The following is a 1,110,950-nucleotide window of genomic DNA, read 5'->3' on the forward strand; positions in this document are numbered from 1 at the left end:
TTGCCTGGGGTCCACCGCCTTGCCCTTGCATACTGGGGCCTGCTGCTTCACTGCCGCCTGGGGCTCGTTGCCTCGCCCTTTTCTGCTGGGGTACATCCTTTAGCTAATATCACTAACGTCAACACCCCTTTGTCCTTTTGTTTATGACATCTTTGGCAATCTCTCCTTTGCCTCCACCTATCACTGCCCTCTATCCAGCTCCACCTGTCCCAAACCCCTTAAACAGCATATATTTCACAACATTTCTATTCCTCTTTAGTTCTGATGAAGAGTCATATGGACTCAAAACGTTAACTCTGTCTTCCTTTCCACCGATGCTGTCAGACCTGCTGAGTTTTTCCAGCTATTTTTATTTTTGTTTTAGATTTCCAGCAACTGCAGTATTTTGCTTTTATTTTGATCTCTAAGCATATCGTTTAAGAATGTACCAAACTCACAATGCGCCATTAATTGCTTCAAGCTTGTCACATAGCTTGCAACTGTCTCCTCTGGGCTCTAATTCTTGAATTAAACTTGAACCTTTGCATCATTACTGAGGGCTTTGGTTGGTAATGACCCTTCACCAGATCCACTAATTCATCAAAATTTCTCGAGTCTGGGGCACTGGGTGCTGTCAAACTTTGAATCAAACTATAAGTCTTATTCCCACATGTACTTAAGAGGATCACCCGTCTCTTCTTTTCCCTCGAAATCTCATTTGCTTAGGAAGAGAACAAGAGATGCTCAATGTAGTGAGGCCAGTCATCCGTTGCTTGACCGAAAGGATCAATTCTTCCGAATTGTGGCATGCTGTGAGGGACTTACTTCAACGAATTGAACAGAACTTCTACTTACAATTATTGCACGAGGTACAGTGCTGATTTTGTTTCTCTTACTTGCTTCTGTTTAACTTGTTTAATCCTCGTCGCCAGTTTGTCGAATCCTAGTCACCCTTTTGTTGGATCCTATTCAAAAGCTAGCCGTAAATGGTGGCTGATTTGGTACTAATGATAGAGTTGAGTAGCAGACACTTCATTGGTAGAAACTCTGTGTTTCTTTACAAAGGTACTGAGCAGCAACTAAACATGCGCTTACACTTCAAACTCTATCTCTACACTCCTGCAACTACTAACTACGAACTACAGAGATGGTCCGCGCTACTCTGTGATTGGATGCCAAGATCATGTGATCATCCACTATAACATTCTTCTTAAAGGTATATTACACATCAGATTACCACAGCGATTCAATTAAGTAGGCAAGCTGAGACCAGGAGGTGGAACTGATTGGTAATCAAAGTAACATAAAAAAAAGGAAAGTAGAGAGAAGGAGAGACATGTGGCATGAAAAGCAATTAAAGGCAACAGCCCAAACTAGCTGGTGTGGAAGGGAACGGTACTGGCGTGGGATTTGGCCTGCCAATGGTGCGCAATACCATTGCTATAAAAAGGTTGGGCATTTTCAGACAGTGGGAGGAATCGTCCATGCCCACTGGAGTTGGGCGTGCTCGGCGGCCTGAACAGACAATACGGCGAGAAGGCCAAAAATCGGTTTCACGACATCGTGAAACCAGTTTCAATTGTCCTCCCGGCGGGCTGCATTTCCCACCATTGGACGTTGGGAACCTCATTGTAATACGTCAGCATATCATTATTAGGCCAGCCTGCCGGAATTGTCAACCCCTGCTGGATTGTCCAGCACGTGATTGCACACCAATGTGTTTCACAACAACATATGAAAGGCGTGCACTTGGTAGGCTGCATTTTTGAGGGGAACTCAGGGGTGAGTGCACAGTAACGTTGTGGAGCGCTCATAATGGACGCCTGTTGGATTTCAAGGTTGAGGCACATTGTGGGGTGGGCAAAGGCTGTCCTGCAGTTGAGACAACTTTGGGGGGATTGGTGCCAAAGGCTGCCTTGTGTTTGAAGCGATTTGGGGGGGGCGGGTCAAAGGCTGCCCTACTGTTGAAGATAGTGCACAAGCATGTGTGGGGTTGGGGGGGACTGAGAGGGAAGCGGCCACGAATTAGGGAAACTTTGTATAAAGTGACCATTTCTCTGCAGCTGAGACAGTTCAGGTTCAGCCACATTGATACAATTGGAGTCAGGCCTCTAGCTTATCTGCCCACTCAAGCAATGCATAAGTGCCCCCAAGTGCTCCAGAGCTTTTCACCCCTCAGGCACAGACTGCAAACAAATGAGCATTTTAGTGGACTGCAGAACAGTTGGATGACTGGGCACGTTGTACAATTTCCTTGCCAAAGCTGGCCATGGAACAGTCAGTAGTGGAGGCACTCACAGCCCCTTGTAATGTCATCATCATGACTGGACCAGTCCCCCACATGGTTCACGCTAATAGTGCAGCCTTGCAGTGTGGGTTAGGAAAATGCCTGCGCCTGAGCTGAAAGCACCACATGCAGTCCAACGGGCAAAGCTGCTGCCAATCGGTCAGGTGGAGTGGGGCAGAGGAAGGTGGGGTTTCAGGCAGCCATGCAGCATACTAATCTCAGGCCATCCAAGTGGTGGCCAGCACTCTACGCAATGCATTAAGGGGCCTTCAGACTTAACCAAAAGATGCTCTTAGTACATCCATGCTAACCCACTGTCTCTCTCTTTCATCCTGCGGAAGGACTACATCAGGAGCATGGAGCCTGGTGAACTAGCTGTATGTCTTGTGGCTTATAGAGAGTGAAGACGATGCGGAAGACAGCAACTGAGGTGCCTGGTTGTGCAGAGGGAGGAGCAGCACCCTTTGGAAGAAGGGGTGGCTGGGACACCCACACATTGCCGAAGAGCCACCGCGAGCCATTGCTAGTCGGTGTCTAGCTAGATCCAGGGTCTATAGATGCCGCCTTTCATTCCTGCACAATGAAAGATAGTGTCACTGAAGAATGCACATGTCTAGGGAACTGGTCGGTCACGCCTGCCAGCTACTGCAAGATTTGGCGCCATGTGGACATGAAGGGCATCCACTGCCAGTGGCTGTGAAAGTGACAGCAGCGCTCAATTTCTACACCAGTGGTTCTTTCAGGGCTCCACAGGTGACCAGTCTCCATCCGCAAATGCATCCATGAGGCCATCTTCGCAAGGGCACATAACTTTGTGCATTTCGCCCAGGACCAGGACAGCTAGGATGCAAGAGTGGCTGGATTTGCCCAGATCTCAGCTTACCCACAGGTGCAGGATGCCATTGACTGCACTCTAGTGGCGCTCAGATCTCCATCACAACAAGGGGTCAACTATGTCAACCTCAAGGGATTCCATTCGCTGAATGTGCAGCTGGTGTGCGACCACCACAAATGCATCCTGTAGGTCTGCGCATGGTTTCCAGGGATTGTCCATGACTCCTACATTCTCAGTCAGTCACAGGTCCCTGATGTCTTCCAGAGTCTACAGAGGCGGCAGGGATGGCTCCTCGGGGACAAGGGCTACTACCCACAGAGGACATGGTTGATGACACCAATGTGGCAGCCTCAGACTCCACCAGAGCGACACTATAACGAGGCTCATGCTGCAACTCGCAATTTGGTGGAGCAGACCATCGGAATGTTGAAACTAAAGTTCCAGTGCCTGGACCGGTCTGGAGGAGCCCTGCAATACAGCACCACAGGCGGTGTCACGCGTCATCGTCGCTTGCTGCGCCCTTTACAACCTGGCTCTGCAATGGGGAAAGGAGCTGGCTGAGGAGGAAATGGGGGAGCTGGAGGTCTCCTCCAATGAGGAGGCCGTTGACAGTGATGAGAGTGAGGAGACCCTCGAAGGCGACAATGTCGGCGATGAAGGCCTCGCACTGGTCAGACAAGGCAGGTGCACTCGGGAGGCCCTCATAGCTGGTAGACTTGTGGAGGATGATGACGACAAGCAGTGAGGACACACTATAAGAACCTTAAATTGAATGTATGAATGTTTGACTCCAGTCTGGCTTATAGCAGCGCACATGCCCTCTGTGATAACGCTCCTGTCGGGGACACACAGTAGAGGCCCTAATAGTCGGTCAATTGCAGGAGGATGATGACGACATGCAGTGAGGAGACTCCATAGATCTTCATGTAGCCTCTGTGAATGTCTGACTCCTGTCTGGCTGAGGGCAGCTCATTTGTGCTCTGTGATCAGGCCATATCATAGAGACACAGCCATGAAACTTTAGAAGCATCTGATCCTTTGTCTGCCTTCAGCACCTGACCCCTTCAGGAGCACAGTGTCGCTGGTCACAGCTGCTGAAGAGATGGGGGCCAGCCCCACCTTAAAGGTGCTGAGAGCACAGAGAGAATGACGGAACTCTGTGATGCCTGCCTATGACATTCTGACAGCAATGACAAGCACCATCAAGCTGTTGGTATCAGTAATGTTTCCAGGGAGTGTGAGGCTGGACCATCACTGTGGTCCGAAGGCCACACAAAGCACAGGGAAGAGGCCCTGGACTGAGACACCTGCCTTTATCTTGTGCAGAAAGGTTTCACATCTGAGTGACATCAACACTGCTCATCAGAAAAAAGAGCCATAGGCAGGGAGACTTCTTGGGAGTTTATTGATAATAGTGGACAGTATGTACAAGTGCTTACCAGCTGTGCCCAGGCTGTGTAAGCACATCTTCTTAACTGTTCTAACTCTGCTGCTACATCTTGGTGCTCCCCTGGCCTCTACGTCGGAGGTGGATGTGGAGGCAGCCTGCTGACTGCTATGCCCTGTCTGTAATGAGCTTGGTGAGCATCCTCTGGAGTGCTGTGCCTTGGAGGGCCCCGGCCTGCTGTTTGGCAGTGGCACCCTCCTTAGCCTGTGGAGCGGGAAATCCACCTGCTGATCCTACTCCCTGTGGGTGCCCAAAGGCCCCTGGCTGACTCCTTGAGGAGAAGGGGAAGCTAGAGTGAGATCAGACTGCCCTGCATCCCTCTCATGTATACACTGTTGGTGGCCAACTTTGGCGTTAGTGATGGAATTCCGTCTGAGCAGCAGTACTGGAGCGACATCCTGGACTAAGATCTCCATGGTGGCCACCATCTTACCAGTGTTGACCTCAGTGCATTGGCATGCTGGTGCTATCACCTCAGCCTAAAGGCAGACAGACTCCTCCATCGTGCCTTGCAATCTGAGGAGTGCAGCGGACATCCCTTCCTGATGTTCCCGAGCTTGCCTTTGCAGCCGTGACATGACCGAATCCAGAGGCTCGTCAGCTGACTTGGACTCAGCAATTATCTGGTCCTCCGAGTGCCGGAGACTTGGGAAGTCCCTGCCGCTGCCTCCTGTGGATCGGACAGTGCAATGTGCTCACCAGATTGCGATCCCGGGGCTACTCTAAAGCTAAGTCCCACCGAGGTGTGTATCGCTGCGCTGGTGGAGAGTGTGAGTGAGCACTGTGACGGGACTTCAGGGAGGGTTTCAACAGATTCCTCTTCTGAGCTTCCCTCAGGGCTTGATTGGAGGCCCTTGGTCATGGTCTCCCTTTGCAGTTTCCCAGATATGCCTACAAAAGCAAGGGGAGATAGTTAGAGCATGGCAGTGGCCTGCGAAACAGGACACATCATTCACAGCATGGTTATCAGACAGATGTTGCACTGCTGGATCCTCACTTGGTAGAGCAGCGCCAACCTCACTGTCAGCACAAGAACAGTCCAGATCATTGCTGGCCGGCTGGATGGCTGTTTTCAAAGTCCATGAGGATCTTGATTTAAGGCATTCCTCCACCAGTCTGCAACCTCTCCCTCTTATTGTGTGCCAGCTGCTCCTGCATGATTAAAGATGGAGAAAGTGTAAGCAGGATGCCTGTCAGGCCAGATGGTAAGTATGCCTGGCATGTGTGGGTGGTGAGTGGTCCCATGGACAGGATGACGACAATGATGGTGAGTGTGAGAGAGTGAATGGTGATGTCCATTGAACTGGCAGCAAGTGAAGCTTTGTGGATTTGTGATGGGTTTGTGAGTGTGTGAGTTGGGAGTGATGAGAAGAGTGACTTACCCTGGCAGAACGGAGGAGATAATTCTTGTGGGTGCCTGAAATCTTTTGCTGGGTGTTGGACACCGCCTCCCAAGGCGGATCAGTAACATTGTTGCCCATTCTGCGGCCAGGGTGTGGGTGGAAGACATCATGACGGGCCTCCACTGTGTCCAAAATTGCTCAAGGGTGGCATCATTGAACCTGGGAGCTGCAGCCTTCTTGACTTTCAGGGCCATGTCTTCTGTACAGCAGTCGTGGGCTGGAAGCACTGAGAGGTGGGCGCGCAGCTGTATTTTAAATATGGTGCCCAGCCCGGCGTGGTGAAGTAGCAAGGTGATGGCGTGGCAGGCGAATGAGTGCCCGCCTGCCATGGAAATGGCGTGTTTTCTGGGAATGCATAATTAATGCGGCGGGTTTGTGATGATACGGTGTGAAAAGTCATTTTACCTGCCTGCTACCATACTTAGTGCAAATCTGGGGCGATTCCGCCCAGTATGTCACAATAGAAAATACAAACAGAACACTCAAAAAAGACATTTTTTTTTAAAGAAAAGAGAGTCTGTGAAATGAAAGATTCACAAGACATTGAGTTACCCTCTTTAGGAAAGGTTATAGAAGTAACTGGAAGCTATTGGGATGCAGAGATCCTGGTAGAAGGTCACAGGACACACTTTAAACTAGATACTGAAGCAGCAGTTCCAGTTCTTACAGACACTGAACCATGGTTAAACAGAGGAGTTCTTCAACCATCCTACACAAAAATACAAGGACCAAGGGGAACAGGGCTGTAGGTTCTGGGAGAACTAAGAGCTACTTTAAAGCACAGAGAAAATGTAATTACTGAAGTGCTGTATGTAATTCAAAACCAAAGTTCTTCACTCTTAAGTAAAAAAGCATATATGGAATTGAATCTAATCCACAGAATAGGAGAAATAAAGAATGGTGAAGGTCAATCAGGAGACTTCAGAGCAGAATTTCTGAAATTATTTACAGAATTGGGAGAACTAAGAACAGCATATCATATAACACCAAGCTCAGAAGTGAAACCAATATGCTTATATACACCCAAAAAGATTAAACACCCTTTAATTCCAAAGATAAAGAAAGAGAACAGCTCAATGGTAAGACAAGGAGTCCTTTCACCTGTAAAAGAGCCCATGAGTTGGTGCCCAGTGATAATACTGGTTCCAAAGCTAAACGGTTCCATAAGAATATGTGTTGATCTCACACAACTCAACGCTGAGAAGTCCATCCTATGGCATCAGTAGATGTGAGTTTAGCTAAATAAGGGAGAAGCTCAGTATTCTTTAAATTAGCTGCTGACAGAGGATTCTGGCAAATACCATTAGAAGAGGAGTCCAAGGTTCTCAAAACTTTCATAACACCATTAGGAAGATTCTATTTTAATAGGCTACGCTTTGGAATAACATCAGCACCAGAGATCTTTCAACGAACAATGTCAAATCTTTCAGAAGACTCACACAGAGTTGGATGATGTGTTGATATGTGGGTCCAGTCAAGCTGAGCATAACATGAGAGTGAGAGCAGTGCTGAGAAGATGACAAGAGGCAGGATTGACACTCAACAGTAAGTGTGAGTTTCACAGCCAACAATCAGGTCTCTGGGTCACATAATGAGTGCATCGGGAATAAAGTTTGCTCCACTGAAGACCAGAGTGGTAAAAGGTTTTCCAGCTCTATGGAACATCATGGAGTTACAAAGGTTCAAGCAAATGGTGAATCAAGTGGCAAAATTTCTAAAAAACTTTACAGAGCTCAATGAGGCACTATGCTAATTGTTCTGCCAAGACAATGAATGGCGTTGGGAAGAAGCATACCAGAAATGATTTGTAAAAATTCAGGAGAGGATGATGTCATCAGAGATATTAACACATTACGATCTGGAGTTACCTACAATAATAGCGAACACATCCTCTACAGGATTGGTCGTAATATCTTACAGGTACAAAGAGATGGAAAACACAGACCAGTCTATTACACATCACAGCTATTAACAGATACAGAGAAGAGATATGCAGTAATTGAAAAGGAAGTATTAGCAGCCATGTAGGCATGCAAGAAATTTGCTGATTATGTCTTACCTTCAGATGCTACAATAGAAACAGGACATATCCTTTAGTCACACTATTGAATTCTAAAGAGCTTGCAGTGATGCTATCAAGAGTTCAAAAATTTAAATTAAGATGGATGAGGTTTGATACACCTAAAATATAAATGCAAGGGAAACAGCAGAGCGCAGCAGATGCATTATCACACATTGAAACAGAGAATCAAGAAAATGTGATATTGAATTTGTTGAGGAGTTTGCTATAATTACAGACCATACATTAATGGCAACTACACAAAGACTGATCAAAGATGCTGAAAAATAAGACGAAGAATGTAAGCAGATCAGAGAATTTGGCATTAGAGGATAGCCAACATATATACCACACAGTCCTATCTTGAGACCTTATTTCGAGCAGCAAGCACATCTGACAGTGATCGATAATTTACTGGTATACCATGATAGAATAGTAATCCCAAGAGTATTGAGACTTGAAATCTTACATCTACATCAAGGTACTTTAGATATTACCAAGCGCAGAGCCAGTGCATGGTATTCAGTTTGATGGCCGGGTCTCTCAAAGTCATTGGAAGGAGTGATATCCAGATGGACCACACGCACAATTTGCAGACAGTAATCAAAGGAACAACTAATGTCATCTTCTTTTCCTACAAGGTCATGGGACCAAGGCACGGAGTTACCTGAGCATAGAGGAAAAATATTCATAATAGTAGTAGATTACTACTCAAGGTGGATTGAAGTAAGACAGTTACATGGTCACACATCAGAGGCGGTGATTGAAAGAATGTCATTGAAAGAAATACTTTTCACTCCATGGGATTCCTCATACTGTGATATCAGATGACTGTCCATAATTTGCAAATATAGAATTTCAAGAATTTACAGAATCATTTGGATTTGTTCACACAATAAGTTCACCGAGGTTTCCTCAGGTTAATGTAGAAGCTGAGGGAGGGGTCAGAATTGTAAAGGCAGTACTATAAAAGAATGAGGATTTTCAACAAGTTACCGATCCTCACGCCTGCAGAATGGATTGGCTGCATGCGAGTTACTCATGGGAGGAGGTTGCAGACACAGATTCTTATCCTTCATGTACATTGCTGCCATAGGTCAAAAACACAGACTTAGAGAAAGTATGAGAGAGAGAGAGCAAAATAACCGAAGTAAACAGGTGAAATGCAATGATAGTCAACACAAAGCAAGAACATTATCAGATCTTCAGCAGGGAGAAGATGTTTGGATCAGACACCAATTGAAATTTGGAGAAATGCTGGAAAAATCATTACACCCGAGATCTTATATTGTCCAGAGGGAGCAGGGCACAGTAAGAAAAAACAGAAGAGCTTTGATTGCAGTTCAGCAACATTGTGAAATTCAGAGACCAAAGGGGTTGCAATCATCACAATTGAAAGAAGACATCAAAGCAGGTGATCCCAAATCATCCACTAGTTCAAATTGTGTTCAACAGCTTCCAGAGGACCAACAGCTGAAGGAGAGTGTCTGCAAATGAGAGGTACAGTAGACTAATGAAGATACCACAACACTTATCAGGGCAAGAGGTGAGAATCTCAAAAAAACAGAGAAGGAGAAGAGAGAACAAGAGAATGTGGAGAGAGAAAGAAGAATGACATTTACGTAAGAGAACAAAAAGAGGCTACATTTCCTACGAGACTTCAAAACACTGAAATGTTCAGAATAACTATGAGACTGAAGAATTGGGTTTCCAGGAACATCAGAGAATGTTGAAGTCTGAAGAAACTTGGGGGAGATGCAGAGTCATGGAGTATGTTAGACTAAATTAAGGGTTAACTGTAATAGTCTGTGATGACATAGAAGGAAGTGACATATTCTCGTGTGATCTGAAAGTCTAGGAGAAAACAGCATGGAAAGAAGCTAGTGTAAGGGAATGTTCTCATAAATGTAAATATGTTACAATAAAGTTTATGTTTGCAGCTAGCAGTCTTTGAGAATTATCCAAACCAACAACACAATAATAGAGCTACAACCTCTCTTCCATTACCTGATGGGGCTGCTCCTCAACTTACGGCTCACTCAGTCCCACATTCCTGACCTTTGGCCACCCAGTGGAGGAGGTGGTGAGCAAGTCTGTTCTTTTTTTTCCACTCAGAATGCATTTCCTTCCTCCACTCTCCTCACAATGAGGAAAGAGAACAATCATCAATATTTAAAAGCAATACTTCTAACCCACTTCATGCTCAAAAGGAAATGTTATATCTGCTCCTCATGGTTAGTGAGAACGACCTTTTCAGAGCACATTTCTCAAGTAAAAAACTACAGAAATGATCCCTAAAAGTATAGTCTTATTGGTCTCCGCCTGGGCCTGGCCAATTGACAGCCATCTATGGATGAAGTTGGAGGTAATCTATGTGAATGGTTGATCTGGCTGCCTGCCTTCTTTGACTGTCTTGTCAGTGCCTGTGTGGCCCTGGAGAGGGAGCACGCAGTGTCTGCCAGTAGGCTTACTTGGCTAATGGGCAACGCAGGGAGTGGAGTAGATACTAGTAACATTATTATTTAAGTTTATAGATTCCTCGTTTATGGTTTAGTTATTTATTAGTTCTGCCCCTTTTTTTTGTTTGCTGACACCAGGGCAACCCAGTGTCTCCTTACTGGTTGATTTTGAGAAAGCGAACCTCAAACTGACCCACCCAAATCCTCATGATGCAACTTTTGGCTGAACAAATTCATTCAATGTCCAGTTGCATCACTTGGAATTTCCCATAGCCTCGTATTGTTTCATTGTGAGGAGAACATGGTGATTGGCATCTTCCGAGGCTTATCCGCAAATGCAAACTCGCACTAAATAAAACCAACCAGGGAGGAGGAGAGGCGGGATTTCCAGCGATGGTGCAAAGCTGCAGGAAGCGAGTGGGCTGATGTGGCACAGGGAGGACAGGCGGCTGTTGCGAGCTGTAGTTTTCTGGCGCCGTGTGATCTCCAGAAGTAAGCAGAGAGAGGGAGAGAGGAACTACAATACCCAGGGAGGCACTGCAGCACCCGCAGTTCCGGGTACCTGATGTCATTTTTGCCCAGTTGGAATTTGCGGTCGGAGAGAAACATCAACAGCCGGAGAGCAGAACAGAGCGGATCGGACAGCAAGGACCCAGGGTAAAACAGCGCAATCGGTACTCCGCATAAAACAGAACAGCCTGTACCCAGGGTAAAACAGTGGAGCCTGTACCCAGGGTAAAAGAGTGGAGCCTGTACCCAGGGTAAAAGAGTGGAGCCTGTACCCATGGTAAAAAAGAGCAGCCTGTACCCAGGGTAAAAAAGAGCAGCTGGTACCCGGGGTAAAACAGCGCAGCCAGTACCCGGGGTAAAACAGAACAGTGTGTACCCGGGGTAAAAGAGCGCAGTCGGCACTCAGGGTAAAACAGCCAATACCTGGGACAAAACAGCGCAGCGGGTACCCGGGGTAAAACAGCACTGCGGGTACCCAGGGTAAAACAGCGCGGCGGGTACCCAGGGTAAAACAGCGCAGCGGGTACCAGGGGTAAAACAGTGCAGCGGGTACCCGGGGTAAAACAGCGCAACGGATACCCGGGTTAAAATAGCGCGGTGGGTACCCGGGATAAAACAGCGCAGCGGGTACCCGGGGTAAAACAGAGCAGCCGGTACCGGGGTAAAACAGCGCAGCAGGTACCAGTGGTAAAACAGAGCAGCAGATACCTAAGGTAAAACAGAGCAGCGGGTACCTGGGGTAAAACATCGCAGCGGGTACCCAGGGTAAAACAGCGCAGCGGGTACCCGGGGTAAAACAGCTCAGCGGGTACCCGGGGTAAAACAGCGCTGCGGGTACCCGGGGTAAAACAGCGCTGCGGGTACCCGGGGTAAAACAGCGTAGCCGGTACCCGGGGTAAAACAGCAGCTGGTACCCGGGGTAAAACAGCGCAGCCGGTACCCAGGGTAAAGCAGTGCAGCGGGTACCCGGGGTGTAACAGCAGCCAGTACCCGGGGTGTAACAGCCAGTACCCAGGGTAAAACAGCCAGTACCCAGGGTAAAGCAGTAGAGTCAGCGTATAGGGTAAGGAAGCACAGCATGGAGGATATCTTCATACTGCTGCTGTCTGTTTGAAATGGGAGATGCACCGAATTATGTTCATGTGGCAGTAGTGGTAGGGTGCAGGTGGGGGCAGCTGTGCATGTAGCAACAGTCGTCATTCGTTTGGTTCTTGTTAGTGTATAAACAATTTCAATTGATACATCTTGGCTTTTTGCGGGAGCGGGGAGTATAAAAAGCATAGTGATAAATAGGATTTGCAATCCATGTTCAGCTCACCAATCACTTCTGTAGTTTTAGTGGTTTCAAGTTTAAAACTTGATCTTCCTACAGGAGATTGTGCAATGCTGATTCCAGGAAGTACTCCTGCTCTAAATCCGCAAGGAATGAAAAGTTTCTCCCTGGCTTCCAAAGGGAGTTTCAATCTATTCCTGTGCTATTTGAAATCCGGGTTCTTGTTTCCTTCCATGTGTACTTTGCTAAAAGGGATGAAATAGAGACGCAAGGTTGAAATTCTTGCATATTTGTAGCTGAACAATACCCTGTTTGACCGACCTACAACATCTAGGTTATGCATTACTTCACGTCCTGGTTAAAGCAATGAAAAAGAACTCCAGTGATATCTGTGTAGTTCTGCAATCTTTGACTATATAATTATTTTTCACTACCAATTAAGATTTGGCTCCACATTTGTGTAACAGCGCTCCCTGGACCCTATCTATGATATACCATTGTCGAAATAGTAATAAGGTAATTGAATTGAGCACAATTCAAATTTACAGTGTTTACCCAACCCTTGGGTTTTCATTTAATATGCCCTGTTTCCTGTTTGTGCAAGAGTGCTGTATGCTTTGAAGGATGTAATCCTGTCTTGTGACTGCAGGTAATTTCTGCAACCCCATACTGGCTTTCAAAAATACTGTACTGCTCTGTTTCATTACTTTGGAATCTTTAAAGAAAGGAGAGAGTATTTGCAGATTATTGCTGCATGGGGAACCTGTGTGTGATGATTTAAAGTGTATCATTTTATTAAAAAGGAGAAGTTTCAAAATGTTTTTCCAGTGCAGATGTTGGGTCTAACTTTACAAGCTTTCTTTGTTCACCTCTTATGTTTTCATGGTGCTGTACTTATTTTAAAAAATAGTTAGTTTTTCTTTGTTCAAAGTAAATTCCTACCGACTCGAGGAAAATAAAGACATTATGGCACAGAAGGAGGTCATTCAGCCCATTCAGTCCATGCCAGCAGTAAGTTAGCAATGTTAGAAAACATCAGCATGCCTTCTAGCAGTGGGGGGCTTCCGAGCTAACTAAGACAAATCCTTTGCACAGTGGACTTCCACATGCAAGAGGAGTCATTGGGTAACAATCATATGATGGGGCCTCTGTATTGCTCTATACTAATAGAAGCAAGTTTGATCATCTGGCTGCCTCATTTACTTCAGGGAATCAACAGTCCAGATCAAACCTAAGGGGCTGCTTCTTAATCCCTATTCCTCTTCTCCCTCGTACCCTCCTTAGCTGAGGAGGAGCAAGATTACTGCTGATACATCCATCCACAGGAATGGCATTCACTACCTCCAACAGATCTATACTGATCTATTTGGCACTCAAACACCAGCAAAAGAATTGCAGCGATTTGAGGGTGGCAGCAGCTGGAGCTTGAAGGAAGGTTGTGACTCCCACAAAGGGGGTTCAAGTTTTAAGGCAGTTCATCCTCTGGTGCGTGAAAGTGCAGCTCTTCAGTTCCAAGGAGTTAGTCTTACATTTGTCAAACTGCTTATTAATAAAAATAGTTTAGATTGCTCACTTCAGAAAGGGGAGCAGCATTTGCCTCTTATGGTTTGCATATATTCAGGTGCAAGAAAACAAAGGTTTTTGTTTATCTGCCACTTTTTAAATGCAGCAATTTAATTATAAGTAGAGCTTTGCATAAACAAGTGCAGAAATTTCCTGTGAAAGTAAAACGGGGATTGGCAAGTACTATCTAAGGTGACGGATGTGCATTAGTCTGTGCAAATTTCTACGTAATTATATACTTGTCCTGTATATTTCTCATTAGCCTTGTATTTTTAACTTTGTGTGATACACATATGGTCATGGGTTTTAAGATATAGTAGAATCGCTTCCCTGACCTGCATTTAAGGACAGTTTAAATTTCTTGTTAAGAGTATACTCTTCTCCCCCTGTAGATGTCTCTTAGTGATGAGCTTGATAATGAGCTGCTACAGTTGCTGTTTCAGCAGCAGTCTGGATCACTTCCAGATGAGGAGTTTGGTGAAGGCACCAATTTCATGAAGGAGTGGGGACTGTGTGAACATGATGTAAGTGTTTAACCCTTATCTCATTTTTTTTTTCCTTCCTCTTTTCATTTGAAGTCTTTGTGGTGTAGTTCCACATGTGCTGGCTGTCCTCTAGTTCATCAAGCCAATTCTTTGTGTCTGTCATTCTTGAGTGGGGCTAAAGGACTCCCTCCTACCACATTGGCCTAGGGCTGCTGAGATTGTAGTACCTCAACTATGCTCTAACAAAAGCAGCTAATGGGGGAAACAGAGGTGTAGAGGTAATGTCACTGGGTTAGTAGTCCAGAGGCCTAGGCTGAAGATCTGGGGACACGGGTTCTAATCCCACCATGGCAGCTGGTGAAATTTAAATTAGTTAATAAAAAAATCTGAAATTAACCAGACTCAGTAATGGTGACCTTGAAACTATCATTGATTGTTGTTTTAAAAAAAAACCTACCTGGCTCACTAATGTCAAGATGAGGCAGAGGTCAGACGCTTCTGTTTATACATCTTTTTCAAAGATCAACAATTTAGAAGCACTTCAGATGCTGGTCATGAGAATATCATGCACATTGGTTTGTTGTGGTACTGTGCCTTCATGTATGGTAGTTGTAAAATAAAATGACCTTTAGGGAAGGAAATCTGCCATCCTTACCTGGTCTGGCAAACGTGTAACTCCAGATCCACAGCAATGTGGCTGACTCTTAACTACCCTCTGAAATGGCTTTGCAAGCCACTTGGTTCTAAGGTCAATTAGGGATGGGCAATAAATGCTGACCTTGCCAGTGATGCTCGCATCCCATAAAATAATAAATAAAAGCAAATATCTAAATCTAACCCGGGACCTTCTAAACAGAGCAACTTTCTACCATACCAAATGGCGCATTTATCTACAGGTAATAAGTATTCAGGATTGTAATCACAATTATTTAATTGCACACACTAAAGCAAAGTGCAGGCAATTTTGCAATTTTCTTTTTTTAAGAAACAAGTTGCAGGCAATTGCTGAGGCTGCTTGCCACGCTTCATTGCAGAAGGCTTAGGGCCTGCTGCAGCCATTCTGCATCTCCTATGGGAATGCTGCTGGGAGCCCATTAACAATGTTTACATTACCATTTACTTGGAAAGTCAACCGTAGGCAGGGTTGGACCATTGGGATGGATAGTACTCCCAGCCTGCCAAAATTGTGGTAGGATTTTGCAAAGCTAGAATATTCAAAAGTTTAATGCCTAAATTGTAGGAATGTTTTGTCAAATGTCTGTTTGCCAGCAATGGAACTAGAAGTTGCACCATCTGGTTTGGAAAGAAACAGCAGTAATGATCCAGTTATGGATAATGTAGGGAAATTATGTTTTCTTTTTCTCCCCACCTTCTCCCCAATGGTCTGTTAGTATTTTTTCATGCTCTATCACATAGTATTGTTGGTACAAACTTCCGTTCCCTGAGTTTGCCTATTATATTTGCAGATGTTGAATGAACACGACACTGAGGATTTCATCAACTCCATCATTGGTTCTTTTGAAGATGAGGCCCCTAACGCAATGTCCTGGTCTCCATTGGGTAGTGACAGTGGAATATCAGAAGACAACAACAACTGCAACCACGAAGATGGTCCATCAGGCAGCGATGTTGCATTGTCTGATAGCCCATCATTTTTTGAAGTCATACATTCCGATCATAACTATTCACTTCATCAGGACTCACAGAATGAAGCCAATTGTTTGTACAGTGTAAGAACTGAGAACCCTTCAACAGAAGCAGACATCTCGATTGATTTAGGTTAGTGCCTACAGTTGTTCCTATATTGTAAATATTTAACCGTACATTGCTGTGGGCTTGTCTTTTTATTTTCAGATCATCCAGGGACACGCAAGAATGTGGTAAGCAGTTGGACTAATGCTGCTTGAAACCAAATGTTTTAAAATGTCTGACAACAGTTGTATTAACTCATCCACTTTGGTTTCTTCTTTTCTTGTGAATCCTTTCTAATCCACTACCCCATACCTTGGAGGTTGCTGTGATATTGGGAACTCAACACTATATGCAACTTGACCAGATGCTACAACATACTGCACTGTCCCAGTATGCTATAGTTTCTCAGTAGCTTTTATTTATGGTAATGACTATATCTTAACCCTCAAAAAGGACTAACTGTCGAACTTGTATGCTAACTTCAAGGGGTGCCTGTTGTTCAGTAATCAGGAGTGTAAAGGTATACATTGTTACATATAGAATCACATAGAATCAACATCATAGAAACAGCTCATTCAGCCCAACAGTTCTGTGTCAGTGTTTATGCTCCACAACAGCCCCCTTCCACCTTACTTTTTTTTACCCTATCACCATATATGCTTCTATTCCTTTCTCCCTCATGTAATTTTCTAGCTCCTCCTTAAACACATCTGATATTCGCTGCCATTACTCGATGTGAAAGCAAGTTCTATGCCCTCACCACTCTTAGTAAAGATGTTGCTCCTGAATTTCTTATTGGGTTTATTAGTGACTATCTTATATTTATGGTCCCTACTCATAATCCCCCTATGTTTATAACAAGTCACCCCTTTGTTGAGAAAAGAGTCCTAGCTTGTTCAATTGTTCCAAATCATTCTACACTGTCTGTTCTGGTATGATCTTTACAATTCTTTTTATGCACTTTCACCAGTGCTTTTATATAATTTTGGTAATATGGAGACCACAACTTTGCACTGTATTCTAAATGTTGTTCTATAAATGTAAATATTAGTTTATCATAACTTCTCTGCTTTTTCAATTGTATTCCTCTGGAAGTGAATCTCGTTTTCATTTTTTACTAGCTGTGTCAACCTGTGTTGCTATTTTTAATGATTTGTGAATCTGTAAACTTTGATCCTTGTGCGCCTTAACCCTTTTAGACTGTTATTTTCCAAGGACTAGGTGGCTTTTTTATTCCTCCTGCCAATATACCACCACATTTATATGACCAGGCCTGTCATTCTGTAAGGCACTATAGAACTTGAAATTACCCAATGGATTCAGAATAGAATAGTAAAGATTCTCTTATAGCTATGGTGAGTAATCCAACAGGTTTTCTGCCATTTTAAAGATGTGCTTCCTGCTTAATTGTTCACTCAATTTCAAATTGGATCAGCAACAAACTGCTTTTCCGACTTTAAACATATCCAAATACTTATCTCCGTAAAAACAATATTATCTTTTTAAATGCATAAACTTTTTTCATTAATGAGTCATTGATGCCCATAAGCACCAACATAGAACTACACAGACATTATCTAAAGTTTGAAAGGAGCAGTGAGAAAGAGTAGGTTAAAATATTTCCTCTTCAGTACATAGAAGTTTTGACAATTAACTTTAAGTTTCATTCTTTTTAAACAAAATTAATTATCACTTGCTATACAGGTATTCTGCAAAGATTTTATGGTTTTGTCACCACCTCCAACTTTATTTTATACATTTCAGTTATACAGCTTTTTTAAATCATATTTTTAAAATTAAGGTGTAAAATGGAAAAGGTGAATTTTGAAATCTTTAACCCAAGTCCCATAAGACACCTAAAGAGATGAAATTAAAAATGTATGGTTGTTGATTTGGTGTTTTCAGCATTCACTTTGCAATATTGGCTACCATGTACCTTCCCTTCATCATAAGAGCAGAAGTGGGGATGTTCATTGATGTTTGCACAATTGTCAGTACCATTCACCACTCCTCAGATACTGAAGCAGTCCATGTCTAAATGCAGCAAGTCCTGGCCAACGTTCAAGCTTGGGCTGATAAGTGGCAAGAATGATTCGTGCCACACAAGTACTAGACAATGACCATCTCCAGCAAGAGAGAATCTTAACTATTTCCCTTGACATTTAACAGCAATACCTTCACTGAATCCCCCAATATCAACATCCTGGCAGTTACCATTGACCAGAAAACTGAACTGGACCAACCATATAAATATTGTAACAACCAAAGTAAGTCAGAGGCTGGGAATTCTGCAGCAGGTAACACATCTCCTGATTCTGCCAAGTCTGTCCACTATTGACAAGACACAAGTCAGGACTGTGATGAAATACTCTTCACTTGCCTGGATGAGTGCAGCTCCAACAACACTCAAGAAGCTCAACATCTTCCTGGACAAAGCAGTCCGCTTGATCGACACCCCATCCACCAACTTAAACATCCAAGCCCTCCACTACCGACACACAGTCGCAACAGTGTGTACCATCCACAAGATGCACTGCAGCAACTCACCAAGGCTCCTTTGTCAGCATCTTCCAAACCCACGACCATTACCATCTAGAAGGACAAGAGCAGCAGGTGCATGAGACCACTACCACCTGCTAGTTCCCCTCCAATCCACACCAGACTGACTTGGAACTCATTGCTCCATCACTGTCACTGGGTCAAAATCCTGGAACTTCCTTCCTAACAGCATTGTGGGAATAACCACACCAGATTAACTGCAGCACTTCAAGGAAGCTGCTCACTGCCCCCTTCTTGAGGGAAATTAGGGATGGGCAACAAAAGCTAGCGACATCCATGTTTCATGAAAGAATGAAGAAACAAGGATAATCTGTTAAGTGTTAGCAATTTATGTTCAGCCTGGCGGAATACTGTCTAGTCTCCCTCCCTTCTCATGGGAGAAGGGTTCAAGTAATGAGCAGTCTTTGGATTTCAACCTGCTAAAATCTTCCTGCCTGTTCCCCCGCCACCCCTCACCCGTGCAAAATATTTTTTTTCTCTAGAAGTTTTCAATTTTGTCATTGTCCTTCTATTTATCAGGTTATTCAATTAGTGTTTATTTAGTGTGTAACAATTTTTTAACATAGCGAGCGTCAATCTTTTTCATCATAGAAGACTGGGAACCTGATTTTTTGACTGAAAACCCACAAGTTATTCCTGCGGAAGAAAGCACTGGCCTTGTGACCCTCACCATTGAAGATCTGCAGCAAAAGCGTAAAGCAAATCAAGTAAGGGAATGTCTATGTTCATTTTCACAAATACATACTTTGGATTCAGATTTATGTAAAGAAAGCATTTTTTTTGGGTGGGAGTACAGAAGTGTTGTGGATCTTTATGAAAACAAGGTACGTGATTTTCTATCCCCACTTCCAGACATTATGCAATATACAGCTCATCAATGAGGTGGCCAAGTCCTCTGAAAAGAGATGAAAGCTGTACAGTGTGATTATAGGGCGTTGTTGAAAAGTGCTCTGTTTGCTTGTCCTGGTATTTTAATTTAATTTTATCCACTCAAAGAAATAGTGTTTCAAGTGAATCTTCATCTCCACCAGTCCAGGTTGTGGTGAGATGCAAACTATCATTTTTTTTATTGTAGCATTGTGTAGCACAGTGTATTGCATCAATACGTGAATGGGATAATAGAGGCATACTTCGCCTGCTGTTGTGTACATACGGCATAAATGAAGTAGCACTATAGACACGTTGGAAACAAGTTGTCTTTATAGGATGATGGCAGTGCACAGGCTGGAAGTCTTGGTAGCTCTTTCAAGAGTGACTGAGGTCTGGGAACAGGCCTCCTGATCAACTCTACAGAAATGATGTAGTTTGAGAGTGTGCATGGTGTAGAATAAAATTAAAAATGAATTCAGCCAAGAGTGACTGGTCGAGGCAATTGAGTAGAGTAGCAGACGATTTCTTTGTGATAAAATGCTACTGTTTCTTACTGCAATTTGAAATTCTCTGAGCTGTGCAGAGTTGCTGGGGATCAGCTTGAAGGTCAGTCGGTTATATTGGTGAATTTTTGGAACTCACCCAAACTAGCTACAATCGTACCTAACATCCAATTGTGTTTGGATATGTCTGAGTAACCCAGTCTGAAGAGATAATTATAATTAAATAAGACTCTGTTCCTTGGATTTTGGGAGCCTTTTGAATTTTAAAAAATACTACTGAGGTCCTGCTGTTAAACTTGGCAGCATCTCGCATTCCTGGCATCCTTGAGTTTTCTGGCTGCAAACACCAGCCCTAATGTTGCCCCAAAATCCCATGGGAAAAATTTTTCCCCCGTTTGGGGGGAGGGGGAGTGCGGGAGCAGGCAGGTGCGCCTCCAATTGGGAGCACGCCGCCATTTTATGTCATACGCGCGAAAGAGCGCACAGATCTCCATGAGGCTAAGTGCTGCCTCAGGGAGATCAGCTCTGATTTAAAACTTTCATTAAACATGTTAAAAAAAATTTCGCTGCCATGCCCCCTCATGTTACACTGTCACATGAGTTGGGACATGTCCATAAGTTTTACTGAAACCTTTCTTAAAGATTTAAATACCCTCATGAGACCTCATCCCGCCCGTGGAAGAGGTTTCATGCTTTTTCTGAAGCCCGCCTGGACTCCCGGCCTGCCCGCCAACCTTAAGGTTGGACGGGCAGGTCCATTAACGACCTTAATTACTTTTCAATGGCCTCAATAGGCCATTAACAGGTTGGCGGGTGCGTAGCTGACTCGGCTACACCCCCACCGACCTGAAAATTGAAATGATGTGGGGTGACGTCGGGAGTTCCACCTGACATCACCCTGCATCGGCAAGCAGGCCCCGCCCCCGCTCACCAACCAGAAGATCCTGCACCATGTATCCACACGCTGGAAATGCTGATGTGATGCACTTGTAAATTGTCAGAAATATGTTTTCATTCATCAGAAACATTTGGTTGAAGTGTGTCAGACATGATCTCATAACATTTTCCTGTTTCTTTTTTCCAGCTTTGCTTTGATGAACTGGTCTTGACTGATGAAGAAAGAAGACTTTTAGCCAAAGATGGTGTGGAGTTACCTACAAACCTACCCCTCACAAAGGTCAGAGCAACTTCATTGTGGTTTACCTACTGAAGAGAGAGAATTCAAATATTTTTTGAATTAGCCCCCCCTCCTTAGGCAGTCTGCCTGGATCGAGGGTGAGTTGCTTCCACTCTGGTTCGAAGGGTGCTGAGATGGCTGATAAATCCAATGCGCGACCTGAAGACTCTGCCACATGCAGGGCATGTGGTGCTTGAGGGGTTGGGTAGATGGGTTATTTGGAGAGTTGTGCACTTCCTCCAAAGCCTTGCTTCTGCACATTCCCAATGAAGTGTCTCGATGTGTTTGCTGCCTTCCCAAATGAGCCTTCTCTATTTTAGTCAGTCGAAGCCAGGGTCTGCTATGAGTCACCAGAGATGTTTGACCACTTCAAGAGGACATCTTTGAAGACATCCCTAAAGTGCTTCCACTGTCCTCTTGGAAGTCCCATGTCATGGAGAGTTCCGAATGGAACAGTTGCTTCGGGATCTGGTGACAGGCATAGGAACAACATGTCCCAACCAATGGAGCTGGTTTTGAGTGATTAGCACCTCGATGCTCTACAAGTTGGCTTGGTTGAGAACACTGCTGTTGGACTGCCTTTCAGGCTCGTGGCTGTGGAGGATCTTGCAAAGGCACCACTGGTGATACTTCTCCAGTGCCTTAGTGCATTAGTATACTGTGTTGTTCAGTATTTATTTTTATCCTTTCCATGGTATATGGGTGTTGCTGGCAAGGCCAGCATTTTTTGCCCAACCCTAATTGTCACAGCTGAGTAGTTTGCTAGGCATTTCAGAGGGTATTTAAGAGCCAAGAACAACATTGACCAGGTAAGAATGACAGATTTCTTTCCCTTAAGGATATTAGTGAACAAAATGGTTTTTACAACAATCAATGACAGTTTCACGGTCACCATTACTGAGACTGGTTTTCAATTCCAGATTTATTAATTGAATTTAAATTCTACCAGCTGCCATGTTGGGATTTGAACCCATGACCCCAGAGCATTAGTCTGGGTCTCTAAAATACTATCCAATTACCTTACCACTACACCACCATCTCCCTCTTGATATGTTTTCTGTTTAAAATATTACACACTTGAACTTTTGACCATTAATAGCCAAATGTCTAATGATAATAAGTTTCATGTTGACAGGAATGTAATGAATGGAGCATTGTTATCATTTCTAACCTTCTGTTGAGCTCTCACTAATTCATCCAGGACACAGCTTTACAATTCATTTCTACTTTTGTTAAATAACTGCCTGAGAAATTGTACTATTCAGTTATAGCATTTATTACCTTTTAACTGAGGGTGAGTTATTCATCTAGATTGAGTTTTTGTCCTTGAAGTCCTGAGTGGGTGTAAAGTGTTCAGCAATAGTAAAGGAAATGAACTACCACAAAGCAGCAATTCAACTGACTATTTCAAAACTGTGATGAATAGGTTTTTGTTAGTTAAGGATATGAAGAGATATGGGACCAAGATGGATAAATGGAGTGTAGATACCTATCAGCCAGGAACTAATTGAATGGAGGGATATTCTTAAGGGCTGAATGGCCATCTCTGCTTTCCTATGTTCTAAAGCTTCCAACTTGTTGAACTGAAAGTTGGATTAAATGATCTGAGATGCTAAATTTTACAATCAGTCTGCATCAAATTACCACCTCACTTCTTGATAAGGGGTAAAAGTTAAACCGAAACAAATCCTTTTTCACTTTCAGGTAAAGGTTTACAATGCTGGAACCATGCAGTGTGCTAGGGCATTAACATGCAGCAATGCAGAGATGGACAGTGAAAACATTATTCAACATCCTACAATGGCAATTTTCCAATGTTAGCCTTTTTTACCTAGCACCCACTCCAGATACTTTACCTGCAGGCATTGAGGAGGAGAGAAAATTGAATTCAGCCCTTCTGGCATGCTTCTAACAGCTCATTCAAGAGTGATGTTGATAGAGGCCTGGGAACAGGTCTCATATCTATCCCTTTAGGCTTACTGTGGGCCTTGAACATGGGTGGACCCGTGCATGTGGTGAAGGGGACAGATTAACACTATCCACTTACCTGTGGTCCAACTGATTGGTCCAACAGATTCCAGCTACTTTGTGTTGAGTTGAAATGAAAAGGAAGTGCCTTTTAGTTTGGTGGATGAGACAGTGCCTTAAATTGTTTCATGGAAGGAATAACTCTGAAAATACGAACATAAGAATTTGGAGCAGGAATAGGCCACTTGGCCCTTCGAGCCTGCTCCACCATTCAATAAGATCATGGCTGATCTGAATGTAACCTCAGCTTCACGTTCCTGCCTACCCCCGATAACCTTTCACCCCCTTGCTTGTCAAGAATCTACCTGCCACTGCCTTAATAATATTCAAAGACTCTGCTTCTGCCACCTTTTGAGGAAGCGAATTCCAAAGACTCACAACCTTCTGGGAGAAAAACTTTCTCCTCATCTCTATCTTAAATGGATGATGCCTATTTGTAGATTTTCTCACAAGAGGAAACGTCCTTTCCACACCCACCCTGTCAACTCTCCCCAGGATCTTACGGGTAGAATCTTTCCTATGGCGGGTGGGCTGTGAGGGAGTGGGCAAGGGCAGGCACAGAGCCAATCGCCGCCCACAATCGGCTGCGTAACACACGGCTGGTAGTGCTCTCTGCAGGCCAGGAGAGGAGGGAGAGCGCAGCAATCTCCCTGAGGCACGGAATTGCCTCAGGGCGATTATATGGATAATAAAAGTTTTTGAATAATAAAGTAAAAAATTATTTAAACATGTCCTCTCATGTGACAATGTCACATGAGCTGGGACATGTTTATGAAGTTTACAAAATTTATTTATTCATTTTATAAAACCTTCAGGAAAACTCATCCTGCCCGTCGATGAGGTTTCCTGGAAAACGCGAAGGCCACTTGGGCTTTTCACCTGCCCGGGCAGCATTGTTAATAGGGTTAATTGCTTTCTTAATGGCCTTAAAAGCCCACTGAACGCAATATTGAAATGAGGCGAGATGGTATCGGGACGCATGCCCAATGTCATCTCGCGTCATTTTATGCGTCAGCACGTCCAGCCTGCCCACGCACACCGACGGCAATATTCTGCCCTGTATGTTTCAATCAAGTCGCCTCTTACTCTTGTAAACTCCAGCAGGCACAAGCATAACCTGTCCAACCTTTTTGCATAAAACAACCTGCCCATTCCAAATATTAGTCCAGTAAACCTCTGAACAGCTTCCAACGCATTAACATCCTTCCTTAAATAAGGAGACCAGTACTATACACAGTACTCCAGATGTGGCCTCACCAATGCCCTGTATAACTGAAGCATGACCTCCCTACTCTGGTATTTAATTCCCCTTGCAATAAACTATAAAATTATATTAGCTTTCCTAATTACTTGCTGTACCTGCATACTAACCTTTTGTGACCCAGACCCCTCTGCATTTCAGAGCTCTGCAATCTCTCATCATTCAGATAATATGTTTCTTTTTCATTCTTCCTGCCAAAATGGACAATTTTGCCTTTTCCCACATTATACTGGATTTGCCAGATCTTTGCCCACACACCTTACCTAATTTTTCTATATCCTTTTGTAGCCTCTGTATATCCTCTTCATAACTTACTTTCCTACCCATCTTCGTGTCATCAGCAAATTTAGCAACCATATCTTTAGTTCCTTCATCCAAATCATTTATATAAATTGTAAAGAGTTGAGGCCCCAGCACAGATCCCTGTGGCATAGCACTCAATACATCCTGCCAACCAGAAAATTACCCATTTATGCCTACTCTCTGTTTCGTGTTAGCTAACCAATCTTCTATCCGTACCAATATGTTACCCTGTACACCATGAGTTTTTATTTTTCGCAATTACCTTTGATATGGCACCTCATCAAATGTCTTTTGAAAAAAGAAATACAGTACATCTACTGGTTCCCCTTTATCCATAGCACATGTTACTTCTTTAAAGGACTCCAATAAATTGGTTAAACATGATTTCCCTTTCACAAAGCCATGTTGGTTCTGCCTGATTACCTTGAATTTATCTGAGTGCCCTGCTATAACTTCTTTAATGATAGCTTCTAGCAATGAAATTGTCTAAAGTTATCTAAATTAGTGGATAAAACAACGTAGTCTATTTCGCAAACTTTCATTCAATTCTTGTTGCAGTCAGAGGAACGAGCTTTGAAAAGAATCAGAAGAAAGATTAGAAACAAACAGTCAGCTCAGGAGAGTCGCAAAAAGAAGAAGAATTACATTGATGGGCTGGAGAGTAGGTACGACTGAACAAATATTGTGCCTACTAGAAACTGATTTTTAAAAACTAACACCTTGAGTAACAGTCTTTTTGGTTAGATTAAATGATGTGTCTGTAAGTTGTTCAGAGAATTTTGAAATGTTTTTGTATCTTTGTGTGCCTATTGCCAATGAATATGAAAAGAATTAGACCATTGTATTAATTACACTCCAACTTATGGTCATGCAGGTGATAGCATTCTGTACAGTATAACTGCTTCGTTGTTTCATTATTAAGGTTCACAAGTCATAATTTATTGCATGGTTTTAAAATTAGTGTTTATTATTTGCAGGAAATATACATAAATTTCAACTTGTTACTGCTCCTTGAACAGATTTCTTAGTTTCTGATTACAAACTTGTATCGTGACTATTCTTTCATTTGTGGGTATTCTAATATAATTCTTGTGGTTTCTTTGCATTCTAGAGTTGTAGCATGCACCGTCCAAAACCAGGAACTGCAGAGGAAGGTGCAGCGCCTTGAAAACCAAAACATGTATGTAGCACCATGCAGATAAGATTAAGATATTGATATATTTGTAAATGCAATGTTTATTTGCGCTATACCTAACATTGAAATGCTTGAAACTGACACTAGGTGGTTGCCAGCAATTGGAAAAATAAATAATTCACAGCACTAGTATTCTTTACCTTGGCCAGAGAAATTAGGCTTTCTTTAAAAATAAAATTAGAAGAAGATAGTAATTGGCATTGAGGGGATAACAGGACAAAGCAGCAGAATGAAATCTGAGGGAATCTAAGGGCAGTTGAGCCCCTTCATAAACTGCCTGAAATTACTTCCATCGAGCATTTTTATCCTGGTTCCTGTTTCCATTTTGTTACCCCTTGTACGTGATGCCTGTATGAGAAATGTAGGTCCATAAAAGTAAAGCGTATGAGTGCTGTGAATTATTTATTTTTCCAATTGCTGGCAGCCACCTAGTGTCAGTTTCAAGCATTTCTTAAATTTCAAGGCAATTATAAGGGCATGAAGACAGAGTTCACTAAAGTGGGCTGGGAAAATAGGTTAAAACATAAGTCACTGGAGTTGAATTGGGAGATATTTAAGGAGATATTTCATAACACTCAATAAAGATATATTCTATTTAGGAAGAAAGACTCTACCAGAAGGATCAACATCTATAGCTAACTAAGGAAGTTAAGGATGGTATAAAATTGAAAGAAAAGGTGTGCACTGCAGTGAAGTTCAGTGATAGGGCAGAAATTTGGGAAAGATTTAGAAACCAGCAAAGAATGACTTTTTAAAAAAATATCAAAAAGGGAGAAATTGGAGTATGAGAGAAAGCTGCCAAGAAATATAAAAAAGACAGTAAAAATTTCTACAAGTGTACAGGAAGGAAAAGAGTAGCTAAAGTGAGCATTTCTTAGAGGTTGAGACTGGGGAATTAATAATGGGAAACAAGGAAATGGCAGTGACTTTGGACAAGTATTTTGTATCCGCCTTCACAGTAGAAGACACAAAAAGCATCCCAAGAATAGGTGAAAATCAAGAGGAAAAGGGAGGGAGGAACTTGGAGCAGTCACTATCACCAGAGAAACAGTAACGGGAATACTTACGGGACTTAAAGCAGACAAGTCCCCTGGGCCTTGTGGCTTGAATCCTAGGGTCTTAAAAGAAGTGGCTGCAGAGACAATGGATGCATTGGTTGTAATCTTCCGGAAGCGCAAATGCAGCACCTCTGATAAAGAGAGGAGGGAGACAGAAAGCAGGAAACTATAGGCCAGTTAGCCTAACATCTGTCATTGAGAAAATGCTCAAAGCCATTATTAAATAGGTAGTAGCAGGACATTTAGAAAATCAAATATTAGGCAGAGTCAATATGGTTTTGTGAAAAGGAAATCACATTTGACAAATTTATTAGAGTTCTTTGAGGACGTAACAAGCGGAGTGGATAAAGGGGAACGAGTAGTTGTAGGGCAGGATTTTATGTTCCTCACCGTTGGGTTTCCTCGGATGGCTTTCCCACTGGGCTCCCAACCGCCTCAACCTCTCTGCAATTTTACTGTGGAACAGGCGAGGCCTAGGCTGGCTGGCCCACCCACCTGCCCATCCTTCCCCAGTTGAGCCCTTTAAGACCACTTAAGTGGCATTTCCTGCCCAGCCTCAATTTTCAGGCTGGCGGTAGGAGTTCAGGAGCAGTGGAGCAGTTGGTCACCCTGGAAGTGACCTTGCTCAGGCCTCAGGCAAGAATGAGGTGGACACCTCCATCAACAGCCTCCTTTCAAAATCAGGTGCCCCCCTCCTCGAGGTCTGGCTCCTGCGGGTGTTTCCCCCCCACCCTGGCCTCTCCACCAACACCCCCCACCTCTCTCTGCCCAACCCCTCGGCCTCACCTCACCTCACTCACCTCCCAACCCTGAGCCCTCCACACTTACCTGGTCCTGGACTCCGACCTTGGGGACTGCTTACAGTCCCAGTCCTTCCACTGCAGCTTCTGGCTCTGCTGGGACTAGAGAGCTGCTGGGCAATCAGATTGGCTGGCAGCTCTCAGAGGTGGGTTATCTTCCCAAGTGAGGGGTATAAGTCCTGCCTCAACCAATTGACATTTATTGGAGCGTTAAATGCCTGTGGGGCAGCTAATGGTAGTGGGCATGCATTCTCTGTCACATCTTTGGATGACGGGAAGGGAAACACCTTTATCCTAATAATCCTGGTCGTAGTATATTTGGATTTCCAAAAGGCATTCGATAAGGCATCATGTAAAAGGTTACTACAAAAGATAAGAGCTTATTGTGATGATTTAATATATTAGCATGGATAGAGGACTGGCTAACTAACAGGAATCAAGAGGGTTGGAATAAATGGGTCATTTTCAGTTTGGCAAACTGTAACTTATGAAGTGCCATAGCGATCAGTGCTGGGGACTCGACTATTTATGATTCATATTAATTACTTTGATGGGGCCAACTGTATTGTAGCCAAATTTGCTTATGATATGAAGATAGGTAAGAAAGTAAGTTGCGAGGTGGATATAAAGAGTTTGCACAGGGACAAAAGTTGGCAGTAGGAGTATAATGCGGGAAAATATGAATATGTGTTTTGCTGAAAAAAGGCATTTTGTCGAGGCTTTTCATCTTGCACTCGTCAGGACAATCGCAAGCATACCAATATCGGGGAAGCAACAACTTTATTCGGCATGGGAAGAGAGTCTTGATTAATACACAGTGTGGCACATTTGTGTGTATTGGAAGCTACGTATATTAATACACAGGCCCTGTTCTTTGCAGACAGAAATAATATGCACACATATTGCACATGTTTCAGCTAAACAAAATAAGTGATAGCCATTCCCTGATTCATTCCTCAGGACGATGCCTTAAACAATCAGAGTCAAGCTGCCTGATTTAAATTTCAAACTTGGCAGTTAACTGTCAGTCACTATTAACTGGTGCATTCTCCATGGCAACGCTTCTGTTATGACACAGCAGATGGTAAATGCTGAACTGTTCAAATCCCAGAGGGAAACTTGAAACAACTGTCACAACTAATTTTCAATTTGTATATTTCGAGATGCGGGCTTTGAATTTTTAAAAATTCATCCACGGGATGTGGGCTTTGCTGGCCGGGCCAGCATTTATTGCCCATCCCTAGTTGCCCTTGAGAAGATGATGGTGAGCTGCCACCTTGAACTCCTGCACTCCATGTGGTGTAGGTACATCCACAGTGCTGTTAGACAGGGAGTTCCAGGATTTTGACCCAGCAACAGTGAAGGAACAGTGATATATTTCCAAGTCAGGATGGTGAGTGACTTGGTGGGGAACCTCCAGGTAGTGGTGTTCCCATCTATCTGCTGCCCTTGTCCTTCTAGGTGGTAGTGGTCATGGGTTTGGATGGTGCTGTCTAAGGAGCCTTGGTGAATTCCTGCAGTGCACCTTGTAGATGGTACACACTGCTGCTAATTCAGTAATAAGACCACTGAGTCTTTGAGGCTTTTATAAAACTAAATTAAACATTTATTAATAAAATAAAATATTGTAAGCACATACATATTTCTATAAATTACTACTATAATAACTTCTAAATCCCCTAATTAATTTAACTCCCAGTTACATTTTTGTTAAGGCAACAGTAAGACACATAGATTTTTAAAAACCCAAACAATGTAAACGATACCTGATACCCTGAATAGTCGGATTTAAAGTGAGCTCTCCTAATTTCAGTCCCTGGAGTCAGCAGTTTGGTACATACAGGCTGCAGGCTTTTTCACATTTGTTGGATTGTAAACTGCCTTCCCTTACACACACAGCCTTCGCTCCTTTATACATGTTTTCCCCATTGAATGCAAGTACCCATTGTTTCATTATGTCTTTTGAACTTTACCTCTCTACTCATTAAAAAATCTATCATAGTACCAATTCCACCAGTAATCTTTGGGAAAAATAAATAAATACACCATTTCTTACTACTTCTGCTGGCTGGGGATACATTACACACCCTCCTTTGAATTAAAACCAATTTGGTTTGTTTAAAAGTACAAATGTTCCCTTTACACTTCACATTCTTAAACTTCCCCATGTTTACCTAATTAACGTTTTAAACCTAACTTCTCTTCTTACATCAAAGCATCCAGACTAGCTGCCTCTATTTCAAGTCTCACACACGCACACACATAGACACATCCCACTATTACTCTATCTTACAATAAATTCCAATAATATTATGGAAATTATTATATCTTCCTGACATCTCTACCAATCAGCACTCATTTGCCAATCAATCAGCATTCTCTTCTCATACAGTATAAAGCTGTTGCTTCCCCTGACATTGATATTCTTGTGATTGTCCTGATGAGTGCAAGATGAAAAGCTTTGACAAAATGTCTTTTTTCAGCAATACTCAAGTTCTGGACTACCAAATGAAAATATGAACTAACCACTTTGGCAGGGAGAATAGAAAAGTAGAGTATTAATTAAATGGAGAGAGACTGCAGGGTGCGCCGTACAGAGGCACCAGAATGTCCTTTACATGAACCACAAGTCAGCATGCCGATGCAGCAAGTCATTAAGAGGGCAAACGGAATTTGATGCTTATTGCAAAGGGATTGAAGTCTAAAAGGAAGGAAGTCTCGCTACAATTATACAGGGCATTGGTGAGGCCACAGCGAGAGTGTTTTGTTCATTCATGGGATGTGGGCGTCACTGGCTAGGCATTTACTTATTGCCCATCCCTAATTGCCCTTGAGAAGGTGATGGTGAGCTGCCTTCTTGAAACGCTGCAATCCATGTGGTGTATGTATGTATGTATGCCCACAGTGCTGTTAGGAAGGGAGTTCCAGGATTTTCACTTGGCGACAGTGAAGGAACAGTGATATATTTCCAAGTCAGGATGGTAAATGGCTTGGAAGGGAACTTCCAGCTGGTGGTGTTCCCACCTGTCTGCTGCTCTTACCCTTCTAGATCGTAGAGGTCGTGGGTTTGGAAGGTGCTGTCTAAGGAGGCTTGGTGAGTTCCTGCAGTGCATCTTGTAGATGGTACACGCTGCTGTAACTTGTATGTTGGTGGTGGAGGGAGTGAATGTTTGTGGAAGGGATGCCAATCAAGCAGGCTGCTTTGTCCTGTATGGTGCTAAGCTTCTTGTGTTGTTGGAGCTGCACTCATCCAGGCAAGTGGAGAGTATTCCATCACACTCCTGACTTGTGCCTTGTAGATGTTTACAGGCCCTGGGGAGTCAGGAAGTGAGTTACTCGCTGCAGGATTCCTAGCCTCTGACCTGCTCGTGTAGCCACAGTATTTATATGGCTAGTCCAGTTCAGTTTCTGGTCAATGGTAACCCCCGGAATGTTGATAATGGGGGATTCAGTGATGGTAATGCCATTGAATGTCAAGGGGCAATGGTTGTGTTGGAGATGGTCATTGCCTGGCACTTGTGTAGTGCGAATGTTACTTTATGGTGGAAGGAAGGTCATTGATGAAGCAGCTGAAGATGGTTGGACCTAGGACACCACCCTGAAGAATTCCTGCAGTGATGCCCTGAAACTGAGATGATTGACCTCCAACAACCACAACCATCTTCCTTTGTGCTTGGTATGACTCCAACCAGCGGAGAATTTTCCCCACGATTCCCATTGACTCCAGTTTTGCTAGGGCTCCTTGATGCCTCACTCCGTCAATTGCTGTCTTGATGTCAAGGGCAGTCACTCTCACCTCACCTTGGGTGGTCAGCTCTTTTGTCCATGTTTGAACCAAGACTGTAATGAGATCAGGAGTTGAATGGCTCTGGCGGAACCTAAACTGGGCATCAGTGAGCAGGTTATTGCTAAGCAAGTATTGCTTGATAGCACTGTTGATGACCCCTTCCATTACTTTACTGATGGAGAGTAGACTGATGGGGCAATAACCTGGGTAATTGGCCGGGTTGTATTTGTCCTGCTATTTATATACAGGACATACCTGGGCAATTTTCCACATAGCCTGGTAGATGCCAGTGTTGTAGCTGTACTGGAACAGCTTGGCTAGGGGCATGCCAAGCACTGGAGCACAAATCTTCAGTACTATTGCTGGAATGTTATCAGGGCCCATAACCTTTGCAGTTCCAGTGCCTTCAGCCATTTCTGATGTCATGTGGAGTGAATCGAATTGGCTGAAGACTGGCATCTGTGATGCTGGGGCTCCCCGGTGGAGGCTGAGATGGATCATCCACTCGGCACTTCTGGCTGAAGATTGTAGCAAATGCTTCAGCCTTATCTTTTGCACTGATGTTCTGTGCTCCTCCATCATTGAGGATGGGGATATTTGTGGAGCTTCCCCCTCCAGTGAGTTGTTTAATTGTCCACCATCATTCACAACTGGATGTGGCAGGACTGCAGAGTTTAGATCAGATCCATTGGTTGTACAATCGCTTAGCTCTGTCTATCACTTGCTACTTATGCTGTTTGACAAGCAGATACTCCTGTGTTGTAGCTTTACATTTTTAGATATGCTTGGGGCTGCTCCTGACCGCCTGCATAATTCATTGAACCAGAGTTGATCCCCTGACTTGGTGGTAACGGTCAAGGGGGGGATATGCTGGCCCATGAGGTTACAGATTGTTGTTGAGTACAGTTCCTCTTTTGCTTATGATTCGCAGCGCCTCTTGGTTGCCCAGTCTTGAGTTGCTAAAGCTATTCGAAAGCTACCTCATTTAATACGGTGGTAGTGCCACACAAAACGATGGAGGGTATCCTCAATGCCAATGTCATGAAGCAACTTCAACACCACAAGGACTGTGCGATGGTCACTTCCACCAATACTGTCAGTACCATATGGTAGTTCAGAACTTGAGTATTGGCCAGGGCAATGTTTTGACCAATCAGGGTCAAGCTGCCTGGTTTACATTTCAAACAATGCTTGGCAGTTAACTATCACACCAGAAGTGGTGCATTCTCCATGGCAACACCACTTGCCAACCAATCAGCACTCTCTTCACACACCTTATAAATTGTTGTTTTCCCCTTATATTCATATTCTTGCTAGTGTCCTGATGAGTGCAAGACAAAAAGCTTAGACATGTCTTTTTTTTCAGCAATATTAGAATAACTTTCTATTCTTATCCCTCCCACCTATCTTATTATAATATAAAAATCAAAACTTGATTTTTAATTTATTTTGTTATAGGTCTCTAATTGAACAGTTGAGGAAGCTGCAAGCGTTGGTCAAGCAAACCACCACCAAAAATGCTAACATCAGTACTTGCATAATGGTAAGAATAAGCTATCAAACAGTTAAATTATATGTCAAATGTGTCTGGGATGAGATTAACAATGTTATTTTGCTCTCTCAGTGGCTTAATATGTAAATATACTGCAAGGTAAGGTTGTTTAATTATTATAATACTTGCAGTGTCATGCTGTTTAAAGGCAACAAAATCTCTGTGAGAGATTTACACAATAGTTAGAATTTTACAGACCCCCCACTGCAGGGTTTGCAGGCATGAGGTGGGGGTGCTGTACAATTCCAGATTGGCCTTCCTGCTGCCCTCCCACCCTGTCCACCCTTGACCTGCTGCAATATTATGAGAGGCAGGTGAGGCCAAAGTCCTGCCCATACTCCTGTTGAGGCCCTTAATGGCTGCATCCCTCTTTGGCTTCAATTTTGCAGTTGACTGGTGGGATTTGGCAATTAGGGTAAACCCAGCAGTTAAGTCTATTCAGGCCCTAGATTGGGTCGGGGAGAGCCTTCATTACTGACCCTGGCCCCCTTTTAATATCAGGAGCCCCCGCCAACCTCCCAAGATATACACCCCCCCTGCCCCCCGGTGGTCACTCCTAGCCTGCCCTTCAAATCACGAACCCCCCAATATTGCCCCCCCCCAACCCTCCACTCTAGCATCCGGCCCCCTCTCCTGTCCCTGCTGCGACACTCCTGGCATTTACCTGCATCCTGGCTCTGACATTTTGACTCTGGACTACTTTAAGTCCTAGCATGGCCACCATTCCTGGGATGGGAAACCCCACCATCGGAAAAATTCTGCTGAGTTTCACCTGAAATGCGGTCACTCTTATGCAGGCAAACATGGCAATGCCTTACAAGCAGCCAAGTATTTAATGGACATTTTTTTTGTGGATAAGGGATGAATATTGGGCAGGACACTGACTCCCTGCTCTCTCTACGTAGTGCCATGGGATGTGTTATGCCTAGTGTCTTTTTGAAACAGCAGAATAAGAAGGCCCTAACCTTTTCAATTGCTTGACTAACGGACAAAACCTGTACCAGTGTAGCAGTCCTTTGATACTGCATTGAAGTGTTTACCCAGATTATGTGCTTGAGCCCACAACCATGTGCTACTACATGACCCAGGAAAGTCCCAGTTTGATCTCCTGTTTTGTGGTGTTAGCTAGTAATAACAACAACTTATACGACATCTTTAACGCAATAAAACATCTCAGGAGGAAAATATGAGAAAAATATGAACACTGAGCTACAGAAGGAGATGTTAGATCAGATAATCAAAATCTTGGTCAAAGTGGTAGATTTTAAGGAGTGTCTTAAGGGAGGAATATGAGGTAGAGAGACAAAGCGGTGTAAGGAGGGAATTCCAGGCAACTGAAGGCACGGTCACCAATACTGAAACAATTAAAATCATGAGGCTGGAAATAGATGAGCACAGATGTGAGGGTTGGGTGCTGGAGGAGATTACAGAGATGGGGAGGGACAAGGCCATGAAGGGATTCAAAAACAAGGATGAGAATTTTAAAATCAAGGTGTTGCTTGACCGGGAGCCAATGTAGGTCAATGAGCACAGGGGTGATAGGGGAACGGGACTTGGTCCAAGTGAAGACACAGGCAGCAGAATTTTGGATGATCTCAAGTGTATGAGGGTAGAATTTGGGAGACCAGCCAGCAGTGTGTTGGAATAGTCAAGTCTGGAGGCAAAAAGGCACGAATGAGGGTTTCAGCAGCAGATGAGCTGAGACAGGTGAAGTTGTGCAATGTTACAGAGGTGGAAATAATGATGGCACGAATATGTGATCAGTAACTCATGTCAGGATGAAGTATGACTTCAAGACTGCAAACAGATCATCAAATGTGACACCGAGGTTACGAACAGACTAGTTTAATCTCAGACTGTTGCCAGGGAGAGGGATGGATTCTGTAACTATGGAACAGAGTTTGGGGTGGGGACCAAGAAAAATGGCTTCAGTTTTCCTGATATTTAATTGGAGGAAATTTCTGCTCATGCAGTGGATGCCAGATGAGCAGTTTGATGATTTACTAACAGTGAAGGAGTCAGAGAGATGCTGGTGAGGTAGAGCTAGGTGTCGCTATATGTGAAAACTAATACTTTGATTTCAGATGATGCCACTGAGGGGCAGCATATAGATGAGAAATAATAAGACACACCAGAAGTAAAAGTGTGGGAACAAGAAGAGAAGCCATTGGAGTTGATTCTTTGGCTACGAGGAGATAGATGAAAATGAAGCCAGTCAAGAGCAGTCCCACAACGAACTGGGCAACAGTGGAGAGGTATTGGAGCAGGCTGATGTGATCAACTGTGTCAAAGGCTGCCTTCAGGTCGAGAAGGACAAGGAGCAAAAGTTCACCTTTGTCACAGTCAACACAGAAGATCATTTGTGACTTTGATAGTTATTTATTGGAATTGTCCTAATTCATATGTTTATATCTTGACTGACAAGGGAGTCAAAGGATATCAGGGTAGTCAGGAAAATTAAGGCCACAATCCGATCAGCCATGCTCTTATCAAATGGTGGAGCAGGCTCGAGGTGTCGAATGGCCTACACTTGTTCCTAATTCGTATGTTCGTATAAGAGCTGTTTTGGTACTGTGGCAGGGATGAAAACCTGATTGGAGGTATTTAGATGTGGAGTTCTGGGAAAGATGGACTCAGATTTAGAAGGTGACAGCACATTCAAGAACTTTGGAGTGGAGAGAGAAGTTAGAGACGGGGCAGCAGTTTTGTAAGAACACTGGAGTCAAGGGTTGGTTTTATGAGGAGAGAGGTGATGACAGCAGATTTGAAGGAGAGGGGGACACCTGAAGAGAGAAAACCATTAACATTATCGGCTAACATGGGGGCCAGGAGGGGAATTTGAGTGGTCAGCAGTTTAGCAGGAATAGGATAGAGGGAGCAGGAGGTGGGTCTCATGGACAAGATGAGCTCGGAGAGGGCATTGGGGGAGATAGAAGAGAAACTAGAGCAAGGTATGAGTTCACAGCTAGGGCAGCAGGGAACTTCAGTGGGCTAGTGGAAAGGAGGCAGAGACATCTGATGGAAGGTGTAGATCTTAGTGACAAAGAAGTCCATGAGCTCCACACTCTTATTGTTAGAGGTTAGAGTGGAGGAGACTGGAGAGGGATTCAAGAAGACTGTTTGCAGTAAAGAAAAGAAGCTGGAGGTTTTCTTTACATTCCAGGATGAGAGGGGAAACAGCCAGGGTGAGGGAGAATATTGCTTTTATTGGGGACAAAGGCATCAAAGCTGGAGGTGTGGGTGCAGTTGAGTAGATCAATAGCTGCGGAAGTGTGGCAAATGGAGGGTCAAAGGCAGACAGTTGGGATCTTTAAACTGCGGTTGTAAGTAAATTGGGGAACAGTTTTTTTCCCGGGACCGATACAGAAGGTGGTGTGGAAGGCGGATGTGGGTGGAAGTGCTCAGAGATGGCCTTATCTGTGATTGATAGGGTGGGACTAAGAAAACTATGTTAGATGACAAGGTCAATTGCAAAGGGGAGTTGTAGATGTTTTCTAGACTTGGATGAGGATCAGACAGCTCATATTCTTGTGCAGAGATCAATAAAGACAGAATTAGAACAGCTGTGGTACTGACTGTACATTCATGGATACTTTCCCACATGAAGTGTGGCACCAGGATGAAGTACCAGATGACAGCTGGAATTGTGAAACTGCACTTAAGCATGATTCAGTGCTCAAAAGAGAGGAAAAAATTGAATTAAGAAATTATTCTCTACTTAAAAGTGCTTTCAATTAAACATTTTCTTGCTGACCATTTCATTTTAAACCTACCCAGCTGTCATCAATATTGGGCCATACTGAAGGATGTATTCAGAGGGCTTTTAAATGATTTTTAAAAATTTCATTCACCTCTACCTCTCCATGTTATTCTCCAACCATTGATTGAACAGGACACTGGGACTTCTGGGTTTCTCATTGGTGGCTTCCTAATGGTGCCCATACCATGAACAAGTCAGAAGCTATCACTTACTCTTGGTTCATTTTATCTATATTGTATATTTTCATTTATTAATAAATAGTAAAATTAACTGCCTCTTTTTTTTTCTAGGTCTTCCTGTTGTCTTTTACACTTATCATTTTCCCAAGTATCAACCCTTTTGGTGCAAAGCTGGGGGCCCAGGATGAGTCATATAGTGGTGAGAAATCTTTTTTAAAAATATATATAAACAGCACCAGTCCATATAGCTGAAGTGATGTAGATCTAAAATCAACAAACTGTCTTTGAATTCTTGCTCTGTTGATTAATGGTCATTTATTTAATGCTTTCCTGCTTACATGTTCCCAAGTACACGCAACTTTCCTAGTTTCCAAGGTACAGAGTAAAAAATGCTAATCTTCAAAACAGCATCATTTTAAGAATCAGCAGCAAAGTTATACTTCATATAAAATTAAATTGCTATTATTCAATACTTAATTGTGTATATGAGCTAGTAACTTGCTGCTGGACACCTTACAATATTACCATACATGTGTGATTTTGAGCATCAGAATCTAAGGACAATGTCAACAGCAACATCTCCCGTTTTATATAGCCCTGTTAATGCAGAAAAAGAATCTCAAGGGAATTCAGAGACTTGAGGGAAAAAAAAATTCTGAGCCAAAGAAGGGGTTATTAAGTGAGATGGCCAAAAGAGATTGGGTTTTAAGGAAGATCCTCAAGGAGGAGCAGAAGTTTATGGGTGAAGTTTCAGAGAGTCATACGAATTAGGAGCAGAAGTGGGCTATTTGGCCTCTCGAGCCTGCTTCACCATTTAATAAGATCATGACAGATTTGATTGTGGCCTCTACTTTCCTGTCCACCCTCTATCCTTTTTGACTCCCTTGCCAGTCAAGAATCTGTCTAACTCAACCTTAAAAATATTCAATGACCCTGCCACCACAACTCTCTGGATAAGAGAATTCCACAGATTAACAGCGCTTCAAGAGAGAACATTTCTCCTTATCTCCATCTTATGTGGGAGATCCCTTATTTTTAACCTGTTTCCCCATGTCCTATAATTAATACCTCAATCCTTTCAGCATACACTCTGTCAAGTCCCCTCAGGATCTTGTATGTTTCAATAGGATCACCTCTCATTCTTCAAAACTCTAGTAGATACGGGGCCAACCTTTTCAACCTTTCCTCATAAGACAAACCTGTTTGTCCCAGGAATCAGTCGAGTGAACTTTCTCTGAACTGCTTCAATTTGCAATTATGTCCTTTCTTAGATAAGGAGATCAAAACTCTACACACTACTCCAGATGTAGTCTCACCAACAGACTGTATAACTGGAGCATGTTTTTATATTCCATTCCCCTTGCAATAAATGACAGCATTCCTTTTGCCTTCCTAATCACTTGCTTTTCCTGCATACTAACTTTTTGTGACTCATGTACAGATCCCTCTGTACGGTAGAGTTCGGCAATCTCTCTCCATTTAAATAACATGCTGCTTTTCTTTTCATCCTGCTGACATTTTCCCACATTATACTCCATCTACCTAATTTCTGCCCACTCACTTAACCTATCTATATCTCTTTGCAGCCTCCTTATGTCCTTTTACAACCTACTCTCCAACCTGTCTTGCTGTCATCAGCAAATTTAGCTATCACACATTTGGTCCCTTCATCCAAGTCATGATATAGATTGTAAATAGTTGAGGCCCCAGCACTGATTTCTGTGGCACTCTTGTTACATCTTGCCAACCCAAAAATGGCCCATTTATCCCTACTGTTTGTTTCCTGTTAATGAACCAATCCTCTATCCATGCTAAAATGTCAACCCCCCTACAGCATGAGCTCTTATTTTGTGTAGTAGCCTTTGATGTGGAACCTTGTCAAATGTCTTTGGAAATCCAAATCCATCACATCTACAGGTTCTCCTTTATCCACCTTGCTTGTTACTTACTCAAAAGAACTCTAATAAATTAGTTAAACATGATTTTCCTTTCACAAAACTACGTTGACTCTGCTTGATTGCATCAAGATTTTCCAAGTGCCCTGTTATAACCTTCTTAAGAGTAGATTAATTAATAATAGGGTGTGACTGCATCCAGGAACGAAGAGTCCAGGTAATCTTCCCCCCACTGATACATTGCAGTGTCCAAAGCTCAGCCTCCAGCTTATTAACTCAGTTGAAGTTTCTCAAGTTGCAGATACTTAGTACAGCCATTTTTGTCTTGGGTCTTACTGGTACCCATGATCTCCCAAATACTGCAGCTGCAACACATCAACTACCCAGCCAAATTAAGATGTTTCATTAATTATTTTAATAATTACATTTTAATTAATACCTCTAGTCGTGCCTGTGCTTACATGTTTATTATTTCAATTAATGTTCTACTTACCCTGATAGAAATTCCCTAGTTTAGATAAGATAAATAGAAAATACTGGCAAGCCAATCACCTACCTGCACCCCTGTAATGTTGCACTTTTATATTTGTTTCCGAACGTGGAACTGACAGCAGTTCTCGATGTTTCCCAAAGTGAAACCTCACACTCTCTCATGCTCTTTATGCCCCGTTCAGCTCCCCCTCCTTCCCAAAGTGAAGTCTCACTCCATTGCACCTTATGCCCTGCTCTGCCCTCACTGTTTTCCGAAGTCTCAGTGGCTGAAGACATCAAGTGTGAAAGGAACTTCATTTGTAGTGGAGTTCCCAAGGGTTGGTATTGGGACCCTTGCTCTTCCTGATGTATATAGATGATCTAGACCTTGGTGTGCAGGGGACAAATTCAAAGCTGGTGGACAATGCAAAACTTTAGAGAATTGTAAACTGTGAAGTGGACAGTGTAAAACTTCAAAAGTAGACTGACACATTGGTGGAGTGGGCCAATGGGTGGCAGATGAAGTTCAATGCGGAGAAGTGTGAGGTGATGTACTTTTGTACGAAGAACATGGAGAGACAGTATAAAATAATGGATACTATTATAAGGGGTGTGCAGGAGCAGAGACCTGGGTGTAAATGCACATAAGTCATTAAAGGTGGCAGGATAGGTAGAGAGAGCTGTTTCTAAAGCATACAGTATTCTAGGCTTCATTAGTAGGGACATAGAGTACAAGAGTAGGGAGTTATGATGGACTTATATAAAACACTTGTTAGACATCAAATGGAGTATTGTGTCCATTTCTGAGCACCACCTTAGAGGAAGGATGTGAACGCATAGGAGAGAGTACAGAAGAGGTTTACAAAAATGGTTCCTGGAATGAGACACTTCAGTTAAAGAGAAAGATTGGAGAAGTCGGGATTGTTTTCCCTGGAGAGAAGGCTGAGGAGACTTGATAGAAGTTTTCAAAATAATAAAGGGCCTGGACAGACAGAGTACATAGGGAGAAGCTGATCCTGCTTGTAAATGGATCGAGAACCAGAGGGCACAGTTTTAAAGTGCTTTGCAAAAGAAACAAATACGAGGTGAGAAAAAACTTTTTCACACAGCAAGTAGTTAGGGTTTGGAATGCACTGCCTGGAAGTGTGGTGGAGGCAAGTTCATTTGAGGCATTCAAAAGGGCATTGGATGATTATTTAAATAGAAACAATGTACAAGGTTACGGGAAAAGGCAGGAGAATGGTACTAAGTTAGAGTCAGAGTCAGTGCAGACATGATGGACCAAATGCCCGCCTCCTACACTGGAACAGTTCTGTCATTCTGAGGGTGGTAGTGAAGGGGTTTCACAAGTGGCTGAAGTTAAAGGAGTGGAGAGCATGGGAATGTAGTACTGGAACACATTACAAAGTATGGAAGGATTCAAACGTAAGCAGGAGAATTTTGAATTTGAAGCATTCACTTGTTGCAAACCCCTTCACCTCAGAACTGCACTAATTCTGCTACAACCCATTAAGTGTTCTTTTCCTTAACTGTATCCAGATAAAGATATAGATATTTATGTGTCCAAATAGTTTCTTTAATTTGAAAAGTGTGGGCTTGAAAGGCTTTAATTCTGTTTACAATAAACTGCTCGAGTTTTACTTTCATTGAGCAGCTCTGCTAACATCATAAACAATTTGCATTGTAGCTGTGTAAACTCACTATACGACCTGGCTTTAAAAAAAAATAAATAAATCTGTGGTGTTTGTGGCCATTATGTGAAAATGATTTTGTTCGTCCTTTCATGATGTAGAAAATTGTAAATTTAGTGCACAAGCGTTTTTCTCAAACGTAAGTGAGAAGCAATTAGTTTTGGAATTAACTTAGAAGAGCAGATATTTTAAATGCTCCAATGAATTGCTCAAGGAAGACATTTGGAATTGCACTAACTAAATCTATGGAACCATCAGTACAAGCTTAGCTGCAGTTTAGAAAAAGAATAAATAAGGTACACTGCTGACCTTGTGTTGACAAGGAATTGGAGTACAAATATATCTGGATAAAGCATCAATGTATGTAACCTGGGCATCTAGATTTGGGAAGGATTTATTGCCTTGCAGAGCAATGGAACAAACAATGAGATATTTGGAATTCAAAGTTGAATTTAAAGACGAAAGACATAAAAAAATAAAATTGGACTTGTTTTACTTGGAAAAGTAGCGATACTCCAATTGAAGTATTCAAAATGATGAAGGGAATTGAGACCGGTAGTGCAGGCAAATTACTGATTGTAGTGAAGGGTTCAAAGTTTTAATAGTTAAGGAAGAGAAAAATTCCATAGATGCTAGCAATCTGAAATAAAATCAGAAGCGCTGAAGTTCAGGCAGCATCTGTGGTGAAAGAAAGAGCTCGCGGGCTGAATTTTTAATCAGCGCCGGAGGCAGCCGGGCCTGAATTTTCTGTTGCTGCTGGTTTGCTGACCTGGTCTGCCACCAGGCCATTTTTCAGGAGGCTGGTTGTAGGTGAGACAGCTACCTACCTGCAAATGGCAGGTAGCCACTTGAGCCAATTAAGGGGGTTCTATTAAGGCTTCTCTCCTGTCTGGAATTAGTCAAAACACAGACAAAGGAGGCAGCACCTCAGTGGCAGACTGGGGAGGGCCAGCACTCCCTTTCACTCTTCACTCCTGCAGTTGACATAGAAATGTCTGCACTGTGGAGGCTGCCCCCTCCACAAGGAGGGACTGGCAGCTATGACCATTTTTAAGTTGCAATTAAAAGTGCTGATAGGGTACCACTATCCTGTGGCACCCTCTCTGTTCCTTACCTGTTAGGCAGGCTGCAGCAAGCATGCCCCCTCAGGTCACTAATAGGCCTTTCAGTCAAAAATTGGGGCTGCAGGACCTGGAAATTATCCCAATGTAAGGGACCCGACCCCAGAACAAAAACTCTCTCACTGTTTCAGATCGATGAAAGGTCATGGACCTGAAACGCTAATTTGCTTTGTCTCTCCACACGTGCTGCCAGGCCTGATGAGTTTTCCTGTACTTTCTGCTTTTATTAACAATATGGAGTGAGAATTAAGATTGGGAATTGCTATTTCAGTTGTGTAATTTACCAAAATAATCCCATGTCTGAGGAGCCCTTTTCAGATCTGAGCCCTTGCACTTTGTTGATGTCAGCCACAATCATTGAGACTCCTTTTTTGAATCAGAAGGGATCGCTATCCTTTTCTAGATGCTGCTCTATGGCTGTGTACTATATCTTCACCATAGGAGCAGGAGTAGGCTATTCAGCCCATTGAGCCTGCTCTGCTATTCAGTGTGATCATGGCTGATCATCCACTACAATGCCTTTTTCCCACACTATCCCCATACCCCTTTGTCATTGGTGTTTAGAAATCTGTCAATCTACTTTCAAAATACTCAGTGACTGAGCTTCCACAGCCCTCTAATGTAGAGAATTCCAAAGATTCACAATCCTCCAAGTAAAAAAATTTCTCCTCGTCTCAGTCCTAAGTGGCTTCCTCCTTATTTTGAAATTCTGTCCCCCGGTTTTACACTCTCCAACCAGCGGAAACATCTTACCTACATCTATCCTTTCTTTCCCTTTAAGTATTTTATAGATTTCAATGAGATCACCTCTTATTCTTCGAAACTCTAGAGAATACAGACCAAGTTTCCCCAATCTCTCTCCATAAGACAGTCCCGCCATCCCGGGAACAAGACTGGCGAACCTTCGTTGCGCTCCCTCTATGGCAATAATATCCTTACTAAGGTAAAGGGACCAAAACTGTACACAGTACTCCAGCTGGGTGTGGTCTAACCGAGGTTCTATACAATTGAAGCAATCCTTTGCTACTCCTGTACTCAAATCCCCTTGCGATAAAGGCTAACATTCCATTAGCCTTCCTGAGAGTTTATAAGTTGGTCTCAGAAGACACACTATTATCCAAAATAAGGAAATTGCTTCAAACTGGCTCTTGCTAATTTCTCATTGATTATGATGCGAGTTACTTTCCTCTTTTACAGTACTTTCCCGGACTTTACTTGACAGCGATTCATCCCATGTACGCGTTGTGCCAAACGCCCAGAATCTGGATGCTGATCCAGAGGTAGTGGAAAAGGATCATGGATTGGATGGAGAAACTCCTCGAGAATTACTGTCAGTAAGCCTGAATAGCACACCTGAAGCTTCAGACTTGGGAAAGGCAGAATCTGGGTCAACACTAAATACCAATTCCTCTTCAGACATGGATCGAATAGTAAAATCTACTGTCCAAGATGATACAAGTGTGGGAAGAACAGCTTCAGGAAGTGAAAAGGTGGGCTATGGGATCTCGGCTTCACCAGTGAACAAGCCAAACTGGACAGAGCACACAGCAACAGTAATAATAAAAGCACATCCACGGTCGGACGAAATGTAACTGGTGTGTGGGGCGTTTCCTGACAGTGAATGATGAATTGTACGTCATTTGTTTTTTGAAATTGAGCAGAAAAGTGAGCATATGTTTTTCATATACACAGATACAGTATAGGGTTGTTTTTTTTGAATTATCTAGTCAGTGAAATGAACTCTGCATCATTTGTGGCAGTGGGCTGGCATAAAGAATCTTATTTTTTAAATTGTTACAAATTGTATAGCCTCATTTTTGTGAACAAGTGACAGTTACCAAAATCAAGTATTTTAAGCCAATGCAAATAATTCAACCCTGCAATCAGTTTATAAGTTTGGCCAATCTGTTTAGAAACATTACTCCATATTTTGCACATACTGCTCCCTTTAACTTCCCCCCTCAAGTTCCTCTTAAAAGTAACCTCCCCAGCCCTGGTGGTGTTGATTCATCTTGTTGCACTACTCTATTTGAAGTGTAGCATGTGTTAAGGAGTTTCTTCAGCATTAGATTGTGCAGCTGGAACTGCATTTGGTTGAAAGGATCAAATGTCTTTTCTGTGCATCTCTCAACCAACCCTCTTTGCCTTTGTTACTTATCTCTTTGCTTATTTGTGATGTTTGCTACAGTTATAAACACAGGGCTTTGTGAAGCACGTCCCTATAACACATTTTTCTTCTCCTTTTATCTTACATGATTTTCCTTCTGCCATGTTTTCATTTCCTGTTCTTCATCTGGCTAGTGTGATGGCTGGAGCTGGAGAAGGCAAGCCTGCTGTCTGCTCCTGATTTTATTTTTATCTAAGCCTCTTCGAATTAGGAATACAGAGTGCCAGAGATTACCAAGGCATAACTCCTCTCTGTTTTTCTCTTTTGCCTGCTGGGACGATCAACAGTCTCATCTTATGTTTGAGGTGGCTCAAATTGATCACTGAGCTAGGCAGAACTCAGACGTAATTTCCTACCTCTCCGTGGCACTATTTGCTTACCAGTGCCACCTTTTTCTTGTTAAACTGGTTGTCTTGTAAAACAGTTCAACATGTAACTTGATAGCTGCTCACCAGGTTAGTTAACAATTGGGAAATGTGACAGTTGGGCAGCTGTCTACAAGAAAGAAGAGCGGACCATTCAGCCCCTCAAGCCTGTTGTGACATTCAGTTACATCTTGGTTGGCCCGTGTTTTAAATGCATTTACCCACCTTGGTTTCATATTCCTTAGCACCTTGGCTTAACAAAAATCTATCAATTTCAATTTTGAAATTCCTAATTCATCTGCCCTCAACAGCTTTTTGGGTGTAAGTGTTCCAGATTTCTGCTACCCATTGTATGAAGGATGTTCCAAACCTGATGACTCATGGCTCAACTGTTGAGTTAGAGGATTGATGGGTCACTAGTAATTTTAAAACATTTTGAAGTAGACTTTATTAGACAACAATCCATGCTGGCCTTCAAATCACAATTTCTTAGTTTGGTTGCCCTTCAGCTTTTTAGTTGCAGACTACTGAAGACTATTTGATATTCTCAGTGACTGCTGGTATCATTGTAACTGTCAAATAGATCAGACTACAGCAAGTAATGTTACCATTTGGCAATTAATGATGAATGAAGAAAGACTGTTCCCTCTTGGTTTCACTGATTTTGCTATTGCGCCAGTGGTAAATATGCAGTACAATACTTCTGGTTTTGTAGAAATATGAAGTTTGGCTCTGGTAGTAAAACTGCCTTCAGAGGTGGTTTTGGATCACTTGAAATTCAAGGCATCTGCAATGTTATTGCAGATAATTCGCAACATACTACCAACTTTATTCTTTTTAGGTTAAGCTACCTACTGTAGCTCAATAGATTTCTGAGATTTCCCAGGCTAAATCAGTTTCTCTCTGAGGTGCACCACCTTGTGTTGCAACTCCCATCCCTCTTCCCCCTTTTTCTCCCTCATGCCCCGCAAAACACGCTGTTCACCATCAAACTACAGTCCCACATAGGCCTCACAGCCCCTTAACAAGCCCAACTTCAACCTCTTCTTGAATTACTGTCCCATCTCCCTGCTTGGTTTCCATTATGAAGTATACCGGGGGTTGTTTTATTTTGTTAAAAGCACTATATAAATGTTAGTTGCTGTAGTAGTGTATGTAGAAGCATTATCAGGTGGATGGTTCTGAATCGCACTGGACAAACTTTCAATGGGGGTGCATTCAGAATTAGTAGGTATCAGGGCTTGATGACTGGTGATGCCCATGATTGTGTCCTGATCAACCTGTGCCCCTAAATGAAAAGACAGAAAAGACTTAGTTTGGGATTTATCTCAATTGTAGAAGGGTTAGTAGGTGTAAGCAAAGGGGAAATATCTCAAAATTTGACTCCTTGCTTGCTGGCAGCTATTTAGCATGTAAATATATTGTGTATCTGTAAATAACAATTAAACTTTGTGAAAAGTACTGTATAGAAGTGCAGCGTACAGTTAGTTAAAGGCATACAATGATTTGCGTAAGTTGAAAATCTAAATAAATAAACTGTTACATTTCATTGTATTTACTTACGATCTGTTGCAGCTGTCTCAGTTGGAATATTTGAACGTTTTTTTTTTAGAAACTGTTTAATGTTTTACACACACAACTGTTCAGTTCAGCTTTTTATTAAATATAGCCATGTTATACCACTGTTTCCCATTCCATCATATTGGATAGTGTGGAACATTAAAATGCTTTAAAAACTGCATAACAGTAGTTACTAATTACTTCAAAATCATGAATAAAAAGCAGCACATACAAAAATGTTATTCTCAACTTTTAAACCTAGTTTATTTGTTCAAAGCTGTACCATGACCGCAGGGATTATTTCTAAAATGCTGTAATCATACTGCACTGATGTCTTTCCTCTGCATTAATTCCTGCCTGAAGCTTTTGCTCAGCCCACTGAATATGCTGAAGTTTTTGATTATACCTGCATCTTTGCTCTCAGTTGGTGAGACCTCTGTATATATTAGAATATAGTTTAGAAAATTTACATTTTAAGTAAATCTTTTGTGATATTGCATATTTGCATTGCTCTATAATTTGTACTGTTCACATACAATGAACTCTTTCCGTAAAAAGAACCAATTTGTGTTGTAACTTCCTATTAGTAATACAGTATTGTTCTGCATTGGCTACTGCCTATTCAGTGAACACCAAAACAGCCTTGTTTCAAATTGGTATCATTCTCCACATAGAATTGATCTTGGGGCGCAGCACATCACTACGTTTTAACCAAAATAAAATTCTAAATTGCAGCAGCATTATGAATGTCATAATTGGCCTTACCACCTTGGGAAATATCAGCCAAGCTCCTATTCCTAATTGGTACCCAATGACCTTTGATGGAAATGAATGCATGTGAATATTAGTTGGGGTGGGATTGGGTTCAGCTATAAAGTCCTGCGATAACACCCAAATCATTTATTGATTTGGCTTGCACGGTGATAATAGGCATTTGAATGAGATACCTGCATTTGCAGAACTATATCTGAGCAACAGTTGGCGCTTTCTTTGGGGTTGTGGGAGAGAAAGATATATTCTGATTATTATAAATGTTAAAATGAGCCCACGGGATCTGGTAAGTATTCCAGATCTGTCTCTGCATTCTGATTACCATTCAGTTGTGCTCTCCGATTAACAGAACACAGGATCAATTTCAGCTCATTATTCCCTCCAGATTATCACCACCTCCACCCACACACCTCCCATTTCTTTTTAAATCTAAAAAAAACATGGACTGTTTTCCTTACTTGAATTTTTTGTTTAAATAATGTCTCCTTGTTAAAATATTTATTTTCCTCTTGTAACAAGGCAAGGAAACTTAAGGAAAAGTAGAATTCCAGTGAACTGGAGAGTCAGAAAAGCAATAGGGTGCGAAAGCAATAAGAGATGCATAAAGTGAATACGAATAAAACTTGCAGGAGGTATCTAATCTAATAGTAAAAGTTTTTTATAAATATATTTAGAGAAATGAATTGTGAGAAAGATTATGAACTCATTAGAGGTGCAGGTGGTGCCATAATAACTAGGAAATGACAGATTTATTAGGTTAATCTTTTGTATTCATTTTCATTGTGAAGTGGAGCAAAATGCTGGCGGTACAATGAGAATCTAAAAAATTAGTCAAGAGGAAGAACTTAGTGGATCTACTGTAAATAAAACGATGGTAATGACGAAACTAATGGGATTCAAGGTAGCAAATCTCCAGAACCGAATGGTATGGTAAGAACCAAGTGGAGCAATTGCAGATGTGTTGGTTATAATTTTCCAAGCACACCACTAGGTTTACAAAATGTGCCTTTGGATTCAAACATTGCAAATGGCACTCTGCTGTTTAAGTCAGGAGTTATTGGATGGTTGGTGAAGAGAAGCAAATAAAAAACTACAGGCTTGTCCGGTTTGGGGAAGTTACTGGAATCTGCCAGCAGGGACAAAATGACTGAACAAGCATGGATTTTTGAAGGGTAGATCATATCCAACTAATCTAGTTGAATTTTTTGAGGCAGTTATTCGGAAGGAGAAGAGGAGAATGTCTACTTATGCAATCCATATGGATTACCACAAGGCATGCAATAATGTTCCGCAAAAGAGATTAACAGCAAAAATGAGAACACAGGGAATTCAAAGTATCCTTAGGACATTGATTGAAAATTGGTTGGGAGGTAGGAGATAGTATTGCTAAAGGGAACATACAGAATGTGACAAGGGAACTGTATTAGGGACACAGCTTTTCACCATATAAATGAATTGCCTGAAACCATAGGGAGGTATATCTAAACGTTTTCCGACTACACTAAATTAGGAGGCAATACGTATGCTAAGACCGCAAATGGAATGTTGGCATTTATTGAAAGACGAATAGGATACAAAAGTAAGTGAGTTTTACTGCAGCTGTTCAGGGCATTGATGAGACCATATTTGGAATACTGTGTACAGTTTTGGTCTCCTTATTTGGAAAAAGATATAATTGTGTTAGAAGCAGTCCAGAGAAGGTTCACTCGGCTCATTTGGGATGAAGGGCTTATTCTATGAAGAAAGACTGAATGAGTTGGGCTGAAAGAATGAGGTGATCTTACTAAAATGTATAAGATCTTGAGAGGACTTGATAGGGTAAATACTGGGAGGATGACCTCACTGGTGGGGGAGAGAAGAACTAGGGACACAGTTTAAGAATAAGCGGTCTCCCTTTTAAAACTGAGATGACGGCTGTTAGTCTGTGGAATTTTCTTCCCCAGAAAGCAGTGGAAGCTGGATTATTGAATTCATTCAAGGCAGAGTTGGATTTTTGCTAGACCAGGGAGTCAAATTTTATAGGGGACAGAGAGGAAAGTGGAAGTAAGGCAACCCATGATCTTAGTGAAAGGCAGAACAGGCTTAATAGGCCAAATGGCCTACTCCTGTTCTGGTGTTCTACCTAAGTGTTGCTCATTCAATTTGGATCCAAGAATGAAAACTCAGCATATTTTCTTAATTGACTAGATTAGGCTAAACTAGATACTAGAATAGCAAGGTGTTTCAGGTGTCCATGTGCACAAATAACTAAATACTCACGTGTAAAATGTAATCAAAAAGGATGAATGGAATGCTGGCTGTTATCTCAAAGGGGCTGGAATACAAAGGAAGAAAATTTATGCTTCAGTTGTGTAAAGCTTGGTCTGACCCCCATCTGGAGCCTGTGTTCAGCTTCAGGCACAGCATACCAGAGAGGCCATATTAACCTAGGAATGGATGCAGCGCTAATTCACCAGAATAGTACCAGGATGTAAAGAATTATATTTTGAGGATAAGTAACATATACTAGGTCCTTTGATTACTTTGAGTTACAGTCAAACAGTGATATAATTGAGATCTTTAAATTTCTAAAAAGGCTTCCATCGAGTAGATACAGGGAAACTATTTCGTTTGTTGGTGTCCAGAGCAGGGGTTGTGGGTTCGGGGGGTGGGGAGGAGGGAGCGGCAAAGGCTTAAGATTAAAGCTAAGCCATTCAGGAGTGAAATTAGGAAGCACTTTTTCACACACAACGTAGTGGAAATATGGAATTCTCTCCCAGAAAAGGTTGTAGATTTTGGATCAAATGAAATTTTTAAGACTGAGATTGACATCTTTAGAGTCATCGAGTTATTATGGCTCAGTGGGAGGGCATTCAACCCATTGAGTCCGTCCCAGCTTTTTGTAGAGGGAAGTTTAGAAAATCAAAAATAATCAAGAGAGCAGAGGCGTAGGTTAGTGAAGATAATCAAAGTGTGACAGGAAGGGGCAGAAAATACATGCAGAAGAGTGCAGCAGAAATTAGAACCAGAATGTGTAACAATGGTTAAAAAGTCAAAGCTTAAGGCTCTTTATCTGAATGCACGCAGCATTCGTAACAAGATAGATGAGTTGACGGCACAAATAAAAATAAATGGATATGACTTGATAGCTGCGGTCTGTCCGCAAGAAAGACCCAAACCTCCCTGTCGCTTGCCATTTTAACACTCCACCCTGCTCTCTTGCCCACATATCTGTCCTTGGATTGCTGTATTGTTCCAGTGAAGCCCAACGCAAACTGGAGGAACAGCGCCTCAACTTCCGACTAGGCACTTTACAGCCTTCCGGATTGAATATTGAATTCAACAACTTTAGATTTTGAACTCCCTCCTCCATTCCCACCCCCTTTCCGTTTCTTCCCCCTTCCTTTTGTTTTTTTCAAATAATTTATATAGATTTTTCTTTTCCCATCTATTTCCATTATTTTTAAATCTATATCTTTTATGCCCTGTTAGTCTTTCCACCCCAACCCCACTAGAGCTGTACCTTGAGTGTCCTGCCATCCATTCTTAATTAGCACATTCGTTTAGATAATATCACCACCTTCAACACCTCTTTATTCTTCTGTCTGTGACATCTTTTGATTATCTGCTCCTATCACTGCGTGCTTGTCCCTACAACCACACCCCGCCCCCACTTCTCTCTCCCCACCCCCACCTGAAACCAGCTTATATTTCATCCCTCTCTTAATATTCACTCAGTTCTGTTGAAGGGTCATGAGGACTCGAAACGTCAACTCTTTTCTTCTCCGCTGATGCTGCCAGACCTGCTGAGTTTTTCCAGGTAATTCTGTTTTTGTTTTGGATTTCCAGCATCTGCAGTTTTTTGTTTTTATGACTTGATAGCTATTAGAAAGATGTGGTTGCAGGGTGACGAAGACTGGGAAATCAATATTCAAGGGTATTCGACATTCTGGAAAAATAGGCGAAAAGGAAAAGGAGATGGGGTAGCTTTGTTAATAAAGGAAGGTATCAGTGCTGTGGTGACTAGTGATATAGGTGCAATAGATCATGATGTGGAATCAGTTTGGGTGGAAATAAGGAATATCAAGGGGAAGAAGTCTTGGGTGGAAGTCGTCTATAGGCCCCCGAGGAATTGCCTCACCATAGGACAAAGTATAAATTGGGAAATAATGGAGGCATATAAGGGTGCTACAATTGTCATGGGTGAATTTAACCTGCATATTGACTGGATAAATCCGATCGGCAGGGGTAACATAGAAGAAGAATTTGTAGAGTGCATCATGGATGGTTTCTTAGAGCAATATGTTGCAGAACCTACCCGGGAACAGGCTATTTTCGATCTAGTAATGTGTAATGAGGTAGGATTAATGAGCGATCTCGGAGTTAAGGATCCTCTAGGGAGTAGTGATCACAACATGGTAGAATTTCAAATTCAGTTTGAGGGCGAGCAACTCGGATCTCAAATTAATGTCCTCAACTTAAATAAGGGTAATAACAGAGGTATGAAGAAAGAGCTGTGTAAAGTGGACTGGCAAAATAGACTAAGTGGAAGGTCAGTGGTTGAGCAGTGGCTGACATTTAAGCAGATATTTCATAATGCTCAGCAATACTTTATCCCTGTCAAAAAGGAGGACTCAATGAGAAGGATGAACCACCCATGGTTAACAAAGGCAGCCAGGGAGAGTATCCAATCAAAAACTAAGCCATACGAAGTGCTGAAAACTAGCAGTAGGCCAGAGGATTGGGAATATTTTAGGAACCAACAGCGGATGACTGAAAAGCAAATAAAGAGGGAGAAAATTGATTATGAGAATAAATTGACAAGAAATATAAAAACAAACAGCAAGAGCTTCTACCGGTATATTAAAAGAAAAAGAGTAGCTAAGGTGAGCATGGGATTCTTGGAGGATGCGACTGGAGAATTGATAATGGGGAACAGGGGATTGGCAGATAATTTAAATCAATATTTTGCATCTGTCTTCACAGTGGAGGACACTATAAGCATTCTAAAGATATCAGATAAGCAAGGAGCTAATGGGAGGAAAGATCTTCTAACAGTCTATCATGAGGGACAAAGTATTTGAGAAACTAATGGGATTAAAGGCAGACAAGTCACAAGGACCTGATGACCTGCATCCAAGGGTTTTAAAGGAAGTGGCTGCAGAGATAGTGGAGGCATTGGTCGAAACATTCCAGAACTCACTGAATTCCGGGAGAGTCCCAGTGGATTGAAAAACCACTACCATGACGCCCTTGTTCAAGAAGAGAGGGAGCCAAAAAGCAGGAAACTATAGGCCAGTCAGCCTAATATCTGTCATTAGGAAATGTTAGAGTATTATTAAGGAAGAAATAGCAGGGCATTTAGAAAAGCTTAATGCAATTAAACAGAGTCAACATAGTTTTGCGAAAGAGGAATCATGTTTGACAAATTTGCTGGAGCTCTTTGAGGATATAACAAGCAGAGTTGATAAAGGAGAACTGGTAGATGTAGTGTATTTGGATTTCCAGAAGGCATTCGATAAGGTGCCACATGGAATTGGGGGTAATGGATCAAGGATTGGTTAACACAACAGACAGAGTCTTTTTCAGGTTGGAAAGATGTAACCAGTGGAATGCCACAAGGGTCAGGCCTCAATTATTTATTATTTATATTAATAACTTGGAGGAGGGGGCAGAGTGTAATGTGTCCAAATTTGCTGATGATACAAAAATAAGTGGGAAAGCATGTTGTGATGAGACCATAAGGAATTTGCAAGGGGATATGGGCAGGTTGAGTGAGTGGGCAAAAACTTGGCAGATGGAGTTTAATGTAGGAAAGTATAAGGTTATGCACTTTGGTAGGAAGAATCAAAAGGCAGACTATTACTTACATTAAGAAAGATTCCAAAAAAGTGCAGCACAGAGGAATCTGGGTGTTCTTGTGTATGAAAATTTAGCTAAATGCAAGTCATTAAGAAGGAAAATGTTATTTTGGCCTGTATTGCTAGGGGGTGGAGTTTACAAATAGGGAAATCTTGTTACAACTGTATCGGGTGTTGGTGAGGCCGCACCTGGGAAAAAATTTTCCCTCCATTGTAGAGTGCATCAGGGATTGTTTCTTGGAGCAATATGTTGCAGAACCTACCCGGGAACAGATCTAGTAATGTGTAATGAGATAGGATTAATGAGCGATCTCGGAGTTAAGGATCCTCTAGGGAGTAGTGATCACAACATGGTAGAATTTCAAATTCAGTTTGAGGGCGAGCAACTCAGATCTCAAATTAATGTCCTCAACTTAAATAAGGGTAATAACAGAGGTATGAAGAAAGAATTGTCTGAAGTGGATTGGGAAAATAGACTAAGTGGAAGGTCAGTGGTTGAGCAGTGGCTGATATTTAAGCAGATATTTCATAACGCTCAGCAAAACTTTATCCCAGTTAAAAAGGAGGACTCGATGAGAAGGATGAACCGCCCATGGTTAACAAAGGCAGCCAGGGAGAGTACCCAATCAAAAACTAAGCCATACAAAGTGCTGAAAACTAGCAGTAGGCCAGAGGATTGGGAATATTTTAGGAACCAACAGCGGCTGACTGAAAAGCAAAAAAAAGGGAGAAAATTGATTATGAGAATAAATTGGCAAGAAATGCAAAAACAAACAGCAAGAGCTTCTACTGTTATATAAAAAGGAAGAGAGTAGCTAAGGTGAGCATGGAACCCTTGGAGGATGCGACTGGAAGTGCAGGAGTGCAGGCCGTGGGGTGGGCAGATTTCCTCAGCCAAGAGTGCGCTCTTTTGCACATGCGCGCGAAAGAGCGCACTGGTTTACCTGAGGCCAAGTGCTGCCTCAGGGAGATCAGCTCCAAATTTAGAAATGGTAAGCAAATGATAACAACATTTCCCTGAGATGTCCCCTCATGTGACACTGTCACATGAGTTGGGACATGTCCATCACTTTTACTGAAACTTTTACTAAGTATTTAAAAACCCTCATGAAATCTCATCCCGCCCGTGGATGAGTTTCTTGCTTTTTCTTAAGCCCGCCAGGGCTTCCGGCCTGCCCGCTGACCCTAAGGTTGGATGGCAAATCCAGTAATGAGCTTAATTGATTTTTAAATGGCCTCAATAAGCCATTGGCAGGTTGGCGGGCACACAGCTGACTTGGCTGAGCCCCTGCCGACCTGAAAATGGAAATGATGCGGGGTGACGTCGGGAGTTCCACCCGCGTCATTTTACGTGTCGGCGAGCAGGCCCCACCCCTGCTCGCTGACTGGAAGATCCTCCCCCTTGAATACTGTGTACAGTTTTGGTCCCTGTATTTAAGAAAGGATATATTGGCGATGGAGGCAGTTCAGAAGAGATTCACTAGGATGATTCCTGGGATGAAGGGGTTGACTTATCAAGAATGGCTAAACAGGTTAGGCCTTTATTCATTGGAGTTTAGAAGAATGAGGGGTGATCTTATTGAAACATACAAGGTTCTGAGGGAGCTTGACAGGGTAAATGTTGAGGAGGTATTTCCACTAGTGGGACATAGTTGCAGAATAAGGGGACACTCATTTAAAACTGAGATGTGAAGGAATTTCTTCTCTCAGAGGGTAGTGAATGTCTGGAATTCTCTACCTCAGAGAGTTGTGGAGGCTGATCACTGAAAGAATTTAAAGGTGAAGTAGATAGATTTTTGAAATATTGGAGTTGAGAGCTATGAGCAGCTGGCATGAGAGGAGTTGACGCCTGGGGCAGATCAGCAAGGATTTTATTGAATGGCAGGGCAAGTTTGAGGGGCCGAATGACCTTCTCCTCCTATTTCTTATGTTCATACCAATCAGTACCATTCTCCTGCTATATCCTGTAACTTTGTAAATCTATTTCGCTCAAGTGCTCATCCTGTTTCCTTTAGAAATCATTGACCATCTCCACTTCCACCACCCTCATAGGCAATGAGTTCCAAGTCATTACCACTCACTGTGTAAAACATTTTCTTTTTCACATCCTCGTCCTGCATTGCTTGGCCAAACTTTAAACCTGTGTCCCCTAATCCTTACCATCAGCTAATCGCAGAATCACAGAATCACACAGTGCAGAAGAGAACCTTCGGCCCATCGAGTCTACACCAACACGTGACAAACACCTGACCTACCTACCTAATTCCATTTACCAGCACTTGGCCCTAATGGGGACAGTTTTTCTTTGCCCACCTGTCATAATTTTGTACATCTCCATCAAATCTCCAATGCTTTGCTCCAGGAGAACAACCCCAGCTTCTCCAATCTAATCTTGTAGCTAAAATCCGTTATCCTGGAACCATTTTGGTAAACCTCTTCTGCATCCTTTGAAGGACTGTAACATTCTTCCAAAAGTTTGAGCAGAATTGAATGTACTATTCTAGTTGTGGGCTAACCAGAACTTTGTATGGATTCAGCATAGCTTCCCTGCTTTTTTACTCAATACCTCTATTTTTGAAGTCCAACATTCCATATGCTTTGCCAACCGCTCTCTCAATATGTCCTACCACCTATGAAGATCTATATGCATGAATCCCCACCCTTTTGAACTATGCCATTTATTCTCTATTACCTCAGTCTAATCCCTCCCAAAATGCATCAGCTTATGCTTCTCTGTATTAAATTCCATCTTTTACTTGTCTGTGCATTCTGCTAACCAATGTACTGTTGCAGCTGATTTGTATAATCGTCATTGCCAGCCACACCTCCAAGTCTGGTATAATCTTCAAATTTTTAAACTTTATTCTGCATTCCAATATCCAACTCAAAGAATCATCAATTCAGTTGCTTGGTGGTACAGAGCTTGAATATTGCTGAAACGAGAAGTGTTGCTGAATCTTTTTGTCTTGCATTTATCCGGACAAATGTATCAAATTTCAAATTATCACATCAATTTATGCTACAGAAAAAAAGCGCTGATTTGTTGTCAACTCTGATTGGCCAAGGCGTTGCAATGGAGAAAACAGCAGGGAACTATAGGCTCCCAAGCTCCCGGATAATTCAAGAAAGGTGCAAAGATTATTCAGCATTTGCTGCCCAATTGTGGAATCACATCGAATAGCAGGCGTCTTGTGTGGAGTTTTGCAATTGCGGGCTGATTGATTATAGTCTGTACTCTGCCTACTATGAACAACTGAAAGAACATGCTAATATACAGCAAAATACTGCGGATTTTGGAAATCTGAAATAAAAATAGAAAATGCTAGAAAAGCTCAGAAGGTCTCGCAGCATCTGTTGAGAGAGAAACAGAGTTAATATTTCGAATCCATATGACTCTTCAGAGCTGAAGAGAGGTAGAAATGTGATGGATTTTATATTGTTGAAGGGGGGCAGGGGGGTGCATGGAGCAGGTGGAGCAAAAAGAAGGCCAGGGATAGGTGGGAGCTCAGGAGAAAGTTGACAAAGATGTCGTGGACACAAGACATAGGGGGTGTTAATGGTAGTGTTAAAGACTAAAGAAGGTTCTAATAGTGGCATAAAGGTAAGATAGCAGAATGTGTTAATAGCAGAACAAGGGTCAGCAATTTGTGAAAACAAAACATAAGAACAAGTTACAGATGGCCCTGCATGGGGAGGGGGTTGGGAAAAAAATTAAAGAAAGCAAAACGGAGGACAGAATTCATGGTCTGAAGATGTTGAACTCAATGTTAAGTCCAGAAGGTGGTAAAGTGCCTAATCCGAAGATGAGGTGCTGTTCCTCCGGTTTGCTTTGAACTTCACTAGAACATTGCAGCAGGCCAAGGATGGAAATATGGGCATGAGAGCAAGATGGTGAATTGAAATGACAAGCAACAGGAAGGTAGGGGTCATGTTTGCTAACTGAGCAAAGGAACATGCTGTTTGATTCTATCAGCCAATCTATGGGATGTACAGCCCATGTACCTGGCATCGTACCAGCGCTGAAACATGCTATTGCTCAATTGTATGGTAAGCAGAATGTCTTTTATCATATAGATTCATAGATTGGTTACAGCACAGGAGGAGACAATTTGACTCCTCGTGTCTGTGTTGACTCTCTGCAATATTAATTCACCTTACTTCCACTCCACCCAATTTCTTCCTAGCCCTGAAAAGTTTTCTCTTCAGATAATGATCTAATTCTCTTTCAAAAACTGCAATTGAACCTGCCTCCACCACATCTTCAGGCAGTGCATTCCAGATCCTAACCACTTGCTGTGTAAAACAGTTTTTCCTCATGCTTCTTTTGCCAATCACCTTAAATAGGTGTCCTCTGGTTCTTGATATTTACACCAATCTAAAGTTCTTCTGTATCTACTCTGTTCAGACTCCTCCAAATTTTTTATACCTCTGTCAAATCTCTTCTCAACCTTCTTTTCTCCTAAGAAAACATCCTAACTTCTCCAGTCTATCTACGTAACTGAAGTTCCTCAACTCAAGAACCATTCTCATGAATCCTTTTTGCACTCTCTCAAATGCCTTCATATTCTTCCTAAAGTGTGGTGCCCAGAACTAGATGCAGTACTTCAGTTGAGGCTGAAGCAGTGTTTTATACAGGTTTATCATAACTTCCTTACTTTTGAACCTTATGCCCTTATTTATAAAGCTTAGTATCCCATATGAAATTTTAATCACCCTCTCAACCTGCCTTGTTACCTTCAATTATTTATGCACATATATCCTCCAAGCTGTTAAAAGAAGCCAGGGAGGAAATAGCAATGCTCTAACCATTATTTTCCAATCCTCACTGGACGCAGGTCTGGTACCGGAGGATTGGAGGATTGCTAAAGTATTAGCTTTGTTTAAAAATGGAGCAAGGGATGGACCAAATAATTACAGGCCAGTCAGTCTAACCTTAGTAATGGGCAAATAATTGGAATCAATTCTGAGAGACGGGATAAACTGTCACTTAGAAAGGCATGGATTAATCAAGGACAGCCAGCAGGAGTTTGATAAAGGAAGATGGTGTTAGGATCTAGAGATAGCTTTAAGTAAGTTATATGTGTATTGGGTGTGTTAGGAATAAGATATATCGTTAAGTTTAATTTGTATTTCTGTACTTGTGTGTTAAGAAAGGGGGGGAAATTGAGTTTTGGTTTCACTTTAAAAGGTGTCTGTATTCTAATGAAGTTTTATGACTCTTGAAGGGAAATGAAAACAAACACAAGGTAGAAAAAACTCTGCTATTGCACAGCAACAGGGGTCCAGAGAGAGGGGCCCACAGAAACAAAGAAAAACAGAAAAGTATTTTCAGTTCAGTAGAAAGGAGTTGCCAGGAGAAGCAGCATAGGAGAGGGACAGACAATAAATCCCAAACTAAAGAAGAAGCCAAAATCAGGATGTGGAACAGGAATCTGGAAAAGATCCTGTTAAGTGAAGTTAAGAGTGAGAAGCAGAAGGAAGGCTTAAAGGGAGAAAGCTGTAGATTGTAGGCTTAAAGCAAAATAGGCTTTCGAGAAGCCTGAAGATTCAAGGACACAGCCAAAAGTTGGTGACACCTTATTATGGGCATGTGAAGCAGTGGTGTTCTGTTGGCTTGGCTGAGTATCTGAGAGTGAGTGGAAGGCAAAGTTTGAATGCATGTGGTGATCCAGGGGAGAGGAACATCGGAAAGAGAGTTTGAAACCCTGGAGGTTTGTGGAAGGTGTGAGTCATCTGGTGGGAGTTAATGAGAGATCCATAGCATCTGATTGGGGTTGCATCTGTCAGATTTCAGAGAGTGGTGTGCCTGACCACAGGTCGCCCATTGATTTACATGGACTGTGTACTTACTGTGAACATTAGAGTATAAGATAGCTTTTATAACTTGTGTTATCCTTATGAATCTGCATAGGTATAGTTGTGGGAAGGAGCATTGTAATACAGTTCATCTTTTCTTGTTTAATAAATGTTTTATTCTTTTGTTATCAGCTGACTCCCACGACTCTGTTCAGTAGCCACCTTTAATGTTTCTAAACAAAAAATAAAAATTAGGATCTATCAAGCTGGGTTCCACCCTGGGATCTGGATTGTCCAGTAGCAGAATCAGCTGGGATCATAACAAAGATGTCTGACTAACTTGATTTAATTTTTTGAGGAGATAATGAGGAAGATTGATGAGGGTGTTGCAGTTGATGTAGTCTACATAGATTTTAGCAAGGCTTTTGACAAAGTCCCACATGGCAGACTGGTATAAAAAAAAAGCCCATGGGATCCAGGAGAATGTAACAAGCTGGATATAAAATTGGCTCAGTGGCAGGAAACAAAAGGTAATTTTTGACAAGTGTTTTTGTGGCCGTTTCCAGTGGGGCGCCACAGGGCCCAGTATTATGTCCCTTGCTTAATGTGGTAAATGTTAATGATTTGGACGTAAATGTAGGGTGAATGATAAAGAAGTTTGCAGGTGGCACAAAAATTGGCCATGCGGTAGATAGCGAGGAGGATTGTTGTAAACTGCAGGAAGATATCAAAGGACTGTCGGGTGGGCAGAAAAGTGGCAAATGGAATACAGTTCAGAGAGGTGTGAGGTGATGCATTTGGGAAGGTCAAACAAGACAAAAAAATACAGAATAAATGGGAGGATACTGAAAGGTGTAAAGGAAGTGAGGGACCTTAAAGTGCATGTCCACTGACCCCTGAAGTCAGCAGGACAGGTTGAAAAGGTGGTTAAGAAGGCATATGGAATCCTTTCATTTATTTGTTGATGCATAGAATACGTATAAGTTATGCTGGAGTTATATAAAGCACTAATTAGGCCACAATTTGAGTACTGTGTGCAGTTTTGGTCATCTCATTACAGAAAGGATGTAATTGCACTAGAGACGGTACAGAGGAGATTTATGAGGATGTTGCCAGGGCTGAAAAATTGCAGCTATTAGGAAAAATTGGACAGGCCAGATTGTTTTCCTGGGAACAGAAGAGGCTGAGGGAAGATTTGATTGAGGCAAACAAGGTTTAGAGGGGCCTGGATAGAGTGGATGGGAAAGATCTTAGCAGAGAGCTCAGTGACTAGGGGGCATAGATTTAAAGTGATTGATAGAAAGACTAGAGGGGAGATGAGGGGAGAAAAAACAATTTTTCACCCAGTGGGTGGTAGGGGTTCTGGAACTCACTGTCTGAAAGGGTAGTAAAGGCAAAAGCCCTCAACTCTTTTAAAAGATGTCTGGATGTGCACCTGAAGTACCATAACCTCTGGGGCTATAGACCAAGTGCTTGAAAGTGGGATTAGGTTGGGTGGCTTGTTTTTCAGCCAACGTAGACATGATAGGCAGAGTGGCCTCCTCCTCTGCTGTAAATTTTTCTAAATATTTTCTAAATATCTGAAAAAGAGGAATGTGCAGGGATGTGGGGAGAGGGTGGGGGAGTGGCTGGGAGAACCAGCACAGACATGATGGGCCGAATGACCTTCTTCTGTGTTGTAACAATTCTATGATTCTATGATCCTGAGGGAAGATGATGGTGTCGTGGTAATGTTGCTGAACCATTAATCCAGAGGCCCAGGCTAATGCCCTGATAACATGGGTTCAAATCCCACAGTGTCAGTTGGTGGAATTTTAATTCTATTAATAAATCTGGAATATAATGCTAGTTTCAGTGATGGTGACCGCATGAAACCACGCCGATTGTTGTTAAAACCCTTCTGGCTCACTAATGCCCTTTAGGGAAGGAATTCTGCCATCCATACCTGGTCAGGCCTACATGTGACTCCAGACCCAGAGCAATGTGGTTGACTCTTAACTGCCCTCTGAAATGGCTTAGCAAGCCACTCAATTCAAGGGGAATTAGGGATGGTCAACAAATGTTGGCCTTGCCAGTGACACCCACATCCCATGAAAGAATAAAGAGAAAAAAAATCCTCAGATGCATCTCATCTAGTCCTGGTGATTTATCAACTTTAGCTACAGCCAGCCTATCTAATACTTATAACCTTTAGATCCATTGAGTGTCTGAACTACCTCCCCTTCACCATGACAGCATCTCTTTCCTTGGTAAAGACAGATGTACTGTATGCATTTGGTACCTCAGCCATGCCTGCTATCTCCTTTGTGGTCCATAATCAGTCTTACTCTTCCTATTTACTCTTTTTACTCTTTATATACCTATAGAAGACTTTGGAACTCCCCTTTATTTTAACTGTCAGTCTCTTCTCATATTCTGGTTGCTTCTTTTATTTGTTTTTTCAATTTTCCTCTGAGCCTTCTATGTTCTGCCTGCTTCTCAATAATATTATCGACCTGACATGTGTCATATGCATCCTTTTTCTGCTTCATTTTATTCTCTCTCCTTTGTCATCCAGGAGGTTCTGCAGTTATTTGTCCTACCCTTCCCCCTCATGGGCACATACATTCACTGTAGCTATTAAAGACAACCTAATGTTCAGATACAGTTTTGTGTGCCAATCTTTGATTCCAATTTATCTGGGCCAGATCTGTCCTCACCCCACTGAAGTTTGCCCTCCTCCAATTAACTATTCTTACTCTGGGTTGGTCCCTGTCCTTTTTCATAGCCAACTTCAACCTTATGATACAACTTTATGATACAATGATCACTGTTTCCTAAATGTCTCCACAATTGATCCACTTGTTCCATAAAAAACAGTGGTCCTTGCACTGAACTTTGGGGAACATCACTGTTTATCATCCTCTAGTCTGAGAAACAACCATTTACGCTGATTCGCTGTTCCCTTTCATCAGAAAATTTTTATCCTAGCTGATACTGACCATCCTGTTCCATAAGCATCAATTTCGTTAATCAGCCTTTTGTTTGTTATACACTTATATCAAAGGATTTAGATCAAAGATGAGGCACATGGAGTTGAAGTGCAGGGAAACAATTATCTAATTGAATGGTGGGACAGACAGGAGGTGCTGAGTGGACTATTCCTGTTCTTAGAACAAAAAAAGTGATAAATTTCAATTGCAGAAACGAAGCCAGTTCCTCATTCGATTTTTCTATTAGCAGCAACTAACAGTCCTGGTACTGTCTGTGCTGGTGAGATTGTTAACTTGGCAGCAACCTGTTGTTCTGTAATTACTGCCCCCATTCCCAGTGTTAGCAGTCAGAAGTTGCTGAATCAGGATGGAGACAGGGAAGGAATAGGTTAGCAGTAATGCTGAGTTGGTATCTGAATTTCCTGGCTGACTACCAGATTTTTTTTTTGCTTTTGTTCCTTTTTGCCTGTGCTTCTCCCCCAACCTTCCCAATTTTCTCCTTTGCTGAACACGCTGACTTCTGCAATACAACTCTGAAAGTACCAGCTGCCTGTGGTATCTTGATTAGCTATTCTTCATGTCTGAATCATGGCAGTAAGCATTGGCAGGTTTTTCAACTATGTAAGGCATTATAATTGATGTTATCAAGAACATTTTCCAGGAAGGATTACTGGGCAATGATTAGGAGCAGCTATACTGGCTAATTTCTTTCCCTCTGCAGTCTGAGAGAATGTTTCCTCTTGTGGGGCAGGGCATTACTAGAGGCCATCAATGTAAGGTAGTCACCAAGAAATCCAGTGCAGAATTTAGAATAAACTTCCTTACCCAAAGCATGCTAAGAATGTGTAGCTCTTTATCAAAGGGAGTCGTTGAAGCACATGGTAAAGGAGAGGGAGAGGCAGAAGTGAATAGATGTTTATGATAGTAGATTTGGATGAGAAAAAATGGGAAGAGGCCCGAGAGAAGCATAAACACCAGCATGGACTAGTTGGGCCAAATGGCTTGTTTTTGTGCCATATATCCGATGTAACATAATCCTGGGAATGCTGAGGATGCTTTTATTCCTCATTGCAGTAAAAACGCTCCAGAACACCTTAACGGGTGAAACTTATTTAAATGCAATGTTCAGCAATTTACCACACAAATTGCATACCAAAATAATTTACATTAAGACATGCTCAAAGTAGAAGGAATGTATTTTGAAAGTTATTTTGTATTTTGTAAATGCTTTAAAGCAACTTTGAAATTAGTTTCACCATCACCTTTGCATCAGAAATAATAACTGTACAATCTTTCAATTCAAGTTAAATGATTGCAGTTGGTAAACATGCTACTACATTTTGCTCTCTAAATATTGGTTATCTTTTGATTATAGATATGAAAGGGATCTGTTCCATTAGATTTTCAATCCATAACTTGTTTCTGGATGGTGCTCATTCCTAGTGCATCCTCAGTGAGGTGTCCAAAAGTGTGGCCAAACTGATATTTGTACCCTGAAAGTATAATCAGAACAGGACCAGAGTTTGCATTACACTTACTTAAATCCATTAAGCTTTGTTTTAAAGAAATGCATTAAACAGTTCAATCAAAATTGCAATGATGAAATGCTACTACTGCTTCAAACGTTCACCTCCTTCTCAATATTAAGGCCCAATGGACAACAAAAATAAGTAAGTAATTATTTACTTTTACTTCTTTAGATTTTTGCAATACTTTCTATTAGCAGTTATACAGATGAGGACACACAGAAAAGTAAAACACTGGAGATGCTGCAAATTTGAAATCAAAACAGGAAATGCTGGAAATATCCAGCAAGACTGGCAGTCTGTGGAGAGAGAAACAGAGTTAATGGGTGGAATTTTTTGTTCTGGAGACTAGGTACGGTGTTGGGCAGGTTCCGCAGCGCATTTACCGCTGGGCAACAGGATGGAAAATCACACCTGATTTCACATTGGCGAGTAGTTCTTCGAATCATATGGCAGGGCGGGCACTGATCTGTCCACCCCACTATTACCTAATGGGGTCAAAGATCTGGGCGCCATATTTTAACACCACCTGAACACATTAAGCCAGCTATGCACAGGATATGGCTCCACCAAAGGAAAAAGCTTCTCCCCGTTTCAACAATGGCTCCCTTGGGATCCTCATCCATGAAGTCTGCTAACACCGGGATGTCCTCTACCTGAGGGATGGCTCCAGGAGGCCCACCAACCTCACCTCACCAGGCTGGGAGGTGGTTGCAAGGGAGGTCAGTAGGTCGGGCACCCACCCAAGAAATGCAATCCAATAGGGGAAGAGGATGAATGATCTCATCCGCTTCACCAGGGTAAGTCAACCTTCAGCTCACTCCAATTTCACACTCTCATAATGGCATCTTGCATTATTACACTGCTCAGGGATCTCACACAATATTAGTGGAGTTGACATCAGCACTGATTGTCTCACAGACACTTCAGCATCACCAGCATCTCACCTATCATGCTGCACAAACTCCTTCCTCAGCCCCTACTGGGGAGGGCTCAGCACACACCCTCTGCATGCTTCCCAACCTCTGCTCCATCTCTTCTCATCGTGTTCCATTCCATTGATCTTCATGCAGGCCCAGACAGGAGGAGGGATGGCAGGTATCCAGGAGCTGTCCCATTTTGAGGAGGATACTGCTGAGCCAGCAGGCAAAGACAGAGATCGCTCCAGTGTGGAAGGGGAGATTGGTCTTTCCCAAAAAGCCAATTTGGATGAGCCCTCCATGTGTTGATCACATCCTGATAATCATAGTGAGTGACATGCAACATTGTATTCTGCCTGCTTATGACCTAATTCTATCTTCTCTCTCTCTTACAGGCACCAACAAGCCCAGGCAGAGCTCCAGGATAACCATAAGCGCCGGCCCCCAAGCCACCTCAAAGGAGGATGCTGAGGATGCATCAAATAAAGAACCATCATTGCATTTACCCTCACACTCCACCAGCACAGAGACACACACCCCGGTGGGTTATAGATCTAGATTAGGCTGAGGGTCACATTCTGGGGAACACCTCACTGACACATCTCCGCAGCAGCCAGAGTCAGTGACGCCCCAGGTCCCTGGCACTCGGAGGACTGCTGGAGACCAGGCAGCTGCTGCGTCTGAGTCAGACTGTGACCCTCTGCAAGTGGCTGTCTCTAACATGCTGGAGATACCATGACAGGCAGCAGAAAATCAAACAGAATTACAAGAGGCAGTCAACAGATTAGAGCGAAGGATGGAAGAGTCCATCTGCTTTCTATCTAATGTCATGGCTCTGACATGCGAGCACGTTAAGGACTCTATGAAAAGGGTGACGGCTGCCTTGGAGACCTTGGTCTAGCAGATCTGCCAGATTTGCGCTTGGGCCTACATTCCATTGCTATAGGCATTGGTGGGATTCATCAATGGCTAGGCGGGAGTGGGGTGGGGCACCTTGACCTCCCTCCAGGAGCCCCTTCTCCTCAGGGAGTCAGGCAGGGGACTTCAGGCACTCAGATAAAAGCAAAAACCTGCGGATGCTGGAAATCCAACACAAAAACAAAAATACCTGGAAAAACTCAGCAGGTCTGACAGCATCTGTGGAGAGGAACACAGTTAACGTTTCGGGCCCGTATGACTCTTCACCAGAACTAAGGAAAAACAGAAAAGAGGTGAAATATAATTCTCCTGTCCCACCCCACTTTAAACCAGCTAATATTTCACCTCTTTTCTATTTTTCCTTAGTTCTGTTGAAGAGTCATATGGACTCGAAACGTTAACTGTGTTCCTCTCCGCACATGCTGTCAGACCTACTGAGTTTTTCCAGGTATTTTTGTTTTTGTTGCCCTCAGGCACTCATAGGCAGGAGGACCAGCAGTTGGATACACCATGGCCATCCGCCCAGATGACTCTGAGAATGTCCAGCCAATCCCAATTCCTTCTACCTGTGACCCCATCACCTCCAGCTGCACAGGCCGAGGAGGGTGCACCTGCCCCACAGCAGCAGACCCAAAGCAGGCTAGGGCTCGGCCCTCTAGAGGATGCCTGTAAAAGTCATCAAGAACAACAGGGCGTAGCAGTCGTCGGGCTGCTGCCACCTCTGCTGCAGATGTCGGGAATGCGGTAGGGTTAGAAAAATGACAAAATTTTGATATCACTTCAGGGTCATGGGTGTTCAATCACTGTTTATATCACATACCTTTGGAAATACATTTGCTCCTCATGAGAATGGTCTCATCATTTGAAAGCATTGTGCATATGCATCTATGTACCCTCTTATTGCAAGGGTGAGCCATGATCCACTTCCAAGATCGCCTCCTTTTGTGAGCCTCACACTCATGTGATGCATAGCTGAGTAGTGATAGTTACTCAACCCTTGTGTTATGTCAGGGAGATGTGTCAAACTCTTTACTGGAAATGTTTATAAAATGCATTAGTAACCAAACTCCTAACAAGACAACATGATGTTAGCGCTCATTAGCCTTGGAGAGGTAGCTGTAATTGTCTCTCAAAATGAGATGGCTGTCTTCATTGGTAGTGCCAAAGCATAAGATTTGCAGCCATGATGGTCTCTCTAGACACACGTGCATCTCAGTGTCTTCTGAAGTTTCTCATTAAGGTGGCGATGACTGCATCAAGTCCTTTAGCATAGTGATTGCGCTGTTCTGTCGACTTTCACTTCGCAGAGCACACAGATACAGGGTTTGCCACTGACCTTTCCAAAGATTAGGGTCTTGTGGAACATGAGGCTTTAAGGTGCAAGTCTGAATACTGAACTTGCTCTCAATATTGCTGGTTTTAAAGGCCTTTCAGTGCACTGGCATGGCACTAAGGGACAGGAGGAATGTGACTGTCTCATATTGACTGTTCCTTAATTCTCCTGGAATCTTGTGGCTATCAATATGGCATGGGCATGTCTTCCACACCGTGCTTCTTCAATGGCAACCTCACGTGGTAGCTGACCCTCACCTCCTTCTTCAGGTTCCTGACCTTCCTGCTCTTCATCGTCTGAAGAGCTCTCAGCCTCCTCCATGTCTCCCTCTGGGATCTCCCCTTTGAAGCGCCAGGTTGTGAAGGGCGCAACAGACCATGATTATGAGGGACACCCTCTGTGGAGAGTACTGCAGAGCCCCATCTAAGTGGTCCAAACACCAGACGCACATCTTCAGGATGTCAATGGTCTGCTTGATGATGGATTGTGTTGAGCTATGTGCACATTGTATTTCTCCTCTAAGGCCAGGATACCTGGCACAAACATGCATGGTGAGCTTCTGATGATCGCACACCAGATGAACGTTCAGGGAGTGGAACTCTTTCCTGTTAATGAACATCAGGGGCTGATGCCATGGAGCCCTCAAAGCCACATTTGTGCAACTGATTGCACCCTGTACTCTAGGGACGCCTGAGATAGCTGCAAACACCAGAAAGCTAGCAGCCTGGCTAGATTCATTGAGTGTGAACTTCACATAATGTTGAGCCTTACTGTAGAGAGCATCTGTCACCTCCATTTATATGCTGAGGACTGTGAGATGGTGCATAGTTACTCTATGGATCCCTAGAACAATCAGTTGACAAATAAATTGAGCACGGAGGTGACCTTCAGAGGCACTGGCAGGGGACGTCCTTCCAGTCCATGGGAAGTTAGATACTCCCGCAGAATATGGCAGCTATCATCCGCTATATCCATGGATAAGCACAGACATGTGTGGCATTGTCTGTCGCTTACCACCATATAGGAAAGTCTTCTTCAGTAGACCCTTGGTCGTGTAAGTCACCTCCATGGGATGGATTTAAACTCCTGATCCTCTGGGTGTTGCTGGGGCTCCCCTGGACCAAGGATCTCAGGCCAGGCCTCCTCTCAAAGCTGCACTAGGCAGCGCTGGGCCCTTCTCCTCTTCAATTGAATCACTGCCACCAAGAAGGAAACATTGAGTGCAGGCTCCATTATTCAATCCTCCTTCTCCCTGTGGACCGATAGATGCAATGGATTAATGAATACTGGGCAAATATTGTAGACCTTCCACTCGCAAAGAGAAAGCCACTGTCATGCCCTGCAGCTGTGTCTGCGCTACTAACTTTTCGCCGATACAGCTTTGCAACTGAGACACAAACCCACAGATCTAGGCAACCAAAATTCCAATCCTGACTCTTGACATCTCAGTCTTGCAGAGGTTGGCAGAGGTTTAGATGCATTCATGAAATGTGCCACCTTACCAAAGGCACTCCTGCAATCTCTGATCTGGTATACTGATTAAGCTCAACTTGCACATCAGCAATGACTGGACAACCTTTGGGCTATTATCCATGCCAATTGTAGAAAGCACATTAGACGCTTTCATTGATGATCTGGCAGAAATGCAGCAGCTGTGCTTCCTTAACTGGTGACTGCATTTTCCATTCTCATGTTCCTCTCTGTTAAAACTCAAATGGAGCAACTGTGTAGCGAAGCCAATGACTCCTGCAATTTCTTGTTAAAGTGCAACAAAAGGCAAAGGCTCCAATTGCACTTCCTCAAGGACGTCTTCCTCTTTCCTCTCACCTCTGACTCTATTTCAATGCTGTGACTCTAAGCAGTTTGAGGGTGCCCCCGAAAGAGCCCCTTAGTCTAGCATATGCTCCTCCCACACTGCCTCAGACCCCTCTTGTCCAAATTCTTTTCCAGTTTCCATTTTAAACTGTGCAATAAGTTTGGGGTTTCAAGATGGTGGTGCTACATTTCTACTTCGAGACCAGCTTCAACCCTACCCCTAGGTCCCTCCAATCTTCCTGGAACCTCACAATGTGCAGGTAGAGCTCCCTCGAGTTATTCTCCAGCCTTCCCCAATAACCCTGGATCCCATTGTCATTGTGGTGGGCATTCCAGCCCTCTGCCCTGAACCCATCACTACTGAGATCTGCATGCTCCATGTGGATCTCACCCTTCCCCATCTCGAGGTTGTATGTACAGTGACATACAGAGAAGAACATCCACAGGAGAGCTCCAAGCACCCCCTCCCCCATCCCGCCACACTTTGTTACCTTTTCCCCATTCACAGGCTGCAGGTGCTTCCCCTAACCATGGCCATCCTATCTGCAACCCAGTACCGAGCCAGACAACCCCATCGCCACCGACTGTATGACAATGAACATTCCCTGCACACCGAGCTGTGCCTTATCCCAATTGAGCACACAAGCCTTGCCCTCCCTGAAGCAAGACTACAATGTGCATGCCATGTATAGCCCTGTAGCATGACTCACAAAGCCCCAGGCCTGCCTTTAATCTCTCACCCCAACTGTGAGGTGGACAAAGCCCCAGGCCTGCCTTTAATCTCTCACCTCAACTGTGAGGTAGACAAAGCCCCAGGCCTGCCTTTAATCTCTCATCCCGACTGTGAGGTGGACAAAGCCCCAGGACTGCCTTTAATCTCTCACCCCGACTGTGAGGTCCACAAGGCCCCAGGACTACCTTTAATCTTTCACCCTGACTATGAGGTCCGCAAGGCCCCAGGACTGCCTTTAATCTCTCACTCCAACCTCTTGGCCCCAGACCAGGGGCTATGGCTGTCTTTCAATGAGATTTCCCGTTCCTTCATGACTGATCGCTCCAGATAAATCGTTTCTCAGGAGTAAGCCAACTCCATCTACGGGTAATTTCTGAACAACCCATGCCGTCACTGTCCCAGGCATTAGATCACACTCCAAGTGCACCTGGTACAAAGGTACGGGTATATACTCCCTACCAATACCATTTATTAAAACTTTGACTTTTATTGCACTTTCTGTGGAAAAGTTGTGCTTTTCCCAAACAAAAGTGTTTGAGTGACCCTGTATATGATCATGGGTTTAGCTGTCTCATTTGAGGGTTATGGGGTTACTTTTCCTCTTGATAAAAATTCTTTATAACTCTTATGTATCGCATTCACCTCTCCTGAACTCACAGCAGTGTTCACACTTTGTTTCACAGATGCAGTTAGTGCTACAACTTGATCTGTTGCACTTTCAGCCAGGGCTCCTTTTCCTGAGTTGCCCTTATGTACCTTAATAAGTCCCATGGATTTCCAATGCAACTTCCAGAAGTCTGCACAAACATGTCCCAACTTGTTACAATGGAAACACCTAGGCCTTCGAATATCACTTCCACCCTCAGCACCTTCCTTTCTGGCCTGAGGAGGAGTTTCCGGGGAATTCCCAGCTGTCCCTTCTCTTCCCTGGCTACTTTCCTTCCTTTCGCCTTCCCACCTTCCATCCTTCTCAGGTTTGTGGGGGTGATAGAGAAAGGGTTTAGTTTTGTGGACCAGTGCATAATCACCATCCATCTCCACTGCCTGTCTATCTGTTGCAACCTTCTGGTCTTCAACATGGGTTCTAACAACTGGAGGGAGTGAATTTTTAAATTCTTCCAGGAGAATTATTTCCCTAAGAGCTTCAAATGTTATCTCTACCTTGAATGCCCATATCCAATGGTCAAAATGACTTTGCTTTACCCTCTCAGATTCAAAATAGGTCTGCCCAGGTTGTTTCCTTACGTTTCAAAAGTTCTGCCTGTATGTCTCAGGGACCAACTCATACACACTAAGAATAGCCTTTTTCACTGCATCATAATCCACGTTGACGACAATTTGATTGACACTCAGGGCCTCAAAGCAATGCCTGTTCTAATCATAATGAGCATGGAGTGCTCCAGTTGTGTCAGTGATCCAATTTAAAGAAGATTGTTGGATTTTTCAAATAAAAGCAAACCAAGATACATAAGTGGCAAAGGCTTCATATACCAAGAGACAGAAGTTAAAACATTTGGAAGTTAATGTTAAGAATGGTGGTCCCCAGAACTTTTTGATCCACAGAGCATTTGTGGAATACGTTATCACGGAAGGCCATTGGTGAAGAGTATGGGCTCAAGAGGCAAATCAAATGTATATCTGGAAAATTGATTTAGGGATATGGTGAAAAGAATGCTAGGGAGTTGAGATTTATCAAGGAATGAACTTGATTGCCCTAATAGAATGTTCTTGTTTGTTTAAAAAAACCAAGTTCTTCTTATATGTTGCTATTCCTTTCTGTACTTTGAGCTAGTGAGTAGAATGTTGGTTCACACCCTGATATGTTCTTCCTTCAGTCCAATTGGGGACTCTCTGGTTTCCATAGTCCAGGAAGAGTGACCCGCCCACAATCACGATGGCTGCCATGCAGCAATTTAAAACCAGGAGCTTTAAGGTGAGACTTCTGCCCTTACCTTGGGAGGAAGACCTGCCTTAGGGAGCTGCCAGCCAATTGGATAGCCAGCAGCTCTGTAGCCACAGTGTGCCAGCTGGAAGTGGTGGTCATTGCTGGGACAGCGGGTTTTCCCACCATGCCAAGAAACCTAGGTAAGTCCGGGGTCAGGCGTCTCACCTCTGAGGGGGTGGGAGGGACTGGGATCAAGAGTCCGGGGGAGAGTTTAAAGTGGGAGATGACCTTTGGGGGGTTGGGACGGGGAGGTGGTGGTTGCTTCTTTTGGGCACAGGGGACCTGCAAAGGAGGTTCCCCTCCCCCCTTGCCCAACACCAGCCTGTGCAGCTAAAGCTGCAGAGCTTCTCACATGGCGTGGGCTTCTCCCCTGCGGCAGGTAAAATACCGGTAGGGCCTGGTTGAGGTTCTTAAGCGGACATTAATTGATCACCTGAAGGGCCTCAATAGGCCAGGGGGCGACATGCAGCCTGACTTCTCCCCTGTCCACCCTAAAATATCAGAAAGGGGGGGAGGCGCAGGTTGGTAGGCCGTGGGAGGGCCACTGGCTGGATTTTGCGTGCCCCCCTGCTTTCAAACCCACTGGCAGGAAAGCATAAAGTCCAGCCCAGCATGTGGGGGAAGGTAGCAAGTGGAGGTGAAACTATTCCTTAGACCCAGGGTTCTCACCTGGGGGCCCACCAGTCCCTAAGGGCCTGCCAGAAGGTTTAGAAGAATCTGCCACCACTACTGTCGCTGCCCTGTGGCTTCTCCCAACACCATCAATCTAACATAAGGTTTCAATGTTCAATTGAAAAGTCATTGACCTAAAACATTAACGCTGTGTATCTCTCCACAGATGCTGCCAGACCTGCTGAATATTTCCAGCATTTTCTGCGTTTTTTCCAGAACTCCAGCATCTGCTGTATTTTGCTTTTGTACCATCAATCTAGATTTCAGATTGACCTCAGCACAGACCTCACAACTCTCCCTCATGAATCAGCAATTCACTCCCAAGTTCAACATCTAAACTAAACTACCAATAATATTTTTAATACATCTTTTCATTGTTTTGATCTGATAACAAGATGTCATTTTACGACTGCTGGATGTTTGATTTATTATTCTCTCCTTCTTCCCTCTTTCCTGTATTTTTGGATGGTGCAAACCAAGCATCCTGTTTGAATTACCAGTCTGCATAGGAATAGAAATTTTGATAAAGAGACATCTCTGGGTATTGCGAGAGGTCTAGTTAGTGGGGATGGTGCGGCCTCTGAGTGTGGGAGGCAGCGAGGGCTCCGGGTGTGAATGCTCCAATGAATACAGCACTGTTTGCTCTGCAACACTGATAGTACTGGGCCTATTTATTATAACTGACTGATGCAAAACTGGATTTTCAGCAATGAGATCAATGAAAATAAAGTACCGAGCCAGGATAAACATTGACCACGGCTTGTGTGTGCTCTTGTCTAAGACATCTCCATGTCTTGATAGAATTGTTGCTCAGCACTAGCAACAAGTTTCACATTAAGTGAGTAAAACAATAATAAGTATCTATCCATCACATGTTTATATACATTTAATTATATAATTAATTTTTATATAGATAAAATACTTGTCTTGTGTTACAGGGAGTCTGTGGAATTTTAAAACATAGAAGAGGAGCCTCAATAGGTTGAGATCCCTTGCTTTATAACTAAACAACAGAGATAACTGATCCCATAGGCTAACAATCACACAACTCCACTGACTAGAACGAAGGCAGATATCTGGGAACTTGTCAACGATTCACTTCCTTGGCAATGGTGCAAGACAATTGAAGGTCCTTAAGAGTTGGCATTTGAGTCTTAATGGAGGGAGTAGTCGGGCTATAAGGAGGGATTTCTCTCTTGACAGTCTCTGGTTTACAAGCAGGGGTGTGCCTTTGAGTGTGCCAATGCCCTTAGCAGCAGGAATTTCCTTCACCCATTACCCTTGGCACTGGCAGAAATCCTCTTGAGAGCCTGCCAACAATATTCAAATTATACTGACCCTGGGAAACCTGGCAGGTGATTCCTGACCCCTCACTCTCATCAAAGTAGTTGCTGCATGAGACAATCTAGGTCATAATGTCATTTTAATAGGCATCCTGCAAAATTAGTGTTTTCATTAGGTGGAGGACTTTGAGTTTGGAGTCAGTTTTTGCAAATTTTACCTTGCTAAATCTATGTTGCCTTTATTTGTTTAATGGAAACTATCCAGTAGTGTACAACCCAGTGTGGTGGTGATGAGAGAGTGGGGAATATATAAGAAAACTGTATCCTGAGGCATCACACACATTGATGACCACAGAACTTCACTGGAATAGGAGCAGGCCATTTAACCCATTGAGCTTGTTCTGCCATTCAATGGTACTTAACTGTGATCTATCTTCATAGAATTGCCTTTGCCCCACACCCCTTACTGCTTTTGGTTAACAGACATCTATCAATCAATCTGATTTTTAAAATTAACAAGTGATCTAGCATCAACTGCCATTTACAGAAAGGAGCTCTAAACTTCACCACCCTTTGTGTAGGAGTATTTTCTAATTTTACTGCCAAAAGGCCTGAATATATACCCTAGTACTAGATTCCCCAACCATGGGAAATAGTTGCTCTCTATAGTCTTTTCTGCCCCCCTTAATATCTTGAAAACTTTGATCAAATCACTCCTTAATTTTCTAAATTCCAATTCCGAGTTTGTGTAATCTCTCCTCATAATTTAACACCTGAAGTTGAGATATCATTCTGGTAAATCTGCTCTACACTCTCTCCAAGGCCAATATGGCTTTCCTAAGGTGTGGTTCCCAAAACTGCTCACAGTAATCCAGGTGTGGTCTCTTACCTGGTATATGGCCTGAATATTGGGGCAGCATTCCCATTTCTGAGTGATATACGTGCCTAATCCAAGGCAGGGTTTCACTATCTTTCACTGAGTTCCCAGCCGGAATTGATGCAGGTTTTGACTTATTAACCATCTGGCTGAATTCGATCAAGGCAGAGTGAGTAAGGGTAGGGTAGCTGGTTCCAAGCAGAAATCGGGCACGGGGTACATGCCCTTTGTACCCTGTGAAACAAACAATGTACAGATTTAAAATTACCTGCAACAAAACACAGTACTAAAGTATGCAATCAATAAATTGGTTGCATTTAAAATAGTCTGGGTAGTATTTTGGAAGATCAAGTACCATTTGGTTGACTGTTTGAATCACTTAGTGCACAATCTTATTAGAACATTCTGAAATGCAGTGTTTACGCAGATAATTTTTTACTATTTATGTATATAATTTAAATAAAATTATACACTTTGAGGGCAATTTTAAAGAAGTCTAGGATTGAAGCAATCAAGTGCCAAGGCAAGTGGGAAGCTGTCAAACACCCTGCAGCATGAAGCTTGAAAGATTTTAACTCCCTGGCCTCAGCTACAAAATCAGTCAGTCTTTGGCCCAAACCTGCCAGTAAAACTGACATCACTGGTGGGCAGCTATGGGATTTTGGGTGGCAGGAAGTAAATGTTTGTGTGTCGTTGGCTGTTGAAAGGACGAGGAAAGCCTGGGGCAGATGTCACCGACCAAGGTATCCTTGCAGGCTCAAGGAGGCAATTGTTTTTAAGAAAACCTAACTTTTTGGTCCTCTTGAGCTCCTTACTTTTGTTCCCAACAGGTTTGGCCTGGCAGGGGGGCTAAAAGGGCTTCCCTATGCAGTCGTAAAACACAGTAGCAAAGTATGCAATCAATAAATTGACTGTACTTAAAATGGTCTGGGTAGTATTTTGCAACACCAAGTACCATGTCCCAATCTTAGCCCTTAGTCTGATCCTGATCATTGAAACATGGTTTGCATATTTAAAAAAGGATCTCACTGACTTCTGGTAGTGTCTTTAGCACTGCAATTTAAAATTACCAGAATCAAGGCAGGAGGCCTGAGGCTAAATCCCCAGTAGCATTTTAACTACCCCTTCCTGATTTCCATTGGCTGGGAGTGAGTTAAAATCCCTCCCTTTATTTCTGTGTGCATTTCCTGCATTCATAACCTAATTTCCATTTTTATCACAATCTTGTGTCAAATTTTCACCATTATACTGTAATACCATCCACACTTATAATGGTTTTTCCTATGTCAGCCTGTCACAATAATCAACTGCAAAATTTGGCCACGGAATGGATGTGGACCAACCTCGAACTGTTTCTTCCAGTTCAGAGTTTTGATTTCTGTACAGGTAAATAAACTTTCTTTTGTATTTTCAGGTTATTTTGGATGATTTTTGGGATTTATTTGGAAATATTTTGAATTTTTCCCCTTTTCTGTACCTATTTTTCGACCTCTTTTATTGTCAAAATTGCAGTAAACTGAGTTGCAGGAACACATTACTATGGCCTTACTGATTCCCAACCACCTGACTCTTAATAGAAAAGCATGCTAGTGTCCATCCAAGTAAAGTTGCCCAAGTACAGGAAAAGCTTTTTTCTTAAACAAAAACAAAAATACCTGGAAAAACTCAGCAGGTCTGGCAGCATCTATGGAGAGGAACACAGTTAACGTTTCGAGTCCGAATGACCCTTCAACAGAACTAAGTGAAAATAGAAGAGAGGTGAAATATAAGCTGGCTTAAGCTTTTTTCTTAGGCTGTTGGTCTTCTGCTTCACCCACTCTTCCTCCGGAACTCCTTGTCCAACCCTATCTTTTGACCATTATCTCTTCTCCCTTGACAACCTCTTGCCCTTCTCCCCCTCTCTCTCTAACCTCCTCCTCACCCCTCACTTCGCCCTGTCCCTTTACCCATTCACTTTCACACTTTCCCCAGGCCCTCTCACCTCTCTGGTTCTATCCCCCTCTCTGTTTTTGCACCTTTGCTCTTTGTTGATGATTAGACAAGCTGATCACTTATACATGTGAAACAGAGGGAAAGATAGAGAGAATGAAAGAGAAAAATGACAGACAGGCAGATCATTTCTTGACTCATGGTAATTGGATTTTTTAAAAGAAAGTTGAACTTTGAAATCAAGAAGGTGCACTGGCAGAGAGGTAGCTTTTACTGTGGTCTTTATCAAAGACCAAATCATCTGCCCATTATTTAATCTCTCTCGATTTTCATTCACATTGACTTCATTCATTTTACAACAAATTATACTTATATAGCACCTTCTAATGTAATAGAACATCCCAAGGTGCTTCACAGGAGCATTTTAAAACAAAGTATGACACCAAACCACATAAGGAGATATTAGTTCAAATACCTTCAAGCTTGGTCAATGAGGTAGGCTTTAAGGAATGCCTTAAAGGAGGAAAGGGAGGTACAGAGTCAGAAAGATGTAGGGAGAGAATTCCAGAGTTTGGAGCCTAAGAAACTGAAACCACAACCAACAATGGTGTGGCAATTATAATTGGGATTATACATGAGGCCAGAATTAGAACAGTGCCAATATCTTGGAGGCTTGTATGGGGTTGGATGAGATGACAGGAACGGGGAGGGGCAAGGCCATGGAGAGATTTGAAAACAGGGCTGAGAATTTCAAAATCAAGATGTTGCTTGACCGGGAGCCAATGTTAGTCAGCAGGACAGGGGTGATAGGGGAATGGGACTTGCTGCAAGTTAAGATAAGGACAGCAGAGCTTTAGATGACCTCAAGTTTATTAAGGGTAGAATGTGGGAGGCCAGCCAGGAGTGCAGTTGAGTCTAGAGGTAATGAAAGCATGAATGAGGATTTCAGCAGCAGATGAGCTGAGAGGGGAGTGAAGTCATGCGGTGTTACGAAAGTGGAAATAGGTAGTCTTAGTGATGGCACAAATATGAGGTCGGAAGTTCATCTCACGATCAAATGTGACACCAATGTTGCGAACAGACTGGTTTAATCTCAAGAAGTTGCCAGGGTGATGGATGGAATCGATAGCTAGGGAATGGAGTTTGGAGCTGAGACCGAAAACAATAGCTTCAGCCTTCCCGATATTTAACTGGAGGAAGCTTTTGCATATCCAGTACGGGATAATCAGTCTGATAACTCAGCAACAGTGCAGCAGTCAAGAGAGCTGATGGTGAGGTACAGCTGGGTGTCATCAACATACGTGTGAAGGCTAACAAGGTGCATTTGGATGATGTCACCAAGCAGCGGTATTTAGATGAGAACTAGGAGGGGGCCAAGAATGGATCCTTAGGGGACACCAGATGTAACAGTGCAGGAGTTTCAAAGAAGCCATTGCAATGATATAGATAAGAATGGAACCATGTGAGAGCAGTCCCACGTAATTGGGCAACAGTGGAAAGGCATTGGAGGAGGATGTGTGGTCAATCATGTCAAAGGCTGCAGACAGGTCAAGAAGGGTGAGGATGGAAAACTTACCTTTGTCACAGTCACATAGGATGCCATTTGTGACTTTTAAGAGCTATTTCGGTATTGTGGTGAGGGTGATGACGGGAGATTTAAAGGAGATAGGAACAACACCTGAAGAGGGAGAACTATTTACAATTTCAACTAACATGGGAGTCAGGAGAGGAAGTTGGGTGATTAGCAGTTTAGTGGATATAGAATTGAGGGACAGGTCTCATTGGGTCTCATAGACAAGATGAGTTCAGGACTAAGGCATGGGGAGCAATAAAGGCAGTTTGGCCCAGTGGGCTAGTGAAAGGGAGCGATGTGGCAGAGGCAGCTGATTGGATAGCTTCAATCCTAGCACCAAAGAAGTCTTGTTGTTTGAGGTGAGGGTGGAGGGAACACAGGAGAAGGGTTTAAGAAGATGGCTTGCAGTAGAGAAAAGAAGCCAGGGACTACATAATCGAAATGTAGTCTAACCCAGGGTCGACCACTCCATTCCCACGGATGCAAGGGAGCTGAAAGAGGCAGCTTCTGTTGTTGCTGACAGTGGAGACAGTGTTTGACCGTGCTTTCAATGTCAGTGTCAATGCCTGGCCACCAGACAGAGCTTCGTGCAAGCATTTTCATCTTTGATATGCCTGGATACACACTGTGAAGCTCTGTCAAGAGTGGTTCTTACCTTGTGATGGGATGGCAACTCTTGATCCCCACAACAAAATTCCATCTTGACAGCTTAACTCTGTGTTTCTGGCATGGAATGGTCTCAAACCTGTAAATACAGGTGAATTTGACCATCCTTGCAAAAAAAGCCTCTGACTTTTGACAATATTGGATCTCTATTCGTCCAATTTCTAATTTGGTTCGTACACACAGGTGAAGAATCCAAGAAATTCAGTAATAGCACAACTTCCTGTGGAACAGGAACATGTACAATGCCATCTGGTAATGGGAGATGACTGAGTGCGTCCGCATTTGCAATGTGTAAGCCAGGATGGTACATAAGATTATAATCATACGCAGATAATATCAGAGCACAATGTTGTATTCTTGCTAATGCCTTATCCTCACTGAATAAATCCATTAATGGAGTATGATCACAATGGTGAAATGTCGTCCATGTAGGCACTGGTGGAATTTCTTCACTCTGAACACTACCAATAAACCTTCCTTTAGTAGCTGGGAATAGTCCTTCTCGGCTGTGAAGAGGGCTCTCGAGACATAGCCAATGGGCCTTTCTGATCCATTTTCTATTCTATGTGATAACATGGCTCTTACAAAGGACTCTCCATTGGTCTCTGGAAAATAACACATGCAGAAGATATTCCAAAGGGTAGGCGGGTGTACTGAAAAGACCCTTGTGTATGTTAATAGTCACATGTTCCCTCGACGTGCTATCCAGTTCTAATTGTTGGTAGGCATGCATTATTACGGATGGCTTTGGTTGGAAGTATGTTTTCAAGAGGTCCACTAATTCATTATAGGAATTAGAATTGGGCGCACTTGGGCCTGTCATATACAATTTTGTAGGACTTGCCTCCAGCCAGCTATGCATATAAGTCATCTATCCTTGGAATGGGGTACTTGTCTAGTTTTGCTGCCTTATTTACAGTCAATTTATAGTCCCCACAGATGCGAATGGTTTGGTCAGGCTTAACTATTGGAACTATGGGTGCTGCCCCTTCCGAGAATTGGACAGGCAGGATGATGCCCAGCTTTTCTAACTGGCACAGTTCTGCATCCACCTTCTTCTTCAGGTCTGGCCTGAAGGAAAAGCAGTACTGCCTGAGGATCCACATATATCTTGGCCTGCATGCCTTTTAACTTCCCTAATTCATCCCAAAATACCATGTCGTATTTTCTTAGCAGTTCAGGAACTCCTGTTTTCAGGTGAAATATCTCAGATCAGTCAAGCTTGATCTTCTGTCGCCAGTCTTGCTCTAAAAGACTGAGTCCTTTCTCTTTCACTATTATCACAGGCAGCTGGGCTGCTTGTTGTCTATAAGACACTGGTACTGTGGCAATGCCCTTTACCTGAATAAATTCTCCAGTGTATGTCTTTAATTTAGTAATTGTCTGCTCCAGGTTTATTGGCTGTCTACCTTCATTAACGTATTTGGAAGTGTGTTGTCCCACCGCTATAGTTGAGGCTCCTGTATCCACCTCCATTATTAGTGGTTTCTCATTAACTTGGGATTGTGACAGTGATAGGTTCGGTTTTTACAGCGGTTACGTTATACAGGAAATAGAAGTCGGTGTCGGCAGCTTCAGGGTCTGCTGTATTTTTCAATTCAATCATGTTGATTTGCTGCTTTGTCACGGACATTTCGACTTTGCCCTGCATTGCCTTGCTACATGACCTTTCTTATGGCAGTAATGGCATTCTGCCTCCTTGAATTTACAGGTGTCCGCTCCACGGTCACCTCCACATATATAACAACTTAATCTTGAAATCACTGCTGAAGTGTTTCTACAAGGCTTTTTTATGTTTCTCACAAGTGGACATTGCATCTTGCTTTGATGCTGTGGGTCTGGTTTTCGCACCACGGTCGGCAGTAGGTTCCCGCCTTGTTGTATGTGTTGCAAAGCCTGAGAGTCTCTCGCAGCACTTTCCATGGCAAGGGAGATTCCTAGGCCACGTTTAAAGTCAATGTTGACCTCCGTGAGTAAACGGTGCTGAATGGCATCGTCCTGAACTCCACAAACTAATCGGTCCCGCAGCATCTCAATTAATGTGTCCCCGAAGTCGCAGTGTTCTGTCAATTGCTTGAGGTTCACTACATAGGTTGCACTGGACTCTCCTGTGGCCCTAACTCTGGAATTAAATTTAAAACACCGCATTATTACGGATGGCTTCGGCTGGAAGTATGTTTTCGAGAGGTCCACTAGTTCATTATAGGACTGAGAATTGGGTGCGCTAGGGGCTGTCAGGTTGCAAATTAGGTTGTATGTTTTCCTGCCTTATACACTCAGAAGAATGGCTTTCTGCTTTTCCTCCATCATAATTTCATTCGCTATGAAATAAAATGCGAGTCGCTCTACATACTGGCTCTAGTCTTCCATAGTCGCATCATAAGGATCAATTCTGCCAAAGAATGGTATGACTGGTGAATAGTCCTTTCTTTTTCTTAAGGTTCGATTTACTCATGTTAACAAGTGAGGTGCAGTGTCGGAGCTATTTTACCCTCATCACCAATTGTATTATCTCGAGCAGACAGATTTCAACAAGAAATAGATAAAGTTTATTACAGAGAGCTTTTCAGGTGCTACATGCTCAATCAGGACTCTCGTCCAGAAGCCCTGCCACCCGGATTGCCTGCGCTTGCCTGTCGGAGCCTCCCAGAACATCATGTGACTCCTGATTGACAGCAGGAGGGGCAATACCCTCAATTACTACATTTGGGCAATGAGTTGTGGAGCTGTCTCCCAGGTTGGATATGCTTTGTGGAGCCAATTCCTGCACATCTTGTCTTGCTCAATTGGTATGGGGCTCACTGTCATAGTCTCGAGCCCCACATTTGATGATTTTTTATTTAATATTATAAATTATACTTAATAAATTGAGCAAGAAGCTTTTGGGCAAGGTATTTTGGGCATAATTCTTGGCAGATGGTTTGTTCCTTTACAAAATGTTGTAGCTGACCAGAAGGCATCTGAATTGAGCACCGAGGGAACCAATTATTGTTGCTGGCACTGCTGCTACTTTCTCACGGGAATTTCCCACCTCACTCTGTCATGGTTTTGCTATCCTGCTTTTTAGGCATGCAGTACCTTTAGAGTGGTGATATGCAATAGTTGCAACACTTTAACTGCTGTCACTGCAACTGCATCTGCACATAGCAGGAAGTGTTTCTGGGGGTGTGTGCAAGAACTGTTGCAGCACAAATAAATACAACCAAATCCTAAAGCACCTGAGGTGTGGTCTTCTGATATGCTGGCCAGGGAAGAACTGAAGCTGAAAAAGCAGTAGAACCAGTGGTCACACAGACACAGACTCAGAAGGGGACTGAAATCTCTCAATCACAGCAGTGTTGGGGGAAGGGCAGAAAACTGATCCAAGATTCTTTAAGTATTGCAAAATTTTAATTCTTGTGCATTGTATAACAGACGGCTGATTTAATATCGCTCACTTTACATCGTTATCATAATTATCAAAGTGTCTTTGAGAGAAAGAGCTGATAAGGTAACTAACCATCCTACTTTTTATGGGATTATCCTGTAATTTTGCTGATTGTCCTGGATCCCAATTTTTCTTCCCAGAATAGCATTTTGTCCCAAATTTTTAAAGCTTTGATTGGCCAGCAATCTGGGAGACTGCCTGAAGTCTCCTCTTGGAGCTCCCTGTGCGTCTTTGTTATTTGTGCTGCCGCACTGCCACTGTTGGCTCTAGGTGGCACTGCATTGGACCCTCCCACCTCCCCCCCCCACTGTCTCCCCCCACCCCCGCTGCTCCCCCCACAGCCCCAGCTGGAGATTAGTCAAATTTGAATATGGCAGGTTTGAATTCAATTGTGGTGTAAGGAACTTAAAAACTATAACTGAGATAGGTTTGTTGCTTATGTTCATCTTAAAATGTGACTTTGCAATTGCTTACAACTGCTACATTACATGGACTGCAGGGGTTCAAGAAGGCAGCTCACCACCACTACCTTTAGCAATTAGAGGATGGGCAATAAATGCTGGCCTAGCCAGCAATGCCCACTTCCCATGAATGAATAAAAAATAAACGGCGGTGTACTGGATCAGTAATCTAAAGGCTCAGGCTAGTGCTCTGGGGATGTGGGTTCAAATCACATTACCGCAGCTGGTGGAATTTAAATTCAATCAATAAACCTGGAATTGAAAGCTAGTCTCAGTAATGGTGACCATGAAACTATCATCAATTGTTGTAAAAACCCACATGTTTCACTAATATCCTTTAGGGAAGGAAATCCGCCATCCTTAACTGGCCTGGCCTACGTGTGACTCCAGACCCACAGCAATATGGATGACTCTTAAATGCCCCTGAAATGCCCTCGCAAGCCATTCAATTCAAGGGCAAATAAGGATTGGCAATAAATGCTGGGATGGGCAAATAAATGCTAAAGATAAAAAGGCATTGCAAATAGTTTTTCAAAATTCTAAAACATATTAAGGCCCCCTCCCTCCTGCTCTCACATTCGCTAGCACTGCCCGACGCCTCCCTTGGTCAAAGTGTCCCTTATTATGTTTCATAAGAGCTGCTCGCCCTGGAGATGGGGGGAGGTGATGGGTAGCAGTATTGTCACTGGACTGGTAATCCAGAGACCCAGGGTAATGCTCTGGGGACCTGGGTTCGAATCCTGCCACAGCAGATGGTGAAATTTGAATTCAATAAAAATCCTGAATTAAAAGTCTGATGATGACCATGGAATCATTGTCAACTGTTGTAAAAACCCACCTGGTTCACTAATGTACTTTAGGGAAGGAAATCTGTCGTCCTTACCTGGGTCTGGCCTACATGTAACTCCAGACCCACAGCAATGTGATTGACTCTAAAATGCCCTCTGAAATGGCCTAGCAAGACACTCAGTTATAACAAACTGCCACAAAGTCACAAAAAAGGGATGAAACTGGACGGACCATCCCAGCGTCAGCCGAGGCATCAGAAATGACAACAACAATCTCAGCCCTAACAACCCTGTAAAGTCCTCCTTACTAACATCTGGGTGCTAGTGCTGAAAGTGGGAGAGCTATCTCACAGACTAGTTACGGAACAACCTGACATAGTCATACTCATGGAATCATACCTTAAAGATAATGTCCCAGACACCACCATCACCATCCCTGGGCATGTCCCGTCCCACCAGCAGGACAGACCCAGCACGTGTGGCAGCACAGTGGTATACAGTCAGGAGGGAGTTGCCCTGGGAGTCCTCAACATTGACTCCAGACCTCATGAAGTCTCATGGCATCAGGTCAAACACAGGCAAGGAAACCTCCTGCTGATTACCACGTACTGCTCACCCTCAGCTGATGAATCTGTGCTCCTCCATGTTGAACACCACTTGAAGGAAGCACAGACGGTGGCAAGGGCACAGAATGTACTCTGGGTGGGGGACTTCAATGTCCATTACCAAGAGTGGCTCAATAGCACCACCACTGACTGATGCTGGCTGAGTCCTAAAGGACATAACTGCTAGACTGGGTCTGAGGCAGGTGGTGAGGGAACCAACAAGAGAGAAAAGCATACTTGACCTCATCCTCACCAACCTGCTTGCTGCAGATGCATCTGTACATGACAGTATTGGTAAGAGTGACATTGTGCAGTTGTTGTGGAGACCAAGTCCCACCTTCACATTGAGGATACCCTCCATCATGTTGTGTGTCACTACCACCACACTAAATGGGATAGATTTCAAACAGATCTAGCAACCCAAGGCTGGGTATTCATGAGGCATTGTGGACCATCATCAGCATCAGAACTGCACTCGAACACAATCTGTAACCTCATGGCCCAGCATATCCCCCATTCTACCATTACCATCAAGCCAGGGGATCAACCGTAGTTCAATGAAGAGTGCAGGAGGGCATGCCAGGAGCAACACCAGGCATACCTAAAAATGAGGTGTCAACCTGGTGAAGCTATAACACAGGACTACTTGCATATCAAACGGCATAAGCAGCAAGTGATGGGCAGGGCTAAGCGATCCCACAACTAACGGATCAGATCTAAGCTCTGCGGTCCTGCCATATTCAGGCATTAATGGTGATGGACAATTAAACAACTCACTGGAGGAGGAGGCTCCACCAAATATCCCGATCCTCAATGATGGAGGTGCCCAGCACATCAGTGCAAAACATAGCATTTGCTACAACTTTCAGCCAAATGTGCCAACTGGATGATCCATCTCAGCCTCCTCTGGAGATCCCCAGCATCCCAGGTGCCAGTCTTCAGCCAATTCGATTTACTCCATGTGATATGAAGAAATGACTGAAAGCACTGGATACTGCAAAGGCTATGGGCCCTGACAACATTCTGGAAATAGCATTGAAGACTTGTGCTCCAGAACGTGTCGTGCCCCTAGCCAAGCTGTTCCAGTACAGCTACAACACTGGCATCTACCCGGCAATGTGGAAAATTGCCCAGGTATCTCCTGTACGCAAAAAGCAGGGCAAATCAAAACCAGCCAACTACCATCAATCTACTCTCCAATATCAGTAAAGTAATGGAAAGAGTCATCATCAGTGCTATCAAGTGGCACTTGCTTAGCAATAACCTGCTCACTGGTGCCCAGTTTGAGTACCGCCAGAGTGTCTCAGCTCCTGGCCCCATTACAGCTTTGGTTCAAACATGGACAAAAGAGCTGAACTCCCAAGGCGAGGTGAGAGTGACTGCCCTTGATATCAAGGCCGCATTTGATCGAGTGTGGCACGAAGGAGTCCTAGCAAAACTGGAGTCAATGGAAATCAGGGGGAAAACTCTCCACTGGTTGGAGTCATACCTAGCACAAAAGAAGATAGTTGTAGTTGCTGGAGGTCAGTCATCTCAGCTCCAGGACGTCACTGTAGGAGTTCATCAAGGTAGTGTCCTAGGCCCAACCATCTTCCGCTGCTTCATCAATGACCTTCCTTCCACCAGAAGGACAGAAGTGGGGATGTTCGCTGATGACTGCACATTGTTCAGCACCATTTGTGACTCCTCAGATACTGAAGCAGTCCATGTCCAAGTGCAGCAAGACCTGGACAATATCCAGGTTTGGGCTGACAAGTGGCAAGTAACGTTCACGCCACACAAGTGACCATCTCCAACAAGACAGAATCTAGCCATCGCCCCTTGATGTTCAATGGCATTACCATCACTGAATCCCCCACTATCAACATCCTGGGTGTTACCATTGACCAGAAACTGAACTGGACTAGCCATATAAATACTGTAGCTACGAGAGCAGGTCAGAGGCTAGGAATCCTACGACTAGTAACTCACCTCCTGACTCCCCAAAGCCTGTCCACCACCTACAAGGCACAAGTCAGGAGTGTGATGGAATACTCCCCACTTGCCTGGATGAGTGCTGCTCCCACAATACTCAAGAAGCTTGACACCACCCAGACAAAGCAGTCCACTTGACTGGCAGCCCTTCCACAAACATTCACTCCCTCCACCACTGACGAACAGTGCAAGCAGTGTGTACCATTTACAAGATGCACTGCAGGAATTCACCAAGGCTCCTTCAACAGCACCTTCTAAACCCACAACTACTACCATCTAGAAGGACAAGGGCAGCAGATAGATGCAAACAGCACCACCTGGAAGTTTCCCTCCAAGTCGCTCACCATCCTGATTTGGAAATATATTGCCATTCCTTCACTGTCGCTGGGTCAAAATCCTGGAACTCTCTCCCTAACCGCACTGTGGGTGTACCTACACCACATGGACTGCAGCAGTTCAAGAGGGCAGCTCACCATCACCTTCTCAAGGACAACTAGGGATGGGCATTAGATGCTGGCCCAGCCAGTGAAACCCACATCCCATGAATGAATATTAAAAAAAGCATGAAAGTTGAAATCTCTGAGGGGAGAGTGCATGGAAAAAGTAGAGCTAGAAATGCCAGCTATAACAATGCTCCTTGTACTGTCCCTACCACATCCCTGTTTCAGACCAGCCAACTCAAATTAGCCCATGGGCCCTACCTTCTCATGGACAGTACGGTCCAGCACCACATTAGGTGGTGCATTTATCCAATAAGTTATCAGGACAGCCTCTAAAAAGATTCAATGCCACTTTAATCCTAAACACTACACCATTCAATATTAACACAAATACTTACATCTTCATTCATAAATAAGTAAATCTGAACCTCTCATACTCACCTGACATAAAATGTTTATTAGGGTCTTCATTTTGCATGAAATATGGAGAGGTCAGTACTTTGTAAGAATGCAATGAGTGGTAAGGAACAGGATCAGTAGTAATCGCTTTAAGAGGTGTCCTGTAATTGACCGTTAAAAGCTGAGAAGAAAGAAGAGAATATTATTTCTGAGTACAAACCCAATTAAAAGAACACAGGGAGAACTACATTTTACTACAAATAAACCATCAGCCTTCAGCCTACATATGCATACCAGTCAAAGATAGTAAATTTTTATGTTGTCAAAATTTTTAAAAGTTTACTAAATTTGGAAACAATTCTTGAGAAGAGGAAAGATAGTTCAATAATTTTCAAAAGTTCAAAAGAAACCTACCAGTTTTAATGTTAGTTTTCAAGGACAATCTTTCCTAAAAGATGTAGTGGGGGAAAGCTTGAGAAGGCAGAGCCTGTTAAAGAACCATCAAAGTGGAATCAAGAAGGGGAAATCATGGTTAAGGAACTAGCTGGAGCTTTTGTTACTGTCACGGTGAACAAATGGAACAAAAGATGTTTAAAGAGAGAAAAAACAGAAGTGCTGTAAATTTGAAACAAAACCAGAAAGTATCTGGGTCAATCATCTTCCATACAGAGCAAAGACATGTTGATGTTTCAAATTTCCGCTACTCAAAATCTTTCTCTTCCCTACAATGGATTTTCCAAATGCTTTTGATAACATTCCACATTGGAGATTAGTGGCTAATCATTTAATAGGGTAAAATATAGGTAGAAAATAAAGTCAAAAATTGGAATGTTAGCATATTCATAAATGAATTTTTTTAAGCGGATAAGTAATTATGAATATCGTAGCCAAAGGCATAAATCTTGATCAACAAAGTTAATGTTTCAAGTCCGTCTGACTCTTCTTCAGAGCTGAAGAGAAGTGGAAATGTGATGAAATTTATACTGTTTAAAGGGGGTTGGGGCAGGTGGAACTGGATAGAAGGTCAGCGATAGGTGGGGACAAAGGAGAGATTGACAAAGATGTCATGAACTAAAGGACAAAGGGAGTGTTAATGGTAGCGATAAGGGCTAAAAAAAGGTGGTGATAGTGGTGTAAGGGTAAGAAAGCAGAATCTGGTAATAGCAGAACAAGGATAGCATTGTGTAAAAGAACAACATGGAGCAGTAACAGATGGCCCTGTGGGGGTGGTGGGGGGGGGGGGGGGGGGGGGGGGGGGGGGGGGCGGTGATGAGGAAAGAAAGGAAAAAAATGTGATAGAAGGGGGGATAAAAAAAGGGGATAAAACCATGGATAAATGCATAAAAAAATAAAAATGAATGTAGAAAAAAGGGGATTAAAAAAGACATGTGGGTAGAGGACAGAGTTCGTGGTCTGATTTTGTTGAACTCAATGTTAAGTCCAGAAGGCTGTAAAGTGCCTAATCAGAAGATGAGGTGCTGTTCCTCCAGTTTGCATTGGGCTTCACTGGAACATTGCAGTGGGCCAAGGACAAACACGTAGACATGAGAGCAGCTCTGAAGAAGGACATGGACTCGAAATGCTAACTTTGTTGATCAAGATTTATGTCTTCGGCTACCACATTCATAACTACTTACCAGCTTAAAAAGAGTTCATTTATGAATATTCTATCATTCCAATTTTTGATTTTATTTTCCATCCACATTTTACCTTATTAAATGATTAGCCACTAATCTCCAATGTGGAATGCTATCAAAAGCTTTTGGAAAATCTATGTATATAACATAGATTGAAATGCAAGCGACAAGAAGGTCTGGGTCATGCTTGCGGACAGACCAGGGGATGTTCCGCAAAGTGGTCACCCAATCTGTGTTTAGTCTCCCCAATGTAAAGGAGACCACAATGGGAGCAGCGAATGCAATAGTCCAAATTGAAAGAGGCGCAAGTGAAATGCTGCTTCACCTGAAAGGAGTGTTTAGGCCCTTGGACAGTGAGGAGGGAGGAGATAAAGGGGCAGGTGTTGCTCCTTCTGTGATTGCATGGGAAGGTTCCGTGGGAAGGGAATGAGGTGTTGGGGGTGATGGAAGGGTGGACCAAGGTGTCCCAGAGCAAATGGTCCCAATGGAATGCTGACAAGGGGGGAGTGAGGGGAAGATGTGTTTGCTGGTGGCATCATGCTGGAGTTGGCGGAAATGGCGGAGGATGATTCTTTGAATGCAGAGGCTGGTGGGGTGAAAAGTGAGGACAAGGGGGACCATATCATGGTTCTGGGAGGGAGGGGAAAGTGTGAGGGCAGAGGTGCAGGAGATAGGTCAGACATGGTTGAGGTCCCTGTCAGCCCACAGTGGGTGGGAAACCTCGGTTAAGAAAAAGGAAAAAGAAGCGCCATTTTGGAAAGTAGCATCATTGGAACAGATGCGACGAAGTTGAAGGAACTGAGAGAATGGGATGGAGTCCTTACAGGAAGCAGGGTATGAGGAGCTGTAGTTGAGGTAGCTGTAGGAGTCGGTGGGCTTGTAATGAATATTTTTGGACAGTCTAACACCAGAAATGGAGACAGAGAGGTCAAGGAAGGGAAGGGAAATGTCAGATATGGACCATGTGAAGGTGACAAGAACAGTGGAAATTGGAAGCAAAATTGATAAATTTTTCCAGGCCCAGACGAGAGCATGAAGCAGCACCAAAACAGTCTTCAACATATTGAAAAATGAGTTGTGGGAGGGGTCCTGAGTAGGACTGGAACTAGGAATATTCCACATACCCCATAAAAAGCCAGGCATCACTGGGACCCATGTGGGTAGCCATAGCCACACCTTTTATTTGGAGGAAGTGAGACAAGTTTAAGCAGAAATTGTTCAGTAAGCGAACAAGTTCAGCCAGGCGGAGGAGAGTGGTGGTGGATAATGATTGTTCGTGCTTCTGTTAATTTTATCACATTTCCACTTCTCTTCAGCTCTGATGAAAGGTCATACAGACTTGAAACGTTAACTCTGTTTCTCTCTCCACAGATGTTGCTAGACCGGCTGAGTTTTTCCAGCATTTTCTGTTTTTGTTTCAAATTTCCAGCATCCACAGTATTTTGCTTTTATCTTTGACATAAATCTTGACACCCCTTCTGTTTATGTCAATGTCTCAAATGAGGGAATAGAAATTAAAATCCTGCAGGCAATAAAATGGGAAATAGAAGGACTAATGTGGGAAATTGAAACCAGAAACAGTAAAGGTTGGATCATTAGATGACAAATTAAACTTAATGAATCCAAATTGTGGAGGCAGATGCAGTGAAGAGGAGGTGGAGAGGAGGAAGGGGAGAAATAAAGAAATGGGTTTCTCTTTGATGTCAAGTCTAGTGTCTGTAGGCTAACAGAAATGTTTACATTCCGTTCAAGCAGATAGAGATGAACAGAGATGTTACTTTCTTCTCTTGCTTTGTCTGTGCCCTAGCTTTTCCAGTCTGCAATGCATTTATCAATTCCATCTCCTGCTTCTTTGAGGCAATCTTAAGCTGCTCTCTCTCAAAATCTGCAACAGCATCTGTACAGGTTTCTCTGTAGGTTTTTGAAAAGTAGATGTTCCTGCTAGGAACAAAGCCTGTTTGCAAATACGGAGGAAAAAACGCAAATATTAGCTAAAGTTCAGTATAAATTCCTAATGTGCACAGTATGATTTAAAAACTTAAATGAGCAATTATGAAAGAATAGAATAATCATGTCATAAAGCAGAAGATTGGAATAAACAAAGACTCTCATAATTTGTACTGTAGACAATGATATACAAGTTTCCCTTAATCACTCCTCAATTTAAACATATTTTCCCATCTTATTATTCACTTCCAATCTTGTGTCAGACACCCAGTTTGGAGGCGGAAGGATGATGATGGTAGTGTTGCAGGGGCACTGAGGAGGGCAGGTAACAGGGGAGAGTTTTCAGGTGAAAAACCAGTAAAACGTGGAACTGACTGGTACTGGTCCAAACTGTAGTTCTATTTTAAGGTATACGAGACCACTTTGGACCAGTACCAATCATTTCCAAGTTTTACTGGTTTTTCCTTATGGTGGGGATAGGCAAGCGTTAGATTTTAGCACCAAGATTAATTTTAGGCTCGCACTATTTTAACTCCTGGGTTCCATTTATATCTTGAAATGAATGTAAAGAGAGAGCTGCCTGGCCACAACAGAGGGAAATGAAACAGCCTAAAGGCTGCTCTCTGCCACTCAGGTATACCATGTTTGGGATCTGGTAGGGTCTCACAGGTGGGAAGATAGAGAGTCCTAGGGCAGCAGAGACTTGTGGGGCCTAGAGGAGCATTTCTGCTGGGTATAAATCTTTTCTTCTATGGCTTCCACCTCTTCCGTGGTAGGATTTACTGAGTGGGTGGCCATAGTGGGTGTTCTGTTTAGCCAGTGGTTAAAATACATTCAGGGTCCAATCATAGGACTTTGATTCATACATAATAATGAGACTGAGTCTCAGCCAGGCAGGGCTGCTTAAATAAAGGGCCCAATTAAAATAGCAATGACTGTGAATGGACTGTGAACTGAGCACTGAGTTCTCATAGGTGATCTTAACTACATTACCATTGGCCACCTCTCCCACTCCATTCCTTATCTGACATGTTATGGTGGTGTCATGCTCTTGGGCTTTTGCCAATGTTGCTTAGTGATTATTTTTGAGGCAAGCAAAAATGGCCCTCTTTAATATCAGGTCTCGAGTGAAAAAATGATAAAGGACATTCTACGCAAACAGCATTTAATGTGTGTGTAAATATATTATTGTCAAGAAACTATCATATTTTTCCTAATATTATTGTGGGATATTTTAAAGCAGGCATATGTGTGTGGTTCTGTGTGTGTGGCTAAATTACTTAAATTAGAGATGATTATACTGCAAGGTTTAAATTATCAAAGAAGTGAGGTGTAAAACAGGCATTTGAAATTAGTTGAGTAAAACAAGGGTAAAGTCTCAGCAGAGGCAGTGTGAATGAAATTTGCATTTTTAGATAAGTGGAGAAGTGTTTGATTTTCAAAAGGACATAGAAGATGTTTACAACTGGCAAGATAAGTATGGTAAAGTGATTACATTTATTTTTCCAAAAGTACTAGCCATAATGAGAACATGAAAGTTTTTTATATTTTGAGAAAAGTAACTTCTAAAGCCAAATTGAAGTAATGGGATTTACAGATCAAAAAGAGAGAAATATATTTAAAGAACAATGGAAGGCTGTGTGAAGTGTGGCTGTGTGAGATCTTGAAAGGTGGGTGTGTGAAACAGACTTGAGAAAAAGCCTCGAGCCACCCTGCAGAAGTTTGCTGTTCCAGTAACCAAAGTTGTGTTAAAAGCCTTTGGAAGTTCATTGTCCAGTGGGTGCTTATGGTAACATTTCTGGATGACTTCATAAATTTGGAATCCATTTGGACTGTTGCTTTAAAGTGTATGTGTAGTTAGGAGCCTGGTTAAGTAGGAACTTTTGAAACTGTTATAGCTGTGTAACTGTAATCTTGTGTGTGTGTTTAAGTTTTTTATTCTTTTGTTAATAAATGTTTTAATTTGACCTTTAAAATCTCTAAAGGTTGTAGTGGACTCATTACTTCTGGCTTCAGTACACAAGCCTTCTCATAATAAATACAAGTTTCAAATTGTTGTGATAGTGTGGCCATGTTTCTCTTATGGATTTGGTCAGCCTTGCAAATACCACCTGCTGTATCATCAATTATACACATGCATTGAATGTAAATGTAAAATCCTATCAAATATTGCAGTGACGTGGAGCCAGAATTTCGTGGGTGATGACATCTAAAGAAATGTGATTTATATATCCAAGTCAAATGATCCTTTATGCTGGTAAGCACTACAGTTTTGCCAGTAAACTTGGGCTTGCGGAAGCGAAGATAGGCTGGATGCTTGGTGGTCTTAACTTTCTGTCTCATTCTTCAGTCACTCTTAATTTCATAAGATAAGAAACATGCAGGAACACTGTTAAATCATTTATTTACTTGTCAAGCTAATTTGTTATAAATTATACTGTTAGCTGTTTCCTGCATTAGTGATTACATTTGCCTGAAGAATTAAACCACGAGCTTCCATTAGCAAAATGCAGTAGGTAACTAACCAGTGTATCCGGAGACCATTAAGTCAGTCAGTTTCTGGCTTTTCCTGCTGACTTTATGATTCTGGTGCAGATTTTGATGTTGCTCAGGCCCCATATTATTGATAATTTCTTGATCCTGATTTGGCTGGAGAAGTAATTGTCCAGAACGTGCTATTGCAGGATCTGTGAGCAGCTTAGAGGTCAGCTTCCCATAGCTTTGCCCAACACTGTACTTATACTGAGGACAATAACCAGCATATCTATAAAGATATCATAGAGCAGCTGTTACTTTTTCAGAAAGAAGGTATATGTTTGTTGGGAATTAAATCTCATTATAGTTGGACTACAGAACTCATCAGGCTGTCAACCGGAAACATTGAGCTGAATCTTAAACCTAAAAAATGGGTGGTCTGGGGTCATGTCAGAAGTTAAAATTCAAAATATCTAAAATAAAAATCCAACCCATCTTAAACATGCTCACTTCCGGTTTTAACAAGGGAAGGGTGAAAGGCAGGGGGCCAATTCACTCGCGGGATGCAGGTTGGTCATTTAAACATTATAATGAGTCTGCCTGCCTTCACTTTAACAGTCATTCTATTGTTGACACATGTTGACCAGGCTTCTCAGGCCTCTGGAAAATTGGCAGGTAAAAGGCGGCAAGAACAGTTGAATCCATGAGGTAAGTGCACGTGGGTCAGGTGGAACAGGAGCGTTTCTTCCAGCCTCAACAAGCTGCCCAGTAAATGGCCCACATGCAATATTTCTGCTTCCACCCCCCCACAATTGAATCACGATCAGATCACACCTTAATGCCACTGAACCCTGGACTACCATCATAAGCACTGTGCGATCAGGAATTCCCTGTGATTGGGACACCCTTCCCCTCCCCAGATCCCTGGAATTGGGGCTCCCTACCTTCACTCAGTCAGGACTCCCAACCCAATCCAAAATTCCCCCCACCCTCATCACAACACTCTCCACCCCTCCCCCCAATAACCTTCAGCCTGTCAATCAAGTTGCCTTAGGCAGGAAACCGACATAAAAAATTTAAAGGAGCCCAGCAGTTAAAAACTTCTGGGTTTCCTGGCCTCAAATCAGCAGTTCTCACCCCTTCCCCACATTCACTGGATTGATTACTGGGATGAGAGGGTTGTCCTATGATAAGAGATTAAGTAGAGGGGGCTTGCACTCTCTGGAGTTTAGAAGAATGATAGATGATCTCATTGAAATTATAATTCTCTGAGAAGGCTTGGTAAAGTTAATTCTGAGAGGCTGTTTCCTCTGGTTGGAGAGCTCAGCACTTGGGGGCATAGTCTCAGGATAAGGGGACAGCAATTTCAGTCTGACATGAGAAAAAATATCTGGATGCTCAGTCTGAGTATATTCAGGACAGGGATTGATAGATTTTTGAACAGCAAATCAAGGGATTTGGGGATCGGGCAGGAAAGTGGAGTTGAGGTCAAGGATCAGTCATCTTACTAAATGGTGGAGCAGGTTCATGGGGCTGAATAGCCTACTCCTGCTTCTATTTCTTATGTTCTTTTCCAAGGCAGTCCTGGCTGATCTCCCACATTCTACCCTCCATAAATTGAGGTCATCCAAAACTCTGCTGCCTGCATCTTAACTCACAGCAAGTCCTACATTGATTTCTGGTCAAGCAACATCTTGATTTTAAAGTTCTCATCCTTGTTTTCAAATCCTTCCATGGCCTTGCCCCTCCCTAACTCTGTAACCTCCTTCAGACCCATAACCCTCCTGTTCTTTTAATTCTGACCTCTTGTACATTCCCAATTATAATTGCTCCAACCTTGGTGATGTGCTTCCAGTTTCCTAGGCCCCAAGCTTTGGAATTCCTTCCCTATGGCTAGGATTTCCTGGTCGGCAAGCGTGGGTGGCGGAGCCCGCTTGCCAACACGTAAGGTGGCGCGGGGTGATGTCAGGCAGAACTCCCAGTGTCACCCCGCACCATTTCTATTTTCAGGTCGGTGGGGGCTCAGCCAAATCAGCTGTGCGCCCGCCAACCTATCAATTGCCTATTGAGGCCATTGACAAAGAAATTAACATAGTTATCGGACCTGCCCATCCAACCTTAAGTTTGGTGGGCAGGCCAGGAGCCCTGGTGGGCATTAGAAAAAGAATGGGCATTAGAAAAAGAATGAAACCTCATCCATGGGCAGGTTGAGGTTTCATGTAGGTTTTTAAAAATTTAATATAAGTGTAACTAAAAATGATGGACATGTCCAAACTCATGTGACAGTGTCACATGAGGGGACAAGTCAGGGAATTTTTCTTTTTCTGTTTTTAACATTTTTTAATGTGGAGTTGATCTCCCTGAGGCAGCACTCAGCAGATGAGTGCACACTTTCGAGTGCATAGTGCTTCCTTGCGGACGTCATGCTGGGCAGGCCTTAATTGGCCTGCCCATGTAAAATGGTGATGCGCCCCCAATTATTGGAGATGTGCCTCCATGCGCCCGCTCGTGAACTTCCCCCCATTGGGGGGAAAATTCTGCCCTATGTCTCCCAGCCTCTCCATCTCACTTTCCTCCTTTGAGACATCTCTTAAAACTACCTCTTTGTCTAAGCTTTTGGTCATCTGACCTAATTTCTCTTTATGTGGCTTGGTGTGATGTTGTTTCATGATGGTCCTGTGAAGCATCTTGGGTTGTTTCATTATATTAAAGGCACTCTATAAATCTGTTGTTCTTACAGAATGCATTAAAATCCAGGGCATTAACTCTGTTTCTTTCTCCACAGATGCTGCCTGACCTGCTGAGTATTTCCAGGATTTTTTGTTTTTTGTTTCCCATCAGATTGCCTTTGTGAAGAACGTTTTGCATTAATAAAATCTAAATGACAAATGAAAGGTTAGAAATATCAGTGATGTATAATAGAGATATGTACATTTATGTATGTCAGTTTGCAATGGCCACTTTTAGTGTTATGATGTACCCACTTTGTATACAGTGAGAGTGTACACAGTGTGTTGTGTGGGAATGTGTTTGTTTCTGTACTTGCCTGTATGACTGTGGTGTGAGTGTGCAGCTGCGTGTGGTAGGTGGTGTATGAAGTTTGCTATAAAATGTATAATCATAGACTCTGGAGCCTAAATTAATGAACACCCAAAACCAGGCATGATCCATTACACATGGAGTCATCGTGCACCAAAATGGAGAGGCCTAAGGACTGTTCTAAATTTGTCCTCGAGCTTCATCATTACAAAAGCACTGAGCTCCTTATGTATATATTGTGTGTGTTTATGTATACCCATCTACTGGATAAGTTATGCTGCATACTTTGTGTCACTGTGATGTGCTTTCTGCATTTTAGTAGGGAAAATATGCAGTATAACTGAAACCAAATTGGGGTTAGCTTGGAACTAACCATTAGCTATGCGATACTGTAAAGGCCATAGTACACCAAGGGGATGGAACATGTATAAGACCTCTCAGGCTATATGCACTGGAGAAAGTTTGAAATGAAATGTGTATTGTAATTATAACCTGCAATTGTAAGTGTAGTGAGGTACCTCAGAATGCCAGGTACTGTATTGTGTTACCGACAGGGGATAGAGATAAACTGAAACCCCCAATTCCCCTTCCTTTCTGCCTGTAGTCAGTGTAGTTTATTTTTGAAAAGGCTGCTGTGTGTGTTCCCAAATTTCTGGTAGTGCACAGCCAATTTAAAAGTCACCAGCAGCAGACTTTCATGGATTTAAACAAGGAGTATTATTTATTCACACACTCATCCCAGAAAGCCTGCATTATTTCAATTACACAACATACATCCAAGAAAGATACAATTAAAGAGGGCAGTGCACTTCTACATGTATTAAAACCAGAGTGGTTGGCAGTTCACAAGGCTTGGAGAGTCCAGTGAAGAACAAGCTTTTCCCTCTCTGGAATTGATGTTCAGGTAAGTTGAGTTGGTTGGGGGGTGGGGGTCAGATCCAAATTAACTGCAGGATTCCTTCAACTGTTCAGCAGGTCATGTACATGGTCATGTATTGAGGCAGTTATAATTGGAAGTTCAATTTCTTTACAGGTGAACTCGGAGCTTTTCAGAAACAGGCTGGAGGAGGCTTTTTAAAAGACTTAAGCCTCACAGTTCTTGGAAGGCAAGATGGCACAGCCTTTCTCTGCAGCTGTGGTATTGTTGATGTTGGTCTGCAGACTGCTCCAGAGCAGGCAGGGTTTTAGAATAAAAAATTCTCAGTTTCATAGAATAGTTTCAATCACATGATTAATAGCCATTAATACACAACAGAAATGGTGGTCTCTCAGTAGTGAAGAAGATGTTTCAGTAACATGGTCAAAGACCATTGATATTCAATGGAAGTAAAATGCTGGACTTTCACACTTCATTTGTGGATAACTGGTCTCAATTGCTCTCCTTTGTTACATGACAAGCCTGGAGTCATAGAGTCTAGGGGCACAATCTTCTGGCTGGCATGCGGGTGGCGGAGCCCACACACCAGTGCTTAAAATGTCACGCGCTGACGTCACGCGAGCATCCTGATGTCAGCGCACAGCCTCATGATATTTCGGTCGGCGGGTGCGGTATGCAACGGGACGGGCACCCAGCATTAATTAAAGGCCTTGCTAAGGCCCTTAACTTGCCAATTGTCGACAATTTTGAGGGGCCCGTGTGAACTTCGGCTCAGCGCATGGGCCCAAAAGGCAGGCGGGTAGGTGATTTCTTTTATAAGCCTCATCCAGTGGCGGGATGAGGTTTGATAGTGATTTTAAAAAAGTTTAATAAATTTTTTGTTTATTTCATTAACATGTCTCATCTCGTCTGACATTTTCACATGAGGGGGACATGTTAATGAATTTTTTATTGTTCTATTTTTTATATTTGCCAGCCTTTCAGCGATCTCCCTGAGACAGCACTTTGCCTCAGGGAGATGTGCGCTCTTTCATGTGACACATTGGGTGGGACTTAATTGGCCCACCCACTTAAAATAGCGGCAGGGCCCATTTCGGTGGCGGAAATCGTCTGCCTACCAGCTGACGAGTCAGTGGGGCCCGCCCGCCCATCAAGGGCAAAATTCTGCCCTAGGAGTCTAGTTTCTCTGTGGTTTGGAGTAAGCTTCAACAACAGCAGGTATAACATTCCACAGAGTTAAAGACTCAGATGAGACATATTTTAGAGTTATGGAATAACAGATGAATCAATGGGCAGAATTTAAACGGTGGTGGAATTTCCTGCCCTGCCATCGAAGAGTCAACTAGGAACGCATCCCCTCCAACTTCGACTGCCCCTCGGCCATTTAATGCGCTGAGGAGTGTTAGTTGGCTGCAGGCCAGACTGCCACCCTTCACTCAGAAGGAAGAGGGCTGCAGGCCAATCTGATTGCTCAGTGCCACCATAAGCGGTGGCCACAACAGGGACTACAAGCAGTCCCATGAGTTGAAGACCCAGAGCCAAGATTCAGGGGGTATCGTGGGAGGGACAGGAGTGGAGGTCTTCAGGATGCAGGGGATGGCGGATGGGGGTTCTTCACAGAGAGATTAAGAGGGGAGGGAGCCCTGGGGGAGGCAGACTTTGGGCCCCAATGAGTGAGGCACCTCCCCTTTTGTGCTGAGGCCTGAGCAGGTGACCTGCTTGCCTATCCCCACCCAGGAAGCAGCCCTTAAGTGGTCAATAAAGGGCCTCAATTGGGACAGATAGGCCTCGCCCGCCTCCTGTTCAATTGAGGACAGGTCGGGGCTGGCAAGAGGGCAACGGGAAGGCCACCTGGGTAATTTTACAGGCTCCCCACCTGCAAACTTGCCAGCTGGGGCCCATTAAATTCTGCCCAATATGCTTGGTATGATGTATAATTTGTGTAAAATCTAGCAATATGTCAATGCATCACAGGGTAAGTAAGTATTATTTAACTCTTTGTTATGCAAGTGATCTACTTAATTTGGTTCTGCAGCTATCTGTTATGTTTTCATGAATTTCGCTAGATCCATTTTTACAATAACATTTTATTTAGAAGGCATAACTGTCCTGTTCTATAATGGCAAAACAATATAGTACATCCTCACTGAGTTACTGAAAATTGCACTGGTGAGAAATGTTATAAAATATGTCCCCTGATGTGTCTCTGTCGTGGGTAGGGATATGTTATATGTGAAATTTAAAACATTTTATTTTTATTTGATGTTGGAAACCTCATCCCACCCGTGGATAAGGTTTCCAAAAAAATGCAAAGGCCACTTGGCCTTTTTGCCTGCCCGCCAATTGTAAAGTTAACTTAGTTGATACTTTAATGGCCTTAACAGGCCTTTTACTTGTCGGCGGACGCGCTGCTGATTACTGTGCCGCCCACTGACTGAACTATAGCACAACTGCGCGTTGACATCGGTGCTCCCGCCTGCCAAGGTGAAAATTCTGCCCCAATGTGCAAGTTGAAATACTGTACCATATGTGTGCAGTACGTTGCATTCCTAGCTGAAATAACTTACTAAATAAAATACATATTTAAATACGGAATAAATCCAAATTAGATCACACTCAGCATCCTCTCTTCTTCGGCAGTGCCTCAGTTTCGAGGATGACTTGCTTCCACTCCGGCTCAATGGGTTCTGAGATAGCTGATAAGTCCAATCTGCAATCTCCAGGCTCTGATGCATGTGGGCAGATGCTGCTTGGGGTGTCAGTTAGGTGAGTTGTTTGGAAGTTTTTGCGCTCTCGGCTCTGCATGTTCCCAATAAAGTCTCTGTGTTTGGTGCCTTCCCGAATGAACCTTCTCCCAATTTGGTCAGTCACCACGGGAGGAATTTTATGGCCCTGTCGCGGCAGGGACTGGACCGTAAAATGTGGCAAGCCTTTCTAAACTCCATTGACTGTGGTGGGAATGTAAAATCCCACCCCATAAGTCAGTGAAGATATTTGACCTCTTCAGGGATGCTTTGAGGACATTCCTAAAGCCTTTTAGTGGAGGTGGCTTTGAATGATTAGCACCTTGATGCTGGGCTCTCTCTCCAGCTTTAAGATGGCCACTCTGCCTCACCTGCTGCAAAGTTGTTGTAGAGCCAGACTTGAGACTCCAAAATTGATCAGAAGATTGCAGAGTCAGGTGCCTGAAGGTTAAGTACTGCATCTTGTATTTTTCACCTGAACCAGCCCTGAAATGAGGAAAGCAATTTTACCCACGTACAGTAGCAAATGCCCCTCTCTCATGAGTTCAGAATGGCCTTTCTGGCTCACAGGATGTAAGTTTCACAGCAGACAAACCTGGGGCTCAGCTTGCAGAGTCAAGAAATGGGCCTTTTTTGCACAGAAATGATCAGCCCAGGCTTCAACTTTTCCTTGCAAAGAAACTCTGTTCATTTGGATATTCTTCGTTGAGAATTTTGCTTCAGAACGTTTTGGGAAAAAATGGCAGTTCCCTCAGGTGCGAATGAATGCCTCCAGTTGCACTTGCTTCAGAATGGTGCCAATTGAGTCATGGGACTCAATGCTACATCAATGCAAAACGACAGTGCAAAATAACGTGCAATGACATGCAAGGATGATGGCAAGTGACACAAAATGACATGCAACATCACAAAGCAACAGTAAATCGAAATTGAAGGTGCAATTTGGGAATACCGGTCCTAAAAACTCCGCAACTTTAAAGCAAAATGACTTAAAACGGGGACTTACTGTACAAGATGGGAAAACATCAGACCTGCATTTCCCACAATTAATTATAATTGTGAGTTGGTAAAGATTTACTAATGTTGGGTTTTTGTAAGGAACTTAAGTATAGATCTGTCTACCAAAATGCTCTGAAAAGTAAAGTGTACTACTAAAGGGGCAAAGTCCTTTAAAAAATGCAATTTTTTGTTTGAGCAACATTGTCAAAATATATCATTGAATCATTTGTGTATAATATTAATATGAAGACAACGATGAAAATTTTTCATCTCCCAATAGGTTTCCAAATACAATGCTTACAAGGAACATAGGATTGGAAGTAGGCCATTCAGGCCCTCAAGTTGTTACGCTGTTTAATTAGATCATGGCTGATCTGTACCTTAACTCCATCTACACACTTTGGTATCTACATCATGACAGTAACCATATATCAAAAACAAATGTCCAAAACAATTGACTGAGGTTGTGAAAGGTGTTATTATAAACTGTGATGGATTAAGACTTCACACTGTATATTTTTATAAAATATATATAGATATGCTCATTGCTATTTCTAAGATTTTAAAACTGAACAAAGACCTTTAAAATGGCTGAATCTATGTCTGTCTGCGACCCCTGAACAAAAGAAGCTACTTTGCTGTTTCAGGAAAACTCACACCTCGTTATCTCTGAGGAGCCACTACCTGTGGACTGTACAGCCCAACTTCTAAGAGAGCTTTACAAAGACCATCTGCATTTAATAACCCAACTAGCCAGAAGGAGATGGATTGTCTGCTAAGCAAAGGCCTGGCAACCTTCCTTTCAATTCCTAATGGCTGAGACATTTAACAGTCTTTGCAATCTAGACAATGGATACACATCCTTTGTCAAAGGCCTGGTGGAGAGGTGGCAGTCATGTGACACCATCTGGTTTGTGGAACAAGTAATATTGCCTTTCTGAACTGCATAGTTCAGCCTGCTGTTTACCATCTAACATGTAGCCTGAGTTCTGCCCAAGTGGAATACCTGACCCTCATCTACACTGTTTCTGCTGGAAATTCTGTATCATCACCTACAAGACTGATTCATATGTGAAAGCCTACCTCATCATGTGAAGTCAACACCACAGGAAAAGTGAATTATCCAGCATTGGTTTTAAGCCCACTGACCTCCCTAAAGGGACTTTGATTTGGATTCTGGAACTCATGCAAATCAATATTTATTTTCTCAGTGGTCTCTGTACTGTAAAACCTTCCTTTCTCCATCTCTGTACTGTCTGAGTGTGGAGACCGCTTTGTGACCCTCCTTTCACATTTTGAGTGCGTGCAAATAAATTAACCATTTTGCGTTCATTCTATCTCAAGTTCTTTGTGGGCTAGTTAATAGAAAATTGGATCACACCAAAACCAAGGAATTGGGAAATATGCCACTGTTTATAAAGAGGGAAACAAATCAAAACACCTTTCTGTTTACGGATGGTTGGTGAGGGGAGAAATTAGTGTTGTTTAAATCAACCCCCTTCTGTCCATAACAAAACACAAGCCCTTCTTTCTTTGCTTTCTCATAGTTAACAAAACTCTATCAATCTCAGTTCTGAAACGTTCAATTGACTGAGCCACAACAGCTTCCTGAAGGAGAAAGCTTCAGGTATTTACTATTCTTTATGTAAATAAATTCTTCCTGACGTCATCTCTGTATGATCTATGCCCCGTTGTTCTGGAATTCCCCCATTGGAACAAATAGTTTATATCTCCATCTGCCGTATCAACCATCAATCTGAACACCCCTGAATCTTCTATACTCAATCTATCGATACTCAATCTATTCAACCTGTCCCCATAATTTAACCTTTTTAGCCCTGGGATCATTCTGGTGAAAATGCACTGCACCCCTCCCAAGGCGCAGAGCGTAGAAATGAGTGCAGTACTCCAGATGCGGTCTAAACAAAGTTTTATATAACTGTGGCATAACTTTCATCCGTTTCTATTCCAGCCTCCTTGAGATTCAGCACAATACTCCATTAGCCGAACTCTGTGTAGTCAGCAAACTTGTAACTCTCTATTCCTTCGTCTAAGTCATTGCTAAATATAGGGAAAAGCTGAGGCCCCAGTTATAATAAGGACAGAGTCCATCATTTTAAAAGAACGGTGACGGAATCTCTTCATCTCGACAGGCCCCGGGACCCTGAATTGGATAAAGTGGTTCTGAAAAAGTGAGTGAGTGAATCCCCTCATTGTTTTGATCTGAGTGCACCCTGCCAGTTTAGTTGCCATAGGAACATTAAACAGTATCGCCTCTGCTGTTGGGAATTTAAAAAAAGATAAATTCGTGCGGAAAAGTTAATTTTAGCTAAGAAATAAAACCAAATACATCTGTCATTCTGTGTCTGTCCTCAGCCCGAGCAATGAAGAACAATTTAAAATATCCATACACTGAGCCTCCTCCTACAGTAAACTCGGTGAAGCTCACTTAACTCATTCGCTCACCCAGGTATATAGTGCGGCTCCGGAGTCATCAACAGGGGGCTCAGTTTCGGTGGGTAAATGTTTGCCATTCCGCAGTAAGTGTCGAGACTCCTCAGCAATACGGTTAACAGAGAAAAAGCGCCCGAGTGTCGGTGATGGCTCTGGGCGGCTGCTCTCCGGGCGCCAGCCTGGCAATGGGGCGGAGATCAGCATCCCTCAAGGGGCAGGGACATCTCACACAAGCCTTTTGTATGGAGAGTATTCCAGGGAGGGGTGTCTCGGAAGGGCATCCCATACAGACAGAGACATCCTAAATGATAAGGACATTCCAAAAGGACAATTTAAAAGACAACCGGATCCCAGAGAGATGTAAGGGCGTTCAAACAGCATTTCAATAAGCTACCAGCAGGTGACATCTCGAGGGTGAGAAACATTTGACCCAACTAGCCATCTCTGCATTTCTATCAGCCATGAACTGCTGTCTGTTCAATGCCAACTTCCTGAAGACCTGCCTGAAAAGGCATCTTTTTAATTAAACTTGGTCACCTTCTTTGTCTTAATATTGAATTTTGTCTGATAGCATTGTGTCTGTAGCACCTTGGGACATTTTCGATATTAAGTGCTACAGGTACAAGTTGTTTCACTGTATGATCTGCGTTTTCATAATTTGATAGTTTAAAGCAGTTATATTGTGGTTGCTGGTTGTTGACTTGTTAATGTAACAACAATTCACAAAATAATAAATAATTTTTGGTATTCATTGTAGAAAATTTTGAAACAGTTTTCACAACAATGCATTTCCATCATCTCTTAGCAATTTATTTCAATACCTTTTCAGAGCTGCTTCTTCTACATTACAACAGTGACTACACTTCAGAAGGACTTCATTGACTGTAGAGCGCTTTGGGGAACACCAAGGTTATAGAAGGTGTCATATAAATGCAAGTCTTTCTTTCCAGCATCAGGAACAGGCAAACGTATCTTTTGGAGAAAATTCTTTAAATTGTGGAGTGAATATATATTTTTAAATTTTTTGAGCCTGATTTCACTTGTAGTTTGCTCAACCAGCAGCTCCAATAAATAAACAATAAAAAATGACAATAAATGAGCTGCCATTACAATGTATCTTTTGGGCATCTTCTACAAGGTGCTTCAGGCTGTGCCTAATGATTTTTCTTTAAAAATTAACAAAATTTTATGAGGCTGCGCCATAGTGGTATTGACGCTGGACTAGTAATCCAGTGACCCAGGGTAATGCTCTGGGGACCTGGGTTCAAATCCCACCACAGCAGATGGTGAAATTTGTATTCAGAAAACGTCTGGAATTAAAAGTCTAATGATGGCCTTGAAATCATTGTTGATTGTCATAAAATCCCATTTGGTTCACTAATGCTCTTTAGGGAAGGAAATCTGCCATCCTTAGCTGGTCTGGCATGTGACATTGTGACACCAGATCCACAGCAATGTGGTTGATTCTTAAATGCCCTCTGAAATGGCCTAGCAAGCCACTCAGTTGTAACAAACTGCTACAAAGCCTAAAAGGAATAAAACCAGATGGACCACCCGGCATCAACCTAGGCACCAGAAATGACAATGGCAAACTCAGCTCTGTCGACCCTGTAAAGTCCTCCCTACTAACATCTGGGGGCTAGTGCCAAAATTGGGAGAGCTATCTCACAGACTACTCAAACAACAGCCTAACATAGTTATCCTCATGGAATCATATCTTACAGATAATGTCCCAGACACCACCATCACCATCACTCACCAGTGGTGGCAGCACAGTGGTATACCGTCAGGAGGGAGTTGCCTTGGGAGTCCTTAAAATCAACTCTGGACCCAATAAAGTCTCATGGCATCAGGTCAAACATGGGCCAGGAAATCTCCTGCTGATTACCATGGACCGCCTCCATGACCAACCTCCCCCACAGCTGATGAATCAGTGCTCCGCCCTGTTGAAAACCACTTGGAAGAAGCAGTGAGGGTGGCAAGGGTGCAGAGAGTACTCTGGGTGGGGAACTTCAAGAGTGGCTCAGTAGCACCACTACTGACCAAGCTGAAGGACATAGCTGCTAGACAGGGTCTGTGGCAGATGGTGAGGGAACCAACAAGAGGAAAAAACATACTTGACCTTATCCTCACCAACCTGCCTGCCACGGATGTTTCTGTTCATGACAGTAATGTAGGAGTAACCACTGCAAAGTCTTTGTGGAGACCAAGTCCTTTCTTCACATTAAGGATACCCTTCATCGTGTGGTGTGGCACTACCATCATGCTAAATGGGATAGTTTTTGAACATGCCTGGCAACTCAAGACTTGGTATCCATGGAGCGCTGTGGGCCATCTGCAGCAGCAGAATTGTATTCAACCACAATCTGTAACCTCACGGCCCGGTATATCCCCCAATGCGGTTGACACTTAAAAATGCCCTCTGAAAGAGGGCAATTAGGGATGGGCAATGAATGATGGCCTAGTCAGTGATGCCCACATCCCATGAAAAAAAAACTCTACCATTACCAGCAAGCCAGGGGATCAACTCCAGGAGCATAAAAATGAAGTGTCAACCTGATGAAGCTATAACACAGGACTACTTGCGTGCCAAATAGCATAAGCAGCAAGTGATAGACAGGGCTAAGCAATTTCACAACCAACGGATCAGACCTAAGCTCTGCTGTCCTGTCACATCCAGTTGTGAATGGTGGTGGACAATTAAGCAACTCACGGGAGGAAGAGGCTCACAAATATCCCCATCCTCAATGATGGAGGAGCCCAGCACATCAGTGCAAAAGAAAAGGCATTTGCAACACTCTTCAGCGTCAAGTGCTGAGTGGATGATCCATCTTGGCCTCCTGTACACAAAAAGCAGGACAAATCCAACCCGACCAATTACTGTCCCATCAGTTTACTCTTGATCATCAGTAAAGTGATGGAAGGGGTCATCAACAGTGCTTTCAAGCTGCACTTGCTTAGTAATAACCTGCTCACTGATGCTCAGTTCGGGTTCCACCAGGGCCAATCAGCTCCTGACCTCATTACAGCTTTGGTTCAAACGTGGCCAAAAGAGCTGAACTCCAGAGGTGAGATGAGAGTGTCTGCCCTTGACGTGACTGCCCTTGACATCAAGGCAGCATTTGATCAAGTGCAGCATCAAAAAGCCCTAGCAAAAATGGAGTCAATGGGAATTGGGGATAAACTCTCTGTTGGTTGTAGTCATACGTAGCACAAAGGAGTTGTAGTTGTTGGAGGTCAATCAACCCAGCTCCAGGACATCACTATAGGAGTTCCTCAGGGTTGTGTTCCAGTCACAACCACCTTCCGCTGCTTCATCAATGACCTTCCTTCCATCATATGGCAGAAGTGAGGCCGCTCGCTGATAATTGCATAATTTTCAGCACCATTTGCAACTTCTCAGGTACTGAAGCAGTCCATGTCCAAATGCAGCAAGACCTGGACAATATCCAGGCTTGGGCTGACAAGTGGCAAGTAACATTCGCGCCACACAAGTGTCAGGCAAAGACTATCTCCAACAACTGAGAATCTAATCATCGCCCCTTGAAGTTCAATGGCATTACCATCGCTGAATCCCCCACAATCAACATCCTGGGGGTTACTATTGATCAGAAACTGAACTGGACTAGCCATATAAATACTGTGGCTACAAGAGCAGGTCAGGGGCTAGGAATCCTGCGACTAGTAACTCACCTCCTGACTCTCCAAAGTCTATCCACCATCTACAAGGCATAAGTCAGGAGTGAGATAGAATGCTCTGACTTGCCTGGATGAGTGCAACTCCAACAGCACTCGAGAAGCTTTACACCATCCAGGACAAAGCAGCCCACTTGATTGGCATCCCACCCATAAACATTCACCCCCTCTACCACTGATGCCAGTGGCAGCAGGGTGTACCATCTACAAGATGCACTGCAGGAACTCACCAAGACTCCTTAAACAGAATCTTCCAAGCCCACTAGAAGGACACGGGCAGCAGACACATGGGAACACCACCTGGAAGTTCCCCTCCAAGCCAGTCACCATCCTGACTTGAGAATATATTGTCATTCCTTCATTGTCGCTGGGTCAAAATCCTGGAACTCTCTCCTGAACAGCACTGTGGGTGTACCTACACCACATGGACCGCAGCGGTTAAAAAAGGCAACTCACCACCACCTTCTCAAGGGCAATTAGTGATGGGCAATAAACGCTGGCCCACATCCCATGAATGAATAAAAAGGAAATGCATCATAGGTGGAACGTCTGAGTTTCCTCAGCTGCATCATTGTCATTAAAAAGTTTGGCGAGGTCAAACGCCCAATCATCGCACTGCACAGGTGATGGCCCTGCCATGTTTTGTGAGTCAGAGAATATTATGGACAAGCTCCATCTTTTGGAAATGCCACCATCTTCCACAGAACTTTAATTTTTAAAAATTCTTTTTTGATGGGATATGGGCAACCTGACCAGACCAGCAATCAGTACTCATTCCTAATTGGCCTTGAACTTAGTGGCATACTAGGCTATTGCAGAGGGCAGTTAAGGCTCAACCACAATGCTGCGGATCTGGAGTCACATGTAGGCCAGACCAAGTAAGGACGACAGATTTCCTCCCCTAAAGGACATTAGTGAACCATGTGGGCTTTTATAACAATCAATGATCAAGGCCACCATTACTGAGGCTACCTTTATATTCTAGATTTTTAATTTTTAAAAAAATCATTGTCTTTAAATTCCACCAGCTGTTGTGGTGGGATTTGAGCCCATGTCTCCCAAGCACTAACCTGGGTCTCTGAATTATTCATCAAGTGATATTGCCACCAAAGCACCATTTTCCCTCAAGAAAATCCTTGAAGGGCCAAATGTTATTGTGGTAAAGCAGGGGATTGTTTGAAAAATACCAGATAAATCTGCTCAGGGCACCAAGCAACTGCTTCACAGATATTGACTTGGAAATGCTTCTCCAAGAGGTCAGGGAACCAGAGGGAGACACATTTTTTACACTGGCGATGAGTATCCCTCAAAAAGAGCAGAGAAGCGGAAGGAATTTGTCACTTCCATTATTAGGTGCATTTACTGCTGCAAAAAATGAGAGAAGCAATAAGACTTTGCCTCTAGTTTTAGATATATTTTCAAAGTACTAATAAATAATTCAGGGTATGTGTGATGATTGCAAGAGCAAATTTACTGCCAACCCTAAATTTCTGAAAAAGAGGATGTGCATGTCCTTGAACCGCTACAGTCCTTGTTTCATATTTCTCACACAATTTTGCGAGGTGGGGAAAATTCCTGAATTTTGATCCAGTGTCAATGAAGGAATGTTTATAAATGTCGAAGTTAGGATGGTGTGTGACTTGAGGTGATGGGGTTCCTGTGAAATTGCTACCCTTGTCCCTCTTGGTAGTAGGCGTTATGGGATGGGGAGATACTGTTGGAGGAATCTCAGTATCTGCGGTTCCTCCTGTAGATAGTACATACTGCAGCCACAATAATACATCAGCAGTGGAGGAGATGGATACTGAGTCTGACTGAAAGTCTTAGGGAAAAAAATGAAACTATTACAAGCAACACCGCAGTTCTATTAAGATGAGTTAAGTCTTCACAGAAATTACTGAGGAAGACATCAAAGAAGATCGGAGAGATAGATGTCCCAAATCTGAAAGCCAATCTTTAATTTTGTGTTACTGTCTATATCAAACTCTGTGTGGGTTTGTGATCCCACATATTACATATGCAATATCTCGGGATACAATTTCCACTGGATGCTCAATTCACCTGAAACCGGAGCAGAGAGAAAGATTACAGAATTTCAAGCCCAAGTTATGTCCAGTGCAAATCAATTTTCCATGATCTTCTATGCTGGTTTAAAAAAGCATTGCCTATGCAGATTGCCCCCCCATCACAAAACCACCATGTCCTCCAATAAAATTAATGAAACTGGTGGGATTCCTTGAATTGCATTCATTTGCAACCCTTTAAAGAGGTTCTTCAAATTAAGCAATTTTTCTGCACTGTTAGGTATCTTTTAAAACCTCTCAAAAGAACAGACTAGTGTACATATATATATATAAAAAACAAAAACAAAAACAGAATTACCTGGAAAAACTCAGCAGGACTGGCAGCATCAGCGGAGAAGAAAAGAGTTGACGTTTCGAGTCCTCGTGACCCTTCGACAGAACTTGAGTTCGAGTCCAAGAAAGAGTTGAAATATAAGCTGGTTTAAGGTGTGTGTGTGGGGGGCGGAGAGAGAGAGAGAGAGACTAGTGTACATCATTGAAACCAATAACTGGTTCCATATAATCTTTTAAAGTTATTTCACTTATTTAAAACCAGGTTGCCGACAGGTAGTTTTCTAGATATTTTCATTAAAATGATCACCTTTTGTGATAAACTCAATTTTAGCTACATTAATAAATTACACAAGGTTACTATGCTTAAATATATCAAGGAGTTTTTTTAATGCCGGTGAAAACAATAAACAATTACATTTAAAAATGCTGCCTGATCACATTTGTGATTATGCAAATGAGTATCAATGGAAACTTAAACCATAACTTCACTTCAGAAAATTGGCACAACTTCAAGGGAAAACCTGTGCCCAGATTGCTGCTGGTACCCAAAGATTTCAACCCCCTTTTCTTGAAAATCACTCTCTGCACTGCATTCAGGGTGCTAAGGATAAAGAGGGTTCATCTGATTCATCGAAGAACTGCTCTAATCCAAGAAACCAAGAAAAGCTACGAGTAGCATTTGCTGTACTGATTTTTATTTTCAGTACAGAATGCCTGGTGGTTGAAAAGAGTAGACCGCTTTCCATTTTCTCAGACAAGTGTTGTTCTGTTTTGTATTATGCCTGCATTTCTATGTTTTACAACCTCACCAACGTTAGAAGGCTATTTTAGTTCTCAGAAGCGGCATGCCACCAGCAATCATGAAGAAGGTGTGCTGAGTAAGGAAGTAATTGAATCAGTTTATTTGTAAATACATCTAGAGAGTAGTTTAGCCTGTACAAAAGAGTTTGGTCTTTTGAATTGAAGAGATCTTGGGTTCTCTGATAAGCAATTTTAGGATGAATTGGGTTATTAGTTGGAGTTGAGCCAGCTTTGGCCCAGCCAACCAGCACCTAAGCTTTCTGGACTCCAAAAGGACAGCGTGTACACTCCATATCAGGCTAATAGTTGGATTACTGAGCTGTTTGGTTTGAAGACCCTGAAACATCTTAGAAGTTGCGACCAAGAAAATAAATGGTCAAAATTGTAATCAAGCCATTTACAAATGAAAAATTGTCAGATGAAGCCTTAATAATAGGATTTTTTTTTCTTGATCTGAATGGTATTTACCTGATAATAATTGCTTAATTCCCATAATGTTCTTCTTAGTAAACCAAATTGTTCACCTATCTCACTCAATTTTTCACTGAGTCATATGAGACAGTTGGTTAAGTGACAGCTAGCTCACTTGGTGATCTTTTGTTTAGCATTGCATGAGACACTCAGAGCCTGTGCAAGGAAAGTAGTTTAAAAGCCTTTACCAAGTTAGTAATAAGAAGTAAACCAGCCTTCCTCAGGTGCTATTTTGTTGCTTGAGGTTTCAGTGAGAAGAATGAGTTGTCAGATATACAGGAACCAACCAACACATTACTTTAAATAAAATTGTGTGAAATGGACAAGAGGACACAGGTTCAAACTAGTAAAAGGTAAATTTTGGATTGACGTCAGGAAATTCTTCTCTCCACAAATACTAATCAATACATGGAATAGTACTTTATATCAGGCAGTGTAAACAAAAACCCTGGAACCATTTAAGAAACAGTTGGATGCTACAATGGGTGGGTATTAGAATCTTTCTAGATGGATAAAATAAGTTTGGTTAAATAGCCATCCTTATCTGCTGTTATCTTGTGAACTGACATCACATTCAACAATGTGTCTCTGCTCACTGGTACTTTGCAACTATACATTTTTCAGTAGAATGATCAGTCTGCTTTTCAGTTTCTAATTTGGTACCAGCATTTCAAATATCTGTCATGCTCATTCTCATACTTTGCTATCAGTTTTTTTAAAAAAAAAACTAGATTATGGACACTATGGATCTTAGACAAAACCAGACAAAAATGATGATGTGAATTTTATTCAGACAGTGATATCTGTAAATGCTAATTACGGTTTGCTCAAAACTGTCTTGGTTTGCTGTCTGCTGGTAAAGTAGGCCTGGCTGAGCTGGAAGGAGGTCCTAGACGAGTATAGGTTCCAGTACCGCTAGTAATGGCTTGGTATGCGGTATTGTCCTCTTCATTCCCCGACAAGACTGCATTTCGTAAGTTGGGCATTTCTGCAAAGGGCAAGTAAGCTTCACCTGTAACCATTCCAATAATAAAATAAAATTAGGAGACACAAACATATTAGGGGTAATTTTACGAGTCTGTACCTGCAGTGGGAAGTCTCGCATACTGGCAGCGTAAACCGGAAATTTGTGTGCCTAATAACCAAGTGCTTCTGATTGTTCATTTTAATGGTTGGAAAGTTGCAGGCTTTTGGCATCCACATTTCCAACTTGTAGTACTGATAGGCACGGTGTCCTCTTGACAGCATGGACCATAAAATTACACCAAATTTATCATTAAAACAAACTGTTACCCTTGTGACTGATGTTATAAGTAGCTCTCACTTAATGCAGCAGGGAACAAAACATCAGGGGAAAATATATGACTTTTGCAATTATAGTGTGGTGTGGCAATGTACGAACACTACAGAAGAATATAAGAAATAAGAGCAGGAGTAGACCATTTGGCCCTTCAAGTCTGCTCCATTGTTCAATATCCTGCAGCATAATTACTAGGCCATAGAAAGGAATAACATTTAGCCACTGGATGAGATCTTACCTTTACTGGCCTACTTGGAAGACCATTGTAGTCTGAGCCACTCTTTGACTGAACTATTGTTTCCTGGGACCAGCCCTGAATTTGCCTTATACCAGATTACAGTTGGTCTTGCTGCCCTGGTCTAAATTAAAAGTTTTCAGAATTAACTTTTTCTATTTCACTTACATACAGTAAGTGAAATTACCTTGCATTGAAACTGCAGAAAAACCTCGTTGAATGGTTTACAATATGGGTGAAAGGGAGCTGGTGAACACCAAGCATGCAGTAAATGGAGGGGAAATGGAAACCTAGCGTTAGAGAAATTAAAGCACAGCTGAAGAACAGCATTTTGAGATGGTTTTTTGGAATGGAGGGAGGTAGTGATGTGGAGGAAATTGGACAGAGAATTACAGTGGGCAGGAGTGTTGTGGAGTGAGGGGCCAGGAGAAATCTCTGCACCTCACTCCTCCCATTCCACTACTGGTGGTGATCACCCATTCAACCACAATGTTTTCCTGCAGTTTCAATGCAAGGTAATTTCACCTACTGTATATAAGTGAAATAGAAAAAGTTAATCCTGAAAAATATTTTAATATGGAACAGGACAGCAAGACCAGCTGTACTGTGGAATAAGGCAAATTCAGGACTGGTCCCAGGAAGCAATAGTTCTGTCAAAGAGTGGCTCATACTGGAATGGTCTTCCAAGTAGACCAGTAGAGGTAAGAACTCATCCAGTCTCAGCTCAGCAATGCTGAATTGAAGTTCCTTGAGATACACACACATGTGCTTGTCTGGTGACAGTCAATGCTCCCTCTAATATGTGCAAGGTTTCTTTGATAGCTCCTCTCAAATCTACAACCTCTATCACCTGGGATAATAAAGGCAGCAAGCGCATGGGAACACCACCAGCTGCAAGTTACACTTCAAGTCACACGTAAACCTGACCTGGAAATACATTGCCATTCCTTCAACACCACTAAGTCAAATCCCTGCATTATTATTGCTGGGTCAAAACTCTACCTAACAGCAGTGTGGGAATAGTTTGGGACTGTAGTGATTGTAGTTTGGTGGATAGCTACTATCTTCTCAAGGGCACTTAAGAGAAAGGCAACAAATGTTGCCCTTGCCAATGATTCCCACATCCAATTAAAAAAAAACTTGAAGGATTCTTACTCAGATACCAAGGTCATGAACTTGGGCTTAATACCTTCTGTTGTTTGGGTAGTACAGACAATGGTCGGGGACAAAAATGGCATCCGCTATGTGTGCGGACACCTCTGCAGTGAATCGTGGTTGACACCATATTGATAAAGGTATTAATACACACACAGCTAATGTCCACCAGAAGTATGCAGAGTAGCTAGATCATGACATCAATCAATGTCTAAAGCAGAATTGACCAGTGCTGCCATTTTGTAGTTCTGCATTCCAGCCACTGCCTTGTCTGAAACTCAACCAGCAGATGACGCATTAAGCAGCAAGAAGGATTTCCCTTACCAATGATATTTGAAAGGATCATCAACTGCTTACAGGTTAGTTGCTAGCTGATTTCTTATACCTGTTGGTACAGTTTTACAAGTATTTGGTTCTTTCCATAGTTGTTTCATTTTGCAAAAGTCTACAGGGAGTGGTGTAGCAGGTGATGAAGCATTTTTTGCTGACTCCAAGGCTTCTGCCAGACATGGATGGTCTAGTTGGGCTTCCTTTAGACATGAAGCATGACTTGGAGAATTAGTAGAGGCCATGCAGAGCAGGACAAGCTGCAAGAAGAGTAATCAGGGGGATTCTCCCATGTGTCTTGGCTGATATTTACCTCTCAAACAAAATCACTAAAACAGATTATCTGGTCAATATCTTGTTACTATTTATGGGCTTTGCTGTGTGCTAATCACTTTTTTTCCAGTTGTCAGGTTATTTTTTGAGCTGTGCCAGCCTTTCTGAAGATGTTTGCCAGCTTTTGGAATTTTTCTATGTTATCCTGTGCAGGCTTAATTGGTCAAATGGTTTGTGAGAAATGGCTTCTAGCTGATGCTGGGAGCATGTGAGGCAAAGAAAGTCTTGGCCTACAAATATGTATTTTAATAAAACAGAACATTTGTTTCATAAAGACAGAAGAAAACTTCATTTTTAAAGCAGAAAATTATCATTTCTTTTTGACGGATCTCAACGTTACCTTCCCATACTCCTCACTGTCTCCAAAAGCATATCTAGCCAACTCTTGAATCTGTCATTGGCCTTCCAGAGATATGTCATTTTCTTCCTAACTTTCCTTTTTGGTTATTAATGTTTAACTTAAGCACTAGTAAGCAATCCTTGGCCTCTGCGAACAATTTGCCTCAGTCAAGTTAGTCATTCCTCTAAATTACCATTGATCATGGCTTGTAAGTTGATCCAGCATGTAAGACAACCCCATTTTTTCAGCACCAAAAATTGCGCTTTTGTGTGTACTCAGCTACAAAATACTATACTTGCATTAGTCGGCCTCAATTTTTCACCCCAGAAATGCATGTTTTACTTTTCAAATAGCACTGTGGATGTACCTACACCACATGGACTGCAGCAGTTTAAGAAGGCAGCTCACCACCACCTTCTCAAGGGCAATTGCAGGGCCTGCTTGCTGACGTGTAAAATGTCGCGCGGTGATGTTCGGCGGGCCTCCCGACGTCACCATGCATCATTTAGATTTTCAGTTCAGCAGGTGCACAGCCGAGTCAGCTGCGCACCCACCAAACTGTCAAAGGCCTACTAAGGCCTGTTAAAATCTAATTTAAACAGTTAAATGAGCTGCTCATCCAACCTTAAGGTTGGTAGGTTGGTGAATAGCCCAAGCGGCCTTCGCGTTTTTCACGAAACCTCATCCATGGGCGGAATGAGGTTTCATAGAGTGTTTATAAATTCAATAAAAATTACTTAAAAATCCATTGACCATGTCCCAACTCATATGACACTGTCACATGAGGGGACATGTTTTAAAAGTTTTTAATTCCTTTAGTTAGATGTTTAAAACAGAGCTGCCTCAGGGAGATTTCTGCGCTCTTTTGCACGCATGCACAAAAGAGCACAGGGAACCACTCAGGGAATCCCGCTCCCTCAGCCCGCATAGCTCAGCGCTATCAGGAGTGCATCACGCTGGACGGGCCTTAATTGGCCCACCTACCTAAAATGGCGACGCACACCGATTGGAGGCGCGCCTGCCCGCGCCCGCTCCTGCACTTCACCCCTGACAGGTGGAAAATTTTCCCCAATGAATTTGATGGATTTAATGCATTTCGATTATGGTTAAAAGTACCTTCGTATAATTAATTAATTCAATAAACTGTGCTTCATTTCAAAATGGCACCACACACACCCATGCAAGCAGTTCACATTTTATACTTGTCATTTAAGTCAACCCCTGCTTTTGTAAGGATTTTTGGAGGCTGCAAATGTCGACTTATACACCGTGATCTATGGTATCTCGAAAACTTTAATTTTGTCACTCTGGAGTTTCGAGAAAAATGAACATTTATCTTACAAATTTGAACATTGTTTTCTTTTTAGTTCTACACTGATTCATGTTTCCATTTACGTTATTGCATGTCTTCTCAGATGGAACAGTCTTCAGTCAATTGAAACTGATACTCTGTAGTATCAGAAAACATGAACAAATAAGGGCAACTTTCATGTCATCTTCTTACCATATGGGAGCCCATTTTCTTTTCTATATGCTTCTGTTTCAAAGAATGTATGATGTTGTTCCCAATGTTTATCACAGGCTGCACAGAGGAAATTGGAATCAAAACCTTGGCAAGAGCAACCTGTTTAAAAAGCATAGAGATTTAAAATAATATTAATCAAGTTTAACTCAACACTACCATATTCTTGGAGTGAAAAACAGAGTTAATGTTTAAGCCCATATGACTCTTCTTCAGAGCTAAAGAAAAGTAAAAAATGTGATGTAATTTATACTGTTTGGGGGGGGCAGTGTTGGAGCAGGTGAAGCTGGATAGAAGGCCAGCGATAGGTGGGAGCAAAGGAGAGATTGACAGTGATGTCATGAACAAAAGGACAAAGGGGGTGTTAATGGTAGTGGTACTGGCTAAAGAAGGTACTAATATTGGCATTAGGGATAGAAAGCAGAATGTAATAATAGCAGGACAAGGGCAAGCACTCTGAAGAGAACAACATGAACAAGTGACAGATGGCCCTTGTGGGGATGGGGTGTGGGGTGGGGACAGTGGTGGAGAAAAAAGATCAAAAATGGGGGGCAATATTTTCTCCCCATCAGGAGGGATGTGCGGGAGTGGGCAGCTTCCTCATCAGTGCCCCCGGTCAGGGGTGTGCCACCATTTTACGTGGTCGGGCCAATTAAGTCCCACCCAGCGTGACGTCCGCCAGGAAGTGTACGCTCCCTGTGTGGGGGGAGGGATTCCCTGAGCTGAAAGTGCATGAAAGAGCGCACAGATCTCCCTGAGGCAAAGTGTTGCCTCAGGGAGATCAGCTCAGGTTTGAAACATTAAATAAAGATGAGAAAAAATTTTGCTGCCATGTCCTGTCATGTGACACTGTCACATGAGTTGGGACATGTCCATAACTTTTATTTTGAAATATTCTGAGATTTGTAAATCACTCATGAAACCTCATCCCTGAGACTGACGGGTGGTCCATTCTACAATTGAAAAATCTGAGGAACGAAATGGGAAACAATACCAAGTGAGAGAAAAGATACATGATGATAGATGAGCAACTAAGATACCGCAGTGGAAGAAAAAAGCAAGAATTTTGCTGAGACGACATTCAGTGAGCATGTGACGGAGAGAAGATAGATAAAGTGTTAGAAAGAAAAGAAGAGGTTGATGAAAGTCTACAGAAATGCAGAGATCATGGGAGAAGAGTACCTATCTGCACTAAAATTAATAACTATAGAATAACTAAGAATTGTGCAAATCCAGGGAGAAGTACGCATGAAGAATGCTGAGCTGCAATTTCCTCTGATATCTATACTCCGCTCTGTAGGTTTAGTGAATTATAAAAAACACAGCAGCACTGAACCCATTGGAGTCAATGTCCCAGACACCACCATCATCATCCCTGTGTATGCCCTGTCCCACCAACAGGACAGACCCGCCATAGGTGGCGGCACAATGGTCCTACTAGCCCTAGGAATCCTCAACATTGACTCTGGACCCCATGGAGTCTCATGGCATCAGGTCAAATGTGGGTAAGGAAACCTCCTACTGATTACCAGAGAATCTAACCATCTCCCCTTGACATTCAATGACATTACCATTGCTGAGTCCCCCCTATCAACATCCTGGGGTTACCATTGACCAGAAACTGAATTGGACTAGTCATATAAATACTGAAGCTACAAGAGCAGGTCAGAGGCTAAGAATCCTGCGATCCTACGATGGGTAATTCACCTCCTGAACTCCCCAACCTGCCTGCCGCGGATGCATCTGTCCATGACAGTATCAGTAGGAGTGACCACTGCACAGTCATTGTGGAGAGAAAGTCCAGTCTTCACATTGAGGATACCCTCCATCATGTTGTGTGGCACTACCACTGTGGTAAATGTTAATATGGCAATCGCCTTGTTAAAACCAATTGCTAGTTAAACGGTGATGGGCATTGATTATCCCAACTAAATAAAATAAAAAGAATAAATAGCTGGAACACTTTCTGTGGAAGCTATTTGGAAGTCAGTAGCACTGAAGCGTTGTCTTGAAAATAAACCAGCTTAAACCAAATGACCAGCCTGGATTAATTATTCCACCACAACCTCTTATTGTGTGTAACACTAAATGGGGTAGACTTGGAACAGATCTAGCAGCTCAAGACTGGGCATCCATGAGGCGCTGTGGGCCATCAGAAGCAGCAGAATTGTACTTGAACACAATCTGTAACATGATGACCTGGCATATCCCCCACTCTACCATTACCATCAAGCCAGGGGGTAAACCCTGGTTCAGTGAAGAGTGCAGGAAGACATGCCAGGAGCAGCACGAGGCATACCTAAAAATGAGGTGTCAACCTGGTGAAGCTACAACACAGGACGACTTGTATGCTAAACAACATAAGCAGCAAGTGATAGACACAGCGAAGCGATTCCACAAGCAATGGATCAGATCTAAGATAAAAGCAAAATAGTGCAGATGCTGGGAATCTGAAACAAAAACAGAAAATGCTGGAAAAGCTCAGCAGGTCTAGCAGCATTTGTGGAGAGAGAAACAGAATTAACATTTCGAGTCCGTATCACCCTTCTTCAGAGCTGAAGAGAAGTGGAAATGTGATGAAATTTATACTGTTTAAAAGGGGGTGTGGTGGTGGGTGCAAAGGGAGCTAGATAGAAGGCCAGCAATAGAGACAAAGGAGGGGTTGACAAAGATGTCATGAACTAAAGGACAAAGGGAGTGTTAATAGTAGTGGTTAGGGCTAAAAAGGGTGCTGATGGTGGCGTAAAGGTAATAAAGCAGAATGTGGTAATAGCAGAACAAGGATAGCATTATGTAAAAGAACAACATGGAGCAGTAACAGATGGGGTGGGGGGAGGGGGTGGTGGTGGGGAAAGGAGGGATAGAAAATGGGATGGAAGGGGAGATAAAAAGGGGATAAATCCACAGATAAATGAATAAAAATAAAAATGGATATAAAATAAAAATGAATGTAGAAAAAAGGCGATTTAAAAAGGGGGTGAGGATGGAGGTAAAGGTTCATGGTCTGAAGTTGTTGAACTCAAAGTTAATTCCAGAAGGCTGTAAAGTGCCTAATCAGAAGATGAGGTGCTGTTCCTCCAGCTCTGCTGGGCTTCACTGGAACATTACAGCAGGCCAAGGATGGACATGTGGGCATGAGAGCAGGGTGGTGTGTTGCAATGGCAACTGGCCGGAAGGTCTGGGTCATGCTTGCAGACAGACCGCAGGTGATCTGCAAAGCGGTCACCCAGTCTGTGCTTGGTCACCCTGATGGCCACTCCTCCATCACCCCCAACACCTCATCCCCTTCCCACAGCACTTTCCAATGTAATCACAGAAGATGCAACACCTGCCCTTTTACATCCTCCCTCCTCACTGTCCAAGGGCCCAAACACTCCTTTCAGGTGAAACAGCGCTTCATTTGCACCTCCTTCAATTTATCTACTGCATTCACTGCTCCCAATGTGGTCTCCTCTACGTCAGGGAGACCAAACACAGGCTGGGTAACCGCTTTGCGGAACACCTCCAGTCTGTCCACAAGCATGACCCAGACCTCCCTGGCGCTTGCTATTTCAACACACCACCCTGCTCTCATGCCCACATGTCCATCCTTGGCCTGCTGCAATGTTCTAGTGAAGCCCAACGCAAACTGGAGGAACAGCACCTCATCTTCTGATTGAGTATTTTACAGCCTTCTGAACTTAACATTGAGTTCAACAACTTCAGACCATCAACTCTCTCCTCCATCCTCACCTCTTTTTTTAATCCCCTTTTTTCTATTTTTTTATTTTTATTCATTTATCTGTGGTTTTATTCCTTGTTTTATCCCCCCTCTATCACATTTTCTATCCTTTTTTCTGCCCACCACCGGCCCCTCCTTCCACCCACTCCCCCCACCCCATCTGTTACTTGTTCCATGTTGTTCTTTCACACAGTGCTACCCTTGTTCTGATATGATCACATTCTGCTTTCTTACCTTTATGCCATTATCAGCACCTTTTTTTAGCACTAACCACTACCATTAACACTCCCTTTGTCCTTTAGTTCATGACATATTTGTCAATCCCTCCTTTGTCCCCATCTATCGCTGGCCTTCTATCCAGCTCCCCTTGCCCCATCCCCCTTAAACAGTATAAATTTCATCACATTTCCACTTCTCTTCAGCTCTGAAGAAGAGTTATATGGACTCAAAATGTTAACTCTGTTTCTCTCTCCACAGGTGCTGCTAGACTTGCTGAATTTTTCCAGTGTTTTCAGTTTTTGGATCAGATGTAAGCTCTGCCACATTAATTCTAAGTCCTGTCAAATCCAGTCATGTATGCTGGTGGACAATTAAACAGCCCACTGGAGAAGGCTCCACAAATATTCCAAAACAAAAACAGAATTACCTGGAGAAACTCAGCAGGTCTGGCAGCATCGGCGGAGAAGAAAAGAGTTGACGTTTCGAGTCCTCATGACCCTTCCACAGAATGAGGACTCGAAACATCAACTCTTTTCTTCTCCGCCGATGCTGTCAGACCTGCTGAGTTTTTCCAGGTAATTCTGTTTTTGTTTTGGATTTCCATTTTCCACAGTTTTTTGTTTTTATCCACAAGTATTCCCATCATCAATGATGGGAAGCCCAGCACACAGTGGAAAAGACAAGGCTGAAGGTTTGGAAACCATCTTCAACCAGAGGTGCTGAGTAGATGATCCACCTTGGCCTCCTCCTGGGGTCCCCAGCATCACAGATGCCAGTCTTCAGCCAACTTGATTCACTCTGTGTGATAGCAAGTAACTGCTGAAGGCACTGGATACTGCAAAGGCTATGGGCCCTGACTTCATTCCAGCAATAGTACTGAAGTCTTGTGTTCCAGAACTAGCTGTGCCCCGAGCCAAGCTGTTTCAGTACAGCCACAACACTGGCATCTAGCCGACAACATGGAAAATTGCCCAGGTATGTCCTGTCCACAAAAAACAGAACAAATCCAACCCGGCCAATTACCGCCCCATCAGTCTACTCTTGGTCATCAGCAAAGCGAAGGAAGCTGTCATCAACAATGCTATCAAGTGGCACTTAATCAGAAATAATCTGCTCTGCTGCTCAGTTTGGATTCCTGCAGAGCCACTCACTCCTGGTCTCATTACAGCAATGATCCAAACATGGACAAAAAAGCTGAACTCCAGAGGTGAGGTGAAGGCGACTGCCCTTGATATCAAGGCTGCATTTGACCAAATGTGGTATCAAGGAGGCCTAGCAAAACTGGAGTCAATGGGAATCAGGGGGAAAACTTTCCCCTGGTTGGAGTCATACCTAGCGCAAAGGAAGATGGTTGTGGTTGTTGGAGGTCAATCATCTCAGTCCCAGGACATTGCTGCAGAAGTTCTTCAGCCTGCTGTCCTAGACCCAACCATCTTCAGCTGCTTCATCAGTGACCTTCCCTCCATCACAAGGTCAGGAGTGGGGATGTTCACTGATGATTGCACAATGGTCAATACTGTTTATGACTCCTCAGAAATTGAAGCAGTCCGTGTCCATATGCAGCATGACCTGTACAACATGCAGGCTTGGACCAGATAAGTGGCAAGTTCCATTTATGCCACACAAGTGCCAGGGAATGACCAACTCCAACAAGAGAGAATCCAACCACTGCCCCTTGACATTCAATGACATTATCATCACTGAATCCCCCACTATCAACATCTTGGGGGTTGACCAGAAACTGAATGGGACTAGTCATATAAATACTGTGGCTACAACAGCAGGTCAGTGGCTGGGAATTCTGAGGCAAGTAACTCACCTCCTGACTCCCCAAAGCCTGTCCACCATCTACAAGGCACAAGTCAGGAGTGTGATGGAATACTCTCCACTTGCCTGGATGAGTGCAGCTCCAACAACACTCAAGGAGCCTGACACCATCCAGGAGAAAGCAGTGCGCTTGATTGGCACCCCATCCACCAACTTCAACTTCCACCTTCTCTGCCACCGACGCATAGTGGCAGCAGTGTGTACCATCTACAAGATGCAATGCAGCAACACATGAAGGCTCCTTTGACAGTACCTTCCAAACTAGTGACCTCTACCAACACAAGGGCAGCAGATGCATTGGAACATCACTACCTGCAAGTTCCCCTCTAAGCCACACACCATCCTGACCTGGAACTATATCACCATTCCTTCACTGTCACTGGATCAGATGCCTGGAACTCCCTTCCTAACAGCACTGTGGGTGTACCTACACCACATGGACAGTAGCTGTTCAAGAAGGCAGCTCATCACCACTTTCTCAAGGAAGTTATGAATGAACAATAAAAATAGTGGCTTAGCCAGCGATGCTCACATCCTGCGAAAAGAATAATAAAAAAGGCCACCATCAGGTTTGAAAAGTGTAAAAGGTAAGGCCATAGGGGATCAGTTAGCTCGGTTGACTAGAACATGTTGGAGAATAACAACAACAGCATGGGTTCAATCCCCATTACAGCTGAGGTTGTTCTAGTGGCCTCCATCTTTGCCTTGTCCCATAGTGATAACATGGCATGAGCCATGATTTGAAACATTAGACAATGAGGATGTGACATGGAGGGGGAGAGCAGATAAACTGTGATTATTTGATACCAATGCTGGATTTTTAAAGACTACAAATATTAAGAGTAATGGAAGATATGAAGTTGTACTATAAGATACTATCGATGAATGAGACAACAATGAATGAAAAGTTATGCATGTAGAAATGATGTAACTTCAACATAACTGTTTGGCATGAGATAAGGCTGAGTGGGAAAACAATTATCAGCAAGGGAAGAAAACAAAACATTCCCATTAAAAAATTAGGCCAAATAATCTTCCATATGACTACTCTATATTTATCCCTCTCTCCCTTTATCCTTTTCTTTCCCCTCTTCCTCAATCTGTAAATACATTTATCAATCATCACTATATCTTTTCATTCAATTCTCCATCTAAGTAACACATGCTCATGTGTGTATACATTATATTTAGATATATTAAAATTATAAATACATTTAGATTTAGATATACATATTTATATTATATATAATATTTTGCACACACATATGTGAATATATGTATACATACATATTTGGTCATTTATTTTTAACATGAAGCTTCTATTTTTAGTTCGAGCTAATGGCACGGAAATGAAATTTCCTTTTTATTTTGAGCGAATATGTTCAAGGTTTTGCAAATACACAGACATACGAAGTAAGAGTAGGAGTAGGCCTTTCGGCCCCTCAAGCCTGCTCCACCAATCAATAAGATCATGGTTGATCTGATTATGACCTCACCTCCACTTTCCTGCCTACCCCCTATACTCTTTGATTCTCTTGTCAATCAAAATCTATCTAATTCAGCCTTAAAAATATTCATTGACCCTGCCTCCACCACTCTCCAAGGAAAAGAGTGCCAGACTCATGACCCTTAGAGAGAAAACATTTCTCCTCTTATTTTTAAACTGTGTTCCCTAGTTCTAGTCTCTCCCACAAGGGGGAACATTCTTTCAGCATCCACTCTGTCAAGTCCCCTCAGGATCTTAAGGGGAGAATTTTCTCCCCGTCGAGGGGGTTGGGCGGGAGCAGGCATGGGCGGTCGCGCAGTTGGTCGCCACCCGCCATTGGCTGCACGCTGCTATTTTACGTCAGGGGGCCAATTAAGGTCTGCCCAGCATGACGCGCACACGGAAGCGCTGAACGCTCCCTGTGTGAGCGGGGGGAGAAGACTGAGTCAGGGCCTGTGCTCTTTTGTACATGCACGCAAAAGAACACAAATCTTCCTGAGGCACAGAGCTGCCTCAGGGAGATTAATTTTATTTTTAAAAATTTTAATAAAGAAAAATTTTTTAAGACAATTCCCCTCATGTGACAGTATCACATGAGCTGGGACATGTCAATGAACTTTAATAAAAACTTTCATTCAATTTATAAACATTTCAGGAAACTTCATTCCAGCCATGGTTGAGGTTTTATGATAAATGCGAAGGCCGCCTGAGCTCTTCGCCTGCCCGCCAACCTTAAGGTTGGATGGGCAGCTCAGTTAATTATTTCAATTGATATTTAAATGCCCTTAATAGGCCTTTGACAGTTCGGCAGGCACGCAGCCGAATCCGGTGCATGCCTGCCAAACTGAAAATTGGAATGATGCACGGTGAAGTTGGGACACACGCCCGACATCACAGCATGTCATTTTACACGTCGGTGAGCGGGGCCTGCCCCCACTTGCCGACCCGAAAATTCTGGCCTATATGTTTCAATAATATCACTTACCATTCTTCTAAATTCCAACTTATCCAACCTTTCCTCATAGGATTCCAGGAATCAGTCGAGTGAACCTTCTCTGAATTACCTGGAAAAACTCAGCAGGTCTGGCAGCATCGGCAGAGAAGAAAAGAGTTGACGTTTCAAGTCCTCATGACCCTTCAACAGAACTGTTCTGTCGAAGGGTCATGAGGACTCAAAACGTCAACTCTTTTCTTCTCCGCCGATGCTGCCAGACCTGCTGAGTTTTTCCAGGTAATTCTGTTTTTGTTTTGGATTTCCAGCATCCACAGTTTTTTCGTTTATATATATATATATATATATATATTTTTGAACGTTCTCTGAACTGCTTCTAATGCATTTATGTCCTTTTCATAAATAAGGAGACTAAAACTGTACACCATACTCCAGATGTGGTCTCACTAAACCCGATACAATGGTAGCAAAACATCCCTACTTTTATATTCAATTCCCCTTGCAATAAGCCACAACATTCCATTTGCCTTCATAATCACTTACTGTACCAGCATACTAACTTTTTGTGATTTGTGTACCAAGACACCCAGATCCCTCTGCACTGTAATGTCTGCAATCTCTCCCCATTTAAATAATATGCTACTTCTTTTTATTCTTCATGCCAAAGTGGACAAATTCACATTTTTCCACATTATACTCCATCTGCCAACTTTTTGTGCAATCCTGTAACCTACCTCTATCGCTTTGTAGCTTCCTTATGTCCTCATCACAACTTACTTTCCTACCTATCTTTGTGTCATCAAATTTAGCAACCATACATTCCATGCTGTCATCCAAGTTATTAATATAAATTGTAAATGGTTGAGGCCCCAGCACTGATTCCTGTGGCACTCCACTCATTACATTCTGCCAACTCAAAAATAATCTGCTTATGCCCACTCTCTGCTTCCTGTTAGCTAACCAATCCTCTATCATGCTAATATGTTACCCCCTACATCATGAGCTGTTAAAGAAAGAGAGCAAGTGAAGTGAGGGGTCACAAAAGAGAGCCAGAGAGAAACAGAGTTTGGGGGTGGGTGGGGGGAGAGAGAGAGAGAGACAGACAGACAGACAGACAGACAGTCAGAAAGAGCCGGGGAGAGACAGAGCTGGGGAAAGAGGGAGGAAAGAAGTGGAGAGGAAGTGAATGGAAAAGAAAGTGAGGAAAGAAGTGGTGTGAGAAACAAAAGCAAAGAGAAATGGAAGTGGGAGAGAGATAGAGAAGATAGAGATAGAGAAATAGATAAATAGGGCAACAAGGATGGCAGTTGAGAGAAAGGGTTCAAATACCCCCTAACATCAGGATCAAGCCCAGCAGTGCTTCACCTGAAGGCTATACTTGGTCAACACACCACGTAAAACACCACAAAAATCAACTGAAAAGCTTAACTTGCAAATTCCCATGCAGTTACCTGTTTTGGTGTGGATATTTTGGGTGCGCAAAGTGGAGATTAAGATTATTCCAAAATCCAGGAAGCAGAGTGAAGTGAGAGAAAAATTAATGAGGCAAGATAAATACACATATACTCCTCTCGTACTTTAAAAGTGGATAGTTCACAAGCTAGGTAACCAAGAAATTGGATGTCTGTTCATGTTCTTGCACAGAGGATAATTGACACAAGGAACTAACTAATGACTATTGTGATATTAAATCTGGATGGGTTCCTTCGTTGTTTTTACATGCTACTTTCTGACATTTCAATTTACATGTACACAATATGCATCAAAGTAAACAAAACTTCTACCAGCACTAGGCAATTCTGTTTCGCCAACAGTTACAGCTATAAATCTACAACTGAATTTATTAGTATTTTTCATGCCAAACTAAGATGTCCAACCTTTGGAAGCGAGGGAAATTGCATTTATATGCCACACCCCATGAGAACTATACAGTAGATTTTCCAATTACAGCACCTCTCAGGGTACATTGGGTAATTTTCCATCCACTAAAATTAAGAGGCAGAAAATTATAGGCTTCAGAACTGTTTCCAACCTGAAGCATCTGGAAGGCAGAGTTTCATACTAAGAAAGCAATTGGAAATTTACTCTTACATGTTAAATTTTGTGTGTGACTCACAAGCATTTAAACAAAGTACCATATCTGCAAAATAATCTGCATTAGTATGCAAAATGTTTGCAACACTGTTCTCAGCCTCACCACCAGTTTTAAAGCCAATTCTTAAAAGTCATTCTTCAAATATGTGATAACTAACCACTGCTGAAACCACTTATTCAGCTGTGTTATACCTATTTTCTCACATCCAATGAAGAGGATAAGTGATTCTGCTGATTAAACAGTAACATCTATTTTCCTAGTAAAAGAATCTTTGCCTGCCTCACGGTATGGATGGATTTTGATGCGTCCTGGACTCTACTGATGATAGAAGATGTTTCAGAACTATAAATCAACAAAGATAAAGATGCTCCTAAGCCTGTTGACCTACCACCAATCTTGCAACTATGGCTTCCGCCGACGTTGTGTTCTTCATGGTTATGTTTACAACGGCATTTGGCTCTCCAGGTGCTGGGATCAAAGTTTCTTCGTTTTCTCAGCCAGAATTCACCTACATCTTCAGGGCGGGAAGGGATGAAAGCATAAGCTCTGCACTGGCAGCCAGCCACCACACAGGCCACTCGAACACTTGTACCTATTGTGAAGGAACAAGGAGCACTAGTCAATTCAGCAAACCACAAGAGGCCAGTTGGAAGGTTCCAAATTGATAGATTCAACCTGAAATTCAGGAAGTTCATTTATGGTGCAGGCTTAAGCAGCCAGAGTGCTACTCAGAAAACTGTCCACTGCAGGCGGTATATTCATTTTGCAGTGCTGCTAATTTCCCTGCCATGGCTAGAAGAATTGGGCAGGCTGATTTCCATGCCTGATTCTCCATTCTGCACTCTTGTTGATATGCAACAACTTATATTTATATGGCACCTTTAAATTATAAAATATCCCAAGATACTTCACGGCAGCATTATTAGACAGAATATGACACCGAGCCACTCAAGGAGATATTAGGTCGGATGACCAAAAGATTGATCAAAGAGACAAGGAACAGTGTATTTTAGGCCTTGTTTTGTATCATGAGAAAGGGTTAATTAGTAGTCTCATAAGAGATTCTCTGGGTAACAGTGACAGAATTTCTCATGGAGTTCGAGAGTGACATACTTAAGTTTGAAACTTGAACTTAAATAAAGCCAATTACATAGTGATGAGGGATGAATTAGGTAAAGAAGATCAGGAAACCAGATTAAAATATATGACAGTAGAAAAATCTGAAAATTGGAAGTTTTAAAAACAATCAAAAATTGCTAAAGGGACACAAAATAGAATACGAGAGTGAACCAGTAAGAGATATAAAAACAGATTGTAAGAGCTTCTACAAGTATGTGAAAAGGAAGAGTTGTGCAAGTAAATGCGGGTTCCTTAAAGGCTGAGACAGAGGAAATGATAATGGGGAACGAGGAAATGACGGAGAGGTTAAACAATTATTTTGCATCTGCCTTCATATTAGAAAACACAACAAAATAACAGAAATCGTAGGAAACTAAGGATTTTAAAAAGATGGAGGAACTGAAAATAATTAATATTAATAAACAAAAAGTACTGGAGAAAATAAAGGGACTAAAAGTAAACAAGACCTGAAGGTCTACAGCCTAGAATTCTAAAAGAGGAAGCCGCAGAGAAAGTGATGCATTGGCTGTAATCTTCCAAAATTCCCTAAATTTCTGGAATAAACCCAGTGGATTCGACATTAGCAAATGTAAATCTGCGATTTAAGATAGGTGGCACAGAGAAAACAAGGAATGACAGGCCAGTTAGCCTGACTTCAATCATTCAGGAAAATGCTGGAATCTATTATTAAGGAAATGATAACAGGACATTTAGAAAATCATAACCTGATTAGGTAATGTCAACATGATTTTATGAAAGGGAAATCGTGTTTGACAAATCTATTAGAGTTTTTGAAGATGAAGTGGATGAGGAAGTGAGCAGCAGGGGTGTGCTCCCTCCAGCCTGGAGACAGTGCATCGAGAGGATCTAGGACCTGAGTGGGGCACAACAGCTGACTGGCAGCACACTTACAGGTGCCAACACCCCCACTTTGCCTTTCCCAGCATTCCTCTGCACACTACTCCTCAGGACAACACACCTTGCAGTTCCACTCATTCATTTCTCTTCAGGCATATCCTCACATCCCCATCTGAACAGCCATCACTGATACACGCTCTCATCCTGTTGCCTCTCACATTTGTACCTCAGAGTCATCCTCCACAAATGTTGTCTTTCCCCCCCTTTCACATAAAACCATACCCTCCATCGTGTTGTATGGCACCACCACCGCGCCAAGTGCAATAGATTTTGAACAAATCTAGCAACTCAAGACTGGGCATCCATGAGGCGCTGTGGGCCATCAGAAGCAGCAGAATTAGATTCAACCACAACCTGTTACCTCTTGGCCAGGCCTATCCCCCCACTCTAACATTACCATCAAGCCAGGGGATCAACTCTGGTTCAATGAAGAGTGCAGGAGGACATGCCTGGAGCAACACCAGGCATACCTAAAAATGAGGTGTCAACCTGGTGAAGCTTTCAACACAGGACTACTTGCATGCCAAACAGTATAAGTAGCAAGTGATGGGCAGAGATAAGCAATTCCACAGCCAATGGATCACATCTATGCTCTGCAGTCCTGCCACATTCAATCTTGACTGGTGTGGACAATTAAACAACTCATTGGAGGAGGAGGCTCCACAAATATCCCCATCCACAATGATGGAGGAGCCCAGTATATCAGTGCAAAATATAAGGCTGAAGCATTTGCAACAATCTTCAGCCAGAAGTGCTAAGGGGTGATCCATCTCAGCCTCCACCGGAGGTCCCCAGTATCACAGATGCCAGTCTTCAGCCAATTCCATTCACTCACATGATATCAAGAAATAGTTGAAGGCACTGGATACTGCAAAGGCTATGGGATCTAACAATATTCTGGCAAAGACTTGTACTCCAGAACTTGCTGTGCCCCTACCCAAGCTGTTCCAGTTCAGCTACAACTCTGACAATGTGGAAAATTGCCCAAGTATGTCCTGTCCATAAGAAACAGGACAAATCTAACCCGACCAATTACCGCCCCATCAGTCTACTCTCGATCATTAGTAAAAAGTTCATCAAAAGTACTATCAAGCGACACTTGCTTAGCAATAACCTGCTCCATGCTTCTGACCTTATTACAGCCTTGGTTCATACTTGGACAAAACAGCTGAACTCCAGAGATGAGGTAAGAGTGACTGCCCTTGACATCAAGGTTGCATTTGACCGAGTGTGACATCAAGGAACCCTAGCAAAGCTGGAGTCAATGGGAGCCAGGGAGAAAACTCCCCACTAGCTGGAGTAATACATAGCACAAAGTAAGATGGTTGTGGTTGTTGCAAGCAATCATCTCAGTTCATCAATGCAGGAGTTCCTCAGGATAGTGCCCTAGGCCCAACCATCTTCAGCTGCTTCATCAATGACCTTCCTTCCATCATAAGGTCAGAAGTAGAGGTGATGATTGCACAATGTTCAGCACCATTTGCGACTCCTCAGACACAGCAGTCTATGTTCAAATGCAGCAAGGCCTGGTCAATATCCAAGCTTGGGCTGACAAATGGCAAGTAAAATTCGCACCACACAAGTGCCAGGCAATGACCATCTCCAACAAGACAGAATCTAACCATCGCATTCAATGGCATTATCATTGCTGAATCCCCCACTATCAACATCCTGGGGGTCACCATTGACCAGAAACTGAATGGGATTCACCATATAAATACTATGGCTTCTAGCGCAGGTCAGAGGCTATGAATCCTGTGACAAGTAACTCACCTCCTGACTCCCCAAAGCCTGTCCACCATCTACAAGGCACAAGTCAAGAATGTGATGGAATACTCTACACCTGCCTGGATGAGTGCAACTCCCACAACACTCAATAAGCTTAACACCATCCAGGACAAAGCAGCCCGCTTGATTGGCACTCTTTCCACAAACATTCACTCCCTCCACCACCGACGCATACTGGCAGCAGTGTGTACCATCTACAAGATGCACTGCAGAAATTCACCAAGAGTCCTTGGGCAGCACCTTCGAAACCCACATCTAGAAGGACAAGGTTGGCAGATACAAGGGAATGCCACCACCTGGAAGTTCCCCTCCAAGCCACTCACCATCCTGACTTGGAAGAATATTGTTGTTCCTTCACTGTCACTGGGTCAAAATCCTGAAACTCCCTTCCTAACAGCACTGTGGGTGTACCTACACCACAAGGACTGCAGCGGTTCAAGAAGGCAGCTCACCACCATCTTCTCAAGGGCAATTAGTTATGGGCGATAAATGCTGGCCTGGACGGCCGCATCCCATAAATAAATTTTTAAAAATTAGGTTTTCAAAAGGTATTTGATAAGATACCATGTGAAAGGTTATTGCACAATGTGAAGGCTCATGGGGTGATGGGTAATATGTTATATAGCTTGAGGATTGGTTAAAGAAAACAGAGAGTAGCAATAGACAAGTTTGCTGATGATACAAAGTTGAGTGGGAAAGTTAACTGTGACAAGGAGAAAAGGGTGAAATCTCTGGACTTAGTCCCTGTTGAAACAGCGAGATAATTTTTGGGCTTAGTTTTGACTCTCCCAGACCCAAGGCATTAGCATCGAACTCCGGTTTCCTCAACCAGTTAGGGAGGGTGGATGGGAGGATGCATCCAGTCAGTCTACGGAAGAATTTCTAATTAAAATTAATGCGTTACATTGGCCAGCATATTTGGGAGTGGGGGGGTTGGTGGGGGTGGTGTGGTGGGGGAGTTGCAGGGGTGGGGCATGGGGGGTGGTTGGTGGTGCGTGGACAGATCACTTTCCCGGGAAGCAAAGTTGGCGAGGAGCCAACCCGCTCCACGCCAGCAGACCCAAGGTCCATAATATGTCATGGGTGGGCTATATTGGGATGGTGTGCGGCTTCTGGCCATCATTGGGTGGAAATCCCACCTTCGGGGGAAGCAGGATTGGCTGTCAACTCCATAAATCCAGGCAGCACCAAGAGCACATTAATGGGCAGTGTTGGTACTGCGAGAAGGCCTAAGAAGAAGACTCATGGATCCTGGAGTGAGGTAAGAGTCTTGGGCAGGGAGGATTTGGGCAGTTTGGGGAGAGGGGGCAGGGGCAGTATGTTTTATAGAGCTGGTGGGTAGGAAGAAAGGGGGGTACTATCTTAGAGCGGCAGCCCCTCGTTGTATAATGGGCACCTCCTGAAGATAGTGCCCTCCCTTCCTTCCTGCCTTTTTAAAAGGTTTTTTAAAATAGCAGCCGACCCACTCCCACCCAACTGCCTATACCAACCGCTATGGTGTGGGCAAGTTGTTATTGGGGTCATGTGGCTTGTTAACAAGCTCAAATGACCCTTAATTATTTATTTAAATATAGCGGGTGGGCTGCCAATTCCGGCATATTATGGGGGTGAGCTTGAGCGTGGGCGAGAAGGTGGTGGAGTGGACACCCACCCTGTTTTCGTGCCCCCCTGCTGAAAACACACATGCCGGGAGCACATAAACTGCAGCCCAATGGTTCACCAGCACCTGGATTTCCGAGGCTGCAGCAACCGCAGGAATAGAGAGGAGTTCTGGAAAGGGACTCCCTGGATCTCTCACCTAGAGGTCCTGCTAAGGGATTGGAGCACTGCAGTGAGGAGAGCTCTTGCAAGGACAGGAGAAACAGGACAACATTTAGAACCAAGCAGGCATGGATGGGAGTGGATGAGGAAGTGAACAGCAGGGGTGTGCTCCCTCCAGCCTGGAGACAGTGCATCGAGAGGGTCTAGGACCTGAGTAGGGCTTAGCAGCTGACTGGCAGCACATTTACGGGTGCCAACACCCCACTCTGTTTCCCAGCATTCCCCTGCACAGTACTCCTCAGGACAACACACCTTGTCGTTCCACTCATTCCTCTCTCTTCAGGCATATCCTCACATCCCCATCTGAACGACCAACACTGACACATCCTCATCCTATTGCCTCTCATACTTGTGCCTCAGTTATCCTCCACACAAGCCATTACAAACATTCACACCTCTCTGCTTTCTCTCCTTGCAGGAGATGAGAGCACACAACTTGGTGAGAGAAGCTGGATGGGGGGATGTTGGAGATTGGTGTCCAGTAACAGGCACCTTATTGGACCCTGGCAATTCCCCCCTGTTTCACTGGGAAGGAAGTCTTGTTCCAGGAGGCTAAGGGTATCAGCAGCGAACTGTCGTGAAAGCCTGAAACTCCTGAGGCACTGGTGCTCGGAAAAGCATGGAAGGCTGTAAACCCTGTGTTGGGTGGCCTTGCCTTCTTCCCATTGGATCTCGGTGTCCATTGCCTCTGCTCTGTGAAGGGACATGCAACTGAGGAGGTGGCTGCTGGTGTTCCTTCTGGTGGAGCTGCATAAGCTGTTCCCATGCTGTGGCTAAAGGCTGGCATCAGGGAATGTGCAGCTGAAGGTGAGTTAAGTGAGGGGCCTTCCAAGAAATTGGCAATCACTTTCTCAGAGTAGGAGTGCTTTGAACAGCAGCCTCTCACCTGGTTATGAATGGAGCTCTTCAGTGCAATTGATCAAAGCCATCCCAACCTGTCAATTTCACTGAAGAAGCTCTTCCAGCTCTACACTCACCTTGATAACCCTAACGAGTTGTTGATAGATTGGGATTTTGGTGCCCTGGCTAGGAAATCCAGAATTGAGGATTAAAACAATTCTTGTTTGGCTTTTTAATTACCTTAATAACTTACCCGAATGGTCCAAGGGAATTTCTCGCTCACCTTCAATCCCAGAAGAGGGCAGGATGATGTTGGGACCCTGACCCAACGTCAATTTCAGGTGTTTTAACTCCCTGCGTGCACACAAATCTGCCTCCCCTTGGCTGGGAAAAGGCCCCCCCAAAGAGTCTGCAAAGGGACATAAGACAGGTTCAGTGAATGTGAAAGAAGGTGGCAAATGGAGTATAATTTGGGGAATGTGAGTATATTCAATTTTTTAGGAGGAATAGAAATTCAGAATATTTGTTGGGAAATGGTGGGAAAGTATTAAATGCCGATGATCAGAAGGATTTGGGTGATCTTGCACAAGAAACATGGAAAGTTAATATGCCGGTACAGCAAGCAATTAGGAAAGATGTTATGTTGGTCTTTATTACAAGGGGGGTTGGAGTACAAGAGTAAGGCAGGCATGCTGCAATTGTACATGGCTTTTCTGAGGCCACACCTGGAGTACTGTGTGCAGTTTTGGTCTCCACATCTATGGAAAGATATACTTGCTTCAGAGACAGTGCAATGAGGGCCCACTAGATTCTAGATTTATTCCTTGGATGAAGGTTTTTTACAATGAGGAGATATTGAGTAGACGGGGCCTATACTCTCTGGAGGTTATAAGAATATGAGGTGATCCCATTGAAACATAAGATTCTGAGAACAATTAAGAAGGTTAGATGCAGAGGGGATGTTTCCTTTAATAGAGACTAGGCAGGAATAGTCTCAGGATAAGGGGTCATCCATTTATGTTTGAGAGGAGGAGAAATTTCTTTACTCAAAGGGCTTTGAATGCTTAGTCATTACATATATTTGAGACTGGAATTTATAGATTTATGGGCTCTAAGGAAATCAAGGGAAATGTGGATTGAGTGTGAAAGTGAAGTTGAGGTCAAAGATCAGCCATTATCTTGATGAAGACGGAGCAGGCTCAAGGAGCTGTATGACCTACTCCTGCTCCTATTTCTTATGCTCTTATGTGCAGAGTTTAATTGTACTGAATTTAATTTGGGAATAAAACATGAATGAACAAAGGAGGTTGTCATCCTTGTGTTTGGGATAAAATTTAAATGTGATTACTGCTAACAAGGAGGCATGCTGATAAGCATATAACCAAGTACGTTCTAGAAGGAAAAGGTTCATTTATCCAATCAAACTGTTCCTTCTACAGTCCATGTATGATTATTCCATCAAGACTTTCAGTGTCCTACCCATCAGCTGGTGAATCTGTATATTGGAGAACCCAATATTCCTATCCCTGGTTCTTGTGAAATAAACAAAAACTATTACTAACATCTTTAAAATCCTAAGACGTCAATGGTTTCACAACAACTGCTATGCTGAGAAATGAAGTAATTAGGAGTTGACCATTTGACTTGAGTCAAAGAAACAGTATTCAATGCATTCATGCCAGCTTATTTATACATTCAGCCAAAAATAATCAACTTAGATACAAAGTTCAGTTCATACCGGTAAAACGTTCATGTTCAGCGAGGAAGTGTCCGCAAAAGCATTTTGACTTTACTCCAACTCGGATGCAATCCCATTTGTACTCAGGACATCGCCATCCAACATAGATCCCTTTCAAAGCAACGCAAGCACCCACACATTGGTTACAAATATAATAGCTGAACTATCTATGACGCACTTACAATGCAGTGGTGAAAATGTCTTAAAGCAAGACTGAAATGTACCAAAGTTCCAAACGAATGTGAGAAAGGAAAAGAGGTATTCATGCTCACACGTACTGAAAAATAATATACCTCTCTTTCACATGAAAAGTTGCAATATTAGTACTTATGAAAGTGCAAGGCTGAAGCTGTTCTTTCTGGTTAACTGCAGTCAACTTCCCGCTACCCTAACCAAGTACATATATTAAGCTAAGGCTTAGAACAAAAACCTTCAGCACCAGTGTGATTTTCCATCTTCATATGCAGGGGAAGATTTGCTTTGTGCAGTGCGTGCAGCAAAATTTAGAATGTGTTTATTAAGTTGACAAGTTTTAAAATATACCACTCAGAAATCTTTGCCTTTCTGAGGCTACCTACTTAATGACAACAATGAATGTTTTGTGCTGTTAAGTGAATTGAGAGTGTCCAAACTCATTTCATACAGACCGTTATAACTTGCATAGGGAACAGTTCTCATTTCATCTGTTTGAAATCAAGCCCAGAGCACTGGGGTGAAAGGATAGTGTGCAATCTTACTGGACCAGTCATATTAAACTTTTAGACATTCTTATGCTGATAAAATAAAGTTTTGTCCTGTGTTTTCTAAAGAAGAAAATAAATTACTGAAGAAGCCACAGACCACGGGATTGAATGAATTAAATATAGAGGTTAAACTACCCTGACATTTTCACCATACTGTATGGAGCTGAGTCTAAAGGGATGGTTTACTTGGATACAAATATTGTCAATGATGTACTTTCCTACTCGACGATAACATGTTCAAACTAGTGGTAGACGTTAAACAAAAGCTGGAGAAAAGAGTAATTCATTCTCCTCTCACCACAAGAAAAGGTGAATACTTTCAAGATTATCATAATGCCCAGGCTAAACAATATCTGCATTTGCTTCTTGTTGCAATTCAGACACACTCTGGTTCAGTGAAAGCAAACAGTTTTGTCTGGATATTTACAAATAAGGGAAAAGAAGATGCAAGAAAATAAAATTATGGGTAGGGGATGCTGAACTAATTGGAAATGAACAAAATAACTGGGTAAACATTAGTACCTAGTACATTAGGTTTGTCCCATTCTAAAACCTCTGCTATTTGAATACTTATTCCCCTCAGCAGTGCGGATGCATCCCATCTATACTGCATAACTTTCAACTGAAGAGCCTTTACATTTGGCATAGAACAGTGCTGCATTGTCAGAGGTGCCATCCTTTGTGTGAGCTGAGCACCCAAGGCCAGGACTGTCCATTTCAGTGGGTGTAAAAAATTTCGGTCTACATCTTTGAAGAACTGTCTTCTTAGTATCCTAGTCAACATTGTTCCTCAACATCATTACCATCAAATAAAATACTGGTCATTCATCTAATTTTCTGTGATTGTACATTAAAAATAATTAATGGGTTTCAAATTCATTGATCATAGGAAATAGGAGGAGTTGTAGGCCATTTGGCACATCAAGCCTGCTTCATCACTCAATAAGATCATGACTGATCTGATTGTGTCCTTAACTCCACTTTCCTCCCAGTTTTCCACAATCCTTGACTCCCCTATCAATCAAAAATCTGTCCCACTCAGCCTTGAATATATTCAATGACCCAGCCTCCACTGCTCTCTGGGGAAGAGAATTCCAAAAATAATCACATCTGAGAGAAGACATTTCTTCTCAATTCTGTCTTAAATGGGAGGCCCCTTATTTTTAAACTGTGACCCCTAGTTCTAAATTCACCCATGAGGGGAAAAATCCTCTTATCAGCATCTACCCTGTCAAGCCCCCGCAGAATCATATATATTTCAGTAAAATCACCTCTCATTCTTCTAAACTCCAATCAGCATAGGCCAATCTGCTCAACATTTCCTCATAAGGCAACCCCTTCATCCCAGGAATCAGCCTAGCGAACATTCTCTGAACCGTTTCCAATGCAAGTATATCCTTCCTTAAGTGAGGATATACTTGCATTGGAAACAGTTCAGAGGAGGTTCACTAGATTGATTCCTGGCAAGAAGGGGTTGTCTCACCAACGCCTTGTACCATTATAGCAAGACTTTCTTCCTTTTATACTTCATCCCCCTTGCAATAAAGGCCAACATTCTATTTGTCTTCTTAATTACTATCTATGCCTTCATGCTAATTTTTTTGTAATTCATGTATCAGGACACCCAGATCCTTCTGTACTGCAGCATTCCGTAGTCTCTCTCCATTTAAATAATACTCTGCTTTTCTGTTCTTCTTGCCAAAGTGGATAACCTCACATTTTTCCACATTATACTCTATTTGCCAAATTTTTGTCCGCTCACTTAACCTATATATATCCCTTTGCAGACTCTTTGTATTCTCCTCACAACTTGCTTTCCTATCTATCATGGAGGAGAGTGTGAGAGGAGGGCCCTGGGACAAGCAGTCAGCAGCACCTAGAGGAGAGCAGAAGTGCTAATAAAAACAGTGTAATAAGCGGCAAGAGTTTGAGAGCAGAGGTGACTGAGGGAGTTCGGTGGGGAGGTGGGAGGTACTCCTTTCCTTTTCTATCCTTCCTCAGAAAAAAGAGCAGTGGCCTTGGTAAGTAGGACCTGCTGAGTAAATTAGGAAGGTATAATATTATTAAACAAGTTGCTATGCTTGGATTATCTGAAAAGTGCCATATATAAGGGAAATTTAGGACCAAAATAATAAAGTAATATAAGTAATCCAAAGTAAAATAAAGTTAATGTAAGGGAAGTAGAGTTAAGACATAAAATAAAAACAAAAAAACTGCGGATGCTGGAAATCCAAAACAAAAACAGAATTACCTGGAAAAGCTCAGCAGGGCTGGCAGCATCGATGGAGAAGAAAAGAGTTGACATTTTGAGTCCTCATGACCCTTCGACAGAATTTGAGTGAGTCCAAGAAAGGGGTGAAATACAAGCTGGCTTAAGGTGTGTTTGGGGTGGGGGGGGGAGAAGTGGAGGGGGTTGGTGTGGTTGTAGGGACAAACAAGCAGTAATAGAAGCAGATCATCAAAAATGTCACAAACAACAGAACAAAAGAACACATAGGTGTTAAAGTTGGTGATATTATCTAAACGAATGTGCTAATTAAGAATGGATGGTAGGGCACTCAAGGTATAGCTCTAGTGGGGGTGGGGGGAGCATAAAAGATTTAAAAATATTTAAAAATAATGGAAATAGGTTGGAAAAGAAAAATCTATATAATTTATTGGAAAAAACAAAAGGAAGGGGGAAACACAAAGGGGGTGGGGATGGAGGAGGGAGCTCAAGACCTAAAGTTGTTGAATTCAATATTCAGTCCGGAAGGCTGTAAAGTGCCTAGTCGGAAGATGAGGTGTTGTTCCTCCAGTTTGCGTTGGGCTTCACTGGAACAATGCAGCAAGCCAAGGACAGACATGTGGGCAAGAGAGCAGGGTGGAGTGTTAAAATGGCAAGCGACAGGGAGGCTTGGGTCATTCTTGCGGACAGACCGCAGGTGTTCTGCAAAGCGGTCGCCCAGTTTACGTTTGGTCTGTCCAATGTAGAGGAGACCACATTGGGAGAAACAAATGCAGTAGACTAAGTTGGGGGAAATGCAAGTGAAATTCTGCTTCACTTGAAAGGAGTGTTTGGGCCCTTGGACGGTGAGGAGAGAGGAAGTGAAGGGGCAGGTGTTGCATCTTTTGCGTGGGCATGGGGTGGTGCCATAGGAGGGGGTTGAGGAGTAGGGGGTGATGGAGGAGTGGACCAGGGTGTCCCGGAGGGAACGATCCCTACGGAATGTCACTAGGGGGGGTGAAGGGAAGATGTGTTGGGTGGTGGCATCATGCTGGAGTTGGCGGAAATGGCGGAGGATGATCCTTTGAATGCAGAGGCTGGTGGGGTGATAAGTGAGGACAAGGGGGACCCTATCATGTTTCTGGGAGGGAGGAGAAGGCGTGAGGGCGGATGCACGGGAGATGGGCCCCGACACGGTTGAGGGCCCTGTCAACGACCGTGGGTGGAAAACCTCGGTTAAGGAAGAAGGAGGACATGTCAGAGGAACTGTTTTTGAAGGTAGCATCATCGGAACAGATGCGACAGAGGCGAAGGAACTGAGAGAATGGGATGGAGTCCTTACAGGAAGCGGGGTGTGAGAAGTTGTAGTCGAGGTAGCTGTGGGAGTCAGTAGGTTTGTAATTGATATTGGTGGACAATCTATCACCAGAGATTGAGACAGAGAGGTCAAGGAAGGGAAGGGAAGTGTCAGAGATGGACCACGTGAAAATGATGGAGGGGTGGAGACTGGAAGCAAAATTAATAAATTTTTCCAAGTCCCGACGAGAGCATGAAGCAGCACCAAAGTAATCATCGATGTACCGGAGAAAGAGTTGTGGAAGGGGGCCGGAGTAGGACTGGAACAAGGAATGTTCCACATACCCCATAAAGAGACAGGCATAGCTGGGGCCCATGTGGGTACCCATAGCCACACCTTTTATTTGGAGGAAGTTAGAGGAGCTGAAGAAGAAATTGTTCAGCGTGAGAACAAGTTCAGCCAGACGGAGGAGAGTAGTGGTGGATGGGGATTGTTCGGGCCTCTGTTCGAGGAAGAAGCTAAGGGCCCTCAGACCATCCTGGTGGGGGATGGAGGTGTAGAGGGATTGGACGTCCATGGTGAAGAGGAAGCGGTTGGGGCCAGGGAACTGGAAATTGTTGATGTGACGTAAGGTGTCAGAGGAATCACGGATGTAGGTGGGAAGGGACTGGACAAGGGGAGAGAGAAGGGAGTCAAGATAACGCGAAATGAAAGTTAAGACATGACAGGACAGCTCAGTCGAGTGGAATGTGTGTCCTGTAATACATGTGAAGTCATGGACACTACCAGTGTCCTAGACGACCACATGCACAGGAAGTGGGGTTCAGCTCCGGTTTCAGATCTCGAGCGATGAGTCACTATGGCGCATCTGCAAGGCTGAGATCTCATGGATAGCATGTTCAGAGAGGTGGTCACACTACAGCTTAAGGGCCTGGAGACAGAGCGGGAATGGGTGACCACCAGGTAGTCCAAGAGAAGTAGGCAAATAGTGCAGGAGTCCCTTGTGGTCCTGCTCACAAATCAGTTTTCCATTTTGGAAGCTGGTGAGGGTGCTGGTTATTCAGAGGAGTGCAGTCAGAGCCATGTTTGTGGCACCAGGAGCGGCTCAGCTGTACAGGTCAGGAGGAGAAGAAAGAGCAATAGTGATAGGGATTCATTGGGTAGAATCAGAATCACAGAGTCACAGTGCAGAAGAGGCCCTTCAGCCCATCGAGTCTTCACCAACACGTGAGAAACACCTGACCTACCTACCTAATCCCATTTACCAGCACTTGGCCCATAGCCTTGAATGTAGTGACATGCCAAGTGCTTATCCAGGTACTTTTTAAAGGATGTGAGGCAACCCGCCTCCACCACCCTCCCAGGCAGTGCATTCCAGACTGTCACCACTCTCTGGGTAAAAAAGTTTTTCCTCACATCCCCCCATCCTCCTTGTGTTACTAACCCTTCAACTAAGGGGAACAGCTGCTCCCCATCCACCATGTCCATGCTCCTGATAATCTTGTATACCTCGATCAGGTCACCTCTCAGTCTTCTCTGCTCCAAAGAAAACAAGCCAAGTCTATCCAACCTCTCTCCATAACTTAAATGTTTCATCCCAGGCAACATCCTGGTGAATCTCCTCTGCACCCCGTCCAGTGCAATCACATCCTTCCTATAATGTGGCGACCAGAACTGCACACAGTACTCCAGCTGTGGCCTCACTAACGTTCTATACAACTCCGACATGACCTCCTTACTTTTGTAATCTATGCCTCGATTGATAAAGGCAAGTGTCCCATATGCCTTTTTCACCACCACACTAACATGCTCCTCTGCCTTCAAGGATCTATGAACACACACACCAAGGTCCCTTTGTTCCTCAGAACTTCCTAGTGTCATGCCATTCATTGAATACTTCCTTGTCTAATTATTCCTTCCAAAGTGTATCACCTCACACTTTTCATGGATAAATTCCATCTGCCACTTATCTGCCCATTTGACCATCCCGTCTATATCTTCCTGTAGCCCAAGACACTCAACCTCACTGTTAACCACCCGGCCAATCTTTGCGTCATCTGCAAACTTACTAATCCTACTCCCCATGTTGTTTATATAAATGACAAATAATAGGGGACTGAGCATAGATCCCAATGGTACGCCACTGGACACTGGCTTCCAGTCACTAAAGCAGCCTACTTTCCTTCAGAATTTGCTCCAATAGTTTCCCTACCACTGAGGTGAGACTAACTGGCCTGTAGTTCACTGGCTTATCTCTACAAACCTTCTTAAATAGCAGAATCACATTAGCTGTTCTCCAGTCCTCTGGCACCTCTCCTGTGGCCAGAGGGGAATTAAAAATTTGGGTCAGATCCCCTGCGATCTCCTCCCTTGCCTCCCTCAGCAGTCTGGAACACAAATCATCTGGGCCTGGAGATTTGTCCACTTTTAAGCCTGCCAACACCTCCAATACCTTGTCACTCCCTATATGAATTTGCTTAAGAACCTTGCAGTCTCTCTCCCCGAGTTCGATACCTTCATCCTCATTCTCTTGGTTGAAGACGGATGTGAAGTATTCATTCAACACTCGAGCGATGTCCTCTGGCTCCACCCATAGATTGCCCCCTTGGTCCCTTACATGTCCTACTCTTTCCCTGGTTATCCTCTTCTCATTGATATACTTATAGAATATCTTGGGGTTTTCCCTACTTTTACCAGCTAGAGCTTTCTCATATCCCCTCTTTGCTCTCCTAATTGCTTTCTTAAGCTCCACCCTGCACTTTCTGTACTCCACAAATGCCTCTGCTGATTTGGTTCCCTTATACCTGCTAAAAGCCTCTCTTTTCCTTCTCATTGTAACCTGAATATCTCTGGTCATTCATGGTTCTCTGAGCTTGTTACTCCTTCCTATCACCCTAGAGGGAACATGTTGAGCCTGTACCCTCCCCATTTCCTTTTTGAACATGCCCCACTGCTCCTCTGTAGATTTCCCCACAAGTAACTGTTCCCAGTCTACCTTGGCCAGATCCTGCCTTATTTTACTAAAATCCACTCTCCCCCAATCCAAAACATTTTTTTGCAACTTGTCGATTTCTTTGTCCATAACAAACTTAAACTGTACCATGTTGTGGTTGCTATCGCTAAAATGCTCCCCCACCACCACCTCAGCCACCTGTTTGGCTTCATTCCCCAGAATTAGGTCCAGCACTGCACCATCCCTTGTTGGACCCTCTACATATTCATCTAAAAAGTTCTCCTGTACACATTTCAAGAAATCCACTCCATCGAAGCCCTTAACACTCTGTCTATCCCAATTAATGTTGGGAAAGTTGAAATCACCTAATATAATTACCCTATCGTTATTGTTTTTACACACCTCCGCAAATTGTGCACATATTTGCTCCTCAATTTCCCACTGACTATCTGGGGGTCTATAATAAACACCTAACAATGTGGCTGTCCCTTTTTAATTCCTAAGCTCTACCCACAAAGCTTCTTCGATGCCCCCTCCAAGATATCATCTCTCCTTACTGCAGTAACCAACTCCTTAACTAATAATGCAATGCCTCCTCCTCTTTTACCCCCTCCCCTGTTTCACCTGAAGATTCTATATCCTGGAATGTTGAGCTGCCAAACCTGCCCTTTCCTCAACCATATTTCAATGATGCTACTATATCACAATTCCACGTGTCAATTCTCACCCTTAACTCATCCGTTTTACCTGTAATACTCCTGGCATTAAAGTAGAGGCCATCCAGCCTTGCCTTACTCCCTTGAAGCTGTGCTCCCTCTGACTTGATTGTTTTACTGTATTATGATGTGTCCCTATTCTGCTAACAGTCTGTGTCCCCTCCCCCTGCCGAATTAGTTTAAACTCCTCCCAACAGCACTAGCAAACCCACCCACAAGGATGTTAGTCCCGCTCTGGTTCAGATGTAGACCGTCCCACTTGTACAGGTCCCACCTTCCCCAGAAACAGTCCCTGTGATCCAGAAATCTAAAACCACCCCTCCTGCACCAACTCTTAAGCACTATTCTCCTATTTCTGAGCTCGCTAGCACGTGGCACTGGGAGTAATCCAGAGATTACAACCCGAGAGTTCTTGCTTTTTAGTCTACAGACTGACTCCCTGATTTCTTGATGCAAGACCTCATCCCTCTTTCTACCTATGTCATTGGTACCAATATGTACCATAACCTCTGCCTTATCACCGTCCCCCTTCAGGACAGGCATTTCTGTGGCCATAGATGTGACTCCAGGATGGTGTGTTGCCTCCCTGGTGCCAAGGTCAAGGATGTCACAGAACGGCTGCAGGACATTCTGCTGGGGGAAGGTGAACAGCCAGAGGTCATGGTCCACATTGGTACCATTGACTTAGGTAGGAAGGGAGATGAGGTCCTGCAATCAGAATTTAGGGAGCTAGGTGGAAAATTAGCAAGTAGGATCTCAAATGTAGTAATCTCTGGATTAATTCCATTACCAAGTGCTAGTGAGTACACAAATAAGAGGATAAGGCAGATGAATGTGTGGCTGGAAAGATGGTGTAGGATGGAGGGCTTTAGGTTTGTGGGACACTGGTACTGGCTCTGGGGGAGATGGCACCTGTACAAGCTGAACGGGTTGCATCTGAACAGAGCTGGGACTGAGTTCCTTGCGGGCTGTTTTGCTAGTGCTGTTGGGAGGGCTTTAAACTAACTCGGCAGGGGTGTGGGCACCTAGAGAAAATATTAGAGAGGAATACCAGGGTGCACAAAATACTGGGAAAGACAGATAGCACTAGTATAGAGAATAGTAAGTTAATAGGTGAAGTCGGGGTGAGGGAGAAAGGAACAAAATCTAAATCAGGGTTACAATGCATGGATGTGAATGCATGGAGTATAGTAAATAAGATTGGGGAGTTACAGGTGCAAATTGCCATATGGAAATATGATGTTGTGGTGATAACAGAGACCTGGCTCAAGGAAGGGCAGAACTGGGTGTTAAATATTCCTGGGTACAAGGTGTTCAGAAGAGATAGGAAAGGAAGGAAGGGAGGAGGGGTGGCGGCATTGTTTAAGGAGAGCATTGCAGTGAGAGGGCACTGATTTAAAGTGATCTGTAAAAGAAGCAAATGTGACATGAGAAAAAACTTTTTCACACAACGAGTGGTTCGGGTCTAGAATGCACTGCCTGGAAGTGTGGTGGAGGCAGGTTCAATCAGGGCATTCATAAGGGCATTAGATGATTATTTGAATAGAAACAATGTGCAGGGGTATGGAGAAAAGGCAGGAGAATGGCACAAAGTCATAATGCTCATTTGAAGAGCCAGTGCAGACACGATAGGCTGAATGGCCTCCTTCTGTGCCGTTAAAATTCAGTGATTCTGTGATCAGCAAATTTGGCTACAATACAGTTGGTTCCTTCATCCTAATCATTAATATAAATCATAAATAGTTGAGGCCCCAGCACTGATCCCTTCGGCATTGCACTAGTTACAGTTTGCCAACCTGAAAATTACCCATTTATCCTTCTCTCTGTTTTCCGTTAGTTAGCCAATCCTCTTTCCATGCTAATATATTACCCCCAACACCATGAGCTCTTGTGCAGTAACCTTTGATGTGGCACCTTATCGAATGTGTTTTGGAAATCCAAATACATTACATCTACTGGTTCCCCTTTACCCACGTGCTGCATCCTCACAGAAACTCTAAGAAATTTATCAAACATAATTTCCCTTTCACAAAACCATGTTGACTCTGTCTGATTGGTATTACAAATTTCTAAATGCCCTGCTACTACCTCCTTAATAATGGTTTCTTGCATTTTCCCAATGATAGATGTTAGACTAACTGGTCTATAGTTTCCAGCTTTCTGTCTCCCTCCTTTCCTGAATAGTGAGGTAACATTTGCAGCTTTCCAATCTGCCAGGACTTTTCCAGACTCTAGGAAATTTGGAAAGATTATAACCCAGGCATTCACACGATGGAATTTTCCGGCCCCATTGTGGTAGGGATGAGGCCGGAAAATGTGGCAAGCCAGTCAAACATCGATGCACTTCAGCAGGGCTAGAAGATCTCACCGGTGAGAGGGGCTAGAAAATCCCGGCCACTATCTCAGCAGCCACTTCCTTTAAGACCGTAGGATACAAGCCGTCAGGTCCTGGGGGCTTGTCAGCCTTTAGTCCCATTAGTTTTCACAGTTTTCCTAGTACTTTTTCTCTAGAGATCGTGATTGTTTTAAGTTCCTCCCTCCCTTTTGAGCCTGGCATTTCTACTAGTCTTGGGATGTTTTTTGTGAATTCTACTGTGAAGACAGATACAAAATACTTAGGAGATGAACTTGTACGAGAAACAGACAAGTTCTTTTTCTTTTCTTCTTCTGGAAATTTAATTTGATAAATCTGGCAATTTGTGGCTAGCACAAGAAAAATGACATGAAAGCTGCCCATAATATATCATAAAAACCCAACTGGTTCAGTACTGTCCTTCAGGCAAGGGAACCTGCTACCCCCACCCTGGTCCGGAATCTATGTGACTCTAATAAACATTGGCCACAAAATTCGATTCTGTAGCGCTCTTAGATCTGGGTGCTATGAGTATCGTTTTAGTCCTCAATGGTCATGCGTTCACACTTGCAGTGCAGCCTGCGCCATTTTGGGGAGGTCAGGAGGGTGGGCATTAGGAGCATGCATCATGGTGTGAAGAGCAGGCAGATTGTGATGTCAGTCAGCATATAATGCAAATTTGGCGTCAGCACTGGAAATAATGGGCTCCAAGCTCTGTGAAAAGCCTGGTGCCAAGTCTGTACTGGACTGCTCCTTGCTCCTTAACAGTGACAGCAGGCTTTCTGGCAGACCTGCCAATGCACCAAGCAACTCAGTGCACATGCCCATCAGCCTTTTTCTGGACACCGCCCATCAAAATCCACATCTGAGTGCTCTGCAGCAGAACTCGCATGCGGTCTGGCCTTCCCGTGAGCTGGCACCTGTGCTTCCCCTTCCCCATGTCCTGGCTGCAAGCCACTCATGCCTGATGATTCACCATGTGTAGATTCTGTCTCAATGGGACCATGTAAAGTTCACACAGTGTCACTATCTGAACTGATGGTTGCAAGTATGAGATTCAATGATCATGTTTCTTTGTCAACAGTGTCCTGTTCCTTTTGCACTTCATGTTCCCACACCGGTACTTGACCAGGTAGCAGATCTTAGATACCTGAAAGGAGAAAGGCCTAAGGGCAGGACTGCGGTGACAGAAAGGTGCGTGCTTACACCTTTTATAGCTTGTATATCAAAAGACATTGTGAAATGAGGGGAAAGTGGGATGTGAGAATGGATTAAAAAGAAATAGGGCTTGCATTTACATAGTGATTTTCACAACCGCTGGATCTCTCAAAGTGCTTTCCACAACTAAGTGGTTCCTTTAAGTGTAGTAACTGTTGTAACACAGGAAATGCAGAAGCCAATCACAGCAAATTCCCACAAACAGCAATGTGATCATGACTAATTAATTTGTTTATTTGTAATGTTGATCGAAGGATAAACATTGGTCAGGGCACCAGTAATAACTCCCCAGCTTTTCTTCAAAGTATGGGATGGTTTACATCCACTTGAGCAGGCAGATGGGGACCTGTTTAGCATCTCATCTGAAAGACAACACCTCCAGCAATGCAGCACTCCCTCAGTAGGAGAATAAGGGACTCTAAGGCCTTGGATCCCTGAAAATCCAGGGTCTTGAGCTGGGAGCATTTGGGTAGGTTAGGGAGACAGGAAGTAGGAGGGGAGTGGGTGGGTTTGAGGGAGGGAGCGGGTAGGAAGGAAGGGGGAGTTCAACCTAAGGGGGGGCTGCCCCATGATCAAAAAAGGACAGCCCTGAAGAGGGAACCCCTCCAACCTTCCTTCCTGCCCTTTAAGCACCTAAGGTAAAAGAATCAGGCTTCCCACTCTCGCCCTGCTATCCATACCAAACATTTTATGGCATGAGCAGCATATGATCAAAAGCCTAATTGACCTTTAATTGTTCATTTAAATATGGCAGGCAGGCTGCTGATTTTGGCACCTGTCTGCCCACCACCCTCCCCTCCCCCAGTACTATGGGGGTGAGCTAAGAGTTGGGCGGGAAGGGCACACCCCATTTTACGTGCCCCCCCATGGGAAACATGCTTGCCAGGGGCCTGTAAAATTCAGCCCCTGGACTGAGATTTGAACCTGGGACCTTACACCTCAGAGATGAGTATGCTACCACCTGCACCAAAGCTGATCCTCATCAAGTGGGAACATGCCATCATTTTTTATGGCTTCAGCCCCACCATTGACCATGGCCTTAGTCATGGCTGCTCCAATAATGGCAAGCACAGTCTCCTCCATGGGAGTGATGGCATGGAGCTGTGCCTGTACCTTGCTGGTTAGTTGCTGCTACCTGCAGTTATATGACAGCTTGCCTTGCAAGAGAGCGGAAAGTGTGTCAGTAGATAAGGTGCAATATGTTTGTGTGATGTGCCCATCGTGGTTAAATAGTTGGCAGTGTCTGCAAACTGCTGGATTTGGGTGTGGGGCCTGCAGCAGTGCTAAGAATGTTATGATCAGGTGAAGCTGCAAATGTTAGGTATGAGTCATACATGATATAGATTGTTGTAGGTGAGTGAAGTAGGATGGTGAATTAAGCAGTATGTACGGCTAATAGTTGATTTTATAAGGATATGGGATTTGAAGATGCATTTCCCAAACTTGACCACTCATGTGAGGTCATCAAACTTCTTTCTACACTGGATTCAGTTCCTCAGGAATAGACTGCTTTGTTTGTGATGGTTATCTGCTCTTAATGCCTTCACAATGTCTGGCTGGATGGCAGCAGGTACCCTATGGGAAGAGGACCTCTCCCTTCCTGCCCATCTCCTGCGCAAAGGTCTCCAGTGATACACCCAGAGAACATTGAAGCATGTTCTCTGCCTTATTGTGGCATTTTCACTCGTCTTCTTGCTCAGACTCCCTTCCACAATGACTTACAGTACGTTCTGCAGCCAGAATGCACCACCCCTTTAAGAGGTGCAGGCTACCTTTAAGTGGTACTAGCCTTACATGTAGCCACTGAGCAGCAGCCCATGTAGCACTGGGACACATGCTACTATCATTTAAATTAGCAGGGAGCACAAAGTTTACTTCCTGTCTGGGTTGCAATGAACAGGAGTGGGTTAATCACACATTGCACTTTTAGGCGTTTTCTAATTCCTCCCCCCTCATGTTTTTGATACTTAATGTGCTTTGAAGTGGCTCAATAATCACTCTGCACTCTCAGGGTAGTGATGAGCAGCAAGTGTGGCCTTGCCAGTATCTCCCAAATCCTGCCAACAAATAATAAGAATTGAAATCACCTGTTTGAAGTGCATCCAGTGCTGCTTCTTTCTCAGGATCAAATAATTCCTTTACCCGAGTCCCAAATTCCTCTCTATGCATTGCTTTGGCGACAGAGATGAGCTCGGCCTTTTTGGCTGGAACAATGGGTTTTACTGTATATCCTGTAAAAGATAAATATAGGAAACCACTCAATAGATTATTTTTACAATAAACTATTTTTTTTATTTTTCCTTTATTGGTAAGCAAAGGTGAAGGGCCAAGATCTATAGTGTCAAACACAACCAAGGTTGGAGAGAGGAGGAGAAAATGAGCAGAATTTAATGCTCCCCCAGCAACCAAGTTGGAGGCAGCTGGGCAGTTAATTGGGCCTGAGGGTGCTGGGTAGGGACACTGCCACCTTCCCACCTCCGCCCTGGCGATGTCTGGGGCAGGAAGGCTTGTTGATAGCCTGGATGCTAATTGAGTCTCTCAAGTGGTCAATTAATGCCTACTTAAGGCCCTCACCCTGCCTGCCACCAGCAACAGGAAGAAGATATGCCCTCAGGGAAACCCTAATAGCAAACACTTGTCAGGTTTGCTTGCGGGGTCCTGGGAGCGGATAAGGGGCAGTCCCTCATTTAAAGGCACACAATGCTTGGTCGCCTGACATCAGGAAGGGGGTGAGCAGTTGAAAGGCAGGCATCTGTCCTTTCCTCTGACCCCCACCCCCTCCACCCAAGCTTGTGGCCCCCCAGCCTGCTCCCACTCACATTTGGTCTCAGGTCCCCCATTGATCCGGGGCCTTTTGTGCATACATTGCTGGCAGCTGTCACCGCTCCTGGTGATGATCTGCCTGCAATAAACTGCAGGCCTCTACTTGGCCAGTAGCTCATGGGGAGAGGGATTTCCGCCCCTGGGGTCTGTAATCCCAGGGAAGGCCTGAAGGTGGCCAATTAGGCACTTAATACAGCAGGCCTTGTTTTGTGGCTTGTCTCGTAGTCTAGTCTATGCTGGGAAGGCTTTCCTCTACTCATAAGTAACTCTGGCCTGACGCAGGTAGGTTACTTCAGAACTACTTTGTTAACACTATATACAGAATAGGCTGGAAGACAAGTACATCTCTCTTCAGTACAGACTGTTCCCCCTGCCCTACTGGGTCTCTAGCACAAGACTGGTGATATCACTGTTACACTGTGATAAATATCACTATCTCATTACCATAACTCATTATACTACAGGCCTTACCAACAGAGGCAATGTGGACCTCTCGCCAGTTCTCCAGCTGGCGAGCAACAGCCCCATTGCCTGGATTAAATTTCACCCAGTGTGGATTAAAAAATGAAAGGGTGATTATGTGACACCAAGCTTGGATTTTAAATGTCTGAAGGTTGAAAGAATAAGGGAAGATGGGTTTCAAAACATTGGTACATTTTAATTTGTGTGGTAAAACATATTGTCCCCAAAATCCAATTCTTGTCATTAAAATCAAATCCATTTTTGAAAAGCTTAAAGCCATATAAACCGATTTGACATAAATATCCAGAGTTGGAATTTGGAGAAATCCATTAAAACTAATAATTTTCTAAAAATGTGGGAATATGAAAAGGCTTTCAAAGTTGCTTCAGTCTGCTCACTTTATCTTATTGGGTGAAAATTACCCCAAGCAGTCAGGGGACCACTGGGTTGGTGGAGAGAATGTCAATGAAAATGGTTGTGGATTTTAAGCTAGGCACTGACATGTGCTTTACATTTCAACTTGTCACTCTCTCATTCACCTTCTATATCTGGGGAATAAACCAAATGTGGGGAATGGAGGCTCTGATAGGATTTCAAACTTTTTTAGGAGTCCAAAATATATAATGCGGGTACATTCCTTTAACATTAATTTAAATAAAACTAAAAATGTTTTGATAGAAGTTTTACTATGTTTTTGTTCATGTGAGTGAATACTATGTGGGGACATGTTGTTCACATTTTCAAAATCTTTATTCTTGATTTTAAAGTTCTTCATCTCCCTGAGGCAGCTCCCTGCCTTCAGGGAGCTTTCAGTGCGCACTCCCCCATGCATGTGCAGACTTCTGTGTTCACCCTCCTCCTGCCCCCATCCCGGCAGCGCTGAGCTTCTCAGCGCGTTTTCACGCTGGATGGCCGTTAATTGGGCCCACCCGCCATGCCTGCCCGACAACCTGAAAATCCTGACCAAGAAGGTAATGTAAGAGGCACATGCTGTAACGCAGCTACACATTCATTTATTAAGGATACTGACACGCAATCTTCACAATAATGAGATTTTCAGAGATGTTTAATAGGATGCAATGAGCAAAGAGCATTCTGTCTCATTTTTAAATGAAGATGTACATGGAAATGGAGTTTGCAATGCTACTTTTTCCCCTTAATTTTTCTTTTGATTGTCCTTCCCATTTACTCTTCTCCTAAAGGCAAAGTTCCCATTAAGGTGCAGTGAGTAGTGCAATTGCAGCTCACCCAAGTGACTAGCAGATTCATAGTTAGTAAACTATAACCTTGGTGGGGATACAGAATGGGCAGTAGTGGGTTCACTGCTTGTTATGCACCCTGTCGATTTTGTTCACCTCCTTCCGTCTCAGAAGACAATGGTTTGCCCTGTGGTGGTCAACTCTGTGTTAAGCATCACTTGGTATGTCTTGGGAGCCCCACGCTGGCATGGCAGTCTCTGCTGCATTTGCTGCAGAGGAAACAGTGGGCTGAGGAGGTGTGTGATTCGCTGGCCTCTGATTCCTCTGGACCCTCTTCTCGGCCAGTTGAGCTTTTCGTTTCTGCTCGCCTCTTCCAATGCCCTTCCAAATAGTCAACCCCCAGGGGTCATGGTCAGTGATAACTGTCTCCCATCTTCACATCTCGCTTGTAGCGGAGTTACGGACGAGCAGGAGGTTGTGACCCAGTGGCCACAGAAAGTCTTTAGGTATATGGCTGCCTTCCATCCAATGAATATAGCCGAGCAAGTGTAGAGTTTGTTTGCTTAGCAATGAGTGTATGCTGATGGAATTAGCGTGTTCCAGGGCCTCTGAGTTGATGAGTTTATCCCCAAGAGAAGCTGAGGATATATCTGCAACAACGAAGGTGGAAAGTGTTCAGCATTGTCTCTTGCTTAGCATGTGTTGTCGAGGTCTCACCACTGCACAGGAGTGTGATGAGGATGCAGGCTTGGTAGACTTGCTGTTTGGTGTTCTCAATCAAGTTACTGTTGTGCCACACACTCTTACTCAGTTTGGACATAACAGCTGCAGCTTTTGCAATGCTCGTTGTTGATTGCAACATCAAATGACAGATTGCTGGTGATTGTGGAGCCGAGATATATGAAGCTATCAACAATCTCCAGGGTCACATTGTCAATACTGATAGATGGTGGTATGGCAACATCCTGGACCATGACATTTCTCTTCCTGAGGCTGATAGTCAGACCAAACTCTTTACAGGTGTGTGAGAGTCTGACCATTTGCTGCTGCAAGTGTTCTCGGTATGGAATGTTAGTGCAGTATCGCCACTGTAAACAACTTTCTGATGAGGACTTGGTGCACCTTCATCTTAGCTCTCAGGCTGAACAGCTTTCTGTCAGTTCTGGCATGTCTGTAGAAACCCTCTGTAGGTGACCTAAACTGTATGAGAACAGCAAAGTAAAGAATATGCCAAACAGTGTCAGTGCCATAACACAACCCTGTTTGACCCCACTCTGGATTTCAAAGTGTTCTGATGTTTCCCCATCATAGCTGACCTTACCCATCATGTTGTCATGGTTAGAGGAGATCACATTGAGCAGCTTCAGTGGGCAGCCAGTTTACTCCAGCAGCTTAAATAGACCACCTCTGCTCACATTGTCAAATGCTCTGGTGGGATCAATGAAGGCAATTTATAATGGTCTCCTTTGTTAATGGCATTCCTTTTGCAGCTGCCAGACTGAAATCACACTGGGATTCGGGACAGATGCATTCAACCAGGATCTGCAATCCAACAAGAGCAACATGGGGAAATGCTTCTCCCATGATGCTCAGCAGGGAGATTGCAGTCATTGCAGTAGCCCTTGTTCTTGTACAGGTCACAATCTTTGCATCATACATATCCTGGGCCACTGGCCCCTCCAGCTGAGACAAAGACCTTGGTGCTGATGCTGTAGGAGTACCGGTTTCCCATCCTTGATGCATTCAGGCAGTACAGCACCTTGAGTACTGCTCATGGCAAGCGAGTCAATAGCTTTGCTAAGCTATCCAGCTCTGCCATGACAGGTAGGCTTTCTACTGAGTCAAAAGCATCCTCAGTGACAATATTCTCCCTAGATAGAACTCAAGACAGTGTTCTGCCCATCTTTCCAATGGTTTATTGCACTCGGTGATGACCCCCCCTGCCATTGTTTTCAATGGAGCCATTTTCTTTGCTGATGGACCTGTTGCTGTTTTGATCCCTCCATACATACACGGCACATACCCTGTGTCGAAGGACATCTGGATACTCGGGCAGAATTGTAAGCAATAGTCATTGGTGCACCGCCTGGCAGTTTGTTGGACTTAACTTTGAGTGCCTCTTAGTGCATTCAAAGTCTTCTTGCTCAGATCTCTCTTGTGATTAATGAGAGCAGACTGCTTTGCTCCAGTGACAGGTTCTATCACAGTGATGTTAGCCTCAAACCAGTCAGCGTTTTTCACATATGTTGAGAGTGCAGTATTGTAGGTGGTGTCTTGAAGTATGTTCTATTCTGCCTCTGCCTCTGCACTCTGCGTGAGAATGCTGGAGAGCGCCTGTTCAATTGAGTTGAGGAACTGTTGGTTTTTATATGGGTAGGCAGCATGGCTGACATCGATATGAGGATGACATTCTACTTTGAAAGAAAAAATTTCGAGGGTTGCATCCTAACCCTGGTGCACACCAGGGATTGATCTGTATCACAGACAGTGCAGTGATAGCTGTGTGTATTGAGGATGCTGCTCAGTGTCACGTCTGGTGATGATCAGATCCAACTGGTGACAATGCCCTGACCTTGGCTGTCTCCAGGACACCTTGTGGCATGGTTTCTTCTGAAGAAATGTTTTTGTTGTAAGGTAATTGCTCCAGAAGTAGAACATGAGGGACAGCTCAAATTGTGACTGTGGCCACCCAAGTCAGACCATTACCCATATATACTGAACTGTCCTGAGAGATCCATTACTGGTGGCATCACAACCATTCTCACTGCACCAGCTGAAGCTGTTGAATGGGTTGTTAACTTTGACATCAAACTATAAGTGCTTCCCCAGCAATACGAGTAAAATGCTTGTAGTGGTGGCATAGCTCAAGCAGTCCCTATCCATATCTTTCCCAGGCCATGATGTCTGAAGCAGGGGGGTCAGGTCTGCACCCACTCTTACGTTGAAAATCCCCCAACAGATAAAGGTGTTTCGAATTAGAAATTCTGCTGAAGCAGTGACAAGCTCCTCATAGAATTGGCCTTTTGCCTCTGTAGTGGAGCCATAGCACTGAAGCATTGATACTCATGAGATTAAGTGGAAAAAATAATTGGACTGATACATAATGGACAACCTGTTTTGTGTGCTATTTGATGTTAAATTTTACCTCCATAGAATTTTACAGCATTGAAGGACGTCATTTGGGCTGCTGTGCCTATGTCAGTTTTACTAATGTCCTTCCAGGAAGGAAATCTGCCATCCTTATCTGGTCTGGCCAATGTGTGACTCTAGACCCACAGCAATGTGGTTGACTCTTAACTGCCCTTTGAAATGGCCTAGCAAGCCACTCACTTCGAGGGCAATTAGGGTTGAGCAACAAATGCTGGCTTGGCCAGCGGTGCCCACATCCCATGAAAGAAAAAAAGAAAAAAAAGATATCCGCTTTGTTCCAGTACCAGCCTTGTCCACATATCCATTTATTTTTTTCCCTTTCAAAGCTAATATAGATTCTCTTTTCACCATTGTTTCTGGTAGATCAATCCATGCCCTGAGAACTTCTACATAACAATATTTCTCTTAACCTTACCATTCATTCCTTTGCTTGCCAGTTACCAAATCACTCACATGCATTATCAAAACCCTCTTGATTTTGAGCATAATCCTGTCTTAAACTTTTACTGCTTTAACAAAAAAAAGCCCCAGTTTTTCTTGATTGTCCTCATAACTAAAACTTCTCACCCAAAGCATTATCTTCATATGTCTTATCTGCAACCATTCCATGGATATCCTTTGTTGAAGGTGGCATAATCTTTTCACTGTGGGCTAACTGATGAGTTTTTTAGGATTAGCATCACTTTTTTGTTTTGCATTCTATATCCCTATTTATATAGGCTAGAATTCCATACAATTTTTATATGGTTTCAGTAAATTAGTCAGCTATGGGAGAACTTACAGTTGCCCTACTTCTCCCTTTTTCACTTGGTGGGTTTCCAGTGGGATTCACTTAAATCAACAGCACAAATTTTGGCTCATTTTTCCTTTGCTTAGTCTGTGAGATCAATCCCAATACCTCAATTGCTAAGGTTGGATTGGTCACTTTTTAAAAATATATTTAAGAAACTAAGGTAAAAAATCTGAAACTTAAATATGAAAGTCTGCTCTGGAATGGCTGTAATCAATAATTCCAGACAAGCTATGTCTGGCCTCCGCTGTGCACTGCACCTCTTGCAGCAACAGCATGACAGGTTGTGTTTTAAAGGGGTTGTTCCTGGTAACATCAGGAGGAGATGACACTACCCCGCCATACTACAATACACTATAACTCGGCAAGGTTACCTCTTTGAAACAATTAGATGCCGGGGACATTTCAGAGACTGTTGATGCTTGTGAAATCACTTCCACCTCATCAAGTGTCAGTCATGAAGTATGTGGAGCGGAAGAAAAATAAAAACAGAAACAGAATTACCTGGAAAAACTCAGCAGGTCTGGCAGCATCGGTGGAGAAGAAAAAAGTTGACGTTTCGAGTCCTCATGACCCTTCAGCAGAACTGAGTGAATATTGGGAGAGGGGTGAAATATAAGCTGGTTTGAGGTGGGTGGGGGGGAGAGAAGTCGGGGTGGCGTGTGGTTGTAGGGACAAGCAAGCAGTGATAGGAGCAGATAATCAAAAGATGTCACAGACAAAAGAACAAAGAGGTGTTGAAGGTGGTGATATTATCTAAACGAATGTGCTAATTAAGAATGGATGGCAGGACACACAAGGTACAGCTCTGGTGGGGGTGGGGTGGAATAAGACTAACAGGGCATAAAAGGTATAGATTTAAAAATAATGGAAATAGGTAGGAAAAGAAAAATCTATATAAATTATTGGAAAAAACAAAAACAAAAGGGAGGGGGAAGAAACAGAAAGGGGGTGGGGATGGAGGAGGGAGTTCAAGATCTAAAGTTGTTGAATTCAATATTCAGTCCAGAAGGCTGTAAAGTGCCTAGTCAGAAGATGAGGTGCTGTTCCTCCAGTTTGCGTTGAGCTTCACTGGAACAATGCAGCAAGCCAAGGACAGACATGTGGGCAAGAGAGCAGGGTGGAGTGTTAAAATGGCAAGTGACAGGGAGGTTGGGTCATTCTTGCGGACAGACCAAAGGAGGCGAAGGAACTGAGAGAATGGGATGGAGTCCTTACAGGAAGCGGGGTGTGAGAAGCTGTAGTCGAGGTAGCTGTGGGAGTTGGTAGGCTTGTAATGGATATTGGTGGACAGTCTATCACCAGAAATTGAGACAGAGAGGTCAAGGAAGGGAAGGGAAGTGTCAGAGATGGACCATGTGAAAACGATGGAGGGGTGGAGATTGGAAGCAAAATTAATAAATTTTGCCAGGTCCCGACGAGAACATGAAGCAGCACCGAAGTAATCATCGATGTACCGGAGAAAGAGTTGTGGTAGGTGGCTGGAGTAGGACTGGAACAAGGAATGTTCCACATACCCCATAAAGAGACAGGCATAGCTGGGGCCCATGCGCGTACCCATAGCCACAGCTTTTATTTGGAGGAATTGAGACGAGTTAAAGGAGAAATTGTTCGAGTGAGAATAAGTTCAGCCAGACGGAGGAGAGTAGTGGTGGATGAATAAAACTCTCCAAAACTTGCGAATGGTGGGGTGCATTTGCTTTGCCTCCTTGGATTCTCATAACCAACAAACATCTTTATAAACTGGAAATTTAAGTGTAAACAAGAAATTCCTGACAACACAGACTCTTTAAGACCCCAGTGTTCTGTGGTACTGTGCAGTTTTACCACCCATTCAGCTTTAGAGTGGGCAGGCTGTTTGTGTGAAAACTTCTGAAGTTTGAACACTAAAGGCCATGAAATAGAAGGCCACATTTTGCACATTTCTATTTCCTACGATAGAGATGCATTCATTATTAAGCTTCTTATGCTTTTAAATGCTTTTCATCATCACAAAAGAAAACATTAGAACTTATTCCATGACATAACCCATCTCCAAACCTGATGGTTTGAATACCTCCTTCTGTGCTATGGTTCTATTGCTCCATTGTTTCCAGGACTGTTACTGACCTCATCTCCTCTGGAGATCTTCATCCCACAGCTTCCAACCTCATAGTCTCCCAACCTCGGACCACCTGCTTCTACCACCTACGCAAAATCCACAAACAAGACAGTCCTGGCAGAACGATTGTGTCAGCCTGTTCCTGCCCCACAGAACTCATTTCTTGCTATCTTGACTCCATTCTCTCTCCCCTTGTCCAGTCCCTTCCCACCTACATCCGTGATTCCTCAGACACCCTACATCATATCAACAATTTCCAGTTCCCTGGCCCCAACCGCCTCCTCTTCACCATAGACGTCCAATCCCTCTACACCTCCATCCCCCACCGGGATGGTCTGATGGCTCTTAGCTTCTTCCTCGAACAGAGGCCCAAACAATCCCCATCCACCACTACTCTCCTCCATCTGGTTGAACTTGTTCTCACACTGAACAATTTCTCCTTAAACTCTTCTCACTTCCTCCAAATAAAAGGTGTGGCTATGGGTACCTGCATGGGCCCCAGCTATGCCTGTCTCTTTATGGGGTATGTGGAACATTCCTTGTTCCAGTCCTACTCCAGCCCCCTCCCACAACTCTTTCTCCTGTATATTGATGATTACTTCGGTGCTGCTTCATGTTCTCATCGGGACCTGGAAAAATTTATTAATTTTGCTTCCAATTTGCACCCCTCCAAAGTTTTCACATGGTCCATCTCTGACACTTCCCTTCCCTTCCTTGACCTCTCTGTCTCAATTTCTGGTGATAGACTGTCCACCAATATCCACTACAAGCCTACTGACTCCCACAGCTACTTTGACTACAGCTCCTCACACCCTGCTTCCTACAAGGACTCCATCACATTCTCTCTGTTCCTTCGCTTCCGTCGCATCTGTTCTGATTATGCCACTTTCAAAACAGTTCCTCTGACATGTCTTCCTTCTTCCTTAACCAAGATTTTCCACCCACGCTGGTTGACAGGGCCCTCAATCGTGTCCGGCCCATCTCCCGCACATCTGCCCTCACACCTTCCTCTCACTCCCAGAACCATGATAGGGTCCCCCTTATCCTCACTTATCACCCCACCAGCCTCTGCATTCAAAGGATCATCCGCCGCCATTTCCGCCAAGTGCATGATGCCATCACCATCTTCCCTTCACCCGCCCCCCCCGGCGGCATTCCGCAGGGATCGTTCCCTCCGGGACACTGTGGTCCACTCCTCCATCACCCCCTACACCCTTAACTCCCTCCCACGGCACCTTCCCATGCAACTGCAGAAGGTGCAACACCTGCCCCTTTACTTCCCCTTTCCTCACCGTCCAAGGGCCCAAACACTCCTTTCAAGTGAAGCAGCATTTCACTTGCACTTCCCTCAATTTAGTCTACTGCATTCGCTGCTCCGAATGCAGTTTCCTCTACACTGGAGAGACCAAACGCAGACTGGGTGACCGCATGGCGGAACACCTTTGGTCTGTCCGCAAGCATGACCCAGATCTCCCTGTCGCTTGTCATTTCAACACTCCACCCTGCTCTCATGCCCATATGTCTGTCCTTGGCCTGCTGCATTTTTCCAGTGAAGCTCAAAGTAAACTGGAGGAACAGCACCTCATCTTCCGAATAGGCACTTTACAGCCTTCTGGACTGAATATTGAGTTCAACACTTTTGGATCATGAACTCTCTCCTCCATCCCCACCCCCTTTCCAATCCCCCTTTTTCCACTAATTTATATTCCCACCTATTTCCATTTTTAAAAAATGTATTCCCATCCATTGTTTTATGTCTAACTTTTAGCCTATTTCGATCCCTTCCCCTCACCCCACCCCACTAGGGCTATCTGTACCTTGCTTGTCCTGCTTTCTACCCTTAATGTCACCTATTAGCACATTCTTTAAATAATATCACCACCTTCAACACCTCTTTGTCCTTTTGTCTATGACATCTTTTGGCTATCTCCATCTATCACTGGCGCTCTATCCAGTTCTACCTGTCCCACCACCCCACCCCCCCACCCCACTGCACCCCCCCCCACCTTTAAACCAGCTTATTTTTCATCTCTTTTCTATTTTTCCTTAGTTCTGTTGAAGAGTCATACAGACTCAAAACATTAACTGTGTTCCTCTCCACAGATGGTGTCAGACATGCTGAGTTTTTCCAGGTATTTTTATTTTTGTTCCATTGCTCATGTTCTGTCAATATTTTGCTTGCTGTTTGGTTTTGCACTTGACTAAAGATGGCAGCTCTTAATTTCCAGGGTGATCATCCCAATTCCTATCACAAATTTGGTATTTTTAGGGGTCTTCTACCAAACTCCCTCTGAAAGGGCAAGAGATCAGCACAAACCCAGTTGTTATTGAGCTGGCAAGTCTAGCCACAGCCCTTAGTCTTTGCCCTCTTATAACAAACATTACATGCTGCCAGTCTGAAGTGATAACTAAAGTGAATCTTAAAGGAAGAAGTATTTTTTGCATTACCTTTTGGAACAACCATTGTGTTTTGTTGCTGGGCTTGTGATGGCTGATGTGGGGCTTGACTAGCTCCAGATGTGTTGCCTGCCTTGCTTCTTGGCACGATCTGGTTAGATTCATGACCCGCAGCTTGTGGGGTAAAACCGCCCCTCTTTGCTGTTTGCTTTCCTGAGCTGTGACCAGAAGACATTGTTTGTGGGTGTTTCAGCTGTATTCAGCCACGGCAGCCAGGCACTGAAACATTAACAATTGAAATTAAGTTTCCATTTTGGAAGGTACATTCAGAAAGACATTTACATCAGCAACCATGCAATCAGTTTTCTTCAAAGCTTTGCAAAAAAATAGCCCTGGTAAGGTTGTAAAGCCCTACCTGACTGGAAATGTAAACATGTGAGGTGGCGTTAAGTGGCTAAGTTGCACAGTAACCAGGAAACAGTTTGTATTGTTAACAACAATGCAGACAGAGCAATGGGTGGTAAGACTCTCCTGGGCAGCACTGACACTGGAACATGCAGTGAAAAAGGAAAGCCAGTAGAACAAATTGACACTCTATGAGAGAAGTAGCATTCTAGTGGATACTTTGAGATACATGTTAAGATAGAGAATAAAACACAAAAAAGCTGTGTGGTAGCAAACCAGATACCAATGTGGATTAATGAAGGAAAGCCAGCATGGATTTGTTAAAGACAAATCATGTTGGTGGAATGGGCAGACATGGGGCAGATAAAATTTAATGCAGTGAAATGTGAAATGGTACTCTTTGGTAGAAAGAATGAGAAGAGGCAATATAAAATAAAGGATACAATTCTAAAGGAGGCGCAGGAACAGAGTGACCTGGGAGTATATGTGTTCAAGTCATTGAAGGTGACAGGGCATGTTGAGAAAGTGATTAAAGAGGATTATGGGATCTTGGGCTTTTAGTAGGGACATACAGTATGAACAATTATAAAACATCGGGTTGGCCTTAAATGGGGCTTTGTGTCCAATTCTGGGCACCACACTTTAGGAAGGATGTGAACGTTTCAGAAGATGCAGAAAAGGTTAATGAGAACACCCCCACTTCTGACTATTTGATGGAAGGAAGGTCATTGATGAAGCAGCTGAAGATGGTTGGGCTGAGGACATGATTGATGTCCTGGAGCTGAGGTGACTGACCTCCAGCAACCACAATCATTTTCCTTTGTGCTAGATATGACTCCAACCAACGGAGCATTTTCCCCCTGAATCACAGAATCATAGAACTTTAATGGCACAGAACCCATTGACTCCAGTTTGGCTAGGGCTCCTTGATGCCACACTCAGACAAATGCAGCTTTGATGTCAAGGGCAGTCATTCTCACATCGCCTTGGGATTTCAGCTCTTTTGTCCATGTTTGAACCAAAGCTGTAATGTGGTCAGGAGCTGAGTGGCCTTGGCAGAACGTAAACTGGGTGTCAGTGAGCAGGTTATTACTAAGCAAGTGCTGCTTGACAGCACTGTTGATGACCCCTTCAATTACTTTACTGATAATAGAGAGTAAACTGATGGGACGGTAATTGACCAGGTTGGATTTGTCCTGCTTTTTGTGTGCAGAACATACCTGGGCAATTTTACACATAGGCGGGTAGATGCCAGTGTTGTAGCTGTACTGGAACAGCTTGGCTAGGGGCACAGCAGGTTCTGGAGCACAGGTCTTCAGTAATATTGCTGGAATATTGTCAGGGCCTATAGCCTTTGCAGTATCCAGTGTCTTCAGCCTTTTAGTCATATCACGTGGAGTGAATTGAATTGGCTGAAGACTGACATCTCTGATACTGGGGACCTCTGGAGGAGGCTGAACTGGATCATTCACTCATCACTTCTGGCTGAAGATTATAGCAAATGCTTTTGCCTTATCTTTTGCACTGATGTGCTGGGCTCCCCCTTCATTGAGGATGGGGATATTTGTGGAACCTCCTCCTCCAGTGAGTTGTTTAATTGTCCACCACCATTCGCGACTGGATGTGGCAGGACTGCAGAGCTTAGATCTGATTCGTTGTTTGTGAGATCACTTAGCCCTGTGTATCACTTGCTGTTTATGCTGTTTGGCACGCAAGTAGTCCTGTGTTATTGTTTCACCAGGTTGACACCTCATTTTAGGTATGCCTGGTGCTGCTCCTGGCATGCCGTCCTGCACTCTTCATTGAACCAGGGTTGATGGTAATGGTAGCTTTGAGGATATGCCAGGCCATGAGTTTACAGATTGTGTTTGAGTACAATTCTGTTGCTGCTGATGGCCCACAGCGCCTCATGGATGCCCTGTCTTGAGTTGCTAGATCTGTTCAAAATCTATCCCAATTAGCACAGTGGTAGTGCCACCATATCCTCAAAGTGAAGGCGGGACTTTGTCTCCATAATGATTGTACGGTGGTCACTCCTACCGATACTGTCATGGACAGATGCATCTGGGGCAAGCAGGTTGGTGAGGATGAGGTCAAGTATGTTTTTACCTCTTGTTGGGTCCCTCATCACCTGCCACAGACCCAGCCAAGCAGCTATGTCCTTTAGGACTCGGCCTAGTAGTGGCACTACTGAGCCATTCTTGGTGATGGACATTGAAGTCCACCACCCAGAGTAAATTCCGCAGTACGTGGTAATCAGCTGGATGTTTCCTTGCCAATGTTTGACCTGATGCCACGAGACTTCAAGGGGTCCGGAGTCAATGTTGAGGACTCCCTCCTGACTGTATACCACTGTGCCGCCACTACTGCTGCCGGTGGGACAGGACATACCCAGGGAAGATGATGGTAGTGGGGGTGTCTGGGACATTATATAAGGTATGATTCTGTGAGGCTGACTATGTCAGGCTGTTGCTTGACTAGTCTGTGACAACTCTCCATTCCCAGATATTAATATGGTGGACTTTGCAGGGTCAACAGGGCTGAGTTTGCCGTTGTTGTTTCCGGTTCATGGTTGATGCCTGGTGGTCCATCCGGTTTCATTCCTTTTTTGAGACTTTGTAGTGGTTTAATACCACTGAGTGCCTTGCTGGGCCATTTAAAAGTCAACCACATTGCAGTGGGTCTGGAGCCACATATAAGCCCAACCAGGTAAGGACAGCAGATTTCTTTCCCTACGGGCATTAGTGAACCAAATGGATTTTTACAACAATTGACAATGACTTCATGGTCATCATTAGGCTTTTAATTCCAGATTTTAATTGAATTAAAATTCCACCATTTGCCATGGCAAGATTGGAACCCAGGTCCTCACCCTGGATCTCTGGATTACTAGTCTAGCAACAATGCCACCCCATTATCAACATTGCATTGGTGGTGGAGGGAGAGAATGTTCAAATTGCTAGATGGTGGTGCTGATCAAGTGGACTGCTTTGTCCTGGATAGTGTTAAACTTCTTTAGTGTTGCTGGAACCACATTCATCCAGGCAAGTGGAGAGTATTCCATCACACTCCTGACTTGTGCCTTGTAGATGCTGGACAGTCTTTGGAAGTCAGAAGGTGAGTTACTTGTCTCAGAGTTCCCAACCTCTGACCTGTTCTTATGTTCAGTGGGGTGCTAGTCCAGGGTGATAGTCAGGGAGCTAAAGGTTTCATGGGGGGCAGTCAGGGAAACGGACAAAACAGATAGCTCAGAAAACAGGGTGGTGGTGGGAGGGCATCAGGGTGAGCATGGGAACAGTAACAGGTGTAGGCTCTGAGAAGAGGGAGGCACATGGAGGGTGATGGTGCAAGAGTAACGGGGGCGGGGTTTAAGGGTGACAGAGGGGAGAGGAATGATGATATTGGGTGGGTCAAGGGTGATGGGGAGAAGATGGAGGGTGACATGGGGAGGGTAGAAAGTGATGGAGCGAGTCTTAAAGGTAACACACACCATTTTTTGATTCTCAGCTATGCAACACAGTTGATGTAAAGTGGGAGGAGGTTCTTTTCAGGTGGGTGGAGTTCAAGGTCAGCACAAGTGGCCAACTAAAGGGACATCCTAATAATCATGAGGTAACTGGATGAGAACCATGCTCAGGTGTGTTCTCCTCTATATGATGAAGCCCACATAGCTCCAAAGGGAACAGCTGGTAGACGGCAGCAAACTCCCGATCCAAACCTCCATCCTCCCGGGTAAATGGTCATGTCATAAGGGCTCATATGGTTAGTCTTCTATGCTGCCAAGCCAATGGTCTCTCTATAGAGTCCCGAGGGCATAGGAGGCAAGCTGAATAGTGTCCGAGGGAGGCTTATCTCACATGGCTCTTTATCACCCCAGTGAAAGAGCAATGTCTCCACGTGCTGAACAGGAGGAGCAACTCTCTGGTCCTCAGAATCTCCTTTGCCTGGGAGGGGTGGGATGGGGATGCCACATCTAGATGGAAGCCAGGCACAGGGCTTAGCTTGGTGACTCTGAGATGAAGGGAAACCTGTAAAGAATATGTTCATGACATTTATTATTTAATTCATTCAGAGATCCACTGAGGCGTAGTTGATGCAGAGTCCAGGCTACCCTGCCTTTCTATTGGCACTTAACCAATTGAGGGCCTGTCACAGGTTGGCAGAGGGCCAGGAAGAGAAATGGCCTGACCAGCAAGAGGCAGTACGGCCTCAAGAAGGTCAGGATGTTGGTGAACAGAGTCCACTGCAATGGCGAGTACTGGCCCAACCATGGATATCGCAGGTGGTGCAGTTATCTACAGATGAATGAAAGGCAATGTCAAAGGCACCTTAGAACGTCCTAGAATGTGGTTGCTCATATCTGCCAGCTTCTCCACGTTGACCTGTGGCCACAAGGACTTGGAAGGAATCCAATGCCGGTGGCATTGAAGGTCACTGTCGCCTTAAACTTCTTTGTCATTGGCTCCTTCAGGGCTCCGCTGGGGACCTGTGCATCTCCCAGTCAGTGACACACAAGTGCATATGGGAGGCGACAGATGACTTGTTCCAGGGAGCACACCAATTTGTCCAATTCCACCTAGATGCCGAAAGACAGGCTGCAAGAGCATTGGGATTTGCAGCACTCTCAGCTTTCCAGCAGGTGCAAGGTATTGTTGACTGCACACACGTGACCTTGAGAGTTTCCTGGAAAGAGCCATTCACATTCATTAATAGGAAAGGTTTCCACATCTTGAATGTGCAACTCATTGGGCGGAATTTTCCGGTCCTTCCAGGGCATCGTGGCTTGCAGGACTGGAAAATTCGGAATGCGGCCAAAAGTCAATTTCCCCCCAACATGAAAACGGATCACAATTTTCAGCTCCCAAGTGTCATGGCAGTTCGGGTTGCCCGCTGCGTGATGTTGGAAACCATATTTACATGCCTTTGCATCTCATGAATGCTGATTAAAAACCCAGACAGCTGGAATCACACCCACGCCAAATCTAATGGCCAGGCCAGCTGCTAACTCGACCGTCGTGAATAATCGGATATAAGAGACGTGCACCTGGCAAACTGTGCTTCACTCGCAACTTCAAGGTTTGTGTGTGCAGCAGCTACTTACCTTACACTGCGCTGTGCTCGTGGCTGCACCGACTCTGTGCCAGGGCTGCTCAGGCAAGGAAAGGGAAGGGGCTGGAAGGTACACACTTGATTTGGGGATTAGACTAGACAGAGGCAAAGGAAGATGCTGGAAGGCACATGCTCGTTTGGGGGGCTGTGTGGCTGGAGCACAAAAGGTAAGGGTGGACAGAGACTCATGATTGGTGGGGGGGTTAAAGAAGAACAGGAGGGGGTATAAGCCTAAGGCAGTCCTGGGGATGCCACTCGCTCCTTCGAGCCTGATCCACCATTCAATAAGATCGTGGCTGATCTTACTGTTACCTCAATTTTAATTCCTACCTACCCCGATAACCTTTCACCCCCTTGTTAATCAAGAATCTATCTGGCTCTACCTTAAAAATATTCAAGGACTCTGCTTCCACTGTCTGTTGAGGAAGAGAACTCCAAAGACTCACGGCCCTCATCTCTGTCCTAAATGGGCAACCCTTTATTTTTAAACAGTGGCCCCTAGTACTAGATTCTTCCACAAGCGGAAACATCCTTTCCACACCCACCCTGTCAAGACCCCTCAGGATCTTGTATGTTTCAGTCAAGTTGCCTCTTGCTCTTCTAAACTGTCCAGCAGATACAAGACTAGCTTGTCTAATCTTTTCTCATAATTCAACCCATAAAACTTCCCTGAACCATTTCCAACACATTTACATCCTTCCTTAAATAAGGAGATCAATACTGTACACAGTACTCCAGATGTGGTCTCACCAATACCCTGTAAAAATCATAATGGGAGTTATGTCAGGCCTCGAACAGTAGTCAGGATGTGGGGCACGAGACACGCCAGAAAATAGAAAAGGGGTGTAAGAAAGGCAAGGTTACAGTGATCATGGGGGATTTCAATATGCAGGTAGATTGGGAAAATCAGGTTGGTAGTGGATTCCAAGAAAAGGAATTTGTGGAATGTCTACGAGATGGCTTTTTGGAACAGCTTGTGGTGGAGCCCACTAGGGAACAGGCAATTCTAGATTTAGTGAGGTGTAATGAGGCAGATTTGATAAGGGAGCTTAAGGTGAAGGAACCCTTAGGAGGAAGTGATCATAATATGGTAGAATTTACCCTGCAATTTGAGAGGAAAAGGCTGGAATCAGATATAATGGTATTACAGTTGAATAAAGGGAACTTCAGAGACATGAGGGAGGAGCTGGCCAGAATTGACTGGGAGATGAGCCTAGCAAGAAAGACAGTGGAACAGCAATGGCAGGAGTTTCTGGGAGTAATTTGGAAGACATAGCAAAAATTCATCCCTAGGAAGAAGAAGCATACTAAAGGAAGACCAGGCAACCATGGCTGACAAGGGAAGTCAGGGACAGCATAAAAGCTAAAGAGAAACCATACAATGTGGTGAAGAGCAATGGGAAATCAGGAGATTGTGAAATCTACAAAGACCAACAGAGGACAACTAAACAAGAAATAAGGAGGGAGAAGATTAAATATGAGGGTAAACTAGCCAGTAATATAAAAGAAGATTGCAAGAGTTTTTTTAGATATATAAAGGGTAAGAGAGAGGCAAAAGTGGACATTGGGCCACTGGAAAATGATGCTGGAGAAGTAGTAGTGGGGAACAAAGAAATGGCAGAGGAACTGAATCGGTACCTTGCGTCAGTCTTCACAGTGGAAGGCATGAGTAACATCCCCAAAGTTCAAGAGAGTCGGGGGGCAGAGGTGAGTATGGTGGCCATTACCAAGGAGAAGGTGCTAGGAAAACTGAAAACTGAAGGTGGATAAATCACCTGGACCAGATGGATTACACCCCAGGGTTCTAAAGGAGGTAGCTGAAGAGATAGTGGAGGCATTGGTGGTGATCTTTCAGGAATCACTCAAGTCAGGTAGGGTCCCAGATGACTGGAAAATCACTAATGTATCCCCCCTGTTTAAGAAGGGAGTGAGGCAAAAGACGGGAAATTACAGGCCGATTAGCCTGACCTCGGTCGTTGGTAAGATTTTAGAGTCCATTATTAAGGATGAGATTTCAGAATACTTGGAAGTGCATGGTAAAATAGGGCAAAGTCAGCATGGTTTCATCAAGGGGAGGTCATGCCTGACAAATCTGTTAGAATTCTTTGAGGAGGTAACGAGTAGGTTAGACAAAGGAGAGCCAATGGATGTTATCTACTTGGACTTCCAGAACGCCTTTGACAAGGTGCCGCACAGGAGGCTGCTCAGAAAGATAAGAGCCCATGGTGTTAGAGGGAACGTACAAGCATGGATAGAAGATTGGCTGTCTGGCAGGAGGCAGAGAGTGGGGCTAAGTGGGTCCTTCTCAGGATGGCGGCCGGTGACAAGTCGAGTTCCGCAGGGGTCAGTGTTGGGACCACAACTTTTCACTTTATACATTAATGATCTAGATGAAGGAACTGAGGGCATCCTGGCTAAATTTGCAGATGATACTAAGATAGGTGGAGGGACAGGTAGTATTGAGGAGGCGGGGAGGCTGCAGAAGGATTTGGACAGGTTAAGAGAATGGGCAAAGAAGTGGCAGATGGAATACAACGTGGGGAAGTGTGAGGTCATGCACTTTGGTAGGAAGAATAGAGGCATAGACTATTTTCTAAATGGGGAGAGAATTCAGAAATCTGGAGTGCAAAGGGACTTGGGAGTCCTGGTCCAGGATTCTCTTAAGGTTACTTGCAGGTTGAATCGGTAGTTAGGAAGGCAAATGGAATGTTGGCATTTATTTCGAGAGGACTAGAATATAAAAGCAGGGATGTGCTGCTGAGGCTTTATAAGGCTCTGGTCAGACCACATTTAGAATATTGTGAGCAATTTTGGGCCCCATATCTCAGGAAGGATGTGCTGGCCCTGGAGAGGGTCCAGAGGAGGTTCACGAGAACGATCCCAGTAATGAAAGGCTTAACATATGAGGAACATTTGAGGACTCTAGGTCTATACTCGATGGAGTTTAGAAGGATGAAGGGGATCTGACTGAAACTTACAGAATAATGAAAGGCCTGGATAGAGTGGACATAGGGAAGATGTTTCCATTAGTAGGAGAGACTAGGACCCGAGGGCACATCCTCAGAGTAAAGGGAAGACCTTTTAGAACAGGGAAGAGGAGAAACTTCTTTAGCCAGAGAGTGGTGAATCTATGCAATTCACTGCCACAGAAGGCTGTGGAGGCCAGGTCATTGAATGTATTCAAGACCAAGATAGATAGGTTCTTGATTGGGATCAAAGGTTACGGGGAGAAGGCGGGAGAATGGGGTTGAGAAACCTATCAGGCATGATTGAATGGCGGAGCAGACTCGATGGGCTAAATGGCCTAATTTCTGCTCCTATGTCTTATGGTCTTATAACTGAAGCATAACCTCACTACTTTTGTATTCAATTCCCCTTGCTATAAATGATAACATTCTATTGGTTTTCCTAACCACCTGCTGTAGCTGCATACTAACCTTTTGTGATTCATGCACTAGGACCCCTAGATCCCTCTTAATCTCAGGGCTCTGCAATCTCTCACCATTTAAATAATATGCTTCTTTTTTATTTTTCCTGCCAAAATGGACAATTTCACATTTTCCCACATTATACTCCATTTGCCAGGTTTTTGCCCACTCACTTAACCTATCTATATCCCTTTGTAGCCTCCTTGAATCCTCTTCAAATCTTACTATCCTACCTATCTTTGTGTCATCAGCAAATTTAGCAACGATACCTTTGGTGCCTTCATCTAAGTCATTTATACAAATTGTAAAAAGTTGAGGCCAAGCACTGATCCCTGTGGCACACCACTCGTTTCATCTTGCCAACCAGAAAATTACCCATTTATGTCTACCTTTTGTTGCCTGTTAGCTAGCCAACCTTCTACCCATACCAATATGTTACCCCCTACACCATGAGCTTTTTTTTTGCAATAACCTTTGATGTGGTACCTCATCAAATGCCTTCTGGAAATCTATATACAGTACATCCACCGCTTTGCCTTTATCCACAGCATTTGTTACTCCTTCAAAGAATGCCAATAAGTTGGTTAAACATGATTTCCCTCTCACAAAACCATGTTGACTCTGCCTGGTTACCTTGAATTTTTCTAAGTGCCCTGCTGTAACATCTTTAATAATAGGTTCGAACATTTTCCCTATGATAGATGTTAGGCTAACTGGCCTGTAGTTTCCTGCTTTCTGTCTACCTCCTGTTTTGAACAAAGGAGTTATATTCACTCTTTTCCAATGTAAAGGAACCTTCCCCAAATCTAGGGAATTTTGGAAAATTAAAACCAATGCATCAACCATCTCAAATAAAAACTGAAAATGCTGTAAAAACTCAGCAGGTCTGTGGAGAGAGAAACAGAATCAACATTTCAAGTCCATATCACTCTTCTTTGGAGCTAAAGGGAATTAGAAATGTGATGGATTTTATACCGTTCAAGAGGGAATGGAGCGGGTGGACCAAAATATAAAGTCAGGAATAGATGGGAGCTCAGGAGAGATTAACAAAGATGCCACGCACACAAGACAAAGGAAGTGTTAATGTTAGTATTAAAGACTAAAGAAGGTGCTTATCTTTAAGATAAGGAAGTCGAATGAGTTATAGCAGAACAACGGTCAGTGCTCTGTGAAAGCACAACAAACAAGTTTGGTTATCTTTTCGTTATCTCCACTGGCCCTCTATCCAGCTCTACTTGTCCCACCCCTCCTTAAACCAGCTTATATTTCACCTCTCTTCTATTTTTACTTATTTCTGTTGAAGGGTCATTCGGACTTGAAACGTTAACTGTGTTCCTCTCCGCAGATGCTGCCAGACCTGCTGAGTTTTTCCAGGTATTTTTGTTTTTGTTTTGGTTTTCCAGCATCTGCAGTTTTTTGCTTTTAACAAAAAAACAAATGATAGGTGGCCCTGTGCAGGGGTGGTTGGGGGTGGGGGTGGGGCGGGGGGGAGGAGGGGGGGGGCGGTGCGCGTGTATGGGCGCGGTAGGAGAAAGGGATAAAAAATATATAAAATGTATTAGAAAATGAATGAATAAATAAAAATTAAAATAAAAAATAAATAAGAATTTTAAAATTGGATTAAAACGGGGGTAAATATGGAAGAGCGAGTCATGGTCTGAAGTTGTTGAACTCAATGTTAAGTCCAGGAGGCTGTAAAGTGCCTAATCAGAAGATGAGGTGCTGTTCCTCCAGTTTGCATTGGGCTTCACTGGAACATTGCAGCAGGCCAAGGATGGACATGTGGGCATGAGAACAATATGGTGTATTGAAATGGCAAGCAACAGGAAGGTCTGGGTCAGACTGAGTGAAAGTGTTTCGCAAAGCAGTCTCCCAATCTGTGTTTAGTCTCCCCAATATAGAGGAGACTGCATTGGGAGCAACAAATACAGTAGACCAAATTGAAGGAGGTCCAAGTGAAGTGCTGCTTCACCTGAAAGAAATGTTTGGGACTTTGGACAGTGAGGAAGGAGGAGGTAAAGGGGCAAGTGTTTCAATTTTTACGATTGCACGGTAAGGTGCTGTGGGAAGGGGATGAGGAGAGGGGGTGATGGAGGAGTGGACCAGGGTATCACAGAGGGAATGGTCCCTACGGAATGTGGCCGGTGGGGGAGGTGTGAGGGGAAGATGTGTTTGGTGGTGGCATCATGCTGCAGTTGGCAGAAATGGATGAGGATGATCCTTTGAATGTGGAGGCTGGTGGGGTGAAAAGTGAGGACAAGGGAGACCCTATCATGGTTCTGGGAGGGAGGAGAAGGGGTAAGGGCAGAGTTGCAGGAGGTTGGTCAGACAAGGATGAGGACCCTGTTGGGGGGAACCCTTGTTTAAGGAAAAAGGAAGACATGAAAAAGGAATGCTGTTGGAATGTAGGATCATTGGAACAGGTGTGACAGACGTGGAAGAACTGGGAGAATGGGGTGGAGCCCTTACAGGAAGCAGGGTGTGAGGAGCTGTATCCATGGTAGCTGTGGGACTCGGTCGGCTTATAATGAATATTGGTAGACAACTATCAACTATCTCACTTGCCCCTTCTTCTAAGGCCCTAGGGTGAAGTCCATCAGGACCTGGGGCTTTGTCAGCCCGCAGCTCCTACAATTTGCTCAGTAACACCTCCCTGGTGATTGTAATTCCTCCCTCCCTTCCAAATTCTGATTTACAACTATTTCTGGGATGTTACTTGTATCCTCTATACTGAAGACCAATGTAAAATACCTGTTCAATTCATCTGCCATCTCCTTATTTTCCATTATTAATTCCCCAGACACACTTCCTATCGAACCAACATTCACTTTGTTAACTCTTTTCTTTGTTAAATAACTATAGAAACACTTAACTATTTGTCTCTATATTTCTAGCCAGCTTTCTTTCGTATTCTAGTTTTTCCTCCCTTATCAATCTTATGGTCATTCTTTGCTGTTTTTTATATTCTGTCTAATCTTATGAACTGCCACCCACGTTTGTGCAATTATATGCTTTTTCTTTAAGTTTGATAGTATCTTTAACTTTCTTAGTTAACCACGGATGTTGGATCCTCTCCCTGAAATTTTTCTTTCTCATTGGAATGTGTTTATTCTGTGTATGCTGAAACATTCTTTTAAATGCATCTTTGTTGACCTATCCCTTAACCTTATTTGCTGGGGGCAAAGTCGGGGCCAGAAAGCAGAAACAGTCCTGAGGCAGTACGCACCATTTAGTCAGGCCAGAAAGCAGAGACAGTCCTAGGGCTGTACACACCATGCTACAAGGCTGTACCTAGCACGTGCATGGCCTGGTCCCAGTCCAGGGAGGGGGAGGGCCTGTCTGTGCTGTGGCGGTCATGCACAGCATTGTGTTCAGTCTCTCACACATTTCAGTCCTGAGGATTGGTGGTTTGGTATTGGGCCACAGATGGCACAGTCACGTTAAGGGGACGCATCTACAGCCTGTGAATGGGGAACTGGTAACTAAGAGAGTGGCACTCGATGGTCTCATGGTGGGCAGGTCTCAGCAGGTCACTGTGTGCATAGGGCTGCAAGATGGGGATGAGTCAGGTCGGCATGGGGCTTCAGGACATCAACAGAAAATGGTTTGGGAGGGGTGGAGGACAGAGATATCTGAATCACCATGGGCTCCAGAGTAGAAAGGGAGGAAGGAGAGTGACCAGGGAGAGGGAAACTTGTACATGATGCTCTTCCAGGACTACAGGAGGGACTTGGATGGTCATGGGTGCGGGTGGTGGCTGGGGTGGTATAGTCGGAAGCCGGTCTCATAACAGAAGTGGAGCAGCACCATTTCAACTGCCGATGGAATTACGCAGTTGAAAAATAACTTTGGAAAAAATCACCAGGGGAGGTGTCTGAGGGTGCGTGGGAGGAATCGACTACTGCATTTCTGGGCCAATTGAAGGGGCACCCTAATAATAATTGGTTCAGGCATGAGACATGTTAAGAAGACTCAAATGCCAACTGAAGGATTTTTGGCACCTTAATTCATAGTGCGCATTCTTTAAAGAATCCATTGCGACTTGAGGCCAAATGTTGATTGGGTTTGAATGAACATTCGTCCTCTCACAGGATGCGCAAAAGTCACAAGGATCGAACTATAAAGGGGCAACAGCTAAAGAGCATATGCAAAAAGCTCCAAAAGACCCCTACACAGCACAACTAAGCGGTTCAGGCTTCACATGCCTCAGTGATTATAGTCTTTACATTAGTTCAGGGTTGGGCCCTTGCCTACTCCAAAGGAGCCAGTGCCCTGACTTAGGCTGATGGCACCTGGCTGTACTCATCCAGATCCAAACCTCTTTGTGAAAGTGCTATCTTTCCTGGGGCATTTCAGGGGGTGGGGGGGATGTTCAGGATGTGTGACAGCTGTAAGGGAGGACCTGGGGATGGAATGCCTGGACCCAGGGCACCCCAAGGGCTGCACAATGACTCCCTAGCTTGGTGATGGAAGGTGATCATTGCAGGGTTATGTTTAATCATGTCTCTGTTCAATCTTCCCACAGAGATGAAGAAGAGAATGGAGACATCAGGCAACATTGCCTTTTTCATGGCTCTCATGGAACTGAGGAGGAGAAGAATGGCCTGTTGCTGTCAGGCATGGCAAAAGGAAGAGCCTCACCCTGAGGAGCATGGGCCAGTGGGGCCCCATAAAGACCCAGAAGCTGAGATGAAGAGACCAATTCCATAGAGGCACTTGGCGCAGCCCATGGTGTACTGAAGACGCCCCTCATACTTAGAGATGGGCGAGAGACAGTGCCGCAGACACCTTCGCTTGTCATGGGATGTTGTGGCTCACATCTGCCATATTCTTCAGGAGGATCTGATGCCACATGGACTTGGAAACTAACCATTGCCAGTGGCTCTAAAGGTGACCTCCGCACTCAACATTTTTGCAAATGACTCATTCCAGGGCTCCACTGGGGACCTCTGCAGATTATCACAATCCCCTGCTCATAAATTCATCCAAGAGGTTACCAACACCCTATTCAATAAGGTACACAATTACATCCAGTTCTCCCTGGATGAAGCCAGCCAGACTACCAGAGCAGCTCTGGCTTTCCACAGGCGCAAGGTGCCATCGACTACACACATGTGGCCTTAAGAGCTCCCCAGCAGCAGCTTCCACTCTCTCAACGTGCAGCTGATCTGTAACCACCAAAAGCAGATTATGCAGGACTGTGCAAGATACCCGAGGAGCTCGCATGATTCTTACATCTTGAGTCACTCGCAGGTGCCACAGGTCTTTGAGGGCCCTCAATGGGGCTAACCCCAAAAGATGAGGCTAATGGCGCCTGTTTGACTGCCACAGAGTGCTTCAGAGGATAGGTACAATGTGGCTCATTCCATGACACACTCCTTGATTGAGCAGATCATATCCGATTTCTGGACCAAACAGGCAGCACTCTCCAGTACTCTCCTGAGAGGGTGTCCCGCATCATCGTGATTTGCTGCATTCAATACAACCTCGTGCTCCAGTGGGGAGATGAATTGCCGGGTGGAGAGATGGAGGAGCTGCACGTCTCCTTCAATGAGAAGAATGTCGAAAGGGATGACCTCAATGAGGGTGAGGATGTTGAGGCCCCAGAGGAAGAGGCCATAACATGGGCCAGATGTGGCAGACGTGCACGCGAGATCCTTATAGCCACAAGGTTGCAGGACAATGAAGACGAATAGCTCACATGAACCTCTCTCACCTGTGCCCTCCATGCAGGCTCAACATTAACACCTTCTTTGTAATCCTCAGCATCTCAATGAAGGACATCAATCTCAGAATTGAGTAGTCATAATCTTGCATGGCGATGGCCTCATCCTTGGAAGATTAGGCAGCCTGTGGGGTGTGTGGCTGTTCCATTATGGGATAAGAACTCCATCCATGCTCACTGTGACATGGTGCTGTGTTTTCAGGCATCGCACCAACATTTCACTGCCTATGGCAGCCTTCAAAAGGCAAGAGCAGCACTGCAAACCTCAGTGCACCCATGGGTGTATGCCTGGAGGGTTGCAAGGCACCTCAAGGGGGACAATTATCAATCATTGGTTCTCGCATGAACATCTGAGGACTGATCTGAATCTGGATTACGGCATCTCTCCACAGGCCATCCCTCATGCTAGAATAATGTTCTGGCCTCCTCCTCATACTGTGTCCCCAGCATGAGATCATTCTTTAAGACGCAGTGATCTGTCACTCTCAGTCATGGCTGAGAGTCAGGTCACCATTGTGTGCACAGAAAGAGCTTCAGCAGCACCATCGTCTGATCATTGATAAGCGTTCATGACCCAGCCTTCGCTTGGAACTTCCCAAGTTCATGTCCAGTGTTGCCTTGACATCTGTGACCCAGAAATTGTCGACACGACATTTAGTTGCTACTTAGTAGCTTCATTGATAAAGCGCACACATCACCTGCGGTGGAGCTTCGCTCAGATCCCAGTTGGAGCTCCTACATTTTCATTCTAGCAGTTTCAGATATACTGATGATATTGTCACAATCAGATAACCATGTCGATTGCCCATCGGAGAGCTGGCTCAGGGGTTATTTCAAGCCACGCTAGCCAGACCTTCAAGTTCAAAGCAGCATCCTACCATTTAAGAGTCCAGTATCTGGAGCATAGACACAGACATAGATCTTGCATAGTCATGGCCAACTAGCATACGTTTTAGGAGTCACCAAGTGCTAGCAAGGTACATAGCTCTTCATCATGCAGGTGAAGAGTGGGAACTACCATGGAGGTGATGTCTAGCTGTACACATGATCACGATGTCGCGCTATGGGCCACCATGAGCACCGACTATTACTTGAAATATAACCCACACTTAATCCTGGCAGACATTATATGGGGGCCTTTGAAAGATGCACCGAGTTAGACTCCAATGCGGGTAGCCATTAAAACTTATAGACCAGTTTTCAGTGAAGCAGCAACAGGAGAATAAACCAAACTGCAAAATCTATACTCATGAGACCGCATGATATGATACTCTGACACAAGTCTAAGATATGCATTGTTCAACTAGCGTGTTGATAGAGCAAGAGGCTTTGCTAATATTGGTGCTGTGGACAGAAAGGTGACCCACTGTACTGTGATTGAGCAAGACACCATAGACCTGAGACACATGATGGGCGATCAGTAAGAAAGGCAGGGGGAGGAGGCATCTGTTACATTTCTATGACCTCAGAGCTTTGCATCAATTAGAAGAGCCAATCACTAGATGAGACTTTCAGATAAGAAAAATATATGTACAGATGTGCAAAGCATGTACAGTAAGTGAACACCCATGCCTTTGTGCTCTCAATATTTCTTAATTTTTCTCACCCTACTGCTGTCTAGATGCATCCCCGACTTCTGCAGTACAGGTGGAGGCAGCCTGCTAACTGCTATGTCCTGTCGTCTGTGACAAAGCTGGCGGGCACCCTCTGGAGGGGCGAGGCCTGGAAGGCCATGGTCTGCTTTGGGTCTCCTGCTATGGGGCAAGTGCATCATCCTCAGCCTGAGCAGCTGGTGTTGCTGGGATCACAGGCAGAAGGGGTTTGGAGTTGCTGGACAGCCCAGGAGGAACCTGGGTGGATTGCCCTGGGATTTCCGGCTGACGCTCCTCCTCCTGGTGGGTGCCCAAGGCCCCACCTTGACTCCTTGAGGGGAAGGGGCTCCTGGAGGGAGATCAAAGTGCCCCATCCCCCTCTCACATAGCCACTGATACATCCCGCTCTTGGCCATAGCAATAGAGTGCAGGTCTGAGTGCTTATCCGGCACCAACTGCTGGACCAAGGTCTCCATGGCGGTCGCGACCCTTCCAATGGTGACCTTAATGCGCTGGCATGTCGGCGCAATGACATCAACCAGAACGTGGACGCACTCCTCCATCCTCCATTCTAATCTGCTGATGGTCTGTGACACCTCTGCCTGCTGTTCTCCTGCCTGTCTTGGAGTTCCAACATCTCTCGAAGGATCACTTGCAGAGGCCCATCATCGGACCCAGACGCAGCAGGAGCCTGGCCTCCAGCAGTCCTCTGAGTGTTGGTGGCCTTGGCTGTCACTGCCTCCGCCTGTTGTGGACCAGACTCTGTGCTGTGCTCACCAGATGGTGACCCTGAGCCTGCTCTAAAACTGTCCTACCGAGGTGTATGTCTCTGCACTGGTGGAGAGTGTGGGTAAACACAGTGCGGCGCTACATCTAGTGGGTCTTCAGGAGCCTCATCCAAGGTGCTGAGGAGTCTGGGGCTGATGGCTTGCCTGGCAGTGTACCTCCTCCTTCTCTTGCTGGTGGCCATAATAGAAAGAAAAGGTAACTAGTGATTGGCTGGATAGTCACCTACATTAAAGAGCACTCACAGTTTCAGTGGGTGGGCGAAGACTATCGGATGGACCCTCACTGGCTTGTTGGGAGACGCTGATCTCACCCTCAGCACAGTCCTCGGGAGCCAGCTATGCCACCTGCTCCTCAAATCGGGTGAGTGACTTGAGCTCCGGCATCCTCCCTCTGGCCTGGGATCTCTCCCTGTTGCTGTGGGCAATCTTTTCCTGAATAAAGGCAGATGGACAGACTGCAAACAGGACAGATGCCAAAGCATATGATAAGCATGCAACCCTGCTGTATATGCTGCATGGACCTATGTAAGGGCTGAAGATGCAACATGTGCAGGATGTGATAAGAGATGAAGATGTAAAAGTGCTTTTGAGAGAATCAGTGCTGATTGTGCTGGTAGTCTGTGAGATTCCCGTGGACTGTAACCCTACATATGCTTTATGAGAGTGTGAGCTGAGATTGAGGAGAAGGTTATCTTTCTCTGGGGGAGTGGATGAGATCATTCATCCTCTTCCTGCACTGGATAGTGGTCCTTTTCTGAGGACTGTAGGTGCTGACTGCCCTGGCAACCTGTTCCCAAACTTTGGTGGTGAGACTTGTGGACTTGTTCCCATCACAGGGGTAAAGGATCTCCTGCTGGTCCTTGACTGCCTTGTCGTTGAACTTCGGAGCATAGCACTTGTCTCTTCTCTTGAAAATTCCGGTGTTTGCCACGACAAGTCCTGGGCCGCAGAGAGTGAACGTGTGCATGGGTGCTATTTAATTACGGTGCCCAGAAATATGAACTGATGAGGTAACAACGGGGTGGATAAATCCCAGCCTGCCCCAAGATATGACATGCTGCTTATTTATGCATACATAGTGAGGTGAAAGGCAGATGACCTGGCATGGAGACATGCCACACCAGCCAGCGAGAAGCGCGCTGGCTTTCCCGCCCACCACAGCACTTAGTCTCTGAAGCAGAAAATTCTGCCACTCATGTAGCAGATTTAACTCCCCTCTAGCACCCGTGGCATCCACCTACATCTCACATCAGGGCAGCAGCAGCAAGCGATGTAATGACGGCAATGGACACATTTTCAGAGGTCAGAACCTGGTGAGCTGCAAGCAATGGCTTGCATGATGTGTGGCTAGGCAGCACACTCACAAATGATGGCCAGTGCAAAATCATGCACTTGTGGGATTATTGACTAAGCACTATGTTGATAGTGTGGGAGAAGCAAATCTATAGAAGTTCATTATTGTACTCTGATGGGGGCACAGTTTCCACACCCTTCAATGTCCCTTACCATTGAAGCAACTCACAGCAAGATGGAACCCCAGAAATTTTCAAACTATGCAAGTGAACATATATTTACAAGTGACAACACTTTTTAATCTTTTGTTGCCTCGGAATGTGGCTGGCACACATTCAGTGCTGATGTCCCATCTCCTGGTGAGTGCTGCTACTCAAACTCCTGTCTGACATCCCTGTGCACTCGCACACTTACACTGCCTGATGCCCTGGTGAGTGTCAGTTTGCAGTGAGACTAGACGGTGCATTTACCCTGACAGAGCACAGCAGTTCATTCGTCCTCTTCTGACACTGCTGGGCATTATTGTGCTGGGCCCTACAGGCGCTAACCTCTGGACTGCTGTGGTCAAACAGGATGGCCTCCTACTTCCATCCTGGGGAAACAACATCTCCCAACTTTCCTGGATGGCCTGGAGCAGACTCTCCAGCTGAACTATGGGGCTACACATTGTTGTCCTCTCAGGGACATTACGGGCCACCAGGCTGAAGCTCCTGGCCTGCAGTGAGTGAATGGCTGTCTGGGTGCCCTTTAAATATGGTGCCCAGACCTTTGACCTCATGAGGTAACAGCGGGGATGGCAATTCCTCCCTGAACCACCACAAGCTTTGTCGAGCTCCTCACGGATGGATTGGTAATGAGCTGACAAGCGCAAGATCATGCATCGTCAGCCATTCCACCCCCCACCACCACCCAGCAGAAATCATTCTGATATCTGCTCCTGCCACCAAACTTAGACCCAGAATGGAAGATTCCAGCCAACGTTTCAGGTCATGGGCCTTTCATCAGAACGGGGAAAAGTTAGGTATTAAGCAAGTAAAGGGGGAGATGGGAAAAAAAAGCAAAAGGGAAGGCTTGTGATATGGTGGAAGACAGGGGAGATTGAATAATAAGAGTTGGTGATTCAGGACCAAAGAGAGTGGTAATAGGAAAAGTAAAGAAACAAAAGATGTGTTGAGAGGAATTGTAAGTGGCAGAATTGCGCCCGAATGCAAAAACAAGAGAAAAACAAGTAAAACCAAAGCTTGCAAAGAAAATGGAAACAAAATGTGGGCAGGCTTTCCGCTCACATTTATGGTTAGACTCAATCAGGAGAATTGTCACAACATATCCTTGTATAACAGCACAAAATCACAAACTCATTAAGTATTGCTGAGAAAAGAGACATTTTGGCGAAGCTTTTTGACTTGCACTCATTAGGACATTTCGCAATAATACAAATCCAAGGGAGACAATAAATTTTTATAGTATGAGAAGAGAGTGCTGATTGGTTGGCAAGTGGACTCTGATTGGTAGAGGCGTTGCCATTGGAGAATGCATCAGTTCTTGGTGACTGCCAGTTAACTGTCAAGCATGTTTGAAACTTAAACCAGGCAGCTTGACTCTGATTGGTCAAGACATTGCCCTGAGGAATGAACCAGCGAATGGCAGTCACTTATTTTGTTTAGCTTAAACAGTGCAATACGTGTACATATTCTTTCTGTCTGCAAAGAACAGGGCCCTGTGTGTTAACATATGTAACTTCCAGTACACACAAATGTGCCACATTGCGAGCCCAACTGACAATCTTAAATTGGGTATCAGCGTAATTCCTGGCACATTGGAGCATTATTTAGCAAGTTTTGTGCAATTGCAGAATCACATCTAATGTTGTACACTGTGTTTGAGTTTTGCAAGCACAGCTAATTGGGTATGCCTTGTACTTTGGACATTGCGAACAGCAGTAGGGGCATGCTGTTTGATAAAATCAGCCAGTCTTTGGGACCCAAACTCACCAAGGCTCCTTAGACAACACCTTCCAAACCCATGACCACCACCATCTAGAAAGACAAGGGTGGCAGACACATGGGAACACCACCACCTGGAAGTTCCCCTCCAGGTCACTCACCATCCTGACTTGGAACTATATTGCTGCTCCTTCACTGTCGCTGGGTCAAAATCCTGGAACTTCCTTCCTAACAGCACTGTGGATGAACATACACCACATAGGCTGCAGCAGTTCAAGTCATACACCATCCTGACTTGGAAATAAGTAAAGTGATGGAAGGAGTCATCAACAGTGCTGTCAAGCAACACTTGCTTAGCAATAAACTACTCACTGACGCTCAGTTTGAGTTCCACCCGGGCCACTCAGCTACTGACCTCATTACACCCTTGGTTCAAACATGGACAAAAGAACTGAACTCCAGAGGTGAGGTGAGATTGACTGCCCTTGACAACAATGCAGCATTTAACCAAGTGTGGCATCAAGGAGCCCTAGCAAAACTGGAGTCAATGGAAATCAGGAGTTTGGAGCCATACCTAGCACAAAGAAAGATGGCATGGTTGTTGGAGGTCGGTCATCTCAGCTCCAGGGTATCACTTCAGGAGTTCCTCAGGGTAGTGTCCTTGGCCCAACCATCTTCATTGTTTCATCAATGACCTCCCTTCCATCAGGTCAGAATTGGGGATGTTCACTGATGACTGCATAACGTTCAGCACTATTCGTGTCTCCTCAGATACTGAAGTAGTCCATGTCCAAATGCAGCAAGACCTGGACAATATCCAGGCTTGGGCTGACAAGTGGCAAGTGACATTCGTGCCACACAGGCAAAGACTATCTCCAGCAACTGAGAATCTAATCATCGCCCCTTGAAGTACAAGGGCATTACCATTGCTGAATCCCCCACAATCAACATCCTGGGGGTTACCATTGACCAGAAACTGAACTGGACTAGCCATATAAATACTGTGGCTACAAGAGCAGGTCAGAGGCTAGGAATCCTGCGATGAGTAACTCACCTCCTGACTCCCCAAAGCCTGTCCACCATTGATAAGGCACAAGTCAGGAGTGTGATGGAATACTCTCCATATACCTGGATGAGTGCAGTTCCCACAACACTCATGAAGCTTGACACCATCCAGGACAAAAAGGCCTGCTTGTTTGACAGTACATCCCCCCACCACCAATGCACAGTAGCAGCAGTGTGTACCATCTATAAGATGCATCGCAGAAACTTACCAAGACTCCTTAGGCAGCACCTTCTAAACCAACAACTGCTACCATCTAAAAGGACAAGAGCAGCAGATAGATGGGAACACCATCACATGGAAGTTTCCCTACAAGCCACTCACCATCCTGACTTGGAAATATACCACCGTTCCTTCACTGTCACTGGGTCGAAATCCTGGAACTCCCTTACTCACAGCACTGTGGGTGTACCTACATCACATGGATTGCAGTGGTTCAAGAAGGCAGCTCACCACCACCTTGCCAAGGGCAATTAGGGATAGGCAATAAATGCTGGCCTAGCCAGCAACGCCTACATCCCATGAAGGAATAATAAAAAAAACTTGCACAAGGATACTTTGTTGAAAAATCCAACATTTAAGTGTGATCCTTTTCTAAATCCTTTCTGTGAAAAAAAGACCAAAAAACCTGAAACATATGAATATGTCCTTTTGGATGGAGGATTTGATGTTAATTTCAATTTGTGCCTCGATTTTCTCCCCTAGTTTTGACCATGCAGAGTTAATAGTATAGCTTCATACACACGTGAATGCACATTCACATATATACAGGCTTCAGCTGCACCACCGGGGCAAGCCTATTTGATTAGAGGCACTCTGACTAAGTGCAGTGCTCTTACTGGATCAGCTCACTCAACACAGAACTTAGAGCATAAACCGACATGTGAGGACTGCATTAACCCATAGGCAGACAGTGATATGTTACATTCCTTGATACTTCCATTCAACATTTTGTGGTACTGCTTTAAGTTTACTTATCAGCTATCATTCTGCTAAAATAGAACAAAGTTAAATGATGGAAACAACTAAACTCTATCCTCTTTCTTTTCTGTAAAATTTGAATTTAATGGACCAGGAATTTTACTTAATTCATATCTTTTCCCATAGTAACATAAAAAAATCAGAACCCCCTTGGAGCATAAAGATTTAGTAATATAAGCAAGGGTCCCTGATAACTCAGTTGTTAAAGGCACTCCCTACTGTACAAACTAAGAAAGTCCTAAGTCCAATTCCACACCAGGGCTGAATTAGCTCCAAAGGCTGGAAGATTAACCCTCTGATTGGGGGAACTGCCTGCTTGGGCCAGCACATTAAATAAATAAGCTAACCTGGCCTTTGTTGAGACGGCCTCTCCTTTTCCTCGCAGCCTTAGTAACGGCTACCTCCATTGGTGGCACTGCCAAGGCTGCTGAACCACCAACCCCTGATTGGCCAGCAGCACTGAGAGGCAGACACTGTCTTCAATTGCACAGTCCTAGCAGCGATCTCTTAATCGGCCACTGCAGGTAATGTCCCACCTGGTGTTCCCCTGTCCGCCCACATGGGCTCAGGACCTGATTTCAATTTCGGTGGCAGGACAACCAGGGATTTGGGAAATTCAGCCCATTGTCTCAAAACTTAGAATCTAAGATGGCATTGGATTTCACAATATTGCATTATTTGAAAACTGAAACATAAATGTTGAACTTAGAATTTGTACCTACTGTTGATATGAGTAATAAACTGTCATACTTCATGATCTATACCAATATTCTTGTCTATTGATATTGATTGTTCATATGACTTTTTACACTTTTGGGGTAATTTCTTGTCTGACCAGGATGAAATTATACTTTTTTACTAAATGGTGTGATTTTCTGATGTGGTACAGCTTTCATATTTGAACTGGTGGAGAGTTTTATCAAATTATGACTTTCTGAAGTGGCATTGTTTCATCCTAAACAGGCTACATTAAGCAACTACTCTGTTTGCACAAGCTTTCTCAGGTGATAATACACACACATATGAATTTGCCAAGTATCAACAAACATTTCAAATAAACAATAAATCATTTAATAGCCCCTCTAGATCTTGTCACAATTCTCTATGACCTTGATTCATTGTCAGTTTTCCCAATAGTGGCTCTTCACTCTCTGTCTGTGCTTGTTGAGACAATGGATGTGCGAGCTGAATTCTTTCATTTTTAAAAATTCATCCACGGGTTGCAGGCTTCATTGGCTGGGCCAGCATTTATTGTCCATGCTTAGTTGCCTTTGAGAAGGTGGTGGTGAGCTGCCTTCTTGAAACATTGCAGTCCATGTGGCATGGGTACACCCACAGTGCTGTTAGGAAGGGAGTTCCAGGGCTTTGACCCAGCGACAGTGAAGGAACAGCGATATATTTCCAAGCCAGGTTGGTGCGTGACTTGGAGGGGACTTTCAGGTGGTGGTGTTCCCATCTATCTGCTGCCCTTGTCCTTCCAGGTGGTAGTGGTTGCAGGTTTGGAAGGTGCTGTCAAAGGAGCCTTGGTGAATTCCTGAAATGCACCTTGTAAATGGCACACACTGCTGCGACTGTGCATCGGTGGTGGAGGGAGTAAGCGTTTGTGGAAGTGGTGCCAATCAAGTGGGCTGCTTTGTCCTGGTCAGTGCAAGCTTCTTAAGTGACGCGGGAGCCGCACATCCAAGAAAGTGGAGAGTATTCCATCACACTCCTGACTTGTGCCTTGTAGATGATGGACAGGCTTTGGGGAGTCAGGAGATGACCTGCTCTTGTAGCCACAGTGTTTATATGGCTGGTCCAGTTCAGTTTCTGGTCAATGGTAACCCCCAGGATGTTGATAGTGGGGATTCAGTGATGGTAATGCCATTGAACTTCAAGGAGCGATGGTTTGATTCTCCCTTGTTGGAGATGGCCATTGCCTGACAATTGTGTGGCACCAATGTTAATTACCACTTGTCAGCCCAAGCTTGGATATTGTCGATATCTTGCTGCATTTGGACATGGACTGCTTCAGTATCTGAGGGGTTGAGAATGGTGTTGAACATTGTGCAATCATCAGCGAACATCCCCACTTCTGACATTATGATGGAAGGAAGGTAATTGTTGAAGCAGCTGAAGATGGTTAGGCCAAGGACACTACCCTCAGGAATTCCTGCAGTGATGTCCTGGAGCTGAGATGACTGACCTCCAACAACCACAACCATCTTCCTTTGTGATAGGTATGACTCCAACCAGCAGAGAGTTTTCCCCCTAATTCCCATTGACTCCAATTTTGCTAGTGCTCCTTGATGCCACACTCAGTCAAATATCAGGGGCAATCACTCTCACCTCAGGAGTTCAATTCTTTTGTCCATGTTTGAACCAAGGCTGTAATGAGGCCAGGAGCTGAGTGGCCCTGGCAGAACCCAAACTGAGTGAGCAGTGAGCAGGTTATTGCTAAGCAATGTTGATAACCCCTTCCATTACTTTACTGATGATCGAGAGTGAACTGATGAGGCAGTAATTGGCCGGGTTGGATTTGTCCTGCTTTTTGTGTATAGGACATACCTGGGCAATCTTACACATAGCTGAGTAGATGCCAGTGTTGTAGCTGTACTGGAATAGCTTGGCTAGGGACATGGCAAGCTCTGGAGTACAAGTCTTCAGTACTATTGCCGGAATGTTGTCAGGGTCCATAGCCCTTGCAGTATCCAGTGCCTTCAGCCATTTCTTGATATCACATCGCGTGAATTGAATTGGCTGAAGATTGGCACCTGTAATGCTGCGGACCTCCGGAGAAAGCTGAAATGGATCATCCACTTGGCACTTCTGGCTGACAATTGTAGCAAATGCTTCAGCCTTAACTTTTACACTGATGTGCTTGGCTCCTCCATCATTGAGGGTGGGGATATTTGTGGAGCTTCCTCCTCCAGTGAGTTGTTTAATTGTCCACCACCATTGACAACTGGATGTGGCAGGACTGCAGAGCTTAGATCTGATCCGTTGGTTGTGGAATCGCTTAGCCCTGTCAATCACTTGCTGCTTACATTGTTTGGCACGCAACTAGTCCTATGTTATAGTTTCACCAAGTTGATACCTTATTTTTAGGTATGCCTGGTGTTGCTCCTGGCATGTCCTCCTGCACTCTTCATTGAACTAGGGTTGATCCCCTGGCTTGATGGTTACAGTAGAGTGGGGGATATGTCGGCCCACGAGGTTACAGGTTATGTTTGAGTACAAAGATAAAAACAAAACAACTGCGGATGCTGAAAATCCAAAACAAAAACAAAAACAGAATTACCTGGAAAAACTCAGCAGGTCTGGCAGCATCGGCGGAGAAGAAAAGAGTTGACGTTTCGAGTCCTCATGACCCTTCGACAGAACTTGAGTTCGAGTCCAAGAAAGAGTTGAAATATAAGCTGGTTTAAGGTGTGTGTGTGGGGGGCGGAGAGAGAGAGAGAGAGAGAGGTGGAGTGGGGGTGTGGTTGTAGGGACAAACAAGCAGTGATAGAAGCAGATCATCAAAAGATGTCAACAACAATAATACAAAAGAACACATAGGTGTTAAAGTTTAAGTTGGTGATATTATCTAAACGAATGTGCTAATTAAGAATGGATGGTAGGGCACTCAAGGTATAGCTCTAGTGGGGGTGGGGAGAGCATAAAAGATGTAAAAAAAAATAAAATAAATAAATATTTTTTTTTCTCTTTTTATAATGTAAATAGGTGGGAAAAGGAAAATCTATATAATTTATTGGAAAAAAAAAGAAAAGGAAGGGGGAAACAGAAAGGGGGTGGGGATGGGGGAGGGAGCTCACGACCTAAAGTTGTTGAATTCAATATTCAGTCCGGATGGCTGTAAAGTGCCTAGTCGGAAGATGAGGTGTTGGTCCTCCAGTTTGCGTTGGGCTTCACTGGAACAATGCAGCAAGCCAAGGACAGACATGTGGGCAAGAGAGCAGGGTGGAGTGTTAAAATGGCAAGCGACAGGGAGGTTTGGGTCATTCTTGCGGACAGACCGCAGGTGTTCTGCAAAGCGGTCGCCCAGTTTACGTTTGGTCTCTCCAAGGTAGAGGAGACCACATTGGGAGCAACGAATGCAGTAGACTAAGTTGGGGCCTCATGTTTCGAACCACCCAGGATTACAGGTATCTCCGGGACATAAAACGTTTCTCGGACTGCTGTTCCCGTCACATTCTGAAATCCACACTCAGTGCCATGCGCCGCCATATGAACACACTCGACCTCTCCCTCCAGCAGCACCACCGTACCCTTTTTCAAAGCTGCGCGTGCCCCCAGTTTCATTTTATCCTTCGGCTCATCCGACGCCTCAACAAGAAACTTTTTCTCTTTCTCTCAAGTGCTAAGGAACGCAAGCTCCAACAACTCATCGACACCAACACCTATCTAGGACCCTCCACCCCGGTCTGTCCCTCCGTCCCCACCCCATCTTCCAATCCCAACCCCAGCCGTGTATTCACTATACCCCCTGACCTTCCCTCTCCGATGCTGAACGTTCAGTGCTCAGCAAAGGACTTAGTTTCATACCCTTACGCCCTCACCTCAATGAATTTAGGGCTCGGCATGATGCTGAACTCTTCTTCCGCCGTCTTCGTCTCCGGGCTCACTTCTTTGGGCAGGAGTCCTCTCCCAGTTCAACGGATCCTTTTACCCATCTCCAATATTCTCCCTCCACCTGGACCCCTCCCTCTGGATTCTTACCTTCTCTTGATCTTTTCATTGAGAACTGTCAGCGCGACATTAGTCGTCTCAATTTCTCTGCTCCTCTCACCCATTCTAACCTGTCTCTCTCTGAACTTACTGCACTCCATTCTCTCAGGTCCAACCCTGACATTGTCATCAAACCCGCTGACAAGGGTGGTGCTGTTGTTGTCTGGCACACTGACCTCTACCTCGCGGAGGCTGAGCGTCAACTCGCGGACACTTCCTCCTACCTCTCCGTGGACCATGACCCCACCAATGAACATCAAGCCATTGTTTCCAGGACTGTCACTGACCTCATCTCCTCTGGGGATCTCCCTCCCACAGCTTCCAACCTGATAGTCGCCCAACCTCGGACGGCCCACTTCTATCTCCTACCCAAAATCCACAAACAGAACTGCCCCGGTAGACTGATCGTCTCAGCTTGCTCCTGCCCCACAGAACTCATTTCTCGTTATCTTGACTCCCTTCTCTCTCCCCTTGTCCAGTCCCTTCCCACCTACATCCGTGATTCCTCTGACACCTTACGTCACATCAACAATTTCCAGTTCCCTGGCCCCAACCGCTTCCTCTTCACCATGGACATCCAATTCCTCTACACCTCCATCCCCCACCAGGATGGTCTGAGGGCCCTTAGCTTCTTCCTCGAACAGAGGCCCGAACAATCCCCATCCACCACTACTCTCCTCCGTCTGGCTGATCTTGTTCTCACGCTGAACAATTTCTCCTTCAACTCCTCTCACTTCCTCCAAATAAAAGGTGTGGCTATGGGTACCCGCATGGGCCCCAGCTATGCCTGTCTCTTTATGGGGTATGTGGAACATTCCTTGTTCCAGGCCTACCCCGGCCCCCTTCCACAACTCTTTCTCCGGTACATCGATGATTACTTCGGTGCCGCTTCATGCTCTCGTCGGGACTTGGAAAAATTTATTAATTTTGCTTCCAATCTCCACCCCTCCATCATTTTCACGTGGTCCATCTCTGACACTTCCCTTCCCTTCCTTGACCTCTCTGTCTCAATCTCTGGTGATAGACTGTCCACCAATATCCATTACAAACCCACTGACTCCCATGGCTATCTCGACTACAGCTCCTCACACCCCGCTTCCTGTAAGGACTCCATGCCATTCTCTCAGTTCCTTCGCCTCCGTCGCATCTGTTCCGATGATGCTACCTTCAAAAACAGTTCCTCTGACATGTCCTCCTTCTTCCTTAACCGAGGTTTTCCACCCACGGTCGTTGACAGGGCCCTCAACCGTGACCGGCCCATCTCCCGCGCATCCGCCCTCAAGCCTTCTCCTCCCTCCCAGAAACATGATAGGGTCCCCCTTGTCCTCTCTTATCACCCCACCAGCCTCTGCATTCAAAGGATCATCCTCCGCCATTTCCGCCAACTCCAGCATGATGCCACCACCAAACACATCTTCCCTTCACCCCCCATATCGGCATTCCGTAGGGATCGCTCCCTCCGGGACACCCTGGTCCACTACTCCATCACCCCCTACTCCCCAACCCCCTCCTATGGCACCACCCCATGCCCACGCAAAAGATGCAATACCTGCCCCTTCTCTTCCTCTCTCCTCACCGTCCAAGGACCCAAACACTCCTTTCAAGTGAAGCAGCATTTCACTTGCATTTCCCCCAACTTAGTCTACTGCATTCGTTGCTCCCATTGTGGTCTCCTCTACATTGGAGAGACCAAACGTAAACTGGGCGACCGCTTTGCAGAACACCTGCGGTCTGTCCGCAAGAATGACCCAAACCTCCCTGTCGCTTGCCATTTTAACACTCCACCCTGCTCTCTTGCCCACATGTCTGTCCTTGGCTTGCTGCATTGTTCCAGTGAAGCCCAACGCAAACTGGAGGAACAACACCTCATCTTCCGACTAGGCACTTTACAGCCATCCGGACTGAATATTGAATTCAACAACTTTAGGTCGTGAGCTCCCTCCCCCATCCCCACCCCCTTTCTGTTTCCCCCTTCCTTTTCTTTTTTTTTCCAATAAATTATATAGATTTTCCTTTTCCCACCTATTTACATTATAAAAAGAGAAAAAAAAAATATTTATTTATTTTATTTTTTTTTTACATCTTTTATGCTCTCCCCACTCCCACTAGAGCTATACCTTGAGTGCCCTACCATCCATTCTTAATTAGCACATTCGTTTAGATAATATCACCAACTTAAACTTTAACACCTATGTGTTCTTTTGTATTATTGTTGTTGACATCTTTTGATGATCTGCTTCTATCACTGCTTGTTTGTCCCTACAACCACACCCCCACTCCACCTCTCTCTCTCTCTCTCTCTCCGCCCCCCACACACACACCTTAAACCAGCTTATATTTCAACTCTTTCTTGGACTCGAACTCAAATTCTGTCGAAGGGTCATGAGGACTCGAAACGTCAACTCTTTTCTTCTCCGCCGATGCTGCCAGACCTGCTGAGTTTTTCCAGGTAATTCTGTTTTTGTTTATGTTTGAGTACAATTCTGCTGCTGCTGATGGCCCAGAGCGCCTCATGGATGACCAGTCTTGAGCTGCTAGATCTGTTCGAAATCTATCCCATTTAGCAAGGTGTAGTGCCACACAACACGATGGAGGGTATCCTCAATGTGGAGGTGGGACTTCATCTCCACAACGACTGTGGTGGTCCCTCCTACCGAAACTGTCATGGATAGATGCTTCTGCGGCAGGCAGGTTTGTAAGGGTGAGGTCAAGTATGTTTTTCCCTTTTGTTGGTTCCCTCACTACCTGCTGCAGACCCAGTCTAGCAGCTATATCATTTCAGACTCGACCAGCTCGGTCAGTAGTCACTGAGCCACTGTTGGTGATGGACATTGAAGTCCCCCACCCAGGGTACACTCTGTGCCATTGCCACCCTCAGTGCTTCCTCCAGATGATGTTCAACATGGAGGAGCACTGATTCATCAGCTGAGGGAGGGCAGTATGTGTTAATCAGCAGGAGGTTTCCTTGCCCATATTTGACCTGATGCCATGAGACTTCAATGTTGAGGACTCCCAGGGCAACTCCCTCCCAACTGTATACCACTGTGCCACCACCTCTGCTGGCCCTGTCCTGCCAGTGGGACAGGACATACCCAGGGATGGTGATGGTGGTGTCTGGGACATTATCTGTAAGGTATGATTCTGTGAGGATGACTTTGTCAGGCTGTTGCTTGACAGCTCCCCAGGTGTTAGTAAGGAGGACTTTGCAGGGTCAACAGCGCTGAGATTACCATTGTCATTTCCGATGACTAGGTCAATGCCAGGTAGTCATCTGGTTTCATTCCTTTTTTGGGGCCTTGTCGCCATTTGTTACAACTGATTGGCTTGCTAGGCCATTTCAGAATCAATTACATTGCTGTGGGTCTGGAGTCACATTTAGGCCAGACTAAGTAAGACCAGACCAGATTTCCTTCCCTAAAGGACATTAGGGAACCAGATGGGTTTTTACAACAATCATTCCATGGTTGTCATTAGACTTTTAATTCCAGATTTTTATTGAATTCAAATTCCATCTCTGGATTACTAGTCCAGCGATAATAACACTACATTATTGCCTCCCCAATACAAAGACAGCAGTAAAGTTTAGTTTCTCTTGGGGATTTTGTTGGACATCAAAGACTTCTCCTTTCTATTTAACACAGAAATTTCGGTGTATCTTGTATTTTGACCTCTGCTTTCTTCCATTCTTTCCCATGACCAATGTTTATAACTTCACAATTATGGCACTGCTGCTTCAGAAGATACACAATGACTGGGTTTTATATATATATCTATATATATATCTAGATATATATATTCACACACACACATATATATATATATATATTACACTTTTAAAGGTACATGCTCAGCTTCTACACCACAAAATACCTTTCTAAAAATCTACACACAGTTAAATATTACATGCTTCAGCATAGTGAGTTAGCTGTTCATTTCCTGCTAATATTCAGTCGCTATTAATCAGTGCCCTTAATTTAATACAATTTAATGCCATTCCATATGGCATTAACTGGCATTTTGCTGTAAACAGCAAATCCCTTGACTTATCATGAACAACAAAGAGAGAGATCAACAAATGGATGAAAAAATGAAAGCAATAATTTACCAAGTGGAAATGGAAGTAGCCCTGAAGAAATTCCCATCCAAAATTTTTTTGATTGTGTCCTGGGATGTTGAGTTAACCATGCCTTTTTAAAGTGATGCACAATAACATAAAACAAAGATAGCGGATGCAAAATATTTATTTTTACCAATGCCTAGTAATTAGGAGTCATTCTTAACATGTTTTGTGTTACTGATATGATATGAATTGAGATGAAGAGCACTAAAGAGAGAAAGGTTAAGGGGATAAAATCATTTTGTGCTGACGTAACCAGATGGAGAAATCGACTTTAGGTTAGTTCTGCAAAAGCATTTTAACTGCAAATTAAACCCACCTAAAAATAAGTGAAAATTATAAAACTCATGCATCTGGAAATGATTCACACTGAAGTATGCCTGTACACTGTGAGTAATTTTGTGACCTTTTCTACCCAAGTAAATGTAATAAAATTCTATTAGGTAGACTTTGGAAATTTGGACTCCCAGGGCAGGCTTTTTTGAAGTAGGTCAGCTGGTGACCGACTTTCACAATGTGGGGCAGAGAAATAAGTTGCCCCACAAGATTCAGCCCATTATTTAGATTCTTTGCTGGTGGGTTTCCACTCTTGTTCTTGCTATTGATTTAATTTCTCTACTTCTTGTCATGGTTTATTTCTTGAAAAGTAATAGTCTGCCCTTTAATAATCAATTATTTTTGAAAGTAATTCCATTAGCTTTTTTTTTATTGCTGTCAGTAATAGCGTTTGTATCTCAGTTGGAAAGTTGTGGTTTCAAGTCTCACTCCATGGCATATCCCAGTACTTAGTGGGTGATGCAATGTCTCAAGTGCTGCCTTTGAAATTAAATGTTAGACGGAGCTTCATCTGCCCTCTGGTGGATGTGAAAGATTGCAAGGCACTAACTGAGAAAGAGCAAAGGAGTTCTGCTGGTATCCTAGCTAATTTCAATAAACATATTAACTGCCACTCACCTTACCATTTGTGGGATGTTTCTGTGTACAAATCGGTGCTGCACTTGTCTATTTAACAATAATAACTGCACTTTAAAAAGCTGTGAGAAGTATGTATAGAAGATTTGGGGCAAAAAAGTCAGTGTACTCAGTAGAACATTCCTCTGGGAGCACAAAATTTACACTATATCTTTACTATTTGAGGTTAAAGAACATCAATCCAGAGATGCAGGAGTCGATTAATTGTACGGCCAACTTCACCAGCATGCTAATCACATGTCAGATCAAGTGACAGCTTATGTCACAGGACATGAATGAAATTCTGGACTCTACTAAATGCAAAAAATTCTGATATCCTTGCCTTTTTCAAATAAAGTTGTTAGTTACTTCGGCATACCATGTGTTTGACCATGAGGAGAGCAAAAGAGTGAGTTTCAAAGCAAAAGTAACACTAGGGGCAGGATTTTGCCTTTGTCGGGCGGGTTAGGCGGGAGTGAGTGGGAGTGGTCGGGAAGCTGACCGCTGACCACGATCAGGCCGTGACTGTGATTTCATGCTGGCAGGCCAATTAAGGCCCACCCCAGCATGAAACGCATGCTGCAATGCTCAGTGCTGCCTGTGTGGGGGAGGGAGGAGGTTGAGCAGGGAACTTTGCGCATGTGCACAGGTATCTGCAGGAAAAGCGCCCTGAGGCACATAGCTGCCTCAGGGAGATGAAGATATAAGAAGTCAAGAATAAAGAATTTAAAAATGTTACAAAACATGTCCCCTCATATGACTACATGAGCAGGGACATGTTATTAATGAAAAGTTAAAATTTTTATTTTACTTTTAATGGCTGTTGGAAACGGCATCCTGCCTGGGGATGAGGTTTCCTAAAAAATGGAAAGGCTACTTGGCCTTGTCGCCTGCTCACCAACCATAAGGTTGGACGGGCAGAGAAAAATTACATTTAATTGGTACTTTAATGACCTGTACTAGGCCTGTTAATTGTTGGCGGATGTGCTGCCGACTCCCACGTGTGCCAAAGTATCATGCGAATGCTCGCCCAATGTCATCTCGTCCAGGTTGGGCCTGACGATGTAAAAATTCTGGTTGAGATAAATTATTTAACCAAAACGTACAGTAGTTTAAATCTATTAAAATAGAAATATATATGAGCACAATCTGCATAGGACTGAAAACAGTGGAGAGAATTCCTTGTTAGGATGCAGAAGATAAATAAGTTAATCGCAAAAAGACAACAAAGCATAATAAAAACTAGATGAACATTTCCAAAATTCTATAAGAAAAAGCTTTGAGCTTTGTGTCATAGTATAATTCTCACTAAAAAGACATTGCCATTTAAAAATAATCTGTTTAGGACACATTTTATTTTCACTGGCTGACGATTGAAGGCATTAAAGAATATGTCTCCTTTGTAGTTTTAAAAATAAGAAAATTCATTTACATAAAGCCTTCCTGGGTCTTAAAACATTTTACATCCAGTGAAACACTGTTAAAGTGCAGTCATTAACGTTAAATAGGCAAGTGCAGCACCAACTTGTACACAGAAACATCCCACAAATGGTAAGATGAGTGGCAGTTAATATGTTTATTGAAATTAGCTAGGATACCAGCAGAACTCCTTTGCTCTTTCTCAATTAGTGCCTTGCAATCTTTCACATCCACCAGAGGGCAGATGAAGCTCAGTCTAACATTTAATTTCAAAGGCAGCAATTGAGACATTGCATCACCCACTAAGTACTGGGATATGCCATGGAGTGAGACTTGAAACCACAACTTTCCAACTGAGATACAAACGCTATTACTGGCATCAATAAAAAAAAGCTAATGGAATTACTGTAAAAAAGAATTGATAATTAAAGGGCAGACTATTACTTTTCAAGAAATAACCCATGACAAGAAGTAGAGAAATTAAATCAGTAGCAAGAGCAAGAGTGGAAACCCACCAGCAAAGAACCTAAATAATGGGCCGAATCTTGTGGGGCAGCGTATTTCTCTGCCCCACGTTGTGAAAGTCGGTCACCAGCCTACCTACTTCTAAAAAAGCCCACCCTGCTGCAATAATCCACTGCCAGTGGGTTAAACGAGCAGAGTGGGATTTCCATTCCTCAGTGGGAGGAAGTCTCGCTGGATTCAATAGGGGGTGCTGCTGGAACTGCAAGTGGGCTGCGAGATGAAGACAGCCATGGCATCTGGACCCAATCTGTCTTGGATTTTAGATTTTAGGCGGTCAGAGTTCAGGAGCCTTGCAGAGGGTGGGGGGGGGGGGGGGGGGGGGGGGTGGGTTTGGTGGTGTGGGGAGGTTGGGGAGATGGAGGTGAGAGGGTTAGGCATAAGTTTTGGAGGCCACACAGGAAGGAACAAAGGGGTGGGGGGTAAAATCTTGGATGGGGTGCTCCTGCACAGGGCACCCCTGAATGAAGTGCCCCTCTTCCATCCCATAGTTGTTTTAAAATTGAGTTTCTCACTCTTGTGTGTCTGCTCAGGTTAATGGTATTATGGCGTGGAGAGGTTATACTTTGGTCAATTAGCTTGTTAACAAGCTTAATTGCCCATTATTTATAATTTTAAATTGCGGGCAGGCTGCCTATCATTTTATGTGGACCAGTTCAGCTAGCCGCCTATCATATTTTGCTTGCCCCCATTATGAGTGGTGGCCAAGTTGGTACTATTGATAGAGCTGATCAGCAGACACTTCTTGGGTGGAAACTTAAAGTTTATTTACAAGGAACTCAGCAGCAACTATATGTGTGCTTTCAACTTAAACTCTAACTGTACACTACTAACCACTAAGGTAGCCCGCACTACTCTCCTATTGGGTACTAAAGATCATGTGATCTTTCTTAACAAGCTTTATTCTTAAAGGTATATTACACAAAATAAAACCATAATTGCTACATCCCTCCCCATTTACTCAGATATACATATATTTACAACTACAAATTTCTCAAGGCAACAAATTATTTACACTGGGCAGGGAATTTACAAATTCAGTCTTTCTGGTGGTTTCCTTATGTGTGTAGAACTTCTCAGCTCTACAGCTTCAGATGCTTTGTCAGGAACCTCCTTTTCCGGATTGCCTGAACATCAGGTGCTTTGTTGGGAACCTGCAGTTCTGTATCCTCAACCCTTACAGGAACATCAGACATGTCTGTACTAGGTTGAGTACTCTCAACAGGGAACACCGACCTGGTCATGAACACTGGTGGAATCAGGGTTCTTAGTGATCTGTTTCTCACTTCCTTAAATGGTCCACATGTCTCCATATGACTCAGCCTTTCACTTCCACGAGGTAAGATAGAGGTCCAGTCACGGCACTTATTTCAGCCGGTAACCACTTTGGTCCTTCTCCAAAGTTCTTCTCCCAATGTGAATTTTATCTCATGACTATGTCTATGTTTATGACTATGCCAGTTGTGTCTAGTTTTCTGGCTTCCCTGACTTCTTTTCAACTTCCCCTCTAAATTTGACATTATTAATCTCAATCTCATTCTGAGACAACATTTCAGCAATAACTCCGCAGGCATGGCATTTGTTGTTGTGTGAGGGGGTGGCCCTATAATGGAAAAGAAAGTATGCTAGCTTGGCTGCTAAAGAATCTTCAGTTAGATTTTTCATGCCTGTCTTGAACATTTGAACCGTCCTTTTGGCCAGTCCATTTGAGGAAGGGTGGTAAGGTGAAGTTTTTACATGAGTGATACTGTTGAAGCTGATAAACTCAACACTTGTAAATGCCGAGGCATTATCAGAAACAATCACTTCTAGTAGTCCGTTAATGGCAAAACTTTGACTTAGCTTCTCAATTGTAGGAGTCGATGATGGTGACTTCACTTCATAAATGTCCAAAGATTTTGAATGAGCATCGACAATGAGCAGAAACATTGTTCCCAAAAAAGGTCCCACATAGTCAATGTATAACCGCACCCAGGGTCTGCCTGGCCACTCCAAAGGGTGTAACAGAGTTGTTCAAGGTAACTTTTGCAGTTGCTGACATTGCACACAATTCTTCACCAAACTCTCTATTTCGCCATCCATCCCAGGCCACCAAAATTAGCTGCGTGCTATGGTCTTCATTCAAGAAATTCCTGGATGGGCACTGTGTAATTCAGTTAAAAGTGGCTCCCATCCCTTTGGAGGAACTATCACTCATGCTTCCCACAATAAGATGCATCCTGGCTGGTTATTTCATGTCTTCTGTTGAAGTATGGTTTAATTTTGTCAGATACAGGCTCTTGTGATTAACCATGTCGCACTTGTTCTCGTACTTGTGATAGGACTGGGTTCCGACTTGTCCAGTGTCTGATCTGTCAAGCACATACCGATGATGAATCTAAGAAACTTAAAAGCAAAACAAATTCCTGTGGAACTGAGACGTCATTGTTTTCTTGTAAAGGCTAATGACTAAGTGCTTCGGTGTTTGCGATTTGATGGCCAGGCCTACGTACGAAAGTGTAATCATATGCTGCCAGGATTAAAGTCCTATTAGAATTTCTGTTTCTTCTTTTTACATGCCTTCTTCTTTCTAGCGCAGACTCGGCCTCCTTTTCAACTTCACTATTAGCAAGACTTCTCTCAGATGCAAAATCAATTTGCGTGAGCTCAGTTGTTGAGTCTCCCAAAATTTAATCATCTGTCTGCTTCTTAGCAAATTTTGCGACTTGTGCTTCCAAAGCCTCTTTGGCTTCATTTAGCTGATTCTTCGGCTCTTCCGTCTCTTTTTTGTATTTGTTTGCAGCCTCCTGGAAAATTGAATATTGTTGAGTCTGCTTTGCTAACTCATCCTTCAGTTTGTTCAGAGAAGTGCTGAATTCTTTCTGCTTCTCTTCATACTTTTCCAGAGGTACAAACTTTGACCTGAGGGAATCTTGTAATGTGTGAAGGTTTCAATAGGTTTTCTTTTTCCTTTCTAAGATTGCTCACCTCATCTCGAACTCTGTCATCAAGCAGGGTCTCTTCGAGTTCCTTCTGCTGTTCAACCAGGTTTTGGCTTAAGACAGCCTGCGTTTCTTCAGGTTGTTGAGTGCTAACGCGCTCCTTTTTCAAAACCGGAACACTTCTGTCTTCTTTTTGGAATCTCAGTGGCCAATCAAGGTTGATTTCCCTTAACCAATTTTGCCCTAGGAGGCTGGGTCCTCTGCCTCTCAATACTAACACTAGTAGCTTTGCCAATTGGCTTCCATATTGTACAGTTACTCTGCTTATGCCTTTTACTTGAATGTCTTCACCCATGTAGGTTTTTAGTTTGGCAGCTGTTTCTTCTAAACTTAGTTGATGTTCACCATTATTCAGATATCTGAAGGTATGTTCCCCAGTTGGAAGCTCCTGTGGTCTACTTCTATTTTAACAGGTTTGCCATTTACTTTCACTGTGACAAATATTGGTTCTGTCTTTCCAACGTTCAGATTAAACAATGTCTGAATTTATTGTTTCAGGATCTTCTATGTTGTAGATTTCATTGGGATTCTTCTTTTGTTTAAAAGCTGCTTGAATCTTTCTTTGCACTGACTCATATGTCCATTTCTGTGACAATAATAGCATTCGATTTTTTTTAATTGCCCTTCGTTAAAAGACTGCTTGGTTACACCGCTATTAAAATTATTCTTTGATTTTGCCACTAAGCTTTTTTTTAATTCTTTGGCCAGCAGGGGCTGTTTCCCGCTTCTCAGCATTTTCACACCCTTTTCATATTGGGGTTCCCGCCCGATGTGGAGGACGGCGCCATTTTGTGCACCGTATATGGCATTTGAATCTTTTACTGTGCTTTCCATGGCCAGCGCTATCTCTAGCGCCTTTTTGAAATCCAAATTCACTTTGGACAATAATCTCTTCTGAATAGTGTGTTCATTCACACCACACACTAAGCGATCTCTGAGCATATTGTTTAGCGATGTACCAAACTCACTATGTTCCGTTAACTGCTTTAAATTTGCCACATAGCATGCAGCTGTCTCACTTGGGGCTCTATTTCTCAAATTAAACTTGAACCTTTGCACCGTTACTGAGGGTTTTGGTTGATAATGACCCTTCATGGAATCCACCAATTCATCAACATTTTTTGAATCTGGGGCACTGGATGTCAACAAACATCGAATCAAGCTGGAGGTTTTATTCCCACATGTACTTAAGAGGATCACTTGTCTCTTCTCTTCCCCCATAATCTTGTTCATTTGAAAAAAGAACATGAGGCATTCAACGTAATGAGATCAATCATTCATGGCTGGATTGAAAGGATCAATTCTTCCAAATTGCAACATTTTAAGAGGGAATATCTTCATTAATCTAACGGAGCTTTCTACTTGGCGAGGTACAGTGCTGATTTCTTTTCACTTAATTTCTTCTGTTAAACTTGTTTTATCCTCGTCACCAGTTAGTGCTGAGTGGTTGATCAGCAGGCATTTCTTGGGTGGAAACTTAAAGTTTATTTACAAGGAACTCAGAAGCAACTATATGTGTGCTTTCAACTTAAACTCTAACTGTACACTACTATCCACTAAGGTAGCCTGCACTACTCTCCTATTGCGTACTAAAGATCATGTGATCTTCCTTAACAAGTATTATTCTTAAAGGTATATTACACACTAAATAAAACCATAATTACTACATTTCCCTCACCCTGCCAAAAACACACCTGTTGGGGAGCTGTAAAATCCTGCCCAATGCCTTAATTGTAAACATATACATTTTATATTAGAGAATAAAAATCAAGTGGACTGTTAAGAACAGAACAAAATGAAATAGATTTTGGCCTGAATTTCATGCATGGCCTGTGCGCCATGTTGGCGGGAGTGGAAGCAGATGTGGAATCTGCTCTCGGCGACAGTCGTGATTTCACACTGGATGGCTCATTTAGGTCTGCCCAACGTGAAACATGTTTTCTCAATGGTCGGGAAGGGCTGGGCCTGGGGTGGGGGGGGCGATGGCTGGTGGTGGGAGCCGGTTAGGCACTGGGTCCAAGGCAACCTGGCAGGCGGTTTAAAACCAGCAGAGGCAGCTGCCAGGGGAGAATCTTTGGAGTCTGTCCAGAAAACCATTTCATTCGAACAATGGCCTCACCAGCGGCTGGAGACGTCAGAGGGAGGGCAAATCAGGTGGGCACTTGGCCCCCTGTTTCTCGGACAAGTGTCTCACGGACCTTGTGGAGCAAGTCGGTATCAGGCGGGACACCCTAGTACCCGGGGATGGCAGGACGGGGACCACTGCACCTGACCAGAAAAGCCTGGGAGGAGGTGACAGCTGAGGTAAGTGGCCACGACATTGTGCAGTGCACGTGGGTGCAGTGCTACAAAAGATTCAACGATCTACTGTGCTCAGCAAGGGGAGTACCAAGTTGGCCTGCATCAGTGTGGAAAAATGTTAAGGGCTGGCTGACCCCTGTGGAGCTCAGGGGTGTTAGAGTCTGAGTGCCAACTGTCACTGACACTGGAGCCAGGAAGGGGGTGAGCCCTGACTGCTTGGTCTTGAGTGCCTTGAGGGTCAAGGGCCACGACTCAGATGTGCCTTGCAAGGTGTCCCGGGGTGGGGGGGGGGGTTTGCCAGGCTGCAATGGCGCTGCAGGTAGAGAATGGACAAATCAATGCTCCTCTGTCGTTTCAGGACAAGAGAAGCCATAACACCAACAAAAGAACTAAGACAGGCAGAGGCCCCCCCAAACTTCCTCACTCTGATGGATGCCTTGGAGCTGGAGTGTCACCACCACGGTCAGCCAGTCGTGGAGAGGCAGGAGTCTCTGATGAAGGTAAGAGTGCAGTGCATAGAGGTGAGAGTGTTGTACTGCGCAAACATTCTTGTATAGTCTCGTCATTAGTGGGACCCTCAAACCTGGAGTCCCCAATGATCATTGAAAGATGATGGCACCATGATGCAGATCTCCATTGTCTCACCAGGGTGCCTGGCATGCATAATGACAGTCTGATGAATTAAACTAATGACATATCGTTGTTCTCCCCTCGAATCACCAGCTCGCCAACGAACACAGGACCCCGAAGAGCCACTCTTGATGCCAAAGGACCACTGGGCTTTGGATGCAACTGCATCACACTCCCTCTCTGAACCAAGCACCAGGGCAGATAGCAGAACCTCAATGGGCATTAGATCATTGGCTAGAATGTCGGTGCACAGCGGTGAGGGCACTTCACACTTGCTTAAGGAGCAATCAGAGGCAGAGAGTGCCCAGGGCACCTGCAGGCAGTGGACTGCTAGGGATCAGGACAATGCTGAATTGAAGGCAGATGATGAGCCTCTGGAGTCGTCCATTAGATGCTGTATGTCCAGCGGGATGTGCGGGAAGACCTGGGGGATATCATGAGGGTCTGCATGCCATGGTCTCTGTTGTGGAGGAGTCCATGCGGAGCATGAGCACTATGTTGACCCTCATCGCTGAATGATGACTCTGAGTGGTGACTCTCATGGAGAGACAACTCCAGGGACAGAATCAGGGGTTCCTGGGGATGTGCTCGGACCTGCAAGCCCTCTCACACAGGCACTAACCTCAGGTGGTCAGTGCCAGTGTGAGAGATGGATGAGGCACCCAGTATCCCAGCTAAGTACCCATCCATCAATGGCGAGCAGGGAGGTCCAGAGCAACCTCAGGTTGGCACATGAGCTGCCTGTCATCTCTGTGGGCTCCTCTCAGGGTGCTCTGGATGATGGCAGGAGCTCCTCAGGCCCACTACCAATGACTGTGGCACCTGATGAGGCTGTGATGACTGGGGAGATGCCAGCTGTGGCACTGGCCTCTCCCTCCCAGGTGGGGCCAGCACAGGCTTCACTGGCCAGAGGACGACCAGCAAGGTCATCAAGGCCAACAAGACAGTGGAGCCAGCAGGCTGCCTCCAGTGCAGGTGCCAGTGAGGTGGTCGGGGGAGCACCAAGACACAGCACTCACAAACATAAGTTTAAGGCACCATGAGAACAAGAGGGACTGTTCACGGGTGACCTTCTGTTCTGCTATGTTTTGTTAATATGTTTACTGGTGTGAGCATTAACACCATATATTGTTATGTTCATTTGATTTGAGTGCTAACATGGTATGAGTTTTGCTTTTGCCTTAATGGCCTGAGTATGCTTCACTTGTTTTGTAGGTGGAGGGTACGTCAGTATGTAATGCTGGACATGAGTGCTCTAAACTTTATTGCACAGACACTGAGTGGACTTTGGGTTCAAAGGAAAGGGTCATTTCAGATGTCTGGGATGGAGGTGGCAGCCCTGGCATGAGTTGGAAGCAATGCCTTGGCAGCTTGCCTGAAGGAGCATTGGACCAAGCCGTCTCTGGTGTACCTGCCTTCCTGAAAGATCCAGAGGCCTGCCTCCACATCCTCACTGTGCTCCTCACCGGGCTCCCCCTCTGACTCACCACTGGATTCACCATCTGTGGCTTGTGGAGCTGCCTCTTCCTCCTTACCAGAGCCAGATTGTGGAGAGCGCAGCATGCAACCACTATCACTGACCCACTCTGGAGAGTATTGGAGTGCACCCCTTGAAGGGCCCAGGCATCAGAAGCACACCTTCAGAAGACCTATGGTCCTCTATTTCACTGCCATTGTGGAGGCATAACTCTTATTATAATGTTGCTCTGCCTCTGTTCTTGGGTAGCGGAGGGGTGTCATAAGCCACCTTTTCAATGGATAGCCCTTGTCGCCCAGCAGCCATCCATCCAGTCGGGCTGGAGCACTGAATAGCCTCGGCATCTAGGAGTGTCTCAGGATGTAAGCATCATGGGAGCTGCCAGGGTACCTTGCACAGTCTTGCAGAATCTGCGTCCTGTGGTCACACACTATCTGGATGTTCATCGAGTGGAAACCCTTGTGTTGGCAAAGGCTCCCAGCTGAACCACTGATGCCTTGATGGCCACATGTCTGCAGTTGATTGCACCCTGGATGTGGGGGAACACAGCAATCGCTGCAAACCCTCTGGATCGCTCAGCCTGGCTGGCTTCGTCCATCCTTACCCTGAAAAGTGTGAGGTGATATACTTTGGAAGGAGTAATTTGACAAGGAAGTATTTAATGAACGGCATGACACTAGGATATTCTGAGGAACAAAGGGACGTTGGCGTGTGTGTCCATGTATCTCTGAAGGCGGAGGGGTATGTTAGTGGGGTGGTGAAAAAGGCATATGGGGCACTTGCCTTTAAAAATCGAGGCATAGATTATAAGAGTAGGGAGATCATGTTGGAGTTGTATAGAACCTTCGTGAGGCCACAGCTGGAGTACTGTGTGCAGTTCCGGTCGCCACATTATAGGAAGGATGTGATTGCATTGGAGGGGGTGCAGAGGAGATTCACCAGGATGTTACCTGGGATGAAACATTTAAGTTATGGAGAGAAGTTGGATAGACTTGGCTTGTTTTCTTTGCAGCAGAGAAGACTGAGAGGTGACCTGATCGAGGTATACAAGATTATCAGGGGCATGGACATGCTGGATGGGGAGTAGCTGTTCCCCTTTTGTTGAAGGGTCAGTCATGAGGGGACATAAGTACAAGGCGAGGGGCAGGAGGTTTGGGGGGGATGTGAGGAAAATCTTTTTTACCCAGAGGGTGGTGACGGTCTGGAATGCGCTGCCTGGGAATGTGGTGGAGGTGGGTTGCCTCACATCCTTTAAAAAGTACCTGGATGAGCACTTGGCACATCATAAGATTCAAGGCTATGGGCCAATGCTGGTAAATGGAGTTAGGTCAGGTGTTTCTCACCTGTCGGTGCAGACTCGATGGGCCGAAGGGCCTCTTCTGTGATTTTGTGATTCTGTACGGAAATGAATAAATGTCATTACCCACCTGAACACCAACTTCTGTCACCAACTTGACATAACTGTGGACAGCTGATTAGGACACTCCACAAAGATTCCCCACTGACCCCGGCAAGAGCCGGAGGCGTAGAAGTTGAGGGCCACTGTGACCTTCAAAGCCACTGGCATGGGATGTCCACCCACACAATTTGAGGTGATCTCAGCTGCATTGCTGCCTGTAAACCCTGGCAGCAGGATAGTAGCCCCTTCTGCGGCCCCTTCCGCCCTGGACAACCTGTTGGCCCTGTGCCCCTTGTGCCTATGCCTCTCCTCCTACAGGTCGCTCCCCTGGAAGCTGCATTGGGATACCTGACCTCCTCGCCCTTCTGCCTCTCTCTTCTTCCTCAGAGGAGATGCCACCAGTTTAGACTACAATCCCCATTACCAGGGTAACAGAAGGCTGTCTGGTGCCTGGAAGGGCCCACATGGTCAAAATCCTCCAGGGGCCTTGGAGTCACCATTGAGTCCTGGAATAAAGCCTAGAAATGCTAAGACTGAAGCTCTGAACAGAGATGCAGTTGTCAAGTTCAAATAAGCAACCAACAACCAACTATCTCCTAAACTCCTCAGTACTCACAATGGCAATGTGGCAGACCCTTTTTATTCCGCCCTTGGATGAGGTTTTGTTAAAAGTGGGCTGCCTGCCTGTCCGTTTTGTCCATGCGACTAGCGCAAAATCGCGCGGGCAACATAAAATCAGGATCAATTGCCTTTTTAATGGCCTTAAGTGGCCCTCTAATTATTGGTGGGCACGACTCCGACACCCCTCGGTTGCCCACCAACCTAAAGATTGCTCGCGTGCAGGATGACATCACGCTATTTCACATCCATTCAGGTCAGGCGTGCGCCTGCCCGCAAGATGTAAAATTCTGGCCATGGAATTCAATAACAGGAAATATAATCAATTAAACATCCATGTAATTCTGATTTAGAATAGCTATATAATTCAATTTCAAAAAGTTGGAAATGTAGGGATGTTAAAATACTCATTCATTTTCCCCACACTCAAAACAAAACTGCCATTACTTTTAGGGAAGTACGAATATATAAAGAATATCACCAAAACAGACTTTTCTGTTGAGCCTCCCCTCGGAGATTCCCACTCTTTTTTTATGAATGAATGTGAGTGAAATTAATCTTTGTCAGTTATGTGGTTTAATACAATTCTGATGCCACTGTTGGCCCATTTTGCCTCCAGTATGTCCAGGTCAGCACTGCCACATCTGTTCTGAATCTATCCCACTTAGCACAGTGTTAGTGGGTGTGACAGGACATACCCAGAGATGGTGATGGACAAATCTGACAGCTGAGCTTTAAGGTATGATTTGGTGAGTAAGGCTACATCCAGCTGCTGCCTGACTCATCTGTGGGAAGCTTTCCCGGTTTTGGTACAAGTTCTCAGATATTTGTGAGGGGGCTTTGCAGGGTTCTTTGTTGTGTTCAGTGTTTAGGTTGATGTCGGGTAGTTCGCCTGGTATTATTTTTACTAGCCTTTTTTTATAGCAGCTTGACATAACTGAATGGCTTGCTAGGCCATTTCAGAGGGTGGTTAAGAATCAATTTGAGTGATATGAGTCACATGTAGACCAGACCAGGTAAGGGCAGCAGATTTTCTTCCCTAAAGGATATTAGTAAACTATCTAGGTTTTTATGACAATCTGGTAGTTTCATTTAACTATTACTGATACCTGCTTTTTTAAAAATTCTGTTTTATTTCATTAACTGTATTTAAATCCACAGCTTGAAATGAGACTTGAACTCCTGTCTTTGGATCATTAGCCCAGGCCGCTGAATTACTAGTCCAGTAACATAACCACTATTCTACTGTATCCGTGGTGGACCTCCACAGAAACAATGTAAAAAGGGGAGGAATACAGAAGAGAACTGAGTACAGTGTTTTAGCATTGATGAAGGATATCACCACGCCACAACAATCCTTGTATGTGTCCATAGACCCAGATGATCTCTTGAGGATAGGAACACACCATTATGCCTTTACAGACTTTGATTCTCAAAGGAAATCCTAGAAATCCTGTGCAAATCTCAACACACATACCTGCTACTTAGATCAATTTCCCAAACAGCTCTGTCAGTGACTGTCACAGTGGAAAACCTTCATACATTGGCTCATGAACAGAAACTGAATAGCTTGTGGGAGGTAGGGTTGGATGTTGTGTAGAGGAAGCTGAAACTCAACATCACACATCTTGAGCACCCTGATTTGCAAGAAGCTAATGTCCCAGCTCCTGCCACCATTTTCTGTGAAATTATTCACCACTATCTCCCCAATTTCAGGCAGGTTCATAGCAGTGGATGCCTCCTCCCTGCTAGTGTCTAATACCAGAGAAAATCAACTATTGTTACATAACCAGTGAAGAAACTAAGCTTTTATAAAGTAAGATCATTTTACTTGTTCCAAGAGCCCCAGAGAGGAAATCTTCCCTTGTAGTGTTTAAGACTGCAGTCAGAGTCTAGAATGCAGTCAGGTTTAGTGATGAATGTAATAAATAGTTTCAACAAAATCACACTCAGGATGTTAACAAGCCTGCATAGTGAGAAAAAGCTCTGTCCAATTACTCAATCAGGGAACTTCATTCCAAGTAATGTTGTTTGTAACTGTTTATAAATGTATTAACAATCGCACACAGAGGAAAATATCAGGGTTAAGCTGAGAATAGCTAAAGGTTCAAAGCACATAAACTCTGTGGTATTCCATTTCGAACAATATGGTGCTTGTGGCAATAGCTAACTTTGAGTTACAACTTGCAGAGAATTCTCTATGAATCAATATTTATGGCTTCCCCTTAAGTTATCCCTAAATCCAGCTTGTTCCTTTCTTTATCATGCTTTTAAACCTAACTCTCTCTCACCCTCTCTTTTCTGCTACCATTATTTTTTTCCATAATTTCATACCTTTGTTAAGTCTTCATTTTCACCTTTTTGATCTTAGCTGAATTGTTTCCACAGCCTCTAACAGCTAATCTGTATAAACATATACAATGTCTTATTTCCAGACCTTTATGACATCATTATGGTTTGTGTTAATGACTCCATAGAAACTCCCAACTCTTCAGCTACACCTCACCAGGCAGCAACAATCTTTCAGTATCTCACTTGAGATAGCACTGGACAGCTCTTTGAGCTAAGGTGGTGCCTAATGTTGTTCACTTTCAACATACAAATTTGCAGTTTTCATGCAGAGTCAATGGAGTCAGATCTGGCACTAAATTGGTTTATTTTCTCCTCACATAGGAGCACTTTGTGCAGTTAAGGCTTAAGTTCCACAACACCAAAATCCTGGAAAATGATGCAGGTATGAGGGAGGGAACAAGTTAATTTTAAAATCATAGCCAAGGAAAGGGAATAGGGATAATTGGAATATAAGGGATCAGCACTTAGGGCAACATCTCTCTACTGATAGAGAATGCTCTGTGCAGCTGCACAGAGTTACACTCCATTTTTTATTTATGTATTCTTGACATATTGATGATACTGCCAAGGCTGCATTTAGTGCCTATCTGTAGTTGCTTTAAGATGATGATGGGCCTTTCACCTTGAACTGTTGCAGTCATTGCGCTGATAGTGCCACCCATGGTCTTAAGTGAGGAATTCTAAGATATTGACCCAGTGTTATGACACAGCAGTTGATAAAGGCTGAGTTATTTAAAATCCCAGAGGGAAATTTTAAGCACCTGTCATAACCTATATTTTCAATTGGTATGTTTTAAGTTGCAGCTCTAAATTCAGGAATAAGACCACCAGTTCTCGAGAGGTTTTTATATTAAACTAAATGAAACATTTATTATTTTACAGCAAATTAAACATATACACATGGCTACAAATTACTACTATAATACCTTTTAACAAACTCCCAAATTAATCTCCATTAAGGCAACAATAACCAATAGACTTAACCAGACACCAGGCAAAGCATTTTCACCTTATGAATTCAAAATGAGGTACCTTTCGATTTGGTTCCTTTGCAGACAGTTTTAGGCTTACAGTTGCTTTGATGTTACATGCCTCTGCCTTTCACACACAAACACCTCTCAAGTTATAACCAGCACTTCTGTGATTCTATGATTCTCTTTGAATGTAAATTTTCATTGTATCACCAGGCCCTTTAAACTCCTTTCACAGTACCAATTTTAGTAGTAATATAAACATTGCTTGGTGTCCTCTAGCTAGGTGCAAAACTTCACTCCCCCTCTTGAATGCTCTATTGAACAAAATTCAAATGTACCTCTACCCCTGTTTACATCTCAAAACTATTATACATCAAAGCACCCAGACTAAGTGGCTTTAATCCAATTAAGACACACAAAGACACATTCACAGACTAAACCTCTATTTTAAAAAAGTTCCAATAACATTCTATACGTTAATAGCTTCATGACATCCAGCAATGTGGTAATGCTGTGGCCTGGCTTTTTGCCAAGTTGGGATGACTCAAGAGCCTGGGATTCTCAACCCCATTCCCAGGCTGTGTGATTTTGAGGAGTTCCTTTTAAGGGTGCGGACTGGTTCTGGTCGTGTGCCTGTACCCTGCACTTGCAACCTGGCCAGCTCCAGCATGGGGATAGGCAGCATGTGCTACTCCTCCGCAATTATCATGTGAGTTCCCGCAGTGCATCTTGCAGATGGTACTGTGACACCCAGTAAAGGGTTAACCTAACAAGAACATGTCAGAAAACAGCTAATGCAGAGAGATGACTGCTGATCATATTCCTGAATGATAATAAGCTTACTGGAAACTGTTTAATGACAAGATGTGGTATTTGCTGTGATGTTGTACTTTAATGACATCACAACAGAATTGATCACATTTGGAGCCGGAGGTGTCCTCACCATGAGGTGGGGCCCATTGTGTCCCCTTGTGAAGAACAACACAAGAAATGAGTTAATCATCCAGCAGGATGGGCCCAAGAGATGAGTCAATCAACAATACAATCCCACTGATAAGCCGAGTTCCAGCGGCTGTGGTCATGCACAAAGAAAGAAGGATGAAAGGAAGACTAAAGGCCAGGCAGGAGAACCCAGGACCAACACTCAAGAAGCAGACCCAAAGTTGGACTTCGTGAGCAAGCACCCTGCCAGCAGGCTTGATCAACCTGAGGACAGATGGGTAATTTGGTTAATGTAATTGGGATATTTAGCAATGAAGCTACCTTTAGTAAAATAAAGCATTGTGATTGTTTAAGTGGAAAGTTGTGAGTCCTGGTTGTTACTCGATACCACTGGCAAGCACGTAGGACGTGCTAGACATGGGTCAACAGTACACACTGCTGCTACTGTTCATCGGGGGTGGAGGGAGTGAATGTCTGTGGATCTGGTGCCAATTAAGTGGGCTGATTTGTCCTTGATGGTGTCCAGCTTCTGGAGTGTTGTGGGAGCTGCACCCATCCAGGCAAGTGGGGAGTATTCCATCACACTCCTGACTTGTGCCTTGTAGATGGTGGACATGCTTTGGGAAGTTAGGAGGTGAGTTACTTGCTGCAGGGTTCCTAGTTTCTGACCTGCTTTTGTAGCCACAGTATTTATATGGCTAGTCCAGTTCGGTTTCTGGTCAATGGTAACCCCCAGGATGTTGTTTGTGGGGGATTCAGCGATGATAATGCCATTAAATATCAAGGGGCAATTTTTAGACTCTCTCTTGTTGAAGATGGCCATTGCCTGACACTTATGTGGTGTAAATGTTACTTGCCACTTGTCAGCCCAAACCTGGATATTGTCCAGGTCTTGCTGCATTTGGACATGGACTGCTTCAGTATCTGAGGAGTCACTAATGGTGCTGAGCATAGTGCAATCATCAGCGAACTTCCCCACTTCTGATCTTATGATGGAAGGAAGGTCGTTGATGAAGCAGCTGAAGATGGTTGGGCCTAGGACACTACATTGAAGAACTCCTGCAGTGATGTCTTGGAACTGAGATGAATGACCTCCTACAACCACAACCATCTTCCTTTGTGCTAGGTATGACTCCAATTAGTGGAGAGTTTTCCTTCTGCTTCCCATTGACTCCAGCTTTGCTAGGGGTCCTTGATGCCACACTCAGTGAAATGCTGCCTTGATGTCAAGGGCAGTCACTCTCGCCTCATCCAGAATAATTGGAGCTTGTAATAAAAGCAATGCAATAATCATGAGGGACATTAACCTCACATAAACTGGACCAATCAAATTGTCAAAGACAGTCTGGGAGATGAGTTTTAGAATGCTTTGATGACAGCTTTCAAGAAAAAAATACCTTGTGAAACTACCTGGGGACAAAGCTAATGTATAAGAAAAATATCGTGGGTGCTCAAAATCTGGAATTAAAAACAGAAAATGCTGGAAATATTTAGCAGGTCCAACAGCACCTGTGGAGAGAGAAACAGAGTTAACTTTGCAAAGGCTGTTGACTTTTCATCAATTCTGATGGAGTAAGCAGAGAGGGACATTTTCATGTTGACAGGCTGTAACTAGTAGTTACATGGATTTCACTCCCCCGCTGGCAGGTCTGAGGGGGGGTGCATGTAAAATCCAGTGGGTGGCCCTCCTATCATCAACGCATCCACTCCCAACCTATCTGAAATTTTAGGGGTGGGCGGGAGAGTTGTCAAGCAGACCACCCATCCTTGGGCCTACTGAGGCCCTCAAGTGGCCAATTAATGGCCACAGAGATGCTGAGGATCTCTGATTACAGGTCAGAACCCATGCCTCTAGGAGGGAAATTCTTGGCTCATCATCCCTCTGAACATGTGCTCAAGTGAAATGAACTGTTGGTTAGAGAGTTGCATGTCTCCTTGCCACATATGTCAGTGTCCTGTTGCCTGGACCTCTGATGGTGCCACCTTCATTGAGTGGCACCTCTCAAGTCCAGAAGGCTGTAAGGTGCCCAGTTGAAAGCTTAAGCACTGTTCCTCCAGCTTATATTGAGCTCCACTGGAAAACTGCACCAGACTATGGACAGAAAGGCCACAGTGAAAGCAGAGTGAAGAACTAAAATAACTAGCGACTAGAAGCTCGGGGCCATGCTTGGAGACTAAACGGAGGTATTCAGCAAAGCAGGTACCCTTTCTGCATCTGGTTTCCCCTCTGTAGAACAGACCACATTATAAGCAGGAATACAGTAGACTACATTGAACAGGGTACAAGCAAATTGTTGTTTCACCTGGAAGAAGTGTACACGGTTTTGGACAAAGACCAGATATTAATGAAAACTGCCTTGGCAATGGAAAGCACAAGCAGCTTATAAATGGGAAAAGCTCTGGCTGGGGGGTAACTCTGCTGTGGAAAATAGGTCCCGATTGTGCTATTTGTAAACAAAATTAGTGTCAGGGCAAGTAATGTAAACAGCATTCAGAAGGAACTGTATAAGTAAACAAATGGGTTAAGAATGTGTCATGGGCAGAGTTTATGTGTTTTATTGCACTCCATGATCAACGTTAGTGCGCTTTCTTACCCTCAAAGTGATTTCTCCCAATTTAAATGATATCCAGCAGCAAGTTTTTGTGAATGTAAAAATAAACAATTCACCAAGGCCCCTTAGATAGCACCTTCCAAACCCATGACCACTACCACCTAGAAGGACAAGGGCAACAAATAGATGGGAACACCACCATCTGGAAGTTCCCCTCCAAGTCACTCACCACCCTGACTTGGAAATATATCGCCATTTCTTCACTGTCACTGGGTCAAAATCCTGGAACTCCCTGCCCAACAGCACTGTAGGTGTACCTACACCAGATGGACTGCAGTGGTTCAAGAAGGCACCTTCTCAAGAGCAACTAGGGATGGACAATAAATGCTGGCCCAGCCAGCAAAGCCCACATCCTGTGAATGAATTTCAAAAAAAAATTAGAAGCACACACCTGCTCCAGAGGTTTAAACGTAATGTCTTAAACGTACCATCACACAAAAAGATTAGACACAGGAGAAGAAAAAAAATACTATTACAATCTGGAATTATTTCAGTCTTTTTCATAACAGGCATAAATAGATGGGAAAGTAAGTTGCAATGAAGAAATAAGAAATTTACAAATGGATATGGACAGGTTAGGTGAATGGGCCAAATTTGGCAGATGGAGTTTAACGTGGATAAGTTTGAGGTTATCCATTTTGCTCGAAGGAATAAAAAGGTGGCTTATTATTTAAATGGAGAGAAACTTCAGAATGCTTCATTGCAGAGGGATCTGGGTGTCCTCGTGCATGAATCGCTGAAAGCTAGTATGCAGGTACAGAAGGTAATAAGGATGGCAAATGGAATTTTGGCATTTATTGCTAAAGGAAGAGGGTATAAAAATAGGGAAGTGTTGTTGCAACTGTATAAGGCATTGGTGAGACCACACCTGGAATACTGCTTTGGTCCCCTTACTCGAAGAAGGATGTAGGTGCATTGGAGAATGTTCAGAGGAAGTTCACTAGATTGATTCGAGAGATGCAGAGCTTGTCTTATGAGGAGAGATTGAGCATTAATTGAGCCTAAAGGCTTATACTCACTAGAGTTTAGAAGGATGAGGGCAGATCTAATTGAGGTATATAAGATGCTAAAGGGAATAGACAAAGTAGACGTGGAGCGGATATTTCCCCTTGTGGGGCATTCTAGAACAAGAGGCCATAGTTTTAGGCTAAGGGGTGGTAGATTTAAATTAGAGATGAGGAGGAATTACTTTTCTCAAAGGGTCATGAATCTGTGGAATTCACTACCTCGGAGTGCAGTGGATGCCGGGATGCTGAATAAATTTAAGGAGGAGATAGACAGATTTTTAATTAGTAACGGGTTGAAAGATTATGGGGAGAGGGCGAGAAATTGGAGTTGAGGCCAAAATGAGATCAGCCATGATCATATTGAACAGCGGGGCAGGCTTGAGGGGCTGAGTTGCCTACTCCTGCTCCTAGTTCTTATGTTCTAGGCCTGTAGTTTCTTTAATGAATTGATGCTTTAGCTGGAGTGGAGGTCTTGTAAAAGCAAGGATTCCCAGCAAGCTGCAAGGCTTCTTGCAGAAACATAGAAACAGAGAACTAGGAGAAGGAGTAGGCCATTCGGCCCTTAAAGTCTGCTCTGCCATTCAATATGATCATGGCTGAGCATCTATCTCAACGGCATGTTCCCACTTTCTCTCCAAACCCCTTGATGCATCTAATATCCAAAAAATTATCAATTTCTTTCTTGAATATACTCAGTGACCCGGCCTCCACAGCCTTCTGTGGTAGAAAATTCCACAGGTTGAATACCCTCTGAGTGAAGAAATGTTTTCTCAACACAGCCCTAAATGGCCTGCTCCATATCCTGAGACTGTGGCCCCTGGATCTAGACTCCCCAACCAGGGAAAACATCCTCCCTGCATCTAGTCTGTCTAGCCCTGTTAGAATTTCATACATTTCAATCAGATCCCGTCATTCTCCTAAACTCTAGTGAATACAGGCCCAGTTGAACCAATCCCGCCTCATACGACAGTCCAGCCATCATCGGTATCAGCCTAGTGAACCTTCGCTGCACTTCCGCTATGGCAAGTATATCCTTTCTTAGTTAGGGAGACCAAAACTGCATGCAATACTCCAGGTGAGGTTTTACCAAGGACTTGTATGACTGCAGCAAGACATCCTTACTTCTGAACTCAAATCCTCTTGCAATGGAAGCCAATATACCATTTGCCTTCCTAATTGCTTGCTGCATCTACCTATTTACTTTCACTGACTGGTGTATAAGGACACTTGATCTCTTTGTACATCCACATTTCCCAATATATCACCATTTAAATAATACTCTGCCTTTCTGTTCTTCACACCAAAGCACATAACTTCACATTATATTGCATCTGCATGTGTTTGCCTACACATATAACTTGTACATGTTGATCTGTGCAAGTGGCCTCAAGATGGTAAGTGCCGAGGAGCAGAATTTTTCCACGGAATATTAGGTACAGTTCACCCATTGTCTTTGGGGAGCGGGGCACATTGGTTTATTCATTCGGATAAGTGGGGATAAGAAAGGAACAAGAAACAAATTGTGAGGGAGAAGTTAGCTCAATCTAGGCTTTCCATTTAAAAAACCATTACTCGCTCAGCTTGGCTGTTCCCCCTAATATAGCATTAATCTCACCAAGCCTCCTTCAACATCACCTTCTGAGCCTGCAACCTCTACCACCTAGAAGGGCAGGGGTGGCAGATTCATGGGAACATCCTTCCAAGCTACACACCATCGTGACTTGGAACTGTATCACTGGAGTGCTGCTTTGGGCTGCAGTAGAGTGCTTTAGTTGGAGTTTGGTGACTAAGGGAATTTAATTGTTAATTTCTATCTATAATCTAGTCTTTCTTTAATTTAGTAATTAACTAAAAGTTGCTGTTTGGGTTGGAAGAAGATGAGTTTTAGGCCAGCTTTAAAACAGGGTTTATACAGGCTCTGCTTGCAGGTACAACAAGTTAATTAGATAACTGGCTTAAACAGGTTTTCCGAGGCTAGATTCAGAGAGTACAAAAACAGGTCATCTTACAGTGCTGACTTTGCCTGCACTGGAGTGTTGCTTTGGGCTGCAGTAGAGTGCTTTAGTTGGAGGTTGGTGACTGAGGGAGTTTGGTGGGGAGGGAACGAGATGATCCTTTGAGTACCGTGGGTACGGTCAGGTAAGTATTTACTACTTTTATTGCTTATAGCTATTAAGGTCTTATTTTGTGGTTCACATTTATAAGGGTGATATTCTGTAACAACAAAGAGTAGGGAAGAAGGGCCCTAGAGTAATTGATATTATTTGATATTCCAAAAGGTTTAATTTAATTTAAAGGGGTAAGTCATGGCAGGAGAGCTCAAAGCCATGGTGTGCTCCTCCTGCTCTTTGTGGGAAGCTGGGAACATTTCCAGTGCCCATGGCCAGCATGTGTGCGGGAAGTGTCTCCAGCTGCAGCTCCTGGAAGCCCGGGTATCAGAGCTGGAGCGGCAGCTGGGGACACCGTGGAGCATCCGTGAGGTGGAGAGAATCGTGGATAGCACATATAGAGAGGTGGTCACACCGTAGGCTAAGAGTCCACAGGCAGGAAGGGAATGGATGACCACCAGGCAGAGCAAGAGGACTAGGCAGGCAGTGCAGGAATCTCCCCTGCAAAACAGATATACCGCTTTGGATACTGGTGAGGGGAATGGCCTCTCAGGGGAAACAGCAACAGCCAAATTCATTGCATCACGGTTGGCTCAGCTGCACAGGGGAAGAATAGAAAGTGTGGGAATGAAATAGTTAAAGTGGATTCAATTGTAAGGGGAATAGATAGACGTTTCTGTGGATGCAAATGAGACTCCAGGATGGTATGTTGCCTCCCTGGTGCTAAGGTCAAGGATGTCTCAGAGCAGCTACAGGACATTCTGAAGGGGGAGGGTGAACAGTCAGTGGTCGTGGTACACATTGGCACAGACGACATAGGTAAAAAAAGGGATGAGGTCCTAAAAGCAGGATATAGGGAGTTAGGAAGTAAGTTGAAAAGTAGGACCTCAAAGGTAATGATCTCAGGATTACTACCAGTGCCATGTGCCAGTCAGAGTAGGAATAGCAGGATATATCGGATGAATATGCGGCTGAAGAGATGGCGTGAGGGGGAGGGTTTCAGATTCCTGGGGCATTGGGACTGGTTCTGGGGGAGGTGGTACCAGTACAAACTGGACGGGTTACACCTGGGCAGGACCAGGACTGATGTCCGAGGGGGAACATTTGCTAGAGTGGTTGGGGAGGGTTTAAACTAAAATGGCAGGGGGATGGGAACCTATGCAAGGAGTCAGAGGAGGGGCAATCAAGGCCAGAACAAAAGACAGAAAGGGGAATAAGAAAAGTGATAGGCAGAGAAATCAAGGGCAAAAATTAAACAGGGCCTTAGTGAAGAATAGTTGGAGCGGGACAAGTAATGTTGAAAAGACAAGCCTTAAGGCTTTGTGCCTTAACGCGAGGAGCATTCACAATAAAGTGGATGAATTAACTGCGCAAATAGATGTAAACAGGTATGATATACTCGGGATTACAGAGACATAACTGCAGGGTGACCAGGGATGGGAATTGAACATCCAGGGTTATTCAGTATGTAGGAAGGACAGGCAAAAAGGAAAAGGCGGTGGAGTTGCATTGCTGGTTAAAGAGGAAATTGACTCAATAGTGAGGAAAGATATTAGCTCCGACGATGTGGAATCTGTATGGGTGGAGCTGAGAAACACTAAGGGGCAAAAACGTTAGTGGGTGTTGTATATAGACCCCCAAATTGTAGTGGTGGCATTGGGAATGGCATTAAGCAGGAAATTAGAGACACATGCAATAAAGGAACATCTGTAATTATGGGTGACTTTAACATGCATATAGATTGGGCAAATCAAATTAGTAGCGATACCGCAGAGGAGGAATTCCTGGGGTGTATACAGAATAGTTTTCTGGACCAATACATTGAGGAACCAACTGGAGAACAGGTCATCCTAGACTGGGTTTTGTGTAATCACAAAATCACACAGTGCAGAAGAGGCACTTCGGCCCATCAAGTCTGCACCGACACGTGAGAAACACCTGACCTACCTACCTAATACCATTTACCAGCACTTGGCCCATAGCCTTGAATGTTATGACGTGCCAAATGCTCATCCAGATACTTTTTAAAGGATGTGAGGCAACCTGCCTCCACCACATTCCCAGGCAGTGCATTCCAGACCGTCACCACCCTCTGGGTAAAAAAGCTTTTCATCACATCCCCTTTAAACCTCCTGCCCCTCACCTTGAACGTATGTCCCCTCGTGACTGACCCTTCAACAAAAGGGGAACAACTGCTCCCTATCCACTCTGTCCATGCCCCTCATAATCAGGTACACCTCGAGCAGGTCGCCCCTCAGTCTTCTCTGCTCCAACGAAAACAACCCAAGTCTATCCAACCTCTCCTCATAACTTAAATGTTTCATCCCAGGCAACATCCTGGTGAATCTCTTCTGCACCCCCTCCAGTGCAATCACATCCTTCCTATAATGTGGTGACCAGAACTGCACACAGTACTCCAGCTGTGGCCTCACCAAGGTTCAATGCAACTCTGACATGACCTCCCTACTTTTGTAATCTATGCCTCGATTGATATAGGCAAGTGTCCCATATGCCTTTTTCACCACCCCACTAACATGCCCCTCTGCCTTCAGAGATCTATGGACACACATGCCGTGGTCTCTTTGTTCCTCAAAACTTCCTAGTGTCATGCTGTTCACTGAATGCTTCCTTGTCAAATTACTCCTTCTAAAGTGTATCATCTCACACTTTTCAAGGTTAAATTCTATCTGCCACTTATCTGCCCATTTGACCATCCCGTCTATATTAGCCAAAGACACTCAATCTCACTGTTAACCACCCAGCCAATCTTTGTGTCATCCGCAAACTTACTAATCCTAATCCAACATAGTCATATACGTCGTTTATGTAAATGACGAATAATAGGGGACCGAGCACAGATCCCTGTGTATGCCACTGGACACTGGCTTCCAATCACTAAAGCATCCTTCTGTCATCACCCTCTATCTCCTACAACTAAGCCAATTTTGAATCCATCTTATCAAATTACCCTGTATCCCATGTGCATTTGCCTTCTTTATAAGTCTCCCATGTGGAAACTTGTCAAAGGCTTTGCTGAAATCCATACGAACTACATCAGCTGCACTACCCTCATCTACACACCTAGTCACCCCCTCAAAAAATTCAAATTTGTTAAGCATGACCTCCCTCTGACAAAGCCATGCTGATTATCCCTGATCAAACCTTGCCTCTCCAAGTGGAGATAGATTCTCTCCTTCAGAATTTTCTCCAATAGTTTCCCTACCACTGACGTGAGAATCACTGGTCTGTAGTTCACTGGCTTATCTCTACAACCCTTCTTAAATAGTGGAACCACATTAGCTGTTCTCTAGTCCTCTGGCACCACCCCCCTGGCCAGAGAGGAATTAAAAATTTGGGTCAGAACCCCTGCAATCTCCTCCCCGGCCTCCCTCAGCAGCATGGGACACAAATCATCCGGAACTGGAGATTTGTCCACTTTTAAACCTGCCAACACTTTCAATACCTTGTTACTCCCGAGATCAATTTGCTCAAGAACCTTGCAGTCTCTCTCCCTGAGTTCCATACCTTCATCCTCATTCTCTTGGGTAAAGACAGATGTGAAGTATTCATTCAACACTCTACCAATGTCCTCTGGATCCACCCATAGATTGCCCCCTTGGTCCCTAAAGGGCCCTAATCTTTCCCTGGTTATCCTCTTCTCATTAATATACTTATAGAATATCTTGGGATTTTCCATACTTTTACCTGCCAGAGCTTTCTCATATCCCCTCTTTGCTCTCCGAATTGCTTACTTAAGCTCCACCTTGCACTTTCTGTACTGCACTAATGCTTCCACTGAATTGCTCCCCTCGTACCTGCTAAAAGCCTCTCTTTTCCTTTTCATCGTAAGCTGAATATCTCTGGTCATCCATGGTTCTCTGGGCTTCTTACTCCTTCCTATCACCCTAGAGGGAACATGTTGAGCCTGTACCCTTCCAATTTCTTTTTGAACGCCCCCCCACTGCTCTTCTGTTCCCAGTCTACCTTGGCCAGATCCTGCCTTATTTTACTAAAATACGCTCTCCCTCAATCCAAAACATTTTTTTGCAACTTGTCGATTTCTTTATCAATAACAAGCTTAAATTGTACCCTGTTGTGGACGCTATCACTAAAATGCTCCCCCACCACCACCTTAGCCACCAGTCCGGCTTCATTCCCCAGAATTAGGTCCAGCCCGGCGCCGTCCCTTGTTGGACCCTCTACATATTGATCTAAAAGTTCTCCTGTACATATTTTAGGAAATCCACTCCATCCAAGCCCTTAACACTATGTCTATCCCAATTAATGTTGGGAAAGTTGAAATCACCTATTGTTATTGTTTTTACACACCCCCACAAATTGTGCACATATTTGCTCCTCAATTTCCCGCTGACTATCTGGGGGTCTATAATAAACACCTAACAATGTGGCTGCCCCTTTTTTATTCTTAAGCTCTACCCACAAAGCTTCATTCGATGCCACCTCCAAGATATCATCTCTCCTTACGGCAGTAACTGACTCCTTAACTAATAATGAAACACCTCCTCTTTTACCCCCTCCCCTGTCTCGCCTGAAGATTCTATATCCCGGAATGTTGAGCTGCCAATCCTGCTCCTCCCTCAACCACATCTCAGTGATGACTACTATATCACATTTCCACCATGTCAATCCTCACCCTTAACTCATATACTCCTGGCATTAAAGTCAAGGCCATCCAGCCGTGCCTTACTCCCTTGAAACTTTATGCAGCTGTACTCCCTCTGACTTGATTGTTTTACTGTATTATGATGTGTCCTTATTCTGCTAACATTCTGTGTCCCCTCCCCCTGCCAAATTAGTTTAAACTCCTCCCAACAGCACCAGCAAACCAGCCCACAAGGATGTTAGTCTCGCTCTTGAACAGATGTAGACCGTCCTGCTTGTACAGGTCCCACCTTCCCCAGAAACAGTCCTAGTGATCCAGGAATCTAAAACTCTCCCTCCTGCACCAACTCATAAACCACCTATTGTTCTGCACTATTCTCCTATTTCTAAGCTCACTCGCATGTGGCACTGGGAGTAATCCAGAGATTACAACCAGAAACATCCTACTTTTTAGTCTACTGCCTAACTCCCTGAATTCTTGATACAAGACCTCATCCCTTTTTCTACCTATGTTATTGGTACCAACATGTACCATGACCTCTGCTTTATCACCCGCCCCCTTCAGGATGCCCTACAGCCATTCAGTGACATCCCGGACCCTGGCACCAGGGAGGCAACACACCATCCTGCAGTCACGTTGACAGCAACAGTAGCGCCTCTCTGTTCCCCTGACTATAGAATCCCCTATTACTACTACTCTTCCTCCCTTCCTCCCCTCATGTATAGACAGGTTGCTTGTGGTGCCAGAAGCTTGGCTCTGTCTGCTGTCTGTCTTCATCTGTGGTGTGACCACCTCTCTAAACGTGCTATCCACGATGTTCTCAGACTCGTGGATGCTCCACAGTGACCCCAGCCACAGTTCCAGCTCTGAAACCTGAGCTTCCAGGAGCTGCAGCTGGACATACTTCCTGCACACATGCTGGTCCCAGGCACTGGAAATGTTCCCGGCTTCTCACACGGAGCACGAGGAGCACACCACGGCTTTCAGCTCTGCTGCCATGACTTATCCCTTTAAATTAAACCTTTTAAATCAATTACTTAAGGGCCCTTCTTTCCTGATCCTTGTTACTACAGAATATACAAATTATAAACCACAAAAAGACCTTAAACTATTTGCGATAAAAGTAGTAAATACTTACCTGACATTACCTATTACTTACCATTCATTCCTCTCCCTTGTAGCCTCTACTGCTGCAGCAGGGTAAGACCACTCTCTGAAGATTTAAGAAGTTGGATAGCAAAGAAAAAATGCAAAGAGCACCTCTTCCCCTCTGCACTGAATTCCCACTGTGTACAAAATTGCCAATACTCACACTCAGTCTGGCTATGTCTCACTCAGGATGAGGTCTCTCCCCTGCTCGTGTGCAAGCAGACAGATGAGAAAGGAATAATTGGCAATCTAGTTGTGCGAGGCCTCATCCTTGGGGATGAGCGACCATAATATGAGAGAATTCTTCATCAAAATGGAGAGTGACATAGTTGATTCTGAGACTAAGGTCCTGAATCTTAAAAAAGGAAACTATGTTGGTATGAGGTGCAAGTTGGCTATGATGGATTGGGAAACATTATTTAAAGGGATGACAGTGGATAGGCAATGGCAAACATTCAAAGAGCACATGGGTGAACTGCAACAATTCTTTATTCGTGTCTGGCGCAAAAGTAAAACAGGAAATGTGGCCAAACCATGGCTTATAATGGAAATTAGAGATAGTATTAGATCCAAGGAAGAGGCATACAAATTGGCTAAAAAAAAACAAGACCTGAGGATTGGGAGCAGTTTAGAATTCAGCAAAGGAGGACCAAGGGATTGATTAAGAAGGGGAAAATAGAATACGAGAGTAAGCTTGCAGGGAACATAAAAACTGACTGTAAAGATTTCTATAGGTAAGTGAAGAGAAAAAGATTGTTGAAAACAAATGTAGGTCACTTACAGTCAGAAACAGGGGAATTTATAATGGGGAACAAAGAAATGGCTGACCAACTAAACATATACTTCGGCTCTGTCTTCACAAAGGAGGACACAAACAACATACCAGAAATGTTGGGGAACACAGGGTTTAGTGAGAGGAAGGAACTGAAGGAAATCAGCATTAGGAGGGAAATGGTGTTGGACAAATTAATGGGATTGAAGGCCGATGAATCCCCGGGGCCTGATAATCTACATCCCAGAGTACTGAAGGAAGTGGCCCTAGAAATAGTGGATGAATTGGTGGTCATCTTCCGAAACCCTATAGGCTCTGGAACAGTTCCTACAGATTGGAGGGTAGCTAATGTAACCCCACTATTTAAAAAGGGAGGTAGAGAGAAAACAGAAAAAAGATTTAAAAGCTGAGCACTTGGAAAACAGTGGCAGAATCAGACAGAGTCAGCATGTGTTTATGAAAGGGAAATCATGCTTGACAAATATACTGGAATTTTTTGAGGATGTAATTAGTCGAGTTGATGAGGGGTAGCCAGTGGATGTGGTTTATTTGGACTTGCAGAAGGCTTTCGACAAAATCTCACATAAGAGATTAGCACGTACAATTAAAGCGCATGGGGTTGGGGGTAGTGTATTGAGATGGATAGAAAACTGGTTGGCAGACAGAAAACAAAGAGTAGGAATAAACGGGTCTTTTTCCAAATAGCAGGCAGTGACTAGTGACTAGTACTGCAGGGATCGGTGCTGTGACCACAGCTATTCACAATATATATATTAATGATTTAGATGAGGGAACTAAATGTAATATCTCCAAATTTGCAGATGACACAAAACTGGGTGGGAGGGTGAGCTGTGAGGAGGATGCAGAGATGCTTCAGTGTGATTTGGACAAGCTGAGTGAGTGGGCAAATGCATGGCAGATGCAGTATAATGCGGATAAATGGGAGGCTATGCAGTATAATGTGGATAAATGGGAGGCTACCACTTTGGTAGCAAAAACAGGAAGGCAGATTATTATCTGAATGGCTATAAATTGAGAAGGGGGAATGTGAAACAAGACCTGGGTGTCCTCGTACACCAGTCGCTGAAGGTAAGCATGCAGGTGCAGCAGAATTCGAGAGGATTCGAGTACAGGAACAGGGATGTCTTGCTGCAATTATACAGGGCCTTGATGAGATCACACCTGGAATATTGTGTGCAGTTTTGGTCTCCTTATCTGAAGAAGGATGAATTTGCTATAGAGGGAGACAGCAAATGTTTACCCGACTGATCCCTGGGATGGAGGGACTGACATTTGAGGAGAGATTGAGTTGGTTAGGATTATATTTGCTGGAGTTCAGAAGAATGAGGAGGGACCTCATAGAAACCTATAAAATTCTAACAGGGCTAGACAGGATGGATGCAGGAAGGATGTTCCCAATGGTAGGGGAGTCCAGAACCAGGGGTCACAGTCTGAGGATACGAGTTAGACCATTTAGGACTGAGATGAGGAGAAATTTCTTCACCCAGAGAGTGGTGAGCCTGTGGAATTCGTTTTGAGGCCAAAACATTGTATGTTTTCAAGAAAGAGTTAGATATAGCTCTTGGGGTGAAAGGGATTAAAGGGTACAGGGAGTAAGCAGGAGCAGGCCATTGAGTTAGATGATCAGATCATAATGAATGGCAGAGCAGGCTCGAAAGGCCGAATGGCCTACTCCTGCTCCTAGTTTCTATGTTTCTGTGGCTAGGAGTAACTCATCTCAGTTAAGGTTTTTTAAATTATTTTTTCATGGATTGTGGCTTAGCTGGCTAGGCCAGCATTTATTGCCCATCCCTTCTGAAGGTGGTGGTCATCCACCTTCTTAAACCGTTGCAGTCTATGTGGTGCAGGTACACCAACAGTGCTGATAAGAAGGGAGTTCCAGGATTTTCCAGGACCCATGCTATGGCATGGCAGATGATGTGTGCCAGGTGGATCAAATCCATGAGGGAAACTTGATCCCGCTATCACAATGGTTTTGCAATTTGTATGTACTTTGAGATGCTTGCCCTGAATTCAGAAGTAATCAGTCCACCAAGACTTCAGAGGTTTGTTTTAAAAAGTAAATTAACCATTTAGTAACAAAAGAAAAAATTTCAAACGTTTACATAAGTCTACGAACTATAGTAACTTCTAAAGCCCCTATTTAATCTGGCTTGCCGTTACACCCCCATTCAGGCAACAGCAAACAAAGAGTTTAAACAGATCCAGCAAGTTAAACACAATACCCTGGGCAGTGGAATTCAAAGTGGCTTTTCCCAGCAGCTTAATGTAGTGGAGGCTTTTCACACTTCTGATAGATCTTACAATGTCTTGTTCATTTTCACATATTCTCTCGTTTAATGTGTAAATACCATTGTCCATAAGTCTTTGGAACTTTACCTTTCTCTTGTATTTCATGTTGTCACTATATTGTCAATAACCCTTGACAACAAAAAAAAACTTCCTTAATTTATAGACGAAAACAAAAAGCCGCGGATGCTGGAAATCCAAAACAAGAACAGAATTACCTGGAAAAACTCAGCAGGTCTGGCAGCACGGCGGAGAAGAAAAGAGTTGACGTTTGGGGTCCTCATGACCCTTCAACAGAACTGAGTGAATATTAGGAGAGGGGTGAAATATAAGCTGGTTTAAGGTGGGGGTGGGGGGAGAGAATTGGGTGGGGGGGAGTGGGGTGTGGTAGTAGGGACAAGCAAGCAGTGATGGAAGCAGATAATCAAAAGATGTCACAGACAAAAGAACAAAGAGGTGTTGAAGGTGGTGATATTATCTAAACAAATGTGCTAATTAAGAATGGATGGCAGGGCACTGGTACAAGGTACAGCTCTAGTAGGGATGGGGTGGAAAGACTAGCAGGGCATAAAAGATTTAAAAATAATGGAAATAGGTGGGAAAAGAAAAATCTATATAAATTATTGGAAAAAACAAAGGAAGGGGGAAGAAACGGAAAGGGGGTGGGGATGGAGGAGGGAGTTCAAGATCTAAAGTTGTTGAATTCAATATTCAGTCTGGAAGGCTGTAAAGTGCTTAGTCTGAAGATTAGGTGCTGTTCCTCCAGTTTGCATTGAGCTTCACTGGAACAATGCAGCAAGCTAAGGACAGACATGTGGGCAAGAGAGCAGGGTGGACTGTTAAAATGGCAAGCGACAGGGAGGTTTGGGACAGACCGCAGGTGTTCTGCAAAGTGGTCGCCCAGTTTACATTTGGTCTCTCCAATGTAGAGGAGACCGCATTGGGAGCAACGAATGCAGTAGACTAAGTTGGGGGAAATGCAAGTGAAATGCTGCTTCACTTGAAAGGAGTATTTGGGCCCTTGGACAGTGAGGAGAGAGGAAGTGAAGGGGCAGGTACTGCATCTTTTGTGTGGGCATGGGGAGGTGCCATGGTAGGGGTTGAGGAGTAGGGGGTGATGGAGGAGTGGACCAGGGTGTCCCGAAGGGAACGATCCCTACGGAATGCCGCCGGGGATGGGGGGTGAAGGGAAGATGTGTTTGGTGGTGGCATCATGCTGGAGTTGGCGGAAATGGCGAAGGATGATCCTTTGAATGTGGAGGCTGGTGCATCTGTTCTTATGATGCTACCTTCAAAAACAGTTCTTCTGACATGTCCTCCTTCTTCCTTAACCGAGGTTTTCCACCCACGGTCGTTGACAGGGCCCATCTCCCGCCCATCCGCCCTCACGCCTTCTGCTCCCTCCCAGAAACATGATAGGGTCCCCCTTGTCCTCACTTATCACCCCACCAGCCTCCGCATTCAAAGGATCATCCTCCGCCATTTCCGCCAACTCTAGCATGATGCCACCACCAAACACATCTTCCCTTCACCCCGCCGGGGGCATTCCGTAGGGATCGTTCCCTCCGGGACACCCTGGTCCACTCCTCCATCACCCCCTACTCCTCAACCCCCACCTATGGCACCTCCCCATGCCCACGCAAAAGATGCAACAACTGCCCATTCACTTCCTCTTTCCTCACCGTCCAAGGGCCCAAACACTCCTTTCAAGTGATGCAGCATATCCCCCAACTTAGTCTACTGCATTCGTTGCTCCCAATGCAGTCTCCTCTACATTGGAGAGACCAAACGTAAACTGGGCAACCGCTTTGCAGAACACCTGCGGTCTGTCCGCAAGAAAGACCCAAACCTCCCTGTCGCTTGCCATTTTAACACTCATCTTGCTCTCTTGCCCACATGTCTGTCCTTGGCTTGCTGCATTGTTCCAGTGAAGCCCAACGCAAACTGGAGGAACAGCACCTCATCTTCAGACTTGGCACTTTACAGCCTTCCAGACTGAATATTGAATTCAACAACTTTAGATCTTGCACTCCCTCCTCCATCCCCACCCCCTTTCCGTTTCTTCCCCCTTCCTTTTGTTTCTTCTAATAATTTAAATAGATTTTTCTTTTCCCACCTATTTCCATTATTTTTAAATCTTTTATGCCCTGCTAGTCTTTCCACCCCACCCCCACTAGAGCTGTACCTTGCACCAGTGCCCTGCCATCCATTCTTAATTAGCACATTTGTTTAGATAATATCACCACCTTCAACACCTCTTTGTTCTTTTGTCTGTGACAACTTTTGATTATCTGCTTCCATCACTGCTTGCTTGTCCCTACAACCACACCACACCCCCCACTTCTCTCCCCCCCACCCCACCCCCACCTTAAACCAGCTTGTATTTCACCCCTCTACTAATATTCAATCAGTTCTGTTGAAGGGTCATGAGGACTCAAAACGTCAACTCTTTTCTTCTCCACCGATGCTGCCAGACCTACATTCCTTAACTTGCTGGTCTGGCTATTTGTAAACAGACTGAGATCCCTTTGAAAACCAAACCCCCCTTTCTATCTAAAAATGCAAACTCCCTTTACACCTTCCATGCTAAGACCCCAACCATGTTTACTCATGAACATATTAAAGACACCTCTACATCTTACTTCTTTTGATAACTTCAACCTGCAGTTCGCTTGGCTACAAAATGTAATTAAATTACATATCCAGACGGTAACACAACCCCGCTACTAACCTGCTTTTACAATAACTCACAATAATATTGTGAGAATTATTATACTTTCGTGACGTCCAACAACAGTGAAGGAATGGTGATATATTTTCCAAGTCAGGAGGGTGTGTGGCCTTGTCCTTTTAGGTGGTGGAGGTCAGGTTTGGAAGGTGCTGTCTAAGCAGCCTTGATGAGTTAAGGTGATGTCCTAAGACCTTGCAAGGGGTTGAATGCTGCTGCTGAGAAGAACAAACCCTTATTTGCAAACATCATAGAGCACTGCACATTGTCACTATCTTGAGGGACAATGCCATCTTCAATTATCTCCCCTGGCAGCTCACCCGCCCTCACACTCTCTCCCTCTTTCTCCCTCATACTCTCTCTTCCTCACAATCTCTTTTTCTTCCCCCTCATACTATCTCTCCCCCACACTCTCCCACAGCCTCCACTCTCTCATGCTGACATGTGGACCCTGCCCTGGCTCCCTCATGCCCTTCCCTGGCTCGCTTGGGCCCCGCTTCGGCTCCCTCGTGCCTCACTCTAGCTCCCTTGTGCACCAGGCCCTAGAACTTACCTTCCCACTGTTTGCTGCTCGTCCAATCACAGGCTGATTTCTCTCTGCTTTTGCTGCTGATAAGCTTTTAGTGCAGCTTTACAGCACTTTTCAAATAGAAATCCAACAAGTTTGGAAGGCGGAATCCAGGGGCCACATTGCAGCCGGTGGGCTGTTAGTTGGGCAAGCAATCTGGCAAAGTCTTGATGTGCCAAATGGCCTCCTTCTGTGCCGTAAATTATTCTATGATTCTAAGGCTTTTGCTAGGTTTGATAAAAGGTCATCAACCTGAAATGTTAACTCTGTTTCTCTCTCCACTAATGCTGCCTGATGCATGAGTATTGCCAGCATCTTCAGTTTTTATTTCAGTTTTCCAGCATCCAGAGCATTTTGCTTTTGAGTTATATTATGTTGGATAAAAGGAAAATATAGATAAGTCAATTAAGCCCAAAAAAGAGTCGCAGGGCCTGATGAAATAATTCCAGGATCCTAAAAGAGATGAGCGAGGGAGTTGATGAGGCCCGAAACGTTATATCTCAGGCCTCTATTGAATGTGGATGCACATTGGAGAACTGAAGTTTTGTGCTGCAGTGCGTAGCATCTCTGCTTCTAGGCCAGAAACTCCAGGTTTGAGTCCCAGGCCTCAATAGCCAAGGTAGGTGTGTCCATTATGTGGCCAACAGCTTGAGTATCAATCTGTACATCCGTCCAACACCTGTCAATGGCTGGTGGTAAGAGTGGGTGAGGTTCCTGGTCAGCCATGTGATGGAAAAAATATTGGTGCCTCTACTGTCATTGTCCATATCTTCAAAGTCCATGTTGGCACAACAACTCAGACTTCCTGAATGAACTATATCACTAGAAAATGGCCAATATAATACCTATATTTATAAAGGATGACAGAGCTAATCAGGCTAATTACAGGCCAGTTATATTAACAATCATTGTAAGAAAAAAATGAGTCTTTAATATCTAGATAAAGAGAAAATTGAAGTAGCCAGCACTGATTTAAATAGAGACCATCATGCTTAACAAACTTGTTGGAATTCTTTGAGGAAGTAGCAAACATGGTAGGTGGGGAGAGACTGTGGTTGTGGTGCAGATGAACTTTAGAATTGCCTTTGATAAGGTGTCACATTGCAGCTTATCAGAGAAGATTACTGGATATGGAAGTTAATTAGAAGGGGATTAAGGGCTGTTGTTTTTCCAGCGGTGCTCTTCAGGATTCAGTTCTTGGGGCTAATTCTGTTCACACCATTTATCATTGGTTTGGATATAGTTCTAGAGGCAGTGATGTTGAACTTTGTAGATGATTTTTTAATTCATTTACAGGATGTGGGCATCATTGGCTAGGCCAGCATTTATTGCCCATCCCAATTGCCCTTGGGAAGGTGGTGGTGAGCTGCCTTCTTGAACCATTGCAGTCCATGTGGTGTAGGTACACCCACAGTACTGTTAGGAAGGGAGTTCCAGGGTTTTGACTCAGTGACAATGAAGGAACGGTGATACATTTCCAAGTCAGGATAGTAAGTGGCTTGGAGGGGAACTTCCAGTTGGTGGTTTTCCCATGTATCTGTTGCCCTTGTCCATCTAGATGGTAGTGGTTGTGGGTTTGAAAGGTGCTGTTTCAGGAGGCTTAGTGAGTTCCTGCAGTGCATTTTGTAGATAGTACACAGTTGCTACTGTGCGTCAGGGGTGGAGGGAGTGAATGTTTGTGTATGGGATGCCAATCAAGCAGGCTACTTTGGCCTGGACGGTGTCAAGCTTCTGGAGTGTTGCTGGAGCTGCACTCATCCAGGCAAGTGGGGAGAATTCCATCACAGTCCTGACTTGTGCCTTGTAGATGGTGACAGGTCTTGGGGAGTCAGGAGGTGAGTTACTCGTCGCAGGATTCCTAGTCTCTGTGCTGCTCTTGTAGTCACAGTATTTATATGGCTAGTTCAGTTTAGTTTCTGGTCAATGGTAACCCCCAGGATGTTGATAGTAGGGATTCAGCGATGGTAATGCCATTGAATGTCAAGGGGTGATGGCTAGATTCTCTCTCATTGGAAATGGTCATTGCCTGGAATTTGTTAGGCACAAATGTTACTTGCCTCTTGCCAGCATAAGCCTCAATAATGTCCAGGTTGTGCTGCCTTTGGACATGCACTGCTTCAGTACCTGAGGAGTCAGGAATGGTTCTGAGCATTGTGCAAACATCAGCGAACATCCCCATTTCTGACCTTATCACAGAATCACACAGTGCAGAAGAGGCCCTTTGGCCCATCGAGTCTGCACCAACACATGAGAAACACCTGACCTACCTACCTAATACCATTTACCAGCACTTGGCCCATAGCCTTGAATGTTATGATGTGCCAAGTGCTCATCCAGGTACTTTTTAAAGGATGTGAGGCAACCCACCTATACCACCCTCCCAGTCAGTGCATTCCTGACCATCACCATCCTCTGGGTAAAAAAGCTTTTCCTCGCATCCCTCTTAAACCTCCTGCCCCTCATCTTGAACTTATGTCCCCTCGTGACTGACCCTTCAACTAACGGCTGCTCCCTATCCACCCTGTCCAGGCCCCTCATAATCTTGTATACCTCGATCAGGTCGCCCCTCAGTCTTCTCTGCTCCAATGAAAACAACCCAAATAGATCCAATCTGTCTTCATAACTTAAACGTTTCATCCCAGGCAACATCCTGGTGAATCTCCTCTGCACCCCCTCCAGTGCAATCACATCCTTCCTATAATGTGGCGACCAGAACTGCACACAGTACTCCAGCTGTGGCCTCACCAACGTTCTATACAATTCCAACATGATCTCCCTACTTTTGTAACCTATGCCTAAAGGCAAGTGTCCCATATGCCTTTCTCACCACTGCACTAACATGCCCCTCCGCCTTCAGAGATCCATGGACACACACGCCAAGTTCCCTTTGTTCCTCAGAAATTCCTAGTGTCATGCCATTCATTGAATACTTTCTTGTCAAATTACTCCTTCCAAAGTGTATCACCTCACACTTTTCAGGGTTAAGTTCCATCTGCCACTTATCTGCCTATTTGACCATCCTGTCTATATCTTTCAGTAGCCCAAGACAGTCAACCACCTAGCCAATCGTTGTGTCATCTGCAAACTTACTAATCCTACCTCCCACATAGTCATCTATGTCATTTATATAAATGACAAATAATAGGGGACCGAGCACAGATCCCTGTGGTACACCACTGGACACTGGCTTCCAGTCACCTACAACTGATGGAAGGTCTTTAATGAAGCAGCTGAAGATGGTTGGGCCGAGGATACTGCCATGAGGAACCCCGTCGGTGATGTACTGGAACTGAGATGACTGACCTCCAACAACCACAACCATCTTCCTTTGAACTAGGTGTGACTCCAACCAGTGGAGAGTTTTCCCCCTGATTCCCATTGACTCCAGTTTTGCTAGGGCTCCTTGATGTCACACTTGGCCAAATGCTGCCTTGATGTCAAGAGCAGTCACTCTCACCGCACCAGATGATATACCAGAAGTATTTATGGCATCTTTGGGAAGTGGAAATGCCAACTCCCCCACCTACCCTTTCTCCCCACCCACCCAATACTGCAGCAAAGCAGCACTGTAAGTGCAGTGACTTGACTAGAGTAAGCCAGGTAATATACTGGTTTTGCTTCCCTTTGTAGTACGAAGGGTTAACAGAAGGGATATGCAAATCTATAACATCGATGAAGATGTATCACTGAGATCATGTCCAGAAGCAACATGCCTACTCCGTAACCTGTTTAGATGTAATACTAACAAACAAGTGTTAAGCAAAAACCAGAGTATGACTATAGTCTGTCCAATAACCAAGAACCATACCTAGAGTCCACGGATCAGAGGGATCTTCCAAAATGCCTTTTGTTCCTTGGGTATCTTCTTCCTTTCAATCTGCTCATCCTAACAAAACTACTCTTTAGTCTTGAAGCTTCTGTGTTGTGACACTGACCTGTTTCATCTGTGACACTGTGATCAATTGTGGTTGTCAGTCATAAGGGTTAGTCAAATTTCTTGAGAGTCAGATGCTAGACATTTGAGCCAGGAATGACTTACAGTAGAAACAAAAGATTGCTCACTTCTGATTTCCTTTGATTAAATACCGAGAAAACCAAAGCCAATGTTTTCGATCACCACTACAAACTCCATTCCCTAACCACCAAGATCATCTACTTTCACATTCATAACACCATCCACCTCCTCCCCTGCTTCAGGTCATCTCCTGTTGAAACACTCAAGTTAATTCAAGATGTGACAAATCCACTTTTCTCTCAGTTTGCTTTCCACCTTGAGAGTCCTCCATATTCTCAAGCTCTTCCAAAATTCTGCTGCTCATATGCTTATTCTCACCAAGTGCCATTCACCCATCATGCTTGTGCTCACTGAACTACATTTGTCTAGCAACACCTTGATTTTAAAATTTTCATCTTTTTGTTTTTAAATTCCTCCATGGTTTTGTCCCCTCCCTATCTCTGTAATCTTCTTCAGCCCCTGAACTTTCCAAGATCTCTGTACTTCTCCAATTTTGACCCCTTACACATCCCTAATTTGCGCCTTCAACTGCCTTTGGTACTGAGCTCTGAAACTGCCTCTCCAAAATATTCCACCTCTCTCTCCTCAAAGACGACCCTTGAAACCTACTTCTTTGATCAAGCATTTTGCCATCTACCTTAGTATCTCTTTATGTGGCTGTGTATCAAATTTTGCTTGATACGCACATGTGAAGGGCCTTGGTATGTTCTATTATGTTAAAGACATTATATAAATACAAGTTATTCTTAATCAGCTTAAAAGAAACAGTTCCAGTTACATTAAAAAAATCCCTTGGATGTCCTTGAGGTCCTTGAGCAGTTTGTTGAATTTTTAAAAAATCTTGCTGGATTTATGAGAACGATTTTCAGCACCAATTTGCAAATACGCAATACCATTAATAAAGTAAACCATTCCAATGTGCCTCAATCAAAAAAAAACCTGAACCACAGAAGATGTTAAGAAGGATGACCAAAAGTTTTAAAGAAGTAGATTTCAGGGTCTTAAGATAATGAATGAAGAAGCCGAGGGGTTTAAGGAGAGAATTCCAGCACATGCGGTCTAGAGAAGTGAAGGCAAAGCTGAAAATTGGTGAAGTTCACCAGGAGGCATGAGGCCAGGAGACAGAAAATGTGGGTTGGCAGAGAGTTGAAGGACTGGAGGAAGTCACAGAGATAGGGAAAAGCAAGGCCTTGAAGTGATTCAAACAATAGGATGATCATTTTAAGTTTGAAACATTGTGGCATCAGGAACATCGGGATGATGAAAAGTAATGGAAAGGGTCATCAACAGTGCTATAAAGTGGCACTTGCTTAGCAACAACCTGCTCACTTACACTCAGTTTGGGTTAGCTTCTGACCTCATTTTGGGTTAGCTTCTGACCTCATTACAGCCTTGTTCCAAACATGGACAAAAAAGCTGAACTCCAGAGGTGAGGTGAGAGTGACTGCCTTTGACATCAAGGCAGCATCTGACTAAGTGTGGCATCATGGAGCCCGAGCAAAACTGGAGTCAATGGGAATTATGGGGAAACCTCTCTGCTGATTGGAGTCATAGCTAACACAAAGGAAGGTGGTTGTGGTTGCTGAAAGTCAATCATCTCAGCTCAAGGACATCACTGCAGGAGTTCCTCAAGGTACTGTCCTCGACCCAATCATATTCAGCTGCTTCATAAATGACCTTCCTACCATCATAAGGTCAGAATTTGGGATGTTCGCTGATGATTGCACAATGTCCACGGCCATTCACGGCTCCTCAGATACTGAAGCAGTCCACGTCCAAATACAGCAAGACCTGGACAATATCCCAGCTTGGGTTGACAAATGGTAAGTAACATTTGCGCCACACAAATGCCAGGCAATGACCATCTCCAACAAGGGAGAATCCAACCATTGCCCATTGCTGTTCAATGGCATTACCATCACTGAATCCCCCACTATTAGCATCCAGGGGGGGGGGGTTACCATTGTCCAGAAACTAAACTGGGCTAGCCATATAAATAATGTGGCTACAAGAGCAGGCCAAAGGCTAGGACTCCTGCAGCAAGTAACATACCTCCTCACTCCCAAAAGCCTGTCCACCATCAACAAGGCACAAGTCAGGAATGTGATAGAAAACCTTCCACTTGTCTGGATGAATGCAGCTCCAACAACACTCAAAAAGTCTTACACTGTCCAGGACAAAGCAGCCTGCTTGATTGTCACCACATCCACAAACACTCAGTCCTTCCACCATCAGCAGACAGTAGCAGCAGCAGTGTGTACCATCTACAAGATGCACGACAGGAGCTCACCAAGGCTCCTTAGAAAGCACCTTCCAAATCCACAACCACTACCATCAAGAAGGACAAGGGCAGCAGATACATGGGAACACCACCACCTGGAAGTTCCCCTCTAAGTCACACCATCCTGACTTGGAAATATATTGCTGTTCCTTCACTGTCGCTGGGTCGAATCCTGGAACTCCCTCCCCAACAACACAGTGGGTGTACCTAAACCACGTGGACTGCAGAGATTCAAGAAGGCAGCTCAGCACCACCTTCTCAAGGGCAATTAGGGATGGGCAATAAACAATACATGCTGGCCTATCCAGCGATGCCTACACCTGTAAATGAATGTAAAAAAGCTGACCAAATGAGAATTGGAATTGTTGAGGTTGGAAGTGACAATGGCATCAGTGAGGATTTCACCGTTCACAGGAAGATGGGTTGAGGTAAAGATGGAGCTGATGCTGAGTTCTTTTTTCTTTTAATGGTTGTGAGCATTTCTGGCAAGGTCAGCATTTGTTGCCCATCCCTAATTGCCCTTGGACTAAATGGCTTGTTAGGCCATTTCAGAGGGCAGTTAGAAGTTAACCACGTTGCTGCGGGTCTGGAGGTACACGTAGGCCAGACGGGATAAGGAAAGCAGATTTCCTTTCCTAAAGGACATTAGTGAACCAGATGGGTTTTTTATGACAATTGACAATGTCTTGGTCATCATTACTGAGACTAGTTTTATATTCCAGATTCCACTGGTTGAATTTAAATTCTATCAGTTCTATGGTGGGATTTGAACTCACGCCCCCACAGCATTACCCTGGGGCAGTGACATTATCACTACCTTACCATCTCCCCAAGGTGGAAGCAGATGTTCTTTGTGATGGTGAGCACTTGGGTAAGAAGCTTGGTTTGGGGTTAAATTGGACATCAAGACTGCAAGTGGTCAAAAAATGGATGGCAAGAACATGGAGCTGGCAGTAGAGACTCATTTTCATACCGGCCAGTCTAATTAACTGAGAAACCAGGGAGGTGACATTGACTGGGTTCAGGGTGTCCTATTAAAAAAGGAGCACAGTGATTAAGGCAGGTAAGAATAACTTTAAACTTGTTTTTAAAATCTAAAATAAATTGAATCACTTCAGGCTTTTGTATTTAATTCGCTCTATATGTCTGTCCATATAAGGATTATTAAGAGCCCAGGCCGCAAAAACAAGTATGACAAGACAGAAATGACGTTTTGAAATACGTAGAAAGTCTAAATATAAACCCTCCTTAAGATAAGCGGCCAGCTTCCTTGTTACATTCATTGACAGGCAGCTTTGCGTGGCTGCTGTTGCTTGGGTGCTGTGTCTCTGGGATTCCCCGGCTTCAAGGTATAAAGGCACTGAGTGTGTCTCAACAACACAGGAGAAGCCATCGAGCAGCGCGCTTCACATTGCCGCCCGTCCGACACAACTGAAATAGTCCAGACCCCACAGGCAGAATGAAAGTTCGCCTGGGCTCCGCAGCAAAGCACCCTGGCCGCCCACGGCCCACTCCCTGCAAGGGTAAGTGTCCTCAGTTCAGCCCCCCTAAGTGGGATTCACTGGCCTTGCACTGTAAGCGATAGTTGTGAGTTGGGCTGCTCCAGTCGGAGTTGACGCTGGGGCATAGTAAATCCGAAGCGCGTCTGCTCGCATAAACGTTTCTAATTGCGAAACAAATATCTTTAATAATGAAACCAAGTCGCGAGAACAGCGATGGAATAAGCTGTAGGGGATTTTTTAAAATATGCAGTGCCGTCAATTACTGAGGTTTAGTTAAAAAATAATTGATTTTGGACAGAAAATTAAACCAACCTGCTATTGTTTTTGCTGCTTTCAGATCCGAAGGCTGTCAAGGAATGTGCATTGGAGCTGAGGAATATTGGAGATGTGTTTAACTTCCTCCAGCTCATGTTGAACACGTTCAAAGTGTTTCAACAGTCTACCTGAGCAGCCGTGCCGAGGCACATCGAAATTAACCCAAGGTTACAACACCAAAAATGGTTTAAAAAAACGTGGTCTCAGCTTTCTTTACCGGCTTTCTAGACCGAGATTGGCTCACTCAAATAGGATTCGTTTGGTCTTTGGAAGAAGTCAAGTCCGGACATGTGCGGATGGCACAGCTTGTCAAGAACGCATATGGTTGTCAAATGGGGAAGGGTTAAAAAATAATTGAGAGGAACTTGTTTCATGAGATGAATGATCAACCTACTGGAGGATTAGACTGAATACTACACGCTAGAGAGCAAAAGGTGCGAAACATTGTAAAACGAAGGTTTATGTTGTATCACACGTTTGTAAAATTGCAATGGCTGAATGTTAAATTGTAAAGTCGACCATAACAACACCTTTCTTGAGCCCAGTGGACAAAGATGAGATTTTTGCTTGTGGGGGAAAAAATTTGAAGTAAAACAGTTAACACTTTATCTGGCAAATCTGTTGTGGATTTCGAGAATTTACGTTTCATCTGAGATATTTTATACTCATTGAATAAGATGTTTGAATTTAAATTAGTATTGCGCTGTATTGATACTAATGTGAAATGTTGGTTTAATGAGTCAGATAACTATTTTGACTTTGTATGAACTAAAAGTAGCTATTCACGAGGAAACGTATACTGTAAGCAAACTTTTAAATGTACAAAGTATCGCCAGTAAAAACACTTTTTAATATTTCATCCTCTATGAGTGCCAGGTTATCTTACATATGCATAACAATTCTACTGTGAATAAACCTTGCAATAATTCTGAGTTAAAAAACAAAAACAGAATTACCTGGAAAAACTCAGCAGGTCTGGCAGCATCGGCGGAGAAGAAAAGAGTTGACGTTTCGAGTCCTCATGACCCTTCGACAGAACTTGAGTTCGAGTCCAAGAAAGAGTTGAAATATAAGCTGGTTTAAGGTGTGTGTGTATGTGGTGATGGGGGGGGGGGGGGGGGGGGCGGAGAGAGAGAGAAGTGGAGGGGGTGTGTGGTTGTAGGGACAAACAAGCAGTGATGGAAGCAGATCATCAAAAGATGTCAACAACAACAGAACAAAAGAACACATAGGTGTTAAAGTTGGTGATATTATTTAAACGAATGTGCTAATTAAGAATGGATGGTAGGGCACTCAAGGTATAGCTCTAGTGGGGGTGGGGAGAGCATAAAAGATTTTAAGATATTTAAAAATAATGGAAATAGGTGGGAAAAGAAAAATCTATATAATTTATTGGAAGAAAAAGGAAGGGGGAAACAGAAAGGGGGTGGGGATGGGGGAGGGAGCTCACGACCTAAAGTTGTTGAATTCAATATTCAGTCCGGAAGGCTGTAAAGTGCCTAATAATTCTGAGTTGTTTGATACTGTGATTCTCTGCAGTTTGCAATAAATTTTTAAAATCTGCACAACTGTTGTGGTCTGATTTGTGATCTCTGTCTTTATGCCTTAGCCTCATTGATAACAAAACCCTAGCTATTGTTACCTCTAGACAGAATGGGGGCAAATTTAGACTTCCACTCAAAATGAACGGATGAAGCCTATGTGGCTGTGCTGTCTCAGTCAGAGTCAAGGAGATCTCTGATCATTTCTTTGTATCCCTTGGCACTCACAACTTTAATTGTTCTAAACCCTTAGCCCCTCTTGCTCATCACTCCTTCCCACAGTGAATACTTTTTAAAGTCCAGGGCAAAGCTGAAACTTATGAATGAGGAATATTTGCTGTGGAAGGCAGGTCAGGGTAGTGTAGCACCACTTTTCAGATTTTCGGAGTTGAATGGTTTAGGGAAAAAACCATATCTGTAATGGCTGAACAAAAAAACATAATAACACAATGGCTTTTGGGCACTCCCTATCTTTCCAAACATCCCATAAAGTTCCATATCTAAAGCCAGTGTAGTTGTAAGATTTGGCCTGGGAGTCACAGGTTACTCAAAAGGGGAGGTCGAAATCTGGGGTGAATTTAAATCATTTTATTAAGAAGCCACAGTTTAGACATGATACATAAGCTAAATAGGTAGAAAAGACAACAACCCATACAGGTGAGAACAGTTCACTGGTCCTGGATCAGACAAATGGACAGATGAAGCAATTGATGTTGATCTCCATAGCTGACAGTGGCAGTCTCCTCAGAATGTTTCACTGGTCCTGAATTGGACAAACGTAGGGATGAAGCAGGGGGATGCTGATCTCCGTAGCTGGTGGTGGCAGTGTCTTCTTGAGCTAACCAAAATGGCATAGATCCCAATCGAGAGGCTCTTTGTCTGAAGTAGTTTATGTTCCTCCCAAAAGCCCATTTACATGCTTTATTTCTAGGGGCTGGTGAATGGTGTGAGACAATCACATTGTTCGTTAGGACAGGTTTACAAAGCAGATCCTTCCCATTTCAGTCAGAAGACCATGAACTTATCTTGTGGTTTATGGCATGTTACGGCATCCTGTTTAACCTTTACTAAGACAGTTGGTTTAGATATGGGACATGAGATCCAACCTTATCAGGATTGTGCCAGGGCCAGTGCTAGAGCCATGTTCTTGGCAGAGAGGATTATACTGACCTGTGCCAGCCCAGCAGACTGGTATAGAATCTTTCTTAATAAAACAGTTTAAGATTTTATAAAAGCAAAATGCAGCAAGTGCTGCAAATATGAAATAAAAACAGAAAATGCTGGAAATAGAGTATTTCCAGCATTTAATGTTTTTAGTTAAGATTTTATAAGGTTATTAGACAGCCATTTCATACAACAAGTACAAATCAGCCATGATCCAATTCAATGGTATGTCAGGCATGAGTAGCTGGGCAACCTACTCCTGTTCCTATGTACTTGAGTGTTTGCAACTTATGTGACCAGAGTTTTCTTTTCATATTCCTTTAGATCTTTATATATCCTCTGTTTAATAGAACAGTGAGGGAGTGTGATAAGAGCGGGGCCATTAACATTGAGAGGTGTCTGAGAACTTGTGTGGCGCAAATCTTACCTGCCACTTGTCAGCCCAAGCCTGGATAATGTTCAGGTCTTGCTGCATTTGAACATGGACTGCTTCAGTATCAGAGGAGTCACGAACAGTGCTGAACATTGTGCAATCATCAGCGAATATCCCCACTTCTGACCTTATGCTGGAAAGAAGGTCATTGATGAAGCAGCTGAAGATGGTTGGGCCAAGAACACAAACCTGAGGAACACCTGCAGTGAAGTCCTGGAGCAGAGATGACTGACCTCCAACAACCGCAACCATCTTCCTTTGTGCTAGGTATGATTCCAACCAGTAGAGAGTTTTCCCCCTGAATCCCATTGACTCCAGTTTTGCTAGGATCCCTTGGTGCCACACTCTGTCAAATGCGGCCTTGATGTCAAGGACAGTCACTCTCACTTCACCTTGGGAGTTGAGCTCTTTAGTCCATGTTTGAACCAAGGCTGTAATGAGGTCAGCAGCTAAGTGGCCCTGGCGGAATCCAAACTGGGCATCAGTGAGCAGGTTATTGCTAAGCAAGTGCTGCTTGATAGCACTGTTGATGACCCCTTTTTACTTTACAGATGAATGAGAGTAGACTGATGGGGCGGTAATTGGCTGGGTTGGATTTGTCCTGCATTTTTGTCTACAGGACAACCTTGGGCAATTTTCCACACAGCTGGGTAGATGCCAGTGTTGTAGCTGTACTGGAACAGCTTGACTAGGGGTGCGTCAAGTTCAAGAGCACAAGTCTTCAGTAATATTGCCAGAATATTGTCAGGGCCCATAGCCTTTGTAGTATCCAGTGCCTTCAGCCATTTCTTGATATTAGGAATTGAAATGGCTGAAGACTGGCATCTGTGATGCTGGTGACCTCTGGAGAAGGCCGAGATGGATCATCCACTTGGCACTTCTGGCTGAAGATTGTAGCAAATGCTTCAGCCTTTTCTTTTGATGTGCTTGGCTCCTCCATCATTGAGGGTGGGGATATTTGTGGAGCCTCCACCTCCAATGAGTTGTTTACTTGTCCACCACCATTCACGACTGGATCTGGCAGGACTTAGGAGCTTAGATCTGATCCGTTGGTTGTGGAATTGATTAGCTCTGTCTATCGCATGCTGCTTATGCTGTTTGGCACACAAGTAGTCCTGTGTTGTAGCTTCACCAGTTTGGCACCTCGTTTTTAGGTATACCTGGTGCTGCTCCTGATATGCCCTCCTGCACTCTTCAATGAACCAGGCTTGATGGTAATAGTAGAGTGGGGGATATGCCAGTCCGTAAGGTTACAGATTGTGCTCGAGTACAATTTTGCTGCTGCTGATAGCCCACAGTGCCTCATGGATGCCCAGTCTTGAGTTGCTAGATCTATTCAAAATCTATCCCATTTAGCCTGGTGATAGTGCCACACTGGATGGAGGGTATCCTCAATGTGAAGGTGGACCTTTATCTCCACAATGACTGTGCAATAGTCACTCCTCATGGACAGAGGCATCTGCAGCAGGCAGTTTGGTGAGGATGAGGTCAAGAATTTTTTTCCCTCTTGTTGGTTCCCTCACCACCTGCTGTAGACCCAGTCTAGTCATTATGTCCTTTAGGACTCGGCCAGCTCGGTCGGTAGTCACTCTTGGTGATGGACATTGAAGTCACCCACCCAGAGTATATTCTGCGCCCTTGCCACCTTCAGTACTTCCTCCAAGTGATGTTCAACATCAAGGAGTACTGTTTCATCAGCTGAGGGAGGGTGGTATGTGGTAATCAGTAGGAGGTTTCCTTGCCCGTGTTTGACCAGATGCCATGAGATTTCATGGGGTCTGGGATCGATGTTGAGGACTCCCATCATCCTCAATGAGTGTATACTGCTGTGCTGCCACCTCTGCTGGGTCTGTCCTATCGGTAGGACAGGGCATACGCAGGGACAGTGAGCGTGGTGTCTGGGACATAGTCTTCTTCACAGAATCATAACTTAGAGACAATGTCAGGCTGTTGCTTAACTAGTCTGTGAGACAGCTCTCCCAATTTTGGCACTAGGCCCCAGATGTTAATAAGGAGGTTAAAAACAAAAAAACTGCGGATGCTGGAAATCCAAAACAAAAACAGAATTACCTAGAAAAAGGGTCGAAGGGTCATGAGGACTCGAAACGTCAACACTTTTCTTCTCCGCCGATGCTGCCAGACCTGCTGAGTTTTTCCAGGTAATTCTGTTTTTGTGTTAGTAAGGAGGACTTTGCAAGGTCAAGAGGGCTGAGTTTGCTGTTGTTGTTTCTGAAGCCTGGTGGTCCGTCCAGTTTCATTCCTTTTTTGAATAGTGGTTTGATACAACTGAGTGGCTTATAGACCATTTCAGAGGGCATTTAAGCGTCAGCCACATTGTTGTGGGTCTGGATTCACATGTAGGCCAGACTAGGTAAGGATGGCAGATTTCCTTCCCTAAAAGGATATTCAGATTCACAGAATCACACAGTGAAGAGGCCCTTCAGCCCATCGAGTCTGCACCGAAAAGTGAGAAACACCTGACCTACCTACCTAATCCTATTTACCAGCACTTGGCCCATAGCCTTGAAAGTTATGACGTGCCAAGTGCTCATCCAGGTACTTTTTAAAGGATGCGAAGCAACCCACCTCCTCCACCCTCCCAGGCAGTGCATTCCAGACCGTCACCTCTCTCTGGGTAAAAAGTCTTTTCCTCACATCCCCTTTAAACCTCCTGCCCCTCACCTTGAAATTATGTCCCCTCGTGACTGACCCTTCAACTAAGGGGAACAGCTGCTCCCTATCCAGCCTGTCCATGCCCCTCATAATCTTGTACACCTCGATCAGGTCGCCCCTCAGTCTTCTCTGCTCCAACGAAAACAACTCAAGCTTATCCAACCTCTCTTCATAACTTGAATGTTTCATCCCAGGCAACATCCTGGTGAATCTCCTCTGCACCCCCTCCAGTGCAATCACATCCTTCCTATAATATGGCGACCAGAACTGTACTCCAGCTGTGACCTCACCAAGGTTCTAAATAACTCCAACATGACCTCTCTACTTTTGTAATCTGTGCCTCAATTGATATAGGCAAGTGTACCAGTGAGCCAGATGGGATTTTACAACAGTCGACAATGCTTTCATGGTCGTCATTAGACTTTTAATTCCAGATTTTTGTTGAATTCCACCAGCTGCCGTGACACGATTCAAACTCAGGTCCCCAGAGCCAAGTCCCATGGATCTCTAGAACACTAGTCAATGACATTACCACTATGCCATCGCCTCCCCGTTTACCCTTTGCGTGAAGAAGTGCTTTCTGACATCATCCCTGAACAGTCTAGCTCTAATTTTATGTCCCCTTGTAGTGAACTTCTCCATCTGAGGAGATGGATTCCCTCTAGTTATCTATCCTATCAACTCCATTAAACATCTTAAACATCTCAAATTAGATCACCCATTAAACTTATATATTCAAGAGAAAATGAGCATAGTCTCCACAGTCCCCATTGCGAACTGCAGTGACCACATCTGCATCAAGCGTTGGTTGCTGGAGGAACTCCAGCTTAGAATTGATGAGCTGGAGTCCGAGCTCCGGATGCTGCGGCACATCCGGGAGGGGGAGAGTTACCTGGATGCTTTGTTTCAGGAGGCGGTCATACCCGGTAGATTAAGTACCTCAAATTCGGTCAGTGGTCAGGGTAAGACTGCAAGTGAGGCAGGTAGAGGGATCCTGTGTTCAGGAACAGAGGAGCCTCAGCTCTTGACCGTGTCCAACAGGTACGAGGTACTTGCTCCCTGTGTGGATGAGGAACAGGGCTGTAGGGAGGATGAGCCAGCTGACCACGGCACTGTGGCACAGGAGGCCATTCAAGAGGGGGGAGCAAAAAGACAAGTGGTAGTTGTAGGGGATTCTATAATAAAGGGAATTGATAGGATCCTTTCTAAGCAGGATCGAGAGTCCTGCGTGGTATGTTGCCTGCCCAATGCCAGGGTAAGGGACATCTTTGACCGGCTTGAAAGGATATTGGAGAGAGAGGGGGAGGATCCAGTTGTTGTGGTCCACGTTGGGACAAATAACATAGGTAAGACTAGGAAAGAGGACCTGTTTGGGGATTATCAGGAATAGGAACTAAATTAAAGAACAGGTCCTCAAGGGTTATAATCTCCCGATTACTACCCGGGCCATGTGCAAATTGGCATAGGGAAGGGAGAAAAAGGGAAGTAAACACGTGGCTAAAGGAGTGGTGCGGGAAAGAGGGGTTCCATTTCATGGGGCACTGGCATCAGTATTGGAACAGAAGGGATCTGTACCATTGGGACGGTCTCCACCTGAGCCAATCTGGGACCAATGTTCTAGCACAAAGGGTAAATAAGGTGGTCAACAGGACTTTAAAATAGAAAGTGGGGGGAAAGGGAAGGGTAAAACTCCAAGAAGTATGACTAATGGGAAACAAAGCAGCAGGTTAGCATGTGGAGGGGGGTAGATTCAACTTCATGGAAATTTATGAAAAAACTGAAAAGAAAGGAGAGCCCAGGACAGGGTATTAAATTCTCCAGAACACAAAATAGGACAGAATGTTTGGAAAGGGCTAGGAATCTAACTTCAAGCACATCAGATAAAGGGACAACAATGAGAAAGGGGACAGGAAATACAGGAATGAAGATGCTGTATCTGAATGCACGCAGTATACGAAATAAGGTAAATGAGCTTGTGGCGCAGATTGAAATTGGCATGTATGATGTGGTGGGCATCACAGAGACATGGCTACGAGGGGATCAGGACTGGGAGTTAAATATCCAAGGGTATACATCCTATCGAAAAGATAGGCAAGTTGGCAGAGGGGGTGGGGTTGCTGTGTTAGTAAGAAATAAAATTAACTCGATAGTAAGAAACGACATAGGGTCAGATGATGTAGAATCTGTGTGGGTGGTGTTGAGGAATTGCAAAGATAAAAAAACCATAATGGGAGTTATGTCAGGCCTCCAAACAGTAGTCAGGATGTGGGGTACAAGATACACCAAGAGATAGAAAAGGCGTGTAAGAAAGGCAAGGTTACAGTGATCAAGGGGGATTTCAATATGCAGATAGACGGGGAAAATCAGGTTGGTAGTGGATTCCAAGAAAAGGAATTTGTGGAATGTCTATGAGATGGCTTTTTGGAGCAGCTTGTGGTAGAGCCCACTAGGGAACAGGCAATCCTAGATTTAGTGATGTGAATTGAGGCAGATTTGATAAGGGAGCTTAAGGTTAAGGAACCCTTAGGAGGAAGTGACCATAATATAATAGAATTTACCCTGCAATTTGAGAGGAAAAAGCTGGAATCAGATGTAACGGTATTACAGTTGAATAAAGGCAACGACAGAAGCATGAGAGAGGAACTGGCCAGAATTGACTGGGAGATGAGCCTAGCAGGAAAGACAGTGGAACAGCAATGGCAGGAGTTTCTGGGAGTAATTTGGGAGACACAGCAAAAATTCATCCCTAGGAAGAAGCATACTAAAGGGTGGACGAGGCAACCATGGCTGACAAGGGAAGTCAGGGACAGTATAAAAGCTAAAGAGAAAGCATACAATGCGGCGAAGAGCAGTGGGAAACCAGGGGATTGGGAAGCCTACAAAGACCAACAGAGGATAACTAAAAAAGAAATAAGGAGGGAGAAGATTAAATATGAGGGTAAACTAGTCAGTAATATAAAAGAAGATTGCAAGAGTTTTTTTTAGATATAAAGAGGGTAAGAGAGGGGCAAAAGTGTACATTGGGCCGCTGGAAAATGATGCTGGAGAAGTAGTAATGGAGAACAAAGAAATGGCAGAGGAACTAATAGGTACTTTGCATCAGTCTTCACGGTGGAAGACATGAGTAACAACCCCAAAGTTCAAGAGAGTCGGGGGGCAGAGGTGACTATGGTGGCCATTACCAAGGAGAAGGTGCTAGGAAAATGGAAAGGTCTGAAGGTGGATAAATCACCTGGACCAGATGGATTACACCCCAGATTTCTGAAGGAGATAGCTGAAGAGATAGTGGAGGCATTAGTGGTGATCTTTCAGGAATCACTGGAGTCAGGGAGGGTCCCAGAGGACTGGAAAATCACTAATGTAACCCCCCCTGTTTAAGAAGGGAGTGAGGCAAAAGACGGGAATTTGCCTGACAAATCTGTTAGAATTCTTTGAGGAGGTTATGAGTAGGTTAGACAAAGGAGAGCCAATGGATATTATCTACTTGGACTTCCAGAAGGCCTTTGACAAGGTGCCGCACAGGAGACCGCTCAGTAAGATAAGAGCCCTTGGTGTTAGAGGCAAGGTACTAGCATGGATAGAAGATTGGCTGTCTGGCAGGAGGCAGAGTGTGGGGATAAGGGGGTCCTTCTCAGGATGACGGCCGGTGACTAGTGGAGTTCCGCAGGGGTCAGTGTTGGGACTACAACTTTTCACTTTACACATTAATGATCTAGATGAAGGAACTGAGGGCATCCTGGCTAAGTTTGCAGATGATACAAAGTTGGTGGAGGGACAGGTGGTATTGAGGAGGCAGGGAGGCTGCAGAAGGATTTGGACAGGTTAGGAGAATGGGCAAAGAAGTGACAGATGGAATACAACGTGGGGAAGTGTGAGGTCATGCACTTTGATAGGAAGAATAGAGGCATAGAATATTTTCTAAATGGGGAGCGAATTCAGAAATCTGGAGTGCAAAGGGACTTGCGAGTCCTAGTCCAGGATTCTCTTAAGGTTAACTTGCAGGTTGAGTCGGTGGTTAGGAAGACAAATGCAATGTTGGCATTTATTTTGAGAGGACTAGAATATAAAAGCAGGGATGTGCTGCTGAGGCTTTATAAGGCTCTGGTCAGACCACATTTAGAATATTGTGAGTAATTTTGGGCCCCGTTTCTCAGGATGGATGTGCTGGCCCTGGAAAGGGTCCAGAGAATAATCCCAGGAATGAAAGGCTTAACATATAGAACATTTGAGGACTCTGGGTCGATACTCAATGGAGTTTAGAAGGATGAGGGGGATCTGATTGAAACTTATGGAATAATGAAAGGCCTGGATAGAGTGGACGTGGGGAAGCTTTTTCCATTAGTAGGAGAGATTAGGACCTGAGAGCACAACCTCAGAGTAAAGGGAAGACCTCTTAGAACAGAGATGAGGAGAAACTTCTTTAGCCAGAGAGTGGTGAATCTATGGAATTCATTGCCACAGAAGGCTGTGGAGGCCAGGTCATTGAGTGTATTTAAGACTGAGTAGATAGGTTCTTGATTGGTAAGGGGATCAAATGTTACAGAGAGAAGGTGGGAGAATGGGGTTGAAAAACTTATCAGCCATGATTAAATGGCGGAGCAGACTCGATGGGCCAAATGGCCTAATTTATGCTCCTATGTCTTATGGTCTTATGGGCTATAGACATTTGTACTTATAATTCAACCCTTTTAGCTTAATAAAATCAAAATTCCTCCTGCCTCTGGTTTTTGTTCTGTGAATCGCTCCCTCGCTTTTAGTTTCCCTTCTTTCCCATTTTTGGTTTCTTTTCTTCACGTGTTCTCGGATTGCTTCCTGGTCCTCACAATTTCTCACACACGTGCTAGCATAAAAACACAAATAAGGACACTCAACTGCAGGAGCCCCAACCCTAAGAAGGTACACGCAATAACATTTGCAGATGCCATATGATTGATGCTATGTGAGTGGGTGTCATGTGAGCAGATGTCACATGATCAAGTTTCTACAATATCTAAACAGTGTTAAAAGCCTAAGTTGGATTTGGACGTTCACGGGTTGTGTGACTAAACTAATGAGTAGTTAAAGTTGCTGAGCCAGTAAATACAATCCTTGTTATGTTTTCACTGTGGCATTTAGGCGCCACCATTCACTATTTTGAAGGAAGTGTGCATTAACATCAGATCATTGTTTTCCATCCTTGCCATTTTGTTTCCTAGTCACCGACTCCATAAGGGGAATTTTACGGCCCTCTACCAGCGTATTCGAAGATGGGGGCACGTAAAATAAAAAGAGAAAGAGAAAGGGTATCTGGCCCATCGCCTTCCTGCCCACCCCTGAGCGGTCCCCATGTTACAGTGGGCATTGAGGCGTCAGCCGGCCTTAGACCCACCTTAAATTGTCTGTTTCTGCCTCCACCGCCAGAACACAATGGGCAGGAGAAGGCAGAAAGAAAGTGGCCAGCCCCTTACTTTCACAACTTGGGGTAAAAAGCAGGAAGGGGGTTACCTCCACTGTAGGCGGGGAGCGATCCCCTGTGACCCTCTCCCCATTTCGAACGTACCCCCACCCCCCATGCAGTTCCCTTGTTCGGGTCCCGATCCTGACCAAAAATCCCGGTTGCCTTTCAGCGTTCATGCTTCTCGGGACTCTCCTGCAGTCCCAGCGGGGAGAGGAACTGAGAGTGCTGAAGCTGCGGTTTCCCTGGAAATACTCGCTTGCTGTGGTACTTTCCCAGTCACAGGTATACACAGAACTCTTGCACAATGGTTTACATTCGTAATAGCTCCCGTGCCACATGCTGTATAAATTCTGCCAAGAGTTCAAAGCTCCATTCAACCCGAGCCAACTGTTCGAGCAAGTGAACTCCTACTGCTGCGTACTTATTGACTGGTTTATATCCCAAGTGGAACAGGAGCAAAGATTGATGAAGCCAGTAACGCGGACACACTTCAAAGGATCGGAGTGTCAGGAATTCCATGCAGGTGAGCGCACTTTGCGCCGTCGAAAGATTCAAATATGATCGTTTATCTGCCGATTACGACGCCAATATTGGCAATGGTAGATTTTCTTTCCTTTAAGAGTTCAGATTTCGTTACTGGTATTGTATCTCATGCAGATATACTTACTACAATTGTATTCGATGTGCAGTATTCGCTGTAATGACTAACCCGGACAGCCTGAATTCTGGAGGGTGATCAGGATTAAATACAGTTTTTGTTGGGGGTTCTCCGGGTGATAGGCGCAGTGCGTCAATACAATGCACTTTTATTTCTGAGACTGAATGGCGTGAAATTCTCTTGTCTGTTTATTGACGGAGCTATCTGAAATTAGTTTAAGCGCCTTGGAACATTTCCCCACAATGAATCTATCTAAATGCAAATTGTTGTTAAATTTGGGTAGTCATGAAAGCACAAAACTACACAAAAGGAGGCTGGTGGCAGATGTGGAGAAATTGGCACTGATGTAATAGTTGGAGCAGAATAGTGGAAGTTTAACTCTGCGCATAATCTGCATTACACCCAGATTTATTGATGCCAATAATGGGTAACAAAAGTAGAAAAAATGCAAGTCTTCAGAAATGAAATCCCTAACGCTAATGAACATTATATATAAAAAAAACAAAAACAGAAAATGCTGGAGAAACTCAGCAGGTCTGACAGTATCTGTAAAGAGAGAAACAGAGTTAACATTTCGATTTGTGTGACCCTTCTTCAGAGCTGAATTTTCTGTTTCTGTTTTTGTTTCAGATTTCCAGCATCAGCAGTATTTTGCTTTTATTACAGAAAAAGATTTATTTTAGGGTCAGACTAAGGTTTTATATTTTAGAGTCAAATATAATAGCAATGATGTGTTTATTCTAGATCTAAAAGTCATGAAGGAGTTGGCACTACAGATGAGGAAGATGGGAGATTCCCTGCACCTGAGACATATAATACTCAACTCGCTCCAATCTGAACAAAGCCACAAGAAAAACAAGAAAAAATGAAACAATGGCTAAATAAGATTATTTAATGACTGCTTTCTTGGAAAACAATAATGAATTGATGCCATTCTTGAAGATTGGGAGAAAGTGGGACAGTCAGATTCCTGGTACGTTCAAACCATGCGACTGCAAGGGGCCAGGGGGAGACAGCATTAGACAGCCAACAGAACTGTGAGCGGCTCCAGAGGAAAACCGGATAAAATAGGGCCATGAAAAACCACTTAAAATAAAGACAACATTTTACATCTTACTGTTAAATGGTGAACATGATTGTAAAATGATCATAAAATGGAGTCAATTTCTGCACTTGTGGGACATGGGCTTAAATTAAAAAGCTGTGTGTGGATCCTGTGTTAAGTGCTTTAAATAACCCAGGAGACTATAACATTCAGTACAACCAAGCAAGTTGTAAAATTAATAAAATTGAGAGTTGGATGAGTACATGAAAGAAATCAAGTATTCGTGTATCTTGGAACATGCTTTAAAATACGGAAACATATGCACATGTATAATGCAAAAGCTGCATTTTCCTTATGTTTCACTTAATTTATGTAGTGTTTGATTTCATTGTAAACTTAGATTGCTATTATTAGCACCTAGTGATTATTGACCTTGGCATGAAGTTGTCTTCATAACTTTCAAGTTCTCAATGCGTTAACTTACTTAAAAAATAAAATCCACAATTCCTATGATTACCTCACATTCTGTTGCCTTGTATTAAGAAAATACTGTAAGGGGAGAATCTTGTTTACTTTTTAAAAAATGAGGATTGGGGCTATTTCCAGATCCCAACAATGCAATGGGTGTCAGGGCACCCATCTTGGAAATCTTCCTGGAGATGACCAATTAAGACCACCTCCAGGTCTGCCATCCAATGAAGGATGATGGGTGTGTTCCTGTGGCTGCAGGCCAATCAGAGGGCCTGCAGCCTTGGAAGAGGAGCAGCACCACCAGTGGCGGGGCATGGTGGGGGGCTGCTACTGCAGGAAGAGGAACTTGAGGCGCCCTCTGCAGTGGTGTTCAACACCTCAATATGATGGTCAGCAGCCACAGCTATGATCCATTGATGGCTGCGACTCCAGTGGGGTTGCGGGGAGGGTTGAAGTATGATGAAGGTAGGTGGACTCACCGGCGCCCATGCCAGTTCACTGCAACTGCCACCAGGCACCTGCTGGGCTTGACCTTCAGTGGGTGACCCTCCACAACTGGGCAGATCTCAGCAGTGACCTGACCTGACACTAATATCTCTATCTCTCCTCCCCTTTTTTGCCTTCAAGCCTGTGCAACTGGCCAGATTCTGCCCCAAGGATCATTAAGTACAATCTTCATAGGATCACACTTCACTTCCCAGTAAGTGTTGATCACATCATTGCTTGACCCCTTAAAACAAAAGAAAAATATTGTGGATGCCGGAAATCGGTAATTAAAACAGAAAATGTTTGTATTTCAGGACTGGTTCTGATGAATGGTACTCCAACTGAAACTTTGGAGGGAACTTTTACTGACCTGACCTGGAGGGAATGGATCAGTCAGAAGGTTGTGGGGAACCCACAATTTAGAATTTCCCTACAGCCTGCCAATAATGTCGCTGATCATTTCCCCATGTGGAGGCTGGTCCATTTAACAGTCTGAGTTTCCAGTCGGCCGGGGAATCTGTCACTAAAGGCCACAGCAGCAGATACGTCCCAGTCTGGGATGGGGAGACGGGGGAGTATTTGGGGGCTGGGTGTGGGCAGCAGTGATTGGGTCAATCATGGGCTGCTGATTCCAGGGGAGAAGTTGGGGGATGTCTGAGGGATGAGGTCTAAGGTCTCATGGTTGGGGGTGTGGTGTGGACTCAGATATCTGATAGGCACATTGGAGGCTTGGGTGGGATGGTGGTGCAGAGTCGACTGGGCTGAGTGTGCCTTTTTCATGTCCAAAGCTTTGGTCGATGCTGAGTGGTCCATCTACATTTCTTTGTTATCAGTCTTTTCATAGTGGTTTGATACAATTGAGTGGCCTGCTATACAATTTCAGAGAGCTTTCAAGAGTCAACCACTTTCTTGTGGGTTTGGAGTCACATGTAAGTCAGAAGGGATAAGGCTGGAAAGATTTCCTTCCCTAGAAGGTATTAGTGAGCTAGACGGGGTTTTAATGAAAATCTGATAGTTTGATTGTCACGTGGAGTTTTCAATTCCAGATTTATTTAATCAGTTAGATTTAAATTCCCCAGCTGCCATGGTGGGATTTGAACTCATGTCTCTGGGTCATTTGTCCAAGGCTCTGGATTACTAGTCCAGTAAGCACTTCTCTCAGAAAGTACTTCTGCTGCTTGACAGGTGATTGATAGCCTCTTGGAAGGCATTTCACCTGTCTAGCACTTCATTCACCTTCAGTTGCTCTTCCCAGCTGTCAGCCTTCAAAACAGCACAGGAGCAGCTCATGGAACTTCTAATTCCACCTCTGCTGAGGGGCAGGGGGAGAAGCCGCACCAACACCAACTATACCAGCAGCAGCAGCAGGAGCACCAGTTGCCTCCTCCTCAACTGTATGGTCCTTCACAGAACACAGGGTATATGATGATGCAGTGGATTTGTCACCAGGTTTGAGCATCTGGGTTCAAATCCCGCCAAGGCAGAGGGTGGAACATGAATTCAATTAAAGTCTGGAATTTAAAGTACATTGTCGACTGTTGTAAAAAACCCATCTGGATGTGACTCAGCCACTCAGTTGTAACAAATCATTACTAAGTCACAAAAAAGAAATGAAACAATCCACCCGGCATCAACCTCGGTACAAGAAATGACAACGGTAATCGCAAAGTCTTCCTTACTAACATCCAGTGCCAAAATTAGGAGAGCACCACTACTGACAGAGCTGGCCAAGTCCTAAAGGACACAGCTGCTAGACTGGGCCTACAGCATGTGGTGAGGGAAACAACAAGAGGGAAAAACATACTTGACCTCATCATCACTAACCTGCCTGCCACAGATGCACCTGTCCATGACAGTATCAATAGGAGTGACCACCACACAGTCGTTGTAGAGATGAAGTCCTGTCTTCACATTGAGGATACCTTCCATTGTGTACTGTGGCACTACCACCATGCTAAATGGGATATTCTTCTTATCGTGTCCACGAACAGTCTATACATGGCCCAGCCAGAACTGGACACATTTTTGCGTCTTGTTGTTGAATTCGGCAAGATCTGCAACAGTGCCGGGTTCCTCTAGCAATAGACATTGCAGGAGATGTTGCATAGTCTGTGGCTCAGTTCCACATTCACAAGTTGTCGGGCAGGTTGTATATCCCCATTTGCTTGATGACACCTTTGAACGACCTACACCAGTCCTAAGTCTGTTAAGGCACTTCCTGGTTGCCCAGTTGCAATTAGCTCCTAGGGGAAGGCTTTCATCTGGTAGAATTTCCATCGTTGGGGGTTGTTCGAGACTGGCGAGCCGGTCTTTCCACAAGGCAATGCGGGCTTCAGATGGGGTATTTAGAACAGATCTAGCAACTCAAGACTGGGTATTCATGAAGCACTGTGGGCCATCAGCAGCAGCAAAATTGTACTCAAACACAATCTGTAACCTCATGGCCCAGCATATCCCCAACTCTACCATTACCATCAAGCCAGGAGATCAACCCTGGTTCAATGAAGAGTGCAGGAGGACATGCCAGGAGTAGCACCAGGCATACCTACAAATGAGGTGTCAACCTGGTGAAGCGTCAACACAGGACTACTTGCATACCAAACAGCATAAGCAGCAAGTGATAGATAGAGCTAAGCAATTACACAACCAACGGATCAGATCTAAGCTCTTCAGTCCTGCCACATCCAGTCGTGAATGCTGGTGGACAATTAAACAATTGACTAGAGGGGGAAGCTCCACAAACATCCCCATCCTCAATGATGGAGGGGCCCAGCATATCAGTGCAAAAGATAAAGCTGAAGAATTTGCAAAAACCTTCAACCAGAGATGCCTAGTGGATGATCCAGATGATCCTCCGGAGGTCCCCACCATCACAAATGCCAGTCTTCAGCCAATTCAATTCACTCCATGTGATATCAAGAAATGGCTGAAAGCACTGGATACTGCAAAGTCTATGGGCCCTGACAATATTCTGGCAAAGGTACTGAAGACTTATGCTCCAGAACTTGCCACGCCCCTAGCCACGCTGTTCCAGTACAGCTACAACACTGGCTATGTGGAAAATTGCTCAGGTATGTCCTGTATACAAAAAGCAGGACAAATTGAACCCGGCCAATTACTGTCCCATCAGTCAACGCTCCATCATTAGTAAAGTAATAGTAAGAGTCATTAATAGAGCTATCAAGCGGCACTTACTTGGCAATAACCTGCTCACTGGTGCCCAGTTTGGGTTCCGCTGGGCCACTCAGCTCCTGACCTCATAATAGCCTTGGTCCAAACATGGACAAAAGAGCTGAACTCCCAAGGTGAGGTGAGAGTGACTGTCCTTGACATCAAGGCAGCATTTGATCGAGTGTGGCACGAAGGAGTCTTAGCAAAACTGGAGTCAATGGGAATCATGGGGAAACCTCTCCACTGGTTAGCGTCATACCTAACACAAAGGAAGATGGTTGTGGTTGCTGGAGGTCAGTCATCTCAGCTCCAGGACATCACTGCAGGAATTCCTCAGGATAGTGTCCTCGGCCCAACTATCATCAGCTGCTTTACCAATGATCTTCTTTCCATCAGAAGGTCAGAAGTGGGGATGTTCGCTGATGATTGCACAATGTTCAGCACCATTCGCAACTCCTCAGATACTGAAGCAGGACATGTCCAAATACAGCAAGTGCTGTACAATATCCAGGCTTGGGCTGACAAGTGGCAGATAACATTCGTGCCACTGACAGGGGGAACTGCATATACAAAACTCAAAATGAGCCACGCTTACTAGCAAGTCGAGCCAGAAAAGGCCTCTCGGGATTTTGTGAATATCAACACACATAGGGGGTTATACCAGTATACCAGGTTACCCTTCAGAGTCTCATCGGCTTGTGCCATTTTCCAACAGGCTATGGAAAATTTGCTCCAAGGTCTACCCCATGTAGTGGTTTATATCGATGGTGTCCTAGTAACAGGACTAACTGATGAAGAACACCTGGCTAACTTGGATGAGGTATTGAAGCATTTCTCACAAGCCAAAGTTCAGTTGAAAAGGAAAAAAATGTATCATCCAAACAAAAGAAATGGTTTATCTGGGTCAATAGTCGACTCGCAGGGCCTTCACTCAGTAGAAGACAAGGTGAGAACTATTCGTGAGGTGCCAGCCCCAAAAAATGCCACAGAACTCAAGTCCTTCTTGGGAATGGTTAATTATTATGGTCGTTTTCTCCCAAATTTGTCGACACTACTGGCTCCATTATATGGGTTACTCAAGAAAATTGACAGGTGGACTTGGCAAGCTCCACAACAACAAGCATTTATAGCAGTGAAGCAGTTACTACATTCATTGACCCTATTGGTACATTTCGACCCAAAGAAAGAATTGATTTTAACATGCGATGCATCCCCTTATGGAGTAGGGGCTGCACTCTCCCACTGAATGGCGGATGGCTCCGAATGGCGCATCGGCTATGTCTCAAGAACACTCAGTGTGGCAGAACAAAGATACTCACAAATAGAGAAAGAAGGCTTATCCACTGTATTTGGCGTTAAGAAATTCCACCAATACATCCATGGTCACCACTACACAATTGTATCTGCCCACTAGCCACCACTAGGCTTCTTCAGGGAAGATAAGGCAACACCCATAATTGCCTCATCACGCATCCAAAGGTGGGCACTGATTCTAACTGCTTGTGAATATACTTTTATCCACCAGCCGGAAAGGCAGGTTGCCAATGCTGACGCACTGAGCTGATTACCTCTAGAGGACAGCAATGTGCATGTCCCCAACCCTCAAGAATTTGTCTTGTTATTAAACTTTCTGGGTTCATCACCAGTGAATGCCAAACAGATCAGAGAATGGACCAACCGCCATCAAGCTTTGTCTCATGTCAGGGAACAAATCTTGCAGGGATGGCCTAACAAGCCAAAGTTGGACGAATTGAAGCTCTATTTTAACAATAGATATGAGCTCACCTGCTAGAAGGCATCTTACTGTGGGGAGCAAGAGTCATTGTGCCTCCCAGAGGAAGACAACCATTAGTGAGAGAATTGCATAATGTTCACCAGAATGAAAATGTTGGCATGCAGCTACTTATGGTGGCCAGGGATGGATACTGAAATTGAAGACATGGTCAAGAGCTGCATGCAGTGCCAACAGGCACAGGAATTGTCTCCTTCTGCTCCACTGCACCTTTGAGAATGGCCAGGAAGGCCATGGCTCTGCCTCCACGTTGATTACGTGGGACCTTTTTTGCGCACAATATTCCTCTTACTTAATGACTCTCACTGCAAATGGATGGATGTATATGAGGTGAGATCACCCACATCTGTCGCCACCATAGACAAAATTGCATCAAGGTTTCACGATACATGGTTTACCAGAGATAATAGTGTCTAATAATGGAACAGCATTCGCTAGCGGGGAATTCCAAAGATTTATAACTCTCAATGGCAAAACACATGTTAAGACCTCGCCATACCACCCTGCATTCAATGGGTTGGCCGAGAGAGCAGTCCAGACCTTCAAGGCCAGACAGAAAAATCTAGAGGGGGGACTCTATCGCAACAAAGTTATCACGCTTCCTGCTCAGCTACAGAACCATGCCACATGTGACCACTGGTATTACTCCCGCAGAGTTATTAATGAAGAGACATCTCAGGACACAGTTACACCTCATAAGGCCAAATTTAGGGAGGAGGATAGAGGGAAGACGGGAGGCCCAGAAAAATGGACATGTTACCACAGTGGTGAAAGAAGCTTCACTATAGGAGAATGAGTTTTTGCAAAGAACTTTGGAGATGGGCCCAAATGACTATCAGGTGAAGTCAGTGCAGTGACAGGACCCTGACCTACCATATACTTGAAGGTTGAAGGTCGGATAATCAGGAGACAATTAGATCACCTCAGGAAACGGGAAGTGGATCCACAAGAAATTTCCATTGGAGTCTACACCACAGGTAGAAGGAACTCCTCTTGCTTTGGAAGTACCTACAGAACCTGTTGAGCCTGAGACAGTTGAAGAGGCAAATTTACAGATTCCCACTGAAGAGCCTAATGGACAGATAACTCCTGAGAGGGAGGCCTCAGATAAACCATCCAAAGTCGTAGAACTAAGACAGTCGACAGGTTTGAAAACGCCTCCTGAGAGACTGAATTTGTAAATAGTTCATTTTTGTAAATAGTTAATATATTGTAAAATGTACTTTCAAGTAAAGGGGGAGGGATGTGGTAACCTGAGGTGTAAAACACATTTAAGAGACTGTGAGCAGATTGACCACGTGACTGTAAGGCCCAATGGCTGTGTAGCGTGAACTACCATATTATTAGTCTAGAGTAGGGTCTGTTTGGAGAAGAACACATTGTGTTGGTGCTCTGTTGTTTGTGTAAATAAATAGCATGTGCTTCATTTCATATTGGTCTCCGAGTCTGCAGTACATTGTAATCAACTCACTTGCTGACAGATAAGCCAGGCGCAATGACCATCTCCAACAAGAGAGAATCCAACCATCACCCCTTTATGTTCAATGGCATTTCCATCACTGAATCCCCCACTATCAACATCCTGGGGGTTATCATTGACCAGAAACTGAACAGGACTAGCCATATAAATACTGTGGCTACAAGAGCAGGTCAGAGGCTAGGAATCCTGCGATGACTAACACTCAAGAATCTTGACACTGTCCAGGACAAAGCAGCCCACTTGATTGGCACCACATCCACAAACATTCACTTCCTCCACTACCGATGCACAGTGGCAGCAGTGTGTACCATCTACGAGATGCACTGCAGGAATTCACCAAAGCTCCTTAGACAGCATCCTCCGAACCCACGACTACTACCATCTAGAAGGACAAGGGCAACAGACAGATGGGAAAACCATCACCTGGAAGTTCCCCTCCAAGTCACTCACCATCCTGACTTGGAAATATATCGCTGTTCCTTCACTGTAGCTAGTCAAAATCCTGGAACTCCCTCCCTAACAGCACTGTGGGTGTACCTACACCACATGGACTGCTGTGGTTGAAGAAGGCAGCTCACCATCACCTTCTCAACGGCAACTAGGAATGGGCAATAAATGCTGGCCTAGCCAGCAAAGCCCACATCCCATGAATGAATATATAAAAAAGCGTACAACTGGGTCAGGAACAAAGCAGCCCCATAGTAAAACATAACACTCGCCTTTAAAAATCTGCCAAAAATATCGTGGACTTTGGTCACATCTCTCCTGATGTACGGATTCTGTTGCCCTGGTTTTTTTTTTTGTGTTAAAGGTGCCAAATAACTGTAGCTTGTGTATTAAAATGTATTTGAAGCTGTTGACAAATCTGCAGATATGTAACCAGGATCTGGAGACAGGATAGGTAATGTTTACAGTTGCAGCAAAACAAGGGAAATTTCTCCTCTTTTGAAATGACGAGCGTCGTTTGTTGAAAGGGCAGCGTTTACAACAAGGAAGCACAGATGCACTGCGTCATCACAGATGGTTTGCTTGGATCGTGTGACCTTCTAGACGCAGTTCCTCAGACACACCCAGAGGAGGGAGCACCCTTGGGACTTTCGCCCAAAGGGTTGCTCAGTCTAAATCTAGAAGGTCAGCATTGACCCAAAGTGGGGTAAATTATAAAAATAATCAACAAATACAGCAATAAACTCAGCAGCAACTCCAGAGGAAGTATTCCGTGTTATGAAGAGAGATTGCCGTATAAATCTCTACACCCAGCTGCAAACTCCTTCAGCCCGGCTGGCCTGGGGGAATTGGGGAATATATTTCTCATCTTGCTTTTGCTTGGAAAGTAAAGAAAGGCATCAACAAGTACGTACTGGAGCAGAGAAAAATAGTACATCCGTGGGACTCAACGCATTAATCAGGAAACGACCAAAAACAAAACTTAGAAAAACATTTGCAACCGTCAGCCTTGTCGACACTCCATATGAGTCAGAAGGTTTGTTGTGAAGACTCGCATTCCAGAGATTTGATCAAATAATCTAGCTAAATTAGTATTTTTAAAGTAGCTTTTCTTTTAAGATTTAGACCTTGACCTTGGACTGGAGCCTCAGTTAGAAGCCATTGTACCGGTTGGCAATACAACTAGTCCCACAGAAGAGACGGGTAAAGGCTCCACACTACCAAAGGCCACATGCATTTCTCACTATGTTAGGACCAGCTCAGTTTCCTACTCTCATCATGTACTCTTGTTGAAGTTAAGGGTCAGATCGGGGTTGTGGTCCCACTGCTCCTGGCTCTGAAGAAGGGTCATATGGACCTGAAATTGTTTCTCTCTCCACAGATGCGGCCAGACCTGCTGAGTTTTTACTCCTTGGCAAGTACTTAATGTGGCCACAAAGACAAAAGCTTGGACACCTTTGCTCTACGTGATTTCATGCCAGCTATTCTCTTAGACACGAGGGAGTTATCGGGAGTGTAGGTTTTCAGGGAAGTTTTTTTCCATTAATGAGGGAATTCAGAATATTTTGCCAGGGTGATTTTTCAAACAAAGCTACTTCACAACAGGGCTGTTGAAAATCCACAGGACACAATACCGCATTCCACTGCTGCACGCAATGTGGTGACCTCACTTTAGGCCTCTAATTTGCATAAAAAGGGTACAATTGTCAATGCTGGCACATGTCCATCACCTACCTGTCCTTACAGCTCAATAATCAGCCTGCTGATAACTGGAAAGATCTCCTCTCCAAATCTCAACATTGTTCACCATGTACTCTCAAAACAAATCAGAAAAAGATCTTTGTGACTTCAGCCTGCTTGCTTAGTATGGAGCCTGTCCCTTCCTTTCCTACATTGGAGCCCATTAACATCCGTTTGGATAAAAGCAAAATACTGTTGATGCTGGAAATCTGAAACAAAATCAGAAAATGCTGGAAAAACTCAGCAGGTCTAGCAGCATCTGTGGAGAGAGAAACAGAGTTAATGTTTTGAGTCCGTATGACTTCTTCAGAGCTAACATCCATTTGGAGGCAGGTACGACTCATCTCACTGGGTGTACTGGCCTTCATTACTACACTATGGCCTGAAATTTCACAATGCAAAAATGGTGGAAGAGGCTGAAATATGGAAGACCTGCCCCCGAACACAGTACCTACCATTTTTGCAGGGGTTGGAAAGGGCCCAGGTCGGGATTTGCACATGCGCATTTTGTGAAGGCAGCTGCTGTTTGACATGGGCAGCTGCCTCCAATCATGTCTGATTTTCATTAACCTGGAGTGGGCAACATGATGTGTGCAGGTTAGACCTGGTAGGAGCAGGTCTAAACTTTATGCAGTCTTTGGAGAGGTAGGGTATCCCTTTGGATATGGTTCCAGGATACCTTTGGGATTGTTATAAGTGAGCATGAAAGATGGCAGGTAGGGTTAGTATGAGTTGGTACTAAGTTGGCATAAGGGTTATAAAGAGCCATGAGAGTGGCTAGAAGAGCATAGGTTGGTACGGAGACTATGGGATGATGATGATGGGGTGGGATGGGGCTGTTATGGGGTCAGACGGCATGGATGGGGCATGGGGAGTGTTTTGGGGTGAAGGAGTGAGGGCTGAAGGGATGTTTTTTGTTTTTAGAAAGCTTTGACAAAGTGCTGGTGCACCAAAGCAGGCCTCCGCCCAACCGGCCTCCGCACCTGGCAGCCTCCACACTCATTCCGGCGTCACCCCGCTCGACTCCCAGAGAACCCCGCCATCCCAGAATGAAAATCGCAACATTTCAGGGCGCCCTCTCCAAGGTTTGGTTTTGTGGAGCAGGAAATGCCCTAACTCTGCGCTCCCGACCTGGACGCGAAAATTCAGGGCCGTGTTTCGAATGAATGAGGGAAGTGACAACTGTTTATCAGTAGGAATCTCCATTGTTGGCTACACGTGATTTATGACATTTGCCTTGTTGGCTGGGTGGAAATCCCTCCCCTTACAACGTAGGCTGGAAAACCCAAGTAACAGTGCAGTTCTGCTGCTAATAGATCCTGTTACACCGGCTGCTACAAATCCCTGGCTGAGGGGATTTCCAGTGATTTGCAGGTACAGTCTGACCCTTAAGAGCAGTATCGAGAAGCAGATTCAGGTGTTTGGGTTGTAGGTTTTCCTGGAGGTTTGATCACATGATGATCTAAATCACATGATACCTGATCACGTCATGTCTGATGATGTGATACCAGGCCACGATTTCTGGAAATGTTAAACAAAAACAGAATTACCTGGAAAAACTCAGCAGGTCTGGCAGCATCGGCGGAGAAGAAAGGAGTTGACGTTTCGAGTCCTCATGACCCTTCAACAGAACTAGGTGAATCCAAGGAAGGGGTGAAATATAAGCTGGTTGGGGGGGGGGTTGTAAGGACAAACAAGCAGTGATAGAAGCAGATCATCAAAAGATGTCACAGACAACAGAACAAAAGATAAACGAATGTGCTAAGTAAGAATGGATAGTAGGGCACTCAAGGTATAGCTCTAGTGGGGGTGGGGGGAGCATAAAAGATTTAAAAATATTTAAAAATAATGGAAATAGGTGGGAAAAGAAAAATCTATGTAATTTATTGGAAAAAACAAAAGGAAGGGGGAAGAAACAGAAAGGGGTGGGGATGGAGGAGGGAGTTCAAGACCTAAAGTTGTTGAATCAATATTCAGTCCGTAAGGCTGTAAAGTGCCTAGTTGGAAAATGAGGTTAATGCATTTATGCTATAAAGGACAAAACAAAAATAAAAATACCTGGAAAAACTCAGCAGGTCTGGCAGCACCTACGGAGAGGAGCACAGTTAACGTTTCGAGTGTGAATGACCCTTGGGCTGGTCCCCTGTGGTTGAGTAATTTTCATTGTGATTTTTCACCAGCTATTGTATGAGAAGGTTGAAGAAGCAGGCTGTCGCCCATGAGCAGCTGAAGGTGGGAAATTGAGGGCAAGAAAGAGGGTAAATTAAAGGTTCATGCTAAACAACAGGTGGGAGAAACTCATTCCACCAGTAACTAATAGGTCATTTAAGTTACAGCAACTAATACTAATGACACTCAGATCAGTATTAATCAGCTTTTATCCAAAACTCATTAATAATCTATATGTAAAAAAAGTAATAATAGATGATAATACCTTGATATTGCACCCTTAATTCTACAACCTGCTGATTCTCACTGAAACAACAACCAGATTCTCCCTGCACCATATACAGTGCAATCAGGCTGTCCAGTCAGTGCCATGTTTGATAGGCCTGATAATAATCCTTATTTCTTTGGATTCTGGCTTTGACCCAAATTGTGTAGGAAGGTGGCAACTCTGAACTGGAAGCCTCAATCACAGCCCATCTATACTTGGACTTCACATGGCAAACCTGGCTGGCACAGACCGACCTGTGGGCTCAGTGTTTAGGCTACTTCTCACTGGGCACATTGTTCCAACATCAACATTTCTAAAGGTCTCATGAGGCACAGGCTCAGTAAGTAAAGTTACATTGAATTACAGATATTTCAGCACAGGAAGAGGCTATCTAACCCATCTAGGCACATTGGAAATTACAGCTAGTGGCTGGTGAAAGAGCCACTCCATGAATCCATGAAGTTAGAGGAGTAAACAGGTACTGGGCATCAAACAATTCAGTGAGTAAAAATATCCATTAAACATAAAAGAATGTGGAGTGAGAAAGGAATACAATATATGATTAGGATGCATTTTTATTTCATAAAAGTGTTTTGAATCAATATAAAACCTTGTTTACAGATTTTTCAGCTTTAAATAATGAGCGCAAAGCCACTTTAAAAAATATACAATCCATTTAGTAGTATTGCACTCTTTTATTCCCCCATATTTCATGTAAGTCAACTGTTGACAAAGCAGTCATATTCTTACACAAATAAAAATATTTTTACAACAGTATTTTACAGTTTGTGCACCATGTTTTTTGCTGAAACATAAGTAGATTGGTCTAAAATTCTCTATTAGATGTTACTTTTAAATGATTTATTAATTGGTACTTTTGCAGATTTAAAATGGAATCAATGAGAAGTGTAGAGTTTAATTTGTGCAAGTTGTAATGCTAGAATATGTTAGTTTACAGAACTATGTTGCCATCCATTTGTAATTCCAATGACTGTCTTTAAATTACAACCAATAATGGTCTCAAAAAAAGTGAGTGAATTCATTACATGACCAAACAGATGCTGGCAATTTGAACTCTTAAACAAAACAATGAAGATAAATAGGGATGGAATGGAGGTTTGAGGTTGTGAATGTTCTTATTTGTCATACACTATGAAATCTGGTGTTCATTGTTGAGGTCTACATTATGTTTTCTAAATGCAGACAAGCTATTCACTAGTCTGATATTACACCAGCAGGATTTCTAGAATAAGTGCGCAATTTAAACTGAAGTGGGATTTATACATTCGGAGTTTTCTCTCTTTGCTAATTTTAGGAAAAGAAATTGACATGAGTAAAGAAAAATCGTCATTGAGGTCCGGATACTCACTTTCATAAATCTAATTTTCTCCATTACTAACACCGTTAATATTATATTAAGATATTCTTAAAATAATTTGGGCAGAGAGGCAGATTCTGGTTAATGTATTGTCCACATCAGCTGTTTGAAACAGTCTCTTCCAAATTTTCAAATCAACAGAGCATACCAGGATGAAGAGAACAAACAGTCTGGAACTTGAAATAGAAACAGAAAATGCTGAAATACTCAGCAGTTCAAGCAACATCTTTAGAGAAAGAAACAGAATTAACATTTCAGGTCAATGACCTGATGAATAATCAGAATTAAACATTTTTTTATGGGAGGTGGACATCACTGGCTAGGCCAGCATTTACTGCCCATTCCTAATTGCCCTCAAGGAGGTGGTGGCGAGTTGCCCTCCTGAACCGCTGTAGTCCGTGTGGTGTAGGTAAAATTGATGAAAGGTTATTGACCTGAACTGTTAACTCTTGTTTCTCGCTCCACAGATGCTGCCAGGTCCAGAGTATTTCCGGCATTTTATTAGTTTCTACCATGTCTTCATTCATAACAATACACACATCTTCTCATCTGATCTTTCTTCTCAGCCTTTCCTAAATTTAGTTTCTTCATTTTTGGAAGCAGTCTGGTTCAATGTCGACATTTGGGTTGACATGGGTTAAAACACAACAGTTTAAACCAAAATTTAGCTGTAGTACCTTCCTGTGAATGCTAACTTAAAATAAAGATCATAGGTTTCAATGAAAAATGTTTTGACTGGGTTCAGCTAATTACTTTTTAGAAGCGCAGCTTACTGACATATTAAATCCTACTTTTAAGTGATGTATCTTTATCCTTTGTAAATGCAGCGAGATGTATTCCTGCATTTAAGGGACAATACATAAATTCAATTTGTAATTAATGACCATATTAGGTACAGGAGTGGGCCATTCAGCCCCTTGAGCCTATTCCACCATTCATTTAGATCACGCCTGATGTTTACCTCATCCTTGATATGTTCAGTGGGATAGCAACAGTGGGATACCCTACAGAAATGGCAAAAACAGTTGGAGGAATCCCAGTAGAAATCTAAGCTGGTTATATTTATGTGGTTTTTGAATGGTATTTTCTCATTACTTGTTTGTCAAACTCTGGAATACCCTCTCTAAACCTGTCTGCCTCTTTGTCCTCTTTTTAAGAGGCTCATTAAAACCTAACTCTTTGACAAAGCTTTTGGTCACCTGCAAGTATCCCTGGAAAATGTCTGGTAAAGTTCCTGTGAAGTGCATTGGGATGTTAACGTAAGTTGCTGCTGTCTTAATACTGAATACACTTATGGAATTGTTGGATTTCCTACATAAGACCATTGCAGAAGCTCCATTACCATAAGGACTGCAGCAGTTCTATAAGAATTATGAGAGTAACAAGGGATGGGCATTATATGAGGCTTTGCCATCATTGTCCAAATCCCATAAAGAATTTCAAAATGTTTGTTATCTTTATAAAGGGAATTATAGCACCCTTGGCAGAAATGTTTGCAATGACAAAGGATCTGATACTACTGCCACCTACAGGGAAACAATCTAGTGACATGACCCCAGGCGCAGAGAAAACTATTGAATATTCAATTGGCTCTTGATATGGAAGGGCTGGTTGCTTATTAATTCCTTTAGATCCACTAGTAATTGTGTAATTGACTCACTAATGACATGAAATTGTACAGGTGGTATGAGTTACAAATGATTGCACTTTCAAATGAGATTGCCATTCTACTATATTAGTGGTGATGTTAGCCAATTTATTAATGCCTTTTGCATCATATGCTAATGGCATTGAGCATAATTCCACCCCATATGTTTTATTTCTCTTTCTACTTTCATCCTCAAAGGCAAATTGGAATTATACTTGTTGCTTTAGTCAGGTAGCTTGCACAGTGCAGGCTGTTGGTTTCTTCACACCCTGCTCTTGGATCCATGTTTTTTCACTATCAAGTGTGTAGGAGTGAGAGCTGAATTAGATTGTTAGAAGATTTTTTTCTCATCGCTACCTGGTTTATGAGGTCTGCCCATGGTGATACTGGGTGAGTTGGCTTGGAGGATTTGAGGACAAGGGGTGTGGGTGGGAGGGCATGTGTTGGCATTGAGTTAGCATGTAGGGTATGAGGGGCCAAAGGCTGGGTGGGGGCATGAGGTGGCATGGAGAGTATGAGGGGCCAAAGGGAGTAGGTGGCGGGGCATTTGTTGGCACTGTTAGTATGTAGGGTATGAGGGACCAAGGGGTTGGGTGGGGTACAAGAGTTGGCATTGAGTTTGATGGAGGTTATGAGGGGCCATGGGTGGAGGGGTATGAGTTTGTGTATTTCGGGATACTTTTTACTGAGGCAGGTCTGGCAAGTCGAGAAATTTTCCGACTCAAGCTACCCGCTTCAGGAGCAAAACTTCAGCTCTTGATATCACACTGTGATTAATCAGTTTGAAGAAAGAGTCAGAGGAAAGGTGTGTCACACAATGCTAGTCTGAACTCCCTTTCATCAATGAAGCACCTCAGAGGACTGCCTCTCGCCCTGATCTGAAAATTGCAGGATGAAAAATATAGTAAATTTAGCCTGATTGCAGTGATAAGCAATTGGGACCTCATAGCACAGGGTCATAAGCAAAGGAAGAACAGCCTTTTCTCCTTCCAGACCCTGGAGCAGGTTTTCCTCTTCAGCATTCAGGCATAATCACTGCAGGGTCAACCATAAGCTGCTGATACTATACTGCCCATTAGAATAAATAGGTGGAAGATTGTGAGCAACTGGCATAGCAATTTGCAATAAGTGCTTCCATCTCACCAAGTTCTTATGCCAGAGTCCTAAAGAGGAAAACAGACCCACTGTTCTCAAAACAGACACTTAACAATTGATTTTAATAAAGAGAGGATTAATATTATTGAGAATAGATCCACATTAATACTGCCAAAACATAATGCTTTCTTTACACAGACAATAATGAGGAAACCCTGAGAATTGGAATGACTGTTGCAGGAAGGTGTAACCTGTCCTGGTGGATGAACAAGAGAATGTATGCCCCAAGGTTTGTTACTTCCAATGATTGAGGACAAATGGGTTGCAGATAGACAAGCAACTCCTGTAAGCTTCACATTTCCAACTGGTGGAATCACAGTGCTCTGGGGTATGGTGTATGCCATGCTAGGGACAATGCAGTGGCGTAATGTTGCTTATTAGTACTCCCTGGTACCTGCTGCCTGTGTAACAAAGTCTCAAGCTTGTACTTGGCTGATGAATAAAAAACTAGTGACTACTATATCCTTTGGGTGTAGGGAGGTAAGCAGAATCACATAGGGCTTGAGAGGTCTAAAAGATAATGTGCCAGCAATGAAAGATTGGAACCAATTCAATTGTCTGCAGCAGAATCGATACTCTGATATGTGAGCCAAGCAGCTCTGCAGTATTCTGGGAAACTCAATGATTAGGCAGCCAGTCTGGGATCTGGAAGGATGGACCTCTAACATAGATTGCAATTCTTCCTCCTTAGCTCTAGGTAATTCCATACACCAATATCCTAACTGGCAGGATGGTCCTGGTTGGGTAAATAGCAGGAAGTGCTCCAGTGCTCTGTTAGTAAACTCCTCTGTTTTAGTTAAGTAAACTCTAGCGGTATAACTGTTCACAACTGGAGGCCTCTTAGGCTTTGGATTCTTACCATTGTGCATCTAACTTCTATAAGAGTTGGATAAGTCTCTATAGAGAGAGTATACACTTCATTTCAGGCAATGACTTTCTTAGTAACTTGATTTGGAGATCCTTAAGCGTCGTAATGGACTTGTGCAAACATCAGTGCTGAGCTTAGCAAAGTAAATTCTTGGTGTTGGATTATTTGAACATCATTTGAATTCCATTGTCTGCTCTGGAATACAATTAAAAAATCTGCAAATGCTTTTTTCTCTAGCCTTTTCTTGTAAAACAAATTTATTGTAATGAAAAGGCCCCTGACTCTGAAAGATTCACAATTCTTTGTTATTTTATCAATTCTCATCTTTTCAAGACAAATTTTGGTAGAGGTAATTTTGTTGGGATTTGAGAAAATTGCCAACAACTCCTTGGGTTATCACTTCACTTTGGTATGGTGATATTATTGGTTATGCTCTAATGCACCAACAAAACCTCAATCATCAAACTGTTTTAATTTTCCGAATCAGTAACTGGACGGGTCCTTCAGGGACAGACTTGATGATGTTCCAAGCATCATAGTGCATGAGGCCATGCAAGAACTTGCCATTGATTGCGAGCAATTCATCCCCAACGTCGATCATTCCACACTGCTCAGAAACACCACCTGCAGGTTACAACAGGTAAAATTTAAGATGAATAATGTCATGGAATTCAGTTCTAGTGAAAGATTTGAAGGGTGGAATGGCATACTCCTGTTTCTATTAAAAACCTGTTTATTTTTAAGCGGTTTTGGCCTTTCTGCTATAGAGGCAGGGCAGCCAGAACAAAAACCTTGTGTGGTGATATTAAAGGGAGTAACACAGTACCAATTTCACAATTGCATGCCTTGCATTAATGATTAGATGAGAACTCTGATGTGCAAACCTGCCAAAATCCTCAATGATTTTGACAATGAAGAACACCAGGGATTCCACTGTATCATCAGAAGATCCAGTGACAAACCTAGAATGGACAGAAGCGTTCTACTGAGCAGAAACACTGACAATTGGGAACTGTTAAGAGGTGGAATTGAGTGATCAGACATTACTGGGCTCCTTCTATGGGAGGAATTTCATGGTTATTAACACCACTCCCTGAGGCCCATTGGTACCAACCCCATGGAGGCCTCAAAGTGGTGACGGCTGGAGAAGACAAAAATCTAAATCCGCTGGGGAACTCCCGTTACCCTACTACTTACATCTGACAGATGGGGAAGGAGCAGGCAGTGGCAGCCTCAGCAGTGGTGGTGGAATCCTGATCAGAGTGGTAAGTTTAATGTCCCATAATTCCACCTTGAAAGAAAATGCTTCCCCCCTCCCCCCAAGCCCGCAAAAGAATTCTTATTTCAAATTGCGGTTCTTCATTGAAAAGCAAAGGCCTTCACCATGATGAGGAGCTCCATCTAGTGTCCTTGTTGGCAATGTACAGCTTATACCCATGGAAAGAGGCAAGCTTTGAATAATCTACAGCCATGCTTAACTGGCCAGGAGATGAAGCATTATTCTGCCTATGCTATTGAACCACTGGCATTTTCACCCGTCTAATAACATGTTAATGATGTGTTATGAACTGGCTAGGGTCCAGTAAATCTTTTTGATAGGCAAAGTTTGAAATCCCCAGTTGCCCACTAGGATTCCATGCTTTTAAACAAGCAAAGCAAATTTTACCATACAAGGTCAGAAAAGTAAAATAATCTCATGGATTTCTTAGCAACCCACCCAGATGTCAGTGACCCCTGTGAGCCTCAAAATCTTGTTAAAACTGTCTTTCTCACAAGAGATTTCATCACATTTGAAGATCTAGCCTCTGAATTACCTCAAAAGTCACTCCGATTTAGACTGCCTCAATGACTGCTCACCTCCCGATGGTTCAACCTCTCCTCCTGAGACTGTGTTGCATGGGATTCACAAAGTTGCACTCTTGCCTCTAAGTACGGCACACTTCCAATTCTTTTGCAGACTGTTAGCCTCACTAAGCTGGCACCATGGGTTTCTCTGAACTCCAGCCTCCTTGCTGCACCGAGCTATAAATGACTCCCAGGGCTTTTGTGAGTCTTAATTGCCATATACAGAACCAGTGACCTTCTACCTTTGCAGCTCCCTAGGAGTTCATTGAGCCCTAACTGCCTGGAGCCCGCTAACAGCTCAGAGAGACGCCCTGGGAGGCCCAAACTACAACTAATCCCATCTCCCAGCCAGCAAACACACAGATAAATTGAAACCAAAGAACCTTAAGCTCCACCCATCTCCATATCACATGGTCTTTCAGGGATCACTGAATGCTTTTAAACTAATTTAGCTTAAACTCCCAAAACAAAACATCGCTCTGGACTACACTTCTTTGAACTTTATTCTTCCCAGGACTAAGCAGTACATCTAAAATACTAACATGAAACATGAACTAGATATTCATCACAGATGTCACAGAACTAGCAGGGGTTGATGCCATATCAGGTGCACTTCATCCTCACTAGAATTCTAGATTTTATTTGGAGGCTAAACTTGCTGGACTTTAGGTAACTTAAATAATTATAACATCAACCCATGTAATTCAGAGCTTTTTGCTAAGATTGCACAGCAGGAAAGAGCTCACCTAATTGTGGCAGGGTTAGTGGTGGTTGCTGGGGTGGGGGTGGTACTGGGGTGATGGGGACACATAGAACAAAAGGCTACTGCTCAAACTTATTGTGGTAAGTTCTTGTGGGAAATTAGGTTAAGGGATAAATCATTAGAGATGCAGTAGCAGACATTTAAGGAGATATTTCAGAATACTCAGAAAAGATATATTCCAGTGACAAAGAAGTACTCTAAGGGAAAGACTGTGGCTAACTAAAGTTATGGATAGTATCAAATTGAAAGTTTCCTTTCTATGCTGCATTCTTAGTAAGAATACTTACCTTGAAATATTCGCTTAATATACAGGGGCCTGTCTCCATGAATTGAAGCCTTCCCACCATCTAGGCTGAATCCTAGGCCAGCAGAGGTCTTCAGCAGCTCTATGGTGATGGCCCCTCCAAGGTCCACATTCATACCTGGAATAACCAAGATAAATGCAACTTTAAGTGGGTAACATGACACTTTATCCTATTCCTGCCCCCAGTAACATCACTGAACTTTGCCCATGTCAGCTCATAGTCTGGTGATCCTCTCATTAATGCCTTTCTCACCTCTACGCTCGACTATTCCAGTGCACTCCTGGCTGGCTTCCTACATTCTACCCTCTGCATACTTGAGGTCAGCTAAAACTCACAGCTCTGTCTTCCCCTGGGGAATCGACAAGTCTGCTTAGTGCTGCCTAAAGCAGTAATATCTAAACAAATTTCCCTCGCACTAAAAATGGATTAGTGCAGTACCCATATTCAAAAAGGGTGAATGAAACAGACATAAGCAACTACAAACCTAATAGTCTCAATTCCATTTCATATAAAATAATGGAATTGATTATTAGGAATAAACTTGAGTATCTGCACATTAGCATGGTAAACAGCAGCCAATATAGATTCAGAAAAGGAAAATCATGCATAACTAACCTTCTAAACATTTTGAAGAATTATCCCTAATTCACTCTGGTAACCTCTATGACATGATGGGCTAACCTCTATGACATGATGGGCTAAGAACTGGATTAGACACGTTTTTGGGTGTGGGAATCATGATGTGCAATTTCTCTGTGATTAGTGAAGTTGAGGCAAGCAGCACACAAACTTTGTGCTTCTTGCTCATTAACATGATTGCAGTGTGCAGTCCAGCATGAAACATGCTCAGGCTTGGCCTAAATAGCCAAGTGGTTATGGTACTGGATTTGTAACCCCAAGATCATGAAACATGCTCAGCAGGGGGACCCAGTTGTGTGCATGGCCAGCCCAATGTACAACTAGCCTGCACATCTTAAAGGCAGCCTGCCCCTCTTAAAGACAGGTGCACTCAGGCTACAACAGGAATTGTTTCAGAAAGTCATTGAGTGAAGGAAAGAGACTGCAAATGAAGCAAAATCTTAGAGAGAGTGCTCCTAGTTTCTCTGATGTGGTACTCAGGACCTTGGTGTAAGGGGTCAAGAGGAAGAGAAAATGTTCACGTTTCCAGAGGGGTCCAGGAGATCTCATGGCTTTTCATCTTAAGGGAATGGGGGTAGGTGACCAGGAGGTCAATTTCCAGAGCCTGGCCCTGAGGAACTGGCTGCACTTCTAGAAAAAGTTCAATGATCTCACATGGGTCATCAAGGTCTGTGCATGCATTTTCAAAGGACAAATCCTGAACATTGTACCACTGACTCTCACACTGCTCAATGATTCACAGCCCCCTCACTCAACCATCAGCAATAAGGATTCAGATGAAACGTTTAGATGCTCCATCTTATCTTCACATAGTTAACCAATGCTGCAAGCCTCACACTAATCTCTAGTGGCTTCCATATATCTCTAGCTATGGCAGGCATATCACTCAGACACATTACAACATACTCAATGACATTCCTTCCTCTCTCTTGCAGAACAAGTCTACACAGGATCACAGAAATTGGGGTTATAGGATCATTTAATTGTAGGTTATAGCGGACTCACAGAACACCACAAACTTGGAGGGCCCTCTCTGAGTAGTCCAGGCAGTTGTTTCAGAACGCCAATTATTTGCTCCACAATGTTTCTGGTGCAGCATGGTTTTCATTCTAGGTGCCCTATCTGTGTGTGATTGGCTGGTGCAGGGGTGTCAAGAGCTAGGCCTAAAGCAGGTGGGCCTTTTCACCAAGCAGCCAGTCTCTGGTTCATCATGGTGGCTCGTAATTAATAGGCACAGCTGACTGGTACAGGGTTGATGCACCATGGATGCTGCCAGGATAGCATGGTCATAGACCCATTGTACTTGCATGGAGAGGTATTCCTTGCAATTGAGGTACATCTCCCCATTAATCTATGGGGTCCTCGTACCTGCATTTGAGGCTCCCTGCATCACTGGAAATCTCACTAGCCTGGCAAAGGCACGTGCTGTCTTCTGCTTCTCTCTGGTAGGATGGAAGATGATAAATTTCCCTTTCCTGGTGTACAGGGCCATTGGCACCTCCGTCATGCAGTGATGCATGGTGAACTGTGAAATATTGGCAATGTCACCTGCTCCTGCCTGGAAGGAACTGAAGATGTACAAATTGAAGCCATGATGATCTTCACAGCCACTGCCAGTGCTCTCCTCCTGTTGTGTGGATGTAGATCCAGTTGTAGAATGTGGCACAGTTCAGTTGCTGTGTTGGACATTGCTCCTGGTTGAGGTGGAAGTAGGAGAAGCACTCTCTGAAAGCCTTCTCCCTCTGTGAACAGCGATATCTCTACAGATTATGCTCCATCTCCAAATCATGCTTCAGCCTAACTGAAATTACTCCATTACCCCATTACTGAAAACAGGAGTTCTGCCTACCCTGCATGCTTATGGTGCATGCATGACACACTTATTCTAGCACCCTTACGGTACTGGGTTTGTAACCCCAAGAGCAAGAGTTCAAATCTCTCAATGGCAAACTATGAAACACTATAACTTTAAGCTTGGCCTAAATAGCCAAGTGGTTATGGTACTGGGTTTGTAACCCCAAGATCAAGAGTTCAAATCTCACAATGGCAAACTATGAAACAATGTAACTTCATCTGAATAGGAACAGATGGAAACGTGTTTGTACTCAAAAGAGTTACAAGTATGGCTAGCACACAGGTCACATCGGAAGTGGTCAGGCCAACATTTCTGGACTTCCCAGCTTCCATAGGGTGTCAGCAACAGTGTTATGGAGCCAGATTTTGCAGCCAGTCTATCTTGGTTTTGAAAAGGAATTTGAAATAGCATCACAAGAAAGGCTATTAAACTCAAAGCTGCATGTTTTCAGGTTGCACTCAGAGTTGGTGAGAAAGTGGCCAATATGTAAGAAGGTGGCTGATAACAATGAGTACTGTCAGAGTGGATGAGTTAAGTGCCCCTGGTCTTTGTGTTAGGACTACTCTCATTTTCTAAAATGATTTGGATCTGAAAACTCGGTGGACAAATTTGATGATGATACTAAAGTGGAACTGAAAGAAGCAGCTCAGAAATGACACAGTGAGTTGGACTAATTATAAAGGCTGATTAATGGCAGGTGAAAATGATTGCAAACATGTGCAAGGCATTGTACATAAGAAGGAACAATAATTAACGTACATACTTTCCGAATTGGGGCTTGGCCTAAATAGCCAAGTGGTTATGGTACTGGGTTTGTAACCCCAAGATCAAGAGTTCAAATCTCACAATGGCAAACTATGAAACAATGTAACTTCATCTGAAACAGATGGAAACAGGTTTACTCAAAAAAGAGTATCAAGAGTTCAAATCTCTCAATGGCAAACTATGAATCAAGAGTTCAAATCTCACAATGGCAAACTATGAAACAATGTAACTTCATCTGAATAGGAACAGATGGAAACGTGTTTGTACTCGAAAGAGTTACTTTCCGAATTGGGGTGATTCCCACTCCAATTTTCCCTTCCTATCTCTGGTAATTTCAGCACTCTGCTTACTCTAAAGAAGTTGCCATGTAGAGGACCAACGTGCTTTAGTCTATGTCCTGTATCATTCTGTCACCCAAGGAGAAGACACTCTTCAAGCTTTAATTTCATTTTCTCATCTTCAGGGTTTGTATATTTTTTAAATTATATCTTTTAGATAAATTGTATGGTATTTTGTATTTTTATAGCTCTTACAGATCTGCACCATGAACTAAAATATTCACTCACTTTGATGTAAACTAATTAATTTAAAGAAGATTCACTTTGATTCTGCAATCCTTGTCACTTATTAATGAGACAAGGTGAAATGCCAGAAAGGAACCAAATCCTTGTTAAAATTTTAGTGAATAGACAAAAATTCAGGACGAATTCATCAAAATGTCTTTTTCCATATTTTGCACACAACAAAATCGAAGTTGACAGCAGTGTTGGATAGAACTTGTCATTTGGTTCCCGGGGTGCTGGCCATCCTCCAGTACTCAAAGCAACCATTCATCATAGGGGATCCTAGATAGTGATCACTGGCAGGTTATTCCACCACAGTGGAGCCTGATGTTGTTCTCACCTGAACTCCACACTGGAGTGACCAGGAGTGGGAGCCATAGCTGACTTTTCCCCTCTGCAGTCCGGAACACTGACAACCAATCGCAGCACACCACCATTGTGAGGGTTGTTATAAGGTTACTCAATGCAGAATGTAAATGAAGTCTGAGATATGACTCAGTAATTATACTGGTCAGTGCCTTTTAGATATTAGACTATCAGGGGATTATAAGGGGTATAGACAGAGTAAATGCGAGTAGGCTCTTTCCACTTAGATTAGGAGAAATAAACATGAGAGGACATGGCTTTAGGGTGAAAGGGGAAAGGTTTAGGGGGGAACATCTGGGGGAACTTCTTCACTCAGAGAGTGGTGAGAGTGTGGAACAAGCTACCATCTGACGTGGTAAATGCGGGCTCACTCTTAAGTTTTAAGAATAAATTAGATAGATACATGGATGGGAGAGGTCTGGAGGGTTATGGACTAGGTGCAGGACAATGGGACTAGCGGAATAATATTTTGGCACAGACTAGAAGGGCCGAATGGCCTGTTTTCTGTGCTGTAGTGTTCTATGGTTCTATGGGAGCTGCCGAAATGTTGTCAAAAGGCTGTTATTTAATTGCAATACAATGTTACTTATACCTGCCTGCGTGATGGACCCCTACCTGTTCCTGCTGTTTCTGCAGTAGCATCTCTTCCAGCTGGGAGATGGTTTCCTTTAGGAAGCGATAAATCTGGCTTGGAGAAAATTTCTTCTCTTTCCTTTCCTTTTTTAATTACAATGATGGCCTGTTTAGGTAAGCGGGCCTGGTGAAGTGCATTCAGTGCATCTCCATGTGTAGTGCCTATTACAGAGATTCCATTGATGGATAATATGTAATCACCCCGCTGAATGGTGCCTTCTTGAGCTGCCACTCCTCTTAAAAATACTCTGTGAATCTGCAAGGAAAAATTGTGATTTAAAGGAATGACTTTTGTAATGTATTGAACAAAAAATACAACATACCCTTTATTTGCAATGTATTTAAGGGACATTTTCAAAACCAATATTTTACTACTAACATTTCCATCGGATGGTAGATTGCTTTGCTTTTTATTTTTTTTAAATTGTTCCTTCAGATTTTAACTTTCAGTTGGGATTTCCCACAATCCACACTGCAACAATAGCTCTGCCTTTCTAAAGCCCCCCCTCAGTGAACTGTAAAATCATTAATAAAAAAGCCATGTGGAGCATTAGGTCACATACATAGCACCACGAAGTCTGGAGTCTGCTTTTGGTGTATAACACTTTAAACAGTTATGACTGGCCAAGATCTTCCTGCCTCCGGATCGTCGGAGAGCAGACATACGACTCAGATGTACATTGGGACCTTGTGGAAGTCTTGACATACTGAGCTCCATGGGAATTGTCCGAGAAGTCTGAACTTCTGCTGGGCAATTTCCTTGCTCCCGAAGCCCTGTACAAAAGTCTCCGACCCAGAGTTAGAGTCAGAGACTTTGGACTATTCCATGAGACTTAACTGAATAATTACTCAGGAAACGTTAGACAGAAAAATCCTAGTCTAATTCCTGGGTAACTACACAACTGAACCCCCAAACCACTTACACTCACCCCCCACCGCCCCCCACACATCCTGACTACACACACCTCCCCCAATCCCCTGATTATCTCCTCTCTGAGAACCCAACTACTCCCATGACTAGCCCCCCCCGAACTGACCATGCTAACCCCTGACCACCCAACCCAACCTGACTAGTCTCCGACCTGACTACCCCTCCTGACCTACCTACCCACTTCACCCACCTGACACCCTACCCATGTCACTCTACCAGCTGCCACCTCACCCATATGCCCCCTACCCACCTGCCAACCTATCTACTTATCAATTCACCCACCTGCCTCCCTACCACCTGCCACCTTACCCACATGCCACCTCACACCCAACCTACTTACCTCACCCACCTAACCCTCCTAACTATTCACTCGTTCTTCCACTCACCCATTGATCCATTTACCAACATTCATACTGGACATTTAAACTGACCTTACAGCATCTAGTGCTGTAGAAGGTGGGAGGGGGGGGAAGCTTGTCTTCCCCCAATGATTCAGTGCTGCGATGGAGTTCTTTATGGGACTGTACGCTCCGCATTTCTAAAGAAGCTGCATTCGGGCTTTGAGAGGGAAGTGGTGGGTGGCACCTCCCTCAAAGGCCCTCTTTTCACATCAGGGGCTCTCCTCCCCCGCGACCCCGAAAAGGTCTGCTCCCCACGGGTGCTCCCTCCCCCCCAACTCTCCATCCTCGATCCCCATCCGAAAAGTCCTGCTGTATGTTTCCCACTTACTTTGTATGCCTTTTATAGATCCCTGTGTTCCTTCACTGTTTTATTTAATCTGTAACTTTAACCTTTCTAAAGTCCAGGTAATACAATAACTTGGGTTGTCATCTATTTAGATCCTGAACTAAATCATCAACTATAAACAACCTACATACTTTCATTATCAACATATATAAAAATACACTGAACTTATTCATTTTAAAATACTGCCATTTGGTTTTGCTCATCACTTCTGGATTCTGTCTTTCTTTGTTTCTGCCACACTTCCATTAGGGCATGTGCTGATCTCAGCTCTGCTTCTCCTATTTCTACCAGTTCTTGTCAGGCTGTTTCCCATTTCCATTCCACTTAGCTTTTTTCCCCTCTTTAAGTACCATCCTGTTCCTCTCCACTTAAATTTTTATGTGCTCACTTTCATTATCATCCTCTCTCAGCTGTGCTCCCCTACAATGTTTCATGTTTTATTTAACATGAAATACATAAGTAAACTGTCTTCAGTGTGATTCATTTATTCCCTACCAATCCTTGGATGTGTTAATCAATAAAACACAATTCTGCGTTGTTCTAAAACAAAGGAGACCATCCAACTTAATGGCCAATGATGTTTCCTTCATGATTCAATTATCCATACCTTTGTTAATTCTAAACTTGACTATTCCATCACATCCCTGACCGGCCTCCCACATCTTACCTTCCATAAACTTGATGTCATAAAAAACTCTACCGCCTGAGTCCATACTCACACCAAATTTTGTTCACCCGCCATCCATGTCTATTGAGCTACATTGGCTCCCAGATCAGCAATGGCTCAATTTTCAAATTCACATCTTTGTTTTCAAATCCCTCTGTGGCCTTGATCCTCCCTATCCCTGTAATCACCTCAAGCCCGACAATCCTATGAGATATCTGTGCTCCTCTAATTCTGGCCTCTTGAGAATCCCCGATTTTGATCATTCCACAATCGACGGCCATGCTTCCAGCTGCCAAGGTCCTAAGCTCTGGAATTCCACCTCTCCCTAAAACTGTCCGCCTGTTTTAATTCCTTCAAGACGCTCCTTAAAACCTAACTCTTTGACCAAAATCTCCTTAAGTAGCTCAGCATCAAATCTTGCTCTATAACACTCTTTTGAAGTGCCTCATAGTGTAACTACAAACATACATACAAACATATGAATTAGGAGCAGGAGTAGGCCACTCAGCCTCTCGAGCCTGCTCCTCCATTCACTAAGATCGTGGCTAATCTGAATGTAACCTCAACCCCACATTCCTGCCTAACCTCGATAACCTTTCACCCCTTTGTTAATCAAGAATCTATCTAGCTCTGCCTTAAAAATATTCAAAAACTCTGCTTCCACCACTTTTTGAGGAAGAGATTTCCAAAGACTCACAATCCTCAGAGAAAAAAATTCCCTTCATCTGTCTTAAATGGGCGACCCCTTATTTTTGTACAGTGACCCCTAGCTCTAGATTCCCTCACAAGAGAAAATATCCTCTCCACATCCACCCTGTCAAGACCCCTCCGGATCTTAAAGGTTTGAATTAAGTTGCCTCTTACTCTTCTACATTACCGGTGCAATGTGACTGCAGGCTGTTGTTGTTAACAGCCTCCTGGATCATGACATCGATCCAGGCAAGTGCAGAAAGAAACCACTGGGGCAGCATTAAACTTCACACCATAGGCTGTGGAGTAAAGTACATTACTTGGGAGGAGACTCAACTTAGGCAATCCCTGTTGCCAATCGATGCTGTGTGTGTAGACTTCAGGCCAATGGTGTGGCTTGGAATTGTAGAAAGCCAGGCCTTTAAGTAGTGGTATGATGAATGGAACCTCATCCAATGCCCAAACCTTACTGAACATCTTTAAAGAGCTGCAACCCCACCCACCACTGAAAAACTTATCATCCTACACCAAACTAATAAGATTCCTGAAGACAAATTTTACCCTCTGCACTATTTCCCATTTTAAAAAAAAACCTTCTGTCACAGTGCAGCTACGTTCACTACTTCGATCTGATTATATGGGTGCAATCTTGTAGTTGTGTCGGGTGTCCCAGCGGTGAGACTGGAAGTGTGTGGGATTTCCGCTTGCAGGGGGAAAGGCTGGCCAGGGACAACCATGGGGTGCCCAGCCAATTAGATATTCAGAGCCAAGGGGCCTGGCCAATCATGTGGTAGGGGCAGGCAGGAGGTCAATGACCCCGCCATTACTTCAAACGGTCAGAGGTCCAGGTGGCAGATTTAAAATATGCACTTGGACAAGCTGATACTTCCAGAAATCCTGCAGCATGAGTCTGGCTGAGTGAGTGGATTTTTTGAAAGTTCAACTGCTGCAGCAATATTGATTTGACCCCCCCTGGAAAATTGCAACTACTGCTGTTTTTTGAATAATGTCTCAGCTCAGAGAATAAGTGGCCCCCCAGTTGCCTCCCTGTAGGTTCTCCTCCAGGCTGTCCAGAAATGCAGGAGGTCCTGTTTCTTAGCGATGGCAACAGGACACCCTCCAGCCTGACCAAGGCGGTCTGGATGGAGATTGCAGCGGTGGTGAGCAGCCGTGGGATCCATAAACAAAACTGGGTCCAATGCTGCAAAAGGGTCAACAAACTCCTCCACTCCACAACGGTAAGTGGCACAGCGTGGTCACTGCGCAGTGGCACTCATTATAGCATCAAACAATGTAAATGTGCAAGTGGAGAGGAATGCCAGGCAGAAGTCTGGGCTCCTGGCCTCAGCACCAGATGAAACATGTGGATTGAATGTGTGGGAGCCAGTTCATGCTGTGAAAGTTGTACCAGTTGCAGGACAGTGCGTGTGTGGGAGGTGACATTAACTGCCATAGGCCTGTGTGATGTTAAAAGGGTTTGCTGTCCACTGAGATTCTCAATCCTTCTGTCATTCTGCAAAGAGAGCTAATAACACCAGGGAGTGTTGGAAGACTAGCAATGGCATCCCTGACATCCACACATTGACCCCTGCAGAGGACAAGGTGGTCGACCTGGTTGGGGTGCAGGGCAGACGCTCAATAGAAGACAGTGAGGCTGGAATGTCAACACAACAGACTGAGGATGTCTCCAACCTGGCGTCGAGGGCCATGCATACAGGAGACACACATGATACAGCGCTGGGAAATGGCATTGTGCATTACCTCAAGCTTTGCATTCTCCACTACAGGTCCTTGCAGTCAGGAGACATGTTACCCATAGTCTGCTGCAAGGCCAAAAACTCTTCAGAAAATGAATACACAATACTCAGAGGATGCACTGTCCCATCATTCACTCATAATATGCACTTGGACCTGCATTCCATCGACCTGGCCATGCGCTCTACACACCATTGGCTAGGTGAGAGGTGGACGAGGCACCTTGACCTTCCTCCAGTTGTTTGTTCCCCTCCTGGGGTCAGGGAGGTGCCACAGTGCACCGAAAGAGAGCACGAGCAATCTGCCTGGCGGGCATCATCTCAGGGCACTGTAAGAGTGAGCTGCCGCTCCTCCTCCCCTTGCCAGTGATTCGAATGCCTCCAGTAAGTGAGGCCGACGAGAGTGCACCTGCAGCAGTGCAGAAGATCCTCAGCAGGCTAGAGGCCTCTAGGCCTCAGACCACCATAAGATAGCTGCCAAGGTTATCTCAGATAATAGGGCATAGCACTCAGCTGGCTGCCTTCACATCTGCTGTAGATATCAGGATCACACCAAGGTGTAGTGGTAGAAAACATAAGTGCAAAATCTTCTAATGGCACAAAGATGGTCTGCAATCATTCGATCACATTGGAAGAGTTTATGTGTAAAGGCATAGTTTGAGCACTTTATTCATATAGTGTGTTGAATGGTCATGTTGCTGGGAATTTTTGAAACCAGATGAGGGCTTTTAAGGGCTTGGTATTTCATTAAAAATCAATGATGTCTGATGTCAGGGTTATGGACACACCATTTCTTGTTGAGCCTCCAAGGTAGTGGGAAATCTAAGCTTCGTGACATATAGTGGTTTCTATGTTTGTCAAATTTTTAGGTTGGAACCTCATTGGCAAGCCAGCATATGCTGCTCACCCCCTTATCACCTTTCAGAAGCTGTTGTCACAGCAGCGACTGCAGCTGAGGCAATCCATGTTTTGCAGGTGAATGCACAGAGTTCTTAGCAAGGCCTTGGAATGTGTGATTGAACCATATGCAACCTCCTTCCAAGTTTTGTGTGTGCTTGGTTTTTACGGGCCTATGCATATGGGCTTGTTCAGGCCAAGCATCTGCAGCCTTTTCCCTTCTGGTGCCAGAGGTCATGGGCCTGCAGGTTATTTGAGAGGGAGTAGCACCGGATATGGTGAAACTTCTACAGCAACATTTCTTGAGGCAGAAATCAAGAGATCTTGCAGGGGCCTCATTCTAGCTGAAATCAGGATTCATTGAGGGTGTCATAGGCCTGTCTGGCATCGCTCCTCCACCCTGGCATCTGCAGCTGAAGGTGCACTATGCATCACCTCCAGGTCATCTGATTCTTCCCCTTCATCTATTTTGGACTGTTGCCTTAAAGAGGGTGTGCAGTTGGGAGTCAGGTTAAATAAGAATTTTGTGGTTTGTTATAGTGTTAAGTAACCGTAATCTTATGTATATGCTTGAAATCTTTTGTTAATAAATGTTTTAATTTTTAAAAATCTCTAAAGGTGTTAGTGGGCTCATTACTTCTGAATTCAGTGCACATTTCATAATAAATACAAATTGCAAAACTGTTGTGATAGTGTAGCCAAGTTTCCCTTGTGAATCTGGTCCACCTGGCACACATCACCTGCCACGTCATAACATTACTCACTCCAAACCCATCAGAAAGATTAAAATTAAAGCAAAATACTTCAGATATTGGAGATCGGAAATAAAAACAGAAAGTGCAGTCTGGTAGCATCTGTGGAGAGAGAAGTAGATTTACAGAGTTTTGAGTCCAATATGACTCTTCTTTGGAACCACCAGAAAGGCTGCTGCACATCACCTTTAATCAGTCATGAATCTAAAGCCATGTGTTTCTCGCTTGCAGCTGACTTATTCGCAAAGATACAATTTAAACTGGCAACCATGTTTTTTAATGGATATGCATGACATGCCAATGCATTAAAAATAAGTTCCTGCCGCTTGCCATTGGGACCCACCATCCATCTTTAATCTGCCACCAACTTAATTCCTAACTTTCATCCGGCCTTTGAGAAACTGACATTCTGCTTCCCACACAATTGAGTGCCCCTGCTGCCTCATTTCCTGCTCCTGGGAGCTTGACTGAATTCCATCCTGTATGTTACCTTAACAGCAATGTATTTGTAATCCTGTAGATGGCGCCAGCTGACATTTTCATTGCATTAGGTAGTATTGACAGAAACCTTACACCAGCAGAATTCTCCCTTCGGCGAGCGGGGGTGGGGCCCACTCACCGACATGTAAAATGATGCCAGCGGGCATCCCAACAGCACCGTGCATCATTTAGATTTTCAGTTCTGCAGGCGCACAGCCAAATTGGCTGCGCGCCTGCCAACCTGTCAACGGCCACTTAAGGCCATTAGTGAGGTACTTAAAGCGCTTTATGGACCTGCCCGTCCAACTTTAAGGTTGGCGGGTAGGCGAAGAGCCCGGGCAGCCTTCAGAAAAAACATGAAACCCCGTCCACGGGCGGGATGAGGTTTCATGAGGGTTTTAAAATCTTAACATACTCTTCGAATAAAAGTTATGGACATGTCCCAGCTCATGTGACAGTGTCACATGAGGGGACATGTCAGTAAAACTTTTTCTATTCTTTAATCTAGTTTTCACATTTGAGCCAATCTCCCTAGAGCAAAGTGCTGCCTCAGGGAGATCTGTGCGCTCTTTTGTGCACATGCCCTCCTTTAATTATCTCCTTCCCTGGAGCCACAGGTGCCAAAAGGCCACAGCTGCGGCCACATGGCATCCTCCCGGCTCAGGGAATCCCCCCCCCCGCGCCCGCACAGGGAGCACACAGCGCTTCTGGGTGCACGTCATGCTGGGCAGGCCTTAATTGGCCTGCCCACGTAAAATGGCAGTGTGCCCTCCCCCCACCCACCCCCGAGCGGGGGCGCCGATCGGGAACCCGCCCTCTCCTGCCCGGTCCCACACAACCCCCCCCCCCCGGATGTGGGGAAGATCCTGCTCCATGGTTGCCATGCGAGGCAAGACTAAGAACTGATCAAATAAGACTAACAATATTTGTGTTAACAGACTGCTTTAAAAGAAAATGGTTTCACATGATACTTACAGTTACAGATTTATGCTCCTGGTCCACCCCTCCTGCAACACTGAAACCCAGTCCAGCACCTTCTTCTTTGGTCAACACTATGATATAAATGTCTTCTTTACTCTGTTGTCACAGAATAAAACAAAAATAGTGTTCACCTAATTTTGCATGAAAAACAAACAATGCAACATTCTCCCTTAATGTAAGCAAGTGTCAGTCATGGAATTCCACATGTCCAATTCAAGGAAGTACTGTGTAACCAAACCCTGGATTTTCCCTCATTTTATTTGTTTAAAACTCTGGTGATGGTTAAGGCAAAAATCTAATAGGTTTGGAAGGAAAACTGGGTGATATATTACATGAAAGGCATGGAAAAAATGGATACTTAGTTTCCATGCTGTACATTAAGTCCCCACTTGGGCTCAAACTGTTGATGTGGCTGCGAAGATCCCCACAGTCTATGGCCCCCTCCCCACCTTCCCAACCTCTTGCTGAGACTGAATCTCAACAGGTGCCTGGAGGTGGCCTCCCAGGGGCAGACTTGGGGGAGCCAGCAAGCCCTCCTTTAATTACCTCCTTCCCTGGAGTCACGGGTGCCAAAAGGCCACAGCTACGGCCACATGGCAGCCTGTGTAAGGGATCCCCTTCCAAAATGGTGGTCTGACAGCTTTGGCAATACTTGTTTCTAGCAATTTAAGAAATCTTCATAGGTCTCCCACCTCTCCAGGTTGGTCTGCTGGCTGGCTCTCAGCCTTGGGCACTCTGATTAGCCTGCCCACCATCCCTAACTGGATAGGGTTCCCAGAAGTGGCCTGGTTTTTGGCTACCTATGGGAGATGGGCAAGACTCAGACACCATCAGGGTCAGGACCTGCATGTAGTCCTGATGCCGAGTATCTTCTAAGAGGTGAAAATTCTGTCCATAGTGTCATAGAATGGTAACAGCACAGAAGGCCATTCAACCTGTGGTATCTGTGTCTGCTCTCAGAAGTAGCAAATCACCAAGTTCTAATCCCCAACCTTTCCCTGTAGCCCTGCATTTTTTTTATTTTTAGATCCTGATCCAATTCTCTTCTAAAAGCCTTGAGTGAATCTGCCCCCACCTCACTCTCAGGCAGTGCATTCCAGATCCTAACATTCACTGCTTTATGAGGTTTTTCCCTATTACCATTGGTTCTTCTGCCATTCGTCTTAAATCTGTATCTTCTAATTCTCAACCTTTCCACCAGTGGTAACAGTTTCTCTCTATTTACTCTGTCCAGATCTCTCATGATTTTGAACTCCTCTATCAAATTTCCTCTCAACTTTTTCTTCTCCAAGCAGAACAACTACAGCTTCTCCAATCTATCAATGTAACTTAAGTACCTAATACCTGGAACCATTTATGTAAATCTTTCCTGCACCTTTTCTAATGCTTTCATGTTCTTTGTAAAATGTGACTGGGATTTTCCAGTCCGCCTGTCGCGGGAATTGTTGCAGGTGGGATGGGAAATTTGACAGACCAGTCAACAGGCCATTGACTTCAGGCAGGAATTTCTGGTCCTGGGGCGGGTGAGCAGGGCTGGAAAATTCCAACTGGAAATTCCAGTTGAGGCCCAACCAGTGTTTTAGAAAGCTCAGGATCCTATATGCCCACTTTCTTAATCTGCCCTCCCACTTTCAGTGATTTGTGCGCATATACCCCCAGGTCTCTCTCTTTCTACACCCCATTTAACTTCATACCCTTTATTTAATATTAACTTACCTCATTCTTCCTACCAAAATATATCACATTACAGTTCTCTGCATTAAATTTCATCACGTCTACCCATTCTACCAGCCTGTCTATATCCCCTTGAAATCTGTCACTATTCTCCTCACCATTCATAATACTTCCAAATTTTGTGCCATCTGCAGATTTTAAGTTGTGCCCTGTACACCCACATCTTGGTCATTAGTATAGACCAAAAAAAGCAGTGGTCCTAACACTGGCCTCTGAGGAACCCTACTGTATACCTTCCTCCAGTACAAAAGACAATCACTGCAGGCTAATGTTTAACAGTAAGATGATTAAACCATCTGCTGCATTACTCCTGCATAAACATGGACTTGGCAAAATTCATTTCAAGAGCAGCAACAGAAAAACAGAAACTAGAAGGTTTGACAAAAATATAAATAATTCCACTGAAAGTTCCTGGCGGAGCCTTGCTTGATGACCACCCAATTTTCCAGCCATTTACATTAATTCTGTTCGTACAGCCTCTGAAAATGTATCATTTTATTTTCCTCAATTAATGAAATTCAAATAGTTAGGAATCAAACTGTTGCTTCCAGTACTTCACAGTGTTATCTCCTGCAGCAAGAGGCAGAGTTATTTTTATTGGTTAAAAAATTCATGGCATAAATGCAACTAGTAATCTGCTGAATCCTCAGTGACATAATATAAAAAGTATGCGTATCACTGTTTCCCCTTTTCTCAACATTCTTTTATTGCCCAGGGCACACTGTTGGTGGGGCAAACTAGTAGTGTGCACTGAAACGCAACTGATCAAAGTTGCATCTGCAACAGTACTGCTACTAGAAGCAGATGCATGCTCCTTTCAAGGCTCTTGCAGGAGAAATGATGTGACCTTGCTATGTGGGTGCCATCTATAATGACCTGGATGGGAAATGGGATTTATGGTATCACTATGTTGTTACTATCTTATTTAAATATGCCTGCCCTGTTTAGATACTCACTGGAAAATCTTGGTTTCAGTTTCCAGGCCTGCTTGATAATCAGGCAGTATTCACAGGAATCCTAGGTTTAGATTTGTAGCCATTTTTGGGTTAATCAGGGTAGTGCACTCAGTTTAAGAGAAGGAAAGGAGAGATTTGGAAGGCTGGACAAGGCAGTGAGTTAGATATGGGACTCTCACCACTGTGACTTGTATTTGAACCCAATTAAAATTATGTGATGGAAATTTTGTTTCTCTGAAGAAGTTATATCCGAAAGTCATTAGGAATATTCAATCTGTGTCCCTGTATACATGGACCCAGAGCAAAGTGCCTTGGTCACTTTATTGCTATGCCACTATTGTTAGGATCACCATCAGCACAGGAAAGTACAGGCACAATGTGAGATTCCGTTCCCTGTCCTCAGGGTTGAATTAATCTTAAGGCAGACACAATCTTAAAAATTTATTTGAGTACATGGTAAAAATCCTTATGCAAGAGACTGAAGAGAGAAGATTAAAGCACCTGCTGAGTTATTACTGCATAAATATGAAAAAGTAACTCAGAAAGGCCACAAAACTTATTTGTTGGATAAAGGGAAAATGTTCCATCTGAGGTTGGGGCAGGCCAAAACAGATTGTTGAGGTATAGAGGGAGCTTTGCCCATTCGCTTTCTGTGTAACATAAGAAGGAAAAGGAGGAGGGAAAAAAATGTTGGAAAAAACAGTTGCTGCAGCAAAAAAAGACACTGCTGCACTAAGCTGTAGTGAAAGCTGTTTCAAAACTAGCTGCTGTGCATTGGCCAGTGTAGCCACGAGCAGTAGTTTAACTAAACTGATCCATATTCTAACTGACAGTGAGTCATTTATATTGCATCTACAGAACTTCTTTGGCTAGGCATTCCCTGCACTCCAAATTAATCCAGATTATACAGAGGAGCAGAGTGCTGTTCAACAGCTCATACTCACAATTTCAATATTCTAACACAACATTGGTCTGTATAGCCTAGCAATTTTCAGGACATCATCTTTGGCTTGGACAGGCTGTGAGGTCAACCTGCCTGTGGCTAGAATAAAATGGCTGACCTGACAGCAGGTCTGTAATAGGAATGAGAATACATTTTCATTCAGTGTGACTGAAATGGCCAACGCACATCTTGGTGTCATTTGCAATCTCAGCAAGCTTAAAACTGACTTGACAAGATCAGGCTACATTTAATTTAGAGATTTCACTTAAGCGGCAATAGCAGAGAACAATCAGTTTAGGCTGCAGAATTGGAGAAACAAAATTCTATTATCTTCAGCCAATCACTTTTTTAAAAATTAAGATTCTTTTATCTGTTGCCAGTCATTCATAAATCAGATTCAATTCATTAGAAATAGTTCCCTTTTTTAATCATTGGAAATAAATCAAAGTGCCATTGGCATTGCAATAGCTGTTAAAATACACAGTAAGAAGAGTAAAATTCTATAATATCATTGCGCTGCAAGCCAGTAACAGCTGCAGTGAACAGGACTACCTACCGATGTTGAATATAAAAACTCATTTTTCTATTAAAAATGTGAATGGTATTGTTAGCACAGAATTGACTATGACTGAAGAAGGATTGTTATGAGACTTGGACCAGACGTGGAAAATATTATTGCATACCCACAGATTTCAAGAAAGGACGCAAAGGGGATGAAATTCGTCTTCATTGGTAATCAGGCAGGGTTTAAAGGCCCATTCTGTGCTATCGCCAAAGACCAACTTTATTCCACAAGACAATGGTAGGTAATAAAGTTAGCTGATAGAATAGTGCTACGCTAACATAAACTGTAATTCCTGAGGGACAGGCATACAAACTGAGACACAAGGGTCTCCTTCCCTGCTGTTAAATTTATGGTTCAATATTAAACAGTTGGCATAAAAATGACAAACGTTATTGCAAATACCTTACTTTTTCCTGAAAGAATTGAAAACCTTGAATCATGCTAAAATTGGCAACTGATGCCACCCACACTTTTTCAACAGTTTTTGCTTCTTGTAATGCCAACCTGAATGGTACAAGCACCAGAAGTGTACCTGCCAGTAAACAATAGGAACCGCACAGAAATCTGCAATGTTTTCCTGCAGCCCTAACTTCTGGTGATTTAGAATGTTTGAGTTTCTCACCTCAGCTACTGTCTTGGCTTCCTGAATTATTTTTGTGATATCTGCTTTAGCCATTATCGAGGACAAAACAGCTTGTACTTTCTGTTTCTCCTGGGTGGAATGGGATAAATCTTCAAGACTGAAAAACAGATTTTAAAGGCATAAGCATGCTGTGGGTCAAGTGACATGACAAAATTGCTCAAATCTACAATGCAGTTTAACAGAAGTATCTTATCCAACAAAACAGTTAATTTCAGCTCAAAAGTGATGCAGCCGGAATGGTTGGTTGCATGTTCCTGGCCAGGACTTACCGGTTTCAGAAATGCTGTTGTGTGGAGAATCAGAATGGAGGTCAGAACTCTGCCCCACAGGGAGAGTATGCTGTGGAGAACAGACAGGGAGAAGAAACTACCTCAGAAAAAAACACATACACCAACTCTGACTTTGCATCTAGTGTGGAAAGTTTAGTTCTTCTTAGAAGAAGGCAGCTTACCAGACCTTATCAAGGGCAAATGGGGATGGGCAATAAAATGCTGGCCTAGCCAGCGATGCCCAGATCCCATGAATGAATGAAAAAAAGAGTCTTCACGTATGATGCAGTATAGTGGAATTAGTGGAATTCAGGAAGAATTGGAATTCTGCAAAAGGAATGCATCTCTCTGTCTGAGCAAGGAGCTGAAAATGAGCCCCTGCATCTGGATATGTGGCACTCTCCCAATGGATAACTTGAGCCTTTTGCAGCTGCTTAGAAAGGATAATCGACAATTAAAATATATAATAGTACAGAACTGGCTTTTGTGCAGAATGAGGTTTGACTCTGACAACCTTGTCACTAGGAATGATAATATGCATCTGACACATCCTCCTCTGTGAAATCCTTCCCTGTATAGGCCTGAGTGATCAAATAAACAATCAAAACAGTCAAGGTGGTTGCTTACAGTCACTCACCCCAACAAAAGGCCAGTAACATTTAGTGCTACCCGACCGATGTGGATTTCAAGCCAGATAAACAAAGTCTGCAGTAAGTATCATGAAAATCATTGCCAGAGTCTCATTTACAGTTATATATAGGAATGATTTTCATGTACTTGTATTAGTCATTCCTAAATTATTAATAACTGGTGCACATTGCATCAGAATGGTACTTTGCTAATAGCATTAAAACGATTATTCACAGCTCCAAGCATGGTGTTAGATCAACGCAGGGATGTAGAATAATAATGGAATTGCAAAATTAAGTTTATGGGAAATTTAAAGTCATGTACACAATTAAAGGGAAATGGAAGAGTAGGGGAGCAAAAAAATCCCTTTTTACTTTGCAACGGTTCAAAAGATGTTTCAACTTGGCAGCTTTTGCCTTATCCAAAAGTGCTGGAGTTCTAAGAAGTGGCAGGTAAAAATAATAAGCTTGCGATTTATATAGAGCATTTCACAACTTTAAGCACTTCACTTCAATTTTTGAAGTGCAATCATTGTTGTCATATCAGCAAGTGGAACAGTCAATTTGTGCAAGTAAGGTCCCACAAATCACAATGACTTAGATAATCTGTTTAGTAAGGAATAAATATTGGACAGGACACCAAAAGAACCCCCCTGCTCTTCTTCTGCATCTCATCTGACAGATAACCTAAATGAAAAGGCATGGTGCTGCATAAGGTGTTGTGAGAAGGATGGCCCTGTTTGCCAATTCCACACGGCTGGGTCAGCAGTGCAGAGTAGCTGCAAGAAGGTGGAGGCAGGGTCACAGCTGGTCAGGATGGTCATTGGTTGTGACGAGGCTTTGCTACAGGTGTTTTAGTTAGCTATCTAAAACTAGGACCCTGTAAAGGCAATTCCCCACAGCTGTTGTCATGCGGACTTAATAGTGTTGGGTAATGGTTGCTGGATGTTTTTGAGAATGGAAAGCGGTTTCCAGTGGTGTTCCACAGGGCTCAGTGTTGGGGCCCCTGCTTTTTGTTGTATATATTAATCATTTAGACTTAAATGTAGGAGGCATGATTGGGGAAATTTGCAGATGACACAAAAATTGGCCGTGTAGTTGACAGTGAAGAAGATAGCTGTCGATTCTAGAACTATATCAATGGTTTGGTTGAGTGGGCAGAGAAGTGACAAATGGAATTCAATCCAGCAAAGTGTGAGGTAAGGCATTTGGGGAGAGCAAACAAAGCAAGGGAATGCTTAATAAACAGAAGGGGTTGAGGAAGTGAGAGACCTTGGAGTGCATGTTCACATGTCCTTGAAGGGACAGGTGGACAAGGTGGTCAAGAAAGCATATGGAATGTTTTCCTTTATTGAGTGAGGTATTGAATACAAAAGTAGGGATGTAATGATGGAACTGTATAAAATGCTGGTTAGGCCACAATTGGAACTTTGTGTACAGTTCTGGTCACCACATTACAGGAAGGACAAAATTGCTCTGGAGAGAGTTTAGGGGAGATTTACAAGAATGTTGCCAGGGCTTGAAAATTGCAGCCATGAGGAGAGATTGGATAGGTTCGGATTGTCTTCCTTAGAACAGAGGAGGCCGAGGGGTGACCTAATTGAGGTGCACAAAATTATGAGGGGCCTAGATAGGGTAGACGGGAAAGATTTGTTTCCCTTAGCTGAGGGGTCATTTACCAGGGGACATAGATTTAAAGTGATTGGTAAAAGGATTAGAGGGGACATAAGGAATTTTTTTTCATCCAGAGGGTGGTGGCCGTCTGGAATTCACTGCCTGAATTGGTGGTTGAGGCTGAAATGCACAACTCATTTAAAAGGTACCTGGATCTGCAATTGAAGTGTTGTAACCTGCTGGCTACAGACCGGGTGTTGGAAAGTGGGATTAAAACGAGCGGCTAGTTTCTTTTTTTCTCTTTTTGCCTGGTGCAGACATGATGGGCTGAATGGTCTCTTTCAGCACTGTAACTTTTCTCTGGTTTTATGGTTAATAAATTTGATGGTAATTTGGTGCAAGCAGCCAATTACTGATTGTTACATAGAACATACAGCACAGAAACAGCCATTCAGCCCAACCAGTTCATGCGGGGCGTTTCAGCTCCCCTTGAGCCTCCTCCTATCCTTCCTTATCTAACTCTATCACCATAACCTTCTATTCCTTTCTCCCGCATATCTTTATCTAGATTCCCCTTAAATGCATCCATGCTATTCGGCTCAAGTACTTCCTGTGGCAATGAGTTCCACGTTCTCATCATTTGATTTCTTGGTGACTATCTTATATTAATGTCATCTAGTTTTGCTCCTCCCCACAAGTGGACACACTCTGTTTATTCTATCAAAAGCTTTAATGATTTTTGAGACCTCTATTAAATCTCTGCTCAACCGTCTCTTAGACCTAGCCAATTGGTCACCTTGCCAAACATTCTTTCATCCAGTGCTACAAAAAGCATGGCACATTGTGACTGGGTGCATCTGAGGGAGTATCCACTTGTAAAAAGCACATATATATTGTAAGGGACAAACTTACTTTCTGTCCCACTCTCCCATCATCATATAAATACTGTGGCTACAAGAGTAGGTCAGAGGATAGGAATCCTGTGGCGAGGAACTCATCTTCTGACTCCTCAAAGCCTGTCCACCATCTACAAATCAGAAGTCAGGAGTATGATGGAATACTCCCCACTTGCCTGGATGAGTGCAGCTCCAACAACATTCAGGAAGCTTGACACCATCCAGGACAAAGCAGCCTGCTTGATTGACACCCCATCCACAAACACTCACTCCCTCTACCACTGAAGCACAGTAGCAGCAGTGTGTCCCATCTACAAGATGCACTGCAGGAATTCACCAAGGTTCCTTAGACAGCACCTTCCAAACCCTCGACCACTACCATCTAGAAAGACAAGAGCAGCAGAAACATGGGAACACCACCCCCTGAAGTTCCCCTCCAAGTCACACACCACTCTGACTTGGAAATATATCACCATTTGTTCATTGTCACCAGATCAAAACCCTGGAACTCCCTCCCTAACCGGGTGTACCTACACCACATGGACCACAGCAGTTCAAGAAGGCAGCTCACCATCACCTTCTCAAGGGAAAATAGGGATGGAAAATAAATGCTGGCCTAGTCAGCAACGCCCACATCCCATGAATGAATAAAAAACACTGAGTTGATAACACCTCTATTTGTTATACATTAAATGTATTTCATTAAAAACTCATTCTAAGTACCTGCAATACCCATCACTCCTGTAAGTGGCGCTATGATAGTTATTTGGATTGTTAAGGGTATTGCACACAAAGGTGCTTGTTCAACAGTGAGCTTAGATTAATCTGCAATTGTGCATCATGGCTACTAGGTTTACAAAGATTGCTCAAATTCCTTCTGAAAATGTTTTTCCCCACAACTGAAATTTATAATGTCCAAAGTAATGGTTTAAGCAAAATACAAGAACAAAAGAACTAAAAAGTAAAATTATATAGTTCACGTTAACATGATGATATTTATCCGTTGGATAATGTTGAGTATTTTTAATGCCTTTATTAACGTTTTTACATGATGGCACCAGCCATTCCTAAAAGCCTGAACTTTGACTTGATATTTTTGCCCAGAGTTGTGCCTTTGAGCCAATGTGGATAGCAAAGTTGGAGAGGATGCAGAAGAGATTTGTGAGGATGCTGCCAGAAGTGGAGACATTCAGCTAATTGGATACAGTGGGCTTGTTTTCTATGGAACAGAAGACGGTGAGCAGAGATTTAATTGAGGTATATAAAATTAAATTTATGAGAGGCCTACACAGAATGGATATGAATTGGGTCATATTCCTATTAGCAGAGACACAGACTGGGTTTTACGCTACCACCACCCCCCACCCCCTGGCAGGTTTGAAAGGCATGTGAAGTCCAGAGGATGGTCTTCCTGCTGCCTATCTGTCCTCTGACATTTTACAGGGACCACAAAAGGGAGGAACCACCCAGGGACAGAAGTCCCACGACCTCCACCCCCAAGAGCTCCTGTCCAATCAGAAGCCAGCAGCTGTGCATTGCTCAGCAGTGCCACGATGGAGGCAGTGGCTGCTGCTGGTAGTCCACCCACCTCAGGCCCAGGGTTGTTGAAGGACAGAGGTCACAGGTGGGTGACAGGAGCATTGTGGGGTGGGGATTGTGGGGGAGGGGGGTACCTGCCACCCTCACACCTGAGTAAATGGTGTAGATGTAGATTACAGCTGTTTATGAATTTTGGTTAAATGGTATAAAGTGAGAAATGTTGATTTATAATCACCTGTATATCTTAGTAAAAATGTTCAATAGTGGAAATTATACCTGAAGCTTTTCAAGACTTGGTCTCCCTGTGAGCTTTGATAGGTTTGGACCAGGTTCACCTAAGACTAATCATCTCAGGGGACTCAATTCACTGTACCATAACAAAGTCTTTCAAGAGTCACAAAGAGTTATTGAAATAATGTGTGTGCATTGTTCCTTTAGACATTTGCCTGCTCTTGACATTTAAGGGATAACAATGCGTTATAGAACTTCTGTACTTTGAAATCATTGTAATTCAGTACATAGCTTCAGATATTATTGTTACTAACCTGACAGACCAACTTCTACACTTGTTTTCGGACAAATTCTTACTATTTGCCAGTTCATCATCAGACCAAGAATCTAGTGCTCCAGTGCTGCTTTTCCAGGTACTCCGTGATCTGAAATTAGATTTTCCAGATCTATAGATTTTCACTAAACCTGAACCATTAGTAGCAGAAGAGGTTCCAGAAGAAATATTTGTAAGGCTTTCAGCAGCAGGGCCAATTGATGTTCTTGGCTTGACTTCTAGTTCAGTTTTAAAGCTTTGGGTCATTGGATCAGTAGAATAATCACTGCACAATTTGTCAAGGTCTGGCATGCTTAGTGCTCTCAGTTCCCGTAGCTTGGAGCGCGACAAAGAATTTGGTCGATGGTTGACTGATGATCTACTTTTACTATTGTTAACCTTGCATGAAGTGAAATCCTGCTCATGAGACCTTTCACTGTTGGAATCACATTCATTGGTCTTTTTAAGCTCCTCAGTATTGCTCACAGAATGATTTGTTTCAAAGTTCAGAAAAGCTATGCTAGATGGAGACTTTTCTAATTGCGGTGATGGGAAGGCAACCTCAGAACTCCCTTCAGCGTAAGAGCTCAAACTACGCCTCAATGCACGTGATGCATCGAAGTCTCGATTAGATGAAATATTGGATGTCATTAGAGGTATTGCACTTCCCGATATTCGCCTTCCTATTGCTGGCTTGGTAAAAGAGCTAGCATTGCAAGTAACAAAGGACGAGTCTGGAAACTGCGTGTCTATTTTCCTGATTACTGGCTTGTCAAAGCTAGCTAGGCTTTCAAAAGACTTAATTCTCTGTCTGACAGAAAAAGAGCCACACTCTGGTGGACAGTTCAATTCATTTGTAAAGCTTCCCATATTTGATTTGTCCTTATCCCTTTGATAGAAGATAAAATCAGTGCTGGAGTGCTTTTCTTCACTCAAAGATTTCCTTAAGATTCCATTTGCCTCGATTTTTGGTTGAACATTATCCATATCTTTAACAGAGGTGTGTAATTGTGATGTGTCAAATGATTTTTCCTCTCTTTCCAGTAGCAGTTTCTGTTTTTGAGAAGAAGATTTAATTGCATAGTCAGGTGGATACTTATCAAATGGTGTATCGTCACTGCTTAATTGGTCTGGTGTCTGCTCTAACCTCGCAGGAGGTTTTGGGGCTATCTTTGGTTTCTGGGCATCATCCTGTATTACAGAGGATTTGGTTAACTTGTGGTCCAAAAAGCCTGAAGGAGTAGCCATGTTACTAACTTCTTTCCGCTCCAAAGCAGGTGATGTTAGTTTTAGTTCAATAAAGCTGCGTCGGGTTGACACGCATTCTCGATCATCTTCATGCAATGAAGCAGAAGAGAGTGCAGGAGAGTCCTTCAATGGTTTAGATCCTGAGGGTGGCAAATGTTCATCCAGCTGTCCTTTATGTAATGGTTTCTGCTCTACTTTCTGTGCTACTTGTGACAATTTCCCCCCGTTTTTATTGGCCATGTTAGCATTTGCACACAGTTCCGATTCTGTAGAAGTTGTGATATGTAGTTCAGTAGATCTTTCACTTGACATTTGTGCAATATTTTCTTTACTTTCATAATTTTCTGATTCCCCAAATGGCTTTTGAGAGTTTTTAATCCATGCATTTTCCCTGATATCTTTGTGCATTTCTTTGGGCTCTTCCTCTTTTAGTTTGTGATCCAGTGTTATTTGTTGATCAGTCTCTTTTTGGTCTTTAGATTCTTCTTTCAACACTTGTTTTTGCCTTCCATTGCTCAAATCCATTTCATCAGTGATATTAGGTGTCTTTATTTCACCTTTATTTTTCTGTCTTGTTTGGGGTCTAGTGTCTGCTGCTAAATGAATTGGAAACTGCTCTCCTGACGAATGTGCAGGAACTTTACTGATTTCATTCTCATGCTTCATTTCAGATTTATTTTTCTCAGCATGTTTGTTTGCTTTTAAATTACAAATTAATGATACTCTTTTGGTGAAGAGCTTTGATGATAGATTATCACAAACTGGTGACTTTTCTGGACATTTCTGCAATGACTCCGATTTTTTGGATCCATCGGGTTTTGTTGCATTCTTCTCACTGGTTTCTGACGATGGTTTGTTTTTACTTTTAATACTGAGCCCCTTTAGTTTTGGTGCGGAATAGAATTTATGGGTTTTGTCTTGAAACTTAGATCTAGTACATATCTGAGATGCTGCACCACTTTCAGGTTGCCCTTTAACTTGCATGGGGGGTTTCACATTTTGCACACCAAATGATTGTTTGGACTGATTTTGTCTTTGGGGCTGGGGACTAGATGTTTTTACACCACCTGACAAAGCCTGTTTTTCCTTTCTGTTGTGAGTCATGGATGAGGCTACATCCTGAGCACCCAGGTTTGACTTATTTATAGCAGAGAGGCTAGACTTGGGCACTGGATACTGCGATGAAAGGCTTGTTTTTATCATTTCTGCGTTTTTAGTATGTGTCAAGGCATCTACTGATGAAGAAAAATCATGGTCTGTTCTGCTCAATTCCAAACATGATTCTGTCTGAAGTCTTGATGCAGAAAAGGTAGAATCACTGTGAGGTTCTAACTTTTCACCAAATTCCCTGGCAACTTTCCCCACAAAATGGCCTCTGTCTGACTCTTGGTTATGAAAGGTCATCAAATCTGTGCCTTCCACAGAATTCATTGGCAGAGACTCCTTGAAAGCAGGATCAAATCCTACATGTTTGATTTGTGAATCATCTACATCTGTAGCAGTGAGGACACTTATGCTTTCAGATTTGGTCAGTTCAGAAGGCCTACCATCCACAGATTTTGGCAATGGGCTCTGCTGGACAATCTCTGTTCTATTCTTATCAAAAATGGAAGGCAGAGAGGAAGCGATTGTCTCTTTACTTGCTTCTGGAGCAAGCTCAGCCATGGATAAATCGTTCTTATGCAGAACATCTTGGTTCAGATTTGTTGGAAGGAGCACAAATTGCTGTGAAGTTTTTGTTTGATCACTAGGCTGGTAGCAGATTTCAACCTCTTCAGTATCTGAATCTGCAACACTAAGGCTTTTACACTGAGTGAAACTAACATCTCCAGGCAAAACCACTGCCACTTTAGAACAAGATAATTGAGGGCTATCCAAAGATTCAGTCTCCGAATCAGTGTCCACTGCAGCAGCATACATGGATTGTTGTTTACTTTTTTCTTTGATGTCTGTTAAACTCAATGATTTTTCCTCCTTCTTGGTGCTTAAATTTCTGGAGTAGTTAGTCAGACATGTTTTGTTCACTGAAAATATTTTGCCTGTGTTGACTGAATTCAGAACAGAATAGTCGAGAACTTCCTGTTTGATGTCTGTTGAATAATCACCTTTGTTACTTGTACCATTTGTGTTGTTGGTAGCTTTTATTGGATGAGCAGTAATATCAACTTCGTTCTTTTCCGATTTCAGAGACAAAGTATTTGTAATTTCTTCCTCAGAATTTAGCTGATTGATGACATCATCAATGTCTGTAACTGGGATGTCAGATTTGTTATTCTGCAGTGAGTTATTGTAGGAATCCTGTGAAACTACTTTGTTCATCTCCAGAGTGTCTTCAGTAGGTTTTCTCTGGGGTTGCACTTCCATACCTGTCATTCGGTTCTGCAGCAAGTCATCAATTGTTTCCTCACTGCTTTCATTGGCAATTAAGTTTCCATCAGGCTCTATGTTGTCAGGTTCTAGCAAATTTGGATTGGTCGAAGATGATGAGATGATACTTGACAATCTGTCTACAGCTGTGGAGAAAAACATGCATTAGAGAATATGGTTATATTTCAAATCTAGATATACAGGTGACTATGAGTCAGTGTTAACTGGATGTGCACACTCCAATTTGGCAGAACCTCTGCCAATCAGCCTGAGAGGCTGCTTGATTTCACAATCTGCCCAACATGAAAACTTCTGGCACAGGCATTTGATAATAAAGGCAGTTTACATTTATACAGCACCTTTCCCACCCACAGAGTATGCCAAGGCATTTCATGGTCACGGTGTTATAATGTAGGAAAACACAGCAGCAATGTGTGCACAGCATGATCCCACATAATCCATTTTAATAATATTGGTTGAGGGTTAAGTGTTGACCTGGACACCCAGCTGCACTCCGCTGCTCATCCTCAAATAGTGCCATGGTATTTGTTATGCATATCTGAGAGAGTAGATTTTGGTTTAACATCTCACTTGAGGGACAGCATCTTTGACAGTGCAACGCTCCCTCAGTATTGCACTGAAGTGTCACCCTGGATTATGTATTTAATTCTCTAGAGTAGGACTTGAATTTTCTGACCCAGAGATAACAGTGCTACTATCACTGAGCCATGGCTAACATCTATTCATATCCCAGTCCTCTAATTTTCCTTGCTTCTCTGTGGAGAGTACTTGATTTTTCCTATGGTAAGAGTAAGGAATAGCTGCAGAAAGTAGTCAACATGTGAACCAAGTATGAATCAAAATGATTTCACAGCACATTCTGGTAGTACTCAATTTATGCTACAGTCAGTGGATTCCATTGGTTTACACTGTAACTTTGATCACAAAACACTTAAATAAGTAACTTAATAGCTTAACTCAGAACCGCTACAGTTCACTTAAAAGGCTATTTCTTTCTCCTTGACTAATATATGGAATGCAGCACCATCCAGCTATGTGAGTGGATGAGTTTGGATCCCTGTCCTCTGTTTATACACTCTTTAATAGGATTCCAGGAATAGCATAAGACCAGCCATGATTCATTTTCTCCTCATCCCTTGTCACGATGATGTGACTTTACACGAGTGATATAAATCTATAATTTCACTGGCTGATCAAACATATATAGAACTGTTTAAAAATGACTTTTTAAAAGCAAGAAAAGGCACTAACTTAAGATGGCTACCACAAGTCAGATGACATCTGGTGTTGCAGATTGGCCAGTTTTCTGGAAAGTTCCAATGTGAATTATAATTCATACATGCCATAGCATCCTTCTCTGGAATTTCACACCTGCTGATGTCATGAACGCTTTCAAAAAGGATTTACTCAAAATTGCACTGGGCCTTATTTTGCATTTCTATAAGGCTACCTCTCAAGCAGAGACAGAAAGTCTACTAGGACAATAGCTATATGGAAAGGTGTTTTTTCTGTCTCATCAAGATGGATAATGGATCTTCAGGAGTTAATGGCTGGGACGTTACAGAATCTCATCACCTTGGCCATGAAACAAAAAGCCACAGTCTGTCCAGTTATCATCTAAAAAAATGCTTTCTGAAGTCATCATGCGGAGAGAGATCATGTGAATGGGGTAGCCATTTTTGAAATCTCTTGAATACTGCACACAATCTGCTAAAGTAGCAATCTAGAAAAACCTGCCTGTAGGGCAGTAATATTCTCCCCCTTCCTTTCTCCCTCAAATCAAGGTCCAATCTCTATTAGAGTTAAAAATCCAGTATAGAGATAGAGGTTAGGATTTTCTGTGCCTGCTGGCAATGGGCGTGTTCAGTGGTTTGAGCAGACAATATGGCGAGAAGGCCAAAAAAAAATCAGTTTCATGACATCGTGAAACCAATTTGCGATCGTCCACTCTGCCCACCGATGGCGGGATGCATTTCCCGCCATCAGACGTCAGGAACCTCATTGTAATATATCTGCATATCATTAAAAGCCCAGCCTGCCAGAATGGTCCCCCACTGCTGGATCGTCTGCCCATGTTGGCATGCCTTTCACCACAGCATATAAAAGGCGTGCACTTTGAGGGGCATTCAGAGGTGAGTGCACAGTAACATTGTAGAGATGCATTTGGGATGGGCTTTTAATGATAGGAATCTCTTTGTAATATATCTGCATATCATTAAAAGCCCATCCCAAATGCACCTCTACAATGTTACTGTGCACTCACCTCTGAATTCCCCCCAAAGTGCAGCCTGCCAAGTGCACGCCTTTTATATGCTGTGGCGAAAGGCATGCCAACATGGGCAGACGATCCAGCAGTGGGGGACCATTCTGGCAGGCTGGGCTTTTAATGATAAGCAGATATATTACAATGAGGTTCCTGACGTCTGATGGCGGGAAATGCATCCCGCCATCGGTGGGCAGAGCGGACGATCGCAAATTGGTTTCACAACGTCATGAAACCGATTTTTTTTGGCCTTCTCGCCATATTGTCTGCTCACACCCCTGAACACGCCCATTGCCAGCAGGCACAGAAAATCCTACCTCTATCTCTATACTGGATTTTTAACTTTAATAGAGATTGGACCTCGATTTGAGGGAGAAAGGAAGGGGGAGAATATTACTGCCCTACTGGCAGGTTTTTCTAGATTGCTACTTTCAGCAGTCGGGGGCTGGAAGCACTGTAAGCGCAATTGGACTTTAAATATGGTGTGCTGAAGCAGTGAGGTGATGGCGTGGCAGGTGAATGAGAGTCCGTCCACCATGGAAGTGGCATGTTTCCCAGGAATGCATAATTAATGTGGCGGGTTTGAGATGATACAGTGTGAAAAGCCACCATTGCGGCCGGCGGGTAAAACATCATTTTCCCTGCCGGCTATCGCACTTGGTGCAAATCTGGGAATATTCCACCCAGACAATTTCTCATCCAAGGGAATCTCAGCTGAATCATCAACTTTTTTGGAAAACATGGATTACGTTTTAAAAAGAAATTTTCTCCAGCAGTCGCAGTTTTACATGGGCTTCAATTCCACTCTTGGAACTTTAAGATCACTGCAAACTGTCACAGTCACAGATACCACAGCAAAGGACTCATAAACAGTGAACTATCAATTATTTTACCCTTCAGCACTGAATTTTAATTTTGCTAAGAAACTAACTACTTACACGATAACATAAACTTTGCATGCTTGTGTATGGTGAGTGTGGGATGCGAAGGTTGAGATGTGGGTTTACTTTTTAAAATATTTTTATATCATTATCAGGGTGGGTTTTAACTTAATAAAAATGAAACCCTTTTTGTTTTAAAAGAAAGCCTGGCAGACCCGTTTCTTTGCAATCAGCACATAATTGGCTAAGGACATACAGTGAGTAAATATCTTCATCCTGCTAAAGTCACAAAAAAACCCTGTTATGGTCAGACTTGGAATGGTAGGATAGGGGAGTCATATCTTACCCCTCCTCATGTGGCTGTAACACCCTGTATGGAAATAACAAATGTCTGATTTGATCTGGGTCTTTTTAGTCAAAGGCACAAATGAAGGGACACTGATGCACTCTGTCATCAGGCTGCCAAATGATCTAAAGACCACTATTACTTTGGGTATACTACATAGAAACCTACTAAAGCCTGATTTTTACCTTGGGTCAAGGAGCAAGCATGGGGCTGGATTAGGGATGACAGGGTGATTATCCCACTTGGTCCCATTTGCTGATGTGAGGCCTGGATCATTTTAACTATTGGCCTCATTTCCTTAATCGAGGCCCAACTCTAGTTTGAATCCAGCGTCAATAAAAGGAAGAAAGACAGCACTTTTCACAACTGTCAAATGTCTCAAAGTGCTTTACAGACAATGAAGTGCTTCTGAAGTGTAGTCAAGTTTGTAATCCAGGAAACCTGCCAGCCAAATTTGTGGCAAACTCCCACAAACAGCAGTATGATAATGACCAGACAAACAGTTTTTTGTGATGTTGACTGAGAAATATACTCACTGGCCAGGACTCCAGAGATAGCTCCCCTGCTCTTCTTCAAAATAGTGCCATGAGGTCTTTTACATCCGCTTCAGCGGACAGATGGGGCCTCAACTTAACATCTCATACAAAAGATGATGCTTCCAAAAATGCAGCACTCCCTCAGTGCTGCATAAGCAATCAATGATTACAGACCAATGGGCAGTTGTTAGGCGAGTGCAGCAGGTGGACAGAAGCTGAGATGGTGTCTGGTAGTCAGGTAAGTGGTTCGTAGCGGGTGTAAGAGATCCCAGTCAGGAGGAAGCCCCGATGCTCTAGATTTGTTCAGTGAGGCCTGCAGGAACACACCTGCCCCAAGGCACGCAAGGCAACTTTTGTTTTTAAACTACTCATCTTTTTGACCTTCTGGGATTGTGCCCCTTCTTGCCAGGTTTTCTCAGTTAGATGGTGGTAGGTGCCAATCCCCCAATACAAAGCTAAAATAGTCTTGGGGTGTGAGTGACATTATCAGACCCTCATTTCCGTATTTCAACGAGGCACTCGGCTGCTTGCTGCAAAAGCCTCATAAACATTACAAAACACGGGCGTTAATAGGCTGATTGTTGTCCATGCGGCATCAAACCGGAGTGCAAGACACTCCTCCATCTTATCCTCTGCACAAACAGGCTAGAACATTGGGCTGAATAATACATGCCGCTGCAGTGCATGGGCCGTGCATCTGGAAGCAGCCAGCATTCAGACTTTCAAGCCCACCACCTAAAGACGCCAAATAACGCATCAATTGGGCTAACTAAGAGTGCGGGGCAGGTTGCAGGCTGCAGACTGAGAGCATCCTGCCCAATCAAAGCAGTAAGGCAGGATATCTAGTGTGGGAGCTCGTTGACCATGACCCAGATCGTGGTCACGGCCTGTAATTTAAAGGGTCACTCTGGCCCCTTTAGCAGCACAATGCAGAAATGGACCTCTGCATGAGGTCTTATGTTCTTAAGTCATGAATTTAAGTCAACATACATCTAATTCTTCCATGAAGCACTTTCAGCCGCCAAAGAACAGCCAAGATTTAACTCTGCCCTCAGACAACCCACCATTACAGCCTACCTGATGTAAAAACGGGAAATATGGCTGGCGTAAGTCTGACTCTGAAAGTGTTTTATTCCATTCTGCGTGTATTCTGGCAGTCAATTGCCTTTTTAATGAGCACAGCTAGTCTATTATCTTCAATTTTGATAGCGTGGGCAGGCTCCCAATTTCCAGATCCACCCGCTAACCGTATTATCCCAGACTGGTGTGATGCTGCTGGGAACCCGACCCAACGTTTTTGCGCCCGATAATACGTTGGTATGTGTGTGTTTCACTCCCATTTTCGAAGTGTATTATTCAGGCCATTGTCTTTCTCCATGTATTGACTGGATTTACATAGAAACTAGGAGCAGGAGTAGGCCATTCGGCCCTTCGCGCCTGCTCCGCCATTCATTATGATCATGGCTGATCATCCAACTCAATAGCCTGCTCCCACTTTCTCCCCATACCCTTTGATCCCTTTTGCCCCGAGAGCAATATCCAACTCCTTCTTGAAAGCATACAATGTTTTGGTCTCAACTACTTTCTGTGGTAACGAATTCTACAGGCTTCACTCTCTGGGTGAAGAAATTTCTCCTCATCTCAGTCCTAAATGGTCTACCCCATATCCTCAGACTGTGACCCCTGGTTCTGGACTCACCCACCATTGGGAACATCCTTCCTGCATCTACCCTGTCTAGTCCTGTTAGAATTTTCTAGGTTCCCCCCTCATTCTGCTGAACTCCAGCGAATATAATCCTAATCGACTCAATCTCTCCTCATGTCACTCCCGCCATCCCAGGAATCAGTTGGGTAAACCTTCGCTGCACTCCCTCTATAGCAAGTACATCCTTCCTCAGATAAGGAGACCAAAATTGCACACAATATTCCAGGTGTTGTCTCACCAAGGCCCTGTACAATTGCAGCAAGATATCCTTGTTCCTGTACTCGAATTCTCTGGCTATGAAGGCCAACATACCATTTGCCTTCTTTACCGCCTGCTGCACCTGCATGCTTACCTTCAGTGACTGGTGTACAAGGACACCCAGGTCTCATTGCACATTCCCCTCTCTCAATTTATAGCCATTCAGATAATAATCTGCCTTCCTGTTTTTGCTACCAAAATGGATAACCTCCCATTTATCCACATTATACTGCATCTGCAATGCATTTGCCCACTCACTCAGCTTGTCCAAATCACACTGAAGCATTTCTGCATCCTCCTCACAGCTCACCCTCCCACCCAGCTTTGTATCATCTGCAAATTTGGAGATATTACATTTAATTCCCTCATCTAAATCATTAATATATATATTGTGAATAACTGGGGCCCCAGCACCGATCCCTGCGGTACCCCACTAGTCACTGTCTGCCATTCGGAAAAAGACCCGTTTATTCCTACTCTTTGTTTCCTGTCTGCCAACCAGTTTTCTATCCATCTCAATAGACTACCCCCAATCCCACGGGCTTTAATTTTACATGCTAATCTCTTATGTGGGACTTTGTCGAAAGCCTTCTGAAAGTCCAAATAAACCACATCCACTGGCTCCCCCTCATCAACTCTACTAGTTACATTCTGGAAAAATTCTAGTAGATTTGTTAAGCATGATTTCCCTTTCATAAATCCATGCTGACTCAGTCCGATTCTGCCACTGTTTTCCACGTGCTCAGCTATTAAATCTTTTGTAATGGACTCTAGAATTTTCCCCACTACCGACATCAAGCTGACTGGTCTATAATTCCCTGTTTTCTCTCTGCCTCCCTTTTTAAATAGTGGGGTTACATTAGCTACCCTTCAATCTATAGGAACTATTCCAGAATCTATAGAATCTCGGAAGATGACCACAAATGCATCCACAGTTCTAGGGCCACTTCCTTAAGTACTCTGGGATGTAGATCATCAAGTCCCAGGGATATGTTGGCCTTCAATCCTATCAATTTCCCCAACACCATTTCCCTACTAATACTGATTTCTTTCAGTTCCTCCCTCTCACTAAACCCTGTATTCCACAACATTTCTGGTATGTTATTTGTGTCCTCCTTTGTGAAGACAGAGCCAAAGTATGTCTTTAGTTGGTCAGCCATTTCTTTGTTCCCCATTATAAATTTCCCTGTTTCTGACTGTAAGGGACCTACATTTGTCTTCGCCAATTGTCTTCTCTTCACATACCTATAGAAATTTTTACAGTCAGTTTTTATGTTCCCTGCAAGCTTACTCTCGTACTCTATTTTCCCCTTCCTAATCAATCCCTTGGTCCTCCTTTGCTGAATTCTAAACTGCTCCCAATCCTCTGTTGTTTTTTCTGGCCAATTTGTATGCCTCTTCCTTGCATCTAATACTATCTCTAATTTTCATTGTAAGCAATGGTTTGGCCACTTTTCCTGTTTTACTTCTGCACCAGACAGGAATAAAGAATTGTTGCAGTTCACCCACTTGCTCTTTGAATGTTTGCCATTTAATCTGGTCATCTAAGTAACTGGCAACAGCTTCATAGACAGTCTATTTGTGAAGGTGTTTAAGAGATGAGCAGAAGGCTAAGTAATTTCTATTGGGTGTCATGGAGTCATAGAGGTCTATAACACAGAAAAAGGCCTTCGGCCCATCGAGTCTGCACTGGTCAAACAAGTACCTAACTATTCTAGTCCCATTTTCCACCACTAGGCATTGTATGCCATGGCATCGCAAGTGCACATCCAAATACTTCTTAAATGTTATGAGGGTTTCTGCCTCTACCACCCTTTCAGGCAGTGAGTTCCAGATTCCCACCACCCTCTGGATGAAAACATTCTCCCTCTAAACCTCCAGCCCCTTACCTTAAATCTATGCCCCCTGGTTTTTGATCCCTCCACCAAGTAGAAAAGTTTCTTCCTGTCTACCCAATTTATGCCCCTCATAATTTTATACAGCTCAATCATGTCCCCCCTCAATCTCCTCTGCTCCAGGGAAAATAACCCCAGTCTATCCAATCTCTCCTCATAACTAAAATGCACCAGCCCAGGCAACATCCTGGTAAACCTCCTCTGCACTCTCTCTAGTGCAATCACATCCTTCCTATAATGCGGATTCCGGAACTGCACGCAATATTCTAGCTGTGGCCTAACCAGCATTTTATACAGTTCCAGTATAACTTCCCTGCCTATCGCTCGGCTAATGTCTCGGCTAATAAAGGCACGTATTCAGGATATAATTAGATGGCTATGCAAGTAATATGAAACTGTACTGGAATGCATGATGTCCTTGCTTGCATACACCATTTTCATGAAGATAGCGACAATTACAATCACAAACAGAAACTCTAAGCAAACCCCAACTCTTTGCTTACCTGATACTGGTTTTCGTACTTCGAGTGTGATGGAGGGTGGGAGGTCATACATAAAGTTACAGGTCTCTTGGTAAGACATGCCGAAGACTGGTGAGCTATTAATCAAGACAATTTCATCTCCAGGACCAAGCTTTCCCTTAGATTCCTAGAAAAGTAATGCCACGTTTATGTGTGTAACTGGAATGTCTTGTTACAAGTGGGCAAAGTGTAAAGTCTATGTATTCAATGGTGAAATTCTAGAAACTCAAACGTCACAAAGTTCAAAGTACATCATTTGTAGCATGATTCATAAATGAATGATCCGGCTGAGCTTTTGAGCTGTGTGAGGCGCTGACTTTACTGGCTACAAGTGAAACTTCTCTTCTGCAACAGCAAACACAAAATTTAAATATGGAAATGTAAGTTCTCCTTATGGGTCAGGGTGTGCTGCTGAAGCACACAATTCAAGGAGGTCCCAGATTCAACTCCGAGATGAGTTACCTGATTTCAGCCAAGATGAGGGGAAGTCAAGCTGGCCTCCATGTCTCAGGTTAATTGTTGGGGATGGGCGGGGGGAGGGTAAGAGCTGGGCTTCCCTACTTGCTCTCCAGTTAACTCAGCCAGCAAACGCTGGATATTGATGAGCAGAGAACTGGATTCAGCTGTGATATTCCCTCGCCTGCTCAAATAACTTGCCAACATATCCTGTTTTGGCTCACAAATGAAGAAAGGTCACTTAAGTGAAGGTTACCAGTTTCTGTGGAAATATAGCCCAATAAGGAGTCAATCCCTTCAAAGGGGGCCAGAAAACAGAGGGAAGAAAACATTCCATCATACATAAGAACAACATACACTTACTGTAAGTAACTGCTCAGGTTACTGAATTTAAATATATGTTAGCTTCAAGGTTTTTGTTCTTTACACGAGAATTATTTTAGGATTCAGTGTCATGGTCACTTCCATAAGGAGACCTCATATCCTCTGTGATCCACTATAGATTGTTCTCTCCATGGCATCTCAATAAATGATAACAGTGCCCAGAGATCATAACCAAAAACTGATATCTGCATACTGGGCTACCACGACATATCACATGCCACCAAATGATTCTCCTTTTCAAAAGTAGACAGAATACGCACTCTATTTTGGCTAAGCCTTGAGTCAATAAATAATTTTATTTACAAGAGATACAGGAATGAACCCTATAGAGCATTGAAATACTCCCTTTCCTCTGTTATATGCAATCATACAAATGCCACTCATTTTCTCTTTGAATGTAAACTTTTAACAGAAGTTTACTTGCTAGAATCTCAATCTGGTCCAAATCCCTTGGATTCCAAAACCTAGTCATTCCAAACTGCATGTTGAACTACATGTGTATTCCAATATAATCCATAATTAACGAACTATGGCCACTGAGCTGTCCATCAAAGAAGACTACAGCTAATCATTGAACCCTGTTCCCCTCTCAAAGGTCTCAGGCATGTCTGTCAATCACATCCACTACCCAGCTAGAAACTGATCCTATCACAGGGACATGTGACCATTTCTTTGAACGCCGCTGGGTGCAGTGGCCACTGCTGGGCCAGTCAGGCATCGGGAGGGGGTGGAGTTGCTGCCGTAGGAGTGGCCATTGCCGCTGGGTGCTCCTCCGGGTTCACCAAGTGGTCTCCCCACATGGTAGAGGGCCCGCCTGCTGCTGCTAAAATGTGAGCAGCAGCAGGAAGAGATCCTAAATGGGCCACTTAAGTGGCTCAATTGGTCTGTGGGCAGGAGGGCCAATTTCCACCTTCCCCACTGCTGGCAGCATGCCATGGCACAGGGAAGATGATGGGCACTTCACCCCTGCTTTCCCTCACCATTTTATGGGACCTCCACCTCCTAGTCCATCTCTAAAGGGCTGGTAAAATCCAGCCCTTGATTGCTGTTGTGAATGTTACTGATTTGGTGCTTCCAGCTTTCACCACTCTTAAAATCAGTCTGTTGAAAGACCAGAGGGTGAAGTATAACGTCAACATGAAACAGCAAACATCTCTCCAGCAAACACTGCCAGTTCTGTATTTACAGTCCTTTGATCATGCTCATTGCACTATTCTTAATCTAAACTAAGGAGACAGACCCATATTAGCACCATCTCATTGTAACTTAAATTTGCAAAGTTCACGGGCAAAGAAGGTTTGAGTGTTATTTCCAGTTCATCTGCTTAAACATGACAAACAATGATTCAAATAACTGAACTTTACAACTTACTCTCTCAGCAGCTCCACCTGGTTGTAAACCTGTTATCAGAACTCTCATGGGAGAAGCCTTGATTTCCAAGTCCAGTCCAAATGATTCTGATTCCTTACGTGAGAGATGTACCGTTTCTGTACAGTACAGTCCAGAGGTGTCTGTGGTTTCAGCCTTTTTGCTATGAGGCAGTGGCCTTGCAATAGGCTTGGCAGAGTGTAACTGATGCTCATCATTCTTCTGCTTCAGGAGGGTTGGTGGGCACTCGATGCTCATCATGCTTTTTACTCTAGTGACAGCTTTGTGTTCAAGTTTGGGTGATCGTTTGGACTCCACCTGACCCTCCTTGACACCAAGGTTGCTGTGATTAGTGTCAGTAGAGCTGGAAGATTCAAAGAATTTAAGCGGCATGAAGGGCGAGTCAACCATTTGCTCCATTGAACTGTCCTCAGACTCTAGTGAGCTGCTATACAGAGGTGTGGCTCCATCACTGCTGATATTTCTTAGCAACTCACCATCTTGGCTTTCATCATCTACTTCGACAGAGGACGTGGCTATAATAATCCCTGAATCTTCCTCGGGTACCTTCTGTGCAGTGTCCCTTTGAGGCCGTTTGAGTCGAACGTTATCCTTGGGCTTCACAAAGTCCTCATCGTCGCTGATGTCATCATAGCAAATGACCCTCCTCTGGCGTAGAAGAGGGCTGCGGATTGATTTGGGACTGTCACTCAGGCTGGCCTGTCGAACAACTTCCACGTGTTTGTTGATAGGTACAACAGGTTTCCCATTGTTGAGGGAGACGGAGGATACTTCTGGTTTAGGCACTCCAATTTCTTTAGGAATTAAAAATACACAAGTAATTTTTTTTTGTTACATCCAAAAAAGGAGACAAATGAAGAAAAAAATTACTGCATGCACTAATGAAACTGCCAGTCAGAGGAAGGCCATGGTTCAAACCCCACTACCAGCTTCTTGGCACATCTCCAGGGCTGTAATAACAGAAGGCTGCTTTACTAATATTGACAGGATAAGCCTTTGAGAATGCTGGTCCTCATCCATCCTTCAAGTGGAGCCCCGTAAATCTTGGGGCAACATTATGGAGTAACTTATTCTTCCTCTCTTTTTCGTGACGTTTGTATCTGAGAAATAGGCATTCTCTGTGGGGGTAGGTGGTGGGAGAAGTCAGGAAAATTGGCCCCATCCGCTCCGATATCATTTTTAAAATTCTTGGGATGTGGGCATCATTGGCAAGGCCAGCATTTGTTGCTTATCCCTAATTGTCTTTGGTGGTGGGCTGCCTTTTTGAACCGCTACATGTGGTGTGAGCGAACCCACAGTTCTGTATACAAAGGGAGTTCCACGATTTTGACCCAGTGACAGTGAAAGGACGGCGATATAGTTTCAAATCAGGATGCTAAGTGACTTGAAAGGGAACTTGCAGTTGGTGGTGTTCCCATGCATCTGCTGCCCTTGCTGCCCCACTCATTTATTTTAAAAAAGGCTAATTCCAAAAGCAGCGGAATTTCAGGTAATTGCATAAAATATTATATATTAGTACATTGTACTTTCAATATCTTTATTAAGATCAGTCACTTAAGTTCTGATGACAGGCCTCTTCTGAAATTTTAAGCTATTTTTCTCTTTCAGATGTAGGCTGCGCTGCTGTGTATTTTCAGCAATTTTTGTTTTATTGCTTCAATAGAAATAATTTATTTTTCAGCTGAGAAGTAAAGCAATAGCTTTCTGCTACAATTCAATTGATCTATTCACAATAACCTAGGAAATACCATTGGCAATATTGGCAAATGAACCTTTAACACACATGAGACATTCTCCTGTTCCCTACTTCTCTACACTGCTGCTGCCATTTAAGATAGCCGCCAAGATTACTCTGGGCATGTGCACTGGTTCACATATGTGCAGAGCCTATGCTGACGTAATTCTGAAGGGCACAATTTCAAAATTTGCAATGACCTACACCTTGGAAGTATTGCTAACTGTGAAGAGGTTTGTGATAGACTTTAAGAGGGCATGGATAGGCTGGTGGAATGGGCAAACACGGAGTAGAAGGAATTTAATGCAGAAAAGTATGAAGTGATATGCTTTGGTAGGAAGAATGAGGACAAACAATACAAAATAAAGGGTACAATCCTAAGTGGGGTTCAGGAGCAGAGGGACCTGGGTAGACATATGCACAAATCGTTGAAGGTGACAGGGCAGGTTGCGAAAATAGTTGATAAGGCTTATGGGACTCTAGGCTTTATAAATAGAGGCAGAGAGTACAAAAGCAAGGCAGTTATGGTGAACTCTAATAAAACATATGTTCAACTTCAACTGGAGTATTGTATCCAATTCTGGGCACCACACTTTAGGAAGGATCTGAAGGCTTGAGAGGATGCAAAGAAGATTCACGAGAATGATTCCAGCAATGAGGGATCTCAGTTATAAGTTTAGATTGGAAAAGCTAGTGCTGTTCTCCTTAGAGGAGTAAAAGTTGAGAGGAAATATGATAGAAGTGTTCAAAATAATGAGTGGTCTGGACAGAGTAGATATGGAAAAACTATTCACATTGGTGGAAGAGTTAAGCACCAGGGGATCCCAAGTTAAGGTGAATGGAAAAAGAATCAAAGGTGACATGAGGGAAAGCTTTTTCATGTGTGGTTAGGATCTAGAATGCACTGTGGTGGTGGAGGAAGAGCCATTCTTGTTTTTAAAAAAGGGAAAAATTTGCAGAGCCACAGGGAGAAGACAGGAAGTGGGACTAGCTGTGTTGCTGTTGCAGAGAGCTGGCATGGACACAATGGACCAAATGAAATGTGCTGTGCTGTAACCATTCTATGATTAAATTAGAAGATGCACATGAGTATGTTAGGTGTTCATCCACCAATATCACTCCTGGTAATTGCTAGGCTAATATTTTTCATTCTCATGAGATATGCAGTAGATACAGGACGTCATTTTGAAGTTGAATCCTCATCATCTGATTCTATCCTAGCACCATCAAAAAACAACACCAGTTAGTATGATTCAAACCTGGATTCAGAGGGGGAACATCACCATCATCCAATGAGTTACTTGTGCTCTTCTGCCGCAGGTGTTCTTCCTCACTGGCCGCTGTTACCATCGTGTCTGAGAGTGACGAATGGTTAGGAATGTTGTGGAAAAAGTACTGGGAGAGTTCCGTTTCTGAACTCAGTGACCCTTGCTGAAAGAGAATATTTTACGTTATAGAAACAGGCCATTCAGCCTAACAGGTCTTTGTTGGTGCTTATGCTCCACGCTAGCCTCTACCCACCTTGGTTAATCTCACTCCAACAATAGATAGCAGTTTAATTCTGACATTGATCACTAAATTCAGGACAAAGTTTTGCGAGTCTTGCTCATGACTTTGGAAGAGTACTTAAATTATCAGAGCCAGTGGAGGAACTTCATTACTGGGAAAAGCACTAATGCATTTGGTATTTTTGAGAGTTATTAATTGAGACAATAGAGAAGATTCTCAGTAGTTACTCATCAGCAGACATTCTTATGATCCCTGTACAGACTGATAACTTTAAAAAAAAGAAATCTGAACTTCCAGTCAATAGGTTAAAGGATAACATGCCAAGATTTCACATTTTCAGATCTTTACAGTAACAAACTGACTGAAAACACTTTTGACTAAACACTGTTTTTGTAAGCAACTTATACTTTAAACCACACAAAATTTTCAATACCACTGAAAAAACTCACTATCAGGTATATTTTATACTGTCATTTAGGCAGACGTTCAATTCCCCAGATTTGGTCCAAAATAATTCTTAGTTCCTAAGGGTTTACTTCCGATCTTTTCTTATCCCAGCCTGGAAACATTTATCTCCAGAAATGTCTTTCACAATGTAAGTTTTCCTGGAGACTATTCCCCCTGCTAAAGCTAGACAAATCATCCAGCTTCATTTTAATTCCCCACAAACTTGGTCTTTCCAATCCGAGCGTGAGATCCCACCCACATTCCTATGGGGTGAACCATAGAGACCATCGGCCTCTAGCTGCTCTTTCTTTCCTGAGCCCTGGCAGACTAACTGGGCAGGACTTTTTGGATGGCAGGGTTTCATAACCTACCACCCAAAGAGCTGGCGGGGGAATGCAACTGCATCGATACTGGCTGCCCCACAACTATTTAACATTCGGTGGGGCATTAATTGGCTAAGAGCGAGTCTTCTGAGGAACTGGTCAATCCAACTGGCTGGCTGCTCTGTCGTCTCAGCAGCACCAGGTTCGAGTGGTGGCCACTGCTGGGATTACAGCCAGTTCCTGATGAAGAGGAGCTAATGGAAGATGGACTGAAGATAGGTCTGGAGTATCAGCAGGGCCTGGCTGGCAAGCCCCAGTGAGGGGTATGAAGGGGTTGGGGGGGCCGGGCTTGAAAGGCTGGGCTGGTGGGGGGGGGGGGGGTGGGGTGGGTGGTGGGGGGGGTTATGATATTGGAGTGAGGGGGCGGTGTGTCTGATGGGTACAGGAGCCCCCCCTTGCCTGACACCAGACCGTGCATATGAAGGACCAGGTTTGCCTCCCTCTATACCAGGTACAATAGTGGTGGATACAGGATGAGGCACTTTAATTGGTCATTAATTGGCCACTTAAGGGCCTCGATAGGTCCAAGTGTGGGCGGGATGTCCAACACCTCCACCGGCCCCCATAAGATGGGAGACAGATTGAGGCTGGGTTGGTAGGCAGTGAGTAGGCCACATGCTGCATTTTAAGAGACCCCAGCCTTCAAACCTGCCCTGGGCAGTAAAAGGGTCAGGTGACCCACCCACTGCTGGGCCTGTAGGTTATGGAAAGCAGCCAAGCATTAACAATGACATGATGATAGCCCTTACAAAAATGTCAACAAACAGCTATTGTAACAGCTAGAATAGAGAATTTTTCGACTCTCACTGACACAGGAATTTTTAATTTTTAATTTTAATTTTAAAGAACTGGGGATTTGAATAACTTCACAGCTGGGTTTTTTTCTCCCCCCCTCACTGGCACAGGGAGGTTCTTAATTTTTAAATAAGTTCACAGCTTGACAGTTCTACAGACCGTCTCCACTCTTCCTGAGCATTTACTCTTAAAAGTTGCGACTCCTACACTGCAAGTTAAGGCCTTTAGTACAGTGAAAATGAATTGAGTTCAAATGACTCTGTTGAGCTTGGGTTTCCTTTATGTATGAGTCACTTCCCACCCCCTTTCCTACATCTGAAAATGGGGGCGGAACTTCCACATCTGCTGGAGGCTCCACAAAAATCTGGGCCTGAGCATCACTGTCTGATTGTACTCACTACTGTGCTGTTGGTTCAAGGGAGTTTGTTGCTATTAAAAAAATTGCATCTGTCTCCATTGGCCAAGTGTCTGAATGAATAATGAATTGGATGATTCAAAGCTTGCAGGTGTTAATAAAATAAAAGAGACAGCATCAGAAATATGGCTCATCTTCCCTTGTTACTCCTTCCCCACACCACTTATTTCTTAATTTTACTCATGAATCTCTTTAGGTCTTTAGGCCACTTATCAATTTGATGACAGCAAACTTCTCCCAGGTAAATATTGTACTTTTGTGCCTATGGCTGAGCATTTGCTGCAGTACCTTATTCTCTCTCTTTGTTGGGATTGTATTCATTTATCGCTTGGTACCATCCCCTGATCCCCCTCATTAATCCGTGGCCGAGATCTGGAACTCACAGGCCCTGATGTTTATGGGGAGGGTTCAGGGGAACACAAAACAAACACTGCAAAGTCAGGGATGCTGTCAGCAGGACTTCATTATTGTTAGTTTCTTTCACTTCCCATAAGAATTTCAATGTGTGTGTTTCATTTATATGAAGTGGCCCAAAGTTGAGGATGCGTTCATGATTAATAATTTTAACCCTCTCAATAAACTCCTACCTGTCAATGGCGATGGACAGGGAAAGAACAGTTAAATATTGAACCTATTGTGTCTGATAATGTGGTCGGTTATACCCACAGCATTGTAACATTTCAGACATTGGAGCTCTCTATTATCAGGCAGAGGCCTGAGGCTCACTCTGCACTTGATGCATTGAGCACGGGGAAATGAAGGCATAAGTGACTTTGGTGCTAGGGGCATTTATGACTTGCATTCAGAAAATAATGCAATTTGGTTAAAATTGAAGGTGATATCAAAATAGTTTGATTTTGAGAAGACAGCTCAGGGAATACAAATTGAGTTGGACAAAATATTTACGTGGGGAGAACTAATGGCAGGTGAAATAATACAAGCAAAGGAAAATGGACAGCTGGTATACTCCATGAATGGTGTCAAGATTAAAAGGTATGAAATTGAAGGAGATCTGGGGATCTCAACAATAAACATGGCCAAACCCCTACAGAGCTGCAAACAGAATACACAACTGTCTCTCCAGAACAGAAGAATACAAGTTAAAACTAGCCATGCTCATATTCAAACCACACGTTGAGTAGTGTCCAATTATGGTCCAAGACACATGGGAGACAATCAAGCACTAGAGGTAGTTCAGAGGAAAGCCAAGAAGCTGATTCCTAAGGTTGAAGTTTCTGGCTCAGAAAGGCAGAATAACAGGCAGGTAGACCCGTAAATTGAAGCACCGTGCCATTGGCAACATGCCTGCTGTCAGTTCACCCACACTTGCCCATGCCACAATTTTACAGGCAATGGGGGAGGTGTTGGGTGGACCGCCTGCCTGTAACACAAAAGAGACCATTAAGTGGGCAATTAATACCCAATAAGGGCCACATCCCACCATCACTCCGACTTAAAGGGGAGGGGGCAAGGCCTGCACCCATGTAGCCCGGCAAGTTTAATCCTGCTGCACAGTGAAGGAGGTTGGAGGTTGGGGGTGTTGTCTCCTTCCCAAGGCTCCCTGGGGCGGGGGAAGGTTGCCTCCTTCCCAAGGCTCCCCGTGCCAATCGGTAGCTACCCGCACCTCCCCCATCTCACAGTTTTGCTTCACCGCATTCACCCTTCCACCTGCCCTGTCTAATGAACTGCCCACCCACCTCGCTAGAGCCTGCCAATTGTAACGAGATTGCGGACTTACCTGGGTTTCGAGCATCCATTGTTCCTCTTCCTCCTGGGCCTCCTGCAGTACTGGCAGTGGCCACTGATCTTGGTATGGCGCAGAGCTGCTGGCCTCAGATTGGCTGACATCTCTATGAAGTCCTGCCTCATACTAATTGGGCCATCACCCAAAAAATTAAAGCGGGGTGAGCCGGCCAAGCAAAGGCGGGCTTGCCCCTGAAATTTACGCTGGGGTGTGGGGAGCTGTCCTCAGAGTACATTCCAGCCCCTAAAGTCAGACGTTTGAGTTATGAGGAAAAGATGGAAAAATCTAGACTTCTCAAATTTGGGGTGTGGCATTATGGATATGTAGAGGACAACAACTGGTATGGAAAAGACATATCACAAATATTATTTCACATATGATAGAGTTATTTGAGATCATGAGGAGTCTGGACAGAGTAGATAGGGAGAAACTGTTCCCATTGGTGGAAGGATCAAGAACCAGAGGACAAAGATTTAAGGCAACTGGCAAAAGAAGCCATGGTGACATGAGGAAAACCTAGTTTACGCAAAGAGTTCTTAAGATCTGGAATTCAGAGCTGCTAGAGTCTGGAGGGTTCAATTGAAGGGAAGTTTAAAGAATCAAAAAGAAACGAGAGAGCAGAGGTGCAGGGAAGTGAAGAGGCGAATGATAATCAAAGTGTGACAGGAAGGGGCAGAAAATATAAGCAGAACAGTGCAGCAGAAATCAGAATCAGAATGAGTAATAATGGTAAAAAGTCAAAGCTTAAGGCGGTTTATCTGAATGCACGCAGTATTTGTAACAAGATAGATGAGTTTACAGCACAAATAGAAATAAATGAATATGACTTAATAGCTAGTACAGATACGTAGTTGCAAGGTGACCAAGGAAATCAACATTAAAGGGTATTTGACATTCTGGAAAAATAGGCAACAAACAAAAGGAGGTGGGGTAGCTTTGTTAATAAAGCGGTGGTGGGTAGTGATATAGGTGCAATAGATCGTGATGTGGAATAAGTTTGGCTGGAAATAAGGAATAGCAAGGGGAAGAAGTCATGGGTGGGAGTTGTCTATAGACCCTAGAAGAGTTGACTCACTGCAGGACAAAGTATAAATCAGGAAATAATGGAGGCGTAGAAGAAGGGCACTACAATTGTCATGACTGGACAAATCAGATTGGCAGGGCGAACATGGAAGATGAATTTGTAGAGTACATCAGGGATTGTTTCTTAGAGCAATACATTGCAGAACTTACCCAGGAACAGGGTATTTTAAATCTAGTAATGTGTAATGAGGTGGGATTAATAAGAGATATCATAGTTAAGGATCCTCTAGGAAGTAGCGATCACAGCATGGTAGAATTTCAAATTCAGTTTAACGGTGAGCAACTCGGGTCTCAAACCAGTGTCCTCAACTTAAATAAGGGCAGTTACAGAGGTAAGAGTTGTCTAAAGCAGTCTGGGAAAATAGACTAAGGGGAAAGTCAGTGGATGAGCTGTGGCAGACATTTAAGCAGATATTTCAAAAAGTTCAGCAAAAATTTATCCCAGTCAAAAAGAAAGACTCGATAAGAAGGGTGAACCACCCATGGTTAACAAAGGCGGTCAAGGAGAGTATCCAATTAAAAACTAAGGCATACAAAGCAACGAAAACTAGTGGTAGGCCAGAGGACTGGGAATCTTTTAGGAGCCAGCAGTGGATGACTAAAAAGCTAATAAAGAGGGAGAAAATTGATTATGAAAGTAAATTGGCAGAAATATAAAAAACAAACAGCAAGAGTTTCAACAGTTACATGAAAAGAAAGAGAGTGGCTAAAGTGAGCGTGGGAGCCTTGGAGGATGAAACTGGAGAATTGATAACGGGGAAGTGAAATGGCAGATAATTCAAACCAATATTTTGTATTGGTCTTCACAATGGAGGACATTATAAACATTCCAAAGATATCAGATAAGCAAGGAGCTAATGGGAGGAAAGATCTTCTAACAGTCTCTATCATGAGGGACAAAGTATTTGACAAACTAATGGAACTACAGGCAGACAAGTCACCAGGACCTGATGGACTGCATCCAAGGATTTTGAAGGAGTGGCTGCAGAGATAGTGGAAGCATTGGTTGAAATATTCCAGAATTCACAGGATTCCAGGAGGGTCCCAGCAGATTGGAAAACTGCTAATGTGACACCCCTATTCCAGAAGGGAGGGAGACAAAAAGCAGGAAACTATAGAAGGGAAGGAGACAAAAAGCAGGAAACTATAGGCCAGTCAGTCCAACATCTGTCATTGGGAAAATGCTAGAGTCCATTATTTAGGAAGAAATAGCAGGATATTTAGAAAAGCTTAATGCAATCAAACAAGGTTGACATGGCTTTGTGAAGGGGAAATCATGTTTGAAAAACTTGCTAGAGTTCTTTGAGGGTATAACAAGCAGAGTTGATAAAGGAGAACCGGTAGAGGTAGTGTATTTGGATTTCCAAAAGGCATTCGATAAGGTGCCACATAAAAGGCTATTGTATAAAATAGGAGCTCTCAGTATTGGCAGTAATGTATTAGCATGGATTGAGGTTTGGTTAACACACAGAAGACAGAGATTCAGGGTTAATGGGTCTTTTTCAGGTTGGAAAGATGTAACTAGTGGAGTGCCACAAGGATCAGTCCTAGGGCCTCAATTATTTACAATCTATATTAATGACTTGGAAGAGGGGGCAGAGCATAATGTATCCTAATTTGCTGACGATTCAAAAATTGGTGGGAGGGCATATTGTGATGAGGGCATAAAGAATCTTCAAGGGGTTATAGATAGGTTGAGTGAGTGGGAAAAAAATTGGTAGATGGAGTTTAATGTAGGAAAGCCTGAGGTCATGCATTTTGGTAGGAAGAATCAAAAGGCAGACTATTATTTAAATGGAGTGAGACTCCAAAAAAATGCAGCGCAGAGGGATCTGAGTGTTCTTGACACACAAAAAATTAGCATGCAGGAGCAGCAAGTAATTAAGAAAGCAAATGGAATTTTGGCCTGTATTATAGGGGGTTGGAGTTTAAAAATAGAGAAACCTTGTTACAACTGTATAGGGTGTTGATGAGGCTGCACCTGGAGTACTGTGTACAGTTTGGTCCCTGTATTTAAGAAAGGATATACTGGAGGTAGTTCAGAAGAGATTCACTAGGCTGATTCCTGGGATGAAGGAGTTGGCTTATCAAGAACTGCTAAACAGGTTAAGCCTTTATTCCTTAGAGTTTAGGCGAATGAGGGGTGATCTTATTGAAATGTATAAGATTCTGAGGGAGCTTGACAGGGTAGATATTGAGAAGATGTTTCCACTAGTGGGGGAATCTCGAACTAGGGGACATAGTTACAGAATAAGGGGACAGTCATTTAAAACTGAGATGCAAAGGAATTTCTTCTCTCATAGGGTAGTAAATGTCTGGAATTCTCTACCCCAGAGAGTTATGGAGGCTAGATCACTGAAAGTAGTTAAAGAGGAGGTAGATAGATTTTTGAATTATCAGGGATTTGAGGGCTGTGAGGAGCTGGCATGAAAGAGAAGTTGAGGCCTGGGACAGATCAGCTGTAATCTTATTGAATGGCAGGCAGGCTTGTGAGGTTGAATGGCCTCCTATTTCTTATGTTCTTATGCACTGCCTGAGTGAGTGGTGAAGGCAGATTCAATCAAAGCAAACGGGAATTGGATTATTATCTGAAAAGGAAGAATTTGCAGGGCTACAGAGAAAAGGCCATAAATGAGACTAGGTGAATTGCTCCTTCAGAGAGCCAGCACAGTCATGATGGGCCAAATGGTCTCCTGTGCTGTAACTGCTCAGTGATCCTGTGATTAAGTTGTGGGAGTGGAACAAGGAGATACAGATTCAATACAGTAAAAAAAAAAGCTTGGAAATTCTTCACACAAAGTGTGAACAATATATGGAATGGGTTTCTGGTGAGTAATTATGACAAAACCATCGCAATCATTTAGGGAAAAAACATTAGAGGCTGCAGTGTGATGAAGATGGTGGGGGTAGGAGAAGGGGTTGTTAGAGATGAATGAATAGAGAATGAACAAATATGGGATAAGAATATTTATGTTGTAATCATGCGAGCCAACTATATCCCAAATGGAGCTCTGTATCTCAAATGTTATTCAATTATTTAAATTGCTTTAATAACATTTTTGTCAGTAACTATTTTTCTACTCATCAATGGTGGGATGTCAATGCTGAAGAATGCAACATACCTCGAATGTGGGCAGACAGTGTCAGTATCGAATACCCCTAGGTCATGTATAAACTTGGAACTACTTGCAAATGAAAGCTCCTGCTTCTGTGTTTAAACAATGTGCAGCTTTCCATTGTGTCAGTGTGGACCATTCCATTTCGGCTGTGTTTGCTGCCCCCGTGTTGTGCATGTGCGGTTGTATGCTGATAACAGGCCCGGGATAATGGTTGCCATATTTATAGGTGACAATGTGCAGCAGGGTGTATGCGCGGTCATCACTGGCCCTGGCAGCAGGAACAGAAAACATGTATTTCCATCCTGGACTGACACTGATGGAATTTGGAAATTCCTTTTACAGGAGGTTAGAAGGGAAAGAATCCTAGAAATGTAAATAGGTTGCTGTGAGTGTTAGACTATATTGCCTCATCTAACACACACATCACTGGGATAGTGAGACAGAGTTTAGAAACACTGACCAACTTGACTGCAGTAAAATATCCCACAAGGAAAAGATTTTAATTTCGCATCTGCAGATCCATCCCTCCCTCTTCTGCCACTCTGAGTCCCACGCTGCAGGCTCCAGCAGTGAAGTCAGTCGATTTCTGAGCATGTGCGGACTAGTGTGCATGTGCGGACGGGTATCGGTGGCCATATTGCAATGGCAGGAGACACAGTGATTCCATTTCACACATAATGGCCTCTCCAAATAGGTTGCTAATTTGAGTTAGACTTGTGAATAGTTTGTACTGTGGCTAGATACCCACATGCAACTGTCATTTTACATAGCTTTCCTACAGTCAGCAGGGAGGAAAAGTTTTCACCCCATCAGTTCTTACTGGATATAACCTAAGCTTCCAGAGGTTAAAAATATTAAACCTCTAGTTAACCAGAAGTTAAAACAGAAAATGCTGGAAATGCTCAGCAGGTGTGGAAGCATCTGTGGAGAGAGAAACATATGACTCTTCCTTGAAGAATATTTGAGCAATAAGAAGAATAATTCAAGAGTATTTCCAGCACTTGGGGCAGAATTTTCTGCCTTCCGGGCGGGCAGGCCCGACCCAATCTCCAGCGGGTGGGGAGCCGATCCCCACCGGAGAAGCGGGCCCCGCCACCATTTTATGTGGGCGGGCCAAAAAAAGGTTTGCTTTCTGTGCAGGCTGGGGGGATTCCCCAAAAGCGAGAGTGCTGCCTCAGGGAGATTGCTGACACTTTTAAAAATATTAAAAATAGAAAAAAAATCCTTAACATGTCCCCCTCATGCGACAATGTCACATGAGATGGGACATGTTCATAATTTATATAATAAGTTTATTAAACTTTTTGAAACCCTACATGAAACCTCATCCCGCCGGTGGATGAGGTTTCATGTTTTGTCTATTTCCCGCCGGGGCTCCTGGCCTGCTCACCAGCTTTAAGGTTGGACGGGCAGGTCCTTTAATTGTTTAAATGACCCTGTCAATGGCCTCAATTGGCTACTGACAGGTCGGCGGCCGCACAGCTGATTTTGCTGCACCCCCGCCTTCCTGAAAATTTAAATGGGCCGGGATGACGTCAGGGGTTCCACCAGACGTAAGCCTGCATCATTTTGCGTGTCGGTGAGCGGGCCCCGCCTCCTGCTTGCCAACAGCAAAATTCTGCCCTTGCTGTTTTTTTAATTCAGATTTCCAGCATCCACAGAATTTTGCTTTAACTCTGTTTAACCAGCCCTTTTCTTATTTAAATTTAATATTGAAATATGTAAACTGGATAAACATGTCAATGAATTAAATGTGGGTATCAAATGCACTGCAGGATTTACTACAAAGATATACTAAAATCTTACTAACCATGATACAACAGAGTTGATTTACTGTGCCCATTTTTATGGTAAAGTTATAGTTGTAAAAGTCCAATAAAGTTTGTCATGTTATAACAATATATGGATCAATATGAGAGGCAATATAATTATTGTATGTTATCTTGAAGAACTATCAAACAGGAATGTTCAAAATGAAACTTTTTATTGCCTGGATAGGTGGAGGCCTTACCCATCATCATTTATAGCATCAAGTAATAGGTAATTTAATGGGACTTCCTTCCTGCCCCTTCCTTTCCTGATGTCTCTAACTTACAATAGGGTGTAGTTCCATTGGGCCCCTGGCATCTTTGCAAAATGCCATTCTTTCATGTGAGCCTGAGCACTGAATAGTCTGGTTGACTTAGGTGCTCTTTCAGCATGAGTCAATTGGTATCAGCAAGGAGTATGGCCTCAACTGACTGCTTTTCACCTCCCCATCTCATCAATACTCGAGGCCAAGTATAACACCATTACTGAGCTCAGCTGAGGTTAGCCAACATAACACAGACCAGTGATCAATCCAGATACCTTCTTGGTCTTTCTGGCTCAAATCCAAACAGGATTTTGCACTTATCCACAGAAATATTGTGGAGATTCCAATTAATTTGTTTCATTGGACATAAAGTGAGTGGAGATGTGATCCAGATTTTTAAAATATTGGGAAGTATGAGGAATGAAATAGAGGGAACTTACACAACATATGTGTCTAACTGCATAACTAGTGTTCAAGTGAAATTCTGATAGTCTTCAAGTGAAACTGAGAGATTCAGATAATCTTCAAGTGAAACTTAGTCCGGAATTTTCCAGCCCCTGACACTGGTGGGATTTTCCGTTCTCACCAGCGTGAACTGAGATTTCAATGGCTCGCTGGACCCGCCGCGGGAGGGCTGGAAAATTCCGGCCTTAGAGACTGGGGTACAAATCCCACAAAAAAGGATGTATGATATTGGTGAATGACCAGATGCACAAAGATGCTGTGAGTATTTGTATCATAGACTGAATATTTTTCTTTTCACGTGTCAAACATACAAGTAGTCAAAGTAAAACATACAACTGAATTCTATTTCAATAGTATCAGAATCAGATTTTGCATCTTTTTGACTGTAGTCTGGAAAAATGTATAACATTTTTATTCTGCACTTCTCTTTAATGCCTAATGGGAAGACAGGGCTGACTTGGCTGTGATGACTTTCTCAGCTATTGAATTGCCTGTGAGCTAGTTCACACTCTGCTGCTGCCATGTAGTGCTAATTCTGAATTGGGCTTCTTAATCATGGTATCAGCTGTAAATGTTCATATCGTCTTCACAGACCAGTGACTGAAGAAGCTGTGAACATCTGCATCCTACTGGTACAGTAAAATTATACAAAATTGCAACTCAGCAAGAAACTTTAATTACGTTTTCAGATTAATAATGAATGGAATCTTAAGGTGAAAAGCTTTTGCAGAGATACAATCTAGCAAATAGAAACTTAAGGATATATTACAGTAATTATCACCCTGCCAAACTATAGAAAATAATTTGCTTACCCGACTTGTGGGTTCCAGAAAGCGTTTCATAGTCCAACTGAGAGAAGATCCATCACCCTGCTTGGATTTCACACTAGGTGATGGGCTTTTTGATGATAACCCTGTGGGAAAAGGACAGGGACAACCATATAAATATTATGGCTACAAGAGCGGTTCAGAGGCTGGGAATTCTGCAGCGAGTAACTCACCTCCTGACTCCCCAAAGCCCGGAGTCAGGAGTGAATGGAATATTCTCCACTTGCCTGGATGAGTGCAGCTCCCACAACCCTCAAGAAGCTTGACACCATCAAGCTTGACACCATCATGCTTGACAAAGCAGCCCGCTTGATTTGCAACCCATCCACAAATATTCACTCCCTCCACCACTGATGCACAGTAACTGCAGTGTGTACCATCTACAAGATGCACTGCAGCAACTCACCAAGGCTCCTTCAACAGCACCTTCCAAACCCACAACCTGTACCCCCAACAAGGACAAGAACAGCAGAATCATGGCATCACCACTGCCTGCAAGTTCCCCTCCAAGCCATTCACCATCCTGGCTTGGAAATACATCACCGTTCCTTCACTGTCACTGGGTCAAAATCCTGGAACTCCCTTCCTAACAGCACTATGGGTGTACCTATGCCACAGGGACTGCAATGGTTCAAGAATGTGGCTCACCTCCACCTTCTCGAGGGCAACGAGGGATGGGCAATAAATGCCTCTTAAATCACTCATGAAACCAAACACGTCCTAGCCAACAGCTCATCACTCTATTACACTTCACTATGCTCTCAGAGATAGCAGTCCAAGCAAACATATGGAAAAGCCAGCTGTAATTCATCTCAGCAACAATCATTCAATGGCAACTACTGAGCATCAAAAGCAATTATAGGAATATCTATTCCAGTTAAAGGAACGTTTTGTTACATTAATCCTCTCCCCTTATCTTTATTTAAGGCTGTGTTTGCTGCCAACGCAGTGCATGTGCAGTTGTACCGCTTCACTCTGTGACATCATTGTGAGCAATGGAGATCAGAACTCTACTCATTCCCCCAACCTCAGTGAGATACCTATCCTCTCCATTTTGTTTCTTGTTTTTTAGAATTTTGGAACCAGAAAGGGCTATTTCTTTCAGAACAAAATACAATACCCATTTTCGCCCAGGTAATTTCCGTTAGCTTTTTCTTTTTCCATGGCATGTACCCATTTCAAACAAGCAACCATGTACATGGAGACTGGAGATTTCAAACTCCCTTTAAAATGCAATGGAGCAGATTTTCATGTTCCCACTTCCGAAGCTACTGAAACACCTGGACACAGTCACAATGATTAAAAATGGAAAAACTCAGCAGGTCTGGCAGCATCGGTGGAGAAGGGTCATGAGGACTCGAAACGTCAACTGTGCTCTTCTCCACCGATGCCGCCAGACCTGCTGAGTTTTTCCAGGTATTTCTGTTTTTGTTTTTGTTCTGGATTTCCAGTATCTGCAGTTCTTTGCTTTTATCTCTATGGTTAAATATGGGTTGGGAAATTGGCTAGCTTCCTTATGAGTATGTGATTGCCCTCACCTGATTTTTTCTTGATGCTCTGTACCTGGATGATTCAGTATACCCAAGTTAAGAACAGAAAAAATCTGCACCAAATTAAAAAAAAACGAGAATACAAAATATATAGATCAACTTTTATCTAACCTCAAATTATGAATAGCAATTTAAATTTGTGCATCCTATTTCCATTGTCGGCATGATTCAGCTTTAGGTTTTCTTTACATGTGCAGACAAGTATACATGTGCAGGCAGGTGTCGGTGGCCCTCTTGTGTTGGCAGGAGACACAGTGTTTATTTAAATACATTTTTAATAGCTCCATGAACTCCTTGCTCATCTGAGTTCTTACTTTGATTCTTTACACTTCCTGCTTGCTCCTTCTCCTTCAGGTACCATGCCCTAAGAGTGCAACGGTGACCATGGAATTCCATTTGATTTGTCTATGATTATGTTTGGCAAAGTACTGCAGTAGTTTCCCATTGCCTTCTGCAGTTAGCTGACCACGAAACTCTCCCAGTCTTTGGGCAGAATTTTGCCCTCGGATGGCGTGCAGGCCCCACCGGCTCAGCGGCGGATGGACAGCCGAGCCCTGCCGCCAAAACGATGCCCGCCTTAATTGGCCCGCCCAGCGGCCTGCCCAACAGGAAGTGCTATGTGAATCCCCAGATGTCAAAGTGCGCTCTTTTACGCATGCACAGGAAAGAGCACGCTGCTCCCTGGGACCAAGTCCTGTCTCAGGGAGATTACTGACATTCTAAAAAAATTAAAAAGTAGAAAAATAAAAATATTATTAACATGTCCCCCTCATGTGACAATGTCACACAAGATGGAACATGTTAATAAATATAACTACATTTATTAAAGTTTTTAAAATGGAACATGAAACCTCATCCCACCAGTGGATGAGGTTTCATGCTTTATCTGAAGCCCGCTGGGGCTCCTGGCCTGCCCACCAGCCTTAAGGTTGGATGGGCAGGGCCTTTAATTATCTTAATTACTCTGTAAATGGCCTCAATTGGCCATTGACAGGTTGGCGGGTGGACAGCTGATTTCGCTATCCATCCGCCTTCCTAAAAATTTAAAGGGACTGGAATGATGTCAGGGGTTCCTCCCGACGTCATTCTGCGTCATTTTCTTGTCGTCAAGTGGGCCCCGCCCCCAAATTGCCGAGAGGAAAATTCTGGCCTTTTTGTCTGCCACTAGGCGTGATTGCGGAGCACTGGTTTTCTCTCTGTTCTAGTTGTGATGTATTTTGTATGTTATGCCCATCCGTTGCTTTTAAAATTTAATCTGTGCTAGCAAGAATCATGATCTATGCAAGTTACAGACATACAACAGGTTTAATGTAGCACAGGAATAGAAGCCTAGATTCCTAATGGTTTAAAGAGTTAGCCATTGTCCTGTATGGCACTTAGCTAAACAGTGCAGGAAGATGCCAGTTTTGATCTTCAGTCTATTCAGAATTAGTTGATCTCAGCTCAGACGGCAATAAGGACAATTGCCCTCATCATCCTTGGGTTACAGGAAAAGAGAAAAAAATAAAGGATTTGTGTTCCTTACTACAATCCAATGGTCACTACTAGAAAATATACATGTATGAATATTAGGTGAGCAGAGGAATCAAGTTTGGCTGGACTGTCCTGCAAGGTAGGATAGCATGTATTGAATGTTTCGTGTTTATGCAAATACCTGAAGAATGATCACTGGATCTGGGGACTAATGGACACTTAACATGAGTCAGGACGACTTGGGGTGAAAAATTGATAAAAGATGAATGACTGCAAGAATTTTTCCACCTTCCCAACATTACAATGTGAATAATTATAACTGGGTTGACTTCTGGAAAAAATTAACAAATTTTTGTAAGAATAAAACAAGAAAGGAAGGGCTGCTCAGTCACAGGTGCTGCTGCCCAAAGATACCTCTGTCCCAAAACAGGTGTCCAATGACCTTCATGCATCTATCGCCAGTGTGCAGATTCTTGACCAGGGATTCCCAGGTTCACAGCTATGTCCCTGTTGCCAATTCTCCATTGCCACAGGTGTTAACTGATAGATCCTGGTAGAAGCCTGCATGTGACTTCATTTAAAGTGTGGACCTTGGAGCACTGTCATTGTGCACACAATCTTGGCAGGTTGATAATCTGATTTCAGTGATGTGACAAGCCCCGATGACTGGGACCATCTTGCTGCTGCAGCCTTCTTCCGCTGTTGCAGCCAGTGAGACACACAGTCTTCCTTTGCCTGTTACGCCTTTGAGGACATTTTGGACAGCACTTTGTCTGGCATCATCCCTGACCATGTCACCATGGGTGGCCCTACCAGGAGCAAGGACCTCCTGATGGGATCGTCAGGATACACAAGCCTGTCAAAGTGACGATCTACAAAGCAGGAAAGATGGGAAGGCAGTAGATGCAGTCAAATGTATTGTATAATCTTGAAAATTATGAAAACTACACCAACGCCTTGTTTTTCTTGATATTCAAAGTAATATCAATCTTCACAAGATTTGCCCTTAGCTGTACTAACTGTATGAAGTTGATTTCAGCAGGATAAGGATCTACACAAATTTGCTGCTTCCAATGAGTGTCATCTACGTAAGGGTATTGTAAATATACTGACACTAAGCTTTTAAAAGCAATGAGGTACTTCCATTGAGCTTCATCCTGGAAAGGTGTACTTGAATGTGAACTTTCACTGACCATCAGCAAGGTCAGGTGTACATGATCGTGGTAATTAGATTGAACTTCACTAAAGATTCATCAGATAAAATTTAAAGGTTTTTCCTTCCTTCAAATGACATGATAAATGAGTCACATGAATAAGGGAGTGGAGGTCAAAAACCTTTTGAGAAAAGTTTGGAATAGACAGAGCAGCCAAGGATCCAAGGAAATATTCTTCAAATGTTCAGTTAAGTTACAGTTCTCTAAATATGTCAGCTTTACCAAACCATGCATGGTAATGATCAAAGATACAACTCCATATATCAGCCTTAACACAATTCAAAGTTTGTTTTGAATACAGTATGTTGACAAGAGGAATTTTTTCACCCTGCAACATTTAAATAAATTAACATCAAACTTTAGGAAGAATGTGAAGGCATTTAAGAGGGTAAAAAAAGATAATGAGAATGGTTTTCAGGATGAGAAACTTCAGCCATGTGGAGAAGCTGGGGCTGTTCTTCTTGGAGAAGAGAAGATTAGGGAGAAATTTGATAGAGGTGTTCAAAATCATGAAGGGTCTGGGCAGAGTAGGTTGGCAGAAGGATAGAGAACCAGAGGATACCGATTTAAGGTAAATGGCAAAAGAAACAATGCCTACATGAGGGAAAATATTTTTTTAAGCAGTAAATGGTTAGAATTTGGAATGCACTGCCTGAGAGTGTGGTGGAAGCAGGTTCACTCAAGACTTTTAAAAGAGAATTGGATTATTATCTGAAAAGAAAAAAAATGAAGGGTTACGGGGAAAAGGAGAACGTAGGATTAGGTGAGCTGCACTTGCAGAGAGCTGACACAGATTCAATGGATGGAATGCCTCCTTCTATATTGTAACCATTCTATGATTCTATAAAATACTTCTTACTTTTGAAAACCCAGACACTTTAAAATGTCAGTTGGTCACATATCTAAAAACTCAGTTATTGTTAATACATGAATATGATTAAATATTATATATTAGAAACTATACAGAAGCATGGAATTTATTTAATACACTAGCAAATATAAGGGGTTATTTGGGAAATGGGATGTAGTTTTTGATAGTTGATCAACACCACCAATAACAGATTGTCTGGTGATTCATTCATCTGCTGTTAATGGGATCTCACTGTGCAGAAATTGGCTGCTATGCTTGCCTACACAAAGTAATACATTAGTTCATCTGATGTCCTTCAGATGTGTTAAGGAAGCCTTGTATATAAAACACACACATACAAACTCTTCATTTCTCCTTTACCATAGCACCTCTGCAACCTAAACAAGACAGTGACCCACACATCAACGCTTCAAATTTCCCAAAACAATGTACCAGATGTCTAATGAAAAATAATAAAAATATACGCCTTACTGTGACTGAAAGATGCAGAACCTCACATTTTTGTGATACTATTTAACCTCTGCTTTAGAAATCTTGCTTAAATAAATGCTCTAACTCCCAATATGTGAATTAAGATCCAAATACTTCATTTGTTTATTCTTTTCTCATCTCCCCATAAAACCTTCCTTCTTCTCCTCAGTTATTTCTATGATTATAAGAAATATTTCTCCCTCTTTGTTTCCTCGTAGTTCTAGATGAAGCAGTTCTTTGTGAAAAGTTCACCAGGGAAGTTTGTCTCACCATTGTGCATTGACTGATCAACAATAATACATAGGCTGGAATTTTCCGTTCCCGTTGGTGTGGGTGTCATGGCGGGTGTGGGTGGACAATATGGCGAGAAGGCCAAAAATCAGTTTAATGCCATACTGCAACCAGTTTGCGATCGTCTGTTCCACCTGTCAATGGCGGGCCGTGTTTCCTGCCACTGCAAGTAGTGAACGTCACTTTAATATATTTGCATCTAATTATAAGCCCTGCTCGCCGGAATCAACCTGCATGTCAAATTTACCAACCACGTTGATTTGACTTCAGAACATTGTGATTCACAACTGCCTTTAAAAGGCGTGCACCTGGCGACCTAAACTTTGAGGGGAACTCAGAGGTGAGTACATACAACCTTGCGCAGTACTTGCGAGCAGCACCTGTGGGACATCAAGGAATGCTGTGCATTCGTGAGGGGCACAGGCAAGTCACTTTTTCCCGGCTGACTCTCAGTGCAGTACCAGGGCAAGGGATCCAGTGTGGGTCACGCCCGGTGGGGGGGTGAGCGAAGCAGCCACGCACTTGGAAAAGCTTGTCAAAAGTGGGCATTCTTCAACAGCAATTCCATTGACACACTTGGAGTTGGGCCTCTGAAGCTTTTCTGCCCACTCAAGCAACGAGAAAAGCACTAAAGTGTCACCAAATGATGCAAAACTTTTCACCCCTCTGGCCCATACTGCAAATTAATGTGTGTTTTAGGGGGAAACAGAGCAATTGGCACACTGGGCAAGTTGTACAATCCCCTTAAGAAAAGTGGCTATGGTGCAGTCACTGGTGGAGGCTCTCAGCCCTTAGCAATGTCTTTGTTAAGATTTAGACTAATATCCATTATAGTTCAAGCTAACAGTGCAGCCTTGCAGTGAGGGTTAGGAGAATGCCTGCACCTGAGCTGAGAGCACAGCATGCAGTCCAATGGCCGAAACTGCCGCCAATCGGTCAGATGGAGTGGGGCAGAGGTGGATGGTGTTTTGGACAGCCAATAAGCGCACTAAACTCTGGCCATCCAAAGCCAGAACCCTCCTGCATGTGTGAAGGGGCCTTCAGATTTAACCAAGAGAGGGTTTTAGTACACCCATGCTAACCCAAGTGTCTCTCTTTTTGATCCTGCAGGAGAAGAACATCAGGACATGGAGCCTGATGATTTAGCAGTATGCCTCATGGCTTACAGAGATTAGAGAAGAAGAGAGCGGCAGAGGTGCCTGGCTCAGCAAAGGGAGGGGCACCAGCCTCAAAGCTGGGTGGGAGGGTGAGCTGTGAGGAGGATGCAGAGATGCTTCAGTGTGATTTAGACAAGCTGAGTGAGTGGGAAAATGCATAGCAGATGTAGTATAATGTGGATAACTGTGAAGTTATCCATTTTGGTAGCAAAAACAGGAAGGCAGAAATAATCTGAATGGCTATAAATTGAGAGAGGGGAATGTGCAACAAGACCTTGGTTTCCTTGTACACCAGTCACTGAAGGGAAGCATGCAGGTGCAGCAGGCAGTAAAGAAAGCAAATGGTATGTTTGCCTTCATAGCCAGAGGATTCAAGTACAGGAACAGGGATATCTTGCTGCAATTGTACAGGGCGTTGGTGAGACCACACCTGGAATATTGTGTGCAGTTTTGGTCTCCTTATCTGAGGAAGGATGTACTTGCTATAGAGGGAATGCAGCGAAGGTTTACCCAACAGATTCCTGGGATGGCGGGACTGATATATGAGGAGGGATTGAGTTGATTAGGATTATATTCGCTGGAGTTCAGAAGAATGAGGGGGGATCTCATAGAAACCTATAAAATTCTAACAGGACTAGACAGGGTAGATGCAGGAAGGATGTTGCCAATGGTGGGAGAGTCCAGAACCAGGGGTCACAGTCTGAGGATATGGGGTAGACCATTTAGGACTGAGATGAGGAGAAATTTCTTCACAGAGAGTGGTGAGCCTGTGGAATTCATTACCACAGAAAGTAGTTGAGACCAAAACATTGTATGTTTTCAAGGAGTTAGATATAGCTCTTGGGGCAAAAAGGATCAAAGGGGAGAAAGTGGGAGCAAGCTACTGAGTTGGATGATCAGGCATGATCATAATGAATAGCAGAGGCTCAAAGGGCCGAATGGCCTACTCCTGCTCCTAGTTTCCATGTTTCTGCATTGCTACGCATGCAGCTGAAGGTCCACATCGAGCTGTCACTCCTAGGCATCTCATTAGACCCAGGGTCTATAGACAGCGCCTGTCATTCCTGCAGATGACTGAGAACCAGCGTTGCCAAAGACTGCGCACGTCTAGGGAACTGGTTGGTTACATGTGCCACTGCTACAGGATTTGGCGCTACGGGACATGGGGGGGGGCGTCCACTGCCCATGGCTGTGAAAGTGGCTGCACCACTCCGGGGCTCCACAGTGACCTGTGTGGGATCGCTCAAGCCTCCACGCATAAGTGTATCCAGGAGGGCATGGACGCCATCTTCACAAAGGCACAAAACTTTGTGCATTTCGCTTGGTATCAGGAAAACCAGGAAGCAAGAGCACTGGGATTTGCACAGATCTCAGGTTTTCCACAGGTGGAGGATGCCATTGACTGCACTCACGTGGCGCTTAGATCTCCATGGCAACAAGCAGTCAACAATGTCAACCGCAAGGGCTTCCACTCGCTGAATGTTCAGCTGGTGAGCGACCATCACAAACACATCCTACAGGGTCTGCACATGATTCCCAGGGAGCATCCACAACTCCTACATCCTTAGCAGGCAGTGCTACATCCATGGCAGCGCACATACCCTCTGTGATCAGGGTCATATCATGGAGACACAGCCGTGAAATTTTAAGTGCACCTGATCCTTTGTTAGACTTCAGCACGAGACCCCTTCAGGAGCACAGCGTCACTAGTCACAGATGCTGACGAGATGGGTGCCAGCCCCACCTTAAAGGTGCTGAGAGCACACATAGAGAATGACTGAAACTCTGTGACGCCTGCCCACGACATTTTGGCAGCAATGACAAGCATCATCGAGGTGCAGGCATCAGTAATGTGTGAAGTGAGTGTGAAGCCGGGCTATCGCTTTGGTTGGAAGGTTACACACTGCACAGGGAAGAGGCCCTGGATTGAGGCAACTGCCTTTATTTTGTGCAGGAACCAAGGTTTCACATCTGAGGGACATGAACACTGCTTATTATAACAAGGAGCCATAGGCAAGAAGACATTCTTGGGAGTTTATTTACAATAGTGAACATTAAATACAAGTGATTAACACCTGTGCCCAGGCTGTGCAACTACTTTTTCTTAGGTAGCTTGGCCAAAATAGCCAAGTGGTTATGGTACTGGGTTTGTAACCCCAAGATCAAGAATTCAAATCTCACAATAGCAAACTATGAAACAATGTAACTTCATCTGAAACAGATGGAAATGGGTTTGTACTCGAAAGAGTTACATCTTAGTCTTGTGGAGTCCGTGGACCATGTATACATAGGGTGTTGTAGGCTGCACTCCCTTTTTAGTTATTTGAAAAACCTTTTATTGATGTTTTGTTTGCACTTCAGCCCCACGCTCCTGATCTATGGGCACCCGGTGCGGAAGGGGGTCGGGAAGGAGGAGGAACTCCTCGTGAACCTGCTCCTGGGCCTGGCCAAGTTGGCCATTAACAGGTCCAGGCGGCAGGCGATCGACGGGGGAGTCCCGCCCGATTGTTTGTCCCTCTTGCGCGGCTACGTTCGCTGCCGGATGTCCCTGGAGAGGGAGCACGCGGTGTCTGCTGGCACTCTCGAGGCCTTCCGTGCTCGGTTGGCACCGCGGGGACTGGGGTGTTTTGTTGACCCCTTTAATCACATTTTGATTTAAAGTTTGTAAGGTTCCTTTAAACTTTTGTCCTTGGTTTTACAGCTGACCTGAATTAGGGGCTGTGCCTGATTTATCCCAATTTTGTTGATTTGATTTTCATTTAAAAGATTATCAAGAGTTCAAATCTCACAGTGGCAAAACTATGAAACAATGTAACTTCATCTGAAACAGATGGAAACGGGTTTGTACTCAAAAGAGTTACATTTTCTTAGGTAGCTTGGCCTAAATAGCCAAGTGGTTATGGTACTGGGTTTGTAACCCCAAGATCAAGAGTTCAAATCTCACAATGGCAAACTATGAAACAATGTAACTTCATCTGAAACAGATGGAAACGGGTTTGTACTCGAAAGAGTTACATTTTCTTAGGTATTTTGTTGACTTAGTTTAATTGGTTGACTCAAAAGAGTTACATTTTCTTAGGCTTCTGAACTCTGCTGCTACATCTTGGTGATCCGTTGACATCCACAGCAGTAGTGGAGGCAGCCTGCTGACTGCTACGTGTTGACTGTATTGACCTCGATGGGCATCCTCTGAGACCTGGAGGGCCTTGGTCTGCTTTCGAGGTCCTGCTGTGCGGCAGTGGCACCCTCCTCGGCCCGTGGAACTGGAGCAGCTAGGATCACAAGAGGAGGGGATTCAGATGGGCCCTGCAGTCCCGGGGTCACCTGGGTGGATGGTCCTAGGGGGTTTGGGGGTACACCTGCTGATCCTCCTCCCTACGGGTGGCCAAATACCCCTTGATGACTCCTTGAAGAGAAGGGGAAGCTGGAGTGAGGTCGAGCTGCCCCGCACCTCTCATGCGTTGACACTGTTGGAGGCCAACTATGATGTCAGCAATGGAGTTTAGCCTGCGCAGCAGTGTAGGACCGAAGTCCTGGATCAATGTCTCCATGGCAGCCACCGTCCTAACAGTGTTGACCTCGGTGTGTTGGCATGCTGGCGCTATCGCTTCAGGCTGAAGGCGGACGGACTCATCCACCATCCTTTGCAATCTGAGGAGTGCAGCGGCCATCCCTTCCTGATGTTCCTGAGCTTGCCTTTGCAGCTCCAGCAACTGAGGTATGATCAAGTTCAGAGGCTCCTCATCTGACTTGGAACCAGCAGATTTCTGGTCTCCAGCAATCCTCTGAGTGCTGGAAAGCTGGAAAGTCCCTTCCTCCACCTGCTCTGGATCAGACAGTGCAATGTGCTCAGCAGATTGTGACCCCGACGCTACTCTAGAACTAGGTCCTACTGAAGTGTGTGTCTCTGAACTGGTAGAAGGTGTGGGTGAGTGCTGTTATGGGTCTTCAATTGGGGTGTCATCAGATTCTTCTTCCAAGTTGTCTTCGGGGCTTGAGTTGAGGACCTGGGTCGTGGACCCCTTTGGCTGCTTCCCAGATGTGCCTGAGAAAGCAAGGAGAGATAATTAGTGCTGGCAGGAGACTGTGGAACAGGGGAAGTCACTCACAGCATGGTTGTCTGGTAGATGTTGCACTGCTGGGTCCTCACTTGGCTAAGCACCGCCAACCTCACCGGCAGTACAGGAACAGTCCAGAGTGTCACCGACCACCTGGCTGACTCTATTTTCAAAGTCTGTGAGGACCTTGATGTTGGGCAATTCTCCACCAGTCTCCACCAGAGGTGACCTCTCCCTTTTGTTGTGTGCCAGCTTGTCCTGCATGAATACAGATGGAAAGAGTGTAAGCAGGATGCCTGCCAGGATGGATGAGAAAGATGCCTGGCATGTGTGGGTGGTGAGTGGTGCCATGGATGGGATGAAGACACGATTCGCAGGGCAGATAAAGGTGAGAGAGTGAATGGTGATGTCCCTTGAACTGACAGTGAGTGAGATCCCTGTGGATGTGTGATGGGTATGTGAGTGTATGAATTGAGAGTGATGAGAAGATTGACTTACCCAGGCAGAATGGAAATGATCTTTCATCCCTTTTTGGCACTGGGTGGCTGCCCTCTTTTGTAGGGTGTTGGCACTGACCACCAGTGCCACCACATCCCATGCTGGATTGGTGGCCTTGCTTATTGGTCTTCACCTAGAGCTGGGATAGAGGACTTCACAGCCGCTCTCTATTACGTCCAATAGGATCCTGAGGGAGGCATCGCTAAATTTGAGGGCAGTATAGAACCATAGAACAATAGAAAAGTTACAGCATAGAAGGAGGCCATTCGGCCCAAATTGTCCATGCCAGCCCGAGGACACCCAGGTGCCCTTTCTAATCCCACCTTCCTGCTCCCGGCCCATAGCCCTGCAGCTTACAGCACTTAAGGTGCAGATCCAGGTACTTTTTAAAAGAGTTTAGAGTTTCTGCCTCTATCACCAACTTGGGCAGCGAATTCCAGACACCCACTACCCTCTGTGTCAAAAAGTTCTTCCTCATGTCCCCCCTACACCTTCTGCCACTTATCTTGAATCTATGTCCCCGGTTCTAGAATTCTTCACCAAGGGAAACAATTTTATCTTGTCTTTCTGTTGGTTAGCCAATCCTCTATCCAAGCTAATATATTACCCTTAACTCCGTGTAACTTGGTAACCAGCAGGAGGTTTCCTTGCCCATGCTTGACCTGGTGTCATGAGACTACATGGGGTCTGGAGTCAATGTTGAGTACTTTCAGGGCAACTCCCTCCTGACTGTATACTGCTGTGCCCCCACCTCTGCTGGGTCTAGCCTGCCGCTGGGGCATGTCATGACGATAATGGTGGTGTCTGAAACATTATTTTTAAGGTTCAATTCCTTGAGTATGACTATGATAGGCTGTTGCTTGACTAGTCTGTGAGACAGCGCTCCCAATTTTGGCACTAGCCCCCAGATATTAGTAAGGAGGACTCTGCAGGAACAACAGGACTGAGTTTGTCGTTGTCGTTTCTGTTGCCTATTTTGATGCCAGGTAATCCATCCAGTTTCACTCCTTATTGACTTTCTAGTGATTATGATACAACTGAGTAGCTTGCTAGGCCATTTCAGAGGGTATTTAAGAGTCAAGCACATTGCTGTGGCTCTGGAGTCACATGTAGGCTATTCTGGGTCCCCAAAGTATTACACTGGGTCTCTGGATTACTAGTCCAGTGACAATACCATTATGGCACCGCCTCTCCCATTAGTACATAGTAACCAGATTTATCCTTTGCTTTGTCTTAAACAAAGGGGTTACCTAATCTTCCTGTCCTGATTAATCTTATCTTTTTTCGTGAAACTTTACTTCCAACCATTAACAAATTCAAATGTTGTAATATTGACCAATGCATTCGTTAAACAGAGATGCTTTGCATCTCTGGTACCTTGGGTACCAATCTAGCCTGGAATGACTGGGGTAAAATTTGTCTCCTGTTTGTTGGCTCTACTTGTGCTACATGAAATAGGTTTGTGTTTCCACAATCCAGTTTGTGGTAAACATAAGCCTGCAGTCCAAAAGGATCTATTGCCACTATATATCAGGGAGGGATGGTTATGTCACTGAACTAGCAATCCAGAGGCCCAGGCTAATCTTCTGGAGGCATGGGTTCAAATCCTACCATGGCAGCTGGTGGAATTTAAAATTCAATTAATAAAACCTGGAATAAAAAGCTAATCTTAGTTCTGGTGACTATGAACTATCACCAATTCTCGTAAAAACCCATCTAGTTCACTAGTGTCCTTTAGGGAAGGAAATCTGCCAACCTTACCTGGTCTGGCCCATATGTGACTGCAGACCCGCAACAATGTGGTTGACTCTTAACTGCCTTCTGAAATGGCCTAGCAAGCCACTCAGTTCAACAGCAATTGGGAAGGGCAACAAATGCTGGCCTTGCCAGCGACGCCCACATCCTACAAAAGAATAAAAAAATTATTTGCCAGGCTCAATGAGATGGTTTAGGGCAGCTGGTACAGGAAATGGAAAAATTTCACACCAATGCAATAGGCTAGGATACTCTGCACTTAGCTTTGCTATAGATGACATAGGAGTGCTTCCTGCTGACCCAAGGTGGCAGACTTTAAAATCGGGCAGCTGACTGGCACAGTGTGTCAGCTGTCTGCCTGACAGTGCAGATGGGATGCCCTCATTTTAAGGGACGGGCATCATTATCATACCACTGGCAGGCTGCAGATTACAAACAGCCAATATTGCGTGGCCTGGAGGTTGACAAGGCCGTCAGCAAGTTAGGAACCCAAGCATCACCCTTGTTCTTCCTGGCTCCTCAAAAATAGTTTTAAACTTTTCATTTTGGTTTCCATCAGCTGCACTGCCCTGGGACACCCTGTTGTTTACCAGACAAGCAGAGTCCTACATACAAATGTAGAAACGCAGATCACACGGTAAAAAGAGCTATCATCTGAAACAGAGGGGTCCTTCGGTTCCTCTGTGATACGTTTGCCAGCTCAGAAATGAGTATGAGGCAGTAATTTTTTTCACATGATTTTCAGGCTATCAGGGCATAACACCATTTCCACCAAGCAGATTCGGCGAAAATTTTACCGGGGTGCCAGAAAAGAGAACTTTTACATTTCCCAGTTTCCTATCCTTCTAAGAGCTTATTTCACAAGAAGAAGAAAGCTAAAAGAAAGAGGGAATTGAAATGCTGTTGGTACCTGGGGTGTGTGATAGTTGTCCATCTTTGCTTATGTTCTCCCGATGAGTTGTCCGTGATATCACCTCATCCATTTCCTGTTCCGAGACCTGTATTGAACAAGAGAACAGAAGAAATAAGTTTTTGTAATTAATGTAACTACGTACTGTCTCATTATCAAAACAATTGCAGGATTAATATGTGAGAATCCACTGTGGGATTCATACGCTATTACAACATGAGGTGTTCAGAATTTTCAGTGTAGATTATAGGGCAAATTTGACTAAATTGTGCTCCCACCTGGAGCTTCACGCATTAGGAATGCACATCAGAAATCTGGATGGGGTACTCCATGGGTTCCACTGGTCTCCATGGCTGAATTTCCAATATGCATTTATCACTGAACAGATGGATTCAATCAGATTCTAAAGTTACATCTGTCAATCCCATTGCATTGTAAATACTCTTGATTTATTGCCTTCAACTTTTCCAGATACTAACAACAATAAAAACTTTATTTGTGACTCCTGAATAACGTACCCATAGCATGTCATTTCTCCTCAGCATCGGCCTTGTCACTTCTTTCCTTTTGCTAGTTTAAGGATCCTCTCGTTAGTTAGTCTTTGTGACTATCAAGATCTGTAACACCAGGGGCTGGGTTTTCAATCCAAACCTTGCCTGAATCACTTCAGGGTCCCAACCCCTCATTGCGATTCTGAAATGTAAAGGGTCTAATTGATCTGCGGGCGAGTTTGCCACCCAATTAGTGGTGCCAGGAGCGGCCTAGAGGTAAGACCCAGTAACAGAGGGCACTTTCAGATGAATGCAAGCAATGGCTGTGCTTGCTGTTCACAGAAGCAATGGAGCAACAGAGACCTCCGAGAGCTAACGCTAATCTGGGCAAGGCATCCCCAGGTGGCTCCATGCTTTTTGGATGTCCCCCTCAAGGCTTTAATGGATACGGTGTTCAATAGGGGAGTTGTTCTGTTCCGAAAGAAGAAACCCATCAAGAGAGGGCATGCATAAAGGTGGCAACAAAGATCCGCAGCCAGGGAGTCACCAGGAAGATGTAAGCCCAGTGCACAAGGTGTTCAATGACCTGACCTGATGCTCTGCAATGTCTGTACCTCAGACTCCAGCTCAGCAACTCTAAGCCAAAGTTGCCCAAGCTGCAGACATCCAGATATGGCTGCCCAGGATTGTAATGCATTCCAGATTCTCACGGCACCAGCCTTCCCATGCCTGTCTAATCTTATTTATTTACCTGATTTAGCTAACTAAATTAATAACTGATTACCTAATGTAAATTGCAGTCTCCTAGCTTGGAGAAAGAAGAACACTCAGCAGCTACTGGAGGTAAAACAAAAAGAATAAGGAAGTCTTAACAATGCACCTGGAAAACCATGGCATGATCAGGCAAAGTCAACATGGTTTTGTGAAAGGGAAATTGCGTTTGACCAACTTATTAGAGTTTTTGAGGATGCAACTCTTTGGGTAGATAAAGGTGAACTATTAGATGTAGTATATTTGGATTTCCAAAAGGCATTTAATAAGGTGCCACATGAAAGGTTAATGGACAGGAAGCAAAGAGTAGGGCAGGACGTTTTCAAGTTGGCAGGAGCTGATGGATGGAGTGTGCAAGGATAAATGCTGGGACCTCAGCTATTTACAGTCTATATTTATGATTTAGACAATGAGGCAAGAAGGGCTGTATCTTGGTTTGCTAATGATACAAAGCTAGGTGGGAATGTCAGCTGTAAGGCCACAAAGAAACTGAAAAGAGATATAGATAGGTTAAGTGGGTGGGCAACAAGGTGGCAAAAGGACGACATGTAGGAAAGTGTGAGCTTATTCACTTTGGTAGAAAGAATAGAAAAGCAAGAGTATATTTTAAAAGGTCCGTAACTTATAAATGTTGAAGTTCAGAGGGACTTTTGTGTACTCATATAATGAACACAGAAAATTAGCATTAAGGTATAACAAGCAATTGGAAAGGGAAATGGTATGTTGGCCTTTATTGCAAGTTAATTCAAGTACAAGAATAAAGAAGTCTTGCTACAATTGTACAAGGCTTTGGTGAGACCACACCTGGAATACTCTGCACAGTTTTGGTCTCTATATTTAAGGGAGGATATACTTGTATTGGAGGTGGTACAGCGAATGTTCACTAAATTGCTCCCTGGGATGACAGGGTTGGCCTATGATGAGGTTGAGTAAATTGGGTCTATACTCTCTGGAGTTCAGGAGAATGAAATGTGATCTGATTGAAACATACAAAATTGGGAAGAGGCTTGATAGGGTAGACCAAGAGAGGTTGTATCCCCTAGCTGGGGAATCTGGAACATGGAAACACTGTCTCAGGATAAGGATTCTAACATTTAGGACTGAAATGAGGAGAAATATCTTCACTTAAAGAGCTGTGAATCTTTGGACTTCTCTACCGAAGGAAATGGACACTGTATCATTGAATATATTTAAGAGTGAAACATATTTTTGGTCTCTCAGGGAATCAAACATAGCATGCATTGGGCACGAATAAGTGGGAATGAGTGGAAAAGTGGAATTGAAGCCAAAAAATTGGCCATGATCATATTGGATGATGGAGCAGGTTTGTATGGTCTGCGCCTGCTCCTATTTCTTATGTTCTTATGGAAAAGTGAGTGGCAAACGACACTCAGATGACAGGTCTCTGAACTCTGCTTACATCAGCATGGACATGAACTGAGCATACTGAGTGTCAATAGTTTACCTTACTTTTGTCAGATCAGGTGGTCAGTTGCACCACTGAGCTGTCAGCAACCCTAGCAAAATGGGCACAAATGAACAGCGAACATCACTGAGGAGCACATCATCTTATGTGAATGTCACATTGGAATAGGTGAGGGAGGGCAGCCTTCTCATAAATCTGTCTCTGCTCATCCTGCAGGAGAGGAAAGCACATCATTTGGGGAAATGTATCAGATGAGATGGTGTGCTGGATCTTCAGACTTTGACCTGATGGAGTTTGCAGCGGGGGACATCGTGACGGTGCCATTGAGTCAGGACTAGGGCAATGGCAAGATGGGGAGTTGTCCAGAGCTCGGTCATTTAATAGCTCTATCTTCAGGTGAAGGGCATACGGAATACTCTTGCCCAATGCGTGCTGTGGCTGTTCAACTGCTGTCATCCACGGGGTTGGTTGTGCTGAGTGTTTCCAATACTTTCTACTTTTATTTCAGATGACCCTATAACTGCCTCCCTTTAAAGCCTCAGGTTCTGGGAGATCTGCAGTCTTTTCACCACCTGGCAGCTGTAGTTGGGCTGATGTCCAACATGTAGCATTACAATGACTCTGAACAATATGTCTTCAGCGCTAAGTTAAGTCCCTGACAGCTCACTCCTGCTCCTGCCAGAAGAGCAGGGCTGTTGAGTTATCCCTAGTGTCCTGCTCAATATTTATCTCTTAATCAATGTCACACAAAAAAAAACCAGATGATCTGGTCATTATCACACTGTTTGTGGGACTTTTCTGTGTGTGACTTGACTGCATTTCCTACCTTACAATAGTGATTACTCTTCAAAATCATCTCACTAGCTGTAAGGCAGTTTGGGACATGCTAGCCAGTGACACCCTCATCCCATGAATGAATAAAAAACGTTGAGGTCACTTTCACTTTCTCCTCTACTGCCATGGGAGCATTGAAAACAATTCCCATACAGTAAAGCTTTTTCTGTTAGCTGAGAAAGAATGAAATGGCAGTTCCTTCCACATTCCCGAAAGGTGCAATCCTAGGTCACCTGCAATATTATTTTGTATGGGTGGTAACAGCATATCACACATACAATGGGCAGAATTTTGCTGTCGGCGAGCAGGGAGTGGGGCCCACTCGCCGATGCGTAAAATGACACGGGATGACATCGGGCGGAACCCCTGACGTCATCCTGCCCCATTTAAATTTTCAGGAAGGCGGGGGCGCAGCAAAATCAGCTGCAGGCCCGCTGACCTGTCAATGGCCAATCGATGCCATTGACAGGATCATTTAAACAATTAAAGGACCTGCCCATCCAACTTTAAGGTTGTTGGGCAGGCCGGGAGCCCCGGCGGTAAATAGAGAAAACATGAAACCTCATCCACCAACAGGATGAGGTTTTATGTAGGGTTTTAAAAATTTTAATACAGTTTTTCTATAAATTATGAACACGTCCCATCTCATGTGACATTGTCACATAGGGGGGACATGTTAGGGAATTTATTTTTCTATTTTTAATATTTTTCTAAGTGGAAGCGATCTCCCTGAGGCTGCACTTAGCCTCAGGGAGATGTGCACTCTTTCATGCACATGTGTGAAAAAGCACACTCTCACTTTTAGGGAATCTCCCCCGCCCACAGAGGGGGCACACAGCGCTTCCTGCCGGATGTCACACTGGGTGGGCCTTAATTGGCCCGCCCACATAAAATGGTGGTGCGGCCCACTTCGCTGGCGGGGATCAGCTCCCCTCCCACCGGAGATTGGGTTGGGCCCGCCTGCCCGACAGGCAGAAAATTCTGCCCAATGTGTGAAGACTGTAATTTGGTGTGCTAGCCAGTAACAATTAGTACAACACATCCTGTATATGGTTTAACATAGCGCTGTAAGCCACCCTTAAAACCTCCACAGCAACTTTGCAGGAGATAGAAACTGGGCAGTAAGCACATGAAATCTTACCCTTCCCAAATTCAGTTTACACCGACAGCGATTTTCAGGCTATGTTTTTGATTTCTATTTGGAATTTATGGTATGTCACATTTACACTGGCATCCTTGTGCAGAACCAGCTGCATGACTGAATTCATTGAGATTCACAAACAGCCCTTATGTAAAGCTATGAAAACTGAACAACATTACTACTTTATCCACCTGCACAAACTTAATTTAATGAAGTATAAAAGAACAAGTAATTATTCAGTACTTGAGCCACCCATTATCCTTTGTGAGGATAAGAGTTGCATGCTTATATTCCTTAAAGGTTGTGTTTTGGGGGGGGGGGGGGGGGGGGGGGGGTTTGGTGTGGAGGGTTATATTAAAATCTCTGCAGTGGGGTTCTGTCATTTTGTTGCCAGTACGCCCTGTTGGCTTAGGAAACTGTTTCTCAATGGTATGTACAATGATTGGATTTCAAATACATAGCAGTCTTGCTCCAGTTATTTCCTTCCAGCCAGACCTTTTGGATTCTGCCCAGTAAAGGAATAACTGCCAGAAGTTATGCAAGAGTGACTTGTTCTTTTTTTAAGGAGTTCCTGTCACCATGAGACCCTCAAAAACAAATCAAAGTCCACTGCTTCATTCTCAGGAAACAAAAACCACCCCTTCACTTTAGGTTTTACTGGCAATGAAAGATCAGAACAGGGTCCCAAGGGGGGTAGCTTAAAAGAGCAACATCTTCAATTAAAATATCTTTCCCTTTGGTTGCAAACACAGATTATTTGAATCATGCTTAAAAACATTCTGCGTGAAATCACTGGTCCTAAAGTGACATGTGGTTCTGTGGCTCATCTCTACAATGAAACTACTTTGAGCTTCTTTCAAGATTGTGCTCCTTTAGGACACTGACAGGATAGTTTGTTATGTAACAAGATGGCAGCTGCAATCTTGATGCCGATCTACAGCTCATTAAGCCAGCAACATCAACTTAATTATCTTTTTAAAAGTTTGGGGAATGTTCCAGCATGAGGGTGATCCGTGCTAGGGAAGAGATCAGTTTTGGCAGCCATAATCAGGATGCACAGCAGTTTCCTCTAACCCAATAATGAACCTTAATCTCCGCACAATCCCAGTCTCTGGCAGAAGTGTAATCTTTGCATAATTGATCCCAATGTATAGGGGAAAAACAAGATACACAGAGGGACGGTAGTTTGATCAAATATATTTCTACTAATCATATGCAGGTGAAAAACAATGAAAAAAAGAAGCAAATTGAAAATGTTTGCTGATTTAATGGGTAACTGGATCACTATTGAGCCATAGAGAGCAGCAAGTTCGCAGGTTCAATCCCTCATCTCTGCTAAATTTGTTGAGAAACGCTACCTGTGTCCCAAGCTGAGAAAGAGAAAATAAACAGGCAGAATTCATGGTTCTGATAACTAATCAGTGAGACTTCCTGGGAAGTGTATGGATGTGTATGTCAGTTAAAGATATAATCAGAACTCTCCACAGTCAAGCAGCTTGCTGACACTAAAAGCTGGATTCTTCTCCACTATCCATTCCCAAATCAGAAAACAATGGAAAGTAATATCAGGCAGTGAGGTCTGCTGCTCTTTCCCTACCGTGACCTCAATTTTTCTTTTCCCTGCCCTAGTTTGGGAGGCTGCTAGATGTTGCTTTGCCCCCTACTGCAAAATAAATTCCAGCAGGGAGACAGAGCAAGGCAGCCGTCTGATTTCCCTAGTTACTTCTGCTGTCTGAGCCAACCCCAAAGGTCACCTGGAGAAGGGCGGTGGTAGTCAGAAGTAGCGGTGGCAAATCAGACTCCTGTTGCAACTCCATCACATTTCACACCTGTCCAGCAGCAGGTTTCCTAATAGCGGGAAAGATTCTGCCAGAAATTCATCATGTGGAGTGCTGATCTGGCCAGGAGCACAATGGGGTTGGGTTAAAGGGAAGATTTGAGAAAATCCAGCTCTATTTTTGAAGAAGGGCTGTTCTGGTATAGCGTTGGAAACACTTGGTTGTTGTGGAACTGTTTTCAGAAGGGAAGAAAAGAAAATAGGGGGAAAAACACAACCAAACCCATTGCTTCTTGACAGCTTAAATCATTTCACAATGTACTATTTTATCTGGAGGACTTTGGCTTCATTAGCAAAAGTTCCATAAACATTTGAAATATGTTTTTTTACTAGATTGCCAACATTTATTTTTTAAATTTCGAACAAATAATTCAAAACTCTTGTATCTTTGTAAAAAATGTTCATTTGAAACACTCTTAAATAAACAGCCGAATAATATGTATATATTGCATATTTTAATTGTTCTTCATGTTGGAATGGAAACTATTTTGGATCAGATGCTTAAAAGGCCTTCTTTGTATTTTGAACCTAGCTGTAATCTTTTGGGACTGAAAAAAAAACAGTATTTGGTTTCCTGATGAATCATATAACATTTTTTGGGAAAACTATTTATAATAATTTAATTCTTGGATTGTTCATGGAAGAACTAAACTATTATATTCCAAAAGCACATGGGATTTTACCCTCATGATTTCTCCCTAAAAAGAAACCATTTCTGCTACATTATTTTTTTGCTCATGTTACTAAATATGAGCTCCTGTGTTTCATAACCATTAATAAACATGTTACTGAGGTAAAATAGCAACCTGACCTCCTCTGCAAGCATTGGTGAGTAATCACACCTCACCTCACGATCTTCAGATTTTCTGCAGCCCGAGCTTCAAGCAGGCCCTAACTACTCTAAACAATAGTGTGGCTCAGTGCCATACCATAATGTACCTGTGCCAGTTCTCTCTGCACCAGTTACATGGAAATTTATAGTTGTAATTTGTATAACTCTTTGAATAGTCATATACCATCTTTTATGTGCTTTTATGCTATCCATGAAATATATTGAATGATGAGTTCACGAAAGAAAAGTTAGAGACAATAGACCATTTCCAAACTCATGATAGACTGAATCCAACTGGAGAGCAGCAGAAGATCCCTCTGGTCTGGGTGGAGCCAGTTGCTACAAGTGGCCCAAGTATTGCTGGGCTGGAAGAAAGGAAGCATCAGAAAATATTCCTGTTATTTGGTGATGCATGCCTGAAACATACACAAGTGCATATAGGGGAAGATAGAGTTGGGCTTTAGCTGTACTGCCACTTACAGTGCAACAGCATCCAAATACTCACACACAAATAATGATCCCTTGTTTTCCTACATTACAAGTGACTACACTTCAGAAGTATTAAATTGGCTGTAAAGTCCTTTCAGATAACCAGGGTCATGAAAGGCACTATATAATTGCAAGATTTTCTTTCTTTGTGGTTCCTCCACTTCAGAAATTTATCGGTGGAATGATACTGAAATATATAGATGCAGGTTCCTGCACCATTACTCTAGTGTTCCCCAAGAATCTACCCATTGCCCCCTCCTATTTCTCATTTATGTGCTGCCCCTCAGCTGCATCATCCAAGAATGCAGCATTAGTTTCCCCATATATGTTTAAGATACAAGGACTTGGTGAGACCACATCTGGAGTATTGCATGCAGTTTTGGTCTTCCTACCTAAGAAAATATATACTTGCCATAGAGGGAGTGCAGCGAAAGTTCACTAGGCTGATACCGGGGATGGCAGGACTGTCGAATGAGGAGAGATTGGTTTGACTGGGTCTGTATTCCATAGAGTTTAGAAGAATGAGAGGGGATCTGATTGAAAAATACAAAATTCATACAGTCAGGCAGACTAGATGCGGGAGGGTGTTTCCCCTGGTTGGGGAGTCTAGAACCAGGGGCCACAGTCTCAGGATATGGGGCAGGCCATTCAGGGCTGAGATGAGGAAACATTTCTTCACAGAGGGTGGTCAACCTGTGGATTCTCTACCATAGAAGGCTGTGGAGGCAGGCTCACTGAGTATATTCAAGAAAGAAATTAATTTTTTGGCTATTGGGGGCATCAAGGGTATGGAGAGAAAGCGGGAATATGGTGCTGAGGTAGAGGATCAGCCATGATCATACTGAATGGCGGAACAGGCTCAAAGGGCCTCCTAGTTTCTATGTTTCACCATCAATGTCCCTTCCAAATCATTTTCATTGTGCACAGCATGTCCCTTTGAATGGGTGGGATCTTTAAATTTTTTGCACAACTGCACATGCTCTGTATCTTAAAGGGAACAACCTTGAGTAGTCTGTGCATTATCTATCGGTGTTGCATGGCCACACATCTTAGCAGAAACATTACGCACCACAACTTCTCTCAACCTCTCCACTATCACTAAATTGTCAGACTGCTTGTCTGACTTCCAGTACTGAATGAACAAAAATTTTCTTCAATTAATTATTGGAGAGGATGAAGCTATTAGCTTTGGTCCCTGCTACAAACTCTGTTCACTAGCCATCGATTCCATTCCTCTGGCAACTATTTGAGGCTAAACCAGACTGTTCACAACCTTTGTGTCATATTTGATCCCAAAATGATCTTCCCACCACATATCTGAGCCATCATCAAGACCACATATTTACACATTGTCAGACTCTGCCCTGGCTCAGCTCATCTGCTGCTGAAACCCTCATCCAAGCCTTTGTTACCTCTTGACTTGTCTATTCCAATGCACTTTGTAGGGCTTCCACTTTCTACCCTCTAAATTTGAGAACTTCCAAAAACTCTGCTACCTGTGTCTTTGCTTTCACAAAGTCCTATTCACCTGTCACCCCTGTGCTTCTTGACCTACATTGACTTGGTTAAGCAGTGCAGTGATTTTAAAATTCTCATCCATGTTTTCAAATCCCTCCATAGCCTTGCCCCTATCTCTGTAATCTGTTCCAGCCTCAAAAATCTCCGAGATAGCGGTATTCATGGTCTCTTGATAGGGTGATCAGATTTTCAAAAGTCAGAACCAGGACACATTGAAAAGCCTTAGGCAGGTGCTGCTCTATGATGATAGATATGTAGGGTGACCTATGGCAGGAGTCTGGGAGAGGGGCAGTTGAAAGTAGGAGATCATGTGACGACATCTTCGAGAATATATCCAGCCAAAGTTGGCAGCCCTTTTAAGACACCCAATTATTGAAGATAGCAGTTTTGAACCACAGGCTTATGCAATGACATTTCTGCCTCATTTTCTTAAAAAACTGAACCAAGGCTTCGTTTCTCACAAGATCCCAGAATCCTCTATTCTGCTCTAACTTTTGCTGTGCACAGTAAGACCAGTCTCCATTTTATAGCCTTGTTTATTTTCATTTGCAATCTGGGTTCTGACAATAGACATTTTCAGCCTGAAGCTGAATTTTAAGTGAACATTCCAACAAGTGTGGGAGATTTTGTTTGCACCCAGAGGTATATAAGCTGGAAAGGACGCGATCTTTCAACAAGAAGTTTGGTTGAATGTGCCATGGCTCAACCAAACTTGCCATCCACTTTCCGCAATGCTGATTGGTAGTTTACCAATGGGCACCGTCCGGCTATGTCTTCAAGTGTGACTTGCGGACTTGTCAATCTTCTGCTGTCACTCAGGGGCTGATTCCGTCCTGGCTCCCGAGTGGTCACAATGTTAATTTATAGGAGGTGGTGGGATAAATTACTCCTATTACCTCCTATAAATTTCCCCAAATAACTCCTATAAATTAACCCCATTGCTTCCTATAACTTATTACCAGCACTATTTCTCCCAAATATTTCACAAACATTTTGCGTTCCAAGTCAATTTCAGAGCACTTTTTTCTCAGAGCTGATTTTCCCCCCAAATAGTTCAAACAGTGAGATCGGATTTCACAGAGTTTGGTAAAAGATAAACTCTTCCAAACAGTAATCTCCAATAGGCCACGCATGTGCCTTCACACCAGCACATTGTGTGAAATCCCTGATTGGCCAACTGGAACATTCTGACGGGATGTCCAATCAGAGCACTGAAAGTCGAACAAAGGGGGAAAAAAACTGCACCCAACTCTGGTTGCCGGCAAGAAGGATTTCAGTGCATGCGAGATTTTCTGGTGCAGCATTCCAATTCCTAGGGTGCAGCACAGCGCGAGACGGGTTTTTTTGGGTTTGCTGACAGCAATTGGAACACAAGGGGCAGGATAAAGGGGAGGGAAAGTGTGGAGACAAAACCAGGACACTTGAGCAATTTGGAGAAAGCTGTTGGGACACTGGTACGTCTCAGTTCTGGTCACCCAACCTCTTGAAAATTCGCAATTTCAATTGCTCCACCATTGGTGGTCATGCATTCAATTGCCTAAGCTCTGGAATTTCTCCCTTCACTTATCTGCCTCTCTAAGATGCTCCTTAAAACCCACCTCTTTGGCCAAACTTTTGGCCATCTGCCCTAATACCACCTTATGTGACTTGGTGTCAAACTTTGCCTTATAATGCTCCTGTAAGTGCCATGGGGTGTTTTATTATGTTAAAAGTGCTATATCAATAAAATGTTGCAGTTCTAGGAATGATTCTGGCATTGTGATAAATTATCTGATCTCCTGGAGATGGTGACTCATGAAGAAGGTCAGTTCCATGGGTATCAGTAACCAACACACCCCCAGTTTATGGATACTCTCAGGGTGGAAGCATCCCAGATTCGCACAAAGTGCGGTAATGGGAGGGAAAAAGGATGCTTTACCCGCCGTCCGTGGCGGTGGGTTTTCATTGTCCCAGAGCACTGCTGACCTGGAACAGTCCAGATCATTGCCGGCCAGCTTACTCTATTTTCAAAGTCTGTGAGGACCTTGATGTCAGGCATTCCTCCAGTAGTCTGCGATCTCTCCCTTTTCTTGTGTGGCAGCTTGTCTTGCATGAAGTCAGACAGAGAGAGTGCAAGCAGGATGCCTGCCAGGCCAGATGAGAAGGATGCCATGTGTGGGTGTTGAGTGGTGCAGTGGACGGGTTTAGGACACAGTTCGCAGGACAGATGAAGGTGTGTATGAAAGGGTGAATGGTGACATCCTGTGAACTAGCAATGAGTGAGGTTCCTGTGGATGTGTGGGTTTGTGAGTGTGTGAATTGAGAGTAATGAGAAAATTGACTTAGCCTGGCGAGTAGAGGCGTCCCACCTCATTAATAAGGCATTCCCGGGAAACACACCAGATTGCTGGCGGGGCGGCCTCTGATTCATCCGCCCCGTGTCACCTCTGGCCTTCAGCAATCTAGGTGTCAAATTTAAAGGGCACCGCTACACAGAGCTAGAACTCTCCAAGGGGTTGGAAGCTGCTGCAAAATGGATGCCAAATGGAGGAAATGTGCCACTCCCAAATTTAGTGATACCTCCCTCAGGCGCTTACTGGACGCAGTGGAGGCCCACCGTGAAGCTCTCTACCCCTGTTCTGGGTGAAAACCAGCAAGCAAGGTCACCAACCCAGCATGGGAGGCAGTGGCAGCGGTGGTCAGCGCCAATGCCCTACAAAAAAGGACAGCCACACAGTGCCACAAGAGGACGAATGATCTCCTCCGTTCCCCGCCAGGATCTGTGAACGGTGACACTGTGCTCCTAAATGGGGTCAGATGCTGAAGGCTGACAAGGGATCAGGTGCACTTAATGTTTCGCCACTGCGTCTCCATGATATGACCCAGAACACAGAGCGCAAGTGAGCTGCCTTCAACCAGACAGGAGTCACGACATTCACAAAGGCAATGTGAAGATCTGCGAAGTGTCCTCACTGCATGTTGTCATCATCCTCCTGGAATCTAATGACTATTAGGGCCCCCGCTGCACCTCCACATGAACCTGAGCACTGAGGGTATGTGCACAGCCATCAGCCACGCAGGAATCAAAAGTTCACAGATGCCAGATGAGGATATTAGGACTGTCCTCATTGCATCTTGTCATTCATCCTCCATGAACGTTGCAGCTATGACGGCCTCCTAAGCACGCCTGCCTCGTCTGGCCAGTACGATGGCCTCATCACCAGCATCCGCGCCTTCGAGGACTTCATCATCAAGTGTTTTCAACAGAAGTGCTGCACGGAGAGGATTGTTTCCAGGTTGTGTGCTAATGAGATCAGGCTCATAGATTGAAACAAGAACAGGAAGTTCAAAGGCAGAGGGAAGGTGTGGAAGTCCAATTAGCTGACACTGTGTTTGATAACATTGTTCAGGAGGAAAGAACAGAGTACAGTTCAGCTGAAGTGTTTAATTCAAGTGGATTTACATAAAAAGGATTTGCAAATAAAATATTTATATCGGACAGCTTACTCAGAAACAGGCAAAATGTATTCCAGAATGTTATTACCTTCAGGGTAATGTTTAAATGAGAAAATGGAGACCTTATCATGTTTCAGCAAATGATAGCTGGAGGGAGGTGCATCAGATTGTTATACCATTTGGATATAGAAATGAGATTCTGAAGATAGCTCATGAAATTCCAATGGGGGACCATTTAAGAATTAGAAAGATACAGGCAAAGGTACAAAAACATTTTTTTTTGGCCTGGTTGTGTAGAGATGTAGTCAAATTCTGTAGAACATGTCACACACATCAATTGATAGGGAAACCACAAGCAGTGATGAAGCCAGCACCTTAATTCCCACTCCAGCATTTGAAGAACCTTTTATTAGGGTCATGATTGATTGTGTAGGACCCCTCCCTAAGACTAAAAGTGGAAATCAATACTTACTGACAATAATGGATATCCAGTTTTCCTGAAGCAATATGTTTGAGAAATACTACTCACCGGCCTGACCTGCACTGGAGTCCTTGCACACTGAAAACCAGCTTGGAAAAAGCGACTTGCTTGTGGCCCATGCAAATGTGCGGTGCTCCTTTCTTGATATCCTATGGGTGATGCTTGCCAGTGCTGCACAACGCTGTGTGCGCTCACCTCTGAGTTCCCCTCGAACTTCATGTCGCCAGGTGCATGCCTTTTAATGGCAGTCATGAAGTGCGCCGTTCTGAAGTCACATCGATGTGGGGTAAATTTGACTTGGAGGGATGATTCCGGTGAGCAGGGATTATAATTAAATGCAAATGTATTAAAATGATGTTCCCTACGTGCGGTGGTGGGAAATGTGGCCCACCACTGACAAATGAAGCACGTGATCGCAAACTGGTTTCACAATGAAATAAAACCAATTGTTGGCCTTATCGCTATATTGTCTTCCCCTCTCCCCCCCACCGCCCACCACAACGCCTGACGCCAATGGGGCCAGAAAATTCCGGCCTTCATGTCTCAATTTTAAAATTAGTGCTTCACTCTTCAATCCTTGAGCAACATAACTCAATCTGATCTGTACCATTCCACTTTACAAAAGCAGCCACTGAGTACCAGTAATTTGGCTGATATCCCTCACTCTCTATCATTCCTTAACCCAAGAAGTTTATGTAAAGCTCTGTAAATCAGGTAGAGACATTCAAAGGAATTGTAAAAAGAAACATTCCAGTGCCTCAGTGCCAAGAAATGGTATTCTCATATATCACCTCCAACTCAAACTATGATATTCTCATATATCAACTCCAAAGTATGGTAGCAAACTAAAGCGGCATCATAATAAGACATTAGCACTTCAAATGTAGAAATCTGCCAGTAAAAGCTATTATCAAATTCATATTTATAGGGACTACCACTGTTTTCCAAGGGCCACTTAGTAAACTTTCTTTTTGTTGGAGTATTTAGCATGTGTTTTTCCTTTTCCTATTGCTTTTATCAGTGCCTTTCCCATTCAGCTAGCCTAACATATCTGGAACCAAGACGTGTGGAATGCCTCCTCCTCGGCTCCATAGCTGGTGATTAGGAATCAGCAGAGATGCTGAAGTTTGATTTCTCTGATTTTGTCATCCCCAATGGGAATTGCCACAGTCTTTGTTAGGAAGATTAGGAAGTGAGTGGAATGGTACTAAGATCTGTGTCTTGCTTATGACCATTTTAAATACTTGGAAATGGTGTAGATAGATTAAAGTAGACACTGTGAAATGACTACAGCTTTCATAGTTATGACAGCACCAAACAACTATGCATAGTTACAGTGCTTAACATTGTTCCAGTTGGATCTTAAATCAGACTAAAGTGTAATATAAATTAAAATGTTCAATACCAGAATGTGAAAAATCCATGATAATAGTTTATCCAGACTGAAACGTCTCAATCTTGTGCAGTGGATGGAAAAATAGATCAGTAATACTTCATAAAGTTGAGGTCATGGCTACTTATGGAGCTTATGCTGTGATAAATTTAAATACGTCTTTAGAAAGCATTTATAGTTTAAATCATTTGTTATATTTCTTGGCACTGAAGCACTGGAACATTTCTTTTTACAGTTCCTCTGAGTGTCTCCACCTGATTTATAGAGCTTTTACTTAATATGGAATGGACGAGGAGTTACATACCAAGTAAGTTGGGAATGAATAACAGGTATGAGCAGTGCAAGTGAGACATGTGCTCCATCACTGATTTTATGGGGCACCGTGGTCCCTGCCAGTCCTGACTAAGATGTTGTTGGGGAGCCTACCCACAGAAAGAATGGCCCAACTGTAATTTGGCCATTAATAGGCTGAGGATTTCCACCCCTCAGGTACAGGAAGTCCTGCCTCAGAGAGCTGCCAGTCAACCAGATGGCTGGCAGCTCTGTAGTCCCAGCAGTGCCAGGCGGGACCGGTGACCACTACTGGGACTACGGGCTGCCCCTATTGGAGACCGTTGCTTGTCCCGGACACCAAGGTTAGTGGGGGGGATTTCACCGGGGTCAGGCTGGTACATCCTGGCAAGGTGTTTGAGGGGGCTGGTTTCAGAGGCTGGGGTAAGGGTAAAGGGGGAAGTGTGATCTTACTGAGGAGAGGGGTCCTCCCACCTTGCCTAACATCAGCCCAGGCAGCTAAATCTGCCAAGCTATCCACTTAGCGTGGGTCTCCCCATGCCATGGGTAAATAGTGATGGGTGAAGGATGAGGCCCTGAAGTGTGCATTAATTGGCCCAAGGACAGGAGAGCCACCTGACGACCCCATCCCACTCTCATAAAATTTCATACAGATTTGGGCAGATGGATGAACAGCGGGAAGGCCACACGCTGGATTTTACGAGACCATCCCCCCACCCCCGATGCCTCTCGACTTCAAACCCACTGCTGGGGGAAGTATAAAATCCAACCCATGGAAGAAAATATTAGCCCTACCCACATGATGGAAATGGTGTTACTGATCCACCGGAAAGCCACCTGGATCCTACTATGTCTGGCAGGGCTAAACTGACATATGCAGGTTGAAGTCCAATGACATCGATTGGACACTGACGATATTTTAAACTTAGGCTTGAGCAGAGAAACCACAGTGGCTTTCCAACTGTGGCAAGCCCATCAAGGATTGGGATATGAAGATGCCCAGAAAGACAAGTCTTTTATCCACTTTCTTCCAGCTGATCAAGAGGAGCGGGGTTGCTCATTCAGGCTCCGCTCCATTATTTCCTGCATTGGCGGTCACTCAGAATCGAGGATAATGTCAGTCAGGCTTGGTGAGACTTCAGATGACTGAGGAGCCAATTCTGGATTCACATGTTCTTCCACAGTGGGCGCACGTTGTTGTGCAGGAGAGTGGAAATCACAGACCCGGGTTGGTTTCCCTTTCCTTCCTCTGGCTCCGCCTTCCGCCTCGCTGTCACATCGCCGAGCCTCGAAGTGGCTCGTGCCTAGATGAAACAGGTGGTGCCGTCCTGAGCGATCAGCAACATTCTCCTCTTAGCCAATGGTATTAATGCTTCCATGCTTTAGGGTAACCTTGAGCGTATTTTTGTACCTTTTCCTTTGGCTGCCTTTTGAGCATTGGCCAATGGAGAGCTGTGAGAACAGAGCCTGCCAAGGGAGGTGGTTTTTGGGCATTCAGACGCAATAGCCCAACCCTCAGAGTTGGTTTCGCAGGAGCAGGGCTTCAGTGCTGATAGATGCAGCTTCATGGAGGATGCTCACGTTAGTCAAGTGGTCCTCCCATTTGACCCCCAGCATTCAATGCAAGCACCACTGATGAAAGCTCTCAAGGATCTGCTGTCAGTAGACAGTCCATGTTCCGCTGCAGTAGAGGAGGGTGGTCAACACAACGGCCTTATAATCCAGAACGTTTGTTGACTTGCAAAGGTCCCTGTTGTCAAAGACATGTTGGCGCAGCTTGAAGAAGGCAGTGCTGGCACAGTTGACTCGGCGTTGGACTTCCTCATCTATGGTAGTCCCAGATAAGGGAAGTACTGCACATACTCCACAGCCACTCCATTGATGTGGATGGTGTGGGGGATGCTCAACTGGCCCAGGGAAGGTTGGCGAAGGACCTTCATCTTGGCGATGTTTAAGGACAGGCCAAGCCTCTTATACGAGGTGTTGAAGAGGTCAAGCATCCTATGCATGTCCTGTAGAGAGTGAGTGATCATGCAGTAGTCATCCGCAAACTGAAGGTGGTGGATGTCCATGGTGGTGAGTTTTGTTTTTGCCCGTAAGTGACCAAGATTGAAGAGCTTCCCGTCCAGATGATTCCAAATGCTGACATCAAGATGAAGTGGACGATGACGGTCAGGTAAATGGTGAACAAGGTGGGAGAGATGACAGGACCTTGTGTGACCCCAGTCCAGATGTGAAAGGTTTCAGATCCACCACTTAGGACGGTGGCGGTCATGTTATCATGCAGGAGTCTCAGTATGGTGGCAAACTTCAACGGGCAACCAAAGCGTTGGAGGACGATCCATAGAGCTTCATGGTTTAAAGAATCAAACGCCTTCATCAGGCCGATGAAGGTGAGGAACAAATCTTGATTTTGCCCCTTCATTTTGCCCCGGATCTGTCTAGCCACAAAGGCCATGTCCGCAGTGCCCCGGGATGGTCGGAAGTCACACTGCGTTTCCAGAAGGATCTCCTCAGTGACTGGGCGAAGGCGGCTCAGGAGGATACAGGCCAGGATCTTCCTGTAAATCCCAATAGAAACCCTCCTTACCACATCTAAATACAAGGCCGTGGGCAACTACAGGTCAGTTGATTTCCAGTAGACAAGCAGCCTACTTGCACACCCGATCCATCATCACGATAATGAGGCCCAAAAGTTAAAATTGCATCATTCTGCTGCTGGGCAGTTCATAAGCTATCTGATCCCTTTACTTTCTCACTAGAAATATGCTTGGAGTTAAAATCGACCATAGAGTTCCCTCCAGTTCAATCATGTTGGACAAAAAACAAGCCTTTAAAGCTTCTTCTAGCCAACAGCCATTGGCCAAGATTTTGTTGAAGTGGTGCATCTCACGGTGTACTCTGTACTTGGTCATAAACATTCAGGTTTTAAACTTTTTTGCCCACAAAGCTGCTTGCAATGCGAGCTGATAACAGTGTGAAACTGAAACATATGGTATCTGGGACATTAATGAACAGTGATCCAAAACATACATCTTCTTAAGCAATAAGATTAAATGATTGAGAAATAAACAGTGGAAGGACTGAGAAGAAGGTTGCATTAGAGTGGATGGATTCAATGTCAAATCAGGTACAGAAAGAGAAATAAAGAGAAGGAAAGAAAGATTGCATTAAGAGTGAGAAAAAACAACAGAAAAGTAAGAAAATAAAATTATAAAATTTTTAAATCTCCAACAATTTACAACCTGAAGAAATGAGACTGTATAATTTTAATTTTACAAATGATGTCTACTTCAGCACTTTCTGTTTCCATCTAATTTCAGAAGCCATTGAGTGGCTGGACTTTGTTATGTTTCTTACCTTTGGGTTTGGATGACGGCTAATAATAAGGCTGATAGGACCTGGACCACACTCACTTAGAATTGCATATGCTTCACTCAGAGCTGCATGTCGCAGGCTTACGGAGTCCACCTCCAAAATTTGATCACCTCGGCTGGAATGAAAGGAAAAGAAAATTACTTATTCTAGCTCAGTGTGTGAAACAAAATGAAGAGGTTATGATGCCTTGCTGTCATGTACGTAGTTGTGTCCATTTCAAAAATGCAAGCCCTGGTGAATGGCATGATGGGGGCGGGCAGGGACCAGTGTCGTCCCATAGGCACTACCCTTGCCGCTGATGAGGCCCTCCATTGGGCGCAGGGGCGAGGGGAGGCGATAGCATAGTGGTATTGTGGCTGGACTAGTAATCCAGGGACCGAGAATAATGCTCTGGGGACTAGGTTCAAATCCCGCCAAGGCAGATGGTGGAATTTGAATTCAATAAAAATCTGGAATTTAAAGTCTAATGATAACCATGAAACCATTGTCGATTGTTGTAAAAACCCATCTGGTTCACTAATAGCCTTCAGGGAAGGAAATTTGCCAGTCCTACCTGGTCTGGCCTACATGTGACTACATACCCCACAATAATGCGGTTGACTCTTAAATGCCCTCTGAAATGGCCTAGCAAGCCACTCAGTTGTACAAAACCACTACAAAGTCTCAAAAAATGAATGAAACTGGATGGAGCACTCGGCATCGACCTAGACAGGGGAAATTACAAAGGCAAACTCAGCCCTGTTGACCCTGCAGAGTCCTCCTTACTAACATCTGGGGGCTAGTGCCAAAACTGGGAGAGCTGTCTCACAGGCTAGTCAAGGAACAGCCTGACATAGTCATCCTCACGGAATCATATTTTACAGTTAATTATTCCCAGACACCACCATCACCATCCTTGAGTATGTCCTGTCCCACTGGCAGGACAGACCCAGCAGAGGCGACAGCACAGTGGTATAAAGTCAGGAGTGAGTTACCCTGGGAGTTCTCAACATTGACTCTGGACCCCATGAAGTCTCATGGCATCAAGTCAAACATGGGCAAGGAAAACTCCTGCTGATTACCACGTGCCGCCCTCCCTCAGCTGATGAATCAGTGCTCCTCCTTGTTGAATGCCACTTAGAGGAAGATCTCAGGGTGGCGAGAGCATAGAATGTACTCTGGGTGGGGGACTTCAATGTCCATCACCAAGAGTGGCTTGGTAGCATCAATACAGGCTAAGCTGGCCGAGTCCTAAAGGACATAGCTGCTAGACTGGGTCTGCGGCAGGTGGTGAGGGAACCAACAAGAGGGAGAAACATACCTGGGTCTGCGGGAAGTAGTGAGAAAACCAACAAGAGGGAAAACATACCTGACCTCAACCTTACCAACCTGCCTCCTGCATTTGCATCTGTCCATGACAGTATTGATAGGAGTGACCACCGCACAGTCGTTGTGGATACCCACCATCATGTTGTGTGGCTCTACAACTGTGCTAAGTGGGATAAATTTCAAACAGATGTAGCAACTCAAGACTGGGCATCCATGAGGCGCTGTGGGCCATCAGCAGCAGCAGAATTGTACTCGAACACAATCTGTAACTTCATGGCCTGGCATATCCCCCATCCTACCATTAGCATCAAGCCAGGGGATCAACAGTGGTTCAATGAAGAGTGCAGGAGGGCATGCCAGGAGCAGCATGAGTACCACCTAAAAATGAGGTGTCAACCAGGTGAAGCTATCCCACAGGCAAGCAGCAAGTGATAGACAGAGCTAAGTGATCCCACAACCAATGGATCAGATCTAAGCTCTGCAGTCCTGCCACATTCAGTCGTGAATGGTGGTGGACAATTAAACAACTCACTGGAGGAGGAGGCTCCACAAATATCCGCATCCTTAATGATAGGGGAAGCCTAGTATTTCAGAGCAAAAGATAAGACTGAAGCATTTGCTACAATCTTCAGCCAGAAGTGCCGAGTGGATGATCCATCTCAGCCTCCTCCGGTGGTCCCCAGCATCACAGATGCCAGTCTTCAGCCAATTTGATTCACTCCATGTGATATCAAGAAATGGCTGAATTCACTGGATAGTGCAAAGGCTATGGGCCCTGACAATATTCCAGCAATAGTACTGAAGACTTGTGCTCCAGACTTGCTGCGCCCCTAGCTAAGCTGTTCCAGTACAGCTACAGCACTGGCATCTACCCAGCTATGTGGAAAATTGTCCAGGTATATCCTGTACACAAAAAGCAGGACAAATCCAACCCAGCCAATTACCACCTCATCAGTCTACTCTCGATCATCAATAAAGTAATGAAAGGGATCATCAACAGTGCTATCAAGCAGCACTTGCTTAGAAATAACCTGCTCACTGATGCCCAGTTTGGGTTCCGCCAGGGCCTCTCAGCTTCTGACCTCACTACAGCCTTAGTTCAAACATGGACAAAAGAGCTGAACTCCAAAGATGAGTTGAGAGTGACTGCCCTTGACATCAAGGCAGCATTTGACCAAGTGTGGCATCAAAGAGCCCTAGAAAAACTGGAGTCAACTGGAATCAGGGGGAAAAGTTGAAGTCATACCTAGCACAAAGGAAGATGGTTGTGGTTGTTGGAGGTCAGTCATCTCAGCTCCAAGAAATCACTGCAGGAGTTCCCCAGGGTAGTACCAAGGCCCAACCATTTTCAGTTGTTTGACCAATGAATTTTCTTCCATCATAAGGTCAGAAGTGGGGATATTCACTGATGATTGCACAATGTTCAGCACCATCTGTGACTCCTCAGATACTGAAGCAATCCATGTCCAAATGAGCAAGATCTGGGCAGTATCCAGGCTTGGGCTGACAAGTGGCAAATAACATTCGTGCCACACATGTGTCAGGCAATGACCATCTCCAACAAGAGAGAATCTAACCATCACCCTTTGACATTCAATGGCATTACCATCACTGAATCCCCCACTGTCAACATCCTGGCGGTTATCATTGACCAGGAACTGAACTGGACTAGCGATACAAATACTGTGGCTACAAGAGCAGATCAGAGGCTAGAAACCCTGCAATGAGTAACTCACCTCCTGACTCCCCAAAGCCTGTCTACCATCTGCAAGGCACAAGCCAGGAGTATGATGGAATAGTCCCCACTTGCCTGAATGAGTGCAGCTCCCACAACACTCAAGAAGCTTGACACCACCCAGGACAAAGCAGCCTGCTTGATTGGCACCACATCCACAAACATTCACTCCCTCTACCAAATTAGCAGCAGTGTGTAGCATCTATAAGATGCACCGCAGGAATTCACCAAGGCTCCTTAGACAGCACCTTCCAAACCCACGACCAATACCATCTAGAAGGACAAGGGCAGCAGATGGATGGGAACACCACGACCTGGAAGTTCCCCTCCAAGTCACACACCATTCTGACTTGGAATTATATCGCCATTTCTTCAACGTCGCTGGGTCAAAATTCTGGAACTCCCTTCCTAACAGCACTGTGGGTGTACCTAAACCACAGGGGCTGCAGTGGTTCAGGAAGGCAGCTCACCACCATCTTCTCAAGGGCAATTAGGGATGGGCAATAAATGCTGGCCTAGCTAGAGAAGTCTACATTCCATGAATGAATAAAAAAACAGGAGGGTGCCCCCACAGCCCACAAGCAGACTGCCCAGACATAATTGGCAGTCTGCCCACATGGTGTTCACCACCCCCCGCCCCCCCCCCCCCCCAACAGGTAGCATACTAGTGGCAGCAGGATGAGGCCCTTAATTGACCCTTTAAGAGAGAGAAAGCCGAAATTGATCTTCCCACTTCAAACTTAATTGGGGAGAGTCTCCACCCCACACCTTCCTGTCCAATTAAACGGCACCCCATGCTTTTCCAGTGCGACATTAAATTTCATCCATCCAATGCACTACTCCCACCCACTTCAGTGTGTACAACCAGTATGCTCCATTCTGGTGCCAAGTGCTCCATTTTAGCCTTTTATTGGTTCTATTTTGCACTTCATGGAAATTTTCTGGTTGAGCACAATGTTTTTGTTTTAGAAAAGAGCATTCTCTGTCTTAATAAAGTTGGCACAAGATCACCCCAAAACTCAAATGCTGCTCTCAGTATCAACTTTCCTACCACAGGGCAGGAAAAAAGCAATATTGGCACAAATACTTTTTGAAACAAAACATTTTTCAATTTAATACTGCCATTTGCCCTCCTTTATTCTGACGCAAAGTGAGGGTCTTTTGTGAAGTTTTGCCCATTGCTTCCCTCCTCTGCTCTCTAACCACGGGTGAATGGGGACTATTTAATTCCTCTGATCTCTGGATCAGTTGACTTCATTGAAATTCAGAGACTAGTTGGCAAATGGCCAAGACTGCGAAACGCACAGGAACTTTAAACTGCAACTCAGTGCACATTGGAAGATTGTTTCAAGGTACACCACTCCAATTCAGAATACAAGGTATTGCTTATCTACTATTTAGTATTTAGCTGCCACTTATCATCCATCTAGTTTAAAATCAGGTCAACACACTGCCTTTGACTGTTTAAAAAGTTTTCCCCCTAATAATCCACTGTTTAGCATCATTTTTATACAGCATTTAAAACATTTTTATGATGTCGAGATTGAGATGCTTCAGAATCATAGACAGATTTGTTGCAAAATCTGCAATCTCATCCTACAGGATTTGGTTGGGGTTGCTGAAAGAATTGGCTATGAACAACCTAGAATTCCAGAGGACTTGATTATGGCAAAACATTCCTGGGATACAGTAAGAGCAGAAGCAGAAAATGCGACTCCTATTAAGCATTGTTCTCACTGAACATACTGAATCACAAAACTACTTCCTTTTTTTTGTCTGATTGAGTCTGGGTCTTGCTGAAGGGATTAGTGTGCATGCAACTCCTATCTTTCCTGGTGAGTGGGAGGGTGGGGAGACTTGTATGGTGAGAAGCTGAATTTGGATGCAACTGAGGTTAAATGGAAGCTCTGTAAGGAAAACAAGGTGGAGCAATAGACCTGGGCTGAAGCGGAAAAATCCATATTTCACAGGGAAACTTACTCTTAATTCAAAATCCCTGTTGCTGATTGTGATAGGTAATAGTTAAAACTCTCAGAGATACTATTTTCTCTAGCTCAAGCATATTACAAAGCGAAAGTTTTCTGGATGCCTCAATAAAGTAAATACAGCACATAATAATGAGTTATGTAAACATGATGGTCCACATTCAATTTCCAGCCTGTGCAAGTCACCTGAACTCTGCCATTGTGGTAATCTGATGTGTAATATACCTTTAAGAAGAATGTCATAATGGAAAGTCACATGATCTCAGTAGCCAATACTGCAGAGTAGCACGGGCTACCTCAGTAGCCAGTAGTAACAAGGGTTTCAGTTGAAAGCACACAAGTGTAGATGCTGAGTTCCTTTGTAAATAAATAGAATGTTTTCTACCTAAGAACTATACGCTGATCTACTCTATGGTACCGACTCGGCCATCCTGAAACAAGCATGCAACCTGGGTCCGTAAGACCAGCCAAACTAGTGACTAGGATTTAACAAACTGGCGACGAGGAAAAACCAAAAGGACAAGAAAAAGCGAAGATACAGAAAGCTGGCTTCAAGAATAAAATAAGTTAATGAAGGACATCAGGGCCATACCTCACACGGTAACTGTAAGTAGAATTTCCGTCCTAATCGTCGAAGCAATCCCCTCAAAGCATACTGCAAATTGGAAAAATTGATCCTTTCAATCTAGCTGCGGACAATTGGTCTCATTATATTGAACACCTCACGTTCTTTTACCAAGCAAACGACATTGCCGGGGAGGAGAAGAGGCGATCGATCCTCTTATCCACGTGTGGGAGTAAGACCTATGGGTTGATTCGAAGTTTGACGGAACCCAGCGCACTTGATTCAAAAAGTTTTGATGACTTGGTGAACCTTGTGAAGAGTAATTACCAGCCAAAGCCCTCGGTGACGATGCAACTGTTCACATTTAATTCAAGGAATAGAGCCCCAGGGGAGACAGTTGCTTGTTATGTGGCATGTCTAAAACAGTTAACAAAACTTTGCAAGTTTGATAAATCTATAAATGATATTTTTAAAGATCATTTGGTGTGCAATGCAAATGAAGGTACGATTCAGAAGAGATTACTGTCCGAAACAAATTTGGATTTTAAGAAGGCACCAGAGATAGCACTGGCTATAGAAAGTACAGTAAGGGATTTGGAAGCTATACAAGGAGCACAAAATGGTGCTGTCCTCCACGGTGGATGGGAAGCCCAGGCCAAAGAATGGCACGAAAATGCAAGGCTCTGCTGAGAAGCGGGAAGCAGCCACAGACAAATAAAAAGAAATGACTTAGCAGTGAAAACATCGAATAATGGTGGAAACAAAAAACCTTGTAATTAATGGAAGTTTTAAAAAATCAAATGTTTTTACAGTCATTGAAACAGACATTGTAATGATAGAATAATGAAATAAGACATTGCAATGATAGAATCAAGCAGACTCAAACAAAAGAAAATACCCCATGAGATCTACAACATAGAAAAGCCTGAAATAACAGATTCAGATATTTATTCTTTGTATAATTTGAAGGTTGGAAGAACAGAACCAATCTATGCAACAGTGAGAGTGAACAATAAACCTATTAGAATAAAGGTGGACATAAGAGCTTCCACTATGGTAATTGGTGAACATACTTTCAAATGTTTGAATTATGGGGAATGTAAATTAAATTGGGAAGCAACAGATGTCAAATTGAAAACTGACACAGGAGAAGATATCAAAGCCAAAGGCATAAGCAAGGTTACTATACAGTATGGAAGCCAATCAGTAAAACTACCCTTGATGGTAGTAGCAGGCAAGGGGCCAAGCCTGCTTGGACGAAATTGGCTTAAGGAAATTAAGTTGTAATGGGCTAAAATCTTCCAGCTGAGAGTCAGTGGGCTTCGTGAGCCACTACAAAAATATACCTCAGTCCCTCAAGAACTCGTTTTATTATTGAACTTCTTAGATTCATCACTGGTATGTGCTAGACAGATCAGAGATTGGACAAGTCGAGACTCAGTCTCATCCAAAGTACGTGAACAAGTTCTTCATGGTTGGTCACAAGAGCAGGAATCTGATGAAATGAAATCGTATTTTCACAGAAGATATGAAATAACCAGCTAGGAAGGTATCTTATTGTGGGGAGCACAAATGATTATTTTTCCAAAAGGTTGAAAGTCATTGTTAACTGAACTACATAGTGCACATCCAGGAATTTCCCGAACGAAGACTATAGCATGCAGCTATCTCTGGTGGTCTGGGATGGATAGAGAAATAGAGAGCTTAGTGGGGAGTTGTATGCAGTGTCAGCAAGTGCAAAAGTTACCTCCAACAGTTCTGTTACACCCTTGGGAATGGCCAGGAAGGCCATGGGTGCAATTACATTTTGACTATGTGGGACATTTTATGGGAACAATGTTTCTGCTTATTGTTGATGCACATTCAAAATGGATGGACTTATGAGGTGAAGTCACCGACATATTTTGCTACAATTAACAACCTATGCCAAAGTTTCGCCATCAATGGACTACCAGAAGTGGTCGTATCAGATAACGGCACAGCAGTTATGAGTGCTGAGCTTCAACGGTTTATCAACCTCAAAGGTATCACTCATGTAAAAACTTCACCATACCACCCTTCCTCAAATGGACTGGCCGAGAGAGTGGTTCAAACATTTAAGGCTGGCATGAAGAAATTAACTGGAGATTCCATAGCGACCAAGTTAGCAAGTTTTCTTTCCCATTATAGGACACATTATACAACAACAGGTGTCATCCCTGCAGAATTGTTGAGGAAATGCCGTTTTAGGACAAGATTGAGCTTAATAATGCCAAATTTAGGTGGGAAGGTGGAAAGGAGTCAGGGAAGTCAGAAAACTGGACATGACTGGCATAGTCATGACAGGAAGTTTCCGGAGAGACGGTATACGTGAAGAATTTTGGAGAAGGACCCAATAAGTGGTTATTCGATGAAATGAGTGCAGTGACTGGACCTCTTTCTTACCATGTGAAAGTGGAAGACCGAGTTACACACAGACATGTGGCTCTTATCAGGAGGAGAGAAACAAAGTATCAAGAAATTATACCACAAGTGTTCATGACTGAGGCAGTGTCTCCTGTTGAAAGAACTCAACTGAGTACAGATGTGTCTGAAGGGTTGGCTGTACCTGCAAGAGTTGAGGAAACAAATCTGCAGGTGCCTACCAAAGAACCAGATGTTCAGACAACTTCAGAGAAGGAGGTTCCTGATGAAGCATCTGAAGCTGTGGAGCTGAGATGTTCTACATGCATAAGAAAACCACCAGAAAGACTGAATTTGTAAATTACTTATCTGTGTAAATAATTTGATATTTTGAAAAAAAATTGTCATTGTAACTGTAAAATATATTTGAGTAAAGGGGAGGGATGTCGTAATCTGATGTGTAATGTACCTTCACGAAGAATGTTATAATGGGAGATCACATGATCTTAGTATCCAATAGCAGAGCAGCGCGGGCTACCTCAGTAGTCAGTAATCTATAGTTGGAGTCTGTAATGTAGAGACAAGGATTTGAGTTGAAAGCACACAAGCGTAGCTGCTGAGTCCTTTGTAAATAAATAGAATTCGTTCTATCTAAAAACTGTCAGCTGATCTACCCTGTCTATGGTACCAACTCGGCCATCCTGAAACAAGCATGCAACCTGGGTCCGTAAGTCCAGCCAGACTAGTGACTAGAATCTAACAGCTATTGTGGCAATAGGGCAATGCAAAGAGTTCCAACACCGTGAGGCTTGTAGAAAGAAAACAATGTTGCTATTCCTGATCACAATCCTGCTGGAAAGCATACATTTTAGAAGTTGGTTAAGAGGAGAATTGAGTTCCTCTGTGATCATCTCCTTGGTTAAATAGCTTCATTCAAGGGTCATACCTAAACAATAGCCATTGTCAGCACCATGTGGAACTGTATCGCAGCATGAGTCAGCACTATCAGAGTGGGGAGAACACTGGGAAAACCAAATTTATACAAATATGTTCCTGAAATGTATTGACACTTTATCCGATCTACGGCTTCCTTTAACAAGGTTTCCAAACGAAGACATATCACCTGTAGAAAGTAGCACTCTACCTGTTACCTTCAGTGAAGCACTGAGCAGTTCACAATTTCAAGAAAAACATTTTCACCTTAATCTGCCATCCAGTTTGGCAACGGATCCTGGGGCAAGGCTGTGGATGTAGATTCCTGGGGTTCCATTCTCTAATGTAAGGCAACAGGCACCAATCCCTAACCCAACTCCAGCTTCTGAAATGAAACAAATAACAGTAACAATGCTTACACTGTGGTTGTGGTAACATAAAAGGAATAAAATCTTGAAACTTGCAACAGCTGGCTAGAAGGGCAGATCAGTAACAAGGTATTTTGGACATTTTAATGGTATGTAGCAAGAATTTTCATCTTATTGGGAAGAATTTGTAGCTCGTTGGGCGAGCATGTGCCCAACCCTACCGAGCGTAAAATGATGCATGATGACATCGGGCGAGCGGGCCAACGTCATCGCACGCTCATGCGATATTTCGGTTGGCGGGCACGCGCTGGAATCGGCAGCATACCCGCCAACCACGAACAGGCTTATTAAGACCATTAAAGATATAATTGAAAGAAATTTTTCGCTGCCTGTCTGACTTTACGGTTGGCGGCAGGTGAAAAGGCCAAGCGGCCTTTCCCTTTTTAAGAAACCTCATCCACGTGCAGGATGAGGTTTCCAACAACAAATAAAAATAAAATGAAAATTTTAACATTTAATTTATAAAGACCCTGTCACATGAGTAGGGACATGTTTTATAACATTTTAAAAATCTTTATTTTTGTTTTAAACTGTTCACCCCCATGAGGCAGCTCTGTGCCTGAGGGAGCTTTTCGAGCGCGCACTCGCACGCATGCATGAAGTTTGCGCTCACCTCCCCCACCCCGCCCCACAGGCAGTGCTGAGCAATGAAGCATGTGTTTCACACTGGGCGGGCCTTGATTGGCCCATCAGCGTGAAATCATGGTCTGGCCTGATCTTGGGTGGCGGTCAGCTTCCTGACCGCCCCCTTCGAACCTGCCTGACGAGGGAAAAATCCTCCCCATTATATCAAAGTTCCTCTAATTCTCGTATGGACCTCCTCTGAAACTTGGCTGAAATTTAAATAAAGGAGGACATTGGCCCTACTAGTTCATTAAACAAATATCTAAAATGTTAAAGTACAGCCTATTCCTGTAGAGAGTATGTTAGTAAAACAGGAATTTATCTCACTTCTCGACAGACATAACTGTTATACAAAACCATTCTCTATACTTGCCCCCTTCATCCCAAAATCAATCTACTCTACATGCTGGGAAATACAGGCTGTCTTGATGTTCTTGATGTTTGTGAAGTCTCATCATGCTAAATTGGTCTGTAGATTTCAGGCTGACTAAGGTGTGGTTGCAATCTTGCAGGCAGATGGTAATATTTAATGGAAGCAGCTTTCTATAGGATCCAGTTGCAAGTGGAGTCCCAAAGCTGTTTATGTTGAAAATGTTGTTCTTCAACAATTTTATCAAACTTCTGAAAGAATGCATGATGACAAAAAGAAATGTAGGCAGGGATTAGTAATCTGGATATAATATATAGGCTAGAGGCTGAATCAAATATATTGTGGGAGTGGACCCATGTGTGATATATGTCCTTGTAAATGCAATGTGCTAGTTTAAGATCTGGATAATTTCAAGCATGTGCATACCATACAAGATTACAAGTTGAAGATTCCAGAGCAGGAGAAGGTCATAATAGATAATTTTTTTCAAAAAAAGCAGTGTAGAAACCTTAGGGATAGCAAATAGGATATATTGTTAGCAGTATAATAAAGAACTAGGAACTTTTCATTTTTAAAAAGCCTTGGCACAGCTAGATTTAAAGTTGAATATCGATTCCAGTTTTGGTCCAGACACATAACAAGGGAGATGAGAAGAAAGCCCAGGAAACAGAATGTTACCTCATCTTTTGGAACTTAACTATTGGAATAAGTTCAAGAAATTAGGGCATTTTCATTGAAAAAACATAGGCCCCATTAGTTACAGAGAGTGACGTATTTAGTATCCAGCACACATGGAAATACAGACGCTCTATCAAATGTAATAGCAGAACTTCAATTCTTTTCCACCATTGTTCACTTGACAGCTGGCCAGGTGAAGAGACTGACCAGCTGACAGGTGGGAATACCTTCGGAAAAAGGCTGCAGCTGAATACTTGAAAGAGAGAGAGAGAAAGATCACGGGCTGAGGAGATTGTGATGAGGGAGACCATGTGGACTGATGAGCAGATTGTGACAGGGCCGTTGTTTGGTCTGTAGCACGACTGAAGTTTGGATTGAAGTGGAGCTGAAGTTTGGATTGAAGAGGGACTGAAGTTTGGATTGTAGTGGAGCTGAAGTTTGGATTGTTGTGGAACTGAAGTTTGGACTCTTTGGACTAGTGTAAGATTGAATTTGGATTGTGGTAGGACTGAAGTTTGGATTGTAGTGGGACTGAATTTTGGATTGCAGTGAGGTTAAATATTGGATTATAGTGGGACGGATGTTTGATTGTAGTGGAGCTCAAGTTAGGATTGTTGTGGGACTGAAGTGTGGATTCTAGTGGAGCTGAAATTTGGACTGTAGTGGGATTAAAGTTTGGATTGCAGTGGAGCTAAAATTTGGGTTGTAGTGGAGTTGAATTTTGGATTGTAGTGGGATTGAAGTTTGGATAGTAGTGGAGTTGAAGATTGGATTGAAATGGGACTGAAGTTTAGACTGTAATGGAGCTGAAGTTAGGATTGTTGTGGGACTGAAGTTTAGATTATAGTGGAGCTGAAGTTTGGACTCTAGTGGGATTGAAGTTTGGATAACAGTGGGACGGATTTTTGGATTGTAGTGAAGTGAAAGATTGCATTGTCGTGGGACAGAATGTTGGATTGTAGTGGAGCTAAAGTTTGGGCTATAGTGTGTCTGAAGTTTGGATTATAGTGGAATTAAAGTATAGATTGTAGTGGGATGGATGTTTGGATTGTAGTTGAGCTGAAGCTTGGATTGTAGTGGGACTGAAGTTTGGATCGTAGTGGAGCTGATGTTTGGACTGTAGTGCGACTGAAGTTTGTATTGTCGTGGGATTCAAGTTTGGACTGTAGTGGGACTGAAGTTTGGATTGTAGAGGGATTGACGTTTGGATTGTAGTGGAGCTGAAGTTTGGATTGTAGTTGCACTGTAGTTGGCTTGTAGTGGGTTTGAGCTTCGGATTGTAGTGGGACTGAAGTTTGGAAGGCAGTGAGATATAAATTTGGATTGTACTAGAGCTGAAGATTGGATTGGGGAATGGTCAGCTGATTCTGGAAGGGAGACAGATTGCAGCAGATAAGCTTGGAGACACTGCAGGAAAGTATTCCTGCTCTGCATGGCCCACAAGCCGTGCTGATTAGAAACCTTCTTGCTGAATTCAACAGTTCTCACCTTCCTTCAGATGCCTGATTTCCTAAGGCATGGGAAAAGCAAATCTACATGATTGCTAAAATCTGAGTAGTGTGGCCTCATTTAAAAATTATGCCTTCTGACCTGCTTCTTGGGAGCAGGTAACTTACCTAAAACCCAACCTGCCTGCTTGAACTAGTAGACATTTTTCCAGTGGGTTGGTGTCGGGTAATCCACATTTAGGGGTGAGAATAATTTACCCGAATTCTTTCTGAAGTAGTCTAAGGTATCCTTTGGAATTAGCATGTATTGGGAAGATAGGCTGAGTATGCACATTGGCTGCACTATGCCTGCAGAGGACTTGTTTGATAGACCAACTAGTATTTTGCTATCCTTTTTGTGTTTTCATTTTTGTTTATTATTTCTTTATCCACAACAGTGAGAGGAGAGAAGAAGTCCTGGCTAATGGCTGGCAGCTAATTAGAAAGGATTTCTTTTTTGGAAAAAAGAGCTTCCCTTTAAGCAGTTCCAATTGGTCAATTATCTCTGAATGTCAAGCAGAATAGCCTTTGTGTTCAATGATACTTACGGAATAAATATTGTGAGGGCCTTGCTGACCTGCATGCTTGAATTTCTGATATGTGTTCCCCTTGGGTAAAATCTGCACAAATTTGTAAAGTTCTCATTTATATTTACCATACAGGTAGAATAACAGAAGTTTTCAGTTATATTTATGGGAATTGGTAAAGGTTCACTGATACTGTTGTATAAACTATACCCCCTGGCTCACAGCCAAAACAACTCTGTGTGAGGGCCACTTTACAAGTTAGATATATTGGTGCCTTCCCATGAAAAACTATATAAGATCAGATACATATACAACTGAAAGGTAATTTCCCTAATTCACATTCCAGTGTCGAGCTTCATCTAGGTGAGCACCTAATGGGAATTATGGGCACGCATTCATTGCAATTCTCTGGCCACTAATTTTAAGGAATAGCAAAGAACAGGAGCATCAGCTTGAATTTCTTATATTCAACCTTAGCAAATGATGTCACTGTCAGCAACATGCATTCAGGAAAGTACATCTCAGTACACCTCAGTTATCTGCTCGTTACTAGCATGACCTCCTGAATAGAGCTTTCTCAGCTTCTCTCTATCTCACCTATTCTTTTGCAGGGTGAAGCCGATATTTTGACACCATCTGAGTTGGGACGGTTAAACAAAATCATATATTTATGATTAGGACTACATTTACAACCTTTATCCTTTCTCTGGTGCTTGTCAGTCCTCAGGGTTCATGTAACTTGTGCAGTTTTAGCCATTCTGTTGACCCTCTAATCATTAGCATTACCTTTCTTTAATGTCACCTCCATTATGATACGATCTTTCGGCCCTGGTCCTTTGCGAGAGCAATCTCCCTCTTCTGAGCCCGGCACTGGAGTTCCACCACTGGTATTGGAATTGGGAGAGCTGGACCGGCTCATTAATGTGGGAGTGGGACAAGGAGTAAGGCTAGGACTGCGCAACCTTGTACGAACAGTCAGGGTCACAACTCCTTTCTTCAGTTGCTATTGGGAAAAAATATACATATTAGAATAGATAGATGACTGAATCGATAAGCAGTAAATATTTAAGGGTAAATTCTATGAGACTGTGCTCTCAGTGCAAGGTCTCATTCAAATGGAGTGTGAAGTGGAACATCTGCCACGGAGGCCAAGGTACCTGATTTAGAGCATCCCCAATTTGCCAGTCTTTGCAATTAAAAAAAGACTTTTAAACACAAACTCAAAAAAGAGGTAATTTTATTATAAGCCAGTACATTTACATGGAGATAAAGGCCTCGATTTTTGCTGAGTCAGGATGACTTGGGAGACCTTTAAAAATGATGGGTGGATCCAGATTGCAGGATTCCTGACACCATTCCCAGGGATTCCAATTTTCAGGAGTGCCTTTTAAGGGTGTGGGCTGGTTTGAGTCACAGCCCTGCACCCTGCATCCTGACCTGACTGGCTCCATTGCAGGAATAGGCATGTCCTTGTCCACCACAATTTTCATGGAGTCGGGCCAGCTTTTCAGAGAGTTGTGGTTCACGCCACCTCAGAGAAGTTGTGAATCATAGTCTGCCTGAGGGAAGCTTTTAAAAGTAAGTTCAAAGGTCCTCCTCATGACCCCCATATCAAGATATGACCCCCCCACAACCTACCCACCCCTATGGCCCAGGGCCAGGGAGAGAAACCATGGGCCCTGATGCTACTCCTGTTTCTGAGCCCCTTATCCACTCGCACCATCGTCCCTGCCAACCTTTTAACCCTTGACAGCTCTCGCGATGCACTTTGGGGCCAATAGAATAGAATAATGCAGCACAGAAGGAGGCCAATCAGCCCATTGAATCTGCACCAGTTCTTTCAAAGAGAAATTTAGTCAGTCCTGCCATTGCAACACCCCCCCTACACATTCTTTGCCTATTTTTTTTTAAATCAAAGTATTTATTCGATTTCCTTTGGAACACTAATTTGTATCTATCCACCACAATATCAGGGAGGTGGTGCATTCTAAATCCTAACACTCTGTGGAAAGGATTTTCCTCGTGTCGCCTCTGATTCTTTTGCCAATCAAGTTAAATGAGGTTAAATCTGGGCCATCTGATTTCTGAACCTTCAGCCATTGGAAACAGTTTCTATTTATTCTATCTAAACCCTTCAGAATTTTATACACCTCCATCAAATCCCCTCAGGCTTCTTGACTCAAAGGAGAAAAACCTCAGCTTCTCTGGAATCCCTCTGTTCTAGTAAATCTCTAGTAAATCTCTTCTGAACTGTCTACAAAGCCTTTACATCTTTTGGGTGACCAGAATTAGAAACCATAGTCACAGTGGGGTTGAACCATATAGGTTTTATATAGGTTCAGCAAAACTTCTTGGCTTTTGTACTTTATGACTCTATTTATCGAAAGCTCAGGTTACAGTATGATACACTACATAACCACAGTGACAATTGCACACAATTTGGTCATTCATACTATGCAACCAGCTCTGCATCTTTGAACCTGGTCCCATGCAATATCCAGGCAGCAACATCCAACAGACCTCACAAGCACCACAAACAATAATTTAATGTACAAATGAGAATATCTTGAACTCACAGTGACATATTCTATTAGCACATGACTCCTGGTTTCAATTCCAAGTTTAAAAATGGCAAAACCTTCCAGTAAATAATCACCAACCAATTCACCTGGAATAACGTGCTATTTCTATTCACACACAAGTGAGCCTTCAAAGAAAAAATACACTTTGCATTGAGTGATAAATATTTTCTCATTTTAAATTGAAACTAACCACACTTACAAATGCCCAGCATGAAGCATATAATAGGAGAAAAAAGTACTGCAGATGCTGGAGATCTGAAATATAAACAGAAAATGCTGGAAATACTCAGTAGGCCAGGCAGCATCTGTGGAAAGAGAAACAGAGTCCACATTTCAGGACCACAATCTGCACTGGTTCTGATGAAGGGTCACTGACCTCTGTTTCTCTCTGCACAGATGCCACCAGGCGTGCCAAGCATTTCCAACAAATCCCATTTCTATTGCAGCAAAAAGAACCCCTTTTGCCAGCTGTCCAAAAAACAAACTGAGAACTTAAGTTCTGCCCTCTCACATGGTTTGTGCAGGAAGCTGCTTAAGTTTTTTTTTGTTACCCAGTCTCAAGACATCTTTCCCTACTTTCTCCAGTACTTTGTTAATATTACTTACGTACACGTCAACCATCAACATTTTACAGCCTTATGCAATATATCTTTACAATACAACATAATAAAAAATTTCCACTTTAAGAGTGAAGCTAAATATTTGTAAATAACTTTTAAATGAAGAAGAAATTCTTTCCTTTCAATTTCTTCCCAGCATTGGAGCGTAATTAATCTATACCTTTTTGGAAACTCAAGCTGATTTTTCTCCCTTTCAGCAGTTTCAAACTGATCAACTGCTTTCAATCTTGTTCCTCCAACAAATGGGGCTAAAAATGGAGTCTTGTGGTTTTTAAATTGGGGTGGGGTGTGGTGGGAGGGGGGAGGTGTCACTATTCATGACTTACCAGTAGCCATGCAGATTGAGGTGGAGGAGGCCATGCAGTTTTTATGTACCCACTTCATCTGCATCATTGTCATACCGGCTCAAGGCAATTGCAGCACTGCAGGCTCTTCATCTGAGCTGCTTATGGGCTCTGCACAAAGCCCAGGAGGGGGGTGGGGAGGAGGGAGGTGGGGTGGGGGTGGGGGGGGGGGGGGGGGTACACTGGCACTGGTGCACCTGTCAGGTGGATCTCCCTGGAGGTGGCTAATTAGGATATTGAATAAGGAACAACGGAGCCTTTCAGAGTAGGGACATTCGCTGCGGCCTGTGGATATGGCAATCTGCTGCCTGCACAGAGGGGTGGTGCTATCAGTAGCAAGAGCTGAGAGGAGCCCCGAGGGCACACGTCACTCACTCACCACCCCTGGGGCGCATGGTGGCCACTTGAGAAGGAGATGGTTCTGCCTGAGCCTGGGACCTCCCCCCAAAGTCATGAGGCCCAGTCACTAGCACTATCTGCACCCCCTCTCCTGGGCCCTACCATGACCCCCGAGACCTATGCCAAGGCAAACCCCCAAACAACTCCAAAGGACTCTGATGCCCACTATGCCTGGATATCCCTACCAAACACCTATTGCCCCTCATGCTCTGTATGCCAAGGTATGCCCAAAACAACCCCTATAGCCCTTATGCCCCCTATGCCAAGCTATGCCCACAAACCACCCCAAAGCCCCTCATACGCCCTATGCCAAGCTACAACACTTTCATGCCCATCCACTTGCTATACACTGTATAGAAGTAATGAACCCTATAGTGACAGTAGGATATGTAAAATGAAGCTTTTAGCAAGTCATTCATTCATAAAATAGCTTTTAATACAGCCAATAAAAATGCGGATCATCCAGATTCTTTAACGTTTTAATGGTTGAAAATGCAAGCACTTGAAACCTCTATCTTACGTAAATAAACATTGTGAAATTGACAGAAGAATCAGAGAGCCAGAGCTGTCAATCAACCAATGTTTTCTCTGGGGCTCAGGTATTTCAACAGGCTAATGGATTTATGGGTTCTAAGCCAAGCCTCATTATGTATTCTTAACTGAGAGCCCAGAAATACATTTTTATACAAATTAGAGTAATAGAGTCATTGGGCAGAAACTTGCCCTTGTCAGGCGAGCTGGAGGTGGGGGGGGGGGTGGGGGCGGTCAGAAAGCTGGCTGCTGCCAGCGATCGGGGCCGGAAGGCGATTTCATGCAGGCCAATTAAGGCCTGCCCAGCATAAAAACGTGAGCAGCATCACTCAGCGCTGTCCGTGTGGGGGGTGGGTGAGGAGGGCAGGTGGGACGATCGTGAGCTTCACGCATGCGTGCGAGTGCGCGCTTGATAATCTCCCTCAGGCACAGAGCTTCCTCTGGGAGATGAAGAGTTATTAAAAAAAATAAAGAACTTAAAAATGTAGTAAAACATGTCCCCCCATGTGATTCTGTCACACGAGCAGGGACATGTTATAAATTAAGTTTTAAAACTTTTATTTTATTTTTATTTGCTTTAGGAAACCTCATCCCACCTGTGGATGAGGGTTCCTAAAAAAGTGCAAAGGTCACTTGGCCTTTTCGCCTTCCCACCAACCATGAGGTTGGATAGGCATGAAAAATTTAATTTGATTGATCATTTAATGGCCTTAATAAGCCTTTTAATTATCGGTGGGCTCGCTGCCGATGCTGGCGCTTGCCTGCTGAAACATCGTGCGACTGCGTATTGACGTTGGGGCGCCTGCCCAACGTCAACACGCATCATTTCACACTCGAGTGGGTTGGGCACGTGCCCACCTGCCAAGCTAAAAATTTTGTCCATTGGGTTATACAGCACAGAAACAGGCCCTTTGGCCTATCGTGTCTTTGCCAGCCACCAAGCACCTATCTATTCTAATCCCATTTTCCAGCACTTGGCCCGTAGCCCTGTATGCTATGATGTTTCAAGTGCTCATCTAAATACTTCTTAAATGTTGTGAGGGTTTCTGCCTCTACCACCCTTTCAGGCAGTGTGTTCCAGATTCCAACCACCCTCTGGTGAAAAAAAATTTCCTCATATCCCCTTCAAACCCCCTGCTCCTTACCTTAAATCTATGCCCCCTAGTTATTGACACCTCCGCTAAGAGGAAAAGTTTCTTCCTATCTATGCCCCTCATAATTTTGTACACCTCAACCAGGACCTCCTCAGCCTTCTCTGCTCTAAGGAGAACAACCCCAGCCTATCCAGTCTCTCTTCATAGCTGCAACGCTCCAGCCGAGGCAACATCCTGGTGAATCTCTTCTGCACCCTCTCCAGTACAATCACATTCTTCCTATAGTGTAGCAATCAGAACTGCAAACAGTACTCCAGAGCTGTGGCCTAACTATACAGCTCCAACATAATCTCCCTGCTCTTATATTCTATGCCTCAGCTAATAAAGGCAAATATCCGATATTCCTTCTTAACCACCTTATCTACCTCATCTACACAACTAAGTCACCTTCTCGAAAAATTCAATCAAATTTGTCACTATAGGGTTCATTGCTTGTATACAGTGCATAGTTGGTGAATGGGAATGGAAGTGTTATAGCATGGCATCGGACACATAAGGGGCCAAAGAGGTTGTTTGGGGGGCATACCTTGGCATGGGGGCATGAGGGGCCATAAGGGGGCGGGTGCGGGCATAAGCTGGTATGGATGGGGTGTGAGGGGCAAGCTCTGGAGGGCCTTTTTGTTTTTATTTTAACTGGGACGAAGTCCAACAGCACTGAGCTGAGTCTTTTAAACAGCCTCTCTCTGCACCCAGCAGCCCCTGTGGCTGCCTCTGAACTCTTTCTCGGGTCAGCTGGCCTAACTGCAGCCCACACCCACCCCCACAATGGAAACCCCGTCCTTATGGGCACTTTCTCCTGAGGCAGGCGGGCCGGGTTGGGAATTTTCACAACCTCCACCACCTACCTCAAGGACAAAAATCCAAACCAAGAAAGCATATTATCTGATACGAATGAAAAACAGATGTCCTAACGGAACAGTGAGCGTAATGTTCATCGAGTTGGAAGCTGGATAATCTCAGGAGATTTTGTTATCAGCCCTTAATACTTAATCAGATGATCTCCATGATTATATTGGGCCTGATTTTCAATGACAGGGGTAGGAATGGGAAATTGTGTAAGTCAGTAATCCTTAATGGCTACTGGGTAACAAAAGGATATGGCTTCTTAAAGGAAGTCATCACCATAAGGAGTCAAAAATTGTTTTCAGCTGCAAATATTTACAGTGCACTCTTTAAACCTTTGCTAACGTGCAAAGGAAGTCCAGAAATGTGTACTAAAGGTGTACAAAATTATGAGGGGAATAGTTAGAGTGGACAGGATAAAATTATTTCCCTTGGTGGAGAATTCTAGAACCAGGGGACATAGATTCAAGATAAGTGGCAGAAGGTGTAGGGGGGACAAGAGGAAGAACTTTTTTACTGAGAGGGTAGTGGGTGTCTGGAATTTGCTGCCCAAGTTGGTGGTAGCGACAGAAACTTTAAACTCTTTTAAAAAGTACCTGGATCTGCACCTAAAATGCTGTAAGCTGCAGAGCTATGGGCCAGGTGCAGGAAGGTGGGATTAGAAAAGGCACCTGAGTGTCCTCGGGCTGGCATGGACAAGATGGGCCAAATGGCTTCCTTCTGTGCTGTAACTTTTCTATGGTTCTAAATGATCAAATTTATGTGGAGAGAGGAAATGGCATCTGTGGAGTGACAAAGCTTCTAAATCCCTTATTTGATGGCTAGTAAAGGATATTGTCTTGTTTGACATTCCAAGGCACAATCACCAGAGAATACGAGTGCAACATACTTAACAGGAGGTGATGGCCAAGCTCAATGTTGTTTCAATAAGTACATGACCTGGGAACAGATCTGAATCAAGTCAGCACACCTTAAGGGAGCTTCCAACAGACTGCTCAACAGTACAGTCATCAGATAGATGAGCCAGGCAGGTCCGTATGACACAAAACTCTTTTTTATTCTTTCATGGAGTGTAGGTGTCACTGGCTAGGCCAGCATTTGTTGCCCATCCCTAATTTCTTTTGAGAAGGTGGTGGTGAGCCACTACCTTGAATCACTACAGACCATCTGACGTTGATACATCCCCAGTGCTGTTAGGGAGGGTTTTCCAGGATTTTGATCTAGTGACAGTGAAGGAACAGCGATATAGTTCCAAGTCAGGTTGGTGTGTGGCTTGGATGAATTTGCAGGTGGAGGTGTTTCCATGCATCTACTGCCCTTTTCTTTCTAGGTGGTAGAGGCTGTGGGTTTCAAAGGTGCTGTCGAAGGAGCCTTGGTGAGTTCCTGCAGTGCATGTTGTAGATGGTACACACTGCTGCCACTGGAGGTGGAGGGAGTGAATGTTTAAAGTAGTGGAAGAGGTGCCAATCAAGCGGGCTGCTTTGTCTTAGGTGGTGTCAAGCTTCTTGAGTGTTGTTGAAGCTTCACGCATCCAGGAACGAGAAGAGCATCCTATCACGCTCCTGACTTGTGTCTTGTAGATGGAGGACAGGCTTTGGGGAGTCAGGAGGGGAGTTACTTGCTGCAAAATTCCCAGTCTCTGACCTGCTCTTATAGTCACAGCATTTTTATGGCTAATCCAGTTCAGATTCTGGTAAACTGTAACCCCAAGGATGTTGACTGTGGGGGGATTCAGCAATGGTAATGCTGTGGGGAGATGGTTAGATTCCCTCTTGTTGGACATGGTCATTGCCTGGCACTTGTATGGTGTGAATGTTACTTGCCACTTATCAGCCCAAACCTGAATATTGTCCAGGTTTGGCATCACATGGACATGGACAGCTTCAGTAACCAAAGAGTTGCAAGTACTAAACATTGTGCAATCATCCGCAAACATGCCCATCCAAAACATACTGCTGGTTGGCACGCAATAATTCAATTACAATGTAATTAGGCCAAATATTAGATATATTTTCAGGGTCATGAGGCAAGACATGAAAGCTTAAAAAAGTCTGGCACAGGAAGAACAGAACTTCATAGAATTGCTGCTACTCTTAGATCAATATCTGAATGTGTGTTGCTGGCAGCTGACCTCTGCAAATACTCTTCTTGTTACATTTTAGATCATGGGGAACGTACCTGTGAATTCATGATATTCACTGCCAGCATGTGAGGTTCTTGACCTGGAGCAGGAATTTGTAAGATTGGCCTTTCATAAAATCATAGAAACGTAGAAACTAGGAGCAGGAGTAGACCATTCGGCTCTTTGAGCCTGCTCCGTCATTCATCAAGATCATGGCTGATCATCCAACTCAATAGCCTGCTCCTGCTTTCCCCCCATGTCCTTTGACCCCTTTCGCCCCAAGAGCTATATCTAACTCCTTCTTGAAAACATACAATGTTTTGGCATCAAATACTTTCTGTGGTAGATGAAAAGGTGAAAAAATTCTCCTCATCTCACCTAAATGGTCCACCCCGTATCCTCAGACTCCTGGTTCTGGACTTCCCCTACCATCAGGAACATCCTTCCTGTATCTAGCTTGCCTAATCCTGTTAGAATTTTATAGGTTTCTATGAAATCCCCCCTCATTCTTCTGAACTCCAGTGAATATAATCCTAACCGACTCAATCTCTCCTCATATGTCAGTCCCGCCATCCATGGTAAACCTTTACTGCACTCCCTCTATAGCAAGAGCAGCCTTCCTCAGATAAGGAGACCAAAACTGCACACAATATTCCAGGTGTGGTCTCACCAAGGCCCTGTATAATTGCAGCAAGACATCCCTGCTCCAGTACTCAAATTCTCTTGCTATGAAGGCCAACATACCATTTGCCTTCTTTACCGCCTACTGTACCTGCAAGCTTACCTTCAGCGACTGGTGTACAAGGACACCCAGGTCTTGTTGCACATTCCCCCCTCTCAATTTGTAGCCATTCAGGTAATAATTTGCCTTCCTGTTTTTGCTACCAAAGTGGATAACCTCCCATTTATCCACATTATACTGCATCTGCCATGCATTTGCCCACTCACTCAGCTTGTCCAAATCACACTGAAGCATCTCTGCATCCTCCTCACAGCTCACTCTCCCACCCAGCTTTGAGTCATCTGCAAATTTGGAGATATTACATTTAGTTCCCTCATCTAAATCATTAATATATATATTGTGAATAGCTTGGGTCCCAGCACCGATCCCTGCGGTACTAGTCACTAGTCACTGTCTGCCATTCGGAAAAAGATCCGTTTATTCCCACTCTTTGTTTCCTGTCTGCCAACTAGTTTTCTATCCATCTCAATACACTACCCCCAACCCCATGCACTTCAATTTTACACACTAATCTCTTATGTGGGACTTTGTCGAAAGCCTTCTGAAAGTCCAAATAAACCACATCCACTGGCTCCCCCTCATCAAATCTATTAGTTACATCCTGGAAAAATTCCAGTAGATTTGTCAAGCATGATTTCCCTTTTGTAAATCCATGTTGATTCAGTCCGATTCTGCCACTGTTTTCCAAGTGCTCAGTGATTAAATGTTTTATAATGGACTCTAGAATTTTCCCCACTACCAACGTCAGGCTGACAGGTCTATAATTCCCTGCTTTCTCTCTGCCTCCCTTTTTAAATAGTGGAGTTATATTAGCTACCCTCCAATTTGTAGGAACTGTTCCAGAGTCTATAGAATCTCAGAAGATGACCACCAATGCATCCACTATTTCCAGGGCCACTCCCGTAAGTATTCTGAGATGTAAATTACCATGCCCTGGGGATTTATTGGCCTTCAATCCCATCAATTTCCCCAACACCATTTCCCTGATAATACTGATTTCTTTCAGTTCCTCCTCTCATTAAACCCTGTGTTCCCTAACAGTTCTGGTATGTTATTTGTGTCCTGCTTTGTGAAGACAGAACCAAAATATGTATTTAGTTGGTCAGCCATTTCTTTGTTCCCCATTATAAATTCCCCTGTTTCTGACTGCAAGGGACCTACATTTGTCTTCACCAATCTTTTTCTCTTCACATAGCTATAGACACTTTTACAGTCAGTTTTTTATGTTCCCAGAAAGCTTACTCTCGTACTCTATTTTCCCCTTCTTAATCAAAGCCTTGGTTCAGACTCTAATAATTCATCAAGTGCATCAATTAACGAGTTAACTCAGTTTATCACACTGGGCATTTAAAAATGAAAACTTAACACCAAAAGTTGATCAAAGGAATTGACACTCCTACATGTTAGAAGTTTATATCAGGAATTCTAGCATGGAGGTTTGCAGGCGCTGAGGAATTTCACTATAGCTGTAAAACTCACGCCACTGATTGTGACATCCAAGTTATTAGCATGTATATGATCTCAGTGTATAAAATTCTGTGCTTAGCTGCAAATTTGTAAAGTCTATCCTTTGATACTCGGTTTATATTTTACAAATTTCTAGACAGCTTACTTGGGAAAACACTCTTGTTCATTTTTAGCTTGTGCTCAAATTGCAGCAAGAAACAAACCTAACACCAATCTCCTTGAAAATTACTTAAGATAAAGCACTGTTTTGTACAGAACATCTTACCTTGAAGGTCTGGATGGCCTGCTGATGGGTTAGCCCCTGCAGAGATTCCCCATTAACTTCGAGAATTTCATCCCCTGTTGAGTACAAGATGGGCCTATTAATCCTTAGGAGCATTTACATCCTTTTAAAAATACACCATCTATGATTTATTAAAAGTTTCACTAGCTTCACTATTAATTTAAACTTTTTTATAAAACAGAAAAATCAAGTCACAATGATAGTGTTGAAGTGAAGAAACAATGACGAAGTGTTGAAAGCACCAGTACAACCAGTTATCAACCAATAAAACAAGATGTGCTCAAGAGTCAAGAAATATGTAAATAAAGCAATTTTGTGCAAGAAATTTTAAAATTGCTTCCAAAAAACCTGTGGGACTGCCATCCATTACAATCCCTGGGAACTGCCATTCATCATAATCATTAGGGAGCTGCCATTCACTACAATCCTGGGGAAATGCCAGTCATTACAGTCCCTGGGAACTGCCATTCACTACAATCATGGGGAACTGCCATTCATTACAAACACGGGGAACTGCCATTTACTACAATCCCCGGGGACTGCCATTCACCACAATCACAGAGAACTGCCATTTACTACAATCCCTGGGAACTGCCATTCGCCACAATCACAGAGAACTGCCATTTACTACAATCTCGGGGAACTGCCATTCACTACAATCCCAGGGAACTGCCATTCACTACAATCCCAGGGAACTGCCAGTCATTACAATCCCGGGGAACTGCCATTCACTACAATCCCAGCGAATTGCCACTCATTACAAACCCGGGGAACTGCCATTCACTACAATCCTGGGGAACTGCCATTCATTACAATCCCTGGGAACTGACATTCGCTATAATCATAAGGAACTGCCATTCACTACCATCCCTGGGAACTGCCATTCACTACAATCCCTGGGAACTGCCATTCACTACCATCCCTGGGAACTGCCATTCACTACAATCCCGGGGAACTGCCATTCACTACAATCCCAGGGAACTGCCATTCACTACAATCCCAGGGAACTGCCATTCACTACAATCACGGGGAAGTGCCATTCACTACAATCGCGGGGAACTGTCATCCACTACAATCACGGGGAACTGCCCATTCACTACAATCCCAGCGAACTGCCACTCATTACAATCCCTGGGAACTGCCGTTCATTACAAGCCCTGGGAACTGACATTCGCTATAATCATAAGGAGCTGCCATTCACTACCATCTTTGGGAACTGCCATTCACTACAATCCCTGGGAACTGCCATTCACTACAATCACGGGGAACTGCCATCCACTACAATCACGGGGAACTGCCATTCATTACAATCACGGGGAACTGCAATGCCGGGGGACTGCCATCCATCCTGGAGATCTGAAATCCCAGGGAACTGCCATCCATTACAATTCTGGGGAACTGAGAAATGAGGGACAGAAATGAGGGACACTGTCAATCACAGTGTAAAAAATACATAAAGCTACATAAACACTGTAAAGCTGTACTTTTCTATCTGTTCATTTCCCCTCACCCAATAACAACATTGCCACATGACTAAAATATGCTGAAATGGGAATTATGCCAACTGGAGGGTTATATTGCTGTTCAAGAAAGAAATCAATCTGGAAATCATACATCAATTAGCCTTACCTGAGTTCTGGGTAAATCTCCAAAGAACAGATTCACTATTAAAGTGAAATTCTCCACACCAAAGCCGGTCTGGTAGGCCGGGTGAACCGCTTAAACAGATGGGAAGGTGCAGGATTGAGAACTTCTTGCCTTCCTGATTTCCCCCAGCACCCCCCCCCCAACCGATTAAGTAAGGGGTGGGGGTAGGTTAAGGTCAGCCTTCACCCCAACCAAGCCAATTGAGGCCCTTAAATGGCTAATGGTGTGTTGCCAAGTAAGTTGCCTGGCATACCCTGACAGCCTGGCTGCGGGCTCAGTTGGGGTGACCTTTTTATTCAGGCAGCATTTGGCCACAAAATACACCACCACTGGCAAAGGCCATCCCCACAGGAATGTCCAAGCCCAGTGGCCATTGCTCCCAGTGGCGCTGTTGGAGCAGATGAGTGGCCTACCTCGGATTGGTCAGCAGCTCATGGAGTCAGGTTCTTCACCTCCAATGGCCTGGGAACCCAGACAGGGTAAGTGCCTGATTTGGATTTCATCCTATTGCAGCTCTGGGAAATGGCTATGGTGGGGTTGCCACCGGCTCTCTGGCCAGTAGATGAGAACCACTGCCATGACTGTTAGATTCAGCCCCAAGAATACATGTCAGGAACTTGGGTGTGGGTGTTGATAGATACCATTATAACCATTATAACAATGAACAGAATATCTGCAGGGGCCTCCATTTCCAGGCCAGATACCTGACACGCTCTCAATGCCCTAGTTCTGCATTACCACCTGATCTACAATATGGATGAAACTGTGTAGACAAAGAATAGTGAGGTTTCATCAGGGACTGTCAGCATGGATTTTCAAAGGGAAGGGCATGTTTAACTATTTCATTTTGTTGCAGAAATCACACAAACATGATAATTATTATACATTGCTGTATAAATGAATTTCCAAAGGCATTTGATTCAGATGCCATATAAGAGACTTGTTATGAAAGTTGGGGTAGATGATATTACAGGGAATGTAGCTGCATAGAATGATGGCTAGGGGACAGAAAGAGGAAGGTAGGAATAACTTAACGTTTTTAGAGTGATTGGGTACGGGCCATCGGGTGCCCCAGGTATCTGTGTTGGGACATCTTTTGTTTCCATTTATACAAATGATTGAATAAAGGCACGTGGAGGAATTAAATACAGTTTAAAGCCCTGTACTAAAAAGTTGCGAATCCAATCCTAGCTTGGCAGATTGTGAAAATAAATTCAATAAAGCTGATAATTTGCAACCATGAGCACTGCCAGAATGTCATAAACCCCAACTGTTTCACTAATGTCCATCAGGGAAGGGAACCTGCCCACCTGACTGGTTTACACTGGGTTCCAGTATCACATTATGTGGTTGTCACTCAAACCACTATAGTCGTATTGAATGTCATAAGACATTCAGCTGCAGCTTTTTACAAGTATACATTTATATTTAATCTATTTGTGTTTACATCAAAGAGGGAATCACTAAATTTGTGACTCTTGAATATCAGTTTTGTAGTTTAATTTTATTCCAATTTTATATCATTTCATCAGCTTTCTGAAGTTCTAAACTATTGTGTCTCTTATGACTCCTACGAAGAGCTGCCTGACACTTTTCCAATCTATCAAGGCAGCATCAAAGTTTCACATTTCTTTTACTGCAGTAGCAGTTGTGTTTCCCTTCCAGCTGCCAATTTTATGCCCTTCTCTGCTGAAGGCTGCAACCCACTCCTGGGGTAGGTTCCACAGATTCTGGTCACCATTCAGTACCCCTTTCTACATGTCTGAACATTGGCTAGTTATTTGACTAAGGCAGGCTATTAGAGTCAAACCCCATCCTAAACTTGTTCATTATCCGTACATGTGAAATATAGATTCACTGGATTATAACCAGAAATGGGAACGGTGTCAGATCTTACCCTTAGGAAATGTGAGACCAACTGTAGTGCCCCATTGCTGCCCAGGCTGAAATCATCTAACACAGCACACACCATCAATCAAACCTGGAACTAATCTGGTTTGTACACCACATAGTCCATTAATCTTTTCAGCAAATTAAGGATCTTGAACTAATCCCTCCATTAACAGGAACAACATTTGCATTTTGATAGTAACTCTGTTCAAGATAAACTAATTTCATTTTTTTTTGTTTGTAGCACTAGGTTTTACTGCAATTGAGACAGAATAGAAAACAAACCTTGTTGCCAAGTTGCATTGCCCTCACATTCTGCCAGTGTTTATACTCTGAAAGTGATATGCAGTAATCCTGGGGAGGTTAGTGGGTTTCACTGTGTGCAATAAAGTTAACTGATGCCAAGATAAAATGATTTTATTGGGTGGTAGTTAATAATAAGCTCCTCATGCTGATGCTGACACCATTCAGGTTGGAGTGGGTTTACTCATTAATTTATACAATCAATAACACAGTTGGTCAAAGGAATTGCATCTTAAGGGTAATGAAGTGCAGAAAATTTTTAGTGATAGCAGTTATGTGGAACTTATTACTACTACAGCTCTCGCTATCTGCCTAAACATTCAGGAAGAGAGCTGAGAAATATCCATGTACGAAGTTCCATCAACATGATAACAAAGCCAAGTTCAAAGAGTAAATTGGCTTTGACAGAAAAGAAAAGAAAACTCACATATTTGACTCTAATATTCACTGTGATTATATTGCAGAGCAAGACTAGATTTATACATGCTGTGAAACATTACACAAGCATCCCTCCTATTCATTTCAGAATTCAACCATAATAAAATGGTTTACTGCAATATTGCCTGACATCAAAACTAGCTTTTCATATTATTTTTTTCCCTAAGTAAATTGTTTATTGTCTCAAGCCAGGGCTTACCATGGCACAGATAGTACCAACTCTGAAAAAGGGTCATTCTTAAGTTGTTGAGAGTCTGCAAGTCATAAGTGTTTCACATTTAATTGAAGCACCTGAGAGGCATAAATATAATTTTTAAAATGGTTAGCGCTCTGTTTTATTGGGTTCTCTTAATAAGCCAAAAATAACATGCTAAATTGAATAAGTCAGTGCAGCATAACGGAAAGCTAAATCTTAAATTATTTTAAAGCTGATCTTTGGAAGGGACTGCACAAATAATGGGGTCACCAGATTTGGCTCAATATCTTGTCTGCAGTATCAGCCACTGAAGATTTAGTTGCAAGCCACAAAATATGTTTTTAATGTTGTGATACCTCAGCCTCTTTCTTCCCCTCGACCTCCCTTGGTGGAAGTTATTTTTTTTCCCTGTGTTTAAATAACAAACCAGGGAGAGGATTTTACATGTCGGCAAGCGGGGGCGGGGCCCGCTCACTGACGTATAAAATGATGCACGGTGACGTCGGGGGGAACTCCCGACGTCACTGTGCCCCATTTAAATTTTCAGGAAGGCGGGGGGCACAGCGAGATCAGCTGTGCGCCTGCCGACTTGTCAATGGCCAACTGAGGCCATTGACAGGGCCAATGAAGTAACTAAAGGACCTACCCATCCAACCTTAAGGCTGGTGGGCAGGCCAGGAGCCCTGGTGCAAACTAAAAAAAAAGCCTGAAACCTCATGGTTTCACGTAGGTTTTAAAACATTTTAATAAAGGTTTTGTAAAAATTATGGACATGTCCCAACTCATGTGACATTGTCATGAGGGGACATATTAAGGAAGTTTTATTTTTCTATTTTTAGGTTTTTAACATTTTGAGCTGATCACCTTGAGGCTGCATCTAGCCTCAGGGAGATGAGTGCGCTCTTTCGTACGCATGCGTGAAAAAGCGCACTCTTGATTTTGCGGTTACCCTCCCCCCCCCCGCCCACACAGGGAGCGCACAGTGCTTCTGTGTGGACATCACGTTGGGCAGGCCTTAATTGGCCCGCCCACTTAAAATGGCGCCATGCCGCTGATCGGGGGCGCTGATCGGAAGCGCACCTGTGCACGCCCGCCATTCAACTTCCCCCCCCCAACGGGGGTAATATTCAGCCCCTGATGTGCAGTTTGTAAACTATCCTAAAAAGCCTCAAAACCAAAACTGACCAGAGCCCCTCCCCACCTTTGGTCAGTGACACAGGCTGTTCATGGGAATGATATTTGGAATCAACATAGTTTCAAAGGTAGCTACATCAGAAAAGTTACTAAAGTCAAATCTTGTGAGTCCATCTTATTTCAGAGTAATTTAATATTAATGTAACTTTAAAACAATTGACGATGTGGCTTCTTGACTAACTCTTATCACCCAAAAGAAAGCCTGGATTCTTGCCATCCTCCCAAATACTGACTGTCATCCTACCTTCTCCAATTAGGGCCTAGCTGATGAAATCATTAACAAAAAAAAAAGTTAAATGTTACTGTACATTCACAGTTACATGTGTAAAATAGATACTGGTTGGCAGGAAGACGGACATCAGATACGGACTTAATCCAATGGTAAATGGAATCTGAAACTCTGGATCGACCCCACGAATGGCAAGATCAATTAAACTTCGGCAATTGCTTGTACTTTGCTGAAATTTAAAATAATCAATGACAACCAGTCCTTGTACAATTGCATTGCTCTAATCCAATAAATTAATCAGTGAGGCTCAAAGAATCAAATTTCAGACCTTCCTTCAGTCTCCCATCAGCAGCAGCTGCTCCATTTGGAAAAATAGTTTTGACAAATATTCCCATTCGCCCTCGGGCAGAATCCTGGCCACCAACTATGCTGAAACCAAGTCCCTGGAAAATACAGTTAAAATGAAATAATTAATCTTGCCACAATCTCAACACTTATTCTGATTAACTTTTGAAGTTCTCTCAGAAACTCTTCAGTAGTTCCTTTCTTCTGCCCAGTTAGAATACACCCAGGGAGGCAGCATTTCCAATTAACAACGTTTTTAAAAGAAATTTTTGAGAAACTAAAATGGAAGGTCAAAACTCATAAGACATCACCAAGGTTGAAAAGATTAGGAGTAGAAAGAAGAAATCACAAAATTTTTAAAATGTTGAAGATATCCCCTCTCACTGGAAACACTGCCAACTGTCAATCTTAAAGATTAAACTACATATATTTCAAAAATGAAATGCTGCAAATATACACACAGCTTAATTAATATTTCTGGCGGAACTCTGCTTCAGAATGCTGATTCCCTCTTTCAGGTGCTGACTTCTTAGATCATTAGACCATAAGACATAGGAACAGAAATTAGGCCATTTGGCCCATCGAATCTGCTCCGCCATTCAATCATGGCTGATAAGTTTCTCAACCCCATTCTTCCAGCACATTTAGTTTTTATTTTGGATTCCCAAGATTTCCTTTCATCTCTACCATATGTAACGCACTGTATTTAATTGGGATGTTTTTACTGAACCTCTCCTGTTGCTAAAAATTCATGTGCTCTTATGCTGATATATATTGTCAGAGCAACACCAGGAGAAAGAAATCAAAACTTAGCTATAGCATTATCTGTACCAGTATTATCAGGTCATTGTTTTCAAATTTTCGTGGTTTGAGAATTTACATCCACTACCAGTCAGCTAGCTCAGTGGCACAACTGTAATCTGGGAAGAGTAATTTTATCTATCTCACAGCCACCAGACAAACTAATACAGCTTATGACTCAATTCTTTAAAACTGATGAGAAACTTGGGTGATGAGAATGTAGGTGGGTTATTTAAGCTGGCACAGTGTTTTGAGAAGTCAAGAACACACCATACAAAATTAGCAAGAGTAGAGGAAATGCTTTGTACCACAGTGTAGTGGATTCACAGAGTGGAGGTCTAGCTGATTGTTAATGATGTTTTCAATTAACTTCTTCAGAAATCAGAAATATTTCCAGCTCTTCAGTGGTAGACTGAAGGTTATAAACCTACGTTCATATCACCCAAGTTTCTCATCAGCTTGAGTCATAAGCTGTATTAATTTGTCTGGTGGCTGTGAGATAGATAAAATTACTCTTCCCAGATTACAGTTGTGCCACTAACTGGTGGTGGATGTAAATTCTCAAACCAAGAAAATTTGCAAACAGTGACCTAATAATACTGGTATAGATAATGCTACAGCAAAGTTTCGAATTCTTTCCCCTGGTATTGCTCTGGCAATATATATCAGCATAAGAGCACATGAATTTTTAGCACCAGAAGGGGTTCAGTTGAGGAAATCATGGTCAGATGTGCAGTAGCCGATCAATCCTTCATTATACACCCTGCCCAACTTAACATTCCATTGACATCAATGGAGTATCGTGGGCATCCAATCTGTTACTGCCATTTTTTCGTCCCCTCTGGGGCTGAAAGTTCTGCCCGTGATTTTCTTATCTTTATCTATCCTTATACCCAATCCAGTACTATTCCAGTACAAATAGAATGCTTTGTTCATGCACTACTTAGATACTTAAGGAATGCATCCAGTGAGAGTTATAGTTATTGGTTGTAAAGCTGAATTCTGGAGCCTACCTTTTAGGAACTAAGAGTAACTTCAGAGTTTTTTTATCCACCTAGTGACTGCAGTCTTTTATAGTCCTGCAACCTCCCATTTCCCTACTTTTTTGTAGGTTTAATTTTGGTGTCCTTAGTCCTTTAGGTGCATGAATCTACATTCCAACTTATACACAGCAGGGAATGACCTGGTGGGCCGAATGGCTTTCTGCTATTCCCTAATTTCTTATAGAATCAATATTATGTGAAGAGTTTATTTACTCTCCAAATTTTTCATCTGTCTCTTGGGGATCACCTTGATATACTGGAAGTCTAAACTAAGGTCTCTTACATGAAAAACCATTGACGGTTTAGTGAGATATGCATATGAGAAAATGTCCACATTCAATCCTTGATCTATGTTGAATTAGCTGATCTTAGTTGGGTTAGCACCATGGACCACAAGTTGTCTCAGTTTCCTGGGGCTAGATTAAATTAATTTACTCTGCTTGCACAGGCATTGGCATTAGGCACAGCCCAAAAGACAGAACACACAGCACATCAACTGGGATGGCCGGATTGTCTTATGAGGAAAGATTGAGGAAACTTGGCCTGTGTTCTCTAGAGCTTCAAAGAACGAGAGGTGATCTCATTGAAACTTAGAAAACTCTTATGAGGCGTGACAGGGCGGATGTAGATAGGATGTTTCCCCTGGCTGGTGAGTCTAGAACCAGGGGACACAGACTCAGAATAAGGGGCAGGCCATTTAAGACTGAGATGAGGAGGAATTTCTTCACTCAGAGTGGGGTGAATCTTAGGAATTCTCTACCCCAGAGGGCTATGGAAGCTCAATCATTGAGCATGTTCAAGACAGAAATCAATAGATTTCTGAACACTAATGATATCAAGAGATATGGGGATAGTGGGGAAAAATGGCATAGAGAGGTTAATGATCAGCCATGATCTGTTTGAATGGCAGAGCAGACTTGACAGGTCAAATGGCCTACTCCTGCTCCTATATTCCTATGTTCCTAAACTATGCAGGAGAAAAACGAGAGAAACCCAAGTAGCCCTTAAAAGAGTAGATGCTTACCTTTCCTTGTCCTTTCATTAAAACAATGTTAGAGATGATTGAAGGCTGGGCTAGTCGCCATGGTGATTCCACTTGAACTGTGCTTAAGGAACGTGCTGACTTTTTAACTATTTGATACTCCTGAAAATGATGCATAAAGAACAAGAAGGTATGTTGTGGACACAATATCTCACTCAACAGTTTACAATCATCCTATAACTGGGATTTCTGGAGGGCTAGTAACTCACTTTATCAAGATGCAGTGCACACTATGGGCTGAATAATATGGGGTATGGGGAGTAGACGGCTTGCCACCCCCACCACACCTCCCCCAACAATCCCCGCTGCAGGCAAAGTTGGCGTGCAGCTGACATGCTCTACATGGACCTGCCCCGTAGTTAAATGAGGGCCAAGTGGGATTTCCACCCCTCACTGGGGAGGAAGACCCGTCCTCTGGAGCTGCCAGCCAATCTGACTGGTTGGCAACTCCTTCAGTCCCAGCAGTGCCAAGAGTGCACAGTGAAGTTGCCCAGGGCTGCAGGGGAAGAAGGAAGAAGGCCCATGGATCCATTGAGAGTAGGTAAGTCCAAGGGGGTTTGGGTAGGTCAGGGAGTAGGGCAGTGTTGGGGAGAGGGTTGGGTTTAAGGCTGCTTATGGATAGGAAGGAAGGGGAGGTTCACTCATAGGGGGGCCACTCCTCCGATCAGCAAAAGGCAGCCCCCAAGAGCAAACACCCCTCCCTTCCTTCCTGCCCTAATAAAAAAATCTGGCTGCCCACTTCTGGCCACGCAAGACATTTTATGGCGTGGGCAGCATATTATCAGGGTCAACTGGCTTGATAACAACAAAAAAACTGCGGATGCTGGAAATCCAAAACAAAAACAGAACTACCTGGAAAAACTCAGCAGGTCTGGCAGCATCGGCGGAGAAGAAAAGAGTTGATGTTTCGAGTCCTCATGACCCTTCGACCGAACTGAGTGAATCCAAGAAAGGGGTGAAATATAAGCTGGTTTAAGGTGTGTGTGTGTGTGTGGGGGGGGGGGGGAGGGGGGGAAGAGAAGTGGAGGGGGTTGGTGTGGTTGTAGGGACAAACAAGCAGTGATAGAAGCAGATCATCAAAAGATGTCACAGATAACAGAACAAAAGAACACATAGGTGTTAAAGTTGGTGATATTATCTAAACAAATGTGCTAATTAAGAATGGATGGTAGGGCACTCAAGGTATAGCTCTAGTGGGGGTGGAGGGAGCATAAAAGATTTAAAAATATTTAAAAATAATGGAAATGGGTGGGAAAAGAAAAATCTATGTAATTTATTGGAAAAAACAAAAGGAAGGGGGAAGAAACAGAAAGGGGGTGGGGATGGAGGAGGGAGCTCGAGACCTAAAGTTGTTGAATTCAATATTCAGTCCGGAAGGCTGTAAAGTGCCTAGTCGGAAGATGAGGTGTTGTTCCTCCAGTTTGCGTTGGGCTTCACTGGAACAATGCAGCAAGCCAAGGACAGACATGTGGGCAAGAGAGCAGGGTGGAGTGTTAAAATGGCAAGCGACAGGGAGGTTTGGGTCATTCTTGCGGACAGACCACAGGTGTTCTGCAAAGTGGTCGCCCAGTTTACATTTGGTCTCTCCAATGTAGAGGAGACCACACTGGGAGCAACGAATGCAGTGGACTAAGTTGGGGGAAATGCAAGTGAAATGCTGCTTCACTTGAAAGGAGTGTTTGGGCCCTTGGACAGTGAGGAGAGAGGAAGTGAAGGGGCAGGTGTTACATCTTTTGCATGGGCATGGGGTGGTGCCTTAGGAGGGGGTTGAGGAGTAGGGGGTGATGGAGGAGTGCACCAGGGTGTCCCGGAGGGAACGATCCCTACGGAATGCCGATAGAGGGGGGTGAAGGGAAGATGTGCTTGGTGGTGGCATCATGCTGGAGTTGGCAGAAATGGCGGAGGATGATCCTTTGAATGCGGAGGCTGGTGGGGTGATAAGTGAGGACAGGGCCCTCAACCGTGTCCGGTCCATCTCCTGCACATCCGCCCGCACGCCTTCTCCTCCCTCCCAGAAACATGATAGGGTCCCCATTGTCCTCACTTATCACCCCACCAGCCTCCGCATTCAAAGGATCATCCTCCGCCATTTCCGCCAACTCCAGCATGATGCCACCACCAAACACATCTTCCCTTCAACCCCCCTATCCTCATTCCGTAGGGATCGTTCCCTCCGGGACACCCTGGTGCACTCCTCCATCACCCCCTACTCCTCAACCCCCTCCTATGGCACCACCCCATGCCCACGCAAAAGATGTAACACCTGCCCCTTCACTTCCTCTCTCCTCACCGTCCAAGGGCCCAAACACTCCTTTCAAGTGAAGCAGCATTTCACTTGCATTTCCCTCAACTTAGTCTACTGCATTCGTTGCTCCCAATGCGGTCTCCTCTACATTGGAGAGACCAAACGTAAACTGGGCGACTGCTTTGCAGAACACCTGCGGTCTGTCCGCAAGAATGACCCAAAACTCCCTGTCGCTTGCCATTTTAACACTCCACCCTGCTCTCTTGCCCACATGTCTGTCCTTGGCTTGCTGCATTGTTCCAGTGAAGCCCAACGCAAACTGGAGGAACAACACCTCATGTTCCGACTAGGCACTTTACAGCCTTCCGGACTGAATATTGAATTCAACAACTTTAGGTCTTGAGCTCCCTCCTCCATCCCCACCCCCTTTCTGTTTCTTCCCCCTTCCTTTTGTTTTTTCCAATAAATTATATAGATTTTTCTTTTCCCACCTATTTCCATTATTTTTAAATATTTTTAAATCTTTTATGCTCCCCCCACCCCCACTAGAGCTATACCTTGAGTGCCCTACCATCCATTCTTAATTAGCACATTCGTTTAGATAATATCACCAACTTTAACACCTATGTGTTCTTTTGTTTTGTTGTCTGTAACATCTTTTGATGATTTGCTTCTATCACTGCTTGTTTGTCCCTACAACCACACCAACCCCCTCCACTTCTCTCCCCCCCCAAACCCCGCCCCCCCCCAAACACACCTTAAACCAGCTTATATTTCACCCCTTTCTTGGATTCACTCAGTTCTGTCGAAGGGTCATGAGGACTCAAAACGTCAACTCTTTTCTTCTCCGCCGATGCTGCCAGACCTGCTGAGTTTTTCCAGCTAATTCTGTTTTTGTTTTGGCCTGATAACAAGCCTAACTGACCCTTGATTACTTATTTGAATATGGTGGGCGGGCTGCCGATTTTGGCGCCTGCCCGACCCCTGTATTTATGGGGGTGAGCTCCAGGGTGGGCGGGAAGGCGGGGGTGGTTGGGCACCCGCCCTATTTTACATGCCCCCTGCACAAATCACACCCATCAGGGGCATGTAAAATACAACTGCGTATTAGAGTGTTGGGACTCCCAGCTGCAGAATGACCTGGAAGGGTAAATTTTACAAATTAGTGCTTCTGGCATGGTCCTACATGCAATGGGAGAATAGATCAGTAGTTGTTGCATTGAGATCAGCATGCTCCATATAATTTTCTATCCATTAAAATTAACCATTGAAAAATCATACCTGTCTCCAGAATGGAATTCTCAATATGTAGCCATTAACCATAAAATTAACCCTTAAATCAGCCTTAAAGGATGTTTGTAATTCCTCTGAGGGTAAGTTTGCCAATCTCAGCTGAGTCTTTAAGGAAAGAAACAGCAAGAGTGTGTTCACTCTGAAACTAAACAAGTAAGATCCCAAGACTGAGAGCCTGACTACCCCAATCAGATGAGGTCAAAACTTTGGTTGTGGGTTTGAAGATAAAAAGGAGGGAATGAAAATAGAAGTGGATAAAATTATGGTCTCATCCTCCAGAAGGACAGAAGTTATTCACACTGAAAATTGCATTGCAAACCAAACCATTCGCCTCAAAAGATATACTGTTAGCAGAATGGAATATCTCAGGAAAGCTTCTCCGAACGAAACCCTTTCCTGCTATCCTCAAAGTTTCCTAAATAATGATGATAAAGGCATCAAAGCAAGTTACCTTTACTGCTTAGAAAACATTTGGTGATGTTCTGTGAATTAATGAGTAGTTTGCTATTCTGACCAAGTTACCGTTCATGCATTCAAATTCAGAAGGTCTGGAGAAAAACCATTTGGTGAAATTGTTACCATCTTAGTTGAAGCATACCTGATGGCTCAGCTAGATATAGAAAAGAGTTGGGCACACACACACACCTGTCTGATACCAACTGCATCCAGCTGCTGGGGAAGGGAATGTTTGCGGCCTCCTCGTGCTGGCTTTTCTGCCATGTCACAACTTGGTTCACCATTTTCCACAATTAGCTCATCATCTTCACCAACAGATTCCAAGCGGCTCCCTCCGCCTGTCAAAGGAAGCAGAAGTGGGAATCAGAGGGGATATTGTACACATTTTCACTGGGAAGTTTGCTCATTAGGAGTGTATGTCGTGGGAGTGGGTTTGACCCCTCCAATTTGTCGGCCATTCATTTATGCAGTTCCATGCCTGAATTCATACAATGCATTCTTGACAAGAAAGGTTATATGTTGGGGCAAGTGCAATAATGCAGTTAAAACATTGCTGCTTCACAGTTTACAATTTCTGGAAATGTCAGCCAAACCCTGCTAGTCTGTGAAGGATCTCTTAACTTGCAAAGAACAACTTTAGACCAGACAACCAACCTGCAACCCAGAATAATTTCAACTAGGAAAAATTCCAACATTCAGGAATGGATCCAACAATAAACCAAATATGAATACTGTTCAGCACTTTTTCTCAAAGCAGATGCTGACAAAACAAGTGACTCAATTTACACATTTCTTAAATAGGCTTTTCTTTACTGTTAATAAATATTACACTTTAGGAAATGATGAATTTATACAAGCCAATCTGTTGTGACATTGTATCACATGATGAAGTTTCAGATAAATTAACTCACAGTGTTAATTCAGATTTCTTCCACTGTAAAATTCTTTTTTTATTCATTCATGAGATTTCGGCGTCATTGCCTAGGCCAGCATTTATTGCTCATCCCTAGTTGCCCTTGAGAAGGTGGTGGTGAGCTTCCTTCTTGAACCGCTGCAGTCCATGTGGTATAGGTACACCCACAGTGCTGTTAGGGAGGGAGTTCCAGGATTTTGACCCAGCGACAGTGAAGGAATGGCGATATATTTCCAAGTCTGGATGGTGAGTGGCTTGGAGGGGAACTTCCAGGTGGTGGTGATATCATGTGTCTGAGGCAACTTTCTTTTACAAAATTCCATGAACACACATTGGAATAGACATTTTTTAGCATTCCGTTACATGTACAATTTGAGATATACTAGAAGAGGTCATAACTCTATTTTTTCCCAATTTTCTCTTTTCCCCTGCCCTAAAAAAGACCCTGTGTGGAGTACAGTTCTGTGCTGGGTGCTTTCTTGTACTTCAGCTAAAATGTTGGCCTTGACACTGAGTGTTGCGAGGCTATTTGATAGTGGAGGGCATCAACAGAATCTGAGCCTATCTTCAACTGATGTCCTCAAACCAGCATGAGCCATAAGTATCAGTGGAGAACATTGGCAAGTCTAAACTCAGGCTGATTTTACCAAATTCAACACAAATGCCTTAGGATTTGGCTAATATAAAGAAAAAATTTTCATTATACAACATCTTAGATATTCAGGTTACAATGAGAAGGAAAAGAGAGGCTTTTAGCAGGTATAAGGGAAGAAAATCCAGCCAGTGAACAGAGGCATTAATGGAGTACAGAAAGTGCAGGGTGGAGCTTAAGAAAGCAATTAAGAGAGCAAAGAGGGGATATGAGAAAGCTCTGGCTGGTAAAAGTAGGGAAAATCCCAAGATATTCTATAAGTATATCAATGGGAAGAGGATAACCAGGGAAAGAGTAGGGCCCAAAAGGGACCAAGGGGGCAGCCAAGGTGGAGCCAGAGGACATCATTAGGGTGTTGAATGAATACTTCACATCCATCTTCACCCAAGAGAATGAGGATTAAAGTATCTAACTCAGGGAGAGAGACTGCGAGATTCTTAAGCAAACTGATATAGAGAGTGACAAGGTATTAGAGGTGTTGGCAGGCTTAAAAGTGGACAAATCTCCAGGTCTGGATGATTTGTGTCCCAGACTGCTGAGGGAGGCAAGGGAGGGGATTGCAGTGGCCCTGACCCAAATTTTTAATTCCTCTCTGGCCACGGGGGAGGTGCCAGAGGACTGGAGAACAGCTAATGTGGTTCTGCTATTTAAGAAGGGTTGTAGAGATAAGCCAGGGAGCTACAGACCAGTGTGTCTCACGTTTGTGGTAGAGAAACTATTGGAGAAAATTCTGAAGGAGAGAATCTATCTCCACTTGGAAAGGCAAGGTTTGATCAGAGATAGTCAGCATGGCTTTGTCAGAGGGTGTTATGCCTAACAAATTTGATTGAAGTTTTTGAGCTGGTGACCAGGTGTGTAGATGACAGTAGTGCAGTTGATGCAGTTTATATGGATTTCAGCAAAGCCTTTGACAAGGTCCCACATGGGAGACTTATAAAGAAGGCAAATGCACATGGGATGAGGGTAATTTGATAAGGTGGATTCAAAATTGGCTCAGTTGCAGGAGGCAGAGGGTGATGACAGGAGGATGCTTTAGTGACTGGAAGCCAGTGTCCAGTGGCGTACCACAGGGATCTGTGCTGGTCTCCTATTATTTAAACGACATTGATGACTATGTGGGGGGTAGGATTAATAAGTTTACAGATGACACAAATATTGGCCGGGTGGTTAATAGTGAGATTGAGTGTCTTGGGCTACAGGAAGATATAGACGGGATGGTCAAATGGACAGATAAGTGGCAGATGGAATTTAACCCTGAAAAGTGTGAGGTGATACACTTTGGAAGAAGTAATTTGACAAGGAAGTATTCAACGAACGGCATGACACTAGGAAGTTCTGAGGAACAAAGGGACCTTGGCGTGTGTGTCCATAGATCTCTGAAGGCAGAGGGGCATGTCAGGGGGTGGTGAAAAAGGCATATGGGACACTTGCCTTTATCAATCGAGGCACAAATTACAAAAGTAGGGAGGTCATGTTGGAGTTGATAGAACCTTGGTGAGGCCACAGCTGGAGTACTGTGTGCAGTTCTGGTTGCCACATTATAGGCAGGATGTGATTGCACTGGAGGGGGTGCAGAGGAGATTCACCAGGATGTTGCTTGGGATGAAGAGAGTTATGAAGAGAGGTTGGATGGACTAGGGTTGTTTCTGTTGGAGCAGAGAAGACTGAGGGGCGACCTGATCGAGGAACACAAGATTATGAGGGGCATGGGCAAGGTGGATAGGGAGCAGCTGTTCCCCTTAGTTGAAGGGTCAGTCACGAGGGGACATAAGTTCAAGGTGAGGGGCAGGAGGTTTTGGGGGGATATGAGGAAAACCTTTTTACCCAGAGGGTGGTGATGGTCTGGAATGCGCTGCCTGGGAGGGTGGTGGAGACGGGTTGCCTCACATCCTTGAAGAAGTACCTGGATGAGCACTTGGCACGTCATAACATTCAAGGCTATGGACCAAGTGCTGGTAAATGGGATTAGGTAGGTAGGTCAGGTGTTTCTCACGTGTCGGTGCAGACTCGATGGACCGAAGGGCCTCTTCTGCACTGTGTGATTCTGTGATCTTTCATGACCTCAGGACATCCCAGAGCATTTACTGCCAAAGAAGTATTTTTGAAACAAAAACAGAAAATGCTGGAAAAACTCAGCAGGTCTGAAAGCATCTGTGGAGCGAGAAACAGAGATGACGTTTCTAGTCTGTATGACCCTCAAATCAACACTATCGTAGTTTGCTATATCAAAAAGAGTAGGTAAAATTTTTCTTCTTTCCTTCAGATTTAATTTCCTCAGAATTGAGTCACTTAAGGATAAATCACATGCTGTGTGAATTTATGTCCATACTGATGAGCGCAGGAAAGAAAATCTGACTGGGTGGGCACACACTGGAACAGAACCCAGCTGATTTTTTTTTCTACTGAAATTAAAGTAAGTACAATCAAGTAGGGTCTGGAGGAGAGAATGCAAAACTCCACACCAGACTTTCCTTTCAATTCTCTGGCTAGACAATGCAGCATCCAGGCGGCAATGGCAAGAATCAAATCCACTACCTCAGAAACCTCAGAGGGTTCCAAATGAACATTTTATTTCTACGGAAACCAGTTTGGCTTTTGATTTGCTTTGTGCTCTTCTATGCTTCTCTGATATTTTGTTTGAAACATGGCTCCATTTGTCTTCTTTTTGGAAAACCATTGAGGAATATATGGACTAAAAGAAAGACATGGTTAGCAGGATTTTGACAACAGCATTAATTATACTGCCTACCTTGGGACCTGCTCCTGAATTTCATTACACTACTGCCTGGTACTGGACTTCGACAACAGAGCTGAGGTGCTTCCACACGGTCACGGTCATCGCTTTTCTCAGTTTCTGAAACCTGCGACACAAGGTCAAACAATACAAAAGTAATTAGAAGTAAAAGAAAGAAACACTTGGTTTTATGTAGCAGCCTTCATGACCTCAGGAAATCCCAAAACATTTCAAAATGAAGTGCTTTTGAATTGCAGCCACTGTTGTAATGTAGAAAGTACACTAGCCCATTTGCGCTCAGCATGCTCCCATAAAGAATAATGTAATAATGGACTAGATAACCTGTTTTTGTAATGTTGATTGAGGGATAAATATTAGTCAGGACACCAGGGAGAACTCCCTAGTTCTTTGAAAACTTTTATGTCCATGTGAGAGGGAAGATGGTGCATGAGTTCAACGTCTGATCTGAATAACAACACCTCCAATATTGCAGCACTCCCTCTGTACTGCACTGGGATGTTAGCCTTGATTTTTGGATTCAAGTACCTAAAGAGGAACTTGAACCCACAACCTTCTGACTCAGAGGCAAGAGTGCTACCAACTGAGTGATAGTTGGCACATAATGGCTGCTGATCTTGAACATAATCATGTTTCTCAACCTTCCTCCCTCGTACCACCTATAATTAAAATAAAAACTTTTAGAGAAATTAACTGCTAAAAATAGATCCTTGTTGATATCCAGTGTTAATAAAAAATACTTCACACATTTTGAAGTTTGTGATTGGACTAAGCATCCTCTTTCCAGATGGATCATCCTACATTATGATGTTATGAGTCAAGACATTGCATGGATACACCTAATCATCCTGAAAGGAACAATTGATCAATTGTAATGTCCTTTTGATGGTAAATTTAAATAGCGAGACACCTATTTTATAGGATTGAAGAATATTTTTATTGGTAAATTGGCTGTAATAGGGCTGTAATGGAAAACGTCATGGCATTTTATAATGATTTACTAATGCAGTGTTTATATTTCAACTTGAAGCCAAACCACAGGAACACTTCTATTACAGGAGCTATTTTCTGACATATTTATTGAGTTTATAATATTTTACTTTGACCAGTTTATTTTATATCAGTAAACATCACTATATTCATAGTAATGGGGAGGCGGTTGTTTAGTGAAATTGTCGCTAGACTAGTAATCCAGAGACCCAGGGTAATGCTCTGGGTTTACATCCCACCACAGCAGATGCTGAAATTTGAATTCAATAAAAATCTGGAATTAAAAGTCTAATGATAACCATGAAAAACCCATTTGCAGTCATTACCTGGTCTGGCCTACATATGACTTAGACCCACAGCAATATGGTTGACTCTTAAACACCCTCTGAAATGGTCTGGCAAGACACTCAGTTGTATCAAACCATGAAAAAGTCTCAAAGGAATGAAACCAGATGGATCACCTGGCATTGACCTAGGCACTGGAAACGACAATGGCAAACTCAGTCCTGTCAACCCTCCAAAGTCCTTCCTAACATCTGGGGGCTTGTGCCAAAATTGGGAAAGCTGTCTCGCAGACTAGTCAAGCAACAGCCTGACATAGTCATGGTCACGGAATCATACCGTACACACAATGTCCCAGACACCATCCCTGGGTATGTCCTGTCCCACCGGCAGGACAGACCCAGCAGAGTTGGTGGCACAGTGGTATATAGTCGGGTGGGAGTTGCCCTGGGAGTCATCAACATCGACTCCAGAACCCATGAAGTCTCCCCCCGTACTGCCCACCCACAACTGATGAATCAGTACACCATGGACACCACTTGGAGGAAGCACTGAGGGCGGCAAGGTACTCTGGGCGGGGGACTTCAATGTCCATCACCAAGAATGGCTCAGTAACACCACTACTGACCAAGCTGGTCAGGTCCTAAAGGACATAGCTGCTAAACTGGGTCTGCGGCAGGTGGTGAGGGAACCAACATGAGGGCAAAGCACACCATTCTCAACAACCTGCCTGCCACAGATGCATCTGTCCATGACAGTATCTGTAGGAGTGACCACTGTACAGTCATTGTGGAGACAAAGTCTTGCCTTCACATTGAGAATACCCTCCAACATGTTGTTTGGCACTACCACTGTGCTAAATGGGATAGATTTTGAACAGATCTAGCAACTCAAGACTGGGCAACCGTGAGCTATCAACAGCAACAGAATTGTACTCGACCACAATATGTAACCTCATGGCTCAGCATTTTCCCCGCTCTACCATTACCATCAAGCCAGGGGATCAACAGTGGTTCAATAAAGAGTGCAAGAGAGTATGCCAAGAGCAGCATCAGGCATACCTAAAAAAGAGGTGTCAGCCTGGTGAAGCTATAACACAGGACTACTTGAGTGCCAAATAGCATAAGCAACAAGTGATAGACAGAGCTAAGTGATCCCACAACCAACAGATCAAATCTAAGCTCTGCAGTCCTGCCACACCCAGTCGTGAATGGTGGTGGATAATTAAACAACTCACTGGAGGAGGAGGCTCCGCAAATATCCCCATCCTCAATGATGGATGAGCCCAGCACATCAGTGAAAATGATAAGGCTGAAGCATTCATAACAATCTTCAGCCAGAAATGCCGAGTGGATGATCCATCTCGGCCTCCTCCGGAGGTCCCCAGCATCACAGATGCCAGCCTTTAGTCAATTTAATTCACTCCATCTGATATCAAGAAACAGCTCAAGGCACTGGATGCTGCAAAGGCTATGGGCCCTGACAATATTCCGGCAATAATACCAAAGACTTGTGCTCTAGAACTTGCTGTGCCCCTAGCCAAGCTGTTCTAGTACAGCTACAACACTGGAATCTACCTGGCAATGTGGAAAATTGCCCAGGTACGTCCTGTACACAAAAAGCGGGCCAAATCCAACCTGATCAATTACTGTCCCATCAGCCTACTCTCAATCATCAGTAAAGTGATGGAAGGGGTCGTCAACAGTGCTATCAAGTGGCACTTGCTTAGCAATAACCTGCTCACTAATGTTCAGTTTGGGTTCGGCCAGGACCACTCAGCTCCTGACCTCATTACAGCTTCGGTTCAAACATGGGCAAAAGAACTGAATTCCAGAGGTGAGGCAAGAGTGACTGACTTAACATCAAGACCGCATTTTGTCGAGTGTGGCATTAATGTGCCCTAGCAAAACTGGAGTCAGTGGGAATCGGGGGGAAACTCTTTGCTGGTTCTAGTCATGCCTAGCAAAAAGGAAGATGGCTGTGGTTGTTGGACATCAGTCATCTCAGCTCAAGGGCATCACTACAAGTGTTCCTCAGGGTAGTGTCCTCGGCCCAGCTATCTTCAGATGCTTCAGCAATGACCTTCCTTCCATCATAAAGTCAGAAGTGGGGATGTTCGCTGATGATTGCACAATGTTCAGCATCCTTTGCGACTCCTCAGATACTGAAGTAGTCCAGGTCCAAATGCAGCAAGACCTGGACAAAACCCAGGCTTGGGTTAACATTTACACTACACAAGTGCCAGGCAATGACCATCTCCATCATGAGAGAATCTAACATTGTCCCTTGACATTCAATGGCATTACCATCACTGAATCCCCCACTATCAACATCCTGGGGGTTACCACTGACCAGAAACTGAATTGGACTAGCCATATAAATACTGTGGCTACAATAGCAGGTAAGAGGCTAGGAATCCTGCAGTGAGTAACTTACCTCCTTACTCCCAAAAGCCTGTCCACAATCTACAAGGCACAAGTCAAGAGTGTGATGGAGTACTCCCCACTTGCCTGGATGAGTGCAGCTCCAACAACACTCAAGAAACTTGAAACCATCTAGAACAAAGCAGCCCACTTGATTGGCACCACATCCACAAAAATTTGCTCCCTCCACCACCGATGCATTGTGGCAGCAGTGTATGACATCTACAAGATGCACTGCAGAAACTCACCAAGGCTCCTTACACAGCACCTTCCAAACCCACAACTACTACCATCTAGAAGGTCAAGGGCAACAGTATCAGGGGAACACCGCCATCTGCAAGTTCCCCACCAAGCCACTCCCCATCCTGGCTTGGAAATATATTGCCGGTCCTTCACTGTCACTGGGTGAAAATCTTGGAACTTCCTTCCTAACAGCACTGTGGATGTACCTACATCACATGGACTGCATCGGTTCAAAAAGGCAGCTCACCACCACTTACTCAAGGGCAATTAGGGATGGGCAATAAATGCTGGCCCAGCCAGTGATCCCACATCCCATGAATGAAGAAAAATTGTCCTACATGCAATTTCAATAATTTCCTAAAGCATATTCAACAGGAAATTTTGTTAGATACCCTTAACGAAATACTAGGGCCAATGCAATTTGTAGACTAGAAGATATGTCAATTTTAATAATATTTATAATATTTCCCATTTTTATTGTCTCTTTTATGGTTACAAAATTTTACATATGTTTTATTTATTGGCCCAACAAAATGGTTCAACATACAGAGAACATTTCCTTCTTTCCTTCAAGCCACTATCCATCAGCTGAGAAATGTAAGGAGAGGAACATGTCACAGATGAAATAGCCAATTATATTCAATTGAAAACAGCCTGTTCCTACGGTTACCATCCTTGATTAGTCTCAGCACTTCAGCATAATGATATACTCATTATTATGTGAGAAATGAGAGAGGCAAGTTAGTTCGCAATGTAAAACTTTTTGAAGAGGCCTGTATATTATTTTCATAGAAGTATTGAATTTACAATGATGAAGAGAAAAGTGTAAACACAAAAGAATCACCTTTTATAATGTTTCTGCATTCAAGTGGTTAAATCCAGATACAATAAATGTAAGTATTACATATTTTTAAATTCAACACTAAAAGTACTTCCATTAAGATAAATAAATAAATTACTATTATTAACAGCAACGGTCCAAGACAGATTAGAATAGGCTCAACAGGTTGAATGGCCTACTCCTGTTCTACTGTAAATTCTTAAGGTCGCAGCTACTACATTAGAATTGTTGCCATTAATAGCTACCTTCTGTTTCCCATTAGGCATCCAATTAGTAATCCAGTTTATCACTCCTTCCTGAATCCCATGGGTTTCTTCCTGAACCAGGATGATTCCGAGAATCATTAAGTGTCATAGTCACCAACTTTGTTATTTCCTCAAAGAATTCCAGTAAATTTGCCAGGCACAATTTGCTTTTCGTAGTTTCTGCTGATTTGGATTCTATGAACTTATATTTACATTGTGCCTTATCGTATGTCTCAAAAACACTGTGCCAGAAAGACTGCAGGGCAAGACTACCTCAGCAGCAGCCAAAGTAATGAAGAACTCAGCTGGGTCCTCTGAGGCTTGAGCACCCATTGAGGTTACTGCCAAAAGCATCAAAAGTGTCTCACATGGCAGCAGAATCATTCTACCATTTCTACTAAGCTCCTTTTAGGACTTATCGAGTTAGTAAATCTTATACAAAAAGCACGTTGATTGGTCAGTTGCGGTGATGAACAAATTCATTACAGCACTGTGTTTGAAATTAAAATTAATACCTCCTTTGCAACTTTTTGATGGGGGTTAAATGATGGGGTTTTGTGGGAGCTAGGCTGACAGGTCCCGGCGAGGAGGATGGAGGACCAATTCAGCAGGGCTGTTGGAGGGGTGGAAGATATTTGGAGGGGGATGGATTACCTTGGGGGATGGGTCCTCTGTTGGGCACAGGGTGCCACAACAGGAGGGACGCCTCTCTTAGACCACAATATATCAACAGTGGCGGGAACAGGCTCTTCAGCGACCATTAATTGGTCACTGAAGGGGCTCAAATAACCCAAAGGCAGGTAAACAGCCTGATGTTTCCCCTTCTTCTGGTAAAATACCAGAGGAGGCGGGCAGATGGCAGGCATGGCACCATCAACATAGCAGCCAATCTTATGGCCCATCTGCCAACCCACTCCCAGGCGGCCGTAAAATTCCACCACAGGTTTGTTGCTACAAGGGTTTCATAAGATGTTGCCAAAGCCCTTTTTAAAATTATTCGAGGTACTTGTCTGTTTCTGGTGGCAGCATTTCTGATTTAAGTCACCTCCTAAGGTGCAGATTGCCACATGGAAATACAGGCCAGAATTTTTCGCTCAGCGTGCAGGTGTGTGCTTGACACGCTCGAGCGTAAAATGACGCACGATGACGTTGGGCAAGCATCCTGACGTCATCATGTACTTGCGTGATATTTCGGTCAGCGGGTGTGCACAGGAGTGACAATTAACAGGCCTATTAAGGCCATCAAAGTAACAATTAAATCCAATTTTTTGCTGCCCGTCCAACCTCACGAATCGGCCAGGCAGCCTTTGGATTTTTCATGAAACCTCATCCACGGACAGTGTGAGGTTTCCAACAGGAATTAAAAATAAAATAAAAATGTTGAAATGTCATTTATAACATGTCCCTGCTCAAGTGACAGATTCACATGAGGGGACATGTTTTTAACATTTTTTAGTTCTTTATGTTTTTTAAAAATTTTCAGCTCCCTGATGCAGTTCTGTGCCTTCAGGGAGCTTTCAGTGCGTGCACCTGTGCGTATGCGCAAACTTCCGCACTCGCCCTCCTCCCGCCCGCACCCCCGCAGTGCTCCGCGTTGCAGCACGTGATTCATGCTGGCTGGCCAATCACGGTCAGCGCCCGATCGTGGGCGGCGGTCGGTTTCATGACCGCTCCCAGGCCCGGCCCTCGGGCCCACCCAACAAGGTAAGACTCCTGCCCATGATGTTGTGGTAATAACGGAGACCTGGCTAAAAAAAAAGGGGCAGAAATGGGTATTCAATATTCCTGGATACAAGGTATTCAGGAAAGATAAGAAAAGGAGGAGGGATATCAGTATTGTTTCAGGCGAACATTACAGTGCTAGAGAGAGAGGATGCCCTAGAGGGGTCAAGGGCAGAATCTATTTGGTTAGAGCTCAGAAACAATAGAGGTACCATCACACTGCTGGGTATATTCTACAGGCCACCATTTAGTGGGCAAGATATAGAGGAACAAATCTGCAAGAGAAGTACAGAGAGGTACAAGAATTATAGAATAGTTTTAATAGGGGACCTCAATTATCCTAATATAGACTGGGATAGTAATAATGCATAGGGCAGTGAGTGGCAAGAAATTCTAGGATGTATTCATAGCATATCCTACATCAATATGTTTCTAGTCCAACAAGGAAGGAGCCATTGCTGGATCTGGTTCTGGGGAATGAGGTGGGTCAAGTGGATCAAATATCATTCGGGCCAGAGTTTTACGCTGATTGGGCAACGCACATGAAATTGCGCAAAATTATGTTGAGCATGCTTCCTGATGTCATTGAGCATGCGAGCAATGCTGAGGTCGGAGGGCGTGCGCAGGAGTCGGAGTTGTGCCCGCCAACAATTAAAGGGCCAATTAAGGCCATTCAAAACCCTATTGTCCACGATTTTACATTGTCCTTGCAATTCCAAGCTAGTTGCATGGGCAAAGCGGGCAGGCGGGCAGCCTGTTTCTAACGAAACCTCATCCAAGGGTGGGATGACATGTCAGGGGGTGAAATATAATAAAAAATGATATCTGCGGACTGATGTTTTTTGAGTTCTGTCAGGTGCTTGAATGTGCTGCATAGACACAGTTTGGTGCATTTTTTCTTGTCATTTAATCTGTACAGCTCCACAGCAGCAGTCTGCCTTCAGAGAGCTCACCAGAAGTGCCCATTTGCGCCCTCACTTTTGTCGGTGCCTGCCCTCTTCCCACCGCCCCCTCAGCAGTGCTGAGGCTTTCTCAGTGCGTGTTTCAGGCCATTAATTGGCCAGACAGCATGAAATTGCATTCAGGGGCCTATCACGGTCGGAAGCACATTTCACGTCCGCTTCCAGGCCTGCTGACTTGGTGCCACATCAAGCATAAAATTCAGGCCTAGAAGAACATTGAGGGGACAGTGATCATAATATCTTTAGGTTTAGGTTGGCTATGGAAAAGGAGAAGGTGCAATCTAGAGCAAAACTAATTTATTTTGCAGGAGCGACTAGATTTGGGTGAGAGCAGATCTGGCCCAGTAAAACTGGAATCAAAGATTGGCAGGCAAAACTATCAAAACAATTGGCTGTCTTTAAAAAGGAGATCGTTTATGTACAATCCAGCTACATGCCCACATGGAAGACAGGCATTGCAAACAAATCCAGAGCTCCCTGGATGAGGATGTGTAAGATGAAAATGAAAGTGGGTGCATATGACAGATGTCAGGTGAATAATATAATTGTGAACCAGGCTGAATATAGAATGTTCAGAAGGGCTATGAAGAAACAAATAAGAGAAACAACGAGAGTATGAGAAGATACTAGCAGCAAGCATAAAAGAGAATACAAAAGTCTTCTATAGGCATAGAAATAGTAAAAGAGTGCTAAAAAGAGGAGTGGGGCTGATTAGGGACCTAAAACAGGGCTTACACATGAAGGTAGGCGACTGTCACACTAAATGGGCTGAATTTTGCTGTCGGCGAGAAGGGGGCAGGGCCCACTCACCGATGCATAAAATGACGTGGGATGTCATCCTGCCCCATTTAAATTTTCAGGAAGGCGGGGGCACAGCGAAATCAGCTGAGGCCATTGACAGGATCATTAAAACAATTAAAGGACCTGCCTGTCCAACCGTAAGGCTGGCGGGCAGGCCAGGAGCCCCAGCAGGGAATAGAAAAAACATGAAACCTCATCCACCAATGGGATGAGGTTTCATGTAGGGATTTAAAAAGTTTAATAAAGTTTTAGTGTAAATTAAGAACATGTCCCATCTCATGTGACATTGTCACATGAGGGGGACATGTTAAAGATTTTTTTTGCTATTATTAATGTTTTTAGAACTGTCAGTGATCTCCCTGAGGCAGCACTTAGCCTCAGGGAGATGTGCGCTCTTTGCGCACATGCGCGAAACAGCGCACTCTCACTTTTGGGGAATCCTCCCCCGCCCATACAAGAAGCGCATAGCACTTCCTGGCGGACGTCACGCTGGGCGAGCCTTAATTGACCCGCCCACGTAAAATGGCGGCAGGGCCCGCTTCTCCGGCGGGGATCGGCTCCCTGCCTGCTGGAGATTGGATCGGGTCCGCCCGCCCAGAAGGCAGAAAATTCTGCCCAATGAGTATTTTGTGTCTGTCTTTACCAAGGAAGATGCTGCCTAAGTCATGATGAAAGATGAGGTAGCTAAGACACTAGAAGAGCTAAAAATTGGGAAAGAGGGGATATTAGAAAGGCTTACTGTACTTCAAGTTGATAAATCAGCAGGACCAGGTGAGATGCATTCAAGATACTGATAGAAGTAAGGGTGGAAGTTGCAGAGACATTGCCATAATCTTCCAAAAACTCAGGGGTGGTGCCAGAGAACTGGAGAATTGCAAATGTTTCACCCTTGTTCAAAAAAGGGTGTAAATATACACACAGCAACCACAGGCTAGTTAGTTTAACTTCGATGGTGGGAAACTTACAGAAACAATGGACAGAATATTTCGCTTGTCGGGCAGACTTGCGCCAACTTGAATGAGCGTGAAATGACACGCGATATTTCAGCCGGCGGACGCGTGTGGGAGTCGGCAGCACACCTGCCGACAATTAAGTGGCCTGTTATGGCTATTAAAGTCATAGGGCAGCATTTTCCTGTCAGCAAGTGGGGGGGCGGGGCCCACTCACCAACATGTAAAATGACATGTGGTGAGGTCAGGCGTGCGTCCTGATGTCACTGTGCTTCATTTTGATTTTCAGTTCGGCGGACGTGCAGACTTAATTAAGACCTTTAAAAAAAGTAATTAAACCAATTAATTGACCTGCTCGTCCATCCTTAAGGTTGGCAGGCAGGCGAAGAACCCAGGTGGCCTTCTGAAAAAACATGAAACCTCACCCATGGGCAGGATGAGGTTTCACGGGGGATTTAAAATGAGTATAAAATTTTTAAATAAAAGAAATTGACATATCCCTGCTCATGTAACAGTGTCACATGAGGGGACAGTTCAGGAATGTTTTTTTCACCCTTTAATAAAGTTTTCAAACTTGGGCCGAGCTCCCTGAGGCAGCACTATGCGTCAGTGAGATCTATGCGCTCTTTCGCACACATGCACGAAAGAGCGCACTCCCGGTTCAGGGAATCTCCCCCTGCCCGCACAGGGAGCGCACAGCGCTTCCGGGCAGAGTTCACACTGGGTAGGCCTTAATTGGCCCCGATCGGAAATCCGCTCACCCGTGCCTGCACCCGCACAACCCCCCCTGACAGGGGCAAAATGCTGCCCATAATTAAAAGAAATTTTTTGCTGCCCAGCCAACCTTATAGCCTTTGGATTTTTTGATAAACCTCATCCACGGGTGGGATGAGGTTTCGATCAGTGATTAAAAAAAAAATTCAAACTAATTTCTAACATGTCCCTATTCATGTGTCAGACTCACATGATAGGACATGCTGTGCCTCAGGGAGCTTTTACTGCGCGCATCTGCACGCATGCATGAACTTCCACTCTTGCCCTCCTCCACGCACGCACTCCGCCCCCCCCACCCCAGCAGCGCTGAGCACTGCAGCGTGCATTTCACACAGGTTGGCCGTTAATTGTCCAACCAGCATGAAATCATGGTCGGGATCAATCGAGGGTGGGGGTGCTGTTTTGTGGCCACTCCCGCCTGCCTCCGCTAAGCCTGCCCAATGACCAGAAAATCCTGGCCAATAATTCGGAGCACATTTAACAGACACTTGAACAAAATCTGGTGAATTAAGGAAAGCCAGCACAGATTGGTTAAGGACAAATCATATTTAACTACCTTGCTTGAGTTTTTTGATGAGGTAACAGAGAGGGTAGATGAGGATAGTGCAGTTGATGTGGTGTACATGGACTTCCAAAGGCATTTGATAAAGTTCAGCATAACAGCAAGTTAGGGCTCATGGAATAAAAGGGCCAGTAACAGCATGGATACAAAGATGGTTGAATGACAGGAAATAGAGTAGAGGTGAATGGTTGTTTTTTGGCCTGGTGGAAGATAATATGGTAGGTTTTCCCAGGGGTCAGTGTAGGACTGATGCTTTCATTGATATGTATATCAATGACCTAGAATTCAGTGTACGGAGCACAATTTCAAAAGTTTCAATGACACAAACCTTGGAAAGATTGTGACTTGTGAAGAGGATAATGATAAACTCCAAGAGGTCATACACAGGTTTGTGGAATGGACAGACAAGCGGCAGATAAAATTTAATGCAGAGAGGTGTGAGGTGATTCATTTTGGTAGGAAGAACGAGGAGTGGCAATATAAAATGAAGGGTACAATTCTAAAGTGGGTAGAGCAGCCAGGTTGTGTTAAAATTGAGGCCAAAGTATTGAACATAGAATGACTCAAATTGTGCAGCTACTGCTGAGAAATTTGAAAACATATATTATCATTACTCATTAGAATGTGTATTCAACAAAATGAAGAATTCAATCTGCAGCTGCCTGAAGTAGTCCATGTCCAAATGCAGCAAGACCTGACAATATCCAAGCTTGGGCTGACAAGTGGCAAGTAACATTCATGCCACACAAGTGCCAGGCAATGACCATCTCCAACGAGAGAATCTAACCATTGTCCCTTGACATTCAATGGCATTACCATCACTGAGTGACATAGACTGGGACCTGAAATTTGAAGGATATGTCACATTTAGGAAGGACAGGAAGTTAGGAAATGGTGGAGGGGTGTCTCTGTTAATTAATGATAGTGTTAGCACATTAGAGAGGGATGACTCAAGTTCAGAAACCAGGATGTAGAAGTGGTTTGGGTTGAGATGAGAAATGATAAAGGCAAGAAGACAATTGTGGGAGTCCCTAATTGTAACTAAATAGTAGGATAGAGTACAAAGGAAGAAATAATGGGAGCTTGTTCAGAAAGTTACTGTGATCATGATGGGGGATTTTAATCTATATACAGACTGGAAAAATCAGATGGGTACAGGTAGTCTACATGAGGAGTTCATAGAATGTTTTCGGGATAGTTTCTTAGAACAGCATGTTCTGGAGCCAACCAGAGAGCAGGCTAAACTAGATCTGATATTGTGCAACAAGATAGGATTAATGGATAACCCCATAGTGAAGGCATCCCTAGGTAACAGCAATCATAATATGATTGAATTTTACATTCAGTTTGAGGGAGAGAAGAGCAGGTCCAAGACTTGGATTTTAAGGGCAATTATGAGGGGCATGAAAGCAGAGCTAGCTAAAGTGAACTGGCAAACAAGGTCAAGGGATAGATCAAAAGAAGATGCAGTGGTAGACATTGAAAGTGTTATTTCAGAATGTACAGAATAGATACATCCCAATGAGAAAGAAAATTTCCAAGGGGAGAACCCATCATCCGTGGTTTAAAAAAGTTAAAGACAGTATCAAACTTAAAGAAAAAGTATATAATTGCACAAAGATGAATGGCAAGTCTGAAGATTGGGCAGATAATAAAGAACTGCAAAGAATGACAAAAAGATTAATAAGGAGGAAAAAAATAGAGTACAAGAGAATGCTTGCTAGAAATATAAAGATGGATAGTAAGAGTTTCTGTTGATAATTAAATAAGAAAAGAGTTAACAAAGTGAGCGTTGGTCCTATAGAGTGTGATTTTGGGAAATTAAAAATGAATAAGATGATGGCAGATGAACTGGACAGGTATTTTGCATTGGTCTTCACCAGAGAAGACAAGTAACATCCCAGAAATTAGTGCAAATCAGGATTTGGAAGGGAGGGAGGAACTCAGGAAAATTACAATCACTAGGGAAGTAGCACTGAGCAAATTGTTAGAGCTGTGGCTAACAGATCCCTTGGTCCTGATGAACTTCATCCTAGGGTCTTAAAATAAGTGGCTAGTGAAGAAAGTTGATATGTTGCTTTTAATTTTCCAAAATTCCCTAGATTCTGGGAAGGTTCCAGATTGGAAAATAGCAAATTTTAATTCCTTTATTCAGAAAGGGAAGGGGACAGAAAGCAGGAAAATACAAGCAAGTTAGCCTAACATCTGACAGAGAGAAAATGTGGAAGCTACTATTAAAGACATTATAACAGGGCACTTAGAAAAATTCAAGGCAATCAGGCAAAGTCAACATGGGGCAGAATCTTCGGCTCAGCGAGTGGGGACGGGGCCCGCACGGTGACATTGGGCATGCGTCCCAACATCACAGCATCATTCAGATTTTCAGTTCGGTGGGCACACACCTGCTCCCGCCCAACCAAACAGAAAATTCTTCCCATGGTTTTGTAAAAGAGAAAACATGTTTAACCAATTTAGTAGAGTTTACAGGATGCACACAGCCTGGGCACGGGCGTTAATCACTTATACTAGATGTTCACTATTGTAAATTAACTCCCAAGAATGTCTCCTTGTCTATGGCTCCTTGTTATGATGAGCAGTGTTCGTGTCATTCAGATGTGAAAACTTGGTTCCTGCACAAGATAAAGGCACGGAGTCATAGCCCTTCACATAGATTTCTCAATTGAAGATAAAATGATTGACTCGTCTGCCAGCGCATGCAATCTAGGCACACAGGTAAAGAATCTTGGTTTGGTTGAGATTCTGGAGGACTGCTAGTGCATGTGAGGAAGAATTTTTCACCCAGAGGGTGGTGGAAATCTGGAACTCACTGCCTGAAAGGGTGGACGAGGCAGAAACCCTCATAACATTTAAGAAGTGTTTGGATGTGCACTTGCGATGCCATGGCATACAAGGCTATAGACCTAGTGGTGGAAAATGGGATTAGAATAGTTAGGTACTTGTTTGACTGGCACAGACTTGAAGGGTTGAAGGGCCTCTATGACTATGACTCTATGATAAGAAAACTAGTTATAAAGTGCATCATAAAATACACTGCATAAAACATTACACTACACAAAACACCAGTTTACAAAGGTCAGCAAGCTTGAAACAAAATATACTGTATTTTTATTTTCAAACAATCTGGTCAAAAACTTGTGCTATTTCAATTATTACACATTTGAATCTTGTGTCGCTCTCATCTATTAACGATACTAAGTGGTCTTGCTCGTGAGGTCTGCCTGCCATTTTGAACTGGGTTTTTTAATGTTGTACTTGTGGTGCAATGAGGGGGAAGGACGCTCTAATGTGAGCAATTAAAATGAAAAGTGTACTTTGGTACGATAGTAATTGTGAAGACTTCACCTAATAAGTAAATCATTGAAAAAAATCTGTGTAAAACAAAAATATTGCAGTTGCTGGAAATCTGAAATAGAAACAGAAAATGCTGGAAATACTCAGTAGGTCTGGCTGAATCTGTGGGAAAATTCAGCTTGTGAACTCTGTTTCACTCCCCTCAGGTGCTGCCAAGCTTGCTGAGTATTCCCAGCATTTTCTTTTTATTAGTAAAAGAGTTTGTATTTACATAGCACCCTTCACATCCTCAAGATCCTGCAGTTAATAAATTGCTTTTGAAGTCAATCACGGTTCCACAAAAATCAATGAGATAAGCCGCGAATTAATATGTTTTATTTGGCATTGCTGATTGAGGGATAAATGTTAGCCAGGATACCAGAAGAACTCCGTTATTCTTCTGCCAAGTGTGCTACAGGATCTCTTGTATCCACCCAAAGGGAGCACCTTTGACAATAGAACGCTTCTTTAGTACCGCACTGAAGTGTCAACTCTGGTGGTGGACTCAAATTCCTGGATTCAACATGTGACCTCCTGGCAGCAAGAGTGCTGTTACTGAGTCAAGTTACCACATACCCAAAGCTGTGGCTGCAAAGTAAAAGTTGAAACTTGAAACAAGTTATTTCATTTTTATGATTATCTATATGGATTACTTCAAAACAAATTATCTATATGGATTACTTCAAAACAAATAGTTATCTTCATCTATCTTTTTCTCCAGAGATTAGCAAACTTCTCAACCTGCAAACTTGCAGGCCTTAAGTTACAGAATGATAGAATGTGATAGCACAGAAAGCAGCCAGTCGGCCCATTGTATATTTGTCTGCTCTCTGAAAGAGCATTTCAATCAGTCCTACTTTCTTGCTCTTTCCCCATAATCCTGCAGATTTTTCCTTAAATTTAGATCCAATTCTTTTTTGAAAGTTACTAAAGAATCTGCTTCCACCACCCTTTCAGGCAATACATTATAGATCATAACAGGCAGGCCCAGCTCCTGCTCTGCTCATCACTAATCATCTTTGATAAGGAGACCAAAAATGGGCATTACACCCCCTGTGAATCCAACCAGGGATCAGGCTATTTTGGATCTGGTATTGTGCAATGAGGCAGGTTTAATAAATGATTTCAGAGTAAAAGATCCCCTTAGCAACAGTGACCATAACATGATGGAATTTAGCATTCAATTTGGGAATAAGATACTTGGGTCTGAAACAACTTTGCTGAACTTAAATAAGGGTAATTACAAAGGAATGAGAGCAGAGTTGGTTGGAGTGGACTGGGAAAGGAGATTAGCAGAAAAGACAGTTGATGAACAATGGCAGACGATTAAGAAAATAGTTCATGACTTACAACAAAGGTATATCCCAGTGAGGAAGAAGGATTGTAGGAAGGGGATAAGCCAACCATGGTTAACAAAGGAAGTTAAGGTTAGTATCAAATTGAAAGAAAAAACATACAATGTGGGAAAAATTAGTGGTAAACCAGAGGATTGGGAAAGTTTTAAAAACGTACAGAAGATGACCAAAAAATAATAAAGGGGGAGAAAATAAACTTAGAGGGTAAACTAGCAAGTAACATAAAAACAGACAGCAGGAGCTTCTTTAAATATATAAATAGGAAGAGAGAGGCCAAAGTCAATATAGGCCCCTTAGAGAATGAGGCATGGTAGAAGACACTAAGAGCATACCAAAAATATTAAATAATCAAGAGGCAAAAGGGGGGAAGGAAAGAAATACAATAACAATCACTAGAGAAAAAGTACTCAGGAAAACTAATGGGGCTACAGGCAATAGGTCCCCTGGACCTGATGGGTTGCATCCAAGAATATTAAAGGAAATAGCTGCAGAGATAGTGGATGCACTGGTAGTAATCTTCCAAGAATCCTCAGATTCTGGAAAAGTCCCAGAGGAATGAAAAACTGCCAATGTAACACCCTTATTCAAAAAGGGGGGAGACAAAAAACTGGTAATTATAGGCCAGTTAGCTTAACATCCGTCATTGGGAAAACGTTAGAGTCTATTATAAAGGATGTAATAATAAAGCATTTAGAAATGCATAATCTAATCAAGCAGAGTCAGCATGGCTTCATGAAGGGGAAATCATGCCTGACAAATTTATTAGAATTCTTTGAGGAGTTAACAAGCAGGATAGATAAAGGGGAATCAGTAGATGTAATATGTTTCGATTTCCAAAAGGCGTTTGATAAGGTACTGCACATAAGGCTACTTAATAAGAGCCCATGGTGTTGGGGATAGTATATTAGTATGGATAGAGGATTGGCTAATTAATAGAAGACAGAGAGTTGGGATACATTGGGCATTTTCAGGATGGCTACCTGTAACTAGTGGGGTGCCACAGAGATCATTGCTGGGGCCTCAATTATTTACAATATATATTAATGACTTGGATGAGGGAAATGAATGTACAGTTGCCAAGTTTGTGGATGACACAGAAATAGATGGGAAGGCAAGTGGTTGTGATGACCCAAAGAGTCTACAGAGGGATAAGTGAGGTTAAGTGAGTGGACAAAACTTGGCAGATGGAATATAATGTGAGAAAATTTGAGGTTATGCACTTTGGTAGGAAGAATAGAGGAGCTTAATATTACTTAAATGGAGAAAGACTGCAGAAAACTGCAACACAGAGGAATTTGGGGGTCCTTGTGCATGAATCCCAAAAAGCTAACATACAAGTGCAAATCAAACTTCATTCTGTCACTTACAAATATAAATATAGTTTAAATAAGTTATATTTATATTTGTGAGTGATAGGAATGAAGTTTGATTTGCACTTCTGTACTTGTGTGTTAAGAAAATGGGAAGTTGAGTTTTAGTTTCACTTTGAAAGATGCCTGCACTTTAATGAAGGTTTTATGACTCTCGAAGGGAAAGTAAAACAGTCAAAGTAGAAAAAAAAACATGGGGTCCAGACAGGGGGGCCTCCACACAGGGACAGAGAAAACCAGGAAAGCAATTTTAGTTCAGTTGAAGTCAGGATTCCAGGGAGGCTGGACACAGGAGAGGGAACTGCAAGGAGCAGGTTCCAAAAAAACTAAAGAAGAAAGTCCCCAAATCCAGGGGAGTGGTACAGGAAAGGTCCCAAGAGGTCAGTCTAGTCAAAGGACAGGGGCGGAAACCTGGAAAAGGTCCTGATAAGTGAAGTTAAGAGCGAGAGACAAAGAAAGGCTCCAGGTTTGAAGGAAGAAGCTGCAGGACACAGATTTAAGGCAATATAGGCTTGCGAGAAGCCAGAAGATCCAAGGAAACAGCTGAAGGTCTGTGGCTATTTAGTATGGGCATGTGAAGCAGTGGTGTTCTGTTGACATGGCTGAGCATTTGAGAGAAGTGCATAGAAGGAAGCTTGAATGCACATGGCGATCCAGGGGAGGGACATCAGAAGGAGAGTTCTGGAGGTGGAAAGCATCTGAGATAAAGCATCATTTGGGAGAAGATTGCAAAGTGAGTTCTTTGAGAGTGGAGATTGGAAACCCTTGTGTGAAAATCGGAGTTCAGTGAGACCAGTTGACTCATGGTGTGACAAGCGTCGGGGGTGGGGGGGAGGAGCCAGGGGGGTGGTGGAGAGTAGTTGATGAGGGATCCATTGCATCTGTTTGAGTTGGCATCTGTCACTTGGTTTCAGAGTGTAGTGTGCATGACCACAGGTCACCTACTGGTTCACATGGGCTGTGTACTTACTGTGATCATTAGAGTATAAGATAGCTTTTGTAACTTGTGTTATCCTTACGAATCTGTATATATCCATAAAGGTATAGTTGTGGGTAAAGGAGTATTGTAATATATTTCATCTTTTCTTGTTTAATAAGTGTTTTATTCTTTTATTAAAACTTCATCAGCTGACTCCTATGACTTTGTTCGGTAACCACTCTCCACGTTTCTAAACAAAAAAGAAGTTAGGATCTATCAGTCCAGGTTTCACGTTGGGATCGGACTGTGCAGTAGTAACATCAGCTGGGATCATAAGACACAATAGAAAATCATCATATTTCTTGATTAGTGATTTGCAAATCATGAGAGTTTTATATTATAAAACTTATATTATATCTTCTGGCTGATGCTCTTTAAACCACTTTATAACTCTGCCAAAAATATTACTGTCACTTTTTTGTAAGGGAAACATTGATATTTCTAGAGATTTTTTCTCTAGATAAAGCTTATTTTTCTTCTTCTTAGAACAGGGGAAATATGGTATACTGATTTAGTCCTCTTCTTGCGCCTAGCAATAGCACAGTCTGATCAATGACTTCAATAACAAGTTAGAGGCAGCAGAGTCATGATAAAGTAAACCTGCAGGAACCAGTAAAGTGGAGACTGTGCTGTGAGAGATGTTCGAACAATGTATCTGAATTATTCTAAAATGAGGGCAATACATTGTGCCTGTATCCCTGGGCTAAGAAGGAGAAATTCATTCCCTGGAATGAAGTTAGGATGTGACAGTCCCATCAATATTTATTCTATCGGCTTACACATGAAGAATGGCTGTCTGGATGATGTACCAGAAGTAGCCAAGGCTTGGGCAAACAAGAACTGATGATGGATCACTACCTTCAGGAGAGGAAGGGTGGTGTCAACAACAAAGAAAGAATCTCATTCCTCAGCAGAGAAGCTAAAATTATGGCTGATGATTCCAGTTAAAGATCACTTGCTGGTTTCCTCAGGTTTGTGTTGTTCAACAATTCACAGGATGCAAAATGCAACTTCTGATATAAAGTGGAGCACAGGCAAAGCAACAGATCGAACATCAGTACACTTGCATAATAAACCAATATCTGTCAGAAAATCTGCAAATACGATAATCCGCAATAAATTTCAAATGACATATCCAAACAATCTGAAGTTTTAACAGAAATAACTTAAAAATCCTACAATGAAGGAATACAACTGCAATAATTCGGAGACACACGTCTGATTCAACACTCATGACACACATTCCTGCTTTTCCATGCCTGAAACATTTGTTGGGTTTCTAAACATCTGTTCCTACAGTTTAGATGAAAGTAGAATGTCACAGCTAAGATTGAGAAACTTTTAAACGTTGCCTGGGCTGAAGTACTGGTGATCCCAGTGTGAGTTACAAAAGGTAGAAAGATATGGGAGCTGAAACTCTTGCTGCAACAAAAGAATGCCTCTGTTTCTTTGCAGTCAACAACCCACTAATGAAATCCACATTTTCAGAAATAGAATTGTGTGTTCCCATGATTTCTGCCAGTAAGTTGTAATCATGGAGAACAATGAGTAATTTTTAAAATTCTTTCACAGGGTGGAAGGGGTCAGCAATAGTGCTATCAAGCAGCACTTGCTTAGCAATAACCTGCCCATTGACACCCAGTTTGGGTTCTGCCATGGCCTCTCAACTCCTGACAATATTAAAGCCTTGGTTCAAACAGGATAAAAGAGCTGAACTCAAGAGGTGAGGTAAGAGTGACTGCACTTGACATCAAGGCAGCATTTGATCGTGTGGCATAAGGAGCCTTAGCAAAACTGGGGTCAATGGGAATCAGGGGGAAAAATCTCCACTGGTTGGAGTCATACTTAGTATAAAGGAAGATGGTTGTGGTTGTTCAGGGTCAATCATCTCAGTTCCAGGACATCAGGAGTTCCTCAGGGTAGTGTCCTATACCCAAACATCTTCAGCTGCTTCATCAATGACCTTCCTTCCATCATAAGGACAGAAGTGAGGATGTTTACTGATGATTGTACAATGTTCAGCACCATTTGCAACTCCTCAGATACTGAAGCAGTCCATGTCCAAATGCAGCAAGACTTGGACAGCATGCAGGCCTCTCGCAGACACTTCCTCCTACCTCTCCCTGGACCATGACCCCACCACTGAACATCAAGACATTGTTTCCAGGACTGTCACTGACCTCATCTCCTCTGGGGATCTTCCTCCCACAGCTTCCAACCTGATAGTCGCCCAACCTCGGATGGCCCGCTTCTATCTCCTACCCAAAATCCATAAACAGAACTGCCCCGATAGACCGATCGTCTCAGCTTGCTCCTGCCCCACAGAACTCATTTCTCGTTATCTTGACTCTCTTCTCTCTCCCCTTGTCCAGTCCCTTCCCACCTACATCCGTGATTCCTCTGACACCTTACGTCACATCAACAATTTCCAGTTCCCTGGCCCCAACCGCTTACTCTTCACCATGGACGTCCAATCCCTCTACACCTCCATCCCCCACCAGGATGGTCTGAGGGCCCTTAGCTTCTTCCTCGAACAGAGGCCCGAACAATCCCCATCCACCACTACTCTCCTCCGTCTGGCTGAACTTGTTCTCACACTGAACAATTTCTCCTTCAACTCCTCTAACTTCCTCCAAATAAAAGGTGTGGCTATGGGTACCCGCATGGGGCCCCAGCTATGCCTGTCTCTTTATGGGGTATGTGGAACATTCCTTGTTCCAGGCCTACTCCGGCCCCCTTCCACAACTCTTTCTCCGGTACATCGATGATTACTTCGGTGCTGCTTCGTGCTCTCGTCGGGACTTGGAAAAATTTATTAATTTTGCTTCCAATCTCCACCCCTCCATCATTTTCACGTGGTCCATCTCTGACACTTCCCTTCCCTTCCTTGACCTCTCTGTCTCAATCTCTGGTGATAGACTGTCCACGAATATTCGTTACAAACCTACCGACTCCCACAGCTACCTCGACTACAGCTCCTCACACCCCGCTTCCTGTAAGGACTCCATCCCATTCTCTCAGTTCCTTCACCTCCGTCGCATCTGTTCCGATGATGCTACCTTCAAAAACAGTTCCACTGACATGTCCTCCTTCCTCCTTAACCGAGGTTTTCCACCCATGGTCGTTGACAGGGCCCTCAACTGTGTCCAGCCCATCTCCAGCGCATCCGCCCGCACGCCTTCTCCTCCCTCCCAGAAACATAATAGGGTCCCCCTTGTCCTCACTTATCACCCCACCAGCCTCCGCATTCAAAGGATCATCCTCCGCCATTTCCGCCAATCCAGCATGATGCCACCACCAAACACATCTTCCCTTCACCCCCCTATCGGCATTCCATAGGGATCGTTCCCTCCAGGACACCCTGGTCCACTCCTCCATCACCCCCTACTCCTCAACCCCCTCCTATGGCACCACCCCATGCCCACGCAAAAGATGCAACACCTGCCCCTTCACTTCCTCTCTCCTCACCGTCCAAGGGCCCAAACACTCCTTTCAAGTGAAGCAGCATTTCACTTGCATTTCCCCCAACTTAGTCTACTGCATTCGTTGCTCCCAATGTGGTCTCCTCTACATTGGAGAGACCAAACGTAAACTGGGCGACCACTTTGCAGAACACCTGCGGTCTGTCCGCAAGAATGACCCAAACCTCCCTGTCGCTTGCCATTTTAACACTCCACCCTGCTCTCTTGCCCACATGTCTGTCCATGGCTTGCTGCATTGTTCCAGTGAAGCCCAACGCAAACTGGAGGAACAACACCTCATCTTCCGACTAGGCACTTTACAGCCTTCCGGACTGAATATTGAATTCAACAACTTTAGGTCTTGAGCTCCCTCCTCCATCCCCACCCCCTTTCTGTTTCCCCCTTCCTTTTGTTTTTTTCCAATAAATTATATAGATTTTTCTTTTCCCACCTATTTCCATTATTTTTAAATATTTTTAAATCTTTTATGCTCCCCCCACCCCGACTAGAGCTATACCTTGAGTGCCCTACCATCCATTCTTAATTAGCACATTTATTTTGATAATATCACCAACTTTAACACCTATGTGTTCTTTCATTCTGTTGTTTGTGACATCTTTTGATGATCTGCTTCCAACACTGCTTGTTTGTCCCTACAACCACACCAACCCCCTCCACTTCTCTCTCTCCCTCCCCACCCAAACCACCCCTCCCACACCTTAAACCAGCTTATATTTCACCCCTTTTCTTGGACTCACTCAAGTTCTGTCGAAGGGTCATGAGGACTCGAAACGTCAACTCTTTTCTTCTCTGCCGATGCTGCCAGACCTGCTGAGTTTTTCCAGGTGGTTCTGTTTTTGTTTTAGCCATATATATACTGTGGCTACACAAGCAGGTCAGAGGCTAGGAATCTTGCAGCGAGTAACTCACCTCCTGACTCTCCAAAGGCTGTCCACCATTTACAAGGCACATGTCAGGAGTGTGATGGAATACTCTCCACTTGCCTGGATAAGTGCAGCTCCAATAACACTCAAGAAACCTGACACCATCCAGGACAAAGCAACCTGCTTGATTGGCATCCCATCCACAAACATTCACTCCCTCCACCACCGACGCACAATGGCAGCAGTGTGTACTATCTATAAGTTGCACTGCAGGAACTCACCAATCCTCCTTCGACAGCATCTTCCAAACTCAAGACAGCATTTAGAAGGACAACGGCAGCAGACGGATGGGAACACCACCACCTACAAGTTTCTCTCTAAGTCACTCACCATTCTCACTTGGAACTATATCACCATTCATTCGCTGTTGCTGGGTCAAAATCCTGGAACTCCCTCTCTAACAGCACAGTGGACGTACCTACACCACATGGACTGCAGCGGTTCAAGAATGCAGCTCACTACCACCTTCTCAAGGGCAATTAGGGATGGGCAATAAATACTGGTCTAGCCAGCAAAGCTCACATACCATGAACGAATAAAAGAAAAGGAGTGGGCATCGCTGGCTAGATCAGCATTTGTTGCCCGTCCCTAATCGTCTTGAGAAGGTGGGTGAGAATGCCTTCTTGAACTACTGCAGTCCATGTGTTGTAGATATCCGCAGTCCTGTTAGGAAGTGAGTTCCAGGATTTTGACAGTAACAGTGAAGGAATGGCAACATAGTTCCAAGTCATGTATGAATTAGAGGGAAACTTGTAGGTTGTGGCATTCCCATGCATCTGCTACCCTTGTCCTTCTTGGTGGTAGAGGTCAGGGTTCAGAGGGTGCTGTCATAGGAACTTTGGTGAGTTCCTGCCGTGTATCTTGTAGATGGTACACACTGCTGCCACTGTGTGTCAGTGGTGGGGGGAGTGAATGTTTCAGATGTTCTCCTATTTTCTGTTGAGATACAAATTTTGAGTGCTCCAAATGATCACTTCAAGCTATTTGATTGTGCAACATGGTCAGCATGTTGAAGTTTTTGCCTAAAATGTGTTTTCTTTAGTTTCTGCTATAATTGTAGAACTGTTTAAATAATAGCGAATTAGTAACATAATTGTTATCTGGATAATACAGGGTTGTTCTGAATAATTACAAGCCATTAATAACTAATTAAAACAGGTTCCTAGTGGCAATGTATGTTGCAGGAAAGTAGAGTGTGCAGAGCAAGCAGACCATGATGCTAATCAGCGTGCAATGTTGTTCTGACACCAGAAATGCCATCTCGCAGCTCAAAGCACCAGCTAACGCCCTTTCTTAACTTCATACAGCTGAATATGCATTCAACCGGAAAGAATGATTCTCCCACAACCACACACCCCTCCCCAGCTGGCACCAGCACTACATTCAGGGATCACCAACTACTTACTTATTAGTTTCTGGTTGATTTCCTCTAGCTGCTACTTCAATTCTGTAGCTGTTTGGTGCTTTCCATAGTTGTTTGAAGTTGAAAAAGTTTGCACTGAGCGATGTGACAGGTGAGAAGGTTTGAGGAGTTAGGGTTCAAATTAAGTTTGCAGAACCTCAAAACTAATAATCTCATTACTGAAGCCATGCACCAACTGGCACAGAGATAAACAGATCTGAATGTTGAATGTATGGAAGAGTGGTGTGGGATGCAAGTGTTTTGTTTCATAGCTACTGACATCAATACTAGGGAAAATGAGAGCTGTTCCATTGGGACAGGGTCCACCAATATCCATTACAAGCCTACCGACTCCCACAGCTATCTCGACTACAGCTCCTCACACCCCGCTTCCTGTAAGGACTCCATCCCATTCTCTCAGTTCCTTCGCCTCCGTCGCATTTGTTCCAATGATGCTACCTTCAAAAACAGTTCCTCTGACATGTCCTCCTTCTTCCTTAACCGAGGTTTCCCACCCACGGTGGTTGACAGGGCCCTCAACCGTGTCCGGCCCATCTCCCGCACATCCGCCCTCACACCTTCTTCTCCCTCCCAGAAACATGATAGGGTCCCCCTTGTCCTCATTTATCACCCCACCAGCCTCTGCATTCAAAGGATCATCCTCCGCCATTTTCGCCAACTCCAGCTTGATGCCACCACCAAATACATCTTCCCTTCACCCCTTCTGGCAGCATTCCACAGGGATTTTTGCTTTTATTCCACAGGGATTGTTCCCTCCGGGACACCCTGGTCCACTTCTCCATCACCTCCTATGCCTCAAACCCCTTTCACCGCACCTTCCCATGCAACCGCAGAAGGTGCAACACCTGCCCCTTTATTTCTCCTCTCCTCACCGTCCAAGGGTCCAAACACTCCTTTCAAGTGAAGCATCATTTCATTTGCACTTCCCTCAACTTGGTCTACTGCATTCGTTGCTCCCAATGCGGTTTCCTCTACATTGGAGAGACCAAACGCAGACTGGGTGACCGCTTTGCAGAACACCTTCGGTCTATCCGCAAGCATTACCCAGACCTCCGTCACTTGCCATTTTAACACTCCACCCTGCTCTCATGCCCACATGTCTGTCCTTGGCTTGCTGCATTGTTCCAATGAAGCTCAACGCAAACTAGAGGAACAGCACCTCATCTTCCGACTACACACTTTACAGCCTTCCGGACTGAATATTGAGTTCAACAATTTTAGATCATGAACTCTCTCCTCCATTCCCACCCCTTTCCAATTCCCCCCCCCCCCCCTTTTTTTCCCAATAGTTTATATAGATTTTTCTTTTCCCACCTACTTCCATTATTTTTAAATGTATTTCCATCCATTGTTTTATCTCTACCTTTTAGCCTTTTTCGATTCCTTCACCCCACCCCACCCCCACTAGGGCTATCTGTACCTTGCTCGTCCTGCTTTCTATCCTTAATTAGCACATTCCTTAGATAATATCACCACCTTCAACACCTCTTTGTCCTTTTGTCTGTGACATCTTTTGGTTATCTCCACCTATCACTGGCCCTTTATCCAGCTCCACTTGTCCCACCCCCTCCCCCCCTTAAACCAGTTTATATTTCACCTCTCTTCTATTTTTACTTAGTTCTGTTGAAGGGTCATTCGGACTCGAAACGTTAACTGTGTTCCTCTCTGCAGATGCTGCCAGACCTGCTGAGTTTTTCCAGGTATTTTTGTTTTTGTTTTTTCTTTAAATTAATAAATGGAGAGAGGCAGATTCAGTAAAGAGTAAATTCAAAAGCAGCAAAGGGAAATGAAAAGGCTCTAGAGCAGAGCAGTGTTTTTGGTAATAAGAAGCAAAGTGGGTCAGGAAGGGACGGTGAGTCTAACTGTGTCCTCAGCTCATCTATCTTACTCCTCTGGCTCCTTGCATTAAGGAGACATCAGGGAGAATTAGAAGAAAGACAAAGCAAAAAGCACTATATCTGAATGCACAAAGCATCACAAAAAATTAGATGAATTAATGGCACAGATAGAAATTAATGGCTTTGATCTAATTGTTTGTAGGCCATCCAACAGGAATTCACCGAGGCTCCTTCGACAGCACCTTCCAAATTCATGACTGCTACCATCTAGAAGGACAAGGGCAGCAGGTAGATGGGAATACCACCAAAAGGAAGTTCCCCTCCAAGTCACTCACCATTCTAACTTGGAAATATATCGCCGTTCCTTCACAGTCACTGGGTCAAAATCCTGGAACTCCCTCTCTAACAGCATTGTGGGTGTACCTACACCACATGGACTGCAGCGATTAAAGAAGGCAGCTCACCACCACCTTTTCAAGGGCAACTAGGGATGGGCAATTAATGCTGGCCCAGCCAGCGAAGCCCACATCCCATGAATGAAAAAAAACAATAGTTGTAGAATAGGGCAAAGTCTAAATCAAGAAATTAGAGGCATATGTAATAAGAGTAAGGCAATAATCATGAAGGACTTACAAATCTTCACATAAACTTGGCAAACTAAATTTTTAATAATAGTGTGGATGACGAGTTCATAGAATGTATGAAAGATAATTTTCTAGTTCAGTATGAGGAACTAACTAGGGAACAGGTTATTTTGGATCTAGCATAATGCATTGTGAAATGTATAATTAGTAACCTTAAAGTAAAGAGATCTTGAGGGAAGTGTGACCATAATATGATAGAATTTTATACCAAGCTGAATTTTATGGGTCATCTGTTGGCAGAAACAGGTGGGTGGATCTGTAAGTTTGGGCACTTTGTCTTCAGTGGCGTGCCTGCTGCTGGCCGGCCTGCCCCTGCCACCCCCCCACCACGATTTTACAGGCGGCAGGGGAGGTGTCAACCCAACCGTGGCCCAGTTGAGACCTTTAAGCAAGCATTGGGCCTCAGCCCGGCGCTGCGCCAATCTAATACATGGTGGAAGAGGCCTGTGCCCAATGTAGAGACTGGCAGCACCTCTGTGGGCTGCTGGTCAGTGAAAGGAGGAGTTCCTCCTCGTTGAAATTTATTCTGGGATGGGGGGAACTTGCCCTCAATGTGTAATCCAGCCCATTAAGTTTGAAAGTGAATTAATTAAGTCTGAAACTAGGATCTTAACTCTAAGCAAAGTGCGGGAAGGTGGATTTGAGATAGAAGGTCAGCCGTGGTCATGTTGAATGACAGAGCAAGTTGGAGGGGCCAAAAGGCCAGCTCCTAATTTTTTTCATATGTTTTTATGTTAGTGAATTGCCCAGAGCAGCAAACCTGGGAGCAGCTCAACCGGACCAGTTCCAATTTCCATTGAAAATTAGGCCCATTGATAACTGATTTTTCCTCCTGGGATGTAAAAGGTTGTACGTCATACAATCCTTTTGCACATATAAATATTCTTGATTGGTATAGTAAACCACACTCATAGATAAGACCATGGTCCACAAAGCTTATTATTTACTTGCCATAACTTTTAAATGTCAAGTGTATGTTACAGTCTGATGGTAAGCAAGGCTCCTCAATGCAACAGGAGGCCAGCAAGTCAGCTGGGACTTAGAATTAAGAAATGCAAAACAAAGTTATAGTGATTCAAGAAATAATAATTTATGTGTGGATTTATTTTTTTCCATCTGCACGGATAAAAATGACACAACACACACTAAAACAATCATTGTCTCTTACTAACAGATTAATATCCCAACAACCCAGAAATGTTATTTTTTGCAGAACATTGAGTCCAGTCTGTTTGACCATGACCCTGGCCTAGCAGAAATTAATAAAACTCATCTAAACCATCAATCTAACTAGGTTACAAGAGTACAGAAGTTAACAGCAATCAGCTTCTAGTGAACCACAAAAGACAATGATCCACCCTGAAGGACCCTTCATTATGTCTGCAAGACTGTTAAAATTCTCTTGATCCAGTCAACCATCAGTTATCACTTTATCCCAACCCTTCAACTGTACAAAGGCAAAATACTATAGATGCTAGAAATCTGAAATAAAAATAGAAAATTCTGGAAACACTCAGCAGGTCTGGCAGCATCCGTGGAGAGAGAAATGGGCTGTAGTTGTTCAGTATATTTTGAGGTAAACATTCCCCAACTCCAATGATGCTGGCTTTAACAGCTTCTACCAACCATCCTGGGGTCTTGTCATTCCACATCTAATCTGCCCTGAGAAAAAAGCTGCTCTATTGTGCATCATGTAGGATGTAAGGTTGATGAGATATACTGTGTTTTTGCCAGAAATATCTTGCAGGGGGGATAGGAAGAAAATCTTCAGGAGATAAAGTGGTGGTCAGGAGACTAGAGTTTGGAACAAAGCAAACTTTTTTACAGAGGGAGAAAAGAAATCTGGAAAATACAAAGAAGCTTGTTCAAGATTGAGCAAAACAGGTTAAGATTTCAGGCAGAGCTTTTATCAGAAGGGTTTGGTGGCATGAAGGGTCAACACCTGAACCTGTCGATTCAGGTGATATGGATCGCCAGCTTCCACAATGGTTCTCTCTTCTGCTCACCCATGCTGAAGTTGATGTCAGCCATTTCCCTTCACTGTCTAATGTGTCCTTGCACTGCTCTTAACTCTCAGACAGTGAACAATTCTAAGTATGTTTCTGGACATGATTCAGGATTCTGACAAGCTCTGGAAAGCATATGATTATGTAAGAAAGACTGTTCAGATTGCCCTGATGCAGTTGAACCCTAGTAGCCATTTACAATATTAATAGTGTCATTAATAAAGTCTCTGCAACAACTTCATTAAAATACTGAATGGAGGAATTTCACTCGAATTCATTAACCAATTTCTTCAAAATAACGCACGGAAGAATTTCTACCTTTTTGTAGTACTTCTGCCTTTAATGTTTTAAGTAACACAACACATACATTTATACATCAGCACTTACACTTTCTGGACGGTGGTGCAAATGGCAGTTGGCTGCAACATCTTCACTGTCTGGCTGTACATTCTCTTTATTTTCCGTAGGAGAAGGGGAGTTATCAGCAACCACAAAGTTAGTCACCAAATCAGGTAAACTTGTGGAGGGGAATTTCTGGAAATGGATCTCAGATTCATCCTGCAAGAAGGAAAAAAGTATAATTAAAAATGGTTTGTTTTGATACTGGTACTGTTTTCACACCTCCACAATAATGCATTTGTCATCTTTGCATTATTAAGAAATATTTCAAAATACCAATTTTTTGTCCAGTATGTTTTATTTTCCTTAATTTTATAACCAATCTCCTGAGCACTACTTTCAGTCTTGAGAGCAGGGAATCAAGGACATAGGAGGGATGTGAGAAAATGCAGGGGATTTCAAACCCTAAAACTTAAGGGTGGAATTTTCCATTCTGAGGATTCAGTGCAGTGGTGGGTGGGAAATTTGGCATGATTCCTGCTGGGGCAGGTGAACATATGCAATCTTCTGCTTTTCAGCTCATTAAGTATGCGTCAGCAAGGAGCTCAGAAAATTTCAGGGAGGGGTGAGCAGGAAGTAGCCCACCCCGCCATTACCTCATGGGGTCAAAGGCCCTGGTGCCAGATTTAAAGGGACAGACATTCACTCATTGTAGGCCAGGACTCCACATTGCTTCTCCAGAGTCCTTGCGCTGCAACTCGTACCCAAGAAACTTACAGATGTGGGCCTCCGTCATTGCCTGTCACTCATCTCTAGACAAGAGCACCACCGGTGATACACCCATGGTCGGGCCAATGCTCACGTTACAGTGGTCCATATTCGTCAGTCTCTTGACCTTATAGAGGCCCTGCTATCTCTTGCTGCTCAGGGCCCTGCTCCTCCTGGCCCTGTGCCAACCTGTGATGGGTCCTCCATGTCCTCATCTGGATGAGAGCCATTGCCAAGGCATGGCTGCCTGCAGCATTTACTATTGATGCCTCAGTGGCTGTTGTGAATGCATTGAGTCATGGAGTCACAGAGTTATAAAACATGGAAAAAGGCCCTTCGGCCCATCACGTCCATGCCAGCCATCAAGCACCTATTTATTTTAATCCCATTCTCCAGCACTTGGCCTGTAGTCCTGTATGCTATAGCGTTTCAAGTGCTCATCTAAATACTTCTTAAAAATTATAAGGGTTCCTGCCTCTACCACCCCTTCAGACATGTGTTCCAGATTCCAACCACCCTCTGGGTGAAAAAGCTTTTCCTCAAATCCCCTCTAAACCTCTTGCTGTTTACCTTAAATCTATACCCCCTGGTTATTTTCTGCTAAGGGGAAACATTTCTTCCTATCTACCCTATCTATACCCCTCGTAATTTTGTATACCTCTATCTTGTCCCCCCTCAGCCTTCTCTGCTCTAAGGAAAACAACCTTAGCCTATCCAGTCTCTCTTCATAGCTGAAACGCTCCAGCCCAGGCATCATCCTGGTGAATCTCCTCTGCACCCTCTCCAGTACAATCACGTCCTTCCTATAGTGTGGTGACCAGAACTACACACAGTACTCCAGCTGTTGCCTAACTAACGTTTTATACAGCTCCAACATAACCTCCCTGCTCTTATATTCTATGCCTCAGCTAATAAAGGCAAGTATCCCATATAACTTCTTAACCACCTTATCTACCTGTGCTAATGCCTTCAGAGATCTATGGACATGTCCACCAAGGTCCCTCTGATACTCTGTACTTCTTACGGTCCTACCATTCATTGTGTATTCCCTTGCCATGTTAGCCCTCCCAAGTGAATTGAAGTGATACATTAAGTGAGCATGTCCTTTACAGGTTTCCCTCCAACTCCAAGCCAGCAGGCAAGTGCTAAGCCCTTCACCTAGCCTCCGTCTAGACATGGCATCCCCACCCTTCCAGGTGAAGGACATCCTGGAGAACCAGAGATGGGTGTTCCTCCTGTTCACACATGACTGTACATGGAGACATTGTTCTTTGACCAGGGTGATGAGAGCCATGTGCAGGAAGCCTCACGTGGGGACTTTTCTGCTTGTCTCCATTATCCTTGGAACTCTATAGAGAGACCATTGCCTTGGCAGCACAGAAGACCAACCACATGATCCCTTGTCAACCATGACCATTCAGTCAGGAGGACAGAGGTTTGGAGTCTTGAAGGCATGCACATCCCTCCCTGCCTCTGACTGCAGCCGATGGCAAATGGCACAGAATGAACGGCAGCAGCACACCTTGCTCGGATCTCGATGTTATGACGCCCATGATTCAGCAGCAAACCTGCTGCGATGCAGGCTTCACCACAGGGAGGAGAACACAACTCAGCATCTTTGACATCTAGTTGCCTTATTATTATTAGAGCCTTTAGTCGGCCACCGTGCAGACCTTGAACTCCACCCACTCAAAAAGAGAAATAAAGGGTATTTGTGAATTAATGGTGTGTCCCGGGACGGGGTTGAGTGCCTTAGAAGGTGGGGTCAGTGATGTCAATGGTGGGGTCTGGGGGAAGAACTCAGGATGCTGGTGGTAGGAGGGAACAGTCATTTTGAAGAGTCACATGTACAGAGCAACTGTGTTGTCAAGAACAGCCATGAGGAAATAGTACGTGTAACTTTCCGACAAACCCCAGCAACATCTATCCTCCCGCTGTCACCCACCAACTTCTACCCATCACCATAGAACCACCCATATCACCATTCCTCTCCCTTCTGTCACACTTGAACCTCCCCCCATTTCCCTGGACCCTATAATGATCCACCTCCATATGACTTGCCTCTCCTCATAGCTGACACCCGCTACCGTCCCCATGCCCATCCTGACCTTGCCCCCTCCCATTATCTGAGTCACTTGTCTTGTCCCCCTCGTGACCCACCTGAAGATACCTTCACCTGCTAACCCACACCCTGAATCTGCATCCCACTTCCCCCTCTGACTGCGACTGTTCCCTCCTACCACCAGTATCCTGAGTTCTCCCCTAGGACCCTATCATCGTCACCACCGACCCTGCCTTCTAAGACACACTCTCCTGTCTCGGGACACCCCATTAATTCACATATACCCATTATTTCTCGATTTACCTTGTCTCCTCTCCTATCCCACAACCAACAGATCAGATCAAAGCTCTACAGTCCTGTCACATCTAGTGGTGGGCAGTTAAACAACTAACCAGAGTTGGAGCATTTGTAACTACCTTCAGTCAGAACTGTCAAAAGGATGATACGACGCGGCCTCCGGAGGTCCCCAGTATCATGGATGCCAGTCTTCAGCCAATTCGATTCACTCCAGTGATATCAAGAAATGGCTCAATTCTCTGGATACCCCAAAAGCTATGAGCCCTGACAGCATCCCTATTATAGTACTGAAGACTTCTGCTCCATAATTAGTTGCACCCTTAGCCAAGCTGCTCCAACTGGCATTACCTAACAATATGGAAAATGTCCAGCTCTGTCGTGTCCACAAAAAGCAGGACAAATCCAATCCAGCCAATTACCACCCCATCAGCCTACTCTCAATCATCAGTAAAGTAATGGAAGGTATCAATGACAATTCTATCAAGTGGCTCTTGCACAGCAATTACCTGCTCAGGGTCCTGGGTTCTGCCAGGGCCACTTAGCTCCAGATCTTCTTACGGTCTGAATCCAAACATGGAAAAAAGAGCCAAATTCAAGAGGCGAGGTGAAAGTGATTACTCTCAACATCAAGGCAGCATTTGACCAAGTCATCAGGGAGCCTTGATAATATTAAAGTCAATAGGAATCAATGGGTAAACTATCATCTGGTTGGAGTCATCCCTATCACAAAGGATGATGGTTGTGGAAGCCAATTATCACAGCCTCAAGGCTTCGCTGCAGGAGTTCCTCAGGGCGGTGTGCTAAGCCGAACCACCTTCAACTACTTCACCTTCCCTCCACCATAAAATTAGAAGTGAGGATGTTTGCTGGCAATTGCACAGTGTTCAGTACCATTCACAGGGATAGAGTGTGTGGAGACAAAAGGTATGAAATTTTTTGTGACAAGGAATTATATACACATTGTAGTATAAAGCAGCATGATGGCCAGAAAACTATTGCACTTGTTATGATGTGTAATGAAATGCAAACTGTTCTAGACCACTTCAAATGGATGGAATGATTAGATTTCAAGTAGGAACACTAGTTTTCCCTTTGTTTGCTTTCTATTCCTGTCAAAACTGTGGACCAGTGCATTTGTATAAAATCATCCAAGTGACCTCAGCATTTCAACATTTCAGCATTCAATGCAGTTAGTGCATGTAATGCAGGATGAATACTATACTAATAGAACATGACTTTGCTGGATTATGTATATGTGACATGAAGCAAAGGCTATGGAGAGGGAGAGGCTGAGGTTGGGAAATATTTCAAAGGGCAATGTTCTATAATTGAAAAGTCAGAATTCCTCCAAAAGGCAGAAATTTCTCATCCCTTCATTCACGGCTGCTCTGATACCAAAGCAGTCTGTGCCCGCATGCAGAGAGACCTGACAACATTCAGGCTTGTTTGCACCAAGTGCCAGGCAATGACCATCTCCAACAAGAGAGAATCTAACCTTGACATTCAATATCACTGACCAGGAACTTAACTGGATCAACCATATAAATGGCTACAAGAGCAGGTCAGAGACTGGGAATTATGTGGCAAGTAACTCACATCCTGCTCCTCAAATCCTGTCCATGATCTACATGGCACAAGTCAGGATTGTGATGGAATACTCTCCACTTGTCTGGATGAGTGCAGCTCCATCAACACTCAAGAACACCATGCTTGATTGATACCCTATCAACCACATACTCTATCCACCAATGCACAGTGGCAGCAATGTGTACCATCTACAAGATGCATCACAGGAACTCACCAAGGCTCCTTGGACAGTACCGCCCAAACGCTCTACCTCTAGAAGGACAAAATCAGCAGACAACATGGGAATACCACCACCTGCATGTTCCCCTGCAAGCCACACACCATTCTGCTTTGGAAATATATTGCTGTTCCTTCACTGTTGCTGGGTAAAAATCCTGGAATTCCTTTCAGCACTGTGGCTGTTTCTACACCACGTGGACTGCAGTGATTCAAGAAGGCAGCTCACCACCACCTTATCAAGGGCACTTAGGGAAGGGCAATAAATGCTGGTCTTCATGGTGAAACAACTCCCAGGAACGAAAAAAATTCTTTTCAATCTTGGTGGTGCCTTGCAGTGTATACCTTGATCCTTCACTTAAATTTATAAATTAAAAGTAATGCTTTAAAATATCTGGTTTAATATCTACCAGGCTTTATCAAGGTTTTGCAATGGCATCAGGCTACATGGCCAGGATTTTCAGCTCAGCATGTGGACACCCGCCTGACACGCCCGAGCATGAAATAGCATGCGATGACGTCGGGCAGTCCCAATGTCATCGTGCACTCGAATAATACTTTGGTCCGCCGGCACGCACAAGAGTTGGCAGCGCGCCCGCCAACAATTAAGACGCCTATTAAGGCCCTTAAGCAGGTAATCAAGTAGAATTTTTCGCTGCCTGTCCAACCTTACGGTTGGTGGGCGGGCGAATAGTCCAGGTGGCCTTTGCATTTTTTGCGAAACCTCATCCACAGGCGGGATGGGGTTTCCTGGAGTGAATTTTAAAAAAAGAAACATTTTGTTAAACTCATTTTTCACATATCCCTCTTCATGTGATTAAGTTGTATATCGGAACATGTTTATATTAATTGTAGATTTCTCATTTTAAAAATCTTCAGCTCCCTGAAGCAACTCAGTGCCTTCAGGGTGCTTTCAGTGAGGACTCCCTTGCGCATGCATAAACTTCAGCGCTCATGTTCCTCCTGCCCCCACCCCGGCAGCGCTGGCTAGCCGTTATTTGGGGCCCAATCACGGGTGGTGGACCATTTCACAGCTGCTCCCAGCCCCGCCGCTGTGTCCGCCTGATGAGGGGAAAATCCTGCCCTATGAGCTGTTGCTTTCAATTTATTCTTTGAAAATGTTACAGAAACAGCTATTTGTTCAAAAAATAGAATGGATCCACAATACCTTCCCTTATAGAATTGTGATCTCCAGGGGAAAATTAGTTATGAAAGCCAAATCAAGTACAGAATTCACAGAATCACACAGTGCAGAAGAGGCCCTTCAGCCCATTGAGTCTGCACCGACACGTGAGAAACACCTGACCTACCTACCTACCTTATCCCATTTACCAGCACTTGGCCCATAGCCTTGAATGTTATGACATGCCAAGTGCTCATCCAGGTACTTTTTAAAGGATGTGAGGCAACCCGCCTCCACCACCCTCCCAGGCAATGCATTCTAGACCGTCACCACCCTCTGGGTAAAAAAGTTTTTCCTCAAATCCCCCCTAAACCTCCTGCCAACCACCTTGAACTTATGCCCCCTTCAACTAAGGGGAACAGCTGCTCCCTTTCCACCCTGTCCATGCCCCTCATAATCTTGTACTCCTCAATCAGGTCGCCCCTCAGTCTTCTCTGCTCCAATGAAAACAACCCAAGACCGCTTTGCAGAACACCTGCGGTCTGTCCGCAAGAATGACCCAAACCTCCCTGTTGCTTGCCATTTTAACACTCCACCCTGCTCTCTTGCCCACATGTCTGTCCATGGCTTGCTGCATTGTTCCAGTGAAGCCCAACGCAAACTGGAGGAACAACACCTCATGTTCCGACTAGGCACTTTACAGCCTTCCGGACTGAATATTGAATTCAACAACTTTAGGTCGTGAGCTCCCTCCCCCATCCCCACCCCCTTTCTGTTTCCCCCTTCCTTTTTTTTCCAATAAATTAATAGATTTTTCCTTTCCCACCTATTTCCATTATTTTTAAATATCTTAAAATCTTTTATGCTCTCCCCACCCCCACTAGAGCTATACCTTGAGTGCCCTACCATCCATTCTTAATTAGCACATTCGTTTAGATAATATCACCAACTTTAACACATATGTGTTCTTTTGTTCTATTGTTGTTGACATCTTTTGATGATCTGCTTCTATCACTGCTTGTTTGTCCCTACTACCACACCCCCCCTCCACTTCTCTCCCTCTCTCTCTCCGCTTCCCCCCCCCCCCGCTGAGTTTTTCCAGGTAATTCTGTTTTTGTTTTGGATTTCCAGCATCCGCAGTTTTTTTTGTTTTTATCCAAGTCTATCCAACCTCTCTTCATAACCTAAATGTTTCATCCCAGACAACATCCTGGTGAATCTCCTTTGCACCCCCTCCAGTGCAATCATATCCTTAAAATTTAATATTCAAGTCATGAAGTAAACATAATATCATTGTTCATCAGCACAGCTTTAGCTTTGAAGATATTTTAAACATCCTATATTTAAGAATAATTCAACATTAACGTAAGGGCACTAATAAAAAATGATGCCTATGCAACTTAATTTGCTCCGATTAAGGCAATGACTGGAGTATCAAATGAAACTTGCACTTTTAACAAGGATTATTTGTAGAATTAAAAGGTCACACGCCAAACATCCACAGACAGAAGTGTCAGGTTATAAGTGCACCACTCCTCCAGCATTGTGATCGTAAGGTTAAGGAAGGATATTCAGCCCAGCTTAGTGCATCCACATTTTGAAAAGCCTGCAACTGCATTGCTTCAAATAGGAGATCTAGGCCTCATTTTATTAACTTGAACTCCAGGAAGGTGAGGCACCCAAACAAGATTGCAAATTTGAAACCAGACCCCTTGATTGCTAAACATACAAACATATGAATGAGGAGCAGGAGTAGACCATTCAGCCCATCTAGCCTGCTCCACCATTCGATAAGATCATGAGTGATCTGACTGTGGCCTCAACTCTACTTTCCTGTATACTCCCTTTACTCTTTGACTCCCTTATCAATCAAGAATCTATCTAACTCAGCCTTAAAAATATTCATTGATCTTGCCTCTCAGGGGAAGAAAGTTCCACAGACTCACGACACTCTGAAGAAAACAATTCTCCTCATCTCCATCTTAAATGGGAGGTCCCTTATTTTTAAACTGTGTCCCCTAGTTCTAGTCTCTCCCATAAGGTGAAACATCCTTTCAGCATCACCCTGTCAAATTCCCTCAAGATCTGATATGTTTCAATAAGGTCACCTCTCATTCGTCTAAACTCCAATGGATAGAGGCCCAACCTGCCAACCTTTCCTCACATGATAACCCCCCATCCCAGGAATCAGTCGAATGAAATTTCTCTGAACTGCTTCTAATGCAATTATGTCCCTGCTTTTATATTCCATTCCTCTTGCAACAAATGACAACAATCCATTTGCCTTCCTAATCATTCACTGTACCTGCATTCTAACTTTTTGTGATTCATGTGTCAGGACACCCAGATCCTTCCATACCTCAGAGTTCTGCAATGTCTCCCCATGTAAATGATATCATGCCTTTTTTTCTTCCTGCCAAAGTGGACAAGTTCACATTTTCCCACATTATAATCCATCTGTCAAATTTTTATCCACTCACTTTACTTACCCATATCCCTTTGCAGTCTCCTTATGACCTCTTCACATCTTACTTTTCTACTTTTATTTATGTCATCAGCAAATTTAGCTACAACACAGTCAACCCCATCATCCAAGTCATTAATATAGTTGTAAATAGTTGAGACCCCAGTACTGATTCCTGTGGCACTCCACTTTTTACATAATGCCAACACAAAAATGGCCATTTTATGCCTACTCTTTGTTACTTGTCAGCTGATTGCTAGTATGATTAGTCAATAACTCCATTATTGTTGTACCATGTGACTACTAGGATGGCAGATGGACCTCGGTCTCTTTTATCTAGCAATTCCTAGGTTCCTGTACATCTCAATTAATATACTATTTAAAAACAATTTACAATATTCTTACATGATCATCCTAGAGTGGCAAATTGGACAGTGGCACTGTTCTATGTGTGATTGAGAATCATGGCCCTGAATTTCTGCAGCAGCGATCCTGATCTCCTTCCATAACTTAAACTTAATCTGTTTGGTCCGCCAAATTCAGACAAGTAAGCCCAGCAGCATAAACATAACCCTGCTGGAGTCACCTCTCCCATCTGACGTCCAAATTCAGTACAGATTTTTGATGCTGACTTAAAATTGGAACCAGCTGTGAAAATGCATACCTAGGGAGAAGATTTAAAACCAGCAGAGGCACTAGGACTGGAGTCAAGTGGGAGAGTTGCTATTGAAATAAAGCAATTAGAGAGAAATTCAAACAAATACACCGTTTTTCCAGGGGTTCTGCTGATCTCTTACTAAGCTTCGACAGGCGAACGGGACAACTTGCCTTTGGAAATTCAAGGCCCAGATTTTTAATGCTACCTTTTATGAGGTTCAGGAGAGCACCATTTACAATGGATCAGGTGCACAATCATGTTACCTCTCCTAAAAAGGACCTTCTTCACCTAGGCATGGCATATAGAGGAAAACTGGGCAGTGACGATTGCACACCAGTAATGGAACCTGCCCAATTTTCTACTTATTTAAATGGATGGATATAAAATTTAGTGGGCTAAATAATAGCATGTGATCCTCCTGCCTGATTTCCCACTGTATGTAACCCTTCACTCCCAATCTCAATAAAAAGAATGGATGGAATTTAATGCCCCCAGCCCCAGAGGCGGGTTGGGAGGCATGGGCCATTTAATCAAGCCAAAGGGTGTAGAGTTGGGACCCAGCCACATTGCCACCTTCCCTTGATCAACTTAGGGTGGGAAGGCTGGATGGAGGCCTTCTTGCCCAGAGGCTAATTGAGGCCCTTAAGCTGAAGGGTCTCATACCACTGCCAACCAGCAGATGTGGGGGCCTCACCATGTGGGAGATCTGCCATGTGGGGAGACTACAGCAAATCCTGCTGGGTTTGCCTGAGGCCTGGTAGGGGTGAGTTCCTTGTTATAGGCACTCTGTTGGTGGGCGAGGGGGTGGGGGTGGTGGGTGATGGCAGTGAAAGCCATCCCCTGGTCCTTGCTATCGACCTTCCTTCCCCACCTCCACCACACCATCCTGGCTTCCCCCTTTCTGTAATGCCCTCCAATGTGACCCAATCCAACCCACAATCACTTCTATCTGGGGATCCAGCAGTGATCCTCAAAGTAAGCCCAAGTGTTGTACCAGCAGTAGTCACCGTTCCTGCTGGTGCTACTGGTACTGGAGTGTTTTTCAAAATTTATTCTTTCACAGGATGTGGGTGACACTGACAAGACCAGCATTTATTGCCCATCCTGAGTTGCCCTTGAGAAGGTGGTGGTGAGTTGCCTTCTTGAACCGCTGCAGTCCATGTGGTGTAGGTACACCTACAGTGCTGTTAGGGAGGGAGGCCAGGATTCTGATAATGACAATGAAGGAACGGTGATATATTTCCAAGTCAGGATGGTGTGTGGCTTGGACAGGAACTTGCAGGTGGTCATGTTCCCATGTGTCTGCTGTCCTTAGCCTTCTGGGTGGGTGGCTCTGATTGGCCAGCAGCTCTTGGGGGATTTCCACCCTGCTCGGGGCTTGATTGTGTGGGAGACCTGTTGCTGTCTAGGTAAGTGCCTGATTGCCTGGCAATTGCATTGGGCCTCCCAGCGAGAAACAGTGTGGGGTTCCCATTGGTTTTCCAAAAGATGGGCAGAATCCCCCTTGCTGACATTAAAATCCACCCAGCATCTGCTGCAGTGCTTTGAAGACAAAAGGACAGAAAACTGAAAAAATCTTCCATCCAAAATGGAGCACCTACCCTGCTTGCAACAACTAGCTGTACAAGTCCTGCTGCTGATCGAAGTAGGGCAACTGCCTCCTGGTGTGAGAGTCCAACCAGTGACTGTCCATTAATCATTAGCAGCTCATCACCGGATTTCAGTCTTCCATCCCTGGTAGAAGAAAGAGGTAAAACTATCAGACCAGTGATCAGATTGGGCTGTGATTTTAGAGAGCGGACATGATGCATGAAGTCCCAACATTACAACAATGTGTCTACACTTCAATGCAATTCACTGGCTGTAAAGCACTTGGGACACCCTGAGGTTGTGAAAAATGGCATATAAATTCAAGTTTTTTCTGTAAGAGCATTTGGAAATAAAAAATGGCACATGAAGCCCTCTCAACAGCATCAGCCATCTTAGAATTTGTGATATTGAAAACAGAAAAAGCTGGAAATACTCACCAGGTCTGGCAGTATCTATAGTTAATGGCCTGACTCTTCTTCCTCGAGGCAGGTAGCAGGAATTGGGAAAGATCTTGGCTCAGCCCGCCTGCCTCGGGAGAAAGTGCATGCAGGGACAGGATTTTCATTGTTTGGGGTTCGCGGGTGGGGGGGGGGGGGGCGCGCGGCACGGCGCGGAGTTGGGGTGCTGTCAGGCTAGCGACCCAGGACACAGTTTGGAGGCAACCATAGGGGCTACCAAGTGCAGAGGCAAGCTGTTTAAAAATCCCATCTTGGTGCTATGGGGCTTCGTCCCAGTTATACTAAAAACAAAGGCATTCCAGCCCTCATAGTCCACACGCTACTCATACCCCAACCATTCCACCTCATGCCCCCACCCACTCCCTATGACTCCTCATGCAAAGGTATGCCCCCCAAAGAATCCCTGTGGCCCCTCATGCCTCCATGCTGAGGTATTTTCCCCCAAACAACCTCTATGGCCCATCATGCCAAGTTATGGTATTCCTAAGCCCATTCACCCACTACACACCATACAGAACCAATGAACCCTATAATTACAGTAGGACATATTAAAAAAAGCTTTAAAAAAACACATTCATTAATAACTTTCTACTTGTGTCAGTCATCCAGACCCTTTAAAATATCAAAAGCAGGAACTTCAAGCAAGCGCTTGAAGCCTCTATATTTTGTGTAAAGAAACATTGTGAAATTGACAGCATAAGAGGGCCAAAGCTGTCAATCAAGCAACATTTTCCCTAGGGCTCATCTGTCTTAGTACTCTAATGGTTGTCTGGGCTCTCAGCAAATAATGCATTATGAGTCTCTAGGCTGACTCAGTCCAGAAGTCCATTAGCCTGTTAAAACACCAGAACCCCAGGGAAAACATTGCTTGACTGACAGCTATGGTTCTCTGCTCTATACTGTCAATTTCACAATGTTTATTTACACAAGATAATGAAATTTCAAGTGCTTACAGTTCTGCTATTGAAACTTTAAAGGGTCTGGATGATTTTGGCTTGTAGTAAAAAGTTGTTCAGAAGTGGAAAATTATGAATGAATGGCTTTTTTAAAAGGTTTTTTTACACATATTCTTGTCACTATAGGATTCATTGGTTCTATACAGTGTATAGTGGGTAAATGGGCATGGAAGTGCCATAGCTTGGCATGAGGACCATGAAGAGCCATAGGGGGTGGGTTGTGGCATACTTGGCATGGAGGGCATGAAGGGCTATAGGTGTTGTTTAGGATGCATACTTTGGCCTGTGGTACATGAACGGCCATAGGGGCTGTTTCTGTCAGAGAATTTGGAAATAAAAATGGCACATGAAGCCCTCTCAACAGTAGCAGCCATCTTAGAATTTGTGATAATGAAAACAGAAAATGCTGGAAATTCTCACCAGATCTGCATAGGGTTCATGAGGAGAACCTTTTGAACTTACTTTTCAAAAGTTTCCCTCATGCAGACTAAGGTACACATCATCTCTGAGATGCCGTGAATCACGGCTCTTTGAAAAGCTGGCCCAACTCCATGAAAAGTGCTGAGGGCTGGGACATGCCTGTCCCTGCAATGCAGGATGAGTATGCAGGGTGCGGGCTCATGACCTGAACCAGCCTGCGCCCTTAAGTGGCACTCCTGAAAATCAGAAACCATAGGAATGGGGCCCAGATTCCCAGAATCGGGACCCGCCTGCCATTTTCAAAGGGCTCCTGAGTCATCCCAGCTTGGTGAATACCAGCCCTACATTTCAGGTCAGGGACCTTTCTTAGAATTTGTGTCACTAATTGTAAGCATTGTCCAAAATAATGTTAGATACAAGATGAAGCTACAAGTTTCATACTTTAGCATCACAAAATTATGAAAATCAGTTGAAAATTTAGGTTTAGAAATTTGGTTGTCTTGGTTTGCCTGTGCACACTGGAAATGTTCCTTATGTTGAATCAGAAAAGGAGCAGGGTGTTTATTAATAATGAGGAAATAGAGGCACAAATCTGTCATCAAATTTCAGAGAAATGTGAAAGTAATGGAGAAGTAATTATAGAGGACTTCTAAAAACTCTAATTAAAATGGGGAAAAAGAAAGTATAAAGGGCAAGGAAGTGAAGAATACCCAAAATGTGCACAGGAGAACTTTCTTAACCAGTATGTTTCTAGTCAAACAAGGAAAGGTGTGCTGCATGTAGTTCCAGGAAATGAAGTAGGACAATTGGAGTGGGTTTCATTGGGAGAACGTCTGAGTAATAGTGATCATAATAAAATTAGGTTTAAAGTAATTACACAAAGGGACAAAAAAATCAATGGCGAAAACTCCCAACTGGAGAAAATCAAGCAGAATGCAGAGTGCAGGGGAAACTGATAAAGAAAATAAGAATGTCACAGGGCTGTAACATTTGTAACCCTCTATTCCTCTGGTACCACTTCCATAGCCAAGGAGGACTGAAAGATTGTGGTGAGAGCTTCTGCTAGTTCCACCTTTCCTTCCCTAATTAACCGAAGAGAACATGAGAAAAAAAGTGAGTAACATAAAGGGGATGCCAAAAATCTTTTATAAACATATACAAAGTAAAAGGGTAGTTAAAGAAATGGTGGAATTGGTTAGGGGCAAAAACAAAATAGTAGAGGGCACGACTGAGGTACAGAATGAGTATTTTTCATCTGCAAAAAAAGAGAGGACGAAGTTCATGCTGCAGTAGTGGAAGAAAGTATTGATATTGCAGAAGGTCAAAATAGATAGAAGGGAGGTGCTAAAACATCACTCAGATGAACAAGTCACCCAGCCCAAGTAGAATGTCTCCTCAGTTGCTGAGGGAAGGAAAGGTGGAAATAGCAGAAGCTCTCACCATGGCTATGGAAGTGGTACCAGAGGACTGGAGGATTGCAAATGTTACACCCCTGTTTAAGAAAGGGGACAAACATGGTAACTACAGGACAGCCAGGCTAACATCAGTTTTTGGAAAACTATTGACATCTCTCGTAAAGGACAAATATAAATCTCACTTGGAAAGGCATGGGTTAATAAGGGGCAGTCAGCTGTTAAAGACAAATCATGTTTGAGTAACTTAATTGAGTACTTTGATGTATCAGAGAAGCTTGATGAAGGTAGTGCAGTAGACACTATGAGCAGGATTTTCCCTTGGGGTGGGAGATGGAGGTCAGGACTGCATCCGGGTCCCGAACCTGACCCTGGAGGTAACAGTCACAAACTGTGATTTTCATGGGGGTAGCCAATTAATGTCAGGAGGGCGGGGGTCACCATCCAATTAAAGATGATAAATGTGCTCTCAAAGGTCGAGAGCCAGTCAAAGGCTTTCCAGCTTGAAAGGAGAAGCAGGCTGCAATAGAGGGTAAATAAGAGAGAGAGTGTTTCAAGATGAAGATGCCCTCTCTCCAACTTCTTAAAATCTTAAATTTAATAAGAGTGCAGCCAGGCCACCAATGTGAGTTGGGGTGGGTTGGAGGTGGAGGTGGTGGGCAACCCCTCCACCCAGGCAGGCAGGGAGAGCCTCTTGGCCTGCCACCGGGAAGCCACCTCCAGGCTGGTAAACCAATCCTCACCAGCTGCGGGAACCTGGAAACCATCTGGAAAATTACAGCCAGCCTCCTTTTATAGGTGTCAATTGGTCCTTACTGAGCGGTGTCGGCTTCCCGCCAGGTGTGGGCAGGTAGCCCTGCTGGCCTCCCATCACACCTTTGCAAAAAGGGCCTAGAGGTGGGATGGAGCTGGAGAACCAGCATGTGGACTGTGGGGCTATTTTTAGCTCCCATCCGATTCAGTACCCAGTCCCGGTGGGAGCTGAAAATCCTTCTCTGCACGTATAGACTTGCAAAAAGCATTTAATAAAGTCCAGATAATGGACCTTTTAAGAACATAGAAGCACACTGAACTAAAGGGACAGTTGTAACTTGGGTGTGTAACTGGCTTGTGGATAAGAGGCAGAGCGCAGTGGTGAAGGGATGTTCTGACAGGAGAGAAATATGCAGTGACTCCAGGAGGCCATGAGGATCACTGCTTTGCTAGTTATATATAAATAGCCTTTGCTGCGGTACAATTTTGAAGTGAACAGGACAGCAGGCTTCAATAAGACATGGGTAGACTTGAGAAATGGATAAACACATGGTAGATGCAATTTAATGATGATAAATGTAAAGTGATCCATTATGCAAGATACAACAAGGGGAAGCAATATAATCTAAAAGGTGTTACTTTGAGGAGAATATAACCTAGGGGCACATATGTATAATTCATTGAAGGTGGCAGGGTAAGTTTATAAGGTGGTTAAAAAACGCATGGGACACCTGGTTTTGTAAATAGGAGTACTGAATACAAATACCAGGAAGTCAATACTAAACTTTTACAAATCACTGGTTAGGCTTTTTTTATACTGTCTTTCACAATGTCCCAAAGTGCTTTATAGCTAATGCAGTACTTGTTAAAGTATAGCCATTGTTGTAATGTAGGACCATGTGTGCACAGCAGGCTCCCATGAACAAGAATACGATAATGATCAGATAACTTGTTTTTGTGATGTCGTTTGAGAGATAGATATCGTCTAGGATATGGTGGATTACTTTCCAGCTCTTCTTCGAAACAGTGCCATGGGATTGCTTATGTCAATTTTAGAAGCAGACAGGGCTATGATATAAATCTTATGCAAAAGATAGTACCTCTAACAGTGCAGCACTCCTTCAGCACCAATGTTCCCTGTAAAGCTGCACAACTGTACAGTAACCCAGAAGTCTCTCTGCAGGCCACGCACCACTTAACCCTTTAAAGTTACTGCACAAGTGTGGCCATGCAAAAACATTTAAAGCAACTGTGCACTTAAAAAAATCACCCGCATGCTCCAAAATAAAAATTAGGGGGAACATTGCTCAGTACATCACTGGAACATCAGCCTAGATTTTGTGCTCAATTCTCTGAAGTGGGACTCAAACCCTCAATCTTGTAACTCAGAAGCAAAAGTGCTATCAACTGAGCCACAGCTGGCACCATGGAGTATTGTGCACTATTCTGCGAAAGACACCTGAAGACGGCTGTCAAGATCCTGGCGAGCATACAGAGGAGGTTTACAAGGACAACAGCAGGGATGAGAAATTTCAGTTATGTGGAGAGACTAGAGAAGCTGGGATTATTCTCCTTAGAGCAGAGAAGGTTGGGGGAAATAGTGGTGTTAAAAATTATGAGGGGGTTTGTCACAGCAAGTAGCAAATAGCTTGATAACTAGAAGTCATAGATGTAAAATAAAGAACTGGAGGGGAAATGAGAAAAAAATTTCAGATGCGTTGTTAAGATCTGGAAAACATGACGTGAAAGGGTGATAGAAGCAGATTTCATAGGAACTTTCAAAAAGCAATTGGATATATGCATACAGTGGACTAGTCTGCTGTGTTATGGGGAAATAGCTGGGGCTTTGGACTAAGCTCAACTGCTCTTTCAAAGACTGAATGGCCATCTTCCATGCTGCAAGATTCGATGATTCTATGTATCACCTCACATTTACTGATAGCTCCAAAGAAATTCTAAGCTTAATTTGTTAAAAAGTGAGTGAAAGTTTGATGTTTATACCTCAGGCTCCTGATTTGCTACTTCTTGTTGATTAATATTATTGCTGGCAGCACATATTCAGGTGATCTCACATTCTGGTTTTGAAATGAAAAATAAACTCTCTACTCAAGGCGCAGAATTTTAAGAATATAGTAACACAAAGGGAAACAGCCTTTTGTTTAACCCTTTAGTCCTCTCATCCCCTCACATAAAAAGGCACAAGGAAGTTTGAACTGAAATCTTTAAATTCCCATAGAAGAAGAAATATGCAGATAGATTTTAAGCATTTTCTCTCCTGCTGTGGAACTTCACGCCTTGGATATGATTGTCAAGAACATGGGTGTAAAGGTTAGTTGGTCTGTGGAAGCTCCCCCATTGAAAGGATGGATGAAATGTATTCAGTTACCTGAATAACCAGCACAACCTCAGAGGTATTCCTCTGTGAGCCATTGTTATTTCGGAAACACTTAAAATGGTGTGTTTAATATGTATTCATAATAAACAATAACTTCAAGTTATATCTTTAAGTAATGTGGATTTTTGTGCTTAGGCTCTGACTCATCTCCTGCACCAGCAGTGTCTGTGCTGTCCATAACAATGAACATGGAATTGTATTCACAATCCAGAGTCACTCAAAGCTGGCTGATTAATCTAAATTCACTGAACGCTCAGGTCTTGAAAATTCAAAATCCTTCAGCTTCACCTTTGGACCTTTTAGCTTTAAATGAAATGCTACGAAAAGTGCTGAAATTACAGCATCACACCTGCCCCAATCCACAAGTACCGCTCATTGTAGTTGCCAGGTGACTGAATGCCTTCTGTTGATGTAGGCAGAATGTCAAACATAATTTTATTTTGCACTTTTTTTTAAATGTGAGAGGGGCAATGCTACCTCAGGTTGTGTGATTAGTCTCTTGGGGTAATCTTGTTTGGATGGAGTTTCAACCCTGGTGGATATGTATCTTTCCTTATACTGGAATAACAGGAATCAGGGTATGTATCACGACAGTTGAATGGGTAGGGGATATAATGCTCCATTGTTGCTAGGGCTCCAATATTTACCTTGGTGGAATTTCCAAGTTGGGGGAATGATTCTAGTTCATGTCATGGAGATTTAACTCCACAGCCCCTGTGCCTTTTATATTAAACAGGTTCCCAGCCTAAAAGCCTGTTTGATTGACAAACCTGACCTCATATATCGGGCAAGGAATGATGCCAAGAGGAGGCCGCAGCCTAGGACCAAGTAGATACACACCACAAGAGGGGGTGAGGATGTGGTGGGTACAGCACAATATTGAGAGTCGAAGGATGATTGCAGAGGGTCAGAGAGAGTGATTGATAAAGTCCCAATACCTTCTTGAAATAAAGATAAAAATTAAGACGAGCTTCTTCTATCAGAGTTTTATTTTCAGTCCATAAAACTTGACAGAGAACTTGTCACACCTGTTTTCTCTTTTATGCATTCAAATTGGTACTAAGCTAGTTAATTGATAATTGCCAGTTGAACTCCTTGTGAGTTAACTGTTTCCTTCCCCAACAGTGAACAGGTGTTGGAGGAAGAGGGGATTCAGGAGGATCAGTGATCATGGAGTGTGGTCCAATCTTGGGGAGAGAAGCAGGTTACCAGGCGTTGTGGGTGTGGGTGGAAAGCTCTGTTCCATCCAGCAGCCCTTACCCTGCAGGGTTCCTGAGGCCCAGGGAACCAGGCCAGTCCGTGCTTAAGCTGAAAGATCAAATACCAACCCTCTCCGTGGGTTCAACCATGCTGAGCGACACATAGGTGGGTATTTCCCTCAGCGCAAAATATTAGAAAATTTGGGTGGTGGGGTTTATCGTTGCCTCCTGACCATAACCAACACTGGCTACACTGTTCCCATCTGCTGCATGCAAATTTCAGGAGAGGCCACAGATTCCAAGTGAATTTTCCTCCTTTCCACCCCGGTTACCACCACATCCTGGGGCCAACATATGGGAAGTGGCGATAGGTTCCATAGCAGTGGTCAAAGCCCAGAGTTCCTCTAATGGAGGAACAGAACCATGTAGCAGCTTCTTCTCCTTCCTATCAGCATCAGACACTTAGCCGCTGAAGGTTTCATTCTCAGATGAAGCCTTCAGCGGGTTTCTTCTGTCTAACTTATGGGGGCATCACTGCTGTTGCCACCTCTTCTGCTGCTGCATCTCCAGCACATTCTCACATACACTGTTAGGCTTCCTCCTGACAGTGGGAATCCCACTACAAATCCACTCTGCATTTACAATAAATCCTGTCACAGGAAGCTGGTTGAGGCAAGGACATAAATGAAGGGGTGGGTGAATCCACCTACTCCAACAAGGAGACCACCCACATTAAGTAGGCAAATCTGATGGATTCCTAGATTTACATAATGATCTTCAGCTAAGTTAAACAGTTCCACAACTATAATTTTAATACAGCTCTTCCACTTGCTAAGGCTGGTGATATAGTTGCACTTCCACTGCATCCTCTTACTTTCTGTAAATGCTTAGTGACACACAAAGGATTGATATATGAGAAATAAACTACTTTTTGATTGAGCAACTAACATTAAGGTTGGGGACTTTCAAACGGTAGCTTTTTCTGGATGAAGTAAAGGTGTTGAATGACCTTTTCTCAGACTGAGTAGTATTTCTTATGTACATCCAATTAATCAATCTTTTGAAATATAAGCAACACCAGATCATTGTTGGCAGAAATTCTATCTGGAAAATCCAGATATTTTCTTCCCATTTATATCGATTAAAACAAAATAGATCAAGATTTGTTTTAAAAAAATTGCTAAATAATTAAATATCTACAATACGTCACCTGGCGTTCAGAATGATCATGGTGTAAGACTAATGAAGGTAATCTCCCTTTGATTTAATTGTTGTGTATTCCATTGTCAGCCCCATCATTGAGAAAACAGGCACTTGTTACTATTACCAACATTATTCAGGTTACCAGGACACACAACCGACACAGTTGCATATAAGCTAGAATTTAGGACTTTGTATCAAACCAGAAGAAATTGATAACCGCAAAAGCAACATGGGGAGACATTAAGAAGACTGTGGATTAATGTAAACTGAGGGGAGTGGTGCACACCGTTAAAATCACACCTTTAGTTACTGAACTAAACATTCCAATATTTTCGATCTAGTGATATTTATTGTCTGACTCCAAAAACAATTTCCTCTGGATGTGCTCCTGTTTCACCCCACTAATTGGATGCTTGTTTCTCAAAAAACAGTTAGTTACACTGTCAATTATAATTTCCACGTTGCTGTTTGTTTTATAACCAAGAAAAGAACAAGCGCTTCACAGAGGTCAATGCAAGCTTGTTAATTGATTTCCTGTTTGAATCGAAGGGCCGTTTGGCTTTCTGGATTTCATTTAACAACTAAAAGTAAATCAAGTAATCTATTGTTTCGCTCCAGGAGCTGAGAAAAGAGTCAAAACCACAGTTGGCCTCAAACCTGAAAGGAAAAAGGCACCTAACAAAATTAATGTATAATTTAGGCTGACAATCCATTGCAGTACTGAAGAGAAGTTAAACAGGTAGACATAAAAAGTTCAAAGAGACTATTAAATTGTCCTGGGCAACATTCATCCCTCAACTAACATCACTTAAAACAAATTTTGTGCTTATTTACCTCATTGTGATTTGTAGGACCTTACTACCACAAATAAGCTGCTGCACTTCCTCCATAACAATGATGACTACACTTCAAAAATACCTCTTTGGTTGTGAAGGGCTTTGGGATATCCTACAATTGTAAAAGGCACTTTATAATTGCAAACCTTTTCTTTCTTTCAATCTTGCACTGAACAAGCTCTGAACAAATTCTAAACAAAAACAGAATTACCTGGAAAAACTCAGCAGGTCTGGCAGCATCGGCAGAGAAGAAAAGAGTTGACGTTTCGAGTCCTCATGATCCTTCGACAGAACGGTTCTGTCGAAGGGTCATGAGGACTCGAAACGTCAACTCTTTTCTTCTCCGCCGATGCTGCCAGACCTGCTGAGTTTTTCCAGGTAATTCTGTTTTTGTTTTGGATTTCCAGCATCCGCAGTTTTTTGTTTTTATCTCTGAACAAATTCTGTTCGTTTCTGAACTAGAGGCCTGGCTGAATTTTATCACAAGCAATGGGATCCCTGTATTCAGGTGAAAAGCAGGTTCTGAGCCGGTGCTTGCCAGCTGGCTTGACAACTTTACCACAGATGGTCTCCAAATTGGCCGCCTGCAGGTCCTCCATCCAATTCAGGATGGTAGGCTGGCTCCTGATGCTGCCAGCCCAAATAGAGAGCCAACAGCTCTGAAGCCTCAGTAGCATCACCGGGAGAGGTGGTTGAGGACTGCACCTCAGTAGCTCAGACAGGTAAGTTTTTAAAAAGCATAATGAATTCAGGGGGGCCGAGGGTTGAAGGAAAAACCCCTCTGAGGAGATCGCTGGTGCTACAGAGGTTGCAGAAGCTGCCTTCCCTGTCCTAAATTCTAGTTTACATCTAATTATGTGTCCTGATAACCTGAATAGTGGTGGTAAAATTGTCTGTTTTCTCCATGATGGGGCGGACAATGGAATTAAATCGAAGAGAGATTACCTTCATCAGTCTGATATCATGATTGTTCTTAAAGGCATGTAGCATATTGCAGATATTAAATTATTTAGCATTTTTTAAAAACAAATCTTGATCTATTTTATTTTAATGGCCATAATGGGTATGATATATCTCGATTCTCCAGATAGAATTTCTGCCAACAATGATCTGGCATTGTCTATGTTTCAAAAGATTGATTAATTTGGTGTATATAAGAAATACTATTCAATTTGAGAAAAGGACATTCAACCCCTCTCACTGGGCCACTGAACATCCTGCTTTGATGGTTCCCCAGGATGTCACAGAGAGGACACCTCCATTAAGCTGGTGACCTTCCCACCTGACAGGAGTTCTCTGCACAGTTGACAAAGTACCAGTGGCCCTGTAAAATGACCCCTAATAGGGCTTTTAGCTATGCTCATCATCTGCCAACCTCTTTTGACCAGGCAGCCACTTACATCCGGTACCCTCGCTGGTAAAATACTCCAGCGACAGGATTACATCAGGGAGTTGTCCTGATGTGACTCTCGGTACTTTACCGTTCCCCCTTCCTCCTGGCCCGGCACCCGGGACTGGTAAAATTCTTCTCAGAATGGAGTCAAAATTATTCAGCCAAACATGAGCTGTAGTAAAAATGCATAACTAGCTCTTATTTCTATTTCTCTTAAATTACAACTACTTCATGCATGTTTGTGAATGAATAACCTAGCAAGCAATGCAGGATAATGTTTATTCTATGAAAGATGGTGATATATTTGCTATTGTCCAGATACTGTCATTTACCTTTGCGCTGCTCCTCCTTCTTCAACATATGTCACGATGATGCCATGGGGTGAACGCTTGGATCCTCGGCCTCCCGTAATCTGAATACCAAGTCCATCCGAACCCTTCACCATGTGCATCTTCCATATTTGGCAACCTTCCCGCTGGAGGGGGGAAAATTAGATAAAAGTGTCTACAATGAATAAATATCCATCTTCATTTAAAGAAAGAATATATTGTGCACCAGTATTAATGTCTGCCACCTTCATATCTAGCCCACTGGTGCCCTTGTAGCAGAGGTATGCTCGCCCAGGAGGTTGACCCAATAGTCAGTTCACTGTACAGAAGGTCATTTGGTATACGGCTGTCCTCCATCTGATGAACGTGGCCGAGCCAGCGCAGACATTGTTGGCTTAGCAACGAGTGTATGCTTATGAAATTAGCATGCTCCAGGTTGGTGATGTTGTTCTGCCAAGACATTCCGAGGATACGTCTGAGGAAGCGAAGGTGGAAACTGTTTAGTATTTTCTCCTGCCCAGCATATGTTGTCCAGGTCAAATGAGATATGAAGATAGCGGATGGTGACACTGACAACTGGGAGACAGTCACTGCTGGCCATGACCTCTGGAGACTGACTATTTGGAAGGACGTTGGAAGAGGTGAGCAGAAGCTAAAAGCTCAGCTGACTGAGATGAGGACCCCGGAGCAAACAGGGGCCAGCGAATTATGTGCCTGCTCAGCCCACTGTCTTCCTCTGCAGCAAATGTGACTGAGACTGTCATGCCAGAATGGGGCCACCATGGTGCAAACCATCATCTTACAAGACGGAAAGCTATCACAAGATATTGTACATGTTGTTCATTATGGCACCTTTCCAGGTATATGCTCCTAGCCCACTGCCTCACTGAATACTTCCTCGGTGATTCATATAGCCAACATATCAAATAATAGGTGAGTAAAACGATGTTGCAGTAACACACAGCATAGAGAGTGATACAGGACTGAAGACAGGGGAAAGACAGACTTCTGCCAGTAATAAGCTACTTCTGCTTTTAAGTTTAGTTGTTCGTTGAAGAAGATTATTTATTCACATTAAATATTAATGTTGATATCAAATTCTGAAAGAAGTAAGTTTTCTGATTGACTTTCTGTAATGATTCTTTGATGTGCATGATCCGAGTTCAGGCAAGTGAAACTCATTGAGCTTTTTGAGGTCACAGGTACAGTGCAGCCGGAGGACAGAGTCAATGGAGAGAATTTTCTCCCCGTTGTGGGGGGGTGGTGGTGGTGGTGGTGGTGGGCTGGAGCCGGCACGCAGCTGATTGCCGCCCACGCTCAGCTGCACGCCACCATTTTACATGGGTGGGCCAATTAAGGCCTCCCCAATGTGACTAGCGCCCAGAAGCGCTGAGCACTCCCTGTGCGGGTGGGGGGAGTAGGCTGAGTTGGGGCCGGATCTCCCTGGGGTACAGAGCTGCCTCAGGGAGTTACTTTGATTTTTAAAAATTTTAATAAAGGAAAAAAAACTTTAAAGACATGTCTCCTCATGTGACAGTGTCACATGAGCTGGGACATGTCTAGGAATTTTATTTAAAATTTCTATTAATGTTTTAAAACCTTCATGAAACCTCAGCCCGCTCAGAAAGCGCAGCCAACTCTGGTACACGCCCTCCAAACTGAATATCTGAATGACGCGCGGTGATGTAGGGACGCATGCCTGACATCGCTGTGCGTCATTTTACACATCGGTGAGCGGGGGCCGAAAATTCTGCCCTATGTGATTGACTTTAACTTAGCTTACAATGTGGCAGCATTTTTGACTAAGAAACTACTGGTCTTTTTGATCCAATAAAGTGTTTCTTGATAAATGAGACCTGTGCTCCCATTGGAACCCTCTGTGTTTTTTGTTATTTTTCTCTCTTACGCTAGAAGCCTGCCAAAAACCTACCTTTTCAATGCTAACCTTTATTTCTCTCTCCTACATATTCTACCACAGCTCAATCAACAGCTCATCTCTTGTCCAATAAGCATCTTGGTATATGGTTGTGGTGCCTGCTTCTCAGGCAGGTGAAGTCTGGAACAACATTCAGTTAGCTACAATAGGTCCAAAATCCTGCCTGCCAGAAACAAGCATGTTTGAGCTTGGTTCTGTCCAGAATACCACACAATCAGAGTTCGGATGATGCATAGATACTAATATTAAAAGGTGCTCAAGGGAAACGTGATATAAAATGTTAACAATCAAGATGTAGATTTAAAAGAAGCATTTTAAATGCATAAATGCTACATTTTTAAGCAGAAACATTCCAAGGATTACATTATTAAAGCAACAGATCAATCTTATCTTCTAGTGAGAAATGAAACATTAATCTAATAATTCTAATTGAAGGGATATTTTAATCAGCAATTTAATTGCAAAAGAGAATTTTCTATTTGTGAACAACCCAGGTAATACAGGGTATCTAAGAATGTGGGAGAATTCTCTCCACAACAAGTATTAAAATTGCAAAGTTTACAAAGTTTAGAAGTGTAAAAGTGTCCTTTACATTGAGAGGCATCTGTATAAACTCTGCATATCATAAATGCTTCAATGGTTATTATTAAAGGTGGAAAGATACAGCAAAATGGTCATCATATGAAAGATAATGGGTGAAATTTTAACTGTAAGGCGCTACTCCACCTTTAAACAAAATTCTCGTGCTCTGCTGATTTTATCATGAAGACAGGATATGATTACAAAAACTCTTAATATAAGAGTATTCATGGCATGCAAACGTAGGAATAGGAAGAAATAGGAACCTGTCACAGGACAGAGTGAGGCCCGACCCGCCACAAACACACCGCTGGCCTAATCTCTAAATTTGAACCCACAATTGGGGAAGTGAAATTTCAGTTCCCACCCCACCCACCACATAAGCAGGCCCCATTTACTGTCTCTCTATTTACTCAAATGTCAATCCTATTCTTTCAGATTCTGATTAATACATCATTTCTTTCTAACATTCTCTATGTTTATTTTAGAGTCACAGGGTGTTATTTAAAGCTACCCCAGCAGCGGGTTTGGAGGCTGCAGGGCATTTAATCAGCTGGGCGGGTGCATGTTCACGAACCCGCCGCCTTCCCGCCTCCGCCCGATTAAGTCCAGGGTGAGAAGAGTCGTGGACGGCCTTCCCACCCAAGTGCTAATTGAGACCCATAAGTGGGCAATTATTGGTGTTCAACCAGTGATGGGCAGGGAAGTTGCCACGTGGAAAGCCCGGAAAGCAGACCCAACACCGGCTCCGGGAGTGGGTCCCTCATTCAAAGACACTCAATGCTTGAATGAGGGACCCAACATTGGGAAGGGGAGGACCAGTGAGAGGACCCTTGTCCCACTCCCCATGGCACCATTCTGCCATTTGTTTTATTCATTCAGGGTTATGGGCTTTTCTTGCCTATGCCAGCATTTACTGCCCATTCGTAATTGACCTTGAGAAGGTGGTGATGAGCTGCCTTCTTGAACATATGAATTAGGAGCAGAAATAGGCCATTCAGCCTTCAAATCTGATCCGCCATTCAATAATCTGATAGTAACCTCAAATCTGCATCCCACCTACCCCTGATAACCTATCACCCCCTTGCTTACCAAGAATCTATCCACCACTGCCTTAAAAATATTCAAAAACTCTGCTTCCACCACCTTTTCAGGAAGAGAGTTCCAAAGACTCATCACCCTCAGAGAAAAAATTTCACCTCAACTCCATTTTAAATGGGTGACCCCTTATTCTTAAACAGTGACCCCTAGTTCTAGATTCTTCCACAAGAGGAAACATCCTCTCCACATCCACCCTGTCAAGACCTCTCAGGATCTTATATGTTTCAATCAAGTCACCTCTTACTCTTCTAAACTCCCGCCAATACAAGCCTAGCCTGTCCAACCTGTCCTCATAAGACAACCCACCCATTCCAGATATTAGTCTGATAAACCTTCTCTAAACTGCTTCCAATGCATTTATATCATTTCTTAAATAAGGTGAGCAATACTGTACACAGTTATCCAGATGTGGTCTCACTAGCACTCTGTATAACTGAAGCACAACCTCCCTACTTTTGTATTCAATTCCCCTTGTAATAAATAGTAACATTCTACTAGCTTTCCTAATTACTTCCTGTATCTGCAAACCAGCCTTTTGTGATTCATGCACTAAAGCACCCAGATCCCTCTGCAGTCTTTCACCATCTAGATAATATGCTTCTCTTTCATTCTTCCTGCCAAAATGGACAATTTCCCACTTTCCCACATTATACTCCATTTGCCAGATCTTTGCCCACTCACTTAACCTATCTACATCTTTTTGGAGCCTCCATATCTCTTCTTCACAACTTACTTTCCTAACTATCTTTGTGTCATAAGCAAAGTTGGCAACAATCCCATCCATCCCTTCATCCAAGTCATTTATATAAATTGTAAACAGTTGAGGTCCCAGCCCTGATCCCTGTAGCACACCACTTGTTACATCTTGTCAACCTGAAAAGACCCATTTATGCTTCCAGTTAGCCAGCCTATCTTCTATTCATGGCAACGTTACCCCCTATACCATGAGTTTTTATTTTCTGCAATAACCATTGATGTGCCTCAAGGACAATCAAAGGACACAACTTTTTATTCTTTTACCTTCTTTTTTATTGGACTCCAACTCCCCTTATTTCTGATATATGTGCTTGTGTGCATGTGCATGTGTAGGTGTGTATGTGTATGTGTGCGTGTATGAGAGCCAAATGCTTGACGCACTTTTTTTTCTAGGGTTTAGTGGTTACCAAATTTACTCTGACTCTAGAAAACCCTGTTTGATTGGCAACATATTGCTCACAGCTCAAATAGTTAAATACATTCTGATTTGGAAAGGGCATACCTTTGTAGGAAAGAAACTTAAACTTTTGTTGTGACCAACTGAGCAGGTTGAATACAGAGGAGCCAGTTCACCCCTTCTCACCTGATGGTAACAAAATAACCACTTAAAAGTAGGTGGATGGCAAAACAAAATCTGTAAGCAAGAAGTTTCAGCCCAGATGGTGCAATGCAGAATTCAAATCCTCAGTTTAATGGGTGGCTAAGTAGAGATGCTACTTCATGAGCTGAACACAAAGGAGAATTGCCTTTTTGGCACTACAGAGTGCCCTCCCTGAAAGACAAAAGTACACTCTGCCTGGCAGGAGATGGTGAACAAGATCGATGTTGACAATATCTGCTGGAGCTAGTATTATTTGCGTAAGAATCTTAGAGACTTTAATTGCCAAAATGTATCCACACAATTAATACATTCCAGGTAGATGGTGCCATAAAGTCTGGGATACTCCACTCTGATTTTCTGGACGTGAATGCCTAGCAATTGGCCCCACTTAGGAGATAGGTAATTGTTTTTGTAAGGATGATGTGGAGCCAGAGGGGGCAGCAGTGAAATCCCGAGAGCCGTTGCTGACTTGCGATTGCATCCTTTTGTCCTCTCGCTCTCCATTATCTAGGGTTTATTTCAGAGATGTTGGCAACAAACCAAGCTATCCAAAATTCATTTGCTTCAAATAGCTGCATAAGGTGTGGCAGGTGAAGGCTGCTCACCTCAATAATGGAAAAGAGGCCGCAGGCCCAATTCCGGGCCAGCTTTCAACCTTCCATTTGTAGACTGTCGGTTTTGGGTCCTTCTTTATGCTTCTTTAATTGTAGCGCCTCAGATCTGCTTGTTTGCTTGCAGGACAACATAGCACAAAAAACAATGAGTGGAGTGTCCCAGGCCCAACCATCTTCAGCTGCTTCATCAATGACCTTCCTTTCATCATAAGGTCAGAAGTGGGGATGTTCACTGATGATTGCACAATGTTCAGCACCATTCGTGACTCCTCAGGTACTGAAACAGTTCATGTCCAAATGCAGCAAGATCTGGACAATATCTAGGGCTGACAAGTGGCAAGTAACAGTTGTTCCACACAAATGCCAGGCAATGACATCTCCAACAATTGAGAATTCAACCATCACCCCTTGATGTTCAATGGCATTACCAACACTGAATCCCCCACTATCAACATCCTGGGGGTTACCATAAACCAGAAACTGAACTGGACTAACCATATAAATACTGTGGCTACAAAAGCAGGTCAGAGGCCAGGAATCCTGCGACGAGTAACCTCACCTCCTCACTCCCCAAAGCCTGTCTACCATCTACAAGGCACAAGTCAGGAGTGTGATGGAATACTCCCCACTTGCCTGGATGAGTGCAGCCCCCACAACACTCAAAAAGCTTGACACCGTCCAGGATAAAGTAGCCCCCTTGATTGGCACCACAGCCATGAACATTCACTCCCTCCACCATCAACACACAGTAGCAGCAGTGCGCACTTTCTACAAGATGCACTGCAGGAATTCACCAAGGCTCCATAGACAGTACCTTCCAAACCCACAACCACTACAATCTGGAAGGACAAGGGCAGCAGATAGATGGGAACACCCTGCTGGTGGATACCGCCCTTGATACCCATTCCAATAATAGCACAACAGAAGCAGGGAAGGTTGCAGCTGCAGACCTTCCCAAGGTGTTGAGACGTCAACTTATTCTGGGCCACTAATACTGGCAAGGCCTAGTATCCAAGGCCTAGAATTACAGCAAATGCCAACTTCAAGAAGCCTCTTCAAACAGCGCTTGTATTAAATTGTGTGATGTTTTTGTTGTTGTGTACGTGCCTGCGTGAATGAGTGCAAAGATGGATAAGCCATAATAAGAACAAGTTAACACACCTCTGGGCAGCCTGATCCAGAGGCAGAAACATTGAAGATCATGCTGGCATCGATTGCCAATGGCAGTCCTACGTTGCAGTTTGATGTTCGTGTCCTTGCAGTAGATGGCATGGCCTTAAAATTGCCTTTTTGTCAACCTTGAGCCAACTATCTTCGATTATTGCCAGGTTGATAGTATAATAGCAGATGCAAGTATGAACCTGGCTCAGGTATCAGGTAATCTCCCTGACATGCTTTCTTTTCACTTGGAACACTACAATATTTCAACTGCTTTAGAGCAAATTCCGTCATTAACTTGGCAATTAGCATGAGATTCCATAAACAACAGCAAAAGACAAATAGCCTGTCTTCTATTGATGTGCCTGTTCTTTTGATGTTTCAATTACAGTGCCCTTTCTAATAATTTTGTAGACAATATTTAGCTGATTTTATTTTACCATCAAAGTTCTGTACATACCCAGCTAAACAGACTCCCCTCAAAAAAAGAAAAAATGAACTAGCACAAAAAAGGCTAAGGAGTAAAGAGAAAAATATCTTACACAAAGCCTCTGCCCTTTTAGAACTCCTTTGTGCATAAAACTTCCCTTTAGCCAAACACACAGCACAAACCACCTGAAAACAAATTTAAATGTAAATCTCATAGCTTAATAGGAATGAAGTCCTTGTACATTCTACATGACAGCACTTTAAGTCAGCTGGAAAATATTGCATGTTGAAATAATGAGGATTTATTAAAACAGCTCCCAACTAAATTACTCAACACTACAGGGAAGAACTATCTAGCCAGCTGGAAAATCCGTCCTTATATCATTGGGACATGGTCATCACTAACTAGCATTGAATGCAGTTTACATTAGACCAGTCTACTGCAGAAATAGTTTTAGGAACGTAAGAAATAGGACCAGGAGTAGGCCATTTGGCCCCTTGAGTCTTCTCCGCCATTCAACTTAGCTGATCATGGTTGATCATGGCTGATCTTCTACCTCGAATCCATTTCCCCACACTATCCCCATATCCCTTGATATCTTTAATAACTAGAAATCCATCCATCTAATTCATGAACATACTCAATGACTGAACCTCCACAGCCCTCTGGGTGAAGAACCCTCTGAGTGAAGAAATTCCTCCTCACCTCAGTTCTAAATGGCCTACCTCTTATTCTGAGACTGTGACCCCTGGTTAGACCATAAGACATAGGAGCAGAAATTAGGCCATTCGGCCCAACGAGTCTGCTCCGCTATTCAATCATGGCTGAAAAGTTTCTCAACCCCATTCTCCCACCTTCTCCCTGTAACCTTTGATCCCCTTACCAATCAAGAACCTATCTATCTCGGTCTTAAATACGCTCAATGACCTGGCCTCCACAGCCTTCTGTGGCAACGAATTCCATAGATTCACCACTCTCTGGCTAAACAAGTTTCTCCTCACCTCTGTTCTAAAAGTTCTTCCCTTTACTCTGAGGCTGTTTCCCCACGGGTCCTACTCATTTGAGCCCTGTAAGAATTCTGTATGTCCCAATGAAGTCATCCCTCATTCTTCTAAACTCTAGAGAATATAGGCCCAGTCTCCTCGATCTCTCCTTATAGCATAATCCTGTTATTCCAGGAATCAGTCTGGTGAACATTCACTGCACTCCCTCTATAGCAAGTATATCCTTCCTTAAGTAAGGAGACCAAAACTGCACACAATACTCCAGGCGTAGTCTCACCAAGGCTCTATTCAACTGCAGCAAGACTTCTTTACTCCTGTACTCAAATCCTCTTGCAATAAAGAGCAATATACCATTTGCTTTTCTAATTGCTTGTTGTACCTGTGTGTTCACATTCAGTGATTTATTAACAAGGATACCCAGGTCCCTTTGGACGTCTACACTTCCCAATCTCACCATTTAAGAAATACTCTCCATTTGTTTTTCCTACCGAAGTGGATAACTTCATGCTTTTCCACATTATATTCCATCTGCTATTCTTGCCCATTCAATTAGCTTGTCTAAATCTCCTTGAAGCCTTTTTGCATCCTCTTCACAACTCACACTTCCACCTAGTTTTGTGCTATTAGCAAACTTGGAAATAGTTATTTGGTAGTACAGAACTTGAGTATTGCTGAAAAAAAGAGACATGTCGAAGCTTTTCATCTTGGATTCATAAGGACACTTTGCATGAATACCGATACCAGGGAAAACAACAATTTATACTGTATTACAAGAGAGTGCTGATTGGTTGGCAAGTGGACTCTGATTGGTAGAGGTGTTGCCATGGAGAATGTACCAATTGATGGTGACTGACAGTTTGACAACTGCCAAGCATTGCACTAGGTGTCAGTCACCACCAATTGGTGCATTCGACATGTCTCTTTTCTCAGTAAAACTTGGAAATGTTACATTTGGTCCCAACATTCAAATTATTGATACAGATTGTCAATAGCTGAGGCCCAAATACTGATCTTTGGGGTACCCCACACAGCACAGCCTGCCAACCTGAAAGTGGCCTGTTTATCCCTACTCTGTTTTCTGTCGTTAACCAACCCTCAATCAATGCCAGTATATTACCCCAATCCCATGTCCTCTAATTTTTGCTTACTAGATGCAAAGGAAAAATTGCTTGCTGCTACTTTGTTCATCTTTCTTCCCCACTGAGTACAAAAAAGGAAAAGGCCAGCAGACAAATCCATACATGATGCCAGAGTAAATATTTATGAAAATAAATTAAAAGCAGCTTTACAGGAGAATAAGTTTTAAGGTTATAGAGGGAAATAAATTGTTCACTTGTTGAACAATATCAGGAGATACGGTACATGTAAAAGTGAGCAAGGGAAATCATAAGGAGGTTTTCATTCAAAGTGTAATACAGACTGCTGGAATAAATTATCAGGGAAGACTATTGAAATTGAGAATGTAAATGGATTCAAGAAGCAATTAGATATGTTTCTGGAAGATAAAACAGATTCAAAGATATCACAAGAAGCTGGGTGGGTGAGGCTGAGAAATAAAAAAGGTTTGAGGGCCATCTCCCAGTCTTAATTTTTTCGCTTTCATTTGCTGGCCACTCATTTTCTCTTGGCATGCAAGTGTCAGCAGGGATCGAGGTCTATTTCTTAACTATTTGCCCCAGAGGCAGAATCTTCCAGTCGGCATGCGGGGGCTGGCCTGACACACCAACGCATAAAATGACGCGCGATGACTTCAGGCGTGCGTCCCGATGTCATTGCATGCCATCGCGATATTTCGTTCAGCGGGTGCGCACCGGAGTCGGCTGCACACCCACCAAAATGTAAACGGACTATTAAGGCCATTAAGAAATGAATTGAAGCACTTGTGTATTCTGCCCGTCCAACCTTAAGGTTGGCGGGCAAGCAAAAAGCCTACGCAGCCTTTGTGCTTTTCAGGAAACCTCATCCACAAGCAGGATGAGGTTTCCCGAAGCTTTTATTACATAAATAAATACATTTTCGTAAATATAAAAACATGTCCCCACTCATGTGACAATCACATGAATGACCATGCTTAAATAAACGTTTAAACCATTTCTTTAATTATTTTAATATCCATTCAATCTCCCTGAGGCAGCTCCGAAAGAGTGCTGGCCCCAACTCTCCCTCCTCCCCCTCACCTGCAGAGGTAGTGCTGCTGGTTGTGTATTAAACTGGGCGGGCCTTAATTGGCCTGCCCGTGTAAAATGGCGGCGTGGAGCTGATCGTGGGCAGCGATCGGCTCTGCGCCCGCCTCCACCCACCATATGAAAAACCCTGCCCCATATTACACCAGTGGAGAAAAAGGGCCTGATAGCTGCATCTTCTCAGTCTAAGTCAGGACTATGCTGTGGTCCTTGGTTTTGACTGAGGTCTTCAATGGGAGCCACAAAGCCCTCTTTGGAGGGAAGGGTTGCGGTTTCCCCTTTAAGGTGCTGAGGTACAGCATGCTACGATTTTGCATCTTTGCACTCGTGCACTTCCACCTGATAGCAGGAATCCCACTGAGGGATGGGGTGGGAACAAATTCAGATGGTGAGTGGAAGTCCTTTCCCAGCCCTGCCACTGGAACTCTGCCCTGAAGAGGTGAAACTCAATATTTATTTCCTAAACATTGGAGTGGGCAAACATCAAAGCAAATGAGCTTCCTTGATTTGATATAAAAAGCCACATGTTTCTCAGCCCCCCTCTGAATATCCAAGGAGATAAGCCTCTAGCTTGGACCACTATATTTAGCAACCACACAGAAGTCACCTTAACCATGCGCTTCCTGACACCAGGTGTTTTGGCATTGATACAAATGAACTCATGCAGCGAGACTTCATAGACACAGAATTAAAATTTTATTTGCAAGAGCTGTTTATTTTTAGTCCATCAGCATATGGAAAGCATCTGAGCTGCTTAGCATTTCTTATTCAATTATTTTCCCCTTGTTATATTAGGTAAATATGTCTAGAATCCCTGTTGGTAATCATACAGTACAAAATACCCTTCAATGACTGAAAATTAAAAGTAAATGATTCAAGATTCTTGTAATGTTCCAGGACTTACTTCCTTTGTTTTAGCCCTTTCGTATTTTTTCGGCTGCTATTCTCACTCATTTCATTGGTGTTAGCTGACCTCCACTCCATTGTTCAATTGGCCTCTCTTTAAACTGTAAGACAGCTGAAGGCCACGGTGGTTTGACGGTGGCGGACATTACAGCCAAGGTATGTCCTTACCCCTTGTTCACATGCTAACAATTTCCCAGCAGGTTATCAGATACAGAAGGCGAGTGAAGGCCCTGTGATTTTTTTCTCCCCTCTGCCCACTACCTTGCCAAGGATTGCTGAGCTCAGTTACAGATACAGGTCATGTTGTCAAAAAAACACAGCTTCAATTTGAACCTTGTAAGATGAATCATGGAAGGGAAATTCCTTATTCCTAAAAAAAAATCCAGATTCTCAAGTTACACTGACTTACTCATCATGCCTTAAATTTCAAGTAACGTTCCTGCCTTCCTTCCATCCTGATGACTGTCATTTGTCTGCACAAATTCATTTTGCCATTGAAGTAAACTGAAGAATCTTCCAGGCTTTCACCCAGAGTGAGCAGAATATGACAAGTTGTTCCAATTCTGTTCCCAGCGCGAGTCGTTGGTTTACAGTATAAGCAGTTGATTTATACCGGCCAATACACATTTCCTGTTTTTGTTTCCAAGACGAAGGTCTGCACAAATCTTCACTTGTACAGATTACTGCCATTGAAACTCCCAGCTAATGGCCAAGCTGGGACAAGGTAAAGTCATATGCCTCCATTTTTGCTATCTAGGTGGGTAGCTCAAGTTGGAAAATTTCTCGGATCCACTTCAGAAAAAAGGCCCCAGAAAGCCATGATTTTCACTCTGGAGGGAAAGGGAGTCAGGCCAGTCAACCATGGAAGCAGATTCTAGGCAGCCCCGGGTGTAGCTGAGTGCCGAGGCAGGCTAGAAGGCCTTCTTGGTTCTCTCGTACTTTGTCCCAGTTGTATTATAAACTTTTGGGCCCCCTAGCCCTCACCTCTCACCCAACTCTTCCCCATGGCCCCTTATAGCCTCCATGAAAACTCATGCCAACTCATGCCCCCCAAATGCAATAGGAAATTCAGAAGAAACTTCTTCACTCAAAGTATGGTGAGAATATGGAACTCACTACCACAGGGAATGGTTGAAGTGAATAGTATAGATGCATTTAAGGGCAAATTAGACAAGCATGTGAGATGGAAGGGGATAAGGGGTTATGATGATAGATTTAGAAGAGAAAAGATGGGAGGAGACTCAAGTGCAGCATAAACACTGACATGGAGTGGTTGGGCCGTATGGACTCTTTCTATGCTGTATATCCTATTACCCTACGTTGCTTAACTACAGTAGGAGCCTGGCAGAAACTCACTGGGGAGGATTTTTCCCTCCTTGGGCAGGCTCGATGGGGGCGGGTAGGGGCGGTCGGGACGCCAACCTGCGATCGGAGCCAGATCATGATTTCACACTGGCGTGCCAATTAAGGCCCGCCCAATGTGAGTCGTGTGCGGCAGAGCTCAGCACTGCCTGTGTGTTGGGAGGAAGAGGGCGAGCTCAAACTTCACGGGTGCATACTGATAAAACTCCCTGCGGCGCAGAGCTGCCTCAGAGAGATGAACAGTTTAAAACATTAAAAATAAAGATTTTAAAAATGTTATAAAACATGTCCCCTCACGTGCATGTCACACAAGCAGGGACATGTTATAAATGAAATGTTAAAATTTTTATTTTATTTGCTGTTGGAAACCTCATCCCGCCTGTGGATGAGGTTTCCTAAAAAATGCAAAGGCCGCTTGGCCTTTTCACCTGCCGCCAATCGTAAAGTTGAACAAACAGTGAAAAATTTCTTTCAATTATAACTTTAATGACCTTAATGGGCCTTTTAATCGTCGGCAGATGCGCCAGAGTCGGCAGCGCACCTGCTGACCAACATATCATGCGAGTGCACTATGATGTCGATACACTCACCCGACGTCATCGCGCATCATTTTACGCTCGATCGTGTCGGGCACATGCCTACCCAACGAGCTACAAATTCTGACCATTAGGAAAAGGGAAGGATCCAGATACAATGAGTATCCAGGGTTTCCTGGACAGCCCTGTACGGGGTTGAACTTGGGTCCATCACTTACAAGACTAACAACAACAAGGAGGCAGAGCTAAGGCGGCGGTCTGAGAATTTGGTTTGGGCCTGTTTTGGGCTTAAAACATTCCACACACTCTGAGCATGCACCAAAGGCAGAAGCTTGATCAATATTGGGTCATAGGCATCATCAGCATATTTCCTGTGAACTGTGGGAGCTTGTTACCTATTGGAATGGAAATGGATGCATTTCCTCAGCTAAAAATGAATTGACAAACATCCAATACTGTATGCCACCCATTTGCAATTTGCTAATACATATTGACCACAGTAAACCCTGATAGTAACATTAAAAAAAAGTTTGCTAATGGGCCTTTATTCACGTCACTATCATTTTTAACTTAATGGTATAATACTACTGTTATTTACATTGTGCTTTATGGGTTGCCAACTCTCCAAGAATGTCCTGCAATGCCACAACCAATCATCAAGTGAATTTGTAGCTAATCATCTCAACGATGAAATGTCATTGTGGATTGATGACAGTGCACCCTTTCAGTTGTCATCTGCAAAGTATACCTTGAACTGCTTTAAAATCTCCTAAGAAACATAAAACTCATTATCAAAAATACCAGCTATCAGGGAGGAAATTGTTTCTTTAAAAGTCCATTGTAATGTGAGGTCCTCTTCTCCTCTGTATATAAACACAATACTGCAACGATCTGCCAAATTTTCACACATATATCACCATAAGTGTAATCTGGAAGTATAACGTAGCACTTTATCATAGCAACAAAATCTATCCTTTAGTGTTCTGTATATTCAGCAAGCATGAGTCTTTATTAGACTGAACAAGTTGTGTCTCAGATTTCATTTCATACAGCTGCCTTCAGATGTCACTAGGGGTTAATTTTGAAGTCTGCGCCCCATGAAATTCAATGGCAATTTCATCGGCAGGTGCTCTGGTAGTGCTGAGTGCCAGCAGAATAATGTTGAACGCCTTGGTTTGGGGAAAGACCTGGCTTTGATTTTGGCTCCACTCAACTCCCATTATGAAGTAAGTCCAGCAGACACTCCAGCAGGGCGCAAGGAAAACTAAACTCTTGGGGCAGAATTTTATGTCCTGAGGGCGGGTGTATGCCCGACCCGATTGGGTGTAAAATAGCGCGCAATGATGTAGGGTGAGCGGCCCGATATCATAGCACACGCACGCGATATTTTGGTCAGCAGGCATGTGTAACAGTTGGCAGCACGCCCGCAACAATTAAGAGGCCAATTAAGGCCATTAAAGTTTCAATTAGCAGGGATTTTCCACTGCCTGTCCAATGGGTGGGTGAATCGGCCCGGCGGCTTCTTCATTTTTGAGGAAGCCTCATCCAAGGGTAGGATGAGGTTCCGAGATTCATTTAAAAAAGGATTAAAATGTTTGGACACAAATTTCAGCATCCATATGTTTAGATGACTCATTCTCATACGTAGGCATTTTTTCCGGATTTTAAAATCTGTTTTTATTGAGTTTAAATTCTTCAGCTCCCTGAGGCAGCCCTCTGCCTTCAGGGAGCTTTCATTGCACGCTCCCCTGCGCCAACGCTGGCTTCAGCGCTCGCCCTCCTCCTGTCACCACCTCGAAGGCTGAGCCTTTCAACGCGCGTTTCATGCTGACTGGCTATTAATTGGCCAGTCAGCATGAAATCGTGGTCAGGGATCAATCAAGGGCAGCAGGCAGTTTCCCCGGCTGCTCTCGGGCCCGCCCACCACGCCCGATGACCTCAAAATACAGCCCTTGGTGCATGGCCAGCTCGATGAAAGAAAATTATAGTTTGATCTTTGGAGCTTCAGTAACATGTAGGGATGGGTATGTGAAATTGTAAGACTGCAATCAATTTCAACCCAGGGCAAGATTGGTCTGCGGGGAGGGGGTCACAGAGACAGTGTACCTGGGAATCTGAAAGTTTGAGAGGTTTGGCTGATTTTAATTTCTAGATCTCACTTTAATTTCTGAAATCCTTCTGACTTTCCTTCTATCATAACGTCAGAAGTGGGGTGTTCGCTGATGTTTGCACAATGTTCAGCACCATTCATGAATCGTCAGGTACTGAAGCAGTCCATGTCCAAATGCAGCAAGACCTGAATAAGATCCAGGCTTGGAATGACAACTGGCAAGTAACATTCGCACCACACAAGTGTCAGGCAATAACAATCCCCAAAAAGAGAGAATCCAACCAGCACCCCTTGACATTCAATGGCATTACCATCACTGAATCCCCCACTATCAACATCCTGGGGGTTACCGTTGACCAGGAACTGAACTGAACTAGCCATATCACAAAATCATAGAATCACACAGTGCAGAAGAGGCCCTTCGGCCCATTGAGTCTGCACCAACACGTGAGAAACACCTGACTTACCTACCTAATCCCATTTACCAGCACTTGGCACATAGCCTTGAATATTATGAAGTGCCAAGTGCTCATCCAGGTTCTTTTTAAAGGATGTGAGGCAACCCGCCTCCACCACCCTTCCAGGCAGTGCATTCCAGACCGTCACCACCCTCTGGATAAAAAAGTTTTTCCTCACATCCCCCCTAAACCTCCTGCCCCTCATCTTGAACTTATGTCCCCTTCAACTAAGGGGAACAGCTGCTCCCGATCCACCTGTCCATGTCCCTCATAATCTTGTACACCGCGATCAGGTCAATCCTCAGTCTTCTCTGCTCCAATGAAAACAACCCAAGTCTATCCAACCTCTCTTCATAACTTAAATGTTTCATCCCAGGCAACATCCTGGGGAATCTCCTCTGCACCCCTCGAGTCCAACACATCCTTCCTATAATGTGGCGAGCAGAACTGCACACAGTACTCCAGCTGTGGCCTCACTAAGATCCTATACAACCCCAACATGACCTCCTTACTTTTGTAATCTATGCCTCGATTGATAAAGGCAAGTGTCTCATATGCCTTTTTCATCATCCCACTAACGTGCCCCTCCGCCTTCAGAAATCTATGGACACACACATGCCAAGGTCCCTTTGTTCGTTAGAACTTCCTAGTGTTATGCCATTCATTGAATACTTCCTTGTCAAATTACTCCTTCCAAAGTGTATCACCTCACACTTTTCAGAGTTAAGTTCCATCTGCCACTTTTCTGCCCATTTGACCATCCTATCAATATCTTCCTGTAGCCCAAGACACTTAACCTCACTGTTAACCACCAGGCCAATCTTTGTGTCATCTGCAAACTTACTAATCCTATCCCCCACTGAGTCATCTATGTCGTTTATATAAATGACAAATAATAGGGGACTGAGCACAGATCCCTGTTGTATGACACGGGACACTGGCTTCCAGTCACTAAAGCATCCTTTTGTCATCACCCTCTGTCTCCTACAACTAAGCCAATTTTGAATCCACCTTATCAAGTTACCCTGTATCCCATGTGTATTTGCTTTCTTTATAAGTCTCCCATGTAGGACCTAGTCAAAGGCTTTGCTAAAATCCATATAGACTACATCAATTGCACTACCCTCATCTACACACCTGGTCACCTCCTCAAAAAATTCAATCAAATTTGTTAGGCATGACCTCCTTCTGAAAAAGCCTTGCGGACTATCCCTGATCAAACCTTGCCTCTCCAAGTGGAGATAGATTCTCTCCTTCAGAATTTTCTCCAATTGTTTTCCTACCACTGACGTGAGACTCATTGGCCTGTAGTTCCCTGGCTTATCTCTTCAACCCTTCCTAAATAGCGGAACCATATTAGCTGTTCTCCAGTCCTCTGGCACCTCTCCCGTGGCCAGAGAGGAATTAAAAATTTGGGTCAGAGCCCCTGCAATCTCCTCCCTTGCCTCCCTCAGCAGTCTGGGACACAAATCATCCAGGCCTGGAGATTTGTCCACTTTTAAGCCTGCCAACACCTCCAATACCTTGTCACTCCCTTATCAATTTGCTTAAGAACCTCGTAGTCTCTCTCCCCGAGTCTGATACCTTCATCCTCATTCTCTTGGGTGAAGACGGACGTGAAGTATTCATTCAACACTCTAGCGATGTCCTCTGGCTCCACCCATAGACTGCCCCCTTGATACCTTATGAGCCCCACTCTTTCCCTGGTTATCCTCTTCCCATTGATATACTTATAGAATATCTTGGGATTTTCCCTACTTTTACCAGCTGAGCTTTCTCAGATCCCATCTTTGCTCTCCTAATTGCTTCCTTAAGCTTCACCCTGCATTTCATATAAATACTGTGGCTACAAGAGCAGGTCAGAGGCTAGAAATCCTGCAACGAGTAACTCACCTCCTGACTCCTCAAAGCCTGTCCACCATCTGCAAGGCACAAGTCAGGAGTGTGATGGAGTACTCCCCACTCACCTGAATGAGTGCAGCTCCTACAACACTCAAGGGACTTGACACCATCCAGGACAAAGCAGTTGGCACCAATTCCACAAACATTCAATCCCTCCACCACCGATGCACAGTGGCAGCAGTGTGTACCATCTACAAGATGCACTGCAGGAATTCACCAGGCTCCTTAGACAGCATCTTCCAAACCCACGACCATTACTATCTAAAAGGACAAAAGCAGCAAGGAAACTTCCTGCTGATTACCACGTACCACCCTCCCTCAGCTGATGAATCAGTGCTCCTCCATGTTGAACACCACTTGGAGGAAGCACTGAGGGTGGCAAGGGCACAGAATGTACTCAATGTCCATCACCAAGAATGCCTTGGTAGCACCACTACTGACCGAGCTGGCTGAGTCCTAAATGACATAGCTGCTAGACTGGGCCAGTGGCAGGTGGTGAGGGAACCGGGAGGAAAAAACATACTCACCAACCTGCCTGCTGCAGATGCATCTGTCCATGACAGTATCGGTAGGAGTGACCACCGCACAGTCCTTGTGGAGATGAGGTCCCACCTTCACACTGAGGATACCCTCCATTGTGTTGTGTGGCACTACTGCCACACTAAATGGGATAGGTTTCAAACAGATCTAGCAACTCAAGACTGGGCATCATGAGGCGCTGTGGGCCATCAGCATCAGCAGAATTGTACTTGAACACAATATGTAACCTCATGGCCCGGCATATCCCCGACTCTACCATTACCATCAAGCCAGGGGATCAACCTTGGTTCAGTGAAGAGTGCAGGAGGGCATGCCAGGAACAGTACCAGACATACCTAAAAATTAGGTGTCAGCCTGGTGAAGCTATAACACAGGACTATTTGTGTGTCAAACAGCATAAGCAGCAAGTGATAGACAGAGCTAAGCAACCAACAGATCAGATCTAAGCTCTGAAGTCCTGCCACATCCACTTGTGAATGGTGGTGGACAATTAAACAACTCACTGGGGGAGGAGGCTCCACCAATATCCCCATCCTCAATGATGGAAGAGCCAAGCACATCAGTGCAAAAGATAAGGCTGAAGCATTTGCTACAATCTTCACCCAGGAGTGCCAAGTAGATGATCCATCTCGGCTTGCTTCGGAGGTCCCCAGCATCACAGGTTTCAGTCTTCAGCCAATTCAATTCACTCCACATGATATCAAGAAAGAGCTGAAGGCACTGAATGCTGCAAAGACTATGGGCCCTGACAATATTCCGGCAATAGTACTGAAGACTTGTGTTCCAGAACTTGCCACGCCCCTAGCCAAGCTGTTCTAGTACAGCTACAACACTGGTATCTACCTGGCTATGCAGAAAATTGCCCAGGTCTCTCCTGTACACAAAAAGCAGGACAATTCCAACCCGGGCAGTAACTGCCCCATCAGTCTACTCTCCATCATCAGTAAAGTAATGGAAGGAGTCATCAGCAGTGCTATCAAGCAGCACTTGCTTAGCAATAACTTGCTCACTGACACCCAGTTTGGGTTCCGCCAGTGCCACTCAGCTCCTGACCTCATTACAGCCTTAGTTCAAACATGGACAAAAGAACTGAACTCCAGAGGTGAGCTGAGAGTGACTGCCCTTGACGTCAAGGCCACATCTGACTGAGTGTGGCATCAAGGAGCCCTAGCAAAACTGGAGTCAATGGGAATTGGGGGAAAACTCTCTGTTGGTTGTGTCATACCCAGCACAAAGGAAGATGGTTGTGGTTGTCAGTCACCTCAGCTCCAGGACATCACCGCAGGAGTTCCTCAGGGTAGTGCCCTCGGCCCAACCATCTTCAGTTGCTTCATCAATGACCTTCCTTCCATCGTAAGATCAGAAGTGTAGATTGCACGATGTTCAGCACCATTCGCAACTCCTCAAATACTGAAACAGTCACATGTCCAAATGCAGCAAGACCTGGACAATATCCAGGCTTGGGATGACAAGTGGCTAGTAACATTTGTGCCACACAAGTGTCAGGCAATGACCATCTCCAACAAGAGAGAATCCAATCATCGCCACTTGATGTTCAATGGAATTACCATTGCTGAATCAACATCCTGGGGGCTTACCATTGACCAGAAACTGAGCTGGACGAGCCATATAAATACTGTGGCTACAAGAGCAGTTCAGAGACTAGGAATTGTGTGATGGGTAACTCACCTCCTGACTCCCCAAAGCCTGTCCACCATCTACAAGACACAAGTCAGCAGTGTGATGGAATACTCTCCACTCGCCTGGATGAGTGCAGCTCCAACAACACTCAAGAAGATTGACACCATCCAGGACAAAGAAGTCCGCTTGGTTGGCACCACCTCCACAAACATTCACTCACTCCACCACTGACACACAATAGCAGCAGCGTGTACCATCTACAAGATGCACTGCAGGAATTCATCAAGGAAGAGATAAAGAAGAGGTACTAGAAGGCTAGCCGTACTTAAAGTAGATAAATCACCTAGTCCAGGTGGGATGCATCCTGGTTAGCTGAGGGAAGAAAGGGTATAAATCACAGACATGCTGGGTACAATCTTTTCAATCCTCCTTGGATACAGGGGTAGTACCAAAGGACTGGAGTTTTACAAATGTTAAAACCTTGTTCAAAAAATGGGAGAAGGGTAAACCTGGCAATTATAGGCCAGTCAGTTTAACATTAGTGATGTGGATGTTTTTAGAAACAACAATCTGGGAGAAAATTAACTGCCAATTGAGCAAGCGTGGGTTAATAAACGAAAGCCAATCATATTTGTTAAGGGCAATTCATGCTTGAGTTTGTTGATGAGCTAACAGAGAGAATGGAAAAGGGTAGATTCAGTTCATGTTTTTATTATGAACTTTCAAAATCCACTCTGAATGTACCTCATGCCATGTTTGTTAGCAAAACTGAAGCTCATGGGTACAAGTGTTTCCTTTTCTACCACTGAATCTTCAAAAAGACTGTGATGTTTGTTCACCAGAGACAACTATATTGAGCTTTGAAGAGATGCCTTTGACAAAGAGACCTCAATGGAAGGTCAGAACGAATTTCCAACTCAAAATTGATCACATTCCCAACAGAGTATTCCAGCATCCGCAGTTTTTTGTTTTTATATCAGAGTATTCCATTTATGACTTGCGAATGTGCTACAAGCACCTAATTTGCAAGCCTTTGTTAAATTCTCATTTAAAGTAATGTAGAATGTAATCAAATAAAGCTCTTGTTATTTAAAAAAAGGGGCAGTAGCAACATGGATACAAAACTGGCTAAGGGTTAGGAAACAGAGAGTTGTGGAGAATGGTTGTTTTATTGGGCTGGATGGAGGTATCTACTCCCCAAGGTTCAGTGCCTGAACCTTTGCTGTTTTTCATATACTTATTCATGTTTATTCGTATTCATGCCTTAGACTTGGATTGGGGGAGGTTGGTGGCATAGGGCACAATTTTGAAATTTGTAGATGACACAAAACATGAAATTGTAGTAAGCATTGAGGAAGGTAGTAATAAACTTCAAGAGGATATAGACATGCAGATGGAATGGATGGACACGTGGCAGATGAAGTTCAATGCAACAAAGTGTGAGGAGGTGACACATTTTGGTAGGAGGAATGAGGAGAGACAATATTAAATGCTACAATTTTAAAGGTGATGCAAGAACAGGAGGACCTAGTGGGGTGTTAATGCACAAGCCCTTGAAGGTGGCAGGACAGGTTAACAAAGCAATTAACAAAACAGGCTAGATGCATACGCTAGTTTGGGCCCCACCTGAAGTATTGTACCAAATTCTGGGCACTGCACTTTATATATGGAGACTTTGGAGAGAGTATAGAAGAGATTTACTAGTTTGAGGGATGATGGATTAATTACATGGCTGCGGGAGCTGGAGCTGTTCTCTTAGAACAGAGAAGGTAAAGGGAGGTTTGATACAGGTGCTTAAAATTGTGAAGGGTTTAGATAGAGTAAATAAAGAGAAACTGTTTCTAATGGATTAAGGGTAGGAGAGCATAGTTTTAAAGTGATTGGGCAAAAATGAGAGGCAACATGAAGTAAAACTTTGTTACATGATGAGTGGCTAGGATTTGGAATGCACTGCTACATAGGCTGATGGAAATAGATTCACTTGTGGTTCTCAAAGGAAATCACATAAATAGTTGAAGGAAAAGTTCCATGGATATGGGGAGAGGGGAATAGGATTAACTAGACTGCTCTTCTATGATTCTATAAAGTGCTTGGGAAGGATGTCAATAAGATACTGATGTAGGGAGAGCTAGGGAAATGGAGGCCCCAGGATTCCTTCAGGAGTTCAGAAGAAGACTCCTAATCCTCCTAGCCCTCAAATAATCCTCCTGATGAATGAGAAGTGCTACTTATCTTGGTATTTTCTAATCACTCTCTTGTACTCTGTTGATTTCAATGTGACACTGTGCAGACCTCCCCCCTCAGATCTTGGTTCTATAATATCATGGTAGTGTTGATATCATTTTCCCAACATTTAGGTTTGAATAGGCCCCTGTCTGTTTTCAGTCAGAGTCTCGGCAACTTCAATGACAAGCAAGATAAGTACTGCCTGGTGGAAACGATGCTGTGTCAATATCCTTGCACTGGCAGGACTTTCATTCCGAAAATCCTGCTAAATCCACCAAAAAGGGAGTCATGTCCTTTCAGCCTAGTATAGTGAATAAGCTCATTGGATGGAGTTTCCAATCAACCCCATTATTCTATTTAAATTCCTACAGTATTTGCATAGATTTTGTCCCTTTCAGTTGGAGTTGGCATCTTGAGTTGTTTAATACTAAGGTGAAATACTGATGTCTGTCAATGATGGTGATGGAAGAAATTTGAGATGATGAATTAAGAGTATCATGTAAGAATTGTGTTACTCAATCTTCTTACTCAATGGCCTAAGTGAAATTTATTCCAATCATGTATTGGTACCAAAGTGGTCTAGTGACAACATCGAGACAAAAATAGGAAATAGAGAAAAGTCAAACCAAAAATCAATATAAAGATCTTTTTAGCATCTTTTTAAATTACATAAATAAAAAAGCAATGTTCAGAGAATAGACCAAAAAGCTTGCTTGGTAAAAGGAGTAGATTCTTCTCAAGTTCCAACCATACGCCTTTTTACAAATAATGAAGGATAGTACATTCTTCCATTGCTGTTTGGAACTAGAAGCAAAGAAGACAGAGGATGGTACAACAATGTCCAACTGATAATGGAGCGGCATGGTGATTATGGGGGCAATTTTCAAATGGGGTACAAATAAAATGACACCTAACAACACTGAAACTCATGATACAAAGGGTTTACAATTATTTGAGTTGTTTTGTACCCACACTCAATGCTGTGATCGAGAACTACAAATAAGTTCTTCTTGTAATTTCCTTTTACAAAACAAAATCAAGCCCTGGAGTTTTTTGAAAAGTAGGAGCATGGGTCTTACGTAATTTTTGGGTAGGGTGCCAATCCTGGTTGGATGTATTCCTGGAGGTTTTATCACATGACCCCCCCACCGCCAACAATCCCATCCCATCAAACTGTTCTTCTATTCCCATCTCCACTAGTTAATAATAAGTAAATGGAACTGCTCAAAAAAATCAGAAAGGCACACAATTGTTTTTTAATTCTCCTATGATTTTACTCTAGACATCTTGCAACAATGTCCAGGCGATTGCTCTTTAATTCCTGGAAACTCCAGGACAATCCTGAAGCCTAGGCAAATCTATGATAGGGAATGTGGAGTTGGAGGGACATAAGGAGGGGGATCTGGAAGCCCTACTGACCACTTACACTACTGTATGCAACCTTTTCTGATGGAACTGGTCACACACACCAGAGGTCAGTTTTCATGGAATTTCCTGACAGCACAACTTTGACAGGATCGATATCTACAATTTGCACCAGGGTGCACTTCCTTATATTTTGGGGCCTTTTTCAGCAGCGTCCACGTAGCATTATTGCTGACAATAAATGTACGTGTTAGACTTCATCCTATGTAATCCTGACTGAAATAAACCAGTTGTTTTCATTCCAAGACTACCCATTATAAAGGAAAAAGAACAATAAGAGATATTGGCCAGGATTTTCCGGCCTTGCTGTGGGCGGGACCCGCTGCAGGTGAGGCGGCGCTCCGGCCAGAAGTCTATTGACTTGCGGCGGGACCGTACGATCCCGGCGGCAGGCCGGTGCAGAAATCCCGCCCATTGCTTCAAATATAGAGATCAGTAGGACAAGCACAGGACACAGAGACTGTTAACACAGAAAGTAGTTATCATAGAGAATAACAGTCCTAACAAAACAATGGGTCTGCAGAAAAATATAATCACGATTCAAATTTCATTTGAAATTGAAATTATAATAAGCTGAAATTTCAGTCCTGCTAAAATGATATATTCCTCTCCAAAAACCATTTAGCATCACTACCAAGGCAATATATTTCATGCCATTTCCACTATGCATAATCTCCAAAATCACAGTATAAAAATAAATTACCTGAGTAGAGTGTTCACTCTGTTTAGAGTCTGTCTTCCCAGTTTCTGAGAGTTGGGTTCTGTGCAGTGCTGTTGATAGAGTTGAGGTTCCATTAGCAAGTTGCTCCTCTGTATTCCAGTCAACAGTTGCATCAGAGTCTTTGGGGTCAGAATGAGAGTCAATGGCTTCGGTTTTTGAACACTCTGCCTCCATGGAGACATGATATCCATTCTCTTGCTCAGAGCTATGACTCTCCCGACTGTCCTGGCTATCCCGATTGAGGGAAGAACGGGAGATGACACCAAACTTCCGAGTTCGTTTGCCATTTTGTGAGGGACTTTCACTTGGCTCAGAGCTGCCGCTGCTTGTCCTGAGTTCACTGTTGCTACCATTAGAAGGAGGAAGAGGGGCTTTGCGTTTAATGCGACGCAGCATGATCAGGTAGATACATCCGCCATTCCAGCACTGGTCAGCCAGGTAACTGTAATACAAACAGACTGCCTTCATCAACTAAATGCTTAAAATGTTTAAGGATGGATTAAAAGAAGCATTCTGTATTTAGCAGGGATAAAATTCTTCCTTTCATGAATTTAGCCAAATAGTCAATTTGAATTAAGTCTCGAGGCTGAATTTTCCTCAATGGAGGTGCAGATCCAATTGCAACATGCTAAATTTAGTCTTTTTTTGGCTGAAAAACAAACATCCTCTGTCTTTTTGACCCCACACCATTTTCGAGTAGCCTTTCTGCAGGTTGGAAAGGTATTGGGTGCAAAACTTGTACCTTTTGTATTTCCTCCACACTATTTTCATGTGCTGGTGATGGTTGGGTGATCTGAGGGGGGGATGGGTGGCATGGTGGGTGGGGTGAGTGTGGGATAAGATTTGGGGGGCCTTTAAACAAGGTTGAGAACTGGGCTGCTCTCAAGGTTGGAGAACAGAGGTGGGCTTTCTAACCAGGCTGCTCTGCACCCACACTCCTCCTGCACTCTCATGGCTCGCAAACTGCAGTGAATCTGAACCCTGTGTGAGAAAACAAAAATCCCGTACAAAGTCATTCATTGGTTGGGAGTGTAATTCGGAATCTGAGAACGTGCACAAAACACGTTTTCCCGAACCTACATGAGAATCCAAGCCTGGATTTTGTGTCCAAGCTGATCTTTACACTAACAATACCAACACTAACATTATCAGCATTAACATTATCAGCCCTCGCTCACAAGGAATCATAATCCTCACTGTTCACAAGAATGCATTTCAGGAATTCAGGTGTACTTTCCCCACAATTTTGATTAATTAAAATTAATGAACAGAAAATCTTTGGGGATTATGCAACCAAAGGAATATGCACCTATATTCTTGCCACATGTTCACACCGTGGAAAGTTCCCCATCAGCAGTGAAATTGGATGAAAGATTAGGAAGATGTATAAAAGCATAAATGTTATGATCACACACACTTGATAGAAACATGGGGGAATTGTGCCTCAAATTACGCCAAACAACGTCTTTCATTAATTTTATATATATGCAAGCTTTATATATATACACTACTGCAATAGATGACCACTACTTAATTTAGTTAGTAACATTTCATGGTACACTTCAGTTCAACAACAACAACTTCCATTCATCCAGCAAGATGTCCCAAGGTGTCTCGCAGGAGCTTTATCAGATAAAATTTAACACCAAGCAACCAAGGACAAAGCTTGGTCAAAGAAGTAAGCTTTAAGGAGTGTCTTAAAAGAGGAGAAATTGAGAAAAACAGATGGATAGGTTTAAGGAGGGAATTTCAGAGCTTCAAGCCTCGGCAGCTGAAAGCCCGTCTACCAATGACGGGAATCATAGATACAGATGCATAACAGATCAGAGTTGGAGGAACACATCGATGTCAGTGAAATTTACAGAGATAGGGAGAAGGCCATGATCATGGATAAAAATATTAAATATGAGGTACTACTGAACCAGGAGCCAATATACATTGGCAAGCACAGAGGTGATGAGCTCAAAGATATAGCTACCTTTCAATGAATAGAGGTATTGGCTCAATTAATAGTTAAAACTTTTGAGTCAGAAGGCTGTGGATTCATGCCCCATTAAGGATGTGGGCACATAATTTAGGTCCACATTACAGTTAAGGACCGAGGAATTTTGCCTTCTTGGAAGCTTCACCTTTCAGGTGAGATGTTGAACTGAGAATTTTCTGTTTTGGGAATGTAAAATATGTCATGGCACTATTTGACTGACTTGGCAAAATTCCTTGCTCGATGAAGAACACCAGAAATCAATTATTGTTTGATCAGCTACTTACTGTTAATGAGGCCGTACTGTGTGCAAATTGGCTGTTAATTTCCTTCTATTACATTCACTATACTTCAAGAGAATTGCATTGAATGTGAAGCACTTTGAGATATCTTGATGAATAGAGCTGGAAATTTGCTCAGAACCACTACAGGAACTTCACTAGAAATATGGTGGAAACCCTGTTCACTCGCTTAAACTCCAAGGAAGCCATGGTAGCAAAATGGGAACAGCTCTGAGGAAATTTCCAACTATCGCAGTGCTATATAAATAATTGAAATGATTATCTGTTAAATGGTTCTAGTAACAAAATCTGATTATACAAAGTAGAGGACATGCTTCTCCCATCCCTCAGTACTCAATACTCCCAGTTGTTAAACCATTCCCTACACTGAAATATCTACCTAGATACAAAATACAATTAAACACAATTGGGGTAACTGTACAAAATCTGCCTCACAAGTGATCCTTTAAGTGCAAAAAAGGGGCAAGAAATCAGTGCTGCACACTGAAAATAATTGCATTTAAAAACAATCAGCATAAGTTAATTAAAATTGAAATGTATGCACGACTTTTTTGTTACAGAATTAGGAACTGTTTATTTTTTTAAGTAACACCTCCCCAAGATAATATATACACGCAAGGACAGATGCTTCTAACTTTGTTAATGCATTTGCAAAGGCAGCCTGAGTAAGCCTGTTGTGGCAGTACTTTGAAATGTTTCTGTTCATTAAGATGATTAACTCAAGGTCTGACTTTCAATTAAATACTTTTTCATTTTCTTCATCCAATGCCCTGTGTATTCTGCATGCAATGAAATTTTAACAAGTGGAAATTAACTTATTCTTCTCAATTTGCATTAATTTCAGTAGAGATGCACTAAACGTGAACAAATAGTTCACAGATGTACATGCTTTTAAAAAAACGCAAGGCTATTATTTTTGAACAAAAATGATCAAACATCAAAAAGTCCTGGTGCTCTGCACAATTTCCATCAAGTTAGAAGGTAGGAAAGTTGACTGTCCTATTGTGAGAACCAGAAATGCCTAAGAAGTGTGGAAATTAGTTCATATTTGATATGCTCCACTGTTTCCTTAGAGTTGCCTTCTAGCTGCAGCAGCTCCAATGCAGAACTACCATGTCCAATGCTGAGAGTGATCATGTTAACTTCAATGGACATTGCTCAATTGCGTAACCCATGGAATTGCATTAATGTATAGAGTCATACAAACTCCCATCAAGGAATCCCTAGTATTTAAAAGCTGCTTTGTGATATTGCACAAGGATCATTCTATCATCCTCATTGGCTCACTAAACACTGTGCTAACAGTAAATCATTATCCACTGCATATGACCATAAAGAAAACTATCGCCCCCAATAAAATAGATGACACAATGCAATTTGATTTGAACAAATGAAAATTCACATCTTACATGTGAGCAGGTTTGCCACTGCCTGAAAAGCTGGCACAGCAGAAAACCATCAATTAAACTAGACATAATGTATTTCCATGATTAGTTTTATCACTTCAGTTACTTTCTTCTCAAGCTCACCTAGTAATGAATACCACACACTGCTGACTGAGATTATGCAATCAGACATGTTACCTATCAGTCGGCACCTTTACCCCAATATTACCATAACCCAAAGATAATTTACAAACACAATTATTATGCTACAGACACTCATGCACAGTCAACACTTAGTGAATATTTTTTGTCTTACCTGCCTCAACATCAACAAAACAGATGCAATATTCATTTTTGAAAGAAGAGCGTAAAGGAGTCTATTTTGAGAATAAGGTATTAAAGAAATGGAAACAAGAAAACAGCAACCACAGCTAACAGCTTCTCTTGCTAAGAGAGAGAGGTGACAGGTGTTCATGAAGCATTACAGAACCTCGCATTGAAGCTCTTACTTGTATAGCCAAAAGGAGACTGTACAAAGGCTTTACAGTATTAGCATTTGAAACACCACTTCTAACCTTCTATAAACCCCTTACTCTTGTGGGCAGGCAACTGAATTAAAACTCAATGGATATTGGTTGGCTAAGGGATAGCGTACTATCAGAAGGCTTTTTGTAGATATTCAGTACATCAATGAAAACATTACGCAGCAGCACAAGAAGAAAATTTTGCAAGCTTTTGTTGTCTTGAGGGCTTCCTCAAGGGAGAAGGTGGGAATGCAAATAAGAGAATGAAGCACTTCGCATCTGTCATCAAACACATGGTTATATTTTACAATTCATGAACATTGACTAACAGAAATTGGAATTTCTATACAGAAGTTCTTATTCTAATAAAAACAATAATTAATATAATTAAGTAAAAACGTTGCTTGTTAACATATTTCTGTTCTTTGTTAGAATTAAGCAGCACTTATCGGTAAATTATGTGCTCAGCTTATCTGCCAATGTTGCAAACTTTTTTTTAGCTTGCCCATTGAGATTTTCACTCCCCCACTGTACAAATGTCCAAGTTACCCTTATGCTTAGCAAAATGCCGATATAAAGCTCGGCAAGCCCCAAATCTGATTACCCTATTTATAGAGAAAATACTTGCAAAAATAACCCATTGACATAACCTTAGAAAAATATGAGCAGAAGTGTAGAGTCATCAGTGGGATCCACCACCTAACAGGTTTGTCAAGCATGATCTCTCTCCCCACCCCTGCTTTTTGGATACCTCCAGGGCTTTCTGCCAGGTGGCACATAGTTTTGAGTGAGGTGAAGAATGGATATATTGTGATAGGTTAGAAATCACAATTGCGTGCTAAAAGCTGAATGGATCAGAGGATTTGTTTCTGTCCATCATCGTTTGGATGTTCCGGTATGCCAAAAAGCCAGCAGATTTTCAAGGCCATGTTCACATACTGTAATTACTGACATACAAGTGGACTATGACTGTAAAACGTCTGGGGGATTAAACACTAATTCAGAATCAAAAATAGATTAATACAGCAGAAGACAGCAAGTAAAGAGAACATCAGAGGCAAGGCCAATTTTAACCAGCAATTAATTTTAGAATGCCCATATTCTGTTTCTCTCAGTTTACCGTTGAAATAAGCTACCATCTGGTTCCTATAATACCAGACAATCAGTCAGCAAGCACTCAGCTCACCTAAACGGACTGTTCAAAATTAGTTTGGGTTAAATTGCTGGTTAATGGAATGCATCCCAACTTTAAAAGCAGCTGTTAAAGTAACCAGCTGGAAATGTCCTTAGCTCATAGGTAAAATGAAGGAAACAGAGCACAGATAATTTAAAACATAATGGCCTGAATTTCACGCTCCCCCGCTGGTGGATTTTTAGACGGGGGTGAGCGTGAATTTGAAGAAACAGCATCCCCCCTGGGTTCCCATCCGCCCCGACATCACAGCGATTTCATGCTGAGGCGGGCAAGGCCTCCTACAGGATGCCCGCCCTTGACTTTAAGTGACCAATTATTGGTCAGTTATTGCCCATTTAAGGGCCATTTCCTGCCGAGCCTCAATTTTTAGGCCGACAGGAGGATTTACCTGGCATAGGGGAGGCCTAAAAATGAAAGGGCTAAGATCTCAGTTGGGAAGCTGGGGGAAGGGCACCTCCATCAGACGCCAGCTTCTGACTTTGGGTGTGGACCCGACCCTTAAGGTCCAATGGCCGCTGAACCTCCTTTCCCACCTCCCCCCCACCCCACCTGATCTCTTCCCCCCACACTCCATTCACCAACTTCTCCCTGTCCAGGCTTTCCCCACCCTCTCGGCCCTTGAGCCCCTTAAACTAACTTTGCCATCCGGTCCTGAGGATTTTGGCTCAGGTATCTTCCTGAAGTCCCTCTTCTGTCCACTGAAGCTGTTGTCACTCTAGGGACTAGAGAGCTGCCAGCAGTTCCCTAAGGTGGAATTCCTCCTGAGTGAGGGGCAGGAGTCCTGCCTGCAGCCAACTGATGCTCATTTGAGTGTGAAATGGCACCTGGGCAGTTGGAGTCAGTGGGGATGTGTTTCCTGCTGACCCTTCAGATGGTGGAAAGAGAAACACTGCCATCTGAAAAATTCAGGTCAATGTTGATTAAAAGTTTCAAGATATAATGCTCCTGTTACTGTATAAAATGCATACCCTCTGCTTTATCATGAACTATACTTGTGTCAGTCAGCCATAACTCAGTGAAAGCACTCTTGCCTTTGTTCAGAAGGTTGTGGGTTCAAGTCCCACTGTAGAGGCCTGGGCACATAATCTGGCATGATACTTCCATACACAACTGAGGGGGTGCTACACTGTCAGAGGTACTATCTTTTGTATAAGATGTTAAACTAAGGTCTTGCCTGCCCTCTCAGGTGGACATAAAATATCCCATGGTATTACTTGGAAGAAGAGCAGGGGAGTTCCTCACCAATATTGATCCCTCAGCCAACATCACTAAAATAGATTATCTGGTCATGATCATATTGTGGTTTGTGGGGTCTTGCTTTGCGTTATTTGGCTGCTAGGTTTCCTACATAAAACAGCGACAACACTTCAAAAACTGCTTCATTGGCTGTAAATTACATTGGGGCATCCTGAAGTCATGAAAGTGTTATGATGTCGGATTTTTTTGGAAATCCAAAACCCAGGTATTCACTAAAAAAATGAAGCTATGTGGTTCATGGTTTAAAACGAAATAATTTTACTACAATAAAATCAAATAATATGAATATTAATAACTGCACTATCAGCTGTATAAAGATATTAAAAGTACAAAGAACGCAGCAACTTAGGATCAAAGCTGAACTTCTTAACTCAAATCTCTGCACCCATTTGACTTACACCTGCAAAAAACTCAAGTCAGATACCTGTCAGAATTTGGAAGATTAACTATTTGGTATGAGTACTGCTTCGAAGATTCGTACAAGGATTGCGATTTCTTGGGTCTAATGCTTATTTCCAACAAGATTTTCCTATCAAATCTCTTCCAACTGAAGATTTCCCTTCAATACAGGTATTACTAGTGTCTTAAGCGTGGCCACTTCGAGTTGGAATTTTCCTGGTTTTAATGTTCTTTAACTCTGGAGTCTTGTATCTAGAGGGGTCTTTCTCTTCTCAGCTTGGCTATCCCAGAATTCCAACTCGTTGTTAGTACAGTCCTTCAGTTATAAAGGTTTCTAAAACCCTTTCAGCCAACCCTGTCAGTCAACTAAATTCCGTTTGAAAGAGATTTTCACTGCACCTAGCTTGATCTAACCTAAAACTGAACAGCTTGAACACAGAACCACACCCAGACATCTATTCACCTTTATAATTAACTTCTGACTGATCTTTTTTTTTCCTATTGATTCTCTCCCAGGCAGTTTGGTTACATGATCAGTTAAGAGAAGCAAGCTCTTTTTACATGAAATCTTCTTTCAGAGAAACCTAGGGAAGAATTTTCCCCCCGTTGGGGGTGAAGTGCAGGAGTGGGCGTACCTCCAATCGGCGCTCCTGCTGCCATTTTATGTGGGCGGGCCAATTAAGGCCCGCCCAGCTTGACGTCCACCAGGAAGGGCTATGTGCTCCCTGTGTGGGTGGGAGGGGGATTCCCTCAGCCAAGAGCGTGCTCTTTTGCGCATGCGCATGAAAGACCGCACTCATCTCCCTGAGGCTAAGCACTGCCTCAGGGAGATCAGTGCCAAATTTTAAAATTTCCCTGACATGTCCCCTCATCTGACACTGTCATGAGTTGGGACATGTCCATCACTTTTAATCAAACGTTTATTAAACTTTTTAAAACCCTCATGAAACCTCATCCCGCCCGTGGATGAGGTTTTATGCTTTTCCTGAAGCCAGCCAGAGCTCCTGGCCTGCCCACCAACCTGAAGGTTGGACAGCCAGGTCCATTAATGATCTTAATTACTTTTTAAATGGCCTCAATTGGCCGTTGACGGGTTGGCAGGTGCACAGCTGATTCGGCTGCGCCCCTGCTGACCTGAAAATTGAAATGACGCGGGGTGACGTTGGGAGTTCCGCCCGATATCATCCCGCGTCATTTTACACATCGGTGAGCAGGCCTCACCCCCCGCTCATCGATCTCAATATCCTGGTCCTAGTTCTGAAAAGGACTGTCACCTTGACATAAAAAGTGTTTTTTTCCCTCAAAAGATGGGCCATCACAAAATGTAATGTTTATTTGTAAGTCCATCTTTATTTTCCTTTTCTTTTTACTTGATAATTTTTAGGAACAGGGAAAGATTATTATACTCAAACAATTTTCTACATTAGCAGCTAAACTTCTGTCTGGTAATTAATCAAAAGCCTTGTTGAAGTCTAGACAAAAAATACCCCAAAAATAAATTACAGTTAGGCCCAACATATCCTCTAATTTTATTTTTTGTAATGTGCAGCTGATTTGTTTAAGTACACAGGCCATTTAAATTTATTTGCACACTAACTTAAAGGGGTTGACTTGTGCATGGCCTGCACAGGAACCTTCGGGTGGTGTTCACTCAGCTGGGAGGAAACACTGGTTTAGGTACTTTAGCAGTGAAAAAAGAAAGCATTTCTTCACATAAATCTGGAACCCTCTTCCCCCAGAAGATAGTGGAAGTCTGAGGCTCTCTTTCCTCAAAAGACTAATGGAAATCTGGAACTCTGTTCACCCAAAAGACAGTGTATGCTGGGTCATTTGAAACTTACAAGACCATGATTGACTGAGTTTTGCTGCATATGGATATGAACCTATAAGGAGCAAAGTCAAGTAGAGTTAAGATGCAGATCACCCATAATATAAATGGCAGAACAGATTCAAGAGTCTGAGTGGTTTACCACTCTTCCTATGTTCTTTTGTAACAAACCCATTCCGTTATGAATGATATCACACTACACGACCACCTTCTCAACATAACTCTCAATCCCTTCTCTCTCCAGAAACATATCCAGCGGCTCCTTAAAACCATTTCTATTGCTCACTTCAATATCTGCAAGGGTCACTCAGCTCCAGACTGTACTACATCTCAGTTCAAACATGGACAAAAGAGCTGAACTCAAGAGGTGAGGTGAGATTGACTTCCTTTAACATCATGGCAGCATTTGAATGAGTCAAGGAGCCCTAGCAAAACTGAAATTAATGCGAAATAGGGGAAAACTCTCTGCTGGTTGGAGTCATACCTAGGACAAAGAAAGATAGCTGTGGTTGTTGGAGGTCAATCATTTCAGCCACAGGATATCACTGCAGGAGTTCCTCAGAGTAGTGTCCTTGGCCCAACTATCTTCAGCTGCTTCATCAATGACCTTCCTTTCAACATAAGGTAGAAGTGGGGATGTTCATTGATGATCACACAGTGTTCAATGCTATTCACAACTCCTCAGATACTGAAGTAGTTCATTCCCACATGCACCAAGACCTGGAAAACAGTCAGACTGAGTAGGTGGCACGTAACATTCACACCACACAAGTGCCAGCCAATGACCATCTCCAACAAGAGAGAATCTAACCATCGCCCCTTGACATTCAATGGCATTACCATTGCTGAATTCCCCATTATCAACATCCTGGAGGGTTACCATTGACCAGAAACTGAACTGAACCAGCCATGTAAATACTGTGGCTACAAGAGCAGGTCAGGGGCTAGAAATCCTGTGATGAGTAACTCACCTTCTGACTCCTTAAAGCCTGTCCACCATCTGCAAGACACAAGTCAGGAGTGTAATGGAATACTCTTCACTTGCCTGGATGAGTGCAGCTCCCACAACAGTCAAGAGGCTTGACACCTAGAAATCCTGTGACGAGTAACTCACCTCCTCACACCCAAAGCTGTGACTAGTGGAGTTCCACAGGGATCAGTGCTGGAACCTTTGCTGTTTGTGATATACATAAATGATTTGGAGGAAAATGTAACTGGGCTAAGTTTGCAGACGACACTAAAGTTGGAGGAACTGCAGAGAGTGAAGAGGATTGTCAAAGGATACAACGGGATATAGATCGGTTGGAGACTTGGGCGGAGAAATGGCAGATGGAGTTTAATCTGGACAAATGCGAGGTAATGCATTTTGGAAGGTCTAATACAGGCAGGAATTATACAGTAAATGGCAGAACCCTTAAGTGCATCGATGGGCAGAGGGATCTGGGTGTACAGGTCCACAGGTCACTGAAAGTGGCAACGCAGGTGGATAAGGTAGTCAGGAAGGCATATGGCATGCTTATCTTCATTGACAGGGGTATTGAGTATAAAAGCTGGGAAGTCATGCTGCAGCTATATAGAACTTTGGTTAGGCCACATTTGGAATATTGCGTGCAATTCTGGTCACCACATTACCAGAAGGATGTGGAGGCGTTGGAGAGGGTGCAGAGGAGGTTTACCAGGATGTTGCCTGGTCTGGAGGTTATTAGCTATGAGGAGAGGTTGGAGAAACTCGGATTGTTCTCACTAGAGCGACAGAGATTGAGGGGCGACTTGATAGAAGTTTACAAAATTATGAGTGGCATGGACAGAGTAAATAGTCAGAAGCTTTTTCCCAGGATGGAAGAGCCAATTACTAGGGGACATAGATTTAAGGTGAGAGGAGAAAACTATAAAGGAGATGTGCGAAGCAGGTTTTTTATGCAGAGGGTAGTGAGTGTCTGGAATTCGCTGCCAGAGGAGATGGTGGAAGCAGGTACGATAGTGGTGTTTAAGAGGCAGCTTGACAAATACATGAACAGGATGGGAATAGAGGGATCCGGACCCCGGAAGTGCAAAATGTTTTAGTTGACGGGCAATATGATCGGCGCAGGCTTGGAGGGCCAAAGGGCCTGTTCCTGTGCTGTACTTTTCTTTGTTCTTTGGCTGTTCTTTGTTCATGTTCAAAGGCTGTCCACCATCTACAAGGCACAAGTCAAGAGTGTGATGGAAAACTCTGCATTTGCCTGGATGAGTGCAGCTCAAACAATACAAGAGTTTGCTGCCATCCAGGACAAAGCAACCCCCTAGATTGGCACCCCATCCATCTACACCTCCAATACACAGTGACAGCAATGAGTGTACCATCTACAAGATGCACTAAAGCAACTTGCCAGCTTTTTTCAACAACACGTTCCAATCCGGTGACCTCTACCACCTACAGAAACAAGGGCAGCAGATGCATGGGACTACCACCACCTTCAAGTTTCCCCAAGTCACATACCATCCTAATTTGAAACTATATTGCTGTTCTGTTATTGTTGCTGGGTCAAAATCCTGGAACAATTCCTAACAGCACTGTGGGTGTTTCAACGCTACATGGGCTGCAGTGGTTCAGGAAAGCAGCTCACCACCACCTTCTCAAAGGCAATTAGGGATGGGCAATAAATCCTGGCCTAGCTGGGGATCCTTCAACCGATGAATGAATAAAAAAATTTTTCCCAATCCAATGTTAGTGTTATGCCTCTGTGCCTTCTCCTAACTCAAGTATTTTAAAGATGTGGCTTGACACAAAGAACACACGAAGAATTTCCTTTTTAAATTGTCTTCATAATCTTGAAAACTCAAACTAGGTCACCTAATTATCATAACAGGTCTGTAAACGGAGGTTGGAACATTGAACAGCAGCAGGTTACAACAGCATCATGTCAGCAATAACATCTGCTCAGAAAATAGAAGTAAAACAGAAATTAATTGCAAATTTATGCACCATAACGTATAGCAAATCTGTTATGGTGCAAACTTTCCATGTTGTCCAATCTGGTGAGATTTCTGCACTGTTATGATTTTTTTCTATCTGGGTATTTAGCTCATCTTGAAACCTGCCAGTACAGTGACACTTTCCCTTTGGAGATACACTCCAATGGATAGAAAGCAGAAAATAAATTTATTTTCATTTTTTACGACAGCTTTATGCCCTCCCATGGGAGTTCCAGTTTTATTCAACTTGAAATTTGATGATTCTCCTCTTGAACGAAATTAAATTTACCAAAAGTTAAACGCAATGGTTCACTTGTTCAGTGTTTGATTATGAGAGTCTGGTAACTGATCTATGCTCACTGTGCTTGGTTGGTTAAGCCTGGGTATTGACTCAGAGAAAAGTAAACAGACACCACAGAAGCTACGAGAAGCTGAGCTGAATGGATGATGAAGACATTTCAAGCACTGTGAAAAAGACTCTGTAAATATAATTCCTGCACACTTAGAAACTAGTGCCACCTCTGCATTGCTTTGAGGCAAATCAAGTGTATAAATAAAATGCAGCTCATCAGAAGCACAGAAACTTTTCACTTTAGATTTTATAAAACAAGTGTCCTGAATATATGGATTTCCAATTTGTGGACAACACTAATGGAAGCAGAACACTAATCTCATCAAAAACTCTTGACAACCCATTGCAAAAAACGCAAAAGAAAACACTTCTTTGTTTTACAAAGCATCTTTCAAAGGTGGAGCTGAGGAAGTGTTACAATGTGAAAGCAAACTGTGGAAGTGCTAATATTTGTCATAGCACAACTTCACAACCAATCATGTAATTCCAACATATAAGAAAACTGATTCAGACAAAAAGCTTGAAAAATGTTGTGACAAATGATGCCATTTCTGATGCCTTAATGTGGTTCTGGTGGAAGTTTTACCTTAATCATTACAAAGGTTTCTCAGCAGACAACGCACCATTATCAACATATTTTACAATCACTTTATCATAACAAATGTAATTCACCAGACATTGCATTGTTATAAACTTGACTTACAGAAGAACATAAGAAATGGGAACAGGAGTAGACCATTCAGCCCTTCAAGCCTGCTCCACCATTCAATAAGATCATGGCTGATCTTCTTGTGTTTCGATTTCCACATTCCCATCTAACTCTGATAACCTTTGATTCCCTTAACAAGAATCTATCTACCTTTGCCTTAAAAATATTCACCACCTTCTGAGGCAGAGATTCCTTACCATTATGGATTCCTTGCCATTAAAATTAGCTTAAGGACAACATAAAGCTGCTGTTATTCTCCAGGCCCCGACTCCAAATGTGTACTGCACCTGTGAGGAGACTCAGTTTTCTTAATCCAGTCATTTTCATAGCCCTGTGCTGGGATTGAAAGGAAGAAGGCCTATTGCTGCAATCCAGCTGTCAGCCCTCTGGGGGCTTTTTGGCTGATAATGCACAATGGTAGCCAGAATGTCCTGAGACCTGAAGATCATCTGTGGGGGTAATGAAGATGACACCATAGCCAAGAATTTTAACCTCCACCCCAACAGGCAAGAAAGAGTTGGGGGGGGCGGGGGGTGGTGTTGTAAGGGTGGCCGAGTTGCTACCGCAGACACTTCTTAGGTGGAAACATAAAGTTTATTTACAATATACTCAGCAGCCACCACATGTGTGCTTTCAACTCCAACTTCATCTCTACACTGTCTGCTGAGGTAGCCTACGCTACTCTCCTATTGGTTACTACAGACCATGTGATCTTTCCTAAGAAGTATTATTCTTAAAGGTACATTACACACTAAATAAAACCATAATTACTACATTCCTCCCCCTTTAACTCAGCTATACATATTATATTTACAAGTACATGTTTTTCAAGACAGCAAGACACTGGGCAAGGAATTTATAAGTTCAGTCTTTCAGGTGGTTTCCTGGTACATGTGGAACGTTGCAGCTCCACAACTTCAGATTCTTTGTCAGGAAGCTCCTTTTCCAGAGTTGCCTGAACATCAGGTGTTTCAGTGGGAACTTGCAGTTCTGTATCCTCAACTCTTACAGGAACATCAGACATGTCAGTCCTGGGTTGAGTATCCTTAACAGGAAATGCAGACCTGGACATGGTCACTGGTGGAACCAATTCTTGGTGATTTGTCTCTCTCTTCCTTAAATTGTCCACATGTTTCCAGATGATCCAGCCTTTCAATGCCACATGGTAAGATAGAGGTCCAGTCACTGCACTTATTTCACCCAATAACCACTTTAGTCCTCCTCCGAAGTTTTTCATGTATACTGTCTCTCCCATGGTAAATTTCCTCTCACGACTATGCCAGTCATGTCTAATTTTCTGGCTTTCCTGACTCCTTTCCACCTTCCCCTCTAAATTTGACATGATTAGGCTCAATCTCGTCCTGAGACGGCGTTTCAACAATAGCTCCGTAGGTGTGACACCTGTTGTTGTGTGAGGTGTAGTCCTGTAATGAAAAAGCATGCTAGCTTGGTTGCTAAGAAATCACCAGTTAGCTTTTCCATGCCTGCTTTGAATGTTTGAACCGCCCTTTCGGCCAGTCCATTTGAGGAAGGGTGGTATGGTGCAATTTTTACATGAGTGATACTGTTGAGGCTGATAAACCATTGAAGCTCAGCACTCATAAATGCTGTGCCGTTATCGGAAATGACTACCTCTGGTAGTCCATGAATGGCAAAATTTTCAGCATTTTCTTGTAAAGGCAAATGATTAAGTGCATCGTCGTTTGCCATTTGATTGCCAGGCCTATGTAAGAAAGTGTATTCGTATGCTGCCAGAATTAAGACCCATTGTTATTTTTGCTGAGGCTATGGGTGGTATGGCCTTGTCCTCCCTAAACAATCCGAGCAATGGTTTGTGGTCTGAAATGATTGTAAAAGGGCGGTCGTGTACCTGCTGGTGAAATTTCTTGACACCAAAGGTGATGGACAGACCTCCTTTTTGACTTCACTATTGGCCAGACATCTCTCAGATGCAAACTCAACTTGTCTGAGCTCAGTGGCTGAGTCTCCCAAAATTTCATCATCTGTCTTCTTGGAAAATTCTGTTACTTTTGCTTCCAAAGCCTCTTTGCCTTCATTTAGCTGATTCTTCTGCTCTTCTGTCTCTTTTTTTGTATTTTGCTGCCTCCTGGAAAATTGAACATTGCTGTGTCTTCTCTGCCAACTGATTCTTCAGTTTGTTCAGAGAAGTGCTGAATTATTTCTGTTTCTCTTCATACTTTTCCAGAGGTACAAGCTTTGACTTGAGGGAATCTCGTAGTGTGTGAAGGTCTTTCAACAGGTTTTTTTTTCCCCTGTGAAGGTTGCTCACCTCGTCTCAAACTTTTGTCATCAAGCAGGGTCTCTTCAAGTTTCTTCTGCTATTCTTCCAGGGTTTGGCTTAAGACAGCCTTCATTTCTTCAGGTTGTTGAGTCCTTACACATTCCTTTTTCAAAACAGGAACGCTTCCAGCTTCCTTTTGGAATCCCAGTGGTCAATCAAGATTGATTTCTCTTAGCCAATTTCACCCTAGAAGGCTTGGTCCTCTGCCTCTCAATACCAACACTGGTAGCTAGGCCAAATGGCTTCCTCAATGGACAGTTACTCTGCTAATGCCTTTTACTTGAATGTCTTCACAGAATCACAGTGCAGAAGAGGCCCTTTGGCCCATTGAGTCTGCACTGACACGTGAGAAACACCTGACTACCTACCTAATCCCATTTACCAGCACTTGGCCCATAGCTTTGTATGTTATGATGTGCCAAGTGCTCAACCAGGTACTTTTTAAAGGATGTGAGGCAACCTGCCTCCACCCTCCCAGGCAGTGCATTCCAGACCATCACCACCCTCTGGGTAAAAAAGTTTTTCCCCACATCCCCCCTAAACCCCCTGCACCTCATCTTGCATTTATGCCCTCTTGTGACTGACCTTTCAACTAAGGGGAACAGCTGCTCCCTATCCACCCTGTCCATGCCCCTCATAATCTTGACCCGTGTATGTTTTTAATTTGACAGCTATTTCTTCAAAACTTAGTTGAAGTTCACCATTATTCAGGTATCTGAAGGTATGTCCCCCGATGACTGTAGTGAAGCTCCCGTGTTCACTTCCATTCTAACAGATTTGCCATTTACTTTCACTGTGACAAATATTGGTTCTGTCTTTCCAACTGTCAGATTAAACAATGAGTAAATGTCTGAATTTGTTGTTCCAGGCTCTGCTACACTAGATTTCATTGGGCTTCTTCTTCTGTTTACAAGCCTGCTTGAATCTTTCCTTGCACTGCCTCATTATATGTCCATTTCTGCAACAATAGTAGCATTTGACTTTTTTAAACTGCCGATTGCTAAAAGACTGCTGTTTCGACCTCTATTAAAATTATTCTTTGATTTCGCTGCTAAGTTATTTTTCTTTATTCTTTGTCTTGCAGGGGCTGTTTTTCGCTTCTCGGCAGAGTCTTGCATTTTCGCGCCCTTTCCGGCTGGCGTTTCCTACCCGATGTAGAGGATGGCACCATTTTCCGCACCCTGTATGGCTTTTGAATCTCTTACTGTGCTTTCCATGGCCAATGTTATCTCTAGCGCCTTCTTGAAATCAAAATTCACATTGGACAATAATCTTTTCTCAATAGTGTCCTTGGTCACACCACACATTAAACAATGTCTGAGCATGTCGTTTAGAGACGTACCGAACTCACAGTGTTCCGTTAGCTGCTTCAAATTTGCCACATGGCATGCAATTGTCTCATCCGGGGCTCTATTTTGTGAATTAAACCTGAACCTCTGCATCGTGACTGAGGGCTTTGGTTGATAATGACCCTTCACAAGGTCTACCAATTCATTGAAATTTTTTGAATCTGGGGCACTGGATGCCATCAAACTTTGAATCAAGCTGTAGGTTTTGCTTCCCACAAGTGCTTAAGAGGATCGCTCGCCTCTTCTCTTCCCCCCTAATCTCATTTGCTTGAATAAAGAACGTGAGACATTCTATGCATTGAGGCCAATCATCTGTGGCTGGGTCAAAATGATCAATTCTCCTTTGTTGCAGCTTTTTGAGAGTGAATAACTTCTTCAATTCTAACGGAGCTTGCCACTTACAATCACTAGGCGAGGTACAGTGCTGATTTCTTTCTAACTTCATTTCTTTTGTTCAATCCTGCTTTATCCTCATCGCCAGTTTGTTGTAAGGGTAATTGAGTTGCTACTATTGATAATAGACTTGAACTGCAGACACTTCTTAGATGGGAACATAAAATTTATTTACAATATACTCAGCAGCTAATGTTCTTTCAACTCCAACTCTATCTCTATACTGTCTGCTGAGGTAGCCCGCACTACTCTCCTATTGATTACTACAGATCATGTAATCTTTCCTAACAAGCATCATTCTTAAAGGTACATTACACACTAAATAAAACCATAATTACTACAGGGGGTGAGGGGAGTAAAATACCAGGATTGATCAATCTGATCCCAACACAACACAATTCCCATGCAGTTAAACTTTTAGAGAACAAAATTAGGCCATCAATGAGGCTCCCGCAAAAGGTTAACAGGGCCTTAATTAACATTCAAAAGGCACGGGCCATCAACATTGTCAGCTTCGTCACTTAAACATACGGTAGGTTATGGAGGGGCACATATTGTCGGTTGCCCAGCTGCAGATCTAAGACAAGTAGTACTACTGCCTAAGGAAAGTGCAGAGGGTCAGCTCCATTTAGCTCTCCTTGCGAACCAAGAGGGGCAGTGGTTCATCTAGGCCTCACATGGAAGACGTCTACCACCACCACCCGATCCCCCTAACACTAAACCCCAATCAGAGTCATGATCATCTGCCTCTCTGGATATTGGCCCAGAGCTTCTTCATGGAATCTTATCTACTGACTGACCTCTGGGGACCATTCATCTACTCTAATTGTGACAGATTCCAGCACAAAGTCTACTGCCAGCGAAAAGAGAAGTGGGGGGGCCAGGGATGTGCCTTCCCACCTCAAATGCATTGTTTCACTGGGCTTGGACCTACTGCCTATTTATGCTGTAATAGGCACACCCCAGAGATCTGAGTGGAGTGTGGTGGTGGGGGCAGGGGGATTTTAGAAGATGTGACACAACTGATTTGGCCCATCTAGGAACAGAACATTCCCTGGGTACAACAAAAAAAAACCTGTCGTCATTTTCTAGTAAGGTAATTTTGAAAACAAAGATTTGTATATTGTACAATATCTGACTTATTGCAAGCATAATCAATAAATATAGAAATTGGACCATGAACAGGTGTGGTTGGTGAAAGAGCCCACTTAGTGAGAACAACTCAGGATGCGTTTTTAGGGTGAATTTAATTCCTGGTTGGAAAGCCAACTGGATGAACAATGGGAGGACCCGTCCATTTAACAACAGGGCCTCATTAACATCCTGCCATCCAGCTGCAAACCAAAAGAGATGTCCAGAGACTATTCAAAGGCTTTAGGCCCAGAAAGATTGGCAGCTCTCAGTAGTCAGCCAGATGACTGGGGTTTGTGGGAATTAAGGTGATTTTGTATATAAGGAGAGAGGGGAGGAAGCTTGAGTGACTATCACCCAAGAATCCTGCTCCTCCCAGCCAAAAACATGTTTTACATTCGCCAAAAAGGGCCTGCATCGGGTTTTCAATTGGTTTAACAGAGCAGAGCTCCAAGCAGATGGTCTGTTCAGTAGGCGGTTAAAATTTCATCCAGTCAGAGGAGGCTGGTGTCTTTCAGTACCATTTCTCTGCTGAAGACATCGGCAATTCGGGAGGGTCGGGGAAAAGGTGGACAGGAGCCCAGAGATTGTAGGTCCAAGCAGTTCCAATGTATCCTGTTGGAAAATTCCAGATCCTGGCACCTGCTACTTTCATATAAGAGGGTTCCTTAAGAAAATTGTCTCCTCACCACCTACCACCACTTCTGTGGGGTCTTCTGTGGCCCCGGTCACAATCTGGTCTCAAATTTGTAACCCCAATGCTACCCTCTGTCGGCACCACAATACTTATGCTCTTCAGAAAACCAGTGCTCCTCAGTAAGCATCATTTCACACAGCATACCAGATTCCACACATTTTGCCAGGTCTCTTTGAGGCCAAGGATGCAGAAATTTCCAGTGTAAGAGGTCCCCGTGTTCAATGTTTGTCGTGATTAGAAACTCTGCCCAGGAAATTCTATTGCACAATATCTCGGTCCCAAGAAAAATCCTACTGGAGTTACAGTGGATAATTTTGGTACAATTAAGAAGGTGCTGAAGCTCATTTCAAAAATAATGAACTACCTTTTAGTACCATTTGCCTGATATAGGAAGCTGCCAGTGCTAAACGTGGGGAGTGTAAGTGATGGTGCACATTAAAGTTTGCTCATTAAAGTGACTACAGTTTATAAACTTATTTTCCAGATATTCCACATATCTTAGTTATATTTTCCAGTCAGATAAAACATTTCTACAAGACGGTGTTCCAAACACATGTTGCAGAATTATTACATTTATACATGACAGCCAATGTAACACAAGAACACAAGAGATAGGATAGGAGTAGGAATAGACCATACAACTCATTGAGCCTGCTCTGCCATTCAATACAATCATGATTGATCTTCAGCTTCAACTCCACTCCCCCACCCCATGCCGCCCCACCCCCCCCACCGCACCCCCCCGCCCCCCCCCCCCCCCCCCCCCCCCCCGCAACTACCCTTCTCCTATTATCCCAGAAGTAGGCCATTCAGTCCACAGAGACTGTCTGACATTCAATGAGATCATGGTTGATCTGATAATCCTCAACTCCACTTTCCTGCCTTTCCCCCATAACCCTTGATTCCCCTACTGATTAAAAGCCTATCTATCTCAGCTTTGAATATACTTAATGACCCAGCCTCTACAGCCCTCTGCGGTAAAGAATGCCACTGATTCACTACTCTGAGAGATAAAATTCCTCCTCATCTTTGTCTTAAAGTGGGTGACCTCTTACTCTGAGATTATGCCCTCTTGTCCTAGACTCTCCCAAAAGGGGAAACAACCTCTCAACATCTACCCTATCAAGCCCCCTAAGAATCTTATCTGTTTCAAGAAGGTCCCCTTTCATTCTTCTGAACTCCAATAAGTACAGGCCCAACCTACTCAACATCTCCTCGTAAGAAAATCCCTCCATACCCAGGATCAACCCAATGAAGCTTCACTGGACTGCCTCCAATGCCAGTATATCTTTCCTTAGATAAGGGCACCAAAGCTGTTCACAGTATTCTAGGTGTGGTCTAACTAGTTTCTTGTGTAGTTTTAGCAAGATTTCCTTATTTTTATATTCCATTCCCTTTAAAATAAAGGCCAACATTTCATTTGCCCTCCTTATTACCTATTGAACTTGTATGCTAGCTTTTTGTGATTCATGCATGAGGGCCCCCAAATCTGTCTGTGCTGCAGCTTTCTGCAGACTTTCTCCATTTAAATAATATTCAGCTCTTCTATTCTTCCTGCCAAAGTGCATAAACTCACATTTTCCCACATTATATTCCATCTGCCAAGTTTTTGCCCACTCTTTTAACCTGTCTATATCCCTCTGTAGACTCTTTGTGTCATCCTCACCACTTGCCATCCTACCTATTTTTGTGGCATCCGCTAACTTGGCAATAGTACATTCACTTCCCTCGTCCAAGTCATGAATACATATTGTGAATAATTGTGGCCCCAGCACTGATCCCTGTGTCACTTCACTAATTACAGGTTGCCAGAGTGAAAATGCCCCCCTTATTCCAATTCACTGTCTTCTATTAGGTAGTCAGTCCTCTATCCATGCTAATTTATGACCCCCAACACCATGTGCTTTTATCTTATTAAGTAGCCTTATATGCAGTCAAGGCCTACATGCCCTTTGCCTTCCTAATTGCTGGCTGTATGCTAACTTTCTGATATCCTTGTATGAGCACACCAAGTCTCTCTAAACAGCAACCTTTATAAGTTTCACACCTTTTAAAAAAGTATTTTGTTTTTAGTCATTTTTTAGTACAGGACTTGAGCATTGCTGATAAAAGAAGCGTCTAAACTTTTCATCTTGCATTCATCGGGACACTTTGCAAGAATACCAATATAAAGGGAAAACAACAATTTATACTGTAAGAGAAAGGAGTGCTGACTGATTAGCAGGTGGACTCTGATTGATAGAGGCATTGCCATGGAGAATGCACCACTGATGGTGACTGATAGTTAACTGCCAGGCATTGTTTGAAATTCAAACCAGGCAGCTTGACCCTGTTTGGTCAAGGCACTGCTCTGAGGGATGAGTCAGCGAATGGCTGTCACTTATTTTGTTTAGGTGAAACAGGCACGACGTTTGTACATGTTCTTTTTGTCGGCAAAGAACAGGGCCCTTTGTATTAATATATGTAGCATCCAGTAGAGGCAAAACATCATACGGTGAGCCTGACTGACAATCTTAAATTGGTTATCAGTGTAATTCTTAGCACACTGAGGATTATTTAGCAAATGTTGTCCAATCGTGGAATCACATCTGATGTTGGACACTGAGTGATTCCGTGATTGGACAACATTTGCTAAATACTTACCGTCCCATCAGTCTCCTCTTGGTCATCAGTACAATGATGGAAGGGGTCATCAACAGTGTTATCAAGTGGCAATGGCTTAGCAATAAACTGCTCACTGATGCCCAGTTTGGGTTCTGCCGGGGCCAGTCAGCTCTTGACCTCATTACAGCCTTGCCTCAAACATGGACAAAAGAGCTGAACTCCAGAGGTGAGGTGGAGTGACTGCCCTTGACATCATGGCAGCATGTGACCAAGTTTGGTATCAAGGAGCCCTAGCAAAACTGGAGTCAATGGGAACCAGGGGGAAAACTCTCCACTGGTTGGAGTCATACCTAGCACAAAGAAAGATGGTTGTGGTTGGAGGTCAATCATCTCAGTTCCAGGACATCAAGGCAAGAGCTCCTCAGGGTAGTGTCCTAGGCCCAACCATCTTCAGCTGCTTCATCACTGACCTTTCTTCCATCATAAGGTCAGAAGTGGGGATGTTCGCTGAGTGCAGCTGATGTGGTTTATATGGATTTCAGCAAAGCCTTTGACAAGGTCCCACATGGGAGACTTATAAATGCACATGGGATACAGGGTAATTTGATAAGGTGGATTCAAAATTGACTTAGTTGTAGGAGACAGAGGGTAATAACAGAAGGATGCTTTAGTGACTGAAAGCCAGTGTCCAGTGGCGTACCACAGGGATCTATGCTGGGTCCCCTATTATTCGTCATTTATATAAACAACATAGATGATTATGTGGGGGGTAGGATTAGTAAGTTTGCGGATGAAACAAAGATTGGCTGGGTGGTTAATAGTGAGGTTGAGTGTCTAGGGCTACAGGGAGATATAGATGGGATGGTCAAATGGGCAGATAAGTGGCAGATGGAATTTAACCCTGAAAAGTGTGAGGTGATACACTTTTGGAAGGAATAATTTGACAAGGAAGTATTCAATGAACGGCATGACACTAGGAAGTTCTGAGGAACAAAGGGATCTTGGCGTATGTGTCCATAGATCTCTGAAGGCGGAGGGGCATGTTAGTGGGGTGGTGAAAAAGGTACCTGGTTCACTTGCCTTTATCAATTGAGGCATAGATTACAAAAGTATGGAAGTTATGTTGGAGTTGTATAGAACATTGGTGAGGCCACAGCTGGAGCACTGTGTGCAAATCTGGTCGCCACAGTATAGGAAGGATGTGATTGCACTGGAGGAGGTGCAGAGGAGATTCACCAGGATGTTGCCTGGGATGAAACATTAAAGTTATGAAGAAAGGTATGATAGACTTGGGTTGTTTTCATTGGAGCAGAGGAGACTGAAGGGTGACCTGATCGAGGTGTACAAGATTATGAGAGGCATGGACAGGGTGGATAGAGAGCAGCTGTTCCTGTTAATTCCCCTTAGTTGAAGGGTCAGTCACAAGGGGACATAAGTTCAAGGTGGGGGCAGGATGTTTAGGGGGGATGTGAGGAAAAACCTTTTTACCCAGAGGATGGTGACAGTCTGGAATGCTCTGCCTGGGAGGGTGGTGGAGGCGGGTTGCCTCACATCCTTTAAAAAGTACCTGGATGAGCACTTGGCATGTCATAACATTCAAGGTTATGGACCAAGTGCTGGTAAAAAGGGTTAGGTATGTAAGTCAGGTGTTTCTCACGTGTTGCTGCAGACTCAATGGGCCGAAGAGCCTCTTCTGCACTGTGATTCTGTGATAATTGCACAATGTTCAGCACCATTCAAAACTCCTTAGATATGAAGCAGTCTTTGTCCAAATGCAGCAAGATCTAGGCTTGGGCTGACAAGCGGCACATAACATTTGTGCCACACAAGTGTTAGGCAATGACCATCTCCAACGAGAGAGAATCTAACCATCGCCCCTTGACTTTCAATGACATTAACATTGCTGAACTGCCCCCCAACTATCAACATCCTGGGAGTTATCATTGACCAGAAACTGAACTGGACTAGCCATATAAATACTGTGGCTACAAGAGCAGGTCAGAGGCTAGGTATCCTGTGGCGAGTAACTCATCCCCTGAATCCTCAAAGCCTGTCCACCATCTACAAGGCACAGGTCATGAGTGTGATGGAATACTCCCCACTTGCCTGGATGCACTGGCTTCAACAACACACAAGAAGTTTGACACCATCCAAGACAAAGCAGCCTGCTTGATTGGCACTCCATGTACAAACATTTGCTCCCTCTACCACCGACGTACAGTAGCAGCAGTGTGTACCATCTACAAGATGCACTGCAGGAACTCACCAAGGCTCCTTAGACAGCACCTGCCAAATGTTTGCCCACTACCTTCTAGAAGGACAAGGGCAGCTGACACATAGGAACACCACCACCTGGAAGTTCCCCTCCAAGCCACTCATCATCCCGACTTAGAAATAAATCGCGGTTCCTTCACTGTCTCTGGGTCAAAATCCTGGAACTTCCTCCCAAACAGCACTGTGGGTGTAGGGTCTGCAGCAATTCAAGAAGGCAGCTCACCACCACCTTCTCAAGGACAATTAAGAACGGGCAATAAATGCTGGCCTAGCCAGCGATGACCCCAGATCCCATGAATGAATACAATTAAAGTAATGTGACTGTGACAAAAGTAAACTATTCCTCTTCATTCTTCTTGACTAGTCTTTGATACTGTGACCACAACATTTTCCTCCAGTGCCTCTCAACCATCTGTGAGCTGGGTAGGACTGTTCTCACTTGGTTCTATCCTTATCTAGCTAATCATAATCAGAAAATCATTTGCCATGGCCTTCATTGCCCCTCACACACCATGACTGCTGGTGTTCCTAAGGATCTATCTTTGGCCCCCTCCTATTTCTCATCTACATGCAGCCTCTCAGTGACAAAAACAGAGGGCTGTAACTTCTGAGCTCCAGGGCAGCATATCTGGGAGCTACCCCAAAGTTGTGCTGGGGAATCCAACCTCCCCACCCCTGCCCTGCTGAGTTTTTCCAGCATTTTCTGTTTTTATTTATGAACCTATCATCGATTGTCATAAAAACTCATCTGGTTCACTGATGTACTTTAGGGAAAGAAATCTGCCGTCCTTATCTGGTCTGGCCTAGATGTGACTCTCAAGCCACCTGAACTGCTCTTGACTGCCTTCTGAAAGGCTTAGTGAATCACTCAGTTCAAGAAGAAATTACCCGCAAGATATCTCTGCTCTTCTCATTCTGGCCTCTTGAGCATCCCTGATTTTAATCCCTCCAACATTCATGGCCCTGCCTTCAAATACCTGGACTATAAACTCTGCAATTCCCTCCCTAAAATTCTTAGCCTTGCTTTTCTCCTTTAAGCCACTCCTTAAAACTGACGTCTTTGAGCAAGCTTTTGGCCATCTTACCTGACACCTTCTTATGTGGCTCAGTGTCACAGTTTATTTTATAAAGCCCTTGTGAAGCACCTTGTGACATTTTATTATATTATGGGCACCATATAAATACAAGTTTAAGTAGAGACATTTGCCTTCTGATACCAGCTCCAGTTTCTACTTGACTCAGGATTATGTCTTTGTGATACACAATATATACTGGGGAAAGGAATAGTGCAGCAAAACAGTAATCTCTTGTTATGATCCACGTGGAGACTGGTAACTTTAAAAGAAAGTTCAAACTCCAGTTGATAGCTGAAAGGATGACACAAGATTTCACATTTTAAGACTTTCACTGTAACGCTATTGACAAAACACTATTGTTGTAGGCAACTTTTACTTTAAACTATAGAACAGAATTTTGCCCTTTTAAAACAACCGAGAAATCCACTTCAAAGGTATATTTTATACTGTCCCTTAAGGAGTCATTCGATTTTCCTGGACCCAGTCCTAAGTGATTCTCAGCTCCAGAGGCTTTCCTTCCATTCTCTTCCTTTCCTAGCCTGGTAACTTTTAATCCCAGAACTCTCTTTCATGGTGCGGGTCTTTCCTGGTGATCTTCCCTTTAGTGCCAGCTAGGTGAATCTTCCAGCCTCGTTTCAAATCCTCATGAATCCAAGCATGAGCTCCCACCCGCATTCCTGCACAGTCCCTAGCTGCTCCCCCTCTCCCAGATCCTGGCAGATTGCCTGTGATTGTGAGCTTCAGGGGCATCTTAGAATGCCTCCTCCACTCAAAGTCCATCTTCATGGCTACATGAATCACTTGGACCTTGTATCCAGGTAGAAATGCTGATTAGATATCCTTGAGACCCCAACTCTCTTTTATCTTGGAAATAAACTGACCAGTTTAAGGCATAACTGTTTGTAACCCAACATTCTCAATACCTTCCTGGGTTGAACAAACTACAGTAAACACAGAGACTCTACCACTGTTTTCCAGTGTGAACACCTTCTACATTCTTTCCAGCAAACAACTCAGGCTCCCTTTAACCTTTAAAAGCCATATCACCCAGGCCTGTTGTCAGGCATGCCTCAGAACAGGCCACAAGACCCTGTTCAGTTTATCTAAATCAAAGATGCAGTCCCAGAGCCTCTTATTTGTAACACACTATATCCCCTGTCTTCCCTCAGGGAAGCATAGCCCTTCATCATTATTCAGTATTATATTATTTGGCATTATAGTTAAAAGGATAGTCTTCAAATGAAATGATTGCAGTCAAAAAGAAGTTAGGCCTCTTCATTAGAGATTTTTGCAGTACATTTTTAATGGGTTGAAAATGAGCCCCATATGGCCAATAAAAATGATATAAATTCTGATTAAATGACTCTGGTGGAATAACCTATAATCTAGATTTGAAAGAACTGCTTCCTGCCTTGGATAAGTCTGTACTTACAACTGTCTGTCTTATTCTACAAAAATGACCCATATAAACAGTCCTATACAACTGAGCATCAGAACCATTCTTTTGAACTTGCTCATTTGTGCAAAGTACTGGAAGACACTTAGTAGCCAAGGGATCATGTCCCAACCAGGACTCAACAGCTAAAGGAGATATGGGAAAGGGAGAAAAGTGGAGAAAACTAAAAAGAAAGAAACATTTTACTGAGTGCTGCTCTCTCCGTGACCATGGAAAGATTATTGCTTTATTCCTTTTATCATGTCTGCTAAATTAACAAGAAACAGATTGTGGTTATATAGATATTTCCTGTTCTTCAGTTGTAAATCTTGAACTCTTTTTGCTATATCTTTTACACAGTATTTTTCTTTTATGGATTTTAGATATTTATTCTTTCATGGGATGTGGGCATCACTGGCAAGACCAGCATTTGTTGCCCATTCCTAATTTCCCCTTGAGCTGAGTGGCTTGCTAGGCCATTGCAGAGTTAAAAGTCAACCACATTGCTGTAGGTCTGGAGTCACATGTAGGCCAGACCAGGTAAGGACGTCATTTCCTAAAGGACATTAGTGAACCAGATGGGTTTTTTAAGACAATCGATGATAGTTTCATGGTCAAAATCACTAAGATTAGCTTTATATTCCAGGTTTTTACTAACTGGTGGAATTTGAATCCATGCCCCCAGAGCATTAGCCTGGGCCTGTGGGTTACTAGTCCAGCTAGTAACCATTACCATTATGCCACCATCTCCTCCATTTAAAATGTTTTTTTAGCAAGACCACTTTAGTTCTTCCATAGGTTCACTCTATGTGCACAGAAAAGGTAAGGAAACAACAATCTAAACTTTATGCTCTTGTTACCTTTGCCTTTTGTTGCTTCAATCTGAAATTTAAACTACTTAGTGCTAGTTTTACCTTGTACAATTCCATTAAATTTAAACATTTGGGGTCATCTAACCAAAAACAAAATCCACATGGGTGCATTAAGAGGCCTCTCAGCTTCTTTGCTGCAACAAATCACTAAATGAAAGTTGGAGCCATTGAATTACTTAACAGTGCTTCAACCCAAAAACTGTTCTGTTTCCTGGCATAAACTACAACTAAAGAAGTTTACTGGGCATGCAATATTTAGCTTCAATTGTTGCAATTTCCTAATTTTCTCTCTCTATCATTCATTGTCTTTGCTGAAGACACTAGTGGAATCGTCCCAGATTTACACTAAGTGCGGTAGTGGGTGGGTAAAATTATGTTTTACCCACCAGCCGCAATGGTGGCTTTTCATGCCATATCACCCCAAACCCACCACACTAGTTATACATTCCCAGGAAACACGCCATTTTGATGGACTCTCATTCATCCACCACGTCATCACCTCGCTGCTTCATCATGCCAGGCACCATATTTAAAGTCCAGACATGCACACACTTCCAGCCTATGACTATTGCAGGGAAGATGTCCATGAAAGGCAAAAAGACTGCAGCCCCCAGGTTTAGCAACGCATCACTGGAATGCCTTTTGGACACCGTGGAGACTTGCCACGATGTCCTCTACCACTGCTCTGGCCACAGAGTGGGCAGCAGCGTGGCCAACCAAGCTTGGGAGGCTGTGGCAGTGATGATCAGTGCCAATGCAGATAGAGATGAATGATCTCGTCCATGCAGCCAGGGTAAGGCAATCACCTCATCGCTCTAAACTCACACACTCAAGCACATCACACATTCACTGGCATCTCACTCACTGCCAGCTCAGGGGACATCATCACCCATTCTCAAACTTATCCCCTCACATTTCCATCTGGCCTCATTTCCTCTGGAAACTGCCTCCTCAGCCCTGACCACCTTGAGGCCACTTGCACAGATCAACATATGCCACCCCCCACACACCCTGGGTTACCCTCCTTCCCCAGTACAACTCTCGTCCTGCAGCCTCTTCCCTTGCCTGAGGCCACTTCTTCCCCTTCCCCAAGCAAGCCCTAGCCCTGCAGCTGTTGAAAAGCCACCCACATATGGCTGATCTGGTAGGTGAGGCCCCTTAAGAGTGATGTGATGCTGCCTGCGAAGCCTGGCGCTGATGACTGTGAGTGTTGACCGAAGCAAAGTAGACAAACAAATTTTGAAGTCCCAAGCGAAGTGCAGCTCATCAGGTACATGTTGCTTATGTGCTGTTGTGAAACAGGTCAGCGGGAACAATCCAGCGGCTGGCCTAATAATGATACGTAGATGTATTACAATAAGGTCCCTGACATCCGATGACAGGTAACGCAGTCCGCCATTGGTAGGCTGAGCAAATTATTGCAAACTGGTTTCATGCCGTCGTGAAACCGAGCGCACCATACTGTCTGTTCATGCCACCGAACACGCCCGATGCCAGCGGGCACAGAAAATCCCGGCTGCTGACTGGTCAGCTATGGTTCAGTTAGTAGCACTCTCAACTCTAATTCAGAAGGTTGTCACTCCAGAACTTGAGCATAAAAACAAAGCTAGCACTTCAGCGTAGTACTGAGGGAATGTTGCACTGTCCAACCTGCCACCTTTCAGATGAAACTTTAAACCTAGGCCCTGCCTACCCTCTCAGGTGGATATAAAAGATCCCATGGCATTATTTCAAAGAAGAGCAAGGGAAGAGATATCCCTGAGGTCATGGCCAATATTTATCCCTCAATGTACAGCACAAAAACAGATTATCTGGTTATTGTAACATTGCTGTTTCAGGACGCTTGCTGGGCACAAATTGGCTGCTGCATTTTCTACATTACCACGGTAACTATACTTCAAAAAGTACTTAATTAGCTGCAAAGTGCTTTGGGATGTCCTGTGTTCATGAAAGGCACTATATAAAACGCAAGGGCAGGGTTCTCCCCCCGTTGGGGGGAGGCGCACCTCCGATTGGCACCCCCGATCAGGGGCGCACCGCCATTTTACGTAAGCAGGCCAATTAAGGCCTGCCCAGCGTGACGTCCGCACGGAAGCACTGTGCACTCCCTGTGCAGGCGGGGGGGGGGGGGGAATCCCTAAACCCAAGAGTGCACTCTTTCATGTTTGTGCATGAAAGCGCGCACTCATCTCCCTGAGGCTAAGTGCTGCCTCAGTGGGATCGGCTCTAATGTACAAATTATTAAAAATAGAAAAAGAAAAATTCCCTGACATGTCCCCTCATGTGACTGTCACATGAGTTGGGACATGTCCATAACTTTTTTTAAAACTTTAATTAAATTTTTTAAAACCCTACATGAAAGCTCATCCCGCCCATGGATGAGGTTTCATGCTTTTTCTAATTCGCGCCGGGGCTCCTGGCCTGCCCGCCAACCTTAATGACAGGCAGGTCCATTAATTACTTTAATGACTCTGTCAATGGCCCAGCATCATCCCGTGTCATTTTATGCGTCGGCGAGATAGGTTCGTATTCACAAATCTTTGAAAGTGCTAGGGTCTGTCGATAAGGCTGCTAAGAAAGTGTATAGGATGTTTTGTAAGTAGAAGCACTGAATAAAAAAACAAGGATGTCAAAGTAAACCTTTACAAATCTCTGGTTAGACTGCAGCTGGAGGGTTGTGTACAATTCTGGGCACCGCACAGACTCTGAGGAGGATATAGAATAGGGTTACTTGGATGATATCGATAATTCCAGGGTTGAGGGAGTCAAGCTATGTGGATAGATTAGAGAAACTTGGTCAGAGAAAGTAGCCTGTAGGCTGATGTTGAAATGACATGAGCACTAGTGGATGAAGGCAGAAGTTAAACCTGATTCTGAACTGGTCTTCCAATGTGATTCACATCTTTTGGGGATCCTTCAGCTCTTCTTTTGTTAATCCTGACGTGTTTGGTCTGTATAGACCTTCATTCCCAATTGCTAGGCAAATTTTTATGGCTTGCTTGTCTGTTTCAGGACACCAATAGCTCTGTAAGCTGTTTAAATATTTTGGATTCGGATAGTAGGTCAGCTGCATCCCAATTCAAACTGGGGAATTACATGGACATTCTGACAATACCCCTTGACCTTCTTTATTCCATAGTACCTGGGCTGAGTGTTGCTGTAGCTGCTTTCACATGTTTTTTCGAAGCTCCGCCCATGAAGGCGAGGTGTGGTGGGAACATGCCACGGAGTAGTGGCATCAGCTGTTTATTCAATTATCCTTCAGCAACTCCCGAAGCCACCCGTTATAATCACAACCGTCTCTGTCCCGATTTTTATGGTGTTTTTTTTGTTTTCTTTCGTTTGACTCTCCCTTGCTTGCTATCATTCCGGCCCACGCCTTGGTCGCTTGCCTCTCCCGACTGGTCCTTCTGACGCGCTGTCCCACTCACGGAACTGACAGGCTGTGTGCTGCAACCTCACCGCAAGGGATCCACCTGCTTACCAGCTCTTTACTTGAGCCCTAGCTCAGCGCTGTCTCCAAAGCTTTTCTTAGCAGTCACCAGACTGTGTTTTCAACACTGTCTGAGCTGCAACTTCATTGCACTTTGACCAAAATGTTGAGGATTTTCTTATTCCATGTAGCACGATCTAAGACTGTTCACCATGTTGTACCTGTACCTAATCTTCCTGCCACCTGTCTTACAACCACTGATCACCATGTTGTGTTATTACAATGCTATAATACCTTGGGCTTATTTACTGTACAAGACACAAGGCACCAATCACTCAAAAGGGATTGGGTAAACACTTTGTGGGTTCACTTATTAAGACTAGCCACATGAGAACAATTATACATAGGTATAAAGCTTGAAGGCATCAGAGCTGTGTGCGTGTGTGTGTGTGTGTGTGTGTGTGTATGCGTGCGCTCCGCTCAAAGCTAAAGTGAAACTAAGACTGGATCACATGACATATTTCCCTTCTAGTGATGTCATGCCAATATCCCTTAAAGGCACATTACAACAGTGAGTAGCATGAGTACATTTAATAGAAAATGTGTGAGCAATTGTCTGACCAAATCATTTGAGAGCCATTTACTGTAGTCATATTTCGTAGTAAATACTGCTATGGCTAGAGCTGAGTGGCCTTAACAAAGTCAAAGAATTAGCATTCTGTATTGGCACAATAGCCCTGGACTGCAACATTTTGTAATACAACTGCATTGTTTATAGGCTATTCATTAATCGAGAGAACTTTTGTAACTTTCCCCTCACTATAGCACTTTATATATATCAACTTATTTTTATTACATCTTTATAGTAAAATGTCACCAAGGCACTCCCCAGAGGTATTATTAAACAAAATATCACACTAAGTCATATTAGGAGATATTAGATCAAATGACCAAAAGCTTGGTCAAAGAGACATGCTTTAATGAGTGACTTAAAGGAGGAAAGTGAGATAGAGAGAGATGGAGTTGGGTTTTCCAGAGCTTGGGGACTAGGCAACAGAAGGCTCAGTTATCAACGGTGGAGCAATTAAAATCAGGATGCACAAGAGGCCAGAATTAGAGGAGTGCAGATATCTCAGAGGGTAGTGGGGCTGGAGGAGATTACAGAGATAGGGAGGGACAAAGCCTTGGAGGGATTTGAAAACAAGAATGAGAATTTTAAAATCAAGACATTGCTTAACCGTGAGACAGTGCAGGTCAACAAGGATAGGGGTGGTAGGGGAACAGGGCTTGGTGCAAGTTAAGATGTGCAGCAGAGTTTTGGATGACCTCAAGTTTATGGACAGTAGAATGTATTTTTTTTCATTCATGGGATGTGGGCTTTGCTGGCTGGGCCAGCATTTATTACCCATCCCTAATTGCCCTTAAGAATGTGGTGGTGAGCTGCCTTCTTGAACCACTGCAGTCCATGTGAGAGGACAGCCAGGAGTGCATTGGAATTGTGAAGTCTAGGGGTAATGAAGGAATGAATGAAGGCTTCAGCAGCAGATGAGCTCAGACAGGAGTGACGCCAGCCAATATTATGGAAGTAGAACTAGGTGGTTTTAGTCATGGCACGAATATGAGGTCGGAAGCTCATCACACGGTCAAATGTGCCAACAAAGTTGCTAACTGTTGCCAGGAAGAGTGATGGAGTCCGTAGCTACAGAATGGAGTTTGGCGTGTGGATCGAAACAATAACTTCAATATTCCCAATATTTATTTAGAGGAAATTTCTCCTCATCCAGGACTGGATGTTGGATATAGACAGTCTGATAATTTAGCAACAGTGGAGGAGTCGCAAGATGTGATTCTGAGGAAGAGCAGGATGTCAGCAGTGTACATGTGAAAACTAATGCTGTACTTTTGGATGATGTTGACTAGGCAGCAACATGTAGAAGAGAAATAGGAGGGGGCCAAGGATAGATCCTTGGGAGATATCAGAGGTATTGGTTCAAGAGAAGGAAGAGAAGCTATTGCCATAAGAATGGAGCCAGGTGAGGGTAATCCCTCTCAGCTGGACGACAGTGGAGAGGCATTGGAGGAGGATGGTATGGTCAACTGCATCAAAGGCTGAAGACAGGTCAAGAAGGACAAAGAGGGAAAATTTAACTTTGTCATCGTCACCTGGGAGATCACTTGTAACCTTGATAAGAGCTGCTTCAGCGGAAATCTGATTGGAAGGATTCAAACATGGAGTTCCAGAAAAGATGGGAATGGTTTTGGGAGGCAGCAACATGTTCAAGGATTTTGGAGAGGGAAGGGAAGTGGGAGATGGGAAAGTAGTTTGCAAGGACAGTCTCTCAGGTAGTGGAAATCTGTAACTCGCTCCTTCAAAAGTCTATGGATGTTGGCTTAATTGACATTTTCAAGTCTGGGATGATTGGATTTTTAAGTAAGGGAATGAAGGGATTATGGTACAAAGGCAGGTGATTAGAGTTGGGTATAGATCAGTCACTGTGTAATTAAATGACGAAACAGGCTTTAAAGTGCTGATTGGCCAAAACAAGTTTCTGTGGTTTTTAAATTTAACATTTTGTGTGGAAGTATGGCCTCAGACCTGCACCCACACAACTTCTCAATCTGCAGCAGTTTCTAGGCAACCTGGAGCTACATTAAGTGGGGTGCAGTATACCGGGACATTTTGCCAACTTCCCTTGTCTGCATTTGTAGCCTCAACAAAAAAGTTTGTGATTAATACCAGAGTAAAGAAGTGACAACCCAAAAGTCAGCAAAACAAACTCCGCTTAATGTCTCATTCAAATCTCTCTTCAAGTACGTGTCCCTACTTTCAAGTGTTGCAATACAAAGAACAAAAGTAACCAGTGTCCTGGAGAATAAAATTAGCTGTTGCATTTAATTCTCTGCCACTTCCTTTACCTGCACGAGGTTGCTTTAATCCTTAATTTATTTTAATTGCTTCAAAGACTGCTGCACTGTATTCAACAGACATTTTTGGCCAACCAATCACTTAGAATGATTATAAGTTGCTGAATGTCAGCAGGAGCACATTTATCATTTCCAGACAGATGTCTGCCCCATCTGGTAGCCAAATAATACTTTTTGAGGGCAGAGTGCATGGGCAAGATAGAGAATAAAAATGATGTTTTGTTTCCTATTGAAAATATGAACTGATTAATATTAGAAGCTCTTTACTACTAAATATACTTCTGTGATCTATAATGTTAAATAAAACCCTCTCTGTACTCCAACACGAAGGGAATGTTTGCTAAATAGAAGCCACCAAGAAAGGAGGAAAGTACACTTCAAAGAACAGAAGTCTGAAAAATACCCACCATAACCTTATCTGCGCTGGTGATAAAGAGAGTGAGCCAGTCACAGCGCTAATTCAAACGAGCTGTCATAGAGCACAATGAGAACAATCCACTTTTCCAGCTTTTACGTGTGGAACAAAAGACCAATATTCATACACGTTCTCATTCAATGGCAGTTTCCATGGCAACCTGGAGCTACAGTATGCCCTAAGCTGAATTTTAAAACCTGTTGAGCCTCTTGCAGATTTATAGTGACATGTTGCTTTTACAAAGTCACTAATAATACGTAAACAGTAAATGGTAACAGATGGTTGTTATTGCGTGGAACAATTAGCAGCTAAAATGTCATATGATTGAGGTGACAAGATGGAACAATTCCGGAGGAGACAGAAGATAATTTAGCCTGTAACAAAATCACCATCAAAAACACTTTACTTTCCAAAGTATTTGTTTCTGGAATTTTTAAAAGGTTTTTCTTTGGCTTTTGGCTCCAGATGGTGAAACTCTGAACACTTCATTTGACTACATTTGTGACAAGTCAAGTTTCCAATCCCATAATACTTTATCCTGGGATCCTGGCCAATTTAATAATTCCAAAATCCCACAATTCACAGCCTAAAACTACTAGAACTTCACTAGAAGTGACACCACAACCACAACAGGAAGAACAAAATTCACCCAAATAGCAACTTGGTAGGAAAGAGAAACAACTGATTAGAAAATGAGATTGAAATAAGGAGAAAATGACAAGTGAGAGAGAAACTGGGACAGAAGAGAAGAGGCAAAATTTAAGAATTGTTAGAGGGCAAAGTGGAGAGCAGCTGTGGTGAAAGATTGGTACCCACTAATGAGTGTCAGAAAGTGGAGCAATATTAATATGCACCACAGGCTGCAAAACTGATCAAGACCCTGCTGTATAGAATCCTGCACAAAAGTATTCATGTTCACACTTTCCAACTCAGAAGGGGAACACACTCTTAGAAAAGTGAAATAAGTCAGTTAACTACCAGATGCTTTCAGTGAAGCATTAAAACAGATATAAAGTACTTGTGGATGCCATGAACATGTAACTTTATAGGTAAGCTGACATACAGAGAGATAGAATGAGGGAGGGGGTAAGAGAGAGACGAGTGAAATAATGGCCGGAATTTTTCCCTTGTCGGGTGAGCTCAGTGGGAGCAGGTGGGGACGGTCGGGAAGCTGACCACCACCCACGATGGGCTCCGCTCCGTGATTTCATGCAGATGGCCCAATTAAGGTCCACCCTGCATGGACCGCAAGTGGCAGCGCTCAGCGCTACCTGTGCAGGTGGAGGAGAAGAGGGAGAGCGGGCCTGGCACACAGTTCACGCATGCGCGCGGAAGTGCGCTTCAATCTCCCTGAGGCATGGAGCTACCCTCAGGGAGACTGAAGCGCTTTTTTAAAAAATTATTAAAGACAGTAAAAATTAAAAAAACATGTCCCCTCATACGACTCTGTCACATGAGCTGAGACATGTTTTTAATTCAAAAGTAAAGTTTTCAGTTAATGTTTATTTGCTTTAGGAAAAGTCATCCCGCTTGTGGATGATGTTTCCTAAAAAATGTAAAGGCCTCATGGCCTTATCGCCTGCCTGCCAACCATTAAGCTGGACGGGTAGCGTTAATTTGATTTTAATTAGCTCATTAATGGCCTTAATAGGCCTTTGAATTGTCAGTGGACGTGCAGCCAACTCCGGTGTGTGCCCGCCAAACGAAGTATCGTACGAGCATGCGAAGACATTGGGACACACACCCGAAGTCATCGTACATCATATTACACTCAGGTGTGTCGGGTGTGCGCCCGCACGCTAAACATAAAATTCTGGCCAATGTGGGGGAAGGAGGGGGTGGGGGAGCAGAGAGAGGAGTTAGGTGTTCCTCAGATTTTATAGCCCTTTAATTAAATTTGCACTGCTCTACCCTGTAAGATCTCTGTGGAATTCTATAATGCAATCGAGGAATAATCAGATGTGGAAATATGTACAAAACAGAATCAAAGGCTGCTTTATGAAATACCACAGAGATCTTAAACATTTTGATCTTAAACATTTCAGCATTTTAGTTAAGAGCCTTCACACCAATGTGTATTTCTAGCATGTTCTGCTTTCATTTGAAATTTCGAGCACTTGAATTTTTTCTCCTCTTTTAACTTATAGATGCTTGCTCAGCTGAAGTGAAACAGCCCATAATGCACAACTTACTTAGTATATCACAGAACCAGTGATATTAGATATTACATTGTGCACATGTAGTCCAGGTTAGTGCTCAGGTATACATACAACAACGTAGTCAGCTGAGCCTAATTCTCACAGCTTGGTCTCAATATTTATGAGAAGGTGGCAGGGGGTTGGGGGGGGCAGGGTCGCGTAAGGGAATCTGAAAATGACCCAAAAAGTTGGGGATGCAGAGGTCTTAAGTCGTCTTTACCATTTTTTAACTCCATTTCCCACCCAGTAGATAACCAAATGGATAGCCTGAGCCTGGCTGGCAGGAAACAGGAGACTGCAATCTGGAGCCCTTGGAGACAATACCCAGCAATTGAGGGGATGGACAGTTCTGCAATCAGGAGGTTGGGGAGAGACCTCAATCAGGGCAGGGAGGAATGCCCATGAACTGAAGAAGAAAGTTTCCTGTGATTGAAGCTGGGAAGGGGTTGACAACAGGGGCTGAGATAGATCAAAGATTTCCCCGCATTGAAGGTTTCCCAAAGGTTAGGAGGTCCTCCTGCTCCTCATGGCCCACATGGAGCACTTACCTGGAAAGCCTGAATGTTACAGTCAGGTGAGGAGGGGTCAAATGGCTTCCCTCTTTTCCCTCTCCGCGTTTGACCGCAACAGGTTTTTTTTTGAAAAGGATATACTTCCCAGTTCAGTAGGTGTTTAACAATTTACATGCTGCGAACATAAAAGAGACAGGGTGGAATTTTCTGCTCCCGTTGGCAGCGGGTGTCATGGCAGGGGTAAGTGGACATTATGGCGAGAAGGCCATAATTGGTTTTATGCCACTGTGAAACCAGTTTGTGATCATTCACTCCAACCATCAATGGCATTTCCCACCAGCGCACATCAGAAACCTCATTTCAATACTTTAGCATCTCATTATAAGCCCTGCTCTCCGGAATCATCCCCCCACTCTGGATCATCCTGGCACTCACGCAATATGTTTCACAGCTGTACATAAATAACGTGCATCTGGCGAGCTGCACTTCACTCGGGACCTCAAGGTTTGTTTGCCTACCTTGTTTTGGGTAGCGCTCACGGTCATCAGCTCCAGGCTTCATAGACAGCACCACATCACTTTTAGGGGGGCTCACGGGCAGGTCTCTACTACCAGACCAGCCATAAGATGGGGGTGGCTTTTCAATGGCTACAGGGCTAGGGCTTGCTTGGGGAAGGGGGAGAAGCGGCCACAAGCAAGGGGAGAACCTGCAGGGCAAGGGCTATACTGGGGCAGGGGGGTAGGAGGTGTGTGTGGGGACACATGTTGATCTGTGCAAGTAGCCTCAAGATGGTGAGGGCTGAGGAGGCAGTCTCCAGAGGAGATGAGGCCAGATGGAAATGTGAGGGTTTGCGTGAGGGAATGAGTGGTGATGTCCCTTGAGCTGGCAGTGAGTGTGTGATGGGCTTGAGTGTGTGAGTGACGAGATGGTTGCCTTACCCTGGCAGCACAGATCATTCATTCTCTTTCTGCACTGGATGGCCAACCTCTTCTGTGCAGCATTGGCGTTGATCACCGCTGCCATCCCCTACCAAGCCAGAGTGGTGAGATTGCTGGACCTGCTGTGGCCAGAGTGGAGTGGAGGACATCATGGCGGGCCTCCAAAAGGCATTCCAGTGATGGGTCACTGAACTCTTCTTGGCTTTCAGGGCCATGTTTTCACTGAAGCAGTCCTGGGCTGCAAGCATTGAGAACTATGTGTACATCTGCGGTTTAGAAATGTAGTGAGGAAACAGTAAGGTAATAGCGGGGTGGGCAATTCAGAGGCCGCCCGCTAGCGAGACAGCATGTTTTCTGTGGCAGCATAAATAATGAGGCCAGAATATGGCGCAAAAGCCCACCACTGCAGCTGATGGGTGAAATGGTGTTTTTCACACCTGCTACCGCCCTTGGTGCAATTCTGACACAATTCCACCCACAATCAGGCAGACTTTCATGCATTTTAACAAAGAAATAGGCTAGCTTTATTATACTTAACCCAATCTAAGTAAAAACAATAAAATACACACATATACACACAGTCAAAGTTTATACACACACACACACAAATAGATTACACAGTGGGGAAGGATAGATTAATCAAATTAGAGTCCAAAGAAAGAAGAGGTATACAGTCTGTGGGACTTGGTGGCTTAGTTAGCTTCAGGGCCATGCAGATGTGGTGCCTCCATCTCAGTCGACAGGAATGTGGAGGGTACAGTAATGCAAACTGAGTAGCCATCTTTGGTTGCAAGTTCAAGTCATGCTTTCAGCGGGATTTTGTGGTCCCACCAGCGGTAGGCCACACCGCAGGTGGGATGGGAAAATTTGGAGCGCAGCCAAAAGTCAAATTTTTTTGTCCCACTCGTGACTTTGCCCGCCACTGGTGAAGCCAGAAAATCCCAGCCTTAATCTCTGCTTTTAAAAATTCACTTTGGGTTTCCAGCAGGTAGGGTTAAAGAACATCATTTGCCATAAACCATGTTTTCATGACACTAGAGTTCTCATGTCCCATTTACTACTGGTTTTTCTAACCTTGGGAAAGGTGATGAGGTTGACTCAGGATGTTATAAGGTGCTGGTTTGGGCAGAGATACATTTATGACTGAACTTAGTCTTTGCAAGCCATCAAAAATAAAAGAGGAGTCACTGTTAAATTTTCAGGTTTTGCACTAAATATTTTCTCCAGTTCAGTGTCACTATTCACTCCAATAGGTGGACTGTGGTCTGTGATCTAGAGTGCACCTTAGCTGCCATAGTCTAATTAAATGATGAAGTGATCTGGGAACTGGAACCTGTGCAATGTGTGCTCTTTACTGTAATCTTGAACATGCTTTCTCATGTGTTTTCCTGGCTTTACAAGACTGGAAAGCACTCGAGTGAAATAAGGCACAATTGAAAACCAGCAAGTTGGTGTATTTTACGGGAAGTACGTGAACAGAATGAAATGTTCACTGTAAGATCTGCTAATGTTCCATGAAAACAACAAAAACATAAAAAACCCCTTTGGCACTCTGAGGTGGAAACTCAGGTTAGCTACACACAAACGAAAAAACCTGTGTTTGGACATCCAGTCTGATGTCTCTGTGTGAGTGATCTAAATCTATGTGCATAAATGCCTTTCCTGATTTAATTCTCTCGATGGATATTCCACCCACGTTGACTGAAGACAAAAGGTGGTAGGAAAGGCTTCCCAAGGATAATTAGTTAACTGATGGCTAGGTCTCTAAGCTACAGAATATCATGGAGAAACTGTTTTATGGCTGTCCAGCAATAGGTGGGTAGCTAACTAACACTTCAAATTACCATGACCACCACTGTTATTTAATGTCTGCTGGTTAATGATAAGTCAAAAAACGCTGCATTCCCTTGAGTGTTCAGCCCTTATAAGCTAACAGGAAGACTGGAGATTATGGGGCAGAGTTCTCCTAAATAAAATTTCAGCTACTAACAGTTAACTCTGAATCATGCACCAAGAGCTTTTTCTATGATGTTATGTTTTAAGCAGCAGCAGGTGGTAATAGTCACTCAGAGCTAAGTACCTGCTTTCTTCAAGCAGCACCATTTCCTCGGAGTGCTTTGACAGCACTATAGATGTGTTAGGGCTGGAAAATTCCGATCGCAAGCCAGAGGCTGGATACTTTCCAATTTCATTGAACTGAAAAACAAAGTGAGTTGCCAGCTTGTGTTTCTGTATCTGTGATCGTCTATGGCTTGTCGCCATACACCAACTCCACATCTGTACCCAAAAAAAATATACTTCTTAATTTAAGCCAAAATGCTGGAATTGCACAGCAGCTCAGCTACCATTTCCAACAACAAGATAGACAGTGTAAAATCTGATGCACACGCCTGGTACAAGTAGTGCCAGATGCAATATTGGCGAGCTAACGAACGTCTAATGGGTGTATGGAGAATAGGTAGGTTATGACTTCAGTCAGCATGTAGCACTGATTTTGATGCTAGCGCTGCCATTTTGGAGCTCATTGCTCCAGCTAACATGATGATCTCTTAATCATTCAGGGGCTTATCATGCGTTTATCAGCAGAAGGACCCCTCACCAGCACTATTTAAAGGGATTCTGAATTATTTTCAGATCAGTTGCTGACTTACTTTTACTGTCTGTTGCTCAGATTGTACAAGTATTTGGCACTTGCTAGTGTTCTTTAGAGTTACTGAAGTCCACAGGGAGTAACACGGCAGGTATTTAAAGGAAAACAAAAACAGAATTACCTGGAAAAACTCAGCAGGTTCTGCAGCATCAGCGGAGAAGAATAAAGAATAAAGTAATAATATTTAAAGGAGTTGGTCTTGCCTTCAAGGTTCTGCACAAACCAATTATTCCCAGATATGGGTGCCACAGTATGCATTCTCCTTGGAATAAAGGTTCATTGCTAAGATTACTTTCACAGCCATTGGCAATGCCATCCCTGTCCTGCACTAAAGCTGCAGTTGTGACTCAAGCAGGTGGCAGATTTCAGTGAGGACATTCTTTATTGAAATACAGACATCACACACATTGGGTGGAATTTTATGCTGACGGGATTTTACGGTCTAGCTGAGGTCAATAGCCTTTTGAACGGCTCGCTGCATTTTACGGATCGGTCCCAGCCGAAACAGGGCTGTAAAATTCTGTCCATTGTTCCTTGCTGAGGCTCATGTAGGAGAATTGTTTCCTGAACAATTCTGCTGCTGTACGCATTCTCCTTCAAATAAAGTATGACTGGGAGAAAGAGCAGAAAGCACACAGAGCAGGCCAAGCTGCTACAGGAGGAGGAGGAGAAAAGTTATCTGCAGGAGGCCATATCCACTTACAATGTTCAGGAAACAATTTTCCTACATCAGCCTCAGCAAGGAACAATGGGCAGACTTATACAGTCCCGTTTCGGTGGGGGAGGAGCCGTAAAATGCAGCGAGCCGTTCAAAAGGCTATTGACCTCAGCTAGACTGTAATATCCCATCAGCATAAAATTCCGTCCAATGTGTGTGATGTCTGTATTTCAATAAAGAATGTCCTCACTGAAATCTGCCACCTGCTTGAGTCACAACTTCAACATTAGTGCAGGACAGGGATGGCGTTGCCAGTGACTTGCCAGTGGCTGTGAAAGTAATCATGGTAATGAATCTTTATGCATCATGCTCCTTCCAGGCTGGAAGTAAAGACATTTGCAACATCTTGCAATTTTCCATCCACTGTTGCTAAAGGGAAGTCAATAAGGCTCTCTATTTGAAGTGAGCTAATTACATCTCATTATCTTTTGCCTGAAGGTAGCAGGCAGAGTGATCACATGGCTTCATGAGGGTTGCAGGCTTCACGGTGCAGGATGCCAGAATTGCCTTGCCAGCATTTTGAGGGCACTGCATGTCAACTCTGAGATGTATTGCAACCGAAAGGGAATCCACTCCCTCAGCATCCAGCTGGTGTGCAACCACACGCAACTAATCATGCAGATCAATGCTCTGTATGCTGGCAGCACTCACGATGCCTTCATTGAACAGCAGTCTGTTGTGCAAACTATATTTGAACCTTGGCATCAGAAGCAACGGACACAGATTAATTCCACATCATGATCCCAGTGCATGTTCTTGGGGACCATCAAATTTAACCCCCAGGGTGTTCTAGAGACGAAAGCAATCATCAACATGATGATGTTGATGAGTCCTAACCAAAAAACAACATTTGTAAGGAAGAATCATGCTCCACTAGATTACTTTGTTGATTGTTAAGAAATTTCCCTCAGTTAAAATTCAACTCCCCACTTTTTAACTTGGCATAAGCGCTGTGTGCAGGGATCCAAGGCATGGGGGAGGACTTCATGACTCACTGCATGTGGTCCTAGAGAAATTTTAACACCAGGGTCTCATTTCCATGTTCAATGTCAGGCTCCTGTGTGAATCCAGCAGGAATAAATCCTGAGTCAGCACGCGGGAGCATGACATGTTACATTTGAAGTGCCTTTAAGACAATGTCATTCCTATAGAATTCTGACTGGGGATAAGTTGGGAGTTTCGTAAAGAGGAATTCTTTGTTTTCTGTTGGGGATTGTCTCTTTGTCTAGCCATTAAACAAGCTTTTTCCCTTCTTTGACTGAAAGGAGTATCTTGGAAATTTTGGCGGTGAGGGTGAAATCTACTGTTTAGCAGCTGACTTAGAAGCAGTATTACATTTCACAGACAGAAAACAAACTTCTGTAGTCTGTATTTCTCTGGCTGATGTGCTGCTACTGGTTATAATCAACAGGAACTTTACAGCAAAGAAAGGCTTGACTAATGCTGTGGTATTAAGGCACTGGATGGTTGCCCAGCATTCTGGTTGCCCACATACTGTTCAGAAATAGCTCATTGTCGGTCTCAGTACAGCAATGTTAACCTTTTACTTTCCCAACACGTGAAATGCTGGTTTTCCTCTTAGTTATCCCTAGTCAACCACAGTTGTGTGAAGTATGCAAAGGAGGCTTGATTATTGTTTAAGCTTGTCCTTCTGCACCCCGGGCAATGCAATGCTTTTTAAAAGTTCATTTATGGGATGTGAGTTTCGCTGGCTGGACCAGCATTTATTGCCCATCTCTAGTTGCCCTTGAGAAGATGGTTGTGAGCTGCCTTCTTGAATCGCTGCAGTCCATGTGGTGTAGGTACACTCACAGTGTTGTTAGGGTGGGAGTTCCAGGATTGTGGCCCAGTGACAGTGAAGGAACTGCGATATACTTCCAAGTCAGGGTGGTGAGTTTCTTGGAGAGGAACCTCCAGGTGGTAGTGTTCCCATCTATCTGCTGCCCTTGTCCTTCCAGGAGGTAGTGGTCATGGGTTTGGAAGGTGCTGCCGAAGGAGCCTTGGTGAATTCCTGCAGTGCATCTTGTAGGCGGTACACACTGCTGCTACTGTGCATCGGTGGTGGAGGGAGTGAATGTTTGTGGATGTGCTGCCAATCAAGCAGGCTGCTTTGTCCTGGATAATGTCCAGCTTCTTGAGTGTTGTAAGAGCTAAACTCATCCAGGCAAGTGGGGAGTATTCCATCACACTCCTGACTTGTGCCTTGTTGATGGTGGACAAGTTTTGGGGAGTCAGGAGGTGAGTTACTCATCACACGATTCCTAGCCTCTGACCTGCTCTTGTAGCCACACTATTTATAAGGCTAGTCCAGTTCAGTTTCTGGTCAATGGTAACCCCCAGGGTGTTCATAGTGGGAGATTCAGCAATGGTAATGCCATTGAACATCAAGGGGTGATGGTTGGATTCTCTCTTGTTGGAGATGGTCATTGCCTGACACTTGTATGGCATGAATGTTGCTTGCCACTTGTCAGTCCAAGCCTGGATATTGTCCAGGTCTTACTGCATTTGGACATGGACTGCTTCAGTCACGAATGGTGCTGAACATTGTGCAATCATCAGTGAACATCCCCACTTCTGACATTATGATGGAAGGAAGGTCGTTGATGAAGCAGCTGAAGATGGTTGGACCTAGGACACTACCCTGAGGAACTCCTGCAGTGAAGTCTTGGAGCTGAGATGACTGGCTCCAACAACTACAACCATCTTCCTTTGTGCTAGGTATGACCCCAACCAGTGGAGAGTTTCCCCCCAATTCCCATCGGCTCATTTTGCTAGGGCTCCTTGATGCCACACTCGATCAAATGCTGCCTTGATGTCAAGGGCAGTCACTCTCACCTCACCTCGGGAGTTCAGCTCTTTTGTCCATGTTTGAACCAAGGCTGTAATAAGGTCAGGAGCTGAGTGGCACTGGCGGAACCCAAACTGGGCATCAGTTGAGCAGGTTATTGTTAAGCAAGTGCTGCTTGATAGCACTGTTGATGATCCCTTCCATTAGTTTACTGATGATCAAGAGTAGACTGATGGGGCAGTAATTGGCCTGGTTGGATTTGTCCTGCTTTTTGTGTGCAGGAGATACCTGGGCAATTTCCCACGTAGCTGGGTAGATGCCAGCATTGTAGCTGTACTGGAACAGCTTGGCTAGGGGTGCGGCAAGTTCTGAAGCACCAGTCTTCAATACTATTGCCCGAACATTGTCAGGGCCCAAAGCCTTTGCAGTATCCAGTGCCTTCAGCCATTTCTTGATATCATGTGGAGTGAATCGAATTGGCTGAAGGCTGGCATCTGTGATGCTGAGGACCTCCAGAGGAGGCCAAGATGGATCATCACTTCTGGCTGAAGATTGTTGTGAATGCTTCAGCCTTATCTTTTGCACTGATGTGCTGGGTTGCTCCATCTTTGAAGATGGGGATATTTATGGAGCCTCCTCCTCCAGTGATGCGTGGTTGGTAGTGGACAATTAAATGACTGGATGTAGCAGGACTGCAGAGCTTAGATCTGATCATTTGGTTATGGGGTCACTTAGCTCTGTCTATCGCTTACTGCTTATGCTGTTTGGCAAATTGTCCTGTGTTATAGCTTCACCAGGTTGACACCTCATTCTTAGGTATGCCTGGTGCTGCTCCTGGCATGCCTTCCTGCAATCTTCATTGAACCAGGGTTGATCCCCTGGCTTGATGATAATGGTAGAGTGGGGGATATGCCAGGCCATGAGGTTACAGATTGTATTTGAGTACAATTCTGCTGCTGCTGATGGCCCACAGCACCTCACGGATGCCCAGTCTTGTGTTGCTAGATCTGTTCGAAACCTATCCCATTTAGCTCGGCGGTACTGCCACACAACACGATGGAGGGTATCCTCAATGTGAAGGTGGGACTTCATCTCCACAAGGACAATGCGGTGGTCATTCCTTCTGATACTGTCATGGGCAGATGCATCTGTGCCAGGCAGATTTGTGAGCCACTCTTGGTGATGGACACTGAAGTACCCCACCCAGAGTACATTCTGCGTCCTCGTCACCCTCAGTGTTTCCTCCAAATGATGTTCAACATGGAGGAGCACTGATTCATCAGTTGACAGAGGGCAGTATATGCTAATCAACAGGAGGTTTCCTTGCCCACGTTTGACCTGATGCCATGAGATTCTAAAATGGCCTAGAAAGTCACTCAGTTGTGACAAACCACTACAAAGTCATAAAAAAAGAATGAAACCAGACGGACCACCTGGCATCGACCTACACACCGGAAACAACATGCCATGATGTCATGAGACTTCATGGGGTCTGGAATCGATGTTGAGGACTCTCAGGGCAACCCCCTCCTGACTGTATACCACTGTGCCGCCACTTCTGCTGGGTTTGTCCTGCCGGTGGGACAGGACATACCCAGGGATGGTGATGGTGGTGTCTGGGACATTATCTATAAGGTATGATTCAGTGAGGATGGCTATGTCAGGCTGTTGCTTGACTAGTCTGTGAGACAGCTCTCCTAATTTTGGCACTAGCCCCCAGATGTTAGTAAGGAGGATTTTGCAGGATGATCAGGGCTGACTTTGCCATTGTTGTTTCTGGTGTGTAGGTCGATGCCAGGTGGTCCGTCTGGTTTCATTATTTTTTTGTGACTTTGTAGCTGTTTGTCACAACTGAGTGGCTTTCTAGGCCATTTTAGAGGGCATGTAAGAGTCAACCACATTGCAGTGGGTCTGGAGTCACATGTAGGCCAGACCAGGTAAGGATGACAGATATCCTTCCCTAAAAGACATTAGTGAACCAGATAGGTTTTTACAACAATCAACAATGATTCCATGGTCAACATGAGACTTTTAATTCCAGGTTTTTATTGAATTCAAATTCCACCATCTGCCGAGGCGGGATTCAAACCCGGGTCCCCAGAGCATTATCCTGAGTCTCTGGATTACTAGTCAGTGACAATCATGTCGTCGTCGTCATTGCCGTCGCTGACGTCCCTGCTCCTACTCCTACCTCTCCATTCTTGATCCTCAGATGCTCCAAATATCCTGTCTTATCCACTTATTCAGCGCCCGGCAGTCTCTATTATGAACTCATGACTGTCACAACATTTTTTTACCCATTTATAAGAACCTCAAAACTATTATTTCTTACTACCCTCAGTATTCTCTCCCTCCTACATAGTCTACAGGTTTTTAAATCCCATCTTCAGCACTATTTAACCAAGACTTCTTGATTAGCCTTGTATTCTCCCCTGTTCTTTTCAATCTTGATGATGGCGTGCAATATGGGCTTGGCTCTTCACAAAATTTACTGGCACAGCACATTCTCACAATGGTTATTGTGGTGAAAATAAGCCAATAAACCCTAAGTAAAGAGGGTTTTTTTGAACAACAGTGACCTTTTGTTCACACCCTGCTGTTAATAACAGGAATAAACATTTTGGCCCTGTTTTTCTTCCCATTATATACTGCAGGATATAAATATTTTTTCACAAATGCTCTTTACAATAATGAATGGAAGCTTGAAATATGCTTTGTTAAAAACTGCCAAAATCCACATTGCACAGTATGTAACACATCCAGAAACGATGATTGTTAAAATGACGTTTGTTTGTTCTGACAATACAAAACTGTTAGATTTTTGTTTTTCTCTGCTCCCTTGTTTCAGGACATGGAAGACCTTGTTTCTTTCCTCTCTTAAAGGCTGAGCAAGCATTCTGTAATTGTCAAATTCTGTTTGGTAATGCTCCTGTGAAGCACCTTAGGACATTTATATATGAATGCAAGTTGTTGGTATTGAACTCTGGCATCTCAATCAAGTGGCAAATGCTCATTTTGGGGGGAATGTTTGAACGACAACCCCTTCCTTTCCCCGCTATGGGTGGAGGGGGTCAGGGTGATTAAAAACTACACAAGACAATCCCAACCAACAACATATGTGCCTGCTGCCATGTTTCACAGTAGCAAGCTGCATGGCAAGCCTGTGTTTTGTTCATGAGAGGTGGGACACCTCATGATAATATTGAAATCAGAATCCTATGCTGCAGTTAGGAAACTGATTTAAATGTAATGCTGGCCAGCCGGGAAACCCAGCAGGCTAAAGGGGGAAGGGAGAGGACAGATTCAATAGGTAAGTGCTTTTCAGAGCACTGCTTGGAGCTGGGGTACTTCTTCCGGTGCTTCAAGCAAATCTTCTGCCGTGATCGGCAGATCCCTCCCCATCGCTGGCTCCCACTCCAAACCTGCAATCCCACGACCTCTCCTCATCTTCCCCCCACCACCAACTGCTGATCCAACACCCCACCCAAACCCCCAAACTTGCCCTGTTGCTGGGGATCATCCTTTACAGTCCCCAGCTGCAGCCTCCAGCTGTCATTTTCCCAGCTGGCAGCCATCCTGCCTCTCGTGCTGGCCGGCTGCCAAGCAGGAGCCAGAATAAAACAATGATAACGAGGTCAAGCCATTAAAGCTGGAAGGACGTCCATGTTCACAACCTAATCAGGTTTCCCCCCTCCCCCAACCCCAGACGAATATGCTCCCTGGCTGCTTCCTCCCTGCTGCGCCATAAATATTGATGCCTCTGAGTTTACAAAAATAAGGGGCACCACAAGTGAGCCTTTCCATATCTGACACAAACCATGTGCAGACATTCCAGCAAATGTTACTGGGGTCAGAACTGGGAACACTTGCTGATCGATCCTTCCAAATCTGGGGGCACAGAGGTCAATGGTATACTTGCAGATGCAGCCCTAGTTGAAATTGTGACTCATCAGGGCCTGGGAATTGAACATAGGATTTTCCTCATCAGACAGTACATTTACCCATTAAGCCACTTGGGAATTGTAAATTTAGGTTTTCATTTTCTCCCTTATCTTTAGGTTTCCTCCTAAGCCATATTTCATTTCTTGGCGAGAAAGTAGCAAGGTGAAGTACGAGTGACTACCTTTAACATCAAGGCCGCATTTGACCGAGTGTGGCATCAAGGAGCCCTAGCAAAACTGGAGTCAATGGGAATCAGGGAGAAAACTCTCCACTGGTTGCTGTTAGGCCCAGCACAAAGGAAGATGGTTGTGGTTGTTGGAGGTCAATCATCTCAGTTCCAGGATATCACTGCAGGAGTTCCTCAGGGTAGTGTCCTAGGCCCAACCATTTTCAGCTGCTTCACCAATGACCTTCCTTCCATCATAAGGTCAGAAGTGGGGATGTTCACTGATGATGACACAATGATCAGCACCATTCGTGACTCCTCATATACTGAAGCAGTCCATGTCCGAATGCAACAAGACCTGGATAACATTCAAATATATGCTGATAAGTGGCAAGTAACATTTGTGCCACACAAGTGCCAGACAATGACCAGCTCCAACAAGAGAGAATCTAACCATCGCCCCTTGATGTTCAATGGCATTATCATTGCTGAATCTCCCACTATCAACATCATTGGGGTTACCATTGCCCAGAAAATGAACTGGACTAGCCATATAAATACTGTGGCCAACAAGAGCAGGTCAGAGGCTAGGATCTTGTGATGAGTAACTCACTTCCTGACTCCTCAAGCTTGTCCACCATCTACAAGGCACAAGTCAGGAGTTTGATGGAATACTCTTCATTTGCCTGGATGAGTGCAGCTCCAACAACACTCAAGACCATCCAGGATAAAGCAACCCACTTGACTGACACCCCGTCCACCTTCAACATTCACTCGCTCCTCCACCAATGCACAGTGGCAGCAGTTTGTACCATCTACACAAGATGCACTGCAGCAACTCATCAAGGCTTCTTCGACAGCACCTTCCAAACCCACGACCTCTACCACCTAGCAGAACAAGGGCAGCAGATGCATGGGAACTCCACCGCCTGCATGTTCTCCTCCAAGCCATTCACCATCCTGTCTTGGAAATATATCGCTGTTCCTTCACTGTCGCGGTGTCAAAATACCAGTACACCCTCCCTCACAGCAGTCTGGATGTACCTACACCACATGGACTGCAGCGGTTCAAGAAGGCGGCTCACCATCACCTTCTCAAGGGCAATTAGGGATGGGCAATAAATGCTGGCCTTGCCAGGAACGCCCACATCTTGTGAAAGAATAATTTTTTTAAAAGTCAAGGCTTTTACTAGTGCTTCTCTAGAGTCACCTCTTTGGAAATGCACAAAAGCAATTTGAGATGCAACAGTGTTTGATTTTTTCTCAGTCATTCACAGGCGATAAAGTGGTCCTGAGATAACTCTCCCAACATGGACAATAATCGCCACATGTCAGTGAGGAGAATTTTCTAGTATCAACTAGCTGCAATTGCCTGAACTTTCTCTTCATTTGATTACTGGGTCACTGCTGGACCATTTAATATGATGTTAAGGGCTGAATATTCCTGTCTCAAACTGAGATGGAATGGAGATGGGAAGGCAAAATAAATAGCGCAAGTGTCCTGGTCTGCCGTGTCCCTTCCCAGCTCTATTGACTTTCCTATGGGTGGGGGTGGAAGTGAAGTCATCTGCCTCACTGATTGGGCATTTTGAGGTCATTAGGGACCTCGTTAGGAGCTCGCCTCCTGGCTTCCTGAGATTTTTATGAAAGCAGGCAGCTCTTGGGAGCTCTGTGGAGCTGATAATCACACACGGCAATGCTGAAATAGTCACATTTAATGGCAAAAAGTGCAGGTTGAGACAAAAAGAACTACTGAGCTGCAATAAGATTTTAATAATCAACCTTTCCCTACCCTCTGTATTCCCAGCTCAACATTTGCCCTGGCCACTTTGAAGATGAAGATCCTCTCGCTTCTTTTTTAAGACCACACAGACAACAGCCACAGGAATGGCTGCCGATCCAGACCAGAATGCAGCCAACTTCCCTGTGTTCCGCCTCCTTTCCTGCCATCACTCATGGCCATTAACTGGGCAGCAGATCCATCTCTAGGGTTATTAAGACGCTGACCCTGTGAAAATCCCACCACCTGGCAGGCTGCCAATCACGACAGTAATGCATCCTGGATTAGTCCTGGTCTCCCAATTCCTTTCACGAACAGGAAAATCAGGCCCTAAGAGTCAGCCACAAATTATGAGATTGGAGTTGGGTGTTGGGGTAGTAGGTTTTCTTCCTTGAAGGACATTATTTAGAATAGGCAGTTGGTTACTGTATTACAATAATATAGCAGCTTTCACAATAGTTTTCCTGATGTTAGCCCATAAATGATCAGGTTTTTTGCATGTTCACACGCTGCATGGTGGTCTTTAAGCTCACATTCTCCTGGCTGCTAAAAACTATACTGCCATTCTTATTGCTCCACCCCATGGCAAAATATATAAGTGTGCTATCTCTCCACCACTATTTTTAGCATACTATTATCTTCAGATCCCTGAGATAACCCATATTCTCTGTGTTGGCAGACACGTCAATATTGTACTCCAAGTGTTTTTTTAAACCCATCAGAGTTGGTGCAAGTTTTAGTATGCCACATACTGTATAGGCAGAAGGTGAAAATTCTTATCAATACATTGTAAACATCAACAAAATGGAATTCTATAGAAATTTATTGGCATCAATGCCACTAACCATGGTGTAGATGGTGGCGTAATGGTAATATCACAGGGCTAGTAATCCAGAGGTCCAGGCTAATGTTCTGGGGACATGGGTTCAAATCCCACCACAGCAGCCAATGGATTAATAAAAAATCTGGAATATAAAGCCTGTCTCAGTAATAAAAACAAAAATAACAACTCATCGACACCAACACCCATCTAGGACCCTCCACCCCTGCCTGTTCCTCCGTCCCCACCCTTTCTTCCAATCCCAACCCCAGCCGTGTATTCACTATACCCCCTGACCTTCCCCTCTCCGATGCTGAATGTTCAGTGCTCAGCAAAGGACTTAGTTTCATACCCTTACGCCCTCACCTCAATGAATTTCGGGCTCGGCATGATGCTGAACTCTTCTTCCGCCGTCTTCGTCTCCGGGCTCACTTCTTTGGGCAGGAGTCCTCTCCCAGTTCAACGGATCCTTTTACCCATCTCCAATATTCTCCCTCCACCTGGACCCCTCCCTCTGGATTCTTACCTTCTCTTGATCTTTTCATTGAGAACTGTCGGCGCGACATTAGTCGTCTCAATTTCTCTGCTCCTCTCACCCATTCTAACCTGTCTCTCTCTGAACTTACTGCACTCCATTCTCTCAGGTCCAACCCTGACATTGTCATCAAACCCGCTGACAAGGGTGGTGCTGTTGTTGTCTGGCGCACTGACCTCTACCTCGTGGAGGCTGAGCGTCAACTCGCAGACACTTCCTCCTACCTCTCCCTGGACCATGACCCCACCACTGAACATCAAGCCATTGTTTCCAGGACTGTCACTGACCTCATCTCCTCTGGGGATCTCCCTCCCACAGCTTCCAACCTGACAGTCTCCCAACCTCGGACGGCCCGCTTCTATCTCCTACCCAAAATCCACAAACAGAACTGCCCGGTAGACCGATCGTCTCAGCTTGTTCCTGCCCCACAGCACTCATTTCTCGTTATCTTGACTCCCTTCTCTCTCCCCTTGTCCAGTCCCTTCCCACCTACATCCGTGATTCCTCTGACACCTTACGTCACATCAACAATTTCCAGTTCCCTGGCCCCAACCGCTTCCTCTTCACCATGGACGTCCAATCCCTCTACACCTCCATCCCCCACCAGGATGGTCTGAGGGCCCTTAGCTTCTTCCTCGAACAGAGGCCCGAACAATCCCCATCCACCACTACTCTCTTCCGTCTGGCTGAATTTGTTCTCACACTGAACAATTTCTCCTTCAACTCCTCTCACTTCCTCCAAATAAAAGATGTGGCTATGGGTACCCGCATGGGCCCCAGCTATGCCTGTCTCTTTATGGAGTATGTGGAACATTCCTTGTTGCAGTCCTACTCCGGCCCCCTTCCACAACTCTTTCTCCGGTACATCGATGATTACTTCGGTGCCGCTTCATGCTCTCGTCAGGACTTGGAAAAATTTATTAATTTTGCTTCCAATCTCCACCCCTCCATCATTTTCACATGGTCCATCTCTGACACTTCCCTTCCCTTCCTTGACCTCTCTGTCTCAATCTCTGGTGATAGACTGTCCACCAATATCCATTACAAACCCACCGACTCCCACAGCTACCTCGACTACAGCTCCTCACACCCCGCTTCCTGTAAGGACTCCATCCCATTCTCTCAGTTCCTTCGCCTCCGTCGCATCTGTTCCGACGATGCTACATTCAAAAACAGTTCCTCTGACATGTCCTCCTTCTTCCTTAACCGAGGTTTTCCACCCACGGTCGTTGACAGGGCCCTCAACCGTGTCCGGCCCATCTCCCGCGCATCCGCCCTCACGCCTTCTCCTCCCTCCCAGAAACATGATAGGGTCCCCCTTGTCCTCACTTATCACCCCACCAGCCTCCGCATTCAAAGGATCATCCTCCGCCATTTCCGCCAACTCCAGCATGATGCCACCACCAAACACATCTTCCCTTCACCCCCCTTATCGGCATTCCGTAGGGATCGCTCCCTCCGGGACACCCTGGTCCACTCCTCCATCACCCTCTACTCCTCAACCCCCTCCTATGGCACCACCCCATGCCCACGCAAAAGATGCAACACCTGCCCCTTCAATTCCTCTCTCCTCACCGTCCAAGGACCCAAACACTCCTTTCAAGTGAAGCAGCATTTCACTTGCATTTCCCCCAACTTAGTCTACTGCATTCGTTGCTCCCAATGTGGTCTCCTCTACATTGGAGAGACCAAACGTAAACTGGGCGACCGCTTTGCAGAACACCTACGGTCTGTCCGCAAGAATGACCCAAACCTCCCTGTCGCTTGCCATTTCAACACTCCACCCTGCTCTCTTGCCCACATGTCTGTCCTTGGCTTGCTGCATTGTTCCAGTGAAGCCCAACGCAAACTGGAGGAACAACACCTCATCTTCCGACTAGGGACTTTACAGCCTTCCGGACTGAATATTGAATTCAACAACTTTAGGTCGTAAGCTCCCTCCCCCATCCCCACCCCCTTTCTGTTTCCCCCTTCCCTTTTTTTTCCAATAAATTATAAAGATTTTCCTTTTCCCACCTATTTCCATTATATAAAAAAAAAAACCCCACTAGAGCTATACCTTGAGTGCCCTACCATCCATTCTTAATTAGCACATTCGTTTAGATAATATCACCAACTTTAATTTTAACACCTATGTGTTCTATTGTACTATTGTCGTTGACATCTTTTGATGATCTGCTTCTATCACTGCTTGTTTGTCCCTACAACCACACCACCCCCCCCCTCCACCTCTTTGTCTCTCTATCTCTCCGCCCCCCACACACACACCTTAAACCAGCTTATATTTCAACTCTTTCTTGGACTCGCACGCAAGTTCTGTCGAAGGGTCATGAGGACTCGAAACGTCAACTCTTTTCTTCTCCGCCGATGCTGCCAGACCTGCTGAGTTTTTCCAGGTAATTCTGTTTTTGTTCTGTCTCAGTAATGGTGCCCATGACCAACCATCATCAATTATTATAAAAACCCATCCGGTTCATTAATGTCTTTAGGGAAGGAAATCTGGCCAATGACTTCAGACCCACTCTTAACTGTCCTCTGAAAGGGCTGAACAAACCACAAGAGCAATTAGGGATGATGGGCAACAAATGCTGGCCTTGGGAGCAACACCCACGTCCCACGAATCCCAATAAAAGCTCATGGTGTAGGGGGTAACATCTTGACATGGATTGGCTAGCTAACAGGAAGCAGAGAGTTAGCATAAATGGGTCATTTTCTGGTTGGTAGGATGTGACGAGTGGTGTGCCACATGGCATCAGTGCTGGGGCCTTAACTTTTTACAATTTATATAAATGACTTGAATGAAGGGACCAAAGGAATGGTTGCTAAATTTGCTGATGACACAAAGCTAGGTAGGGAAGTAAATTGTGAAGAGGATGTAAGGAGGCTACAAAGTGACATAGTTAAGTGAGTGGGCAAAGATTTGGCAAATGGAATATAATATGGGCAAATGTGAAATTGTTCATTTTGGCAGGAAGAATAAAAACAAAGTGTATTATCTAAATGGTGAGAAATTGCAGAGCTCTGAGATCCAGGGGGATCTGGGTGTCCTAGTGTATGAATCACAAAAGGTTAGTATGCAGATACAACAGGCAGTTTGGAAAGCTAATACAATGTTATCATTTATTGTGAGGGGAATTGATTACAAAAGTAGGGAGGTTATGCTTCAGTTGTACAGGGTATTGGTGAGATCACATCTGGAGTACTGGTCTCTTTATTTAAATGGGTTTGAAGCAATTCAGAGAAGGTTTACAAGACTAATACCAGGAAGGGGTGGGTTGTCTTATGAGGAAAGGCTGGATAGGTTAGCTTTGTATCCACTGGAATTTAGAAGAGTAAGAGGCGACTTAATTGAAACCTTTAAGACCCTGAGGGGTCTCGACAGGGTGGATGTGGAGGGGATGTTTCCTCTTGTGAGAGAATCTAGAATTAGGGGTCACTATTTAAAAATAAGAGGTCACTTACTTAAGACAGAGATGAAGAGAAATGTTTTCTCTCAGTGGGTTGTAAGTCTTTGGAACTCTCTACCTCAAAAGGCAGTGGAAGCAGAGTCTTTGAATATTTTTAAGGCACAGCTAGATAGATTCTTGATTAACAAAGAGGTGAAAGGTTATCGAGAGTAGGCAGAAATGTGGTGTTGAGATTACACTCAGATCAGCCATGATCTTATTGAAAGGTGGAGCAGGCTCGAGGGGCTGAGAGGCCTACTCCCGGTCCTAATTTGCATGTTCGTATGAATGAATAAAAAAAAATAAAAGTTCATGAATTACGTTTATGTTCCTGTAATTCTCAAACAGTGTCTTTAACAACATTGGTTCCCAAATCCTATTCTGACAAAACTTCCAACTGGAGACTGCTAGAACGAAATTAGGCTAGAATGACTGGGAATTAAGCTGTAGCCTCTTCTTGCACTGAAGTTTCTGGAGTAACTCTATGTGCCACTCAAAAGGCCGTTAACTTGAGGATTTAGAGCCCGGAGATTCAGACTACCTTCTTTGGGACACAGCATATGACCAACACACAAGTGATCAGGCATTCCAGCTGACTGACATAAGGATAGGATGTAGAGCCTACCAGGATCATGACCTGGACATTTGAAGATGAAAATATTGTTAAAATAATAATTGTATGGCGGTTCCCTTAGAAAGGGACCAGCTGGAAGTTGTTTCAGGGGTGGAGTGGAATGGGTTAGGTGGGTCAGCAACAGAGAACTGAAGCCGGTACATCTCAGCATGTGCACCAAGGTAATCTGGCCCAAAGATTTTCATGGTCTGTTTCACTGTTTTGGGCGATGGGTTAAGGTCAGCAATTTTATTTTCAATCCTGTAACATGTGAGATCACTATTCCTAAGTAGTCTGCCATAATTCCACCTGAAGCATATTTGTCATGTTGTGAAAGCCATCAGTTATTCAGTACTACTCACTATTCAGTCAAATAAATCAGTTTTTAAAATCTCTGTGGTTATAATAGATGCAAACACCTTTAACAAAATCCTGCCTCTGTCGAATTTATTATAAACTAAGCTGAGCCTCAATACCTTTCTTTATTTTTGTGCTTTTTCTGCACAACACTCTGGTGTTAGTTTTGACAGGCTAAATTCAGTCACTGGTAAGAAACCACTAATAAACATTTCATAGTTTTCAGCAGGTGTTCTCAGCAGACATTTCTGGCTTGCCACTGGGCACTTCCTATGAATGAACTGCAGCCAAGTCTAACGACAACAGGGTTGAATCATTCTGTACGGAGCTGCTGTTATCATCATGGATTTAGCATTGTGGGAATGGAATCCCACAGATTTCAATGAGGCTCACAGATGCTCCGGCACAGAATGAGTTAGGTCAGCGTTCTACATGTGATTCTCCACAAAGCATATTCATGATCTGACTACTATCAGGGTACAATGTACGGTGAACCGGCAGATGCCAAAAGCCTGCTCCACAAGGGAGTTAAAATCCAGACAACACAGAAGCTCCCATGATCATTTAATTGGGAAAGGCACAGCCCAGTCTACCACTAGACCATAGAAACCAGAAAGCTCTCCAGTTTTATCTCTGGTGTGTGTTGAGTTAGATGATCTTAGCCGGGACAATATTGCCATTTGGCTACAATGTGGCTCAGCGCATACAGCCTAGGCAAGAAGAAAAATCAATCAACATTCCCACTTTTGATTGCAATCCAGTTATTCCTGCAATGTTAGGTGAGGATTGGATTCAACGGTGCTGCTTTCTGCAAATACAAACAAGCAGGCATGATGGGTGAATAGGGCCCCAGTTCTCTATCCCTGTCCCATCCCTATTTTCACCACTTCTCAGTATCACTGAGTGAACCAAATGCTGCAAATGGGAGGGAGAAGGTCTAGCAACAGGCTCCTCTCGCTGCTGAATGTCTAAGGCCAGGATTTTCCGGCTCCATTGTGGCGGGACCTGCCACAGGAGATTTGGTGGCTCAGCCAAAAGTCCACTGACTTTTGGAGGGACTGGACGATCCCAGCTGTGGCAGAAAATCCTGCCCTAAGTCTCAGGGGATAATTTGTCTAGTCTTCAGGTCACTGAGGCGCCTTTGGAGGCTCTAATGGATTTTTCTGGTTCTATGGAATAACCTCACTACTGCATTGCTTGGAACTTCCTGCGGATGCTGAGGGGCTCATATTTGCTGACAGAAATGCCCCCACACCAGCATGAATAGACTAATGAACCCTGACCCAGGAAACTCAGCATCAGCTGACCTTGTAGGAGTGGGATAAAGAAATTCCAGTCTTTATGGTGCCTTAGCAGGATGACTTTGGTAGTCATACAAAAATGTTAAAAGTTAAACTTGAGGTTTCTTTTTAATTTGGATCTTCTACTATTGAGAAAACTGCAATTCATGATAAATTAATCAGTGTCACAGTGCCAACCTTATAAGACACTAAAACTGGATTTTCCTTATCCCACTTCTATTGGGTAGGGACCAGAGAACTGGGGTAATCAGCAACCTCTATTTACTTCAGTTAAATAAATGTTTTCATTTTATGTGGAACAGAGCTTCACTAAAGGAGTAAAGGTCAGCTGGCTGCTATTTCTAACAAGCACTAACATGCCAAAAAATGCTGGGAATTTTCCTTGCTACAGCTGCTGTACATAATGGGGTAGAAATTAATCTTGGGGCAGCAGTTTATTGATAACCTGTTAGAGGCCCAGTTTGTTATTCCGGTGAAGCCAATGGAACTGAATATCAGGTGGGAAGTATAACAGGCAGGAGATTCAGTACTTCTCGTTCTCCACTACTTCCCAACCCAAGATCAATTTGTAACCTACTATTTGTTACATCAAAGGTCACATAGGCTTCTGGTGTTCTTGCATCGTAATTAAAACAAGAGAAAAGCAGAACTAGGCCAGGATCCATGTACGGTGGTTGCTGCATTTCATGTCCACACCAATCATGCCTGTTCCTCCAGTCAGAGGGCAGGACGGATGACCTGATTCTGGGAGTGCCTATATCACTGACCTCAATAGAATCTATCAAAAATTGAGAGCTGGTGACACGAGGTGTACCAGCCTCCAGAAGTAGGCAAGTGGGCCCCATTGGGAGGGAGGGGAGGCGCTCAAGCTAGGGAAGTGACATGGACCCCAAAGAACAGGAGGACATTATATATTAAAAGAATACTATTGGCTTAACAGAAGCAAAATTCATTTTTCCAGGAGGAGACTGGGCACCTCCTTGCTCTGGAATTTTTGGGCTATGCAGCTTAAGGTGATCATATGGCCAGTTTTCAGGGGCAACCCCTAGATCAGGTATTGTGTCCCTGGGCAAACAACGTCCCTGGCAAAGCCCTGGCTCACAAAACCCATCTGAATTCACCAGTGTCACACGATTACATAGTGTCACAGGTTTATTAGCTGAGGCCTCTGCAATTCCAGGATCATAACCACCTCACAACCATAACCCCTAGCCCCACGTGAGTTGAAAATAACTTCGATGTGTGTGGGTAATTGCTATCTTCCAGCAAAATAGTTTTGTTGTATGGTAAACAGCTGACTAGTCTTAATATCTAATGTCCTTTAGAGAAGGAAATCTGCTGTCCTTACATGGTCTGGTCTCCATGTGACTTCAGACCCACAGCAAAGCGGTTGATTCTTAAATGCCCTCTGAATAAGGGCAATTAGGGATGGGCAATAAATGCTGGCCTAGCCAACGACGCCCACATCCCGTGAACAAATGAAAAAATTTCCCAAGCCTTGCACGTTTGAGCTAAGGTACTTAAACACGGAAAAAAGTTGGTTATCATGGGAAATCAGAGTGAAAGTGACAGCACATTGAAGTCACATAGATGAATACAGAGGCTCCAGGCTTGCCATAAATTGTCCCCCAGCTTCACTGTTATATTGGCAGTGAGCTGCAGATGGCAATGGGTCATTCTGATGAAGCTTGCCAGTTGGGATATCCTAAAAGCAAGAGGACTGTCCTGACTCCACATTAATTCTTATGAAAACCAAAAACTTACTTCTTCTTCAGTAGCCTCCAACAGGATCTTCAAGGAGCCCTGGCAAAGGTAGCTAGAGATCTAGGAAAACTAAGCAAAGCAAGTTCAGTATGTGCTCCAACCAGTTTCAGCACAATTAAGCATCAGGGGCCTGATGTAAGCATTAAGCCCCGATTCGTATATTCAATGAACCTAGGACCTATTTCAGGTGGTGACCTGGGTGACAAAAAAGGTCACATGATCCAAAATGGTGGCTGCTGAACTACAGGTGTGACTCAGTGTGGGAGATCCCAGGTGTCGTTGTGTAAGTTTTTACTTTCTTTATGCCCAAAATAACAGGAACAATGAGACTGAAGTTTTCCTCCTGTCTGTCTAACCTCACAGACGTGAGCATACTGCTGTTGTGGCTTTGGAAGAGGAAGGAAAAAATGGGAGGAGAGCAATAATTATCAAAAATGGATATCCCTACATATAGTCAAATGATGTACAATTCAAATCAATTGGACAAGTGTTCCCCATCTTTTATATAAAAAGCAGAGACTAAGGAAATGTGGAAAGAGCAAGTTGTATTGAAAGAACTGCTAAATCCCTGCAGGTTCTTTGAAGTTTAAAAAAAACATTCCTGAGACAACCTACTGACCCTAAAGCAACCCCAGGTTACTGTCAATCACAACATAAATCAGAAGAATCTTTTCAGATGCAACTTCAGGAGCTGGAAATAACTTGTGTGCAGGTAACTGTCGTAATCCAACAAAATGATTTGGTTCCGTTTTGAACAGCTCATTATGTTCAGTGAAGGGTTTGCCAAGTCTTATGTGTTTGAGGTAAAACTCATCCATTTGTTTTCTTCAAAAGACATATTTCATTTTGCGACTGAAGCACAAGATAATCAATTTAATCCATGAGAAATAAATAGCTTCAACCTTTAAAATGCCACATGGGATTGTGGATTATGGAAATCTGCTTCTTGAATGGGAAGTTCAGTATCATGCTATTCTCCATGCAATAGTAAATTTTTAAAAATATAGGGGGGGTTTTAATTTCAAAAAGTGGCTGGGTTTGGGTCAGGTGGTGAGGGAGGGGGTTAAAGTGTCAGAAGACTGAATCCGACCCCAATCTGCCTTTTTCCAGTATTAATGGAGGTGGTGTGTAGGGGTGTGCAACCAACTTGCACCAAGGAGGCATTTTGAATAATATAATGAAGGCTATGTGTCTTATTTTTATTCATCATTTGAAATTTAACACTGGATAATCAAGGAAATCTGCCAGTTAAACCAAGGTGACTGACTGCTATGTAAGTGCCTTTCCAGTTAACTGCGGCTTCCAGCATAATAGCCTGGCCAACTGCTGTGATTGGATGTCAAACCCTCCCTCCAGAATCCTTCCAATCTCTCCAACTTCTCCCTAGGTCTCAATCACCCCAAGGTCTCTGTTGGCCCTTGCAACCCCCTGGAAAAAGTCTGCTGGTAGGCTCTTTGAATCCTACAGCTGGGTCTGGGGCTGCTGTGTAATACTGAGCACTTGGCTAATCAGGGATCTGACCCTGGACTCCAAACACTCTGGCTGGGTTTTCATTGGGTGGAGCCCAGCACTTATGCTGAGCTTAATGGTCCATAGAGATTTGGGAGCCAAGCTTGTAATTTTACCACCAATTGCAGAGGGGAAATCTTCCACAGCGGTCTTTAAAGTCACTTGTCCGGGATTGGGGGAGAAACTGTGCAACTATGCATTTCCAACCTGTAATTTTCTTCTTTAAATTTACACCCAATGATGAGAGATGGTGGGATAAATTCTTGACTTTGTGTATAACAGTGATAGCCAATCAATAGCCTGTTTTACATTTCTTCCCATTTTTATCATTGAAGTCACTGGAGATTAAAAAAAGGAAGTGAAGTAAAAGGAGCTGCCAAATTCATTATCACCCATTTTACATGATTTCAAAATATCAAATCTGCCCTAGTGATGTATTCAATACAGATGTCCAGTCAGCGCTAAAGGGCAGTCAGTGAAGGCACTGACTGTGATGGCACAGACAGTTGGCATAAGACAGGTGATCAGTGAAAGCACATAACGCACGTGGCTCAGTGAGGGTAACACAGCGTGAAATGGATAGGGAATGAGAACACACAGAACAAGATGAGCATGAAGCTGTCAGCCTGGAGGAAACAGCACAAGATGAACTTGAGCCAGCATCCATTGAGACAGTGAAGAGAAACAGGGGATGACACAACTTTCTGTTCTGACTTGCATCAGCTGCTCCTTTCCAGTGGGAAGTAAACAAAACAATTTTGTTCAGCTTCTCTCCCAATTGATAGTTAAGAATTTGCTGATTCTGTTGGCAGTTAGGAAATTGGATTTGATTCTTTGAATGCATATCCTTTCAAAATTCCCCAACACATGAGCTGCAACAATTTCTAATGTTTGCTTCAATTCAAATGTCTTACCTATCAAACGATGCAAGCCCTTCATCCACCATGTAGTACAGAGATAGTGCATTTCTCCTTTGATGCCAATGAATGTCCCTTCTTTCATATGGTGTGGAATAGCTGGATTTCAAAGTCTTAAAGTATCACAAATATGTATTAACCCTCATTATTCTACTGACATGTAGCTTCTGAGAGAACCTAGGGAGACTCATAAAATGTCACTGTTTCTAAACCTCTGAGATATGTGAAATTATTACAAAGTTGGAACAAACTTGATTCACTTTCAAATTTAAAGTGTCCCTGCCCCAATAATATTCATTTGTAAGGAGAAATTAAGAGAGTTTAGAAAGCTTGGTTGGAAAGACAGTCTTTGAGCAGGTGTCTAAAGGTGGAGAAACAATGGAAAGGCAGGGGGGTTTTGGAAAGGAATTCCAGAGGGCAAAATGGAGGCAATAATGGAGTGAAAAGAAGGGAGGGTGTACAAAAGGCTAGAGTCACATGACAAAGGGGACAGGGAGAGAATGTAAAACTGGAGGAGGTTGCAGGGTTAAAGTGGTGTGAGGCTACACAGAGATTTGAAAACAAGAACAGGGATTTTAAATTTAATGGGCAGGATTTTAACAGCTGGCAGGGTTTCCTATCCCGTCAGTGGAGGAGTCAGCTGGTAATGCATCCCCGTCAATGCCGCTGCCTCTCAGCCTTTTAACACTCGAAAGAGCGTTAATTGGCTGGAGGCAGGACTTCTGTCCTTCACTTGGAAGCAAGGCCCACCTCAGAGAGCCGCTGTGAGCAGTGGCCACCATTGGGACTACAGGTGGTCACCAGATTCTATGTCTTGGAGTCCAGGACCAAGTTCACATGGGGGGTGTCACAGCAGAGAAGGCCAAGAGGGGTGGGGGACGTGGAACAGTGAGGGGGTAGAGATCTTTATGGAGATGGCATGTGGGAAGGGAGCACTGTTGGGGGAGGAAGGGGGAGGGGCCCCAATTGTGAAAGAGAACCTGCAATGGAGGGCCCCCTTTTCCCACCCAAGGCCCAAGCAGGCTAACCTACTGGGCTTCCCCAACAGCCCCCTCCTCATTCACACCCTGTCCCTGACCTTCTCCTGTCAGCCTCAAAATTGAGGCCAGGTATGAAGTGGCCCTAAGGGCCTCAACTGGTATGAGGGTGAGTGGCCCTTGATGTTATGTTCATCTATTGGTACTGCTGATAATCTTTTAGAGATTGATAAATATTCAGATAGGCATAGGGGTGGTTGAACAAGGAGCTTCGGTTATTGCCTGCAGTAACTGAACTAGCAAATAAAACATGGACTCTGTGGTCCCACAACGCACTAGCTTGCAAAGTATGGCAAGATCAACAAGACATTCAAAAGACATTCAATACATAACAAATTCCTGCCCCCTTATTAAAAATATCAGTTTAACAAAATATTTTCTGAACTAGGGAAAGAGGGTAGGCTGCATCTATGCCCTTTGAACCCACCTCAAATCTCTGACTTTATAAATTCAGATGCTCAGGAGGTTTTCTCTCCCGGTGTGGGTTACGGTGGACTTCTGTTGCTTTGATACAGCAAATTGGCAACGAGGATGGGATCACCTCCTGAGCGTCTGAAGCGAAAACGTCTGAGCGTCCATGAAGTCTCTCTACACCTGGAGGGTACTATGTGTGAAACAACTCCATAAGGTGATGCATCACGTGCAAGTTGTAGAGGTAATGGAGGAGTCAAAGTGCATCAGTATCCTGGAATCTGTCAGCACTGCTTTAGCCTTCTTGAACGTAGCGTCACTGGCTTCTGTCCATTTCCAGGCTTTGTTCTGACACAGAAGCTCATGCAGGGTTTCAGCTGTGGAATAAATCTCCCGTAATAATTCAGTAGCCCTAAGAACGAGTGAAGCTGGCTGATATTTTGAGGAGGTGGACCATCCATAATAGCCTTGATCTTGGAAGCCCAACAGCATCAATGATGTGCCCCAAACATTCCACAGAGGGCTGAAAAAACTCACATTTGTCTTTGTGAACCTGTCGGCCATACTGCTCCAGCCTTTGTAGGGTGGCATCCAAATTCTTGAGATCATCTTCATCAGTCATCGCCCATTATTAAGATCTCATCAAGGTAGCCCTGAACTCCAGGCAAGCCACTCAGCATCTAGTCCATGGCCCTCTGAAACAGGGCCAGAGCTGAGGTTATTCCAAGGGCAAGCGACAATATCAGTACAGTCCCGTGTGTGTTGTGATGGTAAAATATTCTTGTGACTTCCCATCAAGGTGCATTTGTAAGTAGGCCTGCAATAGATCTAGTTTATTGAATTTCTGCCCACCAGCCAGGCCAGCAAAACGTCCTCAATATGATGAAGTGGATATCGTTCAGCACATAACACTGGGGGGTAGGATTTTCCCTTCCTCAGGTGGGCGTGGCAGGTGAGCCCGGGAGCAACCAAGAAACGGACCGCCACCAGTGATCGGGCCCCGACCGTGACTTAACGCTGGCGGGGTGTGAGCTTGAGCACCGGCATGCCCCACATGCAACTGGGCGTGGAAAGGTGGGGGTGCCGGATGAAGGTAAGAGTGCAGTGCAGAGGTAAGAGTTTCGGTTTGTGCAACCATTCTAGTGTAGTCTCTTTATTGATGTGAGCCTTGTACCTGGAATCCCCATTGATCATTGAAAGACAATGGCACTGTGATGCAGATCTCCATTGTCTCACCAGGGTGCCTGGCATGCACAGTGATAGTGCGATGACTTTAACTAATGACATGTCCTCCTTCTCTCTTTTAGGTTTGCCAGCAGGCGTCCACTCTCCGGGCCCCGAAGGGCCACCCCTGAAACTGGAGGATCACCGGATGTCATTTGTGTCTGCGTCACATCCGCTCTCTAAAGCAGGCACCAGCACAGAAAGCAGTACCTTGGTGGGCAATGGAATGGTGGCTAGTATCTCGGTGCATATAGGTGCATATTCTCAAGGTGGAGGCAGAGAGTGCCCAGGACACCGGCAGTTGGAGGACTGCTGGGGACCAGGACGATGTTCAGGCCAAGGCTTATGATGAGTCTCTGGAGTCGTCCATTAGATGGCAGATGCTGGATGTCCATGGAGTCAGTGTAGGTTATTGTGGGCAGGATTGATGTGCAGGCAGCTCATGGTGCTGGATAGAATCAAGGTATTGTGTTCTGGACAGGCTGAACCCTTTAGAAGGTGAAGGCTGGTTGGCAAATAAGGAATACATGATCGAAGTCAAGACTAGAGGTGACAAAAGTGGAGATAAGGATTTCCGTATCGGGCGTCTAATGTTAGCGTGGAGTGAAGGGTTTATTAAGGTTGTGGAAATAAATAGTTTAGGTGATGGATAGAATGTATGCAAATTAGCTCTGGGTCGAAAAGGACACAAAGCTTACCAGCCTTAAGAATGCAGCTGAGGAATGGAAGAGGGACGAATAAGCAGCAAAGGCAAGCAGACTTCATGGCGCAGGTCAAAAATGATGGATTAGGCCTTCCCAGTGTTCTGGTGAAGCAAGGTGTGACTCATCTATGACTTCATACCAGACAGGTAGTCAATGAACACAGAGGTGATCTAGGAGTCAAAGGGGACAGGGATGGTGGTGGATCCTCTTGCCCCAGTGACTTTGAGCCTAACTGTGGTGGCTATCATGGTGCCCTGGCTGAGATCAACCAGCTCAGCAAAACTGACTGAAAATCTACATTGTACAGAGTGTTTATGTACACAGCCATTGCGAGAAAGGGATGACGGCTGAGAATTTCCTAGGAGATACTCTCACTTAGATACTCTAACTGTGCCAGTGAAAACCCTATTTATACTCAAACAATAGCTGGAATTTTCCCCTCCCACCATAAGTTCTGTGGTGGGAGAGAGAACCTGGAGTGTTCCCTGCCAATGAGTGAGGCAGGTGGATACACACAATTGTGCGCTCTTCACCCAATTAATTTGCATGCACATGGTTCGCAATGTCTCTCGTGACGAAGCGGACAGGAAGTCGCCCACCCCACTATATTGTCTGGGTACTATATTTAAAAGGCACCCAGAAAACCAGTGAATCAATGTGCCAGGACTTCAAAGCCCCATGCTTCAACAAAGTCTTCCTGGAGACTCTCTTCTGGGCCATGGAGGACAGGGCAGATGTCCTCTTTCCCAGAGATGGGAGCAGGAGGCCCACCTGATTCACCACACCGGCCTGGGAGGAGGTCATCAGGGTGGTCAGTGCCAGAGGAGTGCAGAGGAGGACCACCCTGCAGTGCAGGAAATGGATGAATGATTTAATCTGCACCACCAGGATGAACCTTCTACTCTCTAAGCTCATCTCACCATTTTTCGGAAACTATCATAGGACATGGGCATCAATGGCAAGGCCAGCATCTGTGTTGCCCATCCCTGAAAGCCCTTGAGAAGGTGCTGGCATGCTGCTCATTGCCCCACTGCAGTCCATGTGGTCTGCTGGTAGGGAGGCAACTGCGGGTTGCTGACCCAGCCACACTGAAGGCACAGCCATTGCCATTTTGGGTGGGGGACAGTTGGAGTACAGGGCAACTTGCAGATGTTGCTATTCCCTTGCCTCTAATGCCCTTGTCCTGATGCCAGCTGCTAGAGCTCATGGATCTGGAGAGGGTTGCCGAAGTAGCCTTGGGGACTAGCAGCAGAGCATCGTTCACATAGCACACATAACTGCCACTATGGGTCGGTGGTAGAAGGGATATCGAGGGTGCTGGATGGGCTGTCGGTCAAGCAGCCTGCTTCATCCTGGATGCTGTCCAGCTTCCTGAGTGCTGCTGGAGCTATGCATATCCAAGCAAGTGGTCAGTAGTCCCTCAAACCCCTCATTTGTGCCTTGTGCACGGTGCACAGGCTTTGGGGATTCACAAATTTGCCACAAAATTAGCAGCACGCGACCTGCTCCTGCATCAGAAATGCTCAGTCCATCTAGATATCCTCATACAGGAGAAGACAGAGCACAAGCAAGAGAGGGAGAAGATGAGAGGAGGCCTGCCTGAGATCTGGCCCCTCACACAATTTGAGCAGCAGGCTGCCGAACTGGCAGGGGAGGATCATGACATTGCCTGAGCCAAAGGTAAGATTGGCCTCCCCCAGCATCCAGTGAGGAAGCATGCTTAATCTCTGAAGATCAGAACCTGAGGGTGATGCTGTGAGCAATGTAGGACCCAGCCTAGGCTGTCACTCATTCTCTATTCTCTTCATTCCAGGTGTTAGTAGGAAGAGGGGGAGATGAGTCCCTGCTCCAGAAGTAAGCCCCAGCACCCAGGACCGCGCCATTGGTAACAGGCACTTCTTTACACCTATAGAGCCGTCACAGTGTTCACCTGCACCTTCCGTGAGCCCAGAGATACACATCCTGGTGGGTGATATGTCTGTTAGGCTCGAGCTCACACTCTGGTGGTCACCTCACAAACATGTGTCCACAGCAGGCGGAGGCAGTGAGAGCCAAAGGTTCTGCACTCAGAGGGCTGCTAGAGAAGGGGCCGCGACTGAGTCTGAGTCAGATGGTGAGCCTCTGGAAGTGGAAAAGATGCTGGAGTATAGAAGGGATGCAGGGGAACATCAGGCCGAGTTGTCAGAGGCCCTCAACAGAGCAGCACAAGAAATGGAGGAGTGCGTCCGCATGGTCTTTGATGTCGTGGCTCCAGCATGTGAGCACATGGAGGTCTCCAAGAAGACCCTGGTCCAGCAGAACACAGGATTTCTGCTAGATATGCCCTCTGAACTGCACTCCATCACTCTAGCCATGGGTAAGCTTGTGCAGTGGGTAGCTAGAGGGGCATGGGGCACCTCAACCTCTCTCCAGGTGCTCCTTCTCCTCAAGGAGTCAGGGAGGGACCCTGGAGCACCCAATGGGAGGATCAGCATCAGGTGGTCAACCTGGGGCTTCCACCCAGGACACTCTAAGGGTGCCCAGGCATTCTGTGTCCCCTCTGGCTGCAACTCCATCAGCTCCAGCCTTTGAACCACTGAGAGTGCACCTTTCCCGGAGCAGGAGAGCCCTCCAGGCCTTGAGCCTCCAAAGGACGCCCACCGAAGTCATCACTGACAAGAGGGCATAGTAGTCAGCAGGCTACCTCCACCTCTGCTGCAGATACCGGGGAAGCACCTAGACGTATTGGTAGGGTTTGAAAAATTGATAACTATTAAGTTAACACTGGTGGCACGGGTGTACAATAACTATATATAGTTTTAGCACCTTTGTAAATATATGAACCATTTCACTTCATGGAGGTCTCCTGGGTTTTTCTTGTGTTATTGCTTGTGTGCGCACTCCCATCCCCTCCAGTGGGGGATCAGGGCTGGGTCTATGTGCCCCTGAATCATGCCTGAATCAGGCATCACTCTTTGCCAAGGCTCTTGAGAGCCATATGCGAGAAGCCTCCCACTCACACTATTCCCCTTCCCTCCACTGCCCTTTGGAGTCTATGGAGAGACCTTTCCCTTGTCAGGATAGAGTATCAGGATTCTCCCTCAGTTGTCCAGCTCAGCTCCACCCACCTGATGACCCTCCTCCCACCTAGAAGTTTTTCTGTTGGACATCAAGGGAGTTGACATCTTGTTCTGCCTGTGCCTCAGGATGGTGCGCAATCCCATCAATGCACCCAACCCCAACCCCCTAGTGTTGCCTTCACCCTCCCATCAGTTACTCTTGACCTCCCGCAATCACCCTAGAGCCCATCACCGTTACCCTTCAATTGCCTTTTCTCTCTACTGAGCCCACATTTGTCACAGTCACCATACTCATCCCTGACCTTGCCCGCTCCCCAGATCCATGTGAAAATCCTTAACCCCATGAACAATCCCCCCATCCTGATGAGAACTACTCCCACCACACCTGGATCCTTACTGTCCCACCCCTTGCATCCCACTGCCCCACTCTCACAGTCACTGTACCCTCCTACCACCTGTACCCTCAGTTCACACCCTGCCACAGCACTGACCCTTCCTCTGAACAATACCCCCACCACAAGCCTTCCTGGTCACCCCCCCCACCCCTTAAACCTTTCTGGTCTCGCCCCCAACCCCATCTCTTCCAACACCCCCCACTGTGTGTTCCAACCCCGATCCTGCCCCCATGTCTTCCAATACCTCCACACAGTTGTCTCCTCAGCGCGCACCATACCTGGGGCCAAGTGGTCCTCCAGTGTTCTACGCTGCAGCTTCTCAAGTGATTTAAACTTTCTCTCCATGTGGGCACCAGGTTTGTCCAGTTGTGAATCAGACTGGCATGAATTCCTGCTGGCAGAGTGGAAGATATGCCGGGTGGTGGAGGGTGGGTGCGGGGAACAATTGCATCTGCTCCTGATGTGCAAATTCGGTTCCCGACAAGCTTCAGCGGGAAAGGCAACCTACCATGACTGCAAGTTCCCACCATCATTTCTTGCCGTCAGGGATCCAATTTTGTTCATCCCAGCATATTCTCTGCCCCCACTCACCATAAACCCTACTGCTGGCAGGAAGGGGAAATTCCATCCAAAGTTTCTGTTGCAGTTCCACCTCCAGTGGAGGAGCAAAAGCAGACCTGAGGGAATTCCCAACAGAGAATGTTGTACTTTCAACAGAGAAAGTTCATTTATTTAAATCTATTATTTAAATGGTGATACATTGGGAAATGTGGATGCACAAAGGGATCTGGGTGTCCTTATACACCAGTCAATGAAAGTAAATAGGTAGATGCAGCAAGCAATTAGAAAGGCAAATGGTATGTTGGCCTTCATTGCAAGAGGATTTGAGTTCAGAAGTAAGGATGTCTTACTGCAGTTATTGAGACCACACCCGAAGGATTGTGTGCAGTTTTGTCTCCCTAACTAAGAAAGAATACACTTGCCATAGAGGGAGTGCAGCAAATGTTTACAAGGCTAATACCAGAGATGGCAGGACTGTCATTTGAGGAGAGATTGCTTTGACTGGGCCTGTATTCCATAGAGTTTAGAAGAATGAAAGGGGATCTGATTGAAATGTATAAAATTCTAACAGGGCTAGACAGACTAGGTGCAGGAAGGATGTTCCCCCTGGTTGGGGAGTCTAGAACCAGGGGCCACAGCCTCAGGATACAGGGCAGGCCATTTAGGACTGAGATGAGGAAACATTTCTTTACTCAGAGGGTGGTCAATCTGTGGAATTCTCTACCACAGAAGGCTGTGGAGGCCGGGTCACTGAGTATATTCAAGAAGAAAATTGATAATTTTTTGGATATTAGGGGCATCAAGGAGAGAAAGCAGGAATATGGTGTTGAGATAGATGATCAGCCATGATCATATTGAATGGCGGAGCAGGCTCGAAGAGCCAAATGGCCTACTCCTGCTCCTAGTTTCTATGTTTCTGTATTGGTGTGTTAAGAAAGGGGAGAAATTGAGTTTTAGTTTCACTTTAAAAGATGCCTGCATTATATTGAGGTTTTATGGCTCTTAAAGGGGAGTTAAAACAAACAAAAGGTAGAAAAAACCGTTCTATTGCCTAGCATCAGGGGGTCAGAGAGAGGGACCCACAGAGTCAGAGAAAACCAGAAAAGTAGTTTTAGTTCAGTTGGAAGACAGGAGCCAGACAGGGCAGGACATTGGAGAGGGAACTGCAGGAGCAGGTTCCAAAAGCTAAAGAAGAAAGTCCCTAAGACCAGGTAGTAGAACAGTAAAGGCCCCAAGAGGAAAGTTAAGACAAAGGACAAGAACAGTGATCTGGAAATGATCCTGTTAAGTGAAGTTAAAAGCAAGGAGCAGAGAGGAAGACTCAAGCTTAAAGGGAGATAACTATAGAATGCAGACTTAAAGCAAAACAGGCTTGCGAGAAGCCAGAAGATCCAAGGAGACAGCCGAAGTCTGTAACTCTTTACTGTGGGCATGTGAAGCAGCGGTGTTCTGTTGGCACGGCTGATTCAGAGGGACAGTGTGTGGAAGGAAGCTTGAATGCATGTGGTGATCCAGGGGAGGGGAAATGTTGGAAGGAGAGTTCGAAACCCTGGAGGTGGACCCTTATGGAAGGTGTCCAAAAGAAAGCATCATTTGGGAGAAGATTCCAAATCAGGCTCTTCATGAGTGGAGATTGGAAACCATCATGTGAAGGACAGAGTTCAGTCAGACCAGTTGGCTTACAGTGTGACAAGCATCTGGGGGGAGTTGATGAGAGATCTATATCATCTGTCTGAGGTGGGATTTGTCACTTGGTTCCAAAGTGTGGTGTGCCTGACCACATGGACTGCATATTTACTGTGAACATGAGAATAAGATGGCTTTTATAACTTGTATTATCCTTACAAATCTGTATATATCTCTAAAGGCATGGTTGTGGGTGAAGGAGTATTGTAATATAGTTCATCTTTTCATGTTTAATAAATGTTTTATTCTTTTGTTAAAAGTTCATTAGCTGACTCCAGTGACTCTGTTCAGTAGTGACTCGCCACATATCGACACAAAAAATAAAAGTTAGGATCTATCAAGCTGGGTTCCACCCTGGGACCTGACTTGTCCAGTAGTGACATCTACTGGGATCATACCAGAACCCATTTCAGCGATCAGCAGGATACCGGGCTGCATCTTGTCAGCAGCTGCTGTTGGGGCTGCCGTTTCTGTTAAGGCTGACAGCCTGCCCCTCAGAGCTGTGGCTAATCAGAGGGACAGCAGTCCAGCAGCGCCACCAGGAGCGATGGCCCCTGCTGGGGCTGCACCTGGAGCAGGAGGGCAAAGCGATGGCCATACACCCTCACAACCAGCCAAATTGGGTCTGGAAGCTTCAGGGTGAATCAAGGTGGCCCTAGCGAGGGGGTGGGGGGTGGTAGTTGGTGAGGACAGGCAGCATTGTTGCTGTGTGGGTGGCCATCGCCATTGGGGTGGGAGGGCCCATGCCTTGGCCCAAAGACTGCCTAAAAGACCCCTATCCCTGGAGATGGCCGAGGGGCCACCAGGTTTTACCTAGTAGTCTCCCTGTGTGGCAGAGAAACCCCTTGCCACTGGCTACTTACCACTGAATGTAGGAAGAGGCTCTTAATTGGCATCATAAGTGCTTCAATTGGGCTATGAGTGGGAGGGCCTTCTGCCACCTTTCCCACTGCTGGCAAGATGGCATGGCAGAGGGAAGGTGAATGCCACAAGATACCTGTTGTCTTTCCATGTCATCTTGCCACCCTTCCTGCCTCCCAGCCTCTCCCCAAAGGGCGGGTAAAATCCAGCTCCATTGATTTTTTGAAAATGTCCCACACTGCAAAATAACTTAGCATTATTATAATGTGTACTACTAAAAAGAAAAAACAAGAACGGCTCCAGGAATGAAGACCTTCAGTTACACAGAAAGATTGGAGAAGTCGGGTCTGTTCTCCTTACAGAAGGCTGAGAGGAGATTTGATAGAGGTATTCAAAATCATAAGGGCTCTGCACAGAGTAGATAGGGAGAAACTGTTCCCACTCATGAAAGGACCAAGGATGACAGGGCACAGGTTTAAAGTAATTAGTAAAAGAAGCAAAAGTGATAGGAGGAAAAACCTTTTCAAACAACGAGTAGTTAGGGTTTGGAATGCACTGCCTGAGAGGATGGTGGAGGCAGAGTCAATCAATTAGCACTAGGTAAATTGTTCATTTGGAAAGCTAGTGAGGATGCAATAGACCAAACGGCCTCCTCGTGTGCTGTAACAATTCGGTGATTCTGTATTCGTTCCCAGATGGGAAAAGATTGTGGATTATGATAGTTCTACTTCTTTCACCTCAGTCTGAGTAACATTTAGTGTCCCATAGTAATACAATGTTAAACTCCAACAGACTGTCTCACAGTACAGGAGGTTGCTGATCCTTGCCAATGATTCGCCCACACGATGAGCTTCTTAGTTCCCAAAAGAATATGCAGAGCAGGACCTGTGTACAGGCAATAAAGGGAACGAGAAACAATTGGCGCGTGAGTCAATCAGCACTCTCTCCTAAACCTTTGAAAGCCAATTACAGAAGTGACATTAACAATCCTGAGAGTGGGCGAGCTAACCAACCATTTGTTACGGGAATGATGCTCAGTGTGGATAAAAAAGCTTTAGAAAAAAAATCATGAGATAGTTTTTGTGAATTTACAGTCCAAACACGGAACTTTAACTACTGAGAGCTCATATAAAGGTAGACCAGTCAGGCCTCACAGGAATTTTCCTTCATAAAATTTACAGTTGGTGGAATCTTCCTTTTTTGAATGCATAAACTGTATCCAAAGTTAGCTGTTCAGTGATTTTTAAAAAGACTTGCATTTACATAGCACCTTTGATAAGCTCAGACTGCCCATAGGACGTTAAAGTTGACTAGTTGCCGCTGAAGTCACTGTTATATTGTAAGAAAGTCTTGTACTGTCCCATTGATGAAACATTAAACTGAGGTCCAGTCTGCCCCCTCCAGTGGATGTAAAAGATCCTTTGGCACTATTTTGAAGAGCAGCAGGGGACCTGTTCTTGATGTCTTGGCCTATATTTATCCTCAACCAACACAAAAAAAAAAGATTATCTCGTCATTAAGCCAATGTTATTTGTGGAACCTTGCCGAATGTAAATCAGTTGCTGCATTTCCTACAAGTGACTACATGCCAAAAAGTACTTAATTGGCTATAAAGTTGCAAAGAGTCCTGATATTCTGAAATGTGCTATAAAAATGTGTACCATCGCTCACCAAGTTTATCTAGGAAGTAGCTCAGTGGCAGGCCAGGAAAGTCCCAAAATTAATCTCCAAACTGTTGGGTTAGCTGACCTCAGCTGACTGTCACTAGGATCATTAACGATTGGCCACAGCTGGAGAGGGGGGAAAAAAATCAGCCAAAGTTTCTACTCTTGGTTGTGATGTCCAGTGGCTGCTACTGGAAATGCATCTGTCTAAATATCAGGTGAGAACACTATTTCAGCTGTTGAACAATGTGCTGCCATTCATAGTGAAGGCTTTCATGTGGATAATGACTTTTTTAACAAGGTTTCAGGTGATGGCTGGCACCAATGCAACTGTACCCCAGCAGGGAGTCAATGCCTTCAGGAGGAGGGGGAGAAAAGAGGCAAGATTATTTTTCAATAAAACATAAATGTTATCATTGTAATCTTAATCTAATCATTTCATGCTTACGTGATGCTTGATGTGTAATCATTGCCCAAAGCATGCCAAGAATTTCACACTAGCGAGATGAAATCCACAATACACAAAAAGCAAAACCTAAATGACAGATCTGTGGCCAAGTAGGTAATTCCATTTTAGCAAACAACATTAATAGGCACCCAAGAGACCAGCTCACTCAACACGATGCTTTGTTTGCTATTTGATTTTTAAATGCAACATTTTCTGGGGCCCTGTTAAAAACATCCAAGTAGTTTTTGTCAACAAGTACCAAAGTAAATGAGAAAACATTGAATTTCATATCACAGTTATAGATGTAAGTGACCTGAGTCAGCTTAAGACAAGCAACAACAGCTTCCCTAATGACTTGATGGGTAATTCTACTCCTGGCCCACGAACAGTGTCGGAAGGCACTTTTGTGAGGGGACTAAGACCTCACCCTGTATAATTTTTATAAAATAGATATAGATATCCTCATGCCTATTTCTAAAATTTAAGAACTGGGCAAGGACCTTTTAAAATGGCTTATGCTATGTTTAGCTGTGAACCTTGAACAGAAGGAGCTAACTTGGCACTACCACAGAAACTTATAACTTGTTATCTCTGAAGAGGCACTAAAGAATCCCATGAGATGCAGAGACTAAGTTCAAAGGGAACTATACAAAGACTAGCTGCATTTCATAAGCCAGGTTGGCCAACCAGAGTTTACTCATCTGCTAGGAGAAAGGGCCCTGCAGCCTTCCTTTCAATTCATAATGGTCGGGATATTTATCCAGCTCGGGAACTAAGATGAGGAATACACATTCCTTGTCAAAGACAATGTGGCTAGGTGGGTGTCCAGTGACATGGACCTCCAGCTTGGGTAACCAGAAATGTTGCCTTGCTATACTGCAAGATCTCAGTCTGCCATTGTACCATCTAACCAGCAGCATCACAGAAAAGGGGCTATGCCTAGAGTGAATAACCCACCAACATCTACATTTCTATTGGAACTTCTGTACCATCGCTTACATGGCTGATTCATCTCTGCATGCCTACCTCACCATGTGAAGTCAACATGAAAGGAAAAGAAAATTATACAGCATCAGTTTTCAGTCCGCCAACCTCTGTGAAGAAATACCTCATTGGACTTTGATTCTTGACTCTGGGCCCACATGAAACAATATTTCTTTTCTGTCTGGTCTCTTCACTGTTAATCTTTTTCTCTATCCCTCTTTTATTGTATGAATATAAAGGAGGCAATGTTGTGAGCTTCTTCCCGGTAATTTAAACTAACTCTTTGAGTTCATCCTATCTTGAGCTTGCTGTGGGATTATTAATAGAAAATTGGATCACATCAAAACTGAGGGGTTAGGAAATATGCCACCATTTACCAAGGGGGAAGTAAACCAAAACACCTTTCTGTTTGCAGGCATGTGGTAAGAGGAGAAATTAGTGCTATTTAAATTAACCCCTCCTGTCCGTAACAACTTACATTATGAAGCCAGCCCTTCTTGTCTCCTTCTGCCCACGAGGTTTTCCAAGGCCTCCTTATATGACCTACCTGCCTTCTGAGAGCAGATTGGTCACCTGACCCCCCCCCCGCATCCACCGCCTCCATTAAAACCAGAAGTGGGCAGGTTTGAAGTGTGTTTGGCTCAGGTTCAAAATTTTTTAAATTTATATTTCCCATTCAATCCAAATTCACCTATTTTTGCGGGGTTAAAATTACCCCCATGATCTGTATTGAGTTCACCACGTCTGATGGGGCAGTGGTTGAGAAAGTACAATTGGTCTCAGGGCTCCACGGCACTGGAGGAACCAGCCCACTCTGACTATTATTCTGTAACCTCTCCCAATGCATATGTGTCGACATTGGATAGAGATATAACTGGGTTGACTACAATGCCCCTCCACACCACTGCTCCACCATTTTCAAGTATCTCACTAACATTTACTGCCTTTGATCACACATGTACACTGACGATTTGAATATCTGAAGGATGCTGGCCTTTGTCGAACTTTACTCAGCCAAGAATCATATGTCTTCAGAAAAGGGCGGAAAACTGGAAAAAATATTCAGGCAACAACAGTTCATTCTCTTCTTAATTTAAGTTTAGTTAAAAAAAAGCTCCGAGCCATAATTGACTCTAGGAGAAAAAAGAATCTGTTTGATAAAGTCACCATGAGCAGAGGTAGTACTGGAGGTCATGGTGACAATCTGCTAATTAGATTTTCATATCAGCCGAAAGAGTAAGTACAGACTCTTCTAAACTTAAGAAAAGCATATGATCTGAAATTCTGTTTGTCAGAGACTAATTTATTTTGGTCTGAAGCCTGCGGATCAGAAAAAAATGTAAAGAATTTCCTGCCATTAAAATATGATTTGAGTGCGAAGAGCAGCAGAATGAAAAAAACAAAACACACAGGAAAGAAAAGTCCAATTCTCAAGCCGAGGTTCTATTGATGAATTTCTTTTATGAATAAATTCAAATTAATTTCAAATTTAACTGCAAACAGCTACCAGTGTAACAATAGGCTGATATTCAGCCCACCATGTGTAATAAACACAGAAAATGCTGGGGTTAAGCTTGAGGATTTTTCTACTGACTTCAAGACCCTGCCGCTAGGAGCAAATGGTAGCCCCGAGCCCTCACTTGCAAGGAGCCAGACCAGGGCAGCTATTTTCCTGGAAGTGGTGTTCCATCCCTGCGCTAACCATCCCATTAAGGATGGCGACTGTGCTCCCAATGTTGCAGGTCCAATCAGGGAGCCAATAGCTCCGGAGCCTCGGCGGCTCCAAAGGGTAAGGTGGGTGATATTGAGTCAGGCCAGGCACCAAGAGGACACCTCAAAGTGGTGGAGCCCTTGGAGCCATAAAAACAATCAAATATTTTAGATGGGGAAGGCAGCAGGCCCTCTCAGATCAGAGGAGAAATCTCTCCAGAAGCAATGGTTGGGCCATGGGTGTGGCCTTTCATGCCTGCAGCCCCCTCTTTGGGGAATGCAGCATCTGGTTCCGATGGCCCTGAACTGCCACAGTGAGGTTGCCTCCAAGGAACTGGCAGTCTCCCCAAAAAGTGGGGGTGGGAGGTCATTCCCCAAGAAGTGCCGCAAATTGCTCCGATTTGGGGCTTTAACTATTAAAATTGCCTGCACGCCTCCATACAGCAGGCAAGTGATCTGCTTCCCAGATGAGCCCTGAGAACTTTCCAAACTGGTGGGAAGGAGTTGGGAAGCTGTCCAAATGCGGCTCTCCCCTATTCTCCCGGCACTCTGCCTCCACGTCCATCTCCATGGGGGCCAGGAAAGCTCAGCACTTGAGGTCAATTAGCAGCGATAAATAGAAGACATGTTAATGTTTCTAGTACAGAATAGATCTCAGAATAATATGGCTTTTCTCTTCAAAGGTGCTGATTGACTAACTGAGTATTTTAACCTTGCCCAACTTGCAGAAATCAGGTAGGTAGGCAGTTCACATTGCAATTTTAATGTCCTTTTGAGCAGGCCAGAGGAACAAATTTTGGATGGCAACAGGTCCTTCTTTAAATATGCAAATTGCTCCAATGACTGAAATTTGAACCCGAGTCCTACAAAGGGTAGTCATCGAGGTTTCACCAGAGCTTCCAAGGCCAGGAGAAGGTTTTATCTTTGGTTGCTTCCTCAGGGAAACATTGGTTCTCCTCTGCCCCAAGTTTCTGTTTCCATCCCCTGAACATGATACCCTCTTACCCGAGTAACGAGAGCTGTTCCTTCAGGTACCTGCCACCCAAAATCCCAATCTTGCCCACTGGCTAGCACCGTTTCACACTGAGTGCGGTCACAGATAAGGTCCATGGATTAAAATCATCCAGCCTCATTCTGGATTAAGTTGGGCAATTTGCTGTCTGACTCAGCCCCCACCCACAAGACCCCCATTGGAATGTTTTTTTCAGGTTTTCAGTTTCTTCTAACATGTTTCCTTTTTCGGATGTGGACACCATAGGCTAGGCCAGCGTTTATTGCTCATCCTTAATTGCCCTTGTTCAGAGGGCATTTAAGAATCAACCACATTGCTGTGGGTCTGTAGTCACATGTAGGCCAGACCAGGTAAGGATGACAGATTTCCTTCCCTGAAGGGCATTAATGAACCAGGTGGGTTTTTACAACAATCGACAATGGCTTCATGGTCATCATTAGACTTTTAATTCCTGATTTTTATTGAATTCAAATTCCCACTATCTGCCCTGGTGAGATTTTGATCCCAGGATCCCAGGTCTCCAAAGGTCCCTGGATTACCAGTCCAATGACAATGACAATATCACTACACCAGCTGTTGCTATGACCACCAGAGGCGGGGGGGGGGGGGGGGGGGGCGGTGGAGGTAAAGAGAAGGCTTGCACAAGAGGCCAGAATTAGAGGAATGGACAATTTAACTAATATTGGAGGATTGTTCAAAAATCAAAGCCCCTGGATGTATTGGCATGGAGGGAATTGCGGAAGGTAAAGCATCAGGCCTCTTCCCAAAGTAAAGGTTAGTACCAACCTGCTCATATGTCTTATTCCCTTTTTCATTCATTCACAAAGTCATTGGTGTTAGGAGAAAAGATAGCTAAAGGAATATGTTTCCAAAGGATTTAGGAGATGGTGGAAGAAATGGAAAGATGGAAGAGTTTAGTAAGAGAATTCCAGAGTATTGAAGTGTGTTGCCTAATTGCAAAACAGTAAGAGGGGAGAACAGCAACCAATTTAAATGTACAAATGTAGAAGTATCAGATGAAGAAGTTCAATAGAAAAGCTTTAACTGCACTGCTATCATTTTGTAATGTCAGATTTTCAAAACCTCAGTGGTTTTGTCCCAACAATAAGCTGTTGTTATACGTTGTCTACAGCACTGAATAAAAACCAATCAGAACATCTTGGAATGGAATTTATCTTTCATTAAATAGCTACACTACTGATTCTGGCAGAAAACAATCCCTATAAAACAAAACTGAAAAGCTAAAAATAACAAGGGCAAGGTAGGTCAGCTGTCAGATTTGTGTCTTGTGGTTTGATGTGGCAGGAAACCCATAATTGATGGTATTGAATGTAAGCATAGCTTACTGGGCCCGACTGAGGCAGGAAGCGATCTGAAACTTAGAATAAAGCTGATCGGGGAAAAGAAAGGTATGGGGACCAGGTGAGAGATGACACATGGGGTAGGATTAAAATCAAACCACACAATTCAGCTTTTACAGTCCTTACTCGTAAAAGTTGAGATGTTTCATCTTGGCTTTCTTTCTTTCTTTCTATTCTCTAAATGCGTCTAATTTCGTCCTGAAGTTAGCGATTCACCCCTGCTCCTAATTCTTACGTTCTTATGTTCTCAGGTACAGTTTCACAAGCATTAGCAGCCCCTCTAACTTCTTGCCAAGACCATGAACCTTACTAGTAGCTACTCACAGATAATTTAACAGCAGGGGATGTCACAACCAAGCCTGATTGTGCCCTCACAATCCAAACATACATCCACTTTCCAACAGGGGCTACTCGGCTGGAATCCAGAGCGAGAGCTCTGGCTGATAGTTCAACTTTCTCAGGGATTTGACACACAGAGACCTGTTTCCATTTGAACATAAAGGCCTGGATCTTCCTCCTTACTGACTTTGCCACCAGAGTGTGAATTCCTATTTGCCATCCCATGGCATTGGATTTTCAAAACCAATTCATTGTCCTGCATCCAGGACAATGCCCCAAAGAAAGATCCCGCCATAACATCCAGAAGTACTGTCGGTGGTACTCACTGCAGCACCAGAGAACGGAGGTATTGATGCTAAAGGATGCATCAGCCCCCTGATGATGCAAAAATCCATGGGCTGAACCCAGGGCTCATGCAGCCACCAGGCAGTCACCTAGGGTGGCAAGATTTGGGGGAGCAGCAGGCGTAGCACTCCAGCACTGGCACCGTAGCAAAAATCTTAAATTTGAATTCTGAAACTTTAAAGTAATATTGATATGACCGAGTGCCGGGGGCAGGGCATTAGGCAGTTTTAGTTCAGTCCCTCTGTGTTCCCTCCCTGTCTCTCAGGCATTTTTTAAGAGGCAACAGCTGTGAGCAGCTCTTTCCCGGCTCCACAAATCAACCCCCGGCCCATGTTCACAGTCTTCCTACCATTTCCCTTCACATTCACGTGCTTGTTAAACATCCAATTGCTTTCCCTTCCTTGCACCCTTCTGGGTGATGATCTCATGATGCAGGCTGAGGTCTCAGGAGCGGTGCGGGTGTGGAACATGTGAATCTAAATGGTACCAAGGGAACATGGTACTGCAGAAGCACAGCAGTAGGATGGGACTCGGGAGGTTGAGACCGGAGCGAGGACTGAGGGAAGGCCGCGAATAACAGCTACTCATGAGTTTAACAATTTTTAACTGTTGTGTGATAGTGGGACAATTTTACTGTATTCATTTTCAAAAGTAATTTGGGGGTAGGGGCGGGGGGTGGGGTGCCAGACTGAAGGTTCACCTAGGGAGGTAGGCACCCTTGTGCCAGCCCTGGCTGAACCAACTTGGTAAGAACCCTAAAGCACCCAACATGCGGAATGATTCGAAGACATGGACAGAAAGGTAGCCAAAAACAGGTTGTTCAGGAATCTTTCCAGCTCTGCTTGAGCAAAGTACCATTATCCTTATTCTGTTCATAAAGTGTGCCAGTGGTGCTACATTGGGAATGCAGGGAAATTGGTTATTTTCTCAGGTCCTGTCTGCCTGTTTTAGGAATGCAGATCTGGCTCGTTTCGCCTGCAGTGTCATTCATTGCTATACCATGTGACTTTGGATGGTTTAACCAAGGGAAATGCCTTCAACATTTCACACTCACATCAGCAATTTAGGGACCTGGATAAAATGTCAGCATTTACTAACAAAAATCAGTGCAGACAGGGTTCCTTTCCACCACATCTTCTTGTAACCGAGTCTAGTCAATAATACATCGAACAAACCCCTACCTGCATTCTTCACATTAATGCAGGGATCTTGATCTTTGCATGGTGAGGCCATGGGCTCTTACAAGGGCAGAGCTTGCTGTCTACAGCACAAAGAGGCCACAATTCTAGCCAACAGGTTTGGGAGAAGTATAAGAGAGAGCAACCCACATTAGGAACTATAGTCATGTAAAAGGACAAAGCAGGCATAAACAAATGGGCGGAAATTAAGCATGGAGATTCTCTTGCTCTGGCTCCTCTAAAGATATAAATTGTATTCACTGGTAGATATGTGCAAAGTTCTATGCAGGCAACTCTGGAGTTCCAGCCAGGAAACACCAGTATTGAACAGCTGGAACCCAAACTGCAGCCACCAACCTCATACAGCAAGTACTGGAAAAGAACTGCAACTACCTTCAGCATTCCTGTCTAGAAAGGTGAACTATCAGCCACGGCTCTCACACTTAATTGCTACTGTTGGAATGTGGATGTGTATTTGGGTTGAGTGAGGGCACAATCAGGCTTGGTGTGACATCCATTGCTGTTAAATTATCTGTGAGTAGCCACTAGCAAGGTTCACGGATATAGAATGGCCACTTGGCAAGAAATTGGAAGGGCTTCCATTGCTTGTGAAACTGTACCTGAAGGTGAAGAGCCACCTTCAGGAGGAAATTAGAAACAATTAGAGAACAGGAAGAAAGAAAGCCAAGATGAAACATGCCAGCTTTCATGAATAAGGGCTGATACTTATTCATAATCTATGTAAAAGCTGAACTGTGCCATGCAATTTTAACCATTACCATCCAGTGAAATCCAGAGGCAGGATTTTTACCTCGTCAGGCAGGCACAGTGGGCGGACCCGGGAGCGGTCACGAAACCAACTGCTGCCCGTGATTGGGCCCCAACCACGATTTCACACTGATTGGCCAATTAACGGCCAACCAACGTGAATCATGCGCTAGGAGACTCAGCGTTGCCTGGGTGTGGGGCGGAGGGGGGGTGGGGGAGGAGGGCGAGCGTGGACATTTGCGCCGCACTGAAAACTCCCTGAAGGCACAGAGCTGCCTCAGGGAGCTGAAGATTTTTAAAAACATAAACAAAGTCTTTAAAAATGTTAAAAGCATGTCCCCTTCATGTGCCTCTCTCACATGAGCAGGGACATATTATAAATGAGATTTCAACATTTTGTTCTTAATTCCTGTTGGAAACCTCATCTCACCCGTCGATGGGGTTTCATAAAAATCTAACGGCCTTTTCGCCTGTCTGCCACCCATTGCGAAAAATCAGACTTAATTAATTGGTTAAGGGCCTTAATAGGCCTCTTAATTGTTGGCGGGCAGTTAAGCTGACTGAAATATCGCGAGAGTGCGTGACGACATTGGGACACTTGCCCAATGTCATCGCGCACTAATTTATTCTTGTTCAGGTCGGGTTCGCGCCTGCCCAATGAGAGAAAAATTCTGCCCCAGGATTCTGTCATCCACAATCTTAATCAGCTCTTCTTAAGAGGAGACTAGGACAATGACCCAAAGCCAGCATGGTCATTCTTTACATAAGCATGTTGGTAACCAATGACATCATTGGGACTGGACTACTTTTAACTCAGGCCTGAGTGGGTAAGTTGCTGCTGTTTCTCCACAAGACAAACTGGGATGAAGAGGGTTGGTCTCAGAAGTGGCCAAAAAAGCTAAGTATTTTTCATTCCTTCTGAGGTCAGGAGAACCACTTCCAGGAACCACAAGATTATCTTTGGCCTCCCATATTCCAAGCGTGAGACTTCAATGAGATGCCCCTTTCAGCCCAATTCCCCTGCCTCCACTATCCATGTTGCGTTGGAGGGTAGCCTCTAGCCACACGAGGTTTTGCCGCTTCCTGACAAACTAAGTGCATAAGTGACATGTAAATGAAGCACGAGATTTGAAATAAGCTGGGCCTGATTTCTACAGCAGTGAGTTTGGTATCTCAGTGGCCCTTGACCGTTATTGCAGCATACCCAGAAAACCAAGATTTTGCTGTCCACTTTACACTAAAAATAAAAAAATTCAACAGCCTGCTCAAAACACAGACAGTGATCTTAACGAATAGAGAAAATGTTTCAGAAATACAGAAACCATAATAAGAAAGAATGTGTGAGAGGGAAGGGGAGAAAGAAACTTAGGGAGGAATCATCCCAGTCGGCAAAGTCAGAAACTGGGCAGGGAAAGCGGTGTTTGACCTGCCGATGGCAATAGCGGCTTTTCCCACCATATCATGCAGCACTTTGTTTCAAAATTGCAGAGGCACAGGTTTCACATCGGATCGCTGGTGGGGCAGCCTCTGATTCACCCGCCCTGCTGTCACCTCAGACCTTCAGTAATCCTAACGCCATATTTAATGGGTGCCCCTGCACAAAGCTAGCTCTCTCTCAGGAAGCTTCTGCAAAGTCATAGCTGCCAAAGGGAGGAAACACGCTGCCCCCAAATTTAGAGTCACCTCCCTCGAGTGCCAACTGGAAGCCCACCGCGATGTCCTCTACCCCCACTCTGGGAGAAGACCAGCAAGCAAGGCTACCAATCCAGCATGGGGGAGTGACAGCAGTGGTCAGCATCAATACCCTGCAAAAGAGGACGGCCACCCAGTGCCGAAAGAAGTTGAATGATCTCCTTCTTTCCGCCAGGATAAATTATTCTTCTCATTGCTCTCAACTCACACTCACAAATCCATCATACAGGGATCGCATTCGCTGCCAGTTCAAGGGACATCACCATTCACTCTTCCACATACCCTTTCATCTGCCCTGCAAATCATGTCCTTGTCCTGTCCATGGCACCACTTGGCACCCACAAATGTCAGGCATCCTTCTCATCTGGCCTGGCAGGCATCCTGTTTACCCTCTCTCCATCTGTCTTCATGCAGGAAAAGCTGGCACACAGAAAATTAAGAGGTCACAGACTGGTGGAGAAATGCCCCACATCAAGGCCCTCATAGACTTTGAAAACAGAGCCATCCAGCTGGCTGGCGACAAGTTGGACCGTTCCTGCGCTGATGGTGAGGTTGGCGGTGCTCAAACAAGTGAGGATTCAGCAGCACAACAGCCATCAGACAAACACGCTATGAGTGAGTTCCCCTATTCCATAGTCCTGTGCCAGGCACTAATTATGTCTCCTTGCTTTTGCAGGTACATCTGGGAAGCAGCCAAAGGGGTCCACAAGCCAGGTCCTCAACTCAAGCCCCAAAGACACCTCAGAAGAGGAATCTGATGACACCCTCATTGAAGACCCGTCACAGCACTCACCCATACCCTCCTGCAGCACAGAGACACATAACTCGGTGGGACCTAGTTTTAGAGTAGCTTTGGGGTCACAATGTGATGAGCACATCATACTGTCTTATTCACAGCAAACGGAAGCAGGGACTTCCCAGGCTTCCAGCACTTGAAGGACTGCTGGAGGCCAGAAATCTGCTGAGTCCAAGTCAGGTGACGAGCCTCTGGACTCGGTCATACTTCAGTTGCTGGAGCTGCAAAGACAAGCTTGAGAACATCAGGAAGGGATGTCCGCTGCACTCCTCAGATTGCAAGGCACAATGGAGAAGTCCATCCGCCTTCAGGCTGAGGTGATAGTGCCAGAATGCCAAAGCATCATGGTCAACACTGGTAGGATGGTGGCCGCCATGGAGACCTTGGTCCAGGACATTGCTGCAGGACTGCACTTCATTGCTGTGGCACTTGCAGACATCCATCAGTACCAATGCAAGGGGGGGGTGGGGCATCTCAAGCTCACTGCAGCTGCCCCTTCTTCTCAAGGAGTCAGCAGGGCCCTTGGGCACCCAGAGGGAAGAGGATCAGCAGGTGCACGCTCAGGTGACTCCGGGAGTGCCCGGCCCACCCAAATCCCCTCTTGCTGTGACCTCAGCAGCTCCAGCTCCACAGGCCGAGGAGGGTGCTACTGCCACACAGCAAGACGCCAAAAGCAGGCCGGGGCCTTCCAAGTCTCAGCCCTCCAGAGGATGCTGCCAAGGTCATCACAGACAGCAGGGTGTAGCAGACAGCAGGCTGCCTCCACCTCCACTGTGGGTGTCGGGGAAGCACCAAGATATATAGTTAGAAAGGGTCAAGAAGATTTGGGCGCAGAACGTGGGCACAGGTGTTAATCACTTGTACTTAATGTTGACCATTGTAAATACACTCCCAAGAATGTCTCCTTGTCTATGGCTCCTTGTTATGAGCAGTATTCATGTCAATCAGATGTGAGGCCTTGTTTCCTACACAAAATGAATGCTAGTGTCGCAGTCCAGGGCCTGTGCAGAATGTAACCTTTTGAGCACGGTGATTGTCTGGCTTCAAAGTCACTGTCCAGATTAGTGATAAATGCACCACCATGTGGTTTTTATTTCCTGCAAGAATCTCATACCCAACCATCACTGGGTACTGTGATGTTCTCTGTGGGCTCTCAGCACCTTTGAGTCAGGGCTGCTCCCCCCATCCTCAACACCTTTCCGGACAGGTGAAGGTGTGGTGCTGAAGGGAGCAGGTAATGAAGCCTGCCAAAGGATCAAGTTGTTTTAAAGTCCATATGGCTGTTGTTTCTCAGCAGTCTCTCGATGATATGAGCCTCTTCACAGAGCGTCTGTGTGCTGCCCTCAGCCAGACAGGCGTCAGACATTCCCAGGTGCAATGTGAAGATCTCAGGAGTGTACTCACTGCTTCTCGTCATCATCGTCCTGGAATCTTGCAGCAAAGAGGGCCTCACGACTATGCCGGCCTCATCTGGCCAGTGCAATGGCCTCATCGCCTGCACCCTTGCCTACCAGGCCCTCATTGCCTGTGACTTCCTCCTCATTGGAGGAGACTTGCAGCTCTTGCATCCCCTCATCATCCAGGTCCTGCCCCCTTTGCAATGCCAGGTTGTGTAGCACACAGCAAACCACTATGATGTTTGATACCCCCTGGGGAGTGTACTGGAGTGCTCCGCTAGATCTATCCAGGCACCGGAACCTCATTTTCAGGATGCCAGTGGCTGCAGCATGAACCTCTTTGTACCTTCTCTCACCAGCAGCATGAGGCCGCTGCACAGGCGTCATCAGCCACATTCTTTGTGGGTAGCCCTTGTCCCCGAGGAGTGAACCCTGCATCCTGTCTGGTCCCTGGAAGATGTCAGGGGTCTGAGACCTGCTGAGGATGTACGAGTCATGGACACTTCCGGGGTATCTTGCACACACCTGCACGATCCGTTTGTTAAAATCACAGACCAGCTGAACATTGAGAGAATGGAAGTCTTTGCATTTCACACACTGGATTGCTTGTTGCCAGGGAGATTTAAGAACCACATGGATGCAGCCAATGGCACCTGTGGGAATCTGGAATCTGAGCAAATCCCAGTGCTCCTGCTTCCTGGCTTGCCTGACCCCTTTGAAATTGACAAAGGTGTGTGCCTTGGCAAAAAGGGCATCCGTGACGTCCTGGATACACATGTGTGTGGAGGCTTGTGATTTCCTGCAAAGGTCCCCAGCAGAGCCCTGGAAGGAGCCACTGATGTAAAAATTGAGCGCGGCGGTAACTTTAACTGCCAATGGCAGTGGGTACCCTCCGACTCCCTGTGCTGCCAAATCCTGCAGAAGGTGGCACATGTGCGTGACCAGTTCCCTTGTCATGCGCAGGCATCGACGACACTGGTTCTTGCTCACCTGCAGGCAGCACATTCGCCATCTGTAGACCCTGAGTCTAGCGATGCGCCTATGAACGACGGTTCTCTGGGGTTCATCCTCTGTGTGCGAAGGAGGCCATGCTGCCCCTTGGTCTTCAGGGTCCTGCCCCTCCCTTTTGCGAGCCAAGCACCTCCATCACATTCTTCTCCTTCTTCTCTCCTGCCTATAAGCAATCAGGCAGACAGCGAGATCACCAGACTCCATGTCCCTGATGGTGTCCTCCGCTGCAGTAGGAAAGACACAAGGGTCAGCAATTGCCTCCTAAGGACCACTCTTGGCCAAATCATTGCCAGCGGCTGCCTCTCAATGCCCCTTAACGCATACAGGAGGGTCCAGGCCACGACATGTTTAGTGCGCATGATGGTCACCTTGCCCACACCCAGTACCACCCCACGTCACGTGACCGAGTGGTGACAGTTTCAGCCACTCGGCTGCACCCTGAACTCTCATCTCACACGCAGGCATTTGCTTAACTTGGACTCCAAGGCTTTGTGATTTGCTTGGACCATGAGGGTGACATTTCAATGTCAACTTAAACAAATTGCAAGGCACTAGGAGTGCACCTATCCGTCAGTGCTTGAAGGCCACCTTTCTGAAGTGTTTTCTCACTTCTTAACAATTAAGAACACACACACATACAAACACACACACACACATGCACAAACGTCTGTATTTTACACAAGTGGGCAATATATTCGGGACTTAGCCCAACCTACTGGCAGGTTCTTTATATAACACTTCTTTTTAGCTAAAACGTCTTTTTACAAAAAAGCGTCAACGTTAAACACAAACATCACACTTTCCCAACAGGATCCTTGGGCTTGCCCAGTCATGCAATGGCTCTGCAGCACCACAACACTCATTCAAGCTTAAAGTGTACACATAAGGGGTTAACAGCAGAGGAACAATCATTGGCACTGTGAGGAATTACTGCTGTTTGAGTGGGCATAATTGTTTGACAGGGCTGACTCCAAGCATGTCACTTGAGCTCAAGTTAAACACTCTCAGCTGCGGTGGAGTGCTCATCTTTGACATGTGCCATAAGTATGGCCGTTTTCACCCCCCACCCACCCCACCCCACCCCACCCCACCGTATGTGTTTGCGCTCAAACTTCAGTCAGTGCTGCCATAACCTCCCCCTTTGCACTGATACCCGAGGTTGCCTTCTCCCCCTTCCCATTTGCCCCATCACCCTTGCCCTGGCACCATAAGCCAGCCACGAAGAAGCTGCTGCGGAGACATATCTATGCCACGCTTGAATCCACAGGCCTGCTGGGATCACCACGAGCGCTACACAAGGTTGTGTGCACTCACCTTCAAGTTCCCCTCGAAGTTGAAGTCGCCAGGATCACACCTTTTAAAGGTGGTTGTAAATCACATCAACGTGAAATCATGCCGACATGGGATTTTGATTTGAGGCTGAGTGGGGGAGGGGGATGATTCTGGCGAGTGGCCACAATAATGAGATGCTAATTTATTACAATTAAGTTCCTGACATTGACGGCGGGAAACTCGGCCTGCCATTGACAGGGGGAGGGGACAATTGCCTCCTGGATTTAAGCCGTCATGAAACGTGATGAGGGCCATCTTGCAAGATTCTCCAATCTTGCCACCGAACACACCCGCTGTGAATGGGGGTGGAAAATCCCAGCCTCAGTGGAAAATAAACACAGAAACAGAGAAGAGAGACACAGAAAGAATTGCAAAGTGGTAGAGAAACTGTGAAACATTTACAGGAAGCAAAAGGTTTTTATTTTGTCCATGACTCATAGAACAGAGCTATGCTAAGTGAGCTTCATGCCTATGTAATTAACAGCTCAACAGAGTCTGGGATTGTTCCCACTGCCTAATGAGAGGGTAATATACTATTGATCAAATGTAACACTAGTCATTTATCTGCTGTTTGTGGGACCTGACTTGTTGTTTTGTTTCAATGATGCACACAGGCCGTCGACATTGTAACTGAGCTAACTTTATTGTTAATACATTTTCCTAACATGAACACATATCGGCAGTAACTGAGTTGTATAAAGACAGGCTCCAACATGTACCATCTGACCTTCAATCCCCAGGTCAGGTAACCCCATATCTCGTACAGAGTACCGTATATTGTCTAATACTGGAGTCCACAACCACAATCAGCTGATTATGCATAAATTGCCCACTGTGTTACACCAGTTATTACACTTCAAAAAGTACTTCATTGAAATACTTTGGGACATTGTGAAATGTGCAATATAAACATAAGTTTCTCGTTTCCACCCAAACATTCTCTACTTTTCTCCCATCCTCCTATTTATTTCATTACCATAAACCAAAGGCTTGACTTTTATTAATATTCTTCAGTGCAGCTGCACATTCTATTATTCTTGTGGGATCAAATTGTTAATTTTAATTTACACTGTTGTTACCTTACACTGAATGAATTGTCTCCAGTATTCAGACCTACCTCTGCCACAAAATAAGACATGCCTTGGACAGAATGGAATTGTTCGCCTTACAGGAAACCAATAAGGATTCAGTCTGTCTGCATGAGTCTAGTTCAGTCATTTGCTCTCAGTCCTTCTGGATTTGGCAACAAAAGGCGGGGGAGACAATTCTCACTCTTATCAGAATGAATTTATATGTTTGCTCCCTATAGTTTGATTCAATACAGCTGTTAGTATGGAACCAGTCTTAACATACAGCTGGACAGTAAGTGGGAATTTAGATAAGAATTTCCAGGAATATCAACTCCGATGTCAGATGTTATGAATTCCTGGTTCATGGTTCATAGTCATATTTTAGAAGTAAGTTTTAGTTCTGAGAAGTTTAAGGTTTAACTGTAGAAAATAGGATAATTGCAACTAATGCAGCTTGAAGACTTTTTACACTTAAAAGATTGGGGCCATGTTGACTTAAGGGGTTAACAGCTAGAAAGGTAAGATCATAAAACAGCACATAGGCTTACTTAGCTAGAGAACTGGAGACAAGTAATCTACACTGGTTGCAAAGAGATGCAGCCCAGAGAGTTGTTTTGTTTAGGAGTTAGAATTACAATTAATTTAAAAGCTTTCAGTGAGCCCTGGAAGGTTATGTCGTCATGGAGAAGGGTGCAGCTTAAGAAAGTTCTACGGTTTCAATTTATTGATGCATTTGCTGGGGGTGAGCGTTCTGCAGCAGGGATAAAGGTTCCAGGTTCCAGGCTGAAGAAGTATTGCTGTTAGCTGGTCCTGTGTAGTAGGGACTTCAGGAGAAGTCCCAGGAGCTGTTTGATAGCTCTGTGCAGTCAGGGCTCAGGAGAAGCCCTGGGAGCCATCTGTAACTTGGTATAGCTGAGGAGATTGGAGCTGGGTGAAATCCAAGGGTAGTGCCAGACCAGTGAAGCTTGCTGGCTATTAAAGAGCTGAAATTGGGCCAGTAAGTAGAGGCTGGAGTGCAGACTCAGAAATCCAAGGGATTGAAGCCTCAGGATACAAGATTGAAACACTGAGAGGTGTGCAGTCATTGAGGCAGTTCGAGTTGGAATGGCTTCGAGAGAATCCAGAGGCTTGATCTTCAAAAAGTGAAAAATTTAGAGAGCCTCATGAGGGAGACAAGAGTTTCAACGAGATTGGTTGTCTCACGGTGTTTACTGACATCTGGGTGGGCTGCTGAGAAATCTGTGGGATCTTTCTTGGTCACATTTGCTATTTATTGTGTAGTGTTTTGTGTTCGACCACAGTTTGTCTGTTAATTCACATATACCTCATATTAACCCTGAATGTTAGAGTATAAGATAGATATTGTACGTTATTTTATCTTTTTGACCGTATATAGTTAAGTTTAATCTTGTTTGTTCAAACCCCATTGTGGCTTGAATCTGAAACTTTGTCCACCTTAAACAAAATGTTACTGGTCCTTAACCGGATCTTACCAAAAACTTGTGGGTTGGGTCTAGGATTATAACACAGGGTTAAAACAAAAAAGGTAACAGGCTGTCTGCAAACATAAATATGCACAGCTTACTGGAGCACATGTCTGAATTCCCAGGGAAGTGTGGGAGAGCCTCCAGAAATGCCCCTGAAGTATATAAATAAAGTAAGGGGAACTGAAAGAAGAATCACCCCTTCCCATGGACAATTTACCTTAAAGGGGAAAATTGTGCTTGGGGAAGAGCAGGTCTTTCGTCTTCCAATTTCAGTGTCAAATTCCAAATCCCTCTAAGAACACCCTCAAAATTGCACAAAGATATGGTGCTTCTTTTTTTATTCCTTTATGGGACGTGGATGTCACTGATAAGGCCAGCATTTGTTGCCCAACCCTAATTGCCCTTGAACTGAGTGGCTTGCTAGTGGATCTGGAGTCACATGTAGGCCAGAACAGTTAAGGACAGCCCCAAAAGGGCATTAGTGAACCAGATGGGTTTTTACAACAATCGACAATGGTTTAATTGTCACTGTTAGTGAGACAAGCTTTTAATTACAGAATGTAATAATTGAATTTAAATTCCACCAACTGCTGCATTGGGATGTGAACTCCTGTCCCCAGAGCATTAGTCTGGGCCTTATGGTGGCAGTAGGATTAAGCCCTTAAGTGGGAGTGAATTGCCCACTTCAGGGCCTCAACTGGTCCACTGGCTGGTGGGCCGCCCAAAATCAGCCCCAGTGCAGGTGGGTAGATGGCAAGCTGACTGCCCCTGGATTTAACGAGCCCCTCCTCCTTCAAACATGCCAGGGTAGGAGCATAAAATCCAGCCTATGGTCAACAGGATGCACCAGATACTAAAATATTCATCACCAATTAATCATTGCTGCACAGCAAAATTTTCTGATGTTGACGTTCTCCACATTAATCCAAATTTGACTATGTTTAAACTGACCACTGTTCTTTTGAAAAGATTATATTTGAATGCATCAATTTAGAATCACACAGAGGTTGTCACTTTTGAGCAGATACCAACATGTGAATTTATCAATCAATCTCACTTTACTTTCAGCTGTCGACATTAATTGAGGGAAGTTCTCCCTGCTGTATCTGACACATGGTTTTCATTACAGCAGCAAGAAATAACTTCATGATTACTTACATGCATTGCTCTTGGAGGAGACCATGCAATAATACTGGGTTTCTATCTATTAAAATACTTTGTTCAAAACCAAAGATGGACAGCTTCTTTTGAAATGAAAGTTTGTTTGCCTTATGATCCTTTCTGATACTTGATAAACACTAAAAGCACAATCACGTCAGCAGAGAAACGGGAATAACCTTGCAGCACTTTATATATCTGAGGCATTCTTTGTGTTTTTTGTGCTATCTCACTGATGTTTTCCACCAGCTAGTCAGCAGAATTTATCTCTGTTAAACAGAGAGTCAAGTTAAATTGAATCACTCATCACCTTACCTCTATACATCACATGAACCACTAATTACTTTGACAGCTTTCTATTTCAGGAAACCATTTCAGACAAATCTATCATATACAGTATTATCAATTTCAGGTTATTAGTGCTGAGCTATATATATTTACAGTCTGTTATGACACAGCAGTTGGTAAAGCTAAGTTACTTAAAAATCCCAGAGGGAAACTTTAAACAACTGTCATAACCTACATTTTAAGTGGTATGTTTGAGATGCAGTTCTAAATTCAGGAATCAGACCACTAGTTCTCGAGAGGTTTTTATATTAACCTAAATGAAACATTTTATTAGGTTACAACACATTAAATACCTACACATGGCAACAAATTACTACTATAACTTTTCACAAATTCCCAGACTAATCTCCACTAAGGCAACAGAACCCATAGGCTTAACCAGACACCAGGCAAAGCATTTTCACCTAATTAATTCAGAATGAGGTTCTTTTCATTTTGGTTCCTGTGCAGACAGTGGTAGGCTTACAGCTGCTTTGATGTTACATGCCTCTACTCTGCACACAAAACTGCTATCGGTTATAACCAGCATATCTCACTGAATGTAAATTCTCATTGTATCACCAGCCTCTTTGAACTCCACCTCTTCTAACAATAAAACCCCGTTCATAGTCCCAATTTTATTAGTAATATAAACATACTGCTTGGCCTTTGCTGACTAGGTGCCAGACTTCACCTCACTTCTTGAATGTTCTATTCAAAAAATGCAAATGCACTTTACCTCTCTTACATCTCAAAACTAGTACACATCAGACTAGTTGGCTTTAATTCAATTAAGACACCCCCACAGACTAAACCTCTATTTTAAAAGAAAAATATTTTCTAATAATAATATATACATTAATAGCTTCATGACAAAGTCATACTCATCTTTTATTTTCTAACTGTAAAGAGATTTCTTTCTATCTTTCATCTTTAGAAAGCTGACCTGTTCCTTCTAAAAAACTCCAGAAACTGCCTGATGTTTTTTCAGTTATGGGAATTTTGTTCAGGCCATGGTATTGAATCTGATTTTCCTTCATGAGCATTGTTTCCCCCTATCTTTTCTCCTCGTCTAACCTTCTGAACATGTTGTCTTGTGCTGGGTGACAACTCCATGGGTAGCAGACATCCTCTTGTGCCTTGAGGTACAAATCATCAGTCTTGTACTGTCATCAGTCTCTATGTTCGAGCCAAGACAGATAATGTCGGGAAGTAAATCAATGATCAACAGGTTACTTGGTCAAGATCAATCCTGGCCTCACTTATCCACCAGGATAACAATCAGAAGTGATAATCCTCCCAAATCTAGTCGATCTGAGGCTAAATGCAGTCTTCCAATTGCCCCCAGAAGTAAAATCAGTTGTGGGGTCTGTAGATGATCTTCCTGAAGAACTGTCAGCTGATGGAAAGTATCACATCTTATGAGAAGACTTGAAGATTTGCATGACCCTCGAGATCTTGGAATGCTCACAAGATACTGACTTCCAAACCTTTCAATATACACACCTTTTTTCTTATGACAATGTTCAACTTTTCTAGCTGGAAACCAATAGCTTTCAATCATTGATAAATGGAATTCCACAAAGTATTCAATGGAATATAGAAATGTTCAAGTTTTATTAAATGTAAGACTACCCAGACATTTTTTTTATTCTCTGTGTACATGAATTTTAGCACTCGAGGTAAGGGATAACAATGCTAATTTCTACTCAGCATCACAACACTTCAAAATACCTTACCCATTAAGAGGTAGCTGGGGACTTATGGCAGTTGGAAAGACCCACAGAAGTGTGGGTTTCCATTGCTGTTGTCAGCTTTATACAAGACAGCGTCACTGACAGCAAAGAAACCACATTTCTGCCATTAATGGTTTACTCTCAACATAAAAATGTCACCACATAATTGAGCTGTAATAGTTCTTTCCATGTCTACGGGTTAGATGCAAGATAAAGCTCCTTTCACTCTGCTCCAGCAGTATGCCAGGATGATATTTCCATGTCCAAAACCAGCCATGTCTGTGATCTCAAATTAATGCCAAGTTCAGAACAGTTTTTGGATAGCTCACATTGAAGGGAACGAGTCTGCTCAGACAAATGCAGATGCTCCAGGTGACAGGACAGTAGCAATTCCAAGTTATTCCATTTCTTTATTCTACAAATCCCAAGGATTAAAGCTCCAGGAACATTGCAAAAAGTAAATAAGTATATTGCTGAGAAAGTGAAAAACTCTCACAGTTCAAGCTTGACACAGACCCGTGCATATAGCTATGGCAGACTAAATCAACTAAATGTTATCAAAGAAAAAAACCACAGATGCTGGTAATCTGAAATAAAAACAGGGAACACTGGAAATACACAAGAGGGTCAGCAGAGAAAAACAGAGTTAACAGATGGAATTCAATGGTCGCAGAGTAGGGCCTGTCCACTGGCCAGCATTGGCCACTTCCAGGAGACCCATTGAGATTGAATCCCAATCAGGCAGTCTGCTGACTGCTGTCGAGGCTAACAGGTCTGGAGGGGAAATTTCCTGCCTCCTAGAGCTGCCGGCCAGTCAGAATCCAGCAGCTCTCAAGCCATTGTGAGCGGTGACCACTGCCGGTATGGCAGTAAGCTCCAGGAGGGAGATTCTTCCTGGAGACCCGAATCACAGGTAAGCAGGGCGGGCTCATTTGGGCCAGTCGCTCGGTGCTGTGGTGGTGGTGGTGGTGGTGGTGGGGTGGTGGGCTTAGTGCAAGGGACAGCCCTTGCTGCCGTTTGGGTCCTCCATTGGGCAAGAAGGAGAGGCCACCCCACCTCCGACCACCAGGTTGCAGGCATGCCTGCCAGGCTTATCTGGCGGAGTGCCCCTATGGCGTGGTCCCCATTAGCCGCTAGTGGAATACCAGTGGTGGTGGGATGAGGTCCTTGCAGCCCTTAAATGCCTCAATTGGCTTTCCAGGTTCAAAGTTCGTTATCAACGCCACCCTCCCCCCTCCCCCACCCCACCCCTCGCCGTGGACTTAATTGGGTTGAATCGGGAATGTGACAGGTTTGCCACCGTAAGCCTTTCTGCCCCATTATATGCTCCCATCAGCTCCCAGCCTGCTCTCAGCTGATGGGTGAGATGGGAGGGGACATTAAATTCTGCCCAATGGCCTTCCATCAAAACTGGAAAAAAGTTAAGAGATATAATGGGTTTTAAGCAAGTACAAAGGCAGGGAAAGGGGAGGGGGAAGAACAAAATGAAAGGGTTATGATAGGGTTGGAGGCAGGGTAGAAGACAGCAAAGATTAACTAACAAAACTGATGATGGTGCAAGGCAAAAGGGGATAGTAATGGTTATCCTTTTGCCCTCCGCTACCATTCCTTTTGTCATTTAATCTTTACTGCTTTCCGCCTTATCACAGTCCTTCCCTTTTGTTCTAACTCCCGTTCCCCTATTTCTATCCTTGCTTAAGACCTATTATCTTTCTAACTTTTTCCATTTTTGACATAAGCTCATTGACCTGTAACATTGACACTGTTTCTCTCCAAAGATGCTGTCTCACCTGTTGAGTATTTCCAACGTCCTCCCTTTTTATGCTACATTATATATACATGTTTGTTAGGTGGGGCTAAGCAATCTCACAATCAATGGATCAGATCAAAGGTCTGCAGTCATGCCACATCCAGTTGTGAACGGTGATGGACAATTAAACAACTGACCAGAGGAGGCTTCATAGACATTCCCATCTATGATGATGGGGGAGCACAGTACATGAAGCACTTGAAACTATCTTGAGCCATAAGTGCTGAGTGGATGATCAATCTCAACCTCCTTCTGCGGACTGGGCCATCATAGATACCAGTCTTCAGCCAATTTGATTCACTCCCTGTGATATCAAGAAAGGGCTGAAGGCATTGGACACTGAAAAGGCTATGAGCCCTGACAACATATCAGCAATGATACTGAAGACTTATGGTCCAGAGCAAGTTGCATTCTTTCCAAGATGTTCCAGTTCAGCTACAACACTGGCATCTACTTGAGAATGTGGAAAATGTCCACATATGTTCAGAGCACAAAAAGCAAGATAAATCCAAGCCGCCAGAATACTGCTCCATCACTCTACTCTCAATCATCAGTAAAGTGTTGAAAAATGTGGTTAACAGTGCTATCCAGCAGCACTCACACAGAAAATACCTGCTCACCAAGGCTCAGTTTGGGCCACCTGGCTTCAGACCTCACAATGGCCTTGTTCCAAATATGGACAAAAGAGCTGAGTTCCAGAAATAAGGTGAGAGTGACTGCCTTTGACATCAAGGCAGCATTTTACTGAATGTGGCATCAAGCAGCCCTAGCAAAATTGAAATAAATTGGAATCAGGAGGAGAACTCTCCACTGGTTGAAATCATACCTAGCACAAAGGAAGGTGGTTGTGGTTGTTGGAGGTCAATCAGCTCAGCCCCAGGACATCACTTCAGGGGTTCCCCAGGGTAGTGTCCTAGATCCAACCATCTTCAGCTACTTCATCAATGACCTTCCTTCCATCATAAGTTCAGAAGTGGAAATGTTTGCTGATGACATTGTCAGAAGCTGAGAGTTCTTCAGCACGAAACTCCTCTCCTGAATCCCCAAAGTCTGTCCACCATCTACAAGGCACAAGTTAGGAATGTGATGGAATACTCTCCACTTGCCTGGATGAGTTCAGCTCCATCAACACTCAAGAAGCTTGACACCATCCAGGACAAAGCAGCCCATTTAATAGACAACCTTTCCACAATCATTCACTCTCTGCACCACTCTGCACAGTGGCAGCAGTGTATACCATCTACAAGATGCACTGCAGCAACTCACCAAGGCTCCTTCAACAGCACCTTTCAAACCATCAACCTTGACCAGGTAGTAGCACAAGGACAGCAAACACATGGGAACACCACCACCAGCAAGTTCCATTCCAAGTCACACACAACCTGACTTGGAACTAAATCAGAAGTCCTTCACTGCTGCTGGGTGAAAATCCTCAAATTCACTCATAAACAGCACAGTAGATGCACCTACACCACATGAAGTGTAGTAGTGCAAGAAGACAGTCACTGCCACCTTCACAAGGGCAATTAGGGATGGACAATAAATACTGGCCCAGCCAGTGACATATAAGAACAATGTTATTTCAGGTATTTGCAGTTATAGCTCTCTGGATAAAAGAAGAAACACGCAGATATTTTGCAGACTGGACTTCTTTCAAGGTGACTGTTCGAAATTTGATCAACCTCCAAATCTGTCATAGGTATGTTTACAGGTGGATAGATCACATGTAGTCTTATGGATCTGTAATGAAACTGAGTTCCACAAAGATTATACAAGACCCATTTAGATATTGTCCAGAAGTTTAATCTCATATGAATTTTAGATTTTCCTTATCTATCTTACATTCTCAAAGAACTCTAACAGATTTGTTAAACACAATTTCCCTTCTATAAATCCATGTTTACTTTGCTTAATCGTATCATTTTCTAAGTGCCCTATTACCACAGGCCTAAACAATTGATTCTAATATTTTGCCCCTACTGATATTAGGCTAACTAGCCTACATTTCCCCTGGTTCTACAATTCTACATTTCCCAATCTCGCTTCCCACTTTCTTAAATAGACGGGTTATGTTTGCTACCTTCTAATCAAAGGGAACTCTTCTAGAATCTAAGGAATTCTGGATGATTAAAACCAATGAATATCACTACAATTACCTCTTTGAAAACCCCAGGGGCAGGATTTTCCCGTTGGCGAGCGGGGGGGTGGGGCCCGCTCGCTGATGCATAAAATTACGCACAGTGATGTCGGGCAGAACTCCCGATGTCACTGCGCCCCATTTAAATTTTCAGGTAGGCAGGAGAGCAGCAAAATCAGCTGTGCACCCACCAACCTATCAATGGCCATTTGAGGCCACTGACAAAGTCAATGAAGTAATTAATGGACCTACCCGTCCAACTTTAAGGTTGAGAAAAAGGTTCAGAAAAAGCATGAAATCACATCCACGGGCGGGATGAGGTTTCATGTAGGCTTTTAAAAATTTAATTAAAGTTTTTTAAAAAGTTATGGACATATCCCAACTCATGTGACAGTGTCACATGAGGGGACATGTCAGGGATTTTCTTTCTATTTTTAATATTTTTTATTGCAAAGCCGATCTCCCTGAGGCAGCACTTAGCATTAGGGAGATGAATGCGCTCTTTCGTGCGCATGTGTGAAAGAGCGCACTCTCAGGTTTAGGGAATGCCCCCGCCCACACAGGGAGTGCATAGTGCTTCCGTGAGGACGTCATGCTGGACGGGCCTTAATTGGCCCGCCCATGTAAAATGGCAGCACGCCCCCAATCGAGGGCGCCGATCGGAGGCCTGCCTCTTGCGCACCCGCACTTCAACTTCCCTGATGGGGCGAAAATCCTGCCGCAGGTCATTAGGTCCGGGTTTTCACGAAATCCCATTAATTTCTTCAATGCTATTTCATCACTTAAAATGTTTTCAAGTTGCTCTTTCTCACTAGGCCCTTGGTTCCCCAATATTTAAACAACGTTTTTTGTATCTTTTACTGTGAAGACAGATACTAAATATTTGTTGTTTAATGGCTCTGCCATTTCCATTATAATTTCACCTGTCTCTGCCTCTAATGGGCCCATGTTTACTTTCACTAATTGCTTTCTATTTACATACCTACAGAAATATTTACAATCTGTTTTTAAGTCTCTTGCTAGTCTGTTCCCATTCTCTTTTCTAATTCCTTTTCAATTTCTAGGTGGTTCTTTGCCGAATTCTAAAATCCTCCCAATTCTCAGGCTTACTGCTCTTTTTAACAACATCATAAACCTCTTCCTTTCAGCTGATACAATCTTTAACGTGTTTTGTTAGTCAGGGTTCCACCATTATTTCCTATTTGGTTTTTATCCGAAAGCAATGTATACTTGATGCAAATTTTCTATTAATTCTTTAAATGTTAGTATTGCTTGTCTTCTGTCATTTCTTTTAATGTAGTTTCCCAACTTATCTTAGCTAACTTGCCTATCACACCAACATAGTTTTCTCTTGTTTAGATTTAAGATCCTAGCTTCGGGTTGAACTAACTAATTTTCAAACCGTCATACCCAGAAGATATGAAGGAAAATTTAAATATCTATATCATCCTGGCTATTTTATATATTTTTTTTATAAATGGACAAAGGCTTTATACTGACTGATGCCTGACTAGCTACAACTCTCACAAAATGAATTTCTAGCCATCAGAAAACAGCAGGGACCTCGTTATCTCTAAGGAGGCATGAATGCTCCCTGTGACTGCAGAAATTAAATTTTAAGGAAATTCACAAAGACCCTTTACATTCCTAAGGCCGAGCTCTGGCCAATGGAGATGATACATCTGTGGGGACAAAGGTACCCTGAAACCTGTTACTCAACTTATTAATTTCTGAAACATTAACCATCTCAAGAATCCAGACCAGGATACATCCTTCGTCCAAACTAAGGGAGAGAAGTGGGAGTTATGTCACATGACCACTCTCCACCCCCTCCAAAAGCTGCTAGAACCTGTAATATTGCCTGTGGAGCGGAATCCAGGCAGTCTGCCATCTTCCAGCAACAGAACAGCAGCAGAAACAGAGCTCTGTCCAGGTTTAAATTGCCTGGCCCTCATCTACATTGTTTCTACTGGAATGGCTGAACTTCTGCACCAGTGCCTACTACAAGATTAATTCCTTGCTATGTGTTTTTCTCATTATTGAAATCAGCGCTACTGGAAAAGTGGATTACCCTGCATCAGCTTCAGCCTGCAAACCTCTAAACCTCTGAAGGAATAAACCATTGGATTTTTGATTCTGGACTCACATGAAACTATAATTTCTATCTTCTCTGTAGTCTTGCCCTGTTTCTCTTTCTTTCCCTTATATCTCTTTTATTGCATGAATGTACTGTGACACCCATCCCACCCCCACCCTGTGTTTTGTGTGTTTGTAAAATAAACTATCCTCTGAGTTTACCCTATTGGATAGATTAGAGATAGATAGAACTTGGATAGATTAGAGGAGCAGAGATTGCTGTCCTTGGAAAAGAGAAAGTTAGGAGATGTTCAAAATCATGAAGGATCTGGGCAGAGTAGGTAGTGAGAAATTGTTTCCATTGATGGAAGGATTGAGAACCAGAACACACCGCTTTAAGGCGGTTAGAAAAACTTCTTTATGTGGTGAATGGTTAGGGCCAGGAATGCACTGTGGTACAAGCAGACTCAACTGAAGCTTTCAAAAAAGAATTGGATAATTATCTGAAGAGAAAAACATTGCAGGGCCAATGGGAAAAGGCAGGGGAGTGGGACAAGTTGATTGCTCTTTCAGAAAGCCAGCATGGACACGACAGGCTGAATAGTCTCTTTCTGTGCTGTAACTATTCTATGATCCTATACTATTAGGAGTTGTTAGGAAAAATTAAATCATTGTCCAATATGGCTAACCACAACACTGAACAGTAACTCATCCAATAAGCTACTGGCACAAGGTTGCGAAAATGTTTTCTAATATTGTCAATAATGAATTCAAGCATTATTGTGAATTAATGGAGAAAATACAGGTTCAATTTGACAGATTTAAAAAGCTTCTGACACTCTTCACAGTCACACTTGTGCAGTGATAGCCAAACAACTGAACAAAGCTGGAGGTTTACATGTGTGCTCAATTGTACTGTAGGTAGTTGTTCCCCACCGCCTGGGTGATGAGGGATATAACTGACTTCAGTGCTCCTGGTGTGGCAACGGAAAAAAAAATAGCCCAAGTTCCTGCTACTGATTACTATCCAGTAACTCCTTCAAGAAAGTGCGTATGTGCAGACATTGGATAAGGACTGGATAGGAATCAGCTATTATGTGTTATTTGGCAAATAAGCAATCACTCAATAAGTATATAAAGAATAGTCACTTTAAAAATATTTTACAGTGTTGTGAAATCATACTTCAATGTCCCTACCCCCAAAAAGTGGATGAAAAATGGAGTAAAAAAATTAAATATTTGCTCAGCAATGTATTCTAAACAAAGGCTATCTGATAGATAATCTTGAAGATTGTTGCAGAAAAGTAACAATATGCTTCAAACCAGGCACTTGGTATTTAGCAGTGATTGGAGGTGTCTCCTTTGCTGAAAGAACAAATGGCCTGGACACTGACAGCACTCACTGTCAATTTGGTAATACAGAACTTGAGTCTTGCTGAAAAAACTGGCATATTGAAGCTTTTCATCTTGCACTCATCAGTACATTTCGAAAGAATAGTAATACGAAGGAAAACAACAATTTATAAGTATGAGAAGAGAGTTTCCTATTAAGGCCATTAAAAATGTAATTGAAATCATTAATGGACAAGCCCGTCCAACCTTAAGGTCTATAACTTTTATTTTAAAATATTCTGAAATTTCAAAGTTACAGACGTGTCCCAACTAACGTGACAGTGTCACATGAGGAGGCATGGCAGCGAATTTTTTTTATTGTTTAAACTGCTTTTCACATTTGAACCGATCTCCCTGAGGGAGCACTTTGCCTTAGGGCGATCTGTGCGTTTTTTCATGTGCATGCACGAAAAAGCGCACTCCCAGCTCAGGGAATTCCATCCCCCCCACTCGCCCGCACAGGATGTCACGCTGGGCAGGCCTTAATTGGCCCGCCCATGTAAAATGTCAGCGAGCTCCCAATTGGGGGCGCCGACCCACCCACCCATGCCTGCAAATCCCCCCACCGACAGGGGGAAAATGTTGCCCTTGGATTAATGACTAGATATTTACTTAATTCCACTTCTTGACCTAAACTGTACAGTCAAATTTAATAATCCTTATAAACTCACTTGGGTAGGACCAGATAGCAGCCAATCGTCCATAGATTTCTTTCAAGCAACCATGGGACACTTTCACTGAAACAGTCTTGAAAGATCAAGATTCTGTACCACAGAGCTATGAACAATGCATGGTATTACAATGGATAACTTTATGAGCCAAGTCATCAAAATAGAGGCTGACAAGCCCAGCGAATAATGTGAAGGTCGTATTCTTTGCGTTTATTTAAGATTGGAAAAAAAAAGGATCAGGCATAGAAGGGGAGGATAATTCCTAACCCATCCGAGGGACAAGTGGGATCTCTAAAGGGATGCCAAAAAAAAAGTCAAGTAGGTCAAAATCCAACAAGTCTCCATGATGGTTCTAATTCTCCTAACCATAACTTCCAAATATGGCTGAATCAGTGGACAGGTATCAAAGGTAGCAAGGAGATTGCTGATCCATCCACAGCTTGTTGAACATAGATTTCAATGGCACAGGTATTCTGGAGCTTGATAAAACCATTTGTATCTTAATTTATATTTTCTAATTCAAAAACCGAGAAATTTACCTCTCCATGGTCCTGCATTTTTACATCTTAACACACAGCACTCCATTGTTTGTCGGACTTTGCTGTGCACAGATTGGCTACTGCCAATTCCCTGCATTATATCAGTGACATCAAGCATTTCATTGGCTATCGAATGCTCTCACTCATCCTGACATGGCGAAACACGCTATATAAACGCAAGTGTTTTCTTTCTGTAAATTTGGCATTACTTAGATGGACCATAGGTAAAACAGAGATGAGGAAGAGATAGAGAAATTGGTTTATTGGGTGCTATATTTGAGCAGTCCATGTAATCTGCTGGAGTTTAGAGGACTGTTCCTTGGTGGACCAGCTGTCTAGGTGCACCTAGAAGGGCAGAGGAAAGGAGAACGTGGAGGCAGTAACCACCACCTGGAAGAGTGAGCAAAAAGAGCACCAGAGGTAGTAACCACCACCTAGAAGAGCCACCCAATCCAGTCCAGCCTGTAGCTCCAGAGTTGAGCGGCCATGCTCTGAGAGAAATCAAAGTGTGACATCATAGGAAAACAGATAAGTGATTGGTTGGTGAATATTTTGCTTATTAATCTTCAAAACTCATGAACTTTATTAGTAGTTGTAAGGTTTAGTACTAGTAGTAAAGATTATTGTGTAGCAGCGTTTATTAATTATAAACTAATCAAAAATAAATGAATTAACACATACTAAAGATGGCAGGGCAGGCGATGTGTTGCAAAAGCAGAATATGAAAGTTCCTGGACACCAGGGTGATCCAGGGCAAACATGTCTGCAGTACATGAGTGTGACTTGAGGAGCTTTGGCTCAGACTCATTGAGCTGGAGAATGAACTGCAGACACTGTAATGCATCAGGGAGGGGGAAATTTACCAGGACAATTTGTACCAGAGGCAGTCATACTGCTTAGGATAGGGCCTTCTGATTTGATCAGTGGTCAGGGACAGAAGGGTGTGACTATGAGTGAGGCACGTATGGGAACCCAGAAGGTAGAAGTGGAGGAGCCTCAGCCTTTGCAATTGTCCAACAGGTTTGAGGTTCTTGCAGCCTGTAAGGATGAAAGTGTTGGCTGCAGGGTGGATGAGTAAACTGACTATGATACCATGTTACAGAAAGCCATTCAAGCAGGGGGAGTTAATAGGAATGTAGTGGTTGTTTGAGAGAGTATATTCAGGGGTATAGACACAGTTCCCTGCAGCCGAGAGCAGGAGTCCAGATGGCTGTGTTGCCTGCCTGGTGTCACAGTTCGGGACATCTGCTTAGGGCTAGAGACGAACTTGCAGTGGGAGCGGGATGATCCAGTGGTTGTGGTCCACTTAGGTACCAATGACATTGGTAGGATTCAGAAAGAGGTTCTCCTGAGGGAATATGAAGAGCTAGGGGCTAAATTAAAAAGCAGGACCTCAAAGGTAATAACCTTTGGATTACTACCTGAGCCACGAGCAAATTGGGATAGGGTAAATCAGAGAACAGAGTTAAATGCATGGCTCAAAGGTTGGTGTGGGAAAAATGGGTTTCGATTCATGGGGCACTAACACCAGTACTGGGGAAAGAGGGAGCTGTACTGTTGGGATGGTCTTTACCTGAACCGAGCTGGGATGAGTGTTCTGGTGAGTCATTCAATTAGGGCAGTAGAGAGGGATTTAAACTAAATAGTGGGGGCAAGGGATCAAGTTTGGGAAGATGTGATAAATTAAATGGAGAAGGCAAGGCAAAAGAGCAAAGTAGGAATAAGGGAAATGATGAACAGTGTGTGCTGGGAAGGAACAGAGTGTACAAACTTAAGAATGCACCAGCAGATAAGGCTAGAGGTTACAATAAAAGTAAAAAGACATAACTAAAGGCTCTTTATCTGAGGAATTGACAGCACAAATTGAAATAAATGTGTATGATCTGATAGCCATTACAGAGACATGGCTGCAAGATAATAAAGACTGGGACCTGAAAATTTAAGGGTACATGACATTTAGGAAGGGCAGGAAGCTAGGAAAAGATAGAGGGGTAGCTCTGTTACTTAAAGGTGACATCGGTACGATAGAGAGAGATGAGTTCTGGAGGTCATGATGTAGAAGCAGTTTGGGTAGAGATGAGAAATAGTAAAGGTGAGAAGTCACTTGTGGGAGTGGTTAATAGGCTCCCTAAAAGTAATGACACTGTAAGACAGGGTTAAAAGGAAGAAATATATTATTGAGGCTTGTGAGAAAAGCACGGCATTAATCATGGGTGACTTTAATCTACAACATGGTAGAATTTAGCATTCAGTTTGAGAGTGAGAAACTTGGGTCAGAAACAACTGTGCTAAAATTAACTAAGGGTAATTACAATGGAATGAGAGCAGAGTTGGGTGGAGTGGACTGGGAAAGGAGCTTAGAAGAAAAGATGGTTGATGAACAATGGCAGACATTTATGAAAATAGTTCATGACTCACAACAAAGGTATATCCCAATGAGGAAGAAGGACTCTAGGAAAGGAATAAAACAACCATGGTTAACCAAGTAAGTTAAGGATAGTATCAAACTGAAAGAAAAAACACACAATGTGGCAAAGATTAGTGGTAAGTCAAAGGATTGGGAAAGTTTTAAAAACAGACAGAAGATGACCAAAAAAGTAATTAAGAGGGAGAAAATAAACTTTGAGGGTAAACTAGCAAGTGATATAAAAAAGGACGGTAAGAGCTTCTTTAAATATAAAAAAAGGAAGAGGCCAAAGTCAATATAGGCCCCTTAGAAAATGAGGCCGGGGAAATAATAATAGGGAACCAGGATATGGCAGAGGAGTTCAATAAATACTTTGCATCGATCTTCATGGTAGAAGACACTAATAGCATTCCAAATATATTAAATAATCAAGGGGAAAAAGGGGGGAAGGAAATAAAAACAATAACTATCACTACAGAATAAGTACTAGGGAAACTAATAAGGCTAAAGGCTGATAGGTCCCCTAGGTCTGAGTAGCTACAGAGATAGTGGATGCACTGGTAATAATATTCCAAGAATCCTTAGATTTTAGAAAAGTTCCAGGGGATTGGAAAACTGCCAATGTAACACCCTTAATCAAAAAGGGAGGGAGACAAAAAATAGGTAACTATAGTTAGCTTATCATCCGTTATTGGGAAAACTTTAGAGTTTATTATAAAGGATGTAATAGCAGAGCATTTAGAAATACATAATCTTATCAAGCAGAGTCAGCATGGCGTCATAGAGGGGAAATCATGCCTGACAAATTTATTAGAGTTCTCTGAGGAGGTAACATTGAAACAGATAAAGGGGAACCAGTAGGTGTAATATATTTGGATTTCCAAAAGCATTCGATAAGGCTACTTAATAAGATAAGAGCCTATAGTGGTTGGGGGTAGTATATTAGCATGGATAGAGGATTAGCAAACTAATAGAAGACAGAGAGTTGGGATAAGAGGGGCATTTTCAGGATGGCAACCTGTTACTAGTGGGGTGCCACAGGGATCAGTGCTGGGGCCTCAATTATTTACAATATATATTAATGACTTGAATGAAGGAAGTGAATGTACTATTGCCAAGTTTGCAGATGACACAAAAATAGATGGGAAGGCAAGTGGTGAGAATGACACAAAGCATCTATAGAGGGATATAGACAGGTTGTGTGAGCGGGCAAAAATGCAGATAGACTATAATGTGGGAAAATGTGAGGTTATGCACTTAGGCAGGAAGAATAGAAGAGCTGAATATTATTTAAATGGAGAAAGACCACAGAAAGCTTCAGCACAGAGGGAATTTGGGGTCCTTGTTCATGAATCACAAAAAGCTAGCATACAGGTTCAGCAGGTAATAGGGAAGGCAAATGGAATGATGGTCTTTATTTCAAAGGCAATGGAATATAAAAATAGGGAAATCTTGCTAAAACTATACAAGGCACTAGTTAGACTACTGTGAACAGTTTAGGTCCACTGATCTAAGGAAAAAATTACTGGCATTGGAGGCAGTCCAGAGATGGTTCACTAGGTTGATCCCAGGTATGGAGGGATTTTGTTATGAGGAGAGATTGAGTAGGTTGGGTCTGTACTCATTCGAGTTTAGAAGAATGAGGGGCAAATTTATTGGTACATATAAGATTCTTAAGGGGCTTGTCAGTAGATGCTGAAAGGTTGTTTCCCCTTGTGGGAGTGTTCAGGACCAGGAGGCGTAATCTCAGAGTAAGTGGCTGCCCTTTTAAGACAGAGGCGAGGAGGAATTTCTTCTCTCAGAGGGTAGTGAATCTGTGGAATGAGATGTACAAAATTATGAGGGGAATAGATAGAGTGGACAGGATAAAATTGTTTCCCTTGGTGGAGAATTCTAGAACGAGGGGACATAGATTCAAGAAGGTAGTGCAGTGGATGTTATGTACATGGATTTTAGCAAGGCATTTGACAAGGTCCCACATGGCAGATTGGTCAGGAAAGTAAAAGCTCATGGATTCAGGGTAATGTGGCAAACTGGATAAAAGGTTGGCTTTGTAACAGGAAACAAAGGGTAATGGTCGATGGATGCCCTTGCGAATGGAAAGTTGTCTCAAGTGGTGTTCCACAGGGCTCGGTGTTGGGACCTTTGCTGTTTGTGTTATAAAATAACGATTTGGACGTGAACATGGGGGGCACGATTGGGAAATTTGCAGATGACACAAAGATTGGCCGAGTAGTGGATAGCCATAATCTCCAAAACGATATAGATGGGTTGGTGGAGTGGACGGTAAAGTGGCAGATGGATTTTAACATAGAGAAGTGTGAGGTCATACATTTAGAGAGGTCAAATTGTTACAGGGATTACACAATAAATGGGAATATACTAAGAGGGGTAGATGAAGTGAGAGATCTTAGCATACAAGTACACAGGTCCCTGAAGGCAGCAGTTCAAGTAGACAATGTTGTAAAGAAGGCATATGGAATGCTCTCCTTCACTGGCAGAGGTAAAGGATATAAAAGTAAGGATATAATGTTGGAATTATATAAAACACTGGTGAGACCACAACTGGAGTATTGTGTGCAGTTCTGGTCACCACATTACTGGAAGGACGTAATAGCTCTGGAGAGAGTGCAGAGGAGGTTTACAAGAATGTTGCCAAGGTTAGAAAAGTGTAGCTACGAGGAGAGATTGGATAGGTTGGGTTATTTTCTTTAGAACAAAGAAGGCTGAGAGGTGACTTGATTGAGGTGTACAAAATTATGAGGGGAATAGATAGAGTGGACAGGATAAAATTGTTTCCCTTGATGGAGAATTCTAGAAGCAGGGGACATAGATTCAAGATAAGTGGCAGAAAGTGTAGGGGGGACATGATGGAGAACTTTTTTACGCAGAGGGTAGTGGGTGTCTGGAATTCACTGCCTAAGTTGGTGGTACAGGCAGAAATTTTAAACTCTTTTAAAAAGTACCTGGATCTGCACCTAAAGTGCTGTAAACTGCAGGGCTATGGGCCAGATGCAGGAAGGTGGGATTAGAAAAGGCACCTGGGTGTCCTCGGGCTGGCATGGACAAGAAGGACTGAATGGCCTCCTTCTGTGCTGTAACTTTTCTATAGTTCTATGGCTGTAGAAGCTGAGTCGTTAAGTATATTCAAGGCTGAGATAGACAGATTTTTAATCAGTAAAGGAGACAAGGGTTATGGGAAAAAGGCAGGAAAGTGGAGTTGAAGATTATCACATTAGCCATGGTCTTATTGAATGGTGGAGTAGACTCGATAGGCTGAATGGCCTACTTTGCTCCCACATCTTATGGTCTTATATAGATTGGACAAACCAGATTGGCAAAGTCTTGATGAGGAGTTCATAGAGTTTTCTCAGGACAGTTGTTTAGAGCAGCACATTTTAGCACCAACCAGAGAGCAGGCTATAATAGATCTGGTAACGTGCAATGAGACAGGATTAATGAATTACCTCATAGTTGCAATAATCATAAGATGATTGAATTTCATATTCAGTTGAGGTAGAGAGAAGTGAAAAGTGAGAAGAGGGAGATTCGTATTTAAAACTTAAATTAGGAAATTATGAGGGCATGAAGACCGAGCTGGCTAAAGTGAACTGGGAAATTAGGTTCAGGGATAGGTCGGTAGAGATGCAGTGGCAGGTATTTAAGGAGACATTTCAAAACACTCAGAAAAAATACATCCCAGTGAGAAAAAAAGATGCTATGGCCAGAAATCTAGGTCCCCCGGGCTGGTGCGTGCCCGACACGTCCAGCTGCAAAATGACGTTGAGTGAGCACGCAATATTTTGCTTAGCGGGCACGCGCGGCAGGCGGAAGCGAGTCCACCAACAATTAAGCGGGCAAACTAAGCCCATTAAGGGGACAACTGAAAGTGATTTTTTTATGGCCCGTCCACTTTGACAGTTAGCAGACGGGCCAATCGGCCAGGCAGCCTTTACAGTTTTGCTCAAACCTCAATCCAGGGCAGGATGAAATTTCCGTTGGGAAATAAAATAAAAAGAGACACCTGGGGACTTTTTTTTTTATGAGGTATGCTGTCAGGTGCTTGTTTGTGCTGCATGGACATATTTTGCAGAATTTTTGTTGTTTTGTTTATTCTGTGGAGGTCTGCAGCTCCCTAAGGTTTCCCTCTGCTTTCAGAGAGCTCAATGGAAGCACTCATTGGCACCCGTGGTGATGTCAGCTCCCGCCCTGTTCCTGCCCCCACTGGCAATGCTGAGCTTTTCTCAGCATACATTTCATGTTGGCCGGCCGTTAATTGGTCAGCCAGCATGAAATCGCATTCAGGGACCAATCGCGGTCAGGGGCCTGTTTCCCATCTGCTCCCGGGCCTGCCAATCATGCATGCCCAACGAGCAAAAATTTCAAGCCTATGAAATAAAAACAGATGGTAAGAGCTGATATGGTTATTTAAAATGGAAGAGAGTAAATGAAGTGAATGTTGATCCTTGAGAGAGTGAGAATGGAGAATTTAATAATATAAAATAAGGAAATGGTTGATGAATTGAACAGATATTTTACGTCTGTCTTCACTGTAGAGGATACAAATATCTTCCCAGAAATAATTGTCAATCAGGAGGTGAAACAGAATGAGGAACTTAAAACAATTACAATCACCAGGGAAAGGGTACTGAGAAAATTATTAGGGCTAAAAGCTGACATGTCCCCAGGTCCTGAAGGACGTCATCCTCGGGTCTTAAAAGTGGCTGCTGAGATAGTAGATGCATTGGTTTTAATTTTCCAAAATTCCCTAGATTCTGGAAAGGTCCCATTAGATTGGAAAGTAGCAGGAAGGAGACAGAAAACAAGAAACCATAGGCCAGTTAGCTTAATATCTATCATAGAAAAATTGCTGTAATCTATTTGAAGAAGGCTACAGCGGGACACTCAGAAAATCTCAATGCAATCAGGCAGTATCAACATAGTTTTGTGAAAGGGATATCATGTTTGACTAATTTATTTGAGTTCTTTGAGAAACCAACAAACAAAGTGGATAAAGGGGAACCTGAGAATGTGCTGATTTCCAGAAGGCATTTGACAAGTTGCCACATCAAATGTTACTACACAAAGTAAGAGCTCATGGTGTAGGGAATAACATATTAGCATGGGTAGGGGATGGGTAGCTAACAGAAAGCAGAGAGTAGGGATAAATGAGTCTTTTGGGTTGGCAAGATGTCACAAGTGGAATGTTACAGGATTCAGTTCTAGGGTCTCAACTATTTACAATTTATATCAATAATTTGGATGAAGTGACTGAACGTATGGTTGCTAAATTTGCTGATGACACAAAGATAGGTAGGAAAGTAGGTTGTGAAGAAGAAATGAGGAGTGTACAAAGGGTTAGGTTAAGTGAGTGGGCAAACATTTGGCAGATGGAGCATAATGTTGGAAAATGTGAACTTGTCCACTTTGGCAGGAAGAATAGAAAAGCATACTATCTAAATGGAGAGATTACAGAGCCCTGAGGTATAGAGGGGTCTGGGTGTCCTGGTACATGAATCAGGAAAAGTTAGTATGCAGGTGCAAAAAGTGATTAGGAGGTCGTTTACTGCAAGGGGAATGGAATATAAAAGTAGATATGTTTTGCTACAGTTGTACAGAGAATTGATGAGACCACACCTGGAGCACTGTGTAAAGTTTAGATTTCCTTTTTTAAGAAAGGATATAAATGAAGCAGTTCAGAGAAGGTTCATTTGACTGATAACTGGGATGGGGTTATCTTATGAGGAAAGATTGGACAGGTTGATCCTGTCTCCATTGGAGTTTAAAAAAATGAGATGTGATCTTATTGAAACATATAAGATCCTGACAGGGTGGATACTGAAAGGATGTTTCCCCTTGTGGGAGAGACTAGTACTAGGGGACACAGTTTGAAAATAAGGGGTCTCCTTATTTTAGACTGAGGTGAGAAGAAATTTTTTTCTCTCAGAGGGTCGTCAGCCACTGAGATCAAGCAAGAAGAATGGTCAATTGGACAAAGTACCAGAGGGCTGACAGAGCCTGTGGGTTTATACTTCAACATGAATGAGTGAATGCCTTTTAGAAGGATAAGGGACAAAATCTGGAAGGCAAAGTGAAAGAACAGTCTGGTGGTGAGAAGAGCCAATGGGGAACCGAGTTACACATGCCTGACAACAAGAAGGTAGCAGCAAGGGTGGGCTGGGTGTGGCAGGAGAATGAATAACAAGGCGCTACATGATGGATAGTAGCCTGGTGTTCTGACAGAGCAAGCCCTGGCATGTAGGAGATCCTGCAGGGTACATGAAGACCAGATTTCTAGCTAATAAACTGTCAAGTGTAAAGTTATATGCTCTTTAAAGGGGCTGACTATTCATGAAACAAGTCTGGGAATCTTTTTCTTTGCTTAGGGAGGGAGATGAGATGAAGAGCATTGCACAATTTTTAAACAATGATGCTCTTCAACATATTTAATGGCAATCCGCTGTATGTTTATTAAACAAATGAAAGAGATTTCCTTTGATATACAATTTGGTTTCCTTAACCTCATTTTTTGCATTATAGATGCTGTATTAATTTCAGCAAAAATTCTCACAGTACTAGATGTGACTATAAGAGCTGGCAAGACAATTTGACCGTGAGAAGTCTCCAGTCACTGATAAATGGAGTTGTTCTAAAATAATAATTCATAGTTTGTATTTTCTTCAAGTGGAGTGATGAACGGAAGGACAATGCTGTATGTTATGACATAGTAAATGGTGATGAAATTATTAACCACTGTCAGTTGGATGGATCATTCTGTTTCACGACTGAAACTAATAATGGAATGCATGGAAGGAATTATATAACCATGGAAGCCTTTCTTATTTTTCTACACTCTCATTCAAAGTAGTCAGTGCTTCTGGCTTTGAGACACATTCTGTGTCTCTTATTGCTTCACTTTGATTTGGGCACTGTAGGGAAAGACAGCTTGGAGTGACCCAGCACTGCTTTTTGTACTCTGGACAGAATTGAAAGATAGCTTAACACTAGTATGTCCCAAAATGGTTGATAGCGAAAATTGTTATTGTGATAATGGGGGAGGACCATGAAGGAATCTGGACCATGGTTTGGATGAACAAGAAAGGTCTTTATCCTTTTAAGTAATGGGGAATTGCAAAATGGTTCCTTCGATTCCTATGATTAAAACAACTGTAAAGACAGTCATCATCAGCGGCTGTTCCTCAATTCGAGGATGATGTTTACTCAGGTAACGAGTTTCTGCCATGGGTCTTCATGTGACTGAACAGGCCGATTCTCAACTCATAGATCTTGGACCACATGCAGTAGGAGATCCCATGATGTAGTAGAATCCAGATTGCAGATTTGCTTCCTTTCCTTTTCTTCTCTGCTGCTGCTGTGCTTCATCATTAAGACATTGGGACTTAAATGAAGTAATGCAACTTCATTTTTTAAAAATTCATTTACAGGATGTGGGCGTCCCTGGCTAGGCCAGCATTTATGACCCATCCCTAATTACCCTTGAGAAGATGGTGGTGAGCCGCCTTTGATGCTATACTTGGTCAAATGCTGCCTTGATGTCGAGGGCACCTCTGGAGTTCAGCTCTTTTGTTCATGTTTGAACTAAGGCTGTAATGAGATCAGAAACTGATCCTGGCAGAACCCAAACTGATGGACAAGCTGTCACCACTCTGAATGATTGAAAGCAAGCCCCTCTCAGTTATTAATGTCAATGTTGCTGCCATACTTTAATGAGAGCTTCAAAGTGTCTTTGAAGCTTTTTTCTTGTCTTCTTGAGAAAACAGGGGAGACAGTTTTCAACCATCCAGACAAAGTGTCCAGTCCATTACAAGAGTTTTATCTGAATGCTTGTGGAGCTGGCTTCAAGAAGAACCCTAGCATTTGTTTGACGGTCCTCCTATTGAATCCGCAGAATGCGGCAGAAGCATCTGTGGTGGAATTTCCCTAGTGCTCTTATGTGTTGCTGATACACAGTCCAGGTCTCATTGCAGTACAGGAGTGTGGTGATGACAACTGCTCTATACACTAGAATTTTTGCAGACTTGTGGAGGTCTTTGTTGTCAAACATTCACTGCCAGTTTGTAGAAACCCAAAAGTCCAAGAGGAAGAAGATCAATGTCTCAGCCCTAAAGCAGCCCAGCCAAAGAGAGGAATTCCAAGTGCAGCTCATGATCAATCTGGGAAATCTTCACACATCCAACTCAATTCCAGAACATTGGGATCAAATAAAGCCAGCTGTACTAGACTCCTGTACCTATACCATTGGGCTTGAGTATCATTGTAATTAGGCCTGGTTTGATGAAAACATTGCTGAAATACGTGACCTCCTGGAACAAAAACAAACAGCTTTCATGCCAGGCCGAACACTAGTCACAAACCAAGGAGGCGGTATTCCATCAGCTCAAGGCTGATGCCCAGATAAATCGGGAAGATAAAGGTATGTGATGGGAAGAGAGAGCCCAAGAGATCCAACAATATGCAAAGCTTTTCTGAAACCACCAGGGCCATATATAGACCAAGGTCAAATGGACAAAATCCCCTTCACTCACAGGATGGTTTTCTCTTCTTAACGATGACAATGCCATCCTTCAATGCTGTAAAGAATATTTCCAACAACTCCTTAACCATGAATCCAGAATGACAGCTGATATACTTCAGGCTATCCCCCAGTACCCTGTATTAGAATCCATGGGTGAACCACCATTGATGGGAGAGCTGCAACAAGCAATCAACAGATAAAAAACAATAAAGCCTGAGCTCCCGATGGTATCTCAGCTGAGGTCTTCAAAGCTGGCGGACTTTAGTTCACATCAAGGCTACATGCACTCAAGCGCATATGGGAGGAACAACTCCAAAGGAACTTCAGGCATACATTTGTAATTAAATTCAAAGACGGAGATAAATCTTGCTGTGGAAACTATTGAGGTATTTCCATCTTGTCCACAGCAACTAATCCTGACACACATTCTCCTGAATTGCCTGCTTCCTATGGCTGAGGAAATCCTCCCAAAGATCTAACGTGGCTTTAGACCTTCCAGAGGAACCTCTGGCATGGTCTACGCTGCCTGACAAATCCAAGAAAAATTGTTTCTGTCAAGAACGCTGGAATTCCTCATTGCATTCATCGACCTGGCCAAAGCATTTGACTCAGTAAATCATGAGGCACTGTGGATTCTGCTCCAAAGGCTTGGATGTCCAAGAACCTTCATCACAGTCCTGCCATTGCTTTATGGTTATCAGACTGAGAGGGAGATCTGAAACAGATTGACCAGGGTCAAGCAAGGCTGTGTGATAGCCTCCCTAATACTTAAAATCTGACAGTGGCTATTCACCTCATCAAAGATCAGCTGCCCTCTGGTGTCAGGAATAATTACCATCTAGATGGAAAACTCTTTAACCTCAGCCACCTCCATGCCAAAACCAAACTAGCAGCCATAGACATTCTTGATTTCCAGTTTGCTGATGACTGCAGGGTTGTTGCCCAATCTGCACCAGATTTACAAGTCATTCTTGCTCTCTTCAATTCTGCATATAAGAGACTCAGCCTGTCCTTAAATGTTGCCAAAACTAAACTCATGGGCAGAATTCTCCCTTTGGCGAGCAGGGGCTCACCGACACGTAAAATGACGCGCGGTGAGGTCGGGCAGGGTACATCCAGATTTTCAGTTTGGCAGCCGCGCAGCTAAGGCCTATTGAAAAGTAATTAAAAGAGTTAAAGGAGCCGCCTATCCAATCTTAAGGTTGGCAGGCAGGCGAAGAGCCCAGGTGCCCTCAGAAAAAGCATGAAACCTCATCCATGGGTGGAATGAGGTTTCATGAGAGATTTAAAATTTGTTACATTTTTAATAAAAGTAATTGACATGTCCCAGCTCATGAGACAGTGTCGCATGAGGGGACACGTCAATAAATTTTTCTCATCGTTTATGATCTTTGCCTCAGGGAGATCTATGTGCTCTTTCGTGCTCCCGGCTCAGGGAATTCCACCCCCCATCCCCCCACCCTCGCCTGCACAGGGAGTGCTTGGCGCTTCCTGGCGCATGTCACACTGGGTGGGCCTTAATTGGCCCGCCGACGTAAAATGGCGTCGGAACACGCCTGCTCATGGCCTTTCCCACACACCCCCGCCCCCCACCCCCCCACCCAATGGGGGGAAACATGCTGCCCCATATCAAACCAGACCTGGTCAGCCAAATACTCCAAACCCCAGATATGTTGAAGGGGAGGCTCTGGTATATGTTGAGCATTTCCCATACCTTGGCAGCCACCTCTCTCAAAAGGCCACTATTGAGGAGGAGGGTCTAACACTACATCAGCTGTGCCAGTTCACATTAGATAAATGAAAACCTGCTACTCAACCTGTAATACATCCGCCTGTCATTGTTGTGTTCCTCCTTAGGGCAAATCCTAACATCTCAGCTGACTCAAACATGAGATTCTTGAGCCACTTGCTGTGGAACAGTAGCTGAGGTGGCTTGCTATTGCCTTCATCACACCTCTTTAAATCTTCAAACTACCATCTCCTAATTGAGCTGCAACCAAGACCAACGAGCCCCGCTTATCCTTTAAACAGAAGCAACCTGCACCCTTCAGACCAAAGTACCCCTGATGGACATTAACCCAGTATTCAGAGCTGGGGTTTTGATCTCCAGTCAACCAGGCAGTCTGAGATGGGCTCAAATCCAAAATTTCTGACAAAGAATCATGACCACTGAAATAGTGTTCCTTCAGTCCTGATACAAGTATCCTTCTGGTTGTGAATCCAGTATTTAGAGATCATATTCACAGTCGCCAGGACTGTTTGGAGTGCGTTCAGACCTTGACCTTCTAACTTTAGAGGAGGAAATGCTACCACAGATTCAAAGGCTCACTCCTGTGCAACATGTAGGGACAGTCAAACAGAACAAAATCTTCAAGGGCCCCCCCAGTAGCTCAGGGGGTAATGACATATCGGTATGTTACTGTTCCAACCAGAGACAGAAGGAACCAGACTTAATCCCTGGGGATGGATTTTCATTTTGCAGGCAGAAATTGGGAGATGGAACTAATCTCGCCATCGCGATCTCGCCTCCATCTTGAGACTGCCGGCAGATGGGAACATCCAGGACGACAGATGAGTCCAGAGCGGCAGGTTAAAAGCTCCACCTCCATTCCCAAAAAGCCTTGGCTCGGCACTTCCAAGGCAATCAGTGGGTCAGCTATATGCTGTTGAACCTTCTGACCAGTTTAAAACCCCCCTCACCCTCACCTCTCTCATGCCAACAGTCCCCTCACTGCCTAACCCTCACCCCAACGCCCACCCTAACCCCTGCCGGTGACAGGGTCTCCACCCTGAACTTTCCCAGCACATTATTTCCCCCGCCCACCACCTCCCAGCCTGCTCCGAAGAGGGGGCATTAAATCCTGCTCATACCGTGGAAATTCTTATCTAATTACAGACAGTAATTCTGGTGAAATCCTGGGTTGGACTTTCATTTGCCAGTGGTGGCGAGATCAGGTGTGGACGCTTTGAACACCACGAACTCAGATGGCATGTTAGCCCTCCAACCCCACTGGCCGCATTGAAATTTTTAAAGAGGGGGGGCTGGGGGTGGGAGTGGGGGGTGGGGGGGTGTTGAGGTGGGGATGCTGGCAGTCCTCACGCCTCCCGTCAACTTGCTGTTCAGTTCATTAAAGAGCTTGTAACAGGCAGAATCCTTGTAAGGACAGAATCAAATTTTCAATGTTAATAATAGAGTGGACAGTCTGAGATATGTTAGTGCAAGGCTATCAGGAGCACAACGGGGAGCAGTTATTGATTGTGACTGCTAATAAAAAATGATGTACAAGAAAGGAATAGTCAAACTGAGACGTTCATGCAGTGGCACGATGATACCATCACTTAAGCAGAGTGTCTTGAGTACCTGAGGACTGAACCTTTGAGAACTGTGTGGACCTTGATGCTGCTGCCTCCTGCTCTCCTGCCTGCTCCATTCTTCCAGGCAGCAGTAAGATCAGTCATGACTGCCATTGGCTTTTTAGAATCGCCCATTCCAGGCCACTCCCAGTGCCACTAATTGGCTGCCAAACATGCCTGTGGGCCCATTAGAGCTTTTCACAGAATCACAGAATCACACAGTGCAGAAGAGGCCCTTCAGCCCATTGATTCTGCACTGACATGTCAGAAAGTTCTCATCCAGGTACTTTTTAAAGGATGTGAGGCAACCAACCTCCACCACCCTCCCAGGCAGTACATTCCAGACCGTCACCACCCTTTGGGTAAAAAAGCTTTTCCTCACATCCCCCCTAAACCTCCTGCCCCTCACCTTGAATTTATGCCCCCTAGTGACTGACCTTTCAACTAAGGGGAACAGCTGCTCCTTATTCACCCTGTCCATGCCCCTCATAATCTTGTACATCTCGATCAGGTCACCCCTCAGTCTTCTCTACTCCAACGAAAACAACCCGAGTCTATCCAAACTCTCTTCATAACTTAAAAGTTTCATCCCAGGCAACATCCTGGTGAATTTTCTCTGCACCCCCTCCAGTGCAATCACATCCTTCCTATAATGTGGCAACCAGAACTGCACACAGTACTCCAGCTGTGGCCTCACCAAGGTTCTGTACAACTCCAACGTGACCTCCCTACTTTTGTAATCTATGCCTCAATTGATAAAGGCAAGTGTCCCCTATTGCCTTTTCCACCACCCCACTAACATGCCCCTCCGCCTTTAGAGATTAATGGACACACACGCAAAGGCCCCTTTGTTCCTCAGAACTTCCTAGTGTCATGCTGTTCATTGAATACCTCATTGTCAAATTACTCCTTCCAACGTGTATCACCTCACACTTTTCAGGGTTAAATTCCATCTGCCACTTATCTGCCCATTTGACATCCCGTCTACATCTTCCTCTGGCTCAAGACACTCAACCTCACTGTTAACCACCTGGCCAATCTTTGTGTCATCCGCAAACTTATTAATCCTATCCCCCACATACTCATCTATGTTGTTTATATAAATAACAAATAAAAGGGGACCCAGCACAGATCCTTGTGGTACGCCACTGGACACTGACTTCCAGTCACTAAAGCATCCTTTTGTCATCACCCTCTGTCTCCTACAACTAAGCCAATTTTGAATCCACCTTATCAAATTACCCTGTACCCTTTTGCCTTTAAAAATGGTGTTGCATCACTAATTGCTAACACAGCATGGCGTTGTGACCCAGAAATGATCCAGCCATTGGGATCTCAACCCCAGGCTGAAAATCCAGCTCCCTGTCTCTGCAGGACTGTCTCACGTCCAGGAATAATTTTCCCTATTGTGGGAATAATTCTCCACTGTCAGAATTACTCTCTCCACTGCAGGAATAACTCTTTCCACTGGCAATAAGCTTAACGGGCCGTTTCTTTCCAATATTTCAATGAAGAACGGCAGTTAGCAAACTGCTCAGTCATTGGTATTTCAACTTTGCTGTAAACCAAACAGCTGTATAAAGAACAAGGAACTGAAGCAGTGGCCAACCATTGCCAAAAAACATTCAATTTTCCTCTTGAGAATACTATGTGGAAGTTAATGATTATCATACATCATGATTACAGTCTTGTTTCATTGGACACTCAGGCAAAAGTAACATATCTGTGGCCCGTCTGGACAATTCAGATTGCACATTAGTGTTCTAAACCATGTGAACATCATGGTTAATCTGTTCCCAGAGTATTCACAAGACACCCTAAAATACAACTGTTCCTACTTACTTCAGATAGCCCTTCCTGATACAGGAGTTAGATCAGAATGCTATTCAGAATTTTTAAATGTTCAGAAGACAAAAGTTTTTGTCATTTGATATTCAGACTATTATTTTTCTGTGACAAGAAATGCAGAAAAGTTGTGGAAATCACAACAGTGCAGGAAATCCCTCAGGATCACCACAAATTAGACAGCTAAGCATGAAAATGAGCAATGCCTGGTCCTCTGCAGGCAAAAGGAACATGTCTAGGCAATGCAGCTTTTTTGAATGAAACAAAGCGCGGGAGACAATAGTTCCCTGGTACATTCTCCACGGCAACACCTTGACCAGAGTTGACTTGCCAATGAATCAGCACACTTTTCTCATGCAGCATAAATTGTTGCTTCCTTTGAAATTTGACATTCTTGCATCTGTCCTGACAATTGCAGGATGAAAAGCTTCGACAGCATGCCTCTTTTTTCAGCAATACAAAAACAAAATTCTGCAGATGCTGGAAATCTGAAATAAGAGAAAATGTTGGAAATACTCAGGTCAGGCAGCTTCCCTGGAGAATGAAATAAGTCAGTGACCTGAAAGGTTACCTCTTTCTCCCTCATAGATGTTGCCTGACCTGCTGAATATTTCCAGCATTTTTGGTTTATATTACATGAAACAGTGCCATATGAGGGAGGTACTCACTGGTGTCCCAAGTCAATGTGTACAGGGGAGCAGAGACAGCCCATTTCTGAACTCCAGCATACAGGGGAGGGTGTGGGAAAACTGGGAAAAAAGCACGAGGACACTAAGAACAATTGTAGTAGCCATACCACACCTCCAGCTGTAACCGGCGCATTAAACACTGGTCGAAAGTGAATTCCAGAGGCCTTTCTGGTTAATACGGCTCAGGTGGTCATTGACTCATTGGGGCGAAGAGGCTACAGTCTGAGGGGGTACTATCCAAAATAAAGCATTCTTCCCATATGCTGTACACTATTCCTTGATACTCTGCTGCAAATCTCTGATGGCATACATGTACTGCAGCTCAGCAACCAATCATTAAGCAGTAGCCTTGGAAATGGCCACACCTCTTGTCGTTATACTATCCAGGCACAGAGTCAGGTGTTCCACGGAAATGAAACTAGTGTAGAAAAAATAAAATCCTCACTAAAGATAACAAAGTACCACAGTGCCCAAGCATAGTAGCAGCCTTTCTCCATACAGAGTAAGTTCACCACCATAGGAAAAGAAACTGGGTTGGTTGTCTATACTTAAGAGTTGATAAGACACCAGGACCAGATGAGAAGCACCCAAAGATACTGAGGGAAGTGAGAGTGGGAATTTCAGAGGCACGGGCCCTAATTTTCCAGCCTTCTTCAATCTTAAGGGTGGTGCCAGAGGTCTGGAAAATTCAAATGTTACACCCTTGTTCAAAAAATGGTGTAAAGATAAGCCCAACAACTACAGGCCAGTTAGTTTAACTAACTTGCTGGAATTTTTTGATGAGATAATAGAGAAGGTTGATGAAAGCAATGTTGATGTGGTATACATGGAGAGTTTGATAAAATGTCGCACCACAGACTTGTAGACAAAGTTATAGCTCATGGAATAAAAGGGACAGTAGCAACATGGGTACGAAATTAACTGAGTGACAGGAAACAGAGAATAGTAGTTAATGGATGTTTTTGGGACTGGAGGAAAGTTTGTAGTGGAGTTCCCCAGGGGTTGATGTTGGGACTCTGGCTCTTCTGATATACGTTAATAACATAGATCTTAATGTATAGGGCACAATTTCAAAATTTGCAGATGATCCAAAACTTGGAAGCATTGTGAACAATGACGAGGATAGTGGAGAGCTTCAAAAGGACATAAGTCGGTGGAATGGACAGACATGTGGCAGGTGAAATTTAAAGCAGAGAAGGGTGAAGTGGTTAATTTTGTTAGGAAGAACGTGGAAAGGCAGTGTAAGATAAAGGGTACAATTCTAAAGGAGGTGCAGGAGCAGAGGGACCTGGGTGTATGTGTACATAAATCATTGATGATGACAGGACAAGTTGCCAGAGTGGTTAATAAAGCATGCGGCTTTAGGGGGAGGCAGTGCTGCAGTGGTAATATCACTGGGCTAGTAATACGAACATACAAGGATGGACAAGGAGCAGGAGTAGGCCATTCGGCCCCTCGAATTTGCTCCACCATTTAATAAGATCATGGCTGATCTGACAGTAACCTCAAATCTGCATCCCACCTATGCCCGATAACCTATCACCCCATTGCTTACCAAGAATCTATCCACCTCTGCCTAAAAAATATTCAAAGACGCTGCTTCCACCACCTTTTCAGGAAAAGAGTTCCAAAGACTCACAACCCTCTGAGAGAAAAAAATTCACCTCATCTCCATTTTATATCTCCCCACCGGAGGGGTTGTGTGGGATTGGCTGGGCATCGCCATTTTACGTGGCTGTGCCAATTAAGGCCTGTCCAGCCTGCCACATGCCCAGAAGCACTGAGCACTCCCTGCGCAGGCAGGGGAGGAGGGTGGGGGGGTTGTTGCCTGAGTCGGGGCCTGCGCAAATCTCCCTGAGGCAGCTCCGTGCCTCAGGGAGATTAGTTTAAGTTTAAAAAATTTCAATAAAGGAAAAAAAAAATTTTAGGGCATATCCCCTCACGTGAAACTGTCACATGAGCTGGGACATGTCTATGAATTTTATGAAAAATGTTTTCAAACCTTTAAAAACCTTCATAAAACCTCCATGGATGAGGTTCCATGATAAATGTGAAGGCCGCCTGGGCTCTTCGCCTACCCGCCAACCTTAAGGTTGGACAGGCAGCTCAGTTGATTGTTTTAATTAATGGATAACTAGCCTTAATGGCCTTTGACAGTTCGGTGGGTGCGCAGCCAACTCGGGTGTGCACCCGCCGAACTGAAAATCTGAATAACGCTCGGTGACATCGGGACACCAGCCCCATGTCACCATGCGTCATTTTACACCTCGGCGAGTGGGCCCCGCCCCCACCCACCGAGCTGAAGATTCTGCCCCTAGTTCTAGATCCTTCCACAAGAGGAAGTACCCTCTCCACATCCACCCTAACAAGACCCCTCAGGCTAATGCGCGGGGGACATGGGCTCAAATCCCGGCAGCTGATGGAATTTAAATTCTATTAATAAAATCTGGAATTGGGAAAGAAAACTAGTCTCATTAATGGTGACCATGGTAACTACCATTGATTGAGGAAATCTGCCATCCTTACTCGGTCTGGCCTACATGTGACTCCAGACCAGCACAATGTGGTTGACTCTTAAATGGCCTAGCGAGCCGCTCAGTCAAGGGCAATTAGGGATAGACAATAAATGCTGGCCTTGCCAATGAGGCCCACAGCCCATGAAAAAATAAAAAATGGCATTCTATGCTTTATTCATAGGGGCATGGAGCATAAAAGCAAAGAAGTTACGTTAAACTTGTATAGAACATGAATTCGACTGCAACTGGAGTATTGCATTCAGTTCTAGGGTGCCACACTGTCAGAAAGATGTGAAGGCAACAGATTGCAGTAAAAATTCACAAGAATGGACCCAGGAATGAGGAACGTAAGTTATGAAGATAGATTAGAGAAGTTGGGACTGCTTTCCTCAGAAGGGAGAAGGTTGAGAGGAGATTTGATAGAGGTATTTAAAACCATGAGGGCCTGGACAGAGCAGACAGGAATAAACTTTTCTCATTGCTGGAAGGATCTAGAACAAGAGGGCACAAATTTAAGGTAATAGGCAAATGAAGCAATCGTGACATGAGGAAAAACTTTTCCATGTAGAGAATTTTTAGGATCTGGGATGCACTGTCCGAGTGTGATGCAGCAAGGTTCAGCTAAGGCATTTAGGGGGGACTTTTGTTGTTATCTGAAAAGGAAGAATGCGCAGGACTACGGGGACAAGGCAGGGACAGACACTAGGTAAATTGCTCCTACGGAGAGCCAGTGCATAGGGGCCGAAGTGCCACCTTCTGTGCTGTAACTAGGCTGCGCAGCACAGTCCAAAGTCGAAACCTTGGCATAAATATATTACCCTCACTTCACTCAGAGAATAACACCATCAATCTCACACCACACCCAAAACATGAACCTATATTTTTTCATAAGCTGACCTAGCTACTGTGTACTTACTGCATATTCTCATATTTTACTTTAGGAGAAAATGATAATGAAATTAAAACTGAAAGAATCAGGCCCACTTCCACAGTGAGTCACAATCTTGCAGGTTATGATGGTCAATTTTCCTCTCTCCCTCACACCTGCCTTAAGTCAAACAGAATAAGTTTGAAATCTGCCCTATGTGGGCATGACTGGAGTTGGCTGATTTTCTGTCTTCAGGTTATTTACACTCACTGTGTGCCTGACGGGAAAGGTAGTCACCTCAGATAAGGAGAGGGGTGTTAGCATTGCTGAGGCTGAAAGGTCTGCACCAGCACCAATCCTTTAGAAACAGCAGCCAGATTGCCCCAAGCTCAGTTATTTTTTTTCTTTGCTTTCTTAAATAAATCTAAATCTTTGTTTGGATCCAAAGAGATTTCTGGCTGAGCATGTACAGATCACTCCATCTGAAGGGGCTGGCTGCAACCATTAACACCCACTTTCTCTGAGTGGGAGTCATGGTGATTTCTCACCCATGTTACTGACATGCCCAATGTTGGGAAAGCCTCTGGTTCTTTACCTGATTTTCAACAGAATGTAAAATTTTTATAGCAATTCTTTATAGTATCTCATTAGACTTTCCTGTTTTACTATCCTGCGACCTCCTGAAAGCCATATTCACTTTCAGGGCCAGATTTTCGCCATCGAGGCAGGAATCTCTTCCTGACTCGGTAGACACATCTCCTTTAAAAAGCAAAGCAACCCCCCCGCCACCCCCCACTCCCCCCCATCCTCCATATTTTCATTCCAGGCAGGTGGGAGTGGGATGGAGTCTAGGTCACCACCTCTGAAGGCAGTTCCAAGGTAGACCGCGGAAGTGGTTAAGTGCAGCAGCGAGCTGGTTAGAAAGACCGCCTTTGTTCTCTGAGACTTTGGCCCAGTTGTACTAAAGGCTGTCAGGTCCTCTAGCCTTCACCCCAACATGCCACCTCTATGCTCCCCCATACCATCCTATATTCTGCATGCCCACACCATTGCCACTCAGCCAGTATCCTTGTACACTTAAGGCTGAGACAGACAGATTAATAATCAGTAAGGGAATCAAAGGTTATAGGGAAAAGGCAAGAAAGTAGAATTGAGGATTATCAAATCAGCCATCAGCAATGAATGGCAGAGCAGATTCGATGGGCTGAATGGCCTACTTCTGCCCCTACGTCTTAGGGTCTATCCACTCTGGACAGACCTTAGGAGCCACACGGAGATGGAAAAAATAAACTTCTGACAAACTAAGAGAGCTCTCACTCATTAATGCATGATACTGAAAAAAAACCCACATTCATGAAACCCATTCAAAAAAATTAAATCTCGTGGTCAATCGATTATAAAAACAAACCAACTTCTATTCACTAACCACATCAAAGACAGCTTATCCTTTAATAACCTCTTAAAACTGTTAATCAAAATGTGAACTCAACCCCTTGCAGAGCTAAGTGGTTTGGAACTTTTGAAACTCAGCCAAACATTCATAATAAGCTCAGCTGTGATGGCAACCATTGGGAAATGTCAACTACAAAAGCTATTGAAACTGCAGGAACAGATGGCCAATTTTTTTTTTCTAAACCACAGCAGGTGGCTCATCAATTAATGCAATCTAGCAGCAGGTTTCTTTTTTCTACTCTAACTGAAAGCTATGGCTTTTTTTTATTTTCAAGGGCTGTGAATTTAAATTACTTCATATCATGACACTTAAACAAACCTTAGCCATTCTTCACATGTATTTATGTCTGCTCCATAAAATTGTGGTTCCCAAAACTCTGAGTTAAGACCCTTGGAACAGGAAAAATGGCGTCTGTTTGAACTCCCCACTAATTTCAAATGGCCCAGCTGAGCTCGTGTTTCCCACCTGTGTGAATCATGCCCCTTCCCCTTCTCCTAACAACAAAATAGGATCTGCTGGAAATGGGGGCAAGACATCCACATCTGGTCCCACCGGCCATTTTAATGGACTCTGGAGTCAGACCACTGCCGTGAAAATCTGGCCCTCAGTGTTTTTTGTTAGCATCATTTCACTAGAAGCAGGAATAAATTCAGAAGGATGTTCAACCAATGCAGTATCAACATATGCTTCTGATGAAAGATCATTGAGCTGAAACGTTAGGCGGGGTTTCCTGGTCCTGCCTGCCAAGCGATTCATCACGGGTGGGACAGGAAATTTGATGAACCATCAAAAGGTCCACTGACTTTAGGCAGGAATTTCTGCTCCCACGGCAGGCGGAACCAGGAAATCCTACCCTTTTATTCTGCTTTTCTCTTCACAGATGCTGCCAGGCCTGCTGGGTATTTCCAAATTTTCTGTTTTTATTTCAGATTTCCAACACTCACAGTGTTCTGCTTTCCAATCAACATATGCCGGCTTGTTTCTACAACAGCATACTGAGTGAATAGGAAGTCTAATCTGCAGCAAGAACAAGCAGTTGGAGCAGCACTCCATTTGGGAGTGCCAGAGTAAGAAATGGGCTCTGCGATTTCAACATCAGCTACATAATGCCTTCCTATTGTGAGGAGGTGGAGATGAGGCACTCTGTGGTAAAAAAATTCACACTGCCTTCAGATATTCTCCCAGCAACTCTGGCCAAGGATCCCCAAAACTCAACAAAGCATTAGCTGAAAAAACTCCTTAAGACAAAACAGAAGGGCGACAACCGGTGGCTTCAGCACTTTAAAGAACAAGCTTATAATTCAGTTGAGAAAGCCCACTCACCTATTCTTGGATATAATTTTCTATTAACCAGAGAGTCAGCCCCAAAGATAAAGTCGATTCAAGGACAATTCATTTGCAGATCAAGAAGTAAGCTTTAAACGGTTGATCTTGCTTTGTTTTGCAGTTGAGGGAGTTGTTCAAGTATTATGCAGAATACAACCCCATTCAAATAAAGTTAAATCCTTACGTACAAAACTGAAATGCTGTGAAAGTTTGGTGAATCAAGGCTGTATATGCACTAGAATTTAAAAATGACTCATTGACAACAATTAGAATGCAATGCATGTGAATAGATTCTGGCACATTGACCCTTGTGTGCTGACCTGATCTATTAAATCTGTTGTTTGCTATGAATCAGCTGCCAATGTTTATACAGCTTCCGCTTGCTACACTAGTCCCTCAGAAGATTTCAATTTATTACATAGACCGGAGTCTCATTATGCACTGCTCATAAAAGCTTGGAAATTCAAACAGATATGAAGCTCCTTCCACAGAAATCTCATCAATCCTTTTACTGTCCAAATCAGTTGAATGTCTTGCAGGGAGAAGTTATACAGCAACAATGCCAATAACATTTGGTGCCCAGGTAATGATGCTAAATCTCACAATCTTTAGTTCGTTTCACAATTTCATTGAAAACATCTGAAATCTCAAGTGATTTTCATAATTGACTGCTACTAAAGCCAACTTTGTATCAGTATCTATGGAGTCTGAAATTCCTCAATCCCAGCTATGTGAGGCAGCTCCATGCCTCAGGGAGATTTCTACGCTCTTTCGCACGCAGCTGCCTCAGGAAGATTAATTTCAGAATGAGAATTTTTAATAAAGAAGGTAAAAAAGATTTATACATGTCCCCACATGTGACAGCGTCACATGAGCTGGGACATGTTTATGAAATTTATTTTTAAAAAATATTAATTTAATAAACCCTTCATGAAAGCCCCATCCCACTCGTGGATGAGATTTTATGAGAAGTGCGAAGGCCGCGTGGGCTCTTCACCTGCCTGCCAACCTTGAGGTTGGATAGGCAACCTTGTCAAGTTGCTTAATTGTTTTATTAATGGACTCCGGTGCGCGTCCGCTGAACGAAAGATCGGAATGACGTGCAGTGACGCTGAGACGCATGCCCCGGGGCCCGCACTCTGAACAGATGATTCCGCACATGATGAAAATTCTGTCCATACATTTTAATTTTTTTAAAATTTAATAACGGAAACCTCATCCTGTCATTGGATGAGGTTTCATCAAAAATGCTAAGCCTGCCTGGCAGATTCACCTGTCCATGGACCATGAAAAATTGGGGACAATTGGAACTTTAATGGGTTTAATTGCCCTCTTAATTGTCAGTGAGAGCACTTCTGACTTTTGCGCACGCCTGCCAACCCACGAGAGCGGGATGATGTCGGGATGCTCGCCCGACGTCATCATGCGCTATCTTATGTTCGACTGGGTCGGGCACGAGCCCACTGACCTAACAATTCTGCTCACCGTCTCCGTTGGCCGGAGCTCTGCCTTAGAAATGGAAAGGATGTGGGTGCATTTCCTCGGTATTTGATAGTTGGCAGTCACAGAGAGTATTAGCCCCTCTTTAAAGATAATGAGGTCCCTGCTGGTTTCTGATGGTTAGAAATTCCTCTTGGCTAGTCAGGGTAAAGCCTTGTACATTTTTAAAATAAAAATAATAATTTTATAAGGTAGCCATGTTGACGTAGATATATATATATTTGTATATATATTTTCCTTCCTTTCTTCTGGCTGGGACAGTATTTATAGCAGTGGAATATGAATCTCATTCCAATAATGACCTGGACTGTAGTTTTTGAGCGTGTCAGGGTGTCCAGCACCAAGGTACTAACACTTGATTTAAATAAATTATCAGGCATCCATGCCAAAATTGTTACATTTGGGCAGCCCCTGTACAAGAGAGAGTGCCACTGGAAGAATAAGCCAAAGGAAAGTGGCTTTGGCTTTAAAACTGCCCCTCTTTATAAAAGAGCTAATTTGACTGCTGGTGCATCTAGTCATCTTTGATGTCCCAGGCCAAGATCTCGGCTTAGACAATCCCTGTCTGCCTTACCCCTGGTGCTCCATGGACCTGGATGCCAGTGTCCTGCATAGAGCAAAGGAGGCAGAAGCTGCAGGAAGCCTGCTGGCCCCTAGCCTCCTTGCTTATCTGCAGTGGATGGAACTATCACCTGCCCTGCTACTGTCTGAGTGGGAAATCTCAAGGAGACATCATCAGGTAGAGATCAGTGTTTCTCAGTCCCACCTAATGCCAGGGCCCCACTGCCATCAGTTTTGTACTAGGCTAGGGCCCAATTAAGCAAATTCAAGACCATCGTTTCCTGTAAGGTGTGGTATTTTGTCCTACACTTGGCTCTCCCTCCAAGCCACAACATGGTGTCAGCAAACACCTCACAGTCACATCCATGTGACTATGCTTGCTGTGTGCACATTGTATAGACATTGCAAACCCATGATGTAGGCATCACAGCCAAACCACACCCTGTTTATACACTAAGTCAATGCATTAACATTTCCAAGAAATTGTGGAGTGAAAAATTTATGTCCCTCCCACTGCGAAATTTTGATAAACTTGCGGTGACCCTCAACACTGTTTTAGTGAGATTAACAAAGTGGGCACACTGGGCTTTCTGGTCTGTGTCATTCCAAACCATGCAAAATAGCACTAAGCCACTGAGGGTACAACAGCATTGTATTTTTTTTCAGGGTACTGTCTATTTAATCTGCTCATACCTTTGTAACAAAAACCTTGGTTAAATAGACCAACAATTCCTTGAATAAGAAAATACAGTGACAATGTATTCTTTTCAATTCCTGCAATATCTTCAGCTAAGATCTGTAATCTACAATGGATGGGGAGTTTAGTAGCCTGTGAGATTACTGTATCTGATATTAATTGAAAATTCACTGAGATAAAGAAGAAAGCTACTTCATCAGATATCTCAGAACAGAACATCAGGGTCAGAGTACCTGTCTCACACAATTAGTGCCTGAATTCACTATCAACAATTAAATCTGACATTCCAGCTGATGTAACTCAAGGTAAATAATCCTTTGCTATTATTAACAGGTGTGCATTGACCCTTCAAAGCCTGGAAGCATTTCTATGTTTGGTCACTGTGGTTTACCTCACATCTTTATGACTTTAGAAGCTTAAAGCATTTCTAAAACTCACTCATGTTACAGCAATGCCTTTATAGCTATCTCCCTTACATGTAAGAGGTAGCAAACATGTTTGCAAAGAGACAGGACCTTGTGAGATATACCCTAGATAGGGTAGTAATGTATTCTCACATTGCTATGTTGGATATATCTTCCACAATATCAGGGAAGGTCAGACAAGAAACATAAGGAGGTTGACATTAAACCTTACAGAGGACAGGAGAGCTTTGGTGTGGGTAGGGTGCTCAAAATTTGAAATCAAACAGTGCCATCCCAATCTACCACCTGAACGCCTATCACCATTTTACAAAGGGTGGCATGGGATGTATATCCAATCTTGGCGAAGCTGGGTGGTGGGTAGGAAATGGAAGGAAATGATAATAAGGTCCCGCCATCAAATTGGGCAGGACCTCTGCATTCCCGGGCTTCCGGTACTCCCCCAAGTTACCCTGCTACCATGCTCCCACACTATGCTCCATAAATTTCGATTGCTGTTAAGTTTAATTCAGGCTCCCAGCTGCACTCATGCCATTCTACCCTCTGTAAAAATAGCAGGCATTTAGGCAGCAGGTTGGGGATGCGCTGCACGATTTTTAATTTTTATCACACTCCACCCACATGGACCCAGATGTGGAGTGTCAAGGGGTAAGATGTGTCATAGAGTGGGAGCATAGACTACTTAAGTCTGACCTTGGTATAGAACACAGGCCAATCTGAGATCTCCTCCATAGGAAGTGGGGAGGAAACTGAAGGTTGTCATTCTAGTAGTTTATGTTGGCCTTCTAGGGTCCAATTCAAGAACTTAAGGACAGGATTTTGCCCTTGGCAAGGGTGCTCGGTGGGGGCAGGTGGCCCGACCGCTGCCCATGATCAGCTGCGTGCCAATTAAGGCCCGCCCAGCGTGGAATGCGAGCAGCAGGACTGAGCACTGCCTGTGCAGGCAGGGGAGAGAGCGAGAGCTGGGCCTAGCACGAACTTCGCGCATGCGCAAGAAAGAGCACTTCAATCTCCCTGAGGCACGGAGCTACCGTTTAAAGCACTGTTTAAAAAAAAGAAAATAAAAATGTCATAAAACATGCCCCCTCATGTGACAGAAGGGACATGTTTTTATTGCAAGTGTTAGATTTTTATTTTATTTTTATTTGCTTTAGGAAACCTCATCTCTCCCATGGATGAGGGTTCCTAAAAAACGCAAAGGCCGCTTGGCCTTTTTGCCTGCCTGTCAACCGTTAGGTTGAACAGGCAGTGAAAAATTCAATACAATTATTAGCTTAAGGGCCTTAATAGGCCTTTTAATTGTCAGTGGGCGCAATTCTGGCACTGGCGCACGCTCACTGACCTATCGCGAGAGTGCGCATTGATGTCGGCACGCTCGGCCAACATCAATGTGCTTTATTTCACACTGCAGTGTGCCTGCACACTAAGCATAATTCTAATAACTAAACGGTATGTAGTACAAGGGAAGAGGCAATAAAGAAAGAAACTCTGCAGTCAAAATATTCCAGTCAACGAATAAGAACAATGACAGTCGTCACATAATTGCACTGATGTCAATATGTAGATTGACCTCATCTAACAAACACACTCAAAGCTCAAATTGAGCCTAGTTTTAAAACACCTTTTGGACAGTGTCTTGCTTTTTTCTATCTTTTTACAGATCTCCCTTTTCCTAATTATAAATTTCCAATCTTCCTTTCTGTGTACATTTGATTTCCCTTTATAAGATGGGCTGACTTGTGCAGTGATAAAAATATAGGGGTTTATTTTCCAACCAACAGACATGGTCCCACCATTGTGGGACATGCAAGTAGGGTGCTGGGAAATCACACAGGGAACTTCTGAAGTTCTCTCACACAAAGTGCTAATTTAATTAATAAGACTGATGGTAATGAGTACTTTGCAACTTCACAATCTTCTTGCAGAGAATTCATACATGCTCAGGTCACCCGTGTAAACTGGATCCTTGAAGGTCAAGGTATAGGCATTCATGAAATGAGGGCTTAAGTCCTAAAAAACAGGCCCAATAACTATTTTATATTAAAAAATTAGGTGGGATTAACCAATTAACTGATTGATGGCAAATGTCTGTTCCATAACTCAAGACAAGGAGCTATTTTGGCAGCTACATCCTGTAAAATATCAATGAAAGCTATTGTCTATGCAGGCATAAACACAGCTTGTAATCAATCTTGTATATACAGTGACACCATTCTACAATGGATATTATTTGTACTGGCATGAACTGCACCTTACAGATTTGTTTTGGAGTCACAAATGTATCATTTTGGTGCAACACCTGTGCTTTGGATGTTTTTATGCCATTTTAAGACCGCTGAAAAAAAAGGAAATAATAGAAATGCACAAGTCAGACAGGATGTACAAATGATTTGACGAGTTTCAAATAGGACCTTTCATCAGAACTTCTTCAGAATGTTCTGTTTCTATTTTAGATTTGCATCATTCAAGTTGTTTCTTTTTATCTCTGCTATCCATGTGATATACAGTTCACCCATCACAAACACGGTAGATATCCACCTTCAGGAAGTCATGACGATTATTTCTGGGACATTGTGACCAACACAGCTTGAGTGATTTTCTGTGTTAGCATGCATTGAACCTCCTGATGTCTGCAGGAAAAACATCCTCCTACAAAGAACACTGCCGGCTGACAGCTAACAAAGTACTCGCATTGACACAGGACAACAAAAAAACACCCTCGAGCTCTCGTCTGAAACTGCTCAGCCCTTACTGGAACACGCTCCACACCCTACAAACTGACAACAGCCCCACCTCTCAATGGCACCCCTCCTAATTGACTGCAAACATCACCAACTGCATCCTGGTAACTGACCCAAATGATGAAATCCCAGTTTTCAACCTCCCTTGTAAAATCTAGACAACCCTCAACCACTTGAGGATGGGCCAGTGAAGATTTGACAACTTGCTCCACATGTGGAACATCAGGAACAGCTCATATTGTGACTGTGACCATCCAAATCAGATCATCACCTGCATACTGAACTTCCGACCTGAGTGATCACTATGTCAGCTGAAGCCATTGGATGGATTGTTAACTTGAACATGAAACTGTAACTGCTTCCCAAGCCATGTGGTTAAAACAAAAGTTCACCTGTTTATCATTGACAAGTTTCAAGCTCAGTCCAACCAAAAAGTTAATCATAAAAAAAGCGGATCTGCCTGTTTTTCCCTGTTTTGAAGAGCTGCCAGCACCATCAAATTTGCAGAAATCGCTCATTTCAAAATTGTGTCTTTCTGCGGTTTAATTTGTAGGTTAATTAAGGAAAAACAGGCTCTCTCCTGTTGGTTGGAAAATCAGCCTTTAGTCAGGAACAAATCTGAATTTAACTCAAAATAAATTGTCTTTAGCAAGATCCTTTAAGCATAGTAAAACATCCCAAGGTGCTTCACTTGGAGCATAATCAGACAGAAAATTTGAACCAAAGAAGGAGACATTAAAACAAATAAGTGATATGTTTTCAGGAGTGTCTCAGAAGAGGAGAAAGAGGTGGAAAGGTTTAGGGAGGGGATTCAAAAGCTTTGAGCCAGAGGTTGAAGCAGTAGCACCAATGGTGGGGCGAAGAGAATTGGGATGTGCAAGATGTCAATATTGGAGGAACACAAAATATCGTAGGGCTGGAGGAGGTTATTGACAAAGGACACTTGGGAATTGTTTACATCAGATTTCTGTAAATCTATAGGAATCTTGATACATTTTGGTTTTCTAGTGCACATTGAATTCAACAGGAAAATCATAGCCCGTTAGTGGGTCTAACTGGATAAAACACTGCTGCTTATGTCCAGCAGACCAAGAGGTTTAATTTCCTCTGTGAAAAGTTGAAGGTAGCTTCTCTTAAACTGACATTGGTTTCATAAAAGAATTTCTCCTTAAGTTTACACAGCAAAACTCAAATATATATAAATAAAATACATATCTTGATTCAGAGTACTGTAATTTGTGCTTAGTACCATATGTTTATATTTTTGGAACCAACCTGGCCTAAGGGTGTATAATGTTCTGAGAAAAACAAAGATAGTGATCCGTCCGCCTTGCACTTTCCACAGTTCCCTTTCATTGGAACCAAATTTTACTGATGTTACTGATGGGACCGAGCCTGGTTGCCTGATTGCTAGCTGTGATACACATCCTCAATCTTGCTGACTGGGTTTCCTGTTTACAAAAATTGAAAGCAGCACTAAAGCCTCTCCAATCCTTGATGTACAATGCATTACTCTGGCGATTCTTAAATCACCCCTCCAAACGGGGCAATGACTACCTTTGACATGTCCTCTTTATCCATCACTGCTACACTAAACAAGGGTGCAGCTGCCCCATAACTTCATTGCCATACCAGCTAAGGTCATTGCTCATCATTCTGACACAATTGCTAAATTAGCCAGGGGCACAGATCAGTTGCTTTTGCAGTTCTATACATACCCAAAACTTACAGCACACACAGAACGACTTTTGTAAACCAACCCAAATGTTTTCGAATTTAAAATTATTTTACTTTGGAATTCATTACCCCTTTGGCTAAACTGTATTCACAGTCACTCACTCACATGTTCTGCATACCGTGGTAATTAAAAATATGAATGTTATATTTGTTTTGCCTGGGGTCTGGGGAGGACATCTTTTTTGGAGTTGAGGGTCTGACCATGATATGTGTCTCACACACTACTGTTGGATCTCACACTTGCCAAGCTGGCATTTATCATATTACTGTTAGAAACATTGCATTCTTCATTACCCAGTAATGTTATTCATCTGCACATATTTACTTTTCTGCTAACATTAGCAAATAAATAAATAATAGTCAGTCTCTTCTCTCTGAATGACATTTCTACTTGCTAATACTAGAGAATTTTCTACCTCTCGTAGTTTGGTAGCTCAGTAATCAAAGGTCCTTCCCCGAGTAGATGAGTTATTGATGTTCACTGTGCAACATGCAGATGATGAATGACAATTTACATGAGATACTTGCACTTGTGCTGAAGCACGGTTACACAAGTCACGGCCTGGGACGCTTGATCTTAGCGCGAGAACCATAGATGCTTTAATATTGGTTATGTGCTGTGTTACAACTATTATACAACCAATATCACTCTGGAAATTTTTTATTGTTTGACTGGTGTCTTACAATTCACCACTATAACTAATTAAAAGATTAATAATGGAATACAAGAGTTCATGTTTTCTTCATTTTCTCCTTAAGTTTTCATTGGCACCCTGCAGCCATCCTCCATCTCCTCAGCCAAATTTGATGCTAGACCGAGCAGCCACTTGTAGTCCCCTTAAGGTACACACTCTGCCCACTGGCCTCTAAAAATTGTAAGCAGCTTGATGGACTTGAGTACCTAATGTAGGCTGACACTCCAGAACTGAGGGAACATTGCTCTGTCAGATCTGTCGCTTTTGGATGAGATGTTAAACTGACATTCCATCTGCCCTCTCCGGTCAATGTAATAGAACACAAAAGCTATTATTTTTCCCATTTTCTCCTGAAGGTTCCATCAGCATTAGTAATTCTCCCTTTCCTCAACCGAGTAACTTTCCTCCCTTCACCCGAGATTCCCGTATATTCTTTCCAGAAGGATCACTGGATAGTGATTAAGAAAGGGAAAACTGGCACATTTCTCCTTTCTTTCTCAAGGCTACAACATGGTTGTTAACCAGAACAGTAATTAATATTTCCTGAATGGCATCAAACTCTAATAACAATTTTCTTGTACTATTTATTTGGAGATAGCACCTGGCACCTGGACTACTCACTCATTCAATTAGGAAAGCAGAACAGTCTGTATCATTACTCCATGGTTACTATCAATGACACTCTGATTGGCCAACAACTTGTCCACGAGCTGCCAAAACTCACCCAACTGAAGCAAGCAAGTTTCTTGCAGCTTGGTTAAACAACCTTCTTGTATGAAGTTCAGCACTCAGTCCCCTAATCACTCAAACAGGCTGTGCAACCCACTGTGATTATTCCTGGGAGAGAATGCATGTCAAACGTCTCTTTTGTTCTCTCCCTCTGAATATAGTACCTCATATTGAGGCTGCATCAAAATCCACCACAAAAATACAGCAAGCTCATATTCTGGCATAAAACTTTTGAAATTTCTCTGTCAAAATCAAAAACAAAGCTTGCACACTGACAGTGTGTTTCAGTCTGAAATCAACACTACTGTGAAATGCGCAAGGGTTAAATATATCTTTGGAAAATTTTATTTATATACCAGTATAAGAAATCAGTAAAATTAGCTCTAGATAATGTTCCAACTATGGAATTCCATGTATTTATTCACTTCCCATTTTGTCCTTATACAGCCCCATGAAATTTTATTTGCCTAACATACCTCTCATTTCCACTCACTCACAATTCCTGACCCCAGATATTCTCATCACTCGTCAACACTGGGCTTTGCCAGTCAAACACATGCCAGGCACTTTTCTCTCCATGGTGTTTTACAAGGGATCATATCATGCCATATAAAAGCCCAGATTTTAACTCCAGGGAGTATATGCAGGAGGGACTCAGGTGGGTGACAATAGCCTGGACTCTACAGCTTGAGGCTTGGGAGATTGGCTGTCCAAATCCAGCATAAGGTATTAGCATAGAGTGGGGAGAGCTAGCGGGGGAGGGGGGGTGGGAATTATTCTACAACAAAAAGAGAAAATGCTGGAAAAATTCAGCAAGTCTAGCAGCATCTGTGGAGAGAGAAACAGAGTTAACGTCACGCTTCCTGGTCCACCAAAAATCAAACAAAAAAGGTCCCCTCTGACCCTGGATCAGTTTGCCACACACTTGTCCTGTTAGTGATACCTTAGCGCCTTTGGGCCCCATTAACCTCAGAACCCTATCTGGACAATTAAAGCAGCTGCTTTCCATTGGATTTTCCCAATGCTTGCTAAAAACAGGCTAAAATTACTTCCAGCGGTATCAGAGGACATAAACTGCTGTCCCAATTTTCACTGTGCACTCAAGTTTCTGCCAAGCACACAGAGTTAAAATTGGTGTTAAGATATTGTAAATACATCATTTTTGTATTGAGTCATTTGTAAAAGTCCTGATGTAACCATGACATATTTACGCTGATGTACTTGGGAGAGTGAGCCACATCAAGAGTGCTATAGCAATGAGAGGCACGCATAAAATACTCCCAGCTAATAAAAGAGTAACCAGACAGAAATCAATTTATGGCAAGCAACACAGCTTAAATATGGAAAATATCTATTACATCATTTCAACTTTGATTTTACTTTTCTCTGTGGTTAAACAGCTCCTCTGAAATGCTGTGGAAATTGAAGCTTTAGTTGAGGTAACAAATAGTTTCCATACTTAAACAGTCTGTCATGTACCTGGACTGATTAGAATTCTTTACATATGGGCATGGCATAAACGTCAAGGAATTCACTCACGATTAATGCAAACACGTCAACTGTCCAAATATTTCTCACAGTTTGCAAAGTTTTCCTTGTACCTGCTGTTTTTTCGGGAATCTCATGCCTCTTCTTTTCTCTCAATTCGCTTCAGTATTCACTGCTTCCTTGGAATCTCCGTCCAGGGCAGCTGGTGCTCTGAGCTGATCCTGTCTGAGAAGGTTATCATTCCCATGTGGCTGTTAATTGGTGTAATCACCTTTCACTGCAGCGGCTGTGGAGGGGGGGAGGGTAACTGTTGTCTGAAGTGTGCAGCCCAGCTGCTAACTGACTGGAGCGTGCTGCCCCACCAAGCTCCTGGACAAGCACTGTTTTCTATTTCTTCTGGCATCTGCCTGCATGTGCTTGGCTGCTGGGTGCTGCAATCTTATTTGCACTTGGCTGTTTTCTTGCTTGTCACATGTTACTGAGAGGAGGACCCTATCCCTGCCCAGATACATGAGAAGTTTTTTCTTCCACTGTTTTATTTCCACTAATCACCCTCCCCTTTCACTTGCTTCCTCCCATCTTACTTCAATCAGCCTCCAGCCTCTGAAGGAAAATACAGCTCGCCCGCTCTAGATTAGAGGAAAAGCTACTTTATGGGCCACCCATAAGAAGCCTAATCTGGGCAGTGAAATTGTTTATAACACACCCATTTAATGCTTCCTGCCTGGAGTTAATGGGAACATAAATAAAACAGGAAAAGAGTGTTTTGCTTTGGAAGGCAAGGTCACACGCAGTACAAACTGCATCTTATTAATGTCTTTAAAAAATGCTGAAACAAAAATAGGTTCTTCATTTTAGTGACTGAAATTAGAGAACTTTTTCCAAAAAATGTATATATGTATCATATAGAGTTACAACGGGCCTACAGCACAGAAACGGCCATTCAGCACAACTGGTATGTGCCAGTGTTTACACTCCACACGAGCCTCCTCCCACCCTCTTCATTTAACCCTATCAGCCTAACTTTCTAATCCTTTCTACCTTTTCACGGGGAGATGGTGGCATACTGGTAATGTCACTGGACCAGTCATGCAGAGGCCCAGGCTAATGCTCTGGCGATGTGGGTTCAAATCACACCATGGCAGCTGGTGGAATTTAAGTTCAGCTAATAAAATCTGGAATTGAAATCTAGGGCTGAATCTTCCAGTTGGCATGTGGGGCAGGCCAAACATGCTGACACCATAAAATGATGCGTGATGATGTCAGGCATGCACACCAGCATCATTTTGTTCAGTGGGCGTGCGCCGGAGGCAGCTGTGAGCCGGCCGAACTAGCAACAGCATAGTAAGGCCATTAAAGAAGTAATTTAACTTGTTCACCTTAAGGCTGGTGGGCAGGCGAAGAGCCCAAGTGACGTTCGCATTTTTCAGGAAACCTCATCCATGGGCTGGATGAGGTTTCCTGAAGGTTTTATAAAATAAATAAATTTTACTTACTTCCCAAACATGTCCCAGCTCATGTGACACTGTCACATATGGGGACATGTTTAAATAAATTTTCACTTTATTTATTAAAAAGTTTTCACAACCATTCAATCTCCCTGAGGCAGCTCCGTGCCCAGCTCTGTGCCTCAGGGAGATTGCTGCATTCTTTAGCGCATGTGCGCGAAAGAGCGCAGGCCCCGACTCTCCCTCCTCCCCCACCCACACAAGTAGCACTGAGCACTACCGGCAACGCATTACGCTGGGCGGGCCTTAATTGGCCCGCCCGCATAAAATGGCAGCACACAGCTGATCGCGGGTAGCGATCGGCTCCATGCCCACTCCCGCCCAGCCCATCCGCCATACGAAAGATTCTCCCCCTAGTTTCAGTAATAATGACCATGACAACTATCATCAATTGCCCTTTAGGGAAGGAAATCTGCCATCCTTACCTGGTCTGGCCTACATGTGACTCCAGACCCTCAGCAATGTAGTTGACTCTGAACTGATCTCTGGCTGGAATTTTACGGCCCCGTGGAGGCTGGAACAGGGCCATTAAATGCAGCAGGCCATTCTGAACTCCATTGACTTCAACAGGCTGTAAAATCCTGCCCTCTGAAATGGCCTAGCAAGCCACTCAGCTTAAGGGCAATTAGGGATGGGCAACAAATGCTGGCCTTGGCAGTGACACCTTCATCCCATGAAAGAATAAATAAAAATAAACCCCGCATGTGTTTACCTAATTTTCTCTTCACAGAATAGAACTTTTTTTTTAAACAGTATCTTCCACCTATATTGCAGGGATATGGACAGCTTGGGCCTGGGTTTTTGGGTTTCTGTAATGATAGGAGTTGGGGAGTCATGCACCTAACAGTTTTGTATGCTAGCTCTGTGTAACTTTCCAAGGTCAGTTAAATGGAATAATGAATGACACTTCCCTCCACAGGGTAGGAAATCCCATGTCACTGTAGGCCTCAAAAGACATAACACCAATTTATCCATTTATGCCTTTACCATAGTACATTCCAAGGGTGGGAGATATGTGGTCATCAGATTAATTTGACACCAAGCCAGGACAGGTAAACGAAAGCTTGCTCAATGAGATAATTAGCATCGTGCATCATGGTGGGCAGGGGGGTACAATATCGTGAGAAGGTCTGTTTTTGTGGCCAGTGGGTAAAAAAAACTTTTTCTCCGGTCTGCTACCGCACTTTGTGCAAATCTGGGATGATTCTGCCCATAGGTTTTAAGAAGCAACCTAAAGGAGAGAGAGGTGCAATAAGGTTTAGGGAAAAAATTCCAGAACCCAGGGCCTACACAGCTGGCAGTCGCCAATGGTGGAGCAAACAAAATCAAGGATGTACTAGGTACCCAGAATTTGAGAATGTAGCAATCTCAAACATAAGCAGTTCAAAGAGGCTCAGATCTTTTCCTAGGAATTGAGGAATGATACAACCACATTACAGCAGTCAGTAATAATGGCATTTCAGCAGCCGCTACTTAACATATTTTCTGATAGCTATCAAAATGGAAGAAACATTGGAGGGCTACAACATCAACGGCAAAACCTCAGGAGGAATAGAAGGAAGGACAAGCACTCCTTTTAGAGGGTTTAGCCATCACATCCACAGGGACAACCTCAAGTAGCTACAAGCCTGGTACCACACAGCTTATGCTGTCAAAATTCAAGATCCATCCACTTCCCAACAGCTCTCCTTCCAGCACACCACCTTGGACCTAGATGGGTGCCACACAGTTGTATCTACAACCAGATGGAGAGGACTGAGATGCATGATATACAGAGATGACCATTAAGAGTATGCTTTGCATTTTTAAACAAGTTAACTGTGCTTTCAAGGAACCCTTGGATGAGGAGTCCTTGTTGAGAAACCCATTCAGACAGCTGTCCAAATGATTCTTGTCACATTCAGAGAGCTCAGCTTCATCATTAATAACAAGAAGCCTTTACTCCAGCCAACTGAAGAGAGAACATTTCTAGTCCCCCATGGTTGGAAAGTACAACTGAAAATATCCAACAACAACAGGTATTTCATAAAAACTCAGGGAAAGGGGAAAGCAGATAGGCCAAACAAGCACTGTAAATTACAGCAACGCTGGAATTGATTCTGAAGAGTTTTCTGGAAGATTGATGAATGACCAAAGGGACTTGGGTGTCCCTGTTTACAAGTCACTGAAAGCGAACATGCAGTTGCAACAAGCAATTAGAAAGGCATATGGTATGTTAGATTTAATTGCAAGAGGATTGGAGTACAGGAGTAAAGAAGTGTTGCTGCAGTTGTACAGAGCCTTGGCCTCCTAACCTAAGGAAGGATATACTTGCCATAGAGGCAACAAAAGTTCACCAGACTGATTCCTGGGGTGGTAGGATTGCCCTATGAGGAGAGATTGAGGAGACTGGGTCTGAATTCTCTAGAGTTTAGAAGAATGAGAGGTAATCTCATTGAAGCATACAAAATTCTTACAAGGCTCAACAGAGTGGGTGCAGGAAGGATGTTTCCCCTGGCTGGGGGTGGTCTAGAACCTGGGGATACAGTTTCAGAATAAGAGGTAAGTAGAGGAGGTCCAATAAAGATAAAAGGTGGGACCAACAAATCCAAGGAATCCTGGATGTCAAGGGATATACAGGATTGGATAAAGAGAAAAAGGAAGGCTTATGGCAGATACCGAAGACTTAAAACAGCGGAAGCCTTAGAGAAGTATAGAATATGTAGGGGGAAACTTAAAAAGGAAATTAGGAGAGCAAAAAGGGGGCATGAACAGACATTGGCAGGTAAAATAAAGGAAAGTCCGAAGGTATTTTACAAGTACATTAACAGTAAGTGGATAACTAAGGAAAAAGTAGGGCCTCTTAAGGACCATAGCGGTAATTTGTGTGTGGAGCCAGAAGACGTAGGTAGGGTTCTAAATGAATACTTTGTGTCGGTGTTCACAAGTGAGAAGGACGGCATGGGTATGGAAATCAGGAAGAAGGACTGTGATAAAATTAAAGAAATCAGCAAAGAGAGGAGGTTCTAAGTGGTCAGGCGGACTTAAAATTAGATAAATCTCCAGGCCCGAATGAAATGTATCCCAGGCTGTTGAGTGAGGCAAGGGAGGAGATAGCAGGGGTGCTGCCAATAATTTTTAATACTTCTCTGGCCACAGGAGAGTGCCAGAGGGCTGGAGGACAGCCAAAGAGGTACTGTTATTCAAGAAGAGAAAGAAGGGATAAACCAGGGAACTAGAAGCCAGTCAGTCTAACCTCAGTGGTGGGGAAACCATTGGAAGCAATTCTGAGGGAAAAAATTAATCTACACTTGGGGAGACAGGGATTAATCAAGGACAGTCAGCATGATTTTGTTAAGGGGAGATCATGTTTGACCAATTTGATTGAATTTTTCAAAGAGGTAACCAGGTGTGTAGATGAGGACAATGCATTTGACGTAGTCTACTTGGACTTCAGCAAGGCTTTTGATAAGGTCCCGCATGGGTAGAAGGTAAGAACCCATGGGATCCAAGGCAATTTGGCAAATTGGTTCCAGAATTGGCCGAGTGAAAGGAAGCAGAGGTTGAGGGGTGTTTTTGTGACTGGATGCCTGTGTCCATTGGGGTTCCACAGGGATCGATGTTGGGTCCCTTGCTGTTTGTGGTATATATAAATGATTTAGACTTGAATGTAGCAGAATTGATCAGTAAGTTTACAGATGACACAAAAATTAGTGGGGTGGTAAATAGTGAGGAGGATAACCTTAGATTACAGTAGGATATAGACGGGCTGGTCAGAAGGGTTGATCAGTGGCAAATGGAATTTAATCTGGATAAGTGTGAGGTGATGCGCTTGGGCAGGACAAACAAGGCACGGGAATACACAATGAACAGTAGGAACCTGGGAAGTACCGAGGATCAGAGGGACCTTGGTGTGCAGGTCCACTGGTCCCTTAAGGTGGCAGGACAGGTAGATAAGGTGGTTAGGAAGGCATATGGGATACTTGCCTTTATTAACAGAGGCATAGAATATAAGAGCAGGGAGGTTATGCTGGAACTGTATAAAACGCTGGTTAGGCCACAGCTAGAGTATTGCGTGCAGTTCTGGGATCCGCATTATAGGAAGAGTGTGATTGCACTAGAGAGAGTGCAGAAGAGGTTTACCAGGATGTTGCCTGGGCTGGAAAGAAACCTACTTGACCTCATGCTCTGGTTTTAATTTTCCAAAATTCCTGAGATTCGGGGAAGGTTCCATTGGATTGAAAAAGGGAAATGTAACTCCTTTATTCAAAAAGGGAGGGAGACAGAAAGCAGGAAACTATAGGCCAGTTAGCCTTACATCTGTCATAAGGAAAATGTTAGATGCTATTATTAAAGATGTTCTTGCAGGTCACTTAGAACAATTCAAGGCAATCAAGCAGAGTCAACATGGTTTTGTAAAAGGGAAACCATGTTCAACCAATTTATTGGAGTTCTTTGAAGGACTCAACATGTGCTGTGGATGAAGGGGAACTGGTGGATGTACTATACTTAGATTTCCTGAAAGCATTTGATAAAGTGCCACATAAAAAGGTTATTGCAGAAAATAAAAGCTCATGGTGTAAGGGGGTAACATATTGGCATGGATAGAAGGTTGGTTAGCTAACAGGAAGCAGAGAGGATGTTTCCTCTTATGGGAAAATCTAGAACTAGGGGTTACTGTTTAAAAATAAGGGGTCGCTCAATTAAGACAGCGATGAAGAAAAATTTTTTCTCTCAGAGGGCTATGAGTCTTTGGAATTCTCTCCCACAAAACGCGGTGGAAGCAGAGTATTTGAATATTTTTAATGCAGAGTAGATAGATTCTTGATTAACAAGGGGGTGAAAGGTTATCGGGGTAAACAGGAACGTGATGATTTTATTGAATGGCGGAGCAGGCTCAAGGGGCTGAGTGGCCTACTCCTGCTCCTAATTCGTATGTTCATATGTACGTTCGTACAATCCTTGTGGAGACCAAGTCCCATTTGCACACTGCGAGCATCCTTCATCATGTTGTGTGGAACTATCACCATACTAAATGAAGTAGATTCAGAACAGATCTAGCAGCTCAAAACTGGGCATCCATGAGCACCTCATGGGCCATCAGTAGCAGCATTGTATTCCACCACAATCTGTAACCACATGGCCTAGCATTACTATCAAATCAGGGGTTCAATCTTGGTTCAACGAGGCTGCGCACAGCATGTCAGGAACATGACGAGGCATACCTAAAAATGAGATGACAAACTGGTGAAGCTACAACACAGGAAAGCATGCATGTTAAATAACAGAAGTAACAAACTTTATATAAAGCTAAGCAATCCCATAACTAACTGATCAGGTCAAAGTGCCACATTCAGTAAACTAATGCAAGGAGGAAGGTCCTTGAACTTCCCCATCCTCAATGATGGCAGAACCAGCACTTGAGTGCAAAAGACAAGGCTGAAGCATTTGCAACCAGAAGTGTCGAGTGAATTATCTATCTCAGCCTCCTTTTGACATTTCCAACATCACAGATGCCGATCTTCAGCTAATTCGATTTATTTGACATGATATCAAGAAATGGCTGAGCAGCATCCCAGCGATAGTTCTGATGACTCATGCTCCAGAATCACAGAATCACAGTGCAGAAGAGGCCCATTGGCCCACTGAGTCTGCATCGACACCAGATCTAGCTGCCCCCAAACCAAGCTGTTCAAACACAACAACACTGGAATTTACCTGACAATGTGGAAAATTGCCCAGGCATGTCCTGAAAACAACAATCAGAACAAATCCAATCCGGCCAATTACTGCTCACTCAGTCTATTCTGAGTCATCGTAAAAGTGATGGCATGTCAATATCGGTGCTAACAAGTGACATCTACTCACCAATATGCTCATCAATGCTCAGATTGGGTTTCACCAGGACTAATCAGCTCCAGACCTCTTACAGCCTTGATCCAAACATGGACAAAAGAGCTGAATTCTAAAGGCAAGGTGAGAGTGAAGGCCCTTGACAATTAGGCAGAGTAAGGGGCACGTGAAGAAACAGGCAACTACGCCAGAGTGAGACAGAGACTGAGTGAGTAGTGAAATAGGTTCATGTGGCAAGTCCTGGTAAATTCTTTTCAGGTTTTAATTATAGATTAAGAATCAAGATCTGACATAGTACTACCCTTCAGGTAAGTTAGGTTAGCTTGTTAAGTAGAGAACTGAATGGAGTGGCAGTTATCTGTCAATCATCTGAAAGCATTTGGTTCGAGTGATGTATTATTATAGCGGGAATTGATGTATTATTGTAGCAGGAAGCAAAACTAGCTAGTGACTCATCAGAGGGTCTATAAAAGAGACAGGCTTTTCAAACTGCACCATCAGTAAGGGGTGCACGAGGAGACAGGCGACTCCTCAGGAGTGAGATGGAGACTGAGTGAGTAGCGAATAAGGTGCATGGGGGAAAGAGGTGTAGTAATATATAGGAATTATTCTGTTAGTTAAGTGAGGAATTAAATTAAGTTAACTAAATAACATAAATAACAGTGGCAGGACAGGTGCTACGTTGCAGCTATGGAATGTGGGAATTTTTGGACGCCAAGGCGATCCATGACAAACACATCTGCAGCAAGTGTAGGTAGCTTGAGGAATTCCGGATCAGGATTATTGACCTGGAAGGTGAACTGCAGACACTGCACAACATAAGGGAGCAGGAGAAATAACTGGACAATTTGTTCCAGAAAATAGTCACAACTCTTAGAATAGGCTCATCTGTTTTGATCAGCAGTGAGGGACAGGAGAATATGACCGTTAATAAGGCAGGTAATTGGTCCGAGCAGGCAGTAGGGGAGGAGCCTCAGACTTTGCAATTGTCAAACAGGTTTGAAGTTTTCACAATCTGTATGGACGAAAGCGAGGTCTGCAAGGTTGATGAGCAGGCTGGTCATGGCACCATAAAGCAGGATGCTGTTCAAGCGGGGGGAGCAAACAGGAATGTAGTGGTGGTAGGGGGCAGTATAGTGAGGGAATTGACACTGCTTTCTGCAGCAAAGAGCGAGAGTCCAGAAGGCTGTGTTGCCTGCCTGATGTGGTGTTCAGGACATCTGCTCAGGGCTGGAGAAACACTTGGAGTGGGAGGGGGAGGATTCTGTTGTCATATGTACCAAGAAGATACGCTGGACAAGCAAGGAGGTTCTGCATAGTCAGTATTAATTAAGAACAGAACCTCAAAGGTAATAATCTCTGCAGAAAATTTGCATAGGGCAAATAAGATTAGGGAGCTGAACGTGTGGCTCAAAGACAGATGTGGGAAGAGTGTGTTCCAGTTCAGTTACTGGCACTAGTACTGGGGAAAGAGGGGGTTGTACAGTTGGGACAGTTTACACCTGAACCTTGCTGGGGTGTGTGTTCTTGCGAATCGCATAACTAGGCAAGTAGAGAGGGTTTTAAACTAAATAAGTGGAGGGTGAGGGCTCAAGCTTGGGTAGTTGGGGAAAATCATGGGGTAGATTCATGTCAGGAGATCATAACAGTAATATGGGAAATGAGGGTCATAGAAGGAGCAGAGAGATAAAATCTAAGAATACACCAATAGTCAAGACTAGATGTTACAACAATAACAAAAAGACAAAACAAAAGGCTCCAATCTGAATGCACATAGAATGCATACCCTCACCCTCTACTTCCATTCTACCATAGTCTCTTTTCTATTGGATCTCTTCTTTGCCTTATTAAAGCAACTTTGCTGATACTCCCCATCACAAACCTCTAGCTTTCTCCTTACCTTTGTTATTGTATCCTCCTTTACTGCAAAGACCAAAGCAAAAGATTAAATTAACAATTCCATCATAACCAGGCTGGACAGGGTAGATGGAGAGAGAATGGGTTGAATTTTCCAAGTCCGCGGAGACAGGTTTAGAAGCATGACCAGAAGCAAAGTGAGAGAACCTCATGTCAGGGCATCTTCCCAATGCAATGCCGCTTCCGTATTTAATTGGAGGCAGAGTCTGACTGACACTGATGACCTGCCTGGCAGCCATGGCTAACATAGTTATTAGATAATTATAATCAATAGGTCCCCAATTGGGATCAAATTGGTGATGCTGCATGCGACTTCCTGATGGTGGTCAGGCTGAGGCTGAGGCCAACTGCAGGCCAGGGGGAGCCAGCGAGGCCTCCTTTAAATTCCCTAGAGCTTTGGCTGTCAGAAGGCTACAGTTGCAGCCACAGGTTCCCCCTCCACAATGTTGGCCTGGAAGCTGTGGCAACATCTATTCTTTACTTTTTTATAATTCTTCAGAGGATACATCTTGAGGACCCCTTGCGTTCTCGTCCTATATTGGCAGTGCTCACCTCTCCCGGTGGGGCTGCCAACCAGATATCATTGCGGGCCGTCCTATTGGTCCTGTCTGCCTGCTATACTTAATTGGATGGGAGACAAGAGTGTCCTTCAAGTCAGCTCCCTTCCCCCCTTCCTCCCCAAATGACACTCAAATGTACATCCCCGTCATTGATTTAGTCATCCATACAAAAAGTTAAAGTGCTCAGAGCAGGAGGATGCCATAAGAATCCACTTCATATATTAATAAATTACAGCTTACAGCTATAACAGTATGGTTGGTCCTATCACTCTATGGTATTCTGCCTCCTTGGTGCTAGGGTCAAGGGGATGTCACTGAGCTGCTGCAGGACATTCTGAATGGGGAAAGTGAACAGCCAGATATTGTGGTCCAGTACCAACAACATAGGTAAAAAAAAAATGAGGTCCTGAAAGCAGGACATAGGGTGCTAGGAAATAAATTAAAAAGCAGGACCTCAAAGGTGATAATCTCAGGATTACTTCCAGCGCCATATGCTATTGAGACCAGAAATAGGAGAATAGACCAGATGAATGTGTGGCTGGAGAGATGGTGCAGGACGGAGGGATTTAGATTCCTGAGGCTTTGGAACCGATTCTGGGGAAGATGGGACCTGTTAAAGATGGATTGGCTGTACCCCAGCAGGACCAGGACCGATATCCTCGCAGGGGTCTTTGCTAGTACTGTGGGGACGGGTTTAAAGTAGATTGGCAGGAAGATGGGAACCTGAACAGGGAGATACAAGAGTCATAGAGTCATAGAGGTATACAGCACAGAAAAAGGCCCTTCAGCCCATCAAGTCTGCGCCGATCAAACAAGTACCTAACTATTCTAATCCCATTTTCCAGCATTAGGCCCATTGCCTTGGATGCCATGGCATCGCAAGTGCACATCCAAATACTTCTTAAGTTTTATGAGGGTTTCTGCCTCTACCACCCTTTCAGGCAGTGAGTTCCAGATTCCCACCACCCTCTGGGTGAAAAAAATTCTTCCTCACATCCCCTCTAAACCTCCTGCCCCTTACCTTAAATCAATGCCGCCTGGTTATTGATCCCTCCACTGAGGGGAAATGTTCCTTCCTGTCTATCCTATCTATGCCCCTCATAATTTTATACACCTCAGTCATGTCCCCCCTCAATCTCCTTTGCTCCAGGGAAAATAACCCCAGTCTAGCCAATCTCTCCTCATGACTAAAATGCTCCAGCCCAGGCAACATCCTGGTAAATCTCCTCTGTACTCTCTCTAGTGCAATCACATCCTTCCTATAATGCAGATTCCAGAACTGCATGCAATATTCTAGGTGTGGCCTAACCAGCATTTTATACAGTTCCAACATAACCTTCCTGTCCTTATGTTCTATGCCTGAAATATTCTATATGGACAAGCTGAGTGAGTGGGCAAATGCATGGCAGATGCAGTATAATGTGGATAAATGTGAGGTTATCCACTTTGGTAGCAAAAACAGGAAAGCAGATTATTATCTGAATGGCTATAAATTGAGAGAGGGGAATGTGCAACAAGACCTGGGTGTCCTCGTATACCAGTCACTGAACGTGAGTATGCAGGTGCAGCAGGCGGTAAAGAAGGCAACTGGTATGTTGGCCTTCATAGCTTGAGGATTTGAGTACAGGAACAGGGATGTCTTGCTGCAATTGTACAGGGCCTTGGTGAGGCCATGCCTGGAATATTGTGTGCAGTTTTGGTCTCCTTATCTGAGGAAGGATGTTCTTGCTATAGAGGGAGTGCAGCGAAGGTTTACCTGACTGATTCCTGGGATGGCGGGACTGACATATGAGGAGAGATTGAGTCAGTTAGGATTATATTCGCTGGAGTTCAGAAGAATGAGGGGGATCTCTTAGAAACCTATAAAATTCTAACTGGACCAGACAGGGTAGATGCAGGAAGGATGTTCCCGATGGTGGGGAAGTCCAGAACCAGGGGTCACAGTCTGAGGATATGGGGTAGACCATTTAGGACTGAGATGAGGAGAAATTTCTTCACCAAAGAGTGATGAGCCTGTGGAATTTGCTACCACAGAAAGTAGTTGAGGCCAAAACATTGTATGTTTTCAAGAAGGAGTTGGATATAGCTCTTGGGGTGAAAGGGATCCAAGGATATGGGGAGAAAGTGGAAGCAGACTACTGAGTTGGGATGATCAGCCATGACCATAATGAATGGCGGAGCTGGCTCGAAGGGTTGAATGGCCTACTCCTGCTCCTATTTTCTATGCATGTTTCTATGTAAGCCGAACTCCTGTGATTTAAGCACATAATCCAGACTGAGACATCAGCCATTTCTCAGAGGGAGCGTTAAAACGAGGACCCATCTGCCCTTGCATATGGGAACCAAAGAACCCATGACACTATTCAAAAAAGAGCAGGGAGTCATGCTTTTTATGGGACCTTGCTGTGGCTTCTGTTTTTCCATATATTGTTACAGTGTCTTCACTTTAAAAGTGCCTCATTGGCTGAAAAGCACTATATCAATAGAAGTAGGAGGCAATGGCATAGTGGTATTGTCGCTGGACTAATTATCCAGAGACCCAGGGTAATGCTCTGGGGACCCGGTTCGAATCATGGCCGATGGTGGAATTTGAGTTCTATAAAAACCTGGAATTAAAAGTCTAATGATGACAATGAAACCATTGTCGATTGTTGTAAAAACCCATCTGGTTCACTAATGTCCTGAATCTGCTGTTCTTACCTGGTCTGGTCTACATATGATTCCAGACCCACAGCAATGTGGTTGACTCTTAAATGCCCTCTGAACAAGGGCAATTTGGGATGGGCAATGAATGAATAAAAAACATAAAAGTATCTATTTTCCTTCTCAGCTTCAAATTAAGATTGAACTAATAATGTCGAGGATTACGAGATGAAGGAACTTCAGGGAATGGCAAAAAAAAAACTCACCTTTCATCTCAGTTTTTAAAATGGCCTACAGAATGCTTTAAAAGTGGCAGTGAAAGGAACCTGAAACAACTCAACGTCCTATACCTAATCTCTTGCTAATTGGGGAGGCTTCTGCGGTCCATCAAAGGGTTGTCATATAATTAGCAACACATAGTACATCTAGTATGAGACTCAACTTTTTCTATACTGCATTTTCACAAATAAATAAAATTAAATTCTGAGGATATTTAAATGCTAAGAACTTCTAGCCATTTCCAACTTCAAACTGCATCAGAGAACCTGAACCTCACAAACTAATCATATTGGCATTAAAATGTTAATGTCAGAAGCTGAGTTATTCTACACCATTTTATAGGTGACTGGGTTGCAATTTTTGGATCATAGTGAATTGATATATTTAAATACAGAAAATGATAACGAACAATACTTATAATAAATTGTGTATACAGATACAGAATAGTAATGATGATGATTGAATATTTTATTCTTTATTAGTCAATCTCCTGGGGTGCTACTCATTATAAGTCATGGGGACACATTGATTTATAAGTACTTGAATGTTATATCAAGTAAACACAATAAGGTGTGTGCCCCATTAAGGCTTGAGGTTATAATTGTTCTGGATTTTAAAATTAACAGGTCAGGCTTCAGATAAAAATAATGGCTTTGTTTAGTTGACAAGTCAATTAAGAAAGAGGCATTGGGGAACAAGTATGTTCTTGGAGACAGTCCTCTGAAATACACATTTTAAGATTGTCTTGTATTTATAAGAAAGAAAGGTAAGTTGTAAGCGTGAATTGCAAGAACGATTGTTTAAAGAGTTTAAACTTTCTTATATTAAAACCTAGCTTGGAGGTGTTCAAAAAGCAAAAAACTGCAATTGCTGGAAATCTGAAACAATATCAAAAAATGCTGAAATTACTCAGCATTAGTGTGATAACACAGGTCAGGATACTCCTCCCTGGTCAGAAAACAACTTATGGGTGGAATTTTGCCCTTGTCGGGCGAACTCGGTCGGGAAGCCGACCGCCACACACAATTTTACGCTGGCGGGCCAATTAAGGCCCACCCAGCATGAAACACTAGAGGCAGCGCTCAGTGCTGTCTGTTTGGGACTGAGGAGGGCGATGAAGAGTTTTAAAATTTAGAAATAAAGATTTTAAAAATGTTAAAAAACATGAGTAGGGACATGTTATAACTGAAATTTTAAAAATAAAACCATAAGGTTGGACGGGCAACGAAAAATTTGTTTCAATGACCTTGTTAATGGCCTTAATAGGCCTTTTAATTGTCGGCAGGCACGCTGCCAACTCTGGTGCACGCCCACCAAACAAACAATTGTGCAATTGTGCATTGACATCGGTGCGCTCGCCTGACGTCATCGTGTGTCATTTCACACTCAAGCAGGTCGGGTGCGTGCCCGCCCACCTGCCAAGGTGAAAATTCTGCCCTATGTGTACTTTCTGAACCTATTACACACTATGTATGGCTCATGGTGCAGCCATCGCTACAATAGGGAGATCAAACACAGATTAGGTGACAACTTTGCCAAACATCTCCACCCTGTCTACAAGGGCAAGCTCGAGCACCATGTTTCTGTTATTTCAGTTTTCTGTTCCACTCCCAATCCAAGGCAAACTTAAGGAACAGTAGCTTATTTATTCGACACTGTGCAACCCTCTGGTCTTCATACTGATTTGAATATTTCAGATCTTAATTATAGTTCCCTTTTCTCTTCAGCAACTGGTAATATGGGATGGATATGCCAGAATTTCCAGTAAGGTGGGATTAGGCAAGGGCAGGTTTGTGGGATGAGGAAACAAAGATAAGAATGAAAGTTAGAAAAATAGAAAGCAAAAGTGGAAGGCAGGGGAAACAAGGGCTAGCAGCCAATAGGGCCATAGTACAAAAAATGTATAAAAATGTTAAAAATACAAGCCTAATGGCACTGTATCTGAATGCATGAAGCATTCACAATACGGTAGATGAAATAACATGAAATAACAGCGCAAATAGATGTAAATGGATACAATATGATTGCGATTACGGAGACATGGCTGCACACGGTGGCCAAGGCTGGGAACTAAATATCCAAGGATACCCGATACTTAGGATGGACAGGAGGTGATGTGGCATTGTTACTTAAGGATGATATCAGTGCGATAGTGAGAGAGAATATTGGCTCAGAAAAGCTAGATGTAGAATCAGTTGGGTGGAGCTAAAAAGCAACAAGGGGCAGAAAACATTAATGGGAGTTGCCTATAGATAAACAGTAGTGATAAGGTAGGGGACATGCATACAACAAGACTGCTACAGTAATTATGGGTGACTTTAATCTACATGTAGACTGGGCAAAACAAATTAGCAACCATACTGTGGCAGATGAATTCCTGGATGTGTACAAGATGGATTTTATACCAGTATGTCGAGGTCATGACTCGGAAGCAGGGTATCCTAGATTTGGTATTGTGCAATGAGAAGGATTTAATTTATAATCTTGTTGTGGGGATCCTTTAGGGAATAGTGAATAACATGATAGAACTCTTCATTAAGATGGAAAGTGAAGTAGTCTGATCTGAAACTAGAGTCCTAAATTCTAACAAAGGAAACTACGAAGTTATGAAGTGAGTTGGCTAAAATAGATTGGATAGACAATAGCTAATGTCTAAGGAATGAATGTATGCATTGCAACAGTTATACATTCCTTTCTGACGCAAAAACACAACAGGAAAAGCAACCCAACCATGGCTAACAAAATAAATTAAGGTCAAAAGAGGAATCATATAAAGTTGCTAGAAAAAGTAGCAAGCCTGAGGATTGGGAGCAGTTTAGAATTCAGCAAAGGAGGACCAAGAGATTGATTAAGGGGGGAAAATAGAGTATGAGAATAAATTTGCAAGGAACATAAAAGCAGACAATAAAAGCTTCTATAAGTATGTAAAAAGAAAAGGATTAGCAAAGACAAAGGTAGGTCCCTTACAGTCTGAAATGGGAGAATATATAACAGAGAGCAAGGAAATGGCAGAGCAACTAAACAACTACTTTAGTTCTGTCTTCATGGAGGAAGACACAAATAACTTCCCTGAAATACTAGGGAACCAAGGGTCTAGTGAGAAGGAGGAGTTGAAGGAAATTAGTATTATTAAAACAATAGTAAACGCTGGAGAAATTAATGGGACTGAAAACCAATAAATCCCCAGGCCCCGATAATCTACATCCCAGGGTACTAAAAGAAATAGTGGAAGCATTGGTTGCCATCTTCCAAAATTCTGTAGATTCTGGAATAGTCCCAGCAGATTAGAGGGTGGCAAATGTAACCCCATTATTTAAAAAGGAGAGAGGGACAAAACAGTGAATTACAGACTGATTAGCCTAATGTCTGTAGTAGGAAAAACGCTAGAGTCTATTGTAAAGGATGTGATAACAGGACACTTAGAAAATATCAACGGGATTAAACAAAGTCAACATGGATTTATGAAAGGGAAAGCATGTTTGGCAAGCCTACAGCAGTTTTTTGAGGATGTAACTAGCAGAATGGATAAAGGAGAACCAATGGATGTGGTGTATTTGGATTTTCAGAAAGCTTTTGATAAAGTCCCACATGAGAGGTTTATGTGTAAAATTAAAGCACGTGGAATTGGGGGTAATATATTGGCATGGATTGAGAATTGGTTAGCAGACAGGTAACAGAGTACGAATAAATGAGTCTTATTCGGAGTGGCAGACGATGACCAGTGGGGTACCGCAGGGATCAGTGCTTGGGCCCCAGCTATTCACAATATGTATCAATGATTTGGATGAGGTAACCAAATGTAATATTTCTAAGTTTGCTGACAGCACGAAACTTGGTGGGAATATGGACAATGAGGAGGATGTTAAGAGGCTTCAAGGCGATTTAGACAGGTTGAGTGAATGGGCAAATACATGGCAGATGCAGTATAATGTGGAAAAGTGTGAAGTTATTCACTTCTGTAGGAACAATGGAATGGCAGAGTATTATTTAAATGGTGATATATTGGGAATGTTGATGTACAAAGGGACCTGGGTATCCTTGTACACCAATCACTGAAAGCAAGCATGCAGCAAGGAGCTAAAAAGGCAAATGGTATGTTGGCCTTCATTGTGAGAGGACTTGAGTACAGGAGCAAGGATGTCTTATTGCAGCTGTACAGTGCTTTAGTGAGGCCACACCTGGATTACTGTGTGCAGTTTTGGTCCCCTTACCTAAGAAAGGGTATACTTGCCATCGAGGGAGTGCAGCAAAGGTTCACCAGACTGATTCCTGGGATGGCAGGATTGTTGTTTGAGGAGAGGTTGGGCTGACTAGGCCTGTATTCACTGGAGTTTAGAAGAATGAGAGGAGATCTTATTGGAAGAAATAAAATTCTGACAGGAATGGACAGACTGGATGCAGGGATGGAGAATCCAGGACAAGGGGTCACAGTCTCAGGATACAGGGTAGGCCATTTGGGATTGAGATGAGGAGAAACTTCTTCACTCAGAAGGCGGTGAACCTGTGGAATTCTCTACCACAGAAGGCTGTGGAGGCCAAGTCACTGAATATATTTAAGAAGGAAATAGTTAGATTTCTGGACTCTAAAGCCATCAAGGGGTATGGGGAGTGCGCGGCAGTACACCTTTGAGATAGAGGATCAGCCATGATCATACTGAATGGCGCAGTAGGCTCGAAGGGCCAAATGACCTGCTTGTGCTCCTATTTTCTATGTTTCTACCAGGTACTAGTGCAGGGCATGTCAATGCATCTTTGGACCATCAGTTAGGACAGTTCGGTGGAAATGCTTTTCAGTCACTAGTTCACCCTCAGTTGGAACTTCTGGGCACCGCACCTTAGCAAGGATGTGAAGGCTTTAGAAAGTGTGCAGCAAAGACATACAAGAATTGTTCCGAAGATGAGAGACTTCAGTTATGTGGATAGGCTGGAGAAGCTGGAATTGTTCTCCTCAAAGAGAAGATTAAGAAGAGATTTGATGGAGGTGCTTAAAATCATAAGGGATCTAGACAGAGGATATAGAGAGAAACTTTTCCCTTGGTAGATGGGTCGAGAACGAGAGGACACAGATTAAAAGTGATTGGCAAAAGAGTTAAAGGTGACATGAGGAAAAACACATCTACATGGCGATTGGTTAGGATCGGGAATGTACTGTCTGAGAGTGTGGTGAAGGCAGATTCAATTGTAGCTTTCAAAAGGGAATTGGATAAGCAAATGTAGAGAAAAAAATTGCAGGGCTATGGGGCAAGGACAGGGGAGTGAAACTAGCTAAATTGCTCTTGTGGAGAGCCGACACGGGCTTGGCAGAACAAATGCCCTTGTTCTGTGCTGTAACCATTCTACGATTATATTAAGTCTTTCTGTCGAAATGCACTACCACTAGCCCATTAGTGCCTGAGCATAAGGTGGCATTCTTCATAAAATTAATTCGGGGTGAACAAACCAAACTGTACATGGCAATTCTAGCACACATGTCCAAAATTCACGCTGAAAGACTCCACACTACCCAGCACTAGAAATGATATGTCACTGAACAATCAACATCTTACATGCTCTCTCTCTTGAATGAAAATCAGATTACTCTAGACTTCAGAGGTCTTTTATTTTCCTGGGAATGCAGTTTCTCTTCAAGTTCCTCTTGTTTCTCTTATTAACCTAAGGGATTCTGTTAACTCCATATTGATCTTGCAGATTGTATTTCCTGAAATCCTGGAATTAAATAATGTCCACTTTAAAAAAAGACCTTCTCTTTCAACTATCAAGCTAAATTTTGTACTTGGCTTCAATAGACTTTGAGACGACTCTCAACTCAGGGACATTTGTCTTCAGTAATTAACATACTGTTAACTTCACAGAAACTGTCAACAAACTGTGTACAACTTCAAATAGAAGGCGGTGCTCCAGTAGTGTTTTTTGAAAGACCTGAATCTCCTTACTTGTTAGATTCAGCAACACCACATAGTATCGAATATACTGAGACCTCTCTTTAATTCTGTGGAAATTCATGAAATTCGTTATGAGTTTGTAAACTTGTGAATGTGTAACAAAATATCTCACATGCAACAAGGTACAACTAATAGTTTCACTATGCAGATTTTGCAAGGTACAGGTTTGCTCGTTGATCAGTCATATACCAAAGTTCTGACAGAGGTCATCTTTCTACGTACATTATTTCCTACATTCATTTTTTTTTTCTTGGTAACACACAGTAACACTACCAATTGCTGGTGGTGTGGCATACTGGGTAACTCTAAGGTATTATTCATTTGTAACCCCTACAACAGTGCATTATGTAGCTTATACACCAAACAAGCATAGAGCTCCAAACCACTTACCCTCTACCAGGCACTCCACAACGTCATTACATAAATGTATCCACATTCAAGTACCTAAAATAGGTTTACAGGAATCTTGATTGGTGAATAACAGATACTACAGACTCTTAAGCTGTACAGCTCGTAAAAAAGAATATTTTAATTTAACACAGATGCAATAAGCAATGCTATTATCTTCATATGACGCTCAGACCCAGTAAGTAAGGAAGAAAAAGTCAGGCAGCAGACACCGAAGTCAGCTGTTTACACTGAGGCGTGCTGTATGTGGACGCTTATGAATAATTATAAGCTAACCTGGCGAAACTAGATGAAACATGTTCAGAATACGATATGAAGACAGGTCTCAGTGACTAGGCACCCAGATAGGCAAGCAGTTACATGTTCACAATCGGGGGAAAACCATTAGAGCATTTTAATGATTTCTGCCTCAAGAAGACAAGAGAACTGAATAAGGAAATAGACAAACAGAAATGCACAGAAGAAACAGAAATGCACAGAAGAAACCAACAGTGATCCTGTGAAAAGTTTATAAAATCAGGCCTCCTTCATGCGCTCTTGTGAACAGGTTCTATAGTTACTCATTTCAGAATGGATTTGTGAGATTTTTTTCTCTCATGCCAGTATTGTTTATTTTGGCTATTTATTGGTTATTTTGTAATCATGTGAAGGTTATCTCTCAGGAATTGCTTCTGATATATCAGGATAAATTTTATAAATGGATGATCCTGGCACCAAGTCTTGACCACTGGGACAGGATTAAGAAATCCAGGAACGTGCAGCACAATTCTTCACCTGTAAAAGATGGAAAACCGTGGGAGCCATGCCCACCACTTCCCATATACACTTTCAATGAGTGAAGCTCAATGCCATCAGCCTGTATTCAAATAATTTATCCAATCATGTTGCCATTGTGCCAGTTGTACCCATTTTGAATGTCATAAAAGCATTTAACTATAAAATGTAAATTTAAGAACAGGTTCTCTAGATAAAGAATAAGGCATAATCTCTGTCCCCCCTTTCGCCATGGAAGATAACATTGCCCTATATGATCAGCTCTTCAATGGATAAAGATGACAGCTCAACACTAGCTCATTTTAACCTTACTTCGGCTCCTCCAACATTTGAAGAAATTGGCATTTATGGTGTTGAGGCCAAGTGCAGCAATGCAACTGCTATTCCTTTTAGTTCACCACAGCCTAGGCCTGCATGATTCAGTGCTGCAGCAGACTGTGCTTTTAATCATGACACTACCAGAGGAACCACAATCCCGCTGTTAAATTCACTAGGCAGCTGCTGAGCCTAATCTCTACATTTACAATTAATGCTAGAGATGTAATTAATGTTGTGCAACCACAACATAAGTTTCTTATTCTATTATGTATGCTATTATATAACACAACATGACATAAAATGAAGAAGTGTGGAGCCATTGTGGGGGCGGGGTACATATTTGTTTAGGCCCGTTTTCTCTCATGTACTCATCAAATCCTTTTGAAAATGTCTAACTTATATGATCCCATGTGTGCACTTTGCAGTAAGATAGTGTTACAACCAGGGGTGAGAATGGGGTGAACTGGCTCCTCTCTATTCAACCTCCTCGGCTGGTCACAACAAAGGTTTAGGTTTCTTTTTCATGAGGACAGGCCTTTTCCAAATCAGAATGTATTTAACTATTTAAGCTGTGAGCAATAAGGAGCCAATCAAAAAAGGTTTTCTTGAGTCAAAGGAAGAGCATAATTATTAACCCCTATGCAGCCCTCATGCAGTCATTTGAGCCCCCCCCCACACACACACACACACAGACACACACACATATATTCCAAAAGAGAGAGCAGCCTTCAGCTTGTTTCCTCTGCCGAAGACTTTCTGGACACCACCTGCATCACTTGCAATCTCTCTTGAGTGGCTGGGCAGCCTTGCCTTGAAATACTTCACCCATTGTGTTTTACCAAGAGGTTTTAGGCGTGTTTGTGGCAGCCATTGTTTCAATACCTAGTACTTTGCATTTTTATTGTCTCTTCCCTAGACAGTTACAAATTTCGATGGGTGTCTGGATTATAGGAAATGTCTCTCTCTTCACACTCCCCTGAGGTCGATTTGTTTGTTTCTCACATTCACCTTGTAATGTGCCCTTGCATTTTTAAGCAATTTGCTCTGTCTCAGTTCAAACTGCAAACTTTCCAGTTGGTTGAAAGTTGAAAAATCATATTTTCAAACATACAGGGACATAGCCCTGTGACAATAGTGACAAGGAGTGGGAACCCAAGCTGATATTTCCAGACCCTAAACAACTTTGATTCCACAATTTCTGCTGAGAATAATGGAGAGTTGAGAAGGGCTAGAAGGCAATATTGCTTAACATGCAAACTGAAGCTTAACCTTAACGATTGCTAGGAGCTCACAGCTGTAGTCAGGGTATTTTTCAGTAACAACACTAATAGCTACAGTTTAACAAATGTGCACTTCTAGCAGAGAGCCTTGTCCACCAGGAGAGCGTATCAGAAGCGGCACACATGCTCGGAACAATTTTCCAGCTAAAAAATGAACTGACAGACAATCATCTGGACTACGCCCATAGTTTCCTGATACGTTAGGGGAGCCAGTGGCACAGTAGTAACATCACTGGGCCAGGCTGATATTCTGGGGGATTTAGGTTCAAATCCCACCACAACAGCTGGTGGAAGTTAAATTCAATTAATAAATCTGGAATATAACGCTAGTCTCAGTAATGGTGCTATGAAACTATCATCAATTGTTATAAAAACCCATCTGAAACACTAATGTCCTTTAGGGAAGGAAATCTGCCATCCTTACCTGATCTGACCTACATGTGACTCTTAACTGCCCTCAAAATGTCTAGCACACCAGTCCGTTGTATCAAACTGCTACAAAATCACAAAGGAATGAAATGGGGCACACCACCTGGCATCAACCTAAACACCGGAAACGACAACCACCCATTGAGCTCTATCGATCCTGCAAAGTCCTCCTTACTAACATCTGGGGGCTTGTACCACAATTAGGAGAGTTGACCACAGATTAATCAAGCAACAGCCTGACACAGTCATACTCAGCTGATCATACTTTATAGACGACATCCCAAACACCACCATCGTACTTCCTGGATATGTCTGACAGGACAGACACTAGAGATGATGGCAGTCGGGAGGGAATTGCACTGGGAGTCCTCAATGTTGACTCTGGACCCCATGACATCAGGTCAAATACGGGCAAGGAAACAACTTGCTGATTACCACCTACCAAGCATTCAACCAACACCGCCTCCACCCCCAACCCCACCACCCCCTCTGCTGATGAATCAGTACTCCTCTATTTTGAACTTGGAGGAAGCACAGTGGAAGCATTGTGTACCATTTACAAAATGCACTGTAGCAACTTGCCAAGGCTCCTTTGACAGCACCTTCCAAACCCCCTACCACCTCTAGGGACAAGGGCAGCCGATGTATAGGAATGCCACCACTTGCAAGTTCCCCTCCAAGCCACAAACCATCCTTACTTGGAAATATATCGCCATTCCTTCACTGTCACTTGGTCAAAATCCTGGAACTCCCTTCCTAACAGCACTGTGGGTGTAACTACACCACAGAGACTGCAGCAGTTCAAGAAAGCAGCTCACCATCACCTTCTCAGGGGCAACCAGGGAGGGCCTAGCCAGCAAAGCCCACGTCCCATGAATTAATTTTTAAAAAGTGCTTCTCTCTGCAATTGGACCAGGCAGATCTTCTTCACAGAACATGCACTGCTAGGCACTCTACTCTTAGAGGACAGCACTTGAAACTTTGAGGGATTACTTTGAAACCACGTACACTATGGTCTCCATGATAAGGCCTGTGTGGTGGTGGCAAAATAGGTTACATCTGTGCCAGGCTACATCGATTACAAACAAAGATGCAACCAAACCGCGGTGCAACTACAGGCCGCCCCAAATTTTCAGAGTTCCAACATGCATAGGCATCTGACACAAAACTGGCCTTAAGATTGATAACTAAACCTCCTTACTCAGTCTGTTAAACTGACCTTTGTCAGCTATGGGCTGACAAATCCCCAGGTCCTGATGAACATCAACCTAGGGGCTTCAAAGGAGTGGCTAGTGAAATAGTTGATGCACTGGTTTTAATTTTCCAAAATTACCTAGGTTCGGGGAAGGTTCCATTAGGCTGGAAAGCAGCAAATGTAACTCCTTTATTCAAAAAGGGAGGGAGACAGAAAGCAGGAAACTACATCTTAGTTAGCTTAACATCTGTCATAGGGAAAATGTTAGAAGCTACAATTAAATCTGTTACAGAAGGGCACTTAGAAAACCTTAAGGCAATCAGGCAGAGTCAACATGGTTTTGTGAAGGGGTAATCATGTTTAACCAGTTTACTGGAGTTCTTTGAAGGAGTCACATGTGCTGTGGATAAAGGGGAATTGGTGAATGTGCTGTACTTAGATTTCCAGAAGGCGTTTGATAAAGAGCCACATCAAAGGTAATTGTGGAAAATTAAAGCTCATGGTATAGGGGTAACATTTTGGTATGGAAAGAAGATTGGCTAGCTAACCGGAAACAGAGAGTAGCTATAAATGGGTATTTTTCTGGTTGGCAGGATGTAACGAGTGGAGTACCACAGGGATCAGTGCTGGGGCCTCAACTTTTTACAATTTATATAAACGACTTTGACAAAGGGACCTAAGGTATGGTTGCTAAATCTGCTAATGACACAAAGAAAGGTAGGAAAGTAAATTGTTAAGAGGATGTGAGGAGGTTGCAAAATGACATAGATAGGTTCAGTGAGTGGGCAAAGATCTGGCAAATGGAGTATAATGTGGCAAGTGTGAAGTTGTCCATTTTGGCAGGAAGAATAAAAAAGAAGCATATCTAAATGGTGAGCGATTGCAGAGCTCTGAGATTCAGAGGGATCAAGGGGTCCCAGTGCATGAATCATAAAAGGTTAGTCTGCAGGTACAGCAAGTGATTAGGAAAGCTAATAGAATGTTATCATTTATTGTGAGGGGAATTGAATACAAAAATAGGGAGATTATACTTCAGTTGTACAGGGCATTGGTGAGAGAACCAATCTGGAATACTATGTACAGTATTGGACTCCTTATTTAAGGAAAAATGTAAATGCATTGGAAGCACTTCAGAGAAGGTTTACTAGATTAATACCAGGAATGGCCAGGTTGTTTTATGATGAAAGGTTGGACATGTTAGGCTTGTACCCACTGGAGTTTAGAAGAGTAAGAGCTGACACGATGAAAACCTTTAAGATCCTGAGGGGTCTTGACAGAGTGGATATGGAGAGGATGTTTCGTCTTGTGGGAGAATCTAAATCTAAGGATCATGCTTTAAAATAAGGGGTTGCTCATTTAAGACAAAGATGTGGAGAAATTTTTTCTCTGAAGGTTGTGAGTCTTTGGAACTCTTTCACAAAAGGCAGTGGAAATGGGGTCTTTGAATATTTTTAAGGCAAAGCTAGATAGATTCCTGATTAACAAAGGGGTGAAAGGTTATTGAGGGTAGGCGGGAGGTTCTAATCAGATCAGCCATGATCTTATTGAATGGTGGAGCAGGCTTGAGGGGTTAAGTGGCCTACTCATGCTCCATGCTTGTATGTTTGTATGACCCCCATATATACGCCTGAATACAAAGCAACTCTTTTAAGTTGGTTCTGAATCAGCAGGGCTACAATCTCCCATATTCTAGGAAATACAGTAACTCATCCACTTTGCTAAAAGAAAACAACCAGGTACTATAAAATTCCCCAACTGTGCTGACATCATACTGAGATCTACATTAAAAATATTGATAGCAATACAAGTTTAGACCTTCCAGATCACCCACATACAATACCAGTTTACTTTGTCAAGGAAATGTCAGAGGGCGGAACCGTCCCAGGTTTGCATGAAGGGCCGTAGCGGGCGGGAAAAAAGTCGTTTACCTGCCGGCTGCAATGCAGTTTTTCACACTATACCATCCCATTCCCACATCATTAGTCACAAGAAACACGTCATCTCGCTGGCGGGTGGCCTCTAAGTTGCCGACCGCGCCATTACCTCACCGCTTCATCGTGCAGGGCACCATATTTAAACTGCAGCCGCACGCACACTTCTCAACGGTTACAGCCCAGGGCTGCTCCGGTGAAGACATGGCTTCAAAAGCCAAGAAGAGCACAGCCCCCCGACTCAGTGACACATCCCTGGGACACTTTCTGGACACTGTGCAGTCCCGCCACTCTGGCCACAGGAGTCTCAGCACTCTGGCTTGTGAGGCAGGGGCAGAGGTGGGCAGTGCCAATGCTGCACACAAGAGGTTGGCCATCCAGTGCAGAAAATTGATGAATGATCTCATCCATGCCACCAGGGTAAGACAACCATCTTAGCCCTCTCACACGCTCACAAGGCCATCGCACATTCACTGGCATCTCACTCACTCACTGCCAGCTCAAGGGATATCACCATTCACTCTCTCACGTACATCCTCACATCTCCAGCTGGCCTCTTCTGCTCTGGAGACTGCCTCCTCAGCCCTCACCATCTTGAGGCCACTTGCACAGATAAACATGTGCCCCCACACACATCCTGGGATACCCCCTGCCCCAGTACAGCCCTCGTCCTGCAGCATCTTCCCTTGCCTGAGGCCACTTCACCCTCTTCCCCAATCAAGACCTAGCCCTGCAGCCATTGAGGAACCACCTCTGCCTTATGGCTGGTCTGGTAGGTAGAGACCTGCCTGTGAGCCCCTCTAAAAGTGATGTGGTGCTGCCTGCGAAGCCTGGTGCTGATGACAGCAAGTGCTGCCCAAAGCAAGGTAGGCAAACAAACCTCTAAGTCCTGAGCGAAATGCGGCTCGCCAGGTACACGTCGCTTATGTTCAGTTGTGAAACACGTCAGCATGCAGTCACGCCAACATGCCCGGAAGATCCAGAGTGGGGAAATGATTCTGGCGAGCTGGGCTTATAATGAGATGCTAAAGCATTGGAATTATGTTCCCAACTTGTGGAAGCGGGAAATGTGGCCCGCCATTGACAGGTGCCAAAGGGGCTTGAAAATTCCAGCCAGAGAATTTTACTTTAGCAAGTCAGGCCACTAAAAGCAAATAATATCAAGGAGGTGAAGAAAGCATTTTCACAAGATGTGTTCTTCAGTGGGATGTGTGAATGTGACACCATCCCTCTGACCCATGTTCTTTGAAGTCCACAAAATATATTCAGCAGTGGCACTCTTGCTCGACCAATGACTTCGTGGGTACCTACAATACATGAAAATCAAAATTTGTCTCCGTGCACTTTCTATGGGGTGAAATGGATTTCCGCTGAGTTTAGGTTAAGTGCACATTTCCTTTTAACAATAAATTTGGCTGCAAGCCATTCTCATCTGAAGTAGGACAGAGCTTCATTGAAAGGCTAGAATTAATAATTAATGACATCATTTCAATGTGCTACCAATTTCCCTATTTCCAGATAAAGGCAAAATACTGCGGATGCTGGAAATCTGAAAGAAAAAGAATCTCCCTATTTCCATTGTGCATTACACCATCTCATTTATGCCTGAGGGGCACCTAAATGACTACTAACAGTGCACTATATGTGGGAGTAAGTTTAACAGGCTGAGTCAGGGGGCTCACATCACTCTTCAGGGCAATTTTGTATTATCTTCCATCACTTCTAGTTATATTTCGCTACTTCTTAAATTTATAAGAGCCTTTGAGGCAATTATTTTGCTGCAAACATATTGTTTTTCATACAGCTCTATATATTCCCATATATCAGAGGTTTTTGGAGAAAGAAGAGGACCAATGAAAGGATACCAAGCAGGTGAGGCTGTAACAGCAAAGTTATTTATCTGGCTACCAGTATCCTCACACCGATATCTATAGACACAGATCCACATAATCACTACTTTGGCTTTATGAGTGGTAAGTCATATCTAACCAACCTAATAGAGTTCTTTCAATGAGTGATCAATGGATATCAGATGCACTGAATTTCAGAAGGAACTGCTGCCCCTGTCCAATTTTCTGCTACCCTGTCAATTGTGCTATAGGTCAAACTCTTTAGAGAAGCTCTGTATGTGCTACTAGCATATTCAAATTATAGGGAGGGAATCCTTCAGTGAAGTTCCAATGACACCTTCCCCTGATCTGCTGGCACAGGTGAGCCTGTATCATTAACCAACTCATCTCCATTTTTCTTATTCTCACTAAAATCTCACCTCACTACATCAGTCCTCTGTCACTGCCAGCTTGGAATTCTTGCCTCTTATGAAGATGGTATTAGACACAAACATTCCTTGGGCACACAATCTGGGCTGACACACCAGTGCAATACAGAGGATGTGCTACATTGTTGGAGGTGCTGCCTGAGGAAAGACATTAAAACAGAGGTGAACATAAAAAACTTCCTTGGCACTTATACCAGGAAGAGCAGGTAATTCTCTTGGGGTCTTGTTCAAAATCAATCTTTCATCCAACACCAAAAACAAATAATCTGGTCATTTATTTCATTGCTCTTTGTGGGATCTTACTGGGCACAACTTGACTGTCAAGTCTGCCTACAAAGCACAGTCTTTACATTGATTTCAAAAGGGCTGGACATGCTTGACAAACTTCATAGAATCCTTTGAGGAAGTAAACAGATATGATTGATGGTGGAAATACAGTGGATGCAGTGAGTATGGACTTTGACAAGGTATCAAATTTAGAAATTAATCAGCATAACCTGTTTTGCCTTCCATAATGTGGACTTGCTCTGCTTCGAATGGCTTTGTGGTTTCTCTTCCAACACAAAAGTACTCCAGCTGGTCTTCATGCCTGCACACCTCAGTTGTAGCAAGTCACCTCTGAGTCAGAAGATCGTGGGTTCAAGTCCTACTCCTGACACTTGGGCACATATTTTAGGTTGTTATTCCGGTCCTGAGGGATTTCTACATTGCCATTTTTTAGACAAGGCACTAAAGCAAGAACGTGTCTGTCCTTGCAGATGGACGTAGAAAATCCTGTGGCACTATTTTGAATAAGAGCAGGGGAGATCTCCAAGTGTCCTGACCACTAATTAACCTCAATCAACATTACTAAAAAAATCCAAGATAAAAGCAAAATATTGCGGATGCTGGAAATCTGATATTAAAACAGAAAATGCTGGAAAAACTCAGCAGGTCTGGCAGCATCTGCAGAGTGAAAAATATTTTGAATCCATATGACTGAAGAAGATTCATACAGACTCAAAAAGTTAACTCTGTTCCCCTCTCCACACTCCACTGCCAGACTTGCTGAATTTTTTCAGCATTTTCTGTTTTTATCACTAAATAACAGATTGTCTGGCCTTTATCATATTGCTGCCGGTATGGCCTTGCAGTGTGTAAATTAGCTAATACGGTTCCTAAATTACATCAGCGACTATACTTCAAAAAGTACTTTGTTGGATGTTGAGTACTTTGGAATGTCTTGTGTTCAAGAAAGGTGTTATATAAATGCAGGTTTTTCTCTTTTAATACAAGCACACTGCAAGTTATATCAGCTGCACATGAAATGCACATTTAAATGGGCAATTTTCCAACTCTGAGCAGTCAGCCGGGAGCCTTGTAGCACAGATTTGACTTTCTACAGTGTACTACCAACAGGAAAGGTTTTCGTTTCTGAACACCTTTTGAAAGCTGTATTTCTTTTTTTTAAGATTCCTAATCCTAAAGATTGTGATCGCGATGTACACACAGAAGCTGGTATGAATTTGAAAAATCAACAGTAAAATAGTAATGGTAGCCCTTAGGACAGAAAAAGATGATAGATTTAGGTTTAAGGAACATATTGCTGCAGGGCACCATGCTTTCAATGTAAAGTGAATCCTCTGTTTAATTAAGACGTGTCACAATATTTCTGCTGTGTTTATAGGGCAGAATCACCCCAAGCAGAACAATTTTGCAAAACAAATTCTGCTTGGTAGTACAGAGGTTGAATATTGCTGTAAAGAGAGACATGTTGCCCAGGTGCAAGGTTTGGACGTATTCCTTTTGTTGGCAGAGAATGAGTCTCTGTGTATGAATGTATGTCGCCTTGCGCCTTTTTTTAATTATCCAGGAGCCTGGGGAGCTTATAGTTTTCCCTGTTTTCATGGCATGACTTGCCAACCAATCAGCACCCTTCTCCTGCAGTATAAACGATTGTGATTGTTTGAAATTTGGCATTCTTGCATGCGCCATGATGAGTGCAAGACAAAAGATTTCGGCAACAATTCTGTAAAAAAGGCCTTTTTGCTGGTGCTCGAGAATCTGCCAGTTTATACTGAGGACAGAAATCCACATGTCAACAGCAAAAAGCAGCTGTGCTTATAAAGGTTGGAATAGCCACAATTACTTGAGAACTGGAAATGTATTTTCTAGTCACAAGACCCTATCCCAAAAGACGAGGAACAAAACTGTACCAGCAGGTCACATAGCTGGACTCAGCATTTAATGTACCCACCTCAAGACAAACGGCACCTGGCAACACCAGAGACTCAGCTTGCATTGCTATCCCAGTATTGCTGGCTCCAGAGATATTGGAGAAAACCAGCTACCTCTTCAAGTGTTCTTGATGCTTCTTTGGCCCTTAAACAGGCAGCAGGGCCATCTCATCTACTTTCCCATGTCATTGCCATAAACATGCCTAGTCTCAGTGACAGTGTGGTAAAGTTGTTGCACCAACTCTCTTCCCGCATATCCGCATGCACTCAACATCATGAAGAAGAAAACTAGCACATAATTCTACTGGTCCATTTCCTTTACTGAGCAAAATAACGGTAAAGTTTGAAAATATTTTTTCATGAAAATACCGCTGCTTTAAATGAATGAATGGGAAACCATGGGGTGAAAATTGGTTTAGGCCCATTGCAAGGATATGCAAGAAGATGAGGCCCAAGGGCCACCTGCAATTGGGCCTTTTGTTTAATAACAGAATCAAACTGCCAGTGCATGTCATGCTTCCAAAGGCAACTCACCCAAAGCCAGGGATTGAACTAGGCCTCTTGCCTTGCCAGCAGCCCTCAGTTTAAGTATATAGCAGGTGGTGAAAGTGCAGGAAGGTTGAGCAGTGGTGGTCTGAAGCCGGACACACCTACTCCATTGGAGGGAAATAAATAAAACTTTCCCTACTATATGTTCGATGGCCCCCAGCAGTCCTTTTGCTGCAGTGGAACTGGAAAAACTAGTCGGACTGTTCATGTTTTCCAACTCCTGCAGCGGTCTCTTCTTTACACGTTAACATTGATCCAACACTGGTGTCAGGTGGTTGCCAGGGACATCCAATATGGCAGCCATACGGTCGATGCAGATCAGGTACAGGACTTTGCCTCCAGTAAATAGCGTGCATTGCACCTGCTTTATGCCCAAAAATGGGCAAAATGCATACCAATTTTTATCCCCCTGTGCGTATCTATTCAAATTACATTTCAGGTGAACTACAAGTATTATTTTCCGGCTTTGTGCTCTAGACTGAATGAGAGTCTTTATCAGGAACACAATGTCAAAAAATCACCCCCAACATCTCAACTTATTGCCACACATTGGCACTATGGGCAGAATTTTATGTCACGCGGGCGGGCATACGCCCAACCTGATTGGGCGTAAAATCATGCGATAAGATGTTGGGCAAGTATCCCAACATATTTGAGCACTTGTGTGATATTCCGCTTGGCGTATGCGCACAAAAGTTGGAAGCGCGCCCATCAACAACTAAGAGGGCAATTAAGCCCATTAACGCCACAATTGACTCCAATTTTCCGTTGTCCGTCCAACCTTATGGCCAGGCGGACTTTGCATTTTTCACTAAACCTCATCCAAGGTTAGGATGAAATTTCTGTGATGAAATAAAATAAAAAAACTTCTATGGACAGCATTTTTATCAGCTATATTTTCAGGTGATTGATTATGATGCATGGACATTTTTTTCAGCTTTTAAAACATTTGTTTTAGCTTTTTCAGGTCTCCAGCTCCCTGAAGCAGTGGTCTTGCACCCGTGCCCGTCCTCTTCCTGCCCCCACCCCATCAGCGCTGAATTTTTCAGTGCACATTTCACTCTGGCTGCCAGTTAATTAGCCAGCCAGCGTGAAATTGCAGGGGACCGATTGTGGTTGGAGGCCCATTTCCCGACCGCTCCCAAGCCCGCCGATCGGGCATTCCCGCCAACGGTAAAATTCAGGCCTATGTGGCAGCGCAGCATATATTTTGAAAATTAGCATCTTTGTTAAATTGCAAAAGCCACTGCTTTATTTGACTAACCACATCAATGACTACAGAGTTATATAAATCCTCTGAGAGAATATTCCAAACACTAAAACCATTAGGCTCAAAGTCTGCAGGATTTAGCACCTGAGAACTGCAATTTCTTTGACAAATCAAATACAGGTTGCTATCAGTGATTACCCAGCAGTGCACTAAATTCTGAAAGGGCGTCTTTTCAGTTTGTTATACCTCTAGTCTCACAAGGCTAATGCAGTTAAGATCATGTGGAAATCTCCAGCAGCACTTTACTAACATAGAAAAAAAAGACTTGAAATGGGGTTCAAACAGAATATCAAGTATCAGAAGTGACCCATCATGTTTTAAACTTGGTTTCTCTGGCCAGAATCTTTGGGCCCTGCTTGCCGACACGTAAAATGGCGCACGGTGACTTCGGGCGTGCATCCCAACATCACCGCGCGTCATTCAGATCTTCAGTTCGGCTGCACGCCCACCGAACTGTCAAAGGCCTATTAAGGCCATTTAAATACCAATTTAAATAATTAACATAGCTGTCCGTCTAACCTTAAGGTTGGCGGGCAGGCAAAGAGCCCAGGTGGCCTTTGCATTTATCATGAAACCTCATCCACGGGCGGGATGCGGTTTCATAAAGGTTTCTAAACATCAATAAAAAATTTTCATAAAATTCATAGACATGTCCCAGTTCATGTGATACTGACACATGAGCGGACATGTCTTAAAATTTGTTTTCTTCCTTTATTTAAATTTTTAAAAATCAAACTAATCTCCCTGAGGCAGCTCTGTGCCTCAGGGAGATTTCTGCACAAGTAGTGCTCAGCGCTTCCGGGTGCGCGTCACGTTGAGCTGGCCTTAATTGGCCTGTCCATGTAAAATGGCGACGCGCAGCTGATCGCAGGCAACTATAGGCTGTGGCCCGCCCGTACCTGCTCGGACCTAGCCCCACCCCCGACGGGGAGAAAATTCTCCCCTCAGTACTATCAACTTTTGCATCTGTGTGATTCACCAGGGTAAAGTCACTTTTAAATCCACTATATAGTTAGATATAATGACCAGGATTTAATTCTAGTAACAGGGTCCCCGCACCAGTTGGAGCCCCAAGTCACTTCCATGGGGATGGCCCAACGCTATCTAGGTGCCCTGAACTCGTCAGTGTTGGGCCTTTCATGCAATCAAGTTCCCAATGGGATGAAAATCCCAACCCCACCAAGAGCTCCCAGCAAATCAGAGGCCTGCAGCTCTTCTTTGCCTGTAGTAGCAGTGGCTGCTGCTGGTAATGCTCAGAAGCCTACCCAGAGGATTGCCACTGGATCTCGAGAGACAGGTGAGTGGGCCAGGAGTTTGTAGGGAGCAGCCACCAGAGAGAGAGGAGCTGGGGTTTGGAGGCAAGGGCGGGAGGATATTTTTCAGTGGCATCTCTCCCTTCCCTATGCCAAGTCCCTCGATCAAGCGCTGAGTCGCTGAGTTCCTCACAATGAGGAACCCTCCTTAGGAGGCCACAGTGTTTTCTGGGCAGCCTTCAGGAGACATGGGACAGCCATGCAACTTCCGTTAAATCCCTGAGCCACCATTAAATCCAGGTGGGCCCAAGGATAATTGATGACAAGTGTTATACCCCAATATCCAATTGGTGAAGGAAGAATCCAAAACCAGTCTTTACTTGGGATAGATTTACTCACAGAGTAAGACATTACAGGAATATTTCTTCTGACTCCACTCAACTCTGGCATCAGTGTGTCTCTTAATGTGTTTAAATAACCATCCAATCAATACCCTCCACCTGTATGAATTTCAACTGATGCAATTAACATCAAGTCGCACATTAATGAGACTAACGACATCCTGCCACCAGTATGTAGGATTCTCGCATTGAGCCCTCTGCCCCCAACTTAATTGGGGATAGTTTTCCCAACACCTGGGACGGAATTGTTTCAAATTTGCATTAAGTGCAGTAGAGGGCGTGAAAAAGGACGTTTTACCCATTGGCCGCAATGGCAGGATTTCGTGCTGTATCCTCTCAAACCCGCCTCATTAATCATGCATTTCCGGGAAACACACCGTTTCTCTGGCAAATGGCCTCCAATTCACCCACCACATCGTCATCTCGCCGCTTCCTCACCCCTGGTGCCATATTTAAAGTGCTGTTGCACATATACCTCTCAGTGCTTCCAGCCCAGGACTGCTGCAAGAAGACATGGCCCCAAAAGGCAAGAATACTGCAGTCCCTGGTTCAGTAATGCATCGCTGGGATGCCATCTGTACACCGTTGGAGGCCGCCACGATGTCCTCTGTCCCTGCTCTGGCCGCAGGAGGCTCATTAGTGTCACCACTTCAGCTTGGGAGGCAGCGGCAGTGGTGATCAGTGCTAATGCTGCTCAGAAGAGGTTTGCCAGTCAGTGAAGAGAGAGGATGGATGGTCTCATCCATTCAACCATCTCATCACTCATCATTCTAAACTCACAAGGCCATTACACATTCACTGGCATCTCACTCTCTGCCAGCTCAAGGGACATCACCACTCACTCTCTCACACATACCCTCACATCTCCATCTGGCCTAACCTCCTCACCATCTTGAGGCCACTTGCACAGATCAACAGGCATCCCCACACACGCCCTGGGATACCCACCTTCCCCAGTAATGCCCTAGACATGCAGCCCCTTCTCTTGCCTGAGGCCACTTCTCCCCCTTCTCCAAACAAGTCATAGCCCTGCGGTCATTGAAAATCCAACCCGTCTTACAGCTGGTCTCGTAAGTAGACACCTGCCTGTGAGCGCCCCTAAAAGTGATATGGTGCTGCCTGTGAAGCCTGGCACTGATGACCATGAGTGCTGCCCGAAGCAAGGTAGGCAAACAAACCTCAAAGTGAAGTGCAGCTCGCCAGGTGCACATCGCTGATGTTCAGTTGTGAAACACACGATGTGGTGTTTGGATGATCCAGCAAGCAGGGTTTATAATGATACGCACATGTATTTCAATGAAGTTCCTGCGGCGACAGGAAGCGTGGCCTGTCATTTATGGGTGGAGCGGGATGATTGCAAACTGGTTTCACAACATTGTGGAACTGATTTTTGGCCTTCCAGCCGTATTGTCTGCTCCTGGCCATGGTACCTGATGCCAATGGGCACAGAAAATTCCACCCCTGGAATCGATGTGGGTACTGCAGTCCAATTCTTCTGGAGCCCGCACCATCATGCTTGCTCTGGCAGGTTCGATAATGAAATTCCACCCTGCGTGTATGCATGCATGTGTGGGTGTTTGAGGGTGATTGTGCACGTGGTGTGTGTGTGTATGTGAGGGTGATTGTGTACGTGGTGTGTGTGTGTGTGTGTGTGTGAGGGTGATTGTGTACGTGGTATGTGCGTGTGTGTGTGTGTGTGTGAGGGTGATTGTGTACGTGGTGTGTGTGTGTGTGTGTGCGAGGGTGATTGTGTACGTGGTGTGTGTGTGTGAGGGTGATTGTGTAGGTGGTGTGTGTGTGTGAGGGTGATTGTGTACGTGGTGTGTGTGTGTGAGGGTGATTGTGTACGTGGTGTGTGTGTGTGTGTGTGCGAGGGTGATTGTGTACGTGGTATGTGCGTGTGTGTGTGTGTGTGAGGGTGATTGTGTACGTGGTGTGTGTGTGTGAGGGTGATTGTGTAGGTGGTGTGTGTGTGTGAGGGTGGTTGTATACGTGGTGTGTGTGTGTGTGTATGAGGGTGATTGTGTGTGTGGTGTGTGTGTGTGTATGTGTGAGGGTGATTGTGTACATGGTGTGTGTGTGTGAGGGTGATTGTGTACATTGTGTGTGTGAGGGTGATTGTGTATGTGGTTTGTGTGTGAGGGTGATTGTATACATGGTGTGTGTGTGAGGATGATTGTGTACATGGTGTGTGTGTGTGTGTGTGGGTGAAAGTGATTGTGGATGTGTGTGTGCGTGTGTCTCCGCTCTTGTTTATCACTACCACCAGCTGAACTTGTGCCTTAATTATTATTTTCCCATTATTTTCCATCAAGTACCTTTTTAATATAAACAGATTTTTTAAAATTTCCTTCTGAATTTCACTCTTCCTTCCCTGGGCTTTCTACATTATTCTGGAATATGAAAGGCTTAAAGGTTGAGACAAGGTAGATGGAATAAAAGAAGGCTCATGTTGGGTATAAACACATGCATAGATTAGCTGGGCCAGATGGTCTCTGTGCTGTATATTCTGTATGCACTGTATTGTAATTTATGTAATATGGCGCTGCTAGTACATACTTTCCTCTGGTGCTTCATCCAGATTCCCATTCTTCCCATGTGAGCCTGGGCGGTGAGTTCTGGCAGGCTCACCTGACCTCCACACATATAGGGGTAACTCGCCCTCGTCACATCTGTTTTCTGGTTGCTAAATGAGCATTGTGAGGATGAATTGTGGTCAGTGGTATCTCATGTCCAATCTCCGCAACAAGTAATTTACCTGCCTCCACACAATGCTGTCGGCCTGCGTCTACACACCATCACCCCATCCAATGCACTACCCTTTGAATGGATCAACATCTGAGCTGGCTGATTCCCTCTACAGCTCACCAGTTTTATGGAAATTAGACCCACATTGGAGTGAGCCTTAGGCTGATTTCTATGAATGCACATCTAGGCTGTTTCCATCAGAAAATCAATTTGTCAGCCATATGTTTTGGCAGAAACCACTGTACACCAATCAGGATTGGAAATCCCAAAAAATGTTTTCTCTCTCCCAAGCTCAGCCACATTGAGGCCAAATGTGGCTCTCGATTGCCACCGCATTAATTCAAAGATCGAAGATTTCCTGGACTGTATAGGACCAGTTTTCCTGACCTCTGGCCCCCAGGGATGCCCATTTTCCAGACGTAAAGCTCAGAAAGTGGTACTGGGACCGAAATTCAGCAGGTCTCTTCCTGGGCCTTCTGAGGAGCAGAGGAAACTGGGTCTGCACCTGATCTAGGTGCAAGCTCAGTGCAGGAGTGCAAGTGTGGAGCAAAGGGCCTTCCCAGTCTGGTTTTTCATTACGATGGTCCATTGGTTGCTCAATTGGAAGCACACTTCAGAAAACTAGGCATTGGAGCATTGAATTGGAAGTTCTGCAGAAACCCTGGCCGGGGGTCAGTGGGGCGGTTGGGGGGTGGGGGGGTGGTGGTTCTTGAAGATATCTGCAGCTACATGTCTCTATTTAATGCAACCCTTCCCCCAATCTTAAGGCTTGGGGCTTTCTGAGCACTTGCCAGTCATGCTGTTCCATTCGCACAGTGAGGTTCAAACATCCTCCCCTGTTGCCTGTATGAGGCAGGTCTGTGCTGGGGGCACCACTGCACCATGTTAACAACCCGGAACAGGAAATACTGGTGCTTGGGGCATCAGGATAATCACACCCAATTGCTCAATCCCATACTGGGTGGTACATTTACAACTAGACCATCAGGGGTGTTCCAAACACAATTTTAATTAAAAACAGCAGCCAAAAAAAACAAAGCAAAATTGTTCACAATTTTTAGTGCCATCTTATAAGAAGCACATGTAATAAAACACAGATTCCTGTTCAAACCATCAACCCTTTCATCCAAGTAGTAGTTGCATAAAAGTATATACTACTGTACTCTAATTCTTGTCACTACATGTGCCTCAAGGAATCGACACTATTGTTAATACTTAAAATATTTACCACTCCATATCCACACAGAGTTCTTGTCTATTCAGGCTTGCTTGAGCAAATTATAATTAAGCTTCACTTTCCAGGAAGATGCACTCCTGAGGGGAGAAATCTTTCAGTTCTCTTAAATCTGTGTTGCAGTTGAGTGTTCGTCTGATGTTCACCAAATATGGTGAACACATGTCAAATAATTTATCTTCCTTTTTCAAGTGACATGCATCAAGTATTTTTGTAGTCTGGTTCTTCCCGTTGATCAATTTTTTTGGGATGTGCTTTGGATTTTATGTTCATCAAAGTGAAGAATATCTATACTGTACCAGTACAGATATTCTTCACATTTTGGCATAAGACTCTACCAATTTCGTCACCCGGCCCTAAATTCCATTTTCTGTTTTTATTCTGAATCCCAGGGCTAGACTATCTGGAATCACAAACACAATGTGGCATCTGAAGTGATGTCTGGACCAAAAGTACTGTCATACAGTGTAAGTGCATGTATTCAGGCAATGGGGCAGTCAAAATGAATAAAGAAAAATCTAAATGTTTTCTGAAGACAACAGCATTTGTTCAAAGATTTCTTATCAAACACCATTAATTGAGACCATTCCTATTCCCAGCCCCGCAGCTTTGTGCCTGTCCTATACACTACAGCCTTCCATTCAGGAATGATTGTGTGTCATGCAACACAATAATTTATATTATTTAACGGTAAATGTAATTTTATTTTGTTTCAGATATTTACAAGAAACTTTTAATTTATCTGACTGTGTGAAAGCATCTGGGAGACATCAAGAAAGCAAATTAAAACCATTGTAATTAATCTCATATTTATGTTACATTAAAAAGTATTGAGAATGTCGTGGAGCTTTCCTGGATATGTTCCAGCTATAAAAGAGAAGCCAGGTTTGTAGAACGTAACTCTGAAAGACAGTTGGCATCAGACCATTGACCCCTGAAGGGCCAGAGTCACATATAATCAACTGCATGCGGGTTTAACTAATGCTCTTCAATTCGCCTGTTCCTTTGGCAAAAAAAGTTGTTTGAAATCTCTGAAATTTAATTTCTGGGCCAATGATTGAGGCAAAATCAATGCTGCAATTTGAGATTTTGGATAGCTGGGCGAAGGAAAAGAGAATAGAGATAGGGGAACGGGGCAGGCAATTGTGATCGAAATTATTTGTTTGCATGGAGGATGCACTCTGCCATAGAGTGCTCCACATGGCCTCTTGTCCCATAGAGGGCAGGGGGAAGGGACATCCTAGATGGAGCAGTGAAAGGATGGTGGGTCTCACTATCCAAATTTTCCTGCATCCTCTGCTGAAAGCCCACCTGATTTTGTGTAGGACTGTGCAGCAGTATTTCCCCAGTATGTGTAATTTTGAGAAGTCTTTTTTCAAAAATACATTGATGTATTGCAGAGGACTCAGAGAGGAATGACAAGGAATATTCTAGGACTTTAGGTTATTGGGCTATGAGAACAGCTTTGCAGAGTTCAATTTGTTTTCAATGAGATAACAAGAATTGAAGGTTTGGAAATGCTGACAAGTGACGTAAATGCAAATAAACTATCTGTCTCAGACAGTGAGTGCAGAACTAGACTTGAGCTGATTAGACCTCCAACTGTGTTTGATGGGCATCCAGACCATCTTGGCTGCCTGCCGGAGGACAGCAGGCAGGACATGTGCCTCCCAATGGTCCCCTGTGGCTACAATGACTAACACTCTAGAACTCCGGCTAACACAGCTGGAAACTTCCTGGTCTCCAAAGTCCAATACTCACTGTATTAATCAGCTGAGCCTGTGGATGAGCTCAGTGTTTAGATTGATCCCCCATTAACCAATCATCTCCCTGCAAATTCATTCCTGCCAACTGGAAACTCTGAGAAAGCAAATGGATAAAGTTCTCTAGATGACCAAAGCATTCTACGCCAAGGTCAATAATATAAAAAGACGCTTTCTCCAGTTATTGGATTAGTTAATGACATTTTTCATCAATCACAAGGAAGATCATATAATTGTACTTGTTACATTCCTGCCAACCACAGATGCAGTTATAATGGATCCAGCTGAAAGAAATCCCTGACAGCCCCGTGGAAATCAGAGCCTGAAATACCTGTCACCACCCATTATATTCTAGTTAAAACAGAAACAGCTGCTGTAACTTTGAGAAACACGTGGTATCAGGTCAACTGCTTTGAAGATTTTATTTATCATGGTGCTGTGCAGTCCTGTGCTCAGCTTGCTTATGCCACCATTAGGAAATAAATAAACAAAGATATGGCCTCCTTTGTTCATAACGCTACTAAATAAAATTATTGTTTCTCTGAAATGTACTCTGATTAGAAAACTCAAGTACTGCATTTGCTTTTTAAATACTTGCTTTGAAATGCAGTGACTGTTGTGCAGGTAATACAGCAGCCCACTCTGCACAAAGCAGGTGAAAAATTGGGCTTGATAACAACTGTTTCTTTAGATGTGACGAGTGTCCTCAGAGCTACAAAATGGTGTCTGCACATGCACACACATTTGGGGTAAATAGCACCGGGCACCATATTGCTGCAGCTGTTAAAGTGTGCAAAGTGGACGTCTGCCAGAAGTATGCACAGCAGGCAGATAATGATTTTAATTAGCAAGCAACGCTGATTTGACAACAGAAGTGCCATTTTAGAGCTCAATGCTGCAGCTAACACCCTCTCTTAACCTCGCACAACTGAGCATTGTTCTGTGGCAGGACGGAGACCCCAGCAGTGCTATTTAAAGGGATCATCAACTATTTATTTGTTGATTCATTTCTTCTTGCTGTTGCTATGATTCTACAAGTGTATAGTGTTTTCTATAGTTGTTTCACATTGCAGAAGTCTACAGGCAGTGGTGTGGCAAATGCTGAAGAACGTTTTGCTGACATCAAGGATTCTGCACTAAGTAGTTACAAACAGACTTGGGTGCACTAATAGGACATTCCCCCGAAACAACTTGGAGAACGAATAGAGGTCATGCTGAGCAGGACAAGCAGCTGGAAGAGGGAGGAAGGTGAGAAGGGTTCTCAGCAGGGGACCATATCCGCCAAAGATGTTTAGGGAGCAACCCTCCTTCTTGAACCTCAGCGTGGAATAATGTGCAAGATGTACAAATCTTCTGCCTCCCACAGCCATAACTCCAATCTGTGGGGGTGACTGGTGTGCTTTTATGCATCTGGCTCCTTCCAAGCTGTCTTCAATTTTGTATTTTTCCCCTAATGCCAGTCTGTATCTTATTCTCATGTTTTGCTTTCAGACAGCACTGACCTTTATTCTGCTGTTAACACCTACTCTGGACCAATGCTTTGTTCCTTTACTACTACTATTCCCGCTCTCTTTGCCTTTTGTTCCATGACAGCTTCGTAATTTAATCTCACCCCACCCTCTAAACTATCCCTGGCCTTCCCGTTTTGCTCCACCTGCCCCTCCCCCTTTTCCAACAGCATAAAATCCATCACATTTCTGCTTCTCTTCACTTCCAAAGAGGAGTCATGTTGAACTCAAAACGTAAACTCTGTTTCTCTCTCCACAGATGCTCCCAGCCCTGCTGAGCTTTTCCAGCATTTTCTGTTTTTATTTCCTTCCAAGCTGGGGCTGGAGTATCTGGAATGTCTTCCAATTTGCTATCCATTGTTGGGCAACAGAGGTCATTGAGGCTCTCTATTCAATGAGAGCAAGCTACATTTTATTCTAACTTGTTAGAGAGCAACAGGTAGCTAGGATTACACACTTTCCTGTGGTTCATTCATGAATCATGCCCATTCTGTTCACTGGCCATGTGTGTTTTGCCATATCGTGAAGCTATTGTCATGAACGTAACAAACCGCAGAGGAAGGTCTGTGAACTTATTCCTTGCCCCATTAACATTTGAGCAAATCCCTCAACCTTACAACCCAGCTTATCTGCATTCCACAAGTGCTCAGCACCAGGACTGGTGTGCATGATCCATGGTGACACTTCACGCAGTCTGGTCTTGGTCTGGATTGCTGGGGATATCAGTTGGGATTTTCCTTCCAATGATGTAAAGTCAACAAGTTGGGAACACACCTAGTCATCTGACCGTCTCCTGGGTCAGGGGTTCGTTGCAAATATATGGTGCTCACAGCGGAATTTCCCACCACTAAGAGGGAACATCTCTAGTCACAAAATCCCAGCAGTGGTCCGCCAGGATTGTCCCTACATTACTACAAGAGGAGACCAAGCAGTGAAAGAGGCAGAAACAATCCAAAGACTGATGGAGCTGCAGCCTTGAACGCTTCGAACAGAGAGCAAGGCATTGGTTGGAAATAGGGGTGGGGACAAGGAGTCCTGGTCAGGGTGGTAGGGCTGACCACACAAGTATTACTTCATTTGTGACCCATGATCCCATCTGAAGATCACAGAGGAAAATGCAGAACGTCATCTCCTGAATGATATGAACTGAAACCCCATCTGCCTACTCTAGTATTTCAGCTATATGGGACTACATTCAAAGAACAGCAGAACACTTTCCTGATATCCTGGCTGACATTCTTACCTCAAACAAACATCACAAACAACTTATTAACAGGTCATTCATCTCATTTTCTCTATGGGATCTTGCTGTGAACAAATCAGTTGCGGCATTTGTTTACATAAGAGTGACTTGCATTTATCTAGCTATAACGTTTGGGTTCCACTAGGCTCCTCAGCTCCTGAGCTCATTAAATCTTGGTCCAAACAGGAACAAGAGACTAAATTTCAGAGTGAAATGAAAGTGACTGTGTAAGCTTGATATCTGGAATGAATTTGATCAAGTGTTACATCAAGGAGCCCTAGTAAAATTGAAGTCAATGGGAATTAGGGAAAATTCTCCACCGGTTGAAATCCTACTTAGCACAAAGGAAGATGGTTGTGGCACAAAAGCCAAATACTTCAGATGCTGGAAACCTAAAAAAAAAACCAAAAAAAAACCCACTGGAAATACTCAGCAGGTTAGGCAGCATCTGTGGAGAGAAACAGAGTTAACATTTCAGGTCGATGACCTTTCACCAGAACCTGGTTCTGACAAAATGTCATCGAAATCTGAAATGTTTACTCTGTTTCTCTCCACAGATGCCGCCTGACAAGATGGTTGTGGTTGTTGGAGGTCAATCATCTCAGTCCCAAGACATCGCTGCAGGAGTTCCTTAGGATAGTATCCTAGGCCCAACCATCTTCAACTGCTTCATCATTTGACCTTCCCTCCAAAATAAGATCAGAAGTGGGGATGTCCGCTGGTGATTGCACAATGTTCAGTACCTTATGCAACTCCTCAGATACTGAAGTAGCCCATACCTGCATGCAGCAAGACCTGTACAACATTCAGGCTTGTGCTGATAGAGGCAAGTGACATTTACACCACACAAGTGCAAGGCAATGACCCATCTCCAACAAGAGAGGATCAAACCATTGCCCCTTGACATTCAATGGCATTCCCTTCGCTGAATCTTCCACTATCAACATCCTGTGGGTTACCAGTGGCCAGAAGCTGAACTGGCCATATAAATATTGTGGCTACAAGAGCAGGTCAGAAGCTGGGAATTCTGCAGCAAGTAACTCACCTCCTGACTCCCCAGGGCCTGTCCATCATCTACAAGGCACAAGTCAGTGGTATGAGGGAATACTCTCCACTTGCCTGGGTGAGTGCAGTTCCAACAACACTCAAGGAGCTCGACACCATCCAGGGTAAAGCAGGTTGCTTGACCAGCGCCCCATCCAACACCTTAAACTTTCACTTCCTCCATCACTGATGTACAGTGGTAGCAGTATGTGCCATTTACAAGGTGCACTGCAGAAACTCACCAAGGCTCCCTTGTCAGCACCTTCCAAACCTGTGACCTCTACCACCTAGAAGGACAAGGGCTGCAGATAGATGGGAACACCACCACATGGAAGTTCCCCTCCAAGTAACACCATCCTGACTTGGAAATATATTGCCATTCCTTCAATGTCACTGGGTCAAAATTCTGAAATTCCTTCCCTAACAGCACTCTGGGTGTACCTACACCACATGGACTGCAGCGGTTCAAGAAGGCAGCTCACCACCATTTTCTCAAGGCCATTTAGGGATGGGCAATAAAAGCTGGCCTAGCCAGCCATATCCATATCCCAAGAATTTTAAAAAAAGATCTTTAATGTCGCAAAAAGTCCTAAGGTGCTTCAGAGGAATTTTACCAAACAAGGTTTGACACCAAGCCATATAAGGAGATAATGGGGCAGGTGATGAAGTGATAGGTTTTAAGGAAAATTCTAAAGGAAGAGAGTGAGAGAGGTAGAAGACAGGGAGTAAGCTGTGCTGAGGATCTTACAAAACAACATTAAATTATGAGCTTTCCCTTCTTTTGTACTTGGTACCTATTATTGCCAGTGTCGGGTCACGTAAAAAAAAAAATTGTTCCTGTGTTTGTGTTAACCTGACCAAATGGGAACCTGAGGGCAAATTCAGAGCAGGGAATGGGAGATGAAGAATTAGTAAGTGACTCTGAAAGACAGAAGTAGCACAGGCTAGGGTTAAAAAGTGTACCACACAGGAATTTGGCAGTGTTAAAAGGTATTTATGTAAATGAAAGGAGCAGAGTAAATAAAGCCAATGAGCTGAGGGTACAGATAGACACATGGCAGCATGATATCATCGCTATAATGAAATTTGGCTTAAGGAGGAGCAAAAATGGCAGCTTGACATCCCTGGATATAGTTTTCAGAAGGAATAGGGAGGGGGTTATATTAAATGAAGCATCAAATGAGGCATGGGTTGAGCTCAGATATAAAAAAAGGGGAAGCCACATTGCTAGAAGCGTACTATAGACCACCAAATAGTGGAAGTGAGTTAGAAGAGAAACTATGTAAACAGATTTCTGATTGCAAAAACAATAGGGCAGTAATCATTGAGGACTTCAACTACCCTATATCAACTGGGATACGAACAGTGTGAAGGGCACACAGAGGGCACAAAATTCGTGAACTGCATTCAAGAGAACTTTTTTAGTCAGCATGTAACAAACCCAACAAGAGGGGGCACAATTCTAGGTTTAGTCTTAGGAAATGATGCTGGGCAAGTGGATGAAGTAGCAGTGGGTGACCATTTTGGAGGTAGTGACCATAATACAGTTAGATTTAGCATCATTATGGAAAAGGACAAAAATAGAACAAGAGTAAAGTTCTAAATTGGGGGAAGGCAAATTTTACAAAGCTGAGAGATGAGCTGACGAGATTGGACTGGATACAGCTATTAGAAGGAAAAACTGTGTCAAATCAATGGGAGGCATTCACAGGCGAGATTCTACAGGCACTTTGTAGACATGTCCCTACAAAGAAAAAGGGTGCTACTGCCAAATCTAGAGCGGTTATCCAGAAGCGTATAGACCAAGATAAAACAGAAAAAGAAAGCTGATAACAGTCATAAAATACTTAATACTGTAGAAATCCTAGCGTTTGGAAAATACAGGGGTGAAATAAAATTGGAAATTTGCAAAGCAAAGAGAGGATACAAAAAATATTGGTAGGTAAAATCAAAGAAAATCCTAAGACCTTTTATCAGTACATTAAGAGCAAGAGAATAACTGAGGAAAACGTAGGGCCCATCAGAGATGTACATAGTAACTTGTGGATTGATGCATAAGATGTGGGCAGGGTTCTCAATGAGTACTTGGGGCAGAAATTTTCGTCCCGCAGGCAGGCGCGCGCCCTACCTGAACGGGAGTGAAATAATGCACAATAATGCAAGCGTCCTGACATCATCGCACACTCTTGTGATCTTCTGGTCGGCGGGTGCGCGTGGGAGGCAGCAGCGCGCCTGCCAACAATTAAGAGGCCCATTAAGGCCCCTAAGTAATTAATTAAACTGCATTTTTTGCTGTCCGCTCAACAATTTAGTTGGCGGGTGAGCAAATAGGCCAGGCGGCCATTGCATTTTAACGAAACCTCATCCATGGGTGGGATGAGGTTTCCAGTGCTTTTTAAAAAAAAAAATTTTAACATCCTTTTTCACATGTCCCCCTTCATGTGACTGCATCACATGTGGAAACATGTTTATTTCAAATGTTAAAGGTTTATTTTTCATTTTAAAATCCGTCAGTTCCCTGAGGCAGCTCTGTGTCTTCAGGGAGCTGTAAGTGCGCGCTCACCTCAGCACTCGCGCTGCCCCCGCCCCAATCCCGGCTGTACGTGTTTCATGCTGGCTGGCTCTTAATTGGCCAGCCAGCATGAAATCGCGGTTGGAGCCCAATCGCAGGCGGCAGGTGGTTTTGCGGCCACTCCTGGGCCCACCTACCACGGGAAAAATTCTGCCCTTTGTCTCTGCCTTCACTAAGGAGATGGATAATGCAGACATTCTAGTTAAAGAGGAGTTGTGAAACATTTGATACAATAAGCATAGTGAGAGAGGTAGTACTGAGGGGACTGGCATCCTTGAAGGTGGATAAATACCCAGGGCCAGATGGATTGTATCGCAGGCTGTTGAAGAAAACCAGGGGGGAAATAGCAGATACTCTGAGGATCATTTTCCAATCCTCACTAGATACCGGCGAGGTCCCAAAGGATTGGAGGTCTGTAAACATTGTACCGTTATTAAAAAAGGGTGCAAGTGATAGGCCAGAAAATTATGTTGGTGGGCAAATTATTAGAAGCAATTCTGAGAGACAAGATAAACTGTCACTTAGAAAGGCACAGATTGATTACAGGTGGTCAGCATGGTTTTGTTAGGGGAAGATCATGTCTTACTAACTTAATGGAATTTTTTGAGGAAGTAACAAGGAGGATTTATGAGGGCAGTGCAGTGGATTTTGTCTACATGGATTTTAATAAGGCATTTGACAAGGTCCCACATGGCAGCCTGGTCAGGAAAGCGAGATCTCATGGGGATACAGGGGAAGGTGGCAAGTTGGATCCAAAATTAGTTCAGTGACAGAAAACAAAGGGTAATGGTCGATGGATGTTTTTGTGAATGGAAAACGGTTTCCAGTGGTGTTCCACAGGGGTCACTGTTGGGGCCCTTGCTGTTTGTTGTATATGTTAATGATTTTGACCTAATTGTAAGAGGCTTGATTGGGAAATTTGCAGATGACTCAAAAATTGTCCGTGTAGTTATAGTGAAGGGGATAACTGTCAACTCCAGAATGATATCAAATGGTTTGGCTGAGTGGGCGGAAAAGTGGCAAATGGAATTCAATCCGAAAAATGTGAGTTAATGCATTTGGGAAGGGCAAACAAAGCAAGGGAATGCTCAATAAATGGGAAGTTATTGAAAGGGGTTGAGGAAGTGAGAGACCTTGGAGTGCATGTCCACAGGTCCTTGAAGGTGGCAGGACAAGTGGACAAGGTGGTCAAGAAAGCGTATGGAATGCTTTCCTTTATTGAGCGAGGTATTGAATTCAAAAGTAGGGATGTAATGATGGAACTGTATAAAACACTGGTTAGGCCACAGCTGGAATTTTGTGTACAGACCTGGTCACCACATTATAGGAAGGATATAATTGCCCTGGAGAGAGTATAGAGGAGATTTACAAGAATGTTGCCAGGGCTTGAAAATTACAGCTATGAGGAGAGATTGGATGGCTAGGATTGTTTTCCTTAGATCAGAGGTACTTAAGGAATGACCTAATTGAAGTGTACAAATTTATTAGGGGCTTAGATAAGATAGACAGGAAAGACCTGTTTCCCCTAACTGAAGGGTCAATTACCAGGGGACATAGATTTAAGGTGATTGGTAGAAGGATTAGATTTCTCTTTTTGGCCAGCGCAGTCACAATGAGCTGAATGGCCTCTTTCTGTACCGTAACTTTTCTATGGTTCTGTTGTTCTCAATGGTCCTCAATGGTGTGAATCCCATATTGCAAAAGTCTTCAGTTCCCTTTTGTTATGAAGAAAATTGCTGGATCAATGCCAGTTAGGGCTGAATTTGAGGACAACTTTGTGATTTCCAATTCATTAAATGAAATGAGGCTGATAAATCTTGTTTGAGCTCAGATCCAAACACTAGGGAGACATTAGGATTGGATTTGAACTCCGGTCTCAGTTATGTTGGACTGCATGACAATACCCTGCTCCTAAAGCGCAGCTCTTCAAATTAGAATTTCACCCATGAGGTTCTTCAATAATTAGCATTGTTTTTAGCCTAAGTTTTACTGTCAGTATTTGGTGAAGCAACAGTAATTTATTTCTAAGGCTGAAGCAGTTTTATGGCCAATATTCCTTTTCCCAGTTCTAACTGGGGGTAATGAAGGTGCAGTACACCAGTACACTTGTGCTGTGTTCTGGGAAGCACTTTAGCACTAAGATTTCCTGGGTGTCGGGTGCTGGCTCAGGGAAGTCAGGAGATATTCAGACCTTAAAGGCTGCAAAACCTTTGAAGATATAGGTGCAGCCAAATCTCCTTGAGAACGGCAGATATTGGAGTGGGGAAAGATGAGTGGAGGTTGCAAGAAATAACTAAGATATTTGGATAACATATGGCACATTTTTCATTTATCTGGTGCCGGTGCTTTAAAATATACTTCAATGGCCTTCACATAACTTAAAAATGCTGTCTATGATGAATGAATTTGTGGTAATGTGCTATGGCTGGAAGTGGTAGCAGCACCGAAGCAGGATCTTTAAAAATTTATTCTTTCACAGTGGCAGTGGCTAGACAAGCATTTATTGCCCATCCCTAATTGCCCTTGAGAAGATGATATTGAGCTGCCTTCTTGAGCCGCTGCCATCCATGTGGTGTAGATACACCCACAGTGCTGTTAAGGAGGGTGTTCCAGGATTTTGACCCAGTGACAGTGATGGAATGGCGATTATTTCCAAGTCAGGATGGTGAGTGTCTTGGAGGTGAACTTGTAGGTGGTGGTGTTCTCATGTACCTGCTGACTTTGTCCTTCTAGGTGGTCAGGGCATGGGTTTGAAAAGTGCTGATGAAGGTGGCTTTGTGAGTTGCTGCAGTGCATCTTGTAGATGGTACACATCGGTAGTCGGTAGTGGATGGAGTGAATGCTTAAAGTGGTGGATTAAGTGCCAATTAAGCGGGTTGCTTTGTTTTGGATGGTGTCAAGCTTCTTGAGTGTTATTGGAGCTGCACTCATCCAGACAAGTAGAGAGTATTCCATTACACTCCTGACTTGTGCCTTGTAGGTGGTGGACAGGCTATGGAGAGTCAGGAGGTGAGTTACTCGATGCAGAATTCCCAACCTCAGAACTGTTCTTGTAGCCATGGTATTTATATGGCTGGTCCAGTCAAGTTTCTGATCAATGGTAATCCTGAGAATGCTGATAGTGGGGGATTAGCAATGGTAATGCCATTGAATGTCAAAGGGAAATGGTTAGATTCTTTCTTGTTGGGGATGGTCATTGTCTGGCACTTGTATGTGTGAATATTACTTGCCACTAATCAGCCCAAGCCTGAATGTTGTCCAGCTCTTGCTGCATATGGATACAACTCCTTCAGTATCTGAGGATTCGCAAATGGTGCTGAACATTGTGTAATCATCAGCGAACATTCCCACTTCTGATCTCATGATAGAAGGAAGGTCATTGATGAAGAAACTGAAGATGGTTGGGCCTGGGACATTACCCTGGGTAATGCTTTCAGTGATGTCCTGGGGCCGAGATGATTAGTCTCCAACAACCACAATTATCTTCCTTTGTGCTGGACATGATTCCAAACAGCAGAGAATTTCCCCCATGATCCCTATTGACCTCAGTTTTGCTAGGGCTCCTTGATGCTACACTCGGTCAAATGTGGCCTCTGGAGTTCAGCTCTTTTGTCCATATTTAGACCAAGGCTGTAATAAGGTTTGGAGCTGAGTGGCCCGGGCGGAATCCAAACTGAGCGCCAGTGAACAGGTTATTGCTAAGCAAGTGCCACCTGATAGCATTAATGCTTACCCCTTCCATCGCTTTACAGATTATTAAGAGTGGAATGATGGAGCGGTAATTGGCCAGTTTGGATTTATCCTACTTTTTGTGGACAGGACATACATGAGCAATTTTACACATTGTTGAGTACAAGCCAGTGTTATAACTGTACTGGAACAGTTAGCTGGGGGCACAGCTGTTTCTGAAGCATAAAGAGTAGGAGCATCCCAGTATCAGCTTTGTAGGGAGCTGGTTAAGAGGGCAGCACTGAGGTACTGAGCAATAGGTGGAACAACATGTGAAATAAGCAGTGGTAGGATCAACAATGCGACAGGAATTACTTGACTGTGAATCTTCTATTTTAACTACACTAGGCCCAAATTCCCTAGAGTTGATCTCAAGAATGAGAGGTGATCTCATTGAAACATACAAGGTGTGAAACTGGTCTACACCAGCACATGAAACAGGCTTAGAGAGAATCAGCAACTGATTTTTCACTGAGTCAATCTTCCTTCCACTGAAGTTCAAAGAACAATAGTTCAGACTCTTTTTGGAGACTTGTTTCCTTGTCTCACTTTTACTTGGTTTGAAATTAAAAAACATTGCAGTATTCTCCAAGGTAACGGAAAATAAAAAGTGACGCAGTGGCTCCCGAGTGTATTTCCCACTAGTGGCATAGACACATTTTATCCCAATAAAATTCTCAAGGGGCTTGACAGGGTAGGTGCTGGGAGGATGTTTCCTCTGGCTGGAGAGTCCAGAATATGGATCAATGAATTAGAATAAGGGGTCAGCCATTTATGATTGAGATGAAGAGAAATTTATTCACTCAAAGGGTTGGGAACCTTTGGAATTCTCTACTCCAGAGAGCTGCGGATGATCAGTCGCTGAGTACATTCAAGCCAGAGATTAATAAATTTTTGTGGACTTGGGAAATCAAGAGGGATAGAGCAGAAGGTGTAGCTGAGGTAGAAGATCAGTCATAATTGAATTGCGGAGCAGGCTTGAGGGGCCAAAAGGCCTATTTCCACTCTTACTTCTTATGCTCATATTATAGATGGCATTGATTAAATGCAGTGGGAGTGATTCATACTCTCTGGTGGGGAAATGGTTTTTCACAGCTCAGGAGAGTGGCTTCAGCAATATTGAAGTTCCTGTTGTTCTTTCCCCCTTGTCTACTTCCAAATACGTCACACAGAATAGTGAGGGAGGCAAGTTCAGGAGGACTGGGAGGTGTCACATCACTGAACACAGCCTGAATGTAAACGCTGATGACGATTTGGAAGCAGCGATAACGCCTTTATTCAAAAAGTCCAAAGTAAGGGCATATCTTGTCAATACCATTATCCCTTAGGCCTGATAACAATGAAATAGCAACACAGGAATTGTTTGATCAGGTTTGTATGAGGGTAATTTTTCTCCCACTGCAACAACTTAGCATTTTTAATTTTTTTTATATTTGTTCATGGGATATGGACATCACTAGCTAGGCTAGTATTTATTGCCCATCCCTAATTGCCCTTGTTTAGAGAGCATTTAAGAGTCAACCACATTGCTGTGGGTCTGGAGTCACATTTAGGCCAGACCAGGTAAGGACAGCAGATTGCCTGCCATGAAGGACATTAGTGAACCAGATAGGTTTTTATGACAATGATTTCATGGTCATCATTGGGCTTCTAATTCCAGATTTTTATTGATTTCAATTTCCAGCATCTACCATGGTGGGATTTGAACCCAGGTCACTGCATTACCCTGGGTCTCTGGATTACCAATCCAGTGACAATCCCAATATGCCACCGCCTCCCCATGTAATGAAACACCCCAAGGTGCTTCATTGGGACATTATAAAACAAATGTTGGAACAGAGCAACAAAAAATGATATTGGGTTAAATGACTAAAGATTTGATCAAGGATGTAGGCTTTAAGTAGTGTATTAAAGGAAGAAAGAGAGGTAGAGACTCAGAGAGGTTTAGGGAGGGAATTCCAAAGCTTAGTGACAAGGGAACTAAAAGCACAGCCACCAATGGTCGAGCAATTAAAAACCAGGATATCCTGGAGGCTAGAATTAGAGGAGCACAGATATCTCACGGGGGTGTTGTGCAGCTGGAGGAGATTACGGAGATACTTGAGGGGAGAGGCTATGGAGGGATTTGAAAGCAAGGATAAAAATTTAAAAATCAAGGCATTACTTAACTGGGAGCCAATGTAGGTCAGCAAGCACCCAAATGTGATGAGTGAATGGGACTTTGTGCAAGTAAGGTTATGGGCAGCAGAGTTTTGGAATGACCTTGAACTTACGGGGGTAGAATATGGGAATTGGCCAGCAGTACTTGGGAATAGTCAAATCTGTAGGTAATAAATGCATACATGAGGGTTTCAGCAGCAGGTGAACTGAGGCAGGAGCAGCATCAGGCAACTTTACAGAGGTCAAAATAGGCCAACCTTAACAATGGTGCGGATATGTTATCTGAAGCTCAACCCAAAGTCATATACGACACCAAGGTTGAGAATAGTCTGGTTCAGCTTCAAAGTGGTGTCAGGGCATGAGATGGAGTCAGTAGCTGGAGAACATCTTTTGCAATGGGGATTGAAGACAATGGCTTTGGTCTTCCTCCAATATCTAATTGGAGGAAACTGCTGCTCATCTAGTGCTGGATGTCAGACTGTCTGATAGTTTAGAGGCAGTGGAGAGGTTGGGAGAGTGATGGCGAGGTCAAGCTGGGTGTCAGCAGTGAAAGCTGACACTGTGGCCTGGAGTTTCATCCTTGAGGTGGGAATTGTGATTTGGGCTCTTTGCCAATGCCCTGACCGCACCCCCTGTCCAGCAATGCCCACCCATGCTATGTTCATCACAGGATTGTGGCATCACGCTGGAGTCGGGGCTGAAGTAGGACAGAGGCAGGAATGGAGGAGGATGGATGCCAAGATGGGCAGTCCACCATCGTTCGCTGGACATTGGCTGAGTACTCTACCCCTCACCCCCTCACACCCCACCCAACCTCAGCCCCTTCCATACCCCATGACCTCATATGCCCCATGTCTGCTCCATGGTCCCTAATATCCCCCTTGGCCTCTCATAACCCCCATGCCCCCTCAATTACCCCAATGCCGTCTCCATATCGTCCATGCCCACTCACCCAGTATTCACAATGGACAGAACTCATGAGCCCTATTGGGACATTGGGAAATCTTTGAGATGCTTAAGAAACTGTCACATTAAACAAGCAGCCATTCAAAAACCTCTTCAAAGAGTCACAGAATTGTTACAGTGTAGAAAGAGGCCATTCAGCCCACTGTGTCTGCACTGGCTCTCTGAGCATTTTAACTCAGTGCTAATCTTCCACTTTTTCCCGTAACTCTGCACATTGTTTCTGTTTAGATAATCATCCAATGACCGCTTGAATGCCTCAATTGAACCTGCCTCCACCACACTTCCAGACACTGAATTCCAAACCCTAACCACTCACTGTGTGAAAAAATTTATTCTCAACTCACATTTGCTTCTTTTGCAAAACACTTTAAAACTGTGCCAAAAAGATAAAAACAAAGAAACTGGGGATGCTGGAAATCCAAAACAAAAACAGAATTACCTGGAAAAACTCAGCAGGTCTGGCAGCATCGGCGGAGAAGAAAAGAGTTGACGTTTCGAGTCCTCATGACCCTTCGACAGAACTTGAGTTCGAGTCCAGGAAAGAGCTGAAATATAAGCTGGTTTAAGGTGTGTGTGTGGGGGGCGGAGAGATAGAGAGACAAAGAGGTGGAGGGGGTTGGTGTGGTTGTAGGGACAAACAAGCAGTGATAGAAGCAGATCATCAAAAGATGTCAACGACAATAGTACAATAGAACACATAGGTGTTAAAGTTAAAGTTGGTGATATTATCTAAACGAATGTGCTAATTAAGAATGGATGGTAGGGCACTCAAGGTATAGCTCTAGTGGGTTTTCTTTTTAATAATGGAAAAGGAAAATCTTTATAATTTGTTGGGAAAGAAAAAAGAGAAGGGGGAAACAGAAAGGGGGTGGGGATGGGGGAGGGAGCTCACGACCTAAAGTTGTTGAATTCAATATTCAGTCCGCAAGGCTGTAAAGTGCCTAGTCGGAACATGAGGTGTTGTTCCTCCAGTTTGCGTTGGGCTTCACTGGAACAATGCAGCAAGCCAAGGACAGACATGTGGGCAAGAGAGCAGGGTGGAGTGTTAAAATGGCAAGCGACAGGGAGGTTTGGGTCATTCTTGCGGACAGACCGCAGGTGTTCTGCAAAGCGGTCGCCCAGTTTACGTTTGGTCTCTCCAATGTAGAGGAGACCACATTGGGAGCAACGAATGCAGTAGACTAAGTTGGGGGAAATGCAAGTGAAATGCTGCTTCACTTGAAAGGAGTGTTTGGGTCCTTGGACGGTGAGGAGAGAGGAAGTGAAGGGGCAGGTGTTGCATCTTTTGCGTGGGCATGGGGTTGTGCCATAGGAGGGGGTTGAGGAGTAGGGGGTGATGGAGGAGTGGACCAGGGTGTCCCAGAGGGAGAGATCCCTACGGAATGCCGATAAGGGGGGTGAAGGGAAGATGTGTTTGGTGGTGGCATCATGCTGGAGTTGGCGGAAATGGCGGAGGATGATCCTTTGAATGCGGAGGCTGGTGGGCTGATAAGTGAGGACAAGGGGGACCATACCATGTTTCTGGGAGGGAGGAGAAGGAGTGAGGGCGGATGCGCGGGAGATGGGCCGGACACGGTTGAGGGCCCTGTCAACCACCGTGGGTGGAAAACCTCAGTTAAGGAAGAAGGAGGACATGTCAGAGGAACTGTTTTTGAATGTAGCATCATCGGAACAGATGCGACGGAGGCGAAGGAACTGAGAGAATGGGATGGAGTCCTTACAGGAAGTGGGGTGTGAGGAGCTGTAGTCGAGATAGCTGTGGGAGTCGGTGGGTTTGTAAGGGATATTGGTGGACAGTCTATCACCAGAGATTGAGACAGAGAGGTCAAGGAAGGGAAGGGAAGTGTCAGAGATGGACCACGTGAAAATGATGGAGGGGTGGAGATTGGAAGCAAAATTAATAAATTTTTCCAAGTCCTGACGAGAGCAGGAAGCGGCACCGAAATAATCATCGATGTACCGGAGAAAGAGTTGTGGAAGGGGGCCGGAGTAGGACTGCAACAAGGAATGTTCCACATACCCCATAAAGAGACAGGAATAGCTGGGGCCCATGCGGGTACCCATAGCCACACCTTTTATTTGGAGGAAGTGAGAGGAGTTGAAGGAGAAATTGTTCAGTGTGAGAACAAGTTCAGCCAGACGGAGGAGAGTAGTGGTGGATGGGGATTGTTCGGGCCTCTGTTCGAGGAAGAAGCTAAGGGCCCTCAGACCATCCTGGTGGGGGATGGAGGTGTAGAGGGATTGGACATCCATGGTGAAGAGGAAGCGGTAGGGGCCAGGGAACTGGAAATTGTTGATGTGACGTAAGGTGTCAGAGGAATCACGGATGTAGGTGGGAAGGGACTGGACAAGGGGAGAGAGAAGGGAGTCAAGATAACGAGAAATGAGTTCTGTGGGGCAGGAGCAAGCTGAGACGATCGGTCTACCGGGGCAGTTCTGTTTGTGGATTTTGGGTAGGAGATAGAAGCGGGCTGTCCGAGGTTGGGCGACTATCAGGTTGGAAGCTGTGGGAGGGAGATCCCCAGAGGAGATGAGGTCAGTGACAGTCCTGGAAACAGTGGCTTGATGTTCAGTGGTGGGGTCATGGTCCAGGGAGAGGTAGGAGGAAGTGTCTGCGAGTTGACGCTCAGCCTCCGCGAGGTAGAGGTCAGTGCGCCAGACAACAACAGCACCACCCTTGTCAGCGGGTTTGATGACAATGTCAGGGTTGGACCTGAGAGAATGGAGTGCAGTAAGTTCAGAGAGAGACAGGTTAGAATGGGTGAGCCTGCTCTCTTGCCCACATGTCTGTCCTTGGCTTGCTGCATTGTTCCAGTGAAGCCCAACGCAAACTGGAGGAACAACACCTCATCTTCCGACTAGGGACTTTACAGCCTTGCGGACTGAATATTGAATTCAACAACTTTAGGTCGTGAGCTCCCTCCCCCATCCCCACCCCCTTTCTGTTTCCCCCTTCTCTTTTTTTTTTCCCAACAAATTATAAAGATTTTCCTTTTCCATTATTAAAAAAAAAACCCACTAGAGCTATACCTTGAGTGCCCTGCCATCCATTCTTAATTAGCACATTCGTTTAGATAATATCACCAACTTTAACTTTAACACCTATGTGTTCTATTGTACTATTGTCGTTGACATCTTTTGATGATCTGCTTCTATCACTGCTTGTTTGTCCCTACAACCACACCAACCCCCTCCACCTCTCTGCCTCTCTATCTCTCCGCCCCCCACACACACACCTTAAACCAGCTTATATTTCAGCTCTTTCCTGGACTCGAACTCAAGTTCTGTCGAAGGGTCATGAGGACTCGAAACGTCAACTCTTTTCTTCTCCGCCGATGCTGCCAGACCTGCTGAGTTTTTCCAGGTAATTCTGTTTTTGTTTTAAAACTGTGCCCTCTGGTTCTCAATCCGTTTATGAGCAGAAATACTTTCTCCCTATCTACTCTGACCAGACCCCTCATAATTTTGAAAACTTCTATCAAGTCTCCTCTTCACCTTCTCCTCACCAAGGAAAACAGTCCCAATTTCTCCATTTTTTCCTCATAAGTGAAGTGTCTCATCCCTGGAACCATTCTCGTAAACTTCTTCTACATTCTCTCCGATGCGTTCACATCCTTCCTATAGTGTGGTGCCCAGAATTATACACACCACTCCAGCTGAGGTCTAACCAGTGTCCTATATAAGTTCATCATAACCTGCCTGCTCTTGTACTCTATGCTTTTATTAATGAAGCTTATTATACTGTAAGCTTTAGAAACAGCTCTCTCTACCTGTCCTGCCATCTTTAATGACTTATGTACATATACACCCAGGTTTTTCTGCTCCTGTACACCCTTTAGAATGGTACCTTTTATTTTATACTGTCTCTCCATGTTCATTGTATCAAGTGTATCACCTCACACTTCTTTGCATTGAACTTCATCTGCCACCTATCTGCCCATTCCACCTATGTATCAATGTCCTTTTGAAGTTCTACACTGTCCTCCTCACAGAATACAATTCTCCCAAGTTATGTGTCATCTGCAAATTTTGAAATTGCACACCAAGATCTAGATCATTTATATATATCAGGAAAATGAAACGGTCCCAATGCCTGGGGAACTCCAATACAAACCTTCTTCCAACCCCAAAAATACCCATTGACCATTACTCTCTGTTTCCTATCCCTCAGCCAATTTTGTATCCACATTGCTACCGTCCCTTTTATTCCATAACCGATAACTTTCCTCACAAGTCTGTTATGTGGCACTGTACCAAATGCCTTTTGGAAGACCATATACATCACATCAACAGCCTTGCCCTCATCAACCATCTCTGTTACCTCTTCAAAATACTCCAGCAAGTTAATTATACACGATTTTCCATTAACAAATCCATGCTGACTCTTCTGAATCAATCCACATTTTTCCACGTGACTAGTAATTCTATCCCAAATAATTGTTTCTAGAAGATTCCCCAGCACCTAAGTTAAACTGACTGGTTTGTAATTGCAGGCTGGACCTTTACAACCTTCTTTGAACAAGGGCATAATGTTTGCAATTCTCCAGCCCTCCAGCACTTCCCCAAATCCAGAGAACATTGAAAGATTATGGCCAGTGCCTCTTCAATTTCCACTCTCATTTCCTTCAAAATTCTTGGATGCACCTCATCCGGTCCAGGTGCCTTATCAACTTTAAGTACCGACAGCTTATCCAATACCTCCTCCATATCAATTTTAAGCCCTTCTAGTAACTGAGTTTCCTCCTCTGACTCCATGGCCTAGGCAGTACCTGCCTCATAGGTAAAGACAGATGCAAAGTATTCATTTAACACCTCGCCATGACTCTTGCCTCCATGTGTAAATCCCCTTTTTGGTCCCTAATCGACTTTCCACCTCCTTTTACCACCGCTTTACTATTGATGTGCTTATAGAATACTTTGTGATTTTCTTTCATGTTAGCTGCCAATCTTTTTTCATATTCTTTCTTTGCTTCTCGTACTTGCTTTTTCACATCCCTTCTGAACCTTCTGTATTCAGCTTGGTTCTTAATTGTAATTGCTACCTGATACTTGTCGTAAGCACACTTTTCTTTAATTTAATTTCGATCTCCTTTGTCATCCAGGGAACTCTGGATTTGTTTGTCCTATCCTTTCCTTCTGAGGGATCAAACCTTGACTGTGCTCAAACCATCTCCTCTTTGAAGGTAGCCCATTGTTCAGCTACTGTTTATCATGCCATACTTTGGTTCCAGTCTATCCTGCCCAATTCTGTTCTTGCCACATTGAAGTCCGCTCTCCGCCAGTTGATTATTCTTACTCTGGATTGAACAATGTCATTTTCCACCGAAATCCTAAACTTTATGATACAATGATCACTGTCCACTAAATGTTCCCCCTCTGTCACTTGATATACTTGGCCCACCTCATTCCCAAGAACCAGTGGCCTCTTTCTTGTTGGGCTGGACACATACTGCTGTGGGAAATTCTCCTGAACACAATCTAGGAACACTAGTCCCTCACTGCCCCTTATACTACCATTACCCCAGTCTTTATATGGCTAATTAAACTCTCCCATTATAGCCACTCTATGATGTATACACCTCTCCGTAATTTCCTTGCAGATTTGTTTCTCTATATCCTTCCTGCCTTGGAAATATATTGCCATTCCTTCACTATTGCTGGGTCAAAATCCTAGAATTTATTTAAGGAAGGATGTAAATGCATTGGAGGCAGTTCAAAGGAGGTTTACTAGATTGATACCTGGAATGAGCAGGTCTAATGAGGAAAGGCTGGACAGGCTGAGCTTGTTTCCACTGGAGTTTAGAAGAGTGAGGGGTAATTTGATTGAAGTATACAAGATCCTAAATGGCCTTGGCAAGGTGGACGTCAAAAGGATGTTTTCTCTAATGGATGTGTCCAGAATTAGAGGGCACTGTTTTAAAATCAGGGGTCGCCCTTTTAGGACAGAGATGAGAATGTTTTTCTCTCAGAGGGTTGTGCGACTTTGGAATTCTCTGCCTCAGAAGGTGGTGGAGGTGGGGGTCATTGAATATTTTTAGGGCAGAGGTAGATAGATTCTTGTTGGGAAAGGGAATCAAAGGTTATCAAGGTTAGATGGGAATGTGGAAATCAACAAGATCAGCCATGATCTTTTTGAATGGTGGAGCGGGCTCGAGGAGCTGAATGGTCTACTCCTGTTCCCATTTCTTATGTTCTAGCTCCCTCCCAAACAGCACTGTGGTTGTACCTACCCAACATGGACTGCAGTGGTTCAATAAGGCAGCTCACCACCACCTTCTCAAGGGCAACTAGGGATGGCAAAATGCTGGCCCAGCCAGCGATGCCCACATCCCATGACTAAATGAATGAATAAGTAAAAAAATCCATCACCTTCACCAATATCTGGAATGGAAAACCGATTAGTGAGCAGGACCTCTGAGGACTCCTGCGCTATCTGCCTGTTTCTCTTGGACTGCCTGGAGTCCCATTCCCATTCCCTATCTGCCTGCTTGCCCCTAACTTGTGATGACCACCTCTCTGAATATGCTATACACAAAGTTCTCTGCCTCACAGATGCACCTCAGTGACTCCAGCTGCTGCTCAAGCTCTGAAACACAGAGGTCAAGCTTGTGCAGCCAGTGACACTTCCTCGACATGGGCTCGTCTGGGTCACGAGAAGTGTCCACAACTCCCCACATGCCACAGGACGGGGATTCTGCTTGGCTGAGCTGTCCTGCTATTCCTTAACTTTAAACTTTTAAATCACTTTATTTACTTTAACTTCAGTTACTTTTACTTTAACTTACTTTAACCTTACTTTTTTTATTCATTCATGGGATGTGGGCTTCGTTGGCTGGGCCAGCATTTATTGCCCATCCCTAATTGCCCTTGAGAAGGTGGTGGTAAGCTGCCTTCTTGAACTCATCCAAGCACTGGAGTTGAGTAGAGAGTAGAAATTCTTCGCCCTTAATCACCTATCAACTCCCTCTCCTGTGCCTATAAATGTTATTTTCCTTGTGCTAGTTTACAAATTTACGTTTTTCAAAATTACTGGGGTTGAAACACAGACCCTAACAGCAGCTGCTCAAGAAACAATCAACTCATGACTTTCCTGTGATGTCACTCTCACACTTTTCTCAAATCCACCACGGAGCTAAGGAAGGGTGCTCCCACGCAGGTCCAACTGCTCTCGACCCCAGAAGGTAAGCCCTTTAATCCAAGGACTTTAATCGTTTTAGGAGTTTATGAAACTGTCAAACACAAAGATATCCAAACTCCCCTTGAGAAAAGTTTCTTGCACCTTGGCTAAAATGTTGTGGGGGTGGGTGTGTGGCTGGTGTGGTGAGTTGTTGGGGCGAGGCTGCTGAGGGGCTCACCTATTGTCCTGCAGCCATTTAACAGCCAGTTGGCTATTAATAGGCTGGAGGCAGGATTTCTGCCCCCTTTAACAGGAAGTTCCACCTCAAAACAGTGCTGGAGCCAGGATTTGGATAAGTATTTGAGGGTGTCACCAGGTGTCAGGCTGGCAGGCCCCAACGAGGAGGATGGGGTGGTGGGTAAAATATTGGTGAGGTGGGGGGGTGCCATTCGATGGGCCCAGGCAACCTATTAATGAGGGACTTCCCCATCCGCCGCTAGGATGCACAGGGGAACCTACTGTGTTGGCCACGTGGCATGGCCTCTCCTGCTGCTGGGATTTAATTGCCCACTTAAGGGCCTCACTAGCAGATGGGCTTCCCAATGCCACCCCACTGCTGGTACAATTGCGGTGGGGCAATGGCAGGTGTTTAGGTGGTAGGCAGGCTGCCCACTGGATGTAACAAGCGATTCCACCTTCAAACCCACTGGCAGGAAAATGTAAAATCCAGCCTTAATTTCAACGCTGTTGGAAACAGAAGAGCACTTCATCCATGATAACATATTCTAGTGCATCTGAGCACTTCAGCATCTCTAGTCAATGTAATGGTCATTTATCTTTTAAGAACAAAGCCCTATCATTAGTCACATATTTAACTCAATATACAGCATTAGATTATGACATGTGAAGTTGTCAATACCTTTTGAACTTACCTGTCAAAGGTTCCCTGCTCTAAACTAGGCTTCCGCCATGGTGCACTCTTCCTCTAGGCTGCTGCAAAACATATCCCCTAACAAAACGGGCCTGACTCCATGGAAATAGCGGGGGTCTAAAATGCCCAACCCCACAATGGAGTAGGCAAGGGTGGGATTGCTGCATGTGGGCTCGCTACCCACACCCTTACCATGGGGCAATAAAAATGCCACATGATGCAAATGGGTGCAGGACATCCAGAATTATGTCCCAACTACCATTTTTAAATCCGCCCTGCCTTCATTTCAACATGGACTAAGGCATGAAAATCCAGCCATGTGTTACCAAGAGGCAGCATGTAGATGAGACATATTGCAGAAAATCTGTGTGCACAGCCGTCTGATATTTACTTGCGTGAAATTTACTTTGCTTTGCCCTGCGTCAGGTGCGGACATCAGAAAAGTGATGAAGAAAGTTTATATGCAATGTCATACAGGAGCAAAATGGACCCTTTTCTGTTTAATATCCTTGAGGCAGTAATTTATAATTTGTCCTGGGTTGAGGTGTTCCTGAGCACAGAGTGAAAAGCATTTCTTCCAAAGCAATCACTGCATTAAGGTTACGCTACACGTATGGAAAATGTCTGTCTCAAAAGACAATTTAAATTTAAACTGTATACATTCATAGGAAATTGTTTGGATAATTTGCAGCATTCCCTTTAATAACCCCCTTGTTCTGAGTGAAAAATGATTGTTAAAAAGAATCTAAAGCTCCCTCTGGATTGGGGAAGAGTGAGCTCTCTTAGAGGTGGGGGTTCATAAATGAACAATATCAAGCTGCATCTCAACTTAATTCATCTAACCCTATTAACATATCTTTCTAGTCCCTTTTTCACCCAAGTGTTTACCTAACTTCTGCTTAAAACATCTCTGCCATTTGCCTCAAATTACTTCATGGGGAAAATTTTCTCCCCGTTGGGTGGGCCGGTCGGGAGCAGGCGCAAAGCCAATCACTGTCTGCGATAGGCTGTGCGCCGCCATTTTGTGTGGGCGGGCCAATTAAGGCCCACCCAGAGTGACACACATCCAGATGCACTGAGTGCTACCTGTGCGGGCGGGGGGAGGAGGGAGAGTCAGGGCCTGCTTATGGATGCCCTGAGTTTCTGGAACTTGGTATTATAAATGCAATTCTTTCTTTGGGAAACATTATGCTTCCTGTGAACTGGAAATTATAAACCCATTGATGACAGTGACATTGACCAACATATTGTGTACAGGACTCTTACTGGAGGCTCTTGAGTATTTCAGTGAATCGGAACACACCATGCTGATAAATCAGGTAGTTTGGGTTGAACTAAAAAATAAATTTACTTCCAGTTCCAGTTATAAATCTATACAGAAGATTGATAAAACAGCAGACAAACAACAAAATATTCAGCTTACACCAAACTTTGAATCAACCAAATTATCAAAGCATTTGAAAGAGACTCAAGATCTTCCCCAGAGCATGAAATGAAACTTGGAAGAGTGTAAGGTGAACACATCACACTGTTATTACATCGAGGTATGATGGGCACATGAGTTGGGACATATTCAGGAGTTTTCAAGAAAATTTTATTAAATGAATAAACACTTCATGAAACCTCATCCCACCCGTGGATGAGGTTTCATGAAAAATGCGAAGGCCGCTTGGGCTCTTCGCCTGCCCGCCAACCTTAAGGTTGGATTGGCAGCCCAGACAATTAGTTTCTTCACGGCTTAACAGGCCTTTGACAGTCAAGCGGGCGCACAGCCGACTCTGGTGTGCGCCCGCCAAACTAAAGCTTGGAATGATGCGCGGTGACATAGGGATACACACCCAACGTCACCACACATCATTTGACACTTCGGTGTGCAGGGCCTGCCCCCACACGTCAACTAGAAGATTCTGCTCCATGTGGTACCTTAAGTTGCACATTAGAACCACTCTGACTTTTCTTTATCTCTTCAAAAATATTCAACTTGGGACTTTTATTAATTTGTAAATAAAAGTATTTGGTAAAGTATTACTATGATAAGCAATAAAGAATTACTTTAATCATTATGTGCATTATTGAAAAGTAAAAACCAATTAATATTAGAAAAACATAACTTTTAAACACACCACAGAAGTCATAAAGACAAATGGCTGAAATCCAAAGTATAGGAGATTTAGTTTTAAACAGAGAGCAAATTAGATGTTGAAAGATATTTTTGACTCCTTTTCTAACTAGATGCAAAATAATGTTTTCACACATGTCCCTTTCTTCATAATCGACAGCCCAGACCCACACATACACCAGAAATGTGAGAACCACTCTATTGCTCAGACTCAAATTGCACACCATAGATAACATGTGAATTACTATCTTTTGAAAATGTTCATTATACAACATCCTGAGATTTGGTCGTAGGATACCTATATATATAGTTAAGAGAAACTAATGCTTTTGATAAGGTCCCACATGGTAGACTGATAACAAAGGTAAGAGCCCATGGGATCCAAGAAAATTTGGCATATTGGATCCAGAATTGGCTGAGTGGTAGGAAGTAGAGGGTGATGGTCAAGGGGTGTTTTTGTGACTGGAAGACTGTGTCCAGTGGGGTCCCACAGGGATTGGTGTTAGGTTCCTTGCTGTTTGTGGTATATATAAACGTTTTAGACTTGAATGTAGGAGGGTTGATCAGTAAGTTCACAGGTGACACGAAAATTGGTGGGGTGGTAAATAATGAGGAGGATAGCCTTAAATTACAGGAGGATATAGACGGGCTGGTCAGATGCGCTGATCAGTGGCAAATGGAATTTAATCTGGATAAGTGTGAGCTGATGCACTTGGGCAGGACAAACAAGGCATGGGAGTACACGTTGAATGGTAGGACCCTGGGAAGTACTGAGGCTCAGAAGGACATTGGTTTACATGTTCACCAGTCCCTTCAGGTAGCAGGACAGGTAGATAAGGTGGTTAAGAAGGCAAATGGGATACTTGCCTTTATTAGCCAAGAATATAAGAGCAGGGAGAATATGCTGGAACTGTATAAATTGCTGGTTAGGCCACAGCTAGAATATTGCGTGCATTTCTGGAATCCGCATTATAGGAAGGATGTGATTGCACTACAGAGAGTGCAGAGGAGATTTACCAGGATGTTGCCTGGGCTGGAGAGTTTTAGTTAGGAGGAGAGATTGGTTGGACTGGGGTTATTTTCCCTGGAGCAGAGGAGATTGAGGGGGGACATGATTGAGGTGTATAAAATTATGAGGGGCATGGATAGGGTAGACAGGAAGGAACTTTTCCCCTCAGTGGAGGGATCAATAACCAGGTGGCATAGATTAAAGGTAAGGTGAAGGAAGTTTAGAGGGAATGTGAGGAAGAATTTTTTCACCCAGAGGATGGTGGGAATCTGGAACTCACTGCCTGAAAGGGTGGTAGAGGCAGAAACCCTCAGAACATTTAAGAAGTGTTTCGATGTGCTTTTGCGATGCCATGGCATACAAGGCTATGGGCCTAGTGCTGGAAAATGGAACTAGAATAGTTAGGTACTTGTTTGACTGGCGCAGACTTAATGGGCTGAAGGGCCTTTTTCTGTGCTGTAGACCTCTATGACTCTATAATTACTTACATTAATTTCTCTTCATTGTTGCTCTCTTCTCTTTATATTCTGTATGTTTATGCTAAAAACTTAAAGGTGATTTTAAATCAGCTTAATCCCCGAATGTTATATAACTGAATGGGCAGATATAGTTCAAAGATCTCCTAATCTGTATTTCTAGGATATACAGTGCTTACCTGGCACCTGCAACATCAACACCAACCATCAACTGTCCATTCAACAACAACACTTCATCTCGGATTTTAATTTTCTCACACTTTGCAGCAGGACTGTGCTTCTCGACTTCTGTCACCCAGATATATCCAACATCCAACACAGGGCCTTTGCTACTTCTTTTTTTCTTTCTGGTTTTCCTGCTCTCTTGGTCATTTGGAGAATCCCAATAGATTGGGACATTCCCAAAACGTATTCCAAGCTTATCTTTGTCTCCCTCTGCTCTGGTCAAGTGAGCTGTACAAATCTCAAAATCTTCTCTTTCCTTTTGGTCAGGTTGTACAGCACTTGCTCCCACTCCAAAATTCAAATGTATGTATTCACATAGCATCTGAATGGCTGAATGGCACAGCTGAAATCCTGGAGTTTGTTGTTCTTCCCTCAGCTTGATATGAAGGCAGCGTTCTAGAAGAGTGAGATAGAGCTTAGCACTTTCTGCAGTTATTGGCATTGTGGGTCCCCCAGCATTTCCACATTATCTAAAATCCCAGCCAATGGTAAACATGTTGCTGATACATGGATCACAAATCTTCAGATAACTGTAGATGGTCTCTTGAGTCTCTCTCACTTTAACTTAACAAATCATGCCTTAGGCTTAAATGTCATCAAGGATGAGCAAGAAATCTTTTTCAGTGTGTCTTGACATTCTTTCTTGATGCTGGTAAAAAAAAAACATTGGATAACAGAATGAATACGTTGGTGTTGCAAAAAACATGTGCAGAGAGAGGTAGCTCTTAAACCTGGACTGATAAAATACACTCACTGATGTTGTGCAGGATGTGATTTGGAACATCATGGAAGAAAAAGGCTGGTCATCTTTAGCTTTGTCAAGGTCTTCTTCAAAAAAACAAAAGAAAGCACCGTTAACGGAACAGTTCAGAACAGCAGACATAATTCAAGAAAATAATTTGAGAATTATTTTGGCAATAATAACAATTCCTTCATCAGAAAGTATTATACACTTTATTACTTTTGACAACCATTTTTTTCTCTATGCAGTTAAGAGTCCCGAACTGAAGAACGGCTAATGTAATAGCTACTTTCAAAAGGAGCTCACCTAGGTAATCTCACATTGGGATCAGAAAATTGTGGGTTCAAATCCCACTCCAGAGACCTGAAGAATTTTCTGCTCTTTGGCAGGACAGTTGGGGGCGGGCACAGAGCTGATCACCGCCTGTAATCGGCTGCGTGCTGCCATTTTACGTGGGCGGGCAAATTGAGGCCCAGCCAGCGTGATGCATGGCCGGTAGCCTTGAGTGCTACCTGTGTGGGTGGGGATAGGAGGGAGAGTCGGGGCCTGCATTCTTTCGCACATGTGCGTGAAAGAATGCAGCAATCTCCCTGAGGAACGGAGCTGCCTCAGGGAGATTAGGTTCGTATAGAAATATTTAAATAAAGACAGATAAAAATTATTGAAACATGTCCCCTCATGTGACAGTGTCACTGTCACATGAACTGGGACATGTTTACGAATTGTGAAAAAAATATTTATTAATTTAATAAAACCTTCAGGAAACCTCATCCCGCCCATGGATGAGGCTTCCTGAAAAATGCGAAAGCCGCTTGAGCTCTTCGCTTGCCCGCCAACCTTAAAGTTGGACGGCAGAGTTGATAATTTCTTTAATTGTTTTTTTAATGGCCTTAACAGGCCTTTGACAGGTTGGCGAGGGTGCAGCCGCCTCCGGTGTGCGAAAGATCTGAATGATGCGCGGTGACGGCGGGCCGCACACTCAACGTCACCATGCGTCATTTCATGCATCGGCAAGCCAAGCCCCCCACCACCCCCCCCCACCCCCCGGCGTGAAAGTTCTGGCCCTGAGCACAAAATCTAGGCTGACACTCCGTGCAGCATTGAGGCTGTGCTGCTCTTGTTGCTTTATCCAATAAAATAGTAAGATAATGTCCTGACTGCCCTCTCAAACAATATTTATCCTTCAATGAATGTCACTACAACAGAAGATCTGGTCATTATCACATAGTGCTGTGGGGAGTTTGCTGTGTACAAATTGGCTGCTGCATTTCCTATATCACAACAGTGACTACATTTCAAAAGCATTTCATTGGCTGTAAATCACTTTGGGAAATACTAAAGTTGCGAACAGTATTATGTAAATCTTTAGAAGCTCCAAACTGTGTCATTTAAAAGTAAAACTCTGATTCAGTGACTGTATTATAATGTCAGTGTCACACCACTGCCAGGTCACTTACAACATGATTTTTACGTACACATGGTAGTAGCTGGAAATTGGCTTAAATGCAGGAAAATGGCAATCACCATTGATTTCAACTGCAAGAGGGGCTACGATAAATATCTTACAACTATTTTCAGTGTTGATTAATGGTGGAGTGGCAATAAAGCCCCAGGAAAATATAGAGTGGCATAATTAAGTAAGTCAGTTACACTATAATTTCCTCTTTATGTGCTGTTCAAGAGTCCCTCTGTCATAGATGCATCATTTCTATAGTCCAATCTCAGAAGAATCCCAGCTGTAAATTAATTTTGAAAAAAACTATCCTTTTGACGGCCAAATAAGTCATTAGACTTTATTTTTATTTATTTTCTTAAAAATTATTTTATTCTCTTATTTATTTGTTAATTTTTTTATCCTTTTTCCTCAAACCCCTCCCTCTACAGGGCCATCTGTCACTTATTTTTATGTTTTGCTTTCACAGAGTGCTGACCCTTGTTCTCCTATTAACACATTCTGCTATCTTCTCTTTATGCCACTATCAATACTTTCTTTACTCTCTACCACTATCGTTAACATTCCCTTTGTCTTGGATCCATGATATCTTTGTAAATCTCTCCTTAGCTGTTGCCTATCCCTGTCTTGTTCCACCTGCTCTACCCCCTCTTAAACTGTATAAAATCCAGCACATTTCTACTTCTCTTTAGCTCTGTGGAAGAGTCATATGGACTCGAAACGTTAACTCTGTTTCTCTCTCCACAGATGCTGCCAGACCTGCTGAGTTTTTCCAGCATTTTCTGTTTTTAAGTCAGTGGACTAATGTGCTATACCATAGATGACAGTGCATGGCTGCCCCTGAGTCCCCACACACATTTATGCAACATCTGTCAGGATATTGGCACCACATCCACAAATATTCACTCCCTCCACCACCGATGCACAGTAGCAGCAGTGTGTACCATCTACAAGATGCACTCCAGGAATCACCAAAGCTCCTTAGACAGCACCTTCCAAACCCACAACCACTACCATCTAGAAGGACAAGGGCAGCAGATAGATGGGAAAACCACCACCTAGATGTTCCCCCCCAAGTCACTCACCATCCTGACCTGGAAATATATTGTAGTTCCTTCACTGTCACTGGGTCAAAATTCTGGAATTCCCTTCCTAACAGCACTGTGGGTGTACCTATACCACATGGACGGCAGCGGTTCAAGAAGACAGCTCACCACCACCTTCTTAAGGACAACTAGGATTGGGCAATAAATGCTGGCCCAGCCAGCAAAGCCCACATCCCATGAATGAATAAAAAATATTTGGGGAAGGCAATATATACAAGGAGTCAGAAGGAAAGCAAGAGTGTTCATCCCACACCACTTCAATTTATAGAAACTGGTTCAAGAATACAAAGGGAAGTGCTTAGAGTGGCAATCTGGACAATGATATTTCACTGTATTCAATGCAGCAAGTTGGCATCTCCATAGAACTGGCTTGCGAGTCAGTGGAAGATTGAAATGGATTGTTCATTTGCACATCAAAATTTAAGCAATTTTCCCCCTGTGAGCACAGAATCCCTTAGAACAGAGATGAGGAGAAACTTATTTAGCCAGAGAGTGGTGAATCTATGGAATTCATTGCCACAGAAGGCTGTGGAGGCCAGTTCATTGAGTGTATTCAAGACTGAGATAGATAGGTTCTTGATTGGTAAGGGGATCAAATGTTACGGGGAGAAGACGGGAGAATGGGGTTGAGAAACTTATCACCCATGATTGAATGGCGGAGCAGACTCGATGGGGTGAATGGCCTAATTTCTGCTCCTATGTCTTATGGCCTCATGGTCTTATCCAGGAGCAAGAAAATTCTGAAAGGAAGGGTAATTAATTTTAAGTAAAAGCTAAAAGTGGAGTTTACAATTGAGGGAACTTCAAGCTGTTTGACACTCAGATGACTGAATTAGCTTATAATTTATGTAAAGCTTCTGGAAACCTGAAGCATGGAAATGTGTGCAGCACGTTACAGGAAAGATACTGCCTGCCTCATTAGTGGAGAATGTCCCCTAATGCAAACAGGATGCATAGTGAAGACTAATGACTGTATCAATATCCCGTAGGTTTCATTTTAATTGCCATTTATGAAATTCAATGGATTTAATTTCTAAACTCCTTTTCATTTGGTTTACCATGAAAAGAATACCGTTGCCTTAAATGTGGGAACACAAACAAATTCCTAACCTCTAACACCATATGAAAGCAATTTATGCATCCAAGAATCTCTGCTGTGATGCTTAACAAGCTGGTAACGATTTCTATACTTTCCTGTGCTGTTCTTCAATGTTATCTATTTGTGACGCATTTTTATTACCATAAATGATCACATTGAACTGGTTTTTATTGTTTTGCTGTCTTCAGGCTATCTGGTGCAGGTGTTTTTAATAAAAGGGGCACTCAATTTGACTTCATAAAGTCGCAGCTGGTGTTTCCGTTAGTGTAACCCAATTTCTCTTTCACCCTACTGGAATGCACAAGTCATGTTCTATACTCTTTTTGTACCATTTTCAGTAAAGCTTCCAGTCTATTAGTGTATAGAAACTGACTTGTAGGCACCAGGATTGTTTGACAGGCATTTTCCAGATCACTCCAGGAAGTGTATACACTATACATCTCTGCTGATCTACCTGGGAGAACCTGTGTTGGCATCTGACTCCTGATAATACAGACAAACCAAACTCAGCTGCTTTCTGAGCATTTCTGTTCTGTCCATAAGTGTCACTGTGACTTGTCACTATAACTCCCCCTCCCATTCCCACTCTGACCTCTCTAACTTTGATCTCCATACCGTTCTAATAAAGCTCAGTGCAACCTTTAAGAATGGCATCTTTCTCCTGGTCACTCTGCAGTCACCAGGTCTTAACATTGACATTAGTAACTACAGAACTTAGCTATACCCATCATTCTCTTCACAGCAATGGACATTGTGATATGATAAGTAAGGTGTCTGGGAGCAATGGTTTTGACATGAAAGTTAGTGACCCCACCCCCCCATCCTTCATCAGACTGTAGCACGACTGGGGCCGTAACGTAGGCCCATATTTTTCCCCTTTATACGACTGGCAGATTTACTATTTCTTGTTGAATTTTGTATTTTCATTTCTCATAGACTCATAGGTCAAAATTTTCTGGGTGACATGCAGGGGTGGGCCCCACACGTCAGCGTGTAAAATGACGTGGGGTGACGTTAGGTGAGCATCTCCATGTCAGCGCGCACCATCACAATATTTCATTGGGTAGGCGCGCAATGAAGTGTGATGCTGCCCACCATTAATTAACGGGCTAGTTAAGGCCCTTAAATCGGCAATTGATGCCAATTTTCAGGTGTCCCTGTGATCTTCGGCTCGGTGCATGGGCACAACGGGCAGGCGGGTAAGTGACTTTTTAATAAAACTCATCCATGGGCGGGATAAGAGGGCTCAGTGAGGTTGTCAATCTGGTCTGTGAAGTATTTATTGCAGAAAGTGTTTTAAACTTGCCTGTGTGATCTGTAGCAGTTCAGAACAAATTCCAGCAGCTTTCTGTGTATTTTTAACCTTCAGCTCAGCACTCTGCAGTCAGGAATCTTTATCGGGCCTGCAGCTTTCCGGAGGCCTCCATTTAGCCTGGGTGTGGGTTCTGACATGTCCATTGGAGGCAGCTCCTCTGAGGAGGAAGGGAGGGCTAGAATAAGGAGGAGGTCAGGAGTGGACAATCAGCCTCCAGGGGAGCCACCTTTGGGAGGCCAGGCACAGGCACAAGGATGCGCAGGGCCAAGAGGTTGGCCAAGGTGTAAGGGGCCGCAGAAGATGCCACTATCCTGCTACCAGGGTATACAGGTGGAGAAACAGCTACCTCAATATGACTGAGGTACAGTGCCGAAGGAGGCTCTGACTGTCAAGGGAGATAGTCAACTACATCTGCCAGATGATTGGCCCTGAGATCTCCCCTAACTGTGTGGGTGGACACCCCATGCTAGCGGCTCTGAAGGTCCCAGTTGCCCTCAACCTCTATGCCTCTGGCTCCTTCCAGGGCTCGGTGGGTGATCTTTGCGGTGTCTCCCAATTAGCTGTACACACTTGTGTCAAGCAGGTTACAGATGCTCTGTTCAGATGGGCATTGACTTTCATCCACTTCCGCTGCGACCAGGCAAGTCAGACACAGTAAGCCAGAGGCTTTGCGGCCATTGCTGGCTTCCCCTGCATCCAGGGTGCAATAGAATGCACACATGTGGCCATCACGGTGCCAGCAAGCGAGCCCAGTGCCTTCGTCAACAGAAGGGCTTCCACTCCATGAACGTGCAGATAGTGTGTGATCACAGGATGCTGATTCTACAAGTCTGTGCAAGGTACCCAGGCAGCTCCCATGACGTCTACATCCTCAGACACTCTCAAGTGCCGGGGTTCTTCAGTGCTCTGGCTCGACTTGATGGATGGCTGCTGGGTGATAAGGGCTATCCCCTCAGAAGGTGGCTCATGATGCCTCTCCACCATCCAAGAACAGAAGCTGAGCAGTGATATAATAGGAGCCACGGCTCCACAAGGGCTGTGCTGGAGAGAGCCATCAGTTTTCTCAAGTTGCTCTTCTGATGCCTGGACTGCTCAGGGGGCGCACTCCAGCACACCCTAGATCTCTGTGATAGTGGTAGCATACTGCGCTCTGTACAATCTTGCGCTTGAAAGGGGGGATTCAGTGGATGATGAAGACATTGGATGCAGCTGCACACCATGAGTTCAGCAGTGGTTTGGAGGATGACGAAGTACAGGGCAATGATGAGGGGCTGAACGCTGACCCGGCACTACACCAAGGAGGCAAGGACACCCAGGAGACTTAAATCCAACAAGCCTTCAGCTAGCTCCACACAAATGGATCTGGAGGACCAGCATTGCCTGGCACATCCATACGCAGCACTTAAGTGCTACATCTGCCACTTCATCAGCTGCAACTAAGGGCTTTGCACACAAACCTCATGGCATGTCTGTGAAACATACAAATGCAGCACAAAGGAGCCACCCTCAGCTATGGTAACACATGTGGATTTTATTTTGATCCATCATATGGTCCAGCAAAATGAATCCCAAATGTTTTTACAACTGCAAAAAATAACAATTTCCTAATCTAGGGCCAACCTAAAAGCACCACTGAGAAACCCGTGGTGTGCCTAACGTGCCTTATGCTTACGATTGCAGGTACTATGTCTTGGTGCCACCCCATCGCTTGGAGTGGCTTCTGAGACAGCCTGCTGACTCTGCTGTCCTGTTGGCCTCGATGACCTTGGCGGATGTCCTCTGGCCCATGGAGCCTGTGCTGGCCCCGCCTGGGAGGGAATGGCCAGTTCCAGAACTGGCATCTCCCCAGTCATCACAGCCTCAACTAATGCAATGGTCACTGGCGGAGGGGCAGAGGAGCTGCTGCCCTCATCCGGAGCGCCCTGAGGGGAACTCGCAGTGACGACAGGCAGCTGCTGCGCCGACGTGAGGTCGCTTTGGACCTCCCTGCTCACCATAGATGGATGGGCACCGAGCAGCAACACTTGGTGCCCAGACCACCTCCCACATTGCCAATGACCAGCTGTGGCCACTGGCGTTGTGAGGGCTTGCAGATCCAAACGTATCCCCAGGAGAAGCTGGTTGTTCTGCTGGAAACCCCTCTCCAGCAGAGTCGCCACTCTCTCCATGGAGGAAGCATGATGCTCTACCATGAGGCTCAAGGCATCACTCATGCTCCGTGTGAATTCCTCCACCACGGACACCAAGTGAAGCACAGCCTCACGTATCACTCCCAGATGGTCCCATACACCTGGCCGCTTTTCCTGCAGCAGCTGCACGGCAAACGACTCCAGAGGCACATCATCACGCACCGACTCAGCATATGCCTGGTCCTCTGCAGTCCTCCGGCTGCTGGCACCATCGGCACTCTCTGCCTCTGCCAGCTCCTCCAGTGATTGTGAAGTGCCCTCTCCACTGTGCCCCGGGACATGAGCCGATGTAACAATTCCCACTGATGTGCTAGTCTCTGCGCTGGTGCCTGCCTCGCTGAAATGATATGACGCAGGTGACAGTTCAGGCCCCTCAGGTGTGAGAGGGGCATCGCAATTTCTCCTGGTGGCCAGGCTCTGATGATGCTGAAATTAGGAACAAGGACATTGGATCAGTTAGTATGCACACAGTGACACACTTCATCCCTTTCCCCCATGCTCATTATGCGCTCAAACTTCCAGAACATAAGGAGACGAAAATTGGTGGGGTGGCGAATAGTCAGGAGGAGGCCCAAACATTACAGGTGGATATAGACGGGCTGGTCAGATGGCCTAAGGAATGACAAATGGAACGTTATGTGGATAAGTGTGAGGTGATGCACTTGGGCAGGACAAACAAGGTACGGGAATATACGAGGAATGGTAGGACCTTGAAAAGTAAAGATGATTAGAGGGACCTTGCTGGACATATTGACAGGCCCATTAACGTTGCAGTACAGGAACATAAGGAGTTTAAAGTGGTAAATGCCATACTTGCCTTTATTAGCCGAGGAATAGAATGTAAGTACAGGGATGTCATGTTGCAAGTGCAGAAAATGCTGTCGAGGCCACAGTTACACTTCTGCGTTCAGTTGTGATCAGTGCTTCATGGGAGGGATGGCACTGGAGTGGGGAGAGTACAGAGGTACCTGACCTGGATGCATACTGGCCTGGAGAGTTGGAGTGATGAGGAAACATTGCATACACTTGCGACATTTGCTGTGGAACACAGAAGATTGAGGGGTGACATTATTGAGCTTCATAACATTATGAGGGGCATAGGTCAGGTGGACAGAAAGCAACTTTTCCCCTTGGCGGAGGGATGACTAACCTGGTGCCGTTTATTTAAGGTTAAGGGCATGAGGTTGACAGGTGAGGTGATGAGGAAGCTTTGCACAGAGTAATGTGGGACGCACTGGCTGAAAGGGTGGTGGAGGCAGAAACCCTCCTAAGATGTAATAAGTATTTGGATGTGCAATTTTGATACCATGGCACACAAGGCCATGGGGATAGTGGCCGGAAATGGGATAAGGCGACTTTGGAAGGTGCTTGACACATGCATCTTCGAAGGGCCGCGGGACCTTTGTGTATGACCCACACATCTGACTCTATCAGCCTATCAATGAGCAGTGTCGCTACATTAACGATTCCAACAATCATCAGTGCTTTGGATGGTGGGAAGACAGAGTGGATGGGACTGTGGACCTCAAATACCTGGCTGCTGCACCTCAGCCTCACCAACATCTGTCGACTTGGGCACATGGTGCCTTTCAAGCTCCAGGGCCTCCTGCTCAAAACGGGTCAATATTACAAGCTGGGACTGGTGGCCTCCATTCATACACATTAGGTGCATTTTTCTCCTGTAGATCAGAGAAGACCATTTATTGGGGCTGATCGCTCATGTACTCTTTACGCGCACGCCGCACCCCAACCACAGTGGCCCATCTGAGTGCCTCCTGTCCACGTTCCTGGTGATCGATCACAAAAATTTGAATGGCTGCTCCCAACCTCCACACCTCACTCCCCACCACCCCCTACCTTAGAGACATTCTGCATCCATCACTTTCAGAAACACATTGGGTCATAGCTCCCATGGCAAAGAGGTGCAAGTGGGTGCAGCGCTGAGGGCACCAGATAGCTCTTGGCCACGAGACCTTGAGGCTCCCCTTCCATCATCTCTTCACCATGAATAGAACATGTGTTGGAGTTCTGAGCATGTGCCTAGCTGCATCTCCTGCAGGTTGCCCCCAGACTACTCATGTGCGACTAAGAGCAACACATGGTGCAGGGGAGAACCCATCTCCTCATGAACCACTCAGGTTGATGTAAGTATGGTCATTTCCTGCTTGCCACCCAGCGTGCGACAAATGCCCAACATGAGTCAATGCAGTCACTGGGGGAGGGCCCTCAAAGGCTAAGTCTACCTGCTGGGTTAAATGCCCAAGGCCAAAATGTTACTCACCCTTCCAGAGCGCAACAAATCGTTGAAGCGCTTACAGCACTGGATCGAGGTGCACCGCACCACGTCACTGGAGCTCACCACCTCCGCCACCTCCTCCCAGGCACGCTTCATCATGTGGGGGGCCCTCCTCCTCCCATCCTGGAGAAGCAGAACCACTCGCCGTGCTGCCACCTCCTCGAGAAGGGCAGCAAGGCAGTCATCGGAAAAGCCTACCCTGCAGCCTGCCCTGCTCCTGGCCCACACCCTGCAGCCTGCCCTCCTCCTCTGGCCTTCCCTCTACACTGGCCTGCTGCGGTGGCAGGCCCCCTGCGGTGGCACCTGCAGCTGGCCATAGTGAACAGCCTACAGGAGGCTGCCAGGCCTTTTTAATACAGGCTGCCAGGTCACCATTGGACCCGGCAGTCTGTACACGCCCGCCGCAAACTTAAGACTCCTGCTCTTCCGGGGGTTGGAGATGCGCTGGGCGGGCCTTAATTGGCCCACCTGCGCAAAATGGCGGCACGGCTGCCCGCATCAGGAACAGCTACGCCCGCCCACCTAACGGAAAATTTAGGCCATAGACTCAGGAGTTTACAGCACAGAAGGAGGCCATTCGGCCCATCATGTCCATACCAGCCAACAAAGACCTGACTACGCTCATCCCATTTTCCAGCGCTTGGCCCATAGCCCTGGAGGCTATGGCAGTGCAAGTGAATAACTAAATACTTCTTAAATGTTACTAGAGTTTCTGACTCAACCACCCTTTCAGGCAATGAGTTCCAGACTCTCACCACCCTCTGTGTAAAAAAAAATCTCCTTAACTCCCCTCTTATCCTTCTATCTCTTACTTTAAATCTATGCCCCCTGGTTATTGACTCCTCTACTACTGGATAAAGTGTCTTCATATCCACCCTAACAATGCCCCTTAAAATCTTATACACCTCTATCAGGTCCCCTCTCAACCTTCACTGCTCCAAGCAAAACAACCCCTGTCTATCCAATCTTTCCTCATAGCTCAGACCCTCCAGCCCAGGCAGAATCAAGGTAACTTTCCTCTGCACCCTCTCCAGTGCAATCACATCTTTCCTATGATGTGGTGACCAGAACTGCACGCAGTACTCCAGTTGTGGCCTAACCAGCGTTTTAAACAGTTCCAGCATAACCTCCCTGCTCTTGTACTCTATGCCTCAGCTAATAAAGGCAGGTATCCCATATGCCTACTTAACAACCTTATCTACCTGCTCTGCTACCTTCAGGGATCTGTGGATTTGCACACCAAGGTCCCTCTGATCTTCAGTACTCTCCAGGGCCTACATTCACATTGTGGATCCTTGCCTTGTTAGCCCTCCCCAAGTGCATCACCTCACACTTTTCCGTGTTGAATTCCATTTGCCACTGCTCTGCCCACCTGACCAGTCCACTGATATCCTCCTGCAGTTTACGGCTATTTCATTTCTGTTGCATTTGCAGCTTTTTAAAAATACATTTTTCCTCTTCCTAATTGTTTATTTCTCATGCTTTCATGTACCTAGAATTCTCCTGTCTTTCATGCACATGGAATTCCCTTGTGTCTTAAGCACCCCCTCCTCACTATTTGCAAACTTGTGTTCTTTCTATATGTCTGTGTTACCTCATTGATTTTTTTAAAATCACCTACCTATTTTTATTCAGCAGTCTGCAATTAGTTTAACACACTCTCTCCATCTCTATGATTGTTGCATCTATTGATTCCCCTCAGTACCTCTGCTTCCCCCTTCTCTCTTATTTCCATCCTTATTGAAATCCGTGTAGTCTTCAGTCTCCATCTTGCAGAGAACATGATCTGCCCCATAATCTGTAAAACCCATGGCAACCTGGAGCTGACCAGTAAGCAACCCTAATCGATGCAACACAAACAGCAATACCAATGAATAAGGATCCTGAAGGAGGCACTGTTCTAATAGTCCAATGCATTATTAGTTCTATTCACTCAAACTACAGACTCAGGAGTTACTAACAATAAGATACGGCTCAAAGAAATAAAGGTCAGGAATTTCTTGAAGCTGAAATGGCTGTTATGCCATTGGAACAGCTGAAAACTATAAATCCTGTTCACACCAGTAAATGGTGTTATCACCGCACATCTGGTGAAGGTATGATGATTGAGCAACAACAGCCCTGAGAAAAGTACTGGCCAACAACATCAACTGTGCGAAGACTGAAATCCATCAACTCCTCAAACTGCAACTGAGAAGATGCCGGAAATTTTCAGGAGGGAGTGCCATCAAGTTTCATCCTTACCAACCTGCCTGTCACAGATGCATCTGTCCATGACAGTATCAGTAGGAGTGACCACCGCACGGTCCTTGTGGAGACGAAGACCTATCTTCACACTGAGGATACCCTCCATCGTGTTGTGTGGCACTACCGCCTTGCGAAATGGGATAGATTTCGACAGATCTAGCAACTCAAGACTGGACATCCATGAGGCGCTGTGGGCCATCAGCAGCAGCAGAATTGTATTCAACCACATGGCCCGGCATATACCCCACTCCATCATTACCATCAAGCCAGGGGATCAACCCTGGTTCAATGAAAAGTGCAGGAGGGCATCCCAGGAGCAGCATCAGACATACCTAAAAATGAGGCATCAATCATGTGAAGCTATAACACAGGATTACTTGCATGCCAAACAGCATAAGCAGTAAGAGATAGACAAAGCTAAGAAATTCTCCAATCAACAGATCAGATCTAAGCTCTGCAGTCCTGCCACATCCAGTTGTGAATGCTGGTGGACAATTTAATAACTCACTGGAAGAGGAGCCCAGCACATCAGTGCAAAAGATAAGACTGAAGCATTTGCAACAATCTCAGCCAGAAGTGCCAAATAGATGATCCATCTCGGCCTTCTCCAGAAATCCCCAGCATCACAGTTGCCAGTCTTCAGCCAATTCAATTCACTCCACATGATATCAAGAAACACCTAAAAGGCACTGGATATTGCAAAGGCTATGAGCTCTGACAATATTCTGGCAATAGTACTGAAAACTTGTGCTCCAGAACTTGCCACGTCCCTAGCTAAGCTGTTCCAGTACAGTTACAACACTGGCATTTTCCCAAACAATGTGGAAGATTGCCCAGGTACATCCTTTACACGAAAAATCAGGACAAATCCAACCTGGCCAATTATCGCCCCATCAGTGTACTCTCCATTGTCACTAAAGTAATGGAAGGGGTCATCAATAGTGCTATCAAGCGGCACTTGCTTAACAATAACATGCTCACTGATGTTCAGTTTGGGTTCCGCCAGGGCCACTCAGCTCCTGACCTCATTATAGCCTTGGTTCAAACATGGACAAAAGAGCTGAACTCCAGAGGTGAGGTGAGGTGAGAGTGAGAGAGACTGCCCTTGACATCAAGGCAGCATTTGACTGTGGCATTAAGGAGCCCCAGCAAAACTGGTGTCAATAGAAATCAGGGGGAGAACTGTTATGACCAAGATGGGTGGAGTGCATGAATTATCAAGCCCCACTACTCCCCAGGCTGTATCATTAACTTAAATGTTTAATTTTCTCACCGAAATGGCCAATTGTGTACCTATATCTCTGTAGCCCAGAAGAAAGGAGACTCTGACCAGGCTTCTTTCAAAAATTCAGAGTGATTAATTTATTTTAAAACAAAAATTCTTTTAATAAGCTGCAAGTGCTGGTTAACACACAATTGTAATTGGGAAAAATAACTATCTATCTCTTCCTAAAGAATTCCCCCAGGGCACACAGACACATACACAGACAAAGGACAAACAGATAGACTCTCTGTGCAGAGATGAGCTTTAGAGGATGGGCATTATAAAATAAAAGATAAACTCTGCAGGGTCTCAACACTGTCGAGCTGGAATTCTCCCATGTGCAGACACTGGTCCCAGTGGATGACTGGAAATTCTCACCACTTGTCTCAGCTTTGTAGGTCCAAATGCAGAATCCAGAGGTCCCCAGCATCATAGATGCCATTCTTCAGCCAATTCAATTCACTTCACGTGATATCAAGAAATGGGTGAAGGCACCACCTACAAGATGCACTGCAAGGGTTCACCAAGGCTCCAAATCCATGACCACTATCAACATCCTGGGGGTTACCATTGACCAGAAACTGAACTGGACCAGCCATATAAATAAATGTGGCTACAAGAGCAGGTCAGAGGCTAGGAATCGTGCGACAAGTAACTCACCTCCTGACTCCCCAAAGCCTATCCACCATTTACAAGGCATAAGTCAGGAGTGTGAAGGAATATTCCCCACTTACCTGGATGAGTGCATGACAGACAGGAAGCTTGACACCATCCAGGACAAAGCAGGCCACTTGATTGACATCCTTTCCACGACCGATACACAGTAGCAGCAGTGTATACCATCTACAAGATGCACTGCAGGAATTCACCAAAGCTCCTTAGACAGCACCTTCCAAATCCATGGCCACTACCACCTAGAAGGACAAGGGCAGCAGACACATGGGAACACCACCACCTGGGAGTTCTCCTTCAGACCACCAACCATCCTGACTTGGAAATATATCACCATTCCTTCACTGTTGCTGGTCGACATCCTGGAACTCTCTCCCTAACAGCACTGTGGGTGTACCTACACCACATGGACTGCCGTGGTTCAAGAAGGCAGCTCACTACCATCTTCCCAAGGGTAATTAGGGATGGGCAATAAATGCTGGCCTAGCCAATGGCGCACACATCCCATGAATAAAAGGATTAATTGCTCAAAGGGGTCTGAAGCCAAACAATATTTGCTGCTCTCCTTTGCAATTAAATGAAAAGGCCTTAGTGAACATTTGGCAAATGCAGCTACAGCAATAGCTGCCAATCCTTGCCACCCTTTAAATAATGGTAAGACTCCAACCTGCCCCCCTACCCTCCCTACCCCACTGCTTGAAAAATTTTGAGGGGACTCATAGAATTGCTGTCAATTGCCCCCTCAACCACATTAATTAACCTTTAAACTGCTTGTTTACTAATTTGAGAGTGGAAAACCCAATCGACTTGCCACCCATCCCTGGTGAAATCACATTGTGGCATGATGGCCCACCAAACACCACAATCTTATGCTCCCCCCGTGACCCCACCTCCATCCGTGTCTGTCTTGCAAAGGTAAAATCCAGGCCTGTCTCAGGGTGAACAAATCATGGCAGCTGTCAGGGAATCGCGCACATACTTGCATGAAGCATTTATTGTAGTTGCATTGGAGCTGCATATTGAGGGAATGGAACCTCTTCCTCACAGAATCACAGATTTGTTACGGTGCAGGAGGCCATTTGGCCCATCATGTCTGCATCGGCTCTCCAAATGAGTATTATGACTTAGTGCCATTCTTGTGTCTTTTCCCGATACCCTTGCAGATTGTTTCTATTTAAATAATCATCCAAAAATCCTCTTGAATGCCTTGATTGAACTGCCACCATCACAAATCCAGGAAGTGTATTCTAGACTCTTGCTGCGTGAAAAAGTTTTTTCTCACATTGCATTTGCTTCATTTGAAATCACTTGAAATCTGTGCCCTCTCGTTCTCCATCCTTTTACAAGTGGGAATAGTGTTTCTCTATCCACTCTATCCAACCCCTTCATGATTTTGAGCAGCTCTATCAAATCTCCCCTTAGACTTCTCCTCTCCAAGGAGAACAGTCCAACCTCTCCAATCTATCTTCATAACTGAAGTTTCTCATCCTTGGAACCATTCTTGTAAACCTCTTCTACGCTCTCTCCAATGCGTTCACATCCTTCCTATAGTGTGGCACCCAGAACTGTACACAATACTCCAGGTGAGGTCTAACTAGTGTCTTAAATAAATTCAGCTTAACCTCCCTGCTCTTGTAATCTGTGCCCCTATTAATAAAACCCAGGATACTATATGCTTTATTAACTGCTCTCTCCACCTGTCCTGCCACTTTCGATGATCTATGCACATGTACCCCAGGTCCCTCTGCTCCTGCACCCCCTTAAGAATTATACTCCTTATTTTATATTGTCTCTCCATTTTTTTCCTACCAAAATGCACCACTTCACACTTTTCTGCACTGACCTTCATCTGCCACCTATCTACCCACTCCACCAATTTGTCTATCTCCTTTTGAAGTTCTACACTGTCCTCCTTACAGTTTACAATGCTTCCAAGTTTTGTATCATCCACAAACTTTGAAATTGTCCCCAGCACAGCAAGATCTAGATCATTAATATGTATCAGGAAAAGCAAGGGTCCCAATACCCAACCCCTGGGGATATCTACTACAAACCTTCCTCCAGCTCGATAAATATCCATTGAGCGTTACTCTCCGTTTCCTATTACTCAGCCAATTTTATATCCATATTGCCCTTGTCTCTTTTATTCCATGAACTATAACTTTTTTCACAGGTCTGTTGTGTGGCACTGTATTGAATGCCTTTTGAAAGTCTATGTACATCAGCAACATTACCCTCATCAACCTTCTTTGTTATCTCTTCAAAGAACTCCAGCAAGTTAGTTAAGCGTGATTTCCGTTTTAGAAATCCATACTGGCTCTGCCTAAACAACCCACATTTTTCCATGTGACTACTAATTCTATCCCAAATAATTGTTTTTAAAAGCTTCTCCTCTACTGAAATTTAATTGACTGGTCTAAATTGCTGGGCTTATCCTTGCAACCTTTTTTGAACAAGGGCATAATGTTTGCAAATCTCCAGCCCTCTGGCACCTCCCCTGAGTCTAAGGAAGACTGAAAGATTATGGCCAGTGCCCCTGCAATTTCCACTCTCACTTCCTTCAGCATCTCGTCCAGTCCCAGTACCTTGTCAACTTTAAGTACCGACAGTCTATCCAACACTTCCTCCTTATCAATTTTGAACCCTCCTAGTTACAGAGCTTCCTCCACAGTCACCATGGCCTCGATAGCATCCCATTCTTTAGTAAAGACCCTGGTGCTCCAATAGGCCTAGGCCATTGCCTGTAAACTCCCTGTTGAGGGTAGGGCCCTCTTTTGCATGCAAACTCTCATCTAACACATCTGCAGTGCTCTGCTGCTCACCAGGCTGCTCCTCTTCCTTGGTCTAGCCAAGTAGACCCCATAATCCACTAATGCCACTCACCAATGTGGTCTGCTCAGCCCAGTTTTCCTGGTAGATTAAGTTGGCCCAAGACAACCTAAATTATTAGCCCAACACATACTACAGCAGTAGCTGAGCAATCATTTCTCCATGGAAGTCTCTTCCAATGCAAGGGATCATCCCTGCTGCCTGCTCTCTTCATAGTGAGAACTGCATGTAAATTGCATTGCAAAATGACTTCCTGCTGAGTTGCCACGGTGCTGACAGAACATAGGGCCCATGCAACATTCACAAGATCTCATAGCAGTCTCTGTCTGCTGCTTAATTGACATTTAATTGACCCTAATTGCCTACTCGACACTGCCAGGCAGGTAGACACTGTTAGGTTGATTCTGCCTCTGCCAATTCACTCGGAGTTCGAAGATGTTGGGGAGTCGACGCATCCTGGAACTTTCAGATTTTGCTCCCGGTCCCACCTCCAAACCTGCCTTGGCAGTTCTACTCATCTTGTCTATGATGTTATTAACAGCAACCAATCGAGAATTTTTAATGCTTTTGCAACATTGCATCATTACATAACCGACTGCACCCTACCATCAGCGAAACTAAAAGATCTAAAACACAGAGTGCCAGCTTTCCCCTAAAAATCATTTGGCTCCACATTCTTCAGTGTAAATGGAGTTCAACATGATCACCAGCAATATCATCAGGTTCAAGTTTACTAATTGTCGGGGACTACTGCATGTTCCAATATGTACCCCACTCCAGCTGTGTTTCAGAACTGTAAAGCATCAAACATGAAGCAAAATAACAACTACTGTACCTTCTCCATTTTGTAAGATTAATTGATGTTTTGTACCTCTCAAATCATTTTCACCCATTCCTATTGAATATATCATAGCATTTATAATAGCATCTAATAACAAGGCCCCTATTGTATCCCGAAAGCTAACCTAGTTGCTCTACAGTATGTTACAGTGAAAGACCTGATATTATGCAGTCCTCCTTTAAACTGGCAGCACTTTAACATGTGCTCACACACAAGAAAGGAGAGCTTCAAGTAAAATAATGACACAGCTATGCAGTGGATTTCTCAGGTGAAAATCTCTTTAGTCAGCAACAGCTTATTATTAAATTAAAAACACCAAGTTGCTGGAGATCCCAAGTCTCCCAGGATGTCTAGGAATCACCCAGTTTGAAGTATGTTTCCTTGCATTCTGACAATGTTGTCTTGCAACAGATTTTTGTCCACACCTGTTGCCAGGGGAAAAAATTGAATATAAAACAAAGTATCCCTAAAATCTTCAGCTCCACCCTTGGCTCAATGACTTATGCCAGTTCTTGAGATTTTTTAGCCTTTTTTTAATCAGTTGAATATCACATGCACTGGCAATGTAACAAGGCAGCTCTGTTTTTAATAAGTGAATTGCTGTAAGTGAACCATGAATGAGCTCACTGAGTGTAGCAAGACAACCTTGCATTATTGTAAATGTGAAATTTCCTAAAATTCTTATCACAACACCAAAAACCTCTTCATCCAGTTGAACCATTTATCTATAAAGCATTATATAAAATATGTACAAACCTTTCATGTGAACACACTTACAGTAAAAGGCTGCGTCTCATTCTCTTCCTATTCAAGTCACTGTCACACCACAAAGGTTCACCTTAACCTGCTATCCTCATTTTAACTGTCACTAAGTAATGCAGCAGGAGTTCACAAGGAGAAACTTTGATTTAAATGAAAACTTTCTCATTTTCATTAAAAATAAATATGTTGTGCATGCTGTACGATAAATAATACTGGCTTGGATCATTGGTTAAAGTCTGCAATAAAAACAGTAGTAAAACCTTCAGGTTTCAACTGGCTTTCATCTTGTGATTTATGGCATCCTCTGAAATTATTGAGTGTTACATTGTATATGTCAACATGTAACTAAATACATACACACATATGCACAAGTGGATTTCCCAGTAGCGTTTCAGTCTCTTTTCTACGGCAATTATTTGCTGGCAGAGCACACATATAGTTTCCACAGCAAACATTGTGCGCCATCGACTGTGCATATTACAGTGTAATGGAAGTGAGCCTGACAGAGTGGCTTGAAGACAGCCCTGGTGACTAGTTGTGGTGGGTGAGAGGCAGCTGCCTTTGGATTTACTTCTCTCAGTACTCATGGTACTGATGTCTGGTTAATTTTGCACAATGCCACCACAGCTTTGTGAGTTTCAAGTGCAAATATTATTTGATTCTCTCTTCCCAGGATCCTAACCCTTGTTGGGTAACATTTCCTGGGCTTTAGCAGCATCTAGCAGCTCATTCAAGTGATCAGCCTCATTATAATAATGTCAGGCTTGAGCCAATATTCCTGCTATTGCAATGAAGCTTGCCTCAGGTAGGGTGGGATATGGGTGCCACAGGACCAGGGAGCCCGCAAATGTGAAGCACAGGCTGGTTCCTTTTGGCCAACTGAATAAGGGATCCTTTTCTTTTAAAATTCATTTGTGACTATAATTGATCAGCCTTCAGCATTTATGTGACAGCAATAAGTCTAAATATGTCATATGACCCATTACCACATTATTTAAATATGCCTTCCTATATTCGGGCAGATGTGTTCTGGGGCAGTGCCAGTACCAGAGAGGCAGAACAGTCCAGGCCAAGGAGTTAGGAGCCAGTTGCAGCCAGTTTCTTGGAATCAAGAATCTTACAGCACTGAAGAATACCATTGGCTCAGTCATGCCTGTGCTGACTCTTTGAAAGAGCAGCCATGTTTAGTCCCACATCCCTGCTTTTTGTCAATAAATCTCCAAGTTCCTCATCCTCAAGTACTTGTTCAACCCCCTTTCAAAATTATTTATAGAAGTAATTTCTGAGACCTTTTCAGATAGAGCATTCCAGACCCGACAACTCTCAATAAAAAGCTTTCTCTTTAACTTCCCTCTAGATCTATTGTCAATAATTTTAAATCTATATGATCTCTAGTTATTCACCTACTTGCCAGAGGGACTAATTTTTCCTATATAAAAGCAAAATATTGCAGATGCTGGGAATCTGAAATCAAAACAGGAAAAGCTGGAAAATCTCAGCAGGTCTGGCAGCATCTGTGGAGAGAGAAACAGAGTTAATGTTTTGAGTCCTTATGACTTCTTATTTTTCTCACTGTCTCTATCAAACCTTGTATCATCTTGAAAGCCTTTATTAGGTCACCTCTTAACCTTCTATGTTCCAAGGAGAACAGTCCCAACTTTTCCAACCTCTCCTCATAACTGAAGTCATTCATCCCTGGTAACTTCCTGGTAAAATTTCTCTATACCCTTTCTAAGACTTTTACATCTTTCCTGAAGTGTGGTGCCCAGAATTGTCCATGATACGCTAGTTGAAGCCAAACCAGTGATTTATAAAGTTCTTGCATGATCTCTTTGCTTTTATATTCTATTTCTCTATTTATAAACCTAAATAACTCATATGTTATTCACATCACCTCATCAACTTGCCCTGTCGCCGTACCAAGCTTTATTTGACATAAATATTTCAAGCTCCTTTCGCTTGTTTACAAAACTTGAGGGAGGAACTAATCTACCTTCAAAGAAGCGCAGTCTGTATAATTTGTTCAATTTTATTTATGACTGGCAACTATTTCATATTACACTCCACAGTTATTCAGATCGAGGAAGTGCCTGTAAATGTTTTCAGGTACAATGAGAGAGCTGTAAATCTTCAAATCATTGGGTCAATTTCAAATTCTCAACAGGACAATTTCACAGAATCACAGAATTGTTACGATGCTGAAGGAGGCCATTCAGCCCATCATGTCTGCATCAGCTTTCAGAGCATTTTAATTTAGTGCCAATCTCCTGACTTTTCCCTGTAACCCTGCACATTGTTTCTATTTAAATAATCATCCAATGCCCCTTTGAATGCCTCAATCAAACCAATTTATGCCAGAATAAGCTTCAGCCATGGTAAGAAATACCAGGGGAAAAAGCATTGCTTATGTTAAAGTAGGTTACGTATCAGTATCTTAGTATTAGATGTTGACTGTTTATTAATTTTCATGGCAAGGGGCGAGATTGTGGGATTCCTATTGTAAAGTATATGTACACTCCCACTATTGGTCACTCACATCATGGGCGGGATCGTCCCAGATTTGCACTAAGTGTGGTAGTGGGCAGGTAAAGCGACATTTTACCCGCTGGCTGCAATGGCTGGTTTTTACGCTGTATCATCCCAATCCTGCCACATTATTTAAGCGTTCCCGGGAAACACGCCGTTTCCATGGTAGGCAGGCTCTCATTCGCCCGCCCGCCATCACCTCGCCACTTCATCACACCAGGCGCCATATTTAAAGTCCAGCCACGTGCACATATCTCTGTGCGTCCAGCCCATGACCACTGCAGGGAAGATGACCACAAAAGGCAAGAAGAGCGCAGTGCCCTGGTTTAGCAATGCGTCACAGGAATGCTGTTTGGATGTTGTGGAAGCCCACCGCGATGTTCTCTACCCCTGCTCTGGTCGCAGGATGGGCAGCCGCATAACCAATCAGGCTTGGGAGGCGGTGGCGGTGGTGGTCAGTGCCAATGCCCTGCAAAAGAGGACAGCCACCCAATGCCACTACAGGATGAATAGTCTCATCCGTTCCACCAGGGTGACTCACTCGTCTCATCACTCTCAACTCACACGCTCACAAACTCATCACACATCCACAGGGATCTCACGCTTCAAGGGACAACACCACTAACTCTCACACACACCCTCACATTCCCATCAGGCTCATATCCTCTGGAGCTCACATCCTCGTCCTGTCCATGGCTCCACTCACCACACAAACATTCCATGCAGTGCCATGTGTCCCGCTCACACTCTCTCCATCTGTTTTCAAGGAGAAGCCTGCTCACATCAGTAGGGAGAGGTCCCAGACCGGGGGTGGAGTGGCCCACATTAGGCCTCTCACTCACTTTAAGGAGCGTGCCATCGTGCTGACTGGTGAGAATATGGAACGTGCCTGTGGTGACAGTGACTGTGACAGTGAGATCGGCGGCGATCTCAGGATCCTGCACCACATCATTCCTCCCCGAACGCAACTGTGAGTGCTCTCTCTCCTGCTTTTGACTCTGCTGCCGTTCACTAATTATCTCTACTTTGGTTCGCAGGGAGCTCTGCCAAGCGACTGACACCCTCAGCCAGCCAGTCCCTCAGCTCCATCCACATTCTCATCTGCAGCCAAGAGAGCTCCTCCTACAGTGAAGAGGTGGAAATGAGCCACCTGAAAGACCTGTCACTGCAGAGGGAGAAGCCAGCCTACAAGTGATTCCGGAGGGAAAAGTGTGTGCGTGGCAGGGCCTTTCGTAGCTTCGTGCAAGCACGCTCACACACACGCAGATCCTTCATGTTTCACACTCATCTCAATGTCGTGAGCATTTTGAATACTGCCTGCTGGGGTTCACTTTCAGATGTGCATCTGAGCTGACCTGCATCTCCGCCCACCCACTGACTGCACTCCCATGCAGCACATGATCTTGCCCACCACGACTCTCGTTTCACTTTCAGTTTAGCAAGCATGGTCTGGTTTCACTGCATTGTGCGCTCCCCCATTTTTTCCCTCCCCCAGTCACCCATTTGCTCTCCCCAATCACAGTTGACCGCCGCCCCCCCAGCATCACCTTCCACCTCCCCTCCATTATCTACCAGCCACAGCCCTTTTCCTTCAGGGCTGTCCAGGTGAATGTGCACATTCCTTTCCCTCCCGAAAATCCCATCCCCATCCACATTCACCTCCTCCTTCCCACTCCCAGGGTCCATGTCTGCCTCCGAGTCCCCAGAAACCATGCTCGCTGTCTGTTCTATCTCTACCATCGAACACTCACCCTCCCACACTACTGCCTTACTCTGCCCTTGGTCATTCTCATCCTTCCTCCATACCACACCCATCCTCAGTTCATTCCCCAGGAGGCAGGCATGGACCTATCCAACCCCTCCTGTGCATGATCACCTGCACAGCATGCCCCCTGCACCCCATGCCCCCCACACACCCCTTCTTCTTCCCTGGAACCCTACCCCCCTCCACCCCAAGTCCTCCCACTCCCCCCCCAGACTCCTTTCTCCAGCCCCACTTCTTCCTCCACCCTTGCTCCCTCCACTCTCCACATCCCTTTCTCCCCCCTCGGGCACCCTCCCCTCTCTACACCCCATTCCCACACCCCCCAGACACCCTCCCCTCCCCCACCCATTCCCCTATACCTACTTCCCCAGTTGCCTTCATCTCCCCTGTTTCCCCCTCCTCCCACCCCCTGTTCTCCCTCCCCCCAACCTCCCCTAGTTCATCGCTAATTGCCCTCAGAAGGGTGGTGATGGGCCCACCTTCTTGAACCGCTGCAATCCATGTGGTGTAGGTACACCCACAGTGCTGTTAGGAAGGAAGTTCCAGGATTTTGACCCAGCAACAGTGAAGGAACAGCAATATATTCCCAAGTCAGGATGATGAATGACTTGAGGGGATCTTCCAGGTGGTGGTGTTCCATGTGTTTGCTTCCCTTGCCCTTCTAGATGGTAGTGGTCGTGGGTTTGGAAGTTGCTGTCAAAGAAGCCCTGGTGAATTCCTGCAGTGCATTTTGTAGATTGTACACACTACTGCTACTGTGCTTCAGTGGTGGAGGGAGTGAATGTTATGGATGTGGTGCCAATCAAGCGGGCTGCTTTGTTCTGGACAGTGTCAAACTTCTTGAATGTTATGAGAGCTGCACATATCCAGGCAAGTAGGGAGTATTCCATCACACTCCTGACTTATGCCTTGTAGATAGTGGACAAGCTTTGGGGAGTCAGGAGGTGAGTTACTCGTCACACGATTCCTAGCCTCCGACATGCTCTTGTAGCCACAATATTAAATGGCTAGTCCAGTTCAGTTTCTGGTCAATGGTAAGCCCAGGATGTTGATAGTGGGGGATTCAGTGACGGTAATGCCATTGAACATCAAGAGGTGATGGTTGGATTCTCTCATGTTGGAGATGGTCACTGCCTGACACTTGTGTGGCGCGAATATTACTTGCCACTTGTCAACCCAAATCTGGATACTGTCCAGGTCTTGTTGCATTTGGACATGGACTGTTGCATTTGGACGTGGACATAAAACAGCTCAATAGCACCAATCTGGATTAGATGGGTTGACTTTGATTGCTTTCTTCCAGATTCCTTGCAGGTTGTTTGGCTGACATGAGGTGGTCTCTCAGCACTTACAGTCTGTGGTTCTCTGGTTGAAACTTGCTTTTAATGTCTCTATTGGTGATTTTTTTCCCCTTTTCCTCTTGACAGGGGTTTCTCAAAGAAAGTGGGATACAGCAATGTGGGGAATAACCAGCTAGCTACTATAGCAGGATTACTGGACTCTTACAAAACACAGGAGAGAGAGGCTTCAGGTCTTTCCTCTTTTCAGGCTAGGAGCAGATCTACTGTACTATCCTCAAACAGAACCTGGTCACTTGGGCAGGAGCCAAACAAAACACCAACGCTAGGCAGTTCCCTCTTAAACCTGGTCTCCTTTCCAGCACCCTTCTGTCCAACCTGGCACACACTGTTCCAGAAGATAGCAACATTGTAGACTTTCTTCTTCCTGCTCAAATGAACATCTCTTTTACACTGCAGCCATGATAGTTTTTAAAGCCACAGTCCAAGAAACAATAAAAATATCATCTTTACATGACCTTAAGTTCAGCTCTTTTGTCGATGGTAGGACCTAAACTGAAATGAGGTCAGGAGCTGAGTGCTGCTGACAGATGCTGCTTAACTCAGCAACAATGAGCAGGTTATCGCTAAGTAAGTGTTATTTGATAGCACTGTCAATGACACCTTCCATCATTTTGCTGATGTTTGAGAGTAGACTGATGGCCACTAATTGTCTGAATTAGATTTGTCCTACTTTTTTTCGGATGAGGCCTTTCATTATCAGAGCTGGCACCTTACTGAACTTTCACCAGCCTAACCATATTTTGATATTGCAACTAGTTGCAGGGTGACAAATAATTGACAATGCCATGAGTAGCTTTGGTTAATATTGCCTGTCAAAAAATGACAGTAATACAAATTGGGTTATTGACCTCTTTCCTGTGCTCAAGTACTCACAAGGTGGGTAAAGAAATAACTAAATGCATAACCAAATGGGGTGCTGTAGTACAGTGGCTATGTTACTGGAATACTAATCCAGATGCCTGGATCTGGAGGCATGGGGCAGGATTTTCCCCTTGTCAGTTGGGCGGGGAGAGCAGGCCGGGAACAGCCGCAAGACTGACCGCCGCTTGTGATCCGGCTCCAACTGCGGTTTCACGCTGGCTGAACAATTAACAGCCAGCCAGTGTGGAGCGCACACTAAGGGCCTCAGCGCTCAAAGGGTGGGGGTGGGAGGAGTGCGAGTGCTGAAGAATGCGCATGCACAAGGCTGCTCGCACTGAAAGTTCCCTGAAGGCACAGAGCTGCCTCAGGGAGCTGACGAATTTTAAATACAAAAATAAACTTTCCACGAATGATAGAAACATGTCCCCACACGTGATTCAGTCATATGAAGAAGGACATGTAAAGATGGATGTTAAAATTTTTTTTACTGTTTTTTCAGTTACTGTTGGAAACCTCATCCTGTCCGTGGATGAGGTTTTGTGAAAAATTCAAAGGCCGCCTGGCCTATTCGTCTGCCCACCAACCAAACTATTGAACAGGCAGCAAAAAATGCAACTTAATTAATTGCTTAAGGGCCTTAATAGGCATTGTAATTGTCAGCGGGCACGCTGCCCCCTCCCACGTGCACCCACCGACTGAAAGATCACGAGAGCTCGCGATGACGTTGGGACACTCGGCTGACATCACCGCGCATTATTTCACTCCCGCTCGGGTCAGGCATGCGCCCGCCCACCCGTGGGACGAAAAATTCTGCCCATGAGTTCGAAACCCACCATGACAGCAAGGGAATTTAAATTCCAATAAATACATCTGGAATGAAAGGCTAGTATCAGTATTGGTGACCATGAAACTGCCACATTGTTGTAAAACCCCAATCTGGTTCACAAATCTCCTTTTGAGGGAAGGAAATCTTCTGTCCTTATCTGGTCTGACCTGGAGTGGTACATTTTGAACATACAGTAGTCCCTGAGCACCCATGTCCAGTGAACAAATAATATTAAAACAATGCAAATGTGTGCCACGTTACCCCAATGACACAGCATAGGCTTTTGGAGGTCACTCACATCTTGCTGTAATTGTCAGCGGGCACGCTGCCGCCTCCCACGCGCACCCACCGACTGAAAGAATTTTTCATCCCACGGGTGGGCGGGCACATGCCTGACCCGAACGGGAGTGAAATAGTGCGCGGTGATGTCGGCCGAGCGTCCCCATGATGGCTTTCTCACTTTTTGTGCTTTATCCCTAGGTCAGCAGAGATTGGGAGGCTATTTGATTAATGTAACTAAACCAAAATTAAGTTTTCAGGGTATTTTTGTGTTGTCCATTAACAATAACGAAGGTTATGAAACCAAAGGATTCACATGTGCTCCTATATATCTGTGCAGACTAAAACTATGGTTGTTGAATTTGGAGATGCATGTTTATAATGTGTGTCTCAGTATTAAAAGCTTAGGATGTTTAGTGTTAAGATTAGGTTCTAGTTCTATACTTCATTGCCTGGCTTTCCAGGACAGACCAGGCAGCAGAAAACACCACCATCATTGGAGGGGCAATGGAAGCCAGAATTGGAGGAATGTAGAGTTCTTCATAAGATCATATCCATAAGATCATAAGAAGGTTCTAAGGCTGCAGAAGGTTGCATAGGTATGGTGGGGTGAGGCCATCAAGGGATTTGAACAAAAGGATGAGAATTTTAAATTTGAGCTATTGCCAGCACGCAATGTAGGGCAGCAAGCACAGGGATGATAGATGAATAGAGATTGGTGTATGTCAGATTATGAGCAGCAGTGTTTTGGACAAGCTGAAATTTATGGAAATTGGAGTCTGGCCAGGAGACCATTGGAATAGTTCAGTCTATTCCAAAAGTAATTGGCTTTTTTAAAAAAAGTCATGGTTGAACTTTGCAACAAACTTAAAGGAGAATGCAAATCTCAAAGAACCATAGGGTTATTTTGTATAAGGTACAGATCGTGAACTTTCATTTCCCTTCCCAGGCCTGATGCAAACACTGGGAGGATGGTTTGCAGCAGTTTTCTGTTCTCATTTTTCTTCTGCTGCTAATTCAAAGGTGAAGATTGGCCCTCTGATGTCTACAAGGATTTTCATTTCAAAACAGAGAAGTTAAATAGGCAGTAAAGTGGCATTAAGATAAAAGAGTCATATGGACTCGAAACGTTAGCTGTATTCCTCTCTGCAGATACTGTCAGACCTGCTGAGTTTTTCCAGGTATTTTTGCTTTTGTAGTAAAGTGGCATTGTTGTCTTGAAACCCCGCTCCACAGAGTGCAGTCTGCAATCACAATGGCTCACATGCTGAGTTCACAAACTGCCAGAAAAAGGTACTGAAAAAGGAGGAAAAGCACTGGCGATCATTTGGCTTGAACCAGTCCCAGCTACCATCAAAATCCGCAACAGTGGTGTAAACGGGATTTTTAGAGAGAAAAAAATGAATGATAACTCCAGAAACCTTGACATATAAAAGGTTTAGGACTTGTACAGATAGTTTGGGAAAACCTTTTACAGTTGTATTCTCTTACGGTGATGTGAAATTTCGTTACACCCAAAATTTTCGTTATTCTTCTCAATATTATAAAGGTGAATTCAATACAAAGTATGGTATCTTGTGAAAGGAATTGGTTGATAATCCTAAGAGGGAATAATTATCTATGGAAGCACAGGTTGCATATGTCTGCCTCAGAACTCTTTCACTGCTGTTGCCATCTTGTTTGCAAAGAGCCAAAAATTTCCAATACTTGTGCCAACCTTCCTTAAATATATTGGGCCTGTAACAGTGTTAAGTTCCAATTGTTTTCCACTGTTTCTGGTCTGCAATATACCAGTCTTGCTCCAGTTCCTCATGCTTCTAAGGACACAACACTAAAATGCACAGAAACCCCATAAATTGGCATGAAATAGGATATGGAAAAAAGCTGTGTTAGACACAGTAGGGGGGCTACTCACAGGTTGAAGTTAAGGCACATTATTAAAGTAGCACGGAGAAAGTTTTAATCTATCATGTTAGACTCAACGGAAGCACTTCTGCCTCCTATTTATAAGGTTGTGGGTTCAAGACCCTATCCAGAACTTGATCGCAGGACCTAAGCTGACACTTCTGTGCATCCTGAGGAAATGCTGCAATTGAAGGTACTCATCTATTATTAAGGCCTCATCTACTTGCTCAGGGACATATGAACAATCCTATGGCATTAATTTTAAAAGATCAGGAATTCATTTGGTATTCTAGCCAAATTTATCACTCAACCAACATCATCAATACGGTGGGGAAGGCGGGCAGACAGCACGACCACCCAGAAACCACGGTGGCATAAAGTCGACATGCTCCAAGCTAACCCACCCTGCAGCCTTAAAGCACTGTAGGGCTGATTAACGAGGGCCAAGTGTGACTTCCAGGTCCCGCCCTCTGGAGCTGCCAGCCAATCCAACTGGCTGGCAGCTCCATCAGTCCCAGCAGTGGCAGGATACATCAGTGGCCACTGCTGCGACTGCTGGTAAAGAGGTGTCTCCAAGGCCTTGGATCGCTGGAGCAGGTAAGTCTGGAATCTTGGGCTGGGAGGGTTTGGGTAGGTTAGGAAGAGGGGAACTGGTGGGGGGAGGGGGTGGATTTAAGGGAGGGAGCAGGCTGGAAGGAAAGTGAAGTTCAACCTATGGGGGGGGATCTGTCTCACAATCGGCAAAGGCCAGCCCCTGAACAGTGACACCCCCTAGCCCTTCCTTCCCGCCCTTTAAACAATTAAGTTTATAAAATGGGCTTCAGGCTCTCACCCTGTTGCTCACACAAAAAGCATGGCAGCATATTATCCGGGTCAATAGGCTTGATAACAAGTCTAATTGACCACTAATTGTTCATCTAAATATGGCAGGCGGGCTGCCGATTTCAGCACCTGCCGGACCCCAGATTATGGGGATGAGCTCAGTGCCCACCCCATTTAGTGTGCAACCCCCCACCCCGTGGGAAACACACCTGTCAGGGGCACATAAAATTCAGCCCATTAACTGATTGTCTCATTGCAGCTCATGGAACCTTGCTATGTGCAAACTATCTGCTATCTTTGCTTATGTAACAGTCACCATACTTTGGAAGTAATTAAGCTTTGCACCCAATGGAGCAATTTGAGATGTCCTGTGGTTGTGAATGGCACTTTGACGTTCAGTTCTTCTGTAGTTGCATTGCAGGAGCATGGTATCCACAAATCAGCTCCCAAGCTATGATCCCTTCAGGAAAAGGCAGCTAGTTGTAGCAATGGAAATTCAGAGAAGCACTATGTGTAAAAATGACTTACAATTAACCCATACTGAATCAGACCTGGAAACACTTAAATGTTAGCAAAATGGAAAGTGTTTTATTCTCCATCTCTGACATCATTCATTTTATACAAAAAGAAACACCCAAGGGGATTTTTTTTAAAAAGAACTTGAACCAACATTCTATCAACCGTGAAGTAACCAGAAAACCAGAAAGCTGAAAATCTTAAGTTAAAATGGAAGACAAAATAGGAAATGCTGGAAAACTTCAAAATATTAGCAATTCTTTTCTCTTCAGTTGTTAATGGAACTGCTAAATATTTCTAAGCCACTTGCTGACATTATACAAAAAGAGCTTTATAATCCATGAGCTATATAGTTCCAGAATTTGCAAAATGGACATAAAGAAGGATTCTACAGCAATAGACTTACTCTAACCTTAGCCGATGGTGTTAATATCGACGGTGTTATCAAGACATTGGTATGCAAAGCTGTCGACGACCTCCAGAGTGAGGTTGTCAATGTTGATGGAAGGTGGAGTCTCTACCTCCAGGCCCATAATTTTGGTCTTCTGACACTTATTACCAGTCCAAACTCCTCGAAGCCAAGGAGAACTGATCTACAAGCTGTTCAGTATCAGATGCAACTGTCATGTCAAAGTTGAGAAGTTGAGTGTGGACCAACAATGAACTAACCCAAAATACAAAGCTCCTTGATGTACCAGGCATGTGTTCTCAGCACTTTCCTTTACAGTAATGAAGCATGGATGGCTTACACAAGCTAAGAGAAACAGTTGAGCGGCTTCCATCTCCGCTGCCTCAGATGAATACTGGGCACCTTTTGGCAAGACAGAGTGCCAAATATGGAAGTACACCAGTGTGCAGGGATCCCCAGCATGCTTGCCCTCCTGAGCCAGCCAACACACTCACGCGAGCCAAATGCATGATGGCTGCAACCCCAAAGATATGGCAAGCTTGCTATCAGCAGGAGACCAACAAGTCACCTACATCTGAAATACAAGGATGTCTGCAAGTTTCAAGTTGACTAGGATTGGAGTTGATGCATGGGAAGTCCTCACTGCTGATCGGAATACTTGGAGACAAGCAATCAGGAAGGGTGTGGAAAAAGCAGCGGGCAAGAGAAAAGACCAGATGGCAGAAAAGAGAGCCCGCCAGAAAGAAAGAAACATCAGTCAACCTTGGGCTAATGCTATTCCTCTGTGCCAGCTACAGAAGGGACTGCCACTCATGAATTGGTCTTTCCAGCCACAACAGAAGATGTTCAATCCAGAAGTGGCATACATCCTGGGTGCAGTTAGTCGTCTCCTAAGATGGATGAATGTCTAACTAATTAACTAACAATAAAGAGCTGTGATGTGTGCTTACTTTTTAAGAACTTTTAGAATCTTGCTTTATAGCGTACATGTTAAAGGAGCAGGATTAGGCCATTCAGCCAACTGAGCCGGCTCCATCACTTAATCAGATCATGACTGACACTTACTTAAAAGCAAATGGTTATCAATAGCAATCAAAGAGTTAATTAAGGCGGGAATAAAATAGTCTTGCTTTTCTTCAGGTTGGCATTGTTCCAAGAATAAGAAATTGCCCAATGTCTGTTAACACCTGATAAAAATAATTGCTGCATAAACATTTGTGAATGGAAACATTCAGCACTTTCTTATGAGTGTTTTCCTGTACTGTACAACCACAGTTCACCTGGGTGATGTTACTAATAAAGAAGTGTTTGTTATACAGGCAGCTTAGTTAATCAGCAGTAAACCATTTCCCTCAAAGAACCAATTCTCCCAGGATGGTGGAGCTGAATTAGGGTTGTGTTTGTGAACATAATTAGCTCTTTGGAATAAGCTTTAATAATAGTCATGTAATGGGAAGAGAATGATGGGATTTTTCTTACCCTTTCTTATATATAAATACAGATTATATATATTTACACTATTTGGAACACAAGATGGAGCAATTGTACCTGCAAGTACCTCTATGGATCTAGCTAATGCTGTTCTTTACTTAATCACCAGGAGGCATGCTTGAGTGATGTAGAAAAAAATTGATTCTGTGGCTCGTTTTTTCTCTCTCCCTCCCTCCAGCAATCCAATTTTGCCTCAAATCACCTCCAGTGTAAGCCAATGTCTAAATGTCATTCGAAACTAGATTCAAACTCAGGTACGTCAGCTAAGACTCTAAAACACACATTGTGTATAGCCATCTATGGGTCCACTGTCAACAATCCCTTAGAGTAACAGAACTAGCCATACACAGGTCATCACAGATGTCCCAAAATTGTAAAGAGGAAAGTAAAGCATTGCCAGGGACAGACCAGGGGCCGCTACAGGTCAGTGACCACAGGGGAGATGTGTGAATTGGACTTAGTGCAGGTCAGAATTCAGGCAGCAGCGTTTTGGATGAGTTCAAGCCTGTGAAGGGTTGAAGATGAAAGGCCAGCTAGGACAACACTGGAATAGTCAAGTCTACCAGATAACAAAGGCATGGATGAGGATTTCAGCAGCAGATGAACTAAGATAGGGGCAGACCCAGGCAATGTTACAGAGGTGGAAGTAGGTGATCTTGGAGATGGAGTGGATATGGGATCAGAATCACAGCTCAGTGATTCAATGCAACACCAATCTTGCAAATGGTTTGGTTCCAGCTCATCCAACAGTGTGACAAATCAGAGGTGGTGGAGGGGTCGAGAGTGGCAGCTTTAAGGACTTCCTCCAGCCTGGAAAGAGCTATCTCTTCAGACTCTAACATAGAGTGGACGTAGGGGAAATCAAAGCAAGAAACCCATGATTCATTTCCCTTCCTTTTTCAATTTTTAAAGTCTCCACCCACCCTAGCAATCCTGAACATCACTTGTATACAAGTATTCATTACGTCCGGCATTATTATGGTGGTAATGATGGAAAATGCAATGTTTTTACCATCTTATTTGTTATATTCAAGCATTTCTGGATGGATGCATTCATGGTCTGGCAGAAGGTCAGTAAAGAGATCCAGCAGTCAAATGACCATCCAATTTCCTGCTCCTGCCTGAATTGCATTAAGAACCCGAGAAACATTATTGAAACAGATCCCTTCACTAATTCCAATTTGGCTTTCATGGGGCTTTGGACTTCATCCCATGTGCACCAACAAAAAATATACAAACAAATCTGGCGTCACAAGTTGTATGATCATATTACTAACAAAAAACAAACAGCTGAAAATACCGCAAGTCTGAAACAACAACTTGAATCACTAGAAATACACAGCTGATCAGTCATCATCCATAGAGACAACAGAGAAATTGACTTTTTCAGCTGGACCCTTCCTCCGAACCCCTGCTAGCTGAGAATGTAAATACATCACACAAAATGAGATGGTCATTCAGGTCAACAAAATTCAAGCTTCTTTCTTGGACCATGGTAAGTTGGATGACTTCAGTCGGTACATCAGTTGTGATGCTACCACTGTAAAATCAGACAAAGAAAAGAAAACGCAAAGTACCAGAATTAACAGTATTTACCCCCTCCCTTTCCCTCCATAGTGCAATGAAATTCTGCCCTGTAGCTAATGTCAGACGAATCTTGCGTATCATTAAGTAATAGCTGCAGCGTGCACCATATTAACCATCTTAATCTGTGATTTTTTTTTTGTTTATCTCTTTTGGTTTTCAGGGTCCAGTAAATTACTAAATACAGCTGCATTTGAGCTCCTCCAAGTGGCTAACATCGGTACTGGACTAGATATATACTGACAATATGGACTGACCAGCATTGGGACTGGCTGGAAAAGGGACTGACCAACATTGGACTAGCCAACATAAGGATAGGCCAACATATGAACTATGGGGAGGATTTTCCCCATGTCGGGCGGGGCATGCGGGAGCGTGCGTGGGCAGTCATGGATCTGATTGCCACTGGCCGCCATTTTACACGGGCAGCCCAATGAATACCCGCCCAGTGTGTTTGGCGATTCCCAGGGATGGCAGGAGTAGATGGGCGGGGGCGGATCGGCAATTGTCGACGGGTCGAATGGCGGCCTGTTTAAAGGTCAAGCTGCAGCCTCAGCAAGGCTGCTGTATATGGCCAGAGGTCAGGGCCAAGGCACATCGAGGCTAGCCATGCAGGAGGGTAGGGAGGGTGGTCACTGTGAGCCCAGGTTTTCAGACAGGTACCTTGATGCCCTCCTCAAGGAGGTGGCAGCATGGCGGGATGTGCTTGTCCCCAAGGACAGGAGGAGGAGGCCACCCCACTTGGTCAAGCGTGCATGAGGGGGTAGCGGAGGTTGTGAGCTCCCGCGACATGGTGCGGCGCTCATGGACCCAGGGCTGCAAGCACCTCAACGATCTGCTGTGCGCAGGAAGGGTGAGTAGCATGTTGGCATCGTTCACTTCACCCACCCCACTGGTGCCTCAGCCATGTCTGAGTGGCCTGAATGCAATGAGTCATTGATGGCATGTGTCCTTCACTGGGTGGCGCAGCAGATATTCCCTATGCATTGGTCAGCCTGAGAGGGTGATGAGATGGGTTCTGTACCCGCAGCATGTGATGGACTGAGACCCACATGACTGTGGTGGGGGCAATGTGAAGGATCTGCACCCAGGCGCAGTGCTCGAACTCCGGGACATGTCGAAGCCAGGGTGATGACATGGTGGGAGGGGATGTTCATGGTGGCATGGCACAGATGGATCTGCTGCCCTTTGTGCTCCACGTCATTGTGCATCCTTGCAACGGCAGTTACAACTGTGTGCTCCCAACTGTGATGAAGGCAGCATGTGGCCAAGGGGGGCTGAAGGACACACCTGGCAGATTTGTGTGAGTGCTGGCCAGCAGCGGGGGAAGGATGCACTGCACCCCTGCAATGGGCAACTGGGCTTGGGGTGAGCCAGACGCCAGGAGATTGACGGTACAAGTATCACTTATCAATGATACTTTTATCATTTCCAGGAGAAGAATTTTCATAACAACACTGAGCATCTGAGGACTGGCGGTGGACCAGGCCAGATTTTGCTGCTTAGCCATTTTGAGCAGGAGGCCCTCGACCTGGAGAGACACCACACGCCCAGGTCCACTGGAGCCGGAGAGGCTGGGGTTCCACAGGCAGGTATGTGTGACCAGCACTTACATCACTAGTAGTCTCCCAACAGCCATGGCAGTGCTGATTGTTGAGTGAGTGGCGTAACCAACATGGCTTGCCTAGTGTGTGTGGAATGATGAGCGCATGATGATTCAGGGGACAGGCATTTACATTGACATTGCCCGCAGGTTGACTTATCGAATTTCCTTACTCTTCCTTTCAGCATCAGCGGCGCAGGGCTGGGACCCGGAGCAACAGGGGCTCCTCTGACACCTGAGGGCCATGAAGTTGCACCATTAGATGCGTCACACCATCTCTTCCAGGCAGGCACCAGCGCAGATACTGGCACCTCAGTGGGCATCATATCTTTGGCTAGCATCCCGGGTCACAGCGGTGAAGACATTTCACAGTTGCTGGCGGAGACAGAGAGTGCCAATGGCGCCAGCAGTCAGGGGACTACAGGGGCCCAGGCACATGCTCAGTCCATCGCTGATGATGAGCCTCTGGAGTCGTTGGCGATGCAGCCAACTGATGAAATGTGGCCGGGTGTGCGGGATCATCTGGTGGAGATACATGAGGCTGTGCTTTGCTTGGTGTCAGTGGTGGAGGAATCTACGTGGACCGTAGCCGATGCATTGAGCCTCATGGCTGAGCGCCAAGCTTCCTCCATGGAGGGAGTGGTGACTCTCATGGAGAAGCAGCTCCAGGGATAGGATCAGAGGTTCCTGGGGTTGCGCTCGAACCTGCAATCCCTCACAGTGGCATTGACCTCATGTGGTCAGTGCCTGTGTGGGCTGTGGCTTGGGCACCAGGTATCTCACTTCGGTGCCCATCAATCTACACTGAACGGACCTCACGTCGGTGAAGCAGCTGCCTATCGTCTCTGCTGGCGCCTCTTAGGGTGCTCCGGTTGAGGCCGGCAGCTCCTCCACCCCTCTGCCAGTGAACACGGCACCCAATGAGGCTGCAACAACTGGGGAGATGCCAGCTGTGCCACTGACAGCTCACTCCCAGGCAGGGCCAGCACAAGCTCAACGGACCAGAGGATGTCCTCCAAAGTCATCGAGGCCAACAGGACATCAGAGAGAGCAGGCTGTCTCAGATGCCAGTGCCAGCAAGGGGGCACCACAAAGACGTAGCACCCACAAACATAAAATGAAGGCAGCTTAGGCACACCACGGGTTCATCAGTGGTGGTTTTTGGTTGCCCCCCACCCCCCCCCTGGAATTCCTTCTGATTGTCTGTGAAGTGTGACACCATTTTATTTCCGTTATGTCAAGAGACTTTTGTCACAGCATTAAATTTCTAAAATGGCTGGGGGCGCCTCTTTTCTTGGGCAGGTGCATAGATTCCTGACTTTTGATGAGTGACTTGTGTGTCATTTACATTTATTGGCTGGGCCCACCGCCAATTCTCCTATCCAGACAGATTTGCACTAAGGTCTCCAGGATGGAGGCTACAGGCCAGGCCTGTGTTGGAGATCCATATGTGCTGTGCTAGCTAAAGGTTCCTTGAATTAGAGCATCCCAGGTGTCCCTCCCTCCCTGGAGCATGCCTGGGTCAGCGTGTACCCCCTCATCACTTCCCTGTGCATGCTCATCCTCGGACTCACTGCTGGACTCATCGTATTCAGCCGCAACCACTCTGTCTACATTTTCCTCGTCCACAGCATCCCCCCTTTGCAGCTTAAGATTGTGGAGAGTACAGCATGCAACCACTATCAGCAACATTCGATCTGGGGGATACTGCAGTGCGCCCCCAGAATAGCCAAGGCATCTGAAGCGCATTTTGAGAAGACCAATGGCTCTCTCCACTACAGCTGTTATGGAGCAGTGACTTCTATTATACCACTGCTCAGCATCTGTTCTTGGATGGTGGAGAGGCGTCATGAGCCACCTTCTGAGGGGATAGCCCTTGTCACCCAGCAGCCATCCATCAAGCCAGGCTGGAGCACTGAAGAGCCCCGGCACCTGGGAATATCTGAGGATGTAGGCGTCGTGGGATCTGCCTGGGTACCTTGCACAGACTTGTAGAATCTGCATCCTGTGATCACACACTATCTGCACGTTCATGGAGTGGAAGCCCTTCCTGTTGATGAAGGCACCGGGCTCACCTGCTGGTGCCTGGATGGCCACATGTGTGCAGTCTATAGCACCCTGGACATGGGTAAGCAGCAATGGCCGTGAAGCCTCTGGCTCGCTGTGTCTGGTTGGCTTCGTCCCAATGGTAGTGGATGAAGGTCAATGCTCGACTGAACAGAGCTTGACACAAGTGTGGACAGCCAGTTGGGAGACACCGAAGAGAACACCCACCAATCCTTGGAAAGAGCTAGAGGCATAGAAGTTGAGGGAAGCTGTGACCTTTAGAACCACGGGCATGGGGTGTCCACCCACACAGTTAGCTGAGATCTCTGGACCAATCATCTGACAGATATAGTTGACTGTCTCCCTTAAGAGACGGAGCCTCCTTCGGCACTGCACCTCAGTCATATTGAGGTAGCTGCTTCGCTGCCTGTATACCCTGGCAGCAGGGTAGTGACATCTTCTGTGGCCCCTTCCACGTTGGACTACCTCTTGGCCCTGCGCCCCTTGTGCCTGTGTCGGTACTTCCAAAAGTGGTTCCCCTGGAGGCTGAATGTGCACTCCTGACCTCCTCCCAATTCTAACCCTCCCTTCTTCCTCAGAGGAGGTGCCTCCAGTGGAGATCACCTCACATTCCCAGACTCAGGGAGGCTTCCTGAAAACTCCCAAAACAAATCCTCACCAAAAAGCACTGACCTGAAGGTTATGAATCCAGTCCAAGCAGCTGCTATGTGTTTGCAACTTTCCCACCTCACACAGGCAAGTTTCACTAACAGTTGAGCAGTAACTTTTAAATGTCTGGATTCGGGAACCCACTGCGCCCTCTTCTCCTGCCCGTGGATGAGCTTCATGCTTATTTCTGATACCCGCCTGCCCGTTGCGCCCATGCAATGAGCCGATGATTGCACGGGTGCCTTAAAATCCAGTTTAATTGGAGCCTCAAGGGCCTTAAGTGGCCTGTTAATTAATGGCGGTCACACAATGGACATCGTCACGCACCCACCCACCGAAATATCGCGACGGCGCGCGGTGACATCGGGACGCATACCTGACATTACCGCACGTCACTTTGCACATCGGTGTGCGGGTCCCACCCTCCCACATGCTGACAGAAAAATTCTGCCCTGTGTAACATAAATACTAACTAACATTGGCGCCAGCTAACGTGGTTACTGGTTAAGGTAACAACAGCTAAAATATGTACCCGCTAACAGAGATGTTGGCTGCCATAGCTGCTGGCTGGCATGGGTACTGGCTAACATAGCTAACATAAAACATAACTAGCTAACATAAAAGATAGTGGTTTACATAAGGACTGGCTAACATAGAAACTGACCAACATCAATATCAGGTAACACACAAAACTGTCTGACAGATACCAGTTAACATTGATGTTGGCTGGTGTGGGTGCTGATGAACATGGATACAAGCTAACATGCACATTAGGAAATATTCTGTTCGGGAGGAAGTTTGGCAGCAGGCGCAGAAGTGGGAGTGATGTCTGCTGGGGTGGGGAGGCGTCCATGCCTGACCTTGCACTGTTCAGCTCATTAAACATGCATCCACAAGGAGCTCGTCAATTCTCACAGTGGGGCAGGCAGGTAGCTCGTGGGATCTAAGGTCCAGGCACCATGTTTAAAGGGCATCTGGACAGCCTGCACTATCCCTTCACCTTTATTACGCCGAGTCGCTCTCAAGCGAGGCGGTGGATCCCCTGGTGCCCTCCACTGACTCCCCCCTCATCCCCCCAAGGGAACTCCGGGACTTTTTGGCGAGTCATCGCGGTCGCCGAGACAGGGTTCAGTTGGTCTTGGACTGGTGGCATTCATTTCCGCTGGTGTTTTGGTCCACTCGCGAGGCTCTCAAGGCTCCCGAGTTGGATAGGAACGCGCGGCGGAGGGTTCAAACGTTTCTCGCTCGGCTCCTGAAGGAGTGGAAGGACTAAAAAATCCTCTTCCTTTTTATTTAAGGTGAAGGTTTGATGTACCTTTTGACAATGAAGACAACTATAGCCAGCCTCAACATCCGCGGCCGCAGGGGTGCACAGCGCAGGTTCCAGAACTTCTCGGTCCTCAGGGACGGGAAGTATGCGTTGTGCTTCCTGCAAGAAACCCATACCGTTCCGGGAGTCAAAGCCACGTGGCTCCTGGAGTGGCGAGGGGGGGTCTACATGAGTCACCTAGCCTCCAATTCGGGCAGGGTGGCTATCTTGTTGGCCCTGCATTTTCAGCCGGAGATCTTGGGGGTCAAGGAGCCGGTGCCAGGCCAGTTGCTGCACCTGACTGTGCGTCTGGGGGGGCGGTGCTTCACTTTGTGAATGTGTACGCTCCCCTGGGCACGCAGCAGCAAGCGAGCTTCTTTGAAGAAGTGTCCACACATCTCGGCTCCATCGACGCTGGCGAGTGCATCGTCCTCGGGGGGATTTCAATTGCACCCTCGGGGTCCGGGACCGTCACGGTACCCCGCACTGCACGCGAGGTGTCAGTAAGTTGCGGGACCTGGTCAGGTCCTTCGACTTGGTGGACGTCTGGCGAAATCTCCATCCTGACTCCAGCGTGTTCACCTTTGTGTCACCTGGAGTCGGAGCGTCCAGACTCGACTGCCTTTACGTTTCAAAGGCGTACGTGTCCTGCGCTCCGGCTGCTTCTATACAGCAGGTTCTGTGCACGGACCACCGTCTGGTGTGGGCGGAGCTCACTTCGGTCTGCACTCGGACGGGGTCCGCGTACTGGCATTTTAATAACCTGTTGTTGGAAGAACAGCGGTTCCTGGACTCGTTCCGTCGCTTCTGGGCCGGCTGGAGAAGGAAGCGGGGAGGCTTCCCCTCCTTGAGGCTATGGTGGGACCTGGGCAAGACTCATGTCCGAGTTTTCTGTCAAGAGTACGCGAAGGGGTCGACAAAGAGACGCAAATCCAGGGTCGAGGAGTTGGAGAAGGAGATGCTCGACCTGGAGGCACGTCTCCGTCAGCCTGATGCGGACCTGGCCCTGCGGTCGGTGTACGATGAGAAGAAGGGCGCGCTGCGGGACCTGCAACTGGTCGGGTCTCGGGGCGCATTCGTGAGGTCGCGGATCCGGTTCCTCAAGGAGATGGACCGCGGCTCCCCCTTCTTCTACTCGCTGGAAAAAAGGCACGGGGTCTGTCAGCAGCTCTTTACGCTGCTGACCGACGATGGATCCCTTGTCTCGGATCCGGAGGGCATCAGGGCCATCGCCCGAGATTACTACACTGCCCTGTTCTCTCCGGATCCGTCCAGCGAAGACACTTGCAGAGTTTTGTGGGAGGACCTGCCGCAGGTCAGCCCGGAGTGCGCCGGAAAGCTTGACTCCCCTATAAGTCTGGGGGAGCTGACCGGCGCACTCGACGGTCTTTCTAGGGGCAAATCCCCGGGACTAGACGGGCTGACCGTGGAGTTCTTCAGGGCATTCTGGGACGTCTTGGGGAGCGACTTCGCGGGGGTACTGGGGGAGAGCATTGCTACCGGGGAGATGCCCCTTTCGTGGCGCAGGGCTGTGATTGCCCTGCTGCCAAAGAAGGGGGATCTCCGCCTTCTTAAAAACTAACGCCCGGTCTCCCTCCTCAGCACGGACTACAAAATCTTCGCCCGAGCCATGTCTTCTCGGCTCGGCACCGTGCTGGACCACATGATCCACCCTGACCAGTCCTACACCGTCCCGGACCGAACCATTTATGATAACATCCATCTGGTCCGGGACATCATCCACCATTCCCAGAGGGCTGGTCTGTCGAGCGCCTTCCTGTCTCTTGATCAGGAGAAGGCGTTCGAAAGGGTGGATCACGGATACTTACTCGGAACTCTGCGAGCGTTCGGGTTCGGGATGCATTTTGTCGCCCGGATCCGACTTCTGTACACCGCCGCGGAGTGTCTAGTGAAGGTTAACGGGTCCCTGACGGCGCCCATTCACTTTGGGAGAGGGGTACGTCAGGGCTGCCCCCTGTCTGGCCAGTTGTATTCTATTTGCGTGGAGCCTTTCCTGCGCCTCTTGCGGAGGAGGTTGTCGGGATTGGTTCTGCGCGGGCCGGGCATCGGGGTGGTCCTTTCGGCTTAAGCTGATGACGTGCTCCTTATGTTTAGTGACCCGGCTGACCTGCGGAGGATGTGCAAGTGCCAGGAGGTCTACTCTGCCGCTTCTTCTGCCAGGATCAACTGGGGAAAATGTTCTGGACTCCTGGTCGGTCAGTGGCAAATGGATCCCCTACCCGAGGAGCTCAGGCCTTTCACCTGGAGCAGGACCAGCCTCCTCTACCTGGGGGTCCATCTCTGCCCTGCTGAGGAATCCTGGCCGGCAAACTGGCAGGAACTGGAGACGAAAGTCACCGCTCGCCTGCGGCGCTGGACAGGACTGTTCCGAGTGCTATCTTACCGAGGTCGAGTTCTGGTCATAAACCAGCTGATCGCCGCCATGTTGTGGTATCGGCTGATCACTTTGACCCCTCCCCAGGACTTTGTCACAAGAATCCAGAGATTGTTAGTCGACTTCTTCTGGGACAAAAGATTGCACTGGGTCGCTGCCGAGGTTCTGAGTCTCCCGCTTAGGGAGGGTGGTCAGGCGCTAGTGTGCCTACGCACACAGGCGGCGACTTACCGCCTTCAGACCCTGCAGCGATACCTCTACGTCGAGCCTCCTCCTAGATGGTGTGCCCTGACGACGTATTTCTTCCGTCAGGTGCACGGCCTGAATTATGACGTGCAGCTCCTGTTTATAGAACAGATGGGCCTCGGTGGCTCCTTGCAGGCGTTGCCCGTCTTTTACCAGGACCTGATCAAAGTCTGGAAAGTGGTTGCTTCGCAACGCAGCTCTCCCCTGTCAGGAGTAGCGGCTATCGTCAGAGAGCCGCTGCTCAGGAATCCGCCCCTCCATCCTTTTCAGTGGTTGGCGGAGAGGAGGGCTGTGGCCGCAGGGGTGACCAGGATCGGGGACGTGCTGGGTGGCGGAGGACTGGGCTGGATGCTCCCACAGGAGTTGGCGTGTCGCGCGTCTGTGAGTGTCCAGTTCGCAGCCGATGCCATCCAAGACCTAAGGACGGTCGTGCTCAGACCCGATGTAATTTTAGGTCTTGAGGTGGCCCAGGTGCGCGGTGGTCTTCCGTCTGAACGTTCCCCTGTTCGGACAGAATTCCACATTGGCCCCAAGCCCCGAACCCTCCCTCGGGTGCTGGTGCCCCGCAATATGAGCCGCCTCGGGGACATGCCCTCTGTGCCTTTTGGCACGGCAAAGAGGGGATTTTTGTATGGACTGCTGCTGCACACCTTCCATTTTCTCGCCCTTGTCCGCCGCCCGGACACGCCCTGGCGTGCCTTGTTGCCGTCCGGCGGCGGAGGCCCCCGATGGGAGGCCCTCTACGGAGGTGTCCTCCCCCTTTCTATCGGGGACCTGGGTTGGAGGGTGTTGCATGAAGCAGTCTCGTATAATAAGAGGATGCATAGGTTCACGGACTCTCAGGACACATGCCCTTTTTGCGGTCTTGTGGAGTCCGTGGACCATGTATATATAGGGTGTTGTAGGCTGCACTCCCTTTTTAGTTATTTGAAAAACCTTTTATTGATGTTTTGCTTGCACTTCAGCCCCACGCTCCTGATCTACGGGCACCCGGTGCGGAAGGGGGTCGGGAAGGAGGAGAACCTCCTCGTGAACCTGCTCCTGGGCCTGGCCAAGTTGGCCATTAACAGGTCCAGACAGTGGGCGATCGACGGGGGAGTCCTGCCCGATTGTTTGTCCCTCTTCCGCGGCTACGTTCGCTGCCGGATGTCCCTGGAGAGGGAGCACGCGGTGTCTGCTGACATGCTCGAGGCTTTCCGTGCTCGGTGGGCACCGCGGGGACTGGGGTGTTTTGTTGACCCCTTTAATCACATTTTGATTTAAAGTTTGTAAGGTTCCTTTAAATTTTTGTCCTTGGTTTTACAGCTGACCTGAATTAGGGGCTGTGCCTGATTTATCCCAATTTTGTTGATTTGGTTTAATTGTTTTCATTTAAAAGATTATCCTTTCACCTTTGCCGTCCACTGCTCCACCCTTCTCCGCTAACCCTTCCTCCCTTCCTGGGTTAGCCTCCACACAACTTGCACTGCCACCACCCAGTCTCAAGCATAGGCTGGCATTTACAGACACTCCCCAAAGAAGACAATGCAGCGGCTACTCACCAGTAATCATTGAAGAAGTCTACATCACCAGGTGCACGCCACTTACATGCAGTTGTAAAAGCGAACGTCCTAATTTCTCACTGGCAGGGAACTTAATTTGGAGGAGGACCTTAATTCTGCTGAGCTGACCTTTTAATGAACATGATTGACATGGAAATGCATGCAAAAGGGCTTCCCGACACTGATTGTCGGGAAGGTCAACCCGCATTTAAATTCCCAAGAACATAATCGCCACAGTTCATCTTGCCATTGGACAACTGATTTTTGGCTTCATGCCAAATTAAGATTCCCCCACCTGCCAAGCTTCCTGCTGTTGGCAGGACCAGAAGATTCCACTCAAAATGTCTAACATATGTACTCACTAACCAATATACTGGCTAACATGTGTGCACCCACTGCAGGCACTCAGGGTTATTTGCTGAGTGAGGACAGGGTCAGGATTTGCAGTGATGGTCCTGAGTCAAATAGTTCACCAGTACTAACTTTAAATTTCCATGTGTAAATTACCTAATATATTATTACTGGCTATCTGTCATCAGCGAGGATGATTGTCTTCATTGAGTCCGAATTAGCTAATATGGTGACGGACTTTGAGGTGTTATTTTTAACATAAAAGATAAATGTTTTATGGTATAAGCTATGGTAAGTCACCATTGTCCTGGCCACAGATGGTCTGTGTGGTCAATCCATCCACACAAGCCAGAAATGACATGTAAAATAAAACAAGAATTTGTATCTAAATAAACCTATAAATAAAGGTATCCAAATTCTTCAGTGGTCCAGATGACAAGCCATGTCCATACTGCTGGCTGAGTTGTACTTTCACCTGTTTGCAAGCTGAATTGCTCCTTATTATTCAGCATAAAGGCCTTTCAACAGATCCCAGACTGGCCAAGGAATTTCCTGGGAGTGAATCCCCTGCTCCTGGCTATGCCTCCGCTGACAGAAAAGAGATTCCACACAAATAAGGCTCTTTGGAAACTGGCAAAAAGGCCAGTACCTGGTCTGAGTCCCAGGGAATGTGACCTTTTGATTAGGCCAGGAAGCTGATGATTGGTTTATGGGTCAGGCCGTGATGAGCTAAGGAAGGTCACCTTCAGGGCCAAGTTAAGATATGCAGATGACTGGGCACTGCAGTAAAACATCAGGATAGATAAGCAAAGTTTGTGTTTGGGATAAACAGTGAACATCATTTGTGCTAAAGGACAGGTCATTCCATGATTGTTTTGTAAATTCATCTGTAATTGTAGATGTACCGAACTAGACATACAAGATAAGAGAATTGTGAGTTAATCATGAGGTATCAAAAAGATAGCATAAATAATTGATGGAAACTGTATCTTTGAATTGCCTCTAAGAGTATCCCGAGGGACCATTCTACTGTATGCGTACTTGTATTGATTAAACTGCTAAACTGCTGCTTGATTCGCTTACAGCCAACTTGTATCCAGTGTCTTTAGATACTCCACAACACCTTCTTTTCAAATTAGACAGTCTAGCTCCTCCCCATCTTTACTACCTTCACCAATCCACAACTTTCTGAGATATGTGCACTCCTCCAATCCCGCCCTCAAGAATCCTTGATTTTAATCACTCTACCACTGATGCCTTCAGTAGCCTAGTCCCTAAACTCTGGCATTCCCTTCCACAACCCCCTCTGCCTCTCTTTCTGTTTCTTCCTTTAAGATGCTTCTTAAAACCTACCTCTTTGACCATGCTTTTGTCCTATGTGACTTGGTGTCAAACTTTGTTTTATAATATTCCTCTGAAGTGAAAAATGCTATATAACAACAAATTGTTCTACTGATTCATGCCAGGATTTGATACTGAGGCCCCAATGGTCCCTTGTTCATTAATATGAGCCTTGAGAGCAGATGTCAACAGGTTATTCAAACCTTGTGAGCCATCACAGCCAAGATCACTCCTACCCTCAGCCAGCATCCACCTATGTAGTTACAACATGGGTTACTGGATAGCAAACAGGAGAAGTAGCCTCATGAAGTTTACCTCTCCCTAGGTCAGTGTGCTGTAACCAACTCAATAATGTCAAGCAAAGGGAGGCAGGAAGGGGCAGAGACTTTAACTGAATAGCGCATCAGTGAATAAGTTCCACGCAAAGAATGATGGTAAAAAAATTAAAGACTTTTTCTGCAACAAGATACATGAACTAGCAGCATGGATAGGAATAAATGGGTTTAATTTAATTACCATTACAGTGATATCAAGGTTATCAGGGTGGCCAGGGTTAGGAATAAATATTCAGCTTACACAACATTTTGTAAATAAAGGCAGAATGAAAGAGGAAGAGTAGCCCTCATAAGGGGAGGCGATGGCATACTGGTATTGTCACTGGACAATTATCAGGGTAATGCACTGAGGACCAGGTTTGAATCCTCGGCAGATGGTGAATTTGAATTCAGTAAAAATCTGGAATTAGAAGTATTATGATGAGCATGAAACCATTGTCGACTGTCACAATAAACCCATCTGGTTAATGAAAACTAAGATATCTGCTGTCCTCAACTGGTCTGGCCCACATGTGACTCCAGATCCATGACTCTTAAATGGCCTGGCAAACCACTCTGCTGTATCAAACCAATAAAAAGCCAATGAAAAGGAACAAAACTGGATGGACCACCCAGCATTGACTGAGGCACAAGAAATGACAACAGCAACCTCAGAACAAAAACAGAATTACCTGGAAAAACTCAGCAGGTCTGGCAGCATCGGTGGAGAAGAAAAGAGTTGACGTTTCGAGTCCTCATGACCCTTCGACAGAACTTGAGTTCGAGTCCAGGAAAGAGCTGAAATATAAGCTGGTTTAAGGTGTGTGTGTGGGGGGCGGAGAGATAGAGAGACAGAGAGGTGGAGGGGGTTGGTGTGGTTGTAGCGACAAACAAGCAGTGATAGAAGCAGATCATCAAAAGATGTCAACAACAATACTACAATAGAACACATAGGTGTTAAAGTTAAAGTTGGTGATATTATCTAAACGAATGTGCTAATTAAGAATGGATGGTAGGGCACTCAAGGTATAGCTCTAGTGGGTTTTTTTTTTTTTTTTTAATTTTATATAATGGAAATAGGTGGGAAAAGGAAAATCTTTATAATTTATTGGGAAAAAAAAAGAAGGGGGAAACAGAAAGGGGGTGGGGATGGGGGAGGGGACTCACGACCTAAAGTTGTTGAATTCAATATTCAGTCCGGAAGGCTGTAAAGTCCCTAGTCGGAAGATGAGGTGTTGTTCCTCCAGTTTGCGTTGGGCTTCACTGGAACAATGCAGCAAGCCAAGGACAGACATGTGGGCAAGAGAGCAGGGTGGAGTGTTAAAATGGCAAGCGACAGGGAGGTTTGGGTCATTCTTGCGGACAGACCGCAGGTGTTCTGCAAAGCGGTCGCCCAGTTTACGTTTGGTCTCTCCAATGTAGAGGAGACCACATTGGGAGCAACGAATGCAGTAGACTAAGTTGGCGGAAATGCAAGTGAAATGCTGCTTCACTTGAAAGGAGTGTTTGGGTCCTTGGATGGTGAGGAGAGAGGAAGTGAAGGGGCAGGTGTTGCATCTTTTGCGTGGGCAAGGGGTTGTGCCATAGGAGGGGGTTGAGGAGTAGGGGGTGATGGAGGAGTGGACCAGGGTGTCCCGGAGGGAGCGATCCCTACGGAATGCCGATAAGGGGGGTGAAGGGAAGATGTGTTTGGTAGTGGCATCATGCTGGAGTTGGCGGAAATGGCGGAGGATGATCCTTTGAATGCGGAGGCTGGTGGGGTGATAAGTGAGGACAAGGGGGACCCTATCATGTTTCTGGGAGGGAGGAGAAGGAGTGAGGGCGGATGCGCGGGAGATGGGCCGGACACGGTTGAGGGCCCTGTCAACGACCGTGGGTGGAAAACCTCGGTTAAGGAAGAAGGAGGACATGTCAGAGGAACTGTTTTTGAATGTAGCATCATCGGAACAGATGCGACGGAGGCGAAGGAACTGAGAGAATGGGATGGAGTCCTTACAGGAAGTGGGGTGTGAGGAGCTGTAGTCGAGATAGCTGTGGGTGTCGGTGGGTTTGTAATGGATATTGGTGGACAGTCTATCACCAGAGATTGAGACAGAGAGGTCAAGGAAGGGAAGGGAAGTGTCAGAGATGGACCACGTGAAAATGATGGAGGGGTGGAGATTGGAAGCAAAATTAATAAATTTTTCCAAGTCCTGACGAGAGCATGAAGCAGCACCGAAATAATCATCGATGTACCGGAGAAAGAGTTGTGGAAGGGGGCCGGAGTAGGACTGCAACAAGGAATGTTCCACATACCCCATAAAGAGACAGGCATAGCTGGGGCCCATGCGGGTACCCATAGCCACACCTTTTATTTGGAGGAAGTGAGAGGAGTTGAAGGAGAAATTGTTCAGCGTGAGAACAAGTTCAGCCAGACGGAGGAGAGTAGTGGTGGATGGGGATTGTTCGGGCCTCTGTTCGAGGAAGAAGCTAAGGGCCCTCAGACCATCCTGGTGGGGGATGGAGGTGTAGAGGGATTGGACGTCCATGGTGAAGAGGAAGCGGTAGGGGCCAGGGAACTGGAAATTGTTGATGTGACGTAAGGTGTCAGAGGAATCACGGATGTAGGTGGGAAGGGACTGGACAAGGGGAGAGAGAAGGGAGTCAAGATAACGAGAAATGAGTTCTGTGGGGCAGGAGCAAGCTGAGACGATCGGTCTACCGGGGCAGTTCTGTTTGTGGATTTTGGGTAGGAGATAGAAGCGGGCCGTCCGAGGTTGGGCAACTATCAGGTTGGAAGCTGTGGGAGGGAGATCCCCAGAGGAGATGAGGTCAGTGACAGTCCTGGAAACAATGGCTTGATGTTCAGTGGTGGGGTCATGGTCCAGGGAGAGGTAGGAGGAAGTGTCTGCGAGTTGACGCTCAGCCTCCGCGTGGTAGAGGTCAGTGCGCCAGACAACAACAGCACCACCCTTGTCAGCGGGTTTGATGACAATGTCAGGGTTGGACCTGAGAGAATGGAGTGCAGTAAGTTCAGAGAGAGACAGGTTAGAATGGGTGAGAGGAGCAGAGAAATTGAGACGACTAATGTCGCGCCGACAGTTCTCAATGAAAAGATCGATCTTTTCATTGAGAACTGTCGGCGCGACATTAGTCGTCTCAATTTCTCTGCTCCTCTCACCCATTCTAACCTGTCTCTCTCTGAACTTACTGCACTCCATTCTCTCAGGTCCAACCCTGACATTGTCATCAAACCCGCTGACAAGGGTGGTGCTGTTGTTGTCTGGCGCACTGACCTCTACCACGCGGAGGCTGAGCGTCAACTCGCAGACACTTCCTCCTACCTCTCCCTGGACCATGACCCCACCACTGAACATCAAGCCATTGTTTCCAGGACTGTCACTGACCTCATCTCCTCTGGGGATCTCCCTCCCACAGCTTCCAACCTGATAGTTGCCCAACCTCGGACGGCCCGCTTCTATCTCCTACCCAAAATCCACAAACAGAACTGCCCCGGTAGACCGATCGTCTCAGCTTGCTCCTGCCCCACAGAACTCATTTCTCGTTATCTTGACTCCCTTCTCTCTCCCCTTGTCCAGTCCCTTCCCACCTACATCCGTGATTCCTCTGACACCTTACGTCACATCAACAATTTCCAGTTCCCTGGCCCCTACCGCTTCCTCTTCACCATGGACGTCCAATCCCTCTACACCTCCATCCCCCACCAGGATGGTCTGAGGGCCCTTAGCTTCTTCCTCGAACAGAGGCCCGAACAATCCCCATCCACCACTACTCTCCTCCGTCTGGCTGAACTTGTTCTCACGCTGAACAATTTCTCCTTCAACTCCTCTCACTTCCTCCAAATAAAAGGTGTGGCTATGGGTACCCGCATGGGCCCCAGCTATGCCTGTCTCTTTATGGGGTATGTGGAACATTCCTTGTTGCAGTCCTACTCTGGCCCCCTTCCACAACTCTTTCTCCGGTACATCGATGATTATTTCGGTGCTGCTTCATGCTCTCGTCAGGACTTGGAAAAATTTATTAATTTTGCTTCCAATCTCCACCCCTCCATCATTTTCACGTGGTCCATCTCTGACACTTCCCTTCCCTTCCTTGACCTCTCTGTCTCAATCTCTGGTGATAGACTGTCCACCAATATCCATTACAAACCCACCGACACCCACAGCTATCTCGACTACAGCTCCTCACACCCCACTTCCTGTAAGGACTCCATCCCATTCTCTCAGTTCCTTCGCCTCCGTCGCATCTGTTCCGATGATGCTACATTCAAAAACAGTTCCTCTGACATGTCCTCCTTCTTCCTTAACCGAGGTTTTCCACCCACGGTCGTTGACAGGGCCCTCAACCGTGTCCGGCCCATCTCCCGCGCATCCGCCCTCACTCCTTCTCCTCCCTCCCAGAAACATGATAGGGTCCCCCTTGTCCTCACTTATCACCCCACCAGCCTCCGCATTCAAAGGATCATCCTCCGCCATTTCCGCCAACTCCAGCATGATGCCACTACCAAACACATCTTCCCTTCACCCCCCTTATCGGCATTCCGTAGGGATCGCTCCCTCCGGGACACCCTGGTCCACTCCTCCATCACCCCCTACTCCTCAACCCCCTCCTATGGCACAACCCCTTGCCCACGCAAAAGATGCAACACCTGCCCCTTCACTTCCTCTCTCCTCACCATCCAAGGACCCAAACACTCCTTTCAAGTGAAGCAGCATTTCACTTGCATTTCCGCCAACTTAGTCTACTGCATTCGTTGCTCCCAATGTGGTCTCCTCTACATTGGAGAGACCAAACGTAAACTGGGCGACCGCTTTGCAGAACACCTGCGGTCTGTCCGCAAGAATGACCCAAACCTCCCTGTCGCTTGCCATTTTAACACTCCACCCTGCTCTCTTGCCCACATGTCTGTCCTTGGCTTGCTGCATTGTTCCAGTGAAGCCCAACGCAAACTGGAGGAACAACACCTCATCTTCCGACTAGGGACTTTACAGCCTTCCGGACTGAATATTGAATTCAACAACTTTAGGTCGTGAGTCCCCTCCCCCATCCCCACCCCCTTTCTGTTTCCCCCTTCTTTTTTTTTCCCAATAAATTATAAAGATTTTCCTTTTCCCACCTATTTCCATTATATAAAATTAAAAAAAAAAAAAAAAACCCACTAGAGCTATACCTTGAGTGCCCTACCATCCATTCTTAATTAGCACATTCGTTTAGATAATATCACCAACTTTAACTTTAACACCTATGTGTTCTATTGTAGTATTGTTGTTGACATCTTTTGATGATCTGCTTCTATCACTGCTTGTTTGTCGCTACAACCACACCAACCCCCTCCACCTCTCTGTCTCTCTATCTCTCCGCCCCCCACACACACACCTTAAACCAGCTTATATTTCAGCTCTTTCCTGGACTCGAACTCAAGTTCTGTCGAAGGGTCATGAGGACTCGAAACGTCAACTCTTTTCTTCTCCACCGATGCTGCCAGACCTGCTGAGTTTTTCCAGGTAATTCTGTTTTTGTTTTGGATTTCCAGCATCCGCAGTTTTTTTGTTTTTAACAGCAACCTCAGCCCTGTTGATCCTGCAAAATCCTCCTCACTAAAATCTGGGGATTTGTGCCAAAATTGGGAGAGCTGTCTCACAGACTAGTTAAGCAACAGCCTGACAGAGTCACCCTCACGGAATCATATATCACAGATCATGTCCCAGACACCACCATCATCATCCCTGGATATGTCCTGAGCAGAGGTAGTGGCACAGTGGTATACAGTCAGAGGGAGTTGCCCTGGGAGTCCTCAACAACAATTCCAGACACCATGAAGTCTCATGGCATCAGGGCAAACATGGACAAGGAAACCTCCTGCTGATTACCATGTAATGCCCTCCCTCAGCCGATGAATCAGTGCTCCTCCATGTTGAACACCACTTGGAGAAAGCACTGAGGATGGCAAGGGCGCAGAATATATTCTGGGTGGGGGACTTCAATGTCTATCACTAAAAGTAGCTCAGTAGCACCACCACAGACTGCGCTGGCCAACTCCTGAAGGACATAGCTGCTAGACTGGGTTTACGACAGGTGATGAGGGAACCAACAAGTGGGAAAAACTTGACCTCATCCTCACCAACCTACCTGCCGCAGATGCATCTGTCCATGACAACATATGTAGGAGAGACCACTGCACAATTATTGTGGAGACGAAGTCCCATCTTCACATTGAGGATACCTCCATCATATTGTGTGGCACTACCACCATGCTAAACGGGATAAACTTCGAACAACTCAAGCAACTAAAGACTGGGCAACCATATGGCCCTGTGGGCCATCAGCAGCAGCAGAATTGTACTCAACCACAATCTGTAACCTCATGGCCTGGCATATTCCCCACTCTACCATTACCACCAAGCCAGGGGAATGAACCCTGGTTCAATGAAGATTGTGGGAGGGCATGCCAGGAGGAGTATAGGCATACCTACAAATGAGGGGATAACCTGGTGAAGCTACAAGACAGGGCAACATGCATGCCAAGCAGCAAGTAATAGACATAGCTAAGTAATTCCACATCCAACGGATCAGATCTAAGCTCTGCAGTGCTGCCACATCCAATCATCAATGATGATGGACAATTCAACAACTCACTAGAGGATGAGACTCCACAAATATCCTCATCCTCAATGGTGGAGGAGCCCAGCACATGAGTGCAAAAGATAAGGTTGAAGCATTCGCAATAATCCTCAGCCAGAAGTGCCGAATGGATGATCCATCTCAGCCTCCTCCGGAGTTTCCCAGCATCACAAATGCCAGTCTTCAGCCAAGTTGATTCACTCCACATGATATCAAGAAACGGCTGAAAGCACTGGATACTGCAAAAAGTTTGGGTCCTGACAATATTCCGGCAATAGTGATGAATACATGTGCTCCAGAACTTGCCGCACCCCTAGCCAATCTGTTCCTGGACAGCTACAACGCTGGCATCTACCCGGCTATGTGGAAAATTGCCCAGGTATGTCCTGAATAAAAAAGCAAGACAAATCTAAACCAGTCAATACTGCCCCATCAGTCTACTCTCAATCATCTGTAAAGTGATGGAAGGGGTCATCAACCATCTTCAGCTGCTTCATCAATAACCTTCCTTCCATCATAAGATCAGAAGTGGGGATGTTCACTGATGACTGCACAATGTTCAGCACCACTCGCGACTCCTTGGATACTGAAGCAGTCCATGTCCAAATGCAGCAAGACCTGGACAATATTCAGGCTTGTGCGGATAAGTGGCAAGTAACATTCGCGCCACTCATGTGCCAGGCAATGACCATCTTCAAGAGAGAATCTAACCATCGCCCCTTAACATTCAATGGTATTACCATCACTGAATCCCCCACTATCAACATCCACGGGGTTACCATTGACCAGAAACTGAACTGAACTAGCCATATAAATACTGTAGCTACAAGAGCAGGTCAGAGGCTAGGAATTCTGCAATGAGTAACCCACCTCCTGACTCCCCAAAGCTTGTCCACCATCTATAAGTCACAAGTCAGGGGTGTGATAGAATACTTTCCACTTGTTTGGATGAGTGCAGCTCCAACAACACTCAAGATGCTTGACACCATCCAGGACAAAGAAGCACGCTTGATTGGCACCCCTTCCACAAACATTCACTCCCTCCACCACCGACAAACAGTGGCAGCAGTGTGTACCATCTACATGATGCACTGCAGTAACTCACAAAGGCTCCTTACATAGCATCTTCAATACCCACAACCACTGCTATCTAGAAGGGCAAGGGCAGCAGACACGTGGGAACACCACTACCTGGAACTTCACCTCCAAGTCACTCACCATCCTGACTTAAAAATATATCACTGTTCCTTCACTGTCACTGGGTCAAAATCCTGGAACTCCCTTCCTAAGAGCACAGTGGGTGTACCTACTTCACAGGGGCTGCAGCGGTTCAAGAAGGTAGCTCACCACCACTTTCTCAAAGGCAATTAAGGATGGACCAATAAATGCTGGCCTAGCCAGCGATGCCCGTATTCCATAAATGAATAATAATTTTTAAAAATAGAATGGCATAGGACAGTGCTAAGAAAGGTCTTTGGCTTAGAAGATCAGGAAGTAGAATCAGTATGATAGGGACTAAGAATATCAATAATCAGAAAACATTGGTAGGAGTCGTTTATCGGTCCCCAAAAGCAATTCTTCTGTTGGATAGACCATTAAGCAAGAAATAATTGGAACTTGTAACAAAGACAATGTAATCATGATGACGGACTTGAATCTTCATATTGATTGGACAAATCAAATTGGCAAAGGGAGCCTGGAAGGTGGCTTTGTAGAATGCTTTTGCAACAGCTTTCTAACAACAGCTTGTTGTACCAACTGGGGATGCAGCTAGTTTAGATCTAGTATTATGTAATGAGGGAGGGTTAATTAGTTACTTCCTAGTAAAAGATCCTCAGTGAAAAAGTGATCATAATACAATTGAATTCCATATTAAGATTAAGTCTGACATATTCAAGACCAAAACAATATTCTTAAACTTTAACAAAGCCAATTACATATATTTTTATTTGTTCATGGGATGCGAGCATCGCTGGCTAGGCCAGAATTTATTGCCCATGCCTAATTGGCCTTGAGAAGATGGTGGTGAGCTGCCTTCTTGAACCTTTGCAGTCCATGTGGATACACCACAGTGTTGTTAGGAAGGGAGTTCCAGGGTTTTGACCCCACGACAGTAAAGGAATGGCGATATAGTCAGGATGGTATGTGATTTGGAGGCGAACTTGCAGGTGGTGGTATTCCCATACATCTGTTGCCCCTGTACTTCTTGGTAGTAGGGATCATGGGTTTGGAAGATGCTATTGATGGAGCCTTGGTGGGTTGCTGCAGTGCATCTTGTAGATAGTACACACTGTTGCCACTGTGCTTCAGTGGTGGAGGGAGTGAATGTTTAAGATGGTGGATGGGATGCCAATCAAGTGGGCTGCTGTGTTCTGGATGGTGTTGAGCTTATTGTGTTGTTAGAGCTGCACTCATCCAGGCAAGTGGAGAATATTCCATCACACTCCTGACTTGTGCCTTGTAGATGGTGGACAGGCTTTGGGGAGTCAAGAGGTGAATTATTTGCCACAGGATTCCCAGCATCTGACCTGCTCTTGTAGACACAGTATTTATATGGCTGCTCCTGTTCAGTTTTGAGTCAATGGTAACCCTCAAGAAGTTGATAGTAGGGGATCCAGCAATGGTAATACCATTGAATATCAAGGGGAGATGGTTAGATTCTCTCTTGTTGATGTTCATTGCCTGGCATGTAAGGGGCCACACATTAGCCCAAGCCTCAATGTCAACAAGCTCTTGCCGCAAGTGAACAAGGACTACTTCAATGTTTGAGGAGTCATGAAATGTGCTGAACATTATGCAATCATCAGTGAACATCCCCACTTCTGGCCTTGTGATGGAGGGAAGGTCATTCATGAGGCAGCTGAAAATCGTTGGGCCACGGACACTACCCTGAGGAACTCCTGCAACGATGTCCTGGGACTGAAATGATTGACTTCCAACAACCACAAAGATCTCCAACCAGTGGAGAGTTTTCCCCCAATTCCCATTGACTCCAGTTTTACTAGGGGTCCTTGATGCCACACTCGGTCAAATGTTGCCTTGATGTCAAAGGCAGTCACTCTCACCTCACCTCTGCAGTTTGGCTCTTTTGGCCATATTTAAACTAAGGCTGTAATGAGGTCAGGAGCAGTGTGGCCCTGGTGAAACCCAAATTTGGCGTCAGTGAGCAGGTTATTTCTCAGCCACTGCTGCTTTATAGCACTATTGATGAAGCCTTCCATTACTTTACTATACAAAAGGACCTGGGTGTCCTTTTACACCAATCATTGAAAGCAATGATTGATAGCAATCTAATTTCATGCTTATTCATGTTATATTGCATCTGCCATGTAGTTGCCCACTCACTGAACCTGTCTAAATCACCTTGAAGCTTCTTAACACCTTCCTCAATGCTCACATTCTCACCAAGTTTCATGTCATCAACAAACTTGGAAATATTATATTTGGTTCCCTCATCCAAATCATTGATACATACTGTGAATAGCTGGGGTCTAAGCACAGATCCCTGCTGTACCCCACTAGTCACCACCTGCCACTCCAACAAAGACCCATTTATTCCTACTCTCTGTTCCCTGTCTGCTAACCAATTCTCAATCCATGCCAATATATTACCAGCAATCCTATGTGATTTAAATTTACACACTAACCTCTTATGTGGGATTTTATCAAAAGCTTTCTGAAAATCCAAATACACCACATCCACTAGTTCTCCCTTATCTATTCTGTTAATTACATCTTCAAAAAATTCCAGTAAGTTTGTCAAACATGATTTCCCTTTCATAAATCAATATTGACTTTGTCTAATCCCATTGATATTTTCTAAATGCCCTGTTATCATATCCTTTATACCAGAGGCAGTTAAAAGTCAACCATATTGCTGTGGATCTGGAGTCACTTTTGGACCAGATCAGTTAAAGTTGGAAGATTTCCTTCCCTAAAGGACATTAGTGAACCAGGTGGGTTTTTACAAGGATCAACAATGGTTTCATGGTCACTATTACTGAGATCAGCTTTCAATTCCAGGTTCATTAACTGAATTCAAATTGCTCCAGCTGCCATTCAAACTGGTGTCCCCAGGGCATTATCCTGAGCCTCTGCATAGTCCAGTGACATTATCACTACACAACCACCTCTGCTTAATAATGAGTGAGGAACTGAAGGTGTTTAATATGAGCAGAAACTTTAGGACTAGAGCAGACAAATCCCCAGTGCCAATGGCCTACACATCTTAAGATTCTAAAAGAGGGAGCTACAGCTATATTTGATGCACTGGTTATGATTTTCAAAAATTCTCTGGGTTCTAGAATGGTCCCCAGCAGGTTGGAAGTTAGCAAATGTGACACTGCTCTTCAAGAAAGGAAAGAGAAAACAGGGAACTACAGGCCAAATAGCCTGAGATTAGTCATTGGTGAGTGCTGGAATCTATTATTAAGGAAGTTTTAGCAATGCATTTAGAAAATCATTGTATGATCAGATAGGGTCAACACAGTTTTACAACAAGGAAATCAGTTTCACAGGTTCATTAGAGATTTTTGAGGATAGAACTAGTAGGGTAGAGAAAGAGGAGACGGTGGATGTAAGTATACTTGGATTTCTAGAAAGCACACGATAAGCTGTCACACAAATGGTTAATATGCAAAATAAAGACTCATTAAGTTGGAGTAATACATTAACATGGAAAGAGGGTTGGTTAACAGGCAGGAAGCAGAGAGTGGGAATAAACCAGGCATTTTCAACTTTGCAGGCTGTAACTTGGTGGAGTGCCACAAGGATCAGTGCTGCAGCCTCAGTTATTTAAAATCTACATTAATGGTTTGGACGAAGAGACCAAAAGTAATGTATCTAAGTTTGTTGATGATACAAAGCTAGGAGGCAATGTTAGCTGTGAGGAGGGCACAAAGAGGCTACAAAAGAGATATAGACAGGTTAAGTGGGTGGGCAACAAGTTGGAAGACGGAGTATAATGTGGGAAAGTGTAAGCTTGAAGACTTTGATAATAAGTGTAGGAAAGGAGAATCTTTGTAAAAGATGCAAAACTTTAAATGTTGATTTTCAGAGAGACTTGGGTGTGTTCATACAAGGAACACAAAGTTAGCATGCAGGTACAGCAAGCAATTCGAAAGACAAATGGCATGTTGACTTTTATTACAAGGGGACTGCAAAGTCTTGCTAAAAGTATATAGGGCTTTGGTGAGACCACACCTGGAGTACTGTGCACAGTTTTGTTCTCCATATTTAAGGAAGAAAATAACTGCATTGAAGACAGTACAGCGAAGGTTCACAGTATGGCTTCTGGGGTGAGAGGTGTATTAATTATGGTTTTATTTAGTGTGTAATGTACCTTTAGAATAATGCTTGTTAGGGAAGATCACATGACCTGTAGTAACCAATAGGAGAGTAGCGCAGGCTACCTCCACAGTCAGTGTAGAGATAGAATTAGAGTTGAAAGCACATGTGTAGTTGCTGCTGAATATATTGTAAATAGACTTAATGTTTCCACACAAGAAGTATCTGCAGATCAATTCTATTACAAAAAGGCAACTCAGCCAACCTACAACAAATTGGTGATGACGATAAAACAGGATCAAACAGAAGAAATCAAGTTAAAAAGAAATTGGCACTGTACCTCGTCCAGTGATTGTAAGTAGCAAGCTTCGTTAGAATTGAAGAAAGCATCCTCTCTCAAAATGCCACAATTTGGGAGAAGTGATTCTTTTGAATCAACGACAGACGATTGGTCTCAACACATAGAATACCCCACGTTCTTCTTTCAAGCCACCGAGATTATGGGGCAAGAGAAGAGATGACCGATCCTCTTTTGTACTTGTGGGAGCAAAACCTACTGTTTGATTCAAAGTTCAGTGACACCCAGTGTCCCAGATTTGAAGAACTTCAATGAGTTTGTGGACGTCATAAAGGAACATTTTCAACCAAAGCCCTCAGTCATGATGCAGAGGTTCAGGTTTAATTAGTGAAATAGAGCCCTGTGTGAGACAATTGCTTGCTATGTGGAAAATTTGAATCGGCTAATCAAACATTGTGAGTTCAGTATGACTCTGAACGACATGCTCAGAGATCATAAGAACATAAGAAATAAGAACAAGAGTAGACTATTCGGCACCTCGAGCCTGCTCCACCATTCAATAAAATCATGGCTGATCTTCTTGTGTTTTGATTTCCACATTCCCATCTAACCTTGATAACCTTTGACTCCTTTGCCTAACAAGAATCCAAATACCTCTGCCTTAAAAATATTCAATGACCCTGCCTTTACCACCTTCTGAGGCAGAGAATTCCAAAGTCGCACAACCCTCTGAGAGAAAAAATTCCTCCTCACCTCTGTCCTAAAAGGGTGATCCCTAATTTTAAAACAGTGTCCTCTAGTTCTGGACTCACCCACAAGAGGAAACATCCTTTCCACTTCCAACTTCTCAAGGCCATTGACGATGACGATCTTATACACTTCAATCAAGTCACCCCTCACTCTTCTAAACTCCAATGGAAACAAGCCCAGCCTGTTCAACCTATCCTGCTCATTCCAGGTATTAATCTAGAAAACCTCCTCTGAACTGCCTCCAATGCATTTACATCCTTCCTTAAGTAAGGAGACCAAAACTGCACATAGTATTCGAGGTGTGGTCTAACCAATGCCCTGTATAACTGAAGCATAACATCCTTACTTTTATGTTCAATCCCTCTTGTAATAAAGGATAGCATTCCATTAGCCTTCTTAATTACTTGTACCTGAATAATAACTTTTTGTTAGTATGTACTAGAACACTTAGATCCCTCTGCACCTCAGAATTATGCAGCCATTCTCCATTTAAGTAGCACTCTGCTTTTTTGTTCTTCCTGCCAAAGTGAACAACTTCACATTTTCCCACATTAAACTCCAGTTGCCAGATCTTTGCCCATCTACTCAACCTGTCCATATGCATCTGCCACCTCCTCATGTCCTCTTCACAACATACTTTCCTATCTTTGTGTCATCTGCAAATTTAGCTATGATGCCTTCACTACCCTCATCTAAGTCATTTATATAAATTGTAAAAAGTTGAGGCCCCAGTACAGACCCCTGTGGGATACCACTCATCAGATCCTGCCAATCAGAAAAAGACCCATTTATGCATGCTGTCTGTTTTCTGCCAGCCAGCCAATCTCCTATCCATGCTAATATGTTACCCACTACACCATGCATTTTCATTTTCCATAATAATCTTTGATCAGGCAGCTTATCAAATGCCTTCTGGAAATCCAAGAACAGTACATCTACAGGCTCCCCGTTATCCCCTGCATGTTACTCCTTCAAAAAAACTCCAATAAATTGGTTAAACATTATTTTCCTTTCACAAAACCATACTGACTCTTCCCAATTGCCTTGAGCTCTTCTAATTGCCCAGCTACAACCTCCTTAATGGTCGATTCTAATAACTTCCCCAAGACAGACATCGAGCTAACTGGCCTATAGTTTCTTCTTTTCTGCCTCCCTCCCTTCTTGAATATTTGCTACTTTCCTACTTCCTAATTTGCTTCATTTAGTGTGTGGCATGAAAAAGGATACTATTCAGACAAGATTATTGCCCAAAGTGAATCTGGATTTCAAGAAGGCACTAGAGATAGTGCTGACCATGGAAAGCGCTGTAAGAGATTCACAAGCAATGCAGGGTGTGCAAAATGGTGCCGTCCTCGACATTGGGCGGGAAACCTCAGCCGAAAGTGGCGCGAGAAAGCAAGACTCTGCCGAGAAGCAGGAATCAGCCCCCACTAGCTGAAGAATGAAGCAAAATAACTTAGCAGCAACATCGAAGAATAATTTTAATAGAGGTGGCAGTTTAAAAAAATCAAATGCTACTATTGTCACAGAAATGGACATATGATGGGATGCAAGGAAAGATTCAAGCAGGCTTGTAAACAAAAGAAGGAGCCCAATGAAATCTACAATGTAGAAGAGCCTGAAACAACAAATTCTGACATTTACTTGTTGTTTAATCTGAAATTTGGAAAGACAGAGCCAAAATTTTTTACAGTGAAAGTAAATGGCCAACCTGTTAAAATGGAAGTAGACACGGGAGCCTCCACTATCGTAATTGGGGAACATATTTTCAGATATTTGAATTATAGTGAACATCAATTAAGCTTGGAACAAATAATTGCCAAGCTAAAAACGTAACCAGGTGAAGTATTCAAATAAAAGGCATAAACAGAGTAACTGTCCATTATGGGAGCCATTCAGCAAAGCTACCTGTGTTGGTATAGAGAGGCAGAGGTCCAAGCCTTCTAGGGTGATATTCTAGGGAAATCAAGCTTGATTGGCCACTGAGATTCCAAAAAGAAGCTGAAAGCATTCCTGTTTTGAAGTGTAATGACTCAACAACCTGAAGATAGGCAGGCTGTCTTAAGCCAAAACCTGGAAGAACAGCAGCAGAAACTCAAAGAGATCCTGCTTGATGACAGAGTTCGAGACGAGGTGAGCAACCTTCACAGGGATAAAGAAAACCTGTTGAAAGACCTTCACACATTACAAGAAAAACTTCAGGGAAGGACCAAAGTGGTTACCAGGTGAAATAAGTGCAGTGACTGGACCTCCATCTTACCACATGGAGGTGGAAAGCCAGATCATCCGAAAGCATGTGGCCCATTTAAGAAGAGAGAGACAAATCATCAAGATGTGGTTCCACCAGATCATGATGGGGTCTGCGTTTCCTGTTGAAGATGCTGAACCCAGTACTGACATGTCTGATGTTCCTGTAAGAGTTGAGGATACAGGATTGCAAGTACCCACCGAAGAACCTGATGTTCAGGCAACTCTGGAAAAGGAGGTACATGACAAAGAATCTGAAGTTGTGGAGCTGTGACATTCCACATGTACCAGGAAACCACCTGAAAGACTGAACTTGTAAATTCCTTATCCAGTGTAACTACAATGTTGTCTTGAATGTAAGTATAGCCGAGTTAAAGGGGGAGGAATGCGGTTATTATGGTTTTATTTAGTGTGTAATGTGCTTTTAAGAATAATACTTGTTAGGGAAGATCACATGATCTGTAGTAACCAATAGGAGAATAGCGCGGGCTACCTCCGTGGTCTATGTAGAGAAAGAGTTAGAGTTGAAGGCACACGTGTAGATGCTGCTGAATGTACTGTAAATAAACTTAATGTTTCTACTCACGAAGTGTCTGCAGAGTAACTCTGAATAGGCAACTCAGCTACCCTACAACAAGAGGGTTTTCCTATGGCAAGAGGCTGAGTAAACTGGATCCATGCTCTCTAGAGTTTAGGAGAATGTGAGGTGATCTCATTGAAACATACAAGATTCTGAAGGGGCTTGACAGGAAGATACTGAGACATTGTTTCCCCTGGTTGGAGAATCTAGAACATGGGGCACAGTTTCAGGATAAGGGGTCAATTATTTTGATCTGAGATGAGGTGATGTTTCTTCACACAGTGGGTTGTGAACCTCTAGAATTCTCTACTCCAGATGGCTGTGGATGCTCTGCTGTTGAGTGTATTTAAGGCCAAAATAGACAGACTTTTGATTTCTCAGGGAATCAAGGGATTTGAGGAGTAGACAGGAAGGTGGAATTGAGGTAGAAGATCAGCCATGATCATAGTGAAGGGTCAAGGGGCCAAGTGGCCTACTTGTGATCCTATTTCTTATGTTCTTGTGTCCCCACCCTACTACCAGGTATCGGTCACAGAATCTTTCCTATTTATATAGCTAGGTGCCCCTTTGGGCAGTTCCGCTAAACCAACCCCTCAGCCCTGAACAAAGGTCCTTCCACTGTTGAAACTGTGCTGCACAATATTAGTAATAATGGTCAAATGAAGGAAAGCCTCATTGCTTGAAATGCTTTCTTATAACTGAGGAGCCCATAAGTAATTACTGTTATATCCAAATTCACAGCAGATCAGCTTCTTTTTTATTCTTTAAAGGAACGTTACTGGCTAAACCAGCATTTGTTGTTCATCCCTAATTGCCCTTGAGAAGATGGTGATGAGCTGTAATGAGCTGTAATGGTTCCTTCTATCTAGGGGTACGTGCAGCAGCAACGTTTTTACTTCTCTGTTCTGATTATGAATTGCAGTGTTTTCACAGTGGCCAGCATGAACGTTAATTTATGGCACACAAATCAAGTGCTGTATCTCCCAAATGAACTTGTCACTTAGTCCTACAGGAAGGGGTGACTGGTACTCTTTTGGAGCCTATATACATTTTCAGAGCCTCTGCCACCTCAAATTTCCCATCTGAGAACAATGTAAAAGTAGTGTCACTCTGCCATTTCAAATAAGTACCAGCTGAACCGCTGTAGCCTGGCCGCCTGGGTTCTCTGTCTCGTTAAATGTTCCTGCTCAGATATTTCCTGTGGGGAAGTGCCCTGAATAGTTTCTGAAATCAACTAGGGTGTTGGTAAGTTTCCCTTCAATTGCAAGCCTTTCTCTCTTTCATTCGTTTGAAGTGTGACATCTGGCATCTGGAGTGTGATAAATGCTCTCCAAACATTTACATTAATAAAATGGAAGAAAATAAATTAATTAATTTACAGGCCTTGACCAATAGGTCAGGAATTCTTAAACAGTCTTGTATCATTTTCTTCGGTTGTTACACTTCATATAACAGGACTAGAAAGGAAATTACACCATTATTAAACTTCCTATGCTATGTTTAGACCAATTCCCCACCAGAGGAAGTGCAAAGGTATCCTGGAGGAATGTTAAATAAGTCAATAAACGTTACTAGATAATGCAAAATACTGAATGCACTGGTAAACAGGAAAATCTTAAAAGTATATCTGCATTGCAGCCTATTGTAAGGAATATAAATATTTTACTTTAAATCTCCATATGATTTAGTTAGGGCTGAACGAAGGTTCTGTATTGTTCAAATCTAGAAATGTTAAAAAAAAAGAAATACATTTATGAAAAAAGATGTCTCCTTAGACATTGGAAATGCAATGTGAAGTGTGAAGTCCATCAACACTTCTATTCGACAGTTTGCATTTATATAGTGCCTTAATGTAGTGAATCATCCCAAGGCTCTTCACAGGGGCACTATCAAACAATATTTGACAGGGCCACACAAAGAGATATGAAATTATTAAATTAAATTGTCGAAAATTGGAGTTTATCAATTATACTGTAGGTACAAATATCAGTATAAATAGAGACATACGAAAAATACAAATATCAATAGACCTTGAAAGGTCCTATGTGCTGTGCACGTTTCATAAAGTTACTAATGAACTGATCAGCTTTGTTGATTAGCTTTAAATTTCATCTTTTTATTTAATTAGTTTGACAGAAAAATTCATATCTATTTCCAAACAAATAAGATGCTGCAAAAGTTTTATTAAAAAAATGATTACCAGAAATTTCCTGGGGCGTTCTTTTGATCAACTGCCATAAATACAATACTCTCCCAGCAGAAAACAGTTTCCGCATCTGTCTCAGGTTTTCTCTGAAATTACGCAGCTTGCTTGGGAGAACCCCTTATGGTCTTATGGTCTTAAGATGAAAGAGCCTGTCTGCCATTCAATGAGATCATGGCTGATCTGATAACCCTTAACTCCACTTTCCTGCCTTTCCCCCATAACCCTTGATTGCCTTACTGATTAAAAATCTGTCTATCCAGATTCACTACCCACTGAGAGAAGAAATTCCTCCTCATCTCTGTCTTAAATGGAGGACCCCTTACTCTGAAATTATATCCTCTGCTCCTAGACTCTCCCACAAGGGGAAACAACCTCTCAGCATCTACCCTGTCAAGCCCCTTAAGAATCTTACATGTTTCAATAAGGTTGTCTCTCATTCTTCTAAACTCCAGTGAGTACAGGCCAAACCTAGTCAAACTCTCCTCAGAAGAAAATCCCTCCATACCCAGAATCAAACTAGTGAACCTTCTCTGGGCTGTTTCCAATGCCATTTATCTTTCCTTAGATAAGGGGACCAAAACAGGATTCTAGGTGTGGTCTAACTAGTGCCTTGTATAGTTTTAGCAAGACTTCCCTTTTTTGTACTCCATTCCCTTTGAAATAAAGGCCAACATTCCACTTGCCTTCCTATTGAACTTGTATATTAGCTTTTTGGATTCATGCACAAGGACTTCCAAATCTCTCTGTGCTGCAGCTTTCTCGATTTAAATAATACTCAGCTCCTCTATTCTTCCTGCCAAAGTACATAACCTCACATTTTCCCACATTATATTCCATCTGCCAAGTTTTTGCCCACTCACTTAACCTGTCTATATCCCTCTGTAGACTCCTTGTGTAATGCTCACCACCTGCATTCCCACCTATTTTTGTATCATCCGCAAATTTGGCGACAGTACATTCACTTCCCTCATCTAAGTCATTTATATTGTAAACAATTGAGGCCCCAGCACTGATCCCTGTGTCACTCCACTAGTTACAGATTGCCATCCTGAAAATGCCCCTTTGTGCCAACTCTCGATCTTCTGAGTAATATTAGGAGAGGGATGAAATATAAGCTGGTTTAAGGTGGGGGGGGGGGAGTGTGGTTGTAGGGGCAAGCAAGCAGTGATAGGAGCAGATAATCAAAAGATGTCACAGACAAACAGACAAAAGATTATCCTATCACTGCTTGCTTATCCCTACAACCACAACCACCGCCCCCCCACTTCTCTCCCCCCATCCCCCCACCTTACCTTAAACCAGCTTATATTTCACCCCTCTCCTAATATTACTCAGTTATGGTGAAGGGTCATGAGGACTCGAAACGTCAACTCTTTTCTTCTCCGCCGATGCTGCCAGACCTGCTGAGTTTTTCCAGGTAATTCTGTTTTTGTTTTGGATTTCTAGCATCCACAGTTTTTTGTTTTTATCTCAGTCTTCTATTACTTAGCCAATCCTCTGACCATGCTAGTATACAACCCCAACACCATGGGCTCTTATCTTATTAAGTTGCCTTACGTATGGTACCTTATCGAATGCCTTTTGGAAATCCAAATATATTACATCTACTGGTTCCGCTTTATCTACCCTGCTTATTACCTCCTCAAAGAATTCTAATAAATTTGTCAGGCATGAAATCCCCTTCATGAAGCCATGCTGACTCTGCTTGATTAGATAATGTAATTCTAAATGCTCAGCTATTATATCCTTTATAATAGGCTCTAGCATTTTCCCAATGACAGATGTTAAGCTAACTGGCCTACAGTCATCTGTTTTTTGTCTCCCTCCCTTTTTGAATAAGGCTGTTACATTGGCAGTTTTTCATTCCTCAGAATCTACGGATTCTTGGAAGATTACTACCAGTGCATCCACTATCTCTGTAGCTATTTATTTTCATATCCTAGGATGCAACCCATCAGGTCCAAGGAACCTATTGGCCTTTAGCCCCATTAATTTCCCTAGTACTTTTTCTCTAGTGATAGTTATTGTATTTATTTCCTGCCCCTCTTTTTCTCCTTAATTATTTAGTATTGGAATGCTATTAGTGTCTTCTACTGTGAAAACTGAAGCAAAGTATTTATTCGGCTCCTCTGCCATTTCCTGGCTCCCCGTTATTATTTCCCTGGCCTCATTCCGTAACGGGCCTATATTCACTTTGGCCTCTCTCTTCTTTTTTATATATTTAAAGAAGCTCTTACTGTCTGTTTTTATATTACTTCCTAGCTCACCCTCAAAATTTATTTGCTTTTTGGTCATCTTTTGTTGGTTTTCAAAACTTTCCCAATCCTCTGGCTTACCACTGATCTTTGCCACTTTGAATGTCTTTTCTTTTAATTTGATACTATCCTTAACTTCCTTGGTTAACCATGCTTGGTTTATCCTCTTCCTTGAATCCTTCTTCCTCACTGGGATATACCTTTGTTGTGAATCATGAACTATTTTCTTAGATGTCTGTCATTGTTCATCAAACATTTTTTCTGCTAAAATTCTATCCCAGTCCACTCCAGCCAACTCTGCCCTCATTCCTTTGTAATTCGCCTTATTTAAGTTTAGCACAGTTGTTTCTGACCCAAGTTTCTCACTCTCAAACTGAATGCTAAATTCTACTATCTTATGGGCACTGTTTCCTAGAGGATCTTTTATTCTGAGATCATTTATTAAACCTACCTCATTACACATTACCAGATCCAAAATAGCCTGATCCCTTGTTGGATCCACAACATATTGTTCTAGGAAACTGTCCTGAATACACTCTATGAATTCTTGCTCATAGCTACCTCTGCCAATTTGATTTTCTCAATCTACATGAAGATTAAAGTCACCCATGATTAATGTACTACCTTTTTTACATACCCTCATTATCTCCTGATTTCTTCTCTGTCCTACAGTATAGCTACTGTTATGGGGCCTATAGACTACTTCCACCAGAGTCTTCTTCTTCTTATTTCTCACCTCCATCCATATGGATTTTACATCTTCTGATCCAAGATCATTTTTTGCCACTGTACTTATTCCATCTTGTACTAACAAAGCTACCCCACCACCCTTTCCTTCCTTCCTGTCCTTTCAAAAAGTCACATACCCCTGAATATTTAGTTCCCAGCTTTGATCTCCTTGTAATCATGTGTCCGTAATGGCTATAACATCATATCCATTATTTGTGTTGTTAATGCACTTATCTTGTTCTGAATACTATGGGGAAAATTTTCTCCCCGTCCAGGAGGTTGAGTGGGAGTGGGTGTGCAGCAGACCGCCGCCCGCAGTCAGCTGTGAGCTGCTATTTTACGTGGGCGAGCCAAGTAACACCCGCCCAGCGTGACATGCACCCAGAAGCGCTTAACACTCCTCACGCAGGCAGAGAGTAGGCTGGGTCAGGGCCTGCACTCTTTCATGCGTGCGTGTGAAAGAGTGCAGAAATCTCTCTGAGGCACTAGAGCTGCCTGAGGGAGATTAGTTTCATTATCAATAATTTAAATAAAGAAAAACAAATTTAAAACATGTCCCCTCATAATAGTGTCACATGAGTTGAGACATGTCAATGAACTTTAATAAAAAAAACTTTTATTCAATTTATAAACACTTCATGAAATCTCATCCTACCCGTGGATGAGGTTTCATGATAAACACGAAGGCTGCCTGGGTTCTTTGCCTGCCCACCAACCTTAAGGTTGGACGGGCAGCTCCGTTAATTATTTTAATTAATATTTAAATGGCCTTAATAAGCCTTTGACAGTTCGGCAGGCACACAGCTGACTCCGGTGCACGCCCGCTGAACTGAAAATCGGAATGATGCGCAGTGACATCGGGATACATGCCTGACGTCACCGCGCGTCATTTTACATGTTAGCTTGTGGGCCCCGCCCCCGCACGCCGACCTGAAGATTCTGGCCCATGTGTATTTAAGTAAAGAGCCATTAATTTTGCCTTTTTACCATTTTTTCCCCCTTTGACCCTATTTGCTCCTTTTTTTATGCTTGTACAATCTCCCTTCCTGTCACACTTTGGGTATCATTACCAAAATAGTTGCCCTGCAAAGCTGCCATATCCTTTTCCTTTGTAAGCCTACGTGTCCCCTTTCCAGAGCCCTCCCCCCATCTATTTAGTTTAAAGCCCTCTCTATAGTCCTAGTTATTTGGTTCGCCAGAACATTGGTCCCAGCAAGGTTCAAGTGAAGCCCGTCCCACCAGAACAGCTCCCTTCTACTCCAGTACTGGTGCCAGTGCCCCATGAACTGAAATCCATTCCTCCCACACCAATCTTTGAGCCATGCATTTAACTCCTTGACTGTATTTGCCAGTTTGCCCATGGCTCAGGTAGTAAACCAGAGATTATTACCTTGGTGGTTCTGTTTTTTAATTTAGCCCTAACTGTTCAAATTCTTTCAGCAGAACCTCTATTCTAATCCTATCAATGTTGTTGGTCCCAATGTGGGTGACGACATCTGGATCCCTCCCTTCCCACTCCAAGTTCCTCTCCAGCCCTGAGGACATGTCCTTAACCCTGGCACTGGGCAGATAACACAGCTTTCTGGACTCAAGTTCATTTCTGCAGAGAGCAGTGACTATCCCCTTAATTATACTTTCCCCTACCATTTAAAGTAAAAGTAAGGTCTTTAGTTTGTGTTTATGTCTCTAGTCTTTTTTTTTTCTCTCTTTTTCTTGAAAATAGCTTGTTAAGTATAAGATCGATATTGGTGTAAAAAAATAAATACAATAAAGTGTAAAGAGTGGGAGATTCTTTAAGAGCAGGGGTAGTAGAGTAATTAATTAATAAATTAAATAAAATATGATAGTGATGGCAGGACGGGTGATGTGTTTCTATTTCCTCCCCCCACTTGAATGGCTTCCTGTACCACGGTGCCGTAGTCACTTCAATCATCCTCCCTGCAGTCCCTGCTCTCGTCCACACAACTTGCAAGAACACCATAACTGTTGGACAATTGCAGGGGCCAAGGCTCTTCGAATGTACCCCTAGGTCTCCATACCTGCCTTACCTGCAGCCACACCCTCCTGTCCCTGATCACAGACCAAATTTGAATTACCTAATCTGAGGGATGTGACCGCCTCCTGGATCAAAGTGTCCAGGTAACTCTCCCCTTCCCTGATGTGGCACAATGTCTGCAGCTCGGACTCCAGCTGCTCAACTTGGATCCGAAGTTCCTCGAGCTGCAAACATTTGCTACAGACGTGTTCGCTCTGGATCACCTTGGTGTCCAGCAGTCCCCACATGCTGCAACAGCAACACATCACCCATCCTGCCATCACTATCATATTTTATTTAATTAATTAATTAATTACTCTAGTATCCCTGCTCTTGAAGAATGTCCCACTCTTAACACTTAATTGTAATTATTTTTTACACCAATATCGATCTTATACTTAACAAGCTATTTTCAAGAAAAAGAGAGAAAAAAAACCAGAGACGTAAACACAAACTAAAGACCTTACTTTTACTTTAAAGCCTAAAAATACTCACCAATCCTATCCACCAATCAGCTGCTTTCCCTACACCTACGTCACATTATGGTTTGTGACATCACTCCACCACTGGTCTCACATGAATTCTCACCATTCTTTTTAAAACGAGCTCTCCCAGCTCTCCTTAAAATGAAGACTCCCTGCTCTGTGCTCTTTTGAAAATGAAGTCTCTCCTATCTTGGCGCTCTTTTTAAAATGAACTCTCCTCACTCCCCATGCTCTTTTAAAAATGAAATCTCCCCACTTCCTGCGCTCTTTTTAAAATGAAGTCTCCACACTTTTTTAATTGAGGATGAGGGTATTCCTGTCATTTTTCATGGCTTGTCCCATAGACTTTCTCCTCATTTCTCCTTTCTTTTAGAAGCATTAACTTGCATTGGGGTACAATCCATGAATGCTGAGGTGTGAGGCCATGGATTCTTGGATCTAGTTAAGTAGATGCCAGGATACAGTCCCATTGGTGTTGGGGTTTATTTCTATGGGAGCTGTGTTATAGTTCTGTTGGTACTGGGTATCGATCCATAAGTGTGGGTGTGCAATGGATGTTGTGGAATAATTCCATTGGAATATATTGTATCAGTGCCATCTGCTATCCTGCACATCACCCAAATGACCTTCTTACCGCAAAGGCATTTCACTCTTTATTCAGAGCTATTAGAACGTGGAAGTTTAACAGTTGAGGCAACTTGCATGGATGTTTTTAAGAGGAAGCTGGGTAAGTACATGAGGGAAACAGGATTAGAAGAATGCAATGATAGGATGAGATGAAGTAATGCAGGAGGAAGCTCATTTTATAGAATCAAAGAATAGTTATAGTAGAAGCAGGATAATTGGCCCACTCTGTCTGTGCTGGCTTTCTGCAAGAACAACTTGGTCTTTTCCCCATTGCCCTGCAAATTATTCCTCTTCAGATAATTTTCCAATTTTCTTTTGAAAGCCACGATTAAATATGCCTCAACCACACTCATAGGAGTGTATTCCAGATCCTAACCACTCGCTCCAAAAAAAGTTTCTCCTCATGTCACCATTGCTTCTTTTGCCGATCACCTTGGTTGGTGTCCTCTGCTTCTCAACCCTTCCACCAATGGGAACAGTTTCTCCCTGTCCATTCTGTCCAGACACTTCATGATTTTGAATACCTCTATCAGATCATCTCAGTCTTCTTTTCTCGAAGGAGAACAGCTTCTCCAATCTATGCACATAATTGAAGTCCCTCATCCCTAGATCCATTCTCCTGTATCTTTTCTGTACCCTCTCTAATGCCTTCACATCCTTCCTAAAGTTTGATGCCCAGAACTGTACACAATACTCCAGTTGAAGGCAATTCAGTGTGTTACGCAGGTTTATCATAACTTCCTTGCTTTTGTACTCTATATCCCTATTTAAAATGCCTAGGATTCCAAATGTTTTATTAACCACTTTCTCAACTTTTGTGTCATCTGCAAATTTTGAAATTGTGCCCTGGACACCCAAGTCTAGGTCATGAATATATGTGAAGCATAAACACAGGCGTAGAATTTTTAAAGCCGAATGGCCTGTTTAGGGACTGCAAAATTTGCGTCATATTACTACAGTCTTATTAATGTCAGCATGGAAGTATTCTTATAAGGATCCACTCCCAGAGGTAAGAGTTCATTCACACATTTCATTCTCCTCAAACTCTCCTGTACTTCCCTTTCCTTGGCTGCATGCTGAATCTCCAAAATTGTTCAAGCGCAGTTACATGCTGTGACAGTGTATATGCTTCTTTAAAATATTCTTTCAAGGAATGTGGGCATCGCTGGCAAAGCCAGCATTTGTTGCCCATACCTAATTGCCCTTGAACTGGCAAATGGATTGCAACTGAGGTAATCGAGTGAAGACTTGGAGTTTGGTGAGAGGGTGAGTTCGATGAAGGGAAGGTGGGGTGGGGGGAAGAGGTGTTTGTTTCCCTTTCCTATCTTTCTCACCCTGTAGGAATTGGTTCTTGCTGTACTACAGGGAAAGGAGCTAGCTGTTTGGTGTGTATCTGGTAAGTGGGTAAATTCTATTCCATCTCTAAGGTTTAAAATAGTGCACATTTTGGTGGTAACTTTAATAAAACATATAAAAGAGCAACATAAAATAACTGGTTAATATAATTAAGTAATTATTTAAAACACATTAAGGATGGCAGGACAGGTGCTGTGTCAAAGCTGCAACATGTGGGAGCACCTGGATAACATTGTGATCTAGGGCAAACACGTCTGCAGTAAGTATTCGTGGTTTGAGGAACTTTGGCTCAGTCACTGAGCTGGTGACTGAGCTGCAGACTCTGTGACACAACAGGGAGGGGGAAAGTTACCTGGATACATTGTACCAGGAGGCAGTCACGCCACTTAGGATAGAGTCCTCTGATTAGGTCAGAGGCTAGGGACAGGAGGATGTGAGGCAAATAAGGGGACCCAGAGGGCAGGAGTGCAGGAGTTTGAGTCTCTGCAATTGTCCAATAGGTTTAAGGTTCTCTCAGTTTGTTTGGATAAGAGTGGGGGCTGCAGGGTGGATGAGCAAACTGACCATGACACCATGGTACAGGAAGCCATTCAAGCGGGGGTGGGGGGGGGAGCAAAAAAGGAATGTAATGGCAGCAGGGGACAGTATAGTGAGGGGAATCAACACTGTTCTCTGCAGCAAGGGGCAAGAGTCCAGGCGGCTGTGTTGCCTGCCTGGTGCCAGGGTTTGGGACATCTGCTCAGGGCAGGAGAGAAACTTATATTGGGAGGGGGAGGATTCAGTTGTCCTAGTCCATGTAGATACCAATGACACAGGTAGAAATAGGAAAGAGGTTCTGCGTAGAGAGTATGAGGAGCTAGGCACTGAATTGAAAAGTAGAACCTCAAAGCTTATAATCTCTGAATTATTACCTGAGCTGTGTGCAAATTGGTGTACAGTACATAAAATTAGAGAGGTGAATACGTGGCTGAAAAACTGGTGTGGGACAAGTGGGTTCCAGTTTGTGAGGCACTGGCACCAGTCATGGGGAAAGTGGGGGCTGTAAGTGTTGGGATAGTCCACACCTAAACCAGGCTGGAACCAGTGTTCTTGTGAACTGCATAACTAGGGAAGTAGAGGGGATTTTAAACTAAATAGTGGGGGCAGGTGATCAAATGTGGAAATATGAGAAATATCAAAGAGTAGAGAGAGGTAAGTGGGAAAAATAGTAATATAGGAAATGAGGGTCGGAGAATGGAAGGAAGGGAGAGGGTAAAATCCTAAGAATGTGCAAAGAGTCAAGGCTAGATGTCACAAAGATAATAAAAGGGCTAAACTAAAGGCTCTATATCTGAATGTACGTAGCATTCATAACAAAGTAAATGAGTTGATAGCGCAGATTGAAGTAAATAAATTTAACCTGATAGCCATTACAGAGACCTGGCTGCAAGGTGACAAGGATTGGGTCCTAAATATTAAGGGGTATATGACCTTCAAGAAGAATAGGAAGCCAGGTAAAGGTAGAGGGGTAGCACTGTTAATCAAGGATAACATTTGTGCAATAGTTAGAGATGACCTTGGTTCAGGGGGTCAGGATATAGAATCGGTTTGGGTGGAGATGAGGAATAGCAAAGGAAAGAATTCACTAGCGGGTTTGGTCTACAAGCCCCCTAACATTAACCACAATGTAGGACAAAGTATATAAGAAGAAATATTGAGTGCTTGTGATAAAAGGGCGGCAATAATCATGGGTGACTTTAATATATGTATAAACTGGAAAAATCAGATTGGCAGTAGTAGCCTGAATGAGGAGTTCATAGAATGCTTTCCAGATAGTTTCTTAGAGCATCATGTTCTAGAACCAGCCAGAGAGCAGGTTACATTAGACTTGGTATTGTGTAATGTGACACGATTAATTAATAACCTCAGAGTAAAGGCAACCATAGGTGGCAGCAACCACAATATGATTGAATTTTACATCCAATTTGAAAGAGAAGAGCAGACCTAAGACTAGTATTTTAAACTTAAATAATGGCAACTATATGGCCCTGAAAGCTGGGCTAACGGAAGTGAACTGAGATACTAGCCTAGGGGAAAGATCAACAGAGAAGCGGTGGCAGACATTTAAGGGAATACTTGAGAATACTCAGAATAAGTATATTCCTACTATAAAGAAAAATTCTAAAGGGAGGACCCACCATCCGTGGTTAACTAAAAAAGTTAGGGAAAGCATCAAAATTAAGGAGAAAGGATATAACTGTGCAAAGATGAGTGGCAGGTCAGATGAAATAAAGAACAACAAAGCATGACTAAAAGGTTAATCAGGAGAAAGAAATTAGAGTATGAGGGGAAGCTAGCTAGAAATGTCAAAATGGATATCAAGACTTTCTACAGGTATTTAAAAAGGAAGAGTAAGTTAAGTGAGTGTTGGTCCTCTACAGAGTGAGAATGGGGTTTCAATATAGATAATAAAGAAATGGCAGATGAAATGAGCAAATATTTTGCTTCCGACTTCACTATACAGGATACAATAAACATTCCAGTAATAGCTGTAATTCAGGAGGTGGAGGGAAGAGAGGAGCTTGGTGAAATTACAATCACCAGGGAATTGGTACTGAGTAAACTGATGGAGCTGTGGGGTGACAAGTCTCTGGGTCCAGATGGATTTCATCTTTGGGTCTGAAAAGAGGTGGCTATTGAGGTAGTAAATGATTTGGTGTTAATTTTCCACAATTCCCTAGATTCTGGAAAGGCTCCATCAAACTATAAATTAGCAAATATAACCCCTATATTCAAGAAGGGAGGGAGGCAGAAAACAGGAAGCTATAAGCCAGTCGACGTCTGTTGTGGGGAAGGTGTTAAGACTTGATTATTGAAGAGGTTATAGCCAAACACTTGTAGAAAGTCGAGGTAATCGGGAAGAGTCAGCATGGATTTATGAAAGGGAAATCATGTTTAACCAATTTATTGGAGTTGTGTGAAGGAGTAACATGTGTGGTGGAGAGAGGGCAACCTATAGATGTGTTGTATTTGGATTTCCACAAACATTTGATAAGGTGCCCCATCAAAGGTTACTGTGGAAAATAAAAGTGCATGGTATAGCGGGTAACACATTAGCCTGGATAGACAATTGGCTGGCTGGCAGAAAACAGAGAGTATGCATAAATGGGTCTTTGTCTGATTGGCAGGATGTGAAGAATGGAATCCTGCAGCGGACTGTGCTGGGGACTCAACTTTTTACAATTTACATCAATGACTAAGATGATGGGAGCAAAGGTATGGTAGCTAAATTTGCAGACAACACAAAAATAGATAGGAAAATGTGTTGTGAAGGAGACATAAGGAGTATGCGGATAGATATAGATAAATTGAGTGAGAGGGCAAATATCCAGCAGATGGAGTGTAATGTAGGAAAATGTGAAGTTGTTCACTTTGGCAGGGAGAATAAAAAAGCAGAGTATTACTTAAATGGAGAACGATTGCGGAATTCCAAAGTGCAGAGGGATCTAGGTGTCTTCGTGCATGAGTCACAAAATGTTAATATCCAGGTACAGTTTGTAATCAAGGCAGCCAATGGAATGCTAACCTTTATTACAAGAGGAATTGAACATCAGTTATACAGGGCATTGGTAAGACCACATCTTGAATTGTGTGTGCAGTTTTGGTCTCCTTATTTAAGGAAGAATGTAAATGCGTTGGAGGCAGTTGAGAGGAGGTTTACTAGATTAAATACCTGGAATGAGCAGGATAGGTTGAATAGGCTGGGCTTGTTTCCACTGGAGTTTATAAGAGTGAGGGGTGACTTGATTGAAGTGTATAAGATCGTCAATGGCCTTGACAAGTTGGAGGTGGAAAGGATGTTTTCTCTTGTGGGTGCATCCAGAACTAGGAAGCACTGGTTTAAAATTAGGGGCCACCCTTATAGGGCAGAGATGAGGAGAATTTTTTTCTCTCAGAGAGTTGTGCAACTTTAGAACCCCCTGCTTCAGAAGGTGCTGGAGGCGGGGTCATTGAATATCTTTAAGGCATAGGTAGATAGATTCTTGTTAGGCAAGGGAATCAAAGGTTATGGGGGGGTATATGAGAATGTGGAACTCAAAACACAAACATTTCAGCCATGATCTTATTGAATGGCGGAGCAGGCTAAGGGCCGAATTGCCTATTTCTGCTCATATTTTATATGTACGTGTGAACATTTTAGAGGGCAGTTAAGAGTCAACCACATTTCTGTGGGCCTGGAGTCACATGTAGGCCAGACCAAGTAAGGATGGCAGATTTCATTCTCTAAAGAACATTAGTGAACCATATTAGTCTTTACAACAATCGATGATAATTTTGTGGTCACCATAACCGAGACTAGCTTTAGATTCCAGATTTATTAATTAAATTTAAATTCCACTAGCTGTGGTAGGATTTGAACCCTTGCCCCCAGAGTATTAGCCTACGGCTCTGGACTACTAACTCAGTGACATTAGCACTACGCCATTATGCCACCAGCTCCCCCTTCCTTCAATGGAAGGAAGAGCTAGGTGGGCTAAGCTAGACTTTAGCATCCATACCAATCTTTGCGTAAATGAAATAACTATTCCTATGGAGCTAACTATTTGTGTAGATATGATGGTACTCTAAAATGATGTTACTATAGCAGCATGTTAAAAAGTTTATTCAAGAAGAATGCATCAATTATAATCCAGTAACTGCTTGCAGTATATGATACAGCACACTGAACCACACTGACTGGAAATGTGTTCAAAATCTTTATTCAGTAAACAGTAGAGTAGAAAGATGAATCGTTCTTCGGAAAAATCTCATCCAATTTTGTCCCTTGCAATTGTGTGATGAAGTACAACTGTCATTAGTATGGTTAAAGGTGAACTACCATCTCCAAACAGCAACTGTAAGGTGCCACGTATTACAACTCAAGGAAAAGGACAGGGTAATAGAATGACTGCATCATCAACCATCAGTGATTTATCACATTCTAGCATCAGTAATGGCAACACAACTGAATCCAAACAGAGGCTGGTCTTTCAGCTAACATCATCAGAAAACTCATCTCCTTGGACCATATCAGTAATATCAAGACACAAGTCCTGTCCTCAATTTTCTGCAACTTTGACTTCAAGAGGAGAAATCTATTTGGACTGAAAGCACATTTACTGCCAATAAACTTAACTTAAACTTAAATCTGCTATGGAAAATTCTTTTCACAAATCCAATAATATTATCTGGACTATATAGGGAAAATCCATGCTGTTCACCTGATGGATTAGTAGCAACGCAGCGTGTTCAGTGTAATATTGAGATAGGATGATTTCCAGTTCATTCCCTGTCCTCTGTTTGCCTTAGGCTATGATGTTCTGCACTGTTAGACATCCTGTTTACACTCACTGGTTGGGCTGGCAAATGATAAATTCTTCAAGTCAGTCACCACCACCAAGAAGTGTCTGACCCCTATTTCTACAGACGTCAACTCATCTATCTAAAAATTACCAGAAAAGGCACCACATTAAATAGGTAACAACTATAAAATATGAGAACTTTAACAAAATCCAGCTTCCATGTTGATAACCGTTTGACAAACTGCAAATCTGTCAAATTGGAGTTAAGACAGAGGTAAACCATGTTCTGACAGGCAAGCTCAAGGGGCTGAATAGCCTGCTTTTGCTCCTACGTTCCTTAAACTAAACAATGTCACAGAAACAGCAGAGGCATCATAGCTGAATCTGAAACAAAAACAAAAAATGCTGGAAAAACTCAGCAGAGCTGACAGCATCTGTGGAGAGAATGATTATGGAGTTAACATTTTGAGTCCGTATGACTCTTCTTCAGGGTTGAATCTGAGTCTGGCAGGTAGAAAAGACAGAAAAGAGAAATGATTTGATTTGAATATTGATAACCAACAGATGGCATCCAGGCAACGTGAAGCTGTTCCAAACAATGTGAATTGATCAGATTAGAAGATGAAACCAGACTAGAGGCAGCTGAATCTTAATAACCTGCAGGCAAGCTCTTGACCGTAGAGGAAACCACAGTTAAGCCTGAAAGTGCCCTCATTCACTGTACATCCCTGCAGCATGGCTGAGCATAAGCACCATGGCCAATTTTCTGCTCAGTAGCCTGGGGTGTGATATTGCAGCTCCCCTAAAGTCACTCAGGCTAAGATCGATGAATTTAACCAACAGGAAGCCATTGGATGTCCAGTACCTCTACACCACCAGGACAGTCTGAGGGCTCTGTGCTTCATCAATGAATAGAGACCCAACAAGCCTCCATCCACCACCACTCCTTCTACTGGCTGAACTTGTTTTCACATTGAACAACTTCCCCTTTGACTCCACTCATTCAATCCAAAAAAAAGGTATTGCTAGAGGTCCTAGCTATGCCTGCCTTTTTGCGGGATATGTGGAACATTCCTTGTTCCAGTCCTACTCGAAGCTCCCTCTCTAACCTCTTTTTCTAGTACATTGAGTGTACTGAGTGAAGAAATTCTCCTAATCTCAGTCCTGAATGGCCTACCCCGTATCCTCAGACTGTGTCCCCTTATTCACTGTGATATAGTACGCCATTTCGTACTAATATTGAATCACAGAAGCCATTTTGTATTCTCTACTTTTTAGTCATTCACATGTATTAATTCATTATATTGTATGATACTATCCGGTCAGCAACTGATGATCGAATAAGTAGTGAGCCTCAATATATAATTGAAGGAAAAGTAATTAATCAAGTAGTTATTAAAGGCTGGACAATGTGCTAATGTTTGACATTTAAAGTGTTAATTTGCAGCTTTAAGCACTATTGGAACAGAGCGCACTCAGCGTTCCTGTCCCTTTACAATCTGAAGCAGGTACAAGAGAATGAATGGAGACTTACTCAAGCTCAGATAAAAGAAAGACCATCAAATGTCCCATTATTCCATGGAAAAGAGCAATGTGCGTAGATGGTCAAATCCAATAAAATTAACCCAGTAACAATAATGACCAATTGGATAATTACAAAAGAACTGATTCGAGATGAGGTAATACTTATTCAAGGGTTAAAAATGAGTTTCAAGAACCATCTTGTTGCTTGAAAGTTTGACTGTAGTTGTGGAGCATCAGGTGCTCCCTGGGCAAGATTTGTGAGAAATCACTGTTACCAAGGGAACCTGGGAACAATTGCACTTCAACCCCTGGGACAATTGCCCAAATAAAGGTGTAAAAACCGGTCATGTATTGATAAGTATATCTTTTCCTTCCTTTTTAAAAGAAACTTTGATATTACTTGCTATTGTGGAGTTCACTCTTTCTTTATGGTTCTGTCTCATTCGAACTAATCCATTTTAGAGGGTCAATTCAGAACTGATTAATTAGTCTGTGCACAACTTAAACTGGATCTAAAATTTAAATTAAATACCTCTTTAAAACTTACAGTTCCCTGGCAACCATGAAGAGATGAGATTAAAAGGCTGGATGCCTGACTGGTAAAAATATCCACAGCGGAAGTTAGGTCCTGTGAAGTTAACAGCTTGAACTGGGAAAGGGCATTTAGACAAATAAGGAGGGGACGATAGTCATGGAGACAATATCCTCACAGTATGCAGGGAAGCTTGACAGCATCTCTGGTGAAGAGCGCCTAACATTACAGGCCAAATGTTTGGTGAAATACGACAAAGTCTGCTTTCAGGATGTTGTCATGTTAATCAATAAGGTGGACAACAAAGAGTGGAAGCCAGTGAAACGTAGAGACCTTCTGGTACATAGTGCTTGCTATTGTGCACTGCGAGATGGTGAAACTGTACGGGAGATGGAAAAAAAGATCTTAGCTGTTACAAAAAGATAAGGAGCTTCCTACAAAAGAAACAACTGATCTTCATCTCCGGGTCGGAGATCTTCAGCGAGGTCCTACAACATCACTGTTGCTTCAGCAAGGTTATGCAAGCTTGGCTAACGCTGAGGCATATGAGAATAACCAAAGCTTACTGAATGTTAAGATCCAAGTTTTTTTCTTTATTCTTTTACAGGATGTGGCATCACTGGCAAGGCCAACATTTGTTGTCCATCCCTAATTGCCCTTGAACTGAGTGACCTGCGAGGCCATTTCAGAGGGCAGTTAAGAGTCAACCACATTGCTGTGGGTCTGGAATCACATATAGGCCAGACCAGGAAAGGATGGCAGATTTCCTTCCTTTTGTGAACCAGATGAGTTTTACAAAAACAAGATGTGAGGGGTGCTTTGAGAGAGTAAATCGATAAGCAAAAGACAGCAGCAGACCATTTGCATTGTTAGCTCAAAACATATGAGTTGCAAGGAAAGTTGAAAAGGCAGAATGCATTTGGTTCTGCATTAGCGAGGGGAGAATCCACCATGAATCTGCCCCTATACTCAGAACCAGAACCCTGCCAGCAAGAGGTGTGTGTGCCACATTGGGAAAGATCAGAATCAGCTCCAATGATAGAGATGGCTGAGGTAATGTGGGCTTCCCCCTCTGCACCAACATGTGTTACCCCTCCAGCCCAACAGGCCCCTACTGGGGGAGGGAATCATGGGGGTGCCGTGGTTGAAGGGGGGGGGGGGGCGCTGCGCAGTGGTGTGGTGTTATTGTCACTGGACTAGAAATCAAGAGGCCCAGGGTACAGCTCTGGGGACCTGGACCCAGATATGAGCCCGACCAAATAAATCTGGAATTAAAAGTCTAATGATCACCATGAAACCTTTGTCGATTGTTGTAAAAACCCATCTCGTTCACTAATGTCCTTTAGGGAAGGAAATCTGCCATCCTTACCTGGTCTGGCCTACATGTGACTCCAGATCCACAGCGATGTGGTTGACTCTTAAATGCCCTCTGAAATGGCCTAGCAAGCCACTCAGTTGTATCAATACGCTACAAAGCCAAAAAGAAATAAAACCAGACATCGACCTAGGCACCGGAAACAACAATGGCAAACACAGCCCTGTCGACCCTGTAAAGTTCTCCTTACTAACAACCGGGGGCTTGTGTCAAAATTGGGACAGCTATCTCACAGACTAGTCAAGCAACAGCCTGACATAGTCATATTCATGGAGGCAAACCGTACAGACAATGTCCCAGACGCAACCATCACCATCCCTGGGAATGTCCTGTCCCACAGGCAGGACAGACCCAGCAAAGGTGGCAGCACAGTGGTGTACAGTCAGGAGGAAGTTGCCCTGGGACTCCTCAACACTGACTCCGGACCCCATGAAATCTCATGGCGTCAGGTCAAACAAAGCTGAGGAAGCCTGCTGATTACCACATATTGCCTCCCCTAGGCTGATGAAACAGTACTCCATGTTGAACACCACTTGGAGGAAGCACCAAGGGTGGCAAGGGCGCAAAATGTACTGTAGCACCACTACTCACTGAGCTGGCCGGGTTCTAAAGGATACAGCTGCTAGACTGGGTCTGCGGCAGGTGATAAAGGAAACAACAAGAGGGAAAAACATACTTGACCTCATCCTCACCAACCCGCCTGCAGCAGGTGCATCTGTCCATGAGAGTATCGGTAGGAGTGACCACTGCAAGTCCCATCTTCACATTGAGGATACCCTCCATTGTGTTGTGTGGCACCACCACCGTGCTAAATGGGACTGATTTCAAACAAATCCAGCAACTCAAGACTGGGCAACCACGAGGTGCTGTGGGCCATCATCAGCAGCAGAATTGTACTCAACCACAGTCTGTAATCTCATGACCCGGCATACACCCATCTTAGCATTAACACCAAGCCATGGGATCAACCCTGGTTCAATGAAGAGTGCAGGAGGGCATGCCAGGAGCAGCATGATTTTTTTTATTCATTCATGGGATGTGGTCCCTGGCTAGGCAAGCATTTATTGCCCATCCCAAATTGCTCATGTTCAGAGGGCATTTAAGAGTCAACCACATTGCTGTGGGTTTGGAGTCACATGTAGGCCAGACCAGGTAAGGACAGCAGATTTCACTTTAGTGAACCAAGACCAAAAGTGATGTGTCAACCTGGTGAAGCTATAACACAGGACTACTTGTGTGCCAAACAACATAAGCAGCAAGTGGTAGACAGAGCTAAGAAAGTCCACAGCCTACAGATCAGATCTAAGCTCTGCTGTCCTGCCACATCCAGTCATGAATGGTGGTGGACAATTTAACAACTCATTGGAGGAGACGGTTCCACAAATAGCCCCATTCTCAACAATGGGCCAGCCCAGCATATCAGAGCAAAGGAGGAGGCTGAAGCATTCTTAACAATCTTCAGCCAGGAGTGACGAGTGGATGATCCATCTCAGCCTCCTTTGGAGGTCCCCAGCATCACAGAGGCCAGCCAAATTGACTCACTCCATGTGATATCAAGAAATGGATAAAGGCACTGGGTATTGTGAAGACAATATTAGACCATAAGGCAGTAAGACGTAGGAGCAGAAGTAGGTCATTCAGCCCATTGAATCTGCTCCGTCATTCAATGAGATCACGGCTGATCTGATAATCCCCAGCTCCACTTTCCTGCCTTTTCCCCATAGCCCTTGATTCCCTTACTGATTAAATATCTGTCTATCTCAGCCTTGAACATACTTAACGACCTAGCCTCTACAGCCCTCTGCGGTACAGAGTTCCACAGATTTACTATCCTCTGAAAGAAGGAATTCCTACTCATCTCTGTCTTAAATGGGCAACCCCTTACTCTGAGATTATGCCCTCTGGTCCTAGACTCTCCCACAAGGGGAAGCAACGCCTCAGCAACTACCCTGTCAAGCTGCCTAAGAATAAAGGGGAACCAGCATATTAGCATGTATAGAGGATTGGCTAACTAATAAAAGACAAAGAGCTGGGATAAGAGGGGCAGTTTCAGGATGGCAACCTGTGACTAGTGAAGTGTCACAGGGATCAGTGCTGGGGTCACAATTATTTACAATATATATTATTGACTTGGATGAAGGGAGTTAATGTACTATCGCCAAGTTTTCGGACGACACAAAAATAGATGGGAAAGCAAATGGTGAGGATAACACAAAGAGTCTACAGAGTGATATTGACAGGTTATGTGAGTAGGAAAAAACTTGGCAGATGGAATATAATGTGGGAATATAATGTATGAGGTTAGACACATTGTCAGGGAGAATAGAGTAGCTGAATACTATTTAAATGGAGAAAGCTGCAGCACAAAGGGATTTGGGGGACCTTGTGCATGAACCACAAAAAGCTAGCATATAAGTTCAGCAGGTAATAGAGAAGACAACTGCAATGTTGGCCTGCCCATCGGCTGCTCCTGATGGTCCACAGCACCTCATGGATGCCCAGTCTGAGTTGCTAGATCCATTCAAAATCTATCCCATTTAGCACTGTGGTAGTGCCACACAACATGATGGAGGTTATCCTCAATGTGAAGCCAGGACTTTGTCTCCACAAGGACTGCGCAGTGGTCACTCCTACCAATACTGTCATGGACAGATGCATCTGGGGCAGGTAGGTTGGTGAGGATGAGATCAAGTATGTTTTTCCCTTTTGTTGGTTCCCTCATCACCTGCTGCAGACCCAGTCTAGCAGCTATGTCCTTTAGTTCAACTTTTCATACCCTTGGTATTGGAAATATAAATCTGAATGAAAGAATAAACACACTTAAACAACGACCAAACAAATCACCTGCACCTTCATTAATCAATTGTATGATATGTATGAGCGCTCCTAGCATGCAACCCCTTCCAACTTTGGTTGGGAGGTCTCACCTATACAAGTGATTTGCCACTGTATATGAATTTACCATTGGGAGTAGGAATATAAGGTCGGTGCAGTGTTATGATTGACTACAATAATAATTGTTTTTGGTTACATGCAAATAATGAGAATACGATGGTAGTTTTAAATGTTCACTCTTTTTTTGGTCAGAATGGCGTATGATCCTCCTAAACATGAAGATGTTTGGGTGGAATGGTTAATTCAGAAATACCTCTCTGTCTTTGTCACCAATAAGCACGATCGTGAATGAAGGGAGAGGAGCCTATCAATCGATCCCTTAATTCCTTAGTTAAGCAGGGTCTGATCCCAAAACAAAGAAATCCCTATATCAGAAATGATCCAATCTTTTATTAAACGGGGTGTTGCAAGTATTATGATCCGTGACCAAATCTCCAAATCGTTGGTAATATCGGGTTTTGGACCAATAACATTTTCTTTAAAGTAGACAAAACTTGGGATTCAAGCCACAAGATTCTACAGGTTTTGAACAAACAAAAATAAAAACTTTACTATACAATGCCTGAAAGATAAAACAATTTACACTATCTACCTTATACTGTGATTTTCAGGGTTTATATGAGGTACATGTGAGTTCATAAGCCAATTGTGGTCAGACACACCACACTACACAATAAATGGCAGATGCGACCAAGACAGAGTCCATGGATTTCTCAGCATCAACCCCTACCCAAAGACATTGGCAACACTGAGTCAACCAATCTCACTGAAACTCTGTCTCTCCCACGAGGGAATCCAGCCTTCACCTTCCAAGGTTAACCTGGGAATTCTCTCCAAAAGCATCCCAACTCGGACAGTATCAATGACAGCGACCTTGCAGGGTTTCAATATCGTTTCCTGAGATTCTGTGCCCTGGATTCCCGAGTATACACTCAGGCACCAACTCACAAGCACAACTTTAGCTCTCTGGTGTGCCGAGCAGAACAATACTGCGCCAAAGGGGCATCTTTGCCCCAACTGCCTGCAGCATGGGGTCACCAACCTTCAGCTGCCTTCTTAGATCTTCAGGCCTCTCCTGCAAGGGACAGGGAATACCTATTCTGCATGTAAACATCATTTACTAACTACGTTCTGGACAGTACAACAGTTTACATACATCACAGGTTTGCAATGCATCATTTTACACTCACCACACACCCCAATGAATCTACTAATGAAACCTAGAACTTCTTTAGCCTCCTCACAGCGACTGAGTAAGTGGACTTTGCTGTTATTACGGACAGCCATTGATATCACATTACTGCCTCATTTATTGTCTTATGACCCTCATAAGTATACACTGCCTTTAATTTACTTCAAAACACATCCAGTTATGAAGGAACCCATCATGGATGAGACATATCTGTATGTGAACAGCTCCTGTGTCATAACAGTTATGTGATTTGTGGATCACCACACGCAGGCTATGCTATGACTCTGCTAGAAAAAGTTTTTAAAAGACAGTTATGAAACATTATTAAAAGGCCAAACACTCTTCCCAGTATGCAGAGATACTTGCCCTATTAACTGCCATCAGAGAAACTTCTTATCAAACTGTCAATATTTAATCTGGCGGTGCCCATGCTTTTCATGTCATGTCAACTCTTCCTTTAAGTCACAAAAATGCATATTGCACCAGTGAAGGAAAACCTTTAATTCAAGGTACCTTTTGGAAAAAGGTATGGAAAGCATGCCACTCTGTATTCACTATAGAGGATATAATAAACATTCCAGTAATAGCTGTAAACCAGGAGGTGGAGGGGTGAGAGGAACTTGGTGAAATTACATCACTTGGGAAGTGGTACTGAGCAAACTGATGGAGCTGCGGGCTGACAAGTCTCCGGGTCCAGGGGGACTTCATCCGAGGGTCTTAAAAGAGGTGGCTAATGAGGTAGCAGATGCATTGGTGTTAATTTTCCAAAATTCTTTAGATTCTGGAAAGGTTCCAACAGACTGGAAAAGAGCAAATATAACCCTCATTTAAGAAGGGAGGGAGGCAGAAAACAGGAAACTATATGCCAGTTAACTTGACATCTGTCATGGGGAAGGTGTTAGAGTTGATCATTAAAGAGGTTATAGCTGGGCACTTGGAAAAACACAAGGGGCAAAATCTCCCCCCATTGGGGGGGAAGAGCGAGAGCGGGTGCAAGTGGGCAGGTTCCCGATCAGCTCAGTTGGGGGCGCACTGCCATTTTATGTGGGTGGGCCAATTAAGGCCCGCCCAACTTGATGTCCACCAGGAAGCGCTATGCTAGAGGAGGTTTACTAGATTGATACTTGGAATGAGCAGGTTGTCTTATGAAGATCAGTTAGACAAGCTGGGCTTGTTTCCACAGGAGTTTGGAAGAGTGAGGGATGATTTGATTGAAGTATATAAGATCCTGAACGGCCTTGACAAGGTGGAGATGGAAAGGATATGTCTTCTTGTGGGTAAGTCCAGAACGAGGGGGCATTGGTTTAAAATTAGGGGTCGCCCTTTAAGGACAGAGATGAGGAGAATTTTTTTCTCTCAGAGGGCTGTGAGACATTGGAACTCTGCCTCAGAAGGCAGTGGAAGTGGGGTCACTGAATATTTTTAAGGCAGAGTTAGACAAGAATCTAAGGCTATCAAGAGTAAATCGGAATGTAGAACTTGAAACACAATCAGATCAGCCATGATCTTATTAAATGGCAGAGCAGGGTTGAGAAGCTGAATGGCCTACTTCTGCTCCTATTTCGTATGTTCGGGCTGAACCGTGAAACATAGGTAAGGTACTGCCCATGAACCATGACAACCCCATAGTGAAGGTAATGCAGAAATTGATAAGGGAGCCAAGATGCTTCAGTATCTGAACAACACACAGAAACTTCAAACGAATCTGAAATAGCAGCAATGACAGTAAGTGATTCAATTGACTTGGTCACACTGCAAGAACAGTATAAACCCTACACTATTATTATTGAGTGGGAAAAGCAGAATAAATCACTCCCTGAACCAATCCCTTGGGCTGCAGATATCATCTTGTCCAAAGTATTAAATAAAAGTCAGCTACTGATGCATAAAACAAAAGATAAAGCTCCAATTGTGTGTGTCCCCCCTGATATATGACAAGGATTGCTATACCTATTCCACTCATCTAGTGGTGGCCACTATTCAGGTGATGTCACTTATCGGAAGATTGCCGACACAGCATGGATGCCAGGAATACGGGATGCAGTCAATCTGTATGTATCATGTTGCCTGTCTTGGCCTCAGAAAACCCTCCCGCATGTTCCAAAAGAGCCCTTCTGGAAAGTGTGCCACCCTCAGAAGGACCAAACCCCCTAATGGATTCAGCTCAGCAGGGTGGCTGAGACAGCTGTCGAGGGGAATGGAAGATTTGTTATATTGACAGATTTATGAGCTGTTAAGAGGATTATGGTATTTTATGGGGCTAAGGAGTATGTGAGGGGAATGAGGGGAGAGTCAGAGGTGTAAGGGTGTAAGGGTAAGGGAAAGGTGAAGGGGGTGGTCAGAGCCTCTCACACTCATCTCTAGAACTGGGCTGATGTCCCAGCAAAGAGGTGGCCCTTTTAACCTGGCCGCCTCAGCATCCACCTGCCTCCATCTCCGGCCTGCTTCAGGAAGCAGCAACCCCAACTCCAGCCCATCCCTGCCTCCCACCCTGAAGGTAGTGCGGGCAGTACTGCCAGGCAAGAGGCAGGTTTGCAGCATCAAGAAATCTCCCAACTTCCACCTCCAATACTGCCTGATGTATTTTTGTGATATAGCCCCCTAGATTAAAGCAGATTAGAGGAAATTAACTGTTGAGAGTAATTCTACCATTACTATGCTCCATCCCACCAAACCAGAGTTCAGATCTATGGGACAAATTTCTAGAGTCAAACTGGCCTGACTAATTTTCCATACATCCCTGTACTAGTGTCACTGAAGGGACAGTGGGTTTTTTTTAACCCAGAAGATAACGAGCCAGGAAATGCATGGGAGAAAACCTTGGCACTAATCCAGGCATACATGCTGGAGTGACCACATCCAGCCCAAGACATTTTCTTACAACAGATTTAGACAGAATATTACCCCGGTTACATGGATTTATCATAACAAATTCTATCCTTCACGACTGTAATAAAGGTAAATTATCCCTTCTCATCTTTCTGGACCTGTCTGCAGCCTTTGGCATGGTTGACCACACCATCCTCCTCCAACGCCTTTCCTCTTATCCAGCTGGCTGGGAATGATCTCAGTTGGCTGCATTCTTATCTATCTAATTATAGCCAGAGAATCACCTGCAAAGGCTTCTCCCCCCACTCCTGCACCATTACCTCTCAGGCCCCCAAGGGTCTAGCCTTGGCCCTTATTTGGCCTTAATTTCTCATCTACATGCTGCCATCCATGACATCATCCAGAAACAATGCATCAGTGTACACTGACAACATTCAACTCTACCTCACCACTGCATCTCTCAGCCTCTCCACTGTTGCTAAATTTTCATACTGCCTGTCCAACATCCATTACTGGATGAGTAGAAATTTCCTACAATAAAACATTGAGAAAACTGATGTCATTGTCTACAGCTCTTGCCACAGCATAAACCCTATACTATTATAATTGAGTGGGAAAAGCAGAATAAAACATCACACCCCAAGCCACCGACTCCATCCGTCTTCCTGGTAACTCAGAGACTAAACCAGACTAGGAGCAACCTTGGTATCATATTTGACCCTGAAATGAGTTTCTGCACCATCAGTAAGACTGCCTGGCCAGGATTTTGCTGGCACGAGTTAAGTTCCGACATCAGGACACAATGCAGGACCCAAACACGGGCAGGTGGACTACAAGACCACAGCAGCAATCAGCCTGGCACCAGCCAACTATGGGGATGCTGTCAGGGCTGCCGTCCATAGCAATGGGCTGCCTCTCCAGGCTGCTGACCCATTCAGAGGGGCCAGCTCTGCAGCCTTGGCAGCGCCACAAATCAAGAAAATCACTGCTGAGGCTGCAGGGGAAATGAGAGGATAGCTCCATTTTGAGAAGCCCTCAAAGGGAGAATGAGGAACTTATTGCAATTGGAGGGGTAATCCCTCCAGCGCCAGCGTCAGGGTCACCTCCTGGGCCACAGTGCCTCTGGAAACCAAGCCTCCCCCCCTCCCAGAAGCCACTGAGAGACCACCTCCATGTAGCTTGCAGCCTCCCCATGTGTAGGGGAGCCGCTCCCTGCCAGCATAGTGCCACAAGCCAGGAATAGGGCCTCAATTAGCCTCTGAGCAACATAAATTGGCTGTCTGCTGCCCAGAGGTGGGCAGCAAAGCCACTGCCGTTCCACCACAAAGAAAATGGCCTGGTGGCAGGACTGCATCAGGGAGCCATTCTCTGCCATGTTCCTGCCCCTTCCACCTCCAAAGCAGCGATAAAACCTCAGCCCCTATTTCCAACTCCCCGGTGCCTCAGTTCATCTACTGCTTAAACCCTCAACCAGGCCATTGTTACCTCTGGACTAGGGGTTCTCAACTGGGGGTTCCCTGAGAAGTTTTCAAAGAATCTGCCAAACCAGCATCTTTTAAGAATAGAATCTTTTTAAAAATCCCAGTTGGCAAGTAGGGTCAACAAAAAAAATGAAACTGATCACTATCGATGTCAGTAGTGCCCCGTTTATTACTAAAAATGAGACCTCGAAATTGACAACATACATGTATTATCCACCTCCAAGAACAAGGAGTACCGTATATACTCATGTAAAAGTCACATTTTTGAGACTCACATTTTGGATAAAATGTTAAGAGGTCGACTTTTACACAAGTGATGTTTCTGAAGGGCTCACTTTCAACCAAAGCACATCCGCCTGGCACACTTAACATGGTTCTCAAAAGAATCCACAAGGTAATGGGGAAAGCAGTGCCCACACCAAGTGTTTATTGTTTCTCAAAACAAAAACAGAATTACCTGGAAAAACTCAGCAGGTCTGGCAGCATCAGCGGAGGAGAAAAGAGTTGACGTTTCGAGTCCTCATGACCCTTCAACAGAAGGGTTCTGTTCTGCTGAAGGGTCATGGGGACTCGAAACGTCAACTCTTTTCTCCTCCGCCGATGCTGCCAGACCTGCTGAGTTTTTCCAGGTAATTCTGTTTTTGTTTTGGATTTCCAGCATCCGCAGTTTTTTGTTTTTATCTCTTTGTTTATTGACTCTCTCTCTCTCTCTCTGTGCTTTTACTAAGGAGCCTCCCCCATTTCGCACACCTGGGAAAGGAAGCAGTGACTGCTCGGGTTCAGGGAAAGGGAAGGAAAGGGAAGGATCATGCTATTTGAAAATGTCACACTGACGGCTCCCGGTCCTTGACCTGAACTTGGTGCAGGGGAATTGTACTGAGTCGGCACTCGCAAGGGCCCAACTGTCCAGGCCTGAGCCTCCCTTCCCCAGGAAGGCTGAGGGCAATGATTGAGGACACAAGGCCCAGGATTCACTTATTTCAAGTTTGCTGTGGAAGTTGGTGCTACATCCTGTTTCCATGTGCACTGCTTTTTACTCTTCTCCGATCTGTTCTTTTCACCCACCAAAAATCAAAACCAATCTACATTCTTCCAGCCTCAATTGACAAGCATGAACTAGAGGAATTATGGTGAGTGTAGCTGTTTTAGTGAATGATGAATTGAGGTTCTGAAAATTTTGGGCTTTGATCCCCAAAAAGACTTTTACATAAGGTATATGAAAAGCTAAGAATTTTTGGCCAAAACCCGGGGGGTCGACTTTTACACAAGATCAACTATTACACTTGAATATATATAGTATTTAATTCAATGCACTGATTCGAGGTTGGACCAACGTGCTGTCACCGCTGCCCTTGGGAGCTCTAGGTCATGGTATCAGAGCCCCAGGGTCATCATTCATACAGGTTGTGGGTAGCCATGAAAATTAAACTTTTATATTGGGAAGTGAACCTTAGATGGAAATTATATATGACGATCCAGGGAAACATACCTGATTTTCTGTTGTGGAATCTTGTGTGCAGATTTGCTGGTTTTTTACCACCTGACAGGGGTCAGTATTGAAAAAATAGTTTTGTGCTATTATCAGCCAGATGTTGTACTTCTCCCGGTATTCGTTCAACTCGCGACCTTTACTCTGCATCTGGGCATTCAGGTTCTCACTCAGCTTCACCAGCTGCTGTTTGTTACTTTCCAGAGCTGGCAGAACCTCTCTCACAGTCCTTTCCACCAGCGCTCCTCCAACCATCAGGAAGCACTTGAGTCCTGGATCCACCTCTGTCAGGGTGTCAATCACAAGCCCATGCTCCGCCACCTCCTGCTCCAGCTCAGCCCCTTTCCCTGCCAGCTCGCGCTTCTCCTGCCGCAGTTTGTTGAAGTCAGCCAGCACTTGCTCGGGGCCTGGCTGGCCCGACCAGCCGGCGCTACCCCATCTCCCAATCCCTCCATCCCACCTCAACAATAATGGCTGCAGCAATGACGGTTGTGCCTTCAGCTGCTGAGGAGCTAACCTCTGAAATTCCCTCTCTAATCCCTTCCGCCTCTCCTTCCTTCTTTAAGATGTTCCTTGACCAAGCTTCTGATCATCTGCCCAAATATCTCCTCCTGTGGCTCGGTGTCACATTTTATTTGATAACACTCCTGTGAAGCACCCAAGGACTTTTCACTATTATTGGGTCCAGCTGACATGAAAGGAAACCCAAAACTTTATTCTTCACCACGTTTAGAAAATGGACTTTCTGCTAAACCAAAAAGATGGCTGCCACAAGGCACATGATCACAGGACTGGCCCTTTATTCTGGGAACTACTGTCAGGGGCTACAAGAACAAAATAATTCCTCTCTCAGCCTGTGGAATCTCACACCTCATTGTATAGACCTCTTGTAATCAACAAAAGCAGACGGAGTGCAGGTGAACTTGCTCCTTGCAACCTGAACAATCACAAAAGTGAGAGATTGAAGCTGATTACACTGGAAGAGATGTTAATCTCACCTCCCTTCTAAAAGGGAACAATGAAATCCTGGTCAGGAGCACAGAAACTGATTGTTAAACTGCAATTAACCATTAATGAACATGTCACATGATCCAAGCCTCTGGCCTTTTCAACAGTTTTAACATTACTTCTTTGGCCTCACAGGCAAACTTCTGTTTTAACATCAACTGGAAAGGACTCCAACTGCTTGCTTAGCTTAGCAGCTGATTACTACCTCTCAACCCCACGCAGCCTGCGTGCATAGCGGAGTGGGAAGTTGTGAGCACTCCTTCCCCAGTTTTTGAATGAGGAATAAACTGACCTTCTGAGTTAATCATAACATGGGTTTGCTGCGAGTTATTAGTAAATTGGATCACAGAAACCAAGGGTTTGGGAAACATGCCACAGGATGTTTTAAAAATAATTCATAAACGCCTTCTGCTTATGGACTGTTAGTGAGAGGAAATAAATTTTGCATGTCTCTCTTCTGTCCATAACACTATGTTAAAGGTGTTATATAAATGCAAGTTAGCGTAGTGCTTGACTTATGGTATTCTTTCTGGTTGGAAGTAGGGAACAGAAAAATTACCCCAGTTTGAATTTTGGTTTTATCCAACTAACCTCAGCCCCAAGCAAAAGAAAAAAAAAATGACTTGCATTTATATAGCACCTTTCATGACCTCAGGACATCCACAATGCTTCACAGCCAATGAAACATTTTTGAAATCTTGTCATTGTTTTAGGGAACACAGCAGGCAATTTATGTACAACAAACTCCCACAAACAGCAATGTGATAATGGACAGATAATGTATTTTTGTGATATTGATCAAGGGATGAATATTGATCAGGACACTGGGGATAATTTCCTTGCTCTTCTAAATGTTCTATTCTTTCATGGGACGTAGACATCGCTGACTAGGCCAGCATTCTTTGCCCATCCCTAAATGCCCTCAAGAAGGTGGTGGTGAACTGCATTCTTGAACCGCTGCAGTTTGTGAGATGTGGGAACACCGCCACTGCTGTTAGGGAGGGAGTTTCAGGATTTTGACCCAGCGACACTGGAGTGCCATGGGATCTTTCACATCAATTTAAGAGGGCAGAAGAGGCATGCACGTGACATCAAGAAACAGCTGAAGGCACTGAGTACTGTAAATGTTAAGGGCCCTGACAATATCCAGGTAATAGCACTGAAGACTTGTGCTCCAGAATTTGCCACGCCCCTAGCCAAGCTATTCCAGTACAACTACAACACTAGCATCTTCTCAGCTTTGTGGAAAATTGCCCAGGCATGTCATGTACACAAAAAACAGGACAAATCCAACCAATTACTGCATCATCAGTCTACTCTCGAGTTGAACTCCAGAGGCAAGATGAGAGTAACTGCCCTTGACATCAAGGCAGCATTTGGCTGAATGTGGCATCAAGGAGCCCTAGCAAAACTGGAATCAATGGGAATCGAAGGGAATACTCTCCATGGTGGGAGTCAAACGTAGCACAAAGAAAAATAGTTATGGTTGTTGGAGGTCAATCATGTCAGTTCCAGGACATCACTGCAGGATTTCCTCAGGATAGTGTCCTAGGCCCAACCATCTTCAGCTGCTTCATCAATGACGTTCCTTCCATCATAAAGTCATAAGTGAGGATGTTTGTTGATGATTGCACAATATTCAGCACCATTCGCGACTCCTCAGATACTGAAGCAATCCGTGTCCAAATGCAGCAAAACCTGGACAATACCCAAGCTTGGGTTGACAAGTGGTAAGTAACATTCGTGCCACACAAGTGCCAGGCAATGACCATCTCCAAAAGAGAGAATCTAACCATCGCTCCTTGACATTCAATGACTTTATCATCGCTAAATCCCCCAACTGAACTGGCCAAGCCATGTAAATACTGTGGCTACATGTGCGGGTCTGAGGTTAGGAATCTTTCAGTAAGTAACTCACCTCCTGACTCCCCAAAGCCTGTCCACCATCTACAAGGCACAAGTCGGGAGTGTGATGGAATACTCTCCACTTACCTGGATGAGTGCAGCTCCAACAACACTCAAGAAGCTTGATGCCATCCAGGGCAAAGCAGTCCACTTGACTGCCACTCCTTCCACAAATATTCACTCACTCCAACATTGATGAAAACTGGCAGCTGTGTGTATCATCTACAAGATGCACTGCAGAAACTCACCAACTGCATAGGTGCCTTAGGCAGCACCTTACAAACCCACAACCGCTACCATCTAGAAGGAAAAAGGCAGTAAATAGATGGAACACCAGCAACTAGAATTTCTCCCAAAGCCACTCACCATCCTGACTTGGAAATATATCACCATTCCTTTACTGTCATTGGGTCGAAATCCTGGAACTCCCTCCCTAACAGCACTGTGGGTGTACCTACACCACAGGGACTGCAGCGGTTCAAGAAGGCAGCTCACCACCACCTTCTCAAGGGCAACTAGGATGGGCAATAAATGCCTGCCTAGCCAGCACACATCCCATAAAAGTGAATTTAAAAAAAAATCTCATCCAAAGTACAGCACCTCCGAATGCAACACTTCCTCAGTACTTCACTGGAGTGTCAAGCTTGATTTTTGAGTCCTAAACTCTTTAAAATCAAGCACTAAAATTGCGAAGTCAAAATTACAGAGTGAAACATGGTACAGCTCTAAAATTGTTTACTCCTTGACTTGAAGTTCTGGCCTGAATAGATAGTCCAAATCTGGACTACCATGAATTCTTGTTCATCCCCCAATAATTACCTTAACAATTCCTTTAAGCTCCAACAAATACAGGATTATTGATTTTGACCCACACCACAACCACACACAAGAAATTATTCCATTACAGTAACTCTCTGCAAGAGAAAGATAGCGTCACTAAGATCACTTCATTTTTTTTCTTATTATCTTACAGCCTTTCTAATTTCCCTAGGGATGAACTACTTCCTGCAGTTAGTGACATTCTATGGATAAGTTAAGTGCTGAACACTACAAATTAGTTAATCAAATGTAAGGAACAGTGGGCTTTTGCTTGGACAGTTTCCCTTCCATATCCTTGGGTTACCTGGATCTGGGCCAATGCTGCACTCAGCAATATAGGCAGATCCCCAAAGCTTCTTTTCAAATCAATTAGACAAAAGGCCATCAGCAGAATGTGATGCATTTTGGCAGTCAGGTCTTGTACCACCAGTGCCAATTGTAGCCTTTAGCGTTAACACTCCAGCTTAAAATGCTGATTCAATTGCAAGCAAATTTTTAGGACCTGTTTTCATTGTAATTGTGTCATACTGTAAACCACACTATTGTTAGTGATTCCACCTTCCTCTCCAAATGACTTGAGTTCAGAACAGCCAAAACAGCTTCAAATTTAGATCATGATATCACCTTGCTTACCAAGTAGGAAGTCGGCTTCAGGAAGGAATGTAAAATGCGTGACAATCAACACAGTTTAGTTTCTTGTCTGATACCAAAGCTGAACAATATACTCATTAAACATAACTGATTTGAGTCCTGTGATTTAAAACATAACAAAAAATGATACTCATGCCAGAGGAGTGTATCTACAAGCTGAGGTGCTTTAGTCATGAGTGTTGTGTTGTGGGCAAATACTTTAGTCCAATAACATGCACAGATTCAACTGGGAGACATTCACTTACATACATTATAACAGGTTAACCAAGGAGTATATTATAACAGACACTAAAGAGCAAATCAGGGTTCAATTGATAGTTGTAAATTTATCTTAAAGTTTCACTTTGATTTCGCTGCCCATAACAATTAATAATTCTCCTAAAGTTTTGCATGGATATGCATAGAAAACTTCCAACTAAAGGGGTTAAGTCTTCTGGCAATAATACTTGTAGTGTAAGGGTCTGGGACATTTAGGGTTAATGTGGGACTGAGTGCAGTGCAGTCCCCACAGTGACCTAACAGAACACATGACCCACACCTAGATGTCAGTCTAGTACTGGACAGAGAAGTGTGCATAAGCAAGCATGGGACAGCTCGTAGTTTGGACCATTTACTGGATATATGTACATAGTTCTTGTAGTCAATAAATACATACAGTTAATCTACTTAAGATTACAAAGGCATTATTAAGCCCTACCAAATGGTGTCCAACACCCTATAACAGTACTGAAGACTTGTGCTCCAGAACTAGCTACGCCCCTAGCCAAACTGTTCCAGTACTGCTACAGCACTGACATCTATCTGGTAACGTCGGGTATGTCCTGTCAACAAAAAGCAGGACAAATCCAACCCTGCCAATTGCTGCACCATCCGTCTACTCTGAAGCATCAGCAAAGTGATGTAAGGACTAAGCAGCAGTGCTATCAAACAGCACTTGCTCAGCTATAACCTGCTCACTGACACTCAGTTTAGAATCCGCCAAGGCTACTCAGCTCCTGACCTCATTACAGCCTTGGTCCAAACATGGACAAAGGAGCTGAACTCCAAAGGTGAGGTGCTCTTAACGTCAAGGCAGCATCTCACCAAGTGAAGTATAAAGGAGCCCTAGAAAAAACAATGTCAATAAGATTCAGGGGAAAACTCTCCACTGGTTGGAGTCATACCATGCACAAAGAAAGATGGTTGTTCTTGTTGGAGGTCAACCCTCTCAGTCCCAGGATATCACTACAGGAGTTCCTCAGTACAAATGTCCTAGGCCCAACCATCTTCAGCTGCTTCATCAATGACCTTCCTTCCATCATAAGGTAAGAAGTGGGGATGTTCGCTGATGATTGCACAATGTTCAGCACCATTTGCGACTCCTCAGGTACTGAAGCAGTCTGTGCCCATAGGCAGCAAGACCTGGACAACATTCAAGCTTGGACTGATAAGTGGAAAGTAACATTCTTGCCACACAAGTGCCAGGAAAGGACCATTTCCAACAAGGGAGAATCTAACCATCACCTCTTGACATTCAAAGCATTACCATTACAAAATCCCCCACTATCAACATCTTGGGGGTTACCATTGACCAGAAACTGAACTGGACCAGTCATATAAATACTGTGGCTAGAAAAGCAGGTCAGAATCTTGGAATTTTGCAGCGAGTAACTCACTTCCTGGCTCCCCAAAGCCTGTCCACCATCTAAAAGCCATTAGTTAGGAGTGTGATGGAATATTTTACACTTGCAGCTCTAACCCAACTGCACATGGAGTGCACTCAAGAAGCTCAACATCATCCAGGACAAAAGAGCCCGCTTCATTGGCACCATAGCCACCAGCTATCATTCACTTCCTGCACCACCGACAAACAGTGGCAGCAGTGTGTACCATCTACAAGATGTACTGCATGAACTCAACAAGGCTCCTTCAACAGTATCTTCCAAATACACAACCTCTACCATCTAGAAAGACAAGGGCAGCAGATACATGGGAACACCACCACCTGCAAGTTCCCCTCCAAGCCACTCACTATGCTGACTTGGAGCTATACCGTTCCTTCACTGTCACTGGATCAAAATCCAAGAACTTCCTTTCTAACAGCACTCTGGGCATACCTACACCACATGGATTGCAGCGGTTCAAGGCAGCAGCTCACCAAATGAAGCATAAAGGAGCCCTAGAAAAACCAATGACAACCTTCTCAAGGGCAATAAGAGATGGACAATAAATGCTGGCCTAGCCAGTGATGCTCACATCCTGGGAACAAATACATTTTAAGGAAGGGTTGGTAAATGTCTTTATGAGAAGAACTACAAGAATATCTGGTTAGATAAGTAGATAGCAATGATCAAAGGCCACGTAGAGCATATTGAAATTTAATACAGAGAAATATGAGGTCACATACGCTGAGAGAAAGAAAGAGGAAATATATACTAATTGGTAAAACTTTGAAAGGAGTAGAGGAGAGTTAGTGGTTCAAATACACAAACCTTTTAAAGTAGGACAAGTTATTAAAAACATAAATGGGATCCTAGATTTTATAAATAGTGGCATGGAGTACAGAATTAAAGAGGTATTGCAAAATCTATATAGGCTACACTTAAATTATTCTGTCCTATTTTACATGCCATATTTCAGGAAAGATGTCAAGACAATTGAGAGGATGCTGAAAAGATTCACTAAAATAATACTAGTGATGACAAACTAGGGAAAGAGGAGCTTTTTTATTAGTACAAAGTAGATAAGGAGATCTGATACAGATGTTTACAGTTATGAAGGTTTTAAAAGGTAAAGAGGAGAAAAGCTGTTTCTACTGGTTAATGAGTTAACAACTAGAGGTTATATGTCGAAGATCAACATTTACACAGAGGGGTGACAGGACATGGAATGGCCTTCTTATTATGTTATACTAAGTACATCAGTAAAGTAATACTGAAATGTCAAAATGGTTAGGATACACAAACTCAACGTTATTATGAGAACAGTTTTGCACTAGTCTGCCTTCAACCATCATGAGTTTTGTGCCACTTGACCCAGTTGCACATTACAGTGATTCAAATTGCAGTAAAAATGACATACATCCTTTCCAAAAACTCAGCTGATAAACTCACAACCCAGAATATAAGTGAGCTGTACACACCAGGAGCAATCAATCAATCAGTGGCCATATTCAAATAACTCACTCTTCTGGATCTCCAAATCATTTTATAGCCACAAGAAGCACACATTCCTTTCATGCAATATGTAATTTATTGATTCAGAAATGACAGAATCACATTATAGAGCAGATTTTCTTGTTCCTACACCTGGCTATATTGGATACCCTATCATAGCTCGCACAGCCTGCCCAAGAAAATCAGACAGACTTCCATACCGCATTTGATTCTCCCCAAACAATTTTCCTCTCTGCATTGCACCCAAGTGACCCAATACACTCAGCCACACAATTAGAAAAATCTATACCCATACATTCAACTTCCCATCATTTCTGCTTGAACTGCCCACAACAAAAAATACATTTGTATATTTGTTTGGCAGGAGCACTGAGCCTGAAGGAAGTGTTTTTAGGCCATTTCAAGAGTGATTGCATAATTTGTTTTTCTCAGAAACCTGCTGAGTGTGTCTTTATCTTGTTTCTGCCTAACCATTTTTACAGGCAGATTTTAACCCTCAAACAACAGCACTATGGGTTTTCCTATCGCAATTCCTTCACTTAAAATTTTTAAAGACCAGCTGACGTGCAAAGAACAGCACATTCAACAGCATCATACGTGATTGAGATACTTCCCACAGAATGAGTGTACAGATCTCAGTGCTCATCTGAGCTGATGGGTAAGGAGTGTTGCCAAAGAAGGCTAGCTTCAGCTGGAAAACACCTTGTTCACAATGTGTCACCTGTTGAGGACAGGCCAACATCACAAATTCAATGTGCACACAGCTCTGACAACAGTCAAAGTGACAACAGATCTAAAAAGATTTGGAACTGTACCCAATAACAGCCATATATCCACCAAGCAAATTGTACATCTGCCAACTGCAAAAGCAAGACATGAATTTGACATGACTCCATGTCAGCAACCATGTAGAGCGATACATTTTTACAATGTCTTTCCCCAAGGTGCAAGATCAATGGCAGCCATGTCACTATACAGGTCCTAACTATGAAGCCTTTGAATTTCCTTGATGGAAAGTGGATCAAGACCTCAGGAAATTCAGGTCAAGCTCACTTAAATATTGGTTGAAGACAGGCAGACAGCCAGTAGTGAGCCAGCAGAGATAGCGAGTTTTCTACTGCTATTTGAATTTCAACATCAAACCCTGTAAAACCCTGCAGAATAACAAGGAAAGTGCCACAAACGGTGTCAGAGAACTTATAAACAGCAGGCTAATTGCTGGCTGAGGGGCCACAGAAATTGGAGGAATTGCTTCCTTTGGCCAGTAAAGAATTAGACAGGCATGGTTCTATAAGGGTATAGAATTCTTAATTAATATTTATTTATTTATTTATCCTTTTTCCACAGACCCTCCCCCACCTCCCCTGCCCTCCACAGGGCAATCCGTCACTTGTTTCAGTGTTGTGCTTTCACAGGGCATTGACCCTTGTTCTGCTACTAACACTTTTATTTCTTACCTGTATGCCACTATCAGCACCTTCTTTAGTCTTTGCAATTACCATTAACACTCCCTTTGTCTTGTGTCCTTGACATATTTGTCAATCTCTCCTTAGCTCCTATCTATCCCTGACCTTCTATCTTGCTCCACATACTCCACACCCTCTTAAACAGTATAAAATCCATCACATTTTTACTTCTCTTTAGCTCTAAAGAAGAGTCCCATGGACTCAAAATGTTAACTCTTTTTCTCTCTCCACAGATGCTACCACTCTTGCCACTCCTGAGTTTTTCCAGCATTTTTGTTTTTTAATTTAGATTTCTAGCATCCACAGTATTTTTATTTTATTGTAGAATGCTTTTTTATTATCAAAACCTGATTACACCATTTGTCGACGATGAATTTTCTACAATCAATCTTCTGCTAAGGTGCAGGCAGTCACTCATGATTGCTCAATTGTTAAACACATACGCTCATTACTCAGCTTCATCAGGACAGACTTTTGAAACAAGGTGAAGAATCTAGACTGCAAGGAGAATGTTTACATCTTGTGCAGCTGGTAAAACACAAGAGCAAATCTATCAGAAAGATGGATTTGTATCATCCAGCAAATAACTAAATGCAATCAGACCTTATTAGTTCAAGGTGACAAGAACAATGATAAGACTTATTTTATGAAGGTTCATCTCCCATTAGGTTTCACTACCTCTACAGATTTCAAATAACTGCAAATGTGGCCAGAGAAAAGTCCAAACAGCAGATTTGTTATAGATAATAGTAGCTCTCCCATGACATTGTTCATGGCGACTCAGAGGAGGTTGGTTCACTAAGTACTGCAAGTGACTGCCCCTTCCACTTCCTGGACACCTAGAATTGCCACCCCCACACAGCATTACATCTTCTCTCTACCAACTCTCAAGTGCTTTTGCTCATCACCCCCACTACAGGATTTCCTCTATCTCAACAGGATTGTTTCTCTCTTTCTCTCATCCTCCAGAACAGGGACTCTTTCATCACTCCAAGGTGTTGCCTCTCTCTTTCTGTTCCCCTAGCAAGGTCCCTCAGGATCACTCTCCTCCCCGCTTACTACAATAAGATTCCACACTCTGCTCTCCTCATCACCACAGCCCTGCACCCCACATCTCCAGCCCCTGCAGTGTGCAGAGTCAATGATTCTTATCTTGCTTTTCCTGTGTCACACTGCCGCTGGAATAAAGAAATAAAACTCATCAGTGATGGATCCTGCACATATCAGTGATATCACTAATTATGCACATAGGGCAGAATTTTCCCGTTGGTGTGCAAGGACAGGACCCGCACGCCAACACACAAAATGACGCGAGGTGATGTCAGGCAAGCATCCCGATATCACAGTGCGCAATCGCGATATTTCATCGGGCAGGCGCACGATGATCTCCGATGTGCACCCGCCATTAATTAACGGGCTTCTTAAGGACTTGAGGTGCCAAGTGACAGCGATTTTTCGATGCCCGTGTAATCTTCGGGTCGTCGCACAGGCGCAACGGGCAGATGGGTAGGAAGGGTATAAACCTCATCCACAGGTGGGATAAGAGGGCTCAGTGGGGTTGTGAGTCAAATATTGATTTTTCAAAGTAACTGATACTTGCCTGTGTGAGCTGCAATACTTCAAAACGCATACCAGCTGCTTGGGCTGGACTCACAGCCTTCAGGTCAGCACTCTGCAGTGAAGAATCATTTTAGGGCCTGCAGGTTTCAGGAAGCCTTCCCTTAGCCTGGGAATGGGAATTGAACTCTCCACTGGAGGCACCTCCTCTGAGGAGGAAGGGAGGGCTAGAAGGGGGAGGAGGCCAGGAGTGCACATTCGGCCTCCAGGGAGCCACCTTTGGGAGGAGAGGCGCAGGCACAAGGGGTGCAGGACCAAGAGGTAGTCCAAGGCGGAAGGGACTGCAGAAGATGCCACTATCCTGCTGCCAGGGTATACAGGCGGCGAAGCAGCTACCTCAGTATGCCTGAGGTGCAGTGCCGAAAGAGGCTCCATCTCTCAACGGAGACAGTCAACTATATCTGTCAGATGATTGGGCCTGATATCTCTGCTAACTGTGTGGGTGGACACCCCATGCCAGTGGCTTTAAAGGTCACAGCTGCTCTCACCTTCTATGCCTCTGGCTCCTTCCAGGGGTCGGCAGGTGATCTTTGCGGTGTCTCCCAATCAGCTGTACACACTTGTGTCAAGCAGGTTACAGACGCTCTGTTCAACCATGCGCTGACCTTCGTCCACTACCATTGGGACCAGGCAAGCCAGACACAGCGAGCCAGAGGCTTTGCGGCCATTGCTAGCTTCCCCCGCATCCAGGGTGCAATAGACTGCACACATGTGGCCATCAAGGCACCAGCAGGTGAGCCGGGTGCCTTCGGCAACAGGAAGGGCTTCCATTCCATGAACGTACAGATAGTGTGTGACCATAGGATGCTGATTCTACAAGTCTGTGCAAGGTACCCAGGCAGCGACCACGACGCCTACACTCGCAGGTTCCAGGGCTCTTCAGTGCTCCACCCCAGCTGGATGGATGGCTGCTGGGTGACAAGGGCTATCCCCTCAGAAGGTGGCTCATGACGCCTCTCCGCCATCCAAGAACAGAAGCTGAGCAGCGGTATAATAGGAGCCACTGCACCACAAGGGCTGTGGTGGAAAGAGCCATTGGTCTTCTCAAAATATGCTTCTGATGCCTGGACCGTTCAGGGGGGACACTGCAGTACCCCCCCAGATCGTGTGTCATTGATAGTGGTTGCATGCTGTACTCTCCACAATCTTGCATTGGAAAGGGGGGATGCTATGGACAAAGAAGATGTAGACGTATCTTCTACACACGAGGTGGCTGCAGCTGCACACGAGGAGTCCAGCAGTGAGTCTGAGGATGAGCATGCGCATGCACAGGGAAATGCTAAGGGGGTAGACGCTGACCCGGGCATGCTCCAGGGAGGCAGGGACACACAGGAGGCTTTAATCAAACAAATCTTCAACGAGCACATCACAGATGGACATCCAGGACAAGCCTGGGCTGCAGGCTCCACACTTGAGACCTGAGTGCAAAATCTACCTGGATAGGAACATTAACTATGGGCCTTGTCAGTAAAGCTGAATGTCCCACAAATCACTCATAACATTATTGGTAACCATTTACCTGCAGAAGAAAAGAGGCACCCTCAGCTATGGTGACATGTCTGAATTTAATGGTATAACACAAAGGACTTAAGAGAACAAAATGACAAAGGTGTTCAACATCACACCAAATCATAAAGAATTCATTGCAAGCCAACACAAAAGCACCAGTTATAAACTCATGGTGTGCCTAAGGTGCCTTACGTTTACATTTTAGGGTGCTACGTCTTGGTACTGCCCCCTCGCTGGGACTGGCATCTGAGACAGCCTGCTCACTCTGCTGTCCTGTTGGCCTCGATGACCTTAGCGGTCATCCTCTGGCCCGTGGAGCCTGTGCTGGTCCTGCCTGGGAGGGCACAGCTAGCACAGCTGGCATCTTCCCAGTCGTTGCAGCCTTACTGGATGCAGCGGTCACTAGGAGAGGGGCGGAGAAGCTGCCGCCCTCATACGGAGTGCCCTGAGAGGAGCCCGCAGAGATGACAGACAGCTACTGCGCCGACGTGAGGTCGCTTCAGACCTCCTTACTCAATGTGGATGGATGAGCACCGAGCTGGGAAACTTGTTGCCCAGACCATCTCCCACACTGGCAATGCCAATGTGAGGGCTTGCTGGTCCAAGCGCACCCCCAGGAAGCCCTGATTGGTGTCCTGGAGGAGCCTCTCTTCAAGAGTCGCCACTCTCTCTATGGAGGACACATGGTGCTCAGCCATGAGGCTCATTGCATCAGCGATAGTCCACGTAGACTCCTCCACCATGAACACCAAGCCAAGCATAGCCTCGTGTATCTCCACTAGGTGCTCCCGCACACCCGGCCGCATCTCCTGCGTTTGCTGCATTGCGGACAACTCCAGGGGCACATCATCAGGCACCGACTGAGCATGTGCCTGGTCCCCTGCAGTCCTCCGACTGCTGGCGCCCTGGGCACTCTCTGTCTCTGCCAGCTCCTCCAGAGACTGTGAAGTGACCTCACTGTTGTGCCCTGGGACACTAGCCAATGTTCTAATTCCCACCGAGGTGCTAGTACCTGTGCTGGTGCCTGACTGGCAGAGATGGTGTGACGCTGGTGAGTCCGAGACTTCAGGCCCCTCAGGTGTGAGAGGGGGCCTCTGCTGCTCCTCCTCCCAGCCCTGCTCTGCTGATGCTGAAAGGAAGAACAAGGACATTGGATCAGTTAATATGGAGACAATGTCAATGTGCATCCCTGTCCCCTGGACCATGCGCTCATCCTTCCATAAGCAATGGTCAAGCCATGTTGCAAACTTCAATCACTGAACATTCAGCACTGCCATGGCTGTCGGGAGAACAATGGTGACCTCATTGCTGGGCAAACACACCTGCCCGTGACACCCCAGCCTCACCGACACCGGTGGACCTGGGTGCATGGCGCCTCTCCAGATCTAGGGCCTCCTGCTTGAACTAGCTAAGCATCGCCATCTGGGCCGGCCCTCTGCCAGTCCTCACCCGCTCAGCAGCATTATGTGCATTCTTCTCCTGAAGAGAGAAGAGCATTGATTAGTGCTACTTGTACCTGGATTCTCTTCGTGGACGGCCCATCCCAACCAGAGTGGGACATTGCAGGGCTCCAGTGCCTCCTCAGCCTGCTGCTGCCGAACTCTCACACAAAGATGCCAGGCCTGTCCGCACCCCCCCAACTCCCCTTGGACAAATGCTGCCTACATCACATTTAGCACCTCACGGTCTAACCTTCCATTGCAAGGAGGCGCGAGCACATGGAGTGCAGAGGGCAGCAGATCGATCGGTGCCAGGCCACCTTGAAGCTCTCCTCCCAGCATCTCATCACCCTGACTTTGACATGTCCTGGAGTTCCACCACTGCGCGTCGGTGCAGCTCCTCCAGGTTATTCCCAAAACAATAATGTGGGTGTCACTGTACCACATGCTGTGGGTGCAGAACCCATCTCTTCATCACCCTCTCAGGGTGACCTCAGCATGGGCAATAACTGCTGGCCCACCCAGCGAAGGATACATGCCGTCAATGATTCAATACAGTCACTACACTCAGACTTGGGGGGTGGGGGGCGATCGGGGGGAAGCCAACCTGCTGGGTTAAGTGACCAATGCCAACATGGTCCTCACCCTCCCTGAGCGCAAAAAGTCATTGAAACGCTTGCGTTATTGGATCCACGTGCGTTGCACCAGGTCGTGGGAGCTCATGATCTTTGCCAACTCCTCCCAGCCACATTTGGTCATGTGGGGGGCCCTCCTCCTCCTGTCCTGGGGTACGAGGACCTCCCCCAGTGCTGCCACCTCCTCGAGGAGGGCAGCAAATCAATCATCCGAAAAACGGGGGCCACCCTGCCCCCCTGCCTGGCCTGCTCACCAGCTGCACTCTGGGGAGCCCTTCCAGTAGCCATGTTTCACAGCCTTTGCAAGGCTGCAGGAGCTTTTTTAAACAGGCCGCTGGGCCGCCATTGGACCGAGCAGTCATTGCAGTCCCGCCGCCACCCGTCCACTCCTGCTGTCCTCGGGAGCCATGATTCATGCTGCGCAGGCCTTAATTGGCCCACCCGCATAAAATGGCAGCGCAGACCCGATCATGGCTTCCACTCCGCCCATGCCCACTTTTGCTCTGCCCACCCGCCAGCCAGAAAATTCTGCCCATACTTTGGAACCCTGGCTCCTGGTAATAGCCAGCTAGGAGATATAGGCAATTGTGGAGAAGATACCAGAAAATTACAAAAGGACAGAGATCGATCCTGACAGTATCGAAGAAGTTTGCAGGTGCGATGTAACCTAACAAAGTGTGAAATGGTACATGTTGGTTGGAATACCAGCTTGAAAGGGGATGCAAAGGGAGTGGGAAATGAATAAATTCATTCAGAGTTAACTCACAAGTGAGAAAAATGATCAAGAGAGCCAATGGATATTGAATTTTAACACACCTTCCTGCACCAGACTTGTTAATTTGTGACAGCTACCCTATAGAAAATGAAGCAAAAAGTACTACTGCTGTTAAACGTAACACTGGGCAGTCACAACAAGCAGACAACAGTGAATCAGCTGCCTGTTTTTTACTCAGTTCAATTTTCCTTTTCCTTTTCATTGAATGGGTTGCCAATTCATTATTGCCCATTTTGCACTATTGCCCAAGACAAATTTATGCTCCATTGTGTTCAGTCCAGGCGCTTTACCTTAGAGAAGATATTCTGGTGCTGGGAGAGGAGGGATGGCCCTACGTCAAGGGCTCCTGGGCTACTGTAAAAATTTCACCCTTTACATAGCATTATATAGAATACACAGCACAAGGCCATTTGGCCCAACTAGTCCATGTCAGCAATTATGCTCCATTTGAGTCTCCTAGTTTCCATCCTTCCTTATCCAACTTTATTAGCATAATCTTCTATTCTCATCTAGCTTCTTTTTAAATGCATCTATACTATTCGCTTCAACTGCTGCAGGGTAGGGAGTTCCTCATTCTCTTGGAAGACAAAAAAGTTTCTTCTGAAGTCCCTATTTGATTTCTGGGGCTTTTATATTGATGGCCTGTAATTTTGCTCTTTTCTGCAAGTGGAAAGACAATTTTTGTGTCCATTCCGTCACAACCTTTCATAATTTTAGATCTCCCCTCAGCCTCTCTTTTCAGTTGAAAAAAGTCTCGGCCTGTTCATCTTTTCCCAATAGGTACAACTTATAAATAAGTATCTTTGGGCTCAGAAGCTTCAAAAAAGCACACAATGGCTAATAGCTGTCTTGTTTTCAGTTGAAACCTTAACTAAATTAAGATAATTGATCCTGAAGAGGATTAAGGATTACCTCACGACCTAGGTATAAAAGCTCTCTGGAGAAGGCAACTTTTATTCTTCAGCCCAGAGGGCCTAGGGTGATGTATCCTGTCCTAACATGGCAAATGACTGCAGCCATACATTTTGGAATATGCCCATCATCATTGTGGGCACCCAAGGTAACCACTGGCAGGGTGCAGCCCCTAGAAGAGGGTATATGGTGCAGTGAGTAAGGAACCACAATGCCAATTGTAGCTTGTAAGCTTTCTTTTGGCTAGAATATAATGGGGATAACGCCGTAATTGAGAAGGAAAGTTTTGTACAATATGATTAGTAAATAAGTAATGTAGAAAATGACCAATGAGCAAGGAGAAAAACACAGGGACTTAACCAGCAAGAATGAAAATTGACAATTAAGCATTGCAATCTCCACGTAGGCAACCATTCCCACAGGATGGGCGTAGGGTAGGGGTAAAATTTTAAGAAATCAGCCACCAACCCACCTCCAATGCTTTCACTTTTGTTTTGAACATAATTTAATTTAACCTCCTCAAGAAGTAGGTCAGTCACTTAAATATGAAAATGAAATTGTGCACTTCAAATCTTACCTGGCCTTTGAGTCCACTGCACGAATCCCTAAACACATCCTGCCCCTGCGCACACCCCCCCCCCCCCCCCCCCGGCTAAATATCAGGGCCAGTGTCCAGAATCTAGAAATTCTGCACCTTTTTGGGGTGAAATTCAGAAAGATTAACAAAGAATTAGCAAAGAAAAGTTGGGCAGGAATCCGCCCCTTTTAACAGCTAACAGCAAATGTCAACTGAGGGGGTGCAGGGGCTGCTTCTTCCTGCCTCCTACATCCAACTGCAGTTAGGAGGCTTTCTGGGCTACCCCAGAATCTGACCGCATTTGTCTCCGACAGATGCGGTGGTACCCAAGTCTGCTAAGAGCAGGTGCAGATGTCCACATAGGGTGCATATTGGCTGCAAAACAGAGTTGCATGGTAATTAATTCCAAAGGAAGTAACTCTTTGGTCTGGCCAGCTTGTCGCTTCTCTTTTCAGTATGCCAGGTTACCACTCAGATTCTGATTGCTGTGCTGCTTGAGTGCTCCTGTTGTGCTGCTACCGGTGTGCACATCTGCCTCATCACGTTAATAGTCCTAGCCCTGGAATTCTGAATGGAGTTATGGGGAGGACAAACAGGTTCTGTTCCAACACACTTCTGGAGGAGCAGACACCGGAATTTTTATTGTGAAGGTATTTCTGACTCCAGTTTTCTCTTCTATTCTGAAAACAATGGCCAGGAAATTGGATCATGCCCAAATTGGTAAAGCACATGCTGCACACGCCTAATGAAGCCTGCAGCAGGACCAGAGCAAATTGGTCTGTCAGCCTCACAAAGATTGTGCCAGCGAGCTGCAGATTCTAGTCGTGGCACCTAAAGCAGCTCGCTGGTCACAGAGGGAGCAAAACCAGCTGGCTGAGTGTGGGGCGGTGTGGGGAGACCTAGGTAAAGGTAAAGGCATTGGAACAGTGGATAAACAGTGATTGATATCAATCTGCAAAATTAACATGGAGCTGGGCGGGGGGGCGGGGTACTGCTCCACCAGCTCCACTTTCAGCTAAGTATTTTTAAAAGATTGCCCTTTTTGCTGGTGGCCTCCAGCGATCCCTGTCAGGAACATTGGTTACATTACGCATGGACCAGGTAATCCTGAACAGTGCAGGCCTGAATACTGCTGCTTTCAGGGTAAACCAATTCCCAGTTTGTGTCCTAAAACATACATTGGGTCCCTTATTGTCATACACAAGAGGCCTCACACCTGGTTTAGGTGGCTCCTAGGTCACCTCTCCAGCAATCAAATCAACCTGGTGTCAGACATGTCTCTAACACTGTGAGGACATGGGAGGCTATCCCCTCAAATTGGACAACTTTACAGCCTTTTCCAACTGGTAAACAGGCACATTGTGGTTGAACTTCACCCGTCAGTGGCTCACACTTTGTCATGGATCCACAGGCCAAGGCAGCCTTCAGCTATCTCACCCAACTCAGAATTCTTCATGAGTGAGCCTCAAAAATTAAACACTGGAGCATTTAAAAGAAAAGATCTTGTTCTCACCAGATACAAACACACATTTATGAATCACTGGATAGAGAACAGGGGTGGGAATTAGGCTGAATTTTTCCCCTCCTTTCTCCATTAGCATCAAAGTCAATTGTACTGATCCTCCAACTTTTTTTTAAAATGAGGAGGTTTCTTAAAAAGGATCACTCTGATGCCCTCAAGCTGAAACATTCATAGAGATCTGCAACTTCTTGTGCATTAACATCCCATTGGTTGAAAGAGGCAAATTAGTCCCACTCAAACCTGCAATGAGAGTTGCTGAGTAAGTTAATATAGTATTTTTGGCCATCTCTCTAAAACATTAGATGAGACTAAAGAAAGTTCTTAAGTACTTAAAATGCCTACACATTAGGGTTTTCTCAATGTCTTAGTGCTGATCGATCAAAATTGAATTTAGTGCAATCAGGCAGTGATGGATTAAGTCATACACAAACTTCCTGGAATATTGTTTGCCATTAAAAGCCAAATGAAAGTATCTATGAAATTCAATAACTATTAAAAGAGGTTAGGCACTGAAAAGACTAGTTTTTCTCATCTAACCATAGGCATTGATTATTCTTTATTGTATTTTTTTCTGACAATCTCATATGTATCTACTCAGGTTCTACAGTGTCAATCATGCCCTTCAGCATTCATTTTACCTGCGTTTTTTTAAAAAAAAACAGGAGTTGGCTTTCACTGCATTGTATCTGTTAGCACAGTGACAAGACCCAGGAGTGTAACAATGAAACTTCCTTATCATCTGGATCAGACCTCTGTGTCTCAAGTGGGAGTATTCCTTGAATTTATCTGAAGGTTCAAGTTAGCACTAGGTGCGGCAATGTTTGGCTCAGTCTGTAATCTGCTTCATTCTACAATAGACAAAACATACAGGACACTATGTACAAGAGATTTACATCAATCAGTTCAACTTCTGTTCATATGCTAATACAAAAATAAAGAGCACACATACACCAGTCACCTTGAGAGGATTCTTAATGCAGAACTACAGATTCATACTGATTTCTGTCCCGACAACAGTGGGGAGGTTACTTTTTCCATGGAATCTTTCTGCTGTTCCTTTTTCTTTTCTTAACCTTTCCACTACCTGTCATACCTCACTGACTTTCGTGTCTTTGTTGATTATTAAAAAGTCTTGATTCATAGGTCTGCAAAAATCCAAGTTGTTTGTCAACAGCAATGAGCTAGTGTCTCTTGAATGGCTAAACATTACCAACAACTTGGCTATTGTTTGGATCTATGCAAAAGAACTGCCCGTCCCACAGTTAAATCACCTCTTCCCTGTCTATATCCTGCAATGAAGTTATCTGGCGAAAGTACTCCATTTTGGTCACATTTTGTCCAAAGCACATTAAAATTCCTTATATCAACGTCCTTCCATGGAAAGAATCTTGAACAGTGGTAGCAATCAAAATCCACCTTGGACCCTTTTGTCCTTACTACAACCTCATCTTCAACTGCCTTTTCCTCTTCAATGTCCTTGAACTGTTCGCTCCTTCCAGGTACATACCCATCTTTCTTGAAATTCTGTTTGATCCCTCCAATCAGTTTTCTTGCCCTCCAGCAGCACTGAAATAGCCCCAACTGAAGTCATGGAAGATATTTGATGTGGCTATAACCATTGAGTAATATCCCTCCTCACCTTTTCTGCAGCCTTTGATATAGAATACCATAACATCCTCTTCCAATGCTTCTCCTCTACTGCCCAACTTGGAGGGATTATCCTCACTGGTTTCCAATCTTCCCCATTGAAACATATCACAGAATCACAGAATTGTTACGGTGTAGAAAGAGGCCATTTGGCCCATCATATCTGACTGGCTGCATAGCTAGTGTTTCTTGCAATGGTTTCTCTTCCCACCTCTGCACTATCAACTCTAGAGTCCCCTAATGTCCTCCCTTAGCCCCCACTTCTTCCTCATTTGCATCCTGCTTCTTGGCAACATTAGCCACATATACATGGCATGCATATGGAAGCTTGCCTATGACACCCAGCTCACTGCTCCAACATCTCTTTCAACTCCTCCATTGCCTCGGTGCTGTCAGACTGTCTGACTCACATGAAGAGATATACAGGTGAGGCAAGTGGCCAAAAGCTTGATTAAAGAGGTAAGTTTTAAGGAGTGTTTTGATGATCGGTGGGTGGGAGGGGGGAAGAGACAAAGAAAGAGAGAAAGAAAGAGACAGACAAAGAGAGACACATAGACAGACAGGGAAAGATAGACAGACAAAAAGAAAGAAAGAGACAGAGAGGGGAGAGAGAGAGAGAGAGAGAGAGACAGAGGGTGAGAGAGAAAGACAGAGTGAGAGAAAGACAGACAGAGAGAAAGACAGGAACAAAGAAAGAGAGAGAGAGACAGACAGACAGACAGAGAGACAGAGAGACAGACAAAGACAGAGAAAGACAGACAGAGACATAGACAAAAGGAAAGAGGTTTAGGAAACAAATTCCAGAGCTTAGGGTCTAGGCAGCTGAAGACAGAGTCACCAAAAGGGTGCAGGAAATTATGAGTGCACAAGAAGCCAGAATGGGAAGAACAAATGATTCATGGTGGGGGTGGGAGGGAGATGGGCTGGAGGAGGTTACCAAGTTAGGGAGAGGTGAGGGCATGGGGAGATTTGAACACAAGGATGAGGATAAATTTGACCAGGAGCCGATATAGGTCAGCAAGTACTGGATGATGGGAGAATGGGACTTGTTAGGGTGTGGGTAGCAGAGTTTTGGATGAGTTCAAGTTTATAGAGAGTGGAAGATGGATGGTAGGCCAGAAGAGCACTGGTATAGTCAAGTTCAAAGGTAACAAAGGCAAGGAGGAAGTGGAACTAAGCAATTTTGGTGATGAACAGGATATGGGTTGGAATTTCAGCTCAGGGTGAAATAGAATGCCAAGTTTGAGAATAGTCTGGTTCATCCTCAGAGAGTGGCCAGGGAGAATGAGGATTAAAGTAAACAATTTTGCTCTCAAGACTGTAGATAAGCAAGGGACTGAGAGTCATGAGTTTTGACCCAGATAATAGAAAGAAAAAGATAATTTCTTTAAAGTCTGTGGAATCTGTAACTGTTTTTAAGAATGTTTGAAAAGGGGGCTTTTAAGAGTTTGCATCAATTGTAAATAGATCAGTTGTAATTTTCTTGAATAATAAGAAATACTGGTCTGGTGACCCTTGATCTGGAAGTAGTACCAATAGGAAGGCAGTTACAATATATACACCATGTAACCAGAGACAAAGAAACTGCAGCAGTTGAACAGAGAAAGCACATTTACAAGGAGCTGTGTTGTAATTCAGTTAAAAGGGACAGATAGTGAAAACTGGGTTAGAATAGGGATTGTGAATTGGACAATTCCACTGCTATGCTTCAGTTTTGCCAGGACCAATCAAATTGCTCAATGAGGTTTATTAAAGGAGTCAGCTAAAGAAGTCTCTGGAGAATTTGTGCTATCCAGGCTATTGTGAACCTACCTAAGGAGCTTCTGCAGGTGTGTGCTGTTTCCAGGGACCTCAGACTGAATGTGATTCGAGGACGAAATCGATTGAGTGGGAAAGTGAGAGATCCTATGTATTGGAGGCTGAGTTAGAGTACTTTGGAATTGCATGTGGTGCCACATGCCTGAAAGGTTTGATGCGGTTACTGTAGTCGTGTAAGGTGTACCTTTGTTGTATCAACTATTTAAAGGGAAACTTCATTTGAAGTATTATTTACTTGTTAATTCATATTTAATTTGCATTGGTTCTGATTCGTGTTAAAATAAAAGCAACAAAACGTGGAATTTTGTTGGTAATTTCTTCATGGGAGGTATTCAGTAAATTTAGTTATTTTGGCTTATGGTTCAGGGATCGTAACAAAATCTTCTTACTGATTACTACCTCCAAGTATTCACAAGGGAAGACATTAACAATATCCTTCCCAAAAATGTGAGTTGCTAAATTCAATTCAATACACTTTAATGACCTTACAGAAATTTGCTGTGAGTACAATTGCTTGTGCATAACCAACAAGAAAGAAAGAATTGCATAGCGACAACCCTTGTTGCTATGGTTCAGCGCCAACATCACAGCCAAAGAGAATAAAAAAAGATAAAGATAAATACCGGCGCAGGTACATCCAATAACTACATCTAAGTTGATGATATGACTGTGCCCCCTGGGCAGTCTTCTGTACCAGGAATTAATGGCATATTGAGGGGAACGGAGATGAAGCAAATACAGGGTTTTAAGAAGTTCTCCAAACCCACGTAGTCACAGTCCATTGGTAGACACATGGCCATCTTTAATATTCTGCTACCCATTATAAATTCTCATTATAAGACTATGCTCTACCTGTGTACTGTCATGCCTTTTAATATATTTTCCCAATCCACCCCAGCCAATTTGCCCCTCATACCTTCTTAATTTCCTTTGTTCAAATTTAACACCCTGGCTTCAGATTGAACTACCTCACTTTCAAACCCAATGCAAAATTCTATCATATTATGATCACTCATCCCTAAAGGTTCTTTTGTGACAAAATTATTAATTAGTCCTTTTTTGTTACATAAACTAGATCTAAAATAGCCTGTTCTCTAGTCGGTTCCTCAACATACAGTTCTAGAAAACCATCCCTAACACACTCCAAAAAGTCATCCTCCACAGCATTAATGCTCCTTAAATTTACCCAGTCAATATGCAGATTGAAATTACCCATAATAACTGTATTACCCATGCTACATGCCTCTCTAATCTCTAATACCATACCCCACATTACCACTACTGTTTGGTGCCTATAAACAACTACCAATGTTTGCTGCCCCTTGCTGTTTCTTAGCTCCACCCAGGTTCCACATTTTGTTCTTCTGATCTGAGATCTTCCCTTACTCATGCACTGATCCTATACCTTATTATCAGCGCAACACCATCTCCTTTTCCTCTTTGCCTGTCCTTCCTAAATGTTGAATATTCTTGAATATTCAGTACCCAGCCTTGGTCATCTTGCAGCCATGTTTCCGTAATGGCAATTAGATCATACCCATTCACCTCTATTTGTGCCTTTAACTCATCTACCTTGTTGCAAACGCTGTGTGCATTCAGGTAGAGTGCCCTTAACTTTGTCTTTTTAACATTATTCCACATTCTAAACATAGTTGGTGCTCGCCTTTGTTTCGCTTGCTACTTTTAACTCCTTCCAATTTGAGCTCCCCCTCAGGTTCCCACCCCCCTCCCCAACAGCACTAGCACATTGATTAGATAGATGATTGATTATAGACAAACAGTTGCACTGAAATTAACTTTTATTTCTATCCATCAGATCATCAATGAAATAAAAGTAAAATATTGAAAACGCTGGAAATCTTAAATTAAAAAAATGAAGTGCCCTGGAAAAACTCAACAGGGCTGGCAGCATCTATGGAGGGAGAAAAACACTGTTAACATCGAGTCCAATGGCTCTTCTTTGGAACTGAGTTCTGAGTCATATTGGGCACAAAATGTTAACTCTGGACAGAATTTTGCCCTTGATGGGCGGGTGGGCCCCACCAGCTCAGTGGCGGGCGGGCAGCTGACCGCCGCCGCCATTTTGAGTGGGTGGGCCAATTAATGCTTTCCCAGTGGGCTGGCCGACGGGAAGCGCTATCCGCTTCCTGTGCGGTGGGGGGAGGGATTCCCCAACTGTCAAAGTGCGCTCTTTCATGTATAGGCAGTCAGGACTAAGTGCTGTCTCAGGGAGATCACTGACAGTGCTTCAAAGTTTAAAAACAGAGAAATAAAAAAATTATTAACATGTCCCCCTCATGTGACAATGTCACACGAAATGGGTCATGTTAATAAATATGACTAAAGTTTATTAAAGTTTTTTAAAGCAGACATGAAACCTCATCCTGCCATTTTTTTCTCTCAATAAGTCTGTCTGTGTCAGCGTTTCCATTCTCTGCCCTATACCCCAGCTTCTCTATGATCCTCCATTTAGCGACTCATATTTTGGGAAAATTTGCCAAGAAACATAAAAACTTAATTTTCAAAATCCTCCCTAAAATCTTAGTGAATAAATGTACCATGTTGTCTGTTATTGCATTACGGAGACTCTAGGACAAAAGCAAAATACTGAGGATGCTGGGAATTTAAAAGACAAACAGAAAATGCTGGAAATACTCAGCAGGTCTGACAGGAGCTGTAACGACAGAAGCAGAGGCCTGAATTTTTTGGTCGTCAGGCATGTGCATTCAGCGGGCCTGGGAGCAGCAGGGAAATAGGCCCCTGATCTCGATTGGCCCCCGACTGTGATTTCACGCTGGCTGGCCAATTAACGGCCAGACAGCGTGAATCGGGCACTGAAAAGCTTGGTGCTGCCAGGATGGGGGTGGGCGCCGACGTCGCCATGGGTGCAGGTGAGCACTTCCACTGAGCTCCCTGAAGGGAGGGAGCTGCAGACCTCCAAGTAATAAAAGAAAGCACAAAAATGCTGCAAAAAAATGTCCATGCAGCGCAATCAAGCATCTGAAAGCACACCTCATAAAAATGCTGCCCCAGATATTTCTTTTTATTTTATATCCTAACGAAGATTTCATCCTACCCTTGGGTGAGGTTTCATCAAAAATGTAAAGGCCGCCTGGCTGATTGGCCCATCAGCCAACCATAAGGTAGGGCGGGCCGTGAAAAATCCCTTACAATTGTCTCGTTAATGGACTTAATTGCCTGCTTAATTGTCGGCGGGCACTCTCTCAACTGCTCTGCATGCCCGCTGAGCACGGTGATGCCGGGACTCTCACCTGATGTTATCTCAGGCGATTTTACGCCCGTTCGGGTCAGGCACGCGCTCCCCCACAGAACGTAAAAATGCCAGAGTTTCTGACAAGCTTTCATCAGAATGGGAAAAAGTTAAAGATGTAATAGTTTTTGAGTACAGAGGCAGGGAAATTGGGAAGGGGAGGGAAGACCAGAAGGGAAGGCCTGTGGTAGGGTAGAAGATAGAAGAGATTAAATGACAAAAAGGGATGATGCTAATAGGACAAGTAAAGAAACAAAAAGATGGGTCTAGAGGTGGTATAAATAAATGACAACAGTAGGATCATCACCAACAGCTGCTGTCGGTATAAATTGGAGACATGTTTATGATGTGAAATTGTTCAACTCTGATTCCAGAGACTGCAATGTACCTTTGTGCTATAATACTGTATATTGCAGCAGTTAAGGTGCTACAATTTTCCTCAACATTCCTGGACCGAGCAGGGGAAATTGAGCCTATTCTGAATCAAGTGACTTCTGCTAGGACATGTACATCTGTGCGTTGTATGACCCTCCCTCTTTCATGTTCTACCAACACTCATTGTCTATGCTCATGCATGAAGGTCACTTGACATTGGAGTGCTGTCAGTGCTCATTGAACTGTCAGTGCCTTCAGGACCTGTGAGGAGAAACAAAAATTGGGGGAAAAGTCTCATGAAGCGTACAGGTTGTCTTGGACTGTGTCAGTCAGATTTACATACAGCCAAAGATGCGATCTCTCATTGATCATGTCTGTTTGGGTACAGTATTTGGTAAATTAGAACAAAAACAAAAGATGCAAAAATCTAAAGAAACCCGACCAACAACTCAACCGCATCTGTTAATATTCACTGAGGGCTCTTTTCAGTACTGAGGACATGTTGCTGTTCTGTTGCACATTCATTTTCTTTGCAGCTGAAATGAAGAGCTCTAATTTAAATACATAGCCTAGGAAGGAAACCACTTAGACAACCTAATTGACATATGTCAGCAAAAGCTTCAAACAACTGTAATTAGAAGTAGTGCAGATGAAAGCCATTTCTTTCTGAGTAAGACTATCCATTGAATTCTGTCTTTTTGTTGCTTTGGGTTTATTATCACTCACAGTGTACTGTATTCCAGTGACTTCAACAAATAAAAGGAACAAATACAAGGTGACCTCAGAAAATTACAGTCACCACCCATACAAAATATTAGATATGCAGGAAAAAAATATTAAAAATAAATGTACTTTCAAAATCCAAATAGCTGAAGGTAACCTGCCAACATTTCCTGAAAAAGAGGAAACAGTTCTGAAAATCCACACTGTGATCTGACAATTGCGTTACAACATGTCTGCTCCTGCTCTCCAACACTGGCACTGGTCAAAGTTTGCAGGATGACAATGAGGACTTCATCTGCAGGTAGCCTCTGGGGATCAGTGCCATTTGGGGCACTATTTTGGTGTTCGATTGCCCCATGCATTCACAAACTAGGATTCCCCGGCTAGTTGGCTGTCAAGGTACTGTCTTTCCCAGATCATCCTACCCCAACACCAGATCATTAAAATGTCATGGGCAGGTCCAAAAAATAATCAAAAAGGCTAATGTAACTAGAGGACTAGAATACCAGTGGTTGGAAGTCATGGTGCAGTTACACAAAGCCACACTGGAGTACTGTGCTCAGTTCTGGACACCACACCTCAGGAAAAATATATCGACCTTGGAGAGAGTGCAGTATAGTTTTGCTACAATGATACCTGGACTCCAAGGGTTAAATTAAGAGCGACCACAGAAACTAGCATTGTAATCCCAGGAATTTAGAAGATTAAGGAGTGATTTGATCAAAGTTTTCTAGATATTAAGGGGTAGATAGAGAGAAACTATTTCCACTGGTTGGGGAATCTAGAATTAGGGACACAACCTAAACATTAGAGCCACGACTTCAGACAATTAAGAAACACTCCTACATGCAAAGGGTGGTAGAGATTTGGAACCTTCTTCCACAAAACAGGGTTGATGCTGGCTCAATTATTAATTTTAAATCTGAGGTTGACAGATTTCTGTTCACCAAAGTATTAAGGGATATGGGGGCAAAGATGGGTATATGCAATTAGGTCACAGATCAGCCATGATGATGCTGAATGGTGGAACAGGATCCAAAGGCTAAATGGCCTACTCTTGTTCCCATGTTCCTATGTTCCCAACTGACCCCTGCTTGGACCCCACTGATGGGATCCACATGCAAATATGTAGCAGCTGCTACATCCCATCATTCTCATCATACTTGTCAATCTATCAGCAATTACACTGCAAGGTCCAATAACAATCATCTTGTTGACTGGCAACTACATTATATAGCAATTACATTGTTAAGACAATCGCATTGTTAAAACAGGTGATTGGGATTGGCTCACCTATAAATGGGTACAGTTGTAACACTCCAGGGGAACTGGGAATCTGTCATTCTGTTGAGCTGGCTGAAGAATAATCTTACTTGAGGTAAAAGACCAGCTTCAGACTCATTTTTCCCTTATATACAATTATTGGAGTTAACAACACACTAGGTCCACATTCAAGGCAGGAGTGGGAACCCCAGATTGCTGAGTCCCCACCTCACCCTGCTCCAGGCTCGTTTGTAAGCAGCAGCCGCCATTTACAAATGAAATCAGAAATTACAGAAACGGCACTAAGTCTCCCTTGTTTCCTTGGAGGTTCTGCCAAGAAACACCTGTAGAATTCCAGGCCCAGGAGGAAAGAGGAAGGGCTATACCAGGAACATCTAAAAAGGGAGCAGGAGACTAAGACCTGAAGCAAAGTAAGTGGGAGGCCAGAAGCTGAAGAGAGGCAAGCAACACAGTATAAAGGTCAGAATCAGCAGTATGTGCAGCCACAGATTCAGTAATATCCACTAGAATGAATAATGTAAAAGGTGACCACCATCCCCCGCCAAATAATAACAACAAACAACAGTGATGTAAATTTCTAGTTCTATAGACAACCATATGCAATATCTTATAATAAAATGGTTTTATTATATTTGATCTTAAAAAGGCTTAGTTCTGCTTTTGGCTGCTGTTTGCTACTTGAAACATAGGCTGGGATTTTCTGAGCACTTTAAGGACAGGGTCAGAGGTGGGAAGGCTGGTAAAGTGGCATGAGAAGGCAACAGGTGCTGCAGCTGACATCCAACACCCTCAGTGGCAGGGAAGGTGGTAGATGGCCCACCTGCCTGAAACTCAATTGAGTCACTTAAGTGGCTAATTGAGGGCCTCTTTCCACCTCCTCAACATCAGCGCCACCTAGCCTAAGGCCATACTAGTCTGAAAACGCCCGATCTTGTCTGATCTCGGAAGCTAAGCAGACTCAGGCCTGGTTAGTACTTGGATGGGAGACTGCCTAGGAATACCAGGTGCAGTCGGCTTTGGCTTGGCCTAAATAGCCAAGTGGTTATGGTACTGGGTTTGTAACCCTGAGATCAAGAGTTCAAATCTCACAATGGCAAACTGTGAAACATGTAACTTCATCTGAAACAGATGGAAACATGTTTGATTTAAAAAGATTTAAAAGATTATCAGCGCCACCTAGCCTAAGGCCATACTAGTCTGAAAACGCCCGATCTTGTCTGATCTCGGAAGCTAAGCAGACTCAGGCCTGGTTAGTACTTGGATGGGAGACTGCCTAGGAATACCAGGTGCAGTCGGCTTTGGCTTGGCCTAAATAGCCAAGTGGTTATGGTACTGGGCTTGTAACCCCAAGATCAAGAGTTCAAATCTCACAATGGCAAACTATGAAACAATGTAACTTCATCTGAAACAGATGGAAACAGGTTTACTCAAAAGAGTATCAAGAGTTCAAATCTCACAATGGCAAACTATGAAACAATGTAACTTCATCTGAAACAGATGGAAACGGATTTACTCAAAAGAGTATCAGCGCCACCTAGCCTAAGGCCATACTAGTCTGAAAACGCCCGATCTTGTCTGATCTCGGAAGCTAAGCAGACTCAGGCCTGGTTAGTACTTGGATGGGAGACTGCCTAGGAATACCAGGTGCAGTCGGCTTTGGCTTGGCCTAAATAGCCAAGTGGTTATGGTACTGGGCTTGTAACCCCAAGATCAAGAGTTCAAATCTCACAATGCCAAACTATGAAACAATGTAACTTCATCTGAATAGGAATCAGCGCCACCTTCCTCCCCCTTTCTATCGGGGACCTGGGTTGGAGGGTGTTGCATGCAGCAGTCCCTTATAATAAGAGGATGTATAGGTTCACGGACTCTCAGGACACATGCCCTTTTTGCGGTCTTGTGGAGTCCGTGGACCATGTATATATAGGGTGTTGTAGGCTGCACTCCCTTTTTAGTTATTTGAAAAACCTTTTATTGATGTTTTGTTTGCACTTCAGCCCCACGCTCCTGATCTATGGGCACCCAGTGCGGAAGGGGGTCGGGAAGGAGGAGGACCTCCTCGTGAACCTGCTCCTGGGCCTGGCCAAGTTGGCCATTAACAGGTCCAGGCAGCGGGCGATCGACGGGGGAGTCCCGCCCGATTGTTTGTCCCTCTTCCGCGGCTACGTTCGCTGCCGGATGTCCCTGGAGAAGGAGCACGCGGTGTCTGCTGGCACTCTCGAGGCCTTCCGTGCTCGGTGGGCACCGCGGGGACTGGGGTGTTTTGTTGACCCCTTTAATCACATTTTGATTTAAAGTTTGTAAGTTTCCTTTAAACTTTGTTCTTGGTTTTACAGCTGACCTGAATTAGGGGCTGTGCCTGATTTATCCCAATTTTGTTGATTTGGTTTTCATTTAAAAGATTATCAGCGCCACCTAGCCTAAGGCCATACTAGTCTGAAAACGCCCGATCTTGTCTGATCTCGGAAGCTAAGCAGACTCAGGCCTGGTTAGTACTTGGATGGGAGACTGCCTAGGAATACCAGGTGCAGTCGGCTTTGGCTTGGCCTAAATAGCCAAGTGGTTATGGTACTGGGCTTGTAACCCCAAGATCAAGAGTTCAAATCTCACAATGCCAAACTATGAAACAATGTAACTTCATCTGAATAGGAATCAGCGCCACCTTCCTCCCCCTTTCTATCGGGGACCTGGGTTGGAGGGTGTTGCATGCAGCAGTCCCTTATAATAAGAGGATGTATAGGTTCACGGACTCTCAGGACACATGCCCTTTTTGCGGTCTTGTGGAGTCCGTGGACCATGTATATATAGGGTGTTGTAGGCTGCACTCCCTTTTTAGTTATTTGAAAAACCTTTTATTGATGTTTTGTTTGCACTTCAGCCCCACGCTCCTGATCTATGGGCACCCAGTGCGGAAGGGGGTCGGGAAGGAGGACGACCTCCTCGTGAACCTGCTCCTGGGCCTGGCCAAGTTGGCCATTAACAGGTCCAGGCAGCGGGCGATCGACGGGGGAGTCCCGCCCGATTGTTTGTCCCTCTTCCGCGGCTACGTTCGCTGCCGGATGTCCCTGGAGAAGGAGCACGCGGTGTCTGCTGGCACTCTCGAGGCCTTCCGTGCTCGGTGGGCACCGCAGGGACTGGGGTGTTTTGTTGACCCCTTTAATCACATTTTGATTTAAAGTTTGTAAGTTTCCTTTAAACTTTGTTCTTGGTTTTACAGCTGACCTGAATTAGGGGCTGTGCCTGATTTATCCCAATTTTGTTGATTTGGTTTTCATTTCAAAGATTATCAGCGCCACCTTCCGATGGGAGGCCCTCTACGGAGGTGTCCTCCCCCTTTCTATCGGGGACCTGGGTTGGAGGGTGTTGCATGCAGCGGTCCCCTATAATAAGAGGATGCATAGGTTCACAGACTCTCAGGACACGTGCTCTTTTTGCGGTCTTGTGGAGTCCGTGGACCATGTATACATAGGGTGTTGTAGGCTGCACTCCCTTTTTAGTTATTTGAAAAACCTTTTATTGATGTTTTGTTTGCACTTCAGCCCCACGCTCCTGATCTATGGGCACCCGGTGCGGAAGGGGGTCGGGAAGGAGGAGGACCTCCTCGTGAACCTGCTCCTAGGCCTGGCCAAGTTGGCCATTAACAGGTACAGGCAGCGGGCGATCGATGGGGGAGTCCCGCCCGATTGTTTGTCCCTCTTCCGCGGCTACATTCGCTGCCGGATGTCCCTGGAGAGGGAGCACGCGGTGTCTGCTGACACTCTTGAGGCCTTCCGTGCTCGGTGGGCACCGCGGGGACTGGGGTGTTTTGTTGACCCCTTTAATCACATTTTGATTTAAAGTTTGTAAGGTTCCTTTAAATTTTTGTCCTTGGTTTTACAGCTGACCTGAATTAGGGGCTGTGCCTGATTTATCCCAATTTTGTTGATTTGGTTTTCATTTAAAAGATTATCAGCGCCACCTTCCCTCAGCAATTTCCACCAATCCCCACACAAAAACACTTGCTGGAGCCTGCCTGACCAGCTCTGGTGCCCACTGGTTCCACTTGCCTGGTTTTGCGAGAACACGTCCAACGACATGCCCTCTTCATCCAGGTGCAGCCCAGCAACGGCCACCGCTCCTGATGGCGCTTCTGAGCTGCTGGCCTGATTGGGCCAGCAGCTCTCGTGAATGGGCCACTGCCCTTAACTGGATGGCAGGCACAGCAGCAGTCACTTAATTGGCTACCACCCATAAAATGCAACCCTGGGTCCCACCATCTAGAGCAGATCTCAACCCCCACCTCCCCAACCACCCGGCTTCCAGCCCCAGCGGCTACACCACTGCTGCTTTAGAAAAATCCCAACCATTGGATTTCTTTCCTGTCTTCACCCAATGAACACATCATCCAAAATTAATCACATTTACAGACACAGATTGTTCCCCATTATTTGAATTTTACAGTTAAAAATTTGTACCCATGCTTTGATTTTAGAAAGACAGAAAGACCTACAATCCAACCTCCAGACCGTTCACACTTTGAATTATAGCAAAAAGGGCAAAATGCCAGAACTACAATGATGAAAATATAAACAAATCACAAAGTCCATCAATAAATTACAGCATTAGCTATATTTATGTTGCAGATAGTTTGAGAGTTATTAATTCTGTAAGAGCAGTTAATCAGATAACAATGAATTCAACTCCAAATTACCCTCTAGCGAGCTCCCCATAAATATGTTAACACCTCTCATAAATGCCAACCACAAAGCATTTAAAATCCCATCCAACATCCTCATTCATCCTCTAACAGGTTTGTAACATTATCAACCTGACATACTGTTAAATCAGATTTATTGTTATTTTTGCATTTTACCACTGATGTAACTTTTGGAAAAGTGTTGATGGTGCAATAAATAAATAAATGTGGGACTTTGCAGCTCAGAATGTGAATGTAAATCTTATTAATCAGGAATTTGAAGAAAACGAAAACCAGATTTTATTAAGTGAGATCATTGAGTGTTTAAAACTAAGGGAAAAATTCTCCCCCTATTAGGGGGGAAGTGCAGGAGCAGCACGGGCAGACGCGCCTCCGATTGGCGCCTCCGATCGGTAGCATGCCGCCATTTTAAGTGGGCAGGCCAATTAAGGCCCGCCCAGCGTGACGTCTGCCAGGAAGCGCTATGCACTCCCTGTGCAGGCTGGGTGGGAGGGAATTCCCTCAGTTGGGAGTGCGCTCTTTTGCACATGCGTGCTAAAGAGCACAACGATCTCCCTGAGGCTAAGTGCCACCTCAGGGAGATCGGCTCCAATTCAAAAGTTGACAGATAGGTAATAAAAAAATTTCCCAGACATGTCCGCTCATGTGAGTTGGGACATGTCCTTAATTTTTATTTAAACAGTTGATAAACATTTAAAAGCTGTCATGAAACCTCATTCCGCCTGTGGATGAGGTTTCATGCTTTTTCCAAGGCCCACCTGGGTTCCCGGCCTGCCTGCCAACCTTAAGGTTGGATGGGCAGGTCCATCAATCAAGTTAATTACTTTTTTAATGGCCTTAATAGGCCATTGACAGTTCAGCGGGTGCGCAGCCAATGTGGCTGCGCGCCCACCGAACTGAAAGTCTAAATGATGCGGGGTGACATTGGGACACACACCCACCATAACCCCGCGTCATTTGATGCGTCGGCGAGCGGGCCCCGCCCCTGTTCGCCGACCGGAAAAACTTGTCCTTAAACTTTCTTTAAAAAATGGCTATTTTTCCTGTCCTTATTCCTCCCCTCTTTCCTATACCATCTTGGGAAGATGGGGTGGGATAGTCAACATAGAGAAAGACTGCAACAAGTTACAGGGGGACAATAATAAACAGTAAATGAAGTTCAACACGGGTAAATATAGAAGTAGTGCATTTTGGTAGGAAGAATCGGGAGGTAGCTTATTATTTGGAAGGTGCAAGTCTCAGCGAGGTAGAGGGACAAAGGGATCTCTGAGTGCAAATACACCAGTCACTAAAAGCTGCACCACAGGTGGAGCAAGGCCAGAAAATCTATCAAACCCAGCACTAGGCTTTATTTCTAAATGGACAGAATTGAAAAGTAGGGAAGTTATCCAAACCTATATCAAACGTTGGTTAGATCCCATTAAGAGAGCTGTGTGCAGTCCTGGTCACCATATTAAGGCAGGTAAGGGCACTGGAGTGAGTGCAGAGAAGATTTACAAGGATGATGTCAGAAATGCATGGATATACATGTCAGGAAATGATCAACAGACTAAGTCTCTTTACTCTTGAAAAAAGGCTGAGCAGTGACCTAATAGAGGTCTTTAAAATTATGAGAGGTTTTGATAGAGTGGATACAGAGAGAACATTTCCTTTTCTGGGGAAGAGCATAGCTAAAGGCCATCAATACACAATAGTCACCAAGAAATCCAATCAGGAATACAGAAGAAACTTTACCCAAAGAGTGGTGAGAATGTGGAACTTGCTACCACAGGGAGTAGTCGAAGTTAATTTTATAGATGCATTTAAGGGGAAGCTATACAAGCATTTGAGGGAGGAGGGAATAGATGGTTATGATGGTAGATTTGGATGAGAAAAGATGGTACAAGGCTCAAGTGGAGCTTAAACACCAGCATGTACTGGTTGGGCCGAATGAGCCCTTTCATAGAAAACAGGATTGAACTGACCTGGAGATACTGCTTGGCTAAGCTATAAAAGATCATGGAGGACTGAAACATGGTACACAACCTCATCCCACAAGGAGGCTCTGAAGCAGGAAGCTACCTAGCTATGGAAGAGCAGGAGAAGCTTGAAGAGGCTACAGAAAAGAACACATTGCTAGCTATTAGAGCCACTGACATAGTCACATACAGAAGACCTTCGCTGAAAGCTAAAAACTTGCCACTACATTACATAGAATGTACAACAATACAGAAACCATTCAACCCAATCAGTCCATGCCAGTGTTTATGGTCCACTCAAGCCTAACCGTCATCTTTTCCACAGCGTCCACTAATATGGTTTCACATGCCAACTCTCCCAGCCAACTCCCAAATCACAAAAACATTACAGCCTTGGGCCAAAACTGGTCACAAGACCTGAATTACAGAGGTGGGACAAGAGTGACTGGAACTGACATCAAAGCAGCGTTCAACTGAGTGTGGCACCCAGGCACTCCATTAAAACTGAAGTCAGTGGGGATCAGAGAGAAAACTCTCAAGGTACTTGAGTCCTACCTGGCACAAAGGAGGTTGGTTTTGGTCTTTTTTTTCTTGTGGCTTGTTAGGCCATTTCACATGGCAATTAAGAGTCAACCACATTGCTGTGGGTCTGAAGTCACATGTAGGCCAGACCAGGTAAGGATGGCAGATTTCCTTCCCTAAAGGACATTAGTGAATTAGATGGGTTTTGATGATAGGTTCATGGTCACCCACTCTGAAACTAGCTTTATATTCCAGGTTTATTAATTTAATTCAAATTCCATCAGCTGCTTTGGTGGGTTCAAATCCCCAGAGCATTAGCCTGGGCCTCTGGATTATTAGCCCAATTACATTACCACTACACCACCATCTTCCCCAATGGTTGAAGGCCAACCATTGCAGCCCAGGACATCACTGCAGGAGTTCCTCAGTACAGTATCATAGGACCAACCATCTTCAGCTGCCTCAAAAATAACCTTCCCTTCATTAGAAGGTTAAAAGTGGGATGTTCACAGATGATTGCAAAGTGTTCAGATAATGAAGCAATTCATGTCTGCATGCAACAAAACCTGTACAATATTCAAGCATATAGGCTGGTAAGGGTCTAAGGATTTTAGTCGTGTAAAGTGCAAAGAGGGCACTTTCTAGAGTGTGATCAGGAGAATTTTCTACAGCAATATGTTTCTTTTTTTTTGGAAAAATATACTTTATTCATAAAATATCTGGAAGAACATTCCAATCCATTTAAAAATCACCACCACAAAAGTACAATCAGGTTCAACTTTTACAACATGTATTACGAGGTGCATCAATACAATCAATGAATATTACAATCATTTACAGACATTCATTTTGAGCTGTACAGCCCAAGGGGCTCTAAACAGTTCCCAGTCCCTCGGTGCACTGTGGCAGAAAGGTCTTAGACAGCAACCCGTCCCCATTGCGCCTTTGCGGCAGCTGCCCCAGGCTTTAGTGCTCAGCACATAGTCCTGGACTTTGGAATGTGCCAGTCTGCAACACTCGGTTGGGGACAACTTTTCACACTGGAAGACCAACAAGTTTCGGGCAGACCAAAGAGCGAACTTTCCAACAAGCACCAAGACATAGCTTGGTTGGTGGTGAGAAATGCCCTCCCCGTCAGATCCTTCCTACATGCCAGGAGTCTCACCCTTTCTGTACGTTGCCCTTGAGGTAGCTGTGGTGGGGACGAGACTGCTGTTCACCTCCTTATAGATTGTGCCTTTGCAAAGAAGGTCTGGAGAGAGAGGTAGTGCTTTCTGTCGAGGTTCGTCCCGAGCAGTTCTGTGACACAGGACTCTGTGCTCTACGGGCTGTTCCCAGGGACACACACCGAGACAAACATCAACTGCAGCTAGAGGATCATCAACTCGGTGAAAGACGCTCTTTGGTCTACAGCAATATGTTTCTAGTCCACTGAGAAAGGAGGCACGGTTAATCCTGGTTCTTGGGAAAAAGTTAGACCTAGTGGATCAACTGTCAACAGGGGAACATTTAGGGGACAGTGACCATAAGATTTAGATTAGTTATGGAAAAGGACAAGGAGAAATCCAGAGTAAGGATAATTAACGGGGGGAAAGCCTACTTCAATGAAGAGTGGATCTGATGGTTGGCAGGCAATATTGTAACTGAACAATGGGCTACCTTTAAAGAAGAGACAGTTCAGGCACAGTCAAGATATATTCCCACAAAGGGGGAAAAGGTGGGGCAAACAAGTCTCCCTGGATGACAAAAAAAATCAGAGATTAAAATGAAAATTAAAAATAAAATTTTTTAAAAGTGTGCTTATTACTGACAGGTGGATAATACAACCAAAAACCAGGTTGAATTTAGAAGGTTCACGTGAACACAAGAACTAAGAGCAACTGTAGTCCATTTGGCCCCTCAAGCCTGCTCTGCAATTTGATAAGATCATGGCTGATCTGATTGTGGCCTTGACTCCACTTTTGTGTCTGCCCCCATAACCCTTGCCTCCCCTGTCGATCAAAAATCTGTCTAACTCTGCCTTGAACATATTCAATGACCTCCACTGCTCTCTGGGGTAGAGAATTCCACAAAATAACAACCCTCAGGAAAAAAAAAATATTCTCATCTCAGTCTTAAATGGGAGACCCCTATTTTTTTAAACTGTGTTCCCAAGTTCAGAGGGGAAGTGAAAAAGCAAATAAGAGAAGCAAAGAAAGAATACGAAAAGAGACTGGCAGCTAACACAAAAGGGAGTCCAAAGTTTACTATAGGCATGTAAATAATAAAAGGGCAGGGCCAATTCGGGACTAAAAAGGGGATTTCTGCATGGAAACAGGGTGCATGGCTGAGGTATTAAATTAATACTTTGCATCTGTCTTTACCAAGGAAGATCTGCCCAGATCATGGTGAAAGAGGATGTAATTAATACATTAGAAGGATTTAAAATTGATAAGGCAGTGGTATTTGGATAGGCTGTCTCCACCTAAAGTTGATAAGCCTCCAGGACCAGATGAGATGCATCTAAGGATACTGAGGGAAGTGAGAGTAGAAATCGAGAGGCACAGGCCATAATTTTCCAATCTTCCTTAGACTCAGGGGTAGTGCCAGAGGACTGGATAACTGCAGATGTCACACCTTTGTTCAAAAAATGGTGTAAAGATAAGCCCAGCAACTACAGGTCAGTCAGTTTAACCTGGGTAGTAGGGATGGTTGTAGAAATTATAATTTGGGACAGAATCAACAGTCACTTGGGCAAATGCGGGTTAATTAAGGAAAACCAGCATGGATTTGTTAAGGGCAAATCATGTTTAACTAACTTGCTGGAGTTTTTTGAAGAGGTTTTGGATGAAAGTAATGCTATTGATGTGGTGTGCATTGACTTCCAAAAGGCATTTGATACAGTGCTGCATGACTTGTGAACAAAATTAGAGCTTGTAGAAAAAAAGAGACAGTAGCAACATGGACAATAAATTGGATGAGTTACAGGAAAGAGAGATTAGTGGTTAATGAATGTTTTTTCAGACTGGAGGAAGGTTCATAGCGGAGTTTCCCAGGAGTCAGTGTTAGGATCCTTGCTCTTCCTGACATATATTAATGACCTAGACCTTGGTGTGCAGGGCACAATTTCAAAACCTGCAGATGATACAAAACCTGGAAGTATTGTGAACTGTGAGGAGGGTATTGTAGAACTTCAAAAGGACATAAATTGGCAGACAAATAGCAGATGAAATTTAATGCAGAGAAGTGTGAAATGATTCATTTTGGATGAAAGAATGCAGAGAGACAATATAACAAAGTGTATAATTCTAAAGGTGCAGGAACAGAAGGACCTGCGTATATGTTCAAAAGTCAGTTAAGTTTGCAAGGCAGGTTGAGAGCAAGGTTGAATGATTAATACAGCATCCTAGGAGTATAGAGTATAAAAGCAAGGAAATTATGACAAACCTATATAAAACTAGTTCAGCCTCAACTGGAGTATTGCATCCAATTATGGAAACCACACTATAGGAAGGATGAGAAGGCAGATAGAGGATGCAGGAAAGATTCATGAATAGCTCCAGGGATGAGGATCTGTAGATAGTTCCTCATAGTTCCTATGTAAATGAGTTATGTAGACAGATTGAAAGAAGTTGGGACCATTCTCCTTGGAGAAGAAAAGATTGAGAGGAGATTTGGTAGAGGTATTCAAAATCATGAGGGGTCTAGACAGAGTAAATAGGGAGAAACTGTTCTCACTGGTAGAAGGATAGCAAACCAGTGCACACCAATTTAAAGTAATTGACAAAGAAGCAATGGGGACATGAAGAAATCTTTTTCATGAAGCGAGTGGCTGCCTGAGAATATGTGGAGGCAGAGTCAATCAAGGCATTCAAGAGGAAATTGGATTAACTGAAAAGGAAGACTGTGCAGGACTACGAGGAGAAGGAGGGGAGTGGCAATAAGTAAATTGCTCCTTCAGTCAGCATAGACATGGCAGGCTGAATGGCCTCCTTCTGTGCTGTAAACATTTTGTGATAGGCTCCACTTATGTCTATTATCTGCTGCTCTTCTTTGATCTGTGGTAAAGATATGAAAATTTCTAGATCTAGATCTTCTCCCAAACTTGGCTTCAAATTCCTGGGCTTCTCTCGACATCAAGATGATACTTCTATTCTGGACTACACTGTCTCTACCATAAAACCCAACTCCTGTCTCTGATTTGCTGCTCTGTGATATTTAAAATCACTTTAATCGGCCCTTCCATTCAATCAGCACTTCCCCCACTGCTGTTGTGATTGAGAGATTTCAATCTCATACTGAGCCTGTGATTGACTACAGGCGATATTTGTTTTTCAGTTTCAGTCTGTTTCTGGCCAGATAACTACTCACCTGGGCTGAGAACAAACCTCTGCTACTTCTGGATTTTATGGTGTCCTCCAAATTTGCCATCACCTTTCTATGCTGCAACTGACTCTGTACACCTGGATCTTCATTCCCATGAAAATACCTCCATCAGTGTTAAGTACAAGTAAATCGCTGATTCACCTGGAAGGAGGTTGGATGGTTAAAAGGTAGGAGGCAAAAGGGCAGTTGTTGCATCACCTATTCTCACATGGGAAAGTGCCGTGTGAAGAGTGGAGCATGTGGAGGGTGAAAAGATGAAGTGGAAATGTGGAAATCGAGATTCTAGAATAGAGACCTTGCAAGGAGCAGGCTGTGAGGTATAGTGAAGGTAGCTGTTGGAGTCAGTGATAGGTTATCCCCCGAATTGGGGGCACAAAAGTTAAGGAACAGAAGGAAAGAGTCAGAGATGAGTCATGTGAAGGTGATGGAAGAGTGGAAATTGGAAGCAAAGTTGATTAAATTTTCCAAGCTCTTATAGAAGTCACAAATGACATTCTATGTCAATATGGTAATGATAAATCTTCCCTCCTTGTCCTTTTTGGCCTGTCTGCAGCTCTGGCAATGTTGATCACACCATCCTCCTCTATCGCCTCTCCACTGTCATTCAAATGGGTGGGACTGTTCTCGCCCATTTCCATTCTTAACTATCTAATTATACCCAGAGTTACACTTGCAATGGTTGCTCTTCTTGCTCCCACACCATTACCTCTGGTGACCCCAAGAATCTATCCTTGCACCCCTCCTATTTCTCATATACATGTTGCACCCTGGCATCATCCAGAATTAGCTCTCACACAAACACTGACGACACCTAATTCTACCTCACCACCACCTTTCTCGACTCCTCTATACTCTTGCTAAATTATCAGACTGATTATCCAACATCCAATACTAGGTGGGCAGAAACTTACTCCAAATAAAAAACGTGAATACTGAAATCATTGTTTTCCATTCCTGCTCCAATCACTCTCCTCAAGCTACTGACATGTTCCCTTTCCCTGGCAACAATCTGAGATTAAACCAGCCTGTTTGCAACCTTGCTGTCATATCTGATCCTGAGGTGAGCTTCCAATTACATATTCACACTCTCACTTAGGCTGCCTATTTCCACCTCCATAATATTGCCTGACTTCACCCTTCCCTGAGCTCATTTGCTGCTGAGTCCCTCATGCGTGCCTTTGTTACCTCAAGACTCAACTATTCCAATGCATTCCTGACAGGTGTCCCACATTCTACCCTCCATAAACTTGAAGTCATCCAAAATACTGCTGTCCATTTCTTATAGAGCAAGTCCCATTCACCTATCATCCCTGTATTCTCTAACCTACATTGGCTCCTGGTCAAGATCAGCTACAGGATGCACTGCAGCAACTCAACACTTCTTCAGGAGCACTTCCCAAATCCACAACCCTCCATCACAAGAGGGAAATGGACAACAGACACCAAGCTCTCATCCAAGTCATCTAGCATTCTCTTTGGACATACATACCTGCTCCTTTTTTTTTTGTTGGGTCACAATTCTGGAACCCCCACACAACAGTATTGTGGATGCACTTTTGCCAGAAGAACTACAGCACTTCGAGAATAAGGTCCATCACCACTACCAACTTCTTAGGGTAACTAGGAATAGGCAATCAATGCTAGTGTGCTAGTGTTGCCAGCAACACCCACTTTTCAGTATCACACTAACTCCTACAAGTTGTAGTCCTAATTGGAATTCTGTAGCCTGTGTTCAAGATTGTTCAATTTCTTCTATATTCATTACCACTCAATCAAAATTGTAACCAATTAGAATACCAGAAATGTCCAAAGTTTGTATATTTTGCACAAATGGTTTAGTCAATTTTCCAGCAGCAAGCAGGGGCCATCTTGAGGCTGGTCTCATTCATAAAAGAACCTGTTTTTAGACACATAATGTGATACACAGAAATAAGCTATGGAGAAAAACTTTTCACTGCCGTCACTAAAACCTCCCAACCTCCCTGTGCTACACTTTTAGAGGTCCTGTGGTGCCAACTGCTAAAGAGAGCCCTCCTTTTCTGCCTTACGATGAATTTCAATGAGCCATTGTTGAAATAGACCATTCCTTGGGTTGGTGAATTCCTTAAAGGTGATCTTTTGCCAAAGAATCTTGCCGCTTCAATGACAAGCATCTTGAATGTCGGAAGCTCATCCATATTAGACTAATGAGATTGACGTCAGAAATATGCATAGGATAAACACACTAGTGGTTTTGAGGAGGCTCTTGTACCTCCTGATTTCTGGCTGAGCATATGCCCAATGGGAAAATCTATGCTACTACATTAACTATTTCAAATAGCATCCAAATGTGTAGCCCTCACATAGTTTACTATTTGTCCAAGAGTTTTAAATCCTTGCACTTGCATTACTTCTAAGCATATATTAAGATTCACAGGGAGATTCTCCATTAATTTAAATGAAAAAAAAATTGTATGAGTTCCTTTGCAGGAGTGCACTCTGGCCCACAATTATCCAATGTTTTCCTGATCCAGGATATCCAGCACTCCAGGAATGTCTGCCCTTATATTTTGACTGCATTGGTCTGGCATTTAATCATTTTACCTTTTGATCTTATTATGGAGCTACAAAAAGCTCAAGGATAAAAGCCAAAGGTGAATAAGTGTAAAAAGCGTTTTAAATTATTATCCCAGTTTTATTCCCCCAGCATTCAATTTGCAGTCAGTAAGCTGCAGACAGGCAATACAAGCACTCGCTAGAGAGTAAAAGATCTATTAGCCCTTACTCATTATTTATCTTTGTCAGTGTAATTTGTGTTCACAGTACATGTACACCAAGGTTATAATCAATTAAAATGAACTGTACTGTGTGTACCTTTAGATATGTGCAAAAGTGCCCCATTTCAAGCTTTAACTTGTGCACATATCAGAACTCAGCAACTCCATGTTTATTCCATGTACATAGAGCAGAACCTGGCTGTCCCAGTGGTTCAGGGGAACATAAAATATTCACTCAGATAATTCAATGAAGAAATGTTCTAGCCAACAACCCTTCCTCAATCAAAATCACCAAAAGCACATTAATTAATCATTTATTTAATTTGGAACTTTCTGCCTGTCTATTGGCTGCCATGTTTGATTACATTTCAAAATGTAAACTTTTTCTTCACTTAATTCTCCCTTTCACTTCCCTTCCTATTCACTTGTACGATTCCCCGTTCATCTCCATTTCTTGCTCTCGTCCCTCACTTCTGACTCTCTGCTTCTTCTTTTACTCTTCTTCTTATTACATCTCATCACTTTCCTCCTTTCTCCTTTTACCTTTTCCCAATTTGTCCATCCCAATGGATGAGAAGAGTGGCAGCATCAGGGCTCAGAGACTCAGGTAAACAGGTAGAAAGCAACCGTATCATTCTTCTCCTCGAGTCCTTTGCCCGAAGAAAAGTCTGACCCATGTTGCCACAACCAAGGCAAGGTGGCAGGTCCCAAATCCACCCCAGCCAGAATGGAGATCGAACCCCATGCTGTTGGCACCAATCTGATCTACAATTGCTGTCCAGCCAACCAGCCCCCCAAAGAGTTGGAGTTGCTGTCACTTTTACATTCATGTCGTAGTCTGGAGCTATGAATAATGATCATAGAAGCCCCAATTTTCTTTCCATCACATACCTGACTAGGAATCTCTCCTGCTTGTACCTCCTGCCACTGGGTATATTGGAAGTTAATACTCAACCTAATTGGCCATGTTATAAACATCCTGGACTTGAACCGAGCTTCTAGCTCAGAGGCAGGGTTGCTACCCACTGCATCACAAGACCTCCCAAAGGTATCATTAGTCATTGTATTTGGAATGCAATGCAAATGGATGAGGGAGATGCTGCCAAATGCTGAGGGACTATTTGTTGGTGACTTTCTAATCTGTAGAAGGGCAGGGTTGCTAATAATCTCAGATTTTTAAGCCATATTTTTCAGTCCAGACCTCTCTGGCAGCAGTCTGAGAAACAATGCCAAAAGCCATGACTGCCCTTCGGGCTTCAGTCATAGTGAAGCACCTCCTAGAGGTCCATGGCATTGCCACACATTGGCTTCACAGCACTGCAGTCCATTCAGAATAGTACTGTTACCACAGGAAGCGGACTCTGCGCCCAAGCTGCCATCTCCATCACATTATTTTGTGCACCTCTCAATGCCTGCAACAATGCTTAGAAAGCCTTTATTCAACTTAGTTTCTATCAGATTCACATCCCCAGATTCTTCTGCCAACATTGAATATAAGCTGGCTCTTTGGGCATTAGTTTCTCCTTCTCTGTCATCACCAGCTGTCCCTGCCTACTTATGTTGTGTGTCTCACCCATTGCATTCCCCTCTAGCTCACTGGTTAATCAACCAGGATGCATGCGTCAGGATGGAGACAGCCAGTGACGCTGTACAATATGAAATTTTGGCAAGGACAAATGTACAAAGGGCTCACTTTTCTTGGACAAACCTAGAGAAATGGAAAGCAAAAGCCAGAAGTGGTTTGACATGCACGTTGCACAGCTAATTTACAGAAGTGTCATGATGTATTTGTTGATGGTTAGAGGGGAAAAATGAGATAGAAAGGAAGGCTTTCGACAGAACTGTCGAAGGGTCATGAGGACTCAAAACGTCAACTCTTTTCTTCTCCGCCGATGCTGCCAGACCTGCTGAGTTTTTCCAGGTAATTCTGTTTTTGTTTTGGATTTCCAGCATCCGCAGTTTTTTTGTTTTTATCGCACAAACTTCCTTTCTACCATGGAAAGGAAAATTGGGCTGTGTGTATAAATGACAGTCAATCCAATATTCATTGCCTGTTTTACACTACGATATTCAGTAACACTTGTTACAGCACGTTTCTTATAATGGGTGGAATGACACATGTATGCAACAGGCAGCTACAGTCCATCGAATGTTCCCTGTGCAATGAATCCATACGAGTTAATGAACAATTCCACATGAGACTGAGGTTGCTAAAAGCAAACCACATGTCACACCATCTCAGTTTTAGCTTTGCCTAGACTGAAATGTAAGCTTGCACCTGGTACATTAGAACAGTGACGACACATTAAAAGTGCTCCACCGGCTGTAAAGCACAGATGTCTGGTGGTCACGAAAGGCACTACATAAATGTAAGTATTTCTTTCTTTTTGGAAGTTTTTGGAAGAACATCAGTTGGAGGCTGTAGCTCATGATACTCAATTGCATAGCACATTAATTTACAGCTGTAGCCGCCACTTTGTGTTTGAATTTTATACAACATCCGCAAATATTTTGCACATCTTTATTTAGTTACATAGGAGGCAACAGCAAAATAATCAACACATCTATATTTCTCTCATCTGGAGTCAGAACACTCAAGCATTTCAAAGTTTCCTTAATGAATTCAATTTATCAAAATATAACAACTGACCAAATACAATATTCAAATGACAAATAATGTTAAATGACAGTTCATATGTTCTATATTCCATTGCATTGGAAAAAGCAACATTACTGTTCTACAATATTTTTTGTATTTTTAATGATAGGAAAATTACAGGACAGCTAGTTTTAATGTTTCCATCATCCATCAGGAGCTTGGGAGAAACCCAGCTCTTGATCTCTGTCTTCTTGAAGTTATGATTTTCTGTTCAATATCCAGTTCCATATTTAGTATAAAGGGCCTTTTAGGCTGCACTTATTATTTATTGTTGAAATATCTTTGTTTATATGGCATAGCTCCTATTGCCTATCAAAATTTTATTTAACTACTGAGTTATCTGCTCTGTGCCTCATCTTTACACTTGGTGTAATTGTAGACCTTCTATACATAAAATGTATCAGGGTCTGGGGGGTTTTCCATTCGTTGCCACCATGTTGTAGGGTTTTGGATACCATTCAGTCAGTCTTAATGGGCTAAATTTTCCATTCAGCAGGTTGGCGGAAGTTATCACAGGCCACGCTGCCAATTTACACGGGCGGGCCAATTAAGGCCTGCCCAGCGCATTTCACACTCCCGTGGAGAGCAGGACTTTTAAAATTGCGGCGGGCTTGTACAGACTGCCGGGTCCAATGGGGACCCAGCAGTCTGTATAAAAAAAGGCCAGGCAGCCTCCTTTAGGCCGTTTGCCATAGCCAGCTACAGATGGCACTGCAGGGGGTCTGCACAGCAGGCCGTCGTAGGGGGAAGGCCAGAGGAGGATGGTGGGCTGCAGGGTGTGGGCCATGAGTAGGGCAGGTAACAGGGTAGGCCAGCGGGGGGCCAATGTGCCCCTCGCTTCTTTGATGACTGCCTTGCTGCCCTTCTCAAGGAGGTGGCAGCACGGCGAGTGGTTCTGTTTCCCCAGGATGGGAGGAGGACGGCCCCCCATGTGACAAAGCGTGCCTGGGAGGAGGTGGTGGAGGTGGTCAGTTCCCAGGATGTGGTGTGCCAAACATGGATCCAGTGTCGCAAGCAGTTCAACGATTTGTTGTGCTCTGGAATGATGAGTACCATGTTGGCCTTGGCCATTTAACCCAGCAGGTAGCCTTAGCCTTTGAGGGCCCCCCACCCCCATGTCTTAGTGTCGTGACTGCATTGACTCATGTTGGGCACTTGTCACACGCTGGGTGGTCAAGCAGATAGTGACCATGTTTACATCAGCCTTAGTGGTTAATGAGAAGATGGGTTCTCCCCCATATGTTGTTCTTCGTTGCACATAAGTAGTCTGGGGGCAACCTGCAGGAGACGCAGCTAGGTGCATACTCATAACTCCAACACAGGTCTTATTCACGGTGATGAGATGGTGCAAGGGGAGCCTCAAGGTGTCATGGCCAAGAGCCATCTGGTGACCTTGGCGACGCACCTACTTGTGCCTCCTTGCCATGGGAGCAAAGACCCATGTGTTATTGAAAGTGATAGACGCCGAATGTGTCCAAGGTGGCCATTGGGGGAGGGGTTTGGTAGCAGCCGTACTATATTTCGGTGACCGATCGGTGGACAGGAGGCGCTGGAGGCCTCAGATGGGCCACTGTGGTTGGGATGCGGCATGTGCGTGTAGAGTACATGAGTGATCAGCCCCAATAAATGCTCTTCTCTGTTCTGCAGGAGAAAAATGCGCACAACATATAAGAGCTTTCGCGCACTGGTTGTGGCCAGGCCCAGCTTCTCATTCTGAGCCGTTTCGAAGAGCAGGCCCTGGAGTTGGAAACCCGCCATGCATCCAGGTCGACAGGTGTTGGTGAGGCTGGGGTGCAGCAGCCAGGTATTTGAGGCCCACAGTCCCATCCACTCTGTCTCCCCACCATCCAAAGCACTGATGATTGCTGCAATCGTTAATGCAGCAACACTGCTCATTCACAAACTGATACAGTCAGACGTGTGGGTCATAGACAAAGTTCCCTCAGCCCCTTGAAGATGCGCATGTCTAGCACCTTCCAAAGTTGCCTTATCCCTTTTGTGACCACTATCCCCATGGCATCGCTGCTGCACATCCAAATCCTTATTGCAACTTAGGAGGGTTTGTGCCTCCACCACCATTTCAGCCAGTGCGTCCCACATTACTCTGTCCAAAAGGACCTCAGCATCTCACCTGTCAACCTCATGCCCCTCATCTTAAATAAATGTCACCAGGTTAGTCAGGGAAAATATTGCTTTCTGTCCACCCGGTCTATGCCCCTCATAATGGTATGAAGCTCAACAATGTGACTCGTCAACCTCCTGTGCTCCATGCAAATGTCATCAGTGTTTGCTATGTTTCCTCATAACTCCAACTCTCCAGGCCTGCATGCATCCTGATCACAAACCTCTGCACTCTCTCCACTCCAATCCCATCCCTCCCATGAAGTGCAGTTCACAACTGAATGCAGAAGTGCAGCTGTGGCCTCAACAGTGTTTTCTGCATTTGCAACGTATCCTCCCTTTTCCTACATTCTATTCCTCAGCTAATAAAGGCAAGTATGGCATTTACCTTCTTAAACGCCTTATGTTCCTGTACTGCTACCTTAACGGGCCTGTCAATATGCCCAGCAAAGGTCCCTGTAATCATCCTTACTTTCCATAGTCCTACCATTCCTCATTCCCGTACCTTGTTTGTCCTACCCAAGTGCATCACCTCACTCTTATCCACATAACGTTCTATGTGGCATTCCTTAGGCCATCTGACCAGCCCGACTGTATGCGTATGTAATGTTTGGGCCTCCTCCTGACTACTTACCACTCCACCAATGTTCGTTTCCTTAGGTTCTGGAAGGTTGAGTGCATTATGAGCCTGGGGGGAAAGGGATACTGAGTGAATGCTAACTGATCCACTGTCCTTGCTGTTAATTTCAGCATCATCAGAGCAGGGCCGCCATGAGGATGTCCAGATGCGCCCTCTCACACCTGATGGACGTGAATTGTCACCTGCGTCACACCATTTCAGCAAGGCAGGTACCAGCGCAGACACTAGCACATCTGTGGAATTGTAACATTGGCTAATGTCCTGGGACACAGTGGAGAGGCCACTTCACAATCACTGGAGGAGATGGCATGGACAGAGAGTGCCGATGGCACCAGCAGCCAGAGGACTGCAGGAGACCAGGCACATGCTGAGTCGGGCAGTGATGATGTGTCTCTGGAATGTCCACAATGCAGCAGCTGCAGGACAAGCGGCAGGATGCACGGGAGCATCTGGCAGGGCTGCATGATGGTGTGCTTCACTTGGTCTCTGTGGTGGAGGAGTCCAGGCAGAGTGTCAGTGATGGCATGAACCTCTTGTCAGAGCATCAGGCTTCCTCCTTAGAGAGATTGGCGACTCTCATGGAGACAGGCTTCCAACGGATTGATCAGCTTCTGATGGGGTGACGCTCTGACCTGCAAGCCCTCAAAGCGCTACTAGCCTCAGGTGGTTATTCGCAATGTGGGAGACGTTCTGGGTACCAAATGTCCCAGCTCGGTGTCCATCCATCCATGGTGAACAGGGTGGTCTGAAGCGATCTCACGTTGGCGCAGCAGCTGTCTGTCGCCTCTGCGGGCTCCTCTCAGGGCACTCCAGATGAGGGCAGCAGCTCCTCCGCCCCTCTGCCAGTGACCGTTGCATTCGTTGAGGCTGCGACAACTGGGGAGATGCCAGTTGTAGAACTGGCCATTCCCTCCCAGGTGGGGCCAGAACAGGCTCTAAGGGCCAGAGGACGTCCACCAAGGTCATCGAGGCCAATCGGATAGCAGTCAGCAGGCTGTCTCACAAGCCACTCCTAGACGTAGCACCCGCAAACCTAAGCATAGGGCACGTTAGGCACCCCATGGGTTTCTCAATGGTGTTTTTCTGTTGGCCCTAGATTAGGTAATTTATATTTTTTAACATTGGAACAACGTTTTGATTTGATTTTGTTGCACCATATGATGGATGAAAATAAAATCCACATGTGTCAACGTGGCTGAGGGTGTTTCCTTTGTGCTGCATCTGTATGTTTCATGGACATATCATGAGTGTTTGAGTGGACATTTAGTTTATATACTAAGTCCTTAGTTGCAGCTAATGAAGTGGAAGATGTAGCACTTAAGTGCCAGGCAACGCTGGTCCTGCAGATCCATGTGTGTGGAGCTAGCTGTAGGTTCATTGGTTTAAAGTCTCCTGGGGTCCTGGCCTCCTTGGTGTAAAAGCTGGTCGGCGTGCTGCCCCTCATCATTGCCCTGTGCTTCCTCATCCTCTGAGCCACTGCTGGATTCATCATCTGCAGCCTCACCCACTGCGTCAAGGTCTTCATCGTCATCGGCACCCCACTTTCCAGCGCAAGATTGTGCAGAGCACAGCATGCTACCACTATCACAGAGACATGATCTGGGGGGTACTGGAGTGCGCCCCCTGAGCGGTCCAGGCATCAGAAGCACATCTTGAAAAGACTGATGGCTTTCCCCACCACAGCCTTTGTGGAGGCATGGTTCCTATTGTAGCCCTGCTCAGCTTCTATTCTTGGATGGCGGAGAGGCGTCACGAGCCACCTTTTGAAGGGATAGCCCTTATCACCCACCAGCCAACCATCCAACCAGGCTGGAGCACTGAAGAGTCCCGGCACCTGGGAGTGTCTGAGGATGTAGCCGTCGTGGGAGCTGCCTGGGTACCTTGCACAGACTTGTAGAAACAGCATCCTGTGGTCACACACACTCTGCACGTTCATGGAATGGAAGCCCTTCCTGTTGACGAAGGCACCGGGTTCACCTGCTGGTGCCTTAATGGCCACGTGTGCAGTCTATTACACCCTGGACGTGGGGGAAGCAGCAATGGCCACGAAGCCTCTGGCTCACTGTGCCTGACTTGCCTGGTCACAGTGGAAGTGGATAAAGGTCAATGCCCATCTGAACAGAGCGTCTGTGACCTGCTTGACACAAGTGTGGACAGCTGATTGGGAGACACTGCAAGATCACCCACTGAACCCTGGAAGGAGCCAGCTTGCATAGAAGTGGAGGGCAACTGTGACCTTCAAAGCCACTGGCATGGGGTGTCCGCCCACACATTTAAGAGAGATCTTAGGGCCAATCATCTGACAGATGTAGTGTACTGTCTCCCTTGGCAGTCGGAGCCTCCTTTGGCACTGCACCTGTCATATTGAGGTAACTGCTTCTCCACCTGTATACCCTAGCAGCAGGATACTGGCATCTGCGGCCCCTTCCACCTTGGACTACCTCCTGGCCCTGCGCCCCATGTGCCTGCACCTGTCCTCCCAAAGGTGGCTCCCCTGAAGGCTGATTGTCCACTCCTGGCCTCCTCCTTATTCTAGCCCTCCCTTCCTCCTCAGAGGAGCTGCCTCGAATGGACATGTCAGAACCCATACCCAGGCTAAATGGAGGCCTCTGGAAAGCTGCAGGCCCGATAAAGATTCCTGTCCGCAGAATGCTGAGCTGAAGCTTCAAAGTACAGAGAAAGCTGCTGGAGATCGTTCTGAACTGCTACAGATCACACAGGCAAGTTTAAAACACTTTCTGCAATAAATACTTCACATAAAACATTAACAACCCCACTGAGCCCACATATCCCGCCCATGGATGAATTTTTTAAAAAAGTCACTTCCCGCCTCCCTGTTGCGCCCGTACACCGAGCCGAAGATCACACAGGCGCCTCAAAATCAGCATCAATTGCCAAGTTAAGGGCTTTAACAAGCCTTTAATTCATAGTGGGCACGCGTCGCACTTCATCGCGTGCCCGCCCAGCTAAATATCGTGATGGCGCACGGAGATGTCGGGACGCTCGCCCGATGTCACCAGGCGCTATTTTAAGCGCTGACCACGCGGGGCCTGCCCCCCGCACATCACCCTAAAAATTCTGCCCAATGAAGTCTTTGTGTTCTTAAGTAGATTAACTTATGTATTTATTAACTACAAGAACTCTGTACATATATACAGCAAAGCATTCAAGCAAAGAGCTGCCTCCATGCTTGCTTATGCACATGGCTCTGTCCGACCCAAACTGACTCCTAAGTGTGGGTCATGTGTTCTTTTATATCACTGTGTGGGTGATAATGTACTCAGTCCCACGTTAGCCCTATATATGCCAGATCCTTATAGTACAAAAAAACTCTGAAATGCTCAGAAGACCCAAAGCTGATTCATAAGGTCAAGATGGCAACAAAGAGGATACAAAGCCATGTTTCTTGGGTGAGGTCAAAGATCTTAGATTAGCATTTTGAAATGTGGACGTTTTGGTTAAAGGCCACTTCACCCACTTTAAATTGGACACGCCAGCCAGTGTTACGATGCTGTCAGACAGAAAACCATAAATCACTCGGTGAAAGGCAGCCTTGAGGTACAAGGCTAAAGGAATCTGAGGGACCCTGTTAATCATTCATAACCAGGACTGTTCATGACTAAGCAGCAAAGCCTGTGTCAAATTTAACCTCCTACAAAAAAGTGGTATAAAAGTGGGTTCGCAAAGCTCATTGCAGGACTGTGGTGACTGAAAAACCCACACAAGATCACACAGTAGGGGAATGCTAAACCTATATGCCTATTCACACCATGAAAAATTCCCCACCTATTCATGAAGCAGCTACAACAGCGGCTAGGCAGGATGACAAACATGGGAATCATCTCCCCAGTCACACAACCAACTGCATGATGTCCCAGAGTGGCCCCAATCCCTAAACTGAACGGGTTCATCCATATTTTCGACAACCTGACAATAAAGCCGTAGCCAGAGAAGAAACCATGTCTTCCAGTGGACGAAAGGCTGACTAAACCCTCAACAAGCACGGTATTTTCAAACATGGATGGCTACAGCAGCTCTTGACAACTTCCTCTTGATGAAGATTCCAGGCTGCTGACCACATTCATTACTTGCTTTGGCAGATCCTGCTTTAACCGTCTGCTGTTTGGAATCCCTTCAGTGCATGAAATATTTCGACATATGACCTTGGCCATTTTGCAGGGCCTACAGAGGATCATTTTCCATATGGACAGTGCATTGACTCATGATACAACGGTGAGGAACATGACAAGAGACTCACAACAGTCTTAGAACACCTGCAAGAAGCAGGGCTGATGCTGAATGCAAAACGTGAGTTCTCCAAAACCTCAATGTGGTTCCTGGGCCACACCGTTAGCAATAAAAGCATCACTGTGGCCCCACAGAAAACTAAAGCTATTAGGCAGTTCCCAACCACATCCTCAGTTCTGGACCTCCAACAATTCTTGGGGATGATGAACCAGTTGGCAAAATTTAAACCTAATTTGGCACACTTCATAAAACCTTTGAGGCATCTGCTTAAGACAGGCCAGGCATGGTGCTGGGACAACAAGAGCAAGTATTCACTCGCATCAGGGCGATGCTGCTCTCTACTGACATTCTGGCTCACTAAGGTTCATCCTTGCCCACCACCATAGCAGTACATGCTTTGTCCACAGGTCTTGGAGAGTCCTATTTCATCACAACTAGATGCAAGTGGCCAGCCACTGTATTACACTTCCAGAGGGCTGCTGGATACTGGGAAAAGGAAGCCCTCGCAGTCACGTGGGCATGCGAGAAGTTTACAGACTCTCTCATTGGCTTCAAGGTCACTATTGAGACAGGCCATAGGCCATTAGCCTCATTACTGGATGAGAAGGAGCTAACAAAGATGCCCCCCAGAATCCAACCAGTCCGCCTATACCTCATGAGGTTCGCCCATGAGACGATATACGTTCAGGGCAAAAACCAAACAATGGCAGACACACTTTCCAGGGCCGCAGTATGCCTTTTGACTAAACAGGATGTTAATCTCATCAAAGAACTGGAAATGTACTCCTAATTGACAAGGAGACACCTGCCAGTGACCACAGGTAAACAACAGATTCACCAGGAACAAATGTGTGATGAGGAGTGTGCCCACATCTGCCATTACTGCCAACAAGGGTGGCCACATCAGACCAAGCAATGGTACCACGAAATCTTGGTTCAAACAAGAAAAACACCACAGTCATAGACGATCTCCTGGTCTACAATGAGCGGCTGGTCATCCCAGTTTCCCTGTAGTCAGAGATCCTTCAAAAAAATACACTAGAGTCACCTGGACATCACCAAGTGCAGGACACGAGGCCAATGTGTTGACTGATGGCCAGGCATTTCCAAGGCGATTGAAGACACCAAACAAACCATCAGGTATGTGCGCTGCACAGGCAGAACCAAAGAGAGCCCCACATCCCCATACAGTTCCCTACCAGGCCATGGGAGAGGCTAGACATTGACATATTTGTCTTCAAGAGCAAATTGTTCCTTACAGTGGTGGATTACTTTTCTAGGTGGGTTGAGGTGAAGCAATATATACGACTACCACAGATAGTAATTAAGGGACTGAATGATGTTCACAAACCACGGCATCCTGGTTGAGATCATTCAATAACAGCCCACAATTTTCAAATGAGCACTTTGCCATCACATCTGGCTTCCACCACTGCACCAGCTCCCAGAGTTACCCACAGTCAAATGGGGAGGCCGAAAGAGGGGTCTGCACTGTAAACACTCTCCTAAAAAAGAATGAGGACTTCCCACAGCACTGCTCACATACAAGACTACCCCTTTTCAATGCACCTGGCGCCATCCAAACTCCTGATGGGCAGGAAACTCCGCACACAGCTTCCAATCCTGCCGGAGAAACTAATAACAGGGTTACCAGGCTATCCAAGCAAGAGAGCAGTCCTACAGGCAGAAGCAGGCTTCCACCTACAACAACACGTACCGCACCAGACACTTGCTACAGCTATGAAAGGATGACAATGTCTGAGAGAGAGAGCAAGAGAGAGAGAGAGAGAGAGAGAAACCTTGGTCCTACCTGGTTGGTACCCTTGAGGGCACAGTCAGGCAAAACAGGAGGACTCTCCTCCTCATCCCTAGACCGCCTGTTCCCACAGTACATTGGAGAGACATTGAAGAAGAAACCCAGATACCAAAATAACCTCCAAATCAACAGCTTACCAGCAACGACAGAGTCTACCATTCCTCTGACAGTAGTGCAAATGAGATATGGAAGGATTATAGGGCCTCCAGACTGCTTGAACTGATGAACTCAGAGGCCAGGATTTTACGTATGGTGGGCAGGATGGGCGGGAGCAGGCACAGAGTTGATCACCGCCCGTGATCGGCTCCGCACCGCTATTTTACACCAGCGGGCGAGCCAACTAAGGCCCATCCAGCATGAATCGCAGCTCCCGAGAACCATGGGAAGGAGCAGGTGGCGGCAGGAGTCCAATGACCCCCGAGTCCAATGGCGACCTGGCAGCCTATTTGAAAATGGCACAGGCAGCCTTCCAAAGGCTGCCACCGACGTCGCACTGAAGGATGTCTGATGGTGCTCTCAGAAAACAGGCCAGGCGGGAGAGCATGCCTGCGGGGCAGTCTGCCCCGAGGTTCTCAGATGGGAGCCTCGCTGCCCTCCTCGAGGAGGTGGCAGCACGCCATGAGATCCTCGTGCCAAGGGATGGGAGGAAGAGGCCCATCCATGCCTCGGAGGAGGTGGCAGAATGGATCAGCTCCCATGATGTGGTGCGACACACCTGGGTGCCGTGCCACAAGCGGTTTAATGACCTCCTGCGATCAGGAAGGGTGAGTACCGTGTTGGCATGAGTCACTTAGCACAGCAGTTAGGTTGGCCCCACCCCTCACAGCAAACCCCAACCCAGAGTTTTGTTTTTGCATTCAATCATTCATGGGATGTGGCCTTAGCTGGGTGGGCCAGAATTTATTGCCCATCCCTAGTTGCCCCTGAGAGGGTGGTTCTGAGCTGCCCTCTGTATCTGCTGCATGTGGTGCAGGAATACCCACAGTGCTGTTTGGGGATGAGCTCCAGGATTTTGACCTAGACACAGTGCTGGAACGCCAAAAAGATTTCAAAGTCAGGGTGCTGAGTGACTTGGAGGGGAACTGGATGGCAGGTGGCAGTGTACCCATCTATCGGTTGCCCTTGTCCATCTGGTAGGTAGTGCTCGTGGGTTTGGAAGGTCTTAGAGTGTGAGTGGCAAATGTGATGGAGGCAGCATCTGGGTAAGGGGGTCAGCCCTGGCTGCTTGGAGTGAGTGTATGGTGGCTCCAGGGTCACGAATCGGATAAGCCCTGCAATGTTTCACTCAGGTGGAGGTGGCAAGGCTGCAATGGCAATCCAGGTACAGGGTGGACTTATCAATGCTCCTCTTTCCTTTCAGGGGAAGACCGCAAACAATAATGCTGAGCAGCTGCAGACTGGCGGAGGGCAGCCCCACCTACTCATACTCATCAGATACGAGCAGGAGGCTCTTGAGCTTTAGAGGCGCCATGCGCCCTGGCCTACCGGCAGCAGTGAGGTTGGGGTGCCAGGAGGTAAGAGAGCCGTGCACTGAGGTCACAATGTCTGTCAGTGCAAACATTCCACTGTTGACTGTTTATTGATTTCAGCTTCCAACCTGGGTTTCCCATTGATTATGGAAGGAGGAGAACATCCTGATCCAGGGGCCAGGCATGCACAATAACAGTAACAACTTCAACTAATCAAATGTCTTTGTTCTTCCTTTCAGCCTCTCTGGAGCATGCCCGGACTCAGGAGGCAGAGGGACTGCCACTATCACCTGAGATCCCTGAAGATATACATGCACCAGCGTCACACCCTCTCAGCCAGGCAGGCACCAGTGCAGATACCAGCACCTCGATGGGGATAAGATCATCGGCTAGTGTCCCGGGACAGAGTAGTGAGGGCACTTCACACTCGCTTGAGGTACAGGTGGAGACAGAGAGTGCCCAGGGCGCCAGCAGTCAGCACAGGCTCCACAGGCCAGAGGATGCCCGCCAAGGTCATCAAGGCCAACAGGACAGCAGAGTCAGCAGGCTGTCTCCAATACCATTGCCAGCGAAGGGGGAGCACCTAGACGTAGCACTCACAAACGTAAGCGTAAATCATCTTAGGCACAACACGGGCTTATCACTGGTGGTTTTCTTTGGCCCCATGTTTAAGTTGTTTTTAAGTAGGTGTGTTGTTCAACACCTTTTAATGTACTTTGATTTCTGTACGCAAGTTTGCAATCATTAAATGTTTTGTTTCTCAATAAGATTCATTAGGGTGCTTCATTAGTTCTGCAGGTGTATGGGAACCCATGATGTTCTGAGTGACTTGTTTGTGATTGAGCTTTATTGACAAGGCATATAGTTAATGTTCCTGACCAGGCAAATGTTGCTCTCAGTTATCGAGCATGGAGCCTGCAGCCCTGGCATATGTTAAAGGTTCATCTTTGGTAAGCTAGCTGAAAGAGCGTTGGAGCAAAGCCTCCCGGGTGTCCCTGCCTCCCTGGAGGTTGCCTGGGTCAGCATTGATCCCTTCACCGTTCTCTTGAACGTGCTCAGCCTCGGACTCACTACTGGACTCATCGTGTGCAGCCAGAGCATCTGTATCTACACCTTCTTCCTTCACTGCGTTCCAGTGCAAGATTGTGAAGAGAGCAGCATGCAACCACTATCAATGACATAGGATCTGTGGGTTTGGAGTGCACACCCTGAACGGTCCAGGAATCAGAAGCACATCTTGAGAAGACCGATGGTTCTCTGTACCACAGCCCTTGTGGAGGCGTGGCTCCTATTGTACCGCTGCTCAGCTTCTGTTCTTGGATGGCAGAGGGTGTCATGAGCCACCTTTTGAGGACACAGCACTTATCACCCAGCAGCCATGCATCTAGCCGGGCTGGAACACTGAAGAACCTCGGCACCTGGGAGTATCTGAGGGTGTAGGCGTCGTGGGAGCTGCCTGGGTACTTGGACAGACTTACAGAATCTGCATCTTGTAGTCACACACTACCTACAAATTGATGGAGTGGAATCCCTTCTGTTGACAAAGGCTCCCGGCTAACCTACTGGCACCTTGATGGCCACATGTGAGCAATCGACTACACCATGGACACGGGGGAAGCCAGCAATCACTGCAATGCCTCTGGCTCACTCTGTCTGGCTGGCCTCGACGGAGCGGTAGTGAATGAGAGTCAATGCACGCCTGAACAGAGCGTCTGTCACCAGCTTGACACAACTGTGGATAGCTGACCAGGAGAGTCCACAAAGATCACCCACCGATCCCTGGAAAGAGCCGGAGTTATAGAAGTTGAGGGCAACCATGACCTTCAGCGTCAATGGCATGGGGTGTCCACCCACACAGTTGCAGCTGATCACAGGGCCGATCATCTGACAGATGGAGGTCACTGTCTCCCTTGAGAAATGGAACCTCCTTCAGCACTGCACCTCAGACATATTGAGGTAGCTGCATCGCCACCTGTAAACCCTGGCAGCAAGATGGTGGCGTCTTCTGCGGCCCCTTCCACCTTGCACTTTCTGCTGGCCCTGCGTCCCTTGTGCCTGCGCCTGTTCTCCCAAAGGTGGCTCCCCTGGAGGCTGAATATAGACTCCTGGCCTCCTCCCCCTTCTCTCTTCGTCCTCACAGGAGAAGCCTCCAGCGGAGAGCACAATCCCCATTCCCAGGGTGAGGGAAAGCTGTCTGATACCTGCAAGGCCCCCCCAAGTGTTATGATTCCGTCAGAGTCCTCAACTGAAGCCTGTTTTTTTCTGTCAAAGCAGCTCTGAAGAGAATTGAAGTTGTCCTGTTCACACAAGCAAGTAGCAGTAAGTTTAAAACCTAAAGTACTAACAACTCACATTAGCGAGCCCACTCACCCCTCTTATCCCGCCCATGGATGAGGTTTTTAAAAATGTGGTCTACCCGCCTGCCATGCGACGCACTGAAAATCACATGGGCTGTGACAAATCATTGCCAATTACTGCCTCAAGAGCCTTAACTGGCCCGTTAATTGATGGCGGGCGCGCCTCGGAACTCATAGCGCGCCCGCCTACCAAAATATCACGATGGCGCACGGTGACTTTGGGATGTACGACCGACGTCATCACGCATCATTTTACATGTCGGCGTGTCAGGCCCACCCCAGCACGCCAACAGCAAAATTCTGCCCAGAGACTTGAAGGGGCTGATGGAGTAGTAATAATGATGTAAATACATGGAGTAAAATAGAATAACTTGAAGTACATTGGATGAAGACTTGGGGAAGCCTAGTATAAGGGTCTGGCACATGTAGAGCTAACGTGGGACTGAGTATAGTACCAACCATACATTGATGTCAGAGAACACACCTAGGGATCAGTCTAGTCTTGGACAGAGCCGTGTGCACAAGCAAGCATGGAGAAAGCTCCCAGCTTGAACCCTTTACCATATATATGCACATAGTTCTCGTAGTTACGTTAACCTACATAAGAATACAAAGACTTCATTAGGAGCTACCAAATGGTATCCAACACCTCAGGCCAATAAATACTTTCTCAATGAATTTAGGTTTACTGGATACTTTTTGATTTCCTTCAATAAATGTTACTATCAGCACTGTTGCCATGATGTCGATGTTGGATGTAAAAGGTACCAAGGGTGTAATTTCTGCTGCATTAACTAATTATTGCACCATCAGAGCAAAGGCTCTTTTATACTCACCAGCTGTATTTCTGATGTGGGCCTCTGCTATTAAAATTGACCGAAAATACTCAATGGTGTTTTCCCTCCAAAATACGTCTGAAAAATTTTTCTACCTTACATATAAAAATAAACTCTGCCCCTATCTTATTTATTTGTCAAACGATATAAATAGGGGCCTGATTTTAACTCGGTGTAAGTGATTGGGTTCTGAGCGAGTTAAAATCTCACCCATTGAGTGGAATCTTGTGGTGGTGATGGAGGCTTGGCCCCCCATATTGCCTCTTTTCAGGATGAACCATCACATCTGTGCCACTCAGGCACTGAACAGGCTAGTGGCAGGTCTACCCCAAGATCAAGAACCAGGGGGAAGAAGTTCCACCCACTGAAAGCTGCTGGCCAATCAGAGGCCATCAGCAATTCCGTACTCACCAGCAGCATTGATGGGGGGCAGTGGTTGCTGCTGGTACAACACCCACTTAAGGCTCAGATCGAGGAAGGAACCCAGGCACAGGCAAGTGATGGCAGGAAGGGATCATGGGAAGGGGGGAATAGGGGTTGTCAGCAAGTGTTGGGGTGGGTTAGGGGGTGGGTGGGGATTTTCTATTCTAGGGCACCCCACTTCTCAATGCCAGGACCCTTGATCAGGTAGAGTGCCATTGAATGAGTTAATACCAGCAGCATTGGAATGAAGCCCTTAAGTGGGCATTAATTGTGGCAGGGCAGGAAGGCCATCTATGGGCCTTCTTAGAAAATAGGAACATAAGCCTTATTAGGAAGATTAGGTCATTCAGCTCTCGAGCCTGCTCTGTCATTCAATAAGATCATGGCTGATCTAGTTGTGGTCTCAACTCCACTTATTTGTCTGCTCCCCCTTAACCCTTGATGCCCTTATCCAGCAAAAATCTGTCCCACTCTGCCTTGCATAAATTCAATGACCCAGCCTCCACTCCTTTCTGGGGATGAGAATTCCACATACTAAGACCCTTTGAGAGAAAAAAATAGTCCTCATCTCCATCTTAAACAATAGACATCTCATTCCTAAACTGTGTCTCCGGTTCTAGTCTCTCTCACAAGTGGAAACATCTTCCCATTATCCACCCTATCAGATGCCGTCAAGATCTTATGTTTTAATAAGATCACTTCTCATTCTTCTAAACTCCAATAATCAGAGGCCCAACCTGTTCAGCCTTTCTTCATAAGATAAGCCCTTCATCCCAGGAATGAGTTGAATGAACCTTCTCTGAACTGCTTCTAACAGAATTATATCTTTTTATCAAATGAGACCAAAACTGTACACAGTATTCCAGATGTGTTCTCACCAATGCCTTGTAATAGCAGCACTAAAACTTCCCAACTTTAGTGCTCTATTCCCCTTGCAGCAAATGCCAATACTCCATTTGCCTTCTGTTAGGACACGGCAGATGATGTGTGCCAGGTGGATCAAATCCACGAGGGAAATCTGATCCTACTATCACAGCAGTTTTGCAATTTGTATTTATTTCGATGCATGCAATGAATTCAGAAATCCACCAAGACTTTAGAGATTTTTTTTAAAGTAGAATATTTATTAACAACAGAGAAGATTTCAAGCACATACGTAGAACTATAAATTCCTGCTATAATAACTCCTACAATCCCTAATTAACCTGACTCCCAATTACACCTCCTTTAAGGCAATGGTCCAAAAATAGATTTTTAGATTTTAAACAGATCCAGCAAATTAACACAATACCCTGGACAGTGGAATTCAAAATGGCTCTCTGTAGCTTCGGTTTCTGTAGACAGTAGGTTTATACACAAACGCTGGAGGCTTCTCACACTTCTGTTAGATCTTATGTATCCCCTGATACATAGCCTCATTCTCCTATATATATGTTGCACCCTTTTTAATATGTAAATTCCATTGTTCCCATGTCTTTGGAACTTTATCTTTCTTATAATATAAACCTTTTCATGTTGCTACTATTCTCATTAACTTCTTTGAAATTCAAATGCCCCTTCGTCCTTCAAAAATGCAAATTCCCTTTACACCTTACATGCTAAAGCCCCAACCATGTTTACTCATTAGCATATCAAAAAGGCACTTTTACACCTTACTTCTTTTGATAACTTCAACTTGCAGTCTGCTTGGCTACAAAATGAAATTCCAAAGACATAGGGAACAATGGAATTTACATATTAAAGAGAGAAACATATATAAAGGAGAATGAAAGGCTATGTTGGGGCCCATGTAAGATCTAACAGAAGTGTGTGAAACAGCCTTCAAGAAGCCTCCTGCCATTTGCGCATAAGTCTGTTATGTCCAGTAATTAAAGTTGGAGAAAGCCATTTGGAATTCACTGTCAAGTGGGTACTATGTTAACTTGATTTTTTTTAATCTAAAATTTATTTTGCACCTTTGCCTTAAAAGAGGTGTATAACTGGGAGTCAGGTTAATAATGAATTTTTGGATTTGTTATAGTATTAAGTAATTGTAGTCTTATGTATGTGCTTGAAATCTTTTTTTTTTGTCAATAAACATTTTAATTTAGTTTTTTTAAAATCTCTGAAGGTCTGAGTGAACTCAGTATTTTTGAATTCAGTGCATACATTTTTTCCTAATAAATACAAATTGCAAAACCATTGTGATAACATGGCCAAGTTACCCTTGTGCATTTGGTCTCCCTGGCACACATAATCTGCCACTGCATCTCTACTGTCCTACCCTTTAATCTACTTTCCTAATTCATTTCAACTAGAGATCTGCTTTCATACCCTTATAATTACCTTTATTGAGAGTTAAAACACTAGTCTTAGTTAAAACACTTCTCCCCTTCAAACTGAACATGAAATTCTATCATGTTATGTTGAGCACTGTCACCTAGAGGTTATTGATTAATCCTGTCTCATTGCTCATCACCAGGTCCAGAATAGCCTGTTCCCTGATTGGCTCTAGAACATACAATGGTTTTATGAAGAGTAAATCGTGTTTGACTAATTTGCTGGAGTTCTTTGAAGATGTGACAAGCAAAGTGGATAATGGGGATCCTGTAGATGTAATATACCTGGGACAAAATTTTGCCGTCGGCAAGCAGGGGGCGGGGCCTGCTCACCAATGCGTAAAGTGATGCGGGCTGACGTCGGGAAGAACCCATTTAAATTTTCAGGAAGGCGGAGGCGCAGCAAAATCAGCTGCAGGCCCGCCAACTTGTCAATGGCCAACTAAGGCCATTGACAGGATCATTTAAACAATTAAAGGACCTGCCCGTCCAACCTTAAGGTTGGCAAGCAGGTCAGGAGCCCCGGCAGCAAATAGAAAAAACATGAAACCTCATCCACCGGCAGGATGAAGTTTCATGCAGGGTTTTAAAAAGTTTAATAAAGTTATAGTGTAAATTATGAACATGTCCCATCTTATAGCGCTTCCTCCCAGACGTCATGATGGGCAGGCCTTAAGTGGCCCGCCCACGTAAAATGGCAGTGTAGCCCGCTTCTCCGGCGGGGATCGGTTCCCCGCCCACCGGACTCTGGGTCAGGCCCGCCCGCCCAACAGGCAGAAAATTCTACCCCTGGACTTCCAGAAGGCCTTTGATAAGGTGCCGCACAAAAGATTAATACACAAGGTAAGATCATACAGAGTTAGGGGTAATAAATTAGCTTGGACAGAGGAATGGCTAACCAACAGAAAGCAGAGTTGGGATAAATGGGTCTTCTTCTGGATGGCAAGCTATAACTAGTGGGGTACCACAGGGTGTGGTCCTTGGGCCCCACCTATTTACATTCTATATTAATGACTTGGGTTCAGGGATAGAAGGCACTACAGCTAAATTTGCAGATGACACCAAAATAGGTGGGGAAGTAAGTTGCAATGAAGAAATAAGAAATTTACAAATGGATATGGACAGGTTAGGTGAATGGGCCAAAATTTGGCAGTTGGAGTTTAATGTGGATAAGTGTGAGGTTATCCATTTTGGTCAGAAGAATAAAAAGGTGATTTATTATTTAAATGGAGAGAAACTTCAGAATGCTTCAGTGCAGAGGGATCTGGGTGTCCTCGTGCATGAATCGCTGAAAGCTAGTATGTAGGTACAGCAGGTAATAAAGAAGGCAAATGGAATAGAGTATAAAAATAGGGAAGTATTGTTGCAACTGTACAAGGCATTGGTGAGACCGCACCTGGAGTACTGTGCACAGTTTTGGTCCCCTTACCTGAGGAAGGATGTAGTTGCATTGGAGATGGTTCAGAGGAGGTTCACTAGATTGAATCCAGGGATGCGGGGCTTGTCTTATGAGGAGAGATTGAGCAGTTTAGGTCTATACTCACTGGAGTTTAGAAGGATGAGAGGAGATCTAATTGAGGTATACAAGATGCTAAAGGGGATAGACAAAGTAGATGTGGAGCGGATGATTCCCCTTCTGTTGCATTCTAGAACAAGAGGCCATAGTGTTAGGCTAAGGAGTGGTAGATTTAAATCAGAGAAGCGGAGGAATTACTTTTCTCAAAGGGTCGTGAAAGTGTGGAATTCACTACCTCAAGAGTGCAGTGGATGCCAGGACACTGAATAAATTTTAAATTTGAATAGATTTTAAATTAGTAATGGGTTGAAGAGGAGCGGGAAAGGGGAGAGGGCGGGAAATTGGAGTTGAGGCCAAAATGAGATCAGCCATGATCGTATTGAATGGTGGGGCAGGCTCAAGTGGCTGAATTGCCTACTGCTGCTGCTAGTTCTTATGTTCTTATACTGCTCTATAAACTCATTTTCCAGGCTACCTTTGCCAATCTGATCCACCCAAACTACATGTAGATTAAAGTCAACCATGATTATTGTGGTACCTTTCTTAGACAACCGGTTTATTTCTTCCTGTGTACCCTGTCTTACCATGTAACTACTGTTAGGGGGCCTATAAACTACTCCCATAATTGAACTCTTACCTTTCCTTTTTCTTACCTCTACCCAAACTGATTATACATCTTGCTCTTTTGAGCTAAGGTAATCTCTCGCTACTCTACTAATGACATCCTTAATTAACAGAGCCATCCTTTTCCTCACCTCCTATCTCTTCAAAATATCAAATACCTTTCTAAATTCAGGTCCCAGCCTTGATCATAATGCATCCATGTCTCTGTTATGGCTATCAGGTCATACATTTTTATTTCTATCTGTGCTAATAATTCATATATTTTGTTAAGAATACTGCATACATTCAGATATAAAGTCTTTAACTTTGTCTTTTTACTATTTTTGCAATCTCTAGCCTTATCTGCCAGTGTACTCTTAGTTTGTATCCTCTGTCCCTACCTGCCACACTCTGGTTATCATTACTCAAATTGCTACTCTGCTCTATTACCTTGTTGTTTCCCTGTGATTTACCATATCTCCTCTCACATGATCCCTTCCCCCACTATTTATTTTAAAGCCCTCTCTACCAAAAAGTCCGATGATGGCCATGAAACCATTGCTGATTGTCATAAAAACCCATCTGTGCACTAATGTCCTTTAGGGAAGGAAATCTGCTGTCCTTACCTGGTCTGGCCTACATGTAATTCCAGATCCACAGCAATGTGGTTGATTCTTAATGCCCTCTGAATAAGGGCAATTAGGGATGGGCAATAAACGCTGGTCTAGACAGTGACACCCATATCCTATGAATGAATAAAAAAAAAACAGTCTAGCTATACAACTCACCAGAACACTCATCCCTGCATTGTTCAGGTGAAGACCATCACAACAGTATAGCTCCCACTTTTTGTAGTACTAGTGCAGTGCTCCATGAATTGAAAACCATTTCTCCAACACCAGTCTTAGAGCCACGCATTCATCTCTCTAATATTATTTACCCTATGCCAATTTGCTCATGACTCAGGTAATAAACCAGAGATTGTTATCTTTGGGGTTCTGCTTTTTAATTTGGCCCCTAGCTGCTCATAATCCCGAAGCAGAACCTCCTTCCAAGTCCTGCCAATGTCACTGGTAGCCACGTGGACCATGGCAAATGGATCCTCCCCCTCCCACTGAAAGTCCCTCTCCAACCCTGAGCGAATGTCCCGAACCCTGGTACCGGGCAGACAATACAGCCGACTGGACTCACGCTTTCGGCTGCAGAGAACCGTGTCCATCCCTCTGACTATTGTGTGCTCTATTACCACTATATTCCTATTAACTCCCCTAGTTTGAATGGCTTCCTGTATCATGGTGCCCTAGTCAGTTCGCTCATCCACTCTGCAGTCACCATGTTCATCCATACACCCTGCAAGAACCTTAAACCTATTAATCCATTGCAAAAGCTGAGGCTCCTCCACTTAAACCTTCTCAATCGTCTTAGTTGTCCCTGACCAAATCAAAAGACCCTATCCTAAGGAGTGTGACTGCCTCCTGATACAAAGTGTCCAGGTAACATTCACCCTCCATAATGCATCACAGTGTCTGCAGCTCAACCTCCAGCTCAATGACTCTGAGTGAAAGCTCCTCAAGCCGCAAACACTACAGACTTCTGTGACCTGGATCACATTGGTGTTCAGAAACCCCACATTCTGCAGTCGCAACACGCTGTCTGGACAGGGACGCCCACATCCCATGAATGAATTTAAAAAATAAAGATGGCAGGGCTGGTGATGTTTTTATTTATTGCCCATCCCTAATTGCCCTTGAGAAGGTGGTGGTGAGCTGCCTTTTTGAAGCACTGCAGTCCATGTGGTGTAGGTACACCCACAGTGCCATTAGGGAGAGAGTTCCAGGATTTTGACCCAACGACAGTGAAGGAACAGCAATACATTTCCAAGTCAGGATGGTGAGTGGCTTTGAGGGGAACTTCCAGGTGGTGGTGTTCCCATGTGCTTGCTGTCCTTGTCCTTCTAGACGGTAGTAGTCGTGGGTTTGTAAGGTGCTGTCTAAGGAGCCTTGGTGAGTTCCTGTGGTGCATCTTGTACACACTGCTGCTACTGTGCGTCAGTGGTAGAGGGAGTGAACTTTTGTGGATGGGGTGACAATTAAGCGGTTGCTTTGTCCTGGATGGTGCCAAGCTTCTTGAGTGTTGTTGGAGCTGCCCTCATCCAGGCAAGTGGGGAATATTCCATCACACTCTTGACCTCTGCCTTGTAGATGGTGGACAGGCTTTGGGCAGTCAGGAGGTGAGTTACTCACTGCAAAATTCCTAGCCTCTGACCTGCTCTTGTAGCCACAATATTTAAATGGCTAGTCCAGTTCAGTTTCTGGTCAATGATTACCCCCAGGATGTTGATAGTGGGGGATTCAGCAATGGTAATGCCACTGAATGTCAAGGGGCGAAGGTTAGATTTTCTCTCATTTGAGATTGTCATTGCCTGGCACTTGTGTGGCGCAAATGTTACTTGTCACTTGTCAGCTGAAGCCTGGATAGTGTCCAGGTCTTGCTGCATTTGGACATGGACTGCTTCAGTATCTGAGGAGTTGCAAATGGTGCTGAACATGTGTCTATTTATTATTTTTAATTCAGCTGAAATAAAAAAAACCTACTACTACCAATAAGCTTTACTATTGCCAGTAAACCTCAATACTATTAATAAAACCTTAAAATTACTAATAAATTACACAAGTTTTCAAAGATGAACAAGGAAAATACTTATGAACCAATCACTTACCCCTTTCCCTGTGAAGTCACAGTTGATTTTTTTCCCCAGAACATGGTTGGTCTACAGACTTGGCCTTGTTGCTTTAAACTCTCGCTGGCTCCCTCCCCTCTCACACCGTTTTTGTTCTCACTGGCTCTCTCCCCCTCACACCGCTTTAAACCCTCACTAGCTCTTTCCCCTCTCACACCACTTTTTATTCTCACCGGCTCTCTCCCCCCCCTCACACCATTTTAAAATCTCGCCCGCTCTCTCTCCTCTCACACCACTTTTTATTCTCGCTGACTCTCTCCCTGGGGCAGGACCTTCTGGTCGGCGAGCGGGGGCGGGGCCCGCTCACTGACGTGGAAAATGATGCAGGATGACATTGGGTAGAACTCCCAACATCACCCCGCATCATTTCCATTTTCAGGTCGGCGGTGCGCAGCAGAATCAGCTGTGCGCCCGCCAACCTCTCAACGGCCTATTGAGGCCATTGACAAAGTAATTGACCTCATTAATGGACCTGCCCGTCCAACCTTAGGGTTGGCGAGCAGGCCGGGAGTCCTGGCGGGCTTAAGATAAAGCATGAAACCTCATCCATGGGCGGGATAAGGTTTCATGAAGGTTTTTAAATATTTAGTAAAGGTTTCAGTAGAAGTGAAGGACATGTCCCAACTCATGTGACTGTGTCACATGAGGGGACATGTCAGGGAAATGTTGTTGTCATTCGCTTACCATTTTTAAATTTGGAGCCAATCTCCCTGAGGCAGCACTTAGCCTCAAGGAGATCAAAGCGCACTCTCGGCTGAGGGAATCCCCCCCACCCACACAGGGAGCGCATAGCGCTTCCTGTCTGACATCATGCTAGGCGGGCCTTAATTGGTCCACGCATGTAAAATGGCATCGCGCCCCCAACTGGGGGCACACCTGCCCACACCTGCTCCTACATTTCCTCCCCAACGGGGGGAAAGTTTTCCCCTGGTCTTAATCAGGGCAAAGGCAAGAAGGTGACAGGGTCCCCACCCACCACCCTCGCTCCTGATTAAATGCCCCCCGCCACCAAACTTGCCACCAGGGAGGGCACAAGATTCCCCATCCATTGTGTTTGGTACTTTGTAGACTCTCTAGGGTCTTCCCTTCCCTCCTGAACATGCTGATCTATGATTCAAAATCAGGTCCTCAGGTGTCAGCATATCACTCAAGTGACCATTTTTCATGTGTAAAAGTAGAGGCTAACAATCAAGAGGCTGAACATAGATGGAATCACAGCTAAGCTCTTCTGGTCTTCACTTATTGATCAGCACATGTATACTTTACACTAACTGTCACTGGCTGGCAATCAGTGGCATGAAGCTGGATTCCCCTCCCCTCATCCAGGAGCACACAGATCAATCGTCATACCCCAGTTAAACTTGGTGAGATCAGTTACTTACCAAACAGAACCCTCTGTTTTTAATGGCTCTATGCTGCCTAACCCAATCATGTACTCATCACCCATCCACCCACAAACATTTCCAGCAAAGAAGCACTGGACAGCAATCAGGTACCATTCTCCTGCGTAATTTTCCCCTGCCTGAGCCCAATTACTGCACCCCAGCTCACTACTGAATTGTTGTGGCTCAGTTCAGCAGAACAAAGGATCAAACATGTAAATACTTAAGCCATAGTCTACAAAGGACCATTGGTATCTCTTTCCTTTGGGAGTATAAACTGCTTATCTCTATAACACCACAACAATTTGTTAAACTTGCATATAAACTCTGGCTGAACCATTGCGAAAGAACAGAAAATTTGCACATATACTTAACATCGTAGAGAAAAAAAATTGGGGTAGAATTATTTTAAACAAATCATTAATGGTTTCACATGATATTCATGTGTTTGCTACCTTAGAAAAGTCACAAACCTGTTTACAAGGTAATAACTTTTGTAAAATAGTACCCAGAGGAATCAGGCGGTGTAAATAGTACATTGAAAACAGCAATGAGGAAATTCAACCTTACTATTTCCAATTAGCCTGATGCTAATCTAAAGCATGCAGGTTTAATTCCATTGCTCAACTTTACTTGGAGACACGGCATTTGCAGAACACCAAGCACTTTGTGTAAAAGAGCTTTTTAAGTATTTTCTTTTGTTTATTGTAAATGGATATATAAAAGTCTATGCCGCAAATATAAATTTTATTATCATAATTCCAATTCATGTACAATTCTGCAATGTGTTTATTATCACTAAACTCTTAATTGTTTACTAATTCAATCAAGCCAATTTCTCTGTAGAACATTACAACAGTTGCCAGATTTATAATCTTTTTCCTTCCCCAATTTTCCTCTTCCTGTCTTATTTCATACTGGGATACAGGTCTAACATTGCCAGTTATCCTCCCAAGTGTCCCTTATTTATGTGTGAGCTGGGACTCTGAGGATTAGCAGGCTATGAAATGCTAGAAGGCAAGAGAACCAAGTCCAATTCTCTCCTCAAGCAATATCCACACATGAGCATTCCCCATAATTGGGATTAATGGAGGAACAAGACTCTGGCTTAACTTTTTCCATCCTTAACCCAAGTCCAGGGCAAAGAAATGCTTAGCCTCTGCTTTGGGAGTGCATTTGATACCACAGTCAATATCAGAAATTCAGAAAACTGAATTGTGCCAACCATATAAATACTATGGCTGCAAAAGCAGTTCAGAGGCTAGGAATCCTGCGGTGAGTAACTCAACTTCTGACTCTTCAAAGCCTGTCCACAGGTCAGGAGTGTGATGGAATACCCTCCATTTGCCTGGATGAGTGCAGCTCCAACAGCACCCAAGAAGCTTGAAACCATCCAGGACAAAGCAGTCTGCTTGATTGGCACCTCTTCCACAAATATTCACTCCCTCCATCACCGACGCACAGTAGCAGCAGTGTGTACCATCTACAAGATGCACTGCAGGAACTCACCAAGCGTCCTTAGACAGCACCTTCCAAACCCACAACCACTACCATCTAGAAGGACAAGGGCAGCAGATAGATGGGAGCACGACCACCTGGAAGTTCCCCTCCAAGCCACTCGCCATCCTGACTTGGAAATATATTAAACAAAAACAGAATTACCTGGAAAAACTCAGCAGGTCTGGCAGCATCGGCGGAGAAGAAAAGAGTTGACGTTTCGAGTCCTCATGACCCTTCGACAGAACTTGAGTTCGAGTCCAGGAAAGAGCTGAAATATAAGCTGGTTTAAGGTGTGTGTGTGGGGGGCGGAGAGATAGAGAGACAGAGAGGTGGAGGGGGGGTGGGGGGAGTGTGGTTGTAGGGACAAACAAGCAGTGATAGAAGCAGATCATCAAAAGATGTCAACGACAATAGTACAATAGAACACATAGGTGTTAAAGTTAAAGTTGGTGATATTATCTAAACGAATGTGCTAATTAAGAATGGATGGTAGGGCACTCAAGGTATAGCTCTAGTGGGGTTTTTTTTATAATGGAAATAGGTGGGAAAAGGAAAATCTTTATAAGTTATTGGAAAAAAAAGGAAGGGGGAAACAGAAAGGGGGTGGGGATGGGGGAGGGAGCTCACGACCTAAAGTTGTTGAATTCAATATTCAGTCTGGAAGGCTGTAAAGTCTCTAGTCGGAAGATGAGGTGTTGTTCCTCCAGTTTGCGTTGGGCTTCACTGGAACAATGCAGCAAGCCAAGGATAGACATGTGGGCAAGAGAGCAGGGTGGAGTGTTAAAATGGCAAGCGACAGGGAGGTTTGGGTCATTCTTGCGGACAGACCGCAGGTGTTCTGCAAAGCGGTCGCCCAGTTTACGTTTGGTCTCTCCAATGTAGAGGAGACCACATTGGGAGCAACGAATGCAGTAGACTAAGTTGGGGGAAATGCAAGTGAAATGCTGCTTCACTTGAAAGGAGTGTTTGGGTCCTTGGATGGTGAGGAGAGAGGAAGTGAAGGGGCATGTGTTGCATCTTTTGCGTGGGCATGGGGTTGTGCCATAGGAGGGGGTTGAGGAGTAGGGGGTGATGGAGGAGTGGACCAGGGTGTCCCGGAGGGAGCGATCCCTACGGAATGCCGATAAGGGGGGTGAAGGGAAGATGTGTTTGGTGGTGGCATCATGCTGGAGTTGGCGGAAATGGCGGAGGATGATCCTTTGAATGCGGAGGCTGGTGGGGTGATAAGTGAGGACAAGGGGGACCCTATCATGTTTCTGGGAGGGAGGAGAAGGCGTGAGGGCGGATGCGCGGGAGATGGGCCGGACACGGTTGAGGGCCCTGTCAACGACCGTGGGTGGAAAACCTCGGTTAAGGAAGAAGGAGGACATGTCAGAGGAACTGTTTTTGAATGTAGCGTCATCGGAACAGATGCGACGGAGGCGAAGGAACTGAGAGAATGGGATGGAGTCCTTACAGGAAGCGGGGTGTGAGGAGCTGTAGTCGAGATAGCTGTGGGAGTCGGTGGGTTTGTAATGGATATTGGTGGACAGTCTATCACCAGAGATTGAGACAGAGAGGTCAAGGAAGGGAAGGGAAGTGTCAGAGATGGACCACGTGAAAATGATGGAGGGGTGGAGATTGGAAGCAAAATTAATAAATTTTTCCAAGTCCTGACGAGAGCATGAAGCGGCACCGAAGTAATCATCGATGTACCGGAGAAAGAGTTGTGGAAGGGGGCCGGAGTAGGACTGCAACAAGGAATGTTCCACATACCCCATAAAGAGACAGGCATAGCTGGAAATATATTGCCGTTCCTTCACTGTCGCTGGATCAAATTCCTGGAACTCCCTCCCTAACAGCACTGTGGGTGTATCTACACCACATGGACTGCAGCAATTCTAGAAGGCAGCTCAGCACCACCTTTTCAAGGCAACTAGGGATGGGCAATAAATGCTGGCCCAGCCAGTAACGCTCACACCTCATAAACAAATTTTTAAAAATGAGGCTACATTGATGTGAAACTGAATTTTACTTTATCTTGAAGCCATACATGGCTTTTTTGATTAGATTTTTAGCATTTATTTCATCTTTCAGCCCTGACTTGGATGGAGTGGATTTCTTGAAATGCGTACAGGAGAACTTTTTAAGTCAATATGTAGAGGGATGGCGCAGTGCTGGACCTAATTCTGGGGAATGAAGCCAAGGTGGCCGAGGTGGTGGTAGGGGAGCATTTTAGTGATAGCGACCACAACTTGGTACAGTTTAAGTTTGTTATGGACAAAGAAATAGACAAGTTGCAAAAAAATGTTTTGGATTGGGGAGAGCGGATTTTGGCAGGATCCGGCCAAGGTAGACTGGGAACATCTACTTGTGGGGAAATCTACAGAAGAGCAGTGGGGGGAGTTCAAAAAGGAAATGGGGAAGGTACAGGCTCAACATGTTCCCTCTAGTGTGATAGGAAGGAGTAACAAGCCCAGGGAACCATGGATGACCAGAGATATTCAGGATACGACAAGGAAAAGAGAGGCTTTTAGTAGGTATTAAGGGAGCAAATAAGCGGAGGCATTAGTGGAGTACAGAAAGTGCAGGGTGAAGCTTAAGAAAGCAATTCGGAGAGCAGAGAGGGGATATGAGAAAGCTCTGGCTGGTAAAAGTAGGGAAAATCCCAAGATATTCTATAAGTATATCAATGGGAAGAGGATAACCAGGGAAAGAGTAGGGCCCATTAGGGACCAAGGGGGCAATGTATGGGTGGAGCCATAGGACATTGGTAGAATGTTGAACAAATACTTCACATCCATGTTCACCCAAGAGAATGAGGATGAAGGTATGGAACTCAGGGAGAGGGACTGCAAGGTTCTTGAGCAAATTGATATAGGGAGTGACAAGGCATTGAAGGTGTTGGCAGGCTTAAAAGTGGACAAATCTCCAGGTCCGGATGATTTGTGTCCCAGACTGCTGAGGGAGGCAAGGGAGGAGATCGCAGGGGCTCTGACCCAAATTTTTAATTCCTCTCTGGCCACGGGAGAGGTGCCAGAGGACTGCAGAACAGCTAATGTGGTTCTGCTATTTAAGAAGGGTTGTAGCGATAAGCCAGGGAACTACAGACCAGTGAAACAATTGGAGAAAATTCTGAAGGAGCGAATCTATCTCCACTTGGAGAGGCAAGGTTTGATCAGGGATAGTCAGCATGGCTTTGTCAGAGGGAAGTCATGCTTAACAAATTTGATTGAATTGTTTGAGGAGGTTACCAGGTATGTAGATGAGGGTAGTGCAGCTGATGTAGTTTATATGGATTTCAGCAAAGCCTTTAATAAGGTCCCACATGGGAAACTTATAAAGAAGGCAAATGCACATGGGACACAAGGTAATTTGATAAGGTGGATTCAAAATTGGACTAGTTGTAGGAGACAGAGGGTGATGACAGAAGGTTGTTTTAGTGACTGGAAGCCAGTGTCCAGTGGCGTACCACAGGGATCTGTGCTGGGTCCCCTATTATTCGTCATTTATGTAAACGATATTGATGACTATGTGGGGAGTAAGATTAATAAATTTGCGGATGACACAAAGATTGGACGGCTGGTTAACAGTGAGGTTGAGTGTCTTGGGCTACGGGATGGTCAAATGGGCAGATAAGTGGCAGATGGAATTTCATCCTGAAAAGTGTGAGGTGATACACTTTGGAAGGAGTAATTTGACAAGCAAGTATTCAATGAACAGCATGACATTAGGAGGTTCTGAGGAACAAAGGGACCTTGGTGTGTGTCCATAGATCTCTGAAGGCGGAGGGGCATGTTAGTGGGGTGGTAAAAAGGCATTTGGGACACTTGCCTTTATCAATCGAGGCATAGATTACAAAAGTAGGGAGGTCATATTGGAGTTGTATGGAACCTTAGTGAGGCCACAGCTGGAGTACTGTGTGCAGTTCTGGTCGCCACATTATAGGAAGGATGTGATTGCACTGGAGGGGGTGCAGAGGAGATTCACCAAGATGTTGCCTGGGATGAAACATTTAAGTTATGAAGAGAGGTTGAATAGACTTGGGTTGTTTTCGTTGGAGCAGAGAAGACTGAGGGGCGACATGATCGAGGTGTACAAGATTATGAGGGGCATGGACAGGGTGGATAGGGAGCAGCTGTTCCCCTTAGTTAAAGGGTCAGTCACGAGGAGACTCAAGTTCAAAGTGAGGGGCAGGAGGTTTAGGGGGGATGTGAGGAAAAACATTTTTACCCAGACGGTGGTGACTGTCTGGAATGCGCTGCCTGGGAGGGTGCTGGAGGTGGGTTGCCTCACATCCTTTAAAAAGTACCTGGATGAGCTCTTGGCATATCATAACATTCAAGGCTATGGACCAAGTGTTGGTAAATGAGATTAGGTAGGCAGATAAGTCAGGTATTTCTCACATATCGGTACAGACTCGATGGGCCGAAGCGCCTCTTCTGCACTGTGATTCTTTGATTCTGACTACACATTTTAAAGTTAAACAATCCAAATAAAATTTCCCACTGGTCAATTTACCAATGCTTTGGCACCGACCTCAAAGATGTGTAAAGTTTCTTATGGTTTCAAATATTTATTTTGCTTAAGGCCTCACCCAAATTAAGTCATTACAAAGGCAGTTCCTGATCTTGTAATGAAAGTTAATGCAATAAAAGTAAAACATGTAGAGAATGGTGTTCAGTATAAAAGGCACTCATAGTTGTAAGTTGATTTGCAGCCAGAATACAAACAGGCAGCTGCACCAAACCTAGTGCAGAACTGCATGCACCTTAGCAAGTCATTATTCTTTGTAATATATGTATGATTTATATACAGTAAATTCTTCAGCTGATATTTTTCTAATAAATTCATTGGCACTGTGTTCCCTAGAGTAGACCACACAGACTGAGGTCAGATTGTGGGAAGTGTTGAAGGGAATTGCAATGGGATTCAGGATTAAAACCCCCATTGCTTCAAATCTATACGTGAGCAAGACCAATTGCGGGCAACTTAAAATAGGAAGTACTGTAGAGAAACACAATATAATTAAAATTTGCTGATGAGATTTGATCCAGTCTCAACTATTTGAATCTCCCATCTTCCACCCTCAGTAAACCTGAGGTCATCTAAAACTCTACTTCCCATATCTTAACTTGCAACAAGTCCTATTTACCTATGACCCTTGTTTTCACTACCTGATGGTACCATCAGCATCTCAATTTTACATTAAACAAGTTCTGACCTCCTGTGAATCGTCCACTTCCTTTGCTCCACTATTAGTGACCTTCAGCTATCTAGGCCTTACACTCTGGAATTTTCTCCCTAAAGTTTCCATCTCTCCCTTCTTAAGACACTCCTTGAAACCTGTATCTTTGACTAAGCTTTTGGTCAGCTAGCCTAACATCTGAACAAACTGCTACACAGCTGTGTTTTTTTTACCTAGAGGATTGTTGAGATCTGGAATGTACTCGTTGCAAGTGTGGTGGAAGCAAATTCCACAGAAAATTTCAAAAATCAATTACCACGTACCTGAAGTGCACTAATTTGCAGGGTTATAAGGAAAGAGCTGAAGGGTGGGGCAAAATGGGGCAGCTTTTCAAAGTACCAACATGACGAGTCAAAAGGCCCCTTTGTGTGCTTTAAGATTCTAGGATTCTATGAAGAATCTTGGGAAGTTTTGCTATGTTAGAGGGAGAAAGGCGACCTCAATCCCATGACCATCTTGTAGAGAACAAACAACCAACAATCTTTCATAATTTAAGTTACACCTAGGAAATGTCCTGGAACGGATGAAAGAAAGGCAAGTGTAGGTCCCGAGGGAAAGTATCGTTTTAAGAAAAAGTGGGTTGGTTTCTGTTCACTTTGGACTTCTCTATTAAAACAGCATATGCATAGACATCACACTTTGGAGGCAAGGAAAGGTTGCATCTATTTACTGCGGACTGATGATTATTGGCATGTTAAGAACTTAAGAAATTGGGGCAGGGGTAGGACATTTGGCTCTTCGAGTCTGCTCCACCATTCAACAAGATCACAAATGATCTTCTACCTCAACTCCACACAGTTAGGGTGGGAAGATGAAGTCCCCAAAGATCTGTCAACTTCTGTCTTGAATATACTCAGCAGATTGTGCATCCAAAGCTCTTTGAGGTAGAGAATTCCAAAGAGTCACAACCCTTTGAGTGAAGAAATTTGTCCTCTTCTCAGTCCTAAACGGCTGACCTCCTATTCTGAGACTGTGACCCATGCTCTAGATTCCCCAGCTAGGGAAATAGTTTTCTTTGTGTCTACCCAGTCAAAGCCCTCAAGAATTTTATATGTTTCAATTAGTTCATGTAGGAACAGAGCATTGGTGTGTTGCCACACTGCCAAATGGATAGCGGATTGAAGGAATGTTCCTTTAGGTGAAAGTGGGGAGGAGGAGGTAACACTCTGGTGGCAAACATAGACTGTAGCACAGAATGGAAAACTTCAGTGATGTAATGTGCTCCCTTACCGCTTGCAAGAGATTCTGAGGAATCCTCTAGAAGGGTTTCAAAAGGGAATTTTAACAGAGATGGTCACAGAGCTGGGAGATAATGACACATTCAAGAGAGGAATGGGAATTTAGAAATGGAGCAGGGATTTTAAAGTAGGGGAATGACAGGGAAAGGAGCACTACCCTAGGAGAGGGTATCATTGATAATGTCATCTAGCATGGGAGTTCTGAACAGGAGCCCTACCTCCTTAGAAGTAAGCGCAAAGCAGTCATGGACATCCTTGTCCCCAAAAATAGAGAACGTACACTTAGCTTTCTCTGTTGCCCCACCCCTCTCCATTCCTTAGGCCCACCAAACCAAACTTCCCCACAGCATCCAACCCAATTTCTATTCAAAATCCCTGTACTTCTCTAGTTTCTAAGCACTCTTACCAATACTGACTCCAAGCTTATTTCATCAATACTTGCCCTTTGCTCACTACGATCAGATGCTTATGCCAACAAGTGCTGATGATACCAGACTAGTTTTGCAAATAAAGGATCATTCCCATCTGACATTGTTGAGTATAAAAAGGAAAGGGTGGGGAATCAACAGAGCAGGTGGTGGATCTCATGAACAAGGTGAGCTTAGAGAGGGCAAAGGAGATGAGGGATAACCTGCAGAAAGTTAAGGTTCAGCATTAGATTAGAAGGGAATTTAGTGGGAGGTGGGAGATAAGAAGAAGGAAGGAGCACAATAGAGGATTGGAATGTGGAGATCCATGAATTCCTCACATTTGGTATTTGAGAGAAGGGTGGGGAATACATAAATCCCCAGCACCAGATGGCACAGCAACATTTTCCATTTCACACCTTACTTGCTGGTAATTGAAATTTCACCCATGAGGAATATCAACAGCTAAAAAATAAAAGTGGAGATTGATATTTTTAAACAAAGCAATCATGTGTAACCTTGCAGGTACCCAATTGTTTTCATATTTCCAATGATGTAGAAACCACTCTGGAATAAAACTGAAGCATGATCCATGTATTGCAAGTCAGGATAAACATGAACTTTTTAAATAAAAACAAAAAACTGCGGATGCTGGAAATCCAAAACAAAAACAGAATTACCTGGAAAAACTCAGCAGGTCTGGCAGCATCGGCGGAGAAGAAAAGAGTTGACGTTTCGAGTCCTCATGAGGACTCAAAATGTCAACTCTTTTCTTCTCCGCCGATGCTGCCAGACTTGCTGAGTTTTTCCAGGTAATTCTGTTTTTGTTATGAACTTTTTAAATACGCTTCTGTACAAGAAAAAATGCAATACTTTATTTAATCTTATTCTTAGAAAGCTAAAGTTATCAAAGCAGACGCCAATTATTCTTGCACAATGACAATTTCACTTTGGAAAATCAACTTGATACAAATAAATTTATCAGATAGAAAAATATATCTATCATTCACAGAAATTAAATTTTCAAACCTTAATCAAAAGAGCAGAACGCTGGAACAAGTCCTACCTGGTGAAAAGAAAACTCTAGCGCTATTAATGCAACTCTTCCCACAGTTTGTGTTTATAACAAGTAGAAAGAGTTGAGAGTTATCTCCCTGTTCGTAAGTGACTATCAGTCTTTAGGCAGAAGTGACCTGTCATTGCTAGCTCTCTACTCAGGAGTTTGTAAGCAACGACCAACCTGTTTCAGAAAAGGTAGCAGAAAGGGGGAAAAGGGTGAAAACATTATAAAATGGGGTCAAAAAGCTACATATATCATGTCTGACACATTTTGATTGATCTACCAAAAATGATGACATTGAACTTGGTTTTGCTGATATGAAACTGACACCAAAGCATCAACATACACATTCCGCACCAGAAGAGCTGCTATATTAATAAAGGCAAAAAAAAAAATGTCCTGGGTTTGTGCCTGAAAAAGACTTTGTACATGCAAACAATAAAGGGTCTGACGGAGGCCTATTTGCAAAACTAGTCTGGTATCACTAGCACTAGTTGGCAAAAGTAACTGATCATAGTGAGCGAAGGGCAAGTATGGATGAAATAAGCTTGGAGTCAATATTGGTAAGAGTGCATAGAAACTAGAGAAGTACAGGGATTTCGAATTGAGTTGGGCTGGATGCTGTGGGGGAGTTTGGTTTGGTGGGCCTAAGGAATGGAGACGGGTGGGGCAGCAGAGAAAGCTAAGTGTACATTCTCTATTTTAGGGACAAGGATGTTCATGACTGCCTTGCACTTACTTCTAAATAGAAATGGCAACACAAACAGGCCATTCAGCCAACCAATCCATGTTGACATTTATCCTCTTAGCAATCAAATAGTACTAATCACATTTACCCATGCATTTCCCACATCCTTCCAACCCTATCATTCACCTATTCAATCTAACCTTCAATATTGACACAGCTTGGGCCTCAACAATTTTCTGACTTGAATTCTGTTGATACTGGGAAAGGAACTCTCTGTTCTCTATTCGAAATGCACTAAATGAATAGGTAAGTTATTGGTTCATGCACCATGTTGTCCAATATGTGCATGACCATAAGTGTTTAGGGTGTGTGAATTAAGAAAAATTCTGTTTAGCTTTGTCAGCTAAATATCAAAAACTCTACAGTTTTAAAAATTGCTTTGTATATAGGATCACCAGGTCTAAATCTTGGACATGATCGATAATGGTGTGCATTTTCAGATATTCATTTACTTCCTTCAAAAACTTATATTTTTTTTAAAGAGATCTGAACATTTCAGTGGTGGTGGCAGGGGTGGGGGGAGGAGGATGTGGAATCATCTGGGTCGGTGCACTCACCTGCTGAGGTGCCCATCTCATTTTCAATTGTTACTTTAGAGCACTGGAAAATCGCTAATGTAACCCCCCTGTTTAAGAAGGGAAATTACAAGCCGATTAGCCTGACCTCGGTCACTGGTAAGATTTTAGAGTCCATTATTAAGGATGAGATTTCAGAATACTTGGAAGTGCATGGTAAAATCAGGCAAAATCAGCATGGTTTCATCAAGGGGAGGTCATGCCTGATGTCAAATCTGTTAGAATTCTTTGAGGCGGTAACGAGTAGGTTAGACAAAGGAGAGCCAATGGATGTTATCTACTTGGACTTCTAGAAGGCCTTTGACAAGGTGCCACACAGGAGGCTGCTCAGTAAGATAAGAGCCCATGGTGTTAGAGGTAAGGTACTAGCATGGATAGAAGATTGGCTGTCTGGCAGTAGACAGAGAGTGGGGATAAGGGGGTCCTTCTCAGGATGACGGCCGGTGACTAGTGGAGTTCCGCAGGGGTCAGTGTTGGGACCACAACATTTCACTTTATACATTAATGATCTAGGTGAAGGAACTGAGGGCATCCTGGCTAAGTTTGCAGATGACACAAAGATAGGTGGAGGGACAGGTAGTATTGAGGAGGCAGGGAGGCTGCAGAAGGATTTGGACAGGTTAGGAGAATGGGCAAAGAAGTGGCAGATGGAATACAACGTGGGGAAGTGTGAGGTCATGCACTTTGGTAGGAAGAATAGAGGCATGAACTATTTTCTAAATGGGGAGAGAATTCAGAAATCTGGAGTGCAAAGGGACTTGGGAGTCCTAGTCCAGGATTCTCTTAAGGTTAACTTGCAGGTTGAGTCGGTAGTTAGGAAGGCAAATGCACTGTAGGCATTTATTTCGAGAGGACTAGAATATAAATGCAGAGGTGTGCTGCTGAGGCTTTATAAGGCTCTGGTCAGACCACATTTAAAATATTGTGAGCAATTTTGGGCCCCGTACTTCAGGAAGGATGTTCTGGCCCTGGAGAGGGTCCAGAGGAGGTTCACGAGAATGATCCCAGGAATGAAAGGCTTAACATATGAGGAATGTTTGAGGACTTTGGGTCTATACTCGATGGAGTTTAGAAGGATCTGATTGAAACTTACAGAATACTGAAAGGCCTGGATAGAGTGGACGTGGGGAAGATGTTTCCATTAATAGGAGAGACTAGGACCCAAGGGCACAGCCTCAGAGTAAAGGGAAGACCTTTTAGAACAGAGATGAGGAGAAACTTCTTCAGCCAGAGAGTGGTGAATCTATTGAATTCATTGCCACAGAAGGCTGTGGAGGCCAGGTCATTGAGTGTATTTAAGACCGAGATAGATAGGTTCTTGATTGGTAAGGGGATCAAACGTTACGGGTAGAAGGCGGGAGAATGGGGTTGAGAAATTTATCAGCCATGATTGAATGGCAGAGCAGACTCAATAGGCCAATTGGCCTAATTTCTGCTCCTATGTCTTAAGGTCTAAATGGAAAAGGGTAGAGTGACCTTTTGCAGGCATGCCCTGTAATCAGCCCAATTTGTCTGTGACCTGAATTTTACAAAGCCCCATTGGTCCCCACTGCAACCCCTTGCTAAAACGTCGAGGGAAAGGGGAAAGCTCACCCATGATCCTGACAGGTGCCCCACAGCCATTTAACACTGGGAGTTTTAAGGTGAGACTGCCACCACTTTCTCAGGAGAAAGTCCCACCTTAGACAGCTGCCAGCCAACTGCACTAGCTGGCAGCTCTGTAGTCACAGCAGCGCTAGCCAGAAGCAGTGGCCACTGCTGGGCCTACAAGCAGTCCCCAGAGCCAAGGAGCGTGGACTGACAAGTAAGTCCAAGATTGGGAGTCTCAGTGAGGGCTGGGGTGGGCTGGGGTGGGGGATGGTGAGTGTTGGGTGTTGGAGGTGGTGAGTGTTGGTGGGGTGAGGCAGGTTCAAGAAGCCGGGGGGGTGGATCAAAGGGCAGGGCACCTCCGATGGGCCCAGTGGACTCCCAGTGAATGACACCACCACCCCTCCACCCCTAATACCACCCACCCCACCCCCACCCCCTCACCAGCCCACGCAGCTAGTGTGGCCTCACCTTGCTGCAGATAAAATACCAGTGGCAGCAGAATGAGGCCCTTAAGTGGTCATTAATTGGGCCTCAATTGGACCAACAACAGACAGGCTGCCCTACACCTCTCTCACCAACCCCCCCACCACCCACATCCCCTCCCTGCCAGTAGAAGTGGTGGGCAAGCCGCCTGCTGGATTTTACCTGTTCTCCCTCCCCATCACCACCTTCAAACCCAGCGGTGAGGAAGCATAAAATCCAGCCCCATGTTTGTTCTGCCTGGGCTATCCATTGTGTCTGGGAATACCCTCCCTATATTCTCCACAGTATATGCCTTGTGTGACCATTATTCCTGATTTTACTACGTAACATCAAGATCCTATAGTTTAATCAAATACATTGTTATCATTAGCTTTATTTTGCATAGTATTGATACCTTTTTTTTCCAGGAGCAGTAGCCAACAAGGAGTTTTGAAGGAGAGGCAAGAGGGATGGAACAGGGTGAGGTACAACAGTTGTCAGTAGAAGGTTAATAAAGTGGAACAATATTTAAAAATATGTCATTTTCATAGAAGACTGCCAGAGTTACAGTATTCATAATATAATGGATTAGTGAAAAATTAAATATTAATAGCAAAACAAAGTAGTATATTAAAGATAATAACGCTAATGCAGAAAGTGAATTGGCCTAATGCAAATCCAGAGAGTTAATCCCAAAAGCTTCAGCATCCATAGGAAAAGTCAGTAGTACCAGTAGAAGAAATTCTGTGAAGAAAATCTTGCACAGAATCCTTGAACAGAAATCTTTGATTATGCTGTATTAAGGGCATATGCCTTCGGTGGCTAGCATTGCTAAAAAAAAGGTACTTTTTTTCATTCATTCACGGGGTGTGGGCTTCGCTGGCTGGGCCAGCATTTATTGCCTATCCCTAGTTGCTTTTGAGAAGGTGGTGGTGAGCTGCCTTCTTGAACCCCTGCAGACCATGTGGTGTGGGTACACCCACAGTGCTGTTAGAAAGCTACATTTTCCCCCTTCAATTTTCTCCCTTTGTCTCTCCTTCTCCAAAAGACCAGGAACAGGGTATTCCCTTTATTTTTACAAGTGGTTATTCTTCATGTGTGATTGACCTTTAGACATGGGCTTAAATGACTATTCAATTATGGTGGGCAGCATAGCTGGACCCAAACTTTTGAGACAGTTATTGATAAAAGTCAGAAGCAGTTAACTCTGATTTATTCTGCCTATTCCAAATAATGAATCCAGTACAATCCATTCATCCTTGATAATCCCCTCATCTTGTGTGTCGATGATTCCTCTACTCTCGTCTCTAAGACATTGGTTCTGCTTCCATATGTACATGGAAAACAGCTAGCTCAACTTTTCCACGATCCCTCACGACCTTTCCACTGCATCAGTGCTTTCAAACTGCTTGTTGGATGAGCATTTTGGATGAGTTACAGTTTCCTCCATTTAAACATTGGGAAATGAAGAAAAAACTTGCATTAATATAGCTTCTTTCAATGTCCCAAAGTACTGCACAGCCAAAGAAATGCTTTTTGATGTGTAGCTTCTGTTGTAATATAGGGAAGCATGGCACCAATTTACACACAAAAAGGTCCCATAAATGATAATGAGGGAAATGACCAGCTAATCTATGTAAGTAAAGCCAAAGGATAAATATTGGTCAGCATGTCAGAAAAGCTACCCTATGCTTCTCTGAAAAGTGCCATGGCATCTCTTACATCTACATCTGAAGGTAGTTTTAACATTTCCAGTACCACAGCACTCCCACAGCAGTGCCCTGAAGTATCAGCCTGGATTATGAGCACAAGTCTCTGGAATGAGGCCTGAACCTATAGTCTTCAGACCCAAGGCAAAGAATGATCCACTCTCATCTGTTCCGCCCGATGTCATCCCACGTCATTTTACAAGTTGGTGAGCAGGCCCCGCGTCCCCGCACGCTGACCTCAATATCCTGCCCTTTATCTCCGTAGTCCTACGATTTCTCCATAACTCAGTTCCTCAGATTCTGGACTTTTGTATCCTTCCTCCATTGACTCACACTTTGGCTTACATGCCTTCAGCTATTTAAATCCCACCCTCTGAAATTACTCCTCCAAAACCCCACCTTCCTTCCTTCTTTGAGACCCTCCTTCCAGCCCAAGTCTTTGACCAAGCATTTGGTCACACCTGCTACAATCTTCTTCTTTGGTTCAATGTACATTTTTGTCTGATTACACCTTTGTGAAGCACCTCAGGACATTTTTTTACATTAAAGCTCCTATTTAAAATGAATTAGTTGTTAAAACAACCTCTCAATCGTTCTGATTAAATTTTGCCATTTATTCTCAATTTAGTGGATCTGACTTTTTCATGGCTGAACGTCACAAAAACAACAATATATATTTATACAGCATATTTGACATGGTAAAATATCCCAAGGCACTTCACAGGACTAAGTGCTTTCAAATATATTTGACACTTAGCCACATAAGATGATATTAGGTCAGGTAACCAAAAACACGGTGAAAGAGGTGGGTTTTAAGGAGCATTTTATAGGAATTAGAGCTCAAGAGGTTTATGGAGGGAATTCCAGAGCTTAGAGCCTAGGCAGCTGAAGGCATAACCACCAATGGTGGAATGATGAGAATTGGGGATGCACAAAAGGGCAGAATTAGAGGAATGCAATGTTCTTGGAGGGTTGTAGGGCTGACAGAAAGAGTTTACAGAGGTGGAACAAGGTGAGGTCATGAAGGAATTTATGTACAAGGATGACAATTTTAAAATCACAGAACAACATATATGTGGAGACAACATGAGTGATACAGTGAAATGGTTATTGGAGTTTTTTTATTCTTTCATGGAATGTGAACGTTGTCTAGGCCAGCAGTTATTGCCCATCCCTAATTGCCCTTGAGACGGTTGTGATGAGTCATCTTCTTGAACCGTGGCACACCCACAGTGCAGTTAGGGAAGGAGTTCCAGGATTTTGACCCAGCGACAGAAGGGACAGCAATATCGTTCCAAGTCAAGAGGGCATTAGATGACAGGTTTACAAGAATGGTTCCAGGGATGAGAAACTTCAGCTACGAAGATAGATTAGAGAGGCTGGGACTGTTCTCCTTGGAGAGAAGGCGGCTAAGAGGAGATTTGATAGAGATGTTCAAAATCATGAGGGAGCTGGACAGATAGGGAGAAGCTGTTCCCACTCATAAAAGGATCAAGAATGAGAGGGCACAGATTTAAAGTGATTTGCAAAAGAAGCAAATATGATGTGAGAAAAAACTTTTTCACACAACGAGTGGTTTGGGTCTGGAGTGCATTGCCTGCAAGTGTGGTGTAGGTAGGTTCAATCGAGGCATTCAAGATGGCATTAGATGATTATTTGAATAGAAACAATGTGCAGGGGTCCGGGGTAAAGGCAGGGCAATGGCACTAGGTAAAAGTGATCATTTGGAGAGCTGGTGCAGACACAATGGGACGAATGGTGGCCTCCTGTGCCATTAAGATTCTGTGTGTGGCTTGAAGGGGAGCTTGCAAGTGATGGTATCCCCATGCATTTGCTGCCCTTGTCCTTCTAGGTGGTAGAGGTCATGCATTTGGAAGGTGCTATCAAAGGAGTCTTGGCAAGTTGCTGCAATGTATCTTGTAGATATACACCCTGCTGCCAATGTGCGTTAGTGGTGGAGGGACTGAATGTTTAGAGTGGTGGATGGGGTGCCAGTCAAGCAGGCTGCTTTGGCCTGGATAGTGTCAAGCTTCTTGAGTGTTGTTGTAGCTGCTCTCATCCATACAAGTGGAAAGTATTCCATCACACTCCTTACTTGTGCCTTGTAGATGGTAGGCAGGCTTTGGAGAGTCAAGAGGTGAGTTATTTGCTGCAGAATTCCCAGCCTCTGATCTGTTTTTGTAGCCACAGTATTTATATGACTGTCCAGCTCAGTTTTTGGTCAATGATAACCTCCAGGAATTTGATAGGAGAGAATTCAGTGTAGGTAATGCATTGAATGACATGAGGAGATGGTTAGCTTCTTTCCTGGTGGAGACAGTTATTGTCTGGCATTGTGTGGCACAAATCTTACTTGCCACTTAGCAGCCCAAGCCCGAATGTTGTCCAGGTCTTGCTGCATATGGACACAGATTGCTTCAGTATCTGAGGAGTTGCAAATGGTACTGAACATTATGTAATCATCAGTAAATATCCCCCTTCACTTCTTACCTTATGATGGAGGAAAGGTCATTGATGAAGCAGCTGAAAGTGGTTGGGCCTAGGACACTACCATGAGAAACTCCTGCAGTGATGTCCTGGGGCTGATATGATTGCCCTCCAACAACCACAACCATCTTCCTTTGTGCTAGGAATTACTCCAGCCACCGGAGAGCTTCCATACTGATTCCCATTCACATGCCACTAAAAGAAATTCTCAGAGACACATTTGCCATGAATCGTACATACATGATTTAAGATGCAGTCTCAAATTTTACACAATCCACCAGTGCCAACGCTATTACTAGGTATTTTAGGCAATGCCCCTGTAATAACTATTCCTGCTAGTAGATTTTTTTCAGCTGATTGTTTTTTCAACACTGACTTCATTTGCCAATGGCTATGGGAAGACCAAGAGGGAGGGCTGTTGTCTGGACTTGTCAGGTCCACAATGCAATTACATATCTCTTATTCAATGTGAATACCACCATGAGAGATTTACTGATGCTAATGCCATCTACAAATTTGTTCTTTTAGTTATATTAAGAAAACTGAGTGCAGATGAAAATTCATGCTCAATTGAGCTGATTCATCTGATACAGAAACCATCACAATGTGAACCAGCAATTTGTCCAGATCTAATGGCCACACATGAGAGTTGTGGCAGCACAGCTGACTACCTTAGATACTTTTCCAATTGACAATATTATACAAGTAGATTCTGTTTATGAGCTGACTTAGGTACAGTCGCAGAATTCACCTTCACTTTACTGCTACTTCCAAATAGAAAGGAAGACTAATGCTGGACCAGCAGGCTAAAGTAGAATTACTTGTAAGATGGCAACATTTTAAGAGAATTTAGCTAGCCAGGTTAGTGTGAATGGAGGGTAAAGGGTTAAACATTATTTCTGGAGCTGAGGCTAATGAGCTTGTGACTACCTGAATGTGACCTAGCCAGGCTAGCAAACCATAACCAATTCATGCACCACTAGGGCTAAAACAAACTGATGCCAAAGGCGGAACTAAATCAACAAGAACAAATGCAAGAAATAGTTAAAAGTGACAAAGAATATGAAATATAGGTCATTCTATTAGCAGATACCTAGTACTTGCTTCCATGACCAGGATCTTGAAGGCTACGCCAGCACATTGCTTTGCACATGCATTGTAAAGTATGAGGGGTGGCAACAGTTTTCCAGCTGTGTGCATTATTCAAAAACAAGAGTAATTTAATCTTCTGGTCATCTTTAAAGAGCAACAACCTTATCACAATGTTCCAGGTGCAAAGAATGTAGGACCTGTGAAAGAATTGAGAGAGAATTCTAATGCTTCCTCTTTTACAAGTCACAACATAAAGATGCCAGTTAAGAGTCAATTTTGCAAGACTCCACTCCAAGCATGGAACCTTCCTAGAACCAACATGTGAGTACAAGAAAAATGGTATCACATTACACAGCCCTGATTCTCTGACTCTTCCTCACCAAGAACAGTGGATTGCAACATCCACCTTTTAGTTTGAGTTCTTCATAGTTTCTATCATCAGTGTTCCTATTAACCCACCTTTCAGAATATGCTACTAATACTCCTATACTCCTTTGTCTTCATAGAATCATAGAAATTTACAGCACCAAAAGAGCCCATTCAGCCTATTATATTTGTGTCAGCTGAAAATTGCTTCCCAACCTCATCCCACTTTTCAGCTCTTTGTAATAATCTGATGTGTAATATACCTTTAAGAAGAATGTTAAAATGGCAGATCACTTGATCTTAGTATCCGATAGCAGAGTAGCGTGGGCTACCTCTGTAGTTAGTAGTCTGTAGTCAATAAATAGTAGTTGTAGTAGCGTAGAGGTAGAGTTTGAAGTGTTAGCACATGTTTAGTTGCTGCTGAGTACCTTTGTAAATAAAAACAGAGCTTCTACCTATGAAGTGTCTGCTACTCAACTCCATCATTCGTACCAAATTGGCCATCCCTTACAATAAGCATACAAACAGGATCCAACAGAATGGAGGAAAAACTCAGCAGGCCTGACAGCATCTGTGGAGAGAAAGACAGAGTTAACGTTTGAAGTCCATATGACTCTTCTTCAACAGAGTCATACGGACTCGAAATGTTGACTCTGTCTTTCCACAGATGCTGTCAGGCCTGCTGAGTTTTTCCAGCATTTTTTGTTTTTGTTTCAGATTTCCAGCATCTGCAGTATTTTGCCTTTATCCAACCAACTGGTGACTAGGATCCAACAAACCGGCTACAAGGATTAAACAAGTTAAATAGAAGCAAGCAGGAGAATGAAATCAGCACTGTACCTCGCGCAACAATTATAAGTTGAAGTTCCGTTCAATTCATCGAAGTAACTCCCTCACAGCATGCTGCAATTCGGAAGAATTGATCCTTTCGATCCAGCAATGGACAATTGGTCCGACTATATTGAGCGTCTCTTGTTCTTTTTCCAAGCAAATTAGATTTCTGGGGAAGAGAAGAGGTGGATGATCCTCTTAAGTACATGTGGGAATAAGACTTATGTCTTGATTCAAAGTTTGACAGCACCCAGTGCACCAGACCCGAGAAATTTTGATGAATTAGTGGATCTGGTGAAGGGCCATTACCAACCAAAGCCCTCAGTAACGATGCAAAGGTTCAAGTTTAATTCAAGAATTGGAGCGCCGGGGAAGACAGTTGCAAGCTATGTGACAAGCTTGAAGCAATTAATGGAGCATTGTGAGTTTGGTACATCCTTAAACGATATGCTTAGAGATCATTTAGTGTGCAGTGTGAATGAGGACACAATTCAGAAGCAATTGTTATTTGAAACAAATTTGGATTTTAAGAAGGCGCTAGAGATTGCATTGACAGTAAGAGATTTGAACGCAATACAGGGCACACAAAATGGCACTGTCGTCCACATCGGTTGGGAAGCCCCAGCCAGAAAGGGCGTGAAATGCAATACTCCACTGAAAGGTGGAAACAGCCCCCACTAGCAGGAAAATCAGCAGCAAAAACAAGGAGTAATAGCAATAGAGGTGGAACTAAACAATCCTTTAACAATTGGCATTTTTAAAAAATAGAATGTTTTTATTTTCATAAAAATGGTCACATAATGATACAGTGTAATGAGAGAGTCAAGCAGACTTTTAAACAAAAGAAAAAAAAGTGAGATCTACAATGTAGAAAAGCTCAAAGCAACAGATTCAGATATTTATTCGTTGTATAACTTGAAGGTTGAAAGAACAGAACCAATCTACGTAATACAGAAAGTGAATGGTAGACCTGTTAGAATGGAAGTGGACACAGGAGCTTCCACTACAGTAATTGGGGAACATACCTTCAAATATCTGAGTAATGGGGAACATCAATTAAATTTGGAAGAAACAACTGCCCAATTAAAAACATACTTGGGTGAAAGCATCCAAGTCAAAGGCATAAGTAGTGTAACTGCTAATTATGAGACCCAATTGGTAAAGCTGCCTTTGATAGTAGTAGCAGGTGAGGGGCCAAGCCTCCTAGGGCGAGCCTGACTAAAGGAGATCAAGTTGTAATGGGCTGAAATTTTCCAATTGAGAGCAAGTGGGTTACCAGAGCTACTACAAAATCACACTGCAATCTTCAGGGATGAACTTGGGACGATCCTGGGGCTGCAGGCAAAAATTCATGGGGATCCAGAGGCCATCCCCCGAATCATGAGGTCCAGACCAGTACGTTATGCTTTGAGAGAAAAGGTCGACACTGAATTAGATAGACTAGAGAAACTGGGCGTTATACAACCCGTGCAGTTCTCAGAATGGGCAGTGCCCATAGTCCCTGTCCTTAAACCTGACCAGAGCGTCTGTATTTGTGGAGACGACAAACTGATGGTTAATAAAGTAGCTAAGCTAGACATCCCATACCAAAAATCGAAGACCTGTATGCCAAGCTGGCAGGTGGAACCACCTACACAAAACTTGATATGAGTCATGCTTATCAGCAATTAGTTAGACAATGCCTCCCAGGAAATTGTCACAATTAATACCCACAATGGGTTATGCCAGTACACACGATTGTCTTTCGGCGTCACCTCAGCTTGCACCATCTTCCAGAGAACAATGGAAAGTTTACTGCAGGGACTGCCTTAGGTTGTAGTCTATTTAGATGATGTTTTGGTGACAGGGTACACTGAAAAAGAGCACATGGTAAACTTAGGAGAAGTCTTAAAACGTTTCTTGCAGGCTGGAGTGCGTTTTAAAAAAAGTGCACATTCCAAACGAGGGAGGTAATTTATTTGGGTCACTGGGTAGATTCACAGGGCCTCCACCCAGTTGAGGAGAAAGTGAGAGCCATAAGAGAATCACCTGCGCCAAAGAATGCCTCAGAACTCAAATCTCTCCTAGGAATGGCCTGGCCAAAAGAGCAATTCAAACGTTCAAGGCTGGCATGAAGAAATTAACAGGAGGTTCCTTAACAACCATGCTTTCTTTTCCATTATAGGGCCACTCCTCAAACAACAACAGGTGTCACACCTCCAGGATTATTGATGAAACGCCATCTCAGGATGAGGTGAGCTTAATAATGCCAAATTTAGGCAGGGGTGGGGGGGGGGCAGGGGGGAAGGTGGAAAAGAGTCAGGGAAGTCAGAAAACTAGACACAACAGGCATAGTCATGAGAGGAAATTTACCGTGGGAGAAACAGTATACACGAAGAACTTCGGAGAAGGACCAAAGTGGTTATCGTGTGAAATAAGTGCGGTGACGGGACCTCTATCTTACCACGTGGAGGTGGAAGGCCAAGTCACACGGAGACATGTGGATCATTGAAGAACGAGAGAAACTGTGCACCAAATGTTCGTGACTGGGTCAGCGTTTCCTGTTGAAAGAACTCAACCCAGTTCAGACACATCTGTTGTTCCTTCAGAAGTGAATGATACAGATCTGCAGATGCCCAGCAAAGCAGCTGATGTTCAGGCAACTCCGAAAAAGGAGGCTCCTGACAAGGCATCTGAAGCTGTAGAGCTGAGATGTTCTACACGCATAAAGAAACCCCCAGAAACTGAATCTGTAAATTACTTATCAGTGTAACTACTTTGCTAATTTGAGAAGATTGAAAATATAAAATGTATTCCTGAGTAAAGGGAACGAATATAGTAATCTGATGTGTAATATGCCTTTAAGAAGAATGTTGTAATGGAAGATCACCTGGGGGTGAACTTTCCCACGGGTTTGTGTGGGGGCGGGCAGGAGCAAGCGCGAACACGATCGGTGCCCCTGATCGGGTCCATACCGCCATTTTATGTGGGCGGGCCAATTAAGGCGATCAGGTCAAGGTTTTAAAATTTAAATAAAGGAAAGAAAAACTTTTAAAACATGTCCCCTCATGTGACAGTGTCACATGAGCTGGGACATGTCAATGAATCTTTTTAATAATTTTTATTAAATATTAAAATACTTCATGAAACCTCATCCCGCCCATGGATGAGGTTTCATGAAAAATGCAAAGGCCGCCTGGGCTATTCACCCGCCCGCCAACCTTAAGGTTGGACTGACAGCTCATTTAATTGTTTTAATTAGTTTTTAACAAGCCTTTGACAGTTCGGTGGGTGCGCAGCCAACTTGGCTGTGCGCCCGCTGAACTGAAAATCTAAATGACGCGCGGTGGCGTCAGGACGCCTGCCCAACGTCACTGCCCGTCATTTTACGTGCCGGCGAGCAGGCCCTGCCCTCACTCGCCAACCGGAAAATTCTTCCCATGATCTTAGTATCCAATAGCAGAGTAGCGCGGGTTATCTCAGTAGTTAGTAGTCTGTAGTCAGTGGTTAGTAGTTGTGGGAACGTAGAGATAGACTTTGAAGTGTAAGCACATGTTTAGTTGCTGCTGAGTACCTTTGTAAATAAACACAGAGTTTCTACTTATGAAATGTCTGCTACTCAACTCTATCATTAGTACCAAATCAGCCAGCCCTTAAAACAAGCGTGAGAACAGGATCCAACGAAATGGTGACTAGGATCCAATATTCTTGCTCCGTAGCCTATGCATGCCTAAGTACTTTTCAAATGCAATGAAAGTTTCTGCCTCTACCAGCCTTTCAGGCAGCCATGGTAACTAAGGGCCTTAGAACAATCAATCTAATGGTGCTCCTTTGAACCTTTTCCAGGAACTAATTCTCATACAGAGTACATGAAGGATTACCTAGCAATAAAAGCCACATTACATTCCAAAATAAACATGATACAAGTGACAGGAATGGTTTATATGCAGCATTTACACATTTATCAGAAAAGTCAGGATCAGCGTGACATCTTAAGTGAATTTACTGATCCCATGTTCTTTGGGCCAGCCAATCAGTCTTGCTGATATCCTAGTTGATGAATTTGTAGATATTTTGCCCAGCAGCAAAATTTTTATTGCTGAAAAAGGAGACATGCTATTGCAACACAAACTCATCAATGGGCCTAAGGCCACCACTTTTAGTCCTGAAAAGTGCCCAGTTTAGCTCAGCTTACCCTGGAAAGGCAAGTGTGTCTCAAAAATCTGAGCAACAGATGAAGCTAGCCATTGCACTGTGCTTGTCAGGAAGATATAATAATTCTCATAACATTATTGGAATTTATTGTGAAATAAAGGTATCTGTGTCTAAATGTGTCTCTCTGCGTGCATGTGAGATTTAATTAGATTAAAGGCAGCCAGTCTGAAGGCTTTGATGTAAACATGGTTAACATGGGGAAGTTTAGAAACATAGGTGTCAAGGGGAATATGTGCATTTGTAAATAAACCAGGCTAGATTGTTTTCAGAGGAGGAGTGAAATGTGTCACCTAGCCAGGTGAAGTTTAGAAACAGTGTGTTTATTTCTCCAAAAGTAAAATTTAGTGCTCTGAGAGATTTTTATTATCAGAAAGATAAAGTCCAAAGACATAGTGAAACAATGGGAATTGCATTCAAAGGGGAAAATATTTATAAAGTAGTGAAGGTTGTGTGTAAAGGAAGGCAATTTTAAGATCTAACAAGTGTGAAAAGCTTTTAGCATCAATGCCTCAAGCTGCTGTTTTGAAAGAACTGAAGTTAAGAAAGCTTTGAATTCAACTGGTTCAGGGTATTGTGTGTCACCTTGCCTCGGTCTTTTAAAATCTATGTGTCTTACTGTTGCCTTAACAAAAGTGTAAGTGGGAGTCAGATTAAGTAGGGGATTTAGAAGTTATCATAGTAGTAATATGTAGATCTATGTATGTATTTAAAGTCATTCCTTCTATTAATAAATGCTTAACCTAGTTTCGTAAAAACCTATAAGATTTGATGGTCTTATCACTACTGAATTCAAAGCGCGCACCTCGAAATTTATACAAATTGCAAAACAAGTTGTGGCAGTTGTTTCAAGTTTCCCTTTGGGATTTGAACAACTCAGCATTTACCATCGGCTGTGCCATAACATCGTTGGTGGCTTGTCCAGGATATATTTGAAAATCCTTGATTGGGCTGGAGTTGGTGAATCTTAAGGTAAAGAGTATAAGAAGCACTTTGAATTCAGGAGTTGGTGTGAGATTTTTTTGAAATGGTAAGGCTGCAATATGGCTTTGGCAGTTGCTCAGACTTGTCTAGGAGTTGAAGTTATAAATTTGGCTGGTTTACAAAAGGTAACTAAGTTAATGGAATTGTTGGATAAATTACAATTGGGGTTACCTATAGGGGCGAAGAAAGCAGATACAATTGAACGTATAGCACAGCATTTAAAGTTGGAAGTGATACCTGACACTAGTGAGTCACAGCTAGAGGTAGTGAGACTTCAGCTAGAAGAGGCTTGAATTTGAACAAGCAAAGGAACTGAGAAAACTTGGGTCATATGTCCCAATGACTGGTGGATTGTATCAAACAGCATGTCTCTTCAGCTGTTCGCAACAGCAACCATACTCGACCAGCTTGTACTTGCAAAACTCAGAACATAGTGTCCAACATTAGATGTGACTCTACAATTGGACAACACTTACTATGAAACAATCCCGATTGTGCTAAGAATTACACAAACAACCAATTTAAGATTATCAGTCAAGCTCACGTGTGGCTCACCTATGTGTGCTAGAAACTACATATAATCACACACAGGGTCCTGTCCTTTGCAAACAAAAGAACATGTCCATGCATTGAGCCATTTTCAACTAAATAAATGCTTGGGGGATAGCTATTTATTCCCTGCTTCATTCCTCACATAATGCCTTGACAAATCAGAGTCAACTTGCCTGATTGAATTTAAACAGCATGGCAGTTAACTGTTCCCTGGTGCATTCTCCACAGTAACACCTCTACCAATCAAAGTCCACTTGCCAACCGATCTGCACCCTCTCCTCATGCAGTATGAATTGCTGTTCCCTTTGACATTTGGTATTCTTGCATCTGTCCTGATGAGTGCAAGGTGAAAACCTATTGCCTCTTCTATCAGCAATACGCAAGTTCTGTACAACCAAGTGATTAAAAATCATATCCAATGTTACCAACTTTACCAAGTATTACTGAGATAACAAACATGAAGCTCTGAATGATAAATTTAGGTACAGTCAGAAATGTTGTGACTTCTTTAATTGTTGATTCATCACCTGATGCTCTCAGGAAACAGCAGCAATTTTTATTATTTCATTGTAAAGAAGCATGGCTTAGGTTAGCAGACCTGAATTCCATCACTGTCATTAATAAAGAGATGGTTGTTAATGGCTGGACACAGAATCGTCCCACATTTTCACAAAGTGCGATAGCAGGCAGGACAACAGCAACGTCAGCTTTTCACACCATCCAAAACCCACCACATTATGCATTCCCAGGAAAAATGCTGTTTTGATGGCAGGCGGGCTCTGATTCACCCATCACGCCATCACCTCACCGCTTCATCACGCCAGGCCCACACCTCTCAGTGCTTCCAGCCCAGGAATGCTTCAAAGAAGACAAGGCCCCAAAAGGCAAGAAGACTACAGCCCCCAGGTTTAGTGACGCATTCCTCTAGCACCTTTTGGACACCGTGGGAGCCCACCGTGATGTCCTCTACTCACGCTCTGGCCTCAGGAGGGGCAGCAACATTATCACTCCAGCTTGGTAGGTGATGGCAGTGGTGATCAGTGCCAATGCTGCACAGAACAGGTTGGCCATCCAATGCAGATAGAGGACGAATGATCTCATCTGTGCCGGCAGGGGAAGACAACCATCTCATTACTCTAAACTCACACACTCAAGCCCATCACACATTCACTGGCATCTCACACTGCCAGCTCAAGGGACAGCGCCACTCACTCTTTCACACACACCCTCCCCCTTCCCCAAGCAAGCCTTAGTCCTGCAGCCTGTACAAAGCCACCCCTGCATTACGGCTGGGCTGGTAGGTAGGGGCCTGCTCGTCAACCCCCCTAAAAGTGCTGTGGTGCAGTCTGCGAAGCCTGTCCCAATGACTGTGAGTGCAGCCCGAAGCAAGGTCGGCAAGCCAGCCTTGAAGTCCCAAGCAAAGTGTAGCTCGCCAGGTGCACGTCACTTATGTGCAGTTGTGAAATATGTCAAGCTTGCAATCACGCCAATGTGGGTGGACGATCCAGCGTTGGGAGTCCGACAGGCTAACCTTACAATGATATGTTTCGAACCCACCCAGGATTACAGGTATTTCCGGGACATAAAACATTTCTCGTACTGCTGTTCCCATCGCATCCTGAGATCCACACTCAGTGCCATGCGCCGCCATATGAACACACTCGACCTCTCCCTCCAGCAGCACCGCCGTACCCTTTTTCAAAGCTGCGCGTGCCCCCAGTTTCATTTTATTCTTTGGATCATCCAACACCTCAACAAGAAACTTTTTCTCTTTCTCTCAAGTGCTAAGGAACGCAAGCTCCAACAACTCATCGACACCAACACCCATCTAGGACCCGCCACCCCTGCCTGTCCCTCCGTCCCCACCCTTTCTTCCAATCCCAGCTCCAGCCGTGTATTCACTATACCCCCTGACCTTCCCCTCTCCGATGCTGATCGTTCAGTGCTCAGCAAAGGACTTAGTTTCATACCCCTACGCCCTCACCTTAATGAATTTCGGGCTCGGCACGATGCTGAACTCCTCTTCCGCCGTCTTCGTCTCCAGGCTCACTTCTTTGGGCAGGAGTCCTCTCCCCGTTCAACGGATCCTTTCACCCACCTCCAACATTCTCCCTCCACCTGGATCCCTCCCTCTGGATTCTTACCTTCTCTTGATCTTTTCATTGAGAACTGTCGGCGCGACATTAGTCGTCTCAATTTCTCTGCTCCTCTCACCCATTCTAATCTCTCTCTCGCTGAACTTACTGCACTCCATTCTCCCAGGTCCAACCCTGACATCGTCATCAAACCCGTTGACAAGGGTGGTGCTGTTGTTGTCTGGCGCACTGACTTCTACCTCGCAGAGGCTGAGGGTCAACTCACAGACACTTCCTCCTACCTCTCCCTGGACCATGACCCCACCACTGAACATCAAGCCATTGTTTCCAGGACTGTCACTGACCTCATCTCCTCTGGGGATCTTCCTCCCACAGCTTCCAACCTGATAGTCGCCCAACCTCGGACGGCCCGCTTCTACCTCCTACCCAAAATCCACAAACAGAACTGTCCTGGTAGACCGATCGTGTCAGCTTGCTCCTGCCCCACGGAACTCATCTCTCGTTATCTTGACTCCCTTCTCTCTCCCCTTGTCCAGTCCCTTCCCACCTACATCCGTGATTCCTCTGACACCTTACGTCACATCAACAATTTCCAGTTCCCTGGCCCCAACCGCTTCCTCTTCACCATGGACGTCCAATCCCTCTACACCTCTATTCCCCACCAGGATGGTCTGAGGGCCCTTAGCTTCTTCCTCGAACAGAGGCCTGAACAATCCCCATCCACCACTACTCTCCTCCGTCTGGCTGAACTTGTTCTCACACTGAACAATTTCTCCTTCAACTCCTCTCACTTCCTCCAAATAAAAGGTGTGGCTATGGGTACCCGCATGGGCCCCAGCTATGCCTGTCTCTTTATGGGGTATATGGAACATTCGTGGTCCATCTCTGATACTTCCCTTCCCTTCCTTGACCTCGCTGTCTCAATCTCTGGTGATAGACTGTCCACCAATATCCATTACAAGCCTACTGACTCCCACAGCTACCTTGACTACAGCTCCTCATACCCCACTTCCTGTAAGGACTCCATCCCATTCTCTCAGTTTCTTCGCCTCCGTCGCATCTGTTCCGATGATGCTACCTTCAAAAACAGTTCCTCTGACATGTCCTCCTTCTTCCTTAACCGAGGTTTTCCACCCACGGCCGTTGACATGGCCCTCAACCGTGTCCAGCCATCTCCCGCGCATCCGCCCTCATGCCTTCTCCTCCCTCCCAGAAACATGATAGGGTCCCCCTTGTCCTCACTTATCACCCCACCAGCCTCCGCATTCAAAGGATCATCCTCCGCCATTTCCGCCAACTCCAGCATGATGCCACTACCAAACACATCTTCCCTTCACCCCTACTGTCAGCATTCCGTAGGGATCGTTCCCTCCAGGACACCCTGGTCCACTCCTCCATCACCGCCTACTTCCCAACCCCCACCTATGGCACCACCCCATGCCCATGCAAAAGATGTAACACCTGCCCCTTCACTTCCTCTCTCCTCACCGTCCAAGGGCCCAAACACTCCTTTCAAGTGAAGCAACATTTCACTTGCATTTCCCCCAACTTAGTCTGCTGCATTCGTTGCTCCCAATGCGGTCTCCTCTACATTGGAGAGACCAAATGTAAATTGGGCGACCGCTTTGCAGAACACCTGCGGTCTGTCCGCAAGAATGACCCAAACCTCCCTGTCGCTTGCCATTTCAACACTCCACCCTCCTCTCTTGCCCACATGTCTATCCTTGGCTTGCTGCATTGTTCCAGTGAAGCCCAACGCAAACTGGAGGAACAACACCTCATCTTCCGACTAGGCACTTTACAGCCTTTCGGACTGAATATTGAATTCAACAACTTTAGGTCTTGACCTCCCTCCCCCATCCCCACCCCCCTTCTGTTTCTTCCCCCTTCCTTTTGTTTTTTTCCAATAAATTATATAGATTTTTCTTTTTCCCTCCTTTTTCCATTATTTTTAAATATTTTTAAATCTTTTATGCTCCCCCCCACCCCCACTAGAGCTATAACTTGAGTGCCCTACCATCCATTCTTAATTAGCGCATTCGTTTAGATAATATCACCAACTACGACACCTATGTGTTCTTTTGTTCTGCCGTCTGTGACATCTTTTGATGATCTGCTTCTATCACTGCTTTTGCCTACAACTACCCCCCCCTACCAAACCACCTTAAACCAACTTATATTTCAACCCTTCCTGGGATTCACCTAGTTCTGTCGAAGGGTCATGAGGACTCGAAACGTCAACTCTTTTCTTCTCCGCCGATGCTGCCAGACCTGCTGAGTTTTTCCAGGTAATTCTGTTTTTGTTTTACAATGATATGCAGATGTATTACAATGAGGTTCCCGATATCCAATGGCAGGAAACGCAGCCCGCCATCGATGGGCTGAGCGGATGATCACAAACTGGTTTGCCGATGTCATGAAACCGATTTTTGGCCTTCATGCCATATTGTCTGCTTACGCCACTGAGTATGTCTGATGCCAGCAGGCATGGAAAAATTCCACCCATAGAATGGTTACAGCACAGGAGGCCATTCAGCCCATCATGGCCATGCTGGCTCTTTGAAGGATCAATTCCCGTGATGCCACTCCTCTGTATTTTCTCCATAGCCCTTCAATTTTTTTCTTTTCAGATAATGATCCAATTTCCTTTTGAAAGCCTCAATTGATCCTGCCTCCAGCAAACTCTGAGGCAGTGAATTCCAGATCCTAATCGCTTGCTGCATGAGAAAGCTTTTTCTCAAGTTGCCATCGCTTCTTTTGCCATTTACTTTAAATCTGTGCCCTTTGGTTCTTGACCCTTCCACCAATGAGAACAGTTTCTCCCTATCTAGTCTGTCCAGAACCCTCATGAATTTGAATACCTCTATCAAATCTCCTCTCAGCCTTCGTTTTTCCCCCCAAGGAGAACAGTCTGAACTTCTTCAATCTATCGATGTAGCTGAAATTCATCCCTGGAACCATTCTCATAAATCTTTTCTGCACCCTCTTTAATGCCTTCACATCTTTCCTAAAGTGTGGTGGTCAATGCAGGCTGCCTGCATTGCCAAATATAAATCCCAATTGGCATAAAAGCAGGGCCTTCATAGGCCTGTCATTAAATCTAACAACCTTATTTGGTTACCTGCTGCTTGCCGGCAGGCAGTCAATCTGGCCGCCCTCATGTATAATGGCTCAGGGTTAGGATATGGCAGGGAACCGGCATGCAGGCCAGCAATGCCAAATTGTGTGTCCGCCCACTTCCAAAATGGACCCCAACCCCTTTTTAAAAAACAAATCCATGTGTGCAATCTGAGCTTTAAAACAAACAGTGATCTTACATGACAAGAAATAGCATCAATGAATTCAGGTTCAGCTGTTTGATCTACAAAGTTTGTCAGCACTGTGGATCTAAATAGCAGTACATATTGATAGTCATTACATTCCGAGCTCAGTCTGTTGCTGTTTCGCATGCAACAGATATTATGGAAATGGCTACCATGAAGCAGTTCATCATTCCCATTGATGCTACCTTCAAGTATGTGCACAATGTAGTCAAAGAACAAACTGCAAAGTATTTATAAAGCTTGCTAGCCCTCATACAAGAACTATCTAGCAACACAATTACAAATTCTGCCCTTCCAAACTTTGCTCCTATCTGGAGAAAGTCTTTTGATCCATAGATAATTCTGGAGTGAAATACTGGTTCTTAACACATCTTACACTGTGGCACTAGCGAATGAATCACCTTGGTTGGATGCATGATAGGCTACAGTGAGATGGTGAACTTAATGCCACAAATTGGTCCACTTTACCTACAAGATAATATCCATTCGAGGAAACATAAAAGAGAATCCAAAAGTCTTCTATGGGCTTATAAATAGTAAAAGAATGGTAAAAGGAGGAGATAGTGGGTGGTGATTATCTTTCACAATTCTATTGATTCTGGAAAGGTTACGGCAGACTGGAAAGTAGCAAATGTAACCCCACTATTTAAGAAGGAAGGGAAAGAGAAAACGGAGAGCGACAAACTTGTTAATTTAACATCAGTAGTAGAGAAAATATTAGAATCTATTATAAAGGATTTGATAACTAGACAATTGGAAAATAATGAAATGATTGGGCAGAGTCAACATGGATTTATGAAAGGGAAATCATGTTTAAAAAACCTGTTGCTGTTTGTTTGAGGATGTTACTTGTGGCATAGATAAATGAGAACCAGTGGATGAGGTGTATTTGGATTTTCAGAAGGCTTTCGATAAAGTCCCACACAAGATGTTAATAAACAAAATTAGAACACAAGGGATTGGGGGTAATATACTGCTATGGATTACGAGTTGGTTAACAGATTGAAAACAGAGAGTAGGAATAAACAGGTCTTTCTCAGGATGACAGACTGTTACTAGTTGGGTACCGCAAGAATCAGAGCTTGGGCCACAGCTGCTCACAATCTATATAAATGATTTAGATATGGGGACCAAATATAATATTTCCAAATTTGTTGATGACACTAACTACGAACTAGGAGCAGAAGTAGGCCATTCAGCCCCTCGAGCCTGATCCACCATTCAATAAGACCATGGCTGATCTGTTTGTGAATTGATTTCCACATTCCCATCTACCCCCGATAACCTTAGATTCTTGTTAGGCAAGGGAACCAATCTGCCTCTGCCTTAAAAATATTCAATGACCACGTCTCCAATGCCTTCGGAGGCAGAGAGTTCCAAAGTCTCACAACCCTCTGAGAGAAAAAAATTCTCCTCATCTCTATCCTAAAAGGACAACCGCTAATTTTAAAACAGTGCCCCCAATATCCTTTCCATGTCCACCTTGTCAATACTGTTCAGGATTTTATATACTTCAATCAAGTCACCCCTCACTCTTCTAAACTCCAGTGGAAACAAGCCCAGTCTGTCTAACCTTTCCTCATAAGACAACTCACTTATTCCAGATATTAATCTAGTAAACCTCCTCTGAACCACCTCCAACGCTTTTCCATCCTTCCTTAAATAAGGAGACCAAAACTGCACACAATATTCAAGATGTGGTCTCACCAATGCCCTGTATAATTGAAGCATAACATCCTTACTTTTATGTTCAATTCCTCTCATAATAAAGGATAACATTCCAATAGCCTTCTTAATTATTTGCTGTAGTTGCATGCTAACTTTTTGTGACTCATGACTAGAACTCTTAGATCCCTCTGCACCTTGGAATTCTGCAGTCGTCCTCCACTTAAGTAATGCTCTGCTTTTTTATTCTTCCTGCCAAAGTGAACAACTTCACATTTTCCAACATTATACTATCTCTAGGTGGGAATGTGAGTTGTGAGGAGGATGCAGGGAGGCTTCAGTGGGATTTGGACAGGCTAAGTGAATGGGCAAGAACATGGCAATTGGAATACAATGTGAATAAGTGTGAAGTTATCCCTTTGGTGGAAAAAACAGAAAGGCAGAATATTTCTTAAACAATGAGAGGCTGGGGAGTGATAATGTCCAAATGAGTGTCCTCGTTTATGAGTCACTAAAAGCTAGCATGCAAGCGCAGCAAGTGATTAGGAAGGCAAATGATACGTTGGCCATCATTGTAAGGGGATTGAGTACAGAGCCTAGGTGAGACCGTACCTAGAGTATTGTGTATAGTTTTGGTTTCCTCATCTAAGGAAGGATATATTTGCCTTAGAGGGAGTGCAATGGAGGTTCACCAAATTAATCCCTGGGATGTCAGGATTGTCTTATGAGGAGAAATTGGGGAGACTGAGCCTGTATTCTCCAGTGTTTGGAAGAATGAGAGGTGATCTCATTGAAACTTACAAAATTCTTACAGGGCGCGACAGGTTGGATGTAGATAGGACGTTTCCTCTGGTTGGTGAGTCTAGTGAGGACACAGACTCAGAATAAGGGGCAGGCCATTTATGACTGAGATGAGAAGGAATTTCTTCACTCAAATGGTGGTGAATCTTTGGAATTCTCCACCCTAGGAAGCTCAATCATTGAGCATATTCAAATAGAAATTGATAGATTTCTGGATACTAATGGCATTGAGGGATATGGGGATAGTGGGGAAAATAGCATAGAGGTAGATGATCAGCCATGATCTGTTTGAATGGCGGAGCAGACTTGATGGGCCGAATGGCCTACTCCTCTCCTATTTCCTATGTTCCTATGAGTTTAGAGACCTAAAGGGAATTTATGTATAGAGGCAGAGGTACTAAATGAGTACTTTACATCTGTCTTCACCAAAGAAGAAGATGCTGTCCAAGCCATAGTGAAAATGGAGGCAGCTGTGACACTGGAAGAGCTAAAAATTCATAAAGGGGAGGCTGTCTGTACTTAAGAGTTGATAAGTCACCAGAACCAGATGAGATCCATCCAATAATACTGAGGGAAGTAAGGGTGGAAATTGCAGAAGGACTGGCCATAATCCTTCAACCTGCCTTGGACATGGGTGGTGCCAGAGGACTGGAGCATTGCAAATAGAACCATAGGACCATAGAAAAGTTACAGCACAGAAGGAGGCCATTCAGCCCATCTTGTCCATGCCAGCCTAAGGACACACAGGTGCCCTTTCTAGTCCCACCTTCCTGCACCCAGCCCATAGCCCTGCAGCTTACAGCACTTTAGGTGCAGATCCAGGTACTTTTTAAAAGAGTTTAAAGTTTCTGCCTCTACCACCAACTTGGGCAGCGAATTCCAGACACTAATGTTGCACCCTTGTACAAAAACGGGTGTACGGTTGAGCCCAGGAAGTACAGGCCATTCAGTTTAACCTCAGTGGTGGGAAACGTTTTGAAATGATAATTTGAGGCACAATTATCAGTCGGTTCGACAAATGTGGATAAATTAAAGAAAATCAGCATGGATTTGTTAAGGGTATTTGTTAATCGTATTTCATGAACTTGCTTGTGTTGACTGATGAGGTAACAGAGAGAGTTGATGAGGGTAAGGCATTAGAGAGGGTGCAGAAATGATTAATGAGAATGGCTCTAAGGATGAAGAACTTCAGTTACGTGGATAGACTGGAGAAGTTGGGGCTATTCTCCTTGGAGAAGATTTGCCTGAGGTGTTCAAAATCATGGTGAGTCTGGACAGAGAGAGAGAAACTGTTCCCATTGGCAGAAGAATTGAACCAGAGGACACCGATTTAAGGTGATTGGCAAAAGAAGAGAAAAACATTTTTATGCAGCATATTATTGTGATCTGGAATGCACTGCCTGAGTGTGTGGCAGAGGCAGATTCAATTGTGTCGTTCAAAAGAGAAAAATGATTTTCTGAAGAAAAATAATTTGCAGGGCTACAGGGAAAAGTCAGGGAAGTGTGACTAGGTGAGTTGCTGACTCAGACATTACAGGCAGAATGGCTCCTGTGTTGTAAACATTCTATGAATCTATAACCCTGACCAATGTTTCCCTAACAAATAATATTTCTGTGGATCTCTTAACACAAGAACTCATCGTGCTTTATAGCATGCTTAACTATAATCATCTACATAATCCAAATAAAAACACAGAAAATACAGAACCCATTTAAAGGCAGTCTAATAATTCTCACCCGTGACTCCAATCCACCCACCCAGAAATTCTGCGTCCTCTATGTATGGTGATCCAACAGTTGCTAACCATGCTGCCCCGTTGTCCAGTGCCTTGATCTGCTTCTACATGTATTTCTGGAAAAGATTTTTTTTCAACTTCCTCAGGTTACCTTAAAGACATGAATCATGGAATAAGATAAACTGGAAGCCCTTGCACTGGGCACAAGATTTATTCAATGAATAGACTCCATCATGGTACACTTGCAACCTTTCCATTCCTGTACTATTTATTTTGTTCCCTTTACTGAATTATTACTTACTCCACTGGAATCTTATTGTATTTGCTGCATTATTCACCATTGAAGGTTACTAACAAAACAGAAACAGTGCATGGCCAAAACTGGGTGGGCCTGAAACTCTTCAGGGGTTCTGATGGGTCTCTTGCTGTAAATCTAGGTGGAACCCCTGAAAAAAAAATGACTAAGACCCAGTTGTGCCACATCTTTGGCATTTCTGAAAGTTTCCTGGCTGTCTTGTAAGAGATACCGTCCTCCCTCTACCACTTACAAGGCAGTGAGACCAGACATATCAGTAAGTGCCAGTATGCTAATTTAATGAAGATATACAAGCCTTCACCATGGAACATGTGGGTCCTAAGTGAGGGGAGAGTCAGGGAGCCTCCCCCAGGGTGAGCCACAAGTCAGCATAATTTTCCCCGCCTCCTGGAAACAGTTTTGGAGGTTGGGGGGGGGCGGTGGGTGATGGGTGGGAAGCAGCTGGAAAGACAAGGACAAAGAACATTGAGCCAGCACCCTGATAAGTTCCCCTCCTCACACTTTCCCCTGAGATGGGCTCACAGCAACACGGCCAGCAGCAGCATGAATATTCCTAATTAAGGAGCCATTTCACGGTAGGTGTTGCAGCAGCATAGCAATTTAGTTGGTGTCACATGGGCACACCTGGCAAGCGGGAGGAGGTGGCCGCAGAGTGGGAGGTCAAGGCTGTGTTACAGCTGAAAGGGATCTAAATGATTCCGAAAGAAAATGACAAAGCTCCTGTCTTCCCATGTTGTAGCCTTGCCTTTGAGTGGGAAATTATTGGAGATAGTCATGGGCCGAAAGAGGTCTCCATTACTCCCCTGATATTGACGGGAGCTCCTATGTTTCCCTGCCGCTCCAGCTGATTAGTCCTCAGCAGCACTCCCACTGGTCATACAGTGTGGGCGGCTGCTCTCCTTTACATTGGCCATGTTGTCTGAAGCTCCTGTGTTCGGAATATACACGACATCCTTAATTGGACAGCTAACATGGCAGGCAACCTACTAATTGGCTGCCTCCCATAAAATTCATCTGGAAGGCATGCTGCCACCTCGAGCGGATTCACAGCCCTAAAATGACCCCAATGTTGGGTGTCCAATGCCTGTGGCAAAATTCAGCCCAGAGTACATGGGTAACCTGAAGTAGCCTTGCATACATCTGTTCCATGAAAAATGCACGCCCACTGACACCCCACAAGCTTTGCAGCCACCAGTATTCTGCATTTTCTGTGTCACAGTCAGAAGCAAAATTCGCCTCTAAGGAATGTTGTGGACCAAGCTGCTGGCTGCCCTTAATATTGCCACTGGTATAGAGGAGCAGTACTGCAGGTGGGGATGCCAAAGTCATATTTCTTGCACCCTAGAACTTCATGAAACCAAACATATTGTGAGACCAGGTATACCTTTATAACATGGATACAAGCGTGGCTTACTTTGGTCCCAGGTTGGCCTCAAGATCTTGAGCTCCAATGAAAGGAGTCATTTCTTTAAAAAATAGGAACAGGTTTCAAAAAATAACCCAAAGTGTCACTGGGGCAGCTCTGTTGGTGGGCATTCCCTTCCCCCTTACATCACACTTTCTGGCTTCTTTTACATGGTTTGTGCCTTAGATGCATCCTAGTGGTATGGGTACCTGCCACTTTCAGGATAATTAGAGAACACTTTCTGACTTCAAAAGCTCAGTGGGGTTAGAAATGAAAGTTCTCAATGAAGCCAATCCCAGGCCAAGTGCTGAGATCACTGTCCTGCGAATTTCCATGGCCATATATTTTACAATGTAAAGTTTTTCATGTAATTTGTGTGTTAATCAAGGTGAGGAACATTTATTCTAGAAAATGGAACAGTCTCCCCAATTACAGACACCCAGTATCAGCATCAAGCACTCGCACAAAACATATAGCACACAGTAAAGTTTCCTTTACTTTGTCCAATGTGCCTCAGGCTCAAACTCAGAGGGCAGAATTTTGCCCTTGGTGGGCATGCGGGCCCCACCGGCTCAGTGGCAGGCGGACAGACAACCCCCGCCGCCGAAACGGGGCTCACTGCCATTTTGAGTGGGTGGGCCTGCAGCCTGCCCAACAGGAAGCGCTATGCGAATCCCCAGCTGTCAAAGTGCACTCTTTCGCACATAAAGAGCGCACTACTCCCTGAGACTAGGTGCTGTCTCAGGAAGATTAGTGACAGTGTACAAAACTTTAAAAATAGAAAAATAAAAATATTATTAATATGTCCCCCTCATGTGACAATGTCACACGAGATGGAACATGTTAATAAATATCACATTGCATTTATGTGGATGAGGTTTCATGTATTATCAGAAACCCGCTGGGGCTCCTGGCCTGCCCACCGGCCTTAAGGCTGGACGGGCAGGGCCTTTAATTACTTTAGTTACCCTGTCAATGGCCTGTCATTGACAGGTCAGCAGGCAGACAGCTGATTTCGCTGTCCGCCCGCCTTCCTAAAAATTTAAAGGGACCAGGATGACATCGGGGGTTTCTCCCGATGTCATCCCGCGTCATTTTCCCATCAGCGAGCGGGCCCTGCCCCCAAATTGCCAACGGGAAAATTCAGGCCAGAGTATCCTCTATCACATCGGTCTAGCACTGGGGAGGCGGTGGCATAGTGGTATTGTCACTAATCCAGAGACCCAGTGCAATGTTCTGGGGACCCAGGTTCGAATGCAATAGAAATCTGGAAATAAAAGTCTAATGAAAGCCATGAAACCATTGTCAATTGCCATAAAAACCCATCTAAAGTCCTTTAGGGAAGGAAATCTGCCAACCTCACCCAGTCTGGCCTACATGTGACTCCAGATCTGCAGTAATGTGGGTGACACTAAAATGCCCTTTGAAATGGCCTAGCAAGCCACTTAGTTGTATCAAACCGCTAAAAGTCAATAAAAAGTAATGAAACCAGAAGAACCACCCAGCATCGACCTAGACACAGGAAATGACAAAGCCAATCCCAGCCATGTCGACCCTGCAAAGTCCTCCTTACTAACATCTGGGGGCTTGTGCCAAAATTGGGAGAGCTGTCTCACAGATTAGTCAAGCAACAGCCTGACACGGTCATACTCACCGAATCATACCTTATAGATCATACCTTACACCACCATCACAATCCCTGGCTATGTCCTGTCCCACCAGCAGGACAGACCCAGCAGAGGTGACAACACAGTAGTATACAGTCAGGAGGGAGATGTGCTGAGAGTCCTCAACATAGACTACGGAACCCATGAAGTCTCATAGCATCAGGTCCAACATGGGCAAGGAAACCTCCTATTGATTACCACTTACCATGCCTCCCTTGCTCCCCCCTTCAGCTGATGAATCAGTACTCCTTCATGTTAAACACCACTTGGAGGATGCACTGAGGGTAGCAAGGGTATAGAAAGTACTCTGGGTGGGGACTTCAATATCCATCACCAAGACTGGCTCAGTAGCATCATCACAGGCTGAGCGCTAAAGGACATAACTACTAGACTGGGTCTGCGGCAGGTGGTGAGGGAACCAACATGAGGGAAAAACATACTTGACCTAATCCTCACCAACCTGCCTGCCGCAGATGCATCTGCCAATGATAGTATCAGTAAGAGGGACAATCGAACAGTCCTTGTGGAGATGAAGTCCCATCTACACATTGAGGACACCCTCCATCGTGTTGTGTGGCACTACCACTGTGCTAAATGGGATAGATTACAAACAGATGCAGCAACTCAAGACTGGGCATCCATGAGGCACTGTGGGTCATCAGCAGCAGTAGAATTGTAGACCACAATCTGTAGCCTCATGGCCTGGCATATCCCCAACTCTACCATTATCATCAAGCTAGGGGATCAACCCTGGTTCAATGAAGAGTGCAGGAGGACATGCCAGGAGCAACACCAGGCATACGTAAAAATGAAGTGTCAACTTGGTGAAGCTACAACACAGGACTACTTGCATGCGAAACAGCATAAGCAGCAAGTGATAGACAGAGCTAAGCGATTCCACAACCAGCAGATCAGATCTAAGCTCTGCAGTCCTGCCACATCAAGTCATGAATCGTGGTAGACAATTAAACAACTCACTAGAGGAGGAGGCTCCAAAAATATCCCCATCCTTAATGATGGAGGAGTCCAACACATCAGTGCAAAAGATGAGACTGAAGCATTCGCAACAATCTCCAGCCAGAAGTGCCCGAGTGGATGATCCATCTCGGCCTCCTCTGGAGCTCCCCAGCATCTCAGATGCCAGTCTACAGTCAATTCGATTCACTCCATATGATATCAAGAAATGGCTGAAGGCACTGGATACTGCAAAGGCTATGGGCCCAATGACAATACTACGGCAAAAGTACTGAAGACTTGTGCTCCAGAACATGCCGCGCCCCTAGCCAAGCTGTTCCAGTACAGCTACAACACTGGCATCTACCCAGCAATGTAGGAAATTGCCCAGGTATGTCCTCTACACAAAAAGGAGGACAAATCCAACCCAGCAAATTACCATCCCAAAAGTCTACTCTTGGTCATCAGTAAAGTGGTGGAAGGGCATCAACAGTGTTATCAAGCAGTACCTGCTTAGCAATAAACTGCTCACTGATGCTCATTTTGGATTCTGCCAGTGTCACTTAGCTTCTGATCTCAATACAGCCTTGGTTTACACATGAGCAAAAGAGCTGAACTCCAGAGGTGAGGTGAGAGTGACTGCCCTTGACATCAAGGCAACATTTGACTGAGTGTGGTATCAAAGAGCCCTAGCAAAACTGGGGTCAATGGGAGTCAGGGGGAAAACTCTCTGCTGGTTGGAGTCATACCTAGCACAAAGGAAGATAGCTGTGCTTGTTGGAGGTCAGTCATCTCAGTTCCAGGACATCAATGCAAGAGTTCCTCAGACTAGTGTCCAGGCCAACCATCTTCAGCTGCTTCATCAATGATCTTCCTTCGGTCATATGGTCAGAAGTGGGGATGTTCACTGATGATTGCACAATGTTCAGCAGCATTCACGGCTCCTCAGGTACTGAAGCGGTCCATGTCGAAATGCAGCAAGTCCTAGGTAAAATCCAGGCTTGAGCTGACAAGTGGCAAGTAACATTCACATCATACAAGTGCCAGGCTATGACCATCTCCAACAAGAAAGAATCTAAACATCGCTCCTTGACATTCAATGGCATTACCATCACTGAATTCCCCACCAACAACATCCGGGGGGTTACCATTGACTAGAAACTGAACTGGATCAACCATATAAATACTGTGGCTACAAGACCAGGTCAGAGGCTAGAAATCCTGTGGCGAGTAACTCACCTCTTGACTCCCCAAAACCTCTCCACTATCTACAAAGCACAAATCATGAGTGTGATGGAATACTCCCCACTTGCCTGGATGAATGCAGCTCCAACAACACTCAAGAAGATGGATACCATCCAGGTCAAAGCAGCCTGCTTGATTGGCATCCCTTCCACAAACATTCACTCCCTCTAACACTAACGAACAATGGCAGCAGCGTGTACCATCTACAAGATGCACTACAGAAACTCATTAAGTCTCCTTAGGCAGCACCTTCCAAACCCTCGACCACTACCATCTAGAAGGACAAGGGCAGCAGATTCTTGCAATATCACTATCTGGAAGATCCCCTCTAAGCCACTCACCATCCTGAATTGGAAATATATCGCCGTTTCTTCTCTGTCGCTGGGTCAAAATACTTGAACCCGCTTCCTAACAGCACTGTGGGTGTACCTACACCACAGGGAGTGCAGCAGTTCAAGAAGGCAGTTCACCACCACCTTCTCAAGGGCAATTAGGGATGGGCAATACATGCTGCCCTAGCCAGTGATGGCCATTTCCCGTAAATGAATAAAAAGAAAATTATTTCAGATTCCAGCCTCTTTGTGAATAAGAACATGAACTTAGTGGAAAGCAATTTTTATCCAGTTATTGGTTGGTTTTTGACATAATGGAGATTATGAAGTTAAATGCTGACTACCAGGTTATGATGCCATTTTTATGCACACTAATAAATTAATGGTAGCAATGTTTATTGCTGTAAATGTTTTGAGAGATCAAAAACCTTGCTATCCATCATACGGCGATTCTATTGCTGATATCTATGCATTCTCGAGTTTCAATTTTGGGGTTAAGATGCAAACTGGAGGAACATCAATTTCTGATGAGAGAAATATTGATAGAAAAGAAATTGGTGGATAACTCTACTGAAATGGATTATTCCTACCTATATATGGAAAACATTTAACAAATTTGAATTACCAAAGAGTATTCTTTTGTAGATTTTCAATAACATGTTTTTGTTTATTTGTGCTCAGGATGTGAGTGACACTAACAAGGCTGTATTTATTGCCCATCCCTAGCTGCCCAACAATAGAGGCACTGTCTCTTTTATAATAGGAATTTTTTTGTCCAAATTATAGCACGAGTTCAAATACCAGGCATATACTGTTTTCTTACAATCAAATCACTGAGCCAGCTAACTGCTGGATTAGAGGTTTAAGCATTTAGGTAGCAAATAAATAGCCGATGACGAGGCAAATGAAATACAGTTGGTGCTGTGTTTGCTGCTAAAAGATTCAAGTAGCTCATATTCAGCTTGTTTGTCTGAGTAGAAGAGACATAGCTGACCCAATATCCGTTACTAGCATTAGCACCACGTTCATTTCTGATTGTCGAGAAACTTTGCTAATCCGCAGAAAACCTTCCAGCAATACTCAATTACTGGTGGTGAACTGTTCCTGTAAAAAGAAGCATCTCTAAAATGGATAATTGATAAGCACGCTATTTGGCGTAAAAATGAGCCATAGAGATGAATATTTAAGAATCAATCCAGTGTGGACTGAAATCACACAGATCATAGCTAGGCAAGTGGTAAGGCTACCACACTGAGTCAAATCATATTCAGATTGGGAGGGAAGAAATTCCTATTAGTAATGTAAGAGCTCCAGCTAAGAGACAAAGATAGGCCTAACAGATAAGTTATGTGCTACTCAGTGGGGAAACAACCTGTCAATGCAGATACACACAAGCTGAAACATCTCAGTGGGCCACTTTGGGGTCTTGATCCAGCTCCTAACAGGGTTTATCCTGGCAGAGAAACTGCCACTGTTCTGCAGCTCAGGTTGCCAGCAGGTCAGGTGAGCCCAATCAGCTTATTTAAGGAGGATCCCACTGGCTTGAAATAGGTGGCCTCAGCTCCTGCAATTTTAAACTGCAGCTGATCAGATTCGGGTGGAAGTGAAGGGATTCATGTCCTCTGCTGCCCAGTCCTCTACCCCCATTTCCCCCTCCTCCACCTTCATCCTGGTTTCTGCTGGGCAGAGAAATTAAAATCATAACCAGAGAGGTCTTAACTGTTTGTCAGAGAGAGAAAGATGCAGCATGTAACAGTGAGAAACCAGTTAGCTTGGGAATAGTAAGCTTGAGATGTTATGTATGATTTATTATTTTAATATGTACAGAGTAGAAAATACATGTATTTCACTGGAAAATAGTATTCATGCATTCATATATATGTAAAATAAATCAGTTCATTAGTTTATAATTGTGCCTCCACTCAGTTAAATTTTTAATCTATTTTCCATAAAAGCAGGAGCATGTAGGAACAAATGTAAAGGCCAAGAAGGAAGTGACTAATTGGTCCATCAAGCCTGCTCAACACTCAACGATTGAAGCATCACTTCCTACCACACCCTGCACCCAAGCCCCTCCTCTCCCCAGCCATGCGAATCTCCTGAGAAGGGCAAGAGGAGAAAAACCCAAGGATATAAGAGAAAAAAAATACTCTGAAAAAGTCCTCCCCAACCTCCTCAGGAGAACAAAACCAGTCAAGAAATCACATGGACCATGTACTCGTGATCTCTTAAGCCACTTATTTTTTAAATAACACTATCTCTTTCCCATTCAAGAACCTGTCCACCACCCTCTTGAAAACATGCAGAGTTAGGATCCACGATACCAGCCAGCAATGCAATCCAGAGGCTCACTACTCTTTGAGGGAAATAAACACCTAACATCTAGTTTATTCCTAGTTTTACATAATTTAAACACATATTCCCTGGCCCTACCATCTGGCCCTACCAATCTGTTAAACTGGAATACTCTACCCTGGTGTGGGATAAACAGACTCAGCTCTTTAAGTCTATGCAGTAACTAAGGTTTATTAAATTAAAAATCATTTACATAGTTCTCCTCTGAACATTTCTCAAGGCCACTATATAACCAATGCAGGCACAGTATACCAGACGTGGCATAACCAGTTTGTGTAATGACATACTGATGTCTTTTGATTTGCACTAAATGGTCCTATAAACACAACTCAATGTCCTATGAGCTTTAGCTACTGTCAAGAAAACAAGAACTTGTAAGATTTTTCATCTGGTAGTATCACTGTCATATTTCTTAGGTACTGGAAGACAGGCTGTTGGGTGTTTGTAAATATGTTAATTGGAGTAACAGAGAGTGACTGCAAAAGTCTAAAACCAACAGTAAGAAGTGGTTTGATATGTTAATGAACCAAGAGGAACTTCAATCAGAGTTTTACATAAAGCAATAATAGGAGTGGTTTTGAATTGAGTTGTTTTAGTTTGAGGAAGGATGTATGCAGGTTATAAAAATGTGTAAGGTAAAGATAGGTTTATTAAAAACAAACTTACCCTAAGAGCTAAAATAAAGAAGCGTCTAATCAATTCTGGGAAGAAAGCATTTCTGAAGAAACTGGTTGCGACAATACAGAGATCAAAGGAAAGACATTTAAGGAAATATTGAAAACTAGGTGGGGGTAACTGCTTAGATCTCCCAGAAGGCAGCGGGATAATTGGTCAGAACTCCCAGAAGATGGTGTGAACAAGGCCAGACCAGGAGGACCAGGTGCTGTCAGCCTCAGAGGGCACCCCAAGGAAAAGAGGCACTGTGTGGTAAAAATTACTCGAATTCTATAGATTATGAAATCTATAAGGATAGTTGCAGAAGGGAAAAGGGAAAGTCTAGCTCTGAGGTAAAGTTAAGAGCTTGTGGAACTGTTTTAAAGTACTGTTTACTATGTGAAGCATTCTTGTGTTGAAGTGTACTTGTGGTTTTTTTGCTTTATTCTTTTAATAAACGTTTACACTACTATACATAAAATCACCACAAGTAGTCAGAGACATCATTTCCTGATTTCGGAACCTCTCCTCATACTATACTGTCATGACTCACTGGCGATAGTGCGCTGTAATATCAAGCCCCACTATTCCCTGAGCCACAACAAATGTGAAAAGTTTGACCATACCACCAGATTGCCCCAATTCTACCTAACTGACTAATTTAGGTTAGCAGAATGCGAGCACCAGGTTTGTAAACTTAATAACTAAATAACTGTTTATTGAACAAAATGTCATTAACCAGTGGTAAAAGAAAGAAATATGAATTGATAATTTCTAACTCTATAACCTAAACTCTACCCCTTCTTAAATCCCTATACACACACACATACAAGACACATAAGAGACACAAAAACATGGATTTTAAGGGTGGGATGAAACAGTTCAACAGTATCAATTTCAGAGTACAGGATTCGATGGGTTGATTTTGATCGATGCCTTCCAAATTCCTTTCAGTTCTTGTTGATGACATGAGGTGGTCTTCCAGCACTTTTAATGTCTCTAACAGAGATTTTCCCCTTTGCCACTTGACAGAGGTTTTCAGAGAAAGAGCAGGTTATAGAGATATTAGGAGAAAAAGCCAGCCAGCTATTATTATGGAATTACTGGAATCTTCCACACTCACAGGAGACAGACGTTTTAGGTCTTTTTTCTTTCAGGCTAGAACCTATTCTGCTGCACTGCTCTCATACAAAACCTAGTCACCTGGTCAGGAGCCAATTAAAGCATTGTTGCCAGGCAGCTCCCTTGGTCCAGGACTCCTTTCCAACATCTTCTGTTTTTCACAGCACACTTTGTTCCAAGACTGCAACATTGTATATATCTCTCATCCTGTTCCAGTGGACGTGTCTTTCAAACTGCAGCCATTGTAATTTTAATCCACAGTCCAACAGAAAATAAAAAGATATGTTCTTTACAACAGTCCAACAGAAATAAAAAGATATGTTCCTTACATGCCTCCACCCTTAAAAGAGGTGAAACGCCATTTCAAAATGCATTTCATCACAAGGTATGTGACACATCAACAACAAAACATGTGACTTACTTTCATTCATCCTTTCTCCCCCTTATACAATCTTCAGCATTTCTTACCCCTTTAACTTATTTTAGTATTTTACACCTGGGACAATGAATAAGCGATCACATTATTTTTACTGGCAATGTGAACAATCTTTACATTGAACGGTTGAAACAATAGACTCCACTTAAACATTTTCACATTTCGAGTTTTAAACTTTTCAATGAATGCCAGTGGATTATGGTCAGTGTAGATTAGTGTTTACTTATTATCGTGTCGGACATAAACTTCAAAGCGCTGAAGGGACAGTAACAGTGCTAGAGTTTATTTTTCTACTGTAGAGTACTTCCTCTGATACTGATTTAGTTTCTTGGAAAATTACCCCACCAGTTTCTCTATCGCTAATTTATCATCTTGTAATAGGACTGTACCTACCCCCAAATCAATTGCCATCTTAAAATGTTTGGTAAAGTCAGGAGCAGCCAACACTGGTTCATTTATTAAGATTGCCTTCAGCTTTTCAAAGGCTGCTTGGCATTCTGCTGACCTGACCATACCACTTTTGCCTTTATTTCCTAACAAATTGGTGAGAGGCATAGCTATTATGCTGAAGTTAGGCAGAAACTTCCTAAAATCCCCCAAATGCCTAAAAATTTCAGGATTTCTTATTTAGTTTTAGGAATGGGAAATTCTATCAGAGCATTCACTTTTACTGTTCTTGGCAACATTTGCCCTTGTCGTACAATGTGACCGAGGTAAGTTACCCTTGCTTTTGCAAATTCGCTTTTGGCCCGATTTATGATTAAGCCTGCCAACTACAATTACTAAAACAGATCCTCTAATTGCTTTACATGTTCTTTCCATGTTTTACTACATATTATGACATCATCTAAATAAACCACTCAGTTAGGTACTTCAGCTATGACTTGATTTATAAGTCTTTAGAATGTCGCTGGAGCGTTTTTAAACCCAAACAGTATGATTAGACATTGATACAACCCACTTGGTGTAACAAAGGTGGATATTTTGTTCGCCCTTGATGTTAATGACACTTGCCAGTACCTCTGCAATAAATCAATTTTAGAAAGAAATGAGGCACTGCCAACCCTATCGATGCAATCTTCTAACCAAGGAATTGGGTAAGAATCTGTCCTCGTTACCGCATTCACTTTCCGGTAGTCTATACAAAATCTAGTGAATCCATCCAGCTTAAGAACCAATACTACTGGTGAGGTCCAGCCACTTTGGCTAGGCTCAATCAATTGATTGTCGAGCACATATTGGATCTCTGTTTCTAACTGAGCTTGTTTTTCTGGGCTCAACCGATAATGATGTTGTTTTATCAGCACTGAGTCTCCTACTTCTACATCATGTTTAGCTAATGTAGTACATCCAGGTGTATCCCTACAAATTCCCTTATACTTCCTAAGTAACCTTATTTGGTCCTTCCTTGATCCTTCCTCTAAATATGAGAACACAGTGTTTAAATGTCCTAGTATTGTCCTATTGGCTAGTTGAATTGTAGGAGGTTCACTTTGGGCACTGTCAACTTCTCGTTCTACCTTGCCCTTACCATCTCTATCATCCCCCACTACTCCTACCACCTGGTACACTTGCTCTGTTTTATCATCTTCTCTGCAATGGTATTGCTTCAACAGGTTTATGTGACATAAGCATTTCTTCTTCCTACGCTCAGGAGTATCTATCAGATAAACCACTTTACTAACATCCTAACCATCTTGTATGGGCCACTGAATTTCACTTTAGGGGTTTGCCCTGCAAAGGCAATAATACCAATACTTTGTCTCCCTGCTTGGAACGTTCTAGTTGCAGCATGTCTGACTGCCCATTCTTTCATCTTGGTTTGGAAAATTTTTAAGTGCTCTCACACCACTTTGCATATCCCTGTGAGTCTTTCTAGAAACGTGGACACGTACTCCAAAATGGAGGATTCATCTTTCTGCTTAATCACTTTTAATGGACCTTTTATTTCATGACCAAAGATCAATTGAAATGAACTAAATGCAGTAGATTCATTCAGAGAATCTCTGGTAACAAATAGTAAGAAATCTAATCCTTTGTCCCAATCCTTTGGGTATTCACAGCAACTGGTCTTAATCGTGGCTCTGAGAGTCTGATGGTATCTCTCTAAAGCCCCCTGTGTCCGTGGGTGATTGGCAATAGACTTTAGTTGTTTGATACCCAAATTGCTGACTATGTCCTGGAAAACTTTAGACATGAAATTAGAACCTTGGTCAGATTATATTTCAATTGGTAGGCCACAACGAGTGAAAAACAGAATTAACTTTTCCACTACCACCTTAACTGTAAATGTCTTTAAAGGAATAGCTTCTGGAAATCAGGTTGTCATATCCATGATTGTAAGGATATACTGATGTCCTGCTTTCGTTTTGAGTAATGGTCCTACACAATCTACTAATACCTGACAGAATAGTTCTTCAAAATCTGGTATGGGTATTAAAGGTGCTGGTTTGATTACATATTGAGGCTTACCTAATACCTGACAAGTATGACACATTTTACAAAATTGCACTAGGTCCTTATGAAGTCTTGGCCAGCTAAAATGCCTGTTTATAGATGCTTGGGTTTTTCATATTCCTACATGTCCTGTCATAGGGATTTCATGTGCTACTTGCAATATCTCCTTATGATATTTGGGCAGTACCACTAGCTGATGAACAACTGTTCATTCCTCATCCACAGGTTTGTGAGGGCATCTCCACTTCCTCACCAGAACTCAGTTTTTAATGTAATAGCACTCTGGAGCTCCTTCCACCTCAGCTTCAGTGTGAGCTGACTGTGCTAACTTATTTAACTCTGGATCTGCTTTCTGAGCCTCAATTAATAAAGACTTGCCAAACAGTTCCTTTGAATTATCCTCACCCTTAAGTCAAGTTTCAGTACTCTAACATCTGCTAGTGGTATTCCTTTGACCTCTGGTGATGGACTTTCTTTAGCCATAAACAAAGACATACCAGAAATGTTGGGGGACACAGGGTTTAGTGAGAGGGAGGAACTGAAAGAAATCGGTATTAGTAGGCAAGTGGTGTTGGATAAATTGATGGGATTGAAGGCCAATAAATCCCCAGGGCCTGATAATCTACATCTCAGAGTACTTAAGGAAGTGGTCCTAGAAATAGTGGATGCATTGGTGGTCATCTTCTGAGATTCTATAGACTCTGGAACAGTTCATACAGGTCAGTGGGTAGCTAATGTAACCCCACTATTTAAAAAGGGAGATAGAGAGAAAACAGGGAATTATAGACCAGTCAGCCTGATGTCGGTAGTGGGGAAAATTCTAGGGTCCATTATACAAGATTTAATAGCTGAGCACTTGGAAAACAGTGGCAGGATCAGACAGGGTCAGCATGGATATACAGAAGGGAAATCATGCTTGACAAATCTACTGGAATTTTCCAAGGATGTAACTAGTAGAGCTAATGAGGGGAGCCAGTGGATGTGGTTTATTTGGTCTTTCAGAAGGCATTCGACAAAATCCCACATAAGAGATTAACGTCTAAAATTAAAATGCAAGGGATTGGGGGGTAGTGTACTGAGATGGATAGAAAACTAGTTGGCAGACAGGAACAAAGAGTAGGAATAAACGGGTCTTTTTCCAAATGGCAGGCAGTGACTAGTAGGGTACCACAGGGATCAGTGCTGGGACCTCAGCTATTCACAATATATATTAATGATTTAGATGAGGGAACTAAATGTAATGTCTCCAAATCTGCGGATGACACAAAGCTGGGTGGGAGGGTGAGCTGTGAGGAGGATGCAGAGATGCTTCAGTGTGATTTGGACAAGCTGAGTGAGTGAGTAAACGCATGCCAGATGCAGTATAATGTGGATAAATGTGAGGTTATCCACTTTGGTAGCAAAAACAGGAAGGCAGATTATCTGAATGGCTATAAATTGAAAGGGGGGAAGGTGCAACGAGACCTTGGTGTCCTCGTACACCAGTCACTGAAGTTACTTACTGCAGGTGCAGCAGGCGGTAAAGAAGGCAGATGCTATGTTGGCCTTCATAGCGAGAGGATTCAAGTACAGGAGCAGGGATGTCTTGCTGTAATTATACAGGGCCTTAGTGAGACCACACCTGGAATACTGTGTGCAGTTTTGGTCTCCTTATCTGAGGAAGGATGTTCTTGCTATAGAGGGAGTGCAGCGAAGGTTTATCAGACTGATTTCTGGGATAGCGGGACTGGCATATGAGGAGAGATTGAGTCGGTTAGGATTATATTTGCTGGAGTTCAGAAGAATGAGGGGGGATTTCATAGAAACCTATAAAATTCTAACAGGACTAGACAGGGTAGATGCAGGAAGGATGTTCCCGGTGGGGGAGTCCAGAACCAGGGGTCACAGTCTGAGGATACAGGATGGACCATTTAGGACTGAGATGAGGAGAAATTGCTTCACCAAAGAGTGGTAGAATTCACTATCACAGAAAGTAGTTGAGGCCAAAACATTGTATGTTTTCAAGAAGGAGTTAGATATAGCTCCTGGGGTGAAAGGGATCAAAGGATATGGGGAGAAAGCGGGAGCAGGCTATTGAATTGGATGATCAGCTATGATCATAATGAATGGTGGAGCAGGCTCGAAGGGCCAAATGGCCTACTCCTGCTCCTATTTTCTACATTTCTATGTTTCTATTGCTCTGGTCACCACATGATGGAAAAATACCAGGAACTTGTTCTTGTAACTGCTTCATTTCTTTAGCCTCTCTTGGACTTTCCGTAATTATGGGCGAAGCTATAACCTCCACTCCCACCAAATCATTCCCCAGTAGTAAATCAACTCCATCCGCTGATAATTTAGTGTTTACCTCCAGACCTTTATTTGTAGTTAAAGCTACAATTTGATCCATGGCATTTTCTTTTTTAGTTCACTTTTCAGACTCACTCTTATGAACTCCAGTAAGTCTCATGGGCTTCTCTCACAACTTCCAGCATTCTGAACGAATGTGTCCCACTTATTACAGTACCTTCCTTCCTGATCTGGGGAGTAGATCTCAAGGTATTCCCAGCTATCTATTCTTTACCCTGGCTACTTACCTTCCTTTCACTCTCCCACTTTCTACCCTTTTCAAATTTATGGGGGTGATGGAAAAAAGGTTTATTTTATAGATCAGCTCATTATTGTTAGCCATTATTGCTGCCTGTCTAACAGTTGCAACCTTTTGGTCTTCAACATGGGTTCTTATTACAGAAGGTAGGGAGTTTTTAAATTCTTCCAGAGGATGGACTCTCTAAGAGCTTCATTGGTAGTTTCAAATCCTAATGCTCATGTCTGCCTGTCAAAACTACTTTGCTTAACCTTTCAAGTTCAATGTAAGTTTGCCCAGGCTATTTTCTTAAATTTCAAAACTTTTGTCTGTGTGCTTCAGGGACCAACTTATATACACTCAAAATGGCCTTTTTCACCACATCATAATCCTTAGAAACCTCCTGACAATGAAGCATAAATTTCCTGTGCTCTACCTGTCAATTTGTTCTGCATGGACAATGTCCAATTTTCCTTTGGCCAATTCATCGGTTTAGTTATCTTCTCAAATGAAATAAACAATGTTTCGACATCTCTTTCTTCAAATGTTGGAAGAGCTTGTACAAATTTAAACATCTCCCCACTGGGCTCTGATCTGGAAAAAAGTCCCCCCTCACCTTCTGGTGTCTCTTTTTTAACTACCAGCTTTTTTTAAGCTGGAATTCTCTGTCTCTCTTTTTCTCTTTCTTCCTTTTCTAACCTCACCATTTCTAATTCCCTTTCCTGTCTTCCTTCTTCTCGTTCTCTTGTCTTTTCTCTCTTTTACTTACTTACTAAGAAATTTGGACATTGCTATTACAGTCTAGGTTGATGGGTAGAGCTAATGAGGTATATGCATTGCTGTCAGAAGAAATATCTGGGGAATATGACGCAGTGAAGAAGGCTATTTTAAGTGCCTATGAATTGGTTCCAGATGCCTACAGACAGAAATTTCAAAATGTGAGTAAACAGCCTGGACAGACTTATACTGAATTTGAAAGAGTCAAACCAAATAATTTTGACACGTGAATAAGGGCATTAGAAACACAGGGAACCTATGAAGACCTTAGAGGGGTAATTCTTTTGGAAGAATTTAAAGATTCACTTCCTTCAGTAGTGAGAACCCATAGAACCATAGTAACGTTATAGCACAGAAGGAGGCCATTCAGCCTATCTTGTCCATGCCAGCCCTAGGACACCTAGGTGCCTTTTCTAATCCCACCTTCCTGCACCCAACCCATAGCCCTGCAGCTTACAGCACTTTAGGTGCAGATCCAGGACTTTTTAAAAGAGTTTAGAGTTTCTGTCTCTCCAACTTGGGCAGCGAATTCCAGACACCCACTATCCTCTGCGTAAAAAAATTCTTCCTCATGCCCCCCTACACCTTCTGCCACTTATCTTGAATCTATGTCCCCTGATTCTAGAATTCTCCATCAAGGAAAACAAATTTATCCTGTCCACTCTATCTATTCACCTCATAATTTTGTACACCTCAATCAAGTCACCATGTGGAGGAACAAAGGGTTAAAATTGCTGGGCAGGCAGCAGTGATAGTAGGTGATTATGAGCTGGTCCATAGACCTAAATTTATTTTCGACATCCTTTTAAATCTGAGAAGGATGGAAAATGGGAAGGTGAAAGGAAGTCAAGGAAGGGAAGGAGCAGCTGGAGATTCTAAGGAGATTTCGCCTCAGACAAGGAAGGAGAGTGCTGAGTGTAAGAAAACTTAAATATTTTCATTGTAATAAAATTGGCCATAAGAAGTCAAAGTGCTGAGGGTTACATGGGAAACATTTTGGATTAGTAGGGACTACAAAAGATGCTGTAGAGTCAGAGGTTTTAGAACAAGACAAACTGGTAGGATTTATTTAAGTACTAAAGCAAGTGCAAGTGTTAGCCAAAGGTGTGAAAATGGGTTCACAATCTATTTAAAGGAATGTTGAAAGGCAGGTTGCAGACATGTTTAAGGATTTCACCTGTGAGGGCAAAGTCTTTTCATGTGTGCAAGCTGGAGTTGGCAAAGATATACAAACTTTAAGGGATACGAAAGCTAATCAATCCTTAATGTTATGGGAAACTGATGTTTGCTACACTGAATCACCGTGCTGTGTACATTGATGATTTGGTGGTATTCAGTTGAACAGCAGGGGAGCACTTAGAGCATCTGAGAAAACTATTCAGTCATCTACAAGAAGCTAATTTGGTGGTGAACTTGGCTAAGAGTGAATTTGTGAAAGCACAGGTCACATATTTAGGCCATACTGTTGGACATGGTAAGATGGCCCCATGAGATTTAAAAATAAAGGCAATTGACAAGTTCCTAGTGCCTACAACAAAAAGGGAAGTTTTATGATTTCTGGGCATGAGTGGTTTTTACAGGAAGTTCATGCAAAATTTTAGCACATGGTTGCTCCATTGACTGAACTCTTAAAAAAAAACAAGTAGTTCAACTGGATGTCAGAGTGCCAAAATGCATTCAAAAATCTGAAAACTGTGTTGACAACAGCACCAGTTTTAGCAACACCGAATTATGCCAAGGAGTTTAAATTGGCTATTGATGCAAGTGGTGTGGGTATTGGTGTTGTACTGTTGCAAGAATATGAAGCAGGTATTGAAAAGCCTGTGGGATAGTTTTCAAAGTTAAATATTCATCAACAAAAATTATCCACCATTGAGAAGCAATCACTGAGTTTTGTACTCACATTGCAACATTTTGAAAGTTATGTTGCCAACAATTCATCAGAAACAATTGTTTACACTGACCATAACCCATTAAGATTTTTGGAAAAGTTTTGAAACCAGAATGCCAGGCTGATTAGATGGAGTCTATTGTTATAACCAGTTAACTTACAAATTATACATGTGGCTGGACAAGAAAACCTAATTGCAGATGAACTGTCAAGGGTTTAAGGTGTAAGGAAGATTGGACATGTGAAACCTGGGGAAAAATGGACTAAAATGGATTCTAATTTTACAGAAACCTTGGGTATAATATCATGTTAATGCATGCATCTTATAATGTAATAGTATAGTGTATGGAGATAAGTAGTAATTAATAGGAAAGAGGTTGAGAAAATGAAACTGTCTTTTTGAATTATGGCTGTTCATTTTCTTAAAAAAGGGGGGAAGATGTCAAGAAAGCAAGAAATTGTAAGATTTTTCATCTGGTACTATCACTGCCATATTTCTTATGTACTGGAAGACAGGCTGTTGGGGGTTTATAAATATGGTAATTGGAGTACAGCCAGAGTGACTGCAAGAGTCTAAAACCAACAGTAAGAAGTGGTTTTGATGATCTGTTAATGAACCAACAGGAACTTCAATCCAAGTTTTACATAAAGGAATAATAGGGCCAGGATTTTTCCTAAGTTGGGCGGGCTGGGCGGGAACGGGTGCAGAGCTGATCACCGCCCACAATCAGCTCCGCCCCACCACTTTACACAGGCGGGCAAATTAAGGCCCACCCAGCATAAACCGCAGCTCCCGAGATCAGCAGGAAGGGACGGGTGGCCGCAGGAGGCCAGTGACTACCAGGTCCAATGGTGACCTGGCGGCCTATTCAAAAATGGTGCAGGCAGCTGTCCTAAGGCTGCCACTGATGTCAGACAGTAGGATGTCAGATAGCATCCTCGGAGAGCAGGCCAGGCGAGAGGGCAGGTCGGCAGGGCAGTCGGGCCTGAGGTTTTTGGATAAGTGCCTCGCTGCCCTCCTCGAGGAGGTGGCAGCTCACCGCAAGATCTGGGTGCCAAAACATGCCTAGGCGGAGGTGGCAGACAGGTCAGCTCCTATGATATGGTGTGACACACCTGGGTGCAGTGCCACAAGCAGTTTAATGACCTCCTACAATCGGGAAGGGTGAGTACTGTGTTGGCATGGGTCACTTAGCACAGCAGTTAGGTTGGCCCCTCCCCGGCAACCCCCACCCCCACCTCCCCCCTCCCCCTGCAATGGCAATGCAGGTACAGGGTGGACTAATCAATGCTCCTCTCTCCTTTCAGGAGAAGACCGCACACAATAATGCTGAGCGGCTGCGGACTGGCAGAGGACAGCCCCACCTTCTCATCATCACCAGATACGAGCAGGAAGTTCTCAAGCTGGAGAGGCGCCATGCACCCAGGTCAAGAAGCCATGGTGAGGTTAGGGTGCCACTGGGAGGTAAGAGAGCCGTGCACTGAGGTCGCAATGTCTGTCAGTGCAAACATTCCACTGTTGACTGTTTATTGAATTCAGCTTCCAGCCTAGGTTTCCCATTGATTATGGAAGGAGGAGAACATCCTGATCCAGGGGCCAGGCACGCACAATAACAGTCTTACAACTTCAACTAATCAAATGTCCTTATCCTTCCTTTCAGCCTCACCGGAGCACACCCAGATTCAGGAGGCAGTGGGACTGCCACTGACACCTGAGGGCCCTGAAGATATACACGCACTAGCATCACACCCTCTCAGCCAGGCAGGCACCAGCGCAGTTACCAGCACCTCGGTGGGGAAAAGATCATCGGCTAGTGTCCTGGGACACAATGGTGAGGGCACTTCATACTCACCTGAGTTGCAGGCGGACACAGAGTGCCCATGGCGCAGGCAGTCGGGGGACTGCTGGGAACCAAGAACACGCTCAAGTCACTGGCTGATGATGTGTCTCTGGAGTTGTCCCTGAGGCAGCAGGTGCTGGAAGTCCAGCAGGGTCTGCGGGAGGATCTGGTGGAGATACATGAGGCAATACATGTCATGGTCTCCGTGATGGAGAGGTCCATGGGAAACATGAGCAATGCAATGACCCTCATGGCCGAGCACAATGCCTCCTCCATGGATAGAGTGGCAAATCTCATGGAGAGGCTCCTCCAGGAAAACAATCAGGGCTTCCTGGGGATGCGCTCAGACCTGCAAGCCCACACAGTGGCGTTGACCTCAGCTAGTCAATGCCAGTGTGGGAGATGAATTGGGCACCCAGTTTCCCAGCTAGGTGCCCATCCATCAATGGTGAGCAGGGAGCTCCAAAGCGACCACACGTTAGCGCACAAACTGCCTGTCGTCTCTGCAGGCCCTTCTCAGGGCATTCCGCATGACAGCAGCAGCTCTTCCGCCCCTCTGCCAGTGACCGTAGCATCTGATGAGGCTGTGTGACTGGGGAGATGCCAGCTGGGCCACTGGCGCTCGCTCCCAGCTGGGGCCAGCACAGGCTCCACCAGCCACAGGATGCCCGCCAAGGTCATCAAGGCCAACAAGACAGCACAGTCAGCAGGCTGCCTCTGATGCCGGTGCCGGTAAGCTAAGGGGGGAAGCACCTAGACGTAGCACTCGCAAGTGTAAGCGTAAAACACCTTAGGCACAACATGGGCTCATCACTGGTGGTTTTCTTTTGCCCCACGTTTAAGTTGTTTTAAGTAGGTGTGCTGTTCAACACCTTTTAACGTACTTTGATTTCTGTACGCAAGTTTGCAATCATTAAATGTTTTGCTTCTCAACAAGCCTCATGGTACTTCATTAGTTCTGCAGGTGTATGGGAACCCATGATGTTCTGAGTGACTTGTTTGTGATTGAGCTTTATTGACAAGGCACATAGTTAATGTTTCTGAACAGGCAAATGTTTCTCTCAGGTATCGAGTATGGAGATTGCAGCCCTAGCATGTGCTGAAGGTTCATCTTTGGTAAGCTAGCTGAAGGAGGATTGGATCAAAGCTTCCCGGCTGTCCCTGTCTCCCTGGAGATTGCCCAGGTTGGCATCAATTCCCTCAGCGTTCTCCTGAGCGTGCTTAGCCTCGGACTCACTACTGGACTCATTGTGTGCAGCCAGAGCATCTGTATCTACATCTTCTTCCTTCACTGCACTCCCCCTTTCCAGTGCAAGATTGTGGAGAGCACAGCATGCAACCATTATCAGTAACACATGACCTGGGAGGGGTATTGGAGTGTGTCCCCTGAATGGCCCAGGCATTGGAAGCGCATCTTGAGAAGACCGATGGTTTTCTCCACCACAGCCCTTGTGGAGGAGTGGCTCCTATTATATCACTGCACAGACTCTGTTCTTGGATGGCGGAGGGGCATCATGACCCACCTTTTGAGGGAATAGCCCTTTGTCACTCAGCAGCCATCCATTCAGCCGGGCTGGAGCACTGAAGAGCCTCGGCACCTGGGAGTGTCTGAGGATGTAAACGTTATGGGAGCTGCCTGGGTACCTTGCACAGACTTGCAGAATCTGCATCTGATGGTCACACACTTTCTACACGCTGATGGAGTGGAATTCCTTCCTGTTGACGAAGGCTCCCAGCTCACCCACTGGCGCCTTGATGGCCATGTGTGTGCAATCAATTGCACCCTGGGCGTGGGGGAACACAGCAATCGCTGCAAAGCCTCTGGCTCACTCTGCCTGGCTGGCCTTGTCCGTGCGGTAGTGAATGAAAGTCAATGCACACCTGAACAGAGCATCCGTCACCAGCTTGATGCAACTGTGGACAGCTGACTGGGAGACTCCACAAAGCTCACCCACAGATGGAGGTCACTGTCTCCCTTGAGAAATGGAACCTCCTTCGGCACTGGACCTCAGACATATTGAGATAGCTGCATCGCCACCTGTAAACCCTGGCAGCAAGATGGTGGCATCTTCTGCGGCTCCTTCCACCTTGCACTTGTGCCTGCGCCTGTTCTCCCAAAGGTGGCTCCCCTGGAGGCTGAATATGGACTCCTGGCCTCCTCCCCCATCTGCCCTTCTCTTCCCCCTCAGAGGAGGTGCCTCCAGCGGAGAGCACAGTCCCCATTCCCAGGGTAAGAGAAGGCTCTCTGATACCTGCAAGGTCCCAAGTGTTATGATTCCTCCAGATTCCTGAACTGAAGCCTGTTCTTTCTGTCAAAGCAGCTCTGAAGAGAATTGAAGTTGTCCTGTTCACATGAGTGAAAGAGCGCACTCCTAACTCAGGCAACCTCCACCCTGCCCATGGAGCGCATGGCGCTTCTGGGTGCCCGTCACATTGGGCAGGCCTTAATTGGCCCGATTGATGCCCGATCAGGTCTACACCTGTTCCGCCCGCCCAACAGGCAGAAAATTCTGCCCCATGGGAACATGATAATTTACTCAATAATATTTTATCTTGTTTAAATCTTAAATGCATTTAGTAACTAAAATCACAGTTAAAGCTCCCCAGTGGCTCAGTGAGTAATTTGCGTTATCTGTTGCAGCACTTAGCCATACTAACCAGGAAAGTCACAGGTTGGTTCTTCAGTAGCTGGCTTTGGCTATTGCAATACAATTACAATTCACTTTTCAATGCTCTTTGGCTAAGGAGAGGAAACTAAGCCAGGAATCGGCTTTGATGCCCCTCTGATGTTTGGATAATTTGCTGAAATCATTGGACGTTAAGAGCGTAAAAGCAAAGAAAGGATTTTAGTGAACCCACACCTGGAGTAAGTACTGTATACAGTTCTGGTCTCCTTCCCCATGAAATCTATACTTGCCTTAGGTCAATCAATCACTAGATTGATTCTTGGCATGACAGTGATGTCCAATAAGGAGAGATCGAACAGAATGGGCCTATATTCTCTGGAGTTTAGAAGAATGAGAATTGAAACATACAAAAGTCTTAGACAACTTGACAGGGTAGATACTGAGAGGCTGTTTCCCTGCCTGGAGAGCCTGAAAATAATGGTCATAGTCTCAGGTTTAAAGGTCAGCCATTTAAAGGTCAGCCATCACTGAGATGAGGAAATTTCTTCACTCAGAAAGTGGAGTATCTCTGGGATTGTCTATCCCAGGGGGTCGTGGATGCTTAGCCATCAAGTACATTCAACACTGAAATCAATAGATCGTAGGACACTAATAGAATCTAGGGGTACAGGGACGGGGAGGAAAGTGCAGTTGAGCTAAAAGATTAGCTACAAACTAACTGAATGGCGGAACAGGCTCAAGGGGCCATATAGCCTACTTCTGCTCTTATTCCTTATGCCTTTATGTTCTTATATACATATGGATGGACCAATGAAAACTTTAGAACCATGAACAACCAAAAATCACAGTAGTGGACAGGAAAAAAATTGGATGAAAAAGGATCTTGAGGACTGGTGTCTGATACTAATACTACATTTTACAATTTTCCATTTTATTTTGTCCGGCACCAAAATAAACATACTTGGGATAAATTTTCAGGGAGAACCTCCCATTCAATCCACCATAAATTGGTAGAAAGTGTTCAGAAACACCGGAACAGCAGATTTCCCAGAGATTCAACAGCTCCGCTGCTGAAGTTACAGCTTACAGGCGGGAGAATCTCTGAGAAAACTGAGTGGGCCAGATATCGGAAGCGAATCTTCAGAAGAGCTATGATCCTCTCTATCACCGCCCTTGTGGTGGCATGACTCCTAGTAGAACGCTGCTCTGCCTCTGTTCTTGGGTGGCGGAGAGGCATCATGTGCCACCTTTTCAATGGATAGCCCTTGTCAACCAATAGTCATCCAGCCAGCTGAGCTGGAGCACTGAACAGCCTTGGCACCCAGGAGTGTCTCAGGGTGTAAGCGTAGTGGGTGCTGCCTGGGTACCTTGCACAGACTTGCAGAATCAGCATCCTGTGGTCACACACTATCTGCACCTTCATGGAGTGGAAGCCCTTCCTGTTGACAAAGACACCGGGCTCACCTGCTGGTGCCTTGATGGCCACATGTGTACAGTCTATAGCACCCTGGACGCGGGGGAACCCAGAAATCACTGCAAAGCCTCTGGCTCGCTCAGCCTTGCTGGCCTCATCCGTATGGAAATGAATGAAAGTCAATACCAGCCTGAACAGAGCATCTGTCACCAGCTTGCCGCAACTGTGGACAGCTGAGTTGAGGGTCAGTGTAACATTCAGAGCCACTGGCATGAGGTATCCACCCACACAGTCGGAGCTGATCTCAGGCCCAATCATCTGACAGATGGAGGCCACTGTCTCCCTGGAGAGGCAGAGCCTCCTTTAGCATTGTATCTCAGGAATATTGAGGTAGCTGCATTGCCACCTGTAAACGCTGGCAGCAGGATACTGGAGTCTTCTGTGGCCCCTTCCACCTTGGACTGCGAGCTAGCCCAGCGCTCCTGTACCTACGCCTTTCCTCCCACAGGTCACTCCCCTGGAAGCTGCACAGGGACACCTGGTCTCCTCTCCCTCTCTTCCTCCTCAGAGGAGATACCTCCAGTGGAGAGCACAATCTCCATTACCAGGGTAAGGGAAGGCTGTCTCAAACCTGGAAGGGTCCACACTGTCTGAATTCTCCAGGCTCCTTGGAGACACCAGGGAGACCTGAAATGAAGCCTGGAAATGCTAATAATGAAACTCCGAACAGAGGTGAAGCTGCAATATACCAATAAGACACCAGCAGCAAACTACATACCAAATTCCTCACTACTCACTCTGGCAATGCTGCTGACCCTTTTTATCCCGCCCATGGATGAAGTTTATGAAATTGCTGGCTAGCCACCTGCCCGTGTTGCCCATGCAATGAGCATGAAATGACATGGGCAATGTAAAATTGGCGTCAATTAAGAGGCCATTAATTAAGAAGCCAGTTAAGGCAATGACAAAGGGAACATCGTCATTTGGTAAGAGGCGGAACAAGACCCACACTCTTTGCCGACGATGTGGGGCTAAAGCATTTCATCTGCAGAAATCGACCTGCGGCAAATGTGCCTACCCTGCCAAGAGAAAGAGGAAGTATAACTGGAGTGCCAAGGCCAAAACGAGAAACACAACTGGTACAGGCCGCATGAGGCACCTGAAGGTGGTGGATCGCTGATTCAGGAATGGATTCCGTGAAGGGACCACCCCGAAGCCCAGACGTTCCACAATGGCTTCCTCCAGCACTGCATAAACTACCAGTGTATCAACACAACAAATAAAGCTATGGTTTGCAAAGTTAAAAAAAGTCAATTAATGGCAGGCACAGCTCCAGCACCTGTGAACGCCTGCCAAGCAAAATATTGTGCGAGTGCGCGATGACATCGAGACACTCACACGCACTATTTTACGCTTGACTGTGCCAGGCGCGCCCACATGCCAAGCGAAAAATTCTGCCCTCTGTTTCTAGTATCGATCCTTTTCCCACTGACGTCCACTGTCCAGGTTTACGGATCCTAGAACAAAATTCTAATTTCCAAACCACTTTCAATTTATTCAGGGGAGCGTGCAAGAGGAGACCTCGAGCCAGGCAGTCAGCAGCACCTACAGGGGTGTACAAGAGGAGGACCCCGAGCCAGACAGTCAGCAGCACCTACAGGGGAGTGCAGGAGGAGGACCCCGAGTCAGGTAGTCAGCAGCACCTACAGGGGAGTGCAGGAGGAGGACCCTGAGCCAGGCAGTCAGTAGCACCTACAGGGGAGTGCAAGAGGAGGACTCTAAGCCAGGCAGTCAGCAGCACCTACAGAGGAGTGCAGGAGGAGGACCCTGAGCTAGGCAGTCAGCAGCACCTACAGGGGAGTGCAGGAGGAGGACCCTGAGCTAGGCAGTCAGCAGCACCTTCAGGGGAGTGCAGGAGGAGGACCCCGAGCCAGACAGTCAGCAGCACCTACAGGGGAGTGCAGGAGGAGGACCCTGAGCCAGGCAGTCAGCAGCACCTACAGGGGAGTGCAGGAGGAGGACCCCGAGTCAGGTAGTCAGCAGCACCTACAGGGGAGTGCAGGAGGAGGACCCTGAGCCAGGCAGTCAGCAGCACCTACAGGGGAGTGCAAGAGGAGGACTCTAAGCCAGGCAGTCAGCAGCACCTACAGGGGAGTGCAGGAGGAGGACCCTGAGCTAGGCAGTCAGCAGCACCTACAGGGGAGTGCAGGAGGAGGACCCTGAGCTAGGCAGTCAGCAGCACCTTCAGGGGAGTGCAGGAGGAGGACCCCGAGCCAGACAGTCAGCAGCACCTACAGGGGAGTGCAGGAGGAGGACCCTGAGCCAGGCAGTCAGCAGCACCTACAGGGGAGTGCAGGAGGAGGACCCTGAGTCAGGTAGTCAGCAGCACCTACAGGGGAGTGCAGGAGGAGGACCCTGAGCCAGGCAGTCAGTAGCACCTACAGGGGAGTGCAAGAGGAGGACTCTAAGCCAGGCAGTCAGCAGCACCTACAGGGGAGTGCAGGAGGAGGACCCTGAGCTAGGCAGTCAGCAGCACCTACAGAGGAGTGCAGGAGGAGGACCCTGAGCTAGGCAGTCAGCAGCACCTTCAGGGGAGTGCAGGAGGAGGACCCTGAGCCAGGCAGTCAGCAACACCTACAGGGGAGTGCAGGAGGAGGACCCTGAGTCAGGCAGTCAGCAACACCTACAGGGGAGTGGAGGAGGTGGACCTTGAGCCAGGCAGTCAGCAGCATCTACAGGGAAGTGCAGGAGGAGGACCCTGATTCAGGCAGTCAGCAACACCTACATGGGAGTGCGAGGAGGACCCTGAGCCAGGCAGTCAGCAGCACCTACATGGGAGTGCGAGGAGGACCCTGAGCCAGGCAATCAGCAGCACCTACAGGGAAGTGCCAGAGGAGGACCCTGAACCAGGTAGTCAGCAGCACCTTTAGGGAAGTGCAGGAGGAGGACCCTGAGCCACGCAGTCAGCAGCACCTACAGGGAAGTGCAGGAGGAGGACTCTGAGCCAGGCAGTCAGCAACATCTACAGTGGAGTGCAGGAGGAGGACCCTGAGCCAGGCAGTCAGCAACACCTACAGGGGAGTGCAGGAGGAGGACCCTGAGCCAGGCAGTCAGCAGCACCTACAGGGGAGTGCAAGAGGAGGACCCTGAGCCAGGCAGTCAGCAGCACCTACAGGAAAGTGCAGGAGGAGGACCCTGAGCCAGGCAGTCAGCAACACCTACAGGGGAGTGCAGGAGGAGGACCCTGAGCCAGGCAGTCAGCAGCACCTACAGGGGAATGCAAGAGGAGGACTCTAAGCCAGGCAGTCAGCAGCACCTACAAGTGAGTGCAGGAGGAGGACCCTGAGCCAGGTAGTCAGCAGCACCTACAGGGGAGTGCAGGAGGAGGACCCTGGGTCAGGCAGTTAGCATCACCTATAGGGAAGTGCAGGAGGAGAACCCTGAGCCCGGCAGTCAGCAGCACCTACAGGGGAGTGCAAGAGAAGGTCTCTAAGCCGGGCAGTCAGCAGCACCTACAGGCAAGTGCAGGAGGAGGACCCTGAGCCAGGCAGTCAGCAGCACCTAGCACCTAACATTGTGAGAGAAACATAAATTCATTGGTTGGTGAGAAACTGTTGTTAGGGAGTGTCATCAAGTAGCTGAGAATTAGAAAAGCACATTCTTTTTAAAAGAAGGGGCTACTTACACTTATGTAAGAAACACAAGCAATAGGGAAATAAAGTTAGGTTGAGGCCAGGTAAAATAAAGTTGCCAAAGTAGACCAAAGTCAAATAAAGTTAACACAAGGAAAGTAAATTGAAGCCATGGCGGGACATCCCGGTCATGTGGAATGTGTGTCCTGTAATATGTGGGCGCTACCAGTGTCCTAGATGACCACATGTACGGGAAGTATCACCAGCTGCAGAACCTTGAGCTCCAGGTTTCAGAGCTTGAGGGGTGGCTGGAGTCACTGTGGCTCATCCAAGAGGCTGAGAGCTACATGGATAGCACGTTCAGAGAGGTGGTCACATTGCAGCTTAAGAGCCTGGAGGTAGACAGGCAGAGGTGGTCACCCATTCCAAGAAAATTAGGCAGGTAGTGCAGGAGTCCCCTGGGGTCCCACTAACCAATCAGTTTTTCATTTTGGATACCGGTGAGGGTGTTAGTTCCTCGGAGGAGTGCAGTCAGAGCTAGGTTTGTGATACCACAGGCAACTCTGCTGTACAGGAGATGAGAAAGAAGAGGGGAAGAGCAGTAGTAATAGGGGGTTCATTAGCTAGGGGAAAAGACAGGCATTTCTGTAGCCATAGACATGACTCCAGGATGGTATGTTGTCTCCCTGGTGCCAGGGTCAAGGATGTCATGGAGCTGCTGCAGGGCATTCTTCTGGGGAAGAGTTAACAGCCAGACGTCGTGATCCACGTTGGTACCAATGATTTAGGCAGGAAGGGGATTAGGTCCTGAAAGCAGACTTTAGGGACCTAGGAAGGAGATTGAAAAGCAGGACCTGTAAAGCAGTAATCTCAGAATTACTCCCAGTCCCATGTGCAAGCGAGTATAGAAATCGGAGGATTGAGCGAATAAACACATGGCTGGAAAGCTGGTGTAGGAGAGAGGGTATCAGATTTCTGAGGCCTTTTAACCGGTTCTGGGAAGGTAGGGCCTGCACCTGAACAGGACTGGGAGGAATATCCTCACAGGGAGATTTGCTAGTGTTGTTGGTGGGCGGTTTAAACTAGATTGGCAGGGGGAATCTGAGGGCATTTCAGAGCAGGGAACGGGAGATGGAGAATTAGCAAGTGGCTCTGAAAGACAGAAGCAGCACAGGTTAAAAAGTGTACAGCACAGAAATTTGGCAGTGTTAAAAGGTATATATGTAAATGCAAGGAGCGTAGTAACTAAAGCCGATGAGCTGAGGGCACAGATAAGACACATGGCAGCATGATATCATTGCTTTAATGGAAACTTGGCATAAGGAGGGGCAAAAATGGCAACTCAACATCCCTGGATATAGTTTTCAGGCAGGATAGGGAGGGGGATAAAAAAGATGGGGGTGTAGCATTATCGGTTAAAGAATCAATTACAGCTGTGAGGAGGGATGATATACTAAATAAAATATCAAATGATGGGTTGAACTCAGAAATAAAAAAAAGGCAGCCTTCCTGCCAGGAGTGTACTATAGAGCCCCAAATAGTCAAAAGGAGTTAGAAGAGCAAATATGTGGACAGATTTCTGACTGCAAAAACAATAGAGCAGTATTCATTCAGGACTTCAGCTACCCTCATATCAACTGGGATATGAATGATGTGAAGGGCGCTCAGAGGATGTTAAAATTCTTGAACTGCATTCAAGAGAATTGTTTCAGCCAGCATGGAACAAGCCCAACGAGAGGGGGCACAATTCTAGATTTAGCCTTAGGAAATGAAGCTGGGCAAGTGGATGATGTAGCAGTGGAGGAACAATTTGAGATAGTGACCATAATATAGTTAGATTTAACATTATTATGAAAAAGGACAAAGATAGAACAGGAATAAAAGTTCTATATTGGGAGAGGACACATTTTATAAGGCTGAAAGGTGAGCTGGGAGAGTGGACTGGATACAGCTAATCGAAGGAAAAACTGTGTCAAATCATTGGGAAGCATTCAAAGGCGAGATTCTACGGGCACAGTGTAGACATGTACCCACAATGAAAAAGGGCGATATTGCCAAACCTAGAGCCTCCTGGTTATCCAGAAGCATTCAGGCCAAGATAAAGCAGAAAAAGAAAGCTTATGACAGTCACAAAATACTTAATACTGTAGAAATCCTAGAGTAAAGAAAATACAGGGGTGAAATAAAAATGGAAATTAGGAAAGCAAAGAGAGGGTACAAAAAATACTGGCAGGTAAAATCAAAGAAAATCTTAAAATCTTACATTAAGAGCAAGAGAATAGCTAAGGAAAACGTAGGGCCCATCAGAGATGTACATGGTAACTTGTGAGTTGATGCAGAACATGTGGGCGGGGTTCTCAATGAGTACTTTGTCTCTGTCTTCACAAAGGAGAGGGATGCTGTAGACATTCTAGTTAAAGAGGAAGAATGTGAAATATTAGATACAATAAGCATAGTGAGAGAGGAGGTACTGGAGGGACTGGCATCCTTGAAGGCGAATTAATCACCATTTTCCAATCCTCACTAGATACAGGCAAGGTCCCAGAGGGTTGGAGGTCATTGGACGTTGTACCATTACTTAAAAAGGGTGCGAGGGATAGGCCAGAAAATCATAGGCTGATCAGTCTGACTTCAGTGGTGGATAAATTATTGGAACCAATTCTGAGAGACAGGATAAACTGTCACTTAGAAAGGCACAGATTGATCAGGGATAGTCAACATGGTTTTATTAGAGGAGAACTTTCTCCCCGTCGGGCGGGCAGGTCAGGAACGGGCGCAGGTGGGCATGGAGCCAATCATCGCTCATGATCAGCTGCGCCGCCATTTTATGTGGGCAGACCAATTAAGGCCCGCCCAGCATGACACATGCCCAGTAGCGCTCAGTGCCACCTGTGCGGTCAGGGCAGAAGGGAGAGTCAGGTCCTGCGCTCTTTCACACACGCGTGCGAAAGAGCACAGAAATCTCCCTGAGGCACGGAGTTGCCTCAAGGACATTAAGTGCAGTTGTAAAGTTGGAAAAAAAAGAAAAAAGAAAATTATTCAGACAGTGTCACATGAGCTGGGACATGTTCATGAATTTTCATTAAAATTTTTATTTAATTAGTAAAACCTTCATGAAACCTCATCCTGCCATGGATGAGGTTTCATGCAAAACGCGAAGGCTGCTTGGGCTCTTCGCCTGCCCAACAACCTTAAGGTTGGACGGACAGCCCTGTCAATTTGGTTAATTGGTTGATTAATGACCTTAACAGGCCTTTGATAGTTCAGCGGGCATGCAGCCATCTCCGGTGAGTGCCTGCCAAACGGAAGATCAGAATGCTGCGTGGTGACGTTGAGACGCACGCCCGACGTCACTGCACATCACTTAACGCGTCAGCATGCGGGGCCCACCCCCGCACACCGAAGAGAAAATTCTCCCCCATGTCTTACTAACTTAATATAATTTTTTGATGAAGTAACAAGGAGGATTGATGAGGGTAGTGTAGTAGATGTTGTCTATATGGATTTCAGTAAGGCATTTGATAAGGTCCCAAATGGTAGACTAGTCAGGAAAGTGAGATCATAGGATACAGGGGAAGGTGGCAGGTTGGATCCAACATTGGTTCAGTGACAGGAAACAAAGGGTAATGGTTGATAGACGTTTTTGTGAATGGAAAATAGTTTCCAGTGGTGTTCCACAGGGTTCTGTGTTGGGGCCCTAGCTGTTTGTTTTATATATTAATGATTTAGACTTAAATGTGGGAGGCATTATTTAGAAATTTGCAGATTACACAAAAATTGGCCATGTGGTTGATAGAGAAGAAAATAGCTGTCGACTCCAGAATTATATCAAGGGTTTGGTTGAGTGGGCGGAAAAGTGGCAAATGGAATTCAATCCGGGAAAGTGTGAGGGCACAAGAATGGTTCCATGGCTGAGAAACTTGCAAAACAAGCAAATATGACGTGAGAAAAAACTTTTTCACATAACGAGTAGTTCGGGTCCGGAATGCACTGCCTGGAAGTGTGATGGAGGCAGGTTCAATCAAGGCATTCAAGAGGGCATTAGATGATTATTTAAATAGAAACAATGTTTCCCCCGTACAGGGGCACAGGGAATAGGCTGGGCAATGGCACTAGGTCATAATGCTCATTTGGAGAGCCAGTTCAGACAGGATGGGCCAAACAGCTTCCTTTTGTGTAAAATTCTGTGATTCTGTGAATGCTGGCTAGGCCACAGCTGGAATTTTGTGCACAGTTCTGGTCACCATATTACAGGAAGGGTATCATTGCTCTGGAGAGAATGCAGAGGAGATTTACAAGAATGTTGCCAGGGCTTGAAAATTACAGCTATGAGGAGATTGGATAGGCTAGGATTGTTTTTCTTAGAACAGAGGAGGGTAAGGAGTGACCTAACTAAGGTGTACAAAATTATTAGGGGCCTAGATAGGGTAAACAAGAAAGACTTGTTTCCCCTAACTGAGGGGTCAATTACCAGGGGGCATAGATTTAAAGGGGACATGAGGAAAACCTTTTTCACCTAGAGGGTAGTTGGCATCTGGAATTCACTGCTTATGTTGGTTGTTGAGGTTGAGGTTGAAATGCTCAACTTATTTAAAAGGTACCTGGATCTGCATCTGAAGTGCCGTAACCTGTAAGGCTATGGACAGGTGCTGTAAAGTGGGATTAAAATGAGTGGCTAGTTCCTTTTTCCTTTTTTTGGCACAATGAGCTGAATGTCCTCTTTCTGCACCATATCTTTTCTATGGTTCTAGGGTTCATTCCCACTGATAGAATTCCAACTTACCAAGCCATTTCTCATGCACACCCATTGTCCAGGTTTGTTGGCATAAGTGTCAAACTTAAAACTTATAGCTCTCATGTTTTGTCATAGTTACGCCCTTGCAAATCACTCTCAGATACTGTTAAATAGCCAATCTACCACTAGCTTTCCTCTAGGACGGTAACACAATTTTAACTCAAATCAATTCTTTATGATACATTTTGAAGAGTTGTTATCCATTGTTTTATTTTTAACATTGTTTTTGAATGAATGGTGTATAAACAGGTCCGAATCTTTATTCATTTATCTTACTTGCTATTTGTGGAATCTTGATGTGTACAAATTTGTTGCCATGTTTGCCTACAAAATAAATACAGCACCTGTTTGTAGAGGTTAACTTACATTAAAATTGTATTCCATGTTGAATGCTGCACGTCAAAAGTAATGTATTTCTTGTGAAGCACCCTGAGAGGTACATTATAAATGTAAATTCTCTCTTTAATCTTTCTACCCTAGTCATTTTAATTAGGAGAATTTATTTTTATTCTCCTTCATTATATTTAAAACCAAACCAATATATGCCAAATGAAATCATCCAACAATGACACATAGCTAAAACATTCCCATCTATAAAAGAAAATCACTTATGCAAGTACTTACTTAAACTTTTTCCACTATACCTTCCTAGTTCCACATTTAAAATGAAAACTGCCTATGTAAATTTATTAAGGAATCTTAGAATGGCTACAGGAGCTGGTTAGCTCAGTTGGCTAGACAGATAGTGTGTGATTCAGAATAATGCCAAGAGTGCAGGTTTGATTCCTGTTCCAGCTGTGGTTGACTTGGGACCTGCCTCCTCACCCTACTCCTGAGAGTGGAAGCAAAACACCATTGACAAAACTGCCCAGAAAAATTCTCAGGATGAATGAAGCCTCAGCAGACAATGAGCCAAGGACCTGCCTTCAGGCAGAGCACACATGAATGCATGAAGAATGGTTACAGTATAGAAGGAGGCTGTTTGGTATAAGGCTACATTTATATTCCTCCTTCAGTGGAGGCACTACAGATCTTCTAGGAGTAAGTATAGTTACAGATGAATAAATTTACCAAGAAATACACAGAAATTACAATACCAAAACAGTTACTCCATGTTGACATTTACCCACCAACAAATAGTGCTAATAACATTATCCATCTTATTCTCAAAAACCATAAACCCCTTTTCCTTTATTTTTTTATTCAATCTAAACACCAATGTTGACACAGTTTTTGCCTCAACCACTGGCACAATTTCACATCCTCACAACCCTATGTGAACAGATTTCTCCAGCCTCTATTTCAAATCTAATATTTAATATTTTATCCATGGCCTTCATATTTGACCATATAACCACTGGAAACAGCCTTTGGATTTACTCAGTCCCATCTTTCATAATTTTTAGCACTGTATCATCACACAGTCCATGGTTTCAAATGAAAAAGGACCAACTGCATTTTTCAAATCTTTCTCTGTACTTATATTTCCTCATAACATGATCGTAAATGATCTGCATTGTAAAGCCTCCTTCCTATAGCATGACACTGAATACTACATACACATTCTAGCAGAGGTCTAGTTTTATTTTTTTTAAATACAGCCTGGCCAATCCTGAATGTTAATCTGAAATTTATTTAAAAATCAACACGGAATACAATTTTAATGTAAGTTAACCTCTACAAACAGGTGCTGTATTTATCAGGATTCAAATTTACTTCAGGTATGTTGTATGGTTCTATATGTGATTCTTACATTCTACGAGTGGTTTTAGTCTGGAAAACTTTTGATGATTGCAAACAGTTTCTTGTTTCACCTTCAAAGCATATCTACAACAGGATGTTCCCAGCTGCTATCATGAACCTTTGTCAACTTCAGCTAAACTTCACGCCTACTTGGTTTAACTGACGAAGTTCCAAGATCAGGGAGCGAAATGTCCTGAAGTGTGTACTGTGCGTGCGTGTTCAGTGACACTGAAAGCAAAACAAAACTAGGACAATATCACTCTACGTAATAATTCTGTTGCTTGCATTAAGAATTGTTATTTTTCCTGCTTCCAGGAAATGTTTCACCACTGCAGAAGTAAAAACTATTAAAGGATAAGGAAAATGTAATTTCTTGAAAGTACGGCACAAAATGTCTGTCTGTCTGAGTAATAATATATATCTGGAGAAAAGAAAATCCTAGAAGGTTGGATTTCCAGTCCTATAAGAACCTTCATTCCAGACTCCAGTGATGCCAGTGACCCTGTGAAAACATTTATCCACCCTGATTTAAATTCCACCTTAGAACGCAACACCCCACTAACAATTTTCCATTTCCCAAATAACATATGTTTATAAGCTCTCGGGGCAGAATTTTCTAGCTGGCGGTTGGGCGGAGCGGGAGCGGACTCAATTGCCACCTGCGATCAGGTCCGCGCTGCTATTCTGCGCGGGCAGGCCAGTTAAGGCCTACCAAGCGTGATTCGCAGCTCCTGAGGACAGCGGAAGTGGACGGGCAGTGGTGGGACTGCAATGGCTGCTGGGTCCAATGGCGACCCGGTGGCCTGTTTAAAAAAGCTCCTGCAGCCTTACAAAGGCTGTGAAACATGGCTACTGGAAGGGCTCCCCAGAGCGCTGCTGGTGAGCAGGCCAGGCAGGAGGGTAGGGCAGGGAGGCACTGTGCCCTCGTTTTTCAGATGATTGTCTTGCTGCCCTCCTTGAGGAGGTGGCAGCACTGGGGGAGGTCCTCGTACCCCAGGACAGGAGGAGGAGGTCCCCCCCAACATGATCAAATGAGCCTGGGAGGAGGTGGCGGAGATTGTGAGCTCCAATGACCTGGTACAACTCACATGGATCCAGTGGCGCAAGCGCTTCAATGGCCTGTTGCGCTCTCGGGAAGGGTGAATAGCATGTTGGTATTGGTCACTTAACCCAGCAGGTCGGCTTTCCTCCCCCCCCCCCCCCCCCCCCCCCCCACCCCCCCCCCCCCCCCCCCCCCCCCCCCCCCCCCCCCCCCCACCCCCAAAAGTCTGAGTGTAGTGACTGCACTGAATCATTGACGGCATTTGTCCTTTGCTGGGTGGGCCAGCAGATATTGCCCATGCTGAGGTCACCCAGAGAGGGTGGTGAAGAGATGGGTTCTGCACCTGCAGCATATGAACCCACATTACTGTTTTGGGAATAACCTGGAGGAGCTGCACCTAGGCGCAGTGCTGGAACTCCAGGACATGTCAAAGTCAGGGTACTGAGATGCTGGGAGGGGAGCTTCAAGGTGGCGTGGCACTGATCGATCTGTTACGATCTGCGCTCCACGTGCTTGTGCCTCCTTGCTATGGAAGGTTAGACCGTGTGGTGCTAAATGTGATGTAGGCAGCATTTGTCCAAGGGGAGTTGGGGGGGTGCGGACAGGCCTGGCATCTTTGTGTGAGTGTTCAGCAGCAGCAGGGTGAGGAGGCACTGGAGCCCTGATATGTCCCACTCTGGTTGGGATGGGCCGTCCACAAAAAGAATCCAGGTACAAGTAGCACTAATCAATGCTCTTTCTTTTACAGGAGAAGAATGCACATAACGCCGCCGAGCGGCTGAGGACTGGCAGAGGGCCAGCCCAGGTGGTGATGCTTAGCTGGGTTGAACAGGAGGCCCTAGATCTGGAGAGGCGCCATGCACCCAGGTCCACCGGTGTCGGCAAGACTTGGGTACCACGGGCAGGTGTGCTTGCTCAGCACTGAGGTCACCATTGTTCTCCTGACAGCCATGGCAGTGCTGAATGTTCAGTGATTGAAGTTTGCAACATGGCTTGACCATTGCTTATGGAAGGATGAGCACATAATGATTCGGGGGACAGGAATGCACATTGATTTTGTCTCTACGTTAACTTATCAAATGTCCTTGTTCTTCCTTTCAGCATCAGCAGAGCAGGGCCAGGCAGAGGAACAGCAGAGGCCCTGAAGACTCAGTCTCACCAGCATTACACCATCTCTGCCAGTCAGGCACCAGTGCAGATACTAGCACCTCGGTGGGAATTAGATCATCGGCTAATGTCCCGGGACACAGCGGTGAGGGCACTTCACAGTCGCTGGAGGAGCTGGCAGAGACAGAGAGTGCCCATGGCACCAGCAGTCACAGGACTGCAGGGGACCAGGCACATGCTCAGTCAGTGCCTGATGATGTGCCCCTAGAGTTGTCGCGATGCAGCAAATGCAGGAAATGCGGCTGGGTGTGCGGGAGCATGTGGGGGAGATACATTTTGCTCTGCTTGGCTTGGTGTCAGTGGTAGAGGAGTCTATGCAGACCATCACCGATGCAAGTGCCATATGTCCAAGCGCCATGCGTCCTCCTTGGAGAGAGTGGCAACTCTCGTGGAGAGGCTCCTCCAGGAGACCAATCAGGGCTTCCTGGGGATGTGCTTTGACCAGCAAGCCTTCACATCAGCTAGTCAGTGCCAGTGTGGGAGATGATGTGGGCATCAAGTTTCCCAGTTTGCTGACCATCCATCCACGATGAGCAGGGAGGTCTGAAGCGACCTCACGTCGGCGTAGCAGCTGCCTGACATCTCTGCAGGCACCTCTCAGGACACTGCAGATGAGGGCAGCTGCTCCTCCGCCCCTCTGCCAGTGACCGCTCCATCCGTTGAGGCTGCGATGACTGGGGAGATGCCAGCTGTGGAACTGGCTGCTCCCTCCCAGGCGGGGCCAGCACAGGCTCTACAGGCCACAGGACGGCCACCAAGGTCATCGAGGCCAACAGGACAGCAGAGTGAGCAGGCTGTCTCAGATGCCACTCACAGTGAGGGGCCAGCACCAAGACTTGGCACCTGAAAGCATAAACAAAAGGCACCTTAGGCACACCACGGGTTTGTAACTGGCGCTTTTGTGTTGGCTTGCAATGAGGTCTTTATGAGTTGGTGTGATGTTAAACACCTTTGTCATTTTGTTCTCTTAAGTTTCTTTTGATATACCATTAAATTCAGACATGTCACCATGGCTGACGGTGTCTCTTCTTCTGCAGATTGAAGGTTACCAATAATGTTATGAGTGATTTGTGGGACATTCCGTTTTATTGGCAAGGCCTTTAGTTAATGTTCCTATCCAGGCAGATTTAGCACTCAGGTATCGAGTCTGGAGCCTGCAGACCAGGCTTGAGCTGGAGGTCCATATGTGGTGTGCTAGGTGAAGGTTCATTGGATTAAAGCCTCCCATGTGTCCCTGCCTCCATGGAGTATGCCCGGGTCAGCGTCTACCCCCTCAGCAATTCCCTGTATCTGCTCATCCTCGGACTCACTGCTGGACTCATCGTGTGCAGCCACAGCCACTCCATCTACAATTTCTTCGTCCGCAGCGTCCCCTCTTTCCAGTGCAAGATTGTGGAGAGAGCAACATGCAACCACTATCAATGACACATGATCTGGGGGGGGTACTGGAGTGTGCCCTGAGCAGTCCAGGCATTGGAAGCACGTCTTGAGAAGACCGATGGCCCTCTCCACCACAGCCTTTGTGGAGCCATGGCTCCTATTATACCTCTGCTCAGCTTCTGTTCTTGGATGGCGGAGAGGTGTCATTAGCCACCTTCTGAAGGGATAACCCTTGTCACCCAGCAGCCATCCATCCAGCCGGGCGGGAGCACTGAAGAGCCCCAGCACCAGGGAGTGTCTGAGGATGTAGGCATCGTGGGAGCTGCCTGGGTACCTTGCCCAAATTTGTGAAATCAGCATCCTGTGATCACACACTATCCGCACTGTCATGGAGTGGAAGCCCTACCTGTTGACAAAGGCACCGGGCTCACCTACTGGCACCTTGATGGTCACATGTGTGCAGTCTATAGCACCCTGGAAGCGAAGGAAGTCAACAATCGCCATGAAGCCTCTGGGACGCTGTGTCTGGCTTGCCTGGTCCCAAAGGTAGTGGATGAAGGTCAATGCAAGCCTGAACAGAACGTCTGTAACCTGCTTGATACAAGTGTGGACAGCTGATTGGGAGACACCGCAAAGATCACCCACCGAGCCCTGGAAAGAGCCAGAGACATAGAAATTGAGGGCAACTATGACCTTTAGAGCCACTGGCATGGGATGTCCACCCACACAGCTGGCGGAGATCTCAGGCCCAATCACCTGACAGATATAGTTGACTGTCTCCTTGAGAGACAGAGCCTTCTTCGGCACTGCACCACAGGCATATTGAGGTAGCTGCTTCGCTGCCGGTATACCCTGGCAGCAGGGTAGTGGCGTCTTCTGTGGCCCCTTCTGCTTTGGACTACATCTTGGCCCTGTGCCCCTTGTGCCTGCGCCTCTCCTCCCAAAGGTGGCTCCCCTGGAGGCTGAATGTGCACTCCTGGCCTCCTCCCCCTTCTAGCCCTCCCTTCCTCCTCAGAGGATGTGCCTCCAGTGAAGAGTTCAACTCCTATTCCCAGGCTAAGGGAAGGCTTCCTGAAACCTGCAGGCCCAAAAACAATTCTTCACTGCAGAGTGCTGACCTGAAGGTTGTGAGTCCAGTCCAAGCAACTGGTATGCGTTTTGAAGTATTGCAGCTCACACAGGAAAGTATCAGTTACTTTGCAAATTAAATATTTGACAGTGCACACTCACAACTCCACTGGGCCCTCTTATCCTGCCCATGGATGAGGTTTATACAAAAGTCTCCTACCCTCCTGCCCGTTGTGCCTGTGCGCCAACCTGAGGATTGCATGGGCATCAAAAATTCGCTGTCAATTGACGCCTCAAGGGCTTTAAGTGGCCCGTTAATTAATGGCAGGCGCACATCAGAGATCATTGTGCGCCCGCCCACCGAAATATCGCGATGGCATACGGTGACGTCCGGACGCTCATCCAAAGTCACCACGTCAGCGTGCGGGTCCCACCTCAGCACGCCAGCGAGAAAATTCTGCCTTCAGAGTTTGACAATTTGTGCAAAATGGTGGGCAATTTAGTACTGTCTATTCATGGCCATTAGAAACTGTGCTAAGGCTGTTGAGAAATGTTTCAGCTAGGACCCTGCCTGACAGTAGAGATCCTTTAATCTTATCATGTAGGCTGGAACAAATCCAGGGGTGCCAGACTGAAAAGATAGTTTGCTAATCCATTTGGCCATTAAAACTCCATTAAAATAACTGCCTCAACAGGGATTAGTTTATTAAAACAAGGAATATTTTTGGCTAGTTTAAGACAAGCTAGCTAAAGAATAATATAGACTGATGTCCTATTGAATTTTCATGAGAATAGTTGCCACTGTCGCAAAAAATTAAACACCCTTTCGGAAGATGACAAGCCACTGTATATGTGATGCTAGCAGAAGAACAGAAATGAAGCCGTATAACATCAGACAGTGAAAAAAAACCAAATTCTGTACATCTGAAATAAATGAATCAGCCAGTAGATCTGTGCCTCAAAGAAAATATCATCTCATTCTCTGGATGTCACCTGAGCTGTTAGCCTGATTTCTTTTAGCTGCTGATTAACCTTCTGTGCATTTTCAGTTTTTTTCACTTTTTATAACGAAGTCAACTACTAAGTGCCATACAAGAAACTTACACATATGTAGCACCTCTGCAACCTCCAGATGTGCCAAAGCAAATTATCGACAATTAAATACTTCTGAAGTGTAGTCACTGCTGTAATGTAAGAAATGCAGTAGCCAATTTGCATGTAGCAAAGTTCCATAACATTAAATGTGATAATGAGCAGATAATCCGTTTAGTGATTTTGGTTAAAGGATAAATACTGGCCGAACAAAGGGAACAACTCCCTTGCTCTTCTTCAAATAGAGCCATGGGATCTTTTATGTACCCAAAAGGCCAGACGGGGTCTCAGTTTAACTCGAAACGTCAACTCTTTTCTTCTCCGCCGATGCTGCCAGACCTGCTGAGATTTTCCAGGTAATTCTGTTTCTGTCTCGGTTTAACACCTTGTTCAAAAGAAGCCTTCAACGGTACAGCATTCCCCCAGTTCTGCAAACTTCATCTTTGTAAATTATGGTATCTCGAATATAATCTCTAGGCTGCCTACCCCCACTAACATTGTGATATGCATCAATGCATGGGTTAACAGTCTAGTGAAAAGTGAAAATAGAAAAGTTAGCTAATCACTCATGGGATAGTTGGGATAGTGATTCCCAACTTGATTTGAGTTAGTTAGCTAATGCGTTGTTTAAATAGGCAACCACTAAGTAACCTGTTAATGAACAATTTTACTGCTAAGCAGTCCACAAACGTCTAACCAAGCATGACCTTTGTCTTTGTTTGGGAACATTTTGTGGGATGTCTGTCTCAAGCCCTTTTAGACTCTACAACTTCTGCAAAACAGGTCCTATGTTAATGTTCTTCTATCTATTCACCTTTGGATCTGCGCTGAAGGCTGTAAACTAAGGAATTACTTGACCCTTTTATCGAGTTCAAACAGCGCCAAAGTATCCATTTAACTCAAGCAATCAACAGTCTAGCTCCACATTGCTACAAAATTTGATATCCAACTTGCCTCAGCACAAAAAAAGCACTTAAACAAATCATTCATGCAATCCAAAATAAAATTAGAGGGCAAGTTGTTTGGGAGGGGGGAGAGTCCTCCATCACTTTCAGCATGATGATATCACATGCAAATGATCCAATAATACAATTTAAATCATGTTTGCAAACAAATGAAAATATATCTACAAAACACCTTTCCATGAAAAATCTACCTTTAAGGTCACAATTGACACTCCCTCTTTACATCCCCATATAACAACATATCCCTGGTTTCCAGGCCTTGGTCACTCTACCATAGCAGCTAAGAAGTGTGTAACCACATTGCAGATTAACACTATCTTCTTCAAGCGGTGCATCCCATGGGTCAGACTGGAAATTCATTGTGGAGAATCCCATCAAGGAAACCTGTTACTACCTTTCTGGCACAAAACACTAATGTGTCAAGCCACACAAACATAAACCAATTCAAATCACAGATCAGAAATGATTGTTATGATCCTTGTAGAGACCCATTGGTTCTAAAAAAAAAATTGAACTTCCAGTTAATAGCTGAACAGATGACACAACAAGATTTTACATTTTAATATATTTCCTGTAACTAACTGACTGTAAGCACCACTGACTAAACACTTTTGTTGTAGGTAGCTTACACTTTAAATTACAAAACACAACTTTTCTCACAACCGAGTAAAAGACACCATCAGGTAAACGTTACACTGTACTTTAAGTAGACATTCATTTCTCCCAGAACCAATCCAAGGTGATTCTTAGCTTCTGAGGTTTCTTTCCCTTTCTCAGCCTGGGAATTTTTAATCTCAGGACTGTCTTTCACAGTGAAGGTTTTTCCCCCCCTGGAGATTCTTTAGCGCAAGGTAGATGAATCTTCCGGTCTCATTTTAACTCCTCACAAATTTGGTCTTTCCAATCCAAGCGTGAGCTCTCGCCCACATTCCTTCATGATGAATCACAGCATCTTGCCTCTTCCTCTCCTGGGACCTGGCAGACTAACCTTGTCTGAGAATTTTCAGGGATATTTTTGAAGTTTTGCCTCTCAAAACCCATCTCCAGGGCAACATGTATCACATAGAGCTTGTACCAATTAGAAATGCTAATTAGCTATCATTGAGCCCCAACTCTCTTTTATCTTGGAACTAAATGGACAATTTAAAGCACAACTGTTTAGAACCAGACATTCTCAAACTTTTCTGGGACTTTAGAGACTCTCAGTGCATCCATTATTAGCACACAGGCCAAAGCCACTGTCTTCAAGTGTAAACACCTTACAACTTCTTCCCAGCAAAACAATCTGGGCCCCCTTTAATCACTAACATTCAAACAACCCATGCTTGCTGTTAGGCAGACTTCAGAACAAGTCACATGACCCCCTTCATTTTAACTTAAAGACATTGGTCCAAAATGTAATCTTATAAATCTCATAATTGTGACACCTCCACCCCAAAGAATGAAAAGTTATCACCACAGTAATGAGGTTTCATAAACATTATCCAAAATATAACAACTTTCAACATTTTATACACTTTAGCAACAAATTTACTACATACAACTAATATACATCCCCCATGCTGTCACATTTTCTATTGAACAGTCCATCTTGGCATTATTCCAAAGCCTGTATCAACCAAATACATATAACAGTTAGGAGTCCCAGTCTACTTTAAATAGGGACAGAAAATGCTGGAAAAACTCAGCCAGTCTGACAGCATCTGTGGAGAGAGAAACAGAGTTAACGTTTCAAGTCCGCATGACTCTTCTTCAGCATCCGCAGTATTTTGTCTTTATCTACTTTAAATAGACTTTTAAGATAGAATTTTCACCTCGGTGGGCGGGCGTGCACCCAAACCGCTCGAGAGTGAAATGACATGCTTTGACATCGGGCAAGCGTCCCTGCACCAACACATAGTCGCATGATAGTTTGGTTGGTGGGCGTGCACGGGAACGCACTGACAATTAAAAGGCCTGTTAAAGCCATTAAAGTATCAATTACGTTAAATTTTTCACTGCCTATCCAACCTTACGGTTGGTGGGCAGGCGAAAAGGCCAAGTGGGCCTTTGCATGTTTTTGGAAACCTCATCCATGGGTGGGGTGAGGTTTCCAACATCAAACAAAAATAAAATAAATTTTTTAAAATTTCACTTATAACATGTCCCTAAAAATGTGACAGTCACATGAAGGGACATGTTTTATAACATTTTTCTAATCTTAATTTTTTTGAAAACTCTGCATCTCCCTGAGGCACCTCTGTGCCTCAGGGAGATTCTCAAGCGTGCACTCGCACGCATGCGAAATATTCGCGCTCACCCCCTTCCCCTGCACAGGCAGCGCTGCCGCTCGCATTTCATGCTGGGCGGGCCTTAATTGGCCCACCAGTGTGAAATCACCTTCCAGCCTCGAATGCGGGCGGTGGTCGGCTTCCTGACCACCACTGTCTACCCCCGCCGAGCCTGCCCACCGAGGTCAAAATTCTGCCCTTGAAGTCATTTAGTCAACTTTAAAAGGAGTTAGTATTTTGCTAGTGACTTCACCTTCCAAGATGCATCATAGTAAATCTCCTTTTTCATGACGATTAAAGTTCATTGGGAGCTGGTAGTGTATTGGTAATGTCACTGAACTTGTAATCCAGCGACCCAGGCTAATGCTCTGGGGACATGGGTTGAAATCTCACCATGGTAGCTGGTGGAATTTAAATCCAGTTAATAAAATCTGGAATATAAAACTAGCCTCTGTAATTGTGACCATGAAACTATCACTGATTATTGAAAAAAAACTTATCTGGTTCACTAGTGGCCTTCAGGGAAGGAAATCTGCCATCCCTATCTGGTCTGGCCTACATGTGACTCCAGAAACACAGCAATGTGGTTGACTCTTAACTGCCCTTTGAAATGGCCTAGCAAGTCATTCAGTTCAAGGGAAATTTAGGAATGGGCTGGCCTTGCCAGTGATTTCCATATCCCGTGAAAAGAATTTTCAATAAAGTTCGCATGCTTGGTTAAAAGATGGCACAATTTATTCAGTCTAGGAAACTTTACCAAGTTACTTGCAGACAGTCCTTATCATTTTCAAATTCCATTAGGTGCAACCTGTACAGAGGCAAAATCCTCTGTCATAATTCCTCTTCGCATATAGTTTTCATATGTCCTATTGTTTTTCTTTAGAATTAATCAGTGAACTACTGTAAGATGTATAATCTTTTGGGCAAATGGCTGCAGCATTAAACTCCAATGGAACAGTTTGAGATTTTTAATCCAGAATTTCTCAAAAAGCACCAATAGGTTATGGTCAGTATAAACAAATAATTTCTTTTAATTACATATACCTCAAACTGTTGAAGGGTCAATACAAGGCACAAAGCTTCTTCCTCAATTGATGAGTACTTCTCTTGGTACCTCAGGTTTCTAGAGAAGTAACTGACCAGTCGTTCTATACCAGCATCATCTTGGTGCAGTACTGCTCCTACCCCTGTGTCACTGGCATCAATAGGCACTTTGAATGGCCTAGTAAAATTTAGGGCAGCCAAAATGGGCTAATATACTAAGATGGCTGTTTACATTTCAAAGACTGTTTGACAGGACTCTTTTCAGTGATTTTCACATTTTTCCTAAACAGATTTGTCAATAAAGTGACTACTGTACTGAGGTTAGGGACAAACTTTGGGTAGAACCCACACATCCCAAGGAATCTTAGTATTTCCTTTCTCATTTTGAGGACAGGAAAGTCTATTATTGTCTGTATTTCAGCTTCCCTAAGCAACATTCAACCCTGACCTACAATGTGCCACAAATAAGTAACTTTGGCCTTGGCAAATTCACTTTTTGCCATGTTTCTCACTACATCTGCCTTTTTTAGTCTGTCAAACAGAGCACTCAAATGTTCTTCCCTAGCCTCACTATATAGCAATAGGTCATTAGTACACAAAACACAATCCAGAAATCACTTGGTTAGTTAACCTCTGAAAGGTAGTCTTTGCATTCTTCATAACAAATGGTATGACTTTACATTGAAACAGTCCATCTGAGGTTATGAAAGTGGAAATTTCCCTGGCCTGATCTGTCAGAGGAACTTGCCAATAACCTTTGAGCAAATCAGTCTTGTTCACAACAACTGAGCTCCCAACACTATCAATATAATCCTCAAATCGTGGGATTGGATAAAACTGGTCTTAATAACAGCATTAACTGTTCGACATAGCACTGCACAACCTTGTGATCGTTCAGGTTTTGGTACTAGTATACTGGAGAACTCCAGCTACTTTGACTTGGTTCAATGATATCACTGTCCTAAGGTTTCCTTTCTGGCCTGGGCCAATTTACCGAGATTGAGCTTATAAAGGTTCTGTTTAATGGGTATAGTGTGCCCTATGTTAACCTCATGAATAGCCAGAAAAGTCCAATCTAGTCTATCTGTGCACGCAGACTAAAACTCTTCAACTATGTCCTCCTTATGTTTCTCGGGAAGATGGTGTAGTACCTTATCTAAACTCTTCATCAAATCTGCATTAGCTAATTTTATCACAGGAGGTTCAAATTGAGAGTTCTCAGTCTCCAACTCATCATCCAAATTGTCAGGTGTATCCCTATCACCATCTCCCTCCCTTATCACTTGGAATACATTCAATAGTTTGGGTTTGACAGGGTAAATGGAGCTTGACAGGGGTAGATGCGATAGGATGTTTTCCCTCATGGGGGAATCTAGAACTAAGGATCACAGTTTCAAAATAAGGGATTTCCCATTTAAAATGGAGATGGGGAAGAAATTTCTTCTCTCAGATAGTCGTTAGTGTTTGGAATTCTCTTCCCCAGTGAGCAATGGAGGCAGGGTCATTGACTATATTCAAGGCGGAGTTCGACAGATTTTTGATTGACAAGGGAGTCAAGGGTTTTGGGGTTAGACAGGAAGTTGGAGTTAAGTCCACATTAGATCAGTCATGATCTTATAAGGACAGAGCAGGCTCGAAAGGCTGAATGTTCCATGGTCTTATGCTCCTGGTAATAGTATCTTCTTAATGTATTTACATTTTTTGTGATGACTTTTGACCTAGAAGCAGTACAATAAGGAAAATTTGCAATTTCTTCAATTTAATTGTTTTTAAGAATGTTTGAAAAGGACTTAAGAGTTTCGATCAATTGTAATTTTCTTAGATAATAAGAAATAATTGTCCGCATGACCTGGCGACCATTGAGCTGGAAGCAGTACCAACAGGAAGGAAGTCAAGAAAAAAGCAGTGTGGCTGTCAAACACAAAGGAAAGCTGCAGACAAAAAGGAGAACTACAATCAGAGGGGCTGGATGGTGATAGCAATCATTGCACAGATGTAGATACAAAGAGAAAGCAAACAGAAACAGAAAGAGGAACGCAGAATTCTTGTGCGAAGATGAAACAAATCATTCTCAGAAACAGGTCAGTTTTTCTGTTTGGCAGAACAGGAGATAAGAGCTCTTGGAGGCATTGTGAGAGCTGGCCAAAAAAGGTTGAAAACCTGGAAAGCTGTGTGAATAACCCAGGGATGCTAAAAAGCTAGGCGTTTTCCCAGAAGTGGCCAAACCATGAACCAGGGTAGTATTGGTCGATCAGTTGAAAGGGAACTCTGGAAAGCTGCAAAATCAAGATTGCCGTGTCCCAAGGGTGAGAGTGTTCATAGAAGTGTGCCTTGCTGAGGATAATTATACCGTGAAAGGTGAAAGCTGTTGTCAGATAGGACTCCTGACCTACCCTGTGTGAATAGAGAACAGCATATTGTGTAGCTACGTAGTGCCACACGTTGGCAGGGAGCTGTGCAAATACTTATGGCTGTGTAATAAGTATCTTTGTTGTATCAACTATTTAAAATGAAATTTACCTTTTTATTTGAAGTATCATTTTCCTGTTAATTGATGTGTAATTTGTGCTAATTCTGTTTCATGTTAAAGTAAAAGCTTCAAAAACTGCCAACATGCCGTTTGCCCCTCTAATTGCTTGCTATACCTGCATGCTTTCTGCATCCCTTGTATGATCATATCTTTCACCCTTTTAAAAACATTCTGCTTTTCTATCTGCTTTTCCTCAGATATCTAAACTTTTGTCTATAAGCTTCTGGAACTGAACTCATACATGTTAAGCATATCAGTCTTAAATTCATCATAGTCTGCAGACTGTTCATCCAAAGGGTTGAATAAACCTCCAATGCTTTTTCTACTAAACATTTCGGGCAGGATTTTTCACATGCCGGGGTTTTCTACCTCACCAGCCAAAGAGTCAGTGGGGAATGCATCCCCACCAATCACAGCAGCCCCACAGACATTTACCACATCAAGCCCCTCACTTGGAAGAAGTCCTGATTTAGAGCTGTTGGCAGCTTTGTAGCCCAACAGCACCAGTGGCAGCAGTGGCCAAGACTGGGACTACAAGCAGTCTGCTAATTCTCAGTCCTGGAATCCAAGAGCAGGTAAGTGCTGGAGATCTCAGAGGGGAGGGCGGTGAGGCCTGGGGACTTTGGCAGAGAGGGGTAATGTTCTTGATGGAGAGGCCAAGGGGACGTAGGAGTGGAAGGGCGGGAGGGGGGAAGATGGAGCACCAGTGGGATGCAGAATGCAGACCTTGGCAGGCGGGGGGTGGTGGGGAGCCTGATGTGGAAAGGGTCCCTTAAGGGAGTCAACACCCTTCCTGCCCAAGGTCCTTCTGCCAGGCTTCTCCCCTGATTCTTTGAAACTCTTTTTTCCTATTGCTGTCCTCAGTTTCTAATTTTTCTCTTTGGAATTTATGTTTAAGTTTGAGCATTAACCTTTCCTTTTCCTCTCTCTTGAGTTCAAGCTTTTTCATTTCTTTCTTAAATTAAATTTTTTGCTTTTCTGACTCCAGTTCCAGTTTTTTTTTGTAACTGAATCCTGGTCAACTCAACCTGTGTTTATGTTGATTACCTTTTTCTTGCTCAAGGTTCAAATGTTGAGCCAACAACTGCAAGGACAGGGCTTGCCATGGGGGGAATGAGGGGATATAGGGGGTGGTGGAAGGGCAGAGCTGGACATAGGAGGCATGGAGGACATAGGGGCTGGGCGGAAGGGCAGAGTGGGCGTAGGGGGCATCAGGGGACAAGGTGGCATGGATGGGGCATGGGGAGTGTTGGGGGTGAAGGGGATGTGAGGAGTGAGGTCTTGAGGGCCTTTGTGTTTTTTCGCTCACTGGGATACAGTCTCACAGCACCGAGGTGGGCCTTTGAAACAGCCCGAATCCACACCAAGTCGTCCCTATGGCTGCCTCTGCACTTCTCCCTAGGTCAACTCCAGCTCACACCCAGCCCCCAGCAATGAAGATCCCGCCTTTGCGGGCACTTTCTCCCGAGGTGGGCGGGTTGCCCACGATGACAAGAACATTATTTCTGTAACATTAGCTCAATAAACCAAGAATACCAGAGCCCCACAATCTGGTATCATCCTTGTAAATCTTTTTTGCATCTACTCCTGTGCCTCTATTTGTTTTTGTAATATAGCAACAGGAACTGTACAATGTCAAATAAAATCATTTATACAATGTTATACTCTCAAGATTAGTGTCCAAAAATTAGAGCCTGCCCTTTCAGGATTGAAATTAGAAAACTCTTCTACACACAATGGTGGTAGAAGTTTGGAACTATTTTCCGCAAATGGCAAATGACGCAAGGTCCATTGTTAATTTTAAATATGAGAATGTTAGATTTGTGAACCAAACGTATTGAGGGATATGGGACAAATGTGAGCATTAGGTCATAGGTCCCAATGAATGGTGGACAGGCTCAAGAGGCTAAATAGCCAACTCCTGCTCCTATGTTCCTATTAAATACATCATGAAATAAATAAGCTTGCTTGAAGTGATATATTTTCCAGTGAAGATCTTCTAATAAAGAATACCAGTGTGACTTTTGAAAGATGTTGGTTTTGAATGAAGCTGCAAGAGATTACGTTTTAACAAACTTGACTTAAATGGAAGATTTATCAGGAACAGATATAATTTGGATCTTGAAATGAAATTCATTAAGATTTAACATGATTTTGTTACCGAAAATCACCAGGAACAGTTTTGGAAAGGGATCACTTGAATTTGAGTAGGAAGCCCGCATATCTAAGTCCCAGTAATTTCAATCAACAGCTGCAAACAATTTTCTAAAAATCAGATGCTACCAATACTGCCAACTGAGAATACAAACACAGACTCACTAGTTAGTCTAAGACTCAGGTGTCCCTCCAACTTCATGCGCAAGACTGACAGCTGTCTAATTTAGAACTGGACCATCTGGTTTTTGAGTCCAGATGTTTTTTAGCTGGACACAAGAAGTCTTTTTTTTTAAATAAAGACACTGAAGTCCATTTTCTACTCACTTTTATCTTTTGGGGTATTGCAAATGTTTAAGGATCTTAGGGAATTTTTGTCACAAGCACACGCCAGAACTCACCCATACCCCCCCCAAGCCACATCACCCATAGCCCCCCCCCACCCCCACCCCCGCTCTGCCTCATTCACGGCCCGCCTAGTTTTCTACTTAATAAAAACTTCTAAACATTTGTTCATAAGATTATTATAAATTATTCATAACAGCATCGAATGTGAAATATAATCCCTCACATTCATTCCTAACTATCATGCCTTCCTCTCAGTGGGGCAATAGCTCTAACTGATGAGTGACATTCTTACAATGACAGTAAATCTGGACACAACAAAAGCTGATTGTCTCTCTTCTTTATTGCCTGAGAAAAATTACTAACTTTACAATTAGAGCCTGGTAGTACACAAGAACTTAATAAGCTTAGTTGTTACTCATCCCTGGCAAAGAAGCACAAGCACTTAGAAATCTGGCAACTGCTGTAAGCCTCCAAAAGTCTGAAAACTGATCAGAATCAAGTTTGAAAATATTGTGCAAACCAACTATAAAATATTTTTTAAAAGAAATCTGCCTACCTCTGGCTATGGTCAGAGATATCCACCTGCCATGCAGCAGGTGTTTTAGTGTCCTACATAGGTGCGGTGCAAGCAAAGGCCCAGAAGGGGGTCACATGCCTGCAACTCTTGGTTGCAACTGCCTTGTGTAGGGTAGCGTCTAAAAAAAAGATTTGCATTTATATTGTGCCCTTCACGACCTCAGGACCTTGCAAAATGCCTTCCAGTACATTTGAAGTGTAGTCACTGTTTAATATGGGAAAAAAGGAGAGAAGAGTGAAAAAATAGTAGAGGGAAAATAAATTAAATTAGTTTTGCTGACGAGGTTTAGGAAATAATAAGGATTAAATTAATTTATGTGTACAATTGATACATGCATCCTTACAGAAGCACCCATAATGTTAACAGGCTAGAGGCTTCAAAAGCCTTTATGTGGGCTGTTACTTTCAGGAAGACCCTCTACTGGTTTTGTAAGTACATAGCTGCATCATTTACCATTGCAGAGATTTAAAATTTCCCCAGTTAGCTCAGCTCAGTAGGAGACAGATTTCTGTTATTTCATATTCTTTGGCTACCAATGCAAAAAGCTGCCTTGAACTCCTACCATCATGCAAATTTTGGAACTGTTTCTCTCTGAGCTCAGCAGCTTGGTTTAGTAATTTCTCAACAGTGGGAGGGAATCAAACAGCAAAATAAATAATGAGATATGAGAACCAGAACTGGGAAGCCCTCACCGAATATTTGATAAAAGAGATGGACAAATATCATTTGCCTTTTTTGTTTAATCATGTTTACTATTTCTTCACATAGGACTGACAACCCTTAGGTAATGAGAAAATAGTCTGTGAAAATATTAACAATAAAATAAGTTCAGGTTGAAAAAGATGCAAAATTCTGAACCTACACCTGCACATCTCCAATTCTAGCGTCTTGCACATCCCAGATTGTAATTGCTCCACATTTGTGCACCTTCAGTTGCCTTGGCTCAAATCTTCAGAATTCCCTCCCTAAACCCCTCCAGCTTTCATTCCTCCTTTATGATGTTCCTCAAAACCTTCACCTATTGGTCATCTGTCCTAATATATTCTTATGTGGCTTTGTGTCAAACTAGGTTTCGTAACATTCTTGCGAAGCACTTTGGGGCGTTTTATTACTTAAGGCGCTTTAAAAGTGAAAATTATTGTTGTTGAACCAAAGCTGACCGGAAGGGTTATAGGGGAAAGGCAGGAAAGTGGAGTTGAGCATTATCGGATCAGCCATGATCTCACTGAATGACAGAAGAGACTCGATGGGCCGAATGGCCTACTTCTGCTCCTACGTCTTCTGGTTTTATGATCATCAATTGCCATTCTCAAACGAAGTGCTGGGGAAAAGGTTAATTTACAAGGTGCAGCAATCTCGACTATCATCTTGCGGATCCTAATCAAACCCAAAATTTCTGCTCGAGAGTTTGTGTTACTAGATAAGCAGAACATCCGTCAACCAGCATGCAGCAACAACCAAGGCATGCAGGAAAATCTCAGGAATGAAACGAAGTTGCCCAATAATCACTTACCTGAATTAGCACTTCTCTTTCTTTTCTGTTATTCGACTCGTTATTTTTTTCCTCAAACACTTGGCATTTCTTGATCTTTACCCATATCACCCACGCTTACACATTTTAGGTATTTTCACCCCAGTTAATATTATTTCATAAGTGGCTGTGGTAAATTGAGGGAAGGCAGGGAGATGGGAAAGCACTACTGAACTTTCCGCGGCTCGTGTGAGCAGTTCTTGTTGGCGATTCCCAGTTTCCGACTACTCTCAAACTCCTTCTTGCTCCCTTTTCGCTGCCGAGTCTGAGTAACCCTGAGCCTCTCCAACAACAACCCGACCAAAAAACCTGCTGATTGACAGCTTGCTCTGCCCAATCAGCTGCTGCGGCTGGATGGCGTTTGCCCAATGAAAGCTGCGGGGCGGGGCGGAACTCGGAAGACCAAATTGGGCTTGAATGGTTGCGCAGTGTGATGATAGTGAGGTGGACAGTCTAATCGTGATGTACCAGGATCTGCAACAGTTTATTCTGCCCTTCCCGAGGATTGTTACTAACTGAAGAATGGCTATCAGCAGGTATAGTCCAGCTGTCTAGCCACATTCACTGAACAGCCAGCCCATAATTTACTGTAACAGATCATTTTATTTAGGAAGACAAAACGTTATAACATTTCAGAGTCGCGTTTTAATGCATCAAGTGATAATTACTGATGATCAGAAACGACACAAGGATTAAGTTTTTAGATATTTGTAAAGACACACATTTGGGGGCGGGTTGGTGGGGAGTTTAAGCAGACTTTCAGGAATGACCAGCTGGAACTGTAAACTTAATCGACTGATTCGTTATCCCCAAGCAGTCAACTACAAAACCTATCATTTCAGAAAACAACATGAAACAGCGTGTTGTCTTAGCTTTAAAACTACGTCTTTATTTACCAAACTGGGTTGGCTTCAGTTAACAGCCCTAGGTAGATAATACAATTATGCAACAGCCTTTAAGAATGGAAGGGCGACGTCTCTAGTGGATATAAACTTCATAGAATGTATCACTGTGCAACGAACTTATTTGTTTTGCAGTCACGCATTAAAGAGCCGGTTGCAGACCCAGAAGATCCAGAGAGGTGCGCAGATGAGTACTTGTGGTAAAACTGTTGCCGTGGGGACAACTGGAGGATTACGGCAGGATATTCGTTGCAAAATATTTGCGGAGACTCGCGCGTTGCTTTTTTTTAAAGAGACTCAACGCCAGCAGCAAGGAATGATATGGAAAAAAGTATAAACTGCTGGCGTAACAGAAAATACAAACTCCACCCGCCCTTTGATATTTCACTGCAAAATAGATTCAACATCATGACACTTTCCACAGGTAGATTCAGTAGAAGTGCTGCGTTTTCAAAACTTTAGTTCTTAAAGCCGAATTTCACCACAGCTTATGTACTACATTACAAAAAAAATCCCACAACCGTCATTTAGTCAGAGGTGGCACCAATCACAGAATCTTTACGATACGGAAGGAGGCCATTCAGCCCAGTGAGTCTGCACTGCCTGGCTGAAAGAGCAATCTACCTAATCCTACTCCCCTGCCTTATCCCTGTAACCTTGCACATTCTTTCTTTTCAGGTGGCAATCCAATTCCCTTTTGAATATCTTGATCGAACCTGCCTCCACCGCCCTCTTGGGAAGTTCGCTCCAGACTCTGGGTGAAAAAAAATTTCCTCACATCACTTATACTCCTTTTGCCTATTATCTGTGCCCTCTAGTTCTTGATGTTCTCTTGAGTGAGAACAGATTCTCACTATTTACTCTGTCCATACCCCTCAGGATCTTGATTACACTATCAAGTCTCCTCTCAGCCTTCTTTTCTCCAAGGAAAACAAACCCAACCTCACCAATCTATCTTCATAGCTACAGTTGTTTATCACTGGAATCATTCTTGTGAATCTCTTCTGTGCTCTCTCCAATGCCTTCACATCCTTCCTCAAGTACGGCACTCAGAACTGGACACAGTACTCCAGATGAGGCCTAACTAGTGTCTTATATAAGCTTAACATGACCTCCTTACTCTTGTACTCAATGCCCCTATTAATAAAACCTAGGATACCATATGCTTTATTAACGGCTCTCTCAACATGCCCTGTCACCTTCAATGACTTATGCACAAATACACCAAGGTCTCTTTGTTCTTGCATCTCCTTTAGGGTTTCTCCCTTTATTTTAAGCTGTCTCTCCACATTCTTCCTTCCAAAATGGATCACTTCGCACTTCTCTGCATTGAGCTTCACCTGCCATTTGCCTGCCCAATCCACCAATATACCTAAAAGCAAAATACTGCGGATGCTGGAAATCTGAAACAAAAACAAAATGCTGGAAAAACTCAACAAGTCTAAGAGCATCTGTGGAGAGATCTGTGGGAGAAGCTCTGAAGAAGAGTCATACAGACTCGAAAGATTAATTCTGTTTTTCCCTCCACGGATGCTGTTAGACCTAAGATAAAAGCAAAAAACTGCGGATGCTGGAAATCCAAACAAAAACAAAAATAAAAATACTTGGAAAAACTCAGCAGGTCTGACAGCATCTGCGGAGAGGAATACAGTTAACGTTTTGAGTCCGTATGACTCTTCAACAGAATTAAGGAAAAAAAGAAGAGAGGTGAAATATAAGCTGGTTTAAGGGGCGGGGTGGGGGGGGGTGGTGGGGGGTACAAGTAGAGCTGGATAGAGGGCTAGTGATAGGTGGAGATTGCCAAAATATGTCATAGACAAAAAGGACAAAGAGGTGTTCACGGTGGTGTTACAGATAGCCCTAGTGGGTGTGGGCTGGGGGGAAGGGATTGAAAAAGGCTAAAAGGTTGAGATAAAACAATGGATGGAAATACATTTAAAAATAATGGAAATAGGTGGGAAAAGAAAAATCTATATAAATTATTGGAAAAAGGGGGGATCGGAAAGGGGGTGGGGATGGAGGAGAGAGTCCTGCTGAGTTTTTCCAGCATTTTCTGTTTTTATGTCACCAACATTTTTTGAGATCATTTTGAAATCATGCCCTGAACACCACAGTTGAGATTATTAATATATATCAAGAAGAGCAATGGTCCCAGCACTGATCCCTGGGGAACTCCTTTTTTCCAATGATTTATGTAGATTTCTCTTTTCCCACCTATTTCCATTATTTTTAAATGTATTTCTATCCATTGTTTTATCTCTACCCTTTAGCATTTTTCAATTCCTTCCCCCCACCCCACACCCACTAGGGCTATCTGTACCTTGCTCGTCCTGCTTTCTACCCTTAACGTCACCTGTTAGCACATTTCTTAGCTAATATCACCATCATGAACACCTCTTTGTCCTTTTGTCTACAAACATTCCTCCAATCTGAAAAACAATCATTTATCACTACTCTCTCTTTCCTATCACTCAGCCAATTTCTTATCCAAGTACCTAGTTTCCCTTTTATCCCATGACCTAGAATTTTGCTGACAAGTCTGTTGTGTGGCACTGTATCAAATGCTTTTTGAAAATCCATATACACCACATCAACAGGATTACCCTTATCAATCTTCTCTGTTATCACCTCAAAAAACTCCAGCAAGTTAGTTAAACATGACTTTCCCTCAATGAGTCCATGCTGACTTTCCTTACCTATCCCACACCTGTCTAAGTGACTACTGACTTTGTCCCAAACTATAGTTTCCAGAAGTTTCCCTACCACTAAAGTCAAACTGACTGATCTGTAGTTGTCGGCATTATCCTTGTACCCCTTTTTGAACAAGGGTGTAATCATCACAATTCTCCAGTCCTCCAGCAACACTCCTGTGTCTAAGGAAGACTGGAAGGTCATCACCAGTGCCTCTGAAATTTCCATTCTCTCCTCCCTCAGTATCCCTGGATGCATCTCATTCGGTCCTAGTACCTTATCAATTTCAAGGAAGGATAACCTTTCTAACGCCTCTGCCTTCTCAAATGTACGCTCCTTGTGTGTACCAGTTACCTCTTCTCTCACCTCGGCCTGGGTACCATTCTCTTCCTTTGTAAAGATGGATGCTAAATACTCGTTTAATATCTCCATTACTTCTCCTGCCTGCACATGCAAGTCTCCTTTTTTGTCCCTAATCGGCTCTACTCTTTCTTTTATTATTTACATGCTTTTGAAGACCTTGGAATTCCTTTTTATGTTAGCTGCTAGTCTCTTTTTATGCTCCCTCCTTGCTTTCCTGATTGTTTTTTTCACTTCCCCTTGAGTCCTTCTTTATTCAGCCTGATTCTCCGTTGTATTTTCTAACTGCCATCTGTCATATACGTACTTGCTCTTCCTTTTCAACTTTACCTCTATTGCTCTCATCATCCAGGGTGTTCGAGATATATTTGTCCTACCTTTCCTGTTCAAGGGAATATACCTTGACATTGCTTGCAATGCTATCTCTTTGTTCAAACGCCGTCTTTTCCGCCAATATTTGATTCCAACTTACTCGACTCAGATGCATTCTCATCCCATCGACGTTGGCTTTCCCCCAATTAAGTATCCCTGCTCTGGATTGCTCCTTGTCTTCTCCAGAGCCAACCTAAACCGTATGATACAATGGTCACTGTCTCCTAAATGCTCTCCCACTGATATTTGATCCAATTGAGCTAACTCATTCTCCAGAATCAGGTCCAACAGTGCCTGCCCTCTCATTGGACCGGAAACATACTGCTGCAGAAAATTACCTTGAACACACAGCAGGAACTCTCACCCTTCCTGTCCCTTTGCACTATTCCTATCAAAGTCTATATTTGGATAATTGAAGCCCCCATTATAATTACTCCATAATTCTTGCACCTCTCTGTAATTTATTTGCGAATTTGTTTCTCTACATCCCTTCCACTAGTTGGTGGTCTATATACTACACCGCTCAATGTTATTGCATCTTTTTCATTCCTTACATCTAGCCAGAGAGATTCCGTCCTTGACCCCTCTGGAACATCTCTCTCTAGTACTATAGTAACATCTTTAATCAATACTGCCACTTTCCCACACCCACCCCCCCAACCCCCGCCCCACACCACCACCCCCCCAAACCCTCACCTTTTCTTCCTTTCCTATCTTTCCTAAATACCTTATACTCAGAAATATTTAATGCTCAGTCCTGCCCTTTTTGAACCAGGTCTCTGTTATAGCAATAATATCATAGTTCCATTTGTCAACCTGTGCCTGTAGTTCACCAATCTTATTAACCACACTCCATACATTCACATAGATGCACATTAACCCTGATTGCAGCTTTTTAAACTGTCCCCCTTTCACTGACCTCATCTAATGACTTACTGCCCCTCTAGTTCTACCAAACTCTCCAAGTATCCTATTTACCTTGATATTACTGTCCGATATATCCTCTTTATCAGTTAATACTTCTCTAATTCCACTGCCAGTTTTTCTCCTCTCACCTCTGGATTTTCCCTCAGGTTCCCACCCCCCTGCCAATCTAGTTTAAATCCTCCCTAACGGCACTAGCAAACTTCTCTGCGAGGACGTTAATCCCAGTCCTGCTAGGATGTAACCTGCCCTTCTTGTACAGATCCAACTGCCCCAGAACTGATCCCAATGCCTCAGAAATCTAAAGCCCTCCCTCCTACTCCATTTCTCCAGTCATGTATTGAACTGCTCAATCTTCCTATTCTTTTGCTCACTAGCATGTGATACTGGGAGTAATCCTGAGATTACTGGCCTTGAGGTCCTGATTTTCAATTTCCTTCCTAACTCACTAATATCTGCTTTCAGGACTTCATCCCTTTTCCTCCCTATGTCATTGGTCCTAATATGGACCACGACCTCTGGATGCTTTCCCTCCCCCAAAAGAATGTCCTGCAGCCACTCTGTGACATCCTTGACCCTGGCATCAGGGAGGCAACATACCATCCTAGAGTTACGTCTATGGCCGCAGAAACGTCTGTCTCCTCCTTTATGGAATCCCCTACCTCTGTAGCACTTTCATTCTTCCTAATCCCCTCCTGTGCAGCTGAGCCACCTGTGGTGCCACGAACTTGGCTCTTGCTACAGTCCTCTGATGATCCACCTCGCTTAATGGTGTCCAAAATGGAAAAGTGGTTAGAGAACGAGTTAGCCTCAGGATTCCTGCATTACCTGCCTGTTTCTCTTAGACACTCTGGTGGTCACCTATTCCCTCTCTGCCTGCGACCACCTCTGTAAACGTGCTATTCACATAATCCTCAGCCTTACAGATGCAGCACAACGACTCCAGCCACCGCTCGAGTTCCACAATCCGAAGCTCAAGTTTGTGCAGCTGGTGACACTTGCTGCGAATGTAGTCATCGAGTGCGCTTTGTGTCTGCTCGACTTCCCACATCCCGTAAGATGTGCATTCCACATGGCCGAGCTGCACTGACATACCTTAAACTTCATATAAAGTGTTTACTCACCAATCGTCTTCTCCTCTCAGTCTCGCACCTCTTTATGAAGTCTCGCTGCTCTCTCTCTCTCTCTCACCTCTTTATGCAACCTCACTGCTCTCTCCCTCTCATGCCTCTTTATAAAGTCTCACTGCTCTCCCTCGCTCTCTCACACAGCTTTATGAAGTCTCACTGCTTTCTCCCTCTTGCGCTCTTTATTAAGTCTTGCTGTTCTCTCCCTCCCGCACTCTGTATGAAGTCTCGCTGCTCTCTCCCTCTCGCGTTCTTTATGAAGTCTCCAATCACTATTTTATTACCCTGCGTGTTCAATCACTGAAGGACATTCTTTTTCTTGAGGACTCATGTTGACTTCCCCGCAGTGCTGGCACCCATTTAGCAGCTGAGTAAACTGGAGTTTACTTGAGTCCTTTGGTCAACAAATGCTTGGTGGTGAAGAGAATTGAAAGCCCAAAACCTAACTACTGTAGCACAGCAGTCTCCAAGATATAGCAGTATTTACAGTATTTAGTATTTTTGATTTATTTCATTGCTATGAATTAATTAATCCTAGTACTAATTTTCACAAATGAAAATCTGAAACATTACTCCATTTGTGTGGAATAATACATTCCGTTAGTTGCAGATTACAGCCTCCCTTTCAGAATTCAATTATCCTGGCATCAAAGTGAGCTCCAGGGATATGACTTATCTACGTACTTGCCAATAGTTTTTAATAACATTCTCTACCATAAAGAAAATTAGATATTCTAGTCCTTATTTGAAGCTGAATTCATATCTGAAAACCCAACCATTACATGAATTATTGATCAAACGCATTTTGAATCATATTATTTTAAACAATAATCAGATATTTTCTGTTTTACCCTCCAATTTTTCTTCTGTCAGGTTCTGCTTTTGTTTGCCAAAACTGGTCACTATTTCAGGATTATCTTGGAATACAAACATAACATTCTTTTCTACCATAAATCATGTTCTAAAATCTTTCTACCCTGTTTCCTCCACCCTCATCTCCAACAAGTGCGAGGAATTCATAGGCTTCTTTGTCACTAAGGTTGAGATCATCTGGTCAGCTACCTCTGCCATTTCCTACCCTTCCCCTACCCCACTGGGCTAAACTTACTTTAAAGAACACCCTGCCCCAGGCCTGAACTAGCAACTTTCTCTATTTTCTCTACTATCTCCATTTACGTCCTCTCCGAGCTCACCTTGGCCATAAGAACCACCTCCTGCTCCCCTGGCCCAGTTCCTTCTAAACATCCGACCAGCCAACTTCCATTCCCTATGCCCATGTTAGTTCTCACTCATTGGGTACTGCCCCGCTCACCTTTGAATCTGCCATCATCACATCTCTCCTAAAAAAAACCTTGACAAGTTAATCCTTGCAAACTATCACCCCATCTCCAACCTCCATTTCCTCTCCAACGTCCTTGCATTTGTTATGGTCTCCAAAATCCATGCCCCTCTTTCCCGGAATTCCACGTTGAATCAATCCAAATAGGCTTTTGTCCCTGCCGTAGTAGAGAAACAGCTCTTACTAAACTCACAAATGATATCCTATGTGACTGACAATCCATTCTCATCCTTCTAGACCTGTCCTTGACCTAGTGCAATGATCCAGTGAAGCTCAATGCAAGTTCAAGGAACGGTGGCTCATCTATTGATCAGGCACTTTACAGCCTTCTGGGCTCAACATTGAGTTCAACAATTTAAGATCATGAACTCTGTCCCCCACTTTGATTCTGTTTTTTGGTCATGTGCTGGTCTTGATCTTGTTTTTCATGTTTTTGCTTTCAGACAGAGCTGTTCATTATTCTGCCATTCACACTCAGTCTGCACAAATGCTTTGTTTCTTTCCTACAATCATTACCACTCCCTTTGCCCTTTGTCCCATTACATCTTTGCCATTTAATCTCTTCTGCCCTCTACCCTATCCCAGACCTTCCCTTTTGTTCTTCTTCCCCCTTCCCCTCTTAAACGGCATAAAACTCATCGGATTTTTACTTTCTTCAGTTCTGAAGAAGTCATGTTCAACTCAAAACTTTAACTCTCTTTCTCTCTCCACAGATGCTGCTAGAAATGCTAAGGATTTCCAGCACATATTTTATATATCAGTTTCTGCACATTTGTTAACATTTAACATGTTAACATTTGTTAACCTTATGTCATGCTGAGAAGGCAAGAAAAAAGGTTTTTAAAATTTAGTTTCTCTTCCATATTCTCCTGTTCTTCTGTTTCTAAAAATGTACACAAGCTAACTCATCAATCTCCTGGAACGTGACACCCCTAGCATTGTATGAACATTCCAGCCAAGGACTAGTAGGTGTGATGTCTGCACCAGCCAGCTCTGGACAAAGGCAGAGCTATTGTGACTCCTCATCTCCAACTTTGTGCTAATGGATCCACAGTTATCTGCCCAAAATACAATGGGTTTTAACCAGGGTCCTTAAAGTACATCTTTAGCTGAATTGCTCAACCCAAAACCACCCTGTCTCATGACCGAGACTTGAGCTGTTTGAATTCCTTTAATTATACAGCTTCTAGATTCTGTCTTTAGCTGTGGTTTAACCTCAGAAGAGAAAATCAGACTCCAGGCTAGCAGCCTGCCTCTAACCTCCATCCCTCTCAAAATCAGATCCCTACAAAGAATCCTTTCTTTCACCTCCAGAGTGAACTAATTCCCACAATACAAGAATGCTTTGCTGCATCTTCGACTGCCTCAACGGAGTTCCTAGGAAAAAGACCAGGAATTTTGCCAGACAAAGCTACCTGAAAGAACTTTCACTGGACATTGCCTTACTGGACTCTATTCATGTGAATTAATGCCAATACCTTTTTGACTTTTTTCAAGTAACTTGCAATTTGTAACTTCTTTCCCTTTCTTTCTCCGCCTTTCTATCTTGTCTGCTCATGAGTGTGAACGTGTGACTTTTGAATATGTTAATAAATCCTAGTTTTGTTTCACCTTAAAGAATTTCCTTTGGGTTTATTTTTAACATTGGACCTCATAAACCGGGATTCGGGAAACACACCAGGGCCCATTTCAGCAAGGGAAAAGATACTAAGGGAAACAAATAAATTAGAAATGAAAACCATCGCTTTCATGGGCAGAATAGGGGAACAGTAATAATAATTCAATCCACCTCACCCTCATGTTTGTACAGAAATGGGGGCTCATCTAGGATTGATCCATGTATATGAACTAAAAATTTGTTCAAAGTGCATGAAAATCTGACCAGAGTCTAAATTTTAAATTGAGCCCAAATCGGATACTGAAACAAACTGTAGAAACCAAAGACAGAAAATTCAGTGGCTGAAATTATCTGTAAGACAAATACACATGCCACAGCAAATTCTTTTAATCTCACATTAGAGTAACATAGTAAATTATACTACAAAGATGGGTATGGAAAAGGAAGCACTAACTAGTGAAACCTTAGTCTCCCTAAGTCAGGGACAATTGAGATTATTAGCCTGGAAAACACAGGTAAAAGTTCCTCCGGAGGCCAAAAATTCCGAGGTACTCCAGGGGCAGTATTTTACATCCCACGGGCAGGTGCGTGCCTGACCCGATTGGGTGTAAAATTGCACACAATAACATCGAGTGAGCATCCCGATGTCATCACACACTGGTGCAATATTTTGTTTGGCAGGCGTGCGAGTGCCAGAGCTGCGCCTGCCATTAATTAAGAGGCCACTTAAGGCCCTTAACAGTCCAATTGATGGCAATTTTTCCTTACCCATGTGATTTCACACCCGTCGCATGGGTAAAATGGGCTGGCAGCCAAACAACATTCTCAAAAACCTCATCCATAGGTGGGATGAAAAGGGTCAGCAGCATTGCCAGTGTAAGTAGTGAGGATATTTGGAGATAGTTTGCTGCTTGTTGCTTACTGGTACTTGTCAGCCTCATTCTTAGCTTCATTCTTAGCATTTCAAGGATTCATTTCAGGACTTATTGGTGTCTGCAAGGATCCTGGAGAATTCAGGCAGTGTGGACCCTTGCAGGTATCAGACAGGCTTCCCTTTCCCTGGTAATGAGGATTGTGGTCTCTGCTGCTGGCACCTCCTCTGAGGACGAAGAGAGGGGCAGAAGGGAGAGGAGGCCAGGTGTCCCAATGCAGCTTCCAGGGGAAGGACCTGTGGGAGGAGAGGTGCAGACACCAAGGGGCACAGGGCCAGCAGGTAGTCCAAGGCGGAAGGGGTTGAAGAAGATGCCACCAGGGTTTACAGGCAGCGATGCAGCTAACTCAATATGTCTGAGGTGCAATGCCAAAGGAGGATTCGCCTGTCAAGGGAGACAGTGACCGCCATCTGCCAGATGATTGGGCCTGAGATCAGCTCCAACTGTGTGGGTGGACACCCCATACCAGAGGCTCTGAAGGTCACAGTGGCCCTCTACCTCTATGCCTCCAGCTCTTTCCAGGGGTCAGTGGGGGATCTGTGTGGAGTCTCCCAATCAGCTGTCCACAGTTGCATCAAGCTGGTGACAGAAGCTCTGTTCAGGCGGGTACTGACCTTTATTCTTTACCGTATGGATAAGGCCAGCCAGGCTGAGCGAGCCAGAAGCTTTGCAGTGATTGCTGAGTTCTCCTACATCCAGGTAGCAATAGACTGCACACATGTGGACATCAAGACACCAGCGGGTGAACCCGGTGCCTTCATTAACAGGAAAGACTTCCACACATGAACGTGCAGATAGTTTGTGATCACAGGATGCTGATTCTGTAAGTCTGTCCAAGGTACCTTGGAAGCTCCCACAACACCTACATCCCGAGACACTCCCAGGTGCCGAGGCTCTTCAGTGCCCCAGCCCGACTGGATGGATGGCTGCTGGGTGACAAGGGCTATCCATTGAAAAGATGGCTTATGACACCTCTCCGCTACCCAAGAACAGAGGCAAAGAAGTGTTACAATACAAGTTATGCTTCCGCAACGGTGGTGATAGAGAGGACCATAGGTCTTCTCAGGGTGCGCCTCCAAGGCCTGGACCATTCAGGGGAGCACAACAATACACCCCCAGAGCAAGTGTCAGTGATAATGGTTGCATGCTGCACTCTCCACAATCTGGCACTGGCAAGTGGGGACCCACTGGAGGAAGAGAATGTTGACACAGCTGCATAGGCCACAGATGATGAGTCCAGTAGTGAGTCCGAAGATGAGCACAATGAGGAGAACGCTGAGGGCATGGAGCCAGACCTCGGTATCTTGCAGGGAGGCAGGGACACCCGGGGCGCCTTAATCCAGTGCTCCTTCAGCTAGGCTACAAAGATCAGCTTCAACTGCTGCCAGGGCTGCTGCCTCCATCCCGGGTCTCTGAAAGGAACCTTTCATTGAACACAAAGAACACTCAGTGCCTGTGCAATAAAGTTCAAAGCCACTTATGTCCAGCATTAGATATTGGTGTTCCCCGCACCAATTAAATAAAAAGATGAAGCATTCTCAGGCTATGATAATAAAAACCAGTATCCCAGCTAGATGCCCTCCATCAATGGTGAGCAGGGGGGTCCAGAGCGACCTCACATTGGCACACGCGCTGTCTATCATCTTTGCAGGCTCCTCTCAGGATGCTCTAGATGACGGCAGCAGCTCTTCTGCCCCTCTGTCAGTGACTGTGGCATCTCTGATGAGAATGCAGCAACTGGGGAGATGCCAGCCGTGGAACTGACCATTCCATCCCAGGCAGGACCAGCACAGGCTCCACTCGCCTGAGGACAACCGTCAAGGTCATCAAGACAGCACATTCAGCAGGCCTCATCCATCTCCCACATGGACACCACCTGAGGTCAGTGCCTGTGTGAGGGCTTGCAGACCTGAGCGCAACCCCAGGAACCCCTTCTTCTGTTCCTGGAGCTGCCTCACCATGAGAGTTGCCACTCTCTCAGTGGAGGAGGCAGTGTACTTGGCCATGACGGTCAGCATGGTGCTGATGGGCCACATGGACTCCTTCATCCACGGAGACCATGGCACGCATACCCTCATGGATCTCCCGGACATCTTATTGGACACTCAGCTCCTCAGCTCCTGACCTTGTTACAGCCTTGGTTCAAACATGGACAAAACAGTTGAACTCCCGAGGCGAGGTGAGCATGACTGCCCTTAACATCAAGGCAGCATTTGACAGATTATGGTATCAAGGAGTCTTAGCAAAACTGGAGTCAATGGAAATCAGGGGGAAAACTCTCCGTTGGCTGGAGCCATACCGAGCACAAAAGAAGATGGTTGTGGTTGTTGGAGGTCAATCATCTCAGCTCCAGGACATCACTGCAGGAGTTTCTCAGGGTAGTGTCCTAGGCCCAACCATCTTCAGCTGCTTCATCAATGACCTTCCTTTCATTATAAGATAAGAAGTGGGGATGTTCATTGCTGATTGCACAAAGTTCAGCACCATTTGTGACTCCTCAGATACTGAAGCAGTCCATGTCCAAATGCAGCAAGACCTGGACAATATCCAGGCTTAGGCTGGCAAGTGGCAAATAATATTCACGCCACACAAGTGCCAGGCAATGACAGTTTCCAGTGAGACAATCCAACCATTGCCCCTTGATGTTCAATGACATTACCATCACTGAATCTCCCACTATCAACATCCTGGGGGGTTACCATTGACCAGAAACTGAACTGGACTAGCCATATAAATAGTGTGGCTACAAGAGCAGGTCAGAGGGTAGGAATCGTGTGACGAGTAACCTACCTCCTGACTCCTCAAAGTCCGTCCACAAGGCACAAGTCAGGAGTGTGAAATTCCCCACTTGCCTGGATGAGTGCAGCTCCTACAACACTGCAGAAGCTGGACACTGTCCAGGACAAAGCAGCCTGCTTGATTGGCACCACATCCACAAACATTCACTCTCTCTACCACCGACGCACAGTAGCAGCAGTGTGTACCATCTATAAGATGCACTGCAGAAATTCACCAAGTCTCCTTAGACAGCACCTTCCAAACCCACAGCTGCTATCATCTAGAAAGACAAGGGCAGCAGGTAGATGGCAACACCACCACCTGGAAGTTCCCCTCCAAGTCACTCACCATCCTGACTTGGAAACATATCACCGTTCCTTTACTGTCACTGGGTCAAAATCCTGGAACTCCCTTCCTAACAGCACTGTGGGTGTACCTACACCACATGGACTGCAGTGGTTCAAGAAGGCAGCTCAACACCACCTTCTTAAGGGCAACTAGGGATGGGCAATAAATGCTGACCCAGACAGCGAAGCCCACATCCCGTGAATGAATAAAAAAAGACATCCAGCATCTGCTACCTAATGGACAACTCCAGAGGCTCATCACTTGCTTTTGACTCAGCATCATCCTGGTCTCCAACAGTCCTCCGACTGCCGGTGCCCTGGGCAATCTCTGCCTCTGCACCTTAAGTGAGTGTCAAGTGCACATACCAATGTGCACTGAGATACTATCCACTGATCTAATGCCCGCCACTCGGCCCTTCCGGTGCAGAGCCGTGTTTCACGCTGGGTGGGGCTTAATTGGCCCACCGGCATGAAATCGCGGACCGCAGACCGTTTCCTGGCTGCCTGTGGGCCCACCCGCCGCGCCTGCCTGACAACCTCAAAATCCTGCCCCAGATGTGTTTTGAGACTTCAGATCGCAGTCCCTATTCAGAACAGAATGAAGAATCAGAGGCAAAAACTGATTGGAGACCTGTATTCAAGATAGCTACTCTAGTCACAAAATGGCTGTGAGAGATGGAAAGGAAGAGACTAGAAAGTGTGTTCCAGGAATGAGAAAGAGAGAAAAGCGAATGAGAGAGAGAAAACAGGCTCACAAGCAAAAGATGCTGGAGAGGAAATTAAAAGCTCCAGAAACAGAGAGGGAATTCCAAAGGGAGATGGAAAGGAGGCAGAGGGAATTAACTATATTACACAGAAATGACTTGGCGAAGTCCCAAACACTGTTCCCCGAGAAGCTAGAACAGTCCAGAGAGGCTGGGTAAACCGAATGATTTCAGCAAGGCTCTGCAGTGTGGCAGGAGGCTGAAAAAAGGGGGCGAAAGAACCCACCAGGGATAAGGTGGCTCAGGGAAAGCTACCTGGATTTAAAAAGGCTGAGTTTAGGCCAGTAAAATTAAAAAAGGGTCAGGAAAATGGATTTCAAAAAAGATGAAGCGAGGGAGCCAGAGATTGAACTGGCCAACACCTTCTTTGCTAAATTAAACAAGGAACAGGGCCATTCCCAGCAGTAAAACTGACAGCGTGGGAGCTGCCTCACACAGTCAAAGTGCCAAATGGCAGAGCAGTAGAAGCTGGCCAGCCCCATGTGAGCCAGTGTGTCCCAAAGAACATGGGACCAAATGGGGACCAGCCCACCCCTACAGTAACTAAATTGGGGAAGTCACTATCCTGTCAGCAAGTCCACGTTTGCCACCGCCTAAACGGCAGACCAAGTGTTTCAGTCAACTCCCAGGCATCCAAAACAGTGGCAGTGGTAACTGAAGACAACGGCTTCGGTCTTCCCAGTGTTTAGTTGAAGGAAATTTGAAGGAATTCGAAGACAAGCAGTCAGCAGATTGAAAATAGCACGAGAGGAAAGGCAGTCGGGAGTGTGAAAACAGTGCGAGTGGAGAGGTAGTCTTACCTTCCAGGGTCGTGAGGATTTAGACCTGCATTGGAGCACTTTCTGGGGATGTGAATAAAGAGAGGCCAGGGCTCGGGGCCTTTCACTTACCTTCCAGGGTTGAAAGCCGTTGGACCTGCATGGGAGCACCCTTCCTGAGCTCCTCGGTGGATTTGAAAAAAGTGTGAGAGCAACATCACAGGATAGCTGTGGGTCGATTGGTCCTTGAGCAGCTGCTGTTAGGGCCTGTATTTCAACCTTGGTAATTTTGAAAAACAAAATTTCTGAACAAGCACAGGGAAAGGAAGAATTTATAGGCACAGGAGAGGGGGCTGGTTTGTGAGAAAGGGTGAAGAATTTCTACTTTCTACTAATCTCCAGCTTATAGCTAATACTTCAAGAGTAAGGTTAAAGTAAGTTAAAGTAAGTAAAAGTAACTAAAGTTAAAGTAAATAAAATGATTTAAAAGTTTAAGGTTAAGGAATGGCAGGACAGCTCAGGTAAGCGGAATGCCCATCCTGTAGCATGTGGGGAGTTACGGACACTTCCCGTGACCCAGACGAGCCCATGTGCAGGAAGTGTCGCCAGCTGCACAAGGTTGAGCTCTGCGTTTCAGAGCTTGAACAGCGGCTGGAGTCACTGAGGTGCATCCGTGAGGCAGAGAACAACATGGATAGCACGTTCAGAGAGGTGGTCACACCACAAGTTGGGGGCAAACAGGCAGATAGGGAATGGGTGACCTCCAGGCAGTCCAAGAATAACAGGCAGGTAGTCCAGGATTCCCCAGAGGCCCCGCTTATTAATTGGTTTTCCATTCTGAATATCAGTGAGGGCGATGGATCGTTGGAGGAATGTAGCAAGAGCCAAGTTCATGGCACCATGGGTGGCCGAACCTAACAGGAGGGGAGGAAGAAGAGCGAAAGGGCAGTACTGATAGGGGATTCTTTAGTTAGGGGAGCAGACAGGCGTTTCTGTAGCCATCAATGTGACTCCAGGATAGTTTGTTGCCTCCCTAGTGCCAGGATCAAGGATGTCACAGAACAGCTGCAGGACATTCTTGTGAGGGAGGGTGAACAACCAGAAGTCGTGATTCACATTGGTACCAACGACATAGGTAGGAAGGGGGATGTGGTCCTGCAATTGGAATTTAGGGAGCTAGGTAGAAAGCACAACCTCTAAACTAGTAATCTCCAGATTACTCCCAGTGCCACGTGCAGGTGAGTACAGAAATAAGAAGATAAGACAAGTGAATGCGTCGCTGGAAAGATGGTGCAGGATCGATTCCTGGGACACTGGGACTGGCTCTGGGGGATATGGCACCTGTACAAGCCAGACAGGTTGCACCTGTTCCTGGTGAGACATTTTGCTAGTGCTTTTGGGAGGGCTTTAAACTAACTCAGCAAGGGTTTGGGAACCAGGAGAGAATATTAGAAAGTAACACCAGGGTGCACAGAATGCTGGGAGAGGCAGATAACAATAAAATGGAGAATAATAAGTTATTTGTTGGAGTCAGACTAAGGGAGCAAGTAATGAAGTCTAAATCAGGGTTGCACTGCATGTATCTGAAAGCACAGGTATAGTTAATAAAATTGAGGAGTTTCAGGCACAGATTGCCTTGTGGAGACAACGGAGACCTGGCTTAAGGAAGGGCTGATCTGAGTGTTAAATATTCCTGGCTACAAGATATTCAGAAAAGATAGGAAAGAGAAAAAAAGAGGAGGGGGGGCATTTTTGGTTAAAAAGAGTATCGCAGTACTGGGGAAAGAGGATGTGTCAGAGGATTCAAGGACACAATCGATTTACCTAGAGTTAAGGAATAAGAAGGGTGCAATTACATTGCTCGGTGTAATAATTAGACCACCAGCTAGTGGGAACCATATGGAGGAACAAACCTGCATCAGATACATCATAGTTATAATGGATGACTTCAGTTACCTGTAAATATACATATACCTGCAAACCTGTAAATAGTGGTAGTGTAAGGGGCAGTGAGGGACAAACATTCCTAGATTGTGCTCAGGAGAATTTCCTACAGCAGTATGTGTCCAGTCCAACAGGAAAGGAGGCACTGCTAGACCTGGTTCTTGGGGATGAGGTGGGCCAAGTAGATCAAGTGACAGAGGGGGAACATTTAGTGGACAGTGATCATTGTATCATAAGGTTTAGGATGATGGTGGAAAATGACATTGGTCAATCCAAAGTAAGAATAATCAACTGGCGGAGAGACACTTGAGTGGGGCAAGAACGGAGCTGGGCTGGATAGACTGGAACCAAAGGTTGGCTGGAAAAACAATGGCTGAACAATGGACAGCCTTCAAAGAGGAGATGGGGTTTGGGCACAGTCAAGGTATGTTCCTTCAAAAGGGAAGGATCGGACAAACAAATCTAGAGCTCCCTGGATGACAAAGGTGAAAGAAACTAGGTTAAAGAAGAAAAAGTGTGCTTATGACAGGTGTTAGGTAGTAAATACAATTGACAATGATGCTGAATACAGAAGGTTCAGAAGGGATATGAAAAAGCTAATACGAGAAGCAAAGAGGGCTTATGAAAGAAAAGACTGGCAGCTAACATAAAAGGAAATCCAAAAGTATTCTATAAGCATATCAATAGTAAAAAGGCGGTAAAAGGGCTGATTAGGGACAAAAAATGGGATTTACACATAGAGGCAAGTGGCATGGCTGAGGCGTTAAATGAATACTTTGCATCTGTCTTTACCTATGATGTAGATGCTGCCCAGGCCATGGTGACAGAGGAGGAAACTCAGTCACTAGAAGGGTTAAAATTGATAAGGTGGATTGGATAAGCTGTCGGTACTTAAAGTTGATAAGGCACCTGGACCAGATGAGGTGCATCCAAGAATATTGAAGGAAGTGAGAGTGGAAATTGCAGAGGCATTGGAATAATCTTTCAATGTTCCCTGGATTTGGGGGAGTGCTGGAGGACTGGAGAATTGCAAACATTATGACCTTGTTCAAAAAAGGTTATAAAGATCTGCCCAGCAATTACAGACCAGTCAGTTTAACATCAGTGGTGGGGAAACTTCTAGAAACAATTATTTGGGATAGAATTACTAGTCACATGAAAAAATGTGGATTGATTCAGAAGAGTCAGCATGGATCTGTTAATGGAAAATCAAGTCTGCCTAACTTGCTGGAGTCTTTTGAAGAGGTATCAGAGATGGTTGATGAGGACAAGGCATTGATGTGGTGTATATGGACTTCCAAAAGGTGTTTGATACAGTGCCACACAACAGACTTGTGAAGAAAGTTATAGGTCATGGGATAAAAGGGACAGTAGCAATGTGGATACAAAATTGGCTGAGGGATAGGAAACAGAGAGTAATGGTTAATGGGTGTTTTTCAGGCTGGTGGAGGGTTTGTAGTGGAGTTCCCAGGGGTGGGGTCGGTATCGGGACCCTTGCTTTTCCTGATATATATAAATGACCTAGATCTTGGGGACAATTTAAAAGTTTGTGGACGTCACAAAATGTGGGAGAATTGTAAACTGTGAGGACAGTGTAGAACTTCAAAAGTGCACTGACACATTGGTGGAGTGGGCCGATGGGTGGCAGATGAAGTTCAATGTGGAGAAGTGTGAGGTGATGCACTTTGGTACAAAGAACGTGGAGAAACAGTATAAAATAATGGATATTTATGTATATGTACATAAGTCATTAAAGGTGGCAGGACAGGTAGAGAGAGCTGTTTCTAAAGCATACAGTATTCTGGGCTTCATTAATAGCAGCATAGAGTACAAGAGCAGGGAGGTTATGGTGAACTTATGATGAACATTGCACAGTCGTTGTGGAGATGACGTCCTGCCTTCACACTGAGGATACCCTCCATCGTGTTGTGTGGCACTATCACCGTGCTAAATGGGATAGATTTCGAACATCTAGCAACTCAAGAGGCATCCATGAGGCGCTGTGGGCCATCAGCAGCAGCAGAATTGTACTCGAACACAAACTGTAATCTCATGGCCCAGCATATCCCCCACTCTACCATTACCATCAAGACAGGGGATCAAACCTGGTCCAAAGAAGAGTGCAGGAGGGCATGCCAGGAGCAACACCAGGCATGCCTAAAAATGAGGCATCAACCTGGTGAAACTATAACACAGGACTACTTGTGTGCCAAACAGCATAAGCAGCAAGTGATAGACGGAGCTAAGCAATCCCACAACCAACAGATCAGATCTAAGCTCTGCAGTCCTGCCACATCCAGTCGTGAATCATGGTGGACAATGAAACAATTCGTCAGAGGAAGAGTCTCCACAAATACCCCCATCCACAATGATGAGGGAAGCCCAGCACATCAGTGCAAAAGATAAGGCTGAAGCGTTTGCTACAGCCTTCAGCCATAAGTGCCGAGTGGATGATCCATCTCGGCCTCCTCCAGAGGTCCCAGCATCACAGAAGTCAGTCTTCAGGCAATTCAATTCACTCCACATGATATCAAGAAGGGCTAAAGGCACTGGATGGTTTAAAGGCTTTGTGCCCTGACAATATTCCGGCAATAGTACTGAAGACTTGTGCTCCAGCATTTGCCGTATCCCAGCCAAGCTGTTCCAGTACAGCTACAACATTGGCATCTACCCAGCAATGAGGAAAATTGCCCAGGTATGTCCTGTACATGAAATGCAGGACAAACCCAGCCTGTTCAACTATTGCCCCATCAGTCTGCTCTCGATCATCAGTAAAATAATGGAAGGGGTCATCAACATTGCTATCAAGCAGTACTTGCTTAGCAATAACCTGCTCACTAATGCCCAGTTTGGATTCCACCAGGTTCACTCAACTACTGACCACATTACAGCCTTGGTTCAAACATGGACAAAAGAGCTTGAACTCCAAGGTGAGGTGAGAATGACTGCCCTTGACATCAAGGCCACATTTGACTGAGTGTGGCATCAAGGAGCCCTAGCAAAACTGGAGTCAATGGGAATCAGGGGGAAAACTCCACTGGTTGGAGTCATACCTAGCACAAAGGAAGATGGTTGTGGTTGTTAGAATTCAGTCATCTCTGCTCCAGGACATCACTGCAGGAGTTCCTCAGGATAGTGTCCTCAGCCCAACCATCTTCAACTACTTCACCAATGACCTTCCTTCCATCATAAGGTCAGAAATGGGGATGCTCACTGGTGATTGCACAATGTTCAGCACCATTCGTGACTCCTTAGATACCGAAGCAGTCCACGTCTAAATACAGCAAGACCTGAACAATATCAAGGCTTGGGCTGAAAAATGGCAAGTAACATTCGCACAACACAAGTGTCAGGCAATGACCATCTCCAACAGGTGGGAATCTAACTATCGCCCCTTGACACTCAATGGCATTACCAGCACTGAATCACCCCAAATATCAGCATCCTGGGGGTTACCATTGACTTGAAACTGAACTGGACTAGTCATATAAACACTGTGGCTACAAGAGCAGGTCAGAGGCTAGGAATCTTGCAATGAGTGACACACCTCCTGACTCCCCAAAACCTGTCCACAATCTACAAGGCACTAGTCAGGGATGTGATGGAATACTATTCACTTGCCTGGATGAGTGCAGTTCCCACAACACTCAAGGAGCTTGATACCATCCTGGACAAAGCAGCCCACTTGATTGGCACCACATCCACAAACATTCACTCCCTCCTCCACTGACACACAGTAGCAGCAGTGTGTACCATCTACAAGGTGCACTTCAGGAATTCACCAAGGCTCCTTAGACAGCACCTTCTAAATCCACGACCGCTACCATCAAGAAGGACAAGGGCAGTAGATAGATGGAAACACCACCACCTGGAAGTTCCCCTCCAAGTCACTCACCATCCTGATTTGGAAATGTTATGCTGTTCCTTCACTGTCGCTGGGTCAAAACCTGGAGCTCCCTTCCCAACAGCACTGTAAGTGTATCTACACCACATGGACTGCAGCAGTTCAAGAAGACAGCTCACCACCACCTCCTCAAGGGCAACTGGGGATGGGCAATAAATGCTGACCCAGCCAGCGAAATCCATATCCCATGAATGAATATGAAAAAGCTTATATCGGACACTGTCTAGATCTCAGATGGAGTATTGTGTCCATTTCTGGGCACCACACTATTGGAAGGATGTGACGCTTTGGAGAGAGTGTATAAGAGGTTTATGAGAATGGTTTCAGGGATGAGACACTTCAGTAATGAGAAAAGATTGGAGAAGTTGCAACTGTTTTCCTTGGAGAAGAAAAGGCTAAGAGGAGACTTCATAGAAGTTTTCAAAATCATGAGGGGTCTGGACAGAGTAGATGGGGAGAAATTGTTCCCACTTGTAAACAGATCGAGAACCAGAGGGCACAGTTTTAAAGTGTTTTGCAAAAGAAGCAAATGTGAGGTGAGAAAAAAACGTTTTCACTCAGCAAATAGGGTTTGGAATGCACTGGCTGAAAATGTGGTGCAGGCAGGGTCAATTGAGACATTCAAAAGGGCATTGGGTGATTATTTAAATGGAAACAATGTACAGAATTACAGGGAAAAGGCAGGAGATTGGCACTAAGTTAAAATGCTCAGACAGCTGGCGCAGACACAATGGCCAAATAGCCTCCTTCTACACTGTAACAATTCTGTGATTCTGTGAAATTTCTGTTCATTCAGAACTGGATGTCAGACAAACTAGTGTTATATGTAATTGGCCAATCTTGATTTATGAATATAGCAGTAGGTCAGACTACTATTCATTTGTAGATGATAATGGGGGGCAGGCAATCATTATTGAATGACGGAGCAGACTTGAAAGTCCAGCAGAATGGATAGCATTTAACAGCAGGAAACCTGACAAATTTTCCCCTCTCCAGGGGTGCTAAAGTCATTTGTAGCACCTTAATTACAACCTTAACAACAACAAAGTACATTTATAAAGTGCATTTAACATAGAAAAAAAATCCCAAGACACTTCACAGAATCATAAGGAAAATATGAATGCTGAGTCAAAGATGAAAGGGTGACCAAAAGCTTAGTTAAAGAAATGGCTCTTAAGGGAGATTTTAAAGGAGTAGATGGAGGTGGAGATGAGATAACTAATCACAGGTTCAAACCTGGGGCTTGTGGTCTGTATGGTTTTGTACTGATTTGGGCAGTCCATTACTGAAACTGAAAGCCCCATGTTTAAAAAAACCTAAATAAACTGGTTTTATCTACTTAATGCTGGTGAGTATGTCTTAAATATTAACATTTTTACAGCTTCTCTTAGTGTTTGCCAGGAAAAAATACTATGACATTAAAATGGACTTTCATTTACTTTTTGAATAAGAGGTCCCTTGTCTGATAAATGAGGTAAACAATGCATTTGACCATCTGAGGAAATCCATATGTCAGTCACTGGGGGAGAGGGGTGAGGTGGGGTGCATCTGGCCTAACTGGTTTAGCTCATAACCTTAAGATGTCAATGTATGCAAGTCTGCCAGATGGAGAAAAGGCAAAATTCATTATCTTTGATCACTGAATTATTAAAGTTTCATACCAGTTTTGATTTTTAAAAAAAAAAAGACTTATCTGGGTTCCTGAGATTGTTAAGTTCCAACCATTAAGAATCTGAAAGGAAGGTTGCAGGGCCCTTTGTCTTAGCAGATTAGTAGACTCCAGTTGACCAGCCTAGATTCTGAAATGCAGATGGCCTTGGTATTCCCTTTGTTGTCAAAGTTCCCTTTGAATTTGGTCTCTGCATCCCAGCCTCTGCAGGGGTCATTAGGGTCTCTTCAGAGATAACAAGGCATGAATTTCCCTGATATTACCAGATTAGCTCCTATTGTTTGAAGGTCACAGACAGACAATAGCTTCAGCTGTTTTTAAAAGGTCATTGTCCAGTTTTAAAATTTTAGACAATAGCCATGAGGAATTATATAGTTATATAATATATTCCTATAAAAATATAGAGTTTGAGGTCTTAGTCCCGTTACGGACTTCTATGCACCAAGCCTTTTGGAATAATGTTTCCCTCTCTCCTTCTCACTCCAAGGAATAAGTACTACCTCCAGGCTGTGTTTGGGAGTTAAAATGTTTCTTTCTCTTTAAAGTAACCTGGGAAAAATTAAAAACCGATGTTGTGACTATTTGGGAATTGTGCTTGTTACCATTTTTGGACTGGAGGACGGTTTATAGTGGGGTTCCCCAGGGATCAGTGTTAGGCACCCTATTCTTCATGATATACATTAATGACCTAGACCTTGATGTACAGGACACAATTTCAAAATTTACAGACTATATGATAACTTGGAAACCTTATGAACTGAGGGGAAGATAGTGTAGAGCTTCAAAAGGACCTAGACAGCTTGGTGGAATGGGCAGACGAGTGGCGGATGAAATTTAATGCAAAGAAGTGTGAAGTGATTCAACTTAGTAGGAAGAACACAGAGAGGCAATATGAAATAAAGGGGACAATTCTAAAGGAGGTGCAGGAGCAGAGGGACAGATGTATATGTGCTTAAAACATTGAAGGTGGTAGGTCAGGCTGAGAGCACAGTTAATAAGGCAGTAGTGGCATGGATTACAAAAGTAGGGGTATGGAGTACAAAAGCAAAGAAGTTATGTTAAACCTATACAAAACACTGGTTTGGCCTCAACTGGCATATGGTGTCCCACACTTTAGGAAGGATGTGAAGGCATTACAGAGAGTGCAGAAAAGATTCACAGGAATTGTTCTAGGGATGAGGAAGGATCAGGAAACAGAGGGCACAGATTTAACATAATTGGCTGAAGAAGCTTTGGTAACCTGAGAAAAAACTTATTCAAGCAGCAAGTGGTTAGGGTCTGAAATGCACTGTCTCAAAATGTGGTGGAGGCAGGTACAATCAATGCATTTAAGAGAGAATTGGATCATTATCTGAAAAAGAAAACTGTGCAGGGCTACAAGGCAGAGGGGTGACACAAGGTGGATTGCTCCTTCAGAGAGCCAGCACAGCTACAATGAGCAGAATGGCCTTCTGTTCTGTTATGATTCTATGTTTGTTTCCTTAATTGCTCTGATTTTTGTGGTCTAAATATTAATTCCTCTTATGAAAAAAACTTAGGTAAAAATGAAACAAAATACTTCCTACTAATGCTTTACTATATTCTTGATTAAAAGTTCAGATGAGATATTTCTTGTAACCACATCTTACAGGGACAGTGGTAGTTAAGGATTCTGACATGTTCCTAGGATTTATTTTGTTCGATGACTGCATTCCTGCTGTTGCTTCACCGCAGATTGACACATGATCACAACTAATACTTGCACTTCGGCTTTACAGTTCATCATGTTTCACTCTTTGTAAATTGCAATTTCAGCTGTGGAACTGAATGGCTTAGCCCTTGTGCAAAGTAGCCTGAATGAGGCAAGTACAGAGCTAAATTTCAATTTCAGCTTAAAGAACTTAGGAGTTTCTAGCAGAATTCGTATAATTTCTTGTACCTCAGTTTTATCCATTAAAGCCTGCACTTTGAATATCAGTCAATTGTTGGTGAGTTTCACAGTTGGAGTAAGTTGGTAAGTAGTTCACAATTCTAGACACAAGTCTGATTTTGGCAGAACTACTTAATATGCAAAACTAGCACTTCACTCCACTCTCCAATCATATGCAACTGGAAGATTGGCAAGGAGAGGTTTTTACTTAATAAAGATTTGTTGATGTCAGTAGAATATCATTTTGCACAGTAATCATTCAAGAGAAGTGTTCCAATACAAAGAAGCACTGCAAGGTGAACTGTGTTTTGTCTGTGTACTGGTTATCCCTTTTGTTTTGGGAACATCCACAAGATCAGAAGGACTAATTACAGTGACTAATTTCTCATCAGCTGGTAATTTTAGTTAGCAGTTCTTAGTGCAAAATCCAGTGGGAATTTAAAAAATGCATTCAGTGAAAGTAATGGCACAGATTTTGTTGTCAGCAGTGATATGACGGTACTTGCTACTGACCTCAAAGGAAGCTGCCACAAAAATCTAGAGAGCTCTGTGACATGGATTTCACTTTCTCTGGCATTAATTAAGTTCTGGTGATGGCCGTGGGGCATCTCTGGTGTTCAGCAGCCAAGCAAGCATTGAAGAATTCTCATGGACAGCAACCAAATAAAGTAACTGAAGTTTTATTGTTCACCTTTTAGAATTTCACAGCAAGCTAAATAAAGATTAGGAAATACAGAATTAAGATAGAAACTAAAATATTATAAGAAAACTTTAAAAAAGGTTAATTATTTCAAAAATCTATGGAATTTTTAGCATGGAATGGAGAAATTTAACATTCCATAAACATAAATTTACTTTTTCAGGGCCAGAGAGATTATTCAGCACAGGGGGAACAGTGTTAGCTCCTTCTACAACTTTCATCCAGTTTGTTCTAATAATACTCTTAACTGAAGAGTATCCTTCTATCCCAAATAAGTTCAACTTTCTCTCCAGAAGGGCCTTAACAAGATCATTTTGAAACGATGCTGTTCTGTCTTTTTGCTCTATCATATTGTTAGTTTGCAGCCAACTTCCTACTTTAAGGTTTTATTCGCATGTTTGGGAAGTAGTTCAACGTCAAAGTTAACAATCCATTCAACAGCTTCAGCTGATGCATTGTGAATGGTTGTGATGCAACTGGGAATCAATCTCCCAGGGCAGAAGCATATGGGCAATGGTCTTACTTGGATGGCCACAGTCATAATTTGAGGTGTTCCTCAAGTTCCACTTGTGGAACTTGTAGCTACTTGGAGCAAGTAGCCACATATTCCTTGGCCCGTCCTGAAGCAGCTAAAGGTTGTCCAGGCTTTCTTTGGAAGGTTAAAATCTAGGGCTTCACCCCAGGTCAGTTACCAGGTTACCGTTGGTGATGTTTGCAGTGAACCAGGAGGTGAACCATCAAGAGGTGGGGCTGTTGTCACTTTGTAGAGTATGAAGCATGTTCCAGTAGGGGTCTTGGGATTTCACACAAGTGAGCTTTTATTGAGATCCTATGTCAATGGGAGTGCTTCGTTAGCTATCAGCCTGTAGGGTTCTTTGTGAAGGATGTTTTTCCTGCAGGCATCAGCAGGTTCAATGTATGCTAACACAGGAAGCCACATAAGCTGTGTTGGTCTCAACATCTCAGAAATAATCCTCAAGAGGGTGATCAATAGATGTTCGGGGCTGAATTTTTAGGTCCCATTGGGGTGAGCACAGAGGCATACCAGGGTGTAAATCTGGCTGCGAGCCAGCCAGCATCCCAGCTCTCCTGCCACCCAGCCATTTTTCAGGAGATGGGATGGGATGCCAAGCAGCAGATAATAGGCTTTAATGATGCCAGTTGTTTAAGGCCTATTGTCAGAGGTCGACTGGAAAAGTCCCTGAAGGGTGTGGGGGACAGTATTGCCGCCTGGGGGCAGCTTCCGGGCAGTAAACCGAGGGCCCAGCACTCCAGGCAAACTGAAAAGTGTCCTTGCCCGCCTGGCTTCAAGCTGCGGCACCTCCATCTTAGGGTGTCCTCTCCCCCATTTAGCTGCAGAGCATCCTGTTGTTCCATCAGTGCTCCAAGGCCTCCTACTGGCTTTTCAACTTCAAGAGCCCATTCTCTGGTCATTAATTTCCCAATTTGGGGAAAACCACAGCCAGGTGACAGTTCTCCATACAGTGTGGGCTTCAGGCCCCCATTTGAACATGATGGTGGTTCTGAAGCCCATGGGGAAAATCCTGCCCTAGGTGTCAGCCACAGTTCAGTTGGCAGCACTCTTGCCTCTGAATCACAAAGTTGTGCATTCAAGTCCCACTCCACGACCTGAGCACAAAAATCAAGGCTAACACTCTACTACAACACTGAGGGAGTGCTGATTTTTAGATTTGGTGTTAAAATGAGGGCCCCTGTGCCCTCTCATGTGAATGTAAAAGACTCAATGGCACTATTTTGAAGAAGAGCAGGGGAGTTATCCCTGGTATCTTGGTCTATTTTTATTCTACATTTCCTAGATTACAACAGTGACTAGACTTCGAAATTACTTCATTGACTGTAAAGCACTTTGAGATGTCCAGTGGTTGTGAAAAAAAGGAAAAAAGACTTGCATTCATTTATCACCTTTCATGACCTCAGGGCATCCAAATGTCTTATAGTCCATGAAACATCTTTGAAGTGTAGGCACTGTTGTACTGTAGGAAACACAGCAGGCAATCTGCATACAGCATACCTTCAAAAACTGCAATGTCACAATGTCCAGATAATCTGTTTTGGCAATTTTGATTGCGGGATAAATATTAAAGATGCTATATAAATGCAAGTCCTTATTATTTATGACTTAAGCCATTTAAAAATCCAATTACAACTCACTCAACAAGGTGTAACATATTTTCAAGGGTTTTTACAGCTAGACAAATATTGTAAAAAGTGAAAGTTCATTTCAAGTTAGTGATATCTAATTGATTCCATTAATGATAATTCCAACAGCGCACACCGATTCCTCGTTCCTTCACAATGACAGCATCTTCTAGATCTCCACATATAACTGCGTATGTGCAGATGCTACAAGTTGCTATAATCAAAGCAAAATACTGCAATGCTTGGAGACCTGAAATAAAAACAGAAAGCGCTGGGAAAAAAGTCATATTGGACAAAAAATGTTTCTCTTTCTACAGATGCTGCCAGACCTGCTGAGTTTTTACAGCATTTCCTATTTTTATGCCAGAAGTTGCTGTCAGTTTCACAGAGTAACAACAGTGAATGTTGACAGTTTCATCATCATTACAACCATAAAATCCAGTCCAGTGATAATCTATACATTTTTTTTGCACAGAAGATTGTGATTTGTCTTAAAATCTAAAACAACCATGAAACTTCTTTTGACTCTTTTTATATTTCAAAGGCATGAAAAATCTCATTGTCAAGAATAGCAGCCACTGCATTTCATCTGCTACTCAAACCTATATTCTCACACAAAATGCAATCACACAAGCGATGGAACAACTGAACTGTTACTGCTTTATCTGATGACATTGAAAGTTAGTATTTACACCTATATAACAGTAACAAACAACCTTTCAAATAAGTAGATCCTGTGGGAAAAGAAAAATAATTTGGTATTTTTTTGAATCTCTACGTTTTACCTGCATGAAAGAGAAGACAAATTATATTTTGAAAAAGGGCCAAGAAAATGCAGGTAACATAAATGCTTTTTAAAAGCCTGAAGCCATAAATAACTATCTAAAACAAATAATAAAAAGTAATTGTCTCAATAAAACGTAGGGGGGTAGGAAAAAGCCTATATTGCTTTAAACTGGTGCCACATTTCACTCATAGTAACCTTTTAAAATTAAGAGCAAAGACTGGAGGATGTCCTTTGACATCACTGATGGAAGCAGCAAAAAGACGCAGGTTCAACCTTGCAAGTACTCATTATCCAGTCTACACAGCAGTCAGCCTTCAGTGGCTGACAGCACAGAATAGCACTTCTCAGCTGTGTAGCTTAACAGCCTGAAACATGTACTATTCCCGTACACACACACACACCTACTTCACACTCCAATCCAGGGGTTTTATGTATATTTTAATAGTAGTCATTGTCCACAGTGAGTTGGAGGATAGTCTTACGCACATGCAACTGCTGTCCTGTAGAGATACTGACGGTACTGCATTAATTTTTATTATGTCCTTCTCTATTGTATCATGGTCTAAATCACTGCAATGGGGTTCTTTTTTCTTGTGATCTTGAATATGTTAACCTATTATTAATTAGCAAGAATATAAAGTGATACATTTTAGATAAAATAATAAATGGAATTCATAATTACAATTTAGCTAGCCTTGCTGATAAAAATATTAAAATCCTGGCTGTGCAACGTGAGACAGTAGAATATTAACTATGCAAAATCTATTCGAACTGAAGAAAATGCAAAGCATTTTTCAAATTAATCAGAAATGAGGGGCATAATTTTTCCATCAATGTGCAGGGGGCGGGACCTGCACCCCGACAGGTAAAATGACTCATGGTGACGTCGGGCGCACGTCCCAACGTCACCACGCGCCATTGCAATATTTCGCTGGGCGGGCGCGTGTCGATGTCCACGCGTGGCCTCCAGTTATTGCCAGGCCAAGTAAGGTAGCTGAGGCTCCAATTGTCCTGGATTTTAAGGCCTCCGTGCAATATTCGGCTCGTCACACAGGCACAACGGGCTTGCGGCTATCTAAAACATTAATGAAGCTCATCCATGGGCAGGAAAGAGGGATCGTTGCTTTTGCGAATCCAGACATTTAACACTTAGCGCTCAGAAGTTATTGAAAGTTGCGTGTGTGAGGTCGAGAAGTCCCAAACGCATAGCTACTGCTTGGACTGGACTCATTACCTTCAGGTCAGCACTTTTCAGTGAGGATTTGTTTTGAGGCCTGTAGGTTTCAGGAAGCCTCTCTGAGCCTGGGAATGGGAGGTGATCTCTGCACTGGAGGCACCTCATCTGAGGAGGGAGGGCTAGAAGGGGGAGGAGGCCAGGAGTGCACATTCAGACATTCAGCCTCCAGGGGAGCCACCTTTGGGAGGACAGGCGCAGGCACAAGGGGTGCAGGGCCAAGAGGTAGTCCAAGGCACAAGGGGCCGCAGAAGATACCACCATCCTGTTGTGAGGGTATACCGAGCACAAACCACCTACCTCAATATGTCTGAGCTGCAATGCCGAAGGAGGCTCTGTCTGTCAAAGGAGACAGTCAACACTATCTGTCAGGTGATTGGTCCAGAGATCTCAGCTAACCGTATGGGTGGACACCCCATGCCTGTCTCTCTGAAGGTCACAGCTGCCCTCAACATCTATGCCTCCGGCGCTTTCCAGGGGTCGGTGGGTGATCTTTGCAGTGTCTCCCAATCAGCTGTCCACACTTCAGTCAAGTAGGTTACAGACGCTCTGTTCAGGTGTGCACTGACTTCATCCACTACCATTGGGACCAGACCAGCCAGACACAGCGAGTCAGAGGCTTCGCAGCGATTGCTGCTTCCCCCGCGTCCAGGGTGCAATAGACTGCACACATGTGGCATCAAGGCACCAGCAGGTCAACAGGAAGGGCTTCCACTCCATGAACGTGTAGATAGTGTGTGATCACAGGATACAGATTTTACAAGTCTGTGCAAGGTACCCAGGCAGCTCCCACGATGCCTACTTCCTCAGACACTTCCAGGTGCCGGGGCTCTTCAGTGCTCCAGCCTGGCTGGATGGATGGCTGCTGGGTGACAAGGGCTATCCCCTCAGAAGGTGGCTTATGATGCCTCTCCCCAATCCAAGAACAGAAGCTGAGCAGTATAATAGAAGTCATGCCTCCACAAGGGTTGTAGTGGAGAGAGCTATCATGCTTCTCAAAATGCACTTCAGATGCCTGGTCCATTCCGGGGGCACACTCCAGTACCCCCCCCGATTGAGTGTCGCTGATAGTGGTTGCATGCTGCACTCTTCACAATCTAGCTCTGCAAAGGGGGCGGGCTGTGGATGAAGAAGATGTAGATGGTGTGGCTGGGGCTGAGCACGATGAGTCCAGCAGTGAGTTCGAGGATGAGCACACACAGGGAAATGCTGAGGGGGCAGATGCTGACCCAGGCATACTCCAGGGAGGCAGGGATACCCGGGATGCTCTAATTCAAGGAACCTTCAGCTAGCACATATGGATCTCCAACACAGGCCTGGCCTGTAGCCTCCATCCTGGAGATCTCAACTGTCTGGAAAGGAGGATTAGCAATGGACGCTGTCAATAAATCTGAAAGACAAACAAATCATTCATCAGATCTCAGGAATCCATGCGCCATTCCAAATAAAGAGGAACCCAGAGCCATTTGAGACAACATTAATTTAATATTGGCAGCATCGGCGGAGAAGAAAAGAGTTGACGTTTCGAGAACTCATGACCCTTCGACAGAACTTGCGTTCGAGTCCAAGAAAGAGTTGAAATATAAGCTGGTTTAAGGTGTGTGTGTGGGGGGCGGAGAGATAGAGAGACAAAGAGGTGGAGGGGGGGGGGTGGGGGGGTGTGATTGTAGGGACAAACAAGCAGTGATAGAAGCAGATCATCAAAAGATGTCAACGACAATAGTACAATAGAACACATAGGTGTTAAAATTAAAGTTGGTGATATTATCTAAACGAATGTGCTAATTAAGAATGGATGGTAGGGCACTCAAGGTATAGCTCTAGTGGGTTTTTTTTATATAATGGAAATAGGTGGGAAAAGGAAAATCTTTATAATTTATTGGAAAAAAAGGGGGAAGGGGGAAACAGAAAGGGGGTGCGGATGGGGGAGGGAGCTTACGACCTAAAGTTGTTGAATTCAATATTCAGTCCAGAAGGCTGTAAAGTCCCTAGTCGGAAGATGAGGTGTTGTTCCTCCAGTTTGCGTTGGGCTTCACTGGAACAATGCAGCAAGCCAAGGACTGACATGTGGGCAAGAGAGCAGGGTGGAGTGTTGAAATGGCAAGCGACAGGGAGGTTTGGGTCATTCTTGCGGACAGACTGCAGGTGTTCTGCAAAGCGGTCGCCCAGTTTACGTTTGGTCTCTCCAATGTAGAGGAGACCACATTGGGAGCAACGGATGCAGTAGACGAAGTTGGGGGAAATGCAAGTGAAATGCTGCTTCACTTGAAAGGAGTGTTTGGGTCCTTGGACGGTGAGGAGAGAGGAAGTGAAGGGGCAGGTATTGCATTTTTTGCGTGGACATGGGGTGGTGCCATAGGAGGGGGTTGAGGAGTAGGGGTTGATGGAGGAGTGGACCAGGGTGTCCCGGAGGGAGCGATCCCTACGGAATGCCGATAAGGGGGGTGAAGGGAAGATGTGTTTGGTGGTGGCATCATGCTGGAGTTGGCGGAAATGGCGGAGGATGATCCTTTGAATGCGGAGGCTGGTGGGGTGATAAGTGAGGACAAGGGGGACCCTATCATGTTTCTGGGAGGGAGGAGAAGGCGTGAGGGCGGATGCGCGGGAGATGGGCTGGACACGGTTGAGGGCCCTGTCAACGACCGTGGGTGGAAAGCCTCGGTTAAGGAAGAAGGAGGACATGTCAGAGGAACTGTTTTTGAATGTAGCATCATCGGAACAGATGCAACGGAGGCGAAGGAATTGAGAGAATGGGATGGAGTCCTTACAGGAAGCAGGGTGTGAGGAGCTGTAGTCGAGATAGCTGTGGGAGTCGGTGAGTTTGTAATGGATATTGGTGGACAGTCTATCACCAGAGATTGAGACAGAGAGGTCAAGGAAGGGAAGGGAAGTGTCAGAGATGGACCACGTGAAAATGATGGAGGAGTGGAGATTGGAAGCAAAATTAATAAATTTTTCCAAGTCCTGACGAGAGCATGAAGCGGCACCGAAGTAATCATCGATGTACCGGAGAAAGAGTTGTGGAAGGGGGCCGGAGTAGGACTGCAACAAGGAATGTTCCACATACCCCATAAAGAGACAGGCATAGCTGGGGCCCATGCGGGTACCCATAGCCACACCTTTTATTTGGAGGAAGTGAGAGGAGTTGAAGGAGAAATTGTTCAGTGTGAGAACAAGTTCAGCCAGACAGAGGAGAGTAGTGGTGGATGGGGATTGTTCGGGCCTCTGTTCGAGGAAGAAGCTAAGGGCCCTCAGACCATCCTGGTGGGGGATGGAGGTGTAGAGGGATTGGACGTCCATGGTGAAGAGTAAGCGGTTGGGGCCAGGGAACTGGAAATTGTTGATGTGACATAAGGTGTCAGAGGAATCACGGATGTAGGTGGGAAGGGACTGGACAAGGGGAGAGAGAAGGGAGTCAAGATAACGAGAAATGAGTTCTGTGGGGCAGGAGCAAGCTGAGACGATCGGTCTACCGGGGCAGTTCTGTTTGTGGATTTTGGGTAGGAGATAGAAGCGGGCCGTCCGAGGTTGGGCGACTATCAGGTTGGAAGCTGTGGGAGGGAGATCCCCAGAGGAGATGAGGTCAGTGACAGTCCTGGAAACAATGGCTTGATGTTCAGTGGTGGGGTCATGGTCCAGGGAGAGGTAGGAGGAAGTGTCTGCGAGTTGACGCTCAGCCTCCGCGAGGTAGAGGTCAGTGCGCCAGACAACAACAGCACCACCCTTGTCAGCGGGTTTGATGACAATGTCAGGGTTGGACCTGAGAGAATGGAGTGCAGTAAGTTCAGAGAGAGACAGGTTAGAATGGGTGAGAGGAGCAGAGAAATTGAGACGACTAATGTCGCGCCAACAGTTCTCAATGAAAAGATCGAGAGAAGGTAAGAATCCAGAGGGAGGGGTCCAGGTGGAGGGAGAATATTGGAGATGGGTAAAAGGATCCGTTGAACTGGGAGAGGACTCCTGCCCAAAGAAGTGAGCCCGGAGACGAAGACGGCGGAAGAAGAGTTCAGTATCATGCCGAGCCCGAAATTCATTGAGGTGAGGGCGTAAGGGTATGAAACTAAGTCCTTTGCTGAGCACTGAACGTTCAGCATCGGAGAGGGGAAGGTCAGGGGGTATAGTGAATACACGGCTGGGGTTGGGATTGGAAGAAAGGGTGGGGACGGAGGAACAGGCAGGGGTGGGGGGTCCTAGATGGGTGTTGGTGTCGATGAGTTGTTGTAGCTTGCGTTTCCTAGCACTTGAGAGAAAGAGAAAAAGTTTCTTGTTGAGGCGTCGGATGAGCCGAAGGATAAACCACATTGGGAGCAACGGATGCAGTAGACTAAGTTGGGGGAAATGCAAGTGAAATGCTGCTTCACTTGAAAGGAGTGTTTGGGTCCTTGGACGGTGAGGAGAGAGGAAGTGAAGGGGCAGTAATTGCAGTTTTTGCGTGGACATGGGGCTTCGGCTCATCCGACGCCTCAACAAGAAACTTTTTCTCTTTCTCTCAAGTGCTAAGGAACGCAAGCTACAACAACTCATCGACACCAACACCCATCTAGGACCCCCCACCCCTGCCTGTTCCTCCGTCCCCACCCTTTCTTCCAATCCCAACCCCAGCCGTGTATTCACTATACCCCCTGACCTTCCCCTCTCCGATGCTGAACGTTCAGTGCTCAGCAAAGGACTTAGTTTCATACCCTTACGCCCTCACCTCAATGAATTTCGGGCTCGGCATGATACTGAACTCTTCTTCCGCCGTCTTCGTCTCCGGGCTCACTTCTTTGGGCAGGAGTCCTCTCCCAGTTCAACGGATCCTTTTACCCATCTCCAATATTCTCCCTCCACCTGGACCCCTCCCTCTGGATTCTTACCTTCTCTCGATCTTTTCATTGAGAACTGTCGGCGCGACATTAGTCGTCTCAATTTCTCTGCTCCTCTCACCCATTCTAACCTGTCTCTCTCTGAACTTACTGCACTCCATTCTCTCAGGTCCAACCCTGACATTGTCATCAAACCGCTGACAAGGGTGGTGCTGTTGTTGTCTGGCGCACTGACCTCTACCTCGCAGAGGCTGAGCGTCAACTCGCAGACACTTCCTCCTACCTCTCCCTGGACCATGACCCCACCACTGAACATCAAGCCATTGTTTCCAGGACTGTCACTGACCTCATCTCCTCTGGGGATCTCCCTCCCACAGCTTCCAACCCTGATAGTCGCCCAACCTCGGACGGCCCGCTTCTATCTCCTACCCAAAATCCACAAACAGAACTGCCCCGGTAGACCGATCGTCTCAGCTTGCTCCTGCCCCACAGAACTCATTTCTCGTTATCTTGACTCCCTTCTCTCTCCCCTTGTCCAGTCCCTTCCCACCTACATCCGTGATTCCTCTGACACCTTACGTCACATCAACAATTTCCAGTTCCCTGGCCCCAACCGCTTACTCTTCACCATGGACGTCCAATCCCTCTACACCTCCATCCCCCACCAGGATGGTCTGAGGGCCCTTAGCTTCTTCCTCGAACAGAGGCCCGAACAATCCCCATCCACCACTACTCTCCTCCGTCTGGCTGAACTTGTTCTCACACTGAACAATTTCTCCTTCAACTCCTCTCACTTCCTCCAAATAAAAGGTGTGGCTATGGGTACCCGCATGGGCCCCAGCTATGCCTGTCTCTTTATGGGGTATGTGGAACATTCCTTGTTGCAGTCCTACTCCGGCCCCCTTCCACAACTCTTTCTCCGGTACATCGATGATTACTTCGGTGCCGCTTCATGCTCTCGTCAGGACTTGGAAAAATTTATTAATTTTGCTTCCAATCTCCACTCCTCCATCATTTTCACGTGGTCCATCTCTGACACTTCCCTTCCCTTCCTTGACCTCTCTGTCTCAATCTCTGGTGATAGACTGTCCACCAATATCCATTACAAACTCACCGACTCCCACAGCTATCTCGACTACAGCTCCTCACACCCTGCTTCCTGTAAGGACTCCATCCCATTCTCTCAGTTCCTTCGCCTCCGTCGCATCTGTTCCGATGATGCTACATTCAAAAACAGTTCCTCTGACATGTCCTCCTTCTTCCTTAACCGAGGCTTTCCACCCACGGTCGTTGACAGGGCCCTCAACCGTGTCCGGCCCATCTCCCGCACATCCGCCCTCACGCCTTCTCCTCCCTCCCAGAAACATGATAGGGTCCCCCTTGTCCTCACCTATCACCCCACCAGCCTCCGCATTCAAAGGATCATCCTCCGCCATTTCCGCCAACTCCAGCATGATGCCACCACCAAACACATCTTCCCTTCACCCCCCTTATCGGCATTCCGTAGGGATCGCTCCCTCCGGGACACCCTGGTCCACTCCTCCATCACCCCCTACTCCTCAACCCCCTCCTATGGCACCACCCCATGTCCACGCAAAAAATGCAATACCTGCCCCTTCACTTCCTCTCTCCTCACCGTCCAAGGACCCAAACACTCCTTTCAAGTGAAGCAGCATTTCACTTGCATTTCCCCCAACTTCGTCTACTGCATCCGTTGCTCCCAATGTGGTCTCCTCTACATTGGAGAGACCAAACGTAAACTGGGCGACCGCTTTGCAGAACACCTGCGGTCTGTCCGCAAGAATGACCCAAACCTCCCTGTCGCTTGCCATTTCAACACTCCACCCTGCTCTCTTGCCCACATGTCAGTCCTTGGCTTGCTGCATTGTTCCAGTGAAGCCCAACGCAAACTGGAGGAACAACACCTCATCTTCCGACTAGGGACTTTACAGCCTTCTGGACTGAATATTGAATTCAACAACTTTAGGTCGTAAGCTCCCTCCCCCATTCGCACCCCCTTTCTGTTTCCCCCTTCCCCTTTTTTTTCCAATAAATTATAAAGATTTTCCTTTTCCCACCTATTTCCATTATATAAAAAAAAACCTACTAGAGCTATACCTTGAGTGCCCTACCATCCATTCTTAATTAGCACATTCGTTTAGATAATATCACCAACTTTAATTTTAACACCTATGTGTTCTATTGTACTATTGTCGTTGACATCTTTTGATGATCTGCTTCTATCACTGCTTGTTTGTCCCTACAATCACACCCCCCCACCCCCCCCTCCACCTCTTTGTCTCTCTATCTCTCTGCCCCCCACACACACACCTTAAACCAGCTTATATTTCAACTCTTTCTTGGACTCGAACGCAAGTTCTGTCGAAGGGTCATGAGGACTCGAAACGTCAACTCTTTTCTTCTCCGCCGATGCTGCCAGACCTGCTGAGTTTTTCCAGGTAATTCTGTTTTTGTTTTGGATTTCCAGCATCCACAGTTTTTTTGTTTTTATTATTATTAATTTAATATTGTTACAAAAGTCTTATCAAATTACAGAAATCAAAATGTGCTGGACTTCACACAAAGTTCTAATCAACTCTTGGGTGGGGGTTGGGGTGGGGGGCCACAGAAAAGCATCATTGAGGAACCCGGGGTGTGCCTAATGTGCCTTCTCTTTCGTTTGTGAGTGCTACGTCTTTGTGGTGCCCCGTCGCTGGAACTGGCATCTGAGATGTCCTGTTGGCCTCGATGACCTTGGTGGACGTCCTCTGGCCTGTGGAGCCTGTGCTTGTCCCGCCTGGGAGGGAGCTACCAGTTCCACAGCTGGCATCTCCCCAGTTGTCACAGCCCCATTGGGTGTCTCAGTCGCTGGCAGAGGGGCGGAGGAGCTGCTGCACTCAACCACAGTGCCCTGAGAGGCGCCAGCAGAGACGGCAGGCAGCTGCTTCACCAACATGAGGTCCATTTGGCCCTCAGTGCTCACCGTAGATTGATGGGCACTGAGGTGGGATACCTGGTGCCCAAACCACCACCCACACGAGCATTGATCAGATGAGGTCAATGCCCCTGTGAGGGATTGCCGGTCCGAGCACAACCACAGGGACCTCTGATCCTGTCGCAGGTGCTGCCTCTCCGTGAGAGTCACCACTCTCTCCATGGAGGAAGCTTGGTGCTCAGCCACGAGGCTCAATGCATCAGCCACGGTCCGGGTAGACTCCTCCATCACTGACACCAAGCCAAGCACAGCCTCATGTATCTCCTCCAGATGGTCCCTCACACCCAGACACATCTCATGAGTTGGCTGCATCGCCAGCAACTCCAGAGGCTCATCATCAGCCACAGACTGAGTATGCGCCAGGGCCCCTGTGGTCCTCCGATTGCTGTTGCCATTGGCACTCTCTGTCTCCGCCAGCTGCTCCAGCAACTATGAAGTGTCTTCACCGCTGTGACCCGGGACGCTAGCCAAAGATATGATGTCCACCGGGATGCCAGTATCTGCGCTGGTGCCTGCCTGGCAGAGATGGTGTGACACTTCTGATGGTGCAACTTCATGGCCCTCAGGTGTCAGAGGGGTCCCTGTGGCTCCCGGCCATGCACTGATGATGCTGAAAGGAAGAGTAAGGAAATTCGATCAGTTAGCCTGCGGGCAATGTCAATGTAGATGCCTGTCCCCCAGATCATCATGCGCTCATCATTTCACACACACTGGGCAAGCCATGTTGGTAACGCCACTCACTCAACAATCAGCAATGACATGGATGTTGGAAGACTACTGGTGACGTGAGCGCTGGTCACACATACCTGCCTGTGGAACCCCATACTCTCCGGCTCCAGTGGACCTGGGTGCGTGGCGCCTGTCCAGGTCCAGTGCCTCTTGCTCACTGCAGCTGAGCATCAATATCTGGGCTGACCCACCGCCAGTGCTCAGCCACTCAGCGCTGTTATGAGAATTCTTCTCCTGCAAATGAAAAAAATTGCATTGATAAGTGATACTTGTACCGTCAATCTCCTCGCAGCCAGCCCACCCCAAACCCAGTTGGCCACTGCAGGGGTGCAGTGCATCCTCCCCCCCACCGGTGGCACTCATACAAATATGTCTGGTGTCCTTCTCCCTGCCACCCCCCTGCCCACATGCTGCCTTCATCACAGTTGGGAATGCACAGTTGTACCTGCTGTTGCAAGGAGGCACAGTGATGTGGAGGGCTGAGAGCAGAACATCCATATGTGCCACGGGACCTTGAAGATCCCCTCACACCATGTCATCACTCTGACTTCCACATGTCGTGGAGTTTGACCGGTGTGCCTGGGTGTAGCTCCTCCAGGTTGAACCCACCACAGTCATGTGGGTGTCACTGCACCACATGCTGCGGGTGCAGAACCCATCTCATCTCAACCTTCTCGGGCAGACGAATGCATAGGCAATATCTGGTGGGCCACCCAACTAAGGACACATGCATTCACTAACTCATCGCACTCAAGCCACTCAGATATGGGTCGTCCGCCAGCGGAGGAGAAGCTTACATGATGGGTGAAGTGAACAATGCCAACATGCTACTCACCCTTCCCGTGTGCAGCAGGTCATTGAAGCGCTTGCGGCATTGGGTCCATGAGTGCCACACCGTGTCGTGGGAGCTCACAACCTCCGCTACCTCCTCCCACACACGCTTGGTCAAGTGGGGTGGCCTCCTCCTCTTGTCCTCGGGGACAAGCACGGCCTGCTGTACTGCCACCTCCTCAAGGAGGGCAGCAAGACACTCATCAGAGAACCTGGGCGCACACTGGCCACCCGCCCTACCCTCTTGCATGGCTCTTTCTGATTTGCCTTGACCCCTACCTCTGGACATGTACAGCAGCCTCGGTGCTTTAAACAGGCCACTGGTTCGCCATTAGACCTGGCGGCGATTGCCGTTCCGCCTGCGTCTGCCCACTCCCACTGTCCCCAGGAGATGCTAAACACGCTGGGCGGGCATTAATTGACCCACCCGTGCAAAATGGCGGCGCCAGCACCCGCACCCGCTCTCCCCGCCCGATATGGGGAAAATTCTCCCCGAGGAGTATTTACCTTGCATTGAAATTTAAATGCATATAGCTATATTAATTGAAAATCATGATGAAGAAGTGATTTGGCAGAAAGAAGCCTTAAGAAATTATGAAAAACATTGAAGGTTTATAGAAGGGTAATAAAAATAATTCAGACTCTAATATATACATGGGGGAGGCTGAAGATGTGGCAAGAAAGGATCTTGGATCTAAACAACTGATATAGATATAAAGGCCCACTTTTGGGGGTGGGGGGTGGTGAAAGAATAATCAAATAAGTTAAGAATATATTTATATGATAGGTAAAATTAAAAATGTCATTATGCCTCTAATATCCTGGCAGGGAAGATGCAAAATTGATGGTGGCTTGGGCCTGTGGGTGTTCTCAATTTGTACAACAGCAATGGAATGTGGAGCAGCTGAAGCTCCATTTGTTGCTAAAGGTGGATCTGCCAGTTTGATTGGAAAATCAAGACAACTACTGCAACGCAGGTCGTGAACTATCAGAGACCCGTATGTTATAACACTTAGGTCTCTCTCTGGCTCAACAGAACTCAGCACACTACACATAGCATTAGCCTTACTCATATACAAAATATTAGACTTATCTACATTTGATGAAATAAACAACCCCCACAAAAAGTTGTGATATGTTGTGTCAAGGGACACATCAGAGTTAAGGTACTCACCTGGAGAGTAACAAGGAAAATGTTTTCCAAAACCTGACAGCATAAATCTTAATATTTCTTCTCTGATATGCGCTGAGGAAGTTGCACAAGTCTTTTGATTCAGGCTATGGGCATAAACAATAGGAATGAGGTAAATTTTCTTATAAATAAATTAAGAATAATGAAGCTTTAGGCAAGAATATTAATATGCAATAGCTTTTTGTGTTTAGTTGAATTGCTTCATATGCTCCTAACATATAGATTGTCTGGAAATGTAATAACGTGCTTATAAACATTCACTGATCTCTGCTCATCATCTGTACAAAATTAATACGAATAGATTAACATTGTTATAAATTTGTTTATATGAAATTCTGCAATGCCTAGTAAATTATTTATTTTTGATGTTTTAGTTTGAAAAATATACCAAGCATTAAAGAAAAGGACAGTTTATATAAGCTTTCTTAAATTACATTGAGACAAGTATCGTCATAGGCTAACGGATCTCCTTGGGTAATTCTCAATGAATTGGGGATAAGCTGTTTTATAAGGAAAAGGTATTAGATCATGTAATATAAGATGTTTTCTCGTTGTATTCAGCTTTAATATACAGATATGGTAAGGCTTAGGAAGCCTTCATTTATGACATACTATCATGTTTACTTCGGCAGAACACACGGAAGTGAATCATGCCTCAAGACATGAGTCTGATCTCTACATTGACATCATTTTGGGGCTTAACAACGTATTCCCGTCATACGTTGAAAGCTTTCTTTTGAGTGGAGCAGTAAGCACCTAGAGAGCATTCATGGGCAGAAGTCATGAGCAGAATTTTGCCCTTGTCGGGCAAGCTCGGCGGGGGTGGGTGGGAGCAGTCAGGAAGCCGAATGTCACCTGCGATCAGGGCTGGATCACTTCTTAAGGCCTGCCCAGCGTGATTATGGCTGGAGAACTTCCAAGAAGGGGCAGGAGGCGGGAGCGGGAGCAGGGGCAGGAGCCTGTTGTCTGCCAGGTCCAATTGCAGCCAGGCAGCCAGTTCAAAAATGGTACAGGCAGCTCTAGGGAGGCTGCCCACGTCGGAGTTGCAGCAGCAACATGGCTGCAAACGAGAATTCATAGACCAAGTGGGAGGTGAGGTTGGCTGGGCACTCGGCCCACCATTTTTCGAATGAGTGCCTTGCTGCCCTCCTGGAGGAGGTGGCTGCCAGAAGGGACATCCTTGTCCCCAGAGATGGGAGGAGGAGGCCACTGCACCTCTCAAAGAGGGCATGGGAGGAGGTGGCAGCCTGGGTGAGCAGCCACGTCGTGGTGCGGCGCACCTGGGTGCAGTGTCGGAAGAATTTCAATGACGCTGCACTCAAGAAGGGTGAGTACTATGTTGGCATGGGTCAATGTGTTGAATTGTTTTTGGGCTAGCCATCCCCCCATGGAGCTCAGGGGTGCTAGAGTCTGAGTGCTAACTGTCAGTCACGCTGGAGCTAGCCAAGGGGCTGAACCCAGCACCTCGGTGGGCATTAGTTTGGCGGCTAGTATCTCAGTGCACATTGGTGAGGGCACTTCACACTCAACTGAGGTGCAGGCAGAGGCACAGAGTGCCCAGGGTGCTGGCAGTCAGAGGACTGCTGGAGACCAGGATGATGCTCAGCCAAAGGCTGATGATGGCCCTCTGGAGCGGTCCATTAGGCAGCAGATGCTGGATGGCCAGCGGGATGTGCGGGAGGATCTGGCGGAGATCCATGAGGGTTTGCGTGCCATGATCTGTGTTTTGGGGGAGTCCCTGTGAGTGTGAGCACTGCATTAACCCTCATGGCTGAACGCAATGCCTCCTCCATGGAGAGAGTGGGGACTCTCATTGAGATGCAGCTCCAGGAACAGAATCAGGGGTTCCTGGGGTTGCACTCGGACCTGCAAGCCCTCACACAAGCGCTGACCTCAGCTGGTCAGCGTCCGTGTGTGAAATAGATGGGGCACCCAGGATCCCAGCTAGGTGCCCGTCCATCAATGGCAAGCAGGGAGGTCCATAGCAACCTCAAGTTGGCACCCGGCTGACCTGATGCCACTTGTGCAGTCAATGGCACCCTGAAGGTGGGGGAACACAGCAATCGCTGCAAGGCCTCTGGCTCGCTCAGCCTGGCTGGCTGTCCTTGTCCATACGGAAATGAATGAAAGTGAATACCTGTCTGAAGAAAGCTTCTGTCACCAGATTGATGCAACCGTGGATGGCCGATTGGAACTCCACACAGATCCCCCACTGAGCCCTGGAAAGAGCCAGAGGCATAGAAGTTGAGGGCCACTGTAAACTTCAGAGCCACTGTCATGAAGTTTCCACCCACACAGTCAGAGCTGATCTCAGGCCCAATCATCTGACAAATGGAAGTTGCGGTGTCCCTGGAGATGGAGGCTCCTTCGGCAATGCACGTTGAACATATTGAGGTAGCTGCATCGCCGCATGTAAACCCTCGCAGCAGGATAGTGTCATCTTCCACCTTGGGCTACCTTGGTCCTGTGCCTCTCCTCCCATAGGTCCCTCCCCTGGCAGCTGCATTGGGACATCTGGCCTCATCTTCCTTCTGCGCCTCTCTACCTCCTCAGAGGAGGTGCCTCCAGCGGAGAGCACAATCCCCATTACCAAGGTAAGGGAAGACTGTCTGATACCTGGAAGGATCCACACTGTCCAAATCCTCAGGGGGGCCTGGAAGACACCGAGTCCTGAAATGACGCATGGAAATGCTGAGAATGAAGCTCCAATCAGAGATTAAGCTACTAAGTGCCAATAAGCCACCAGCAACAAGTTATCACCAAAACTCTTCACTACTCACATTGACAATAATGCTAACCCTTCTTATCCCGCCCGTTGATGACGTTTTGCAAATTGTGGGCTGCCTACCTGTTCATTTTGTCCACATGACAAAGGAAAAATTGCACAGGCAATGGTAAATTGCCGTCAGTTGGGGTGTTGAGGGCCTTAACTAGCTCTTAACTAATGGCGGGCATGGCTCCGACTCCTGTGCATGCCCAAGCGAAATATTGTGCCGGTGCACAATGATGTTGAGATGCTTGCCCGAAGTCATTACGTGTCATTTTACGCTCATTTGGATCGGGCGCGTGCCCGCTCGATGAACGAACATTTCTCTCCCATATGTGCGATGCATCAGCCTGATGGTCCATAGCGTGGAAGCCGACAAATATTCTGCTGCCTGTATTTGTTCTAAGTCATCTGGATACAGGAAAATAGGTACATTCTTAGAGATCCAGTTGGTTGCTGATTGAGCTTTATCATTACTTTCCCTGTCTTTGATTAGTTGGTTTAAAAATGAAAAATAGATTGGCAATTGGCCATTGCACTCAAGATCCCTTATGTAGAGATAAAAGCAAAATACTGTGGATGCTGGAAGTCTGAAACAAAAACAAAAATTGCTGGAAAATCTCAGCAGGTCTGACAGCACCTGTGGAGGGGAAGACAGAGTTAACATTTTGAGTCCATATGACTCTTCATTAGAACATGCCCTTATGTAGAGAGCTAGGTAGGGGTGTAGCACTCCATGGAGGCAAACAGGGAATTGATACTCCATGTGACTGAATAGGGAAGTTTCTCACATGGACAGTGAAGGTGGAGAGGGCACACACCATGTAGGAAGGTGGAGAGATAGCGTACCATGTGGGAAGGTGGAGAGGTAGCACAGAAGGGATGAGATTTCCAAAAGCAAATAAAAATAAAACAAAAACTTTAATTTTTCATTAATAACGTCCCTGTTTATGTTACAGAGTCACATGAGGGGACAAGTTTTATTACTTTTTTTTATATCTCTTCATCTCCCTGAGGTAGCTCCATGCCTCGGGGAGATTATGCAGTGCTCACCAGTGCACATGCGCTAAGTTTGTACTCAGCCGGCTTGCACCCCGCCCTGCACAGGCAACACTCAGCGCTGCTGCTCACTTTTCACGCTGGATGGGCCTCAATTGGCCTGCCAGCATGAAGTTGTGGTGCGGTGCCGATTGCGGGCGGTGGTCAGCTTTCCAACTGCCCCCACTGAGCACCCCTGCCAATGGCAAAATTCTGTCTTACCGGTCTAGCTTGAAGCAAATTTGTGGAAAGCCAAGTTTATTTCTTATACAATTTTATTTTAGAATATTATTTCAAGGACTAAATGCTCAGGCCACTAAGAAATTGAGGTGACAGTAAAAATCACTGATAACCGTTTTAAACAATGTAATTTGCTGGCTTTGCAGTGCTTCCTCATTGGTTGGTTTTATTTTTGAAATTTATGGTTTTGCTTGGGTTTCTCCTTGATGATACGAATCCTGCAGTTATTATACAATGCAAAAATAAATTTTAAAAAATGAAAGGTAGAGGGAGAGTTCTTATAACATTGTTCTGAAAACCACAACCACGCTCATACCATTTCATCTATTATTTTTAAAGACTTCATTTAAAGTACAAGAGTTATGCTAATTATACTCAGAACACAAATTTGGTAAATACCATAACATTATTCCCTCAATCCAAACTACCTTTACCAAGTTAAAAATTCCATAATGGAAGGCTCTGTGGATTACAAGATGTAGGCAGTTTCCAGCTATTTAAACACAACTCTGTACTAGTCAACTGCCCGGAAGTCTGTGCACAGAGTTCAATACCATCATGATCAAAAAGTAAAATAGTTGTAACCTGCATTGTTTGATTAACTTTTTCACAGGAAAATATTTTAAACACTATAGTTGAAAGACAGTTATTTTTGTTTCAGGGGAGCTTGTAACTTCCTTTCTGGCTGCATGAATGTCAATTAAAATTAATGTTATCTTAAATGTTTACAGAAATAGGAAGTTGATCTTGAGAAAAATAGCCATATTTCAGATAAACCAGAATAAAGCCCCAACATATGACACATAACATTCCCTAAAAATGATCATTTTAAATGCCACCATTCTATATTTTAGAATAAGATCACTAAGTCTGAATTCCCAAGTTAAGAATATATGGGCCTTTGCATTCTCCACAGCCATCATTACTGCCATAACAAGATAATAAGATGAGAGCAGCTTTTGTTCCCATCAGTTCCTCCTAGTACAGATAGAGTATTCCACCATGTCAAAAGATACCAGCACATCTTGGTTATGGACAGTGGAGAAGTTCAATCCCACTTTAAAACTTAGATCTCTAGATTCAATTAGAGCTTGTACTTCTGCATAATGCTTCCTTGCATGACATGTCAAAACAGTGCCCACCTCTATAAATATTACTTATGAGAATGAATAAATGCATAAATGATGTGCTCTAGTTCAGGCACTTTCAAAATCATAGTTTATTAACTGAAAGGTAAAAAGCTAGTATACAGATCAGGGATCCCTTTAATTTCAAGTCTACAGTTCTACACCATCTAGTATTTTTGCTTTGAATATTTAAACAAAAATAATTTCCAAACACCTGTAAGCCCCATCATTAGTATGCGGTATATCTTGAATCACTGTATTTCTAATCATCTCCTTGCTATATATACATCTGGTGAAACCAGCAGCAGTGAAGCAAGCAATGGAAAGAGCTCACAGGTTAAAAAAGCCAATAATTTCATAAGATAATATGCTAAATCAAATTATATATAAAACTAATAAAATCTGTGCCATAATTGGAATATTTGCTATCCAACAAAAGGAACATCCTTAATAATTACAGTGGCTGTCATTGCTACAAACAATTCACATGCCATGCCTATAAAGGAACATTTCTAAAGCTGGTATTAAGTAAAAGTTAGTAATACTTGCAGAAAACAAAAAAAAAGTGATTTCACATCCTTTTTCAATGTACAAAGAACAGAGAAATGAAAAAAATTGCACTCAGCTTGCCATTGGTCACAAGCGTTCTTTGACATGAAATATATTCTTTACAATGACATAGAACTGACTCTTACTGTACATTGAATAACATAATAAAAGGCTATGCATAGGTCAAAGTACTGGCAAGGTACTTTTCCACATACATCAAAATCACATACAAGAGTTTTGCACATGCTTTACAGAAGAAGCCCCTTTCCACCATAAATCAGTGGTTAAGCACAGATGAGGTCAGGTGTAGAATTCATTGTGTCTTGCAAAAAACCAGGATGGGGTAGTAAATATACAAGTTGAACTATATACATGATATACTGGAATGTTGGCTATCCCAGAATTGCTTCCATTTAAAATTGTGAATTGATGGACCATTGTTAGAAGGCACCCTCTGCCTACTAAGTTGATGTAATAATTTAAAAACAGAGATGCCTTACAAAAAAGTATATATGTAACAAAAACATATAAACTTACAAAAACTAACAGAAATCTTCAAACTTTAAAGAGATTTATTCTTCTGTTACTGGGGCAGGATTGAAAAGGGGGAAGAAATGCAAACTCAATCTATTCTCAATGGAGGAGAATCTCTCTAAGGCAGGAAAACGCAACTATATTGTGACTATATAAATACTTTCCCATGTTCCTTTAAGACATGAACCAGAAAAATAATGCCATTTCCTGATCATGTATCATAATTTATCAGACTTGTGCAAGTTATTTAATGTTTGAAGGTTTTATTAATTTACATGGGCACACCTTTTTTTCCAATGCCCATTGTGAGCAGTATTGTCACAATAGATTAACAGTTTCATTGCTGTCATCGCAATGAACACTTAGTTTCAATGGAATGAAAAGATCACTTCTGGTAGCATTTTACAATTGATGCCACACACAAACTATAATATAATACTGCAAAGCATTACTTAAACTTCTAAAATGTAGTGTGCATGGAACTCCTAAATTTATGTAACTGGTTTTAAAATGATGGTGGGAAGGAGTCGAAACAAAAACACTAGATATATTTCTCTTACATACCTCACCTTTAGAACAATATTGACATTTTAAACTAGCAGAAAATATTGCAGTAAAAAGGCAGATCTTTAATGTTTTACACAGCAGCACTTTGATTTTTTTTTTGAAAAAGTAACTGCGTATGGTGGTCATTCTAATTGGCAATGCAGTTTACAGTCCAGATAAATACATACCTGATCCAAATTTAAAATCTACCATTTACATTCATTCCTATTACATAAAAATGCTGACACAGACATAAAATATCTTGGTAGATAGTTTATGAATTTATCAGGAACAAACTGCATTTGCTTTTCTTTTGACACTATGAATCAATTAAATGCACGTGGGGGTAGAGAACTTAGACAGGCCACAAAAGAAAGTTTACTGTATTTCTTTGGCTGTACTAAATGCAGTGTTTCATAGGCCATTTATAATCTTCCTGGATTTATTGGAATCAAAGCCTTTAGCAGCTTTGAAAGGAAAGGACAAAATTCATGGATTAAAAAAAACTACAGTTTAGGGAGGGCATGAATAATAATGGGGGAGAGGGAAAAGAATATACTTCACATAATTCAATAAATTTTACTTAGTAAAGGCTGCCACTACAGCCCAAAGCAATTCATTTGTATTAGGCTTCATAGATTCAACTTCAGGATCCAAGTCCAGTAACTGTCGTACTCTTTTCATGGCCAAGTCATAATGTTCATCCAAGAGGGGAGCAAAAGCATTCTCCAGTACATCCGAGGCATGGGCTAAGTAAATGAGGGCAAGCAAGCGCTTGTCCATCCGGTGAGGGTCATTCACCCACTTATCCAGCACTGCTTCCTGCACTTTTTTGATGAGGCGCTGCTTGATGATGTTGTTGGTAAGTGGGTGAGTTGTCATGTCGAACAGCAGGAAGTTCTGTTTCTCTGTAGTCAGTACACCTTTCTCCACCAGGTTTTTAGCCAACCGTTCACGGACATTTCGCAATTGATAATGTAGTTTTAATGGATTCCATGTTTCACCTTAGGGTGCGAGAGAAAAGAAAAAAGAAAAATGCATAATTAGTACACCAGTTTTGTGCATAAAAGAGTTAGAATAAATTGTGTAACTTTCAGAAATTTACAACAAACTTGAAGGTCAAATTATTTCTTCTGTAAATCTGAATGAGGTCACAGGACGCAACTATCCACTAACATTTTTTCTAAGTATAATGTTTATAAAATAACCAAAGTAAAGCAGGAACAAAGTAAAATTGAACATAGAGATTAGTCTCTCAAATAGGCCCTTCAATTTAGATAGTAAATGCTTCAAACATTGTAAGGAACCTTGGGTTGTGCAATGAAATAGCACATACACTGGCCTTTAAACACATGGGGCTGGTTTCTAAATCTGCTCCAACTAACAAAGCAAGTTTCCTCTTTGCTGGCTGGAAATATCTTTATGTAATGAGTTACCATCTCATATGGGCTCCAACAAGTGGCTTCAAGCACCAAAGAGATTGGTTTGTATGAATAACAGGAAAAAAAATCATATAGGTGCAGTGAGGTGTCCTTCCACAGTTACAGTCAAGGCATAGTGGAGGAGGTAGTTAGCTTTTGCAACTAGCTGCATTACTACTCATCAGATAGTAATTGCTATCAACAAAAAGGTGGAGAAGTGATCCATTCATCAGCATAAATATAATTCACCTTCATCAAAAATATAACTACAAATTAAAAACTGTATTTCACTGAATATTCAAAAGCAGGAAATTAGAACCAGTGTAAGATTCAATGGAAATCAGCAAAATACCAATCAAGCCTTTGATCGTCACAATAATCAAACTTTAACTGTAAACGATTAGAGTTCTAAAAAGGAGACATGTGGTATCTATATTTTTCCCAACGTTCAAAGTTTGAAGCAGTGAAATACATCACATGAAGTTTTAAAGACTATGGTTTCCAAAACTACTGTCCAGTTTTAAACTGTAACGGTGAAAACTTCATAGTTGTGAGGTAGAGCATTTTGCAATTCCAACAAGCTAAGACAAAGGCAGATTGCTAGTTTGTGCTGCTTATTGACACAGCAAGCTACTCATGTTATTATGGAAAGGTGGCAGGTGAAGGCCACCAGGTGGGGCAAAAACAAAATCAGCAGGAGGATCAACCAAGTCATACTCACTCCGCCAGAGAGGCAATCTGAGGCCTGCTGATTAATAACTCATTTTAACAGACCAGAATAACTATGAACATTAAACAAATCAGGGTGAGTATAGGGAAGTTAGAATGGGAAAAGGCTTTTCAGCCCAAAGCTCATTCCTTTACTGTGTAAATCTAGTCTTTTTTTAAACTAACAGTCGTCATCTCCTTGGGAGGTTATTCCAAGCACTTATCATTCTTTAAGTAATAAACTTTTAACATAATATTAATTCAAAATTTACTTTGCACTAATTTTTATCAATATCCCTTGGACTAAATATAGTGTTATAAGGTTTCAGTCAAACATCACGATGAGCACATGAATATTTCCTACCACAGTCCCCATCACTTAGAGAGGACACATTGGCATCAGTGCAATTTGCCTGATTTAGCTGGTGAACACTGAGCTGGACTTAAAGGGTAGAATGTACTGCTTGCACCTCTGGAAGGAAAGTCAGTTCCAAGCCAACTGACTTTAAAAAAGGCCGCCTTGCAGCAATAATACACACTGACAGCCTTAAGTACCCGAGAGTGAGACTTCTGCCCCTCAGTGGGAGGTAGTCCCACCCTCTAAAGCTGCCAGTCAATCACCTAGCAGTCCCAGCAGCACCAGAACTCAGTAGTGGGTGCTGTTGGGATTGCAAGGAGACCCTCTTCAATTCCACCTTTTCAAAAGAGTTGCTTAAAAAACAGCCTTCTGACTCTTTACCGTCTACCAGTGCCCAACATTTTATGGCAGTGGAGGTGGATTGAGGGTCTTAAGTGAGCAATAATTGATCACTTAAGGGCCTCAAAAGGCCTAAGGGCAGGTGAACAAGAGGGTGCCTTATTCATCCCCTGTATTATGGGGATGGGTCAGGAGTGGGCAAAAAGGTGGTGGGCCAGCACCCAACATATTTTACATGTCCACTCCTGCTGAAAATATGCCCACTGGGGGCTGTAAAATCCAGCCTACTGTAACCAACAAAGTCTGTATGAAAGCCAGAGTGCCATGGTCTTCGCACCGACAAACTTTGTTTCTCATTAAAAGCAAAATTTAAAAAAGGTTCAGCTTGCTATTGATGGGTTGAAAATGGTCATTGTTTCCACATTTTGAACTGGAAAATGTCAGTCTTAGCAAAGCCAAAGCTGTGACAACAGTCCCCTAGAATAAACAGCTAACCATGCAAAGCAGCCCATGTGTAAAATGGGCAACTGATTCGTTAAGTACATTTCATGGTACAGGTACAGATTAGCTTCACCCGCAAAATTTTTCACAAGTTGATATTTGATTCACTAAATAACAATTTATTCCAGCCCAATAGTTTAAACATAAGAAGCAGAGCCTTTACTTCAATGAACGCATATCAAGGCCAAAGCCTCAAAGTGAAAACAGAAAAACTATAATTTTTTAAAACTGTAGCCTCGGGTAGATTACAATCATTTCTACATATATTTTCTACAGTTTATATACAGTAAATCTTATCAAATTGCTTTTCATTAGTACTTGATAAGCTAAAGTGAAAGATTTCATTTTAAGCTGAAATTTCAATTTCACAGGGATACCTTAGATCACAGTGTATAAGTTGACCCAGTGTATAAAAAGACCCCATCTTTTTGGCTCTATGTTTAGACCTCTACTAGGTACATGTCGGTGTTAGTGAAAAACTAGTGCCAGAATGGAATCCGCCCTGAAGAAGATGCCAAAGACCAAATGCTCCATGACCAGCCTGATCTTGAGAAGCATGTAATGGGAAGGGTCCTCAAAATCTTCAGAATCATTACATCATCACCAGGAATACAATGCAAAGCACAAAGTGGGCCAAATCAAACCCCAGGTTCAGCAAAGGTTTCAGAACAACAGCTAGTTGGTGAAGCTGCTTTATGGAATGAAAATTACTCAGACTAAAAGACCTCAATGCCAAAATTACTAGTTTCTAGCGATTCATCATCGGACAGCAGCAAAAACATGAGTATTCTTTAAGTAACATTGGCAATGTGGATGAAATGCCTAGCAACCAAAGTGTGGAGTGAAAAGGTTCAAAGACAATTTTAGTGAAAATCACAGGGGGCAGAATTTTCTGCCTGTTGGGCGGGCGGGCCCAACCCAATTTCCGGCGGGCAGGGAGCCAATCCCCAGCGGAGAAGCGGGCCCTGCGGCCATTTTAAGTGGGTGGGCCAATTAAGGCCTGCCCAACGTGACATCTGCCGGGAAGCGCTATGCGCTTCCTGTGCGGGCAGAGGGGGGGATTCCCCAAATGCGAGAGTATGCTCTTTTTCGCATGCGCATGAAAGAGTGCACATCTCCCTGAGGCTAAGTGCTGCCTCAGGGAGATCGCTGACAGCTGTATAAACTTTAAAAATTGAAAAATAATAAAATCCTTAACATGTCCCCCTCATGTGACAATGTCACACGAGATGGCACATGTTAATAAATTTCACTGAAACTTTAATAAACTTTTTAAAACCCTACATGAAACCTCATTCCCGCTGGTGGTGAGGTTTCATGTTTTTTCAGAAGCCCGCCGGGTTCTCTTGGCCTGCCCACCAACCTTAAGGTTGGACAGGCAGGGCCTTTAACTGTTTTAATTATCCTGTCAACGGCCTCAATTGGCCATTGACAGGTCGGAGGGCAGACAGCTGATCTCGCTGTGCCCCTGCCTTCCTGGAAACTTAAATGGGGTGGGATGACGTCATCCTGCGTCATTTTGCTGTCGGCAAGCGGGCCCCGCTCCCTGCTCACCGACGGCAAAATCCAGCCCAGGATGTGAGAAGACAAGGTTCACAGTGGTATTAGCCTGCATTACCGATGGGACAAAATTAAAGCCCGCTGGTAATTTTCAAAAGTAAAACTGTGCCAAAAATAAGTTCCTTCCAGGAGTTTTTATGCATATCCATTACAATGGTTGGACGGATTAGGATAGCATGGATTGATAATGTGTGGAATACGCATTCTGGTGACCTACGCAAAGAGCACAGCCAATTAGTGTGGGACATGCTCAGATCCCATGAGATCTATGAGATCAAGAGGTGCGTGTGAAGAAATAATGCACAAATTGCAGTTATACCAGGCGATAAAAACAAAAAACTGCAGATGCTGGAAATCCAAAACAAAAACAGAATTACCTGGAAAACTCAGCAGGTCTGGCAGCATCGGCAGAGAAGAAAAGAGTTGACATTTCGAGTCCTCATGACCCTTCAACAGAACTGAGTGAATATTAGGAGAGGGGTGAAATATAAGCTGGTTTAAGGTGGGGGGGGGTGTGGTTGTAGGGACAAGCAAGCAGTGATAGGAGCAGATAATCAAAAAATGTCACAGACAAAAGAACAAAGAGGTGTTGAAGGTGGTGTTATTATCTAAACGAATGTGTTAATTAAGAATGGATGGCAGGGCACTCAAGGTACAGCTCTAGTGGGGTGGGGTGGAAAGACTAGCAGGGCATAAAAGATTTAAAAATAATGGAAATAGGTGGGAAAAGAAAAATCTATATAAATTATTGTAAAAAACAAAAGGAAGGGGGAATAAACGGAAAGGGGGTGGGGATGGAGGAGGGAGTTCAAGATCTAAAGTTGTCGAATTCAATATTCAGTCCGGAAGGCTGTAAAGTGCCTGGTCGGAAGATGAGGTGCTGTTCCTCCAGTTTGCGTTGGGCTTCACTTTCCCCTAACTTAGTCCACTGCATTCGTTGCTTCCAATGCGGTCTCCTCTACATTGGAGAGACCAAACATAAACTGGGCGACCGCTTTGCAGAACACCTGCAAGAATGACAAAAACCTCCCTGCGCTTGCCATTTTAACACTCCACCCTGCTCTCTTGCCCACATGTCTGTCCTTGGCTTGCTGCATTGTTCCAGCGAAGCCCAAAGCAAATTGGAGGAACAGCACCTCATCTTCCGACTAGGCACTTTACAGCCTTCCGGACTGAATATTGAATTCAACAACTTTAGATCTTGAACTCCCTCCTCCATCTCCACCCCCTTTCCGTTTCTTCCCCCTTCCTTTTGTTTTTCCAATAATATAGATTTTCCTTTTCCCACCTATTTCCATTATATAAAAAAAAACCCACTAGAGCTATACCTTGAGTGCCCTACCATCCATTCTTAATTAGCACATTCGTTTAGATAATATCACCAACTTTAACTTTAACACCTATGTGTTCTATTGTACTATTGTTGTTGACATCTTTTGATGATCTGCTTCTATCACTGCTTGTTTGTCGCTACAACCACACCAACCCCCTCCACCTCTCTGTCTCTCTATCTCTCCGCCCCCCACACACACACCTTAAACCAGCTTATATTTCAGCTCTTTCCTGGACTCGAACTCAAGTTCTGTCGAAGGGTCATGAGGACTCGAAACGTCAACTCTTTTCTTCTCCGCCGATGCTGCCAGACCTGCTGAGTTTTTCCAGGTAATTCTGTTTTTGTTTTGGATTTCCAGCATCCGCAGTTTTTTTGTTTTTATAACAATAACTCAGAGTAGACCTGCAGGCAGAGTAGTGGAAGTGCAAGCCATGGAGCTAGATGCAGTCAGAGAAGGATGGAGGAAGAGTCTGTCCCAAATAGAAGCATTAAGAATCACAACCTTATTCGTCCATAAATATCATGTGAAACACAAATTAGTTGGAGTCCATCTGAGGCTTATTGTGGAATTTCAAACAGAAAAAACAATATTTTGAGGAGGTCTCAAAATTCCACATAACAACGAAGGTTTTCAATAAGTAAGCTCACACTAAATATTTGTTTTTTCAGTAACTCTGGTTTGTTTCATTCCTGCTTCTGATCTCCCATTCCCCAGCTGTGTTTTGACAGAGTGGCAGCAACGCGTGCATCAAGCAGAATGCATTAAAGTCAAAGTTTCTGCTTTTTGAGAGGCAGTCATAGCAGCAATTGGGGGTTCTCTGAGATGCATGAGAAATTAGTTGAATGCATGCAGACTACTCTTCACATTGACTGACCGTGCATAAACCTAATTAAAAAGCGAAGACCTGGCGAGTGAGGCACCCAGTGAGGCAGTGGGACACCAAAAGCCAAAGAAAAGCAATCAGAAGACTGGTGGAGATTCCAGAAAAGACAGAATAGTGGGGTCAGGCTAGAAGTGCAGACACTTCCTCCTACCTCTCCCTGGACCATGACCCCACCACTGAACATCAAGCCATTGTTTCCAGGACTGTCACTGACCTCATCTCCTCTGGGGATCTCCCTCCCACAGCTTCCAACCTGATAGTCGCCCAACCTCGGACGGCCCGCTTCTATCTCCTACCCAAAATCCACAAACAGAACTGCCCCGGTAGACCGATCGTCTCAGCTTGCTCCTGCCCCACAGAACTCATTTCTCGTTATCTTGACTCCCTTCTCTCTCCCCTTGTCCAGTCCCTTCCCACCTACATCCGTGATTCCTCTGACACCTTACGTCACATCAACAATTTCCAGTTCCCTGGCCCCAACCGCTTCCTCTTCACCATGGACGTCCAATCCCTCTACACCTCCATCCCCCACCAGGATGGTCTGAGGGCCCTTAGCTTCTTCCTCGAACAGAGGCCCGAACAATCCCCATCCACCACTACTCTCCTCCGTCTGGCTGAACTTGTTCTCACGCTGAACAATTTCTCCTTCAACTCCTCTCACTTCCTCCAAATAAAAGGTGTGGCTATGGGTACCCGCATGGGCCCCAGCTATACCTGTCTCTTTATGGGGTATGTGGAACATTCCTTGTTGCAGTCCTACTCCGGCCCCCTTCCACAACTCTTTCTCCGGTACATCGATGATTACTTCGGTGCCGCTTCATGCTCTCGTCGGGACTTGGAAAAATTTATTAATTTTGCTTCCAATCTCCACCCCTCCATCATTTTCACGTGGTCCATCTCTGACACTTCCCTTCCCTTCCTTGACCTCTCTGTCTCAATCTCTGGTGATAGACTGTCCACCAATATCCATTACAAACTCACCGACTCCCACAGCTATCTCGACTACAGCTCCTCACACCCCGCTTCCTGTAAGGACTCCATCCCATTCTCTCAGTTCCTTCGCCTCCGTTGCATCTGTTCCAATGATGCTACATTCAAAAACAGTTCCTCTGACATGTCCTCCTTCTTCCTTAACCGAGGTTTTCCACCCACGGTCGTTGACAGGGCCCTCAACCGTGTCCAGCCCATCTCCCGCACATCCGCCCTCACGCCTTCTCCTCCCTCCCAGAAACATGATAGGGTCCCCCTTGTCCTCACTTATCACCCTACCAGCCTCCGCATTCAAAGGATCATCCTCCGCCATTTCTGCCAACTCCAGCATGATGCCACCACCAAACACATCTTCCCTTCACCCCCCTTATCGGCATTCCGTAGGGATTGCTCCCTCCGGGACACCCTGGTCCACTCCTCCATCACCCCCTACTCCTCAACCCCTTCCTATGGCACCACCCCTTGCCCACGCAAAAGATGCAACACCTGCCCCTTCACTTCCTCTCTCCTCACCGTCCAAGGGCCCAAACACTCCTTTCAAGTGAAGCAGCATTTCACTTGCATTTCCCCCAACTTAGTCTACTGCATTCGTTGCTCCCAATGTGGTCTCCTCTACATTAGAGAGACCAAATGTAAACTGGGCGACCGCTTTGCAGAACACCTGCGGTCTGTCCGCAAGAATGACCCAAACCTCCCTGTCGCTTGCCATTTTAACACTCCACCCTGCTCTCTTGCCCACATGTCTGTCCTTGGCTTGCTGCATTGTTCCAGTGAAGCCCAATGCAAACTGGAGGAATAACACCTCATCTTCCGACTAGGGACTTTACAGCCTTGCGGACTGAATATTGAATTCAACAACTTTAGGTCGTGAGCTCTCTCCCCCATCCCCACCCCCTTTCTGTTTCCCCCTTCCTTTTTTTTTCCAATAAATTATAAAGATTTTCCTTTTCCCACCTATTTACATTATTAAAAAAACCCCACTAGAGCTATACCTTGAGTGCCCTACCATCCATTCTTAATTAGCACATTCGTTTAGATAATATCACCAACTTTAACTTTAACACCTATGTGTTCTATTGTACTATTGTTGTTGACATCTTTTGATGATCTGCTTCTATCACTGCTTGTTTGTCCCTACAACCACACCACCCCCCCCCTCCACCTCTCTGTCTCTCTATCTCTCCGCCCCCCACACACACACCTTAAACCAGCTTATATTTCAACTCTTTCTTGGACTCGAACTCAAGTTCTGTCGAAGGGTCACGAGGACTCGAAACGTCAACTCTTTTCTTCTCCGCCGATGCTGCCAGACCTGCTGAGTTTTTTCAGGTAATTCTGTTTTTGTTTTGGATTTCCAGCATCCGCAGTTTTTTTGTTTTTATTTTTTGTTTTTATTTAGAAGTGGGAGAATCTACTCTACAAGTGAGTTGCAGTACCATCTAGAACAATGCCTCACAAATAAATCACAACATTAATTTCAAATGCACAACAACCAGATTTCTAATTATGTATGAGGATCCTCCCTGTAGCCAGCCACTAGGAGCCACCCATCCCAGCTGTCTGTCCAATTTGCTAAAATACTAAGCCTTCTGTTCAATGCAGTTCAGGTTAGTGACTAAGCACAGTACAACTTGATTACACTTCCTCTCTGCTTTGTGGAGCTGAATATTCAGAGTGCTAATGTGTAGTACCTACACACCACTCTTACTCAAAAAAGTAAGTATATGTCACCCTCCAAATCCTATGCAGGAAAAAAACTTTCATTTAAATATCACCTTTCATTACCAACAGGTGTCCCAAAGTGCCTTACAGTACTTTTGAGGTGCAGTCACTACTGTAAGGTAGGAAATGTGGCAGCCAATGTGCGCAATTAATGTGATCATGACTAAATAATCTATTTCAGTGAGATTGGTTGAAGGATAAGTATTGGCCAGGACACCAGGGAAAGCTTGCCTGTTCTTATTTGAAATAATGTAATGGTATTTTTTATGTCCACCGAGAGGGTAGACGGACCCTCGGTTTAACGTTTCATTTAGAAGACAATATCGCTGCATTTCCTCAGTACTGTATTGGAGTGTCAAGCTAGACTATTGCATTTAAATCCTAGAGTGGGACTTGAACCACAGCCTTCTGACTCAGAAGCCAGAGTGCTACAAACTGAGCCATGGCTGACAACTTAATTACTGATACTAAAATGGGCCAGAAAATGCATGTGATCAGCCTCATTACCTTTTCTTCCTACTTTTTCTTCTTCCACAAATGGCAGTACCTCCCCAAGACCCAATCAAGATTAGGAACTCAGAGATTCAAACCCACTTCTTTCAGCACCACATGTTGACATTTCAATAGTGAGGAAATGGTGGCATATTGTTAAGTTCACTGGACTAACACTCCAGGGGCCCAGGCTAATGCTCTGGGAACAAAAACAAAAATATCTGGAAAAACTCAGCAGGTCTGACAGCATCTGCGGAGAGGAAGACAGTTAACATTTCGAGTCCGTATGACTCTTCAGCAGAACTTTTATTTTAATGCTCTGGGGGCATGGGTTCAAATTCCACCAAGGCAGCTGGTAGAATTTAAATTTGATTAATGAATCTGGAATTGAAAGTTAGTCTCAGTAATGGTGGCCAAATCATCAATTGTGGTAAAAACTCATCTGGTTTCCTTCCTTTAGGGAAGGAAATCTGCCATCCTTACCTGGTCTGGCCTACATGTGACTCCAGGTCCACAGCAATGTGGTTGACTCTTAACTGTCCTCTGAAATGATCTTGCAAGTCACTCAGTTCAAGAACAATTAGGGATGGGCAACAAATACTGGCCTAGCTGGCAAAGCCCACATCCAAAGAAAGAATAACTTTGTGCTGGACGTGCTATTGTAGTACACTCAAACAAGTGGCAAGTATTCCACCACAATCCTGGCTTGAGCCTGGTAGATGGTGGAAAGGCTTTGAAGACTCAGGAGGTGAGCCATGCATTGCAAAGTACCAAGTCCCTGTTCTGCTCTAATAGCTAAGTTTTCTGATATGACTGGTCTACTTCAGCTTCTGGTCAATGGTAACCCCAAATGGTGATGTTGAAGAACTTGAGTGATGATTGTTCTAGAGAAGTTCAAAGGGAGATGGTTGAGCTTTCTCTTGTTCAAAATGATAATAAGCAGGAACAAAGATGATGTGAACGTTATCTTCCACTTGGCATCACATGCTCTAATGTTAGTCATGTCCAATTATAGGCTGGTATTTGCTAGTTCGTCATCAGTGGTGTTACTGGAATAAACAGTCTTATGCCTAATCTATAACAGAAACAATATTATTGACAAAATAGCTGAAGTTAGTTGGGCCAACGCTGCTTCCCTGAGAAACTCTTGCAGTAATGTCTGTAGGCTGTGAGGATGTGGTCTCACACAGCCAAAGTCATCTTCATTTGCATCAGTTATGGCTCCAGCCACCAGAGGATTTTCCCTTTGGCCCGCACTGGCCTCAGTTTTGCCAGAACATTTAGCATCAATACTCTGTTGAATGATGTCTTGGCAGAGAGTATCTACTCACCTTTTCAGCTTGCATGCATGTCTAGATCAAGGCACAGGTTAGATCAGGAAGCCAAACTAAACAACAGTGACCAAGTTATCGTTACGGTGTTGTTTGACGGCATTACTGACTCCCAGAGCCCAGAGGCACGATGGCGAATGCCAAGACAGCTCATCAAACACAGAAAGGGAATTAAATTTCAAACTTGCTGGTCCCTGTGATTTAGCCCAACACTGAGCCATTAAAAAGAAAAAATCTTGTTATTTACATAGTGCTTTTCACAACCATAGGACATCCCAAAGCACTTTACAACCATTGAAGTATTTCTGAAGTGTGGTCACTGTTGTAATGTAGCAAAGGATGCAGCTAATTTGCACACAGCAAATTCCCACAAACAACAATGTGAAAATGACCAGATAATGTTTTTGTTTTTGTGATGTTGATTGAGGGATAAATATTGACCATGACACCAGGAGTCATATCCATGCTCTTCTTTAAAATAGTGCCATGGAATTTTTTTTATGTCCAACTGAGGGGGCACACAGAGGCTCAGTTTAACATCTCATCTGAAAGACGGTGCTTCCAATAGTGCAGCACTCCCTCAGTACTGTGCTGAAGAGTCAGCCTTGATTTTTGTGCTTCTGAGACTTGAACCCAAAACCTTCTAACCCAGGGGTGAGAGTGCTACCACCAAACCAGGGCTGACACTTAAGATCATAGAGATAAACCCATAGAAATTTATAGCACAGAAGTCATTCAAGCTCATCATATCTGCGCCAGCTTATTATTTATGTAATCCAAAACCAAACCTGTTGCACTGCTCCCTCCCCATTGCTCTGTATCTTCTTCCATTTCAAATATTTATCTAACATTTCCTTAAAAGATGCAATTGTCTGATCTTAATCATTCCCTGCAGCAATGTATTCATGTTGCTACATCTCTGTATAAATAAAATTATCTTCACCTTTCTCTTCGATCTCAACAACAATTTTAAATCAATGCATCCCACCCTCCGTCCCAATCACCAACTTCCCAAATAAAATAAAAGCAAAATACTGTGGATGCTGGAAATCCGAAACAAAGACAAAAATTGTTGGAAAAACTCAGCAGGTCTGACAGCACCTGTGGAAAGGAAGACAGAACTCGAAACAGAACTTGAGTCATACAGACTCGAAACGTTAACTCTGTCTTCCTCTCCACAGATGCTGTCAGACCTGCTGAGTTTTCCAGCAATTTTTGTTTTTGTCCCAAATAAAGTCATGGGAACATGCTATTCAGCTTTATGTTCATTTAGCCACTTCCGGGAATGGTTAAATTACTTTCCAAAAAAGCAGTTTAGAAGCACTCAAATACATTTCATTACTGAAGATCCCAACACTGCAGGATATTGGAAGATTACTATGCAAGAGGGATCCCATAGCACAATTTCTGTAGAATCTGTTTCTAAAGTTCAATAACAGTGTGATCTGTAGGATATAAATTTATATATGAAAATGTTAATTCACAATTTTTATAAAATTATTTTAATGTACAAAAAAATGCAGAATTAAATCCTTTGGTTTCTGTACAAGTAGCATTTCAGAACTCCAGGCTGGAGTATTGTATACAGTTTTGGGTGTCACACTATATGAAGGATGTGATTGCATTGGAGAGAGTGCAGAAGAGGTTTATAAGAATGGCTCCAGGGATGAGAAACTTGAGCTATGAAGATGGATTGGAGAGGTTGGGACTTCTCCTTGGAGAGGAGAAGGCTAAGAGGAGATTTGATAGAAGTGTTCCAACTCATGAGGGGGCTCGATTGAGTAGATAGGGAGAAACTGTTCTGCTCGTCAAGGGATCAAGAACGAGAGAACAGATTAAAAGTGACTTGCAAAACTTGCAAAAGCAAATGTGAAGCGAAAAAAAGCTTTTTCACACAGCGAGTGGTATGGGTCTAGAATGCACTGCCTGGAAGTGTGGTGGAGACAGGTTCAATCAAGGCATTCAAGATGGCAATAGATGATTATTTGAATAGAAACAATGTGCAAAGGTACAGGGAAAAAGCAGGAGAATTGTACTAAGTCATGATGCTCAGTTGGAGAGCTGGTGTAGACATGATGGGCCAAATGGCCTCCATCTGCACTGTAACAATTCTATGATTCTGTGATTCTGTAATTACCATCAATACTGTTCGCTTACATTATTGTAGCTTGCTGAATAGCATGTTTACTGTTGAGAAATATTAGTGATTAAAACAGTAACATAAAGGCAAAACAAATCCCACTTGAGACATAATTGCAAAAACGGTGCCTGAGCCACCAGCTCACCTTGGTTTTGAAACAGAAACCTGAGAGTTGGAGGCCTTAAGTTGATTTGCCTCAAATCTGTTGTCAATTAGAGGGGACCAGGATAGGGAAGTATTCAGAATCAACACTATGTGCTCAAATAGACTATTGATGAAGGTCTCAGGTGAGCTGGATGCAGCATCCCTAGCAATGAGGGGAGGAGATGGCGTAGTGGTATTGTCGCTGGACCACTAACCCACAGACCCAGGTTAATGCTTTTAGACCCTGGTTCAAATCCCGTCATGGCCGATGGTGGAATATAAATTCAATAAAAATCTGGAATTAAAAGTCTAACAATGACCACGAAACCATTGTCGATTGTTATAAAAACCCATCTAGTTTACTAATGTCCTTTTTCCATCCTTACCTAGTCTGGCCTACAAGTGATTCTAGACCTGCAGCCTGACTCTTAAATGCCCTCTGAAATGGCCTAGTTGTATCAAACCACTACAAAGCCTCAAAAAAGGAATAAAACCGGATGGACCAAACTCAGCCCCGTCGACCCTGCAAAGTCCCACTTACTAATGTATGGGGCCTAGTGCCAAAGTTGGGAGAGCTATCTCACAGGCTAGTCAAGGAGCAGCCTGACATAGGGCAGGATTTTGCCCTTGGCCAGGGTGCTTGGCGGGGGCAGTCAGGCAGCCGACTGCTGCCCGCGATTGGCTCCACACCGCAATTTCACACAGATAAGCCAATTACGGCCTGCCCTGTGTGGATCATGAGCAGCAGCGTTGAGCGCTACCTGTGCGGGCAGGGGGAGGAGGGAGAGCCGGGCCCAGCACGCAGTGCACCAAAGAATACTTCAAGCTCCCTGAGGCACAGAGCTGCCTCAGGGAGATTGAAGCGCTTTTTAAAAAAATTAATAAACACAGTAAAAAGTTAATAAAACATGTCCCCTCATGTGAATCTGTGGGGGGGACAGTGGTGGGACAAGAAGAGCTGGATAGAGGGCCAGTGATAGGTGGAGATAACCAAAAGATGTCATAGACAAAAGGACAGAAAGGTGTTGTAGGTGGTGATATTATCTAAAGGAGTGTGCTAATTAAGGGTAGAAAGCAGGACGAGCAGGGTACAGATAGCCCTAGTAGGGATGGGGCTGGGGGGAAGGGATCGAAATGGGCTAAAAGGTAGAGATAAAACAATGGATGGAAATACGCTTAAAAATAATGGAAGTAGGTGGAAAAAGAAAAATCTATATAAATTATTGGAAAAAACAAAAAGGAGGAGGATAATCGGAAAGGGGGTGGGGATGGAGGAGAGAGTTCATGATCTAAAATTGTTGAATTCAATATTCAGTCTGAAAGGCTGTAAAGTGCCTAGTCGGAAGATAAGGTGCTGTTCCTCCAGTTTGCGTTGAGCTTCACTGGAACAATGCAGCAAGCCAAGGACGGACATGTCGGCCTGAGAGCAGGGTGGAGTGTTGAAATGGCAAGCGACAGGGAGGTCTGGGTAATGCTTGCGGACAGACCGAAGGTGTTCTGCAAAGCGGTCACCCAGCCTGCGTTTGGTCTCTCCAATGTAGAGGAAACTGCATTGGGAGCAACGAATGCAGTAGACCAAGTTGAGGGAAGTGTAAGTGAAATGCTACTTCACTTGAAAGGAGTGTTTCGGCCCTTGGACGGTGAGGAGAGGGGAAGTAAAGGGGCAGGTGTTGCACCTTCTGCGGTTGCATGGGAAGGTGCCCGTGGAGAGGGTTGAGGTATAGGGGGTGATGGAAGAGTGGACCAGGGTGTCCGGAGGGAACGATCCCTGCGGAGTGCCGCCGGGGTGGGGGGTGAAGGAAAGATGTGTTTGGTGGTGGCATCATGCTGGAGTTGGAGGAAATGGCGGAGGATGATCCTTTGAATGCGGAGGCTTGTGGGATGATAAATGAGGACAAGGGGGACCCCATCATGTTTCTGGGAGGGAGAAGGTGTAAGGGCGGATGCGTGGGAGATGGGCCGGACACGGTTGAGGGCCCTGTCAACCATCTTGGGTGGAAAACCTCGGTTAAGGAAGAAGGAGGACATGTCAGAGGAACTGTTTTGAAAGTGGCATCATCAGAACAGATGCGACAGAGGCGAAGGAACTGAGAGAATGGGATGGAGTCCTTACAGGAAGCGGGGTGTGAGGAGCTGTAGTCGAGGTAGCTGTGGAAGTCGGTAGGCCTGTAATGGGTATTGGTGGACAGTCTATCAACAGAAATTGAGATAAAGAGGTCAAGGAAGGGAAGAGAAGTGTCAGAGATGGACCATGTGAAAATGATGGAGGGGTGGAAATTGGAAGCAAAATCAATAAATTTTACCAGGTCCAGACGAGAGCAGCACCGAAGCAATGTTCCACATACCCCATAAAGAGACAGGCATAGCTGGGGCCCATGCGGGTACCCATAGCCACAGCTTTTATTTGGAGGAAGTGACAGGAGTTTAAGGAGAAATTGTTCAGTGTGAGAACAAGTTCAGCCAGATGGAGGAGAGTGGTGGTGGATGGGGATTGTTTGGGCCTCTGTTCGAGGAAGAAATGGAGAGCCATCGGACCATCCCGGTGGGGGATGGAGGTGTAGAGGGATTGGACGTCCATGGTGAAGAGGAGGCGTTTGGGGCCAGGGAACTGGAAATTGTTGATATGATGTAGGGTGTCAGAGGAATCACGGATGTAGGTGGCAAGGGACTGGACAAGGGGAGAGAGAATGGAGTCAAGATAGCAAGAAGTGAATCATCGACATACCGGAGAAAGAGTTGTGGGAGGGGGCTGGAGTAGGACTGGAACAAGGAATGTTCCACATACTCCATAAAGAGAGGCATAGCTGGGGCTCATGCGGGTACCCATAGCCACACCTTTTATTTGGAGGAAGTGAGAGGAGTTTAAGGAGAAATTGTTCAATGTGAGAACAAGTTCAGCCAGACGGAGGAGAGTAGTGGTGGATGGGGATTGTTTGGGCCTCTGTTCGAGGAAGAAAAGGAGAGCCATCAGACCATCCCGGTGGGGGATGGAGGTGTAGAGGGATTGGACGTCCATGGTGAAGAGGAGGCGGTTGGGTGAGATGGTTATTAGATTAGTCATCTCAGTACCAGCACATCACTGCACGAGTTCCTCAGGGTAGTGTCCTAGGCCCAACCATACTCAGCTGCTTCAACAATGACCTTCCTTCCATCATAAAGTCAGAAGTGGGGATGTTTGCTGATGATTGCATAATGTTCAGCACCATTCACGACTCCTCAGATACTGAAGCAGTTCATGTCCAAATGCAGCATGTCCTGGGCAATATCCAGACTTGGGCTGACAAATGGCAAATAACATTCATGCCACACAAGTGACGGGCAATGACCATCTACAACAAAAGAGAATCTAATCGTTGCCCCGTGATGTTCAATGGCATTGCCATCACTGAAACCCCTGCTATCAACTTCCTGGGGGTTACCATTGACCAGAAACTGAACTGGACTGGCCATATAAATGCTGTGGCTACAAGAGCAGGTCAGAGGCTAGGAATCCTGCGACGTGTAACTCCCCTCCTGACTCCCCAAAGACTGTCTGCCATCTACAAGGCACAAACTTCCAATCGAGGGCAGTAGTGAGAAGTGACTGAGAAGCATTCTGGGAGAAGTCAGCGCAGTCACCACAACTCAGAAGGGGATCAATGAGAAGGACCCCTGCCCGCAACAAGAGGAAGAGTATCCAACAGAGGGCGGTAGTGAGAAGTGACTGAGAAGCATTCTGGGAAAAGTCAGTGCAGTTCCCGCAACTCAGAAGGGGATCGAGGAGGACCCACTGTCAAAGAATGGAATAGCCCCAAACATTACATTGCTGTAGTGTTTCCATCCCTCCCTCCTCCTCAAACCAAAATAAAGAGAGAGAGAGAGGGAGAGGCAGTACCTTCAGGAGTGCACCAGACCTGCGATGGACACTCTTCTGAAAGTGGATTTTTTAAAAATGCAGCTGATGTGTGAGTAAATCCTGGTGAGTTTTTTTCCAATCTTTTTATGTAATTCATTGCTTAATACTGAGGTAGGAGCTAAAAAAATTTTTTTTTAAAGTATAGAATAGTACTGTACAAGTATAATTAGTCAAGAAACAAGGTTCCTAGTTAACATAAATAGGGCCCTGAGCTAGCGTTTTTTTTAAGGGTGTAACTAGCTTAATCGAGAGGGACGTCATGACAGGAGAACTCAGACCTGTGATATGCTCCTCCTGGAGGATGTGAGAAATGAGGGACGCTTCCCTGGTGACCATGTGTGTGGAAAATGTGTCCAAATGCAGCTTCTAGCTAACTGGATTTCGGAGCTGGAGCTGCGGATGGACTCATTTTGGAGCATTCGGAATGCTGAGCAAGTCATCCATTGCATGTTTAGTGAGGTGGTCACACTGCAGGTGAAGATTACACAAGCAGAAAGGGAATGGGTGACCATCAGGAACAGTAATAGACTCAGGATGGTAGTGCAGGTGTCTCCTGTAATCATACCTGTCTCTAACAGATATACCGCTTTGGATACTGTTGGGGGGGATGGCCTCTCTGGGAAAGCAGCAACAGCCAAGTTCACGGCACCGTGGGCGGCTCTGCTGCTCAGAGGGGCGGGAGGAAAACAAGTGGCAGGGCTATAGTCATAGGGGATTCAATAGTTAGGGGCACAGACAGACGCTTCTGTGGCCGCAAACGTGAATCAAGGATGGTATGTTGCCTCCCTGGTGCCAGGGTCCAGGATGTCACGGAGCGGCTGCAGGACATTCTGGGGAGGGAAGGTAAACAGCCAGTGGTCATGGTACACATTGGTACCAACGACATAGGTAAACTAAGGGATGAGGACCTGCAAGCTCAGTACAAGAAGTTAGGAGATAATTTAAAATGCAGGACCTCAAATGTAGCAATCTCAGGATTACTCCCAGTTCGTGAGAGCAGGAATAAGAGGATAGACCAAATGAACACGTGGCTGGAGAGATAGTGTAGCTGGGAGGGATTCAGATTCTTGAGGCACTGGAACCGGTTCTGGGGAAGGTGGGACCTGTACAAACCGGACGGGCTGACCCAGGCAGAACTGGGACCAGTGTCCTTGCGGAGGCTTTTGCTAGTTCTGTTGGGGAGTATTTAAACTAGTGTGGCAGGGGGATGGGATCCCAGGAGTAGGATCAGATAGGTCAGATTCAGATCAGAAAAATGGATGTAGAACATTAGCTAGGGATGTTGTGATAGACATGGAGTTACAGGAGAAGCAAAGTTTAAAAAGTGTCCAGCAAGGGAAATTGACAGGGTTAAATTGTTTATGCTTCAATGCAAGGAGTATTACAAACAAGGTAGATGAGTTAAGGGCACAGGTAGACACATGGCAGCAGGATGTCATTGCTATAACGGAGACCTGACTAAAGGAGGGACAAAACTGGCAGCTTAACATCCCTGGTTATAGAGTCTTCAGACACAATAGAGTAGGAGATACAAAAGGAGGGAGGATAGCACTAATGGTTAAAGAATCAATTCCAGTTGTGAGAAGGGATGATATACTAAATGGATCAACAAACGAGGCTTTATGGATTAAGCTTAGAAATAAAAAAGGGGCAGTCACACTACTGGGAGTATACTACAGACCCCCAAGTAGTGAAAGGGAGATAGAAGAACAAATAGGTAGGCAAACTTCTGCTTGTAAGAACAAGAGGGCAATAATACTAGGAGACTTCAACTATCCTAATATCAACTGAGATTCAAACAACATAAGGGGCACTGAGGGAGAAAAACTCATGCAGTGTGTCCAGGAAAGTTTTTTCAACCAATTAGTGACAAACCCAACAAGAGGAGATGCAATTCTAGACCTAGTCTTGGGGAATGAAGAAGGGCAAGTGGGTGAAGTGATGGTTGGCGACCATATTGGGGACAGTGATCACAATTCAGTTAGATTTAGCTTTACCATAGAAAAGGACAGAGATAAGGCAGGAGTAAAAGTCTTGAACTGGGGATGGCAAATTTTGTAGAAATGAGAAGGGACTTGGCTGAGGTGGACTGGACAACACTGCTGGAGGATAAAACAGTGGAAAACCAGTGGGAAGCACTAAAAAGCGAGATCCTAATTTTACAAAGTAGACATGTGCCCTACAAAAATATGAGTGGTACTGCCAAATCTAGACCTCCCTGGTTGTCTAGAGGAATACAGGGGAAGATCAAACAGAAAAAGAAAGCGTACGATAGGCACAAAGAACTAAGCACTGCAGATAGCCTAGATGAACATAGGAAGTGCAGGGATGAAGTAAAAAAGGAAATCAAAGAGAGGGCATGAGAAAAGATTAGCAAGTAAAATTAAAGATAACTCAAAGATGTTGTACCAATACATTAATGCTGAAAGGTTAGTTAAGGAAAAAGTGGGCCCTATCAGAGATGTAGATGCAGAGGCTGTGGGAAGGGTTTTGACTTAATATTTGTCTCCGTGTTTACAAAGGAAAGGGAGAATGTAGATATAGTAGTCCAGGAGGAACACTGCGAGATATTGGACAGGATAGTCATAAAGAAAGAGGAAGTATTCGAAGGGTTGAAATCCTTGAAAGCTGATAAGTCACTAGGGCCAGATGGATTGTTTCTGAGGCTGCTGAAGGAAGTCAGGGAGGAGATAGCAGATGCTCTCAGGATGATTTTCCAATCTTCACTAGATACAAGGGAGGTACCGAAGGACTGGAGAAATGCAAATGTAGTTCCATTGTTTAAAAAGGGATCAAAGGAAATGCCAAGCAACTATAGGCCACTTAGTGTTACATTTGTGGTGGGCATATTAGTAGAATCAATCCTGAGAGATAGGATTAACTGTCATTTGGAAAGGCACGGACTAGTCAGGGATGGTCAGCATGGATTTGATAAAGGAAGGTCTTGCCTCACAAATTTGATTGAATTCTTTGAGGAAGTGACAAGAAGGGTTGATGAAGGTAGTGCAGTGGATATTGTGTGCATGGATTTTAACAAGGCATTTGACAAGGTCCCACATGGCAGATTGGTCAGGAAAGTAAAAGCCCATGGGATTGAGGGTAATGTGGCAAACTGGATAAAAAGGTTGGCTTTGTAACAAGAAACAAAGGGTAATGGTCGATGGATGTCCTTGCAAATGAAAGGTTGTCTCAAGTAGTGTTCCACAGGGCTCGGTGTTGGGACCCTTGCTGTTTGTGTTATATATTAACGATTTGGACATGTACGTGGGGGCACGATTAGGAAATTTGCAGATAACACAAAGATTGGCCAAGTAGTGCATAGTGTAGAGGAAAGCCATATTCTCCAAAACGATATAGATGGGTTGGTGGAGTGGGTGGTAAAGTGGCAGATGGATTTTAACATAGAGAAGTATGAGGTCATACATTTAGGGAGGTAACACAGTTACAGGAATTACACAATAAATGGTAATATACTAAGAGGGGTAGATGAAGTGAGAGATCTTGGCGTACAAGTACATAGGTTCCTGAAGGCAGCAGTTCAAGTAGACAAGGTTGTAAAGAAGGCAGATGGAATGCTCTCCTTCGTTGGCAGAGGTATAGATTATAAAAATAAGGAATTGTTGGAATTGTATAAAACACTGGTGAGGCCACAACTGGAGTATTGTGTGCGGCTCTGGTCACCACGTTACAGGAAGGACATAATAGCTCTGGAGAGAGGGTAGAGGAGGTTTACAAGAACGTTGCCAGGGTTAGAAAAGTGTAGCTATGAGGAGAGATTGGATGGGTTGGGGTTATTTTCCTTCAAACAAAGAAGGCTGAGAGGCGACTTGATCGAGATGTACAAAATTATGAGGGGAACAGATAGAGTGGACAGGATAAAATTGTTTCCCTTGGTGGAGAATTCTAGAACCAGGGAACATAGATTCAAGATAAGTGGCAGAAGGTGTAGGGGGGACATGAGGAAGAACTTTTTTATGCAGAGGGTAGTGGGTGTCTGGAATTCGTTGCCCAAGTTGGTGGTAGAGGCAGAAACTCTAAACTCTTTAAAAAAAGTACCTGAATCTGCACCTTAAGTGCTGTAAGCTGCAGGGTTATGGGCCAGGTACAGGAAGGTGGGATTAGAAAAGGCACCTGGGTGTCCTCAGGCTGGCATAGACAAGATGGGCCGAATGGCCTCCTTCTGTGCTGTAACTTTTCTACGGTCCTATGTCAGGAGTGTGATGAAATACTCCCCACTTGCCTGGATGATTGCATTTCCCACAACACTGAAGAAGCTTGACACCGTCCAGGACAAAGCAGCCTGCTCGAATGGCACCACATTCACAAGCATTCACTCCCTCCACCACTGAGGTTTAGTAGCAGCAGTGTGTACTGTCTACAAGATGTATTGTAGGAATTCACCAAGGCTCCTTAGACAGCACCTTCCAAACCCATGACCATTACAATCTAGAAGGACAACGGCAGCAGATAGATGGCAACACCACCACCTGGAAGATCCCCTCTCAAGTCACTCATCATCCTGACTTGGAAATATATTGCCTTTCCTTCATTGTTGCTCAGTCAAAATCCTGGAACTCCCTTGCTAACAGCACTGTGGGTGTATCTACACCACATGGACTGCAGCAGTTCAAGAAGGCAGCTCACCAGCATATTCTCCAGAGCAACTAGGGATGGGCAATAAGTGCTGGTCCAGCCAGCAAAGCCCACATCCAGAATGAATTTTTAAAAATGAATTTTAAAAATTGATCAATTAACATAAAACACAGAAAATCAAACTAATATTGCCTTTTAAAACTTCTCAAGAAGCATTTCTACATACTTAAATGCTCAATGGAAGATTTCACAAAATCAGAGGATTCTGAAATACATCGTGTAATATAAACAATAATGTATAAATGCTGTCAATCAGAAGCATTCGAAAAGTCAATTGGCTGTAACACATAATTTGCGCAACCATTCACAAAATAATAAATTTCAAAAATTCCCCTAGAATTGTCAGTGCACTGCATCAACCATTGGACTGTCTCCAGTGAAGTTTGCAATAATTCACACATTAAAAAAGGATTTGTACAAAATAACAGTATAAAAGTATTTATTATACAGCCAGCTCCAAAACATTAAGAACAGTATCCATAGTACATTTGGACAGAGAATCTGGAAACGAAGGAAATCGGCAGGCTGCAATAAGGACCTCCCATGAGACAAGTTCAAGTTCAAACCAGGACATCAATGCCAACATCCCCAACAAAATTATGGGATGGCAGGTATCTTGTTCATGAGTAAATAGACATTTTGGCGGGAAATAAGAGGTGTGTTAATCTCCTGGTATCAAACAAGGGTGCAGTAGGTGGTGTGGTGGTAAAGATAAGGAGGTAAGAATGTTAAAGATATGCCTCTTTACAGTGGAATAAAAGTGCCTGACATAATGTGAAATCATATAGTATTCCACTTTGAAAATAGATGAGACAATTTCAAATTGTATTTATAATGCATCTCAGCTCTCCTAATTACTAAATAAGGTTGCGATCTGAACAGCTTCTAACAGTTAATAAATTGGCTTATGATGACACCATGTGGACACAACTGCAAAGTGCAGAATACAGTGCACTGTATTCTGATCTCCATCAAGCCATTGTTTCCAGGACTGTCACTGACCTCATCTCCTCTGGAGATCTTCCCTCCACAGCTTCCAACCTCATAATCTCCCAGCCTCAGACAGCCCGCTTCTACCTCTTCCCCAAAATCCACAAACAAGACTGTTCCGGTAGACTGATCGTATCAGCCTGTTCCTGCCCCATGGAACTTATTTCTTCCTATCTTGACTCCGTTCTCTCTTCCCTTGTCCAGTCTCTTCCCACCTACATTCGCAATTATATCGCCATTCCTTCACTATTGCTGGGTCAAAATCCTGGAAATCCCTTCTTAACAGCACTATGGATGTACCAACACCCACATGGACATCAGACGTTCAAGAAGGTGGCTCACCATTATCTTCTCAAGGGCAATTAGGGGATAGGCAATATATAACAGCCTTGCCAGCGAGGCTAATATACCAGGAATTAATGAAAAAACCTTTAACGTAGTAAAACTCCTATGAAACATGGCCTTCGTGGGACTTAAACCTGTAGACAAAAAAACAGCCTATTATATTTTTACAACATTTTTCACACTAAACTTGTAAGTGATGGCTAAGCTATATTATTTTCCAAATAGGTTTTCGGTAAAACTCACTTGCAACAATTACAAAACAGTAAAGTACTTTCTCACATTTCTAATAAAATCACCAAAACAAGGAGTACACATTGACAAGCATTTCTTCATTTCCTGCTGTAATGTTAATGGACACTCCACAGAGACAGTGCAAACAGCCTCCTTTCTCCAGAGACTCATCCAATATTCTGAAGTTGTGGCAAATAATCAAGAAAGCCTTTGTGGAAAATAGTTTTTTTTAAGTATACTGTTGCATTAATTAAAACATACTTATAAAAACAATTCAAGTTTAGCTGTCTATCTTGTGGAATATTTGAAATTATTGTTTTATATTTCTACGAATTTTGTTTTAGAGTGCTTGTCATTTGTACCCTTCTGGGCTCTTTTGCTCACTTACCACTGAGAAGTTCAATCCAGCTTTGCACTGCTTCTGGTGGCTGTGTTTCCTTAATATGTTTCAAAGCTTCATCGAGTAAAACATCTCCAGTAGGAGTATCTGACTTACAAATGACCTAAGAGAAACAAGAGCAAAAAAGCTAAATTTTTAAAATTAATTTCCAAAGTTTATATATAGCTTAATAATCTGCTGCGGCAAAGGACAGCAACGTTTTGTAGTTTGACAATCACACATTCACAAATATATATGAGTGGGTGTGAGGAGAAAATAAACTGCAGGCAGACCTAGGTGTGGTGAGGAATACACCCTTATCTGGCAAATATCTTTTAATATAGATAAATGGAACATTATACAGTTGCCGGGGGCATGTTCATACTGTGCAGAGTTGCATGCTCAAGGAGGCTGAGCAGGAGAAGGATTTGGTGTTATGGTGCACAAATCATTGAAAATCCATGATTGTGAGGCTATTTCCAAAGCAAGTCAAATGTTGGATGTATTGCTAGGACACAAATACAAAACACAAAAAACGTTATTCTGTCATTGTCAAACCTAATTTAGATTATGGTGTTCTGTTTTTGTTTACTCGTGGTGAGTGCGATAGGGGGATTATGTTAGAACATAGTAATAGGAGTAGGCCAGGGAAGGGCCTCCCTCAGAGAAGAGATTGCATGTTTCCCACTGGTCCTCCAACTGGTGGGCAGGACCCAAATTGGGAACATAAAGCTCCTCCCCTTGAATCCTGCATTAAATTTTATTATTTTAATACAGGATGAAGGATTGCAACTAAAAAGTAAATGCGTAGGGACCCCAAGAAAAATTGCTAGTGAAAATGAGAAAATGATCTGCAATTAAATTTGATAAAGGAACAGGTACATTCTGCTACCTTACCTTTATGCCACTATCAGCACCTTCCTTAGTTTTTAACACTACCATTAACACTCCCTTTGTCTTCTGTCCATGATATTTTTTGTCAATCTCTCCAGAGCTCCCACCTATCCCTGACCTTCTATTTTGCTCCACCCCTCTTAAACAGAATGATATCCATCACATTTCTATTCTTTAGCTCTGAAGAAGAGTCATATGCACTTAAAATGTTAACACTGTTTCTCTCTCCACAGATGCTGCCAGACTTTTGCTTGAGTTTTTCCAGCATTTCCTGTTTTTATTTCACACTACACATACCTTGGACCATACCAAAATGATCATTTTCTTAGTAAAGTTCCAAATCAAATCTCACAAATTCTTGTATCCAGAGATGGTTGTCCCCTTCTACCTTTAGAAATCCACAAGTTTGCCTTTAAACAAGCTCCCTTGTTGCCTCGGGATAACTTCCCTGTTCTTCAAAATAGTGTCATAGGATCCTTTACATCCAACTTGAGAGGACAGATGGGCCTCAGTTTAATATCTCACCCGAAAGACAGTGCAGCACTCCCTCAGTAGTGCACGAGAGCCTCAATCTAGATTATTATGCTTAAATCCTGAAATGGGACTCGAAATTGCAACCTTCTGACAGAGGCCAGAGTGCTACCTATTGAGCCACAGCTGACACTTGAGAATGAATGCATGCAGTGGCTTCTTTTTCCAAAGGAAGCTGGAACACCAAGTTGCAATGACAAATCAATACCCATGCCTTAAATAGTCCTGCATGAAAGAAGTTGTGCCAAGATAACCAACAGCTAATGTAGCCTGACGAGCCATACATACCAAGATACAAGTATGTCAAGACGCAAGATGCTAATATGCAAGCACTGTATCCTCACTGCAGCCAAGTTAAATACGAGACTACCACTAGGACATGTGCAGGCATCAGGCAACAAATCTGGGTGCAGCTATGACAATAATGGTCAGCTGCAGACTCAAGCCCAACACCACCTCCTCCCAGGCACCCTGCAATGGTAAAGGGGATACGGAATAGCAATCAGGAACAACTATGTCATGCTAAATTAACTCCATTTCAGCAGACAGAACGCTGAGCTATTCTGTCACTTCCATGCATACTCATGCCTACAAATAGATTTCCTTTCCTCTTTTCCCATTTTGTCCTAGTCTACTGGTAGTATTTGTCATGGTTGAAAGGGGAAAAGGTTGAGTTGCCTTCTGAGCTTTATTATAATTTTTGTGCTGTTGCAATTGTTCACCTATATGCAATTTTCTACTCCTGTTAGACTGCTCCATTCATCCAGAGCTGTCAATAATTACTCGAAATTGAGTGCTATTGGCAGATGAATATTTTGATAACATTTGCACCCATTCTCAGCCCTTTAGAATTGGAATTTTTTTATTCATTCATGGGATGTGGGCATCGCTGGCTTTTGTTGCCGAACCCTAATTACCTTTGAGAAGGTGGTGGTGAGCTGCCTTCTTGAACCACTGCAGTCCCTGGGTGTAAGTACACCCACCGTACTGTTAGGGAGGGAGTTTCAGGATTTTGACCCAGTGACAGTGAAGAAATGATGATATATTTCCAAGTCAGGATGGTGAGTGGCTTGGAGGGGAACTTCCAAGTGGAGGTGTCCCCATGTGTCTGCTGTCCTTGTCCTTCTAGATGATAGCGGTCGTGGTTTTGAAAGATGCTGCCTAAGGAACCTCAGTAAGTTGCTGCAGTGCATCTTGTAGATGATACACACTGCTGCCACTGAGCATCGGTGGTGGAGGGAGTGAATGTTTGTGGATGGGATGCCAATCAAATAGGCTACTTTGTACTGGATGGTGTCAAGCTTCTTGAGTGTTTTTGGAGTTGTACTCATCTGAGCAAGTGGAGAGTATTCCATCACACTCCTGACTTGTGCCTTGTAGATGGTGGACAAGCTTTGGGGAGTCAGGAGATGACTTACTCGCCACAGGACTTCTAGCCTCTGACCTGTTCTTGTAACTACAATATTTGTACGGCTAGTCCAGTTCAGTTCCTGGTCAATGGTAACCCCCACAATGTTGATAGTGGGGGAGTCAGCGATGTTAATGCCATTTAATGTCATGGGGAGATGGACAGAATCACTCTTGTTAGAGATGGTGATTGCCAGGCACTTGTGTGGCACGAATGTTACTTGTCACTTATCAGCCCAAGCCTGGATACTGTCCAGGTTTTGCTGCTTTTGGACATGGACTGTTTCAGGACCTGAGAAGTCACAAATGGTGCTGAACATTGTGCAATCAGTGAACGTTCCTATTTCTGACCTTATGATAAGCGAAAGGTCATTGATGAAGCAGTTGAAGATGGTTCAGCCTAGGATACTACCCTGAGGAACTCCTACAGTGATGTCCTGGAACTGAGATGATTGACCTCCAACAACCACAACCCTCTTCCTTTGTGCTAGGTATGACTCCAACCAGCGAGGAGTTTTCCTTTTGATTCCCATTGACTCCAATCTTCCTAGGGCTTCTTGATGCCACACATTGCTGAGTAGATGCCAGCGTTGTAGTTTTACTGGAACAGTTTGGCTAGGGGCTCGGCAAATCCTGGAGCACAAGTCTTCAGTACTCTTGTCGGAATATTGTCAGAACCTATAGCTTTTGCACTATCCAGTGCCTTCAGCTGTTTCTTGATATCACATGGAGTGAATCGAATTGGCTGAAGACTGGCACCTGTGATGCTCGGGACCTCCAAGGAGGCTGAGATGGATCATCCATTCGGCACTTCTGGCTGAAGATTGTTTCAAATGATGCAGCCTCATCTTTTGCACTGATGTGCTGTGTTCCCCCATTATTGAGATGGGGATATTTGTGAAGCCTCCTCCTCCAGTAAATTGTTTAATTTACCACCATTTACGACTAAACATGGCAGATCTGTAGAGCTTAGATCCGATCCATTGGTTTTGGAATCACTTTGCTCTGTCTATCACTTGCTGCTTATGCTGTTTGGCATGCTAGTAGTCCTACGTTGTAGCTTCACCAGGTTGACACCACATTTTTAGGTATGCCTAGTGCAGATCCTGGCATGCCCTTCTGCACTCCTCATTGAACCAGGGTTGGGCCCCTGGCTTGATGGTAGAGTGGGGGATATGCCAGGCCATGAGGTTACAGATTGTGGTTGAGTATAATTCTGCTACTGCCCCACAGGACCTCATGGTTTCCCAGTCTTGAGTTGTTAGATCTGTTCGAAATCTATCTCATTTAGCATGGTGGTATTGTCATACAACACGATGTAAAGTGGGACTTTGTGTCCACAAGGACTGTGCGTGGTCACTCCTACCAATACTATCATGGACAGGTATATCTGTGGCAAGCAGGTTGATTAGGATGAGGTCAAGTATGTTTTTATCTCTGTTACTGACCTCATCTCCTCTGGAGATCTTCCTTCCACAGCTTCCAACCTCAGTCTCCCAACCTCGGACGGCCCGCTTCTACCTCCTACGCAAAATCCACAAACAGGACAGTCCCGGCAGACTGATCGTGTCAGCCTGTTCCTGCCCCGTGGAACTCATTTCTTGCTATCTTGACTCCATTCTCTCTCCCCTTGTCTAGTCCCTTCCCACCTACATCCGTGATTCCTCTGACACCCTACATCATATCAACAATTTCCAGTTCCCTGGCCCCAACCGCCTCCTCTTCACCATGCTGTCTAATCCCTCTACACCTCCATTCCCCATCGGGATGGTCTGATGGCTCTCCGCTTCTTCGTCGAACAGAGGTCCGAACAATCCCCATCCACCACTACTCTCCTCTGTCTGGCTGAACTTGTTCTCTCACTGAACAATTTCTCCTTAAACTCCTCTCACTTCCTCCAAATAAAAGGTGTGGCTAAAGGCCCCAGTTATTCCTGTCTCTTTATGGGGTATGTGGAACATTCCTTGTTCCAGTCCTACTCCGGCCCCCTCCCACAACTCTTTCTCCGGTACATCAATGATTGCTTTGGTGCTGCTCCACGCTCTCGTCTGAACCTGGAAAAATTTATTAATTTTGCTTCCAATTTCCACCCCTCCATCATTTTCACATAGTCCATGTCTGACACTTCCCTTCCCTTCCTTGACCTCTCTGTCACAATTTCTGTTGATAGACTGTCCTTCAATATTCATTACAAGCCTACTGACTCCCACAGCTACCTCGACTATAGCTCCTCACACCCCGCTTCCTGTAAGGACTCTATCCCATTCTCTCAGTTCCTTTGCCTCCGTCGCATCATTCCACTTTTAAAAACAGTTCCTCTGACATGTCTTCCTTCTTCCTTAACCGAGGTTTTCCACCCACGGTGGTTGACAGAGCCCTCATCCCTGTCCGGCCCATCTCCCGCTCATCCGTCCTCACACCTTCCTCTCCCTCCCAGAACCATGATAGGGTCCCCCTTGTCCTCACTTATCACCTCACCAGCCTCCGCATTCAAAGGATCATCCTCCGCCATTTCCACCAACTCCAGCATGATGCCACCACCAAACACATCTTCCCTTCACCCACCCCAGCGGCATTCCGCAGGGATCGTTCCCTCCGGGACACCCTGGTCCACTCTTCCATCACCCCCTATACCTCAACCCCCTCCCACGGCACCTTCCCATGCAACCGCAGAAGGTGCAACACCTGACCCCTTTACTTCCCCACTCCTCACTGTCCAAGAGCCTAAACACTCCTTTCAAGTGAAGCAGCATTTCACTTGCACTTCCCTCATTTAGTCTATTGCATTTGCTGCTCCCAATGTGGTTTCCTCTGCATTGGAGAGACCAAATGCAGACTGGGTGACCACTTTGCGGTCTGTCTGCAAGCATGACCCAGACCTCCCTGTTGCTTGCTATTTCAACACTCCACCCTGCTCTCATGCCCACATGTCCGTCCTTGGCCTGCTGCAATGTTCCAGTGAAGTTCAAAGTAAACTGGAGGAACAGCACCTCATCTTCCGACTAGGCACTTTACAGCCTTCTGGACTGAATATTGAGTTCAACAATTTTGGATCATGAACTCTCTCCTCCATCCCCACCCCCTTTCCAATCCCCCTTTTTCCAATAATTTATATAGATTTTCTTTTCCCACCTATTTCCATTATTTTTAAAAGTATTTCCATCCATTGTTTTATCTCTACTTTTTAGTCTATTTCGAACCCTTCCCCCCACCCCACACCCACTAGGCCTATCTGTACCTTGCTCGTCCTGCTTTCTACCCTTAATGTCACCTATTTGTACATTCCTTAGATAATATCACCACCTTCAACACCTCTTTGTCTTTTTGTCTATGACATCTTTTGGCTATTTCCACCTATCACTGGCCTCCTATCCAGCTCTATTTGTCCCACCACCCCCCCCTTAAACCAGCTTATATTTCACCTCTCTTCTATTTTTCCTTAGTTCTGTTGAAGAGTCATATGGACTCGAAACGTTAACTGTGTTCCTCTCCGCAGATGCTGTCAGACCTGCTGAGTTTTTCCAGGTATTTTCATTTTTGTTTTTGTTTTGGATTTCCAGCATCTGCAGTTTTTTGCTTTTATGTTTTTACCTCTTGTTGGTTCCCTTAACATCTGCCGCAGACCCAGTCTAGCAGCTATGTCCTTTAGGACTTGCCTAGCTCGATTTGTAGTGGTGCTGCTGAGCTATTCTTGGTGATGGACATTGAAGTCCCCACCCAGAGTACATTCTGTGCCCTTGGCATCCTCAGTGCTTCCTCCAAGTGGTGTTCAACACGCAGCAGTACTGATTCATCACCTGGGGAGGTGTGGGGATTGGGGGTGGGTCAGTGGTGGTTGGGTGGGGGAAATACGTGGTAATCAGCAGGAGGTTTCCTTGCCCATGTTTGACCTGATGCCAAGGGACTTCAAGGGGTCTGGAGTTGATGTTGAAGAATCCCAGGGCAACTCCATCCCAACTGCATACCACTGTGCCGTCACTTCTGCTGGGTCTGCCCTACGGTGGGACAGGACATACCCAGGGATAGTGATGGTATTATCTGAGGCATTATCTGTAAGATATGATTCCATGAATATGACTACGTCAGGCTGTTGCTTGACAGCCTGTGAGACAGCTCTCCCAATTCTGGCACAAGCCCCCAGATGCTAGTAAGGAGGAATTTACAGGGCTGACAGGGCTGAGTTTGCCATTGTCATTTCCGGTGCTTAGGTTGGTTCTGGGTGGTCCGTCCGGTTTCATTTGTTATTGACTTTCTAGCGGTTTGATACAACTGAGTGGCTTGCTAGGCCATTTCAGAGGGCATTTAAGAGTCAACCACATGTAGGCCAGATCAGGTAAGGACGGCAGGTTTCATCCCTAAGGAGCACTAGTGAACCAGATGGGTTTTTACAACAATCGACAATAGTTTCTTGGTCATCATTAGCCTTTTAATTCCAGATTTTTATTAAATTCAAATTCCACCATCTGCCGTAGTGGGATTCGAACTCAGATCCCCAGAGCATTACACTGGGTCTCTGGATTACTAGTCAGTGACAACACCACTACACACCGTCCAACTTCCAGTAAATAAAAATAAGCACCAGCATCTCCTAAGCAACAGTGCCTCCGAAGAACTTAAGAAATTTTGAATTTTGAGACATTAAAGAAGTGGAGGAATGTCCTACTGGTGTTTCTAACTACCCAAAGCATGTTTGATTTGAAAAGTATCAGACTCAACAACTTCTAATTCCTCCAATTGTAAATGTGGCAAACAGAACTTTTGTTTTTGTAAGCTACATGGTGGTTTTTCTGCATGGGCCTCTTAAATTCATGTTCAGATATACCATTATCTTGAATGAAAGATCGGCTAGAATTTTACGACCCCATCGAGGCGGGTTGGGGCCATAAAACGCGTCAAGCCATTCTAAACTCCATTGATTACTCTGCTGCCCAGGCCTTAACTCGCACCAAGTTCCGTTCACCTAACCCCCTGTATTCGTTAGCTTACATTGGTTTCTGGTCAAGCAACACCTTGATTTTAAAATTCTGATCCTTGATTTCAAATCCCTCTATGGCCTTGCCCTTCCCTATCTCTTAACTCTCCTCCAGTTCCACAACCCTTCGAGATATCTGCGCTCCACTAATTCTGGACTAGAGCATCACCCATTTTAATCACTCCACCACTGCTGACCATGTTGCCTAAGCCCTAAGCTCTGGCATTCACTCTCTCTCTACACCTCTCCGTTTCTCTACCAATTTTCTCCTTCAATTCATGCCTTAAAAGCAACCTGTTTGACTAGGCTTTTGGTCATCTGACCTAATATCTCCTTATGTGACTTGATGCCATCTTTTGTTTCATAATGCTCCTTTGAAGCACCTTGAGAACTTTTATAATGTTAAAGGTGCCAGACCAGTAAGTTGTTGTTGAAAGATAGAAAAGAAAAACCTGTCCAATTTAGAAACTGGTTACTCTTCTTAGGTTTTAATAGATTAACCAGGGGTGGATTTACAATGAAACACACCATGCCATGGCATGGGGTGCCCAAACAACAGGGGGGGTCCAAAATGATGAGTGAATGCTCAAGCAGAGAGTTGCTGCAACTATGCAATGAAGGCTGGTACTGGGTCTACTGAGATTCTCCCGAGAATATCAGTAACATATGCATGGGCGAGCAGGGGCACTGGATATGGGTGTTCAAAGCCCTGAGTGTCAGAACTCCCAGTGTGTAGAACAGGTCTGAGTGTGTTACGCCACCCTTTATTAGAATTACCAGCTCTTGCGATATTCTCACACTGGCTCCATTTAAATGAGAAACAGTAACCTTTGCAAAAGCGCCTTTCAATTCCCAGAACTAGATACAGCAGTGGAATTTTATCCTTTTGAATGAAACTGTGAAAACAAAACAACACCCAGCCCTAACTTCAATAAATAATATGCAGTGATTCCTTGAAAAAAAATTAACATCTCTGAGTAACAGTCTGCAAATAATGATACCCTCAAAATTCTCGGCAGGATTTTGTTTTAAACAAAGGTCTCAATCTCAGAATAGAGCCAGTACTATACTGAGCAATGGATCTCTCTGTATCTCTCTCTCTAGTGTTAGGAAGTAGAGATAGTTTAAGTAAATTATATTGGTATTTGTGGGTGTTAGGAATTACTTTTAGCTTTAATGTTTAAGTTTGATTTGTATTTTTGTATCTGTGTGTTAAGAAAAGGTCAAGTTGAGTTTTAGTTTCAGTTTAAAAAGTGTCTGCATTTCTAATGAGAGTTTTAGATTGTAAGAGAAGTTAAGCAAACACAAAAGTAGAAAAGCTGCGCTGTTGCCTAGCATCAGGGGTCTAGAGAGATAGGTCCTCTATGTAGGTCCAAGAAGGCTCAGATAGCCAGTTCCAAGCTAAAGTTGGTTGAAAGTAGCTGCCAAAGAGAGACTGGAGCAAAGGGGACAGATAGCCAGTCTCAAGCCAGTCCCCAAGAATCCAAGCGAATGGAACAGGGGAAAGTCCCAAGCAGACCTTCTAGTTAAAGGAAGGACAGAACTGAGTCCTGTTAAGTGAAGTTAAGAGTGAAGTGCAGAGAAAGACGCCAAGCTTTAAGCTCCAAGCTCCAGGAAGCAGAGTCAAAGCAATATAAAGGCTTGTGAGAAGTCAGAAGGTCCAAAGAGGCAACTGAAAGTCTGTAACTTTTTGCAATGGGTATGTGAAGCAGTGGTGTACTGTTGACAGCTGTGTCGGTGAGAGAGAGTGCGTGGAAGAAATGTTGAATGCATGTGGTGACCCGGGGAGAAGAATATCAGAAGGAGAGTTCGAAACCCTGGAGGTGAAGCCTTGTGGAAGGCATCTGAGAGAAAGCATCAGTTTGGGAGAAGATTCCAAGGCAAGTTCTTGGAAAGTGGAGATTAGAATCTCTCATGTGAATGACGGAGTTCAGTGAGACTGGTTGGCTCACAGTGTTACAAGCGTCTGGGGTGGTGGGGGGGTGGTGAGGGGGTTATGGGGTGTTGAGGAGAGATCCATAGCATCTGTCTGGTGTGGCATCTGTCACTTGGTTTCAGAGTGTGGTGTGTCTGACCACAGGTTGCTGATTGGTTTACATGAACTGTACTTACAGTGAACATCAGAGTATAACATAGTTTTTTTTTAAACTTGTGTTATCCTTACAAATCTGTAAAGGTATAGTTGCGGGTGAAAGAGTATTGTAATATAATTCATCTTGGTTAATAAATGTTTTATGCTTTTGTTAAAAGTTCATTAGCTGACTCCAGTGACTCTGTTCAATAGCCCCTCTCCTCGTATCTAAACAAACAAATAAAAGTTAGGATCTATCAAGCTGGGTTCCACCCTGGGATCAGGCTTGTCCAGTGGTAACCTCAGCTGGGGATCATAACACTATACCCTCATCATCCATTTCTGTAATCCTGAGCACAGGATGGTGAGGATGGATTGCTGCATTTTGCCTTTTGTAGCGGTGAGCTGGGCTGAACTTGTTCTCTTCGCCGGCTCTGCACCTACTCGTTCCTCAACACCGCTTTGGATAGAGGAGGGTTAGCTTCACTGCCAGCACGTTCCCAGCGCACGCACGGCACGCACGCACACACACACACAGGCACAACATCTCAAACGTGGAGCTGCCTCACAAACACATCCCCAGCGGGGAGCGAGAGAGCCCAAGCACCCCCAGCGCAGAGAGAACAAAAAAATCCTTGTTCTGGAAGGTGGAGCAACAGGCAGCTTGATCAACTAGTTCAGCATTAGCAGCAGCAATCTCGGACAGAGCTGAGTGATCCCTCTGGTGGAGCAGCTCCAGCTTAGAGTGGTCTTGTTTACAGTTGCAATTTTTAACAGGAAAATTGCGATCTGGTGTTCCTGACGCTGAGAAATGTGCAACATGACTTGATTATCAGTTTACTCAGAGATGGGCCTTTCCCCAACAAATGGAAATGGGAGGTTTCAGGGATTAAAGATTAAAGTTTTATTATACATTTTAAAAAAATCTCATTGCAGGTATTTTCCATGAGAGAGTTTGTGGTGAGTTCAGGATTATAAAATCAATGAAGACACAAATACTGTGCTTGTGAACTGAAGTTATGTGATAGTGTGCAGATGTAGTGAGTGACCATGAAGAAGCCGATGAAATAACCGACGCCCCGTAGTTTTGGGTTCTGTCTGGGGTGGGGGGAATCCCAAAAATGAAGCTGAACACAGGGCCCCACTAACTATAAATTGGTTACTGAGATTAACCCACTTAACCCACCAAATATTTGATTAACAATTTCAGTTGTGTAAAGGAGAACTTCTAGAAGCTAATCTGTACTCAACTCCATATGGCACAAAAATAGGGATATCATGCAATCCTCTCGGTTACATCAGGTTGATTTAAGGGACATTGAAAACAACAACCTGAAACAAAGAATTATATTCAAGTAGTGTCTTACAATACTGGAAAAACATTTCAAGGTTAAAAAAATGAATAAATTAATGTATTATCTAGGCAAACTGAGCAGTCAAACCATTGTCCCTGGATGGAAAACTAGTTTTTTTTTGTCGATTCTGGTAAAGGAGAAATGTTGGCTAGTACAGAGAGAACTCCATATTTATCTTTTAATGATGCCACAACATCTAGGACACCTATGCAAACAGAGAACCTCAGTTTCAGCTTAAGACTTCATATGAAGGATAGGCGTATAGGCTGGCAGATGTTATACTCTGATATGCCAAGATGGTACTTTGTACATGTCGAGATATACCGATACAGCAATGTGCCAATTATAAATGTAGGTCATATCCTTTTATTTAAAAATGGTACACAAGGTGGACTCAGTTTGAAGTACTGTTTGTCTTTACAAAAAAAACTACTAAACTAGCTTCAGGAACATCATAGCTACAAAATAGAAACAGAACCAACACCTCTACATGAAATGCAGCTCAAATTGAAAAGATGCATTTATCAAAATACTTTGTTAAGTATGTTGGAAACAAGCTGGCATGATTATTTTTTTTGCAAAACAAACTCTGCATAAGTTGCAATGCTACCAATACTGTACTTACCTTTCTCGTTAGTAAACTTTTGCGTCTCATCCCAAAAGATTCCAACTGCAAACGTCCTCTAAGTGCTAATTCAATCAGCATGCATCCACGTAACCCAGATGAGATGCAGTCATTCCAAAATGATGTGTAACCCTGTAACACAAGCAAAAATCTTAACATTAGCTACCTGTTAAGAAACTAAGTGTATATGTATTTGCATATTCGATGATATGTTGTTCCATATATCCACAAAAATGGAGGAAAAAATTGCCACTTTTGAGGCTTGTAAATTTTAAATATTCCCCAGTCACAATCCAAATCAAACAGTTTGCTTGCACCTAAATTCTCTGGCTCCCTCAGCATTTTAAAAACTTGGATTGATGTGCCATCTCAGTCTCCAATGCAAATAATTTCAGATTTGAAAGTATCTCCATTAAAGCTATATTTTTTGATGCTATTTGTTCTGGGAAACCTATTCATTTGTGACCTACAAAATGAATAATTAGCTTTTACTTTGACTCAAAATAGGCTCCCCTTCAGTTTGCACGCATTTTATGTTTCCTTTTCCAATATACATTACCATTTAGGTTGAAGTCCATCAGCAATTCATCTGCTTAACAAGTTCACAGCTCTTCAATGCCAATTCTCCACACAAATTTGTCTTGTCCATGCAATTTTGTATCAGAATGTGGTATATTCTGGAATTCTAATGGAATTTTGTATATTGCTGCAAGTGCTAATTATGAATAGTATGAACAGCATGGGGACCCAGGACAAATCTTTGCCGAATTAACCCCAATCACTATGTCCCAGGGACAGCCCATTTTGCAGTTATTAAGCTTTTTACACAGCTGTTTGGTTTCATGCAATTACAAAGACCCCTTGAAAAAAATTAAATGCAAAGTAATCATGCCTATGCCAGCAATTTGGGACTGAAGCTGCAGAATTTGTTTTTATTCACATGCACGATGTTGGCATCGCTGGCAAGGTCAGCATTTGTTGTCCATCCCTATACAATTGAATGGTTTGCTAGGCCATTTCAGAGAGAAGTTAAGAGTCAACCATATTGCTGTGGGTCTGGAATCATATATAGGCCAGACTGAGTAATGACAGCAGATTTCCTTTACTTACCTAAAGGACAGTGTATCAAATGGTATTTACAACAAGCCAGCAGTTTGACAGCCAGCATTACTGATACTAGTTTTTGGTTAACTGAATTTGAATTCTCTAGCTGCCATGATAGAATTTGAACTCTCTCCAAATCATTAATCCAGGCCATGTTACTAGTTGAACAATGTAACTAACATGCTACTGTACCCTCTTCAGATAAAAGATAAAAAGTTCAGCTGGCTAAAGATCCCAGTTATTAATGTAGAAAAATGTAGCCAAGGATGAACTACTGAGCTAAATAGCATCAATAAAAATAACAGACTGATTAAATAACCCTTGACAATGAATTTTGGGTACATTCTCCTTAGCTCCCCTCCCCAAAAAAGCTGCTAGGCCCTGCTCTTTCCAAAACAAAAACAGAATTACCTGGAAAAACTCAGCAGGTCTGGCAGCATCGGCGGAGAAGAAAAGAGTTGACGTTTCGAGTCCTCATGACCCTTCGACAGAACTTGAGTTCGAGTCCAGGAAAGAGCTGAAATATAAGCTGGTTTAAGGTGTGTGTGTGGGGGGCGGAGAGATAGAGAGACAGAGAGGTGGAGGGGGTTGGTGTGGTTGTAGCGACAAACAAGCAGTGATAGAAGCAGATCATCAAAAGATGTCAACAACAATAGTACAATAGAACACATAGGTGTTAAAGTTAAAGTTGGTGATATTATCTAAACGAATGTGCTAATTAAGAATGGATGGTAGGGCACTCAAGGTATAGCTCTAGTGGGTTTTTTTTTTATATAATGGAAATAGGTGGGAAAAGGAAAATCTTTATAATTTATTGGGAAAAAAAAAGAAGGGGGAAACAGAAAGGGGGTGGGGATGGGGGAGGGGACTCACGACCTAAAGTTGTTGAATTCAATATTCAGTCCGGAAGGCTGTAAAGTCCCTAGTCGGAAGATGAGGTGTTGTTCCTCCAGTTTGCGTTGGGCTTCACTGGAACAATGCAGCAAGCCAAGGACAGACATGTGGGCAAGAGAGCAGGGTGGAGTGTTAAAATGGCAAGCGACAGGGAGGTTTGGGTCATTCTTGCGGACAGACCGCAGGTGTTCTGCAAAGCGGTCGCCCAGTTTACGTTTGGTCTCTCCAATGTAGAGGAGACCACATTGGGAGCAACGAATGCAGTAGACTAAGTTGGGGGAAATGCAAGTGAAATGCTGCTTCACTTGAAAGGAGTGTTTGGGTCCTTGGACGATGAGGAGAGAGGAAGTGAAGGGGCAGGTGTTGCATCTTTTGCGTGGGCAAGGGGTTGTGCCATAGGAGGGGGTTGAGGAGTAGGGGGTGATGGAGGAGTGGACCAGGGTGTCCCGGAGGGAGCGATCCCTACGGAATGCCGATAAGGGGGGTGAAGGGAAGATGTGTTTGGTAGTGGCATCATGCTGGAGTTGGCGGAAATGGCGGAGGATGATCCTTTGAATGCGGAGGCTGGTGGGGTGATAAGTGAGGACAAGGGGGACCCTATCATGTTTCTGGGAGGGAGGAGAAGGAGTGAGGGCGGATGCGCGGGAGATGGGCCGGACACGGTTGAGGGCCCTGTCAACGACCGTGGGTGGAAAACCTCGGTTAAGGAAGAAGGAGGACATGTCAGAGGAACTGTTTTTGAATGTAGCATCATCGGAACAGATGCGACGGAGGCGAAGGAACTGAGAGAATGGGATGGAGTCCTTACAGGAAGTGGGGTGTGAGGAGCTGTAGTCGAGATAGCTGTGGGTGTCGGTGGGTTTGTAATGGATATTGGTGGACAGTCTATCACCAGAGATTGAGACAGAGAGGTCAAGGAAGGGAAGGGAAGTGTCAGAGATGGACCACGTGAAAATGATGGAGGGGTGGAGATTGGAAGCAAAATTAATAAATTTTTCCAAGTCCTGACGAGAGCATGAAGCAGCACCGAAATAATCATCGATGTACCGGAGAAAGAGTTGTGGAAGGGGGCCGGAGTAGGACTGCAACAAGGAATGTTCCACATACCCCATAAAGAGACAGGCATAGCTGGGGCCATGCGGGTACCCATAGCCACACCTTTTATTTGGAGGAAGTGAGAGGAGTTGAAGGAGAAATTGTTCAGCGTGAGAACAAGTTCAGCCAGACGGAGGAGAGTAGTGGTGGATGGGGATTGTTCGGGCCTCTGTTCGAGGAAGAAGCTAAGGGCCCTCAGACCATCCTGGTGGGGGATGGAGGTGTAGAGGGATTGGACGTCCATGGTGAAGAGGAAGCGGTAGGGGCCAGGGAACTGGAAATTGTTGATGTGACGTAAGGTGTCAGAGGAATCACGGATGTAGGTGGGAAGGGACTGGACAAGGGGAGAGAGAAGGGAGTCAAGATAACGAGAAATGAGTTCTGTGGGGCAGGAGCAAGCTGAGACGATCGGTCTACCGGGGCAGTTCTGTTTGTGGATTTTGGGTAGGAGATAGAAGCGGGCCGTCCGAGGTTGGGCAACTATCAGGTTGGAAGCTGTGGGAGGGAGATCCCCAGAGGAGATGAGGTCAGTGACAGTCCTGGAAACAATGGCTTGATGTTCAGTGGTGGGGTCATGGTCCAGGGAGAGGTAGGAGGAAGTGTCTGCGAGTTGACGCTCAGCCTCCGCGTGGTAGAGGTCAGTGCGCCAGACAACAACAGCACCACCCTTGTCAGCGGGTTTGATGACAATGTCAGGGTTGGACCTGAGAGAATGGAGTGCAGTAAGTTCAGAGAGAGACAGGTTAGAATGGGTGAGAGGAGCAGAGAAATTGAGACGACTAATGTCGCGCCGACAGTTCTCAATGAAAAGATCGAGAGAAGGTAAGAATCCAGAGGGAGGGGTCCAGGTGGAGGGAGAATATTGGAGATGGGTAAAAGGATCCGTTGAACTGGGAGAGGACTCCTGCCCAAAGAAGTGAGCCCGGAGACGAAGACGGCGGAAGAAGAGTTCAGTATCATGCCGAGCCCGAAATTCATTGAGGTGAGGGCGTAAGGGTATGAAACTAAGTCCTTTGCTGAGCACTGATGGAGATCGGATCCTTTTCAACGGATCCTTTTACCCATCTTCAATATTCTCCCTCCACCTGGACCCCTCCCTCTGGATTCTTACCTTCTCTCGATCTTTTCATTGAGAACTGTCGGCGCGACATTAGTCGTCTCAATTTCTCTGCTCCTCTCACCCATTCTAACCTGTCTCTCTCTGAACTTACTGCACTCCATTCTCTCAGGTCCAACCCTGACATTGTCATCAAACCCGCTGACAAGGGTGGTGCTGTTGTTGTCTGGCGCACTGACCTCTACCACGCGGAGGCTGAGCGTCAACTCGCAGACACTTCCTCCTACCTCTCCCTGGACCATGACCCCACCACTGAACATCAAGCCATTGTTTCCAGGACTGTCACTGACCTCATCTCCTCTGGGGATCTCCCTCCCACAGCTTCCAACCTGATAGTTGCCCAACCTCGGACGGCCCGCTTCTATCTCCTACCCAAAATCCACAAACAGAACTGCCCCGGTAGACCGATCGTCTCAGCTTGCTCCTGCCCCACAGAACTCATTTCTCGTTATCTTGACTCCCTTCTCTCTCCCCTTGTCCAGTCCCTTCCCACCTACATCCGTGATTCCTCTGACACCTTACGTCACATCAACAATTTCCAGTTCCCTGGCCCCTACCGCTTCCTCTTCACCATGGACGTCCAATCCCTCTACACCTCCATCCCCCACCAGGATGGTCTGAGGGCCCTTAGCTTCTTCCTCGAACAGAGGCCCGAACAATCCCCATCCACCACTACTCTCCTCCGTCTGGCTGAACTTGTTCTCACGCTGAACAATTTCTCCTTCAACTCCTCTCACTTCCTCCAAATAAAAGGTGTGGCTATGGGTACCCGCATGGGCCCCAGCTATGCCTGTCTCTTTATGGGGTATGTGGAACATTCCTTGTTGCAGTCCTACTCCGGCCCCCTTCCACAACTCTTTCTCCGGTACATCGATGATTATTTCGGTGCTGCTTCATGCTCTCGTCAGGACTTGGAAAAATTTATTAATTTTGCTTCCAATCTCCACCCCTCCATCATTTTCACGTGGTCCATCTCTGACACTTCCCTTCCCTTCCTTGACCTCTCTGTCTCAATCTCTGGTGATAGACTGTCCACCAATATCCATTACAAACCCACCGACACCCACAGCTATCTCGACTACAGCTCCTCACACCCCACTTCCTGTAAGGACTCCATCCCATTCTCTCAGTTCCTTCGCCTCCGTCGCATCTGTTCCGATGATGCTACATTCAAAAACAGTTCCTCTGACATGTCCTCCTTCTTCCTTAACCGAGGTTTTCCACCCACGGTCGTTGACAGGGCCCTCAACCGTGTCCGGCCCATCTCCCGCGCATCCGCCCTCACTCCTTCTCCTCCCTCCCAGAAACATGATAGGGTCCCCCTTGTCCTCACTTATCACCCCACCAGCCTCCACATTCAAAGGATCATCCTCCGCCATTTCCGCCAACTCCAGCATGATGCCACTACCAAACACATCTTCCCTTCACCCCCCTTATCGGCATTCCGTAGGGATCGCTCCCTCCGGGACACCCTGGTCCACTCCTCCATCACCCCCTACTCCTCAACCCCCTCCTATGGCACAACCCCTTGCCCACGCAAAAGATGCAACACCTGCCCCTTCACTTCCTCTCTCCTCATCGTCCAAGGACCCAAACACTCCTTTCAAGTGAAGCAGCATTTCACTTGCATTTCCCCCAACTTAGTCTACTGCATTCGTTGCTCCCAATGTGGTCTCCTCTACATTGGAGAGACCAAACGTAAACTGGGCGACCGCTTTGCAGAACACCTGCGGTCTGTCCGCAAGAATGACCCAAACCTCCCTGTCGCTTGCCATTTTAACACTCCACCCTGCTCTCTTGCCCACATGTCTGTCCTTGGCTTGCTGCATTGTTCCAGTGAAGCCCAACGCAAACTGGAGGAACAACACCTCATCTTCCGACTAGGGACTTTACAGCCTTCCGGACTGAATATTGAATTCAACAACTTTAGGTCGTGAGTCCCCTCCCCCATCCCCACCCCCTTTCTGTTTCCCCCTTCTTTTTTTTTCCCAATAAATTATAAAGATTTTCCTTTTCCCACCTATTTCCATTATATAAAAAAATAAAAAAAAAAACCCACTAGAGCTATACCTTGAGTGCCCTACCATCCATTCTTAATTAGCACATTCGTTTAGATAATATCACCAACTTTAACTTTAACACCTATGTGTTCTATTGTATTATTGTCATTGACATCTTTTGATGATCTGCTTCTATCACTGCTTGTTTGTTCCTACAACCACACCAACCCCCTCCACCTCTCTGTCTCTCTATCTCTCCGCCCCCCACACACACACCTTAAACCAGCTTATATTTCAGCTCTTTCCTGGACTCGAACTCAAGTTCTGTCGAAGGGTCATGAGGACTCGAAACGTCAACTCTTTTCTTCTCCGCCGATGCTGCCAGACCTGCTGAGTTTTTCCAGGTAATTCTGTTTTTGTTTTGGATTTCCAGCATCCGCAGTTTTTTTGTTTTTATTCCTGCTCTTTCCAACATTGCCAGATCCCAAAATCTGGCCCCAGGGCTCTATAATCTCCTCCTCCTCAAACAGTTGCTTAAAGTTAATTAGTCACTAGGAAGGGAGGGGATCTGTGAGGATATCGAGGGAAGTAAGGGTGGATATGGGCAATCATCTTCAATTTTCCTTAGATACAGGGATGGTGGACTGAATAATTGCAAATGCTACACCCTGGTTTAAAAAGGGTGTAAGGTGGGAAAGCTTTTAGAAATGATAATGTGGGACAAAATTAACATTCACTTGGGCATGTGGGGATTAATTAAGGAAAGCAAGCAAGGTTTATTAAGGGTAAATTGTGTTACCTAAATTGATTGAATTTTTTGATGAGGTAAGAGAGGATAATGCAGTTGATGTTATGTACATGGACTTCCAAAAGACATCTGATAAAGTGCCACATAATAGGCTTATTAGGAAAGCTGAGGCCCCTGGGATAACTGGGCCAGTGGCAGTATGGAAATGAAGTTGGCTGAGTGATAGGAAACATAGCAGTGAACAGTTGCTTTTTGGACTAGAAGTAGATATACAGTGGAGATCCCAGGGCTAAGTATTAGGACCACTGCAGATGATACAAAGCTCGATAATATTGTGAACAGTGAGGAGAATAGTGTAGAAGACTGGTGGAATGGGCGGATATGTGGCAGGTGAAATTTAATGCAGAGACATGTGAAGCGATATATTTTGATAGTAAGAATGAGTTGAGGCAATAAGAAATAAAGGGTACAATTCTAAAGAGGGTGCAGGAACAGAGAAATGCAGAGATATATGTGCACAAATTGTTGAAGTAGGCAGGGCAGGTTACAAAGTGGTTAAAAAGGCATACTTGATCCTGGTGTTCACAAGTAGAGTACAAAAGCAAGGAGGTTATGGTGAACCTTTATTAATCACTGATTCAGCCTCAGCTTGAGTAGTGTCCAATTCTGGGCAAGGCACTTTAGAAGAATGTGAAGACTTTATAGAGAGAGTGCAGAAAAGATTTACTAATCGTTCCAGGATTAAGGCCAATTACCTGGTTAGATTGGGGAAGCAAGGTTTGTTCTCCTCAGAGAAGATTTAACAGATATTCAAAATCATCAGGGATCCAACATAGTCCTGCCCTGCTTGTAGCTACTCCTCCCAGACCATCTACTGTCATGGTATGTCTTGCCACAGCCATCCTCACACATCCACTGCAGCTTGTCTGCAACCGCTCTGTGACGTCCATTATCAAACTACGCCTAGGTTGGACCTTCTGTTGCCCTTTAGAAGAGATCTCTGAAACATTTCATTCTGACATAATAGCCAAAATACTGACACTTCCTTCCTGGATGTCACTTTTTAGCTCTTGCAATTTCAAGCACCTCTTTGTTTCACAGAATCATAGATTTGTTACTGTGCATAAGGACGGCATTCGGCCTATTGTGTCATGAGCAATTCACTTAGTGCCATTCTCCCTGTAGCCCTGCACATTCTTTTCAGATAACAGTTTAATTCCCCTTTGAATGTTTCAATTGAACCTGCCTCCACCACACTCTCAGGCAGTGCATTCCAGAACTTAACCGCTAAGTTTTTTTCCCATATCACTTTGCTTCTTTCACCAATTACTTTAAATCTGCACCCTCTCATTCTCCATCCTTTCACGAGTAGGAACACTTTCTCCCCATCTATTCTGTCCTGACCCCTCATGACTTTGAATACCTCTATCCAATCTTCTCTCAGCCTTCTTTTCTCCAAGGAAAACAGTTCCAATTTCTCCAATCTGTCTTCATAATTGAAGTTTCTCATCCCTGGAACCATTCTCATGAATCTTTTCTGCACTCTTCATAAGACATAGGAGCAGAAGTAGGCCATTTGGCCCATTGAGTCTGCTCCGCTCCATTCAATGAGATCATGGCTGATCTGATAACCCTCAACTCCATTTTCCTGCCTTTACCCCATAACCCTTGATTCCCTTACTCCTAATGCTTTCACATCCTTCCTAAAGTGCATTGTCCAGAAATAGAAGTAATACTCCAACTGAGGCCAAACTAGTGTCTCATAAAAATTCAATTGCTCTTGTGCTCTATGCAACTATTAATAAAACCCAGGATACTGTATGCTCTATTAATGACACTCTCAACTTGTCCTGCCACCTTCAATAACTTATGCACATATACACCCAGGTCCTCTGCTCCTGCAGCCCGTTTGGAATTGTACCCCTTATTTTACACTGTCTCTCCATGTTCTTCCTATGAAAATGAATTACTACTATCATAACTTTTAACAAATTCCCAAACTAATCTCCATTAAGGCAACAACAACCCATAGGCTTAACCAAAATACCAGGCAAAGCATTTTCACCTACGAATTGAAAATGAGGTTCTTTCCACTGTGGAGCCAGTTGGAGGCTTGTAGCTGCCCTTTGATCTTATATTGCCTCTGCCTGCACACCTGAAAACTACTGAAGTCATACCTACCAGCTCCGGTGAATGTTAATTCTCATTGTATCAACAACATCTTTGAACTTTACCTTTTAACAATGAAACCCCTTTCATAATACTAATTGTATTAGTAGTACAAACATATTGCTTGGTATCTGTTAGATACGTGTCAATTTTCACCTCATTTCTTGAATGCTCTATTCAAAAAAATGCAAATGCACGCTGTCTCTCTGTTTACATCTCAAATTAGTACATCAAAGCACCCAAGCTAGCTGGCTTTAATCCATGACATACCCGCAGACCAAACCTCTGTTTAAAAAAAAAGTTTTCCAAAATATTATATACATTACTAGCGCTTCATGACAGTGACTATTAATTTTTTTCCCGAATTATTGTTTCCAGAAGTTTCCCGACCACCAAAGTTAAACTGACTGATCTGCAGTTGCTGGGCTTATCTTTACAACCTTTTTTGAACAAGGGTGTATCGTAGTAATTCTCCAGTCCTCTGGCACCAACCCTGAATCTAAGAATGACGAAAAATTATGACCAGTGCCTCTGCAGTTTCTACTCTCACTTCCTTCGGTATCCTTGGATGCATCTCATCGGGTCCTGGTGTCTTATCAACTTAAGTGCAGATAACCTATCCAAATACCATCTCCTTATCAATTTAAAACCACTCTAGTGTCTGAATTACCTCTTCTCCTTTCACTATTCCTTGGCAGCACCTTCTTCCTTGGTAAAGGCAGATGCAAACTCAAGAAATAGGAGCAGGAGTAGACCACATGCCTGTTGAGCCTGCTCCACAATTCAATATGATCGTGGTTGATCTTGGGCTTCAACTCCATTTTCCTGCCTGTTCGCCATATCTCTTAATTCCCTATGAGACCAAAAAGTATTAACTTAATACTTCAGCTATGCCCTCTATGCATAAATCCCCTTTTTGATCCTTAATCAGCCCTACTCCTTTTACCATCCTCTTACTATTCATATGCCTATGGAAGACTTTGATATTATATTATGTTAGTTGCCAGTCTCTTTTCATACTCTCTTTTTGCTTCTCTTAAGTGCTTTTTCACCTCCCCTCTGAATCTTCTATATTCAGTCTGGTTTTCAATTGTATTTTCTACCTGACATCTGTAATAAGCACACTTTTTCTTCTTTATCTTGACAAAATAAATAGAAATTATCTAGGGAGCTCTGGATTTGTTTGTCCTACCTTTTTCTTTCAAGGTAATATGCCTTGACTGTGCCCAAACTCACTCTTCTTTGAAGGTTTCAGTTGTTCAGCTACCATTTTTCGTGCCAATCTTTGACTCCAATTTATTCGGCCAAGATCCATTGATCCACCATTGAACTAAGGACTAACTTTCCTTAGTTCTGATGAAGAGCTATACGGACTCGAAACATTAACTGTATTCCTCTCTGCAGATGCTGTCAGACCTGCTGAGATTTTCCAGCTATTTTTGTTTTTGATTCAGATTTCCAGCATCCGCAGTATTTTGCTTTTATATTAAATTAGCATTCCTTATTCTAGTGCTATCTATCTCTTCCATATTCTGTGCACCTTGGCATTCCTCTCTGATATTAGCTCCGGGTCCCTACACCCCTGCCAAGTTAGTTTAAACACCCCCACCAACCCCTGCACTCCCCCCACAACTGTTTGTATATGGAATTACACATTTCAAAGGTCTTTATTTTCTTCCACAGATCTTTATTTATTGTCCAGGTTTGTAAGGCATACAAGTGAGTGGATAGAATGGAGCATCTTTTGACAGGATAGAGAGGAACTGTTCCCATTGGCAGAAGGGTCGAACACCAAAGGAAAACGATTTGAGATGACTGACAAAACAAGGTGAGGAAGAACTTTTTTTATAATGTAGTGAGTAGTTAGGATCATGAATGCACTGCTTGCGAGTGTGGTGGAGGCAGATAAAGTTGTGGGTTTCAAACAGGAATTAGATTAAGCGCTGCAAGAAAAAAATTTCAGGGATACAAGCAATGCATATTGCATAATGAAGCTTGGCTGACAGCCCAGCCATCCTAATATAGTCTGTTGAAACAGCTGCACCCAAGGGAAAACACTGCTTGACTGACAGCTTTCTCTCTCAGATCAATTTCTCAATTGCTCAGTGGTTATTTAAAAAATCATACATTCATGCATAAAGCCTTTGCATGCATGATGTTGTTACTAAAGAATTCATTGGTGCTGTACAGACTGTATACTGGGTAAATGGGCATTCGCCTCCGTCGCATCTGTTCCGATGATGCTACATTCAAAAACAGTTCCTCTGACATGTCCTCCTTCTTCCTTAACCGAGGTTTTCCACCCACGGTCGTTGACAGGGCCCTCAACCGTGTCCGGCCCATCTCCTGCGCATCCGCCCTCACGCCTTCTCCTCCCTCCCAGAAACATGATAGGGTCCCCCTTGTCCTCACTTATCACCCCACCAGCCTCCGCATTCAAAGGATCATCCTCTGCCATTTCCGCCAACTCCAGCATGATGCCACCACCAAACACATCTTCCCTTCACCCCCCTTATCGGCATTCCGTAGGGATCGCTCCCTCCGGGACACCCTGGTCCACTCCTCCATCACCCCCTACTCCTCAACCCCCTCCTATGGCACCACCCCATGTCCACGCAAAAAATGCAATACCTGCCCCTTCACTTCCTCTCTCCTCACCGTCCAAGGACCCAAACACTCCTTTCAAGTGAAGCAGCATTTCACTTGCATTTCCCCCAACTTAGTCTACTGCATTCGTTGCTCCCAATGTGGTCTCCTCTACATTGGAGAGACCAAACGTAAACTGGGCGACCGCTTTGCAGAACACCTGCGGTCTGTCCGCAAGAATGACCCAAACCTCCCTGTCGCTTGCCATTTCAACACTCCACCCTGCTCTCTTGCCCACATGTCAGTCCTTGGCTTGCTGCATTGTTCCAGTGAAGCCCAACGCAAACTGGAGGAACAACACCTCATCTTCCGACCAGGGACTTTACAGCCTTCTGGACTGAATATTGAATTCAACAACTTTAGGTCGTAAGCTCCCTCCCCCATCCCCACCCCCTTTCTGTTTCCCCCTTCCCCTTTTTTTTTCCCAATAAATTATAAAGATTTTCCTTTTCCCACCTATTTCCATTATATAAAAAAAAAACCACTAGAGCTATACCTTAAGTGCCCTACCATCCATTCTTAATTAGCACATTCGTTTAGATAATATCACCAACTTTAATTTTAACACCTATGTGTTCTATTGTACTATTGTCGTTGACATCTTTTGATGATCTGCTTCTATCACTGCTTGTTTATCCCTACAATCACACCACCCCAACCCCCCCCTCCACCTCTTTGTCTCTCTATCTCTCCGCCCCCCACACACACACCTTAAACCAGCTTATATTTTAACTCTTTCTTGGACTCGAACGCAAGTTCTGTCGAAGGGTCATGAGGACTCGAAACGTCAACTCTTTTCTTCTCCGCCGATGCTGCCAGACCTGCTGAGTTTTTCCAGGTAATTCTGTTTTTGTATTGAAATGCCACAGATTGACATAAAGGGTATGAGGGGCCATTGGGGTGGAGGGACATAACACTGGCATGAGGGGCATGGGTAAGGCCATTTGAACTTTCCTTTGAAAGGTTTCCTCATTCAGACTATGGCTTACAATACCTCTGAGGGGCAGTGAACCACAACTCATTGAAAAGTTAACCCGGCTCCATGAAAATTGTGGAGGGTTAGGAGATGCCTATCTCCACAATGGAGCCAGCGAGGTCAGGAATGCAGGATGTTGGCTCGCACCCGCACCCTTATTTCGCGCTGATGAAAACTGGGGCCACTGGAAATGGAGCCAGAAATCCCAGAATTGTGTCACAGCCACTATTTCTAAATGTCCACGCAGTATCTGTGACTCTACGAAAATCCAGCCCAATATCTCGGTTGCAGCTTGAATAATGGCTGCCAAGGTTTCTGGGCCTTGAAGGGATGTCTAGACTGCTGAACAGGAGATGCGAAAGCCTCAGCAAAGGTCCCCAAACTAGGATCCACCCTACCGTAAGCTGACATTTGTTTGCTTAATCAAAGTTATGAATAGAGCTGAGGTATTATATTAGTGAACATAGTTCACTAATATAGTCAGTGAACATACTCACATCCTGGCCTTAAGGCACAGGGAATGTCACTGATGAAGCTGCTGAAAATTATTTGATCAAAGGGATGCCTTGTTACTTCTACCTGGCTCATTGCCACTGCTGGGTGACAGTGGACTTCACTCAATGTGGTGATGCTCCAATTAAGCTCTACACTATAGTTCATGATTCCATTGATTCTGTAGTCCTGAATTTAGGCAAACACACCACAACTACAGTAGGGAAAATAAAGGAAGCATAGTTTCATGACCAAACCAGAGATGCTAACAGTGAAGTAAAAAGCAAAATACTGCGGATGCTGGAAATCTGAAACAAAAACAAAAATTGCTGGAAAAACTCAGCAGGTCTGACAGCATCTGTGGAGAGGAAGAGAGAGTCATACAGGCTTGAAACGTTAACTCTGTCTTTTTCTCCACAGATGCTGTCAGACCTGCTGAGTCTTTCCAGCGATTTTTATTTTTGTTCCATGCTAACAGTGAAGTTACCCAGGTAGTGGAAGACAACCACAATAGAGAAAAGTTGAATGTACATTTTTGCAGTTGCTAAGTTTCTCATTTTTGGGGCCAAATATTTATTTAAGTTTTCGCAGAAAGAGCATACAGAATCAAAGTTTGAGATTTTACAGCAAGACTGCCCAAAAGACTGATGAAATTATTAATTTATATCAATTACTAGGAGGAACTTTTCTTTAGTTTCAATGTTTTAAGTTGCAAAAAAACTCATATCAGAACAATAAAGTACATTTACCAAAGACAATGAGACTCAACATTGGAGTCCATAGGGACTGGAGAATCAATTAACATTCCTCTACAGACTCTCACTCCCTGAACATTTTTTAAGCCCATTAATAGATTGAACCATATGTGCGCCAGAGATCTTTTCATGTTTATTAACCCAGAATTTATACAGCTCCTCAAGCTGTCACAAAGACCTTAAGACGTACGAGCAGAAGTGGACCATTTGGCCCATCGAGTCTGTTCTGCCATTCAATGAGATCATGGCTGATTTGATAATCCTTAACTCCACTTTTCGGCCTTTTCCACATAACCCTTGATTCCCTTACTGATTAAAAATCTGTCTATCTCAGTCTTGAATATACTTAACAACCCAGCTTCTACAACACTCTGATTCACTATCCTCTGAGAGAAGAAATTCCTCCTCATCTCTGTCTTAAATGAGTGACCCCTTACTCTGAGATTATGCCCTCCGGTCCTAGACTCTCCCACAAGGGAAGCCAACCTCTCAGCATCTACCCTGTCAAGCCCCCTAAGAATCTTAGATGTTTCAATAAGGTCGCCTCTCATTCTTCTAAACTCCAGTGAGTACAGCCCAAACTACTCAACCTCTCCTCAGACTAAAATCCCTCAATACCCGGGATCAACCTAGTGAACCTTCTCTGAACTGCCTTCAATGCCAGTCTATCTTTCCTTAGTTAAGGGGAACAAAACTGTTCACAGTATTCTGGGTGTGGTCTAACTAGTGCCTTGTATAGTTTTAGCAAGATTTTCCTATTTTTATATTCCATTTCCTTTGAAATAAAGACCAACATTCCATTTGCCTTCCCCAATACCTGAACTTGTAGCCATGGGCTCTTATCTTATTAAGTAGCCTTATGTGCGGTATCTTATCAAACGCCTTTTGGAAATCCAAATATATTACATCTATTGGTTCGTCTTCATCTATCCAGCTTGTTACCTACTCAAAGAATTCTAATAAATTTGTCAGACATGACTTCTCCTTCATGAAGCCATACTGACTCTGCTTGATTATATTATGCATTTCTAAATGCTCTGCTATTAGATCCTTTATAATAGACTCTATCATTTTCCCAATAATGAATGTTAAGCTAACTAGCCTATACTTACCTGTTTTTTGTCTCCCTCCATTTTGAATAAGGGTGTTACACTGACAGTTTTCTAATTCTCTGGGACTTTTCCAGAATAGAAGGATTCTTGGAAGGTTACGATCAGTACATCCACTATCTCTGTAGCTACTTCCTTTAATATCCTAGGATGCAACCCATCAGGTCCAGGGGACTTATCGGCCTTTAGCCCCATTAATTTCCCTAGTACTTTTTCTCTAGTGATAGCTGTTGTATTTATTCACCACCCCCCCCCCCCCAACTTTTGCCCCTTTATTTGCTTTTTTGGAATGCTATTAGTTTCTTCTACTGTGAAGTGATGCAAAGTGGTTATTCAACTCCTCGGCCATTTCCTGGTTCCCCATTATTGTTTCCCCCACCTCATTCTCTAAGGCCTATGTTCACTTTGGCCTCTCTCTTCCTTGTTATACAGCTTAAAGAAGCTCTTTCTGTCCGTTTTTTTTACTACTTGCTAGTTTACTCTCAAAGTTTTTTTTTCCTTTTTTTGGGTCATCTTTTGTTGGTTTTTAAAACTTTCCAAATTCTCTGACTTACCACTAATCTTCGCCACATTGTATGTTATTTCTTTCAATTTGATACTATCCTTAACTTCCTTGGTTAACTATGGTTGGTTTATCCCCTTCTTAGAATCCATCTTCCTCACCTCCTCTTTGTTGTGAGTCATGAACTATTATCTTAAATGTCTGCCACTGTTCATCAACCATCTTTTCTGATAAACTCCTTTCCCAGTCCACTCCACCAACTCTGCCCTCATTCCTTTGTAATGACCCTTATTTAAGTTTAGCACAGTTGTTTCCGACCCAAATTTGTCACTCTCAAAGTGAATGCTAAATTCTACCATGTTATGGTCACTGTTTCCTAAGGGATCTTTTACTCTGAGATCATTTATTAAACCTGCCTTATTACACATTAGCAGATCCAAAACAGCCTGATCGCTTGTTGAATCCACAAAATGTTGTTCTAGGAAACTGTCCCGAATACACTCTATGAATTCTTGCTCATAGCTACCTCCACCAATTTGATTTTCCCAATTTACATAAAGATTAAAGTCACTCATGACTTTTTATGCTTTTTTTACATACCCTCATTATCTCCTGATTTATTGTCTGTCCTACAGTTTAGCCTCTATTAAGGGGTTTGAAGACTACTCCCACCAATGTCTTCTTCCCTTGTTATTTCTTACCTCCACCCACATGGATTATACATCTTCCGATCCAAGATCATTTCTTGCTTTCGTACTTATTCCATCTCATACTAACAAAGCTACCTCACTACCCTTTCCTTCCTGCCTGTCCTTTCGAAAAGTCACATACCCCTGAATATCTAGTTCCTAGATCTGATCTCTTTGTAACCATGTCTCCGTAATGGCTTTAAGATCATACACATTAATCTCCATTTGTGCCGTTAATTCATTTATCTTGTTCTGAATACTACGTGTATTTAAGTAAAGAGCCATTAACCTTGTCTTTTTACCATTTTTCCCCCCTTTGACCCTATTTGCTGCTGTATTTTTATGTTTATACACTCTGTCTCATCCTGTCACACTCTGGGAATCGCTACCTAAATAGGTGCCCTGCAATGCTGCCATATCTTTTTGCTTTGTAAGCCTACATATCCCCTCTCCAGACCACCCTCCCCAACCATCTATTTGGTTTAAAGCCCTCTCTACAGCCCTAATTATTCGATTCACCAGGACAATGGTCTTAGCACGGTTCAAGTGAAGCCCGTCCTGCCAGGCTTCCCACTACCCCAGTACTGGTGCCAGTGCCCCATGAACTGAAACCCATTCGTCCCACATCAATCTGTGAGCCACGCACTTAACTCCTTGACTTTATTTACCCTATTCCTGTTTGCCTGTGGCTCAGGTAGTAATTCTGAGATTATTACCTTGGAGGTTCTGCTTCTTAATTTACCTCCTAACTGTTCTTTCAGCAGAACTACCTTTCCAGTCCTATCAATGTCTTTGGTACCAACATAGACGACAATGACAACTGGATCCCTCCCCTCCCACTCCAAGTTTCGCTCCAGCCCTGAGGAGATGTCCTTAACCCTGACACTGGACAGGCAACACAGCCTTCAGGACTCACGCTCATGGCTGCGGAGATCAGTATCTATCCCACTAATTATACTGTCCCCTACCAATACTATGTTCCTATTTCCTCCCCCCACTTGAATGGCTCCCTGTACCACGGTGCAGTCGTCAATTCGCTCATCCTCTCTGCAGACCCCGCTTTCATCCACACAGCTTGCAAGAACCTTGAATTGTTGGACAACTGCAGGGGCCGAGGCTCCTCAAACGCTACCCCCTTGGTCCCCATATCTGCCTCACCTGCAGTCACATCCTCCTGTCCCTGATCACAGATCGAATTTGAATTACCTAATCTGAGGGGTGTGACTGCCTCCTGGAGCAAAGTATCCAGGTAACTTTCCCTCTCCCTGATGTGGTGTAATGTCGGCAACTCGGACTCCAGCTCCTCAGCTCGGATCCAAAGCTCGAGCTGCAAACACTTACTACGGATGTGTTCACTCTGGGTCACTTTGGTGTCCATCAGCTCCCACATGCTGCAGCAGCAACACATCACCCGCTCTGCCATCACTATCATATTTAATTTAATTTATGAATTAATTACTCGAGTATCCCTGCTCTTTACACTTGAAGAATCCCTCACTCTTTACACTTTATTGTAATTATTTTTTTAAACGCCAGTATTGATCTGATACTTAAGATATTTTTAAGAAAAACAGAGAGGAAAAAAGACTAGAGATCTAAACACAAATTAAAGACCTTACTTTTTCTTTAAAGACTAGGGACAGAATCTTCTGTTTGGTGTTGGGGGGCAGGCCCCGCATACCGGCGCGTAAAATGATGTGCGGTGATGTTGGGCATGCATCCCGACCCAGTCCTCTTCCCCCCACCCGCACAGGTAGCATTGAGTGCTTCCGGGTGCACATCATGCTGGGCGGGCCTTAATTGGCCTCCTCACGTAAAATGGGGGCGTGCAGCCGATTGCGGGCGGTGATCGGCTCTGCACCCGCTCCCGACTGGCCTGTCCGACGGGGAGAAAATTCTCCTCTAGAAATACTCACCAGTCCTACTCACCAATCAGCTGCTTTCCCTGCACTTGCATCACGTGGTTCATGATGTAATTGGGCTGCTGGTCTCAAATGAACTCCCCGCTCTTTTTAAAATGAAATCTCCCCACTCTCTTTAAAATAAAGTCTCCCACTCTAATCCTTTATATACCAAAACAAGCAATATCTAGGTCCCATTTAACATTGATGTGCATCATTCTGGGTGCACACCAGAGTCAGCTGCACGCCCACCGAACTGTCAAAGGCCTGTTAAGGCCATTAATTAACTAATTAAAGTGATTATCAGGGCTGCCCGTCCAATCTTAATGTTGGTGGGCAGGCGAACAGCCCAGGCAGCCTTCGCATTTTTCATGAAACCTCATCCACGGGTGGGATGACGTTCCGTGAAAGGGTTTATTAATTCATTAAAATGTTTCAAGAAAATTCATAAACATGTCCCAGCTCACGTGACCATGTCACATGAGGGGATATGTCCGAATAATTTTTTTAATTTTTTTCAATTTTTCATTCTGAACTTAATCTCCCTGAGGCAGCTCTGTTCCTCAGGGAGATTTCTGCGCTTTCACACACATGTGCGAAGGAGTGCAGGCCCCGACTCCCCCTCTTCCCCCCAACCGCACAGGTAGCATAGATCGCTTCTGGGTGCATGTCACACTGGGCGGGCCCTAATTGGCCCAACCACTAAAAATGGCGGCACGCAGCTGATCGGCTTTGCACCCGCTCCTGACTGACCCGCCCGACGGGGAGAAAATTCTCCCCTAGAAATACTCAACAATCCTACTCACCAATCAGCTACTTTCACTGCACTCGCATCACGTGGTTCATGATGTAATTCAGCTGGTCTCACATGAACTCTCCACTCTTTTTAAAATGAAGTCTCCCTACTCTCTTTAAAATAAACTCTCCCGCTCTAAACCTTTACATACCAAAACAAGCAATATCTAGCTCCCATTTAACATCGATAAATCCTCACCCTAATCTATTCACTGATCTATTCAGAATTTAACAATGCAGAACTGTAAACACATTTCTGTGCAGAACACAACAATGATAAATACCCATCCCAATCTATTCAGGAAGTGTCTGAATTAAGAGGTAAAACAGGCAAGGTTTCTTCCATTTCACCAATTTTACCTTGCTGTATTCAGTACTACAAATTGCAGAAGACATGGCAAGTATATTGGTAATACTTCAAGTGAATTGGCAGAATCTTCTAAAGGGGAAAAGGATTTACTACACAGGATGTATGGCATTGAAACAAGCCATTTGGCTTTATCAGTCGATGCCAGTGTTTATGCTCCACTTAATCTTCCTCCTATCTTGCCTCATCTAAGTCTATCGTTGTAACCCTACATTTCCTTCTCCCTCATATGCTTGTCCAGCTTCCCCTTAAATGCACCTGTATAATTCACTTCAACCAATCCCTGCGGAGTGAGTTCCACATTGTCAGCATTCTTTGTGTGAAGAAGTTTCTTCTGAATTTCCTTCTGGGTTTCTTGGTGACTATCTTTCTTGATGGCCTCTAGGTTTTCTCTTCCCCACAAGAGGAAACATCCTCCCTATATTCCTTATCAAAACCTTTCATAATTTTAAAGCCCTCTATTAGATCACCCTTCGGCCTTCTTATTACAAGAGAAAAGAGGCCAGCGGGTAAATCCTTTTCGAATACCCATGCATTTCTTGTAAATCTTCTTTGCACCCATTCTACTGCTTCTATATTGCTTTCTTAATATGTCAACTAGAACTGCACGCAGTAATCTTTTGTGGGATCTAACCAATGTTCGTAATAGTTTAGCATAACCCCTTTTTTTACAGTAGTGTCCCTCTAGAACATATAAAATAGGAGCAAAAGTAGGCCATTTGGCCCTTCGAGGTGCTCTGTCATTGTGTTTTGAATTTAACGTTCCCAGAAATAAAACCTAGTGCTCGGTTTGATTTTTTTATGGCCTTGTTAACCTCTGATGCCACTTTTAGTGACTGACGTATTTGTACTCTGAGATCTCTTTGTTCCCTTACCAACCTAGACTTATGTATTGCAGGTAATAAGCAACCTCCCTCTTCTTCCTACCAAAATGTACTCCTCCTCATGAATCTGTTTTGAACTCCACTTGCCCATTATTTGTCACTCTGCAAGTTTAATAATGTCCTCCTATAATTTGTTGCAGTCCTCCCCATTATTGACTACCATACTACCACAACACTGGTTATCTACCCAGCAATGTGGAAAATTATCCAGGTATGTCCTGTCCACAAAAAGCAGGACAAATCCAACCCAGCCAATTACCACCCCATCAGTCTACTCTCGGTCATCAGCAAAGTGATGGAAGATGTCACTAACAGTGCCATCAAGCAGCACATACTCAGCAATAATCTGCCCACTGACGCTCAGCTTGACTTCCACCAGGGTCACTCAGCTCCTGACCTCATTACAGTCCTGGTCCAAACATGGATAAAAGAGCCAAAATCAAGACGTGAGGTGAGAGTAACTGCCCTTGACATCAAGACAGCATTTGACCGAGTGTGGCAACAAGGAGCCTTAACAAAACTGAAGTCAATGGGAATCGTGGGGAAAATTCTCCACTGGTTGGAATCATATCCAGCACAAAGGGAGATGGCTGTGGCTGTTGTAGGTCAATCATCTCAGTCCCAGGACATCACTGAAGGAGTTCCTCAGGATAGTGTTCCTGGACCCAACCATCTTCAGCTGCTTCATCAATGACTTTCCTTCCATCATAAGGTCAGAAGTGGGAAGGTTCGCTGATGATTGCACAATATTCAGCACCATTCGCGACTCGTCAGATACTGAAGTAGCCTATGTCCATACGCAGCAAGACATGGGCAACATTCAGATTTGGGCTGATAAGTGGCAAGTAACACAGGTGCCAGGTAATGGCCATTTCCAACAAGGGAGAATCTAATCATCTCTCCTTCCAATCAATTAGCATTGCTGAATCCCCCACTATCAACATCCTGGGGTTACCATTAACCAGAAACTTAACTAGACCAGCCATATAAATACTGTGGCTAAAAGAGCAGGTCAGAGGCTGGGAATTCCGTGATGTGTAACTGATCTCCTGACTCCCCAAAACCTTTATCCCACCTACAAGGCACAAGTCAGGAGTACGATGGAATACTCTCCACTTGCCTGGACGAATGCAGCTCCAATAACAATTAAAAAGCTCGATACCATCCAAGGCAAAGCAGCCCACTTGCTTGGCACTCCACCAATCATCTTCAACATTCCTTCCTACACCACTAATGCAGAGCGGCAGCAGTGTGTACCATCTACAAGATGCACTGCAGCAACTCACCAAGGCATACACACACCTGAAACCGCTACCACCTAGAAAGGCAAGGGCAACAGCTGCATGGGAACACCACCACCTACAAGTTCCCCTCCAAGCCACACACTATCCTGACTTGGAACTATTTCGTTATTCCTTCACTGTCGTTAGGTCAAAACCTGGAACTCCCTCCCTAACAGCACTGTGGGTGTTCCTTCAACACATGGATTACAGTGGTTTAATAAAGGTGCCTTCTCAAGGGCAATTAGGGATGCCCACATCCCATGAAAGAATAAAATAAATTCCCTGCGAACTTGGTGTCACCGACAATTTTAGAAGTTGTTGGATGAGTAATATTCTGCAGCACCAAGGATGGGCTCTGCACCCGACTTCAGGGCCCACCCTCAAAACACGACGGATAATGAGCTAATTGAATTTGCAGGGTAGGTTTGAGGCCTTCATCTTGCCCAGTGACGGAGGGCAGGGTGTCCGACCTCCAAGGTCGTTGGCTGTGTCCCGGAACCCAGCAAATGCCGGCATTGTACAGAGTTTGGAAGGTCATTTCGACATCAGGTATTTCCAGGCTTTTAAGATGAGTGTTTATTTATTTGAGATCTGCTGTCTCCAAACTTTGCCACTGAGCAGAAGTGGCATTTTTTTTAACCTTAACAAGTATTCCACATCTTTGCATGGAGGAATTGTACAGTTGCTGCATATTTCCCTCCAGGGAAGTGTGAGCCATTGGAGCGAGAGGAGAGGCGACAAGAAGGGCCAAACCAGCCCTTCGATTTAATGAGGACTCCCGCAGAGCCCTCCTTTGTGCAGTGTCCAACGAATGTGAGCAGCTGATGCCATCCAGTTGGAAGAGGAGGAAGCCGAGCCAAACACATGCTGCTTGGGAGGAAGTGGCTGAGGAGGTCAGCGGTGTTGGGCTGATGAGGAGAACCTAGTCTCAATGCCAGAAGAGGCTCAATGACATCATGAGGGCAGCCAGATTGAGTAAGGCCTCAGCAGATGCAATCTTGTGCCTGTGTACTACAGGGCGTAGTTATGAAGGAAGGATGAAAGTGAGTTTGGCTGGAGCTCCAAGGCATAGGGTCATTGAGGTCTACAGCACAGAAAAAGGCCCTGTGGCCCATCAAGTCTGCGCCGGTCAAACAAGTACCTAACTATTCTAAACCCATTTTCCAGCACTAGGCCCATAGCCTTGTATGCCATGGCATCACAAGTACACATTCAAATACTTCTTAAATGTTATGAGGGTTTCTGCCTCTACCACCCTTTCAGGCAGTGAGGTCCAGATTCCTACCAACCTCTGGGTGAAAAAAATCGTCCTCACATCCCCTCTAAACCTCCTGCCCCTTACCTTAAATCTATGCACCCTGGTTATTGATCCCTCCACCCAGGGGTAAAGCTCTTTCCTGTCTACACTATCAATGCCCCTCATAATTTTATTCACCTGAATCATGTCCCCCCTCAATCTCCTCTGCTCCAGGGAAAATAACCCCAGTCTATCCAATCTCTCCTCATAACTAAAACTCTCCAAACCAGGCAACATCCTCTGCATTCCCTCTGGTGCAATCACATCCTTCCTCTTATGCAGATTCCAGAACTGCACACAATTACTCTAGCTGTGGCCTAACCAGCATTTTATACAGTTCCAACATAACCTCTCTGCTCTTATAACCTATGCCTCGGCTAATAAAGGCAAGTATCCCATATGCCTTCTTAACCACCTTATCTACCTGTCCCGCTACCTTACTGGACCAGTGGACATGCACATCAAGGTCCCTCTGATCCTCGGTATTTCCCAGGGTCCTACCATTCATCGTGTATTCCATGCCTTGTTTGTCCCAGCCCAAGTGCATCAGCTCACACTTACCCGGATTAAATTCCATCAGCCCACCTGACCAGCCCGTCTATATCCTCCTGCAATCTGTGGCTATCCTCCTCACTATTTACCACCCCACCAATTTTCATGTCATCTGCGAATTTACTGATCAACCCTCTTACATTCAAGTCTAAATCGTTTATATATACCACAAACAGCAAGGGACCCAACACCGATCCCTGTGGAACCCCACTGGACAGAGGCATCTAGTCACAAAAATGCCCCTCGACCATCACCCTCTGCTTCCTGCCACTCAGCCAATTCTGAATCCAATTTGCCAAATTGCATTGGATCCCATGGGTTCTTACCTTCATTATCAGTCTCCTATGAGGGACCTTATCAAAAGCCTTGCTGAAGTCCAAGTAGACTACGTCAAATGCATTGCCCTCATCTACGTACCTGGTCACCTCTTCGAAAAATTCAAATTGGTCAGACATGGCCTCTCCTTAACAAAACCATGCTGACTATCCTTGATCAATCCCTGCTTCTCCAAGAGTAGATTAATTCTGTCCCTCAGAATTGCTTCCAATAGTTTCCCCACTACTGAGGTTAGACTGACTGGCCTGTAGTTCCCTGATTTATCCCTTCCTTCCTTCTTGAATAACGGTACGTCATTGGCTGCCTTCCAGTCCTCTGGCACCTCTCCTGTGGCCAGAGAGGTATGGAAAATTATTGCCAGCGCCCCTGCTATCTCCTCCCTTGCCTCACTCAATCGCCTGGGGTACATTTCATCCGGGCCTGGAGATTTAACTACTTTTAAACCTGCCAGGCCACTTAGAACCTCCTCCCTTTCTATGCTAATTTCTTTAATTATGTCACAGTCCTTCTGCCTGATTTCCATATCCACATCATCCCTCTCACTTATGAACACCGACACAAAGTATTATTTAGAATCCTAACTCCGTCTTCCGCCTCCACACACAAATTACCACTATTGTCCTTAATGGGCCCTACTCTTTCCCTAGTTCTCCTCTTACTCTTAATGTACTTGTAAAATAACTTTGGATTTTCCTTTATTTTACCTGCCAACGTTTTTTCATGCCCTCTTTTTGCTCTCCCAATTTCCTTTTTAAGTTCCCCCCTACACATTCTATACTCCTCTAGAGCCTCCGCTGTTTTGAGCTCCGGTATCTGCCATAAACCTCCCTTTTACTCTTTATCCAATCCTGAACAGCCCTCGACATCCAGGATTTCCTGGATTTGTTGGTCCCATCCTTTGTCTTTACTGGAATATGTTCGCCCTGTAGTGTCCTTATTTCCTTCTAGAATGATTCCCACTGCTCTGTTGCAGATTTACCTTAAAAGTAGCTGCTCCCAGTCCACCCTGGCCAAATCATATCTGATCTTATTAAAATCAACCTTCCCCCAATATAGAACCCTGATTTCTGGCCCATCCTTATCCTTTTCCATAACAACCTTAAATCTAACAGAGTTATGATCACTATCTGCAAAATGCGCCCCCACTGATACCTCTACTACTTGCCCAGCTTCATTCCCTAAAATTAAGTCCAGGATCCCCCCTGTCTTGTAGGACCTTCTACGTACCAGTTAAAAAGCTTTCCTGGATGCATTTTAAGAATTCCGCTCTCTCTAAACCTATCACAAAATGACTAACCCAGTTAATGTTGGGGAAGTTATTATTACCCTATTATTTTTACACTTCTCTGAAATTTGCCTACATATCTGCTCTTCTATTTCTCTCTGTTTGTTTGAGGGCCTATAATACACCCCCAGCAATGTGATTGCTCCTTTTTTTTAATCAATTCTATGGCTTCATTTGAGGAGCCTTCTAAGATGTCATCCCTCCTTACTGCTGTAATTGATTCCTTGAACAATATTGCGATACCCCCTCCTCTTTCTACCTCCTTCTCTGTCTCACCTGAAGACCCCATATCCTGGAATATTGAGCTGCCAATCCTGCCCCTCTCTCAACCATGTCTCTGTAACAGCAATTACATCATACTTCCATGTGTTAATTTGTGCCCTCAACTCATCTAACTTATTTGTCAGACTCCTTGCATTAAAATAAATACCATCCAACCTTGCCAAACTACCTGGTGCCTTAACTGGCCTATAATCTCTATGCCTTCCAGACTCACTTGCTTGCTCTCTAATTTTGGCTGTGCATCTCCCCCTGCTGAACCTCCTCTCAGGATCCCATCTCCCTGCCAAGTTAGTTTAAACCCGCCCCAACAGCACTTGCAAACCTCCCTGCAAGGATGTTGGTCCCATTCCGGTTCAACTGCAACCCGTCCTCCTTATACAGGTCCCACCAACCCCAGAAATGATCCCAATGTCCCAGAAATCTAAAGCCCTCCCTCCTGCACCATCTCTCCAGCCATCTGGACTTATCTCCTATTTCTATACTCACTAGCACGTTGCACCAGAAGTAACCCAGAGATTACTACCTTTGAGGTCCTTTTTTTAATCTGTTTCCTAGCTCCCTAAATTCTGCTTGCAGTACCTCATCCCTCTTTCTACCTATGTCGTTGGCAGTGTGATGCAATAAAGACTTAGCTATCAGCGATGATGTCATTGTGCTCTTAAAGCTTTGGTCCAATTGGAGGTGGGGGGGTATTGGTGGAATGTGCAGATGAGAGGTGAGCACAGCATCCAGGTTGCTAATAAAGGGTCGGCAGCATGCCATTAAAAATGGTGAAATTGCCAATGAGTGCAATCTAACACATCTTTACAGGAGAAGAGCCCACAATGCCCGAGAGCAAGGCCGGACTGGTGGGGGTGTTCCAAATCTAGTCGTCCTGAGTCCATTTGAAGAGGAAGTGTTGATGCTTAACGACAGTGTCATCCAGGACCATTGGCAGAGGCGAGACTGGAGGAAAGCCTGGGTCTGGCGAGATGGTAGAAGGACAAAAAGATAGAAAAGGGGTGGGGAAAGTGGGAGGTGGATGGAGGTTTGGCATGATGCAATGAACCTCATTGACATAGTTCAGACACAGAAACCCTGGTGAGCTTCATAAGTGGAAGCTTCAGATGTTAGTACAACTGTGCACTGTGTCTGCATAGTCTCATCTCTCATGTGCAATATGGGTATCGTTGCAGAGCTTGGTGTGTTTTCACTGATATGGCAAGGTTTGTGATGCCAGCTAACCCCCTAACTTATGTCTTTATTTGTCACAAGTGAAGTCTCTTCCGCAACCCACTTCCAGATACCATGCTGCCAACTCCCCTCCAAGGGGAAAGAACTCTAGGAGGATGAACCCTCGGAGGATGCGGCATCACATTCTCTCTCTGCTCCAAACACCATTGCAGATACTGGAACCCCAGCAGGGTTTCGCGCGTCAAACCGGCGATATGCATAGACTAGTGAGGGCACTTCACATTCACTAGTGAGGGCACTTCACATTCACACTCACACCTGCTGGAAAATGTAGTGGAGCAGGCCTCAGGCAGTCAGAGGAGCATCTGGGGAGATCCAGGGACTGATTCAGAGCCATCCGGGAGGCAGCAGATGCTGGATGTCCAGCGTGAGGTCTGCGAAGGTTTGGCAGGTATACCAGAGGGATTGCGTGCTCTGGCCTGGACTGTGGAGGTGTCCATCCAGGCCATGTGCACTGCGATTACCCACTCTTTGGAACACCAAGCTTCCTCCATGGACAGGCTGGCAACTATCCTGGAAGGGCAAACCGAACGTATCGCGGACACAATCATTGGTATGCGCTCCAACCTGTACACCGTCGCCCTGGCTCTGAGCTCAGGGGCCCAGAGCCAGTCACAAGGGGACTGGGACCACACCAGTTAGCAGGGAGGACCAAACAGTCCTAGTGGCAGAGGATGAATAGCTGCTGCTGCCATCTGGAAGCAACTCTCAGGACACTTCTGATGGGGGCAGCATCTCCTCCTCCATCCACCATTGACAGTCCTTGTGCAGTGCCATGGCGACTGAAGATTTTCCTGCCTCTCAGTAGGAGTCTTCTAAAGTGGCAGGCCACAGCTGCACAGAGGATGCCCGCCGAAGTCATCTAGGGCTAGGGTGGTGGCAGAATAGCAGCCCCTCTCCAATGCAGCAGCAAGTGGGGAGCACTATGCCAGAGCACTCATAAATGCATCATAAAAAACTCCACAGTAGTCAACAAGAAGGACATGTGTGAATAACTTATTCCTGTGTTTGTAAATATTCATTGCACGTTTGTAAATAAAGCCACATCTCACACATCCTCATGCTGATGTTTTAAAACTATGCTGTGGCTGTAGGACTTGTGTCAGGAGATAGAGAGAAACTTGACTGATGCAGGGCAAGACACCTCATGTGTTTATGTTTGGAAAGGATCAGTGTGTTGACATGATGGTGTCAGGATTCGCAGTGCACGAGGACAAATGTTTGTACCCATCGCGTCCATGCATCTCCAATTCCAGAGACTATTGAAATCTCTACCTTATTAAGGCATCCCTGGTGACACAGCCATCCATGTGATCACAGCCAGGGCCTTCGACCTGAAAGTCACTGTGGTCCCTCAACTCATCCTTGTCCTCATAATCTGAGGAATGGCCCCTATCTGCCATGCCCCCATCCTCCAGGGCATCCCCACTTCGAATAACGAGGTTATGGTGGACAACACGCCCATCAGGGACACATGTGAAGCAGCATACTACAACGCCCCTCCGGATCTGTCAAGGCATCTGAATCTCATTTTCAAGAGATCGATGGTGGCCCAGATGTTTTTGTGGCTCTCATTATACCTCCTCTCCGCTTCTGTTCTGGGAATCCTCACAGGTATCATTAGACACCTATTCAATGGATTCCCTCGTATCCCACGAGCCATCCATCCAGGGCTTCAGGGCCACTGAATAGGTCTGGCACCTGAGAGTTTTGAAGAATGAGGGAGTCATTGCTACTGCCCGGGTACCTGGCACATGCCTGCACGATCTGGAGATGGTGACTACAGACCAGTTGACCGTTCAACGAGTGGAAGCCCTTCCAGCTGACGAAGGTGGCAGGGCTGTCCAGCAGGAGCCTTTGTGGTGACACAAGTACAATCAATGGCTCCCTGCATCCTGGGGAAAGCTGCAATCGCCACAAATCCTCTGACTCTATCCAGTTGATTCTCCTCGTCCAATGTGAAGGAGATGAAGTTCCCTGCCCTTTGAAACATTGGAGCAGTGAAGATCTTGCTGCAGTGGTGTGCAGCAGGCTGTCTTATGCCACTGAGATCTCCACAGGCTGCCTGAAAGGAGCCTATCGTGAAGAAGTTGAATGCGACAGTGATCTTCAGAGCTACAAGCATCGGGTGCCCCATGATGTAATTGGAGGAGATCTCTCCCGCGAGCATGTCACAGAGTGATGTGACTGTGGCTGATGTGACAGTGGCTCTTAATAGCCTAATAGGCTCTTGCATTGTGTTTCTGACATTTGCAAATAGCTTACTCTCTGCCTGTATATTCAAGGGGCTGCATAAGACCTTCTCCACCTCCACTGAAGATGTATGATGTCTTCATGGCCCTCAAGGTCTGCCGCAGCTCTGATCCTTCATGCACTGCCAATGCACCCAGGACCTCTGCCCTTCTTCCCCTCATTCTTCTCCTCCCCCTTATCCTCCACTATTCCCTAGTGGATGTTGTGTCTCCCACTGACATCAGAATGCCCATTTCTCTCAGCTACTTTATAGCACTGGATGATGGACAAGAACGAAATAGAGCACTCAGCAGGCAAAGAAAAGGCCTCCAATTAAAAGCAAAAAACTGCGGATGCTGGAAATCCAAAACAAAAACAAAATATTTTTGTTTTTGTTTTAGGCCTCCAATTAATGCAAGTATGAAATGGAAACTCTGTTCCTTGAATGAAGCACTCCCAGCAGTTACAGATCTCCGAACTGTGAAGGATAAGACTCGGGGCTCAGTGAAACCTTTTAAACCCGCCCTATCAAACTTTTCTCAAAAAAGAACTGGAATCCCACACAGCGTAAATCATACTCTGCAGGCATATTATTATTGACACACCAAATTTTAGCAGTCAATTGGGTTGTTAACAACCTTAAGTGCCCACTTAAATTAAATTTAAATGACATGGGCAGGCTCCTGATTTTGAAGCCCGCCTGCCTGCCATCTTATACAAAGCTGGCGTGATGATGTTGGGATCGTGACCCATTTGGGAGCATATTATTCAGCCCTGTGTTTTTGATTCAAAAGTCCAAATCGTCAATATAATTTGTGAACAGCAGTGGTCCCGGCACTGATCCTTGTGGAACACCACTTCCAACCCCTTGTCACTCTGAATAATTACCCTTTACTCCCCGACGCTGCTTTCTGTCTTGAAGCCAGCTAGCAATCCATCTGCTTCCACATTCTCTCACTTGCTTCATTAGTCCATCATGGAGCATCTTTTCAAAGTCCCTTTGAAAATCTAGATAAATCTACATCTACTACATTACCACTATCTACTTTGTCATCTGCTCAAAAATTTCAATAAGGTTTGTCAGGCAAGATTTTCATAAGGTTAGCCACGCAGGGTTAATAAATCTGTATTATACGAGTTAGAAAATTACCTTTTTCACAATTCAATTTAGCATTATATAGGTATATTAAAGATTTACTTCAGAATTTATATTCTATAGTTTAAAGTTATAGTAACAAAGTTCAGATTATTTCTCTGCCATTTAAAATAGGATAGAGTAGCTAAGCACTGTGCATGGTGCCAAGCACAATGAAAGCAATGGAGGGAGAAGACTGATCTTTCAATCATGGCCACCCTCAAGTTAGATGCACTGAGCTACAGATATCAAAGGGACAACTCTATCAAAGTTCCAACTGCAGCAAGAGGTGGGACAAAAGGAAGAAAATTTGGTCAAAGAGGCAGCCCAATATGTATTCAGGAAGACTGAATACCACCTGATACCCCAGCACCGTTCAGCACAATTCAACTGCATTCAGGTACAGTACAATATCATATTTTCACCAGCTACACTAAGTGGCCAGGCCTCTGTTACAGAACGTACTCTTGCACTAGATTGCACATACATTTGGTCCATGAAATTTAGTACCTGAAAATAAAGGCCTGAATTCTTCGAAGGGCAGGGTCTCACTTCCTGCCAACCGAAGAGTTTAGTGGCTGTAGGTGGGACTTTCGCCCCTCACTCAGGAGGAGGTTCCGCCTTAGAGAGCTGCTGACTAATCAGATTGGCCATCAGCTCTCCCAGTTCCTGCGGTGACCATAGTTGCAGGACTGGTGAGGAAATGCAGAAATGCAGGAGAACGCCTGAAACTAAGTCTGGGCACCAGAGATCCAGGTAAGTTTAAAGGGTCCCAGGGCGAGAAAAGTAAGGAAAGCCTTTGGCGGATTGGTGGTGGGGGGGGGGGGGGGTGCGCGGGAGGCTAAGGGGGAGCAATTGGGCTTTCAGGAGAAGAGGCGAAGGCAATGGGGGGGCGGGCAGACGGGGCGGAGATCCAGAGGCCACCGGATTTAAGTTGGGGGGGGGGGCACTCAACTTCAAAAGGAAAAGAGGCGCTGCCCGCCCTCGCCCCAGCCTAAAATCTGTATGGTGGGGTGGGCAGGAGCCCAGAGAGAATCCCATCCCTTCAATTTCATGCTGCCCCCACCTAAAATCCAGCCAGTGGGGGGGCATAAAATTCTGGCCCAAGAAAAAGACAAAAAGAAAGTGAAAAAGACAAAGACAAAGAAAGATTTGCATTTATATAGTGTATTTCATGATCATGAATGGGCCCAAAGCCATGAAGCACATTTTAAGTGTGGTCAATGTTGTAAAGTAGGAAATGCACAGCTAATTTGTGCACAGCAAGACCCCATAAACAACAATATGATAATGACCAGGTTTTTTTGTTAATATTGGTTGAGGGATAAATATCGGCCAGTACACCGGGGAGAACTCCACTACTCTTCTTCAAGTAGTGCCATCAGATTTTTATGTTTGCTTCAGGGGACAGACGAGAACCTTAGTTTAGAGCCTAATCTGAAAGAAGCAAATCCGGCAGTTCAGCATCCTCACAGAACTGTACTGGACTGTCATTAGTGTCACCACACACCCCCATCCCTCAAGTCCCTGGCGTAGGCCTTGAGCCTAAAACCTCTTGACTCAAAGGCGAGTGTTCCACCAATAAGTCACTGATGGTAGTGGAGGGTTAGTGGATGTACCTTCAACAAAAGTAATACAACCATGCAGTTTGGATAGTTGAGCACATTAGGGGCTTTACACAATGCAATTTTTAAAGAACATGAGAGAGGCAATGTGTGACACTTGGAGTCGAACGAATTATCTTACCTTCAAACACAACTCTTTGATTCTACAACCCATATGAATAACTTATATTGCTAATGGAGTTTTATGATCTTTTCTGCAGACTCCCTGGGTCCATGAACAAACTTCATGTTTGCAAAGCTGCTTTCAGCTTCCTGTTATGAATTGGGGGAGGGGTGGGGGGGGGGTGTTAATTCAATAAGCTCTGATTTCTCCCGATTACTCTTCTCATCACAGTCTGTAGACATCAAGCTGTTTTGTTTTGCTTCCCCCTTTATAAGTGGTGGCGCATTTCCCAACTCAGTTTTGGTGTGATCCAATTCTCTATTAATAACCCCACAGCAAACCTGAGATAGGATGAACTCAAAGGGTTAGTTTATTTGTACACTCTCAAACCACAGGAGGTGGGTCACCACATTGGCTCCTGTGCACTTATACAGTAAAAAAAGAATAGAGAAAAGAAAGATTTACAGGGCAAAGACCACAGAGGAAAAGAATTATTGTTTCATATGGGTCCCAGAGTCCAGAATAAAAGCCTAATGAGGTATTCCTTCAAGGAGGTCAACAGGTTGAAAACCAATGCAGAATAATTCACTTTTCCAGTGGAGTTGACTTCACATGATGAGATAGGCACACAGAGATGAATCAGTCTTGTAGGGCAGAAGTTCCAGTAGAAGCAGTATAGATGGGGCCAGGTATTCACTCTGGATAGAGCCCCTTTTCTGTGAGGTTGCTTGTAGATGGTAAAATAGCAGACTGAGTTTGCAGTCCAGCAAGGCAATATAACTGGTTCCACCAGCTAGAGGTTTGCATCACTCCCACCTTTCCACATTGTCTTTGACAAGGGATGTGTATCCCTCATCTGGGTTCCCAAGATGGTTAAACGTTCCAACCATTAAGAATTGAAAGGAAGGTCGTGGGGTCCTTTGTCTGAGCAGACGAATAGACTTGGTTGGCCAACCTGGGTTAAGAAATGCAGATGGCCTTTGTATAGTTCTCTTTGAATTTAGTCTGTGCAGCCCACAGGTGTGTCATTTGTGTCTCTTCAGAGATAATAAGGTGTGAGTTTCCCTGATACTACCAGAAAGCTCCTTTTGTTCGAGGGTTACAGACAGACATAGCCTCAGCCACTTTGAAAGGTCTCTGTCTAGGATTTTTTAATTTTAGAAACAGCCGTAAAGATATCTACACCTATTTTATACAAGATGGAGGGTGAGGTCTTAGTTCCCTCACATCCCTTTCATCTGAACTCAACGTACATAATTTAAATCTTTTATTGAAGTAAGGGCAGACTTTCTGGCTCAATTAAATTAAGATAGGAGACCCTCTATTGCTTATTGCTTTTGCAACTCTACCCATGACCTTATAAGATAAGCATAGATTAGCTTTTAACTGTAATCAACTCCAAACTTGTTTGAATTGCATTTGCTTCAGGGTTGGTTATCAGTTTCTCAATCAGATATCCCTATTTATCTACAGTTGAAACTTTAATTCCTAAAAGTTATATTCTAAAACACATAAATCACGAACAAGATTTTTACAACAGCACTCATTAAATATTCTAGCCCTGCCCTGTGCCTCCAAACATATATCATCCTCTTTGCCCCCAAAAGACCCCACCTCTTGCTACCAACTTACTATTTACATACCGATAGGAGGTTTTTCGATTCCTTTTTTGTTAACTGGCGTTCTATCCTCAAATTCTATCTTCACCAGTCTTATTTTCCTCTTCAGTTCCCCACTCAACTTATTGCATTTTGCCTGGTTCTCTCACTTGAAGAATTCATCTGACATGCATCATACCTGCAGTTTTTGTGTTTCAGCATTTTCTCCATCTTCTCCACCATCCAAGGAGCCTTAGCTTTGGTGCCCTTACCTATCACCTTTGCTAGAACATACCTAGCCTGTACCTGAAATGTTGCCACCTTAAAGATTGTCCATTGCTCGTGGACATTTCTTTAATAAAAGTTAATGCAATTACATTGTAAAACTGCAATTATTTTATTGGTTTTATAAAGTTGGAGGCTAATCCAGTAAATACCATTTTTAATGTTCATATTTAACCACGTATTCAGCACAGATATAATACAATTTAAATGTTAGAAAGTTTCTACCATTATATGATCCAAATAACTAAAACTCTATCACTAGCTCAGATATCAAACAATATGAAATCAATTAAGGTCAGTATTTACTAACTTGTAACCTGATTCACTGAACTCTCCATTACCACTTACAAAATAAAGGTCTCCGCAGCACTGACAAATGGAAAAGAAATTGGCAGGAAACTTACTCAGCAAGCGGTACTATTTCCAAAATATATTAACACTTGTACTGATCAAAATGTTATCCAATAGACCTTCATTTTGAAGCACATTAAAAAAGTATTATATGTATAAATCTGCCTTCTCCTGCACCTGAAACATTGCCACCTTAAAGAATATCCATTGCTCATGGGCATTTCTTTAATAAAAGTTAATGCAATTACATTGTAAAACTGCAAAGTTATATTTATTGGTTTTATGAAGTTGGAGGCTAATCCAATAAATACCATTTTTAATGTTCATATTTAACCATTTATTCAGCAGATATATTACAATTTAAATGTTAGAATTATATAGGACTGCCTTCTGCATTAACACCAAGCCTGTAATAATACAATGAAGTGAATAGTTAAGTGGTTGTGTAATACAATGAAGCAAAACATTTTTAAACTGTTACATTTTGGATTAAAACTATAGCTACAGGATTAAAACTATAGCTACAGAATTCAATGTGTACTTTTTATGGGGTAAGCGTGAGGCTGGCAGACTGCCTTCCCTGTGGGACATGGCACACAATGTTACTGAACAAATTTATTAGCTTCTGTGCCTTCTAGGGTTAGGTTATGTGCTTAAAAACAAAGATATTTGAATCAGATGACTAAAGTCAGTTTGCTCCTTGGCTCATACCTGGATGCAACACAAAGATAATATTAAGTCAGAGGACACACAATAGTGTTCTTGTTCTCATTATTAATTTAAATTCCTGATACATTAAGAAGAAAGGAAGATATAGACAGGATACTAAGAGAAGATTCAGTAACGCTAATCTTTTTAGTGTAAGTTAAGTCACTTAGTTCAGAAGATATGCGTCCTAGGCTACTGAGAGTAGCAAAGGTAGAAATAAGGAGGACCTCATCGCAATCTTTCAATCCTCATTGGATACAGGAGTGATGCCAAAGGACAGGAGGGTTGCTATTGTTATACCACTGCTGAAGAAAGCGGGAGAGATAAAGCAAGAAGCAACAGGCTAATCAGCTTAACATTGGTGATGGGAAGTTATTGGAAACCATTTCAGGGACAACAAACTTTCATTTGGAAATGCATGGGTTAATCAAGCAGAGTCAGCACGCTTTGTTAAAGGCAAATCATGTCTGACTAACTTGATTGAATTCTTTTGAGTAGCAGAGAAGGCTAATTGAGCTAGTCCAATAGATGTATAAATAGACTTTGAAGGCATTCGATGAAATGCCACAAAGGTGGCTAATTAGGAAGATGGAACCCCATGGAATTAAGGGGAAAGTAGCACTATGTTTACAAAATTAGCTCAGTAACAGGAAACAAAGGTGGTGGTGGATGAATGTTTTAAGATTGGTGGTGGTTTGTAGTGGTGTTTCATCAAGGTTGAGTTTTGGGTGTATAACTCTTTTTGATTTTTTAGAAATGATTTAGGCTTCCAATGTAAGGAGCAGCATTATGAAGTTTGCAACTGATACAAAACTTGGCAAAGTTTACGATGATGAGAATAATTATGTGTGGCGCTTTAAAAATAGTTCTTAAAAATCCATTTAAACCATTTTCATTGCATTTCCCTTATCTATTCTCTATTTCTTCACAGCATTCTTTGAAATGATTAGGTGTATTCTGCTTTTTAGCAATCCACGTGCGCTGACCTCGGTCAACTAATGTTGTACGCTGTACAAGAAAACCATCTCCAACTGTCTCTGTGAACTTATTTATTTTCTTACCTCCTCCTTACAGCTTGTTTCTGATGTGTTTTTAATAATTAATTCTTGAGATGTGGGTGTCACTGGCAGAGAATTTATTTGCCCATCCCTAGTTGCTCTTTTGAAGATGGTGGTGAAATGCTTTGAGCTGCCACAATCCATTCAGTATTAACTGTTGAAATCCTCCATGAATTATATGTTGTGATGTTCTGTAGCCCTTTTTCTCCCATCTGCTTTCTGGAGTCAGGGAGGGTCCCAGAGGACTGGAAAATCGCTAATGTAACCCCCCGTTTAAGAAGGGGGTGAGGCAAAAGACGGGAAATTACAGGCCGATTAGCCTGACCTCAGTCGTTGGTAAGATTTTAGAGTCCGTTGTTAAGGATGAGATTTCAGAATGCTTGGAAGTGCATGGTAAAATAGGGCAAAGTCAGCATGGTTTCATCAAGGGAAGGTCATGCCTGACAAATCTGTTAGAATTCTTTGAGGAGGTAACGAATAGGTTAGACAAAAGAGAGCCAATGGATGTTATCTACTTGGACTTCCGGGAGGCCTTTGACAAGGTGCCGCACAGGAGGCTGCTCAGTAAGATAAGAGACCATGGTGTTAGAGGCAAGATACTAGCATGGATAGAAGATTGGCTGTCTGGCAGGAGGCAGAGTGTAGGGATAAGGGGGTCTTTCTCAGGATGGCGGCCGGTGACTAGTGGTGTTCCGCAGGGGTCAGTGTTGGGACCACAACTTTTCACTTTATACATTAATGATCAAGATGAAGGAACTGAAGGCATCTTGGCTAAGTTGCAGATGATACAAAAATAGTTGGAGGGACAGGTAGTATTGAGGAGGCAGGGAGGCTGCAGAAGGATTTGGACAGGTTAGGAGAATGGGCAAAGAAGTGGCAGATGGAATACAACGTGGGGAAGTGTGAGGTCATGCACTTTGGTAGGAAGAATAGAGGCATATACTATTTTCTAAATGGGGAGAGAATTCAGAAATCTGGAGTGCAAAGGGACTTGGGAGTCCTAGTCCAGGGTTCTCTTAAGGTTAATTTGCAGGTTGACGCAGTAATTAGGAAGGCAAATGCAATGTTGGCATTTATTTCGAGAGGACTAGAATATAAAAGCAGGGATGTGCTGCTGAGGCTTTAAAAGGCTCTGGTCAGACCACGTTTAGAATATCGTGAGCAATTTTGGGCCCCGTATCTCAGGAAGGATGTGCTGGCCCTGGAGAGGGTCCAGAGGAGATTCATGAGAACAATTCCAGGAATGAAAGGATTAACATATGAGGAACGTTTGAGGACTCTGGGTCTATACTCGACGGAGTTTAGAAGGATAAGGGGGGATCTGATTGAAACTTACAGAATACTGAAAGGCCTGGATAGAGTGGGTGTGGGGAAGACGTTTCCATTAGTAGGAGAGACTAGGACTCGAGGGCACAGCCTCAGAGTAAAGGGAAGACCTTTTAGAACAGAGATGAGGAGAAATTTCTTTAGCCAGATAGTGGTGAATCTATGGAATTCATTGCCACAGAAGGCTGTGGAGGCCAGGTCACTGAGTGTATTTAAGACCGAGATAGATAGGTTCTTGATTGGTATGGGGATCAAAGGTTACGGGGAGGAGGCGGGAGAATGGGGTTGAGAAACTTATCAGCCATGATTGAATGGCGGAGCAGACTCAATGGGCTGAATGGCCTAATTTCTGCTCCTATGTCTTATAGTCTTTATGGTCTTAATTTCTGTTGGTCTATAACACCTACCTTTGCCACCCTTTCTGTTATTCAGTTCTACAACTTCTTCACCTCTGCATGAAACAATTTCCTTACATGTCTTAATGGGCTCCATCCTGTGCTCAAATTCATTTGACTGCTCCATTTCATATGTGAACTCCCCTTCCTTGATGTACTAGTCGAGAAATCTGCCAGGGGATTCTCTACCATGGTCTACCACAAGCCTACCTTCACTGGTCAATATATGCATTGGGATTCTTACAGTTCAACATGCTATAAGATTGGTCTTAGTGAAAACCTTGTAAGGCCTAAGCCATTTGCTCACATGCAAGCTTGATGCTGAAATGGGGCGCATCAAAGACTTCCTGCAGGATAATGGCTACCCTGATCAGATCAATTTGCATTGTATATCGCATAAACTCATTAACAGGCCTCAGGCCGTCACTTTAGGCCCTGAAAAGTGCCCAGTCTACCTCAGATTACCCTGGAAGGGCAAGATATCTTAAAAATTTGAGCAACAGGTGAAGCTAGCTGTTTAATGCTGCTACTATGCAGTAGCAACACGAGTGGTATTTGCCACAAACAGGATGCTGCTGTCAAGCCAAAAAGACATTTGCCTATCACAAAAATGAGTAATCTGATATATGAATTTCAGTGCCAGTCTGATGCTAGGTATGTAGGCCGTACATCCCAAAGACTGGCAGATTGTATCAAACAGAATGTCCCAGACGATATTTACAATGAGGAAGGTATAGGCCATGCCCAACCAGCCCGCGCTTGCAAAACTCAACAGTGTCCAACATTAGATGTGATTCTGCGATTGAGGATTATTTAGCAAATGTTGTCCAATGTGCTAAGAATTATGCTAATAACCAATTCAAGGTTGTCAGTCGGGCTCGCAATGTGGTGCATTTGTGTGTACTGGAAGCTACACATATTAATACACTGGGCCCTGTTCTTTGCAAACAGAAAGAACATCTACATAGACTCATAGACGTTTACGGCGCAGAAGGAGGCCATTCGGCCCATCGTGTCCACACCAGTCAGCAAAGCTCTGACCACACTAATCCCATTTTCCAGCACTTGGCCCATAGCCCTGGAGGCTATGGCAATGCAAGTAAATATCTAAATACTTCTTAAATGTTACAAAAATTTCTGACTCAATAACCCTTTCAGGCAGTGAGTTCCAGACTCCAACCATCCTCTGGGTGAAACAATTTCTCAACTCCCCTCTTAGCCTTCTACCTCTTACCTTAAATCTATGCCCCCTGGTTATTGATCCTGCTACAAATGGAAAAAGTGCCTTCCTAGCCACCCTATCTAAGCCCCTCATGATCTTACACACCTCTATCAGGTTCCCTCTCAACCTTCACTGCTCCAAGGTAAACAACGCCAGTCTATCCAATCTTTCTTCATAGCTCAGACCCTCCAGCCCAGGCAGCATCCTGGTAAATCTTCTCTGCACCCCCTCCAGTGCAATCACATCCTTCCTATTGACCAGTGCTCGCAGTGCTCCAGTTGTGGCCTGACCAGCATTTTATACAGTTCCAGCATAACCTCCCTGCTCTTGTATTCTATGCCTCAGCTAATAAAGGCGAGGATCCCATATGCCTTCTTAACCACCTTATCCTGCTACCTACAGGGATCTGTGGATATGCACACCAAGGTCCCTCTGATCTTCAGTACTTTCCAGGGTCCTACCATTCATAGTGTAATCCCTTGCCTTGTGAGCCCTCCCCGAGTGCATTTCCTCAGACTTTTCTGTGTTGGATTCCATTTGCCACTTCTCTGCCCATCTGACCAGTCGATTGGGTCCTGCAGTTTAAGGCTATCCTCTTCACTATTAACCACCCTACCAATTTTCCTGTCATCCGCAAACTTTTTGATCATATCCCCTACATTTAAGTCCAAATCATTTCTGTACACCACAAACAGCAAGGGCCCCAGCACTGAGCCCTGCCGAACCCCACTGGAAACAGGAACAGTCACAGAAACACCCTTCTACCATCACCCTCTACTTCCTGTCTCTCAGCCAATTTTGGATTCAACATGCCACTTTGCCTTGGATCCCACATGCCACTTTGCCTTGGAACCCATGGGCTCTTAGTTTCTTGACAGGTCTGCCATGAGGGACTTTATCAAAAGCCTTGCTAAAGTCCATGCAGACCACATCAAATGCATTGCGCTCATCAACACTCCTGGTTATCTCCTCAAAAAATTCGATCAAATTTGTCAAACATGAACCTCCCTTAACAAATCCATGTTGACTATCCCTGATTAATCCATGTCTCTCCAAGTGCAGATATATTCAGTCCCTCAGAATTCTTTCTAGTAACTTCCCCACCACCGAAGTTAGACTGCCTGTCCCGTAATTTCCTGGTCTATCCCTTCCTCCCTTTTTTAATAATGGGACAATGTTATTAGTCTTCCAGTCCTCTGGCACCTCACACGCGGACAGAGGGGCTTTGAAAATTACTGCCAAGGTCCTGGCTATCTCTTCCTTCGCCTCCCTCAACAGCCTGGGATACATCTCATCCGGGCCTGCGGATTTATGCACTTTTGAGGCCGCTAAACCCACTAGTACCTCCTCTCTCTCTATGCTAATTTCCTTTAATATTTCACAGTCCTCCACCCTGATGTCTATACCTGCACCATCCTTTTCCATTGTGAAGATTGACGCAAAGCATGCATTGAGGGCTGTACCCACGTCTTCCGGGTCCACACACAGATTACCTCTATGGTCCCTAATTGGCCCTACTCTTTCCCTAGTTATTCTCTTGCTCTTTATATATTTAAAAAACCCCGTGGATTTTCCTTTATTCCACCCACCAATGCTTTTGCATGCACTCTCTTAGCTTTTCTCATTTCCTTTTTAAGTTCCCCCCTGCACTTTTTATACTACTCTCGGGATTCTACTGTATTGAGCCCTTGGTATTTGCCATAAGCATCTCTTTTTTCCTTAATCCTACCTTTATGTCCCTTGACATCCAGGGTTCTCTGGACTTGGTACCCCTCTTTCTCTTCACAGGAAGATATTTGCCTGTATTCTCACTATTTCCTCCTTGAATGCATTGTTCTGGCACAGTTTTATCTGCAAGTAGCTACTCCCAGGCCACTTGGGCCAAATCGTATCTCAGCTTAGTAAAATTAGCCTTTCCCTAGTTTAGAACTTTTATTCCTGGCCCAACCTTATTCTTTTCCATAACTATCCTAAATCTAACTTAGTAATGGTCACGATCGCCAAAATGCTCCCCTACTGATATGCCTTCCACCTGCCCGGGTTCATTTCTGAATTTTAGGTGCAGAACTTCCCCCTCCCTTGTTGAGCTTTCTACATGCTGGCTAAAAAAGTTCTCCTGGATGCAGCTTAAGAATTTTGTTCCCTCCCTACCTTGCACTTTAAAACTATCCCGGTTAAAATCTGGGAAGTTAAAATCCCCTACTATTACTATCAGTGTGCTTGCACACGAGCAGGAGAGAGACCTCATCCTGAGTGAGACACAGCCAGAGTGAGTGTGAGTATTGGTAATTTGGTGCACAGTGGGAAGTCGGTGCAGAGGGGAAGAGGTGCTCTTTGCATTTTTTCTTTGCTACCCAACTTCTTAAATCTTCAGAGAGTAATTGTGCCCTGCTGCAGCAGTACAGGCTACAAGGGAGAGAAATGACTGGTAAGTAGTGGGCAAGGTCGGGTAAGATTTACTACTTTTATCGCTTATAGTTTGAGGTCTTTTTGTGGTTTATAGTTTGTATATTCTGTAGTAATGAGGATCAGGAAAGGAGGGCTCTAGAGTAATTGATTTAAAAGGTTTAATTTAAAGGGATAAGTCATGGCAGGAGAGCTCAAAGCTGTGGTGTGCTCCTTGTGCTCCATGTTGGAAGCCGGGAACATTTCCAGTGCCTGGGACCAGCATGTATGCAGGAAATTTGTCCAGCTGCATCTCCTGGAAGCTTGGGTTTCAGAGCTGGAACGGCGACTGGGGACACTGTGGAGCATCCGCAAGTCTGAGAACATCGCGGATAGCACGTTTAGAGAGGTGGTCACACTGCAGCTGAAGGGACTTGAGGAAGGAAGGGAATGGTGACCACCAGGCAGTCCAAGAGAAACAGGCAGGTAGTTCAGGAGTCCCCTAGGGTCCCACTCGCAAATTGGTATTCCATTTTGGGAGGAACCAAGCTTCTGGCACCACAGGCAGCCTGTCTGTACAGGAGGGGAGGAAGAGCAATAGTAATAGGAAATTCTATTATCCCTAATAAAATATAGACGCTACTGTGGCCGTCAACGTGACAGCAGGATGGTGTGTTGACTCCCTGGTGCCAGGGTCCGGGATGTCACTGAACGGCTGCCGGGCATCCTGAAGGGGGAGGTTGATAAGGCGGAGGTCAGAGTACATGTTGGTACCAATGACATAGGTAGAAAGAAGGATGAGGTCTTGCATCAAGAATTCAGGGAGTTAGGCAGTAGGACTGAAAAGCAGGACCTCTTGGGTTGTAATCTCTGGATTACTCCCAGTGCCACGTGCTAGCGAGCATAGAAATAGGAGAATAGCACAGATGAATATGTGGCTTAAGAGTTGGTGCAGGAGGGAGGGTTTTAGATTCCTGGACCACTGGGGCCATTCCTGGGGAAGATGGGACCTGTACAAGTGGGACGGTCTACATCTGAACCAAAGCAGGACTAGCATCCTTGCAGACAGGTTTGCTAGTGCTGTTGGGAGGAGATTAAACTAATTCGGCGGTGGGGGGGAAAAAAACACAGAATGTTAACAGAATAGGGACACATCATAATACAGTAAAACAATTAAGTCAGAGGGAGTACAGCTGCATTAAGTTTCAGGGGAGTAAGGCTATGCTGGGTGGCCTCTACTTTAATGCCAGGAGTATTACAGGTAAAGCGGATGAGTTAAGGGTGAGGATTGACACGTGGAATTGTGATATAGTAACCATCACAGAGACACAGTTGAGGGAGGAGCAGGATTGGCAGCTCAATATTCCGGGATATAGAATCTTTAGGCGAGACAGCGGGGGAGGTAAAAGAGGAGGAGGCATTGCATTATTAGTTAAGGAGTCAGTTACTGCAGTAAGGAGATGATATCTTGGAGGGGGCATTGAATGAAGATTTGTGGGTATAGTTTAGGAATAAAAAAGGGGCAGCCACATTGTTAGGTGTTTATTATAGACCCCCAGATAGTCAGTGGGAAATTGAGGAGCAAATGTGTGCACAATTTGCGGAAGTGTGTAAAAACAATAATAGGGTAATTATATTAGGTGATTTCAACTTTCCCAATGTTAAATAGGACAGACATAGTGTTAAGGGCTTGGATGGAATGGATTTCTTGAAATGAGAACAGGAGAACTTTTTAGGTCAATATGTAGAGGGTCCAACAAGGTGCGGTGCAGTGCTGGACCTAATTCTGGGGAATGAAGCCGGACAGGTGGCCGAGGTGGTGGTGGGGAGCATTTTAGTGATAGCGACCACAACATGGTACAATTTAAGCTTGTTACAGACAAAGAAATAGACAAATTGCAAAAACATGTTTTGGATTGGAGAAGAGCGGATTTTAGTAAAATAAGGCAAGATCTGGCCTAGGTAGACTGGGAACATCTACTGTGGGGAAATCTACAGAAGAGCAGTTGGGGGCGTTCAAAAAGGAAATGGGGAGGGTACAGGCTCAACATATTCCCTCTAGGGTGATAGGAAGGAGTAACAAGCTCAGAGAAACACGGATGACCAGAGATATTCAGGATACGATGAGAAGGAAAAGAGAGTCTTTTAGCAGGTACAAGGGAAGCAAATCAGCAGAGGCATTAGTAGAGTACAGAAAGTGCAGGGTGGAGCTTAAGAAAGCAATTAGGAGAGCAAAGAGGGGATACGAGAAAGATCTGGCTGGTAAAAGTAGGGAAAATCCCAAGATATTCTATAAATATATCAATGGGAAGAGGATAACCAGGGAAAGAGTAGGGCTCATTAGGGACCAAGGGGGCAATCTATGGGTGGAGCCAGAGGACATCGCTAGAGTGTTGAATGAATACTTCATATCCGTCTTCACCCAAGAGAATGAGGATGAAGGTATGGAACTCAGGGAGAGAGACTGCGAGATTCTTAAGCAATTTGATATAGGGAGTGACAAGGTATTGGAGGTGTTGGCAGGCTTACAAGTGGACAAATCTCCAATTCTGGATGATTTGTGTCCCAAAATACTGAGGGAGGCAAGGGAGGAGATCGCAGGGGCTCTGACCCAAATTTTTAATTCCTCTCTGGCCACGGGGGAGGTGCCAGAGGACTGGAGAACAGCTAATGTGGTTCCACTATTTAAGAAGGGTTGTAGAGATAAGCCAGGGAACTACAGACCAGTGTGTCTCACGTCAGTGGTAGGGAAACTATTGGAGAAGATTCTGAAGGAGAGTATCTATCTCCACTTGGAGAGGCAAGGTTTGATCAGGAATAGTCAGCATGGCTTTGTCAGAGGGAGGTCATGCCTAACAAATTTGATTGAATTTTTTAAGGAGGTGACAATGTGTAGATGACGATAGTGCAGTTGATGTAGTTTATATGGATTTCAGCAAAGCCTTTGACAAGGTCCCACATACGAGACTTATAAAGAAGGCAAATGCACATGGGATACAGGGTAATTTGATAAGGTGGATTCAAAATTGGCTTAGTTGTAGGAGACAGAGAGTGATGACAAAAGGCTGCTTTAGTGACTGAAAGTCCATGTCCAGTGGCATACCACAGGGATCTATGCTGGATCCCCTATTATTCGTCATTTATATAAACGACATAGATGACTATGTGGGGGGTAGGATTAGTAAGTTTGCGGATGACACAAAGATTGGCCGGGTGGTTAGCAGTGAGATTGAGTGTCTTGGGCTACAGGAAGATATAGATGGGATGGTCAAATGGGCAGATAAGTGGCAGATGGAATTTCATCCTGAAAAGTGTGAGGTGATACACTTTGGAAGGAGTAATTTGACAAGGATGGTATTCAATGAACGGCATGACACTAGGAAGTTCTGAGGAACAAAGGGACCTTGGCGTGTGTGTCCATAGATCTCAGAAGGTGGAGGGACATGTTAGTGGGGTGGTGAAAAAGGCATTTGGGACACTTTCCTTTATCAAGGTATAGGCTACAAAAGTAGGGAGGTCATGTTGGAGTTGTATAGAACCTTGGTGAGGCCATAGCTGGAGTACTGTGTGCAGTTCTGGACGCCACAGTATAGGAAGGATGTGATTGCACAGGAGGGGGTGCAGAGGAGATTCACCAGGATGTTGCCTGGGATGAAACATTTCAGTTATGAAGAGAGGTTGGATAGACATGGATTGTTTTCGTTGAAGCAGAGAAGACTGAAGGGCAACCTGATCGAGGTGTACAAGATTATGAGGGGCATGGACAGTTGAAGAGTCAGTCACAAGGGGACACAAGTTCAAGGTGAGGGGCAGGAGGTTTAGGAGGGATGTGAGGAAAAACATTTTTACCCAGAGGGTGGTGATGGTCTAGAATGCGCTGCCTGGGAGGGTGGTGGAGGCGGGGTTGTCTCACATCCTTTAAAAAGTACCTGGATGAGCAACTGGCGCATCATTACATTCAAGGCTATGGGCCAAGTGCTGGTAAATGCAATTATGTAGATAGGTCAGGTGTTTCTCACATGACGGTGCAGACTCGATGGGCCGAAAGGCCTCCTGCACTGTGTGATTCTGTGATTACTGCTTTATTATTCTGACACTTCTCTGAAATTTGATTACATATTTTACCCTCTATCTCTCCGACTGTTTGGAGACCTATAGTACACACCCAACAGCATGTTTGCCCCTTCTGTGCTTTTTACTTCTACCCATATGGCCTCATTTGATGATCCTTCCAAGATATCATCCTTCCTCACTGCTATAATTGATTCCTTGATCAATATTGTGACCCTCCCCTCCCACTCTATCCCTCTCTCTGTCTCGTCTGAATACCCTATAACCAGGAATGTTGAGCTTCCTAACCTTCTTTTAGCCAAGTCTTGGTTATAGCTATGATAATATACTCCCGCATGCCTATCTGTGCCCTCAGCTCGTCTGTTTTATTCTTCAGGCTCCTTGCATTAAAATATATTCCATTTAGCCTTGCTAAATTCACTTCTTTCGTATCTAGCCTATGTTTCCTCTGCTTTCCAGACTCACTTGCATTTTAATTTCTAATTCCACCTCAGCTTCTCTCCCCTCTGAACTACTTTTCAGGATCCCATCCCCCTGCCAATTTAATTTAAGTCCACCCCATCAGCATTTGCAAACCTCCCCACGAGGATTCTGGTCCCATTCCTGTTCAGATATAACCCATCCAACTTGTACAGGTCCCACCTCCCACAGAAACAGGCCCAATGCCTCAGGAATCCAAAGCCCTCCCTCTTGCACAACTCTCCAGCCACACATTCATCTGCTCTATCCTTCTGTTCCTATACTCACTACTGCCTAGCACCAGGAGTAATTTGGAGATTACTACCTTTGAAGTCCTGCTTTTCAATTTCCTACCTAACCCTAAAGTCTACATACAGGACCTCATTTCTCTTTCTTCCTATGTCATTGATCCCAACACAGACCACGACCTCTGACTGTTCACCCTACCCTTCAGAATGCCCTGCAGCCGTTCCATGACATCCTTGACCCTGGCACCCAGGAGGCAATATACTATCCTGGAGTCAGGTCTATGGCCGCAGGAGCGCCTGTCTACACCCCTCACTAACGAATGCCCTTCCACACTTCTTCCTCCCCCACCCTGAGCAGCTGGACTACCCACAGTACCATGGCCTTGACTCTGGTTGGCCTCCACTGCTCTCTCACTCTCACTGCTTTCCAAGGCTGATAAATGGTTTGCAAGTGAGATGCACTCGGGGATTCCCTCACTACCTGCCTGGTAGGGACCTTTGTTTAGTGCTCAACCATTCCCTCTCTGCTTGCATTTCTTAAGCGGGGGGTGACCATGTCCTGAAAAGTGCTATCCACAAACCTCACAGCCTCATGAATGCACTGTAGTGCCCCCAGCTGCTGCTTAAGCTCCAAAACCTGGAGCTCATTTTGCTCCAGTCGGAGGCACCTCCTGCACACATGGTCATTCCAGACTGCAAGGAATGTCTAGGGTTTCCCACATAGCGCAGGATGTGCAAATCACAGGACTAAGCTCCCCAGACATATCCTAACTAAATAGAATATGGATGCTTGCTTTTATTTTACCCTTACTTTTACTTGACTATAGGCTAAATGCTAGATCCTTTAGCTGCTGCTGACTGCCTGTCCCAAGGTCCTCCTCTCGCACTCTCCTCTGCACCTGTTTCACCTAAACAATTGATGGTCATTCGTTGACTCATTACTCAGGATGGTTTAAATTTCAAACAATGCTTGGCAGTTAACTGTCAGTCACCATCAGTGGTGCATTCCCCATTGCAACGGCACATGCCAACCAATCAGCGCTTTCTTCACGTACAGTATAAATTGTTGTTTTCCGCCTTATATTGGTATTCTTGAGCGTTCTGGTGAGTGCAAGACGAAAAGCTTAGAAGTGCCTCTATTTTCAGCAACACCCAACTCTCTTTATAGGTCTTTTTATACTCTCAGCTCCAGCTTTCTGCCATCTTCCAATCTCAGTCACGTTTCTGAGGTGACATTATTTCACTTGCAGACACTTCTAAATTCAAAAGCCCAGCAAGAAAGACCCACCTGTGGCTCGCTAAGGAGGTTAAGGATAGTATTCGAATAAAAAAAGAGGCTTATAAATGTTGCAACAAAGAGTAGTGTGAGGATTGGGAGCGTTTTAGAAACCAAGGAGCACCAAAATGTTGGTTAAAAAAAGTGAAATAAAAGAGTAAACTAGCTAGGAATATAAAAATTGACAGAGTACTTTTACAGGTTTTTAAAAATTCAATCATGGTATGTGGGTGTCGCTGGCTGGGTCAGCATTTATTGCCCATCCCTAACTGCCCTCAAGAAGGTGGTGATGAGCTAGCTTCTTGAACCACTGCAATCCATGTGGTGTAGGTACACTCACAGTGCTGTTAGGGAGGGCTTTCCAGGATTTTGACCCAGCGACAGTGAAGGAACGGTGATATAGTTCCAAGCCAGGATGTTAAGTCACACAGACTCAAAATGTTCACGTTTCTCTGCAGGTCCCGCTAACATTCATCTCTTTTGCTCCTTCAATTCAGTGAGCTACAACTGTCTCTGTCTTTCCCTAAACTAAACTGCTGACTGCTTCTGTAAGCAAACACACACAATGATAAATTAAACAAAGGAATCTCCCTAAACTCACACCCTCTCTCCATGGCAACTTGGCATACTTGTGATGCTCCAAACAAAAATGCAAATTCATAATTTTGACCTTCAAAACCAGCTCTTTGATTCTCTGGCTGATATGAATAATTTATATCATTAATGAAGTTTATGACCATCTTTACTAGAATTGCAAGACTGACAAAGGAATTCCCTTGTTTATCAATTGCTTTTAGGTTGCTTTCATCTGGGAACTACATAAATAACTTAAATCTTTTATTGAGATAACAATAGGCACACTGGCTCTACCAAGAGGTCCAGAGATGGGTTATCCATTGTTTCAAGTTTTCTCACTTCCAAATGTGATCTTGTAACATAAACACAGGTTATCTTTTTAATTGTAATTAACCCAGGCTTGTTTGATTTGCATTCACTTCAGGGTTGCTTATTAGGTTCTTAAATAGGTTTTCCATTTATCTTACATTTAACACTTTAAATTCCAACCTAAAGGTTATACCTCTAAAACATGTGAAGTTTGGAATAGGATCTTTACAAGAATATCCGTCAAGGAGACCAAAACTGTGCACATTACTCTAGATGTGGTATCACCCATGCCCTGTGCAGTTGCAGTAAGACTTCCCTATGTTTATACTCCATCCCCCTTGCAATAAAGGCCAAAATTTAATTTGCCTTCCTAATTACCTGCTGTACCTGCATGCCAACTTTTTGTGATTTGCGTAAGAGGACAGCCAGTACCTCTGTGCCACAGCATGCTACAATCTCTCTCCATTTGAACACTATTCTGCTTTTCTATTCCCGAAAAAATGGACAACCCACATTATACCCCATCTGCCAAATTTTTGTCCACTCACAACCTATCTAGATCTCTTTGCAGTCTTTGTACTGTCCTCACAACTTGCTTTTCTACCTATATTTGTATTGTAAGCAAATTTGGCTATAATACTCGGTCCTTTCATCCCAGTCATAAATACAGATTGTAAATGGTTGAGGCGCCAGCATTGATCCCTATGAAACCCCACAAGTTACAGTTTGCAGCCTAAAATGACCCATTTATCCCAATTGCATATCCTGTTAGTCAATCCTCTTTCCATGCTAATATGTTACCATGCTAATAACACGAACATCATGAGCTCTTATCTTGTGTAGTAAGCTTTTATGTGGTACCTTATTGAACGCCTTTTGAAAATCCAAATACACTACATCTACTGGTTTCCTTTTATCCACCCAGTTTGTTATATCATCAAAAAACTCGATAAATTTGTCAAACACAATTTCTCTTTCATAATACAATCAAGCAGAGTCAAAATGGTTTTATGATTTTCAAACGTCCTGCTGTGACAGCCTAAGTTCAGTGGGAATGAATTCCATTTCACTGCCCTTACATCATTAGTGTAGCCTTCTGTCTCATAAGATGATGGTTTGTGTCATGGTGGTCAATGTTATGTTAAGCATCGCCTGGTATCGCTCAGGAGACCCACTCTGGCATGGCAGTCTCTGTCACGTTTGCTGTAGAGGAAGACAGTGGGCCAAGGAGGTGCATGATTCGCTGCCCTCTGTTTTCTCTGGACCCTCTTCTTGGCCAACAGCTTTACATTTCTGCTCGCCTCTTCCAATGTCCTTCCAAACAGTCAACCTCCAGAGGTCACAGCCATCAGCAATCATCTCTCAGTTTCAACACCTGCCACCTTCATGTTTCGTTTGTAGGTGTCCTTGTAGCAGAGGTATGGATTCCGAGATCATGACCCAGTGACCATTTAACCGTACAGAAGGTCTTTGGGTATACAGCCATCATCCATCTAATGAACATGGCTGAGCCACCAAAGATGTCATTGCTCAGCCAATGAGTGTATGCTGATGGAATTAACAGACTCCAGGGCCTCTCCAAGTTGATGATCTCTTCCTGCTAAGAGATGCCAAGACAACAAAGGTGGAAACTGTTCAACCTTGTCTTTTGCTTAGCATGTGTCATCCAGGTCTCGCCACTGTAGAGGAGTGTGATGAGGATGCAGGCTTGGTAGATTCGCTGTTTGGTGTTTTCAGTCAAGTTGCTATTATTCCACACACTCTTACTCAGCTTGGACATAACAGCTGCAGCTTTTGCGATGTAGGTGTTGATGTCAGCATCAAGTGACAGATTGCTGGCAATTGTGGAGCCTCGATATGTGAAGCTATCAACAACCTCCAGTCTCACACTGTCAATGCTGATAGATGGTAGTATGGCAACATCCTGGACCATGACATTTGTTTCCCTGATGCTAATGGTCAAACCTCTTTGAAGGAGTGAGAGTCTGTTCATTTGCTGCTGCTGCTGGTCCTCAGTATAGAATGTTAGTGTGACATTGTCAGTGTTAAGCAATTCTGACAAGGACTTGGCACACCTTTGTCTTGGCTCTCAGGTGAGCAAGGCTGAGAAGCTCGTCAGTTCTGGTACATAAATGGATGACAAAAGGCATAGGACAGCAGCAAAGAGAAGAATATGCCAAAGAGTTTTGGTGTCAGAACACAACCTTGTTTGACCTCACTGCAGATCTCAAATTGTTCCAATGTTACCCAGTAAAAGGTGACCTTACCCATCATGTTGTCATGGAAAGAGCAGATCACACTGAGTAGCTTTGGTAGGCAGCCAGTTTTTTCCAGCAGCTCAAATAGACCACCTCTACTCACATGGTCAAACGCCTTAGTGAGACTAATGGAGACAATATATAGTGGTCTCTTTCATTCACAGCATTTCGCTTGCAGTTGCCAGACTGAGAAGATCATGTCAATTGTAGATCTTCCAGTTCTGAAGCAACACTAGGATTGAGGATAAATGCATTCAGCCAGGATCTGCAGCCCGACGAGGGCAAATACTCGCAGGGAGATGCCTAAATAGTTGTTGCAAATGCGGAGATTACTATTGTTCTTGTACAGGTCACAATCTTTGCATCATACATATCCTGGAGCACTGGACCGACCCTCCCTCCAGCAGAGACAAAGGCCTTGGTGCTGATGCTGAAGGAGTGCCGGTTTCCCATCCTTGATGTGTTCAGGCAGTACAGCATCAGCACCTGGAGTACTTCTTGTGGCAAGCAAGTCAATAGCTTTGCTAAGCTCCTCCATTGTGGATTCAATATCCAGCTCTGCCATGGCAGGCAGGCTGTGATATCCAGAGCTTCCTCAGTGACAGCTGGCAACACCTCCCAAACCTCAGATTCCCATCAGCTAGGAGGACATAGGCAATGTGTTCATAAGAACACGATCACCTCCAAGGTCCCCTCAAAGTCACACACTCCTTGATTAGGATATATATCACTGTTTCTTCAGCTTTCCTGTGTCAAGCTCCTAGAACTGTCTACCTAACAAATTTGTTGAAGTTACTTTCCCAAAGTCGAGTGTGTGAGTGAGCGAGCACTTACCTGCTGAGTGAGAAAATCAATTTAAAATAACCTAGCAGCAAAGCGTTTTTACTGAAAAAGGTAAAGGTTAGTTTAATTCACACTACTGCTTTGGAACTTACTCAAAGGGAAACAAAGTTACTAACATATAGACACACAAAGATTAGTTACAAATCAAGTTAAAACAATACTTATAAACATAAATCAAGATTAATCGAAATTCGGTGCAGGCCTGATCGGTTTTGAAGTCGAGGCATTGCGTTCTCTGAAGTGAAGGTCTTGAGATTAGCTGAAGTAAGCTGTTATGTGTTGTAAAGCCTTTAGCCCTTGCTTAACTTATCCAAAATCTGGGAGCTTGTTAGTTCAAGTCTCAGCTCACTGAGGATTTGAATTTCTAGGGTGACAGAGTGAGGTACATTATGTTCAGATCCTTGGGAGGTGTCAGCAGCATTTGACTTCCTTTTGGGCTGTTACAAGCACAGTTTGGCTTAAGTTTCCCCAGTTTGGTTATTATGGGGTTGGATTGGTCCCCAATCTACCCCATGGCTTTTAGGACATCCCTGCTCACATGTGGCTGGGTGGCTTTAGCTGCCCTGCATCTCCTCAACTGGCTGAGATGTCTCCCTCACTATCTGTTTGTCTGTTTGGGAACTCACTTCATCCCTGTTTAATTCTGAGAAGGAAATAACCGTCTACTGGCTTCCTGGATCACTCCCTTCATATCTTTTAAATTCCAAGTGTCCTTCCTTGACCACTTCTCATTCTATTGGCCTGTTCTTGGCCTCTTTCAAATCAAATGGCTTCTCCTGAGCCTTACTGGTTCCATCTTACATCTTACTGCAGGGCCTCTGAACTTTTTCAAGCTTTCTGTACCCCTGCAACACACTGCTGTTTTCTCTGGCCACTGCAGCCTCTCTGGACTGTCCTTGAATTTTTGGGGTAACACCCTCCAGCCTGCCAGGTCATTCCCTAATAAAAGCTCAACCCCTTGCATGGGTAGGCTTGAGATTACACCTACTGTTACTAGCCCTGTAACAAGCTCACTCTAAGTGAATTTTTACTAACAGGACCTCAATACATTCTCCAGTGAGTCCTTTGTTTAGTACACTGGAAATTGTTCTGCCTCTACGTGGGAAATCTTCAATTTTCCCCGCTAGTAGCGTCTGTAAGCACCCAGTATCTCAGAGAATACTAATGTCTTTTTCTGGCTCCTTGGAATCACTAGAGGCCATCTTCCCCTTGAATACAAAGTCCTAATAGGTATCCACACACACTGGGCAGAATTTTACCCTTGGCTGGGGTGCTCAGTGGGGGTGGACTGGGGCAGTCGGGAAGCCGACCGCCACCCGCGATTGGCAGCGCACTGCGATTTCATGCTGACGGGCCAATTAAGGCCCAACCACAGTGAGACGCAGCCTTTGAATGAGCACAAAGGGATGGGCAAGGGCTTAATATCCGCTGGGTCCAATGGCAACCCGGCAGCCATTTCAAATGTGGCTTCAGCAGCCCCTGGAAGGCTGCCATGGAAGGACGTGAGAGTCGTGTGCATGGATGCTGCAGGTGGACATGGCAGGCGGGAGGGCAGGTCAGCAGGGCAGTCAGCCCTGCGTTTTTCGGACGAGTGCCTCGCTGCCCTCCTGGAGAAGGTGGCAGCCAGGAAGGAAACACGTCCCCGGGGATGGAAGGAGGAGGACCCCCACCTCACCAAAAAGGCCTGGGAGGAGGTGGCATCCAGGGTCAGCAACCACGATGTGGTGAGGCACACATGGGTCCAGTGCTGGAAGCGATGATCTCCTGCAATCGGGAAGGGAGAGTACCATGTTGGCATGGGTCACTTTGCAGAACAGGTAAGAGCTGCCCATCCCTCCGTGGACTCAGTGGTGTTACAGTGTGAGTGGCAAATGTCAATGAGGCAGGATGTGGCCTAGGGGGTGAGCCCTGGCTGCCTGGACTGACTCCATCCCATTCTTTCAGTTCTTTCACCTCCATCACATCTCTTCCGCTGATGCCACCTTTCAAAACAGAGCTTCTGACATGTCTTCCTTCTTCCTTAATCGAGGTTTCCCACCCACGGTGGTTGACAGGGCCCTCAACCGTGTCCGAACCATCTCCCGCGGCTCTGCCCTCACACCTTCCTCTCCCACCCAGAACCATGACAGGGTCCCCCTTGTCCTCACTTTCCACCTCATCAGCCTCTGCATTCAAAGGGTATTCGTCCGTCATTTCTGCCAACCCCAGCATGATGCCACCACCAAACACATCTTCCCTTCACCGCCCCCGTCGGCATTCCGTGAGGACCATTCCCTCCAGGGCACTCCTCCATCACCCCCAACACCTCAACCCCCTCCCACGGCACCTTCCCATGCAATCGCAGAAAGTGCAACACCTGCCCCTTTACTTCCCCCCTCCTCACCATCCAAAGGCCCAAACACTAGCACTTCCCTCAATTTGGTCTACTGCATTCGCTGCTACCAATGCGGACTCCTCTACATTGGAGAATCCAAACGCAGACTGGGTGACCGCTTTGCAGAACACCTTCGGTCTGACCGCAAGCAGGACCCAGACCTTCCTGTTGCTTGTCATTTCAACACACCACCCTGCTATCATGCCCACATGTGCATCCTTGGCCTGCTGCAATGTTCCAGTGAAGCTCAACGCAAACTGGAGGAACAGCACGTCATCTTCTGATTAGGTACTTTACAGCCTTCCAGACTGAACATTTGAGTTCAACAACTTCAGATCATGAACTCCCTCCTCCATCCTCACCCCATATCGATCCCCTTTTTCCAAATATTTATTTTTTAATTTTTATATATATTTTTTCTCACTTATTTGTATTTTCTAAATTTATTTCCAATCATTGTTTTATCCCCACCTTTTAGCCTATTTTGATTTTTTCTCCCACACCCTCCCCTCCCCCTCCCCCTACCCCACCCCCCACTCCCACTAGGGCCATCTGTCACTTCCTCATCCTGCTTTCTACTCTTAACATCACCATTAGCACCCCCTTTAGTCAGTATCAACACCCCTTCAACCTTTTGTTTACGACATCTTTCGCAATCTCTCCTTTGACTCCACCTATTGCTGGCCTTCTATCCAGCTTCACCTGTCTCACCTTAAACAGTACATATTTCACTTCATTTTTACTTCTCTTTAGTTCTGAAAAAGAGTCATACGCACTATGAACGTTAACTCTTGTCTTTCTCTCCACAGATGCTGTCAGACTGCTGAGTTTTTCCAGCAATTTTTGTTTTTGTTTCAGATTTCCAGCCTCCGCAGTATTTTGCTTTTATTTTTGCTTGGACTGAATGCCTTGCAGCTCAGGGTCACGAATGTGCTGAGCCCTGCGAGGTGTTCCTCAGGTGGGATTGGCCAGGCTGCAATGGCGCTACAGGTAGACGGTACACTAATCAATGCTCCTCTATCCTTCCAGGAGAAAACATCCCATAATAATGCAGAGAGGTCATGGACTGGAGGGGGAACCCCACACCTCCTCATCCTTAGTAGATACGAGGAGGCCCTGGAGCTGCAGAGGCGCCATGCACCTCGGTCAAGCGGCCACAGTGATGTTGGGAAGCCAGAGGGAGGTAGGAGTGCAGTGCGCCGAGGTGAGAATGTGGCGTTTTGCAACCATTGCAGTGTAGTCTGTATATTGATGTGAGCCTCAAACCTGGAATGCCCATTAATAATGGAAAGATGAGGGCGCCATGATGCAGATCTCTGTCTCATCAGGGTGCCAGGCATGCACACTGACAGTCTAATTGACTTAAATTAATGACATGTCTTTCTTCTCCCTTTTTGGCTCACCAGCAGTCCCTCGTTGCGAGGAACCTGAAGGCCCACCCCTGATCAATGAGGACCAGCATGCACCAGCATCACACCCTCTCTGTCAAGCAGGCACCAGCGCAGATACCAGCACCTCAGTGGGCATAAGATCAGCATCTAGTATCTCAGTGCACATTGGTGAGGGCACTTCACACTCACTTGAGGTGCAGGCAGAGGCAAAGAGTGCACAGGGTTGGAGGACTGCTGGGGACCAGGACAATGCTCAGTCGATGGCTGATGATGAGTCTCTGGAGATGTCCCCGAGGCAGCAGTTGCTGGATGTCCAGCAGGATGTGGAGGATCTGGCAGAGATAAATGAGGGAATGCGTGCCATGGTGTGCGTTGTGGAGGAGTCCATGCAGAGCATAAGCACTGCATTGACCCTCAGGGCTGAGCGCAATGCCTCCTCCATGGAGAGAGTGGCAACGCTCATGGAGAGGCTCCTCCAAGGACTCACTCAGGGGTTCCTGGGAATGCGCTTGGACCTGCAAGCTCTCACAATGGCAATGACCTGAGCTGGTCAGTGTCAGTGTGGAAGCTGGACTGCGCACCCAATGTCCCAGCGAGGTGCCCGTCCATCAATGATGAGCAGGGAGGTCCAAAGCGACCTGACGGTACACGAGCTGCCAGTCATCTCTTCGGCCTCCTCTCAGGGTGATCTGGACGACGGCAGCAGCTCCTCCACCCATCTGCCAGTGACCATGGCATCTGATGAGGCTGCGGCAACTGGGGAGATGCCAGCCATGGCACTAGCCGCTCCCTCCCAGGCGGGACGAGCACAGGCTCCACAGGCCAGAGGATGCCCACCAAGGTCATCAAGGCCAACAAGACAGCAGAGTGAGCAGGCTGTCTCCAATGCCGCTGCCAGCAAGGGGAAGCACATAGACATAGCACTCGCAAGTGAAAACTTAAAGCACCTTAAATATAACATGGTGTGATCATGGGTTATATTTGTTTCCCCCATTTTTCTGTGTTTTTTTAATGGTGTGGTGTGAGCATTTTAGCGATAGCAACCACAACATGGTACAGTTTAAATTTGTTATGGACAAAGAAATCGACAAGTTGCAAAAAAATGTTTTGGATTGGGGGAGAGTGGATTTTAGTAAAATAAGGCAGGATCTGGCCTAGGTAGGCTGGGAACAGTTACTTGTGGGGAAATCTACAGGGAAACAGTGGGGGGTGTTCAAAAAGGAAATGGGGAAGGTACAGGCTCAACATGTTCCCTCTAGGGTGATAGGAAGGAGTAACAAGCTCAGAGAACCATGGATGACCGGAGATATTCAGGTTACAGTGAGAAGGAAAAGAGAGGCTTTTAGCAGGTACAAGGGAAGCAAATCAGCAGAGGCATTAGTGGAGTACAGAAAGTGCAGGGTGGAGCTTAAGAAAGCAATTAGGAGAGCAAAGAGGGGATACGAGAAAGATCTGGCTGGTAAAAGTAGAGAAAATCCCAAGATATTCTATAAGTATATCAATGGGAAGAGGATAACCAGGGAAACAGTAGGGCTCATTAGGGACCAAGGGGGCAATCTATGGGTGGAGCCAGAGGACATCGCTAGAATCTTCACGTCCGTCTTCACCCAAGAGAATGAGGATGAAGGTATGGAACTTGGAAAGAAAGACTGCAAGGTTCTTGAGCAATTTGATATAGGGAATGACAAGATATTGAAAGGCTTAAAAGTGGACAAATCTCCAGATCTGGATGATTTGTGTCCCAGACTACTGAGGGAGGCAAGGGAGGAGATCGCAGGGGCTCTGACCCAAATTTTTAATTCCTCTCTGGCCACAGGGGAGGTGCCAGAGGCCTGGAGAACAGCTAATGTGCAGTTGATGTAGTTTATATGGATTTCAGCAAAGCCTTTGACAAGGTCCCACATGGGAGACTTATAAAAACGGCAAAGGCACATGGGATACAGGTTAATTTGATAAGGTGGATTCAAAATTGGCTTAGTTGTAGGAGACAGAGGGTGATGACAGAAAGATGCTTTAGTGACTGGAAGCCAATGTCCAGTGGTGTACCACAGGGATCTGTGCTCGGTCCCCTATTATTTGTCATTTATATAAACAACATTGATGACTAAGTGGGGAGTAGAATTAGTAAGTTTGCGGATGACACAAAGATTGGCTGGGTGGTTAACAGTGAGGTTGAGTGTCTTGGGCTACAGGAAGATATAGATGGGATGGTCAAATGGGCAGATAAGTGGCAGATGGAGTTTAACCCTGAAAAGTGTGAGGTGATACACTTTGGAAGGAGTAATTTGACAAGGAAGTATTCAATGAACGGCATGGCACTAGGAAGTTCTGAGGAACAAAGGGACCTTGGCGTGTGTGTCCTTAGATCTCTGAAGGAGAGGGGCACGTTAGTAGGGTGGTGAGAAAGGCATATGGGACACTTGCCTTTATCAATCGAGGCACAGATTACAAAAGTAGGGAGGTCATGTTGGAGCTGTATAGAATCTTGGTGAGGCCACAGCTGGAGTACTGTGTGCAGTTCTGGTCACCACATCATAGAAAGGATGTGATTGCACTGGAGAGGGTGCAGAGGAGATTCACCAGGATGTTGCCTGGGATGAAACATTTAAGTTATGAAGAGAGGTTGGATGGACTTGGGTTGTTTTCGTTGGAGCAGAGAAGACTGAAGGGCAACCTGATTGAGGTGTACAAAATTATGAGGGGCATGGACAGGGTGGATAGGGACCAGCTGTTCCCCTTAGCTGAAGGGTCAGTCACAAGGGGGCAAGATGAGGGGCAGGAGGTTTAGGGGGGGGATGTGAGGAAAAACTTTTTTACCCAGAGGGTGGTGACAGTCTGGAATGCACTGCCTGGGAGGGTGGTGGAGGCGGGTTGCCTCACACCCTTTAAATAGTACCTAGATGAGCACTTGGCACGTCATAACATTCAAGGCTATGGGCCAAGTGCTGGTAGGTAGGTCAGGTGTTTCTCACATGTCGGTGCAGACTCGATGAGCCGAAGGACCTCTTCTGCACTGTGATTCTGTGATGTAAATTTAGAGTCATGGAGGTCTACAGCACAGAAAAAGGCCCTTCGGCTCATCGAGTCTGCACCGGTCAAACAAGCACCTAACTATTCTAATCCCATTTTCTAGCATTAGGCCTTGTATGCCATGGCATTGCAAGTACACATCCAAATACTTAAATGTAATGAGAGTTTCTGCCTCCACCACCCTTTCAGGCAGTGAGTTCCAGATTCCCACCACCCTCTGGGTGAAAAAATTCTTCCTCACATCCCCTCTAAACCTCCTGCCCCTTACCTTAAATCTATGCCCCCTGGTTAGTGATCTCTCCACCAAGGAGAAAAGTTCCTTCCTGTCTACCCTATCTATGCCCCTCATAATTTTATACACCTCAATCATGTCCCCCCTCAATCTCCTCTGCTCCAGGGAAAATAACCCCGGTCTATCCAATCTCTCCTCATAACTAAAACTCTCCAGCCCAGGCAACATCCTGGTAGATCTCCTCTGCACTCTAGTGCAATCACATCCTTCCTATAATGCAGATTCCAGAACTGCATGCAATACTCTAGCTGTGACCTAACCAGTGTTTTATACAGTTGCAGTATAACCGCACTGTTCTTATATTCTATGCCTCATCTAATAAAGGCAAGTATCCCATATGCCTTCTTAACCACCTTATCTACCCGTCCCACTACCTTAAGGGACCGGTAGACATGCAAACCAAGGTCCCTCTGATCCTCGGTACTTCTCAGGTTCCTACCGTTCATCATCTATTCCCATGCCTTGTTTGTCCTGCCCAAGTGCATTGCCTCTCACTTATCTGGATTAAGTTCCATTTGCCACTGAGCCCGATCATCCTCCTGTAATCTAAGGCTATCCTCCTCACTATTTACCACCTCACCAATTTTTGTGTCATCAGCAAACTTACTGATCAACCCTCCTACATTCAAGTCTAAGTCATTTATATATACCACAAACAGCAACACTGATCCCTGTGGAACCCCACTGGACACAGGAATCCAGTCTCAAAAACACCCCTTGCCCATCACCCTCTGCTTCCTGCCACACAACCAATTCTGGATCCAATTTGCCAAATTGCCTTGGATCCCATGGGCTATTACTTTCGTTAACAGTCTCCCATGCGGGACCTTATCAAAAGCCTTGCTGAAGTCCAACTAGACTACATCAAATGCATAATTTCTGCAATGTTTGTCACCCAGAAGTAAATGAGATTTTTTTTCTGCAACCGGCCTCTGGATGCTTCATTTGCTTTATAGGTGCGGGGTAAGCCATGATGTTATGATGGGCGTGTGACTTCTTAAACTTTATTGCACTGGCACATAGTGTATGTTGTTGACCAAGGAACTGGTCCTGTCAGAGATGGAGCCTGCAGCCCTGGCATATGGTGGTGCTTCTTATTTGGTAGGCTAGCTGAAGGAGCGTTGGATCAAAGCTTCTTGGTGTCCCTGCCTCCCTGGAGGTTACCCAGGTCTGTATCTATGCCCTCAGTGTTCTCCTGAATGTGCTCATCCTTGGACTCAGTACTGGTCTCATCGTCTGTTGTCTGCGCAACCGCGTCAAGATCCTCTTCCTCCACTGTGTCCCCCCTTTCTAGTGCCAGACTGTGTAGAGCACAGCTTGCAACCACTATCAGTGACACATGATCTGGGGGGGTATTGCAGTGTGCCCCCTGAACGGCCCAGACATTGGAAGCGCAGCTTGAGACCGATGGTTCTCTCTAACACTGCCCTTGTGGAGACATAGCTCCTGTTGTACCACTGCTCGACTTCTGTTCTTGGGTGGTGGAGAGGCATCATGAACCATCTTTTGAGCGGATAGCTCATCACCCAGCAGCCATCCATTCAGCCGGGCTGGAGCATTGAAGAGCCTCAGCACCTGGGTGTGTCTCAGGATGCAAGCATCGTGGAAGCTCCCAGGATATCTTGCACAGGCTTGCAGAATCTGCATCCTGTGGTCACACACTGTCTACACGTTCACGGAGTGAAATCCCTTCCTGTTGACGAAGGCTCCCGGCTCACCCACTGGCGCCTTGATGGTCACGTGTGTCGACGGAACCCTGGATATGGAGGAACCCAGCAATCGCTGCAAAGCCTCTGGCTCGCTCTGCCTGGCTGGCCTCGTCTGTACGGTAATGAATGAAAGTCAATGCATGCCTGAACAGAGCTTCTATCACTAGTTTGACACAATTTTGGACAGCTGATTGGAAGACTCCACACAGATCTCCCACTGAGCCCCAGAAAGAGCTGGAAGCATAGAGGTTTACAGGCATCGTGACCTTCAGAACCACTGGCATGAGGTATCCACCCACACAAATCAGAGCTGATTTCAGGGCCAATCCTCTGACAGATGGAGGTCACTATCTCCCTTGAGAGATGGAGCCTCCTTCAGCACTGCACCTCAGACATATTGAGGTAGCTGCATCACCGCCTGTAAACCCTGGCAACAGGATAGTGACATCTGCGGCTCCTTCCGCCTTGGCCTTCCTGTTGGCCCTGCGCCCCTTGTGCCTGTGCCTCTCCTCCCACAGGTTGCTCACCTGGAGCCTGAATAGGTCACCTGGCCTCATCCCCCTACTGGCCCTCTCTTCCTCCTTAGAGGAGGAGGTGCCTCCAGCAGAGATCCCCATTACCAGGGTAAGGGAAGGCTTCTGAATCCTGGAAGGCCTCACAGTGTGAATATTCCGGGGGCCTGGAAGTCAACACTCCGTCCTGAACTGAAGCCTCTAAATGCTCTGAATGCAGCGGTGAAGCTCAATAAAGCTGTCCTGTTCACAGAAGCAAGCAGCAGCAAGTGAGATCCAAAATGACTTACTATTTGCTTTGTGAAGCCCACTGACAGCTCTTATCCCGCCCATGGATGAGGTTTTGCAAATTGTGGCCTGCTCCACCTGCCCGTTTTGCCTGTGTGACGGCCTGAAAATCACTTGTGGCTTTGTAAACTCAGTCAATTGGTCTCTCAAGGGCCTTAACTGGCCACTTAATTAATGGCGCGCATCTTCATCACGCACCCGCCTAGCAAAATATCATGAAAGTACGCATCGACATCGGAACGCTCATCCGGCATCAACGTGCTTTATTTCACACAGGGGCGTGCTGGGCACGCGCGTGCACGTCAAGGGTAAAATTATGCCCACTGTTGTGTTTGCACAAGAAACTTACAACTTTCATGATCATAGACATGGGCTGTGCCAGAATGTTTTCTGAAGAGGACTCATATGGACTCGAAACGTTAACCCTGTTTCTCTCCCCGCAGATGTTGCCAGACCTGCTGCATTTTTCCAGCATTTTGTTTTTCTTTATAATTAATCATCACCTTAGGGTACAGTGTGGTATAGATTTCCTGGGCCTTGCCTGACAGCTGACCCTCTATCATGAGTTTCCACAATTCTTGTGACCAATGTAGCTGATCAGCTACCTTCTCAAAAGTGATAAAAATGGATTCTACATCTTCCTCTTAAAACTTGGGAACAAATTTGGAGAGCTTCTGAGTCATGGGGATCTGGACTGTTACTAGGCAGAGAGAGATTTTTGCTAGCAGCCACAATCTGTCTTAGGCCTGTCTCTTTCTGTATCTGAAACTCCACCTCTAATTTTCAGAGCTAGAAAACCCTTTATCTCGGCTTCCCTATTTTTCTCTTTCCTGAAACTCTAGCTCTATTTTCAGCTTTTCCAGCTGTATTTTGACAAAAGTAACCTGGACTGGTTCCAATTCTGCTTCTTCTACCTGTTCCGACTCTGAACTGAGTGCCAATTGCTTGGCCAGCATTTTAAGAGACTCATGTCTCTCTCTCTTGTTTGGTACTTTATGTCTTAGCTGTTTAGCTAAGGCTTTAAGCTATTGTGTTTAAGGACGTTAATTTTTGCCACATTAAAACCTCTTATTCTATAAACATCTGTGCATCAAGATTAGCCATCTGAACTTCTATTGTTAGTAGTTTTCAAAAAGCTCACTGTCAATTGATTTCAAACAATTTTGGCTCTATGTTACTTTCCCCTTCTACTTCCAATGTCTTTAAAGTTCAAATTTGGTAGGTTTGCAAATGGATTTAATTCCAGGCCCAAGTCCCCAACTGTCACAGCTTTAAAAATGTTTTGACAAAGTTGCCCATGAACAATGCATTTGTACGTGTGTATGTAGTTACTTACCCATGGAATGAGAAAATCAATTTAAAATAACCCAGCAGCAAAGCCTTTCTATTTAAAAAGCAAAAGGTTAGTTTATTTCACACTATGGCTCTGTAAGTTACTTAAGGAAAGAAAGTTACTAACATACACACACAGCGAATAAAGATAAAACAATACTTCTAAATGTAAATCATGATTAGTCCATATTCGTTGTGGGCCTAATATGTTTTGAAGTCGAGATGTTGTCTGAAGTGAAGGTCTTGAAGTTGTAGAGCTGTCTCTGTAATTGTAATGGCTTCCACTGTCGAAATGCCAAGAGGTTACTTTAACAGATGAGCTTAGTAGGTGGAATCAGGATTTACAGGGAGGAGAGAAGGTTCCTTTCTTCTGGTTCTGCTGGTGTGGCACTTAAAATTGCCTAGTTACAGCAGAAGCTGTGGCTGTTTCTGGATGTGTCTCCCTCTCTTCCTGGGTTGAAGCCTCTTCAGGATGGTTCAAGATGGATTTGCAACTACCGGTTGAATTTTCTTGCTAGATCTTTAGTAGACAGCCGGAGACGGCTGCTAAATTATGTGACATGGACATAATGCCAAGTCATCTTCCAAATAAAGTGAGTGGTAATCCCATTTAGCTATCTGAAATCTCAACTGTAGTGTTCAAAAGGGGCCCAAAAAAAGGGCCAAGGTTTTCACACCTTCAGGGAAAGCCATTGTCTGTTTGAAGACTCATTGGCTTTCTGAAGCCTTTTCATGTCTGGATATGTCAGCTTGTAATCCACTCAGGGCCTTCTGGAAGCTTGACAACATTGCAGTTGCAGCATTAGGTGACCTGTGGCAGCCCTCTTAAAGATCAACACTGTCCCTTTTAAAGAGGGCATATAGGTTTATAAAAATTTGTAAGGCTCTCATGTCCACCTGTCATGACACTAACCATCTCAAGGACAATTTGCAATGGTCAACAATCAGATTTTTTTTTAAACTGAAAAATTAACTTCAATGCAATCTTTTACAATATCTAGAAACAAAAATCCAACAAAAAACCCCCGCAAGAGAGATTTTGACATATGGAATTGACTGAGCGACAAGAAACAGAGTAGTGGTTATTAGATGTTTCTCGGGCTGGAGGAAGGTTAGTAGTAGAGTTCCCCAGGGGCTAGTGTTGGGACCTTTACTTTTTCTGATATATATTAATGACCTACACCTTTGGAGGTAGGGCACAATTTTGAAGTTTGAGGAGGACACAAAACTTGGAAGCATTGTGAATTGATAGGAGGATAGCGTAGAGCTTCAAAGGGACACAGACAAGTTGGTGAAATGGGCGGACAGGTGGCAGAGGTTCAATGCAGAAAAATGTGAAGTGATTCATTTTGGTAGGAAGAACTTGGAGAGAGAGTATAAAGTAAAGGGCACAAGTCTTAAAGGGGTGCAGGAGCAGAGGGACCTGGGTGCATATGTACTTAAATCATTGAAGATGGCAGGACAGGTTGAGAGAGCAGTTAATAAACCATACAGTATCCTGGGCTTTATTAATAAGGGCATAGAACACAAGCAAGGAGGTCATGTTGAATTTTAATAAGTCACTAGTTCGTTCTCAGCCTTTGTTTCTTAATTCATTCAAGGGACATAGGCATTGCTGGCTAGACCAGAAATTATTTCCCATCCCTAATTGCCCTGGAGAAAGTGGTGATGAGCTATCTTCTTAAACCACTGCAGTTTGTGTGTTGTAGGAACATCCACAGTGCCATTTGGGAGGGAGCCCCAGAATTTTGACCCAGCAACAGGGAAGGAAAGGCAATACAGTTCCAAGTCAGGATAGTGTGTGGCTTGAAGGGGAACTCCACAGAATCTTTACAGTGCCATAGAGTTTGCAGTGGCTCTCTGAAAGAGCATCCACCTAGTCCCACTCCCCAGCCTTATCCCCATAACCTTGCACATTATTTCTTTTCAGATAGCAATCCAATTCCTTTTTGAATACCTAGATCATACCATCCTTCCACCATCACTCTCCACCACCCTTTTAGGGAATTCGTTCCAGACTCCAACCATCTTCTGGGTGAAAAAATATTTCCTCACATCACATTTACTCCTTTTGCCAATTCCTTTGAATCTGCACTCTCTAGTTCTTGATGTTCTCTTGAGTGGGAACAGTTTCTCACTATTTACCCTGTCCATACCCCTCAGGATCTTGAATACCTCTATCAAATCTCGTCAGCCTTCTTTTCTCCAAGGAAAAGAGTTCCAACCTCTCCTCATAGCTACAGTTCTTTATCTCTGGAATCATTTTTGTGAATCTCCTCTGTATTCATTCCAATGCCTTCACATCTTTCCTCAAGTATGGCGCCCAAACTGGACGCAGTATTCCAGATGAGGCCTAACTAGTGTCTTATACAAGTTCAATATGACCTCCTCGTCAATGTAACTCTTTCGAGTACAAACCCGTTTCCATCTGTTTCAGATGAAGTTACATTGTTTCATAGTTTGCCATTGTGAGATTTGAACTCTTGATAATCTTTTAAATCTTTTAAATTTGAAACTCTTGATGCGTAGCATGGTGACACAGCCTGATTCATAGCTTGCCATTGTGAGATTGGAACTCTTGATGATATTTCATAGTTTTGTCATTGTGAGATTTGAACTCTTGATAATCTTTTAAATCTTTTAAATTTTTTTAAAACTTGATAATCTTTTAAATTAGTGCGAAGGCCGCTTGGGCTTTCCGCCTGCCCACCAACCTTAAGGTTGGACCTCTTAAGCTTGTAACTCTTTCGAGTACAAACCCATTTCCATCTGTTTCAGATGAAGTTACATTGTTTCATAGTTTGCCATTGTGAGATTTGAACTCTTGATAATCTTTTAAATTATCAAGAGTTCAAATCTCACAATGGCAAACTATGAAACAATGTAACTTCATCTGAAACAGATGGAAACGGGTTTGTACTTGAAAGAGTTACATCAGGTCTGTGTTCTGCTCCAGGGCAAAATGAAACTGAGGCTGAATTACATGACTTGAACTCTTGATACTCTTTTGAGTAAACCTGTTTCCATCTGTTTCAGATGAAGTTACATTGTTTCATAGTTTGCCATTGTGAGATTTGAACTCTTGATCTTGGGGTTACAAACCCAGTACCATAACCACTTGGCTATTTAGGCCAAGCTAATATTGTAACTCTTTCGAGTACAAACCCGTTTCCATCTGTTTCAGATGAAGTTACATTGTTTCATAGTTTGCCATTGTGAGATTTGAACTCTTGATCTTGGGGTTACAAACCCAGTACCATAACCACTTGGCTATTTAGGCCAAGCCTAAAGGATGTAACTCTTTCGAGTACAAACCCATTTCCATCTGTTTCAGATGAAGTTACATTGTTTCATAGTTTGCCAATGTGAGATTTGAACTCTGGATCTTGGGGTTACAAACCCAGTACCATAACCACTTGGCTATTTAGGCCAAGCAAGATGTAACTCTTTCGAGTACAAACTCGTTTCCACCTGTTTCAGATGAAGTTACATTGTTTCATAGTTTGCCATTGTGAGATTTGAACTCTTGATACCCTTTTGAGTAAACCTGTTTCCATCTGTTTCAGATGAAGTTACATTGTTTCATAGTTTGCCATTGTGAGATTTGAACTCTTGATACTCTTTTTTTTTTGAGTAAACCTGTTTCCATCTGTTTCAGATGAAGTTACATTGTTTCATAGTTTGCCATTGTGAGATTTGAACTCTTGATCTGGGGGTTACAAACCCAGTACCATAACCACTTGGCTATTTAGGCCAAGCTAATGACTTTAAGATGTACCTCTTTTGAGTACAAACATGTTTCCATCTGTTTCAGATGAAGTTACATTGTTTCATAGTTTGCCATTGTGAGATTTGAACTCTTGATACTCTTTTTTTTGAGTAAACCTGTTTCCATCTGTTTCAGATGAAGTTACATTGTTTCATAGTTTGCCATTGTGAGATTTGAACTCTTGATCTGGGGGTTACAAACCCAGTACCATAACCACTTGGCTATTTAGGCCAAGCTAATGACTTTAAGATGTACCTCTTTTGAGTACAAACATGTTTCCATCTGTTTCAGATGAAGTTACATTGTTTCATAGTTTGCCATTGTGAGATTTGAACTCTTGATCTTGGGGTTACAAACCCAGTACCATAACCACTTGGCTATTTAGGCCAAGCCCCTAAATAGTTTTGCCATTGTGAGATTTGAACTCTTGATACTCTTTTGAGTAAACCTGTTTCCATCTGTTTCAGATGAAGTTACATTGTTTCATAGTTTGCCATTGTGAGATTTGAACTCTTGATCTTGGGGTTACAAACCCAGTACCATAACCACTTGGCTATTTAGGCCAAGCCCCTAAATAGTTTGCCATTGTGAGATTTGAACTCTTGATAGTTTTGCCATTGTGAGATTTGAACTCTTGATACTCTTTTTTTTGAGTAAACCTGTTTCCATCTGTTTCAGATGAAGTTACATTGTTTCATAGTTTGCCATTGTGAGATTTGAACTCTTGATACTCTTTCGAGTACAAACCTGTTTCCATCTGTTTCAGATGAAGTCACATTGTTCCATAGTTTGCCATTGTGAGATTTGAACTCTTGATAATCTTTTTTTTAAATGCGATTTTCGTGGTTTAGCATCTTTCTTTTGTAACTCTTTCGAGTACAAACCCATTTCCATCTGTTTCAGATGAAGTTACATTGTTTCATAGTTTGCCATTGTGAGATTTGAACTCTTGATCTCTTGATACTCTTCTGAGTAAACCTGTTTCCATCTGTTTCAGATGAAGTTACATTGTTTCATAGTTTGCCATTGTGAGATTTGAACTCTTGATACTCTTTTTGAGTAAACCTGTTTCCATCTGTTTCAGATGAAGTTACATTGTTTCATAGTTTGCCATTGTGAGATTTGAACTCTTGATACTCTTTTTTTTGAGTAAACCTGTTTCCATCTGTTTCAGATGAAGTTACATTGTTTCATAGTTTGCCATTGTGAGATTTGAACTCTTGATCTGGGGGTTACAAACCCAGTACCATAACCACTTGGCTATTTAGGCCAAGCTAATGACTTTAAGATGTACCTCTTTTGAGTACAAACATGTTTCCATCTGTTTCAGATGAAGTTACATTGTTTCATAGTTTGCCATTGTGAGATTTGAACTCTTGATCTTGGGGTTACAAACCCAGTACCATAACCACTTGGCTATTTAGGCCAAGCCCCTAAATAGTTTTGCCATTGTGAGATTTGAACTCTTGATACTCTTTTGAGTAAACCTGTTTCCATCTGTTTCAGATGAAGTTACATTGTTTCATAGTTTGCCATTGTGAGATTTGAACTCTTGATCTTGGGGTTACAAACCCAGTACCATAACCACTTGGCTATTTAGGCCAAGCCCCTAAATAGTTTGCCATTGTGAGATTTGAACTCTTGATAGTTTTGCCATTGTGAGATTTGAACTCTTGATACTCTTTTTTTTTGAGTAAACCTGTTTCCATCTGTTTCAGATGAAGTTACATTGTTTCATAGTTTGCCATTGTGAGATTTGAACTCTTGATACTCTTTCGAGTACAAACCTGTTTCCATCTGTTTCAGATGAAGTCACATTGTTCCATAGTTTGCCATTGTGAGATTTGAACTCTTGATAATCTTTTTTTTAAATGCGATTTTCGTGGTTTAGCATCTTTCTTTTGTAACTCTTTCGAGTACAAACCCATTTCCATCTGTTTCAGATGAAGTTACATTGTTTCATAGTTTGCCATTGTGAGATTTGAACTCTTGATCTCTTGATACTCTTCTGAGTAAACCTGTTTCCATCTGTTTCAGATGAAGTTACATTGTTTCATAGTTTGCCATTGTGAGATTTGAACTCTTGATACTCTTTGAGTAAACCTGTTTCCATCTGTTTCAGATGAAGTTACATTGTTTCATAGTTTGCCATTGTGAGATTTGAACTCTTGATACTCTTTTGAGTAAACCTGTTTCCATCTGTTTCAGATGAAGTTACATTGTTTCATAGTTTGCCATTGTGAGATTTGAACTCTTGATACTCTTTTTTGAGTAAACCTGTTTCCATCTGTTTCAGATGAAGTTACATTGTTTCATAGTTTGCCATTGTGAGATTTGAACTCTTGATCTGGGGGTTACAAACCCAGTACCATAACCACTTGGCTATTTAGGCCAACGCCGAAACTGCAGGAAATCTGTCGTGGAACAGAAGCCTGTACTTTAACTCTTTCGAGTACAAACACGTTTCCATCTGTTTCCAGATGAAGTTACATTGTTTCATAGTTTTGCCATTGTGAGATTTGAACTCTTGATACTCTTTTGAGTAAACCTGTTTCCATCTGTTTCAGATGAAGTTACATTGTTTCATAGTTTGCCATTGTGAGATTTGAACTCTTGATACTCTTTTGAGTAAACCTGTTTCCATCTGTTTCAGATGAAGTTACATTGTTTCATAGTTTGCCATTGTGAGATTTGAACTCTTGATACTCTTTCGAGTACAAACCTGTTTCCATCTGTTTCAGATGAAGTTACATTGTTTCATAGTTTGCCATTGTGAGATTTGAACTCTTGATCTGGGGGTTACAAACCCAGTACCATAACCACTTGGCTATTTAGGCCAACGCCGAAACTGCAGGAAATCTGTCGTGGAACAGAAGCCTGTACTTTAACTCTTTCGAGTACAAACACGTTTCCATCTGTTTCCAGATGAAGTTACATTGTTTCATAGTTTTGCCATTGTGAGATTTGAACTCTTGATACTCTTTTGAGTAAACCTGTTTCCATCTGTTTCAGATGAAGTTACATTGTTTCATAGTTTGCCATTGTGAGATTTGAACTCTTGATACTCTTTTGAGTAAACCTGTTTCCATCTGTTTCAGATGAAGTTACATTGTTTCATAGTTTGCCATTGTGAGATTTGAACTCTTGATCTTGGGTTTACAAGCCCAGTACCATAACCACTTGGCTATTTAGGCCAAGCCTTTGTCAATGTACACTGCATGCAATCACCTTGTTAAAGACAATTGCTTGTTAAACAGATGATGGGCATTGATTATCCCATCCAAACAGAATAAAAAGATACAGCTGGAACACTTTGAGGAAGTTATTTGGAAATCAGTAGCAGTCTTGAAAAATAAACCAGCTTGAATCAAAAGACCAGCCTGGACTAATTCTTCTACTAAAACCATGAGTAGTTTCTACTAAAACACTGTAGCAGAGGATGAACTTTTAAGCTTTGATGATTGATTGTTGTACTTGAAGCTTTTTGTCTCAATCCTCTGAAGGAAAAGAAAAGTGTACTGTTGCTGCCAATTTAATTAATGGGATGGTGCAAAATTGCAAGCTTTGACTATCCACCAATTTTTTTCTGACTCAACCTTATCAGCAATGGAAGGCTGAATTTGAAATGTGGACCATTTCAAAGTATGGTTACTTCCATACCCTAGAAGAAGCAAAGTATAGCTTTGGTGTTATCATTACCAACCAAAAGTAAGATAAGGAGCAAGGTATTTTCAGAGTGGAAAGTGGATGATTTGGTTCATGAAGAGGGATTGAACCTTCTGTTCCAATCTTTGGATAAGTTTTTCAAAAAGGATGAATTATTGGAAGTGTATGAAGCTTGGATGATCTTTAATAGGTTTAGGAAATCAGATGATCAGTCCATGGAAGAATACATCCTGGATTTTGATAAATGGTACAGGAGACTACAGAGATTTGAACTTGAAATTCTGGAATCAGTATGGGCATTTAAATTACTGGACTGTGCTCGCATTTCCTGTGTCTTTTTATTACTAATAGGTTCAATTCTGGGTGAAAGGATCTCAACCTAGATCAAATGGCTGCTGCCCTGAAAAAATTTCAGGGGAAAGTTGTTCCCCACCACTTTCTTAGCAAATGTGAACAACTATGCTGTGAAACAAAGGATAGAGGATTCAATGGTGGCTGAATTTTGAGGTCTATCAAATATTAGATGAAGATTCCAATACAAAGAGGGGATTAGTGACAAGAGGTCAAAGTGTTTGTAACCCTAGCCAATTTGAGAGTTGGGACAAAAAGTGTGTCTGGGATGGTGACTGTAGGTGTTTTAACCCTAAAAATGCACAGGGAATGGTTAATCTGTGAGATTCCTAGTATCATTATGCAATGAACTGCCCACAGCGAAGGAATCTTTTCTGAAGTGACCCATGAGTCGGATTCATCAACTGAAAATGATGGTGACTGCGGTGATGGAATTGTATTGATCACAAAAGTTTGAATCCAGTGATGAGTACCTTGATGGTAGATTCCGGACAGTGGCTGTACTTCTATGGTGCGTGGCATGGACTGGCTTGACTGCTATCTGGAGTTTTTAGCAAGATGCCGCTATTGTTAAGTTGATCTGCGATGAAGGCCCAGATGATCCTGGATATGAAAAATGATAGAGCAGTTCTGTTTGAGGAAAAAACGTGGATCTACATTTTACTTGGTCAGGCCATTACTGCCTGCCACTAAGGAAGCCAGAGACTTCTCATCAAGAAGTTCATGAAGTTTTGTTAACCGCTGAGAATAAGAATTTGGTAGACAAAAAGATCATTTGGAAATTACATAGACAGTTTGCACATCCGGCGCCACAAACTGAAGCCACCACCACATCCTGTTGTGAGCTTGCCACTAGCCAGGGAGTTTAATGATGCAGTGACAATAGGCTTGAAAGTTTGGGGCAAAGATAGGGGTTTTTTTCACCACATTTATGGCACTTTCGGATATGGCAACAGGTTTAGCCTATCTACTGTAATACATAGTAAAGACAAAAGGACCATTGTTGATAAAGTCATGGAAAAATGGGTAGGAACACCAACAAAGTTCCTCCTGTAATGGTGGGGAGTTTGCTAATGAGGACTTTTGAGATGCGCGAAAATTTAAATAGCACAGTTATGCACACAGCAGCTGAGAGCCCATTTAGTAATGATCTTCGCAAAAGAAACCATGCGATAATAAACAACATGTTAAATAAAATTGGCTGATCAACCAGATTATGAATTGCAAATGACGCTAGCATGGGTGGCGCATGAAAATAGTTGAGGGGTACTGTCCGTACCAGTTAGTGTACAGAAGAAATCCAAAGCTGCCTTCGGTGTTATTGGATGCTCCCCTTGCTCTAAAAAGGACTAACATTAGCTCCACCTTTTCTGCTCATCTGAACGCTCTGTATGCGGGCAGAAAAGCTTTCATTAAAGCGGAGGTTTCAGAGAAAATTCAGCGGGCCCCAAGGCATCGCATAAGACCATTGAGAATACAGTTTAGACAAGGAGACATGGTACATTATATAAGGGAAGGCTGGAAAGAGTGGAAAGAACCTGGCAAGGTAATAATACGTGATGGGAAAGTAGTAATTGTGCAACACTACAATCAAACATTCTTTGCAGTTAATTGGTACTGACTATACCTTTACAGGTTCTGAACAGGACATAGAACATGAGGAGGCATCACACACAGACAGACGCAGACACACACACATTATGAGGAGCAGACTACGGCAAATACAGGGTTGACTATGAACAACGTAACACACACGTTATGAAGAGCAGACTATGGCATTACAGGGTTGACTATGAACAAAGTAACACTTGAGGTACAAGATAACACTATTCATCCAAAAGGGCAACTACCCAAAGCAGGAACAAAGGTAACATACATGCCAGAAGAGACCAGTTTGTGGAGGGATGCCACCATCATAGGGGGAGCAGGGAAGGCCACTGGTAAATACAAACATTGGCTAAATGTGCAGGATGAAGGAAAGAGACAAGACCTATTGATTGGCAAACCAAGTTGAAGATGTGGAAACCCAGAAAGTGTAGCAAGAGATCTGACAGCGGACCAGAAAGTAGTCGTGACCCAAGAAAAAAATCTCAGACTTGTGAATGTGGTTCTCCTCGCATGTGAGTAAGATCGTACAGTAGTAGTCCAGAAAGGGAGAAGAATGTGAGTAGAGGCCGTCCAGAAAGGAAGAGAAATGTGAGTAGAGGCCGTAGCTTAACAAGAACGGGGACTAGAGAGCAAGCTAGGAATCTCAATAGAAGTAAGTCCTCGTGACTGAGAGATTCTAGTAGCTGCTAATAAATTGGAAAATAAGCTGATAAAGGAAGCCAAACAGAAAGAATTAGAAAGTTGGAAGGAATTTGGGATATATTCTGAAATATCTGACCAAGGACAGCCAGCTTTATCTCACAGATCAATCTGTACAGAAAAGGTACTCCCAGACAGCGCAAAGGCCAAAGTGGTATTAGTAGCCCAAGGCTTTGGAGAGACGAGAGGATCAGGATGTTGGAGTGGACTCTCCTACTGCGGGAAAAGTGAATTTCAAAGGGAAGTTTTTTTAAAACCACCCAAAGAAGCCAGTGATCTAGAAGGAAAGCTATGCAAATTGAACAAGTGTGTTTATGGGTTGAATGATGCATCAGGGGTATGGTATTTTTCTGTGAGGTCTGTCCTATTGAAAACAGGTTGCATTTAGTTAAAGGCAGACCCTGCAATGTTCTACTGGTACATAAGGAGAAACTAGCTGGAATCTTAATGATTTCCTGTGGGCAGGCTCTGTACAATTTGAACAACAGGTAATCAAAGATAGTAGGTTTAGACATTAAACAGAGCAAGTTAGGATTTCACATTGAATTGACAATCTTATCCAGAAAATGTTAATCGTATCCTAATAACTCTGGTTGGATCCTCACAAAGAGGATCCTGCTACCAAGAAAGAAACAGAACAGTTGAAGTTTGATTGGGCAGTTGAACTGGTTGTGCACTGAAACTAGGCCTGACGCTAATGATGTGTTGAAGCTGAATATCATGATGAAACATGCTACAGTTGAAGTTCTAAGCACAAATAAAACACTAAAAATTAAAATCTGAGAGATGCACGCGTAAGTTTCCAGCCTTGGGTGATCTGGAAGATGCTTCACATGCCAACCTTCCAGATGGGTACTCTAGCACAGCAGGGTTTATCATATTCTTGGAAGAATAATAAATGTTGCCTGCTGGCTTGGGAGACCAAGAAAATAAAAAGGATAGTGAAAAGCACCTTAGCTGCTGAAATGCTGGCCTTAGTAGAAGCATTAGATATGGGGGCTTAATTGTCCAATATACTGAAGAAATATTATATTAGGGAGCATGGTGAGAAGTTCGCCCCTAGAATGTTATGTTGATAGCCCATCTCTTTGCGATAATGTTCACTCAACAAAGTGTCACTGAAAGGCTAAGAATAGACCTGGCCAGCATAAAAGAAGTGTCAGAGAGAAGAGAGATCTCTGAGATACAACGGGTTGACACAAATCACCAACTATCGGACTACTTTACGAAAACAAGTGCCTGCTCTAAGAAATTATTAAATGTATTGGAAGAGGGGTGTCTTATGAAATGTAAAAAAATCCTTCTTTGTTTTGTTTATATATATTTGGTAAAGAAAATGCACGATGTGGAAATGTGTAATATTATTTACTTCATTTCAAAAAGAATGTTAATTTTTTTTCAAAGCTTTAATTAAATAGGGGTATCTATTAATGTATAAATAATCACACCACATGGCAATCGCCTTGTTAAAGACAATTGCTAGTTAAACAGATGATGGACATTGATTATCCCATATGAACAGAATAAAAAATACAGCTGTAACACTTTGTGGTGAGTGCTACTGATTTCCAAGTAGCCTGAGGAGCTGTATTGAAAATAAACCAGCTTGAACCAAAAGACCAGCCTGGACTAATTCTTCTACTACAACCTCTTATTGTGGGTAACACTCCTTGCTCTTGTACTCAATACTCCTATTAATAAAGCCTAAGATACTATACGCTTTATTAACTGCTCTCTCAACATGCCCTGCCATCTTCAATGATCTATGTACATTCACAACGAGGTCCCTTTGTTCCTGCACCTCCTTTAGAGTCTCACCATATTTTTCCTGCCAAAACAGATCACCTCCCACTTCTTTGCATTGAGCTTCATCTGCCATTTGTTGGTGGATTGGGCAGACATGTCTATGTCTTTTTTTGAAGTTCAAGACTATCCTCATCACAGTTCACATCATTTCCAATCTTTGTATAACCTGCAAATTTTGAAATCATGCCCTGCACATCATAATCTAGGTCATTAATATATATCCAGAAGAGCAAGGGTTCCAACACTGACCCCTAGGGAACTCCACTACAGACCTTCCTCCAATCTGAAAAACAACCATTTATCACTGCTGTTTCCTGTCACTCAACCAATTTCTTACCCAAGTGCTTACTTTCCCTTTTATTGGAACTAGAATTTTGCTCAAGTCTGTGGGGCACTGTATCAAATGGACTTTTGAAAGTCCATAAACACATCAACATTTCCCTTATCAACCTTCTGTAATCTCAACTCCAGCAACTTAGTTAAACATGATTTTCCCTTAATTAATCCATGCTGTCTTTCCTTAATTATTAGCACTTTTTATATTCGTTCATGGGATGTGGGCATCACTGGCTAGGCAGGCATTTATTGCCAATTCCCTAACTGCCCTCATTCAGAGGGCATTTAAGAGTCAAACACATTGCTGTGGGTCTGAAGTCACACGTAGGCCAGACCAGATAAGGATGGCAGATTTCCTTCCCTCAAGGACATTCGTAAACATTTGGCACGGTCTCATCATTAGACTTTTAATTCCAGATTTCTACTGAGTTCAAATTCCACCATCTGCCATGGTGGGATTCGAACCTGAGTGCCCAGAGGATTACCATGGGTCTCTGGATTACCAATCCAGTGGCAATACCACTATAGCACTGCCTCCCCACTTGCTTAAGTGACTATTGATTTTATCCTGAACTATAGTTTCCAGAAGTGTCCCTGCCACTGAGTTCAAACTGACTGACTGGTCTGCAGTTGCCAGAGTTATCTTTGTACCCATTTTTGAACAAGGATGTAACATTCGCAATTCTCCAGTCCTCTGGCACCAGTCTTGTCCAAGGAAGACTGGAAGATTATCACTAATGCTGTAATTTCCACTCTCTCTTCCCTCAGTATCCTTGGACACATCTCATCCGGTCCTGGTACCTTAAACTAAAATGAAAATTTAAATGAGACAACACATAGCCCACTTTTATCCTCAATTCATTAAGACAAAAGTATATATTTGCCATGTTTCTGGAACAACACAGGATCACACATTAACAAGAATGTGATTCTTCTCAAAGCAAATTTAGTACTCTGTTTTATAGTGATTGAATCAGTTAGTGGGATCCAGAGTATACAAAACAACAGCAGCAATCTCTGCAAAAAACAACTTTCTGTTTGAGTATACACAGTTTTTTATTCATTCACAGAATGTGGGCTTCCTGGCAAGGCTAGCATTTATTGTCCATCCCTAATTGCCCTTGAGAAGGTGGTGGCGGTGGTGAGCTGCCACTTTGAACTGCTGTAGTCCATGTGGTGTAGGTACACCCAGAGAGCTGTTAGGAAGGGAGTTCCAGGATTTCCAGCCAGCGACAGTGAAGGATCGGCAATATATTTCCAAATCAAGATGGCGAGTGACTTGGAGAGGGACTTCTAGGTGGTGGTGTTCCCATCTATCTATCTACTCCTTGGTAGTGGACATGTTTGGAAGGTGTTGTCTAAGGAGCCTTGGTGAATTCCTGCAACGCATCTTATAGATGTTACATGCTGCTGCTACTTTATGTCAGTGGTGAAGGGAGTGAATGTTTGTGGATGTAGTGCCAAGCAAGCGGGCTGCTTTGTCCTGGATGGTGTGAAGCTTCTTGAATGTTGCTGGAGATGCAATCATCCAGGCAAGTGGGGCGTATTCCATCACAGTCCTGACTTCAGCCTTGTAGATGGTGGACAGGCTTTGGGGAGTCAGGAGGTGAGTTACTTGCTGCAGGATTCCTAGCCTCCAACCCATTTTTAGTGCCACTCTGGCCCAAGAGAAAAGGATTGGTGGACTCTCCCATTCAGAAATTAATGGATGAGAGCCAAGGTGGAATTAACAGCCGAAATTCACTCATCAGTTCTTGGAGCCTGAAGCCATGACTCAGCCTGACTAATGCACAGCAGCTGATTCCCTAAAACTAAACAGCAAGCAGATGCCCTCCTGAAATTTTCAGCCCCCACTCTGGTAGGGAGGCAGAGTGCAGGAGGAAGGCAGCAAGCGAGAGGGTTGGTAAAATGCAGAATCTCAAAGCTGCAGAACTGAAACTGACCGTAGACTGATAGTAATCTATAATTATAGACTTCTGGCCACTGACCTGCCTCTTACTGTTTAAAGAGCTGTTGTGTGTCAAGAATTAAGATTCTATTGCAGAATCTTACTTTAGGAATTGATACAGTCACTCAAGATAATGCAGAGGCTTCGGGAGACCTTGTGTTACAAATTCAGTCACAGAGCGACTTAACTCCTGGATCTTCCCTAACTTCCTTTGTTTTCATTCATTCCTGAATGTGAATGTTGCTGTGAAGATCAGCATTTATTGCCCAACCCAACTCCTTGAGAAGGAGGTAGTGAATTGCCTTCTTGAGTACAAGTGAGTGGCTTACTAGGCCAGTTAAGAGGGCAGTTAAGGGTCAAAGAGCTGTGAGTCTGAAGTCACACAAGCCAGACCAGGTGAGAATATCAGATTTTATTTCCTTAAAAGGAAATTAGTGAACCAGATAGAACCATAGAAAAGTTACAGTGCAGAAAGAGGTCATTCGACCCATTGCATCTGCACGAGCCAAAAAGAGAGAAACTAGCTATTTTAATCCCACTCTCCAGCACCCGGGCCATAGCCTTGCAGGTTACAGTACTTCAGATGCAGATCCAGGTACCTTTTTAAATGAGTTGAGCGTTTCAGCCTCAACCACCAACTTAGGCAGTGAGTTCCAGATGCCCACCACCCTCTGAGTGAAAAACATTTTCCTCATGTCCCTTCTAAACCTTCTACCAATCACCACCTTAAATCTATGCTCCTTGGTAATTGACTCGTCAGCTAGGGGAAACAGGTCTTTCCTGTCTACCCTATCCAGGCCCCTCATAATTTTGTACACCTCAATTAGGTCACCCCTTAACCTCCTCTGTCCTAAGGCAAACAATCCTAGCCTATCCAATCTCTCCTCATAGCTGCAATTTTCAAGTCCTGGCAACATTCTTGTAAATCTTCTCTGCACACTCTCCAGAGCAATTATGTCCTTCCTGTAATGTGGTGACCAGAACTGTGCACAAAATTCCAGCTGTGGCTTAACCTGAATTTCATACAGTTCCATCATTACTACCTGCTTTTGTATTTTAATACCTCACCCAATAAAGGAAAGCATTCCATATGCTCTCTTGATCACCTGTCCTGCCACCTTCAAAGACCTGTGGACATGCACCCCAAGATCTCTCACTTCCTCAACTCCTCTCAATAACTTTCTGTTTATTGAACATTCCCTTACTTTGTTTGCCCTCCACAAATGCATTACCTCAGAATTTTCTGGATTGAATTCCATCTGCTATTCTCCACCCACTCAACCAATCCATTGATGTCATTCTGGAGACAGCAGCTATCCTCTTCACTATCAACTACACGGCCATCTGCAAATTTCCCAATCATGCCTCCCACATTTATGCCCAAATCATTAATATATACAACTAACAGCAGGGGCCCCAACACTGAGCCCTGTGGAACACCACTGAAACTGTTTTCCATTCGCAAAAACATACATTGACCAATACTCTTTGTTTCCTGTCACTGAACCAATTTTGGATCCAACCTGCCACCTTCCCTTGTATCCCATGAGATCTCACTTTCCTGACCAGACTGCCATGTGGGATCTTGTCAAATGCCTTACTGAAATCCATGTTGACAAAATCCACTGCACTACGCTCATCAATCCTCTTTGTTACTTCCTCAAAAAATTCCATTAAGTTAGTAAAACATGATCGTTCCCTTCCAATCCTCTGGAACCTCATCTGTATCTAGCGAAGTTGGAGAATGATCCCTAGAGTATCTGCTATTTTCTCCCTGGTTTCCTTCAACAGCCTGGGATACAATCCATCTGCCCTGGTGATTTATCCACCTTCAAGAATGCCAGTGCCTCCAGTATTTCCTCTTTCATTATGATTATTATATCTAATATTTCACATTCCTCCTCTTTAACTAGAATGTCTACATCATCCCCTTCCTTAGTGAAGATAGAGAAAGTACTCAGAGAACCCTGCCCACATCTTCTGCATCAACCCACAAGTTATCATGTATATCTCTGATAGGCCCTAACTTTTCCTTAGTTATTCCCTTGCTCTTAACGTACCGGCAAAACATCTTAGGATTTTCTTTGATTTTACCTGTCGATATTTTTTCACATCCTCTCTTTTTGTTTATTTCCATTTTTACTTCACCCCTGTACTTTCTATACTCCTTTGGGCTTTCTACAGTAACCGTTATAAACTTACTTTCTTCTGCTTTATCTTGGCCTGTATGCTTCTGGATAACCAGGGGTCCCTAGGTTTGGCAGTACCATCCTTTTTCTTTTATTAGGACATGTCTGCACTATGCCTGTAGAACCTCCCACTGATTTGACAGTTTTTCCTTCTGTAGCTGTATCCAGTCCACTCTTGCCTGCTCCCCTGAACTTTGTAAAATTTGTTCTCCTGCAATTTATAACTTTTACTCATGTTCTTTGTCCTTTTCCATAATGATGCTAAATCTAACTATACGATAGTCACTATTTCAAATTCTTCCTCCACTGCTCCATCATCCACTTGCCCAGCTTCATTTCCTAAGGCTAAATCTAGAGTTGCACCCCTCTCGTTGGGCTTGTTCCATGCTGGCTAAAATAGTTCTCTTGAATGTAGTTCAAGAATTTTGCACCCTACGTGCCCTTCACACTGTTCGTATCTCAACTGATTTTAGGGTAGTTGAAGTCCCCAAAGATTACTGTCCTATTGTTTTTGCAGTCAGAAATCTGTCTACATATCTGCTCTTCTAACTCCCTTCCACTATTTGTGCGTCCATAGTACACTCCTAGCTGTGGCTGCCCCTTTTTTACTTCTGAGCTCAACCCATATGGCCTCATTGGATGCTTTGTTTAGTATTTCATCTCTCCTCACAGCTGTAATTGATTCTTTAACCAATTATGCTACACCCCACCTTTTGTTTTTATTCCCCTCCCTATCCTGCCTGCAAATTCTATACTCAGGGATTTTAAGTTGGATGGGTATTTACAACAGCCTAGTAGTTTCACGGTCCACATTACTGATGCTTTTTCATTCCACATTTTATTTGATTGAATGAATTTAAATTCCCCAGCTGCCATGGTGGATTTAAACTCATGTCTCAATCATTACTCCAGACCTCTGAATTATCAGTCCAGTAACATGACCACTGTCAATCATACCCCTAAACAGCTCTTAGAATGAATGTGCGCTATGACAGTAATTCTTAATTTTACAGCTAACTTATTTCAACTCAGCAGACCAGAAAGTGGGTTTCATAACAAGAGCTGTCATTACAGTAAAGTTAAACATATAGGCTCAAAAGTTGCTGTCAAAATAGTAGTGTAGCTAATACCAATCCCCGTTATTTACATGCAAATACTCCAACAATTTCTGATGAGAGGAAATGCATGATTAAAAGCAAAAATAAAAATAACGCTATTGGAGATGCACTGTTCCGCTGTTAGCTTCAAGAAAACAGCATCTTGTTGTCTGGTTTGTCTTTCAGATGTGTTGAATGTCAGGAAATTCCTGTGCTTGCATGGAAGGTATGAACTGAACTTGCCAGAGGGTTAAAATCAAGTCATTTCAAGTCCAAGCACTCTTTTAAAAGAGTGATAATTGCTAAACTTCCATTCAACTTCCCTAGCACTGAAATTAACTATTACAAGTGTATTGCTGAAAAAGAGACATTCACTGGTCATTACATGCACTGGGATTCTTACTTGATGCTGAAATAGAGTGCATCAAAGGCATCCTGCGGGATAATGACTATCCTGATCAGATCATTTCACTGCATATAATTGCACAAACTCATGAACAGGCTCAAGGCCATCACTTTTGGCCCTGAAAAGTGCCCAGTCTACCATAGGTTACTTTGGAAGGGCAAGGTATCTCAAAAATTTGAGCAAGTGAAGCTAGGTGTTTCATGCTGCTACTATGCAGTAGCAACACGAGTGGTAGTCACCACTAACAGGATGCTACCGTCAAGCCAAAAAGTAGTTCTGCCTATCACACAAATAACTAATGTGGTGTATGAATTTCAGTGCCAGTGAGATGCCTGGCATGTAAGCCGTACTCTCCAAAGACTGACAGGTCGTATCAAACAGCATGTCCCTTCCGCTGCTGACAATGGGCAAGGTACGGACCCTATCCAGCCAGTCGTGCTTGCAAAGCTCAAACAGTGTCCAACATCCGATGTGATACCTCAATTGGACTTCTGCAAAATAATCCTCAGGGTGCTAAGAATTACAGTGACAACCAATTTAAGATTGTCAGTCATGCTTGCAGTGTTTACTGGAAGCTACATATATTTACACAGGGCCCTGTTCTTTGCAGACAAAGAACGTGTACACACATTGCACCTGTTTCAGCTGAGCAAAAAAAGTGATGTTGCCTAGGGCAATGTCCTGACCAGAGTCAAGCTGCCTGGTTTAAATCTCAAATAATGCTTGGCATTGTCAACTGTCAGTCACCATTAACTGGTGCACTCTCCATGGTAATGCCTCCACCAATCTGAGTCCACTTGCCAACGAATCAGCACTCCAAGTATATGTTGTTTCCCGACATTGGTATTTTCTTGTGAATTGTCCCGATGAGTGCAAAACAAAGCTTCGACAAAAAATAGCGGTCTTTTTTTCAGCAGTACTCAAGTTCTGTGCTACGAATTACAAGTGCACAGACTAATTCCCTCAGGTTTAACTGTTGTCTGCAATTTAAAATATTTTTAAAAAATCTTTCCCTTTCTGTACATTTGACATTGAATTCTAACTTACACTTGCTTGCTCAGTCTGTATGCTGTTAATCTCACAATCCTTCAATCCAAATGGTTAAAGAAATATAACATTACTCTCTCTCTGTTCCCTCAGATTCCAGATGCCCTGTAGAGGGCATTTGCTGTTTTCATTTTGCACTTTCAGCAACTTGCAGACAAAATAATATGGAGACCAAGAGCAGGTACCATTCAGGTGTGGCACAGCAATTTTTAGGCTATTGTCACCAAACAGATGTATCTATTTGAAATTTAGAACTACCAAGACTATATCGTATGAAAACAATAAGTAGAACCTTGGAGATTAGAGCCGATTTGTTGGCCTTCCACGAATGTCAACTACTTCAACAGAGAGAAACAGAGTGTAGGCAAAAGTGGGTCATTTTCTAGTTGGCAAGATATAATAAGTGGTGTGCCACAGAGATCAGTGCTGGGGCCTCAACTTTTCCAATTAATATCAATGACTTGGATGAAGGGACCGAAGGTACGGTTGCTAAGTTTGCTGATGACACAAAGATAGGTAGAAAAGTAAGATATGAAGATGACATACAGGAGGCTACAAAGGGATATATAGATAGGTTAAGTGAGTGGGCAAAGGTCTGGTAAATGAAGCATAATGTGGGAAAATGTGGAAATGTCAATTTTGGCAGGAAGGTTAAAGAAGCATCTTATCTAAATGGTGAGAGATTGCAGAGCTCTGAGATGCAGAGCTCTGAGATGCAGAGGTTTCTGCTTGTCATAGTGTATGAACCAAAAAAGGTTAGTATGCATGTCCAGCAACTAATTAGGAAAGCTAACAGAACAATATTGTTTATTGCGAGGGGAACTGAATACAAGAATAGAGAAGTTCTGCTTCAGTTATACAGGGCAATGGTGAGACCACATATGGTGTAGTGTGTATGCTAAGTTGGAAGTAGTTCAGAGAAGGTTTACTAGACTAATACCTGGAATGGGCGGATTGGTTTGAGGAAAGGTTGGACAGGCTAGGCTTGTACCTGCTGAAGCTTAGAAGAGTAAGAGGTGACTTGATTGAAACACAAGACCCTGAGGGGACTTGACACAGTGGATATGGAAAGATTGTGTCCTCTTGTGGAACAATCTAAAGCTAGGGGTTACTGCTCAAAAATAAGGGGCCACCCATTGAAGACAGATGAGCAGAATTTTTTGAGGGCTGTGTTTTTGGAACTCTCTTCCTCAAAAGGAGATGGAAGCAGAGTCCTTGAATATTTTTAAGGCAAAGCTAGGTAGATTCTTGATTAACATGGGGGTGAAAGGTTCTCAGGGGTAGGCAGGAATGTGGAGTTGAGGTTACATTCAGATCGGCCATGATCTTACTGAATGGCAGAGCAAACTTGAGGGGCCGAGTAGCCTACTCCAGCTCCTAATTTATATGTTTGTACGTAACAGATTCTGAAAAATTTTAACTATCAATGGGGTCTTGGGCATAAAATGGATTCTTTAATCATTTTTCTCCCGTCAGCATTCCTAACATTGCCTGTCAAAGAGGACTGTAGTCAATCAATAGCCCTATTGCCTACGCAAAGACCTCAGATACAACTAGCAATCAAATGCATTAGCAAGAACTGGTACTAACTCTTTGACTCTCTGAAGCCACACAGAAATAAACAGCAGTATATGACTGCAATGCTTATAACTACATTAGAATCTCACAACCATTCATCAACATTGTAAAATTTTAGCTTTTCATCCAATGATAAAAAATATTTGTATCATCTGGAGCCATTCAATCACAGTTAACACATCAGGCATCAATAACTCACTTCTTCTGGATGTCTTGTAGCTAAACAATCTTGTTTAAGCTGAAAACTTTGCTGTTGAGAAAATAAATTGTGTGGCATACTTTTCCTGGGAACACAAATTAAAAATTCAAAAAGACAAAAATCCTTTTTTTCTGTCAGAGAAAGGAAGGAAAAAGAAAGGCTGTTAAGAGTCAGTACTGAGGGTGAAATTTGCCAATTGCCCCTCAACATATGGCTGGAAAAGAGGGTTCAAGTGGGGAGTTTAAGTTCACAAAGCGATTTGAAGACAAATACAAGGAGGAACGTAGAGACCTCATAAAGATTGCTTGCCAAAACTTGGGTTGATCTTTATGAATGGTGGTGGCAATGAAAGCACCATAACAATCCTCGAGGTGAAAAAGGTATGGATTTAAATTTCAGCAGGCTGATCCACAGCCCTTACAATCTTCCAACTTTACTTTCCCAATCAGTTCCTCCAACACACTGAAGAGAACTCCAAAAAAAAAACGGCCTGAATATTACTGGGGTGGGAACGGGCAGGGAGCCGACCTGCTCCATGCCGGCCCACTCTGCATCCATAAAGTGCTGCAGGCAGGCTTGGTAGGACCCAATATGGGACTTCCGCTCCTCACTGGAGAGAAAGCTCATCCTTGGGAACTGCCAGCCAATCAGATGGGCTGGGAGCGCCAAGAGCGCATTAGTGATCATGCCAGGATTAAGAGGAGGAGGAAGGCAGCCTATGGATCCCAAAGCCAGGTAAATCTGTGGTCTTGGGCAGGAAGGATTTGGGCAGGTCAGGGAGGACCGGTTCTATCTTAGAGGGGGCCAATCCCATATGGCAAAGGACAGCCCCCAAATTTAGGTTCCACCCCCCCCACCCCCACCCCACCCCCACCCCCCCACCCAACCCCCCCCACCCCAACCCCCCCCACCCCCCCCACACCCCCCCCCACAACCCTTCCCCCCCCCACATCCCCCCCCCCCCCCCCCCACTCCCCCCCACCCCCCCATCCCCCCCCACCCCCCACATCCCCCCCCCACTCCCCACATCCCCCCCCACTCCCCACATCCCCCCCCAACCCCCCACATCCCCCCCCACTCCCCACATCCCCCCCCCAACCCCCACATCCCCCCCCAACCCCCACATCCCCCCCCAACCCCCCACATCCCCCCCCACTCCCCACATCCCCCCCCAACCCCCCACATCCCCCCCCAACCCCCCACATCCCCCCCACCCCCCCCACCCCTTTTGTGCTCACTGAACTATCCAGCTAGTACCACTCTCCCTCTCTTTCCTCATAGTTCTGCAAATTCTTTCCCCTTCAAGAATTTATCAAATCTCCTTTTGAAAGTAATACTGGATCTGCTTCCACTACCCTTTCAGGTGGTGCATTCCAGATGTCAAAAATGCATGGTGTAAAGAAATGTTTCCTCAGGTCACCTTGGTTTTTTTTGCCAATCACAAATCTTTGTCTTCTGATTACAGACCCTTCTGCCACTGGAAACAGCAATTAAAGAGAAACTATCAAAATCATTTGTTCTTCAATACTTCTATCAAGTAGCCTCTTAACTGTTTCTATTACAAAGAGGACAAAAACAAGAAGTTTTACTTATCTAGTGCCTTTAACATCATAAAACATTCCAAGATGTTCTAAGGCAGGGAGCTTTTATTCCCATGCTTTTGTTTACTCAGGAAAGGTTCAATGTCTGGACATTTTCCTTCTGCCTGCAGAGGACAGGTCCCTGCATGTGAATATATGCAGCTTCTAGCAAGCACGCCATTTGCCATGGCATCATCTAGACCAATTAGAGCCAACTTGCCAATCAATCGGCACCTTTTCCCCCCCCAGTATAAATTGTTGTTCCCTTTGAAATTTGGAATTCTTGCATCTGTCTTAATGAGTTACTGAAAACAGCTCGTCATCCACTACATCTCCAGTCAATCTAGAAAAGATTATATCATTAGATCATTAACTGATATCCGAAATTATAACAAGTACTTTGGCATCTTTTTGCCTTCTGATTGATTACCCACCCAATAGATAACTGATATTATTCATTGAAGCATCAAACAGATATTTTATAATGGTTTGTTTTTAAACTTCAAGATCCACTTAGTCATTCCTTTTTAGATACTCTACCTTTCCAGGGTAATTTGAGGTAGACCAGGCACTTTTCAGGTCCAAAAGTGGCAGTCTTTGGTCCATTTGCACGTTCACATGATACACAGTGAACAATGATCTGATCAAGATAGCCACTATCCTGCAGGATAGCTTTGATGCACACTAACTCTGCATCACGCTTGCAAGGTCAGCAAATGGTGAGGGCCCTATTCATAAGATTGCTGATCAGGCTAATCGTATAGCATATGGAGCTATACGACTCCCATCCATGACCGGTGAAGGTAGACTTGCGGTAGAAAGTGGTGGAGAACCCATCAGTGGATTTTTCAACCAACGCGTGGACAAAAGTGAGTACGGTAGGCTGCTCAATCTCAAAGCGAATCTGAGCACGGGGTGGAGCGTCTACACGCTGCTGCAGATTCAAACATCGTGAACGTATCATTTACGTTTCGGAAACATGCATGGGGTAGGAGGTTGGGGCTCATTCCATCAAAAACTCGTTTCTCATGGAAACCAATGAAAATGTTGGCCAATGCTGGACCTAGAGGGGATGTCGTGGCTACACCATCTATTTGGGAACACATGGTATCATTCAAACTGACAAGCTGCAGGAGGACAGACAAACTGGTGAAATGGGCAAACGCATGAAAGATGACATTTTTTATTCTTTCACAAGATGTAGCCATCGCTGGCTAGGCCTGCATTTATTGCCCATCAAGGTGGTGGTGAGCCACCGTCTTGAACTGCTGCAGTCCACGTGGTGTAGGTACACCCAGTGTTATTAGTGAGTTCCAAGATCTTTACCCAGTGACAGTGAAGGAACGGTGATATAATTCCTAGTCCAGATGCTGCAGAGAAGAGTGGAGTGATGCATATTTGGATGGAAAGATGAGGATATATAAATTAAATGGTACAGCTTTAAAAGGGGTGCAGGCACAGTGGACAGTTTGCATCTGCATGTTTAATTTTAAGAGCAGAAAATGTTAAAGGGATATTTAATAGAGGTGTTCAAAATTATGAAGGGTTTTGACAGAGTAAATAGGGAGAAACAGTTTCCGCTGACAGACACAAAATTAAACTAACTGGCAAACGAAGCAGTGGGCAGATAAGAATTTTTTTTTGCATTAAGTTAGGATCTGGAACGGTGGTAGAAGCAGATTCAATCTAAACTTTCAAAAGGGAACTGCACAGATACTTGAAGAGGAAAAATTTATAGGATTATGGGGAATGAGACTAATTGGTCAGTTCTTTTGAAGAGCCACCACATGTTGAGTGGCTGTCTACTATGCTGTATGATTCTTTGATTTTGTCTTGTACCACCAGTTTTGTCAGTTACGTACTGCCTTCCACCTCTTCCTTCTCCTGACTCCTGTTCCCTTGTGCTGCTCCTCCCAATGAGCTGTTCATCTCTATCATCTGGTTCTGACAAAAGATTAGCTTTAACTCTACTTTCCTCCATCCACAGATGTTGCCTGACCTGCTGAATGTTTACAGAACTTTCTTACATCGTGTTTACAGCACAGAAACAGCCCAACTGGTCCGTGAATCTGTTTATATGCGCTACACAAGCCTCCTCCCACTTCTCTTCATCGAACCTCATCAACATACCCTCCCATCCCTTTCTCCATGTGTTATCTAACTTTCTCTTAAATGCATCTATGTTCCTCCTCCTTCAGATACCATGCCCTAAAAGGGCACTGGCAACCATGGACTTCCATTGGATCAGTCCATGATTATGCTTGGCAAAGTATTGCAGTGGTTTGCCATTGCATTCTGCAGTATGGCTGACCAGGAGGCTCTCCAGCTCTTACCGCCTGTCATCAGGCGTACTGGATGGAGTTACAGACTGATCAACCTGCTTGGCAACATTATGAATGCACCTTCTGTGACCATCAAGACCTGTAGTGGGACTTGAACTCAGAGCTTCTGGCCCAGAGGTAGGGACACTACCACTGCACCACAAGACCTCTTGCATCTATGTTAGTGGCCTCACCACCACAAGCTGTATTTAAGTTCCACATTCTAACCATTCTTTGGCTAAAGACGTTTTTCCTGAAGTCCCTATTGGATTTATTAGTGACTTTTATACACTTATGCCCCCACCCTGCCGCTTCCCAAAAGCGGAAACATCTTCGCCATTCTATCCTATTAAATCTTTTAATAATCTTAATACACTTCTGTCAGGTTACCCAACAGCCTTCCCTTTTTTTAAAGAAAAGAGTCCCAATCTTTTCAAACCTTCCTGATAGGTAAACCATCAGTTTTTCACTCTTTACCTAACTCTGTTACACTTAAACTAAAGAATGCTTAAATTTGATACTGGGTATCCAAAATGGAAAATATTCTATTACCAAGTACCAAAATCCCTCACCTACTGAGCACAAAAATACAGAAACAAAAAGTAAAAAAAAATAAAATAGCACTTCCAAATGTATTTTTGTTTTTGTTTTGGATTTCTAGCATCCACAGTTTTTTGCTTTTATCTTAGTGTTTAATTGACTGCCACTTCTCTTCAAGGAATGCCTACCTTGAAGAAGTATTGCTCTTCTCTCCAACAGGCTACTTGTCCCACCCTCCCCTTAAACCAGCTTATATTTCACCTCTCTTCTATTTTTACTTAGTTTTGTTGAAGGGTCATTCGGTCTCGAAACGTTAACTGTGTCTGTCCCTCTCCGCAGATGCTGCCAGACCTACTGAGTTTTTCCAGGTATTTTTGTTTTTGCCTCCAAATTATGGGTTTCCTGGACTACATGAGTAAGCAAACACATTTGCTCACACAAATGCAGATAAATGCTCTAAATCCTATATTTACCTAGTTTAAATTACAGAATCCATGGCAATTTTGAGAAATTATATACTTAACATGACTAGCCTTGGACTCCTTTGGTCAAACAGCATTTTACAAGGTAAAATAAGTTATGATTTCACAATAACATTATCACTGAGCTATCTATCAAGAGACCACCATAAACACTTTCTGTACCTATCTCAACATCTAAAAATCAAAACTATTAATTAGTATGACATTCTTAAATTCCAGGAGGAATGACTTTTCACACAGCATATTAGCCAAATTAAAAAGCACCTACTAACCTAAGTAATCTAGCATTGTACCTAATGACAGATATTTAAAATCAATTTCACCACAAATCTCCTGTTAGCAATAGATTGCTGCAATGAGTAAAATGGGGTTTGCACTGAATTAATCACTCACAGCTACAAGAGTATTAAAATAATTGCTCCACACCTTTTGTTCAATTAACCAAACTAAAATGTATCATTACCTGGCAGGGGAGAGACCTTCATCGCGTTTCTGCCAGGGAAAGAGAAATGGCTATAACCAGTCGAACTCCTTACCATGGGGTACCTAACACCATCCGAGTCATGGTGAAGGGCAGCGAGCAAGGAATGGATAGGACCTTCTTCACCAAGAGGATCCTACTCAGGCTGTGTGGTTTCGAGGCTATGGAGATCTATTGCCTACAGGATTTCCCCAGCGCTGGTTTCTTTGATGTGACCTTCAAGCAAGTGGCAGCTTGTGTCAAACTCCTGAAGGTGTTTGAGGAAAAGAAAGACCTGCCAGAAATGAAGATCCTGACGGCGGAGCCGCTCTTTGCTCTACCGTTGCAACGTGAACGGGTTGCGACGGTGCATCTGTACAACCCCTATGTCCCTGTCGCTGACGTGCTCATCTTCCTTACCAGGTACTTCGATAAGGTTGGGAGCTGCACTGAGGTTAAAGATAATTTGGGGATCTGGACATGTAAACGCCAGGTTAAGGTAACGCCCAAGACCGACGGTAAGGGAGCCGTCTTCCACCCCCCTTCCAGATTCGCTATCGGGGGAAGCCGTGGCTACCTTGTCTACGCTGGGCAACCCAAACTTTGTCGTTCATGCGGCAAGTCTGGTCATGTGGCGGCCAACTGCAGTGCTGTCCTCTGCAAGAACTGCAAACAGGAAGGGCACCAGACAAAAGACTGCAAACAGGCTAAGTGCTGCAACCTGTTTGGCGAGGCAAGTCACCTCTACAAGACCTGCCCCAAACGTTGCCGTACTTATGCACAGGCAGCCAAAGCCAACGAGGGGGAAGCAGAAGAAATGCCTCGTGTCACTCCAACTACCAAGGCCCCCAGGGAGAACAATGGGACAAAGGAGGACACAGAGAGTGACAAGATGGAGGAAAAGATTGGGGCAACAGACAGCCAACCAACAGCACTGCCCCCTGAACCTCCCACTCCTCAGGAGAGCGAATCAACGGAGGAGGAGGAGGCAGCAGTGGGAAAGCAGCAGGGGGAGTGGCAGCTGGTGAAGAGAGCCAAAAGGAAGAAGGGGCTAAAAAGAAACCAATCCACTTCCCAGACAAGAGTCAAGAGGCGTCTCCTATCCGACACGGATAACAAGAGCAGCAGCTCTTCGGACGAAGAAGGGCCAGGGCGGCGCCAACAGGAGAAGCGGCAAAACGCTAGGGAGTTGGAGGATGAGACACCCGAGCTCCAGAACATTGGAGACAATGAGGAGACCTGCGCACTCCAACTTTGCCCACGAAGAGGCCAGTGCACCACAACCCCAGGAATCTGTGAACAGTGAGGCGCTCAGCGCACCCCAGCTCCGGGAAGCCGGGAGCAGCAACGCCCCAGAGGGGGAGAGGATTGGAGAAGCTTCTCCAACAGAGGACATTTCAAACCCCGCTCTCTGCACGGACCCCCAGATGCCACCCGAGCAGAACACTGCCAATGGGGAGGTTCAGGACGCTTTCCTCAGTCCATCCAAAGTGAAGCAATTTGAACACACTACGGGCATGAAGGAGCAGACCAATGGTCTGGAACTCTCAGAGACAACAGGTTTGGTAAGCGACTAACTGCTTTAAAATGGGTGTAAAGATTGTATCCATAAATGTGCGTAGCATTAAATCTACTACGCGATATGTCACGACCTTGGACTACCTTGCGAAGGTCAAAGCTGACCTGTTGTTTCTGCAGGAGTGTGCGATACCGCACCTCAGCTCCTACAGGCAATGGTCATGATGGTGGTCCCACAGGCCATCGATCTGGTCGGGAGGAAACGACTCTTGTTCCTCCAGCCTGGGTATTCTGCTGCGGGGAGGCAGCTTCACCGTCTCCCAGGTTAAGGAGGTGGTGGGCGGGCGCCTCCTCATAGCAGACATAATGTATAAGAATGCTCCACTCCGGTTAATTAACGTCTACGCCCCGTCACAAAGGGCTGAGCGGCTGGAGGTTTTTCAGCAGCTCCCACTGCTGCTGGCAACCTCCAGGCCGGTCATTCTGGGTGGTGACTTCAACTGCATCATCGATGCGGCTGGACGATCCGGCAGGGCCGACAGCAGATTGGATGCTACATCCAGATCCCTGTTGGAAACAGTAAAGGATGTCAAGCTGCACGACGTCTTCAGCAACCCTACAGACGGAGCGCAGTGTAGATACACCTGGTCGCGGCCTGACGGGTCCGTCTGTTCCAGGATAGATTTCCTGTTTGTGTCCCGTGCATTCACAGTCAGATCCACCGATGTCAAGCCGGTGTTCTTCTCTGACCACTGCTTCCTACTGGCTGACTGTCACTTAGAGAAGGACCAGAGGGTTGGCAGGGGGGTATGGAAGCTAAACGTGAAACTGCTGACCCCAGAGAACATTGAGGAGCTCAAGAGGGATTACAAAGGTTGGAGAACCATGAAACCCCACTTTGAGTCACTGACACACTGGTGGGAAGCGATCAAGGGAAACATCAAGAGGTTTTTCGTCCTCAGAGGCACCCAGAAAGCTAGAAAGGAACAGAGGGAAATGTCCCGACTCCAGAAAAACATGCAGATCCTGCTCTAGCTGCGGTCGATGGGGGTCGATGTCAAGGAGGAACTCCAAGAGGTGGAGCCAGCAAGCCTCGCTCTTTGCCTTGGAGGCCTCCAAGATCATCTTCCGTTCCAGAGTCCGCTCCGTGGAGCAGGATGAGATGTGCTCACGTTTCTTCTTCCAAAAGGTACAGAGAGAGAGCTCTGTGACTAGCAGCCTGAAGGAAGAAGATGGCTCAGTAAAGTCATCACAGTCCGACATTTTGAGGATCAGCAAATCCTTCTATGCCGGATTATATGACGTGAAGCCCACAGACAGCATGGCCTCCCAGTCCTTCCTGTCCTCTATCACGGAGGTCTTAGACGACAATACACGGGAGAGTCTGGACAAAGCGCTAACTCCTGACGAACTGACTAAGGCCCTTGAGTCCTTCGAGAAGAGTAAAACTCCCAGAAGCGACGGCTTACCGGCGGAGTTGTATTCGGCTCTGTGGGACTGGATCGGCCCGGACCTGCTAGAAGTGTACGAGAGTATGCTCCTGGCTGGCAGTATGTCAGAATCCATGAGGAAAGGCATTATCACCCTCATCTACAAGCACAAGGGGGAAAGGGAGGAAATTAGAAATTGGCGACCCATTTCACTGTTGAATGTGGACTATAAAATTCTGTCCAAGGTCATCGCCAATCGGGTCAAATCCGCTCTGGAATTGGTGATCCACCCTGACCAGACCTGCACTGTGCCGGGCAGGAAGATCTCTGACAGCCTCGTGCTGCTCAGGGATACGATTGCCTATGTACAGGACAGGGGTGTGGACACCTGCCTCATCAGCCTGGATCAGGAGAAGGCCTTTGACAGAATAATGCACACCTACATGGTGGATGTGCTCTCCAAAATGGGGTTTGGGGAGGGAATTTGCAATTGGATCCAACTGCTCTACACTAACATCGGTAGTGCAGTCTCAATCAATGGGTGGGAATCAGATAGCTTTCCTATTAAATCTGGAGTCAGGCAGGGCTGCCCTCTCTCGCCTGTTCTTTTCGTGTGTTGCATAGAACCCTTTGCTGAGTCCATCAGGAAGGATCTGGGCATAAGAGGAGTGACGATCCCAGGTAGTGGAGGCACTCAGATCAAAGTCTCCATGTACATGGATGATGTCGCCGTTTTCTGCTCGGATCCGCTGTCGGTGCACAGACTTATCCACATCTGCGACCAGTTTGAACTGGCCTCGGGAGCCAAGGTAAATCGTGGGAAGAGCGAGGCCATGTTCTTTGGGAAATGGGCTGACCGATCCTTTGTCCCCTTCACTGTCAGGGCTGATGGCCTGAAGGTGCTGGGTATATGGTTCAGAAGGACCCAGGCACGCGTTAGAAACTGGAAGGAGCGAGTGTCTATGGTGAAAAGGAAACTGGGCATGTGGAAGCGACGCTCCCTCTCCATTGCAGGTAAGAACCTGGTCATCAGGTGTGAGGCACTCTCGCTGTTGCTGTACGTGGCGCAGGTCTGGCCCATTCCACACTCCTGTGTGGTGGCGATCACCCGAGCCATCTTCCGCTTTATCTGGAGGTTGAAAATGGATTGTGTCCGCAGGGACACGATGTACAAGCCTCTAGATAAAGGGGGAAAAAAACGTGCCCAACATCGCCCTCATACTGATGGCCACCTTTGTGTGTGGCTGCATCAAGCGGTGCGTAGACCCTCAGTATGCAAACACCAAGTGTCACTACATGCTGAGGTTCTACCTGTCCCCGGTGTTGTGAAGGGTGGGTCTGGCCACGATGCCGCGGAATGCTCCAAGTAGTTGGACCGTGCCGTACCACCTGTCCCTCGTGGGAAAATTTATGCAGAGAAACACCTTCGACCACAAGTCCATCAGGCAGTGGTCGGCACGTAATGTCTTAAAGGCCCTGAGGGAAAAGGAGAGGGTGGATCCTGTGGGATGGTTCCCTGAGCAGACTGACAAAGTCATTTGGCAGAATGCCTCATCACCAGAACTTTCCAACAAACACCAAGATGTAGCTTGGCTGGTGGTGAGAAAGGCCCTCCCTGTAAGATCCTTCCTACACGCCAGGAGTCTCACCCCCTCTGCACGTTGCCCTCGAGGTGGCTGTGGTGGGGAAGAGACCATTGCTCACCTCCTTGTAGATTGTGTCTTTGCGAAGAAGGTCTGGAGAGAGATGCAGTGGTTTCTGTCGAGGTTCATCCCGAGCAGTTCTGTGACAGAGGACTCTGTGCTCTATGGGCTGTTCCCAGGGACACACACCGAGACAAACATCAACTGCAGCTGGAGGATCATCAACTCGGTGAAAGACGCTCTTTGGTCTGCCCGAAACTTGTTGGTTTCCCAACGCAAAGAGTTGTCCCCGACCGAGTGTTGCAGACTGGCACATTCCAAGGTCCAGGACTACGTGCTGAGGGACACAGTTAAGCTTGGGGCAGCCGCCGCAAAGGCGCAATGGGGAAGGGTCGCTGCCTAAGACCTTTCTGCCACAGTGCACTGGGGGGCTGGGAACTGTAAAGAGCCCCTCAGGCTGTACAGATTAAAATGAATGGCTGCAAATGATTGTAATATTCATTGTTTGTTCTGATACACCTTGTGATTCATGTTGTAAAAGTTGAACCTGATTGTATTTTTGTAATGGTGATTTGAAATGGTTCGAAATGTTTTTGAAGTTTTATGAATAAAGTATATTTTTGCAAAAAAAAACTAAAATGTATCATTTTTTTTTGTCCCATTCCTTCCCCCCCACCCCGGATTTTAAAACTATCACATTGTATTTGGATTTTGCTAAGCTTAAGAATTTGATCACGATCCACTTCAAGTCTCAACATGAGCCTTGAAGAGCAACAGAGATTGTAAAACAGTACTGAAGGATCATGGCCAAACCCAGATCTTACCAGTCTTATAGGTGACCAAAATGCACAAGAGGATATATTATGTATCAATGACTCATATATTAAAAGCCTTGCATACAATAAACACCAAAACATTTTCTCTGTCACACTTCATAGATTACTGCTGTTTAGCCTTAAGCCAAATCAAAACTGATAGGATAAGGAATATAACTTCAAAATCACAAAAAATTGAGAAAACTGTAAATGAAAAACTAACGAATTATAAAAACAAGAACCCTGAATCAGGAGACTCATCAAAAAAATGAAGTAAACTAGCTAAATTAAATACTTTAAAAACTTATCCACCATTTTTCCCTCAGCAGCTAAAAAGGTTGAAACAAATTAAACAATTACCCATTTCATGGCATAACTAAAGTTGCCTAGTAAATGATTTTTTTTTAAAAATACCTTCAAGATATTTATTTGAAGGCATCCACCTTTACCTGTAAAGCCTAGGTTTCAACTTGATACTTCACAAGTTAACTCCTGTTGAATTGGGTTGCCTCTTAGAATGTGTAATAAATCTGAGATTATTCCCATCGACTAACATGAGGTCCATGAATTACCTATATGCAAATTGCCAGAACTGGAGAATTATTGGCATATTCATTTAACTTCAGTTATAGGCAAGTTGTCAAAGTGGATCATTACAGTTATAGAGAAAGGGCTAATACAGAATTTCAACAATCCTGCTACTAACCTGCTAGAATGAGTAATTTATTAGTTTGGTGGATTTTGGTAGCCTGGTCAATTAACTGTTCAGTATCATGATTCACCAAAGGCCTTTTACAGAGTGATGCACAAAAGGTTACTAAATAAAAAGCTGCCTTCTGTAAGATTAGTGGGCTGATTGTGTGTTTTACAAAAGAAAAGGTTTGCATTCATGGACAAAAGTTAACTATTATTAGCGGTTGTGCAAGGCTATCCAGGACAGTGTGTTCAGTTTTGGTTCCTTCACATGTTGGCTGTGATAGAAGCCCTGGAAAAGGTTGATATGCAGTTTAAAGTCCTTATTTACAGCAAGTGGGTTAGAGAGCTACAGCTTTCTATGCAAGAAAAATTTCTAAAGGGAGATTTGACTTGAGGTCTTTAAAAGAACAAAAGGATTAGGCTAAATCCATTAAGGTAGGCTATTTGAGCTAAATAGGTAAGGGAGGATCAGGTGACATGTTAAGCAAGCATAGAACTGTTAGATTTTAGGAAGTACTTACTTTCACAGAGAATCATCAAACTTCTTCAACAAATTGCAGGTGCATGCCATGCAGCGAGTACAGATTTACTGCAAGTATTCAAGAAGGAGCTGGAAGAGTTCCTGAGCCAACCTAACCCAATATAAAATTTAGGTTGGTATTAGAGAAGTCAAACAATTACAGCATAAAACATGCTCGTGGGCCAGCTAGTCCATTCCTGGCTTTAAATGTCATAATTTCAATAAAGCAAACAGGATACATGATTGCATAAAAAGTGTAGACAGCCGACAGCCCTCCTTTTGTCACAACTTCTCCACAACTGGCAATCTGCTCATGCTCCCTCCCAGTAGATCTCGATCTCGCTTTCTCTGTCAGCTGTTCATAGGATTACAGCACAGAAACAGGCCATTTGGCCCAACGAGTCATGCCGGTGTTTATGTTCCACTTGAGCCTCCTCCCATCTTTTCTCATTTGCTTATTCATTCATTGCCAGATCTGGCAGAACCAGATTAGAACAGATGGGCTCTTCCCTGACAAAACCATTCACTTCTCCAGAATCAGAGTGGAATGAAAAGATGACCCTTGGCTTCATATCTCCAATACTAACTATTCCTTTTCCCCTGTCCTGGTATTCCTTGTAACCAAGTTTGGGACCATCCATTCAACCACTTCTTCCACTTCTCTTCACCCATCATGTCAAACATCTGCATCCAAATTTTTCTCTAGTTTCTCTCATGTTGACCCCAAGCTCATCTTGTTCAAGACACACACCTCTGGCTCTCTCAAATCTGTACTCACTAAACATACCATACATTGTTCCCTCCTCAAAAAAAGAACACCCTAACCCCTTTGACTTTGCAAATTAACCTCTTATGTCCAACCTCCCTATCCCTTTTCAAAGTTCTTGAATATGTTGTTGCTCCAAAATCGTTGCTCATTTCCCCCCAACTCCATATCTGAACCTATCCAATCAAGCTTCAGCCCTGCCAAAGCATTGAAACAGTCCTAATCAAAGGCAGCAGTTACAGGTAGTCTGTGGCTATGAGTGCAATGCAGTAGACTGCCTCATCCTTTTCAACCTCTGCAGCCTTTGACATAAGCAACAACTTTCCTCCTCAAATGCTTCTCCTCCATTTCACAGCTAAATGATTCTGCCTTTGCTTGGTTCAACTCTTACCTGTCTAGTCATATGTAAGAGACCACCACTATTACCTTTGGAATCCCCCAAAGATTTAGGCCCATTCCTATTTCTCATTTACACACCTCCCCCGGCAACGTCATCCAAAGACATAGCCTTTTTCCATCAAAAAGCCTGCTCTCTTCCACCTCTGCAACATTGCCCATCTTTGCCCCACCTCAACTCGTCTGTTGCTGAAACCTTCATACTCATCTTTGTTACCTCCCAACTATTCTCATGTCCAGCCTTCTGTCCTACCTCATTCTAAACCCCATCCCATCCTAAAACTCCCTTTAAAATTTAGTTCCTATGCATAGCCAGCTTTTTCAATGTGCAGTCCCTTTTAATTTTTTGCACAGCCACACAAATAGGTTAGTTAGCATGGAGGAAGGCCTGCAACCCTCAGAATTCTGCATTCCTCCAATTCTTGCCTCTCGAACACTCCCTTTGTCATACCATTGGTAGCATTCAATATCTCCTTTGGTTTAGTGTCATACTCCTCTGAAATGTTAAATGCTCTGTCTTAACCGGAAATTGCTATTGTACAGAGGATGTCGCCCTACCATAATATAGAGCATTGGTCATGTTGCACCCGAGAGTACTGGGTGCAGTTTTTGAATTGTCATAATGGGAAGCATGCAGGGAAAAGAGAAAAAGCAGAATATAAAGATGAGCTCACAAAGCTCAAGGTCCTCTTGTGTGACAAAACTGGGAACAGTTCTGATGGCTCAAAGATGTGCAGGCTGAATCATACAGACAAGGTAAAAAAATAGATGCAAATAGATGCAAGAAAGCATTACTGCCCCAAACAGAGTGTCAATTTTTAGAATAACTTACCAAGGAAGATTTTAGAAGCGGTAGTTTTTATCTTAAGATAAAATTGGACAAGCATCTGGAAAAGTAATACATTATTTGCAACTACTAGGACAGCAGGGAAATAAACTAGAAGCACCTACTCTCTTCTGGCCATGAGATTTTACTTCTTCCATTCAGGTCAATCAATGCAAAATTAATAAGAATGTAAAGTTCTGGGGAAATCAGTTTCAGGGCACTAAAAGTAATCATTTTTTTAAAAAATGTGTTATATTATTCTATAAATCAAAGGCAAGGCAAAGTACAAACCCTTCCAACCTTTTTCTGAGCTAAGATTCCTGAAAAAGAAAATGTATTATATCAAATCAAAGAGTTTGCTTTTCCCTTATTATATGCAAAAATTAATGCAACTGTGGTTATTTGTATATCTGCATGAGGACAGAAGATGCTACTTATTTTGCAAGAAGTAATCATAACATATTTAGTTCATTGTTTCCAAGGATTTCTTACAAACTTTTTGCCCAATTTCATTCATTGCTTATATGTACCCCCACATCCTCATAATACATACAACTAATGCTCGCCAGCCACATGCATATATGACACAAACAAACTTTTTAATTCATTCACATGGTGCAAGGCAAGGATGTATTACCGATTCTTAATTGCCTTTGAAAAAGTGGCGGTGAGCCGCCTTCTTGAATACATCTGAGTGTCTTGCTAGGCCATTTAAGAGTCAATCACATATGTATGTTTTACACACACACAACAATACACACTCAATTGGCTCAAATTTAATATTTACAAGTTAACAATTCTCAAGAAACAATGTATGCAGCACTGGAAACAACAAAGGCATGGCCTGCTAGTCAACCCTGCAAAGTCCTCCTCACAAACACCTGGGAGCAAAATGGGTTGAGCTGTCCCATAGACTAGACAAGCAACAACCTAACCTGGTCAAACTCACCAAATCATACCTTACATCTTATGTCCCAGACTGCTCCATCATTGGAAGGACAGATCCAATAAAGGTGGCAACACAATGGTATACAGTTGGGAGGAAGGAGCCTTGGGAGTCCAAAAGCTTGACTTCAGACACCATGAAGTCTCATTGCATCAGGTCAAACACAGGCAAGGAAACGTCCTGATTATCACCTCCCACCTCCTTCAGAGGATGCTAATTTATTAGCTATGTAGAACACCACTTGGAAGAACAGAGGGCAGCAAGGGCACAGAAGGTACTCTGAAGTCCCCCACCAAGAGTGGCTCAGTCCTAAAGAACATTTCTGCCTCACAGGGCCAATGACAGGTAGTGAAAGAACCGAGAGAGAAAAATCTATTCATCTCAGTGTCAGAACCTCACTGCAAAGGTTCCTCAGCGCAGTGTCAAAGGCCAAACCAGCTTCAATGAACTTCCCTCCATTATAAGGTCAGAAGTGGGGATGTTTGCTGCTGACTGCAGTGTTCAGTAACATTCACAACTCCTCGAATACTGAAGCAGTCCTTCATCGCATCCTGCAAAACCTGGACAACATTCAGGCTGGTAAGTGGCAAGAAACATTCACATCATATAAGAGCCAGGCAATGAACAAGAGAGAACCTAACCATCTTCCCTTGATGTTCAATGGCATTACCACCATTGAATCCCTCTACATCAATATCCTGGGCATCAGGTTGCTAGATCAGGGCAGACCCTGTGTCGAGATTGACACTGCAAGATTCAGGAAGGTTCTTGAAATTGCACTATACTATTTTTGTTTTACGCACAAAGGCACTAGCAGAAACACAATTACTAAGAAATTGACTAGTGTACACCAATGAAACTAGTAAACAGCTCAACAGTTTTTTTTATAGATGTAATTTTTAGTAATTTTAAAATCAGGTTAATCACTGTTGTTAAGGACCAAACATTTACAATAAGAGCATATTTTTGTGATGCACCTATTTTCAGCTACAATCCATAAAACTGGACCGGCTTACCATTCTTGAAATACATCAATACTTTCAAATTCAAAGGAATAAAACAATTAGGTTCTATTAAGATGCCCAAATATGCCGATTCACATAAGATTTTACCTAATTACACAAATGATCATCAGAAACTTGAATTGTAATCTAACCAGCACAATTCTGAGTGAATGTAGACACAATATCACGGTTGGGCTCAAAGCTTAAATTCTACCCCTATAGACTTTTACACTCGAGGTACAAAATACAAATCCCAAGTACCACTTTTCTCAAACTGCTATTCAGCATATTGTTTCAGTAGAACATCAGAATAAAGCAAAATTTGACCTCCTTTACAGTATACTATTTGATGTATAATAACCAGCTTTCTTTAACCAACAAAACAACAGACAACTTTTTTAAATGGTCTTCCTTTTTGGGAACACTTAAACTAAGATCAAAGGCAAACAGTGTACAGTAACTGGCCTAGCAAGATGCATCAGTAATCCTGATGACCTTGGCTTTCATTTCCATCTGTTTCTTGTGTTACACTAGATGATTTGATTACATTCAGGAATTCATCAAGTAAGATTAACATGTAATATCCCAAATCTCAACATCATTATCTCCACTAATGAAAACAAAAGATGCTGGGAATACTTAGCAGGTCACAAAGCATCTGTGGGTAGAGAAACAGAATTAATGTTTCAGATCAATGACTTTTCATCATGTTTTAAAATCTGAAATGTTGGGCCAGATTTTTTCTACCAAGGAGGATAGTTCATTTCCCAACTCAACTCGATACAAAGGGTCTTGTCACATGCAATTTTTGCTCCGGGGAAGTGGGGTTATCAAGACAGGTCCACCAACCTCAGGTGCCAAGGCAGGCTAGTTAGTACTTGTCCCAGTTGCTTTAAAAGCTGTTAGGTCCTCTAGCCCTCACCCCCACACCAGATGTCCCCTCTTTGTCCACTCACCCGGTATGCACTATGTACAGATCCAATGAGCCATACAATAATAATGGCAACTCTTGAAATGCTGAGAAAAAAAATACCCATTCAGAAATCAGCTTTGAAAGAAACTATTGTTCTTATAACCCTATAAAAGAGTCAATCAGGCAGAGCCATAGTACCAACAACAGAAGCTTTTCCTCACTCCACATTTCTTAACCTTGTCAAAATAAACATAGATAGTTACAAACAGAAGTGAAAAAATAAATTATAACCTCAAAAATTCCATCAGCACTCCACTTCCACCTGTCAAAACAGAACCTCTGCTGAGCTAATCCATTTGAGTCTTGGAGCTCAACCAAGCATTCATAATGAGGCCTTCAGGGAACTGTATCAATGGACAGATGGCCAGATATCTTGTTTCTTCAAATGCTATTATATGGCTCATTGGTTCTCTACATAGAACATACTAGGTGAGTGGACACGGAAGGGTATGGAGACCATGTTAGGGCCATGGGGAGCAAATTTACCTTGTCTTTCAAAAGGTTCAAGAATACAGACCATGGTTCACGACTATTCTGAGGGGCCGTGAACCACAAGTTCTTCTGATTCTACAAAAATTGCGGGAGTATGGGATGTCTCCACCCACAAAGGAGCCAGCCAGGCCAGGCATGTAGCGTGCGAGCTCACTACCCACTGGCCCAACTCCATGCAAATGCGGGCCTTTAATCTCCTTGCAGATGCCACTAGGCCTGCTGAGTATTTCCAGCATTTTGGTTTTATTTCAGATTTCCAACATCCAATGTATTTTGCTTTTGTATCAGTCTTCACATTAAGTTTTCAAATCAGCATTACAAAGGAAAATCTACAAAAGAGAAAGATTGAACAAGATCTTGAGAGTACACCAAATCTCCCTTTTTTTTTGTAGTTAACATTCCAAAACTGGTTTAAAGGAGCAGTTTCCATGGAAGCACCGTTATGTGCAGCTGTTACACTAAAACAGAATGGCAACATATGTTTGGCTCACTTCAAGGCTCTGCCTTTGACTTACCCTAGAAGACGATATTATCCCAATGTCTCAGCACATTCATTGTAACTATTCTACACTACCACCAGTTCGCCTATTTGATAACTTCTTTTAGCACCTAAACAAGCCCCTAATGCTTTAAGATGAAATAGATATTAGAAACATTGGGTACCAAAATTGTAATATCACTGCCAATTATGCCTTCTCTATATCCAATCTCTGCTCAAGAATTCCAGCAACCCAAATACTCAAAACTCTTTTCTAGTTCCAATCAAATTCCTGTTAGGAGATTACAAGTACGTAATTTCTCAAAAGGTACTACAAATGAGCAACCATCTTCCATGGCTTTGGCTGATGGATAAGTACAAAGAAAGATGTCTCAAGCAGCTCAGTTAATTAAAGCTGTGCCTTATAAGCCAGATTTATTTTAATGACTGTCAGCTGATCCATCAGGAATCAGTCTATGGAATTCTTTTCCTCAGAAAGTAGTGGAGGCTGGGTCTTTAAATTTATTCAAGGCTGAGTTAGACAGATTTTTGTTGGATAAGGAAGTCAAGGGTTATGGGGTGCAGGCAGGAAAGTGAAGTTGAGACCACAGCCAGATCAGTCATGATCATATTGAATGACGGAGTAGGTTTGAAAAGCCAAATTGCCTGCTCCATAGTCTTATGTTCCTATGAATCACCAGGTCTGGGACAAGAAGGAAGTGAGACCAGTACCCCTGTTGGAAATACACAATTGGATGTTGTGTCATGTCAGGACAGGATCAGGCTGAACTTCAATCCAACAGTTAAAATATTCTGACACTTGTTGACCTATATTTACGTATGAAACATTGAGATTGGACCAAAATATCAGAGTTACCAGTGGTCACAAAACTGCACCCCAGCAAGGAATCAACGGCATTAGCACAGAAGCAAGAAAATTAGCTGGAGTGACAAAGTTAGTTGAAGGAAAAATGTGAATTCTGTAAAAGGGATCACAGCAACTACAAATACCGGATAGGGCCACAGTAACAATACAGTGACACCAATTTATTTTTGATCTTATTGTTCAGGAGCACAATTGCCTTGTGTTTTTAATTTCTCAGGATGCAGACGTTGTTGGCAAGACCAGGTTTATTGTCCATTCTTAGTTGTCCTTGAGGTGGTGGTAGTCAGCTTTCTTCTTTAACTGCTGAACTGTTTGGCAAAGCTACTCCTACAATGTTGGTTGGGAAGAAGCTCCAAGATTTTGACCCAGCAACGAAGAAGAAATTACATTAGGACTTGGAGGGGAATCTGGAGGCACTTGCTGCCCTTGTCCTTCTAGGGGTGGAGCTCATGGGTTTGTTGGTGTTGTCGACGTCAAGGTGAGTCATTGCAGTGGATTTTATCTTAACTATCTAAACCCAGGCTGAACAGGCTCAGGTTTTATTCAGCATTAATTATTAACATTATTCTACCATTGTAGAACTTTATTCACATCATAAAGTTATTACAATTTTAGTTACACAGAATTAGTTGCACTAATTGGTTTTAGACTGGACATTTTTAAAATTTCAGTCATGATAAATGTGAAATGCGTTATGTACTATAATATTCTATGTTAGATTGTAATTGACTAATATATGATCTGAGCCTACAAATGGAAAGCTTTTGTACAGATAAGCCCATTAATGAACAAACTTGTATTTATGTATAGCACCACATCAAACCCTCAAGTAATTCCAATGTTCTTTACATCCAATGGGTTACTTTTGAAGTAGTCACTTATGTCAATAAATATAAGCAGCCAATTTGCATACAGCAAATGATCAGATAATATGCTTTTGGTAGTACTGGCTAAGAGAAGAATGTTAGCCACACAGTGCCAAAGAAGCATTTGCATCCAGGTGTTTAATATAAAAGATAACATCTATTGGGGTTAGATGGCAATGTGGAAATCGAAAGACAAATTGATCAGCCATGATCTTATTGAATAACGGAGCAGGCTCAACAGGCCGAATGATTTACTCCTATTTCTATTTCTTATGTTCTTATGTTCTAATCTGCAGAACTCCCTCTGCATACAGCAAAAGTTGGAAATAAGATGTTTCCCTTTAAAAACAGCTGTGCAAAAGGACAGTTCAAACATCTAAATGTGAGATATACTTGTAATGGAAGACAACCTTAATCACCAAAGATGTACTCGATCAAATCCACAAACATTGAATCATTGCTACAGCATGGAACATTGCCTGAATTAGTTAAATTCCTATTTTAACAGATCAAGTGCGGCTCAGGTTTACAACTGATTTCAAATAACCTCAAACCTATATTACTTTGCCCTCAAACAAAGTTATTGTGGTGTAAATGGAGTTTTCTAAATTTACATACAGAAGTTGTGCAAGAAAGATACTTAATAAACAGAAAAATGTAAACACTATCAAACCAACATTTTTTATAGGCAAACTTTGCTGTGGGCATGTCCTTTATTGAGCAACCATTTAAAGGGACAAAATGAATTTAAATTGTTCTGGAAAATCAATAAGCATATTTTTACACAGTGCTTGAAGATTTGACTTCATTCTTGGATTTAGATTAGGACAATTCTAACACCCTGGATTAAATAATTTCTAGTGCATTTTTACTTAAAAATATAAACTTTCATTGAACAGTTCTGTTCAGCCAACATTCAACAGCCTTCACAGGTTTTTTTTAAAGCAAGGTAAGCCATGTAGACATGTTCAGAAAATGCAGAAACTGAAGTATTTTTAAACTATATTTGACTCCTGTGTCAAGGCTCAAGAGCTTTTACAAAATTAAGTGCAATGGCAAGCTCTACAGACATTTCAAGATTTCAGCAGCCAAGTTGTTATACTAAGTGTATATTGTAGTAATTATTATGCATGCTTTCCTTGGTACCAAACCTCTGACATTTCTTTAAAAAATAAAATTAGTATATGAAAGTCCACAGCATGTCCATCAATATATGAAAAGCAAAATGTTAGTCTAACATTTCATGAAAAGGCTGTTGTTAGCTATGTTCTCTTACAAACATACAAATTAGGAACAGGATTAGGCCATTTGGCCTCTCAAGTCTGCTCCACCATTTAATAAGATCATGATTGATACAATTGTAGCTTCAACTCCACTTTCCTGCCTACCCCCGATAACCTTTGATTCCCCTGTTAGTCAATAATTTATCTACTTCTGTCTTAAAAATATTCAATAACCCTGCCTCTATCATTCTCTGGGGAACTCATGACCCTCAGAGAAAAAAATTCTCAAGGTCTCTACCAAATATGTGCCAGTCCTTCTGGGAGTTTGACATTTAAATCTTAATAATCAGGTTTCTGCCTATGCCACAGTATTGAAATAGCTGCTATCAAATTCACAAATTTTATGACTATGAAAAAGGCAAACTATCCCTCCAAATCCTGTCTACAGCCTTCGACCACATCATCCACCTCCAACATCTCTCCACCATCATCCAGCTTGATGAGAATGCATTCAACTGGTTCCATTCATATCTGAGTGGATCCAGAGACTCACCATAATGGCTTCTCTTCCTGGTCACATTCTTTTTCTCATCTACAATGCTGCCCAAGATGACATCAGCTGAAAACATGTCGGTTTCCACACGTACGCTGATAAAAGCCAGCTCTACCTCACCATTACTTCTCTGGATTTCTGCACTAATTCTATTTCTATATTGTCTGACACTTGTCCAACATCCAGGACAAGATGAGCTAAATTTCCTTCAATATTGGGAAGACCAAAGCCATTGTCTTTGGTTCCCACCAAAAATTATGTTCCCTACTCCAGCCCTCTCCCTGTCAAGGCCAAACCAGATTGTTCACAGCTCCAGCATCTTCTGTGGCCCTTCGTTGAGCTTCTGACCACATACTACACCATTAAGACCCCTTTTTTCCACTTACATTACAATTTCCAACTCCATCCCTGCCTCATCTGCCATTGAAACCCTCATCCAAGTTTTTGCTACCTCTAACCGTGATGATTCTAATACACTTTTGGCAGTCTTCCACATTCTACCTTCTGTAAACTTGAGATCATCCAAAACTCTGACTTGTACTAACGCATGAAAATACCACCATTATTGCTGTGCTTGTTTTCCAATACTGGCTCCCTGTTTAAGCAATGCCTTGATTTTAAAATATGCATCCTGGCTTTCAAATCCCTCCATTGCCTCATCCTTACCCATCTGTCATTTCCTATAGCCCACTACCTTTCAAGGTAGCTACGCTCCTCCAATTCTGGCCTCTTGAGCATCCCTGGTTTTAAATCACATCACCATTGTGCAAACAGCGTGCAGCTGACTGAGTGAAGACTTGGGAGTTTGGTGAGAGGGGAGTTCAGTGAAGGAGGAAAAGGAGTTGTTCATTTCCCCTTTCTATCTTTCTCACCCCATAAAAAATGCTTCTTGCTCAACTACAGGAAAAGGAGTTAACTGTTTGGTGAGTATCTGGTAGGTGGGTAAGTTCTATTCTATCCCTTAGATTTAAAATAGTACACAATTTGATGGTAAAGTTAATAAAATATATAAGAAAGCAACATAATTAAGTGATTAATATAATTAATTATTTAAAACAAATTAAGGATGGCAGGACAGGTGATGTGTCATGCCTGCAGCATGTGGGAATACCTGGATATCATTGTGATCCAGGGCAAACACGTCTGCAGTAAGTGTTTGCGGCTTGAGGAACTTCGGCTCAGCCACTGAGCTGGAGGCTAAGCTGCAGACTCAGCGACACATCAGGGAGGGAAAGTTACCTGGATGCTTTATTCCAGGAGGCAGTTACACCACTTCGGATAGGGTTTTCTAATTTGGTCAGTTGCCAGGGACAGGATGGTGTAAATGAGAATGAGGCAGGTAAAGGGACGCAGAAGGCAGGAGTGTAGGCCTCTGCAATTGTCTAAAAAGTTTGAGGTTCTCCCAGCTTGTTTGGATGAAAGTGGGGGCTGTAGGGTGGATGAGCAAACTGACCATGGCACCATGGTACAGGAAGCCATCCAAGTTGGGGGAGCAGAAAGGAATGTAGTGGTAGTAGGGGACTGTTTAGTGAGGGGGATTGATACTGTTCTCTGTAGCAAAGAACGAGAGTCCAGGTGGTTTTGTTGCCTGCCCGGTGCCAGGATTCAGGAAATCTGCTCAGGGCTGGAGAGGAACCTGCAGTTGGAGGGGGAGGATCCAGTGGTTGTGGTCCATGTAGGTACCAACGACATAAGCAGGATGAGGAAGGAGGCTCAGCATAGTCAGTATGACAAGCTGGGCACCAAATTAAGAAGCAGAACCTCAAAAGGTATTAACTTATGGATTATTACCTGAGCCACATGTGAATTGTCATAGGCCAAATAAGATTAGAGATATGAATGCTTGGCTCAAAGACTGGTGTGGGAGAAGTGGGTTCTGGTTTGTGGGGCACTGGCATCAGTATTGGGGAAAGTGGGATCTGTACCATCGGGACAGTTTACACCTGAACCATGCTGGAGCTGGTGTCCTTGCGAGCTGCCTAACAAGGGAAGTCAAGAGGGTTTTAAATCGAATAGTGGGGGGCAAGGGATCAAATTTTGGAACATGTGGCAAACCAAAGAGTAGAGACGAGGTAAGAGAGACTGGTATTAATGTGGGAAATAATAAACAGACTGTGACAGGAAGGAACAGAAAGAACAATTCTAAGAGTAAATCAGAAGATAAGGCTAGATGCTACAAAAATAATAAAAGGACAAAACTAAAGGTTCTGTATCTAAACAAATGTAGCATTCAAAACAAAACAGATGAACTGATAGCGCAAATAGAAATAAATAAGTACGATCTGATAGCCATTACAGAGGCATGGCTACAGGATGACATAGATTGTGACCTGAATATCGAAGGGTATGTGACATTTAGGAAGTACAGGAAGTTAGGAAAAGGTGGAGGGTGGCTCTGTTAATTAATGATGGCATTGGCACATTAGAGAGGGATGACTTAAGTTCAGGAAACCAGGGTGTAGAAGCGGTTTGGGTTGAGAGGAGGAATGATAAAGGCAAGAAGTCACTTGTGGGAGTGGTGTACAAGCCCCCTAATTGCATCTACACAGTAGGACAGAGTATAAAAGACAAGATAACAGGAGCTAGCCAGAAAGGTACAGCAATCATCATGGGGGATTTTAATCTACATATAGACTGGAAAAATCAGATGGGCAAAGGTTGCGTAGATGAGGAGTACATAGAATGTTCTTGGGATAGTTTCTTAGAACAGCATGTTCTGGAGCCAACCAGGGAGTAGGCTATGACCTGGTATTGAGCAACGAGATAGGATTAATTCATAACCTCCTAGCAAAGGCAACCCTAGGCAGCAGCGATCATAATATGATCGAGTTTTACATTCATTTTGAGGGAGAAACTAGTGCGTCCAAAATTAGTATTTTAAACTTAAATAAGGGAAATTATGAGGGCATGAAAGCAGAGCTAGGTAAAGTGAATTGGCATATGAGGTTAAGGGATATGTCAATAGAGGTTTAGTGGCAGAGTTAAAGGGATATATCAGAATACACAGAATATATACATTCCAATGAGAAAGAAAAATTTCAAGGGGAGGACCCACCATCTGTGGTTAACCAAAAAAGTTCAAGATTCTATCAAACTTGAAGAAAAAGAATGTAAAGAACAGCAAAGAATGACAAAAAGATTAATAAGGAGGGAAAAATTAGATTATGAGAGAAAGTTAGCTATTAATATAAAGATGGATAGTAAGAGTTTCTATAGCTATTTAAATAAGAGTTAACAAAGTGAGTGTTGGTCCTAAAGAAAGTGCGTTTGGGGAATTAATAATGGAAAGTAGGGAGATGGTGGATGAATTAAACAAGTATTTTGCTTCAGTCTTCACTAAAGGGGACACAAGTAACATCCTGGAAATAGCTGTAAATCAGGAAATGGAAGGGAGGGAGGAACTGAGGAAAATTACAACCTCCAGGAAAGTGGTACTGAGCAAATTGTTGGGGCTGCAGGCTTGAAAGAAGTGGCTAGTGAGATAGTTGACGCACTGGTTTTAATTTTCCAAAATTCCCGAGATTCGGGGAAGATTCCATTAGATTGGAAAATAGCAAATATAACTCCTTTATTCAAAAAGGGAAGGAGAAAGAAAGCAGGAAACTATAGGCCAGTTAGCCTGACATCTGTCATAGGTAAAATGTTAGAAGCTATTATTAAAGATGTTATAGCATGACACTTAGAAAAATTCAAGGCAATCAGGCAGAGTCAACATGATTTTGTAAAGGGAAATCATGTTTAACCAATTTATTGGAGTTCTTTGAAGGAGTTACATATGCTGTGAACAAAGGGGAACTGGTGGATATACTGTACTTAGATTTCCAGAAGGCATTTGATAAAGGGCCACATCAAAGGTTAATGCAGAAAATAAAAGCTCATGGTGTAGGGGATAACATATTGGCATGGATAGAAGATTGGCTAGCTAACAGGAAACAGAGTTGGCATAAATGAGGTTTTTCTCTGGCTGGCAGGATGTGACTGGAGTGCCACAGGGATCAGTGCTGGGCCTCACTTTTTACAATTTATATAAATGACTTGGATGAAGGGACCAAAGGAATGGTTGCTAAATTTGCTGACAGCACAAATATAGGGAGGAAAGTGAATTGTGAAGAGGACGAAAGGAGGCTACAGAGTGACATAGATAGGTTAAGTGAGTGGGCAAAGATCTGGCAAATGGAGTATAATATGGGCAAACATGAAATCGTTCATTTTGGCAGGAAGAATAAAAAAAGCTTATTATCTACCTGGTGAGAGATTGCAGAGCTTTGAGATTCAGAGGGGTCTGGGTGTCCTAGTGCATGAATCACAAAAGGTTAATATGCAGGTACAACAGGTAATTAGGAAAGCTAACAGAATGTTATCATTTATTGTGAGGGGAATTGATCACAAAAGTAGGGACGTTATGCTTCAGCTGGACAGGGCATTGGTGACACATCTAGAGTATTGTGTACAATACCAGTCTCATTTAAAGAAAGATATAAATGTGTTAGAAGCAGTTCAGAGGTTTACTAGACTGATACCAGGAATGGGCTGTCTTATGAGGGAAGGCTGGACAGGTTAGGCTTGTATACACTGAAATTTGAAGAGTAAGAGGCAACCTACTTGAAACCTTTAAGATCCTGAGGGGTCTCGACAGGGTAGATGTGGAGAGGATGTTTCCTCTTCTGCAAAATCTAGAACTAAGGGTCACTATTTAAAAATAAGGGGTTGCTCATTTAAGACAGATGAGGAGAAATTTTTTCTCTCAATCTTGTCTTAGGAACTCTCTTCCTCAAAAGGCAGTGGAAGCAGAGTCTTTGAATATTTTTTATGGCAGAGTTAGATAGACTCTTGATAACAAGGAGTTGAAAGGTTCTCGGGAGTAGGCAGGAATGTGGGGTTGAGGTTACATTCAGATCAGCCATGATCTTATTGAATGACGGAGCAGGCTCGAGGGGCTAAGCGACTTACTCCTGCTTCTAATTCGTATACTCATGCCTTCAGCTGTCAAGGGCCTAAGCTCTTGAATTCTCTCCTTAAGCCTCTCCACCTCTCTTCCTTAATCTCCTCCTTAAAACTTACATCTTTGATTCAGCTTTCATCAATCATGGGGCAGGCTATTTAGGACTGAGAACATATTTCTTCACTCAGAGAGGGATGAATCTTTGAAATTCTCTGCTCCAAAGGACTGTGGAGGCTCAGTTGTTGAATATGTTCAAAACTGAGATTGATGGATTTCTACATATTAGAAACATCAAGGGAAACGGATAATGCAGGAAAATGGTGTTGAAGTAGAAGATCAACCATGATCTCACTGAATGGCAGAGCAGGCTTGAATGGCTGAATGGCCTACTCTTGCTCCTATTTCTTATGTTATTCTCTCATGTGGCTGGGTGTCAAATTTTATTTTCCAACGTTGCTGTGAAGCACCTTGGGAGGCTTCATTACCTTAAGAGGTGCTTTATAAATATAAACTGTTATTGTCTCGTGTTATCAGCAGTCGACAGTCTTGGGTTTTATTTTAAGTTCAGATTTCCAGTGTTTATAATCAGGATCCTATCCAGTTTCCCGCCCCGTCAGAAAAGTAGCAAGGTCTGATCATTTAAACATTCCACTTTTGGTACATTTGTTGTATTATTATTCCTATCACCAATAGCTGGCCCTCAGTCAACCTGCTACCGGAACTGAGCTGGTATTCACTCAGTGGGGGTATTGTGTACTTTTATGAACAACTATACTTGATGTGCGGAAGGAGCCGCCCTCCTTTACTCCTATTGGACCAATTCCATCCCACCTTCTAGTCCAACAGTCATTCCTTTCACTATTGGTTAACGAAAACGTCAATCATCTTTAAAACCTGCCTCTCCCCCTGAAGTCCTTCCGTTCAGGTTAGGTTGACTGCTACAATTCTGGAGGCTTGTACTTTCATATAAATCAGACCGTGTATTTTCTAAAGAGGCAGAAATGATTATTTTATCGCATCTCATGGAAACGGAATAAAATAAATCAGACCTCTCGGTCCTTCAGGCCCAAGAGCAGCACCTCCTCCATCAGGGTCAGGCGAGTTTCTTTGGAGTCGCCTAACTCGTCCTCCTGGTCCTGCTCAGCCCTCCGGTCCTCGTCGTCGTCGGGGATTTTCTCCGCGTTCCTCGAAGCTTCGGTTTTCCTTTGGACGAGGCCGGAGCTCCTCTGAGTGAGAGTCGACATAGCTCCAGGAGGATCGAGGGGCAGCCGCTAGTGCTTCTGTCTTGTCAGCAGTGAGGCTTCATAAATTTAACACGGAGGGGGAGCGGTTGTTTTCGCTCAATGCCGGTGGTATAGATGAAAACTCCGGGTGGGGGAACCGAGAATCCAGTCACTCGATTACTTTCCAGCAATATGGCGGCAGCGGCGAGTCGGCCCCGGTGACGTCACAGTGGGATGTGACACTGCTGAGTTTTTAAAGGCAGCCGCAGGGGGGAGCTCGAGCCGGAGGAGGGGGTGGGGCGGGAGCGTGGTCCGGGAGGAGGAGGAGGAGGAAGAGGAGGGGGCGGGACGGGAGTGCGGTCCGGGAGAAAGAGGGAGCGGGGGAGGGGGCGCGGTCAGGAGGAGGAGGGGTCGGTGAGGGGACGCAGTCAGGAGGAGGAGGGGGCGGGGAGGGGGCGCGGTCAGGAGGAGGAGGGGGCGGGGAGGGGGCGCGGTCAGGAGGAGGAGGGGTCGGGGAGGGGACGCGGTCAGGAGGAGGAGGGGTCGGGGAGGGGGCGCGGTCAGCAGGAAGAGGGATCGGGGAGGGGGCGCGGTCAGGAGGAGAAGGTGGGGTCGTGGAGGGGGCGCGGTCCGGGTGGAGGGGTCGGGGAGGGGGCGCGGTCAGGAGGAGGAGGAGGAGGGGTCGGGGAGGGGGCGCGGTTCGGGTGGGGGAGGGGGCGGGGCGGGGGCGCGGTCAGGAGGAGGAGGGGTCGGGGAGGGGATGCAGTCAGGAGGAGGAGGGGTCGGGGAGGGGGCGCGGTCAGGAGGAGGAGGGATCGGGGAGGGGCCGCGGTCAGGAGGAGGAGGGGTCGGGGAGGGGGCGCGGTTCGGGTGGAGGAGGGGGCGGGGCGGGAGTGCGGTCCCGGAGGAGGAGAGGGGGGCGGGAGCGCCATAACCTTGTCTTTCAAAAATCTAACTCTGCCTTGAATAAATTCAATGGCCCAGCCTCCACACACTAACGACCCTTTTAGAGAAAAAATAATTCTCCTCATCTCAGTCTTAAAAGGGAGACCTCTTATTCTTAAACTGTGTCCCCTAGTTCTGGTTTCCCCAGCAAGTGGAACATCCTCCCACATCTATGCTATAAGTCCCTTCTGAACTCAAGGGCCATAGATACCTATTTGTAAGTAATTTTAATGTAGATCATTAGGTTTATTAAGAAGTAACAGTTTGTGACTTCTAGCTTCACTTAATAACTACTCCATGTGTGTTTCACTACAATCTAAGACTTACTGCTCAAATTTCAAACCAATGACACATCAACTACTGTGGATCCCACTTCTGACACCAATTGGAGTAACATCAGGGTATTTGCATTGATGCAGCATAAAACACAATTCATAGCATAACTTCTCACCACAACTTTTGCTGTTTGTTTAACATACCCATTGACCGTGTGCATGTTGAACTTAAGTTTTTGTCCCATCATTTACTGGAAAAATATTTTTCAGCACTTTGATTCAGAAACAAAAGTTGCAATACCCTGTCCAGAGAGGTACCAATACAAATGAACTTGTTTCCCAGTAGTAAAAGTGCTGAAAAATATTTCAAATATAACTTGGCCTTTTGTGCTTATGCTAATGTAATGTGAACGTCTGTTGAGCCTTTGATTAAAGAGAATGCCATTCTTTTATAGGATATAATAACCCAAGCAAGACTGTCTAAAACAAAAACTGAATTACCTGGAAAAACTCAGCAGGTCTGGCAGCATCGGCGGAGAAGAACAAAGTTGGCATTTCGAGTCCTCATGACCCTTCAACAGAACTGAGTAAAAATAGGAGAGGGGTGAAATATAAGCTGGTTTAAGGTGGGGGAGATGGGTGGAGAGAGGTGGGGGGTTGTGATTGTAGGGACAAGCAAGCAGTGATAGGAGCAGATAATTAAAAGATGTCACAGACAAAAGGACAAAAAGGTGTTGAAGGTAGTGATATTATCTAAATGAATGAGCTAATTAAGAATGGATGGCAGGACACACAAGATACAGCTCTAGTGGGGGTTGGGTGAAATAAGACTAACAGGGCATAAAAGGTATAGATTTAAAAATAATGGAAATAGGTGGAAAAAGAAAAATCTATATAAATTATTGGAAAAAACAAAAGGGAGGGGGAAGAAACGGAAAGGGGGTGGGGATGGAGGAGGGAGTTCAAGATCTAAAGTTGTTGAATTCAATATTCAGTTCGGAAGGCTGTAAAGTGCCGGAAGATGAGGTGCTGTTCCTCCAGTTTGCGATGAGCTTTATTGGAACAATGCAGCAAGCCAAGGACAGACATGTGGGCAAGAGAGCAGGGTGGAGTGTTAAAATGGCAAGCGACAGGGAGGTTTGGGTCATTCTTGCGGACAGACCGCAGGTGTTCTGCAAAGCGGTCGCCCAGTTTGCGTTTGGTCTCTCCAATGTAGAGGAGACCGCGTTGGGAGCAACAAATGCAGTAGACTAAGTTGGGGGAAATGCAAGTGAAATGCTGCTTCACTTGAAAGGAGCGTTTGGGCCCTTGGACGGTGAGGAGAGAGGGAGTGAAGGAGCAGGTGTTACATCTTTTGCGTGGACATGGGGAGGTACCATTGGTGGGGGTTGAGGAGTAGGGCGTGATGGAGGAGTGGACCAGGGTGTCCCGGAGGGAACGATCCCTATGGAATGCCGCCTGGGGGCTGAAGGGAAGATGTGTTTGGTGGTGGCATCATGCTGGAGTTGGCGGATATGGCGGAGGATGATCCTTTGAATGCGGAGGCTGGTGGGATGATAAGTGAGGACAAGGGGGATGCTATCATGTTTCTGGGAGGGAGGAGAAGGCGTGAGGGCAGATGCGCGGGAGATGGGCCGGACATGGTTGAGGGCCCTGTCAACTACCGTAGGTGTAAAACCTCGGTTAAGGAAGAAGGAGGACATGTCAGAGGAACTGTTTTTGAAGGTAGCATCATCAGAACAGATGCGACGGAGGCGAAGGAACTGAGAGAATGGGATGGAGTCCTTACAGGAAACAGGGTGTGAGGAGCTGTAGTCGAGGTAGCTATGGGTCGGTAGGCTTGTAATGGATATTGGTGGACAGTCTATCACCAGAAATCGAGACAGAGAGGTCAAGGAAGGGAGGTGTCAGTGATGGACCATGTGAAAATGATGGAGGGGTGGAGATTGGAAGCAAAATTAATAAATTTTTCCAGGTCCCGACGAGAGCATGAAGCAGCACCAAAGTAATCATCGATATACCGGAGAAAGAGTTGTGGGAGGGGGCCGGAGTAGGACTGCAACAAGGAATGTTCCACATACTCCATAAAGAGACAGGCATAGCTGGGGCTCATGCGGGTACCCATAGCCACACCTTTTAATTGGAGGAAGTGAGAGGAGTTAAAGGAGAAATTGTTCAGTGTGAGAACAAGTTCAGCCAGACGGAGGAGAGTAGTGGTGGATGGGGATTGTTCGGGCCTCTGTTCGAGGAAGAAGCTAAGGGTCCTCAGACCATTCTGGTGGAGGATGGAGGTGTAGAGGGATTGGACGTCTATGGTGAAGAGGAGGCAGTTGGGGCCAGGGAACTGGAAATTGTTGATGTGACGTAAGGTGTCAGAGGAATCAGGAATGTAGGTGGGAAGGGACTGGACAAGGGGAGAGAGAAGGGAGTCAAGATAACAAGAGATGAGTTCTGTGGGGCAGGAACAGGCTGACACGATCGGTCTGCCGGGATAGTCCTGTTTGTGGATTTTGGGTAGGAGGTAGAAGCGGGCTGTCCGAGGTTGGGCGACTATCAGGTTGGAAGCTGTGGGAGGAAGATCTCCAAAGGAGATGAGGTCAGTGACTGTCCTGGAAACAATGGCTTGATGTTCAGTGGTGGGGTCATGGTCCAGGGAGAGGTAGGAGGAAGTGTCTGCGAGTTGATGCTCAGCCTGTGCGAGGTAGAGGTCAGTGCGCCAGACAACAACAGCACCACCCTTGTCAGCGGGTTTGATGACAATGTTAAGGTTGGACTTGAGTGAACGGAGTGCAGTAAGTTCAGAGAGAGAAATTAGAATGGGTGAGAGGAGCAGAGAAATTGAGACTATTAATGTCACGCCGACAGTTCTCAATGAAAAGATCAAGAGAAGGTAAGAATCCAGAGGGAGGGGTCCAGGTGGAGGGAGAATATTGGAGGTGGGTAAGAGGATCTATTGAACAGGGAGAGGACTCCTGCCCAAAGAAGTGAGCACGGAGACGAAGGCGGTGGAAGAAGAGTTCAGCATTGTGCCGAGCCCGAAATTCATTGAGATGAGGGTGTAAGGGTATGAAACTAAGTCATAAAAACAAAAAACTGCGGATGCTGGAAATCCAAAACAAAAACAGAATTACCTGGAAAAACTCAGCAGGTCTGGCAGCATCGGCGGAGAAGAAAAGAGTTGACGTTTCGAGACCTCATGACCCTTCCACAGAACTGAGGAATATAAGGAGAGGGGTTAAAAAAAAGCTGGTTTAAGGTGGTGGGGGGTGGGTGGGGGGAGCGCAGGTGGTGGTGTGGTTGTAGGGACAAGCAAGCAGTGATAGGAGCAGATAATCAAAAGATGTCACGAACAAAAGAACACAGAGGTGTTGAAGGTAGTGATATAATCTAAACGAATGTGCTAATTAAGGATGGATGGTAGGGCACTCAAGGTACAGCTCTAGTGGGGGTGGGGTGGAAAGACTAGCAGGGCATAAAAGATTTAAAAATAATGGAAATAGGTGGGAAAAGAGAAATCTATATAAATTATTGAAAAAAACAAAAGGAAGAGGGAAGAAACAGAAAGGGGGTGGGGATGGAGGAGGGAGTTCAAGATCTAAAGTTGTTGAATTCGATATTCAGTCCGGAAGGCTGTAAAGTGCCTAGTCGGAAGATGAGGTGCTGTTCTTCCAGTTTGCGTTGGGCTTCACTGGCAAATGAAACTAAGTCCTTTGCTGAGCACTGAATGTTCAGCGTCGGAGAGGGGAAGGTCAGGGGGTATAGTGAATACACGGCCGGGGCTGGGATTGGAAGATGGGGTGGGGACGGAGAGACAGGCATGGGTGGATGGTCCTAGATGGGTGTTAGTGTCGATGAGTTGTTGGAGCTTGCGTTCCTTAGCACTTGAGAGAAAGAGAAAAAGTTTCTTGTTGAGGCGTCGGATGAGACGAAAAATTAAATTAAACTGGGGGCACGCGCAGCTTTGAAAAAGGGTACAGCGGTGCTGCTGGAGGGAAGAGGTCGAGAGTGTTCATAAGGTGGCGCATGGCACTGAGTGTGGATCTCAGAATCCCAGTTTTTATCAAGACTGTCTAAATACTAGTTTTGCTTGTGTGTTTATTTTGGAACATCTTATTAGGGACAATGACACAGCAATACTGAAACAGGGCTCTTTTGTATTGTGCATAAATCTCCTGTGCACATTATCAATTACCCAAATTTCACTTTTTTTCTATTTTTTCCCTTCTTTCAATGTTTTTAAATTTTACATATTTCTGTAGATTTATCAGCACTGTCCATGCAAGTGTCAGCTGTTTTTTTTCAAATTATGAGATGCATTTTTTCTCAGCTGATTAAGTTTTGATAGTGTTCTACCTGTTAGAGTTACATTTATTTTATTACATAACTCTGAAACTCTTTGCAACCATGGAAGAGATCAAAAGAAACACATTATTCTTTGTTGTCCAAACTTCCAGGTAATAGCACCTGGTCACTTAAATCTGTTTGTACTAGACTTATTTTACTTTTCACTTTTGATCACCTATGAATAACCAGACCCTGCTGAGAGGAAGGCTAAAAATGTTGTCATTTAATACATTTATGTTGCTACAAATACTGAACAGGAAATGATAACAAGTCACAGTAGATTCATGAAAGGCTGGTCATCATGGGGGTTAACAAGTTATACTTTTCTTACTGTTTGTCCACTAGAACTCGCAAGATCTTTTCAGAGATCTTCTCTACAATAGTTGCTAACTTACCAGTTTATAGTTTACAGGCATGTGTCTCAATCACAAATAAGAGTTATGTTAGATTACCAGGGCCAGGAAAGCAGCTATCTCCAATTTGGCAAACTTACAAAAGATAAAGGAATTTGTATTGTATAGTGCCTTTTATCATTTCAAGAAGTCACAAAGCACTTAAAGTACAGAAGATTAGTAGGAATAGGCCTGCTGCACCATTCAGTAAGATCACAGTTGAACTTCAACATCAACTCCACTTTCCTGCCCCATCCCCATATACATTAATTCCCTTAGTGCCACAAAATCCATTGACATCAGTCTTAAACGTACCCATCAACTGAGCATCCACAACAGAAATTACAACTCTCAGAGGGTTAAATGTGGTTTGTGTACATGGACACAATTGCTCCCAATAGTATCTTGCCTTTTAATAAAATATTCTGTTTTTCCATTATTCCCACTAAAGTGGATAATTTCAGACTTCTCTATATTATATCCATTTGCCACCTTCCTGCTCAATAAATTTCCATTTGCAGCTTCTTTACGTCCTCCTCGCACTTTTCTTTCCCACCTAGCTTTGTTATCATTGGCAAGTTTGGATATATCACACTCCATCCTTCATCTAGGTCATTGATATAAATTGTAATTAAATGCAGTCCAAATGTGGATCCCTGTGGCGTTTCACTAGTTACACCCCATCATTCTGAAAATAACCAAATGGTTCTATTGTTTTCATCTGTTAATTAATCCACAGCCCATGCTAACATGTTACTTGCAATCCTTCTGAGTCCTAATCTTGTGTAACAACCTCTCGTATGGCACCTTATTGAATGTTTTGCAAATCCAAATCTACATTAACTAGAGCCTCCTTACTTATATGGCCATAAGACGTAGGAGCAGAAGTAGGCCATTTGGCCCATCTAGTCTGCTCCACCATTCAATGAGATCATGGCTGATCTGATAATCGTGGTTTGTCCCCATAACCTTTGATTCCCTTACTGATTAAAAATCTGCCTATCTCAGCCTTGAATATACTTAACGGCCCAGCCTCTACAGCCCTCTGCGGTTAAGAATTCCACAGATTGACTACCCTGAGAGAAGAAATTCCTCCTCATCTCTGTTTTAAATGGGCACTGCCTTACTCTGAGATTATGTCCTTTGGTCCTAGACCCTCCTACAAGGGGAAATAACCTCTCAGCATCTACCCTGTCAAGCCCCCTAAGAATCTTTTATGTTTCAATATGGTAGCCTCTCATTCTTCTAAACTCCAATGAGTACAGGCCCAACCTACTCAACCTTCAAAATCCCTCCATACACGGGAGCAACCTAGCGAACCTTCTCCTGACTGCCTCCAATGCTAGTATATCTTTTCTTAGATCAGGGGACCAAAACTGTTCACAGTATTCTAGGTGTGGTCTAACTAGTGCCTTGTATAGTTTTAGCAAGACTTCCTATTTTTATAAAAGTAAAAATAAAAGCCTATACTCCATTCCCTTTGAAATAAAGGCCAACATTCCATTCGCCTTCCCTATAACCTGTTGAATTTTTTTTGTTAGCTTTTTGGGATTCATACACAAGGACTCCCAAATCCTTCTGTGTTGCAGCCTTTCTCTATTTAAATAATATTCAACTCCTCTATTCTTCCTGCCAAAGTGCATAACATCACATTTTCCCACATTATATTCCATCTGCTAAGTTTTTGCCCACTCACCTAACCTGTCTATATCCCTCTGTGGACTCCTTGTGTCATCCTCACCAGTTGCCTTCCCACTTAATTTCGTGTCATCCAAAAACTTGGCAATAGTATATTCACATTCTTCATCTAAGCCATTAATGTATATTGTAAATAATTGTGACCCTAGCACTGATACCTGTGGCACTCCACTAGTTACAGGTTGCCATCCTGAAAATGCCCCCCTTATCCCAACACTCTGTCAAACAGCAATGAATTAAATGAGCAGATTAACTGTTTTTGGTGTTGTTGATTGGTTTTTGTACATTGTAGTCATGTCTGCTGTTGGAGTGGAGAAATGGAAATTGCGCTTGAAGATGAAATACAAGGCAGAGCAATTAATGAGTGGAAAACAAAAGAATAAATAGCATTAAAAAATCAGGACTTTGAATTAGAAAAGTTAATGAACAAATAGAAAAATTTAATGTTAACAAATAGTTCAAATAGAAGTATAAAAGGAAATATAGAATTATTGGCCAGGACATTGAGAAATTTTCCTGTTGTCTTTTGGGGCAGGTGGGTCCTCGGGTTAATGCTTTATCCATAATAAATTATTGCTGAAAAAAGACATTTTGTTGAAAATTGTCTTGCACTCATCAGGACAATCGCAAGAATACCAAAGTCAGGGGAACCAACAACTTTATACTGTATGAGAAGAGACTGCTGATTTTATGGCAAGTGGACTCTAATTGGTAGAGGTGTTGCCATGGAGAATGCACCAATTAATAGTGACTGACAGTTAACTACCAAGCATTGTTTGAAATTTAAACCAGGCAGCTTGACTCTGATTCCTCAGGACAATGCCTTGACCAATGAACGACGATCATTTATTTTGTTTAGCTGAAACAAGTGCAATGTGCATACATGTGTGCCAAACTATGAGCCTGACTGACAATCTTAAAATTTGTTCACAGTGTAATTTTTAGCATACTGAGGATTATTTAGCAAATGTTGTCCAATCACGGGATCACATCTAACGTTAGACACCGTTTTGAGTTTTGTAAGCACGGGCTGGTTGGGTACAGTCTGTACCTTGCCCTTTGTGAACAGCAGAATGGTTATGCTGTTTGTTACGATTCACCAGTCTTTGGGATGTACGGCCTACATACTTAGCACACACTGGCACTGAAATTCATATACCACATTACTCATTTGTGCGATAGGCAGAACATCTTTTTGGCTTGATGTCAGCATCCTCTTAGTGGCGAATACCATGTTGCTACTGCATAGTAGCAGCGTGAATCAGCTAGCTGCACCTGTTGCTCAAATTTTTGAGATACCTTGCCCTTCCAGGGTAATGAGGCAGACTGGGCACTTTTCAAGGCCGAAAGTGACTGCCTTAGGCCCGTTTATGAGTTTGCGTGATCTACAATGCAAAATGGTCTGATCAGGGTAGCCATTATCCTGCGGGATATCTTTGATGTGCCCCATTTCAGCATCAAACTTGCATGTTGAGCAAATGGCTTGGGTCCTATTTACAAGGTTGCCGATAAGGCCAATCTTTTGCATGTAAGAATCCCAATGCGTGTATCGACCAGTGAAGGTAGGTTTGTGGTAGACTATGGTAGAGAACCCCCTGGTAGATTTCTCAGCTAGTACGTCAAGGAAGGGGAGTTCATTTGACTGCTCCATTTCAAAGGTGAATAAATGTGCAGAGTGAAGCCCATTACGTCATGCAAGGAAATTATTACATGCTGCTACGAATTTAAATATAGCAAATGTATCATCCACATATCGGAAATATGTAAGTTGCAGAAGGTTAGATACCGTTCTATCAAAGACACATTTCTCATGGAACCCAACAAAGATGTTTGCGAGAGCTGGGCCTAGAGGGGATCCCATGGCAACACCAACTATTTTGGCATATATGGTGTAATTAAAACTAAACTCAACTGCATGAGTTGCTGAGTTGATAAACTCAATAAATACTGATTCATACTACAGTGGTGAGTCTAGATCACCATGATATACTGCTGCAGCACAAATATTTATAGCTTCCTTAAGTGGAAGATTGAATAGGCTAGCAATATCACTGAACGACCATATGGACACAGCATTGCTAGCAGTATGGGAATCCTGTATAGTCTCCACAAATGTGAAGAAATCCTTCACTGTGTATTTGGAAAACTTGTTCAAAACTGTTTGGGCAACCTCTACATACATGGATGCAGCGAGCTGTAAGGATGGACCGTGTCATATATATTATGCAGCAGCTTAGCATTCTTACACAAATCCAGCAAGTGTTTATTTTAATCTTAGCATTTTTTTAAGCGTACTTTCGAGAAAGCCTGTCCAGTCATATTGAGTGACAGGTCCAACGGATACAAATTTGGACCTATCATTATGAATGGCGTGAATGTTTTTTGATATAGTCATGCATGTTAAGGATGACTATTCCCGTCCCTGTGTCAGGTTTACTGATGTGTATGTCTGGCTTGGTCCTAAGGCTTTGCAACGCTGTTAGACATATACGTTGATTAAGCATCAGGGAAGTAGAAAATATTTGAGTGTTTATCTTCTTGGTCAGGCAGCATTGAATCTCACAACTTAAATAAAGGTTTAAAATAGGTATTTTTGATTTAACTAAGCAGGTCTGACAGCATCTGTGGAGAGAAAGAGAGAGTTAACGTTTTGAATCCATATGAGCCTTCTTCAGCTGCTTTGTTTCAGATTTCCAGCATCCGCAGTATTTTGCCTTTATTTTGATTTAACTAATTGATATGAAAAAGGGACATTAATTTTTGATTGATACTGAACATCGTAAAGCTACAATCCCAAGACAGAAAATAACTAGGCTTAGCAGGATTTACTTGTATATTGACAAAATAATCCTTTCTAGCAGCAGCAATGCTACATGTTAACTATGTTGTACAATATTAGCTCAAATGGCTTTAGGTTTGGTTTATCTCTTCCTCCATTTTAAAGTATTTTCTTTCTCATCACCACGTACCATAAATATCTGATGTAATAGGTAAATATCTGCTTCCAGGCATTCACCAGTGCTATTTTAAACTGCAGTCAGAGTTCCACAACAGTAGAACTCTCAATATTTTCTTCTTTTCCTCCCTGACCCATAGAGATGAGAGTGCTACCAGCCAAATCAGGTTGACATTTTAGGAGAATGATGGCCTTACCCATGATTTGGTCCAAGGGATCTACAATGGTCAGTTAAGAGAAGTGATTCCATATGACTAGACAAAGACTCCTCTCTAAAAATTAACTAGAAGTATGAATCCAATTCAATGTAACCAAGTGGGCATGTAGGGAAAGGATGGTGTGTACAGGCATGGAAATATCTCCTTATGTGGGAAGCTGGAGCATCCAAGCCAGATTAATGATCATTCCCCATTCCAAATGAAATGAGAGGTCAGTTGAATTCTTTGAACCCGGTTCACAGGATATTAACTTAGAGATTCAAAGAAGTCTAGCCCAGAAATCATTGTTTGTTGCGATTGAGAAGTTAACTTTTCAGATCAGTGACCCTTGGTCCGAATGGATTTCATAAATGAATTGAGTATTTATTTGTAATTGTTTGGAATAATGAATGAACCCAGTAAAAGATGAGAATGTAGAGTCTTTTCAGGAACTGCAGAGGACATAGGTTTTCAAATTAGGACCCTGGAGTGTTATCAGGCTTCTACAGATGCTGCAGATGCTGGAAATCTGAAACAAAAAAGCTGGAAAAATACAGGTCTGACAGCATTTGTAGAGAAAAAGACAGTTAACGTTTCGAGGCCGTATGACTCTACCAGCTCCAAAGAGTTATCCAGCTCTGAGGAAGAGTCATATGGACTCGAAACGTTAATTCTGCTTTTCTCTCCACAGATGCTGTCAGCCCTACTGAGTTTTTCCAGCATTTTTTGTTTTTGTTCTACATTTGGAAATTTTGTAGTACAGCATTTGTCAATATACCAAAATATCATCTGCATTAAGTGCTTTGGGTACCTTTCTGAAGTTAGGATGGAGCAGGGCCTGAGAGGCCCAGCAGGAGGTCCCCCAGGACCTGCGAGTCCTGGCAGGAGGTCCCCCACAGAACTGCTTAAAGGCAGCCCAAACTCATTTTGCATCAGTTCTTCCAGTAAACAGAAATATGGCCACTTTCATCCCAGCAGACTGGCTGGATTTGAAGTCAACTACCAGAGACAAAAGGATAGCATAGTAATCTACTGCATCACCATGTTTCCTTTTCATTTTAAAAGAAAGATATCCATTTTCACAAATGGCATTATCTAGCTATCCATTCTCATTCACTCAAGAGAAGCAAGTCCCATTCCCCCATCACCCCATGCTTGTTGACCTACATAGGCTCTCGGTCAAGCAACATCTTGATTTCAAAACTCTCCTCCTGGGTTTTCAAATCCCTCCATGACCTTGTCCTTTCCTATCTCTGTAATCCCTTCTTACCCCACAACCCTCTGATATCTACATTCATGTAATTGTGCTTTTATCATCATTTCTGATTTTAATGGCTCTACCATTAGTGATTATGCCTATGTCCAAGCCCAGGAATATCCCCCCTGCCACCTCTCCGCTTCTCCACCTCACTTTCCTCATTTAAGACAGCCTACCTCCTTGACCAAGCTTTTGATTATCTAACCTAATATTTCCTTGTGGCTTGGTGTTATCTTGGTTTTATGCTCCTATGTAGTGTCTTGGGATGTTTCATTACATTAGAAAAGGTACAAGTAGATGTTGAGACATAATGGACCAAATGTCATCCTCCTTTGCTGTAATTTCTATGATTCTAGTAGGATGTCATAAAGCCATTTTGCCACATTTTCTCTTTCAAGAGAGACAATCAAGGAGGTGGTTATTGATCTAGAGCCTGACATTGAGAAGTCATTACATCTGCAAATCAGCAGTTGTAACACTTCCATGAGAATGCCTATGGAGAGCAGTTGTTTATGGCAACAGGACATCGTCAATGATGCTCAAAACCACAAGTCAATCCCACATGAAACTCTAGTTTAAGGAAAACAGCATAAACTTA

The 1,110,950-nt window shown here is 44.1% G+C and overlaps 5 protein-coding genes, 1 long non-coding RNA gene and 6 pseudogenes across 11 annotated transcripts; 7 read left to right on the forward strand and 5 right to left on the reverse strand.

Moving 5' to 3' along the window:
* Nucleotides 1-10,116: 10,116 nt before the first annotated feature.
* LOC121285724 lies at nt 10,117-10,320 on the reverse strand (annotated as a pseudogene).
* Nucleotides 10,321-10,902: 582 nt separating this feature from the next.
* creb3l3l (cAMP responsive element binding protein 3-like 3 like) lies at nt 10,903-46,844 on the forward strand. Its single transcript, XM_041195136.1, has 10 exons — nt 10,903-11,126; nt 14,208-14,339; nt 15,767-16,079; nt 19,143-19,258; nt 21,009-21,101; nt 25,252-25,358; nt 25,805-25,873; nt 32,992-33,076; nt 37,136-37,223; nt 43,400-46,844. The coding sequence occupies exons 2-10, from the start codon at nt 14,208-14,210 to the stop codon at nt 43,792-43,794; spliced, it is 1,398 nt and encodes a 465-aa protein (XP_041051070.1). The 5' UTR covers nt 10,903-11,126; the 3' UTR covers nt 43,795-46,844.
* Nucleotides 46,845-62,892: 16,048 nt separating this feature from the next.
* On the reverse strand, nt 62,893-102,491 carry fam166b (family with sequence similarity 166 member B). Its single transcript, XM_041196471.1, has 6 exons — nt 102,142-102,491; nt 92,067-92,305; nt 89,373-89,548; nt 86,000-86,138; nt 73,708-73,929; nt 62,893-63,166 (listed from the first exon to the last, which is right to left on the reverse strand). Exons 1-6 carry the CDS (start codon nt 102,207-102,209, stop codon nt 63,078-63,080), a joined length of 933 nt encoding a protein of 310 aa, XP_041052405.1. The 5' UTR covers nt 102,210-102,491; the 3' UTR covers nt 62,893-63,077.
* A 7,790-nt stretch (nt 102,492-110,281) lies between these two features.
* On the reverse strand, nt 110,282-147,953 carry LOC121275774 (protein FAM221B-like). Its single transcript, XM_041183385.1, has 7 exons — nt 147,944-147,953; nt 146,764-146,907; nt 133,191-133,301; nt 131,706-131,861; nt 125,355-125,558; nt 114,649-114,768; nt 110,282-110,466 (listed from the first exon to the last, which is right to left on the reverse strand). The coding sequence occupies exons 1-7, from the start codon at nt 147,951-147,953 to the stop codon at nt 110,282-110,284; spliced, it is 930 nt and encodes a 309-aa protein (XP_041039319.1).
* An 82,807-nt stretch (nt 147,954-230,760) lies between these two features.
* LOC121280958 lies at nt 230,761-232,166 on the forward strand. Its single transcript, XR_005943775.1, has 2 exons — nt 230,761-231,015; nt 231,332-232,166. It is a non-coding gene; the product is annotated as an uncharacterized LOC121280958 (long non-coding RNA).
* A 24,675-nt stretch (nt 232,167-256,841) lies between these two features.
* Nucleotides 256,842-905,526, reverse strand: pdzd2 (PDZ domain containing 2). 6 transcript variants are annotated; one of them, XM_041183009.1, is made up of 27 exons: nt 905,247-905,526; nt 838,529-838,688; nt 664,361-664,434; nt 663,561-664,255; nt 465,073-465,532; nt 440,905-441,047; nt 429,559-429,691; nt 418,831-419,001; nt 390,275-390,386; nt 386,150-386,298; nt 381,949-382,068; nt 379,064-379,178; nt 372,821-372,894; nt 362,538-362,754; nt 357,905-358,022; nt 348,712-348,844; nt 330,413-330,500; nt 316,150-316,250; nt 304,563-304,734; nt 301,551-302,362; nt 299,322-299,466; nt 287,300-291,059; nt 281,787-281,904; nt 276,961-277,062; nt 269,050-269,323; nt 264,229-264,363; nt 256,842-261,957 (listed from the first exon to the last, which is right to left on the reverse strand). In XM_041183009.1, exons 4-27 carry the CDS (start codon nt 664,046-664,048, stop codon nt 261,794-261,796), a joined length of 8,304 nt encoding a protein of 2,767 aa, XP_041038943.1. In that variant the 5' UTR covers nt 664,049-664,255; nt 664,361-664,434; nt 838,529-838,688; nt 905,247-905,526; the 3' UTR covers nt 256,842-261,793. The 6 variants fall into 6 exon arrangements, with proteins under 6 accessions (XP_041038943.1, XP_041039005.1, XP_041039012.1 ...); XM_041183071.1 differs by lacking the exons at nt 838,529-838,688; nt 905,247-905,526 and adding an exon at nt 828,666-828,726; XM_041183078.1 differs by lacking the exons at nt 663,561-664,255; nt 664,361-664,434; nt 838,529-838,688; nt 905,247-905,526 and adding exons at nt 504,612-504,727; nt 599,893-600,239.
* LOC121285572 lies at nt 780,700-780,818 on the forward strand (annotated as a pseudogene).
* On the forward strand, nt 780,982-781,100 carry LOC121285577 (annotated as a pseudogene).
* Nucleotides 781,340-781,458, forward strand: LOC121285581 (annotated as a pseudogene).
* Nucleotides 782,221-782,339, forward strand: LOC121285585 (annotated as a pseudogene).
* LOC121275768 lies at nt 878,888-879,181 on the forward strand (annotated as a pseudogene).
* Nucleotides 905,527-950,281: 44,755 nt separating the features above from the next.
* golph3a (golgi phosphoprotein 3a) lies at nt 950,282-1,098,511 on the reverse strand. Its single transcript, XM_041182885.1, has 4 exons — nt 1,098,114-1,098,511; nt 988,108-988,239; nt 976,262-976,376; nt 950,282-952,840 (listed from the first exon to the last, which is right to left on the reverse strand). The coding sequence occupies exons 1-4, from the start codon at nt 1,098,306-1,098,308 to the stop codon at nt 952,416-952,418; spliced, it is 867 nt and encodes a 288-aa protein (XP_041038819.1). The 5' UTR covers nt 1,098,309-1,098,511; the 3' UTR covers nt 950,282-952,415.
* Between the last annotated feature and the right edge of the window lie 12,439 nt (nt 1,098,512-1,110,950).

This window comes from Carcharodon carcharias, chromosome 1, assembly GCF_017639515.1.
Source record: "Carcharodon carcharias isolate sCarCar2 chromosome 1, sCarCar2.pri, whole genome shotgun sequence".
Classification (NCBI taxonomy): Eukaryota; Metazoa; Chordata; class Chondrichthyes; order Lamniformes; family Lamnidae; genus Carcharodon; species Carcharodon carcharias.

Coding starts and splice junctions, on each gene's coding strand:
- golph3a (XM_041182885.1), bottom strand. CDS start 1,098,308: ATGTCGACTCTCACTCAGAGGAGCTCCGGCCTCGTCCAAAGGAAAACC. Junction 976,377..988,107: donor AAAGTTTACTAACGAGAAAG/GTAAGTACAGTA, acceptor TGTTTCTCTTAG/GTCATTTGTAAGTCAGATAC. Junction 952,841..976,261: donor CTGGATTGAACTTCTCAGTG/GTAAGTGAGCAA, acceptor TCGCACCCTAAG/GTGAAACATGGAATCCATTA.
- fam166b (XM_041196471.1), bottom strand. CDS start 102,209: ATGGCAAACATTTACCCACCGAAACTGAGCCCCCTGTTGATGACTCCG. Junction 73,930..85,999: donor TAATAAACATTTTATGTCAG/GTGAGTATGAGA, acceptor TTTGTTTCACAG/GGTACAAAGGGCATGTACCC. Junction 63,167..73,707: donor ATATTCAGGCCATATACCAG/GTAAGAGACCAC, acceptor TTATACTTTCAG/GGTACAAATATCAGTTTGGC.
- pdzd2 (XM_041183009.1), bottom strand. CDS start 664,048: ATGCCAATAACTGCAGAAAGTGCTAAGCTCTATCTCACTCTTCTAGAA. Junction 441,048..465,072: donor AGAGTGAACACTCTACTCAG/GTAATTTATTTT, acceptor TCCCCCCTCCAG/CGGGAAGGTTGCCAAATATG. Junction 277,063..281,786: donor AAGCCAAGACAGTAGCTGAG/GTGAGAAACTCA, acceptor CTGTGACAACAG/AGTAAAGAAGACATTTATAT.
- LOC121275774 (XM_041183385.1), bottom strand. Junction 133,302..146,763: donor ACTGGATGCACTTCAAACAG/GTGATTTCAATT, acceptor TTGCTTTGAAAG/GGATCTATGTTGGATGGCGA. Junction 125,559..131,705: donor AATTCCCTTGGACCATTCGG/GTAAGTTATTAA, acceptor CCTTCACAATAG/GTACAAGTGTTCGAGTGGCC.
- creb3l3l (XM_041195136.1), top strand. CDS start 14,208: ATGTCTCTTAGTGATGAGCTTGATAATGAGCTGCTACAGTTGCTGTTT. Junction 16,080..19,142: donor AGACATCTCGATTGATTTAG/GTTAGTGCCTAC, acceptor TTTTCATCATAG/AAGACTGGGAACCTGATTTT. Junction 25,874..32,991: donor CGCCTTGAAAACCAAAACAT/GTATGTAGCACC, acceptor ATTTTGTTATAG/GTCTCTAATTGAACAGTTGA.